We start from the raw sequence: 1,153,433 nt of genomic DNA, 5'->3' as shown, positions 1-1,153,433 counted from the left end.
TGTACGTGGAGTGAATGATATTTGCAACAAAAAGGAGATGCACAGCATGGATTAGGGAAGATCATTTTCATTTGGAAATTTTATTTCTAACAGAGCCTGCAGTAATTGTAAGCTTTGTAGATAAGTTTATAAAAATTTGAATTCAAGACCAATGCATATCACTCTGTTGATGATAAGAATTCTGTAGCACTTGCCTCCCACACTAGAAAATTCAATGGGGCCCTTTTGGTACCAGCTGAAAGGCTTCAATAAATTTTATAATGGAAAATATACAGAAACAGGGGTTAACACCACAAAAAGGTTTTCGATTTTTCAAGATATAAGGCCTGTCAATACCACAGATGAAAGAGAACAAATGTAACAACAGGTGGGACTGATTTGTCCTAACACAAGCAGTTAGGGGATGGATACAGTTCATGTTTGTGTGAAGTCAAGCATCTACGTAAAAGGGAACAATTCAGTTGCCAAAACTTTAGGATCTGCTACTGCCTGAGGTGCCTGGGGTTATTCCACACAGTTTCTTGCTGCCTCTCCAGAAGGACACAAGTCTTCTGTAAACAATGTGTCCTCCTGTCATTCATACATCGAAATTTTTGACAACCTAGGACATGTCAGAAAACATCAAGTACCCATTTTTCAGGGACCTGAATTTCACTTAGATGTACACAGTGGAGCTAAATGCCCAAATTTCCATTGCAGTCAAAGGAGAGTTGGTCAATGCAGTCAATGAGGCTTGGAAATTAACTTGAGTGTCTGATCAAGAGATGTTGAATTTGGGGTGAACTGAACCTCTCTTGTGGCTCCACTGGATGCATTAACCTCACTTCTAAAGACTAGCATAGGACGTGACATAGCTAGTACACATGTAAACACCTGCATTACAGACACCTTGATTTGGAAGTCTTGATCTGGACTAAAGTCTGATCTATATTCAATGTGTTCAACAGAAAGGGGTCAGTTCAGCTACATTTATCAGGTGAATTGGCCTCTAGAAGGGCATACCCTGTGACCCACAAAGGCTCCAGACACTAACTTTTAGACATCTAAGGTCAGATAGCATTAATCTATTTACATTCATGATTTGGAAAGTTAAGAAGATAACACTGGGAAAAAAATGGAAAAATACTCTGGGAGAACCAAAGTGGTTTTCCTTCTGTTGTAGAGCTGAGGATGGCAACATGGATAGAGACTATTTCTGAGGAGGAAGTGCCCGGCAGTAGTGGATTTAGCTCTGGTCGGCGCTAAGGGCCTTGTTAGCTGAGGGTAGAATCAGACTTACGGCCTATTTATTGCTGCAGAACTGTGTTCATTTATGGTGTGGTGACAAATAGATTGTACTCCTTTCCCAAGACTTACCACCATCTACCACCTGTTTGCAGTCTGTTTTCCCAAGATTATTCTTGTCTTAGTGATTTTAAACCATTTCTGCTTGTGAGTGATCATCAGACAAAGTGATTTACAGCAGCCTTTACCCAGATCATAGTACATTGCCATAGATCCCTTGTCAAGGCTTCTTGACCTTTCTTTATTTACAGTTTCTAGAGTTGAAGGATTACTTACATGTACATTTTTGAGATAAGGACCTTGGCAATTTCATTCACACACTACTAACTTTATTGAATTGTCCTCTTTGCCCTGGTGTACAGCCTATGCTATGAGAAAGACATGGATTTCTGATGGCAAGATGCAGTTACCCTGTTTTTTCTGAACTAAAACCTGTGTGCTTCCAGATTCCTAAAGAAAACTCATCTTAAAGTTTGTCATCCAGCCCTAGCTCTTGGGCACTTTGCCACCTGAAAGCAGTAGACCTTCATTGGGCTGAAGTCAGCATGCTCCTACTGCAGAAGCCTCAGGCATGGTGGTTTATGTTCAGAGATGATCTGATTTAGCCTTTGTAACCTTTGGCACTGTAATTCTGCCCTTCTCTGAGCCCTACCACCATGCGGCACTCCCTAAAAACCTGTAAGAACAATTTTCAAGCAAGGCAGAGGAAACATCCGTATAAAGATCTTCATGAGAAATACATTCAGGGTTCCTTAAAAAGCATCTGTCATTGCCCCTGCCTCTGAGACACAGCCTGGGTGGAAATTGAAGAAGCATCCATGCTTTCATTTCCTCTTCTTATTTTGACTGAGCATGTACTATTCACATTGCTATCGCTTTTAATTCAGCAGCTAAGCTGAACAGGCTGAGGTTTATGTTCTACTGCATAGCGCGGGCATGAAGGGGTACAGAGCCGCACAGTGCAAGGGAGCACACTCTCACTCAAAGGCAGCAGCAAACTGCTCTGTCTAGAAACAAATGGGGTCACAGCTCCTTCCCTTGGAAGCAAAGGAGAAGAATTTACGACAGACCTTGAAACAATGCAACTTAATTCTCCCCTTCTCTGCAGTGAGCCCTGCCCATTGCAGTGGCTGATGTTAAGCTGAGTAAAGACCCAGTACATTGCCTGCCAACCGTCACATACTGCCAGCTCCTAAATGACCCCCAAAGGGAGGCACAGCCAAATCAGAGGTACTTAAAATCTTGCTCATATTAATTCGGTGATAAGATACTAGATATCAGTATTAGACATCACTTCATTGATATCTATATACACCTAAATCAACAGAGTCCCTCTGGGCAAATTTTTTTCATGGTAATACCACATTTTTTATTATTGCACTATTTACATATTTATTTATTGAACTGAATCTCCACCCTTTTGCCCATATCCAGTCCCTGTTGTTTCCCATTTAAAAGTATGAGTAAATGCAAGAAGAGTGTAATATTAATCTGAAAAAAGGTACAGATTTGTATCACTTTTTTAGACAGGACCCAAAGCCTACCCTAACAGATTAATAATCTATCACAGTAACGTTGGCTGAAAGTAAGTGAGAGAAGAAAGACTGAACAAGGATGCTGACCTGTAATGTTAGCCTGTGAGCACAGAAGCACGTGTAAGTATATAGTATAATCATCTTAAGAGCATCTGTCATGCTATACTTTGGAAGTTTGGAAGGGCAGGCTATAAAGGATTTGTTTTGCTGGTTTGCAAGAAAAAAAAAAAAAAAAGTTAATTCTTTAACAGTCAGCAGATTTCTTTAAAAAACTTCCCAAGGAGAAAGCAGATGCTGAGTAGCACAAAATTAATCTTGTAACATAGTAGCTATAAAATACAGTAACACAAATCAATATTGCAGCCCTACACTATCAGCTGCTGAGCATAGAAATAGTCAGCTGTATTGTGTAGGACATATGCTCTGCTCTCTGGTTTTTCACCATGGATTTCTTTTTTAGGTCCTGAGTCAGTGCCTGTTGGAACCAGTGACAGAAACGTGGCTTTGGATCAAGCCCTCAACCGTAGATTTATACTGACCAGTAACTGAGAAATACTGCAGTTGAGTCAGTGCTGCAGCAGAGTGTTGCTGGTTATGTTATCCTCTGCTGGAGCCAAATTGCTCTGTGTTAGAGGAAAGCCAATCACTTTTGAACTGTATAATTTTAACACAGCAAAATCTGACCCTGTAAGTGTAAAACTGCACATGGCAATTACTCGGTTCTGCAGGAAATGAACTCACTGTGTATTTAACGCTTCTGTCCAACAGCAATTAGGTTACTTTTATAGCCGAATGTGTAGCTCCTAATGCAGCAAAACCACTGCCTGTAACAGCCATAGCTTACAACTTCAGCTGCAGAAATACAGGCTCTTTCTGGCGACACAGTCATTAGCTCTTTTGCAGTTGACTGCAAAAGCAGCCCACGTTTGCGGCAGCTCAGCTCACTGTGCCAAAGCTCAGGGAACGGTAATTCGTTGCATGAATATTCTGTCCTCAAACCCTGCTTCTCACTTTGATTCACAGGCAGCCTTCCTCAGCTCCCATGTTCAGCAGGTGAAAGCATGGAACAGGTGTTCAGCACTGCAAATGAAACTGCAGCCCAGACAGCAGCGTCTCTTCCTTGAACCATTCATCTCTGAAGGCTGATATCTGCAATAAGAAAACGTGGTGGCTAAATGCGACTGAAAAATGGGCTAGTAGGATTCAGTCAAGTCAGTCCCTTTGGCCCTGGCCACAAAGCCTGCTCCCCTCAAAAGCATCTCCCACTCTGCCCTCTAAATGTCTCCGTTATCTTCTACACCGTGTGAGGGTCTGCTGTACCCTTCAGCTCCTGACATGTTGCAGGATGACCCAGCAAAGCAGTTGTACAACATTGAAGTACAATTAAACAAAGCTTAATCTCTTGACTGCTGAAAGTGATCGTTGCCAATGAGCCTGGCCACAGACTTTCATGATAATAAAAGTGCTACGCACAGCACAGTAGGTCAAACCACATCATCTCTTCCAATATTCCTCTTTGATTCTTTTCTAGTGAACAAGGATCTGATGTAAACGTTTTTCAAAAGTTATGTTTCCATTGATATCCACACATCCTGGGATCTTAGGTGTCTCTTCTGCAAGCTGCTTTCATTCAGACCTCACACTGGACAGGGGCAATATGCGTTGCTGTTACCACCCCTTGGGAGGACACCTGTAGCATCTTGCTTCATCTACCTCCACAGCTGGTGAGGTAGAACTGCCCCAGTGAAGCAATCTGCTCGGTTTGAATCAATCATTTATTCTCTCTGATGCCTCACTCTCTGCCTTGCCATTTTATCTTTGCTGTGTCATACCTTTCCCGTACAAAGCCTTTTCTAATAAACTGGTAAAGCTAAACGTTAAATGGAAAAATATATAAAGCTTATATAATGAATCTCCTTAATCAGCATCTGCTGATGAGTTTTATATTTTATGACACTTTCTCAGTTTATATTTACTTACCATACCTATAAAAATGGCAGCAAATCCCATAAACTGTTCAGCGCATAGATGAGAGTTGTTGTGAATTCCAAGATGCAGCTCCTGATTACACAGCACACAGAACAATGAAGAACACATAAGTAACTCACTACAAAATGGGAGCCATACTTGGGCACATATTTTTTGTTCTTTGTATCAGTAATATGTAAAGGCAATTATGTTGATTGGTGCTTTATCAAGCACTCTGGCAAGAAGATGCAGAGACGGTGGAAGAGACATGCTTCATTTCCTTGCCAGTACCTGACTTCTAAGACATTTCAGACACAGAAAGAACTTTAAAAATATTCTCTTTGATTTTCCCTGTGGCCCATTATAGTGCCAGATCTCTGAAAATAATGGATTTTATAGTTCAGTGGCTCAACATGGGGAGAAAAGAAATAGTTTAGGTTGATACCATTTTTCCTAAGGCTTCACAGAATTTTGAGGTCATAAACCTGTTAATTTTCTATCCTTAGAAGAAATTGCATCTATTTTGAAAAGAAAACAAGGTTTTGAAAGAAATCAGGAAAAGAAAAAGAAAACATTCAAACTTCAAAGTTCAATATTTACTCAACTTTTTTTTAAATTAGTCTTGGACTTCTTGAGTCCATGCCAATTCAGCCAAGTGTGTCTGTGCATGGCGGTGGTTTGGTTTGTGCTCACATCACCATTGCGGTTTTTCCAGTTGCTGCTGTCCCTGCCACCTGTCCACCACTGTGACCACTCCACTCTGCTTCCAGAGGAGCATTCGCAGTAGTGACCAAAGTCATAAGCAGGGCCTGAATCACTTGTCTCTTCTGTGTTTCTGCCTATGGCTCTGAGCTTGAGTGGAAGAGGGGAAGATAACATGCAATAATTGTGGTATAATGTGTAATCCACATTGTGTATTGTAAAACACGCTGTGTTTTACAATAGCATCTTGTAGACACACTGTTTGAGGTACACAGGTGCATGTCTGTAGTTTTGTTTAGCCTTCAGAATGTAGTATTTCATTAACTTTTTTGGTTTTCCATAACTTATTCCACCTGATACGTTATGTCTTGCAGGGATTTAATGTCAATTTAACATGTCCAAAGACAACTATGGAAAAAAATTGCTAGAAAGGAGCTAACAATCCTTGATTGTTATCTGTCAAATTTACTTGGTTGCAAACCTTTTAATTGGAAAATAGTTCTACAATTCATGAGCATTCATGCAGAATTTCCTCTCTAAATTCCTTAGTTAACTGAATAGAGAAAGCAAAAAGAATTAGATTTTAAGAGTTTAAATGATGAGCTGTTAATTGACATACCATAACCAGGCTCACATAATTAATTAATGTATCAATCAGCCACCTAATCATTGTTACTCAAATTACCATTGGGAGTTTTGCTTTTATGCTGAATATGAAGATACTACTTGGCTTATGAGTCTGCTTGAATGTGTAAGTGCAAACACATTTCTAATTTTTTGTCAAGGATACAAACAATTAACACCCCACCATGGGGAATACTGGACATATTTTAAGAATTGACATAGCCTGTGCAAATACAGAAAAATTTATAACTGACACATTCAGATAGTCTCATATTAAAGAAATCTATGGGCCAATGACTGATAACAGCTGAGGGTGTTAAAATATATAAGGTCTATTACCAAAAAGCTATGTAATTAATTGCTATGTAAAAATTCAGTGAATATATCATATTACCCTGAACTCAGTTTCTGTTAACACAACCATTAGTCTTGATTTGCATTGGATGCTGGAAATGGCAGGTCAATAAAGCAGAAACCTGTGGGATGCTTTTGCAAATATTATAGAAACAAATATGCTGATTAACATTTCATCATAGTAGCCTGTCAGAAAACCTTCTTGTAGGCATAAGCTGAATGTGCTCCCACCATCCAAAACGGCTAATGCATATCCGAGCTAGTCCCCACTTGTTCATATTTTTTGCATTAGCACTGAACTGCTGCAGCCACTGAGCAGGACCCTGAGGTACATTGCAAATGCAGGTAACAGGAGATGGTCTTGAGAGCTTGTGATTTACTCCTCCATCTTCTGTGAATGCACACCCTTCTTCAGTAGGGGAAGAGGTGCAGCCTTCCTCCTTCGCCAAGGCTCTTTGGACAGCAAGGACTTGACATTTCTTAGATATCACATCTCTAATTTGGTTTCCCAATGCTGATGGCAATGCACCCTGACAACATGCAGGCCTTGCAAAAGCAGACCTGTGGGAGCCCCCTTGCCCTTGGCAAGTTCTGCGAGTGTGCAACTGGGAAGATGGAGAGAGGTGGAGGCCAACTGGGGCCTGAGGACCCCCCTAAGGAGTTTCAGGATCTTAGTGACTGGGATAATGCCCATCTCCTGTGCTGAGCTGTGTGGTTCACAGCTGGACCTCTAGCTCTACTCCAAGCCAGCTTGCTTTCAAGAGTTGGTTACATCAGTCTCAGGGGTTTGTTGTTTGTTCTTTTTGGTGTTCTTTTTTAAACTGGTCTCTGAACATCCAGAATGTCTATGAACAATTACTAAGGGGGTTACAAAAAGTAACTATGAGAAGCAGAACGACTGTCCATGGGTTTCACCCTGCAGGGTCCACAGCTCCACTGGAACAATGGCAAGGCCCTGCAGGCCTGAGAAACCCCCTGTCCCCAGGGCTGGCAGGGTGTCCTCCTCCAAAGGCGGCGCACGCTCCCTTCCCTCACCACTCTCCCTCTCCACAGGGGCTGATGAACCACCTTGAGCCCACCCTGTGCCATACCCAGAAGTGTCTTTAACAATGATGCCTGTACTTTTTAGATAACAGATAATTAATAAAGCAGAACACTAGCTCTCAGTTAATTTTCTTGCAGAACAGATTTAGATCCCAGTAACTGAAAATGACTTGTACATTTACAGCCTCTCCCGAGATGTAGATGGTTATGGGGTATCCAGGATCAATACCAATTCACAGAGGATTCTCCCTAGAACCTGCCGTTAGGACTTTCATTTCTGACTTTAATGAAACCTGAATACTACGTTTGGTCAACAAGATTTCTTGCAGCAATAAACTGTGCTTTTTACAGCGTGCCTCTGCTGTGGGAGCAATAATGCACAAGGCTCCATAGCTTGCTCCTTCACAGGAGACATCCCAGGCTATTAAAGTAACTATCTCTACCTACCAGCTGTACAAATAATTGTTCAGTAGTTATTTAATATCTGTTCAATATCATTAATGCAGATATGTATATTGATATAAATATTCCATAAGAGATATTTTAATATTATTAAATATTAAACAACTTTAAGAGTGTCTCTGAAACTTAATTGGTCCAGATAAAAAATTGATTCTTTTCTTCTATAGCATAGGGCAAGAACAAATGTTCATCTCTTTTGTATTACAGAATTCAGCTGGTTTCAGTGAACTTTAAAAATCCAGCTTGCTGTATCCCACTTTACACCCACATCTTATTGTTTATGCTCAAGTATGAATGCAGCTACAAAATTTGTTATTGACTGCATTTTATTAGGAAAGTCTGAAGTCCTACAACAGGCTAGCAGAGAACTTGATATGTTGAATGATGTCTCTGTTATCTTATCCTTTCTGTTGGTCTTTAGTAGTGCAAATGCTCATGCGGTGGCTTGGCATGCAAGTAACAGAAACACATTCAGATCATACGTACAGAAACAACAGACACATTCCCTGATGTGTTTGTCAGGCTGCTCACTCAATGACCACCAGCATAAAATGTGTAGGAAAAGCCCCAAATCAGCAGTAAATCAGGCAGAGAGCTTGCACTGCTACCAGGACACACAAAAATTATCAATTCTAGATCAAGGCATCACATGGTAAAGAAACAAGCACATACACCTTCCCTAGGAAATTCTAGTATCTTCACATCTGAAGTGCTGTGATTGTACCCATCATTACAATTACCAGGAGACTGTAGCAAAATTAGAGCATTCAGAGTAAAGCAGCAAAATTGATCTAGCACCTGAAAGGTTAAATCATACCATTAAGGTTAAAAGTTAAAAACTTGTGTATTTTGAGTTAAAAAAATGCATTGGCATTAATGTATAAAATTAATTGGTTTAAAAAAATCGCAGTGATGTTGAATACTTATTTAGTGAGGTGCACAAAACAGTAATTAGGAGTAATGGGATATAAAGGGGAAAGATGCTGTGTTGGATAATTATCAGGATGTATGTCACAGCATAATTCATTAGGTTGTGAAAAATAGTAATGCTGAACATGGTGGAGTATTAACATTTTGCAAATTAAAGATATACTAAGCAAAGCACAAAAAGTAGCCCCTGGAAAAATCAGGCTGTTCTGACACTTTTTTTGTTGTTTATTTTGCTGCAGCTGTATAAACTATCACTCAGGAAGGCAATGAAATTACACAGGTACAAATGAGAGTGATACCACCAACTAGTTCTACGGCTAGAAAAGTCCTAATGCAATTATGACTAGGGAAAGTTCTTGTACTTATAGCTAGATTTAATCTGAAGTGTTTATATATTTGGGCTTAAAATATTGGTCCTCTGACCCAAGTTATCAACCACTCTTCAGTTCCCACATGAATTGTCTGTGTCAGACTGCCATTTGAAAATCACTCACAGCCCTGCCAATGATGGTTAATGATGGTGCTCCGTGGCAATGTCTTGGAACAGCAATACAGTCACACCTCTGAGAGTCAGGTCAGGCTCAGGCACCCATGCTGTGCCACCCAGTTGTAACCCAGGCAAACCGAGCCAGTTTAAGCAATCACAGATCTATAAGAGCTAGGTATAAAGGAAAAAACCCAACAACCCACTGTGATCTTCTTAGCTTCTCTGCCAGTGTAAGCTTTTTACCAGCAGTAAATCAGAAAGAGTAGATGACAATATTTTTTCTCCACCAAACTGTGCATTCAGCAGAAATGCTACTTTGAATACTTCAGTAGAGAGGTTATATTTAAATGATAGAAAACAAAAAATGTTTAAATGAATTTTCATATAAGAATATTTTTTAATATCTATTCAATGGTTTACTTATTTTAAAACACCATTTTTCAATTTTAAATTTACAATGATTACAGAAAAAGACCTACGACAAAGGTTAAATAACCCATAAATAAAGCTTTTAATCCTTTATTCTGAAGTCAAGCAAAACATTCTGATTTATCCCATAATGAATCCGCTATTATTTATGCAGCTTTAATTCCAAATCATTGCCTCCAACTAGGATGTGCAGAATTTTGCTAACAGAACTTCTCCTGGCATGCAAGCAAGAGCTGATTTTCTGTCTAGTAGATCAATCCCTTAAGTAGCTTTACCCTTTATCACCTTGGAAGGGGATCAGTGCCAAGCATAGGCCAAGCATTTATTTTCCATAAGTAATAAACTTGTGATTATGGTGATGGTACAAAACATGCTTTGTCTTTTTACAGTTATCAAGGGGAAAGGCAACACTGATATATATTTCGTTAAACAGTGCTGCAGACTGCTTTGTAAACAGAAATGATCAGATGATCTGAACACACCTGGAGATACATTAGTCACTGGACTTGTAGAATTTTACCATTTCCAGGTCTATTTTAAGTTATGAGCATATGCAGAATCTGGAATATGGGTTCAGTGGGAAAGTCATCACAGCAGATTGGCAAGAGGTTTGCAATTTTCTAGTCACTCCTTTAGCGTTCTGTTGAGTCTAAATTGGTATCCTTAGGCTCCTGACTGGAAGTGCTATCCAGAAATGAGTTGCAGGGAACAGTTACAACAAATCTGGGATACTTAATGTTTTGTCTCAAATAATTTTTGTTCTCAAAATCAGTACTGTTGGCTTTAAGAAGCCTAAATACTAATCAAGTTACTGTCTCACAGGCATTCAGAATTAGATACAGAATATCTAAGGGTTCCCACAAACACTATTACTGGTCTATAGGTGGTTTTCTATTTATAGTATATAATACAATCATTGAAGTATATAAGGTCAATGTAACATTAGAGAGTTTTTCATGGTGAAATTGTGTTTTGATTGAATTTCCATGTTGAATTGTTTCAGTATTTGTGTAAAGCACAAAGCAAACCAGCTGTTCTTTGGTATCTGCTAATAAAAATCTATGACTTAGAGTAAATAATAAAGAGTAACCTGCTTGCTCACTGCAAATTAAACACAGAGCAGAAGCTTTAGGATGATGTATACAGGAATAAAATTCATCAGATAGCACTCCACATGTGAGGGCTTGAATTAAATCAGCATTTTGAGTGGACAAAAATGATACACAGTGGCCAGCTCAGCACTACTGCAGGAATTTCCTTTTGTTTCTGTAATGAGGCATTAAAAAACCATTCTAAATTAGAATAGCCATAAGGCTAAATGACTTGTGTTTTTGACCTGCTGTGTTCTCCTTCCTTGGTAATAATGCAGGGAGTTAAAACAACAATATAGTCAGAAGAGGAGGATGCCTCATGCCTCAGCCTGCACGTATTGCCTTTCTGTCAACATCTCAGAAGAATGCCAGCATGTGCTTATTTTATCAGAGTGTGTGCATGCACATGTGTGTTAGCAAATAATCTAGTAACAACAGATGTACCATAATTATGACTGAGCTGATTAAACTTCCAGGAAGAAATGACTACTTTTTCTGTAATGGTTATTTCCATCACAGTTCAAAACTCAGCACTGGATTCAGAGGGAGTCCTGCAATTTAATAGGAAAAGTATTGAGTCCTTAAGTAGACAACATAGTTTACTAATTGATGCTTAATGTTCTGCAGTTCAGAGATTGCATGTGCTGTCACAGTCTGAAACCTGTGGCACTGATGGTGATGGGGGCTGCAGAGTTAGGTACTCTTACTCTGCTTCAGAGGCAGCTGTGTCCTTTGATGGCTAATAGTAGTCCCACACTTGCCAGAGTGCTCCTGCTGCAGAATTCAGAAGTGTGGTCTGACAGCTCCAGCTAGAGATCTCTATTCTCTCTTTGTTTCTATGAAACTTTCCCATGAAAGCAAAATTTTCTCAGCATCAGTTCCCACCCATACAGGTTCACAAAGAGGATCAGCAAGAGCCCAGGCTGTAGCTTCCTCAGGCCATGCCACAACATGTCACATTTCAAAGGACCAAAGCAGAAAAGAATAAAAGCTTAGCACTGAACTCGAGCGAGGACTGCCCTCCTCCTGAACCTCTTTAGCACATTCTCCAGTAGCACATCAAATGGGGCAGAAATCATTTTCAGGGTTTTATTTAAAAACGAACGCAGTAGAAGTGGCTTCATACTTACAGAGGGTCTTTATCTACCGTGGACCTCAAAGTACAGGAGAAGCATCACTGCTCAGTGAAGGAATATTTCTGCAGACCAGCCTTGCAATGAAATGTTTTCAGTTTGCCAGCCTTTCCCCATAACAGAACCAGTAAACACAACTGAGTCTTATTTCTACTCCACACACTTTTACAGCATAACAATGGCTTGTACCTACACAGTTGTTGCTGTATTTTGCTTTGATTTTTCACCAAAACCAAAAGAAAAACTTCCTTCTGCTGGTAGTCTTAAAATACATGACATGAATTGGACCACTGAGCTGCAGGAATAGAAAGAAAAGGAACTGCAATATGTCTGTGCTGCTGGCTCATGGCAGAGTTCAGTGCTAGACTGATGCTTGTCCTTTGCCCAGATTTTTGGATTCTTCCCTTGGATTTTGTTGTGAGTGCTAGAGGGAGTTAAGAGTGATGCGTATGGACAGAATGATCTTGTGCTACAAATATTACTTTTCAAAAAAACAGAGCTTATGAACTGTATTTCTGAAATATATTATGTACCATGAAGTTTTATGGATCCCCAATGTGCTTTATTTTAAAATTAGTAGGACTTTTTCAGGCAGGGACAGTAAGAATCGTGAAGAGAGGACACTTTCTTTTGAGAGAATATAACTTTTTTTTTTCTTGCTTAAAGTGACCAACTAGCAGGAGAAACATTCTAGAAGAAGCTTAGATGTTATTATAATCAAGATTTATGAAATTATTTTTGTTTCAAAAGGCTTGCATGAGATGGAACAGGAAAGATGGGAGAAATAACAACCATTTTCCATTTAAATACCCACTTTGTCCCCTGAAGGGATTCTAAAGCACTTTACAAGCCATCAGATTTAGTATGCCACAGGGACCACTTGTCTGAATTGCCACCTCCTCTGGGGTGGAGCCCAGCAGGCACTTTCCTGCACATAGTAGCAATGTATGAAGCATTACCACAGAAACTAAGAAGTACCGTCTCTGCCTAAAACTGGTTAAGAGAAGCTGTAGTGCAGCATTCCTGATGCCTCATCGGTCTATACAACAGACTAAATGACTTGCAGTTACACCGCCCTTGAGCACAGGGACAGCACTCCTGCCCAGATGTGTACCTACCTGCTGCAATGAGGGTCGTTCCGTGCCGCGGTTCTTGGGGCCATAAGGCTGTCTGTTCCCCTCAGCTCCCTCTGAAATGAGTCATGACAGTTCCCATTACTGCAAGAAGCCTCATATATAACTTCCATCTCCCTGTGCCTCAGACTCCCATTTCAAAAGTACTTCCCCATGGCTACCCTTTTTTGTGTTGTCTATATGATTGTAAAACCTAGGGGACAATTTCAAGCATAATGAGGTACCTCAGCACAGGGCTGAATACCCTCCAAAAACTCTCTAGCATTTAACTGTTTTGAGTATGTTTCCAAAATGCTTCCTATTCCTGTGGCTAAAGGGAGAGATTCTTGCTCATAGCTTACATAGGAATGCCACCTCCCTTCAGTCTTCCTCTTCTGGCTTGTTGCCAAAGGAGATGCTGTACGCTTTAGTTACACTATATTAAACCTCCTTCTGGTTACAGATACACAGTGGGTGACAAGAATGTGCAATGGGACACTGGTGTGTTGGACAACCCTGATTTCAGCAAGGCAACTCAATTCTGCTCTGCCTAAGGGATGCAGTGCCCTCTGCAAGGTAACGGGCTCCCACCAGTGGGTAGACAGATGCCGAACTGCTTTCTCTGCCTATTAAGATCATTGTTAACAATTTTTCTTCCAGTGAAAGCCTGACATTTTCATATTTCTCCTAAATCCCAGTGGAGTACATCCATTACTAAATTTATGAAGAAGAAGAATTCAAAAACATTTCATTTTAGAAAATTCTACAATGCACCAGAACGCTTTATTTTGTTGGTGTCAAGTTGGTTCATGCTGTCACTGTAAATGTAACATGCAATGATACAGTTTAAAATCAATATTTAAAAAAAGTTAAATAATTGAAGTTTCAGTGAGATTAAAACTTAATGTTGAAAAGAAAGCAAACTAAAAACAGAATGAAACAAAAATAAAGAAAATTAAACACTATTTAAAACTCTTGAAAATTTCACTGAAATTAAATGTTTTATTCAAAACACCCCAGGTTTTTTGAAACAGCATTTTCCAGTAAAAAAACCCTTGTTCATCATGAGCTCCTCTTAAAACTCCAGATAGTATCCCAGTATGGGTGAGAGACTTTGAATAGCTTTCAGAAGGAGCTTATTTTGAGGAGTTTTCTCGCAGATTATTTCCAAGACACTTTGGGAATTATTTTAAATAGTGAGAAATTCAGAACTGATTAGGCAGCATAATTGAAATAAGAGAAAAAGAATATTATTTTTGCTTTTGAGAAGCAGTACTTCCTCATTGCCTCCACCTAAAAGTCCTGTATGCTATTGATTTACATCCGCAGAGGATTTTGACTGTCAGAATGAGCCTTTGATGGAAAATGAGCAGCATCACTTGTTGAATTCTGCAGCCTTTTTATGCAGCCAAAAGCATAAAAGACTTTTACGCAGTCAAAGCAATGCCAGTGAGAAGCACACTGTAAAGAATTGAAGACAGCTCTGCCTGCCTCCACCTCAAGACGCTGGGTATACACTACCCACAAACTGCGTGCAGGGTTTAATATGCTCAGGTTGCATCCCTACTGCTAAATGCATCCAACCCAAGGAATTAAGCATAGCCCTAAGCAAACTGGCAAAGAGTGAAAAATATTTTTGCTGATCAGGGCTAGCCCCTTTTAAGTAGGCTTGGAAGTAGCTTTGTCTAGGTAGCAACTTTGTCGCCTTGAGACATGCTGATTTAATTTTTTTCTGTGAGTTTTTTTAAGTGAAAATCAGTTCAGACATGGATTTGGTTGTGTTGCAGGCCACTTTCCTGAATTTTTTATAGTTTGGAACTGAGGGTAGGCATTGCAAGTCCTGGAGCGTGTAGGACTTTCTATCACTAAAGACTGGTGAGGGTAGAGATGCAGACTTGTAGGTGGTCCCTGACACAGGCTGCACAAGTTTTGTGTCAGTAGTTCTGGTTGGTTTACTGTGAAAGCAATCCCAAAAGCAAACTAACACCCAAGCAATGCAGACAGTAAGGGCACAAGATCCAGTGCCCGCAGTGAACTTGGGAACTAAATTATGTGATAGTGTCAACAAACCCAAAAAAGAAATAAATTACACAGTTAAGGGTACTTGCCTGTTACATGATCACCAGAATGGAAAGAAACTGCAGTTACGGGCTGCTGACAAAGTTACCATGGAGTTCGTTTTAGTTATCACTCATGTAGTTTTTCTAATGTCCATAATAAAGTTCTTGTTCTTTCACGCATAGACTCAGTGCTTGTGAATGGGGAAATGCTGCTTATTGAGAGTTCCTCAGGGAAATAATTTCTGATTCCAGAAATTCAGACAGTTGTGTTTCTTAGGTTTCTTAGGGTAAGTTTGCTATTTGAACTAGTTCCCTGTGGCTGCTGTCATCTTACAGCAGAAGGCTTCATGCTCTTCAACCAAATGCAGGACTTTTCTGTTACACTAGTAACTGGGGGTGATACTCATTTATATTCAGATATGTGAAAGTCATGTGCCAGTGTGAGCAGTTCATCTAAAATACTCTATAACTAGTGGATAAACTTGCTTGAACCAGCCTCAATCTGTTGGCTATAAAGGAAGATCAGAGCACTGATTTAGGCTACATGCCTCAATTTTCTAAAGCTAAGTGAAATGAATCATGATTTGATAGGATAGTTCATGCTCTTGGGAAAAGTAACATAAACTTCTGTAAGTACTTCTTTAAGTAAAACACTTAAGTAAATATATATCCATGAAGATTTAAAGACAAATAGTAAACTCTGACTATGAAAAGCATGGCATTTTCCAATGTATAAACTAGTCTGACACAGTAGATTAACTGACTCCCTCTTATAAATATAATACAGAAGCTTCAAAGTACAACTTTATTAATAACTTCCCCTAATGTATCGAGGATATTTTGGGATTGGAGACATGGAAAAATCGTATATTTCCCCATGGTATCACCAAGGACACATCTACATCACAAATAGAAAAACCACTGTAAAGATGAAAGTGAGTTTCTGTGGGAGTTTAGATATCTTTTCCCATGTTTTCAGAGAATAATTTAAAAAAAAATATCTATCCTGCTTCCTACTTTGCTGCTTAAACTGTGAGGATTTTTTTTCTTTTTCATATTGGGAATGTACTGTTTGCTGCCTTTGCACAGCACCTAAGACACTGTGGAACCCAATGTAATGCAAGCAGTAAATAATATTTTTTCCTTGTACAATGATAATTTTAATACATTAATCCTTGTTTTCTTAAATGATTGCAGAGTTACAGGCTTTTTTTTTTAATGGGGTGAGAAAATACTGATGACAGCAGAAACATCACCATTACCTTCATTGAGGGCAGGTGGTGTTATTTTAAGTGACTGCACTTTAAAATGCAATTCAATAAGAAATAATAAGCACTGCCTTAACACATATTTAGTTTAGCTAAGGTTTATTCTTCTTCTAGCTTGCTATATCCTACTGAAAATTTACTCCCAATCAAACACAGCATTACCATTGCATTTATTTTTTCCTATATTATTATCTTTTTAAGATAATGTGCTTGAGTTCTTTTAGGCCACTTTACCACTGTTACAACATTTGGGTATATCGTAGCAATCTGCTATGGCTTCCATCAGCTTTTTAAATGGCTCGCTTTAATACAGGGCACTAGCTCTTGTTTCAAGCACCCATAAACACACATGTATGTCAATCCAGATCAGCTAGGCACAAAGTAAAACCCCAGTCCCAGCTTGAGGTACTGCTGTCTTACCTACAGTGTTACAGAATGTACTAACGTGACAGTTGCCTCCACTGTGTTATTTCTAACCTTCACAGCATTACCTTGGACTGGTGTCGGCCTCAAGCTAGACAAAAGCCATGACAAAATTCAAGTACCATGATTTATTTACATGAGAGGCAAGGAATGGGACTCTTTAATTAAAGCCATTCCCTACAGAGCTGCAGGATCTCATTTACTTGGAAAGCAAAGACTTTTTCTTGTGAACTAAACTCCTCCAGACTTAGGGAATGCATTTAGCAGTCTGTAATACTGTAGCTCTGGTTTTATCACATATCTATGCTTCCTCCTGAAGAGTTAGATAACATATGTGGATTTTTATTAAGGTGTAAGTCTATATGGCCTGATCGAAAACTTCTCTAGCAAAATGCTAGTCTCTGCTTTGAAGCTAAAGGGACTGATTCTAATCTCACTTAAACTTTTGGCATCATGAAGTTAGTCCTAATATGTACTCATATCTGTGATTACTCCCTCTCAGCTCTCTGCTCCCAAGACTGCAGACTCATGCAAAAGTCCTGAATGCATCTTTGCATGAACCTTCAGTTACTCATTAAATTTCTTCAAGGTAAGATTTTGCATGGAAGAAAAATTTCCTTTCTCACATATGTTCCAATTCACTGTAATCACACTCATGCCACTCCAGAGTAATAACAAGCTGTTTTCCTATTTGTAGTTAATTTTTTGCAATGGCATTAAGAAGAGACTCAAGTATGTTTTCATGCAGGATAAGGGGCAACTAAACCAGTGGCTTTGCTGTAAGATCAAAATTTGGCTCTAAAACTCCACCCTTCAATTAATTCTTTTTCCCCACTCACTCATCCCTTCACTGCCTTCAGAGCCTTTAAAAGCAGGTTAGGACATATATAGGAGCCAAAACCAAAGGGTTTTTTGGGTTTTTTTGTGGTTTTTTTCTTTGGCAGCTAAAATTAAAGTTGCCAGGTGGAAAGGATACTGCTGACTAAGTGAGAGAAGAAACAGCAGGTCCAAAGCTGTTTGTTTGTTTTTGCACTATTTTGCACTAGTTTTGGACAGTCTTCTCACAGGCTAAACCAGTGTCCTAAGGAAGTAAGTCCTGCAGGAGTCATTCAGCAATGATCATACTCCAGTGTGATTCAGTCATGATCACACTGCAGACCAAACAGAGAGGGCCAGGGTGCCACTGCCTTAACTCTGCCTCCAAATCAATTCAACCCTGAATCTGAATCACCTGTCTTGAGTTCAAACCTGAATGGAACATTATAAAGGAGAAACCAGAGTAAAACTTTTCCTTTCCATGCCCCCTTCCTAAGGAATAAGCAGCATACTAGAGAGTTATCTGGGTTATGCTGAAGAATCAAAAAAATTTAGTGGTTGCGACCTCAGCTGATGTTACTCCCAACATTAAGAGAAAGCTATATGCTTTCAGACCGTATTCTGATCTTCACTTGACAGGCAGAATGGTTCACAGAGCAACTATTAAAAAAAAAAAAAAAAAGAAAAAAAAGGAAGGATTCTTTTCTGTTGCTTATATTATGGAAGGACCATTCTGTTGCATGTAACTCTATGAATGGTCTTACAATCAGGTTAGAAAAGCACTTTTACCAGACTAGAGCACAGCTTTAACCTCCCTCAGTGTTAACTGGACAACAACAGATGGAGCAGATGGAACAGTGTCAGAGGCTGTAGGAGCAATCAGCATGCTGAAGAGTCCCTCAGGCAAGAAAATGCTGCCTAAGTGTAGTTTACATCTTGGGATTTCATTCAAGCTTAGTTGAACTTTTAAGACATGGTCCATTCTGAACTCTTTAAAAAAGATCAACAGGTTTGCAACAACTACTGGGCTGCTTCAGTGTGCAGCCAAATCGTTCCTACTGCTTTGGTGACAGACAATCCAGGCAGATGATTTATTTGCTTATTGAGATTTTTCACTGCAGATTTTAGCAACTCATTAAAAAAAAAGCACATTCCTCATAATGCAGAATGTATTGAAATTTGCCATCTGCTTCACTCTAAATATCTATAGGGTTTGGTTGACAACTGCAGCCCATCACTTCTGGAATTGGCTAATTCACAGCCCCATGCTTGTGACTCCCCCTTTCCCAAATTTGGCATTATCCTCTACAGGTTTGTAACAAAACATCCACACCTCCTCACAACTGCTTTTAACCTTTTGGGCATCACTAGTGACAAGAATGTGCTTCTGGAGTGTGAAATTAGAATATTAAAAAGAGTTTGAATCTTTTCTTCACACCACACAGAAGAGCAGGGATGCTGGCAGATGAATCCTCTACTCCAGAAATGCTGGCAATTGAGACAAAATGCCATGAAGTGGGTAGGAAATATATATGCTGGTATGTAACTGTCTGTTGCACCCAGCCCAGCTGGCACACACTGCACTCTGTGCACCAGCTGGTGGGATATCAGCATCTATCATAGAAATATTTAAGATGCCTATTGAGCTTTTGGCATAGGCAATGGGGACTGTTATCTCTTTCTGCTCTATGGGATTCCTTTGCAGTTTCAGTCCATTTCCTTGGAGAAAAACGTCCACATGACAAAACTGTGGGTGCAGTAACACCCAAAGGAAGTATCTGGATAGACTCCAAGGACTGCATGGCACCTCTAACTACTGTACTGCCACCAGCCCTTCAGCTCCATTTTGGTAAGCATTTTGCTGAATTTCCAGACATCCAGCAGCCAGCCTTCCCCGCTGCCTGTCCAGAGACCCCAGCCGCAGCACCCCTGTGCATTGATGGTCCTGTATCACACTCAAGTGCCAGCATCCCCTCACAACCTATGGGATGGGGAACCGATATATGCTTGCTCAGTGTGCTCCCTGGAACATCAGGTTCTTTCTGTGGTCCAGTGCTGGAAGACACAGAATAGCTACAGAAACCAGACACTTTTTTTAATGTTGCCTTCCATGCTCATTTGATATATAATGATACTACAGTGCATAGAGGCAGGTACTCCTTGAATTATTTTTGTCAATCAAAGGCAAACCACGCAGCAAATTTAACACTGACACAAATGACAAATCATTTTAAAGGAAAAGAGAAGCAGGACTTTGCTGCCTACTCAGTACTTTTCCAGGAAACAAAGGACTTCATATTCTTGTGCTGTCAGTCTTGCACCTTTTATAAGCACTGACTTAACTAAGAAATCTTAAAACACTAGAGAATGCTGATAAATATAGCAGCTATTTTATCTGCAGGAAAAGAGCATTGCATATTTCATGTAGCCTGTTTAATGATGTTTTATCTATATTAACAGTATCTTCCAGGCAGCGACATATCTTTTGTGTCTCTTTTCCTTTCTCTTCCTTTCTTTCACTCCAAGGGCTAAAATGTTTATTGAGGGAAAATGCGGTACCAAGAGAAGTACTCGATCGTCACATGACACCATCTTATTTTAAACAACTCTTAATCTTAAGCAAGTCTTAAATCCTATAGCTCATTAAAATTTCCTGCTGCTCAAACATTTCTAAATGAAAAAAATATCAGATACCTTCACAACTGGATATTAAAAGTTGTAGTTCCCTGGATCCTCCTTCCTGCCCCTCCTGTAGATGGGTGTCACACTGGCTAACCTCCAGTCTGCTGGGACCTCCCCAGTTAGCTGGGACTGTTGGTAAATGATGGAGAGCAGCTTGGAGAGCCCCTCCCCCAGCTCCCTCAGTGCCCTCGGGTGGATCCCATCCGGCCCCATAGACTTGTGCGTGTCCAAGTGGAGCAGCAGGTCACTGACTGTTCCCTCCTGGGCTGTGGGGACTTCATTCTGCTCCTCGTCATCCCTGTCTTCCAGCTCAGGGGGCTGAGTACCCAGAGGGTAACTAGTCTTGCTATTAAAGACTGAGGCAAAGAAAGCATCGAGTACCTCAGCCTTTTCCTCATCCTTTGTGGCAATGTTCTTCTTTGCATCCAATGAAGGATGCAGATTATCCTTGACCCTCGTTTGTTTCTAATGTGTTTATAAAGACTTTTTTTGTTATCTTTCATGGCAGCGGCCAGCCTGAGTTCTAGCTGGACTTTTACTTCTCCAGTCTTCATCCTGCATAACCTCCTGACATCCTTATAGTCCTCCAGAGCTGCCTGCCCCTTCTTCCAAAGGTAGTTAGCTCTCCTTTTTTTCCCTGAGTTCCAGCTGAAGCGCTCTGCTCAGCCGATCTTCTCCCCCACTGGCTTGTCTTTTGGCACATGGGGACATGTTTTGGCACGTTCAGAACATCTTCCACATGAAATAATTAAGTTGCTTTTTTATTCTAACATAGACACATATTTTAGGTATTCAGTTTTGAGATATGAACAACAACTGCATTTCACAAGACAGTGCACAATTCCCTTTTACCCTTTTAAAATGTCTTTTATGGTCCCATTCAGTAAGAACATACATTTAAAGCAATACTACTTAATTTTATACAACTATGAAAACCCTTCCTTTCAGAAATATCTTGTAAAAATGGAGGTCTTTATTCTGAATGTTATCTAAATTAGTAGTGTCTGAAAGTAATTATTACTAAACCCAGGATGTTCCTTACCTAATAATCTCCATCTGTTTTCCTAGTGAAAGCTACCCTGCTCATAAAGGACATGATCACAACAGTGTGGCATTCTATCCTTGGCAAGCTCTGCAGGAGGGTCAGGGAGTCAAGGACTACAGAGATGTGTATTTCATGCAGACATCTTCCTGCTGGGGTTGAGGTGCCCCAGTATCATCAGTGTGGGGAACTGATCGCTTCAGGATGTACCATGAGTTTCAGAATTTTTTTCAGATTAATTAATTTTAATTAAAGGAATCACAGTAATTGTAAATGAAAATTCATCTACAACTCTGTGACAATGCCAATGATTACGTAAAGAAATCTATGAGGGCTTCATTGCCATGTAACGTGACATATACACAAAAGATCACATTCAAATAAAACTTGTCTGTGACAGGAAATTTTGTTGTGCTGATAGTTAAGATACGTGTAAGGAGGAATACTGTTACACAGGTATACAAGGGTTTATACAGGTACATGTCTTGCAGTGTGTGATGTGAAATAAGCTAAATCAGTGTAAGATCCAACACATATACTAGCAGGCTATAGCAGTAAAAATAACATAGGTGGACTAATATATCGCACATGAACTGACATTGTTTTCTGACTTTCACCCTGTAAGCCAGGCCTGAAATGCATCTTGCATCTGATGATCTTCATATCAGCAATCAAAAAGTGGGCTTCATTAATTTTCAATAGATTCTTTAAGTACTGTACGTGAAATATATATACGTACTGAATAAAAAACAAAGGTAGAAATTTTCTTGCATAGTGTTTTAGGAAAACTTTTTAACATACCACATTGCAGTCACTGCTTTCCACTGTCACACCTGCTTATGCTTTTTTATGACATGTTACACTACACAACCATAATGCAATGTGACTTATCTAGTGTAACACAAAGTAAAACATTAGCAAATGTATAAATAGCTTTGGGAAGGAATCAGATTTAGCAAGGAAATTTTGATTACATTAGACAGTTCAGAATTTGATAGACTTTTAGTCAGTTTGCAACGGAAGTCTATATGTTTGCATTATTCAGTGCAATTTAATATGAATTACACGATGAAAAATGTAAAGAGACATTCTGGTAAAACTCTGTGCCAGAAGATACTACAGAAACATAGGAGTTGTACTTATGGACATTACATATCAAATTCAAAGAACAAAAATCCCCAGGTATCTAAAGACTCATGTCATTTAACATATTATGGCCCAGTCCTGCATATACTTAAGCCTATGAATTATTTAACGTATTTACAGTTAAGACAATATAAATCAGACAATATAAATCAGTTATTCTATTGGTGTTGAAGAGACTAAGCAGGTATGTGTATTTAAGTGTGCGTGTGGAAAACACACAATTATTCTCCTAAGCTTGTTATTGTCTAACATTTTTCCCCTTTACTTGGCAAAAAATTACTTTTAGTAATTAAGAAAATAAAGTTGTAATGTATGGAAATATGTGAAAAGATACTAAATTGTGTAAGAACTAGAGTACAGGAATGTAGTTTGGCTCAATCAAACAAATATTTATAATTACATGGTTACTTTACTTCCATTTTTTACTTGTAACAATAATCAGAAAATTAAAGAGATTTATTTCTCCACATTCCCAGAATAAAAATTTTGTGCTGAAAGTTTTACTCTGTATGTTCTCTCAAAAAAATAAGTTTTTGACAAAAGTAGTAAAACTTCCCATGAAAAATACTTTAGAAAAATAGCTGAATTTAAGCAGAATAAACTTTGATGAAGAATTTCCATTACAATAAGGTAAACATAGAAATACTGTATCTTATTAGTTCCATGACATAAATGGAAACTATCTGGAAAACTTACAAAAGGCTACAATATTAATATAAGCAACCTTTATATTGCTACCCTGTGATTGAAGACTTTTTTATTGTTCTACACCAGTACTTCCTTTACATAGTTTTGGATGAGGAATACCTAATACTTTTAGAGCTCTTCACTGATTACTCCAATATGCTCTACAGGAAAACATAAATTCTATCAGTAAATGGATGGGAAGCCAGCGTGTCCTACTCAAATCTAAATTCTGAAATATTTTGAATTTATGTAACATGGCAGTGGTATTTCCATCTCCTGAAAATTATACATATATTTCTGCAATGAACCACTCAAAAGTGACTCACAAGAGGTGGTAGAACATGTGCATTTAGCACGATTCTGGCATTGTAATTTTTAAGATACATTATATTTCAAAAGGGAAAATTTCTGCACTCATTAGCAAAGCTTGCTTTTTGCAACAGGATTGCACACATGTGAATTCCAACATAGACTGGAATATAGATTAACACTACATATATATATATATGTGTATGAATATATATGTGTGTGTGTGTGTATATATATATAAATACATATATATATATAAAACAGATTAGCAATAACACGTTTAGGAAAAAGAACAGGTTTAAATGTTCTTTGTACCTAGAAATATTTCAGGTTTGGCAGTATGTCTGGTTTAGCAAAGAGAAATTAACTCCAGAAACCCCAGCATCCCTCTTGGAAACAGGGAATTAGCTTTATTACAGCAAAGTATTTTATCTGATATCAAGTTAGTACTATGCAATACAACAGAGAATCAGACTGCATAAAAGCACATTTTTTATAATAAAAATTTAATGATAAATTAATTTCAATATATTCTAATGTTCTTTCCCTCTTTTAGGCTCATGGATTAGTTGACTGTCTCTGGCATACATAACACAGTTGACATATATGAGACAATCTCTCATTTCCAAGCAGTAAGAATAATTGAGTTGATTAGCAGATGTAAGTGTGAAACAGATTTTCCATTAATAAAAGTTCTGAAGATGTTAAAAATTAGTTATTGCAAAAAGGGATGAAAAAAAAATATACATTTGTAGTAGCCAAACGCTCATGGTTTCTGAAAATTGACTGCAGCAGAGCAGTTAAAATATTAGATTGGTTTCTAAATATTTAGGTTTTGATAATTTTGATTTTTTTTTTCACTCCACCACACAGAAAATAAATCTACAAATCTTAAAATGGGCATTTTTGTCATCTTTGAAGTATTGCTGAGATAATTAATTCTGTGAAATTGTGAAAGCAAGATGTGTTCTGGTTTAAACTTACTATGAATTTATAAAAGTCTCAGTTTTGACAAATAAATACCACTGGGAAAAAAAAAAAAAGATTAATAAATCAAAACCCTTCTGGTCAATTCTGTTAATTCATTCCTTTCTGGTGGAGAATTTTTTTCACACTCAGATTCTCCCACATTCTTTTACACTGCAGAATTTTTCTTAGTAAAGTTATTTTTTGATGTAACGGGGAAAATAAATTTCCTTAGGAAGTTCTTTAAATGTATTTTTCCAGTTGTTCAGGCTGCCAAATCATTCTCATAGGAAGAAATGTTACACTTTCAGACTTTTGAGGGCAGAAGTGAAGAGTTCCTACTTGCTACAGTGAACTGTAAAAATTATAAAGCTGTAGCAGTTAGATCCCATTTTATCTGTAGGAAATGAGATACCTTCTATACAGTTGTTTCATAATATCAGTTTTTAATTACCGATGCCAGGCATTTCAAACAGGGACTTTTAATTCCAGGAAGTGGCTCAAGGTGACCTTTTTACAGTAAGATAAACATGGGAGATTAACCTGAAACTCCATCATTCCCCAAATCCATCCCCTGCCCAATTCTAAAAAGCTGCATCAGCTTAATTTAAATGTAATTTAAATGTACAACCCACTTTTGCCTAGAAAGAACAATTTATATTTATTTCCTTGAAACTTAAAATTACATAAACAAAAAAAGTGATGGACCTCCAGAATCCCAGAAGTAAGAGTTAAGTAAGCAATACAAGATTTCCAATTGTAGATACCGTCTTGGATTCATCTGATGCCAGCTTGGAGTCATTCCTCTCTGTTTCAAACAATGACCTGGGAGACCCACACTAGGAAAGCTGTTGTCCAATTTTCCACCTCTTGGAAGAAGTAAAAGACACTTCCAGAGGGTCATTCAGATTTCAGGTGTGCTTTGAAGAGCACAGATGACAACATGCTAAGTATGGTCCCAGTTAAAGTCAGGTAGAACAAAACCTGCTTTCTATAAGGCTCAGTGTTGAGGTTCCCCAGGATGGTGACAACAATGAAGACTTTTCTTCTAGCTCTGAAGATGGGGCTGCAGTACCCAGGAAGAGCAAAATGTTAGGGGCCGATTCATTTAAAACCACCAGAAATGTGAGGAACAAAATTGTGGCACGATTTACACAGGAATACCAACCTACTGTTTTGCTGAAACATTTTTTAGTTCAATTTGAAGGAAGGGGTTAATTAAGTGTCCCCATGGTTTGTGCTAATGGAGATATGGGGCTGATCAGGTTGTGGCTGTGTGTTTCTGTTAGAGGCAGAGGCACAAAACCAGCCATAAAATTATAAAATCAAAACACAACAAATCTGGAAAGTTATGATACTACTGTATAGGCATTTCTGGCATGGGGACAGTGAAGAGAGCATCCTTGGCACTGCCTGGAAAGAGCGCAGGAACCAAATGGAGGGGACAGGCTTCTTGGGTTTGTTCCTGTTATGTTGGCAGAAATAGGGCTTTGCCTGGAATTTCTGTAAATAGACAGGGTTTCATTCAAAAGCTGCTACTTCTGACCATCATTTTATGGAAATAATCCCTGACACCTTGAATTCTGTTAGAATTGCAGTCAAAGGAGGCAAACTGTCTTCCTATTCATGTGTGTGTAATTACACAGAATTTCATATCCTTTACATTTTATTGAAAATGCTACCCTTTAACGGTAATGGTTTTTAATCTGTAATTTAAGAAACACAACAAAAATGGGATTATTGAATAATTTCCGCTGTAAAATCTAAACCCCTTTTACTGTTACTTTTTAAAGCACAGTGAGGCCTAGGGCACTGTACTGTAACCTTTAGATTTCTTTAATTCATTCAAATGGGAGTTGGAAACACTTTCATAGCTCTGCATGCTATTAAACACTAACCTAATATTACAGCTGAGTATACAAGAAGCAGTAGTACAGAGAATAAATTTTGATGTGCTTTTTTTGGAAGAGGATGAGAGTTAGAAACAATTTGTTGTTCAGTCACAGACTTCATATTTTTAAAGTAGATTTGCTCACAGTTACTTATTTAAATCTCTTAACAATAAAAATACAGTGCTGTATTATTCCCATTTCCCTGTTTTCACAATGACACTGTTTTACTTAGTGTTTCTTTGAAATAGACTGAAGTAAACAGATTCACAAACAGACACAAATATATGCAGCAACAACCGGTTAGTTATTGCCCTTCTTTGATCTGGTACAGGTAAAAGCACAAAAGGAATGATTTTTTAAGCATTCTAGTATAACTACACTGCCAAAAGCATCATATGCTATATTAAAGTGAGTACTGAGGAAACATTATGCTAAAGCTCAACAGATGTAGTCCAGCAGTCATACAAATTTGATATAGAGCTCTGTTTTTAAAGCTAAAAGCATGTTGCGTTTCTGATATTGAAACATACTGGAATAGTACAAGACTCATATTATTTCCTATTTCAGCATATTCCCTTTGAAATGGTAAAATTGCTTGAAGCAGCATCCAAAACTCTGGACAGGAATACCTTTGTTTGTTAAGAGGCTGAAAAGGTAACAGAGGTCACAAACTAAGCTGTTAATTCCCCATGAACTCTTTGACTACTTAGGGAAAACACAACCCTATCCTCCCCTAAACCTCCCAAAAGAGTACTTCAAATTGGAAATACTCCAAGATGCTTTCTTGATAACAGGCACAGCTCAAACTTAAGTGCTGCATGGTTTAACTATCCCCCATCTGCTTTGCTGCCTCATGGGAATTCCCAAGCAAATGCAGCCTGTCTGATGCTGCCTGACACTGCCAAGTGAGAAGACTGGTGTGGATGACTACCACGTGCTGCTGCAAACAAATGCTATGCATCTGTGCCTTGGCTCCACACCTATGGTGACATTCCTATAGCATGATTAATATTACTGACTACAAATCCAGGGATTTAGTCTAGGTAAGGCTGAAAAGTACATAGCTCTGTATCAGTTCACTGGTGCAGTTGACCAAAAACAATCTCTGGCAGAACATACCCTCCCTCATGCTGGAAACATTGTGGTGGTGCTGTTGCACTTTGCTGGAAAAGCCCTGGTTTCCAACTAAATGAGAATGCTTTACAAGACATTTCTCATTCATGATAACAGTAGGAGAGAAATCAATAGTACATTCACAGCTGATCCCCAGCAGCTCTCATTCTTCCTATTCGGGGGGGGGAGGGGGCGGGGCGTGGAGGGGAGAGAGAGAGGAAAAAAAAAGTGCTGAGGAGTTCCACAGTCTGGATAACTTCATTATCTAACCTAGTGCAGATTACAGAAGTTTTAAAAGATGCACAGAGCCCAGTCTCCTAAGCCACAGAAATGTTGTATTCGACTTTATGTCAGGGATGGTGGACACCTCACATCATCACACTTTTAAGCCACATCTACTTTGAGGAAGTTGTATATTTTTATCTTAGTAACAGTACTTTTTGGTTATGCTGCTATTCAACTGATGTGAGGGGAGGATAAACCTTAGGCTCTGCCCCAGTGTTAAGCTTGTGAGTGGCTGTATGTAGACACAACAAATTTTTGTGTCTATACTAGGATGAAAACTTGTTAGCTAACACACATTTCTTGCTAAGGAAAAGAGTTATTCTCCCTTCCTGATTCCCAGTTACTGCTGTTTTCCCATTACAGCAATTCTCTCTTATAGCCCATCTCCATTTTTAGCTATTCTGGGGCACATTCCTACACAACCCACTGACACTTCCTCCAAGCACCATTGCAAGAGACATATTACCATCTTTCTGTTTTGGTCAGAAATTGGGTTCAGCTAACTAATTATCAGTGTACCCTCATCTGTGTGGGATTTACTTTTCCTTTTGAACAAAGAAAACATAGGTGACTGCACATCTCAAACAATGACAGTTTTCTCTGCTTTCAGAGCATGGACGGATGTGAACTGCTACAGCAGAGGCATTGTGCTGGAATTCTTATCTTTTATACAATTTGATGCCAGAGTACAATGTACTGCTATTCTTCTTTATACCTGTTGCAGCATTGAAAAATCCCAATTGATTATGAACTTTCATTCTACAGGATATTTTATAGTCCCCTAGTAAGAGATCCCAATCTCTTAAGCTGAAAATCTTAATGATCAAGGGAAAGCTGTACTTTCAAATTATAAAAACAGAACTAAGTTAAAGAGCACCTAAATGACTTCCTAACACCACCCTCAAGGACCATGAGAGGCAGGAAGCTCTAAACTCGGTTTCTTAATCAAGAAACATCTTTGACTTTTTAAGAAAATCATCTTGTGTTGTCTGGCAACTTGAGGGGACTGGATGTAAAGAATTTCCAGCTGATGGTTCTGAATGTGAGAAATTAGATTCTTCCCTTCCAGTTCATGCATACAGGGACATGGAATGTACCTTCTCCTGTCTTTACCAGGCGTAAAGCCATTTGTGCAGTAAATGGAAAGCAAATAGCTGAGAAGACTTGAAAAACCTCCAACAACTGTGACAGGAGAGAACACGCCTGGGTCACCTAGTACCAGCTAGCATACCTTGTGCTCCACTGGAAAAGAGGAAGTTGGGTTCTTGCAGCTATGGGACAGGGGTGTTTTCCTCTCAGTGCAAGGACAGAGTTGGAATCATGAAGGCAGCAGGGAGGACACTGCACTTGGCAATGAAAAGAATTGTCAAAATTTAGTTTGGGTTTTTTTTTTTTCAGGAAAGAACAAAGTCTGTGTTTAAGCCCATTACAGGAAATTATTTTAAACAGAAATTGCTGAAGAAGAAAATTTAGTTACAGAGAATCTTCTTGGAAATAATTTGATCGCTGATATTTTACATTTTGAGTGAAAAGGAGTCAAAAAATAATTTTATTTATGCGTGGTGACTCAAAAGAGCTGTTGGTAGTGCTTGCTGCCTGGAGGACAGCTTCCTCCTCTTGGCTGCGGAGGAGAACACCTGGCTGCACGAGGGCCTCGGGAGGCCTTGGGGCCCAGTGTGCAGAAGGGAGGCCAGGGCTGTGCCACAGGGAGCTGGGCTGCTTCTTACTGCTGCTTACCATGGCTGGAGGGGCATAAGCCTCCAGAAGGGTGCTGTTACACGGAGCAGAGTCCTATTGAGGAGGGGCATGGGGACTGAGGAGGGCCCAGGCCACAGAGCAAGCGGGTGAGGAGGGCTAAGCTGGCCCATGGGCTAGGGGTGCCTGAATCCAGACGTGGTGCCCCAGAGCGGCTTCTGCCACCCCTTTCTCTCCCTCAAGGTCTTATCACTCTCTGGGTGCCGACCTGCCCTCTCCCGTGTGGCGGCTGCAGCAGGACAGGGTGCTCTGGCCCCAGAGCATCAAGCAGCGTGGCTGCCATGCCCCAACTTCCAGAAGTCCCCTGCCTGCAGCCCCCATAAGTCCCACCGCTCTGTCTGCCCACCCACCTCCTCCTGGCCCAGGCACCATTTTGTAATGTTTCCCTTCCCGCCTGCTCTCGGGCCGGTCTGTGATTGGCTGGCAGCACCGGATGCCCCACCCACTATGCCTGGCGGTACCTCAGGGTGGGAAGCCCCACCCGCCATAAGCTCAGGGGCGCCATTTATGACTCGATAACCTATGGATTCTGGCACTGCTCTGTGATGGGCTGGTTGCTATTTTTTTGGAACAGACACACTCACGTGATCTAAAAGCACCCTCTGGCTGGCTGCCCCTTCCCTTTGCATTGGGAATTTCTCCTGTCTAAAGATATGTTGCTTTAGACATACGTATTTGTTTGCATTTCTAAATATATACAGGAAAAAAGTGTACAGATATCCACAAATATGCATTTAATTTGTACACAGGAACACCTTATACATATATTCTTGTATATGTGCACTATAGTATATATGTATGAGGAGGCAGGGGAGCATAAACAGGACCCCACAGTGGTGCTGGGGCAGCCTCAGGGCTCAGCTCGGGGCTGCCTTGCACAGGCAACACAGGCCTGTCAACGTGGAAATCCAGGACAAAATGCCAACAGCAAAACATGTGTGAGGTCAGTAAGGAAATAAACTTTGCACTAGTTGTGTCACATGAGTGCCTCGGGACAGTATTTTCCTTTATCTGTGTACCTGATTTGTAAAATTGTACTGAGGTGCCACAATCCTGCAAAACAGAATTTTTCTTATTGGTCTGGCAGGTATCACTGCTTTCAAGCTTTCTTCCAGTCTGTCAGGGTGCAAGAGATGTAGCAGGGACATGCAGAGACATATGGAACACATTTTAATTGTTTCTTTATTTTACCTTTGAGCAAACTCTAGTGTCTGAAGCTGGATGCCACATCAGGGCTGTTATGAATGACAACAACCCTTACTGATACAAAGGCCTGCACAGGTTGCTCTTTAGTGAAAGAATCTGTCTTTGAACACACTTTTATTAGCAGATTCTCATGATCGTTCTAATGACTCTGAAGCAGCTTTCCAAGTTATTTAATTAGTCTGACGATAAAGTATTAGAACAGTTTCTTTTTTCATATTATGAAATATTATTTCTCCAGCTGTTACTAACAGAACATGAGAGTGAAGATACAAACACTGTGTAGCTTTTAAAGCCATGTTTCAATGTTTAACATTGCATGAGACAAGCTCCGGGGTGGAATCATGGGCAGAAAAGAAGTTTCTTCTCGCTAATGAACTCACTAAGAATGTCTCCCTGATTCTTGCTCAGGTCAGTTTTCCTCAACTTTCTGATAACAACAAATTTGTGCAATTGAGTTTAATATTAACCATCTGTCATTGAATACTATGCTGCTAATATCAGGAAAGCATCAGTTGCTGCTTCCAACTGTAAATGTGGCATTTGAACCTGGATCAACATCTACATCTGATGTCAAATGATGTCTCTATTATACCAATACATTTCTGATTAGCCAGCAAGGTAGCCCTTGATAATATGTAGCAAAAGCATTGGTAAAATCATAACTCAGGGAAAGATTATTTAGAATATTGTTGAAAAGTGAAAGAAATATTTTTTTCCATTACTCAACAGATTTCTTTCTGTCTGGTCTGTCAATGGCAAGTGTCTCTTCCTCTCAAACCTTTTTCCAGTTTTTCTTGGACAAGAAGGGATGATGTGAGTAATGTACAATGAGAAAGCAGGAACACTGTGAAGCTCATGAGTATCCAATAAAACAGATAATTATGAAGACAGGATCAGATAGAGTTTATAGACAAAATGTGGCAACACCACAGGTCTAGTGACTTTTGAGAAGAAAACTGTGGAATCATTAGAGGTAGCTGTCAATTTTTGCCAGCAGGTACTGAAGTGCCTACAATGTATTAGGAAATAGAAGCCTGGGAATCTTCTAGGGCTGTGAAAAACTGTAGGAAACATGTTTATGTCAATATGAGTGGAGAGAGGATGTGAACACATGGATGCAAAATACCAGCAGGAGAAGGGCTATAAAAATTACATGTGTCACTGAGGCCTTCTGTAGCAGGATACCAAATCCTAGTGCACATCTACCTGCAATTTCTCTGAACAGGTATGAAGCAGAGACAGTGCCTAAACAGTAATAACTCACAACAGTGGGACACAGCAGAAAGATGTAGTCACCATCAGCTCCTGAATGGGTACAATGAGACATAACCAAAAGCAGCAAGCTCCTAAGAAGAAGCAAGCTCCTGGTAGGTGTGGGGAGGGGCTCAAAAATGTGTCCTCTGATCCTCCCCAACACAGGAGGGCATTTCAGCAGAAGCAGGACATGCAGTAGGGCAGACAGAGACCAGCAAAGCCCCAACAGGTTGGGGAGGCATTCTGACCTCTGCTGCCCCATGACAGCCTTCACCAGCTTCTCTAATGGCACAGGTCATCTTCTCCCTGTTCTGCCAGCCTGCCCCAGAGTTTTGAAGCTCTCTGCAAGATCATCATTGGCAAACAGGCGGCACCCCATGAAGGTCTCACAGGTGCTGTAAGGTCTCCCAGCCATAGGCAGAGGGATTCCACCACTTGCCCTCTGTGTGAAACTTCCCTGGAAGTGCAGTTTCTGATCCATGGATCCATCAAGCATTTCTTCAGGTTCACAAAGTCTCTTCTGGGCATCCTCTTGGCTTTTCCTTACTGTCCATGCACACATTCTTCTACTGTTGTCATTTTGTCCTGGATTTCCATTTCGGCAGGCCACATTGCCTGAGCTGGGCAGCCCCAAGCAGAGACCCAAGGCTGCCCAGAGGCACCACAGGATCCTGTGGGACAGGGGCCATCAGAGGCCTGTCAGAGCTGGGCTCTGCACTGCCCTGGCCTGGAGTTGTGCAGGGCCTCTTGGTGGCCTTCTGGGACAGGTCCATAGACCTAGGTCACTTTTCATCATGTCTGTGTCCATCACCACTCCTCCATCTGACACCTCCCCACTGTTGTCACCTTCCCCCACACCAGAAACTTGAGGGCTTCTCCAGAAGCCTTTGGAGTTGGGGGCCCTGCACCTGCCTTTTGATTTTGTTTAATTACTCCCTATTAACATTCAATTTTAATTACTCATTTACTTTGCTGTTATTAGTTTTTCGTAACTTACCTACATTTTTAAGGATATCTATATTTAGTTTATGTATGTTCAAATGTAGGTGTTAATTGTTCATATAGATATGTAATATGCAGCTGTATATATATAAATAAAATATGCATATTTGTACATTCTTTTATATAGAGCTTTATAGGTAACATAATATGTATATAAGTATATTTATATATGGAAGGAGAAACTTGTATGTGTATATGTAAAATCATATGGTTTTACATACAATCACTTCCTAGCAAAAAGGAAACAGGGAGCCAACCTGTTGGCTTTCAAAACCGGCAACCAGCCAATCACCAAGCAATGCCAAAACATCTTGGGAATGAGGCGGTAGGGCACGGCAGCCACGGCCACTGTGTGTGCAGGGGCCGGAGCTCCTGCGGTGCTGTGCATGCCCAGCATCACCAGTGGCATGCCTGGCAGTGCCCCTGCCAGCTCCACCCCGAGCTGCGCCGTGTCCAGCTCTGCCTGGTGGTTCTTCCCAGAGGCCAATCTATGCTCTGGTAGGAGCCCTTGGCAGCTGTGGAGTGCAGAATAAAAACTCCCACTAATCAGCCATCTCAACAAAGTTTCCTAAAGCTTTAATTTGCTTAATTTTACATTGCATATCTTACCTATTTGTCTCTATTCATTGTTCCAGCAACAAACCAATTGCTGAAATTGCTGCTGTCAGCTGTGTTGCTTTCTTCTTTAGCTGTGCTGTCTGTCTGTGGGCTAACCCAGGGTGCCCTACATCAGTTAATGGAAGCATTTGTTAATGCTCTGTGGTTGCTGTGTGTTGTTTGCTTTCCAACTCTTGGGCAAGACAGGAAAATTAAGAAACACATTCTAGTCCCCCATTTATACCCCTCACTGGACACACCTGAAATGCAGAGCCTGCTTTAGCTGAATGTTGATGGTGTTTTGTACAGACTACAACATTGCCAAGAGGAAACATGATTTTTGTAGTCCAATAGTAAGGAAACTTCCCAGTTACATGAAGGAAGTGGATTCAGATCAAACAGAAGATCATATCAAGCTGTTTGCTTCAACTGCAAGTGTATATGGCCACAGCAGGGATTCAGCATATCGAGTGTAAACTAGGCTCTGCCTTCTCTTTTATTTTCTCTTTTTATTCTTCATAGTAGCGAAAGGATTCACCTTGAATTTTCTGCTTGAGACTTAGAAAGTGGGCACAGCTGCAAGACCCCAAAGGAGATACCCATGTTCGCCTAGCCCAGAGTTAGCAAACAGTGTTATTCATGAGTGCAGTAGTTCTGCTACTGCTGTATTACATTGCTGCTTTTTTCTTCATGTAATGAACATGTTAATTTTTTTCATCTGTATCTTGTTGGCTACCAGATATTTTCACGTGTTTAGGAAACCATTAGGCAAAGGTAAAGAAGAAACCCACTGAGACCTATTCAATACAAAGGCACCTGGAAATTCCTGAGGTACGGATTACTAGAGGCTGAGAGTTAGTTGCCCTGTCCATATACATTTTTTGACTGCTGCTTTTCAGTGTCAGTGAAAGGGTCCCAGGCCAGACAAGTACGTATTACAGTATTCATAACAGAAAAATACCCAAATCATGTTTATTTGCTTTGCAGTGCTCCATTCACACGCAGTAGTATTGTTTCACTGCAGCATTTTAGTTTTCATTGGCATTGTGATCCAATGAAGATGAGCTGTATCTCCTGATTTAGTTTGATTTATCGTGCTGAGCCATACTTTGTTTCTAGAAGACCATAAGGAAAATCTTGTTGAAGTTAAGACATGACACAAAGGATATGTCAGGTACCAGCTAACCAACACCTGGGGGTCTCACTGCCTACTTGGAACATAGACTAGTGCTTTCAGTCCTTGTAACAAAAGCAGGATGGATTTATGATGACATAAACCCCTTGTGAAACTAATGAGATTCAAGTGAATTTCAGGTATTGAGGTGAAGGGATTGTTAGAGCTTGAAATTCAAAACAAAATTTGACAAGATGAACATATAAGCAGAAAACGAGAGAAATAATTGCATGAACTTTTCTGTGCCCTAGCACAAGACTTTTCAATTTGGGGTTTTGTATCCATGCTTAACTAAAGATATGCATTTGCCTCATGCATTACATGTAAAAGTCTCCGATACATTCTCATCTAGTTTGACTGCACAGCCAGCATTTCCATCAGCGCCCAGGAAATTATGAATAGGTTTACTCTGATATATTGATTTGTGCTTGAGTTACCCATGCAATATACTTCAGACTCGGTGTATGGCTTATGTTCCTTAATGAAAACAAAATCTTTCAAATATGACCAAAACCCAAGCAGTATGGCCTAACTTAAGTTTCATCTTCTTAAGTAATTTGTGTTTCTTCATCTCTCTGCCAGCTGTATGATCCTAGTACATCCTCAAGTTTTCCCAACAGAAATCCTTAACCATGACACCCACATGTTGTGATACCGTCACTGTGTACATCTGTTACACATCCTATTTTATAAACATGAACTTGAAATGAGATTCAAAAAAATGTAAGATTCAGTAAAACTATGTGAAAAGCAGAAGCAGCTCTTGATAAACAGAGCTTTAAGCTCTCAGCGTGCTCTATTATTTCCCTGTTCTTCTAAATCTTTTATTGCTTTGCTGCTGCCTAGGTGGGAAGTGAAGGCTCTTTATGACTCTGGAATGGAAAATCCTGAAAGCTTTCCAAATCAGAATTTTGTTTTAAGAGTTTTTCCACAAAGAAAGTCTGTACACAATGTCTGTAATATGAATGGACATTTTCAGTGCTGTTCCAGTTTGCATACAAGCAGGGCAGTCTGTAAGGCATGAGTAAAAAGAGTAAGATCTTCTGAAAAATAGACACTGCTTTCCATATTTATTAAGTAATATAAATACCCATTGTAAAAACACAAAATGTTCAAGAGATGAAATATTTCCAACAAGGTGAGGAGAGGTTGTTATAGAAAGTATCAAGGCAAACTGCTTCTGTGAAACCTCTCAGGAGAATGAATATCATACACATGCTGTCTCCTGCTGGGACAATTAGTAATAAAGTGATTTTAAAATAATTTGATGTTTTAGTTGTCTTCATACCTCAAAGCTGCAGAACAGCAGAACACTGTCCACACATGCCTAAACAATTACACCAGCCATGTTTGTTCCACAGTACCCTAGATGCTTTGAAATCCTGATTTGTGAAGTTATTTCCATTCAAAAGATTCTAGTTCCTCCTTAAGATAGAAGTTTCCTTTTATGTCCATTAAAAACTTACCAAATTGTCCTTTACTTTCCCTACAAGCTACTTCTTTCTGGATGAGCACAACTAAAAGCAGCTCTGAATTTGCCAATTAACTTATAGGACTTTATGGATAAGTATGATCTTAATTTTTTATCCTTTTTAGTACATTGCAGACAATCAGTCCGGAAGAGTTCAGCTATAGTGTTAATACAGAGCAAGTGTAAAACTCACCAGTGAACAAAGGAAAATTTAAAATATTGCTCCACCATTTTACATAAAATTAATATAAACAGATATATATATTTTCTAGCAGTGATATTTTGGCCATAGTCAAATCTATAATTCTTCTTTAAGAAAGATTTTAAACATAATTCTGATTTATCACATTCTGAAAACATGAACTGATCTGTGAAGAAGGAAATGCCCAGATTGCTTGCTATTCTATCCCACAGCAATATGGAGCTAGCCAGGACAGAGACACAATACAACCTGAATCAGCTGGGAAATCTGTTCTCAGTAGCAATACAACGCAGGATGTACGCACTTCTGTTTTGGTAAAATGAATAAACCTGTGCATGAATAAATTGCTAAAAAGCAAATTGAGTGCCTGTAACCTGTAAGAACATGGAGAACAAGACTTGCTGAATAGCTGCACACAAATCATTCACCCATCTCTAAGAGATAATGCACAAAATTATTTTCAAAATTCCTCTGCCAATTTATGTGCAATTTATTTAAGCCTGCTCTTAATGATGTATCAGGCATATGTCTTCCTTCAGCAGCCAGTGGTGACTGGTGCTCCTCTCTGGGCATCAGAAGTTCTACCAATTTATTTTCTATGTTTCATTTGTATAATAAAGTGTACGAATGTTAATAGCCCCCAGGGCATCTGCTAGCTGGCATTTATAAAGTTCATCAGGAGCACTTAAACTTTTTTATCTCAGATGGGATGGTACAGCGTTCTGTCTGATTTACAAGAGTCAATTATCAAAGACAACACTCACTGCAACACAAATATCAGCCAAGGTCATATTTTGATCTGGTACACTGCCACATCCATTGATTTTCTAACTTCTACCACCTTTACACAGCATCCTCTAGAAACAGCCTGTTTCATTTTCCTTCATCATGTTCTTAGACATACCTAATGCACATTTCCAGAAGCTATATCACAGGAGGATCATTCACTTTCACCCACTTTGCAAATGAGCAGGAAATTCTCTCATCAATGCCTGGGGAAGACATACCTAACAACTTCCATTAGTATTAATAGAAATTGCCAGCATGGGTCTCTGTGCATTTTATGGAGAGCAGACTTCAAATTGGACTCTGAACGTTTTCATTTATTTGTAATTGTGTAAGTAAACCCATCCAAAAATCCAATGGAAGATTTACTTCCTTTGTAAACTGTTTCTGGATTAAATGGTAGCCCTTTCCTAAGGAAATAAAAAAATGAGTCAATATTGCTCATAAGAAAACAGGTACTTTCCAATAATAATAAGAACTATAAAAGCACACTTCGATGAAAAAAAGGGAAAAGAAGAAAAAAGGAAGTGAAAATTCTCTTAGAACTATAGCAAACTTCTGCTTTAAAAATAGGATACTAATTATTAACAATGAGTGCTCCATCTTTAATTTGCACCATTTCACACTTCGGTGTAACTGACCTGCAATAAAGAATATGTTTTTATGGCTAATATAAAACATTCTTGTCAACAAACACATTGCTACCTTGACGACTAAAACATATCACTGCCGTTATGCCCTCCAAACTGTATCTTCTTGACAGAGTGATGTCATTGTCACACTTCCCCATTGTTCTGATTCATTCAGTGTCCCTCATTGTGCATCGGAAACAGGCTGTCAACACGGTGAAATGGCTGGTGTGATTACTGATGGCTTGTCAGGGAGAGACGTCAGCCACAAGGGATGAGGAAAAGGCTGAGGTACTCGATGCTTTCTTTGCCTCAGTCTTTAATAGCAAGACTAGTTACCCTCTGGGTACTCAGCCCCCTGAGCTGGAAGACAGGGATGACGAGGAGCAGAATGAAGTCCCCACAGCCCAGGAGGGAACAGTCAGTGACCTGCTGCTCCACTTGGACACGCACAAGTCTATGGGGCCGGATGGGATCCACCCGAGGGCACTGAGGGAGCTGGGGGAGGGGCTCTCCAAGCTGCTCTCCATCATTTACCAACAGTCCCAGCTAACTGGGGAGGTCCCAGCAGACTGGAGGTTAGCCAGTGTGACACCTATCTACAGGAGGGGCAGGAAGGAGGATCCAGGGAACTACAGGCCTGCCAGCCTGACCTCAGCGCCAGGAAAGTTATGGAGCAGAACATCCCGAGTGCTATCACATGACATGTGCAGGACAACCAGGGGATCAGGTCCAGCCAGCATGGGTTTACAAAAGGCAGATCCTGTTTGATGAATCGGATCTCCTTTTACAACAAGAAGACCCACGTAGTGCCTGAGGGAAAGGCTGTAGATGTTGTCTACCTGGACCTTCACAAAGCTTTTGACAACATTTCCCACAGCATTCTCCTGGAGAAACTGGCTGCTCATGGCTTGGATGGGTATAGTTTATGTATGTAAAAAAGCTGACTGCATGGCCAATCCCAAAGAGCAAGGAATTAAATCCAGCTGGTGGCCGGTCACAAGTGGTGTTCCCCAGGGCTCAGTATTGGGGCCGGTTCTCTTTAATATCTTTATCAACAATCTGGATGAGGGGATCAAGTACACCCTCAGTAACTTTGCAGATGCCACCAAGTCGGGAGGGAGCGCTGATCTGCTGGAGGGCTGACAGCCAGCTGAACATAAGCCAGCAGTGTGCCCAGGTGGCCAAGAAGGCCACCAGCATCCTGGCTTATATCTGAAACAGTGTGGCCAGCAGGACTAGGGGAGTGATTTTCCCCCTGCACTGGGCACTGGTGAGGACGCACCTCAAATACTGGGTTCTGGTTTGGGCCCCTCACTACAAGAGGGACGTTGAGGGGCTGGAGCGTGTCCAGAGAGGGGCAACGCAGCTGGTGAAGGGTCTGGGGCACAAGTCTGGTGAGGAGCAGCTGGGGGACCTGGGGCTGTTCAGCCTGGAGAGGAGGGGGCTCAGGGGGGACCTTACTGCTCTCTGCAGCTCCCTGACAGGAGGCTGTAGGCAGCTGGGGGTCGGTCTCTTCTCCCAGGCGACAAGAAATTGGACAAGAGAAAATGGCCTCAAGTTGTGCCAGGGGGAGGTTTAAGTTGGATGTTAGGAAAAGTTTCTTCCCTGAAAGGGTGGTCAAGCCCTGGAACAGGCTGCCCAGGGAGGCAGTTGTGTCACCATCCCTGCAGGTGTTTAAAAGATGTGTAGATGTGGTGCTTAGGAACATGGTCTAGTGGCGACTTGGCAGTCCTGGGTTAGCAGTTGGACTGGATGATCTTAAAGGTCTTTTCCAACCTGAAGGATTCTATGATTCTATGGTGTGCTGCAGACACAATAAGCAAGGAAGTTCATTGAATGGTGTTGTCATGAGTAGTGCAAAAACTAATTTTTTGGGTCTTTTTACTTACCAATTTTTGCAAGAACTGCTGGAAATGCCAAGGTAATTGTCAGAATAATAAATTACCTGAATAATTTATGACCTGTCTCTGAAGACACAAACTATTCTCTGCCTCTGAGAATGTTTTTTGAGAAGAAAAGCAGCAATACAAATACTGACATCAGTGCATGTTAGCATATCACCTACAGCTAGCATCCAAAATTTAGAAACTGAGAGATTATAACAAATAATTTAAGTAATTTACTCTCCCTTTTGGTTATTAATATCAGCCCTCCCAGCTGATCAGAAGGATGTTAGACTGTTTTCTGCCATGATTTTGGAGAGGTAACCAAGAGTGATGTCTGTGCTAGAACATCCATTGTTAAAGTCTTTGCAAGGGGCTCAGAATGAAGAAGTAAGCTGAAAATTTGATCCAAATAAGAAGAAGAAAACCCATTATGGTCAACCTAAATGCATGAAATGAAGATGGGTTTGGCCCAGTGCTCTATAATTAAAGAGTTGTGGGCTTTCAATCAGAGAAAAATGTCATCTTATTCACTTATTAGGTGCCAGAATAACTTAGCATCATTTCATGGTTCTTGCACATAAATTGCAGTTAGATTGATCAGTGTGGAGAAGTTCCTCAGTGTTGTACATAGCAATTTATGTCACAGCAATTCCTTTGGGTTCTGAGGAGAAACAGAGCCACCGTAGCTGAAATATAGCCACTAGGTATACCATAGCTATGCTACACCAATCGCCTTCATTTTCAGTTGCACACTATATGGTTGGGAAGTGCCAGGGAACATAGGCAGGTGAATTATTCACAGTTTCTTCCCTTCTCATTGATCAGTGGGAAGCAAAGTCCCACATCCACAGTTTGTGTTGAGACATGGAAGAAGTGAGGATGTGTTATTTATTGTTAGTGTCATTGTAGGAAGAGGAAGGCTTTTGCTGTTTTGACATGAAGCTTGTTAGATCCGATACCGTTCTTCTAACTTAAGGCAGGCATCTTTATGGTCAAAGTTAGTCTGCCACAATATGCTTTCATTCCAGTTGTCAGAGATACACACCTAAATCTCACATATAAGCATGGGTAGACTCCTCAAAGGAGATTCTGAGGTAGTATAAATTCCTTTGAAAATAAAGCCATTTATATTACAGTTCCTATACAGGGATTGAAGAACTTAAATTTGAACAATCAAGTCTGAAAATTATGTACAGAATCTCCAGTTGTCTCAAATCCTTTTGACCCCTCTTGAACATCTCCAGTGCTACGTTCTGCAATTAATGTGAAAGTGCCTCATTATTACAAGATAAGCTGCCAGCAAAGAATTTTGTTATAACTGTGTGTCATAACCTAGACAACAAATCCAGAATATAATGACAATGTGACACGCAAAAATCAGGCAGAATGGCTAAGGGAAAATAGGGCATTTTAGTCATATCTGCAGCTAAAAAGGTGCCACTAACTTCTTATGCAGAATTGTGTCACTTGGGGAGGGAAGTTAACATCAGTTCAGGCACCTGCCTCAGGTGAAATCCAGAGAAGATAAAGTTGGAAGCCCAATTTTCTGTAAAGTCAGAATTAAAACATAGCTATCCCCCAAAAGACAACTGAGTCTACCTAAATCTGATTCTTAAATCCAAACTCTGTCAATAGCCATGTATAATCTTTCAGCTATCAAACAGGTTCACGAGAGGTATTTGGAGGTCTCAGCCTTGGATATAGACAATATTCCTTAGCTTTACCCCCACAAAATATCCCAAATCAAGAAAGGGTAATAATATCCAAAGTCTATACTGACTCCTGTGTAATCTCCCTAGTAATGCTGAAGACATAGTTGTGACATCTGACAGATTACTGGTATATTTTTGGTTAGAGCAGGTTCTAGAATGATACATAAAGTAAAGCCATATTCCTTTAGTTAATATTCTAAACAGAGATTTTTACAGTTCGTTATAAATCATTAATTTCATCAGGATAGGTTTTAAATGACCAATATATTCCCCTACTTGCTTAAACTGTAATGTTTTTCTTTCACGTGTTGATCTTGGGATTGATCTACTTTTATTCAAAGAGCCAAAAGACTGATTAAACAATGATTTATAAGAAAATCATGATTTTCATTTATTGATCGATATTCTCAAAAAAATACATTAATTAATTTCAAATATTGTCACTTATTTTTAAAGTGAAAACTTTGAGCTTATTTTTATTTCTTTCGAAGTAGCTACTTACCAGATTAGGTATCACTATTGCAGTAAAAGTATCAGAATCTAGCTGATCATTTCCTGGTTGCTTTGTGTAAAATGGGTATTTGATGTTACCTTTTTGTGAACAATACAATTGTATGCCATAGTTTCCATTTAGTTTCTTGTTAAGCTCTCTTCAAACGATTTTGTGGACTCTGCTTTGACGAAGTCTTTCAAAGGATTTTAAGTGATTAAGCCATTGAAAGAAAAAAATAAAAATGTCATCCCTGGTGATTTTTGCTTCAGAAAGTAAAATGCAAGAAATATGAGGATTCTGGTACTAAAATACAGTCTAATCATTGAAGTCCAGTTTAAGCACTTTTACAGAGGAATCAAAATGTGTAAGCTGCTGAACTGTGGGCAGGTATTCCTGCCTCATTCGTTGTGTAGGTGTAATCCTCAAAGACCTGCCACATTGCCAGCATGTCTACGAAAGGAACAGTTAAGGAACTCTTTACTCCACGCTCTGTTTGATCACAGTTAGAGAGCTAGGTACCAGTCTGTCTCCGAGCAGATGCAGAACAATTATCTTGCCAGAGCAGATCTGGAAGGAAGTAATGGTCAAGTGAAGTCCTGACTCCTGGATTGGACTAGCAGGCGCAACAGCCTCTACAACAGTCCGATGGAAATGTTCTTTAAGTAAATGAACAAGAACTGGGCCATTTGTACAGAATTTACAACTGATCTGATTTTTCACTGTGTGTTCAACAGGTCTGGAGCACATATGGCTCGTTCTCATGCAGTAGGCATTTGTGCAATGTGTGTGTGTATCACAGCCCAGGAAATCCCAGGCAGAAATGTGATGACCAGGTCCTGGTTTCTTCCATCAATTTACGAACATTATGGAGAAAGTCACAGACTAACATCTTCCAAAATTAGTGGGTCAGGAAGAGGTCTTCTAGTTATATATGTTATTTCAAAATGAGATTTGGGAACTTTTGTGTCTTGCTTTGAAATATCTCACTGTCATACATGGTTATGGACCACTGATTTGAATCCAGTTTAGACTAGCTTCAAGTTTGTCCCTGTTTATTTCCACTATTGAGTCTCAAAAATTGTTGTCATTAAAACATTTATTTTTCATTTGATCACAGATAACCTCCCTTTTACCTCTATATCTCTTCTTCAGAATTTTCTTGAAATTCTTGGAGGATGAGCCACTGAACTTAGTAGTTAAACTAGTTTGCTATGATTCAGAACAGTGTCTCAGTGCAGATCTCAATATTCCCTCTTACTTTCATAACCTGAACTTGAAGTCTCCCTAGGCTGCAAAGCAAAAGCAAAATTTTGGGGTTTATTTGCCCTATTTATCCTAACCAGGTCCCTATGGAGAACATATGAGAGAAGTGTAATATGGATATTTTTCATTAAAAAAGTTGTACAATTGTGTTGGTTAGATTGGTTTCAAATGCCTTCATAAACAGAACTTCAGCATAGTCACTACTCACTGCAACTTCCTCTTACATTTTTGTCTTGTAAGTCTGCTCACAAAATGTCTCTTCAAAAAGAGAGAGCTAAAAAAAGATTGCATTCCCAAGCTCTACCAGGTCATATCTAAAAGAAGCAAATCAATATGGTTGGCTGTGATGCAACATTTCAGTCTTTAAAACAAAACCTACCAGAATCACTTATCTGCTACAAGTGAAAAACACTAATTGTAGACATCTCCAATGACAGTGGAGAAGGAATCAGGTGCAAGCTGCAAAGCTTTGCATGTAGGTAATTTCAACACAATTTCTGGATGGGTACTTGAGTTGCAAAGAACAGTGTTTAGTGCAAATGATACCTGTGACCTTATGTTGAAAAGCGATACACTTTGGTTGGTAGATAGCTGGTGGATAGATCTGTATGCCATCTACCCAGTTCTAGGCAAATGCTGACCTGTGGATACAAATAAGTATAGGTGAACATTTACCAGCTGTCTTGAGATTACAAGAAAAAATATAGCCTTATCCTGTGGTACGCCTCATGGCCATCAGTGACTATACCTTCATTTTGCATTCGGTAAATTTATCGTGGTCTGAGGTAATACTTCATGTCTAAAAAGAAGTGCGATCCAAACTAGCAAACACTGTTTTGGGATCTAGACTCTGATTTGGCAATGGGTTTTGCACAATCAGATGATATTTTTTAAGCCAGTTTTCAACAGATTGGAACAATACAATTACACAGCCTTTCCAAATATTTTCAAAAGTTTTAAAAACAAATCACAAGAAAGAAGATGAACAGATTTCACTAGGTTCAAGGCAACACTGAAAAATGTATGTGATTATACTTCATAGAGACAACAAATGTCTTTCATGGTAGTTGTGAAATACTTAGAGATACAGGATTCACTGAAAACTGATGTTTTTTCTCCTTTTTCTTCTCTGTGCTGACTTCCTTCCAAACAAACAAATCTTTTGATAATGGCGATTTGCTTGAGGTGTCATTTTTTATGACTTGCAAGAGTCTCTTCCCAAAGTTTCCAGACAGGACATGAAAAAGCTTACATATCATTAAAATAGGCAGAAATAGTTCGAAGGAGTAGAAGATATCCTGTATAAAAATATTTCACAGGTATCTGAGTTTTCAGTCAGTTTGCTCTCTTGTTTCTTATCAGCAAATTGTAAAGAGAAAACAGCTTTCACAATGACAACCTTTAAAACAGTGTTACTGATTTAAGTAAATCAAATTTAAAATAGCTATTTAGTGACTTTCACAGTAAACTGTTAAAGAACAATAGTATGCTTCAGAGTATATATATATATATGCTTTGGGCAAATACATCTATTACAGTATTTCACCTATTAAATTTGAGCAATTCAATCAGCCTGCTTGATTGGATTGATGGAAACATCTGGTATATGAGCCTGCTGGTCTGTTTAAGGCTATGAATAAGTTGACTCTCAGTTCTACGTGTCTCTGCCTTTTGTCTGTCTTTGGATTGTAATTAGACAGCTCTGGTAAGTGCTGAAGTCTCTGGTTGTGTATGTAAATATATTAATCACCTTGGCACAAGTAAGTCCCCTTTTGAAACAATGTCAGGTAGTGAACATTAAGATTGTACTAAACTATTTCATATTATTACATATTCCAGATTCAGATCTCAAGAAGCCAGTGGCTTTCCAATATCCTCAATATAATTTGTCTAGCCTGAGAAAGGGTGTGCAACCAAGATTACACCAGACAGTGCATGGTCAGCATCTGAGAATTAGACTGAGAGCTTGAAGAATGTCTCCTGTGCTCTGCCCCAGGTCCCAGGGGAACAAGTGGGTCAAAGAGGAGATTTCCAAGATTTCCAAGGGAAGGATGAAATTTAGCTGTGCAGAGATTGTCTTCTATCTTCATTATTTTTTCCTTTCTGTGATATAAATACATGAGTTATACCTTAATCCAAAAGGTTGGCCTTTATCCTGACCATTACATGAATGTCAAGGAGCCAAGTCAGACGGTGCCTGTTGTGAAATCTCATAGTGGAGAAAAGCCCTGTGATCTGGATGTTTGAATGTGAGATAGATGACAGACCCCAAAGGCATCTAGGGGTGAGTCTGTCACTTGGAAAGAGTGACTTCAGAATGGAAGTGGGAAGGCACAGCTAACCCCAGAACTTCATTTAGATTATAAGACATTTCCAATTAGAATTAACAGTTCATCCAACATCACACCCTTCATATTACAGCACTTTTTAATTGCTTTCTGCAGACACTTAGATGAATCAGTCATGATGATGATAAGCAGTTCAATTATCTGTAAACCAGGCACTTACTTTCTTTGCCCTGTAAGGTACAACCTGTCCAATGCTATAATAGAATATGAGACCAAAACTGTGTATTGAAGTCTCACATATCTTTAATGGACTACAGTGTGCTGATAATTAATAATGAGCAAGTGGAAAAGTATAGCCAAGCTGAATACAGATGTCCACCAGACTGGAGGCAAAAGATACTGCCTTTCATGACAGGATTACAGATGATTACTGAGTATCATAGGTAGAAATCAACTCACCCGGTTATTATTGAAGTATATCATAAACCAGGAGCTTGATTCTATTAATAGAAAAATAAATTGGAAAAGTCATATTTCACATTTCATATTTCGTGTTTCATAATTCATATTTTGTATTTCATTTCTCTTCCTCAGTCTCATGGACACAGATGATCTGATGAATCCCTAGAGAACTCCACCGACTTTGTGAAGATGCACAAAGCATAATACAGCTCAGGATGCTGAGATGGCAAAACCAAAAATGAACTACTGCAAAAGGGAGAATTCTATTTCCCAATCAATCAGGTTCCAAATGAATGGAGTGTAAGATTTACCTGTCATTTATTCAGTGACCTAGTGTTGGTGTGGGTAGGTCTCCGCTTCCACCTCAGCTTCTGCTTATCAGTAAACGAAATGTAAAGTTCTGATATCACCTTTCCATTGCATCTCTGTCATAAAGCAACTAGATTTTTTATACGCTGGGACTAAAACCAGAGCCATCACTAGCTGAACTTCATTTAATTCCTGCAAATGGTTGTCATCGGTGTGTCTAACACAATACACTAAGAACAAGTTATTCAGTTGTTCCCCAAGGCTTAGTGCTCAGGTAGAGTACTTTTGCAAGTGGCAAGTGCCTGAAGACAGTGCATTGTCTGACATTACAATAATAGCCGATATTGAATGTGCTATTATATACATACATGTCCTTTCAGACTGCCAGCACTACAGTGCCTGCACTGTGCAGACTGGCAGTGATTTCTTCAGCTGACAGACATGGAACGGCAGCTCTAAGACAGCTAATAAACTTGTTGGACCCTACTAGTTTTTGCCTTGTGCTGTGCCTATGCTCTGTTGCCTAAAGCCAGCGATATACTTAGATTTGCATGTAATTCATGTATTGCTTTAATATCTAGTTTCACAGAACTAAAACTTTTACATTGATTTTTTTATTTACAAGGCATAAAATTGTCATAAACTCAATAGCCATTAAACAAAAACATTACTCCACAAAAACGCTAATAAATTCAGCTTCACTTTCATGGTCAGATTATGTATTTATTTAGTGTGATTGGAGCATGTGGTTAAGGATAAGAATAATTTTGCTAACGTGTCATATACAGAGAAGTTTTAGAACATTTGGTTTATTCTTTTTGAATTTTTATGCATCTGAGCATTTAAAATTAATTTCATTTTGATAGTTTAAAAGATTTTGCAGTCTTTCTAGGTAGATTGTCAAATGTATTCAGTTACAAGAAATATTTGGATTTTAAATTTATTTACAATGATAAAACACTTAACCTTTTAAGTGTAGTGCACTACAAAAGCAAGGTAGAACTAATAAATATTTAGGCATAAATGAAAAAAACAGTCTGTTTGGATATAGAAAAAAAATAATTCAAAGTTTTCATTTTATGTGGACGGAAATAGATTCTTTATTCTTTCTGAATTTCCTGTATTTTTAAAATACCTATCCAGTTTTGGTAAAACACTCAATGTAAATGGAAAATGTTGAGGATACCTTTTCCAGGATTTTTTAGAAAAAAGTTTAGAAAAAAATTGACTCAGATGAGAATTTTGATGGAGTTGGCTGCTTTTCCATGAACTAACATTTTAAAATAAAGCGTATGATTTTTCCAATTTTCACTCATCTGTCAGAAACGTTTAGCATAAGTAGCAGAAGGCAAACTATCCAATTGCTAATAATTCATTTTAGAGCTAAGCAAATATTTGGGTTTTCTGTGTGAACAACTGCAGAGACACTTTCTGTATTCCAAATATTTGCTCACTTTCACAACATTAATGAATTTGAATAATTTGATTTTGTAAAATAAAATACTGCCATCTCATAAAATGTAGTAAGTTAATTAAAAGCAAGAAAAGAGAAAGGGGTATTTTAATTGTTTGGCAATGGACTATCACCTGGTCGGCAATCGCACAGATCAATCAGTGGTGAGGCACGTGGCAGTGGTAAGTCCTGTGGCAGAGCGCCCGATGGAGGTGTACCAGGGAGTCCCACAACTGGGGAAGACCAAGGAAGAGCAGAGAGCGGAGAGCCCTGCCAGGAGCCAGCAGGTGGAAGAATAATCCAGGTTGATGGAAACACAGACCCACTGTCAGTGAAAGAAGAGTCGGTGTGTGAACTGCTAGAGGAGCTTGACCCTTACAAATCAATAGGCCCTGACGCTACTCACCTGAGGGTGTTAAGAGAGCTAGCTGACATCATTGCAATGCCCCTCTCCATAACCTTTGAGAAGCCATGGAGTCCAGGGGACGTCACTGAAGACTGGAAGAAAACTAATGCCAGCCCCATCTACAAGAAGGGCTTCTAGGATGATCCAGGAAATCACAGGCCCATCAGTCAATATGCGTGAACAGTGTGCTACTGCAGCAAAGAAAACCAACAGGGTGCTGGATTGCATCAAGAAGGGCATCACCAGCAGTGATAAAAAAGTCATTATCCCACTGTACTCAGCACTTGTCAGGCCACACCTGGAATACCGTGTTCAGTTTTGGTTCCTGCTGTGCAATGAAGATGTGGACAGGCTGGAGAGAGTCCAGAGACAGAGCACAAAAATGATGAAAATACTGAGAAGTGTGCCATATGAGGAAAAGCTGAGATGCATGGGTTTGTTCAGTCTTGAGAAAATAAGACTTAGGGAAAACCTTATCACCATGTTCCAGTATTTAAAGGATGGCTACAAAAAAGATAGAGACTTTATTTTTATTAGTAGTCACATGGAAAGGATGAGAGGTAATTGGTACAAGTTACTCCTGGGCATATTCCAGCTGGACAGAAGAGGACACATTTTCACAAAGAGAGCAATCAGACATTGAAATAATCTCCCCAGGGATTCCCCAGCACTGGATACTATAAGATTCAGCTGGACAGGGTGCTGGGCCATCTTGTCTAGACCATGCTTTTGCCAATAAAGTAAGGCCCAGATGACCTTTGAGGTGCCTTCCAACCCGATATTCTATGATTCTGTGATAGTGTGATGGGTAAGCAGCAATGTGTTCAAGGAGGACACATTAATATTGACTAGACAGTGCAGCAGAGAATGGGTTAGTTAAAGAATAAAGAAACAAGAATCAGTCTTCCCAACTCAGAGCTGCTGTCAGCTTTTGTAAGTTGAGCAGAGTCATGCTTGCTAGAGAAATGGGCGTCAGAATTCCAACAAAAATCCCTCTGCTTCTGGAAGTGATGTTAGCATTTTAGACCTCAGTCCAGCAATGCCCTTAATGGCACTATAGGGGAACCTGAATAATGTCAGGTTAGTTCTGTAAAGCAAAATAAGATAATTCCTAAGACGTGTTCACCTGCAAATTCACATTTCAATTGCACTTGCAGGAGGAAGGATTGAATTTTAGAAGGCAGTGAATCAGAAAAACATTTTGATTATCAGTAAGGTGTATGTTCTTAGTGTGATGTAGTGGCTAATATAGTCTTTGGATGCATAGACATGTAGGGCTGTCTACCCAGTAAGGCATGCCTGAGTTATCATTCAGAACTGGAAGCAGCGTGTCTGTCTCAGGGCAGTGCTTCATGCAGACTAATCAGTCTTGCTGAGAAGTGACACAGCCCTCGGCCGTGCTGTCTTAAACCCACAGGAAAACAACAAGTCTTGAAAAAAAACCCAACTCACTGCTTTTGTAGACAGTATTAGAGAAATCTGATGAAATATCATGCACATTCTGTGGCCTCCATTCAACTTAGTGAAGATAAAGATGAATGATTCAGTCATGGTGTTCCAGCACAAACTCCCAGCCAGCATCACTCACTATTGCTGGGCAGCTGTCAGACCCAATAAGATTGCTGTGCTGTTTTGACTACAAATGATACACTCATGAGTACATATGAAATCAGAGTGTTAACGAGCTCCACCTAAATTTTTTAAGTGTCTACAGTATATGTTTACAGACCATTCAGATTTATCAGCAACCCTCAGTACAGCTAATGAAGTTTTATTCAATGCAGCCAATGCGACAAGATTCAGCCACCTAAATGTGGATATCTAATGCCATTTGAGATGCCCCGGAGGGTGTCGTACATCTACACGGGACTGGACTATTATGACTCCATCGTGGAGGAAGACCAGGTCCTTGCTGCAGCAGCAGCAGGAGGATGCGCACGTTAGCCCACAGCATCTAACTGACACTAGACAATGACTTGGCAGCTGAATATTGCCACTAGAGTGTCATTCTTCTTCTCTGAGAACAGACACCTACCTTGGGAAGTTGAAAAGCTCTCTGGATTCACTATGTTTATTAGATTCCTATTGTCTATAATTGTCTATACCTATCACACACATAGGCACCAACTCTGTAACACCTAAATTTGGTGTCTAAATCTGGAGCCTCATTTCTGACAGTCAAAAAGACACATAATTATGTACTGGATGTTCCAACCCACACATTGCTGAGGCACAGTGCTACTACTGTTTTCCAAAAAGCCATCTCATTTCCAGAAATTAATTTTTGGAATGTAAATTTTGTTTTCCTCAGACTTTCCAAAATACTGATTTTCAAGAGGTGATCTCAGGGATGGAAAATTTCAGCACACAAGTAGATAAAGAATTTGCAGGTGTGTGAATGCAGGGTATTAATACAGCAAGTACAGCTTTGCTGCAGCCTCCCTTTGAAACTCCTGATTTTATGGACATTTGCGCTTTGACTCATACCTGCAAAGCAAATCTGTCTAATCCCCGTTCCAGAGGCAAATGACCTGAGACACATCAAATGAAGTTTATCAATCACAATCACTGAGGCCAAATCTATTTCATGCTGTGGAGCAGTGTACAGAGATTTAAGATAGCACAGGTCTGAGCTAGTAACCAGAAGAGTGTACAATTCCGTGCAAATATGCCAGCTTGGATTTGAAATTAATAGAGTTCATTTATGTGTAGCTGTTGGCAGGGTTTAGCTAAGGCAAAGCTGAGGAGCAATACTGAGCAAGGCTTGCTGTACAGATTTAAGCCCTCTCTGTACTACTCAACGCTGCTGAATCCAGGGCTGATGTCCCTGTCCTTCACAGTAAGCCACAAGCAGAGCTAGTGAGGAAGCCCAATCTGGAATTTCTGCATCCCTGTCCCACAGAGTACTATAACCTCCCATTAAAATATAAGACAGATAACAGGAAAATCTGATCACCTGTATACAGAAAGATGAAAATGTGACTGTCATAAAAAAATCACTGTAAGAGGAAATGGATTATCAGGTATTTTGGGTTCCCTCTGGCAATGTGCTGATAAAAAAAAGTACAGAATTCCAATTCTATGTCAAATAACAGTTCCCTTCCCCCATATATTTGAGTTTTCTTTATGAGATAGGCAAGAAAAATGTAATTTTACATTTATAAAAAGCTGACTTTGTGATTAAAAGTGTTGCGTCCAAAATCAGAAGATTTCTGAGTGTGTTCCAAGATCTTGTAATAATTTTTTTCAGCTCATTTGAATGCTTTTTTGCCTCTATTTGCCCTTTTTGGAGATGGAAAAATAAATGCATTTATTTTATTTAATGAGAACTGTAAAACAAAGTGCAATAAAATCCTGCTATTTCCAGATACTTCAAACAGACAAACTTGAAAAGAATTAAATAACACTTTGAGGAATCCAATTTACATTTTCTATTAAAAATGGAGATTTGGTGTCAGGTGAAATTACACATTAACCAATCCAAGCTATAAAATAGTAATACAGTCAACGTAGAATTAACTTATATTCATAGTAGATGTAGAAACTTATGTTCATAGTCTTCTTGCTCTAATGCAAACTATTTTTACAAGTTTTCCCCATTTAATTCGCTTTTACTCTTGGTCTCATCAACTTGAACATATTCAAAACCTACAACATATGGTTAAAATGTTGTCCTTTCATTTTTCCCAGACAAAAACCTTAACTGCAGCAGATGCCTTAGGCAAGTCTTGATAGGTTACAAGGCTGCACCAGGCATTAAATGGGTACCTGGCAAGCCTAGAGAAATTTGCCATTCACTGAGTCTGTTTTAGGCCAATAGCCAGGAGATCTCTTGGCCCAAGCATAAGGCAGAGATAACAAAGAAGCTTACCACAACAAGCCCTCAGAAATGGCATGCAGGGGCTTACATGCCTTGGCAGGCTTTGCAGTGGAATGTGGAGGGAGGAGATAAATTTTACATTTTGGGGCCTTTTGGATACTCTGAGAAACAGTGATAAAAAATGTAATCAGATCATTATCACGTTGCCAGAATGTCCACTTCAATTATACATCTTGGATGGATAATAAATATGTATATGTAGCCTTGGGCCCATATTCTGCAGCTTTTCCATGTACTAAAACTTCCTTTGGCTACAGTACAAGTTTCAGACAAGCAGCAAATTTCAGGATCAGAAGAATGTCATGGCTACAAGATGAAGCTCTCTGCCTGAGTGAATTTTATCTTGACAGCAGAGGAGGAGCATCAGGGAACTACTCACATCTCCAACACAAGCTTCAGCCTCCTGCCATGCACAGCAAAAGGCTCTGGGCTTCCTTCTGCTTCACAGCTGTCCTTGGTACTGGGTGGCAACAGGGTGCTGAGGAACTCATTCTTGGCCTTACACATGCTTTACACAAGATCTTGACTATGCTAAGAGAACCTCCTCCTCCTCTGAAACTACATTTAGCTGCACTGACATGGTTTGTGATAACTCTGGCCTCAAGCATCACATAACTCGTCACACCCTGATGATCCAGCAACCTCTTCTTACACCCATGATCAGGCTTTACCCTAAAGGCAGTGAAGCTGTACTCCACATAAGGAAAGCTGTGCTTTGTGTACTGCTAAATGTATTTTCACCTAGAAGTTGATCTTGATCAAGTAACACAGAGCTGCTCACATCTGCACTGCTCCAGGCTGGTCCCTCCTAGACACACTAGCTGTGTCACCTTGCTTGGCCAGGGCTGCACTGAGCACCACTTAGTGACACTGAGGCCCTAACTGGGTGTGGGTTTCATTTCAAAGATCTCAACATAGTGTTGGTGCTGCCAAAGTTGCCACATGGTTTTGCAGTATAAACTGGGGTTACATGTTGTTAGGTGCTGGGCAGACTAGAGTGATATGGTATTGCAGCACTCTCCAAACTATCAAGCTGCCACAAGGTCTTTTACCATCACATACCAGCATACTCTTCATGCCAGTCCCTCTGCTGCCTTCTCCTAGTCTCTCCTCATCCAGGGCATGCGCATGTGCCTCCTTCTCCTCCTCCTCTCTCTTCCTTGGCTGCTCCCTCTTCACTGGCTGCCCAGCCTGTGGAATTGTTGCATTTTTGCAAGGTAGCTAAGCTGTGTGTACACAACTTGTAGCAGTGGAAGCAGAATCATCATTTGTAAAAACATGCCCATACCATACAAGTCAAAGATGATCTGTTATTAGTTGCTGAAAGAGAGCTTGCTTTAAAAACTCAGTCATTTGCTGAAAGTACATTTATTAGCTCAACAGCAGCTGTGAGGGTCCTTTCCTTCAGCAGAGAGCAGCTGAATAAGCCTGTATTTCTGTACTGGAAAAGGGTTTTCTGACCTGTCTGATTAGTGAGACCGTAATTTATTTGCAAGCAGAGAATCCACAGTAATGTCATTTTTCATAGCCAACCATAGAGTCAACAATATTTCCTTGAGAGTCCTCAGCATGCTAGCACTTTGAAATATTCAGTACATCACAGGATCAGCCCCTTAGTTTATCTACCATTGCTCACTGAGCATCCTGTTTTGGAAGAAGTTTAAGCTGCTGTAGTTCCTTAGTTTATGGGCATTTGCCCCTTTTTATTGTCTTTTGGGCCTTGTGCTAACTGCTACATGGATCTAATAGAGGCAGCTCAGCTAACCTAATTGTACAGATACAGAAGAAATAATTTACTTTTTCTTTATATCTCATTAACAAAAGTATTTATCATTGCAAGGACTGATTTTTGTGAAGAAAAATCTCCAGCAGTGCATGAATCCCCCAAGGATTATCGGCTGTATCACAGCATTTTTTTAATTTATGTATGCAAATGTAAAGGTGACCTATAAAAAGAAGAAAATGTTAGATTCTTCTATGTTCTTATGTGATGAATAGAGAAAGACCAGAATTTCTGTTAAATTATTTTCCACATTGTATATGTTAAGTGCACTTCCCTGTGTTGCAGAAAAGCACTGAAATTTATCAGAGAACTACTGGATATATAAGAAACCTCTAATTCAGATTTCATTGTCTAAGGTGGGAAGGGGCTTTAGTCAGATTCTTTGTTTTATTAAAAATATATAGAAACAAAACTTTAACAGCGCTCTTGATAAAAATTAGCTTTCAGAAAAATGAGAATTCTCATTCCTTTTCCATGATATATCAGGAAATAAAATTGATGTTCCTGAAACCACTTGTCTTTCTGTATCTTGCCAATGCATCTGTCAATTCCTGAGAAATTTTGAACCAATTGGCCAATTTCAATCAGATTTGACTTTGGGAACTATGTCCCAAAAGTACTACATTCCCATAAACTTCTTTGGAAATAGTCACTTTACAGAGGAGGAAAACCCAAACCAGCACCTCTACAATGGAAAATCTGGATTATTTGGTACGGTTACAGACATCTACATCAGCTCATCAGTCAACACATCTGTAGCTTCAAGTCTGACAGCTGGTAAAAAGAGATCATGGGCAGAAGCTGAGACTACTTTACAGAACATATTGGGAAAGCATAGATACCATAAGGGTTTTAAGGAACATGGAGCAAACTAAATGTTGCATATGAGATCAATGTTTTCATAGCAAATTATCCTCAAAAGAAATAGATTTAGGCCAGATTATTTCCTGGTATAAATCACCATGTACTTAATTACAGTTGTTGATTATCTGGCCACAGCTGCAGTGCTTATGAAAAGGGACACTTAGTTCATGAAGGAGACTCTTGCCACAGAGAATTCCTTATGTTGTTTGTTCCTCTTATTTCTGCTGGAATGTCAAATAAATGTTTAATATTTAGATAACACTGGCTATTACTAGAGTTCTGTTCAAATATTAATTAATGATTTGCCACAGTACCTCTATGAATGATGCATACATTCCAATAAAAAAATGGTAATGATAATGATGTGGGGGAGACTGAAACACTGAAATTGCATTTCTTGCTCCAGAACACAGAATGAGTCAGGAGGGCAGGAATTCAGAGTATCTGTGCATAGTCCTTAGGAGGACACGGCACCAACACTGCTAAACATGTAGACACTGAGAGTCCCCCAAGCCATATCCCAAGGTGAAGAAATCAGGTTGTCCTGATTTCAGCTGGGATGGAGTTAATTTTCTTCTTAGTAGTTAGCACAGTGCTGTATTTTGGCTATGATGTGAGAACAATGTTGATAGCGCACCAATGTTTTTAGTTGTTGCTGTGTGATGCTTATACTAAATCAAGGACTTTTCAGTTCCTTGGGCCTGGCCAGCCAGAGGGCTGGAGGGGCACAGAAAATCAGAAGGGGACACAGCCAGGACAGCTGGCCTAAACTGGCCAAAGAGGTATTCCATACCATATGACATCATGCTGAGTATATAAACTGGGGGAAGAAGGAGGAAGAGGGGGACATTTGGCCTGATGGCGTCTGTCTTCCCGAGTAACTGTTAGGCGTGATGGAGCCCGGCTTCCCTGGGGATGGTCTGACACCTGCCTGCCCGTGGGAAGTGCTGAATGAATTCCTTGCTCTGCTTTGCTTGTATGCGTGGCTTTTGCTTTACCCTTTTCCCCCACCTTTCCATTTTTCTATTATTATTATTGTTAGTATTATTGTTATTGTTGTTCTTACCTCTTTCTTCTGTTTAAATTATTAAATTGTTCTTATCTCAACCCTTGACTTTTACATTCCTTTTCTGATTCTCCTCTCCATCCCTCTGAGTGAGGGGGAGTGAGCAAGTGGCTGCATGGTGCTTGGTTGCTGGCCAGGGTTAAACAACAACACAGGTAAAGAGTGATGTCAGCGATCAGTTATCCGAGCAGAGGAAAACTGGCTATTTGTTGCCCTTTACTCTGCAATTCCTTTTCTGCAGGCCTACATAAGAGGAGCTGTGCCTGTCACACCCACACTAGAGCTACTAGGTTGCTGAGGATGTAATTTATTGGAGATTGTTTAGCAATCTTTAACTAGAGCATCTTTAATGGCTTCTACTTCATTAATCAAAACGGCAGCATCTGCATCCTTTCTTCCCTATCAATTTTGCCATATTTTTCTTTCTTCATTCTGGGCTCTTCATCAGCTGCATCTCCTGCCAGCTTCCCCCTCATTGCCTGTCAGTTGCAACTGCAGACAAAGATACTGATTTCCATTGTGTGACAACATCTTAAGAAACAAAACCTGGGTGGCTAACTCTAAACTATTGTAGCAACAGCCATGTTATCGGATGTAGTTATCGGAGTGCTGCTGTTCTGCTCTTAAAAATGTCTTCATACTGCAGATCTGCCAATGCAAATCGCATTCTGCAGTGACCAGCTGGCAACCTGCCAGTATGTGCTGTGCTGGGGGAGGTACAGGAGGAAAAAATCCCATGCAGGTGGGATGGATACATGCATGTGGACACCCTAAATCAGACAGGTGTAGAAATAGATCAAAAGACTTAAAGCAGCAAACCTTCAAGATAAGAAAGCCACTTCAAAGACACTGCTGGAATGAGAAGGGGTTTTTTTGGCTGCTTCTGCTGTGTGCTTAGCTCAGGCCAAGGGAGAGAAGATGAATTCTATGATCTGGCAATAAAACTGCATAGCAATGCTTTGCTTCTCAGTAATAACTTTCAGGGAGTTTCTCATTAAAACTGCACTACTGCATTGCACATATACACAGAGCTCAGCTTAATAGTGTAGCCAACAACATAGCACTTACTGTAACTCTCATACCCAGTTTGAGCATGATGTGTAAAATGTCCTTAATTTTTATTAACACCCTGATTCCAGAAGACAGAAATCACATGTTTAATCACATCCCTGTGAGAGCTGCTGCTATGAACAACGACTTTCCAATATCAGGCAACAATATGTCACTATGGGAACTATCTGGTGAGAATTTCAATAGCAAGAACAGACTCTGAAGGAGCTAAACCTACAGCGATAGGGGTACAGTAGCACAGGTAGGCCTGGAAGTTCCTGGAAGGCATCTCTGGGAAATGTATCTACTGGTAGAGAAGACTGAAAGGACCTCCTGATGCTCACAGACAGTCTCAGAACCATTTTCAATAATTGCCCTGGCAAATAGGAACAGAAAGAGGGTGAGCAGTGGTAAGGGGAAAACGGGATGGAGAAGGAAACAGAAAGTAGAGCAAGAAGTGAAACTTTGTGTAACACTAGTTGAAAATAAAGGAGCAAGATGTAAATCTTGGTCACTGGGATCAGCACCAGCCTCGTAAAGAAAGAGAGAAGAGGTTAATATATGTGGCTCATTCATCCAACCCTTGGTTTTAAACTACAGCTGTTTGCTATATAACGGCCACACAATGGAGGATACCCCTTTTAGGGAGAATAAAACCACTTTCTATGCAAACTGCAGATAAAGGACAGGTGATACTGAGAGATCAGGAAAATGGAGCCTTAGGCAGATATTTGGAAGTCAAGATTTTTCATTTTTTTTTAGCCTGGTTAAAGCATTGAGTGAATGTAGACATGTCATTTGCTTGCCTAAGCTTCCACACCTCCAAAATAAAAGTAATAATATTTGATTTCAAAAGACAAACTCAAAGGCAGGTACTTCTCACCAAATAGCCCTTTGTTATGTACACTTCATCCTGTACTATTCCAAGGTCACTCAGGCTGCCAGCACAGAGATTGAAAGTGTCTTATCATACTTTTCTCGGTATTTCACTATGTCTGCAATAAAAAAATGCCTTGAAGTCACCTTACATTTCTTTCTGCTTCCTGAATGGGTCTCTCGTGTTGTGAGACATTACAGAAAATGATGACCGAGAAAATGAGTTTCTACTTTAAATGATGCCTACCCACTTAAATCGGCATGATGCTATTAGAACATCATGTGACAGACTCACATTGAGTTGACCTTTTACTATTGCATATTCACTGCTTAATCAGATGAAAAAATGCCTTACTAACTCTTGAAAATGTTGTACCATGAACACTGGCTAATTATCATACATTTGCATATATTCAGGCAGCTTCTGGCTGTATTTATCTGTTAGTATGGTAGCTGTCTTTTTTTCTTCTGTAATTAAAAACTCTTATAAATTTTCAATTTACTAAAAAACATCTCCTAGCAATTATTTGCTGTTAGACTCTAAAATACCTTCTACTACCTAGAATAAGCTGCATGTTTCAAATGATAACAAAAGTAACTTGATGAAAGCGGGTGGTATACTCTGGGTTATATTTGTGTGATATGGATTCTGGATGATAGCAGTCTGTATTTGTAACGCATTCAGGGGCAACGTAATAAAGTTTTGCTACCTCTTTTGCTTTCTTTGAGGCTTGAGCTAGAACTAGCATAAGGCTATTACTGAATGATGCAACTTGTTTGTACTTGAAAGGATTTTTCCATAGAAGTTGCTGGCATTATGGACCTTAAAAGCAAACTCCTAAGGATTGGGTCACTCATTCCTTTTCTGAAAGGTTAATTATATGGGTCCTCTTCTTCTCATGGCATCGCATTAGTAACTTGTCTTACTTAGGAAAGACATATTAATACCATAGAAAGAGTAAAATATCTCTTAGCCATAATAGCAATCACCAGCAGCACAAGTTAGGAACCAGTCTACCCTACATGAAAACTCTCTGAGAGAACAAAGATGATTTCTATAAAGTTGCCAAATATATGCTTATGAGTGGGTGCTGCTGCATACAGTGCAATTCTTCTCATTAGTTTATCCCAACATTTATTATTGCCTCAGATGGAATACAGCTCTAGTATCACTTACTATAGATTAACATCATAGACAACTAGCTAGCTGACCACAGGAACATATTCTGAATAGACAGTCTAGTTTAATACAGCATTAATATTATTAACAAGAAAGATCCCAGATGTTTGCAAAAGAAAGCCAATACACTGAAATTTTTACCAGGTGCTAATTTTGTATGTAAAAAACCTTGAAAGAACGATGCTTTTGTTCACAGCTCTGACTAAAACATCAGTATGTATGTTGCCAAAGGCTCATTATAAATATTTTGTGTCATACCTGCACATTTATCTATAAATTTAAGAGCAAGGCCATAACTGAACTCTCTAGTACTTCAGTAGCAAGATATATTTTCCCATACTTTACTCACAGTCATGTTTGCATCACATCAACAGAACATCAAAACAAGACAAAATTCAAAGTAAAATCTTTTTCTGTACTCTTCACCTGCATGAGCTGAATACAAAAAAAAAGGTTGCCTTTTTGTATGGCAGAGTACAGAGGTCTCAAAGTCTGGTATTAAAATGAAGGCCTAGAGGTGAAGATAATACAACTTCATAACTGCAAAGTAATCTTCACGGCAATGACAGAGGAGACCACTATAAAATGCACACCCCTATAAAAGAAATAATTTCATTTTCCTGATTAACTTCTACTTACAGCAGAAATGAAAGGAGTAGCCAGTGATTTTTAAATTTCCAGCGAGGGGAAAGCTATTTACCACAACTCCTGTTAAACTGTACTAATGATTAACGACCTTTGCTGTTAATAGTGTGTGCTCTACTTATTGACTAACCTTTAGGTTTACTTTCAAGCATTTGTATCTTTTCACACATGTCTCTGTGGAACAGAGGCACCTCCTTTGTTATCAGATTTCTCTTCCACATGTAGATATTTAAAAAGGCAATTAGATCCCTGCTTGTAATTTTCTTTTTGATAAACTCCTACAGACTCAACCAAGATTTCATTAGCCCTTTGGCCAAAGAATTGTACTGGAGCCAACATCCAGCTGATTATTCACTGTGGCTTCAGTAAGTTTTTTTCAAACCCATTTTTATGTGGGTAGAGCTTCCCATGCAGTAATCAGGTTCTGTATTATTCTTTCACCCTAAATGGGTAATTTCACAGCTGATTTTATTGAAGGCCAAATTAATGGCTTGCAGCCTGATTTATCAAGTAATGATTGTGATTGGTTTCTTTCTGTAACATATCTTCACCCTTACTTACCATTCACATGACAAAAAAGTCAGTAGCAATTTTAGATTTTCTTCCAGGTCAGCAATACAGTGTAGAATACAAGAAGCCTAGAACCAGTCTCTAAAAGACCCTGACAAAGACCCAGCTTACCGTGGCATGTTGAGATATCACAGTTGCCTTGCTTTTAAACTGTTCTGCGTAGATTCCGAGTTCTTAGTGAAAATGGTTATCAAGCTCAGTTTGAATACTTCACAGAAGTCTAAGTTTTCAAACGGTTCCTTTTGTTAACCCTAACTTAAAAAGAAGTAACAAATTAATTTTAATCAATTGTACATCATCCCCTTTTAAATAGTTTTTAATTGCGTTTTCACAGTTATAGTGTTATTGAATTTAGGACTGAGAGCTGAGATGACGCCTCTAATGCCCTGTTTACAATGCTGTAGCGTCTGCCTCCTTCCTGTGCTCTAGACCTGTGGTGTTCCAAGGCTGGATGAAAATCAGTGTGAAGGAGCCAGAAAGCTACTTGGCCACCTCTCTTAAAGTTACTGGATGCAAGTTATCTTGCTTCAAGTTTAACGTAATTCATATTGCAAGTCACTATCACTGTGTCGACACTGGTCATTACAATAATAAGTGCAAAATTATACCTAGGAGAAAATCCCATGCTAATCTCTCCTTTGTTAATCTATCCACATTTTTCCTCTTTTCCCAGTCCTGTTCACCTGTTGGAGAATTCTGGCAAGTAATGTGCTAAACTTGTGTTTGGCTCCATTCCCACCTTAACTGAGAGGAGTTGAAAAAAATGTTTTGTAGTCTTTAAGAATAAACCTTCTTATGTTCTGTCGCTTTGTTTATGCCAAGGGAATTGTGTGCACTGTTGGGCAATCACATTTCTAAAGCTCTATTGAGAAAAACTAAAGTATCCAGTACTACTGTCTTTCAACTTTTAAATCAGAAGTATGTATGTTTGTCTAGTGGTATTTTTACTGCAGGAAAGGTTCAGATTATTGTTTTGACATCCTACAACAACTGTCACTTATATTTTTATTCGGGTGGTCATACATGTGCACTGCATGATGGATGACCTGAATTTCTGCTGTTAGTTTTATAACTTGGAACTCTGAACAGAATTCATTTGTAAAATAGTCCATCTGATCTAAATATGGCACAAACAGCATCACAAAAAGCAAGGCTATTATTCAGGTTTCTCTACGCAGAGTTACAACAAGGTCTTATGGGATCCATTATTTCATTTTCTTTATTTTTTTTTTCTTTGCTTATTTCCTTTTATTCATTACTTTTAAAAACTTACTTATTTCTTTGAAACATCTGGCATTGCAGAAGGAAAAAATTCTTAATGCTACCTCACTATCGCAAACACACCAGTGCAAAAATTAAAAATCAAGAAAACAATATTGTCTACAGAAATACCATTTGAATTGATCTGCATGTGAATATATAGGCTTTTTTCCCTCTTGCACTTACGTGCTTATGCATGTTGCACTGATTTTTCATCATTTTACTGACAATAATAGATAAACGCTGGATGAGAGGAATAGGTAGGTCTTAACTGAGTCAGTGAGAGACATCTGCCTGATCTAATGGCAACAGCCATTTTTAGGTCTCTGTGTAGAGGAATAGATTCCTCCAGTGTGCAACATGTTCAAAAAATGCAAGTTGTTCATGGCTGATGAACATTTTAGAGTGCACAAGACTAGTGGTACGCTTGACATCTCCTTCCACATGCTGCGTCAGATGACTTTGTAACAGTGATTTTGAAAACGTATGTAACATGTCTCTGCTTTCTTTAACCCTTCAATAACACTGCTACCTTAAGCCTGTGTCACAGCCCAAGACACAGAGGAGTCTTGTAACTTAGTTTCCATACCAAGGCATAGCTCATGAGGCTTCTGTATCTTCCTCAGTAAAGCAAGAAAACACCTGTCCCAAGAAGACTGCCTGTTACAGTCATAAATAATTTTTTTTCAGTCTGCTTAAAGCAAAGGCAGAAGTTGTCAGAGATCTTATCACATATTGTCACTTAAGCAAGATAGGAAGGTGTTGACTAGAGGAAGCTAACACAAGGTCAGTGCAAATGGGTCAGATAACAGTACTGGATAAATAATAATTAGTGTGCTGACAAAATGGAAAATGTAACAAATGACACTCCTCACAGCCCTGTTATAGGTCCAATACTATTCAATATTTTCATTAATGACTTGGATGATGGAACAAAGTGTGACTTTACAAAGTTTTTAAACGTTATCCAGTTTAGAGTGACTGTAAGTGTGTTGTAAGGCAGTTCAAAAGACTGACAAATTGAAGACATATTTTGGAAAACCAGCATGCAATTCAATAACAAAGTTCTATCCTTTGACAAGAAAAAGCAACAGCAAGAATAGAGAATGTGAAATTATTAACAAAGGTAGAATTACTGCAGTATGAGGTTGAGGTGTAATAGCGGATCCAAAATTGGAGAGAAATCTAATAAATTTGCTCTTGCAAAAGAAATCAAACAATATACTTGAATCTGGAACAGAACTGTCACATGGAGTGATTTTCTTGCTTTCTTTAGCTGGAGTCCTGTGCTTAATTTAGGGCATACAGTTCAAATGTAGACTGCTTGCATAAAGATTAAAGGAAAACAAGGTGAATGTTTACAGCTCTTGAATATATAACCCACAGACAAATCATAGAATCATTTGGGGTAGAAAAGACCCTTAAGATCATTGAGCCCAGACATAAACCTAACACTGCCAAGTCCACCACTAAACCATGTCCCTAAGCACCACTTCTACCCGTTTTTTAAACACCACTAGGGATGATGATTCTACCACCTTCCTGGGCAGCCTGTCCCAACGCTTCACCACCCTTTCAGGGAAGAAATTTTTCCTACTATCCAGTCTAAACCTCTTCTTGTGTAACTTGAGGCCGTTTCCTCTTGTCTTGTTGCTATTACTTGGGAGAAGAGACTGACACCCACCTTGATATCAAATGATTGGTAGAATTGAATGTATTGTTAGTAACTGGATTTTAAGACAATTAGAACAAATGAGTCGTTAATGGTTAATTCAGGTTACAAGCATTTTTGAATGCCTTGCTAAGCACTTCATTACGCATCAGCAAGTTCTTTGTATAACCGAGGAAAGTACCACCACAAGATGAATGAGCTGACTGGAAGTTTACCATAAGAAGCACTAACTAGGGGAAAGGTAATTCCAACAGAGGAAGATAATGACCACTGATTCATTGACCACCAACTCAAGACACACACCCCTGCCCCAAGCCAAAGAGAAGCAGAAACGGAGCATGTGGATTAATTAACATAAGAAGTGCAAGAATTGCTGAAAAATAGAAAAGTAAGTAATGAAAGAACTATGTAATTTGTAAGCAATGAGGGCTGATGTCCTTGTTTGCTGAACTGTATAAATACTGTACAGTTTTGACAGTGGGAGAGCAAGGCACTTGTGGGTTACCACCTAACTCTCTACTTTGCGCAGACTAGAATGAAGGAAAAGAAAAACCTCGACCTGGTGTGTCAATTGGTGCTGTGCACCAGGTAATGAACCTGCCTACGGGATAACAGCCTCACTACAACCTCCCTTCAGGTAGTTGTAGAGAGTGATAAAGTCTCCTCTGAGCCTCCTTTTTTCTCTAGGCGAAACAACCCTGGTTCCCTCAGCTGCGCCTCATAAGACTCCTCATGAATAGTGGCTGAACCTGTATTATTTAATCTAGAGCAAAAGTCATATCGTATTGTATATCTATACACTAGGAATCTTCAAATACATAAACCTGACCTTAAAGGGGAAGGAAAAAACCTATCCTAAATATCTGCTGCCAGAAGGTCAAGAAGTAACAGGTTTAAATGAGAACAAGGGAGATTTAAATTAATAATCTAGGAAAAAAAATGGAATAGTGAGAACGGTTTAGCACAGCAGGATTCTTATCAGTATTGTTGGATCATTGTTACTTGAAGTTCAAAGTTTTGAAAAATATTCCAGCCAGCTATCTAAGGGATGTAGGGAAAGGGTAGGTTAATTGGCCCTGCCTTCTGTGCGGAGGAGTCTGGCTGGGCTGCTGAGCTTCCTTCCAGCTTTGCTTCACTGATGATTCCAGCTCTGCCTTGTCTGCTGCATCTTCCACCGCGTCATCCAGCAAGGGCTGCATGATGCTGCGGGACCCTGGCTGCAGGAATGAGGGTCATCACAACAGGGAGAAATGCAGTTGACTGTGTTGCAACAGAGATGCTCTGTACTTAACACCTCTGTGTTGTGAAGTGCCTTATTGCAGCATATGGGTCAGGCAGCACAGAGCTGGAAAACTTTTCTGATTTTTTTTCTCAAGCTCCTGTTGACATTTGGTTTTATGGGGTAGGCCGTGAACATACCATCCTAGCAGAAGGATGTTGTAGGTGTTTGAATTACCCTGAGTATTTACTGACACAGATCATGCGTGTCTGCATGTTATCCGCTGCCTGAGGCACAGTAAAGCCACTCTGATTAGCACATTTTCTTTCTGTGCAGCAGATCCTGGTTCAAACCTAAAAAACCTGTGAGGGAAAAGGTCATTTGTATTGGATATATCAAGAGAAGTTGCCTATTCAGGAGTGCTAAAAGCTGTTCAACAAGATCAGTTCATATTTTATGTTTTCAGAGGTCTCTGTAGCAATGCAGTGTCTTTTGTTCTTGGTATAGATATAAGTGGGCTTAAAGGATATAGTTAAGAGGTGTGCCCTAGTCTGCTTTGGTAGATAACCACTTTAAATGTACTTTAATCCCTTTTAACAATCAACCTATTTGTTTCTGGAAAGCTTTAAAAAATATTAAAAATGGTGCAATGCATGCATATTTCATTTTTCATGGACCTCATACTTACATTTGTCTTATTTGCCATCTAAAGTTAAACCTATTTTCATGATTTTTTTATGTACTTTCAAACCAACATTGCTGTGACATTTTGGCTCAAGTTACATCAATTCACTATTACTTGAATTCTTGGCATTTTTCTTCTCAACGATAAGGATGATCCTTTTCAAATCAATGTATTTCTGACCAGATTAGAACAGAGGAAGTGCTGGCTCCAATGACACTGTAATGTATCATAGAATAAATATAGTGCTTGAAAAGAGAATTTTTTTTTCTTGGTATTGTAATTATTCTTGTGATTGAAGCAAGATTATTTTTTCTTTATGCTCCATTATGATATAATTTAAAATGTTACATTTATTTAACAAATAGAGCAATAAGATTGTCCTGCTTTGGCAGGACAATATTTTTTGCTGTACCAAAATTTTCTTTTACTTTAAGCAGTAAGTCCCAGCACCAGAAATATTGTGTTCTTGCTCACAATAAGGTAAATATTTAATCATTCATTGTCACTGCTAAGCACAACTTTTCCTCTAGTTCTTTCTTTACAGTGTGACATGACTAACTACTCTTGCCATTATGTTCTCATTTAATAATGTCATCATGAAGCAGTAGCTTGTCATCTTCATAATGAGATCAGTGCCTGGAAAAAACAAAGCAGAGTAATCATGTATCATATCTACCATAACAGACATGTTATATAAGAGGAGACCTTACTGCAGCCTTTCAGTACTTAAAGGGGGCTTATAAGAAAGATGGGGACAAACTTTTCAGCAGGGCCTGTTGCAATAGGACAAGGGGTAACAGTTTTAAATTAAAAGAGGGTAGATTCACTTCCTAGACATGAGGAAGGCAATTTTTGCAGTGAGGGTGATGAAACACTGGAACAGGTTGCCCAGACAGACAGTAGATGCCCCATCCCTGGAAACATTCAAGGTCGGGATGGGTGGGGCTCTGAGCAACCTGATCTAGCTGAAGATGCCACTCCTCACTGCAGGGGGCTTGGACTAGATGACCTTTAAATGTCCCCTCCAGCCAAAACTACTCTACAATTCTATGATTCCATGACATGTTTGGACAACAACAAACTATAATGGATGACCAGCAATCAATACTGAACAAGAGAACTCTAGAAGCAAAGAAAATCAAAGTAACAGACTCATATCACAAGAAAGAGGTTTTGCACCAGGTTGGTAAATGCTAGCCTAGGCGCAGCTCGGTAGAGGATGTTGTCATGGTTTAACCCCAGCCGGTAACTAAGTACCACAGAGGCACTGACTCACACACACACACACACACACCCGTCCCCAGTGGATGGGTAGGAGAATCAGTAAGGAACACGAACCTTGAGGGCTGAGATAAGAACAAGTTAATAACTGAAATAAAATAAAATGAAAACAACAACAGCAGCAGCAACAATAATAATAATAATAATTTCAAAGAAAAAGAGGGAGAATGGGAGAGGAATAAAATCTGAAGGGAAGAGGGGAATAAAACCATGTGATGAACAATCAAATTGGTCATGACCCGCTGACCAATGCCCAGCCAGTCCCTGAGCGGTGATCAGCAGGCCCCAGCCAGCTGTCCCATTTATACACCGCATGATGTTCTACAGTACGGAATATCCCTTTGGCTAGCTTGGGTCCCTTGCCTACCTGGACCTTAGTAAAGCCTTTGATGCTTCTAAAAAAACATTTCCCACCACATTCTCCTGGAGAAACTGGCTGCTCATGGCTTGGACAGGTGTACTCTGTGCTGGGTAAAAAGCTGGCTGGATGGCTGAGGCCAAAGAGCAGTAGTGAATGGAATTAAATCTGTCTGGTGGCCGGTCACAGGTGCTGTTCCCCGGGGCTCAGATCTGGGGCCAGTTCTCTTTAATATCTTTACCAACGATCTGGACGAGGGGACCGAGTGCACCCTCGGTCGGTTTGCAGGTGACACCGAGCTGGGGGCAGTGCTGACCTGCGGGAGGGCAGGGGGCTCTGCAGAGGGGGCTGGGCAGGCCGGGCCGATGGGCCGAGGCCACTTGTAGGAGGTTCAACAGGGCTCAGTGCCGGGTCCTGCCCCTGGGTCACACCAGCCCCGCGCAGCGACGGGCTGGGGCAGGGGGCTGGGAACTGCCTGGGGGGAAGGGCCTGGGGGGGCTGGGTGACAGCCCTGGGCAGGAGCCAGCCGTGTGCCCGGGGGGGCAGAAGGCCAGCAGCGTCCTGGCTGGCATCTGAAACAGTGTGGCCAGCAGGGCCAGGGCAGTGACCGTCCCCTCGCACTGGGCACTGGTGAGGCCGCACCTCGAACACGGGGTTCAGCTTTGGGCCCCTCACTTCAGGAGGGACGTTGAGGGGCTGGAGCGTGTCCTGAGAGGGGCAACGCAGCTGGTGAAGGGTCTGGGGCACAAGTCTGGTGAGGAGCAGCTGGGGGACCTGGGGCTGTTCAGCCTGGAGAGGAGGGGGCTCAGGGGGGACCTTACTGCTCTCTGCAGCTCCCTGACAGGAGGCTGTAGGCAGCTGGGGGTCGGTCTCTTCTCCCAGGTGACAAGAAATTGGACAAGAGAAAATGGCCTCAAGTTGTGCCAGGGGGAGGTTTAAGTTGGATGTTAGGAAAAGTTTCTTCCCTGAAAGGGTGGTCAAGCCCTGGAACAGGCTGCCCAGGGAGGTAGTTGTGTCACCATCCCTGCAGGTGTTTAAAAGATGTGTAGATGTGGTGCTTAGGAACATGGTCTAGTGGCGACTTGGCAGTCCTGGGTTAGCAGTTGGACTGGATGATCTTAAAGGTCTTTTCCAACCTAAACAATTCTGTGATTCCTGTCTGTATCCCCTCTCAATTTCAATTACCAAGCAACAACGAAAAACATCTGTTATGAACATTATTCTCACACCAAATCCAAAACACAGCACTGCACCAGCTACTAAAAATAAAATTAACTCCATCACAACTGAAACCAAGACAGATGTAATTATCGTAGCCGAGCTGAAATGAATGGAGTTTATCTAGATTGACAATTTAGCTCATAACACAGACAATGACCAGTAAGGAAAAATAAATATGAACTAGAAAAGGTGGTCTTAACTATTGGAAAGTGCCTTCTGTGGAATCCCTCTTAATACAGTGGCAGAAATGTAGGGCTACTTGCTCTTCTCATTCCACAGAACTTCAGCAAAGGGGTGAATGAGGCTGATTAAAGGAACTTAGCAAGGAAAGCAAAGATTAACTACAAACATTAGATGAACTGGAAGCTCAAGAAAAAGGAATTAGTATCATTATCAATCCTTTATATGAATTTCGCAGAAATTCCTACACCTTTGTACCCTGGCAGCATTGGACCATACATGCAGGTGACATATTATATACACATCCTGTCATTTCTGATTCATGGCATGATATGCCATTTTCTCAGTGCGTGGCTGCTAGCATTTAGTAGCAACTGTTTTCAAAAATTACTTTAACGACTCCCTATTTCTTTGAGAGTTTTAATACTGTCAGGATTTTCTGAGGGGGGCAATGCTGTTTTACATTTTGTATAGTCCAGGCTAGCGTATGAGGGGTGAGATACTTATCTTAAATGTTAATTCCAAAAAATTCTATGCTTAATTAATCACTAGGCCCTCTTCATGCTGATTACATGGACTCTTCTCGGCTTGAATCTTCTCAAAAAAATAAGTACTTCTCAAAAAGTAAAGCATTCTTTTCTGAATATGCCAGTGTTGCTTGTATTAGTTCTTTATAAAAAGTGCTTGTTAAATTCAATCAAAAAACAACTCATACTCCATTATACCTTAATATTTCTCAATCTCAGGAATAGGAGAATAGCAATGCAAACCTCTACATCTGTTTTAGCTTAGGTGATAGAGCTTCCTGGACAGAAGGAAAAAGAACTCAAAATTTTGTGATGTAACTGCAGCCACACAGGAAGATGTTGCTCAAATTTCCATGCAATGCATCAGCTGCCCTGCATGTTTTATATATATATTTATGTTTCAGCTGCCCTGCATGGAGAAGAACTGGAAATGGAGAACATAATTGTATTTCAGACTTACCAGGAAATAGTCAAAATATCCAGTTCTTCTACAAAGATGATCTCATGGAGTTAAATGTTTTAAACCAACTGGGGAGTTAAATGTTTTAAACCAACTGGGGATTAAGCTAACAAGCTAGATGATGAAGGGTCCAGCTCTTGAGTTCATTCTCTCTTTTTGTTTTGATTTTTTATCAGGAGGAATGCATTCAGAGAGACCAAGTTTCATCAATCTAAACGTTTTATCTCCTTGCGGTGTCCCTATTCAAACCTCTTCTGTGCTCCTCATGACGCTGAGGACATGAGGAAAAAGATCTATGCAGCAGCTGCATTAGCTATACAGGTGCACAAACTTTATTCCCTACATCCTTCAAGTAGTATATTCTCCTAGTGTTGATACCAGTTCTGGTTTATTGTGAGCTGAAGAAATCCCTTACTGACTGAAAAATCTGTGTGATGAATGTACAACAGCACCAACACATTCTATACACTCAGCTACTCAGTGGGATCACTGGGTGGCTGAGATGAAACATAAGAAAACTCCTAGCTCCCTGGTTTGACAGAGGGAAAATTGTTTTTCCCTTTCTAGTAGGTAATGGCAGTTGGCATCATAACAGTGACATGGGGGAGGAATAGAGCTCACAATCCCACCACTGTAAAATTGTATATAGCTTCTGAAAAGGATCAATAAGCCTCCACATGTGCTGTATGGCAAAACAAGGAGCCTTTGCTGAACCCTTCTGTATGCTGTAAGCAGCCAGGTAATCATTCTTTGCAGGTCTAGGAGAGAAAAAATATTGTTACGGCAACAGTTTGGGTTTTTTCCTTATCTAAAGAATGCCTCCAAGACTCTAAAGTTCCAGGCTGCTGGGAATTTTACAAGCTTTTCTGACATATAAAATGTTATTGTCCACAGGTATTTGAAGTGTTGTGCATGCCTTGATTACGTGTGAATTAATTACCTGTATCATTAAATAAAAATTACAATGTCGTTAATAACAGCAGCAGTAACACTACTAATAAGTGACAATTTTGGTTTCCTGTCCAGGAAAGCAACAGCATTAGAAGGATGTCTGTTTGCACAAAATGTGGTGAAAGAAATGAACATGAAAGCAAAGCTTAGCAAAGAATTAAACCATAAAGGAAGGCTGGGTGAGATGCCTGGCCAGCTGGACAACATTTGCATTCCAAGCAGTGTTCCCATGATTTACTCTGAACACATGGTGAGGTCATGACTATCAAATAACTCTAGTCCAGCTTCACATATCTTTGTGCCTGAAAAGAAAACTGAAGGACAAAAAGATTAGAAAATGGTCATTTAAAGAAGTGTTTTAATATATCACAGAAGCACATAACATCTTCCATCCAACAGGATTTTCAAAATCTTTCTGTTGAGAAATCATTTTCTCCTTCATTGACTTTGCAAAGATATTTGATATGGTGGGATGAAACTGAAGATGAAGTTCCCATAACATCTATTTGAATTTTCATGTAAGCTTTATTGCAATAAAAATATTTGTCAAAGCTGAAGGCACAATACCAGAGTGCTTTGTCATTATAAAAGACATAAAACAAGGGCATATATTATGGTGCTTGCTTTTTATCTATTTTTTATCTATTTTTCTGGCATTTTTTGAACAGATAGGAAAAAAACTACAGCAGGTTAAAAAAGAAATGATAGGAAATTTCAACACTTCTGAACTTGTACTTAGCAATTAATATGCAGATTGCACACTCGACTCGAGAGTGGATTCATCTCCACAGCTGCTCATTTTCAACCTTCTAAACTGAATCCTAAATCTCCAATTTCATTCACTCTTCTGTGCCCTTTCTCCATGTTCTACTAAGTGTGCTCTCTTCTCCCACATGTGCCTAAATAATTGGCTTCTTCAGCTTCCTTCATATCTGACTACATGTTCAAAACATGCTGACTTCCTCCTTTTAATTGCTTTAGTACTGGCACTCACAGCAAAATATAGTTGATGTCTACACAATTTCCTGCAGAGTTCTGATTATTAGTTGATTGCTTTTTTGGGGTTTTTTTTGTTTGTTAGGTTGGTTGGTTGGGTTTTTTGTTGGGTTTTGTTTGTTTTTTTGTTATACATGGCCTCACATTCCTCAGGCTGTAAGATAGCCAAAATCATGTATTCTGCAAAGCTCAGACTTCTGAAAAACCTGCTTCCTGCCTTAAGTTACCTCTAAAATCTGTCAGGATTTTGCTTATTCTTTTTATTTTCTCTGTTAATGGGCAAAGTTCTGATCACTGTTGATACTGAAAGACAAGTAGGGTTCAGACAGTCAGTAGGAAATAACTCGGGTGAGGGCAATTGAAAATGTATTGAGAAAGAAGATCCAAGAAACAAGAAAAGACCCCATATTACTTGTTGAAGTAAATGAAGACAAAAAAGCGAGAAGCCTAGCAGATGGACCTAGGCTGAATCACAAATCCAGAAGTTGAGCTCAGAGTTTTTCAACCCGTGAAAGAGTTTTGTCTCCTTAGTAATCATAAACCCAAGATTTACAGTTTGTAACAAATCTAAAATGTGATACTTCTACTACTACCATGCACTATGTAATGGTTTATTATCAGTGCCATCTAAAAGGGGAAAATGCTATTCTCCTAATTACTGAAATGCTATATCATAGTGGTATGGCCTGTCTGGGGACAGCACAAACACGTAATAACTAGGAAGCACTGAAATATCACAGCTAAAGAAATTGTGCTGCAGTCTTAAAAAGTAACAAATAAAGCTGTGTTTTATATAGATACAAGAAGTGTGAGATCTTGAATTTTGAAGCAAGCTAGATGTGGAAAAAAAATCATAGTAAAATGTTTATGATTTTCACAGTTCCATTTGTTATTCCTAGTATCTGCAGGCTTGCTGCCTGAGAGGTAATACAATTAAAGTAGACAATTAAGTCCCATTCAATTGCTCTGGTCATTACAGATTTGAAGTATCCCTCTACCTATTAACATTTAGGTTTCATTAATCCAAATTTTTGTAATGGATGAAGCGAGGCTTTAATATTATTATTATTATTATTATTATTGCAAATGACCACATTCCGTGTCTTTTCCAAATGCATATAAAATATTATAGACAGATTGGAAGTTGGGCACACTGGCAAAGGCTGACATCGATACTGATGTTCAACTGATCTTCAGGCTACTTTACTCATAATCACACACCTTATTCTTAATCACATATTTATGCTGAGGTCTAATTCCTGTGTCTAATGCATGGGTGTTGAGAAACACTGTGTATCACATTCAGGCAATACTAATTTGGATTGGTCCATTTTAGATTCTTGGAGACAAAAAAAGGGGGGCTGGGGGGGGGGGGGGTGGGGGGCACTGGGGGGCAGGGAATCTTGTGTACGTAGAATCCCAGTCCCTTGCACTTTTCAAAGAGGTTGTTCTAGCAGCCTGTGTCCCCAGAATGAAAGCCTGACCCTTGCCCACCAGCCTGCCTGGCCTTGCCAGAATTCCTTCCCGACCCCAAGGCTGTTGCTGAGCATGTACTGGGCTCGTGTACTCTATTATTTATGGTGAAATAAGTCAAAGGGGAGCACGTCAGCTTTCCTGGCTGCTTACCAATGGCCAAGCTCCCAGGCTAATATAAACTAAATATAGACCCTTCCTGGCATCCACATCACAGTAGTTGCAATATAAAAACCTACCCTAAAGCTGCAAACCATCCCAGTGAGTCACCTGGAGGATGTTTCCATTCTCATTCCTGCAGCTGAATCTAACCAGACTTCCAGATGAAAACCCAGGGTCAGCATTCTCTCCGTAATCACAGTTTACTAACACCTTTTTTTTACGCTCTTCTGATTTAAGTGCATCTTCCATTTGCTAATTATACTTAATGAAGTGCTTCTGAAACTCCTGTGGTGGAACATGATAACATTAGGATTAGTTTGCTACAACAATTACAGCATCTTAAATTTTTCTATCTTATTTTTTCAGCTTTAACAGATAATAAAATACCAAAAGTCCTTCCTAAATTAAACACCAGAATATTAAGCTTTCCTAACATTCTGCAATACACAAGTGTGTGTTGCATTGAAAAATAGCTGCATTAATTCTAAATATTTATATTGAATTTTCTATATTGAATTATTAAAATTACATATTAATTATTTATGTGCAGCATTGATGTACTCCCTAATAAGAAAATATATGAAATAGAGCTGTCAAGTATGAAAGAAGGACAAAAAAGTTAATAATTGCAAGAAAGGGCTCCCTACTCATTCTAGGCTGAAAAGTTTGTTGTTACCTTATCCATCACAGGTTGCCATAGAGTATTTTTCACTGAGATACATAGTTAGAAAGACATGCAGATGGCTACTGCCTTTTCACATTCACAGTATTAGGGATCAAAGAAATGCATGCACTCTAGATTCAAAGGAACTAATGGATAATTTCTATTCTGATAGTCAAGTGACAGAATATCTGACAGTGGAAATGACACACAGAATGAGCAGTGAAAGCAAACACCTTAACAAAAAGGGTTCATGTAGTGAATATTTGGGAAGATGTGATTAATATAAATTGATTTTTCTCTCTGTTAGTACTGTAGTTAATAGAACAGACAGCTCAAGGGGGAAAAAAAAATCTTCCAAAGCCAGATCAATCTACAATGCACTCTGAATCTCACTAACTGCTACGGACCATACTATAGCTGTCCTTAATGGGAGACAGCTACAGAATCAGGACGAGGTCCAATGAAGCATGCAGTGATGATTCTCTGAAGACAGTAACAGATAAAATGACGCTAACTTTCTCCCAAACATGTGAATGAAAAATTGTTTCTTGATACACCAGGCAGGGCAGCCGACTTGAAATCACAAAAAAATAACCTGTTATGATTACAGGACTGGGAGAAGGAAGAGAATAGGGTAAGAGGCTGTGATCTGCTGACACAGATCCCACCTCTGCCCTATTCCCAGGGCTGTCAGGTGGGATGCTGCCATTGATTTAGAGTTTGTGGAATAATTTAGATGTAAAAGCTCCTGAAGAAAATTAGGGGAGGAATGCAGAATCACCATTCTGCAGAGAAAGGCCCATTTGGCTGGTTGATATCCCAGTTTCCTACAGAACACAGCCATAACGCTCTGAATACATGGTTGTCGCCTGCTGTCTGGACTGCCTGAAGGCTTTTGGTAACTCCTGGCAACTTCACCTGATGATAAAAAAAATGAAAATCCTCACAGACACTAAGTTTTATGAAAATAGAGTGGACAGACTGTATGCAAAGTATATAAATTATGTGAAGTGCAATGTGAGATCACCCCTACTTGAGATACCCCAAACACTACATTTTATAAACACACCAACCACAAAATGAACTGCAAAATGAACTGCAATACGAACTTGAACTTAACGTAAGTTTACATACCAAGATTTAAATGTGCTGTAAATGAGGCCTCGTTAGGAATACCTTCACAGAATAACATTTTCTACGATAGAAAATTCCAAAACTATTGTGGAAATATACTTGAGAAAATCCTCAATGCTTTTTTTTTTTTTTTTCTTCCTTTTCTGTTAAGTTTCCCAGTGACACTTTTGAAAGTCAGCTTTAAGGGAAAGAGATAGAATTTCCTCAGCAGCTACATATACCAATTACCAAGTGGCCTACAGTAGTCAAGGAGGAGCTTGATAATTTCTGAACTGTAAGAATTCTATAATACAGTCACATACAAGAAATGAGAAATAAATCTGTAATTTAACAATGGAGGAGTGTATGATGATCTCAATTTTCACAGAACCCCCTAAAGTGATGAGAAAATTTACCAACAGTTCAAAACTGATACCTAATCAGAGAAGAGAATCTTAATTCCACAGAAACATTTCTATTTCAACATGTGGTGATTTGTTTTTTTAAGATTAGAGCAAGCTAAAATAGTAGGAGAAAGCAGAATGATATACTCTGAAATCTTTTATTTAAAAAATCAGTAATGAGCTCTGTCTCCTTTGAACCATAATACTCCTAAAGTTTGAACTGATGGAAATAATAATAATCCCTTTATATAATTTTATATATATAATTATATACATATATATAAGTTTATTTATGAAACTAACATTTTAATTTTCAGTATTGTAAATGGCATTAGATTTCTTTTAGAATGACTTAATTGAAAGTACATTTCAAACTTTACTTATGGATTATATTTTTCTGTTTGTCCATAAGTTTTGTACGTAACAGATCTACCTTTCATCTAAGTATTTAATAAAAACCCACCCACAACCTACTATGTAGATAAATTAATCTCTACAGCTATTGAAGGCACTGGAATTATAAATTCTACTTTATATTCTGCATTGGTAATATTGCAATTTATCAACAGTAATAATTATATATCCAAGTAAGACAAATTGACTGAAGTAATAGGAGAAAAAAATTTGCCCCATTATGCCTATAAAGCATTTGAAAGCTGATCAACTCCACTGAAGTCTCCAAAATAGCAATTATTTCAAGGAATTGGACATATTAAGAGCAGCCAATGTAGTCAGCAGTTACATACCCTCGTGGTTCAGAGGTCAGCCCTAAAGAGAATTCTACATTTGTTACATAATGGTGTGTGATAGATGTATATGGTAAAGAACTATTTGTTACTCCCTGAAGATTATTAAGATATCAATTATTTAAGATATGTTAATTTTCTCTTTCATTTGGAATAGTATTTATGCTCCGCTGCAGTTTTTAATAAAAGATTGTAACACTTTTGCAGTTTAGTTTCTGATTTAAACACGTTTCCCATGCACTGTGTGACTGATTAGCTGTTCCATCTATTATTTGGGTTTGCTATACCTTTATGTAATTCCGAGGTAGGTCCTTCACCCACCTGATCTATTGTGAACTAATTTGGTAAAATCAAAATTGATAAGAGTTGGTCTAAATTGTGCTCTCTATTACATGAGCAGAATATGGTGGAATGGGGAAAACATATTCTTTGCATTCAATACATCTTTTAACAGAATTGCCAGTCCACGAACATCAATTGTAGAATGTGCCTGTAATATCGAGCTGGTCCGGATTTTCCAAAACGCTTTGCAAAGCAACATTGTGACTTCTGTACAGCTTTCACAGGGAAGAGTTATTGGATTTCACCCTGGAACTCTTTATCACACACAGGAAAAAAAGAGCCTTACCCTACAATACTTTTGTGGTGCAAAGCCTCGTCTCCACAGCAGGGAAGGGGAAGTCAGGAACCTGAAACCTGACAGACCCGAGGCGGCTATGGTGATCCATGAGCGGCAGTCCTCCTTCCTGCTGCTCCACTGTGGGTGGGTGTCAGACACTCTTACTGGGCTTCCAGGCTGTTTTGTTTTATTTTGCCTGTGAAGCACCTTCAAAGACGTTGGTTTCATCCAGACAGATCAGAGGAAATTAAGGGAATTGTTTTTTCATCCCTTTCCCTCACCCTCTGTCCTACACAAAACTAAAAATTTTGGAGGGCAGAACTATAGCTTGGGTAGGTATTATTAAATACCTCATAAGTAGCAGTGGGTAACATCTTTAAAGAAGAAATTTAACCCATTAACATAATTCTCAAAATGCCTTGTGCTGTTATAGCTATAGAATGTTATAGCACTACTGACTAGCTGGACGTTTCACTCAAGATTCCTATTTCTTTGGGCTACACAAACACAGTCGAAGGTGCATCTTCTGTCAAAAAAACCTGTTGTGTGTCATGCACATAAAATTACCGGAACAGAATATCCTGGCAAGTCAAACTCAGAACATTTGTGCAGTCTCAGATTTGTGCAGTAATGGACAAGGTATCTCTTAAAATAATGGGAAATGTTTAAATTTGGTACATCATTACTGAACATTTTAGGGAGGCAGCTAGACTCCTATATTTTAGAATGGGAAAGGTCAGTTCCCTGGGGAATTAAGACCTCACTGTCTGTTTCATCATTTCAGCTACAATAACTTTGCTTTCAAATTGAGAGGAATTCTCTAACTTCAGGCTACAAATGTATCATGGACTGCTAGAAAGAGCAGATAAGGCAGATAATATTGGGCAGCTGCTGAGGTCAGTGGATTCTGGATTGTTTGGATTATTTTTTTTATGGTCCCAGTTCTTATCCTCCTGCAGACTTATCATTTCATTTTGTATTCCCTAATTTTCCTCTTATCAGTTCTTAAGTAGATGTCAAATGTAATCATGTATAAATCACTCAAAATTCCAAGATTTCCATAAAAGTTCTAGGGACTAAGACCCTGGAAACAGGCTTTTCCAACAGGAAGGAGAGCTGCTAGAGCAAACCAGCTGTCTGCGTGGCCCATGAAATGAGCTGGAGTTCATGAGGACAGAAAGTTGAAATATGCAGTAGAAGTCATGCTTGTTATCTCTTGACAGCAAACTGAGAATGGAAATTTTCCCCTTTTTCTTTTGTGTGTCCCTCTAGCCTGTTAGCTATACAAAAAGCAACGTTAGTAATGTAGGTAAACAAACCATGCAAGTCAATGGATTTTCTTTTTTTTTTCTTTAAAGACAAAAAGTATATTAAGAAGCTAAAATAGGTGAGAATATAGGATAGATTTTCTAAAAACATAGATATGATTTAGGAGTCAAAATCCCATTGAGGAGAAAATTAGGTAAGTCAATCAGTTTTAATATGTTGTTCCAGAAGACATAGGACTGAGAGGTCAAATAAAGAACTAGGTGGTCTCAGGCATCCATAACCAATACTCATGTTTGTGATTTTAAATTCTTTCCCTCTCAGAGCCTATCTTATTTCTTTTTTTAATTTTTATCACCTCTGGAAAATATATTCAGTACTCATGGGAAAGGCACATGAAAATAAAGAAAACATCTTTCTCTCTGATGCACTGAAAAGACTTTCACACAATGTTCTGATTCTCTCCCATTCCCCATCAACAAACAGTAATTGATCATCTAACTATTTATTCCTGAGAATTTTAATTTCTTGTTCTGTTTCTCTGTGATATGCTCAGTAAATGAATGCTTAAAATAATCACCATGGAGTTTTTACTATGGAGAAATAGGCCATTAAGTTTCAAATCAATGTGGATGATTGCAATGTGAAACTAACAATTTTCTTGAAATTAATACTGGAAGTGAAAAGCTGTGGCAAAGAAGTAAAATCAAGCTTCATTATTAGACACACTCCCACCATTTCCACAGAACTTAGATGATTAACTTATATAAGAAACTTACCACATTTCTGACTTTTCTCTCAATGCTTCTTTCCTAAACCCCACTAGACTCAGTGAAAAGATTTTTGATAACTCCTACAAAATCTGAATTGAGCCTTTGCTTATCTATGTGTATATTAAGGTATATTTTCACGGCATCACTTCACACGGATTTATAATACCCAAAAGTCCGAGAAACCACTTGGAACGAGGATGGTCTCTGATGAGGAATCAGTGTGGTATGATCCCTGAGGAAGAATACCTATGTCATTCCACACCAGTAGCCACCAGCATAAGCAACACCCATAGAACTGCTGAAATCTCTTTTAATTTACGTAGCTAGAGCCTATGTCAAACTAGGGCAAGAAGAAATAGGGGTACAATCACCACAGAGGTTATATTGCTTATCAAAAAGGAACATATGCAGGCTCTGTAGGGCAACTTAATAAAATAGAGAGTTAAAAACTGTCTTTATCATGAAGAGCTTGCAATGTAAGCAGACAAGACAGTGAATGGGCTGATAAATACAGGTGCAAAGCAGTCAAATGGCTTTGTCAAGGTTAGTGACAGAGCTGGAACTAGAAATCAAAGTATCTTAAACCCAACCAAAGGATTTCAGATCCATTGAAGGATGTGTGTTGCATGTGACTTTAATGAAATTTTAAATATTATCATAAAGGAGATACCTGTTCATGAGAAATATCTCATGTTGTAGCCTGGCTGCAATGAAATGCAGCTTTTTGATGGAAAGCCTATTTGCTGCCTTTTCCAAAAGAAATTCAGAAAGAAGCAGAAATCAAAAGGAATTTTGATGAACAACTGAATTCTTGTCTGCTGTTCCAGCATGTTTTGCTGGTGTAGAACAAAGAAAAATAATAATAGAACACCCTGCAGAAAATAAAATATATATAGATTAGCTAATTTGGATTTATTGGACCTTATTCGTTTATAGCGACATAAAAAGCCTGGCTTAATAGAGGAGAACGTAAGTAACAAAGATTCATAGAGAGTGATATAGTACTTTGATACAACTTTTCTTTAATTATGTGTCTGGACGTGTACTTGCTTTCTCTGACACAGCTCTGCTTGTTTTTTTCTTAGCCTTTACTGTCCCAAAGGCCAGATTTAATCAAACTATATCACATATCTGCAATACCTAAAACAAATGGTTCAATTCTCAGAATTACACTTTCCAAACCTTATTATTTCTTATTGATTATTTCTTTAAAAATTATTTTTAGGGGGTTTTATGTGGTTGGGTTTTTGCAGCTGCAACATAGAGCTCAGGAAACTAAGCACTAACACATCCTAAAAGCCCTAACCATCAAGGAATCACAGCTTCCTGCAGCAGAAGGCTATGAGACAAAAAGATCTGAGCTGTTACAAAGTGTTGTAATTGAGAAGCGCAATAAGGCAGAGGGAAAGAAAGGCACGTCCCTGAGCTCTCTGTTGGTTCAGCGACTGCAGCACAGGAGGCAGCTGATGCTGGTGCCAGCAGTTTCTTACATGCATGGTGTGAGTGTGAGCATGTGTACGTGCACAGGTATGAGAATATGTCAGAATGGCTGCCAAAAATCAGTGCAGGAAGGCACACCTGAATGATATAAGAATGACTTTTTCTATAATTACTAGTGCAATGAACAAAGAAGAGAAAATTATTTGTCTGAACTTAGCTGTGACAGACTCTGACACAGTTCCAAAACCACGTGTCAATATTACCTCCTTTCAAGTCTCTTTGGTTCTATTAACTCATAGGATGAGGGGGTTTAATATACTTTGGACAATAAGCCAATTTGCTGATCTAAATTTAACAATAAAAATAGAAGAGGAGAAAACAGCTATATTTCTGGTATTAGCAGCTGCACCGGTCTCTGGGGATCATCAGAAGTGTCTCAGCTATTAAAAAAAAAAAAATACATGAAAGGTGCACAATGAGCAAAATGCAGTCTTAAGTAACTCCAAATGAGGCATCAGCTGTTACGTACAAAGCATAAGTGACAACTGTTGAGGCATAAACAAACACATAGTTCTGAGGGCAAATGTCTCTTTCAGCTCACTCAGTGATAATGAAGCTTCCCCTTGCTTGAACAATTAGCTTTTGATTTAAAGAGGGAACTTAACATTCATATAGCTTATAGATTCAGCAAGGATGTCTTGAAAAGAGACAGGTGCAGAAAGGTGTAGCTTCATTTTACTTAACTTCAGACTTCTGCAATACTTAAATCTGAACTAGCCAGCCTCACCTCTCCAGTCAATGGAGAGAAACAGGCACTTTGAACATCTGTCTTGGACAACTATTTTAGGAAGGGATGAATCATGCCCTAGAAATATTTATTTTTCTTGAGCCTCCTCAACTGTAAATCTCTTGAGATAAGGATCTTTTAAGCAAGATTTTTGACTCCTGATGGCATACGACATTGACACGTGACTCCTAGTTTCAGTCCCAAGAAGGAATAGCCTGTGAAAAAGTATAAAGAGGAAAAACCCAATCATTTAGAGTAATTGTGAGCAACACCAGAAGCCTGGAAATGGGTGAGCAATGCAAGTGGCACAAAGGTAGAAAGGCAGTCTTGTGCACCGTTGACTTTTCTGACCTTGGTCCAGAACCTATGTGCTAAGGACTGATGGAATAAATCAGCATGGCTAAGTAAAGTATCGTTGTCATAGGATGAAATATCCTCTCACAAATCTTCATAACCTGCAAACTTTAAACTATATATCTCTGAACTAAATTATTAGCTACCACTGTCAGTGCATCCCAGCTAATGTAATGGAGATAAGGAACAGCTTTACCAACATTGAAGAATGAGTCTACATTAGAAATGAGAAATAGCATGTGAGTCTTAGCAGGTTTGATTTCAGACCACTATGATTACTGCAGTAATTTTCCACTTAATTCATCTAATACACTGCAATCCTTAAATTCAAATTGTTCATGCTTTCAGAAAAATACTTTCCTCAGATACATTGACCTATTGCATTAAAGTAATAGGCAAATTGTTTAAGTACATGCAATGAAAGGAATTTGAACCATTTTCTTTCTGATTCTTTCAAAAGGACCACATATACCACCTAATAGGCTGCTCCAGCCTCCAGTGAAGTTCAGAGAAAGACTCCCCTTCATTTTAATGAGGGCTGACTCAGCCCTGTGGTTCCACTAATTTAAACCAACTATAAATGAGTCCCCTGGTTTTTAAAATAAACTGCACAATATTACAAGGAATAAGCATGTGTTCAGTAATACCTTATTTTTCTTTTATTACTGACTTGACATCTTTTCTTATTCCCACCAAATAGCTGGAAGAGATGAAGAATAAAATGTATTCCCCAAAGAAAATATAAAATCCTATCTGCAGAGTCTTGAACCTACTTCCAAGCTTAGGTGATGGCTTCTTGCCAACCTAAACTCTCCTTCAGAGCTGATAGTTGCAGTGTTCCACACTGGGTTATGGTCAGCTACTGCTCCTAGCTTAGACAGCTGGAGCAATGATAAAAGGTACGAACAGCCATCAGTCGTCATACCTCATCCATACCTAGAGGTGAGAGTGAAGTGGTCATATTGCTGCCATGTGTGCAATGAAATTGTTCAGAGACAGAGCAGAAATAAAACCATGGCTGGTATCAGTTGCTGAAATAAAGAGTGATGCAGAAAACCACGTCTTAGCTAAATCCTTAGCTGATGTGACCTGGCCTACCTCCACTGAAGTCAACTGATGTCACGTTAGTGGGTACCAGCTGCAGAACTGTCCTGTTGTCACTGCACACTGCGTGGCCTCAGGTTCAGCGTGCCCACTGTTTGACTCATGCAACCACAAATGGCTCCACTTTGTCCTCTGGGCTCCAACTAACATCACCGCAGGAATGCAACATGATGCTTGCTGGCTTCACTGCAGATGTGCTTCTATTGTGTACTCACTCTCTTAGTAACTAGAAGGTATTCTGTGCTATATACATCCATTCAGATCTAAGCTTATGTAGGCATACTTCTGGGAAGCAATATTTATCATGCATATTCATCAGCATTGAAGATGTGAAGACAGGTACACTGTGCAGAGTTTGAAACAGCTATTTCAGCTCCTTTTAGCCCTTCAGCAGGTTATTCAGCAAAGAACAGGGAAGCAGTGTCAAACAAGCACTCTGGAGCTGGTTAACAGCACAATTGCCACCTTGCCTCTGGTTTACTGCCGACACTGTACAGCTTTTTGGAAGGCTTTGCTCCCTCGCATCCCTGGGAAGGACACAGGCAGCAGAGGTCCGGGCAGCAGTGCATGGTTGCAACCTCACATTTATTAAATAGATTGGAAAACCTGCAGAGCTTGGAAGAGTGAGACCAATACGTAAGTCAACTTTTCATTTCATCTCTTTGCTATTTCTTTAGGTTGTCTTGGATCAGTTGCTGAGCCCTGTTCACTCCTGAGAATTCTCACTTCTTTCCTCACCTTCTGTGTTGCACCAGATGACATAATGTACGATATCAAAAAAAAAAAAAAGCAGAGAGATTCAGAAACTGTTGCTAGTAGTTTCTTTTAAGACTTTTTTTTTTTAGTGGTTTATGTTTCAAGACAGGATTTCAGAGTTTCAGGATTTCAGTTCAACTGTCTTTGCTGTTGTTGCAACCATTATTTTGGCAGACAGCTCTCCAATACCAGTGCATCTAGTCTGAGGCTGACTCAAAGGATGCAGAAGCATTTATTTGTGTCCTACTCTTCCAGCATCTGGTGAAGCGAAGGGAAAGCCTGACGGTATTGTCAAAGGCCTTGAGTTTGAGCTTGCTGAGGCAGGGAGAGAGCCATTAGGTATGTCTTACCTGACAGTCATTCAGCATACTTTTCAAAGATAATATTTTTACTGCTTATTAATAAATGCTATTGTTGGAGATACAAATATTATGGAAACTATGAAAACTGGTGAAAAACACCACATCTTATGGCTTGAGCAATTGATTTACCAAAACTTTCAGATCCACACTTAGTAAATATATTGCAGATAATGAGTATTTCCTATTATTAACGTCCCCATGTTTTCTTAATAATGCGGTTTTATTTTAATAGTCTGTTCCCATAAGACTGCTCATGTGATTGTGATTTATTATAGCCATTAAAGCATTCATTTATATCTGAAGAGTGCAGAAATCAAAACAACGCATGCAAATACAAGTTAAAAGTAGAGGAGCAGGAGAGACATAGAAGAGAGGTACTGATCTTGTGTTAACAGGAACTGAGCAGCATGAGTAGGACAGTTACACATCACTAAGTACGTCATCACCAGACCGAGCTCTATAGCACAAATCCACATATTTATAAACTTCTTTGATCACCTCTGCCCAGTCCCTTTCCTCCAGGTGAGCTGCATATGCAGGGAGTGGGCACAGAGCTCATATTGCAGAGAATAGTTCTAAGCACTTAGCCCAGCTTGCAATCTGCCTCTGAATTAGTCTTGAACCTTGGGTATTTTTAGTATTCTTTGCAAAACCTTGCAGAATTAAGGTCATGGCACTTACATGTATATATGCGCATATACTAGAAGCAGGTTGGAAATTTCTACATCGCAACACAGACCTTTGGGTACAGCTGGCACTCTGCACTTGCTCTTCGATGCAGTCCCCACTTCTATTTATGCCTATAGGTTTATGTTATAGACTGTCAGTCTTTAGCCCCCAAAGAAGTTATGTCTGAAATGAATTTATGTGCTTAAACTGAAGCATGAGGTATGAATGCTAGGTGTAATTACAATATTTAACGTTAAAACAGGTGAAGCAGCAGCTGAGGAGGTTGTGGAAGCTCCATTGCTGCCAGTTCCTGAGGACAGACTGAATTAATGTGACATAGATGATCCTGCTTAGGTCCAAAGACCCAACTGGCAAGTTGGCCTGTTTCTCTCCACCATCTGTAAAGGAAACCTAGGTGAGTAGGTGTCTGTGAACACTGATATTGCAGATGCCTACATGAAAGGGGATATATCTCTTTAAGGATGACCAATTTAACAGCTTTGTCTAAGTAGAAATACTTTTGCATGTATCTCCTGTATTACAAGAATGTGGATTTCCAAGACACTGGAGGCATTCACTCAACTGCCAACTGCAAACAAACAACAACTTTGGAATTAAATGCTGACTGCAGCTTAAAATATACATCTACACGAAGTTTACACAGTAGTTTGCGTATCTGCTGCAGCAAAGCAATTCTACTGTTCCTTCCTTAGCAAATGCTCTATGTCACTGTGAAATATTATACTGTGTGACTTTTTAGAATGGCAACTTCAAAAATTTCCATTCTGAACTGTCTGAGTGTTTGTTGCAGCAACAACAGAATCAGGTCTCACCTGAAAAATTTGCAAAAGTCTTCTTTGCAGTACCTTGGGATGCTCCAGAAGTTAAGTAGTTAACACTTCTGCACGTTCAAAAGAAAAAATTAAGAATGCTAAAAAATATCCTATGTTTTCTGGACTTTTCAGGCTATGCATTTTGAATTTTAATCTGGAAATGAGACTGAAAGGCGATTCAGTCACTTTTACTCAAAATCTTGTCAGAACACCAGCTGCAGTCATTGCCTACTTTAGTCATTAGAAGAATGGTACTTGTTTAAACAATATAATTTTAACTGAAATGTGTCTTCACAACCATGACTTAGGGAAAGATCTTCAGGACTGCTTGCTGCTTCTGACAAGACTACATTGGAAATTTATATCAAGTAACATGATAATGAGCCTGCTGTTACAAAAATAATCCTCTTGGTTATTAATAATAAATAGGATTGGACACTGATTAATTCATGGCACATTATTAAAAGCATTTTACAAATTAGAGTCATAAAAAACAAAGAATGTTTATGATTAATGAGTTCTTCTTTTGAACCATTTCCATAATCAATAGATAAAGCTTTAAACTTCCTATGTCTAATGCAAAGCACAGCACGCTGGCCAACAGCATATACTGCTCTCTTAATCCAGGGGCTGCCACCCGGGCTCCCAGGTTGGTTTGGCTGGAAAGTACCTGTCCTGCTGCCAAAGGTACCACTGAACCCTAATCTTCCCTATTTTTCAAGAAAGCTGAGGCAGCGCAACAAAAGAAACTGTAGAACATATTGTAGGGCCAGAAACAAAAAGATCAAGGGGAATGCATTTGATTTTAATCTGTCCACTTGACCTTCACGTTCGTTCCAGCTTTTCTTTTAGATAGTGTTCACTGTTCATTGTAGCTGTAAGTTCAAAACTTGCTACCTCAGCTTCTGGTCCAACTCCCTCTGAAGAAACAAAAATCCCATTAACTTTTATAGAAAGCGGGTCATGACCCATGTGATCACTTAGCAGCGCTTCCTCTTTCCTCTAAAAGAGAGAACAGCCAGAAGGTGAGCAAAAAGATTATTTTTTTTTTTCCTAAAGAGTAAAAGAATTCACAGTACTCCCCTCAGGGCTTAATGAGGGAAGGCTGCTGGGAAGCTTTAATGAGTTTTGCATATTGAACTCCAGACAGATCCTCAAGAGTGACTCTGTGCCCCTTTCACAGCAGCAGTGAGTCCAACCTGCTCCCAAATGCATTGCCAATGGCAGAAAAGTGTGAACTTCTGCAAGCAGCGTATTCCTTACTTTTGCTATATTGCCATGAAAACCCTTCCCCTAGCACCCAACCCACACAGCCTTCTTACCCTCCAGGGACGTGGAGAACGGCTTTCCTCTTTGCAGCAGCTTTTCGTGTATTTAAAGAGTGTTACCAGAATCTCTCACTTTTTTACTACATCTCCATTACATCTTTATTATGCTAAACAGTTCTACTTTATTCAGCATATCCTTGCAGGTTATGTGTCTTGGATCTATGATTGCTTACATTTCTATCTGTTCCTCTCACTCTTTTGCTACTTTCTGTAGCAGACACCAAGAGTTAAGAACTTGCAGTGTATCTTATAAGTTCTTCTTACTCACATGTTAAAAGAAGCTGATAAACTATATGAATGCTACAAAAAGATAATACTAGTATTTTTTAATGAGGAACAAATTAATGACAAGTGACTAAAGTGCTAAATAAAGAGGAGTCACCAAGATAATGTACTTAAATCATCAGAAAAATGTCTTTGGAATAAAAGGCAAAGATTTTTTCATGGATGAAGAACTGGATAATAATAAGATAAATAGTAGAAATAAAAAAATTCATAGCAAAGTCCATCATGACTCTGTATTGACTCCAGTATTGTACTTATCAGTGAACTAGAACAAGGACACAAACTATTTGAAAAATGCCATATTAAAGAGGGTTTTCTAAGATAATCAGATCTCTTACCAGGCATTTCTTCTGTAGTCCATAATAATAAGAACAGCAAGCAGCATGAACAACAATAATTTCTCCAATTTTTCTTCTTAGGCCAGCTTTCCAAGATCCCTGGTCCCCTCTAGACTCTCTACAACTTTCCTTACTATTTGTTATGTTTAGTAGTCACTGATAGGTAAACCCTCCATGAATTTAACCGATCCCATTTGGTCTCCACAGTGCATTATGTCGATATGTTCCACAGTTCAGTGATGTTCTCTCAAAAAAGGCTTTCCTTTTATTGTTTTAAACCTATTACACCTTATTTTCTTGGCTGCCCTGCTGTTGTCGGATCATGAGAAACAGTGAATAATCAATTCCTATTCACTTTCTTCAGGAATTTATAGACTTTTATCTAAACTGCCTAAATCATCTCTTTTCCAATCTAATTGTTCTGCTCTATTAATCACCTTCTTTTATAGAAGTTGTTTGAACTTTTGATCAGCTTTGTTCTGTTAAATCTTCTCTGAGATGGACTGACCAGGAGTTCACAAAGCATTCACGGCTGGATGTGATTTTTCTTCATAAAGTCAAGCTTGGCTGCTACTTGCCTTGCCATATTCTACAGAAGATCTATAGTTTCTTTATATGATCCTCTATTTTTCCAAGTGCTGAAGTTAAAATAACGGTTAGGTGGTACTTCGGGTTTTCTTTTGCTGTGTTTGAGAGAGAAGAGCTAAGATTTAGCCTGTGAAACCTTATCGATTGTGATGCCTCCCTTTTCTATATATATATGTTCAAATACTCAACAATTTCAAATATCTATTAAGTGTAAGTACTCTTTAAATTGTGGTTTGTTTGGGGCTTTTTTAGAGCTTGAGTTTGTATTTTTTCTGCCCTAATTTTGTCAGCTGTCTGACACAGCTGACTTTGTTGTGAAGACTGCAGTTACAACACAACACTTGTGCCACCTAGATACAGTGATGTGCTTACCTTCCCCACTCAGTAGCCAACCAACACTTCCCTGGGTTCTTCATCTCTTTAAGGCACTTAAGAATGTTTTTTTGTCCATCTTAATGCCCCTTGTAAGCCACACCTCATTCTGTACTTTTTTGTGCTTCCTGCTGCTATTCACAGATGCTTATCTCTACTGACCTGCCCCTGGTAACTTAGGTTAATTTGCCCATCTCTAGACATCCTTCCCATATTGCCAGCTCTTGCTCCAGCCGCAACAGTCTCTCTGCTTGTCATCCTCTGCACTTGAACAGTTTGCAGTTTTGCCTATACCATCATTTTCTAAAGAGAGCTACCTATGAGCTCATCTTCCTTTTTACATAATCTGCTCTGAACAGTAATGCTCTGAGTTTAATGATGCTTTCACAATGTGGGGAATGGACAGACAGCCTCAGTCTCAAGGATTTCCTTCCCCAACAGACCTCTTTTTTGTTCAAGGACCCCAATGTCATTTTAACTTGTATTGTGTCTGATTTCACTGCCTGCTCACACAAAACTGCATCTGCCTCATCTTCACAGCAAACTTGTCTATAAAGGTTCCCTGCTATGGCAATTGCCTTTAGTACCATTTAAAGAATCCCTGTAAGTACATCTATTTATCTGTGCAGGATCTCAGAGCTTACATATATATTTTTGATATACAGAATCACAGAATAGTGAGGGTTGGAAGGGACCTCTGGAGATCACCTAGTCCAACCACTGCTAAAGCAGCCTCTCCCAGAGCAGGTTGCACAGAGTGACATTCAGGTGGGTTTTGAATGTCCCCCAAGAGGGAGACCCCACCGCATCTCTGGACAGGCTGTTCCCATGCTCTGTCACCCTCAAAGTAAAGTTCTTCCTCATATTCAGGTGGAACTCGCTGCATTGCAGTTTGTGCCCGTTGCCCCTTGTCCTGTTGCTGGGCACCCCTGAAGAGCCTCTCCCTGTCCTCTTGGCACTCACCCTTAAGATGTTTGTAGACATTGATAAATTTGCCTCTCAGTCTTCTCTTCTCCAGGCTAAACAGGCCCAGCTCCCTCAGCCTTTCCTCATCAGGGAGATGCTTCAGTCCCCTCATCACCTCTGTAGCCTCTGCTGGCCCCTCTGCAGCAGCTCCCTGTCTCTCTGGAACTGGGATGCCCAGCACTGGACACAGCACTCCAGACGAGGCCTCACCAGGGCAGAGCAGAGGGGGAGATCCCCTCCCTCGCCCTGCTGGCCACGCTCCTCCTGATGCCCCCCAGGGTCCCAGGGGCCTCCTTGGCCCCAAGGGCACACTGCTGGCCCAGGGGCAACTTATCCAAAACACATCCATACATGGGAACATATTTTTCTCCTGTAAACGTTGTATATTTTGATACCAATAGTCTGATCATATAAATAATCCTTTTGCAAAGCATAAGAAAGTAAATAACGTGAACAATATAAAGACTTTGTAAAAAAGCAAGAGTGTGGACATATATATGGAATATTTACAATACTAGCTGCCTGCCCTGAAAGTGTATTGTAAAAATACTAATAATTCAAGAAAGAACAAGGGAAATGAAACTGTGCAACATTATACATAGGGACTCTAACTCACTGACTTTGATGACAAAAGTATTGTTTGAGTGCATGGAAGGTGCTATATAAGGGGCTTCTCACTGGTTTCACTAAGAAATCAGAACTTCACAGAGCTACTAAAAGGCTACTCACAGTTGCTACAAAGTCCATTGGTCCCTTCTAAACTAGTACCTTGTAAAGAACCACAGCATCTCAGCGTCTAGTCAAATGGAGTCCCAGAGTCATTACATTTCTACATGGACCATTTCCTTGAACCTTGCAGCAGAACTCATCTGTTCAAGTCAATCACCTTGTTAGTTTTATTTCACATGATAAATACTGTTTTTCCTACACCTACCACTCAGATCTGGGAAAATTCCACAAGAAGCTGAATTCAACGAATATCAGCAACACCATATATTCAACTTCAGGCCATCCAGCTAAACTTATAAATGGTATTACCTTTAAAAGCCGCTGCTCTATTCGATTACCATCCTAGATTTGCTGGGAATGTGTCATCATTGCTATTATTCAAGTTCATTCTCTCATCTTTGTGAAACTTCCATAACCTTTGTTAAAAATCCTCTCATTTTTATGAGTGCATACCAACTGTTCTGCTTCAACTGTCTTTATAGTATGTCACATACAATAGTGTCAGGACTCTTTGTCTGCATTTTGATGAACTGCCTGTAAAAATCTGAAGTTTACTTCCCATTTTTTATGTACAGAAACTTCTTGATTAAATTTAAAAAATAACATGTGTTACAATCTATCCTGAAGCCAGTGCTTTGTATATTTTGCTCAATTTTTAGCATCAGAAATAAATCCTGAAATTATGATAGTCATCTCTTTAACACAATACTCATACTTAATATAATGTCATATTTTCTTACATTTTTTCAATAATCTTTTCTCTGCTAATCTATACAACATTTTTTCTCCTTGAGAAACATTTCAAAACCAAAGCAAATATTTGTCTTTAAGTAGTTCACATGCCAATTCACAATTAGTAGAACTAAAGCAGGAAACCCCCCCCACCCTAACAACTTTACAAAAACGTAACAAAATTCAAACCATAAATAATACCAGGTGAAAAATGAAATCCAAAACTGATCAGCAATTAGAACTCATCTTCTATAAAAAAAGAGAGGGAATGCTATTTTATTTCTTGATTAGCTAAGTTGCATTTCTGGGTTGTGTTCTGTGTCAGCATTTCAGGAAAACTTTATAAGAGAGTAAGACCAAAGTATATTATAAATGCCTTTAGCATGTCATGTGAAGGTCTTAATAATAAACTTTCTTTTCCAAAGGAGAAGTATGGTGTCTGCTACTGTATGAGTTCAATTTCTAATAAGCCTTTCGGTATTAATGGAGAAGAGAATCGCACTCCATACTAATGAATCCCAGAAGTACTATTTGATGACACATGTACAAGCAGTTTTATCTTTGGGGCATAGGAGCTGAATTTATTTGACTCAGCATGTAAAGACCCAAGATCTGCTGGCAGCCTGCATGTATTAAATAACATCAGTACTAAAGGCAATAATCTGGAAGCATCCGGAGAACAAAATCCAGGGTTACCAACAGAAGCAGAATTTTTATTTTTTTTTAACCCACACCACATAGCTGAAGATGGCTTCCTTAACATTACAAACATTTTTACGAGGACTTGCACAGCCCTGTTGAAAGGTGGTAAACAGAACAGTCTTGGTGGTGCCTATCTCTAAGGATGGAGTTAAAGAAACAGGTAAAGGTATCTATCTTGGCAACATACCAGTGGGCAGCTCCAAACTGTGCACAGCATTTTCATGCCATGGGATTCAGAAAAACCTTTCCATCCTCAAAGTTAATCCAGAAAAAAACCACAACTAGTAATCGTGTAAACCAATCACACCAAACAGGAATCCCAATCTCTTCTTCTCACATCAACCTTGATATAGCTTCCTCACACTCACTGAAGGTTAAATTTAGCATATTCCATATTATCTGGTGTTTATTCATTGTTATGTGATTTTAAAGGTTAGAGACCTATTTTACTGTAACGTTATTTCTTTTTTCTAAATGATGTTTCCTATCAAAAGACCAATTTATAGATCATTGAATTTATTCCTCTAAACATGGGCTAAATTGTATTTACACTGGCATTGTGTTGAGTTGGTTTGTGTTTTCAATCCCCCCACAGCGTCATGTTCTAGTTTATACAGGTAATTCTATTTTAGGGCGGTTTTCTCATTCAGATATAATACTTTTCCTTTAAGTACCACTGCAAGCGCTGCAGGTGCTGAGGCTTTATGCTCAGCCAGCTATATTCAGCCACACATTCTGATTCCTAGATGAAAGCATACAGCTTGCCACAACTCCCTGTCCTGCAGTTCCTCATAGATCCATCTGTGTATTGAATGCCTATAGCTCCCAGTTTACATCATTTAACTCTGGAAAGGCCTACTTTATTTTTTGTCATGTCAGACAATATATTTTGCTTCTTTGTAGCACTTCATTTAACAAACAGAATTAGCCCCTGGAGTGGGACTGCGCGTGGCCCTAGCCTAGGAATGCTGGAGAACTTAGGGGATGACTCTCTGCTGTTTTAAAGGTAGCAAGTGGGATTGCTGCTGACTCCCTCTTGTCACCAGGAGGGATGAAGGTAGCCATAAAAGCAATATGGCAAGGCATGAACCAGGAAAAACTAACTTCAGATGACAGCACATTTGGTGACCAAGGCTCAGAAGGGACCACACCACGGCCTTCTTACATCTGTGCTGGTAGAAAAGAAGTGAGAAACTGAGGCAGCTACTGATGGTACCATGATAGTGTTTGAATGTCACAGCACTTTCCAAACTACCCCCCCTACAACAAGGCTTTTACCACCCCATACCAGGTTAACTTCAATAAGTAGCTCCCACACCTTGCCCCAGCACAGCCACCCATCTCCCACAAGGTTTCCACAGTTCATCTACTGTCCGTGCTGTTTCTCCAGCCTCTTCAGGCCAGCCCACCCTGCTTCTTGCCTCTGCTGTGCCTGGATTCCTTCCATGTCCCGGCTCCTCTTCCAGCCAGCCTCTCCTCATCCAGGCCCCCTTCTTCTCCCAGGGCCTCTCCTACACCCAGGGCACTCTCTCTCCTCCCTCTGCTTCTCCCAGTGCACTCTTCATCCCATGCTCCTCTTCCATACCCCTTAGAGCTATTTAACCACTTAGCAGGAACCAGCCACAGCTGCACATTATCCACCTCAGCCAACCCACCGCCCCTGAAGCCAGCCCACAGCTGTGTATTATCAATGTTCATTAACCTGCCTTCATTCCTCTGTAATTCCTCTACATTTAAATTCACCACCAAGGGCAGCACAAACCAGCTTCTGTTCCAGAAACCATTCAGACACATGGTTTGACACCCATGCAGCCCATAGCCACCAGACCACCGCCATGCCTACCTGTAGGCACCTGGCTCTAAGCACAGGGAAAAATTAAGAGCTGCATGTTGGTACTTGGCCATGACAAGCCAGGCATGTGAGAGTGCCCAGACACATGGGCTGTGTTTCTCTGCTGCTTTATTAGTTACAGTTTCATACTAACAACATTGCACTGGGATATAGTCCACCCCATATAACACCCCAAGATGGTGACTATGTGCTCACATGCTATAGAGGCAAAACACTCCCAAGAACAGGGCTTGCAAAAGAGGTTTCTGCTCACCTAGTTTTCTTACAAAGCCCATCAGAACCCCTTTGCTCAAACATTCTGTTTCCAAAGTCAACCTGCAACTATTCAAGACCTGCTTTTATGCGCAAGACGGTGCCTTTTTGCATTAGTAACAGAAGCCTACCCTGTGTTTATCTTTTCCCTGGCATGGGTGAGAAGTGGCTGCTTGGATATTCCCTGTAGGAGCCCCACCACCCAGCAATTCCCTTGCCTCTCTCCTTCTCACCCTGGCCCTGGTGACCTCAGGGCTGCAAGCCTCATTTTCTATCCCAAGACTTTTTTTAATAGGGGAAGGAAGTGTAGGAAATTAGAAGGGTAGGAAATGTAGGAAGCAACAGTGTATTTATTTGAGCTCCTGAATTGCTGAGCTTACCGGTAAGAGAGTACATTGAGCTGAACTTTTGCTATGTTTTGGTATTCATTTTTCTGTGGTTTTAGCAATATCTTGTTTTTTTATATAAGTATGTGAATTAAATAAAATCCAATGAAATCTTTATGTTCATATTATTTTCAACTATCTGGTTTATGCAAGTTTTGCCAGCTGACATACAGCATGAAGCACATGAGTAAAGGATAGTAACATTTTTCTTTCCATCCATTTTATAACGTACAAATTTATATTTTTATTTCTTGAGATATATTTGCAGTCATGCTGCCATTAACACACAGTCCTGGGGAGGCAGAAGAGTATTCATATATATTTAGCAGGCCCCATTTAAGTTAATATAAAATCACTGTTCCTTGAGATTACATTGGAAAGAAGTTTTACTGCAAATGTAAAGGAATGAAGGCACTACTGTGATGGGCAGAAAGCAGCATAGATAGTTATTTCTAGGTAAGCAGATAGCTTTCCAATATATAATCTCATTAAAATATAAAAACAAGTCCATTGAGGCTCCTGAGAAGTAACATTGTGATTCCAATCAAAATGCACAGAAAAATCACCACATCACTTTGCCAGTGAAGCTCCTTTCCAAGCAGAATGGTGTGGCGCTACCATGCCAAATGGTATTACTGGTGGGGTTTGGCCTTCCTGGACTTCACCCGTACAGATACAGGTTTCTGCTACAGATACCATATCTCTATGTGCAGTTAAATTACATCTTCCATTTTTAATTATATGCAATACCATTCTGGACTATTTAAAAGATGCTTTGTGCTGTGTATGCTTTTCAGCTTCACTGTGCCTGCATGTTTTATTGGAACATTAACTCAGCTTACTTGAGAATTACTGGGTGGCAAATGGACTAGCGAGGGAATTTAGATGTGGTGGGGGTTTAAATTATTTTTCAAATAATGACCCATGTTGCAACTTATTGTTATTTTGTATAATTACTCCTGTTTGAAGGCCATTAGTCATACTTTGCTAGAGATTAACCACATGGATTTGAAGCACTTATAAAAATAAACCTGTGGTTTCAGAAAGGGAGCACACACCTTCAGTTATGCATGTGCTGCATGGTAGAAATTATTTTCATACATTCTCTGCTCTGGTTTTATTTCTGGATATTGATTTGAATAGATTTTTCCTTAAAGCTGAGGTCTCAGTTGTAATGAGTCATATTTGTCATTTGTTCTTGTGCCACAATGGTCTTCTGTTAATATTCCAGCTATATCCAGGACTTAAGTTGCTGCAGCTGTTCACTGGTCACAACTTTTCTGATTTCACAGTAGCTCTCATCATTTGAAATGTGTTTTCTTGAGGAACACTCCAGTCTTAAAAAAAAATCTTAGTTCAAACTCATGACCTAGGTGTTTTGCCAGGTTCAGATCTTCGGGGATACTAAGCCACATACCTGTTGCTAATTCAGTAGCACATGAACTCCATAATGTTCAAATTACTGTCTACAGATGTATAAGCGACAAGTATTTGGTCCAAAAGACTGATTCATTGCATCTACCTTAAATACTCAGGATCCCTACCCAAACATGAGGAGCTACTTCTCAGAAGGAAATTCCCAGAAGCTTTCAGATGGCACACATCTCTCTGGCTATATAAAGCTTGTCTTTCCTAACAGGGCAGTTCAGCTTCCCACACATCCATCAGGGAGCTGCCTAGAACCAGTGCAAAAGGGAGCCCAGGAAGGCAACGGTCTGAATTGTACCCAGACGCAGCCCTGCACAGGGCAACCCAAAGTTCAGGCTTATAATGCCAGACCATTAATTTAAATTGGTTTTCTCCAAATGTGAGAGACAGAGGTAGCAATGCTTACCCATAAAGGGCGATCTGGTCTTCAGCGCGTTTTCAGCTGATGAGGGCTGAAAGCAAGCACGCTGGTGCTTACAGATCAGTAACAAGTAACAGCTCTCCCTTATTCCCATGAAATTAATTGCATACAGATTTTCTAATCTCACTTTAGTTGATGTGAAAAACTAGTCTGATTATGGATCTAAGTTATTTAAACACTTTGGAAATCATTGCCATATGTCTACATGTATGTACAACCACTGATTTTGAACACATTTTCTTTCTTCCTAAAAGCACCTAAATGCTTTTTCTTTCCCATTCTCTGAGCAGACTGGGAGCTGTTTGCCACAAAATCCCATACTTTATTACATGAGACTGCAGCTAATTCAGGGACCATCTGTGTGCACTTATAACTTAAATCACTCCTTTCAATGCGCATTATATTGTACTTGTCAAAGTTCAATTTCATCTCCAGTGGTGTTGCCTGTTTACCTAGTTTTACTCTTTCCCAATAGAGCTCATTGCATTCCTCCTGAGTTTGCACATAAATAATCTTGAGACAGCTGCATATTTTACAAGTTTTCTGCATTTTGGTGAACGACACAGAAAGGACAGTTTCTGTGCAGCTGCAATGCAGAGGATGGAGCTGCCGCCTGTGCTCCCACATGGACTTCTCTCAGAGGGCTGCACGCCGCTGCCCCATGAAGCGTACAACAGCCAGGTGGGATTTCCATCCTAAAGACAGGGGGAGAAGGGCCCCCCTGAGGCCAACGGATCCTAGTTCTAGTCAGTGAGGAGGAGCAGGTGTCTGGTAGAACAGCGAGTGGCATTTTGAATAGTCCACTGAAGATTCATGTGACATAGCGAGCATCTTCTGATGGATGACTTCTTTCAGCTGGAGTGCGACTATAGCACAGAGAGAGGGAATTAGCTCTAAGTCGATCAATGCTAAATGTAGTCCAGACCAGAACTGGAGACAACTTAGGCAGACAGCACATGCTGTGGTTGCTGTCAGCTGCTAAACTGCAGGGATGTCCATGCCTTCTCATGCTGAATCCTGGTCTCCTCTGAGAAGAGGTGCTGTAGGATTCACCAGCACCACAGGAGCCTGCAACTAGAGAAAGGAGGAAACAAAATGTAATAAAAAGTGGAGGCAAAATGGTTTCATGTCAGATGTGAAAGCTAAAAAAAGGAGCAAAAGGGAAAACAGCAAATCAGCAGGCACCCTGAGACGTGGATGGATGTAAGCAGTGGATGAACGTGGTCACAAGAATAGGAAACCATGAGGGAGGAGTGCAGAAAAGGGTGGGTAAGTCCCTGCCTTTTAGGCAGAACCATCAGTGTGCCAGTTTCCATCTGACTTTCCTCTCTCACTGAGTCGTGCCGAACAGATGGTGATCTGAGGTGAAGGAAAGCAAAATACCTGTAAACATCTGTCCAGGGACATTTTGCCCTTGGAGAGAAGGAACAGTCAGGAGAAAACCTTTGGGAGAAGGAAGGAAATATCGACAAGGGTTTGCCTGGAGTGTCACTTCTCTCTCTCATCTGTTTAGACTGCACATGTGTTTCAGCAGAATCTGTGCCTCTCTATGCACAATGCTTAGCGTATTTCAGGACCTGCAGTCAAAGAAAAGAAGGGAAACACAGTAAGATAAGGAAAACAGAAAGCATATTTTGTTCATGTATCCAAGAAACTCAAGACAATCATACTGAATGATGATTTATTTGTATTTAAGGGGTTTGTTTTTCCAATATGTTTGTTGGGCATCTTCAGCTGTCTTGAAACTTGAAAAGGAATTTAACAAACACAGATTTTTAGGTTTATTTTTTTAAAAAAAAGTGTATTATAGGCATGTAAATGTGTGATAAATGCCACACCAGCACTCTGTTTCATTTAAAACTCATTGATTCTCTGTTGTGCTGATTTTCTTTCCCGGTTACTGGGAAGAACCATACGGAGGCAAGCCATGTAAGGCAGAAGGAATGTGCAGGGAACAAATACTCTGAGAAAGGACAGAAAAAAAGGAAAAACAGAAATTTAGACACAGAAAAAAGAGAAAAAGGGGGTAAAATGTAAAGGAAAGGAAAGGAAGACCAAGCCCCACAAGCCCTATTTACCTACATACAGGGAAGCATATGAGTAATCATTTTTTTCTGAGAAACAGTAATTTTACAAAATAAATTGCACAATATTTTTGTGCATAAAATATATCTTGCTATTGCACTATTCTGCCAGAGGGCTATATAAGCCTGCTAACACTTTCTCTTCTGTGCAAATATTTTCTTAAATATTATTTTACCTTATCTCAGTAGCGAGTACAAAAATTTAGCAAAATGTGAGGTGTATTACTTAATGCATCTTCTTCCAGCATGTAAAAACTGTATTTGTATAATTTATAGGGTACTGCTGAGGCTGTGAACCAGTGTTTTGTCATTAAAAGAAAACTAGGAATGTCTGTAGCAGTTGCTGATATGTGGTAAAATACATTTGTTGACATAAATACTGTTTCTAACAGCCCAGAGTCAGCATGTAAATCTGCTGTTTTCTGGTATTTCTGATTGCCAAACATGGCACTCCTGCCAGACAGAGCCTTTATTTCTGCAACCACAGGGATCTGTAGGACTACTAAAGCTTCCCAGGCTCCCTAAAAATTTTAAAGCATCATAAGATCTTCCCAGATAAGTATATGCTTATTAAAGGCATGATAATCTGCATGGAATCAGAGGTTATTGCAGTGCTTTCACTAGAGTGGTGCAATCCTTGCTAGAGGGACTTTTAAGTCAGATTTCATGCATTTTTCAGCAGTAGGAAACAATGAGGGAAATTTATTTATCAGCTGTAAGTTGTAAGAGGAGCTTAGGATACTCAGAGTTGTCTGACACCACCTGATTACAAGGTAAATGCTAATAACCTACAATGCACTCCAAATGCCACAGCGTTACTCTGCTTGTTCATGTGAGGTGATGATAGCAAATGGGGGAGGTTTTCAGGTGAAAGGGTTGTCCAGTTCATCTCCTTTTAGTGCACAGCTATAATTTTAAAGCCCATGTGTTGTGGTTTTATCTCATTAGATAAATTAGTAATAAATCAATCAATCAATCACTGACTTAGGTTGTAACCTTCAGAAAGTTCTGTTGCCTTTACTTTTCTTCTCATTTTTTATCTGCCTTATCAATCTCATCTGATCTCCAAGGCAGGGATTATGTCTATGACATATTTTGTTCTCAGCTGTCATTCAACGTAAAAGATTTTGATCCCATGAAAGTCTGCTTACTACTGTAATGTAAAGAAATGTTAATAATGAGTTCAGAATAGTAATATCTCTATCACTGTCATTGGAGACTATTCTATAGGCTGATACTTCTCAAGGGAGTTTTCCTTTTTTGTGTTTTCTCACACCCCTTCTCTGCACAGCTCTGCTTTCAGCTGTTTTGCGGAGCACTGTTGTGAACACTCCTTTACCTCAAAAGTCCACTCATCAAAGATTTTATAAATTAGATTAATGTTTCATCACCTCTTAAGTTAAATACACAGATTTTCCTTTCTAAATCCTTCTTCAAATCCCCCTTCCAGCCCCTTGATTTCCTTTTGTGGTTCACCTTTGGCCGTCCAGTGTTTCATGCCACGGTACCCTTTTTCCTACAGACAGCACAAACAAAATACCACCAAGGTAATTGGTAGCCCTAAAATATTGCTTCACAAAGAACTGAAATAGCAAAGCATTCTTATTTATCCTGAACATACCCTGCTATAGGAGAGTAACATAGTTCCCCAGTGACACACTATAAGCCATGCGTCTACCAGTTTTAATACCTTCCTCAGAAGAACAGCTTCCACGTTTAAAGATTAAAATAAATGTTTGATATTTAAAGCAGAAGGATTCCTTTTGCCCTTCAGATGCTTAGCCAGTTGTGAGGCACAACAGGAGCTCCTTTGCTAGCACTGACATCCGGCTCTCGTGCTGCTGGTGCCACAACCGATTACACTTTACAGAAATATGAGAACTGCTAGCAGCAGGTCCAGGAAGGCTCAGCCTTCCCCCACCTTTTCAAGGCTTTTATTTGATTCAAAACGTGATTTACAGCTCCTAGGTGTTTTTTCCCATGTGGATATGCATTTGAAACACTATGGCAAGCAGAAACTCTTTTCTTTTCTTTTCTTTTTCTTTTTTTTTTTTTTTTTGGGGGTGGGGGGGGGTGGGGTGGGGGGAGGGTATGAATACAGCACATTTTTTTTTTAATAAAATGCCCCAGAACACTGTATTCAGTGATGGACATATTTTTTTTTTACACAAATCTATTTTCTCAAGGTCAAATCTTGTTCCAAGTTAAATCCAGAGGAGATTCACAACTGTTTGCAGTGGCATCAGGATATTGCATTTAAGGCCAGGTTCTCTCCTTAGAGCTTAGCTTTTGTGTATACAACAAAATAAGTGGTTCACCACAAGCATTGCGTATGTGACCATTTGCAAATTTTCTTATGGCTCCTAGTATTATTTGTAACTCCAAGCTAGAGCTGAAAGAACAGGAACAGTCTCTAGCAGAATCCATCTACCTAAAATAATTAACGAACAACAATCACAACCCATCTAAAAAGCATAACAAGAGGAAAAGCAGCTTCATTTTCCTGTAGAGTCATTTGAGCAATTTTTAGTCACTTTTGCTTCCAGCCTGTTTTCCTTTCAATCCTTCCTTCTCACTCCACCTCCTCCATTCTCTCTCTCCCCCTCCTCCTCCCATTTCTCCCACCTTAATCCTTACATAAGAAGATAAGTAGCCTACTGCCCTTAAGGAGATACAAGGGTATCTTTTGTTTTCCAAAGCACATTTCTGCTGAATAATATGGTACGTTCTGATCTAGGTCAGTAATAGCTTTTCATAGATGTTCTCTATGAGATGTTTAAAGACTCCAGCTCTGAACAGTTTCACCTAGACAGCTTCTATGCCCATGATAACACTGGTGACTGGGAAGGTTATAAAAGCAGACTAGCCACTGTCAGTGGTCTTGACCTAAACATAAGCGTCTGAGGATGAGATACCCTGGGGTATCTGAGACACTCACACAGAGGTGGCAGACATTACAGAGGAACCCAGCACCCTTCTGCCTGTATTTGGACAACAGAATCAAGCCTTAGGTACCACTGTCCATGGAAGATGAACTGCTGTATGAGTTCTGTTCCCAGAACTGAGTCGGTCTCTAATAGTTATTTACATAAGGAATCTTAGATGCCGTAGCTGTCATATAGACACCTACATATAAATGCTTAGATTTAAATGTCTTGGTTTAGAGCTGAATTTCATTTATACGGTTTTGATTGGCACAAGTGACACTATGATCATTGTCATATAACACTATTCCCTAAGGGTCTTTTATTACTTGGTAACAATTTTGATGCCAAAGCAACATAGGCTTTTAAGAATATTAAAAAACCCAACAACCAAAACTCACAACAAAACAACCAAAACCCGACAGCCTGCTGTTTAACAACCACTTCTAAAGGAAAGGAGTGTCTATGGTTAGTTTATAGATACACAACCAAAATCATACCATACCAGGTAAGGTATGGCAATGTGCTAATATCTTCAGTCTGACATGCTGAAATCTATGAAGAGGATGATCTTTATTTAGAACAGCAATGAAGCCTCTCTGTTGTGGTACAGCATGAACTGTAATTCAGAAGACTTCTTAGTATTAACAGAGATAATCTGGTGCTAGAATAAAGTCATTACTATTAATCTTGTGCTCAATATGTGGAGGCTGCAACATATATGAGATTATTGCCTTACTGAGTATGAGAATGAGCATAGTCTTTTAAAAAATAAACTTTCATTGTTGCGGTTCAGAAAAAACTGACTGGCTTTAATGAACTCTAATCCAAAGATTTTGGTTCCATACACCAATTAGAGCACAGCAGAGCTTGTTTGGAAGCATTGTGCTTTATCAATACAACAGTGCTAGATGAAAATCAATACTATAACTGATGTTGTTTTTCAAGAGGAGAGGGACATGTTTATCTATTACATACTGGAGATCAGCAAGCTACAGGCCTTAATAACAACAAGACCAGAAGTCCTTGACATGCAGCAAAAGCAACTCATGATTCAATCTCACACTGCTATAGAAGATCCAAAGGACTGCAGATTCCAGAAGAGTCTTGAGACAGAAAAACCTTCCACGGTGTCTTACATTATGGCCATTTCTGACTGTTCATGACAGTCAGCTCTGATGCTCTGTGTTCTTGATCCTACACAGTCCTGAGAAATGGGAAATAATGTTTAATCTAAGGCAGCCAGAAGCATTTAGAATTTCATCTGCTTTTGATTTACCTGCACAGTGTGTTGGAAGAAAGTCCAGGCTATAAAATGTTGGCCATGTTGATGCATGAGCAATGTCTTCTTCAGGGAAGTAGAAACGTGGCATTTATACGCAACAGGAAGAAAAACTCTTCCGATGATTTCAGCCACAGCTTCTAATGTTTTACAAAAACAGTTACTTTTCTTCAACCCACTAAATCCCTCGAGACTGGAGTTATAAAATGTATGCAGTCTAGAGCAGAGCAAGACAACTTAAAGGTTCAGAATCTGGGATTTGTAGAATAGCAATGGATTTCTACCTTCCCTTATGTCAGCCATTTTCAGCATCATTTATAATTTTACTTAAACAGCTTAGGACCACATCAGTAAGTAAAAGTAATATGCTCATGATTTGGAGCACAATCAGGGACAGTTCATTTAGGAAGAAAATACTTCCAAGAGTATGTGATCTTGATTGTGTTTTCAGTATCTGAAGAGGAACGTTTCAAGAAGGCACCAAAAGGAAATGTATAATGAGCGATGTCCTGAAAATTTCATGAAATGTGTTTTCTGATGGAGAAATCCAGCTTATTTGTGACTCCGTCTTGTCTGACACCACATGTCTAAAACCATTTTAATGCAATCAGTGAAGCTTTCAACTGTGCAAAGCTAACACAATCTTAAAACTGAACCCATTTGATTAAATCATCTTTAAAATCAGCTTTAATTTATTGTATCTATCTCTACAGTGCTTTTTGAGTCTTAATTTCATCAATAAATTAGCACCAATCATAAGTCTATCTTGATTAAAAACAGAAACACATTTAGACACCAAAACTATGTGAGATGACACCAGGTACAGATCCTATTAATGGAAGCCGGTGCTGCTGAATCCTTAGCTAAGACAACAATTAAAGCATTTTAGGCTTTCATACAATGGAATTTGTTACCAGCGCTCCTTCAGTTTTATCAGATAATTTACAGGGGAAAAAAAAGGTAATTGAGAAACAGAGTACAGAGAATTAGATCATGAATACAGAGCAGTGAAGAGTTTTGAAACCAGTTTCTGTAAAAACTCCTAATCGCAGCATCACTCTTGATCTCAACAGGCTTACGAGTGCACTGAGGTTTCAAACAATAGTCTCACCACCCAAGGGAAAGCGAAGGTAGGGTAGCCCAGCTGCTCATTTATTTATCATGGCTACAGGGGCCATACAGCAGGCCTAGGATGCAGCACCTCTATGAAGTCTACATTCAATAAAATTGTATGTTCTGTTCCATTTCCTTGATGTGGGTCAGGCCTCAACCAACGTCTATGCAAGAAGTGGGCAGGAATGAAAGAGCTGGCTCAAACTCAGCTGCGTATATTGGAGAAGCAGAGAAAATGGTGGTGCAACCCCAGCCTCTTTGACTTAAAGCTTGTGGCCCTTCTTAGGCAAAGGAGGATGCATACCAAGGGTAGCTTTGGACGCTGTCCCTAGGCACATGTTGTTCGTTCATCTGGGTGGAGTCCATTTGGCTATTTTGACACAGGTAACGGGCAAGTGCTCGTTTTAGATGTGACCTTGCTATCTTTATCTCAGCCAAGGACACCTTCAAATCAGACTACCAAAACACAAGGCTCCACCACAATACCATGATGCTGTAAAATCTGCATTGAGGCTTACAAAGAGAGTCCAGCCCATGCTAGCTGCCTCATGGTCTTCCAGCTGTTTTCAAGGGAGGCAGCTGAGTGCCAAGCATTTCCTGACAGCACAGAACACACCTGTCTGAAGATCACTTCATTTCCTTTGGATGTACTTACAGGGGTGATATTAGCTGCCTGACTGATCAAACTGATCGCCTTTTCTTTTAAGGGAAAGGGCATCATCAGAATGGCATTTTCCATGAAGCGCAGAACCACTGTTGCAGAGCTGCTATGAGATCTTCTCATGCATACAGAAGTTATTGATCTGACGGCTCTGGGGAAAGCTTACAGTTTGGGTCATAAGGAGAGGCAAAGCAGAGTTTCTCCTGTTGCTTGGCTGCATGACTGAAGCCTTTACTTATACTTGAGGGTTTTTTGTTTGAGTCTGTGTAAATAACATGCAACTACACGTCTATTAAATTAAAGTCCATAGAGGGTTTGTATTGATATTTTTATTGTAATTTAAGTTTTAAAAACCTGCAAGTCTATGTAATTTTCTTAACTACAGTTAGGTGTGAAATCCAAAGTTCCAATAACAGATCTTTTTTTTTACTTTCTGTAATGAAGTGGGAGTACTGGGGTGAGAATCAGAGGAACAATGCAGATAGCAGTGCTCAAGGTGTGTGGGGGTTTCTTTTACAAAAATCAGAGATTAATTAAAAGCTTCAAAGATGGAATTCTTGATTAATCTTAGATTTCAGCACATACGTAATAAACAGGAATATGAAAACCTATTTCTACAAGGCCAAAGTTGCACATTATAGTGGATGCCCTTGTTGATGGAAAAGCACATCAGGTTGTTTATTAAATGTAGTCTCACCCTTCATGCCTCCTCAACCATGAACCTAATTATCACAGATTTCAGGAAAAAGTACGGATTTATTTGTCCTGATGCGTATCAGATTCAGAAAGTTATCATTGATTCTACGAGGGATTGCTGTGCTCTAAACTTTTAGCATCCCAAATATTTTCAGTGGAGGGAAAAGGGATGTTACATGTTGATTAAATATGAGTATCTAGTCTTTCACCATAACATTGATCAGATTGTGGTTTCTATAGCTCATATTTTCCTGTCTCTGTGTTTCGCATTTTCCTCTGTTGTGACAGGTGAGCTTTGAATTTCAAATGGGAGGTGATAATGTGCTAGTCACATCATCCCATTTGGTTAGTTATTTCATAAAACTATTTTGATGACTAATCACTTTTACTGTGTCAAAATGAATCCTACTCAGTTTGAAAGGTACCATGCAGGCATAGTAGTAATGGATTAAAATTACATGTGGATAACAACTTTAAAATTTATAAAATATAGAAAGAAATATCGGTGTTCTACACAGTTTGTAAACCACACATATGCCTATGCATAACAATAAGGCAACATAAGCCTGGCTCCTGAAGTCCAGTTGTTAATAACATACATTGTATTATTCTTTTCGTAAAGCAATATGGTTCTATCTTAAAGTCGATTAGGTTTTATAGCCTTACTCTTCTAATTGGAAGTCTGTTCCAGAATTTTGTTTCTCTCATGGTTAAAAATCTCCTCATATCCAGCCTAATTGCATTCATAGCTAGTTTATATGCATTTATTCTTGTGTCAGCACTGTCCTTTACCATAAATAGTTTTTCCCTTCCTGATGCTTACCCATCAAGGATCTTTATAGAGCAGTCATATCCTCTCTGAGACTTCATCTGACAGACTAAACAAGCAAAGCTTTTTTTAGTGACATTTTATAAAAAGGCTCTCCATTCTACTGATCATCCCAGTAGCTGTTATGTTTCTGATCTGGATTTTGATTCAACTTTTTTAAAAAAATAACCAGAAAAATCTGTAATATTTTAGATGGTTTTTCTCCAGCATCTTGAACAACCACTAGTACTTCTATGATCTGTTACATCTCACCATTGCATTTAACTTCTTTTTTATTGCTACTTATCATGTTTTATGTATTGATTGGCACACACCAGTCTCTACTGTTCCCAAGACTCCCTCCACCTAGTAGTTTGTATGTGTACACCTGTGTATTTCCTAAAATCACTAGTACTTTTGCTGCAATTAATCACAAAAATAAATGCAAAGTATCAGTAACTCTGCAGAGTGTCCCTTTCTGCACCTGATTTATAGATAATTCAACTCTGTGCTAATCTGAATGATAAGAGCCGAAAGCAACATTATTTCATGTTTTTGTTCCAGAGATTCCATGTTCAAAGTTCCTGAATTTCCCCAAGAAGACTTCACAGTCTATTAGCAATAATTAAGCCCACATCCAAGCTTCTGAAACAAGTCTTAAAGACCTTATCATTATGGGTACTGCAGTTAAAGATAGGACTACTGACCCTGTAGATGAACTCTAGCAAACTCAGGTAGGTCACATACCATGGGAGCACGGAGTTCAAACTGCAAAATTCACCTGGTATCTTGGGTAAAGCAGGCAGACATTGCTGAGTGACATAACGAGGCAAAAACATTCCTCTCTGTCCTGGAGAGAGTAAATTTTAAAAAATGTCATGTAAAGGGGAAGCAATGTAGAAATACTCTTAGGCATCACATTTCCATTAAAATTTCATGATGTGCATCTGGCCACCTTAGATACATGTAAAAATTCCAGTATCAAAGTTTATGCAGATGGACTGAGTATAAAGGATAGGTCAGAAAGATAAAATAATTTACAGTTTGTTTACATATTTTTGCTCACATTTTAGAAGAATACTTCAATTGGACAAAGAATTTTGCCAGGAAATGTTCTGGCTGAAAAACTGGGATAGACCTGAAACACCTTTGCAGCCTAAACTGTAATGTGCCCTTGATTTAAGAAAATCTGACTCAGTGCAAAACAAAATCATGAGCCACTGAAATTCTTACAATTAAAAGTGATTGCTTTTGCAGTGAATCTCTTCACCACTGTGTACGCAGGCAGTTACTTCAAGAGCTTTGTCAGTTTGAATGAGTTTGCAAGCAGCTGTCACATATCTTTAGCCATTTTTTCCTTGTCACATACAAAAAGCTCTGTCACCAGCACTGGAATGACTGTCATTAGCAGTTATGTAGACCACATGGATTTCTTGTAATATTTTTAAGTGAAATTTCTGCCATATTTCTTGAACTTATGCAGGATGGCAGCCTGGCTTTGTGGGATAGTCTGCCAATACTCAGGACAGGTACAGCACGGGTGCATTTTCCTACACAGCCTTGCAAAGCAGCGCAGCTGTGTTTTATTGTTGTGTGAGAACCTCTGGGAGGAGGGATGGGCGAGGGGTGTACTTCTGTACACCCTCTGTGTGACCATGGTCAAAACCAGTCTGTCAAGCAGAGATGAAGGGGTGGTGATACTTCAGCTCCGGGGTGGATACACTTTAATGAATGATGCTGGGATGTTTGCAAGGGGCTCATACAGGGAAAGCTTTGCTCGTGCCTAGATGCAAATCAGCTCTGATATAGAAGGCATTTAGCCATGGTGAAAGAGGAAGGTATCTTGGGATACTGACACGCTAATATAGCTCTTTGGCTTCAAGAATGGAGACTGCTTGACAACTCAGACAACTCAGAACACAAGCAATGAAGTTTATAACTGTCCAAACCTCTCCATCAGGTAGAAAGCCACACACCTAAGAAAACATGTTCAGAGGTATTTCTGCCCTCACTTGCTCTATAGGTCTGATTAATAACATTTGGGGGGGTTGAATTTTTCTGATGTATTTAAAAAAGTAAAACTGGCTTCCAGTTTAGATAGTTATACCAAAACAAAAGTATAGCCTTTTATCCTTAGATGAAACGCTACTGCTAAAAACACCTTATGGTAGTGTAAGAATGTCTACGCTAACTCTTTCACCGGAATAGTGATGTTTTAAATATTATACCTTCTGCTCTGTTGTCATAATGGTAAGGCTTTATACACAGGTACTGCAGACCACTCCCTTTCACACTGATTTCCCATGGAAGCATTCTGATGGGCAAAAGAAGTGAACATCTAGAAAGTCAATCGGAACCATTCTCCTACAGAGTAATGAACTTCCATCAGACAGAAGTAACTTTCAGTGATAGCTGTTCTCTAATACTGGTATTTTCAAACACATACTAAGACACTCAACTCCCATTGGTTGTAGAGAGGAACTGGGCAGGAAAATCAGTCTAACCCTCTGTCACCTCACCACCTCTCTTGTTTCTCTGTGTTGTAAAAACGGATTCCCTGAAGGGGATATTCTCCTCCACTTTCCTTTCTAAAACACCACTTTCCTAAAGTAGCAAGTTAGGGGTAGAACAACTGAAGAAGTAAATAGATATCAGCATATCTAGTGGATGTGTACAATGGACTGACGGCGTCAGTGGACAAGGGATGAGCTATGGTTGTCTTCTGCCTGGCCTTCTCTAAGGACTTTGATATGGCTCTCCCACAACATTCTTGCTACTAAATTGGAGAGATATGAGTTTCACAGGTGGACTGTCAGATGGATAAGGAATTAGCTGGATGGTCGTGTCCAAAGAGTCATTGGCTCAATGTCCAAGTGGAAACCAATAATGAGTGGTGTCACTCAAGAGTCTGCAGTGGGACCAAATCTGTTTACTATCTTCATCAATGACACTGTGGGATCAGGTGCACCCTCAGATGTTTGCAGACGACACCCAGCTGAGTGATTTGCTTCAGGGAAGGAATGCCACCTAGAGGGACTTTGGCAGGCTTGAGGAGTGGCTCCATACGAACCGCATGAAGTTCAACAAGGCCAAGTGCAAGGTCCTGCATTGTGGGTCAGGGCAATCTTCAATATCAACACACACTGGGTGATGAACAGATTGAGAGACACCCTGTAGAGAAGGACTTGGGAATACTGGTGTATGAAAAACTGGATACAAGCCAGCAATGTGCACTCACAGCCCAGAAAGCCAACCATATCCTGGGCTGTGTAAAAAGAAGTGTGGCCAGCAGGTCAAGCGAGGTGGTTCTGCCCCTCTGCTCTACCTGGTGAGACCCCACCTGCTGTATTGCAGCCAGGTCTGGGGTCCTCAGAACAGGAGAGACATGGACCTGTTGGAATGGGTTCAGAAGAGGACCACAAATATAATCAGAGGGCTGGAACACCTCTCAGAGAGCTGGGGTTGTTCAGCCTAGGGAACACCCATGTTGAAGGGAAGGCTCTGGGGACACTTTATTGCAGTCTTTCAATGTATAAAAGGGGGCTTATAAGAAAGATGGAGAGAGACTTTCACCAAGGCCTGTAGTGACAGGACAAGGGGGAATCGTTTTAAACTGAAAAAGTTGGATTTAGATTGGATGTAAGGAAAACATATTTTACACTGAGGGTGGTGAGATATTAGAACAGGTTTCCCAGAGCAGCTGTGGTTGCCCAGTCCCTAGAAGTGTTCAAGGCCAGGTTGGACAGGGCTTGGAGCAACCTGGTCCAGTAAAAGATATCCCTGCCCATGGCAGGGGGATTGGATTAGATGGTTTTTAAAGGTCCTTTCCAACCCAAACCATTCCATAATTCCACGATTTCAAAGCTTGTTCTGTTCTGCTTCTGGAAACATAAATGATGTATTTTTTGAGTACCATAATACGTGTACAGATGATGCAATTTCAGCAGGATAGACTACAATTCAAAATCAGATTGATCTTTGGCAAATTGTTTTTCTTGGCACTGTCACAAAGTTCAGCCTTGAAGCAAGGTAAAGCTCTAGGAATCAGTTTATTTAGGGCAAATATTTCTTTTGTGCTGTAATTAAAAACTAGTAATTAGGCTTATGATATATCATTATTTGTGCCTTGAATCTTGATCACAGCAACACACTATTCACTGATGTTTTGATCTTTTCTTTCCCTATTGTAAGCAACACTAACTCCAATAGGCAGGGGATAAAATCTCCCTATCCTACAAATCAAAACCTCTGTGAGAGATCCCCACATAACTTATCAGAGGAAGTAAAAACAGGAAGAAAACTGGGATTCTACTCCTGGGTCTCTGTCCAAGCTGACCACACTGCCCCACAACAAAGAGCAGAAGAGACACGCTGAAGCACCTGGTGCCCATTCATTCGTGTGGCAGAAGCAAACCTGTGGCACAGGTCTTTAGTCCAGAAGTACCTATTTCTTTTGCACAAAGGAGTAAGAAAGAAGCTACGCTAATACACTGGTGATGTGTGAGGTACCATCCTTACAGCTGTGGAGTAGCAGGTGCCAGCTGCTGATGGAGTTAAGCCACCTGGTTAAATCCTGCCTGTTGCTGTTATTAGTCTGTTACGGTAGGACAGTCACTTCACCATTTGGTCTCACTTTGTCTTTAGGTTATTAAGTCCCATGCTGTAAAAATTCTTACCTTATAATGTGCTATCACTCAAGTACAGGAGGTGTATTTGAACTGTATATTTCACTGAACTTTTTTTTAACAAATTGAAATTAACTTAGCCTCACCCTACCTCTTTTTTCAGATGCTTGGCTGAGGTGGCTGAACAGGTTAAGCATGTGGATTCTTTTGATGTTCAAATAGGACCTAACACCTATTTGCTGGTAAGATCTGTGAAAATCTCAGTCTTAATCATGGCTGTTAATCTATTACATTTTTTGGGTTATATGTCAGATAGTTTACATGACTATACTGTTATCAAGGAGTAATGATCCTCCAAAAGTTTGAGCTGAAGGTCATGCCAAAACCCATTATTTTTTCTGTATTCTTTCCCCAGTGAACTCCCACCATGCCAGCTTCTACAGAGGCAATGAGAGCTTGGTCGCTGGTGTGCAAGTTACAATCCTGAGCTGAGTCCACAATGTGTCTACATGCTCAGTTAAGCTTGCATCTGAGCCCATCCCAAGCATCATCCTGACTATGCATTCCAGGGTTAGAATCACTCTCAAGTCCTGTGCTCCTAATGAGGCACTATGGACAGATAAGACACAGGCAGGTTCATCCATGAGAAAGCACCTGAAACTGCTTATAGGTAAGCATATTATAGATCTTTTTTTCATAAGCTACAGAGATCATAAAATATTTTCTCTGAGAAATCCAGCTAAAATAGAGAGAACATAATTACAGCTTTGCAAGAGCTGATTCTGTAACACTTTTTGCTCTTGCCAGTTTCTTAAGTGGAATTGAAATCCATGCCGCCCATATCAAACCAGGAAATGACCAAAATAGAACCAGGGGAAGTCCCCCTCTCATTAAAGTATCAGGTCACAGAGTGCAATTCAAGTCATGGTCTGTCTCTTTCCAGGGCTTAGAGGGGTGGATAGTTGAAGGGATCTGAAACTGAACACCCTTTTGCTCAGACCCACAAAATCTCTCTACCTCATTGCTGACCTAATCATAAATTCATGACTGCTGTAAAGAACTCAGGCTGTTAGCTGTATTGACCCAAGCATGACACCCAGCAATTCAGGAGGGAGCAATCTAAACATCTCATTTCAATTTCTTTCATGAAGCCAAGAGCCCATATCACTTTCAAGTTCATTTCAGCTTTCTTGTCTGCTTCAGCAGAAAACAACCCCCCCATGTACACTTTTGGTACACTAAAATTATATGAAATCTGTCTATGCTGAATTTCACAGAGTTTCTAAGGGCAACATCATATCGTTTGCCATACAGAGAAATGCATCATGCTAAGGAAAAAGAGTGAAATTTATAGACATAAACGTGTAATGCCTGAGTTATTGTATCCTTTAAATAGGAATAGCCATTAGAAAGGGCAAAGAACTGCACAGAGCTTCTCAGAGGCTAGCTCGTTTTAAATTGCAGGGATTTAGCAGGTACCCTTTCTTCCTGTCTGCTTGTGTGACATTATGGGGAGTGAAACAAGATAAAAAGCTTAAGATACACAAAATCAGGCTAAAACAAAAGGAATGGAAGGACAGGGGTTGGAACAGGAGTTTCTAAATATATATATATGACTTGGAATTTCCTTTCTTTTATTTGGAAAATCCCATAGATGTTCTTTCACTTGGGCATTCTGTTAGTAAATCAATCTTACTGGAAACATATTGTTTCCAAGAACTAAATGTACATTTCTCTTATGATTGAAGCACCAAAAATTCAACTAAGAAGGTCTTTCACTGCATATAGTAAAGTCATCTTGTACCTATGAAAAATATTACCTTTAAGCCTCAGTTTGTTGACACGCAGACACTCTAAAAGTTAATGTGAATTCGGGTTGAACATTGGTTAGTTAAACGACATTAAACCCATGTGAGTTGTTTAACTCACTTTCAAACTGAAACAAGTGAAAACAAATGGTGCCCACCTGAATTCTGAACAAGGATGCCCAATCAAGTATTCAATACCATTCATCTCCTTTAAGCTTGTATTTTTAATTTGGATTAATGGCCGTGAGAGTCCTCACACAAAAAAATCCTGAGTCTGACTCACTGAAAATTCAGATTTTCCAAAGTGGGAAGCTGTGGTAAGTGGACAGAAGTGTTTGTAAAACATGACATTAACAACCTCTTGACTATTTCTCATATGCATATATTGAACATGCAGCTAGAGTATCAGATGAGGCTCGTTTTAGCAGACAATAATAAGTAACAGTAGCTGAACTTATCCAGAGCTTTGTCTGCTGAAGAATCGTACGATCAAGTCAATAAATTTTGATGCACATTTTAGGAGAGTCACCTTCAAGTAAGGAACAGGGAAAACTCAGGAAGATCCTGGTAACAGAGGACCAATAGATTTTGGGGGTATGATTGCTTTTCAATCAGCTATATAGGAGAAACAGCAATGCATTCATTTCCCACTGGTTTTGCTCCAACTGCAGTGATGTTCTTGCTAGAACAAGCTTCTTATTAAAGGTCGTGTAAGAAATTGAGAAACTTCCTTTGTGTTCCCGTGCAGTTTAGGATTTCCACAGCAAACAAGCAGCAGATACTGCCCCAAAATCGTTGCCACATTTTCTGTCAGTGACAGAGTCCACACATGGGCACTTAGGCCCCTGCCTGCTCTCGGAGCTCCCCCCACCCTGCCCACAGCCCAGGATCCCATTCCAGCCCCTGGGGCCACCAGTGCCTGCCCCAGAGAGGCTGTAGGATGCTGTCCCCAGCTCTGCCACAGCCCTGGGTTATGCTGAGTCAGGGCAACCCATAGCTAACGTCCATCCCCGTGCCCAGATGCCCGATGCCCAGGACTGGGGCTGCCCTGGTGCCCCCCAGCCTGCTCTGCTCCTGCCTGGGAGCTTCTGCCCCTCAGCCCCAGCACAACAGCGTGCAGAGAGGATGGGTGGGATCCTGGCATCCGTGAGCAACAAGCCAGCAGCCAGAGAGGAGTAAATCACAGTCTTTCAGGAGATTCAACAACTTGCCGAGCAAAAGGGTAACAGGGGTTCTCCCAGATTGCTAATAGGACAGAACAGTTAGAAGTTCTCCTTTATTTGGAGAGCAGCACAAAATTTAACATCTTGCACTGACCTACAGTACTTTCTATTACAATTACTGTGTCTCTACCTGGAGAGTTATGTTCTCCATACAGTATGTTCAGCTTATCAAAGTGATGCATGCACAGAAGCCTACATACTCATGCTGACTTCCAGGAATATATGTGTGTGTGTATATATATATATATATATATATATATATATATGTATATGGAGAGAGAGAGAGAGAGAGAGAGAGAGAGAGAAATGGATTCTTGAAAGTATATAAATATATATACATTTAGATAGGACAAAAATCTCCATGAGATATTTGCATATGAAGTCAGATTGTCTTTTAAGTACAAGCTTGGTAATTGCTCACACAAATGCTGCCTAGAATGTGGCAGGAGTTTTAGCAAAGATGTGGATGTCCAGAAAATTCAGATCTATGCATGTACAGTATATTTGTACTGTGCACAGGGAAATATTTCCTTGTGGAGATTTAAAGTAATAGGTTGGAAAGGTATCAATCAATCTTTAGGCAAGGAAGCTGAATGTGAAAAGTCATTCTTACTTCATGCCAATCTCCCTCTCTCTCTCTGAAAAAGAATACTTAAAATAATGAGGTAAAAAATAGTATCAGATTATAAATAACATTTTTCTGATGGGAACTTTCAAAAGAAATTTGAGGTAAAATTCTTGATGTTTTCAGATCCATAAATGCTCCTAGGAAAAAACATTGGCCATATGTGTATTTGTTTGCAGTCAATGACTGCGATATTTCTAAGTCTCAAAGAATCGAACATCATGATTTGACTCATAACAGGGATTTTAATCACTGCTCTGCAGCCAGCTCTGGAGCAAAGTGCTACCATAGTGTTTCACAGATCTCTCTGTGCTCCCTAGCAGAACAAAGGCAAGCATACCCTTGATGACTTTTCATATGCCAGGGATCTGTACTTTTTTCTTTCTTTGGCTGCCCTACATATCTTGCTTTGCCAAACAAAGCCTGAACTGAAAAGAACTCACCATCAAGTTGACAGAGCGTCACATTTCTGACTTGACTTTGCATGGTCACGTTAAATTCATCTCTCTCACCAAAAGGATTGGGACCATTGTTTTATAGGAAAATGTGTCTAACTGATCAATAAGCTAGTCTCATCAGGCCATGAAAAGTACTCGCTCTCAGTGAATGCCAAAATTCTCTGTCTAATTCAATAGGCTAGCAAATGAGGACACATTAAATTGCTTTCCTACATGTATATGTCTATTGACAAGAGATTTCAAGCTAATCTCCTTTATACCACAGAACTATTTTAATGGGTGAATGCTTCAGCCTTTGGCTCTGCTGGGTAGCAGAGGTAATCGTGCTCTCTTTTCCATAATTTTTCTCTCCTGCCTGCACGTGTACACAGAATATTTTCTCTGTAAGTTTAATGGAACAACTTTAAAATTTTTAAGGAAATACATTTATTAATAATAAACACAAAGCTCTGTAAAGCTGGTGCTCAGGTCTAGAATTCTGCATTTCTTCGAGCACTGTCACATATTTTCTGTGATGCCAAGACATAGTTTCAATAGTTTGCCCATCCACCAGTCCTAATCTAAGGTATGATTACTTGGTACAAGACCTTGTTAGAGATTCGCCAGGTTTTATCTACGTGACAGAGGGTTAGAGGCATTATTCTGACAGCTATCTGATCTAGGCTGTCAACGTTTTCAACAGCTGTATGTATATCACATCAGGCGTTCAGAAGCAAATAGGGACCCGAAGTTAATCCTTCTCCCAGACATCACAGTCTCTCAATGTCAGCGTAGAGCTGGGTCATACAGTGGTTCACTACCCTCCCAGACCAAACAGATTGTATATGCAGCAAATTATCCAAGACACATGTGATTTCACTGGCACAGAAACATGTTCCAGTAAGTCCTGTCCACCATGCCAGTTCATAGACACCACCTTCATTACAAATTTGGCCAACATTTCATGAGGTTGATGTATAAGGTAAATCAGGCAGGACTATCTGTGAAGAATATACCTATAATATTATCAGCTACAATCGTGGCACGGATTTTACAAACATAATATAAAATCTGATTTTTCAAATGTGTAACTAAATTAAAAAACAAACAAACAAACAAAAAACAAACAAATAAACAAATAAAAAAAACCCACAAAAACAACACCAAACCAAAAACAAAACCCACATCTCATCGAATATATCATAGGGTAGAGTTAACATTAGGCCTACGTTCATCAACCACATTATCATGTAATTCATTATGATATTCTACCAGAAAATAGAGCAATATTTTTTTGCCACCCAAAAATAATACTTGCTGCAGTATCAAGCCAGGCTCAGATGAAATATTTTCGGTGCCTTTAACTGTTTGGTTTCTGTTTACTTTCTCATGTTAAGAATAATAATGTACTTTTACAATCAGAAGTATTACTAACTTTATGTTAAAAGGCTTGATAAGGTGGATATGCTGGTTTTTTTTAAAAAAGGAATACCTCATGGCTTTTGAAAGACAGCCCTGCAATTTTTCAAGTAATGTAATTCAGGCAATGTCTCTCTGTGCTACCATGGCTGTGTACAGGTTCCTATCCACATCATGTGTGCTGATAAGATAGTCAAATACTACAGGTCTGTGATTTGTAAATATCTGTATCAAGAGCACTGCTATATTCCCTGATCGTTCATGCAGTAGAGTGCAGCAAAATGGAACAAAAAAGCTCTTTGGAGCCCTGACTTCAATGCCCAGAGTTTAATAAATTAGCTGAATTTGTGGGAAGGTTAAAAGAAGCGAGCTGATTTGATTCAAGTTATAATTACTTTGCTTGTATAATTTCTGGCATCCTCAAAGCTTGTTTATGCCCTAGAAAGGCATGTACTCCTTCCAGCTTCATGCAAATTATTACTGTATGCATGACCTTGTCAGGCAGCCACATTGAGCATTTCATTGTCTTTGGAAAAGCTCTGTTTTAATTCATCCAAATAATTGTCACAAAAGTAGTGCAGTGAAAAAATAAAATAAAATCCCTGGGTCTGACGCTGCATTACCATTATTTTTTAGTGATTTGCAGGACATACAAAGTGGATGTAAGATAGTCTTAAATTAAAATAGTAGTGATTTCCACTCAAATAATTGATAAAACAAAAGCTCAAGGCACCAGGGCCACACACTTTTGTAATTTAATGGTAAGACTGTGTTCTGCATCTCTAAAGGGACATCTGAACTGCCACCAAAGACATGGCTGGAGTTCTTTTTACCATGTTGTGCTGATATGGAATTTGCCACCATCTTCCCACTTCTGAACACTTGCCTGAAACGTGCAGAATCATGCATATCAAGAAAAGCTTTATATCCTCTCTCTTCATTTGACAGTTGTCTTTTCCATTGTGATAGGAAGTGATACCCAAGGATTCCCAAATTCTCTCCAATATTTAGCACAAACGTAATGATGCATTCACTTTAGAATGTTAGGTAAACTTTAAGGGCAAAAAAAGTTTTTCTTAACAAGCCAGAAGTTTCTTCTCTTCATTACAAAATGGAAACTTAAAAGGAATCATTGCTCCTTGGAGAGCAATTCAGTTAACTGAACATTAGTACCTGACAATGAGGAGGCTGGTATGTGTTTTTCTTCTTTTTCTTTTTTTTTTTAAGAAAAGAATCCATAAATGATATTTAATCTAACACATGAGATACAGGTCAAATCCTTTCTTTCTCTGTACACATAAACACCCGTAATTTGCAGAATCTTTGTACTGCACACGCCTGAGCTGTGTTTCACTTAGTACGTTCAGGTGAATAATGTAGCTACAGAATAGGGCTCAGGGTGCCTGCCACGTCCTGGACTCTGGGTCATTACTGACCAGCTTAGCTCTACATCGCTGGAGATATACCACCATTAACACCAAAGGTGATTAAAAGTAATTCCTGTAGGTCTACCTGACTGGCTGTCACCTTTGGACTGCAGAGCAATGTCCTATTAGAACATGAAGCCACCATGAGAAGAGATTACAGCTACACAACCCCTTCACCAGTGCACCCAGTACTTCAAGGTGTGCAAAAACATTCTTGGGGCCCTGTTCACCCTGCACAGCTCTTAGCACTGAAGAACCCCCCTCTTTGCCCTCCAGAACCATGGGTTTCATACCACTTAAAAAGTAGCACAGAAGAGGCAACTTTCCTCCCTGAAATAACAGTCCTGTCTTCAGAACTCTAGGTTTACCAGAGTAAATTATGTGGGGTAGAAAAAATACTGTAATCAATGTTCATTTTAAGTTCATTTAATTTTAATTTTTTATTTCTGGGTTTCAAAATTGGATGAATAATCTTCTTTATGAACATTTATATTGCACTGTAAATCTGAGAGCGTGTATCTTTACAGAAGTGTTAAATGTACGATATTTAATTTGATTCTGCTGGTTTAGGACAAAATTTATATTCTTGCATACAGCTTGTCTAGCTTAGGTTTTGATATATATTTCAGTCATTTACTCTGTCTGGTTTTAGGAAAAAAAATAAAAAGAGTGTGATTTTCCATTGGTCCTAAATCATTAGTGTTAAGCAGCAAAATTTTCTTTGAAAATAAAGTAAATTCTGAAGTTACATTTCTTCCCTTACAGTTTTAAGCCCTGGTAGGAAAGATAAGTGAGATGTGAGGAAGAACCTGTTAATTAAGTATTCCTCAAAGTACTGATTGACTTTTTAAGATCCCAGCATACTTACTGATTGAAAAGTCTCCCAAAGCCAGACACTTCAAGAAAGCAAAAACTCAAATGGTATCTTTTAAATCCTACAGCCACATATCCCCAGTGTTTTCATGTGCTCAAATCTGTTTTTCTTGTAAACCAACAAGGTCATCCTTTGTTTGGTTAAGTAAACATAAATAAAATTAACAATTGTGTCATACCTATCCATACTCACATGAGAGATTTTGTGGCTTTTAAAACCATAAAATTAAGTCTCAAACAATGTTGTTACTGGCTAGAATTTCAACACAGAAATGTTTTGCATTACCATGTGCCTGAGCCTTTTCTCTCATTTAATACCCTCAGTTTGAGTGAGCCTGTTTCAAGGGCTGCATGCTGGCAGCTTTACATGAGAAACACCAGGAAGGCTCATTGTCCTGCCATGAAAAAACAAAGCAAAACATAGGCTTTATCCCTGCCCCCAAAGAGTTGTCCTATCTGAAAAAGGTTAAAATATGAAATTATAACTACCCATCTAAATAACAATATGCTATAAAAGGACCCGAGGGTTTTACTGGAAACACAATAAAATACAAGTTAGCAATCAGATCTACTTACAAAAGGACATCTCACACTTTGTAATAATTGATCAGGAATACATATTGTTGTGTTTTGCACTGATGAGTGCAGTTTGGATTCTGCATCTAGCTCATCACCTACATTTTAAGAAAAATATTAATCATTTGGAGAAAGACTAGAAGAAGGCAACAAATAAAATATTTATAGAATATAAAAAATATTGTATGCAGATAAAATGATAGTGAAAACGTTCTGCATAAAAGGGTTGATTTAGGGTCCAAGAAAGTTTGCTTCACAGTTTGTGGTCCTCAGATGTGCAAGGGTTTGTGTACACGTTCTCACAGGTCAAAAAGGCAGCTTAGAAAAATATAACCTGCCAAAATCAGTGTTCAAGGTAGAGTTCAAGCATTCAAGGGTCAGTACATTCACTGGAAAAATCTTCAGGAGCTGTAAACTGAAAAAGGCTGAAAAGCACCTGGAAAGGAAAGACTGAAAGGAGAGATGGTAACAGCTTTACAGTACACAGCAGAGGTTAGAAACTGAGAGGTGATCCATCATCTGTTCTCTTTGGCCACTGGGAAGATGCCAAGAACAAATCAGCTTAACTTGCAACAAATGGTCTTTTTGACCACGTGACCAACAAATGGTCATCCAGGTGGAATATTAAGAAAAAACTTTCAAGCCACAAGAATAGCAAAGCAGGTTCCTCAGCAACTCCAGATATGCACTAAAATCAGCTGCAATGCATGGAGGCAGTACCTTTGTAGCATATCCCATATGTATCAGAAGTACTGAGGTATTTGTACATCACAGGACCCAGACTGCAATTGGGAGGCTCGACATAGTTTGCTCCCTTCCCTAAGAATGGGGAAGACAACTGATCCCATGGAAAAATCATCATGTACTTCTGTAGACAGAATTTTAATTCTGAAGTGAAATCATGAGTTTTCCAGTTGTATTCTGCCTCCAAGTCAACTTCAAGTTGAAATGGTCGCAGACTGTCCTTCACAACGGAAAGATGATAATATTATATCTGGCTTATCTTCTTTTAGCTTCTTTCATCATTTTCTGCTTCTTTCTTCCTTTTCCTCACTCAGTTAAAATACAGCTTTTTATAGGAACAATGGGAATCACAAGGACAGAATCAGCAAGGCACCACTATAGGAGGATAACGATATGTTCTCCAGCACCTACCAGAAAATAAAAAAAGTAATCATAGTGCCATTTTGGAGGACACCCAGCAGAGCATTAAGGCTTGTGTACTGTCTCACTGCTGACTAAGCAGCACAGAAAACACCCGGTACTGAAGCTCACTCACAGGCTCAAAAGAAACCTCACTCTCATTAATAAGGACACAGAAAAAAAAATAATATCTGAAAAGATAGTAAAAATGTTTGTGGGGAGAGAATCAAGAATCATGTTTGTGAGCATGATGTATTCTTGTGAACTAAGCCACAAAGTGAAATGAAAATGGAAGTGCAGATCTCAGCAGTCCTGTGGCTCTGTTAAATCTCCAGGAATGGCAAATCTAATCTAATTCTTTTTGAAGAGACAAACCTCTTTCAGAAGACAGGTTTCACCTCCCAGGTCTTCAATAAACCTGTTCTCCAAGAAACTCCTGCCTCCCAGTGAATCCCTGAGTTTCCATTTTCCACCTGAATTAAATCCCTTTCTCAACACTCATTATTTGCCAAACCATAACATAATCGTGTTATCAACTCATCATCCAGGGAAAATCAGTCAGAAAAACACAGGCTGAGCAGATTTCCAGACTGAAAGAATTAAAGAATTTATGTTTTTCCACATTAATTTGTGCCTTTGAGAGCTTGGGTTAAAACTACTAAGTCATCTCTTGCCAATGCAGATTGTACTTTTAAAGTAAAAACAAGCTGAAAAGTTCATTTACAGTGATTGTAAGACCAGGTATTTAATTTTTAAAATTTCTTTCTGCAAAGGAAATGTCAGAGTTTTGAAACCCTTGGGAAATGTAGAACAGGGAACGAGTAACATGGCTGGAAATGTTATGAAATCAGAGGAAAGGCTGCAGGACAATTGCTTCTTTCTGTGGTTTGACTTCTTCAGCATAGTTTTGGTGGTGAACACCGGGATAGGTGTGACTCCCAGGGGCATAAGGTTGGATCATGCCTTCATTATGTCACCTATTTGCTGCTCTGCTGTGTATATTTCTTATACTAGTGCAGTTATGTTCTTCCTGACTGCTTGGCACTGCGCTAAAGAGCAATTTGTGCTCCAGTTTTCAGGCCAGATTCCTTGGTCATCTAATTGTGCCATGGTTTTGAAGGAAACTTGGTAGATTCAAGAATTTGTCATAGCACCTATGCTGGAGGGGAAATCCTAGGGCTGTTGCCATGCACGTTACCACATTAGATGTTCTGGATTTCCTAGCATGAGGTCCTACACCTGTGTGAAGACCTGAGTTCCACCATTGTGCATCCCACAGCCGCACGTTCTCACACCGAGCTCAGCGCTGCTGCAGCCCATCAGACCCCAGCAAAGACCCATGAGAGTGCAAGTGCAGGATGACCACAGAGATCCTGGAGAGCACAGGAACAGGGTGATACCAGGGACACTCAGGATATAAACAGAAATGATAGGCAGGTGGTTGGCCTCTGGTCCCTAAAGAAATGTTTCCTGAGGGGTTTGGATGGAACCATTTTTAGAGCATAGCAAAGAGAATGCAGAACATATTTCCAAGAGGAAATACATCCCATACTGGGTGAAGAAACAAAGGTGGTAACGGGATGATATAAACCACTCATGCCTCCTGCCAGATGATATCAGGGTAAGCACAGAAACAGATGAAGTGCTGCAGCCCTGCCTTGCTTGAATAAAGGTGCTGCACCTGATCAGTGCTGCTGCAAACCTGCAGTGGTTCCTCTGTCACGTCCAGCAGAGCAGGAGCTCTGCTGTTTGATTTGCCACATTCTGTCAGGGCAGCTCAGTGAAGTGTTATCTCAGGCTACATCACCGGGTTAAGGAAATCGGTATTTTGAAGAGCAATGACTGTGTGTGTCTGTTTTCCTGTCCAGCCTTCCCACATGACAAGATTGATATCAAATTGATACCAAAGCACAGAGGAAGGGTGAAGGTGCAACAGTGTATTGGACAAATGTCCCCAAAGCCAGCAGAGCATTTAGCCTTCTCACTTACTAACCTACTAGTCTGACATAAAAGTGACGGGTAGAAAGAACCGAGGACTAGGAAAAGACTACAGACACAGGCTCTTCCATAGACAGGGTCCACCTCACCTTCTTAGTTATGAAGGTGGAATTAGAGAGGTTGCCTGGCACAGAGCAGCACCCACGCATCCCTTGTCTCTGCTTTCCGGCAGCCAGATGCCACACGTTGCCACCCCCACAAAGCACACCTGCATGGCCTTTTTGGCACTGCTGGCCAGCCAGCACAGCCCGCACAGCACCTGACCAGCGCCTTTGGGCATCCCTGCTGCTCTGAATGCATTCAGCATCAGAGGAACCCCAAGCGATTCTGAAGTGCAGTGGTTTTGGCCTGGATACAGTTAATTTTCTTCATAGTAGCTTGTACGGTTCTATGTTCTGAATTTGTAATGAAAACAGTGTTGATAAACACAGGGATGTTTTAGTTACCACTGAGCAGCACTTACACAGCATCAGGGCCTTTTCTGCTCTCACCCCACCAGCGAGGAGGCTGGGGGGGCACAGTAGCTGGGGAGGAGGCACGGCCAGGACAGCTGACCACAACTGACTAGAGCAATGTCCCATACCATAAAAGCTGGGGAAAGAAGGAGAAAGCGGGGAGGCATTCAGAGTTATGGCATTTATTTTCCCAACTAGCCATTACACGTGATGAAGCCCTGCTCTCCTGGAAATGGCCAAACACTTGCCTGCCCATGGGAAGGGGTGAATGAATTCTTTATTTTACCTGGCTTGCACATGCAGTTTTTGCTTTGCCTATTAACTGTCTATTTCAACCCACGAGTTTTGTCACTTCTGCCCTTTGATTCTTTCCCTCATCCCACTGTGGGCGAGTGAGCAAGTGGCTTGTCTGTGGCTGAGATGCCTGCTGGAGTGAAACTGTGACAAGGGATTAATTCTGCAATAATCCTATATTTAATCCCATTGTTTAGCCTGAATCTGTAAAGCATTGTAACACTGAAAGGGAACACAGTGTTTCTTACGGGTCATATCCTTTAACACTTACTGGATTTCTGGACACAGTTGCACCTCCTAGCTTAGTAAGTGCTTGTGAAGTGGACTCAAAGGTCAGAACCCTTCACATTCTGTGATATTTGTGCAGTTCCACAGATCAAGAGAATACCAACCAGCTTTCAGTCAAAAACTTCCATTTCATTTGGATGAAAAGATGCACAGTTTTACTTAGTGGATGTCAGAACAGAACTCAGAACATTTGGTTATTCAGTTTCTGCCTAGGCGTGCTTTTCTGAAACTGCATAAGGATTATAGAGTATAAGAGATAAAGGGCCTGTTAAAACATCACAGTTCTTGTAAGTTCTTATCTTGTCAATTTGTCAATTTTTCAGCTAGAAGGGATGATACAAGCATGAAAAAGCATTCTAGCAGAGTACAGCGACCATCAGTGCCCTTAAAAGAGATGTGAGCCTTGTAGTCATTCAGTATTGTTTTCTTTGAAGGATGGATAAGAAAGAGCTGGAGGTTGCAATGTGCAATGAAGATTAAAAGCACTTTTCCTGTGGAGAGGAGCACATCTGACATCCATTTAAAGCTAATGATAGCAGTCTATTAAAGGCAGGTGAAACAAAGGGACAAGGGAAAATGTGTCTAAATAAAAAATAATGGTCATGAAGCCTAAAGGACTTAAAAATAAACACACATCAGGTCACTAACTGGTAAATAATAAAATCTTAAGTGCCATTTATCACAGAACTGATCAGATATACATAAAAAGAACTATGTTCTTCACCTCAAATGGTAAATCAAAAGTATGCTTCTAAGCAGGAGCAGCCCAACAGAGGGTAACAGAGAAATTCTCTTGATTCACTCTTGATATTACAGAGATAAGGGCATCACCTCTCAAGACAGTGAAGGCTAAGCCTGAAGTCCCTTCTTAGGGCCTTTTTGATTTAATTAAAAATAAAAGTAATTGAAAGGAAGATAGGGGGTTTGGAAAGTAACTTGTGCTTTAGGCAGGGGGCTGTGACGACTCCATCCAGCTGAACTGGTATGTCTTAAATGATCTCTAGAATTATAAAAGCCTATAAAACTCCAACAGTGTTCCCAACCAATCCAGTCACCACAAAGTATAACTCGTTTCATGAGTTTTTTAATTTTCCCTCATTCAGGCTGTGCTAAGAAGATAAGAAGATACAAATACAGATTTCTGCCAGACTGCCATTCACAGAACAGATTCTCAGCTTTTATACATGGTTGCATCTTGTTAAACTCCGCAGAGACATGCAGATTCAGAGAAGCTGAGTATCTTGTCCATCACACAACTAATGCTGCTGTATTTGTGGAAAGGAACAGTTTATTTTAGGACTAGAGAAGGAAATTATTTTATGCAAGATCGCATTAGCCTTGCAGAGTTTGGTTTGCAACAAAATTTGCGCACATGAAGTGGATTTGGTTCACCTACTTGAAACTCGTAAATAAGATCTTCCTCAACAGATACAACCATATTTGCTCAACAAGTCACAGGAGAACTTTTCTGGCTCAAATATCTTCCAGAGTCTTTAAAGCTGCTGGCACAGAAACCACTTATATGTGTTGGATAGACACTTCATACCAGGAAAATGTAGAACCTCAAGCTCTTTCTTTTCATGCTAAAGGAAAATGATTATTTGCTTGATCTTTGATTTAAATGTAGGCAGTTTTGATGCCACCCTGCAGACAGCAGTGGTATGCACACACAGCCACATGTACAAGCACGTGTGCACGCACATGCATTCGTGCATGCCAGCAACCCATTACAGTGCTTTTGAATAACATTCTGTGTGTGAACTTCCTAAAATCCAACATGTCTACTTTGGATGTAACCCACTTGGAAAAGTCAAATGAAAAGCAGGAAATGAATGTTTGAGCTGGTATTCTAACAGGCTTGGATTACTGAAACACACACTGCCAGTAAAACTGCTCAAGATCTCTCGTGAGAACTTAATATACAATTTCAGTATCTTTACTTGTCTGGTAATGTCTCTGGAAAGGTAGTCATACTCATCATCTTAATTAAAAGATGTCCAAAATTAGACTGACAGGACCATCAGCCTAAGTCTGTCTTCTGTCAGACGCACTGCAATATGTTCTGAAGCTATCCTATATCCCACATACTAACTTGCTAGTTGCTATGCGGCTGGTATGGAAGAATGTTTATCTTTGCATTAGCAAGCACCAGAGAAGAAATTTTATACATAGTAAATGCTACTTAGAGAGGTATATTTTTCAACCCTCAGTGTTTAAAAAAAAAAACAAAAAACAAACGATTTCTAAACAGGTAATATATGTAAACCACTTAATGGAACTAGTCACAGTAATTCTTGCTTTGGTGTCGATTCCATTACTTTGATCAGTGCCCCTTCAAGGTGGAAAATAGCTTGTGGAGAACAGTTTAAAATGCTTTATCCAGAAAAACAAATACTTAAGAGACTTTGTGACTTTTGCTCCACAAAAATCACAGCTGTATTTGACTGAAAGGCTGAAATGAATTCAGAAATAAGAATGAAGAAGAAAAGGTTAATGCCCTTTTTTAAAATTTTCATTCTGTAAATCAGAACAAAATCCACTGAAGCTGAAAATAATTCACTGCTAAAAAAAGTGATGCAAATAAGATTTGACTCAGGACTCCCTCTGTGTTACCTGTTTGTTTGACTTCAGACTGTGATGATTTAGTGTTGCTCCTATCGCCATTGCATTCAAGCATTTCATGTTAAATAGCACATAGGACAAATCGTTACGTTGGTTCTTAGATTCTTCTTGCTTCTTTATCTACCCAGGACAGACCAGTGCAATCCTAGGCAATGTTGCTGTTATCAGTATCTCTTCTGAAAAAAAGACTTTACTGAAGGCTTTTAAACTTGTCTGCAGCACACACTGATCTCTAGAAATTTATTGCACAGGTGGCCCCGAGCAGAAAATATTCTATTTCCCATGGCAGTCTAGATATACCAGAGTGGAATACACATGTCTTGGTGACTCATGGATGTGTGCATCAATGTAATAAGTCTCCAGTTCACCAGGTTCCCAAAAGCACAGGGTCCCCATCCTCCCTCCTTCCCTTTCCTCAGGGGAAGGTGAAAAATATCATGGGGGAAAGCTGGGAACAGAGCAGAGGATTTGGCAGAAGGAGTAAGCTTTTTTTGCATGCTCCCAAAAAATCGACCACTACTATCCCACCTCCTTCCCCCACTGAAGGAGGCGTAGACTTCAAAGATGCCTGTGGAAAAGCATGGGAAGAGAAAGGGGAGCACAGGAAAAGACTTTGAAAATCAGTGTATCTTGGGTCATGCTGCTCAGGGACTAAACCCAGGACCCTAGACCTCCTGAATCATAGATCCAATGTATTTCCTACTTGCAGACCACTGAACTGTGTCACAGCCTCTGTTTTGTTGAGAGTGGTATGGTATTCCTTACAAAAATAAATTGCTGTAGTCCAGGACAAATTAATTCTGTGTCTAGCTAAAATACTGTTCACAGAAATAGGTGAGGAGTAGAAAAAATATTAATACTCTGTAAAATAATAGCAAATGTTTATTCTGATGTTCCTAATGCACCCATCCATGCTCTAGAAGGATGACGCGTGTCCTTTCAGCCAATTCTTCTGGGTGTACAGGGGACCTAAGTCACTCAGGCTTCAAAACCATTTTGGTACTTTTGCAAAGGTTTCCCATTATAAACTGAGTCAGATTTTTTCCTGAACTTTATGAGGTCCTCTGAAATGGATGAACATTGAAATGCCTTTGATATTATCATTGTCTCTCAGAGTAATAATTATAATTAGTTCTTTTCTAATATCCTCTTTTGGCTTTAGTACAGCTAAGGCTATAAAAGAGACTTGAAATTTATCCCAGGCACTACTGGGAACTCTTTTGTATTTTAAGTCAATACCTAAATATAATCAGCTTTCTTAATGTGAATGAAAAGTCTCTATGAAGTCAAAGGACTTTTATGATGTTCTACAAAGATATTAGACTCTTATTCCTGTGAAATAACCTTGACTAGATGCCTAGGCACTCTGGTGAGGTAAAATGTTTCCTCTTTTTCTTTTTTACTTGCCCCATTTCATCCCTTTATCCCTCTCTTACTCCTTTCCATCTACACAGAATCTTCCTTTAAAGGTGACCTGAGCCTCTTCCCCATTCCTGCCTCCCCAAAAACTTACTCCTTTTACTCCTTTACAGTTCTAAATACTTAATATGCATCATTTACTGTATTTCCTTCTGCAGTCAGAAACCCTTTTCAAAGACATCTGCCTATGGACACCTAATAAAAAAGCTCATATCAAATTGTCTGATGCTTCCAAAAAAAGCAAGTATTCCATCTCCCCCACTCCTTGGTGAGGACTGTCTTCTTCTATTTTTGAACTGTTGCTTTCTTTCAGCTTTTAGGATTTGGCCTTTTGTTGGTCATCCAGGTGCCTACAGGTGTCCCAGAGGGTCCAGTCATTGTCTGCTGCTCTTTCCCTTCTACATACTGTCACTGAGCAACATAGTTCAGAACATCTTTATTCTGAGGAGTCTCTATTTTTCTTCTGTGTGGAGCTTTCACCTCTGATACAGATGTAAACCTCATCTTGTGTTTCTGCCATATTCTATCATATCACAGGACCGTATGAAAACTTAGATGGGAGGACATCAGGAGGACTCTAGCTCAACCTTCTTCTCAAAGCAGGGTCATCTCAGTAGTCAGATCAGGCTGCCCAGAGCTTTAACCAGATACATCTTAAAAACCTTCAAGGAAGGAGACTGTGCAACCTCTCTGGGAAGCCTGATCTAGCACTGGACTGTTCTTGTGAATCTCAGTCTCAATGTCCTGAAGACTACTCAGACAGAGTCCTGCTTTTCTTTACTACTGACTTATTATGAAAATTGTCTATTTTCTTTCTTGTCAAGTTACATCACCTGGTATTGGTGTTGCGCAGACACTCAGAGACAGAATTCTTCGTGTAGAAATTAATTTGTTCAGATTGCGGCACAGGTTCATGCACAGGGCACAGGGGATTGCGGCTCTCTGGTGGCAAGAGGAGTCTCTGTTGCAAGGGTGCTCACAGCAACATCTTCAGCTGGGTAGAGTGAGACTCCCTGATATGCTGTCCTGCTCATTTCACATCATCTAGCTGGCCTGTGGTTGTATGCGACCACTTCAGCACATGTGTAATAAGTCGTTATCAACTGTCTCAACTATATACAAAACATCTCTGAAATACCTTACCAAACAGCTTCCCTATGTGACCATTTCTGCATCTGTAGGAACATTTTCTGTTGTCTATTTACACATTTTTTCCACATACAATTTCACTGATCCTGCAGCAAGAATCTCTGTGACACTCCACGACACCAATCAATAGATTTAAGGAAATAAATTGGACTGGACAGAGCAGGAGCAGCCCAGTGGAATCTCCAGGGATATCTGAAATTCCCACCTGGAAAGCTCTTGCAATGATAAATAAAATACTTAATTTTCAAGGTGGCTGGAGTTTCAGACAATCACCTAGTATTTTTAATTCTGTGTTGGAAAGTGATGATGACAGTGAGCCTAATTCCTAACTTTCATGAGATAAGGGAGTAATAAAGTCCTGGGAGTCTTTTGCTGTCACTGGTACGTATCTCAGTCATTTCCTGGAAGTCTCCAGCTGGGATTCAAATTAGCAAATTCGTTTACTATATTTCCATCATATTGACACAAGCATAGAAATAGATATTTTTTTTTGGTATTTTTTGGTTACTGTATTTAATTATACATAAGGAAGAAGGACAGCTTGTACATATTTGTTGTTAATGCAATTTTTTGTTCCAGGTGTATTTGTTCTATTTCATTCAACTCTGATAAGCCAGGGTTGGTGCCTGATGTTGTTGTTATTAGGGAAAAAAACCCCAACAACAAACTAAAAAACTCTTTCCCTTTTGTGTCTTATTTTGTATCAATATCTTATTCTTGGAATAAAAGACTGAACAAAAATGTTCTGACTACCTCATTAATGCAGATTCAGGGCCAACACATGTCTAAGTCCTACTTTCAGTTAGCCTGGTATGACACAGCAAGGCTATCCATTTCATCAAGTTCAGAATACATGTAAAACTCAGAATTTATGAATTTGAGAATGTGAAGAGAGGGAGGATGTGTGGCCCAAATAATCTATTAGAAAACTTTCACATAAGTAAGTTCTCTGAAGCTTGGATATCTGAGATGAAATTACAATGAGGGAAAGAAATTACAACGAACATAATTTTCTTTTACATGTTACTTTAACCTTTTCCTTGAAAACCACTGAAAAGTCTTGGTCATGGTACTTGCTTGAAAGCTGCATAGGAAAAGGTTCATAGAATTAAATTTCCAAGTCATTCAATCACTATTTGGTCAAACAGTTCAGAAAAACTGTTCATAATGCTATACATTAAATTTTTTCTATTTTGTATGTGTGTGTGATTTTTACTGAAGACAGTCCTTACACATTGGAAAACTGAAGTATTCATAAATACATTTGACCTGCCCAACTGGAAACTTCACTTTGACTTCAATCTGAAGACCATAGTCAAGTCTGAGAACAAATACACAAATGCACACAGAAACTCAGATGCTCCAACCCACACAATATTTGCATTAATTCTATTTTTACAACACAAAGCAACTTGAAAATGCCTGTTGTTAGCTTTGCTGTATGCTTTGAGTAAGGAAAATGTCCACCAGCAGAAAGCTTGCAGAAGAACCCCAGTAAAATCATAATGGCAAGTGGATATGTCCTATATAAGGACATATATGTGTGCTATAAGATAAGAACAAAAGTCCACCCAGCCTGGTATCCTGTGGCTGATGGTAGCCAAAACAAAAGCCCTGGGCATATGGGAGAGGCATAAGCACATAATGATTTTCCCAGAATATTTTTCCACCTTCCCACTATTTGAAATTCAGAGATATCTTGGAAGAAATGTGATATTTTTATATTTAAGAGAACTGAGGCAGATAGATCACCACTTGTACCAGCAGTACTCCATTCCCTGATAGAAAAAAAAAAAAAAAGGACAAGCAGGTAAAAATCAGCTGATGAGCAATGCTGAGGGGGAAAAATCATATTTGTTATTTTTCTTTCCTGGCAATTCATGAGATACTATCAGCACAAACCTTGCCTGTGTAGCCCTGTTGATTCTAACAGTAGGTAGGAAAACAGCAGATTTGGAGTTCGGGAATTAATATCTTGGCCATATGGCTTTTGGATGTATTTCATGCTTTTGTGTCAACATTCACACGTGTTTGGCAGGGGATGCATGAAGATGTTTGAGGCAGCAAACATTCACAGCCCTTTTCCAACAGAACACAGCTTGCCAGTGGCAAGTTACTCTGGTTTAAAAACCTGACTTGGACTAGAATAGGTATGCACATTACTTTCAAAATATCTTTAAATTTTCTGGAATGCAAAAAATTGCGTCGATCATTTCAATATTTCCTGAGGTAGAGGCTCTGCTGATACCCCCCTGGGGTGTGATCCTAACTGTCTTGCATCCATAACAGTGTTTCCATTACCTGAAGAGAACTTGAGATTTTCTTCCTCCTTCCTTTTCCTTTTCTTTAACCAGTATAGCTAACAAAATCTGATCTGTTTATCCAATTTAATTAAATAAGTGTGATCTTTTTGTGTGAAAATTATTGTTTGGGATTAATTTAATCTAGTTTAAATATTCTGAATCAATTTATACCAAAAAGAAATAAAATCAGTATTGGACTGGAATACTTGCTCACATACAGATTTCAGGGTTCCCCATTTAATTCTACAGCTTAGATTAAGCTAGTGTAATTTTGGACCTTGGATTGTGTATAATGACATTCCACAGAACATCAGATTTTTGAGTCAATGTTTTCTGAGGTTGCATTGACTTCATCATCTATTTATTCTTAAAAATTCAGCACTGAGCAGACGCATTTGTAAAAAAAAAAAAGAGCTAGAAAACTATTTTCATGATTAGCAACAGCAGAAACCATGCATGGAGTCTACAAATGTTCAGATTCAGAAGCTGGTGAAATTGGTGAGAAAATGCTTATTGACATTAAAATTCTGGATCCCATCCAGCAGACCAAATCTTCAGAATTGATAACAAGTTTCATGGTGACTAACAATTTCCAACTTTAAGTTTTTCTCATATTTGAAAGATTAAAAAGAACAGTTCTTTTAGGCTATTTTACAGAGCTAAACATCAAAAGAGTCTATAATAGCCAAATTTAAGCTATTAAAAGGGAAATTTTTAGAGGCAATTAATGGGTTATTTTACAAGCCAGTGTCTTGTAATCCTCCATTTGGGACAGTTTTATGACACTTTAGTAAAGAAGCTTCTTTACACACAGAATGTCAAAGGAAGCTTCTTCTCTTAAAAACATTGTGTGTTTCAGCTCAGTGAAATTCTTGCTAGATGGAAAATACTGGCACAATCTTTTTTTTTTTTTTCCCCATTGGGAAATTCCTAGTCTTTAATTAAAGATATGTGTCAATGTTGTCCACCCATACACTGCTTTATAAGGGACTCTTAGAAACTTTATTGAGACATAACACAGAGCTGGTGACTGCAAAAGATACTTGTACCTAAATGTCAGGGGCACTCAGGCCCTTTACATGTACAGAACTGCATAAAGTGTCTTTGAGAGCAAATGAGATGTGTGCCTTTTGCCACTGGCTTTAAAAGGAGCAGGGCTGGGTCCTGAGGAAGTGAGAGGGAGATGGCGGCAGGCTCCTATTCCTCATGCATTAAGTGATGGAAACCAAGAAAAGAACTGTGTGGGCAGCCTGGTCCACACCAGCAAGGCCAGTGCCAGGGGAACGATGCACCTCATTGCTCTCTAGGTGCATTCCTGAGGAGGGGAAGTGGGGAGGGAGGTGCTGATCTGTTCTCCCTGCGATCCAGCGACGGGATGCATAGGAATGGTCCAAAGCTGCCGGGGGGGGGGTGGGGGGGTGGGGGGTGTTAAACTTGACATTGGGAAGTATTTCTTTACAGAGAGAGTGGTCAAACACAGGAACAGGTTTCCTAGAGAAGTGGACGATGCCCCAAGCCTGTCAGCATTCAATATTTAGACAATGCTCTTAGCAAAATGCTTTAACTTTTGGTCGGCCCTGAAGTGGTCAGGGAGTTAACTGGATGATCACTATAGGTCTCTCCCAACTGAAATAGTTATTCTATTCTATTCGGTTCTGTTCTGTTCTGTTCTGTTCCATTCTGTTTTGTTCTGTTCTGTTCTATTCTAGTTCTGTTCTGTTCTATTCTATTCTATTCTATTCTATTCTATTCTATTCCATTCTATTCCATTCTACTTTATTACCATTTCCATTATTATTCCTATTCCTATTCCTATTCCTATTCCTATTCCTATTCCTATTCCTATTCCTATTCCTATTCCTATTCCTATTCCTATTCTTATCCTACCCTATCCTGTCCTATCTCCTCACAGGCATTCTTCTCTTGCAATTCTTTTTTTCTCTTCCTCACAGCATGGGGAGTGATCCAGAAGATACTAGGGAGAAAGTAAGGGAGGATATTCTTTGTCACCAAACTGTTTACCTATCACCAAAACATCAAATTCCATCTGTTCCTTGGTGTGTAATAGATTCCTATTTATACGGTGAATCCTTAACATTTGATGAAAGAGATTATATTGTTAGAAACAAGACAAATCCTCACCCTTAAAATCCAGGAAAAAGGGTAAAAAGTGTCATCTTGGATTCAGTCAGGAATTCAGCAAATTCACTTTAAAAAATAAAATAAGATTTCTTTCTGGAATATCACTTATTATGTGAGCTCTGCCAGGAATAGGGATAACTGTAGTTCAGCAGGTAAAAATAAATTGTTCTCTCATTCTGTGATTAGTTTTCAACCAGATAAGTCACTTGACTTCCCTGGTAGTCATGTTCTGAAGCCTCTTTACAAAGTTTTCCTAGCTCTCACCTTGTGTGCATTAGACCCAGGTCCAAGTTGAACAGCCGAATTGAGAGAATATTGCATGTATTCAGATACCTCATATTCTTGTTCCAAAAATTACTGTCTCACCAGGCAAGCCCATGAGAGCTCATTAATGTGAAGCCTGATTCTCAGCTGTCAGCTTGATACCACTGAGTCCATGGAGTTACTCCAGAGCAAAACTGATGTAACAGAATGAAGAGAAAACCTCTTCTCATCGTCCACATACAGTCTCTTTTAATAAAAAAATACACATTTCTTCTGTATTCCTGTAAGAAGTTTATATTTGCTAGGAATGAGATGGGTTTACAATATGACTGCATTATTATTCTTTCTCCTGCTTGTTTTTTTCCTAACCAAAGTTAAGCTGAAATTGAATAGTGAACTGTTATGTTTCAGTTGCAGAAGTGCGCTCTACCTTTCATGTTTGATGCTTGCTGGGAAGGGGTCCCAGGATCACGATCCTCTCCCAGCATTAGTGGAGAGAGTCCAGAGCCGTTTTTGCAAACTGTGACAGTGGCAACCTTTTCTGGGCATTCAGACCATTTTATGTCAGCACCTGTAATAGTCCTGCTCCCACTAGGCAGTGGTCAAGTGGTGTATAACTGGGTTTAAACAGAATGCAATTTTGTTGCTGGCACAGACAAGGTCTGGAAGCAGGATGCATTTCTTCCCGAGGGGATCTCAGAAATCTCCTTACGTCTCATTCCACACTAGAGTCAGTTTGGTTGCATTTGTGTGCAGATACAAAAGCAGTCTCGGAGAAAGAAGTAGTCTGTGGTCTCAGTGCTTGCCTTTGCTCAGTTCTCTGGAGTATCTGCTGGCAAGAAATGGTAAAACATGGAGATCCCTTGGTTTTATTTATTGTCAATGTTTATGTTAACTCAGTTGTTCTAGCAGATTGCAATATCTGTGAAACCCCACCACAGAGATGTTCCTGGAATAATTATCTCCTGCTGCAGCCTAATCAGAGTAGAGAATGTGACTGGGTCAACACTTTGGAGTTTGTTGAGATCCATGCAATGATAAATAATGTATGTGTCTAATGTGTTGCCACAAGATGTAAAAGAAAATTAATTCCAGAGGCAGTTTTTATTATTCTCAAGTCTGTAACCTGTTGTCTTCGCTTAGAGTCAAATGCCAAATTACAGCTCAAATCCTGTTCTGCAAATGAAATCCTTTAGTCATGCTAATTTTAATTTTAAATTTAATTGTTTGCATTTTACAACTCTTACTATTAGCCTGGAAGCCAGTTCTACTGCTTAATTTTTAAGACACACAAAAAGCTGTTCTATTCCAGTACTGCAGATGCAAATGATGATGCCACAGCTTATCTCAAGTGCTTCTCAGGAAGGCCAAGAGTAATGAACTGAAGAGGAAACTGGAGTTATTGGGAAGGCCTGTAGGAAGCAGAGGTCTGGGGGCAGGAAGGAACTAGAGACGTTTGGTCGACAGAGTATGCTAGGCTACAAAGCCATGGAAAACTAGGTTTCATCAGTTCTACTGGAACAGTTTGTTTCTACAGGAAAATATATCCATGTAAATAAGCAATAAAGTCCAACTATTGCTCAGGATCAACAGGCCATCAGTGGAGACTTATGCTGCTTTGAACTGGAAGCATGCACAGTTACTGTCCCTGAGACCTGGGGACAGTAACCTCCTGCCAGCGTTAACACTATCTAGCTCAAGTGCTCCTCTTACACCTCCACATTTGGATCTGGTCCTGAGCTCCTAATGCTTAAGCTTCAAAATGACTTCAGGGCACTTCACTGGCCAAAAACAGTAAAAGATTCACTTTCCCCTTAAAGAAATTACTTTGGAGTGAAATATGACTTTTTTTCACAGCATGAATCAATTCTAAACAATGTTCTATTAGAGGAAATGAAACGTACTAGGTGGAGCTGCAATGGGAATCTTAAATTGGCAAAATTAATCAAACTCCAGATTTGACAGGTCAGTAGAGTTAATATAAGTAGACTTTCTGAAAGTGCCCACTAGTGAATATTGTGCAAGACTGTTGCTTTCCAAATGGGAGGAAAAAACCCAAGCCTTTTAGGTACTATTTGCTACATGCTACATCCTCTTGTACCCAAAGAGGTTACAGCAGTGCATTCTATAACAAGAAACTGGTCATGTACAGATGGCATAGGTTAATCTTTTGCTCTAAAAATTCACTAGCTCCAGGCAGACCTCTGTCTGGAGCAACTGCAAAAGTGGGTTTAGATGACCTTGACGCATATACCAGCAAGTACAGAGATAATCATCTGAGAATATATATCTAAATCTAAAGTACTAAAGCTAAGTGCTAGAGCTCTGTGTTCAGCTGAAATTTTGTGAACATATTTGCAAACCAGCTTGGCTAATATCTAATTTTAACAGCAGAAGTTCTGCTCATTAGTTCAGTATTCAGCAACTCGGCTTTCAGTCACCCTTTTCCCATTGACACAGATACAAGATGCATAGACCAGCTTATGAGAAGGCAAGTTATCTGGAGAGGGAAAAATAACTGGTATCACAGCACACAGCACAACTATTGATCTGGCAGATGATCATTTTGAATCTCTATCAGGACATTTCTAATAACCTAAAAAGCAACAGCTGAAAATACTTATCGGAGAGATGGAAAGAGAGGGAGAGAAGACAAGGACAATATTCACTGAATCATTCAAAACCTGAAATGAATGAAAAACTAAGGCTGCACACAAAGTTAAATGGGAGAGATAATAGGAACCTTTTATTGAGGTGAATGTAAGCGGTTTTCCTATATTTACTGTACAGTATTTTTTTGAGATAAATCCCAACTTTCTAACTGAAATTAGGTTGTTCTGGGATTCAGTAGTTTCTAAACTGATAAAATGAGCAGTACAAAGCACTTCTTTAAAAAACCCAGTCTCTTGGTTTGGGACATTCCTATCACAGAAGCAGCAAAGGAGATTGTACCATTTATTCATGCATGCCATTCTGTAAGTACAGCATCCTTATTTTCACTCGGGGCCAACTGTGGTTGTAAAAACACATGCAAGATCTTGAGTTCCTGGACTGGAGAATTCACTCAAAGCTGGGCAGGATGGAAATGTCTAAATCAAAACCTCTGGTTGTAGGAAATCTTCCATGTTGACCACCCACTATGGAGGCACTTAACACGTAAGTGTCCATCTTACTCTGAAGGTTCCCAGACACCTGAATTTCTGGTTTTATGCATGTCCATGGTCAAATCAGTGCCAGAATCCAGGTGCCAACCCCACACCCATCTGGGAGCAGGACTGGAGGCTCAATGGAGCATTACCCAAGTTCCCCATGGGACTCTACAAAGACTTTGTATCTCTAAAATTGTACCTCCAGATGCTTCCCTTTAAAACAGACCTGGAAGAGGCATTTGCCTTTAGAGCTCTGTTTTGGAAATGGAGTACCAGGGTCTGCACTCAGGGCTGGGAGTGTTCCCCACTCTTCCTGATGATGCTGTTCATCAAGCAATTCAAAACATTTGGCTATAGTTGGAGGCACAAGGAACATAACTGTAACACAGCAATTAGTACAGTCCCATGGGATAACAGAAATTACAGAATTGATATAATTACCTAGCAGGCTTTCCCTAGGTCCAAATGGATTTAGAGGATCCCATGTTTCCAGCCACAGGTCTTCCTTATTCTTCATAAATGGCCTAACATTGCTTGAAGAAACATCACCAGGGGCCAGCGTGCTCAGGTGCCAGATATTTCATCAAGGACTACCATGTATCTGGAAATCCACACATGTCCACAGCTCATATGTAGTGTTATGAGCAAAATGTGTTTTGTGGAAATCATCTGGGTCACTAATCCTCTGGTACAAGTCACAACATCCAACGGGTCTGACATTGTGCAGGGACTCTGCATCCACTGCATAGTAGCCCCAAAGGGTTATTGTTTAATACGTTTATGTATTTGCTCAGATGTGTGTCTTCATTTTGACAGTGTGAATACTTCTCTGTGTCTCCAACTTTGCATATGGAAAAGTCTCACAAAGCAAGAACTATTTTTGGTGCTTTGGGTAAAATAATATGCATATCTCAAGAGAACTGAGATGCTGGTTGCTGTAATCACAAAATAATAAAAAATTAATATAGCCTAATATTCAAAACTTATTTGAGGGTGATAAACAGGCATACATTTCTCTCACAGATTGTTTTACCTATATTTGCACTGTATGCATTTCCTGAAGAGTGTAAGATCTTAAAAAGACAATGTAGACTACAAGCAGAAAAAAAAGTAGAAGAAACCTGTGTGTTGCTGTGTTCCATAATGTAATTCTATACCCGTGAATTCCTTAAAAAATAAATTGCAACAAAACCTCCTGCTTTTCACATTGTAGCTTGCATATGCAGTAAACTGTATACGAGTCATAAAATAGTTCTTGATTCAATGGCCTAATGTTTTGGTATTTGGAAGGGGACATTTTCTGGGAGCAATGTTGCAGTACATTGCTACGCTAAAATATGAACCACTTTTATGAGGTTATACTACAGTTCATTTGGATCTTTTTGTAAAACCTCTCCTGGCAAATGCTTCCTATCATATTGATTTTTGAAGAATACTTGAGATTCTCATGCTCTCATCGTGGATTATTAACATACAGTAATTCAAAAAATACATCTATTTTTGGACATTTTTTCCTATCAATATTAATTAACTCTTGATTATGCTAGAATGACTGAGACAGAAGACAGTCTTATTTTGCCTTTTGCTGGGAATCTTGCTCACAAACATTGTACTACATATGTGTGTTTTCATGAAGAGAAAAAGAAGTCAAAATTGTTCTGTATTTCTAGGCTCAAAACACCAGAAGAAAACCAAAGGTGTGTAATTCATATTTTCAGAAGCAGAGGTGGGAAAGGATGGCAGAAAAATCATCTACTTACGTAAATATTGTCAATCATTCTTATGTGCATCTAAAAAGAGTACAAAGAGGCAAGGTGAAAGGAAGACTGGGAAAAAGGAGATTTTACTGACCACTTGTGAACAGGGAGCTCATTCCTCTCCGTGCCCTTAAATACTCTTCTTTGCAAGACACTGTAACACTCGGTCCTCATTACAAATCCATTGTCAGCAGCAGCCTAAAGATATAATATAGCCAGCCCCCTCACGTTTCACAGTTTGGAACGTACTAGATGCATACAACTCTTAACAGCCAACACAGGAAAATGGTAAATTTCTTAAAGAATTCACTTGTGAACAGTATATTCACTGATCACAACTGCTACACTCACAGTGAAGGAAAGACTCTTCTAAAGAATAATCTGGAAATGAAGGTTTAGAGAGAAAATGTAAAAAGAGCCACTGGAGATGACCTAATGCAGTACCTTGTGGTGCTCATGAATGAGTCTTTGTTTGATATGTTTTTAAAAACCTGTAAAGAGATTTTGCAGCCTTCTTCTATGACTTTAAATAGATCACTTTCACAATGATTACAAAGTGTTTCCTAATATTTAATGTAAAATCTTCCATGCCAAAAGTTAATTCACTTTCCTACTTACTATAGGCACCTACAAAAATAGCTTATTCTCTTCTATTATAACCTCTGACAAACCACAATACCATTATTATGATTTCTCCTTTATATCTCTTTCTTAGACCAAACAGAACTAATCCCTTTATGAGTTTGGTTTTGATAGTTCTAATGTTACTTTAATTACTACTCTGGATAATAATGAGTTTCCTTATCAAATGCTATCATTAGCAATGGTGAGACTTATTTTTGTCTCACTTAAATTCCCTTTAATAATACTTGGAAGATAAAACTTTATTTGATGTCTAAATGTTGAAAGCAGAGTGTTCCAGATGGCCAGAACAAAACTGTTCAACTACCAAAAAACAAATATTTCTAATTTCTATTACAGTTTTAGTAGGATTGCTGGTTATTGTCATGGATTTGTAAGTAGTGTCTTGGCATCTCCATCTATGGTCTTAACATCTGAAAATGTTTTGGTTTACAGATACCTGCAGCTCTGGTGACGTGTTGGCATGCCGTGCTTAGAAAAAGATTTTGTTTCTCTTATGGCATGGAAAGTAAAGCATTCATCCATCGGTATTGCCCTCAAAAATAACATAGATTTCTTATAATTTTTGTAACTCTGCTGCAAACTAAATATTTAATAAAGGTCCTTAAAATTAGACATATCCAACATCAAGAAGCTGTTGATTCTACTGCCAAGGTCAAGCCCTTCCAGGAGACACACAGCTTAAACTACCTCATCCTTCATTAAAACATGGCATTACCGCAAAAAAACCTGGAAAAGACTCTTGCATACTACATCCTGCAAGGTAATAATAATAAAAAAGATAAAACCCCAACTCAAAACAAAAAATACAAAAGATTTGCCTATAACTGCTTATTTTGTCTTAACAAGCATGTCAACCTACCCTCTACAGTGGTGACCAGACTTGACCATAGGACCAGATCACCTTGTTATCCATTGCTTACAATGGCACCCTACATCCTGCCGTCATGAATTTGTGCTAATGGACACTTGTGTGCTGCTGTTGCTTCTGGTCTCATTAATGTCTTAAAAGCAATATAATGGATTTAAATTCAGAGTGGGTTAAAAAAAATCTGCCGGTGGGTCACCATTTAAAATTGTCTACTAACATTTAAATGTCTACTGAGCTTTAAAAATAAAGACAAATTTGACAGAGAAAAGAAGCAGATCAAACCGCAAAGTTTCTATGGACAGTGTCACTCATGAGTTGAGAGTTTTGCCGTCAGCTGATTTGTAGATCACCAGTCCCTTGGATTTTTCACAGGGAATGAAAAGTTCTCATATCACTCTGAGGACAGTGGCTCTTTGGACTGTATGTTCAAACATACAGTGCCTGATCCTAAAAGTAATATGATTAATTGGAAAATTAAGGGTATGAGGATGAAAATATTTGCGTTCTTAGATTGAATTAGTTCTGTCCAGAATAACCTGCAGGGAGAAATGATCTCCTGATAAGGGAAGGGACAGCTTATTGATTCAGTCTTATTGTCATGCCTTGTATTGAAGGAACTTTCAATAAACCACTTTCTAATACTTAGAGAGGCCCAGGGAGAGATCATGTGTAATTGTTTACTGCTACTATTCATGGGATTCTCACCTTTAAAAAAAAATAAAAATAATGAGAGATTCAGGTCCAAAGTGGAGCAGAAACACTATGATGTTGCCAGTGGATTAAATTGTCACAGACAGCTCAGCATTGGAGAGATTCTCAGAGGTGGACATAAACTGAACACAAAGCACTCTCCAGAGGTGGCAGCCAGAGTTAGGGGAAAAGAAAAGATATTTTGTCTAGTATATTAAGCAATGGTGGGACTTGTGTTCATGTATGCAAATGGTGAAACCTACCAACCACCCACCCCAGACAAATAAAGCCAATTCCATGGCCAAGAGAGAAGTTAGCTTCATCTTGCCAATACAGCATAGTTAGCAATAAAACTGCATATATGTGAAAAATAACATTATTCTAGTTCATAATTTTAAGTTATTTTAAAATAGTATTCAAATTTAAAATGGAAAAGTCTTTTATATTAATTCATACGTATCAGTCACCACTAGAAGAAACCTTATGATCATGCGAAAAAGATACTTACAAATGCTTCCATTTTGCCACTTAAAAGTAGATCTGTGAACATCTGATGGATTTTTGTATTTAATAGATATCATAGAATTGTCTTCCATTAGGTTATAAAGAAAAAAGGACTTCTTCCTTCAGGGTTTATACCACTATTTGCTGTATATTCCCTACTTTGAACGAGCATTTTCTATCACATTAATCAGACAATGTAGTTCAGTCTTTTCAATCTCTCTAATGGCACTCAGAATCCCAACAAACTTAAAAGACAAAACAATATACAGCCTCCAGGGAAAATATGTTTACTCTATATGCCTTGTATATATGCTTTTATATGCCAGCTTCTTTACTATGACTTAGCCTGAAGAAATTTTGCCCCTTGTCTCATACAGCAGGAGGTGGAAGGATGATCTTTTCAAAGGCTGTGAGATGTGTATTAGGGTCAAATTGCCTTTAAACATTTTTCCGGGAGTCCCAAAGGATTGTACTGATTGTACTGATCAAATCAATTGGTTGACAGATCCATGTAAAGGGCCTTTCAAGCACAAGTTACTGGGCTTCTGCTAAGAATTACTATGATAAATTTTGTGCCTTGTGTGTAACAGAAGAAATCAGACTACATGATCATTATGGTGTAATCTGTACATGAAATATAAGAATCTGTGAGTGTACCCCAAAGGTATGATTCAGAGAAATTAAAATAAATATGTGGGCTAAAGCAAGGCAAAAATTCATAAAGCAAATATGTTCTAGGTTTGGATTTCCTTCTGGAAAATACTACTTCCTTCTTTCTCCAGAAACAATTATTTGTGTTTCGCTTAAAATAAGTAACTCCCCTATCCTTTGTTGAACATCAGGATTTTCACTACTTGCTGGAAAGAAAGTGGAAAAACTGAAAATACATGATCAAGCAAAAGTCAAAAGGTCCCTTGAAATTAATTGCCAGTGTGATGACAATAAAAAAAGAAAAATAAATTACAGTGTCATGAAAGATAAATGGGAAAAGAAGCACTGACATGGATTTTCACTTCAGCTTGAAAACTAACAACAAAATTATTCAAAAATTGACTTGAGAGAAATTTGAACAAAATAATGTGGAAATGTACTAAATAGTGGAATTCAGTAGACAAATCTGGTAAATTTGAAACCATGAAGTGTTCAGGTATCAGCCTATGAATACTTTTGAGGTGGCAAAGACTGAATTAATGATGGCACAGAGAGGAACCATTAAATCTAAAGGTCATAATTCGGGGTCGTAAGAGAGATGTTGTAGAATCTACTCTAAATTTGTGTGCAGAAATATTTCCTAGTAGGCATCATGTAAAAATGTAATACAGACTTACTACAAATTAATTCAGAGCTGGTCATATGGCCAATCTGGAATGAACTGTGCAAATCCAGCTGGAGTGATGCAGAAGAAGAGTCAGTTAATACCAAATCTTTACATCACCTGAATTAACTGAAAAGATGCTGCACTGTAAAAACAAAGGGACAAATTGGAAAAAGAAGTGCATTGGACTTAAGGATCCAAATTACTTCCATGGAGTGCAATTATATACTGAAGCATAGCTATAAAACTTACTGCATTTGGTTGGATGTATGCAAACAGAAATTTCCTGTAATATACAAAAGGCCTTGATTCAGCATGGTGCTTTAGAAACAAATGATCCCAAAAAGGTTGGGCAAAACCTGGAATACAGACCCTCAAAAGGGGTGCAAAGGTCTAGCAATGTAAGTACAATGCCTAAACTTGACTTCAGCATTAATAGGTCATTTGAGACAGTGACAGTTCTACTACCGTGTTGTGCTTTAAAATCACACTAAACTTCCCTGTGAGAAAATTGCTACACAAATGAGCCTATAGCTGAAAGGCAATCACTTCAAAAATGTCAGGCAAAGCAAAAGGAGGGAGACTGGAAATGAATGTACAGCTGATCAAGGTATTAAAAAAAATTAATAGTAAAAGAAATCATATTTTCCATTCATCACTACGTTTTCTAGAAATCATCAGTGGTGCTAGGTAGCATCAAAAAATGCAAGAAAAAGTCTTCACAGGATGCAGATGACAGCAAGTAATTTTTGCAAATATAGATTTGCACACATAATAATCAGCTTATATTAACTAGTCTGTAAGGCAATGGATGGCCTATATGCTTTGCTTTATCTGCTGTGTGCTCTCAGCTTTAAGGTGGTGTTTACTCTTTTTCAGGGGTTCTCCCAAGTATGACTCTTTGTTTTACTTGAATCAACGGATCCTGTGATGCTGTGAAAAAAGACTCTTAGCTAACTCTGTAGTGGAAAACAGAGTAAAGTGTAAGCAATTGTAGTTCCAGAAAAAAAAAATGTTTTGATGTCAAAGTTAAATGAAAAAAAAAAAAAAAAAAAGAATAAATAAAACCAAAAAACTAGTCAGAAAGAATGAATTCAGATCATTCAGCCTGGAATGGCTCAAAGTCAGAAGTGCTAAGACTATCCAAGGGAGTAATTCTGTAGGAAAGGATTCACATCTAACAGAGCCTACAAAAATAGAAAAACATGTTATTGAAACAAATGATTGACAGAGTAGTTTTCAATGGTTCACTCTGAAAATGAAAGGGTTTGTTGCATGGGGTTCTAAAAAAGTCTATTGTGGATTGATACTAATTGATATTTTCAAGAATGGCTTGAATGACGGCAGTAAGCATATTTCTTCCATTCATTAATGACACCATCCTGGATGGAACAGCAAGTACGTTCACCCAGAATTCAGACAGTCTTGATAATTCAAGAGATTACTTGAAGAAGACAGCATAAGGATGTCCTACAAAACAGGAACAAGAGCAAGGTACTGAATACAGGGCAGGAGTAATCAGCTACAAAAATACAGAAAGAGGACAACTGATCAGGGAGTAGTTCTGCAGGGGTATATGGTTTAAAGAGGATTACAACCAACCTGGATCAATCAAGCATCATTCAAAAAAAGCCAAATACCATTTAGGACCTGCAAGCAGGAACAGAGTTTCCAAAGTACCTGAAGCAACATCCTAGAAACTTCAGCTGGTGGGTGTTCTTGGGCTCAAGCATAGTAAGAATCAGCCAGACAAAGTCTGGAGAAGAATAATGAGGCAAATTTGTAGTCACGCACACAAGTTCACCCTGGGGTAAAATGAGACTGGCTGGCCAGAGGAAGAGACAGCTGAGTGGCACTTCAATAATTGCTAAAAACTGTGAAAGGTTGCTGCAAAGAGGAAGGAAACAATCTATTCTTCATGATACAGGCGAAAAAATGCAAGGAGTAATCAGCTTAAATTCAAACAAGAATCGTTACAATTAAACAGCAGAAAATATTTTGATAGAAATGATAGTGAAATACTGGATTTGAGGAAGCAGGATCACCTCTGTAACTGGAGATCTTTAAGAACAGGTTAGACAAACCTGTCACAGTGGTGGTTTGGGACAGGAAGATGAACTAAATGACCTCTCGGGGTCCCCTTCAGTGCTGTGGTTCTATATTTAAGGTGTTAGAAATAAAGTGATACTGCGATAAAGTGAGATTTGTCTAAGGGAATGTTCAGTGAAATCTTGAAAAGGATTGTGGGAAATACGAACTAGCAGAAAAAACAGAATTGGTTTTATCCATATAAACATAAAGAGACAGAGGAAATAAGAAATAGGGTGTAGTGCAAGAGAAAGAAATCGATTTTTAAAATAATACTGAACTAGAACAGATCCATCAAATAAATGCTGAAATTTATCAAAAATCTAAGTAAGAGCAGGATGGCAAATTTTTCATCTGAGGTGGAAGTAAAAAAGTTTAGCATTTAAGGAGGACTGTGCAACCTTCACTGGACAATAAATAAATACAATCAGGGCAAAATTAATGATAAAGTGTAAGTATTTTTTAGGAAATATAAATGCCAGAAGTTCACCTTTATGAATACTGAAAATAGAAACCATATGACACAGGAAAAAAGAGACATCAATAGCTAGAAAATCACTTTTTCTGACCTTAATATTATGCAAGAATTTAAAACAAACTTTGGGGGAAAAAAATAATTGAAAACATGCAGATAAATCAAAAATCAGACAAAATATAATGTGCATTAACCAAATAACAGGTTGTCCCAGGCTTGCCTGATATCTCAGTAAGAAACTATTTTTATAGGTAAATTTAAGTATAGTAGGGTTTTTTCTATCTGGTCTTCAAATATGGTGCTTTATGGAAAACAGTTGGTAAAGCCTGAGCGTGTGGGAATTAGCAAATGAATTCTGATGGGAAAAGGAAATGTCTTATGGAAAATGACAGTGGTCACACTTGAGGGGGAAATACCAATCTGGTTTGAGGTTACCATTCTTTACCATTGATCTTTCAAAATGTTTTTCGACAACCTAACACTAAGGATAGTGGCATGCTGCTGAACTGGGACATGGTCAGCACAGAGAAGGACTGGAATATCATACGGGAAGAGCAAGACAGACATGGGGCATGAATAGTAGAAACAGGATGAAATTCAAGAGTACAACATACAGCACAATGCATTTAGGGACAATAAGCATAAATGTTTGCTGTCAATTAGTAAAGAATGAGATAGAGAACATCAGCCTTGTAGATGACAAAAACAGATTCTCCCACCCCTCTTTCCCCTTCCCCACCCCCACTCCACCCCACCCCCCCATCCTCTGTCAGACAATGATTCTGTCCTCTTAGTTCATAAGTCATACTCAGAACTGACACTTGGTTTTCCTTTTTTTAGGAAGTCTAGCAAAAAGCCTCACACTGGCATATCACTGGCCAAGCAGCTGGAGGAACTCAACTCAGAGGCTGCAGAAGGCCCTAGGACACAGAATACTGGCTCCTGTTGAATTTGAGATACCAGCTATGGCACAGAATTACATACCAGTGCCTTGGGTATGCAGCTCTCTCATGCCTTTGTCATGCCCTAAGGTTTCCAACATGTATCTCTTCTGATTACTACACACATAGTTTGCAAAAGCTCAAGCCTAAGCACCCTAGTTTAGTTACTGGTAACCTGTTCCTCCTAACTCCTCCTGGCACTTGGTACATTAATTTTATCACTGCCTGTACAGCTTCCTTGTGGATATTGACATAATCATTTGCACTGCCTCACCTGTCTGTCTTTACATCTTAACATCTGATGTGGGTATTCAGTTGTGTCTAATACAATGAAGAGAAGGATCCGGCTAGTCCAACCAATTTTGGGAACACTCTGCTTTGTGACCACAAGAGTGGTCCCAGTCCTGGGACATAAATGCTGTCTCTTGGGGTAAAATAACAAAACCCTTGTGCCATTGTAAGGTACAAAAGACATTAAGTGAAATCCTGTATCTAGTTCTCATCGCCCATATTCAAGAAAGACCAGGTACAGAGACAGGTTATTAAGCTTATTTGTTTTTATGGTGCTAGTGTGTCTGCATTAGCACTTAGTTCAGATCAGGAGTGCACTTTAGCTAATCTCATCACTCTCATTTACTGTTCTGGGGTTTGCTTCACAGAGGCTCTCAGAGCACACAAGAACATTTTCAAAGTGAGCAATACCCATCTAGTGGGTGTTCAGTCCATGGGATCCAGGCAAAGGTCACTTCACTTGAGACGTGAAGCGAAGCCAGAGGAACAAACAGGTGCACACACTGGTACTCCGACAGGAGCGTTACGAAGCGGACGTACCCCCCTGCGTACATGCTGTTTTGCCTCTGAAGGGTTGTGTTGGTGCTGGCAACGGTGAGAAGTTGCCTTGCAGCTTGGGCTCAGTGGCACAGAGATGGAGGGGGGCATCTCCCTGGGGCATGACCTGCAGGCAGGGGAGTGTTAGGGTCGCAGGCAGGCGACTGGGATGCAGGCTAGGTGCTGGCATGAGGTTAAGTGAACTGAACAGGGTGTGAGAAACTGCTGGGCAAGACATAAGAAAAACACTGGGTTTTAACAAATCAGGATGTGAGAAGATGACAAAAGTAACAGCACTTTGAGGAATATCTGAAATTTTAAAAGGGATAAGGAGGAGGTATGTGAGAAACAAACAGACTTCACAGATAATTGGTGGGGGAATAAGGGGGACCTGTAGGAAGCAGAGACTCGCAAGACCACCACTGCTCAAGAAACAGAGTAATACTATGTAAGGTTGTGACCTCATTACCTGGGTAACTATCAAAATACTCCATATGGGTACAGATGCAGCAAAAGTGGGAGCAACAGGGAAGAAGAAACTAGGGGCAGTTTTATGTTGGAAGGCATAAGGGAGCTAAATGGGAAGAATAGTGAGGCAAAAAGGGACAAGAATAGATAGAAAATGCTGACAGAACATAAAAATTTAGATTTTTTTTTCTTCTGAAGAAACAGAAGGAGATTTGTTGACTTCTTTCTGACAGAAGAGGCAAAATTTTGAATTTGGAAAAAATTGATGCTGTCCTTTCATGACCCTGGGTGAAATCTATCTGTGTAGTTCTGGTGCAACGTTCTGACATAAACATTAGAAAAGGGAAAGGCTGACCCATTGAGAATAAGTGGCAGAAGGAACCTTAGAACTGAGAGTAAATAAAAGAAAATTGCTTTCACTTCCCAAAGGATCCCAACAGCCCCGAAGCTATGCAAATCAGTGTCTTCCTAACCTCAAGTAATCTAAAGCAATCCTGCACCTGCCCTTGCTTAAATTGTAAAACCAATACAACCTTGCAAGAAAGCACTGCATGCTGTAATAAGCAAGAACATTCAACTGCAGCCTAGTAGCTGAAGTAATTAAAGACTTATGTATTCAAAAAAGAGCTGTGTGCCAACTTAATCAGATTTGGGAGAAAAGTATAGTCTGGATGAGCCTCACCTTTATACACATTACAGACAACTTGTCTCTCAGATTTAGGAACAGCTAATATATTTTCGCTAAGCCTGACAAGAGCTCAGCAGTACTGGTGATTTACAGTGGCTAATCAGAAAGAGGAAAAGTGTTACTGATACATCTCCTTGCTCTTTCGAAGTACCTATTAAGGACAGAGCTCATATCAGGGCAGGTTCCTAATCCAAGTGGATCCATTTCTCACCAGATTCACTCAACCTTAACCGTCCAAATGGACACCAAGGTAAGAAATTAAATTGGATTCTGATACTCTTATATCAATAATATTGATTACTGCATTTTCCATCATAGGAGGACCTGAAATTCTCAAATGATCTGCAGTAACATTTACATTTTAAATGGATAAATTATGGCCACCGAACAATTTCCAGTTATTCTGGAGCCATCTGTTCAAGAGAAAACCAAGCTCAACAGTCTAGCAGAGGAAACACTTAGGGGAAAAGAAAAAAAAAAGAATCTTTTGTTTCTTATTTTAGCATTTAATCATTTCCAGATTAAGGCATTCACAAATGATGGTGGTGGGGACAGAGTATAGTAGAGCAGGGCAGGGTAGGGTAGAACAGAATAGAGCAGAGTGGAACAGAACAGAAAGAGCACATGCCCTTGTCAAAATATTCAGGTTGCACAAATGAAGCCAATTAGGAATTCAACTGAAAAGATCTCTTTTCCCAGGCAGGGGGAATTCTTTCTACACATACAGCTTTATGTTTTCAACAGCTAGAGAAAATGAATATACGTTTCTAAAGAAAGTAATAGCAATGATTATAGCTAAGTATGAAAGGTCTCTTGTTTTGTGAATCATCCATATTTTTAAGTGCTCACAATTATATGTTGAAAAATCCCATTTTCTGAAACTGTGCCCTAATTTGCTCTCAACCTGAAGAGAAGTGTTTTTAGACCCTCAAGCAAAATTGGTTGAGCTTACTATAAACATTTTGAATATGTAGGCACAGCTTGCTGATGTAATTCAGTAGAATGGTCTCCACAGTAAGAAAAAAAAAACTTGAACGTAAAGTTTAAGTCTTGGCTTTTCTGTAGCTTTTACTGAGATATATGAAAAAAGGGTAGCAACAACTTGAAAAGTTACTGATTTTTAAACATGCGATTCCATACAGGCTTTCTAGACTGCTGAAAAGAATATATGGATGATGGACTAATTTTGTCCTTGTGTATCAAAAAGTAGGTATATACGCGTCAGGGGTTTGCCATAGGTTGTGAAGCCATCAACATTAGTAGTAACTCCCGGTTACCAAATATGAAGCATACCAATATTTGGAGCAATTCGTACATACTATTTGTTTAAAACTGTTTGTGATATTTGAAGCACCACTGATACAGCTGCAATGCACAAAAAGAGAGTCATGAGCCAGTACTGTTAAAAGATACGAAAAGAATCTAGGATGAATTTCTGTATCTACTGAAGTCAATGGTAAAACTTGTATTCACTTTAGTGGCGCAAGCCCATGCACTTATTTTTGCCTGCAGTTCTCTCCTCAATCTGCCTCACCGGAGTCATGCAGGTTTGGAAGACAATTATGATTCACTGATATTCTGCAAAAAGGAGGAAGTGTTACACCTTCTGCAGTACACCCTAGGCAAATTTGCTTCTAAGGAGGTGAGTACAAGAGGCAGAATTACTTGATCTTCCATTGCTCACCCAAAACATGGGAACTGTGAATGTGAGAACTCAGTCGGATATTGAGAATAGTCATACAACTGATGTTATGCAGCAAGAACACTGAATAATGATGTTGCAGATACCTTTATATAAAAACCTCTGCGTTAACAAGGATGAGAATAAATGCAGCCTCACTTACAGCCAGTGCTCTGTTCTTTAGCAGCAGAGGGGATGACAGACCACTTCACATGACATAGCATAGGAATGAGCTGTGCAAGTGTACCAATGTTTGCCTATAACCTGTACAACTTGTAAATATCTTGTGACATTTTTCATAAGTAGATCTTATATCTTGCATAGTAAGCCCCCTACTTAACATAATTTTCAGATTAATATTGTCATTGACACAAACAGGATCTCCAAGATGTTCTAGAGTGTGCACAAAGCAGTTACAAACTCAAACAGAAAAGTCATGCTGAAGTAGAATATTTGCAACAAATCCATGAAATTAAAAAACAAGGAGGTCTTTCTCATGTGGTAGGCATACCACAGAGGAAGGGTCCTGCTCAAGAGTTAGGAAAATGGAATTGCCTAGAAAAGTTGGGTAATGATAGGAAAAACGGTGAAGACAGTGGAGAAATAGACCTAAGAAGTAAGCTTGCCTTTGAAATCAAGAGTTATTACATTTTAGTAGCTGCTGGACACTTTCACTCCTTTTGAATTTGGTAGGGGTTTAGGATGGTTTGCTTTACTGATAGCTAGATCTTCGAGTAATTTGCACCAGATTCCTGAATTGCATGTGAAGTCACTGGCAATGACTAATGAGGTGGATGATATAGCCTCTATTTCTAGTACAGCATGAGAGGAGCAAGAAGTGCTTTAAATAAGCTTGGGTCAGCAAGGTGAATCTCGACGAGATGAGGGCTGTGATGGATGCGCTAAGATGAACGTTTCAGCAGAGGAGGTATCAGGAAACAGCACTCATGGATAATGCCATGGTGTTCATAGTAGGATGATCAGCAGACTCAGGCAGGCAATAGGCTTCAACATATAGCTGACAACACTAGAATAAAATGTGCAGCGATCCTCCCCCATCAGAGACATACATCTGGCTCAACTAAGAACGTCGGAGTGCAGCTGCCTGCTCAGTGGCTGTTAGTGCTGCTCAGTTGCCCAGAGACTCCAGACTAATACAAGGGCCTCCAGCCACACATTTGTCACCAAAGTTGTTCCACGAGTCTAAATGCCCAAACAGTCTCAACCAGAGTCCCTAAACACAGGTAGTATCATTTATCAGGGAGAACGGAACCTCACCAGTTGCTCATGCAGGAAATTTGAGGGTCTCTCCTCAGTCTCTGTGCAGCATAACAAATATAGGTGACGAGTCCCTGGTAGCCGTACAGGGAGAACCGCTCTTGAGCTTCTGTGTCTCAGTGTACATGTTAATTTGATAATTTAAATGGTCAAATTACTGGCTCTTTTAAATACTGAGGACCTCATTTTATTACCACTGTGATTATTTTTTTTCATAGGTAGATCAGTGGATTTCAACCCTGTTTTCATTTAACTGCAGGAAGAATTGGACTACGGTAGGCAGAAAGCAGGATAAAATCTCACTGCAGTGCTGCTTTCCCCTGCAGAATTACAGTCTCAGAGTAAAAGACGTATCCCTGGCAGGGAAAAAGCAGTCCACAATGAACATAGATTCATGAATTTGAAGGCCAAAAAAAGATTATTATTATTATCATTTATGCCTTCCTGCATAGTTCAGGTTACAGAATTTCCCACAAGTAATTCCAGTGTCAAATCCAATAATTTACAGCTGAACTAGAGTACATACCCTGAGAATGATGGGAGTTTTCCATAATGATGATGCAGTGTAGCCCAGTGTGCTCCATAATGCTGTACAGCAGCTCCCTTGCTAGAAAAGCATTGAGAAAATGCAAATAACCTCAGACTTTTAAAAACTTTGGGGTTTTTTTTCTTTTTAAAATCTTTGGAGTTTGTGTTTCAGCATTCTTCCACATCTTATTTTGAATATAGTTAGACTGAACTTGTTTTTCAAAAGCAATTACATTGTTACACTATTCACTGAGCTCTGCTACAGGAGATATTATTTGACTATTTGTGCAAGTATCACCTCTGACAAATACGAGACCTAACGCGTAGCCGGCCACAAATGCACTTCTGAAGTGAGGCTGTATTTGTAATGAACAGTCTATGTGACTGATCCCTTCTTTAGCTTCTGCTCTGTCTCACTCTTTGTCTGATATAGTTACTCTGGACTCGTGATTGCTGCGCATCTAGGTACAGGAATATTTGAACACACAAGGGAAATCAGAGGCAGTTTTCTGTGGGTGTTCAGTATTTCTTCCTTTAGCTGTGTCAGGGTTAGTGTGGCATCTGAGAAACTATTAGCTTGGTGCAAGGAGCTTGCAACAATTCAGCTAACACTCTTATTAACAGATTGGCTCAAATGGAGGCTGCAAAAGACACTTCATCTTCATGTTATTCAAGGCAATGAGTCTTAGTCCTCAGCTGATGCAAAATTGGTTTAATTTACTAAAGTCAAGGAAGTTGCAAGAAAATCCATTGTAACCAGAGGGGGAAAAAGTCATCTTCAAAAACTCCTGCAATGCAATGCTACCTGGAAGGGGCTTATTGAAAGCTTCTGTGGCAAGAGCATTTCTCATGTGAGCTGCAAGCTGCTTCCATACCATCAGTGCACCCATCAACATGCAGCCACCATGCAAAGCGTGCAGAGGAAGGGAACCAATGGACTCCATAGTGTCTCTTCTGCCCTAGAATATCCTCACAGCAATTAGAGGTCCAGTCCTAGTTCAGTGCATAACTATTGTTATATTTCTTTTGGAAATTACTAACTTTTATCAGCCTTGATAGCTCCTCCCATGGAAAAGGTCAGTGTCTCCCCAGGGAGATGCTGCTCACAGCCTGTGAGAGATTGCCTGGGAGTCATACCCTTTTGTCAGCTGACCTTTAAATACAATAATGTCAGTTTCTTAACAAGAAAGTTTCATTTGTTAAAGTCCTTGGTGTTAGTCTGACATGACTTGCCATTTAAAACAGTTACCCAATTTTTTCCTACCCTGTGATCCCGTGATAATGCTATAGTGTTAATCTTTGAGGTCACGTACTAGGCAGATTCCCTTTCTAGCCCATATTTGCAAGCTTAATATAAATACTTTCCTCTGTCGTTAAACTACTTCCAAGGAAGCTCAGACATAAGTTCAAAGAAATACACAATTTCCAAAAGCTTTTAAACTGGAAGCTAGGAATGCTGCTTCTGGTTCTCTCTGTCCCTGACTGGTAATTTTGGGAAACTTAGGGAAAGGTTTTGATTGATTTCATGGGTCTCATTAAATCAGAGCTGTGTTCTCCAAAATGAATACTATACTGACCCTCTCTGTACTAAAGGGGCAAATAGTGGGCATTCAATTAAAAACAACAAGAGTGCAGAACTGTTTTCCAGCTGAGAGTTTAGCTAGAGTACCGTTGGGTGAATGTGAATCATCAACATTGCAACATAAATTCAGACATGGTTTCCTGAACTCCTAGGCTTCTGCTGGTGCTGTCAGTATTCAGAATTACAGGCATCATATTAGGCTTTTTGATGAGAACATATATTAGTGGAAGAAAGTAAAGAATTTTCTGTAGGACTGCTTGGGGACATCATTTTACTTGTCACACTCTTACACAAACAGGTCAGGCTCTTATGGATCCTCTCCTAGGAGTTACTCAAGTGGTTTACAGACTATAGGTAGCAGGCTAAATGTAAATCTTCCCTAGAAACTAGCTGAGTGCCTGCTGCACAGCCCTTCTTCCCAGGTTACCTATATAGACAATCTATCAAAATGCAAGCTGCCTTTCTGCCTGCCTAACAGGTTTGCTTCCAAAGAAAACTGAGGAAAATGTTTACGCTGGTAACCACCACATGGGGACTAAAGCTATGGGACATGATGCAGAACACACCGGCCTTCAGCATGGCCACATCCATGAAGACAAGAAGAAACAATGAGGCCATGAGGCTGACTGCCTATTGTCACTTGAAACTCAGCTTTATACAGACACTATGTGTTGGGCTGTAAGATCCCAGCCCCTCAGTCCTGCAAATAAGAACAAGGGGAGAAGAAAAGAGCGACGTACCATCAGAGTCTGAGAGCTCTTTAGAGTCAGGACACTGAGCAGAAGAAATACAACTGAATATCCCTTACCTCACACTGCAAAAGCCAAATTTAGGAATTAAAAAAAAAAAAGGGGGGAGGGGGGGAGAGAAAAAGAAAAAAAATATTCCAAGCCACAGCCCAAACTAACCTGTCCAACCCAAGGGAACATGTTCTTCCAAACTCTGATAATCACCTTGATCATGAATGTGTGATTGCTTTACACTCACAGCACATCTAAGGACATGGATTCCCCAAAACTTGCTAAAGCACTGACAGAGCTGTGCTGATGATCTGCCTCCAGCTGTGCCCCACAAGCAATGCTTCAGGCGAAGATGCACACACACAAACCTCAGAATGTTTTCCTACCTCTGCTTGATAGATCTTCCCCTCAATGTAATTCTGAAGTTCACATTATTCCTTTTAGTCACTGCAGACAGCTCGTGTTAAGGTAATTATCTGTGATGACCCTGAAGTCCTTCTTGGAGTCTAATGTACCTATCATGCTCATTACCATAATATCTGAATCTCCATAGCATCAAGGCAGCTGAGTCAGTCATGTCAATCTGCAGAGCACAGCCTGGAGAACAGCAGAAAAAAAAAGCAGATGAAGATTCAAGAGCAAAAGCATGGGATTTTTAATTTTAGAAGGTATTTAGGAGATCAAAAGGGGAATGTAAATTTTTAGTAATAAAACAAAGTATTAGTGACAAGGTTTCATTGGAAATACTAGCACAAAAATCACCTCATAAAACACAGCACAAAGCTGCATTGCAGGAACTGACAGAAAATCTTTTTTACTAAGAACAAACAGAATAGAAGCAAACTCCAGTAGAAGACTAATGTCACTGTCATATACACTGCCTAAACCAGGAGTAATTCCACTGAAAACCACGCAGTTACATGTGTGTAAGAGTGCTATAACAGCAGAATAAAACTCAAAGTAAGAGAAATTCAGCTCTATTAGTATTGCTGCGTTGCAGCGGACTGTCATGTAAAAATAATGCACATTACCCAGCCTGATTTCCATCAAATTATATATTCAGTGTACTCTTACAGATCTTTCCTTGGCTATTTGTTTCTTGCTGGTTAGTCATTAACTGACCTCCTCTAACAAATGACACATGCTTCCTAACATCTGTAGCTTTGCACTAATAGAGGAAATATCAATCACACATTTTCTCTGTTGAATTACGCATCTCCTATTTGTGACTACTGTGGGAAGAGCCATGCTGGAACAACAGTGCCTCAGGGTGGGATTTATTTCACCTCACTTTATGTGTCTACATCTAAGGCAGACAAAAGCAACTTTTCTTGTAGCTAATTACAGGCATTTCTGTATTAGGGCATAAATGGCATCTACTTTAAGCATAGGTCAGTTATGATCTAAACGTGCCTATTTATCTTTATTGGCTACAAAGGGAGGCAGGAGTGACTAGATCAAATATAGCCTTCTACAATAGGCAGCTATACAGAGTCAGCTGAGCATCACCCCCACAGTTTATAATTTTGACAAATCACACACACGTTTTAAACCCAATTTGTTCAGTGAAGCATTCTTCTAACAGAGCTTTTGGCAACTACCATGCGTTCTGGAAAACAGGTCTTTCTGTACAAACCTTCCCTGCCAACAGGCATGCAGGGACGTCTGTGCCACTGTGTCGGACCCTCTCTCACGTAGACAAGCACTTTGCCGCTTCCCAAAGGACAGCAGTACAAAATTGTATAGCTGCCTCCTAATTCCGTATTAGTCCTCTGTGGCCTGGCCGACAGTAAAGCACTTTAATGAAGAGATGAAAACTAAAATTTTTCATCAGTACTGTTTGGAAATCAGACAGTTCTTGCTACAGATGTCAGGTTATTCCAGAAAGCCCGCGTGCTCTGTGGGATGTGTTGTCATATATTGCCTAATACTCATGCAGTTAAGTGGTGTCCTCATTCGCCTTGTGCTCTTTTCTTCCAGTTGCCACTGCAGTTACTCAACAATACGTGATGAGCTAAAGGCAGAGCAGCGCAGACGCCGAGTTGCGTACCTGCCTAAAGACAGGCTAGTACAAGGTAGTTCTGGTCTGCAAGCCATCTAATCAGTGTAGGGCATGAAGGGCAGTGGCTAGGACCCCTTCTCTCTTTCATTTTCACTCCCATCGTTAACAGTAATATGCTGACACCTCAACAGATATGCTTTGCTTACAAAAAAAATGAAAATAAATTTATATCAAGAAACAACTCTAGGCAGAAAACTCCAGGTAGTTACTCCAGGTAGAACAGGTCACCTAGAGAGATTGTGGAGTCTCCCCCCTCAGAGATATTCAAAAGCTGTCTGGACAAGGTCCTGGGCAGCTGGCTCTAGGTGGCCCTGCTGGAGCAGGGGTTTGGACAAGATGACTCCCAGAGGCCCCTTCCAACCTCAGCCATTCTGTGAGTCTGTGAAAAGTTCCACACACCAGCTGTCAGAAAGGCTGCTCACAGGAGACGGGGTTGATGCATTTGTACCTGCACCTGCAACAACAACGTGGGGAACAATCTTTAAATCTGCAGTGCAGAAGGGTATCGCTGCTGCTGCTGCTATTAGAGATTCTTGTTCATGTACCCAGGTAAAACCAGAGCTGTAGATTTAATCTCTGTCATATGAAGTAATTGGAATGTCATATGTCCATTTCTATTTGTGGCTCCCTTCAGTAGCTGCTTCACAGCAAGGCACCAATTTCCACCGTACAGTTTCAGATGCAAGAGAGCTATCCATGTTACTGCATAACGGCAGCTTTCATTTTTATTAAGATGATTTTTACATAGCAGATGTTGGAGTTACTCTTAATGCAGTCTGCTCATAAACAGTTGTAGGAAACCACAGAGTTGTTTGCAAATTACCCAGTCAAGAAAAAAATCATGTGCAATAAAAAAATCATGTGATGTCAGCACAGAGCAGGGCAGTATTTTCAAGGTGCTGAAACTGCACAAAAAACAGATAACTTTTTCTTTTTTTTTTTCCAAATATTATACATTTAACCTAAATTGACTCTTCACATGAAACATTTAAAAAATGTATACCTCACAATGTTTTGGATATTTGTCCATATTTCAGCTTGGCTTAGACTTCAAAATCAAGATCTGCCAAATTAAAAAATAAGATCTGAATGCCAAGGAAGGCACCTTGATGAACATTGTTTTTACAATTTCAATTATTTTGCAAATAGAAGCACCGAGACTCACTTGTGATTTAGTCCTCATCTTACAACTTTAGCCTACAGTCCTGCAACTCTGCAGTTGGACCATTTAGACCACCTTACACTGATCATGTTTTGTACCTTCTAGAAGTGCTGTAGTTTCAGTATTGAACACCATCTTGTACCCTTGGTAGTATATTTTAATATTCCCATTCACTGTCTTAAGAAGGACAATCTGCAAATGCAGAGTTTTCAAGATACTCTTATCTTCCTTTGGTATTTTGTCAATTGTTACAAGTCGAGAAACACTGAAGGAATTTATGTTTAATGTTACTCCCAGAGAATGACATACAGAACAGCCTCATTCTATTTTTTGCATACAGACTGACTAGAACATTTTTTAAAATCTTTCTTTTGGGGGGAATACATATGGAAAGTTCTTATGAGACATTGAATTTTCTTGGAATTTTAAGAATTTATCTGAGATGAGAAGTTGCCCTTCTAAAATATTTTGGGGTTTTTTCCAGAAATTGATTTTAAGGACATCTTTTAAAATTCAGATGATGTAAGATGTGAATTTTTTTTCCCATCCCCAAAAGGGCCTAAATATCATTTTAATCATTAAAGAAAAGCGTATCAAGCCAAATAAATTTTCACAGTTGATACTTTATAAACATAAACCTCATATATTTACTACAGCAGTTACTGTTACAATATTTGTTCATGCTTTGTAGCTTTTGTATTAAGGAAATTCAGTAGCAAGTGGGGTGAATTAGATCATGTGGACATACAGAACAGCTTTGGAAGTCACCTTTGCATTCACAGGGAGAAGAAATGAAGGGGAAGCTAAGCCAAAAGGGAAACAGTTTCCCAGTTTACCCTATGACATGTCAAATGATGAGCACCTTCCCTGTGGGAAAGTGGCACACAGCAACGGTTATCTGCAATGTGATAGCTTCAGTGTGAGAATTCAAGCCCATGAGACTTGGAAGGTTGAATTAGAGGAGCTGGGAGAGACAGGAAAATTCATCAACAGCACTTTCAGGGACGTGTTGGAGCCATCTAATCTTCACACATGCATAAGTCCTACTTAAAAGGCATACTGAGAGGTGGAGCTGTTCATTAAGGAGAGGTTCAGGAACACCAGAGAAGCTGGAAAAAGTGATAGAACATCTCAGTGGCAGGTTTTCTCCATTAGATAACATCAATCTAGCATCCAGCACTAAGGATACACCTCTGAAATCAAGAATCCAAACTGGAAGGAGGGGAAAGTTTGGAAGGAGTAAAAGATGTAATCATCAGGAAAAAAGATAGATGTGTTTGCTACCTCGTAGATGATTATATACTGGCTGTCTTTTTGCTCATCACAAATGCGGTAGACATCATAATGAACCTGAATCACCTACAACCCCAACAGGACAAGGCAAAGGGGAGGAAAATGCTTGGTGAGATGATGACAGAAAGAGGAAATTACTCCAGGTCCATTGTGAAGTTAGGCAGTCTGAACAGGAGAGATGAACCATAAGGGAACAAACCAGCTGGCATTTAAAATCAAGAAGGTTGTGAGGGAACTTTTAAAATATAATGGTAGGGGAGTTCCATTGTTTGGGATGATACTTAAAGAAGAAACCTGCTGGGTCCCAAGTATAAAGGAGAGCTCAGGGAAGAAGAGTCCATTGAAGAAGGCAGATGAATGCTTGGCATGAGCATTCACTTTAGAAGAACTGGGGCATTCATGCATGAAAGTCTTTTCTTGGGGCAAGGATGTCCACAGAGAATCTGCTTGAAACCAAAATAACAGCGGAAAATACTGTGGTATGACCACACATAAAAGATGTATTAGTGGAACTGTGGATAAATACTGTCTGATTAAAAAGTCAATGTTGCTTCTTTGAGGGGAAGTCCTACTTTACAAGTGTCTTAGAGGGTTCTGAAGGGGTCAACAATTATGTGAATAGTAATTATTTGACTGATTTAATCTATCCTGATTTCCAAAGAGTTTTTAAAGGAAAATGAGAAGCAATGGGTTAAGAGAGAAGGTCCCGGCATGTTTAAAATATTCAATAAAATACAGAAAACTGAGAATAAGAGTGAATAAATAGTTGTTACAGATCAGGGGTGTCAGTAGTGGATACTGTAAGGACCTGTTCTTATGCTGATTAATATATTTGTAAATGGCCTAGAAAAAAAGAGTAATCAGTGATAAGGTTTGCTGATGATACAAAGTTATTAAAGGTAGTAAGATGAGAGCCAGCTGTGAAGTGTTGCAGCAGAACTAACAAGACTGACTGGGCAGTAAAATGTCAGATGAAATATAAAGTGATACCCACATGGAAACCAAGTTGTAGCTTCAGACAAAAGACAAATTCTGAGCTGGCTTTTACTTCTTAGGAGTGAGAACTTGGGGTTTGACAGACAGTTTTACAAAGATACCAGCTATGTACTCAGCAGGGGTTAAAAAAAAATTAAAAACCAATTAAGTGCATGTTAGGAACATGTTGGACAAGCATCAGCAAACAAGAAAAGCACTTCTTTATTGCTGTATCAATTCACAATTCACCATGCTGTGCCCTTCGGTTTGAAAGATATATGATATGAGTGATATGACAGAAATCATGTTGACATTGGAGAAGAAGGAGAGGGAGGGACTGCTCAACAATAATTCAATCAACAAAAAATATTCAGTCTTCATCAATGCTCAACATCAATAACAGATCTAGAGGTCATAAAATGAAGTTAGAGGCATTTTAAAAACAAGAGGAGGTGGTTCTTTACAAAATGGACAGTGGAGCTGTATTACTACTTGCCAAAGGCTGTTCTGCATGCAGAATGTTTAGATGTCCAAGGGGAGACTGGATGAAATTCTGGAAGAGACATCCCATGCAGGGTTAGCAAACAGAACAACTTTAACAGGCTCAGTCTGTCCACTGAGAGGAAAGCATTAGGAAGAACCTTGTCCTTATACAGCTGATTCTTTCCTTACTTTTCCCCAGAGGTTTCTTTACGGCCACCGTTGGAATCAATGCTTTAGAAGGACCATTTGTCCAGGACAGAAGTGATAGGACCTATGTTCTTATGAGCTTATGGTTTGCCAAAGACAGTGCCTACTTTGTTATCAATGAGATCCCAACACCATCCATGACAGAATAAAGCTGTTTGGTCCAATTGCAAGTATTTATCTAGAACATTCCATAAACTGTATAAGAAATATATACAGTTCCACAAAAACCTGCTTCCATGTTAACAGTCTGCACTTCTAGATTGCAAAACATTACACAACTATCTGCAACGCCTGGAGACAAGGTCATTCTATTTGTCAGTGAGTAAATAAATTATTATTCCAAGTACAAAAAAAAAAGAAGTCAAGTTAAGGTGGAAAGATAAGATGGCTCTGTGCAAAGAATATAGTGGGATTCTAGAATCCAAAAGCAACACACTTGGACCTGTGTTGTAGCAAGGGGGCAACCAGTGAGAAGATGTTTTTAAAGTTGTGTAACTGAAATTAAGCACCTCAGAATTCAGCAGGCATTGAAGACACCCTTCAGTACAATAGTACTTCACATGTGCCACAGAGCTTTAAACAACGATACAAGGGATTGGACACTTTGGCCAAATAGATTTTGGAATCAATCCTGGGCCAGCTGGAAGTCTTATCAACAGGATATGAGATACATTTTGGTTAATTTCAGATATTTACAGTGTGTCTATACCGAGTTAGTTGTCTGGACTTCTTTTGCAGTCAACAGAAAAATATTTTCACCATGCTACACGGATGATCGTTGTAGACATGTACAAGATGGGTTGTAATCAAAATGCCTGGTTGCTTCCAGTGACCATAGAAGGAGTTTAGAGAGTTATTTGAGATACAGAAAGCTACATTGTAGTCATCTCAAATTTAGGTGAGATATCTCCTACCACAGGTGACCACATGGTGAACAGAAGAACTATTTCCTCATGTGAACATACCTATAATTTTGCAAGACTCTCACATACTTGATTGATTCCACAGATGAAGCCCACTGTCTTTCATCCTTCTAACCCCCTTCTAACCCTTCTAAGCCATCTCCTTTCATTCTTCTAACCCCCTATGTACATGTTCCCTTTCTACTACTTCCCATTGCTGTTCCTTTTGTTCCCTTTGTGTATTTCTATTTATTTTCCTAACTACAGCTCTATCCCCCGTGACTGCCCACCCGTCCACGAATAAGTAGCTGTCTCACCAGCTCCTTTACAACTGGTCTCCTCCCTTGCTTTCCATGCCTAGATAAGGTGCTACTCCTGTGTCTTCATGTCCCATCAGTCACCTTAGATCTTCTTTACAGCAAGGTCTCACATTCCCTTTCCAATGGCTTCTGTGGGACAAGGCAGGCTATACAGCATAAAATGAGCATCACAGGTTTTCTTCGATTGTCTGGCATTCTGGCAAAATTCCTAAAATATTGTCAGCTGGTTATGTAAATCCAGTGAAAAAGCTGCTTTTCAAGGAACATAGTAGCTTTGGAATAGAATAACTTTGAAATTGTACCATAAAAGCATAAATACCAGTGATTATTTACACAGGTACATATACACACAGTATATACCCGTGTTTGTATATTAGATCACTACAGATAAGGAGTCATTCTATAGGATACATATTCTCAAATGTAAATGAAATATTTTTTCCTTTAAAAGAAAACATAATTTACATTCTGACTCTTGAATGGCCCTTTAACATCATTTACATTCAGTTGAGCACTGCAAGTTGTCCATCACAGTTTAAACAAAATCAGAGCATGAAGAGCTAGGATTAATTGGTTAAAAAACCAAAGCCATAGTCTACTGAAGTTGCTAAGCTAATTTTTGACAACAGTTGCTTTTCATGAAGATGCACAAGAGTATTTTTCAACTTAGTTTGATTAATTTAGTTTAATACTGAGCTGAAGTAAATCTGTCAGATCCAGAGTACACTGAAAAAGGAGGAATGCTTGTTTTCCAGTTTCAGTTTGTAAGTAATGATGAGGTGTGAAATGATGAGACTTACCCATTTGAAAAACTTGAAGAACATGGTAGCCCAAAATAATCAATTGAATAATGATGGCTAACACTTTCTTTATTTAATATGTTAATTAATTCTGCATTAAAGCTTCGTTTGAGGAGCCTTTTTTCGCATTTTTTATAGTTTTATTTCCCCAATAAACAGTATAAAAATACTGGTTTGATTCATTTTTACATGAGTGTCGATTAAACTGAATTTCCATTCAAATGTAACCTTAAACAAAAATTAAAATGATAAATTATCCACTAAATAAACAATTCTTTATTCATTGATTTCCAGTTTAATAAAACTGTAAGTACCAAGAAACACAATGAATGCATGTAGTTTTATAACAGCTTAGACAAATATGTAGCAGACATGCATCTTTCACTGAGCAAATAGCTTCATTAAATTTATCAAATTATATCAGTTAATTAGACTTTATTTTGCAGAATAGCTTAGGAAAAAGTATAAATATTTAAATCAATGCTTGTTGATCTAAATGATACTTAAAATCATCACAATTTAAATCATGCATCTAGGTGCATATATTGCGTATATGCTCTGTTTTTATATGCAGGAAATGACATCTCATTTGGAAAAGCTTGAAATCTACTGCAGTTCCATTGTTAGCTGTTGAAGATTTACATTTAAAGTCTGATATTATTCTGTCTTCTGCATTTTGGAGATGTCTCTTCTAAATTAATGTAAATTACAAGCATTGCCAGCTTAATCTGCTGGTGAAAGATCTTTGTTAAGAAATCTGAGTACAAACAGTATTTCCACAGTTGTCATAGATGTGGCTATGGCATCTAGATAGGAGACACACACAGCAGTGAGTACATCTGCATTTTTTAACATTTGCAAGTGCCAGTGTGATTTGCAAATAATGTGAAAAGAGAGGTTTCATAGTATGGCTACAGGATGTAAAATGGTGGAAAATGATGAACTACTGAACTACAATGCTCAGCTGGAGAAACTTAACGCTTCACATGACTGTGCAGTGCTTCCAAACTCTTCATGATTGTCACCTACGATAAATCAAGATCTACGATGCTGAATTTTAACACATGGGAGAAAGCCAAGGCTAATTTCTAAAAGGCATTTACATGAAGAAATAATACACTTGAAAATTCAGAAAATAAAGCAGGAAAGTTCACGATATAAAGCCTATAAAAAATGGAGTTGGCACTGATTTATTGAAAGAATTGTATTTAGAAAACCTCTGTAGATCTAATTTACCTTAGCCTCAGTAATCAGTACTTGTGGAGCTGGCTACAATAGTGAAATGCAAATTTGTACAGAGTAAGCAGCCAGTTTATGCTGCATCAGAGGATGCTGGAGTGAGGGAGACTAATGTAGCAATCAAAAATGCTGCACTACCTGCCAAGGAAATCCAAAGAAGATATGCCACTAACAAAGCAACAAACACAAGCCAAATAATTTCCCCCTGCCTGTTCGTATTTGTCACAGGGAAAATATTTTTTTCTGAAATACTTAAATTCAAACGCAAATACCCACATCATACTTGGCAGGTAGCATAACTGTAGAACAGACTAATTTGAGGATATAAAAAAGAATGGTCACATCTAAGGTTAGCTTTTCAGAGGACACAATTTGTTATAACCTTTTGAGAGCCACAGGAGAGCATAGCAGTTGCTTTTAAAGCTAGATCATGAAGGATATGTACGGCAAATTATATACAAAATTGCACATTACATTGGAATAACACATAAAATTAGAAGAATGTAGATGATTCAAAGAAGAGTAAAACTTCCATGGTTTCTCTGCTCTGGCTCTTATAAAAAAATAATTAATTTTTAACAGACATAATGAAAATATTTTTTCAAGGAAATCAGAATACAAGTCAGACTAAGAAAAACACTACAGAATATTTAGCTGACATAGATGTATTCAGTTCACCCTCGGACAATGAAGGAAATAGACAAAATAAGCTCTGATTACTATCTTTAAGAACTCGTGACAGAGTTACAACATCTTGAGGGCTGGAAAACGACTACCAAATTCTCTGCCTCCAAACTAATGGAGAGAAAAGAGGACTCAGTGAAATACAAATCTAATCAGCCTAGTTTCAGATCTTGAAATATACTGGAAAACTTATTAAAGGTTCAATTTGTGGGTGTCCAAAAGATAATTAGATGATAAACAACAATCAACGTGATTTTGTCAAGAAAATTAATATGAAACCACTCTAGTTTCATTAAATAGTTTATTAGATAAGAAGAAAAGAAAAATATGTGATATAGCTTGATTTTAATAAGGTTTCTGAAGTTATCCAGCCTGATATTCCTTAATGTAACGAAATAAGAAGTAATAGTTCCAAGATGAGTGAATAATTGGTTAAACATTGGATTTCAGATTGGCTTTTACCTACGGTCAGCTCTAAAAATATTATGCATAGTCCCAAACAAGTCTGATTTGGGTTTCATTCTACTCAGAAATGCGTATTTAAAAAGGAGGCTGGGCATGTAATATGCTGTTTAACTGGCTTAGAGATTTCAAACATTCTGCTGAAATCCCAGCAGATGAGATACACTATATTTTTCCTTTCTAGAAAATCAGGCACCTCTCAGATGATGTATGGCAAATTAGTTTGGACTGATCTGACTTCATAAACCAATATTGCATTTAATCCCATTTTCCATTTCTCCCCATGTCTTAATTATTCTTCTCTTCCAAATTTGTTCAAAAGCTTTTCATTATACTAAGGTCAAACTGGCAGATCTCTAGTTTTCAAGATTACATTTTTCCTTCTCTCGGATATCATTACTGTAATTCTGTTCTCACTGCTGTACTGTCCCCAGTTTGACATAGTCAATAAAATTTCTTCTGCTGACTTCGAAACTTTATGTACTAGTTCTTTCCAGTATTAAGCAATGCCCATTACTCTTTCCCTCCAGACTGAGCACAGGAACTTTGCTTCTACCTAAAATGGACAGGCACATTCATCACTCATTTTCTAAAAACTACAGGGGAGATGACGGATGCTGGTGCCAACCTTCCCTTCCAGACCATGCTTCTCCTACCAGCCTGTTCTCTAACTCCTCCAGACATTGAGCTCAGCCCATGCTGAGCGATAACCAGGTTTCCTTTTATTCAACCAGTTTGTCAAGAACCACGTCAATGGCTTCTTGCAGGCTGAACAACCGCTGACATGCAGCTCCCCCGAAAGATGAAGTCAGCTGGAAGCTGTGCCTCTAGCTCCACCTGCAACTAAGCATCTATGAGTATGCTCAGATCGTTAACACTTTGACTGCTTTGATTAATCTGGCCTCTCATTGCTATCCATTTGAGTCCAGTTTCCCATATCTGAGAAACAATTCCCATATGAGAAACAATCCTTCGCTGATCTTATAGGTTGCCATAAGTTACTACAGTAACAGTCACAGTTAGCTAAAGCCAAACCTACACCTGGTATTCCTCTCTCTTCTACAGAAATTTTATCTTAGTGGATCCTGTCCTGGAGACCTACTGCAGACCCTTAGTTTTGCTGTCCCCAAAACAATGTGAACCAGAGAAATTCTGTTTCACCTGTGTTATCATTTATCCTTCCAGTTTGTTTTATGATTAATATGCAAAACAACCTATCATGTGTATCTTTATTCCTGCCTTTCCCAAACAGTTCTTTCCCTGTTTCTTAGTCAAACTTCTTTTCTGGTATATTTCTGACACCCCTGTATTATCTCATTTCACTTCATTCACCAGTACTGTTCTGTTTTGTTGCATTGCATTAGTGTGTGTCAGGGTCTTTTCTCTGTACGTGTCCAGTCTGGTAGCTAGATAAACAACTTTTCACTGTTTATATTCCTCACAGAACTCAAGAACAGTGCTTTTATTTTTGTTTTCTGTTATTTACTTTCCCTTCTTGTAGTACTTTTCTTCTTCGCTTCTTCAGCTCTGTCTGATCCCGGTCTCTCCTTGATTCATGAAAATTCTTCACTTCTATTTTTTTCTTTCTTCATCTGTACCATGTTTCTGGGTTTCATTTGTACCCATCCTCCTTCTTGGGTTAGTCTCCACTCCAAGATGTACCCACTTAGCACCTATTCTAGGTGATGTTCATCTGATCAGCACTCATGGACAACACAGCCTGTGTGTTTTTTCATGCGTTTGTCCTTCTTCTTTCCTCTCTCTGAATCATCTTCATTCATAAGATACATTACTGCACTCGTATCTGTTTTAACATTTCCAAAGTATTTTTCCTTCCTTCATTTAAAATACAAATTATGGAAGATTTCCTGCCAAAATGTGGTTCATACATAATATTGAGAGTATTGTCTCTTCTAAAACTTCTGTTAACATCTTGGAAGAAGTTTTTCTTCAAGAAAAATCATGCTGATTGTGCAATACATTGTCCTCTGCTGCTTGAGCCCTGCAATCCTAGAATTAACTTTTTCTATCATTCCCAGCATCTTGTTTAAACATGCACAAATTTTATTCCACTGAATACAGAAAGTTGAAATTTTCAGTTACTGATGTGCCTGATTTACTATTACTTGCGTCTCCATGCATATTAGATCATGGGTTGTACTTCTAATTCTAATGCCTAACTATAATACAGCATACCACTAGTCATTTTTGCATGTAATTCTACAGCACTGATAGCATATATTTGTCATTGCTGTCAGAACTAGACAGATTTTTAATCCCCTTGCATATTTTTAACAGAAATTTATTGAAAAGTTGAAATAATATTGCTTTGTAAATATAGGTATAATAATTATGTTATTGTTTGTTTTCAAAGCAGCAGTCTCAGAAAGTAATAGATCCTGTTTTCAAAGATGATCTGTGCTTTTAGGGCTGGGGACCAAAATCCCATTTGACTTATACCAAAGACCCAGTAATTTTCTGTGAAGCTTTAACAGCCAGAGTCTTGCCCCCCACAACAGATGTGGGTGCTGAACATGGATTTAGATAGGATTTAAGAGCACAGCTTCAAATCCCTGGTTTTAAGAATTCTGCACTTAAATGCTGCCTGACTCTGCAATGGTCAAAGCTCCATAATGCATTAAGGTTTTAATTTTTAAGTTTTCAAGCATCTTATGCTCTGCCACTGCTCATTCCCAGGATGACATTTTTCTTGACTAATTTGACTTCTTCACTGCCTAATTGTCATGGTTTACCCCCCGCCGGCAACCCAGCCCCAGGCAGCTGCTCACTTACTGCCCCACAGTGGGATGGAGAGAGGGTTGGAAGAGTAAAAGTGAGAAAACTCGTGGGCTGAGATAAAGACAATTTAATAGGTAAAGCAAAAGACACGCACACACGCAAAGCAAAGCAAGGAATTCATTCACCACTGCCCATGGGCAGGCAGGTTCAGCCATCCCCAGGGAAGCCGGGCTCCGTCACTGGTAATGGTTACTTGGGAAGCCAAACGCCACAATGTCAAATGCCTTCCCCTTCCTTCTTCTTCCCCCAGTTTACATATTGAGCATGACGTGCTATGGTATGGAACATCCCTTCGGCTGGTTCGGGCAGCTGTCCTGGCTGTGTCCCCTCCCAGTGTCCCGTGCCCCCCCAGCCCTCTCACTGGCCAGGCCCCAGAAACTGAAAAGTCCTTGGCTTGGTACAGACACCACCCAGCAACAACCAAACCATCCGTGTGCCACCAACGGTGTCCTCACACCACATCCAAAGCACAGCGCTGCACCAGCTGCTAAGGAGGAAATTAACTCCATCCCAGCCAAAACCAGGACACGAATATGTGCCAGTACACCAGGTGGAGCACAAGACTGCTAATACCTACTGGTCTCTGTTTGCGATCTCTATACTAAAAAGGAGAAGATGACTTTCTCCAACAACATACAGATAAAAAGGCCAGATTATCACAGCACACTGCATCTCAATTGATGGGTGCACACCCTTGGAATCTCTATTACAGATGGCCATTTCCTAATCCAGAGCTCGTTACATCCCCTCTGTAGAAGAATCCTTTGTTGGACTTTCTTTTGGCAGAGAGAAATAATTTAACTTCAAGTTAAAAAACTGCAGAAACAGGGCATGGTTCTGTCGTATTTTGCACAAACCACTGAAATCTGACCAAGTTACCCGGGCTAACATAAGCATTAAAAAATTACTCTGGTAGGCGAAATAAAATTTTACCAAAATTTAAATCTCTATGTACCTCACCAGGCTGCTTACACTGAGCCAGGATACCCTGTTCTGTTGAAACTAGGATGTTGCACAGCTAGGAATAAATGTAGAGAAGGCTTTCTTTATGAATGATAGCTAGGGCTTTCACCTGGAAAGGTGGAAACCTATGAATCCACTCCACAGACCTTCTCTAATTTTTAATCCAGTGAATGTGTGATGTCAAGCATGAACAGTCCAAGCAGTAGATCCTAGGTCAGGTCTGAAATAACTTATATTGGGAAATCCAGAATGCTTGCACTAGATAACATATAATACAGCACCATGAGCCAAAATGAAGCAAAAAACCCCTATCTTTAAAATGGAAAATGCAAGCCTTCTATAGCCTCTTCAGACGTATCTGCCTGTCCTTTTATTTCAAAGCCAAGGCCAAGCTCATTAGCAGTGGAAGGCACCAGAATGAAGCAGCTAGTACCTGATCCCAGTCATATGCCATGGCTGGATAGTCATATGCCATGGCATTAAAAACTGACTTGTCCCCAAAGCAGAAGGGCATACCAAAGCAATCTGTCCGGATTTCAACACAGCAGTTTTAGGCCCAGAAAATAGAAATGCTAATGGATTTCAGATAATTACAAAATATGTTACTCCTACTCTGCATTTGAGTGTTGAGGTCTATTTATTCCACATTGTCCTGGAAGACTGGAAGGGAATATAACAGGTAGTAACTCCTGTTGCTACCCTATGTGAGACATTTGAGAAGATAAAGATTTATATTCATCTCTTGTTTTTCAAATAGTCAAGAGAAGTGTAGAAATGAAGTCTAGAGATAGTCATGCTTACTGTTGCCTGGAATGTCTTAGGCAACCTGCAGTCTGCAGTGCATAAAGGGATCAAAGGGAAGGTGTATAATCTCTCTGTGTGAGTCTATGAAGTGGCACATATAGAACTCCTGTCCAACTGCCTTGATTTCTTTCTCCCTTCTCTCCTCCTTTCTCTAATTTCTCTCCCCTTTTTTCTCTTCTTCCAGATACCGCACTTTGAAACAAAGTTTTAAAGATAATAGCACTTGTATAGGGTGGGCTGGCTCTTCAGGAATTCTCCAGTTTGGACGTGGTTCACAGAGTGCTGTTGCGCTCTCAGAGAAGGCAAAGAACATGCTGCAGGGGCAGAAAATATTGCATCTTTCTGGCCCTACAAGTAACAGCAAGTTAGACAGGAGCAATCATTGTTAACTGACTATCTGATCACCCTTAAGGGTGCACCGAGTGAAAAGACTAATGTGATTCTCTGATATAAAAGGAGAAAATACTGGGTTTGTGTAGAGGCATTATATCAGTTGTCTAGCAGCCGTACTGCTGTTACTAGAATATTATGTCTATTCCTGCCATATAGGATTGAAGAACTAAAGAATGGAGGGGGTTCAAGATGATTGAAAGATTGGGAAATATTGCCTGCAATGAAATCTTCAAAGGCCTGAATCCATTTAGCTTAAAAGAAATGGTGATTTGATTATGGGCTGTAAATTCTAATTTGGGTAACAATCTGATTGTAGCTGGCTCATCAACGTTGTAGATAAAGATAAAAGAAGAATCAGTGGCTGCAAATTGAAGCAAGGAAAGTTCAGGTACAGAAATAAAAGAAGGTGAAAATTTTAAGAAAAGGGATAATTAGCCACTGAGATAACCTAACAAGATTATTGTCAGGTATATTGTTAGGTTGTTGGGTTTTGTTTGCTTCTTTTAATTTCTTTTATAAAAGGAATAATTAATTCAAGAAAATTTATTCAGGTAAGCATTATGGCATGTATTATTCAAGAGTTTAGAATGGATGATGGTGATGATGATAATAATAATACGGAGCTAACATCTATTCTGAGTGGAAGCCCAAGCTCATTTAATCCACCAGTATTTTGCCACTGGCTTTATTTCATTGTTGCTTTTGATTTTATTAAAAATCCTTTCACCACACCAAATTTACTGGTAAAATAAGCATACACTATCCCTAGCAGAAGCAAAATATGTTATTTCTGAAATAATTAAAAGGAAAGGAAGAAGCATTTGCTGAATATGATTGAAATCCTACCATTGGTTAGTCCATTTTCAGAACAGTGTAGCACAACTGTGCCAGGGCAACCGGCCCAAGCTCCTGAAAGGGATGTGGTCAAAGACAGCACTTTAAAAATAAAAGGCTTGTTGGGGTTTCTTTAAGCCCAATTTCCATGCACCTGTCTACAGTACACCACCACAAATAGTTAAATTGGCACAACACAAAACACAGCTGATTGTGCCAGGACAGCATGATAAATAGTCAAATCTGGCTTTGACTGAGGCGAATGGGAACTTTCAAAGCCAGCTTCACCACCGAAGCGTGTATCTCATGTAACCAGCTCATAAAGCAGGATACCAGACAGAAGAGGGCAATACTGGTATATTGACCCTTCATTGCCAAGGTTGTTAAGACAGTAGGGGTTTTTTAACACAGTATATTTGAAACGTGCTCCTTGTATTTGTTAATGAAAGAGAGCTGGAGTGCTTTTACCACAGAGCAGCTTTGATGCAAACCACAGTCCCACATTACATTTGCTAATAGCAATACTTCACATTTCCAGTCTCTAAAGGAAATAATACACAGTCTTAATGGCACTCTTCTTTTTGAAGTTCAGCCTCTCCCATGAGCTGTACATTACACCCAGCAGTCATCATGGAGGGAGAACGGGACTGTGTTTTTCTTAGTGTTTAGGGCTCAGTGAGCTGCTGACTCAGAATCACCTTGCTCGGAGATGTGCCTTCCTCACACATTAGTCCTTTGCCTAGACCGCTAGAGCCATTTAAAGAATATTTGATTCTCTACATGGCAGCATGAGTTTTGAGTAATATTCCCATAGCACTTACACTGTGGTTCAAAATAGCATCTATATACAATTACTCTTACAAGATGATTTATTTTTAGCATACAGCCCAGAGCATTCTTTAATGCCCACATTTCATATTGCATTTGTCTTTGATTTGTGCTGTGGAGAAACCCTAGTTAATGCAAAGTTCATCCAACAATATTTTTTTAGCATTTTTGAACTGACATGCTATTTTGAGACAAGATTAGTTATTCCCTCATCTAGCTACTGTATTTTCATCTGCTGCTAACAGGCCTCGAGCCAGCTTTAATATGTCATGTCCTGACAAAAAGAGGAGAGAAACAGTGGAAAGGAGACAGAGCTGTGTATTTATATCCGCACAACACATACAGGGTAAAGGAACTCAGCTAAAAATGCCCATAAGCTGCCAGTTAGATAGTGTGGTAGCCAAAAAAACATCCTTGATAGCTTCTTGTTAAGCTTTAGGTGGAGTGTCACAGCAGTTTAAGAACCTGTCAGAACAAGCAGTCTCACCATTGCCCCTGACCCTGGTGAATTATTCCAACTGCTTCGTCTGTGATCACCCAAACTTTTGTAACCAAGCTGGAAAAAAGGTTAAGGACTCGATTCAATTGAGTCCCTCACCTTGGTGGCATCAGCTGGATTAGGTCCCTGCTGTTGTTGGCTGGGCAACTGCCAGTGCTGTCACAAGAGAAAGTGGGAACATGCATCTCAAAAAGAGCTTTGAGTGAATCTGCTCGAGCTGCCTGGCCAGTGAATTCATACCTTTTCCATGTGTATTAAATGTTTTGCTACTAGAAATTAGGACATATTCAGTCTGTATGAGTTGATTCAGGTTCACTAACACCTGCATTATTACAGAGCATCTAGTAGGTTTTATAACGGATAGATATAAAAGCAAGGTGGTTTTTATAGTCTTAGATTTAAAACCAAACTGCCAGGGAAATTTTCTCTTACACAGAGCTGGCTCCATCAGCCCCTAACCCAGCAGCTTCTCCATTCACTCCCTCCTCACCACAGTGCGCCCCGTAGCCCTGCAAGACCGTATTGCCATCACCAAATTAGAGGCCACAAGGACTGAGGCTTGCCAGGTCTGCTCTGCCTGAACTTTTCTTGATCTGCCTGCAGATCTAAGGTGTCTATGGCTAATTCATTCTACTTTTGTTTATCTTTGTGTGGTACAACCACGGTTTTATACAGAGAGCTGTAATGAGCAGTTATTCTGTGTAGAATGAGATATTTGCAACTCTAACACAATGACGTCATGTAAAGAAATACAAGCCTGCTACAACAGCAGAGACCTTGAGAAGCAGAGAGGCGGGATACGGCACGGAGGAGTGTAAATCTGGGCTGATAAGAGATGGGGCACAGGCGGCACTGGCGTGCCCACAGCTATTAATGCTCACCAGCAGGCAAAGCAATGCAGACCTGAACAAAGCTGGTTTTAACAGTAACAAAAAGAAAACAGTAGTATCTAACATAAAGAGCACCGTGGATAGTGGGATGTAACACGGAGCGCAGAACAACGAACAAAGAGAAAGGTGCCAATGTGTGATAGTAAATGTATAAAAATGGGTAGAGTAAAGAGGAAGAAACCAGGAACACCAACACTGGATTGTTCCCAGTGAAGGAGTCCAGAGGCTGATGGCTTATGGCCTCATCCTCTCCAGCAGTACAAAGCCTCTGACTATCAGTTCAGAGGAGAAATGCAAGGGTGAGCATTCCCCAAGAAAAGCACAGAAAATTAAGAACTGTGTGTTGACATTTGAATTGTATTATTACTATTCTTGAGACTTTTCCTGTATAGACGTAGTCTAATTGCATTATTACTCACTTTTTAATGTAATAAATAGATCCAGAGTAAATATGATACTTGAATTAGACTGTTAAGATTTCCATTACACTAAAAATAAATTTGTGGCTTTACAAATATGTAGTCTTCTTCCTCTTTGCCCATAAACAAAATTTTGTGTACCACCTCCTCCTCAGTTGCACTTGTTTACCAGTTTGTGAACCATTGGTGATGAACTAGAGCCATGGTCAAAATAACTCTGAAAGAAAACCAGCAATCACCTAACCAAAACCACTTGTTTGTTCCTGGTTATCAGGTCCTGGTCTGGTCTACCACATGCTCCACAAAAGTTAAGCTGCCATAACGAATGGTGGTACAAGAACAGGGCAAGCAGAGATGGGCACTGCTTAAATCAACTGCTGCCAATGGAACTGCAGCCAAAGACGATGCTCTGGCTTCCAAAAAGAGCTAAGAAGATTTAGCAGTCCCAGCTGCTCCAGCAAAAGGATGAAGTCAAGATGTATGCAATTTAGTTATGTTATTTGTGAAATAATGTCATTGTATCTCTTTTAAATGAGAGACTAACCATAACATAAACCAAAATAATTCAGTTAGTTTTTGCATATGTTAAACAACCACAAGTGACAAAGATCAGACCTGGAGGCACAAATATTGGAGACATCTATAAACCCACATAATCAGCTTTCAAATCAATCAGCATGCATATATTAAGCAATTAAACAGCTAACAATGACTAATTCAAGATTTCTATCCAGCTTTATTTTCTATCACAGACAGCTCTCAGTTTGATATTACCTATGCAACACCACAGGGGCCATGGAAAGTTGTGGTCTCTCAGAATGAGGGGAGATCACTGTCCCATGAAAGAAATCATGTTGCATAGCTGAAACAGAGACGTGATTTAGAGATGCAAGGGTTATTAAAGGTTTTACATATCTGGGAAGGGGAAGACGCTTAAATTGCTTTGATATGGAATAACCTCTTGTTATACGAGCAGCATTTTCAACAGGTAAAACATCATCAGTAAAAACTGTGGTTTCTAATGAACTTCAGATTTCCATCTTTTTATAAAATAAAGACTAACAAAATTAGAAAATTTTGCTTTATTTTCTGTTGAGCCAGAGTTTTTCAATTATTTAGAGAAATCACTTTTGTCATTTTTTAAGATTAAAAAAAATTGTGAAATTGTGTATCCTCTATTTTATTATATTTCTACAATAAATATTCGTGACATTTTTAAATACCTTCTCTCTGGTAAACATCCCAGAATTAGCTTTTTCAGGAGAGAAAGAACAGAGCTTTATGAACTGTATGAGCTCTCTGAACAGCTTGATTAAGTCTATTGTGACTGAGATGAGTAAATCATTATTTTACAAATTGATGTTTATTGGTTCTGAAATATCCGTAAATTTGCCTCAATTAAAAATAAATAAATTTCTTTGTCAAGTTCATATAATTCCTTCCAGACTAATTTGCACCATTTTCTCTTTGGATTTCAGGACTTTGGCTTTTGTATCTGCTGTTCAAATCCTCCTTGACTAGTAGAAAGTATTTCTTATGCTTCATTATGTTATTGATTGCAAAGTATTCTTGACTCCAGCTCAACTTGGTAATTAAAAAAAATCTCAGTTTAAACATGTGAAGTGTCTCGTTGAACACAATTCTTCAGTGTTGATCAGTACTTAAAAGCCTGAGTGAATCTGGCCTTAGAGAATGTTTCTTCTCTCACAGCACCTCACACAATACTTCTCCCTCAAGTAAATTATGTCCTCGTCACTCATTAATCTGCTTCTGGTCCCCTTTGAAGAGGTGAGTGTTACCTTGTGATTTGGAACTAGATCTTAGTCCTTGGACTTCAAAACCTGCTCATTTGAAAACGTAATTAATGCCTATGTCATGAAACAGGATATTTATTATCAGGTTTAAGATGTTTCATTAGGGGTACAGCTTGTTCCAAGGAAAAATAAAATAAAACAGTCACTGTAGCACTGAGCACTGTAATGTCCTAATGTTTATGTTCTTTGGCTCCTTACCCTCTGAGAAATTCAAAGTGGTGCCAACAATAAGAATTATGTCAGCACAGAGCCAGCAAAACATAATAGGACCCACAGGAGATAGGGGTATCTCATAAATCCCATCTGTCCCTAGTGTACCTTACGCGTTCCTTACTTGGATAGCTAACTCAGCTCCTACCTGTGCTACTCTCTACTTAGAGTAACAGACACGTGCCAGCAGTCCCCTTTAGTACAGAGTCGATGAAACACCCAAATCAAAAATCCCTACACTTGAGAGAGCATGTGCTGTCCTAGTTCTGATGCATATCCAAGAAATTAAGAACTGTCCGGTGCTGCACACACTGCACTGGGCCACGTGAGCTGAGCTGGTACAGCCATTCCTCCTTCTTTTAAAGCACGAAGGGCAGAAGTGGCTTCCCATGTTTTGCCCTTCTGAACAGGGCCATGCCACTCTTCCCCCCACCACAGCCACATGTTCCTTCTGCAACCTTGTGCCTGGGAAAACATTCAGTTGTGTGCACTGAGCCCTGCAACTAGGAGATAACCCAGGAAAAATAAAGATTCTATTTCGGATATGTGGGTTTATGACTGGATAAGAGCCAGGACCAGTTCCATTCACACCATGAGAGGACTCACATCTGCAAGCCCTGTCTCTTATGAGAACGACCAGAATTCAAGACTGCAATTAGTCTGAGGCGAGGAACAAATTCTGCTCTACCTGTTGAAACAGTAACAGATTATGTCCTTTCATTTGTGAGATTTACCAACTCTATTTTGACTTTCAGAGACAAGGAAAGGGCAGGTTTCTCCCAGGATGAAATCTATCACATCAGTGAATTCCATTCAGCAGGAGCACATTAGTAAAGGATTGATGGGAGACCCACACATCAGCTCAAGTGTCTCCTCTTCAGTACCCTTCTCTGCTGCTCTCATGCTTCTTCAACCCCACCTTCACTTTGTAGGGTAATCCTTTCAGGGTCTCAGACTGCAATAAAGTCTTAAACCTCCATGTGTATCATCTAGCTATGCATCTGCCCCAGAAGTAAATTTTGTCTTTTCTTCTGGAAGGAATGGACATTAGTGGTTGGACTCAAAACCAATTACTTTTCTGAATGTATCTATTTATCTATCTGAAGCTGCAGCCTATAGATCCCCTTATTCCTTTCCTTAAATGTTGACCCATCCTATCTTCAGAAGATGTGACATTTGGTAGCATCCTTGCCATGTAACATGGCACGTCACCATTTCTTCATTTCAGATGATCATTTTAGCATTCTTAAAGCCAGTAAACACAATCAGAAACAGAAACTTTACAAATTCAAAATTCCCCTCAAGCAGAACTTTGCCATTTGGGGAAAAAATGTTGTAGTATATTTAAGGTTTCATAACTGTACAGCTGATATATTGATTAAAATGTGACTTTTAAGTACACAATTATCGATTTGGCATCCTTGGATAATAAAAAAAGTAGAACAAGTCCTACCCTGAGACATTGTATTTAAATTTTGTACAGAGTCAGATGGCATATAGGTCTGGAAGTAGCACGTATTAAAATGATTAATGAGATATTTACACATTACATGTGTACCACTTGGATAAGAATATTGATTTCCTTTTTGCACTGAACACTAATAAACTGCAATGATTCTAAGAAAGTTTCTAAACATTTTCAATGATCACACATGAACACTGTTAACTGTGGTTTCTCTTTCAGTGAAAGGATAGTCTTACTTCTAAAAGCTTTAAGGCAAGATTATGAGCCACAAGTAGCTATCTATGAATTAGCATTTGAAGATCTACCTCCTTTAATCTGCTCAACATAATTAATATATTTCCAAGGCTACTGAAAATAGTTTCAGAAACTTTAAACCCAGGCTCTGATAATGATCATTTTATATCACCACTAAAATATGGTTTTAGCATGGTACATTCTTCACAAGCCAAAACCTTCATTCAAGTACTTGCATCGGTCCTCTAATTGCTATGGATGGCCACTAATACTTAAGACTGTCATTAAAACCAATAGTTTTAATGATACAGCTTATAGGCTATAAATTAAGCTCTTCCTCAAGTGTTTAATAAAACTGAATCCTAAAAAAGTAGCTGGATCTGTATTTCCTGAATTCCTTTAATATTATGAGAACATAATTTGAAACAATTATGATATCAAATACTATTTTGCACTTCAGTAATTCCTTGTATACAAACACTGCAGTGCACTGCATAAAAACAAATTTACACTTAAAAATGATCCATTATTGCCCATTGTTACTTATCATTATTGGAGAAAATCCAGTCATATAGGTTATAAGATCAAATGTGTCTGTCTGAAATTAGATGCATGAAGTATAATTTTCAAATGCTATTTCTAACTCCATGTAAGGGTGAGGTTTGTTTCTCCAGGTTGCTGAACAACCCTAGATTAAGTTATACCCTTTTCAATGCCTCTGAAAAATCAAGGTGAAAAGTGTGAACATTTTCACTAAAGTGACATCCTGAAACTCAGGAAATGTAATGGCATTGATAGTACAAACCAGATCTTCCCAACTCCATTTCTGCCATCAGCTGTCATGAACTTTGGTAAGTACTGCATTCATTTTTTTCATGTTATTTTTTTCAGAATATATTTTCATGCTGTTTAAGGCTTCCCATCCAAGAATATTTCTGATATGGAATCAGATTTTTTTTTATCAATTTATCAGTTTATTTCCTTGGTAACTACCCTTTTAGCATAGAAAAGATAGCTGATATTAACATTAAATCACTCACCCTTCAGCACTGCATTTAAAAGCCATAAAAACCCCATATTGGTAACTTCATGTTCTGATCATTAACATCAATTAGTGTTCTACAGACTACAGAAAATAAGGATCTTAATACAGCCTCATGCAGAAGATTCATAAAAAGCCTCTCTCAACATATTATTCATAGGTAAAGTGTCTATTTTTATGATGATCCCTGGAATATGATGCAATCACAGACAAAGAATGGACCATTGACTACAACAGTAACACTTCCTATATCATGATGCTCTTCACAAATTTGCCACCAAGGGTAAATAGACTGGGACGGATTTCATTTACAACAGCAGCAGATGTGCTGTGCTTTGACTTTTGAGCTGTACACAAGCAATGGAGTAAGAGCTACATTTTGCTGGTTTTGAGCAGCTTCTAGGTTGTGTGGATGAATTAGTGCTATTTTTTTCACCTGACGTTTCTTCTTTGCACAGTGCAGAACAAAATCCAAAGCCCACGGGAGATATTTTTTTCTATAATTTCCCATTATCAGTAGTGAATATTAACAAATCTCGTCTGGCTTATTCAAAAGAAAGTGGGGAGCTACATAACCATGGAAACACAACTTCTAAGTCCCTCAAGCACATGACTGCTCCAAGCCATGACAGGTGAAGCCCTGGCAGCAGGAGGGCCTGATCCAATGGGTCTGCTGATGATCTAGGCATTAAATCTTGTTTGAACTTATATTCAGTGGAGAGTTCATCATGGAATTTGGCTTTGCAAAGGAAAACCCAAACACCTAAAAGGTCAAAGCGGTTTTTCCATTACCTTGAATGAGTTTTATGTGGGTTTACTGCCACTGTTAATTTGTGTGCCATGCTAGCTTCCCAGGACCTACCTGACCACCGACCTGTTCTGTTTTAGGTATTTTCACAAACACACAGTGAGAGGCAGTTCCGGTCCTGAGGAGCTTACATGGCTTACAAGTAAAATAGACAAAGTAAGTGGGCAGAAAAAAGGTCTTTGTTTGACCAAGTCTTTAAACACATACTATCAATCACACCATCAGGAAATCAAGTCAATGCCTAACTGATCCTAAGGATACACAGAAAATCTGCAATGGAGTCAAAAGTTGAATCTACATTTCCCATGTACCACTGTTGCCTCAGCAACAAAACCTTACAATCTTCCTAAAAGAGATGTGCATCTCCTGTTCTGCTGATCAGGTGCTTTTCACAAGAACAGATTTCACTACAAATTTTAAAGCTGCCACTATCACACTCTTCTCACTCCTCCATAAAGGAAGACTACAACCAAAGATCTTCACAAATGCCTCAGAAACAGCTGTTATCCTCTCATGCCAGGTACTCAGGGTGGTAACACAGAAGGTGTTGAAACACTGTGTTATTTCAACACTTCCTCTGTTGTTAAACCTGCCATTTTGCTCCTTGGGAAGTTCAGCTTTCAACAGGCATTATTATTCCTGACAGACCACCCTGTGAAAGGCTGTTTCCAGAATGCAGGCATCTTCCATACCTAAAACTAGAGAGAGAATCTTGTTTAGAAATATATTCAAAGTTTTTAGCTTCTGTTGAAGCCATTCCAAACGTAGTCAACTTAGCAAAACTAGCCTGGCGTTCGAAGAGCTGCCTAGTCCTAGCACGTTCCAGACTTTGGGAGGGACTGTGCCATATAGCCCTGCTGCTGGGGACACTGATGGGAGCTGCCCAGTACATGCTTACTGCTTGGGAATGGGAAGGCAGGACATCCAGAGGCAAGCTCAGACCACTGCACCACCATTCAATGACACTATCAGAAACTCTGCTCGTTTTTTTTTCTTCTAAACATACCTCTAGCATTGTTTCCAAGCACAGATTGCACAGTATGCATAGTATCTATTAAATAACCTTCAAAGACATGTGCAAAGTTGGGGGGAAAAAAGAACTGCACATGATGGTACATCATCATGTTGTTTACATCTCTTTAAAAAGGCTTTAGTAGTAGAGTGGTGACTGCTATATGCAAACCGGAGCAGAATATTAACACTGTTGTGTTAAACAGAAATATCCCAGCAGTATCCAGCCACTCCTGCACAAGTGCTCTTCTCAGCAAGCTTCAGCAGAGGAGGTGATTTTGAGGACTGGGAGATGCCACTTCCCGAGTCCTATCTGCTTTCTGTGCTATCAGGGGAGAAACACAGAGATCCAATTTGGTGGCTACATGACTGTCTCATCATCAGGGTCCCATAAGGGGATGTCCTCTTTGCTTCCTGGGATGTACACATACGTATGAGCTTGCTGGTCACATCTCTTCCAAGCAGAATCCTGTTTGCTCACAGAAGTTCCTAAGATAAGCATTATCTTACCAAAATGATAAACACTTGGCTCTGGGGGAAGCCCATGATGCCTAAAATATCTGCCTCAGATTTCTGTGCCCTAACTAGAGCTGCTGAAAACCGGCAGAGGGGAAGTAATTTGGCCTAAAGTGGAGTGCCCTAGCAGAGTACAAGAAATCAGTAAGAAATACCAAAAAGTTGTTCATCCACTTGTTAACCAGACTACTCAGCCTTTATCTAAGGACAAGAACCTAATTGATCAGGACTGCTGCTCTGAGTCCTTTGCACTTTAGTCCAGTAATTAAAGCAGTGACCCAAAAAAAGTGAAAATCCTGTATCCACAGCACTGAATATTATTCCTGGAGCACAGGTAGTCTCTTGCATCAGCTCCATTTATCCCCCTCCTGCTGAAGCCAAACCACTGCCAGTCAAGAAAGCAGGACCTAAATGACTAGAAGGAGACTAGGCAACTGGGTAGCTGCTTTTTCTGTACAGGAATTCTGTTTATACAACAAAATCTGAACTCAGCCCCATAAGTATAATGGAAGTCTTGTATCATAAATGACAACTCTGCGGCAGATCTAATGCTGCGTGAGTTGTTCAGCTCACAAGTAACTGTGAGCTTCCCGACTGCTGCAGACAGGCTTGCTCTGGTGTCAGCACTAGCAGAGCACACCGTTCCCATGTCAGCCAGCTGAAGAAATGCCCTGGACACACCATGCTGCCAGTTGGAGTGCAAGAATGCTTTCCTCTCCTAAAATTAAAATGTAAACAGATATAGTCATAGCGTTGTTAGGAATCTTGTCCAAAATGAGCAGATGTAATTACATCCACCTGCAAGAATACCGTGCCAGCCAGGTACGGAAAGTTTCTGCTCACCACCGTTACTAAGCATGTGAGTGTAATGAGAGGGAGAAGAGCAGAAGCATTGTGATCCCAGGTGTTACGCATCAGGCACTAGACACACGGCCTCAGATGCGCAAGGGCAATTTCATTAAGTGCCACCACATCTGGTAAATGTAACGCGTTCAGTGCTTTTTTTTTAAACTCCATCAGCTGACTGATGCCATTTTAGCCATCGCTTGTTGCTCTACCTCACCTTAAAATGTCTGCTGGATCCTCACACACTACATTTATTGAACTATTTAGAGGTCGATAAAGGAAACTTGTCCTCCCTATCCTTCAAAGCAGTCACCTTTCTTTTTCTTTACCATGCTGGAAAAGCCTTTTACATCTGTTGACTATTAACGATAAGCCAGGTAAGCACCCGTTCTTTGATTAAATTAATCCCAGCAAACAGTCACAGAAAGCTGTCAGAGTTATTATAAGAATACTGTATTTTTGCACAACAGAAATGAAACGTGAGATACCCTGTAATGTAAGTTCAAGGGTCCATGAAGCATGGGCACAGAACCCAAGCTCTTGGCATACAACTTTTAATTACTAAATTATTGCAAAAAAATAATAAGGCAGGGGGAGGGGGGGGTGGTCATTACTAGTTGCAGTACTGCCCATTTTAACGTTGGCGCATTGTCTGGGAATTTTCTAGAGATGGGTGCCTATCTGGCTACAAAGTGCCCTCAGGCAGGGTATGGGAGCTCACCTCACTCCTACTACTCCATGCAACTGAACTACACTTAGGCATTCAGGGAACATCTTGGCTAAACAGAAGAGCATGTTATGATTATGAGCACCTACAGGGGCAATATTCTTGGAGAATAGATGGACTAGGTTGCTGTTGACTCTTTCAGGGATTTTACATCTCCTTAATCTAAATTTAGCCATTATTTAAGTATGGTAAATTTCATTAAATCTAAGGTTTAAAGGAGAAAAAACATTATAAAGATTATTTCCTTTATACTCAAAGTCCTGTTGACTGGATAGGAAAAACAGATACCAACGAATTTATCTTTGAAAAAAAGAACTGCAGGAAAACCTGTCCCTCGGTCATGCTCCTTTAGCCCCACAGCCATAGTAAGTACATTTTCACTTGTGAACTCTTACTACCTGTGTATTTTGGCATGATCCCTGAAATACCCTATTTTATTTGTTAGACCTTGCATTTACATCACTTCAACACTAACAACATCATTAGGGTCACCGTGCTGATAGAGCTCGACTTGGCCAGTATCATTATATGTTTGGCATCAACACAGTGTGAACTCAGAAATGCCATATATCTCAAAAGTATTTTTGCATGCATGCATACACATATGTCCATCATACTAATTAACTAAGCTAGACATCTCAGAAGACTAATTGATTTCTATTTATAAAAGCAACATTTATGTGTCTTAACACATGTATTAGCTTATCTATATATAACAAAATCTTTGTTTCTTCTTGAACCCGCCTGTTGCCACCTGTTTAGCTGTTTTTATCTTCATACTCTGCTAACTCATGAAGCTGGTGCAAAAGCCATAAAAGGACTAATGTTTTTCTACTGTGTAGAAGTTACTAATATGTAGTAATGTGTCAGGTATCTGACCATCACACAGGCTCCAGAAAGATCATTCCTTCTCCATTTTTGTTCCCTGTCCATCACAGGACTACATAAGAAAGGGGCTGAAAGAAAGAGTGCCAAACAGCAGGAAACATGCGTGTGCCCAGATGCAAACAGATGCAGTCATTGCCATCCTCTGTTTCTGTACAGGGCAAATGATGTTCCTGTTACTCCCAATGGGAGTGTGGGGTTCTGTTTTTCATTAGAGATGAGTCTGTCAGTGCCACACAGAGCAGCCCTCCAGAAGAACCAAGCAGACCTCACTGGGGTCTTGCTGGTCACAGCTATGTACCCAAGCCTCCACCAATCTCACAGTGGGCATGGCTATGTTTACAGCATGTTAAAAGCAGCCTAACTGAGAGACGTCTCCAAGAAGCAGAAGTTTAAATGAATTTCCATTGATTAGCAGAAATTGGAAAGTATATAATACATCCCTTTTATTCAAGTAATTAGTTACAAAGGTGTCTCCATCATTCCCACGGAGAGCCTCAGTGTCAAAGAGGAGGAAGAAAATGCAATAATGGTTCTGAAGGAGAAAATGAAATGCTGGGTGTGAAGAATTATCTCTGTATTACAATCCAGTGCTCCTCCACTTCTGAAGGTAGCTGGGCAGGTGACCTGCTATAGCCATCTCATAGAAATTCAGCACAGCTGAAGTGCACTTCATGAGCCAGGAGATCATAGCTCCTGGTTACAAGCATAGGAATAGCGAGAGCTGTCAGCTCAGATCCCACTTCTTTCTCTGTAGCTAGATCATGCCACACCAGGAGAAGAAGATACTGTTATTAGCAGATGCCTTACTGTGGTATCTACAGAAGTGGATCAATGCCCTTAGTTTGCCTGGTATGTGATGAATATGCAAAGATTAAAACCAAACCAAAACCCTCTCAGAATGTGCATATGCTTAACAGATTTCCAAGCAGATAGGCGAATGAAGTACTTGCCCTCCCTTGAAATACTGGTTATGTATTCATTTAATTACCATATAATAATTTTTGATTGGAATTAGAAATTTGGTTTTGTTCCTAATTCACTGAAATAATTTCTGCTACTACTGATCTAAACAAATATAAGAAAGAAAAGAACCAACCCCAAACATGTACTGCGGTTGGTGTCTACTTTTTATCATTTTTTCTACCCAAACACAACCAGTGGCTCCATATAAAAAAATGTTATGACTATGACATAATTTTTTTCATCACTGCATCAGGTTTTTACTATGACATTCATCATAACATGTAGTAACAAATACTCAATTATCAGCCTCCAAAGGCTTTTACGGTATCTCCTGCCAATAACAATTAAGTTGATAGTGACTTCTGAGTAAGTGAATATCCAGATCTATTGACCCAGGAGTTAAATATTAACTGAGGAGATGACAAGGTCAATATACTCCTAGACCAACAATAAATCCTGATGTTCTTCACAAGATCACAAGGATGCACCTAATACCACTTGTACGGAAATCTGTTGCTCAGATCCCCATTCTCTCGGCTAGGCAAATAAAGGATGTTCATGACAGAGGGAAATCTTTGTTATAGGTGAGAATAAAGATGGAAAGGTACAGTCAGCCAGCCCAGAGCCCATTTTCCATTATGTTCTTTAAAGTAAACTGTCTGTTCTAAAACGTGCCAGGAAAGGTTTCAGTCTGTAACAAGGACAACATGGAAAGAAAAGCTGAGTGCTTGCCTCAGCTGCAGAGGTTACTCTTCCAGATTCACATGCTCTGACTATGACTTTTCATCCCAGTTTTGGTAAAGCCACAGAGACAATCCAATTTCTATCTTATACCAGTGAGCTGGGTAACCCATCTCGGCCTTATTTGGGGATCATCTGAAATGTTGGAAATTTCCTGTTATGAGCTTTTATAAGAATATATGAACATACGTGAGAATAGCTGAAAATGGAATTAGATAAAAGAAATCTTTTAAGCAAAGATCTTACATTTCTTTTTAATTCACAAAAAAAGAATAGTAACAGTTTCAAAGAATTCACTAACCAATAAAAATTCAATTTTCATACCTAATCCATTATTGCATTTGCTTTGCAGTTAGTCAGAAAATGTTAAAGTTGACCTAAGTGAGATACTAGCATTTATATGTCAAGCATCTGAATTATCTGCATGTGTAGTCTCTGTAGGGGTTTATTATTCCCCAGCTGTGGCATTTTTGGACTTAGTAGGATTTATTGTGTGGTGAACCAACATTCAAATCAGCAATGAGAGATACAGTTTAGCACCTGAGTGGCTCGCAGTCACTCAGCATATCAGAAGGCAGGGCAGGAACCACATCAACATGATTTCCAGTCTAATAGATGGAATATTTACACACCAAACTGTTTAAGGTAAAGGTTAAAAAATAATCTCTGAAATTATAAGGTGTCCAGTAAAAGACTTCAGTATACATTGAGTTTAACTCGCTCAAGGTCAGAATTAGAAGGCAAAACAAAATTTCATTTTAAGTCAGAACAGCACTAAAGCAGCTGCTTGTTTAGTTACTGTTACGAGATCAAAGTGAACAACACAATTCCACTGTGAGAAGCAGTCATTAACATGTCCTTATTTGATGGATTAAACATGTTAAATGGATAATTCAGCAAAAACTGATTGTAACATGTTAAGCATCAGGCTCTAAGAGAGTGGCCAAATGATCCTACACATAACTTATGCTCGAGGAGCAAACAATCTGCAGAAAATCCTGACCTGATTAACTTTAGTGCATGGACTGAAAGCTCTGCATTTTGTACAGGCACAAGGATGAATAATGTAAGGACGGAAGGATAAATAGGGCAAGTGAGAACATTAGGGTGGGAAATCCCATTCTAAGAATTGGAAATATACATTCAAAAAGCTCTGTGTACATACTTTATCTAAGAATTTTATGAGCTGTTATGTAGGCCTAATACGACACAATGCCAATTCTTCTAATTTTTCACATACATATAGCTTGAACAACACATGGTAGTATTCAACCTTGCATTAAGAAAGTAAGTGTGTGTGTATGTGTGTGTGTTTTCATTAATCCATTACTTCTCTGTACAATTTATTTGGAATAAGAGCTATGGAAAAAATTCCAATTAACAGACTCCTGACTAAGGGGAGTTCACAACTTATACATCAAAGTGCATGAACCAACATCAGTTAAAGGAATTTTCAAATATATTTTTGTACTGCTGCATTTTCTCCTGTGTACGTACAATACTAAGAATCCATCTCACCATTTATTTTTACACTGTTTGGCACTAACCGTGGGGAAAAAAAGTGAGGAATTTTTTTTTTTATTTGCTCACTCTAGCTTCTGATATTTAAATGCAAATCACCTACGGTTAGCAGGATTGTTATTCTTATCTCCCTGAACCTTGTCTCTCTCATTTGTTCTGCTTTAATATATGTGAATTGTCTTTTTTAATTCCTACAAGGAAGTTCCCACAGGTCTGTTCTAAGAGGCAGCACAGTGGTAAATGTTCTCTTCTTTCAGCTGGGAGAGCCACTCATTTACATTTCAATTCTCATGCTGCTGGAAACTGTGAAAAATAATCAGAAGATTTGTTTATATATCACTGTTTCTCTAAAGTTCAAACCATTATAAGACGAAAATCCTATCCAGTATTCATAGACAAAAAAGTCAAACAGAAAATACAGACAAATCAGGTATTCAGGTGACTGAATCTCAAACAATGTTTTACTAAAGGAAGGGGATAAAAGCAATTTTGTTGTTAAATTTTTCAGATAATTTAGAAGATGAACAGCAGGCAAAGGTCTTTTATCCCTTATTCACAGCCCTCTTTTTTTCTTTTTCTTTTTTTTTTTTTTTTTTTTTCTGCTAAACCCCAAAATTGTAAGACTGTGACTGCATGGAGAGATAGTGCACTGAAAATTGGTTGGTTCACTTTTTGACTTAGAAGTGTACGCCATAACTGAATTCCAATTTCCACTCAAGAAGATTTTATTGAAAACTGACATTTCTGAACATTTTCAAGACGGAAAATAAACTAGCAATAACATGCACAAGAGAATGAGCCTGATGGTCAATTCTTATGAGTATGCCCAGATTGCTTTATAAAAAGTTTAAGAAAACTGTAGAGAAAACTAAGAGTGTGATTCCTCTTATTACAGACAACACAAATTTAAGGATTAAATACTGGTCTTTAATTATTTGTTGCTGATTTTGTTCCTTTAATTGAATTTAGTCTTTGGGGAAAATGATAAAACTGCAAATTTTTTCTACACCCATAAAAATGAAAAATGCCATAAAGCAGCTTTTAATGCACAGCCCCATAAATGCCTTTCTGCCGTGACCTAAAAGAACTACCCCAACAGACATTCCTGCTCAGGTTTTGGACAGTGTGATGTGGCTTTCCGCAGGGTAGCCCCACTAGAGCAGGACTGTTGGTCCAGGTGACTTCCAGAGGTCTCTTCCAACTGTGAAGGAGGCTAAATGTGTTGGTAACTTTCTGAAAAGGGTACCTGTCCACTGTAAACTTCTCTGATCCTATTAAGCTTTGTTCTTACGGATCACAAAGCTGTCTCGAGAGAGTAACAAATTTCACTCCCTCATTATGTGTCAGGTTCAGACCTCAGTACAGGGAAGTCATTTAAGCACATGAGTAGCTTCAATATATAAGCAATGCCATTGAATCAAGCTTACAAGGTTTTTACTTATTTCTTTAATAGGTATATCTATATGCTTAAAATGATGTATCTGCATTTGTGTTTTTCCCCAGGCCTCATCCTTATCCTGAGTTTCCTTCAAGATGACCCCCAACCACAGCAGAAGCTGCTGCAGTTCCACATAGGCACTGGCCACTCAGGTGTCAGTCAAGAACCAGGGTTGAGTGCCCCTCACTTCTTCCAATTATATTTTTAGGCTGTTTCCTTTCTTTTGATTTTTATCATTGCTTAAACTGCAAAACTAAGCAGGTATTCCCTTCATTGTAATGCTGCAATTCCCCTCCATAGAGCTTTGTTCTCCACTGCTACTCCAGTCTTACAGCAGGTAAAGCCCCGCAACTAAGCAGAGTGGTGACCTCTGGATGCTGAACCCTTTTTTTTTTTTTAATCAGCACCTTGTATGGGGTTAGTCTTTGTAAAGCTAACATTTCTGCCTCTAGCCAGGATAAATCCTCAAATGCCATTTAAAATCCTTCCATCAGCTTCTTTCTCTTATAGTTTCAGGGATAAACATTTCAGCCTCATTCTTCCAACGAATAAGGTATTTTGTTTAAATGTGAAAAAGGAAATCTGAGAGTGTATTAGCACTTCATCTTTGTGTAGGGATTAATAATTCATAACTAAGATTAACTAGAGAGTTATATATAAGGGATATGCCACCTTCTCCCCCACAGGAGTACCCCATCCTCACTGAGCATCTCCCTGTGGCACAGGGCCCCTTCTGCACACAGCCTGGCGTGATTCAGCCTGGGAAAAATACTCCAGGAACAGACTGTGATTCTTAGACCTTAATTGTGCCTCCTATGTCAGTAGTAAGATCTGGAAGTTCCTTTTTAGTCTGGAAGTGTTGATATAAGCCTGGTCCTCTGGGGCCAGGTTTTTCCTCAACTTTTTTGCTGTTTTAAATCTAGAATATCTTCACTGACTCCTGTAACATTACATCTGACTTGCAAATGAAATAACTCAGAAAAAATAGTCCTTTCAGTCACACTGGAAGAATTGCCAGTTAATTCCTTTTTCACAGAATGAAGTTATATTTTAGACCTTAGTTTTGCTCTCAGTTAAACAAGTATGCTTTGAAAAAATAAATACTAAACAACCTAAAATCTAATATTTTCCAGTCATTGACCAATTGCTAATTTATTCTTTACGTAATGTGCCGGCGAGCAGAGAAATGAATATTTCACCATTTCTCTAAGGAAAAATGGCTTAGGAAGCACACTGGAGCATTCTTTAGCTAGGAAAGAAGTCCTCAGCTGGGCTCGGATAAAACCAGAATCTGACAATCAAAAGACAATGCTTCTTAAAACTACTACAATATTTTTTTTCCACAGAAAAATACTTAAAAGGAAGTTATAACCTTCCCTTTCCTAAATTGCCCCAAATCCAACTGCACAAAAAATTATTTATACAGTGAAGTAGGCAAAATCCAGAAACTTAACATCTCCATGATAGGTTTTGTTTTAGTACCAATCTGTTTTCCCAGGCATTTGTCAGACATCAGAGCAACTGGCAACGTTACAAAACACGTAAATGGACAGGCTGGAGTCCTTATCGGCTATTTTCAGGTTCTAGATGACCTTTTCTCAGTGCCAATGATGTCGACTTTAATCCTATTAGATATTTCTGTTGTGCTGCAGTGGTAATAGGTCACTGCTGAACTGTATGGACAGCTTGTGTGGGAGAAAGGTTTCCCGTCTGTTTTCATTATATTTATTATAGATAGATGGGCAGTGATTTTGTACAGATCAGATTTAAGTTGCAGATGAGGCTTCAAAGTTTAGACCTGAGTTATATAGGTTTGGCTTTGATGATGGTCAAATTCTGCAGGCTTACGTTGTAAGATCTCTGGTGTCCTAAATTGGTTAAATTTTGTTCTCATCATGTTCTTCCGACGTCTAAAGTAGAACCAGAAGAATCAGGATTTTGGTTTGGACTTGTCCTAAGCGTGACTTCCTAGCAGCAGATGGAAATTTGAATATATATATTTCATGCTTCTGGGAATTAAAACATCACTTTTTGTTTTTCAACATCTTTAAAGCCTAAACATTTGTTGTCCATTTCCAGTTTCTTCCTGGGCCACATGAATGTATTTTTTGGAGCCATTATCATTCAAGCACTTCACATTTACTTGTTTTCTTCACTGATCTAAAATATGGATTAGATTTCCATTCATATGTTAATATTGTGCCAGTTTCTTTGAAGATCAGCTCTAATCTTTCATCCATTTCTGTCCTTACGTGAGCTTTCTATGAGAAAATAAATGCCTGGCTAGTCAAGAACATATTAAAATACAACGCTAATAAAAGCAAACTATTGAACTGAAATATGTAACTTTTAGATGTTGTCTTCTTTTCATTTCTTTTCTCTGCAGCACCCTTCCCTGGTCACACACCATCAGTTTAGCTGGTATTCTCTACTGTCAGGTTCACTGACTGTCTGTTACAAAAAAGCCATTTTTAAGGACACAAATGTACAAGTCAATTTGGTCAAAAAGCAAGGAAGATTAGTGCCTTCCTTCTGAAAACTGGGTTAAGACCATAACTTCATTTAGATAGAAAAAACCCACAGTATATTGCTCTAAAGACAAATGTTTTTACAGCATTTTAATGCATGACAAGTTTAAAGTTACTAACATATCATGTCCTTTTTTATGGAAACAATGCTTTTTGAGATCTCCAAAAAGGAGGATGACTTTAATATTTTGTGACTTCTGTTATTTCTATGAATGCATGAAAAGATAAAGTGTAGCGCTAGTCTAAAGAAATACTACTAGAGAGTTTATTGGGATCAAACCTCTTTATTGGAATCAATACTAGTAAAGTTACCAGTATTTTTACCATTATATTGGAGTGATGCAGAGTATTCCTGTAGCAGCAGAGCACGTATTTTATGGCCACTGTATTTTACAGAAACCTGCCAACAGTTTAAAGAAGAGAGGACATAACAGCAGCTCATTTCTAAAAGCAAAGTCTGTTGAGGAAGCAATGCCTACATAGGAAATACAGGATTTAATGAAAACAAGAAAGACTGATCAAAGTCCTATTTTGTTATGCTTTAAGCTTTAACTAGAAGCCCAGACGCCCAGAGACACTTTTACTACATCTTAACTAATTCCTGTCAAGAATATTCACAAATCAGCTACTTCAAAATGAAGGATTCATTGTTTCAATGCCTCTCTCACTTTACTTTGTGCTAACTGCTTCACAGAATCTTGGCTATTATTTCATGATATTCCGAAAATGTTACACTGTAACCTTGACACGGTCAGGTGAAAGGAAAATCAGAACTTTATGTCACAAATCTATAATTTTTAAAGTTCCATATAAAAGCAAAATAATCCATTGTGACAAATCTGGGTTTGCTTGCCTTTGATATTTTTCATTTTTTCTTTTAGTCTTCTTCCAAAAGGAAATAGAAATCAGAAAGAAATGAAGAATGATAGTATGTTGAAGTAGTAATCTTATTAAGTTTTGTCAGTCAGAGCTCATTTTTTCTTAACTTTCCATAATGCCATTCATCTGAATTAATCAACTCACATACAGAATGTGGTTCGTGTTTTTAAAAGGGCTTTTTTCCCCCATGAGATACAGCTGAGAAATTGGCAATTGAAAACAGATACAGAATGTCTTAGTGGGATAAAGTCACCTGCCTCAACAAACAAGTCAGATTGACACAACAATTAGGTAAGACTCTCAAAGCAGTTGGTATATCAGATACTTCCCTTATCAACCAAATTGCAACATTTGATTTACATAATTACATGTAATTCTTCTTGCCACCTGCATAACTTGAGAAACAACTGACAATGATTTTTAAAAAGCTTTAGAAATACATTACCCTGAAGTGACGGCTCTCCAGACTAACACAGGTCAAGATCCCCTAAGCTGAGGTAAAATACTGAAGGATCTTCTAGGTAAGCAGAAATTGGCAGGTGATTCTGTTTGGCTTTATATGCATTCCTTCCACTATTTGTTGTATAAAACACCACAGGGATCATCCAGATTCTATACAAGCTTTTGTCAGTAGGTTTCTATATATTTTTTGTAACTATAGCAAACACTTATTTTTTTGCCTGCTACAATACACATCTCTGCTGAGAAATTTAGCTGCAGAACCTAATTGCTATATTATGTTCTCCATCACTCCTATGATACTCCAGGGAAGAAAGAATGAGTAACTTATATCGCAAAAGGAATCTTTTCACCCCTTTGGGCAGCTATGTCTTGAAATGGTTTTAAATGGAACTTCAAGCATTATTACTTTAGCAGTCATATTTTTTCTAACCACATCTGGTACTCACTCATCACTTGCCAGTCCATCCAAGAACAGTTTAGTTTCACTTTAAAACAATGTAAAATGAAAGAGTTAAGAGTGGTATCATTAGGTCATCTCAGAGTTAATGATTCACAATGATACCGAGCTAAGTGGAAACATTTTATTTCTGTCAGATCCATGAGACCTGGGTTTGATCTCCTACCAAAATACATCTGAATTAATTGGGGTGAACTCCGCGAGTCCATTGACTCCAATTGTGTTAGCAACTCAGGAACCTGGTGGTGTGTTTCTCAAGACAGTTCCAAACTGAGTTTCATTTTCTGTGAACTACCATCATGCCACAGTTCTCCCTGGACTGGCTTTTCATGCAAATGATAGACTCACTCTGGTTCTCAAGCCTTACAGGTAGTTAGAACAAAACAAAAAATATTTCCAGTTCAGCACTTATGAGACCATTAACACAGTGACTCAAAAAGAGAATGGGATAAATGCTAACTAATCAGCAGAGAAGAACTCTTTGTTTCACGGTACTGTAATTCTTTTGTGCTTGTTTGGTTCAAATATTTGCCACAGGAAAATCACTTCCTAAATACAGAATATGCATTCTGTCCTTGAATTCATGACATCTTACTCCTATTCGTTGGACTCCACAGACTCCCTGAGCACACCCACTCCCCAGCATATTGTCCAGCACTCTTCAGCAAGCCTTTCAAAAAAACTACAGATCACCTCAGGCTGCAAAGAGACACTGATATGTATTTCCACTAGTTCTGATCATTTTGCTACCTCATCATTCCAGATGATTTGCGTTGCCCATTTGACTCTTCAGCTCAATTCATCTCACCTATTTTTATACACCTAATGTAAGTGAAAGCACTTGTTGTCAGTTCCTGTAAAAGCAATGGAGAAAGACAAGCAATTCCCATAAGCTATTCACAGCTTGGGTAGGCTGAGTGCTCCTCAGAGGTGTCCATCCTTCTCCTCTGGATGAAGAAGGATGCTACAACCACCGTACGTCTCATGGAGGCTCCTGAGTGAGGTGTGTGAAGTTAGCTGCAACTGCTCCAGACATGCAGTCTCACACCTTTAGCTGACTTCAGTTTGTATGAGGACAATAAAATAGGGCCCTGGTCTTTGAGAGGGGTTTGGTATTATTCTAACACTATTTGTGCTTGCTCCTTTTGGCGTATTTTTCTGCATGCCATTTTGCCATTACCTCCAGCATGTGGATTGTAAGACAAGTGAGACCAATGTGCAACATCATATAATGAAAGCAGTGACTAGTCCCAGGAAAGCAGATGTGATTCTTTATCTTTTTTTTTTTTTTCCTTCACAAGCCTTTTACTTCAGTTTTCATATCCGCACTTTCACAAAGTTTTAAGATCTGTTTTCTAATGGCTTCTTAGTGGAGCAAGGATTATAGTCTAATAGATTGAGCTCTTTCCCATTCAACCTGCAAAGCAATTAAAATGGCCATATTAAAATTTCTAATATGAACTCTCTGTGAGGTGAGGAATAGCTTGAAATAAGGAAGCTACACACTATGCATTGCCAGCAAAATTTTTTTTCTCTCAGCCCTTCCCAATGCACCAGAATTGACAAGGAGTTAGTATGTTAGTGTATGCTGATGTATGTAACAAGTATGTTAATGGTAGCCAACCAACCTGTATGTCCAGAATTGTGCTAGTACCTGAGTCTGGGAAGCAAGGATGAGAGTATAGGAGGAAATTCCCACACCACAGAACAGTGCTTGTGCAGTTTTGAAGCCTGAAGGAAACAAAAAGATTGTTCCATATCCCCCAGAACCACCAGCTCCTCCATCCCCCAGACGAGCTGAGGTGGAGAATGTAGGGCATGAATTCATACCAGAAATGGATGTTATTGTAATCAGATCAAATGGAGACCAAGCTCCTGGAACTGATATTTAACCCACGCATTCAAACCCTGGAAGTCCATCACAAGAGTAGCAGCACTGACTTCAGGTGAGACCCAATTCCTCTTTAATCCACACATTTTAAATTTTCTGGACAGTCTTTCTCTCCCCCTTCCCATTCCTGTAGTGTTCGAGTGTACTTAGCTAAATATATCTGTTCTTTCTGTCACTATCATTTGGAAAGATTCATTTTAATTATCTTTCACTTGACATCATTGTACCCCTGATCAAAAATCCCACCTACATACATTCTGTGAAGCCTCGCAATGCCTTCAGACCCAATCCTGTTTACACACAGTGCATCTTTTCTCTCGTACTTAATCAAGTACTGTCACCCAACAGGTTTTTGTATCCCATCTGGCATGAACATAACACATTAACTACTTAACCTGAGTCTGTTGATAACAGCTATTTTTCAGAATTATTTAGAACATGATTTAACATTGTGCTTTATACTAATATTGAGTGGTAAGACACTCCTGGCAATACCTCATGGGGTAATACAACCTCTGGGGCTGGGACTGAGGAGTGAAACAAGAGGCCAAAGGACTGAATATTCTGAGTGCTCCTGGTGCATTAGAAACACTGAGGTGAGCATGTCATACTGTGAGCCAGGAATGAAAGGCAAATAATAAGATGGAAAGGCTCTGCATTAATAATGCTAGGGGTATAACCCCCCTGACAACAAAGCAAACAGATTCTTGCTTAACATTACATTTCCATAATAATAATTATTGTTACTATTAGCAAGTTAATTAGCTCTCCACTGTACATAGTAGGTTGCGGTCAGAATATGATTTTGAAATTATATCTGTGGAGGTTTCTCACAGTGGGAACTGCTTACCCAGTTTTGAATCCATAAGATTCTGATGTTATAAGGTACTCTTGTGCCCTGCTGATGTTTGTCATTTCCACAGGCCATCTTCAGGTAGTGTCCACAGACAATAAGCTATGCTTTTACAGTACCATAAGGGAAGAACTGCACATAGGGGTGGGTTTAGGTAGTTAATTGAGCCCCTTAAGATGCTGAGAAGTACCTACTCATTGTGATTTAGAGAAGCATCTAAGCACAGCAGTCTTATCTAGACAGTAGTCTTTGCCAGCCAAACCCAGCAGTGTTCCCAACTTTTCTTTGACACATGAGTGAAACTAGTTGTGTCCACACTGCTTGCAAGGGCAAAGTGTTAATTTAAACATGCCCCGCTGCATTTCTGGAGGGTTCTTTCTCACTGAGCCTGAAAGTCTCACTCAGAGGAAGGCTGGGTGATGGGCAGATTCTGCCTTGAATGTGAGTGTCTGCTCAGCTTTGTCCTAGCCAGACAGCACACCTGCCACCTGGGGCACCTGACATCCCGTGATTTTACTCTGGCCCAAAGAGAGAAATTACACAAATGGGCATTGTAGGTAAATGTGGAATTACAACTGAAATGTTTGGGACTCTGGAAGTGTGCCAGGAAGACCATTTTTCACTATGCAAAAATCTGTGGTAAGTACCTATAAAGTTTCCACAGTTCGTGTTAAAAAGAATGAGGAAAGTGATTTCAGATGTAGTTTCAAAAATTAAAGACAGAGTTCCCATTGTTAACTTCTCTCTCATATATGTGAACATAGACATGGACATTAATCTAAGCATTTTATGCTCCCATCCTAAATTTGTCTCACTCGATTTGCCAAATAGCACAAATTCAATGTGTGCCTATGAGGAAATAATTTTCTCCCCTGTGCCTCAACTTCCCTTTTCTATCAGTGGAAGCTGCTAATCTAATAATTTAAAAATTCTCATGCAGTAAAATGTTTTCAGGCTTAGTATATTAAGACAAATAAATTGTGCAAAGATGTTTGAAAAAGAACAATGCATAAATACTGAAAGATTCATCATGAAGAACAATTACAGCAAACACATTTTGAGTATTGAGTCTAAAATGTTTATAAGTGTATAAATCTTCAGAGAAAATCCTTTGAGCAAAGCTGTTCCTTTCACAAGAAAGTGCTATGCAAGAAAAATAATAAGATTAAATATTGTTTATGTATACACCACTACATAATAATGTAGCTGCATTGGCTAAAAGCACTAATAACATCACATTAATTACTTTAAAGAGCTAAATTATCTTCCACTACAAGCACCAAAGGTCTCTTAGCTGTAGCTGAGCTAAGACGATTCCTCATCCGTATAAAACCTGTTCTTTTATGATACACTCTTTGCACAATATATATCCCATTCATATGTGTGTTAAATGAAAACTAAGAGGAGAAGACATTGTAACTATTTCTAAACAGCTGAGGTGTATAAATATCAAGGAGGGAGATGTGTCACAAAGTAATAAGAAGATACACAGAGAGCAGTTCAAGCTGAATATGAGAAAAAAAAAGTCATAATAATGATAAGGTCTATTGGACTGTGGAACAGTCTTTAAAGGGAAATAATAGAAACCACATTTCTAGGAATAGGTATAAACACACTGGGAAAAATATGAATTAAAGCATTGCAAGAAACAATCCTGATGTGACTTGAGATGAAGCAGATTATTGTAATTTTTTTCTGTTCATTTTAATATCTTGTGATTCATGGTGGACAAAGACAAAAAGAAAACACACCTCACAAGCATTCAAAACTTGCAGTGACAGAATCAGTTAGAGTAACATTTGGAAGACAGTTTTGCAGACCTATCAGTCATTCTGTGAAAACATTTATTAGTCAGAATATATATTGATTAGAACAGATTATTTGTATTTAAGTTTTCAAGTCTCTATTCCTTCCCTCATTTCCTCTGTCTGGGCTTCATTTAAGAAAAAACACAGTAAACAAAACAATGGAGTCTCTGATATTTATCTCTATAGATCTTGTCAGGGCATGATCACTGTGGAAATCATACTGTCAATGAAGTCCAATTTGCCTTGCACTTCAGTATTTATTGCCATGGATACGTTCATCCTAATAAACACTAACATACAGAATTGATAGAATAATGTGTTTTGTGATATTATGACTTGTGGAAAAAAATACTGAAATTGTAGTCTTCCTCTAAATTGAGGCCCTTGAGGTGAAGGAATACAGCAGTATTTTCCATTGGCAGAAGAGGACATTCAACCCTAGGACAATGAAAAATCCATGGGTGTCCAGACTGAGGCCAGCAGCCATAAATTTAGTGTCTAGGAATGTTAAGGTCACAGATGCTAGAAGTATTTTAGTTCAAAGAGTTTCTTCTAGTTTCTTTCCCAAATCTGTATTCTAGTTATAAGACAAACTGATTCAGAGAGGTACCTCTGAAGATTCCTTCACTTTTTAAGTCTGCAGCCACTTCAACAGTCAGGGACTTAAAAGAACAAGGGATTGACCTTGAGAAACTTGCAAGCTTTTGTTCTAGAAAGAAGATGGCAAAGCACAACACAGCATAGTGTATCTTCAGGACAGCATCCATGCCAGAGATCTTGTGCCACCCGGAAGACCATAGTATCTCCTGACAGTTTCCCATCAAAGCCTATGGCTCCAGCATAGAATCATATGAAGTATTTCAGCTAACCTGGCTACTGTCCAGAATAGGAACTGCACATATGATTGTGCGTATCATTTTGTCTTATTGTTGAATAACTATATAGGCACTTATCCTCTCCAGGAATACAAAATCGGACCCATATCTGAAGCTGTGGCAAATAAGATGTCATGGCTCTCAGTGATGAGGTTCCTTTGATACAAAAGGAATAACCAGTCAAACATGAGGTTTGAGAGCTCTTAACCTGTCTTCTATAAAACTAAAATACATGGCAGAGGCAAGCCAGTCTTTTCTGCCTTCTGCAGCTGAACTCTTGATCATGCCTGTAGCATAATGTTATCTACTTTTATTTATACTCTGCTGCCATAGCAATTTAGTTCCACATTCTGATTCCCTTGAAAATGGTAAAGATAAACAGAATAGAGACTTCTCAAATAAAAATTCTCAGCTCACTTCTCTACTTAATACGATACATTGCCCTTTAGTATGTAATACATATTTTCACCTCTGATTCCTGGTTCTCAGTTGTATGATATCATGTACTCATGCACACCCTCCATCACAACTTCAAGCACATAAGAACCAACAGTTTGTTATTTCTGGCTGCTCTATTTCTCATATTCACTAGCAAGAGAGGAACAATATGTGAGCCATAGAGGGCTTGTTCTTGTAGGTATGTCACATGCCCCTTTGTTTCTGAACAAGTACATTGTATTGCAAGTTCCCAGGCAGCATCCCTAATGACTTTTCAGGGTAGGTGGTAGCACACACGTTGTCTGCCTCTGAGTTTGGGACACACAGATTGACAGCCATGCATGCTGATCAACCAACTTGTGGGCATATTTGCCTTTCCCATAGGAGAAGGTAGTAATTCACTCCTCCTCTACTTGGCTGCAAATTTTAATGGCAAGTTGGTTCACTATGGGGTTAGATGGAAACAGACAGATGGGAGAAGAAGGAGAAGAAAATCCACTATCACTGTCGCAGTTGTTACCAATTGTATGTGGAGAATACAACTTCAGTCTCTTAGTAAATTGAAAATGGCTCATAATGGTATCTAAAGATTTCTGAAAGTATAAAATGACAAATTATTTCACTTTCTATAGTCAGCTATGTTTTCTAAATATCATATGCTATAGACACCCAGGGTTTGTTCATTTGCTGGTACTTCCAATTATCATGTAGGATTTAGAGTCATTATAACTTGCTCATACATGGAGGATAAAAAAATCATCCAAAATCTGGTAAGATCTTTTTTTCAGAGGAATTCTGGAAAGCACCAGAAAACCAGAATAACAAGCCATGTAAACCCACTGCTTTGGCTAAAGCTTTAGAGAATTCAAATAATATTATAATTTGCAGACATCGAGCTTTATGACAGCATGTAGCTAAAACCCTAAGCCAGAGCTACCTTTAGAGAAAAGTAAAAGCACCTAGGAAAAATGGATAATCCTGATGAATTATCTTTCTCTCTTGAGTTTGAAGAGAACTGACTCAAGCCATTAGAAATATTGTCTTTAAGGAATAAGATTCCCAAACAGTATGTTTAGTCATCTAAAGTTAGGTATCCAGCCTAAGCTGATCATCTAGATTCATTTTGTATGTAGAGAAAAGTCATCATTCATGTCATCCTCCATTGTCTGAAAGGTACAAACTAGTCCTTCAAGGCACCTATCGCTTTCCACAGGTAGTTTAGAACCAACAGCTAATTGTTAAGTTTCTGAAGTTGACTAGATGGCTCCTAACTGGGTTGAGAGGGTTGCTATGCACCACAAAAGATTTGCAGCCAACTAGAATGAGGCATAAAAATCAGGTGAACCACAGGCACTTTTTGTTATTGAGAGGTCACCATGTGCTATTAGGAGGGAAAAGGAACCAAGGTGTAGAGCCAGTGAAGGGCTTGGCCACCTCAGCCCAGCAAAGGCAAAATGCAGGTATTGAATGCAAAACAATGTAAATTTGAAAGCAACAGAAGAGCTGAATGCAGTCCAGGAGACACCTACATTTCCGGCTTGCCTCATTATTCTACATTATTCAATGTTTCTCTAGACACTGGTTTACTTTGGGCTTATTTTGAACTACCACTAGTGTGCTGAGCACCTCAGCACGTGGCTTCCAGCATATCACACTGTGACTGAAAGATAGGAGCTTCTTTGTTTTTTTCCCTGGGAAATTTGAACACAAAAATCTTCTCAGGCCACACCAACACACAACAGCAGGTTGTCCTTTTCAAAAGAAAAAGAAAAATGCCACAAATTGCCAATACCTTTTCACCTTTCTCCACATCCCCATTTATTTATTAGTCTAACAGACAACCCGCTCACCTATGAAAGCAGCAAATAAAAGTTCATTTTCTCCTCCTAATTGAGAAAAGTCTTGAGTGGCAAAACATGTGTTTTGCTAGTCATCTGTGCAGACACAGATTTTTATCGAGCTATTTTAAACCATCTATAAGTAAGTATATATATTTTTTAAAGTAGCGTTAAATTAATTCCATCTTCATAATCATAATTGCATCCATACCGTCCTAGTGCACCATATTTTCTCACTGGGTGTGTAAGTTGTCCTTTGGTTCTATAACAGAACTTTGAAGGGTCTGATTTCTACTTGCACTTGGATTTACCATGAAGGTTTCTAAAAAGTAAATTCAGAATACTTGTGAAATGTTGCTGAATCTCAACACGTGTTATACACACTGTATAAGATGACACTGATGCAAAATACAGGACAATGCAGAATCTTACGTCCTCAGACCTCAGTGTTCATTTCTTAGTCTGTGCATTAACATTTCTCCCATAGGTTTTAAGTTTTCAGAAACCAGTAGTATTTTAGATCTGCAGGAGGCTGTGAATAATAATGTGCATTAATAAGGTAGCAGAAGACACAAGTTGCTGCCAATTGCAGATCCAAGATTGTTGTTAATGACTATATTACTTGCTAAAAAAAAATAAACAAATTCCTATTTGGAGAGATCCAAGATACGCCAGTTGCCTAGCTGCTGAAGAATACTAACATTTCAGCAAAGAAATGCTCAACTGTGTTCTCATTTTCAATGGATGAATTTCACAAGTAATGTTTTTTTGCAAAGGATGTAAAAAACATTTGAAAGTATGACACATTTTCAAAGGAAGTCTAAGGATTTTATTCCCTTCATTGTCCACACTATTACGGTCCTTAGCATCAAATGCAACATTAAAATGGCCAAGTAATGAAGCAAATCATCAGATATAAAATACAAATTGTATTTACTAAACTAAATTTCACCTTTTAGTACTGCAATTGAGAGCGCCCACATTTCTTTAACCAAAAGTTTACTTTCATAATCTTATGTGCCTGGTTAGAATTAGAATTCATCTCGTATCCTTGAGATGGATCCACATACTTCCAACCGATGCCAACAGGCTGAGTCCTTCCCACTGACTTCAGCTGAGCTTTTCCCATGAGGCTGGATTGTAAAGGATTAGGCTGCTTCCATGAAGATTCTTATTTCGGTATATGAGCCAAGTTCAGCGCTGAAGGAGTTTATATTTGGAACATGGGAAATGTAAGTAGACTGTTGCATTAATAGTTTTATAGATAGTTCTGCAACATACAGCAATGCATTTCATGTTTAGCTTTCTAGGTAAATAAAAAGCTATAGAATTCTGGGATCCACCTAACAGAGCTCGACTTACAATTTTGTTTAGGAAATGTCTTATTACTACTTATACAATATACAGCTTCCTGAGCTGCACTGAAGACCAAGTGCAGGCTCCAACTGTAGACACATAAATACAATTCAGTGTTGTCTGAATTGTTCACAGAAGCCAAAAAAGGGCATCCAAATGAGAATTAGGTTCCTCTTCCCAACAAAAAATAAGAAGCAACAAGTTGTGGGCTATTCCAATAAACAATTTCTTAAGGGACTGGCGGAGTGAGGTACCCAGTCAAGAAGTGTCTGGCTGCTATATGACTCACCAAGAAAGTTGAGGTAACAGTTTCTCACAGGCTGAGTCTTTTCTGACCAGGGATGCCAACTGCCATAGCTATTACAGTGAAATAAGCTGCTCTGTGACAACTATTGTAGAGTAGCTTCTCTATGCGAACATACATTTCCAGACCTTCCTCTTTCGGAATAATGTTTGCAGTGCTAAATTGCTTCAAAACAAATTAAACCATGGATGATATTCCAGAATACTTTCACTTGTCGGTTCACTCTGTAGTGACAAGGCTGGAGAAGACAACGGAAGAGCCCTGAAGTACCACACTATGTCCTGGGCCTGTATACGGGACCTTTTTCTGACGATTATTTTCCTTCTGGCTAATTATGGTGGGTTGACCCTGGCTACGCATCAGGTGCCCCACCACAGCCGCTCTGTCACTCCCCTCCTCAGCAGGGCAGGGGAGAGGAAACACAACGAAAGGCCCGTGGCGGGGTAAGGGCAGGGAGATCGCTCAGCAGTTACCACACGGGAGGGCGGGCCGCACTCGGGGAAAGTGTTTTATTACCAACAGAATGAGTAGGATAAAGAAAAAAAACCCCAAATCTTACAACACCTCCCGCCAGCCCTCCCTTCTCCCCGGGCCGAAGCCTCCCCCCTGCGGGGGCGGTGCAGGGCCGGGGCCGGGGCCGGGGCTGCGGCCGGTCCCTCCCCCGCCGCCTCCGCCGCCCCGGCCCCCTCCGGGGGAGGCTCCTCACACGCCGCCCGGCTCCAGCCCGGGCCCTCCCGCGGGAGACGCTCCTCCAGGCCCTTCTCCAGCGGGAGCCCTTCCCGCGGGGGGGCTGCAGCTCTGCCCGGGCCGCTCCTGCGCGGGGCCCTCCCGCGGGGCGCAGCCCCTCAGGCACAGGCTGCTCCAGCCCGGGCCCCCCGCCCCCGGGGGCACCGGCCCTGCCCGCAGCCCGGCCCCGGCCGGGGCTCCGCTCCCCGCTGCCGGGAGCTGCTCCGGCGCGGCGCGGCGCGGCGCGGGCTGCCCGCCCCCGGGAGCACGGCCCCCTCCGGGCACCCCCTGCCCCGGCCCGGGGTCCCCCCCGCTGCGATCTGTCCCCCCGGGGGCGCCGCCGCCGTGGCTGAGGGCTCGGCCTTGCCCAGCGGCGGGGCCGCCTTGGAGCCGGCTGGCACGGGCTGGCGGGCAGGGGGGGCTGCGGGCACCTGCGCACAGCGGCCGCCCCGCCGCCGCCGCACACGCCTGGCGCACCAACGCCGTACAGTGAGACAGGTTCTAGGACAAGGACCTGCCCAGGCTCGGACACCACGGCCAAAGCGGACAGCTCATCCACACACAGGCACCAGATCTGCAGCGATAAAAGTCGGCAGAGCTGGGAGCAGGCCCATGCTATTGGGTAACGTGCCATATTTCTGCATGCAACAAAAATTAGGAATGACCGTTTTAAGCATTAGTATTGTAAAATACAGATGGCAAAGCCTAGGTTGGGTGTAAGACATCTTCAGCCGTTGTTCATTTTCTCCATCTGATCACCAGTACCTGAAAAACACGCAGTACACTGTCATTATTTACTTGTATTTTACCACACCTGCCAGTCACAGTACACCGTCATTATTTACTTGTATTTTACCACACCTGCCAGTTTATAAAGTGCTAATGCGATTTCTACTTATACAGTAAGCAACATGATCTAGCATTTGTTTAGACCATATAGTTAAATTTTACTTTGAATGTGGATGATTTTACTTTGCATAATTGAAAACAATGAGGGACAAAACAAGTAGTGTGTAAAAACGGTGAGCACCATGCAAATTAGAGAATTCTAGAAATGCCAGTGCAGCATGTGTGCATAATAAAGGAAGCTGTTCCTCAAGATACATCCCATTGCTTTTGTCAGAACAGCAGTGTCTGTAATGCATGCAGAAAGTTGTTCTTGCGCTTGATGTTGCTAACACCCATGCGTTTGTAAACATCACAACATTTGGCATTTTTCCTAAATCCTCAGGAAATGTTGAGGGGGTTTTCTTTTTTTCTTTTTTTTTTAATGGAAATTTCCTAATCCTTACAATGTTACTGGAAAGTTTGGAAATGTATGGGCCCAGAAAAGAGACTCTGAAATCCCCCAAACTATCATTATTTTTAATACCCAGCTTTTTGACATGTAGCCTATTTGTAGATTTGTGGTACTGGCTTTTCTTGTAAACTGTAGAAATTTATTATATATACAGTTATGTTTTCATATTTGGCTACCTATGGTATTGCATAATTTTCATCCTACTTAAGGACAAAAAAGCCTGATTTATTTTTTTTTTTTAAAACAGAGTAATTCTGGGTAAAAATTAAGTTTCCAGTTTGCAGACTTATTTTTCCAAAAATGTTTTGTTTTGAATCAAATGAGGCAGCAAATCAGTGCAAATTTTACGTCAAACCAGCAGATCCCTGGACATGGCAGCTGGTCAGAGAAACCAATTCCCTCATTAACTTTGCCGTGAAGAGAAAGAACAGCAGTTTTGCTGCTGAGAAGTTGGTGGGGGCTCTCCGCCTCCCTGGCACAAAGGAAGACCTTCCATTGGATTCCCCTGGGGACAGCCTCCATGGTCCCCTAGACACCTCCTAGGAATTTTTTTTTTATAATTTGACAAAGCACTCAATATCATGTAACATACAGGTTTTGACAATGGCTGGACCAGATTAGACACAAACTTCTGGGAAACTGACTTTTTAAATTCTTTCTTATTAATGATATTGTTGTATTCATCTTCATGGCAGTAATGGTAAAAGTCAATGTATTTCTAGTACGGTGACAGCCTGTAACTGCAAAGTGATCCTCTGGACAGAAACAGACAAAGTAAAGTATGCATTAACAGTTGGACATGATGATCTCAAAGGTCTTTTCCAACCTAAATGATTCTAGGATTCTCTGTTCTGGAATCTGATAATATAGCAAAGTTTTGGGGACGTCATCTGTACACAGGTATGAAAATAGAGGTCTCTCTTGTCAATATTCTTTCTCAGCACAGCAAATGAATATTAGTGTCAGATGAGCAGATTGAAAATGTGAGCTTTGCAAAACCAGCACTGGTTTAATCTTCAGTGCCAATATTGGACTGTCCATAAAGAGAAGGCACAACAAGAGGACAACGTCTTTAATCGGCAAGATGAGTCACAAGAGAGAGATATCGAAGTCATTTCTTCCAGTGATAAGCTTATGTATTTCTTTCCTTATCTGACATTTCACACTGCCCTTCCTCTAAAATATTCTCCTTTTGAGGAGTTGCTGTGGGTACAGTTTCCCAGAGCTAATTAGCACATTGCTGGGTGTCCCTGCTGCTATACTGGGATACTGCCCTTAGTAGACTTCCCTGGAAACCTGCAGAGGGAGGGATGGAAGTGGGTCCAGCTGAGAGGTCTGCCTCAGGCTAGGAGAGCTGGATTTGCTCTGTCGGGTGGTAACACCTGTATGTGACTGGCAGTTAGCAACTGGCATTGGAAAGTATATAATGGGCATGCAGAGCCAGGTGGAGCTGAATACCTCCTGTTTGGAAAGGGAAATAAAGCACGTGGAAGCTGGAACATAGACGCAGTAATAAAAACTTGTCTGTGCTAATTGTTCCATGAATAGTGCCATGATTAACAAAATAATAGGTTTAGATTTTTTACAAAATGCAGCTTCAAGCAATACAGCTTGAAGGGAGGGATCCTACTCTGCTCCCAGTCCTTGGGCAGTCACTGAGCCTGACTAGCAGGATGGGAAGGATAATGGCTGAGAAAACCCTGGCAGTGCATAAAGCAAGCAAACCAAGGAGGCTTTTCAATGCCTCTCATATTTATTCATCTGTTCTGACTGTTGCTTATAGCATAGCACAGAATAAGCGACCCTGAAATTAAGGTTATACTTCTTAACGTGGGTCATTTTTCATGGTGGGCTCTGCAATGAACTAGCATGCGGCTCATGGAAGACATATACATTAAAATGAATGAATAAATGTGATGTGCTTGGATGAACAGGGAGAACCAGTGGTCCATTGGTGCCGTAAGTATGGAGGAATGCCATCTTCAAGAAACAAGGCAAACTCTGTAGTAAGGCACTAGATTGGGAAATAGTAGATGTGGTTTCCTTTCCTGTCTCTGCCTTACTCCTGCCTGAATTTGAATAAGTCTCTTAAGTCTTTCTCTGCCTCAGTCTGCAATGAAGTAGTAATATTTTTCTGCCTCACTGTGGGAGACTGTTATCCAGATATTGTGCTGATGGGTACAATTGAACAACCTACCATATATTAAAAAGAAAATATGTTCAGATGGATGGTGACTTTATCACTGGAAAATGTCAAGCGAATGAGGTACACTCATTTTTTTATAGGTTCTTTGTATGTGGTTTGGTATAATAAGAAATAAACCACCACTGTGGGGACCTGAGTCATCTTTGCCCTTATTCTAATTTTTTTGCCAGTGTTTTTCCTTGAATGCAATATAGATAAATCAGTATAAAAATGGAGTAATACCATGGTGAATCAGAGCTTTTGTTTTTCTCCCTGGAAGTTGCACTAACCCTGCAGTCCAAAGCAATTATTACCATGTAATTTATTTTCACTTTATTATGTTTCTCTGAAATCAGAATTGGAGTTTGCTGGTTATGCAACAGCCCCCCATATTCATTTCCCTACACAATGAAACTTCAGCTGGGAATACATACAAATTAAGGATTCAAATCTTTCTAAGAAGTTTTGCAAAACTTCCTTTATAGCTAGCTTCTATCAAATCCCATTTGGTTTTATAAGCTGCTGAAAACCCTAATCAGAAAAGTCTGTGTTTATGGGGTCAAAACAGAGTATCATGCATATCTTACCTTACTTCCCTGCATGCATCCCTGAAATAACATCAGAATGGCATGCCTTTCCTAATTCAAACATTTGGCAAAACAGTGCTATAATAAATGATGTAACAAGGGAGATCCTAATAAGGAACATGTGTATGGATTGCTGAAGGCAAGCCTAAAATATGTCAGAGTCTAAGAATTTACCACAAGGAAAAATTACTGACAAAAATATGTAAAAAATGTTTATGTTCAATGTTGCTTGAAGTGCAACATGAACAAAATGCGTAACAATACCACACAAGTAGACCTCAGCCCTTTTTTCATATTTCCAAAGTTATCAAAGGGTTGGCACAGGGAAGTGAAAATGCTCTCCCTGACTAGCAGCTGCTTAGAAATGCATTTATTGTCTGTAGGCACAGGTCTTTCCATGGCGCTTCAAACTCAGTGCAGATGAGCCCCATTTCACACAAATAAGCACATTCAGCCTTAGTCCACTTGTGCAGGATAGAGAAGAAACTATCACCTCTCCCTTTTTGATTGGAAAATTCAGGTACAGAGAGGTCAAGTCAAAATTGCTCCTCTAATGTGAATGTAATAAAACTTGTGCAATTTAATTTACCTGTTACTTCATCAAAAAGTGCTGTGTGTCTGAATCTTCTATCTCTTTCAGCTAAAGAAAACAGCATATGGCCTCCTTGGACACCATGTCCATGATTTCTCAAGTTGGACACCTCCAAAATGAGTACATGAACTTGAAGGGCATTCAGAGCATCAGGAATTTGCCTAAGGACCTCCTACACTGACCATCCTAATTACCCTGTGTTTCAACACAATACTTTTTTTTCCCTTTCTTACAGGATTTTTTCTTCTTCCATCTGTACCAATCCGAAATGAGTAAGAAAACCAAAGAAAAACACGCTGCTGACACACGCAATGTCCTTGAAAGCTGTACCAGGCCCTCACCAGCAGGTAGGGAAGGCAGCCACCAGGACTGTAAGCAGGGATATAAAGAAAAGCGCTGTCTAAATGTCATGCCTTTAGGCTCCAGAAGGAACAAGCAATGAAAGAAAAATAACAAGGAGATGATTGGACATATTCTGGAGAATGGATAAGAAAGTTGGACAGCACCCTGTCAGCCTCCTGCTAACGAAAGACTGACTTCTACAGGAACTGATGCCCTATGCCTGGAGTCCAAGAGGCAAAGGTGCTGAGAGCCTTCAAGGTCTTATACTTTCTTAAGGGCTTGGTCAGGTCTAGAGTTATGTAGTGTTGAGTGGGGATGTCTCTGCCGTACCAGATACCTGATGACGAGAGCTCAGGGACTACTTGACAGTGTATGTCACTGATACTCAAACTAAAATATTTGCTCCATGCTTGGCTAGTAACTGGATTTTTATTTTTTGACATTGCTCGGAGCTTTTCAAAGAGTGTTTTAAAAGCTGTAAAGAAACTGTTTAAAGGTTTGAGTTGATAATTGTTTCTCTATGCATGAGGCTATGTAGTTTGAAGGAGAGCTGAGGAAGGCTTTTTAATAACAAACTCTGTTACTCAGAAGTATGTAAAATATTTTTGTGTTCTACAAAAATAATGCTGATTCTGTTCAAATAAACTCACTGCTGAGATGCTGCAGTGAGCTTCAGTATTTTTAGACCATTTGGGCCCCAGGCAATCCGAAGTAAATATATTTATTTTAGCTTATCCCTGGTGCAAAGAGAGAAAACCTGAACATCAGGGTAAAGGTCATACTCCCACGGGCAACATCTGCTCTCTTGAATTTTGAGGAATAGTTCTGACTGGATGTGCGATCAAGCTCAACAGCTCTGCACTAGATCTAAATCTTCTCACACCCCTCCAAGTCTCCCAGTCCCCAAATGTTGGAACCTTTGAATTTCACCTCGTGCACCAGACAGGAGTGGGTCAGCTATAAGTGCTGGACAAACTTCAAACTGTGAGTCAGTCTTAGAGTGTCCAAGCTTAAGTTAAAATCTCCAACAAGCTTTCATTGCCTCCTGTCATCCTTGTCATCACTCTTTAAATCAAGAAGCCAAAAACTCTACAGATGAAGCTATCTATTTTCATCTTATTTTTGCGCAATCTGGACTTATTTTTCTAAAGAAAAGTTGATGTTTTTCATTTAGTTAAAACACTGCAGACAGAACAAATAGGATCTTTATGCAACATTTTGCCACACAGATATATGCATTTAAAAGCTTATACAGTTTGTCTTAACTTGTTTTCCTTTTATTGTGCTAGAAAGTGAGGAATGGCGTTTATTGATTGTTTTACTCACGATTTCCTGCTTTGGCAGGAATCAGAATCCATTTCAAAATGCCAGACATCTCAGTTATGCAAAATTATTATTTATGCAAAATTATTTCATATGTTCTGAACAAAGAAGAAAAAATCATGTATCAAAAGCATTTATTATTGAAAAGTGACTAAAACATAAAAAGTAGTTATTGTTTCATATCACACAGTCCCTCAAGATTTTAGATCTAAGCAGATCACAATCTCTCAGATGTCTGGGGTATTCAAAAGTAACACTACTGCAGGTCCATCTCCGTTTTTCTCAGTGTTCACACTGCTTGTATTAATGGAGTGCCTCTCTTGTGTACCTGAAGTTGTAATTTATAAATAACAGTTCATAACGAACTGTTCCTGCATTCTTCTGCTTACAAGAACTGAAATATGTAGAAAACATAAGTTCTTCAGGAATATTATGCACTGGGCTTGTATCTAGTGAGACTATTTCCAAATCTAACTTAATGAAACAGTTAGGTTTAAACCCCAGTAAATTTAACTTTATTTATAGGAAAGCAGCTGTACTAGTTCAAGGCATTTTGTTTTTCCAAGTAAGCTTTTGCATAATGGTCTGTCTTTCTTGTTCAAATTATGAAGAGGAAAAAAAAATAATTGGCAATGTATGAAAGGAAGAAAGCAGACATAAGAAACACATTCCTAACATGGATCCGCAGTGACACAATGAAGACCGTAGTCTGAGAGTTACCAAAGTCTGGACATATTTGGAAGAAAAAGAGGAAGTCATTTGGAAAGCTCTCTCTGAAAATCAGATATTTCCAGATGAGCTGTGTATCTCCTTGAAATGTCATGCATCAGACCAACTCCTTACTGCAGATCCAGGCTCTGGTGCTTAGAGGGTGCAGCCTCTCCTGAGCTATAGTCTTTTACCATTATAACTGAGCTACATCACCTTTTGTTATCTGAGCAAGCTGAAGTCATGCCTTTACTTCTACAAACCAGTGAAATTACAGAGACACCTGAACATTGCTTTACGCCAGTGTGCATAAGAAGTTCCATTTTGCATTAAATTAGATAGTAAATGATGGTAAGCAATTATTTATAATGCTACACAGAAAGGCTCTATAGGAAGAGCATGTCTGTTTCGTGACTGCTGATCATTTGATTTCTGAAGCTGTGTGATGCATGAACACTAGGCAATTATTAGGTTATTTAAGATGTAGGCAGATTTAGACCCACTATGGATATATCTTCCATATATTTCACATTATTTATACAGATGACAAAGGGTCACATCCTGAGGATGTTGGCAATTTATGAGATCTCAGGATCTGGCCTAAAGAATCATACGCAGCTTTTGTATTTATCCGAGGTTCCCTGCCAGTTGGCCATGGACTCCCAGACCATCCAAAGCAAAGGACCATGCCCAGTTCCAACTCTCCATATCACTGAGCATTTTCTTTGCCTCGCAGGTGCAAGTGGTTCACACATCACAGCTCGGCAAGCACTGTACTAAATTACACTTCAGTTCCTGAAATTATATGGCAGCTTAACTAACACTGGAAGAGATGACATGGGTCACTGAGTCCAGTCCTGCATAATCTCAGGAAAGCATCTTGTCACTAAGGCCAGAAGGGTGCATAAGGGTGTCCCCTCTATCTTTTGTACCACTATGCACTAAACACTCCACTGTATTTGACTTAAGACCTTTCACTTTAAGGAACAAAAAAAAAACTAAAAAAAAATTGCCATGTGCAATGACAGGAGATATTGACACTCTCACCTATGGAGTGGGCCCCTGCAATGTCCAGAAAACTGCTGGCACTAAATGTCATATGACCTATATTTACGCTACCCTAAAGAGAAAGAGTTCTTCCTCTTTTCTGCAAAGTAAAAACAAAGGACAGGCATTTAAATAATAACAGGCTTACACAGCTTAAAAACAATGAATGGTCAGTACCACAAGAGATTTTACTGGTCCCTCCAAGTACTGTTAACATCTTAGCAGTAAACCTGAACTACAATTAAGAGGCTGAAATAAAATAGAAAAGATAGGCTCAAGGCAGAAAGACTTACAGACCTTAGAAATGGATTTCTAAATCTCTAAACACGATTTTTCTGAATTACAGTGATAACCTTTTATGGGAAGCTGTCTTGTGCCGCTTTCATATTTTATCGTCGCAGCACCAACGCAAGTGGACTTTGGATATATATGGTCATGGATTCATGCCTGATGTGTGTGTTTGACCCAGCCTTTGCAAGAGAAACTCAGTATCACCCAAGTGCCTGGATGTTTTTTTCCCCACCAAGGAAAAGCTTGCCCACTTTGCAAAGCCCAAAAACTGCAGTGGTACTAGGGCGTGCCGCTACGATATTAAAACGGTGATGAGATTAACTTAATCAGTAACCTAATTTACGACTGATAACTTCCATACTGCGCCTCACAGAACATCACCATGATGCATGCCTGACACTGACACCATGAGCCACCCACCAAGCCAGCATCTGATATTTATGCTGTATGAATAAGCATGGAGAAGTAGAGCAGGACAGTCTGCATCCCTGGGCGGTGGCTGGGACTGAGACAGCCTGACCAGGGTCCTGCATTCACAGGAGTCCACCTGAATGCGATTTTCTACTAAGGTCCATGCACAGCAACTCTTTTCCTCCTCCCGTCGTTGCCTCATAGGAGCTGGATATATCGCAATATGTAAATTGTGTGCCTGCTACCTGGCCCACGACATGAATCTCCCATGTCGGTTTAATGAGAAAAGCAGATGGTCTGAATGCGCCTCTGCGTATTTTCCCAGGCAAATGCCTGTTAAAAGAGTACCCCCCAGCTAGGAAGATGAGCTCATTCAGACCCAAAACCTCCATGTGAACAACAACAGAGAGTAACACCAGGCACATTTGTTTCATTAAGAAGTGGTTTTATGCTGAGAGTTTCAAAGCTGTCCAGTGCAAATATCAGCCTTGTCAGGTCTCTCCGCAGATATATCCACAAAGAAGAACTGAATATGACAGTACTCTAGGGACAATATAATAAATAAGTAAATAAAAATGAATTAATAAATAAACTAAATAAACAAAAAAAGCCCTGAAACAACAATAAAATTAAACACCCTCCCTTCCCCAAGCTGCATCAGGCATAGGTTGCCACCTGCCATATTTTCTTCTTTGCTCATATTACCACAACCCCAACTTTTCCCATGTAGCAATGGATTTGTCAGTATGTCTATGGTATAATATAGCTGAAAATGTGAAATTATATATATTTCACATGCTTCAGTAGATGTTTAAATATTTTGTTCTTATTTTCCCCTTTGATCTATTTAGGATATAACCAGTCTCTTTTTTAGTGTTATGTATATTTTAGGTCTTCAGACAAAATATTATAAGCTACAGGTCAAGAACATATTTTCCATAATATTGGTCTGGTTTTAAGGCACTGTGACTTTAAGGTAAATTAGCAAATATATTTACTACCATAAAATTAAAGTAGCACAGAGAAGAATTGGCCCATGGGTTGATTCAATTCAGGAGAACAAGAATCAACACAAACCAAAGTCTGTACTTAACCGATTAGGTAACTGCACAAATAAGACTCAAAGACAATTTGCCCCATGGTGACAGCCACAGTGAAATAGAGAACCCACCTCACGTGTGCACATTTCAGCTCTTTTCACAGCCACAGCAAGAGGAACAAGAGTGTTTCCAGGAGCTAAATGCATGCAGCCCCACCCTGCTGTTGCCAGCTCTGGAGAAGTGATCACAAGTCCTCCCAACCAGGGAGATCACGAGATGATGAGCATGATCTGCAAGAAGCCTACAGAGCTACTAGTCACTCCTGCTCTGACTATTACAGAGCTGTGGGGGATAGCTTTCTATCCAGTCTCCGAATGACCAAATAATATAGAAAATCCATTTTAGGGAAGTACTTACCTTTTGCCTAAATTTTCACACAGTTTCACTCATTAGAAATATAAAAGGTGTAATCATAATATAACCAGCCAGCTCTCCAGGCATCATCCATGATTTCTGTGGGGGCCACAAATGCCTGATGTGAGGCTCAAACCCATTTGATACCAGTCTCATTTCAGCATCAAATGTAATGAAGATGGAAAACCCCAAGAGAAACCACTGCATTTTTCTGAGGAAGGCACATAGCATTAAACCAAAGAACAAATTCCAATGCCCTCTCCTGCTTCTGTTCCAAGCCAGCACATAAGAGGGTGAAGAATCATGAACATCTTTTAATTCTGAAACACATAGCATTATGTGTTTTAAAGCAGATGGGAAAGAAACCCAAACGCAATTCTGATCCTGAATTAAAAGTATTCTGAAGCTTTTGGAGGAAAATCAACTCTTAATTCCATATTCCTAATTAATACAGAAAAGCTGATTCTTCACGGCTGGCAGGTCAGTGTGAACAACGTAACAGGAATGTGTAGCTGTTCTAGCTCTGGAGTTAGAACCAGGGTGTCCTGGTTTCAGCTGGGATAGAGTTAATTTTCTTCTTAGTAGAGAGCTGTGTTTTGGCTGTGATGTGAGAACAATGCTGATAGGATACTGATGTTTTTAGTTCATGCTGGGTGATGTTTATACCCAGTTGTAGAGGAATGAAGGCAGTGGGTTGATTGGCATTGATAATATGCAGCTGTGGCCTTGCCTCAGAGGCAGTGGGTTGATTGACATGGATGATGTGCAGGTGTAGCTTGTTCTTGCTAAGTGGTTAAATAGCTCTGAGGAGTGTGGCTCTGATGGAGGAGTAGTAGTGTGATGTGACTTATGGAGGAAGGAGATACAGCACAGACAGTAGAATCTGATCAATGGTAAAGCCTTGTTGCAGTCTACTAGTTTGATTGTGCTGCAACACCCAGTCAAGCACTTCTCAGTTCCTTGGGTCCTCCCAGCCAGAGGGCTGGAGGAGCATGGGCAGTTGGGAGGGGACACAGCCAGGACAGGTGACCCAAAGTAGCCAAAGAGATATTCTATACCATATGACATCATGTTGAGAATATAAACTGGGGGAAGAAGAAGGAATGGGGGTGTAGAGGAATTACAGAGGAATGAAGGCAGGTTAATTAACACTGATAATACACAGCTGTGGGCTGGCTTCAGGGGCGGTGGGTTGGCTGAGGTGGATAAGGTGCAGCCGTGGCTGGTTCCTGCTAAGTGGTTAAGTAGCTCTAAGGGGTATGGAAGAGGAGCATGGGATGAAGAGTGCACTGGGAGAAGCAGAGGGAGGAGAGAGAGTGCCCTGGATGTAGGAGAGTCCCTGGGAGAAGAAGGGGGCCTGGATGAGGAGAGGCTGGCTGGAAGAGGAGCCGGGACATGGAAGGAATCCAGGCACAGCAGTGGCAAGAAGCAGGGTGGGCTGGCCTGAAGAGGCTGGAGAAACAGCACGGACAGTAGATGAACTGTGGAAACCTTGTGGGGGATGGGTGGCTGTGCTGGGGCAAGGTGCGGGAGCTACTTATTGAAGTTAACCTGGTATGGGGTGGTAAAAGCCTTGTTGTAGGGGGGGTAGTTTGGAAAGTGCTGTGATGGGGGGGACATTTGACATTATAGCATTTGTCTTCCCAAGTAACTGTTACCAGTGATGGAGCCCGGCTTCCCTGGGGATGGTTGAACACCTGCCTGCCCATGGGAAGTGGTGAATGAATTCCTTACTTTGCCTATTAAATTGTAGAACTCAAGGGTTGAGATAAGATCATTCCTTTCTGATTCTACTCCCCATCCCTCTGGGTGAGGGGGAATGAGCAAGAGGCTGTGTGGTGTTTGGTTGCTGGGCAGGGTTAAACCATGACATGGGGCTATCAGAACTGAATGATGGACAGTAAGAGGTGTTTTCCAATACCTGCTTACATTATGCATGTTGGTGCCTTTCCTTGCCATGTGCTGGGAGAGCAGCAGATCCCAATGCTCCCCCATGATCATCGTCCGCTTCAGGGAGCGCAGGTAGGACTGACAGCTCCGTGCTGGCTTACAAACGGCCTTCATGAGAGGGGAATCGGGTCCAGATGTTATGGAACAGCTGCATTAGAAGAGGGTTAGCTGTTTCCATAGAAATGGAAAGGAAATATAGATTGAATCCCTTTAATTCTGAGCTAGGAACAAAGCGGGAGAAACAGTACTGTTTGTAAACGGGTTGTGTCGAACAGAAACGTCTGGTAGAAGTGCAGGCTTGCAGTGCTTACAACGCTTGCGTGAGCTGGGGTTTGTAAAGCTGCTCCGGGCAAAGGGAAGGACCGGGCATGGCCGCTCGGGCCCGCGGTCACGGCGCTCGCCCAGCCCCCGCCCGCAGCGCGCCGGCCGCACGCCCTGCGCCTGCCAGCAGAGGGCGCTCCAGAGCCGGCAGGGCTGGGCGCTGAGCGGCTGGTCGTGCCGCCGGGCAGGGGGCTGGGGGCCGCGGCGCCCCCTCGGCGGGTCCCTGTCGCTCCCCGTGCTGCCAGCGGGGCGGGGGTCCTGCCCCCCCTCCCGCGCTGGGCGCCTCGCAGCGGCACCGTCCGCGAGCTGGTGCGCGAACCCCAGCGAGCCGCCCCAGCAGGAACGGGAAGGAAAATCAAGGCACGAGTGAAGGGAATAAGCAGCGAGTTGTCAGCGCTGGGGACCCCGGGCCAGCCGTTCCCCCCGGGAAGGCCGGAGGCGGGGCGCTGTGGCTGGGAGATGCTCGGGCCCGCAGCGGGGAGCCGCGGCTGCCCTCCTGCTCCGTACGTAACGACGATCAACGAGCAGACGCTTCCCTTGCGCGCTGAATCCCGACTTGGGGTTTTTCATTAGCTTGGGAGAGGGCTGGCGACTCCCACAGCAGCAAGAGTTTCCCGACTGCTTTCAGAAAGGCTGCTCGCGGCCCTGCCCCGGGAGATGCCGTGCGTTGGTGCCGCATCCACACGCACACGCATGGGCGACATTTTCTGAGCGCCCTTCGCAGCGCTGACGGCGGGCGCTCCTCCACTTGCCCTCATCTCCAAGCATGAACTTCGACTTTGCTGCTATCAGTACTTTTTAAAGGCTTCCGCACCGCATACCCACCCCCCCCACCCCCCCCACCCCCAATAAAATGAAAAAAGGATAAAAGCAGAAAGAGTAAAACCTAGCTAAAATAACTGGTTTTGACACTTCCTGGGGAATTTTATGAAGTATTTTGCACTAGGCTTTCTTCTTAATTTCCAGTATAACCTCTTGTCCACCATGGTTTCATATAGTCTTTTAATTATCTTTGTTCATAACGGCAGGTTCTGGACCCTTATTCCCTGTTATTCCCAGCATTTTCTCCTCCATGTCAGCCCACTATGCTTGCAACTGAGTAGCAGATGTTTGTGTTCTTGGTCAGGAATTTACTGTATGCCTTTGTTCTTTATGAGGAATGGCTGCTTTGGCTAGGCTGAAGCAATTGATGGCAATAACAAAAACATGGGGAAAATTCTGACATATTCCAAATACTAATTTCACTACTGTACGAGCAAAAACCTGTTCTTCCACTGCATTTCTTGGCTGATTAGGATGCTCTAGGTTGGTGTTCAATCCTTCAAAATGGTACTGTAGTCTCCTTTCAGCTCAGTCAGTCACTATAACAACGGCCTAAATAATCATTAGACTTGGAGACAGTGGTTCGGTAAATTAATAACTTTTGCTTAAATATTTCTGTATTGAGGTAAATAGAGATAGAGAGCTAAAGATCTCCAAATACTATGTGGATGTGTTCCTTGCAGAGAGCTCTAGGCTGTCATGAAACAGCTGAACATTTTACACTCACAGTTTCAGCACTGTGTTTTGCAAAGCAGTAAGTTGGTTACTATGTCATAAATACCTTATGATTCCTACTGACTTTCACAGATAAAAAAACAGGGAAGCAAATCCTCTTTCTGAACCATGAACAGAAAAATATGTGGCTACATCAATGCTTTAAAAAAGAATTACTTGAAAAGCCTAAAGCATTTTTAAACTAAACGATTAATTCTTGAAAATTCTCGTACATGTAGATACAGACGTAAAAAGCAGAAAAAGTACAGAAAACCCTAATCTCCCTGATTATGTTTCCTTTAAGCAGCTGCTCATTAAAATGATTTCACGCATGTTCTCCTATCATGAGTGAAAATTAGACTGTGTTCTTAAAAAAAAAAAAAATATGGAGTTTTCTGTCTAGTTGCAAAACAAGGTTGAAAAATGTACATAACTTCCCCTCCCCACTCATAGCCACCCACACCAGTTTTGTTCAGTGAGGATTTCTTTTTTTTCCATTCCTACGCCTTTAGCCCTCCTCCAGGTCTTCCTTCAAACAGTGCCCTGATCTGTCTGCCTGTGTACGTGCTATGTGAAACTAGCTCGAAAGGACTTGCAGCTACTGCTAAACTTGATTAGATCTCAACTGCTAGCCTAACTACGAACAACTTTAGGCAGGGTATACTCCTTCCTTCTTGCGGTCCCCTATCCAGCACCATGTCTAACCCTTGCTGAAAGTTCTATACTAGGTTTTCCATCACCTTTTTCCTACAAGGAGCTTTAATAGCAAAGCAAAGCATAATCACCTTTCCATCCCCAGAAGTAAGAGCTGATAGAAACTGCTCCCTCTTACCTAGCAGCTAGTAGAGTGTTAGTGTGATGAACAAGAAAAAAAGTCTTTTTTTTCTGTTCATGGAGCTTTGAACCTGCCACAAGGTTTCCACATTAATGCTTTTAAACACCAGGTTATTGGAACTTCTCAGTCCTTCAAACTGTTCCACTGTGCATGACATACAGAAATAGCTGCTTGACGAAACCAAAGACAGAGGTTATGTGTGATATGATATATACTTTACAAACATACAGGCGATCAGTACCTGCTGGGAAGTACATAAATTTCAGCCCTTGCTCCAAGTACTGTTTAATACAGACAATACAAAACTTAATGCGTGCTCTCTACCCAGAGCTAGGACTCTAACTGGGGGGGCAAAATGTCATGCCTCCTCTCCCTTGAATGCTAATAGTTATTTACTCTTTGTGAAAGAAAAAAGCTGCATCATGAGAAATTGAGAAAGGCATATACCATGTCATCAGGCCGTCAAAGGGAGTTGATCCCACTTACTGAATGAAGACTAACCATTAGGTGTTGGAAAAATGAAATGCAGAAGATGGCTTGTGCAGATAAACATCCTTTCTTACAATTTTAACAGTATATGGGCATAAGAATGTCAAAACAATTTTAATGTTCATGCCGAAGACATTAGCTAATCTATTTCTTGGGCATCTAATTCTTCTTATATACCACACAGACATCCAATTAATAATGTATAATTTATACATCTCTGGACATATAGCTCCAAGAGTCCCCTGACTGCTTGTAGTTGACTTCTGCAACACTATAATGCTGCAAGACTCAAGTCCTTCTGGAGTCCTGCATCTGAAATAAGTGTAATGTATCTTTGAAAGATGCTACCCAGGTCTAGTACCCATCAGTCAATTATTCTCTTCTGCAGGATTTTTTTAGAAATCAAGGTGATTATTTATAATCCTGACTGGGGACTTTGGACCCCACCTGTTTAGTCCTTCTTGGAAAGTATCACCACAGCCATGTTATCTGCTATCTGCAGGATCTGGATTCATTACAATATTTTACGAAGTATATGGAATTAAATATTTTTTCCCAAGTAAGTTTTCATAATTCCATGAAAACCAGGTTTCCAAATGTACTTTAAATGAACAATAGTTGATTTCAGTAGCTGCTCTACAGAAATACAGCATTTGGAATCTTGCCCACAGTACAGCAGAGTGTTATGGGTATTAAGAAAAGTAGAATTTATATTTATAAAGAGTTATGTATATGCTTCTTGCAGTTACTAATGCTAATTTCTCTGAACATAACCTGTTACAGACATCAATTTTAAGGTTCTGATTTCCCGCACAAACAAGGAGACAAATATATACCCATACTTGACCCGCATATATCTATCTATGCAGGAATATAGCACAGTAACAAAGGAATAATATCTAGGAAGTTTAATTTTCAAAGCATTTTACAACTTCTAATGAAACCTGGCTGAGCCCTGACTCACTGTTGCTCTTTCCATATCGCTCCTGGGAGCTCATGCATTGCTGTAGCTGTTCCCCGAGCGGACTCCCTTTTCCCACTGCAGGTCTCCATCCAGCTCCTGCAGACCGGAGAGTTTCTGCTTCCCCACAGTGGTCCTGAGACAGCCTTGGCTGAGCTGTGTGATTGAGGGTGCTGGTAGGACCACCCAGTTTGAGACCTACTGAGCAGGGGAAGACCTCACCTCTCTGATGCAACACCACATGTTCAGAAGGGACTTAAAACCCTATAGCCAAGTGATTCCACCCACCTTTTTTCTGTTGACAGCTGTTATTTCTCTGAGCCTTGCCAAAGGTGCTTGAAAGGAGTCTGGATAGGGTGGACTTTGCTGAGTAGGTGCAGGTTTTTAGTTGGTTATCAAAGAAAGCTTCAGACACCAAAACTGAATTTAATACCTACTCATTTAAGCAGGAAGAAAGGACACCAGCACTTTACAGACACGGTCCTGAATCTTACATCCAACACTTTAGAGAAGAGGAGGCGGCACACAGTAAGGAAAACAAGTCCACTTCCTAATAATATTATCACGTATCAATAGGCATCTCTTTCAGTCACCTAGTTATCATGTTGCATTAAAAAACATTGCACCGTATGTCACAGTACAGATTTGATCATGTTTCCATGTTAACAGGTTTTGGAAATAATCATAGATGATTGAAGTATTATACTAACTTGTATTTGGACACAGTAGTAAATTTTTTTTTCTAAATAATAAGTACATTGTTATTTGTGTATATAGGTAACTAAAGTGCCTCCCCTTAAGAAACAGGATAATTTCTAATTTACTATCAAAATATTTTTAGTATGACAGGTATATTAATATTCTAAGTAAGAAAAAAGTCAAACATGACTGTCATTCAAAGCCAATTTTAAAGTAATCCCCTGCTCAAATCAAGGCTTGGCTAGGTTTACGTTAATTTCTTCAAACAAGGGATATCTAAAGATGCAGGTATCTTCAGGCTGATGGATCTGATTAAATACCCCATGTACAGAGAAGAAACAGAAGATATTAGGACAAGGAGAAAAACAGGGAAAATTACACTTTCCATGACCTTTCTGTTAGGTTACTAACTAAATACTGTCTAACAGAGGGAGCAGTGTGTTTTAGCTTCTGTTTACTACTCCACAAATTATTTTTCTGTCCTGTTACATAAACATCCTGGCTGAGTGCAAAAACATATTAAAAGGATAATAAACAAACATAATAGAGGATGGTATTTTGCAAAGGGCGGTGCATGGGGACAGCATTCTGTTTAGCTGATTCTTTCCCAAGTATGTGGCCTGTAGGTTCAGAAATATTTCATTTGTTTAAGTTTAAACACTTTGGCATCGGACGTTCATTACTGTGCTAATAAAATGGAATAATGGATTCATAAGGCACTGTACTAGTTGAAAATTCATATGTACTTGTAAAATTTGTGAGGTAAAGTGAGCCCAAGAATAATGCTAGAAAAAGTAACAATTATTTTAGAGTTCATCTGAAGAAAATGAAGGAAAGCCTAAGAAAGGTTTGTGAACTCTGTAGATAAAGTATCTTTTAATTCATTTTGTACACTTGAAACATAATTTCAAATTCTCTCCCCTTTGGCTTCTTAAAGGCCATATCAACATCATTTTCTATATCAATGTAAGTATTTAGGGCACCAATCTTCAAAACACCTGCAGGAATTCTGTACTTCTTTAATGAGTTACCCCCCCAAGTAAAGAAACCGCTTGTTTAGAGTTCAGTGCACATCTAAAGATGCGTGCATTCTGAGTCTAAAACCATTTGTATTGTTTTACATTGCCATAAATGACACTTTTACAACAGGCTGAAGTAACTGTTAAATCTTTGGGGAAAAAACATCCAAAACCCAAATGAGAAACAATGAAACATACTTGGAAAAAATGCAGGTTGTTTTCAAGAGTATTGACTACACCTTTTTTTTTTTTTTTTTTACCTGAAGAATAGCTCATTGATTAATTGAGAAGTTTAAGTTAACTGTTAATAGTTGCAAGACTCTTCTTTTAACTAAAAAGGCTCAATTAAATTAAATTTGCCAACACCAAGATATAGTGATGATAAATGGCTAAATTTCTTTACTAATTTATTCTGGTGTATTAGATACACCAATGCCTTTTTTAAATTTTTATTTGGTAACCTAAAAAGGACACTTAAGGAGGTTTATTCCTATTACAAGAGAAGTGAGCTGCATGGTCAAGGATGAGGCACAATACAGTCCTATAGTTTGTTAAATTTTGATGGTCGGAAGGCAAGACTGCAGAGTACAATATTTGCCCTTTAGTCTTAAAGGCACAGATAATTTTATTGCACTCTTTATGTTAAGTCATCTAGAAGCATAGAATAGAAAAGAATCCAAGTCCCCAAAAGAGTTTACAAATCTGGATTATAGCCAGACACAACTGAGTGAAGTAAGCAGATGGAGGAATAAGGGCTAGGATAAGGAGCAAGTTTTTCCTGGTAAGTAGTAGTCACAGCGTAACACCTGCCTACTGCCGTCCTCTGATCGCTGCAGAAAGCCAAGTGCTGGTAGTAGCAAATACTGTCAAGTGCCATGGTTTTGCAAGAAGGAGTGAGCTCATAAAGAGTAAGCACTCATAACACTTAAAATTGCTGCTTGAATCATAAATTCTAGAACCTTAAAGAAAAAATCTGCCATTCAGAATAAAAAATAAAAATGTAAGCAGTTACATTTTTTGTCAGATGAAAGTAAAAAATTCGTTGCCTTCTACATCTCCAGCAATTATCCAACAAAATCACCCACTTTTCAAGTGACAAACTAATCTCATAACTAACTACTCAGACAACACATAAATGTCAAACTAAAGGTAAACGGAGGGAGGTATGCAAATATAGTATAAAACTGAAGTTCAGAATAAATCATTAAAATTAGAAATTCAAGTTTAATCTTAAACTCTTTTCCCCACTATGATTAAAGTGAATCTGTTAATATTAACACAGACTTTGTTTTGATAATTAATTATAACGTACACGCTATATAAATCAATTCAATGGAGTTAAATACCATCATGTTTAGACCAAGAAGGAGGAGTGTAAATGACTTTACTTGCTCTTTATGGCTAGAATAGACTTGCTGATTCCAAATCACAACATTTATATATTTTTCTTGAATGTATAAAACCCAAACCAAACTTGAAAGGGTCTAACTTTGACCTATTTCTTATCACTTTGGTTGCTGCTGTCTAAGAAACATGGTGACTTCTTATTCTTTTGCAATGACTGAAAATGTGTTCTTCGGGAAGTCTTTCTGCAATAGAAACACCATGAAAAATCTAGTCTAATTCTTTGTTTGCTTTGGATTTTTTTTATTAAAAATTAACTGGCTAACTTCAGAAGATATTAGTTTAAAAATTAAAGTATTTCAAATTTTGCAGTAGTACAATCCAAAACCAGTAACTTTCCATATTTTTTAATACACAAAAAGGATTTAAAAAAACCATCTGACTAACTTTACTTATTTTTAAGACAATGTTACGACTGATGGACCTTAGTGGGAGCCAAGGTACAACAGTGTTCAGGTCTGCTTTAGAAAGATCAGTGGATACACAAAACCTGCAGGTCAAAACCTGTGTGTTTTCTGAAAGAAGAGCATCCTGAGGTTACTAAATACCAAAAATCAAGGAGCAATATCAGGAAGACACTGAAGTACTTGAGAAAACAGTATTGTTTATTGAGTAGGTCACACTTTTTCTCATACCAGTAGTGCAGGAAAACAGCTGCCAGTACAGCACCCATTTTCCAAGTGCAAGCAGCAACGGCAGTAGATTTTTTTTCCACTGACATGTAAAAATGCATACAGGACATTTAAGTCAGACATTAAATGGAGCAGTATGTGGGTCCCACTGAAAATCTGGTTTCACCTACTGAGACCTGCTGTAAAGAAGTAAAAAATTAATTCATTAATCTGTGTAGGATGATGCAACATTTTAGTCTATTTCCAGTACTCCTTTAAGAAGTGTATCCCACAAGACAGAAAATCCTGTCACATGAATTACCATTCCTCTCGTCACTGGGAAAGATCAGTTGCAATCTGAGACCAGCTGAGACCAGTTGCACCCATTTATTACTCTAGGAATGCCAATATATGAACCCAGTTAATATATTTATTAATTCATTCAGGGCTCCTAGGTCTGAAAATTAAGAGGGAATTAATCTGGGTTTGGAAGAAGTGTCTTAATAGTGCCAATTAATTTTTAAATTGAATTGCATGTTAACAGCTTAACCTTCAGGTCAAGAGGTGCTCAGAGGTCAATTTAATACCCAAGTCAATGGGACAGTTGGTATAAAGAAGTACTACTCAATCTAATAACCACAGAACCCATCTCCATCCATAACAATATTGGTTTTGTACAACTTTATGGCTAAGATGATGTGGTTCAATGAACTGTTATGCCATAAGAGACTTGGGTCTGGTTGACTCTGCCCCTAACATTATCACACAGAATCACTGAATTGCTGAGGTTGGTTGGACAAAACCTCCGGAGATCATCTAGTCCATGCTCAGAGCAGGGTCAAGTAGAGCAGGTGGTTCAGGGCTGAGTCCTGTCGGGTTTTAAGTACTTGCAAAGATGGAGACTTCACTGCCTCTCTGCACAACCTGTTCTAGTGTTCATACACCCTCAACACCTGTTGTATGCCTAGAAAGTAATCCTGGAGCTGTGATCCTGCCTGCTTTTACCCATATTACTTATGACATCTGGATTATAACCTGTTCAGAGCATAAATCATCTCTTAAGATATAATTGCATAGCACAAAGCCCATGGTGATAGTAGGAGTCCTTTGATAAATGCAAGTAACAGTATCTGCCTAGATCATTCAATTTGAAGGCTAAAGCGAAAACAAGACTCATCCTAAATCAATCTACATCACAATGACTTAGGGAAGTAATTTGATTCTTTTTAAACTTCTTTCTAATGACAGTAGTTATTTCCCTATTCCTCTCGACCCTATTAAAAAACTAATTTTAAAATCTCAGCGTACGTGTTAGTCTTTTTATTTACCTGATGATATGTTCATGCTTATTCCGCTACCTCATTATTAATTTTGGGGTGAAAAACGGTTGAGGGAAGGACATTGTGTTGCAGCAGCAGAACTGTGGATTGGAGGCACCAATTCATACATCATTAGTTGAAAGGGACAAAAGAACAAGTGTTACTGTCTTCTGATACAGCAACCCAGACCTTGGCTATGACAAGAAAGAACAAGACTGGCAAATAAAGAATCCTTATGAGAACAAAATACCATCATGGTATGAAGGTTATAAAAGCTCCAACATTACTTAGGTAGAAAGCAAGCAACATGCTTGTCCTCGATTGAAGTATCTCAGCTTAATTAAGTAATCTGCAGAAAAATTCCAAAATAATCTAATTGTTCATGCAGTGTTTCTTTTTTATGTGTGCTTCAACTACACAGTTAGTAAGAACCTTTTTCTCTTTGAATAGTGATAAAAAATTCAACACCTATGCCAGTCTAACAAACACAGTATTTCTTTCATTTCCACCTATCATAAAACAAGGCAAAAGTATCTTTTCCTCCCAGCACAAGCAAATACATTTCCAAAGACAAAATCAGAATGCTTGACTTTTCAAACTTGTAAGATCTATTTTCATATTGTATGTGTTCAACACAAATCTCTCAGTTGAATGTAGTAAGAACTAAATTGCGCCTATCTTGCTTCGTGAGGCTGGGGCACACTTCTTTCTTCAAATTCAGTGTGAGTGCCTATCTTGAGAATTTTCCCCAGAATAAGCTGGGGTTCTGTGATTGAGCCTCAAATGATCCTGGAGACTGGACTTGACCTATAATTTACAGGAGCAAAAAACTTTATTTGAAATCTTGATTAATCTTCTGTCTTCAAATCATTAGCTTTAGGTCATTGTATCAGCTGAAGCTTCTCTTTTCTGGAAAAGTCATCCGAGAACAGACCTTCAGCATTGGTGACCTGGCACTACAGTGCAGTCCTATTCTGTGAGCTTGATGGAGGCACCTGTGCAGAAATGTTCTTACCGAGCCTCATGTACAACCATCAGCATGACTGAGCATGAAGCCATATTCTGACAATAATGCCAAAATTGCACAATAACATAATTCATCATCCTTGAATGCACTTTTGTTTACCATCCTAATTCCAAAGCAAAGCTCGTTACCTGCTTTTAAGCATGCGTGCAGCAATTCCATAAACAAAATTTAATAAAATGTCAGTGATGAGGTTTTATAAAGATGCTATGCATATGCATGGTGGCACAAACACCTTTATGTCACATCATCTGGAGCACACACACTGGGTGTAGAGCAGAAGAGGTTACTAGCCTCTAAGTTTATCCTAGTATACAAGTTTTTGGTGTATTTATGTATCACTCTGGAATGAAGCCCTGGTAATTCAAAAACACTTGCCACTACCCTCAGCGTGGTGATATTTTTACTTAAACATTCATCTGTCACTAGGTAATCTTCGAATACGACCAGCTTTTGGAAGCATTCTGGATGTTTTTGGAGTTGTGAAAAGCATCCACAGCAGGGAGTCCAGACTAGCTGGATCCTGGTCCTCAGCACCCTCTGACCAGGCCCTGTCCCTCCAGCTGTCATGGGGCAGCACAAGTCAGCAACTCTGCGGAATTTAAAAACTTGGTAGAGCAATGGAAATAAGATATCAGCCTCACCCAACTAAGTTCTTTAAAGCTTCAGGCTTACTAAGGTAAGAAAGTTGAGAATTTGGCCACTTCAGTGCTTTGGCACCACTCGCACTGAAGCGCTAAACTGAGGTGTAAGTCTTTCGTACAATTTTTGCTCATGCTTGGCCTCTAGGCAGTGACAAGTACTGCGTGAGCTTGTGCAGGTTTTATGTTAGAGCCATTTTCTCTAATCTCGTCACTGCACCATGCTTTAATATTTATGGAAATGTATCTACAAAACATGTAACCTTTTATAAATTTCCATGGTGATGTCTGCGTGAAAATACGCTACCTCTAACTTCAGGGGTATTTGTTAATTTTCATGGCAAAAAAGTCTTTCCAATCACATTAAGGGCAAGAATTTTGACATGGAAAGGTGGTTCCTCTCAAAGAGATGAGAGAGGTGTGCAAATAAGGTTCTGAATGGACATGCTGTCACAATTGTATGTGGAACATGAACAATACATCCCTAGAATAATATGATTTCATTTTATCTTTTATAAGTTCATAAAATATTAATCTTCTTTCCCTGCTATGCTTTGAGATCAATGTCAGCGGCACTGTTAGTTCGTATGACACATAAAATGAAACTGATTATAGACATGAAAGAGGAAAGTCTTATTTCAGTCTAATCCAAGGGAAATTAAAATGCAACAAGGAAAAAAGAATTGAGAGAATGCATCTTTTGTAGTTTGTTAATCTAAGGTATCATCATATAAGAGCAGTACCTAAATTTTTATAGATATCTTGATGGTGAGATAAATCACTGAATACTAAATATAATGGGAAATGAAGATACTAGATATTTAAATCCAATGAAAGATACTACAGTGCAGTGATATCCCAGTGCTATCCAGTGAGGCTTACCGGATAATTTCAGGTAGTGAGTGCACAAACCAGTGCCAATGCAGTGGAGAAGTCATCACTGCAAACCCAGGCAGCTATCTGGCTGCTTCATTTAATGTTTTTCAGAATCCCAGCCACCACGGCCCCGTGTGCTGCGAGGACCTCAGCAGCAGTAATTCACTGTGCAAGCCTCACACTTCTCTTTCCATTTGCAGTAACAGATATTTGTAGGTTTGCTATCTTTCTAGTGTCAGGCCAAATGTAAAGGATTATTTTCCAATAGGGTATTCTGCGCAGTTTTGTTTCTGTCTTATTCCGTCTCCTAGTATGGGTATTTACTGGGGCGCAATTTAAACTTCCATTTCTGTGGAAAGAGGCCATAATTTGTTTATTTTAATGGCTCTTACCAAATTTATTTTGACAGCCCGTCTCCCAGAACTTTGTCCCTGGGGAAGTTTTTGACCTCCAACAAGTTTCCTATATCTCACCTTAATCAATTCGTGAGCAGCCAGCAAGAGCAGCACAGGAAGTATATAATACCGAGCTTTGATAAGATAAGAGAGAAAGGAAACTGGAAAAGATTACATTTAAATCAAACACCAATACAGAGATGATCAGGAGAAAACAAAATGTGTCCTGCAATCTTACAAACTCATTGTAAAAGATAGTATTTAGATTAATTCCTCTCTTTAATTTTTCCTTCACTCCCAAAGACTGTGTTTGTTTTTCTGTATAGGCATGAAGACTATTTTCTTCACATACAGAAGTGATCAGATTTGCCCTCTGCAAGAGCTATTGCCACAACAGAAATCCTCTAATGGGTTGAGAAAGCTCAGTATTTCCCATTACTTTCCATTCTAACTAGACATACATTTTTCAAAGTTTTGAAGTCTACAATTAAATAAAAGATTATTTTGAAGCACTGATGGCCAAAACGATGGAAGGTTTTGGTCTAAGACTTTAAAAAAAAAAAAAAAAAGAAAAACCACACAAAAATTCTTCTTTGGCTTTGTAGTACAATAAAACATGTATTTTTTTATTAAAACTTTCAGAATGTGGAGGACTTTGGAAAAGACATTTTAGATAAATAGCCTGAGGTTTAAGCCTTTCTGAAGCAAAAGTTCTCAAAATCTGAAGCCAGGAAATTGGAAAAGATTATATTAGTAATAACACTAGGTTCATACTGGTAAAACTAGACTCATAGAAGTCATGAGTGGCAGCAGTGAATGTTCTAACAAACTTTTAGTGACCTTTTGGTGAAATATGCAACTGCAAAGGCTAGGAATTTGCAATTTTTATCCAAAGGAAGAAAGGACTTAGAATCTTCTCAGAATTCCAAGGAAAGCATTTAAAACTCCAAGTAGAAGGCAGTGAAATCAGCTAAGACAATCTGGAGCACCACTGGTGAGAAGATTAGCTATTACAACCTTCTCAGGCAACTGAGGGCATAGGCAAAATATTTGTGAATTTGGATTTAAACATCTGAATTCTGCCCAAGTCCTAGATGAGCATACGTCCTGTGGTGCAGCGAGGCTGTAGTGTTGAGAAGCCTCATGCAGGAGTTAAGACTTTCGGGTAGCTGACCTGCTAAATAGAAAACTATGAGGGAAAATGGAAATTATGCCCATACTAAAATGGAAAAAATAAAGAGATGGCATTGTCATGTAGTTAGCATCTAGTCACATAGGATGCATGTGCCAAAGAAGGAGGAAATTTAATGTCTCCTGAGTTCAAGTCCAATGTTACAAACACAATTACAAGGTAAAGAACTCAATTCCTGCATAAATAATTGCAGGTAATGGGTGTATTTTTCCCCTTTGACGCAAGTGATACATCAGTTTCTATTTGACGAATTCACTTATCCAAAAAAGTGCCATACTGAAAACACAAATGGAACTCAGTTACTTTTTTACCGAATCTGTAGTGTTACAGTAGGAAGAATTACTTTCCAGCAACAAAATACATTTATTTACTGAAGTCTCAGACTTCATCTTACTCATGTGCTCAACTTTACTCCCAAAAGCACAGTGACTCAATGGTTCCTCTGTTTACAGGCTCAGATTTAAAGGAATAAGAAAAGACATTTGTGTTGTATTTGTTAAACGTGTTTCATTATGTGCTGTTGTTACTTCTACGCACAGGAAATCCCTTGTGTTAGATACCCTTACATTCACACTGAGGATCAGTTCATGCCCTCCTGGGATGAAACCCAACAGAAGGGACTAACAGAAAGATCTTGGCAAGTCACAAAGTCCTTTTCAGGCTCTTCAGGGGTCAGGCAGAAACTGCAGACTCGCCACCCCCACCCCACCCCCCAGCGACATGCTGGGACACTTGCTCTGTCAGAGACAAGGATAATCTTATTTTACAGTTATCCCTCTATTACTGTATAAACAAACACAGTTAATCTGAAAGAGTGTAGCTGCTGCAAAAGGACCTTAGATGAGGTTTAATTTCCTCAAGATATATTTTCAAATAGAACACCAAAGCAAACTATGCATTTCCATTCGTGGCATTACTGCTCTAGAACCCAAGAAGATAAACCAGTGCCAATACAATGGCAAGACTTTATCCATACACAGCCAACCCAAAACTCTAAAAACTTATGCCCCCTGTAAGAGAACGTTGCAGAGAAAAACTGTATCCCTCAGCCACCCTTTTATTACAACGTCCTTTACTCTATCCTGATCTTAACAGGTATGACCTGCCGTTCTGCTCACCAACTTTTGTTCATCTCTAAACCTGAAAATTGCCATACTTTCCTAGTACAAAGATCAACTAACATGCAGCTCTGTTCTGGGAAAACTGCTAAGGCTCCTTCCATCTACCCCCCACCTCTCTGCCAAATTGCGGATGCCTGCGCTGGGGTCTGGCTCACACTGCTGCCCACCTTCAGAAAGCAAAGTTAACACCACTTCCACCAGCCCCACATGGTATTATTTTAGATGAATACAACTATCTAAAACAGTTAGAAATTAAGAGTTCATTCAGCTTGATTTGTTCACAACGCATGTTAAATCAGAAATGCTTTGACTGTAGGCCCTTTAAAATGGGAGTCTGCACCACCACTTATTTAGCAAGGCATCTATGTATTACCTAGTGATAATGTCATATGACTTGAAATGGTAATGAGCACTTCAAAAATGCGAATCAATAAATTATCGGAGACTCCTAAGAAATAGGTAAATAACACCCACAGGATTCCATTCTCCCATCTCCTAGAAATATTTCAGATATTTCCTGACATGCTTCTTAAAAGCTGTGTTTTTGGCAGATGCCCTAGTGCTGTACAGATATTCTCGTGAACATGGGAGTTATTTAGAAATTTACTTTTAATTATCAGAGGAATCAACAACTGCAATACTATACTAGAAGCATGACTATAAACTCTAAATTAAGAAATGACGACCACCCTACTAGAATGGGCTGTAGTAGAACAGAGAGCTCAGCAAAGAGGCAACCGTGGAAACGTTTGGGAAACTGAAGGGTAACAAGATGTTGTGCCTTGCAATTCCTGGGTTTAGTTATTCGCTTCCTACCCCACTTCTGAACTAAAAAGCAAAACTCTCTTGCTGTCTTTCCAAGTGTCTTAGCCCATTTCTGCCCAGACCAGAGACCCTGCTGCTAGTGGCAGCAGGACACTACTGCTGATGGTCTATGGAAAAGGAGACTGTTACTGTAATTCTTGCCCCACCAGTGAAAACTTCTTAGTACCTTCCAAAGTAGGTTTCCAATTCCTCTGCCATCTTCAGCCATCTGTGCTTGTGGATCTCTTATTTCCAGTTTTGTGGGGTATTGGTTTAGTGGTTTTTTTATTGTTCAATCCCACCTCTGAGAAGCCCCTCACTTACAAAGCTTTGCAGCACTGGCCAGGCCCACATAGAGTAGCAGGTGAAATGACTTGCAGGATACAGACTTCAGTAAATTTCTCATTGCTTTCTCCCCCCCTGCATGTGTCTATTGCACCTCTGAGCCCACGGAGATGTTAAACAAGTAATTCTGGGAGGACATGAACTGAAGAACTTTGGTTTCCCACAGACTTATACTGAGGCTGATAATGAGCTGTAATTGAAACTTTTCTCATTACCAAGACATTTATATGGTCTCTCAACCATGTGAATCACCATTTAATAAGAGGCAAGTTCATGTTACAGCCTTTGGGACATTTACAGGATCTCTCAGCCCTACCAGCTGCCTATTTTCATGAAATAGCTTAATTATATTTGAGATAGATTTGGGTGAAACTGCCCAACAGCTTCAAAAGTTATTGGAGAAGTAAAGGAGACACAGCCAAGCATGATCACATAAAGGCCTGTTTCCATAGGAACCTAGAGGGAAAACAGCAATACAATTTGTGAAAAATTTCATTGCAGAGTCACTTTTATTGAAATTTTAAAAATATCTGAGCAGCTTTAAATCACGTGCTGTAACACACACGAAATCTCTCCCGCCTTCCCCCATCCAGCACCCTGTCTGCAGACCCTGGCCTTCGCACAGCCCACTCCCCCATATCCCACAGGCACAAAAGCGATGCCTCTTGAAGTCCGGAGGTTGCTCTGCCTGCATTTTGTCAAGCTCCCCTTCAGACGGAAACTATTTTTTTAGGCAAGGCAGGCTTCTGAGGAAGGCATGCCAACTGCTACACTCCGCTGCTCACACACGTTAGGCACACGACAGGAGGAATCACAGGGCTGGCCCCCAGGAGGGGCAGGTCACAGTGTCACCCGCGGAGCCAGGGACCCCACAGCCCGGCCCGCGCGGGGCACCGGGGCCTGCAGGCATTGCGCTTTGGCCACGACAGTCACTTGGGGTTTAAGGCCAAGGAGCAGCCAGCAACCGAGTGAGCATCTGGCAGGTGATGGTAAGTAGGTTTTCTAGAAAAACCTGCCAGCCCCGCCCTGTTACACCCCCTCAGGTGCAGCGCCCGCCTGAGCCATCTGCCCGAGGTGGCTGCAGCAACCAGCACGGAGAGCTGCGCCCCTGCCCCGCGCAATGAACTGCAGCGGGCGACCTCCGAACGGGGCACCGCGCTGCCAGCGCCCATCACGCGGAGATCCTCCCTCGCAATCAGCGGCTGTCGCTTGTTCTCCTGGCCGCAACTCGAAGCTCGCCAGCCGCTGGGGCCTTCCCTGCCGTGGGCAGAACTACTGGGCCACCGCATCCCCCCTCCTCTTCACCTCGGCCGGCCTGCGGAGCTCCAGCAGCAGGACACCGAGGGCTGCAGCCGGCGTGCGCCCGGGGGCTGCGGTGGGGCAGGGGGCTCAGCGGCCCGGAGCAGGGGGAGGCCGGCCGCCGAGCGCCTGAGGCAGCCGGGGAGCCGGCGTCGGACGGCCGGGGCTGCCCGCGCCATCTTGCCCCCAGGCGCCCCCTCTCGGCCGGGGCCGGGACGGGGGTCGCGGGTGTCCTCGGCTGCCCGCCGGGCGCCTCCACCGCCCCGGCCCGGGCCGCTCTCCGCCTTCTGCCGGCCGTGCCAGGCAGCCTCTCTCTCGGCCTTCACTACCGGGTCAGGCGAGGCGGGAGCGGCGAGGCAGCGCCCGCCTCGCTCCGGCACCGACAGCGACAGCCCTCCTCCTCCTCCTCGCCATCCTCCTCCTCCCCCTCCTCCCCCCGCCGCGGCCGTCCCTCCCTCCCTCCCTCCCGCCCGCCCTCCCCGCTGCCAGTTTCTCTACAACTAGTACATCCAGGCACAGGCAGGGTCCCGGCCGCTGCGGCTGCCATGGATATCAGCTAAAGCCGGCCGGAGAGGGCAGAGAGGCGCTCCCCGACCCAGCTGCCGAGCCCCGCGGGGCCGCCGCGCCCTCCCTCCCGCCGGCCGGCAGCAGCCGCCGCCGCTCCCCGCCCGCCCCCAGCCTGCCCCGGAGGAGCCCGGCTGCCCCGGGGAGGGGGGGGAAGAGAGGGAGGGAGGGAAGAAGCACGGCGTACAGGGAGGGAGTCGGGCAGAGCATCCCCACGGCAATGTCCAAGGGCTTGAAGAAGAAAAGCCACTGGACGAGCCGAGTCCACGAGATTGTGATCGTGAGGAACCCGGAGGGGCAGCTGGGCTTCGAGCTGAAGGGGGGCGCCGAGAACGGGCAGTTCCCCTACCTGGGGGAGGTGAAGCCCGGCAAGGTGGCCTATGAGGGCGGCAGCAAGTTAGTGCCGGAGGAGCTCCTGCTGGAGGTGAACGAGACCCCCGTGGCCGGGCTTACCATCAGGGATGTGCTGGCCGTGATCAAGCACTGCAAGGACCCCATCCGGCTCAAGTGCGTCAAGCAAGGTAAGGCGGGGACGGGCGCCCCCCTCCGCCCCCCCCCCCCCCCCTCCGCCCCCCCCCCCCCCCAGGGGGCTGGGGCCTGTGTTGGGGGAGTGGGGGGCAGCAACTTTGTTGCTGCAGTTTGACTTTCCCCCCCTCCCCGCCGGAGCCGCCCCCTGCCCGCCGGCGGGGGGAGGATGCGAGCGGCGCTGCGCGGTACCCGCAGCCGGGCGAATTAAATGTGCGTCAGTGACAGCGCTTCGCCATGCGGCGGGAGGGGCGGGGGGGGCCGCGCCGCCGGGCAGCACCCCCGGCACCCCCGGCACCCCCCGGCCGCCTCCCGCCGCGCCGACCCCGGCCGCCTCTCCGGCGGCTGCTGCTGTCGCTGCCGGGGGACCGGGGGGGGCGGCCGGGCACGGCTGCGGAGCGGGGCTTGCCCTTGGTTGTGCTTCGCTCCGGGCGCCGCGGCTTGGGGACGGGGGCTTGCCGCTGCGCGCCCGGCCCCCGCGGGCGGTGAGGGCGGCTGTAGCAGTGCGTAAGTGTCATTAGCGGAAAAGTCATTCATTTGATCCCTGCTGACAACGATCGCTAATCCTAGGGAAACGGGGAGCTGAGGAGAAGCGGGAGGGAGAGGCAGGAAGAAACTTTTGGGAGAGGACGGGCTACTTTTGCCTCTCCTCTGTTCCTCGTTTGTTTTTCCAGCACCGTAATAGGTACAGTGCGTTTCCAGGAAAGCCAGCGGAGACGCCACGGATGCCGTTTACATGTCTGTTTGTGTCCTCTGTAAACTGCTGAGCTGGGCTGCCTGCAGCAGAAAGGCTTTCTGCTACCCTCCCCCCCCCCCCCCCCCCCCCGCCTTTCTGAAGCGAGGAGCGGTGGGCTGCGCCGGGGAGCCGGGCCCCGGGTGCCCCTCGGGCACGGAGGTGCCGGGCGCCCAGGGCTGAAGCACGGCTCCCCGCCGGGCAGCATCGGCCCCGGGAAACCTGGGTATTTCTGCCCGGTGAGGGTGTTAGGTGCCGTGCATCAGCGGTGCTTCTGCTCTGGAACTACAGCCGGCAGCTCAGAGGGCACGGAGGAGAGTTCCTCTGGCATTTGGTATAATTCTGTAATTGACCTGCCTGATTGTAACTGGCGGCTTACTGTTTCAAGTGTCATTCGTGCTACTTCTGGATGCTCGAAGGGTATTGCCAGTTGTTAGTTTGTCCTGACACGCGAGAATCAGTAGACAGAGTTTGACTTTCACACAGGCCTTCAGAATGTACTTTACGATGCTGTCAGTTATCTACATGAGGTCAAACCTCGAAATGCTGATATGATCGGGGATTTTTCTATTTGTCCTTTTGGGTAAGTTGTGCAATACGTTGTAGATTGAATCTGGATAGCCAGGCAATGCAGGGAGACACAATACTTTGTGATAAGTGAAGATTAGAAAGGAGTGTAATGGATTCTGTCTTGCAGTATAGTGTCATCTCTGGGCAGCCAAACTCCAGGAAACCTGCTCTGTAGTTTCTTTATTTTTATTCATAATTCTAGTGTGAGTGGTCTTACTGTGACAGGATTCAAAAAGAAGCAGCAGTGGAAGCGTCAAGAAGATAAGGGTACGTTGTTTGTTAAGCTATTTAAATTTTTATTTATTTTTTCCCCCCAGAAATCCTATAGATGCTTTACAGTAATGCCAGTTTCAGGTTATGTTCATTTACTATGTGAGACAGTCTCTGTCCCACCTCGACAATGTTTTTCTAATGTATCTCTTTAAGTCAAAGCAATCACCGGTGATTCATTAATGTGTGCGCCCTTAATAAGGATATCTGTCATGTGTGAATTAGGGACGTTAGTCAGGCTTTTAGTCTGTGGATTACTGCAGGTTTCTTGAATGAGACAGAGAGGATGAATTCTAAATTCTGCCTAGTTTATATCTCTCTGAGGAGTTTCACTTCAGTATGTTAACACACTACACTTTTGATGCTCAAAAGATCCTCAAAGCACTGGTCAGATGACTGCTTTTTTGGAAGGGACAGTTCTGCATAGATTCTTGGACTCAGAGAGTCTTCCTGGCTGGAATGATCTTTCTTGTGCTGTGGCATCCTTTACTTCTCCAAAGGGAGAGGCCACCTGCATCCAATTTCCTTTTTTTACAAAAAAGTCAATGGTTTGTGTATTTTATCACCTGACTAATCCTTCAGTGTAATTCAGTCTAATCTCTGCACCCCTTGGTTACAAAGCACAGACAGCAGGCATCTACGTTACAGTAACAGATTACTATTCCCTAACAGTACTTTGCAGCAGTGTGTAGGAGAGAAAAAGCTGGGCAATAAAATCTTTCTATGTTTTTGTAACTTTTGTTCTCTTTTTAATTGTAAAACACCTTTAGTGGGCTGGAACAAGGTTAATGACTCCATTATCATTGTTTCCGCATAATTTATCAATGATAACTCTGTAAATTAGAATAGCATGACCTTGAATGCACCATGTGACTGTAGTTGCTTCTTCAGTGCTGCCTAGGAATGAAGTCAGAGAGAATTGTGGAGGTAGGACACGACTATTTATAATTCGATGCTGAAGAGACTCTGAGTATTTCTCTTGTTTGAAAGTTTTGATAACTCAGCAGTGAAAATTCACTTGTAGATTAAATCAGGGAATGGCTGATTCAGTTTACAGGAATTAGCTTAGCTTTTTTGAAGTACAGAAAATAAAGGTGCTTTCATGATTTTCCGTTACATTGTGCTTGATTAAACACCCTCCTCTTTGCAATAATGAAATACTTCATCTTTTATCATGTTGCAAGGTAAAATATTTATTTTTAAAAAGTCCAATGGAATATTGCTGTTTTATGTAAGCTGAACGTCTTAAGCTAAAAATACTAACTTTGGAAAAAAAAATCATACAATGTGGGAGTTGCTGTATATTATCAGGAGGGGTAATCATGAGAATCTAATTAGCAGTTCCACAATATGATCTGACGTAGAACTGTCCTAAGTATGACACCCAATAAATGAGGATTTCATGCAGGAAATTATTGCCTGGTTTTGCATGGGGAGAAAAGATTGTAAGAAGCTATTATTATTACTACTACTACTATTATTATGTTGATCTGAATTGTAAGAGTTCACAGAGAATGGAGACTGTTTCCTGTTTGGGGTTTTTTTGTTAGTTTTGTTGTTGTTTGTTTTTGTTTTTTTTTTTTTGTGAGCCACTTAACTGTGCTACTGTTGGCAGAATCCGAGAGAATCTCTTGAAACACATAGGGTGAAATCTTGGCCCAGATGAAGTCAATGGCAAAGCTGGCCTTGATGTCAAATGAAGAAGGCAGGATTTCCTCTGTAAAGTCCTATGCTTTTTTGAATATATACCCTTTCCATGGGAGAACTTTGTAAAGCAGTCAAAGTACTTGGGCATATTTGTAAATGTTATGCATTGTGACCTTCACTCTGGTGAAGAAAGAAGCCTGACTGTTTCTGAGAGAAATACTTCTGAATTTCACATGTGATTGTTTTTACATGCAGAACGGTTTAGATTAAGTACTATCATCTTCCCACAGATGCACAGATGCGTAGTTGTAAAAAGTAGCGATGTGTTAAGGAAAGGCATCCTAATTTGGATAAGCAGTCACACGGGGAAGAGTCATGTGAGGAGCAATGTTGTCTGCAGTTCCACTCTCTGTTCATCACTGCTGTCTCAGATCCACACTATCTTTCTGCAGTAATTCCCATCAGTAGGTGATGATGTGCAGGGCCATGATGTGCACAGACTCCAGTACAGCTTTGCTTTTAGTTTGAAGGGTTGCAGGAACATCCCACTCAGTCATACTGCATAAACCAGGATCTTTATTCTTTTCATAGAGTTATAAACTTCCACAGATGCCCTCTGCAGAATCCCAATGAACAGTATGAAAACATGGATTTCAGAACTCAGGAGCGCTGCAGCGGATTTTGTCCTGCTGCCTGACACACTTCTTCCTCCAGGAAAATGATTTGGACATACTAAGTAACCAGGTCATCTGACTAACTGAGCAATTTAATTTACTTTTGGAAGTATTTAGTGGTATGACCATATGAAATATGAATAACATTGATACTTTATATTGACACTTTCTAATGTCACTGATTGGACTCTTAAGTCATCTGACTTTGAACTTCAACCCACGATGCTTTAGTTCCTTATGCAAAAAGGCAATTAGTACAGTAATGTAAGGAGAGACTTAAAACCAGATTTACTTTCTGAGTCTAATCATTTAGTGGACAGTAAGCATACGCTATAATGTTTTGCCGACTATAGATGGACTTGGGCATATCTGCAAGTGCTTTCCCAGTCAGGAGAAGATTTGGACCCTTGTTAGGATGGATACAAGAGTCACCAAGTATGGGCAGACTGCAGGCCTGCATCCTCTGCATCCTATTCCTGGTAGTGGAGACAGTGGTTTCCCAGCCAAGAGTAAAAGGGCAGGACAGGCCTGTCCTGGCACCCAGTGATTTGTGGCTCAGGGTTTTAGTAGCCTTCTAGTGGGTTTGTTGTTGGTTGGTTTTTTTTCCTTAATGAGTTCATCCATGAGTTTTGCAATTAAAAACCTAGCTTGCAGTTAACTTTTTTTCTTTAAAAATCTGTGACAAGCCTTTCAACAGAGAAGTACAGGAATGTGTTGGTTTTCCACAGTTTTTCCCTGCACACGTAAATACCATGTCAGCTAGTTAAAATGTTACCATTTTCATACGGACTTTTTCATACACATATTCTTATGATAGTTATATTTTAAGAAATTTCTTTGGTTATTTAAGTTCATCAATAATTCTCTTCTACGTTCATTGAAATACACTGTGCACAGATGTCTTTTTGTGGTTTTTCTTCCTGGGTATCATTATATACTATCTTCTAAGATGTGGATGTTGGATAAAATTTTCTTCACCAATATAAAGAACAATATTTTACAGTAGGAAGCTGCATGATTTTCCTGAACAAAAAAAATATCACAAGGGTCTTGCAAAAACCAAACCCAAAGAATTATGAAAACCTGCGTGGTTGCACTTGTGGTATGTAATGAAAAGATGGTCTTTGACAATCAATTGTACTTCAGACCTACTCCTTTTTCCTAACTTGTGCTCCTTAGAATCTTACCAACTCTAGAAATTAAATTCAGAGTTCTCTTTTTTGCCATTACTTTATGTCATTCATATGCTTGTCCATCTTAATTTAAAGACCATTGAAGCTGACTTCTGACTCATGTAGCTAGTGATTTATTCTTCAGCTCTTCCAGAGAGATTGTGATGTTTCACGTCAGGAACTCTGTGTGTTCACTGGCAGTAGAATTATATTAATCAGTCTTATTCCTTCTCTGGGAATTACAAATGTGCCATTAAAGGACGGGGCCATGACTTTGTTAGTGCATCATTTCCTTGAAGAAATGAAATAATTGAGTGCTCTGCTTAGTTCTGTTGAATTGCATATGGTAAAGTTCATCTCACACTAACACTTGCCCATCTGTTGATACTGTTGACATCAAAGGAAGGTACTGGTATGAGGGGGTGAAACTGCGTCTGACTTACTGTATGCATCTTGTAACCTCACCTGCATTAATTCAGCATTTCATGAAATACATGGATTCTGAGCTTTTGCTTTCAGTGTTCATGATCTTCTCCTTGCTCCTTATAGATGAGAAGCTCCTTTTATGACATGAAAGAATTGATAAATTATTCATCTACATTTTTTTGTGTACAAGAAGTGGTGTATGCATGGAAAATGTGCTCCTTCAGAAGGGATTTATGTGAGGAGGTGGTCATAACTGTGATTTAGAAAGGGTGATGGAGAGGAAAGTGCTGCAGTAGTTGTAGAAGCAGATGTTTCTTGTTCTTCTCATCATAGTGGTATAAACAAAAAAAGGGAAACTTTTTGCTGGAGAGCATCAAGCCAAGGGTCAAAGGACATAGTGCTATTGCTTGAGTATGTTAATGTTCTGGAAGTATTTTTTTTTTTTCTTCCATACATACAATACATCTTTATGAATATATGAGTATACATAGACATCTATTTTTTTTTGAGTTATGTGTAGGACTTTTTACGTTGAGAGTGTGTAAGACTGTGTAATATTGCTATGCAATAATATATAGTGATATGTATGGGCTACAGTACTAACCTAGAATATTTTTCATACGAGTTTTGAAGCCTATGTATATGTATCTGATAGTTACAATGAACCTTTTCACTCTGGTGGCCAAGCAATGTGCAGTATGGCACAGTATTCTGCAGCGGGAAGTAAAATGATGGTAAACTTTAGAATGTTTGCCTGCCCAAGCAGGCGTAGTCTGTAGCGCAGAGTTTGAAGGTATTGATTTCTTTTGTTGCTGAATGTCATTGCAATGCTGGCTTTAACTGAATTTTCTAAAATCAGGGGGGCTGTGATCCCGACAGCCTCTCTTCAGCACACCTAATTTGTTACAAACCAGCTTTCTTTCAGCCTTATGGAAATCTATCCAGTAAAAAGGAGTAATAGTTTTGCTGGCCATTTCTATAGCTTTCTGACTGTAGGCTGAAGCTACCATAATGGAAAATAGGATGGCAGATAGAAGGAAGAGAAAAGAAAGGGAGTGAAAGTCTTTACTAAAAATGAATATTATTTAGTGTTCCTAAACTGGACAGAAATCCTTATTGGTAATTGATAATCTCTAAAACAGTACTTACGATTTGAATGTTCTTTTAACATTAGCCTAAAATGTCTTATTTATTGAAACCTATCCATAATTTGGAAACCTCACTAGAATCTCAGTTGACGAAAGGCTGTTGTTTGTGTGTATCTGCCCTGTATTTACCCTTTTTACAGTGTGTAAATGAACCACAAACGCATTATTTCTGAACTCTCAGTCAGCGCATGCAGAGTGCTAGGATCCAGAGAGTTTAATCAAAAGGTATGTTGCTGTCAACACAGCACTTCCAGGTGTCTTCTCATTCATATATTGTTATGATTAGCGATATATGAATAATGCTGTTTCACTCTGCTTATCAGCTTCAGACGTTTCTCCTGCACGTCTTTGATTATTTCCACAATGCAGGAAGTCCAGAAAAAGGAAAGTAAGACAAGGAACAAAACAGAGATAGTAAAATGTGGGAAAGAAAGCCCCAGGAAAAAAAATCAGACATTAATAAACAAAATCATTAATAAACTAAAATATTACCAATTTTAGTAATCACATGTTGTGTCATATTCAAGAGAGACTGTACAGCCCTGGGGGAGATTCTCCAGTGCAGCCAAAAGTCAGCACAGGGAATGTGCATTTCTTAGGTCTGTCTTAGTTCCTCAAAATATGTAGAAATCATAGAATCATTTAGGTTGGAAAAGACCTTTAAGATCATCAAGTCCAACCGTTAACCCAGGACTGCCAAGCCTACCACTAAACCATGTCCTGAAGTGCCACATCTACATGTCTTTTAAACACCTCCAGGGATGGTGACAACCACCTCCCTGGGCAGTCTGTTCCAATGGTTGACAGCCCTTTCAGGGAAGAAATTTTTCTTGATATCCAATCTTAACCTCCCCTGGTGCAACTTGAGGCCATTGCCTCTTGTCCAATTTCTTGTTACCTGGGAGAAGAGACTGACCCCCACCTGCCTCCAACCTCCTGTCAGGGAGCTGCAGAGAGCAGTAAGGTCCCCCCTGAGCCCCCTCCTCTCCAGGCTGAACAGCCCCAGGTCCCCCAGCTGCTCCTCACCAGACTTGTGCCCCAGACCCTTCACCAGCTGCGTTGCCCCTCTCTGGACACGCTCCAGCCCCTCAACGTCCCTCCTGAAGTGAGGGGCCCAAAGCTGAATCCCGTGTTCGAGGTGCAGCCTCACCAGTGCCCAGTGCGGGGGGACGGTCACTGCCCTGGCCCTGCTGGCCACACTGTTTCAGATACCAGCCAGGACGCTGCTGGCCTTCTGCCCCCCCGGGCACACGGCTGGCTCCTGCCCAGGGCTGTCACCCAGCCCCCCCAGGCCCTTCCCCCCAGGCAGTTCCCAGCCCCCTGCCCCAGCCCGTCGCGCTGCGCGGGGCTGGTGTGACCCAGGGGCAGGACCCGGCACTGAGCCCTGTTGAACCTCCTACAAGTGGCCTCGGCCCATCGGCCCGGCCTGCCCAGCCCCCTCTGCAGAGCCCCCTGCCCTCCCGCAGGTCAGCACTGCCCCCAGCTCGGTGTCACCTGCAAACCGACCGAGGGTGCACTCGGTCCCCTCGTCCAGATCGATGAAGACATTAAACAGGGCTGGCCCCAGCACGGAGCCCTGAGCAGCACCTGTGACCGGCCGCCAGCAGGATGTAACCCCGTTCCCCACCGCTCTGGGCTCGGCCATCCAGCCAGCTTCTGACCCAGCACAGAGTGCACCCGCCTGAGCCATGAGCAGCCAGATTCTCCAGGAGAATGCTGGGCTGCAGCTGGCTCTCCACAATACCCACAGTTGACTTACTGCCATGAAGAAACCAGAATTTCTTCTTTAGCTGAAATCGTAAGTTGTTCTTAATGTATCTGTGTTTCTATCCCAAGTTATCATCAAAGTAGGGCGAAATAATGGTGCCCCCTGAGAAGTGGGGGAGAAACACATATTTGTGTTGGCTGACACCTGTTTGTGTAGGATGACTTCCGTACGTGTGTGACAATCCTAGAGAAGTGGAGATTTACCAGGTAGTGTTTAGTTACCATCACCCCAGAACTGCATTCAGGGTCCCTTGCTGCTGAGGAGGCATCTTGTCCTCCCTGGCTCCCTTTCTGCACCCTCGTTCTCTGGTACCAAAACAGCTGTGGTGTCACTGACCCTCGGAAGTAGTGTTGGCCTACAAATGCCATGTAACTTCTGTGCCTTTCCTTTCCGACCTCTGATCTTGGGAAACAAGGGTTACAGTTCAGGTGTTCAAGACCATGTGAAAATGGAATTAAAAACCGAGCACGCATGTGTTTTATGGTTTGCAGACAAAACAGGATGGCTATGTCCACTACCAGGAAAAATCCATAGGTGAAATAATGCCTTTTTACATTTCTGTATCACATTTTTTTCTGACTCTCCTGACTCATCCTTGGTTCAGATCAGTGTACTTCGCGGAGTTCCCCCTGTACCTTTTCTTCCTTACAGACCATGGAGCCCTACCTGCTGCCAGTGTCCTTTCTCACCTGATCTGCAGCTTTTCTGCTATTTGAGCATCTTTGTTCAGGGCTTCCCATGACCATGAAATTCACCTTGACCCTTTCAAGTAGTGCATCTTTCAGGTCTGACATTAGTACCAACTAGTTTATTCTGCCAGTGAGGTACTTTTACCTCTATGCTTGAATTTACTTCAGAAAGTGTGCAGAAACTTGTTTTGGCCCAGAATTTTGGCATTCCATGATTCCAGATCATTCCTGTTCTGATGGGAGCAAGCCTGGTATAACAATCTCCCATTGTCCCTGGTCTGGGAGATATGTGACACAGCCTTGACAACATATGGTAGACTCTATAGCCAGTGATGGCAGTCATTTCATTGAATATCCAGAATTATTGAATTGTTCACAGAGTCCCCAGATTATTACACTGGGGGCCAGGATTTTACTTTGGAAGTCTGTTAGGTCAGGCTCGGAGGAAAAAATTGAGATCACTCACTCTGCAGAGTTATAGCGTGTTTGTTTTTTTAAAAAAAACTCAGATTAGATTAAATATTCCGTCCTCGGTATGCAGAAAAGAAGGAAAAAAATCAAAGTATTTTTTACAGTTATAGTAGTGCTGATAGATTCGCTATAAATAGCAGAACCAACTGGAAAATAATAGTAGGAACGTAATGAGAAAAATTTTCTACAGTGTATACTAGCAAGTAAATTGTCTAGCTGTGTTAATGTAACATCATTATTCCAGAGTGGAAATCCTTCCTGGAAACAGGTAACAGTTGCCTTTTATTACTTATCTATTTGATCTTGTTATCTTCAAATCTCACATTGTCCTTGCCTTTATCAGAATGAAATGTGGCATATGATTTGTTAAATTGCACATTTTATGGTGGTTTTTTTTAATAAAAATATTCTTCCAGCTTTGTTTTCTTCATGGCAATCATTAATTAATCTGCATGTTTCTGCTAAAATACATTTATTTCATAAAACTACACCTAACTCGTGCTACAGAAGCTGAAAGGAAACAAAATTAGGGCATCAGTGTCATTCCAGGACATCCATTTCACATGTAAGATCTTACAACACACACATTTTTTGTTTGCTTGGTTTTAAACTCAGATTGAAAACTGAGGGATGGTACTATTTTTACAGTGTATGAGTTACACTGCTTAGTTTCTAATGTGTTGCATTCACAGTGGCTTGTTCTTTAACTGGTATGAAATGAAATGGCTGGTTTAGTTTCTGTTGTTTACTTGCTAAGTCCTTCTTTGTGCTAAACCTGCATTAATAAATGTCACGTAAGCCTTTCTTACGCTTCCAGAATGGTATGTTAGTATAAACAAGGATTGATCCCATTATATTTTAATTCTCTGCCCTTGCATTTTTATAAGAACAGCATTTTATATTTAAAATAGTTGTAGAAGGCTGTTGCAAACATAAGGTGCTCCCAGCACTGAAGTGCTGTCCGGGGGGAGTGAGAAAGGCAGCTCAGCTCTTGTAGCAGATTGAGGCAGGAGGTGAACACTTCAATTTAAACTATAGTGCACTTTGGTTAGGTAAAGTGTAATTATCCCCTCAAACTACCTGCACAGCCACTATGCCATTCTTCGGTAAAACTCTCCTTGCAGCTCAGATCCGCTGAGATGCCTGCTCTGCACTTGACAGTACTGGGTGGTGAGCTCATTATATTGACAGTGATTGTTTTTGCTGGTATGTCTGATTTCTCTTTCCATGTGGGTTTCTTAGGTCTGCCTGTTGTCTGATGCATAAAGTCTGAAACCTTTTGGTGAGAGAAACTGCCTTCTTGTTATAGCAACTAGCATGACAATTGGGACTCTTTGTTTTCTATGGCAACGTAAGGAAGTATTCACATTAAGTTCAGAGTTAGCCGTAATGACTTTCTTGGTAATAGTTATTGAAAGTATTGTGTATCATAGCATAGGATCTGTAACTCAAATTGACAATATTTCAGTCTTGGTGATAGAGCTGTAAAGTGGATACAAGTTGAGCAAGATGATTTAAGAGAAACTACCTAGTTACGATGAACGTGGAGCTTCTGGTGTTGCTAGCCCTGGTCTGTTCTCTCGTGGTCTTTCCATTACAGCTACTGTCAGAGAAGCCTGTTCAGAAATCCTTAGCTATTCCGTCTACAGAAAAGAAAAACTAAATTACTTGGGAAATTTATTCTCATCTGCTCCATTTACTTGTGGAAGAACATTTTCCCCCTATAAACTTCTAGAAGAATTACTGGAATTTCTGGTAAGCCAGTAAAAAGAGTTTTTTTCAACAGTCACTCTTATTTGGTAATTTTCCAGTAAAAATAGCATAAAAGATTTCAGGAAAAGGATGCATCACAGGACTGGAGGTTTTGTTGGGAAAATAAAGTAAAATCAAGATGTTGGGTTTTCTTAATTAAAATTAAAAGTCACTGAGATATTAATTAAAAGGTCTGGATTCATATTTATGCTGTTTTGATGTCATGCCTGTGGTACTTATGTACTGAAATACTCTTCAGAACAGATGAACCCATAAAATTTAAAAATGTCTCCCTTAAATATGTGTGAAATATTGTAGGGTTTTGTGTACAGCTAATCTGACTTGCAGAAGTATAACAGCTGCTTTGCCTTGATAAAGATTAATGTCAGTGTATGTGTTTTAAGGGTAGTAAAATTAATGTTTCTGAATGTAAAAGTTGGGGAAACTGAAGATTTTTTTTTGCATACCTGAGAAAGTACCTCTTAGGAAATTTAGCAGGTCCAGTTGGGATCCAATAGTGTTCTTTCAGGTCAATGTTAAGTAGATTTCCAGTAAGCAGTAAGAAACTTTCTCACTGATTGCTGCAGGAATTGGTTGCAGTCAGCTGCAGAATTCCTCCCTCCGTATCTGCAGGATGCTGCTGGGAAAGAGATTTGCAGCTGAGACATTAAAACAGAAGTCTTCACAGGTATCCCTCTAGACATTAATATTACTGTTGTTATTAAACTATCTGAATAGCTTCCAGATTGTAAAAATCCTTTACAAAAACAGCTTATTCAGACTTCTCCAACAGGGTATTACCTTTGGTGTCCTCACTAACCTTTGTGAATTTCAGTATGAGGAGGGAAACTGAGGCTGTGCAAAAACTTCCTCACATCTCTGGTGTCTTGATCTAGGCTATGAGATCCTGTTCTTAAAAACTCTTGGGAAATTGCAGTTTCACAATTGCAGTGAAATTTTCACTGTGCAATGTATTTTCATCATGTGTGCTGTCTTTTTATGTTGTTGGGTTTTTTTTGTTTTGTGTTTTTTTAAGTTATTTGAAGCCTTTCTAGCTTTTTAGAGGGGATCTGTCAAAATATGGATGGTTTACCAATAGAACTGGCACTGTATTTCTCTAATGTGATTGCTTAGTTTCTACTTTTTATTCTTTAAAAAATTAAGCTCTTAAAACATGTATGTTATTATTAGTCTCTCATGACAACTAAAATCAGATCCCATGGAGACAGGTACTACAAGCTGGCAGTGAGAAACAGTCACTGCCCCAGAGGGTTTATAAAGGCTAATTAGAGACAGTGGATGGGTAGGAAGAGACAGAACCGCACAGTGGTGAAATGACTTGCCAAAAATCTCAGATCAGTCAATAACAGGTGAAGAACCCTGCAATGTAATTTAAAAGTCTGTGCAAGCAGTACTGCGTCCAAGTACAGGCACACAAACTGCAAAAAAACCCCCTCTCCTGTTCAATGAGGGTTTCTATTGATTGCTTGAGTAAAATATTTTTATAGGTATTTATTTTAAATCACATGACAAATCCTGTGTAAAGCAGAAGCTTTGTCAATAACAAAGAAGCACAAGCATGCCAAGGTCTGTACAGAGGAGAGTGAGTGATGGAGTGTTGTCTCCTTACATAAAATGCGTTTCAGAGATATATTGGAAGCGGTAAAGTGTAGGAAACCAAAGTAACATGCATTTATATATCTTAATGTGATATTTATGTTTGTTTGCAGTGCTAATTGAACATGTAGGTACATCAACCACACTGTATGAGACATTAAAATTCTTCTGGCCTGTTAAAGCCACTGCCTGATGAGTGGCAAATCATAAATAATTTTTTTGGGGAGTTTCTGGGGTGTTTATTCCATGCACCCCCCCTCCCCCCTTTTCTTTGTGTTTTAAAAAACTTCCTCATTTGTTTTGGAAATATGAGAAGTCCTAAAAAATGTTACCGCAGGCCAAGTTTGGTTTGCCAAGTGACACATACAAAATAGTAATGAAAAAAACAGTAGGAGCATCTCACAGTGCTGAGGGAGTTAGCTCAGCTTCTCCGGGTGGTGGCTTCTTTCAGATTCCTGATGGTGCCGGGTTTTTACCCAGACTGAGTGGGGCTGTTGGCAGAATCCTAGATTTAGCCCAACTTGCAAAAAGTCAGGGCTAGGTTTCAGAGTTGTCAGGTGACATCTCTCCAAATCAGTGAGGAATCGTGGAGAAGTGAGGCTGCCCTGATGTTATGAGGATATCTGGCACTCCTAGGCAGGGCTCTGTGGAGGCTGTTTGAATCGCAGTGACACCAAGGGTTACACTTTCTGGTTCTGTGTTTTTGTCCCTCTGCGGAGAGCTGTTGGTCCCTTTCTGTGCTTCTGCATCCTTCTCTTTGGCATCGATTTCTCATTTCTCACTGGAAACTCTTCCCTCCCACTCCCCTTGGAGAGGCTGGCAGAAAGGAAAGTGGGGAGACTCCCTAGCACTTACCCAGTGTGAGGAATGTCTGCCTGAGCTGCTGGAGTACGTTTCACTGTGAGGACCCCCTAGAAGGTCTTTGTGCCCTCCTCTTCCAGTGCCTAGGGCTTGTGCAGAGTTAAAGAGATGACCAGTGAGGGGTCAGAGTTGGATTTTGCCTTGTACAAGCAATAAGTCTTAGATGTTGCCAAATCCACCCTCCTTTTTCAGGAGAAAGGTGCTGTGTAACATGAAGGATGACATCCAGCTGAGGTTCTGCAACCCTATTTTTACTCCCTTTTTTAAGTACCACAGAACATCTAAGTCCTTTAAATAAAACTGGCACAAGCCAGTGCAGCACATTATGGACACCTGAGCTGGTGAAAAAAAGTCATGTGTTTGCCGCACAGCACCCTTCATTGTGTAGTTAGCCTGATAGGACTTTGGTCCTGAAGTTGACCATAAGCACACGGTTGCGCTGCATTTGCATTATTAATTTTTCAAGGTGTTTTACAGGTGAAGTCATTTATAGGGCTAAGGATGAAGGAAACCTTGAAAAGCTGACCTCTCTGGCCAGGAAAAGGGCAGCTGGTTTGCAGTGCCTGGCGATACCGTGCAACAATTTGCTGCAGATGTGTGTGATATTCAGTACAGCCAGTATCACCAGGGGGTAGGTGAGATGAGCTGGATTTTGGCTGGGGTACCAAAGTTAACAGTCCATACTCCTGCAAAGAAAAGGTCCAAGCTGTACTTGATGGAATAGCGCTGAGATCATTCTTCTTCCAGGACCATGACCAGCTCTTCAGTGTCCTGAATTCAGCCAATGATGGGGTGTTCAGGCATGCCGAGTGTCCTCATATCAGGAGAGGAAAATACCTCTGTTTGAAGGGTGCTGGGGTCACCCTGCACTGGAGAACACTTGAGTTTTTTCTTCTGCACGCGTGTGTCTCCCACTGTCATCAGAAGGATGGCATAGCTGAACCTGCACAGAGTGCTGGACCCAGCCACATCCCAAAACAGATGAGTAAGTAATGGATAGTTATCTGGGTGTTAGGGGACCTGAGCTTTCCCTCTGTGAATGTCATATGGGGCACCACAAAGGTGTCCTTGAAGATGCCTTGCAAGCAGGTAACCTGAATGGGCTCCTCATCAGGCTTGGAGGCCGTCCCATGGAACAGGTCTGTAATCTCCAGTGACCCTCAGTGTGGGACCTATGCTTGGGTAGGAATTCCTCAACTAATATTTGAAAAATTTCCTTCTTTATCCAGTTTTATTTTTTAAAAGCAGAAAATGAAACCAAATACCAACCTTAAGGGTTTTTGTTTGGTTTTTTTCTTTTTTTAAGCAGAATCCTTGTTTTCTGACCAGTCTTTCTCAGCTCGGTTGTATCTGTCTTAACTCGAGAGCAAGTGCTCCCTGCCAAATTGCTTGGACACAGGCTATGCAAAGGAGTGCCATCTACTCCATCACCAACTAGTTGCAGCTTTTAAGTTCTTATTTGGAAGCCTTCCTAGCAGGAGCCAACTACATCACATCATGTTTATCTTCTAAGATCAGATGGATCACAGAACTAGTGCAGCATTGCACAGAGTCAAAAGTTTATGCACATGTTTATTCATGTTTTGCTCGAAAACAGTGTTGTGTGTTACTGCTGAGAGGCAAGTTCTGATCAAATCCAGGGACAGCCTAGCCTCTGTGTCTCTATAGCATTTCTTAATTATTTTTTTTTTGTCCCCTTAGGGTGGCAGTCACAGATACTGCTGTCTCCTGAAAACAGCCTGCAGTTAGGCAGGGTGGACCTGCAATGTGTGTTTTGCACAGGAGTTGTTCAGAGGGGCAGCAGAAAAGAGAGGGAAAAAAACCCCAACTGAGTTGATTCACCCAGATCTGCAAGTCAGGAGTCCCTCTTTACATTTTAGATTCCAGGTTTTTTGTTTTGTTTTGGTTTTTTTTTTTTCATATTTTTCTGTTGTGAAGAGTATATCTGTTAAATTTGCAATAATTCTTTTCTAAATCAAATGGCTACATCTTATTATAAAGAATAGGTGACCTTACAAGTATCAGACTTTTTTCTCACCCTTTTTTCCCCCCTTGCGGCTCTAACCTGTGCACTGCAAGGGCTGTTTCACTGTTTGGAACATTTTGAATTTTATGTAAAACATATCTTCAAAAGGAAAAGGGACCTGTAGCAGAGAGGCTCCATCTTTAGGACCTGAAGGTGTTTCACACATTTGGGGCTTTGTATAAGCAGCAAAGAACCCCTTACATTTGGAAAATGAAATAATAAATTTGATTAACAATTATTAATATAATTTGATTAACAATATTATAGGTCGGATAACTTGAGAATTTGGCTTTGAGGGGCTAGAAACTGCAGATTTCTCAGAGAGCATAAATTGCAGGTGTTCTGTAGCTTTCAGGGTGAGACATTTTTGTACGTCTGAGCCAACTGGAGCTGCCAGTGCTGAGCAGCCCAGCAGCTGGCCCAGCTGGAAGCGGCTGTCATCCCCAGAAATGCTTCACGAGCCTGCTGGAGCCTGCTCCTAGTTCCCCTCGGAGCAGCCTGCTTCCAGTGCCATCCTAACATAACACAGTATCTTCTGACTGTTCCTTCGGCTTATTTTCCTTTGAAAAAAAGTTTGTCTGTGAACTATCAGCTGGGTGTCATGTTTGCTTGCAAAACACCTGCAACAACACATAATTTTTGCTTCGCTTATGTCAAACAAGACAGCCAAGAATTACATGCCCATGCTGACTTACGCTGTACAGGTTGGAATTACATTGGAAATGCATGAATTTCACGTCTTGCTGAGCTTTGCTTTATTTTCATGTGCCAATATCAACTACTTGGGGCAATTTTCTATCAGTATTATCAAGTTCACAGTACAGCGTGGAATATTTTGTGTTTCTCTTGTAGGAGAATTGCCATTCTCTTGTAGGAGGATTGCCAATCAACTGTTTGTAGATCTTGCATTTCCATGTTTTAGAGCTATGTTTTAAAGGTTTATAATTGAGTTTTGCTTACTAAAGCTGTCTGAAAGCAATGCCTGTAATTTGTTTTTGTCTTAGAACTGTTTAGGAAACAAGGAAATTTTGAATTGTCTTGGGTTTTTTTCAGAAAGGTTTGCAAACTATTTCTGTAATTGCTTATTATAAATGCAAAGAAATAATCTGGCCGGCAAAGAAAAAGTAAGGAAAGAGGGAAAAAAAGAGGTAGGGGTGGAAGACAGTGCTAAATAATTCCATCCAGTTGCTTAACAGGCTACAGAGATTTGTTGGCCTGCAGTGCTGGTGCTACTGCCTGAGAATTTCCATCTTTTCAGATTACATACCCCAGCACAGGACTCTTCAGGGTGTTTTTGGGGGTTTTTTTGGGGTTTTTTGTCTTTTTTTTTTTTTTTAAAAAGGACAGTATCTAATGTAAGAGCTGTGAATTCTCAGTGGGAACCGGAGATGTCCTGCCTTCAGAGCCCTGGCTCCAATGCACGGGAAGAGCTGGTGCTACAGCCCAGCCCAAGAAATGGGAGAGACCTGGAGCTGCTGCCCTAGCGTTGGGTACAGGAGGGGAGAAGGGAGGGAGGCGGCTCTCCCCAGGGAGACAATTCCAGCCCCTTGTGCTCATGCAAACCTTGGGAGATGGAGGGGAGTTGTGCTCTTAGCCCTGGGACAGCTGCCTCCCCACCATTCTTGCTGCCCATCTCCAGAGAGGAACTTTGCTTCCCTCCCCTCTCCCCTTTCCTCCAACATCCCTTTCAGCAGGATTGGCACCTAGAGGGGGAGAATCTGCCACAGGCTTCATGCTGCATTGCCAAGAAGTGCTGCCCTGCCCTGGCTGTGCCGCCTGCACCCACCCGGCATCGGAGCCCGGCTCCAAGGCTTTGGCTTTGCTTGGAGCCAGCCACCTTGCTGACCCCGAGGGCTCGCCCACCGCCGGGCTCCTCGCTGTGCCTGCCCCTACCAGGCAGCGTGTCCCAGGGACTTGGGCAGCACGGCAGAAGCCAGTGCTCTTGGCAGGCTCCTCCGTGGCACCTTGGGAGCAAAAGTTGACACCCAGGTATTAATGGAAGAGGCTCATCTTAACAGCTTGTTAAAGCTGTGTGTTGTCCTTCATCATGCTATATAATTCAGCCTGGTCTAAAAAAATTTTATGTGCCTCCTGAGTTTTGTGAACCTGTGTCACAGCACTCTCCAAACTAGCCCCCTGCAACAAGGCTTTTACCACCCCATACCAGGTTAACTTCAATAAGTAGCTCCCGCACCTTGCCCCAGCACAGCCACCCATCCCCCACAAGGTTTCCACAGTTCATCTACTGTCCGTGCTGTTTCTCCAGCCTCTTCAGGCCAGCCCACCCTGCTCCTTGCCTCTGCTGTGCCTGGATTCCTTCCATGTCCCAGCTCCTCTTCCAGCCAGCCTCTCCTCATCCAGGCCCCCTTCTTCTCCCAGGGCCTCTCCTACACCCAGGGCACTCTCTCTCCTCCCTCTGCTTCTCCCAGTGCACTCTTCATCCCATGCTCCTCTTCCATACCCCTTAGAGCTATTTAACCACTTAGCAGGAACCAGCCACGGCTGCACATTATCCACCTCAGCCAACCCACCGCCCCTGAAGCCAGCCCACAGCTGTGTATTATCAGTGTTAATTAACCTGCCTTCTTTCCTCTGTAATTCCTTTACAATTCCTCTACAAATCTGTGTAACAAAAACTTTTAGAGAAACTCTGTTTAATGCATAAGTTGTTAAGTTAAAGTAACATTAAGAATTTGACTTAAACCAACAGAATCAAGAATTTCCAAATAAAACCCAAAATTTGTCTTTTCATCCAAATTTTGTTAAGCATGTTATCCATGTAAAATCTCCACTGTGATTGTTTTCAGATGTAGGGCATGCTTTCTTCACTTTATCAGTGGAAGAGGTTCAGTTTTTCTGTACTAAGTCGAAATGGGCCCAGAGCAACCCCCCAGTGCTGTGTTTTTGGGTCCTTACTGGCACGTTGGAGTATGTTCAGCATCGACCAGATAAACACTTCTGCATCACCATTTTTGGTCCTGTGATTTGAAAGGAATTGTGTGCATAATCTCACTGTGTTTCAAACATGTTGGAGCTCTTGGCTCTTTTCACACTTCTGGCCCATGTTTTAAATAATGTTTATTCTATAGCTCAACTGCCAGAACACTCAATATATGAAGTATTGTGTTGTTGCTATCCATGGTGTTTAACGACTGTAGCTCCTGAAGAGCTCAGTGATAAAGATACTGTCTCCAGGAGTAAAGATGTAAACACAGCCCTCCAAAAAAAAACCCAAAACAAAAAAAGCCACCCACAAGCAAGAAAACCAATGAGAAAAAAGGACAAACAGAAGGTGAAAATAAAAACGTACAGCATTCAGACGAGGGTTGGGAGACTCCATAATTTAAACCCATGATTAATCCATTGCAGGTGATGTGATGCTTTAAAAACCTGATGGCAGTATTTAAATTGCAGCAGGGGATGTTTCTGCTGCAGCTCATCAGCCGTGTGAAGGTGGAGGGACCCAGGGTGCCTCTGCTGAGGGAGGGCAGTGCCCATGCGGCTGGGGGCTGCGGTGGTGGTGGTGGCTGGGCGAGTGGGGGAAGGCTTGGAGGTAGGCTGCATAACCACTCCCTCTTGTACTAGGACTTTCTGAAAGCTCACTTTTGTAGTTATTTATATGCAGCTGCATATGTCAAGGGGTCTGTGTGTTATAGACATGACAAAAGAACAGCGCTTTATGATGTATCTCATTCAATACGGTGCTAAGATATGATAATGTCGGTATTGTGGTGGTTACCTGTCTTAAAGTGACAAATCTATGGGTGGTTTCAGTGTTTTCAATGAGGTTTTTGAAATGTGTGGTGGGGTAGAGTTCAAGGTATTCAAATAGATTAGGCGATGGGCAAGCAGTCAGGCTATCTGGGCTCGCTCTGGCTCTCTAGAAACCTTAACTAAATTGCTCAGTCTCTCTGTCTTAGTTCCCAAATGATAATAAAATCATATAGGGTATTAAACTAATAATAGGTTTGTTGCTCAGAAAGGTGTTCTGAGGGTAACTCAATTAATAATTGTGGTGCATTTGCCTGCAATAATAGTAAGGGTAGCATATTTAATATGACTTAGAGACGTGTAATTGCGAATTATGCAATATTGACCTGATCCTTGAAAACTGTACTCTGAAAGCTGAACCAGATCTTACGTAAATATGAGATAAATGATAATGTTTTTTTCAGTTTCAGGGTGTATCTGTCTTTGTTCATTTTTTCTACATATAATGCACTGGCTCAAGATGTTTCCTGTATCAGTTTTGAGACAACACTCTGATCAAGTCAGTGATCTTTTTTTACTGTGTATTACTATTATTATTATTATTATTATTTTATTTAGCTGCACGGCAACTATGGGCTTTTCCCTTAGCTGAGAAGTGTCATTTCTGCTGTTATTACTTTTCCAGAGGGTTAGTTTTTCTGTGCTAGCAGGGAGAGGTGTGGAGGATGCTCACTGAATGCATTACCCTTCTCCTTTCACCAGGGTAACATGTGTGCTGAAGGTTTTATTTAAACATTTATTTGATACCTATGGCCAAATGTTTGGACTCTGGGGCAGTTCCAGACAATTTAATTCCTTACTTCCCAACAGAACTGTAGTATTAGAAGTTAATGTTGTTTGTGATTATTATCTTTGCACTAGATTTTTCTCCAGAGGGTATGCAAATACTTTGGAAGTTATCTGACCAAAAATACATTTCTGTGTTGCTTTGTTACGCTTCTTCTACATTTTTATCATTCTGTGATTTGTCTGTTTTATTCCTTTATATAAGTAATCTACTTTCTGCATTGTATTTCTTTGCTTTTTTGAGCTTTTACACTTCATCTGAATTCATACTTGTGGACATTCTTCTGTTTGTTGTAGAGGCATCACTGAAAGTGAAGAGTGTTATAGAAATCATCATCTCAGAGTCAGTGCTAAAAGTAACTAGATTTAGCTTTTGATCCATGTTTGCTGGATTTTAATTGCCCCAATCCTACAGGCTGATTGCAATATTTCAGTAAAATTCAGGAGCGCTGAGTGTATAAAGGCAAGAAAAAGACAAGACCCCACTTCTCAACCAAGTTTTAAACTTGATTCAAAATGAAGGTAGTTTTGAAAAAAACTATAAGTTACTCCTTTGATTTTTGTGTTTTATGTTAAAGAGATTGAATTTGCATTTTTCTGATGATACTGATTCTTTTATGCATTTTCAAACTGTTTGCATTTGTTAAGTAGCTTGTTAAGTATTCTGGATTCCAGAGCTGAAGTGGTTTATTGTTCTCAGATGTCAGGTGAGACAGGATATCATCTTCTTTCCTTTTGCCTCAAAGTGATTTTACAAAACTATGGTTAGTTTATTTGGATAGTCTTGAAAGAACAATTCTTTTAAAGGAAACTAGTCCATCTCCCTGAACAAATACAAGATGTAAAAAGGCTGAAATAGATTATTTCTATTTGGAGATTTTTACTTACAGTTTGGGGATAAAATCTCTTGTCAGCTAAGACACTGTAAACCCTGATTAAATCTGCTGTGGAATTGCTCTGGATTCATGAATGAAACTTATAACACATATATTATTAGTGTATATATATACACACTATATATACACAATATATATGATAGTATGTATATTACATATATAATATATAAACAATTTTTCTTTGTTCATATCTATTATATTTATCTATTATAACACAATAACACTGTGTTCTTTATAATTTAAGGTACTAGAGGCTCTCATTACTTCTTTTACAGGAGCAATATCTGAGTTGAGTGAAGACAGGTGTTTTCTAGATTTTTTTCTGAGATTTTTATTTATCCCCATAAGTTAGGTTGAATTCCCTATATTGCGTAAAAAGAACCAAAATGTTTGGCTTTGATGGACAGCAAACTGTCATCCACCAGAATATTAATTTTCAGGCACTCCATCTTTCTGCTTTGTATTTCTGGGTTTTTATTTATCATAATGTTCAGTATGAGGAGTTCTGGGAGAAAGATTTGATTCTTCTGGAGCATGGAAAGCTGAACTCTGGCTTGGAGTGATCTTTGATTCCATCTTTCTACACAATTACAAATGTCTTAACCTATTAAATATTCATGTCATTCACATACAAACCAAGAGCCAGTATTGTAAGTTTTCATTATCCTTAGTTTTGTGTAATCTGCTGCCCACAAAGCAATTGAGATGAACGACGCTGTGAAGTCCAGTTGCACTTCCTCAGCTCAAGCTCTTATCCAACACATAAATTATAGAAAAGTATTATTTTTTTTTAACACTATACGGTAAATTACTGTGGCAAACCTGTGTTCAGAAGGGATCTGTACAGCACCACAGCTGACTGAAGAACTGGAAATAAAGTTAGGTGGCTGCATCACAGTGGCTGAAAAAGCAGTTTGTAGGTGAAGCATTTGCTTAAGGTTGATATAATGATCACATTATCTGGGAACAAAGCAGTAATGTGCCATTTTTTTGCATTCTGAGCAAAATTCAAACTCTTCTCAGAATTTGGGTTTTAGGAATCCCCCATCCACTGCCATGCAAGTAAATAAGCAGATTTTGCCAAGCAACTGTATGTGTCTTGAGAGCATTTTTATAATTTAATTACAAATTTCTCAGATGAGAGATTTCCAGTGTTCTAATATAAACCCTGAAGTTTAGCAGCAATAAGAAGCTCTACTACAGGTTAATTCGTAGGGTAGTTAAAATTAGTATCAGGTTTACCTAGAATGAAATACAAAATTTTTCTATATATAATAAATGAAAGAGTAAAGTATGTGAAAAGTAAGACTTTAACCTAATCAAATTTATCAAAGGCCACTCAAAACTTAAAATCTTTTTGGACAATCCTACCTAAGATTCACCTGAGAAATTGGGAGTATTTTGGATTCTTTAAAAAATTGGTTTAATCATTTGTTTTTATTAAATGTTGAGCAGTTCTAGCTTTTATTGATGCTAGGTTTATGGGTGCTTGATGTTTTTGGATAGTAAGCTCTGTTGTCAAACATCTAAATCCATTTGTTAAAGGGAGTGCTGAAGTTGAGGTGAAATGGAGCTGGTTTCATAGCTTCTCTGAATTGTCATTAATCTCACCAGGAAATACGGACATCTAATGTTTTTTTTAAAACCATATTACATTTTTGGGCAGCTCAGACCTTAGGACATTGGAAAATCATAGGTTTTGACGTAGAATATTCACTATTGGGGTACTACAGTGTGTAGACCTAGAGAAAGGCATGCCTAGACGGGGATTTCAAAAGGACAGGAGGGAACAGGGAATCGCTGGAATACAGTAGTCCTTTTGAAACTTCTATGGAGAGATGAAGGTTTCAGTGCTTGGTTAGCACAGTGTTGGTTTCCTCAAATGCTTTTATGAACTGGGGGACCCTGGGAGAGCTGTGGGATTGTCAAGCAGTGGTGATCGCTAGGGGCTGAGGCCAAAGCTTGTCACGTATTGACAATAAATGCAACTTGAGCTCAGTCGACATCACAACTGTCTCTTGTTCTCCAGGGTTCCAGTACGCGATCTAAAAATGGTAGTGTTATTAGCAATTCTGATTTTCACCATAGTGCCTGATTTACTTCACCAATTTATTAATTTACAAGAGTCATTTGACCTTTTTACCAGTTCATTGCATTTGGTGCTGTGTAATTCTACTCAGTAATATATGGGTCTTCGTTTCTGCAGAGTACCTGATTCAGGGGGAGGAAACATTTGATCTTATTTCTTCGTTGTATACACATACAAAACAAGAATCAGTGTTTACAGAAGGGGAAAAGGAAGTGGCCATACATCTTGAGGACGCTAACAGATTGCTTTTTATCTTTGTGGAAGAGACAACTGGATAATGTGAAGAGGAAGTGAGAATGTGTGGCTTTTTTTTTTAATATGAGTGTCATACATTCACCATAAATAATTGAGTGACCATGGTGTATTCAAGTCTTTTTGCTCTTGGTAAAGCACAATGATTTTTCTGTGGGGAAATGCACTTGAGAAGTGTTGGACAGTACCTGTCATGCTGCACTTATGGAGCAGCAGAGCATATTTCTTCTACCATGAACAGAGCACCTCACCTCTGGCTGAGAAGGTCACCTGGTGGCTTTTGCAGTGTGAATGCTGCTTTGTGGGCATTTGGAATGAAACAGAAAAATAATTTTCACATAGGTTACTACCTATAATATATATAAAATAACTATATGTATTACTATGGGTAGGTATGTCAGATGTGCAGAGTGCCCAGGGTGGCAGGTCTGAGGAGACCTGGGCTGCAGGTGCTGAGTATGCATGGAGAGAATGGTGTTGCTGAGGCGTATCTGGTATGCCCTAGAGTGACTCTTAGTAGCTTTTGGAACACGTTATGGTCAGGTTGTTCTGTCTATCTCCTGCAGCCATTAATATAAAATTTCTGCATGTCCCAGTAACCATAAGAATTAAAAAACTTTGTGATTCCCTTGTACAAGAGCAGATTACTGGTAAATATGGTGGAGTTGGGAGGTATCGATGGCAGTTGTTATCTAATTTTACTGCCATTTCCAGTATCTTGTACTCACTGCCACTCTAGGATATATTTGACCACCTGATATGCAAAGATAAGTTGTTTTTTTAAAAGAAATTAAAAGATCTAGATTATATTTCTGGAATGACCAGGAATAGTCTGTGAAAATGAAATATGTAAAAGTTGCCATCACAACCCAAATAGTAGTTTTGCGTTTCAGTGTCTGCATCCTTTTCTAGGAGGGGAAAAAAAGAGATGAATTTAAATTAGATAAATCTGTTTTTAATAAATATTTGGGGGAGGAAGACCAAAATTTAGATCCTTCAGTAGCATAATAAGATGACCCAATGGATTGGTGTCTCCGTGTTGTTCAATACTGTTTTATTTTATTGGCGTGATTCAGGCTCTAAGATTCTTTCTTTTGTTTGGTCATAGATGACTCCGCATGAGCTTTAGATGCATTAGTAGTGGAGGAGAAAAGTAAAATTACCCTGTTAACTGCGATAAACAAACAGCCAGATTTTAATGCATAAGAATAAAATAGGGAACTATTGCCAAAGGCCTGTCAGAGTCCAAATTATTATCTACATTTATAACTCCTTGGTTTAATTTTGCAAGAAATTCAAACTTCATCTGCAGAGTTGTTACCCAGAAGAGTTCTCTTTAACTTTGACAATCTTAAAATTACTTGAGTTTAAAAAATCTAAATCCATTTTAAAGGGCATTTTTTAGAAAGTGTAGTTCCAGTGAGTTGCAATTAAGAGAACACAGAGGCAGAGACTGAATTTATGTCTTGGTTTTGATGTTTTTTTTGTTGTTTTTTTAAAAAAACCAACAGTGGTGGTAAAAGAATAAATTAATCGCCCCTTCTGTATACTCCTGTCTGACCACTGAGGATAAAGTGTACCTCATTTACATGTGGTATTGATTCACATGTTGTGAAAATGTTTTGCATGGAGGAAAAGCAGATTTGGGCTCTTATTTGTGATGTGCTCAGAACCATGTGACTTAATCACTTTGGGTAGCAACTGGAACAGATAATCCTCTTGGAGCTTAAGGAAGTACTCCAAAATCAGGGTATGATCTTGCAATCCTTGATTACTTGACCAAGGACCATCAGCCCTATTTTTCAAGATTGGCGCTGAAAGGTGTAAAAGCAGCTAGTGGGATTTTCAGGTGGTTTAGGCACTTTGGAAAACTTCACTTGCCAGCTGCATCTTTATGTACTCACAGACTTTTCCAGACATACCCCAGTGTGTGTTAATATGGGATTACGAATGGGAAGCCTTTATTTTATTCTAACCTAAATATGTAAGAATGTGGATCAACCAGTTCTAATTCCTAAATGAATTAAAGAAAAGTGGAGTGGAGCTCCTTTTTGAAAAGCAGAGGGGATCTCTTCTTCAGTGGTTTGACTGGGTGTCCTTTCTTCAACTTGTTTGCTGAGGATGTATGGATGCAGAAGAGAGGAAAAAGTTGTTACCCAGCTGGCTTCCAGCTTTTTGATGAGTTGGTTGGAACAGCACTACCCCCTAATGATGACTGATGAGGGGTTTACTTACACTGGAAAACTTTTGTTACTTTTGCAGAAATGAGGAAATGGGTGGAAGTACATTCTTAAGCTTGGGAACAAGTTGTGTAGAATAATTCTTATGCTGAGATCAAAAGCACAGGCTACTGATGAGAGTGGAGTTTCACGGCTATTGAGCCTCTGTAAGGAAGAAAGTTTTATGGTGGCAGGTAGTTGGGTTTTTTTTCTAGCATCTACAGGTAAACTGCATTTTAGTTTTGTTTTCTTATCATTTGTGGTAGAAGTATCTGGAACTGTTTGGAGATACCTCCTAATCTAATTATTGCAGAATCCAAATACCTGAACACAAATAAGAAAAGCTACACGGGATTTTTCTTTGCTTAGACTGCTTAACAGCTTATGTTTGAAAAATGATTTCAGCATCTCAGGTCTAGAATGGAATACCAATAACCAGTTCAGACTGAAGAATGATGCTTTCACTGTCTTAGTGAATAGCAGCAGCCTGAAAAATCAAAGCATACTGCCCAAACTGGGTGAACAATTTTTTAAGTTGCCTTCATACATATTTATATGAGTGAATGAATTATTAGACTGTCTTGCTTCTCTTTACACTTCATAGTTGAAATTTATGCCTATATGATCAGGTATCCATTACACTCTGACATTTCACTGCTCAGCCACTTTCCCAGAGCATAATTTATTTATTCTTTTTATCTGCTTGTTTATAAAACTAGTATAGAAAGGAGTTTTACATAAGGGAAAATGAGGTTTTGGCTGCAGGGAGGAAATACAGAGCATAAGAGAATAGCTAGAAACCCTGCAGGCTAAGAGGATGCTCTGTTTCATGGTGTTGTTACATCCTTCAGTGGTACATCAATACTATATTATGTCGGAAACAACCCCTGCAGTTTCCCAGCCACAGTGTCTTGTGAAGTCTCTGAGTCAGCAGATAATGGAGACAGATTTGGGATTTGAGAGAGTCCTTAAAAGAGACTTTATTCTTTTTTATTTTTTTAAATTGACATAAAAAAATCAACAAAGGTTCCTCAAAACACTTTCTTGGTCTTTCTATATTTAATTCCTTTTGTTCTTATTCAAGTGTGATTTTCATAACACTTTGTTTCAGTCTGCTCTGTTTAGCTCTGTATATCATTCTCATCACTATTGTTTCTGAGTGGATTTGAATCGTATATAAGACGCCATGACAAACATCTGTCACATGTTGCTCTTTCATCTTCTCCCCAGGGAAGAATCATGCCTGCAGCGCTGTATTTTTGTAAGACTTTTGTGTTTGGTTTTGGTTGTTGGTTTGGGTTTCTTTTAAGCTGTATACATGTTGCTGTACGTTTATGTTAGAGCAGGGTGGCTCAAAAGAGAATCCTTCGTACTTGGAAGAGAAGGAGTTGAAGGTTTTTGGTTACTACCTGAATGTCTCCCCCATAAATACGGGAAAGAGCGGCAATACTCAGCCACTTGCTCTCTACTTTTGAAACCTGCTGATACTTTTGTGGGGTTTTCTGAGGCATGTTAAGGGGTTATTGTGTAAAGCTAAAACAAAGGACTTGGGTTTACCTTCGGTTCAGCGTACGGTAACGTCAGCAGTCGTTCTGGTTTGTGTTGGTGATCCACTTCCAGCTTCTGCAAGACTTCATCTCTTGGACCAAACCTCTCCCCTCGCCAGTGGCAGGCAGGTGCAGTCTGCAGATACAGTCAGACGTCCTGAGCATCATATCGAAGTATGAGCCTTCACTGTGGTCGTGGTGTGTTTTATGGGAATGTCTAGTCAAGGAAAGGGAGATAATTATGACCTTCTGCATACTGTGTGGAATGGGGTATGGCATTATGTCAGGCAGCAGATTGAGACAAATATTCTCACAGTCAGAGCTGCCTGGATGTCTCTGTTACAGTGATCAGTTTGGTGGGAACCTAAGGCTGCAAAGTAACATTAATTGGCAGAGGTGTCATTGCAGCCCATGCTCTTAAGGCAGCTGGCTGCAAAACCTGCTTGTTCAGTTCTAGCCAACTGCTCTTGATTGCTGTGGAAGTCACGAAAATATTTGCTTGAGTCTGGGATGAAGAAACTACAAGAGTGGGCGATTCTCCCTTCCCACACACCCACCCCCTCAAAAAAAAAGAAGTACAAAAATGTATGGTCCACCTTTAACAGAAACAGCTTTTATTTTTCTGACAAATTATATAACTTTAGAGCTACATTTAAATGACTTCCTTGTTTTCTTTGCCTTTTTTTTTCCAGAACTGTATAGTAGGTACTATAACAATACTCATTTTTGTGTGAAGGTTCCTTCTGCTCGGTAACGTGTTACGTGATGGTGCAATACCACTCCCAGAGCCGCAGAGGCATTGATTCTGCACGTGGGGGTTTATCAGTGTGAAGTTCAGCTGAGTCTGGCCTTTCTTGGGTTACATCTTGTAGCATGTCTCATGTTGGGATTCATAGCTTTTTAGCTTAGGCAGGTCTATTACAGTCACACCATTGACTCCACTTCATACTTACCCATCTATTAAAATTACATGGTTTTTTCCCATGAAGGTTGTGAGTTTGGGGGGCTTTGTGTGGTGGTGTTTGTTTTTTTTTTTAGCTCAAGCTTATCTTTTAGAAATATGTACCACCTTGATTTGAAGGGATGAGAAATTCATGATAAGCGAAGTGTTCCACAGTTAATTATTCAAACTCTTAAAAAACCTTCCTTATGTCTAGTGTATATTTCTAGCTTCAGCTTCCAGTTGTTGAACTTTGTTAGGCATTTGAAGGAAAATTAAGGAAAAGAACTGTCTAGTACCAAAAATACCCTCATACTAACATCTGGAGAGGACGACTAAATTGCTTCTTAACCTCCTATGTACAAACTACACACCTGAACTTTAGTCAGGAATATCCATTTTACAGATCTCAAGTTGTTTATGTATCTCTTTTTGAACTCTTTCTAATTTTTCAACATCTGCTTAGAATACAGACACCACAGTTGAGCCCAGTATTCCACTAATGATCTTATGAAGCCAGAATGTGATGCTAATGACAATTCTGAGCACTGTTTGAATATTCACCTTGTTATCCATTCAGTGATGATCTTCACACTGGATCACTGTTTCTTATCCACCATTTAATATAACTATACAGCTTCTTATTCTAAGACACAAAGAACGATAGGATTTATGCCCAATTAGGCAATAAATCTGCCTGAATGGAGCTGTGAATTGTGAAACCACACCTTGTCCCCTTACTTGCATGCTCCAGAATGTGTATGTTTATCATGCATAGTTACTTTTACAGTTGGAAGTATGGCATGTAAAAGTAACCATTCTGACCATTGCAGTGGGAAAAAAAGTGGAGGTCAAATATCTAACATTTCTTAGCAGACCAAAAAAAAAAAATCCCTTACTAACAGGCATCTGTCCCCATCCAAAAACTTAGAAAACAGAATTACATCATTATGAAGTGATGCCCTTTATTAGTAACCCAGTCATTAGTGGTGACTTAAGCCGCTCTTAGGCATAGGCATTTTTGTGAGTTATGGTACGAAAAGAAGACAAAATTATGTTAGGAGGGAAAGTAATTGATGAGTCAGTGAGCTTAGGCTTCTAATTACAGTTTCCCTGTCCAGGTTTTGAGAGGGTAGTGAAGCAGTTAGTTTGCCATATTCCACTCAAATGCCATGACTTGTAGAGAGATATTGGGGGGAAAAAAAAAAAAAAAAAAAAAAAAAAAAAAAAGGAGAAGTCCATCTTCTTCCCAAGCGGACAGGGTTGGTCTGGCCATAACCACTCATCCAAGCGAAGGCAATACAGCTGTCAGACCGCTTTGGAAATCCATACTGTAATTCTTGGATTAGGCTGGTGACGTCTTGGACTTCAGCCTCAGCAGCTGAAGCTTGATCTTAGCTGGAAAGTGTAGGATGCTTTGAGCTGCCCTATTCCCTAAGATACATCAATAGCTCATGTCCAATCACTTAGGGCAGCTTTGCACAATGTACAAGGACATGGCAGGTTTTTTAGCTAACCTGGGAGACAGTATGTGAGATCTGATCTGATAGCTTGGCATAGATACACCTTCTGGCTGGCCAGCTCGGTGGTCAGCCATGCAGAGAGGAGGTCCAGATTACCTTCCCATGGCCAAGCACATCAAGATCAAATAATACAGGAGGCACGAGGGAGGATAGGACTTCAGTGGGTCTGCCACTCATGGGGAGTAAGAATGGGCAGGCAAGAGGCATTAAGGTAGGACTGAAGAGAAGAAGAAGAGAAAATGTGGTTAAATGAGAGTAGTACTCTGAAGAATACAGGAGGGAGACTGGGTGGTGTGGAGAGAGATGTTAAGGATAGCAGGGATTTGCAGAGGGTATCCCAGAGAGAGAGGTGGGAAGGGGGTTGATCAGATAAAGGGTGTAGTGGCAGGAGATGGGAGCGGGAACGTCAGTGTTGCTAAACTGGAATAGCTGATGACCTGCTCCTTCATTTGATATGCACACCACTCCCCTCTGGCTTCATTTTCATGGCTGACATACCGAAAGGGTGTGATTTGCTAAGGAAAGATATTTAATCTATAAAAAGCAATTTAAGAAGCAGACTATCAAGAAGGTGCTCAGGGCAAGAAGAATGATATGGCAGATAGGAATACAGTGGCTTAGAATCATAAATGAGAGAAATTCAGCAGCATTATTTCCATTTTTAAAGTTTTTACTACAGCGCATGTCAGTGTAACAAGTAGTGTTTTTATATCTTATCACTGTAGTACTCTGCACATTTATTCTACTGAGCAAAGAGGAAACATAAACTGTGAATAACTAGGGCTTCGGGTAGTGTGGGTTTCCCCCCCCACCCCCCTTTTTGATAAGATGCAAAGTTGCCTCAGCATAGCCCTGCTGGAAAGTGGCTGATGGTTCTTATTTCCCTATTTCTCCTTCTGCAAGGAGTGTGGCAGCATTCTGTTTTGTTGTCTGGGGTCTGCCAGTCCTTGAGAATGGTGTTCACAGCCTTAAATTTACCATCGGCATTGTGAAGGGACACTTACGAACCTGAGAGAAGGATCCACAACACCCTGTGTGGTGCAGGGTGGGAGATGCCTCTGTTACCCTCAGTGTGTCCTCCTGCATACCCTCTCCTGGAGGGATGATGCAAGGGGACCATCACGAGGCAGGAGTCACTTCTTTGCGTAGCTGTTTGGGATACAGGTGATACACTCTGTTTTTTAAAAGCTACCTCAAGAAGGGTGGCATTTACATATATATGTATGTGTTTGTGTATGCATATATAGGCTAGCCTGCATTATTTATATCTAATAGCCTAATGACCAGATCCCTTGCCCGGGAAGAAGGGAGGCTCAAGTTGCAAGTGCTGTTCTCCCTGATGAGATCTAAAACCTCATTTGCTACCTTCTAGGCAGATGCCCTCACCCCAGATGCCAGGCTCACTTATAGGGGGAGAAAACGCTCTCCACAGGACTTCTGAAATTATATGACTGTGAAGAACTGAATATAGGCTGGTCTGCTTTCTCATTGTGTACTTTTTGTTTAATTTTGCCTTTAAAGAGTGAAGTCTTTGGAGTTAAAATTGTCTCCTACAGTTGTTTATCACATACAATGGAGGCGTCATCCCAGTTGAGCCCTTTTAATTCTGAATCATTCTTTTCAGGCAGTTAAATAATTTGTTCGGTGTATGAACTTATCAAAAGCCTAAAAAATGTTTAAGACCATCCAACCCACTGTTCTATATATAAATCAACATAAGAAGAGTATTTTACTGAATTGTGCGTGGTAGGTGGTTGCTCTTTTGAGATCTGGGGATGGGTCAGAATTTGCTGAACCTAATTTGTCATGGCTTATGCAGACAGAATTAACATAGTATCTACGGGAAACCTAAACCTGCGGTTCCTGTCTCTATTTTATTAATATGTTTTAGCATATCACCAGTGAAGTATCTTGCTGTAGTATGTTTAAGATGAAGCCTTTTTTAGTGTTAGCAAGGATTGCAAAATGTAATTCTCATGAGTGAATATTTTTTGCCTTACGCCACTGCAGTTAAAACATGCAACAGCCCTTTTTCAATTGCAGTGAAAACATTCAACAACCCTTTTTCTTTTGAGAAATGTCAGAATTAGTTGGCTCCGTTCCTCCTCTTCTGTGACTATCATGTGAACTGAGGTCGCTCCACTTTTCGCTGCGGTGACTTGCTCTCTGATTTGAAGGTCAGATGAAGAGTTATGCAGAACCTTGGTCACTGGTGGCCAGTTGTATTAGTGATCTTTCAAATTCCTCTGCTTTTACATGGAGAGTCGTTACTGAAAGAAGCTATGATGAACCTCAGTCTTTTGACGTCTGATGTGGTCTGATAGGAGCGCTAGGGAACTGGCCAGAGTGGTGAATTAGTCTTGATCTGAGCTTTTATTATCTGAATTACCGAGAACTGTTATCTCCTGAATTTGGTAAATAATCAGCCTGGGGCCAGCACATGAGTCCTATTAGCATTCCTTACCTGGATTAAGATTTACAGTAAGTGTGCTGAGCATGCTGTACATTTGCCATGGTTGGGTTTTTATGTAAACAAAGCTCTGGAAGTGGCACAAAAGCCACTCTCCATAGGGGTGGGGAAATCACTGCTGTATTTCAGCACGCAGTCTCACAGTTTACCAGGTATGCCATGCTTATATAAATAGTAAAGTTATAGCAAGTAATTAAGTTCTTACTCCAAAGTTGCAATGACTGTTTAAGCACCAAATTACTCCCATGTGGCACAAAGAATTATGGATATGAGCACTTCTGATTTTTCTTAATTTTCAGCAGCTGCGAGTTCTTTTGTAAGTCTGCCCTGTACTGCTTAGTGCACAGCCTTGCATTAGGTCAGATTTTGGAATATAGTGTCTTTCACTGCAGGAAAGAAGTAGCTTAGAAGGAACTTACAATTTCAGGAAAAATAAGGCTTGCAGGGCAAAAGTAATGTTTTATAGTGTGTACTGCAAACTGAAAGAAGCATGTGAATAAATGACTGGATGCTGAGATTCAGGTCCAGTTTCATGCCCACATCTTTTTTGTGGGTAATGTAGCTTTTTTTTTAAAAAAAACAAACTTGGGCTTAAATACTGTACAGAGTGAATTGACACCATACTGATTATAGTCTGTCTGCTTAGATGGTAAGCTCCTTAAGATGCAGGCTTTTTTTCACACAGCAGCTATCATTACGGCGCCTTGATCTCAGGGAGTTTTTGTGCAAGCAGTGTGGTCCAGTGCATAGTGATGTCTGAGTAGTGGGACTGCTTGGTAAAACTCTTTCCTTCCATGACACCATAAAATACTTTTTACTGGAATTCTTCTATACGTAGAACTGTGAAGTTTTTAAAAATGAGCTCAGATTCTGCCCTGTGCGAGTGTGGAGTGTCCCCATTTATTTCATTTTCAACTGGCATGCACCTGGTTGCTTTAGCCCTGGTTGCTTTAGGCTTTTTTTCCTGTGATTGAATCTTCATTTCATAACATATATTCATTTTGGAAAGTTAATATAACTGTTTAATTACAGTTTGTAATTCAGTAGTTTATTCTTGACTATATATCAGAAGTTACAGAGATGATAACAGTGGTAGGATGCTAAAAGGGATGGCTAATTATCTACACTATTTCTAAAATGCAGTTTTCTAAATGGCTAATTTATTAGCAGCACTTCAAAGCATTCCTCTTGAAAGAAAAAATAAATCTTCTCATGAAGGCTGTCTCCAGCTGAAAATGCCTATCAAATTTAAATTTGTTATGTCAGTGAATCAAAAGAACATACTCCTAATCTGAACACCCAGCATTTTAGGAAAGTCACAGGAGTGAAGGGTACATATAATATTTGAGAACTGGCCCTTAATTAGCAGCTTTTATATCCAAAGCTTCATTTTTGGGTAGACTGCATTTCTGTGAAAGTTCACTGATGTTTGGTTTTCAACACTTGGCAACTTATTCGTGTACAATCCTTATCTTAGTCTAATATATTGAAAATAATTGAAAAGTAATGAGGACTGTATTCTTTTAAATCTGTTGATGTTGTTTTAGATACAAAAATAGTGAGGCAGATGAAGTTAATCTGTTTCTACTTAGGCACCCTCTGTGGTTTCTCTTTCAATCGATGTCTCACATTTTTTAATCCATGTTCAAACAGTCACAGCTGCACAGTTCACCTACACGGAGTAAAAAGTTGTATTAACGTTCTGCTCTATAGCAGGTATCTCTCACCTCTGGGTCACTGGCAAGTGGTATCTAGTTTTGGGGCAATGTGGGAAATTTGGTCCAGATAAAAAATTATTCTCACTTTTCTTATCTGTAGGGATCTTTCCTGGTCCCATCAAAATGAAGAGGAGTCACTCACCTAACTTCAGGCACAGGCTGTTCCTAGCTTTTAGTTGATAGTTGATTTTTTTGTTTGTTTGTTTTGGAGAGTAGCAAACAAACTTTAGAAACAGTAATCACAAAAAATAACCAACCCAAAACCCACACCACTCACATTTTTAAATTCTTCTGAACGTTAGTTATGTTTTTCCATCTGCCAGGTTAAAAAATTGAAATACATTGGTAGACTTAATGGATAAATTTGATATGTCAAGAAATAATTCAGATTACCAAAAAATTAATGGGCAGCATTGTACTGGTGCCTCTGAGGGGAAGGAGGCACTAATGGTGAAAAAATTGGCAGACACTTTTTCTATAAAAGGAAAAAAACTACCTTTTGTAGTAGTAGAATTGTAGTTTGTGATTATACAAGAGGCAGGATTTTTTAGGGGAGAGATTGTCAGAAAACTGCTATACCAACACAAAAATAGAAAGTTTGTTAGCCATGCTTTGGGCACACAGATTCTTCCTCAGGTCTGGTTTCTTTTTGCATTTTTTAATCTTTTTGAGCATTGCAAGTAAAATAGTGAAGTCTGACTGTATATGTTGAACTTTTCAGTTTCTTCTTTCTGTCATCATGTGCAACAAGAACCTCATGCTCACTAAAAGGAAAGGAAGCCAGTGCGTGAAGAAAAATGCCCACCCCTTTCTGTCTGAGATTCACATCCCAGAGGGTCCTGATAGTTCTTGGCTTCTCAGAGCTGTGTAAGGCTTGGCAGCTTTCAGTCCCATATAGTGAAACTAACTCATCGCAGTATGAAGTCACCCAAAAAGGTGTTGTGCTTGCATTTCAAGAAACAGGGGTTTATATGGTGTAAAATATGAGGAAAATACTTAGCAGTTCAAGGTAATGAAAGAGCAGCCCATTAGTTACTGTGTAAGCTGACAGTGTGGATGGCGCCTGGACAGAATTCCCACTGCTCTCTCTGCACCTGCATTGCAGTGGTACCTAGACATACATTTTTAAATTGCTTTCCTCTAAAAATCCCCTTTGGTTACTACTGAAAGCAGGATTCCAAGTGATACAGGCAATTGATATAACTTGATATGATAGGTGTTTTATTCATAGGTAAATATAAGTAGTGGAAATATATGACAAAATGAATGACACAATGAAGCAAACAAAAACATTTCCCCAAAATACACTAACTTAACGTAGCATGTGACCAGTCAAATCTAGACAAGAAAGAATCCAGCTGTACAAAACAGAAGTGTCCCTTGTGATGAGAGATGAACAATGCGTGTTGGGTGTGCTGCTGATTCTGAGAACAACCATTCTATTTTTGGATTGTTGTGAGCAGCTATGGCACAATACCTCTTAGGGAAGGCTACTACAGTACTACCCATTCTTTCAGCTATACTTAATATTCTACCAGCATTTGCATGATAAATCGTATTTCTAAAGGCTACAACGAGGCAGTAAATGTTCATACAGCAACAAAGACAGCTGCGATAAGCCATTAAAAAAAAATTTAGAAGTAGAAGCAGAAGTTCACAAAGATTCTGGCACTTGTGTACCAGAATTCAAAAGGTGTGCAAGCACTGCAGGGATGGGGCATGGCGTGGGTTTGTACAGAATGTAGAGCAATGGCTGTGTCTACCCTGTTCTGCAAGAAAGCTGCAGAGTTGTCTGTAAGACCCCAAACCTCTGATTATCCATACTCTCTGAGCCATTAGAAGCCTCAGCTGGAGTGCCACAAGTGATCCCTAAGGACCAAGGAGGAGGTTTGCTTTTTTGCCTTGGAAGAGCTTGATTTCTATGAGGCAGAAAGGCCGATGCCATCACACTCCCTTCCATGTCTTTACATTCTCTTGTTGGTCTTCTCCAAGAGCTCGCTTGGCACAGGTGACCCAGTGCCAACTGGTCCCAGAGGACACCTGTGTCTGTTCTTCACATGGGAAGAATGCACCTGTCACAACAGCTTTGCCAAAGCCTCACTTGTGTAATGAACCCATTGCCTGGGAGTATTCCAGCAGATTGGTCACCAGTGCTACGTTAGGGCAGAAAAGCCGGAGGAGGTTACAGAATGGTGAAGTACAGCTGCCCTTGCTCATGGATGATACCTGCTTCTGCACTCAGTGTAAGGTTTTATAGAGCTCACTAGTTTTGCCATTCAGTTCATGCTTTCTCCAGAAGCATTGTCAGATCTTCCTTGGCATGATCCTCACCCTGAAACAGGCACCACTTATGCCTGAGACACTCCAACCTGTAGCGTTTGCGTTGGGACAGCCAGTCCTCCTCTTCCTCCTTCTGCCAGCAGGCCCCAGCTCACAGGCAGGACTCAACTGTTCATCTTCAGGCCATCACCACCTGACAGTTGGCTATGAGCCCTCTGACTGAATCATATACATCTGCCAGCTGATGTGGAGGAGGGCTTGTTCCAGGCACCCAGCCCAGATCCTGCAGAAGAAAGTTCTTCCTTCCTTCTACTGGACAAAAGCAGGATTTGGACATTGGTGAGTTGTCTCGTGTTTGGGAGAGGGGGGATAAGTTGATAAGTACCTTTAGGTAATGTTAAAGGGAGCAGCTCAGGGGCTGTAGGCACATCAAGCAAGGCAGGGACAAGGACAAGCTGGGCTCAGAGAACTGCGTCTTCTTCATGATCTGGACCTAGCACCATACAAATTTTTCTTCTCAGAGGGATAGCAGGTTGTTCAGGGTGTCTAGAAGAAAAATGTACCTGCTCAGCTACTGCTTGTGCAAGAGTCTGACTCATCTCTGATCAGAACAGTCAGTCAGGAGTGACAGCTTTCTTCAGAGCCATCAGGCAAAGTGGCTCAGTGTGATGGCTTTTCCTGCATCCCACTCCCTCTCCAGCAGAAGTCCAGGCTGCAGAGGGCACACCAACCATGTAACACACCAGATCTCTCAGCTCCAGTAAACCTGTAAGATTGCCACCAGGCCATAACAAAGTTTGCCAGGAGGGTCGATAAGCAGGAAGCATAGCTGCAGCAGGACCATGCAGAGTGGAGGATTGCTGCAGCTGGGAGCCCTTGAGGTAGAAGAACTTGGTGGGGCATGAGGAGTTCCTGGCACTTCTCACTCCAGATATGAGAGCTTGACTCTCAGTTTCCTGGGAAACTCAATAACCACCTATCATGTAGAAACAGCCAGGCATCCCACACCATTTCCAAGCAGAGAAAGTGTTTATGGTGCCCGGTCTGCTGGCTCACTGGTGAGCTTTCGTATTCTCAAGTCTAGGAAGTCAACTCAAATAGCTGTGTGGATGGGTGATACAGCTCTGGAGGGGACACCTACAAACTCATTGATGCCGGTAGTGGAATGTTCATAGCCATGGGACTGAAGGTCACAGTATTTGCTTTTTTAAGTGTTGTCGTCGTCGTTGCCTTTTGGCAACATGGCGTTTGGAGGAGATACCCTGTCACAGACTGGTATTTCTAATTAAAGTTGGAGACGTTCTAAACTACCGAGGAAGTGGACAGACTCATAGACCATTATTATAGGGCAGAGAAGACTAGAAATCTTCATATTTTGAGTGCATTTCAACAGACATATGCTGGTGCTATAGGTATATGTTTTTGTCAGATTACCCTTAAGAATATGGAATGTTTTTGTTCTCTTTGTCATCAGCCAGAGGGATAAAGCCCAAAGAGAGCCCCTTGGTGCACATAATTTGTCTGAACTTAAGGCCCTAGTGAACAAAGGTAGCCTGTATGAAAATGTATGTGTGGGGCAATTCTTGTGGACTCTAAGTGTACTGGCTTCAGCGAGAGCAGCTGTCCCAGTCAGAAATGTCTTCTCTTTTTTGCTTATCAGTGTCCCATTGTGGTAGGTAATCCACAGAGTTAACTAGTGGTTGGCTTTCAGGTCTGCTCCTTGCCAGCAGCTCTTCTATATAAGGTTTATACAGTTGCCTTGCACTTGTCAAACAGGAAAACAAATGTGATAAAGTGGGGGGATTTGCACTGTACAGTATGTGAGTGTTCTCTGTATTCCGTGTCTTTTGGGAAGACTCTTAGCTTTATGACTTTAAATGCCACTTGTCCCAGGGTTGGTGGACAGTTTTGGGATGAACTCTTAGTTTCTTAGAGACAAATGAGGAATTTGGCATTTGCTGAGGGGACCTGATGCCTCAGTAAAGCTGCTGTTACTGAGGAAAGAAGTGAATGTTGGCGAACGTGTGACTGGTATTTTCTGGGCAAATCTGTGGACTTGGCAGGCAGCTGGGACATTTGCTGCTGCTCCTTATGTTGATTGCTGAGCAATTCTGTAGTTTCCCACAACCCCTGGGATAGATCAAGCTTCCCTAAGTTGTGGCTACAGAGTTCAAACAAGAATTTTCCTACTTTAAAAAAAAATGCTTTGGATGCACAGACGTAGGCAACTGACATTGGTTAACATTTAACAAAGCTCGTGTCCATTTTCATGGCAGTTAGAGGAAGAACAGTCTGTTGTCTCCAGGTCTTCTTGAGACAGTGATAGTCTGTATCTGGCTGTACCAGAAAAAGAAATGTGAAGAAAACAGGGCAAGAACTGTTCAAAAGACCAAAACAAAGAGTTTGAAAGGATTGGAAAAAACAGGTGAGCCTGAAGCTGCAAAATAAAGCTGGTGCACCATGCTAGCATAGGGGGGTCTTGGTGGTGGACAGGAGTCTTTGCAGATCACCCTTGCTTGCAGGTGCTGCGCTACCAGGACTATGTCTAGTACCTCACCCTGAGACAGCCCCAGCAGGATTTTTAAGGGCTTCACATTGTCTTGCAAATATTTGCCTCAAGACCAGCTCTCAGGCAATGCCATTCAGCAGAAGCTGATGAATGGTTGGAACTCCTGGGCACTGTGGTCACTGGAAAGGATCATACGTTCTGCTGGTGGCATTAGAGAATAGGTAGCTTTGCCAGCGATGAAAACGAGTACTTCCACTCTCACCTGGTGGCAGTTTCTGTTCTGTGATGGGAACAAGGAACCAGTGTGTCCCAGAAAGTACCTGCTGGAACTCTGAACATGTGTGAGAAGTACATGGTTTTACCAGTGGAGTTTGTACATCATCATGGAGATTTCTGAAGGCTGTGTGATGGGTTTATGTCTCTTATCATCATAATGATCATATATTTCCTCCAGTAGCTTTGAAGGGGGAAATATATCACATTTGGACCCTTGCTCATTACTGCTTCTCTTGTCTTTGCACATCTTCAACAGGGAGTCACAATCAGTACAGCAATGGCCTGTACAAAAGCCTGACAGGTCTGCTGACAATGTAAGAGTTTGGAACCCCTTAAAATAAACCCAGTGCCTGTCACTGCAACACTGATGATTGCACTCTTCTGTTTGCCCGGCCCTTCGTGGAGCCTTTAGCTCCCTCCTGCTTTTACTGAACCTTGCAAGTACTACCAGCAAGACAAGAACCTGTCATAGCATGGTAGTGCAGCAAGCGTGGAGGCAGGAGGGCACGGACAAACCAAGCCTTTCGTGGTGGATAACGTGGTTACCTGTGAAACAGGCAGGTGCCAAGAGAGCTGGGTGGAGCACGCTGCACTGTGCAGTATCTGCGGTTCCTGGAAGTCTCCCCTCTTTGGTGTCACACTGAGAAGCAGAATGCAAGGTCAGTGATGTAGACACAAGTGGGCCGGTGTAACCTGCAGCTCTCCCTGAAAGTCCCTGAGAGGTTGTACCTGCCAGTGCAGGTCCAGGCAGTTCACCCTGGTGTTTGATTGGACTCTTTAGTTAAACTCAGGTTTAGTAAGGGTGTTGGAAATTTTAGAGAATTGGGTAGATCGTAGGTTTCGTTACCTTTTCTGTGTCAAATTACTTAAGACAAAGTGACAGTTTACAGTCCTGAGTTTTGTAAGTTTTGAGAATAATCGTGAGCCCAAAGAGCTTCAGCCAGGATGGTGTGGGGGCTGTCTGCTTAATGTTCTCAAGGTGTTCAATTAGTCCCTGCTCTTCCAGTTTCTGGTTGAATGCCTTAAACGTTACTTTACGTTCAATATTTCATACTTGCCTATGCATTAAAGATGGGTAGTGGCCAAGTCTTTTCTTCCTTGGGAAGAAAGGGACTCTGTCCTTTCAGCTGGACTGAACATGCTACTTTTGGGGCATAGCAGGTAACCTTGGAGCAAGCTAGCAAATTACACCCCCAGGGGGATGCAAGCACGTGTGTCTGAATTACCACCAGCACAGGCAGTGGCTAATTCTCCTGAGGCAGCATGGTGGCGACTTCAGATGTGTGCAGTCTAGAGACCTCTAGGTGCTGTTTTGGTTTCCTGGTGTAAAGTAAGATGCCTGTGAGATCTCAGGAGGCTGTGCAATTAAGTAGGGTTTCCGTGTCTTGTTTTCTTGGATTTATTAAATCGCCTATCTGTAGAGTGGGTAGTAGGACTCCTGTACTTGACAACGGGAGTTTTGAGGAGTTTATAACTGTTGAGTGTTTAAGTAAAGCCTTCCTTATTGATTTTTTTCTTAAATGTAAGAGTGTCCCAATACTTGCTGGGTTTTATAGATGATTATAAAAATGTTGTTACAGAAAACATTGGTAGCAGGCCAACTTTGGAAAACTTGTGTAGTGTGGCTGTAATATCAGACCAATTGTTGGTTTCTTTTTTTCAGAAGAGAAGGAAAAAATTCTAGCCAAATTTGTCCAGGATAATTACTATGAAAATACCAAGAAATCTTGGGCCTAAACATAGTGATAGTGATATTTTACAGAGCTAGTGACTGGTTTTTAATGACTTTTTTTTACAGCTCATTTTTCTAATTGAAATCTAGACTCAGAAGGGGAAAAACAGGGACAAAACCCGGTCCTGGACACTGGCACATGCAAACCGAATAATAACTTGCAGGTTACAATTCCTACAGTCTCATTGTACTCAGTAATACAGTGGTCTGGATCTACTGTTTTTCCCTGGGTTTGTAGGTACCTTTTGGAAAGTACCTAAATATGGTTCAGAAAAATTTACCTCAACAGTTCTGATAATTTGCTAGGCAGATATTCTGTGTCTGGAAATTTATGTACAAGGTAGTTCAGCTGCAGCCATGAGGAATTAGGGAGCAAGGGGTTTATACCTCTAGTCTGTGAGAAGTTTATGAACTATAATAGAATCTTAATCAGACTCTGTAAATCAGATTGCTTAAAAGTGAGAAAGATTTTCCCTTCTTTTAGATGCCCCAACTAAACCCACCTCGGACAGCCTCAAGGCACAGCATGAAATAGGAGCTGCCTCAGGTGCTGGGTTACTTTTAAAACACATCCATAAAGAGTGCTGTAGAAGATCCTTCATTTGTGCTAAAAAGGAAAAGCTGTACAAAAGGGAGGCTCTGCAGGAGACCTTACCTAGGGTACACTCAGAGACAAAACTTCCATCTCAGTTCTCCATGACCCTGATGCTGTCAGGTGCTGAGTACCTTCAAATGCCTTTGCTGTCAGTGGGAAAAGACTTACACCTCTCAAGGTCAGGCCTTTGGTCTTCAGTATTTGTACATTCATGCCGTCACTATATACGCAGTGGGATGGGTGCTTATGTTGGTGCCAAAAGACTGGCAAGGTGTCCTGGAAATGCTTGTGATAGAGGCTGACAGAGCTTTTGCTTTGCTTACAGGGTAGGAAAAGCTTTAGAGCTTCTCTGGTATTTCCTTTTGAGAGGTCATACTCATAATTATGGCTTTCTGTTTCTTTCCGTGCTTAACATTTTCTAGCTTGCAGCTGAGTCACTGGTGCTAGCTCTCTCTTGGAGACTGGAAACTCCTCCTCCCATCTCTTCTTCTCCCAAAGAAGAGAATTCATAGTACCGGTGCCCAGAAAGGGGGCTAGGGGGGCTGCTCACGGTATTGAGTCAAGGTTCCTTGCACTGATCTGCTCAAGGTTTCTAAAGTATTTTCCTCTTCAAAAGGCTGATCAGTTAGTATGGCAGTTCCTATTACTAATTCAGTAACTTTAAACAAATACTAGGCAAGTACTGAGATTTTTTCTCAAGGGAGAGTGTGCTGAAAAAGATAAATGGTGTCTTCTTTTTTTTCCCCTGCAGTATGTTCTTTGCTGAGTATACCTGTGCATTTATATAATCACAGAGCCAGCACTAAATGTATTTTTGTTGAATTTTGAGATGTTTTCTTTTTTTAACCCATTACAAATCCTGTTACTGGAAACAAGAAGTACATCTGGACTGTAACTGGCACGATCATACTTTTATTGGTTAAGTGTGGACATCTATATACAGTGTTTTCATGTGCCTTGAACTTAAACAAGAATGTTCCATGCATTAGTGCATGTATTTCATGGCCTTTCAGAGTTAAATGAAGACAGCCTTTCAGGAAGCCTTTAATGCCTTTCCATATGGAGGCAGTGCCTTGTCGTGCACATGATGTGTGATTGCTTTTCAGTTACCAAATCTCTTACGTTCTGGTATATGTTCCTTTATTCTTTTATATATAAAGGAGCAGAATGAAGCTTATTATATAAAGGGCACAGCTCTTTAACTCATAGCTGTGTAAAACTCCCTGCACAAAGATCTTTTTCTTTTTTTTTTTTTTTTTTTTTTCTCTGAGCAGTAGAACTTGATGTATTTATAATGCTGGAACTTTTCTTGTTCAGTGGGAGAAGTTGTAAATGTAATTATTTTGTAACAGGAGAACAGATTGCTATATGAAATTGGAAAGATTTGCTGGAAGGCTTATTTCTGTCCTTAGAATAATAATACAGAACTATAGATTGGTACAGTATAAGAATTGCAGAATATGAAACAGTATAATACTGTCAGAAATACTTTTTTGTGTGTGTGTTCTGGGTGTGATCAGCTAGACCTTTTCTGGCCTAGAAATTAAATTAGAATTAATAAACACAAATGGAGTTGTCTGAACTGCAAGGTTAAATTGAAAAACTCATCTTAGGTTCACTAAATGTTAATTTGATTGAGGTCATCCTTTCCCTCTGTCAGGGGATTTGATTTCCTCAACCTTAAAAGAACTGGCTGGGGTTGAGATGCTGGGACCCAAAGTAAAATCCAGTGCACTAAAATCCTTAGAGGCTAAAAACCCACCAACCCAGACAGCAATCCAGCAAATTTACTTTCCAGGACTGCACAGCCTGGTAAGCATCTCCTTTCCTAGCCTGAAAGCTTTCTGGATTCCTGTTATGCGGAGATAAGCACTCACCTCCTGCCCAGACTATATTTGCAATTGGATTTAAGGAGGGAATCATTTATACCACAGCTGGGTCCCTAGAGCAGCCCCAGACAGTCAAGAATTTAAATGACTGTTTCAGGCTGAATGCCTGTGCATCTCTCCATGCTCCCTAAACAGCACTCAAAACACTCAGTTCCTGTGACATGTGAGGGTGAGGACCTTATCAAGGCTGATGCCATGATAGATCGGCATTTCTTCTAGTATGTCCCTAAATATAGCTCTTGGTGGAGTGATACTAGCCACCAAGGGACTCCCTCGCTCTCCATGCTGCTGTTCATGGAGGCGGTTTCACCAGATGTGAAATGAGGACAGACAGCATTGCCGGAGTTGGGATCGACATTCAGGTACAGGTATTGATCCTTTGGGTTCGAATTATCCTGTTGGTGGAGGGGGCAATGTGGGGCAGAGCCGTTTTTGCCTTTCTGCTGTTATTTAGCAGTATCCTTTAGCATCCGTGCAAAATCAGAGCATGAACAAACCAGTGGGGTCAATACCGTATTCCCTGTAGCTCTCAGCCCGTAATGCACCACACCCTTTGCCCACAGGGTTCATCGTGTGATGAAGCTTCCAAAAGAGCTCTGTGCCAAGCGTCTTTTCCTGTTTGTTGTTGGCAGTATTGTTCTTGATGATTAATCCCTGCGTACAACATACCACAATCCCCTCATAATTCAGCTGAATTTTGTTTTCCTAGTACTTCATCTCCTGTAGTATTGAGTATTCAATTGTTGGCATGACTATAAGCATTGAACCAGTTCCTGGAAATAGGCTACGGTGCCTCTGCAATTCAGCACTAGGAGTTGTGCTTCATCTGTAGTGCCCATATTAATTAAAAATATCCCATCTGTAAATTAGCAACATAAAGCCTTTTAAGTTATATTTAACGTAAGAGTGTTTTCATATATGTATCTCCTGCAAGAGATGGAGAAGAAGATCTTGCTTTCATCAGTCTGCTTCCAAATGTTCTTAATAAAACTCAGTGACTCCAGCTTTGAGTCTGGTGGCACATACATGCATTGTTAACAAAACCAGCCAGGGATCCAGACTCTTTATTTTTACTGGAGTATAAAATTAGAAAGGTTTGATCTAGCTGAGCAGTGTTCTCAAGGTGCTGAGCACCCTTAGCTTCCAGGAACTTTAATGGAATCGAAAGCACTGAATTAACTGGGTTGACCTGGCATGAATTAATCAAGACAACCCATAAACCATTTAGCAGAGTAAAAGTGAGCAGTGTTTCAGTGGTCAGATATCACTGTATAAGACAGTGCTCTAACTCTCAATGGGAAAGTTATGTATCTGGGGTAGTACACGATGGTTTCTTGCTTGATGGATGAGTAACCTGTAGGATGATGGGAAGTGGTGACAAGGGCTTTAATTTGAGTCACTTTTAGAAAACTTATATTTTTTTTATGAACAACATGCATTATTTAGTTTAATTGCTGTTTCATTCCTTTTTATGGATACTAATTATGGTAGTTTGAAAAGTGTGTTGGGAAGAAGTATATATCCTGTTCATCACTGTCATGCGCACTGGGACAAATAGACCTTTTTAGGTCAGAAGCTACTGTGAGAATTCTGGAGCTGCTGAAAGAAGACGATTTCTTTCTGAGAAAACAATGATCTGTACTCACCGAGTCAATGAGCACTGACTCATGATTATGTAGCAAATAGCTGCTGCACTTTAAGGTACGATCAGCCCTGTAATAGAAATGGCAGATGAATTACATATGCCCACACCTTCAGTCACACCAGTAAAAAACTGCCATTGTAGCTCAAACCCATTATTATGAATGTGCTGCAGGTACTTGGAGAGAGAAATTGTGTTATAGTGGGGTTGAATCAGTCGAGATGGGGTAGGAGGAGGGCTAGGATATCTTCTGCAATAGATCTCAGGCTTTGGAACTCCATCCCAGAAGAGGTCACAAAGCCCATCTGAATTCAGGAACAGGATACACATTTTTAACATAATTATACTCCTCTATGTGTTTGACAGTACATATACATGTACAGCCCAAAACAATAGGATTTTTTTTTTTTCCTCTTGTGGAAGTCATATTGCTTTATAATAGTGTTCATCGTTTATGTACCGGCTTCATCACTGAAGATGCAGGTTAGCATTTGGGCGAGTCAAGCTTTTCACTTAGATGTAAACGCAGGCATCTATAGCAGCCTGTGCCAGCTCTGTGTGTCAGAGCATCTCAGGCTCCTGCCTGCCAGGTGGGTAACAGAGCATGTGGCCAGATGGGCTTGAAGCACAAGGTCGGTAATGGTTCCTTCCAAGACATTCAGGAGTTAACAGGCAGGAGCCACCCTTTGTGACTGCTTGTTTGCAGCTGTATAGGCATAGGCAGGGCCTTTAAGAAGGAACGCCTGTTTTTTGGATTGGTTCCGTGGATTTTCCATCAGTTCCTAAGGAGTTAGAACTGTTTCTGCAACAGGCAAAGCAATTTCTCTCTTCAAAAGCACTGCTGAGCCACATAGCAGAGTAATCTCTGACGTAAGTTTGTTGAGCTGGCTTTTTATGGGCAAATAGATTATAAATTCTTATTAAAAGTAGAATCATGTAAAAGTGGAGATTACATTGGAGATCATATGTCCAAAATTCTGCATGCTCAACAGTGATAAATTATACCATCTAACCTATCTGAACCTTAGTGAAGCTATATTTTAAGAGGATGCCTACCACTAGTAAGTGCTATAAGGCATGTAGAAACTGGAGTGTAAAACTCAAGGAAAAAAGGAATATATTTTTAAAGAAAAATAAGAGGATATAGGGTGGCTTATGTATTTAGTCCATGCTTTCCCCCATGAGACAAGTATTTATGTGAGTGGACAGGAAAATTCTGATTATGTCTACTTCCATAATTAATTTGAAATGTATAAATCATAAAATATGTCAATACGAGATGCATTGCACCTATTGCTTCGCATGTTGGCAGAACTGGAAAGGGGACTGTATTTCACATACTGAGGAATGCCATTTCTGAGATATTGAGTCTCCTGCCTTTTCACACACTAGAAAAGAGCAGCAACTACTGGTAGTGTTTCCTCACATACTTTGTGGTTTTGTTGTTAAAAAGCCTATGGCAGAAATCATGCTAGTTATAAAAAAGTGGTGACATGGACTTAGCTCTTTGCATCAGAACCAGTTGTTCTTGACATTTCTTGTCATCTGCACCAGATGTGCCTTCACCAGGTATTAAAAACTAACCTAATCCTGCAGCTGAGTCTCCTGGGAGTTTATATGCCTTTGGGACTTCTGCAGTGGCAAAGGAAAACTTAAAAACTTGGAAAACAACAACAAGCAACCAGCCTTGACAGAGCAAGCGGTTTCTCTTCCTCCAAGACTAGGGGAAACTTTTCGGTTTGCTTTATTATCAGGATTGAAAGCAAAGTCCTTGCAATAGCAGCTCACAGTTCAGGCTGTTGCTCTGAAGGCTGCGCTTTGTCTTCATCAAAATTCTCTCAGTGAACATGAAACTCCAAAAGTCTGTCCTGCCCTCCAGACTCTGCAGGTTGGGGCTCCTTACCTTTTACACCTTTCCCCAGAACTCCTCAGACCAGCAGGGACTCTTTACACCTTTTCCAGCATCTGGTCTGTGTGATGATCATGAATCTGGCTTCTTGCTTCTGAAGCTTTGTCTACCAAGACAAAATTTCGCTGTCACCACTATGCCATTGGCAGTTCACAATGTGCCTTATAATACAACCCTGTTATTACAAACCCAGTAGCTACAGAAATTTTCTAGAAACAGTTTAGTGACTTTTCTTCTGGCCAGGGACTGCCGTTCTCTCCTCCGCTGTCACCACAGCAGTTGCTGCAGTAGCCACGGTGTCACCGCAGCAGCAGCGCTGAACAAAGGTACCACACAGACACAAAGATGCTGTGGATCTTCCCAGTGCAGTCATCTGTCATTGATGGCTTATCTCCAAAGCAGCACGTGCGGTGCCTGAACAGCATCTTATCCCATTCCCACCACCCTTTGCAGACCTCAGCTGTGGTGTTACGTGTCTAGTCTCAGCTCTGATGCTTCATTCATCAGCCTTTCTTCCTAGGCTCAACAGAGAGATACAGAGACAGTGGAATAGTACCAAAAGAGGCAGGGTTTAGTTGCGGTTTTCTTTCCTCTTGGGAAATTCATCTGGAAAATTCAAAAGGAGACATCAGAACCCACAGTGAACACACACAGGCAAAGTACCCTCCACATCCTCACTGTTTTTATGAAGTTCAGCTGTTGCCAGTGAACATCTACCCCACTTGTGAGATCTGAAAATGGATCACAGATCTGAGATGAGAGAAGATAGATGAGAAAAAACCTCAGTATTAGCTATTGGATGCAAATAAAGTAAGCTGTCTCAGAACTCTGCTTTTTCTCGTTTTCACCTTTATTTTTTTCAGGCGTATTACTTACCTAAGGGAATAGTGGGTGAAGACAACCGGCCTGGGTTAGGATATGAAGGCACTCAGTGATGTTCTCCTTTGGACCTGGGCCTCGGCAGAGCCTTTCTGTAAATGCTAGAAGAAACCGAAGACATAAATAAAACAGTTAAGATAGAAAACACGGTTAAATTCCTCAAGAAAATGAGATTGTAAGAGTTTAACAGTGAAAATGATAGAAAGTAGGACAAAAAGAAAGGAATTAACTTTTTCGCTTTTTCCCTACATTTACAATTCATTAAGCTCTGACAAAAGCCCTCCAGGTAACAGGGCACTCGCTTCCTCACCAGTAACCTGCAGGAATTGTTCCCTGTGTTGTTCAAACAGTTCAACAATAACAGCACTTGAGTCAGATGCCAGTTGGTACAGAGCTCCTCCTGTTTCGGGATTAGGAACTGAGGGTCTGGAATTGGTTTTGCAGCCTTCATACATCAGGTTTTCTTTCAAGTATTTTTCTTGGCTTGTCTTTTTAATTTTAGTCTTATTTTATAAGGCTGAGAGGCACTTTTTTCAGCTTTTAAAATATTTTTTTTAACAGAAAGCTACTAAGCAATATCTAACCACATTTCAGCCTTGAGTTCAGACTATGAAGTGTACATAGGCAAGTATTAATTGGCACACATCCCTATGGAAGTTTTCTTGCTTTATGTAAATAAAGCACATCAGTTTTATATAATTAGTCTAAAACCTATTAATGTCAGATTAATAGCATTCTTTTCATACGAGCTTAGGTATGTATTATTCTCTTTTCCCCCTGTAGCATAGTTGCTCTCCTATCTTAATTTTCCTGTTAGTTATTGCTTGAGTCTCATCCACAGTTTGTAAGAACAGAATCGTTCAGCAGGTCAGTTGTACACCAGATCTGGACTCAGGCTGGTATCATAAATACCATCATCTTTGCTTTTGTAACCTCAGTACACTCCTGGATCCCAAGATCCTTGTCCTTCTGTATTGGGAATGTCCATCGTTGTAAGAATGATGACTGCATTAGTGTAATACATTGCAACTCAAAGTACTTCACAAGCCACAGAGCTTTAGAAGTGTAGAAATGTAAGGCTCACAAGGATAAAGAAAAATCAGTGGTTGTATTACAGCACAGTGCACAGCAGTGGGGAGAATACACATGCACAGAAATTTTTTACAATCCAAAAAACCATATGGATAGGATGTATGCTTTGTGGTCCCTTTGCCATTTAATATCCTGCTTCTAATTTGCTCCCGTGTAAAAAAAAAAAAACAAATTCCAAAAATGCCTCTTCCAGATTTGCCCTCATTTACAGCAAAATTTATCCCCTCATTGACTCCTTGTTTTATTTATCTTTAACAGTGGTTTTCTTCAATCCAGAATTTACTATTCTCGTTTTTAAGTTGCATGAGGTTTTCGGTTGCTAAACTGCTGGTATGGGTTTACATTAATGGAAATCTGGTCCTGTGTACTTAAAGTATATAAAATCCTTGTAATATCTTTTTTTGACACTTTGATCTCTCAAAGCCCCGTGAGAAGTCTTGCCTGTAGTTCTGATGCTTTCCTACTGTGACACTGAAAAACCACAAGAGTGTACTGAACTTCAGGAGTTTTCACCGTTTATACTTTGCTAATCATGTTTGATGTACTTAAGAAATGAAGTGGTAGACTCCTGCCTTGATTTTGTGGGATTTGTGCAGAGAAATACAAATATACTCTTAAATTTTGCTGGGAATGACTATCTGGAACACTTAGAAAATAGAGCACCTGGCAGAATATAAATGCAAACAACCATAGGTGACATAAGTCTTTTTAATTTTTGATGCTTACCTTACATTATGGGATTTAAGCTGACCTGACATAGTATCTTGTTATGTACATAATATGACATATACAATTAAAATTGGTTCCATTTTGCATTTTGAACAACTGATAATAGTTTCTTTGGAAAATGAAATTTGAAAACAAAGTAGCACAGCCTGTTTGTGAAAAAGGTAGAAATTGTTTATGATTAAAAACCTTTAAATTATGTTTGTTTTCATCTTTTATTTTATGAAACTCAAGAATGAAAACAATTTGCAGTCCTAAAAAGGATTTTTAAAGGCTGTTTCAATATGTACATTATTTTCTAATTTGATAATAGATGTTTTGATTTGTAATCTCAAAGACCTTTGTTGACTTGAAGGAATTTTGGATTGAACACCTTATGAAATTGTTGCCATTAGAAATTTTACACATAATTTAAATCTGTATGAAAAAACACAGGATCATCAGAATGTAGCAATGGAATGTGGCCAACTAGATTGTGCCTGTCTCATCTTGTATTCTAAATCTCAACCTTTTCAGCTCCGTGACCTCTATTCAAAGTAAGGAATTTTCACACTTCTATTTTTTGGTGTTAAAATTGGAAGAAAAAAGGGAGAAATAATAACACTGATAAATCTGTTTAATTTATAGTTTGTCTATGTTTTGAAAAGCTAATGCATAATATTCATCCTTGAAGGGTAAAAGCTTTTTGGAATAAACTTTTTCATTCCTTAAGTTGGATTTTAATATCTAGCACCTTGCAGTCTCTCTTAATTTGCTTTGTGAATCCATAAGGACTCCAGAAAACCTCTGAAGTTCATGCATTGCAACTGTCCGGTATTTGTAAAAATAATGTACCACATAGATGGAAGAATGAAATGTTCAGATGGCTGAGTTACATCTTTGCAACAGTCTGCATAAAGGGATGCAGAAACAACCAGAGACCTAGGCCGATATCCAAAAAGAAGTCAATAAATTGTTCCCCAGAAGTGCATCTGAATAAGGATAACTCAATGGAAAGCAGAACTTTCTGGTTTATGAGCACATTGTGAAGAAATTGTCCTTTTTATCAAAACTCAAAAAAATGTAACCCAAGAGTTTACCCAGTGACTGGGAGAAATTGTGAAACGCCAGATTTTACACAAATCCAGCCTGAGACTTGCTAAGATTGTCTGGATGCTGAAAGCTGAACATGGACTTCAGCTTTGGTGTGGTCCTCCCAGAGCAATTACCACCTTGCGTGACTGAGTAGGATAACGTATGGCCAATAAACTGACAAAGAATAATGACTTTAATAATAATGTCAATAATGACAAAGAATAAGGTGAATAATTAGTTGGGACAATGCAAGGTCAGCTGATAGCACCAGAAAGCATACTGTCGAGAATTCAAATAAAATAATGAAGTCCTGGTACAACGTAGCCCCAGTTGTCTTTGTGTGATTAAGTATCAGTGGAGAGACGAGAAGGGTGAGAAACAGTGGAAATGGTGATGGAGCAAGGGAGAGGAAGGAGAGGTTTTGTCAGTAGGTTTTCTTCAAATTGTTCCTAAGAGGCTGTATTGCTCTTGCCTCTGCAGATGGGAAAATTATTCAAGATCCAGAGGTGTTTCACCATGGATCATGCACCACAGCTGCCTGTGCCACATGGTCAGTGTTGGGCTTCAGTTTATTTCCATATTCATGCCATTTAAAATACAGGAGCTGTGACTCCAAGGCTGCAAAAAGATTTGCACATATAACAGTTTGCACATTTTTATGGGGTTTTTAGGAAGTTTTAGACCAGAAGAAGAATTATCTTCCAAGTCTGTGTTTCCATCTTTCACTTTTCTGTGACCTTGATGTGGTCTCTCTCGGTGGTGTGAGAAAGGAGCACAGGACCGCAGAGACAACTGCATTTTCTCTGTGCAGTGACACTATACATGGAGAATCCTTCAAATACAGGTGGAAATTATTCCTTCTCCCTTCCAAGCATGCTTACATGAGCTGTATAGATTGTAAAATATGCAGATCATTGATAAAGCACATTTCCAGCACCAGATTTGAACTTCTATTCACCAGTGGATAATCAGAAGAGAGAAATATTTCCTTACCTCACTGCAGTACAAGACAAAGGCAGCTAACATTACACAAAATGAGGGCAAAGACAAGAAACTTTGCCATTTTATGTGGCTGCTCAAATCACTAAAAGGCAAAACCTCTCCAAAATAAATGTATTTTTTCTAGTTTAAGGTCAATAAATATGACCAAAAGAGCCGCTTTTCAAGTGATATATCTCTAGAGCTTAGCATAAAACCTCAAAAAAGGCAATTTATACTGTTGGCTTCAACCGTAATTTTCTTTCTTTATGTGCAAATCAGTCTAAGAAGTTTAATACATAATTCATGTACGTGAGTATATTTATTTATTTTGATGGCATGGAACGATATTGTCTAAATAGGAAAGGCTGTGAAAGCACAGCTACTCGGTAGGATCATAAGATAGGATTCATTATCTTTAAATGCATTCTGCATGTTGTCAGTGGATGATTTAATATAATGCAGCTCCAGCGCCAGTGTTCTTTATGCCACACAAGTGTTAAAAAGCTATAGGACAGGGATGGCTTATTTAGATCTCTATTTACTATCTAACCTCTGAAAGTGAAGGGAGAAAAAGCCCACAAACTTTAAGGTTTTTTTATGTTAAAAGAAGATATTTAAGGCCATTAATTTGAAGTGGAGAAACCTGACATTGGTCATGGGATGTTGAGATGACATATAAAGGGAACAACTTTGTAATTTAAATTCCTACTGTTATTATTTTGCCAGCAATATTTTCAGCCTACTTCATTTAAATTCCTGTATTCCTTATTCACAGTAGTCTAATACGTGTGTCAGAAATACAAGCAAGTCAAAGGCAGATAATCTAGATAGAAAAAGGTAGTGTTACATATCCTAAACAAAACCACCTTTTAAAAAACGAGCAGTCCAAGGAACTGTTCAGTGGATGTCACACCAACACCAGACAATCAGTGATTCAGTCTTTATCCATTCCTAGGGCTGCAATCCCTGCAGTCATCCTACAGACCCTGAGAGCTCAGACCTCCCAGCCCATGCTGGGTGATGTGGTGGAGAGGGTCTGAATGGACATTGTACAAAACACCTTGTGTTTGATGCACAGGAAATGGTTTTCAAAGTGTTCCCAATTTCTCATTACTTGGAGTGATATACTGATAGTCTTATCCACATAAGTCGTTGCAGAAAAACGTGTACTGATGGTTCAAGTCGATTGGCACAGGACAAGAAAGTCTTTGGATACCAGGTGAGAAAAAGGAGGATTGCAGGGGGATGCTGTTTACTGAAGCCTAGAGGAGGTACAATTTCTTTGAAGACTCTTGTAGAAGAATTATACAAGCGGGCAAATATCAGGTCAGCCACATCTTATGATAATACTTGGCACGATTACATAAATGTAAATGCTTCCCTAAAATTGTTGCTAACTTTTTGTTTGATTGGTTGTCCTGTATGAAACATCTTGTATGAGGTATACGCGTTGTAATTTCACGGATTATAAGAAGAAAGGCGGTTCATTTATAGGGTTATGATTTTTGTAACGGTCTCATAGTTTTGAGGTATTTTGTGCAGAATTTGGCTAAGTGGTGTTATTTGAGGTTTTTTTATTGAAGAAGTTGTTGGACCATGAAAGATGCGGTGTCCTGAAACAGGTCTATTTCTTGCTCAGTGCCAATTCATTGTATCCAGAAGCTGATGTCTGAGCTGAAAATACAGAAGTCAACATTATTTAAGGCTGTTTTGATCTCCATGACATTGTTGGCTGTAACTTCTTATCCCAGTAGTATTGTCATTGAGGCTACGGGAATGACCTGCTGGAGAAATTCCAAATAGATGTGTGCTTGTGATTCATTATTCATTAAAGGAGACAATCTATACGGTGTTTTCAGGGTAGTGTGATGTGCTGCTTTATTCCTCATCCCTTGTTCTCTTTTCTGCTGACTGGAAACAAAGACTTGAGTTTCCTGGGATAGAAGAGCAGCTTGCCTAAAACAAAAGGCACGAACAGGTCTTAAGAAAAGGAGAAGCCCTGTTTTACAGTGAGAAATTAAGTGTTACGTAGAATGAGCTTGTGACAGAACACAAGCTGAGAGCCATGTCCTCAGCATGCAGATGCTGACTGCTACTCGCTCCACCTCAGCACCAAGGCGGTAGCCAGAGGTCGTCCTGGAATGGCATTTCTCATTGTCCTTGGATGAAGGGCAGAGTGCAGGAGGTGATGCTGGTTTCCCCAGGGGAAGAAATCCAGGTGACTCTGAGTTGGCAAGGACAGAGGACATGCCTTTTGGACAAATCTTCTGATAAAATAAGCTGGCTTATTTATGATGGTGATGATTGTGATGTGAAAAGAATGAGTAGCAAAAAAATATTAATAAACAAATTATTAAAGGAAGTTGAAATGATAAAGTGAAAGAGCTGAAGATGTATTTTGTACAGTTACTGATGTTGTTCTGATGTCTCTGTTTTGTACTTGAATATCCCTACAACAGACATTTTAGAAACTCGCTAAAGAAGGCCATTCCATCTCTCATACTAAGCATCTCTCAGACAAATAACTGTAATGAGTGATGGAAGTCAGCACTCTGTGTACTGTCCAAAATTTCAGAAAGCAGGATATTCAGTTTAATTGTGATTAATCGTGTACCCCAGTTGAGAGTGATAAATGCATAATTTTCACAGAAATATTTCAGGTTTGTGCTCTACAAGTAGTGAATGATGCTGCTGAATGCTGAATTTTGAATAATACATATATTTTCTGAAGTGTAGGGCATCTGCAACTTTTAGCAAAGGCTTTTATTTCTCCTTTGCAAAGACTGTAGTTCAGCAAGTTACTTATGCATGTGCATAGTTTTATGTGTGTGTGTATAATTATGTGATACTTTTATTGATTTCAGCTTAAACTTTTAAGCTTTAAAGCTTTAATTTGTTTAATTACATTGCTGAATTAAGGCCAGAGTTGTTAAAAAAAATAATCTTGAATTGAGTTCTTGGGGATGCTGTAATGTTCAATTAAAATTTGTAAATCACTTATTATGGCATCAGTCACTACCCATTGTTAGTTTGTACTTTTATTTACTGGCAAGCAGGGGATAAAAGCATTTGTACCGGAAGTGGAACATGCTTTGTTTTGCCATGATTCCACTATGTACCAGCCAAGGAGGAAATGAAGATTTGGGGCATTTTTCTCTGGCAGCATTCTCCGCCGTCACTAGGACACAAGGCTGTCTTACAACCACAATGTTGAGAGGGAGGTATAGGCTATAAAATGAGGGAGAAAGCATTCCCAGACTGATGGGAGAGTAAAACAAAGTTGTAGAAGTGGGACATGACACGATTTTCTTAGTTGGATTTTATTTTCTTTGGCAAAAAAGCTCCCTTAACATTGTTTTATCTGTACTTGTAAATAAACTGTGTATGGGAGAGAAGTAACTCTCAGGTCTATAACTAGTCAGAGCTTATTTAAGTCACAGTAGTTACAAAAGAGCTTTGGCACATAGAGGTTTAGTTAGACAGAAATGTCTCTTCGACAGAAAGCAAAAAAACCCCAACAAACCAAACCGCAGAACTTGAAAGATATTGTGCCCTTTGAGGGTCAGTATTTAAAATGAATTTCAGTATTGGTAATGTGACTGCACTTGGTTCCGCACCAGATTCCTGGTTCAGTGAACAAAACTTAAAGAGTCTGTGTCACTTTGAAGATAAAATAGTCTCTCCCAGGACATACTGTCAAAACTCTGATGCGATGAAGTGCTGAAGCTTTGACTGGTTCTTTAGTTGTGCTTTGACTTCAGAGTCCTTTGGGTTATTCTTTATTAATCTAAAGAAATCACACCTTCTGGCTATTTCACACTGTTTGAATTGCTAAACAAACCTGGCTGCTAGATTTCTAATTCCAAAGGAGTCCTCTAGATCATATGAATGACCTCAGGCAGTACTGCTAATACCTGAAAACGTTCTCCAGATTTAGTTACTAGAGGTGTAGCCAGCATTACACAGGCTTATTGTGGGAATTTCTTTGGATGCAGAAAGGTCACAATAGCAGTGCTTGACTTTTGGGGCTTGATTCTCAGTTCTGGGCTTAATCTTCAGTTCTCCACGCTCTTGATCCTCTACTAGCAAGGTACCGACACTAATGACTGTTTCAAATTAGCTATAGTTGCTAGGTAGGTTTCTTGGTATTGAGGTATCATTCCATAGTCACTGCATGGAGACTATGAAGGTTCCACCTTCCCACATGAGATCCTTACTTGATCTCAGTTGCTATCCCAAAATACTAAGCAAATAATAGTAATAGCTAATGATTTATGGTGTCTGGAGAATCATCGTGGGATTATTAGGGAGTTTTGTATTTACATCTCTGTGTCAACTAAAAGCTGCCAGAGCCAAGCATGAAGACTTAGTCCTCTTTCTACTGTAATTGGTCGGGCTTTTTCATTTGTGTTATTTCACTGATGTGCTTATTGAATGTTGAAGTTACTTAATGCTTTCGGAAGCAATGTATTTTCTCTAGATCTACTGATCCCAGAAGGCAGAGGTTTCAATTTCCTTCTTTTTACGCTACTCAGTGCAGAGTGAAAGCAGACTGGGGAAGAACTGAAGAGACTGACAGTACATATTCTCTTGAGATTAATTGTTGTCTCAGGTTGGAGACATTTGGCTCAGATTCCCTTATTTTAAAGTCCTTTTACTGTTGGGTTTTGGGTTTTTTGGGTTTGTTTTTTGGTTGGTTTTTTTTGCTGGGGTTTTTTTTTTTTTTTGGTATTTAAATTATACTGAGTAATTCCACTCTGATAATAGCTTCTCTGAAAATAGATGTTATTTCTTCCCACTTTATTAGCAGTGATTCCTGATGTAAAACATCGTGGAGGATGAGAGATTTGCCGCACAGCAGGTTATTCATTAGCTGTTCCAGTAGAGGAGCTTGGCATCAAACTGTTCCAATCTACTGATTATTTTATGTTTTAGGTAAAAGTAGTTTAATACTCCCGATAAATCCCTAGTTGATCTGAACATTTGTTATCCATCTGAAAAGGATTTCTTAGGAGCATCTTCTTTAAAGGTGATATTTGCAAGATCTGGAAAGAGCCTTCCATTCTCTCCATCCCTGCTCTATAGCTTTGTTTCCCTAAAGCCACTGTCCCCACCTTGTATCCTCCTGGTCCTTGATTTCACTCTGGTGGACTCTTATCCACTGGTTTGTCCTTTTGCTTTCTCACATCTGAAAAATCTCATAGCTCAAACTTTTCTTGTTTCACTAAGTGCTTCTTACTCAGTTCTCCTGCTGGTCCTAAAGGCTCCAGTCCTCCTGACGAAGGCTGCTAAGAAGGAGTTTAGGTCAGTCAGCAGGATGCAAAGAAATGGTACAGCTTTTCAAGCTCTTAGAAATCTGGAGCAAATCACTGAACTGCAAACCAAAATGTAGTCACAGTGTAGAGCCTCACCTGTCCTACAGAAGTAAATCCTAAATTAGTATGGATATTTCTGGCAATGCAAACCTTGATGCGTGGGGCCACCATGACACACAGTATTTCAGATGTGTTTAATAGTTTGCACTGAATCGCACGGTCCCACAGCTGTTACTGGTACCTAAGCTGACGTAAAGTTTATAGGTGTACATCTTCATAGGCAAGGTAGTAGAATACATATATCATGAGGATGGCAACAGTTTTCTGTAAGGACCATCAGAAAATTCTGGGGAAATGCTGTTTAAGGGAAAGCTCTGTTTTCTGTGACAAAAAGTCAATATTTTTCATTGAAAAATCTAATGAAAATGAAACCTTGTATTCTGGGAAAAGATCTTCAGGGCAAAAAATTTCTAATATACTTCCTGAGTTTTATTAAAATATTTATTGGCTTCTCTTGCTTCTATTTCTACTCATTTCTTTCCGTTCTCTCCTCGTGCCTACTGTGTCACTTATGACCCTCACTATTCCCTTATCATATTCTTTCCTTTGGTTTATTTGTTAGCTCCTGTGACTGTACCAGATGCTTCTTAGCTGTTTTTATCACTCTGCTTTTTACACGTTATCTCCTGCCACAAAACAAAATCCCCTATTAATGAAAGATTTACACCATCTCCTATTTTCTTAGTTGTTTCTGAATAATCACTTTTTGCTTAAGATCTTCAGACTTGCACCTTTGGCAATAAACACTATTCATTCCTTCATTTACTAGATTCTTGCTGTCCCCCGGGGTAATCCTGCTCTTTACCTTTGCTTTGCATTGTAAATTCCTTTTGTATTGGTTCTCCAATAGTTCACGGTTCATCTGTTGTGCTCTGTTGCTCTGACTGTGTGCCTGGCTTGCTGTTAATGATATTTGAGCTGATTTTTTTAAAGGTATGGCAGTGAACAACTGGATGACCTTCAGGCATGCTTTGAAACTTTCTGGTTATTTCTGGAATAAACTTTCTGGTCGGTAACAGTTTTCACTGGAATCATCAGAAAATTGTATCATTCGTTGTGTAAGGGAGGAATATGTTTGTGTTGTTGAACTATGAGTTTTGGACATGAATCTTGATCAAGAAGAAGTTAATTCCAGTGTAATGTCACATTTGTGACCATTCCCCTGCTAAATCAAAGGCTGTTGGTATTGTTCGCAAGAGGAAATACTGCTTATGTAGAGTCACTTTTTTATGAGTGTGAAAGGCCACAAATATTTCCAGAATGCTAAATGACATTTAACACTAGTTATTGTGTTGCATCATACACTGCGCTGTTATTTTTTGTCTTCTTACATTCCTCGCTTTTTCTTTCTTCAGAGCAATAGAAAATAAAATTAATAAATTTTAAAGCTTGAATGTTTGTCTTGTCAGAGTTGAACCAGAGCCTAGACAGGAGAGAACATCCCCTGACTGAATGATATTCTGTAACTAAGGTGTTGGGAGTAATTTTTTAAAATTGTGCTAAAACAAACATACAACGCCCCTCTACATTTCTTTTATGGTTAAAATATTTCATGAAGCATAAAGCATACACTGCAGTGGCAAAAAAAGAGTGATCTCTGAGGAAGACATGGCTGTGGCTTATTTCATTTGTTCGGTGGCACTTTAGAACCTTCCAGGCATGGTTTTGAGAGCTCCGCTTCTTTTCCACTATGAAAGGTTTACTCTAAGTCCACAAAGATGGCTTATATATTAAAATCACATATTTTCATTTACTAATAGCAGAATTTTCTGCATTCTATTACCGCTCCTGATTTTTCAGAAGTTAGTATGCAATGAAACAAATATTTCACCAGATCTTAGGAATGGTTATGATAAATCCTAAAATAATATATTGGGCCTAATGCAATTATTTCGATGGAATTACACCACAAGCAGAGAACTTACCCTGTCATTACTCCTGCCAGTTTGTATATCACAGAAATGACCAGTAAGGGAAATGATGCCATCTAACTTAAACCAGTGGTACCGTTATTAATGCAGACTTGTTCTATGGAACTTACCAGCGTGATCAATGACTCCAAATTTTGGGGCTTACAGAGTGTTGTCAACCCTCTTAACTTCTCCATCTGTACTCTCAGCATTAGGAAATACAATTGCACGGCTCAGCTGCAATCCTCTTATCGCAGAACTGGGGGCTGTTGGTGGTTGGGAGAGCACAGTTTAGAAATCAGAGGCCCAAACAGAATCTCTTAGGAGCCTGCTGCCATCGTTGTGCTAATCAAAGCATTCTTCACCTCAGGCAGCAGTTTGGGTCCCCACATCCTGCATCGATTTATGGAAAACCACCTGTGGAACAGAACTTTATAATCATTAACATAGAACGTATTTACCAACCCTCCAGTGCAACATATGATTTCTTATAGACAAATAAGTTATTTTGTAGCAAGTTGGTGCATTACCAAAGTTGGCAAAATACAGTTCCGATACTAACTGCTTGTCTGGTAACAACATTAAGGGTATTTTTTTTCCCACTCACATCTTGGAAGTGAAACTTGAAAATTGGAGTCATTAAATAAAACAACATCATTTCTCTAGTGTTAGAAGCACGGTGAATGACCCATATGCCTAGCAGTGAAGGCCTAATGTTATTAGAGATGCTGGAGGGTATCCACAGTGGTTTCTCAGGGCTGACAGACATCATCCAAGATCTTCAGGAGTCTTTTTAGGCTGAAAGCTGGAGGTAGGAAGACTATCCAGGAAGATGGCATGAAATATCTGTGTTTATCTTGTGGTGGGGTTCTGTCTGGAGGTTAAAACAGGTGACTCTACGTGTTGCATGAACTGTATGCATTGCCTCCCATTATAGCAATTGGAGGTCTGGTCAGTAAGGCTTGATTCAGATGCCTACATCTAAGTGGACAATGCAGCTGAAAATTACATAGAATATAGTGTATGGCTTCCAGTTGCTACCCAGAAGCATGCAAGCACCCCATAGTCCCTCAGTCACATCTGCCAGGCAGGATGTCTTTAAAAGCATTTAGAGCTGACGCTTAAGCAACCAAGTCCCATCCAGTGAAGCCTACAGACTACTCAGCTCAGCCCGTCTAGCTCTCCATTGACTATTCTGATTAGATCACTTGACTATGACAGCACTGTAACCACATAGAACTTGATTCATTTGACCACACATAGGTAGCTAGAGCCATTGAGTTTGCCTTAGGGTATCTGAGACATCCAGGATACCTGCGTGGGCTCACGGATATGGCCCATGCCTTCCAGAGTGGTAGCTGAAGGCCAGGTGGACTTATTTTTGAACATGTAAGTGACACCAGACACCTACGTGTAAACTATGGCCTTAGTTCACATGTAGATGTCTCAGTTTAGATGTGTTCTGTGAGCTGAATTCAGCCCCTACCGTGCATCTCACTGAAACAGAGAACTGTTTTTTAAATACCATGTATTTTATGTTGCATTTTTCTTTAAAAGGTAATTAAATAACTGACTAATGTTAGTTGTGCTGCTAGAAATATTTTCTGTAATAGTAACTGTGACTAAGAATATTTATGCCTGCTCTTCTTCATCCAGGACGAGTGCCTTCCCTTCAGTGAATGAAAGGGCACCTCTGTCACAGGTGAGAAAGTCAGCACAAACTGCTTTGGTTGCAAACAAACATCAGAGAAGCTGAATGCCCCAGCTCCACAGCATAACTACAACTTATTTCTCCTCATATGGTATACAAAACTTTATCAAACATTTCCTCTGAACATTATGCTGAAGATTATTTTTTTTCTCCAGAAAATCCTCTTATAGTTTGGTAACAAATACCAAGTTTTTAATGTGACCTTTTGAATTTCTGTGGTTTTAATAGTATTTGAGATCACAAGGATATTATAAACCTTAACCACTTCACTGAGAAGGTTTTGATGTTCTGTCAAGTGTCTGCATGAAGCTGTAGACACAAATAAGAGAATGGAGTCCCTGTCTGGTGTGTGTAAACTCTCTCATGGTGCTGCTTAATAACCACTGGTGTGGTTCTTCAGAGGACAATACATTTCAGAGACACTTTGATTTTGTATTTGTGCATCTGAGCTACCATTGGAAACTTAAGTCCAAAAGGATTTTTTTTCCCCTGACCTTGTCTCTAAAATCTAAAAAATTAAGGAATGGTTTGTAAATCTATTCTTATAGACCTGCCTGTCCACAAAGTTGTCTTTGGCTCATTCTTCATCATTACTAGCTGTCACTTAGATTATACTTCTCTTTTTTCAGTGCTGAAATGAATGGGGGTAACAATCTCCCTCACAAAGGCATTGGAAGTATCAATTAGTTCATGCAGCTCTGGAGCAGCTTGCAGCTCTTAATGGTACCTGTATAAATAGTAAACATGATTGTTCTCAGTGACTTATTTAAGGATATACAATGATATTTCATCCAGATCATTTTCTTAACTATAAGAACTTCATACATTGGGAGCCATTTAGATGCCTTAGTTAAAATCCTGCCTTCGGCTGAGTCATTTGGAGTTCTCTAAACAGCATTGATGCCTGGATCTCATAAATTCCCCTGCAAGTCAGGTGCAAAGCTAATATCTGTCTGTACCAATGTATGGAGAGCACTGCAGTGAGACTGCAGTGGTGTTGATAACTCTGAGCTGGGTAATGGAAGGGTATTGGGTAATAAGAAAGTATCTGAAAAATACTGCAGAGACTTTAGGAGCACGGGCAGGTATAGGTGAGGAAATCCTCCTCGTGTTAACGTCTAGTGGAGACTCTGGTGGAGACGTACCCAGCGTGAATAAAGATTTGAATTCATTTTGGCAGACGCAGTGTGCCATGCGATGGTGTTCTTTTGACTCACAGGCAGCTGAAATAGAAATAAGTGACAGTTTTAATTGCTCAACACTGCAAGTGATAATTTAAATATTGAGGTCTGTTGTAATAGTTTTTAAGGATGTGCTACTCTCTGACTGCTTTGGTTTTTAGCTGTGTGCAGTGTAGTAGATTAATTCTCTCTCAAGGATAAAAAAAAGATCGTCAGACTTCTGATACATTTAAATGTTGGCAACTCTCTAATAACTGTGATTGTGATGTTCATTTATGTAACACCACAACTCTGATCTGAGGTTTTAACCATTTTAATTGAAGGTAGTATTTCAACCTTAACACAAATAAGGATATGATTGGGAAGTACAGTGTTTTCTTTGACATAATGTTACTACTGAGTTTGCCTTCCTATATGCCATTTACTATGCAGAAAAAAAAATTGCTATTGATGGAGTTTTGTTTGTCTTTTTTAAACCCAAGGAAGTTGTAGGTTGGCTGTGTAAGGTGTTCCCTGTGAGTGTGCTGGGTGGCAACATGAGCACTTTCTGTGTCTGCAAGGGCAAACTGTGTTTAGGTAAGTGATGCTACTTACAGAGAGGCTGCAGTTTCCACTAACATTGTTTTCATTTGGTAAGAAACTGGGACTTTATAGTGCCTTTTCATAGCTCTTCTGCTTTCTTAACCTGTTTCCTCTGTCAGCTTTCACACAGGTTACTACTTCTTTCCAGTTAGCAATCATTTTAGTTATTGTGCTGTTTGAGAAAATAAGCTGGTTCTGTGTGACCATCATAAATAGCCTGCTCTAGGAATGAGGTCTTTCAGGTTGGTGGCCTAATAGTCCTTTGTGGTTTTTCCTAGTGCACGCCGCTTTTTGCTTCTGCCCAACACATCTTTCATTTGGTGGAATGGACACCCACTGATCCATCCCTGCCATTCTTACACATACTCCTGCTTCTCCTGGATTGGACCTGCTGGTTGATTCAGCTTATGTTACTTGTTCCTGATCCTTAGAGCCTATCTGATGGCACAGCCTGGTTGCTTGCCTATCCTATTCAGTTATTTTCCATTCCTGCTCCAGGAGCATTCAACACCTGGAACACTTTTTATGACCATGTCCCATCGAAGTTCAGACTGTTCACTTTGCCGTTCACTCTATACTTGGTGGTTGGATGTGGATGCATACCTCTTGCTGTTAACGGTTTCCTGCTTTGCTTGTCATTCTCTGACTGCTGATGTGTCATCTCATCTCTGTGTGGGTCAACAGGCCATCATAAGAGGCGGTCCCGGTGCTCTAGCTCAGCCACCTTGCTGGTTACAGAAGGAAAAGTGTGGACAGGGTCAGATTTTGCTTGAAAAGGCATAGAAAACTTCCCTAGGAGATTTAAGAGAAGACACATTGTCCAAATGGTTGGATGCTTTGCATCTTAGGAAAAATGCTTGAGAGAAGTTGAGAATGATATTTATACTAACAGTGATAAGAGGTTCGGAGCTAATGTGGACCATTTAATCATGTTGTATGACCTGCTGTGCATCACAAACCCATTGCATATTTTCTGCATTTTCCTGTCTTAATCCTCGTTTAAAAAGTAGATTTCCAAATGTTATATGATTTCATGTATCTTTCTACTGCAATCTCCAGCTAGACTGATTTCCAGAAGTAGGAACTAGAAAGGATATTAAAAATAAGGTCTTTTTCATAGTTCATCTCTGTACACATCCGTGTTTTCTGGAGAAATGAGGTAAATCTTGTCAGTGTTGCCTACACAGGCTTTCAAAAAAGATGCTTGGTGTTGAGCACTGAGCTGAAGAAGAATCTATCCAACTGTTTCATAGCCTGCTGTAGCTGTCTTTCTGTAAACAGATATAAATCATAACTGGAGGACTTTTAAGGTAAACAAAAGTAAACAGCCCAACTCTTGGATGCTCATAATTATTTTGAATTTTCTGCCTTGATAGTGGTACTGGGTGTCTGCTAGCATTTGCAACCTAAATTCAAACAAACTTGCTGTTGTTTATAACTGCATCGTTTGGTATCCTGAAATTTGGAGAGGTCTTTTTTACAGAATTTTCTACTCTGTGCTACATCAATTCCCAAACCATATAAAATTTTCTGTTATGTCATATCTGATTTAATTTTATTTTCAAGCTTAAAATTTAATACTTTTATTTTCCTGCCCTGTCAAAACATTTTTATCATGAAATCTCATGATATCCTCAGTACTTGGTGACTACAGCATATTGCAAATATATTTGCTATATGCCTATTGCTTATTTATGAAACATATGCCCAGTGTTTGTCCAATACTCTGGCACACTTCACAGAAGGTAACATGTGGCACCTGTTCTTAGTTAAAGAAAACGTTGCTGATTCAATCAGAGACCTATTAAGGATCCCTTTGCTTCACACCCAAAACTTCACTGCCTGAGGGAAGAAAAGAAATAAACGGAGCAACTTTTACTGAAAGCACTGTTTCCTTGACTAACGTCTGCCTAGCTGCTGTGTTGTCCCCATTCAAATCCTTCTCGGTATTTCCCGGCACGCTGCCGCGCATCCACAGAGCTAAGCAGCTGCTAGCATCTATTAGCTGCTTACGAAGCTTGTCGTAACTTTCTCCTGCTGTACTCTTTCCACAGGGTTTTGTGGTTTCCATTAATTATTTCCTATTACATAGTTAATACGGTTGTAAAATCATGGTTTTTAATGTTTTTTCCTATATGAGTCTACAGTATTTCATATGTATAGGTGGTGCATCCATAATTGAAGTAAATAACTTTTAATAAATTTCCAGCTTGCTGCAATAGGGTTTAATCAGTTCCATTGGAGAGCTGCTGATTTCATTCATGGCAAATACTTACCTATCCATCCCCTCAGGCTACGCAGGAGATAGATACACTTTAGATAAGAGAGCAGCCTCTGTGCAACTAAACTCACGATTTTTCTCTGCCTTGAGATGACACACAGGTTGTTGTCTGCCTGAAGAATTCCCATGGACTTGTGCAATTGGGACTTGCTGTCTCTCTAGTTTTATTTAGGATCCTCTGCTGGTTTTATGGCCTCACTATCCCTTCTGTACCAGTAGATAAAAAAATCTGCCCTTTGTTTTTCAGTTCACATTTTTTAAATGTGTATGATACTCCTAAGATTCTTCAAAGAAATGAAAACTGTTCTTAATATTGGTGTTTTCACTACTAAATTTGTAGAGAAATGGAGCTTTATTTAGAAAGAAGAATGTTTGCATGCAAAAAAATATTTACCAGTTAATTGTCTGTGAAACCAGCTTGGTATTATGTCTGAGGAGCATAGAGCACAATGAAAGTTAATGTAAGAAATGTTTAGGCTAAGCTGAAACTTGTGTTGCTTTCTCTACTGCATTAACCATCATTGTTGAGAATGAGGTTAGGGATTTTTAGAGGGCCTTTTGTTTTTATTGTGCATTCTTTCTTACATTTGGGGTGAAATATTTTTTAGCTTGCGGTTTCTTTCTTACCTAAATCCTTTCCTACCAATATTTTCCTTACCACAAAGTTAAATAGGCTGCTGTCAGTCTGATCCCACAGTACCCCTTACCTCCATCTGAATTTTCCATATAGAACAATTTAAAGATAAGGCTTTAAATATTAAATCCACAATAGTATTTTTCATTATTGCCTCTAAGTGTTGTTGAGTTAAAGGCAAAGAGCAAAGCTGAAGAAGCAGCTGAGAAAAAAACTGTTCCAAAAGTCAAAGAATATAATGTACAAATCTGAAGGACAGAGAGTGTGCATTAACCAAGTCTGCCAGGAAGAGATCCTAAGACTAAATGAGTAGCCAATTAGGGCCGTTTGTTCTCACATAAAGACTAAATGCCATATTATACCATTGATCTGCACCTTAAACACTCATTGATTTTTACAAGGTGTTTAATCTGTAAAAGGGTGGTAAAAGATAAAGCTTTTAATGAAAATTCATTTGAAGAGGATAAATGAAGGTGTAACTGTACTATTTTGAACCGCTGAAGAGGATCTGCCTTTTGGGAACAAATATGTGACAGTGGCACGTGCTGTGTCCATAGCTGGGCTGCCTGGTACAAGGACACAAACTGGCTACAGCAGGTCTAGGGAAGGGCCACTGAAACACAGGTGGGCTGGGAGGATCTCTTCTGTGAGGAGAGGCTGAGGGAGCTGGGGCTGTGCCACCTGGAGAGGAGAAGGGCCAGGTGGACCTCAGCAATGCATGAAGGGGAGGTGTGGAGAAGACAGAGCCAGGCTCTTCCCAGTGGAGCCCAGTGACAGGTCAAGAAGCAGTAGGCACACGCTGAAACACAGGAAATTCCATTTAAACATCGGAAAAAGCCCGTTTGATGGTCAGGTAGACAAATAGCAGGACAGGTTGCCCAGGGAGGCTGTGGAGTACCCATCCCTGGAGATACACAAAACCCACCGGGGTACTCACCTCTGAGCAGGGGCTTGAAGAGATGGTCTCCAGAGGTGTGTGCCAACCTTATCCGTGCTCTGATTGTGTGATTCTGTCACACTGGACAGTATTCTTATTGTCATAATATGCTTTCTAGGAGCTCAGATTTCTTCAGTTTCTGCAAGGCAAGAATGATTTTATAGATCTTTCAGATTTGCATGTACTGCTAGGAGAATCACCTTTTTCATGGTCAGATCTATAGATTTTGTGCAAAGAAGAATGTCCATGTTTTTCCATAGGCTAAGTGGTTCTGGAGCATCATAAAATATTTGTAAAGAAGAAAATACTTTTCAAAGGGCAGAAAACACCCAAGAGTTCAATTTGGAAAAGAGAGGTGCTCATAAAAGGCTGTGTAACCTTAGTTCAGGTTAAACATCTGCAGAATGATAACCTGCATTATTCTGTCTGAGTATTTATTCAAAATTTTGTGCAAATATATCCAAAACCTTTTAAAAAATGGGGGGGTTTGTAATTAATTTTTTAATATTTATTTTACAATTGAGTAAACTGAGCCATAGGGGGTATAAGGAAAGAGTGCAGCAAAGCAGTGGCATAGACAGAAATAGAATCCTATCTAGATGGTCTAATTTCTAGACTCTGACATAAGGTTCCATTGCATTAATTGTAATATATATTGTGTTATATAATGTTTCATAATAAGGAAATGTACTAAGGATGATTATATTAAATCCATCAGAAGATAAAATTAATAACTTGCAGATCAAGTGACATTGTAGAGGCGAACAGGTTTGCTCTTGTTCTGTAAAACAACTGGTTTTGAAGGGATCTAAGACGGTGAAATCACATCTACGATTAAAATTCAATGACAACCAAGATCCTGGCTCTCACTACTGCTTTCGAAAAGTGTGCTTTCTACATCTAACAACACCTGTAAACTAATGGAAGAGTAGCTGGAAAATAGTGTGAAGAAAATGTTTGCATAAATATGAAGTTGGCCACAGCTTTTCTAAGAAACCATGAAGCTAAAATAGCATAGGAAATGGAAGCAAGGAATTCTTTTATGTTTAAAATATGAGCCTACATGAGAAGAGATTAATGAGAATAGTTGTGAAAATGAACTCATTTAAATATGAGCTATTTCCTTTTTTGGACCCAGTAAGTTATGGTTTCATGAATATTTGTCAAAGTTAATGTTGTGAAGCTGAGCTGTTGCTTTTTCTCGGCGAATAAAACTTGTTGTCTTCCTTCATATTACATATTCTCTTTTAAAAAATGAAGAGAATGCCATGATTAATACATATACTTCTAAACTCTCAAAAGCTTGGTTCAGCTATGGAACAAGAACATTTTGCTTCTTGTGAAAAAGTAATGAACTGTATAAATATAGGAATCAAAGCTTAAAGCTGGCTGAAAATGATGAACGGCTCTTTTCTCTGGAAACTTAATCTTTGTTCAGTTTCTTGACTTCTAGATAAGAAGGGCCATCAGGCTTTTCCATGCTTGCTCATGCAGTATCACATCCATTATGGTGCATATGGTCTTAGGGGAAGAACAATGCCTTGTCCGGTTATGAGGTGATGCACTTGGAAATAATATAGCTGCCACTACAGATTTAAACCAAAGAAACAAACAAAAAAGCCCTCATGGTTTCCCACATAGAAACAATAAAGTGAAACTTTTGTTGAAGACAGTTTGCATATGCATAAAAAATTATGATGATAAGTTTCTAATATCTGTTTGCACAAAAAGCCTCAGCTACATGCTTAATCTTGACTTTTTAAGAAGACAGTATAATCATGCATTATTTAAACTTGCAAGCCTATTTTTTCTGAGAGGTGTTTTCTTCTTGGCAGGATATTATTTTAAATTAACGTTCTGCTTTTGGGCAAACTAATAGCAGATTTCCAGGAAAGGATAATTTGCCTTTCCATAAAGAGTTTTCAAACACAGAAGAAAGTCCATAGTCATCTTTAGATTGTCCTCAACTTTCTCTGTCATTTGTTAAGTAGAACACAAGGCACTGAAAATACAATTCATAAAAAAATTGTACAAAACTGAAGACTTGAGAGATGGATCAATGTCTTTCCATAAGTTGCTCGTAACTTGTAAGCACTTTGGCCTTATTTGATTTGTACGTTATAGAGAATTTGGACCAGAAATTAGATTGCAATGGTGTAATTTATTATGCACTATTAATTTATTTGATTAAAGGATTTATTAAAATGTGGATGAATTAACCAGACTTTTAATGCAGTAATGAAGTTCCAAGTAAAACAGTACAAAACTTGGTGAGTACACACTAGTATTCTAGTTCAAATTGGTAGGTATTTGGATATACGATAAACATGATCTCTGAATACTTGAGTGACACCCATGCTGTAGTTTGGTGAAATCACACAAGTTGTAGGAATTGTAACATCTTAAAATTATACCTAGAAAGGCAAGAAATTGTTAATATATGTTAGCCCTGTATTTTCAGCAGAGCATAGCTCTGTTTGATTTTGTTGATACATTAGCTCTTACAAACACAGGAAAGAAAATGTTCTCGACAACTACCTATACCAAAAAGTGCCCGTGGCTGTTTCAGCATAACTTCCGTGGGGTCAGTGGAGTTACTCTGCCTGTGGTAAGTGAAGGTGGCACTGTTCTAAAGCACAGCTGCTTCCCTGGGCATACTGCTGAATGGTCAAAGTTATAAATGTATGTGCTGACACCCTTCAGCATTCAAACACAAAGAACTGCATTATTTTCAGAGTGTTAGGACTTCAAAATGATGTTTTCTAGGTAGACTTAGGCCAGTTTCATAGGACATATACCTCAATATGGCGTAAAATCTCAATGTATCTTTGTAATGTGGGACTTTAAACACTGACAAAAAAAACCCACCTAGTGTTGTTTAACTCAAAGGAAATTTTTCCGTTGGCTTTAATGTATCCATATTTTTCCTGTACATTGGTTTCACCTTGAAAACTTACTTTTATTGTTGTTTATTACTGGGGGTTTTTTTCTGAGGCAGGAACGTACTGGCCTGTGGAGATGCTTTTGAAAGTTACAATTAGTGCTTCTCCCATTTCTGATCTTATTAAGGAGAAATTCTTCTTTATGTCTTGAAATTCTATCTTGAGTACTCAAAAATTTGCCTACATGCATTATCCTAGCACCATGCAAGATGTAGTGTAGTCTGTGGCACAGAACATCCAGAAGAGTAGGATGGTAGAACACAGGGTGATGTACGGGAAGGATACCCAAAACATCCAAGTGTTGCTGGAAATCCTTTAGACAATTAAACTCAGGGCCCAGGTTATATGCAGATACATAAATCTAGATTCTTACTCTGTATCTGAATCTCCACCTCATGCCTTTATTCATTTAGCATAAAGGAACTACGCAAAATAACATAATAGCGTCTTCTAACCATATACCCTACTTGAAATGTATGTGTGTGTGTATATATATATTTAACTGTAAACAAATGAATAATCCCACGTGGTGCATTGATATGTGCACATAATCTTTTGAGAGATCCTCTCAAAATATCTTTTGAGATCTCTCTCATCCTTGGAGATATTGAAAAGCCATCTGGACATAGTCCTGGGCAATGTGCTGTAGGTGACCCTGCTTGAGCCACTGCTTGAGCCTCCAGAGGTCCCTTTCAACCACAACCCTTCTGTGATAGTGTGAGGTCTGTTTACAAGCAAATTGTGAGCTAATAGGGAATATGCCAGTAGATGGTGCTCATGATGGCGTAGCTTTGTTCTCACATCGGTAACACTGTTTTGGTTCTGAATGTTACCAGGCTTCCAGCATATTATGTGTCTTCTTTAACAGTTCCATAATTAAAGTTCAGCACATATATAATTATTTGCAAAACATGAGCCTAAATGACGTCTTAAGGTTGTAGATGAAACTGATCCTTCACTAAATCCCTCAGGTGCCTTTGTGTTAGCATGAGTCCTCCAAAACCAAATTATTTCTGCCCTGTTTGAATTCCCCTCTACAGAATGACATTGTTCTTTGGCTCTGGAACTATCCAAAATCAAAGAATTTTGAGCATGTCAGGGAATTCTGAACATGAATTGCTGCCCTCAGCGTTTTATCACTGCTAAATTAGGATAATAACATTTTCTGTTTTCTCAGGCTGCAGGAACTGACCTCAGTACTGTATTGCACTTTGTTGAACAGATGTTGTAATGAGATGATAAAAAATCTAATTTGTTCCATAGAGGAAAGGAATAGAAAAGTATTTTATTTACATGAAGGGCATAACCACATTAAAACAATTTGATGAAAACATTATATGTTTCTGAAAGTTGTTACTGAACAGAGTTAGAGCTAAGGCTTATAAGAGACACATCCACAAGGTAGCGTGTCGGTGGCTGCTATGGACGTAATGTCCCACTAAAAATGCTGCAGTGAGAACTGGCTGCTTAAGCTCCAGGAAACAGACTGGGGAAAACGGGAAGCTCAAAAAGGCAACTGGAAAACCTGAGGCTGAGTGAGAAGTCACCACAAATTAGCTGTCAGAGACTGTACAAGAAGAGTATCTGCACTCCTGCCCCATGGCAAGAGCTAATCTCTGTCATTTGATCCGGCAGTGGTATGCCTCCAGCCATGGAGAGAGCAGAGTCTGGAGTTCAACTTCTTCCAGATATTTATTTATGTGAAACAACTGAGGGTTAAAATACAGAAACTATCCTGAGACCTGGCACCATGGACCAAGACTACTCCTTTCTAGGTGATTTCCCTCTTCCTCCATTCCTTACCTTCCTGTCTCCCCACAGCACCTGGCTCCTGCCAATGCAATGCCTCTGTTTCCGCATCCACAAGGATGTTTCTCCACCTAGGCTGCCCTGCAGCCTGCCAGTTCACACCCTGTCTTGGCAAACGTGACTTCCATTCGCCTCAGGCTAAGGAGGCAGTACAGTCCAAAGTCATCTTTTTTTTCCCAGGAGAGGGTTCTCTTGCGTAGACCAGAGGCTACCAGGGTTTTTTTCTCAGCTGGGGAAATAATTTCCGTGCCCATTTCCAGACTTGTGACCCCTGACAGAGATTGTGATGCTCTGTGATTTGGGAGATTTCTTACATTGCCTGAATCCAGCACTGAAGAGTGTTCTTGCAGAGGTCTTACAGGGAACTTCAGCATCCCTGTTCAGCTCAGAATCCGGTGTGGTGTGAGGGGAAGAGCATCTGCCAGGTCTGATATGGAGAAATAGTGTGAGATGGGGACAATGGACACCGACTGTGATTGTATATGTCTACTCAGGAATGTGGGTATGGTGACTAGTCATGTGTGCGGTGTCTGGTCACATAGGCACACAGCTCTGAGGAGACAATTACAGTTTTGAGGAGACGCCTGCCCCTCCTCCTCTAACAAAGGGGAGATGGGGAGACGCCTGCCCTTCTTCCACTAACAAAGGGGCTATTTAAAAAAGAATGAGAAAAGGATGAGAGATATTCCAATGCTATCTAGAGGGAGGGAGTGCTAAGTCTCCTTGCTGGAGAAGATCGGATGGTCACAAGGACATGAATCACCTTTCCTTGCTGAAGAAGATCGGATGGTCACAAGAACATGAATCACCTACAAACCTGCAAGACCACCACATTCCAGGCAAAGGACTGATAAGCTAATTAACATACGAAGCGGGGTTTAGGTAACGAATATGTATAGGCGTTAATTGAATATTCATTTGTTTTATTGTATAAATGTGAGATGGTTCGTCACTTCGGGCATGCACGCTTGTGGAGGAGCGATCCCCAGTGCATCTGCGCGCAATAAACATACCTACTTTATAACTTTTGAGTTATAGAGTCTAATTCCGCACGTCAGGTCAACCAGGTGGCTCTGGGCGAGGGCAGGGCGCAGCCCAGCAGGGACTTGCAGAGGGAGCGGCAGCTAGGGATGGAGCAAACCAGTCTGGATCGCAGCTCTTGTCTTTACCCCTTTCTGGATCTGACCCATACTTGAAATCCTGTCATTATTTAGTAGCTTCTGTGAGTAATTCATACTACTAAATAAGAGGTAAATGGTGTTTTACAATTTTTACACCAAAAAACATACACCGCCCTTATGTTAGAGCAGCATATGGCAACAGCTGAATTACTGGATTCACATACCATTTACATTTTAGACGTATTATTTTGTCGGTCCTTAAATACAAAAATATCATTATAAATATTTTAGATGTTTTTTACTTCTAAGTTCTTTTCTCACAGCTGGTGGTCTGCTTTGCCAATCTGGTTTACAGGAACATCATCAGTTGGAAATTAATCCATTTTAAAAACAGAGTTGGAAGGACAATACAACACCTGCTAATAATCCCCTTGCTAGTTTTCCTATTTCTGAGATGTTTTCCCCCCTTTTCTCTCTCGCTGTGCCAGGGTTGGATCATTCACTTGCGGAAGGCAGCGTTGCCATCGCCCTGGTGGGGTGCAGGCTGCAGTGGGCTGTGGGGAGCTGCAGGGCTATAACCATGTCTCACGGTGGGCTGCATGGAACTACCATGGGGCCTGCCCCCATACATCTGCATTACATACCAGCACTGCAGAGACCGCTCTCAGTAGGTGTTGCATTATCTTCAAATCAGCTGGTTCCATCTCTCCAGGGCAGAGCAAAAGTCGGGGTGGGCTGGTTTGAGGTGCTCCTGCCCTTGGAGAGCCCGGTGAGCAGCTGAAGGAACTACCTGCAGAGAGAAACTGCTGTGCCCAAAGGACCAAAGTATGCACAAAGCCTTAAATTAAAAGGAGAGGAGGAATAGAAATACTCATGAATAAACTGTTAGGGGTTTTTTTGTGTGCTTATAAAATTCATTTTGTAGCACCTGGACTCCTGTGTATGTCATCTTCCACGAGGTACCTAGAAAACTTGTGAAAGCACTGCTAGCCGATGGAAAGCTGCTACATTCACCTTACAGAGAGCTCCTTGTCAGTCTGACTCGCCCACCCACCTGGTCCATTCTGCCAGCGAGGTCAGACTGAACAGGTGCTTTGCTTACTAAGGGAAAAGACTTCCAGGTGCCTTGTACCAAGCAATTGCTGTTCCCATAGGGGCACATGGCACAGCACGCCCTCCCCTGCAGACCTTCAGGGCCCTTGGACCGTCTTTCCCTGCTCTGCTCCCTTCTCAGCTGGTCTGTCCTAGGCTGCCTGAAGTAAATGAGGCCAGCAGTAATGACAAACTATCCAGGCAATTGGGCAGAATCGGAAGCTGGTAAAATCAGCGGATTTCTTTATCATTAGTATAATGATTTTCCACTCTTACCTATCAGAATACCTCTTCATCCTTCCCTCTCTCTTCACACACGTGTACACTTAACCTTTTGGTAACCAGACCTCCCTCCTGTTTAGCATTTTGGAGGCAGGACAGTGGCTGAAACCGCCTGACACAGCTCCAGGATCGACAAGCGCTGCCACAGTGCATCAGCTCAGCCATTCATCTCAGTCAACATTTTGCAACAACCCCTTCCAAATGCTTAACGAAAACATGTTACGTTCCCTCAGTATGCAAGTTATACAACTACAAGCCTTAGAGAAGAAATTTCTTTTTAACCCAGGCATCATAGCATCTAATCTGTCCTTTAGACTTTTTTTCCCCCCTAGACCAGAAGGGGATTTTTTGTTTGTCACATGCATATACCTTTTCCTGTTTCATTAATACAGAGGTCTTGATAAAATGACTTCCATTTTTTTTCTTGATTGTCTCAGGCAGGAAACGTTTTCTGTCTTCTCTGACAATTAATCAGTAAAACCCTGTTCCTGTGATGCATTAAAAAGAAAACCACCTTCACCACTAAAGTAATGACTAATTTATGCAATGTTTGAATGATTTTCGTCAGTTAGCAGATGCAATGATTTGCTTTTCCTGTATAATGGTTTCATCTTGGGTATCTCGCTTGCCAAAAGAGCCTGACAAATCTGATGTCAATACTATCTTTTATTATAGTAAGTCACTTCATATTTTTTACATTTTGATACTTGCTTACCTTAAGAGATAATTCAAAATAATTGGAATTTATTTTCATCTGGAAGCTTTGTTCTTTTAAATGAGTCATTGCTGAACCTGTTCATTCCCTAATGCAATTCAGAATCCAGTCTGCGATTTTAAATAACCAGCTGCTTCCCAAGGAGCAGAAACGCTTGTTGTAGGGAGCAGTTCAGCCTGCCTACCATCACTGTGTTTTTTCCCCTGTGCATTCAACAGAGGTACTTCTGAAGATCTACAGGATCCAGCCTGCCTCATTTAAATACTTATTACTCTCCTTTGACTGCATGGGGTTTTTCAGCACCTTGAGAGACTTACTCAATCAGATTAAGTGCCAACCATCTTCGCTGAAAATAGAGGGAAACAACAGCACACGTTAGAGAAATGCATTTGGCACCCAGTCTGCCCAGCCCTTTTCAGCAGCGGCTAGCAGAGTGCCAGAAACCATCTTGTGCATTTTAACAAGGATGCTTTTCAAACCATGGGGATCTATGGGCTTGTAAGGAACCCGTGAAAAGTAACAAGGAAAAGACAGCTAATTGTCAGTAATCTTAAAATCACAGTGCAGAGCGCCGCACTTCTGTGCGAATTAAGGTCATAGTCATCGCACCCCAGAACTTCAGCGTGTTTTACGTTACGTTATTGTTGTATGAAAACCTCAAGCTGGTCCAAGAAGCAAAGCGTGGATCTGTCTCCCCCTTCTCACGGGGCTAAAGCCAGGCTCCTTCCCGGGTGCTTTCCCCGAGGGCTGCATCGCTCACCTCGGGCTGCCTGGGGCAGCTGCCCGGCTTCACCGCTCCCTCAGGGTGGACCAGGAGCAGCTACTCGGGGAATACGTGGCAGCATAAAATGCTGTACCAGTTTGCAGATACAGAAACGCCGGTATCATCAAATCATCACACACTTGGGTGATTAAATTTAAGCACACAAGGAATTTTCAGACTAACTGGGGAATTACCTAATGAATTCAGGTGTTTCTGGAAAGCAGTGGATCACTATCTAGAAATTCAAGTACACTTTATAGGCTCATCTCCTTGCTCAGATGAAAACCCCTGCTTGGTTTTCCCAAATAGATTTTTACAAATAGCAGTGTAAGTTTAAATCTGGCCTTCTGAACTTGGCATATAGGGAGGCCAAAAGATAGTTGAAAGCAAATTTGGGGTAAGATATTGATAGCGTTTGCAGCCTACCTACCTTCTTTAACACTTTAATTGGGTCGTAAAGCACCTGGCTGATGGCTGGCCTTTCTATTACCATGCTTGCAGGGCGGGAGGCAGTCAATATGCACAAAGGTGTAAATAGGTAAGTAATTACTCCACCCTGTGTTAGAGGCTAAATAGCTCATTCCTTTATCTGCTTTATTGCTGGCTAGTCTTTCTGATCCTCCATCTCTCCTGCCCTGTGTTGAAGCTGGAGAAGGTAAAGTGCTTTTTAAATTTTTTAGGTAAAGAGGGTCTGTCCTGGGGCATGTGGGGGTGGGTGTCTCTGTGAAGGAGCAGAGGCTGTGGAGTGCGTTTTTGTGGGGCTGGTAGTGGTGGAGTTAATTTGGAGTAGCGGAGCTCCAGGAGGAACTTAAGGCTGTAGTGTGTGGAACCAATTAACTTGTATTTTTGGGTGGAGGGAGAAAGGCGATGCAAAACTTGTGCCAGGAGGCACAGTGTTTTGGAAAGATATGTAACTTCATGCAAATTGAAAAAAAAAAAAATTTTTTGTTTTAGTCTACTGGCAGATGAGGTTGCTGGCACTTAACGACAGTGCAATTACATTTACGTTGCTTGTGGGGTAGAATCAAATGCTCAAGTAGCTACCCAGCTATATTTGAAGAAATGCATGTAAAAGTTGCCAAGAGTGTCTGAGCGTTGCTCTGTTTAGGGGAGTATTAATTGGAATGGGTAAGGTCATAAAAGTTGTCTTTGCTGAGTTAAAAATATCATAAATATTGAAACAAAAAAATCGGAAACATGTTGAAGCTTAGTCAAAAAAGGAATATCCTCTTCTAAGTTACTGTTGTCTTTCATGAAGAGAAAGTTTTGTTCTTTTTTCCATGGTAGTAGAGGGGCTTGTTGTTTTGGAGACATGCAGTCTATATCAAGAAGAAACTAAGCCTTGAGTAGTTTGTAAGTCAGTTATTCCTAGTTGAACTATGAATAAATCCAAGTTTAATTGTTTTAAGGGCATGATTGCAAGTAAATTAATCTTCTGTTTTTAACGAAATGTACAAAGTCAATACTGAGGCGTAAGTGTTGTGGTCATTACCTCTCTTCTCTCTGAGAGGCAGAACATTTCTCCTCTAATAATAAAGTAATGAGAGGGTTTGATCTGTAGATGTGCATATTAATGTTACAGACTCAACTAGAGTCAGTACCTCAAATTCTTCACTCAGTATCTCATTTTGGGAACTATGTTTGTAGAGACTAGTTACAGAAGCAAGTAAAGGTCTGACTGTAGTCAAAGGGTCATGACTTTGATTTATAGGTTACATGGCGTTTAATTAGATCCCATTCAGGAATGGTATACTTATGAAAAGCTCTGTTCTGAGGGTTTTTCTGCTTATGTTTCTTTTATACCTACCTGCTGCAAGCTGCTTTTTAATTAATCACCTAAGATCATAATACATACACTGTTGGCTTAGTTTGGACTCTTCTTTACCAGGTAACTCCGCAGGAGTGGTTCTGATCACTCTCATGATTCTCTTGATGCATCACAGCCAGGGAAATGCCTGCCTCTCTCTGTTGAGTTGCAGTAGCAGTCCTAGAACATAAGGGAAGGAGACAGGTCTCTGCCAATCTTCAAATAAGTAAATTTGGTTCTTAATTATATAGAGCGTGTACATCTTGGAGGTGCTTAGTGTCAGAAGAATATTCAAAGAGTACTTTGTCTGATCTGGTCTGTGGTGGGGAAGCAGCAGAAGGTGCAAGTACCTTTTGGTATCTCACTTGGAAGCGCTGCTATCAACTTGGAGACAAATGTGATTATGCATCTGTAATATTCAAACCCTGTGCATCACTCAGTTTCCAAGGAGAGGATTAGATAGTTGTCATTAGTTTAAGTTTTGTTGGTGTTTTTTTTTCCCTGTGTTCAGCCTGTACTTCAAGAACTGGAATTTAATTAAAAGCATTTGAAAGAACTAAGCATTTATATCTTCTTATACTTTTTTTTGAGGTTGCTGTTTCTTTTTTTAATAAACTTCTGAGTGTGGTGTGAAGATTTGATTGGTGAAAAGGCTTCTAAATCATTCCTTTTGTGTGTTGAAGGATGGGCTAGAAAACTCTACAGCTAGTTAAAGCTCAAGTCACATTCAAGCCACTTGAGCAGTTGAAATGTATTCTGTGTTATATAATGCCGACCATGAAAAGCCCATGAATTCTTAAATATGTACTTTGATACTGCCTGACAGATTGATTTACTCCACAGACTCCTTCACATTCAAACACCCATCTCTCTATACTAGAACTCTGAATGGAAAGGAAATTGTCCTGCTAAAGTCAATGCCAGGAGAATCAGGCTTCTGAAATGAATCTATATTTTACTAATTCCCTTTTTGTTGAGACTTAAGTGTTGGTGTCTCTTATTTTTTTCTCCCCCCTTTTTTCTTTCTTTGAGACATTGTATTTTTAATTTACCTGCAACTTCGCTTACAGATGCAGAAGATAGTTCTGCTACTGCGGTACATATGGTGGAATCCATCTCGTTTCATGGGTTTTTCTTGTAATGTGTACTGACAAATTTGTTGTGTTTAAGGAACACAGAAATTTTTCCTTTAATCACTGTCCTTAAATGTTCTTATCAATCTTTGTTCAGTTTGAATAAAAATTCTTCAGAGCAGGAAATTACCTTGTAAGAAAGTCTTGTACTTTGTGTCCTGATCTTCCTAAGGACAGTATCGTGCCACAAATAAAGAAAAAAGATTCTTAATTGCATTGCTTTTCCTGCAAAACCTGTTCAGTAAAGTACCTGTTCACTCTTAAATCTGTTGTTGTGTGACATCTCATAAAGAATGGAGTATGTTCTTGGGTACATCTTATAAATTATTGCTGTCCTCGTTGAATATATAATACTCCTTGGCTGAGAAACCTAGATTATGAAATACTGTTTATTTTCTTCCCACAATACATCAGCACTTGAAGAGCAGCATAAACTTCGACGTTGCTAAATATCATGTGGCAGTTTAATCCAGTGCTTTTGCTTACTTCAGTACAGTTTACATAGAATACAGCATGATTAAAGAAAAATTTCTAATGTTTGAAATTTTGTTCTACTGCAGTTGGAGATTTTGGTGTTTCTCAAGCCACAGTTGCATCCCTTGCTGCTGCTGTGCTGCTTCTACATTCTCCATCTTCTGACACGCAATGTTTGTTAAGATCTTTAAATTAGAAATAAGAGTTCAGAATCAGTAATACAAACTACTGAAACAGATACTTAAAAATGGTGAAGATGACCAAAATACATTATAAGCAGAATACTTTTGACTTATTTTGAGCCTTTATTGATGGATATTTTTGAATATAAAGCAATACATACATTCAGTAACTTGAGAATATAAATAAGATAAAATTCAACGGCGCTTGGAGAAGCCTACTGAAAAGCTGAAACTAATAAATCGGTTGTTATTGAATAAGCATGCATATGAAAAGATAGAAGTTGTTAAATATTAAGAAAGCAATAGTATTTCTGACTGACTGCATCATACCCGTATAAACATAATTTGTGTTAAATAGAGGCCTTCTCAAAGCCTGAAGGTAAACTGTTCACAAAAGTTTGGAGTGCTTGCATTGGCTGCAATGCTTCTTTCATAGTCCTTTTACCTTGCAGAAACAAATTGGTGTAACTTGCGTACACAGAAGATGATTGTCCAATGCAGGTTCTTCTGATTTTGACATCTTTGGTAGAGCTCCAAGAACATTTGTCCAGTAGTATAATCTTGAAATTCTAGAGGAATGTTTGTTTGGGGTTTTTTTTCAGCACTAGTCAAAGTGAAGAATGTGGCTAGGGGCTGCAATTAAATTGTGTGGCAGGATTCCTCTGTGTTGTTACCAGTGTTCTCGCCAGCACCAGGCGGCTGCTGCTGTAGTGGCAGTGTGGCAGGTCTGGCTCTGAGACTTTAAGCTGTGGACTATATCTATGTAAAGCACACACACAGTCAGCTGCAAGTAGTTATTTTACCTTTCAGTTGCAATGATGTAAATCTGTAAGTTCTACTTGCCCAGTGTTTATCCACTGGAATTGGCAGCTGGATTTCTGCATGTGTGTCCTGGTGCTGCTACCAGTATCCTGGAATCAATGTCCTTGTTGCCAGAAAGGTAGTTATTGATTATTTTAGTTATTTGGTCACCTTATGGTAAGTAGCACATACTTAATGTGCACAAAGCACTTACAGGAAGCTACATTTTTGGTAGGTGGCAGGAATGTTCTGGGATTGAGCTGTTGTATACCGTGCATCCCATAATACGGGATCTGAGGAGACTTCCTTTGAAACCTGCTATGTTTATACTCCATCAGCCAACAGAATAGTGCAAGAAAGAGGCAAAGATTAATGATTTCCTAGTCTTCTTCCATGAACCCCTCTCCTTTCTGTGCTGTCTCTGTGGTTCTTGAGTCAAACTTAAGTCTCTTTCTAAGCCAAAACTATTGGCTCCTGGGAGTTGCTGCTGTGTGTAATGTGGAGTAGCATATGCAGCTGACAAACAGAAATTGAATGTTTGATCACGGAGCATTCAGCTGGTTTATTTCTATTGTGAATATTTTATAAGCCAGAAAGTACTGATTTAAAATTTTCAAGGAAGTGCAGATCTTCCTTACATCTCAGTGTTTGAGTGTGTAAAATAGCCCAGCTGTTGACTCTGAAATACTGATTTTAAATGAAGCTGGTCTATTTGAGAAACATACTTCCTTCAGAGGCATGAGTATTGTTCATTCTAGGAACCGAGTTCGTCTCGTGAACTCTTTCATTGCGTGTTTTAGCGATAACTGCAGAAGCTTCTTGTGAATCTGAGAGCTACAGCAACCAGGTCATACTGGCTATTTCTAATTTATTTTTACTTTTGTATAGAACATGCTGGTAAAGGGTTACAATTTTTAATTAAAATATCTACACCCCCCCACTGGTTTGGGGGTTTGTTTGTATTCACTGAATACATGTATCGTATATTATTATAATTGTGGAAAGGTAAATAATGTTCTATTGCTGCTAAGGAATGCCATCTTATTATTCTGTTTTAAGTTGTGCCAGATGACAAACAACACTGCCGTGTAGTGCTCATAACACTACAGCAAATGAGACTTTTAAGGATAAATAAAAGGCTTCTGTGGAATATGTCAAACTGAATTTACTCCAGTCCTTTAGGAATAACAAACTTGTCCATGATCCTTTAAATGAAGAACTGGAAAAGAGAAATGCAAACAAATAGGAATGGAATTTATGCTGTGGAAGTAATTGGGTTAGTCTGCTCACAAATCAGTTTGAATACATTCTTCATTTCCACCACCCCCCCCAACAGAAAGTTTATAGAAATGTTAAGAAAATAGACTGCATGTATGGCTACCAGAAACTTCGCAGTCCTTGTGGATCTTTGTACTGAAGCAATGATCTTATAACTGGAAAAGACTGACTGAATCTTCCACGCAAACATTGCTATATATATCTAATAAATAATTCAACTTTAAGTCTTCTAAATATATTTATCTCTTTTGGTACCATTAGACTGGAACACATGTTGTTTATAAAGTACCATGCATATTTCAGCCCTAAGACTTTCAATAGTAATTGGGTCAATAAAATTCCCGTTTAAAATCACTTCATTATGGATGTGACAGATCAACACTCTGAAGAAACCAAACTTATCAGACTTCAAAGAAAGTCTCTAAAATTGATCAATAATAGACCCTAATAGGCAGCATTGAAACTATGCACAGATTGTATTATCAAATAAATCTCTGTACTGTAACTTTACTCAAAATAATCTAGACATTAGTACTTATACTTTCTATACATTGTCTTCAATCTTAAATTGTTATTTTTCTTGGTTGGACTTGCTCTCGTGTGGAGTTGCCCTATCCCATGTGAAATGGTTTATCTGTTCTCCACAGCTATACTTCAATAATATAAATTGTGCTTAGCTCTCTGTGATACACTTATGCATTATTGTCTATAAGAAAAAAGTCTTTTTTTGCATGCGTTACTGAAAAGCTGCTTTCTCCTGAAAAGACTGTTGTGAAGCCAGTTGGTTCACTTGCATCTCCCAGAACTTTTCTAAAGAAATATTGCATGTTGTGTGGCTAAGCATTGCCTTCCTCGGCGCTGTCATTGCTGCTCTCGGGGTGTTAACTCGGTGCTGTACCCCATGCAGGTCTTTCTCCTTAATATTTCTCTTGCAAAGCTGTCCTTTCAAGTGTTCTTCCAATTTGAATTCAGTCTTCACCATTATGGAAAGTATTTACTTTTCCAGACAGGCTGAGAAAAGAAAAACAGCATTTTTTTTTTCTTTCTTCTCTGTAAGCTGGCCACAGGCTTTCTCCTGAGGTCATGAGGGTCACAAGCATGTTGTATGTTCACAGTGCTCAGCTAGGTGATTTCTACAGTAAAAATCTGTGGCTGTGTTCCCTTGTCAGCGCTTTCATGCTATCGGCTGTGATACTGCTACTAGTATTAGCATGCAGTATCCATTGAGAGGCAGTTTGATTGTTGTTGGATATGCTTCTTGTTTTCTGAGCTCATCTTGTTTTGCTTGCCTTTTTTTCTTCTCACTGAAATATGCATGTACAATCATGGTTTTCTTCTTGAGGAATTGCTGTTCCTTTTAAGGGTCTTAATATTTGCGTCTGGGAAAGGATTCCCATCTAACTTCTGCTTTGTCACCTTTGGCAATTGGCAGAGAGCATTATCTGTTCTTGCTTTTTGTTGTCTCTTTCTCTGTGTTTGTATATCTTAATTTGCTTTCCAAGTTGCATTTGTGTATGTTGTAGAAGATCTGCTTTTATTTGAGAGGCTTCAAGAATGTTCACCGAACTTCAATTATTTGATTTACCTGGGGGGGGGGGAGAGGGGGGAGGGCTGTGGATATTGTAACGTCGCTTTTGATTCTTCTTTGAAAATGCTGTGGTCCTGCAACTTTAGCTTGGATGTAAATATTTCACAGATCATGGTGACAAGGAGTACATAAATTCATGTGCATAAACTAACATAATAAAATGTATTTTTGCCCCATGCTTTGTGTATGAATTTAAGGACTTGTGGGATTTTTCATTAACGTCTGTTTGTCACTTTCTATTCACTGGATTCTTTCCCCACTCCGTTTCTAAATTTGGTTTTATTCTTAATGTAGAAAATGAAAGTATTCTAGGATAGTAACAAATTTGTCTTTCACTTCATCCTGGAAACAATCCTGAGTTGGCTGTAGAAATAGTTTAAACACTACAATGAGGTTACTTTTCTACCAGCTTTTACTTAATGTTTTTGTCATAATCAATCCTGATTAAGATGGGTAACTTGTATCTGAATGTGAGAATATTCTAGACTGAAAGGGGTTGGAGGGATACCTTTTCAGGGTGAGGGAGATGTATCAGTGGTGCTGTGAGGCTGGGTGGTTCTGCAATAAAAGTAGTTCCCTGAGCGGGGTGAAGACCAGCACTTGAGGCATGGAGAACAAACTGGGAGCAGACCTAAGAGCTCAGGCCAGGAGTGCAGAGCTTTAGAGTCGCTGTGATAAGAGAGCCTATGGATCACGAAGGCGTGGTGGCTTGCATTGTTGTAAAGCTTCATTTGGAAGTGTGGGGTGCCCCCTCCTCCCATTCCATGTACTTGCTGTGTATGTACTTTAATGAACGTGCTTTGAAACCATCGCACTTGGCTGACTCAAACTGCAGTAACGTGACAGCCTGTACACTCCCGCAGCTGCTTTACATATGTGGGTTGATTAAGTGGACGTAAAGAAATTTTTGCTTTTGTTCATTAACATGGTCTTTAAATGAGGTCCGAGCATGTTATTAAGAAGTGCACATGCTGCAGCAGCTTAATTCCAGTTGCTTTATTGTGTTGTCACAATTGGGTAATATTCAGGTGATTTTTATGATTTGAAATGTTGTATACTTTGGGTAATTGGAGGGAAAGAGAGGAATAGAGAGGCTGAAATGAAGTTCTTTGCAACTGAAACTTTCAGATAAATTACTGCTCTGTCAGACTGACAGGCAGGCAACCTTAGAAAGAAGCCCACCTCTCTGTGTATCTGGGGGAAGCTTTCTCTATGCCTTTTTAAAAATTATTTTTAGAGGCTTGAGACTTCAGAATATATTGAGTGTACCCCTGCCTTGCTGCCTGACTCAGCTACGCCCAAAGATTTGCTAAAGTCTGCTTTAAAGTCCCTTACCCTTGCTTGCAGTATTTGCAGGGAGACTGTTGTCATAATTGTCAGTCCTAGCCTCTGTCAAGTCAAAACACAGTGCCGGCAATCTGCTTTGCAACCTGTCAGCTCTCCGAGGTTGTCTCTGCTCCTGCTGGTTGAACAGATTTTTTTGAGCCACTGTTTTTGGGTGGGTTTTTTAATTATTATTTATTTTTATTTGGGAGTAGTGTTCCCCCTGATTTCTGCTTTTGCCTTCTTGCCTTTTTTTTTTTTTTTTAGTTACCCAATGGAAATGCACAAAATTGAAATCTGTGGGTCTGATTTCATGTTATTCGAGTTCTGGGAAGCCTGAGAGGATTTGTAGTCAGCCTCCATTTCACAAAGGATTGAGATGCGTATGTTTTTCATCTCACAAGTATCATGGTACTTTTGTTATGAAGAGAATACTCATGATCAAAAACGTGAGTCTTTGGGAGACCGGAGGAGAAAATCTGTTTCACTGAGACGAACACTTCAGTGCACTTGGAAAGGATTCTTCTCAAAGCTGCCTTTGGACCAAGTCCTAAACTGACATGGTAGTAGAGCTGGGGCTGTCACTGAGCCTTCAAAAAGCTTAAAATGCTATTGTTACGATGGAATTAAATAGGAAAAGATGGAAGCATGTTAATTGAAATTATTTACCTCTTTTTAGATGAGTTTTGTTTGCTTTGTTCTCTAAAAATTTTCATGATATTGCAGAGACTTGGATGTTCAGGTTTATGTCCCTTAGCATTAGTCATGGTGCAGGACTTCTCAGAGGCTTGTGGCAGGCTGTACACCTGTGACACTTGTTAATTCCAATAAATTAGTGCTAGACAAACTCTGATTTTTTTTTTTTTTTTTTTTATTCCTCGGTTAACCTAAAAGGTACTGAAAGCTACATGTAACCTAACTTGTGTTTTCTCCTCTTGAAAATGACACAATGCTTGCGTGGTAAGCCCTGGCCATTGGTGTGAACCACTGGTGCTGTGAAGCAGAGTACATGATGGGCACAGCACCAGGTGGTAGAGGGAAGGGTGGGAGCTCCTTGGCTGAGTGTTAATTTGCTTTGAGTTCTAATTAAAGTTGGAAAACTTCTGTGCAGTGTCCCTAGGAGGCTTTCATTGTATGAAATACCTGTGTAGATGGATCACTATTAAAATCTGTGAACTAATGAAAAGAAAGAGGAGCACTTTTTTTAGTCCTGGGTCAGTGAAGATTTCTGGATTTGACTGGCTCTGCACTCAGAATTTCAGTGTAACCTTGAAGCCCTGTGCTCACAAGGCATTTGCTATCCAAGGTGCTGGGAAGTACTGGGATACCTATGACCTTGATATCTTCACAACTAGTGTCCTGAGCTTCACCCTCTGACACAAATTTTGCAAGACTGTTCCTTGTTTGTTGGGATCTGATTCAACAAAGAATAGTCAATAGTTATCTTCAATGACAACAGGCCTTTTTCTGAAGAATGTAATAAAAGTTTATTACAACTTGTTTTGCAGAAATGTTGTGGAGCAGTGCTAACTAGGTATCAGGTTTAGTTTCTAAATATTTTTACTACAAGAATTATTTAGTGCCTGGCTGGTTATTATATAACCTCAGTTTTCAATACCTGTTAATCTACAGCAATACACATTTGACTGTATTTAAGCAGGAGATACCTTCTTGTTTTGCTGTTGTCTCTTTAACAGTAGAATGTTGTATTTAAAAGCCAGTCCAGATACATGTAAAGATCTAGTCTAGATAGTAGCTGAAATGGTTTCTCTTTAAAACTGCTATAATACTAAACTGTCAGATTTCATATAAGGATGCAACCAACAGCTGATGAAACTCTACAGATACAGCCATTCCAGAGCAAGGGAACAAAACAGCTACATGAATGATGTGTAAAGATACCTATATAGGAATGTGACAATTACATTTCTGTAACTACAAAGATCTGAATCTTCACGCTTCTTCCATTGCTGTTCACAGGAGAGGTGCCTCAACTTCCCATTAGGAATGGTCATGAATCCCGAGTAACAAACATGTTATCTGACAGCCCTTGTTCAATATAGGCTCTTGGAGATCTCCACCAAATTGGTTTTGACTGAAGGGTATGTGGAGAGTATGGCTTTGTTTTATAACACAGCTGATCCTCTTACCTCTCATTTTCACGTAGTGATTCAAGGATCAGAACACTTTGGTACTCGTATTTCAGGTGGAGGCAATTCAAATACCTACTTGATTGTAAAGTAGACAGTGGGTTAAGAAGGTGGAGGGACACTTCTACTGTATTTTGTTCAATGGGATTAACTTGTCAGACTTGTGGAAAAATCAAAGTGAAACAGAAAAAGAGCAATTAAGAGAGCAGATACGTTAGTCACATGTGACTGGAGAGTCTTAGAGTCCAGTTCTGTTTCCTACTTTTGATTTTTAGTTACTGGTGCATCAAACAGCCCTTAAGGAGACTGCAAACCCAACCTTCCCATTTTCATCCAAGTATCCTATGGCCATGGACTCATGCCTAAGCTTGCTGCTTTCTTCTTGGTTCAGCGGTTCAAAGCATGTCGGCTCTGAAGGAGCACTTGTAACTGAGGGAGTTCCTGGACCAGGCTTCTGTATACCACAAGACTTGGGGAATGCCTGTAAAAGAGGGATTTGGGTCCCTTGAAGTGAGTAAGTTACTACATTTGAAGTTAGCTGTAGTATTTGTCCACATAATGCTCTGAGAAGCTGCTGGATAAAAGTTTGCTGGGGCAACTGGCTATAACTTAAAATGAAATTATGACTCCTGGACTTCCAAGAAGGGAGACTGAGTGTCTGGTTTTAGAGCAGGTGCTGATGTATTAACCCGAGTATAGAAGAAAGTGCCTGAGGCTTTCTGAAGAGTAATACAAAAGGTACACCTCTATCCTCTCCCTGTTAATACAAACTGAATTAGGTGCCTCCCACATCAACCTGTTTTCTTTGGGCTTTTTTGTGTGGGTTTTTTATCCCCCTCCTCAGCCCCTGAACATGCTAAGGTAAGAAGTTAATGCAGACCTAATAGATTAACCCTTCAGAAGTGCCTGAATATCTCCACTGATGAGTAGGTGAACTCAGAGAGACCACCTTCAATTTACATACCTGAATTTTGCTTTCTAAAGTTGAAAAAGATAGATCTCATCCTTTGTTGCTAAAAGGAACCCATTTTGGTTAAATGTCTCACGGTAAGCAAATGGTCTCTTTTTACTTGTACAAGTCATAGTATTTTTAACATTTTCAAGGTCTTGTGTGAACCCTGCATTATGCTTGTTTGAATAAAATTAATTAAACTATTAACTTCTGCTTTTCAGGACGTGGCTGGCCAGAACAATCAATGGCTGTCTAATAGTATTGTTGAATACCATCATTCTGAATGTGCTTTAGGCCATATAATTTTTTTGTTGATACTTTTCCTACTTTTTGACTTTTTTATAGCTTCTGGGTCAGGTAATAATAATTGTACATCTTACTCCTAGTTTAACTAGAGGATAAGGAATTGGCCAGTGTTTCTGGTGGATGACCTTGTGTTATATAGCTAATAGTAACAAGTGGTTTTCTTGGAAGGGTTTGATCGACAAAATTCTCCTGGATTTATGATGGTATTGTCTTTGCATCCTTACGAAGTAATGCTTGCTTTTCTTGTAGGCTTGACTGCCGTTTGATTTATCAGGTGACGTTTATTGCTTTGCCCTATTGAGATTATCACTGTAATGCTCTGAGACTTCTAGGACACCACTGTAAGATAAAAATCTGTTTGTTCTTGGTAATCAGTATAATGGAGTTTTGTGTGTTTTTTCTTTTTTACATTGTGATGTACTTCATGGGTCGGTTACCAAACATTCTTAGAAACAGTTGCAGAAAGGAGCAGATTCTGCTTTGTGGCATTCGGGTAGACTAACTATAGATAAAAGAAGGGGGGATGTGTGGGGCAAATTCATAGAATCGTTTAGGTTGGAAAAGACCTTTAAGATCTTAGAGTCCAACCATTAACCCAGGACTGCCAAGTCCACCACTAAGCCATGTCCCTAAGCAACCGCATCTACATGGTTCTTAAAAACCTCCAGGGATGGTGACTCAAGTGCTTCCTTGGGTTCAAGCCTGTTCCAATGCTTGACAACCCTTTTCAGTGAAGAAATTTTTCCTAATATCCAATCTAAATCTCCTGTAGTGCAACTTGAGGCCATTGCCTCTTGTCTGATTTCTTGTCACCTGGGAGAAGAGACCGACCCCCACCTGCCTACAGCCTCCTGTCAGGGAGCTGCAGAGAGCAGTAAGGTCCCCCCCGAGCCCCCTCCTCTCCAGGCTGAACAGCCCCAGGTCCCCCAGCTGCTCCTCACCAGACTTGTGCCCCAGACCCTTCACCAGCTGCGTTGCCCCTCTCTGGACACGCTCCAGCCCCTCAACGTCCCTCCTGAAGTGAGGGGCCCAAAGCTGAACCCCGTGTTCGAGGTGCGGCCTCACCAGTGCCCAGTGCGGGGGGACGGTCACTGCCCTGGCCCTGCTGGCCACACTGTTTCAGATACCAGCCAGGACGCTGCTGGCCTTCTGCCCCCCCGGGCACACGGCTGGCTCCTGCCCAGGGCTGTCACCCAGCCCCCCCAGGCCCTTCCCCCCAGGCAGTTCCCAGCCACAATGCATGAGGATGTAGAAGTCTAGTGTAGCATTTCCAGCCTCTTTGGGGTTAAACATAGCTGCTCCTGCAGTCTCCTCCAATAAATTTCCCAAAATGTCATTGCAGAGGATGATAATAAAAGCTCTGATAAGAGGCATGCAAAGAGGTCCTTCAATAAAAGAAAGAATTTGCTCGGAGGAACTGCTTTGAGAGGCCCAGCAGCCATCTCTGGTGTCTGAGGCAGGGTGGATGTGCACTCAAGGTAAGCTCCAAGGGAAAGGAGTTCTTGGTGGAGGTCTTACTGTGCCTTCTAAACTCCCAGAGACTGCAAAATAGCTAAGGAAGAACTTTGTTGATAAATGCTTGGTAGTAGCAACTTTGTTCATCTCACGATCTTCTGTTCCACCTCTTGTTTCCATCATCAGAACAGAATGTTTAGTTACAAATTAATCATGTTATTTCATGACTTGGCTTTCACTGTTGGCTCTGGGAATGACAAATCAATACACAGAATTACAAACTTGGAGTGCCTTTCACCCCAAGTGAGCTGTGCCCAGCCTCTGCAAAATCTCACACACTCTATCCTGTGGCTCAGAGGGGTTGCTTGAGCACCAGTTGCCCAAAACCAACTCTAAAGAGTAGGTTTATGTTGAAGCTATAACCTTTGTTCCTTTGGCAAGTGACTAGGAAAATACATTTCCCTCTTCAGTGACCTAGTCACTTGTTTGTGCCTGTCAGCTGACCAAAAGGCACTTTGCTCCTAATACTCTGATGTCAATCTCAGGGCTAACTGGTGATGTGTGTTAATAATTATTTTAAATTCTTTTCATGTTTTAGGTCAGGCAAAGGATTTACTTCAAATAACTTGTGTAAAAGTGCTCTGAGAGAAATCTAGCCTACCAAAAAAAACCTCTTAAAGGGAGCAAAGATCATTTTGTAGACAGATGAAGATTAAGGCTTGCCTATTTTGTTATCTAACAACGTAGTTCTGTAGCTAGATATAATCAAATATGTCAAAACAGTTAATGCCAGAAAATATACCTGCCATCACAGTAATCTTGTAGCTCTGGACCAAAAAAAAAAAAAATAAAAAATGCTGAGAGTTCACTTCAAATGAAATTAACTGGCATAGTGGCACTTCATCTTAATTTTTCTAGTCTGGTATCAGGACTTTATAGAATAAAGCCTGATTTCTCATAAATGCCGATCATAAACAGGTTAATACATTAAATTATATATATAAAATGCAGAGCTCTTTTGTGGGAGTAGAGGAATTAATATTTATTGGTACAATGTACTAGGAATGCAGCCAGATATCCTCTGTGCTCAGGCTGCATCAGTAGTGGTGAATATAAGATTAGCAGCACATGGAGCGAAAGACTGGCGAAGACAGGACTCTTAATCCGTAAACGGAGAAGTTGGCTTTGTGCATTAAATTTGTTCAACGCTGTACAGAAGGCAGCACTAGAGAGAGCAATTGCCCTGGGTTTACCCCTACTTAACTACTGCTCCCTACCTAGCTGCTGCTGTTAAAGTTACAAACCTTGGTATAAATGCCTCCAGTTTTCACTGTAATTGATCATAATAAATCTTTTGCCGTCAAAGCTCAAACAGTGGTTTACTAACAATTATGCTCACTGGTCTCTCTCCTAAGTTTGGCATATCTTTAACTTAATGTTACTCTGCAGAGACCTGAGCGTGTCCAAATTAATTCTATAAACCTTGCTTGTCCTTTTTCCAGAAACATTTTTCAGATCTGCTGCTTTTACCTGGGAAGTATTAAAGATCAGATAAAGTTTTTCAAGCTTATGGAATATGTTTTTTTTTTTTTAAGAAAAAAAGACAATTCAACCCGGAGGGGCCTTTGGAAGTACAATAATGACCAAGATGGAATTTATGCTCTCAATAGCTAGGAAAAAATTGAAAACAAATGGCTGTGGTCTTGGCTAGTAGTTGTAGAAACTGCATATATGAAAAATGGAGTGATGTGGATTTTTGGCTATCCTACCTTACAGGAAAGAGGAGCTTCAGTGAGGGGTGATGCTCAGGAAGGATGCCTGCTGCTTGCAAAGTTATAGGCTTGCTTTGCATCTGTACAAGCAGTTTGCTCAGTAAAGATTTCTTTAACAGGAAGGTATAAATCATTTGGATTGTCCAATTAGAAACAATAAACCCAACAAGATAGTCTTATTTATACAGTGGGCCTGTTTGATCTTTAACATGGTTGGTGTGTCTGCATTATTGTCCAAATGGCACCTTGTTCCATTATTGTACTTGAGCTTGTTCTTTTGATCCAGGGATTGTGCTACACAACACCACTCGTGCTAAAGAGATGGAACTCATATAAGGAGTTGTCCTTTATGGTAGACATTTCTTTTATTAATGGGGCCACTACGCAGCAAAGACTTGGATCTGTCACTTACACATCAGCAAGTCTTGATGCTTTAAAGAATTCCATTCCTCTTCTAGAGCCTGTTTCTTCTCCAAACGATGAATTTCAGTAGGATTCATTAATAAGTAGCAGTAGCTTTTAGAAGGACAACTTACAGAAATATTAATGTGGTAGATGTATATGGGGTTACCCAGCCAAGGAGGGCGCACAGCCTTTGTGACCACTGTTATCCAAAGGAGACTGTGCTCTCGCTGTAGTGCTTGTGGCTGCTTTTAAGCATGAAATGCTGAAGTCATACCTTATTGCGGCTGTATTGCCTGTCTCATCAAATGTCTATGACTACTCTTTCACTTCTTTAGTTTTGTTTTACATACTGTATATTTTGGCAAAGTTATTTGATACTACAGTATTCGTGCCACACTGTGGCTGTGCTGTGTCTTAAATTTCCTTTGGTCCTCTGAACTAACATACCTGTGTCATGGATCATGTGGGGAAGCTTTAAAACACCTTCTTTTAGTGTCTAGCAAGGCATTCCAAAACATCCAACTATTGTAATCTATCCTGAAGGCCTTGTTATGATGTTATTGCTTTCCCTCTTGAACTTCATTTGCTCTACAGCTTTTATTCAGTCTCCAAATCTTAGTATTCACTATATGGGGGTAAATAAGTACCTTCAAGTTATATATATTTTTGGCCCACCAGAGCACCCTCACAAGATAGTATGGAGCAACCACCTTTGTTTTGTTTCATGTGTTATGAGTATTTTTTAATTAAAGCCCCACTTCTATGAAACAGTTGTGTACTGGGAGAACTTCAGGTGTGATGTAGAAGTTGTTAGTCCTCACAATGGTGGGGAAAACACTTGATAATGTGACAATAATGTACACTAACGGGTGAAATATAGGAGCTAAAATCCTAGGCCTCTCTTAAATCCAGCTGTGTAATTTTTAGGCTACCGGATGATGTGATGGACCTGGTGAGGTTCCTGTTTGGCATTAAGACTTATTGTAATTTTGCTTCTTCAGAGGTAAAAGAAATTGCAAAGCCTTTTACAGTACCTTGAATAGAGAGTTTCATGTTTATGGTGAAGGGTTGTAAATGTGTCTTACTCTGGGTTTGGAGCTTATTTTTATATTAATACTTGCAACTCTTATATTGTCAGTTTACAGTTTGGGTGGAACTGGCAAACTTTCAGTGAATATCTTTGCAGTATCGGAATTCTTTCTGGAGGGACATGAAGTTTACAGCATGGATATGCTTCTTTACTATGTCTGCAAAAATCCACCCACATTTGGCAAAGTTATAAACATTTGAAAAAATGCATTTCACACAGTCTTGGTCAAGTCTTACTAGATGTTCTAGCAGCTATATTTCCAAAAGATTACGTATGTACTGGATGTTTGCCTCCTTCAGAGTAGGACTTTCCTTGAAATTGCTGCTGAGTTGGACAGGTCAGACCAGTACAACCGGATGAACGGAGATCAAGGGATTTGCCTGTCCTGTTTTGTAGTGAGCATCCTGTTAAGATCAGTTAGTACATCAATGTGAATTAAATATTGAGGATTAAGCTTCAGAAGAGAGGAAGTGGGCAGGTGGGTGAGAGCTGTTGTTTAAGTGGTAAGTTGTGTTTGTCTGCATGGATAACCAAGAGTGGGAGCAGGGCTGAGATTAGATGAGGATCGTAGAAGGAAGTTCTGGGTGAGCAAAGGATGGGGGCTGAACTGGTGGTCTTGAAGGAAGGCCATGATGAAGTGAAATCCAGTGAGGAGTTGGATTGCATGAGGAGACTATGCTGCAGCTGGAGAAAAACATGAGAGGGTAGAGAGACTGGGTGGGATGGCCTTGATGTGGTAAAGGAGAGAGACAGCCTGGGTGTTCTGGATGCAGTCTCCTATGTGACTTCAGCCTGAGTTCTATGAGGAGATAAAGTATGTCAAGGGTGCTTGAGTACAAACCACGTGACACAGGATATAGATGCAAGACAAACTCTTTTTCCTGTAAAATGAATGCCTTCAGTGCATTAAAATTGCTAATATAGATGCGCCCAGTGTCCCTCAGCAATATTTGCATATGCTGAGGCAGAGCTTCTCAGTCGTTTGGTTATGTTGGATACCCCTGAAAGCCAAGATTCTTGTGATAGCTTCTATTAGTTTTGGGCTAGACCACCTTCCCATTTGTTTTGCACCGTGGAAAATACTTGCATTGATTAAACCAAGATCTATTAAAATGCTTTCCTGAAATTGTTTTTCTATAACTTCTAACTGAACTTACCAGCTGCAATTAGAGAGGAGCTAGCAGGTTGTCGTTGGTGTCAGTGGAGAAACTTGAAGCTTTTTGCAACCAAATTTATGAGTTTCCAAGGTCTGAAAAAGAAGAGAGGAGTTGTGTGTCTACTCTGTTCTCTTAGGAGGTCCAGCATTATGCATACTGTAAGTGGATGCTATGCATCTGCCTGCCTTATTTTGCCTGCAGCCCAAGGTATGGGAACCTCCAGTATCTCCAGACTTATTTGGAACGCTGCTGCAGTTGCTCAGTGCTTTCTTGGCCTGGTATCCTCTATAAGACAAGAACTACTTTCACATAAATTTAGCATTCCTTCCATAGTCACCTAGCGAGGACAAATTGTAATCTCCCTCCCCCCCGCCTTTTTTTTTTTTTGTCTGTCTGAAAGTACATGGGTTATTCCTGTGACTTCCCTCCTCCCCCCCCTCCCCCGTGTCATTACTGCCCTACGTCTTCATACTCTACATCTGTTCCTGTATGCAAACATTTTGGCTTGCTGTGATTTAGAAACACCTTCATAGACCTTAATAAGTTTATGACATTTTTCTTTTTAATATAATCTAGACAGGACATGAATTGGCCTTTTATTTGTTCTCTTCTTGCAAATATCCTTTGCGTAAAGGAAAAGGTAGTTCTCCGGCAAAAGTGAAAATCAGATGGTGTGTCAGTGGAACCTGAACCTGCTGAAATTAACTTCCGTGCCCTGACCCACTGGGTCAGAGCTGATTGACACAGCTTGTCGTGGTTGTTTGAAGTGAAAACATAGGGAAGCCAAGTGAGCATTTAACATACAGCTCCTTTGTGACTCATCTGTTAGCTTAGGAAATAAAGCTTTTTGTGACTTTAGGAAGTATGCTTTTCCCTTCGTGCATCAACATCATTGTACTTTGGCCCATGAACAGCTGAGTAGGTCACCAGTCATTAGGTAGCTTCTCTAGCTCGAGGCAGAAGTTATCTTCCTTTCCCTGCTGTTCTGTTCAGGTTCACCTGTACCTTGCATAGAAGTTCAGGTCTGAAGCAAGAAACGTCTGTCTTTTGACTTACATTCCTTATGAATGTCAGCTGAACAATACCGTTCTGGAAGGCAGAATAGCAGAAGTACAGCAATGCCTGATTTCCGCACTAAGCAATGGCTCCTAGGCTTCAACAGAAACTTTCTAAAGAAAAATAAGATGCCATTACAGCACTGTAGCAAAAACTACGATAGTGAATTGTGGTTGGTTTGGGTTTTGTTTGGGGTTTGTGGTCATCCCGTGTCCTCCTCCCCACCCCCCCTTCTAATGGCATTCTTTTATTTGCTTCAAAGCAAAGGGGTGAGAAAGAGCCATAACTTGCTTAACTTGCGTACAGGTTTTGATTTACTTTATCTTGACCAGGATAAGTAAATAAAGTAAACATTCAAAACTATACAGCTTTCTATAGGCTTAGTTTTTTTCTGATTAGAATGTGTTCTTTATTTTTCTTAAGAAAAGCGGTTTCTTATAACTGTACAGCTGTAATCTTTCAAGATGAACAGAGTGTAAAAACTGGTTAATGCGCAGCGGAAAGGAGACTCAGGGTAGAATTACTAGTCTTCTCCCTGGGCACATGATGAAAGTTTGACCTTGTGTTTAAAAAGAGTAGCTTAGATCCAGTCCAGATTGCATTGAATTGAGTGGAGAGAGTCACTGTACTTCTAATGGAAAAACTCGAGGCCTTTATTATAGCTTTAATATGGTACTGTCTCAAGAGGTTGCATTCTACTGCATTTTATGTTTAAATATGACTGCCTTGCTGCAAATGAGCCGGTTAGTGTGACTTCAGCAGTAGCAATTTCTGGAACAGATTACCATTACGAGTAATGGCATGGAGGGAGAAAAAGTTTATTGCCCGCTTGAATTTTTTTGTGGATGAGGAGCTAGAAACACAAAAGTTCAAAGAGGAGATGCATTCCTTAGTTTTAATGCACACAACTATGTTCCAGAAAAAGTGAGAGTTAAGGGGAAAAATATATGTGGGTATGGAAAGTGTGCTATCAAATAGCTGTTTCACTTGCAGTTGAAATGGTGCTACAAAAGGTCCCAAGAAGGTACTTATGAAACCTTGGTATCGGGCATTTTCTGGAGGAAGTGGAGCAGAACTTTCCTCCTAGTAGGAGAAAGTACTGTCATTTTACTGTGCTAGTACTGTCTCTTTTCTTTTTCCATGAATGATGCACCTAAATGCTACAGCACAGTGCAGCGCAGGGACAGTAGCTCCAAAGCTGGAGAAAAAGTAGTGGTGGCAATGCTGGGCTGTGACAGAACTAATTTATGCTGGTGGACCCATCTGAGCTCTGGACGTGGCTTGCTTTGCAGGACACCTAACAACAGTAAATAAGTTGCCTACAAACTGTTGGGAAGGTTAGCTTCTTGTTCTGCCCCTGCTAGCCCACCCCCAGGAAAGACACATGAACCTTGCTAGACTCAGCCAGCCCAGCTTTCCTCCTGACGTGTTAGAGTAAATTGGGAATTTGAGATAACTGGAATAAAAATTCCTGACTTCAGATGTGTATTCCCATATGCCCCAGCGTAAATGTATACAGGCTCTCACCGGAGTGGCTTTTATAATTCAAGCCTAGAGGTGGCTTGTTTGGAGACGGATTCTATGTGTCTGGATGATGCTGTATTTGAGGTAATGCCTTTCTGATGCTTACATGTTTTCTTTGGTTTCTTGAAGATTAGTATTTTTCTGGATTATTTTTCTTTTAAGGGCTGTATTTTGCATTTCTATAATTAAGAAAATCTGCAAACACATTAAAAAGTTAGCTAAATCATTCCTAGATGGTATTTTGACAATTTTATTGCCATGTATGTAGCAGTGGAAATACAGCATTGATTAGAAAATCAGGAGAGATTGGTTCTTATTTCTTAAAACAGATCTAAAATCTACTTCAAATTTTACTTTTTGTGCCACTTCATTCATATTTTAGAATATGCAGGCATAGTATTTTGAAGTGCTAAAATGATAGAAAATAAAATTTGCATTTCTCTTCTGATTTCAGTGCTGAGGTGGCTCTGAAGTGAGGTAGAATACAAGTCTCTTAAAATTGTTCGAGTGGCATCTTCTAAATACCAAAGAAAACAGATAATTTCACAAAGACATTATTTTAAAATAGTGTTCCCATAAGTGTACTTTAAAACTTGCTTTTCAAATGAAAATATAGTAGAGCATTATTGTTTAGAGTGTTCAATTAACTAGCCATGAAGCAAAGTACTTCTAAAACTTTAGTTTTGCCACAGAGGTTTAAATCTCCTCCTAAATGTTCGAAGGAGACTATTGGAACATTGATTCTAAAAAGCTTCGGAATAAGAGTTAACGTGTCAGAACTGGTTTTTGTTGCTTGGGATCAGAAAAACTTTGTCTATTAGAGGAAACAATTGCAGATGCCCTAGGAGACTGGCCATGTGTTGGCCGTCCTGTGCACCCAGAAAGGGGTGTTGTGAGGACTTCACATCTTGGGGGCCTGCTCACATGTGCTTTTGGTAAACACTTGTGTGCTCTTTTGTTGTCAAATATAAATGTTTATATAAACTCAAAGATGACCTTTAGCATTAAAGGGTTTAAATGTTGACATTGATATACTTTAATCTAGACCAACAAGCTAATGAGCTAGTAATTAAAAGAAAAATAAAACTACACCAAAAAACTATAAAAATCTACTCATTCTATCGCCCAATGCTCATATACTTTCTTAGGGCAAACAAAATGTGTTCTCTATTGGGAACCTGTGATAGTATCACCATACACCCAGGTTTCTTGAATGCCTTTGTGTATCATGACTTTTCAAAGGAGTTGACCTATCTTCCTTTATGCAAAGAAAATTTTTGAAAGGAGGATAGAATATAAATAAGGATGTGGAAGTGGGCTGTGTTCTAGTGTAGTGCTTTCTTATTATGAGGTTTCAGAAACGCTTGTGACCTAGCTGTTTTATATTGTGACCATTCCCAGCTCTATAGCTACTCATCTGCCTTTATGAAGGTCTAACACTGTGGGAGCTTAATCAGTTCTGTCCAGATCTCAGTTGGTGCCACACCAGGACCTTGTCTGATATCCCACAAAGTACTTGAAGGTTGGGCATAGAAGGATAAGAGATGCAGACTGCAAAATGGCTAGTTTAGCATCAGTCCAAACCAGTAAAGGATCTGCCAGGGCTTTAGTCATGAGAGGAGACAGCTGCTGCCTTTTTTCTGTTTGAGCATTTACTGGTGCCTCCATTGGCAGGGTGAAAGGGAGCATTTCTTGGCCCTGTCACCAAATGTTTTGTGTCCCTAATTTTCCTAGCAGTTTGCATGAGCTTAAATACTTACATATATGCATTTACAAATTAGTCACTTGAGTGTTGTTCAACTCCAAATTTTACTTCAGAGATGTGTAATTTCTGATTTCATTTGCTCACTCTTAACGATATGCATTAGCGAATACCACCCTTATTGCTTATGCAGAACACGCGTTTCTTTACAAAACAACGCCAGTAAACCTGCTTATCATCAGCTATCCTAATGCTTCATTTCCGAGCAGTTTATTCTTCCAAGCCAAAATGTACGTTACTTTAGCTTCCAGATAATCATAGACCAGAGTCTAGACTGACTTTCTGACTTTGTTTCCCTTGCAAGGGTTTGTATCTAATGGTTCCAGAACAGAGAACGAATGTTCACATGCAGTGATTTTGCTGCAGTATAGAGTATAAAAGGAGCTAAAATAATTTAGCATTGATGTTTCCATTAAATACAAAATATGAAAACTCTCTGTAGGAAGCAACATTAAATTAGTACAGTTATGTATCATTCTAATCACAGCAAACAACATTATTAGTAGTATTTCTACTAACTGCTATGGGCATGAAGTAATTAAAAAAAAATAATAGTGGGAACATGCACACTTTTTCCTGAAACAAGTTAGCGAATGGGGAGTCAGTAAGAGCAGAAGCCTTCTAAGAAAAAGACTTTTCTTAGGTGTTTTTTTTTTCCCCTTCAGTTATCTGAAGACCTGTTTTCTTCCAGGCCCTGATGGTCTAGAAGGAACACTGGGATTTTGGGGTGGGTTTTTTGATTGTGTCGTGGTTTGGTTTTGTGTGTGGTGTTCTTTTTTAAATACAGTAACTAAACCAATATTTGCTATAATACCCCTGCCACTTCTGTGACAAAACAAGGCACACAGGAGACCTAGGGGAAAAGCCTTTTCTTTCATCGTGTTATTAGCTTCATCTGTCCAGGTCAGCACTTCTTGTGCTTATATATGCCAGATATTCCAGATTATTTGTATGGCCACAGAGCAGTGCTGCGTGGCTTTGTTAACGCTTTGGTCAGTCACTTTTAGTGTCTCCTTTTGATTGTCTTTTCTGATGCTCTTTTGTGTCATGCCAAGTGGTTGCTGCTTTCTTTCAATTAAAAATAACCCTTTTCCACTGATGAAATATTGCACTTGCTACCCTGTTCCATGTATGTAGCATTAAAGATTTGTTTCTATTTCTAATATTTTTTTTTTTTCCTTTGGGAGTGGGTTTCAAAGCAACATATTAAAAGTTTTTTCTTTGTTTCATATTGTTCCATTTAAAGTAGCCTGAATTAAAAAAAAAGAGGCATAACAGAATCAATTAGCTGGAATATTTAAAGTTGAGAATATGTACTTGGTAAAAGTATAAATATCTTGTGAGATGGTATCCAAAATCTTATGTAAACTGAGCAATTAAATTTCTTCCCAAGCAAAAATTCTACTTAAATTCTTTTTCCATTAGAAACATGACCAGAGAGAGCTTTAAGGAATAACGTGATTTAAATAGTTTTATACTTATGAAAATTATTTTCTTACCTAGTTTCTCAAAATTAGTGATCATTCTTTTACAGCTTATTTTAAATTTGGGTGATGGTTTCCATTTACTGAAGAAATAATAAATTGTTTAAGTGAAAAATACAAGTTGATGAACAAGCGCTCTTTATTGCAGGTTAAAGGTCTAGTATGTACTATAGAATCTAGTACAGCTCATGGCTGTAAAGGCACCTGTGTTACATCTTGTGGACATTCCTGTAGCCCCTTCCCATTATTGCATTATTACTGAAGTGTAGGTATTTTTTCCAAATTAAGCAGCCTTTGGCCTTTAGGCTGCTATGCAAGAGTAATCAATAGCATCTTCCTAAGTCACATTGAACCTAGAGAATACAGAATATCCTTCAGTCTTTCCAGAACTGAAGCAAATAATAATTGTACAAATAGATGGGTATATAGAAAGTTCATGAATGATAGTTTGGTAGCTTATCCTACCCACAGTCATCTACTCGTGTGCTGACAGTGGGGAAAAAAGAAATGCTGATTAGGCTAAGGAGAGAAAATCTGAGGGTTTTAGATACATGTAGGTTACATTAATTGTATTTTCTGCCTATCCTTCCGTCAAAGGAGAAATTGTGACTTTTGCTTAATGATGTGCTCAGACACCTTGCTGAAATGGAATTTTTGTTCTGTACCTATTTTTTTCTTAAAACAATGTGATGGAGTCAGTATTGGTAGAATATCCAGCATAGATTTTCAAAGAATCTAATAATATTAATCTTCAGCAAATTCAGATGTTTTAAAATTTTAGGTTTAATTTTGACCTCTCTTAGGTTTCAAAATATGCATACGTTTATGCTATGTACGCTACCAGGTAGATGCTTTATTCCATTCCTTTTTAAACAGATTAAATTGAGGAAAAGGACTTAGTGATGCATAGCTCAATCACTCGACTCTTTCTTGATTATTCTGAACTGTGATTCTTAAATGCATAAAAAACTTCCCATCATTGGGCCAGATGGGGGTAACTTTCTCACTTAACAGAATCCAATTTGACTTGAGCATATCTTTCTCCTACTTATTTTAATTTATTTCATTTCATGTCTGCAAATGTTTTCATTTTTACCCTACTCTGTGGGTCAGTTACAAAATTCACATGCTATAAACCCGCCTCTCCCCACCTCTACCAGAATGAGCAATCATATTTTATTCCTTATTCTCCCAAGTGGGTTGCTTCTGCCAGACTTGTGTTTGTTTTGTTCGCCTGCCAAACTCCAGCAAATGTCTTGTTTTAAGGATGACGGGCCAGTCTGTGCATGGATTCAGATGGTTCTGAGGTTTTTTCTTTTGAGCCGCCTTTATTTCTTACTTGCAGGGTTTTTTAGTCTGTAAAACATGGCAGCTAAAATGATCTTCAGCTAAAGAGTGAATTTTGTTCTCTTCTTCCAGAATGGTAAATGTTAAAATTCACTTTAAAGCAATCAGGAATTCAGAGTACTGCATGGTGAGGTCTTTCACTCATTTACAGAAGAACTATCAGCTGTCCAGGAATTTGTGGTTTAAACACAGTATTTACAGCTAGTACACTCTGACAGCTGTTCATTGTATTTATGTGACCTCTTAAGGGCAGAACTTAGGCTCGCTCCTGTTCTGCCACAATCGATGCAATCCTAAAACCTTCCATGGAAGTTCGATTTCAGTAGTTCACTGATAACATTTTTATGAAACTCCTCTGGGATGTGGATTTTTTTCACCCCCGTGGGTAATGCCTATGTAAATTTATCTAGAGAATAAACATGCAAGGCTAAAATGTTTATTACTTTTTCTTTTCTTCCCCTGAACTATCTATCAATTCTATTCCATTCCACAAAATGATAATGATGTGGCTGTCATCTGAGTATTAGAGTGTGAGTTGGATATTCTTCATCATGTTGAGACCTCGGCCAAAATAAACAGTTGTGAAAACTAGTTGGAAATATTTTTTTGTTTGCTTTTTTAGTTTGGTGGTTTTTTTTAAAGATTTCAAACCCTTATGTTTCGTGGTGCGGGCTATTAGCTGCCCGTATAGGAGGAACGGAGGGATGCTGCTGATCATATTCTAGTTGTCAACAAATAGGTTGCACTTTCTTTTAAAAATCTGCTGTTGCACTTTGTAAGATTCTGTGGTAAATGCAAATGGTTGTGGGGATTGAAGATGGGGTGGGACAGAGGATAACCTCTTAAGCATAGTGTGGATAACCAGAAGTGATCATGGAGAGCTCCCATGTTTAGATGTGATGCAGGTTTGAGGTGATGTAGAGATGAAGGGAAGCGGAAGATGAGAAGCAATTATAAAATAGTGCCTATTTTCAGCTTTGTGAGAGACCTTAATTTTGGAAGGGGTTCCACTGCAAGAGGGTGAGTAGAGAGGAAGGCCGGAGAAAGTGGAGTACATGAGGAAAGGGACAATTCCAGGTATAGAAGGATGCAAAAAGCATAGGCAGAAATAGTAATTGAGAGGGAATGATGCAGAAGAAATGATTAATGTGAGTTGTTCTCCTGAAGTCCTTAAAAAAAAAAAAAAAAAAGACATGACCAGAGAAAAAGTGTTAGATATGACTGATGGTAGCTTATGTGAAACAGTTCAGTTTATAGGCCTTTAAATTTGTTGTCCTGTACATGTGTTGGTATTGAGCTCAGTGAAGAGAGTGTTGTTCATCTGATGGCAGAATGGATGGAAGTGTCATAGTCCCAGGAAGGTCATACCCTTACCAGACCCTGGATGATGGATCCACGTGGGGCTGGACCAGTTACAAGTTTTGAGAGATGGTGAAGGCGGTGTGGCCGCCCCTCTCCTGAGGTGCCACTGTTATTTGTGCTGTTTTAGGGAAAGGCTTTGGGTGGATTCTGAAGAATAATGGAAACTTCAGAATGTGCACTGGTGTCAGTAGTAGCTTCCTCACGGGCTGGTGAGGCCAGCCCATAGGTGAGAGGGAACTCAATGCACAGAATATATTATCTGGGGCTTCTGCTCTGCTGGTAGAGGTGTCTGGGAAGGACTATGAAAAGTGTCATGTCCAGTGTTGAGCCCATTTAATAACTAATATACTCTATTTTTCCAAAACTGAGACAGTGAGTCCCTTCTCCTACCACTCCCTTTATCTTAGATTTTTACCTACTTTCTCCATAGTAAATTCAAGGAGAAAACCGTTGCTCTTAATCCCAGGCAATAAACACATGCAGACAAATGGAAAAATGAGTAACCTCCACCAGTTTTCCTGGTCCTGTCCTGTGAAGTCTGGCATCAAATCTAGTTATCAAGAATGGCATAGGAGGGAGAAAAGACATAGAAAATAATTTCCTTATTATGCAATTTTACAGCCTTGTAGTGAAGTAAAAAGAGATTTGTCATTTATGAATTACCCATGGAATTAGTGCTTTCATGTTGCCTTTATTTTGGAAGCATTTATCCAGATTGAGTCTGCTGTCATGCTGTTATTCAAGTAAAATCATCCGGAAGAGAAAAACTTTGTGGATGACCTTATAAGGTGGGTTTGTGAACCTTTTGATCCCAAAGGAACTGGTACTTTTGCACCTTGAACTTTGTGCAGTCATTTTACAGCCATGGAAGGAGATTGGATGGTTGTGGTATCATTTTCCTTCAAATATGTATAAATCATCTGTAGGATAGTAGGTAGGGGAATACTTGATCTGCTCCTCTTGTACAGGGAGTAATGATAATTTAAGCTTAGCAGTATTAGAAATGGCTATTTAGTGTGTACTAAGTACACAAAATCACTTGGGTTTGAGAAGACCTTTAAGATCATAGAGTCCAACCATGGATTTGAAGTTGATGATTTGAAGTTTGCATGTGTTGCACTTCAATGAATAGATTAAGAGCCCATTGCTCTTTGCTGTGTGTTGTGTGTTCAGGTTTTTTTTGGGTGGGGCAGGGTTCCCCTTGGTTCTTTTTTTTTTTATTATAAAAGAAGGAACAACATAATGATATAAAAGGGATGTGCAGCAAATGTAAACAAAGGAGGGTTGTTAACCTTGAGGAAGGTCAGTGAGATTTTTAGTTTGTTCTCAGCAAACCCTAGATAGCTTGAATTAGAATATTTTCATCAAGTACCCAATTTTAGTATTTTGATAAATATTTTTAAATAAGACTCCTGATAGATCTTTTTGGCTCCCCACTGTTTTTTTAATAGCATTTATTAATCATTGTCTTTGAGGTGTCCTTTCCAGAGACTTAAATTTTGGGCTGTGAGTCAGTTTTGTGTTTAGCAGTGTATGGAGGGTGCTTTGTGGAAATGTTACTTTATGGTGAGTATTCCTTGAGTATTTGCACCAGGGACAAAGCCAAAAAACTACAAATCTCCAGCTTTTCTGACACAAGACATTCAGAGGCCAGAATTTTAACAGAATTTGAAGTTAAGAATGTAATAGAGAAAGTGATGATGCCTTCTGTTACCACTGGTAGACCATTCAAGTTGAAGAAACAAAATGCAAGAGATGGAGGAGAGGGATGGGAATCAGACCTCTGCGTACTGTAACTTGACTAGGAGATTCTGTAAAGTCAGTGAGGAGAGGAAAAGTCACCAAGTTCTGAAATGCAAAATATGTTTTCACTGTGATTTTCTTCATGGTGTAGGTAACTGGGGACTCGGAGATGATTTTACCATCCTCTGTTCCCGAAGAATGGATTAGAAAAGGAGTACAACAGATAGAGCCCTGATCCTTCAGGGCTTTTCTGGGCTTTGCTCTCTGCTGATAGCTCATGGCAATGTTTGCCCAATTCCAATGAGTTGTTTGAAGAGACTTTAAACTAGGTGTAACATTAGACCAAGAGATCAAATAAGCATCTTTCCACTTCCTAAGGTACACTGGAGTGTGATGAAACTGTGGATTTGGAGCACTGTTACAATAGCAGACAACGAGTGAAGTTAGCTCTAAAGACACCCCTTAAACAGGACTAGGATTTAAGTGAACTACTGCAGAAACAGAAATAAGTAATCTGTGATTTTGTTTGGCTGCATGGTGCATGACAGAGATGCTACAAATGGTGTTATTTATGATGAGGGTGATAATCAAGGCTATTTTTAAGTGCATCTGCTGAGCCTGCTACACAAAATGTATAACTGAATAGTACTCCTTAATTTGTACGTACCCTGTAGGAAGCTGTAACAATATTGCAGATTTTTAATCTAAAAGAAAAATTAGCAATGAGGAAAGGGTAAAGTGTACCTTGCAACCTCTTTAGCTATTTTCACTTTTACCAAGATGAGCTTTCCCAGGATAAAGGTACCAAGACTTGTCCAAAGAATAGATTTTGAGCTCACCAGCAAGTAAATCATTACCTGAGGAGAACGTGTTTGTGTGTGTTAAGAAAAAGCCAACTTGCTTCCAGACTTGTGAAGAGAGGATGCCAGATTCATGCAGTTGGGCTTCAGGACAGAGAAAGAACAATCGGAGGTCACTGAATTACATGTCTGAGGCAGACTTCTGCAGGTGTGCACGGCATTTGGGTCTCTATGCCAACCCTCCCATTCTCACAGCAGGAGACTGCTGCAGAACTTGGGCTGTAGCTGTCAACGTACATTGTCCTGCTGAAGTGCCTGGAATAGGGCCTTTTCTAGGACATGTGATGTCATATAGAAAAAGCCTTATTTTGGTGCACATTTGTGTCAACACGCACATATGCCGTACAGATACAATTCTAGTATATTTAGTTTAAGGATGTCCCATTTGACAAGACAAATGCAGGAAACATTACGGCATTAAATGCACAGCAGGAGAGAAGAGAGAAAAACAAAACCAAACCCGCTTCTGTAGTAACAAATACTTTCTGGAGTGTTCCTGAAGGTGATGGATTGATTTTTAAACTCTGTAATTCTTGACAGTGCAATTTTGTTTCATCTGTCTTGCTTTTTCCTTTTTCCAAAAGGAAAAGCAAATTATTTTTTTTTTTTTTTACTTGCTTACTGACTAATACCTCATGGTACAGGACATTAGAATCACTGTTACTTCTATCCATTGATGGTGGGTGTAAGCTGACTACCCCAATAACAATGGGAAAATGTCAAATTTGTAAGAAACTGTCACTTCAGTGAGCCCTTATCTGTAAAGGCTGGATTTATTGCTAGGCCTATTTCTGTACTATTCTATAACTGGGTTGGAATAGTTGTCACTGAAGCTTTAATAGACGCACACATCAGACAAGCAGAAGGAAGAGAAGAGCGGCAAAAGCTTTTTAATACTTCATTGAAATTTTATTTCTTTGCTTTTAATAAAACATAGTTAGGGAAATATATATTTATAGGACTTCTGGTATATTTCTGGATCCTGTAAGACTTTTCCTATAAAAGGAAAAGTCCCCCACACTTGCATAGCTCTAAACCAAAATGTTGTTGTTCAGACACTTTTTTTTTTTCCCTTCCTCTGTTTTGGGGAACATCTTACTGAATGAAGAACAAATAGCATCAAACTCCTACAGTCTATCGCTCCGTACTGCAGTCTCTTCTGTGCCACACTGGATCAAGCCAATAGTTTTGGCTTTTCCAAAATCCACTTTGCACTTGCGTGGAGCTGTTGATCCTTCCCTGGCATTTGTGTTGGCTTTGCAGGGCGGTTTCCCCTGATCCTTGCTGTCTGAGCACATCGGGGCATGCGTATCCAAGTACCTGGCTGCCGATTTGTTAGGTCTGTCAGAATTGTACTGCTTTGCCCTTGTCTCATCCTCTCTCTTGGCTGGAGTGAGTATAGGAGTACGATGTGTTGACAGAGGTCTCTATCTGACACTTCCAGGTGTCCCAGTCAGGCAGAGAGCTGCTGCTCTTTTGCTTCCCACGCTTGTCTGCTTGCTGATTGCTAGTGCTGGCCCTAATCCGCTGGATGTGTGCTCAGCTGTTCCCACTGAAACACACGTACAGGATATTATGGGCAAGATGTGAAGCACTGAACATCTTTGATGTTGTTGTTCCAGTCTCCGTAGCTCCTGGACTCCGCCAAGGCAGCGAGCTTGGCCCCACGTAGCAGAGCCCTCTGGAGCGGGGCTGCACCCGTGGCTGGGGCACGGACGTTCAGCAGGCTGGTTCTTCCCCTCAGCCCTGTGTCTGGTTCAGCAAAAGCTGCAATGGTGCTGCTGAGCTCTTCTTTTTGCATGAGTTAAGGTCTACTAATATATAACCCCAAGCTGTTTCGAAGAAGTCTGCATATATACATAGAATGAATTTCTTTTAAAAATACTTCTTTGTGGAAAATTTGAAAGTGCTCTGTTCCAAATGAGGGATTGCTTTATAGTTGCCATGTCTAACAAGAAATGATGAAGAATAAACCAGTTCTATGGGGATAACTGTGAAGTTGTAATATTAGTTAACAGTTTACATTTTGCTTGCTGAGAGAAGCATAAATAAGCACATTTGGGGGGTGGCATGTTTCCTACTTCGTGCTAATGCTTTTTAAAGTTATTAAAATAGTTCATTATCTGACTGCCCAGTACTTCAAAGAAAGCGAGCACTGAATCCTGTGAACTCTTGATTGTGACTCATATATTTGCTTATAATAAGTTTTAAAAGGCCCAGACTGCTTTCCAAAATGAAAATCTGCATGTGAGCTTTGTAATGAAATGAAGGTGTCGGTCTGACAGTGTTACTGTCTCTGCAGTTGCAATCTTGACCTTCCTCGAGTAGGTTTGGTTGGGAGACATTAAATATAAAACAAGGCAGGCTGGAGGAGCACAACTGCTTTCAGGAAGAATGTGTGTGCTTTTTGGTTTGTGGTTTTTTTTTGTTATTGAAGTGCTTCATAATGGAATATTCGTGTTTCATTTTATTAGAATTGTAATTAGGTCACATGCTTCTGGAAGGGGAGACTGCCAGGCATGACTGAGCTGTTGGATCTTCCTCAGTGTTGGTCCATTTTTGTTTTACAGATTTAATTGATTCCAGATTCTCTTTGCACACTGAATACAAACGTATTGTTAAAATCCTGGAGTCCAAATCAGACATGGCTCCCACAGATGTGATGGGAAATCATTCCTGAGTAAAAGTTGTAGGACTGAACCAGCTGAATCTGTCATGCTTCAGGGAAGCAAAAGCAGTATTATCTGCTTTCATGCTAGAATACTTAGGAAAACATCAATCTCTGTTAAGCAGCATCAGCTCTTCAAGTTTTGGCTCTAGTTTTGCTTCCTTTGTAGTTGCACAAAAATCCTATGGGTGGGGGTGGAGTAAAGCTCTGTGAAAACTGAGTTTGAGCTTTTTCAGGTTCTTCTCCATATTCCCCAAATCCTTCACATATACATGCCTTATTTTGTTTTATCATTTTCTTTTGGGTTGTCATCCCAAGGAAGCCAGGCTGGAGCCAGGGAAGTATATTTAGCATGCCAAGCATTTTATGTGGCTCGTGGGAAGACGCAGTGGTGGACTGTCATAAGCACGGATCCCAACTGCACCCAGCATGGGTGGCAGCATGCTCTGAACCTGTTACACAGTGGGAGGCTCGTCTGGCTGACATGGCAGACAGGTTAGTCAGAACATGTAATGTTCATAACTGAGAGATCCCATGTGTTGATCTGGAAATTAAAAAGTGACTTATGCAAAGCAGAAGGTTTGTAAGCTGGTTTATTCCTTTCTACAAGCCTGCAGAACCACAATGAATGAATGAGTGGCGGCTGGATGCAATGAAAATTGCTGAGAATGATGAAATGAGCATCTTCACTGATGTCAAATACAGCTACAGCCTCTCACTGCAAAGATTTCCCTGAAATTTGGCAAAAATATGACAGCATATTGAAGATATTTCAGGGTTGCATTACTTGTACTGTGATGACAAAAACACTAGAGCCTAATTAAAATTCTTATGTAAAACCTTTTAAGTTCTCATAAGTACTTGTTATAGTAAGCTTGTCACCTGGAAGTTTCTTTTAAATATAATACCCAGTAAAGACCTGAAACAGATTCCTCAGTTGGAGTAGCTTTGACTTAAGGTATGCTTTTATCTTGTGAGCAAAGGTGGTGTAGTAAATAATTTAAGAATATTTTAGAGCTGTAGTAATTGATGGGATGCGCAGTGGGTGGTGTTTTTGAGTTCTGTTAAGTTTTAGTAATTTCACTGAAGAATTAATTCTGTGTCAGGACTAACGCTGCATGTAACGTGTGTTACAAAAGGATGAGAAGAACCGCTGCTGCTGCTGTTGCCATCATAGCTTCAGCCAGTTTCTCTAGATCGTTTGTGTAAGGCAGAAAAAGCTTCAGCCGGACTGTATGAATTCAGTTGTGGGTGAGAGCTGGGAAGAATTAGCTGGGGTCAGGTAGTTAAAGTAAAACCTTTGCTGAAAGGGCCAGGTCTAGAAGGACAATTCTTAGAAGATCTCAGGTCTTGAAGAGGAGGAAACTGGAAGCAGAAGTGCCTTCTCCAGCTCTAGGGTAACTTGCTACTACACATCTCTTATGCCATATTCAGTTTGCAAGAAAAGTAGAAGAGTACACTTCACAAGCTTGCTTCCATGTGTCATATTAAACTGAAACAAGAAACCATGTCCCTTGAGGTAAAAGGGAAATTAGAGGATTAACTGGTGAGGAGACTAATCCCCCTCTCCCCCCATTAAAGAAAAGATTTTTGGCTGTGGAATGGTAATCTGACTGCATCTAAGCAGTTTTGGTGATTGGCTCCAATATACACCTGGCTTGGACAGATGAATGTAAACATTTCTGTGAAATTTGATTTTTTTTTTTTTAGAAGTCTCCAAATTCCTCTGAAATCTGGCACAGCTGTGGCTCTTTCTCCTTTTTTAGAGGAGGGGAAGGGGAATAAAGATTTTAAAGTTATCACAACTGTGTGGTTTGGGAAATAGGGTGTAAATGTTTTGCTTAAAAAAACCCAAACCAACCAAACCAAAACTACTTAAAATCAGAGAAGGGGGGGCAGGGAGGAATGTTGGGCAGAGTCCAAATCCACAAGCCCTACAGACATTCCACATCAGTAAATGTCTCTTGTTCTTGGGTGATGTTTTTGACAATGCTCTAAATTATATATTGGGAGTAGGAATGGCAGATTTGTCTACATAGCTGCAGATGACAGCTGTATGATAAAAAGGAAATGTGTTAATAAAGTGATACTGTTTACTCCTGCAGAGGGAGGGTGATGAAGGCCTAGGGTAGCGCCAGGTGACCAAAGATTAAATAGTTTAAATGTGTAAATAATTGAAGAATTTCATTCCTTACAGTTTTGCTGTAGACAGAGGAAGAAGATACTGATAAGCTCTCAAGCATACCTCATGGAGGTTGTGATCCACCAGGACTCTTGTGTGTATTCCTAACTTCTGTGAACACAAGCAGTATTTACTTAATGGGGCTTTTCAGAGGCCTAAACTTCCTAATGCACTGTAATGTCAAATGCAGATGCTCTATTTCTATTCAAATTGGTGATAAGGTAAAGAGCACTAGGGAGAAACCAGCAATGTGTGTACCCCCACAAAAAAAGTCAGCGCAAGGACTAATACTTAGCAAACAGCAGCATCTCTGTTAGGAGTGAAACTCTAAACCATGTAGTTGTATGAGCGCGTGTGCACATGTATGTTTTTGGCAAAGAAATAGACAATGCTGTTCTCTGATGAATATTAGATCATTCAAGCTACAAAGCTCTGGTCTGTTAGGTAAAATTAACTGTAAAATGAGATCTCTTGCTAGCTTTTTGCCATTCAAGACAACTGTTATGTCAATGTCAAAGATCAAATCAATCATATTTTATTTTAACTGCTATAATACAAGCCAAAATTAAGTAGATATCTTCTAAAAATAGTATTTATGACTTAAAAAGTTAACTGAAAAAATATTGTAGAAAAACTAATTAGAAGTTTATTGGGGTTTTGAGGTCTTTTCTTTGGGGGGGGGGGCAAAGAAAAATTTGGTGACATTTGAATTCTTCAGTGAGAGCATACCAGGTGTTTCTGCTAAAATAACTAGAAATGGGAAAGAGTTTACACTAGCGTTGCAGTACTTAATAAAAACTTAAAAAAGATGTCTTTGTTGCCTAGAGTAAGGAGAGCATTGTCTGGGAACTTCAGAGTTCATCTAGCTCCCCTCCTATCTGGAGGCAGGATCAACTATACCTAGGTACTTCCAGATAAACATCTGTCAGGCTCTTTCTTAAAGATTTTGCAGTAGTGGAAAAGCCACAGTCTTTGTAGCCAGGCAGTCCTTTCTGGTGCCTCTCTTATACCAAAACCAGGTGTTTTTTCCAGCTCTAACCTGAGTCTGCATTACTGCAGTTCAAGGTCATTTTGTACAAGAGGATAAGAGATTTTATTATTATTATTATTATTACTTGTAGCAGCAGCTTCATTTAAAGTTACTTCTGTTGGTTAAATGCTGTTCATTCTTCACTTAATGTTTAACCCAGGATTATACTGAAATCTAGAAAGTGTAGTTTAGGGGATATATCAACGCTTAGGGTGAGAGAGATTTGAAGTACTTTAATTAAAGCTCTTAATTATAGCTGCTTATAGCAGATACTTGTGATGTCACTGATTGTCATGCCAGAATCAGAAGAACAGAAAATGTCTAGAATATTAAGAGCTTTTAACCATGTAAAGGTTGTGATTGTGCCGTTCTATAACATGGCATTGCTGTACTACTCCAAGTACACATTATACACTTGTTCTAAGTTTCATGTATGGTAACATTAAAACAAAATACAGATCGCAATGTTCTGTATTAATTTGGGTGATATTTTTATAGAAAGTGTGAGATATGGGAAATCTTTTTGGTGTACATATAGAATTATAAGGAACCTGTTAAGAGATTGAAGGGGATTTGATTTAAAGATTGCAGCAAACATTAAAATCAGTTTGTAATGACTTGCAAGTATTAGACCTTTCCAGCTTTCACTGATCTTGATTTCTTTTTGTAATGTTGGAGTTCTAAAAGCAGGAAAATTTCATGTTCCCTTTTTTTAAATTGAGAGGAAATTTCAGCTTGGTGTTAGATGTACTGAATTACATTGAATGCATCAAATTTGCATTTGTGCTTGGCTTCTTGATTGGTTTTGTTTTCTTTTTGTTTCTGTCTGGGAACAAAAGCAGAATGATCCTAAAAATTTATATTATTGAAATAAGGGACTACAGATAAGGTATAAGATGGAAGCAGAAAGATCTCGGACAAGACTGTTTTGCAGAGTATCCCAGGAGGGGTTTTAACAATAGAGACTTGATTAGCTTGAAAGTCTGTTTATATTAAAAACAAACCCAAAACAACAACAACAACAAAAAAACACACTAGCCTGTTCCAAATGGGAAATGTAAAAATGCCAACACATTTGTGATCTACCAAATGCAGGGCTAGGAGTAGCCGTGATCTGAACAGAAAAGAGGGGGTGAGGGGGCAGGGGGTTGCCCGTGCCACCCTCCGGTGGGCAGTACAGGATGTGCTCAGCCTGTTCTGACAGCCTGGCTGGGGCAGATTGCTGTCACCCAAAGCCATCCATCCCTCTTGCCCAGTCAACACCTGTAACACCAGTAACATATAGTCTATACAGTAATGCCTCTGGGTTTTGTGGTGTGGTGTTTTTTTTTTTTTTTGAGTCACTACTAATCTCTCAATGTTTAAAAAAGTCTTTTCCCAAATGTAAGATGGATTTCTATTAATTTATTTCTAAGAGCAGTACAGACACGTGTGACTTCAGTGGGTTCTCCTGACTTTAAGGTCAGCGTGTCAGAGTGGAATGAAATACAAATTCAGAGATACTCATCAGTAAGATCCAATAACTTGTTACATGGTGTCCCTGCACTGCCCTTATTCTTAATGTTCTAAAATAAAACATCAATTATTTTTCTATGGCTTCCTTTGCCCAGAAGGCATAGGCCAGTAACAAGTATAAAACATCTGTAACTTCTGTTCTATGCCAACTTTGAAACCCTCACGAGCTTCAGAGCTGTGGCATTCAGCTTCCTTTTATCTGTTTCCTTATCATAGTTATTTTTGTGGTATCTCAGTGGCTATGACTGTTTGCAAACATCCTTTTTCTCTTCTCTGGGGGGGTGGCAGGATTTTTACATGAAGACCTGGACCTGGATCATTCTTGCGGGAACAGGAACTTGGGGATCCTTAGTTCGGGGTGGGAGTGAGGATGAACATTAACTTTGTATGCGTGTCTGGTGGTGTGGATCATAGGGAAAGGAACCCCATTGATCCGAGCGCTGTAAGTGCCTGTGGTATGCATCCTTGAGATGCAGGAAGCAGATTGATCACTAACTCAATAGGTGAGCAATCTATACGGAGTGTAGGTCATGAGAGACAGTCTTCCCTTTTAGATTAGTGATGCTTTTACCCAATGCACTGGAATATTTTATCATAGTGATTCTGAAGAATCGTGTCCTTTCAACCTTTTCTGTTTATGGCCATTACCTTGAGGTCACTTGCAATTTATGTTGGAACGTATATATGTATGTAGTAACCCAAGTTACAATTTTGTTTCCGGTAAAATTAAAGTATTTGCAAAATTAATAATAAATTTATTTTTAATAGTATGAAATAAAAGGTGGAATTAATCTGACCAAATGTAGTAAACTAAAATGCATCCTAAAAGTGTTTGCATATCCCCACAGAATATGAAGGGAACATGTAGTGATCAGCTAAATACATGTATCTGTAATGGAGACTTTAAGGTTGGTTTGTTTTTGGGTGTCTTTTGGGGGGGGGTGGTAGTGGTGGGGGTTGAATTTGAGAAACAAGAGAATGTGTCCTACACTGGCAATCAGAACTTAATTCTTGGTGCAATTGTATTCTTGTGCAGAAGTGTGTGCATGTGTGTATTTTTGTGTGTGCTCATATATATATATATGCACACATATTAAAAATCTGCTGCAACTGTGGTTGTATAATTAAGCTTATACGCAAATAGCACAAAAAGTACGAACCTATAGATAAGTATAAGGGTAAAATAAAGCATTGGCCTAAATGCCAGCAGAGCTACTACTGTAGACAAATAGTTTCTGTGTTTTAAATACATCCTGAGCTAAGATGGTTGTGAATCATTTTAAATTATGTAGTGAAAATATTTTTTTTTTCTCTGAAAACAAGAATATTGCTAGCAGGAATCCAAGTTGCGGGTATTGAATTAATGCAATTTCAGTGAAGTAATTAAAGTTAAAGCAGAATATTACTATTTTGGTGCTTTATTGAGCTATAGTTCTAGGAAATATTATCCCAAACGCATGAATAACTTAATGAATTACTTAAATGAAGCACATGCCGATAAATTAAGAGACTTCACAAGCAGAATTTTGTAATGGTGATATATTAAAGAGAGCCATAGAATGTAGTCAGGAAGATATAACCATGGACGTGAAAGCAACAACAAACCTCCTTGGTATTATAATGAATATAGAAATTACTGGTGCCATCTACTGTTGGCAAAATAAAGGTGACAGAAAGATGCAAGCAGGGTGGTGGAAACGAGCATTAGAAAAGAGAAGTCAAATAATTCCGTTCCTTAATATCAAACTGAAGAAAAATATGATGGGGAGATTGGATTACTTTATAGTGTTTGAGTTCTTATCAATAACAAAAATTGGAAACAGCTGAGAGAGTGTTTGGAAGCAGTTTAGGCTGTTTTAAATCCCTCAAACCCTGTGATTGTTCAGAGAAGGAAGCCAGGGCCGGATATGTGTAATTCAGCTATTTTGGGACTGGAGTTTGTCTTTAACTTTATCCTGTTTTTCTTTAGCTTTTAAATCTAATGGGATCAGTTCTTCAGCTTGTACAAACAGGTGTTGTTCAATTAATGTTAGTGTTGAAATCCCATACTAAAACATGACTGTGAGGAATGCTGCTTTTTTTTTACTTGGCAGGAACAAATTTCCCTCTTTGGCTTCTAAGAAAGCAGATAAATGTTGGAGTAGTTTGAACAGCAGCAGCAAAAATAACACAGAGATCAAAAGGATGGCTGCAATAGAAATAATTCAAGTTTTTAAGGAAAAAACCAACTACTATAAAGAAGAAAATCTCTTAGCATAAGAAAACACTTCAGGAATTTAAGAAATTCAACTGCTTGTGGTGTTCAAGTGAGCTTGAAGCAGTGATGGAGGCAAGCACAGAATATTTTTGTCTGCCTGTGTGCTGAGAACTTGGAGGGCTCTCCAGCTGGAGATCTAATCTCATTCATTATGGTCTGGGTTGGGTGTTTTTTTTCTACTTTTAAGGCTACGCCCTGGTTTTGTTGAAATGATTGTTGAAATCTTGATTACTTCAGCTGTGGTAGAGTTTCACCCACCCATTACTTTCAAATAGGAAGCTTGCTTCCAGGTCCATCTCCTGGGCAGAACCATGCTCCGGAGCATAAAGCTGTGGTTCCCTTCCGGTATACTTGTGTAACTTTTTAGATTACATTAAATTAAATCTTAGTCATATTAATAAAGTTCAAGGTCACGGAGGTGACCGTTCTGTCAGCAGCCAGGTTGAAATATAAATTCAAAGTTCCAATCCTGTTTCTTCGTGCTGCTGGAAGCTTGTCTGTAAAACTCAACAGGACATTAAACATCACTAATGAAAAAAAAATGTACCATATAGAAACACACAGGTGATGCATCAGGTTTATTTTAGGAGGACCTTAAATACTTTGCTTGACTTGGGGAGCCAGGGGCAAGCAAAAAAACAAAACTTGGGCTCCCATAGTTCATATGTCACTGAAATTCAGGACAGCTCCCCAGTAAAGCAGAATCCCAAATGTGGGCTGTTTCCCAGGCTTCCTTGGTGATCCTGGGGGAGAATGAAGCAGCTGTGGTTGCTGATCTGGAAAGCTGTGACCAGAGCTAAGGAAACACTTGGTATTTTGTGTTAGCTGGCTCCCAGGCCTGAGGGAGGGTTTGAAATTCCAGCCAGTCTCCAAAGTGGATTTCAGGAGATCACTGCAGGCTGCAGAGCTCCAGATCCACTCCTTGAGGCAGACATGATGAACATGGTTAGAAATGGTATGGATGAGTGTGAGGTACTGGTATCCTTCACTGTTTGCAGCTGTTTTATGATCAAAACTTCCCGCATAAAGGGATTCAAACCAGTGTTTCAGACTGCAGAGCCATCTGTTACCTTGTCCAGGCGAGAAGCATCACTCCTATCTCCAGCTGTCTGTTGAAGCTGGCTGCTATGCAGTATGCAGCTCAGGGTGTGAGGTCATGGCATTTGGGTGGGGAAGGGGGCACATGTCCTGAAGTATCCCAGGACTTCATTGTGCATGTCATATTATACAGCCAGGTGATTACCAACACCGCCTCTGCTTTGGAGCAGTGAGTAAAGCCCCTTCGGTGCTGCTGGCCATCAGGCTGCATCCCGGTGGTCTTGTGTTGTTTCATGGGGGTGTGAATCTGGGGTTCCTGGCTGCAGGGTGACCTGGTGTCAAGGTGGTGGTGGTGACACATTGAGCTGTGCTTGCCTACCAGCAGAAGCCAGGGTATATGTAGATGTTGGTACACTTGCGACAAAACCTTTGTGATAGTCTGCTTACTTTTAATGTATGCAGGAAGGAATTAATCTTCTCCTCCTGCCTGACATGCCAGACAAGTGAGTTTGCCCACTTGCTGTTTGCTCTGACACCAGTAGATGCATCAGTGAACAGGGTAGGGGGATTTAGGCAGAAGGGTTCCTGCATACAGGGAGAGAAGGAAACTGGGGAACAGGACAGTTACAGCCCAGGAAGTGCAATATTGTTGGAGAACTTTTTTGAAATAGAGAACAATGAGATTCAGGGTTCCTGTGATTCACTGTGGATGACATCTATAACTCTGCTTCATTTGATGCAGAAACTAGAAGATACTGAGTGAATCGAGCAAGAAGGTAGGAAGTGAAGGGACTGTCCTGTGTTTTAATAAGTTCAGTGCTGCTCTGAAGGGCTGGATCAGGGGTCCTCAAACTACGGCCCCCCAGGGTCCTCAATCCGGCCCCTGGTATTTACAGACTCCCCTGCCGGGGTTTGGGGGGGGGGACACACCAAGCAGCTGCAGATGGCTGCTTGCCACTGCATCCATGCACCGGCCCCCTGGTTAAAAAGTTTGAGGACACCTGCTGGATTATCGCAATGACTGTCACAGAACTCCTATATTGTATTAACTTATTTAAATCTGAATTTTCACAGAAAGGAGGAGCTGGAATCTGTTATAGGCCTGCTGAGCGTTCAAAACTGACAGAATTTGAATGCTTTGGATACGTAAAGCCCAAGTAACATGAAGAGTTCTAGGAAAATATCTATTTTCCTTACTTAACTGGTCACCAAATCACTAAATATATGCTATTTTAAGTTCTTCCTGTCTTGCATTTCTTCATATAAAAAGTGCAGATAACATAATTCCCATCCTATAAGGAGTCTGTGAAAATGAACTAGTACTTATGACTGTTAGATACTGTATGAAGAACACTAGAAAAATTCCACTAGCAAATTAATCATTCTGTCTGCAGGGCATGTTTGAATGGAACATGCTAAACTGAAGCATATGGTCACAGTGAACACTGAGGAGCCAAATTTTAAGTATCTGTTCATTGAATAAGTGTTGCCATCCATGTCTTACATTAAAATGGGAAAAGGTCTTGCAGAAGACCTGTTTGTATATGGTCTATATGTATATAGTTAAGAATACTAACTATATACATATATATAATTCTTAACTATATATAGTTAAGAATGACAGCCTAGTGCATACACATGGAAAGCTATCATTTCATTATGACACTATATAAGTTTTTGAGTGTGTATTAAGATATAGCTGAAGTTGCTACTGTGCTTTTTAAATGTATTCTGCCCTCTTCCTTTTACAGCCCCATACCCATTTAGTCTGTATGTGTTCTATGTTGCAGCTCTGCTCCAAACAGTGTTCTGTTAAACTGATGATTCAAGAGTGAATCAGTACATATCAATGTATATAGACTGTGAAATTGTGCTTTCAAATTACTCAAAACAAACCTAACAAAAATTTAAATTATATATATTCTTATTCTAGATATGTTTTTCTTACCCATGTAACTGATGATCAGAGATAGTTGAGTCTGTGCCAGGAGTACAAATCACTGCATAGACAGTTCTCAACTGTGAATTTGGTCAGCCCATCCAAGGTCTACACTGCTTAAAATATTGAAATATTTTGAAATATTGAAAAATACATTTTTACCTGCATGTAAAATCTGAATAGGAGTTGTGTTATCTTCCTGCTGCTTTTCAAGGTTTTTCATAGACTGATTGATTCCCGCTTAGGACTTGGTAATGCAGATGAAACTACTGGATTTATCTTTGTTGTGTATGCTTTAGTGTACATGGCAACAAAAGCTTTTCTGTGCTGGACATTTATGGGGTTTGTTTGAACGTTGTTAGCCTTAGCTGTTGTTTGTTGGCATTAGATTAATGCAGCAGCACTGTTGTGAAGCTGTGGTGGTGCAAAGGCACAGCACTGATCTGTGTGGTGCAGGGATGGGCTTCTGCTTTGGTTGCTTTTTTGATGGGTGTTTTTTGGGTTTGGGTTTTTTGGTTGTTTTTTTGTTGTTGGAAGATTTTTTTTTTTGTGCATGTGGGGTGGTGGTGATTTTGTGTGTGTGTTAATACTTCACTGTTAATCTACCGTGTGCTGCAGGAGTACTTGTCTGTCCTTGGGGAGATGAGAGGAATTTTAGGATGGGTATTGTACAGACAACTGAACGCTAGTGATTTGTGCCAGTATCTTTCCTTCAAGGTGAATGGCTCCCAGCCTTGATTGAACTGAAAAGTGATTTCTGACATGACTCAACGATTTGATAACATCTCTAAAGCTGGATGGGTCAGGAGGAGGAGAAGCCTCTGTGAAGGTTAAAACTGTAGCATGAATCCAGGTTAAAGTCTTCAGTGAAGTACTGTTAAATAAGTAGTATAGCTGAAGGTGCAACTCGCTAGCTGTTAAGCTAATAGTACTGCTTTGCCTCTGAGCAAAGTTCAGGTTTACACTTTTATTTTTTTTAAACATTTTGAATTGCTTAGTGGTTTAGGATTTAACCACTCATTGCTGGTAATGAAAAGCCTCCTGCCGTGCCATATTACCAGACTTGCCTTTCAGTACGTTTCAGTGCAAACTTCTGCTCTTGATTTTTGTAACACCGTGTAAGCCAGATGGGTAGAACTGGAAACACACAGTCTTTTTGTTGATGATGTTGACAGTACTTTGCCAACAGGTACGCTAACCAAGTATATTGCAGTAATGTATGAGTTTGCATCAGTCTGTGCATCTAAATTATAGCTTTATTAGATTGGAACACTGGTAGAAATCTATTCTGGATCCAGCTCATCTAAATAACAATACTGTAAATTTTACCTCCCTTCTCCCCCTGTGCTATGACAGTTTCTTAGCAGTCTTGGTGACTGTGTCTGGCTACACCTTTTGAATAGCAAGCATTTGTCTGAAGTGTGAGAAATTCCTGGAAACTGTCAATTTTAAGTTATTATAGTAGATATGCATATTTAAAACTTCGGAATTGAGTTAGCAGCTGAAGCAGATGCATGTGTGTGTTCAATGTAGCTTTCTCAAATTATTTCTATTCTGGTCTAACTTGAGTGGAATAATTTTAAATCAAAATGTCTAGGTTTGGTGTTTAATTTTAATATATCCAGTATGTATTTTTAAGGCTCTGCATTTGAGTTTCAGATCCCACCAGAGGATAAAACTTGATAACATTTCTGGACTTTTGATTTGGGGAGTCTTTTGTTCTAGAATGTTTTCTTGCTTTTTGTTACACATTTTTTTCTTTCTCAATCCATAGACATCATTTGTGCTTATGGGGCAGGGGAAGAAAAAGATCAATCTAAAATTTAAAATATTTTTTTGTTGGTTTTAGTTCAGAGCAAAGTGATTTTAGACTATATTGTACAGACCCATGGTGAATGAGCTGTTTGTTGCAGTGACCGCTTTCCTGTGACTTGGCTTTTAGTGTGCTTTCTAGCAGTGAGGTGACATTGCCATGAGAAGGTTTGCCAGGTTTGGCAGTAATTAGCATCTCTGGGAGAGGCTTAGCAGAAAGTTCAAGTTCAAACTGTTCCTTTCAATTTTTTTCCTTTCCTAGGGAGGTGATCCTTGCAAAGAGGGGTTGAGGCGTTCCTGGGGTTAAATGGAGGAGGATAGATTTTTGTGCTTTCCTAGGTAATTAGAGGCCTTTATTCTCCAAAGTCCTTATCCTGTAGCTTTCATGAGCATTGATTTCCCTCCCCCGCCCCCCCCCCCCCTTCCCAACTGCAAAAAAATCTGGGGGGATGGGGTGGAGAAGAGAGAAAGTAGAACAGACTCCAATATGCTTCATCTATGAGAACTTGAGTTAAATCCCAAACTTATCAAGAGAAAATGTGCTCAGTGGGCCTGGTGTTTTTGAAGTGCTTTTTTCCTCGGATGACCAGCCTTCTACTGGGTGGCTTTTAGCGATGCCCAGTCAGCAGGGTCCCTGCCACAAAACAGCAATGACCTTGCCATTGCAGGGATATTCCCTGAGCACTATTTGAGGACTCCTGTTCAGATCTTTCACTCTCTCTCATTGTGTCCATGTCAGTGATCTTTATTTTTTGTTTTAACCTATGCCCCGGCCCTGTTTTGGACACCTCATTTTGGAACACTAAATGCAAAGAGTGAAGTGCAGCGTGTTAATCTTTTCTTAGACTCCTGATTTCCTCACTCTTCACCACCAGAATGACAGCGGAGCTGTTCCCACCGTAACTGCTTGCATGGTGTGTAAAAGGAGGTGGTGATATTCAGCGTAATTGTTTTAGTCTGGAAAACATTTTATTCAAATATGATTAAAACACCTTTAGGATTTAAATTACTCGGTAAGACTTGTCATTCTATGATATCAACTACCCTCTTCATTTAAAACCTTTCTTATACGAGTAGCTGTTTCTGAAGGCATCTCGATAAAGAGTCTGGGCAGTTTGTGTTTCACTGGTGAGCTCTCATGAACGTTGTTTTTAGTACATGTTGCAAGATTTATTTTTTTAAATGTATTGATGAAAAATAATCAGCTTCTGGATTCCACTCTCCCCCACCCCCCTTCCCTAGTAGAATGCTATACTAAAACAGTAAAATACAGGTAGCATGGGGATTGCTTATTGGTGAAGTGACCAGAGGAAAGGTCAAATAATCAGTCAGTGTCTTATCTACAAGATACAACTGTTAAATTTGGCAGATGGTTTGGTGTATTCTCGCTTGCTGGCAAATAGAAGTGTTTGGAGGCAGGTCAGGCCATTGCCCATGCTTTTTTTGGCTGGTAGGAAGCTGTTGCCGTTTCTTTTTTGCCCATGGGGGAACTGAAGAAGAGAAGAATCAGATAGTCTCTGGTTTAGATGTGGGCTTGTGGTTCTGGGCTCCTGTGTTCAAACATGATGTTCTTCACGTGTAGATTAGTTATGTGCTTTCAAAATGTAGTATATGGAAAAACTGCAGCATTTGCTGTCAGGGGGGTTCTTTGTGGCCAGGGGTCTGGGAGCTGTGGGTAGGGGTCAGAATCAAGCCAGTGAGGGAGTCTGGGGTCAGATCCAGCCCAGGGTGCATGGGCAAGGCTGTGGGGAGAGGGGTGGGCCAGCCAGCACAGGGGTGCCTGGCTTGGTGGGGCCCGTGGTCTGGCATGGCTGGAGGTGATGTTGTGCAGCCTCACTGGGGCAGGCACTGATGGCCCGGGGGCTGGAATGGGGTCCAGTGCCACGGGCATGGTGGGGCAGCCCTTGGGGCAAGCAGGGATATTGGGGCCTTTAAGGCCCCTGGGGGCACTCAGGTGCTAGGTTTGCAAACAGACGTCTTGCATTTCTGTTAGCACTGGCAGAAATTAACATAACGGGCAGTTTTACCGCTGGAAAAAACAGAGCCATTAGCCGTGCACCGCAAAAGCTTAAGAGGAGTTTTAGGAACTGAGGCCAACTCTGTGCAACATCATTTTATCTGTTATGGAAATTATTGACAGTAAATGTGCCCATTGGCTTACAAATAAGCAGTCTTGTGACTGTCTCTCTTCTCTGAAACAATTATAGACTCTGATAATGTTGTACAGTAATGTTTCAGAGAAAAGCAGGCTTTAGAAGACATCTAAGTGAGCCATCCTGTGTAGATATATGGCTGTAGTCCCTTTGGTGGCTCTGGCAACAGCTGTGCTCTAGATGGACTAGGGATATTTTTTTTTTTTTGTTCCTCGAATAACAGAGCATGCAGCTGGATTCCAGCTGTGCTGAGTTTGGATAGAAGTGGTGTATGTGCTCTTGCTGTCTCGGAGCTGAGTGCTAAGTCTATTCACTTCAGTTTGTATTGCAAGTTGAAGAATGTGTTATGGTCTTTTCCCAAGTATGAATGTTTATTTCAAAAGGCTTAATTGCAACTTCGTGATCATTTCTGCTAGTTCCTTAAACTGTGTATTTGTCTTAATAGCATCATTTTAGTCTGTACACATGACTAATTTCTAAACATAGAAACAGTGACTAAAGCAATGGGGGAGAGTAAAAAACCTTAATCTAGCCATTTTAAATTAGTACCTGTTCCTATTATGAGCTCCGTAGTCTCCTAAAACTGAAGACAGGGAATTATTGGAGGTGTTCTGTCGCACTTTATTGAACTCTGTGATTAATCTCAAACTCAAAGAGCTTGTATTATGAAAAGCCCTGGTTGTTCTCTTCCATAATATTACTGTGCTTAAGTAGAATGGTGTCTCGTCCAGCCTTTATCACACAGAAAGGACATCAGAGACACTCTATGCTTCTTCCTGAGCAACACGAAAACAAAGTATCTGAAGAGTTGACTGGCCTCAGTGGCTTCAAAGGCAGGAAGTGGCTGGGGGAGTTTGATCAGAGAGGGTGTGCTCTGAAGAGCAGAGACATCCTTGCTTTTACTGGCAGTCTGCTTTTTGTATCTCAGGTAGTCTAACAAAAAGTCCGTAAAACACATCATTATGCAAAATGTAAAATGAGTAGTGAAAATCTATTAGACTACATAACTTACTATTTTTTTAATCTAAGTTCTAATATAATAATGTCAACAGCTGGTTTAAAAAGATATCAAAACTGACCTTTCCAGTTTGAAGTGTATTTCAAATACATTTCATCACTGGTTTGGTTTGCAAAGAGAATACCTTTGTTGTTGTTGTTCTCTTGTTGAAATTCTTCTCATTACTGGAGAGATCTGCATCTTCATTCAGTGTTCTCCAGATTATTCTGGGTGTCACTCTACGATGTGTCCCCTTTGATCTATTTATTCCTTTATCCCATCTCACTCCACTGTATTGTGGCCCTAAACTGTGTGTGTAATAGTAAAGTTTGGCTCTTGATTTATTCCTCGTTACCTCCTTGCTGGCACACTGAACTGATTGGCATGATCTCCTTTTGAATCCCACTGGGAATGGAGTTAAAGAACTGCACTGTTTGGCTAAAATATTCTAATTACAGAAGGGCTGTCAGTTAGAGATCTGGCCCTGTGCAGCCCTCTTGCACTGGTAGCTCTGAACAGGGGGGCTGTCCTGCTGGTTACAAATTCCTTCAGTCTCGTGTGTGTTCAGACATCATTCAGTTAATTTTTCTGTTCTTAAAGGAAACCATATCAGATTACAAAAACCCATGAAGAGGTTAGATGGTGGGATGAGGGGAAGGTAGCATTAATCTGCTTGCTCTGACTAGTCTGCTTCTTTTTCCAAGGGCTTTTTGCCCCTGCAGCATCTCTGTCAGCCCTCAGGATGGGTTTTCTTCTGCTGTACTGAGACCACAATCTGCTTTGTTGCCCAAGAGTAGAGCCATGTAGAAGCTGTGTAACATGGCCATTATGGGAGCTATGGGCAGTGCTTTTTCCAGAGGAGTGTGTACCATGAGCAGGTTGATAAACTCTTACACTCCAGTCTTTGGTGCTGATATTAGGATGAGGGTTTCCAGCATGGCAGTGAATGGATCTTAATTTGTGCACACAACGCTCTTCTGTTTTTTTCATCGCTCTAGTTTTATCAGCCTTCGTTGTTGTAACACATGGCAGCTCTTGGGAAAGAGATAAGTTATTTGTTCCGAGCTTGGGTAATGTAAAATTTGTTATTCTGGTTTTCTTTTTATGAGTTGGTAGATAAAATTGCATCGATCTTACCTATTTTTGTTTTGGCTCTGGAAATGTGATATGTGCAAGATCTCTTTAAAAATTTAACATGTTGATATAATTATGCTAGGTAGTAATATGCTGTTCATGTCTTTTGCCTTACAAAGATGAGGAATACTGAGGAACGTAATGACAAAGCATTTGTGGTGCTCCAGAAAGCCTGATAGAAGTCTTCTGTGAATTGACTCCTATTTACTAAGAGATTTACTTATGACAGGATGCCGTGGGTATTAATTTGCAAGGGTTAAAAGGGTTATGACCTGTGGGTCAGGAATTCCCTCAGCTGCAAACTATTTTGAAACAGAGTATGCTAGACAGGTATAGTGTTACACGATTTTCACACTGTTTCTGTATCCAGTTTTGCTGCCTGTTGGAGACAGGATCTCGGGCTAGACAGACCTTTGTGAGAATGACTGTCCTGAGCCAGAGCACTTTAAGTTACATATTTATGATATTCAGAGAAGAGGTATGCAATAGGCAAAATGATATTCCCAATTCTGAATATGTTAAAGTTTTCAATAAAATAATCTTGCAGTGAAGTGAGAATTCTTTCTTATGATACCTGAATTCGTTAAAGGTGAATAGTATAGTCCTTGTGGAAGCTTAGAGGGTGTTCAAGTAATACAGAAGCAGGGGACCTTTTGGCCTCAGAGCCATTGGAGAGATAATTACTGTAATTGAATGCAGTGGTTTCTTTCAGCGCAGCTTGATGCATATGGTGTATATTTTGCGTAATATATAAAACTTGTAATCTTAAGTAACATGTGCTGTTCTTTGGTGGACAAAAGTTTACAGTCTGTTTAAAAGTTATGATTTGACATCATGGTTGGAGTGATACAGCGTGAGCAGTGACAGCAAAGAAGAAAGACGGATCGGGACCATCAATCGCTACCATTATGAAAGTGTTGATGAAGGCTTTCCCCGTGCTTTTTAAACGCGCACTGGATCAGCTCCAAAAGCTTCTCACTTAACAACTTTTGACTAATAATTTAGAACAGTCACCCAAGTCTAGCTCTTGCTTTTTGCAGAGTCTTTCTCACTTGATGCTGGCAGCAGTGGTTTTGAATGGAAGAGAAAGCCAGAAGAAAAAACAGAGATACCTGCCTACTCCAGTCATTCTTACTTGTGTTGCTGAGTAGCTTTTCATGCCACTTAGAGTTGCTTTGGTCAGGAGAGGAAGTACACAGTGATGTAGCTGTTGGTCCAAGTGTGAAAGGTTCCCTGCTTCCTTTCCCTATACTGATTACTGCCAGTGGGGCAGTGAAGAGACACCCGTGTCCTGACAGCTGTCTTGAGAGTTATTCATCTTGTTGAAAAACTCAACTTTTTGAGCATGCAGCCACAGTTCAGGGTGGCCTTCCTGCTCCATGCCAGGCTTCTCAGGAGATCTGTCCTAATATCTCAGTTCCTCAGAGGCAATGCTGATCAGAGGGTCTGGGTCTTGATTTTGAACGATTTCCTGACCTTCAGGTGTATCATAGGTTGTTCAGAGGAAAATGAAAGGAGTCCTGTTTGTTGGAAAGCTGAGACACCTGTAGACTCCTAGAAATGAGTGGAGTTTTGCTCATTTTTTCACAAGAGAATCATAGGGACATATTCCCCAAAGTATATAAAGAGGGCATGTGCTCTGAAAGATTATACCTTGGCACGTTTTTTCCTTACCTTTGCATTCCTGTAGGGAGGGCTAATCTTTTTCAGTTCCCATTCTGCCCTCCCAATGAATGATGGAGACTGAAGGAGAAAGAACAAGGCGTAGATCTAAGCTGATTACCTGAGAGGTATGTACTCAGGGATGTGTGGTTTGGTTTTTTGGTTTGGTGGTTTTTTTACTTCCTCACGGAGAAAAGCCACCTATCTGAATTGGGAGATTAAATAGCAGCATTTATGAGGTAGTTATTCTTCTGGGTGGAATTTCAAGACTATGAATATATACTTAAAAGGACTATGAGTATAGCTGCCCCAGAAAAGCTATAGCCACTTCTGTTTTTCAGGTTGCTTGGGAAGCTGGAACTGAAGGCTTTCTTGCCACTCATGAAAAACTAAATTAGTATCTAGCTGTTTCCACAAAGTACCAGTGCCACTGTGAGTTTCTGTGCCTTTATACCTGTATCAGTAGCACAGCTGCTGCAGATTAGTTTTTTTATTTCTGCTCTTCTTGTCCTGTGACTAAAGGGAGAAGACCTGATACAGGAATAGTGTAGTCTTGCTTACAACATATTTACTAGCCTAACCTCCTCTCTGCTGTATCTCCCAAACACACACAGTCTTCCCTATATTTTGTGAGGCTTTGGAACTTATCAGTCCTAGTATCTGTACTCGTGATGTAGATGGCTATCTGAAAAGGGTTTCTTCCTTGTTTTTAACTTGGAGGTGTTTGTCCTTTTGCATCTTAACCCTTCCCAGACTGCAAATCAAAGATAAACTTCAGCTTCCATATCTGTACACTTGAAAAAAAACAACCAACAAAACCTCAACAAACCTCTAAACAAAATGTTTGGCATCAGCCTAATACCAATGAAGATAAAAGCCTGAAATGTCATGTAACATTGTCCCCTTGCTTTCACAAGTGAGCACCACTCAACTTATTTCTACTAGTTCTAAATAAAAACCAAAACCACTTTACTAAAGGTGAGATGCAGCTGTGTCAGTGTGTTGTGAATAGTCTCCCACATCCCCTCTTCCATTGCAGAGGTTTATTTTTGAATGTGATATATAGGCACTGAAATTAGATGCTCTGGCAAATCTCAGCTTAGTGCTGGAGCAGAACATTTCGCAGAAAGCATGAGGTTAACCAGAATCAGTCATGTTTGCGAGCCCTCGCTCTGCCCCTTTTGTCAGAATCCACAGAAGGGAATGTGTGTTGAGTGGCAAGTCTGAGGCAGTCCCCAAAGCAATCTAAGAGGGAGTATCACTTTGCAAGCAGTATCTGGAATAACTCCAGACTTCAGAGCAAGTTGTATGGCTCCCAACCCACCCTTCCTGGAGATGATCCTTGCAGCTAGTCAGGAGCTTTCAGTCTGGGAACAGGCAGCTGACGATAGCTTCAGCCAAAAGGAGGGAATCGAGCACTGTTCAGAGGCGGAAACTTGTGGAACTATACAATAATCTTCCTACAAATATGCCAGTGGAGTAGAAGCCATGCAACGTGGACGTTGGATCATAAGGACGTAGGATCTTTGAGTGTGCTGCTGTTAAATGCTCACTCACTGTCCATATGTCCTGCAGTACGCATGTGATGTTATTAGTTTAGGGTGTTGGCTTTTCTTTGCCCAATGTAAATGATTTTCACTTACACAGAAAAAATATTTCTGAATAGGCAAAAGTCTCATCAAGTTATAGAAGTATTAAAATCAGTGTTTAAAAACCCAGAAGATGGAAACATGTTCTGCTGATCATTGTTCCCTCCAGAGCCAGAAAAATAACAATATGTTCTTATGCAATATCATTATTTGTGATAAAAACCGGACCTAGTGTGGTAAGGGCTATCCTAGGAAGCCTGGATGGAATATGCAGCCTGTTTTTGTAGAAGCTGATCTTGGAAGGATGTTAATTGAAGATAGTCATTAAAGATCTGTCTGTGTCAGAAACAAAACTACAGCTCTTAGGGAAACAGTCTGGGAATCATAATTTCATTTACAAATATGCTTCAGTGAACTGGTATTCATGTTAATCCTCTCCAGTAATTCCTCCTTACTGCATTGTATTACCCTACTGGCAGAAGTCAAGATCCTAAATTTCATCTGTTTTCAGAGATTCACCTATTTAGCTGAAAAATGATCCTTAACCATGTGTTACTGGAGTAGTGAAATGAAATAATTTGGGAACTGGGTATCTAATGGAGAAGGTGTAATATCCCCTGAACCTCAAAAGGCCATTGTCATCTGTCATGAGTAACTGTTTTGTTCCTGCTATGACAGCCAGTGTGCCTGGCAGGCTTTGCATGAAGAAGTTGGAAGATATGTAATAGCCCATTGCAGCTGAAAAAAAAGTCTGCATCTTTCTTGGACTAGGTAGTAGTACCAAGGAGAAAACTCACACCAAGGCTTACAGGTCCAATAGCGTAGAGAAAAGCCTGTCCCCAGAATATCCTCGTGCATTGTAAGTCAACTTGATAACTTGATGTCCTCTTTCTTTTTTTTTTTTTAATGTACTGGTACCAGTTATAAAACACCTTGTGGTCTCTTCAAGTGTCGGAACTCATCTGAACAGGTGATAAATGGTGTCTCACAGATTGGAAAGTTTGCTGCTATATATCTTCACATAGCTCTCCAGAGCCAGGAAAAATACGGGAAGAATGCAGCAGCAGTAATACCCATGCCTTTTTTGCTGAAAAGGCTCTGGCTTGCAGTGCTGATTAGGATGAGAGTAGGATTTCCAGCATCCTTCTTTCTTCATTAGGGAGTTTTAAGTTATCAAATTCAGCTCTCAGTTCATAGCAATTCAAAATAGATAGCTGCATGAAACTATCGTCACTTTAATGAACTTTATAGTGAAGCTAACAAACCCATCTTATTTTCCTGTTGGAGTCTAAGCAGTAATGTGAACATATTGTGTCTAGTATCTTAGTACTTGGATGTCTTGGCTGTATTGCTGCATTAAATGCATTTTTTTTTTTTTACACATTATCAACATGGTCTCTTTAAATAGATGTATGTTTAGCCTACTGAGGGAAGAGAATCTGCTGAAGAGGTTAGTGTATCCCATTGGAAACCCTTCTGGCAGTGTTACCTATATGGATTTATAGTTGATGCATACTTTTTTTGGTCCTGAAGTAAAGCGTTGATTATTATGATTACTTGTAGTGTTGGAAGCCTTCTTGGATGAGACCCAGAATGATACTTGCACTTTGGAAAAGTCCTCCTAATAGCTGTAACCGCAAATTTCCTCACTGAATGTGATAAATAATTATTTTTCCTTTCAAGCATAAACATTAAGATCATCAGTACACTTAAAGGAAAGTGGGGAAATCATATGTTCTATAATGAGATCTGTTTGTTAAAATACCACGGTGACTGTAAACATTAATATGTGCATTTGCCAGATTATTTATAACGGTCACTTGGTGACAAATTTGAGCAGGTGTCTTTTTTTTTTTTTCAAAGGCCAGAGGTAAATAATCCTTAATTCTGAGCTGTCCATATTTAAAGAGTAATTGTATTTAACATACTGAAGTTGATGATGCCATGAAAATCCTCTTTTGATAACTTTTCTTGTATCATTATGATAAAGAATAACCAAACTCTAGTTATTTAAAATTATCTTTTTCTTTTCTTGATAGATAAAAAAAAAAGTTTGCTTGGTCAACAGAGTATTTCCCAGTTTATAAATGTAATTTTCTATCAGAAGTTGTCATTGTATTAAACTGGAGACCTGTTATGCCTGTGATCTGTGATGAGACGCTAAGGAGAAAAACACCAAGTAGGCATAACTCCTCTAATTTAGGAAAGCAGAGTGGAGTTATGGCTGTACAAGTTGTATCAGTGGATTAACTTCTAGGGATGTTTGATATTAGCAGGAGAATGTGACAATTATTGTTGTGATGGAAAGCTGCCATCCATTTAAATGGATCTGCAAACATTACTAAAGGGCGTAAAACCAGTAAAAGTGTATGTAGTTTACAGCTGTGGTAGGGTAGGAGTCTTACTCTGTTACAGTTTTGTAAAGTTACAACTGCTGACAGACTTCCAAGCAGAAAGTATGTAATGCTGTGGATTTGCCAAAGTAATTTGCATGAGGAAAAAAGTATGCTTTCCCTGCAGGGCATGAGAGGTTTTCTGAAAATTTGGCATTTTTTGTGCTAAAATGTTAATGAGCAATAGTAGCTCATTTCCATTCATCTCCCCTGATAAAATGAGACTTTTGCAGTCATGCTGCTGTCTCTGAACACAGGTAGCGGGATGCAGGCGAGGTGATAACTTCAAAAGTGGTTGTCCAACTTAAGCCAGGTTTGACAGAAAGATGAGTTTCCTGTGACTGATTTTGCAGGATAGACAGTTTTAGTTTGGACGCAATGACATTAGACATGGAGAATTCACTTGGGAAAGAAATGGTGTAAATGCCCCATGCTGGATTGGTGCATACACTAACACTTTTCCTGTTCTAATCTTTGCAAAGAAAAGGTTAGCAAATACAGGTCAAACCAATCTCATCAACTTCTCCTGTCTTGTTTCTGTGTCTGGTCTGGTTCTAGGGAGATTCACATGTGCATAGGGAGCCAGCAATAGAGCTGCGAGCAGTGTGGTGTTCTGTGTGGCTTCTTTTGGAGCATAACTCTGTTTCAAATATTACTTTTGAAGTTTGTAAATATTAATCCTATTGTCTGTAGATTTTTTTTTTTAGGGAAAAATATGAAAGCTTATTTTTAAAAACTCTTATTTGACTTCTAGCTTGTGTAATCAACGCACGTGAGAAAGCACCTTTTACTTTCATGTTATCTTTAAAAGTTCTTAAAAAGGTATGTCTGCAGCATCTTGGGAGTCTTGTTCCAGCCTGCCAGTAGGTTCATTCCACAGTATACCCTGGTCCCCACAGACGGCACTGCCCCATCCTCCATGCCTCTCAGTTCCTTTCAACAGGGAAGAAATTCACAGGCAAATTCCACCACAGGAACATTCCTGGATTTCACAGCTCTGACATAGTCTGTGAATGCTGTCCCTTGAGTTCACCTTCTTCATCATAAGAAAAAAGATGATCCCTCTACCGGTATTTGTCTCAATTCAGATGTCTTTTGTAGTGGCTTACGAATGTATGAAACCATTTCTTCTTCTTGCAGCTACTACCATATTCATATCTGTACCTCCCTTAATCTGTGTTGGATGCAGAAATATCTCTTAATAGAATGAGCACTGCTTTTTTCAGTGTCACTGCAGTCTCATCCATCAAGAACTTTATCCATCATCTAGTGTATTAACCTTGAGTGATTTCAGTAGTTCAGCAGAACGCACACAAAAAAAAGAGCCTTTACCAGTTCTGTCTCTAGTCTTTAAACACAGACGCAGCTCAGATATATAGGCAAATAAGCGTAGAGCTAGCCAGTCATATATTGCTACCTAGAGTAGTTTTATTGGATTTCAATATTGATTTTTGTTTCATTAGACCAAGTTTGACAATGGGCAACAAAAATATTTGTTCTTCTGGGACTGCTGCTGACCTCAAGCTGGAACGTATTTTCAGAATCCATCACAATACTCATGCTAATGACACTAAAGGTATTAAACAAGGTAACTTTTGTAGCATATATTTCATTGATAACATATGAGGCTAGTTAAGTCCATGCAGGAAGCAGTACAGTCTCTACCAGCTTCACTTTCACTTTCAGTGCATTTCTGAGGTTAAAATCGATGGTACTTCCAGCTCCAGCATCACTTGGCTGCTTCAAATTTACAAGGAATTTAGAAGAAAAGGTCATGACACCTGCTGGATGTAAGATGAATCAGTGACTCTTCATTGCATAAAAGACAGAAAGGCATTACTTGGGGCACAGATTTGGAGGAAGGAATCAAAATTTCATAAAGATCTGCGAGAGAGGCGGTGGTGATGGTGTCTGCCTTATGATTCCAGAAGTATGTTGCCTTATGGCAAAAGTCATTGTAGTCTAGTTTTGAAACTAATCATTCAAAAAAATCTATTCCTTTGAAAGACATGTTGTATTTTTAGATTTTTCCTGAACACTGCTTTTTGAAGAACTTGTTTTTTAAAAAAACTAAGCAAATAATTTACAGGCCTTTTAGAGCCTTAGGAGCTCTATTTAAAGGCTTTAGTTTCTATTTTTACCCAGTTTTGATGTAATTATATCTGCAAAAATGTTACATACTAAGTTCCTAGCTTCGCTGAACATGAGCAAGATTTCTTCTTCCACTGTTCTGGTTACAACAAACAAACCGATGTAATTCAGGTGTGGCCTGCAAATCCATCAAGAATGGTGCAAGATGTGATTATCACACAATACTGTAGCATACAGAAAGTAGTGAATGAACAATTCCCTTCTCCCACATGTAAGCGTACCACCACTTGTGTCACAGCTCAAGACCGCTTAGTCCCTAGGTTTACAGCAGGAAAATGTTTTACTATTTCTGCCATAGTGTAATTGTTGCTGCTTGTTAGGTACAATGGGCAAGGACAACAGTAAAAACTCAGGTCTGGTATAAGTGCTTGGATCTTGTACAAAGATGCTTTTAAGTAATCTGTAATAGTTGTTGTCTGGTTTTATTCCAGACATTTTAAACGCTTACAGTGTTTTTCTTTGCAACATACCCATTCTGTATCTTCTACCTTTGGCTTTGCTGGAGAAGATGGGTTTTATGCCAAATGTTTTTCATTTCTTATTTGCAGCTAGTGTTAAGAAAGTAGTACCTGGTATTTGCCATTTAGATAAAGGCACTGAACTGTATAAATAATTGAATTAAAACTAGAGGGTTATCTAGGCATCAAATTTGTTTAGTAATTTGTCTTTGCAGTGCCACTGTGTTTGCATTTCTTTTCTGCATGACAGTTGGTTAATCTGTTTCGACAGCTACTTAATTTTAAGAGCAAAGATGCAGGGCTGAGCATCTATTAGTATTTCTTGTGAGGCACTTGCCTGAGGCTAGTTTCTTACTTAAATGAAGAGCACTCTAAAGCACAGCAGCTAAGGAAATGTACCTGGCTGTGTTTGAAGTACACCTGTCCCTGTTTCTCATTGGAGAATGGCATAGAGATGAGACTGAAATCAGTGTTATATGGGATTCTTGTTTTCCTCAGTTCTCTTTTGAAGAGAAACAAACTAGTCTTTGTTCTTTCCTCCTCTTATTATACTTTTTCTATTAGGATGCTATTATTTTAGCTACCTGCATATGTATTAGAAATGTCAAATATGCATAATGTGCTATAATTTTAAAAGTTGTAACATTTATGCTATTCTGGCTGATACAAGATGGGCTGTTGAGTTTTTCTGGTTGAGCATTTGAAAGAAAGAGGAACCAGCAGCTTCTCCTTTCATTGCCTTTATCCTAAGCAGGGAAATTAGATATAAATTAATTTAAAGTAGGGATCAAGTGTGCAGATGTTGAAGGACAGCCCTGTGGCACACTCGGTCCAACTCTTGGTTGCCTGTTGCATCCAGCCAGGGCCAACCAAGCTTCTCTGCATCTCTCTGTACAGATACAACTAAGGCTCTTAAAATAGGAGGAGTGGCTCCATGTGCCAGGGAGAGATTAAATGATTTTGTGTTCTGTTGATGTTCTAACCTCCTGCTGTTGCAAGCACTTTTTTATTTTATTTTTAATTTTTAAAATTTTTTTAATGCTCAAAAGGTGCCAGAAATGTGTTGATACTATTCTGGGGGAGAAAAAACCTCCAAAAAATTGGACTGTTTTTTGCTTGTCATCTGTACTACATTCTCAGGTACCCGCAATGATTGCGAGACAACAAAACATCTGGTGGATTAAGAGATAATGTTGAACAGCTGAGTAGGTGAGAAAAATGTGCGATACTTCTGGATTCTGTGTTTATGAATGATTAATGACAAAATTTTTAGAGGAAAAAACCTGTGTTTTGAAGAAGCATGAGTTTTTCTATGAGTACTTCCCAAGTTTATATAAAAATAAAAAATGCGTGTGGTGGAAAGATGGAATGGGTGAAGGGAAACTTCTGTTCATAACTTATCTGCTAGAAGTAAAAAGATAACCATTTTTTTTAAAAATATCCTTGGTAACTGACCTCTAAGCCTATTTTTACTCTATTTTTATTCATTTTTATTCTCTTTGACAGGCGACCAGTTAAAAAGCCATCTTATTTCCTACTGAAATGTTTTATTCCCGTTCAATTTGCTTTCTTGGAACCTTAAAATGAGAAAGCTATTCTGCTCATGTCCTTGTGGCATTTAAACAAAATTGAATAAAATGTGTATACTAGCTGAACAGAAGCTACAAGAAAGGACAGCCATAAGGAGAAGTGTATGTGTGTGAAATTATTTGAGTTACGATATCGCTTTGCGTTACACAACCAAATGTCAACATTGTCTCTAAAGAAAAATGCTAAAGGGAGCCATGCAGACTGGAGAAAAACTGAAAAATAAAAGGGTAGATGGAGGGGGGGTGTGGAAACACAGCAGAGAATCTAAAAGATGGGTTCTGGTAGGGCATGTAAGACGATGATGATGGAAAAAAACAGAGCAGTATGTGCAGGAGAGGACAAGAAAAGAGAAAGTAATAGAGATTAAGGGAACAACAGAAAAACTGGAATAAAAAAGCAATAGAAAGGAGAAGGAAAAAAACAACATGTAAGGTTTGAAAGAAGAGGAAATTGAGCTTTAAGAGGCTTAATGGGAAATTAAAGCAATAAGAAAATAAAATCCCGAGTTGCAGTAAACTAGTTTCTTTATTGGTGAATGCTGAAGAAATGCTGAACACTGTATGTAGGTTTTCTCAAATATAGTGTTAATCTGGTGGCACTAATATCACCTAACCTCGTAAAAATTGTTGCTTTTGGGGAAGGCACCATGAAAGTAACTTCCTGGACAACCCTAGCTATTTTGAGTTTTAATAAATGAAAGGCTAAAAGAAATTAATAGAAATGCTCTGTTAAGTAGTTGCTGGTAAAAATTCCTCTTAAAATGCTGTTTCTAGGATTATGTCCTCTGTAGTTTTTAAATCTCTCAGAACTGGTAGAGTTCCCACAACTTCCCTCAAGCAATTATTTCACAGTTTAAGAAAGTTTTGAAGATAACTTCTGAGCTCAGCTTCAGTCTTTGTCTTTTACTCAGCTAATTGCACATCCGTGGGCTAATGGAAACAGTTTTATAAGGGACAAAAGCCAATACTGAAAGAGTTGCTTTACAAGTCCCTTCATGAGCTGTTATTTAGCTGAATTTTGTGCATGTATTTAAACCGATCTGTTCAGCTATTTATTTCACTTCCCATGTCATCTTGTGGCTCTCCTGTGGTTCTTTTGACCTCTCCGCAGTTTTTTCTCCTTTCTTCCACACTACACAAAATTGAGAGCCTTGTTTTTATGTGGATGCCACAGCGTATTACTGCAATAGAAAGAATTACTGTTATATCTTTATCTGTGTTGTCTCTAACTTGTGATATTTAATGCAAAGGTCAGAATTAAGCATGGCTAATCAATGTGTGATCTGATCTGGGGATTTTTTGTTTGTGGGGTTGTGAGTTTTTTGTTTTGTTTTCTAGTCTCTGGCACAATGGAAGTATTGCTTTTGGGGAAGGCACCATGCAAGTAACTTCATGGACAACCCCAGCAATTTCAAGTTTTAATAAATAAAAGACTAAAAGAAATTAATAGAAATGCTCTATTAAGTAACTGCTGGTAAAAATTCCTTTTAATTTTTTAACCCCCACTCCCCCAGATACATGCTTGGATGCTCCTTTATGGCAGCACTGCTGAGATGGAAGACAGTCTGCAGATTTATCCACATACATCTGCAACACTTCCAGCCAGATGGATGGGCTGGCAGGCTTTCGTAGCAAGCCCTGCACTGTTCCAGTGCTTCCACTAGCTTGGACGTGAGCAGTGGTGGCGTTGCAGCCTGCCAGTGGATGTTTTAAACATTCCCACATGGAATATGCTCAGGCAGCGGTGTCAGCAAGCCCTGGAGCTGGTTGCGCACAGGGCCCTGGCAGACTGCAGAGGGGAGCACGTGTGGGTCCCAGAGCCCTGATCCCCTGGGATCCAGCAGCTCCTCAGCCCCCTGCTTCCAGGCTAGAGCATAGGGGTAGGGAGGGCCCAAAGAGGCAGGAACGAAGCAGAAGGCAAGGGCGGATCAAGCATCAAAGTAAATTAGAATTTTCAATTTTTATTTTTTTGTGACCTGCATCTCATACAGTTAAAGGTCTGAGATTTCCTCCGTGTCCCAAGCTAGATGCAGTTTGCCATGCTGAACTGTTACTGTTTAATCACAGGCATGTCCGCCATGTGTATCCAAGTAAGATGCTGCAGTCTTCATCCGTGGAAAAGAAGTTGGCAGGTAGTTGAAATCAATTCACCATAAATAAATGGGGACTGTTGGACAGCAGTCCTCAGTTGTGGACAGCTATTGAATATTCTACTGAGAACAGTGCAATGACTTAAACCTTAGCTACTGCAGGCATTCAATTTTATTCAGTAGGATTTTTGTACCTTGTCAAGAGTCCTGCACTGGACAGTGTTGCCTGGCTTCCCATGGTGATTTTTGGTTTTGGTTTGTATCACCATGCCAGTCTCCCCTAATTCCAGTTCTTCAGTATTCCAGCTGCAGAAATGCTCCTTGTTCTTTTCCATGCAAGTCCTGCTCCAGTCTTGTTGTGGTAATTCAGTCTCTTTTTAGACCAGATCTGTTGAACAAGGATCACCAGTAGGTCATTCCTACCCGAGTAACCTGGCTTTGGCTGTACTAAGCCCAGTTCTAAGATCCGTCCCTGTCCTCTGCAGTGGCTGCCACAGGTGTTTAAGAAGGCCTCTGAGGACAGGATAGTCATGTTGTGATACTTCTCCAGGATGCTTTGATGGCTTGCAGCACATTGCAACTCACAGATTCCATAAATTATTGGAGATGAGTTGGTATTCAATAGCTGTCAATAGATTTTTTTTTTCTTCCATGAACTTGTGCAGTCATTTTGTGAACTGAGGTTAGCGTTAGAAGTCATTTGGGAGGGAATAACATAGCTTAACAGCAAGATGTGTGGAGAAGTAGCTTCTGTTCGAACCTGCCATATGATACCATCTTCTAATGCCCCTTAATCCTTGTATAGGAAGGCAGTGAACAAGCATTAACTTCATTCATTGTTCCAGATTTGTTAGATTTCTTTCCTGTCCCATTCCAGTTTCATCTTTTCTAGGTTCAGGAGTCCCAGTGTGTACAGTCTGTGCCCTGTTCTGTAGTATTTGCTGTTCTGCATCATTTCAGTTTGAGTTACTGTACCTAATGGGTTTGGTATTAAGTTTCCTCAGTACTACTTAACAGTTGATGTGTGTGTATGTGTTTTCTTTGAAACTCTAACCTTGAGATCTCATTCCTCAGTGGCGATAACTATTTCAGAGCCAGCCACAGCATACATTATTATTTTTTCTCACGTGTCACTTCACTTTCATTTATATTTGATTTTGTCTGTCTTACTACTTAACGTCTTGAAATTCTACAACATATCAAGTTGGCCTTTGTCTTTACTCTGTGTAATAGTTTATATTCTCCACTGCCATAATTGCTGTAATTTCATTCTCTCATCCGGATAGAACTCGCCCCTGTGGCTTGGTTTGGTTTATTGGTTATGTGTGGTTTCTTCCTTTCTCTTTTTTTTTTTGCTGTTCTAGCTGTAAATATGCAAGAGAAAATAAAATTAACATCTCTGTCTTGAACAGACATCCTGAAGCATCATGCGAATTTGACTCAAGCCTGTGGCTAAACATTGACAGCTCTGAGATACCACTTTTACCTTCTCTTATCACTGACAGGCTATTCTGCCTGCCCACCAAAGAAATTATCTGCCTAAACAAGACACAGCAAAGATGAGAGGAGATACTGCAAAGGCAATTAGCAGGAGAGGTATTAATATCAGAAAGCAGAGAAGATGCAGATGCTGCAAGCTTACTGGCAGAGGTAGAGGGGAATGGGGAAATGGCAGCCAGGGTGACAGCAGATCGGTCAGCCATGGTTTTTCCTCCACCTTTTGCTGAGCCAACAGTGACATCAGTTTTTATGATATGGCTTTGCTGAGGTATTGTTTTAGGAGGTCAGAGGCTGCAGATGCAGAGGCTTTTTCTTCTATGATAGCAATAGTTACATTACAAGGAATAGCAAGTATTTCTAACAAGCTACTTCATCTGAACTGATAGTTTATAGATTGTCTGTAAATCTGTTGCCTAGTCCCTGATATTTTTAGAGTAAACTGTTATAGGTGTAGTAAATAGCTTAAATTTGATCCTTTAAAACCACTTGAAAGATACAACTAATGCATCATTTAACAACATTTTATGTCACGGTGTTTACTCAACTTTTTTCCCCACTTTCAGGCACTAGGTACAGGTCGTTAAACAACTGTGGCAATGCACCTCTTAGAATATTCTGTCATTTAAGATGCATCCCCCTAGTATTAAATTAGTGCTCACATCCTGCAGCGTTTGTTTTCTTTATTAATGAAATGGTCACAAACGTGCTTTTCAAGGCAACATTACAAGGAGTTCCGCTGGTTACAGCTTGCTCACCAAATGGGTGTTGTGAAATGGGAGGAATGGTTTCAAAAAGAAACAATCGGTTTCACTGGAATCGGAAACTTTCATAGACTTGTTTCCCATTCACAAAAAGCAACTGAATGCTTCTAGCCCAGACATTTTTTTTTATGTAGGTTACTTTTCTAAAGGATGAGCAGGAAGATTATTTCTACTGCAGTAAAATAACCATTTAAAACTTTTTTTTTTACTTTTACAGTTATTGTACTGTTTAATCATTGAACATTTCATTGTTTACTTTCAGGGTCAGAAGAAGGCCTGTTGTTTCCAAAAAGAACCATTCATCTGCAACCTGCTTTAATAACTTATTGTAGAGCCTGTGTTTATCTATAAAATTTTGGATAACTTGGGTTATATTTGGCCAAAAAAATGATTTATACATTGGTAAAGACCCCATCACTATATCCTAAAGGAAGCCACACTCTGTGCTAACTTGGAGTATGCAAAGTGTAGTGTATTGACTTAGTTGACAATTTAAGAAGGATCTGTCATCACGTATAGCAGCTGTATCACTGAAAGTTTCGTTATCATGGGAGAACAATGTAGATAATATTACATCTTCACTCAAGGTCTATTTTTTTGTAAGCTTAAATGTTTTGTGGTTAGGGAGTTTTTGTTTCTTTGTTTTCTTTTTCCCTAAGGTACTCAAAAGCAATTTAACCTGAAAAAGAATGCTTCGTAAGTTTTAAATAATAAAAAAAAAATTTCCAGGGTTTCATTTTGGTGAAGACAGCCCATACTTGTGTGTCACAAAGCCTTAGGGTCTAGCAGGTCAGGATCCTTTGTTGCTCAAACTATTCTGGTAATCCTTTCTGTAAAATCCAGGTGGTTTTGTTTAACATTTTTGCTTTCTTCTGTTAGAATCTGAGCATCCCTAATCCCTCAGACTCTGCCAGTTACTTTTTTACCATTAGCAATAATCCTAGGAACACATAATGACAAGATTGGTTACACAAGTTTAATAACCTAAGAAAACTTCAGCAAAGCTTTTAAAATAAAATCCATTAATTAATCGTATGTGCCTGAATAGATGTTAAGAGTATTTGAGTTCCTTGACTAGGGCAGTAGTTTAGCCACAGTGGAGTATTTAATAACATTTGCCAGATTTTCTACACTTTTCAGTGTTTAGTCATTCTTCAAAATGAATTGTATCTTATTCAGTGATGCCTTTAAAATTAGTAAGTTCAGTGGTACTACTTATATCTTCAGCTTTTAAGGGTCAAAATACTGCCTTGGTTGCAGCTATGTCTTCTAAAACCAGGAGAGAGCAAATATTCAGTTTACTTAACAAAGACTCCTAACATGCCTTTGCTAGGACTGCTGGCAGCAGCCAAGTGTATTGCCAGAATGTGCTGTTAAGGCTTTGCACCAGGTGTCAGGAGCTGGCTGTGGGGAGCTAAGTGCTACCTGTAGGATTTGGTACTTTAACTGCCCAACAGTGCTGCTTTGTGTGTCAACCATAAATTGTGTGTTGTCTTTCTGAAGCCTGACTAAGCAGCTTTGGATATTACAAAGGCTTCGCTGCGTGTTTTAATTTGCATAGATTAGTCTTTCTCCTTTTTATTGTGTAGACTAATCAGAGAATTTCTTAGCCCAGACATGTTTATAACCTTGTATGGTCATGTTTGGCTACATAGATAAAATATCCTCTCATTTGCTTGATTATTGCATGAAAACAGTACTCTTGGAAAGCTAAACCACTAATTGAATGATCCTTCCCTACTTCTCTACTTCGTCTTCCCCTATTTCTTCTGAGAACCCAACTATCCAAATCCTCACCTCTTTCTGCTTCTTCACTTTGAAACCTTTTGAATGGTACAGGGCTGCTTGGCTTGGTTCTTAGGCCTAAAACCAAGAGCAAATACTGAGTGGGTGTTTGGCAGGGATGGGGTTTGCTGTGGCTGGAGATGACAGTGGCTGGCAGTTGCCCCTGCCCCATGTTGTGCCTGGGGAACCAGGGCAATCCAGGTAAGGAGAAGCAGATGAAGCCACTGAGGGAACAGGGAAATGGAAAGAGAGCAGTAGTTCACTGTGGAGAAAGTCTTGGGAAGACTGAGGAAGTTTTTTTAGGTGTCTGAAGGCTCACCGTAGAGTGGCTTTTGTGCCTGGCTGGTCTCTGCAGCTTCTTCCCAGGCTACGTGCTGGCAGGCAGGAGGGACACCCTGACACTGAACTGCTTCTCCATGCTCAAAACATTCACTGCCCTAAGCAGAAAAATAACTGATTCCACATAAAATTGAGTAAAACAATAGGTTCATGTCTTTTTTTATTTCAGGAAACAATGTTATGTCAAAGTGTTAACAAATCTGCAGAAATGTAGCTGTAGTAGTTGACTTGGTGAAGTGTATGAATGCCTGATAAAGTCTCAAACTGCTGGCCTCTCAATTTATCTAACGGCTGGATAAAAGAACGTAGAGCACAAATTGGGGCCTGAATACTCATTCTGTGTTTTCACTGAAATCTGTATTAGCAGATTTAGGCTTTGATATTTCATATCAGGTGTTTGATACCTCTGTAATGAAAATGGAAAACATTGACTTAGGTTCTGATGATAAGTGAAGCTTAGAAATCGGTTATCAGTCAAAAGAAAGGCAAACTTAAGGGTGAGCCACATAAACCAATCCAGCATCTTAGTTTCGAAAGGTTTTCATAAAGCATAATGGATAAACTTCCAACAGTGACTACTGATACAGTTTTGATAGATGAGGAAATGCCATTTGAAAATGTGAGATGTTTTTCATCTTGTTTGGGAAATGCAATTATTTTTTTCCTAAATTGATTTTTGTGGAAATGGAAATCATCTGTGAGTTTAACTGAGCTCAATAAATAATTAAGATGAAATTCTTTGGAAAAATGTCAACTTTTAAAATGAGGAAATTTATATATCTACGTGAATAGATAAGAATTTTTCAACACGGTGATAAAAAGGATTTAATCTAAATGCATCTTAGATGCAGTACTTCACTTGCAACTTTCTTTATTCTGTTATTTCCCCAGAAAATGTAAAAGACACCCGTCTCCCTAATGAGCAGTGTACTTAGAGCAACTGCCTGAGCAACTAGAAAGAACAACAGTGACTCAATTAAGTATGCTGGGGACACACGTCTGTCACAGCCTCAGCTTATTAGATCTAACCCCATTACAAATCAGCATTGGCTGCGTGTGCCCAGTGCCGCTGTAAACAATTCACTTAACTTCTTACACAGTTGTCTAAACATTGGTCCGAGTAGAGAAAACAGAGTGAACTGTCTTCATAGATGGATGAAGGTGCACTCTGATTTATTCTATCGATTCTGCGAAGCCAGCTGTTTGAATTAAAACAAGGACCATGAACTACAGGCCAAGTGGCCATTGGAGAGCAAGGGAGAATGGCTGATAACTTCAGAGAGACAGGTAAATTGTCCTTGTACTTACTCTGTCACAGAACCAACAGATGGTCAACATGAAGTGTTTTCCACTTATGTATGTTCTTGGCTTTTGCATGGGGTTGCTACATTTTTATTTTTTTTTGTTCCCTCTGTCAACCTGTTACCACTTCATTTGACACATTCATGCCCCCTAAATTAAATTACAGGGTCATGGTACCCTGATTTTTTTTAAAACCGTCTATTTGGCATAACTGCAGTGCACTGTGGAAGGGTTAATTGCAGAACTAAGTATTTTTTTGGGGGGCAGGGCAGGTTCTGCTTTTCCCTGTCTTGTCTTTTAATACAGGGTTAGAGAGCTGATTTGGAACAAAATGCACATCTTACTAGCCTAACATCTTTTACTTCATACACTTATTACCTGTTGCAGTGGCTTTTCAATTCTAAGTAGGGCATCTCTGCAATGCTGAAGTACAAATGCTCCCATACATATTCTAGATGGGTGGGAAAGTGTATCGCTGTACCATACCAGAGCACCACTTAATAGCACTGTTAAAAATGGTTTCCTGAAAATGTTTCCTAATAGCTAAAAAGATCCATTCTTTACCCTTAGTTTCACCTACAATCAAATTTTTTTTGTTAGGACTTGTATGGTATAGTGTCTGACATTATTATTAATACTTAATCAAAAGATGGTGTTATGAGAAGCCAAATGTATAATTTTGTATTCATGGCTTTTAAGAAAACTAGCCTATTCTTCTGATCTTACTTTCTTTGCCTCGTATTGCACAAATCATCTGAGCTTGTCTGGAAAACTAAGTTTGTGTTACTACTTGGTCAGAATAGTAAGTTCTAATTTGGGCTTGGTATGCATGAACTGTAGTTTTCATTAATTCTTGTTAACGCATTTTTCAGGAGGTACGGTTGTGGTTTGTGTCTAGATTTGGCTTGTTTTGTGTTCTTTAGTTTCCTTAGGGAATTGTGAAGAACTCTAGAAAAATCCTATCATGTCCCAACTATTATATTATTACTATATTTAAATGATGGAAATGAGCACAGCAGTTCAAGAGTGGGTAAATTGCCCACCCTGTGCTGACAATCTGCTGTATTCCAATTCAGACCCATATTACGAAGATAGTTATTTGGAAATTTAGTCTCTTGACTGTCAGTTTCTGGTAAGAAATAAGTTTGAGCACATGTACAGTTCTGCCATTGACCAATCTCTGTGTATCATCATAAAGTTGAGTCTTTACCAAGTGAGCTTACCCAGGCTTGGAAAGCTTTTCCACATGCTGATTCCTGCAAATAATTCCATTTAAATCACATGTATAACTTGCGCAGTGCATCTCTGAGTTTTCTGTTTCACCTTTATTGCTTTAAGTTATAAGCTGTATACTGTGACAAGTAAATCAGAATATCTAAGGCAACACCTCTTAGGGTTGTCTTATGTTGCTTGTATTTCTGGTGTTTTGCATACATCTGGCTTGCTTACTACTTAGCATAAAATAATGTTTGTATGCCTAGAAGAAAACTGAGGACTGTGGGAGGTATTGAACAGTTGTTGAGTAGTGAATGGCTTTTCAGAAGTTACTGGTTTTAAATTGGAGAACTTTGACGTTTCATTAGACTCCACTCCTTTAAGCGTGGAGTACGCACACTAGCAAATCACACTAGCAAAAATGTGATAGTCAAGGCTGCGATGACATAGCTATGCTAGTCTTAGAAAATACATTGTTAAGCATTCTATATGATACCTTTCCTTACATTCATATTGAAAATTAATTTACAGCTGTCAAAATAAATGATACAATCATCCAAATAAATGAGTTATGTCAAAGGTACTTCAGTGAACTGCATTCCCACATGTTTTCATTTCAGTCCCTCTGTTTCTGCAACGTGTAAGAGAGATGGTTGCTACCTTCCGCGTGGCTAGAAGCAACATCTGATGAGTCTTGTTTCCTCAGTAGTGCCTTGAATACTTGCAGATCTTTTACTTCCCTCCTGCTTTTGGCTGACTTTATGCAGAAGATGTTGTGACTGAAGTCTTGCCGATGGTCTTTGGGTTTTGTCCCTTTAGTGAGTGGAATTTTGCAAGTCTGTATTGTGCAAGTATTCTTTTTTTCTGGTTTTGTCATAAAATTTAATCATGGCTCTTAATAATTAAGAGCAGGATGTCAGACTAGATTTCCATTTAAAAGGTGTGCCCAGTAATCATGCTGATCTCAGATGATAAAAAAAGATTAATTACTGTACTCATCCTGGCTACTGTTGGAGATTCTGCTAGAAAGAACAGCAAAAATAAGTGGAGAGCAATTAATTGCTCTGTATATGTTCCACTTCTAGCTGTCTTGCTCCTTTTAACACTTTGGAGTGTTATTATCTTTTTCTGAAGCTTTTATGAACTCCTGTATTTAAGCACTTCTGAAAAAAATACAGAACAAATATAATCTATGGCAGTCAAATCCATTACAGATTGTGTGAGACTACTAAGCCACATAGGAAAGAAAATAAAATGGCTATCAGTCTTTTTTTTCTCCACAGCAGATATGGTATTTTATATGTGGTGGCGGTTGCGTACAGTTTTACCTGGGAATTTAAATCCATAAGCAAACATTGAGAACATGTGCAGTGATTTATCTACCACTTTATGGAGAGTAAAATGAGTGCAAAACATGCCCAGGATTTTGTACAAGACTAATTTTATTTGATTAGATTTACCTCCTTTACATTAAACCCAAAACCAACCGTGCCACACGCAGATTCTTCACAGTGCCCATAGGCTACAAATGATCAGTGCATTTGAAAATAACATTTCATTCTTTCAAGTGCACCTTTGAGAAACAAGGGTATTTGGTTTTAGTAGCAACCACTTAAAAATGGCGTAGGAAATGGAAGAAGCACCAACCAGTGGTGCAGGTTGTGGTTCAAGGCTGCATCAGCCTGTGCAGAAGCACCGATCTGAATTGTTGCTGCTGCCCCAGTGGTGGTGGTGGGGCCACAGGGTTTGGTGTGGACAGGGTGATGGTTAATCGAGTGCGTACGCTCCTCAGCAGTACAGTCACTCCTTCATTGCATGGCGAGACCCTGCCTCTCTGCTGGCAACGACAGTGGGAAGACACTGATGTCTCTTATATAGATAGTGAGAGATATCTTAGTGACCTGACCAAAATTCTCAGCATTTGTGGTTGGTAGTTCTTAGCACTGCCTTCTCTCGTCCTTGGGCTGGTACTCGTGCTTCTTGCATTTCTCAGTATTAACGTGACACCCTTTTAACTTGGTTTCTTAAATAATGCAGTGGAGCCCTTTGGTCTTCATCCAGGTATTTTTATTCATGAAGATAGATTACTATTGTGTATTAATTGTTGTAGTATGGCAGATAAGCCCTAACCAAAATTATCACCCCATTATACTAGGCAGTGATTCAGCACAAACCCAAAATGTTGTTCTGCCAAATAGTTTTATAGTTTTATTTTTCTGTTTTATAGAAGGGAGTTAAAGGCAGGGCATGAAGATATATCTTTTCCAATGTCACACAGAAAGACTGTGACAGAATTTGGAACTTAAGACCTTATTAATCTTAGTCCACTGCCTTAACGGGAACAGCATTTTCTTTCCTTGCAGTAGTTAGTATTATTGACTTAGTGTAGCTCAGCTTTCTCCCTCAGTTGGTAAGAAACGCTATTAAACTATGGTGTAATAATGCCATAAATTTTAAACAATTAACAGTATATTCACCAGGGCAAAGACTTTGTGGTTTTAATATTAGAGGATATAAAGACTGTTAACTTTTGTTTTAGATCAAAAATATGTGTGCACGTTATCTACAAATATTGTATTTGCTTGTGTTTTGCTTTTCCCCTAAGGGAATGAACCAATTATTCCTCTCAAACAGAGCATGACATACTGGAGTAAACATTAAGAAAAAAAACTAGATGAAGTTAAAATCAGTAGTTATGGTAAAAACAAAACAAAAACCCTCTGAATTCAAGAAAGTTGAAGTTAAGACTATGACATGTTAAGAAAAAAATTAAAATAGAAATTTTCTGTCTTATAAATTATGCTGCTCTGCAAGCAAGGATCATGTAGATCTTTCTACTTGATTAGGATTCATTCACCTTTTAGATTATGGGATTCCCTAAAATCCAAATGTGGATATACCCTTACGTAGGTGTCTGAAAAACAGCACTGTGGAGGTGCAGGGGGAGAGGAAGAAATCTAAGCAAAATCAATATTGATTTTTATTACTTGTTATTTACTTGTAGGGGAGTAGGAAGAGGAGACAAACGCTGTTTCTTAGGCCTTGTATTTACTGTGCTCTGTGAGCATCTGTTTTGCAGAGACCCAAGCCATATAAACGCGACATATATGTGTCTCGGCAATTCAAACCCTGCACTTGCCTCTGTAAGGTGATGGTGGGTTGTCCACTCCAGCGGTGCTGTGTGGCCCAGCTCGTGACCTGGGCTCATGTTGCAGGGCTTTGCTACTAGAAGAGGGATCCTCGTAGTCAGGGCTGGAAGAGGGTTATAATCCTTCTCAGCAGGTTGTGGGCTTGGAAGTACTGAGTTGCGAAAAGTTCGTGCTGCGTAAATGGGTTTAGAGTCTAGTTTTTGTAGCTTTGGTGTGAAGACTTTTGCCAGTGGCCCACTGGTATGACAGCTGGAGTCCAGTTCCCCCTAAATCTCCCTCATCCACCTCTCATCTCTTCACTACCACGCATTTATTCCAGAATTTGTAACATATTTGATGTTTCCAAGTATTATTTTGTGTCATACTTGATGTCTTGAAGTCTTTGTGCTTCTATAGAGGTGTTTGTAGCAAACTAATAACAATTATTCTGTAGCTGTTAAGTCAAAAAAAGTAGTCCTGTGTGCTGTGGACTACATAATAAGAAATGACCTCTGTTTAATAAATCTTGGATTTTAGCTGGTATTAATGGATGTTAATAAGGAAGCTATATCTTCTAAATTGCAAAGTTAACTAAGCAGTTAATTGCTTAGCTGCAAATACCAGCTAAATACTAGCAACCCCACAGAACAGTGGGGAGAAGGCCTGAACTTGACAAACTTGTAATTGTGTCTGTGAGTAGTGTCTGAAGAGTCATGAATAGTTTGTGTCGGAAGGGTCCTTTAAGGGTCATCTAGTCCAGCCTGCTGCAATGAGCTGAGACATCTTCAACCAGGTCAGGTTGCTCTGAGCCCTGTCCAACCTTATCCTGAATGTTTGTAAGAATTTGGAGTCTGTGCAGTTCATCATATCCCAAACTTTACTACCTTTATCAAGTTTTCATATCAAAAAGGTCTGGTATTTAGATTAAAAACTAAGACTCCATTTAAGGGTGAGCCATAAAAGTATTTAAACAAAGCTGTCAGAGTTGTGATTTGAGACAAAAATACCACATCTCCAGGAAAATCTGATTTGGAACATTTTTTATGTGCCTGCTAAACTTTGCCTGGGTTCTATTTCCATGTTGTTTTTACCTACTGCCGCAGGAAGGGCTGTTAGGTACGGGGATCTCCAGTATGAACACCCTTCTGAGGAAACGGAGTAAATGAAGAGCTCACTGCTTGCTTTTGGAAAAGAAGTGTTTGCAGACAAGTGCTATCAGGCTAGAAGAACTGGAGGGGTGAACGGCCATGGCTGGAAAGGGCTTGGGGTGTGGGAAAGGAATACAAGTCACCGCCACAATGTCCCTGTGGCTCTGAATGTGTCGGAGGGACTTCTCAACAGAGGATATTAATGTTCATCTGGGAGCACTTTGTGAATCAAGAGCAACTTACATAGTCAAGAGGTAATATATGTGCTTTTTGGCCCACAACTTTACCAACAGTCTAGGAACAGATATTACCTCTCCCTGAAAACTTGGCTCTTGTCTCAAATGTAGTATCTTGAGACCACCTTGACGACAAGTGTGATGTATTTCACTATATCTGCACGTTTATGGGTAGAAATACCTTCTAGCTCTTTGATTCTCTGTAAACATTCTCAAAAAACCACCCTGGTTTCATCTTTCTGCCTTTAGTGTTTTCAGCCTGTTTTCAGTTCCATTTTTTTCTCCATCTCTGCTTGTCACTGTGCTGACAGCTGGATCCCTGTGCCATAGAGGTATACCTGCCCTTGCAGGGAGCAACCACAAAGGTGCCCTGAGACCACCTTGTTGTAGCAAACCAAGGCATCAGGAATACCTCTCTTGGAACAGAAGCTTGGGAAAGGAAAATCTGAAGCTTTAAGAAAGAAATTGCTCAATTCCTACTTCTTGATACAAGTTTTTGACATCTTTTGAGTGGGTCATAGCCAGAAGCCTTTGATTTTAAAACAGAGGATAAGAAAAACCTTTTACTTAATCTCATTGACTGGAGTGGACATGCATCAAAAGTGCGTTATGTGCCGAGGATTTTAGAGCTTCCTGTTTATGCCTGCATTTTAACCTGGAAAAAAGAATTAAGTGCGAGGAGGGCGCTCCTAACTGTCTGTGTAAATGAAGACAGAATGCAAAGTACACTTTTCACTTGTATTTAGAAGTGAAATTAAGCATTAATCAAAACTGCCTTTGGGGGAGACATGAAGAGAGTTAATATATTGTAGGTAATGCAAATAAAACAAAATATGCATTCCAGAAGAGGTTTTCCAGAGCAGTGGTACAGAGTCCTCTGTATCAAGCTCTGATAACTTTTTGGGGGAACTCTTCCGGAATAGTCTGAAATTGCCCACTAATTCTGTGGTCTAAACTGAAGAGGAAAGGCAGTCAGTGATGGCAGAGGCTTTTCTGGAAGGAAGCTCTAACAGTATCCTAAGCAAAAAAGATTCTCGGGCAGAACATGAAGATCTTTGAGAGCCATACTGCTCTGATTTGTAGAGGAGTCTTTTCTTGCCTACAGTTTAACAAAGAGATGATTAAACAGGTAAGGTACGGTAGAGTTTTACAGAAGAATAAATGGCTAGAGAGGAAAATGACTGCCTCATAAAAATTCCTACAGAGTCACAGTTTAAAATTTTCAGGTATTTATTAAAAGAAAACAAAGTACTGCATGAAATACTTCATGTAGAACTTCAATATTAAGTTCTGTAGAACTGTAGAACTTGCTACCATGGGATGTTCTACATGTTGAGTAGAAATAAGCTGCAATGTGATTGGACAGGTTCACTAAAAGTAACTAAAAGAGACCTATTGCCATCTCTCAAATGCAATTTCCAGTTTACAAAGTCTCGAAGCAGTGAGTTGCCACACTCTGGAAGGTACATCATGGCAGTATGGCTTTATACTCACCCTGTTCGTAATTGCCACTGTCAGATAAAAGATGCTTCCCCAGTAAAGATGTGTTAGTCTACGTCTTCTGACTGCCTTTGTTGCATGTATGTATTTTTGAAATTAATCCTAAAAACCTAAATCTCTAAAGTAACCCACTCCACAAAGATCCAGATGTATAAGAAGTAATTTTAAGGACGCCTTTGGTGTTACAGACTCTTGGTTCTGTGATCTTTTCAGCTTAGGTTCTGTGCTGGTTGCAGTTAAGGTGACCAAAATACTTGGGCAGTACCAGCAAATGTAATAGACCTTTGATTTTGTAGGATAAAAGGCAGCGAAAATAAGCAGCACATCAGAAGAGGTGAAAGTAGCCAATTAGTGGCATATCTGTTCTCATTTCATTTTGGGTTATTCATGAGACAAAGTTGAATCTTTCTTCAGGAAAGACATTAAAAATGTTCCTTTGAAAACTCTTATTTCTTTGGGAATTCCACAATGCAAAAACCAAGCGGTGGGGGGCACACTGTCGTGCAGATGCTGTTGCCTTTCCAGCAGCAGTCTCTTCCACCAGGTCAGACTAGTTGTTCCAGTAGACCATGGCTGATAGGACCCAATCTGTCTTTTGCCAGATCCAGGCAACCCCTTGACCTGTATCTTCACCGGCATCAAACAGAGCATCCTGTTCTACATTTTCAGACCACAGCACCTTGTGCCTTGATAGCGTGTTTTCTTAAAGTTCCAACTGGTTCTTCCTTAGACTGAAATCAAGAGTACTCTCAGGTTAGTTTGTGATGCAGACCCTTAGCTCTCTGGGATCCTGCTGATGAGCTATTGAATTAATTCAGCCTGTCAGGGGTCCTGGTGGCTAAGCAGGGATGGATGATTGAGGGAGAAATAAGGGATAACTGAAAGAAAGTGGCTGACCTACGTGCAAGAAATCAGAAGGCTTTGTAACTACAGCTTGCAGTGTGTGATCATAGAGCAAGGCAGAAACGGGGCTGAAAGTTATCTGAATGTGTTTGGATGTAAAAATTTATCACAGGAGAAGCAAACTTTTATAGGCTGAGAAAGTTTATAATGAAGCTGTTCTTACTGGGTCTTCCTAAGGTTCTTTTCTTGTTTGAGCCTTTTTTTTAAATGCTTTGTTTGTGCTGTACATATTTTCATTCTCTTTTTTTTTTTTTTGTTTGGTGTGTGTAACTCCAGTTCACAGATTCCCTTGGCAGAAATTTTAGTGTAATTAAGGTTCCTAAATTAGACCACTGAAAAACAGAGTAAGGCAGGTGTTTAGGTTTTTGTGGGGTGGCTTTTTTTTTTTTTTGGTATGGGCTTGGGTTTTTTTGAAAGCATGAGATCCTGGCAATTTGGAAAACTAAGTTAGTTATTTGGGCGGTTTTGCTAATTTTCATATTGAAAACCCTAGCTTTTTGTGTATTTTGGAAAACACTGGCTTTCATTGAACCTGTTAAAATGGAAGAAGACCTATATTGATTGTAGGAGACTTCTTCCATGAAACATCCAAAATAAACATTTAAAGTAGTTTTGAAGCAGGTCGCAGCTTGTCTAGGAAATACATCTTTTTGGCAAAATTAAACCAGAGTTTCTTTCCTGTCATTCATCAGTGAATATGAGAACGTATTACAGAAACACCATGATTTGTGGAGATAGATATACATAAACACTTCACATGATTATTTGACAGTGACATCTAGTAAAAAAAAAAGAAAAACATTTTATTGAAGGCCTGTGAGGTAAGGAGCATATGCTATCATGTTTATGATATGCTTTAACTGTGAAACATTAAGGTTTAGATTCAAATTTTAAAAATGCTTTTGATGCAGGCTTTAAGGACAGTTACAGAAAACTGATTGCAAACCAAGCTGTCTAAGTTCCCAACAGCTTTTGTCAAGTTGTAAAATTTTCCTCTCCCTTATAGTTTCACAAAGAATACTGATACCAAACTTCCATTATTATTTTTGTTCTCAGTGTTGAATCACTTTCTTTGACTATGTTAGAATGGAGAAAATGCAGACAATGAGAAGTAGAGTTTACATGATATAATTTGTAACCAAAGAATGACTTGGAATGTTCTGTTGCATTTTTCTATTATGAAGTAAGATGCTTGCAGTTCATAGCAATATTTTTTTTTTAATATTAATAAAACCAAAAATAGTTCCAGGTATAAAACCAATGTGATAAAAAACTTGTTGGTTTGTTGATAACTGGCTATATATGTTCTAACTGCTTATGAGAGTATTTTCAAAAGATGTTTCTTCATAAGGGTTATTTTGAACAAAGCCAGTTGATGCTGTATTTATGCCTGGATGACCTGTTTGGATACAGATTCCACATGGAAAAATGTTGTAGTGAAGCACTGTAACATTCATGAAAGTGTAATTTTTTTTTTTTTAGGAAACAGACATGGGGCTGAGCTCATACGAATCCAACTTATGCTCTATTTCTGCTTTTCAGATGTTTGAGTCAGTAGATATACCTTCATGATTGCAAAATCATCTGGAAAGCTGAACTGAAATACCTTGGCCAAAATCCAGTACATATTGCTGCATCTTTTATATAAAAGACCGATTCAGATTCTTTTAATAATCATGTGCTCAGCTTCAGCAGTCTAACTGCCTTAAACAGTTGCGTTTCTCCCAGAACAACTTCCATACTTTCATTTATAAACAGTTTAGACATGTAATAAAGTTTTTGACAGGAGACCAGACCTCATAAATAAGAAGCCAGTACCTCAATAATATTTTCATATTTAATAAAACAATTACATAAAGTAAATGCTCTGGGGAAAAATAGAATTTTAAATGTTGCTTCCCTATTGATAGGCTGACAAAACTTAACAGCAGACAGGGAAAGATTTTTCTGGGGAAAAATAAACCAATGAAACAGCAAAACCCCAAAAACCCCTTTATTCTGCTGGTTACCATGGGACATTATAATCTTTTTTTAAAAAATTACTTTCCACCCCTGAAAATGAAGTTATTCTCCACATCAGAAAGAAATGAAGTGTAATAAACTTTAAATGCTAGAGCTAGAGAATAGGTGTGTAGTTCAAATTCAGTGTTATAACTGAATGTAATTATTTTTAGCACCTATTTCAATTAATAAAGCCTAGATTAAATGGCTATAGTACTTACAACTGTGAGCATGGAGAACCAGGAGTCCTACAAATAAGCCAGGGATGTTTGTTTCTGAAAAACTTGGGATATTTTTATGTACAGCTCAATGTTTTATGTACAATTTTAAAATGAAAAGTTTAGTTCTATAACACCCAAACTTGCAATCTTTGCTTAGTTAAAACTACTAGTGAAATCTATCACCAAAGTTAGTGCAAGTTTTCATCTGGATACGGGCTGTAGGTTTCAGTTCATACTTATTAATGTATTCTAAAATGACTGTCATTATAGCTCCATTATGGAAAGACTGTACGTGCCTCTGATTCCAGTCTGAAGATAGGGTAAATTAGGCATGAGTCAGTGAAGTTGCAGGTATGTAAAATATGGGAGCACAAAGCTTGTCCTACCATCTCTGAGCTGGGGATAACCTAGAAATGATCCTTCTCATGACTCAGCTGTGGTGGTACATTTTATGCAAAAATGAAAGGAAAGCATTCATGATCAAGGCCTAATGTCACTTTGATCTTGATTCATAGTCCGCTGTCAGGTCTACAGCTTAGCTTAGGCCACCAGCTGCACAGCTGTTCTATTAGTGAATTAAATCCTTGGAGAAGAAGAATGCACACACAGCATCACGATAATTTTTCCAGCTATGTCTTTGAAATTTAAACATTTATCTCTAACTTCCAGAGTGCAAAGCCCCCTAAAGCATGTAGGCTGAAAATTAATGGATGAAATTCTGTTGATTCCCTGGGCCAATTTAGAAACATCAGCCAGGGTTTCTGTGGGAGCTGGTGCTCATTCAGCAGAGCAGTGGGTGTAATGCATGTAAGTACATCTGTTGAAACCTGAAAGATTTCAGCATTCTAAAGTTACGTGTAAGCTGATATACAGAGGAAAGACTAACAAAATTCATTGTTTTTAAAGGAAAAAAAAGTTAAAAGTGCAGTACCTCTTTGATCATGCTTTTAAAATAAACATGCTTATCATAGATACACACAAATAAACATTAATGTCCTGCCTTATTTCCAGAACATTAATAGGTACAAGGAATGTGTATTTAATAAACTACGAAGTGGTAAGCTTTTCTTCTGCAGTTGCTTCATTGTGCAGTCTTATCCCTCACCAAGTTAAAACATGCTCCAACTTGTACAGTCAAATAGCTGACTACTTCTGTACTAAGATGATCAACACTTGTTCTGTGACAGCAGGTGGCAAATTAGTCTTTAACAATCTTGCCTGCTGAAAAAGTAATTAGTTCTATGCCTTCTTTAAAGGTTTTGTTTTAAGCAGTTGCTTTTTATGCTGCCTTTGTTACTTTCCAAACTTAATACTACTTTAGTTAACTGTAATCCATGATTGCCAGGCTGCAGGCAGCCACTTGTTTGGACAACTGCAATGTGGTGTTTCTCAAGTAGATATCCATTAAAAGGGATTTGTCTATCCAAATTTTGTTCTTCATAAGACAAAAATAGACATTAGAGTTGAGCTAAAGGAGAATGCTTGTTGTTCATAACAATCTCAGTTTATTTTAAAACTATATTTTTCTTCAGAGGTATTTAAAAATTAAAAAAAAATCCTTAAATATGTGTCAGAGTTCAGGTGCATATCCAAGATCTTATCCATAAGAAACAGTCACACCTGATGGAAATTGAGATGAAGAATAAAGGTGTGTTGAATTTTAATTTTTAAAAAATAATCTAATTTATGATACTGGTATGATCAAGATTAAAATATTATTGTTAAAATATAGATAAATACATACCTTTACCAAAGAAGTAAAAAACCAAATCTCTGGTCTGAAAACATAACTTCCTAAAGAAAAGGAGATGGAAGTCTGGGGTGTCTGAGTTACTAACTATTCCAGTCCAAGCCCTCTTGCTGTGAATGTCTCAGATATGCAACTACTTATTTAACCCTTATATAGCCAGTATCCAAGGAGTATCACAATACAAAAGCTTTGCAAATTACAGTTAGCAAACCTTGAAGCTGCGCTATGTGTATTGTAAAGTGATAAAATACTGATGGTTTTCAAAATAGGAAAATAATTTTCATTATATAAAATGCTTAATTTTTGCAGAAAAAATTGTGCCAAATATCCGTTAAGATTTTTTTTTTTGGATGACTGTGGATAAGTGTGGTTGACATGGTTGCTGTTAAAAAGATCTTTCTGTTATGTACTGCTGACCTCTGTTGGCTTGTTTCCACTATATGCACTGCCGTTCTTGCCCCCGCCCTGGGAATTACAAGCCTATCTTTGTTTTAACTCAGGGAGTTTTGTATCAGGGTGACAAACTTGAGCATATACGTTACTTGTCACACACAAGTACACCCATTAAATTACTTTCCAGTCTAATATAAGTCAATGGAAAAGCAACTGTGTTAAAATAGTGATTTGGTAGGGGCTTCTCATGTCTATGAGTTTACAAATATGCTTAAATGGCTTTACTGCAGTGCAGCCCTAGGTATACTACACTATAAAAATGAAAATAAATGCTGCAGTTGCAGTTCTCCTTTGCATCTGTTGGTCAAAACCTACTTTTGTTTTCAAAAGGATAATTTGGCAAATCATCAGACTGTAACATAGCCTAATTGGTTTTGAAGCTGCAACATAAAATTTAAATTGGAGAAGATATTTAACTGTACAAAATACTCTATTGATTCCCTCATAGAAGTCAATGCCATAATGCTACTTTTTTGAGCATTTGCTCTGATCAGTTTTGAAGTCTATACCTAATACCTGACACCTATTTTTCTGATGTTTGTACACAGATGCATAGCTTAATTTACATTTGTAGTAACACTGACGGCTTTGAAGAATTCCTAGCCTAAAGCCACCTGCACTGGCAAATGCAAGTATTAAGGGGTTCTAGCTGATACTGACCCTCCAAACAACAATTTTGTTAAGGCTACTCTGCTGATGCCTTTTGGTCTTTGAGAAGTGGAGACTGTAATGGAGATTTATGTTCCAAGTTTGCTTTATTAGAGAGAGGTTCTGTAGTTAGCTCTAGAACTATTAACACAGCCCTAGGGAGTGCATGCAGTAGGTATGTGATGCTCAGCGTGCACTTTTTAGATGAAGTCTTGGTTTCGAGTTATTTTTAAAAGGAATAGTTGCTTTAAAAATTAATTTTTGAAAGCATCTGTAGGATTTTGCTTGTTAGAGTACTGCACTGAAATTTCAGATCTTAATGACTTCACTGGCTTGAGAAGACAGTTCAAGGAAATAAATGTCTAAGAAGTAGGTTTTACATCGTGGCAGTGTGAACCTTCTGTAATCACTTGTGCCAGTGGGAGCAGATGTAAGAAGTGGGATTCAATGGCTATGTTAGGCTCAAAATTCAGAGAATCAGGTCCAAAATAGTCTAAAATTTTCTTCTTTAATTCTCTCCAGGGAAACATAGAAAATAACATTGAGAGGACAAGTAATAAGGCTTAGGAAGTGCTTAGGGAATGTTGTATTCCTCTGTGTGAATTACATGACACGTACAAAAAGGAGATAATTTTTCCTATTCTTATAGCTGCCAGCGAAAGACCAGGAAGTTTCTAAACCATTGGGATTCCTTCAGATCTAAAACTACCCCATTGTCATGTAGTCCTAAAACAAGCAGGGCTATTTTTTTGAAAAATAGACAGGAAACTGCTGTTCTGGCTGTTCCCTACTGAAACTTCTGTTTGGAAGGAACATTTCAAAGGTCAGTTCCTTTAAAGCCAGCACTTCTTAGACGCCAAGTCTGTTTCTAGAGAAATGTTTCATAGTTCTTGTCTCTCCAAGCAATCGTAACCTTGCTAGTATTTACTAAGTAAAAAAAAAATACCCCGTTGCATCAAGCTGGATTTAATTCTATCAAAATTCTTTACAGACTGTGCTTATTAATGCTCTTGCTATAATACTGAAGGCTTTTTGAACCAAGTACTCTTAGCCAGCCAAACCCAAATGATTGGGCTATTTACAGTTAAACCTGAGCTTTAGGCTTTGGGCGCGTACCGAGGATAAGGATGTAGCAGGTATCAGCAAGGCTTGCTGAAGGTGAGCTGTGCAGAGCCAAGGGTCAGGCAAATAAAACATCCCTGCAGCCAGTGGAGTCCAGCAGGAAGAGGAGGGACAGCTTCAAACACGGCAGAGAACTGTGCTGAAAGAGACCCAGACACGAGATCCAGATTTACATGAGTATTGGGAGTAGAAACCGAGCAGTGCTGTCTTGGTGCTGAGCTGGCTGCCTCCGCTCTGGAAAAGCTCCCCTGGTGAAGGGTGGTACCTAAGTCTCCAGCCATCACTGTGAGCACTGTGTAGCCTGGAAGTAAGTCTGGAGTAAGAATGACCCCAGATCAATGGAGATGGTGGTGTAACAGCCTCCCCGAGCACAGCCTGCTGTAGCTGTGTTAGAGTGAGTGGAGAAGTGCCACCCGAGAGGCAAGTCCAGCAGCCTTTTTTTAATGGGCTGCATCCTTGGTAACTGGCATCTGGTGACTGAAATTTCCCTGTACTTCAGATGGTCTGTTAAACTTTGCATTGATGGCTAGTAATCTCCCTTCACAAAATCTTTTCACGGATGCTTATCATTGTGATAAGGAGTTTCAGTGTGTCCTGTTTAATCTTACCTCATAATGTATTCGGTGGCTGTGCTAGGCATGTGCTAAGGATTTGAACACCATCTTTCCTGAGGTTTTTTTTTTTCAGAGGGAGCTTTATATTATTACAGTTATTATTTTCTAAAAGATGTGTTTAAAAAAATGGTGGGAGAATTGAGTATTTACCCCTGGAAACATTATAAAATTAAAGCAAGAAAAAACACTTCCATTTCCTTTTCTTGTTTGAGTAATCAGCCTTGAAAAGCTTAAAATTAATAGAAAATGAGTCTGAAAGACTGTATTTTCAACTCGGACTGGTTTATCTGATTCCCAAACAAATTTTACAAATTAGATTTCTTTGTGTGCCTCTGTGAGTATACAGTTTCAGAATGAGGATACAAGCACTCTTGTGTTGGCTTCAAAATAAAATCAAACTCAGTACTGAAAAGCATCCGATAAGCTAGTACAGCTCACCCTGCAGGTAGGGAGAAATAATTTTTTAAAAAGCTGTACCTATTTCTTAGTGGTTTTTTTATGGAAAGGCAGTGAGGATGAGGCACCAGAGAACAGTGTGGTGCTCTTAGGATACAGTTTTAGAAAGCTCTAATTGTAGTTTTCCTTCAAGTTTAACTTTCTTGTTCGGTGATATTCCAGAAGTTTAGAAGAGCTATTGTGCCTTGAGTCTGTGTTAAGTCTTTGGCAGGAGTGTTTGATATTTTAATCTTGCAGGCAGCAGTGAGTAAATTGTGTTTATTAGCGCTATGGCTACCCTGCCTCCATGGTATCAATAATATTTCTTAATAAAAATGCCTTTTATAAGGTATTTTTTCTACGTTTAATGTGTAAATTTATCCTCTTGAAATATTCATAATAGAGGGATTGTTTAAGTACTCTATTTGAGATGGGTTTGTAAAAAGGACGGAGCCCTGTGGTATGTGCAGTGAGTAATTAGCCCACTGGTGAGAGGGGCAGAAAGCTCTTTGTGTTTTCCTGTACAACTGCCAGGAGCAACGTGGTTCAGAGGAAAGGCAGCCTGAAGAAAAGTCCGCTGAATCCTGCAGGATTCAGTCTCATGCATTGGATTAAGTTTTAAGAGGCTGTTTCATATCGATAGACTTGTGTTGAGGTTAAGAATTGAGAAATTCTGTCCCTCAGAAACCAAAGAAAAATCCAAGTGTCAAGTAATAAGTCAGCCCTGCCCCAAGATCAGTACCATCACTCAGCAAAGCACTAAACCATTTTAACACCTGTGTGGCAGGAGATATGTTACTCCATGTTTTCTTTTTCAGATGGACGTGTAGTCAAAGAGGCTTCTTGCCAGCATTGCTCATTGCACTGAGGGCATGCAGGCCCTATGAAAAATTCCAGCGCTCTGTGCGTTTGCACTTTGTGGCTATAGGCACCACTTTCCTAGTGTTACTGCAGAAGGCTACAAGAGCCTGAGTTTTTCTTGAAAAAGCACTATTGTTCTAGAAATAGATTTAATAGCCATTTGTTCTCACCACCTTCAGAGTGCACATGCCCTACATTCAGACAGTTCCTCCTTCCTCCTCCTTCATCTGGTCTTGGGTTATTAAGTGATGACTGGGGAGCAGTGGGTGACATACAGAAAGCAGTTAATTATCATTAAAAGCGCTTTTGTCAGAGGAACACCCAGCTGACTGGGTAAGAGCATGTCCAAATTCAGTTTGTTCTATTTGTCAGTGCCACCACACTGAATTTGTGCAAGTGAAATAGTTGATTAATAACATTTAGCCCAGTGGCCTGCTCTGTATTAGAAAAGCATAGTTTCCTATGACTGAAACTTTACTGTATTAGCAGTACTTGGAGCCTTAAAGAAGAGATGTTACAGCCACAGACAGTTTAAATGTCATGTGAATTAGAACCCCTGAGGGTGTTTGCTTATGTCCATTGACCACAGCATTTTTTTTTTTAGTTGGGTCCCTATTGGATGACAGCAGAGGTGGGAGCAAGGCTGAGATGCTCATCCTGTCTTATTCTATACTGAAAACAAACAGCTAACTACCTAGTACTGTATTGTTTACTCGTGTATTTCTACCATTGTTAATACCCTTATGAAGGAAGGAATTCACATTTTCCATCCTAAACCATTGACTTTAGGTAAATAAATAAATTGTAATTTTTAAGATTGTGATTTACACAGTACATATCATAATCCAAAAGTCACAGTTTTGAATGTTGGTGATAAGACTTGGCAATGACTTGTAAAAGCCAGAAATCAAGAAGAATTTATTGTGTGAATTAAATACAAAATCTACAACTAAACAAAAAGCAGCTGGAAAATAGCATGTTTGGGTGTCATCTTCCCTGGCTAGGAGGAGCATACTGAATGTGATAGTGAATTGTCTACTTAAGGTCTTTTCTTGGTCATGTTTTTCTCTTCCATACTCCCTTCTGTTAAAAAAAAACTTTCTGCTTGAAAAGCATGTTCTTTTACAGACCTGGTAAAAAACAAAATCAAAACCCAAACAAACAAAACCCCCAAACCAAAACAAAACCCCACAAACAAAAAACCCCACCAAACGAAAAAACAAACAAACAAAAACCCCGACAAAAACGATGACTGCAGGAGGCTGTGTTTTGACAGAAGCAGGTAACAATAAGCCACTGCTGATTCCTGTAAGGGTGGTGAACATCTTGGATTAATTTTTCTTTAGAAATCTTTCCTTGTTTTAACACAAATGAAGGTACTAGCGACTACTGTTTAAGTAGCTGTAGGTAATAACGGCAGACAGTTCTGTTAGCTGCCGCTTTTACTCTGTTATAAGAAATTCTCAGTTTTTTATTGTGCCACATTTTCATTCTTCTTATTGTTAAATCTGACCAGAACTTCTGTAGGAGATATTCTATACTGTAAAATTGTTTTGAGATAGTGAAGTGTTTTGTATGAGTATGTTTGATATTTAAAGGGGAAATAGAGCATCCTTGCTTGTTGAGGTTTAAATGTTTTTCTTGGAAGAAAAAATAAATCAAATGGGCTTTGAGTGAGCTTGAGTAAGGTGGTGTTGTGGCAAAAATAATAATTGTGGTAGGCTATCTTATAATAACAATTCATCTGTGTTACAAAACATAGACAATCTTTTCAGCCTTATTGAAAAGTGCAGCTCCAGAAAGACCTTTTCTGTATTTTCAAATAAAATTTTCACTCCTATGACAGTGTTTGAATGTTGTAGTAATGGAAAATTACTTTCCTGTTTCCTCATATTCTCTCAGGGATTCTAGGCCCTCTACTGAGTCAGTGTGTGATCAAGTGTATACCCTAACTTTTCCAAAACAGGAATGAAATTTTAGGATTTTATTGGGATAGTTGCTGCCCAGTAACAATTCATACATCTCATAAAAATGGGAAATTCACTCTGTTGCAACACAATAGAGAGCTTTTTATGTATAGGTGCTTATTCTCCTTAATTTGCCCCTTAAAGATAAAAGGGCTTTGTGTGTCTTAGTGCTGTGCTTTATTTTTGTTACAACTGCAGTAGAATCATTAAAAAAAAAAAAACAAACCCAAAACCAAAAACCCAACAAAAACCTTGAGAAGATCAATAGTATTGTGAGTTCTTGATCACTTCTCCCATTAAGGTCCTTTGTTATAATACTGGGCTGCAGTGTTCAAGTTTCAGGTGCTACCCTGCCTAGCTTCAGGTTAACAAAAGGAGCACCGCTGCAAATACTCATAAAAAAGTTAAAACTCCTCTTTCAGCTAAAGAAAATAAGCTGTGAATTAAATCACGGAATCTACAAGTAACAACAGTACCTCACTTGTCAGTACAGCAAAGCAGTGATTTTGTTCCTGTTGGGGGTTGTCCTTGCCCCCAGCTCCATCAGCGGGTGTCCAGGTGCGCCCTGTTGTTCTTCTGTACGCTGTGTAGCATCTCTAGAAGTATTCTGCTGTTGCTGTCTCCTACTAGCAGTGGGAGGCAGAATTACAGATCCTGAGGTAACATGGTCAAGGCTGGTTATGCCTGAGTTGGGAAGAGAAATCGGATCATGTGCTGTCCCTCACATAATACTGGTTTTCACCATGTAGAGGATTTAGCCTAGCAAACAGTCTGACAGAAACTTTCCATAGGCCTTCTGTGTCCACTTGGTGGTTGGTTCTGCATGGCAATAAATCTCTCTGGTGCAGTCAAATACTCACCAATACTATGACCGTACTTGAAATGGAAACGGCAGGTGTACTTAGAAGTATGGGAAATGTTTTCTTCTGTCCAGGAACTGTCTGAGACTTAGGAAAAAGGAAGGAAAAAGTGTTTTAAGTTGCCATTTGATCCCTTCAATAGTTATTTACATCCAGTTTGAGTTGTAGAAGAGCGGCTGTTTCCTTGGCAGTTTTCACAAAGACTAGAACAGTTGCAATGAAAGGCTGTCTATAAAGTGCTTATTCCTACAGGGTTTCAGACTTCCATGTTAAGTTTTAAGATAAGAATAGTTTTGCATATTTGCTTCAACAGCCCTTTCATCTGTAACAATAATAATACTTAGCACTTTGCAGCTTCAAAGTGCCTTACAAATGATAATTCCACAACACCCCCATGATACAGTAAGTATTTTATTTGCCCAAGGCAATGAAGGGAGTCACTGTCAGCACTAGGATTAAAGTAAAAAGGAGAAGGGTATGTATGGAGAAGAATATTTTCAGGAAAGCTTTACAACTGTCCTTTATTTCACGCCAGCTCCTCTTTTTTCCTTTGCCTTTTCCAAAACTACTGAAATGCTGAGCACTAGAACAGAACCAAGAGAGCTCAAGTTTGGATTTGTTCATGGACTTCCCACCTTCTACAGCTCAATGCCCACACAGATTTGATGTTCTTCTGACTTCAGTGTCACTCTTAAACAGACTTAGGTAAATGTGTCTTTTGGGGAGGGGAGGGTGAAATACAGTGCTTGAGAGTAATTGTTTTCAGTATGTTAAATAATATTGCATGCCCTTGAGTAAGTCGGGGTGTAAAACTTCGGAAATGCGGTTGAACTGGCAGTGTCCCGAATTTTCAGTTTCTGCTTGTATCTACAGAGGGCAGCAAAGAGCTTCAGTTTAAAACCTCTGCAGCAGGTAACCTGAGACAATCTGCTTTGTCTTTAATAACAGTTTTAAAATAACATTTCAGAGCGTTCCTCAGTTTTCTGACTCCAAGTGTAATGACGTGGTTTTTTAGGGGTAGCTTTCAGTTATGAGACAGGATGGTCAGAATTAACAGCTTGACCACGGGCAAACGATGTTAGCAAATCAAGATGAAGTCTCATAATTGCAACCTCAGCTCAGTTTATCAGCCTCAGTGCCTCCAGGTAATTTGGGATATTAGAAACAGCATTTTTATTAAACCTCTGGAAACCTATTAAATGTCAAATCCATTGCCCTGAAAGAGCAGGCTGGATGTGCACCCCAGACAGGCTTTGCGGACGTTAAACTGAAATTCACCCCTTTCATTAGTCTTCAAAAGGGAATCCCACTCCCTCGTGTGCAGGTATTGCGGGAGGATGATACACTGCCGACAGAGGTGAGGAGTCTTGCAAAGTGAAGGAAGGGATGTGGTCTGTAGGATTTTGGAGGGCAAATCTATGAATGTGCTGACATTAAAGAAAGAGGAGAAAGCAGATTGGTACCAGTCCACCGTCCAGTGGATTCAGCAGGGCTGACTCCTTTAGAACAGAGGCGTACAAACAGCGGGACATTACTCAGCGATCCAGACTCTTACAACATCTGAACTCTTTCCCTCATACTTTTCATTATTCCTAGCTGCCTGGCTTAAGTCAAATGTGATGTTAGTGGGACTTTTTCCACCAATTTCCACTAAGACTAGCATTTGAGACTAGCAGAAGCATCCTTACTGGATTTCCTGTGCGCTCATCTACAGCACTGCAGCAGTGCATCAGCCACCTCTGATTGCCAGCTTGTACGTTGTGTGATGTGTACCTGTGCCTGTCAGACTCAATGAACCGCAAGTTTGTACCAGTTGTATTTTTCTCATGTTCTGGGGCCTAAAAAGGGCTTTATTTTTACTGTAGTGTGCAACTTGTACTTTGATTCTTTAGCATAGATGGAACAGGCTAAGTGCTGTCTCTGACCTCATGCATTGACGAGAATTGATTTCTATAACATCTCTCTTGAAAGCAGGAATTTGTATCCTATTCTTAGTAGAAATTCACTGAGAGGAGGATCAGCTGGATGTTATCTGTATATATGAATATTTGATGGGGGACTAAAGAAGGCAGAGTCAGACTCGACTCAGCGACAGGGCAAGAGGCAATAGATATGAACTAAAATGTAGGAAAATCCATTCATACATAAGAAATAACTTTATTTGTTATTGTTTAAACTGTTGGAGCGGATGAACGCTTGACACAAGTAGCTGGGAGAGCTTGTGGAATCACCATTCTTGGAGATACTCAAAAGCTGGACCAGAGCAAGGTGCCCTAGGTGACCCTGCTTTGAGCAGGGGGTTGGAAGGGTGGATATCTGGAGGACCCTGCCAACACCAGCCATTCTGTGATTCCCCACTCAGGTCTTCTTATCGTAGTCGGTTTGAAAAAACCCAACAGTTATGCAAATCCAGTAAAAGCTGTATGAAATGTTTATTTAAATATAAAAGTTAACACTTGTTTTAAATTAGATTTTTCCCTAATAGTCTCAACAAATTAATAAAGTACTAAAAAACCCCATAGTACAGTATCTGTTTAAAAGATGATCTCCTTCTCCTGCTGTCTGATTTGCCTAAAGAAGATTTTTTTTCTAATGTCTGTAATACTGTAAAAATTCTCTTTAAATATTTCATTTGATAATCTTCCTTCCGTTATAAGGATTTTTGACTTCAAATGTCATTTGAAAGTCCTGAGCACAAATAAAACATGAATCATGGTAGAAATCTGTCAAAGATATAAAGGAAATAGGCATGCTTTTTCGTACTCCGTTTGTTTTATAAATGTTGTGACATTTCAACTAAGAAATAAAATACAGCTTTTACCAAACAGTGGAAAAGTAATGACTGAATTTTTGGTAGTCTTAACTGGACGTTCCTGAAAGTCAACATGTGAAGTTCTTACATTGCTTTTGCAGTCTTAGTGCTGTTGTGTGAGAGTTTCCATAGTCATGAAACAATACCAAAAGTAATAACTAAAAACCAACCAAACAAAACAATCCTGTTGAACATTCAAAGAGTGTCTGGCAGAGGGGAACAAAACCAAATCAGAAACAGTTACACCATGCTGTTCGGCTTGCGTCAGAGGAAATTTTCAAGTGAGCTCTTTAGTAATCTCATTTCTTAATAATTATTCTTAGATGGTAGGTCTATCACTTGCTAATAATCTCTAGTAAACACTACTTTCTTACTCTTGGTAGCAGCCTTTTGAGTAATTGGAGACTTCACAATCTGTCTCTTCATTAGTTATTTTACTTGTAGACTAAACTATCCTGATTGATTGTTGGTTTGGGGTTCACTCCCTGCCCCCTTCTGTTTATTCTTATTGCTGCCATGTGGACTCTGTCCAGTGGTTAACATCTGCCTTGATGTATGGACATAGTCATACTTTCTGCCAGCCAGCAGAGACTGCTACAACAATTTGGAGCTGCAGTTTTGAAATGGATGCAGATTTTTCAAAACAGGGCTTTCCTAAAGGCTGCTCCTTATCTGAGTCGTCTTAACTGTGAAGCTTTTCAAGTCTTTAAGCTGGAAATCAGAGCTTGGCCCACGAGACGCACGTGTGTGTTTGGTAGGGAGGAAAAGCCACTCTTCTCAGTACCTAAGGAGTTAACATACTGTGTGGGATACTGACTAATGCTGAACTACAGCACAGTTGTGACAGTTTACCTGGGTTGAATGGACTGAAAGGAAAGATGCCTGATGCTCTCTTCCTAGTAGCATGTTTGCCCGTTCTACAACAGCCTGAGATGGTTTTTGACCAGTGGATGGTGGTACCATTGGAATCCATTGGTCCTTTTCTACTACTATTGAGCTGGTTGTTTCTTATCCCTGAGAAAATATATAAGGAACTCTGATCCTTCTTACAGTTCATTTTTCTGCTTAGTCCCCTGTCCCGTCTGATCCACTTGAGTAGCAGCATTTATTTTAAGTGTATTTCCAAGTTGTCAAGATTTAATCATGTTCTTAAGAGTACTGGTGGTTCCTTCTAGCTTGGTACCTTCTGAAAATTTACTTTGTTCTGCTACTCAGGTCCTTGCTGCTTTCGATGACTGCTGGTTTTAAATAAGGAAGAGGAGAAATGCTGAATGAAGAATATACACCTCTCCATAACTTTGTGGGGAATGTGATAGTGATAGAAACCCTCTGTTTGTGTAGTTGTCCTTACTTCTTCATCCAGATTTCTGTCTTAAATACCTGATTAGTATCACTGTGAGCCTCTTATTTACATTAAAATCTTCTACTGGAAGTGGAAGTTTCTAATTTGCGAGATGGGTAGGTCTGCCATGAGATGATATGAACGTGTTTACGTGTGTTGTCTTCATCTGTAGAGCCACAGAAGTGCCTACATTGTTGTTGCTTGCTAGGAGAAGAGAAGGCAGGAGAGAATTGCCAGTGAGTGACCCCTGGGGCGCCTCCAATGGTGTGTCAGTGTTCTGCAGGAGAAAGGTGTAGGAGAGGGGGCAAATCTGCTGCCTCCCTGGGCAGCCAGGTTAGCCTGCTCTCATTAGCTCTGGTCCTGAGATAGAAGAACAAAGAAATTAGATAGGAAAGAGAGGAAAGTAGGTGAAGGATAATTAACCTTAAAAGGAAATGTTTAAACACCAACCCTGGGAGAAAAATTCAAGCTCTGCGGAGTTATGTTGTTAATTTGAAAACAGAAAACAAGTCAAGAAATGAGTCCATTAGGTTTGCTGATATCAGTGGTTTTGTTTATGTTGAAAATGATGTTTAAATTTTAGCTATTCACAGTTCCCTATGTTTGTTTTAGTCTGAAAATAGCTCAGTTTTAATGAATTGGAACACCTGAAATATGCCTAAAGGAAATCATTGTGAGGTAAAATATTGTATTAACAATACCAACCCAAACCTTCCTGTGTGCTTGTTCTTAAGACGCAGAGTAAAACTGAAGATGAAGGGTCCCAGAAGAAAGAAACTCAGAGGTCTTAGATAACTTTGTATGCTCTGTGTTTTGAATGAATGTTATTTTTCATCTGACCTCCAGAGTTCCTCAAAAAAAAATTGCTTTGACCCTTGTGATGATCAAGAGGGAAAGAGTATGACCAAGATACAGTGAAGGAACCACAGGGGAAGAGAGACATTAATGAAATAAGCATTGCTTCAATCTCAGATCAAACCTTTTTTTTTTTTTTTTTCACCACCTTATTTAATGCTGCAAAAAGTACCATTAAATCTCCCTGTAGGCTTAGGAGTCCTACTTTGTAGGTGATGGATCTCAGGCATTGGTAGGTAGTCAAGGACTGGTGAAAATGAATGTTGTAGGAAAGTTCAGAGGAGAGAATACGCCCTGAGAACAAAAGAAAAAGCCAGTCTTTGTCTGAGTTTAGTACCTACAGATTTGGAGCTGGCTGTGTTTTCTTGGCCTTCAAATACATCCCTAGTACCACTGTTTGCCAGCACTGTACTCCGGATGATTCTGCAGACAGCTGTTTCCTGCAATGTCTTAATTATGTTTTTTTTCCTCCTTGATAGGATTCCTCAGAAGTCACAAGCATGCATTTTAAAATGTAACATTAAAAGTAAAGACGATGGTCACCAAAGCATTCTCAGTGACTAATGTTCTGTAAATACTGTCATGGTACTGCTGGAGTTATTTTTAATTATTAGACCAGCCTGGGGGAGTGCTGTCAGAGCAGCGATAGCCTGTCCATTGCTCATTTGAGCATAAAAAAGGGCTTGACTTGGAGCGAGTTGCAGTGCAGATAAAGTATTGTCTGAGTTTATTCTGCCTTTCTTGTTCTCAAGGAGCAGAAATGTAATCTAGAGCTGCAATGGAATTTAATACTAGGGTAGATCCCTGTGGAGTAGTAACTCGACTGTACATTTCTCAAATTAACCTCAGTCTTCCATTTTATTGTTTTGATACGATTTCCTAACTGGTCAAAACCGTAATACTGCTTTTCCAGAGGTGTTGCTTTCATTGGTTTAGTCCCTTCTTTACTTCATATTTTACTTCTATCAGAGGGGTTTTTCTTCTGAGAAGTGTCTTATTATATTAAAACCAGCATTGGTCTAAATAAAATCTTGGGAATTTTTTACCTGTATGGACTTGTTCACATTTTATTGTTTTAGGTTTTCAAGGGGATTTACACATATGGAAATACTGTTAAAACAGAACTGCAATAAGCTGAGTGGGAATAAATAACTTACAAAAAAATACAAAAAAGTCTTATTGTATTGTCTTGCATACAATATGTTGTCTTTTCTTACTCTCTACTACAATAGTTGTGTTTTATAAACCCACTGTTCAGTCTGACTCAGTGTTGTTGCTTTTCAGAAGTAGATGTGCGCTAAGATGCCAGTTATTTTATTTCAGAGTTGAGACAGATTTCTGCAATTATAAAAGGAGTTTATTTGTTTGAAGGAAATGACACACAGGAGTAGCTTACGTTGAGATAGATGGATATTTGGGGAGAGGAGTTAACCTGAATAATTCTGCAAACTAAGAGATCAGTAAATAGCCAGGATGTAACATCTGAGGTAGGACTCCATTGCCTGAATGTGGACACCTGATGGCACTTCAGAAGTTCTGAGCTATATGAGGCATCTGCAAAGAGTACATTGATGTGGCACAGGTGCTAATGGAGACCTGTGCTGTTCTGGATGGGTAGCTTGGTGGCCAGGTGTCCAAGAACCACCTAAAAGAGCCCCAGATGTCATCTTTTTGGAAGGCACGATAGGCCTCTGCACCCTAAGTTAGCACAACAGTCTCGCAGAGAGAGGTGGATCTCAGATGTTTTGCTGTCTTTATTCCATCTCATTATGCCTGCATCATACTACCCCTTTTTGGGTGAGTTTTGTTTGCCTGTTTGGTGGGGTTTTGTTTGGTGTGTGGTGGTTTTTGTTTTGGGTGTGGGTTTTTGTTTTTTCTTTTTTTTTTTCTGCAAAAGTACTGACCCTCTGGAAGCTATTTAGAAGGGAATACTTGTGGAACATGTGACGTTTCGGCTAGTTTTATGTATGTTTATCTATCAATTATAAAAGTTTTAGGAACCTAGATACGGACTCTTAAATCCCCACCTTGACTCTTGTACCCACAGCCTTCCTGCAGAGGTGGTGGTGCCGCTTTATGCAGGTGCGTTCAGCACATCAAACGTAGTGGTGCGCAGCAGCAGCTGGTGGTGCCGCGATACCGGGAGAGCCAAACTCATCTTGAGCTCATTGAATGCAGAGGATTACTGTGGCATAAGCTGTATTTAGAGTTTAAAGGAGCTATGCTGTGTTTCATTCCAATCTCTGTCAGATGAAATCTTCTCAAACAGGCTTAAGTACATACATTTCAACAGTTTTGGTTGAACAATAACCCCCCCCAAAAATAATCCAGTACTCTTATTCAGGGTCTAGATGAGGAATGAATGTCATGAAAACTGCACTGCATGATGTCAATTTTCTGTCTTTTATACTAGAAAGAAGTCATGGAAATGCTTGTGTCTAGTTTGGTGCCAACAGATAGTGTGTAGTATCTGGGTGGCAGAACTGTTTTGTGTGGATGGGAAAAGATTGCAAACACAGAGGAGACAGATATGCAGAATTATTTTAACTGTACTTTTTGAACTAATTTGGAAAGTCCTGGGGATTCTGGATGGGAATGTAACAAATATTGGCACTTACTCCTTGCAGGGTGCCAGGATGTTCTCACAGTGCGAAGGAGATCCCTATGCAGCTGTTGAAATATTAGAAGTTAAAATACTCATTTGTTAATTTGTAGGAAGTTCAAATAAGGTTGAAAACATCACGTACAACTTATTTTTCATTATTTTTAGGCAGAACTATGCAATTTCATTATTTTTAGGCAGAACTATGCAACTCATCATTGCAGCTGTTTCAGTGCATGTCAGCTCTAATCCCCTTGAGAGAAGGCAGTTCTCATTTTATAAAGGAATAGAGTGGCAGAAAGGAGAAAAAATATTGTTCAGAGGATCGGGTGAGAAGAATGTTATTTGAGGCTCTGTATATGTATAATAAGAGTATGTTCATAAAATGACAATGATCAAGGTACCTTCTCCCTCATCTGAGAACGCCTCACCTGAGAAACTGTTCTGCATGTACTCTTGTCACCTGGAAGTAAGTAGTAAGACACATTAGCTAATCTGTTTTCATGGCTAAAGGAAGATACAGTATGTTAGATTAAACTTTAGTGAAACCTCCCATTCATGGTTGGCTATAAACACGTGTGGTGGCTTGAGCTGACAGACAATAGCTTGGTTAATCTTGAAGCCTGTGGGAGAGTCTGAAGTGCAATCCCTGGTTCGCTGCCAAGTCTTTATCCACCAAAGATTTCTCGTCATCTTCACGATCTGAAAAATGACTTAAAGCTTCAGTAAAGATTTCGGTTTTCAGTGTTAGCAATGGAAATTCCCAGATGTGTTTTTGATGGACTCTAGAACTCAAAAGGTCTTGCAGTAAACACAGAGAAATGTAATGGAAATTAAAATATATTCTCTAATAAAACTAATAGTGTGGTCTTAAAGTCAGTTTTTATTATCCCTTAAATTTCCTTCCCTTTATATCTCATATAGAAGATGATTAAATCTATTTGCATGAGCTATCTGATGCTGCTCAATTATTGAGAATTGGGAATTACACAAGTAAATATTTTCTCATCTGTGAGAGAGATTAAATTAGGCTATATATTCTGGAGTTTGTTCCTGTGATGCAGTTGCACTTTCTGTGAAGATATTGTCACAGTCCTTCTGCCCAGAAAGTTGTAGAGGATTGTCATAGCTTTTGAGAACCTTATTTTTTTTCAGAGACCTTTTTTGCATAACAGATTAAAATTATAAAGACAGTTTCATGCAAAACGGGTGCATGTGCCCTAATGCTGACAGTTAGCTTTTTCCCCACACACACACTTAGACTTACTTCATTCAGTACTTTAGTCAAGCACCTTTTAAGTCTAGTATTTTGTGATTTCTGTTTGGTTGAGAAAGTAGTATTAAGCATTTGCAGTAGCTAGCTTTTTTTTTTTTTTTTTAACATTGCAGTTGTAATACTAGAAAGTTGGCATCTATCCACAGGATTTTATCTACAGCTATCTACAAGTTTCCTTCTATTCATAAAAGTGTTGGGAAAAATGCAAAGAGAATATTCACAGAAATTTGCTGAAATGAAGGTAGAGCATGTTATTTGACCTCAGCCATGCCTTTATTGTGAGGTTACCACATAAATGTTCCTGTGCAGAAGTTAAACATGAGATGTGCCTTCACTCCAGTTCCAGTCTTTAGAATTATTAATTCTCCAGGAAAATTACCTAGCCTGGACTCTCGTTACTAATTCTATTACCTAATCTAATGCAGAAGATGTGAACCTCGCTAGTTAACCTGCACTGAGTTACATGCCAGGAGCAGCCCATGATTCATCAGGTTTGAAGCATGTTCCCAACATGGAACTTAAACAGGGACTTCCACACTTACTCTTGTTTGCATGTAAACTGTAAGGGACATAGAAATCGTAGACAAAATCTGTATTTGGCATCACTTGTATAGGTGCATCAAGATGCATTATAAGAATATTGTCTTTTCTAGCTCCTGCTGAAGATTTTGCTGCTTATTGAGCATTCAGCAAAATTCTTAGGGTTTGCAGACATGTTAGTGGAGCTGATTGATTGTGGACATGGTTAATCTGTTATCTTTAAATACTAAGTAAATCAGCTGATACATTCTGTAAATTTTTTTTTTAAAGTCTTTGCTATTCTTCATGACATAGTCGGATATCAGTGCTTCTGGCTGTGGAAAAGGACTGCAGAAAACAGAGCAAAATTCTTGCCTGCTTACCTTGAAATTAATTCCAAATTAATTATATGCACAAATTAAGTGCCCAAAGTCTCAGTTTCTCCCTTTCTTTCTCTTTCAACATTATTTTTATCATTGTATTGCACCTCCCTTAGCTCTTTAATCCCCTGAAATGTTTCACAGTCCTCATTTTCACATTTCAGCTCTACATTTTTTTCTGTGCCCAAGTCAGCTTTGCGTTCTTCATTATCATTCCTGCTTTCATGCAAGTTGTTATCTCTCCACATCCCCTTATCTATTCCCTCTTAAATCTCCTTATCCTAGACCCAGAATATACACTAACCTTGCTCATGCTCCAGTCTTCCCCTTGCTTTGATGATGCATATGTCTTTCAGTTGCCCAGCCCTACGTATATGTCAGATTGCTTTTTCTCTGCTACAGCTGTTTCTGCCTGGCTTTGGTGTAGTATGATCAGAACAGTTTGAGCTAGTTAATACCTACTATCAATGTGGAAATCCATTTTTTGTCACTTCCTTCTCATTGATCAAATATGCTGTAAATCATTGCAGGAAGCTGAAGACTAAAGTTTGCAGTAAGAAACCTGCATTAGTCCTGTTTCAAACCTGGATCCATAAAACCTATGAAAAATTCCCATTATCTTTATGGTAGGAGTTGCATCATGTATGTTGTTATTGTTGCCTTTGTTAACTAGCTGTAGACTGTGTAAGTTCCTAAAGACACTAAAAGAACATAGGTCTTCTGAGCTTAATCCATTAAGTTGCCTGAAAATCTGACTTTCAGTACTAGGAGTAGTATTCTTTTTTTTATGTACAGCACACTAGTTACAGGTTTATGTGGAGCGGCCCCATCAAGAGCTTCAACTAAGGATCTTCCAGCCTGCTCCCACAGCTTGGAAATGTGACTTTGCCTGGTGCTGAAGTAGTTGTTGCCTCTTACACTCCATGAGTTCATAGACATAAGTGACTATTCAACACGCTTATATGTGTCTTAGGCTTTTTGCTGATTTCTTGCTTTGCTGTACTATGTTGAGTCTGGTCTTCTCCAGTTTTGAAGGAGAGTTATTTTTTGGGGGTCGTGCTAAAACTGTACCTTACTTGAAAGAAGGATGGTGGTGTTGAACTGAGATAGTCAGTTGGTACAGAGTGCTCTGCCATAGTTGAGGAAGGGTATGCTGAGTTTATCAAATTTGAGCTTACGTTGAAATAAATTGACATAGGAAAGCAACAGGGTCTTTCAGGTGAGACTGGATCCTGTCCCATGTTCTGGCAGTCAGGAGCAGATAGAAGTGGAGCATGTAGCTGAAACGTGCTGAGCCATTGCCTTTTCCTCCTCACACTTCTGTGATCAGCCTTCTCAACAGAGAAGTGACACTGGCTGAGTACAGCGACAAGGAAAGGGAGTCTGACTTCTTCTAATGCTTGTGAAAATGTTTTTTCTAGCTTCTTAATAGGAGTCTCTGTTCTCTTGGAGATGAACAGTTTAATGCACATGAGCAAGCTTTGCACTTCTGGTTGATACAGTATTGTTTAGGTGCTGGGTAGCATGTCCATTGAATTCAGAGGCTTTACTGGTATAGATATACAAATATCCCGTGTCCTGGGGTGCCTTTGTAAATGAATTCTACTTTTTTTTTTTTTTTTAATCCTCAGCTGCTGATATGTGTTATTCAGCATCTGTTGCCTTTTATCACTGTGAATTTCAGTAATAGGCAGAGTGATTCCCTTCAGTTTTAGTGAAGTTATGGAAGGAGCAGGACTGAAATACTGTACAAATACTGTAAAAACAAACAAACAAAAAACCCCACCAAAACCCAACAACAACAAACCACAAAACCAAACCACAAAACCAAAACAAACCCCCAAAAACCCCATCAAAAAACCACCACCAACCAACCAAACTACACTACTGTTGTGGGTAACTATGAATGAAATATGTTGACTTTGTGTTTCTTCATCTGACTTGTTTTGATCTGAGGGGTGATTACTCTGAAAAATGTTATTACAAATCCTAATATTTATGGAATTGTAAATGATAAAAATAAGTAATTTGATTTATAAACTACTCATGATTTTTCACAGAGGATCAGGACTGCATTGCATTTAATCAGCTTTAGGAAAAAAAAAAAAAGGTGAATTTTCTAGAGAAAAGACCAAACACGATGTGAGGGTGTCACATGTCAAGTGGATGGTTTAGACCTCCTTCACTCTTGTGAAAAGCTGAAGAGCTTTCTTTTGGATTACCAAGATTCAGTGGGTGATTAGTGAAAGCTTTACCTAAGAGCTTCTGGAAAGTTACTAGCAGGAATACAATCAGGTTTTGGTAAGCCGAAGAGTGCTGCAGGACTTCCTTTTGATTTTTTTAGACAGAAACTTTTTTTTAACATTCAGGAAAAATGAAATTTTACATTAAGACTTAAGAGGTCACAAAAGGATCAACTAGTTAATTATTTAGTACAAGTCAGGTTATTTCATTAGTATAAAAAGGCTTATGACTTGTAGTATACATGAGGAAGAAAAAGTACACAGGGAAGAGAAGTGCAAAGCCTATGCTTGTCTTGTGCAAGGGTATTTGGAACATGCCATTAAAATGAACTTCCAAGGTCTTCAGAGAAAATGTAAATGGGGAGGAGGTGCAGGATACAGCCTTTGTATTCTAGAGGCCTTATTCTGTAAAAGTTAAAGGGGTAGTCAAGGATGGTAAGACTAATGGGGTAGTTAAGGGAATTCTTTTTTATTTTATAGCCGCCTTCACTTGGAAGGAGCCTAGGGAGGTTGTTAATGCTGGAACTGTTCTTTACAGAAGTAGAGAATCTGCCTCAAGTCAAGGTGGCAGTAGGCAAGGTTATAGAAGAGTAAGATAAGAGAATAATAAGATTAGAGAGAACATGTTTGCATTGGTTAAAAGCAGTCAGGAAACAGGATAAGAATGATGATTTTTATATTAGAGGGTATTAATTGATAGAGTTTTAAAAGAATTTCTGTTTTTCAACCTGGTCATGAATCATCTGGAAGATGGTGGTAAAACTTGCTGATGATAGTAATTTAGTCTATATAGCAAAGACACAAAGGCCAACTTGAAGAACCACACGGAGTAACTGGGGCTCCAATGGCAGATGACAGGATGTTCAGGTCAGAAAAATGAAAAATTATGCAAATAATGAGAAACATTCCCCACTTGGTTCAGCAGTGAGCACTAGGATGGCATTGCTGTGGTTTCTATGCCTTGTAAAACATCTGGGATGCTTTGTTTTTCTTCTTTTTTTTTCTTTTTTAAAAAATAATTTGGGAGCTGAAGTTACTAGCTGGTGCTTTTCCCTAAAAATAGTTTTAGTATGAGCATAGTAGGTGCATTTCCTTTCACTGTTTGTTTTTTTGTTTTTTTTTTTTTAAGTTACATTACTAAGGATATAGAATAGCCATCATTTTATTCTTGGATACTAGAACTACAGAAAAAGATGAATGGGGCACATATTATATGGACAGCTTTCCTTTTGTTCCTTTGGGTAACCATATAGTTAAGTGAATATGTTCCTGGAGATTGAGTCTATGAAGCAATAAATGGCTTTTATAGTTGATTAAATGCTGAAGCGTAGCTGGAGCTACAAAAGCCATCTCAAGCAGTAAGTATGTTATTACCATTATGGAAAGATAAAAGGGGAACATAATGGGAATAAGAATCTTTAAAATTTTGAGGTAGGGGGAAGAACAGAAAGGATAATATTTTCATTAAAAGTATTTGCAGGGTAGATGGGAACCAATACTGTTAGTTTATAACATTTTCAAACAAATCCACATCCATAATATGTCACTGAACACTTTTAACATAAAGCAAAACTTTCAAGCTATGGATGTGATGACGTTTAAATTCTGAGCCGGCTTGGATCTGACTTGGCTTGCTCATTTCTCAAAAGAAGCCTTGACAAGGGAGACCAGTGGGTTTTGCAGCAAGAGTGCTTTTGTACAATTTTTCTAAACCAATGCTAGTTCCAAATTACATCGGGCTTGGAAGCTAGCCTGTTAATTTTTTCTTCATAAGCTCTGGCCTCCTAAGACCTCTCCCTCCCTCTGGCAAATCTCTTTTATCTCTACAGGAGGCTTGGGAGGCAAGGAACTGTGGAAAGAACAGGACTGAGGACTTCCTGACTCTGCTTCTAGTTAAGCAGACTGAAGTCCTGTCGCAACTGAATGTATCCATTCCTGGCTCAAACCCACTGTGGAAGTGAGGTTGCAGCTCCTTTTCCCACGGAATGGATAGCAGACTCGATCAGGCCAGGACTGAAGTGAACAGAGGCTTCTGGTGTTGATGCTGTGACTAGGACCCTGGTGATCAAGCTGTGTAGTCTTGGGCTTCTGGGGAAAAAAATAATGATGGATCATGCCAAAAAATTAATGTAATGAAGCAGTGTGCTTTACCTTAAATATCTGAAATGATTCATTTTCTTGCTCTCTGGCCCAGTGAAAGATACAAGAATACTTGTATGACACAAAACAATTCATAATTGTGTTGAAAATTAGCAGAACTGCTCAAAGCATATGAAACAAATCTTCACAGATAATGCCCTGAAAATCATATCCTCCCTTTTTGAACCAGCTTTCCAGGGCTGGGCAGGCAAATGTATCAGCACCTAAGTGCATGAGCCAAATGATGAGCACGCTTTCTTTGTCCCAGACCATTTCAGTCACTGGCATTATTTTTATCCAGAAAAGGACCTGGGTGAACACTGGAGTACTATGAGCTTGAGACTGCAGGCATGGACTGGTAGCACCTGGAAGACTGATTTTACGTCAAATTTAGCCAACTATGTCATGATCTCGGACCTTGTAATCAGAGCCAAACCTCCAGCAACTACTGTCCAGTGTAGTGTCCTTGAATTCAAGACCTAAAGATGAGTCAACAAACATAATGTGCTGAGCAGAGCTGCTGCTTCATGGCTTCTGCACTACTTGAGATGCTTGGTGATCTCCAGGGCTACAGCTCCTGAAATATACATTTAATTTAATAGATGTGTCTCTTCTCCACATATTTCAAGATTCATGACAAATGGTTCAGTCATGAGGACCCAATCTGTTCCCATTAAGTCTACAAAACTTTTCTCAGTGACTTAAATGGAAGCAGACCCGAGTCCAATACAAAAACATCCTGTCACTGGAAAAGCAAACTGAAAAAGCTTAATTTAACCAGGCTTGCCTTGAGAATTGTACTGTTTAGACCGAAGCAAATGTTTCTTGTTGCTACCAAAGCTTTAGCTTTAACTAGTTATTGGACTTGAAATATATTTATTATAAGAAAACATTGGAAAGCAGCTATTTTCATCTTGCATATAGATCTGTAATGCATCATGTGATGATAGGAACACAGTCGTTCATGACAGCTGTTTTTCTGTAATGTGATTGCAATGAACAAAACCTCCCAGGGACTGAATGCCAATCTTTATTCTGAACTACTTTGTTGTGCATCTCTCTTTTTTCAGCCATTTGTCTAAATCCTTGCCTTGTTTCTTTAAAAAAAAATAATGTCTCTGAGGGGAAAAGTCTTTATACCACATTACTTTTTTATACATAAGAAAATACATGTAATTTTATTTTACTTTTGTTAAAGGCATGAGAGAAAAAACTTTACCTGCACTCTTCTCACGTAAGAGTATTCTTTCGGTTAGCCTTTGACCAGCTTACAGTTCTTAACTGAAAACTTTTAACTTCATGAGGTAATTATAGCAGCATATTCACCCAGGTGGGAGGGATCTCAGGAGGCCATCTGCTCAAAGCAGGAGCAACACTGAATTGTTGAACACAGCACAGGGCTTTGTCCAAATGGGCCTTGGAAACCTCTAAGGATGGAGATCCCACAGCTTCTGGGGAAACCTGTTCCAGTGCTTAATTATCCTCACAGTGATTTTATTATTTTTTCTTATACCTAGTAGGATACCTCTGATTCAAGTTATGCACATCGTCTCTCTTTTTTTTCTGCGCTCCAGTAGAAAGCCTGGGTCTTACTCTTAGTAATCCTTTTGTTAGGTATTGGCAGACTGCGGTAGCTACCCCTGAAGCCTTCTCTCTGAGCTAAAAAATCCTGGTCCCTCAGACTGCCTTCATAGGCATCTGCTTATGGAGTTATATGTGTTCTGCTACACCTATAGTGTCTTGAGCTGCAAAGCACACAATTAATGACATATTTTGCAGTGTTTTTCCTGAGGTAAGATCATTTCTAATATTCGTTACAAATTTGAATGATTTTTCAAAGTGGTAACTAAGCAAACTGCTTATAGCTGTTACAGATTAGTCATAGACAATGTCTGTCTGAAATTATTCGAATGCATAATTGCATTTTCAGTCAATACAGTACATTATGATTGTGTGTTTACATCAAAAACCTGATGCATAACTTTATACTGCATGTGCTTTAATCCTTAAACATCACATCATACCTCAGTCTAGGCAAGTGTTAGGTTACTACAGGCTGCTTTCACGTAGACATATTAATGGAGGGCAGATACAAATGCATACTTTATGGAGCAAGACAAGAGCTGAACATCTGCCTTCCGATACACACACCAGGGATCTTTTCCTGCTTCAGTTGAATATTCTGCCAATTCTGTGGTCATCTTCAGAGGCAGAAAATCTGCTGATGACCTGCAAAGATAGTCCACAAAAGACATTGTGCTTTTATTAATTCATAAATACATACTTCACCCAAATAAGGCACAAAAGATCTTTCCTTACTACATTAGTAACATAAATCTCAAGAGAAAGTCCTGCAGATTTTAGTGTTCAAATAAACTGTGGTAGCAAGTTAGTGCTTCAACATGCATGAGTAAAGACCGCTCAGAGATTTCTCAGCAGACCTTGTTCCTCTAGCATCTCTCTAAGCTGATGGGAGCTGATGAAGCAGTCAAGCTCATGCTGTGGGACCCGTATCTGAGACTAAATCATATCCCTTCTTTCTCGTTTGCCAATATGTGGATGGGTATTCATAGCTGGTGTATGACTGTGGTACCTGTCCACAAGACTTCCTTGTTCAGTTAAAGAAAGTGTAAACACAGCCATTTCTTTCTTTCCTACTTCTGCAACTAGTAATCAAAGCAAGGTGATGTTTTTAGTTTTCAGCAAATTGCATAGACATCCATTGCTGAAATTTCAGCAAGTTACATTAAACGTTCCTATCCTAACCCATATGGCACACGTTACTACGGTTTGCTGGATTTCAAATTACAGTCTTTACTTTTTTTTTTTAGATAACTAAATAAAGAAAAAAAAGAGCAAATACTCAAGCAAAACAAATGATCGTGCTTATTTTCTACCAAGGTTGACATCTGACTCCTGGAAAATAGGATATTTTTTTTGTTTTGTGTTTCACCCACAGAGGTGACTGTTAGGTGGGTGAGGTTGCTGTAGGTGAAAGAGAAGCTACGTAAGGTAAATGGGATTTCATAAGCCACTGCATTTGAAAGAATAGAATCTTTCAGATTCCTGATTCCTGGGAACTGGAGGAGCTCAATAGGCATATGAACAAGATATTCCTAGTTTCACAAAGTATATATAGACATCCTACTATATGTAGGACATGTGATTGAAATGATACAGGCCCTGTACAGTTCTAACATGCAGGTTATATGTTTCTGGTGAAATACATGAATTTTGCATTTCTGTAAGGAAGGGAAATGCCTGTGAGGTGTGTATTTTAGCATTTAATGATGTAGCTGGTAACAGAGTACCATGCAACTGCTTGCTCACTCCCCTGCCCTGAAGGGGGATGGAGAGGGAGAATGGGGGAGTCGAAGGATGACCTTTGGCAATGCAGTTTATACAGCAAATAATTTTCTGATGAGGCATGCATGAATCTTTTTTTCTCCTTATTTTACCCATTGGTCATACGGTTGGTCACTGTCATTAGGTGGTGTCTTGTAAACACAGATGTGTTTAGTGGTAGGTTAGCGGCAGCGAGAAATGAGCAATGTCTTACCTGCTCTTACCAGTATAATTATTAATAATTTTTACGGCCCCCAAAAGTGTGCTAGGCACTTGGAGGAACTCTTAGAGCACTTTAATGCTTCTTGTAATACTGCAACAACCAAGGATTATTTTTTTTTACACATATAGTTACCTTTATGTAGATAACTTCACAAGATGTACTGCAAGAAATCACCTAACAGCTCCCCGTGTCACCACTGTGTGTGATGTGTAGGGCCCTGCTGATATTTGACCTGCTTTCTTGTTGCTTCCATGTCAAGGAGGCTGTGATTTTGGCTTGTGTTGTCACGGGGCTTTGTGATAGTGGGTTTGCGTTAATTACAATGTAATCTTCTGTTCTGCTCGCTCTTAGTCATGCTTGTATGTATGAAACTTAGGGATGTACCTAGCTGATATCCACAGATGTTCTTAGGAATCTGTGCTTGCTCGCTCGAGATGCACCTTGAGGGAAAGTTTGTTTTAAAGGAAAATGATGGTGCCTACTTCTTTTTGCACAGTTAGCTCTGGTTCTTTTATAGCCGAATCGCTGTATATGCACTTAACATTTGGAGCTATTGCCAGGTTACTGCAAGGACTTGCAACCTGAAAAAGCTCTGTTGTGTCATGCCTTGGCACCTCTGGTTCCTGTGCGTGGCAGCTCAATGTTGTAGGCATGGTCTAGGTTAGCACTTGTGCTTAGCACATCTGTGTGCCTATCTGGTGGCATAACCATGCGTTATTGCCTACAACACAGCTCAGGATTTAATGGTCCTGTATGATGTGATTTCATTGCACTTGGCTTTACCACCCAGATGAATGTTTCGGTTAAATGTATATTTTATATATAATAATTATGTTTATTTATCTTAAATATTTAATTTTGGTTTGTAGGGCGTTGGTGCGCCAGGCGTGTGCGGCGGCGGCGGGGCGGCCGCTGTGCGCAGGTGCCCGCAGCCCCCCCTGCCCGCCAGCCCGTGCCAGCCGGCTCCAAGGCGGCCCCGCCGCTGGGCAAGGCCGAGCCCTCAGCCACGGCGGCGGCGCCCCCGGGGGGACAGATCGCAGCGGGGGGGACCCCGGGCCGGGGCAGGGGGTGCCCGGAGGGGGCCGTGCCCCCGGGGGCGGGCAGCCCGCGCCGCGCCGCGCCGGAGCAGCTCCCGGCAGCGGGGAGCGGAGCCCCGGCCGGGGCCGGGCTGCGGGCAGGGCCGGTGCCCCCGGGGCGGGGGGCCCGGGCTGGAGCCGGGCGGCGTGTGAGGAGCCTCCCCCGGAGGGGGCCGGGGCGGCAGAGGCGGCGGGGGAGGGACTGGCCGCAGCCCCGGCCCCGGCCCCCAGAGCGATCTCCCTGCCCGGACCCCCGCGGGCCTGGCTGGGGGGCACGGACACCGCCGGGGCCAACCCACCACATCTCTGTATGACTTTCTCCTTGGAACAATCTCTTGAACGTTTTTTCCACATAATCTGTGATAAAGCTTCATCATCATGTTGTTAAATGCGGATGCTTTTACATATAATATTAAATCATGAATGTTTTAGTCTGTAGCCATCAAGAATGTAGAAAACAAATGGACTGTGACCCCCTCTTGCTATTCTTACGCAAACCTAAATCACATTATCTTAATTAAATTTTAACTTTTTCTTTCATTTGCATTGACTGTGGATGAACTGGAATGAAGAGCAAATGCTGCTAGGTTTAATAAGAATAGAAGTTATATTGAACATCCAAGTGGAGCGCTGGAAGCACAGTTTGTTAATCAGATTGGGAGTATTGTATTTGACATTGTAAATGGGTGCAGTAGCAAAAGGCCATTAACTTTAAGTGCTGTTTGGAATAGAAGTGTACTATTTCTATTTGTATGAGTTTTTGGAAGCATATATATACTATGGGCAAACAAGTTTAAACTGCAAAGAATGTGCTTCTGTATTTAAAGGGTAGATGGAATTCATAAGCTATTGAAACCAGCCTATTAATTTAAGACAGTTACATTATCTAAAAAAATAATAATAAAAAAAAAAAGAGACGGAGAAAATAGGAACTCGGTGAAGTCTAATTGATTCCATTTATGTGCTGAAATAAAATCACAGTGGTAGAGATTTGTTCAAACAGCAGCTCAGGACAGATTGAAAGTTGTTCTAGAAAGAAGTGTGTGGGGTTTACTGCAGGCTTTTAATGGTAGAAGTGCCATATTAATATTTTTCATATGAAGTAGAGAAAGACAGTGGTGGTTTGTGAATGCATGCATCCTCTTGGCACTCAACAGTATTTCCCTGGAGTGGGGATTACAGCAGTTTGTTTAAAAGATACTGTTTTGCGAGTATGAAGAGTTTGAGTATCTTTTTATAATAATGAAGGTATCTTATAGTACACATTCCAGAGAGCTCTGCAGGTCAAAACACGGATGTGCATACCTGCAGGTATTTGTTGCAGCCACCTGCCAACTTGCAGGTGAAATAGAAAATGCTTACTAGTGCTTTGTCACAGCATGTACCTGCATCAGAGAAGAAAAGGGAAATTTCTTTTAAGGTTATCTGCCCATCTTAAGGTTTGCTCAATTATTATTTTAATATCTAGGTTTTCCTCAGGTCTGTCAGACTGGTGTAAAATATCGGGGGGTGGTTTTAATACCTAGATGTCCTACATGTTATCACATGCTCTTCCATCTTCCTGCTTATTGGAGATTGTGTTTGAACCACATACACACACACAAGCTCTTTCAGTGTAGGCTCCTTCTTGTGAGCTCAGCTCAGAGAGTTAAGTGCAGTGATTGGTGTCAGAAAATGACCCGGGCAGGCATGACTGAATTAATGTAGTAAATTCAAAAACTTCTTTGGCCAGTAGTTAATAGATCTGTCCATAAAACTCTTCCTATGGAAATGGGGAGAGCTTTGACACTGGCATTAAGGAGCTGTGTAGCAGTGGCAAATGCCTAAGAGCTGTTAGCTCCAGGGCTGCAGTGATCCAGCTGAACACCGAGCCCCATCCCCATGCCAGTGGCACCAAGCATCACCACTGCCTTTGCAGTCGGGCAAGGTATCGTTTCCCAGAATTAATAATGGCTATAGGAATGTTCTGTCTCTGGAGGGCAGAGATATTTCCGTAATGAAACATCATTAGCCTTCAGACAAAATGCCTAGTTTTTTGTGGCCATTTTGTATCTGTCAGAAATAGACAAAAAACCCCTGTTGAAATCCGTTAAATTTAAACGTTGAATTCAAAAGGTCCTGAGATTAATTTGGTTATTGAAGCTTGTAGAATATCCTCATTCAGGGATTTTTATGCCCTATTCGAATTGCTGTGGCTTAGGAATTGTTTGCACTTTCAAGTGTAAAGATTGCCCTGAGTGATTTGAAGCTTCAAAAATAAATTACTACATATTTATTGCTATAAAGATAATCTTCCAAACATGAATTGATGTTGTTCTGATTTCCTGAGGGTTCATCACTTCTACTGTAGAAAACCTTCCCAATCAACAAGAGAGGGAAACTGCCAATACTTTGATAGGATTTGTTATTGCTACCTGGGAACCTGAAGGACAAAGATGATGTGATCTGTGAGCATAAGTACTCAAATATTCATGGGGGAAAAAAAATCACATGCATATTTTGTGGCTAGGAAGTGCTTCAGAGCATTCTGAGCAAAAATAGTTTTTAATTTTAAAACTATGCCTGACATCTTTTTCACTAAAGCAGTTCCTCTACACCTTCAGTAGATCTAATAGTTGGAGTTCCTCAACTGAGATACTAACTGCGCTCTGACATTTTCTCAAGTTAATTTCACAAAATAAATTAAAAAACGGATTGCTGAACTGAGGAAGAGTTTTTTACTATGAATCTACCACTCCACCCACTTACAATTTTCTTTTGCCCCTGCTCCCTTGAAGATTTCTTGTAAATAGGGATGGCACAAATTGTGGAAGATAAGATAATCCTTTCTCATAAAAATAATTCCTGCCTTCCTATTGTCCAAGTCTCCAGGAGAGAAGATGGGGTTAGGCAACTGTTATATGTAATACATATTTTATGTTTTTCTTTAAACAACAATGGCAATAAAGAGTTAAAAGTATTAGGAATTTTAGAGACCATGGGTGCTTAGTGGAAAGATCTGGAGATTGAATGCAAGTAAAAAATGTCTGCAAAATGAATCCCTAAAGGAACAGGATTAGGATGCACTGGTCGAGATTGACAGTTTGTTTCACCTTACCTTTTGTAGAGGTCTTATGGGGCTTGTGAGGGCAGAGGTAGAGATAATGGGTATGTTTGGAGGAAAATTTTGGGAAAAGTGAATCGAATCATTAAGTAGCAAAAATATTTTTTTTGAAAAAAAGGCAGCAGATCTATTTTACAGATTACTTTTTAAGGGGAAAAAAATATAGCAGGATTAGACTAGATTAAAATCCCTTAATGTTTTTTATTAGATGAATAAATTATCTTTGAGAAAATTGACACATTGATGTGCTAGGCAAAGATTTATGCACATCAAGATTGTTACTGATGGACTAATCTTCAGAATAAAGGTGCTACTGTTTAGAATAGTATGCAACATATTTTTGTTAACGCTTTCATATGACTGAAATCACTGCCTTTGGAAACAGAAAAAAACCTCAACCATGTTTCCTGTGAATACAAATGTACAGCATGTTCTTTCCCTTTGTAGGAGCTCACCTTTGCCTTATGTTACAGGTCTTTTCTGTGGCTATGCTGAATTCAGTCACAGTTGATGTGGCTATCGCATTTGTTACATATGGAAGAAACCCAAAGCTATATTTAAAAATGAGGGGTTCGCTTTTTTCAAGACACAGTCTAAACGCTTTGAGAGAAATACAAGATACATGTCTTTCAAACCTGTAATTACATGTTATTGTCTATTCAGTGTCTCTGTTAATTCTGAAAAATAATAATTTCATTCTGTTAAGGATGCGATCCACTGCTACTGAAGAAAATGGTGAGAGTCCGTTAGATTTTAATGGGCTTGGGGTTCCATTGGCAGTGAGAAAGGATATGCAGGAATTTATGGCCTTGTTGCCTCTTGGCTATTTCAATTTAAACTTTGGAATCAGAAAAGATGAATCACATAAAACCCATTTGTAATCAGAAGTTGTATTTCGCTGCAGTTATTCAGCACAACAGAAGTACACACCACAATTTCATCTCTCCCATTAAGACAAGCTGTTCAGTACTGAATAATTTACAGAAGTGAAAAATCCACCAGCTTCTTTTCTTTTGTGAGTTCTGTAATCCACTTGAATCCATTTTAAAGATGTGATAGCGCCGATATGTGCACTCCATGGAACTCCTTGGGATCAGTCATCTTTCCTACTGCTAGACAGTATCTAATTACCTAATAAAATCAGGAATTTAACATAAACTATTCATATTTTTTGTTAGATCAGATAGCATCATTGGGTCTAAATGACATATTTTGATGTTTCTTTGCAGTGTCTTTGTATGTTTTGTGCACATATTTTGTACTGTGCAAAATTTTGTCAGAAAAGCAACTGAGTCACTGCCAAGTTGAGACTGAAGTGAAAGAATTAGAAACATCAGGTGATTTGATTGTACTGAGATTACTTCTTTTCAATACTTCTACCGCTTTATAAAAAATATCTGATACTGCTTAGCTGTGAGGATTAAAGAAAGGAGAAGCTAGTATTAAATGTAATCCACGGGACATCCTAATACTCCCTACCTTAAGAGTAAATTATTGATTTTATGGGGCATATTTGGATTGTATCTACAATAATGACATCCAGGGCTAAAGCTGTAGAAACCTCCTTTGCTGTTAATCAAGTTCTTTGGCAAAGCCGTGTCCCTAATAGCATTGAACCGTGTTCTTCTCAGTAGAATAGAAACAATTCCAATTGATTAATGGATTACAAGTTGAAGAAATCCTACATGACATTTAGAGGGTGAAGCTCAAAGACTATTTCTATTCTACATAATAACATAAAGTTAAGTCTGTTCTCTGGCCCCTGGAGCAGGTGGCATGGTCTCGCTCACATCCCTATTGCTATAACCTTCCAGTCAGACAGTGGTGGTAGCTGTACTTCTGGAAACTTGATTATCCTATCCCTTACACTTTGTCCACTGAAAAAATCTCTTCACTTTAGAGATGTTTTTCATAAATTACATCCTTATTTTGAGGCTTCAAAGATTTTCAAGTTGGTCATCTACACCTTCTAAGTATTATGTTTGCGGGCAGCTTTAAGAGCGGTTTATACAATTCCCTGTGAGAATTTTCAGTTAAATTTCCATTCTGGTTTACTTTGTAATCCACTTTGTTCCCAAGATGTTAGCCTGCTATTTAAGGATTAGAGCTGTGCATGTTTTTCTAAATGTCAGCATGAGCTGCATCTAATATTTTTTTATGAATACCCTTCATCTCTGAGTATGTTCTACTGTGTGAAGACCCCAAATAGTTAAACCAAATAAGCTTGGTGCAGGAACTGTTGTTGGGCGTGGTCTGGTTTTCCGGTTATAAATGAATGGCATAAGAAGGCAACAGTGGGAACAAACATACAAGGAGTTGTAGCGGTCAGTGAGGTCTTCAAGGTGAGAATGACATGCTGGAATTTGGTATTGTGCTAGAGAAGGTGATAGGGTTTATGACTTTGGCTCCATTCCAGCAAAGTACTTAAAGCCGAAGCACAGACCCATTACGTATATCTATTTATAGAGGTAGATAATTCCCTTTTTAATAAATGCATGCAACTCATTATCATTAATAGAATTTATGAGTTGGCAGTAAGCATGAAAAGTAGCCATTAGTTTTAACAACAATTTCTTTTTTTGTTTGTAATAAAATCTGACTTTTGCCCACTAGAAAAAAAAAAAAATCTGTTAGGCTTATTCACAGGATATTTCTGAGAGATAGTTTTGGCACACAGAAAAGAATGTGATTTCTGTCACATTCATGATTCGAGCTGCAGCTTTTGATATCTAGCTTATATAAAAAACCTCAGAATTTTAAGTTGAACAATAATTGATTATCAAGAAAACTTAAAGCAGCAGCCGCAAGTATGTCTATTGTGCAAGAATGGAAACCCAGTGATATTCTCCCTCCCACAGTGTATTTTAAGAAAGTATTCTCAAAAACTTTAAGTCACTGTTACGTCATTTGTTACATGATCCTGCAAGTATTGGTGAAAGTTCAGAAGATTGTCTAGAGGCTCAAATAAGCATATGAGATACTTATTCAACAAGCTTTGTTGAGTAAAGGGGAGTAATGGGACTATTTGACATGGAGAGAAGTTTAGACAATACCTAATTTTTAATTACCTTAGAAACTGAGTAAGAAGCTGTGAAATATTAGTTTGCTTTGGGTTCAGGTGCATATGGGTCTGGTTTGGCCTAGTATTGCCTATTGCAGAACTGCTTTTTGTTGCTGAACCTTAATATTTTCAGACTTGAACCGTTTGGGAGCTCTGAGTCTGTGGGGAAAGTGTAGTCAGGGTTAGGTGTACAGCAGTGAAAGCAGGAGCAGATGCGGCAGAAGATCCAATGGAAAATGGAAGAACTTCTGCAAGACAGGATGAAAGGAAAGGTTCAGCAGAGGTGGAAAAGAAAAGCAGGAGCCAAAACAGAGTAACTGCTGAAGTGAAACTGGAGTAAGGCTGGAAGACTCACAAACTTGGAGTAAGGGATGCAGGGGGCAAGGAAAAGCCAGGGATGGTATGGCAAAATTCTGCACCACTGATAGGGCAGGCTCGCTGCCAGCCCTGAAGGCTGTATCTGTTATTTCCCAGCACTGCTTTGTAATGAAAAATGTGCATCATCGGAACCAGCTCGGTGCTGCTTGGGGGTTTACACAAAACAGAGTATTTTTTTCCTATGTAAAAGAAAAAAAAAAATTGTGCGCTCTGGCTGCTGTGGTGTGAGGCAGGAGTGGGAACACCTCCATCTGTTTCCACCATCCTCTCCCACACACTCAGGCCATGTTGATGGCAGTAATAGCAAAGCCATCGCCTCAGGACCATGCCGTTGAGGAGAGCTGGCAGCATGGACACCTCTTACTAGGACAGTCTGCCACTGTGGAGATCTGCTTGTTTTGTCTCTGCCCTAAATTGGCTCAGCGTTCCTCTCTGAGTAGAAAGTCCACATAGAAAGAATGTCCTCTTACTGCCAGCCACTGCTTTCTGCATGAGGAAACTATCTTAGTCTGAGTCATGTCCCAGAATAGCACCGTTAGAAATGTTCTTTTCATTTTTTTTTAATACAGAAAATTGCTTACAGTTTGCTGCCTCCTCATTTCTTCCTCAGTACCCCTCCAAACCCTTGTTTTCTCCACAAAATTCTTGTCTCAGTCAGAGCATGGAATAAGTGGTGATCACTGAATCAGTAACTACTCAATATTTCTTTTTAACATCAGCCATATGGTAAGTCTGTGATCATTGCCTAACTCGGTCAGGGGCTTAGAGATGTAAAGCTTCTTATGCCTTTGTTAGGCCAGCTGTTTCTATTGGGATGCTGAAGATCAAGCATCCTTACTGCTGAATTTATCTAAAAAAACTTACTGTATAAATCTCAAAAGGGGAGGATTTTTTAAAAAAATCTGACTCCAGTATGTGCTGGGAATTCTTACCTACTATCCAAGACCAGTCAGAAAGTGACGTTCCTTCTTGCTGGTTTTGTCCAGTTTTTAGTCACAATATCAGCCATCCATTTCTTTTACTCTTTAACCAATTTCAGCAATATGACAGAAGGGAAAACAAAAATATTTTGAGTTTTATTTTAAGTAAAGTTCAAAAGTTTCCAGAGCAGCTGGTACTAATGTGAGAAACATTTTCTGTCGTGCTAGTTTAAAATAAACTTTCCAGCACTATCACAAAAGCAGTAGCATTATGATTGAAACAATTGTATATGACACTGCAATTACATGACACATTTCTAGTAGCTTCTCACTTTGCTGCAGATTATAATCAGATGTGCTTTAAAAGCATCTTATCAAATAACACTGTCCTTAAAGCTGTTCAGGACATGGATAAACTTCCTGGTGGTGTAGTTGCTGAGAGTGGGGAGGAAAAGGGGTATTACTGAGAAAAATAAGAAAAAAAGCATATGTGTTTGCAATATATATAACAGCTTCACACTGAGAATAGCACTGGCTGCTGAATTGACTATGTGTGTGTGCAGTGGTCCCAACCAGAGCCCACTGGCTCTTGCCTTTGGCTTGCCCCAAAGCTGTCCCATGAGCCCAGGCACTGGTATTGCTGATCCCATTCTCCCAGGTGTGTCTTCTGCAATTGTTTGTTGAAACAATTGGACAGGCAGAAATTTGGCTCATCTTTCGAAGCCTTACACTTGAAAGGGGTAGAGAACTTGGCTGAGAGGATCTGAAATCATGTCCTGGGGGTTGGACTACATCCTTAAAGGTCCCTTCCAACCTAAATCAGTGTGTGATTAAATGGGTGAAACGCTTCCACATCCGCAAAAGAGTGGTTGCTTCTGCCTCTCCTCCCCAGCTTAGGAACTGTGGTAGAAACAGGAGAATTTGTCAATCAAAAAGTCCTGTTGAATGCAAAACCACAATTGGGAGTTCTGAAATGGATCCTTCCGGATCAGCGTTGCAGAACCATTACGGCTACAGAGCCTGCACAGAGGAAAAAAGTGTTTTGTGCCTCCATGAACAGGAGAAAGAGGAGTTGCAATTCAATAAATGCAGCCACGGTATCTGAATGAAAGCAGCTACTCCTTATTCTGTCTTTCCACAAGATCTTGCAACACATGCTTCAATAACTGCTGCCAGTTGTTGAATTTGGGAACACTAATCTCACTGTCAACTTGGTCAGGGTACCAGCGAGTTGCTATTATAGTGTGTCAATGATTGTAGTTACTGCCCTTTGCGTTTCTGCTTGTAGGTTAAGAGGTACTTTCCTGTGCTTTGTAATTACCAGCCAAACACCAAAGAATTAACATTGTCCATCTGACAGATTCTGTGATAATGTATCATTGCTCCCACTGAAGCAATAACCATTCGTTGACCTACTAGATCTTGCAGAAGCCTTGTTTTATAGTTCCTTTCAAACACACTGAAGAAAAGAATCTGAGGAGAGATGCTATGGACCGGTATAAGTAAAGCTAAGATATTGTAGCTTACACACAGACATTTTCAGAGCTTTAATTTCAGACAGCAAATGGCACAGTCATCGAGGCAATCAATTTAGAATGACAGAAAGCATTTAGATAAATACAAAACCATCTATTGCATAAATACAGGTGTGGGGGGGAAGATAATGTTTGCTAATGGAAGGAAACTTAAAAGCCTGCCTAAAGAAGAAAACTTAAATGAGTAATGGAGAGGTTCTCACCAAGTATCTGTTTATAATATGCACTCATTTAATTTTAGCACCGTGAGGAATGAAAAGTATATGCCAGGCATTTTCAGCATTGAGGACTTCAGGCCAGATCCAGTCTGCTGATTGTCAACAAATGGTGAAAACACTGCCAATTAGCTAAAATTGTTCTCTATCCTCTCAAACAAAAACAGTAATAATACGTCCTTTAATTGCCTGGCAGCATTAGGGTGAGAGAGGGCAGTCCTACTGATTGGAAAAGGCGTATGCAAGTAAGAAACCCCTGTGTTTGGCTTGGAGGGGCTCATGAGTGGAGCTCCAACCATGGCTTGGTAGGCTCTGAGGGGAGCAGTGTGAGCCTGGGGTCTGGAAAATGGAGGGGAAAACTTAATTTTGCGGCTTACTGGTATCGCTGGACGATGCAGCTAAGTTATCCCCTCTGCTGAAGGAATAAGGAAAAGGAAGCAGTGGATCCCAGGTAAAGATGAATGATTTTTCATTATATGTTTAACATTTCAGGTAGGTATATGCAATCTGCATCTTGGTTCTGAGACACAAAGGAGACTGAGACATTAAGAAAATCAGATCCAGTATCAAAGTGTTGCCAAGAATTGTTTAGGAACCATAGATGCGGAAGTACAGGGTTTTTTTTTTTGTTTTTTTTTTTGTTTAGGAAAATTGCTTCATAGGCATTGAAGTAAAATCTGATCTTGATTATATCGCTATAAACCACTAACTTCAGTAGTAAGCATAGCTGAGAGCAGAAATTGATCTATAAAACTTAGCCGTAAAACAGAAAATATAGAGAGTTATTAGGAGTTTGTTAATGTGGAAAGGGTATGAACAGACCGTGTGAGAGCCAAACCCCTTATATGGAGATTAAAATGTGGTTCTACTCATCACAAAGTTGAGATCCTTACAAGACATTAGACTGTACAAGTACAAAGATAAACCAAAGACTTGAAAACCCTGGTCACCTTTTGCTTTAAATTGCGGTAAATGGGAAGCAATTTTTCACAGTCTTGTTCTCTGAAGTTTTCAGTTTGTTGAGTTCAACAATAAAAAATGACATCAGCAGCATAAAGTTTAAAGTAGTGAATTGATTTTTAAGGTCGGACAGCCAAAGGCGAAGTCCTTAATAACATAGAAATGTTAAGCCATGGTTTCTGAGTCTGAATGCTACCATAGATCAATTCCACTTGTAGTGCAATGTGTATAGGACAAATGCAGATCTTGGTAAATGTCTTGCTTTAAATTCCTCTACCACAAAATACATTAAAATCATTCATAGGCACTTAGAGCAGCAGCATCTGAGTGAAAGGTCTGAATGTAATGAATTTTCTGCATCTGTATAGGTCATAGTGAGAATTCCTCATGACTAAAAGTGAAAACAGTTGCTAATAGACATTCAACAGTGAACTATCACAGAATGGTCAGGGTTGGAAGGGACCTCTGGAGATCATCTAGTCCAACCCCTGCTAAAGCAGGTTCTCCCAGAGCAGGCTGCACAGAGTTGCTTCCAGGCAAGTTTTGAATGTCTCCAGAGAAAGTGATTCTACAGCCTCTCTGGGCAGCCTGTGCCAGTGTTCTGTCACCCTCAGGGTAAAGTTTTTCCTTCTGTTCAGGTGGAACTCTCTGTGCTGCAGTTTGTGCCCATTGCCCCTTGTCCTGTCGCTGGGCATCACCGAAAAGAGCCTGGCCCCGTCCTCTTGGCACTCGCCATTAAGGCATTTGTATGCATGGATAAGATCCCCTCTCAGTCTTCTCTTCTCCAGGCTAAACAGGCCCAGCTCCCTCAGCCTTTCCTCATCAGGGAGATGCTCCAGCCACTTTGTCCTCTTCACAGCCCTGTGCTGGCCGCTCCCCAGCAGCTCCCTGTCTCTCTGTAACTGGGGAGCCCAGCACCGGACACAGCACTCCAGGTGCAGCCTCACCAGGGCAGAGCAGAGGGGCAGGATCCCCTCCCTCGCCCTGCTGGCCACGCTCCTCCTGATGCCCCCCAGGACCCATTGGCCTCCTTGGCCACCAGGGCACACTGCTGGCTCATGGCAACTTGCTGCCCACCGGGGCTCCCAGGTCCTTCTCCACAGAGCTGCCTCCCAGCAGGTCAGCCTCTAGCCCTGTGGCACAGGGTTATTCCTCCCCAGGCGCAGGACCCTGCACTTGCCTTTGCGTAACTTCATTAGGTCCCTTTCCGCCCAACTGTCGTTTGGTTTACTTTGTATTCTGATACAATGAAAGTCTGGCTGAATGGCAGCGCAGCCTCTGGTGCATCAGCCGCTCCTCCCAGTTTGGTATCACCAGCAAACTCGCTGAGGGTGCCTCTGTCCCTTCATCCAGGTCACTGATGAGCAAGTTGAACAGGACTGGACCCAGCACTGACCCCCGGGGAACATCATGAGCTACAGGCCTGCAGCCAGACTCTGCACGTTGATCTCAGCCCCCTGAGCTCTGCTGTTCAGCCAGTTCTCAACCCACCTCAGCGCCCACTCGTCCAACCCGCACTGCCTGAGCTCCCCTCCGAGGGTCTTGCGGGAGACAGTGTCAAAAGCCTGGCTGAGGCTGAGGGAGGCAGCATCTACCACTCTCCTGTCATCTACCCAGCCAGTCATTCCATCATAAAAGACTATTAGATTGTTGAGGTATGAATTCCTTTTGGTGAATCCACGTTGACTGTCCAAATATGTGATGCTGTCCGAAGTCAGGGCATGGCTTGTAAATATCAGTACTGCTGTCCCATGGTCACATCTTTGGACAGATTCTTCTTTCAAATTTAAGGTTCTGTGTTGCTCATTTCACCATTTTTCTGTCCTCCTTGCAGTTTTGGCAAGGTTCGCAGCTTTTCAGAGCTAAATCTTTTTTCTGATGCAGGCATCCTACAGTACATAGCATAAAACTGTACACTTGCTACAGTTGTTGGTACTGCAGTAGTAGAGAATAATAATGCAGGTTGCATCTGCCTATTCAGTGCATTTGGAGCTTAATATAAAACCCAAAATATTTTCTTATTTGGAAATTGGAGAGACAGTACTCACTCTTAATTCAATTTGAGTTCATAACAAAGCCTGAAATCACTGCTGATATTAAGAACGGTGTGGCATATGTTTGTTTGCATTTTTCCTCTGTGATTCCATTGATAATTTCAGGCTGCTAGGCAACGTTTATTAAATAGCTCTTAATATTCCTGGGCACCAATTTGTGTGTGTGTGTGATTAGAATAGCAATCCTTTTGCACATTTGTGGACGTTCACATAGAATGAAAGATTTCAAGGGAATAGATGTGCACCTCAAACAGGAGCTGGTTTGTAGAATGCATTGTAGAATGTGCATCTCTTTGATTTAACCTCAGGATGTGTTCTTCCTGTTGTTGCCAATGAAATTGGGGAGAGTTGGGGATGCTGATGGTGCACTTATTCCGCGTTTGTACTGGATGGTGACATTTTGAGCTTCCTTCTTTCAAAACCTAGAAGCTCCTGTCTCTGCCATCAGCCTTTATTGTATATCAACACATGATGGCTGCCAATTACAAGGTGTAATGATTTACAAGGTTATTGTGATTTAATGTTTCTTCGATACTGAAGAGTAAAACAGCAGAGGAGGTGGTCTCATCTGTGTTGATATTCTGGTGGCAAAAGTAGAAATTCTTTTTCCTACGTCTGGTATTTTTTGCAATTTCAATGGGGGAGTTGGGACAGTGTTTCAGCAATTGTCATTCATGTAATTACAAATTCTCATAAAACTGCCTGAGCTTTTTATAGGGATGGTGGAAGTGAATGTGCTTCTCTGTGCCTCCCAGGCTGTCTTATCCCAGACTTGCTTTTAACATTACAGTTTTATTTCACTGTGTAGGCAAACCTACAAGGCCCTTCTTGAGATAGTAAGGTGTGAGAAGTCTAGTATGAAAATTTGTAATAAGCTAAAGAAATGTTAAGCAGTTGGAGAAAAAATTAATGTAAAAATTACAACTAGTTCTATTAGAGAATAGTGAAATTAAGGACTTTTAAAATTCACGCATTACTTCCCTGTTGAGCATGTGTGATGCAGGTAAATAGTTCCAAAGCAAAATGTTGCCATATACCATACTACCCTTTTGTCTCTATTTTTAATTTGCACAATCTAAACACAGCCGCTGCACAGGAACAGAGATAGTTCCGTATGACAGTTATTCAGCTGGAAGAAACATTAATTTTTAAGTACCAGATTGTTCAGTTTGTATTCTGTTACGGATTATTTAGTGGTTTTCATGTACTGTAGCTCAAAGTGTTTTACAAGCAATGAACTATAGTAGAGATGTGCCGTGAATACAGAATTCACCAGAGCTACAGATACAACTGCATTAGAGTTATTTTTTCTGTCTGAATGCTGTCACTTGCACCTATACAAATGATGGATAGGGATGAGTCCTATGCAAAATAGATGTTTGCTTTTATGGACTAACCAGAAAATGTGAATCCAAGAGTGATATTTGCAAACATGAAAGCCTTCTTTGAGATGAAGTTTTTTTGCCACCCCATGAAAACACAATAGAATATGTGTGAAAAATGCAGGCAGGAAAAATAGTAAATATGAAGCAGTATTCTACTTTTGTTTGTTTGTTTGTTTATTTTTTGTTTCACCATCAGCTAGAATTCTGCAAATTAAGCAGGCACGATATTTTCCCATGCATTTCAAAAGTGCATGGTGGGAGACAGTTCTTGCAGAAGACCTTGCAGTCTGGATGGGTGAGACAAGAAAAAGTTGGTGGTGGCAACTCAGACATGAGGATTGATGTTTGAAAGCAAGTGAGTTACAGTTGTATAACAAATAAATGCTGAGCAGCTGTAGAACAATGCATGTATTTTTAGACTGCTCAGTCATGAGGTTATATTCATTTGCTTCATCACCCTTCACTGGAAAGGCAGGGAGAGTCCTTGCAACTGATGACAGTCCTTGGCTGCTCAGAGATGATTTTATTCCCTACTGTGACTTGACCTTGTTTGATCATTTGCCTACATCCTCAATCACGTAGAGATTGGAGTGGTTTGCGCCACCTTTGATGTTTGAATCTTGATGTTTTTAGTCCTCTTTCCAGTATCTTAAATCCTCTTATCTTCCATGGAAGTCCCCTGTCTTTTACTGTATTTAATGAGGCTTATAAGAAGATCAGAATGAAATTTGAAAAGATCAGAGAATATTACGTCTATTGTGCTGCTTTTCAAAGGTGTTGGCTTTAAGTCTCATCCTTCTGTAGCACAACAGTGTGAAAGTAGCAATCAATAACTCTGGGAATAAAAAAAGAAAGGTGTCTTGAAAATGAAGGATTACAATACAGTGACTATCTTCTGTCACTTGGTATAATGTTACAGCATTTCTTAATGGATCCCGTGGGCAAAGTATCTTCACCACTTACTGCTCTTACTGGTTATCACAGAAAGGAAATGATCCGAAAATTGTTTCAAATAAGAGGAATACCACTACACTGAAGCAACTGCAGTAGCTTTTTTTTTCCCTGTCTCTTCCAGTTCTTCCTCTTACCCCTATTCAGATGAGTTAGGAGGTTCACCAGAATCAAGTTTTAACGATTTCCAGCACTGTTTTTTTCTTATTCTAGAATAGAGCAGAAACCCTATTTTGCTCTGTATCTCGTGATGATGTATATGGTATTGTACAAAAAGCACAATGTGATAAATGTAATAATTGGCCTGATACGACGTCAGCAGCAGCAAAGAACAACATTGCCTTTTGGAGAAGATGGATTATGGTCTAGGTAGCCCACTTCCTGAGTATCAATTCTTCACGTTCTGCTACATGTAACAGTCCAGTGCCTTATCCTTTGGACTGGAATGCTCAAATTTACTTTTTGAAGACAGTTTTATTTTGTTTTGTCATATTTTTACATCTATGCAGAAAGGTTGTGGGGTGCATCTCCAAGCACTGGGTAAAGTTTGATTTTTCTGTGACTATTAGAGTGTTATTCACAGTCTGTCTACCCATGACTGTTGAGTTTGAAGCCTGACATAAACAAACATTGAAGTGTTTTTTTCAATTAATCTTTATATTCTAAGTAATGGATAATCTAATTAGGTGTGCTCCGAAACTTTGGAGTACATACTCCAAGCAGATCAAACAGATCAGACCCATTTTTTTCAAAATCTTTCCCGTGTTATTCTCTGCCACCAAGGGAGGTCAGCTCTGGTGTCCTATGTAATCTTCATGGAAAGTCATTAAATACAAATATGATTTTCTCTGTGCTTATGTCCTTTTTGCTGTGTGGGTTTGGTAGCCTCTGTTCTTTGTTATCAATTGGTTGGTTCTTGCTACAAGCACAGCAGTACATTATTATTAAAGAAAAAAAAAATCAGTGGACTGTTAACATGAGGTCCTGTTTCAGTGTAACAGGGCTTTTTTTTTATACTGGAAGATTGGCTATGGGTTAAAATAACAAGACCTGTGTTCTGTCTTCTCTCACTCTCTAACAGCTTATCCACTGCCCCTGAGCAAGTCACTCACTTAAACTCTAATTTCCTTCTCTGAAAGTTACGGATAATAATGAATACTTTGGTATCTCATAGGGTGCTGGAAAACAGTACTTCTAAAGGATAATCCACAAAGAGAAGGTAGTGTAACAAAAGAAAGATCTATTGTTAGTCGTATTTTAAAAATAGCGTCAAGATAGTATGTGTTTCAGGGAAATGCACCTGAGTAGCTAATAATGAACAACATCTATTATATGCCATTGGGAAGGGAGAAGGAAAATGTCAGATGTGCTATGCTTTGTCACAGTTCTTGATTGCACCCCTTGTGTGCTCCAGCTCTCAGATCACTTTGGTGTCCCTCGCTGGACCTGTTCCAATATATGGATGTCAGTCTCATGCTGGGGAGCCAAGCCAGCATGTACTGCAGGGCTCCAGCTGTAGCCTCACCAGTGCCAAAGTGGGGTGGGAATCACTTCCCATGGGAAAGTCACATGTAGTGCAGAAAGAGCTACTGTCTCCCCCGTTTAAGCTCTTCTACAGCTTTGCACATGATTTGCCTATTTAAAAGATCCTACTGAAGAGGTCTCAAAAACTTTTAGGATTGGAGCCATACTAATTTAACAGTCTTTTGCCCTAAGGATCCTGCAATGTGAGGAGGAATTCTTAGTATTTTCTGTGTAGAAGACCCAGGGCTGAATTCTTCACTGTTAATTGTTACGGAGTAGTCTCTCTGTGGAACAATTTTATCCATGTTCTTGCCATTGGTGTTCAGTGTGCCTGATATATCAGTTGCCACAGAAGCAAAAATGTCTGATTCTTCTCTTGCATAACCTTTACTGTCAAGATTAAAAGCTTGCTAGCAGAGACAAGACTGCTGCCTGGCATGGCAGGAGGGACAAGTGCTATCCAGCCCCACCTAGCACTTGTATGGGAAAAAGGCTTTGAGAGAAGTTACCTGTAAAACAAATGAAATTGCTTGGCACTGATAAATACTGACAATTATGTGCAGTGATAATAAATGGGAAAATGTGGAAGTTCATTTACTGAAATGCAAAAGTATTTTCACCAAAAGAGTGATTAAGTCCCTGTTTGTCATTACTGTAATACATCTCAGCTCATGGTACAAAACAGCAGGGCAATATTCCAGTATTTGATGTGCCACGTGCAGCATAATGAAATAAAGTCTGTTCCTTTACAACTTGTCAAATAGATGTCTAAAACTTGAAACTATTCTACCAGGTTATGTTTTCTTTCCAGTTGTCCAGCATGACTGATTTTTAAAACTGCACATTTATATAAATAAGGCTTTAGTCACCTTAAAATAATAACTGTACAGCTAAAATTCTTATTTCTCTGGTTGTGGTGTGGTTTGGTGACAAACAGTTTTCATGAAAGGGGCAGCAATCAGTTCTTAAAGTACATAAGCAATCTCTTATACCTGACTAACATTTAAAGCTGTCTTCTGGAATCTGTTTCTTGCCTTGCTCTTAGCCATTTGAACTTTCTTGTTGTCAGTAAAATTTATAAAAAATGACAAGGGGATTCTGGTTTATATGCAAGTGAAATTTGAGCTCTTCTAAGACAGTGGTCACAAGCAAAATCTAAACATTTCTGAATTTTTATTATTATTTATTATTAATTTCAGAAGGCAGCAATGTCTGACTGTTAAGTGCACTTGGTGTTCTTCTTATCCAGCAAATTCCAAATAAGCATTCCTGAAGTACTGCAAAAACTACCCTCAAGTAACTGGTGTCTAGTATGGGAGATAGGCTTCTTAAGTTTCATACTTATACCTCGGTGAATTTTGGACAGTGTATTTTGAATAGGTCAGTTGTAGCTACTGTTTGGCATTGCCCTATAAGCAAATATGTCCAGTGCTTCTGTGGTCTTAAGCTATAGAGACTGCTAACATATTCCAGTAGGAAAAAACATGAGTCAGTCATGGCTTCAGCACTGAACCACAGCAAGATGTTTTCCCTTAGTCAATCCAATACTGAAGTCTGAATAAACTATTGCTTGATTTGTGTTTATTTGCATTGATCTATAATGCATTAGCTGTATTTCTGTATCATTTAAATTTTATGCATGTTTTGAAAATGACTTAGAATAGTAGGGGTTTTTTTATGTTTTCATTGCATTTATTTCCCTAGGTAAATAGCAGCCAAGGTATCCGTCCAGGAAGCAAGTATTCTGCAAATGCCTGAATGAGTATTGCATTAAGGTTTTAGGTCAAATTCTAGACTTTATTAAAGAATTACTTTTAAATTGTGTGTGACATATCCTTTAATTCTCAATAGTTTAGGAGGTGACATCCAGTATGAAATACATTGAGAGACCTCAGGTGCTAGATTTATAGTAAAACTGCTTTTCTGATTCCATGGCATGCTTTATAAAAGCTATACGAAAAGGCAGATGTCAGGTTTTCCTATTCTTTAAAGACTGTCTTTTGGTATTTGGAATTTCTTTTCTATAAATGATCATCTGTGCAAATAATTTTTATTAGGTAGACTGTAGCTTTCACTGAGATGACTCAAGGTACTGTTTAAATGGGTAAAAATAAAAGCGGTTTCTTAGGCATACTGTATTTTATGTATAAATTTTCAATATGTATAAACAGCACTATTATGTTTAAGCCAAAATGTAATTTAAGACTAAAATAATATCTTTACATACATTCATCACATATTATACCATGAATTATATTTTTATATAAATATAATTAAAAATAGAAAGTGTAAGGTAATTCTCAGATGCGTTCAGCTGATGTTAAAGTCCCTGTTGAGTTCAGCATGCCAGGATTTCACAATCAGCCTGGCTGAGCCTCAGAAATATGTTCCTTTCTGGCAGTGTTATCTGAGGATGCGGTTAGCCCGGTGTCACTTCGAGTGCTCCCTGAATGCTGCTAACAGGCGCTGGCAGTGTACTTGCAGGATGTGGCGCCTTCTGCCTTCACACCTAGGCAAATACCACCAGCGTTTTGTGTAGTCTGCTGAACGCACGCTATGAAAGAAAACCCTTCAAATCTTTCAAAAAGGATCTTTCAAAATCCTTTCACCTGTGTAATATTATTTGTCCTTCAAAACATACCTGCTGCATGGTCTTAGGGCTTCTTGGAGTCTAACCTTACTCATCTGTGTAAAGGGCTCCAAAGATGTGAAAGCTGATGGATGTTTGACAAGTAGGTTGATATCTTTACTATAGGAGATATGCCAGCAGCAGGAAGCATGTAAGGATGCCTTAATGAAATTTGGAAAATCTAACAGTGTTTTATTGGAAGGAAAAATAGCAGAGATCTTGCTCGATTATAATTTGCGTTTAAGTCACCAGTCACTTACCAAATGGCCAACCAGAATAAAATCAAGAAACCACCCTTCAAACAGATAAAGGAATTTCTCTTTTGATTTGTTTTATATTAATAAATATACTTTTAAGATTTTGTATTCGTGATGAAGAAATAAAAATCCATGAGCAGAATATTGCCACTTACAGCTCCTTTTGTTCAAAACCATATTTAATTTTCTTGTTGGTCATGTTACTCACTAGGACTCTTACAGTCCTTACAACTGTTATGCATAATTTTCATTTTCTGTCTAAAAGAGAGTTTGTTTCTTGTCCCACAGCAAAATTAGGCAGTCACTTCTGAAAAACATAAACAATACAATCAAGTAGAAAAAAACTTAAATCTTTCAAACAGCTGTGTTGGTTCCCATGGAAAGTTGTGCAACACAGACACCTGTGAAATTGTAAGGCAGGGAGAGAGATAATACAAAAAGAATTTGTTAAAGCAGAGTTGCTGCAGGATAATGAAAAAGAAAGATTTAAGATTATTTTGAGAGAAAAATAATTTAAATCTTAATCCCAATGTAGAGATGTAAAGAGGAAGCCAAACTTTGTTGAGGTATCGCTCTGCCTCATTAATTAAATATATAAAATCTTAAAATACTTGATATTCTTGCTGTTGCGAAGCACTGTATCTAATTTCAAATACAGTAGTTTAGCAGGACCCCCTCCCACCCAGATCAGGTAGGTCAGGGTGTGCGGTCTCTTGTTCAGGCGTGGGTGCAGCGTGGTGTATGGGAAATTGTTGGATCTGAACAATAAACACAACAGTTTTGCTGTTGACCTCTTTGAATTTGAAAATAGATGCATACTTGTGCTGCTGCCGCTGTTCGTTGTAACGCTGCTTGGACAGTGCAGCAGGAGCCTTTGGTCAAGAGCAGCAAGGGCTGGTTAGGCTGTTACACAGCTGGAAAGCTTTTCAGCTTGAATAGGTGGCAGGCTTTAACAAAGGTCAGCAAGGGTATCTGCGGGTTTATAGATCCCGTTTGTTTACAGATGTTACCTGATAACCCTTGTTGTCAGCCCCAGCTCAAGAGGATGTGCAGGTTGTTACTGACCAAATTGCCAAAGCACTGAGAAAGAGCAAAACACAATTACCCTGACAAAGCAGATCCAGTCCAGCAAACCTCAGGCTAAAGCCAGTTACTCTTAGGGACAAAAATTACACCATGTAGTACCCAGTAGTTTGTTGAACAGTGACTTCTTTATAGATTTTGCAGTGTTCTTTAATCCCAGATATGTCAGCTTTGCTTTTTCACAGTTGTGTTTCAGAGTACATACATAAACCCCAGTTTAAATGCGTGTGGACAATATAAAATATCAAAATAATGGAGCTGAACTGAGCTAAAGGAACAGCCAAAGTCCTCTGTTAAAAAGCCAGGTTGTGAATTTGTCTTTATTTCTGTGGTCACAGCTATAATAATAAAGCAGTTCAGGTCCTCCAAACTGCATTATTAAAAGTTTTTATGGCTGTGCTCAGACAATTTGTACTGAATATGATGAAAAAATTTATTGAGCAAGACAGAACACTGTAACTATGATAAGCAATATTCCATATCCTCACTAATTAAGAAATGCAGCAAGAAAATATTTCACTTACTTTTCTGTAGTAACAAGAGTAAGATAATTTTTCTAATGAAAAAAAAACTTAAGGAAATGACAGTGAAACAATCCACTTCCTTTACACCTCAGAAATACTTTTTTATAAAAAAAAATTAACTGTTTCTTTAGAAGTAAAACAAATTGTTAAACAAATTGATACTTTGCCACAATTGCAGTATCAGAAATATATTTGGAATATGTAATTTGATAACAAAACAATTATCATGCTTCTTTGCAAAGGCAAAAAGAGTATGTAAAGATAAATGTGTAGAAAAGGTCTACTTAGAAAAGCAACAGAAGAATACAAACTAAAAATAACATTTTCTTGTTTTCTTTCTCTTTTGTTTTTAATTGAAGTATGAGTTGCAGCATCTTCTGCTAGGTCTACTCTCGAAATACTTTTGCATTTAATATAATTTGCATGGGTTTATATCATCTACCCCAAATCCACCCCGAAATGGCGTCGTTCATAGGCAAGTAAAGACCTCTGCATCACCTACAACTGACAGCAAACCAAACAAAATCAGATCAAACAAAAAATGGATAACAGTCTAAGAAAATTGACTCGGTGCTGATCACCTCCTCTCAAAAAGAGTGCAACTAAACAAGAGGGATTTCATAGAAAAGTAATGTAGATGATCAGAGACCTTGAGGAGGAAATTCTTATATATATATATATATATATATATATAAAAAGCATGAAAAACTCTTGAGGTATTTTTTTTTTTACTTTTTTTTTTTTACAATGGGAATTAATTATGAAAATGTATGTTGGAATTGATGACCTAATAATGTAAAAAATTATGTATTGGTCTTCAGAATATTGAATCATAATTAATTTCAACATTTTTTAAAGGCTGTGAAGGTACACATCTCAGGGTTTATATTAATCTCAACTGTTAGAAATAGATATTGATCAAACATAGAGTAGATTACCACACATATGTATGATAGGGGATTCTTGCATCTTTTTCTGAAGCACCTGTTACTGTAGGAGCAAGATACAGAGCCAACTAGAATTTCATGCAGAAACAACCTTGAATTTCCTTCTGGTTTTGATAGCTCACATCAGTCAGTGGCTCACTGCTGTGTCCAAACCAAAACTTATCAGTCTGTGAGCAGTTTTCAGCATCTACAGGTTTGTGTCCCCTGTTCTTAAGAAGAGATTTGTTCAGTTGGATAATTTTAGTTTCAGGCTTCCTGATTCATCTCCAAGGAATTAATCTTGCTGTTCTGGAGCCTTACAATTCCAAAGGATCTCATTAGAAATGAGCTGAAATTTTTTGTTTAGTAGCTCAACGTGAAATGTAGCAATGGCCATGAGTATTTTGAAGACTTTATTACTCTTGATGTTAAGTTCCTCAGCAGTGGTATCAGTGGGTGTTCTGTTTTTAAGTTGCATTGTAAAATGCCTCATGCGCTTTGTATTATACTAGGAAATAATACTAGTGTATTGTTGTCCTCTAGGAAAGAAAAAAATGAAATTGTCAGCTTTTTGCATTTTGAAGTTGCCACTTTACCTTTGCTCACATGTTGGGAACTACATTGGCGAAGGAGGGAGACAGTTAAGGTCCACTTATTGTCTGCTTGACAGGCCTGGGCAGAAAACTGACTTTTGAGGCTTCCTACCCTTGAAGGCTCACAGCTCCTTTGATTGCACCCGCTGACGGGTGTTTCGGAAGAGCATTAGCTCCCCACTACGGCAGTGCAAACAGAGAGGGACAATTCCAGATGAAAATTCAGACCTCATTGACTTTCCTGATGAAATTCTTATTTCTTTTGTTGACTGTAGAGGCAGTTTATGGTAATTATGGTGTGATTAGGTTCACCTAATTTTAGATATCTGCAGGCATTTGTAGAGCGTGGTTTGTGTGGCATATACTAAGCAGCTGCCTTAGGATGGCGATGACTTATGTTTAAAAATGCTCATTTCTCCCCATTTACTGTAAGGGAAGTCTGTATAACTACCTCATAAGTAAATGTCTCCGTTTTCTGTGTAGGAGAATAATTAGACCATCAACAATTCTGTGATGAGGGATTTATTCTGAATTCCTTTCGTAAGGGCTGCTTGACTTGGCCTAAATGATTAAGATCCACTAGCTAAAAAGAAAGAACATTAATGAATGTTAACATAAAAAAGGAGAAGAATGTGGTTGTCATAGTTAATTAGCTGTACCAGTGAGAAGCACAAGTTCTGGTTTCAGGAAATGCTGAATGAATAGGTACAGCAAGGGTGGAACCCAGAACTACCATCACATATAAATGCCCTAAAACTAAGCCTTGTGTGGAATCTGTCTTTTATCCAGCAAATAGTTATGCAAAATGGAAACCAGGAATGATTTAAAGTTGCCTGCAGCTCCCCCCCAAGAATACCATACGGGCTTGCGCTTGGCAAACCATGTTAGTTGGGCTGAACCTGAGTGTGTTTGAATCACTTTCTGCAGAAGAGGGAGTTGAACGCAGGCCTCCTAACACATTTCTGAGCACATTTCTTAAAAAATGAAAGGCTGAGAAGTACCACTGGAACAGCAGTCATAGTTTCCTTCAGCCATGTTTTGAAGGACAGAATTCATTTCTGCATGGCTCCTGAAAGATGGGGCTCCTATGTAACTGCAAAGGTTGGGCCAGGTGCCTCCGTGCCTGGACAAGGTTCCTGTACATTGCAGAGCACGGGTGGAGTTTGAGATTGGGGTTTCCTATTCCTTACCTTATGTAATTTCACGCGCAGCATATCTGTTGCAAATTCCTCTTTCTTTTGTAGCATCTGACTCTTCTCAGCATTGTCCATACCATCAACCTCACTTGGTACTGTAGATTCTAAGTGGTAGAAGAGAGAAAGCTGTGTGTTCCTTCATTCCTTTAGTGCTGAACTCTTCCAGCCTTTTCCTATATGACCAGACCTCTTGAACCACAGAGCACATACCTTCTGTCAGCTCAGGGAAGTGCTTCAATCTCAGTTGAAAGTCTGAAGGTTATTAAAATAAATGGAAATAGAATATACAGATGTGCAAATTATTTTTTCAAGAAGCAAAAGACAGTTTAGCATCTGCTCCTTCCTTGTATTCTTTTCATTGCTTGCTTTGCTACCTGTGTGTGATCCGATTCATCTCTCAGGGATATAGTCTACCCTCAAAGTAAATGAGAAAGGACAGTATATTTTGTACAATAGTGCTGATGCTATATCTTGAAAAAAAACCCAAAAATAAACCCAGGCACTTCCAAGGCACCTTGACCAAAGAATAGCATCATTTTACTGAATTCAGTCTAGAATATGCTTGGCAATAAGATCTTACAATTACATAGAACTTTTTATTTTTGTGCTCTGTGAAGAAACAACGAGTTCGTGTGCCACCTGAGAACAAGCAGCTGAGCAACAGTGATTGATGCTACACAGGAGAACAGGACGAGAGTAGGAATCGCCTGACCAAAACCAGAACGTTGCCAGACACTGGAAACAGTGCCTTGCTTATTACTTCTTGCTGATTTACAACCTCTTATTTAATCTGAATGAACGGATTAATGAAGTAGCTCATCAGATTTAAATGCTGTCAGTGTTCTTTTTTTATTAGCCAGTTTGCCATGTAAATGTACTTTCATAAGCAGACATTACCGTTGAATTTTTTATTGCTAATATTTATCATAATAAAAATGTGCATGTTATTGTCACACAAGTGTTAAATTAGATACTTTCATTTAAGGGTGGAATGAACCAAACAATAGTAAGGGAACCCAGGTAGGATCAAGGGTAGCACTGAAGATGAAGTTAGAGCTTTCAGTTTCATCAGTAATTGAATAATGTAAGCTCTGAGCTGTGTATTTTTTTTAAATTAACAAGTTTCTTTTTGGTTAAACATGCAGCATTATCCTGCTAATTTTTATGTATTTTCAAAAGTAATTGCAACCTATCATAGTTCAGCATGTGAAGTATGCAATTACCAGTTAGGATGCAACTTTGCAATTCAGACAGACATAAAGTCAGGTAATCTCATAATATCTATGCTGCCTTTATTGTACTTTTCTTCAAAGCGTCGAGATTAGCTACACCCAGTTCATTGAACTAAGTGGACCCTAAAAGCAACCCCATCTTTTATTTTTGTTAAATACGAGCTGCAATAATATATACACCATAAGAAGAAAAATAGCATTTTTTAGAGTGCCTTGGTGGAGCTTCTATATGGTTGCTATGTAGCCTCCATACCAAAAAAAAAAAAAAAAAAAAAGGCAGCTTCTGCCTAGAAGCATTTGTCATTTGTGATTATCTCCTTTTTTCTCAGAAATCGTTGTAGTTATGTAGTCATTTGTAACATCTCAATGTATCAACTTTTTTATTTCTTGTTAAGTTGGTCATAAGATGTGCTTTGTCCCAAGAAAGCATCTTTACTGGTTTCCTGTTAAATAACCAAAGGCCAAACCAGACCCACAGGTCTCAGCAGTAGGTAGGTCTGAATGGCGTGTGTGGGAAAGCTGCATGCTCCCCACTGTGTGCGCTGGTGGCTCTGCAAGGGCTGTTCTGCCTTCAGCATGAGGCTTCCCAACTTTGCCACGCAACATCAGCACACAGCACGTGCAGGGCTTTATCTTCCTGAAGCTCAAGCATCTTGCTCTGTGTGATAAGAGCACGGAAAAATAGGTCTTCGTTAGTCGGCACTAATTTCAGGCTGCACAGATCCTTGTAAGCATAGTTTACAACAAACCATCATGTTTTGCTAGTGACTGTTATGAAGCTGTACAGAAAAAAAGGCAATTTTTCTTACTGCTCTGGGACCTATTAGTGCAAACATTTTAGTATTCATAACACAAACCATATAAGTTACTGAGCCATACTGAGAGACACCACTGGCTGTCCAGTGGGTTTGAACTATGGTAAGCTTTATTGCCTTCTGGAAAAGTACTTTCTAAGACTCCCACTTCTGCACTGAAGAAAAATGACTCTTTTTCACACTAAACATACTCTATTCCAATTGCAATTTAGAAAATATGAAGCTGATTAAATTTAACTCTAAATAACATATATATATATATATATATAGTTAAGACCTGAATGTTTGCTGTGTGCAAATATTTTTTTCTGTCTAAAGAACAATGAAAAAATGTTGGCCTGTGACTCCGGTGAGGGGACACGTGTCAACAGCATGCCATGAGAATATCCAGTTGTCAAACCAAATTTATCATTTTTGTTAGCAGACTTGTTAAAGTGGTAATAATTATTTCACATTGGACGTCAGAGAATTAGGTCAAAACTTTATTTAGAAAACAGGGAAAATATAAGCTGCTATACTATATTATTATAACATTAGTTCCCATAATAGTGTTTTGGTCTTTACCTGAACTTCTTTCTTGGCAAGAGACACTGCTGTTTTCTAAATTAATCTATGAGTAAAGAAGAAATTACCAGATTCTTAGGCAAGCATGTAGTTGTATAATGTGGAAAGTATTAATATTCCTGTTGAGAATTATGAGAGTTTGTTCATGTACATAAATACACAAACATGTTTCTCAGTTTTGGTGGACCCACTTACTAGCAGGTGTGTATGTAGTGGTATTCAGACATTTCAAAGTGAGTATATCCTTTTTCTCAGGGAAGTATGCCTCTATAAAATATCTCTTGGAACTTCAAAATAGCTCAGATACAGCAAAATCTTGCATGAATGTTCTTATGATTCCTGAAACCAAGCCAATAAATTTGAAAAAAACCCAAGCCATAACACAACAAAACCAAAACCCAACAATAGAGAATTTTTGAAATAGGTGGAACACAGTTTTGCACTGGGAGCAACTGCAATTGGTGGCATATGGAATGTTACTTCACCATTTGATTGTGGTTGTTCCTAGTATAGATCCAGATGCAAATCCTGTTTGTTTCTAGGAAGACAGCAAAGAGCTGTTCCTGTGGGTCAAACCTCTTCTTCCGCAATTTCTTCCTCTCTGTCACAGGTTTTGTGCCTGTGCAGGGTGCACAGGGCAGGCAGTGCCCTAGAGTGAGAGGCATGGCCCCTGGCAGATGCTGGGGAAGAAGGAGAAATGAGTTGGTCTTTGCAACTTCCAAATTGACTCCAGTTTATTAGCTCTAGTAAAGAGCTCTCTAATAGAGAATTGGCTCTTACACCCACCTCAGAAGTCTTTTGACTCAGATACGCAGATAAAACTGAAACCATCTCTTGAGAAAAGCTAAAGGACTGCCTTCCAGAACTGTGAGTAAACTGCTCAGCCAGTATTAGCTGTTTAGCTTTTCTGAGCAGCTGCGTAGATCTTCGGTAATTATGTACAAGAGGCTGTGGCTTCAGTGTGTTGTAAGGTGGAAGCTCTGTTCGTTTGTTCAGTACATTTATCCTCAGTAGCTATTCCACAGCTGAGGTACTAAGCTATCCCTTCTCTTTGTGTCTCTGATTAATATATAATTATGGTTTCTTAATAGCATTTTAATAGCACCTGGTTTTGAATTCTACATGCTCCCTCTAGGTACACTCTTATTCATGCACAAGGTGAACGAATATTTTTATTCTAACATTTTGCAAATAGGTAATTTTGCTTTTTAGTTACAAAAGTTATTTAAATTGTTGAAAAAATGCCTAGATCGGACTACTCTCTGTGTTTCAGCGTTGTCATTAAAAATACCCAATTCAGAAGAAAAAACGTGGCAAATTCCTACTTTTAGATGGCGACTCATCTGGTGATTAGAAATCATGATTAGAAATCTCAGCTTTAAAGTTACCTGTAAGTAGAAGGACTTACAGACATAACATGAGAAGTTACCAAAAAAATCTCAGTAGACTCTTCCTCTTGCAAGGTGAAGTTTGACTAGACTTGTTTAGAATCAGATTCACTAAAGGATTTCAGTACTTGCAGGTTAAGAACAGTAGTTGTCACATTTTAAGCCCGTAATCCCAAGAGGGGAATCTAAAGACAGAGTTGAGCAACCAGATTGTCTCCGTGAAGTAGAAGGAGGGAGAACTACTTCAAGCAGCCATAATTTTAATGTTCAAAATGTGAAAGAAGGAGTATATTCAGTACACCTAAGGAAGGGATTTTTATTCTCATCTAATTTCTAGATCCAGATGCAGTTTGTTTAGGTCTCCGCTCCTTCTGCTCAGCCATAGCCACAGAGGTTGTGAACCAAGTGTTTGTGCCTGAGGAATTTTCAAATCATGAAGCAAATGCTGCTTTGCTGTGGGATTCTCATTTGGGGTTTTTTTTTTTTGTATGTAAAGTACAACACAGTGAGTTATGTTAAATCTTTTTCTTTTTGTTGGGCTCAAAGCACATAACATGCAGTTACAAAGCAAAAAAGGACCTCTAAACAGTTTATCATAGTTCTTCAATAGCATCAGATAGATATGGTCTCCTTCTGGTACCACCAATTAGAAAAAAGGGACACCAGGAGAAAGGTCAAATGATGTTAACATGAATCGGTCAGATGTGGAATTGATATGTTTTAACTTCATCCACAAGAGCTTGTGTTTTGTGCATTAATGCTTCCTCTCACATATTTCTGTCTGACTTGGAAATTCTTTGCATGTAGTAACTCCTTTTGGGGCAATTTGAGGGAGGTGTTCCTTTTATCAGTATTTTGTGTTGTGCTTGTGCTTTAGAAATCAAGATTTTTTTATGAGGCATTCAGTTTAAGATGTTTCCCATGGTAATGCAAAAAGTAAGGATTGTAATTTAAAGTACTGGACAGGTCATGCTGTGTGGCCATAAATGGTTCAAATCGAAGGATAAGGCTGTTGCGAGCGTTTGACTATTCAGAAAGTAGAAAATAACAAATCAGCCAAGGGTTTTAGTCAGTCGTCTTTACTAAAAGTTATTTTCTCTGTGCTGATCTGTACAGTTATCTTAATAGGTCTTCCTGGTGCAACGGACCATGAACTGAAGTTTATAATATTAACTTGTACTGTGTCATCTAAATCACCATACTCCTGCCAGAAGCACACTACAAAAATAGTTTTGCAGTAAAAGACAAAGAATGATGGTTAAGTCATATGTGGGTCACTACAGAAGCATTTCAAAAAAGCGTTACCAACTGATGGTTGCAGTGCAGAACACCTTGATTTGAAAGTCAGTCTTTCTGCCAGAAACTTCTGTAGAAAAATAACAGAGTTTAAGGTTTTCAGAAGAGGTTAGAAGGTAAGGAACTGGAAAGATGACTTTGTAGAACTCATACATATTTTATTTGTTTTAATACCTCACTTTCCACCCCTCCAAAAGAGCTTCTAATGGATTCTCAAGTCACCCTTGGGTCTCTACTCTAGAGGCGATTTTTAACATTACTTTTTGGTAGGGTAAAGTGCATCCATATGTCTGCCTTATTGAATGTTCATAATGCTCTCTGGAAAATAGCACTTCTGTTGACACCAATACTGTTTTGATTTCAGTTTCTTCAATTAAACCTCTTGGATGAGTAATCCGTACAGATTTAGGACCAAATTCAGATATTAGTCACACTGTTGTGTAGTGTGGTGTAAGCAGGTTTAACATTTCTATAGATGCCTGAAAAGAATGAATGAAAAGTTCCCAGTTTCTATGTCACTTCATCCCTGTTGTGTCCTGTCAGGTAAGGAATCAAGGTGATATTCTCAGTAAAACACAAGAAAAACTTTCAACACTTCCCATACGGTATTCTAATAAGAAATTGAAAATGAAGCTTGATGGACACTTTGGAAATTTTTTGATGGATAGTTTGGCAAGGAAACTGACTGTCCCACAATGCAGTTTAATTAGGAATGATGCTGAAGTGCTGGGGGTGGGAAGAGGTGTGTTTGAAGGGTTGGGGAGGCTGTTGGTAGTGGGGAGAACAAAAAATTCATTGTGGGCAGTTTTATGAGACGCTTTGATTTCTGAATGCTAGTGTCACATTTTCCTGCATTAGCCTAGGATAAAATCTTTGCTCTTTCTCGTTGCTAATCCCACTTTGCTTTTATCCTGTTGAAAGGCGTGTCTGAAAGCCAGGCCTTGTAACTCACCCTGCATAGCTTAGCCCAGGCAGTGGAAGTAATCCGTCACTGTCACGGCACTGTGTAGTGCCTGAGCAGATCAGCCTTGCTGGGAAGCAGGATTTGCAACGTGGGCGCAACTTCGTGCTGCTGCAGCTGCATTGAGCACTGGTCTCCTTGTACACTGCTGAGGTGCTGCGTGGGGTATCTCCTCTCTGTTTAAGCATGTAAAAGTTGGGCATATAAATCTCAGACCCCCCACTGGCATTGGAAAGACACGGTCTGTCCAAAACAGTCATCCTCTATTTCAGTATTGGGGTGATGGTACCCATCTCGCTGCGTTAAATACAGAGGGAGAGCAAATGACTAGGTCAGACTGGATGGCTGACTTTTAGATAGCTTAAAGATGAATCATATTTGTTCAATGTTACTATTTCATTTATCCCCAGTAAGCAAAGAATGGAAGATGAGTGGGGCTGTGAGAGTCATGAATCCTTCAGCTTCAGTGGTTTGAGTTGTTTTCAGTTTTAATTTTCCTTTTCCAATATCTGTAGCATTAATTCCCTGATGATTCAAAACTACATCAGGGAGGCCTTTAAGAAATTAAAAGCTGAAAGAGGCTGAAAGCAAGTAGTATACAACAGGGAAAACAGGATGAGGAACAAGGACCTCTGCAAGAATTGCAGGTAGCCTGGGTGATGCCCTGTGGTCCCGGAGAGCAGCCAGGCATCAGCCATCAGGCCTCTGTGGCCTGTTTGGAGTTTATAACTTCAGAAGATTAGACATGGGTATCTTCTTTTGCATCAAAAAAATATGTGCCTTCAGTTTTGTGACTAACTGTTCTAAAGGGATTTTGAGGGGCATCTGAAATATATACCCTCACAGATAACAAGCCACATAGAGTTCTGGGGGTTTTTTTTGCTATAAATACAGAAGTAAAAGATGAGAAATTCAGAAGTGGGGACAAACCCAAATGGATAACAAGTAGAATAAAAATAATTCAGTTTAGTCATGTAATACCTTTTCTCTGTAACTGTCATTCCCCTGTTTTATAAATGCGGTATTTTTATTCAGGATTACTCAGTGTAAGAGCTACAATGCTGTTTTACGTTGGGAGAAAAGAGTATGGGGAGAAGCAAACCAATTGAGGAGAATAAGTGCTAGCAGCCTAATACCTCTACTTCTGTACAGTTGAATCTGTGAGATTGTAGAGTGCTTGCTTTGAAGAAAACTAAAGATAGTATTTCTGTAGGTATGGTAAAAATCCTATTGGGAGGAATTCTCAGGACTTTTCTGAGACTCGTCAAAGTATTTCTGTTAACAATGCAACAATTTTCTTTTTGTTAAAGTGTAGCATGCTACAGCTGAAACCTACCGATGTGAAAACACCATTGAGATATCTTTCTGAAAGATGGTCATGTGCAAATCACATGTTATTAAGCAGAGCAGCAGATTATCTGTGAAACTTGATCTTGCTCATTTTCTGTAGGTATGTGTAGAATTAGAATTTCCAAACACAGTAAATTTAGCCGTTGCCTTGTCCAGAATGCAACTTTGTAAACATGCTGTTTTTACAAATTGGTTTTAAATAGTGGTTTCAAATGCAGAAGCTGGTGAATGATCTTCTCAGAGAGCACCTCAGCAGGAACTTATTAGACAGCCCAGGAGGTGCATACTTAAACTGATTCCATTCCATGGACGGGAGGACAGCATCATTCTAATTGACCTTCGGCACATAAATGCAAGTAGTTTTTTGACCCACCTAATATACAACAGAAAGAGAACAAGATTTTTTTTCAAAAGAGTAAATACTTTGCTGGATACTTCAGCTTTCTCGTGCATCTAACATTTTTAAGGTAGCCGTAATATCAAATAAATAGCTATATTGGTCTTTTTATAGGCTTTTATCACTTGTTAGTTGTTCATTCTTGCAGAGAAAGGTCATCCGTACTACTCTGAGGTAAGGAGACGTCCACTGATTTTTCAGCATGTCTCTTCTACCTCTAATGCATTCACCAGCAGTGGACATGGTGCCTGTAACAAATCTGGCTCCTTTCCAGGAATTCCTGTTTAAACAATTGTTTTCAAAGCCTGTCACCAGCTACAGCACTGCAGTGTGTGAAATCCTATTTTTAAGAATCTGGTTACACATTTCACTGATGCTCTATATCTTGTAATGAAAATATGGTGTAAAGGAATGTTTTGTGTCAAGAAAAACGTCTTCCAAAATATTTTTTTAAGGAATGTATTAAATTGTAATCAATGGAAGATTGTTACTGAAAAATAATACCATTTATATCCAAACTTAGATTGCTTTTAAAATAAAACCTGTAAAAACTTTAAGTAATTAAAGCAAGCAAGCCATATTTACTGCTTTCCTTCTTAAGATTTTTAAATAAAACAGGTGGAAATTAAATTTGGTGCTTCCTTTCTTAATCATACCAGCATTGGAAACAAACAAAGAAAAAATCCTGGTTGTGAAACAGGCTTAAAAGTCAAAAAGCCTCTCTCTCTGATACCATTTTCCTAAGGGAACGATAGGTCATATTTATTGGAGAAAGAACCAACCAAAGTGCCTTTATTTAAAATGCAGAAAATTATTTGCAGCAAAGAGCATTTGGTGTCTTAACTGGTTTGGAACGTAAAAATGAGCATACCCGTCAGAAAGGATCCTACCTGTTTATGGAGGCCAAGGCAAAATCAATTAATTTTAAAAGCAGTGAGACTTCTGGATGCTGAAGGAAGGCATCTTAATGCCTTGAGTGATGAAAACTTTTAATTGCAGTGCTTACAAACAAGATAAAAAACATAGTTATAGCAAAAATCTGCCGAGGCTGGAGTATCATTAATTTTATGTGACCTGTTATGCCATAGGAGCAATTCAGAAAAACAGCACTTCAGTTGACCAAGACAGCAGTCTTTCAGGTGCGGGAAGGCACTGGAGGACCATTGCTCCTAGAAAAGCTTGGTTATGGAAAAGGTCTTGGTTACAGAAAAGGTGGGAGTGCTGGACCATACCCATCATTATAGGCATGTGCCGTAATTTAGAGTATGGTCTAAGAAAAGCAAATAAAAAAAACTTCTTACTGTAGGCTGAGAGAAATTTATTAAAACCTAAGAATTATGGTATTGGGTAATCAATGATCTGGTGCTTGGGATGCTGACTGCTATACCTTCCTTTTTTCAGGACATAGATCTTGAGAAAAAGCAGATATGAAGATGAAATCATACATTATTTAGAAGAATCACATGTTAAGTAGAATGTTTAATGTAATCTTGTTAAGCAAAGTGGTGTCCTGTCTTCTGTGGTGTGCCGAAATGAGCTTGTACATTTCAAGATGTAGCTTGTGTTTGTTAGAATAATTGTCTCATTATTTTCTTCTATTCATCAGCAACGCATATACTCCTCTATAAGTGTAGCAGCTATTGAACTAATCTACAGAATGGTGTGGGGGGAACCATCCTAGCTGCAGTAACGTTTGCCCTAGCAAAAAAGGACATCCCTAGAGTGTGAGAAGGATGTTAGCGTTAGACAATTAAGCCTTCAGAAGCAGTGAAATGCTAGTTAAGGTTGAATGAATAGTTAACTCTGTCCCTTGTGCGCATATATATTCTGATATTCCTTAATGATGTGATTGCTTACAGTTTATCACTTAATATTGTATAAAGTCACATATTTTTCTTCTGTGGCCTCAGATCTGTCTCTAATGTAACATATGGCTAATAATAGCAGAACTATTAAAAATGAAAAGGAGCTGATTTTCTATTGGCCTTCCCACTATGTGTACAATTTAAGTGAGTAAGATTTAAAATATTTTTAAATTTGTGCGAATATCTGCTAGAAAAGAAACCAAGGGGTGGGGGATCTCAGTGATTAGCGCATCCCAAAACACCAATTTTTCTCATCAAATGGTGGTTTCTTATTATTTTTGAGCTTTAAAAGATTTAAATAAATACTTTCTCAAGAATAATGAGAAATGTGATTCCACCATAGTATCTTTGCGCTGTAAAATACAGAGTTTGTTTTGCATCATAAGCAACTTGAAAATTATGGAATTATGTGAGTAAATGGAAACTAGAGTTTTTAGGTATAATCGTGCAGAAATGTGCAAGTCTAGATTTCGTAGAGGAAATAACATTTTAAGACTTTATTCTTACTTCCTGCAACCATTCTTGTTTTAACTTAGTCCACCTTTTCTCCCTCCTTTTTATCTTGTCATGCTGAAGTTTCCTAGGCTCAGATCAGAAAAAAATAGTATAGAGATCCACCTCCTATTTTAGTGCCTGACTTTGAAATCCCAGTGAATATCTTTTTCTTTTCAAATAATGCCTTAGGGCATGTTTCTTACTGGTCACCTGTGCTATTGAACAGCATGATTGGCGGTGTTAGTAAAATATTTCCAACCTTGTATTTTAACTTTCCAACATTTTACCTTCCCTAAATAGTTGCTTTGCACCTTCTCTTTTTCCGAGTCCTGTAACTGCCAGTTGGAAGAGCATTACCATAAAGAGCTTTCTGATACTGAAATACACTTAAATATACAGCATTCTAAGGCAGTGTGGAAAAACAGGTGGCTTGTTAGAAGAGCTAAGTTCATTTCAGTTGGCCCCTATAAAGAGGCATTAAACTCCCTGCAGTTTCAGTGGTGACACAGTCATGGGTGCTCTGCAGCTCTTGGTGGGTCAGTGTGTGCAGCTCTGCTCTTTTCTTCAGGTGTGATGTAGACAAATTAGAAATCAGCTGCTGGGAAAAACATCAAAGAGATGTAAAATGAAAGAAATTCAGTCCCTTGGTTTGTTCAGCTCAACAATAACAGGGAGAAAAAAGAAAAAACGAAACAAAGAAAAGTGGTTTTATTTAAAACTTTTTTTTTTTTCATGAAGCAGCTCCAGGTATTTAATTGTTGCAGGGAAGGAGAGGTACTCTAGCCAAGGACTGGAAATAGAAATCAGAGATGTTTAAAATAAAATTAAGGCATGTGTTTTTAAGAGTAAGGTCAACAAAACTACTAATGAAAGTGGGGAGGATCTCCATCTTCTCTTATGTTCAAGCCTGCAAACCTTTCTGGAAAGTACTATAACAGCATAAATTAATAGGCTTAATACAGGGGTCACTGGCTGAAATAGCACTTCCTGCAGCATGTGGAAGGTCAGACTAATGGTTTTTTTCTGACCTTGAACATCAAGCATTAATATGTGTAATCTTGAAATATCACCACATGCCTTTGCCCATCTTTGGAGCAGTTTTTGATCCTTCCAAATCTGCAACCATCAAATGATTGATCTAACGTCTCTGTGTGACACTTTTGATTTCTCCACATGTGATGCAGAAATTACAGAAAATTTGATTTGCCTTAAAACATATTTTTTTTAAAGAAAAAGTAATACTGAGCTCGTCTTGTGCTTAGTTCTATATTTACAGACATACAAATTACTCTGTGACTTTTTTTACCCCACTTGTTGTTTCAGTAGCCTTTGGCAGCCTGGCTACTTTGAATCTGAAACTCTGAATAAATCATTTACAATACCCAGTATTTCTCAGTAAGATTTTCTTATATGTAGTATAGTAGTTGGCTGCCATCCCAAAATAGAACCTTCTTCACCTTGCGGTATTCTATTTTGGGCACAAATTAATACATGGCTTGTTGTTATTGCTACTACTAACAACAACAACGACAGACAGTAGCAATAGTATTGAGTATCTCTTCAGGTACTTGTTAGGGCAACAGATAAGCTTTATGTGTTGCCTGTAGAATAGAAGGAAAAACAAGAGGCATTGCGTAAGTTTGTATAGCATGAAAAGAAAGAGTTTGTAGCAGGAGAAATCTACTTGCAATGAGAAATTATTTTTATATTATTACCAGAACAGTTCTAATTTAGTAACGGATAGTCATTTATTTCCAGCACAAATTTATCAAATTTATATAATGATCATAATCTAAATTACTCTGAACTGTTACTGAAAAAGGTTATAATATAATCAAAACCTGCTTTGGTCACTGCTTTTGTTCAAACACTCAGTGGAATGTGTGTGTTCTACATCTCCACAGGTGCCAGATGGAGAGATGAAATCTAAAGTCATTGCATTGTTCTTCAAAGCTCAGTGTACTTGCAATAAGCAAGAAAGCAAGTGTGGCTGCATATGCATTTGCATTTCCGTTTGGATGAGGAATGTTCTTTGGAACTAAATATCCTGCCGGTCCCTACTTTGTTGTGTTTCATCCTGCAGATCAGTCTCACAGGATACTGACTGGGTTCGTTTTGGTTGAAGATAAACCAGGAAGTGACGAGCTATGAGTGGTCACTGAGTCCAAGAGATTAGACTAGAACAAGTACTAAGTAACCTCCCTAAAGCACATAAAGTCTGGACATTAGGTCGTCAACCAAGTTGCTCTACCAGTCTGCTGCCACTGAACTGCACTATTCGGGAATCATCGAATCACTTAGGTTGGAAAAGACCTTTCAGATCATTAAGTACAACCGTTAACCCAGGACTGCCGAGTCCACCACTAAACTATGTCCCTTAAGCGCTGGAACTACACTTTTTTTAAACACTTCAAGGGATATAGATACATCCTCTCTTTGGCCATTCACAAAAGCATGCAGTATTGATTATTTTTAGGAGATGCTACAGTGCTGGTAGTGTCCTTGGTTGTTAACTTTCCTCTTGGTTTTCCTTGATGTACAGCATTGCCTTTATTGTTGAAATATCTCCAACCGAAAAAACTGATAACTCCATACACTGACAGTTCCCTTTCTGAATTAGGGCATCTGCTAGCTCTTCCTTGACAACCGGTGAATTAGTACATCTTTTATCTGTTCCTTCAGAACAAAAACCAGATCCTTTTTTCCCGGTGTCTTTGGTCTTTTGCTGATTGGAAGGATGTCTGTAGACTGCAGTACAGGAGAGAGTGCTCTACTCAGTTTTGTTTGAGCTGTCTCTCCTCCATTTGTTTAATCAAAACACCAAAAATCAGAAGCCTTTGTGGAATACCTGTGAATTTACCTCATGAGTAAGAGCATAGCTTCAACTGAAGTCTGTCTTGAAACAGCCAGCCAGTCTTTCTAATGATTTGCTCCAAGCTTCAACCAACATTACACATTTAAATACTTCTTGATATGTTTTGAGTTTTTTCTTTTTTGCTGGGGAAAACATGATTTTTGCTTCCCTCACCTTCTCAGTTAAAATAAGAGTTCCTCAGCTCGAAGTATTCCCTCTCAGGAGTTGACTGTTTTGATGCAGAAAGCTAGTACTGTATCAGAGTTAAACTGGCATGCTAACGCTATTGCAACTTGCTGTAGGTATTTCTGCAAAAAAAATGTGATCGTCAACAGAGGCTCTAAATGATATTTCATTTATAATGTTATTGAATTGCAAGGTAAAGCATTTTTTTTCACGTCGATGATACAATCTGAATATCCTTAAGCCTGTTGGCTTGTACTATACTGATACAGACACATATAGATCTTTCCTTTTTTATAAGGTATTTCTTGAGCTCTGACACCTATTGCATGAAACAGGTATAAGGTTGTAGATGCATTGGATTCATGCAGATATATACAGACCTTTCTAATACTTGCACATGCTTGCTTGTTTGGGACATCAAGAGCGTTGGCCCTTCAGAGGTGACTCAGTATGACTGGCATGACTGGTGCTCGCGCCAGCACTCACCACCTTATGGCAGGCTTGTCCTGTCATGCTAGAAAGCCAACAGGTACGGTGAGCACCAAAACCAGGGAGGACATGTGGGGAAGGCAAAATGAGAGTGTAATGGGAAGAAAAAGGGAAGAAGAAGAGACTAGAAGGAAACAAGAGTTCAAGGTAAAGGGAAAGGTTAAAGAGCAAAAGGAAGAAAAAGAAAGCCGTTCTAGGCAGGGTCTTGTTACACATTTCATTCCCTTAAGCAGTGAGCTGCATTTTTGTGAACTGAAGTCTCAAATATTTAAATTACTCTAGCTAGCTCACTGAGCTAATTAATAGTAGTGTCGATGCAAATTTTTGTGCAAAATTCTTCATGTATTAATATGTCCAATGTGTTTCAGGCCAAGCATAACTCCTTATCAGAACTGCTAATATATGGAAGGTCAACAGGTAGGACATCCAGTGATCCCCAAGCCACATCATTTTTTCAGATACCCTTGCAGTTTTTGAGAACTTTAAATAGACTAAGTCTGATGCAGTCTTTCAGTTCTTTTGTCCTATAAACTAACATGATTTTGGGGGATCATTTGGCAGTTCAAGGAGCCTTCAGAAAGCAACCTCAACATTGAAATCAAATGCTTACCACATTTTGGTCTGAAGGAACTCCTGGAACAAAAGCATTCCTTCCTAATGTACGGGGAATGATACGGTTTATTTATTGCATGAAATATGCATAGAGAAGTAATTTTTTTCTTCCTGTGTTATCATCCTTTGTCTGTCTTCCTAAAGCAACCAAGAGGCTTGCAGATTGCCTAAATATAACCTTCTGGGTGCATCTCTGTTTTCTCTGCTTTGACATCTTATACCCCAAAATCTGAATGCGGACCCATTCTGGCATAAGCATTATTTGAGCTTATTAGTATAGGGTGAGTAAACAACTCAGCTTGCACACTAGTAGTGTTCTGCATATGAGACCCAGTCCATCAGTATATGTCCTAGAAGGCCTCACAGCAGTGTTTTAAAACAGGTATAGGTAAAATAATTAAAGCCAGCTGCTGAAGTTCGTGTTTCCTTTCAGTCGTGTATAGAATAGAATCCATGAGATGAATAGAAGTTTTTTCTTTACCATAGCTGCATAAGGATCCAAGAATCTGGCCCTTTATTGTTTTAATTTCGGTTTTTTTATTGCAGTCTTATAGAAAGATAAATTTTTATTAGCTTTCTGATTTGAAAACATAAATCTCTCCATTATCTTTGCATGCTAGATTAATATCAAGCTGGGGAGGGGGTGAAGGAGGGGCAGGGAGCTGCTGGCATTTCTTATATGGTGTAAAGCTTACTTGTATATTGGGTCTGTAGCACTAGAAGAAGGAAATGGCATTGGGAAAGTACGAATCTAGTATTTTGTGAGATGTGTATCAAAGTATCAACAGAGAAAGGCAGGTGAAATTACAGGCACATCCTCCTTGACAATATTTGTATCTGAGGCACTTTTAATGGCTTTGTGCCATATGCCCACTGATACTGACCTCAACATGCACAGATAAAGCTGGAAATGTGTAGCTATTAATCCACACCTCAGTGGCTTGCCAAATTCTTTATTGTCCCATGGTTTTAGCCCACTAGTTTTCTCTTTTAATTAAGTAACAACTGTGAAAATGTAATAAATTCTGTATGAAACAACTAAGCATACTTCTGAGCTCCAGACTATATTGATTTCAGTCCAGTAGATCATAGCCATGGGGGCAATGTGCCTGGAGGGTAACAAAGTGAACCTAGAACTCTGTCATCTCATTTTTGTCCCCTGTTGTGACATCTTCCTGCTTCTGGGAATACAGAGTGAGCAATTGTAGTGCAGCTGTAATCCTGCGTTTTGTTCTGTGGATCAGCAAACCAGGGTATTACAGAAGTGCAGCAGCAGTCTCTTCCCCAGAGGTTGAGGGCATCACATCTCTGCAGGCGAAGTGCATGATCTTGCTGGAGTACCCACCATCTGCCTGCCCAGAGCTCCTGGGAACAAGACCATTTTATTTCTTTGTTGAAACAAATTATGTAAGCACACATATTTTGTACAGTGTAATTTTTGCACAACACACAGTGTCTCTTTCGGTCATTTACATTTTCCAGCAGTGCTAATTAAATCAACACAAGGGGACTCAGCTAACCAGCTGAGACTGTCCCAGAATATAACAGCTTCTTCGTGCTCTGAGCAGCTGGTTCGGTGCTCCATGACCAAGTGCTGCCTTTCATGCTCAAGTACTGTACTACACAAAAGGTACCTTTGATTGCCTAAAAACATTGTTTTATTGGCTGGATGTAGCAACGCACGGTAATTTGAAAGTGCTTATTGAGTGATATTATAAAGAATTTCTTTCTTTTATTTAAAAAATCAAACCTGTTTCTGAGAGCAAGCTTATTTGATACTACCTATCTTTGTGTGCTGGGGATGTGTTACGGGTGACTGATACAGAGATGTGAGTTCATACAGTCTGTGTCCCTGCCTAGAAGTGAAAAACCATATTGTTGCTGCATAGAAAACACTGTCAGCACTAAGTACGTGGAAGTAATTTTCTTGGTCACCTACAGATCTCTGTTGTATTTGGTATTTAGTTACTTGTTTGCTTGAATTTTATCCTGCTGATTTCTCATTGAAAAAAGTAGGAAGGTTTTCATATGTGGAAAAAAGAGGGACTGTAGGAACTGTACCCTCAGTGAGAGTGGTCCAGAGGCAGAATTGGAGAGGATGGCTGCCCTGCCACATTGCAGCAGCTGGAGCATCCAGGCTCTGATGGGCACTTTGGTTCTTGTTCTTCCTTTGCCTTAGCAAAATGCTTACCAGAGACAGACTACTAAGTGTAATGGCCCAGAGCTTTGACCCACAGCAGCAGTTCTGATCTGAAATGTCCTGATACCTGTAGCTGAGTGATTTTATGACAAACATTGCTGGATTTAATTGGTAGATTTGCATAAGTAGGGGCAAAACATCAAAGTTGTTCTGGAGATGTTCTGTAGCAAACCCAATGTGTGGTTCTGCACAGGGCTATTGAGGCCTCAACAACTTCATCTTCATTTTTCATATTGAAAAATATGACTCAATCTTTTACCAAAATTTAGACTGCTTTGATTGTATTTTTACTGTACATCTTCAAAGCTTGCCTAGAGTGATGGATGGTGCCAGAAAATACTCTGAATGGATTTTATATTAAGGTAACAGTTATTATCTGTCATTCTGTTGTGCTACGACAGGTTTGTCACGATATAAGGTGTTTCACTGACAAATTAATGCTTCTTTCAACCTTACGTCAAAACCAAGCAACCCCCTTGCCTTATTCATACCTTCATTTTTCTTTCCCAAACTAAAATTTATTCTTTATACCAGTCTTTTACTTCTTAATGTTAATTACTAATTATTAATTATTCTTGTAAGATTATTAATTGCTCTATAAGACTGCACAAACTAAGGATGATGAAGTTTTGGATGTCTTTAAAAAAGAAAATAGGATTACTTATGCGTTGTTATGCAGTCATTTTAAACAGTAAATCCTTTTTTATAGAGATTTTTCTAGGTATAGTTAGCTTTTTTAAGAAAATAGTTTTATAGTGAATTTGTGTATTATTTCTGACTTTTATATACATTTTAAAAGATTTTTTTTTTTTTTCTAACAGTCACCTATATAATATTTAGCCATCTTGGATGCCTTAGAGAGAATGCACCCCCTGCCCCAGGCTGGAAAGAAAACTTTTTAACTAAAGGCTCTAATTTCCAAGCCAGATCAAAATGAAAACCTAGATAATATATAGCCTTAGAAATGTGCCTGCTATACTTTCAATGGGATTAACAGTGCAGTCTTCTTGTAAAGCTCTAATTATGTTCACTGCTAGTCTACTTACTTTCTGATTGATGTAAGTCTAATAATGACCTGTTCAGTTAGTACTGTAACTGCCATTCCAGAAATTTCCAAATACTCCACTGATTTAATCTGCTCTTCTGTCTTGACTGAAATGCAGGTTTCTTAGCATGTAGCATGTATCAACACTTCAACACTAGCCTACAAGAACTGAATAGTGCATCCACTGGTCCTGTGAGCCCCACATGCGGAGGCGTTTGCCCACACTTGGCTTAGAAAGAGCATCACTTGCTCAGTTTCTAGCATGACTTTCATTTAGGTTCATGTGCTAAGAATTTTTCTGTTCTGTTAGTGGCTGGGCACAACCCTGGTTAACTTGAGTGACATGTGTAAGGTGGTATCACTGTGGTCTTCAGGCTGAAAGTAATATCATGCAGGGATGAAACAGAGAAGACCATGCCACTTATTTATGCTGAGTACTGTGTTGTGTATCAAGCCAGAGAACACCTTTTTGACCTCAGGCTTATTTGCATGTTTTGTGTTGTCTTAATTTTCCATTACTGAAAAATAGCTGTTAAGTACCTCCCGATTTAATTTTTCTCAGCATTTTCCTTTTGCTTTAACTTCATATGAATGCCATGACACTTGAATCAGGAAAATAGTTTTTGGGTGAAGGTTATATGTTTGATAATGTATATGCAATTCAGTCTCAGAGATTAGTAATAACTTTGTGAACTCTGCTTTCAAAGTTCAGTTTATATATTGCTAGTCGAGTTTGCTGAGAAGTTTTGTGAGTATAAAGTCTGCAAAATGGTGTTCTGCTATTTATGCAGCAAGCTATTAGGAAAGCCAGAAAGTAATGTATTATGGTAGTGATTTTTCACGGTACATTATGGGTTCAGACTGAGATGCTGCAAAGACTAAAAAACTGGGCTCCCATGATTCAGATACCAACCTAAATCATATTTTGTAACTATTATTAGAACTTACACAATGGTAGCTTCTGTCAGCTTGCTTCCCTCATAAATTGTGTGTTACTGGGATTATTTTACCCAGATTAATCTTTCTCTTTTTGCAAAATGTCAGCACACAATTCACAGCCTATTAATATGGCAATATTTTTTCCAGAAGTAAGGAAAGTAAGTCTCTGTCTCAAGCAATTAAAATTGTGCAGCTATGATTTCAGTAAAATACCTTTGAAATAATTCAAGTCTGGTAAAACTGTGCTACTATTCCAATCCAGTCTTTCATATTTTATTCAAATACATCTCAAACTCAAAGTTCTATCACAGTTGTCTTCCACAAAGAAGATAAAATTAAGAGTATTAGAGAAAAATATCATTTCCGTCCCTAGAAGATGAGCAATTGTCTTGCTGTATTCATAGAAAAAGAGTATGAAACAGAACAGTAACTTTTCCATTAAAGGTGAGGAGCAATTGCTGTCTACTTTTAGGAGTTTGTTTTGCCCATTGCAAAGCAATGACAGGAGAGTGTTTGTTCACAGTAAGACAATTTTGAACATACTCTTGTAAGTTCTACTTTTGGTTGAATAATAAAACCTGCAACAGATTCTTCCTGAAGACCAACAATCTTTCTGTGTAGCTCTTGACACAGAGTTTCAGGAGCAGGCAGCTCAGAGGCGAGCACAGAGAGGGCTCTAGAGGCTCTGGATGTGGAAAGCAGGGCTGGCTTTGGGTACAGGTGAGATGTGTGTGGTTGGTTCCTGACGTACACTGTCTGAACATGCCCTTCTTGTAGGTGTTCTGAGCGTTAAAGTTGCTGTTCCACCAGATGACCCCAAGAGAGGTTGCAGGGTTTCAGTGTTAGGTGACTCACCCTTGCAGCACAGAGAATTAAACTGACACAGTGATTGATGCTTAATTTGTACCCAGGCAGAATGAATGAGCCCCACATTATCACCGTTATTATGTATCAGAGATTAATGTTGCATTTGAGCTTTTTCAGAGAAGTTGATTTGTAATTGTGTTTTTTTCTAATGAGCATGCCGGTACGCAGCACACAGAATAGAAGCGTGGGGTATTTTTTTCCAAGTATATACACACAAAAATATTTACTGCAGTTCAGTTAAAAAATAGAACCTTACATCTTTATGCCTTTTTCCCCCCTTAAGTCAACTTGGCTATTGGACATTTGTGGGTGATGTGGATTTTCCTAAAATTCAAAACAGCTTCCTGGCAATTTATGCAACGTAAATAACAATATAAATGTTTTTCTGAAGCCAAATCCAGCCTTATTAGTTCTGTTCAAATGTTTTCAGTATGCTACAGTTGTTCTCTTACTAACCTTATTCTATGGGTTTTCGTCTTTGTGCCATCAATTTTCAAAGAGGTTTTGCCTTTAGAAGAATACCAATAAGCTGCTTTATTTCCATTTCCAACTGTTCTTGCTGAAGTCAGTTGGGACCTTTCTGTCATGACAAACATGGGCCTTAACAAGTTTCAAGCTCTGTTGTGGTACCCTTTGACCAAATCAAAGGAGATTTCTGTGAGTGGGAACATGTGAATGCCAGGTAGTATTTGAAGTGAGACTTCTGTAAATACATTCACATTTCAAGAGCAGAAGTCTGTCCTTGCAGACTGGCTGGGCTATATGTGACTGTGCAGGTTGAGTGTCATTTTTTACATTCTCACTTTGGAAGTAAATGTATAATCCCTTACAATTTAGTGTTTGTCAAAAACATCTGTAAAGGTAAGACTTATAGGAGCAGTCACAGCCTTTTGAATATCTCAGTAGCAATCATTAATGTTTGTGTGTAAATTATCAATCAAATCAGTATTATACCAGAGGCACCTACAAACAGCTGTTTCATAATTAGCTTTAGTAAATTTCAAAACCAGAGTAAAAGGCAGTTCATTATCAGACAGGCTTTGTAGAGAAGCAGGCAGTATTCAAACATAATTTTTTATTTCATTTATGCACTCACTAACTAGAACACCAAATAAAAAATAAGTATTCTCAAAGCAAAGAGCCCCAAACTTTCCTCTTTTTACCAGTCACGGTATTTCCCAGAAACTCCAGCCAAGAGCTGTGCTGGGTGAGAACAAAACCAAGTACCTCTAAATAGCAAAGCTACGCAATGCTTTTACTAGTTAAATGGCAGTTTTTTGAGGTTGACTTGGGAGTGCCTATCTCAAAGTCAATGTTGCATGCTGCCAGCAGGCTCTGGAAGATGCTGCAACTGGCGTCACAATGGAAGGCTGTTTTTCCAGCCGCAAGGACTGGAGATCTACTATTGCCATAAGAACTGAAGTTCAGTAGTCTGAGATACGGTACAGAGCGCAGATGTGTTTGGCTCAGCTGCTGATATAGTCTTCCTGTATCATTACAAACCACATTTTTGCTTCTGGCATGGTGCACACTTGGGTCTCGTATTTCAAACAGAGGTTTAAGGTTAGCCCCAATCCAAGAAAATAAATCCAGGGCATGATATGCTTTCACAGTATTCCAAAGATCAGTCTACGCCTGGCGTTGCTGGTCTCATCGCTGCTTCAGGGTGTCCTGTTGATCTGATCCTTACTCAGACTGCCAGGGTAGAAGGTACTGCAGGGACAAGTGTAACCCAACGGTGAACTGAACCCAGGTTGTCCTTAGGCAGTGAGGGTTCCTCCCTTCCCAGCAAAAGAGAAAATGGAAACTTTTTCCACTGTGAAGATCAAAGAGTATGCAAACTTCAGCCTGTCTCCATGTCTGAGGAGAGCTGGTGAAATACATTGCCCGTAGAGATTAGGGAATTACATATTTGTACAGAGACATACATCCAAATATGAATTCTCGTCATGGAGAAAATTATTCATTGTTTGGCTAGATTTTGCTGGGCTTTTTTAATACAATCTGTATATAGTACCATCCCTATGGAATTTATCCTGTAAGCACTACACTCCTGTATTTGAAAACTTTGAATTTAAAATGGTAGGAGGGAGAAATCAAAGGGTATATCTAAGGATCAAAGTGTAAATGTGCGATAAATATAATACACATGTATATGATACATGATATAAAAGATCAATAAGCAAAGAGGCTAGTAATATAATCCATGAACAAAGAAAAAAAAATAGGCTATAAAAGAGAAGGCCATTTCCCCGTCAGTATACTGTATCTTAAATCGTTTTTCGTCATATAAGGCACGTATAAGAACTCAAAGATGTACATTTTTCCAGAGCCTTTGCTCTTGCAATTTGTTTAGATCTTCAGTAAAAGATCATGAAATAGAATTTATTGGAGTAGTCCCAAGTAAGAAAGAAATTAATTTTCTTCTTGAGGAGTCTTAATTTTCTTGCATAATTCCCTCTTGGTTTTCCATCACACTTCATCTTGCCACACGTTCCACAATGATGATAGCTCAACCCTGATGGTTTGAGACTTTGCCGATAAGTCTGATGGCAGACTTGGCTGAAGGTAGTGGTGGAAGGAAGGCAGAAGTTCAAAAAGACCCACACACTTTAATTTAGGGATAGGAAGGCTTTAAAAATAAAATGTGTAGTCGTCAGCTAATGACTGGAATGTAACACATGTTCCTTATAATTTACTAAACCTTTTTAGTACTGCTTTCAGGTTGCTGTTACAGTGCTTTCATATTTTACATGGAAACCTGAAGGAAATTCCAGGGTTGAATATGCCCAATGTACGATGGTTAGTGAAATGCTAACACTCACCTTTATACTCCTCTGAGAACTGGATAGGTTTGTTGAGAATAATTTCCCTTAAATAATAGGCTTAGCTGCAGGCTGTATTTTAATAACAAACGCTTAGAAAATCCAACTGAGATTTTTGATACTGGAATTTTCATATTCTTACTTAAAAGTGATTTTTCTGGTTACTTTTGCCAGTTGAAGAAATTATTAAAGCAGACCATCTCCTACTGGTTCAGAAATGTTAAATGTATGACATCTTTATTGATCCAGTACTAAGATAAGACATACTTAATTTATTTTAAAAGTATTGTTTGTGCTACAAACACTTGCAATTCATATGAGTAATGATAATCATCAATCCATCATTAATGAATGCTTTCTTAAGGTTTTTTTTTTGAAGTTAATGCAATAAAATATCACTGGACCTATGGAAGAAAAAAAGTCTGATGTTCTTCTCCTGAGAGAACCATGTGGAGAAACTTTGAGAGAAGAGAGGATGTGGCAGTTAGTATTTTTTTATGTTTAAAATCTTTTCAGTTACTTTTAGGAAGCTCACAGTGAGAAATGTGTATTGGCCAGTGTGTTGCGGAGCCCTGGCTGGCACAGGCTCTCTCACAGCTGGCTAGTGCCAGACCCTCGCTGCTGCTCAAGCCTGCATTGCTGATTTTTGTGCACACACCAGCCTAGAGCTGTGTGGGTCTGGAGAACAAGGCTGGAGGAGGGGAATTACAGGTCACCTCGGGTTAGGTTGTATATACCAGAATGAAAATTCATGGAGCTTTTTATGGATAAGTGGCCATGATGTCACTGAATTGATGGGGATGACTGAAAGGGGTTGTATATGATAATTACAGATATTCTGAATTCTTAGGGAGCCATTTAAAAAAATATTCGGAAATGATCAATTAAACCATGTACGCAGCTTTTTATTTACGATGGCTATGATCTTCTTGCTATATCCTGGACAGAGTCACCCAAAAATTTTTTCTTACATCCACTTTCATGGGAAAAAGCCTTTCTTATATTATCACTAGAGAAAAGAACTAATAGAGCAGATATTCCTAATATCTGGTTTAAATAATTCAGGTGGTCAGTTAGATCATCTGTGAATGATGAAAGATAAGTTAGTCTAGCATGCACTGAACTATGTATCTTCTACTGGTGCAGAAGAAACCTGAGATATTGTCATATGCCCACGGAGGCATACCACAGTATTAAGGCAAAGTTTCAGGTAGCACCTCAGTAAATATTTGGGGTGAGACTCTCCAGTACAATAGTCCTACTGAAGCTGGTGAAAACCTGGTCCACCAAGGCATTTCAGTTTGCCAAATACATGTCTTATTGTTACAGTCAGGAGTGGGAGCTTGGTGAAAACAAGGGGAGACAGGCTGATGCAAGCAGGGCAACAGAAGAAGGGAGGCAGCTTGTACTAAAAGTTTATAAGCTTGTCTTTTCATAGGGTACAGGTCCTGAGATATTTCCTTTATTTTCCTCAGACACAGGTTGTGTACAGATGCAAATCTAGATGTGAGTCTTACTTATAGATATTTCTAATCAGGAATATTTATAGAACCCAGGGAAACAGGAATCTTTTAAATTTTAATCCCAGCAAATAAAATATCTAAGGCAAATTATTCTTGGCTGAGATGCAATTGATTATACTGTTGAAAAACAAATAATTTACCACATCAGGTTTTGGAAAGTCAATTTGCTGAAAGGTTATGATACAAGATGAGAAAATAGTAATCAGTGAATACTCAGAAATGTTTGTTGAGAAGTTATAACCGCAAAAATTGTGTTAAGGGTAGGAAATAAATTATTTAGAGCTAACATGGTAAGAACAAGAGGGACATTTGTGTTTGCAAGTAGTCTTTCACTGAAAAATGAAATACAAGAGTGGGCTCCAGGTGCAGCATCAGCGAGTTACTGAATAGAAAGTTACAGAAAAGCAGTTACAATGTTTAGGACTAGAGAAAATTATAAACCTTTATCCCTGTCATTTTCTCGGAAATGGCAATTATCTTCTTCAGTTTTGAATCTTTTAACGAGCTACACACTATTCAATACCGTTTTGTATGTGTGTTCTTTCTTTTCTGACTGGACTTTGCTACTTCATTTTATAAAGGGAAGGAAACTTGATAGAAATACATTAAAACACTGTAAAAAGATATACTTTGCTCATTAAATTCTTAAGTATAACATGCAAACAGAGCATTTTTTAGTTCATCCAAGTGTATCTAATTTTATAACCTCTGGAATCAAATTCAGTCACGGTTATGAGTTTGCCATCATGATTGGTAGCTGTACCTAAACCAGGCATACATTATGCAAGAGATTATTACTGGAAGTATTTAATTCACATCCTATATTTCCAAGCTATCAAAGCAATGGGATTCATTGGAGTGAAATGAAACTGAAACGGAGTATAGGCCTCAAGCCAGGGGGAAGAAAAAAAAAAAAAGAAAAAAGCCCTGCATGGCTACAAGCCAGGGTATACTCTATGGTGCAGTTGTCAGCCTCCTCCCATGGCAGCGGCCAACAAACGTTTTAAATTATGGTCTCTGGGTTTGGGTTTCTAAAGCTTGTGCTGTATAATACCTCGGACACACAACAGCTCTTCCTTTTCATGCCGTGCACAGCGAGCAGGATGTGGCCTTCGTGAGCTGGTTCTCCCTGAGCTCCTCTTCGTGAGCTGCTGCGCGGCTGTGGTGGGGTTGGTGGTACCAAGTGACAGGTGCTGGCAGCCCCTCAGCGTCGTTGAGCTCCTCACTGTGTGCTGGCTGGGAGTAATAGAAAACTAAGGGCTTAGGTTCATGTCAGGGATTTTCCAGCATGTAAATGGTTTTCAGTGTAATGCAAAAAAGCAAAATAAAGGAAAGTTGAATTTTATAGAAACCAAGTCAGTCACATGTCTACTGGATTGGATTGGACCACTAAATAGTGGAGTATTGTTACTGCCTGTAAAAACAGTTCATTTCTGCCTCTTTTTCTATGAACTTATTGACAGTGTCACTAAGTTTCTTTTTTCCCTCCAGAGTAAATCAAATGATAACATTTTCTGCCTGTTATTTCTGCCTTTTGGAAGACACAGTCCTGTTGTTATTACTCATGCTATTCCTGATTTATATAGTCTATAATACAAGATCTAATTCAGTGCTGCTAAATCAAGGCTGGTTTACATACTTGCGACTCACTATAGATTCTTGCAGAAAGTCTTATGGCCCCATACTAGCAGTCAAGATGTTGTTACGCTTGTAATTTAAAAGGATCAGGCTGCTGAAAAGCTCAGGTACTACAGATACCTGGAAAACACATTTGGAGTGAAGTATACTTTTGACAAGCATCAGGTAAAACAACAGAGCTTTTTAGGGATGAAAAGCAGAAGAATGACAATTGGAAGGATGAATTAAAAAGATTCTATTTGCTCTTCAGGATTCTCAAACTACTTCATTTTTTACACTTGCCAGGATGTAAAATTCATTGCTTTACCAGATTCTAAAAAAAAAAGGCTGCTTATGCCCTAAGGTTTGAAAAACGTTGGGTCAGAATGACTCAAAGAAGAATATTTGGTAATAGTACATGTGCTGTCTGTAGTTCATCTGACTGCTCTTTAAACTAGCTTTGCTAATGTTGCAGTATATACTCAGATATTAAGAAAAAAATAATGTTTCCCTTTTGCTTGGAAGCTGGTAAGTTTTTTTCCTCTGCACTGTGTACAGGTTTTATTTCTGTTACAAACTTTTGCTTTTGAATCTGTATGTAACAAATAGAAGGCTATAGATATCTCTTCTTGTAAATATATATATTTTATGCTCTAGTTCGGAATATGCAATTTGCAAAAAATATCAGGTTACTCTTTTTATTAAGTGCTTAGGAGGTTTTAGTGCATTCATTAACACATGGTGAAGTAAATGGCTGTGCTGGAAGCAAAAAGCTGTAAATAAAAAATGCACTTTGAGGGTCAGAAATCTGTGTAGGTTCCTAAACTTACTTGTGTCGTGAGTTGAATGATTCAGGTTTTTGTCAGCAGGCAGGCTACAGCTGTTGTTCTCGAGCTGGCATTTTCTGAGGCTGCCAGAAAGCATCTGCATCACTGGGCATGTCCTGTATATCAGAGTGAGAAGAGCAAGAGCTGCAGGACCTTTACTCTCTGCAGCCAGTCAGAAAGGACAGCTGATCCTGTTCAGGAGCAGAGCATCTCTCTGCAGCCTCCTCTAGCCCTCTAGCCCTCACCTCCTCTGAAATCTCATAAGAAATTGGCAGGAGTGAGGACGTTCTGGTCTGCAAACAGAGCCCGTTGCTAGAAACAATGTTAGTGGTACCAAAGTAGTAGACTAAGTGGCTTAGCTGGGATCCTGGAAGACTGGAGATCTGCATGGAAGTTCTCAGCCTCTGGGAACTGGGTACACAGGTATTTCTTTGTGTCTGTTATGAGTTGGGGCTTTTTTTTTTTTCTTCTTTTGATTATGAGAGTGTGCTGTGTTTTTGCCTTTAGCTAAACATGAGAATAATTATTTATGAGCTTTTTAAAAACCTGGAACAAAAGGTTTTGAAGTTATTGACAAAAAGCAGCAATAATAAGATTATGGACTTGTAATTGGCAGATTGATAGGAATAGCTGTAAGGAGAAGTGTTTTAATTTACAGCTATTTATGCTCTGCGGTGATTTTCAAATAATTAGGTAGGGATGTTATTTGTGCCTTTTTACAGGAAAATCTTTATGCAGTGTGTCAATAAGGCTTCTTGCAAAGGTTTCAATAGCAAAAGCCGTTTGAAAAAATGTTTTAAGGTCGAATGTGTGAAGCAACAAGTTAGGGATCTATCTGCCTGCAATTTTTCTTGCTGAGAATATATGCCCAAACTCAATGTAGTAATGATTTTCTGTATTTTTTCCTTATGTCAGAATTTCAGAGAATGAAGAAATTGAGTTATTTATAGACTTTTTTCCATAATTATAAAAATGATCCATACTCAAGGTTAAAAGAAATGTAAAAGTTTAAAGAAATGGAGAGGAACTATATCAGGACATTTTTGTTAATCATGTTGGATTAGATTGATAGGCCTGCCTTTAATAGTGGAACCTGGGACAATGGGCAGTGGCTAAATAATATTTTAAGATGTTTCATCCTAAACTTGTAATGAAAGTGGCAAATAGAGGATTTTAAACTGTTTTCCCCCCATTTTTGCAGTGTTATGCTAAGGTGTTATATTAATAATGACTCTTTTCAGTAGTAGAAATAAGATGTGTACCCTTGCTTGCTATAGTACCTTTTTCAGATATGAGTACTATTAGAAATAAATAACACAAAAGATTATGTCGTATTTTATGATTTTATGATCATCAAGTACAGCTACATTTCATTCTGGTTACACTTGGACTGAAAACACCGAATGTTTCAAAGACATTTTGAACCAATATTTTTTGTTTTAATAAGCATGTGGGAAATCGGTACAAGGTCATGGGGAACATAATATGTAATAATGTATTATTTGGATATATGTGTAGGTATAATAACGACATGTTCCAGTTTTGTACAGAAAAAAAATTGATCCTACTGACTATAATCCTGTATGTATTTTCTGAACTGTACAGATTTGGCCACTTAGTTGTCATTAACTGTTTTTAACCTTTACAGTTACCAATATTAAATAACATTATACCTACTGCATGCCTTAACCAGAAAGCTCTTTGTGCTTCTGTCATCCATTGTGACAGAAACATGAAGGAAAATGAGCCACTGAGACTTTACAAGTGATTCATTGCTTCCGTCAAAGCAATATATTTTAAAATCATGCTTTCATTTGTCTTTTCCTTGACAGGAGGCATTGTTGATAAGGACCTTCGTCACTACCTCAATTTACGGTTCCAGAAGGGTTCGGTAGACCATGAGCTCCAGCAGATCATAAGAGACAATCTCTACCTCCGCACAGTGCCATGTGAGTAGGGTGGGGATGAACAAATCTATTTTCTTAGTGGCAACAGATTATTTGAATTAATGCTGCTGAGGTCATTTGTAATGTGTGAAGAGGTGGACTCTAGATGAAGCAGTCCTCCTGTAAATAGGTCTGTGGCTTGGTTCATGTGTTCTGCGTTGTTGCTGAGAAACTGAACTGTGTAATGCTGAATTAATTTCTGAAAATGTATGGTGTTTCTGAAGTTGCAGTCTTACAAGCTGTGGCTCTAGAGTAATAATATTTTTAATTCTGCAGTTTCAGAAAGCACACATTTGAAGGAAAAGAAGCCCTGAGGTTTATGGGCTGGTTAAATTGATGTCAGACAGAGAGTTTGATCTGCCTTGTGTTTAACAGTTTTATACCTTACATAATAATGCTTTGGGGTTTAGAATACAGTAGGGCAACAGAGGAAACATGTAAACTAGGAAATTTTGTTGTTTAGGTGCAGCAGGCATGGCAATTGAAGTTCATATTGCCTTGCACACATGTTCTTTTGTTGTTACATAAGTCAATGGTGTCTGTATCTGAAATGTTCTGAAACTTCTAAAATAATTTTTATAGCTATTGACATTAGCCACCTATTTCCGCAGTAGACGTGGAATTAAGCAGAGTAATGTAAGCCTTGTCTGACTGTCAGGGCTGTGTCTTTCAGAGCAGATCTACTTGGTTGACAGACAATATATCATTTAAAGTGGGTAAGTTCCATTATTCTTCCCTTATGAAATAATCACTTGGTAGACAAAAAGTGGACCTTCTAGATTAGGCAAAAAAAGAGTGCACCTTTGAACTTGCAGGCTTGACACTGGAATGATGGGCAGAGGAAGGTACACTGAGTAAATGATTGTGCTACTTACATGATAGTGAGTGAAAGCTGTGGTGTTGTGAGTGCTGGTGTACATTTTTTCTTTCATTACTTTAAAGAATGAAGCTTTGAACAGCTCCACCAAAAAACGATGCTCAGGCATTTCCCTTTTCCTTTGGAAGGTGAAGATAAATAAAGTCTTTAATTTCACAAGTTACATTAATCCCTTGATTAGAAAGGAAGGTGGAGAAAAACATTTAAAAAATATTACCTGTATGCAGAAATCAAAACCGTTACGTTTATGTGAGATTTATGATGGATTAGGTTTGTCTGAAAGTGCTGAGAAACAATCACAGCTGAAGTGCAAATGCAAGTGCAAATATGCTTTTGAGATTAAATCCCACTTCTTAGGATGTCTGAGAGAGTCGTTAGCATAGGAGTATACTTACTATAGCCCCAGCATACACTTGTTAATGACAGAGATCTAGACTGAAAAGAAGGAAAACCCAACAGTATTACGACTGCTGCACAATGTAACAGATACTGTTTATTGGCAGTATGGGCATGATGCATATTTTTGGGGTTTGTTTTGTTTTTAATCAAGGCAATAATAAACTGTTTTCATTTGTCAAGTAAAACACAGGACTTAAAGAAGCAAATTTATTGTTCAAAAAGTAGCACTGCAACCATGAAGATCCCAATTTGGAACATATAAACACTGCTTTAACTTATCCATCTTCTGTGTCACTTTACATGGTTAGATTCTTAGGTTGTTATCATATTACATATTGAGCATCTTTAAGTGAGAACCAGATTTTAAAAAATAGCGTAGTAGTGCATATGACAGCAGCTGAATTGCTGGGTAAGCAGGCATATTCTTGGATAAAGTAGAAGACTCTTCAATAGTGGTGGTAGAAAAAAAAGAAAAAAATATAGTGCCCATGTGGTATATTTTCTTTGAAATTTTCTTGAAAATCCTGTGAAAGTAGCCCTTCTGAAATGTGGGAGTTAACTTATTTAAAATAAAGAAACTAAGAAATGCAGAGACGGTGATATGTGGCTAGCTAAAGAAGTTTCCATAATCATGTGAATGAAAAGGACACTGTTGCATATATTGCCACTCAGATATCCCCTCAATCGTAACGGCAGTTAATATTTTCTAATGAAATTTTATTCCATCTCCATCATTCATGTTTAGGAGGGAAAATGTTCTCAATGTGTTCTTTTTTTCATATAACTTAACTAGTTTTTCAATCGTGAACTTTTCAAGGGTGCTGGTATTCAATTTCCTACTTTGTATGGTCCTTTTTTTTTTAATTTAAGTTCTGTCTGTACGCTAAGAGTAATTGTTGCAATGGTTAGCCATCAAAACACTATACTTTACAACAGGTAGAGAAATTTCTTTAGTATGCAGCAGTAATATTTAACTGACTATAGCCCTTGCCCACAAACTCACATAATGAGTACAGACTAACCATGTGCTTATTACAGATCTTGCAACAGATGCCATAAGAGCAAAAGCAGCGCTCTATTTGCTCAAATTCTTGTGCAGACAAATATATAGGGAAAGCCAACTGCAGGCAACGTATTTTATTTCCAGTGACAAGGTTGTAACACAATGTCGTGGTTTAACCCCCGCCGGCAACCCAGCCCCAGGCAGCCGCTCACTGCCCCACAGTGGGATGGGAAGAGGGTTGGAAGAGTAAAAATGGGAAAACTCGTGGGCTGAGATAAAGACAGTTTAATAGGTAAAGCAAAAGCTGCACACAGACAAAGCAAAACAAGGAATTCATTCACCACTGCCCATGGGCAGGTGGGTGTTGAGCCACCTCCAGGGAAGCCGGGCTCCGTCACATGTAACAGTTACTCAGGAAGACAAACGCCATAATGCTGAATGTCCCCCCTTCCTCCTTCTTCCCCCAGTTTACATATTGAGCATGACGTGCTATGGTATGGAACATCCCTTTGGCTGGTTCAGGCAGCTGTCCTGGCTGTGTCCCCTCCCAGTGTCCCGTGCCCCCCCAGCCCTCTCGCTGGCCGGGCCCCAGAAACTGAAAAGTCCTTGGCTTGGTACAGACACCACCCAGCAACAGCCAAACCATCCGTGTGCCACCAACGGTGTCCTCACACCACATCCAAAGCACAGCGCTGCACCAGCTGCTAAGGAGGAAATTAACTCCATCCCAGCCGAAACCAGGACACATAAAGAGGAAAAGAATCTGAAAACTTGGTGGCAAACTTTTCTCTTTAAAAATGCACCTACAATTTTTCCTGTTATAGAAGTATAATTGCAAGTGAAACTAAGAGAACCTTTATAAAAAAGTCTTTGACCTTGAGTTTTTACTGTCCTTTGCATTTTGTTCAGGCTGACAGCACTGGCCCTAGCAGCACAGTGGGCATAGCTACTGGTTTCTCAGCCTTCTCGGTTAGACTAAGACATCTTTCACTTACATTAAATGAGTGAGTATCCTCTGTGAAACTAGGAAGCAGAGAACTAAATTCACACCTGTTTCAAATCAGAATAAGCCAAATGTAGTTAGGACAGGGAAACCAGTGCTTTACTGGATAAGAATTTGGATTGTACTTGATACCAGTGTACGTCCCTGCATGCAACAAAGAATGGAAGAGCCAAAAACACATGAAATGAGGATAATGGATCAATTCTGCCCTTGGAAATTGTGGCCAGTGTGGATGGGATGAATCAGTTGGGGTTTTGATCCTTACATTTCTCTATTTTTACTAATGCAGTGCCACTTTCTACCAAATTAGAAATGACCATGTAACCCTAAAAGTCAAATGCTACCTTCCATAAGCAGTTGCAGTTCTCGGTGCCATATGAAATTGATTTTCCTTGCATTGTCAATAGAAATTACACGCATATATCCCAGGGCTGAATGTGCGATTGTATTTGCAGCAGTCGGGATGCAACCGTTAACTAGCTCTGTCCCTAGAGCTGTGTGCCAGCAGTAATGAAACTGATACATAAACAAGAAAATGAAGAAAAAGTTCAGTTAATTTGAAACTGAGTTAGAAAAGCAATAAAGCTTCCAGCAGACAAGGTCAAGAAAATGGAAGTTTTTTGAAGATACAGTATATAATATAATATAGATAGAAATAATATAAAAGAAAATGTGCACTTAAGAAGGAAGGCTGGACAGTGGTTTTCTGTCAGGGCACAGCTCTTGCTTTAAAGCAAGCAGGAGGACTGGACTTCAAGTGTTGGGAAACCAAAAAGTAACACAGATGAGAAATATGCTGAGCATCTCAGGGGAAAATGAAAAATTACAAAAGAGGGAAAGAAAGGTGCACAGTTTTCCAGGTTCAGAAGACCTGACTGAAGTTTGTCTCGTGCATTTTCTTCCCTGTTTTCTGTTGTGTGGGTTTTTAGCATAGTTTGCGCACCTTAAAACTTATTCCTGAAGTTATCTAGGAGCACTGACCATTGAAGTTCTCCAACAGTACAGAAATACAGCCATAAGAAGTGGCAGTTGTTAAACACAGGTAAGCAGTATCTGACACTCTCTGTCCAAGTCCAGGGATCTGGAGAAAGGCCAAGAAACATATGTAAGACTCTGAATGCCAGAGGCAGACAACAACTTAGTCATGCTGCACCTTCTACTTGGTAATGCTCTTGGCGAACTGCAGTTGCCATGTGGACAACCAGCTTTCCATTCTTCACTGATGTGAGGAGGGATAGCAATAATTTTGTGTCATTGCAGGAATAAAGCTTTAGGGGAGTACATGACAGGAAAGCAGTTTTGGTAGTGACAGTCATGGTCAGACCTGTCTCCTTTGATACGTCCTTCCAAGCAATTGCAAATTACATTTCTTTAAGAGCTGGCAAAATAGTGGAGCTGTGGTTGAAAATAGAGTCTGTATGCTTCCTTTGAGACCGGGAATATGAAATGATAGTGGAAGACATTGACTTCTTACAGTGCTGTTTAATCACAATGACAAGCTGATTCAGAAAAGTAAAACATCATCTATTAATCTGAAGAGATCCTCTGGGATATAACCTCAGATTGACAGTAGCTGAGGTGAATGACTCTATTCCACTACACCGATTTACTCCAGTGGAGGATGTAGCCCTGAAATGCATCCTCCACAGTGATAATGTGAAAGAATTAAAACAAAAAAAAAAAAGGGTGGGTGGGTGGGTAAAAAAGTTATGGGGATGAGGAAGTTTCTTTCCTAGTCTTTGTGTTCAGATAAAAATAACGGTGAAAGAATGGAGAGAACTGGGTGTGTGGCTGAGGCTTACTGCAGTGGATAATGGAGTATTACTATTAACACAGAAGTCTTGGAGGAGGGATGGTTTATTTGAGACATTTGTCAGCAATGTAGGAAAAAAAGGTTCTGTTTGTGACTCAGCCTGTGCTATACGTGAGTGACCACAGGCAAGAAATGCAGTCATTCTGTGCTGCAGTTCCCCACGTACCAAACAGTGATGATAATTACTTCTTTTGCTTAGTTTGCCTATTGACGTTATGATTCCTCTGTGTTAGGTGAATATAGTTAATGCACTGAACTGGAAATATGAAACCTTTGAACAATTAATATCCTTCCTTTCTGCTGTGACTTCTTATTTTTATTCATCTTCCATGAATAATTAGACTTTGGGGTCATTCAGAGTGACTTTAAGAGCCTAATTTTCAAATATGGTTTTGTTCTGTTCTGTTTTAGTATAATCGGATCTATGTATAAACAAATTTAACCTACATGCTGCAGTATTGTCTGTGTGTTGTTGAAGTGTTCTATGTTACAGCATGCTTCTTTTTATTGTCTAGTTCTCTTGCCAGAAGAGAAAGTATATGCAGTGGTTATTATTTTTTTTCTGGACTTTTGTTTGTCATGTATGGCAAAGCTAGTTCCATACCATAGTGAGATAATGAAGTTGATAAAATGTGTTTCTACTTGAAGTATAAAGTGTGGCGGGGTGGCGAGACACTTAGAGAATTCACTCCACACTTTCAGCCCTGGAGAAATTTCCATCTACAAAAGGAGCAAGGTCTTTCCCTCTGGCAGAGAAATGTATTATATTAGGGAACCACACTCATTCGTGGTCATCTTCATGGGTACTAATCAGAAGTAAGAAACTTCTGGGTGCGTGTATTGTGGTTTGATGAAGCTTTCCTCCCTGGGGTTAGAGCTAGTAGGTGTATCATAGCTTGCGTTAGTTCTAATACCTTTCATATTGGTCACTATAACAAGAGAGTGACAATGATGAGTAAATACTGAAGGATATCACAGTTACATACCCAGATTTTCATCTCAGGTTTCTGAGTTTCAAGCTGAGGAAAGACTTGCAGAAGTGGGCAATAACTGTGTATTGGTGAGGGTGCACCCAACTCTCTGTGTGTGTAGTTCTGCCACTCTGAATAAGGATGCAAGATATATTTGACTGATCTATGAGTGGACAAATATGAGGCCTTTCAAGTTTTGTTTGTAAAATACTTCCTTCCTCCTCTAAAAAGTATATAGCCAAGAGCATTCAAAGGGAAATGTGTGAAAGAGACTTGCCAGTGGTTTCATATATTTTTCTTATAAGTTTCTTCAGTGTCAAAAGTTTCTTTAAAGGGTGGAAATTCAGCGCACAGCGTTGTTCTTAAAATAAAGCAAATCAGGAAGTCCAGATATTGTCAATTAAAAGATCTGCCAGTTTGACATCATATGGTACTAATGTTAGGATAAAACAACCTGTGCTTAGCACACCATACTGTCAAGAAATGTCTACATCACTGGAAATAACAGTACCTAACTTTAATGACTACTTTATTCTTTCAGACAGTCTTAGTTATTGCTTAGACTTGTCTTTGATGGCTCAGAATAGAACAATGCAGAGCTCTGGGGAAATGTTCTTGTTGTTGTGTATCTAACGGAGCACACCTTCAAGATGTATTTAAAATGGAAACACTGGCATGCATATTCAGCCTTTTTTGTACCTCAAGCAAAATTAAACAAAATCAGGTAATTACATGAGATGAGGGCCCTGCTGTGCTATATGCAGCACATCCACGTGTACCAGAAGATGATGATGAGGTCACTGCTTCAAATAACTGACAGCCTAAATAAGAGGCAAAGAACAGTTGACAAATAAACCCACTGCACAGGCAGTGCCTGGGTTGACTTGCATGAGGTGTAGTGATTCACCTGGTGCCCACAGACCTTGGTTTCTTCTTCACTACATTTAGGATTCCTAATTACCTCCTAGAAGTGTACACCGTACACTGATCTGTTTCTGTGCAGACACGGGGAATGTCTGGTTAAAAGAGATTGGCTTATGTGTCTTTGTATTGACTTTTCTGTTGTGGTTTTATGGGGCTTTTTATCTGTTTCAGAGCAAGGTGGTAAAGGTTACAGTCGGTACTGTGCTGTCCCTCAGTCGGGGGCACAAAGTATTGCTGAGGGTCAGAGCGTGTGTGGGCTGCGGGCACTGCACTGCCATCGGTGGGAAGCAGCGGATGAAGAGAAAACCAAAGAAAAAAAAAAAACAGGTTTGGGGTATTTATTTATTTATCAACGTGAATTATGATATTTAATTAAGATCTAGGATAAACAGATGCCTGAACTATAAATAGCAATGCTCCTAGAAAATACAGTACTGTTAGTCCTGAGAGAGAAAACATTTAATTTCTGCCACCTTTTCTCAGAAATTTCTCAGCTCTACATACTGAGGACATCGACTCTCAGCTATTCTGTGACTAATATATCTGGTTTAAATACTTTAAAATAAAAGGTATCCAAAGAAAATAAATACCGTTCAAGGCAAAGGGGAGATGGAATGTGTCTGATGTGGTGTAATTGCAGTATGAAGTGAGAAGACATAACGAAACGAAGAGCAGGAGTTGTGTGCCACTTAAGATATTACAGCTTGAATGTCCCATAAAAGTTGTATGAAGACATTAGGATATCTTCATTGGCTATACAGTTAGAACAGCTTGTGTTTCTCTGAGATTCTTGCACCCAAATCACATCTGTAAGAAACTGAGACTGCTAATTCTGTCCCCAACTCCCATTCTTCCCACTCTTTCATTCCCTCCTTTCTGTTCCCTTAAACACTGTGCTTTTCTCTCCCATTTTCAAAATCAAATCATCCAAAATCGGTACATCAGTAATTTTTATATATATATATATATATACTGCAGCACCAATATAAGTTATTCTGTAACAGGTAATCTGATGCGCTGCCAGAGGGAACATTGATATAATACCACTAAAGTCACCAGAAGTTTTGAAGTTTTTACAGGGGGGGAGCGGTGGCTGGGAGATAAGGCAGGAAAAAGTTACGGCATTGCAAATTTGACCTTTTAAAAGCAGTTTTTCTACAAAAGTATATCACATGTCTTAAGTTAACTGGCATGTGATGTAAAAAATAATGTCTGGTAAGAAGCTTCGGTTGCTAATCATATCTATCTGTAATTATTTATGTGTGATATAACACATGCATAATGCCAGATGAGAAGTTCAGTTGTGATATTAGTGATAATTGCCCCCAAGAATCGATCCATTTTCTTTAAACTTTGAGGAGGCTTTCTAGTATTGCAAAATGAGTTCTCTAATTCACATAACTAAAGGATAGTGGCAGTTGTAAATGAATTTTGATGATAGCACTAATCTTATTGATTACTTGAGAACTAGCAGGAAACTGGAGGGCCAGTAGCATAAATCTGATAAAGTACCTTGTCTCTGCAGAACAAGAACAGCAAATAATAGAGGAGGCCACAATTACCTTATTTTACAAGTACAAGTCATAGCTCTGGACTCGCCTAAAGCAGCTCTAAGTCTGGGTAGGGACTAGATCACCCTATGACAGTAGGCTTTTCCAGCCTCAAGGTCTTAAATGACCTTAGATTGACCTTTTTCATGAAATAACAAAATTATCTTTGAAATTATGATACTTACAGATATGATTAACAGAAGGTCCAGCATTATTGAATGTAAGTATTCCTATGATTTCTAAACCATTTTTTATTTACTACATGATCTTTCTGAACTGTCTTCTTGATATTAAAAGATTTTAAAATATATCCTGTAGATAAATTTAGCTTCCATCTGCAGTCAAATAGGTCAAAAAATTGATTATTTTTTTTTCTTGAGGGAAGCTGAGGTACTTTACATAAAGGCAGAAGCTCATGCCAGATTGTACAAGTTTTATGATAAAGCATGGATAATGCAATTCGCCTGGGAACATTAGAACTGCTTAGACTGAAGTTGCCTCAAAAAGCTTCTTCATTTTGGAACTTTTCATGTCTTTGGATGACCTTTGGATTTATTGCCTTTCTTAGTATCATGTAAAGCTTTTTTTTTTTTTTCCTTGATCCTCATTGTCTTCTCTCAGTCTCATTCTATAGAAGACAAACTGTCAGACAAACAGGTAATCTTTACTTGGTGACTTTCATCTGAAGAACAATGGGACAGTGAACATGGAGCACCAACAGCTGATCCTAGAAATACAGAACAATAGCAACAAAACTAAAAGAACAGGACTAGAAGAACAGGAGTTAAGTAAAACAGTCAATATTCAGAACTGGGTCACCAAATTAAGCTACTAAATCCATATTTGCATCATTGAATAAAAAGGTCCAGCATGAATTTTGGCAGGGTGTTCTTTTGTTTTTCTCTTCTGGGGCTTTCATCTACAATCACACAAAAGAAAATCAGCGATAGTGAGGATGGGCTTCCTGGTGAGTAGATCATCCGGTGCATAATGAGCAATGCATGTGGATTGTTAAGCAGTTGGCCAAGTTTGGGTTCACCAAATGACCAGCTTGCTCACATCTGTGTCTCTGAAGTGTGCCTGCCATTCAGTAGCCTCCTTACACCGACTGGAGCCCAGGTCTTTGCTGATTTGTTTGGACTCCATGCTCTATGCCACAATTACACAACTGAGGCTACTGTAAAGGTTTTTTCAGGCTTTGAGATTTTTGTCATGCCCCTACCTTTAGAGAACAAGGTACCCCTTGTTCATATCTTCTGTGTCTTATGAAAAAAGAATTTCAAAACTTCTGTGCATGTTAGACCAAGGTCAAAGGACTAGTGCCTCTGGTGGCACCGTGGTTTTAGATTCAAAAGTAGCCTGGCTATAATACATACTTTTGAGGAAAAAAGTAAAATAGAGAATGAAGATTAAAGATGGGCTTTTTAACATCTGATAGTGAATAAAACTTTGGTTTCACCACTTAGGGGTGAGATTAAATTATAATTTACTGGTGGGAAACTGTTTTGAGGACAACTCTTTTCTGCAAGTCCTTTCCTTTTTATTTCCCTTCATCTTGTGGGTACTGATGCCCTGTTTATGTCCCATGACAGTTTGTCACAACTTTATAATACTCCTGTATCTCGGGGTTTTGATTCTACCCAATGAACTTTTCTTTTCTCAATTTATTACTGTTATTAAAACATCAACCTCTTGACTAGCTATCAATCTAATATGGATTGTTCCAATCATTCTGTCAAATTTATTTCAATTATTCTGAATAGGCAAATGTTGTTACTGTGGAGACAGCAGAAATATATTTTGGTTTAAAAAAATAGTTATAATAATGCAGAAGTTCCAGATTGTATTTCAAATGAAAGCAGTGATCTGGATTTAAGTGCAGAACACTGTTGTAATTTCAGTTTTAAAATTCTTGGGTTTGAATTTTAAAAGGTTGGCATGGACCATATATAAAAGGGCCTGGGAGACAACAACATGCTTCCCAGTTAAGAGATTAGTATCAGATTTCACAGTAATAAATTATATGTGCCATTATTTTATCAATGTATTTCCTTTGTATCTCTGTTGAAAATAATCAGTAATACATGCGATGTGTTGCTAAGATACTTTCACATTGTTCACAAGAAGGGTGGATCGTTTTCTATGTAGGCAAGAATGAAATTCGCTGCAGGCTGCTGACGGTGCAGGCACTACGTGCGTTCTAGTGGTCTTTAGCTAATGACAGAATGCACACCACCACTCATTTCAAGTCATTTGTATTTTCTGATTACCATTTTTGGTTTTGACAGACTAATAAGCTTTCTTTTTCAACTCATCTTGATACGATGCGAGTTCTTCAACTTGTATTGGTACCGACTTGACTGGATGCTTGACCTGTCATTCTGTTTGGCATTTGTTAATCTTAGAGAAAAATAGAAATGTTAGGGTTCCCGCAGGCCCCCACAAGCTTTAAATTGAAAATACACTAGCCTTTCTTGCAAAAATAGAATTTTTTTATTTTTTATTCTCTGATGAATTTGTGGAGCACTTCACGGAAAGTTTGATCACAGGTGTGTCAGGAGTCATGCAGTAAAGCTCTGTCCTGCTATAATTCCCTCATTTCACAGAAAAATTCAATTGGCAAATACATGGTGCACTCCTTCTTGAAAAGCTCTTAGAATCCGGAGAATAGCCAGTCATCCTGTGACCTAGAATTTTTGGAACGTGTAAACTATGGTAGCATTCAAAATGGTGATTTGGCAAGATTTCCTTTCAGAAGCTGTTTTTACATAAGATTTCCTGGTAGAAGTAGCAGCAGCAGCATCTGTTAAAAAAAAAGGGAAAAAAAAACAAGAAAAAAAAAATCTTGTTAGTTTGGAGATGTTCTGCATTGTCTTACACTAACAAGTTGAGTGATTCTGAGCCTCTGCAGGTTCTGTTTGCTTGTGGCGTTATCAGCACTACCTACATTTGCTGACGGGGCTTGCATTGCTGGTGTAGCAGCTCTTTTCCCTCCACAGTTTTGGGTACCACATGCATGAAGAGCTGGGCTACTACCTTTTCATTCTACTTATGCAAAACCTCCCTGTAGCTGTTCTGTTCTGTGCAGTCTCATATAATAAAAAGGCTTTCCCTTTTTTGCCCTGCCGGAGGGAGCAATTGGGAAAAAGAGGATATTGGGAACGCATCTCTGTACAGTGCTATTACACAGTTGTTGACGTTTTCAGTTAATAGTTGCAATATACACAAGTTAGCACAACTTGGTGCAAAGCCCCTCAGTCATTGTGCTGCTTCTCCTGATTGCTCCGTGCTTTGCTCAACTGCACTCATGAGGCCCAGCTAACTGCATACTCTTTCTATTCTTCATGTCTGAATAGAAACTATGTGCGAAAGATGGCAAAATCATTCCATGTGCATGAGTGCAGGTAATCTAAAGCATCATGGGCAGACTGAGGCTCTTCCAGTTGTTTTACAGCTTTTTGCAAGGAATTAATCTTGCACTAATAGAAATACTTGGTTATACCATATCTGTGGAGTGCACATTTTATCATTCATCATTAAGCCCATGTACCTATATATTGCCAACATCAGTACCTGACCATTCTTATTTTCTTATGAATACCTCTGATATAAGAAGCGTAAAGCAGAAGATAATACTCTGCATGTTAATTCCATCTTGTACTGTTATCTAATCAGAATAACATAGAATAATATGGGTTGCAATTGCATTTTTCAGATGAAAATTAAAAAAAAAATTGAAGTAGAGGCAACAAAGAGAATCTTTAATTAAAGAAGATGATGCTAATACAGTACTAAAATTTGGGAGGTGCTAGGGTATATTAAAAATAGGTTAAAAGCATTCAGATTCTTCAATTGTGTCTGAATTGGCCTATCACATGCACTTAGTGGCCAACACTACCAAAATCCTGCTGTGAAGAAGCTGGTATTGTTGCAGCTAAAACAACATCTTGGTAGTATATACAGCTTACAGTTCAATGTTTCCATGTGTCTGAACAGAATGAAATAAGGATGTATTTGATTGTACGTCAAAAACTGCCATAGTTGCCTGAAGCCATCATTCTTATTCATACTCCATTTACTTTATATTTCCATAGAAATGTAACGGACCTCTGGGTTAGAACCACAGACAGATATAGGTAGGTTTAGGTAGGCTTGTGGGTCTTGTCTGTATCTGTGGTCATCAAAATCCATGTGCTTTTGTCATCTAGTCTTACAGAGAAATGAAATTCTTAGTTGCTTAAGTTTTCATCAGTACAAGTACTTAAGCACACATAACACTGATCTGCAGAGTCACGTGAATGTCCTAGCTCATGTCAGGATTGATTCTATTAAGGCAAACATTCAGGTCCCCCAAGGAGCATGTTTTCTAAATGTTCATGTAAAATAAAGCAGGAACCGTACAAAGCACAGAAGTAGTAATTAATTTTGTTTGAAAAAAATGCTGGTGGAGGGAAGAGAGAAACACCCTATCTTGTTGACTCAATATTACTAAAACCCTGGCTGACTCCCTGCTCAGCAAGCTGGTGGTTTGGTGTCTGACTCCAAGACTTCAGCAACTAGGCAGGGAAAAGATGCTTATGACTGGAGGTTGAAGGTGTTACATAGGTGAGAGAAGGTGGTTTGCACTAAAGCTAATGCCCAGGTGATGGAACTTTTGTAAGTCTAGTCCATACAAGTACCAAGGCTCTTTCCCAAATACACCTCAAGGTTTATGTCCTGTAGATAATCTAGTACAGCTACCTTCTCAAGGATAGGATAAAAATCAGGCTGGTTTCATATCTCTCTCTTTCTCTTCTTTCCTTCTAAGTCCTGTAAGGAGATGGTGAAACGTACAGCTGAGTCATTTTACTATTCAGGGTTTAATTCAAGGAATATGTCAAATAATGTAGAGTTCCATATTGATTACCAAAAGCTATGGGGCAGGGTTTTTTTCCCTTGTTCATCATATAGAAAGGGGATAGCTATATGTTCGCTAATTTGTATCTGTGTCCTTCAAAAATAAATTCAATTTCCTATAGTGCTTCAAAACTTGCCATGAGATCCTCGCTCAGTTTTATCTATGATGCAAATGCATCTGTACCTTCATCAAGGTTTGTGCACCAACTCACTACTATTTAAATACACAGTTAAAATTGTACTGACTCAGAAACATGGCAATTTGAGCCAGAAACAATTTAACTGGTCTGGATTTTAAAGCTGTTGGAGAATAGCTGTCGTTCTGGTTTTGTACTTTATGTTCTGGAAAAGAGAGATGAATTTTGGAGAAAGTCCTTCCTTTCATCATCTTCACAAGAAGAGTGCGTTTAATTACTCCTGTTCTTTCCTGTCATTATCTTCAATTTGCATCTCCTAACTCTGATATGTCTGGTCAGCTTTTGTAGAGATTTTTAATTTTTAGACTCTTCTGAGTAAGGTGCAAGATTATTTATGGCCTGGATCAGAGCTGTTCATTCTGAACCGCAGAAAAGAAGTGGAAGAAAGGCCAGGATATCTGAGGGATTCAGTGGTGACCATGCTTCCACCAGCTTCTGTTTTTTCCCAAAAATATTTGAAGTCCGTGAGGCACTGTGTTGCTAAGAGCTTTTTTGCCTAGTAAGTTGAGGAAGATATACAAGCTCTACACTTTAAAGAATTTATTTCTGTTAAGTAGTTCCTATTTTATTAAAATTCTTTTAGAAGATCTGAAAAAGCCATATAGTCTAAAAGAAAAGAGAAGGCTTCTGCAAGATGCAATTATACTGTCTCTCTTTGTCCCTCTTTTATTAAACGTAGAAGACTTTGGCAACAATAATAAACATAAGAAAATGTTAGTTATTGTGTAATCCTCCATTAGCATCATAAAAGAGAATTCTGAATAAAGATTAAAGTTTTTTTTTTTTTAAAAACCCTGTTACAGATTGAAGTTCTCCCTTCTACAAAAGAAGGAACCTTTAAAGGAGATAAGCATAAAGGAAAATAGAAAAGATAAAGTAGAAGGGTTTGTTATAAAAACAAAATGCTTCTTGTACCTGGTATTTTTTGTCCATCAGACAGTGGAATGGCCTGAAATGCGCAGATACATTGTGGAGGAAACTCAAGTGCAGCTTTGTCCTTTAACTCAGTACAGACCTTGGAAGTGATGTTGTCATTTTTCAGTAAGGGTTTCATGCGGTGAGCAGCTTGCCTGTATACCGATGTTTCCATAATACTGTGGCAATGATATATTTATTTTTGTAACCTTAGGTCAAGTGAACCTAATGATGACTTCAAAACTTAGATATTCTAACTGAAATTCTAGAAATAAGGTTGTAATGTTTTGTACTGAAGGAGCAACCCTTATAGAGTTGCCTTCAAGGTCATGGGGAAAGCATAGTAAAAAGACATTAAACACTTATGTGCTACGTATATCACTTTCATTTTCAAAAAGCAAAACTCCCCTTATAAATTCCGTACAGCTCATTAGTCACTACAACTTCCTAATGGTAAATTTCACTGAGTTTGGAAACGTGGAGGGGCTGCTGAGGGTGTGTTTAAATACATTACGGCCAGAGGCCATATCATGCTCTTGTAGAAGGGCAGAAGTTTTTCTGACTTTCTGAGTGCTTTCTGAGGCTCACAGCATTGCTGTTATCATTGAAGATGCGTTACAGCATGGTCTACAATGTAAAGTACGGTAACTGTTTTTTTGCTCTGCTTTGGAAATGTCTGTGCTCACAAACAGTTACCAAAGACTTAGATGAAAGCTGAATTTTAAGAGGATAATTATGGTTTTGGAGAGACAGCAAACCCTGAGCAAAAAAATGTACCTCTTACACTCCCACGGAGTGATGTCCCAGGTCTCAGGGTACATGGCTGTCATGGTTCGACCCTGACCAGCATCCAAGCCCCAGGCAGCCACTCGCTCACTGCCCCACAGTGGGATGGGAAGAGGGTTGGAAGAGTAAAAATGGGAAAACTCGTGGGCTGAGATAAAGACAGTGTAATAGGTAAAGCAAAAGCTGCACACAGACAAAGCAAAACAAGGAATTCATTCACCACTGCCCATGGGCAGGTGGGTGTTGAGCCACCTCCAGGGAAGCCGGGCTCCGTCACATGTAACAGTTACTCAGGAAGACAAACGCCATAATGCTGAATGTCCCCCCTTCTTCCTTCTTCCCCCAGTTTACATATTGAGCATGACGCGCTGTGGTATGGAACATCCCTTTGGCTGGTTCGGGCAGCTGTCCTGGCTGTGTCCCCTCCCAGTGTCCCGTGCCCCCCCAGCCCTCTCGCTGGCCGGGCCCCAGAAACTGAAAAGTCCTTGGCTTGGTACAGACACCACCCAGCAACAACCAAACCATCCGTGTGCCACCAACGGTGTCCTCACACCACATCCAAAGCACAGCGCTGCACCAGCTGCTAAGGAGGAAATTAACTCCATCCCAGCCGAAACCAGGGCAGTGACACAGAATTAGACCATGTGGCAGTTTTCTGTGAAGCTGTTTGGGTGGTGGAGGGAATGCATGGGCGACTTCAGAAGATAAATTTATAAAGTATTCTGTGACACATTTAAATTTTTCTACAGTTTTCTGAATTTTTTAGAAACTCAGTCTGAAACCACACCATTGTTTTAGACTGAAAATCACCTTAAATACAGTTAAAAAAATAAGGCAGAACACTGTGTTTCATTTCTTGAAGCCTTTTCTGAAGTGATTACTCTTTATTTCCCCATTTCTGCTGTGACTGATCTTAAGAGGAGGAAGAACACTACCACCTTAGCCTGGCTTAGGCACTGGAAAAAAGCCCATAAGTCATTTGAGGTATGACTTTAACCTACTAGATAAGAGCGTAAGCAAAGTTAGATATTACTGTGTCTCTGTACAGTTTCAAAGTTGGAGTGCAATTTTTACTGCTCAAGTGAAGTATCATCACAAACTTCCATTCAGTTGAAGTGAGAATTAATTTAGTTGTCTATGTCCCTGGTAGAATTTTGTTAAATTACTGCAGGCATTAACTTTCTGCATCTTGTAAAATAATGCACTGCATCCCCAGACAATACAGTGATGTTTATAGGAGCTGAATTTTCTTTCATTATGTGATTCCATATAGCACCTATAAAGATGTGATCTGCACCCCACTAAATATCCTTCCAAGTTAAAGCTTAAACAGATTGATATCATCAGGTCCATTAAATTCAAAGTACAAAGCACGCTGCTGGCCAGAAGGATTAGTAACGGTGTAGGTTACATGGAAAGAAGAAAACCATGAGTAATTACAGAAACTAGACTCTCAGCCTGTTTATTCCAGAAGTCATGCACAGGAGGCTCTGCAGTGCTCTGCTACTGCATTCTTCCAGTCCACTTCTGGTGCAGGATCATGGCACAAGGTTGAAAATGTGTTTTATTCCTGTGAGGTGCTCCATCAGAGGTGTTAAATAATCCCTGATAGAAACTGCTTTTAATTTAGTGGCGTAACAACACAGAAGGAGGTGAAAATGGGGATTTGCTGGAGAGAGAGGAAGGTTTGAAATGGGTTGATCTGTGGTTTTGTTCGTACCACGTATGTAGGTCGTTGTGCAGAGCTGCTCTGTTCTCCCCAGGCTGTGTACTGTCTCCGTGCAGACAGTATTGCACAGAAGCGCAGTGTGTAGCAGGTAGAGGAACATGTCTCTGTACAGGACTCTTTGCAGCACTTCAGTCTCCCGTCATACACCTGTTCTCCTTTTGTACCCCAAAGACGGACCACAGAAAACATGGGAGCATTTAAAGAACAATTTCCTTGGCCAGTTATGGGGTGGCAACAACACACAGTTCCAGCCTGTTCAAGGTGATGGCTGTGTTTGGTGCTAGGAACACCACATTGAGATGAATGGAAAATAGTGACCCTGCAGATGGATGGGGATTTCTTTCCCTTCACCTCCACTTGTAAAAACATATGACATAATTAAACGTTCCATTAGATTTGTCTCCACTGCTCCGTGAATCTCTCACTGAAGTGTACTTCCAAGCTTATTTTCCAATGACACGTGCTGCCAAGTTTGAGATGAGAAAACTGATTATGAATGATACAGCCCAATTTTCACTTCTGGGAGCTGAAGAATATCGCATCATCTTGGCAAATATTATTCTGCAGCTATTACATCAAAGCAACTATAGAACTTATAAAATGTATCCCTTAGCACACATCTAGGGTTTTTTTTTAGTTTGTTTTTGTTTTTGTTTTCTTGTTCTGTGTAGGATTATTTAACAGATTGGGAGGCAGAGTTTGGGTTATGCTGCCATTGTCCTTGGTTAGATTCATGATTCTGGCCAGCTGCTTTGTTAAATCTGGCCTATGTACTACTCTTTCTGTGCTACTAAAAAGCTTGAGCAGAGGAAAAACCAGCCACAGTCCTATAGCATGGGAGAGACTAGCACTAATTAACCTCACCTTGCCATCGCTCTCCATCTCCACAAGTGAGTTCTGCGATAGCACAGAGAAGAGATGAGTATAGATAATCAGAGTCCAGTGTAACTACATGGGTTCACTCACTAAGCCATCGATACATCAGTGCATCAATAAATGAGCAGAATTTGTCTGTTCAGTCTCTGCAGGTGGCGTGAGCACCACTATCACTGTTAAGAATTTGGGCTTGTTTGCCATCCACAGAGGCAAGGATTTGATTCTGTATTTCTCTATCCATGAGTACAGTAGTGCTGCAATAAAGCTGTTGATTTGATATAATGCTGCTATTGTGTATTGTTCATACAGAACACTTGAATGGGTCAGGAATCTGCAAGATCTCTCAGATAAGGAAGGCCATGAAAATAAAAATTACTATTAGAGTTGTTTGGTGATTTGAGGAAACAGCCTGTTTTACATAAATGCAATGAAAAGGAGTTGGCAACCAAATAAGCCACTTCTTAATTTTCTTTTCTGTTTCATTTTTTTCTTCTTTGTTGTATTATTCAAATGAAAATCCAATGCATGACAACTAAAGCATGCGTCCCAATTCTATTTCATTCTAAAAAGGCTGAATTCTCTATTTATCCACTGGTGTCTGAATCTATGTAAATGTTTTATTAATGATGATTATATGTTGTTTGCCTATTCATACTGCCTGCAGTATTCATATGTGTAGAAAGAATGCAATGCCTACGTGGACTGTAGATGTGAAGGGATCCATGCGTCCTTGGTGAGCCTCACACAGCATCCTATGAGGTCAAGGTCTAAAGTACTCACAAGGACTTTGGTGGAACAGGGGACTTGGAGCGTGTCAAAAGCTGTACCTTACTGATTTAATAGCTGAATTAGTTGTGCAGCTTGAATTCTTCTCATCCTCTTTTAGAACTTATTCTGTACTATGAATTTTAAGTTTGTATTCTCTAAGAGTTTCCGTTAGTGTGAACGTATAGCAGCAAACAATTCCCCGCCGATGTCAATCAGTATAACTTCATTACTGTTGGGGAGTTTGGGAGTTTAACACTGTCTCAGGCTTTAACCTTGTTATGATAGCTGGGAAACATCAAGTTCAATTTCCAAATCGTTACTGAATGCTAACAGCTCTCTTGATTTTACTGATATAGATTGGCACAAATAGTTGAGATCACTGCTGAGCTGAATATGTTCCTGAAATATTAAAATAATTAAATTGGTAGTTTTGCAGCATTTTTCTACAGAGACTTGTAAATTGCTTTGTTCTCCAGAATTACAAAAGAAATTGGGTAAAAGTATAATTATAGAACTGTAAAAGATTGCAAACGTGAAAAACATGGGCTTTATTGTTTTCTTTAAATAATGCTGTTATTGTCAATTCAATAGTTAAAAAAATCCACAAAGAAAAAGAAAAAAACTCACCCTCAAGTTCAAATTAAGAAAACAGGGTGGGGCCTTTTGGTTGGGTTTTTTGTTTGGTTGGTTTTTTTTTAAAGAATTCACTTTTAAAGGGTAATTTTGCAGCACAGTGAAGTCTGATTGCCATAATTGCTGCCTGGGAAGGGATACCTTTGATAAGGTAGTTTCTGTTACTTCCCCTCATTTTCTTCCTTAATCTTGACCTCTGAAAATAAATGTCCTGTTTCTCTCAGACACTGTTATAAGCAATAGCATGCCTGAATGGATGTGTAATTGAGGTTCTACCTACTCTTCCTTTTACAAAATTGGTGCAGGCTTCACTGCTAAACCCAGGTGCACTGATCTCAGTTAAAGGCATTACGAAAAACTGCAATTCTCTGTGGCCACATTTTCATAGATACTATTTTCATTGGGGCTATTTTAGCACACGTGTGCCTCTGTGAACAGAGGCAGAGTGGTAAGGCCATGGGCTAGGGCTGTTCATATAGGCAAAACGTTGTTCCTTGAAAGAAAGAACAGGAGATGTTGGAGGGAGACAGTATATTTTTATGACAAGAGAAAGGTTCCTGTTTTATCTTGACCATTCTGCTGAATAAATTGGTAATACATTTTCCCCTCAAAACCTCTTGGTTTAAGTCACAGGATTCAATTACTTCAGTGATGATTTTTGGACTAAGACTGACTTTTGCAGAGAAGAAATCAGAGCTGTTTCAGGGATTTTCACCACAGGACAAGCACTGTCTAAAGGAACAGGTGAGAGTGATCCAGGACAAAGTTCAGTAAAGAAGATGTAATCAGGGACAGAGGCGGGAGGGGAAAAGAATGAAAGAAATAGAAAGTTGGCAGTGATGAATGAGGATAGAGAGGTGATGGAGAAGAGATGCAACCGTTGAGGTCTGACCTGCTTCTGGAAAGTCAGAAGCCATGTAAATGTGGAAAGGTTGAATCATACCTTTTAGATGAAAAAGGACATGAGAGAGAGAAAATATGTTGTAGCGTGGCTGTTGCAGTCAGCAGGATGAATGTGACTGGTTGAGAAGCACAGAAAGGAGAAGCGAGAGGAGCAGTCCAGGAGGGTGGCTAATGGAGTTGGTTTATGGCTTGGCTGTAGGTGGCAGCAATAAACAAATAGGTGGAAGTGATAACATTGAACAGTCTGAAGGAGTAGGGCAGGTACAGGAGAAAGGCTTCAAAACAGAAAGAGAGGAGAAGGTGACAGACATCCGCAGCTTGGACCAATTCAGGATAGGCATTGTAGGAAACTTAGGAGCCTTGTTGAGAGGTGGCAGCTGCCCAAACGGTGCTGGACGTGCAGGTGTGTTGATAAGACATGAGCATCCTCAGGAAGTACTGGCTGATTGTGAGCTAGTGGGATGGTCTGGGGGGATGCAGCACTAGCGTAGGCATCAGCCAGGGGTAGTACAGCCCTCAGCTGGTGTGTGGTATGGTGCCTCGAACTAACATTGCTCTCCAGATTCCCACCCAGACTGCTGGCAGGTTGAGCGTGTGTTCACTCATGCTCATTTGCGTTGATGTTCTGCAGGAGAACGATGAATCATAAGAGAGCGAGAGGAGGCTGCGGGGTCTTGTGACCAGGGGTTCAGAGGCGGCAGGAGGGCAGATGGAGGAGGTGGGCATGAGGTTCTCTAAGGTAAATGGGGAAAAAAAAGGTATAAATTTCACAAGACTGAATGAAGTGACAAGCCTGAGGGGAAAACCCTGTGCACAGGATCATTAAAGATTGTGATATAATAGAAGTCCAAAAGGAGATTAATGAAGACAACTGCTATACTATGATATTTTCTAATTTTTCAGTGCTATAGTTTACAAGTGTAATAATGTTCTTGTGTTATAAGTTACAGAGTAGAGATAGTCATTCTTTTTTTTTTTTTTTTTTTCTTAGAGGAAACAACAGCATTTTGGGAGAGGAGGGAAAGAAATTTTAGATTTTTGTCTTTGTTCCTGCTTATAGTACTCGCAACACTAAACAGTGCTCTGGAAAGAAAATATTTTAAAACTCATTTTAATGTAAAGTAACTACAGCTCTCAGTAAATGTAAATGTTGAAACAATTTCTTAGTAGAAGACCTAATATCACTTGAAATATTAAAAGAAAGATTTTAGTTGGCCTTATCAGGGAGACTTTCTACACATAGATTTATACTCTTTTTATATGTCTAATTAATTTTATGTAATCATTCTGGCATTGTTGGAGGAAAGAGCAATATAAAAATATGTGTTGGCAATTGCAGCTAACAGTCTGGAGTGATACAGAAAACAAAGATAGATTCTGAAAAATTAGAAGCTTGCTTAGAGCATGTCTAGCCCAGTGTTCATAAAACAGAGATTATGTCGTTTGTTTACAGTAGTTGTGTAAAGCTTTTGTGAGCCATGAAATAATAAAATCTGAGAGAACTAGTTCATGATCTTTGTGCCAAGCAGGCATTCATATACCAGCTGGGGAAGCCAGCAGCATCTTGAGAAAAGTACAATGAAGCTATGGTAAAGGAAAAGAACAATAATTAATATTTTTTTGTTGTCGGTTAATGTGGATTATGCTCTTTTAATCTCAAACATTTCTCCAGGATTTCTGGTAAAATCAGGAGCACTTGAAATGCATTGTGGGTTCTGGGGAAGCTCAGAAATACATTGCAATGTTATGCAGGTTGAGTTGAGAAATGTTTTTGTCTAAATGGTAGTGTGAGCTGAGCTTTCAAGGAGTTTTCTCCACACAGTGGTACTACGAGGTGTTCCTTATCAAGAAATGTCCATGGACTGTCTCACCGTCAGAGGTGCTCAGACATGTCCTGGTCCCATACACCTCTTGTGAGGAATCAGGAACGACTCCAAGGTCTGCAGGAGGGAATGCAGTGGGAAATAAGATGTTCCTTATGAGAGATGAGATGGTTTTGACCAAACTTTTGCAGTAAAGGTGAAACTTACACACTATTGCTACAGAGAAAAAGTCCGTATTTAGTTTATTTTATCTTTGGAGAGTTAAAGCTTTCTAGAGTAGCTGAATATTTACAAAAAATATCAGTGTTGAATCTTATTACTCAGCATTCACCTTTGACTTTATTCTGTGTGTCTGTATTTTTCTTGCCACAATATATTAGCATCTGAGCAAAATAAAAGTGTGTACCTGTGAATAGTTTCTTGGTTAATTATTGAGAATTTCTTTTCAATGAGGAATTTTTGATCTGTCACATGTCAGAAGGCCCAATAGAAGAATGTTTTTTAAAAGGTATTTTTATGTGCATTTTAGTCATAGAATAGCCCTACTGTACCAAGGGTATGCACATTAATGGGTAGTGAAAAGATTTAACCATATTTAATTTAAACATGTTTGAATAAGTGATCATGAATCTGATGGTTTCTGTTACGGGCAAGATGCAGACATCAGTTTACTTGCAAGAACGATAGTTAAAACAGGAACAGACTGAGATACGTTGCTCTCAAATACCCAATATGAAATACAAACCTGACAAGGCTTCACAGGATTTTATGCTGGATCTGGCTGTATGTGCTGTTAGAAATTAACACCAACCTCTGGTTAGAGGTGAAAGTTATTTAGGGTGAAAAAAAGTTTTAGTTCATTTTAGGAGGTCTCTTGCTTCCTTTGTGACCTTAATAAGGTCACTAAACTTGTGCTGCAAATTCATTTTATTCATATACAAAGCAAGACAAATAATACCCTTTGTAGGTTTCTTATAAACACAGATTAATGAAGATTCATAACATGGTTTTGTATCACCAAATGTAATGTAAAGTGGAACATGCCATCAAATTAAATGTATTTAGTTAGTAATGTCAAAATCAAACTAAAAAATAACTCAGACCAGGAAAAAAATTCCCCAGGTATATTTCAGATAATGACATGCTGCTACACGCAGTCCTTTTATGTTTTGTTTCCACCCTTTCTCTTTAATAATTCCTCATCGTGTGTTTTAGTATAAGTCACAATAGGTATGCATTGGAATCATTGAGCAGGGTGTTTTTGTTAAAACCTAAATTTCTAAGACTTTTTAGTATTGTGGAAGGACTGGATTTTTTTTTTTTCTTTTTCATCCAAGAACATGTTTTTTATTTTCATGGTTATGGTTATTAAACAAGTGATTTCATACCTTTCAAGAGGGAGAATGTTTACTGAGAAAAATGCTAAAACATTATTCAGGTGAGTAATCTCTTTAACTTCATGGTACCCTTAAGTCGTGAAGGCTTAGACTTAGTCATAGAGGAAAAGGTACTTTAGGCCTTTACTAGTGCATCGATTTTGATTATTTTTCATCTAAGTATGATGAAAAAAGAGAAAAGAAAAATAAATCAAAAATTTTAGACTTGCTCTCCAAATATCAGACTTTAAAGATGGATCTAAGTGCAGGAATGATCTATAGCTCAATATTTGTTTAAGCTAATAGAATTTCAGTTAAATGGGAACTCTGCACTACCTTTGACTGAGGTAAAGTCCAGTTCTTAGCTCTTACTCAATTCTGAGTTAAAGATTTGCAATTAAATTTGCTGATTGTGAGTTCATTATAGGTCTTTAGCACATTTCTGCTACAGTTAAGAGTATCTCTGATTTTTGTTCACTAAATTTCATATTCATAATTCTAAATATTTAAGTAGAGGTTGATAAAGCTGTTAGAAGTGCTATGACCTGTTTTGTTCATCACCCTGAGAACTGTTTCATTAAGTATACAGTTATTGCCACTTGCACATTGAAACACAGCTTCTGTGGACAAGAATCAGTCCTGTTTCTTTTTTGTAATCCATGGTAAAAAATAATGCTTATTCTATAGATAAAAACATCTCCAGTTGGACTATTGCACAGAAAGCTTTATAGCTAACACAGTGACTTAGATTATGAAGGCCCTCAATTACACATTTATACCATAGACATTTTTATAGGAGAAAGTAACAACTAAGAAAAATATGATGTATCATTTCAATGATGTACCACATACGTGTGAATTAAGCTCCAAACTTCCATTGATGGATGATGCATCATAACTTTCCACTGAGTAAACACTCTATGTTTTGATCAATGAGGTAAGAAAAATGTCATTCACTAACACAAAGAAAGTCTGTCTTTCACTTTTTCCAATTTATTTTATCCTATGGTAGTAAAAGACTAGAGTGTATGACTCAGCTGAACATCAATAAAGCAAAACCAGGTTGAAGGGTACTTTGACAAATAAGCATGAAAACAAGTACATGTATGTTCACATATTAAAGTGTATACTCTAATTATTTATACATTTTCTTCAAAGATGTTCTTTCTGGAAATTAAGGAGCTGTACTTTGAGTTCATTCGGGAAATTTCATGGCCAGGGGGTTGGTTGGAGCTTCTGTAAGATGAGTATGTAAAACCATCCAAATTTTTCTTCAGGCAAAAGCAAATCAGAGAAAGATTTAATCTTTAACTACCCTAAAACATTTATAGAAGTGAAGAGTATACAAAGAACAGAGAAGACATTTATCAGCCAAGAAGGTAAGCTCTGTTCTAGAGGTTGGAAAGTAAGGTTGAGAAAAATAAAGATTAATTAGACCTTCCAGAGAACTAAACAAAACAGTAAATTCTTTGACCACATAAATAGAAATTGAATAAGGAAAGACAGGGGTTTCATTAGCAGGGGGAGGCAAGCATTTGATATAGTCCAGACAAAAAAAAAATGTTCGGTAAGTATCATTCAGAAACTAGATGTGGAGGAAGAATGACTAATGAGGAAGGGTGTAAATTTATGGGGTTTGGGTGGTTTGGAGATTTTTTTCTTTTTTCTTTTTTCTTTCTCTCTCTCTCTTTTTTTTTTTTTTTTTTTTTTGGTAAGCAATTTATTTCGTCTGAGAGAGAAGCAAACCCAAGTACTTGACTTGGGATGTAGGGGAGCACTGGGATGTAGTGGAGCAGATTGCCTACATGTCAGAGTAACTGAAGAGCTTAAATATGAAATTAAAATCTGGGATGTTTAGCACATTTATAGCATCACAAGTAATACTACGAATAGCAAATATAACTCATTTTAGGAGAAAAACACCTTTTAGGAAACTATGTATTTATTTATTCAAATCTATAGAAAGTAAAACTTTAAAATAATTTCGAAGTGTTGACAAAGTAGTCATAGAGATGAATGGAAAATGAGATAAAATACACAACTTTCTTAAAGGGTTAAAATGTCAAGACTAATCTGACTGTTCTTTGATGGAATTATTGATTTTTATCAGCTGAGGAAGTGCACTATGGAATTAATCCGCTTGCAATTTGTTGTCATGTCAGTATGGAGAGATGAGGAGTAAAGCTTCTATACAGGAGACTGGTGAAACCTCATCTGAAATTCTTTTTAATATTTTGTGTGCTTGTGCTCAAAAAAGATGTAAATTGGCAGAAGTGCTCAGAAGACATATGAAGCTGTTCAGCAAAGTACCTGTCTTACTGAAATAGCTTAATTGCTTTAGTAAAGTAAAGATCACTATGTAAGAGGGGTTTTGTTCACCTTCTATACGTAGGTTCAGGAATGAATACAAAAGTGAAAAAAAAAAAAAAAGAAGAAGAGGTTAAAGAAGTAGGTAAAAGCTGAATATAAATCTATTAAGGCTGTATATTAATGGCACTTTTCAATGTCTGATGGGTTTTGGTTTAAAGGGAGCAAAAAGAAACTAATTTTAAATTTATGAGAAGCTACTTTATATTTTCCCTGTAACTGTAGACTGAACTTGATGACAGGAGGAATTTCTTTCTAGCTCTGTGTTCCTATACCACATGTGGTACAGCCATTTATCTTCAATTATGTGTGTGTGCGCCATAGCCCCATTGACAGGACTGGGATTCTTCTTGATAGGAGTTTTAGTCCAGATCAGCAAAAGACTTCAGTGTATGTTTTAAGTCCCAGGGAAGTAATGAGTTAATTGAATTTAATTACTAAAACATATATTTTTGTGTCAGAAATACTTAAAGAAAGGAAATACGTCATTCTTTTGTTTAAACCTGGATATAGACCATTCCATTGATATTTTAACCCTGTAAAGATAGGACTTTACCTATACAGCCTCTGAGGGACAGTATCTCAGCCCTTCAAAAAAAGCTTTTCCTCAGATCTGATTCACAGTTTTGTGATTGTCATCTGTTCGTACCAGACAACACAACAGTGCTTATGTTAATCCATTATCTGAAGCCATTATTAACATATCAGAAGCGTAAGCTGCTCTCTAACTTGGCTGTTTATATGCTGCGATGGTATTTATAGAGAATTACGGTCAATTATTTGAAATGTAGTCACTACTGTAATTTTGTGTGTATGTGCCATACGTGAGAAACAGAGGAAGCAATAGACAGATGTACATGTGTTTATGTTTTGGCAGCTTCTATTAAAACCAGGTACCTCTTCAGATTGGGATAATTGGTGGGATACTGGTGTAGTGAGAAGGAAAAGGATAAATGCGACTTTGTTTTCACTGAAGCTAGACGAAAGCTAGGGAAAAAAGTTATAATGTCTTGCAGGTAAGGCAACAACTTAAAAAATGTTATAATGGCAGCTAATTTCGTTCATTCCACTTAACACATTTCAGAACATGGTGACTTCTTTTTTCTATTAGATTTTTATTTGTTTATTTAATCATAGCATAAAGGATCTAATGTACAAAGTGCCATGCAACCAGTTAAAGACAGTTGTTATTAAAGTATCTTAAATAAAAATGTTATAAATATAGTGAGTGGAGTGTAAGGCAGATTGAGGGAGTATTCATAAGCAAAAACACCTTTTATTTCCCCCATCAGCTGTGTCTAGTGAAGAAGGGCCTTTAAAGATGAAGATTAAAATGTGTCAATCCAAAATTGAAGGGTAGTTTGTATAGTACAGTTTCGTACAAAGAAGAAAAAAAAAAAAAGACTGGTATGTTAAACTTTCCCTGATACCAGAGGAATATTTTTATCCTATTCCCTTCCCATTCCCTCGTGTGTGTGTGTGTGTGTAAATCAATTAAAACTTAACTGTACAAATTAAAAATTGTACAAGTTAATTGTTAATTAAATAACTTTTTATTAGAAATGAGCTTGAGAAAGCAGGTAAAACACAACACTTCTACTCTTTAATGTTATCTCATCAGTACAGAAGTGCAGATGGTCACCCACACAATGCACCAAGTCTCCTGGAGGAAAAAGGCATTTTTGTAAAATAGAAGTAGCTTCAAATACAGATTCCATTAAAACAAATCATGTACAGTAGAAGGAATATGGCTGCAGTCATCAAAGAAATTGCATAAATATGCTCAGACCTCCAAAAGGTTGTTTGCACAGACTTTCATTGCCAAAAACAAAGAAAAATATATCAATTTAATGATCCAGAAAGAGATAAGTGCCCTGATAGGTAATAGCACAAAGCTTTTGTTATTTTGAATAGCAATCTTTTTACCCAGAACTCAAGAAAAATAAAGAATATTTCACTGGCAATAGTAATTTAGGTATTTACTTCTAGAGTTCCAGATACAAAAGTCTCAACATAGAATTTATAGTAGTGATTCTCTTTAGGAGTTACTGATAGGGTGACTAGCCCAGGTGATAGCCTTATTTTAAGGCTCTTTAGCTCATTGAGCAGCAGTCATCCGTGGAGTGTGTATAATCCAACATAATTACTTTTGTTGACTCCAGGGAATGGTTGCTAGTAAAACTTGTTCATTTCCATCTGTATCACTCTGGTTTTGTTATTGAAAATTAGAAACCTTGCTTATTATATCTATAAAACAATTATTTATCAGTTACGGTTTTGACTGTATTTATATACGCTTCGGCCATCAAACACACTAATTTGTCATTAGTACTTTTGGGAAGACCTTACATTGACATAAAGTGGTTGTTAACTGCACACACACACACAACCCCCCCACCCCCCGTCAAGTGCAAAAAAGCAGCCCCACGAAGAAAGGGGCTTGACTGCAGAATCTGTTCACAGGAAATTTGACATTCTCTCTTATGGCAGGGTGGCAGCATTGCTTGTGAGTTTCAGTTGTGGACATTAAACCCTTCTGCTAAATTTCTGTATCTTTGAATAGTAAGTTTTTAAAATATGATATAATTATTCCATTGCATCGTGGATTTTTACTAGGAAAATCAGTCTAGAAAATCAGCAATGCCATATCTATTTATACATTTATCCTCATTTTAACTTTCTTATTGACTGGCTTCTTATGTGTTTGTCTGACTTGAGAATTGCTCAGTGATTACAGAACATTCTCAATAATAAAAATAATGTCTTGATTTATGAAAGTCTTTCAAAGGGAAACATTCAAAAATACTTTAAAAGCTCTTCAGGGAGCCTTTTAATGGGCTTTAAACTGTGTGTCTTTCATATAGATTCAGAAATCTACTCAATGAGTTAGGAGGAATTTCCAGTCTAGTTGGCTCTGTTACCACCCATCAATGGTAGTGACAGTTGCTATCATTGCAGATCTACATTTTTTCACAGAAAGAGAAGTGTAGTTTCCCTTCTCAGTTTTCAAGCTGGAACCTACATACTGTTATCTTTTTATTTGCCTTATGCTCTTCTCCCTCTCCCTCAGAGGCCTCCCCTCACTCCTGGAGGAGCCCAAAGTCATCCCTTCATCACTTTGAGGAGCATCCAGTCTAAGCCATGGTGTAATCATCTCGGTGCAGGCAGAGCTAAAAGCTGTTGTATTTTCCACCTAGTACAAGCATGCCACATTGATCTGATGGCTACACCTCACCTGAGGAGCTAGTCTTTTTAGGTGATAAAAATTTTGTTCCAGACCCCCCAACTAAAATGATGCAGACATCTAATAAGCAGATTTCCTTACAAGAATCTCTCTTCTATGTATATGTTCATATATGTGAAGTTTATTTATTACCAGCTTTGAACTTGGCATGAAAAAATGCCATTTTCACAGCCTGTCGTCTTAGTGCCAATAGCTTTAAATATCAGCAACTTCTAGGAATGTTTTTATATTTTGCTTACTACTGCCATAATCCTTTCCCCAAAACATCATTTTGGTATTCCAAATCGATCAGTGAACACTTCTTCCTTCAGTACCAAAATATTTCTTTCGTCACATCCCATTAAGGAGTTATGGAAACACTAATGTTGCCTTGGTCTCAACTGAGGCAACAAGGCTGCACCACTGTACAGTGGTGGTTTGGTTTGGTTTGGTTTCTGAGCATATTCCAAGCAATGCATCTGATCTGTTCTGACATCTGCCTTGGGAAAAAGTGCTCATTTCTTTTCAACAACTATACACATAGGCTAAGTAAGCGTCTTAGACACGGATGTCTAGGTACAATGAAGTTCAAGGGGATGAATTCCCCATCGTGTCACTAGTCTGTTAATTTCCCCCTTGTATTCATGATGCTCATTTCGCTTTTGCTTAGTAAATTTTTCATCTTTTCCTTCAGCAGGTATTTTAAATTCTTTGGCTGTCAAAAAGCCCTTTGAGAAAGATAGTTTTTTTCAATAGCCAAAATCTTTTATACACCAGATTTTCAAGAAAACTTAATTCACTTTGAAGTATAGATGAAGGAAACTGCGTTACAATTGATTCTTCTTCAGGACTTTTTTCTCTAAGGTGAGCTTGGACATGGAAAAGAAACCCTGCAGCAATGGGTTCCCAGCAATGCCTCCCTTGTAGTGGTTTTTGCATCCGATATTTATAGAAAATCATTTGTATATATTATGTAAGTGATCTTCAACCGGTTCTAAGTTAATTCCAAAGGAGGATAATGTAAAACCTTTGGAAAATGCACAGAACTTATTTTAAAAATTGAACAAGTACTGAACTGCATTCAGTACTGCCAAAAGCAGCCAGAGAGCAGATGGAGCTGTTTTGTGGCTGACTCCTCAGCAGGTGAACTACTCACCAACACCCCCCTGCCCCCCAAAAACCTGGAAAATGCTATCATCAGTAGTGCTGTTTTCATTGACTCTTATTCCATAGGAAGTGAAATTCTTTCTGCAGTAGGAATTAATGGAGTTTATTTGCTGTGATGCACATCTGTTCAAACTCTGTGGATCGTACTTATCCCCTTAACTTATTTTACGTTTCTTCATAGCTCCCAAAATGTGGTAAAGTTACAAAGCTATGAAACACAGTGTAAACTTGCCCTGTAAGTCTGCCGTTTCTGAGGTGTGCTCTTTGCAGGCATCCGTTTTGGATCTCAGAAAACACCCTATAGCTAAACAGACATTGCCAAAATCTATGTGTCATATGAGAGTAAAAAACAGTTTTCATCTATTTACCAGGAGGTAGAAAAGAACAGGGGGAAAAGCTGAGGTAAATGAAATATTGCATTGTATGCTAATGAGAGCTTGAGATTGCAAATATTTTTGTTACGACTAAGACATTTTTTCTTTTCCTAGTGAAGAGGTCAGGGTTCTATCAAACTACTTCTGGCCAACTGAATCTTTTTTGTGTCCATATAGGACTTGTGACTGAACACTGAGACCTCTCAGTGCTTCAGAAATACCACTGTATACAGCTGATTATAAAAATAACACTGGTGAAAAATGTAATTGATATAATCTTAATTTAGTTCATGTGCATTCTCTGACTTACTGCTGCCATTTTCTTTAAGTCAAATGAAAGGAGAACACCTGATATAATTTAAAGAAATCTAAAGTAATGTACAGCTGCTTTTTATTAAGTGTTTGCCAGACTGAATAATAACATGCTTTCTTTGGCATGTCATAATAATGCTGTGGTAGAATATATACATTATGATTACATGAATGAGTTACCAAGGAAACAAAATGGGTATTGTACCAGTGTCCTCTAGGACATGTATAATTAAGGGGCTGTCAGGTTTTCTGAAAAATATCTCCGGTGTCTGGGGATTTAACAACATCCTTGTAAAATTCTGACATACAGACTGAAATGTAAGAGATGAGAGAGCAGGTACTGCATCAACTGTTACACACTTGTCTTCATCTATGAAGGTGTTCGTCAGCAACCTATACATACAGGTTTTATATTTGTCAGTTCCATTTTTTGATGTCTTATCAGTTGCTCACTGGAAGCAAATACCTCAAAAATAAAGTCTTCATGTAAGATTCAAGCCTTCTGTGACACTGAAATCAGTAGCTGTTGAAGGTATGAGGCAACTTCCAGCTGGATAAAATTGTAGAATTGGCTATTTTAGAGGTTATAGTTTTCTGCATTAAGACCTTCATTCATCTCACTTAAGCTTAGGTGAAAACTCAGTCTGCTTTCATGGGGACCTAACTTGAATCTCAGTCATATGGGTACCTAGTCAAGCCATAAGACAAAGGTATCTCATATAGTTAAACTTACGTTGCGCGTATCTTTGAAGACCCTCAGAGAATCATATCCATTTGATTACCTGCCCCTAAATTAGCCGGGAAGACCTTTAAAGGTGTCTGCCTCTTTCTATTCACTACATAGCTCAATAAGGTACTTGAGAAACCTGGTTCACTAAGTGCTTACAATTTAGACAAAGTTGAGAGGCAGATGAGATCCCATACATGCCTGTCACAAGGAAAACTTTGTCAGTTCACGTAGTTCAAACCAAGTCAGGATCAAAGCAGTTTATTTTTTAGCAGCATGCAATTTTCTGTCAGTCAGCAAACTGTGCAGGATCAAGCAGTGGCCACCCCCACGAGGTCCCAGGCACGCCAGTCCTGGCATGGGTCCCCAGGTGCTGCCCCACAGTCACTTCTCTAGTGGGGTGCTTGTTTGCCCCAGCATGACTTGGGAAGGCAGTTCATGATGCTGTGGGGCAACCGCTGGCAGTGATGGACCCAATTTTGGCCGCTGCTGTCCCCGCTCCCAGGTCTCTCCCCAGTGTTACAAGTTTCCATGTTTCTTTTAGACTTCTTTACAGCTGATGCCTTCTTTGTTTTGAAAGTCTCCTTATAAGTCCCCATTACTGTTTAATCCAGCTAATGATCGTCTTCTCTTAATTTTTGGAAGACATCTGCTCAGATGTTCTTAACAGCCCTGGTTACCCAGGCCATTTTGTCAAGGGTTGGCCGTGAAAGGCCCCCACAGATGCCTATTTGTTCCCCTATATATTTACAGGGGACAGGTGCTGTGTAGGGAATGGGACAGATTCTAAGTGGTCTGAATAAATTTGGAAACTGACCCTTGGTGGACAAGAAAACCTTTGGCATTTCAATATTTGGGTTCTAATTTTGAAGAGAACCAGAGTTAATTTCTATGTGGTTTCCCAATCCTTTGCATTTCATGTACTTGGTTCATCTTTTTGATTTTGGATGCAAGCCAGAAACATACATACGATTTGCAAATTTTTTGTAGGAAGTCTTAAAAATGGTGTGTCGCAGCAGCTGCTGCTATTTTTAAACATGCAGTTTTAAAGTATTGATGTCTTAGTTTTATGGACTCTTGCAGTCTGATTTTTTCTTTTTCTTTTTCTTTTTTTTTGTGTGTGGGTCCCATACAACAAGAGCTCTATACTGACAGTATAGTTAAAATAATGAGTTAACACTTCCCTCAAATCAAGACACTGAAGCTTGACAGCTTCATAGTATTTCTGATAATTTTAAAAGAGCACGTACTGTAACTCAGAATTAGTTTGGTGTGAGCCACAAATAAAATACTGATGAAATACTCTCATAATAAAAAATAAAGAATGTAATTTTTCCCTGACTGTCAAACATGGTGATACCCCGTTAATCTGTCTCACTGGGTAGGGTCGGTAGTAAAAAAAGGTTTGGGTAGTATGCAAAACTTCTCTTGGACTAAGGAGTAAGTTATCTGATACCTCATCCATTTATCAAATGTGCACGTGCAAAAGAAGACTTCAGAGAACAGAAAAACAAAGTACAGCTTTATCTCACGGTGCTTATTTGTTTAGACAACAACTAACTCTCCTTACTTTTCCTAATATTTTCAATGATTTAAAATGGCATCCTGGTATGAACTGGATCATGTAATTATTAAATGCACAAAGCACCCAAAGTCTAGGTCACTGAGTTATAGATCACTTTCTGAGGTGTGTGGAACACCCCCTCCTCTTGCATGAGTGCGAGGCAGGATGCCCACAGAATTTGCGGCAAGTAAGTTTACGTGATTTCTTCAAAAACTTTAGTTAAAGAAGAATTGTTGTAGAGACACGAGACAAACGTATGTATCATTTGTCCCTTGAAATACAGAAAAAAAATACAGTGGTCCAGTTGCTTCTGTTGCCGCATATGAAAATTGTTCATACTTTTCACAGGTGAGAAGTTCCATGCCTTTGGGACTTTTAGTCAACTTGCATTTGAATACAGTATTGTTTTCTAGAAAAGAAACCATTTGGTTTTGAGGGCATTTAGGCAACTGGGTCAGCTAGGAACTTTTTACTACTGGCTAACTGGCCGTGATGCAGATTACACATCTGAAATCAAAGACTATAGAGCAGAATCAAGGTCACTTCTAGCATGCAGCAGAGACCAGCACAAAAAGGGATGATTGTTATTGCCACAAACTATACCATAAAGATGCAGGCACTTGAATATTTTCCTTACAGCATGCTCCACATTTGCATGAAAATAATATGGCATAGCACAAAAATTGTATCATAAAATGGTTCTGAAGCCTCCTCCAAGCTGTTGTCATGGCAAAGGAATCTATTGAGAAAGCTTTTAATTCAACAATGTTTCAGCAGGTCTTAAAAAATGTGAGTTAGAGCCAGCTAAAAAATGTTCACGAGTGAATTACAACCTGGTGTCATATTGTTTCTGTCTTGTCTCTGTGTATTTTAGGTTTTGTTTTTCATCATAACCTCAGTACTAGGAGTATGGAAGGGTGTGATCTTTCTGCTTTGTGCATTTGTCAGAGATAATTGCTTGACAAGTTGCAGTGTAATAACGGTGAGGAAGGAATCACTCCATTGTTACGCCCAGTCTTCATATAGCTTGTGGAAAATGTCACCACACTGGGATGCCCATTCTTTAGATCTCTGAACCTGAAAGATGTAAAATTACCCCTGTTTGGAATCTTCTATAGCAGAACTAAAGCCATCTCAAATTACTTCTGCTTATGATTTCAATTTAGGAGTAATTTCAAAATAATCTCTTTGGAAAAAACAACAATCACTTTCCTCGGTCATTTTTACCATTTCCAAGGAAGAAAATAAAAAGATGATTGGTCATTCATCTGTTCAGTGTGGTGGCTGGCATCTGTGTGCCACTGAATAGAGTTAGAGAACAGATTTATTATACGAGCATTTCAGAATCAGTAATAACACTAATTCATTTTCTCTTTTCCTGGAGAGAAACCTGAGTAGCCTATCTTTGTCTGTGGCAAAAAATAGTTCAAGATCCAACTGCTGGAAACAGAAATTTGAAATATTCAGATTGGAAATAAAATGCTACCTCCTAACAATGAGGGCAGTTTGCCACTGAAAATTTGTTTTTGGAACAACTGATCAGAGAAAATGAGAAATTAATCTTTATTTTCAGTCAGTTATTGCAGAATCACAGAATGGTGGAGGTTAGAAGTGACCTGCAGAGGTTGCTCGGTCCAAAGCCCCTGCTCAGTCAGGGCCCCACCTAGAACCAATTGCCCAGGACCACGTCTAGATGATTTTTATTTTTTTTAATATCTTGAAGGATGGAGACTCCACAGCCCCTCTGGGCAGCCTGTACCAGTGCTCGGTCACCCCCACGGTAAGAAAGTGTTTCCTGATGTGCAGATGGCACCTCCTGTGTTTCAGCGTGTGCCCGTTGCCTCTGGTCCTGTCACCAGGCGCCACTGGAAAGAGCCTGGCTCTGTCCTCTCCGCACCCTCCCTGCAGGTATTTGCATACATTGGTCAGATCCCCATGAGCCTTCTCCTCTCCAGGCTGAACAGTCCCGGCTCTCTCAGCCTCCCCTCACAGGAGAGACATCCCAGCCCCTTCATCTTCATGGCCCTTCAGTGGACTCTTCCCAATGTGTCCACATCTCTCTTGTACTGGTGAGCACAGCACTGGACACGGTTCTCCAGGTAAGGCCTCACCAGGGCTGAGTAGCGGGGAAGGCTCACCTCCCTCGACCTGCCGGCAGTACTTTGCCTAGCGCAGTGCAGGACACCGTTCACCTTTTTCGCAACAAGAGCACATTGCACATGTTCAACTTGGTGTGCATCAGGACCTCCATGTCCTTTTCTGCCAAGCTGCCTTCTGGCTGGGCGTCCCCCGGCATGTATTGGTGTGTGGGGTTGTTCCTCTGTGCTTCTCCTTGTCAAGCTAGCCATCCACATAAGCTGGAAAGAATTTTAATTTCTTCAGTTATAAAATTATTTTTAATTTTGTAATTGGAAACAATAGTTCTTTTTTCTTTAAATTGAATTATTTGCTGGGGCTGCATCGTATAGGTTTGTCAATATGATGAGATTAACTGTTCTGGCCTAATACTGTGCCAAAAATGTGAGATACCTAACACTCATCAGCAAGAGTGGCTTGAGTTTCAGAAATACAACTGCATTTTAGTACTCTTCTACTTTATTTTTCATTCATGTTCAAAAAACAGATGAAGGCATTGCCAGCTAACCAAATCTGTAAATTTAATTCATCATTTCATGTCATGAAGTTCAGAACAGAACAATAATGACCAGATATTTAAGTATTGCCATGGTTTAAGTAGTGGTAAGGTATTAATTGTTTTATTGCTATAAACAAAGTGCTTATAGCAAAAAAAAAAATATCAAAAATTTAAAGAAGGTTGCAATTTTTCATTATTTGAATTAGTTCTCACAAAATAAATAAGTACTATTATAGTTGACTCAGTTTTCTATTTTTAATTGCAACTTTAAAATGTTACCATCAGTCAGAAATGAGAGATGTGCTACCTGGTTAATGTCTTTCCAGGACACTGGAAGAGTGAAAGGCAGTAAGCAGCAGCTTTCATTCTAAAAGCAAAAGTTGATGATAGCCACCTAGTTTAGAAGTAGTAGGTGTCTTCTGAGTTTTAATATGTAAGAACATGTAATCCACCCCAAGCAGAAGGATGTCAGATTTCCCTGTTTTTATAAAACCAGAAATGGTTAGAAACGTTCTAGATGCTAATTGCAGGTGACCCCATTACTGACCTCGAAAGTAATTGCAAGAAAAGTAGTATTTACTTTCTGCTTTGAGCCTTCGCTGAAATGGAAGAGCTCCTGGTGGAGGAAATTGGCAATTACTTGAAGGAGGAGCTGGATTTTGAGAACAAATGTGGCTTTTCCAGGTCAGAGAAAGATGTCTACTAGACACGTAAGAAGGATAATCTTGTCACCAGGGAAGTGAAAAATAAATATGAACTGGATGGGCAGCAGGACAGTTTGAATGCATGCTCAGTAAAAGCAATGAGAGGGTAGGTAAAAGCTGAAGAAAAGGCAGCTAGCATGCAAAATTAAGTTAATCTACTTGAGAGAGAAAGCTATGTAGAAGTGTGATTTTGCCATTATCTGAGATAACTGCATGTCAAACTGTTCTCGCAGTCCTCGCGATACAGTGGTACATCTTTTCCTGGCTTTCCATTAGTGTGTCACCAAGGCTTGAAACAAAGGATGTGAGCTAAAATGGGTGCACTGGAAATGAGCACACGATGGAAAAGAGCGTTCCTGCACTGGGTGTAGTGAGCAGCCTGCGGGTCTGACATATCCTTTGACTACAGAGTGAACAGCAGGAACAGATTAAATTTTCAAAGAGCAGTACTAAGCTAAGAGGCTCTTAGTTGTAAATAAATAAAACTTAGTGCGGATGCCTATGTAGCTGTGCCTATGTGTGTAAAAATCCCAAATCAGCAGGGTAAGTGCTACCTAGTACCCCAGTTGCAAGCTAATCAGGGGGAGGGTATCGAGGGTGCCATGGTGCAGGGCAGCAGAAAGGTGATGGAGCTGAATCATGGACGGTTTCAGTTCTCTGTGTCAGAGCAGTCCCAAGGTAAAAAAGCAATTCTGTCATGCCTTAAGTGACTTAGAACACCTGATTGCCAGAGTACACCAGCAAAAAAAGTTAGTATTGACTTAGCCCTAATGAAATTGCAGGCCTTGGCCTATTAAATAACAACAATTGAGTGTCAGGAATAGTATCCATAAAATAATTAACTTCTCTTTATGATGAATCACAAGGAAAACTTCCTTTCTGTCACCTCATTTTTAAAAACAGGGATGCCAAAGAAATGGTGGAAGAATTAAAAAATATGCTAGAAATGAGAACTCAGCTTAGAGTTTAGTTAATCGTAGTGATAGAGATGTCACAAGTGAACATCCTAAACAGTCAGGAAGGCAAAACCAAATACACCCATGTGGAAGGGAAGACATTGTTTTGGGTGGTGGCTTTTTTTACTTTTTCTTAATTTGAGGGAACTTAAATAAGCTCTAAACATCGCTATACTGTCATTTATAATTTTGAATTGCTGCCCTTAGAAAAATATTGAACAACATGATTGACAATTTTGAGATGTTAAAATGTCATCTGACATGTTGACATCATGTTTTATTCTTGCACTGTTGTGAAGTTATAGCCTACTTGAACAAAATATATGGTGAAGCCTTTTATTTGTAATTCCCCGTGTTTTCAGTAGTGGGGCATGGAATTTTACCATCTTTTCAAGGCTTCCTGATCCTTTTTGTCTTCCTCAGCTCACAAGTATTACCAAGCTGTATGCTGATTACTAAAGGGAATCTTCTCCTTCATCAAAAATAGCATGAAGCTTTATTTAAAGGAAATGAAGTCCCAGAAGCAGTGATATTATCAGGGGAGAAGAAAATCAGGAGCAGTGGATATGGGCAGCCTGTGGTGTTCTAGGTAGGGATTCTTTCCAAAAATACAGGGACCCACTTTTTGGTGTGCCCTCAGCCCTACCATGAAGGGAGGTTGCAGCCTTTGTGTCCTCTCCAGGTGAACTCCTGCAATATTAGATACTTTTTCCCCACAGAAAAACATGGTACCCCTCAGGGAACACTTTTTCTTTTTTTTGTTGTACCTATGACATTTCTAGAGACCTTTTAACAGCTTGAATTCTGCTTTCAGCTGTCTCTGAGAAAGCCCTATTCAGAGGTGCAATTACCTGTGTGGCAACTGGCTCTTCTCAGTAATTCTAAAATAGCCTGCATAACAAAACCTAAAAGTGCATACAATCATCATTTATTCCAACATTATTTTTATTAAAATTATATTTAAAGCCACTATTTTCTAGAAATTTCTGGAGTAGAGTATGGAATTATACAATGTAACACTTCTTATATTTTTCCTTTTTAAATGTCTCTTGAGTTAAAGGTTTCAGTTGCAGGAGTGCTCCCTTTTTACCTGGGTCAGACTTAACTAGAGAGATGTGAGATGAACAGTTGCTCCATAGTTAAAGTGAATAGCAGTGCCTTGCCCTTTTCTAGCTGAAACATGACAGAATACTGGTGCCAGCAGACAGTTTGCACGTCTCTGGCTTTTTGTACCCAAATATTAAAGTAAGTTATGCAGGCTGGTGCCTACCATTTTTAGGAAAACACGAGATCCAATACTACTGTAACCACTGTGCATAAAGTAATGCAGAGAAAAACAAGTGGTAAAGAGAAGAATAAAACTTATGAGCAATTGGGAAAAAACCCCAAACCAAACAGATTTATACCAACAATGCCTTCATTAAAGCCAATGGAATAAATACGAAGCTTTTTTGAATGAAAAATTAATGGATATTCTTAATTCCTGAACTGAAGCCTTCAATAATGTTGCTTTTATTTGTTTTTAAACTGAATGTGTTTTTAATAGGCTCCACTAGAAGATTAAATGAACTGTTCCATTAAAAATGTTCTCTTATTAAATGTTTATTTTGGGGTTAGACTGCAGTCTGTTAAAAAGAGCAACCCTTCCAAAACCGTCAGAGTAGATCATGTAGGAATTTGAAAGATGTAGAATATTTACTTAAGAGGAAATGGCCTAAGGAATTATTGCTAATTTTAATTAAGTTTTTTGCATACCCAATTGGCGTACTGTATCTGGACATCCTTAGAACTACTTGTTTCCTGCAGAACACATTACTTCATGACTACCACAGTACCTTCTGATAATTCATTCACAAAGAGTGCTTGTCATTTATCTTTATTAATGCAGAAGAGTAAAGAACAATGTTATTTTTAGTATGATTTAAAAATATTTGCTGAAAAAATAATGTGGGATAGTGTCTCCGAGTACTTACTGCATTCATCATTCCTTTCCTTTTGCTTTTCATTGTGTGTACCGAATGAAGCATTCTAAAAATTTCTTAGTGGTGTCTAATTGTTTTCTTGTACAAGCTAATACATTGGCCATTTGAGATGCCAGCTGAGATTGCTGAATCACAGAAATTTTACTTCAAAGTGACCTGCATCACACAAGCTGCACTCAAAGCCAATTTGCTACCTGACCCATGAAGTTTATGCAGAACCACCTAATAACCACTAATGGTCTTCTCAGGGTAGCTATAGGCTTTCTGATCTTCTCCATCTCTTCTCTTGCATCTAGAACAACTTTCCATACTGGCCATTTTTAGAAAATTGCTAAGACCTAAGGAAGGGTTCAGTATTCCTGTAAAAAAGTAGAAAAACCCCAATTCTAACAAAACAACAACAAAAGGAACCAAACCAAAACCCAAAACGGAAAGAAGCCAAAACCAAACAAACCAAACCCCCTCTTCTACAGCTATATTTCAGTCAAAGTAATAATACCATAGAAACAGATCAAGCTGGGCTTTTTTTGGGTGTTGGGTTTTTTATTTTTCTTGGGTTTTTTTTTTTGGGTTTTTTTTTTCTGTACATGTGCCTAGTCTGTACAGTAAAAATCCCTAATCCAAAGAGCTTCAAAACCACAGGAGCAGGGAGATTGTGAAAAGGGTCTGGGTAATTACCTGAGGCACTGGTTTTGGATTTTCCTCTTGTCTTTGCTCAATGGCTATTACTAGACTGCTTATTTTACAAGAAACTTTTAAAAGAGCTTCCCATTCCATGTTATATGGCAGGTACCCAGTTTATCTCGACAGATTGCTAATTACCTCCAGTGAATTGAAGGGAAGTGACTTCATGAAACTACCACCATTTTCTGACCAGGGAACTGCTGTAATTGTACGTAGATGAGGCATTTAGGGATAAAGTTTTTAAAAAAGCCTTAAAATGCAACAGCTACAAATGACTTCTCCTGCTGGAGAGGAGCCCTTCCTGGGAGCCAGGAACTTGCAAGGTATCTTATAGTTCCTCAGTGTGATGGCAAGGAGCTTATTGCCATGGCAATTGCCACTTCTTCTTCCCAAGTGAGATGCTGGTTTGTCATACTCCGGTACAGGCAGGCAGTGAAGGTCACTTTAGAAAATAAACTGGGGCTTCTTGCATAGTTCTTTGGGTATACTGCCTTTGATATAATGTCTTTACTCAGGGCTTTTACCTTCCTTCTTTACCACCTTAGGTGAGAAAACTGTTTCTTTGAAAGAAATGGGTTTATCTGTGTGTCCAGAGCTTGCATTGGATTATTTTTATTTGGAAAGTGTTTGATTGATAAGAAATAGCAGCACACAGTGGGAGGCGTTTACATCAGAAGAAAACCAATCAGCACAAGATTTTTTTGGGGTAGAGAGCGTGATTCCATGGATGTGTTTGTTGTGCTCTAAGTTAGCTTTCACAGTGTCGGTGACAGTATTGCTTTTTGCGTTTCTGTGTTTATAGGAATCTGCCTGAAAGACTTTGAAAAGGCCAAACTCCACTTGACTGAATAACTCGACCTGCAAATGCCAGTCTTCCACAGGAGGTTTTACTTTGCGTAAAACAGCTGTGGATTTTGGCACACACAGCCGTGAGTCTACTGCAAATGAGTCAGAATAACCACAGATGTCAGCTTCATTGAAGCTGATGCACCAGCATTCCACCTCAGGAAAATGAAAATCCTGTAGTAATAACAGCTCATTAAAAATTCCCTTGCATGGAAGGCTGTTGGTGTTGAGTCTCACAGCCATTCTGAACCCTACCGCAGGGTTGTCGTGGGCACGCACTTGTCACCAAACAACTCAGCACCACGAGCAGGAGTTTGGCTCTCAATGCTCAGAAAGTGCCTTTGTGGGTAGAACAGCCTTTTCAGCATCCTCTCTGCTTTCAAGAAAACTAGTCACAGCAGGGTATCTCTACAGGCGGGTCTTTTCATTTGGAGCAACAGCAGTTTCAGTAATGAACATTTTTTATCCTGATGCAAAGCTAGGTGACATTGATAGTGACCCGATAACACTGAAATACAAGCTTGGCCTTTAAAGCAGAAGTAAATGCAGAACCAATACAAAGAGAGGGTGGATCTGTGCGTACGAACTTTGTTTCCACCTGTCCCATGGATAACAGATTGGTTAAAAATATGCTAATGTGCATAGTGCTTGCACGCTGTAACAGAGGGTATATATCTTTAATCAGTCCTTAACCACTTTAGATATGTTTTACAGTTTCAAAGAGTTGAAGTACTTGGAAGCAGGTAGTTTAAAGGACCAACTCTCTCCCCACTTCCTCTCAGCCAACTCTTTCTCCACTGCTATCCTACCTAACGCATGCTGTGCATCCAAGCATAATTTCAATTAGCGTGATATGCAAAAATAATTAAAAATTAATAGGGAAATATTGTCCACAGATCTTGTTTTTTCTTAGAGCACTTGTTACATATTCTCCTTAAGGATGAATCCCAATCCATTTTTCTATGGTAATAAGAAATCATGGAATGAGTTGTGAGATCAGTCCAAACAAGGCGTGCAAGAGCTGGGGAGTAACTCTTTGTCCCAGCAGAGTGAATGTCATGAGAAGGGGGCTTTGGATAATACCTTTTGTCTGCTCTTTCTCTCTGGTTACACGCACACACACAGACACATGCACACTCTCACACTCATTCAGCATCCCGCCACCACTACCAAGAAGATGAAGGAGATTATTCCCTTTTAAAAACAAAAATAAGTTTATGAGTGGCACTCAGATTTTGTCTGGACGAGTGGACTGGTGTCAATTGCGGCATTCCTAAATGCAGATAGGAACCTAGTCACGTCAAAATGCCACAATAGGGTAGGGCCCAGGCAAGCACTTATCCCTCCCCCAACTTGTTTGGGGGTTTTGAGGAGGTTCGGGTTTTTTGTTATTTTTACTTCTATTTTTTTGTGGAAAGGAGACCTAAGAGCTTAACCTAGAAAGGAACTGGTGATCTCCAGTCTGGAGACACCAAGACACCAGGGCTGACGATGGTGTGCATCTAGCTTTCTACCTGTGTGTAGGCAATCTGCCTGCTTCCCAACCTGCGCTTTCCTCCATGGGATGTGTTAGATGGCAAGTCGTCTTCCAGTTTACCCTTGCTTCTGTGAGGGCTTCTTTCATCTTCTTGAGCTTAGTAATGTGGGATTAAAAGTATCTGAGAAAAAATAAGGTCAGCAGAAAATGGCGTTTTATGACTGTACTTCTAGGTTGTATGAAACCTTAAATCAAGCATCTGACTTGGCAAGAGAGCTCAGTACCACTAAAATTAACATGTGAAAAAAGTATTTGTGTTTCCTAAGCAGTGAAAGGAGCAGTTGTGGTTTCTTTCCTTTTAGATCTAGGTAAAAAATGTCAGTATTTGTCAAAGAGGTGCAACATGGAAAAGAAAAAGAAAAAAAGTAGAAAGGAAAAGGAAACCATTACAGAGCATGTGAATACATCCGGGGAGACTATCTCTATCAGTCTTCAGCAGGAGAGAGGTTCTACCATCCACAATATGCAGGGTATGAGCATAAGTCATGGAAAAAGTTCTTTAAAAAAAAACAGTAGAGAGAAAATGCAGAGGTAAATTTTACTATCCAACCAGAAATTGAATGTAACGTAATATTTCATTCTTTTTTTCTTTCTTGAGAGAAACCAGTTCAAGTTCTTCATTCCAAACAATGGAATAAAACCAGCTTTTATCCAAAGATAATTACTCATTATCATAATCTTCACAAGAACCTCCTCAGATGGACGTGAGTGTACCTGGGGATCTTTAATCAGGCTGAATGGGTATTTTCTTCTTGCTAATGAAAGCTAGGAAGTTTGGTGTGAAACAAATTAGCAAAACCTGATTCTATGAAATTATGACACAGCACTTCATTAGCATATCTCTGTCTAATTGAAACCCAGTAGATGATGCATCATAATGCCTCTCTAGAAATGCATATTGAAAATAATACTTTTCTGAGGACTGTGAAGTATTATTTTTAATTTAGGAGGTGGAAAGTCATGCTGTTACCGCAGAAAGCCATATATCTCCACCTGTTTTGAATGGATCTCAAAAATAATTCACGTTTCATACAAAGCTAAGAATTCCATTAAATTATTTTTACTTATTGTGGTTATATTCAATGTAGATATGCCAGGAGAGAGAGGGATTTCAAAACAGATCCCTTCTCCCACAGCCATTGGCATCAAAAAACAGGATGCCAAATATTTTGGGGCTGTCTTCACTGCAGGTCGGGAGCAACTGCAATGAAGGTGGGTGTTTGGTGCAGCCATTCAGTTTCAAATTTCTTCCACTTTTCCACTACTTAAATGTTTAAACTAACATATCTGAACCCACATATATGAAAACTCAGCTTACACGTGCCTCTTCTTTTCCTCTGCTCCTTTTTTTGCCACTATCACATAAAGCAAACATTAGCTTTAGGCAATAGTTTCATTTGAGAAACCTAAGCTTCAAGATGAATTAGGCATAAGACATTTTTGTTTTAATGTTAAAAAGATCGTTTCCTTAGAGGGCTGTGTGAATTTAAATCCACCTGGAAGGAAAGGCATATCTGAACAAAATTAATTCAGCAGATATGATTAACATTGAGTTGTTTAATTCATATCATGCTGTACTAACGTTAAGGTCAACCAAAACCAGACTTCTTGTCTTTTTTTAGTACTACTGTAAAAGCTTTTCTGCCCTTCATTCTGCATGCTTTCGTGTATGGTCTTCCTACCACTATCCTTAATGGTACAAAGCATGTAGCCCCTTTTTGTTTTTACCACTGTCCTGTTATTGGAGGCCCAGGTCAGCAGTTTCACAGCACAGAGAGTTGTTTGATGCTGTCATCTGGCTGCCTGTCTTTCCGCTGTTTCTGCTTGTCTAGCTAAACCCTTGCATTTTTTACATTCACAGTTGACAAGGAGCAGGAATCCAAGGGTGCAGAATTCTATTGTGTGAGAAGGTACGCTGACCTCCTAATGGCAAAAATATTCTGTTATCTTTAAACCTGCTTCAGGAACTACCTGAAATACAAGTGAGTTTAAGAGGGGCAGGCAAGTTATTCTACACATTTTTTAATTTTTTTTTAATTACCAGAAAATCTCAATTACTTCAGTTTTTGAGGCGAAAACAAGAAGTTTAACTAACATGTAGGCCATTCCATTCTTCTAGGCTATGCATTTTCTTTACGGACCATCTGGTTCATTTGGTGTCATCTTGTATGCAGAATAAGTGCTTTGTAGATGGATTTGCTAAACTGGGCCCTGGCCTGGCTCCTATCCTTCCAACCTCTTATTTTCTTTTTGCTGTATTCTTTCTTACCTCTATTCCATGATAGGTTTCAAACACTCCATCTAGCTATCTCTATGTTCTGTCACCTCAGCTCAGGAAGGACCACATGCTCATAACACAGGCCAGTCAGCCTTATTTTAATGCGTGTGGTGACAGTGAATAGTCTGTTTGTCTTTGCAGCTATTTAAAAACAGATAATACATGAAACTGCCTGCTTACTTTTAAGTATGATTTAACCTTTGGCAAGTTTACTGAACTGACACCATCAAAATACATCAGTCCTTAAAAAAACAGTTAAGACCCTGATGTACCAGAAGCAGTTGAATGACAATTTAGTTTAAATCTGTGAGTTGTCCTATTAACATCAGTGAAACCACATACAGGTACCTGGAGAATATTCTTAAATGGTTTTCAAGGATAAAATTTTAAGAGAATTATCTTGTAAAAAAATGTCTGGTCATGTGTAAGGTATACAGCCACCACGCTATCAACAAGGATTGAATTTAAGATCTTAAAAATGCAAAGCCCTACATAGTATCTTCATTAATTATTCTTAGGATAGGGACATTCCCCGTGACATGACAGGAGAGAATGACTCAGTTGCAGGTGTCAGTATAGTGTCTTACATTGGCACTGTTTGAACATATGACAGTGGATTTGGGAATCTGTTGCAGCATGTAATTTAACTTTATAAAATCCAGTTAATACTTTATCTTTGCTAAAACTTTAAACATGAGGTGTTTCTTTTAAAAGCAAATTCATTCTGGGGCAAAATCTGAATATGTGCAACTCTAGTAATCTATCCTTTCTTCATTAAGACTGTAGGAAGCACACAGCCTCATTAATGCTGTGCAACTCTTTCCTAGCTGATCTGTAATTTGTATGCAGTTCCTTCTCACCTCCGCTCCTCCACATAGATACTTGACATTCAAACTGTGTGAATGTCCTCGTACAGAGGATTTGGACATGAAAGTACATAAAGCTCTAAAATTAAGCAATGATATTCAAGCTCCCAAAGACAAGGCAGTAGATCTCAACTGGTATATGAGATAGAAGTTGAGCCTGGGTTAGACTTCATTGTGGATTTCAATGCTGTATGATAAGTTAGCAACAGAATGAAATTAGAAAGAACCTTACGACTGCTTGGCGTTTTACAGTTTTCCAATAGTTAATATTCTAAGCAGGATATTTCCTTTGTCACAGTTTAGTAAGTGGATTTTTCCTGCTGGTGTGGCAGTGGTCCCCATATGCCTTTGAATATTGTAAGCATGTTCGTGTATTTCTGTGCTGTGAACATTCAGGTACCAGGTGAAATTCCAACAATTTTAGTAACTCATCCACCATCCTCAGGTGTAGTCAGCTGTGACTGAGTAAGTGATGAAACCTGCAAAGCTTGTGAGTGGCACCTGGCTTACTCTTTATTTTGAGTTCCAGAAAAACAATTGGCACAAAATATGTTCTGGAAGTGTCAAATTGCTACTAAAGATGAAAGAGGTGAGTGGTAGCAGAGGACCTGAAACTTTAAACAGTAGCTGTGAAGTACCACGGCCAAGAAATTGCTGCTTTTATTAGAATGCAGTAAAAGTCTGGATTAGGCCTAGTTAAAATTGCAGAGTTCTTTAAGGAAGTCAGATTTTTGGATCCTCCTTCACCCCAATGAGTTCTTGTGCAATGACTAAAACCAATATAACTTTCTAAATTGTTGACTAAGCAAGTACCTGCATATTCAACCCGTATATCATTGACATTGGAGATACTATTTCCATTTCAAATCCTCACACCTTCCTGAGGCATTCAGATTATGGAATTTTCCTAAGCTTCCGTTGTGGAATAAATACATTCCCCGGTCAGTACTTACATTGAACACCACATTATTGGTGAACCGAACAATATATTCCTTCTAATAAAAATGACCGGGAAAATCTGCTGCTGTCTATATGTGGGTTGGTCTTCTGGTTCAGTATGTCATCAAGGGAAGGTTTTAATGTTTCAGTGTAAGAAGTTCAAGTCAGTAAACACAGTGAGTAAAAGTACAGTAAAACTTTGGAAATTCTCAAGGAACAGCTTCAGTAACTCAGCCAGTAGAGGGAACTCTAATACAGTACATGGCAGGTGACCCGGGGCTGCAGAATAGAGTAACATCACAAAGACAAGACAAAGTGTAAAACGTATTCATGTCATGTATCGTGTGTAAAGCAAAGTATCTACCTCATATGTCCCATGTATTATTTAGTGATTTTATACCTGCTGGCTTATTTCCTTTCCTTTTGTTTTCCTTGCATCCTGTGGTAACAGTTTACATACATTTGCCAAATTTAAGGAAGGGATTGCCAATGACGGTAAAACAGTTTTAATAGTTCATAAGTATTACAGATCGTATTCCATTTAGTTGACATTTGGCCAGAATAAAAAGTTAGAATTTTGTGATTTTTTTTTATTATTATTATTTTGTAAGATGTCACAATTATGTGACATAATGGCAGATAGTAGTCTCTCTTAGAATGACTGGCACATGTCCTTTGGAGGCGAGAGGAACAGTTTACAACTGTAAGACATAGTAGTCATCAAAACCCCCAGCATTATATGAAGATGCCTTTTATGGAAGGTCCCCAAAAGGAACTCACTTTTTTCTTTTTTTTTTTTCTTTTTTTCCTTTTCTTTTTTCCTTTTCCTTTTTTTTTTCCCTATTTCTTCTTTTTCCTTTTTTCCTTTTTCCTTCTTCCTTTTTGACCTTTAGTCACCTGAATATACTTTCAGTTAGTGTATCACCGTTTCGTTGTTTTTAAGGCTTGATGCCTTGCACTCAGTCACCATTCTGTCATTTACTGCTTTTTTTTTTTTTTTTTTTTTTTTTCCTTTAGGGATAAAATGTCACCATGCGGTTTGATCACTAAATAGGTTTCTTAGAGAAAAAAATTCTTGTTTCTTCTGAACTGTCAAAAGTCAGCAAGTGCATGAAATAGATGTAACATTTCAACATTTCTCTGTTGCAACCTGAACTTCAGATCCTTCCCAGGCCTGTCTTCATCAAATAGCCTTACTTCTCCTCCTACACTACATTGAGACAATTTGGTTTTTCTACCCATTGAGGTATTCTGTGGGCTTCTATAAAAGATAAAGAAACATTTAAAAAATGCAAAACTCACTGACATCACTGAAGATATTTTTTTTTCTTTTCAAAATATGCGCACATAGGTTGAGGCATTCAGTATGAGGATCTCACATGAGAATTGGTTGAGTAAAATGGTTTTAAGGAGTATTTATTCTCACAGAAAGGACAAATATCCCTGCACATATGATGTGTTAATATTTCCAGTAGCAGCATTTCAGACCCCTTACACAGCTGTGAAACAGCACAAGTCAAACCCAGCATCCACTGTGGACGTGGCAAGTGCCTCAGCCATGCCTGCTGAAGCACAATACAGTTCCCTCTGCTCTGCTTCTATGCATTTCTGGAATTAAAGTTGCAGAAGGATTGGCATAGTAGCTAGCTAATCCTCCTTTTTCGTGAAGTGCGATGAAGTACTGTTTGTTGTTTTTTTCAGATGAAACTCAGCTTAGCTTTCCATTCTAATTAGGTAGTAACTTTTTTGGAAAAGAAGTCATTATGGGTCGTCTAGAAATTGTTGTTAATAAAGGAAGTTTCAGGGAACTGGGTTTATTTTGGTTGCATCCTTATGTAAAGTCTGATCTTTAATGCCATTAAAGTCAATGCAAAGCTGTTCTTTAGCATCTGCAGAACCAAGAGGCAAAAAGGTGCAGGTATTCATGTCATTTTTACTAAAAATACTTTGTAATTGCAGTGGAGTAGAACTTCTGAAGAACATTTGAACCAAATAAGGTATAGAAATGTCGTCTTTCTCTGTACTCAAATAATGTACTGAGTTCGGATGAAGCAGATCCTGCTTCACTAGGAATTAGTCTAAAATGCTAGTTCTATGATGTAGCACAAAACCTAGGAGAAAATGAAGTCATGCATTCCAGAGGTCAATTCAGGATGTCCTGAGAACGCTGTAGCTAAACCTGCCAAAAATAAGGAGGAATGAACTTCATGTTTACCCTTTACTTCATGGGCACTCAGAATATGCGTTGATTTCCAGATACAGAAGTGAGATCCGCAGTATTACTGTGGTAGTAATAACCATGTTGTTAACCATTCCTGTTAAGTGCCCTGCTATTCTGAATTGTAACCAGAAAAGGATATCCCAGGGGCACCAGACTGCATGCCTGTTGATAAGTTCCCTGTGCTTAATGTTTTGTATTAGCTTCCTGTGGAGCATCCTTCTATTAGATACATCCTGCAATAAATGTATTAAATGCCTTAAATCCTCTTTTAAATGTGTCTACAATCAAGAGGGAGAAATAGATGCCTCAGCGAGGTTGGACTTGTTGGTGAGAGTGCTGCAGTGGTGTCAGTCTCAAAAACATCACTTAGGCTCCCTGAATGATTACATTAATGCCAGATATTTCATTTTATGTGTTAGGCATAAAGTGGACAGTCAGCATATGACCCTTCTTCAGCAGACTTGTGCTGTGATAATGTTACTCTCAGGCTGGGTTTTCTATTCGCTGGCCATTCAGGATGGCAAAGCAGGATAGCTTGCTTTATTTAGAAAAAACAATTTCAGAAATAGGAAACTGTATATGCATATTTATCCACCTAAATAGTTTGAAAGCACCAGGCTTGACAGATATCTCTAGCTGCTGAAGTACGAATGCTAAATGACAATAGTTGTAGAGCCTTGACATACCACGTCTTGTGTGTATGTACTTTTGTTGTTTGATTCAGGATAATTTTTGCTGATTTTTTTTCGCTTGTTGCTTTCTGATCTATGTCTAGAGGCAATTAATGAGCACCAAACGTTCCCATAGCATCTTTTTGATCAAATAAGCAGGTTTGTTCTGCAAGAAAAGTACTTCATCTAGTATTGAATTCAGTGTCTCCTCCAAGGTGTCAATTCTAATTGGTATTGACAGAGATAAGAACGCAGTATATAGTGAGCAGGATGACGGGGGGGGGGGGGGGGGGGGGGGAGATAGGAAAATGTGTAAGGACTTATTTTCATGAATTGTTCATAAATGGATTGTTCTTTGTAGGAGGAGTGCTGTAATGATTGAAGATTGCTTGTGTGGCACTTGCATTTTCTAGAGAACATTTCCCTTTCATTGCCTTCTACCAATTGTGTAGGAAGCCTTTACTTTTTCTGTGGTAAACCCTTTTCTGTAGATGCAGTGCATGGTCAATCTGTGCAGATAGATTGCCAGTTTACGTTCTAGTATTCCTGCTACTGCTAGGATCTGAAATTATTTCCCATTTACCATGTTAGAAATTGATTTGGATTGTTACTGTGTTACTCTAAGTGATGGAATGGATAATAATTTCCTAAAGTAAATGCAGGGCACATCATACAATATTAAAGGAAATGTGTAGAGGGCCACATGTACACAAGGAAGGTAATCTGATCTCTGTTAAATTATTTAAAGCACATTTCCATTTAAATAGGAACTAATGATAAGCAACCAGGTGAAGCTCTGTACATTGATTTATGGATTTGTATTAAAGATTTCACATGGTTGCTTACAGTTCAGCAAGCTTGCAGAGTCTCTCTTGTATATGGAGCATTTTATATTCTGCATGTTGAAATGAGCGTTAGTATTTATGTTTCCAATGAAAATGTGTGCAATAGGACAGATGTAAAAGGACAAACACTGAAATAATAGATTTTTTTTTTTTTGGTTATGACTTCTGTGATATACGGTACTAGCATTGGATCTCAGGAATGATAGATTTCCTTAATGAATTTTGTCAGTACGTCAATATTGCTATATTTGAAGAAAACATGGAGATGTTTTTAAAACTATTACTATCTTGAGTTGCTTGAAATGTTACTAATTAATAGATTATACTATACCCTGTACACAGTTGATGCCAATGATACAGACGGTGGCATGGCTGAATCTGTTTTACTGGAAAATATGCAACAGGCTTTTTTAAAGCTACTGCTCTTAGCAAGTGATTTGATTTGTCACTGAAGCTGAGACTAAATCCAATGTATTAAACAACATTATAGTTTTATATTAAATACATGATTACTAACTCAAAGGGGGTTTGTCTTCTACATTTATATTTGTAACATAATATTTATTGAATGTTCTGCATCAGAAGGTAACTGACATGCTGAACAAATAGGAGGTCTGCAATTCTTGTCTTTCTGAAGTGCAAAATAAGATAAAACCCAAGCGCTTGTCTGGCATGGCATATAAACCTTGGTGACTGTGGTACAGAAATGTGACTGAGGTAATTTCCTGATTAAGTAACAGTTTGGCCTGTCATTTGCTGACCTCACATAGAGAGTTTAGACTGGATGTTCCAAGCAGTAGCTCAGAAGCAGCTCTTGGCATTTGGCGTCCATTCCCAGCCATGCTTAATCTTCACTTCCTTCTGTGAATACTGCCCTCTGCAATCTGAGCCAGTAAGATGCACTCAAACCACAAGATAATTTTGTAGTGCTTATTATGCCTTAAGCAATGTACCTGCTGAAGTACAAAAATCCAGAATGCATATCTGTTTCCTACAAACCCTTAAATAAATAAAACTGATAGAGCCACCATAGCCCCATGGATCAGTGGGTCTAAGGCTCTTGCAAGTACCACTGATGGGGAATGCATGATGTTCTAGAAGCTTCAGTTAAGTGTATTTCTTTAACCATTAGTGTAATATTTCTTTTTTCCCATGTGAAATAGGATTGCTCTTTTGAATAGCAGACAAGAAAGAATTCAGTAATCCTTAACCTCTGCTAACTGATTTAACGAAGCAGAATGAAGAGGTGTACAAATTTCCTATATATAAAATAGGAAGAAGAAAATCAGCATTTGATGAATGAATTGTGAAGGTCACAAAAGCATTTGTAAAAATAGCTATTATTCCATTCACTTTATCTGTTTGCCAGTCTGCTTGTTCCCCAAATGTTTGCTTGGTGAAAAATCACAAATAGTGAATTTTCTAAATAATGTATGTGCAAACCATATTTGGGACACTCATGCCTTGGCAGAAAGCAAAAATATGAATATAAAGGATTTAAAATTCTCATTTCTGACCATAGCTTTTTATTATGTTCAGCCTTAGCATAATGACATAATACAAGTTATTTATTTCATTCAATTTTAAGGCCATTCAGCACCTTTACAAGATCATATACAGGTAGTGCTGTATACAAAAGCTCTCCCAGGTACTTATATGGTCCCATTATCACATTATCTGGGTACTTCACTATTTTTATTGTATAGATTTACAGCACCTTTGCAAGAAAGAAAATGTAATTTGGTCCATTATTCAACTAGGAACTTAGGCACACCATTAGGAAATGGTTAAGGAAATAATAGTGGGTCTAGCATGTTTCAGAGTTTTTTGGATTTTTTTTTCAGTTTTCTGTATGTTTTGAAGTGACTTTTAAGTTTTGCTTTCAAATTCAGATAGAATAGAAGCTCTTTTATATCCGGTATGTCTGGTCTAGCCAGATCTGTAACAGAGAATGAGATACCTCTCACCTACCTTGTTACATTTATAATGCAAGTTTTACATTTGAACTAGTTGCTAGACTCCTGTTGTAGCCCTCAGAGAAATGGGTGTTGAGGGCATGAGTCTTCTCGGCCTATTAATCACACAGGGAGTCTGGATAACTAGCTGAGATGTCTATGGAGAAGATGATTAATTAAGCCAGATCTCTCTCAAAGCAATTAGATAACTTGGCCAAGACCAAACCAGAGCAAAACGGGAAGTTGAAGTGGTGTCTTCCCATTCCTGGGTCTGCATCCTAAACACTGAAGTGCCCTGTCCATCCATGACATCAATTACATTCTTACCTAATGATCTTAATACCTGTCACAGTACAGATCTACATTATAGAGTGAAATTCATCTCATTGAACTTCCAGCACCTGTGATGTGGCCACGAACACAAGCACTAGTCACTTTAGGCTCTGCTTATTAAAAATCTATTGTAGAGATAATTATTCCATTGACTGTCAGTGGAGATTGGAGGATTATCTCAAAAGCGAACGTTGACATGGTCTCATTGACAAATAGTGCAAGCTTTTGTAACCATGAGGAATTCATTTAAGACAGCTCAGGTGAAGACAACTGAGAAACCAGATATTTGGAAAAAATGCCCACTATCTGACATTTCCAAGATAGAGAAAAAGAAAAAAAGAACAGGAAACTCTTGCTATGATTTTTTTTTTCCCCAGTATTTTATTGGTGATGCTGCTGTTTGTGACTTGGTCACATTCTTTATTCCTGAGAACAGTAGCTGCTATGAGGAAGCATTTGTGTCCACTTTGCAAAGATGATGAGGGGACTGGAGCACCTCCCTGCTGAGGAAAGGGTGAGGGAGCTGGGACTGTTTCACCTGGAGAAGGGAAAGCCTGGAGTGGATCATAGCAATGTCTACAAAGACCTTAAAGGCAAATGCCCAGAGGATGGGGCCAGGCTCTTTTCAGGGGTGCTCAGTGACAGGACAAGGGGCAACAGGCACAAGCGGCAGCATGGGAAGTTCCATCTGAGTATGGGGAGAAACTTTCTTTACCCTGAGTTTGATGGAGCACTGGCACAGGCTGCTCAGAGAGGCTGTGGGGTCTCCTTCTCTGGAGATACTCAAAACCCACCTGGACGTGACTGTGCAACCTGCTCTGGGAGAACCTGCTTTAGCAGGGGTTGGACTAGGTGATCTCCAGAGGTCCCTTCCAACCACAACCACCCTGTGATTCGTTATGGATGTTATACACAATATGAATTCTAACTGTGTTCTCTTTACTATAAATTTCTTAGATGTCACAAGCTCAAGTCTTTCTCTGTAATTCAAGCATTGTGATGGAGCAGTTGACAACTGGACCTGTATTCCTGATGTAATTTTGAAAGAAGTAGAGCTTTATATACTATAGAGAAGATTATCCTAATTTATCCAGTAAGAGTAGAATCTGTAGCACACAGAGTGTTTTCTGCTTTCTGGAGTAGAAGGTTTGCGGTTTTTGGTTTGTTTTTTTTGTTGTTTTTTTTTGTGTGTGTGTCGTGTTGTTTGAAGTTAAAAGCTATGTAACCACGATAGGCAGGTAGATTTATTTTTTTCATGCTTCTGTCTAGTTAGGGAATCTGCTGAAGGTGATGCCAACTTTCTTTTTGTAGTTCTATAAATGATGTGTGAAGTCTTGAGACAGGAGATTTTATCGTATTCCATAAGGGCCTTTAAGTCAACTAAGGTGATGAATCATGTGATCGAGAATATCTCTGAGAAGCCTCTGGTTTGCCAAGATTTGCAGCATAGTCAAGGCTAGTCTTGTACAGGGACTTGAAGAACATGTGAATCGATTTAGAGATTTTGATTCGAGTATCCTTTTCATTCATTTGAGCCCTAAAAAGAGCAGAATTCCTTTCCTGCATCCCATTTCCATCCCTGTGTCTCAGTACAGATTCTGAGGCTTAGAATTGTTGAGATATGACCTGCTGTTTTTTATTTCAGACTGTCCTCCCTGCTCTGTAAAGAGCGTCACAAAGACAGCTCATAAGTTCAGAAATTTTTAAAAATGCATAAAAGGGGACAAGGCAGAAAATAGAGATAAGTGGAGTGATTTTCTGCACCTGGGGTTTGTGTTGAGTACTTATTAATCACTAGTACTCTCTCTTTGCCCTTTGAAGTCAATTAAACCAGTCAGCTGAATAATAGTGTAAACTTTCAGAAAAACAGATCCTAACAGGACAGACATTATAATGAATTCAGGTAAGTTATAGTGCCAGTGAGTAGGAATGAATGAGTATGGATTGCAAGCAATACACATAAAAACTAAAGGGAGAATGATACTAAAACCAGCAGAAGAGTTAAGATGGAAAAGTATGTGATCAGGAATGATGATCCATTAGCACATTTTGAGAAAAAGCTTAGGTCTCATTATCAAAACAGCTATTTTATGAAAATCAAAGGAAAAATATGGAATTTGAAAACTGCACTGTAATATTCCATATTTAAAGACCTTACATCTTTTCTTTGTACTGTTTCACATCACTTGCTGATGAAGACACAGAGTACCTGTGTTTCTAATGAATGTTACTGTCGGATTATGGTATAGTTGTGCAAATAATTTATGTCTGTGTTATGAAACAAGATGCACACATGTTGAATGCATATAAGGGCAGGGCAGAATCTAGAGCTTTGGGCTCGGGTAGAAGCAGCTAAATAAGGAGTTGATAGTGTAAATATATGGCCATTAAAAAAAAATAAAGTTTTACTAATTTCTAAATACCATAGTTATCAGGGACTTGAATTAAGGACTTGAGTCAGTCCTGTAGTCTTAGAAATCACTACGTGAAACAAGTGTTGAGGATTCAAAGGAGTTAAAGTGTTCAGAGTTTGCTGTGCTGCAATACTAGTGAAGATGCAGCAAACAGAAATTAATATTTCATGTGTATAGTATGGGCAGAGAAAGGAAAAAGCAAAGGAAAAGTAAACCGTGATATAAAAATGACTTCCTTCTATTTAGGTCAGCTTCTATATGATATGGTAACCTGATTGTTTTGACACTTGGTTTTTTTGTGCTGAATGTTGGCATTATTGAATAATTTTATTACTTGGCCAAAGAAATAATGTGAAAGGGCCCAGTTCTGATTAAAGTGCAATGATATTAAAACTTTTGTTGGAGCCAAAAGCTGTAATATGGTGATGGGGTAATAAGAGTGTAATTATGAAATATAAAATTTGTAGCTTACATCCCACTAAACATAGGAGTAGGAAGATCAGTTTATGATTCAAATAAAAGTTAAGAGAATTAGACCTGATCTGGGCAAGTACTGGTGTTGCATCCCCTCCATGGAGGGCATGGTGTGGGATCCTTACACTTTCCCTAAGGAGACAAACCGGCCTCACACTAGTGGAAACAGGAACAGCTCCAGGTTTTTTGTTGTTTCTATGGAAACGAACTCCCACTTTGTTTACAAGGCAGAGGAAATGCCTTATAATGCATGAATTAAGGGGACAAAGCTTTGTAAAGAACAGGTGAGCCTTCAAAACATCCTGGGAGTCAAGACCTGCAAGCTCAGCCACTGCAAAACCAGGGCTTACCAAAAGCTCATCTGAGCACTTTGCTAGTTAAATGGAGGAGAAAACTAAAACATCAGTTGCTGCTTTAGGGAGGATAGATCACTGCTATTATGCCAACGAGTGTTTCAGAGGTTCCTAAATTGTCTTCTGTCTCACACTCAAAACTGCCACATTTGAACACTGAAAAATATTGTTTCACTTCCAGCTAAATGCACTTTAATGGCTTCTAGACAGCCATAAAGCTGTGCAGCAGGCATAATTCTTCAAACAGGATATAACATCTAGTGTTTCTTGATTATCCAACTCAATCTGATTCTCTACAGATTTCCAGTGCCTCACACTTTTGTATAAGATATATTTCTAATAGAATGCATTCATTTACCAGCTTGGATATCTTTATGTTATACTGTGAGGATTTATCAGTCCCCATCAGTCTGTATTTCATCAACCTACCCTTTAAGTTTCCCTAACAAGAAATTATTTTATTTCATGATCCCTCTTAAGTTAGAGGTCATATTTGGTTTTCTCCAACACTTTTTCAACCCAGCAACTTCAGGAAGTTGGGCTGCAGGACAGTGATTTGGTCTAAAATGTTAGGCCCAGGTAAAAGGCATCGTGATGAAAATTACAGGGTGTATAAACGTTCTGCAGTAAGTATTTTCTTTATTTGAATGATTAGAAAAAGACTCAGCAAACCTGTGCATCCACCAGTCACAGAATCTTCATATACCTGATATCCCATGTATACATAATTTTACCTCCAGTGGTCCTCAAAAATCTGTACTGATAAATTAGGATCTCATAGAATATCTCAAGCTGGAAGGGACCCATAAGGATCATGGCAATTCTAGGTATTTGGTATTTTACTTTACTCGTTACATCTCTGTAGTAAATTAGTATTTTGGAATTATATTAGGATAAATACTTTAAAGTAGTATCTTCTTCAAAGTCATTGCACAGAAATATTTGCATGTATGTGCTTCTACTTACTAATATTGGAGCTATTAATTCTGAGACTACTGTGCTACCTGCTGCCCTGCAAGCTTCAGTCACTGGAACTTTCTGGTGGCTTGGCTTTCATTCATGTTGCTTATTCCTGCATCTTAAGTGAATTGATAAACCTCAGTGATTTTAGAGGCTTTCATGAGTGTGGTCGGATGGGTTTATTTTCTGCAGTAACTTGGAAGAACATGGGGTTTGTAATGTCTCGTGAGGCTTATGCATATAACAGCAAATATGAAAGGCAGGAGATGGACAAGTATCCAAAAGAATGAGGTTAGGATTAACACTGAGGGGTTTTGTTTGATTCATTCAATCAAAGATGTTTGTAAGAATCTCTCATGAGAGTTCTTTTTCAAAGTTACCTAGTAATCCCAAAGGTAATGACATTTTTGTTAGGTTCCAACACAGTTATATTGCTCTCCATTCTAGATCTCTGATATTTTGATAGTTAAATAGAAGAAACCTATAATCTTAGCCATCATCCTAGGGTCATGCAATTTTGAGAAAACAAGATTGGATAAAAAATAGGTAGTACTTCTACACATTTTTGTTTCTCTCAGCTTTCCACTTCAATTGACAGGTCTTCCTGATGTGTGGCGAATACTCATTCAAAAACAAAATGAGGATTCATTTACTGTGGTGACAGAGAAATGTATTAATGCTGGCTGATACAAAAGGCAAAAAGTTTTACAATAAAAGATGAAAAAGGAGAAAAAAACCTGGACAATGTATACTGTTGTCTGATTGCTCTGAAATTTCATCATGTTATTTGGTACTGCATGTTACTCACTGGCAATTAAATCTTACTAGTTTGCTTTTCTCATTATTTTTTTTGAAGAGCATTTAGTGCTAGGAAAGCTGTTGAATGTTGCAAGGTGGAAAAATATATTTGCTACATTTTACTCTCATATATAGCTAGAAAATCATTAGTGTGAAGGGGATCTTACAGATGGAAGTAAAAACAGAGTTTATGCCATCAGTTACTTTGTTAAATTACACAGCTACCCTTGGAGTTTTCCTTTCTGATGATGCTGTCTTCATTTCGAACTGCTGTTTTGACATTTGTAAAGTTTTAGCAAATGCTTCAGGAAAAGGTCAGTTTACAGTGACATTTTCCCTTTTCAAAAACCTGTGGAGAGGACACTGAATACAGGTTTACATGATAAGCCATTGTGGATTTAAAACCAAGGCTTTTCTTACTGTGTTTTAGAACACTTGTTTTTCACAGTCATCTTCTGTTTTGAAACCATTTACTAGAAAGTTCTTTTCATATAACTCAGTTCTGAATATCTTCTTTGCGCAATGTTAACGGCAAAAATATTTCGTGGCTTGGGAGTTTTTGATACAAGAACAGAATATTTAGAAAACGGAGGGCTAGGGTACTATGATTACTGACATAGATCCAAATACACTGAAATAGCTCCTGCGAAAGCCTCCCCGCGTACCTGTGTTGTTGTGCAGTATTTGCTCCTGATCAGCTGTGCTTGGGGCTGTATGTGCAAACATTATTTTTTTCCCCATCCTACTACTGGGTCATTTCCATCTGTCACTCCGTTGTGTTACGGTTTGAGACACGCCAAATTAATTAGAAATTGTCCAGTAACATGCATCAATACTTGCTAACACAGTCAGAGCTTCTGTCAGTGATGCCATAGAGTAATTTACTTTTGGGGGATAAAGGGCCATTTATGCGCGAAAATAAGTAACCAACCTTTTTTTCGTGTTTTCAAACTGAGAAAATGCCATTGCTTTTTCTCTGACATATTTTATGACAAAAATTATGGTTCTTCAAATAAGTTTTCTGAATACTAAAGAAGAAATACTGCTCTTTTGTGAAAGTATAGATTTATAGAATGATAAAATATATTGGGATATGGTTTTTTTTCTGGATATCAGTATATTCTCTGTCCCTCAGAATTCTGTGCCTTCAGCTCTCCAGGAATTATACTGCTGCCCTAGTGAACACAAAATCTGTTTCTATCAAAGCAAGGCCTATTAACTTTCAATAATAAGCACTTAGAGGAAAATTTTTCAGTGTTTCTATTGACAAGGTGGTTCTTAGGAAATAAATGCCATAGAAAAAATGTCCATAAATAAATTTTTTTTTGACTGTGGAATTTATAATGCCACAGGTGCTATATGTTTAATGACTGAAGGAACTGGCCTTTAGTCATTACATACTATACACTTCTTGCACAACAATGTGACAGAATATGTAAACTGACCTTTTATTCGAATGAATTAGAATGGAAATTCTACTGAATTTTCAGGACTGTGTGTATATAACTCATTAGAGCTGTCAAATTACCTGTGCCCACTGACCTGATAGGATAATACGATAGCAATACTTTATGTGGCCAGATGATAGAAGTCCCATGAGCAAAATATCTCTGTTCAAGTTAGACAAAAATACTAGTCAGGACATCTCAATGACATACATTTAATCAAACATTATATAGCCACTCTACCATCAGAAAGCAGAGAGATCTGATTAGGCATACTTGGTGAATTTGACAGACGAGGAGGATGAAAGTGCCCGCAGCAACATTCTTCGTTTCTTGAGAGCCAGCATCCATTCATGTGGATGTTTGGGTTTTCTCAGCTTTCTGGTTTTTGACTTTCATAGTTTAAGAGGGGATTTGTTTTCAGCATCTACGTAGCATGTCCTTATTGGTACACTCATAGGAAATACATTTGGTTCCAATATTTTACAAATTGTTTACGTCTGTTTTGGCTGACCTACTCTGTATCAGAAGAGTGTCACCAACTAAATTCTATGTTCATGTGTAGATAACGTGAGGCATGTAGTTATTAAACTGATGTGTTATAACTAGGCCAGTGAGAATATACGTACCATATAGTTTTCTGAACTGCTGCTGCAGTATTATTTTTGATGGCTTCATTTAGAAAGTGGTAATATTCTTGGCAGAACATTTCACCATATCCTAAGCAGAAATAGCATAGATATTCCATTAATTGAGGCTTTTCTTAAAAGGAAGTATGTATTTACAAGTTGTTTATAACTTGGTGCCTTTTAGTTTTCAGTTGCAAAGTCTGGGATTGAAAATTGCAAGAAAACAGAAATGCAACGTTTACGCAGTATAGCATTATTTCCAATCATGAATTTTGCATTTCTTCTTCTAAGAAAAAAGAAAAAATCAACCAACTCTCAAGAACGTAAAAGAGCTTTCTTTGAAATACTAGTGACATTTACAAAAAGCATGATTTATAAGATTTGTACTATTTTGACCTAACTTGAGTTAATATTGTTTCTCTTGGTAACCTCTTCAACTGCTAGAATTTATTACCTTTCATGCTTTTGTGTTTGAGCCAAATGAACAGACTGCATGAATTATTTCTTTTCCATACTAACTAAATAATTCCATTAGATATTTGAGAGGGGTTTTTTTTTCCCATTTCAGCAGTGAAACTCTCTAATTTTTACATCTTAAGTTCTATCAATGAAAATCTCTCTTCTATCTCCCTTTTTTTCTGTCCTTCTTTTTATCCTGCCTTGTTTCTTCGTGAAAATTCAGTAGTGGTGAGAAACCTGCCAGCAGAGCAATCACCCATCTGACCTAGTTCACTCAATCTGAGCAGCAGTCCGTCCGGTTTGTACTTGACTGGTGATTATTTGGGGAATATAAAGCCCCTATCTTTTATCGACAGGGCTAATTGGAATTTTTTAGCCTAAATTTCCAGTGCCAGAGGGTTTTAGGATAGACCCAACACTCCTGAACGTATATGTAAGCAATGAGATACTAAATACTGAGAATGCAGTTGAGTTTTGATTTAATTTTGCTGTGATGGTTCTTAAACTACATCCTTACACTAGGTTTGTGTACTGCTGAGGTTAGGGCATGAGTGGTCCTTTTGAAATCATTGAAATTGACTATATGCATAAAGTTAAAGATGAACTTTTGCTTTCTCAGTCTATGCCTTTCATATGAAAAGGAAAATCAATTTAGTGAGGTTTGTAAGCTACTGAAACAAAACAGATTTAACTGTGTGTTTTTATGCCGCTGCATTTTTAAAGCCTATGATAGTTCTCAGCTGGAGTTACTTGGAAAGCATCATTTAGAGTGTTCAATAGTCTATGAGAAAAGAAGTTTTGTGACAGAAGTAGAAGTTATATTCCGTTCAGTAAAACCTGCATATTTATGAAGTATTCAGAAAATAACAGTAAGGCTGATTCTAATTCTAGAAAACCTGCCATAAACCCAAAAGAATCTGGACATATATGGTATAGCAAAAGAGAAAAGAAGAGATGACTTGATCATGCAAGTACTTAAGGAAGAAGTATTCAGGGAAACAGTGGTTTCTGAGAGCAGAAGCTTTTTTACTTCAAAAGACAAAGACAGAACAAAAGCTGTAGCTGGAGTCCAGAGGTAGGCAGATCCAAAGTAAAACAAAGGAGAGTAGATAGCTCTGCAGCTCACTCTGAGGAAGGGCAGCAGTAGATTGTTCAGTTGCTTGTTAAGACTGTAGAAGTCTTTTATTGCGTTGAATCGATTTCTGATGAATGTAACAGTAATTAAAATAGCTGGCTTAAGTGTAGACACCTGTGTTCAGGTTTAAAAATCTCAAAGCAAATGGTTCCCTTCATGTTTTTCTAAGGAAAGTTCTCTAAGTCAAGGAGACATACGATTGATACAGGATTTACTGTATGAAATCCTGTATGGGCCATGCTATTGAAAAGGTCAGATTAATCTGTCATGCCGTCGGGTGAAAGGCATGTATTTCCTTACAGCCTGGAGCTTTTATTAATCAGTAGCCGTGCCTACGTCAGTAGTAGGAATAATAAAAGATTTTCTTGACACTTTGTCTAATATATCAGCTGAGCTTTCAGGTTGTTCTGTGTATGTCTGGGTGTTTTTGCTAACAACCATACATTTTTTGCACTTAAGTTAAAGAAATGGAAGTCATGGTTTACCCTGCAGATAAGTACTGAGCCTTGCACTTGATTCAGATGGCTCCAAGTGAGCGTGGAGGCAGGGTGTGCTTGTGTCCACAGGACTGAGAATGTACTGGGCAACTTTCAGGACTACCTGGAGCTCCTGAGTACTGACGCATCAAGTGAGAATGTGTAAAAGCCATATGCTGCTCTGGTGTCCCGTTCACATTGTGAATTCACATGTGAATGATGGGGGCCAAGTCAACATTAAGAGCCTGTAAGCCCATCAGGAGTGTTCAAGTTTGCTTCCATGTTAGGGGCTAGCATCTAGGATACTTCTAAATTAAGACAAATGAAGAGTTATTAAGAGACTTTGGTGTGAAATACATACCTTATAATTCATATGTACTGTTTTAACTAGAAAAACACCTTTTTTTAAGAAGGATAAAAAAGTATTAAAATAAAAAATAGTAAAGAAACCATTGTATTTATATATTTTTGCACTATAAAAATGTTGAAGTTCTATGTGAAAAATGCAATGCATTGGTTCGTTTCAATATACCAAGTAATCGCAGATTTACATACCTAAATATTCCATTCCATAGTACTTTAGAAATAATGCTGCATATTCTTTCACTTTAATGCAGTCCTATGCCATTTTCACGATCTCTGGATTAAACACAATATTCTTTTATTCTAGCTGATGTGAAGCAAATCTCAAAATTTTTGAATTTTCAGTTTCAATTGTTATTCCTCTTTGGTCATCCCAGTGTCCACTTACATTCTTTGCTGTGTTGAAAAATTGAGATTTCTTCCCTTTCAGTCACTAAAATAAAATGTATTGTGTTCTGTAAAAATTACGGATTATTCTGAAAGGTCAAATTAGGGAAAAATATGTATTAAATATGTTTTCTGCAAGGCTTTAAAATATGTCAGAGGGTGAATGAATGCTAAATTTTAGTTCATTAAGAAGTTCACCTCTCTTCTTTTTAAAGTTCTGAATCATCTCTGTCTCTGACATTTAATCACTTCCAATGAAGCACCAAAGGTTGGTAGTCTGTTGGAACAGTGGTGGATTTTTTCTGCTAACTGCTTGCTTGATCAGCTTTTGATTTATTGCTATGTAAAGTGCTTTGAAATACCTTTGGTAGGAAAGGAAAGTCAAAAAAAAAAAAATTATATTCTGTTCTGTGCAATTCTCTGTGCACATTTCCTAGGATGGAAAATTTGTTGAAAAGATTATAGAGGAGGTCAGACAGACTAGCTGATCACAGTGGTTCCCTTGGGCCACACAAAAGTCTATGACTAAATAACTAGTAGCAGTTTCTGTGAAGAAGTGAAAAGATAAGGTCTATTTTAGGACTGGGGAAGTATTGCATGTTTTTTTTATTTCTAATAAAGTTAGAGAAATTGCAGCTGTTATTTCACTTATACATATAATATGTATTAATTTCTTTGAATTTTGTTTATCGTGTTTTTGGAGAGTGAGTGAATCATTTCATCAGTTTTGTGTTACTTCAGTATGTTCATTCTCATTTATAAAGAAAATAGAACAATTGTAATGCTCTCTAATCATTTGCATAACATGTTTTTACAACAGGAAGAAAAACATCCTCAAGCAATAACCTCTGTTGACTACTGTGAAATTGCTAGTATTTATTTAGTGTACGAAGTCTGAAAAATATAGTCAAAATTCTTATCACAAGACATTACAGAGATTATCAAAGGATGATGTAAATTTCACTGGATTAAGAATTTTGAACTGGGAGGCCTATTACTTAGCTGAAGAAGTGTTCAACCCTCCTCTCTGAGTAGATGTGCATGCTCAAGGGCCAAGGCCAGCAGTTTAACTTTACAAGAAGGGAGATGGATATATATATATATTTTAAACGCTACTTCAGTGTTGGTTTTATTGGTCCATTTTGTTATCAAGAAGCTTCTAGGAGTGTTGGTTTAAAATAGATGCCGTGATTAAAACCAAAGTTGTCAACACTTCCCCCCATTACAGCAGTACTAGGTCTGTGTACATTTTAAAAAGGTTAAAGTACGTAACTTTTTCAGCTGTCTAAAATACGCAGAAACCCTGCAGTTTCTTTGGCATTCTTTGTGTTTTATACAACAGAAAACATGTGAAGCTCAACGGAAAGCTAAGAGCTTTTAATGGTATTGGCAGTACTACCGCTGCCCTTCTGAAGAAAGGTAAAAGAAATCTAGGACCCTGTAAATCATTTTACTGCAGTACAAAAAAGTAGTGGTGACTCAAGGCATAACTGCAACTTATTGAAATGTCTTTAGGTTTGCTCTTGCCCCACCAGTCCTTCAGCACAGGTTCTTGCAAGCCCAGGACAGGCAAATCTTCCCTTTCAGGGATCTCAGTCCAACCTGACTCTCTGACTGAGTTTCTTCCTAATGAACTCACTGGAGCTAGAAGACCAAGGCAATGAGCGATCATCTTTGATGCTTGCAACAGCTCCCTCCACTACAGTTTTGTGCACATCAGTGAAGATGGGGAACTTTTCCCCATAGTTGAGCAGAACTATTAGGCCAGGAAGAATAACTAAACAGATTAAACGCAGTAACTTTTATGACTCATATGACAGAACCATGCAGTGACACTCACAATGGAATATGATGGCAGTGTTAGATCTTTTAACCCACAGCACACCCAGGAATCATTTCATGTGCTCTCGCAGTAGGACGTAAGGCAGTTTACTAGGGCGTAGAAATACTATAAAGCCATTTGGAACAGGGATAAAGGCTACCCTAATCATGTAAAATTCTAAACAGAATTTTGCTGTAGAGTAGAACCTTATGCAGAAAAGACCACCACTTCATGATAGTCAGAAATAAAAATTAAAATAGAAGAGGAAAATCCATGTCATTACAGTAAATATTTAAGAATTTTACGTATCAACCAAACTCGTGTTGCTTACTATCATTTTCATGTGTATCAGGGTATTCAGTCTGTGTTTCCTGTTTGAGACAGCTTGTAACGCGATGGAAATGAAAGAAAAAGAGATAACAGAAATGTTCCATCAGCTCAGTTAGTAAACCTATCTTTTACTGACGGAATTTTATCTCAAAAAAGTGACATCTGTCCCTTTAATTCTGGGGAGATATGAATTAAAGAATCCTTTCTGAGTTTTTCTGTATATGAAAAACTACATTGCCGACAAAAAGAGTTCTTTGTGCATGTAGCTGCACAGCTTGCAAAAGGTAAGTTTGTGGTCACTGACTCCAAAACTGCAAATGTCTGCAGAGTGGATCAGACCTATCTGAAATGATATCTGAAATATGAAAAGCATATCTGAAAATACTTTTAACTGATTTTAAATGACCATACATGGGATTTCATATAGTATTAGGGAGGGGTTAGAAGACACATTTGTATATACTGCAATTTTGAAAAGTCTTGTTCTAAATATAATCTTGTTTGGATACTGACAGGACCTGGCAAACAGTAGTAAAAGCTCAGCTACAATGTATGATTCTTCCCATAGTCCTGGTCATTCCTCAGGGTGGCTTTGAAGACTCATAAACCCATCCTCCCTTAGCCAAACACAACAAGTTAACTTGATTTAAAAACAACTATCTTTCATGCTTTTTACCTTTCTTGTGCTGCACCCAGATTATCTTGCAGGCTGGTTTTTACACTAATAAAACCCAGTGGAAGGCATGATTGGGGACCATTAACCTTTAGAACACGAAAAGCTTAAACTCAAAGAATATTTCTGAGCTGCCTCATAGTGCTTTGAAGCCACTGCCTCCATCCTTCATCTAAATTGCCTGAATTCATTTTCAGGGCTGATAAACTGTCAAGTGAATTATGAGACATAGGCCTTGGGTTAATTTATAGAAATGCTCCTTCGCTAGCGCTGTGTAAATCCACCTTTCTTTGTGGAGTATACTTGCTTCAACTTCCAGAACTATCTTATTTTGCCCCATTAGAAGCCCTACATTTCAAATTATTCTTCTTTCTTCATTTGTAGAAAACTAACTTACTAAACAGATTATAATGAGGGACATTTTTCTATCAAGTGTTCAAACTCCTTCAGATACAGTAGCAGCAATACAATACGTAAAAAGATGGTCAAGTCAGCTTATTAATATTTTTTTTAATAAGATGAGAAAGTCTGTCTCACAATACTGCCAGCACTTTACCTGTCAAAGATGAGTTCAAAGGAATAATTCATCTTTTATCTTCCCATATTCAATGGCTAGACAGACTGCAATCTATTCTTATCTGGCTAGCTGAAACCGGAGGGAATAACAAGAAAATTCTGTGCTAGCCAGTTACCTTTCACTTTTAGGTTCTGGCTCACTATTTCCATGTATGTTTGGTGTATGTAATATGGAACTGGAAATAGCTTGGCTGTCCCTTTCTAATTAGTTATTTTGCATATTTTATAAACAAGGGAGACAAGTATCTCAAGCTGAAATTTTTAGATTGTATTCCCGTGAAAATTGCGAACAAAAAAACAATTAATCACTGCCATGTTATGTTTGCCTTTTGGTAGCTCTCAGATTGACATTAATGTTCATTTATATATATTTTATGATTGGACATTCAAATGTATGATGATAACTAAAGTATAGGTTGTCTTACTAAGAGAAAACATGAACATATTTCTTTGAAAAAATAGGTGTAAGTAAACTTTTACACTTTTTTTTTTTTTCGTTTGCATATATCACTGTAGTCTCAGCACTTCAACTTGGGTAAAGTCTACTTACACTTCAATCTTTATAGTATATGCATGATTAGTTCTCAAATCCTGTATCAACAAGGTCCTTTTCATGGTAATGGTTGTAAAGACCTCGCATGTATAGCAATTATAGCATAATGTGCCCCTGGAGAATGCTTAGATTTCTTAATACTGTGTAAGCATCTGAAAATCTGGAAGTCTTTCAGGATGAACAGTTTCCCAGGCAGTCACAAACTGCAAAAGGGACTGATAGTATTTCTTGCTCAGAGAAGGGGTGCTATACCTATCACCGCATAACTAATAGTTGCCAGCTCCATTATGGCCACTTCTTTACCCAGAAATCTCCGTTATCTGTGCACCATCACAATTGGTTTCAGGAATGAAATAAGGCTCAGTAAATATGCATCCTGTTTACTTCTGCATGTCTTACTGAAAAAGCACCGCGTAGCTATGACATACTGCAAACATTTAATATTTGAAAGCAAAATACAAAATGTGTAGAATGGTAATGTAAACCCAACAGATACAGCTGCAGCGGTCTTTAAACTTTGTTATATATTTGGCACAAAGAACTGTGAAGTTCTGTGAGGAGAATTAATTTTTTTTTTGAAGCAAGTTACTTTTTCGCTCTGAGTTTTTTCTGACCTGAATAATTAGAATGGTAATGTGTTTGTACTTCAGAAGTGTATTCTGAAACTTAATTCACTCGGCACCATAGACAATTAGTATTGAAATGGTAAGCATTATTTACTGAGGTCCTGATCTTTACAAAGAGAACCATGTGAGGAAAACTTGGAAAGAAAAAACACTGCATGCAGAGGAGGGATGTGGAAGGAGATGGAGGAGGTGAAAGAGATTGTGGTTGCTCGGCACCACTTACACCCCTACCATGGACATGTCTGTAGTCTTAGGCAGTTCCTACTCCTTGCGTTTTCTGCACAGGGCTAGCTGGCAATCCGGCATTTCTTCACTTTTCTTCCTAATAATCATCTGAACATCATTCCGCTCAAATGCAGATGCCTTCAGACCTTATAGGGCCTTGATAGCCCCACGGTAGGGATGTTCTCCACAGTCACAAGACAGAGTACTAATTCACAAAATTATCCAAGGAAGACACACATGCATGTAGCAGATCCATCCAGTGCAAACCATTGTTGCTTTGCATAGTCATGGTCACATCCTCAGTGAAAGGACTGCTTCTTCTTTAGGTCTTACGTTGCTCTCACTGTATTGTCCAAACTTAGTAAACAAAACGTAGTAAGATTGACCAAATATAAGAGAACTAGGGCTGATGAACCATGCTTATTGTAGCAATGCATTTATTTTGTATTAGTTACCTATGGAAGGTGTATTGGAGTTATAAAGACTAAATTGATTGTGTTTTCTAATTAAGGAGAAAATTAGGAAAGAGGCTGAATATTTATTCCAGAATTGCAGTGTACAGTATTTAAAATGCATGACAAGCTACAGTCTTGCTTCCTAATTACTTAGTCCCTGTCACTTCTCATTAACATGTAAATCATGTTATAAACGTAGTAAAGGTGGAGTAAAATATGTCCTGAGGGGAGGGGGCACACTGGAAAATTGCTTTGGGCAGTGTGGTGATGAGGGTGTTTCATTTGCAGCTCATCTGTATTCCACTCCCATGGGAAGCTGCATATATGAGATTTAAAGCAATCATATTTTCTTTGTCATAGGCTAGAGTGGTTGTTGCACTTTAAACAAATCGATCTGCAGGTTTTGAATTATCTACCAGAAAATTAGCATACAAAACCTGTCTATCAAAAAGATTGAGAATTCATTTATGGGGTAATTATATTCTTCCTTAGAAAGAAAGAAAAAATTGTTTATGATCTTAAGTGATGATCCTGGAAACAAGAACATTGTTAATAAGACGGTTTGATTCAGTCCACTAGCAAAAGCCCCTGGGCACCTTAATATATAAAAATGGATTATACAAAAATAAGAAAAAATTCAGAACATGCAGAATTAATTATGTTAATTACTGAAGTTATTTGAAAACTGGAGATATGACTTCCATAAACTGACTGACTTTTTAGTATATAATCTTCAATATTTGTAAGCATAATTGTTTCACAACTAATTCATGCAATAAAATTAACATTTTTTACTTACTTCAAGGACTCACATGCTGAAAAGGCATCAAGGCCTATAATTTAGTGAGAAAATCAGTTTACAGGTATGACTTTGCTCTTAATTTACTTACCTGCCACTGACTGAATGAATGATGAATAGGGTAGAACTCCAAGGTTTCCTTATAAAACACTACACTCAAAGCTGAGTAAAAAATCATACTTTTAAAAAATTAATTGTGGTGCTCTTTTCTCTGTTGACAATTACTTTGGAGTCCTTTATCTGGACCAGAAAATGGAATTTGAAAATGTCACCCTCTTCTTGTAGTCAGTGTTTCATGAATAAAAATATTTGGATTAAATATTATATAGGAATGACTCGCTTATATGTATTTAGCATTTAGCGTAGTTAGTTATCTGATTTAGCTCAAATTTCACTCATCTAGTGAAATATAGAAAAAATGGTAATAAAGAAAAGGAAGACAGGTGAGCCTTCAGTTGTTTCATTATAAGTTAGCCTGCAGCACATAATTATATGTTTTATGTATGTATCATATTATACAGTACTTTATAGCACTTTCCATATGAGTATGATGGCGTATGTAAAAAAGAGATATTGGAAGGGATTAGTAGACAGCTGGGACTTTTGGCATGAAGGATGTCTATTTCACACGTCTAGAGGTTACTGAAGCATTTAATATTTGAGGAAAGGATGAGTTTTCTATCCCATCTTGAGGAAGTGGAAACAATTTTCTTTATTCTGGGGAGAAGGATTATCTCATTCCCCAGCTTCTGAGGATTTTGACGGCAGCTGGTTTTCCTAGGTCGTGCCCCATTATCTGCCATTACATCCACTTAGAAGGAATCAATTGCATCGTTCCACTACAGTGATGTATGTGCTACAGTTAGTAATAGTGGAAGTAAAAGTATCAGTTTTGAACTAAGTTTTCACTGAGATGGTTGGGATGGTTTGCTTGCCCCCGAGTCCTTCTGTTTCACAAAGCTGGTGCTTTTAGGAAGACATTGTGTTCACATATTTAGTTTACCTTCACAGAGAAAAGATCTGGAGATACATAATTAAATTAAAGTTGAAATTTAAATTCATTAAAGTTGAAATTTTAGACCTTGCTTTGCAGCATGGTTTTTAATTAGATGGCAATTACTGCTCCCGTAGCTCACTGTGTGGTTTACTTGGACATAAGGGGCTCTCAAATAAAAAACACAGTGAACGTTAAGTGAACCTTAAACTTCATGAGTAAAGAAAAGATTGAAGAGATTTGAGCAGATGAGAATGATGAGAGATTTGACGACTGAAGATAGAAAAGGGATGGTCCTCAGTATTGTTGTATGCAGGGGTATGCACTAAAATAAATTTAGTTGTTGTCACTTTCTTGGTAGAAGTCAGTGTTAAAAAATGCCATTGATTATTACAAGAATGACTGAAGTTGAATGTAAGAAAGGTAATTTATCTTTAGCTAAACGTGCTTGCCTCCGCATACCAGGAGGTGAGTTAAAGTAGGGTTATTCATTGCACTGTGATGTTATTCCCTAGAAAGAGGGAATTTAGCCCATACCTGAAGCGGGATTCTGGGTGAAGGGTCAGAGTCTGTAATTTAGCAACAACCTGATGACAGTATGGGTTTAAATACACTGGTAAACTTGTGTGCTTGAGTCGCGTAGGAGGAAATGTCTTTGCTCACAGTGATGGGAAGAGGGAGGGGATGGGAAGTGACAAGTTCAGGTTTCTCAGTGGTTATATAAGGCAGCATCAAGGGTGACAGGCATCCCAGCTGTGTTCTCAGCCCAGGCAGGTCAGCAAACCTCCCACGGGGCTGACAGGGAAGGTGGCCGTTGCTCTGCCCATCTGCAAGGGCAGCTGAGTGGCCAACACTGGAAAAGCTGCAAGTCAGATGCTTTCTGAGCCTCCTGGGGGGATAGAAAAGATGCTTTTTAGCAAGGGCTGGTTAGCGGAGAAAGGGTCTCAAAGAAGCTTTAGGCTTGCCCTCTGCACTGCCATCCGTGAATCACTCAGCGGCACTTCAGCCAGCAGGCAGTTCCCAAATCCCTCAAGCTGCAAGGCTGTGTTGATCACCCATTTCCTTACCCCAACAGGTATTTACCTGCCATCACAACAGCACTTCTCCCTGCCGCCTTCGCCTTCGTAGATCACAGAAGAGCCTGACTCTAGGAACAGGCACTTCCCTTTGACCCATTGCCACCCCAGTTGCCTGAGAGCACTTTAGCTTCCCAGAGTGTTATTCCCTGACCACCAGCCTTGCAGAGCTAATCTCAAGCATTTGCTTAGTTGCATATTCTTTGCAAGTGTACAGACTCACTCACAGGTTTTGCACAGAGCGTTGTGCATGCACAGGGCCAGCAGGAATCTGGGACCTGTTGGGAAGTACCAGGAGGGAGCTGAAAAGGTGAAAACTTCCTTTGAAATAGAAAAGAAAATCTGGAGGGGTTAGCACAGAGGTACCAGATCCTAAAATGCATCATGTGCTGAACAGGAAAATGTAGAGGGGAAAAAAAAGATTAGCACCAAACGCAACCTTTGGGGAACTGCAGTAAATAAAGGGTAGGAAGAGACATGATTGCAGGGTGTGGGTGGGCGTTACAGTGAATAGATACTTGGTGTTGTTCTACAAACACTAATTATTTCTGCCTCTGTACTTCTGTTGTCTGGGGCGGGTTCAGAGGGTTAATTTAAAAAATAATGAAAAGAAAAAGTTGTGTAAGGAATGTCAATAAAAACTGTTAGTTTCAGTTAATGAGAACCAGAAAGGATGAGTGAAGGAAATCAGAAAATGGGTAGTTAAGAATGGTTTCCTGGTAACCAAAAAATTATGTTATGTACAGAGCAGAAAATGAAAATTGAAGTAGAAGGTGGGGAGAAGCTACGCACTTTGGTTAAATTTTTGCATTTGAATTCTGACCTGTTATTAAAATTTTCTGAGCCAGACAGAAAATTGAAGGCAGCCTGGGAACAGTGCTCAATGACAGTGACATTTCCTGACAGAGCAATTCTTTGCATATCAGTTGTACTAATTGTATTCAAACTGACAGCGACAGTTTAACCCATTCACCAGAGGAATTGTCTTGCTGCAAGACCAGTGATCTATGTTTTCATTTAGTTGTCAGTCTAGCCTTGTGCTGTACATTTTGAAGGTACAGTTGCCCTTAAATGATTAATACAAATACGATAAACATCATCTCCCCTTGAAATGTTGCACAACAGAATCTTACAAAAGCAGCTTTTTTTTCTCCTGCAGAAAAACTTAGAAAACTAAAGGGGTTTGCCCTTTTCAAAGCCAGGTTGAATGAAATCACTTCTTGCCTAAAGCAGTTTTTTTTATTTGACCATAAATGAAAATTATTTTGAGCATCAGAAAGTTTTTTTGCCTCCACAAATACCCAGAGTGCATTGTACAGTTTGAACAAGTGAAATCCAACTGCCTGTGCCGTTTTCTTCCAGTCTGAGTGGGTTTACATTTTTTACATGAGAGGCAGGAGACCCTATCTGGCTGGAAAACAGGAACATCAGATGAAAATCAGTTAAATACATCCATTCATTGTAGAAATTATTCTGCCCATAAAAAACTTAATCGTGGGTGGAAATGGAGAGAGATGAAAATCCCGTATGACTGGCCAAGCTCAGATGGTTGGAAGCTGCTTTAGATGTGTATTTGGTTGTCCTTTGGAAATTGTCAAGCCGTATAAATGCTTCCTGGGCCTGTTTCTGTGCTTTTGCTGCACTGCTAGCTGCTGCAGAAAATATCACCAGAATAAATCCTCTGAAATTACACCCTGCCATTGGGTTGTACCAAAGATGATGTGTGCCTGAATAGACTTTTGATACACAGCTTAAGTAGTCACTAAGTACGGTTATGGTGTGGAAATCTCCCAGGCACAGGATAGTTAGTCTATTAATATAAGGTAAGAGTTAATTATGAAAAAGGAGAGAAGAGGTGAGCTGGGAAGGGCATTGTAGGTAACCTCCAGGGCCTGAAAAGCTGTGGCTTTTAATGTATGACTGGCTTCTGCCCGGTGCTGTTGTCTTAGGTGGTGAATAGGTTATATACTGTGTAAAGAAATATGGGGATGACCCACTGTTAGAAAAGACTGGGCAAAGAGAACAAGCAGAAAGTCTGAAGACAATTCCAGAAAAAAATGTGATTAAACATAAAAGAAAGAAGAAAAATTTAAGGAGAAATTACAGAAAGAATGAAGAGGTAGATGGAGAAAAATAATGAAGAGAGTTTGGGGCTTGCTGAAATCAATATAGAAATATTAGCTTAAAAAACTATTGAATAAATTGTTTGACATAGCACAGGAAAGTACGGTACCTGACATCTGTCAATGTATTTGGGTTTTATGACCACTTTTGTGGAGCCATGCTATGAAGACAATATTCACCTGGTAGCCCAGAGTCAATTACTGTGCCATGGATTTTTCTTTAGACAGAATTTGATCTCTCTTCCCATAGGCCCTGGAGAAATAAAGGCTGTAGAGCACTCTTAAAGCTTTTAGTGGAGAGACTTCAAAATTTTCCTTGCTGAGAGATGAGGAAAAACTTAGAGTAGGTGAATAACCGGTATGTTGGGGAATTAATATTTAATTGAAAGTAATGGACTTTGATCCAATGAAAAGTTCTTTTAATAGACCTTGTGTGCAGGTTCAGCATTAACTTAATTTATTTAACGCAGGTAAGGAATCTGCACATTATTGTGTATGGTGCAATGAGGTATTGCATTAATGTTTAACTGTCTAAAAATCCTTACATATATAAAACCACATACAGTATTAAATACATGTATTCCCATTGGCATAAGGATGCCAATCCTTAAATGAAAGACAGATCATTTGAACAGGTTGAATTTTATGTAACTTTAGTCCTCTTAAAGTGAGTTGTCTAATTTCATGCTAGTCACACAGGCTGCCTTTCCAGTAAATGGAATAAATAGGCATAGCTGAAAGATAAATAATCTGGCCTACTTTAGAAGCTATTTTAGGATGAAACGTATTATCTTCTGGAGGTGCTTGTTTCTCTTTGACAACAGTGAAGAGAACCTACAGTGACTGGCTCAGAGTAACAGATTTAACTTTTGAACCCCTGAATTATGGCAAATCAGTTTCATCCTTTGGTATGTGAAGAAGGGCCAAAGTGCAAAACACTGTTCTGCCAACAAGTAGTGTTTTCATTTTTTTCAGAAGACACGAGTTGTTGCCTGATAGTAATTCAGACGTGGAGTAATTCAAGTCATCTTCTTTGTTCTGCCTTTGTTTTCTCGCTGTTCTCTACACCTCTTGATGGTCTATGTTTCAAAGGCTAATTAGCAGAAGTTTATGAAGATTCTTAATATGAGGTATTATTTTTGAAGTACAGGAATATTTTGTGGAGGCTATATGTTTCCATATTTTATATACTCCACTGAATAGCATAGTAAAGTTAAAAATATCTTTTTTATATCTTCCAGTATGAATTTTGTAACAAATAAAAACTCTTCAGATGTTTTTGAAAAAATTATAAAAATAGAAGAAAAAAAATGAAAACGTAGAATGGCACATAGGAATGCAGCTTATTTGGATAAATGACTACAGATTACATATTCTTTGCTTTCACCAGATGACTGGTTTTGAGTATGTTAGCTGCAGTTCCCAAAAGCTTTCGTATCCATTTCCAAGTTATGTACTTCGCACAGTACCACGCTATAGGTGGTGGTGTGCTCATCTTCTGGACATTTTCCTGGTGTTATGTGGGAGAGTTCTTGTACATGGATCAAAATACGGTATTTCCATAAAATATACACAATTATCTATTTTCCTTCAAATGTTTGGAGCTTGCTATTGTGAAATGCTTATTATCATCAGCCCAGTTGCTTTAAGTAAATATTTGGGGTTCCGGCTGAGCAGATCTCTTCCCGTGTGGCAAATGGCCTTGTTACAGACTGCCAGTAAGATGCAGTGCGCGTCATATACAGTTGTGGTTCTGTAGAAATTAAAGACCTGCTTTTGTCATTTGCATCTCATCAGTTGGTCTTATGATATTAATCTCATTTTGTACTATTTTGAAATCACAGATTCCTGCTAAGTAGACTGTTTGCTTTTTTATTCTTCAGGTTTTTATTTTACTTTTTACTAGAAGGGCGTTAAAAATAGCCACTCTTAGCAGAGCTACTGTAGTGTATCATCGTGATGTTAAAGCTGTCAAGGACAAGAAATAGCATGATAACATTTGACTGAGTACAGGTGACTGCGCTGTAGTTTTGAGATTGTGGTTTGCAAGCCGAGTGTCAGTAGGGGTAACTCGCTAGCTACATGGCTCTCCGTAAAACGCTGGGCGGTGGATTGGCAGCCACATCATGTTTAGCTATAGCCTCACAAGCCGTGTTTCTTGCAGAACATCGCTTCTCAAAAGGTTTGCTTCTAGGTAAGCCATCATGTTTATTTGGGGTCCCCAGACTCCAAGTCTCTTCCTTATCAAAACACCACCACCAAAGTAAGACTCTTACCTTTTCCAAAGCAGGTTAAACTTTCCCGAAGCAGGCTAGGTCATGAGGTAAGCCATCTTCTTGGGGAAACGTTCATAATTTTCAAGTATCCTGGGACCTGCTGGCCTCTTGCACCAGACCTGGTGTAAGAAGAGCACCGGATTTACATGAGCTGTGTTGAGAACCAGACTGATGGGTGAAACTGCTGTGCCATATACACAGGAATCTCCAAAGGTAATGGGAATCGTGAGTGGCTGGTGTGGAGGCAGGGAGTTCCAGTGTGTGTGTACTGGCACAAGCTAAACAACAAGTTGGTGCAGTGAAAGCAGTAAGTATCAAAGATCAAGAGGCTGATTTCAAAGGGTGATATATGTCTGTGAATTTGTCCAAGCCAGGTCAGATTCCCCATTTCCGTTTTAGGTGAGGGTAGGAGATGAGGAATGGCTACTTCTCTGTCCTACCAGTAAAAAAAAACAACACAAAAACAAAAAAACAAACAACCCCAAACAAACAGCAACCAAACCCTAAGAAGAATTCACAGTTACTTATCAGAGAACAGTACAATAGTATATGGACGGGTTTACTCTGAAGGCAGTCATAGCTGGTGTAGAACACCTGATATTACAGCTGTTTTTGAACTAATGTTTTTAACATTTTTGGTTTAAACATGATTTCAGATGTTTTCTTTTGAAGTTGAACCTGACCTGTATTTAAAATAGATATGTAAATGGCACATCTCACAGAAGAGATGTGTTAATAAAGAACACATGAGCAACCTGTTTTCTGCAGTCATTAAGAGCACTGTTTAAGAGTGTATCTTCTCAGCCTCTCATTGAACTTTGTGTGTCAGTCATCTGGGGAAAAGTTAATAGTGTCAAAAAAGCGGCAGTCAGAAAGTTTCTTGAGAAGTTTTGATGGCTAAAAAGTGGATTTTTTTCTGCAAGTCACCATCAGTTATATATAACATGTATTCTAGCTTCTATATTCCATGGTGAAAGCAACTGTGATTTCTTTCTTTCTAAGCAGTGAGTTTATATCAGGTATTTCCTGTATTTTATTTCCATGTATTTTAATGATGAGAAACAAAAATGTGGTATTTTTGTTCATCAAGTGAAAGGATTTTGCTTGAATCACTACAAGCTTCCTCCAGACTTGACGGGAGTTTGAGCAGTCTTAGCAACTTATTTGAGTGAGGAAAGGAGTGTCAATAGAAAAATTTGAAATTCAGGGTAGAGTATTCTTATGTATATTGCATGATACAGATGTTTAACTCTTACCAGAGCTATTGGAAGATGAAGAAGCTATCTCAATTGCATTTCAGTCATAGAAGATGGAGAAGAGGGTTGAAGATCCTTTTTAGAAATACATCGGTGTGTTTGAGAAGAAGATGCCACTAAGGCCATGAAAACTTTACCCATTTAGATCTGTTCAAATCAAATAACAATTTGAGACAGCCTATTAAGTTTTGGAGGTTTTTTAAATGTTCTTAATAAATAAATCATTGTTTTAAAACCCAAGATACAAAAAGGATAATAATATTTTCCCCTATAATGTCAAACTATTGTTTATTAGTCTTAAGGACATCTAGGAAAAAAATATCCTGTGATTTCTAACTTATTTTGCATATTGAGATTATAATTTTGTTCCTGAATAGACACCATTGAAGATTTTAAGTCATGCCCATGCTTTTTAAACAAATCAAATGTGGCTCTGAAAGTCAGATATTACAATAAGAAAACTGAGTCTTGGAACACTAACAGCTACACCATGGAAGCCTAGATCTTGGCATGATATTACATGTGATAGGTGTCATGTGTCTAAAATCTTAGCTCATGATACGAGTGAAGGATTGAACACACCAAACATGAAAAGATGTGCCTCTGTGAGCCACCCTTTGTATTGGTCTACTAAGGGTGTGAGACTATGCGAGGCAGAACACTTCCTAGCATTTTTTTCTCCATCACGCTGAACAATAGCTTTGAATGTGGGTGTTAAAGGAATATTGCTTACTTGCACAGGAATAATTGTCATTCGTTGTCAGGAAGCCTCTAGTAATCTTTAAAGCCAGATTATCCGTTCAGTTGGGTTGGTGTTGGATTTGTGATTGACTACAGTAAAGGCATTGTCATTGCATGGCTACAAAAGAGGTACCTTTCATATCAGTGTAAGAGGGAAAAATGCCTTTGCAATGTTTTGATTAACATACTTGGTATTGCAGCTAGGAAAATAATGAAATGAGTTTATCATATCTGATTTTGTACTGAGAAATTATTTTTGGACAATTTGACATATTTATAGGACTCAATATAAAAGCAGGATACCGTTACCAATAGTGCAAGGCAGTAGAGAGGTTAAGATGTTGGCAATATACTGTTTTAATCAGTACCTCTGAATATGAGTTCAAAGATAATGCAAATTACACTGTAGGGAGACCAAATGGCCGAATATAAGCTTTGGGTAATGTCTTTTATTGCTGGAATATCAATGAAAATATATTGTCAATATTTACAGTATTTCATAGAAGGACAAGTTGTGTACACTACATACATAACAAGCAATGATATGTTAACAGTGTGTGTATATATATATAGAGTATAAATCAAAAGTAATCAAAACTCCAGCAAACTGTGTTTTGACAATTGAGGTATGTTGCAGGGGTTTTTGTATTGGTTTGTTTTGGTTTGTTTTGAATAGAAGCACTGGAAAAATCTACTGCAAACTATTAGCTCTGCTGGAAAAAGAGGGAGAAAAAATATTTCCAAGATGCTTTAAGGTATAATATATCCAAGTAAAATTAAATATTAATGGTCTAGATGTCTACTGGTATCACACAGTCACACAAACATGCATCAAAGGGTTTCCTAAGTTACAAAAGAGCTATCCTTGTGATCGTGGAAATTGAGATTACATCTGGAAGAAAAGGCGTTCTGAATTGATTCGAAAAAAGCTTAAATTCTCTGAGAATGCGCTAACAGGAGAGCCCTATGCAAGTAACTGTATAATCAGCAAGGATGTAAAATAGATTCTGTATTTAAAATAATTCACAAAATTACAGTGTGAGCTAATTAAAGACGACCAGAGGGAGTTTTATTGCTTGGGGTGTTAAAAATTAGAGTGGATAAGACACTAGGGGGCCTGTTCAAAAACCTTTGAAAACTTTTGAAGTCATCAGAAGCCTATCCCTTGGATTTCAGCAGTTTTTGAGTCAGACATAGTTGTGCTATAAGAATTATGCTCCATTGTTAGGATATGCAAGTACTTGGCCTGAAAGTGTTTTCCATTTTCTGACATACACATTTCTAAGTGAACAAGAGTATGAAAACTTACATTTTTATATCTCCCAGAATGACAATAGTTGCAATATGAAGAGAAATGAAAATAGATTTCCCACTTATATGATATAAGGTTATATATTTCCATATTTCTTAGTATTAATAAAGGATATAAACTCTGTTCTTTGCTAAAATTCAAGGTCTCTTGCTAGCCAAGATACACAGAAAGCAGTACATTTTCCGAGCAGAAAATTACTGCTGAAGAAAATTTAGGAACTGAATTGGGAGTCAATAAGAAATGTAATTTATCATCATCATTACGAATTAATTAGGTTGTGAAGAAGTGTAGATTCAAATATGGAACCAAACAGGAAGGAACCATCTATTTCCCATAACTTTTTCATTAGGTAATTCCGACATTTTAGAATAAATTTTTGAAACACTTTAAAATGGATGAGTACATTCCATTAGACCTGCGTATTCATAACTCAGTTTTTCTTTCAATAAAGACTAGAAAAGTTCATGTAAGTGTAACTTCTACTCCTGTAAGTCTTTTAAAACTATAATATATATAAGATTAACTGTATTCAAAAGTCATAATTTTCCTTGAAGGATTAGACTCCATGGGGCTGTTTGTGCCGATATTTCCATATATTTATATTTGCGTATGCAGATGTATGCCTGTGCTCCCTAAAAAGCCAGCTGAGTGAAATTACTTTTCCATTCATTAATGTGACACCAGAACTTGATGAAAGTGTTAGCTGTGGGTTTGGGAGATGTCACTGAAATCAGTATCGTTTCTGATGCTGAGCTATGCCATACTGAGTAACAAAAACTGGAGGAGAGAAAAACCACTGACCAAACACCAGCATCTCTACCTGTGTTAGTGGCCGAGGGGATCTGTCTGCAGGAGTTTGCTCTGTGGAGCCATGGCCATGTGAAATAATAGCAAAATGAAAATTGCTGGTAATTGCTCACTGAAAATCTCTTCTGAAGTAGATCTGCCACTGGCCTCCTAACTATTCCACTTCTGTCTAAACTGTAATTCATTTATCTTTCTAGATAACCAAATTTCATACCACCTAGTGATCTAAGAAATTAAAGTAGCATATACATTTTTAAGGTAATTATAAAGATGGAAGCTTGGGATGACTTATATATAACGTAAAGATCCAATCTAAATTTGTAGCTTTTTTTATATAAATATATAGTCATAACTATCCACTCTGTATACTTGCAGCCTCATCACACTAGTTTTTGCTTAGTTGAAAATTCTATTGGTCGAGCACCATTCATCTGTATCTTCTTTAGTTAAATCAGCTGTTCACAGAAAAATCCCCAGTATGCCTGGGTAATATCACTTGGTGTAGAAGGAGAGACAACTTTTTAAAGTAACTTTTGGATTAAGGTGGCACTCTAAAAATGTACATGTGAGAAGAAAACAATGGACTTTAAAATAGTCCAAGACCTGTTGTATACAATCAAAATCTTTTTCCTCCAGAGTTATAAGGAAAAAGACTTTTTAGTTACTGAAGCTTGAGTACACATTTAAAAATACCAAGAAAATTGCACTTAAAAAAAAGCCCAAGTTGATCCATTGAAATTTACAATTTCTATTCATCCCTGAAGTGATGAATTTGTATCTCTAATACTTGAATAATTATTCAGTGTCTTCTACTGAAGCAAAACCAGGTAAACAAAGAAGTGGAGCTGAGAAGCCAAAACAATGATGTTTTAAAAATATTTGTACACAAGATTAAATTGTAACGGTAGAGTTTTTACTGTTTGCGTTTTCTTATATCCCTGTTTCTCAGTGGGGAGTAAACATTATCTTTTTTTCAATGATTAATGACGTTCTACCCAGTGGTTTGATCTGTTTAATTAGCGTGTTCCACAGACAAGGTATGCAAAGAGAAAATACTCCCCAAAACCTCTCTCTTCAGTTTCTCTTATAATTTAATTATTCTGTAATGTATTCCTTGGCATAAGAGGATGTTACAAATTAACAAGAAATGATGTAAATTGATGCAACATCACTTCAGTACTATGAAGTACAAACTTGAAGTTAGAAAAAACCCCCAATTTCTGGCTTTCTATCATGACTAAATACAGAATTAAAAATACTTGCAGGTGTATCATTTGAAATGAACTGAAATGTGGAGCAATATAAATTTGTTGTTAGTGGGTCCCATATTAAAATATCTGTTTATGTTTGTAGTATGAAGAATGACATTAAAACGCCAGTGCTGTTCATACTTTTTGGAAAGAAATCTCTATGGCAAGTCTTTTGGAATGATAATAACATGCAAAAGTGGTAGTGAACCCAGCATAACTCTGTAAGGGAGGCCAGACACTCAGTCCTGACAAAACTGGTTGAAAGTCATTCTGATTTTTGGCTATAAACCATCCCTAGTCAATAGAGTTTGACATCAACTTTTGTCAGTGACTTGGTTTATGTAACGAAACCATTACAGACTGGACAGAAATGGCACGCTTTACTCAGGAAAAGCTTAGGAAAAAGGTACTATAAGCATTGCATAATTGCTCTGCAGATAAATTACGTGAAGGATGGGCTTCATATAGTATGTAACTCTTGCAAAACCCTCAAGACCAAGGGTCCATGGATTGGCAGCATTCAGGCAGAGTTTAGACAACTGCATAACTGAGTACTGATATCAAGAGGATATGGGAAATATCATCCTCTCTTTGACAGTAATAGAAAAGATGCCATGATGAACAAGTTTGGTTTGATAAAAGATTCTTACGTCAGAACAAAGTAGTAACCAACAATTTTTGCTAGAGAGCAAAGCATCACTGCAGTGTTTTCAATAATGGGAAAAATACATCACATCACAGAATACTATTGTATGTTTTGCCTGAATACCGTTTAATTCATTTTTCTTTTGCTATCTATTCATAAGAAGGCTAGAATGAATCTTCAAATAATGTGATATTCTTATTGTTTATTATTTCTGAGGTCCTGTTTCCTTCCAGTATGTTTCAGTTCCCTAAAAACTACTGTTCTATTGAAAATACAAAACACCAAACTGCTATGGGAACAAAAATAGCAAAAATTGGTAGCCATTCTTAGTATCAGAAAGTTTTTACTTTTACCCAATTGTTTTATCATCTCTACAGATAAGGTGTAAATAATATTTTTTTAGTATTTATAGAATGTTTTCTTCTGCAGAAATCAAAATACTGTGAAAAGCTGTAAATCAGGATGTCTTTGTGCAGATGTGAACCTGATAATATAGTAAGTCACATAAAGTTGCTGATATCCCATTGAAAGGTAGTGGAAGACTTAGGAATAGACCAGGCGTTTTGCTCAGAATTTAAAACCCCTTGCGCCCTAAAAGTGATTTTAAATTAATTACATGTAGGATTTCCTGTGCATATGGGAAAAAAATTTTCAATGCAATGTATGACTTTGCAGAGGTCTCATGCTTTTTTTTTTTATTAGAAGTGAAGATTTTTACCACATCATTGAAAGGCTTAGATGTTCTAAGGTCAAGGATAAAATAGTTTGCATGTGCCTCTGCTAGAAGTTTAAAAGAATCTAAACATTAGACAAGGCTTTCTATGCTTCATGGACTGACAGATTTTAGGTTTTATTTTTGATAATGCAGGTAGTGGCAGCAGAAGTGTTAATAACTGGACATTTGAAGAGTGATATTTTTTTTCAAAGTTCCAGTAAGATTTAAAGATCTGTTTTGCTGTTTACTATCCAAGCCTAGAGAATTCCTAACCTGAAAAGCTAATTTCAAATAAGACATACAATAAAATGAAAGTAGTGACTTAGAATATGACATCCAAACAAATAAATGTAGAGCTGAGTTGTGTATCAGATTTCCTCTAGTACCCTCATCTATGAACATGGAAACTTGCTAATGCAAGCTGAATGATTAGGTTGTGTAACTCCCCAAGTTATTTCAAAATTTATTTTCTGTGAGGAAATGCTATTTATGTATGAAACAAGTAAGACGGTAAAATTCTTACGAACAAAGGTGGAAACTTATTGACAATATCAAACTTATATTTAATTATGTTACTCTTTATCCATTCTGAAATCTAAAAAACCTGCAAATATAAGCATTTTTTTATTGCACCAAAAGTTATAAATCAATTTTCTCAATCAAATTAAACATAGATTCCAATTTAACTCTGCAGAAATGTCTGTGAGATGTAGGGGAGGAAGAAATGGAAAATAGTGAGACATGCAATACCTCTCCATCATCTAACATTGCTTGATGATGCTACTAGCAGTTTTAGGAATTCTTTTCATATGAGATTTACTCATAGGTTAATAAAAATTTCTGATTATATTAACCATTTATTTCTGTAATATTCATTTACAGTGGTCTGTTGCCATTCACACTTCAATGTATAATTGCTTCAATGAAGGAATTTCTGTATTAACGGAGAGATAACTGAATATTTTGTGAGACTGCAGAAATTATTAGTTCCAGTTGACTATAATAATAAACAGTTTTAATAAATAGAGTGAGTGAAATTTAGAAAATTAACTCCACTAAACAAGGCTGTCTTGGAGCACATGTAATTGGTCGGAGGCTTCTAACATTCTCCCTCAGCCATGTAGTGTTATGTGCACAAAGATATTCCTCTAGCATTAAACATTATCTCTGAAAATTAGTAGCTGATAAATTAGGTGCTGATGGGGAGCCAACAGAGTGCAGTCAACTGTGAGTGTGAAGACAGCACTATTTGCATTCCTTATTATTCATAAAGAATTACAGGACGCCCACACATCTCACATGATTAGAACGCATGAACAGTAGATTGAAAATCATACTGTATTAAATATACAAAATGAAGTGGAAATGAAAATACATTTTGGCCATTATAAGAAAGTAATGTTTGTTCAGTATTTCCTAACTGCTCTCTGAATTTCTGTGCCAGCTGTCTTTTCAAGAAAAAGAAAGCTTTACCCTTCTCCTAGAAGTTCTCTGCCTTTAGATTTCAATAGACCTTACTGCTTAGGAATTACAGCAGAAACTCTTTTGAAAACCCTAAGTCACACTGGAGCTGGCAACTCAAAAGTGATATATTTTTCTGGTTTGTTTCTCCTTTTTTTTCTATGGTAAATTTAAGTAGTCATAATGTGAATTTCTGATATTGAAAGGTTTTTGAAGTTAATGTATCGGTCTTAAAGGGTGGTAGAATGTACCTGCATCCTTACATTCTGCTGAGAAAATGTAAACATACCTGTCTGGAAATAAATACAGACAGTAATGTATGTTCAGTGTTGCAAAAGTATGACAAAAGATGAGAAATGTAATGTGCCTGGAAAGATACATGCCTGCAAGTTGGTGTAAAACTCAGAGGAGTCACAGGCAGACTGTTCACAACATCAGTGAATTTTGCATCAGCCCCATGCTCCTGAAATCACAATATATATCCAGAAGTGTGTTACTGCTTTCATGTAACTTGCAGTTTTCGTGAGCCTTCAGTTTCTCCTTTCTGTGAGGACTTCCAAGCCAAAAGACATTTTCTGACAGAAATCTGATTCAAACTAATATATGTTATTATTTTTTCAATCAGAAAGTACAAGCATACAAACAGGTGCTTAAATTCTACTAGGCACTGACCCTGATACTTACATCGGTATAGTCTAAATGAGAAAACCACTAAAATCACACTGATTTGGGTATCTTTGCATGAGTAGACACAGTAAATAATCTGTTTGCTCCAGCCATGATCCTGACCACTCTTCAGCTGTGGTCCACTTGGCAGGCAGCAATGGTAGGGTGCTGAGCCTGAGGTTATACACCTGTCTCAAAACCACACAGCTTCTGGATCAGGAGGTTATAGAAGCAGTGATTTTGTTTGATTTGAGAATTCTTTCGTTTGATTTGACAATGTCTGGCATACTCTTTGAGCAGCATTTTTTCAAAACTCTCCAGGAAAGGTGAACAGCAGCAGAGTAAAGGGGTTTACAAATTAAATCACAGTAGTTAAGGGTTAGGCATACTTAGCTCCTGAGAACCTTCATTATATAATTAGCATAATAGCAGAAGAAATTTGAAGATGGCAAATGCAAAAGAAGGAATATTAAAATATATACTTGAATTATCCGTATACCTCACTGGACCTAAAGATACTGGAATTGTTCCTGTTGACGAACAAGGTTCCATTTCAGGGAATTTTTGAATAATGTTTAAGTGCAGAGGAGCGTTCAAGTAGACAGTGATGTTAAAGAGATCAAAAATGTAGTAGAAATTAATAGGGAGAATATTCAATATCATCTTATAAATTGAAATTTAATGTTCTGAATTTTAATCCCCTCATTTAAGAAAAAATGAAAGAATTTGGAGACCAAAATAAATAGGAGCAGAATAGACTTTGAAAGGCATGAAGTGAGCTTGAGAGGTCTGAAGCTAACTTGTATACAAGACAAGTAAGATGTAATAGTAAGATGTAATACTTATTTACATAAGTAAGAAATACTGGTAATGTAATCATTGCCCCAATTGTATATTTTATCTTTATACCAAACAAAAGGAATAGTCACTAAAATTGAAAATAGTGACTAATATTGAGTGACAGCATGCTTAATTATTTCTGATTGCCCTTTCCTTTGCATAATATTCTATTTGTGAATAAATTGAGACTCAGTGTTTGAAAGTATTTAAAAAAACACACCAAGATATACATGTGACTATGAAGAATACCCATAGTCATATCAGCTAAAGCATGTCATTTTTAGAAAGGATACAAAGCCATAGATTTCTGAGTTTAGGGCAAACTTTAATGGCATTTTTTTGCCTATGGGCTGCTTGCTTCATAATTGTCAACCAAAGAGTTACTTTCACCTTCATTTGAAGTGTGGGGTGGTGGCCTCTGTCAAAGATAGGATAGTGGATTAGATGGATAATTGGTCTGATTCCTTATGACAGTTTAAATAATATAGTATAAAATCAAAGTAAGGGGGAAGAAAATCAAGCTCATACATTTTGCTGAAGATGAAGGTAATTGTATAGTGGGGTGAGTCTTTTTTTTTGGCGGGAGGCTAATTCTTGCAGGCATTTCTACTACACCTAAATGATCCTGAAGCGAGGATTTCTGGAAATTGTGCCAAAATGCTCTTCATTGTAGAAACAGTTGTGCTAATTTACGTACTGGAAAAGGTCTAAAGCTGTCTGAGCGTGGCCTTTTGCCTGTACTAATACACTCGGCTATGCTGCAAGTCTTGTTCACCCAGGCAAAATGCACCAGTAGGTATGGTGATCTTCATTTTGATATTTGAGCCAGTTTATAATTGCCCAGTTAAATATATGTGTGTGATACCATATTCTGCTGTATGTACTTGTCCTTGTGGAACAAACATCCCGTAGTGAGTGTGTCAGCCACTAAGACTGGTTAGAGACATTTGAATATAAAAAATAGATGTAGCTACCGTTCAACATCTACATGATTACCAGATCTGTCAGTTCATTAGAGAAATGGCAGGAGCAGCCCTTTTAATTCTGAAGGGTGCTTGAGAGAAAGAAGAGTCCTTTCCTTCCTTCTTGGCTTGCTTTTGGCTTTCAAGGGGAATATGCATGAACAGCCCTGGGTTATATTTAACGAATGCAACAATAAACTTTTCTTCTGTGCAATCTCTACTGCCTAACAAGTACATCAGGACACAGAGAACATTCTGTTTTTCATCCATGTTCTGTTGCTTTTTTGTGTCTGGTTTTTGCACTGTTTCGGACAGCTGTGATCACTGGAAGGACAAAATGCTGATCGCAAGATGAAGGGAAACTCAGAGACCAAAAAAGAGACAATGTTTCTGGGAGGAAAAAGGCTATATGGATAAAAAAGGAAAATGCCAAGATTCATTTATTGTCAGAGCAATGTATCTCTCATATTTTCTGTAGTGGCTAATATTGTGCGGATCTAGCATCAGGGAGCTATGCACTCCTGTAGAATTAGCTTTCGAAAGGAGGTGATTACCTACTTTAGACCACTTATCAAAATCCCAGTATAATTCTGTTAGTAAAACCCTGTTGTGGAAAAAAACAGAGAAACAATTTTTTATTTTTTATTTTTTTGGATAGACTGCTTGTCAAGTGGCAAAAGGAGAGGAGTGAAAGTTTAGCAATATGAGGTCAAATGGTCTTGACCACCCTGGATTTACAGCAGTAGCATTTAGAGCAGCACTTAGTTCCTAATCTCTAATGCCAGACACGTAGAGAGATCTTGAGCAAGTCGTAAATTTCTTGTGTGCATTTCTATAGATTGCTGTACAACGGCCCTTCCAACCCTATGCTTCTTGGGGCCACGGGGGCACCTGGAGCATCCTGAAACCTCATCTAGACCGTAGAAGTCTTCCAGGCTGTCAGATAGGGACCACTGAATCAGTATTTTGTTGATCAGGTAGCCAGTAACAGTCCTTATTGGGCAACCAGTGAAATCAGAAATACATTAGATGAATTCTCTCATACAGAATGAATAGCCTAAGTCTGAGAATGTAATGTCTGCTATTTTTTGTTATCCTAGCACTTGGCTTAGTTCTTTGTTATGTTATATCTTTATCTAGATAGTGTACCTACAAAGCATAAAATAGTAATGAGTCCTCTAAGCAAGAAGATGTAGAGCTTAGAAAGAGCACGGAGTGCTGCTTTGCCTGGCTTAAGATGTAGCTTCTCTGGAATAATTTTCCTGTACCCAAAGTACAGCCAGTTCCAAGGAGAAATACATGTACTGATATATACAGAATATACCAGTACCTCTCTACAGACAGGTATTTTGGAGAGGAAAGGACAGTGCTTTAGCCAGGAGTCAAGATGACTTTTTTTTTAGACTTATCGTGGGCTTGCTTAAAGCACTCATTTGTCAATGCCTTTATTTTTCATATTATCTGACATCAGAGGCCTAGTCAGATAATTGCTAGAAAGCAATCCTCCCACTGGCTTGCCCATATTCTTCCACTAGTGCCTGGATTTTTCTGGGAAGCTCTGACAAGAATTGCAATGGTATGTGAGGCTGCTCAGCTCATGCAGTTGAAAGTGGCATATTCAAATGTCAAGCACTGAGTGAACAACTGATTTCCACAGTTCAATAATTAAGTCCTTTCTCATGCATTTATAGTTCAGCACTCCAGCCTTTTCTCATTTTGTGGTCCCAGGTGTGAGAAGCAGCTGGTTGGCCGATCTCACATGGGTGACCAGCTGTGCCTGGCACATATTCATGGAAGAGAAGATTGCAATGCAAAGATGCACTACTTAAGGGAATGTACTGTGTCCACAGGTTAGTGTCACAGCCTGCCCCATGCAGCAGCCAGATGAGCCTCTACTTTTTGTACGAATGAATATGACGTGTAGTAGTTCCACAGACTCCTCTGCTTGTCCTAGTGCAGAGGTGGTGCAAACATCAGATAAGACCCATTGGAGAGCTCGAGATTACATTTCACGCATGGACTGAATTGCATACCTATTTTACAGATAATTCTGTACACCCATTTTGTCTAAGTCATGCAAGTTGAGATCCATATGTAAACGTTAAAAAAGTTTGCATTCGCAAATAGAAATTGTTTGACGTGTAACAGAATGCTGCTCTAGAATGCACTGAGATAAGAAAGTCTTAATGTGACAAGATTTAGATTAATCCTAAACAAATGAACTGTATTTAATCTTGCAAATGTTAATGTGGTGGTAGTGGGAGAAAGCGCATTTGTGTCAATGTGGTTATTTTTTTTGTTTGAAGGTAACAACATATTTCTTGCCATTTTAGGAAAAGGTACAATTATGGTAAATGCCAGATTCTGTATTTTTTGTTATTCTGGGTTACAAATGCCAATATTAAGATTGACTGATTCACACTGCATGAATGATGCTTTACACTACGGACCAAAACATGAAGTAAAGAGTTTCATGTGGCAGACAGGAATGAGTAACCCTGGACAAGTGCAGGCTTACCAGTAATACAGCCTTCAGGCTATGCAGTTTTGTGTTCTCTCTTTATTAGGCATTTTCTAAAAGAAAAAATCCTTCTCAATGATTAAATGCCTCAGTCACACAACACCTGCATGGACTGGATAAGGAGGCTGGAGAGTATACCTGCTTCCAATGTATCTCTCCATAATCTGAGTTTTTAGGCTTAACTAATGTGTGCGTGCAAAGCATTTGAACATCATTCTTCAATTACCTGCAACAAAAATGGCCTAAAATGTTATTTTTTGTTTTGTTTGTGGGCTTGCTTCACGAGATTACAAGAGTTTTAGCAGTGTTTTAGTTTTAGAAGGCTCAAGAGAGGCAATTTGAATGTGGAAGAAAGGTTGTAGTAGGGGATAATGGAGTAAAGGTTGTGTTGTATTAGATGGACAAAGAAACTCAAGCTGCTAAAGGAGAAAATGGGAAAAAATTAATTTGGAAGTAGTAAAGAAGTAATGGACACTGACAGATCGTGGGCTTACAAGGTACTGAGCAGATAAACGTGGAGAAGATAAATGATTCTGAAGGAGACCAAATGCATCCAATGAGACACAGTTAAAGAAACAAAGCAGATGATGACAGGTTTGAGAGAGTGGTAAATGGAAGGGTTGATCCATGACTGAAACTCAGACCTGGAGGTAGTGCTGAGGAGTCAAAGGGGATGTCGTTGCAGCTGCACCAGTTACCCAGGATGAAAAAAAGAGGCTTGAGTAGAGGAAGGGCTCAGTCATCATTATTTTTCTCTTTTTTTTTTTCCGTCTGTGTAAGCTTTGAACTATTACATGTATTCTATGTATATTAGTATCTATTTTTAGTGTCTGAAATTTGGCCATGTCCATAATGTAATAGATTTTTATCTATTAGGATAAAAATCTAATAGGAATTGTTTGATTCATAACTCTTTTACTTTCTTCGATTATTCACATGTATGAGTTTAGATTTATATATCTAGATATATATTTAAGGAGATTGAAGCCAATAGGATAAGTCAGTAAACTGCCAGCAGTTTTCTCTGCTTATATTAAACATGAACATACTGAATGCTAAAGCCATCATTATCAAACAATCAAAGCTGAGGCACCATTGTGGAGCTGTAAGCTGAGGAGCTAATCTTTTCAAGGGCTTAAAGAAATTAGATGAATAAATCTCATCCTGGAAGAAAGTACCTTTTTTATGTGGATGGATGGGATTTATTCACTGTAGGCAGCCTTCTTCCCATAAGATGAATATAGAGGCAAGATTGATTTGGCTTCTGATCGTAAAGAAAATGTCCCTATCTGAAACATGGAGGAAATCATATTAACAAGGTTTGTCCACATGTAATCTGGCCACAAGAAAAGACAAACTGACTTGAAACATCTGTCTCCTGGGACTCTACTTCAGAGACTGTTTTTGGAGATGGCTATAAAGGTGAATTGGCATCTTTCGCAGAGTTTCAATAGTTCTTACTTACTCTAGTTTTTTCCATTATTTCTCTTTTTCAGTGTTCCTAGATGATAGAGGGAGTATATTATTTAAACAATTTCATTTCCAGTGGGCAATTAGCATACCAGTATAATTGGCCCTATGGTTTTCTTCCAGACAGAGACAGAAAGGAGCACTTTACTTAACCTTACCTGGTGAGCTCCATAGTTAGTATCCTAAAAATGAGCCTGAGGGAAATGTCTTAGTCTTGCTAAAACCCACCACTCTGAGACAGCTTCTGCACCCACTTTTCTATGCCACAGCTGTGACAGACCTCCACAGTCCCATCACACAGTGATGCGAGCTTTAGCTGCTTTTAATTTTATAAGTAGGAAAAAGAGAGATTCAACAAAGCAAGTTACTAAAGGCAAAATTTTAAAATACACAGCAGTTTATTCTGCAATGAAAGCCACTGCCTGACAAATAAAATTACAGCAGCAATAAAAGAGAAGTGTCCCAGTCTACAAAGCTAATGATATCTTTGGTAATTAAGATACAAAACTAATGTAAGCGCTGCAGTTTCTAATGTATAGCAGAGCTGGTGGAGTGCTTTCGTCTGTTCCATTTTCTTTCTGAGTGAACAGATAATAGGTTCACGGTTTAAGTTGAGAATAAACTGTATTACAACATTAAGTCCTTAATTATTTGACCATTTGGAGTACAATTAAAGATCTCTAAAAAGTGGTTGGTATAGTTTAGTTAGCATTCCCGACTTTTAAATGAAAAACTGAATGATATTTTAAATCTAATTTAGTTAAACAGCCAAAACAAATCTTGCTGTGAGCACTTACCAAAGTTAATCTCCACTTGTGCTTTTTATAAATTGGGAAAACCAGCTGGTTTCACTCTCTCTTTTAAACCTGTGTTTCTTTCACTTGTAGTGATCAGACATCTTGTTCAGTAAGTATTATCTTGAACTACAGGAAATTTCATTCAAAAGTGTGCTTGGTGTCATATTATTTAAAGGAAGTGTAAAAACCTACCTAGAGCTTTGAGAGAACAGAAGATAAGGCAGTAATCTTGTATTTAGTTTGTTCTTTCTGCAAATAGTTGTGCAGACTTTTCAGCTGGAGATTTGAATGATCAGTAGTTGTTTTCATTAATTAGCTCTTGTATTTAAACAGTGAGGCCATCTCTTTTTCACCCAGTTTCTATTTATTCTGCATACTCCACCTGGAGTCATAAAAGAAAGAGAAACAAAATGTTCTGAAATGTGTTCATGGGCAATTATTTGTGATTTCGTATACTTTTGGCCTAATAGCCCATTCTGATGTTACCTGATTATAGGAGAGGTATCCACCAGCATCTATCTTTAATTTGATTTTATGCTGATCCCATTTCCTACGGGGTTATATTTCAAACTCCACGCAGCAAAGCTGTCTGGCAGTAAAGTCCATGGAGTCGAGTAGGGATTTGCTACCAGATAATTTGATCCTTCACTTTCTGCACTTTTTTGAACTCTTGTTATCCTACTTTGCTATCATTTACACCCCACAAGCTAGCATGAAAGTCATCAGTTATAGCATGAACGTTAGTAAAAAATAAAACTTGTCTGATGATTAAGGGATACACTGGAGCTATATAAACACATACTGTATTTTATTTTTAAAGAGCATTGCACTGAATAACTCCTGAAAGTTGGGTGGGCGTATTTTTCATGTGTATAATATTGACCAGGTTCCTAGCTGATGGTTGAATTTATTTGAATACAGAAGCAGGGCAATACGATAGTAATGTATTTCATTTAGACCAAATTGACCATATCTGTAATATAACTCTACCCAAGATAATAGAAATATGGCAGCAAAGAACTTGACCCTACTACATACAAAATTCAACATTTAAATAGCTTCTGAATTTGACTACAGAGACCTTAGCCAATTTAGTCCCATATGAAAGCTAGAATAAATATGTAAAATTATAATATAGATGCCAATATAGAGTGAAAGGGGAAAAAATTGAAATCAGAATGCATAAGCAAAATAAAAAATAAATACCTTCAAAAATTTTTAAAATACTTGTTTCAGGCTGAAAACATTGGTTAGAATTGCTTTTTTTACCCATGCACAAATGTAAGTCGGAATAGAATAGTCCTGTCACTGAATTTTGAGTGGACTGGTGTGAATAATGGTTGTTTTTTTTCCAAAATTGTCAAAGCAAACCATAGTAGAAAGAGCAGAAGATATTCTCAGTATAAACGGCTATGACAGCCACAAACAGGCACTATAATGTCGTACCCACAGCTATAGTCAACAGCTAGTACAATCTGTCCTCTACAAACACCTCTCTTTATTTTCAATTATTTCACGGCTTGAGACATCATCAGGCAAGTTTCTTTCCTTCTCTGCAGGAGCTGACACAGCCTGTTTTGCCAGTGATGTGTAGTGAGGCTCAGGGTCACTGTGAAATTGAAAGCGAGATGAGTAAAGAGAGGAAAAAGTAAGAAGGTAGTCAGGAGGATGGAAGGGAAAATGGAAAATGGAGCAAAATCTCATGCATGTCAGACAGGATTTTGCTGGTGCCCTGGTGCAAATCAGAAATCCTTGTGGCTGTGCTTGTCTAGATACCGTAGTGATCAGGGCTCACTAGCAAAGGGCAGAATTTCTAGACCACAACAGAGACTCACTGGCCTTTGCCAAAGGATTAGCCCAGGAATCCTTAAGTTTGGGGTTTTTTTGGTGGTTTTTTTTTTTTTTTAAAGAAAAGCTAAACGGGGGGAGTGGAGGGAAGAGAGACTGGAATTTATTTTATTCATCCTTAAGCCTCATTTCTGATATCCTTCTTTCAGTGCACAGATTTCTGATATTGTTTATTCTGTTTTGTTGGTGAAGATCCTAACAGTCCTTTGATTTCATCATCTGTCCTTCATGCCTGCATTCATCCGGAGGTTTGTTGCCTTCTCGTGCCCTTTCTATCAGAATTCCATCCTGCCCATTAGGTAACACTTTATGAGCTTGCTACAGCTGAGACTGCAATTAAGGTAGATCTATAGGCCCTGGTTACAACAATAACCTCCAGACACAGTGGATACTGAGGAGCTTTCCCATACAGCTTGGTGGCTGTCCATCACTTCTACATCAGTTACTCACACAATTCTACTTCAGGGATTTTTCTGGCTAGGTATTTTCTGTTATGTCTATTTGAAAAAGACACAGAATGATACCCCATGAATCACCAGTGGCTGGTTTTAGTGCTCGACCTGCGAAAGGCTGAGAAAAGCTTTGTTGGTTTAAGACCTGCTGGTGGAAGGTTTGCCACTGCTTTAGGCTACATGTTATGGATGTAGTAGGATGGAGTAGGCTACATGGTTATGATGCTGTGTACCTCAGTGATCGCTTTAGTACCTAAAAATGCCCTATTCAGGGAGGCTGACCGAGGGTACTTCTCATGTACTCAGTTACCCATACACGGCTAGGAAGCCTTCCTTAGAGGTCCTCCCGCAGGAATGCTTCTGACAGGGGATTTTGACACCCCTTTTGTCAGCCGTTTCTCAATTCACTTGAACTTGACGTCACCTTTCTTCAGTTTATATGGGCAAGCAGTAATTCTGTAGATATAAGAGAGTAAAGAAATTTGTCATTTAAACTGTCTTTATACTTGGAAGAGTCTATTTTGACTTTGTGTGTAAAAAGACTGAAAAATACCCAATAGGATAATTTATTATTTTTTTTAACCTGTGTGTTTACATTTCTTTGCCTTCTGGTGAATTTCTTCTTTTACTGTTGGTTAACTTGACATAACTGCTAGAGGCGGGGTAAGTAATGCCATTATTTGTAGGAGTCCAGAGCAGACCACTTCTGCAGCTGTGGTCTTATTTTTGCTCTTGCATTTCCATTTGTATCCCCTGACATTTGCCTGGAGCTCTACTCTTTTCTGTTATAACCTTTACCTCCAGAGTGCAAAGGAAAGTGAAAAGACCTGTTTTAGATGTATTTACTGCATCCTCTTTGTTTTAGTTGTGATGATCAGTTAGAGCTTTAGGTTGAATACCTCAAAGTCTCTGCAAGCATAGCAGAGCTTTTTCTGTGTAACATCAGTTGCATGGGAGGTAAGGATCACAGATGCCCACTGCCTGTGTGTGTCTGTGTTAGAGAGTGTTTTAGAGAGTGTTTTCTCTAGAAACTTTTGAACTTGGGATATTTTAAATGAGTGTGACAGAAGTAGAGGACTCTAATTAATTAAATAATTAGATTTCCACAGATTTATAAATTTTTCAGTTGGACATCAAGGTCAATCAGTCAGAAGACACTTCTATAAGAAATCATGTTTTATTAGTTCCAGTGATGTCAGAACTTACTGTTGACTTTCATGAATCATTCAATTACTTTGGTGCTAGAGGATAAACACATACAACAGATTTAGATGGCTGTGCAGTCCATGACTTTTGAACAGTACAGATTTTCAAATGTCTTTAAAAGGGTATTTGAGCACCCAGTAAAATGTAAATACCTAACAGGGTTTCATGTCTGAAAACCTTGAGTGTTTGTCAAGAAGCGAGTGGTTTAGGTTAGGTCACTTAGAGGATCACCATTGAAGGTGTGAGCAAAATAGTTTTCATATGTATTTGTGGAAAAGTGACTTCACAAAGTTCGATGGTAAGGTTCTCAATTACTTATTGCATGAATAGAACACGAAAAGAAAAATCAAATTAAAATTGAGTCAGAATTGAGCTTCAGTATTTTACACAGGGATCAAAGACTTAAAGGGTAAGGGAGACCCTCCCCTTGAGTCATGAGGTTCAGAATAGACCCCCTTGCTTTCTAAAGTTAGTTATTATGTTAAGTGGCTAAGCATTTTCAAGTGACTTATGTGTATGCATATCTTTGCAAGCCCATGTATAATTTAGAAGTAGAGTGAGAGAACTTTGTTGTGCTTCTGTAATTATAAGTATCAGAGACGCCTTTTCATTCTCAGTGATGTGCTCATTTTGAGGACACACTGAAGCTCTAAGTACCAAATTCCTCTCTGATTCCTTGCAAATAAGTATATCAACAAATAAATAATAAACAAATAAATAAAGCTTCAGATTTCTTAGTCAGCTAACTGGAGACATCTTTCTTTCCTGAGCTGCATTAAAAATACTACAGAAATAAGGTGAAACAATCAACTAAGCCTATAAACCTGAGATAGTTACCTCGGCTTTCCCAACAGTCGACAGAAAGAGAGAGGTGCTGCCAGAGTCTAATTCAACTACCCTAAGGTATGTATTAAAGGTGACTGAAATACATTGCCCTATGGATGTTCCTGTCTCTTTTTGTAAGACAGTACAGGTGATTAGCTTAGATTTGACATCTAGCATTTCCGTCACTAAAATTAGACAAAATAAATCCTTCATCTGGTCTGCAAATTGACATAAACATTTCTGTTGGATTCCATGTGAAGTAAAGTGTTCCTCAATGTAGAACAGGCAAGATCTACCCCTTAACGTTCCTTTAAATTGTCTCTTCTTTTTTATATGAAGTTCATCAATATATTTTTTTCCTCATATTTAAAACTCAAAAAATTAGGGCCGGTATTCAAAAATGACTACTTAAGAGTACGTTCAGAATCCTTATCTTTTCAGAGCCTAAACCAACCTCAAATCTTCCTTAATCTGATTTAGAGCCCAGAGATTGATCCTGATCTTGCAAGCATTTTCCCGTCTGATTTCCCATCGTTTGCAGTGAAAGTTTCATTAATTGAGAACTATTTGCCTTGACCAGTCTAATATGACATTCGTCACATCTCAGAGTCTCTGAAGTATCTATCTTTCTTGTTGATAGATAAACAGTGCCAGTTCTGTGTGAAAGTTGAGCTGAAAAACCTTTACCATGTACTACTTAAAGAATGCTAAAGATAGAAATTTATCTATGTCCTCTTAAATTTATTCTGAAATTCTGCTGTTCAGTCCTGTATCTAGTTAATCAGTTATATTGTTTCTGAGCTTGTGTTGTTCCCTAAATCCACAACAAAGCAATGTGCCCTCTGCTGGGAAGCATGCAGGTCATTGTCTTCATTCCTAAAGTACTGTCGGGCTTGAGAATGTGGAAGAAAATTAACTTTAAAAAAAAAAAAAAGTATTAACTTTACTTTTAAAATCTCTCAGTACAAAAGATCCCAGTAGCAATAAGCCTGCAAGCAGCGTACATACTGCTTCTAAATAAAGCTTTTCTTCCAGGCTCCTTTTTCTCACCTTATGCACACAGGCACACAAGGGATTCACTCTTGGCTGTTTCTACCACTTTGTCTCTAAAAACAGACAATAGTCTGTCATCTTCATTGTAGGCTTCTGATGTCCTCTTACACCGATGACAATTCAGGCAAAGAGAGCTTCCAAGCTTGGCAAAGGCTACAGTCTCCTTTCTTTCTTCCTATTAATTCCCCAGAAGTCTGTTAGAAGCATGAGAAAGAATGAATGTGGCTCATCTAGAAATATGAGCAGTATTCAAAGCCACCACCATGCTGCGTGGCAGCAAATCTGGCAATGCTTTAAGGGACAGAGCTATAACCATCACAGATGTCCCCTTTTCTCCCCTCTACCATTAATCTTTGTAAGGGAATTTCCAAGGGCTAGCACAACCAGTTTCCTTCCAAGACGGATATTTCTGGATGACAGCACAGGGAGGGCCATCTTCAGATTCTGAGAGACAAGGCTTCTGCTAAACAGCTGGTGGGTTTGCTTTGGTCTTAGAGGTCACTGCAGTATCTTGCAAGCCATCAAAAATAGATACGGATCCCATATGTCACTGGAAATCTACTTTTCTGGGAAAAGGTATAGATAAAAAGTTGTTTACCCAGAATTTTATTTCTTTTTACTATAATGTGTAGCAACAGAAATAAATGCATTCTGTTCGTGAAGAATAAATCTATTAGGAAACTGTTTTTAAAGCTACTTCTAATTCATATTGGCTGAACGTAGTAAGAAAAAAGATGTTCATTTTGGAAGGTTGTTTTGGATTTTCTAAAAAATATTCCAAAACCTACAGAGATGTTGCTGATGTGAGAAAGGCAGCTGCATCCTGTTTCCTTCTTGTGCAGCAACTAGACCATGAGCCAGCGAAGCCTTGGTCAGTCCAGCAAAGGATTGCACACACGTGGGGCAAAGCATGGATGCAGTCACTGCCCACTGGAGTCAGTGGAAATCCTGAACACGTTTGCTCTGAAATCCATGGAGAATCACAGATGTTGGTGCCCAAAGCAGCACACCAGATAGAGGGAGATGTGCTGTGGTGCACTGCTCCCTGTGGAGTTGCATCTCTCCCGCTGATGCATACCATTGCTGCCTATCAATCCCCAAAAATTTACCTTCTAATAGCTTACATCACATTTTAAAATGTGCTTAAAGAGGACTAACAATGGTATCTAGAAATATAGCATGCAGGTGTTTCAAGACCAGTTCAAAATGTTGTAAACACCAGTACATATTCAGTCCACTAACTCTGCATTCAGAAATGCCATTTCATTCCTTTGTATGTTGCAGTGTTTTGAGAAATCAGCTGCAAATAAACATTACTTTGGAAAAGATGGAGAACATTATCACATTCATTTAAATAAAAAGAAGTGAGCACAACTGACAAGGTTGGTTTTTTTTTTTCCTTCACTGCTTGATGTGGTATAATAAATCATCCTTGATGTTTCCCCCATTTTATTATCAGTATCTGTGAACAAGCTAGAAGTAAGTTGATTCTTTATGAGCTACGACATTCATCTGAAAAACAAGACTAAAAAATTCAATCTCCAGAGGAAAAAATTAAAATCATTAGGGAAATATGTCTAATGAAATGATTATATTGGATGAAGGAAAACCATGATTTGGCAATGAGGCGTTTTGCTTTGTAGTTAGAATTAACTTGGTAATTATAATGAGTTATGAATTTTGCAATTTATATTTTGTAGAAATATGTAACTGTCCAAGAGGGTGGATTTCAAAACAACGGTGTTTTCAACATCAGAAAAAATTGTACTAAACTCTAAATTGCTAAATGGAATTAAATTATAAATACACACCAAACATAACTGTAGCTCTGCAAGTAAGCTAAATATGCATTGAAAGCATTGTATTTACCGATGAAAGCAATGGCATGTGACCTAGGAGGAATATAGAGACACTGTCCAAACGTGCAGAAACAGGGTTAGAAATGGCAAAGTCCACCTGGAGTTGAATCTGGTGGCAGACATGAAGGGCAACAAGAAGGCTCCTACAGGTACGTCATTAGCAAAAACAAAACTAGGGAAAATGTGTTCCTGCTGCCGGATGGTGCAGAGTACCTGTGATGAAAGATGGGAAAAAGTATGAGGTACTTGGTGCCTTCTTTGCTTTGGTCTTTGCTGGTAAGACCGGCCTTCAGCAATTCCAGGTTCCTGAAAGTCGGAAAGTCTGCAGAAAGGAAGATTTATCCTCAGTGAAGAAAGATCAGGTAAGGGAACGTTTAAACAGGTGGGATGAGGCAGGACATACAGAAGTCCATGGGACCTGGTGGGATGCACCCACAAGTGCTGAGGGAGCTGGCCAGCCACTGCAAGGCCACTCCTGGTTATATTTGAAAGGAGATGTTCCTGAGGACTGGAAGAAATCAAATGTTACTCCTATCTGTTAAAAGGGTGAGAAGGTGGCTCCAGGGAAATGCAGGCTTGTCAGCCTCACCTCAGTCCTTGGGAAGGTGATGGAGCGAATAATCTTGGAAGCCATTACTGAATGTATTAAGGACAAGAAGGTGATTTGGAATAGTCAGGGTGGATTTATGAAGCAGAAATCATGCCTAATCATGCCTTTGTACAATGAAATAACTAGCTTGGTGGACAAGAGGAGGGCAGGAGATTATGTTTATCCTGACTTTAGCAAGGTTTTCAACACTGTCTCCCATAATATCTTCATGGACTAACTGATGAAGTATGGGCTAGATAAATGGACTGTGAGATGGACTGAAAACTGGTTGAACTGCTGGCTCAAAGGGTTGTAATAAGCTGCTCAAAGTCCAGCCTTTGAGTTAAATCTGTAATGTGTAATAATGAAGCAGCAAAAGCATCTTACTTAGCAGGATGCTGTGAAATTTATACCACACTTGTATATGGGTAAATTAGACTATGTTGTAAGTTTAAGGTAGTCATATCTTAAGGAGTGTCTATACCTTTGTGCTGGCATGGGGATTGTGTGACTTGTAAGCAAGTTTAGGAAGTGGATCTGCCCCAGAATTATTCCTGTAAAGGTACTTTTGGTTAGCTTTGGGCCAGGTCAGCATCTTGAACCAGCATAATTAATGGAGGAAGCGAGAGAGGGTGAAGCCATGGAAAATGTGCTCTGCATTGACTTAAACTGCTGTACCTCTCTTAGTGTGAGACTGTAGGTATAAATCAAAGCACCAGATTTTAGGAACAAACCTGGTATGCGGGCACAACTATTCCACTGCAAATCATAAGATTATTTTTTTTTCCTGCTGCAAATATATCCTCAATTACCTTTCATTTATTTATAGACTGATTACCTTTCACTGTATAAATCACTTGACACCGTACAATAATGTCGAAAGGAATAGCAGTTTAGGCAGAGTCATACTTCTCACATGGAAATGGGACTGCTTTGAAATGTTCCCATTAGATTGACTTTATGCATATATGTTGTAAATTTTACTGAGATGAGAAATAGTCTCTTTGAAGTAACTAGATCTATATTGTGTTACACATGAGGTTAGAAATATTCCGTTATTGATTGTGTAATTAATTAGAATGGTAGCTAGAAGGAAAACATTTATTAATGTTCAGGTGAGGCTGGTTTCTTTTCCTTTTGTTGGATAAAGTGCTAAGTATATTAAGGAAAATTGCTTTGGAATGAATCAGCTGACTTAAAAGGGTTAACTGCAATTCTGGGACAGCAAATCTATTTATTTCCTTATCTGTCTTGTACCAGAGAAAAGTAAGTCACATGGAAAATATTTTAAAACTGTAGCTAAGCTGTTAATTAGAACACTTCTCAGAAACAATGGATTTTGTGAACAAAATGAAACAAATCTTTGATGGAGGAGAGCAATTCAGAGCAGCTACTTTTGCTTGCAGTTTTGATAATTTAGAAGTTTCAGCTTTTCAAATATATATTTTTTACAATTTGTAATGTGTGTTAAAAATATATATATTTTTTAAGTATAGGAATAAAACTGTAACAGCACAAAATTCCCACCCCTCCCCACCCCCCCACCCCCCCAACCCCCTAAATGTGTACCCAACTAAAACAAGGCAGCGTTAAGGCAGTGTTAGTAATAGGCTTGGCTATTGGTGACATTTTGTGAGGAATAATATGTTTCCTGAAAAATGCAGTTTAGGTGTCAAACTACATGAGAACTTTGCTTTAACCTCATAGATGAATTATAAAGAGGGAAGGGAAATATCTACTTCACCTTTTTGAAATTTAAGGTTTTTGAAATTAAATACAACTAAATATTTCACCATCCCTGGAAGTGTTTAGAAAATGCATAGATGCGGCACTTAGGGACACGATCTAGTGATGTACTTGGCAGTGATGGCTTAACAGTTGGACTTGATTATCTCAAGGGTTTTTTACAACCTAAATAATTCTAAGATTCTGTGATTCTACGATTGCAGCTTTTCTGCTCCAAAGTATGACATTTAGAAACTTTTGTGTAAAAGTGAGGTTTTTAGGTAGTTAAATACACTGGAGAATAAATATTTTGTTTTGGAGGGGACCTCAGGAGTGATGGGAATGTTACGGGGATGAAAAGGAACATAGAACTGGATTAAGCATCAACAAAAGTAAGAATTATTCATGCTAATGCAGAAACAGCTTCCAGCATTTACCTGCCTTTGCCATTGTCATGTAGCCCGTTCCATTTGAAAGCTAAGGCTGCAGTGCAGGCATTTCTACATGAAATATTCCTCCCAGATTTAAGTAGCAAGATCGTGTTGTTAAGCATTCATTTGTATTCTGGAATTGGTCTTTCTTTTGAGTTATGTAGCTGGAATTATTTCAGTAACATATAGGTCCCTTAAAAAATTGGAAGCCTAACATGAATAAAGTCATCATATTTTAATGTATTATTATTACTGTAATGATTTTTCTTTGAAGAATGTTGGTCTGTAAACATTGTCCATTTATTTTTCTAGCAAGTGTTGCTTAAAAGGGCAATTTCTACAGTTGTTAACAAAGATTTTAAAGCAAAAATTGGATCTTATTTCCTTATTCTCTGCTAATACTCTTAAAATGAAATCATGTAAGGTAATTCACAGTCATTGACACCAATGTAGATTGGTAATATGCAGAGAGTGTGAACTTTATAGAATTGGCATGGAAACTGAGGTGCCTTTCTGCTTACATCAAGTGGTCATCTCCTACCAGAAAGGAGCCAGTCTGGGGGAACTATGTGAAGAACCATGCAAATCCATTGGGTTTTAATTATTTTGTGGTGGTATGCACTAATAGACACATTTGCAAAACCCCCCAAAAAACCCAAAACATTGAATGTGTAATTTTGTTTTACAAAACAGTAAGTCTGTATTTTTAAACCAAATTGAGCATCCAAAGTTCCAGCTAAGGTCAGTGGAAAGCTCAACACTTCAAAAACCAGCTAAAGAGACCTTAGTCATGTGGTAGGTGAGAACCTTATTAGTAGATCTCCTGATTAAAAACAAACAAACTAACCAAAAATAAACATCAAACCAAAACACCTGCCTTCTTGCCCCAATGAACCATAAATCCAAGGTGACATATACATACTCGGAGTTAAGTATAAGCAGACAGGTTTTAAAGCATGTTATAAGAAAATATTGAAAATTATATGTAAAATCCTACAAAGAATTCATGAAAAAAAAATTAAACAAAAGAGAAATAAGTTTGTTCTGTGAAATATAATAAAGAAGACCTTGAAGAACCAATAGTTTAGTTATCTCACTAATATTTACATTTCTGTATTTGAGTATACAATTATTTTAAACCTCTTACATTAACTAGAAACAAAAGGAAAAGAATTTTCAATGTTTTTATAATACAGAACAGGGATTTACTGCAAATGTAAACATAGATAAGGGAGGTAGTCCTGATGGGTTTATCTAGTAACACCCACTACTCGTTGCTGGCTGGCTACTTGCTGTGAAAACTAGGGGCTGCCAAAAGAAAAGAAAAAGAAGTTTTCTTTTGTGAACAAGGAATGTTCTACAAATAGTGAGACTAAATTCATGCCTTATTGTCTGTGTGCCACATGTACACATCTAACACCTCTCACCTCTCTTTTGATGCAAACTCTGAAAATAACAAACCTTTTATACACAGGGTGAGGAAGAAAGCAAATACTGAATCTTCAGGCTGAATAAAATAGCCAAAGAAAATGATGCAGAAAGAGGCAAGCATTGGGCATGAGTGTTAATTTTATTATATATGTGAATTTGGTAGAGATTAGCTAGAGAAATAAACTGCCTCTGGAGGTGTTTGAAGAATAAGAAGATCAATCATTTCTCCTTATTCAGAAATGATTTTGTATTACATGGTCTTGAAGCACCTAACCTTCTAGTGAATTGATTCTGTTAAAGAAAAAGGCCATGTCCCTGGTATACACATCTGTTCGCACACCACTACTGATGGCATCACAAGTTCATCAACTAAAATGGATGCTGCTTTTTAATTTGTGTATCCATCAATGCACTCAAAAAATTATGACTATAAGCTGTGACACTCTGAAGGGAATTTGCCTTAAATTGAGTTGATCTCAAAGTCTGTAAAACCACTTTACATGGGGGAACCAGCTTGGGAACCAGCATTATGCTGCTTCCGAACTGGTGTATTTTAACTATCAAGTGAGAATCAGATTTTTTTTTGCTTCTGCTTCTACTGTCCTGCCAGCACAGTCACAAAAGGTGAAGAACTTCTTCAAATTTACATGACCGTCAAAAGGGAGGTTTTGGTGCTTTCAGCTGATGACTAGAATGCAATGCGGTTTGGGGTTTTTTCCTTAATTTTAGCACCTTCTCAAACATAAGCTGCTATATTCAGTTTTACATCATAATTTCCTACTGTTTGTAATGGATACTGAACATGCCTGATTTAAAATGGAATCTCATGTACTTAAGTACTTAAATAGGTAATTGTTCATTCAGTCTTTGTTGGGGTGGGTGGGTAACAGAGCACCCCAAATGTTGGCTTCCTGTGGCATTTTCCTTCCCAGTTGTGGAGGTACTTCTGAAAATCCTATTCCCAACGTTGATGGCATTGGCTTTCTCTCTTCATGGGCACTGCAAGTCCTCTAGCGATACATTTGGAAATGGGACACGCTATATTGCTTTCACAATCTTCCTTCCTATCAGATTAACTGTTAAATGAATGAATTTATGGTAACTTTAGCAACTTATTCAGTCACTGATTTCTCATCAGTCAGTAATATCATACTGATACCACACCTGGACTGTTGGTTCAACATACCTCCCCAACTATGATCAGTTGGTCTTTCTTACCAGTACTTTGTTAATATACTCTGCATCACCTGTTCAACTCTGGGTTTACAGAAGTCAACGCAGTCATTTCTGCTTCTGCTTTAGTCTCCTGCCTTGGAATGAAAATGAAATGCAGCACTCCTGTCCTTTCTGACCTTTCCTCAGGTTTGGTATGTTCACTTTTGCTGAAGTAGTTTTCGATGAATGAGCAAACTTTTTTCAAATAGCTAGTTTCTTCCTTCCAATCTAAATGTTTTGGTTTGCTCTTCAGGAAACTATATGTGTTTGCATCAAATTTTACAAGGTAGTTTGTCAGCACTTAAAATAAGAAATATAGTACAACAAATTGTCCATACTGGAGTAATGCAGTTACAGTATAATTAATGCAGTTTTCAGGGCTCTCCTGCCTTCATTAGCACGTAAGAATATTTTCCATTCATAATTCTCTCCATGACAACTCATAAAATGAACAGTTTGTGCTCATTTTGTGCTAGTACTCATTTTGTTTCTCAGTCATCCAAGACCATCTGCACATTCCTTTTACTCTAAAGATACATATTTCCATTTCAAATCAACTTGCAGTTTGCTGAATATAGTAACCCAAATACTGTGCTTGAAGACCTCTTTAGATAAACTCAAATGATTTCATTTCTTCTTCTAAAATTCCTTTGGACTGGGTACTTCTAACAGTATGCATATCTCTTGAGTATGTATAGACTTATCTAAATTTGTCTATAATTTAGGAAGCCCACAATGATTTTCAGTTTTCCACCTTAAGTTGAATATGGTTTATGGCCAGATAGTGTGTTTCAATTTGCAGGATGTTATTTATTCTAAATAATCTTTCACCAAAATCCAGCAGAAGTCAGAAAAAATGAACTTGGAGCTGACTTTCTAAAAGACTAACACTTGGCAAGTTGTTATTATGACAAAACCAATTTTGAAAATTGCTTTTTTTTTTTTAGAAAAAAACTATCTCCTCCCAAGTCTGCCACACGTCCTTTCATCTGATAGCAAAAAATTGCAATAGAGAACACAGCTTTTGCTCTGTTCCCCCAACACATTTTTCTGTAGTTCTTTTCTCTCCTTTCAAGACTACAGTACTTCTGTGCTATCTGTCTCTAAGAAAACTTACAGGATGAAGCCTTTTTAGATAGCTTTCATAAAAATAGGAATTGTCTGCTACTTAAACACTATACATTTTGCTGATTTATTTTTAATTTTGTCCAGCACTCTCTCATCCAACCTCTGTCTATATTATGTCTGATGATTTTTTTGTTTGGTTGGTTGTTTCAATTAAAAAAGTAACTGCAATGATTTGGGGCAGAGGGGGTAGGGGAAGGCATGTAAAACAGTGTAAAATGTAGTCAAGCATTTCAGTCATAAACATAAGGGGGAAAAATCAAGTAGGATTTATATATTGTGCTGCTCTGTAACAGATTACAACTTAACTAATAAGCATTTCACTGTTCAGGGACTGAGCACATTCTTTCACAAAGAACCAGCAACTCAGCACGCTCCACCAGCCAGGCTCACTGCTGATCATTAAAAAACCCCTGGAAGGAGCCTGTAGCCGGGAAATATTAGTCATGTACATATTCTTCCAAAAGTAGAGATCTGTAAGACATCTGCCTTCTTTTTTGTACGTGGATGTAGTGTAACCTGCAGAGACGGACATGGTTTAGATTTGAGAAAAACTAATGGTCTCTCTCTCTTAGTATCTTAGTAACTCCAGCATCCAATGATGGGAATGATGGACACTCTTCCACTGTAGCAGTGTGGTCAGGTGTGGAAAGAAACTTCCCTGTTTGCCTAATTGCAGCAGCATCTCAGCTTTCAACTTTCGCAATAGCTGTAGCTACCTAAATCAACTTCAAGTCTGGTATAAAAATGTTTTTGCTCTTACATTTTAGCACCCACAAAAGCTCGCAAAAATGAAATTTTATTTCATTTTATGGAAAGTAGTCCAACAAATGAATTGACATATATACAAGTTACCTGCGGATCTATAAATTTCCCTCTGTAGCATCTTCCAGAAGCTAATCACCAGTGTCTTGACCTGTTAAATTCAAACTGTGGGAAATGAGGAAATATAAAATTAACCGTAGCTCTGCCCTTGCTTATCAGTGGCCTGCCATATATATTTTGCATTCTGTTTTTGCAGATAATATACAAGAATTATGGAAAAAGCACTTCAGCTACTCCACAGAAACACTATATTTACTCCCCCACCGGCCCCGCCTTTACTCACTGTATCTTCTTACCACTCTACTCTGTCATGCACTGCTTTTGGAGATAGGCTGTCACAGATATTCCCAGTGGCTTTTGCAGAAGTAGAATTGGAGTGAGTTAGACTGAGCTGTCATGTACTGTAATTCTTTATTTTATGCTTTTCAGAAGGTTTAATTTTTCTGAAGTGATGCTCTGTAAAAGTTATTAGTGATGGTCTTAAATGTGCGTTGACAATAGTTTTTTGACAGAGAATGTGATTTCTTAATGTAGGAGGATATAAATTTATATCTGATTTCTGCCATGCAGTGATATTGTCTGTAAGATTGAAAACCTAAATGAAACACAGGATCCTCCCACAACAACAACAAAGGATCAAAGAAAAAAAATCTCCCCCAAATGCACCATACCCACAAAATTACCCAAACTAATACAAACCACAAAAAAAGGAAGAGACTAAAACTGAATTGGGACTGTTGGGTGAGTCAAAGGCACCACATATACAAATATCTCACTATGTGAAGGCAGCAAGAATGACACTTTAGAAAGTTCCTGAGGATACACCTTCCTCTTCACCATGACTGTCTCCAGAGGAGAATATATGTAACAGTGTTTTGAAATATATAGAGGGTTTCACATTAAGTGGTAAAATAATTTGCTGAACTATTTTGTCCTGATGATAATGCAAATGTCATAATTAAAGCAATCATTTGGCATAGAAACAAAGAGCCAATCATGGTTTTTGTCTGTGCCACACAGTGGTAAGCAAAGTCATCTGTACCAGTATAAACAATGGACTTTTAGATTTTGGGGCATAACCTCGATTATATTCCAGACAAATACTAGAAAAATGTCCTAAGGCTACAGATTATTATGTTTGGGATGATGAGTGTTAGATTCTTGGCACAATTACGAATTTGTCCCATTTTATCTCAGTTTTGCTTTTTCTAATTATGTGTAATTTACTATACAATGATGGAAAAAAATCCCTTCTTCATTACACCTGCAATCCTGCAGATTTCATGTCTTTTATTATTCAAAGAACTGTTGATACAGATGTTATGCTCATAAAAATTCACATGCATATAATGTTTCCTACAATTATCCCATGTACTTTATGAGCATAATTAAGCCCTGCAGCACAGTTAAATGGCATTCCAGTTTCGTGAATAGGTAAACTGAGGCATTGCAGTCATGACTTGTTTAAAATTACACCAGTGTAATGACATTAGCAATAGAAACCAGGTTCTCTGACTACCAATTATTTGGTCTGAATTGTGAGAAAATATGGCCTCCATTAACCCAGACTGACTTCAGCTACAGCCACACTTCTTTACAACTTTGTATTACAAATGTTTCACTTGCATTAAGCTATAATGGTTGTTGACATTTATATTTCATCAACTACTTCGGTTCCAAGTGCCTTTTTCAGCTTTCCAAAGCCACATCATAATATATATACATTCATATTTTTCCCTTATTTTTTTCTATTGAGCTTCTACCCTGTTCTACAAAACCTTGTCCTATGACCCTGCAGTGCACTAAGCACACTTTAAAATTCTCTTCCCTTTCCTGATGATTTGTTTCATTAGTGACATTCTTCAAATCAAATGTAACTAATCCATGGTTCAGTCTACTAACAGGAAATCGGTTCAGTGCACAGGGATTTATATAACAAAAGAAGTGCTCACTTAGGGAGTACTTTTAATACTTGGTTCATTGAAAAAAACGCTGACATTCAGATTTTTCTGACTTTAATGCTTTGGTGTTTCAGTTTGGATTTAGCTGTAAATGAAAGCCTTCAAAAGCCATATAATCCATCGATCTCATATTTGCTGAAGCACAAGTTTCATGGTACATGAACGTTTTTTATTTCTTTGATTTTTTTTTTCTACTGTAATTATGTCAGCTATGTTACTTCCAGGCATACTTAATTCTGTTTGTTCTGCTGTGCAATTCTTAACCAAGGTCCAAATATCTATTTTATTTTATGTTTGTTTAATTTTAGGATAGAGACTGTAATCTCAGCATCTGAATTTATTTCTTGTTGGGGGAATGTTCCTCTTTTGTATGCTGCTGGTACTTCAGCTGTTGGGGAGTTGAGGCTTAAATGTTCTGCTTTGAGATGTGGGTATCTAAAGATACAGTCATTTTACCTGATAGATTGTGTGTGTGTGTGTGTGTGTGCAGATTTTTAACTATTTTCTGACACGAGAATTTCCTGTATTTCTGACGGGAATAATTTTTTATTTCTCTTAACTTTCCAGAGGCGTTATTGATATAAGAAACTATACCAAGGAGCAGTTAATTAGGTTATCTCATCACCTTTCAAATAACTTTAACTACCTGAACAACTTGGTGTTCTAAGGAAAGACCAAAGTCTACTGTACCACAACCAGTGTGAGCTTCGTTGACTTTCAGAGTTGTTAATCCATTGGTAATAACCAGAAAAAGAGAAAGTTGGACTTTAAGGTCAGGAAATTAAAACAAAAAAGAGCAATTATGCCAAATGAGCTGTGGTGGAAATTGTGACGAAGCCTAAGGAATGATTTTTTCCTTTTTTATTTTTTTTTCTCCCTCACGGAATAACGATTCCACAGTGTTACTGGTTATAATATGAAGGTCCTAAAGTAGCAAGGCCTTTTTACTACATCATATCATGCTTCTTTTATTTTTTCATTTTTAAATCTACTAAAATAGCATCTGCCCCTGAAATGCTTGTGCAGCTCAGCTATGGTTAAATTATTCATATCAATATATTTTACAATAGAAGTATGCATTGTGATCAGATTTGAAAGAAAATACGGTTCTGAAGAAGGGAAGTGAAAAGAACCCATCCAGAATATGAACAAGAACTATATAACGTGGTTTTATACTCTTAGTAGGCAGCTGAAGAGCTTGTTTCTTATGAATTATCTCATGGGTTTTCCATTGCAGTTTGGTGGGATATAGGGATTCTTTGAAACCTGTAGCCACAGAATCATGAGGCAGGCACAAATCTTCTCCACACAGATCCACAGTTTTCAAAGAGGAGTCATTGCCTGCTTTCAGTCACTACTGCTTGAAGTGATGGTCTAGCTCATCACTCATCTCTAACGGTTCTCTTCCTTCCCTATGGGGTACTTATCTCATGAAATGAGCCACATAGATGACAGTTTTAGCCATGCCCTAAATAAGAAAGAAGTTCCTCCCAATATATCCTGCTTGACCTTCTGAAAGAGAGGACAGAAGCAATCCAGCCATTCATTACCTAATTTTCAATTCAGAATACACTTTATCTGACTGTAGACTGGTTTTAAAGAAATGAGTTCTTTGCATTTCAGTCATCTTTTTTCCCTGTTGTGATGAAATGCCAATACTATTCAATAGGCTACTCTACAGGCAATAAGATCATTGTATTGATTAAGCAACTCTTACTTATCTAAGACTATCTGTAAAAATAAGAGTGTTTTGCTATGACAAGAAAAAGTTGACTAGTAGCAGGGAAAGAATGCCAAAAGCTCCATGTAGCATCTGCAGTACATCCTAGTACAGAGGAGTAACTGTTGTTCTTTATTCACAGTGAAAAATACACTTAATATTCTGTGTATGAAAACTGCTGTCTGTACCATCACTGGAGGCAGATGAAACTTATTTGCAAGGCAAAAATCCACAACTCCCTTTATGAATCCATTAGGGAACATGAGATGAGCAGTCAATATCTATAATATAGCCAAAGTTTCACCTCTCATTTAAGGGTAGTCATAGATAACTTACTTTTGTCCTGCTCTTTTGTTACAATGAAAAGTCCTTCTGTATCATATTTTAATAGAGTAGCAAGGCAGAAAGATTTGCAAAGTAATGTTCTATTTGTATTTTGTGCTTGCTAGGCTATGAAGAGTTTTAGCAACAATACTCAAATGTTGGTGCTCAAAAAATATTTTATGAAATTTGATATCAGAAAGTAAGCTAGCATCCAATACTGGAAGGGCTGAATGAATATGGACTGAATTTTGGTATATGTAACCTTTGTTCACAAGAATTTTTCTTGTCAGTGGAGAACAGGTGCAGTGAGGTAAACTGTGACATAAAAATCTTGACATGTATGTCAAAAGTGGGTTTCTCTTCATGTGTAAAGGTATTCCACAGAGTAAAGAAAAATAAAGTAGAAGAAAGGGCAAGATTAGGCGCTTAGTGTTGAGTCTGACAACTGGATAAAGGCCTGACTCTGCAAAATTAGGAACTGTACCTATCTACTTTCTGAGGAGACTGAGCTGTGTGCTTGGGATGCCAATTCATAATTGGCATATAATAGTAAATAATAAAATTTCCACCTAAAGTATCATTAAAGATTGAGGTTTTAGTATTATTACTGGGTTTTACATATAGGAACTGCAACACTTCATCTGTGTTTTAACTGTTTCTAATGTTCTCATTGCAAAGAATGTAAGACCTAGGAAATCTTAATTGTAGTTCTACATTAGGTCTTCTTATTGGTACCATTCACTACCCATTACCAGTCATAACTTTCAGCTCAGATTAACAGAAAAACAGATAAGTTGTTACTATTTATTTTAATATAAAAACAAACAAAAAAACCCACAAAAGCAAAAAAAACCCCACTAGTGGATATTATTTACAGAAGGCCTTTGTATCTTGAGTTGTAGTTAAACATGAACACATCTTAATTCACAGATTTCCTTTAAAATCTTTACTTGTCAAGTTTCTTTTGCCAAATGTGGGGTTGCTGAATTCTAGAATCCTATTGAAAAATAAAACTTCTGGTGAGTTCTGGAAAAGTTGCGATCTCTATCATAGTCAAGTCATCAAAGATGCTTATAGAGAAAACATTTTTATTTGTGCTAGGAAAAAACAAAGGCCATTAGAGATAAAATATTATTAATTAGTAGCTTACTGCATCAGATTTGGTTTCCACATGACGTTCACTTTCAGTGCCTATAAAGTGAATGCATTATTTGGTCTGCTTTTGGATTTGAAGGCATGGGATCTTAGTAATAATAAATAATGGCACAGTGAAGAGCTACTGGCCTTGTAATGGGATGGCTTGCCTTCCTCTTTCACTGTATATGGAAGTAGGATGTATGATTTTGTGCCACTGTGAGATGTCCTCAAGAAAGAGCTGCTTCTTCAGACCAATATGCTTTGTAGACCCTGGCATTCACCTCAGACCCATGAAGTTTGTCTTCAGGGACTGACTGAGGCAGATGGACTGTACTTCATCCACAGTTGTCAGGATATATAGTGACCTATGTGTTAGCCCAAATTAATTCTGACTAATCCAGATTATGGCTATAATTTGTTGATGGTGTTTGAATGTGGCTGCATTTGTATGTGACTTTGACTTCCTCCTTGTCTAAAGGATACATGTTCTTTTTTTTTTTTAAGATATGTGGGCTTTACCCTTCAGACCTTCCACTTTATAATGCCTGATTTTCCTACTGGGTATTGAGAAGTGCTATGAATGGAAGTGGATTTCTGGTAGAAGTTTCCTCAGAGCCAATATAAGCAGTTCTTCAGAACATTTCCACAGTCTGACCATTTTCATTTGAGGATATTTTTGTGTCTGAATCTTCTGAAGCACACTGAATAGGTGTTTTGTTTGTTGTCCAGAAAGAGAGGCTACTTCTGATTCTCATTCTGATGGGGAGACAATGGCTGAGGATGCACTCTGAATTCCATTGAGCAGAGTAAACATACAAAACCCACAATATTAAGAGCGATGTGGATTTTCAGAACTCTCCCAGATTTTAACAAGTAAGAATGCCTCCATGTTTGCAAATCCACAAAACTGGTCTGTTATGAATCTTGTGGTTGAGTTCCAGAATGAGCTCTTTATTCAGCCTTTCCTTATTTCCCCTGCCCCTCTGTATCTTCACAAAACTTGTAAAAGTTTGGTAGCTTAAAGATGTCAGTTTCACTGTAAAAATAATTTGAAATTCACCAATGTGCTCAAGCTTAGTAGGGGAGCCTGAAGGACAGACAGACAAATGTATGTATGTGAACATCTCATGCCCACATCCTCCTCTCCTACGTTCTTGCTTCCCTTTCTGCAATCACAGGAACCTAATTTTCCTTAAGAAACCAGCACAAAAAAATATGTCACTGTTACACCAGTGAATCTGTACTGACTTTTGGGAATCATTCTTGATTTAGATCTGAGAGTTAATTAAACTCTGAGCCTTAATGAAATCATTTAGGTACAGACCCTGCAAGGATGTATCATGTGGCTTTGTACAGGTGAGCAGTTCCAGTCAACTGACTGGGATTATTCACCCTTGTAAGTTTTTGCAGAATCAGGTTTTTAGTTATAATTTCAAACTTCAACTGGTCTTTCAAGCTTTGAAGAGAATCTGGATAATTCAAATGTGTTTAATATGTGAAGGAAGATTAGTAACTGCAACTGTACTGTTATGGCTATAGTGAATTGATTTATATGGGTACAATCACAATCATTCCTGATTCAGAGCTATTATAAAGTAAGTCTTGTACCAGTGTAAAAGAATGCAGTATATGTGACCACATATATATTTAAAGAACAAAACTGTAATGCTTGATACAATACTTCTGTTGCATGTCCTGTGATGAGATTGTCAGCATTAAATATAAGCAGCCTTTAAAAAAAAACCAAACCAAACCAAACCAAACCCAAGAAATGGTGAGTTTAAAGAGCGACCGTGAGGATGTATTGTTTCAGGCAAATAGGAAAGTTGCTGCAACAGTAAATGTCGCTATAAAAGAAAAAGGCAATTTGAGGACGAGGAAAGGAAAGATGGAGCAGTCATAGCAGACATGCAGAAGAGGGCCCGGTATTTTATGGGGAATGAAAGCGCGATGCGGTGGTTTGCGCAGCGCGAGGGCCGCGTGCGGCGGGGCGGCGGGCACGGCGGCCGCTCTCCGAGGTGCTGAACAGGGACGCGCCGCCAGCTGCGCCGGGGGGTGGCAGGGAGGAGCCGTTTGGGGAGGAAACCGGGACTGAACGAGAATAAAATTACCGCTGCTGAAGAAATGTCAACAGTAGCTTACATTGTTTATAGGAAGTAAGAACATAGACTACGTTTATTTATTTATTTATTTATTGGAGTTGGGATTGCGTTCTTGTGATGTTTCGCGATGGTTCTTATAGGGAATATGTATGTCTGCGTTTTTGCGTGCTCATGCACAATATTTAGAAAACAGTTTGATGTGTTCTGCTGACACAGGCTTCCCATTGTTGCATTCCTTGTGCATTAGATCTAGTCAGTGATATGCTTCCATTCTGCTTTTCATACTGAGTTAATTCCCTCTTCCAGTGGGCAAGCACACTGCAGAGTGTTTCATTTACTTGTCATGGTGAGATCAGGAAATCTATTGTTAATTATTATGGTTTCAATTCCCAACTCAGCTGCCTATGTCAGATGTGCCATTGTGTGTGTGTTTGACTATTAATGACTAGATTGAATATTACTATGTACACTATGAATATAAGGGCTTTTTTTTTAGGCAAATTCTTCTAGAAAGAAAACATCAAAATGGTACCAGGAAAGTCTGAAGGTCTTTTATACAACTATCCAATAATTTATTTAACTACAAAACTATAAGCGTCAGTTTTATGTGTGTCTATAGGAAATAACTTATCTAATTCTTCAGACTGTTTTAAAATGCACATAACATGCAAGGACATGTATTTTAAAACAGCATATGAATACAAAGATGGATACAATTAATAATAATAATAGCACATTTTTATTAACTAGAAAATATTACCACACATAGTAAAAATGCTGAAAATATAAGACAGGTGAAGTAAAATAATTAAAATAGTATCTGATCCACACAGTGTCTATCGTATCCCATAATAATAAATACATATAATATTTTTAATATATTTTGAGTAATTTCATTATGGGGGTTTTGTTAGTAGGAGCTATTGAGTCAAACAAAGGAAAAATCCAAACTTCAGTTTAAACTCCTAGCCTGTAGAGGTCCCAATGAGTTCCCCACATTAAGATTTTTAGAGTGGTAGAGTAATAGTATGGAAAATTATTATCTCCTTTTGCCATATAACCTGGGGGGGAAAAGAAGAAGAAGAAAAAAAAGCATAATGATTTCTAGTTGTTTGGTCTCTTCAGATTTGAAATCTAAAATCAGCCACTCATCAGTGAAATGTTTGTTGGCTTCAGTAGAAAATTATAGTCTTTAGTTTACAATAGTGAATGTGCTACCATTCTGTAACTAGCAAACTGTGGAGCTGCACTATTTGTGCAAATAGTACAGGGCAGGTGTCCTCAAACTTTTTAACCAGGGGGCCGGCACGCGGATGAAGTGGCAGGCAGCCATCTGCGGCTGCTTGGTTCCCCCCCCTCCCCCCAACCCCTGGCGGGGGGTGGGTGGGTTCTGTAAATACCGGGGGCCGGATTGAGGACCCTGGGGGGCCGTATCCGGCCTGCGGGCCGTAGTTTGAGGACCCCTAGTATAGGGCTTCCATTTTATTTTGCAAACATACTATAGCATCCCCATATAAACATAATCCATTTTAAACGAAGTACATTAATAAAGTATATACAAATAGAACACCAAAATGGATAACTAGCATTTTGCATAATAATGTTGAATGGAAATATTATAAATTAATATACTTTCTGCTTAACAAGTTGATTTTTTATTTAGTATTAGTATGATATGAATCCAAAATTTGTAATTAGAATTTTGAGAACTGTTTTAAATGGGTTTTGTATCATACATAGGCACTAGTGAGTGCTGAGCAAACATATAGATGAATAAAAATGTAATAACTTGGAAGCACAGTGCAGTAATATGAAGTATGTAAGAAGGCTCAATCAAGAGTCATTCCTGCTAGTGGTCAGATCAGTATTGTGCACAGGATTAAAGAATGTTTGCCATCATGTAATTCAGCTATTTATAAATCAGAGTGAAATAATGTTGGAGTAAAGCCACAGTCAGTCGTTATTAATGTTGATACAACCACAGTGATTTTTCAAATTTACACCTTAGTTGTCCTTTACAGGTCACAAAATTATTTTTCTCCATGAAAAAGTTTTACAAATCAAAACTCATTATGCTTGACTATTTAACAGAGGAAAGAACAACATCATTTATGTAAAAGAACTGGCAAAGTCTTTGGCCAGTTTTAAATGAATTTAATTTTGCAACATACTAAGTGCTTTTAACAAAAGCATTTGGTGTCTGTGGATTCAGATCTTAAACTGGATGAAAGAGGACTAGGAAGCAGTCAGACTAGGTTAAGGGACTGTTATTATTTAACATACTTAAACAGGTGAAATCTATGGAGATTTTTTCAAACTTTTCTCATACAAACAAACAAAAATGCATGTATTTTTTAGCCCTTGGTCAAAGGATCACTTTGCCTAATTCATAAAATGGTATCTTTTCCCAGTTCTAGGGAGGGAGTCAGCACACGGGCAAAGTCAGAGATGCAGAAGGACATTCCAGAACTGGCTTTAAATAAAGTAGGTCACATGCTGTAAACTCAGAGCAGGTAGAGCTTTATTTTTTGCAGGCAGTGCCACAGGAGTTGTGTGATAATGCTGCTGTTTAATAAAGAGTATGGCATCTTTGTACAATACTTATTCTCTGGGAAGAAGGGGAAGAGGTCCTGTAATAAGAGAAGTGTGCAGAGTGAGTCAATCAAGCGCCACTGGAAGAAGTGGTCCACACTGTGAATAAACCAGTAATTGACATCTTGTGGCTACCCCCATTGTAATCCAATTAAACTTTATTGAGTTCCAACGGGGAAAGCAGTAGGGGTGCAGATCCTCACTGCCATACTACTATAGGCCATCCTACTTACAGGCACTGGAAACCAATTAAAAACTTACTTATCCCAGATAGCATGCTTAATGAACACACTGTCTGGAGAGGACTATAATTATCTTCTCCTTCTCATCATGGGCCTGTACAGGCATTAGTAGAGTCTCAGGGAGAAGCAGCCGAACTGTCCCAAGAAAGTTAAATTGATATCCTCCAGAAAATAACGAGACATTTTTATGGGGTTTATTTCCATCACTACCCACCTGTTTCTGCCAAAGTTGTTAAGATTACTGTGCTTAACAGTGAGATGAAGACATTCAGTCTTCTCTGAAACACACACCTCAAAACTGGCTGGCAAATGAGCTGGCAAGAATTTTTCTTAAAGTTTGGCTGAAAGTTACACATTCCATTCCCCAAATGCTCTACAAATTGAATTGAATTGAACCCTCTACAAACTTTGCACGAGGGAATGACTTTGCCATTTCATGGATGGAAGGCCATGCCTGTGTAGAGGTTAACAGCATCGCTGAAGACCATTTAGATACTAAAGTCAGTTATTTGTATAACTTTTTAAGATGGTATTGTGTTACTCTGAGGGACAGGTACATTTACCGTGTTGGTGCGCCAGGCGTGTGCGGCGGCGGCGGGGCGGCCGCTGTGCGCAGGTGCCCGCAGCCCCCCCTGCCCGCCAGCCCGTGCCAGCCGGCTCCAAGGCGGCCCCGCCGCTGGGCAAGGCCGAGCCCTCAGCCACGGCGGCGGCGCCCCCGGGGGGACAGATCGCAGCGGGGGGGACCCCGGGCCGGGGCAGGGGGTGCCCGGAGGGGGCCGTGCCCCCGGGGGCGGGCAGCCCGCGCCGCGCCGCGCCGCGCCGGAGCAGCTCCCGGCAGCGGGGAGCGGAGCCCCGGCCGGGGCCGGGCTGCGGGCAGGGCCGCAGCCCCCGGGGCGGGGGGCCCGGGCTGGAGCCGGGCGGCGTGTGAGGAGCCTCCCCCGGAGGGGGCCGGGGCGGCGGAGGCGGCGGGGGAGGGACCGGCCGCAGCCCCGGCCCCGGCCCCCAGAGCGATCTCCCTGCCCGGACCCCCGCGGGCCTGGCTGGGGGTGGCTCCCCTGCCCGCCTGGGGGGCACGGACACCGCCGGGGTTAAACCACCGCAGTACCATTTTCCTTTCTTGGGTTTGATAGGGGTCACCCAGAGCAATCATCACCATGCACATGTGTACACACGTGTATATATGGCAAAGTGAAGAATGAAATCTTTCTTTCTTCAGTCCAGGTCAGCAAAATGTTTAGCCTAGCTCTAGATTCTAGCCAGGATATGGGTATTGAGAGGTATGGGTAAAGAGGTATGAGATACTTCAATGGCTACACATAGTCCAAAACCTCATTTTTGTAGTGTTGAGAGGTTTCCTGTAGCCCAGTCTTCTAAAGCAGCAACCGAGGGGCTGCTGCTGTCATCAGTGCTGAATAGTATCTCTCCATTCAACTCCCCTTTTGCCCAAGCAGTTTCTTTAGTAGTGTGCAAGAGCTGATGTCACTCCTGCATCGCTCCCATAAAGAAAAAAACAGCATGGACATTCTACCAGGCTAAATAGTGAATTTTCTTCTCACTCAAAAGGAATTTTGTTTCTTCTGTTTTTATTGTTCATCAGGTTTTTGTGGAAGGGAATTATTCCGTAATTTCTTCCTCTGATTTCCCGTAATTTGACAAGAAAATGCCAGGAGCTCCAAAGGATGTTTGTATTAACCTTGCTCATCATCCCTCAGTTCTTTATGTTTGTTTTAAAGTCAAAGATAATGACTAATACATTCCACAGAGTGGCCTCCACTAAATGCTTTCGCTAGCACGGGTCACAGCCCCCACATGTCAAATGGCTTATTTATAATGTCACTGGAGTAGGACTGCATCTCTACCTCAGCCTCCATTCTTTCCCCTTCCTCTTGGTCATCTTTCTCCTATGAGCACAAAAGACTGTAGGTGCATTCAAAAACCAAACCAAACTTAGACCAAAATTGTTAACCTTACTGATTAGAACTTACAGTGTTTCTGAAGGTGCAAGATACTTAATATCCTGTCAGTGCTACTGCTGTAGTGGATTCTTCATTGTATGAATTACACGCGTAACTTGTGTGCACTTGGATATTTTCACTCGTCAGCAATAGTGATGTAAGTGATCTGAAGTTAATAGTGTTTTATCTCCTTTAGCATTACTTTTGAAAGACAGACTTGCAAATTCTGTGTCTAAAGAGTAATGGAAAAGGAAAGCATTCATGCCTGTTTGCCGCACAAATTCAAAAAGACTTCACAAATACAGTTACATGACATATCCTTTTCTTACTGATTGGACATAGTTTCATTTTTAAGCATATACCTTTTTAACTTGCATATAAATAAACTGTAAAAATATGCAACCTAGTTCTATAGCTTCATTTAGGAATAAATCCAGCCGTAAGGCTGATCTGTATTATAAGTAAAAGAGGAATTTTTATTGTTATTTTATGTTGATATATGCATGGTTTTACTGTTTTGAAATTAACATTGCAAATATTGAGACTGTTTCTATAACAAAGTCGACCATTAATTTATTTTCGTCATGCCTCAGTAATTTGATTATGTATGTGTTATTGTTCAAATTAAAGTTCTAATTTTTAAAAGAGTATAACTTTAAAATAGTGACTCAGCTGGGAAACTTTCAAATTCTTCTCAAAGGATTACAGGTGATAAACTTCATGATTAAAAAACGCTCGATTTACTTCTTGAGTACAATATCAGTTTGTTCAGATTTTGATAAGTATTACTGCACACAGTTTCCAAAACAAAATTGTTATCTGCATGGTTGAGACAGGTTTTCATCCATATTTATTATATGGGTTTGGTTAATTATGTATACATGACTGTATGTCTGTGTAACTATATGTACGTATACATACAGCCTTTAGATGGAAGGTAATAATCCAGTTTCTTCCAGTGCATGAGGCCTGTACTTATTACTGCATCAACACGTAAATTCGGTGTTTCTTGTTCCTGTGAATTTGTGTGGCAGCCCAGATGTTATAAAAGGCTTTATGGAAAGTCTAAAATCATTGCTTTATTCTTAGAGATTAAATGACACTAGATGGGTGACCACAGCATTTCATTGTTGAAAATCTGTAGTGTACTTTGCTTTGCTAAACTGAACATTTTTGGTGGCTGTAATAAGTATGCATAATATATGGTTCTCTTGCTCATCAAGAAACTCATCACTGTCAGTGGAAGTTCTGTGCACAGAGTGACACAACTGCATGTTAGTAGTTGACTTTAGGCGGAAATTTTGTTGAGCAGCCCCATGATTTACACGTATTGTAACTGCAGGCTGGCAGGATAATGGTGTCTATTTGCCTTTTCAGCAATAATAGGTTAAGCCTGTTTCTTTTCTAAAAACAAGTTTTATGTTGACTTTATAGCAATAAAAGACTGTTGCTGATATCAAAGTTAGAAAACAGTAATATGTATACAATTCTGTGTTATGAGTTCTGAAGCAATCAGGGTAAGAAATATAATTTGACTGTCCATTCTAGCCTCTTCAGATGATTTTCTCAACTGACTGTCGTTTGACCAATTCTAGCCAATATATGTCATTACCTTTCTTTCACTATAGTTGCTTCAGGAAGGTGAAGGGAAAAAATATTAATGGAGTAACTACATGTGAATATACAGTCTGAAAAAAAATGCAGGATTCCACGCACATCCAGAAACTTAGATGATCGTGGTGGAATTGTATGGGTTTTCTGGCCTCTGTTGGTTCCTGTGGCCTTCATTGTTGGGATTAGCATAAAGGTGTTCAAGCGTGCAAAGCACTAAATATTTTTCTACAAGGATATGCTTACCTTGGTGTGACAAGAGTCCCAATTCTGCAATTTTTTCAACATGCAATTAAATGAAATCTGGCACAAGCAAAACTGCAGTAAATTTATTTATTTTTTTTCTCCCTATGAAGACTGCTTTGAAAGAAATTCCTATATTATAGTTACGGGAATTTCACCAGCCTCTTGGAGCCAGTATTGGCTTCTCCCGAGAGCTCATGAACTATGGCAGAAACTTTAGCTACGACAGAAATGATGTGAAGCACTCCTCCTACAGCATCACTAGTAAAGACGTGTCAGAGTTAAAAGCCTTAAGTCTCTGAAAGTCGGAGCAAGATAAAGAGTGTTGGTAGTATGAATCTTGTAGAGATCGCTTTGTAATATGGTGCAGATCATCCATGGTATCTCATATAGCTCTTTTTCTTTGGTATCCTAAACCAAATTCAGGTTAAACCTTGGTGTGTTTATCCAAAAGAATTACCTAACATCCTAACAGTGATAATATGGAAAGCAAAAAGCGGAAGTCTGTGTCGGTGTGTGGTGCCAGAGGGACTGAAGCATGGTCTCTGGAGAGATCTGCAGTTAATATGAGATGGATAAATGGTTATTTGTGATATTGTTGGAAACATCAGGAAGCATTAGAAGTGCCTGCGCTGGACAATGGATGGATGAGTGGGATTTCTGTCTTTCACTTGAGACTTTACGAATATGATCATAGGAGGGTGGGCTTGGATTTGTTCTGGAATAGGCGATATATACATCTACACATTTGAAGTTTCTCAGAAATATTGATTGAACATGGATGGCTACTTTACCCTTTATGCCTAGTTTTGCAAATGTTTCCTGTTTGCTAACATTTTGTCATGAATGCAAAGGAGATGTGTCAGATGAAATTCTGGTCTTATTAAACCTGATAGAAAAATTTTAATGATAACTGGGGTTAAAAAAATCAGTATTTTGTCAAGACTTGCAGTCCTTGTTCCTTAGAAGATTTGCTTGCAATATGTTGTTTGCAAGTCAGTCTAACTTCTGCAACATTATTTGGGTATTTCTGAAAACTTGGCAATAACTAGGACCCTCACAGGATCTGGGGCTACAGTTTCATTCTTTCAGTCTTTCAGAGTCTAAGCTCCAAAGCCCTGCACAGTATGGTAGCTTTAATCAGGGTAATCCCAGGGAATGGGGACATTGGATAAGCTACAATTCAGAAAGTCGGGTTTGCACATAATGGCCCTTATGTCAAAAATATTTTGAATTACAATGTAATAATGTGAATAAAAAACAAAGAATTGTTTTTGGTTGGGTATGGTCCATTTGCTGTTGAGATAATAAATGTGCCTTCAGCAGAAATACTTAAAAGATCTTTGTAAAAAAAAAAAAGTACATTTGTAAAGGGACTTACAGAGCCATCTCTGGAAATATGAAAAATAATTATGTTTATTTAGGCATAAGCCCCGACTTTTAAATATATTTATAAGTGTCAGGGTATACAAGCTATGTGTGATTATGGCCACTGAAAAGTTTAATTACGCATCCTTCCACTGTGCCTGCTCCTGCGGATGGCCAGAGGAGCGCCGGGAAGCAGAACGCCTGCCGGTCTCCTCCGAGCTGTATTTTCCCCCTGCTTTGTAATGTAAATGGCTAGTTTGAAACCCACCACGCATCCCTGCGCTCCATCCCCGAGCATCCTTTCTGTTTGTAACGGGAAGATCACCTGACCGCCACCTAAAGCTGCCCCTTTTCCTGAAGGCGCTGGGAGGGCGCTGGGAGGGCGCTGGGAGGGCTGGGGGCGGTGGCTGCCGGGCGGGGGGGGCGGCGGCGGAGCCAGCGCTGGGGCGGCCGCCGGGGGTGGGAGCGGGGGCGCCGGCGGTGCTGCTGCTCCAGCCCGGGGAGGAGGGAAAACAAAAGAGCTCAGCTGCAGTTTTGTGTTGCTGTGTCTGGCTTAAGCAGAAGATTCTAGACATTCGTGCCGAAAAATCAAAGCACAGCTGAGGCTACATCTACCGGGAAGGTATTTTCTGCCCCCAGAATGGGCTGGATCAGTACAGGTGGTTTGCAGATCACGCGAAGACAGACGGGCTGAGAGCCATGGAAAGGTGGGATGAGACTCTGCCTCTCCTTCTTGCCCCCTACCCCCCCACCCCTTTCGCTTTCTCTCTCTCTTGGTTTGTAAAGCAGTATAGCTGGGACCTGAGATGGGGTCAGTTAAAGAGATTAGATGGCTTTTAATCCCACAAAGCAAAATCAAATTTGGAGGCACTACTGTGTTCAGCCAGATGTTGGATCCAAACTTGGGCTGTCGGACTTGCTTTGCGCGGTTCTTGTGTTGCTTTTGATGTTGTCTTTGTTTAGAGTAGTTCCTGTACGAAACACCATGCTTTAAGGCGAGCTGCATGCTTCTTTCACAAATTGTCAGATGACTGTTCCAATGCTGTTAGGATTTTGCCAGGGAAACTGCAAATGAAGGCTTTGGTTATGATGTTTATGGAAATAAAAGGAGCTGTTGACTTTGAATTTCTTGTGATGCGGGCACGGTTAGAAGTTGAGCTGTGGTTGTTGTACGTGGTAACAATGGGCAGTTCAAGTACAGCAAGTTTGAATGGTGTTTCTTCTGCAATTCCAAATGTATTTTGCTCTTACGATCTTTGGCTTTTCACTGAAGGCAAGGAATGTGGTGGGGGTTTGGTTTTTTTGAGGAAAAAGCCAACAGAATATTTTTGAAGATTCAAAGACAGAAGCAAATTAACGTTTTTATTTGAATGGATGTTGTTAACACCGGCATGCCTAAACATCTGAAACAAATCCCAGCAATTTTTCATTTCTCTTGCTGGGCAGATGCATTTCTTTTGTTCCTAGAAATTTTCCCTGCCTTTTTAGAACAAAAGGCATTTGCTTGTTTTGCTTTTTTTTTTTTTAATGACAGCAGGAGAGTTATATACAAATTAGCAATTTTGTACCGGTTAATGCTCTGCTTCATTCTGAAGTAAACTGCCTCAAGGTATATGGAGGAAGGGGGGTGGGCAGACGGGGGGAGGCTTGACCAGTGTCCAAGAAGTACAGAATTCAGATGGATTTAAATCATATAGAGAAGGCTACATTTATCTGTAGCTGGATTTCAGCTCTGTGTCATGTAAAATCTGCAGACCGTAGAAGGGAGATTCTTAGCAAGCAATAAATCAGATTTGTAATGGGCCTTTAAAATTTGTCTGTGAGGGGTGACTGCCTGGGTCCCCTTTGGCCAAATTAAGATGCAATCTGACAGTACAGTAGCATCTGCGTGCTGACATTTTCTCCTGAACCTAGTGAAAAATGGCTCCACATCTCTTCTTCAGTCCCCAAAAGACGGTTTCTGAATAGCCATGCATTTTTCCCCTGTATTGTTGTTTGTTCTAATCACCATTCTCTCTGATAATGTCTGACTGGCTTGTTTTGCTTTCCTTGCTTTGACTGTTTGACTAGCTGAGGGGCTGTAGTGGGCAGTGATTGTTTCACCTGAAATCAGAACCTCATGCCAATACTACTGCTTACCAAGCAAAAAAAAAAAATAAAATTATTACAACTGAGTTATATGAATATTACTAATAAGGCAGCTTCTGCCTGTACTGATGGAATTAGGTAAGTGGGTTGAAAAACATGTGTCTTCATAGAAAATGTGCCGCCCATGATGCAGGTGAGAAAGAAAAGCCAGCCAGCAGTGAATGCAACTGACAGGTAAAACTGAAAATCCTAAAAAAAAAGGCACCAGAATAAATTCCTTAAAGGCCAGAAGTATGCCTATCGGTACAGGTGTGTGTTTGTCCAAGGGAGTTGTTCACGTTCAAATCCTACAGGACGGAGTCAGGGCGGGGAGGAGGGAGGAAGGTGCTCCTTTAGTGGTCCCCCAGGTGTGCTTGGGGGACAGAGCCAGTGTGGCATGGCCATTCAGCGTGACACCACCGCTCTGCCTGCGCCCTCCTGGGCTGGGGGCAGCCCCCGGGCAGGGGTCCGTGGATCCCCGCGGTGGGGCGGAGGGGAAGTGCTGCCAGGTTCGCTCCGGTGGAAACTGCTTCTGGAAATGTTCCCTGGGATAAGGTGGCTGCTCCACAGTGCAGAAGTAGGACAAGTAGGAGGCAGAAGGGTGGCTGTGGGAAGTTGTGAGTAGTATGGATCCTCTCCAGAAAATGCGGCCGGTGTTATTTTTGTGACTGCTTAATCGTGCCTGCGGAGGCTTTTGGAAAATCAGTGTATTTACTGGACTCCTGTACTTTCTCTCCAATTTCAGGTAATAGTTTCTCTGTATTACAAATATGATTTCAACAGGAAAAGAATAACCTTAAAAGCTTCCCTCACAAAAAGCGAATGGTATAAATATTATGGCATTTACCCATTGCAGGAGGCATTACATTTCAATCAGACCTTAGAAAGCATGTTGTGTGCAGCACTTATAAACCCCCCAAATGTTACTTGCCAGACTTGTTACAGTCTTTTTAGATTAATTTTCATAGACTTGAATGCTTGGAGTTACGGTATGAAATTCCGCTGCCACTGGAGAGGCGCGAAGATGGAACTTTACCACCGCATGCAGATCCCATTACTGCTTTTGTACAGGTAGATAATCTGACAGAAGTAAACAGTTTGCTTCATGGAAAATGACACAATTGCACCGAGGGAATGTGAAAAAGGAAACTAACATCTTGCAAACCATCAGACGAGCAGAAATGCCAATGAGAGATGTTCAAAATAAATACAGTTAAAATGCTTTGAGTGACAGAAGGATTCCAGGTGCCTAATTCGCATTGACCGTAGCTATAAAATGAGGGAGTGCAGCTGCAGTTTTAGAAGCTAAACCATATCAGGCTGATTTCCAGATGTATATGAACATAATCAGAAAGAATGGGAGTCTAATACTGAGCAGGAACAAATTAGATTTCAGAAGTTAAGTGGACACGTTTAGAGAAGCTGGATTGAAGATTCACCACAGGCAGAAAAGTTTCTAGAAGAAATGAAATGAGCAAACTTAGCCCAAATGAAAAACACACACCCCAACTAGTAGCATTGTCTATCGATTAAGTGATTATTAAGTGCAACATTTTCCAAAGTGGGCTTTAACAGTGAAATTCTGGTTTAAGAAAGGAAGCAAGACTTTTGACATTTACTCTTACTATGAAATGAAAACTGCCCAGAGGCTTTGCTTGCAAATATGCATTTTCTTCAGGGCACAGCACTGACACATTGGACCTCTGTAAAGGCGGGGGGGCGGGGGAAGAAATATAGACATAAAATGGTGCTGCTTAAAAAATTTCTTACCATCACTTCCTACAAGCTGCATAAATATATCCTATCGTTAAACATAAAGGTCAGGATTGTCTTCTTGTGATGTAAATAAAAAACAAGAATTAAATGGTCTAATGTATACTAACGTTAAAAGACTCAGACCCAGAGTACTGAAGTCTGAGAAAATTATATTTACATTGAAGCAATCCAAGTAGCGATTGTCAGTGTTCCAGCTGACAGACTCAGCAAACAGCCCACCTATTTCCCATTTCAGCAGCAAATGCCTATGCAGAAACCATCACGCTCTCACTGCAAAATAAGCTTAAGAACTTTGAAACCCATGTAGATTCCTGGTTGCCCTAATGCAACCAGTTTAAATCAAGTTTGTTGTAAATGATACCACCATAACAGAGCTGATTGTAGCCCACAGAGTCAAGAAAAGAATATGGTCAGCAGAATTTACTTCTTTTGAAAAATTAGAATATCCCAGCTATTCCTCTGTCATTGCTTCCACATGTATATAGCACGATCCAGACCCATGTGTCTTTGTTTCTAGCACCAGATAAAAATTTCAGAGACAGATCTTTCTCTTGTCACTGTTGCAACAGTTTTCTGACTATATTACACTGTAGGATAAAGAAGCAGCTCATTCCTGGTGTGACTTTGGTGTTTATATACAGAGCATACCATGTATTAGTGACTGTCCGTTATTTTGTCGGAAATGTAGCATCAACACTAGGGTCAGCTGAAAGCTGTACTGATTGGGTTTGCTTTTTCCCTGAGCATGGAAGGTTAGGTTGACTTTTCAGCTGAAGAAAGAAAACCACTCTCATCTGGAAAGTTGCAAGATATGTCTAATCTGACCTTACTGTCTTTTCCCTGTGTACCCTTCTAATTTCTTTGGTTTTCTCCTTTCACATTTTTTTCCTGACCCTCCACAAACTTCTTTCTTTGTGTAAATCTTCTTTGATTGGACCTTGCCAAGCATCTATGTCTTTCCCCTCCTGCCCCAGCTCCATGTTCTGGCACGGTGAGAAATACTTTCTGCCAGGTGGCCTTTCTTTGGTCCAGGTGAAGTCAGATTTTGATGCTAGGGAAGTAGGTTGTACAGAGGTGCATTTCCAGATGCCAGTGGATACTCTCCATCTCTTCAGTCTCCCTGTTACATAAAATAAATTATTTTTTATCCCTACATTAGTCAAATCTACCATAAAGAACTTAGCCAATATTCCCGTGGTTAAAACTGCCGAAGGAAGCGGTGACAGCTGATAGCTTTCTCGGGACACTTTGATCATCTGAATCTGTGTCCTGAATACCTGTAGCATCATAGAAGTGATCCTGAAGGAGGGTGGGATTTAGGGTTCAGCTCTGCCTCTGATGAAATTGGTGCCAAATTTCACTCTAGAGGTGAGACGAGAACCTTTAGTGGAGGAAAGAAAGCTGATCTTGTAGAGGGGCTCAGGTTAAATGCGTTTTACCGCCTTCCTGGCAAAGAAAACAGCAAATAGGATTGACAGTGGGTGATCAGTGAACCTCTAAACCCTCTAACTGTTACGCCTTATAAAAATGTGAACCAAAAAAGTGCCGGGGAAAAATTCTTTAATCTGAAGGTTTTAGGAGTTGTCTTTACAGCCATGACAATCCCCATTGACAGGAATGCTCATAACCCAGAGGTGATGGAATACAAATGGGCATGGATGTGGGAAGCATTGCAATAGAGACCACATCACAATAAAAGCTCTCTTTCTGAGTTATCCTTTCCTTTCCCGTCAAATAAATAAATTGCAGTGATGTACAGTGTGAAAAATTATTGCAGCTAGAGTGCTTTTCTGATGACAGAGATGACATAAGTTATAAAAGCCTGTCCCAGGTAATAGAAAGTAAAGATTGCTGCAAGTTAGTAAAGATTTAAGAACTCGGGGTCTGGACTGACTCAAGCATACTCACTGGATATGGCTTGCTTCATTCCTGACTTGGTCATCTGCTGAGAAACCTTCACTGATGGGAACACAGAGCCATGGTACTCCTGTGTTGCATGTGCTCTCCATCCGACTTTGCTCCCAGGGTCCTGGCTTAAATCTTCAGGAAGGCTCATGAGGTTGGCTGAAGTTGTTGAAGTGATTGTACCCATCTCTGTGAACCGTGATGACAGAAGCCATGATGAGTCCAGAAGGTGAAGTGATCATAGTAAAATGTTGGTTGGCAGATCTTCTGCAGGGACAGGACCTTCAGGGCAGAGTTCCCTTTTGTCTAATGATTTTTCACCTTCAGACTCACCTTCTTGACAGAAGCTCCAAAAAATAACTTGGCATCACCCTGTAATATTACGCAGTCAGGTACAATCCAGCATTTTGTATTTCAACAATGCTGTAATCTAGCACATAACCTAAAAAGGAGTGAGGAACAGTGCCTTTCTGGCTACTTAAGGGTCCCCATCCACATGGTTGGGATCAAGTGCATCTAAAAGCAAAGCTTAAATGTGAAGCCAGCTTTCTGGAGTACTCTGCAAATCTAGAATATCTGAGGAGGTTTGTGGAAGGCTGAATTAGAGCCTGGTCAGTTCATAGCTGTTCATTGTCTGTGACTGGGGCAATTGGAAGCATGTGTGCCTCTCTTCACAGCTCTGCAGCTCCTGAATGATGGAAGTCGTCTTGTTTCTTGTTCAGAAGATGCAATAGAAAGAGGTTCTGGGAAGCAGAAGTAAGGAGTTTGTGGAAGTGTGGGTGTCTTTGTGTCATTTGCTTTTTAAAGTTCTGCACCCCAGAACTCAGAAATCTTTATAGGATGGGTGGTAGCTGTCCCTTAGATAGCAGTAAGAGGACTGTGCTGCACAAAAGGAAGGGGTAACTCAAAACTTCCCTACCTTTTGCATTGCTGGATTTTAAAACCTGACATAGTTTGTTCCCATCACCTCCCACTCTCTCATTGCAGCTGTCAAATACTGTTGTCAAACCAGCTGCAGTGACGTAACCATCCTAAAACACCTGCCTGTATGCTTATTGGAAAGTCCTTCTGAAAAAGGAGTGTGCTGATAGGGAGCTCTTTATTGTGGGTTGGTTTTTTTTTTTTTCTTCTGCAGATTCAGCAGGTGCTATATATTATCCTTTACAACCTTCAGCCATTGGGAGCTAGGACACTGTAATTATGTTCGCTGTCTGTGGAAGTTACTGCCTATTACTGTGTGAAATACTGTGTGCTCTGCTTGGGATTCAAAACTAAACTGAGAAAGCATGTTTGCTGCTGCTTTCGTGCCAACGACATAATGGTGCTGTTTTATGGTAGTAAATGCTCTCTTCCCCTTATATGGTGGAACCTGTATAAAAATACCTTGTTGCTGATATGTAAAGAAGTCAAATTCCCAGTGCAGACAGTTCGCTTCCACAACTAGTATTTTACATTTGTGTAGTTCCTTTTACTAAAAAGTCTTAGGGGTTCAGGTGTTCATAAGTGTGAAAATAAACTGTGAGGCTGAGACATAGAAAGTACACGACCATTTTTATATAGACAAAACTTTATGCCATCTCTGTAGAGATAGTCAGGATCTTACAGCCCTTCCTAACAAGTTGCCTTAATTGCCCATTGCTTTTGAATTTTTATGTGGATTGGTCTTTAAGTACCTGGACCCAGTTCCCACCATGACTCAGTAGCACAGGAGAAAACAAAAGTTGGAGGGTTTAGGTCCTGCAGCTCCTACTTTTGCGGCCTTATTCATGTGAGCATTGCCTTCATGAGGTTTCACCACTTTCTGAATAAAAAAATGTAGCCTGGTTTTATCTCACTCTGTTCTCTCCTGAAATTATTCAGAGGAAGTGAGATACGGTGGGTACCTCGTGCACTTTTCCATTAGGATAAAGAATGTATGCTGTCCATTGTGTTTAGAAGAATGTTCCAAAGAAAACTCTCTACGGCATAGTTGTGATAACAAGCAGGAAAGAAATAAGTAATAGGAGAGACAGCACAAGAAAACTTAGCTGCTTTGGTATAATCTCATTTTAGCGTTACAGTACTTGATACCAGGGTGCTTCCTTTACCAAGAGTCTTGGGGACAGCCACAGCGGTCCACAGCATAAGACGCTGTGCTGCCTGTAGCTACCTTAAAACCAGAACGGTTTTGTCACTACGTACCTCCAGGAGATAACGTGCAGACCGTCCTTGGCAGGGGCACAGTGCACAGTGATCAGCTCTTGAACATGATTTCTTGTCCTGTTTGTTTCTTCTTTCCACTTTCATTTGAATAGGAAGGTCTCACGTGCCCCCACGCTGTCTCATGGGACTGACCATGGCTTTTAGGAGTACCGAGGGTCTCAGTTTGTCTCTCAGTTTGTTCCCAGTTTCTCCCTGCTCACGTCAAGGGAATGAGGCTGTGAGTGATTATTGCTAAAAATGCTGGTGCACCAGACCCACCAATTCAGGTGTGGTAGCTCTTGAAGGTAGAGGACACATTCTTACCTTCCTACCACACATTAATTTTTATTGTACTCTGTATTTGATAATCACTTCTGTGTTTAAAGTTTAGTACGTTTGAATTACCTACTGTGAAAAGAATATATGCTCAGGCAGCCTAGACTCCACATGAACAGCAAATACAAGAATTATTGCTAAGATATCTTAAATGTTTGATATGAAATTTGCTTCCTCAGCTGGGGTAACAGCAGGCTATTTGGCCCAACATCCTGCTTTTCATACTGGCCAGTAGCGGACACTGGGAAAAGTAGAAGCACCAGGGCAGTATAGGGTAATACTTTCCTTTTATACCTCTCAATTTCCAGTATAAGTTGCCAAGATGCTGTGATGTTTTCAGATTGATATGACATTCAACTTTTAAAGCATGAATTGATGTCATGTGGCCACACAATGCAGAAGAAATGTCATTTCCAGCGTTGGACCTATGGGTACATGCTCACTGGTGTGCATGTAACCAGACCTCTGCACCTCGGTACAGGGTGACCCAGTCATGGAGGAAAATTGGTTTGTTGTGCCTTCACTTGAGCTTACTGCCGCCTTGGTGATGAGCCCCATATCTTCAAGCACATCAGACCTTCCTGTCATCATTAGAAATACTTTAAAACTTCAAAAGTCAAAAGCTTTGAGTTTTGGCTACCTCAGCATATAAATCTGAAAATGTGTTTCATTTGTGATAAACACATTTTTGTGCATATGAGTCATGCCCGACAAAGGCGAAGTACTGTAATCCAAACAAAAAGAATCAGAAGAAACCTTTTTTGGGGAAGTTACTGAAAAAATCTATTAAAGTGTTTGACACAGAATGTGCCTTTTCTGCTGGGATCATAGTAGTCCTCCTGCAAATCACCTTTTCTCTGTTGCAGGAACATTTATCCTTCCTTTTTGCAGGCACGCCTTTCAAATGCCAGTTCATCTTGACAGTGTGCATATGATTTTGGTTTGATGATTTGCTTATCCTTGTTAGGGTTCTCCCACCCTCCTCAAAAGGCATGAGGGGAGATTGGATCAAAATAGACAGACAGTGATGAACAAATGCTTTTTTGTTTTTGAGTGCAGTACAGTTGTCTGTAAGACACAGCTTCTGTTTTTCCTTAGAATTACTGACCCTCTCTGAAAATTACTGTCCTTGAGTTTTGGCTTGAACCCTTCACACTGAAAGAGAGGATTGGCCGTTGTCTCCAAAGGGTTGTGACCAGCTATCGCTGCACCAGAGAGGTCAATAGGAGAGAGCACATTTAACAAGCTGTGAGTGAGCAACATGGAAGACAGAGCATGGAGAGGAGTTGAGAGCAGAGAGCTTGGAGTAAAGCTTCAAGAAGGAAAAGAAATCCAAGAATTTATAGAAGAACAGGGAGGGCAACAAAAACAAAATTAAGAGAACTGAGAAAGAAAAATTGAAATGAGTGAAAGCAGAAACAAGAATCCTCATGCGAATCCTCAATCTGTCATGGTGAAGAATAGGAGCCCCACAGCTTTTCCTTCACTTCTCCATGGAAATAAAACAATTATCATTAAACTATTCTATTTTATTCTTCAGAGAAATGATTTAAAAGCAGTTCCCCATTGTGGGAAGGCTTGACATCAGGAACAGTTAGTGTCTCTCACAAGCCCTTCATTATGGTTACTGTTTAACTCAGGTGGCAGAAAGCTGACATCCAGATGCCACGATGCTACCTTAACAAAAACGGATGGTTTTTCTTTATGGGAGCTGGGGGGCAGGGAGAAAAATGTCTTTAAAAGAAAAAGTAGTTGTGAGCTGTATTGTGTACTTTGGTCTGCACCAAGAGAGTTAAACCAGTGTTAAACTTCCCCAGGTGGGAGAGGTTTTCAGGGCGGTGGGTCCTTCCTTTCTGCCCCAGGCGCTGCTCCTTGCTCTTGGTGCTCATGCTGTTCCCCTCTCAGATGTCCATGTCCCACAAGCATGATTTCACCTCTCCGGAGGAGACCCTGGGGCCGGCGTGTTGTACCAGACTCCTCTCCCTCAGGGCTGTTTTGGGCAGGATCAGAGTGTCAGAGCACTTGCTGTGGCAAAAGATCTTCTGCAGGTTCTCAGCGTCCTGGTGAACCACGAGCTGTCAAGGTGGGAGAGGGTGGGAGGATGGAGATGGAGAAGCTCAATCTTTGTAGCCTCTACCCAGCATCCCTGCTCATGAGAAAAGGCAGAAAGAAAACAGTGTGAGAGAAATGGTCCATAATCCCTGCTGCTTCATGGCATATTATTATATGAGAGTAAGAGATAACAGTGTGCTTTTTGATAGAAAGTCACCTTCTAGCACTTTGTCATTCAGGTTCTTTGAAACTCAGCCTGAACGAAACCTGCCTGAATAAAGCTCTAAAATGTGTGCTTAATCTTAAAGTCCCTGAAGAAAAAGTCTCTTCACTCCTGAAACACGTTGAAGCTTTATTACCAGCTATATTCTGATCTCAGGCATGGTGGTGTAAATCTGTTATTACCCAAAATCAGTGGTATTATCCTGGTGGTGGAAGAGAGCAGGTTCACCCCTTCCTCCCAAGCCAGAGGGATGAATTCGTTCTATTTTGTTGGCACTGTAAACTTCCCCTGACATAGTGCTGGCACTTACTTTCATTTGGGTGATTAGAATTAAGCATCACCTTCCTTTTGCAATTATACTAAATTAAGTTAAATCATTATGTTTTCAACCTCCTGTTACACTGCAGAAAACTTACTTTAGATAAAACTCACCCTTTTATTTTACTTTAACATTCTGTGTTGAGGAGTGTCTCCCAACACATGGAAATGCATATTAAAAACACGCAGAGCTAGTTACCTCTGTAATGTGGCTACCAATTTTTCTCAGTTTTCACAGAGATGCAGTAACGTTCAGGGCTGCACAAGGTTTTTTGGCATTTCGGGGTAATGACTAAATTGCAGGGTTTATCAGAGGAGAGGTATAGATGGTGGTTAATGAGGAGTCAGTGTTGGAGTTTATATCAAAGTGAACTTTTAAGGTGGCAGCAAGTAAGACTTTAGGGCAAGACGAGTGAAAAGGAGCCCGTGTGTCAGCAGGCTGTTAGTACAGCTCTCAGTAACATTGAGGTGGCGACCTGACCACATCTCACAGATGCAGGTGGCCTTGCAAGAGGCAAAGACTAAATATGCATGAGAGGTGAATAATTTTATTTGCTTAGACACTATCCTTCTGCATCCCAGGTGGTGGTGTCAAACTGAGAGGATATTCCAGGAAATAATTACAAGAGTTCATTTCTAGGACCATTAGTCCTAATCCTCTCATCATTCTTGTTTTTTTTACATTAATATAATGCTATTTATAATGAAAGTTGCTCCCTGTTTACTAGTCCTTCCCTGATAATTCATTTTCCCCCTCATCAAGATGACTATTAACTTATTATTCATTATCTATAATGCAATAGGTCCTACAGATCTTGATCAGTATCATTTTTACATGTTCATAAAGAGAAATTCAGTGTCTACCTTAAAGGGGTTGTGAACATGCAGTTCTACATTTGACATGTTCTCTACCTGTACAAATGGTTTCTACTCTTCCAGGAATTCAGGATTCTTAACATAAAAGCAGATTGTTCAAGGGTGATTTTAAAGAAGTATAAGCCATGCAGTACTAAAGCATTTAAAAGAACATACCCATCCGTAATGGAGACAGGCACTGAGGTTGATATACAAGGTTATAGTTTTCTGCTCTTTTTTTTTTTTCTTTTAATAGTAAGCAATCAAACCTGAAGATTTTCTGCATACTAGAGACAAAATGTTAGAATATTTGGTAATTTCCTATTAATGAGATGCCAAATAGTGACCACCCATTGAAATGACCAGAGTCCTAACACTGTATCACAGATTATGTCTCTTCTTTTTAATTAAAATAGCTGTACCAGTTTTTCAGAAGTGTAGAACTGGGAGAGACCTCTGGGCCATTGAGTTCAGTCTCCCTACAATCACGAGCAACTGTATCATATAATCTCTTGCATAAACCTATCAGTTTTGCTACACTAAATCCGTAGAGCGCCAACTATGTTCTCATCTGTTAGAAATGTTTTTCATTGATTTCAGTGCTGTGCTTTATTCACCAATTAACTAGGCATATCACCTTCACTGATGTGAATACAGACACTTTGCAGAATAATCTCTCTCCCAGCAGCCAGATTTGCGGCTTTGTACTCTTCCACCTGTCTAGCTGCATCGTGATCATATTTTCTCTCTACTGATTCTTTTCCTTTTCATTTGTTGTTTTAAAATCATAGTCATAATATATTAAGTAAATGGGTAATTTTTAGATGGGTCAGTCAATACGAGGGAGAATAATTTATAATTTATGTTTAAAAAATAAATCTAATTTAGGAATTGTGTTCACAGTAGAGGTTGGTTTAGCTTTAATTGCCCAAGCACACACCCAGTTTGTGTCAAAAAAATCTAATTTGGTAATGCAAACAAACATCGTCTTGGTGCTCGAATCAAGCATGTACCACAGAAGAAGAAGTACATTCTTAAGCTGTTAAAAGTGCTTGACGGTGAGACTGCCATTATGTCGGATATTCTTCTGAACTCTTGGTTGTATCTGTGGTGCCGATGGATCAGTAAAACAACCCTTATGTATAAACATGATTGTAGTACTTACTGCAGTCTCAGTTCTGCATGTATGACGTTTCATTAGGTGTAGCTCCTTTAACTGTGATGTTCACTGTGTTCTTCATTAAGTCTCACATGATTTTAACTTAAAAGGAGTTATGTCACAACCCTTTGATCACATTATATTTATTCTTTTTTTTTTTTTTTTGCTTCCACATTTCAAAATTATCTTAAATTAATCTTCCTGTAACCTTGGTTGATCCAGACTTTCATTAAAGGATTTTCTTATAATATTAATGCAGGCCATTCCTTCTACACTGTTTTGTTGTAGGGATCTCAAGAAGTCCGTAGCTGACAACTAAAATGAATGTTTCATGAGACTATTAGAATAGTCTCTTGAGTATTGGAAAACAGCAATGAAGAAAGAATTTTGGTTTACAGAGCACCCAACTCTCCGTATTAAAAATCATCCTTTGATCTCTTCCTGGAGCTGACAAGATAGGAAGCAAATTGGTAATTTTCAGGGTTTATTTCTTAAGAAAAAGGAGAGAGATAATTGCAAAAGCATGTTTTACATCAGTGTGGGACTTGCCCAGTTAAAGATCCAGACAGGCAGAAAAACAAAAGCTACATTTCTAACAGCAGTGCAGGTACTGTGCTAACACAATCCTGTGGCAAAATAAATAGTATCCCCTGTTGTTGGGATTGCAGGTTGCGTCAGAAATTGTATAATGTAAACAAACTATGCCATGTAGGTGAGATAGCTCTTGTTTCTTGAATGATTGCTTTATCTAGTCCTTTAAAATGGTGTTACTTTGGCCATCAAGAGATGCTGTCCCATCTCTAGACCCTTCTGTCAAGGAGAATTCAAACCACTTGTTGGGTTACAGGCAGCATCGCCTGCAGAGAAATTAAAGACTGAACTCGGTAGTGAAGTGGTAACTTCTAGCTATATTCACAAGTATCTCTCAACTCTGAGATGTCACTTGAGAAAAAGCCACATTCCCAAATGCTTTGTTTGAGATGCTGCTTTTGAAGTGAGGAGGGGAGGGTGACAGAAGGGAGAGTGGGCTAAAATCAGATACAAAAGAAGCAAGAAATGGACGCCACATATGGGCAACTGGGTGCTCTAGCCTTTGATGAAAGAGGTGACTGATTTAGAACTTCTATATATAAAAGCTGCTGCCAAGCTTTTATGGCCACAGCAATGAAGACAATCAAAGTGAAAATCCATTTATTCCACATTTGGTTGGAGAAGGTATTTAGCTTCCCAAAACACTCACTTTTTTTTTCCTGCAAGAACTGTTGTATGACTTGTGAGGAGGTGACAGGGGGATATAAAGTACCACATTGACCAGTGAATTCTTAATGAGAAATACATTTTCACATAAGAAGTTTGGAACAGGGTGTATCTTGATAAGCTCTGCAAAAGCTTCCATTTTGGTAAACACTCAGAAGAAATTACTGGGAGATTTCTGTACCTGACATTAGAAATATAAATTTTAAAATACGTATAAATACTATTCACACATGTAACATGAAGTAGGAGGTGTACCATGCTTCTTATTCCATGTAGCTTACTGTCCCGCAGACCAGCATTTTGACATCTCAGAGGCTTATGCCTCTGCCCCGATCACGTAAAAAAAGTTGTGCCCAGCCCTGGGCAGGAGTCGTTCTCCCGGTAGCACATTGCACCCTCCAGGGTTCGGCTGAACTGTCTTATACTGGCAAAGGTGGGCGTTAAGGGGGCTCTGGATGGGTTCGTGTCACAACATTGACATCCCAGGAATGAATGACTTACTAATTTTGGTTCCGAACAAGTCACAGTAAAGAAATGTGATGAAATGACAAGAACCAAAAGAGAACTGTACAAGGATTGTACACCTACATCTATGAGTGCTCATTCAACTTTAACAGAAATGAAAGAAGTTGCAAATCACTCCAAGAAAAGCGTTAGGACCTGTGACACAGCTTGTGGCAAATGTGGAAATAATGAAGAAAAATGTTGTGCATTTGTTTAGAAAATGGCAAAGAGATTGACATAGTAGGAAGCTGTGTAATTGCTAAAGGAAGGATATTATTATTTTTTCCCATTAACCTGATGATCGTGTTAGTACAGAAACCAAATCTGAAAAGAAAATGTTATTGTAGAAACAAAATCTGCAAAGGTCAATAAGCAACTGAAGGAACAAGTATAAACTACTCCTGCTGTTGACAGGCATTTCTAAACAAGCTGAAATCACAAAAATCCCTACAAAGAAACTCAGTAATTTAGAAATTACAAGGGGGGCGTCCAGTGGCTGGTGCTTTACACTATGCTAATGTTGAGTAATTGCCAAGCCCTTAATGGGGCAGTATATTTGGGTTGCTCAACTGTAAGACTGTGTCAAGTGAAACAAGACTCAATCCAGAAAGAGGATGGGAAGCAATGGGAGTCACTGGGATGTCTCAGCTCATTCTTATTGTTTTACATAGTGATTCTGCACTCATTAAGATCCATATAGTTAATGAAAAAAGGCATACTTGGGAGTTTGAGAAAGACATTTCAACTGTAATCTACATTAATGTAAAACTTTGTGTTTACGTTGCGAAAGTGCTGACACAAGCTGAGTGCCACTCATAAAGCAAGTTTATTTTTCAAATATATCAAGTACAGAATGCGCAAATGAAGAAGCATATCTCAGGCAGAAAAAGATTTCAAAATACATGTTATTAGCCTAAAAAGGATGCTGGTTTTCATATATACTTTTTTTCTTAAAGACTTACCCATAGCCTGTGACAGAAGTTGTATAACTCTAGAGATACATCTTTTTCAGATTCGTTGGGAAACTTCCAGTATTCCTTCTCGAACCTTTCATATAACCTTAGCTAGAGGTTTTACTTAAGGCTAAAGCCTCTCATGAAGTATTAAGGCTGTCCCAGCTTTTCCCATTTCATTTCTTCAACCATGCAGTTGAAGAAATGAAAGTACTAATCCTTCTCAGCATGGCTTTTAGTTCCAGGCAGAACAGGAGTTCATGGAGCAGTTGGACTATCAGATTGCGTCATGCCTGGAAGCCGCATCCCATGTTGCCATGGCAATGAGATACAACAGTTTCTCCACCTCGACTGAACAGCAGCTCCCAAAAGGTGATACACACAGGTTGAGCAGCACGTCTGATTTTTGACTATTTATAACCGTTTGGTAGAGATGAGTCTGTGTGTGTCCGTCCTATGTAGTTATATCAGTAAAAACCCGACTTATGTATTTACATAGGCTCTGTATAACAAAACTCATCAGCTTTCCATACAAATAGGTTACGTTATTATACTTAACTCAGATATGCCAATACAGATGCAGAGGTTAATGTTTGCGGCAAAGCTATTTTTCTGAAGGAAGTCCTTTGTATTGTCTCCCTCAGAGATGTGACTTGGCTGTGCTCTGTTGGGCTGTGCAAGCTGTGCCTTGACTTTTTAGAGGCAAAGACAGCACTAAGATTGGGCTGGGGTTGAGACGAGTTTTGTTTGGATCTCTTCTTGATACTGGTCTAGTCAATAATCACACTTAAGTTTGTGATGCTTTTGATCTTTTGCCTATGAAACAGACATTGATGATGATGCCAGTCCTTCTGTGCAACATGCTTAAAAATGACAGATGAAATATGCAAATATGCATTTTCCCACAGTAACCAGATTTTTATTAGCACTAATAAGAATTATAGTTTTTCGTAGGTAAGATTTGTTGGCTGTCTTACATAAAGAGTGATTAGCTCATTTTTAAGTGCTTGTTGCTGAATATTCTAGTCAAATCTTATTTTTGTCTGCAGTTTTCATGAAAATGCTGCCACTTCTGTCAGGTGCATAACAAGTTCCATAAATATCCACCTTTGGGTGTGCAAGGGTAGGGAGAAGAGAGCTTATTTCTAACAAGATTCACATATGTTGGCTTTTTCTGCATTGGAAGTTATTGGGAAAGATGTGTAAGATGGAAGAAAAGGATTACACTTCTCGTATATGCTCAACTTACAAGACTTGCTCTCCATTCATTTTCACTCGAGGTCTCTTTGACTCCTACTAACTTGATAGAAATCATCACTCTATAGGGAAGAAAAAACTTCAGCGATGTCATTCTAAAACTGATGAAAGGTTTGTTTAAACAATGGGAGAATAATCAGCTCGCCTTAAAATCATCTCTCTGGTTGAGATGAGTACAGTGTTATCTCAGTTTGGGATAATGAATGGTGCTGATGTATCTAGTACTTTATATAAGCACAGATACCATGTATTTAAAAAGCAACACATCAAAGTGATGTAATGCATTAATTGGATAAAAGTAAAAACAAGCAAGTCTCTAAATGAAGGAAACTTAATAAAGCTGGCAGATCTTTTGCAAATAGAGAAGTCTCTTTGTATTTTACAAGATTTTTCTGAAAGGGATTTTTTTCTTTGATTTAGGCATGATTAAGTGTTCAGGGGTAAAAAAATCCAATTATGCCTAAACTCAATGTGTTGAAAATACCCAGAAGAGAACTTAAATCTAATTGATGTATCTAAATTCATATTCAAAGCAAGGAATTACCTAACATATGTCTGTAAAGCATTGTACCAAGGTGTTAATTTCCTTGCAGCATCTTTCTTCTTTCAAGATACTGCCCTCAAAAAATTAAATCAAAATAACAAAATCCGGTATCTCAACTGTACTGATTGCTTTTCAAAGTGTCTGAAGAGTTCAAACTGTGTGCTGGATTAGTGGATCAGAATTCTCTAACAATCTTTCCTTGGCTCCAATTAACTTGTTCCATGACACTGGAGAAAGTTACTGGACATTTTTGTCTATCAGTAATACTGTGGATAGTGATGGTTCATTTAGGGTTATTTTTCTAAAGTTCGTTTATTATTACAGACAGAAATGTGAAGTACTAGTGTTCCTAACTTTCCAGTCTCTTTAAACCCAAAATCTCTAACTTAATGTTACTTTTGATGTTGCATATGAATGTTCTGTTTTCTCTGTAACTATTAGGGTGCTGTTAATGCAGCTGAATCTTATCAAGGGCAAAGGTATAATTTTATGTTTCAGTGGCCTAGGAGTACAGACACCAACAGTAAGAAGCCATAAGATAGTAGTGGGTTTGTGATTTCTCAGTCTAAGGAAAGAACATACTTTGGGCCTCTTGTATGATAAGTGAGTTATTTTCCTTTTTCCTTATGAGCTGGAAGATGAACTTCTTGCAAGCTGAGGAAGATATAGGGCTACACCAGATAAGCTGGTGTATTTTATTAGCAGTACTCATTTGCTTTCTTCACGCTGTGCAAGCTGACACAAAAAGGTTGTAAAAAGAGGCGATAATACAATGAGAGATAGTTACAAAGAAAATTGGGGGAAATGTAACCATTTTATTTTCCTCTAAAATATAATTCAGTTTTTCCAAACAGCAATAAAGCACAGGTCTTTAGGATGGTAAGTGGAGAGGTATGTATATGTCCCAGCCGGACTTTTAACTGACCTGTGTATTTACCAACTGGAGTGACATTGTAACGATATTGATACCCGTTGAAAAAGTTCAGCAAGGATAAATTATACATCATGTGCTAAAATAGGTGGAAAATGTTATTTCCTGCTACTTTTTTAATTTGTTTGTATGGTCAAATTTTAAGCAAGGCTGAATTATCTGCCTGTAGATTAACTGTGTGACAGCGAAAGAGATACCGGGGTAGTTCTTTATAGAGACAGATCGCGATTTACATTAGCTACAGCGCGGCATGAATCCAGTGAACCTCTTCCCAGGGCCAGTGCAGAGCTGGACTACTTTTGGAACAGCACTGGCTAATAGCTGGGCTAATAGCTAGGTGGGTCCCCCCCCGGCCCAGTGCAGTGCCTCTGCCCCACCTTGGCATGACCAGGAGTTTGGTGATTTCTGGGCAGTGATGCCCCTGTGGCTGGGTGCAGCATCAGAGCAGGATCCTGTGGGGCTTATGGCTTTGCACTGAAACGGGCATATAGTGATGCCCAGTTCCCAGTGAGGTCAGGCTCAGTGCTGCGCTGGGAGATGGCTGGTGCATTTATGTGTCTGAGCTGGTAAATGAAAGCGGTTGTGAAAAGCCACTGTGGATGGTTTTGCACCCCCTTCCCAGCCTCAGGTATAACATATGTCCACCAAACACAAATGTCGTATTACTCCTTAGCCTCAGCTGATGCTACCAGTACGCTGTATATTTACGGCGGTCTTGTAGATATGGGTAGCAAAGGCAGCATACAAAGAATATAGCAAAGGCTCTGGGCACCTTTCGTTTGATGTTTTCAATTGTGGATGAAGCCTTCCCTGCTAAAAGAATTTTTTTGTGAGATCTGTTCTGCTCTCAGTTTAGCACCAAAAAGCTGAAAATATGCTATTTTTTGACTTGGTGTTGGTATCAGCTTTTACACAAGCTGTAAAGTGGATAAGCTTAAGAATAATTTGGACAGTTATATCTAGTATGCTTAATTAGAATTGGGTTAAGTGAGGACAAACCCAGACTGTTAGACTTCAGAGTGACTGTTCCACTTAACCACAGCTCACTAGTCGATGAACCTGATTTCTGTTAATTTAACTGCTTCTCTTGATTTTGGGATCATATTGCTAGGATGTCAGATATGAAAGAGGTACGCTAGCGCTTACTCTGCTTACCTTTGGGTTTGTCAATGCATTTAAAAGTGTATAAAAGAGGATAAATGTGTACAGACAACACATAGCATCTCCCTGTTTAGCTCATTGCTTCACGTTCTGATGAATGTGATGAGCAGTATCTCAGATAAGGGTCAAATAAACATAAGCAGAACTAAATATGACATAATTAAATATATTTTGGGGGATTAACTTTATTTGCACCACTGTTAACTTCTAGCATTTGGCTTTTCTTCTTGAATGGTGCAGGTGAATTTTTCATCTGTTAGAGGATCTTTTATCAGCTTTGCCGGTGACATGCCAGTGACATTCTCAAAGGAAATGCATTTTGGTCTGTGGCTTACTCAACATTTCAGGGAATAAAAGGGAAATGTTGAAATTGTGAAATGTATTATGCAGAGTGACTGTTAATTCCCTTTCTGATATATTTGGAAATTAGTCAATGGAAATACTATGCAGGTGATAGAATTTTTTGAAGTATGGTGCAGTGATTAAAAGTAATTAATTAATGAAATGTTTAAAGATATCTATGAACCCTGATTCAATAGAAGCATATTTAAATATTGTTCTCAAAGGAGATACATATTTTCTTAGTACCTGATGACTTTACTGACTGATATATTAAAATTACCTCAGTTGATTCAGTTACGGAGCAGGTTATGTCATCTTTATGTCTAGCAGTTTAAACCATATGAAAATGTGTTTCATGTACTTTAAGGGAACAACACCCCATGAATTAGAGCATTGCCCCCTTCTGAAGGTCTTTTTTGCCAAAGTAACAGTACAAGGGTAAACTGATGAACTGTTGACTTCATTTCACTTTCCCTGTAACCTCTGGTAGCTGTTGCATTGTCTTAGCAGGCAAATGAGATCATTGTGTACTTTGGAAAACAGGTCACAACTGAGAAAATGTAATTCTGTCCCACTGGAAATCAGTGGTAAAACTCCAGCTGATTTCTGTAGCGTTGGGGCTTACATACTCCTACACATGCAAAACAGGTTCTGCTGGACTGTCAGTTAATTTTAGCAATACCCAGAAGCAGTGGTGCTTTGCACATACCTAACATCTGTTGTCCAGAGAATCACATTGGCTTTTCCTGATTTAAGCTTTGCCTCCGTGAGGTACCTAAGTGTTAGCATTCAGCTGCGTGCATGGGAATAGACTGAGGTGTAGAAGTATCCAGAAACACCAAGCAGGCAGGTCAGGGATATGGCTGCACTACAGTCCCACATTTCTGTCCTCACCAGTAAAGATAAACTGGATTTCTTTTAGTTTCTGTGCAGCTCAAGAACTGCAACAGAAACCAGGAAAAATGCTGTCTGTTCCCACTGATTTTCAAGCCTGCTGCTAATTGAGACATAACACATACTCTGTAATGCTGGTGTATGTGACAACTCACACCCATTTACTGTCTATTAGTGTTATTCTTCTAGCTTTGGAAACTAAATCAGGCATTGCATTTTACAGCTTGGGAAGAGATCCTATGAGGAACAAAGCACTAGGATGCAGTCAGAAGTGTCTAGTCACTAATAACCGCCACCATCTCAGTTCTCAAAAATGCTTGGATTGGTGTTCGACAGGAGCCTATTTGTTAAGAGAAGGAAAAGGTCCGTTTTAAAAAGAGAATGTCATGGTAAGACACTTATTAAAATAACAATTACAGCCTATAGAAACAGCAGTTCTGGAGGAGCCGTGGAAATGCTTGTTTATCTTCTACCCGTCCTGTGCAAAAGCCCTGTATAGATAATGATGTCTTGAGTTTATTAAGGGGACTCTTGCAAGCCTGACAGAGCAGAAATCTGAACTTTCCTAAAAGCAAACAAACCGACCCTACGTTTTTTTCCTCTTTAAAAATATTACAGTGATATCCAATATTTCAAAGACATTTTAAAATTGTAGCAAGCAGGAGATCCCTCAAAGCATTGTTCATGAGCCAGAGCGTCCCTTCATTTCTAGGGTTGCTTCTTCAAGTTAGGTAGTAATTTAGAATACATCCGCACTGCAGAGATAAATCAGTGTGTCACTTCAGCGTCACCACTAACCAAACATGCACAAAAATTATAGTTTGAGTATGCTGGCACACGAAGCCTGCCCTTGCTGGCTCATGGGCAGAGCAAGGCTGCTGGAGTGGGATCAACCCCTGCTGATCACCATGCTCTACTACGTAGGCTGCAGCAGGGACACACAGGTGCTCAGCCTTCCCTCCTTGATGCTCCCCAAAACTCCCAGGCTGACTTTGAGGTCTCTAGTTCAGGTATGGAAATTTCCTTCAGCTTTCATAAATAGTGAATAATTTTTGGCCCAGCTCTCTTCTTGTAACGTGTATATACTACTTCTAGAAAACTTTTCCGTCCTGCAGCTGGCTGCATGCAAGGCAGCTCCAATCCACGGTGCTGGTCTGGTCTTCGTCGTTAGGGTAGTTCTTTCCTCTCTGTAAAGTCTGCTAAGTCAGATAGTCCCGTGCTCAGGGATCCACATGAGGCCCTGCCACATTTGGCTGTTATGTCAAATTGATATTTAAGCCTGACAACATATTTGAGGACCTGTGGTGTAGGATTAGGAAAATTCAGGCCCCAAACCCAAACCTTCCCCAGGAATTTTCTCTCCAAAGCCTAGCTGGGAAAAAACCAATTTCTGTATTAACCATCAACTTTAGAAAAGAGAAAGTCCACAATTCCTAATGCAGCATTTCTCCTAGAATATACATTCTTTGTAGGATGCTGAATCATTGCCTGAAGCCCCTGTGCCTGACTCAGAGAAGCTGGATCTGGAGTAGACAGTAACGCCACAACCCACCTGTAAAAAGCTGCTTAGGGAGGAAAAAAAAACCTGCAAAGATTAGGAAAAAAAGGTAGTGAAAAGGGAAAAGGCATGTTCCTTAAAGGCAGGACAGTATGAGGGCATAGAAAGGTCAACCCTGCCTGTTTGGGGCCAGTCTCTTAATTTAATGCACTGAGGGATGCTTCGTGCTGGAGGGGAGGCTTTTCATGCAGCTGACATTCAGCCAAGGGAAAAAGGATTACCATCTCCTTTCCGGCAATGTGGAAAGGAGGCCACCATCCCACTCATCTGCAGGCATGTGGAAACAGTGGGGGAAATTAAACTCACAAATACCTCACACTGTTTCATGTGTGCAAGTCAGAGATGACGATACCCAAAGCAAACACAACCTACAACACATTGGCTGCAGTGGCTCCGACAGACTGCAGCGAATCTCGTATCAGCACTAAATGGTAGTATTTTTATAGGAATTCAAACATTGAAAAGAGACAAATGGGTCTGTAGCCCTTGTAACAGCTTTCAGCAATATTTTTTAAAACTCTTTGGGAGCTCACCTTCTGCAGGCTGGCCAGACACAGCTGCAAAAGCACACTGGGCCATGTGTGGCTCAAATCTAGCCTACCTATCTAGCAACACCAAGCAAGCTCCACACAGCCTGCCCTTGCTGCTTACTGGTACAGTTTGTCCACAGGATCCATCCAGCGGGCTTCACACCATTTTCAGCCTCTGATCCAATCTTCATACTCTGCTTCGTGGCCTCACACACAGAGTGCTTCCACAGCTGATGTAGATATCTTGTGGCTGCACAAAGAACTTCACTCTCAAGATTGTCTATTGATCAGTGTTTGTGAGCCCTGTAATTCCCACTATTGCTCTCCTGTGAATCATTCTGAGCTACTCTGAGAAATGTGCTGCTTTTTCTGCTCTCCCCATAAGTCACCACCTCCTTCTCATCATCTGGCAGATGATTGAAACTGATATGAGATTTTCAAAGCATTGAAATAATATTTAGCACTCTAATTATGTTTTTGTAGGTGCTAGTAATAATAATGTAATATTGATTCATCAGATCTCAGACTGGAAAACTCAGCAAGTCGGCAAGATTGGAAAATGCGAAATGATTTTTAAAGGCACCCTTTTCTCCTAACCCGTAATGAAATACTGACTTAAGAATTGTGATTCTGGCGTAGTAGTGAATATTTCCACACACTGTTCCCTAAGTGAAAACTTTAAATAGTAAGATATAGATTTTTATATCACAGAATTATGCCAGAGCAATGTTCCAGTGGGGAGGGGGGGAGTAAAAACAATTCATACTGTTAGAAAAAAAGGAGGGCTGAAAGAAGTCCTGGCCCTTCTGGCCTCGTGAGGTGCCTGTAGGATGGTGAAGTAAACTCAGGGGTGAGCATGCAATGCTGGAGAACAGAAGACTGAGGTCTGAATCGCTACCTTGTTGGCTCTATTTCTTTCTTTGGAATCCTTGCTAGTGTTTAAATTAATTTATTTTCCTGTGGCTGCTCCTGTGGAATGCACTAGCTATTCATAGGCATTGAGATTTATCGGGGAGGAAGGGCGCTGGGCTAGAGGAAATTTACATTAACCGGAGTGGCTGAGGGTTTGTGTAAGCTCTGCAGCTGAGAATATGACTGTTTAGTGGGGGACACATTCCTGAGGCTGCAAAACCTCAGAAATTCTTTGGTATTATTTGCATTGTGCTCACATCCATTCCCTCTCTGCTGGAGATACGGAGGCAGTCCTTCCACTGAACATCAGCTGACAGCACAACGGCTGCTTTGGAGGTACCATGATTAGCTTAGCTTTACGTTTCAGACCTTTCCCCCAAAGGTCCCGGAAAGAAAGGCCATTGCATCCTTGTTGTAACACCTGCCAACTGCATGAGTATGACGAAGAGATGCTAAATGTCCGGAGGTCTGTGTGAAGCAGCACACGAGGCACTGGGCGCTCACTTAGACGAGCGCGCCTCACCGGAGGCGTGTCTGTAATTGCCAGTGCCGGTCTCGTGGCTGAGCAGGTCTGGCTGCCTGCGGAGTTAGTGTTCCCTGGGCTTGCATAGTTCTCTTCCTTAATGCTCTCTAATGGATAAATGCCAACACAATGTAGTAGATAAATATGTGCTACCAGTACTATTGACACTGAATATCAGGCATTCATACTTACGGCTTACGTTCCACATTTGCTTGCTTACTCAACTATTGAAAGAAAAGGGAAAAGGTAAGAGATGCAAAGTGCTCTTTTTGGAGGACTAGCAGCAGTAATAACAAGTCAGCCTAGTTACTGAACTGTTCAAAGCTGTCAGAAGCTAATAATTTCCTGGTTTTGATGGCAAATAGGGAAGGCAATCTATTACCTCTTCTAGTCTCTCGTTCTTGAGAGAACCAATCCTTTCAGCAGAGAATTTGAGTAATAAAACTCATATAGACTTCAAAAAGATCAGATGCAGATGCTGATGTCATCATAGAGGTGACATGCTGAAGCTGGGCTGGGCATTGTGTCTAGTTAATAGAAAATCACACAGCCATCTGATGAGCCATAAAGAGTCGCCTCAATTGCCTTTTCCTAGAAGAGGGGCTGCAGCACATCAAATCCAAAAGCTGTTCAGTGGGTTCATCAGGGATCTAACAAGCAGTTTGCAGAAAAAGCGTGAGCTTGCAGAGCTGATTTTAGGCAGATTTATGGTTTATTTGTTTTTTTTTTCAAGTTCTAGTTATGACAGGAAACCATTGCTCAACTTTTTTAATGACAGCAAGTATATGCACATAAGCAGTTTTCCCCCCTCACTGCCCTGTGCTTTTGTTACTGCAGGCAGACATCTAAGTGGAGTACACAAAAATCCTACTCTCTTGTTCTGTGAAGTACTCACAAAGGCAAGATGCGTATACCTTTCACCTTACCACTATCATAAGAAAACAGAGCAGGCAAATATTGCTGGGAAGTGTGTGATGTGTACATAAACCCTGGTCTAAAACAACAGCTCAGTCAGATCTTTCAAGAGCAATGACTTCAGCGAGGTGTCTCTGGTAACAGCGTTAATCTCTGCACACAACTTCTAGCCTGTAGATCAGAACAGGTTTGGATGAATGAATAAATAAGTGTTTATCTGTTTTATACACAGATTTTCTTGTACATATCTTGTACACAAGAACAAGTTTGAATCAAATAATTATAGCCCAAATTCTGCAGGCCAATAGACTAACATGAAATAGCATCGTTTCCGAAATCCTACATCTTGTTGGTAAAAATGTCAGTATTTGGCTTCTCTCATTAGACAAAATGTGGCAAATGTCAGCCTTGATGTGAAGCAGCACCAACGAAAGTTTGGAGGCCTTCAACTTTGGAGTTTTATTTTGGGTTCGTATTGAACTAAGAAACTTGCTGAAATTGTGGACTGAGTTTAAAGGGGGGAAGGACACAGATGGTTCCTGTAAAGTTGGTTGTTCTCCAGAAGTTTTGTTTCTATGCTAACTTTACAAACCTAGCTAGGATTTTATAAATAGGTATCATATGAAATGCAACATGGCCTGTGAAATTTAAGCAGCTCTTGGCCTAACCTCCAAAAGACTGATTTGGTTTAGCTAAACTCTGCCAAGTCAAGAGTTGATTTGAAGGCAATTACCAAGCCATATGTTTTCATCTTAACACAAACAAACCTTTTTTTATAACACAGCTCCCGCACACTCCTCACATGCTCCTTCCCAGTAACACAGCCAAGTTTCCCACCGGTGGTTGTTCCCCCTGTGGCTGTGCCCACCTCTGCCCACCGACCCAGGCGCGCTGGCCGGCTCTGCCGCTCTCCTTGCAAACAGGCATTGGGGCTCGGCAAGCGTGGCAGCCCCCACACACGTGCAGCTCCCTGGGCGCCACGCCATGTGGGCCGTTGCCTGTATCACAGGGAAGGGGAAGCAGGGAGGTGTGATCATTACAGGCAGCGACCGCTGCGTGTTCCCACACGTCGTGAGGTCCCAGGGCATAGTTCACGTGCAAAGTGTAAAAAAGTTATGGTAATGGTTAAGGGGGAAGGCAAAGTGACCCATGGTCTGGAATAACCCAATAGCTGAAAATAGAGTCTGCCATGCACTGAGCTTTAGGGACCATATATCGCTAGCATCAGCTAATATGAGAAATGCCATGATAGTTTTGTTAATACTTTGTCTGCAGGGAATTCAGTAAACTGGTGACAAGTCTCAGGAAACAGGTAGAGAGTGCGTCTTCAAGTCTCAGGAAACAGGCAGAGAGAGTGCGTCTCATGCAAAGAATTTTTTTTTTTTTTTTTTTTTACCTGTAAACTATTGTGACCAGCTACCCAGCTACCTGTAACCCAGGAATCTCAGATGGCGAATTACTTTTCAGAAGTGCTTGTGACAACTGTTTTCTCCCCAGTGTAAAAAAAAAAACCAAAAACATGCTGAAAAGGGTGGCATATGTCATTTGTGCCTTTGGGGATTCATTACAACTCTGCTAACGCTTCCTGCCACAGATTCCTTCAGTGGTAAGCCAGTTGCTGAGAGAGGCAGTAGTAGGAACTCATGGAGCTTACAGGCATTTGCAAACCTGTAGAAATTAGAGAAAGAAAGAAAGAGAGAAAGAAAGAAAGAAAAAGCATGTAGTCCTTCCCTAGGGAGAAGTGCAGTATTATTCCTCTCCACTGCTTTGTACATCTGAGATTTTATTGTTCATTCTTTTGCAAAGAGACACATATACTTTCCCATGAGGCCAGAAAGAATCCACAAAGCCCCTGAATACATATACCTTTCAAAAAAGTCCATAATACCATGCTACCAGAAGACTTAAGCAGAAACACTATGATTTCTGAAGTCTCATGCAAAATTCGAAATTATATTTAGCATAGAAGATTGCTCCACTGCAACGTACTTCTGGAAATCAACCTACTGATGCTAAGGATGCAGGTGCAGAACTTAGGCTAGGCTCAGTCTTCAGCATTGCCCAGATTTTCTGCCTGACCAGTAATAAGTTTCGATCTTCAGCTTTTTAGTTTTAAAATTGGGATGATGATACTGTTGAATCTCCTGCAAGTGCTCTGCAACCATGTTACAGGAATGGGCACAAATTGGGAGCATTTCCTATCTGTTCCTATCCTATCCTATCCAGTTCTACCCATTCTAATGTCAAGGCTGTCCTTCCTTTTCAGATGACTGTATCTCAACGCACAGTTTGCTATCAGTAGGCATGACATGGTCTTTAGCACTGTGGAAGGTACAAATGCTTTAAAGTTCTCATCTAAATCCCTTGGAAAGCCCGTGCCATGACTGCCAAAATTGGATTTGCAGTGATGGAGTCATTCGGCGGTTCCAGCTCAGAGCCTGGGATCTAAGTTCAGACTACCTGCCCATCCTCTGTGTAAGTGCACTTCTGGTTACAAAGTGAGAGGAGGTGAAGACAGGCATAGTAGTAGCCATATCACTTCCATGAAGTGCCTCTAAATCCCTGCAAAACATATTATAGAAAATATAAGAATACATACTGGTGCATGTTAACATGTAAATAACTTACAATGCCGGCTAAATAATTTACTATCTAAATATCTAATATCTAAATTACAGTCTACATATTGTTCTGTGTAGCTATGATGTATTTTTAAATTTCTTCTCTTCTTTGAGAACTTTAAGCCAAGCCTCTGCAGTATCCCTTGTCCTACTGATTTTAAAACCAGATACTTCCCAATATATGTGTTATTTTTCAAAGACTAAATTATTTCTGTTTGAAAAGTTCTAGCAATTAATCTTAGATTAGGAAAACACATTATTTGGTCTATATACTCTAGGTAGATGATCAGAGATAGCTGTGTCGATATCTGAAGCTAGGAAGGACCATTCTGATCAAGTAGTCCAACTTTATGCATATCTTTAAGCACAGAATTTCACCTGATAATCCTTAAAGCAGAGGGAATTATTTTTTCCTCACTGTATTAGGAAACATTATTAGGCCTAAGAACCTCTGGTAGAATTTGTGCATATCTTTATGAAATACTTTGCATCTCAATTTAAAGACGATTTAAAGATGAGGCTTGCTTCCCCAGTGCCAGCCCATCACACCGCTCCAGGCGAGCAGGCAGCAGCAGCGCAGTGCACACTGTAGGATAATTAGCAGAAAATGCGATGGTGCTTTCTCTTATGCACCACATCTTACATGGAGGAGCCTCTTCTGGAAGCTCAAAAGCAGGCAGAAATATGCCCTCTTTTCTTTGTCTCTCTTGCCTGTTTCCTTTCTCTAAAGTGTGATTGATATGAAAATGCATTTTTTCTTTGTTCGTTGCCCTCAAAATGCCTGTTGTGTCACAGCCCTCCTGCCACTCCATGCACTTCACTAAAATGCCTCTGTCATTCCTCCTGCACAGCTTCCCACAGCCCCTGTAAACCCACCACAACAGGGGAGATATAGTCAGGTAAGGACAGGCTCCTCTGCCCCTCTCTGGCCTTGCTGCTGTGCGGGGGACCGGACACAGAAACATGTTTCTGCGCTGCTGATGCTGAGTTAGGGCACATCTGGAGTGCCAGCGGGAGCGGGCAGCCCCTGGGGCCGGGCTGGGGGCACCTCGCCTGCAAAGGTTTGCTTAGTGGCAGATGATGAGCTAACCAAGCCTCGCTGATGCTAAATTAGGCTTTGGGGCATGTAAAGAAAAGAAGTAAGGTGACACACCGTCATGCTTTGGGGAGGAAAATCATCATTAAATAGTTCCAGATTAGCAAAAGAAATCGGTGAAGTAAAAGTGTGGCTTTAAAATGCCGCTTTGTACGCTGCGTGCGGGAAGCTGTGTCCTGCTCTCCCATCCATTTTATAGTACAGTAATCCCGTTGGCTTCACTGTAGTTTTTCCTGATTTACACTCATCCGAGACAAACACGAAGCCCAGTGCCTTTCCAAGTCATCCATCTTTGTTTGTGGAGAACTACTTGTGAGCGAAACGGCTCAGCCATGCGTAAGCGGGAGTCATAATCTGACTGTAAAATCTGCAGTGGCACGTTGTATTATTAGCTCCCGAGTAGTCTCTTTTATAGCACAAATGAACTGAAACATAACTTTTCCTTTTTTTTTTCCTTGCTTTGGAGAAACTGTTTTTGAATGCAGACCGAACTATGTCAATAATGTAGGAAACTAGTTTTTCTGTTTTGCTCGTATTTTCACTGTGTGTGAAAACTTGTGCTGCCCTGGTATATTTTCTGCAGTGAATCTGAGCCGCGCCTATTAGAATTGGAAAATACATTCCAAAGACGTGAAACTCCACAGACCTTGATTTTATTCCCTTCCCAAGGTCCTGAGGTAGGTTATAGCCTTCACTGCCCGCAAGAACTATGTATGTTGTGAGCTCTTTAAGGCAGGATCTGGTTTTAGTGAATCACATTTTGTCCCTTGGTGTGTTTCTTTTGCTCCCATTTGCAAACATGGGAGGGATGTAAAATTATACATCCCATGTATGTGCCATTCTAAATTGATGCTGGTTTAGGATGCACTCAAGGATAATGTTTTTCCTGCTGTACACAGTGAGTGTACAAAGCTGCACACACACACAAAATAAAAAAATATTAGGTTTCTTCTTCATTATGCTAGTGTACTTAAGGTTGTGATTATGTAATGAGCTGAAAAAGTTATGCATCATTTTATTTTAATTCAAATGAGTTTTCATACATTCACCCTCAGAAAATAGAAAAATGTAGAAATACTCCAGTGGCCTATAAAAAGCTTTAGATTTTCTTTACATGGAAATTTTTGGTTACAAGGGATGATCTGCATATTGTACATTGTAATCACACAGCCATTTCTAATTCCTGGAAGCAGGAATTTCTCCAGTTGCTCCATTCTTGCTACACAGAGCAAACTGGTAACAGTGTTGACCATATGTTTTTGCTTGCTCTCTCCTGGAGCTCTGAGCTGTGTGATGTACCCTTTCCAACTTTTACTCCCTGGTGTCAACACCAGTGTCAGGAGTTCCCACCTTGCACGTTGAATGTCTGTGGTTTCCTCTGAGTAGTAGTAATCTCCCACTTTCTTCCCCCTCAAGTTGTCCTATTCCTTACTCTGTAGTCATTCAGGGTTCATAAGTGATAGCGCTCCAAGGCAACAACTTCTTTATTTTTCTTAGCCATGCCTTGATACAAATCTTGTATGTTATAATCGTCATATACATGATGAGATATATGTAGTTGTACAGAAGGTTCATGAGAGACTAATTTTGTACTTCACACAGGTAATTTATCATTATACATTCATTTTACATTTCACTCTCTGAATGCAGCAGTTTCCTTGGAAAGCTCTTCTAGTAGTAGTGGTATCCACCTTTTGACCAATCGATCTCTGTTATGGATTTAAAGATTGTAACACTACAACATCAGCTCTGTTTTCACAGGGTTATTCTTTTCATCAGGAACCTTTGGGAGTATCTGTAACTTTTGGATTTTGCTTTGTAATTCTTTTTGGTTAGAAAATATAAGTCAAGCTATATCCTGGAGAAACTGAGCAGCGTTAAGGCTCAGATTGATAAACAAAGTAGGTAACACTGCTATGGGATACAGCAGTGAGGGACAGCTCGCTTTCCATGGTTCTGCATTATTGCAGATGTTAACTTACACTCTCTTTTGTCTCTTTTTCTTCCCCAGAGATTTCCTTATTTAAAAAAAAAATCTAAGTAAAACATAGTGAAACTTTCTGACTATTCAATAACAGAGATTTCAAATTAAGCATCAGTCAGTACTCCTTCCTGAATGAACCCTTGATATTTGTATTTAGTAAATTTCTTTAGATTCTGGAGTTGGGAAATGCTCAGAATTTTAGAAAAATGTAGAAACAGACTAAGGTGCCTTCCTTTACGTGCTTGCTTTTGAAAAATGTGGCCACCAAGTACAAATATTGGTTACAGGTATGGTACAGAAAACATACCACTATCACTCTATTTCCTATACCAGCTTTAGATCAAGCCCTACATTTCTTTTTGTCTGCAGCCTGACAGTAAGTTGTAATGGTAAGACTAATTATAATAATAAATGCAATAGTGGCTTTTCAGCACGGGATGGATTTTTCAGTAACTTATTGAGGTCACTAATTCCTTGCATGCAGGCTATGAATAGAAGTGATTTTCCAACACTAACCTAGAAGAAAAACAGTCTGTAATCTGTTATCAGTTCATATATCTACATCTCTCAGTTCTTGCAAAGTGACTGATAGTCAATTTAAAAAAAGTTTTAAGAAGTGATGTACTGCATACAGAACGAAAGGTGTAGTTTATACTTCATAATAGGACTTTCTGTACACTGAAAGTGGTACTAATGATTCCTATTATAATTTCTAGCTACAGAAATTGCAAAGGTATGTGTTTTATTTTAAACATATTATGCACACAAGGAGACTCTAATCAGAGTGCATTAACCTTTTAAAAATCAAAATTAGTGGTACTACAGAGTTCTGAAATATCTGATTCTCCTGAAGTCTTCTCTGATGGTACAGCATCAGTCTGCAGTTTATTAATATTTTGGTGCAGCTGGAGCTGACCATGTCTGTTGGAACTAGGTGTTACCACCAGGCATGCTCGAAGAAGAAGTATGTATGCATGTGTGACGGTCAGTTTGAGAAATATTTGGTTGCCCAAAGGGACCAGAAGCAGTATGACATGAGTATATTGCATGTAGGAATGAGTGCCTGTCCCTCGTGGCCAGTGGAGACTATTCCTGGAAAGCAGAACTTCAAGATTTAGGAGGAGCAGCTGGCAGGGTGCCAGCTTGACTCTTATGTCTTGCCATAGAGCGGCCAGATTTTCTGTGCTCTGTAATCTTAATGAGGAATCTGAGGATGCCTGAGAGGAGAAGGATTTCATGTGCTTTGGTAGCGATGACTGACTGAGCAGGGCATTCCAGACTGAAGGGCTTTATGGCTAAGAAAAAGGTGTTTCTTCTAAATCTAGGAAAGTGTCTCCATCCGTATTTGGTTTGTCAGATTTCACTGGAAGCTAGCTTAGAACAGAAAAAAATGAGATAAGGGAAAAAAAAATTAGCAAGCATACCTGTAATCTTTCTGCACAGGATTCTCTGGAGCCTTACAAAGGTAAGATTTTATCTGTGGGAAAGGAGGTTCTCCCTCCTCTGCTCACTGGTGACCATTGTTCTTAGCTCACTACTGTCTATGGCTAAAGGCAGGAATAAAGAGCGTTACAGTAATATTACTACTTTCTATACTAGTAAGGATTATATAGTGATTATGGAGGGAAATGTGGGCTTTTAACATGTAGGTAACAGTCAGTGTATCTAAACTATCTTTTGAAGGGCAGAAGGGCATCTTAAGACGACAGTTAAGACAGGTTATGCTGTCCATACAGATGGCCAGCTAGGCCCTTGATGCAGGTACACACTATCTTTAGAAGAAAATGTGTTTGGGCATCACCAGCAGGAAAAGTGGCATCAGGACAACGTTTAGGTGGCTGAGTGTGCTGCCCGAGCACAGCACCATGTGCAGGTGTAGCAGTAAATGACATTGCAATCCTCTTGTCCTCCTCTTCATACGAGTTCTTGAAAGCTCAGGTGTTGGAGTCACAAGGTATATTCACTGAATGCCATTTTAAATGCTGTTTTAAAAAGGCAGCTTGCAATTATTTTAATATAAAGAAGCCTACTGCAATTTATTTTTAAGAAGTAAATCTAAAATTCAATTTTAACCTTTGCGATGCACATGTTACTGGGCTGCCTGTGTTCTGAACACAGTCATACTTTGTTTTTAGTAAGACACTAAAAATAGCCATGGCTTTAATGTGTGTCATGAGTCATAAATCAATAAGAATGTTCTGTAGGACAGTCTATTGATTTAGTGCAATTAAAATAAAACATCTATTCTGGACTTCTTGAGCATGTGAAAAGGGTAGCACTTTGTCAATGGGTTGTGTGTTGGATGTAGGGTTTGCTCAGGGCTAATCAAGTTGTATTAAAGAAGGATATTCTTTATTGTGCCTGTTTGCCTATCTTAAGAAACAAGCAGATCTGGTTAAGAGGGAGAAGCTTGGCACTAAAGATAAGTGTTTACTCAAATGTGTTTTTTAAAGAGGATGACTAACAATGAATTCTTCATTTAAAGTGCAAGCAACATTTTTTTAAGGTGCAGGGCATCAGTGATAAAAGTATGATCTGAGTAGTGCTTGCAGACTCAATGTACAATGGAAATGTGACAACATAGATGAGTTTGCAAATGTCTTAATCTGACTTCTTGTTTTGAAAAAAGTGAGAGGAGCCACTGACACCATGTGGAAAACTTGGAAAGTGCCTTGCTAAAAAATAGTTTCCTTTCCAACTTGACAGCTTGTTATACCTTTCTGACTGATCCACTGTGAAGAGGGTGAAAAGTGAATGGTGCTCCTTGAGATTGCAGTCTCTTAAAAGTGGAAATGCTGTTCCTTGTGCTTAAGTCCATGTCTACCACAAAAGACCGTGAAGTAGACATGACTGAGCAGGATTAAAAGAACTCTTATCAACAAAGTCATACTGTCATTAGCAAGTCTGAATTGTTTGATACCACGGACTTGAGAGTCGTGGGAGGCCGTTAACAGCAGAATAGGTAGCGCTTTGAGAAAAAAGGTGGGCAAAGAGCTGTTGAGTGTATCTGCATGTGTTGTGTGTCTGATCTTAACAGCTGATGTGTCTCCTTGTGGGCTGGGTCCCCAGCTGTAGGGTCAAAACTCTGTACAAATACTGACAAAATATGTTCCTTACCTTTTGGGGAACCGGGAAAAAAACTACCAGTATTATCTTTCTTTCTCAGGATCTCCTTTTCTGTCTAATGATAATGTTTCTGAGTATAAATCTTCCTCCTCACCTTTTTTCATAGCAGTATTTAAACCATCACATTATGTAGAACAGGATTTAGTATTACCTTCAGAAAGAGAGTATTATCAGATGGCAGATGAACTACAGACAAGCTACCGGAGGGAAGGACACTCTGAAATTAAACCTGTTTTCACTCAATATTCCTAGAGATAAAATGTCCCCAATAATGTGAGAAGCAGAGGTACACAGAGAAAATGACTCAGAGACATTGTTTTCTCGAAATAGAATGGTTTTGAAAGCACAGGAACACTTAACAGCTTTCTAATGGTAGAGTGTCTCAAGAAAAAATGCTCACCATAGCTGTCATAAATAAGACTTTTGTTACTTCTCGTTCTGAAGGATATGTTGAAGAGATTGATGATGCATCATTCCTTTTTGTAGGAAAAACATTTGAGTGGATTTTGAAAGATTTGTTAAGACATTCAGTTCAGCTGCAAAAGGATAAGCTGTATTAAAAGTTGTTTGTCTTCATTCAACTTTTTCTTCAGCAGTGTTTCTGTTTTGCTCCACTGTAGGTGATGTGTGCTTTAAAACTAGATTCTCTTTGATTTTCTCTGAAATTATTTAAATTGTATGCTTTCATTATTGAACTAATTCATAATTAAGTGCGACCCATTAGGGTCTTCTAAGGTGCTGTCATTAGCAAGTCTGAATTGTTTGATAGCTTTTATGTAATTTCTGCTTATTACATTCCTATGGTGTCCTGTGTTTTATTTAGAATAATTATTATGAAGTTCCTTGAAGAAACTGTGTAATTAGTGAAATATGTTATGAAGCACTGAACATACCCACAGGTCTGCTGACCCATTCTCATAATTTCCAGTTTATTTTTCGATAACTTTGGTTCTTAAAGGGGAATCTATTTGTTACAACACAGCATTATTTAAATGAAAATACTGGTTAATCAAGGAACCTGATAACTTTTATGAAGACAAACTGAGAGATAATTTGTCATTTAGGTCAACACTTCACAAGCAGGCCAGTAGAAGCTAATGACGAAAAGTGGTTATACACTTATAATATGCAATCACACATTTAATAATGCCACACAGATGTTCAGTATCTTATGTGAGACAAGTGAACAATCTCTGTGTAATCTTAAGGTCTAATCAATCCCAATTGATTTTGGTTGCTTATTTCTATGCAATGTATCTACTGATTATTTAATGAGTTCTATCAGTCTGTTAGTGCTCAGGTGCCTATAGCATCAAGTCATCTGTATTAGTCTCATTAAGCCTGTGACTGAGGGAGCTATGTGATAAAATAGCACCTTCATTTTTAAAGTGTATTTTTGTGTAACAGCAACGCAAGTTTGGGTGGACTAATGTTACAACATTGTGACATTTCACACTGTTTTCATTGATCCTGTTTTGTTCCCATTTGGGCTCCATTCCGCCAAGTGACAGGTATTTGGAAGGACACTTACACCTAATCAGATCCCTATTTAAAGACCTGAGAAGTCCTCACAGATTCAGAAGCCTGTCCATTTGTGGGCAGCTGTGGAACCAGGGCCTTGTTGAACAAACCAAGGACTTAAATGAACAAGGTCATTCCACCAAGCACTTCTTTTATAAAATATTGTATTCACTTTAGCAAACTGAGAATTTTAATACTGTATACATTATACATTTGTGGCACTCAAGAGTTGAAGACACAGCTGAGGAGATCATCTTTGTTTTGCTGCACACAATTCTTATTTGTAATTGTTTTGGTATATTATCTACCCCACATTCCCTATTTTTAGTAAGCTGTTTTTTTCTAGAATATTACCTACGGTTGACCTGACCATCAAAATATGATCAACTTTGCATTTTCCCAGCAATTTTTAACATACATATTGTATTTATAGCTCTGTTAAAATACAAATTCAAGGTAAATTAGAAAACAATACTGCAGCAGTTGTTGAGTCCTTGTGACATTAGAAGCTTTTCCTCCATAACCTGTAAGATATGGAAATTTTAACGACCTATGTAAGCACTTTAGTAACATTAAAGGACTCAGTTTTGCTGGTTATTGTCTGCCCAGGTTTGAAAAGATGTACTTGGAGACCTACTGCTTATGCCTCCTTATTACTGTTAGGGTAAGGAGCTCCTCAGGGGTTATTTAGGGAACTTGGACTTTTATTATAGAAAGCGCCTAAATTGTGAGCAGGCAACCAAATCTTCTGACTACACAAAGAATTCCATGTGGTATTATGAAAAAAATACAGGCTGGATTACGCCTTAACTCCTATACCAAAGCTTAACATTTAAGATATTCTGACTTACATATTGGAGAAAGTAATATAGCCTCAACTATTTAAAATAACAGAACTTTTTCCTTTCCCTGCTTCAGTTGAAACAGTTTGTTTTCATGCATGAAGTGACTTCAAAAAGCCTCATATAAAAGGTATGAAAGAGGTTCCATGTACCACCAATATTATTTCCATGTAAAAATATCTGACTAAATGGTAGGCAGGTAGGGTTTGGGGCTCACGGACACTTTTTGTATCAGTTGCATGGAATAGAATAAAGGAAGATTCATGTAAGTTCATGCAAAAGACAGGGCTCTTCAAACCAACAGTGACATAAGCTTTCTCTGTGCACTTTTACCAGTTGCCCTTCAGCTTTCCAGCAGAAACCCTTTCCCACATCCCCACTGCATACTCCAGGCTCCACTTATTTTTCAGGTGTCTATGCAGGAAGACTTTGGCATTTTCTCTCTTGTTAGCTGCCTGTGTTGGACTGAAAAGTTCACTCCTTTACTTTTAGCCCACAACTGCTTTCTCGTCAGCAGTTCTAATCATGACCTGTAGGACCACCTCCCTCTCCATTTCTCTTTGGATCCGGCACACCAATTTTCCAGCCTCCTTCCAGCTTAGAGCCATGGTGTGCTCTAAGACATACATGAAAAGAGCAGGTATCTGATATTATTGGAACAAAGTGTACCAGTATACTGAGGAAGCCAAGGTAACCTGCTCGCCTTTCTGCATCTGTGTTGATGTGCACAGTTAAGAATTACATCCTCATCCAGATTTTAGGTACACCCTGGCTTTGAGTGGTTCTGGGTTGTAATACATTGTTCTGTATGCCAGCCCTGATAGACCACTTCCAAAGTTGAACATCTAGTTTCTGTAGCCCAGATAAGCTCTTGGAAGATTGGCGTTAAATGTGAAGAACAGTAAGGAGATAATTCTTTGCCATGCTGTTATTGGACGTTGGTGTCAAGTTTCTATTCTTCATACTGAATTGAAAAAAAGACATTTACAAATGAAAATAGGAAAATTGCCATTGAAAACTTATGATGAAAAGTTTTCCACACATCTGTTTTCACTAGTAACTGACTCCAATAATTAGCAGCAAACTTAAAGATCTATATTTGTGCCTTCAGCTATCCATGTTTAACCAAGTATTAATCACTTAAAACTGAAGTGATTATTCATATTGACTTTTGGCAATATTCTCCTTAATATAGTTACTAAATAAGTAGAATCTGAAATGGGTATAGGAGCTCTTAAGACTTCTTCATTCTAATGAACTTTGTTTTATTATTTGGAAACCACTAGTACCAACATTTTCAGACATTGCAAAAACTGAGTTTGAGCAGTGATAAACACACCTGAAATCAGGGCCCAGCTTAATATTCCCACATGCAGGTTGAGGTATCTAAAAAAGTAGGTTTACGTTTAAGTACGGCCAAATCTGTTACAAGCTGATAAAGCTTGCAACTCCCGTGTTTTGCCAATCATGCAGAATTAGTAACAATTTTTAAAAATGATGGCTTAAGGTAATTATTGAAAAATACTTTCTCTTTACGGGATTCTTTTAAGGCTGGCCATGGTATATGCAGTGAGACCTGACGCTGCTGGTACTACTGTCAGTAGCTCCGTGAAGATCAGCGGGATGGCGCAAGTGCAATGTTGAAACTTGTCCAAGAGGGGTTTCAAGGAAGGGTTGTTTGCTCCCTCCTGTCAGACTTGTGCATTCCCAGGTCATCCAGCAGCTGATGTTTGATCCAGAGCAGGTACACAACTGCATTTCTGCTGATCTAGCAAGAGCAAGCACTACTGAGTTCATGCTGGTTTTAAGACACGTTAGACTTGCAGAAAGATACCTGGCCAGCCAGTGCCATCTTGGGGAAGAAAACCCCTCCATTAGGATTTAAGCCACCCAAAAAAATTTGGACACATTTGAAATGGCAATGTTTGTTAATACAGGATCAGTGTTTTGTGTCTTATGGTGATGACATTTTTGATCTGGTACGAGGAAACCTAAAGCTGCATTTACTTTATCACTGAACCACATCTGGGAGTTGAGAACCATACACATGGGAGTTTTCTATTTGAAAGCCCAGACAAAGACACTGATACCTGCTTTTTTTTCCACTTCTTTTAATGCCATCGACTTCTATTTCTGATAGCTGATGTAAACACATTTACACAGTAAGTAATGAATTTTACAGAAGCAGTGTTTATCTTATATTAAACTAAACTCCTATTTATCCAATAGTCTAGAATTGTTGCAAGTCATTCCAGTCCATTGGATAAGTATATAATTACATATTTAAGAGATGGAGATAAACATATAGTAGAGGTATCGGTGAAGAAGATCTTCAGCTGCTGTAAATTGTTACAGATTCATTTGGAGTACATTTATAGTAGCTTAAGTTTTAATCAATATTATGCATGTATTTATGGTCTAGACTGTTCTACTATTTACATTAAATGAACAATAATGCTATTAAGGTATATAATAAAGAGGAAATTATCTTTGATTTTATTATGTGAAGAGCAATTCTATCTGTGCTTAACACTATTTTACTAAGAATATATATGAATTCAATGATTCTTTTCCTTAAATTTTTGCTCAGAACGGGAGTTCAGATGCAACCTAAACGAGAACTTGTGTAGGCCGTATGAAAAGCAATTTTTATCTCTGATTTTGCTGTGATTCTGACAATTTTGAGTTTCTACACTTAGAAATTAGCCTTGTTTCCTCCCTGTGCATATTTATTATACAAAAATAATGGCATTCAACTGATCATTCATTCTCAACAGAGTTAGGAGGACATAGTGAGTCAAGTTACTCATTCTTGAATACGATACTCATTACACATGAAATCCAACCAAGTTAAAATAGACATTTCTGACTGTAGGTGAGATATACCCATGAGCCATAGTCTTGCAAATTCTTGTTCTCCTGGATTCCTTTTCTGGGATCTTGAGGCAGCTTGTGTTACCTACCATGACATGCAGTTGCTAGAATCTGAAATGAGATGAGTTAATGGCATTGCATTATCTCCTGATGACAAATCCATTAGCATATGTCACCGCTCTCACTTATAATTCAAGTCTCTGCTTGTTTAGTGCTCATTGCAAGGGAAAATCTACAAGGTTTTATATTTCCATTTCTTTACAAACGTTTTGTACAGCTTTATAAGGCTGAGCAATGCATTCAAATGAAGGACTAATTTGTGTGTTTCTAATGGCTATACATAGACTTGTTATCTTAAATTATTTAAAATCTTCTTTGTCAACTGGAACGACCTACAGTATATAATTCATATTTGTTATATTAATTATGAATTGCATGAGGTTTTTTTTACTCTACTAAAATGAAAACCATTCTATACTTCTTTTGAATAATTTGCTTTGCAGCAAGCGTATGTACTATACAGAGGCAAGCTTTTGTTGTGTTTTACTCCATGTGAGAGATTTAGGATTGCAGAAAGCAGCCTTCATGGTCCCCAGTTTTACTGACTGTGGGGGCAAGGCAGAGCAGCAGTGCAGAGCGGGAGAACAGGATTGCATTCCCTAGGATGGGATGAGTTAGATTAAGTTGGTTCTTCAGGGTGGTGTCACTTATGGAAGTTGCTGTTCAAACACAGGGCAGCACTGAGCCGGGAAGTAGCACAATGGTTGGCAGACATCTTAACCTGTCTAGCTGCTGGATTTTAATTCTGTGCTTTACCTCCTGAAGTCAATGCAATAGACATGAAAGATTTGTACTGAGAATTAGGAAAGAGAGATCTGTCTGACTTTGGTGAGGCAAGGGGCCAGCGGTGAGGGAGGGCAGGAAATGTGTTCGATGCATAATAGTTGGAAAAAAGCAAAGGGAAGATAAAGTGGGAGAAATGAAGACAGAAATGGATGAATAATCGTCCTGGGGGGAGGCAATAATGAAACACTGATCTTTTGAAGTGAAGATCAGGAATTTGTAAGAAGCCATAGGTGGGGAAAAAGTTACTATGGTCAGAGTCAGTTAAAGAAGGGGACATAACTGTAATGACTTAAAGGCAGGGTATAATTGCCTTGTCAGAATGTCGGTCAGTGAAAATAACTATATAAAACTGCATTTAATTTATAAAATAAACAAGTTGAATAGCAGACTTAACAAAGAATATTTTCAAATTGACTACATCAGTGGACAAGGGAAGAGCTATGGATGTCGTCTACCTGGACTTCTGTGAGGTCTTTGACCTGGTCCCCCACAACATCCTTCTCTGTAAATTGGAGAGATACAGATTGCATGCATGGACTGTTCGGTGGATAAGGAGCTGGTTGGATGGTTGCATCCAGAGAGTAGTTGTCAATGGCTCAATGTCCAGATGGAGATTGGTGACAAGTGGTGTCCCTCAGGGTTCCGTATTGGGACCAGTACTGTTTAATGTCTTCATCAGTAACATAGACAGTGGGATTGAGTTAACCCTTCCAAGTTTGCAAACCATATCCTGGGCTGCATCACAAGAAGCGCGGCCAGCAGGTCGAGGGAGGTGACTGTGCCCCTCTGCTCTGCTCTGGTGAGAGCCCCCCCGCAGTGCTGCGTCCAGCTCTGGGGCCCCGGGCACAGGAAAGACACGGACCTGTTGGAGCGGGTCCAGAGGAGGCCTCAAAAACGATCAAAGGGATGGAACAGGTCTCCTATGAGGACAGGCTGAGAGAGTTGGGGTTGTTCAGCCTGGAGAAGAAAGGAGTCCAGGCAGACCTTATAGCAGCCTTTTGGTACTTAATGAGGGGATTATAAGAAAGATTAGGACAAACATTTTAGCAGGGCCTGTTCTGATAGGACAAGGAGTAACGGTGATAATCTAAAAGATGGTAGATTCAGACTACATATGAGGAAGACATTTTTTACAGTAAGAGTGGTGAAACACTGGAACAGGTTGCCCAGAGAGGTGGTGGGTGCCCCGTCCCTGGAAACATTCAAGGTCAGGCTGGATGGGGCTCTGAGCAACCTGATCTGCTTGAAAATGCCCCTGCTCATTGCAGGGGAGGTTGGACCAGATGACCTTTAAAGGTCCTTTCCAACCCAAACTATTCTATGATACTATGAAAATCAAGGGTCTCTTTATAACAAGCTATTTATTTTTTAACTTCATCTCCTTCGGAGTCTACAAATGAAATAGTATATCCTATATTCACCCTACCTGGCTTTAAGCACTAGACTGATGCATGAAGTTAGATCAAATACCAAAGTTAGGTAATTAATTGGTATTTAATAAAGCAATCATCTTCCAGGAAGTGCCTAAACTCCTTAAAAGTATCTGAGAAATAAAAGTCTTACCAGGAAGAATTCACACTCCTAGCATATATACTTCATTTTTATTGTCTTCATAGGTATTCATACTATATAAACTTGTCTTTTCATTATATGAATTATTATGGAGTGTTTCCTACTTTGTAAGATTTGTTGCTAAAGCTATAGCCCCATCTATGTTAAATGACTACCAGCATAGAAGATATCCAGCTAATTTAGCCATTATCAGCTGCCAAATTCCAATTTACACAACTTCAAAATTTAGCACACGCAATTCAATTTCTTGCCTTCCCCAGTAAAGGCCTTCAGGCAGAGAATACAGCAGTGGTGACATTTCATTCATTATTATTCACCCATTGTCGCTTGTGTTATTCTTTTATGCTTTTCTTTTTCCCTCTAGTTATCTTTATCTCATTTTAAAATAGGAACTGATGAAGACTCGGTTTTAGGGAATCATGGCATGGTTTTTTTCAGGGCTGACCATGCAGTGTTTCAGTTGATTGGCAGTGGTTAATGACCTGCCTTTTCTGACTTGGGTTAAAGCAAGCTGCACGGCTCAGGGTTAGGGCAAACACAGCATCATCACTGGAAAATAAGAAAAATGCAGGGTGGCCTTAGACTGAAGAGTCGCTTTCTGTGTCTCCACTCTGATATCCTCCAACATTTAAATCTCTCATTGTTTTATTTTGACCTTTGGACCATAGGTTTGGGGTTTTTTAACATGTTCTTTGTAGGTTGTTTTCATTAAATTTATGATGATGATTTTCTTCTTACAAGCTTGGGATATTAGCTGCTCAGGAAATAACTTTTTAATATTCTACAGATAGAAACTGAGTAGTTAGGCTTCCCTGGATGTACTTAACAAAGGAAGAAAACCCTCACTGCCACCGTTTTATGTACACAGTGGTCAAAGCAGAAAGGTGCATGATTTCCCTGCTGCCTCCATATTTCCAGGCTGGGGCCTCATACAGAGGACCTAAGTAACATTTAACTGCCTTAAATTTTGAAAGTTTTCTGAAGAAATCTGGTATTCTGCTAATTCCATGTAAAACAGGTTTAGGTGCCCTTGGCCTTGCATGGAGCTGAGCAAACTCTTCATTCACTGACTCTGGGAGCTGAGAGTGCTCAGCATTTATTAGATGAAATCCTTTCTAATTATAAATGGGAAATGAGTCAGGCTGTTCCAGTCATGATAAATGAACCTGATTAAACATTTTGTGTCAAATATAGCACAGTGGAAATAAAAGTTAAGAGTAAGTGGATTGAAGGGCTGCATAATTACCAGGAATGGTGCTCGTTCACTTCAGGGAGGTAGCACTGTGCAGCCACGTCAGTGCTGTGAGGTTAGGGGGAGAATTACAAAAATGGGACCAGTGCTGTTCTCCACTGGAAGTCAGCCTGGCAGCAAGAGCGTTTAGCTTTCTGGCCTCCAAGATACAGTCTGAGCTTTGTGTGGGTTTGCTGTACATACCAAAAAACTTTAAACTGGATGACTCCAGGTGACCTGCCCAGACCTCGACTGGATCTTCTGCTCGAATTGCCGATGAGGTGCTAACATGGGCTTCTGATCAAAAGTCAGCTGAGGCAGATAACTTAAAAAAAGGAAATTAGTAATAATAGAAAGAATTTGGACCTGTTCTCTATTATGCCATATTTACACTATATTATAATTTATTCTGAATCTTAAATGTCTGATTTCGCTATTTTAGATGGTTATGAAAGCTTTTCTCTTTTTTTTTTTTTAAGATCTGATTAATTTCTACTTACATTTCTGTCTGTGAATGGCTGTTTTATAGCATTTCTCTTGATTAAGAAAGCCACATTGTTTGCTTTTAAGCTTTCCAGGGAGTTCTGATATATACTGGCAAATGAGGGAAAAGGAAAAGAAAGCAAGCATGAGTGTGTTTTACTGTATTGTAGAGAATTAATAAACGGAAGATTTTTCTGTTGCATAGACTAAAATTTATAGAGCTGTTAGAAAATGTTTGCTGCAGAGAACTGGAATTTTGATTCCTTGCTGGGATTGTTTGCTGTAAGGTTTTTTTGCCATAGCTACATTGTGAGTTTCAATATGCAACATATTTTTTAGTATGGCCACCAGGGGAAAACCGCAAAGCTGGCAATTAGCATCTCCCATGTTTCAGATGAAATATCAATAGCGCAAAAATCTGCAATCCCACAAGGATCCATCCATGAGCTTGATTCTGCATACACCATTAAGGTACTGAGTCTATGCAAGGGCTGCAGAATTAAGCATTTGTGTCAGGATTAGGCATAGGACAATGCAGTAAGCATGTGAGAGCCTTTGACATTTAGCCAGTCTCTAAATTTTCTTGACCTGGCTGCTTGAAAAACCACTGTAAATTGAGTTGCATAATGAAGGACAAAATGTAGTACATGTTGTGCTCTGTGATGGCATGCTTTTCAGTGGGGCTTGTTTTGGAGAGCAGGTCATGCTGCCGGGCAGCCTCTGCTGGCAGTGCAGTCCTCTAGCTTTGCCTGCCTCTGTGGGCCTCACTTCCCTGCACAGCTCATCAGCAGGCTGGTGGGATCTCATAACAGGAGGGGGGCTGTACAACTGCACGGCAAGCCTGGGAGATGCCAAATGGTAAGACATGCCATAAATACTGCCTATGTTTTGACAGAACTGGAATATGAGTACAGGAATAATGGTTTTTCTTCACTGATCACTTCTCACCTTCCAACAAGAGCTTCATGGCACACCTAAATGCATTGAGCCATACATATTATCTGTGGCCATTAAAACACACAGTCTTATTTCTAAGGTAGCCACAGTGCTTGTCTCTGATCTGTCACAGTCACTCCATGAGGTGGCAGACCTCTGTTCCAAAGCACAGCTGCATTTCTCAGAATACATACAAACTTCTTATCAAAATTTTATCATGAAAACTAGGATATGGCAAGTCTCACTCTGGTTGTAATTTTTTAAAAAGTCTTATTTTGTAGTTATTTTGTTTTGCATGTGGAGTTCTCGGTGTGTCCAGTAGAAACATCTCTCTTGTGTTTTATTAAAATCTCACAAATTCAGTAAGCTGAGAACAAATAGGACTGGAAACACCAGGCGTAGTTTGTACTGCAGAACTAATTCAGTCTTAATTTTCATGAGAAGCAACGTAATACTTTTTAAAATACTCCATTTCCATCTCCTGATGACGTTTTAAGGACACATATTTTTAATGATGCCAATTCCACTAAAGAATTTCAGTCTGTCTACTCTACGGATTTATCATATAACATAGAAAAATATAGTCTTAGAAGAATATGATATGTACCAGATCAATTAAACAAAAAAAACACCCTTGTGTGTTTCTTTTTACAGAACAAACTCAAGGATGATGCTTTAAGAGAAATCAAATAATCCAGTTCCATATCTCTTTGGACACGCATGCATATTTTTATTTCAGAAAATTTAAACAATATTCAATAAAGCAAATTTTATATTCTGCTTTCTTCAGAGCTCTATGATTTTACCAGTGACCTTTTTTTTAAGTTCTATTCATAAAACTTCTTGGATGAGCAGAATGTCTCCATGCTGTGATGTAGACTTTTACACAAGAGGTATTGCCATCACACCTTATTTAACTGCTGAATGCATTATTAAAAACTAATTATTTCTTCTTCTTCATTAGTTTTTGAAGATTTTTTTTATTTGATTTAATGTGGATAAAGTCACCCAGAGGTTGAAAACTTAAAGATTACATTTCTTTGTAAATGTAACTCAATCAAGATCTTTTCAGTTCCCTTTATTATCTTATCATTGTTTGTCTTGAACAATGACAGTGATCTTCTACTGATTGTAGTCCACCATAATTCAAGATCCTGATCACCTTTGCCATATGTTTCTCCCATGAAAGCAGCTAGGCAATTGTGAGCTTTTCTTCCCCTGCCCTTCTTTGGCTTTGTCTCAGGTTACTTGTCTCCCTGGATTTAGCTCCTAAATTCTGCAGAAAGTGAGAATTTGTTAATAATAGGTGTGCAAGGCATAATCTTCAGAATTGCCTGGACCATGATGGTAAACTATGGTGCCATCAGGAAAAAAAAAACAAACAAAAAACCAACAACAACAGCAACAAAAAAACCCCACCACCACCACCAAAAAAAAAAACCAAACCAAAACAAAAGAGTACATAATGTTATTAATGTCAAGTAACCGTTATTCAAAGACAAGTCAACTTCTGTGTTCATTGACAGGAGTATATTTAAAAAGTCATGCTTTCAGCTCCCAACATAAAAAGGATATGGATCTGTTGGAACAAGTGCAGAGGAGAGCTGTGGAGATAATCAGAGGGCTCGAGCACCTTTCCTACGAATCGCGCTGAGAGAGTTGGGGTTGTTCAGCCTGGAGAAGAGAAGGCTCCAGGGAAGCCTTATAGCAGCCTTCAGTACTTAATGAGGGCTTGTAAGTAAGATCAGGACAAACATTTTAACAGGGCCTGTTGCAATAGGACAAGGAGTAACAGTGTTAAGCTAAAAGATGGTAGATTCAGACTAGGTATAAGGAAGGCATTTTTTACGATGAGGGTGGTGAGACACTGGAACAGGTTGTCCAGAGAGGTGGTGGGTGCCCCATCCCTGGAAACATTCAAGGTCAGGCTGGATGGGGCTCTGAGCAACCTGATCTGCTTGAAAATGCCCCTGCTCATTGCAGGGGAGGTTGGACCAGATGACCTTTAAAGGTCCTTTCCAACCAAAACTATTCTATGATTCCATGACTAACAGGCCATAAAGGAGTAGACTGAGTGATTTAGGGAAGATAGGTCTTAGAAGTGGCAGAGAATGGACCTAAATTCTAAAGGGAATTAGATACATAGTATAAAATATTCTGTAAACACTTACAGCATAGGTTATCCCAAACTAATGAGTATGTCTTTAAAGCAAGGAAATAATACAGCTTTGCTCTCATCGAGAGTTTTTTTCCAGGTAATTGTGTTAGAAGGCATCGTACTCCTTGAATTCTTGGCTAATCTAAGGACTGAGCAGGAATTGCTGCAGACGCTTATTTAGTCAGACGATTAGAAAGATCAGAAGGATTTTTGTAATTATTCAGAGAATGAGGATCTGAAATGAACTTCCAATATAAGGGTCAAGAACTTGCTAGCTTCCATCTGAAGGCTTAATCCATTGATGTTTAGGGTTATTTGACGTGGTGAACTCCAGCAGGAGGCAACTGGATTTGAGGAGCTAAGCAATTCCTCCTAGTCTTCTTTCTTTTCTGGTAGTCTGCCTGAAGATCCTTTTCTGCTGAACAAACTCTGGAGTCCTTGCATCAGGGAAGATCCAGAAAAACAATGCTGTTAGGATCCTTTTCCCTGTGGCTGCCTAAGAAAGCCTCCCTAGATGTAGTCACACTGGCAACATAAAGCCTCAGGCTAAAGGCACATTTCAGTATAAAAATCCTGCATCCCACCTGCAGTTACATTTCTGTCACCAAACCATCAAGGAGCCCCGTTAGTGACTGTGGTTTACCTCTCTCTCAAACATGTACCATGACTGGGTTTGGGCACCTCAAAATCTTTCCTACTTCTCGCCTTTGTGGTAGTAAGATTTTTAGTGTTCTGCAGTGGCAAAGACATTTTTCTGTAGAATTCCATGCACTGCCGTTTGTCCTAGTAAGAAAGGATTTTGGGACGGACAAGTAAACTCTCAGAACAGCCAAGCAGAGCGGCAGGGCTGTCTGCTCTGTCGTAGCTGCTACTACAATAGCTCATGTGAGAACTCAGGCGGTTTTGCAGAGCAGCACATTTTTTTGGTGGACATACCTGGGAAGCCCACATGACTTTCCTGCCCACAGGATGGAAGAAAAACTGACACTGGCTTTTTTGAGTTCCCAAGCCACTACATCATTTCAGAGTTGCACCTGTGCTTTGACTATATTGAGGCCATCTTGCAAACATATGCCCTGAAAACTGGAGAAACCACTAGTAATTACACAGCTTCCTTAGTGAAAAAATGGTGAAAAGTAACTGAAACTCCAATCAGCTGTGATTGTCAACACCTCCCTCAGTGCTGGCAATCTACTAGCAATGCTAAAACAGTCTATAATCTGGCCTTGGCTCAAGAAAATATCACTCTAAACTAGCAGTCTTGCCAACAGCTATCCTATTGCTAATCTTTTTCTACTTAAGTAAGGTAATTGCCTTACTTTTACCCCAAAAACCCGAGAACCTTTGGAAAATATTTTAGTTAGACTGATTCATGTTCTTATATCTACTAAGGACAAATATACATGCTCTTAGGTCTATCAGCAGGATTCAACTGAATTCATCGAGGGATGTTGTTAATATGTTTATAGGATCTGGCAAACGAAACTAAATTGAGTGCATACTGTTCTGTCTTCTCGGATTGATTCTGCAAAAGTTGGGATGACTGGCTGTTTCCTCTTACAGACATTGTGCTTTTGGTGTCCCTTAACATGGATCTATTTGTCTGAAGTTTTCATGGTCCTGTTGTAATAGTTTCCCCCCTGAAATATAAACCCAGCCATTATTACTAGAAAAAGATCTTTCTTCTTAAGCAGTGTTCACCTGAGACTTCGGAACCATATTTATTTACCATTTCATATGTAAATATCTGTATGAATGTGTGCGTGTGTGTTGGTATCATGTGCGTGTGTGAATAATATGGTTTTCTTCTATGTCTCTGTCAGATGATAGACTTCTGATTGTTTTCTTCTTTTGTCCTTAGTTGTCATCTTCCTCCACCCTTGTATCCAGCTCCTAACTAATCTTTGCTTCCTCCTCAAAACATAAAATCCAGTTCTGTCACCAGAATTAAAATGTCTCATTACTAAATACTTCAGTTTTGTCTTCACTGATTGAAATACAATTATTTCTGCATGGGCTACTCAAAACCTGTAACTTTCCTTCCCTCCTGGAATCTCTCCGTGGGCAAAGTGTGGGGAAGGATGGCTTCATTACCTCTTTCTTCCCTGCCATGCACTATCCTGCTGTTCTAATTTAAGTGTGAAGGCACCATAAAGATCTGTAAACATTCTTGATCATAGACAATTTAGGAACAATGAGATTTAAGCACATCCAAACGTACCTAAAATTCTATGGGGAATGTCAGTAAAGTCAGGAAACTTGCTGTCCGCTGAAAAATGCTGAGGAAGTGAGGAAACTGAGCTCTGACAGGTTGTTTTGTTGTGGGTTGTTTGATTTTTTCAATTTAGCAGACATAAATTAAGATGTCACCATCTTCACTTTCTGCCCACAACTTTGTTAAAGGTTATTGTCCCAAGAGCAATGGCTGCAAGAGCAATATTCCCGTGCTGATTCCTCAGCCGCTGCTATTCACAGTCCTGTGCTTTGTCCTAAAGCACCTGAAGGTTTATGTTAATACCACCCTATGAATGGCAGTGCCTGAGAAACTAGTATATGTTTTACTTCGGACATGCCTATTTTGGGACTGCTAACTGCCTTGAGAGCACAAAGTAGACTGCAAGTGTTGGTGTCACCTTCACCCATGTCTGCTGTATCCAAGACAGTCGCCAACTGCACTCTTTAAAATTGAAAAAATGAGTTAATGGGAAATGAGGAAGCCTTCGGTTTGTCTTGAATATTTTTAACTAGTTTTATTAGTCCTAGCAGGAGCTAATGTATTGTTCTACATAAAGGATCTTTCTGTATATGTGGCCATGCTGTCTCCATATCATCAAAAAGATGACATTACATCTCCATGATGCACAGCATAATTATCTCCGAGACTGTTTCTGCTTTCTTAATTATTGTGAACACGAAGAGATTTTATACATAGACTAAGTGGTTTAGATGCTGGAATTTTTCTTTTGTTCATGTTTAAATGGTACCAATTCATTTTACCAGCCTGGTGTGTCACTGGCAGTGATCCCCTTCATTACCGCCTGGTAAAGTTGAGTCACGTGCTGAAGGTCTGGTGCTTTATTGTTGTATGTGTGTGAACAGCCTTAAATGAATACGAGTACTAAAAGATTTCATGTAGCTCCTGTTTCCAGAGAAACCAGTTTCCTGTTGTCTGGGCATGTTCAAAGAGGGTAGGTCAATTGTAAACTAAGCATAAACCTTGCTGTGGCTTAGCACTGAGAAAACAACAGGAAAAAAAAAGTTATGATGGAAAAGCTGATTGTGATAACAAAGAATTAAAGCAAATTCTTTTAACACTTGGTTTGGTGAATGGGTGAGAGGGTGTCTCTAGGGATAAAAGCAGAAGCTGATGGGAATGTTCTCACTTTTCTGAGTTTCTCTGATTAATTCTCTTTTGTTATTCTTTTCTCCTCTGCACAGCTATTTGAATTGGACCAAAGGAAGTGGGAGTGGGGGGTGGGGGTCAGATATGTCTTGGGAACTTTAATATTTAGGTATTGCTCCTTTTCCTGTCATTTCAGTATGGGAGACAAAGCATTTTTAAAACCTTTTCTGGCATGTGTCTTTTTTCCAGGGATTTATATTTACATTTTTGAGTATTATCTTGCTTTATCCACCTATGAACATACCATAACCACATAAAAGCATAGTGTTTAGATCCCTAGTTCCTGCCATTCTCCCCCCAAATAAGCTGGACATTTCATCATATAATGGTCCCATGATAAAGGACAATAGTGACTAACGTCACATTTGAGTTGCATGTTGAAGGAGGGGGACTGGATTTGCTCGACCTTTTCCCATCACTCCCAATGTCTCAACTCATCATAATGCTTCAATGTACCTGATCTGCAGCAAAGAGTTTCTGGGCTAAAGGGCACGATGTAAGCAAGGGAAAGCAAATGTTAAGGGAATGAATGATCTCTAAAGCCTCCCTTTTTCTTCAGTTGGTTCAATACAGCAGTCTATACTGGGCTGTTGGCTAATTGGGACTGCCATTAAGAGCTATCCTTCATTTCGAGGCACAGCATTCAGAAAATATTAGCTCCTTATGGGGAATTAGAATGGATCAGTACCTGTCTGGGCTGCCAGGGAGATAAGAAGTAAACAAGTTGATCCATTGAGCAACAGAGTATAAAAAGTCGGATTTGCTTTGGATGTTTGTCCTGCATTCCCACTCTATCTACCCCAGACATAGTCACCTTTTTCCTCCTTATTCCACATTTACTCTTTCAGTGCCATTAGTTCTTCCAGACCCCTGGATGTGACTCCCAGATGGGAGTCGCTCAGATCCATGGATGAAGAATGCCTGATGCTGGGGCTGTCTGGGGGCAGCTGTGCGCCAGTGAACGGAGCTGATGGACCAGCAAGCAGGCCAAAGGGATTGCAGATGTTGAGCTCTCACTTTAGCCCTTACCTGTTTGGTCTCGCTGCACAGCTGCCAGTGTACAAGCATTAGTTTTGACATCTAATTATCTCAATTCAACATTGTTAAAATTAGAAACAGCTTTAAAAGCTGTTTGTTGCATGCGGAGGGGATAGCGGGCAGGTGGCACAAGCCTCACTTCCTTAGGAAACCAGGCTAAACACCTTGCGTCCACAGGCAGCAGCCCTACAGCAGAGAAACACGGAAACAGAGTGTTTGCCTGTGGGGGTTTCTGCCTTTGGAAGGGAGAAGCACATATTTTGACTGGTGAGTCAGCATTGCCAGCTAAAATAGTGACTCAAGAAAGACTTGATGGGAATGGTAGCAGAAGAGATCTCTTTCCTTTCCTGGGGATGGGAAACCAATATGAGGCTTTCACTTTGTAGTATTTCCATAGTTATTTGGCCTAAGAGGTGGAATCTTTTTATGTCTGTCTGTAATCACAGGGTAATACTGAGTGGAAAATCCATAAGCAGTCATTACAGAATCACAGAGTGGTTGGGTTTGGAAGGCGTCTCTGAAGGTCAGCTGGACCAACCGCCCTGCTCAAACAAGGTCGCACAGGTTGCCCAGGACCATGTCCAGGTGGCTTTGAATATCTCTAAGGATGGAGACTCCTCACCTCTCTGGGCAAACCTGTGCCAGTGCTCAAACATTGTCTGCGTGGAGAATTGCAGCATCTGGTTGTCATCCCACCCCAAACCGGAAGTGGTTTATTCTTATTCTTATTCTTATTCTTATTCTTATTCTTATTCTTATTCTTATTCTTATTCTTATTCTTATTCTTATTCTTATTCTTATTCTTATTCTTATTCTTATTATCTGATCTTATTCTGATCTTAGTTAACTGTAAATCTGTTGAGGTCAAGAAAGTGACACTTCATCACTTCATTTATACTGGTGTTAGTAAGATCAAAATCTGCCCCGAGGCTCTCATTCTTACCTAGTTGTCATGCAGGGAGTGATGTATTCTTTAAGTAGCCAAAATGTTGAATTATGGTGGGTTTTTTTGGTTGTGGTTTAGGTGTTTGGGATTTTGAGGGGAAAAGAGTGGATGGGTAGGGGAGTGTAGAGGAAGTTATAATATACCAGTAACCTACCTGGGGGATATTTCTGGTTTTTTGTTTTTTTTTTTTTTTTTTTTTAATAGAAAATATTTCTTTTCCTGATATAAAGAAATAATGTTAGCAGCAGGTTTCAAATGCAGGACTACTGTATTACTGACCTCTTTTTCCTCTGCTGAGGATGAATCACTAAAGAAAAGACTGAAATTAATTTACTTAAATGAGAATTTATAAATTGTTTTCAAGTCATGGTTTATAATTCTTAATTTTGTTGGGATAACACACAAACAACAAAAAACAGATTAAACAAAGTTGCTGTAATAATTGAGTGGAAACTTTTTTCAGGGAAAAATAAAATAACTCCACTTGGGGAAGCATATTGTTTGCTGATCTGTTTTGATTGCTTAGATAAATGGCTTAGCAATTACGAAACTGTTATACTAGTAATCAATTACTTACCAGTACAGGCTTTCCTCGTAAGAATAATCTCATGTCCTTGGTGACATTTACAAAGTCTAAAGGAGTACACGCAGGACAAGAGTAACATTCTGTACAAATATAAAGATTATCATATGCCAGGTAATACCAACTGTGTATTTTATTTGGTGTAAGTAGTATCTCAGACCTTGTTTCAGGTTTTTAGTAAATTCTCAGAAAAATTTTACAAGGTCTTTAACCTGTATCTAGCTACTTTATCAACACTAATTTGCACTTTCAATAATCTAATTATCTTAAATTGCAGCATTTTGGTAGATACATGAAAGTTTATCTCACTTATACAAGTTTTCATACTGTGCTCTGCTCAGTTCTGCTATCTACTACTCTGTTACTTCGGTTACTGTTTTGTGTATTGTTTTCCCCTTAGTTTAGCATTCAGCTCTTTACCAAGAGGATTTGCTTTTTATCAATATTCCAGAAGATTGCTCAAAGGCAAGCTGTATTCAGTAAGTAGGCACCTTCTGAAGAAATGTTTGAGCACTTCCATGTTGCATATCTAGATGAAAATAAATTTACTTTTTATTTGTAAGGTATATTGCATTTTAAATCTTTGGTGTTTTTAATAATAGCGGTATACTTTTCAAAGATATTTAAATAGATCATGCTAAGGATTTGTTATCAGCTTTGTAACACACTCTAAAGCAGCGATCCTAATGCAGTACTTTTCAGCTGGTTTTGGATTTGTTTCTTAAATGTTATGCAGTAAGGCCTTCTGAAGTCTGTTTAAAGTAGGTATTATGCCTGTTTTAGATCCTTGCCAGGTCCACACAGTTAATTGGTCCTGTGCCTGGTAACAAATAACATACTAATTGCAAGTCACATTCCAAAGCTGAATGATGTGAACCTATAGAACACTGTGTTTGCACCGTCTGAAACAATGCAAGACATTATGACTGTGTTTGCTGTATGACAGTCCCCCACAATAAACCTTAGCTGCCTCAGGAAATGTTCCCGAAAACCTGCCATTGCTCGGACTTCCTTACCATCCTTGAAATTTAGATTCTGTACTTTGCTTATTATTTTCATTATTTGATTTTATTATTTTATTTATATTCTATTAGAATTTATTTTAATCAATAATAAAAATAATAATAATAATAATAATAATAAAAAACAAAACCCACTGCATGTTGAACTGGGGAACTGTACCCAAGCCTCTCTGGAAAAGCAGAAGTACTAAATACAGTAGTGGGCACTGGTGCAAGTCTGCCCTGGGCCCTTTTTTGAAGGTGGGAAAAATGGGAACAGGAAGCTTCATCTCTGACGATCTTCCTAATGCAGTTGAGGACTGGAGTGAAAGCCTGTATGGGAGTATTACCTCTTCCGAGAAAATTTAGAAGTAATGGACTAAATGTTCAGGCACATTATTGTCCAGGACCCTCCCCTTCCTTGCAGGTTCCCCTTCATTTATCTACACTGTGGATCAGTAAAGCCGTAGGATTTGCCAGGGTAGGTTTTGGAACATTCTCCGTGGCTCTGGGCTGGTGGGCAGGACGACAGGTCCTTGGGGGTTACAGCACTGAGGGCGCTAGGCTCCCAGTCAGGTTGCCCTAGGAGAAAGCCTGAAATGGCACCTCCTCCTGGGTAGCTTTTGTGAAGCATTTTTCCAAAAAGCACCCTGATCCGTGGCACCAAGCTGCTGCAGCGGACCACTGCCTGCCTTCAGGAGGTGCTCCCTGATGCTCCGCAGGTGGAGCTGGAGGGCACAGCTGGCAGTGCCCCTTCCCTGGGCTGCCGCTGGCACTGCACTGGGGCGCAGACATCGCACCCCAGTGCCCTTGCAGACGGCCACCATCACGGGGGTGATGCTGAGGGCCTGTCAGGAGAGCAGAGATGAAATATAATGTTTCATGGCTATTCTGGGGGAGACTAGCTGCTGCTGCTAGAGCATGTAAGCAGCCCAGCTGGCAGGGAGGTACAAACACAAGCACCTTTCCCTCCTCCATGAACTCCTTTCTCAGCTATTCACCTGCCAAAGGTTAAATATAGTTTTAAGATTCTGTACAGTTGTAATGTTCAGCAGCACTACAAGAATAATCTCGTGTTTGTTTTTCGCTGTACTCTATAATAAGTCCTATCCAATGCAGGCAAGTTTTTCTTTGTTAAGAAACAACTTCTGAAATATCTGTGAAGGGCATCTGCAGAGAGTCAGGATAGCTTTTTGTTGAAACCAAGGACATCTTGGGGTCACGTTGGCTGGGTGGCACCCTTTCAGGCTGATATACTGTGGGATGCATCATGGGTCAGTGCGACTGCTGAAAATTTAAGGCAAAGGCTTTCTGAGGATAACACAAGCAGCTGATTTGTATGGCTATCTATTTTTTTCAAAAATACGTTAATTGAAAGTGAAGTGGTTGAGTAAGACTGATTCAAAACAGTGATTTAGTACACCCAGTTATAACAGTCCACATGTTAATGTATTTTGTAGAAGAATCTAGTGAAATTACACTACACTATCAATAAAAATAAGATCAAAGTCTAAGTGTCACATGCTTACTCCTTCAGTTCAAATGAAGTTATCAGCAAGGAGAAGTTACCCTTATCAAACAGCAGCCTTCACTGACTTCAATGGCAGTTCAATAAGAAATCGGGTTTTTTGAGAAAAGTCAGGTTTCATGTGAAGCCCATGGTACTTTGTAGTCAAATCTGCACCATTTATTTAATATTTATTTCTTTACAATATTCTTTGAAAAATACATCTCTTTCAGAAATAGTTTCTTCCTATGTCAGTATTGTGTAGAGATGCCAACGCATATCAGAGTATTATAATATTGATAGTAATTTCCCTGAAAGGTACATATATTTGAGGAGAAAATTCCTACCTTGTTTTAGGAGACAAAGTGATCACAGTCAGGTAGACAAAAACTAAGAAAAAAACAAAGTTAGCTCCATCCTAAGTAGAGGATAATAGACATATGACATAAACACCACGTATTGTGCCATGTATTTATCTATATTATTGATGAAAAATATCTGTTGTGGAGATGAGCTATAATTCCTGTTTACCAAGATTCTTCTTTGTGCCTAGGGAGTAACTTTTAAGTTGGACATCTTTCAGCGCCAGCTACTAACTATGCCTTAATTTAAGGAACACCTCATTCTGCAAGAAATCAATACTTTTGATACAAAAGGGCACAAATGGATGATAAAAGCGTGACTGTTCAATAAGAAATGGATCTGTGAATCTAACAAATAGACACTTTAGTTTTATCATGCTATTTTCTCTGGTACCTGATTTGTCTCTATATAAATGATGTAACAATGTAATTGCACTACAAGAAAACAACTTTAGCATGCTGGGGTTAGAAAAACAGCAATGGAAACCACTTTTCCTCCCTGCGCCCCCCCCCCCCCCCCCCGCCCCCCGAGTCTGTTAAATCCCTCAAGTTCCTGGGGAAGAAGGTTGAAAGCATTATAAGCATATGAAAATAAATGGAGGGATCGGAATTTGTTGCTTCATACCACAAAATAAGTTTGAAAAAAACCCCAACATGTAATTTTCAGGGCTGATTTTAATGTAATATGTAAGAAATGGCATTAATGCATAAAAGTAATACCAGAAGATGAGGAAATAGAAATTGCTGACACTGAATGAGATCAGTAGACATAAAAGAACAAGGGTTGTGGATGATATGTCAGAGAAACGATAAAAACTAGGATATGAGAATATGATTCTGTTAAAAACTGTTACTGGAAGTATGATAAGAGGCCCTGTTTGGATTATATTATGACTCTTCTGTGGCTTTTCTGGTCTGACTGGAACACAGAGCAGAAACTCTGCCATATAACAGGGGGTATAAAAACTGTGTAAATTTGTTCACAATGGAATTTTGTAAACATCCAGCTGTGGCCTAGCCTTACTAATTGCAGTAAGTTCCAGTTAAACTCCTTTTTCACCAGATAGTCAACAGACCAAGAAGAGGTGATCATCTTTTGAACTTATTTTCATCAAAATATTATACAAGTTGTTATAGAAAACAAAGTGAATGTTCATGAGTAAATTAGAGGAATAAACAAAAATAGATCTGTAGTTAAACACTTAATTTTGAAAAGGGAAGACTGAAAGATTAAGAAAACTAATTAGTGAAGTCAACTGGAATGAAGAGCTAGAGGATTTTAATATAGACAAGAACTGGAATGTAAAGGAAGCTGACCTAGAGTGCATGCAAAATCTATGAACAAATTTTGAAAAGAAGAATAGTTAGGGATATTGTAGATAAATGAGAAATGCATCATGGGTTTACTAAGGCTGAGCATGCTAAGGTTGTCTCTCTCTTTATAAGATAACTGATTTTCTGTAAAAAAAAAGAGAAATAAATAGCTTTCTACAAACAAAGCTAAATTTAATCTGTCAGGATTTCACTAAAGCATTTAATATGGTGTCACATACAAAATTGTTAGGTAAACCTCAGAAAATGAGGATTAATAAAAGAATTATAGGGCAGTGGACCATAAAGGGATCTAGCTAACAATAGCAGGCTTTGCTAAAAGGGCACTATTGGTCTGAAAGGGATTTTATTAATAGAATTAACAAGAATCGTTATTAGGACAAATTGTATCTAATGATTTCTTTAATGGTGTTAATGTAAAATGCAGAAGAAAGATGAATTTTCAGTACAAAGGATGAATGGAATATCATAAAAGAGTACAAATAAAATGAAACCTGGGATTATCCAACAAAAATATCACATACCTTTGCAGAGAATATTTCTGCTACAATTTGGAGACTCATCAACATAAAATGTTGATGGAGATAAACCAGCATGGACTAATTAAACTGGTGTGACCATGCCTGCAATTTTATGCACGGTGCTAGTAATTAATATTTAAGATGACAAATTGGAATTGTGTTAGGAACAGAGAAAGATGTCATTCTACCAGTTGTATTGAGGGACTATTTTATGACAGGAAAGAGCAAGAGCTTGATACAAGTTAAAATGGGTATTGATAAATGACCGCTATGTTCCAAGGTGTAAACACTAAAGTGGTAAAAAAGATACTTTACCAGAAGAGCAATTTTGGCACAAGAGTAAATGGGAATAAATTGGCCATGAACAGATGTTGGCTGGAAATTGTAAGATGTGCCTTATTACTCAGAGGTGCTAGACTAGTCTTTCAGATGCAAGCATAAGGGTAAGACCTTAGTTTTAGGTGAAGCTGGTAGCATTATGAGAGGGAAAATAGGACCTGTCTCTACAGGAAGAGTGGACTGAATTTGGTAACTCTTCCAGTCACCTCTCTTGCATTATATTGCACCATAAATGCAAATAAACATCATGTGTCTTGATTGTATGCCTTGCCAGGGTTTTTATCCCAGATTTCTATGAACTTCACAAAGCAGAAGCATTACATTATTTCTACCAATGTTTATGCATAGTAGCTATATAACGCTTAAGTATTCACAGTGTTGTATTAAGGCTGGCATTCTGACATCCCTTTAAGTGAGCATATATTGTTTTTTGTTTCCCGAAGACAAACACATTCGCTTGTTCAAGGGTATATTACAAGCCACTGGCAAAGTTTAAAATAGAGGCTCATCAGACCTTGATCTTTGTTTATAAACCCTAAACTACTTTTTGTGGGTTTTTTTTCAAGAACAGCATGCAAATGGTTAAGAAAAAGGTTGGCGTGAACTCTCTTTTCCTAATTAGAGGTTCTTGAGAATAAGATTATTTCACCTCTAGTCCTTTTGTTCATTCTTAGCAGCATTACCCAAGCATTGTTCATTGTTATGCTGAGAAGGTAAGACCAAAGGGTTTATGGATAGGTAAGCAGGTAATGCTAATTCCAAATAGTAATAAAATTATAGGTATGTAAACCCAAGATGATCTCATTAAAGTAATAAACTGAGAAGGATATTGAAGACCAGATGGAAATCCAAATAGGAAAATCTATAATAGGACATAAGGATGCAAATTACCCAGCGCAGAATTTTTCCACATTTGAATGTAGTTCCTTATGTCATAAAAAGATATATACATAAAATACAATCTGTTGAAGTATTTGTATTGAAATCACAGTTTCTAAATAGATACACTTTTGATGCTTCCAAATTAATGAATATGTATGGAATTGTTACCTTTTGTGCAAAGATTCAGTGGAAAATGTCAAACTTTGTATGCTGCGTGGAATCAAAATTTCACATTTAACACATCTGCGGCTTTTCAGAGTGCTTGTACCTGTGTACGTATATGCATGTGAAAGTATATTCACTGAACCGTCCATCTATAGAATATTAAAAGAACTTGTGGGTAATTACAGATCAATACAAGACTTATTGTTTAGTCAGTATTCATTATTCTTCCTCTATCAGTCTCTATCAAGCGTTGGTAGTAGGAACTGTGCCAGAACGGTGTGAATTCGATCTGGGCAGAAACTGGGCAATGAAGTGCAGAAAGAGCCATCACATTGGCTTTAGAGGTCCATCTGTTGACCTTGTACAGATAGTATTGCAGTATTAGAAAAACTGGCTACTTTGAAAATTCCTTTGTCACTCACAGGTCTTGCTTAATTATTATGTTAGGATCATTATTAGAATGTTTCAGCGTTGCCAAAAATTCCTGCACCTCCCTCCCCATAAACGGGTCATTGCGTTTTGTACGTAAGATTTCATGCTTGTGCCCTGCAGCCTTGTTCATAGTCCCCCTCCAACAGTCCATTTAGGCTTGGTGGGATTTTTTTTTTGTTGTCTTTTCTGTGGAAAACACACTTGAATTGGAAACAGTGGAGACTGATAAAGCCTACTAGAGAAGAGAGTAAGTGGATTAGTATGTCTGCTGTAGGAGCAAGTCTTGCCTCTGAATCAGTTTCTGTCATATATAGACCATATGTAACAGTAAGGCACAACCAGGTGATTGTTTGAACTTAACCCTTTGTATCAAAAGAAACAATAAAAGGGTGTATGCATCTTCACTCTCAAAGGCAGAGAATCAGATGAAGAGGAAATAAACACTATAAAGTGTTACTCACACACTGGGTAGTGTGCATCCTGTCATTCTTTGGAGTGCTCCAAGGGAGAAAGCAGACTTTGTTTCTATTGTGGTTTTTTTTCAAGAAAAGGTATTGACTTCTAACAGTGCAGAGACAGTGTTTAGCACTCATTTTCAATTATTAGTATTAACTGAAAAACTGAGCCTTTTACAATGGTCTGAGTTCTTGCAGTGGCTTGCAATGCAATTGCAAGGCAATTGCAACACAAATGACTTTGTTTTCTAAGCTCATTGGCTAGCCCTGGCCTGGAGATCACCCTTAATAACACTTCTGCAGCAAAAAAAAGAATCTATTATGTAGGATAGAAATGTCAGGTGTAAATCTTTTTATGCTTCCTTCCCTTCTGCTACTTCTTTCCCTCAGTTACCAGTTTTAAAGAAGACTCCTGTGGGGATTTGGCACAAGGCAAAATAGAGCAGCTGGCAGTCCCTAAACAGCAGAACAATCCCTGTATTCCTATGAAATTAATTGATGTTAAGTTATTCTTTTAAACTACATTGCTTTACACTAAGGTCAGTTTGGTTTTCAGTCAGTCTATAAATCATGATAGCAAATAGACGTTTTGTGAACCAGCTTGCCCTGGTCATGTAATCTGATCTTGTTCTAGTAATAGGCAGGTGAAGGTGGAGAGCTGCTTTGCAGTGAAAAATAATGAGATATCACACAGAGTATTTAAAAAAAAAAAAGGCTTGGGAACGTATTTCGTAATTGCTTGGGGGCTGGAGAGAGAAATGAAGGTTGCAGTGCATATTTGGGATTACTATTCTGGGTGGCAAATGTTCAAAAGCACCTTTAAGCCTCAGTTCAAATTTTAGGTATGAAGTTACCAACCACCTCCATCACAAAGCCCATAGTAGACAGACAGTGTGTATTTTGGACTAAGCACAGCTAACCTTACGGTAGGATTACTTTTAGAAAGCAGTCAGCATGTGACATGGACAGCATTCAATAGTGAGCTGCCAGGTGCTGACTTCACCCTGGTTTCGCTCCAGCAGGAACTCCAGTGGAGTTAGCAGAAGTCAATGGGGCTACTTGAAATTTACACCAGAGGATATTAATTTGGAAGCTGGCCCATGCCTGGGTAGCATCTTCTGAAGCAATGTTTCTGTTCTAGCTGCTTTCGGAAGTTGGTGTTCTTCTGGTTATGGGTGTTAGAAGACTATCCTAACGTATTTCAATAAAAGGTTGTTATCCAGTAAAAATGGAATATTAAGTACTAACACTTTGTCTGGTTTTGAGTTTTGCGTCCTGAATTCTTCTGTTAATCCACAAGTGATACTGGATCATTTCCAGGTTCTAAACATAGAAAGGGCTAATTTCAAAATGGGGAATGATGTATGATCAGCAGCAAAAGAATTAAAAGTGATGTAGAATCTGGTTCTTCTGAAAAGATGGGCTGGAGAAAACCACTAATCTATACAAGCTGATCATTATGAAAATGCTGCAGCATTAATTTCACGAACTCCAGTGAAAAATGGATTTTACTCTGTTCTTTCACATGAATCTTTCCAGGATTAAACCCATGCTCAAATACATATTTCCTCCAAACTTAAGTCAATGAATATGCCAAATAACACTTCCCCAGAATCCTGGCTCCTGTGAGTCAGGGAAATATGAATGAATCCTATTGATCATTACTATTCATAATTACAGATTATGAGTCAAGATTGCTAATTCTCCTTACATAACAAAAATGAAGATTTTGAAGTTTCAAAGTCCAAAAGGCAAGCAGAAAGACTGTGGATTTATTTTAAAATCTCATTTTTAAAAAACATTTTCATGGTTTGTGAACTCTTAACTGGTTTGTTAGTTGGGATTGGTGGAGCCTGAGGAGAGGTAAAATAGCATCTTATTGCATCAGGTCCCCAGATAAGCAAAGTTCTTTCTTTCTGTGTGCAAACGCCTCGCCTTACAGACTGATCTGGTTATTGATGCTCCTGGGAGAGAGTACTGTGCCTGAGAGTAGGTCACAAGAGTTAGTCACTCTGCAGAACTCATAAATGCATTTTAAATCCTTAAAAAGTGGGAAGTTTTGCCTTTATACCTTTGTGAGTCTTTCAGTGTGGAATACATGGGAGTATGGATTCATATTTGCCATCAAGGATGTAAGTGACTATTTTAGACCACACATGATTTATTTGCAGTTAAACTTCCCTGAGAGCGACTGGTGAGCAGTTCAGAACAGATTAGCCTTACAGTGGGGTTTTAAACGCTGCTGTTAATCAGTTTCTTTACTCTTTATTTCTTTCTATTTTTTACCTTCAGAATTCATTTATAGCACACGTAGACAAAACTATTATGTTCTCTCTTTGAAAAATAAAGCAATCTGGGATAATTGAAATAATTGTTCAGGTTGCTTTCAATAGCTCTTGAGAGAGGAGACATTCGTCTGAATGTTGTATTAGGATTCCTACTTTCTACTTTACTTGCTTTCTTAGTTGCATAGTGCTCTTTAATCGCTGGTTATATGGAAAGAAACTTCTAAGCAAGGTCAAGAAATGAAAATATGTATCTAATTTCACTCTTATTTATGCAGTCTCCCAATTTATGTGGCTATTCTGACATCTGAAATGACCAACTCAGTTGAAGTCTATAGAGTAGATCTCTTTTTCTTTCCACACCTCCTAGTGGGATTATCTTCTGTGTCCCCTGCACAGAGCTTTCTCTGACACCTGCCAGGACTGACGTTCAAACTTGGTGTGTGACTGGATGTAACAGAGGTTTAAGGTCCTAGTTTCCCAAAGGTTAAATGAAATCAGCTTTTTTGGAAATGCATGTACACATTTTCTGGGGGGTGGGGAGGGCATTTCCTGCAGCAATTCAGAAAAGCTCTCTCTTCTTTTAATAAAACTTTTGATATTCCTTCCCCATATAAACTCTTATTTTACTGTCTAAGGTCAGACTGAAGATGGGCATAAGAGCAACAGTTCTTAGAGTGTATTCGTTCAGTTTGACTTTCTTAAATTATACCGCATCTGGATCAGTAATTCTGCCCCTTTCTCCCTTCTCCAAATCACAATGAAGTTTAATAATTTTGCAGGTTTTAGACTACTTAGAATCGTTGACCTTTAAGCAGAAAATTATTCTCAGGCCTAGCTTGAAAGGAGATTGTACTTTAGTGTGATAATAGAGAACTGGGATATTAAAGTTAGTTTAAAGCATATTCGTGGGAATGAAATGCATTAATATTAGAATTTAATCATGATGCAGGAGTATGATTGAGAATTCTGGAGGAAGAAATAGATGTCGCTCATCAGTACTGAGAATAACGATGGCTTAAGCTAAGCCGTTTTCTTGGCATTGCAACAGACTGGGAACATACACGTGTTCAGCTATTGCATGTCATCCAAGCTCTGGCAGTTTTCAGCTGAAAGCTGTTGATTTCTTAAGATGAGCTAACTCCATTGCTTGAAATCATCAAAGCGTAACCTGTTTGATAAATTGCACACAAGTATATGTTTGTAACCTTGTTACTCAAGGAGAAAAGCTTGTGTTTTGGAAATAAGTTACAGAAGTGAGCATGTAACATCAACTCAGTTTTAAAACTAAGGAGCTCAACCAGTTGCTGAAACTTGTAATGGATCTATCTTTTGCTTTGCCTCAACATGCTCAGAAATAACAAAAGTGCTTAACAATGCCAGAAAATAGGAAAAAATCTGAAAGCATAGAAAAGTGGTGAGAATGTTGTTGTTTGGTTTTTTTAAAAAATCTGAAATATTTGGCCTATCTGATACTTAAGTCATTTCAGACAGGCATCAGCATGGCTTGTCATCGGTACTTGTTGGATCCACCGTTGGATCTTTTCATGTAATCAAGTCCATTTGCTACAAATGTTCATAGACCCACCCTTCATTGATTCGCAAACTAGAAGTGGTGATTTTAATTATCTGTTGCAACTGAGTGCCTTACAAACCCCAGACTTTCACAAACAGACACAGTTCTTGCTTGAACCTTACAGCTTCTGTATTACACCCTGCTTTCATTTTAAAGGCTTCCTAAGTGGGAAAACCTCCAACACAGAACTTGTGCTCTCTGCCCTGCTTTCTTGACTCTTCACCCTTGAAGTACATTTATACAGATGCTGCACATTTACTGATTTTGGCCAATTTCAGTTATAATAAATATACCAAGCAAATTTGTCACCAAAATGCCATTAGTGAAGCAATGTTGAAAAGAGCTGTTCCTATTGAAAATGTAGAAATTAGTTAGGTGAGGCTGGCTGACTCTTTTCCTGCAATACCAGACTAAATTTTCATTCAAGTATGCTAAAATCAATATAAAGGGGATAAATCTTTGAATGAAGCTCTCGGTTATTAGTTGAAGTCCTGAAGCAAGACCTCATAAGCCTGCAGGGTGTGAGGGATATGTAACCTGATTTTCTGCACAGGCTGGACTGGTCCTGCCTAGGCAGTTGCCATTTCTTAGGACTTGATTGAGCTTTCAAGCTTTTCTTTTGAGCTTTTTTCCCACACTAGAACTGCATATTTGCCTGGCTTGTGGTCCCTGAGGCTGCTCAGTGACCACAGAAGAGACTGCTGGAGTGATGCTGTTTCAGATGGCAGTAACACCCACATCTGCAGGTTGAGCAAAAATTCAGCTACTTCCCTTCTTCAGCCCTGCTCCCCTCCAACCTCACCCAGAGGAAACTAATGAAAGAACCAAAAGCCCACAAAATAAAGTGGAACAAGACACTGTAAGAAGGGAATAGGTCCAGTAGAGATTCTTCTGTAATTTTCCTTTTGCAAACAGTTTCACTGTTTTCAGTCTATGATTCTTGTGGTGTGAAGATTTTAGTGTCTGCTTCCTGTGTTTTTCAGCCTGGCTAAGTCAGGATAGCATAGTGCTACAGCTAAGATAGATATCTAAGCTAAACCAATTAGTCTCAGTAATACTTGATGATGATTTGTGCTTTGGCTTGTTGGTTATGAAATTATTCATCCCTGCAGTGCACATAGGAGCTGTGCAGCTTTCAATCAACTTGTATTCAAAACTTCTTTCAAATGGGACTTTATAAAACATAAAAATGTTTTTTCAAGTAACTGGTTAGAAACAAATATAACAAAAAAGAAAAGTTATTTTTTAAGCATACTAAAAAACCAATGTAACTAAAAGGAGGAGAATGCTCTCCTTGGAAAAGCTGTTAGCATAATCACAGAAACATGGAAAACCACACAGTAATTAGCTTTTTTAAATCTGCAATATTTCATCAAATTTACTCATAGACAATTCCGCATATAAAAGAAAACAAACACATTCTTTAGTATTGCTTCTGAAGCTGCTTTGGACTTTGCAAGTCTTACTTTGGCAGTTCTCACACACATTAGCATGCACGGAGAATAAATGTGCAGAGAACTTTGGAAAAAAGGTTGGAATGGATTTTTCTTTTTCCCTTCCTACCTTCCTTGCTTTCCTCCTCTTTCCCCTTTTTCTTCTTTTTCTTCCATCCCTTCTTCTCTCCTTTCCTTCATTCTCTTTCTCTGTTTTTTGTTTGTTTGTTTTTAACTGTGCTGTGGCTTAGTAATTAATAGAAACATTAATTTTACTTTGAAACCATAGCCATTTATGAAATCACATGGAAAGCTTTTAGCCTAAAAAGAAGAAAAATCCAAAAGTATTAACTGAAATATTGGAATGATTCTATTTCAAGATCATGCTTACATTTGAAAATAACATATATCAGATTTTAATCAGGGTGGTTTTTTTTAAACCTGTTATAAGCCTATGACATATTTCACTTTGATTATCAAAAAGTACTTGATCCACACAATGTAAAAACAGATTTTTTACGTATATTTTTCCAATTCATCCATAAATAGTCAATTCTTTGTGTGGCTGTAATCAGAATCTGACTGTCTGTACTTCCTTTCTCTGCTTCCCATCTTTCCTTTCCTTCCTCCCAGAGAAATATGCTACAAGGTTTTTATATGCCAATTTATTGTTAAACTTTTTTTTTGCTGGCTTTGTTATGTTTCCAATTACAAAAAAAACCCAAAAAACTAACCCCCAAAAACCTAACCCCATATTTTTAATCCAAAATCTGAAGGTCACTAGTTAGCTCATTGTTGTTCCATAACAGGAGAGACAATGTTAACTTCTGTAGCGTCTAAACTGAATATAAATGCTTCATTAATCTTAGACATATCAAAGCAAGTATCCAATGATGGATGACAATGTAGAAAAATAGCCCTGGAGAGGAAGACACAGAAAGATTAGACAATGTTTATTATCATAAAGCAATTGTTATGTGTACTATAGACTAAGTGATATAAGGGCACAATGCAAAATTGTACATAAAGAACAACGTGAAAAAGTAAAGAAGTTCTACTGAGCAAAACATTTTATGTAAAAAATGAGATTTATTTCATAAACCCTTCCAAAGCCATGCCAGAAGTTTTCACAGTGCTCAGCACCTTATTAATTTTTAAAGAAAGAGATGGTAGTTCATATATTCAGACAACAGAAAGCTTCCTTCCAGGACATGGTGTTTCCACTTTGTTGTCATGTATTTTATTGCTCTCTTCTCAGAGGTTCTTCGATAATGAACTGAAAATGCTTTAGGAAGCCTGAGCAGGTCTCGAAGTCCAGCTGGACTCAAAGCAGTGGCCTGAAATAAAATTTGAAGAAACATCAAACATACAGAAAGCAGCACCCCATCTGGTGGTAGCAACCTGCAGGGGGTTCTGTGTTCATTTTAATGAATTAAACAAATCAATGGATCATGACTTTACATAACTGTGTAAAAGTTGGAGATGAAAACTTATTCCTTAAAATTGAAAGCTAATTATTTGCTATCTATTACAGCAAGTCACAGAAGTTTTCATATGCAGACCTAAGGGTTTTGATATTTTCATTCATTCCAGTTGGACTGAAACATCAAAAGTTGTTGGGTTTTTAGGTTTTATTTGGGAATATTTCAATAGTAAATATACAGTATTAAATAAATAAAATAATATTATAATGCATAAGTCAAAATTAATAAGGACGAAAGAGTAACATCCTAATGCCTTATTTCCACACATTTGTTACAACTTTTTAAATTGACGTGTTCTGACAATGTACTTTGATTTTAATGAAGCTGTCTTTCCAGTTGAAGAATCTTCTACTGTAGTAATTAAGATTCTCTTAGTTTTCCAGTTAAAGTATCTAGAGAATGGCTTATTCTTTCAAAGTGTTTCTTTTCAACACAAAAAAAAATCATCAGTTCTTTCAAAAAGGTTTTTCTGTCAAATATAACTTGGGATAAGTAACTCTAATGTAGTCAGGAACACATCTTAATGTCTCTTATACAAAAAAAAAACCAGCAACAAAAACCCACAAAAAAAACAAAACCACAAAACAACACAAGAAACTGTTCTTACCTTATCAACATCCTTCCATAAATATTATGGGAGCAGGTGAGAAAGGTGAGACTGGTGGCATTTTGGTTTGTGGTTGTATTTTTTAAAGAAAACTTCAATCTTCAACTTAAATCCTTTTTATACTTTATTCAGTCATCTGACTGTAAAGCAAGTTGCCAGTCACGTGCTGGTTGATATAGCTGTGAAAATTTGTGAACTGCAAAATCCTGACTTAAAATTTATCCGTGTTCCTTGTCTAATAATATTTTTTAGATGGCAGAGAAATAGAAATACTGAAAACAGATTAAATTCTCTACCACTGTTTAAACTGAAGAAACCAAATCTTGTTACTTCACTGGTTTATCTCATTTCGTATTCTTTGTTCACTGAATGAAAATTCAAGAGGTAATGCTAACATATTCTTTTCACTTTCTGGTATTCTTGAAAAAAACTCACAAAGGAGATTAGAATATGATTTTCTGCAATATTAAGAGCCAGTGCTGTGTCCCAGTGCTATCTTCGTCCTTTGTGGGAAATTTGATGTACATCATTGGAAGTTTTGTTTGAAGGACCATCATTTGGCTTTTAAAAGACTAACCAGTTTATCGGAGAGCATACTAGGAAGATGTGTGAGCTATCTTACAAATTAAGAGATTCTTGTATTCATATTATATTTTTGCTTCCACAAAAGAAATATGCTGTGTGAGAAGAGACCACAGGGTGAAATAGTCAGATTCTGTTTTATTAACAAGGCTATCAAAATGAAAGTTGCCTATGTGAAATTGAGGAAAAAAAAAAAAAGTAAAAGAAAAAAAGAAAGAGATACTCTGGCCTCCTATATAAACAATAGCCTTTGCCTATTACATCATCACATTGTAATTAGATTTGTTACGGCTGTGTGCTCATGGTTTGAGTAAGAGGAATATGTGATGTGATTTTAATTGGCTTACGTGTCACGCTGAGTTCACTAATGCATTAGAGCCTGCCTTGTCCTCCTGCTGTAAGAAACGTTTCCTCTCAAAAAAATCAGCCAGTTCAGGGCATTCAGAAATATTCCACTACAACAAATGGCAATATTTTCTAAATTAGCTTGGAGACTTGACCCACCAACAAAGAAACTGTTACCTCCTGCCTTTCCCCTCCTGCTCATCGTATTTGAGAAATCTCTGTTGAAGTCTGTCCTTTCAGTCTGGTGCAAAACCTGCTCATCAAGAAGCACAAATTCTCCTCTTTTTATTTCTGCCACAGGCTTTGGACTATTTCTAGCTACTCAGATAATGAATAACACTGGGCAGCTCATTTCATCTGTGTCTTTATATAGCAGCTCTGTGAATAGGAGTAGTTCTTAACCCATCTCGGAGATTTGTGAATGAGGTATGCAGTATGAGCATATCTTGTACTGAATGTTATGGATACTCAGCAGTAATCATATATAGTTATGTAATAATATATTTGTCCATATTATAGGTCCTCCTGTATGTACTTTACATATAGTCAGGGAATCTGCATCTACAATTGAATGGTCTTGAGTCTCTTTCTCTTTGCCATCTACTCACAGAAACAATTTTGAGGTCTATTTTAACATTACTATGAATAACGATCAAGTCTAAATGGGATTTAGACATAAACAGATAAAAAAGAGGGGAAATTAATTAGAGTCTGATCCTAAGACATGTTCATACCAAGTGCAAGATCTTACAGAAACTGAAACTAGCTGGTACATTGTACAATTGTCTTTGAGGAATCTGTTACTGTTAATACCAGGGGCTCTCTGCATGTCTGTAAAGATTTCTTACAAGCTTCTCCTGTTTATATTGTGTTACCTGTGCAATTTTCTCTACAAGTGGGTAGTGAAGAGTAAATCGTAGCAGTACAATTGTACACTCATGTGTTTAATCTCTTGAATTCTTAGTGGCAAACAAGTTTTTGGCAAACACACCTTACTCTTTAGAGAGAGAATTGATGCCAATTCTCCATTGCAGCTCAAGTAATACAGTATATGGATTTTGTTGTCTTGTTATCTCAGGAGTGGGGGGGTGACCCTGTATTTCAATCATGCAACAATAATTAACAAAACCCAGATAAATAAATAACATTCAGAATTTTGTCTGAATCTCTGAGTAATCTAGACTGAGCCATGGTCTAACATCCCATCTGGTCAGATGAGATAATTTGAGTTGTCTTTGTGCATCCTGAGTTCAAATTCCCCTTTTGTCTGAAATCAGTAGACTTGCATGGATAGTAGAGTCCTGTCTGCTCACTTAGGACACCCAGTATGTTGCAAACTTTAAAAACCAAACAAAAGTTAAGTCTTTGGTTTTGCCAGGTTACTTTATGATTGTACAAAATATCTCTATTTCTTCTTGCTTATTTTAGGAAGGGTTCAATTTTGGTGTTGACGAGCTCTAGACATAGCTCTGACTGTGCTGTTTGTTGCAGAATTTGTAAAAATACGTACACATGTGGAGCAGATAACTTTTGAAAATACTATCCTAGTAGATGATTTAAGGAAGACCATGACAAAACATGGAGAGGTATTTATTCTGTAGGCTGTTCAAAATAATGTAACCTGTTCAAAATAATATAATACTTTGTGTAGAACTGTTTTCAGTACTACTTTGTCTAATAGTATTTGATTATTTTTTTTTTTTTACATATACTTGAAATAAAAGTCTTTGGTGCTTGATGGTTTGTAACATGGTCTGGTATGCAGGTGGTATAGTATGATGTTGTTTGCTTCCAAAAATACAAAATTTAGTAATAGAAATGTCCTACTGTTTGCTTTAGAAAGAGCCAAATACGTAGAAAATGTCAACTGCTGTTACATGCTTTTGGACAAAAGGTAGATTATGTCTTAAATCAAAGAGAAATGTGTGCACAAACTGCACATTTGTGTTGCTGAGCTCTCTGATGTCAAGGACATGTTAGAAGTTGTGCATTAAAAATAAGTTACCTATGATGCAATCAGCAATGGCAAATTTTATTTTAAGTTACTCTCCTGAGTATTGGGAACTATGTCTTTATCCTGAACTGCTGAAGTCACGGGAACTTTGTCATTGACTTCAGTCTGTATGGGATAAAGGAGAAATAAAAGGGTGAAGAATTAAAGAATAAATTAAAAAACAGTTAGATAAAGAGAATAAATTTGAAAAGTAGGCACTAACAAAGATGGTTATGGATCTAGCCATGTTCGTCAGAAGAAAATACAGAGAAGAAGCACCAAAATTATCTACCAATGTATAAAAGAGACCATAAAGAGAAGAGTGACCATTAGTTTTCTTAATAAACACACAACTAGGAGTAATGGGCTTAGTCTTCATACGATCTTAAGTTTAAACAGTAGAAATAATATTTACAGAATACAATTGCACAATGGAATATTCTGCCAATGGAAACTGCAAAATTGCTGATAGAGAAGGTATTTAGAGCTAGGACTTGTAATACATATGTAAAAGAAGCTTCATCGTGACCAGATATAGCCAGCTTTGAAAATCACAAGTATAGCAACAAAAATCTAGCTATAGGTAACAGATGTAAAAAAGTCCCATAAACTCTAGCAGGGGCTAAGCCAACATTCCCAGAGTCTGGAGTCCTCATTCACAGTGCGGTCTCACCAAGCTGTTGAGTGATCTTCTTTTGCACAAGAGATGTTTCTTCCTGCCTGCATTCCAGCTGTTACACCTAGATGCTGTAAGGTGTCTTTAAGTGTGTAGGATAAAGAGAAGAAATATAGAACAGGGAAGAAAGGCGTGTCTGTGTGTGTGGGGCGGTGTTTACACCTCCATTAATTTTCTTAACTGTTGTGGTCTTAAGTTTTCCTGCATGGAAACAAACATGTATGTCCCAGCATTTGGGGCACAACTCCGTGTGCTGAGGTACAAAAGGGCGTTTGTTTCATGCTGGAAGGAAGTCCTCCTGCCTGCTTTTTGTTTTGTATGCTCCCTGGTCTGCACCTCAGGGAGCTGATCCACAGTGAACAATACCAAATATACATTTCTGATTAAGACAATGGAGAAGGTGAAAGTACCCGATTAAGAAAGTTACAGTGATTCCAACATTGGCTGTCACCCCGTAGCTCAAACTAAAGTACTTACTCTTTCAGAAACCTTTTCAATGATAGTAAAACCCTTTGAGACCACATAACCACAGAATCTAGGCTGGGTCACCACAGTGGCTAGGGCAGGAGTTGTGCATGGAAGATGGAGGAGAAGTCAGACTTTCCCTGGAGGCTTTCTACCGTCTGCCGTTCTTTAACACTCAGCTTGCACCTTGTATGTGGCCAGATCTGTGCTACTGGTATATCCCCCTTCTGCAGTGGTGTATACGTGAGGTTTTCTGAACGGAAGAACCCTAGACTTCCTTGAAAGTAAAACCTAAAGATGTGCATGCACCTGTTTGGGAAGAAGAAGTGGTTTTGAAGCTTCTTATTGACTTGTATGTCTATAAATGCAGTCTGTAATTAATATAACATAATCTTGTCAGGTATTCGCAACCATACATCTCCATCTGTGAAAATCAGGCCTGCCCTGAATCTCAGTGAGAGGCACATGCTTTTGAAAGCACTGAGCAGAACCCACAGGAGGAAGGACTTGCTGCAGTTGTTTGAAATATGAAATGTAATTTATATTTAAGGGAAACGGGATTCATGGACTAAATAGTTTTTGCTGTTTTGAACCCAATGGATTTACATTAGGAGTTGATTTGGCCCTTTATGTGTTATCATTTAGGAGCTGTCAAAGCTCTTGGATTCTTCTTGCAAAGCAATAGGTTCCCATAAAATGAGTTATCTCTTCCATGCCAGACTGTGCATTTGATTTCCTGCCTCTGCAGGAAATAAAAAACTGAAGTCTGGTATATAGGATAAGGCCAACATATGGAGGCACGAGTCAGCACTTTAGTACATCTAGAAAAATGTCTGACTGTTGGTTTCTGGTGGGGAATGGCATTATCATTGTTTTCTTCTTTTCAGCAAATAGATTAAATAGATCTGTAAATTTCTCCCAGTCAATAATAAATAAATGGAAATAGCATCAGAAGGCAGGAAAACAGATAAACATCTGAACTTCTGCCAGTCTCTGAAATGGCACTAAGACTGCCGATGTAACTGATGCTTACCAAGAAATCTGAACCAGTGTGGGTGCTATTTGTACCTCTTAGAGGCTCTGTCAAGGGAGATGAGGCAATGATGGAAATGATGCAGTTGAATATGTGCCTGCTCAGTTAATTTTGTTGATGTAAAATGTTCTAAGTATTTCTCTTAGCAGTATCATATTGGTGTTTACTGTGTGGTTACTCTACAGTAATTTGTCAATGTTTTGTAATTATTCATCCCCTGAAGACTGTTTATGAACTGTTATGTTTCTGTGTACAGGTAGAATTACAGGACGGGTGTTTTAAAATGAGAGTACACTTTTTATAAAAAGAACTGTGCTTACATAGATAAACTAAAACAAAGTTGTTGATAATCTTTCTTTTTCTCTAGATGCTTTATATTTTAAAATAATAAAGCCATAAGAATTAAATAATAAAGAAGAGGAGGGAAGGGGAATTGGGAAGAAATGGGGTAAGCAGTAGCAAAGAGCTGTGGTTTTGAATGAGTCAGAGTTGCTGAAACAGACAACATAATCTGCAGGGACTTAATTTTCCATCAGTATTTACAGAGAAATTTTGTATTTTGCCATTTCTTTAGTGAGGTTTGCAAAAGTATATTGAGCAGGTAACACAAATATTTAGAAGCAAGGGAATCGTAATAGTCTATGGACATATGCAGACTTCTGAAGATCTTAGAGGTTATTTTATGCAAACAAACAGGATGAAAGTAGTATCAGTCAGGGTTTTGCTAAAGTTGCACCTTTGGAGCAGTTTCCTAGCTAGAAGTCAGTCAGTGATCTGAGTGATAACAGAAAATGAGAACCCTGTAAATACATGCAGCCAGTCTTGCTATTATTTTTACTATATCATGCTCATCTACCATGTATAGCTTGAAATGTTTCTGATTTTGGACTCAGCACATTTTCAGCAGAAGACGAAAATGTCAGCGTTTTAAATTTCTCATTTCTGTGGGCTGGAGAATGTACAAGCATGTAGATACATGATCCCTTCAGAAGAAAGGGGTCATGGGTAGAGGGTGGTGTAGCACTGCTTTAAAAATTACAGCAGTGATAGTAAATGTCTGCAAAATGGCTCTACAGGAGAGAAAACCTCTTCCTCCTTACACTGGCTCAAGACCTCCATCCTCAGGAGTGTGAGTTATTCATGCCTATAAATTGGCGTATTTATAGCTCCTCTAGCTGGCCATAGACACAGAATCTGAAATTAGTCCTCCTTCTCTTTCTGAGTAGGTGGAATTATTTTCAGAGCATCAAAGTCTTTTAAAGTCTCAGGAGAAATATTTCTACATGGCCAATGCAGAGTCCTTAAGTGGAATTGCCTTAAGGGGGATTTACGTATGTTCCAGTTGATTCCATATTTTAAATCCAACCTGATAAAAGCAGACAATCATGTACACAGTGGAAGAATTCATGAAAGGACAGCACGATGTGTGTTCTAAACCAAATCAAGAATAAGGAAAGGGAATTACGTGTTACAGGCATATTTTTGTAACATACATTATTATATATGTGTGTGTGCATATCTATATTGCAGACAAATCTGTCATATAAAAATCAGCAATAATATGTAATATGCAAAAATAGCTATTTCACCAGCCCTTGGGATGTTCAGCCAGATGATAATGAATGAAAAAATCTGTATGCATCTTTGCAAAGGGTGATAAAAGCGACAATGTTCTTCCAGACTTTCACTTTAAATTATCCATAATGAATTAATGTGCTGCTATGGAGTTAGCAGACAGTGCTGAGCTATCTTGGGATGAAATTAATAGTGCAAGTGTTGAGGTTTACTAAAAATGACCTGGAGTTTTCTTCTGGTTGTTTTGCAAAAGTCTTTCCAACAAGAACAGTTGCACCCTTTCTACCTCGTAGCACTTTATTTAGGGAATTGTTAACCTGTTTTGTGGATGTTGCATTTGTCTTCAGTATACGTCTTTTTCTCTGCTCTCAAACCTCATGGTTAGCTAGATTCTAAGCTCATTTTCTCTCCCAACAGATATTCTTGGTGAAAATAATCTGAACAAAAGTGTGTCAGCCCCAGACTATTTGCACAGTTAAGACAGTAGGTTGTACTTCCTTGATTGATCTGTCACATGTAAAATGCATTTCTTAAATGGTGGGTGCAGGTGGGACAACACAGTGTATATAATCATGTTAAAAATATTTCTGGGGTTGAAATGGTATTTTCAGTGATCTTCCTCATAACGAAACATCAGCTACTGCATTCACTACCTCTCACCCATTGTTTCCATAACACTGCAGGATAACCTGAAGGTATCAAGAATACGTGCTTTTCTGTTATTAATTTTTAGCTTGAATAATTTTTCCATCCATTCTAGCGTTTTCATTCTGTGGAAATAAGTACATACTTAGTAATTTTGCCACTGTTAGTGACATAGTATATTGATGAACAAAACTTGAACAGAATAGAATAGAACAGAACAGAACAGACTTTCAGATGATTTTTTCAGATGTGAGGGTGGCTGTGGCCTAAAACTTAAGTGAAAGCATAACTGTGAGCTTCATGCATTGAGAGTGTGGGGCAAGATCTGAGGAAAACTTGAAGTTTTTCTATATTTGCCCTCTATTTACATATTAAGTCCCTGAATCAGTAACTGTTGCTGACTAGTAGCATTTATTTTCAAAATAAAACTTTAAAATACAAAAATCAGAATTGCTGAGAATTTTGTTTCAGACTTTTTGTCCTGTTCCTCAAACCCAGCTGAAATCTGCAGTGGTGGCTCTAGGTGGCACATTCTAGCTGTTTTACTTATGCAAATGTCCTAAGAGGATGTCACCTACAGGTCAGTGGTTCAGGCTGATGAGTGAATGAGACACAGTGAGCGTAGGTTGGATATACATGGGTGACCTCATTCCATTATCTGTTAGATGGCCACAGAACATCACATTTGGAAGGGCACACCAAGAAGTTAGTGAGAAGAGATGGCGTGCTCTTCATCTGTGAAGAGTCAGTCGGTCCTTTCAATGGCGCATGTGAGCAGAAGTCACAAGACATTTTTCTTCTGCCACCTTAGCTTTGTTGTTCTCTTACATGTAGAAGAGTGTTGTGTTTGAAGTTTTCAGAACAGGCTTATCCACAGAGTTGCAAGAAGGGAGTTCTGTAAGAAAAGAGAGTGGTTTCATAACAGTTGTGGTATGTCCGTCCCGGCCCTGCCTTGCATTTATTTCAGGCCAGATTTGGTATGTCAAACTGCGCTGCAGGATGGATTTCTACGAATACTTTTATGAACACTTAACTGAAGGCATTTGTGCTATCCCAATATTTTTACTGGGTATTTTACCACTATAGTGGTAAAGTATTGTAAAAATATAAAAAAATATTAATAAATTGACAAAGTGAAATTTCAGTTTTCATTTTGCGCTTAATGTTCTTAAAATAAATCAGATTAACAAGCTGGTTTTCATTTTTGCCTCTTTTGGTACCTTGCTAACCAGTCTAAAGTCTGGAATATTTCTGATGACACAACATAAAATGGTGAAATAGTACATTTTATTACATGAGGTTGAAATGATTTCCCTTCATACTGTGAGCCAAATACAGAAGGTCATATTGCAGCTGGTGTAGAAAATTCATACAATGAATAGCGGTTTTGTTTCTGAAGGAATGGATGTGGGAAAAAAAATTCTTGATACGAAAAAGCCCAGTATATCAAAGAAGGACACCGTGGTGGTAATCACTTGTACCTCTAACACAGTACAGGAAATGTTTGCACTTCAGACATAAGGTGATGCTTTCTTCTTCCCCTTTCAAGACTAAAAAAGCTTCTTATACTTTAACTTCCTCTGAGCTTTAGAGTTTAAATGTTTTGGGCAACAAAATAACTTCATTCTTACATTAAATACAGTTACATTAATTGTATTGTCCATATTTTATATGAACTATTGTCTGCACTGGGACTTCTGTTGTCAACTTTAAGCCATTTTCTGCTTTCTGTCATATTTATGCTATGTATTTTTATGCTGTGTACTTTGCATTGTTTCTTTTCTCTGATGACTGGTTTTAACAGCAACAGTTAAAAATAGGGCCTATATGAAACAATTAAGAATCTTAATCTAAGCTTTGGTGAAACATCAGCCTATCTTATGATTAATTACATTTTTTCTTACTGTTTATGTTTGTGTGACAAAACAATGTGAGGTAAAATAATTCTGGAGCACCTTGGGGAATGCAGCTGAAAAGTGTAGTAAATGAAATGGGAAGAAGGATGAAATTACAAGCAGATGCTCCTTTTTCTAAGTAGGACCTAATTTCCAAGCAGGAGAGAAATAGTACTCTTGCTAGTAGCCAATCTGTAGAAATCACTCAATAAATAAATATGACATGATGGTAAGTTTTACAGGATCAGCCACATTATATTTATTTTACTTTGATACAAAATGTCAGCAAAAATATTACCTCTTCCAAAATAAAATTGCCATGTATAAGCATTTCATAAAAAAGCAAAGTAAAAAAAAAATAAAAATGCAAAAGTGCCCTTGACAAGTATCTCTTTGTATATTGGATACATTTTTACACCAAAACTGCTACTTTTTAGAAACGTGTTACAACCAACATCATAATGGGTAGCTCACTGAAAATATTTTTAACAGAAATGCAGACTTCTCCATAATGATATTTTACAAATCTTCTTAAGTTCAGCATCAAAATATCTTGTTAAATAAGCTGCAGAATCAAGAAGTCCAGGGAGAATGAAAAGTTATTTTCCAACCCGTTAATTAAAGAAAAGTAAGAAACTGTGGTGCTGGTGGGAAAATGTATGTTTCCTTCACAGCTGTACCATCATGGTTTTACAACATGCAGCTTAAAGAAAATGGAGGAATTATGTGTCCTCTAGGGCCTTTTCATGCTAATGTGTTGTGGAGCCATATGAGGTAAATGCCAATTCAGTCACTAGTTTTCTTTGACAGCATAAAATAATTTTATATATAAAAAAATAAATATATATATAAAGAGAGAGACTAGTATTCCAGTAAACCTGTTTGTGTTAGTTCTGTATTCCCTGATCAACAATACTGAATCATTATGTCACAGCACAAGGGATATGTCTTTACAGGTTGAGATTTTAGATTCATCTGTGTCTTGTTCCTATTTATGAGTGTCACATGACATGACCATGCCTCAGAAAACATACACCTATACAATTGTGTACAACCTGTTCTGTTGGTAATACCTCTTCTGTTAATACCAATCAACAAGGATGAGTTCCTGCAGGGCTGCTGCAGGGCTTTAGAAAAGTGGAGTGGTAAAGATCTTGGGTTTCTTTGTTCAATAAACATTACTATAGTTACTTTTATGTAACAAATTTCACTTTTTATTACAGCACTATGTTCTGTCAGCAGAAAGCAAATGGCATTTTTTTCATAAATAGATCAGTCTCTATAAATTTAATTTCCTATTTTTCATTCCTAGTGATTGGCTCCCTGTAACCAAATTATAATATATTCCTTGGCTCCATTTTTACATCAGATAACATTTTCTTAACTGTCACCCTGTTTGCTAGCCAGCTGGGGGCAAGAAAGTGTAGGTGTAAATGAGCATTCAGGATGGGCTTAAGTGTACATGGTGTAGTTAGTGAGAAGTCTGCGACATGTTTTGGAAGTTGCTTGAGACACTCTAGTATCTAACTGGAAGGGAATAGGAATGGTCACTCCTAAATGCAAGTTTTAATTCTAGATTCAAAAGCAGAAAACAAATGTCAAGCAAACCCTGGTGCTGCTGATGCATTTAAACTTCACTTGCAGAAAGGTAGCACCCTGCTGGGAATTTGTAATTGACTAGCTGCAGCCACTTGTTGCATTGATAAACTTCATTATCATAGGTTCATCAAATAATTAGTCTGGAAAGAACCTCTGGAGGTCATTTGGTCCAACACTTCACTCACAGCAGGAACAACGTCAAAGTTACATCCACCTTGGATGGTAGATTGTGTTGCTCAAGCTTTGTCAAGCTGAGTTTGAGCACCTACAAGGGTATGCAGTCCATGTCATTTTTTTAACCCCCTCTCTAACATCTTTATTGATAGTGTCAGCTATTTTTTCCCCTGTATATTTGGCATGATTAGGGGAGATTTTAGGCAGAGGAAGTCAGTTCTTCTGTCATTCTTGGATGTCTCTGGCAATACCACTGTATTGGCAGATCCAGTTTACAGTTGGAAGCAGTAGATATTTTTATTAGATGGAGAAAAAGACTGACCAGAGAGTGACAGTTAGGAGTCTGCTTGAATAAAATATTTGAGAATGGTCACCAATTCTGGAGCAGCACTGAGAAGGTTTTAATCTCTGGGGCTTCAAAACCCTAACTGTAAGTATGCAAGATAAGTGTCGTATATCTTCTGTAGACTATAATTTTTCCATGGGTGGATGGAGGTAAGCTATTCGTATGACTGGAAGCTGCTGCTTCTGTGTCAGTCTCACCATTTACCTGCCTTTGCTGAGAGGCAATTTGAGGAAGAGTAGGGGTAGACTACACAAAAATGAGTGTGCCAATACTTCTGTAGCTAAATACGTCACTAACTACATGCGGAATTCATAGTCAGAAGTTCTACAGCCAGAGGGGATTGTTATGTTCACCTTGTCTGACCTCCTGTGTTACATAAAGAGTAGATTCCTTCAACCATTTTTAACAATTAAGACCAATTCCTATGAAAATAACCTTAAAGATACAGAGACTCTACTACGTGATAAAAATTCAAATAGCTAATTAGCCTCTGTATTAAAAATGTGCACCTTTTTTTTGTCAGAGTGCGTGAATGTGCAGTTTTTAGCTGCTAGATGATAGATCATGATACTAGACATTTTATGAGGCACATAATTATTCATTAAAGTGAATGTTTGCTTTAAAAATATTTTATAATAGGAGACATTAGTCACTTTTCCATAATGTAAAATTTGAAATAATTAAATCTTTCCATTGTGAGATCTTAGAACGTTCATGCCCTGCACCTGCAGCTGATTTCCCTTATACTTATCTTTACTCATCTGTCTCCTATCTTCCTGTTAATCTCTTTATACACTACTTGCTGTCGCAGAGTCAATATATTATGAGTTCGTTTACTTTACATGTGTTTAAATGTGTTCTTATAATAGCACAACATCTTTAGGGACTCTGAGATCATCTGGATAAAGAATGAGCATATGATTCTTGTATTTTTCCTTCTGTTTTCTGATGGGTAGTGCATTCCTTTGTAGTGTATAACTATGCATCGGGTTTTCCTGTGCCCGTGTTGTCATTTCCATTATGAAAAGAGTTAGTGAATATAAGTAAGATGGAGATATGTTTCAGCCTTTGTAACGTTTTGACTTTCAACTTTTTTTAAGAAAGATCAACAGTAAGAGAACATTTATGGCACCGTTCAGTTTTTCTCTGTTAGAAGGACAGTTATAATTACTGTTAAGACGTCTAACGGTATAAACTCAGGTGAAACTGTTATCAAAAATTAACACATCTACGTAGTCAGTGACATCCAAGGTCAGTGGACCAGAGAATGAAGATACATCCACATTACTATAAAACAAGGCCTTCAGGGGTGGTGCTGCGTGGGGTGATGGCGGATAATTCGGTGTTGTCTTGTACATTTGTTCTCTATTCTTGTTTCTTCATACTGAGGACACTTTTGAAAGAGTTTAGGACCCATTATGCTTTACCTTAGGTTATTATTAATTTTTTTACTTTTTTCTCTCAGGAGAAGCGTGGTTTATTTCATTCAGCAAAATGTATTTCTTGTTGAGATGACTACCATACAAAACCAATTCCTTTTGCAATACTAATTGCTCTATCTTCCTAACATTTTCTCTGTGAAGTCTGCTGCTTCTGCCAAACACTTGGATTTGTCTACATTTCAGGTAAAGGGCACATTTATGGATCTCGTACGGTTCACAGATTTTTTTAAAAACAGAAAGACACCCCCCACACCCCCCCAAATAAAAAAAAAAAAACCACCAAAAAAAACCCCACCAAAAACAAAACCCAAAACTCTATACAAGAATCCATGAAGGTTTAACAAGTGATATAGTGGTTCTTTGTGATATTAGTGAACTAATTCATCTGCAATGAATTCCTTGACTTTATTAGATTATAAGATAGATAAAGTACCACTAAGATAGTGTTATTTATTGTACAATTTTAGTCTGAAATGAATATTAAAGTACAAGGAAATTGTACTGCATGATTTATGAGCTTGATTTCAATTACTTGAAAATTTTTAAAGCCACAGGTTAACTTCTTGGCTGGTATAGATCAAGAAAAATGCTTTTATTTATGCTACTTGCAGATATGATTACATAGTTTCAGTTTCTTCATAGCTGTATCCTTTCCTTCAGCTATTTCAGAAGAAAAGCCACACAGACACCCTTCAGAAAGTCAGAACTATAGAAGTGGTTCCCATAGGAGAATTGCAACAGCTAAGCCCATTTAACTTGGTCATTTTTTACTTGTAGTTGATCAAAAATCCAACAGGCCTTTACCTTCTTAAATAGTGACAGTTTGGGACTCCTTTGAAAAGATGAGATGGGTGTGTATTTATTTTAAAATTTGGATGAATCACAGAAGATTGTGAAAGTGAAACAGAATTTAGGTTGTTAATAGATCATTTCAGATACAATTATAACATACTCCCTCTAGTGATGAGCAGGTAATTTCCAAAATCTTCATAATATTATAAAATGACTCATTGAATTTGTTGTTGACTGGTAAAACTTGGAAGCAGTCTTTTACATTCCGGTGGTACATGGTGCACAATACACATTTTGAGTAATATTTCAAGAAGTTGAAATGTTTTGTTAGATGTACTTGAATGCAAGATTTCTGGACATACATCACAATCATTAGTTCCATTCTCTGTGAAGATTCTCTGAATCACAGAAAATACCAGTGGTGGATTAATCTTCTCTATAAGATAAAAATAAATTCACAAAAAGAGCAACTGTGAGTTAAACAATAAATAGACTAATTATCGCTTTAATTCTTACATCCTTAAATCTTCCTAAAGTGTCATTAAAATTCCATGTTCCTTATACGAATGATGCACTAGCAATACATTTGCAAAAATTAGATTCTGTTGATATATAAGAGGTGGGTTTATGTAGTAATTATAGTATTACTTCATTTATAATTATTATCTTTATTAGATGTAATTCAACCAACCAGCATAATTTACATACACACACGCATCTACTACTTTGATAAAAATATGCTTCTGCCTTTGACAGCTTCATGCCTTAAGCAAACCCAGTGTATTGAAAGCTCTGCTTCTTCATGCTTTCTTCATGTGAAGTTCAGTCAACACAAAGCTTTGTTTTACATTCTACTTTAAGGAAGCCATTTGCTATAGCTAAAGCAACAAAGGCCTTGTTTCTAGTAATTTATCTTCCTCAAAGTCAACTGATTCAGCAACTAGTTCTTGCCTATGTTTTCAAAACCTAAAAAGAAGTGTTATTAAATTTAATGTTTCTTTATTCAAGGAGCTTTTTGTACTGGAATTCAAATAAACAAAACCAAGCTAACTTCTTAAAAACAAGAAACACAGGTAATAAATCAGTGAACTTAATGTTAAACTATGCAGATTAGGCATTGAAGTCACAGACTGATGTCTAGTTGCTTAATCATTGAAGATACGCTATTTTTGTTAAACAATTGACAAAGATGATCCAACAGTGGTACACCTGTGTTGTCCATGGGTCGATAGTTTTATCTGGAGGATTTCTAGAGTTCCAGGCCGGTCTGTGGTAAACAAGTACTACAGAGTTGGAGGGAGTTAAAGCTGAAATTTAATCTGGTAACCTGGCAGAGAAGGCACAGGATTTGAGTGTCATTCCATGTGAGCTGGTTCAGCGGCTGTATAAAAGAAGGCCTACCGCATGGAAGCCTTGATGCTTGTTGGTAACTGAGGCGAGAAGTCACTTCTCAAGGTGTAGATGACTCCTAGCTTCTGCTGAGTATGGTGGCCCAAGAGCCGATGCTTGTAGTGTTGATGTCTCGCTGTTCCAGTACAGACTGTAGCAATGCCTCATGCTTCCAGAGCTCATTGTTGTTCTACCCTGGAGACATAATTGTAGCGGCAGTATTAGCTGAGGTTTGGCAAGTTTGCATACAGCAGTATATCCTGACTTGTACTGAGTAAGCACAGCAGTATTCATGTTTAAACAGCTTAGTGACAAATGTGTGCCACAAAAGGAAGGAGCCTGAGCTAAAATAAACTGCCTGTCTTCGTGTTCTCCATCACACCACCAGCAGTGGCAGCAAGTCAACTCTGCAGTGTAAGTGTAAGGGCATCACCTTTTCCTAGAAAGGATCACAATGCTGGAAAGTTATCCCAAAGGAGACAACTCTCTTCTAAAAATTCTTCAAGATAAAAACATTTCTTTAATTTTATCTTTTGTTCTGCTGGATTTTCATCGTTATTTTTTGTGAGTGCAAATGTTTCTACTACATTCATGCTGTATGTCTGGACATTATTAATCTTTGGGCTTAAGTGATTTGAGATGTGTTTAATTTCCCAATTTTGATTTTTCACTGATATCAGCCGAAACTAAACCTTTTATTTCTAAGTAATGGGTAAGCATTCCTTGAGTTTTGGTGGAGATGTATCTTCAAGGCATACTGTCTTACTTTCATGAACGCTGAAATAAGGTTTCTGCTTCAGTTTCACTGGAGAGAGGAAATGCTGAGTTGTTATGTAAATGACACGCGCCTATATGACTTACTCTTCATGACAGAGAGCTCATGATTTGGTAGATACAGTATTCTGTGTTGATGCTTATGATGTAGCTCTCATTTATTAATGTTTGGGCCAAATCATGCTCTCATTTCAGTGAATTGCAGTTTTGCTACTGACTGCAGGAGTAGAAAGGAGAGACCTATTATTATTTCACTTGTTGACTTTAGGGAAGTCAGTTCCAAATTATCAGATTACCAATTGCGAAATATTGTCGCTAATGCCTTATGTGTTATAGAGGCAAAACCACAGTTTGGTGGATAAGAATAAAGCAACAGAGAAGAGGCAGTAGGGAACAGCTTCTGAAATCACCTCTCAATTTTCTATAACAACCTTTTTAGTGCTGTTTGAAATGCAGTTAGTCTGATTATTAATTTATTTAAGCTGAATTTTAATCTTTCTGCTAGAACACTGGGAACACATACGTGGTCAGATTCAGCTGATGTCCTCTTGGTCTTTAACACTTCTCAGGTGCACTTTGCTGACTTAGCAGCCACCCGATAACATTGACCATGTACCAACATAGAGCTCTTGAAGTATCACTGAGAAAAGAGTCCTATGTTCTACCCAAGGCCAAACGGGCAGTGTGCATCCCTTCTTGCGGGTAAACTTTGAAAGAGATGTTTGCTGAGGACGTGTTGGTTTATTGTGTCAATTCTTATCCTGGTTAGAATATACTTTCAGATTTTAGAAGCTAAATTATGTTCTTGTGGCTTATTGTTGGCTACCTGTCTTTATACGCCTTGATTCATATTCACGTTCTGTTTAGAGACAAAACATGTAGTGAGCTGTTACTATTTGAGCATCCTGACAACAAGGTCTACTTGTTGGATTGGGCACTGGCTGGAAATTTGCCAGGCCTGTTGGCGGTATGGTTTTCAGAGGAGAACAGGGGAGGCTTTCTCACTTCTTGTAGCTCCAGAGATCATTTGAAACAAGCATGACTGACTGAAGTTGCTGTTCCTAAGCCAGTGGACTCGCTGCTGCATTGGTGCACTTGACTCCAACTCATCAACAGCTAAACTGCTCAGAAGTATGAACTGTCCCCTCCTAGTAGCGGGGCCTGTATTTCAGATAAGTGCTTTCCAGAAAAGTGACGTTTGGATAATTTGAGAGTTTTCTTGGTGGGCTTACTAGTCATCTGTTGGGAGAGAACACCACAGCCCTTGAGGGCCTGGGCTGGATTTATCTAGTGAAAGTTCCTTAGCTGGGTCCTAGTGGAAAAACACTTCAGTGTGGGTTCCCCTCACCTGACTTTAAGCACATATTGGAGGCTAGTAAGAGGAGGCTACTGATCCTAGATTTCTTCTGAAGCCAGTGGAGAAGCTAGAAGTGTCAGTCTAACTAAAATCACCCTCTGCTGAACGCATAGGAAGCCTCAGAGGTTTGGCTGGATAGTACAGGCCTGCACGGGATTGTATCAGCACACTAGTGAAGCCACCGGTGGGAGTTAGCCGTTCCTTTTAGGAGTTTAAAATTAGGATGGAGCAGCATAACAGTATTGTGTCAGTAAAGAAAAATCACAAAAAAACTGGAAAAATGGAACTTCTGTTTCTTTCCTTTATTTCTTGGAGGTTTTCCTCTTCTTTTTTGGACAAAAAAAAAAAAAAAAAAGAGAAAAAGAGAGAGACCTTGTACAAGGCAGCTGGGAGAATGGTTAGAGAAACTCAAGGGCAAGTGAAAGTTTTCCTAATGTTACTGTCAGTCCATTGATGAAAGTACACATAATGAGATAAGCAGACAAGTTTAATTGAAAGTTATGGAATCAGTTTACAAGGCTGTAGGAATAAACACTTCTCCCAGATTCTCTGCTAGCCTTTTTGTGCTTCTAAATGTGGATTTTCACTCTGACATGTGGGATCTATAGTACTTCTGAAACATTACCACTGAAAATTAAACCATTTTTTTGCTTTAGGCAATTCACGGAAGAAAATCAGTGTGTTTGGTTTTCAAATGATGCTTCATCTGAATCAGTTGTGTAAAGTAGGGTCATACATACATGTGTATGTTGAATTAATAGGGGGTTTCCCAAACTGTAAATATCAATATCCCCTGAAATTCCATGACACTGTGTTAGACAATAATGCCACAATTACATCATATAACCAGAATTCAAATTCTGTCATGAGTGGGCATAAGAACATATGGTTTTGTTAGCCAAGGCACTGGGGACTACCTTTAACAGTTGTCAGAAACTTTGTTTAACCAAAGGTGAATTTAAACACCTACGGCTAGTTATTATAATTGTTTGTTATTCCCTTACCCTGAGAAACTGAGCATCTGCCAACTGTCTTTAGACATCACAAGAGAAGGGATGAGACTAAAAGGATAATACCTCCAAAACAGTGATTTAGTCTCCTAGGGCTACTAGATATAGTGGGAATAAGAACATATGGTAAAAATACAAAGATTATGCTGTATTTATTTATGAAGTTATTTTATTTTTGAGAGCAACTGTTCTGCTAGAGAGACTGACCGCTTCTTCCTAGGCTGGCATGAAGATTTCTAGAACTATAGTGTCTGAACATGAGCCATACTTCATGACAAGCACATATTTAAGTTAACAGAATGAGCTATTTATCAGGCAATGTGTGCATGCCATGTACACCACTTTCAGTAAATTGACAAGTTACAAATTCATCTCAGATCTTACTGCTATTGCATGCAGTGCCACGTCTACATATTGGGATGAAAGGACCACTGTATTAATGGTGTCTGTTGCCAGAAAAAAGCCCATCAGTGTAGGATTAGGATCAGAGAGATGATTCGAGTCAAATACTGTACGGAGCTCTATGGAGCTCGTGGAATGAACTTTGAAAAAGCAGAAATACTAAGATGCTTAAAAGGAAAGAAAGAGCATAATTATACAATGAGGACTATTCACAATCTCTGGTAGCCGGCGAGCTGGAATCATTGACCCACCCTCTTCAGGGAATTCATTCTTCTGATACTAATTATTAGATCTACAAAATCTTAACTAGCAATTAATTACATCCATAAAAATAAAAGTAGTATAATTAGATGTATCTCAATTTGATATAGGTACTTTTAATTTGCTCTGTTATCATCAGTAGCAACAGATGCCAGTTCTTGCTATCCATTTGGAGCTAAAATAAGTGGAATTAACTCATCTCTAGTGACTACTGAATTAAGTGTTGAAAGGTTGATTATTACAACTCATCATATCAGAAAAGGAAGCCTCACTGTATGGGAAAAGCAGCAATTTTAATTAGCCAACCAGAATAACACTTGCTATTCACCAACAACTTTTCCTTCAGCCCTGCTGAATACACGAAGAGCATCAAGGTCATACGTGGGACTGAAATCTTTTGGGTTGTTCCAAGCCTTTCTTTATTCAGACATAACTTTAGATGTTCTTCTGGAGTAAGGAAATTGTCCATTAGTTGGAGTGTGTAGTGCCCATGAAATGACCTTCACCAGTGCTGTAGTTACACCTCGGAAATAATTCCTGTAGGAGATAAGAATAGCAGTGGGCTTCCCCATATTCAGAATTACATGACATTTATTTCCTCACCTTCACTGTATTTGACTCCTTTGAAGTTAAATCTAAGCTTTCTTTTTTTCTATCTTCAAAAGAAGAATGAACAAAGCATTTAAAATTTCTTTTAAAAACTTGAAGATAGTGACAATATCTAAATCTGCAGCATGCACTTTTAAGTTCGTGAGTATTCAATAAAATAATGACTCCTGTATAAATAATTTATTCAACTTGTTACTGAGGAATGATTTTTTTCATTATTATCAATACGAGTTAAGCTGCAAATAGTTTTTTTTTTCTAAAAACAGATGGAAATAAATCTGTTTCAAATAGTTGTGTTTTTATGGGGTGTCATGTTTTTACAGAAAATAATGTAATATAAAAACTAAGGTGATTTCAAAATAATACATTTCTGAATAACAAAATAGAACTGTTCCATGATGCATTATTTTTTTCTGAAAGAAGAATACATTTTGTCTCCCACTGTTTTAAACTGTACTTTTTGGAACAGAAAAATCAAACACTGTGTTTCCTTGGAATTTACTGCATAAATTCATAGTTCAATCAAAACTTTATTCCCTGTGAGAAACAGTGGATGAAGAATAATAGAAATTTTTTTTTCCCCCAGGAAGTCCATATCATTATTGTGTATATACTACTTTTGTTGGTTTTAGTGAAAAGTAAGAGGAGGAAAGAGAGAACAGGAGACTTTCTCTCACTCTAGAAGCAGTTAAGAAAACATGTGTTTGCTATGCCAGTGTGCCAGAGAGGTACAGCAATCGACGGCCTGGAACCTTCACATGAGAAATGCACTTCCACATGGACAGAGCAGCGCTGCCGTGGGAAGCAGTTTCACAGCATGACTTCTCCTTTTGCTCAAAGCTTTCCTGCAGCATGTGGTGGCATCCCACAAGAAATCCTGTCTAGCACTGATGAAATCCCTACTGTGGGAATACAGTTCCCTGTGTCTCAGTTCAACATTTGCTCTGCTGCCCGGATAGCAGTTGGCCACCAGGGATTTCAGCTGTGAATCTGCTGGAGGTGTCGCACACAGTACTGCACAGACACTCGTGTGTTTCTTTCAACTCTGCTCATTAAAATGAGTGTAACAGTATCTGCTGTTACATACCAGCATTTTTTGTCACCAGACTAAGGTCTGGTCCAGCTGTCCAGTGAATGGTGTGGAGTTTGGGCAGTATATAACTTGTGGGGTGAAAGCCAAGGAATAAAACCCTCAAATTATGGACTGGAAGACAAAGAAAACCAAGTAACTTGTAAATCTCTTCTACCAATTAGACGCCATCCATTGTAGTTTTCCAAAGTACTTTTTGATTCAGAAGTGATGTGCTCTGGATTGGCGCTTGCTCCCATGCCTTGTCGGATAGCTGTTGTTCAGAGGTACAGCAGAATACAACTGTGGATACTATGGAGAGATACTGCCCTGTTTTAACTACAGATTATTATTTTTTAATTCACACATATTAACTAGGTTTCCTATTTTAAGCATAAACTCCTCTCATTTTTCTGTATGTCATCTGCCCAAATCAGTAACTAACCCTTAAAATCCTGTTATTGTTTCATACTGTTGATTCATTAACAGCTGAAGTGAGTTTGGTTAGGAATACATCTCTGGATGGTTTCTATGGCAGCCTATTCCACAGTCCCGCTTTTAATGCCTTTCAAAGTAAGACTGTAGATTTAGAAAATCCATTTATAAACATTTTCAGAGATTTAGTAGCAACAGCTAACAACTTCACAAATCCTTTTAAAATGTACTATTAAACAGACATTATATGGGGTGACTGGCTTCTTAAGTTTGAGTAAAATATATAGAGAATATTAGTATTATTTCAGTTTAAAAGTTGTTATCGCAGGCATTTCAGAGTCATTCAAGATACACCGGGGTCTGTGTATGAATTAAGCAGGTTCTTCAGTTCTCTGTAGTAGTATGTACAAGGCGCCTAATAAAAGTCATCCACAATGGTTTATCCATAATGTTAGTAAAATCAACTGGTATAAAAGCAGGTTCTGTTTCTGATACCAGAAGTGTTTTCCCTTATTCCAGATGTGATGTGTTTCCAGGATTTCTGAAGGTACATTTGAATGATGTACATTATAAATAGGGGTTTGGGACATCACAGCTGAACAAACTATCCCAGATCTCACTTAATATTTCCATTGATACTCCAATCAGTTGGACCATCAGTAGGAATGATAGAATTGGTAACACTGGGGAGAAATGCAGCTGTAATACCGGACTGTTTGGCAGACCTACACACGCCAACAGACTACTATGCAAGTAGTTCTTTAGCTCTCTATCTTCTTGAAGAGCTGCAGAAAATCAGACATTTCCCAGAAGAGGCTTTTTCTTTCAAGGACCTTAAGAAACTATGTTCCAGTTAAGCTTTTCTAGTAGTAGAAAACATTTTGCCTGTAATTAGGTGTATTTTATTAGTAAGATCAAAAGTCTAGATCTCATTAGCAGAAGACTTTTATAAATCTGAAAGAATGTGTGGAAACATAAATGCTCATTCATACATGAGTATCTCATCAAAATGCCCTAATGTATGTGCTAATTCTTCAGAAAGTTCTCTTCTGCAAATATATTCACTTTTGGGTAAAAACCTGTTGTTTCTAGTTAGAATAAAGGTTTAGGGGAGTGTAAACAACTTCGTGCAATGGGAATCAAAGTCTAAGCTTCCAAAAGAGGTAAAGATTTGTTATCATATTTTATTTTATATCTCTACCTGAAAGAGTGGAAATCCACGGAAGAGCAACACTGGTTGTCTACAGCATGTATAGAAAATAATCTTGGACCTTATTAGTTACTTATTAGCTTTACAAGCTCCTAATTAACCCCCCCAAACCCCCTACTTCCTACCACTACAACCTACCATCCATTTATCACCAGATTTTCAAATTTCCATTCTCAAATGTTTCTTTAGAGCAGTTTACTGCTTACTTTCCTAAATGTTTGGAAAGCTGATATAGTGTTTTAGTTTTATAATAAGCATGAAAGATATTGGGATATACTGCAGGGGTGTTTGCTAGGACATTAACATGTTTTATGAAGAAAATCTCAGTGTCTTTCAGAGCTTCATGGCTGGTTCTAATTCTTAATTGGAAAAAAAAAACCACACAAACAAACAAACAAACTTACTTTTGAGACAATAATGTGGAATCCAGAATGATTCATAACTTCATAACTGGTTTTCCTTCTCTTCATCTTCTCAGTTTTTGAGCACTGGAAATCAGATTCCTTCAGTACTTGGCTAACCCCTGTACTATCTACGCTTCCAAATGCCAGAATATTCATAATTTCCCAATTTTGTATTTTCCAGGAATTATGTAGAATATATTTTAAGTGTTCATGATATCTGTATTAGCAACAGCTTTTCTGATTGTTTTTACAAGTATATTCTGCAATATTCCATGCCCAACTTGACACAAAGTATTCACACTTCTGTATTACTAGCTTTTATCTCTGAAGTCTGTTGTTAAAAGATACTCTTGGCAAAGGTAATGAAAAAAAGACATTTTATTTGCTCAGATGCCATGTTGGCAATGAAACTTGCATAGCTGGGCTTAATGCTGGGTCAGAGTTGTTCTTAAAAGAAAGTACTCTGCAGACTTTATTCACCAGCAGCAGGAAAGTGATCCAATTCGTGCTGGGCTTACCAGGCAGTGAGTCCCTTACGTCTGTGGGGGGAACACCCAGTGTATCAGTGCCTGTCACAGCATAAAAGTGCCATGGAAAAATCCTTGCATGGTATACTGGGTAGCTCTGGATATGTCACAGTTTATTTTAAATAAATGTCTTCAACTATCTGTCTCAGCCTAAAGCTCTTGTGCTGCATTTCTTCTCTGGGTGTCTTGCTGGTTCCAGTGGTCCTCTCATAATTAACCGAATAAATAAACAAATAACCTTCCTACCAGCAGTCCTCAGCTAGAATTACTGTCATTCCCATCTCCTGATTTTACTTTGCTGTTCAGCTTCAATGTGACTTAATTTTTAAAATGCATAAATTATCTTTGGGCTGTTTTTATGCACATTGTACAGTGTCTGTCACATTGCACAAAAGCAAGAGAACAAATAGAATATACCCAGGCTGTGTGTAATCAGAAGCTACTGAATGCATATTGAATCTAAAAAAAAGTATTTGAAATGATATAGGCATCTGGAGTGTAATAATGCTGCTAAGCACCAGACAGGAGCTTATCTAGCTTATCTAGTTCGTATGTCTCAAGTTCTGAAAAAGTGAAAATCTAAAGAACCACAGGCTGAATGCATATTCTTTCCATAAAGGACATGCTTATCTGTTACTATGTGCATTGTAGATCTCAAGTCGGGGAAGTCACTGCCTCTGTTTTACACTATAAAATATAAAATGTATTATCATGAGAATCGTGGTATTATAGAACGTGGGAACTGCCACCTAGTACACAGTCCCTTAAGACTGCTTTTCACAATCTTACATTTTACTTCTTCAGGAAAAATAAAAATGTAACAAACAGTGTCATTAATCCCAAGGTATATTAGAAACTGTTAAAAATATGAGTCAGGCTTTTTGTTTTTTGTTGTTTTTTTTTTAAGGGTTTCTTTTGATATAACCCAAATTTCAGTGGACACTGGATTAAGCCATGTAGTTAATCCATTATTTCTGCTAATACCAGTGGATACTGATGATGCACAGGGACTGGAAAACTTCCTTTTAATTCACATGAATTAAACACCCAGAAATGAAACTATCAATTCTGTGATGAAGTATGGGTTAATGCTTTTCCCTTTCTATTAAAATTTGGTCAGAAAATCCTGGAGATCTTAAAAGCACACTGTTTCTTCCAAATAGTGTCTGGTTTTTCTCTCTGTGTATGGGTAACATTGCAAATAATGCTGCAGTCTCAAAACTCAGCAACTGCTAAATCCCTGGCTTTGCCTCACTGTAGATCATTTAGCACCTTTGCTAGTGGTGTTTGAGTTGATTAACCTGGAGGTCTTTTTCAGGATCACATTTGCCAACAACCTGCTTATTAATGCAGTTTGAAGCTATTACCCCTGATAAATATTTTCAGGAATCTAGAATTCATTCTTCTGCTTCTGCAGTTATTTTTATAGGGATGCATCAGAGAAATTGCTGGTATTGCATACTTAGAAAGAAAAATCTTTTCCTCTTCATGACCCTTGGCAAGAAGGGGCTTGTGCACTTGCGGTTTATGTTGTTGTTATGGGAAGTATCATAAACACTAGAAGCTTCCTGCTTTGTAGTACATCTAAAATCACTGTACTTGAAAATTATGATTATTACTCTCTTCAGCTGGGAATTCAGTAGATCAAGACAAATTTTGGTGTTTTCCTGTTTAATGCAGTTAGTAATTTGACAAGACAGGTATAATTTCCCATACATTTCAGTTCCTCACAGTAATAGTATCCCAGAGTAATTTGGCAAAAAAACAAAAGAGCTAATTAAACATTGCTGAATTTTTCTAAGGCAAAGCGTATACAAGGTCGTACCAAGGGCTCAGCTGAAGTTTATTAAAGATTAGCAGTCTGTTTCTGCAGGAGGGATCCCTCCAGCTACTGTAATGTATGACAGCCTGGCGTACTGCTTTCCACAACAAGCTGTTGTACAGAGCAGAATTACAGAACAAATTTTCAGTAGAATGCCTAATGAAAGGACTTTACATATTAAAGATTTTTTTTTTTCTCATTATGTTTGTTATATTTGGTACGAATAAGCAGACTAAGACCCTACTTACTTCCATACCTTTAGAAAGTAAATCTAGGAGTAGACTGTTACGCAAAAAGGGCTTGGCTATTACTGTGCCTTTCATTTACACTAAATCCTTGTGGCAAAGACACACCTTTGCTTTTGTATATACCTCGTGCAATAGGAACCAATCTGTGAATCCAAATGCAAATCAGGTAAATAACTGTGAAGTTGTTTGGATAGTGGTGTGCCATGTTTGCCCTTAACTTGCAATTAAAAAATGTATAATATAAATATTTATAATACACCTATAAGCTTGGAGCATTGAAACCTGTGTGCAAAATCTGTAAGAAGGTATTGGACCATGGAGAGACTAAGGCCTTTACTTCTACTCTCCTGATTATCACATAGACTCTACAGGAACACTACTCATGCAATATTGTTCTTGTAATGCTGCCAAAGACTGTAAAATACAGATTATTTACTGTGCAAAGATGAAGTGTTCTTGGAAATGTGTCTATCGTACTAAGCACAGAACATCCTTTCTGAGTCTTTCCTGTCAGAGTTTTTGGATTTTTAACTAACATTCTTATTCCTATGCTGGCACGTAAATAAATTTCCCTCTTTTCCTACCATGCGTAAATACATGGAGTTAGCAATAAAAGGAATACTGAGAAAGCACCTTTCCTACTTTTGAAAGTAGCAGAGCTGGACAGAGACTGTGAAGACTCAGTGCTTCTAAGAAGTAGAAATATTTTCAAAGTCAAACTAAGCACCTTGTTCCCAAGTGAGCACTAATAATATTTTAATTATGTACTTGAATGCTAAGATTTAAAGGGAGATATATCAATTCCTAGTTTTCTCCTACCTGTACAAACTGGTGTGGAGCTTTCCAACCCTGGAGTTCTTCCAGAGTTAATAGCTCTATAGTTTTTTAGTAATAGTGGGAATCTGAACTGAACACTACATAAACTGACCATTTTTTTCAATCTGCACTAGCAGTCATCATAAAGCTTCTATGTTAAATGTTATTTGTTGTTCCCCAAGCTCATATAAACAGTATTTCAAAAATAGGTTTTTGCTATTAAATTAACACACTCCTGGTCTTATTCATTGTAAAGATTTCTTAGGTGTCTAAATTTATACCCTCAGGTGCCTTATACTCAGTTAAAAGAAAAATGGTGTTTTAAGGCTATTTATGTAAACAGCACCTAGTTCCTCTCCAGAAATGTAGCACCATCATATAACATAACATTGAGTATGGAAAGCCTGCAATGAGGTATGGTGAACCACCAGGTTTCCCCTGTACAAGAGAAGAAGAAAAAAGCTGCAAAGGCAAAGGCTCTTCTTTTTAAAGATCTGCCATATAGCTTAAATATCTCTAAACTGTAGCAACTATCAATCTTGAAGTTGTAAATCCAGACAAAGTAGTTGCTCAGTGAATGACCTTAATACTGCTTTTGAGAGCAAATTGATGAACAATGCAAACGGTGCTCAGGAAATCAAAGGTAACTATCAGCCCAGGTTTTGTAGACCAAGCTCCTGTAATTTCTAAGGTACCTAACATTATGTGACAGCACTCGCTTTTATGGACTGGTCATGTTTACTTGCAAGCTACTCCTTTTGTGTCTTCTGTTCCACAGTAACAATAGATTGCGTTTCTTATAAATATGCATGGTGCAGATATCCCTTGCTGGTTTTGATCCTGCAAGATCTAAAAGTATCATGTTCTTTCATTATGGAATTCAAAGATTATTTTTTCACATGTTACCATGGTAACAAAATGGTAACTGGGTTCCTATTTTCATTTTACATTAATAAAAAGCTAAATATTATAAGCAGTAGCAAGTGTGTCCTATTAAGCCTTGATGCTGTATAACAAAAGGTGTTGTGTTTCTGTAAAAATATGAGGCTTGGAATTAATCCTTTAAGTCTTGAATCACCATAGCTTTTAGACCTGCTTATCTGTCTATATGAATATAGTTAAAGACAAAATATCTTAAGAACAGTAACTCTACATTAATTTAAATGCAAGGAAAAAGAAAAAAATGCCTTTGGTCTACAAGATTCCTATATATAGACCTCAATGTTCAGACCCTTGATGGGTGTTTAAGATTCTCCACTAACTGCCTCCCAGTCTGCAAATCTGCACATTGCAAACCCTATGGTGCTTACAGAAAGGTATAAAGGATGGCAGGAGTATTAATAGCAGCAACTCCGTTTCTCCAGGGTGAAGGAGTAAAAGAAGCAATAACTATTGATTATTCCATTAGCCAGGGAATTGCTTTAACCATTTGCAAGATCTCAGGTCCTCCGGGCTGAGGGATTGAGAACAGATGCAGGAGGGAAATGGGACTCAGTAAGATTTTATCAAGAGTAATGAAGTTCTGGTGGGGGTGGAAACTGCTGTACCTGGGGTAAAAGTCACCCTGAACACATGCAACTAGTGATCATGATTTGCTCTTTTCTCCTTTTTGTGAAGGAAGTGGAAGTGAGTAGTTGACATCTTATAGGAAACCCTCCGTATATAATACAATGCAGAGCTCTTGGAGTGATTATAAGAAAAGAAGGTGGAATGTTCTGTGTTACCATCTCAGTGACAGTTCCATCTCCTGGCGTTGTAGGACAGAGACCGCAATTACAAGCAGAAATGGGAAAAAAATTTCTACAAAATCTGCTTCTCCTTAGAAATGTTCATTTGTGTAATTTGCCCATTTCAGTTCAACTTTCAGGACAAAGGATTCCTCTTCTCCATGCTGGAATATCTTAGTGGAGCCATGGGTTGCAAGAGAAATGGAGAAAGGAAAACATACTGTAGAATTACCAGTAGCTGTTTAGTCACCTAGGAAAATCAGTGGGAAAACGACGTTCAGGCAGACTAAAATAAGAAGCTGCTGTGTACAGTAGCACACTGGCAATTTTAAAGTGGAGTTCTGGATATTTTGGTTTTGCCACAAAAATCCATTAGTTTCATCTTGAAGCAAAATAGGAACTATTTGAAATCTCAGAGTGTTACAGAACAAGATAGTGATGACATCTGCAGCTCTGAATACAGGGCTCTCGTGGCTACCTTACATGTGGGGGTAAGTGATGTGCAATTCAACTGGAGAACAGACACGCTAGAGTTAAGCTGTGTGTTAAGGATACAGGATTAGTCTCTAATTGGACCGTGTGTGTAATTGGAAATAGGGGAAGCAGATTAGACAGAATATTCAATTCATAGTGCAGGGCATATGCAAACATTATCATATATGTACTATATCCTAAAGAATGTGACTAGGTCACATAAGGGCAGAAAGATCAGGTCTTTAGCTTTCACTTTAAAATAGGAATTCAGAATCCAAAATTTAGTCCATTGCACTTTTCTAAGCAATTTGGCTAAAGGCTGTGACCAAAGTAGGAAAACACAGGGATAACTGAATGTTGGACCTCCAACAAAGTGTTGGACCTCCTGTGAGACGTTGCAGTCATCCCTGATTGTTAACGACTGGTGAATGTACGCATGTATTAATACTTAATATCATAAAATCATTTAAAATTTAGATTGGGAGGGGGCTCATTGGGGGATTGTCTGGTCCAACTTCCCTCTCAAAGCAGGGTTTACTGCCACATTTTATGTAACTTGTATTTTTGTTTGAATGATAAACTTCTGGTAATCCTAATTTGGCTACATAAAAAAACACTGACTCAACAGTAAACTAGAGGTACTAATCTAATATGCTGGCTTCTTCTCTGTGCCATGTGTAGGAATTACATAGCCTTGATTTGCCCAGGTGTTTTATGAGGAAGATACAGTTCCTATCAATAGACTTTGGGAGTGAAAAATTTCTCAGGAGAGAGCATGCAGATCAAACATCTGATGCCTGTGCTGTTAGCAGAGCTCACAGGAGCTCCAGGGCTTGCCAGAATCCCTATGCTTCTGCACAGTTCTCGCAAAGGGCTGGAGTTCTTTGACAATGCTGCTGCATCCTCAGGAGTCAGATATTCCATGGGGAGTAAATTCAACATCCAAGTGTTATGCCATTCTTGAAACACGGTAGTAATAATCCAAAGAAACCCGTTTATGGAAATATTAAATTCCCAGAAATAAACAGCCAAATAAGATGAGTTTTTTGTTTTAAATGTTGAGATGAAAAGTGAATTGGAATCAGACAAACGAGGAAAAATCTCTTACAGATTTATCAAAACTTATTCCGGATGTTAGCTACTTAAATATTAGCTTCTCAGGCTCATTCAGTCTATGCCATAGACATTCAGGCAGCCTGTGTGGAGGGAAAGGTGTCTGTGACAAGCGGGCTGGATAACCTAAGACACCATTATGTCTCTTATCTCCACTGACAGCAAGGATTTTGGACAACCCTGAAGGTCATCCAGTGCTTTGGCAAAGCTGAGCACTGGCCAGCATGGGATGTTTCAAACACTGAGACTGAGGAGGTCCTAAAACTCTTCCATTTCCAAATGGACTTTTGAGACTGACTGACTGGTTTCAGTCGAAGTAGGGATAGCCTGACTACAGTAAACTGGACCATTAAGAAATTAGGTCAAATTCAGATGCTTCCCTGCTAACATCTCAACTTCTGCTAGCTAAGCCGAGTCACTTCTCAGCATGTATGAAATACTGTCTGTCGGTGTTTATGGAGTTCCGCCATCCAGAGATGACAGTAGAGGCAATAACTAAATATAAGCATTTTTGCAGTTTGACAGCACGGTTAGCGGGTGATTTGAATCACTCAGTCCCTTAAGCCTAACCATTTATTAAGTCCACTTATAGCCGTGAAACAAGCAATGTGAATATAACCCTTACAGATTTACTTACAGATTTATTCTTTTATACGCTAAATAAATGTTTAAAAGATCATGAAGCAGACCAATTGTAGAACAAGACTTTGTCTAAAGCCATAGAAAACACACACTGAAGATTTGTGTTACCTCTGAATATCATGTGCCTGGTGTCACTGAGGGTCTTTCTAGTAACAGAAAAAGAGTAGCAGCAGTATGATACATTTTCATTAGTGAGAATAAATAATATGGATCCAAAGAACATCTGGCATGATCTTAAACATGTATCTTGTATACCTCCGTCAGTTTCAGATGTAGCCACGTGGTTTTGAAAGACCCGCTCATTAGGAGGATGTACTATAGAATATGTTGTATAAATGGTTTACTTTGTAAAGTCTCCAAAAGTTTCAAAAAGATCCTTTTACATTTAGGTCATGTGCTTGATGGTGTGTCTTTTCTCTTATTAATAGGCACCACAAGGCCACATAAGGAGGGGGAAGTCCCTGGTGTGGACTATATTTTCATCACTGTTGAAGATTTTATGGAATTGGAGAAAAGTGGTGCTCTCTTAGAAAGTGGAACATATGAAGGTAAGCACGCTTTTACTCCTAATGGCTCTCATGTTTCCTGTTCATTTTTCTAATTTGTTGGAATTGCAGTGGGACATCCCAATACAAATGTGTCATTGCTACTGTTACCAGAGATTTGTGAAGAGCCACATGGCAATTATGAATTATTTTTTTTTTGTATGTAAAAGCAAAATGCAGATGGGTTCATTGTAATTTTAGTATATAATGCTGGTTAAGAGAAACAGGATAAAACGCTACGCTTACAGGAAAGAAACAGTTCTTTATGCCAAATATTTGAGGACTGCTTTTCTAACATAGGACAAACAAACTATAAAAGAGAAATGAGCTGTAAGGCTGACACTTCTCCTTTGCATGTGTGATCCTGCAACTACCAATCTATATCAGAGGTTGAAACCTCACTGTTTAAGTAAAACAGGAAGAATTTGCTATATCATGTCTTATGGGCTTTGTGAAGTTATTGAAAAGAACTCATTAATTTTGTAGTATGACAGAGGGATAGGAACTATCCTAATGACTGTATTAGAAAATGTCTGTATATGGGGCAAAGAGCCAGAAGCTTAATGCAGAACAGTGCTTTCCAGGAGAACTGATGATTCATCTGATTTTAAACCTTTTCCAAAACACAGCCATCCTGAAAGTGAAACTACTATAAATGGAAGGGCAGTTATGTAGCAGAGCATTTTAATAAAACCATAATAATGGTATACTATAAACCAGATGCTACTCAGAGACACATTAGTAGTTAAGACAACTGAGTAACGGATAGGTCTTTTTACTGTGATCTTCAAAATGACAGGGAACCCTTTACATGAAAAATATGACCCATACATATGAGAATACCTGGGTGAGTAGAACAATTTACAGGAGCAGCCCCATATTTTTACCTTGTAGCAAAAGAAGCAATGAAGACCTTTTTGTCCTGACTTTGTCCCTGTCAGGGAAAGCATCTGAAGATAAATAAGAAGCTATTCACCCCAAAGAAAATCATTAGCTGTGTTATAAATAGCAGGAAAGAAGGTAATCCTTTCTCACCTAATCAGCACAAAGTACCCATTGGAAAGTAAATAAATTTTCATTAAGAGTTATACCAATACAGAACTTGTAACAAATATTTCCATTAAAGGAGGTCAAATAAAGGAAAATGTGTTGTCTTTTCCTTTTCTACTTTTTTCCCCACTGTCAGACACCTAATGGTAGAGGTTACCTAAACATTACTACACCACCACAATTTTACATTTATCACAGATTCATTAAATAACAAGCCTTTCTTGAAGTACCTTTTTGTTACCTTAGGTGTTTGAAACTAACATTAAAGGAGCTTAAGCGTAGCGCGAGTCTGTCATTGCTTGACCATATAATTTCATTAGTTTGTAGCAAGTTTGTAGAGGTTGAACTGCTAGGTTAAATTAATTCACAGTGCTCTTCTGTCCCTTGAGGGATACTGAGAGGTGTCTTGTAACACCAACTACCAGAGCTGAGTGGACAGCAAGGTGAAATATTGGTTGGAGGAGTCTGCGTAACTTCTTAAACTGGCTGAGGACCTAGCTGAAGAGAGGTCCAAAGTCGTGACTAGGCAATGTCTGTTATGTCTTTCGCTGATCGCATATGACAAGTTCACTTAAACCAAGAAATCAGAAACTAAACGCAAAACAATATAGCCTCAACTGACCAATTTCTGTATAAATCCTCACTTTGATTCCCAGGTTTCCTCATCACCAGATGTGCATTCCAACCCATAATAGGTAGTATATAATCTGTCTGTGTATTATGGCAAATACTAGGTAAAGCATTAGAAAATATACCTAGTTCACACACACTTTTTCTCCTGTTCTCATAAAAAGACTTTTGGACACAATCTTGCAAAGTTACACTCCACCCCCCCACCCCACCCCTCACCCCCCACAGTTTCCTGATTAATTCCTCATGGCTGTGGACCTTCCTCAGGGAAGGATTTTGCTAATCATTCCAGCACAAGTTTTCCTAAGCACATTAAGTCTGCAGTAATTAAGTTTACTGGTGACAATTATACCAACCAGAGAAAAGAAATTTTCAATTCCCTCCACTAAGAGAAGTTGATTTTTGAATTCTTTCATAGATCAAGCACCTTACGTGAGCATGCATGTTCTGGGAGATTAATTTTCTCTCCTTATCAACACTGGTTTTCAGGCCTCTGAAACAAATCAGCCTTCTTTTAATGAATCTCAATGTTAATAGATTGGTTTGCAGATTCCTTTATTTTTTTCTTTTTTTGTCTTGAAAAAATAGTTCTGTATTTAGTTAAGTTTCTGTAGCTGAGCTGAGTTGGTCTGTGCTGACAGCCACTATCTGCCAGTTTGTCTCTGTGAGAAAAATGTTTTGAAGAAGGGATTTCTCATTTAGTTGAGATAAAAAGACAGACTGTGTATGCATGTTGTTTTTCACCACTTCTTGGCTAGAAAGTTTGATTCAGTCAATTTACTTTCTACTGTATCAATTCCAAAGAGAATCAGAAACATCTAGGTAAACCACAGGAGGAGGAGGCCAAGTGGAGATTTACCTGACACTGAGTCTTTGTATTGTTCATTAAAGTACTCAGTATTGTTGGAAGGGGAGAGATTTTCTCACAGTGATGAGAAAACCAGTGTAAACAATCAGAAACTTTTTGTTCTGGTGCAAGCAAATAACCGATGTGATTCCAACCTGGACAGGTTATAATCTAAAAGGGAAACCAGTATATATATTCTTAGAAAAGTAGAGTTCTATAGTTCTTTTATTTTAAATCACACATTGTTTCCTGAGTTTTAAAATAGATTTGTAAGTTATAAAAGCTTGAGAATTAAAAATAGGATCTGTGACCTTCTTACTGCTTAGGTTTTGAATACTCCTGCCTTTGTCTACCACTTTTACGACAACTGTGAATGACTATAGTATTCCCAAGTGCTTTAGAAAAGCAACAGTATGATCATGGTACAAACTCAACAAATCTTTTTTTTACCAGTTTTGCAAATATGAAAATATTTGGTTTCAGTAGGACCAAATCTGTTAGTATTTTGACCTTTTCCATTTCTGCCTTTTTGAGCAACTGCTGGAAAGACCAAGCCATGTTTATAGATGTGAATTATTTTAAACATACATAATGATACATGAGCAGTTGATGCACTTTTTGCATCTTGCCTATGGTAAAGGTCAATGGCAATCTAGGTGGCACTATTCAATGCAGAATGAGAGAAAGAAGAATACAGGGCTCAATTCCACTCTCACTCAGATTAACAGTAAATCACGTTAACTTCAGTGCAATTGTCAGTGAGTTCTGAATTTCTAATAGAATTTCAGTGAATTCCACCAACTCATTGCTATTTGAGGCAAGGAGTATTTGCCTGAAGCACACCAAACTCATTTATTTGGAGTTCTTTGTATAATAGTGCAGCCAAATACTAAAGGTTTTGTTTTGTTTCTTTTTAGCAGAATCCCAATTTACTGTACTGAATAAAGAAATTCTGATTTGGCCCAGAATGATAACTTCTTTGGCAATAACACTTGTTTCCAACACAGATATTGGGGTAAGGTAAAATAAACCCATACTTCTGCACCAGAGGAGGACGTGTTCCTGTGCAGAGTGAAAGCCACCTGCCACTGTTCTGCAGATTCATGTAGCACAGGAGGATGTGCCCCAGCAAAATAATACACATCGCTTTTCCAGTTTCTGGAATGAAGTTCATAGGTGGTCCTTGAATTGGCACAGTATGCGCAAATCTATAAAATGCAGAATAACCAAGCTGTGATGAACAGTCAAACTGTGTATATGTGTGTGCTGTCTTTTATAACTTCTCCAATAGGAGAGTTGGCTCGGTATACTGTCATCTCTCCGATATGTCAAAACTTGTATGGAGACTTCATGGATCACTGAATTCAAAGGCTGTTCCCATCCCTTTATTAGATCAGCAAAATTTCTTAGCCAGTGCAGCATATCAGTAGACCGAAAGTGTATTTGAAAAGTATATTGTTTAAGAATGCCAATGCTTATAAGCAGAAATGTAGCAGCTTCGATATGATTTCCAAAACCCAGATATGTTAGGGCACACAATTGAAGGTTATGGTAAGATAGAAATCATTATCAAGTATTAATGTAAGAGTAATGCATGCTATGGGCAGAATTGCCCTTTAAAAAGTAACATATGTAGTAGCGGTACCAGAAATAACAGGAATTGTTCAGTGTATAAATGCTGTAAGAAAAAGAGGCATGTTTGTTGATGATCTGCAAGGACATAGATGTATTTCAAATACAGAAAAGCAAGAAGGATTTTAGCAGTGTGGAAATCTATGAGAAATGCAGACATAAAAAAAGCTTGTTCACAACTGTTAAAGATGTGGCAAAATTATGAAAATAAATTAATTCAGCCGGTATACCTATGAATAATGTAGTAAGAAGAACTCTCTTTTTTCTGTCAAAATTTGTTCACCTCTGAAGAGCAGCAAAACAGTTGTTTTGTAGAATACATCTTATTTTCTATTGATATAAGAACAGTCCTTAATCTATCCCGTGAAAAAACAATTACTTTCGTTATTGTGCTATTAATTTTGTTCCAAAGCCACTTTTTACAGTATGTTTGATTATTGGGAATTACCTTTCAAATTTATTCACTGGTAAAAATTCAAAGCTCACTGAAGCTATTTAACCACTTATGTGATCATGGACTTCCCTTAGCCCCGCTGAACTCCATGGTAAAATTCCAGCTGGCTTAAATACAGACAGAATTTCACCCCTGTATTTTTTTACTGATGGAGTATTATTTGGCAGAAGGCTGAATATTAGCTGGAATTCCCTTAATATTCCAGAACTCTTTCATTATTCTTTTCTTTAAAAAAAAAAAAAAAAAAAAAAAAGGCTGAATACATCCCATTGGCAGAACCTTAGTGTTATTACTTGTTTATTTGAGGACACGAAATTTACAGTTGTTTTAGGAACAGTTTTAAGGGGTCAGCTTACATGTGCTCAGTTGAGTCACCACTATGATGAGCTCCCATGGGAAAGTGGATGTGGGCTGGAGCTGAGGACTTGCCTGTGACTCTTACCACACACTGGCATGTAAGCAACACCAGGAGGGGATCTGATTCCATTCATCTGGCGAGAGTCCTCATACCCAAGAAGACGTTAAGTTTTACATAGGCTTTCATTCCATCTCTTAAGCTAAATTTAGCCTAAAACCTTCTAAACGATCTCAACCCTTCTGTTCAGCAAATGCGTTTTCAATTAACATTTCATTTTACTATCTGTAAATTTAAAATATGAGTTAAGGACTGTTCCATGTAGGCAATGGAGTTTTTAATTACTGGATTGTGGTGATAATGGTTTTATAAAGAGGTGGTGTTTGATTCCTGTAGTTTTGATTCAATTCTTCCATGTAAAAACTGTTAAGGAATTGAAAATTCCACCCACTTGCTGTATGCAGCATTCCCTTATGAGCAGGACATCCTGAGCACTCTACAGCAGAGGGATACAAAGGAAATGAATCAAAATAAAGATAATAAAATACTACCCTCCTAAGACAGTAGTTAATGACATATTCTGGGTTAAAATGGCTAACAAAGGAATCATGATGGTGGGTACATACAGATAAAAATAAAAGTAGTCCTTCAAAAGCCATGTCTTTTAACAGTGGAAAGTGTTTTCAAGGGCATAGACAAATGAAATGAGATACTTTATAGTAAAGATCACATTCCTGTTGAAAGTGCCTCTTGAAGTGGTAGATCCCATACCAATATGATGTCCACTTCTCCACTATTCAGAGAGCATGTAAAAGTGGATATACTGACACTTAGGTCAAAAAACAGGAGAAGAAACCTTAAATACAGGCAGTGACTTGATGGTCTTTTTGAATTCTTGTACTTGTTCTATATTGGTAAGTTTTGTTTGTTTTGTAATAAGGGCTTTGTTGTGTTCCCTCCCTTACCCTTGGGGCAGAGGAGGATGTTGAGTCTCATCATTAAATATGAAATGCAAAAAATGTAAATGCTCAGAAGCTCAAAAATGTAATGCCAGTGGATATATCAACATACATAAGGAATCCTGTCTACATTTGTTAGTGCATTTTAAGGCATGAAATACCACATTTACTTCTTTTTTATAGGTGGTTTTTTTGTCATTTTCTTAGGGAAGTAATAAGGAATGAATCAGAACCTAACAAATATTATTTCATTTTTGTATGAAAAACAGCTGCTTTTTAAAATTATACTGTTTCAATATAAAAAGTGACTTTCATAACTTCTACAGTGCCTTTTTAAGCTTCCTGAAATGTAGGATTAGTGCTACATTTAGCCTTCCTCTGTGTTCTGAATTGGAGGCTGCATACATGCTCATTATTTAAAAAATTGGTATTCCTGGTGTGTGGTTGCTTCTATCTCATGAATCAGGCTTCTGTGTTAGCTAGCATCCAGAGACAGGGACATGGGTAACATCAAAACACAAACTGCTGTGGTCCTGTCCTTCCTACAGCTTGGGCGTTTCTCCCTTTTCTGCAACAAGGCTTATGGTCGGAGTCTTCCCTGCCCCATGTGGGTTCTGCAGCAGGTCACCACTCTCCACAGCAGACTGGGGACACTCAACCAAGCTGGTGGTTGGGGAAAGCTTACAGATACCTGAGGCTGCAGGCCATGTCGATAGGCGAATACTATTGAAGATATGGTCAGTTTTGGCCTACTGCAAGGACGTAAGCAGTAAGAAAATATGACATCCAGATGTTCATCATAGTGTAGCATGAAAAAGTGGCACCTGGGCCATGTGTGTCAGTACAGGTCAAACCCATGCTCACAGGCTTCCAGGAAATAGAAGCTTATGTGACTCAAGTTTTATGCATGAAATCAGAAGGGTGAGACCATTCTGCCTTTAAACAGACAGCACCCTGATGCAAATATGTGATGGCTTTTCCATCCTGTGCTCTTCCAGTGAAATCGAAGAGATCACTGGCTTCCCCTTGGCTTCTCACAGAGTTCAGCTGAAAGAAAACCAACAGCCACTGCAATTGTCTCTGTCTCCAGGAACCTCTTTCTGCTCCATCCCCTGCCCAGTGGATGGTTGTACCAAGGGTGGCCATGGATAGACTAGACCTGTACGTGGGTTCAGTAGGCTGTGAGTGGGATGCACTTGACTGAGCTGTGATGCAGTCAGCTGCTAGACTGAGCTCCCAGACTGTCCTGTCAGACAGCTCTGCTGCCTAAGTAGAGGGTGCTGGGTGGCCAGAGCAGTGTTTCTGGCTACCCCAGTGGGCTGGCTAGTGCGCTCCCTGTCAATATGCAGTGCTTCTTTCAACCAGTTGTGTCAGACATAAGGTCAGAGACTAGCTACTGTCACATATGGCTTGGTGGAAACCGTAACTCTGCTGACTTGTGCTGCGTACCTCAGCAGAAGTGTGCATGGACATTCAATTAATCTGATTTGTGTTCTGTTGAGATTCTGTGGCTACCACAAGCAGCAACTTACTGTCAGCTCAAAGTTGCTTTAAATTCCATCAGCTGGTAATTTTCCATTGGAAATCAGATGGATCTACGTTCCCCAGGCACACAACGCTTTTCTTTGCTCATACCCAGAATGTAGAGCAGGTCCAGGTGCCACAGACCACACATTTTATGGGTCTGCATGCTCCAGAAACCCTTTCTGCTCAAACAGGCTCACTGAAACAACTGCCAGAGTACTTTCTTTTGTATCAAAACTAGATCACCACCAAGAGGATCTTAGCTGCAGAAAAATCAAGAAATAGCCTTTGCCTTCATGCTTTTTTCTTAGCTGCGTTGCTTGTGTGTCAGCTTAGCCCAGACCTACATAAACCTGCCCTATTCTTTACAATTCTGTGCAGTCACTACCAGAAAGGTATTAACAAACTGAAGTGTCCAGACAAAAGTAATGCAAATTACCAGGAGAGCCATAGGGAATAAATTTAGAGAACTCCTCAGACAGGGCTTTGTTGAGTAATGATTGAGAAGCTCGGAGAATTTAAAATGTGTGAACCCAGTGGATGAATAAAGATAATTCAAAGTTTGGCAAATAAGTAACCAGGGCTAATGCGATGAATCTGGAAAAGATGAACATTTGGATTTAATATTGAGAACAAATTTCCTCATACTGATGTGATTTAAGTGTTAGAATCACCTCCAGAGGTGGAGATCCAAGTTTTATCTCTTACAAAGTTTAAAAGTTGTTATTAGTAGAAATACTCTTGCACTAGTAGAGGGAGTAATTAAAGGCTGTAGTATAGTACTGTCTGCTTCAGTATAGTATTTATTAATGCTGTCTATGTGACACATTAGGTTTTGACTGTGGGCTTTTTTTATAAAACAGATCACAACTGGTTAATGTGCACATTTTGGATACATTTTCTAACTGAACTGCAGTATGTGTTGCGCTGTTTTAGTTTAAATGCAGACTGTATTAGACATACACTGTCAAACTCTGTACAGCCCGAGCTATCAGGCTATCACACTGATAAGGCATGTTTATCTGTAGTTATTACAAAAGTTGTTAAAGAATTTAACATCTTAAATTGCAAATCACAATAATGTGTCATTGCTCTGGAGAAACGCTTAGCTACATTGCTCAGTTAGAAATCTCCGCTTTTTAATGCATTGCTGGAAAAACACAGTATTTGTTATATCCAGTTTACATGCAGTTATTATTATGTCTTTATGAAGCTCCTCTGGATTTTATATCTCTTGGATACTACACATGCATATTTGTGATATTCCTTATTATTTGGCTTCAGATGAGAACTGAACCTTCCTTCTGGCAGCAAAGAGTATTCTGCTAAATACCATAAACTGCAGTGCAAAAAGTGTTTGGGAGGTTCTTCTTAAGACACATGCAGAAAATCCCCATTGCTACAAGTCCTTTCACTTTGCCCACTTAAGAAATTTCTAAAAATATTGAAGTTTTATTTTCTAAAGACAAGGTATACTGAAGCTTCCATAATACCTTCCTGTTAACATTTTCCTATGAATCAAAGGATTTTTCATTTATGAGTATGTTCCTTAGGTCCTCCTTGCCTTTTTTGAAGATAGTTTTAACAAAACTGCCTTCTCTAGTCTTTGCTCCCTAATCACCACAGCTTTCCAAATGTGATACAGAATGGTCCCAAAATAACATGAAGCCAGCTTCCCAGCATTCAGGTGCATCCTATCCAGTTCTATGGACTTTCACATGTCCAGCTGATCTAATTAGTAGTACCTCACTTGATCGTTCTGTACCATGTAGGTAGTACCTGTCTCTGCCTGTCTTTACTACTAAGCAAAGACCTGAAAGGCCTGGGAGTGAGCAGCTGACTTTGCCAGTAAAGGCTGAGGGAGTGAGGACATCAAGTCCTTCACCAAGTTATCCTTCTCCATGCTGTCTGTCAATTGGCCAACTACTCCATCGGGCAGCAGGCCCAGCGTCTTCCTTTTGCTGCTGCTGTGGAAGCCCTTCCTGTTGCCCTTGATGTCCTTCAGCAATTTCAACTCTAGCTTTTCTTTGGCCTTCCTAATTCTGCCCTGTGTATGCAGGAAACACATCTCTGTTTCTCCTTGGTTGCCTGTCCATACTTCTGCCTTCCTGACAGACCTATAGCGAGGAGTTCCCTGGGAGCAAAACTGAGCCTTTGAGTCTTCCCTTGTTTGCACAATGTTCCATAAAACCAGAACAAGGCTTCTCTATACTAGCAAGGAGTGGGTTGTTTCTGTATTCCAGTTCTTGCAGCAGAAATTGTTTTGCAGCCAGACGTTAAAAAATTCCTTTTTGTGGCCTTGGGATGAGTTGAGGTTTTTTTTTGAAATCTCACTTGGGTTACTCTGCTTCAATAGCAAAGTATTCTAGGACTTCGCAGTGCTTCATGCAACCCAGGTCATGGCTGCTGTGGTGGGCTCCAGACATGTGACTTAAGTGTGCATCCTGCTGCCTGCTGGCATGAAACAAGGGAACGGGCTGCTTCTTGTCAAGGTGACCTTCAGGATAATGAAAGACATTGAGAGAAGCAGGTTGTGCCAAGTATGGAATAATGCAGTGTAAGTGTGGGAAGAGGGCCTGGATTCATATGGTTAATTGAAAAGATGGAATCAGCTAGTGATACAGCTTGTTCTGCAATAGAGTTACATTACTTCCCCAGTGAGCTAATTAAAACAAGATAAAAGACCAACAAAATCCAAGCACTAAGAGAAGTGTTTGTGTTTCAAAGCAAAGCAGTTTCTGATTAAAAACAAAACAAAGCAAAAAACCCTAAAGATATTAAAAACAAACAAACAAAACCTTTCAAGTGTAGGGAAATCCGTATATTGGGTTTACACCGTTTTCAAAAATAATTACTCTATGTTTTACCTTGTATAAATGAAAGAATAAATAGATCTACAGGGTTTTTTGGCCAATGGAATGTTCCCCTTGTATTTCCAGTAAAAGCAGTGGAGAAACAATCAGAAATCAAGGTCAAATATGCTGCTACAGAGTGGAATATTGTAGCCCGGTTGATGACCTACAGTTATTTTATGTCACGCGTACAGGAAAAAAATAGCCAATGACATAGAATAAGCTTTAGAAGATCCTACTGATGCAGAAAAAAACTACTCTAGCATAAGGAAAATGCAATATATTCAGTGCACTGGCACTGAAAGTGATGCAGGAGAGGTGCCACAGCATCTGCAAACTGGGTGACTTTTCAGGATTTAAATTTATCTTTCCTAGATTCGTTTAAGTGTAAGTCTAAGCTGCCTCAGTCATCACCAGGAAGAGATAGGATGCGACTTAGCCATGACCACAGCTTGTTGATATCTGACCTAGTTTAGAGCATCCTCAAGGCTGCTGAAGATCAGAGGAATGCAAAGACAAAAATCTTGCTTTGATCTTAGTTCACCCCCAAATTATGTTACATTCTCTATCACTGAATTCAGGACTCCAGGAGAAAAATCTACAATAAAAATAAAAATCTTTAAGTCCTTCTGAGTTGCACAGCGATGTGCCTGATAAGAATAATGAACCTTAAGACTGGTGATTGAGAATCAAATACCCTTTCTGTCCATGGATAGACACATTTACAGGGTCCTCCACAGACATTAAGGTTGCTTGTAGGGGAATGGTACATGTTTTTTGTCTGTTCTGTGCATGTGAATGATCTCCCCTAATAATCACAGAGGTTACAGGAGCTTGAAATGTAAGAACCAAACTGATTTTATTTCTTGTTCCTCTTTGTATTTACGTGGTGTCAGAGAGCCCCAGGCATAGACCAGGAAACACTGGCTAGGTGCTGCAGCAGCACAGTAAAAAAGAGAACCCTTTCCCTCAGGAATTTACAATTGCAGCATGAGATGAAGGACAATAGATGAAAGCAGGCAGTAGGGAAAGCAGCTAAATGTCAAGCAATGGGTCTCCACAGACCAGTGATTTGATTGCTGTCACAGCTGTACATAGGAACACTTAGAGAGAGAGATTTAAGATGTGTGAAACGGGGAAAGAGAAGTACTGAAGAGCCAATGGGCACAAACAGAAACATGGGTTCCATCTGAATATCAGAAAACACGTCTTTACTGTGAGAGTGACCAAGCAGCTGCAACAAGTTGCCCAGAGAGATTGTAGAGTCTCCATCTTTGGATATATTCAAAAGCTGTGTGGACATGGTCCTGGGCAACGTGCTCCAGGTGACCCTCCTTGAGCAGGGAGGTTGATGAGATGACCTCTGGAGATCCCTTCCAATTTCAGGTGTTCTGTCATTCTTTGAAATCATAAAGTTGGTGACATCAGTGTGGATATAATGTCAGGAGCAAGGGGGAGATACAAAGAGATTTTGTAAGAGGTGGTGGTAACAAGAACGGTGAAAGCAAATACTGAGTTGAGTGAGGAGTTATGCAGCTGAGAAGGTGGAGCTAGCATAGAAAATAAGTGAAGAAGAGAGAAGAGGTGGGTGCTGTGATGAATAGAAGGGTGTCAAAATTAGCCAAAAGTGGCAGAATGAATGTTTAAAGGGTAGGCAAATACAGTGATGACTGAATGGCTCTTGTGACTAGGAGTGCAGTGTCCTCTTGCTCTAAGGAGGTGGAATGTCCCATCACTGGGAATGGTGTAGCTCACAGCTGCCTTCTTGCCATCTTACAAGAAATAGATTAGTTTAACCATTTAACATAGAAGCTGAACGGTTTCACAGCTTAAAGCTTCACTGGGAGAGGTAATTCCCACCTAAAAAACTTTAAAGCACAGCTTCTGGTATGGAACAATGTTATTGTCAGCATTTTTAACAAATCCCGTTGAAAAGAATTATAGTCAGCCTGGTTCATAATAACTCCAAAAGAATTATTCTAAAGCAACCTAGTTTACCTTTTCTATATTACAGTAGGCTGCACAGTCTGCATGCTATCACGAAATATCCCATTAACAGTTTTCTACGACAAGGTTTTGAAAGACTTTTATACAGAGGCAAGGGGGAAGGTGCGAGTATTTCCTCCTCCCTTGGCCACTATGTGCAAGTCCTGTTAGACCCTGCTGCAGAGGACGCGGGCTGTGGAGAAGACCCTGCACGAGCACTGTTGTGAGGAGCTCTTCACTAGCTACGGGTAGACAAAGAACGTGCCAAGGGGAGCAGTATCCTCCTTCACCAAGCTGACACTTAGGATATGTCAGTCAGAAGTTTTCTGTACGAGTTATACCTAGTCAAAGCCCATGGCTGTTGTAACTTCATAATTGAGAGTCTGTTTAGAAAAATTCTGCCTGATCTCCCTGTGGAGATTTCGGTTGCGAGTAGTTGTGTTTGTTGGTAATCCCTAGCACACCTTCCACTGTCATATTTTTCCCAGCTGTATTTGGATGCTGGTCTGCCGAGCATCAAAACTCTGCAGCTAAAAGAAACAGAAACAAAATCTCCTGTAGGCTGCTGGAATAGTTATTATTTTTGGAAAACCTTTACTTCTCTGTCTGAGACAGGATAAAAAACCTGAGATCAATGAAAATTCAAATGAAAACTCTGACTGATTCAGCTATAAAAAATATGAAAGGAGGCAGATGTATGAAGATGTGCATGATTATATGCTTAGCTGGAAAGAGAAAGGAAGCAAATTGAAGTGATAGAACCGAATACTCCCTGTAACACTATTTAACAAATTTCTCTCATAACCTCACCTGGCAGCGCCTTTGCAGTATCAACCCCCAGCCTTTGCTGCCTCATTGCAGCCCCCACATCGAAGAGTTACAGTCAGTGTCAGGGTGGGTTCTTCTAGCTAATGGAAGAACCTAGCGATGAAGAGACTACGCTTGTCTGATTAGGGTAAAGATACTGCTTTGCCATCCACAGGTGGGATGAGGCTGTTGCCTTTTCCTTACTGACACTATACTGAAGGGTAAGGTAGGAACCTCTAACAGGAACACAGCCAACAGGAGGTGCTTTGTGTCACGAGAAGGCTAAGCTGATTACAGCTTGGTAACCCTCTTGCCTCCACTCTTTAGTGCAAACCCAGAGAAGCAAGGAGAAATATTTTTTTTTAGGGGCTGTGAGGTGAAAGGTTGGCGTTATCTTTTACATTGAGACTTAGATTGAACCAGATGGAACAGATCCTGCATCTGTGACCTACTGGGCTTCAAGCAGCCTCTACCTACATTCTGTATGGGTTTTTTGTTTTTATCAATTATGAGTAGTTTAATGTGTCCTAAACTATTTTTGACTCTTGGTAGTAGTGATTTTGTCAGTGAAAGTCACACAGGGGAAAAAAGTAAGTCACTCCAGGCATAAGATTAAAGGATGATGTCTTAGGAAAACCACCCTGGTTTCTGAACGTTTCATCAACTCCTCATCTTCTGTATAGAGTGTTTGGAGTGTTTACCTTAATGGCACATGGCTTGTACAAAGTCTTAATTTTCATCTAGTGTCTTCCAGTGGTGACAGCTAGTATGATTCAACAGACCTTTTTCTTGAAGTGTGGTAGTCTGATTAGATAAGCCAGATTCAGGGAGAAACCTACATTACAGAGACAGTAAAATTTTTGAGACTGTTTTTTCCCCTTAGAAATGCATTGTTCTTACAGAATGCTGTTAATGTATATAAAAACTGGGGTGGGATTTTGTTTTGTTGGCTTAATTATGGGTTGCAGTTTCCACTGTTTTCAGCACTGCCATAACTTTTCAGCTTGTCAGTATAATCTTTATTTGTAAGAAAGGGTTGGGCAAAGTGTAGTGATATATTTTTATAGTGGTCTTCATGCAGCTGAACTGCAATTTACGGAATAATTACTTTTCTTTGTTGCATTGTCTCATTCTTTCCACTCCTCATTCTGAGAGTGCTCAGTAACACATTGGTTTGTGAGATAGCATTTACTTTCATAAGTGCCCTTCCACGTAAGTCATTAAAGCAAAAGAAGGTAAAACAAACCAGCTGCTTTCAATGCTTTCTTTGGTTTTTTTGATTAAGCAATGAAAAAATTCTTCACAGCACCACTGCTTCATCAACTGCAAGAGTTTGCATGATACGTGTTTTGAAGACATACAGCAGTCAGACAAAAATAAATATTGAATACATATCTTTCTTACTGAACTACTTCTTTCTGTACATTTTCATTGTGTGAAGGAATTAGGAATTCACCAGGAAAAACAGCATGTGATTGAGAGGTTATTCACACTATGTAACATTAAGTGTTTAGCTTAATGCTCTTAATCACCTCCTAGAGGCATTCGACTCTCTCTGTTCTCTATATTCTGTATTGCAAATTTCAGTTCTTAACTTTGGGTGCACTAAATTACAGGGCACGTGCAACACTTACACAGCTACAGACTTTTTTAAGGTCCCAGAAGAGGCCCTTAGCAGAACAGGGACTGTGCTCCAGGGCTGATGATCAGAGGACAGGGAAATGCATCCGTGTTTTAGTCTACTGGACACAGATACAGAGACATGGTACCATTTTCAGCAGCAGCCCTGACGAGCACACATTTAGAGGAAGTCAGCTCTAAAATTCCCTGACAGGTAAGGGTCAGGTTTCAGGTTTACTCGTATCAGTAAACCTGATATTATCCAGTGCCGACCACTTTGACATTATAGTAGCTATCTGCTATCTGACAGACAGGTTGTCACGGTCTTTCTACTGTCCTTGTCTGGTACAGACTATTAAACAGTCATTCTCAAGATCACAGGCTCGCAGAGTTATTTCAGTTGGAAAGGGCCTCTTCACATCATCTGGTGAATAGCTTTGTGAATGAGGACAGGGTAGTAAATGTTTTCTACCTGGGCTCTAGTAAGAGTTTTGACACTGTGTCCAACACCACCCTCATAGACAAGCTGACAAGGTATGGATTAGGTAAGTGGACAGTATGGTGGATTGAAAACTGGCTGAACAGCCAGGTCTGGAGGGCTGTGATCAGCAGTACAAAGCCAAATCAGAGGTGAGCCACTAGTGGTGTATCCCAGGGCCAATACTGCTCCTCAAACATCTTCATTAATGATCTAGACAACCCTCAGCAAGTTCACAGATGATACAAAATCGGGAGCGACTGATACACCAGAGGGTTGCGCTACCGTTCTGGAGAATTAGGCTGAGAGGAAACTCATGAAGTTCAGAAGAAGGAAATGCAAAGCCTTGCACCGGGGAAGGATAACCCAATTCACCAGAACATTGTCCCCAGGCAGAGCTCCAGGCATTCCAGCTGTACTCGCTCAAAAATGTCAACATGCTGCCCTCGCCTTCCCAGCCTGTGTTTCCAAAAGAGCCTGTATCTAACCATTGCAGAAATCAAGTTGTGTGAATTGTCCCATCATGTCTACATTAGCTCAATGACTGCAACTGCACACAGACATCTAATTCCTCCTATTGGTTCCCCATGCTGTGTCCATTAGTGTCAAAGTATTTCAGAGAGGCACCCAGGCAGGCATGCTTATCCACCAGAACAGTTTCAAAAGCCTTCCCCACAAAACTGTTCCACAGGAAGTTCCTTCTTTATACACCTATGCCTAAAGTGATTCCACTTCAGCATTGTTTTGTTGATTGCCATGTCCCTTCTGTTCCTATCTCCCCTGGCTCTTAGCTTGCCTATCTCATCCGCCACTTGCTGTCTTGTTTGTTGAGGAACATCTACCTACACATTGCATGCTTCTGGTTGCATGCTTTGGCCCCAAGAGCCTCCTCCCTCATTCTACATCATTAGGGTCTTAGTAAGAAATGGATTCTGGACTTCTGCTGTTGTAAAGTTATCAAGATCTATCTCCCAATCATAAAATACCTTCTCCTTATCCCCTACAGAAGTACTGCTCTAGAATATCACTCCTACATAGAAAATTGTCTCTAATTTCTGGCCTTTGTTCCTTATCAGCCTACGTAATTCAGTTTTATGTCAGTACTGGATTTCTTTTACATGACTTTGCTTTGGTAGCATATCAGGTGCCTAAACTTAATTGTCTTTTGCATTTGTGAGATACCTTTGGGTATGAATGTTATCCAGCATAGTTCCAATGTGGGACTGGCATGTATTACACATAACCTGTAAGATTTGTACTTTTCTGAAACAGTTTCTAGAGGCTACACAAGATCACCTACAATGTCTGAAGTGGCATTAAAAATGATGTTTAAGTACCAGTTCATTTTTCATTTCTTTTATATAACGCCTTACAAATGTAAAGTAAAACTCTCATACTGAAGAGAGATCAAGTCACCAAGTTTCTTCTTCAAAGTGTGTTTTAAAGCCCTGCATAGTTTTGAGGTCAGAATAATGGGTCTGTGCGTTCTTGGCTATTTTCCCCTCTCTCCTTAATCTTGATTATTTTATTTACTCTTCTTCAAATATGTAATTTGATAAATGCATTAAATATTCTCACTGTTAGTCCAAGAGGTCATGTACTGGTTTTTTTTGCAATGGAGGTCATCTGTTATCCCTGTTTTGAGAACACTGAACTCTTCTTTGCCATTCTACTTTTTTGCCCCCCCCCCCCCCCCCCCAACATATAATTACAGATACATTAATTCCTTTTGAGTCATGGAAAAAACTGTGAAGAACAATAAAGAGAATAGTGAATTTCAATAGCAGAAGTGGATTAAGAATCAATTATCAACTCGGTCCCTCTGTTCTTTTCCTGTAAACTCCCCCAAAACTTCATGCTAAATCTTCTCCATCCTCTGTTGAGACCATGACGGCTGGAATTGAAGGAAAATAAAATGAGGTATTTATTCCTCTGAAATACAAGCTGAAATACTCAGGGGAGCAAATTTAGGACGTCTTGCTGCTTAGACATGAATGGTTTCTACCAACACTATCTTCCTTTCTGCTGCTACCATTTTTGCTTTGGCATTGCTCAAGGAGTGTCTGCAAAGGCAGATATTTCAAGCAGTAGGAGTCCAGAAATAAATGCTCTAACCATAGTCATTCCAGGTATAACTAAATCTTGTTTATGTATTTGATTACCCCTGGCTGGCTCACCTTCTGGCAGGGAAAATTCATCATTTCAGTAGGGAGAGAGGGGGAATGCTTTGAAAATCCTAAATAATAACACAAACCAGAGAATAGTTCAGTTAATCACTAGTTTTACCTATCAGATGTCTGAATACTTACGGTAATTTACATATTTTTCGTTTGCAATCAGTTGCTTGAGGAAACATATACATGAGTGTTTCACAGAATGCTATTTTTTCTCGTTTTCCTTAATACAAACAGACTAAAATTCCTAAAATTAAATCAAATGATAGAAAGGAGAGCTGGTTAAGACTTGTCAGGTCATTGAGGTTGTCTGCCTGCCATCGAAGCTATGTTGCCTGCGGTATATGCAGGTGCTTTGTTTCAGTCTAATTTTAAATGACTCATGCAGTGAAGCTCCTTGTACCACCTCCCTTGGGAGACAGCTCTGTAATCTAACATCCTAACAGTGAGAAAATGCTTCCTGATACTTGGCTGGAGATACCCTTTTGCACAGTGTCAATCCGCTGTTTCTATTTGTATCCACTGAGGCCATCTTCAATGATTTTTCTTCTTAATCTAGGTTTAAGCTTCCTAAAAGAGGCAATGAATATATTCCTCCCTGACTTCTCCCACCCTGCATTCTGACTTGTATTTTGTTCAGTCTATTGCTAAACTATTCCTAAATACTTTCTAAGTATTCCTAGAATTAGTGCATGTATTCTGATGTTATTCTTTCCTAGTATGCTTGGAGTTTTGGGGGTTGGGGTTGGGAGTTTTTTTGTGCTTGTTTTTGGCACTGAGATGCTTCCAATTTTGGACCCGAGGTGTAAATTATCAATATGTCACTTCACTGCAGCTCTTCCAGTCAGTGCTCGCTGTCTTTTCTCCACCAGCTTCACTGCTTTAACACTCTCCTCGCTAGCATGTGGCCGGGTTTGCCGTATGTCACCTGAGACTTCACCGCAAAGCATCACAGGAAGGGAGCAGAGGAACCCAGCTGAAAAAATAAATGGAAGGACTGAAAAAAATAAAAATATTTACAGATTAAATTAGAGGGAGAAAGGTGGTACTAAAATTAAATATCCTTTGGGAGTGATGGGAAATTGCAGGGTGTTTAGTCTGGAAGAAGCCAAAACTTGGAGGTACAGCAAATTTATGGATGACTGGAAAATATAAGATAGACAAAAGTGAATCTGGACTGTTCTTATTGCAGCAGCAAATAACTTGGATTTCCTCCCCAGAAAACAAATGCACAGAAAGCTAGCACATCTTTGTGCTTTATTTTTTTTTTTTTTCATTAGAATTAATTTAGAAAAGCCTTGTGTTCTGTGACACAGGGAGAGATGGAATTAATGCTGCTTGGGTCCCCCTGTCCTCCTTACCCAGACCTGCTGCTCAGAGGAGTGGGGCCTTGCAGCCACACCACCTGTCCTCCCCTCCAAAAAGGCTGGAGAAAGGACACCCTGCCCGCAGCGCCAGGCTGGAAGCTTCATACTCAGCTCCAGGCCCTTCTTGTACCTCCAGTGGGGCTTGGATACCAGCTATCATTACTTATTAATAACTTTGCTTTATGCCAGCAATTCTCCCTTGATATATTGTATTTGCAAGTCAGATCAAGTACAGCATATGTCCTTTCTCTCTCTTGGCTGGAATTAGTTCATTTGTCCTTTGCTGATGCTGTCTTTTTCCTGCATACCTTCATTGACTTGTCGCTCCTTCTTTGACACATTCTTGTTCTTGTTTTCATTGCAGCAAATAGAAATCATTCCTGGAGGACCTTTTCTACCTGTTTATTGTGTTAGTTCCTCAGGTGTGATGCTTGATGGTACAAAGTTATCTTTGCAACTTTTAAGCTTCCCCAGCCTTATACCAGCTAGATGGTTTCAATGGTGCATTATGAAGAACCATAAGGACTAAGTATGTTAGATACCCAAAGAACTTATTTCCCCAAAATTAATGGTTTTGTTTTCATGGAAACCATATCTTAATAAATGCAATCAATAGCTCATCGTCACCTTCACCAAATATTCCAGTTTTCACCAGTTTATTGATTATTTCATACTTTTGAATAAGACACATTTTCTCTTCCTTTTGTTATTATTTGTACTTTCTAGACTGCAATTTTCTGTTGAAGTTCTTGTGTGGTACACTTTGCACTACCTTTTCCTCTTGAAAACTTCTGAGCTTTTTTGAATATCTGTGTTTAAGATACATTTTTATATAATGGATACATTCCTGAACGGTCCCACATGAACAATGAGAAAATTAGTATCTTTTACCTATAATTGGAGAACAAGGATTGCAATTGCAATGAACTAAGCTAGCAATAAGTTCAGTAAAACACACACCAATGAGGCTGAGATAATATTGCTTCTGAAGCACAGCAATAAAACAAGATTTCAGACACATGTGTGAAAAGGAACTGTATCTGAGCACTTTGTCTCCAGCTACCCAAGGCAATTCATTTCAGTTCCAGGCAAATTAAACTTGCCCTAGTACAAAAATATGGTTCCTTTTTTCACCCAAACAGCACAATTCATTAAATAGCTAAAATGACAACAGTAGAATGAAAGGCAAATAAGGGAGTAAAGAAAGGAAAGATAAAGAAGGGAAGTGCATATATAACCTGGAAGGTTCAAACAAAGTCTAGAGAGGGCTTTCAATATTAGAAAAAGTTTCATATAGGAGAAACAAGGTAAAAAATAATGTATGTGAAGGACACAAACCTATTCTGAGATACGTGCAATACTTCTGAAACTGTCAGGATCTTGATTAGAACTCTGGTTGAATATGTTGTAATATTTTGCTAACAATAATAATTGTGCTGTAAGTTAATTGTAATTAATTCATACAGTAAAAACATTAAGGCTTGAATTGTATTAATTGTTCATTGAATTAAAGACTCCTCACACTAAAATGTATTTGCTGATATATTCAAATCAGCAAAATGTTCTTGAGAAGATGTACCTTATGTTAGCAAGAGAGATTTTATAAGGACAGAACTCCCACTGCTTCCTTGAATAAGATAAGCTATCCCAACAAAAGGCATTCTTTGCTAGTCCAAATATGTCCAGTCTGCAGCTTTTTGCCAATGCAGTCATGTTAGTTGAGGGGGCTGTGAGGGATATTTTTTCACACTCCAAGTTACTGTGACAAAAATTCTGATTAGTCCTCAGTCATTTCACAATTAAGGAAAAACCTGAGAAATCTAGGTGATCTTACTCTGCCTGTTCTGTGGAGGGTATAGGAGCATCTGCTGTGTTTTGGATAATTAAGAAGAATAGTTCTTGAATATTTTATAATCTAGAGTACAACATCTAAAGCTAGAAAAATATGTGTATCACCTTTCATAGTCACTGTTTCTTAATCCAATAAACTTGTTAAAGTTCTAGCTAATTAATTACTTACACCATATTTAAATAACCAAAGGCTTTTTTAGAAAAACAATGCATTTTATAAGTCTGCAAAGAAAATTAACTTGTGTTACTGAACGCAACTGGACAACTGAGTGGGCAAGCAGGATTTGGTTCTCAGGAGATTCACAGGAATGTCATTCAGGAGATTCATATCCATAGTTTAATGTTGTGAGCCATAAGTTGCAATTGCATTGCCAGTATAATAAGGCTTCCCAAGCGTGTCTCATACTGGAGCAGCTACAGTCATTAATGGAAAGTGTCTTTCTCTAGTCATCTTATTGCTGGGGCAAAGTTGTCACACATCATTTAGCCAATGCATTCTATTAAAAAAAAAAAAAGTTAAAAGAATCATGAGATAATTCAAATTTATTCTATATGTGTTTAAAATATTAATTCCAAATTCAAAACTTAGCATTTTCACAGTGCCCTACACTTAAGATGCCACATTCCAACAAGGAATGGATTGAGTGTTTAGAAATCAGATCATGGAGCATCTATTTGGTGAATGCGTGATCACACTATAAGTGTAAAATTTGTATCATATAAGATAACTTCTTATAGTTTTGAGAAATAAACCTGAATGCAGTCTGCATGAAATAATGTGAAAAATATATGACTAGAAGCATCTTATTGCCAGTAGGAAATGGCTATCATAAGGCTAAGAAAGTAGTTAAATGTGAAAAAAATCTTTCCACAACTGCTTAGCAGAAAGTCTTTACTGTCTACAGCAAACACTTAATGGGGCTCATAAATTTTCCTCATACATTTTCATATTGTCAGAGTTTTTTATGATTACAGGAGCCTGTCAAAACTCAGGATCCTGTACTGGGAGTCACATCTCTAGTGTTAAGCAGTTTTGTTAACAGTTATCTCAGTGTTGACTAAATCAATGATACAATTTCTGAAGATTTATCCTGACTTTTGAATCCAGTTACTTTAGGTTAAAAATGACCAGCACTAAAGATGATTGAAAATAATGTGGCAAAAAGAAGTGCCAAGGTGAGTTAAAAGATTTTCTGTGGAACGCTGTTTAAAGTTTGCGTTCAAGTTAAGGTTTACAATATTATTTGGGAAACAAATGCAGAGAAAGGAGTAAGCTGAAAGCAGTGTGGATAAAGTAGATTGGGAATTTTGCCTGATGACTCATAGTGTTTATGTATTTATTCAGTTTAATTTTTAATTGAGTCCGGACAGTCCAGCATAATGAAAAGATTAAATTGTCTTTATATCTATGATAAAAATGTGATTACAAAGCAGACTCTCAAATATTTGAAATGTGTAAATGTCAACAAGGAAGAGAGGTTACTTAGGATATTAGTAGAAAAGCCAGATTGAATTTAAAAAGGAAGGACATCTAGCTCTTAGGGTTAATTTCTGACAGCAAAACCCTTTGGAGTGTAGAATGATTTTGAAAAGCAGCAGCAGAAAATTTCTCATTTAGGAAATCAAAAGTAAACTAAAGCACAGATTGAGAAAATAATTTTGAGAAATTTTTATCCTAGGTGTCTCTGGAACACAGCTTTAAGAACAAAATAAATCTTTTCCATTGTAATTTTGATTAAAAATGCTGATTTTATGTTTATTTTACAAGACTCATCTTAGTGTCATATGGTGAATAAGTATTTACATTTTACACAAGTTTTGAGCAGCTTTTGATTAGTGTTATGAATGAAAATTTTTGTCTTGAGCTAAAATGAAAAATCACAGTGGAAACTAACATTCGACTACAAATAACACGTATCTGATTTTCATAGGCACTAACCTGCCCCTATGTCTCTTGTTTGTATGTTACCTGCAATTTGTTCTCTTAATTAAATATTTCAGTAGTACTTGATGTTTTGTCTCGGTTTTCTTTCTATATCCAGTGTAGAGCTTTTGAAGGTTATTGCATGTATAGACAAGAACATCAAAGGGCTCTGATTACTTACCTAGTGGACATCCAAGATCACCCACACTATTTCAACCGCTGCCAACACAGCATGTGTCTGGGAAGACTGTAGCTTCTCATTTTCATTGCTGGGCATGTAACAAAACTGTCGCCCCAACAAAATTTTGTGATGCTGACACAAAGAGTGGGAGTCAGTTCAGTGCTAAGACACTTGTGTCTAGGAGTTTGATGTCTCGCTGCTGTCAGTTAATGAGATCCAGTTAATTAGCCAAGGGGAGCCTGGAGAGGGATTCAGCTGATCAGCCACTAGATGTCAACTTTAGGCTGAACCAAATCATTTCCTCATCTCCACAGAGAGTTGTCAGGACAGGGGCTTTCAGTTCCTTCAACAAAGGTTCTTAGTATAATTTGGAAAAACATAGACAGTCTTTGCCCTAGTAGGCAGTACAGCAATATAGAAGCAGGTCTGTAAAGAGAAACACCCATGTGCTCTGGTCCCAGTGCCTACATCCTGTGGGTCATAATCCATTCTCGTCCTGCAGGCTGAACACACTTTAGTGGCCAAAGGACATCTTCAATGTTAGTTTCATCAGAAAGGGCTACAATTTGTGTGTTCTGAGATGGCTTCACATGCACAGCAACGCATGGTGAATGGAGCAATGGGGGTAGCATCATATGTGCGCTTCTGATCCAAACCCAAACGCTAATGTGTGCAGACCTTGTGTATCCCACTGATCTTTCAGCGCTGTTCCAGGAGGGCACATCTCCGGTAGGTGCTGCTACAAATCTTCCAGTCCTCTGTGAAGGTCCCAGGTATCTTTCTGAGTCCAAAGCTGCAGAGGGCACTTGCACTTAGCTGGGTTGTAATACTGATCTCCGCTGTGTATCCTGGGAGTTTATACACTAAAGGTAGACGCTTAAGTTCAGATGTTATTGGTTGCCCAAGCCCATCCAATGAAATAGGTTGAAGCTACAAAATTCAGTGTCAACCTCTGCTATTGTTAACAATGCACTTTCTGTTGCAGCAACTGAATCCTTCCCCACCCCCACCCCCATTTCTGACATTCCCAATTGTTTCTGTTCACTTCATGCTCTAGTTTCACATACCTCATTTTTCATTTATATTCATGTCTGAGTAATGTAATATTTATACATTTGGTCTTGGCATCCAGTGAATGCTAATGATAGTTAGATGTTCTCTGAGTCCCAGAACCAGCAAAGAATTTTGTTAATTACACATTGCTTATCACATAAAATCTCAGACAAGTATTTGGCTGTGTGTCAAATGCCTCTAGCTTGCACTTGTAGAATTAAACTACGGAAGATTTGGGAGTGCTCTGTTTTCTGCTTTATTGTAGACCAATGTTTCAAGTTTCTATAGTTGGTAACCTTGCGATCTTTTTGTCTTTTTATCCAGCACCTAGTAGCCAGACTTTGGAGTGAACTTTGGTCGTTAGTCATGACTGCAGGCTGAGAAGGTTTCCTTTACACAAATTATAGTATTACTTTGTTCTTTACATAGATGTTCTCAGAAACAATTATGAAAAACAGGTTGGTGTAAAAGTAGCTGTGAAGACAACATCTACCATTAGCATCCCCTGTATGTTATGTGTTCCCACAGTAATATCAGTCCTGATCACCTATACTTACATCAAAGATGCGTATATCGGTACAGCATGAGCTGTCTTATAAAAGCTGACACTAATTTTTGCCTGTAAAGGCTGAAAAGATGGTGTGAAGGCTAAATGACAAAAACAGACTGATAACAGCTCCATCCAAACAATTACAATTTGTTTTTCTCATTTTGTTTCCCTTATATTTTGTGCAACATCCATAGCCATGGGGAAAATCCATCTGCTGACAGAATGCCTATTGGTAGGAGAGCTGAAGTGTTAAGAGAAATGCAAAACAGTCGAAACTGATGCCTGGGTAACAGGTCTGGGGAGAATTCAGCTGAAGGCCAACCAACCAAAAACTGGTCTGAGCCTTCTTCAGAGCATCAGATCCAAATGGCCACTCCATTCTACAGTCCATTAATTAATTAACTGCTGTTTTTTTCCCCATCTCTTGATGGTATTGAAGGTATGACCCGTGCTTCTCTTAATCTCCTGTATATTACAGCTATCAGATCAAACTGCCGGTAAAAACGAAGTGTAAGAATATTTTGCACACAGCCTGACACAGTAAAGTATCTCCCTAAATGACTCACTGATAATGATATGAATAATTCCAAATGCTGGTGAATCTGAGTCATCTGATCCACTAGTTTATAAATAGCACAGATACCTTTGCTTGCTTTCATGCTGTCTCTAGCCATTATAGTTCATTAAGATCAGATGCATGTTGCTTTTCTCTGCTATTTGGATTATTGAAGCCATTAAGAAGACACAGGAGCGAGAAGGAAAATCATGAGCTTTTGTGTCGATATTGTTGCTAGGGAAACCACTTTCTTTTTATTTCAGTGCATGGGACACTGGGGTCACTTTGAGTCTGACTTGCAGAAGGACAGCATTGGAGGAAGGTATCAGGGCTGAAAAACAGAATTAATGAAATCATAAACTTCCCTTGTAAATAGATAAAGAATTGTACAAGGTGCTTCAAAAGCAGCCTGAAAGGCCTGTGATTTTTATTTATTTATTTATTTTTATTCTGACTAGAATTTTGAAGGGAATGTTAAAGATGACAGATATGAGAGACTTGTAGGTCTCTCCAGACATGTCTTAGATAATCTCCCATGCCTTTTTCTGTACATGCATCGCTGTGGTGCATCACCATTTAAGCAGAATGGAGATCTGGCTGGAATGACAAGGAATATTTCACTCTCTCTAGAACTGTCCTCTTCTGCTCAGAAATATCTGTACAACCTCACTGGTACCCTTGCATGCTTGGAAGGGTTTTCTGACTTAATCTTATCAGTCTTCAACCATTCTGTCCTTTAAAGCCCTTTATACACCACATTTCTTAAGAAAACCTTTATATGTATTTTTTGAAGGGCAATAATAATGAGTTTAGAAATCGAAACCAGAACAAATGCAAATCCAAATCTAAAGCTATATGGCACATGAGAGATTTCACCACTGGACTGCCTTATGTCATTTAAAGCTCATTTGCCATTCTTGTTTGGATCAGATCTCCTTGAGAATTAAACTGTACATAAAAGGAAGTTGAAGCATCAGTAAATTAATTTTAAAAGTAATATTTTTTCCTCATTCTTCAAGGGGAGGAAATAGTGACAACAGAGAACCACTGCAGCAAAGCAACCTGAATGGTTTTATCACTTCCAGTGTAATACTTCCAAGTTGCAACATCCCCCTACCTCTCACTATGAGGAAACAAGAGTATTCGGCCAGTGGCTGGATAAATAATGTGTAAAGTGCTCTTTTCAAATTAGGATATTGGTTAGATTCTGATTTCTTATTTCTCAGCACAATTTATCTTAAGTATATAATTTTCTTTCTTTTGGGGGAATTGATTGCAAAAAAGGATGACTTAAGATTGATTTTATACTATAGTTATATTTAAAATAGACTGAGGAAAGCACTATAAGTGCAGTGGAAGAAAAAAACTTTGTGCTGCTAGGGACTGAACTAGGTAATACTTTGGGTTTTTTCTCTCTCTTATTTGTGATGTTCTAGTCATTAAAGCATCTGGAAGATGCACGGTACTAAATAAATAAGTTTTGAGCAATCCTTTGGAACACTAAAAAGCATAAAATATTTTAAAGTGTGTGAATTGCAGTTATTCCTAAATAAAACCAAACAGGTTCCTAACATCAAAGTTTGCTGTCTTCACATTGGTTTTCTCTTCTTACATTTCTTCTTTCTGTTGTCCGCTAAAGATAAACATGAGAAGTGGAAGCCAGTTTTTCATGAACAAGTATCAGATTCGGGTTACAGTCTGAAACAAATGTACATGCTAAGGCTTTTTCAGTCATTTTGTGAAAAATTTAGTTTTTCAGCTACATTTATTAATGTGTCATTGCCACAGCGTGTTCTCAGGATAATCTATGACGGTGCCTTCATTAGTAAGTCACATTAAACAGATACCAAGTGTACCTCAGCGTAGCTTGCAGCAGGTCAAGAGGATTAGAAGTGATACCAATCTTTCTTCCAGTACAGCACTTGCTATAGCTATAACCAAATGTCCAAGTATGTTATGGCCTGGATGGATGTACAACTAGGTGAGTCAAAACTGGATATATATGCTGGGCATAATTTACTATATAATTTATAAATCTATAAATTTTTGTTTAAATAACTATTTGTTTAAGTAAATCATGGATGATAAACAGCTAATTATTTTGGTACCTAACCAGGAGCCAAGATATCTAGGGAGTTTCTGTAATGCGGAATGTTCATGAAAGCCTTGATAATAGTATACCTTTTGCTTGAGCACTTGAAAATAGGTTATTAAAGTGAGTGTAAAGAATTACATTTACATCAGTTAAAAGTCAGATTAATTGAAATTTGACTTTGTGCTTGCATGGTCAAAGTTACAGTGTTCCAGTGGCTGTGATGCATTCAGTATATTGTATAACATTTATTCTTCAGTCACAATACTGTAGAGGTAGCTAATATCATTTCATGTATCATTTTTGCTCCAGTAGTTTGTCATGCAGTTGCTGTCAATAACAGTGTGGAATCCATGCTTTTATATATCTATACATTTCATTGTTTTCTAAGGCTTTGACACAGGTCTTCTTGTTATTTGAACTTTTGTACACCCAGCCTTCTGAAGGTTTATTGGTGATAATGACTTGTTAGGAAGCAAAATATTTCAAAAAGGTATTTCTCTGTCTGTGTTAGCTTGTCACTGTTAAGCTTAAGTGATTTTATTGTCACAACTCCTTCTGTGCAATGCAGTCCCACAGACATCTTTCTTATGCATCAGTAGGTATAAAACAGTACATAAAAATTGTGCTTTTCTGATAGGCAAAGGCCATAACTTTCAGTGCTTTCAATGTGATTTTAACATGTGTTTAGCTGAATCATACACTACACAGTCTTAGAAACTGAAATCCAAACATCTGTGAACAGATGTTTTATGGAGTGGAGGGGTGGGTGCTAAATGACAGATGACTGATTCAGAGACACCTGCATTAGATATTAGATGATCTTAAGTAAAAGTTAATGAGCTGTAAACGTGAAGGGTTTTTATGAAGGAACGGTTAGTCTGGGGCAAATTTATACAGGTCCTGACTTTTTTTTTCTCTTAATTGTTGACATTTAAAAGGTCTAAGAGCACAGCAAGCCACATTAACTGAGTGTGAGCTCCCATTCTGGTGTTAGGGCAAAGAATGTGACTGTGGAATGAAGGACAAGGCCAGCAGGACCTGGGAGGTTACCTCACCCTTGTGGATGAAGCTGCTTGAAGCTCTCCTGCCTGTCTCTGTCCAAGCAGGAAGATGACAAGCTGGAGAAGAGTTCATGAGAAATATTAAAAGACCGGAAAACATGATTTGTGTGGGATACTCAGACGTGAATCTGTTTGGCTTAGCAAAACAAAGCTGAAGGGGTGACTTTGTCACACTTTGCAAGCACTTCTGCAGTGTCTGTAGAAACAGATACCAGGTAATAGTTCTTAAGTCTCACAGCCAAAGAATAATGCGATCGCCTGGCTGTAACTTGAACCTGTTCAGATCAGACGTAAAGCACATGTTTCTATCAACGCAGGCAATTAATAAGATACCCAGGGTTACCGTGTATTAATTTTTTAAAACCAAGATTGGATTATTTTCAAAAAAAAGCAGCCAACAATTCAAATGACAATTAATTGAGGGGAGTTTACCAAAGGATGTGTCCACAAAGGTACCATGCTATTTTACAGTCTGAGAACCTGGATATGATCCTCTCTTACCAATTAATAAGATTCCTATAGAGAAGAAGAGAGGTGACTTCTTTGGAATCACACTAGCTCCTGCAGAACCCTGCTACAAGGAATATTTCGTAGTGTTGGTACACGCACACACAGCAGTGACAAATGCCAACAGCCTGGATGAGGTCAGAGCTGGAGTCACCCTGTGGCAGGAGTCCTTTTTCTCTCCCAGAGCAGGTCAGAAGTTGCGACTAGCCTGGTGCAGTGCTGTTGTATAGCATCACAAGGGAATCTATTTCTGGCATCCTCTGCATTCACAGCAGATGGGGCCATCTAATAGTTTTGGCATTCCCAGTGTACTGCCGTCGGTGTAACTCTATGGGGCAGGCAGTTTTGTGCATGAAGAGCTACGCTGAGTATGGTTAGGGGCTAGTATGGTTCGTGGGCATTGCCAGAAGGCACTCTGTGAGGTGCAGGCATGTCCCACCACGCCACAGCCAGTTTTTTGGGGGCACTGCTGTGTGCCAGGAGCCTGCACAGGTGCGTTTACACCTGGGTCTGATGCAGGCGCTCTGCTTGGGTATCGCACAGCACATGGGCCACATGCATGTGAGATTTTGGCTGCTTAGCAACTGCATAATAGGGCTGTCCCAGAAGGACATGCCGTCTGTTTAGTCTAGAAGTGTAAACTGTCCATTTAAATTCTGCACAGTAGATCCTAAAGAACACTGGGGCGCTCTCGGCTTTTATAATGCCAGAGGTGTTTGGCATTGCCAGTGCAGGACTTTCCCAACATAGCAGCGGTGCCAGAGGTGTCCGACAGACTGTAGCTGCCCAATGCATTGACCTCTTCATCCAGCGAAAAGCTCCCTCTGGTTTTCCTCCTGCACTCCCTGCCCCATTCCACTCTGTAGAGAGCATCATTGGCCAGGAAATTGCTTCATTTTCAGTTTGCTTAAATAAGTACCGATGTTTTTAAAAATAAAGATTTGCAGTGTAGGAAACAACTGTAAGTTCCAAAGCACGCGTAGGCAAAACGGTTCTTTAAAAATATGGTTCTTATTCCTAAATGTCTTCTTTTAGAATACTTTTGCTAAGAAGCTGTAATCCAAGTTAGAAAGGCAAAATATCAGGATGCAAGTATGTGAAATCTTAGGGATAGTTTTGCTAAAACAATTCACATTTGACTATTTTTCTAGTCCTTCAAAAAGAAAGTGTTCAGTTCAACAGTTCTTACTTAAATTAAAATGTAATCAGTCGAGTGACAAATACCTTCTAGCTTTCCTCACAGAAGATAGTCCTGGATGTTAACTTTTCAGTTTCATCTGATGAAATGTTACGTCTGGGGAGGTAAGGAAAAGGAGAATAACATGTGGCTATTAGTGGGTTTAGTCTGCTATTTCACCTGGTGACTGACATCTACATTGACAGTAGATAATTTACGTTGAGCTCAAAAGCTTCGTGAAGAAAGTTCTTATGCAAACAAAGTAAATGCAAGAAAACATATCTTTTAAAGGAATTAGATATCTTCATTTTTCCTAAAAAATACAGTCAAGTCATTAATCAGCATGGCAATTTATTAAACGGGCCACTTGGGTAAGAAAAATATCCATATTCATGGCAATCCATGAATAAAATCTCTGAATGGATTTTGTCCAAGGGTCTCTAACCACTGTTTCACCAGCTAATTCTGTTTTAAAGGGTTTTCTCCCATAAGTAGTCTTGCTGTTTAGTGAACAGACAGACTGACATACAAGCGATCAACTTACCTGTCCCAGACCTCATTCTTAATTACAGGAGGTACTGGCAAAATCAAGCAGTCCTGGTTTTTTGCTTTCTCATCTACCCAATACAACTTCACATACACTTACTACCACTCAGGTTTCTGGATTTCCAGTTAGTATTTTCTCCGATACACTCAGAATACAACATTCTTGGTTTTACAGTCATCTGAAGGACATTTAGTTCTGCATTTAGAAAACCTTTTTTTGACTGCTAACCTGAAAATCCAGGCTTTTAAGAAGCTAAAGGAGATTTAGAGATAGTAAACAAAAGAGTTGGATGTTAGGGTAGTGCTAGAGCCAAAAAATAACTAATGGGTTAAAAGGCATTTGGGTCCTTTATTGTGCTGTGTTTGAGTTGAATTAATTACAGCAATATGACAGCTGGATTTCACTCCTGTGTTTGGGCATTGACAGACATCCTCCCCAGCACCAGCTGCCCGGGTGGACAACCGGCCACCTTGGCTGCTCACTGTCACTTTCTCCCACCCCTCTCTTTCCCAATTTCCATTTATCTGCCAGCAGAGCAGTTTGTACTTGACAGCCTTCTGGTCTGCTTCAGACAAAACCAGCTAGGAGCACTCATCTGAACTATCAGTAAAGATGATGATCCCCTGACGGGGCAATGATGAGGAATGGGGGTCAGGTACAATTTCCACTAACCTTGGATTTATTCCAAACTTGCAACACTGCTGGAGTCCAAAAGCTATTTTGAGAACTTTACACAAAAATAGGTCTTGCTCAGCAAGGTTAGTGAATATAGTGACAGCGACATCTGTAAAAGCAGTAAATTTAGCTCTTGAGGAAAGAAAATGTGCATAGAAATTCAGCATTTCCAAAGAAAACACAAAACTTCGTAGCAGGGAGGCACTGATGAAGTATATGCTAACACAGCACTTTAACCAATGGCACACAGCAGCAACTTTTAGGATCATTCTGAATGCCACTTTTAATATGGGACATCCAGCTTAAAAATCAGAACTGACAGTAGCTCTGTAAGTTTTTCCATGCAGCCTGCTCAGTAATCATCTGATCTTGCCTTCTGTCTGAGGATCTCATTCTTGTGCATTCTCCATGGCTATGCCACCTTTGATCTTCTGACGCCGTGAAACATTAATAGCAGGGCTTACACCATTGCCGGGGTTAAACCATGGGAACCATCATCTTATTTCATAGAAGTAACTACTTATTCCTTTGATTTGCTGTACATTTTCCTTAGAATATAGGTAGTGCCCTAGCGGTGGCAATGTCTGCATCACTTACAGTGCATCATTACACTGATGCTTGTAGTAGTTTCAACCTGGCAAATCTGTAGTTCTGTAGACGTTGCTGTTTAGACATCCTGAGTCAAGTTCAGCTGTAATAACTGGCCACAATACCATGAAAGCTCTTTAGAACTGAGCAGAATTTGGCACACTTCATATTAAATGATTAATTTTGCAATCTTGGCCTGCCATAATTGTATTTAGTACAAACAAGTCAGATCAAGTGTTAACTGGCTGTAGGCATGAACAAGGAATATACTCGTTTTAGAAATAAGGATCTCAGCTTTATTGTCATTTATAGGGTCAAAGACGTTGATTTCAGCAATGCTGTTCTGGATCTATGTCAGAGAGTTCCTTGCTGTGTTTCATCTTAGGAAGGGGTTGTCAGTATTGCCCAAACAAATAGTTCTTTAAGGGCCTCTGCATACTCCCAGTGGCAGCTCATGGTGACCAAGTTAGGGACAAACTAAGAAGTGCTTTCCAAACTCTCGTTTTCTTGCAATCTTATTGAAGATTGTTGAAGATCATGTTGTTGAAATATTGCCTGAGCATGACATTACTACCGTATGTGTGTGTGTAAACATAGATAGATAGATATATAGATATACATGTACACATCTGGCTGCATAAGTTGCCATCCTTTCTGATGCTAAGAGGAGACGTAGGTTGCTCCATAGAGTATTCTTACCTTGTATTACTTTCTGTAGAGGACTATGCATCATGCTTTTGGACACATAATTTGCCCACAAGCTCACAGACCGCCACGAGAGTCCAGAAGGAATTTGTACCTGTGAACTAGCTGGACTGACTCTCATGTTTAGTCCCAGTCATGTCTAGTCCTTCTCATCCTTCGCTTTTTCAGGGACAGGACTGTGACCCGTGGGTCTCAGAACCTGCAGCAGCATGGTACTTCAGAGCCTCTGAGAGTTATCACCCTTTGCACCCTGCTGCTCTGGCATGGGGAGTAAGTGTGTAACTGCCCCCTCGTCATTGCCCTCTGTAATGAAATGTAGGGTCATCTTTGCCTTTTACCCCAGAATCACGGGTGTGAAGTAAAAGCAGTACCTTTATAGGCAACTCCTGGTATGCCTTGGCGGGTACATCCTTTCTTGTCCCACCACGGCTTGTCTGACGCCTTGGTCTTACCGATGACTCAGGACCATCCTTTGGCACTGATACCTGCAACTGCATATGCCCAGTGCATACAGATGCCCAGCAGCTAAAAGGACAGAATTAAGAACTATTGCTAGGAACTGAATTGGTAAGAATCCAACCTCCTCTGTAATATTGTATCCCAACTTTTAAGAGGGAAAAGTGGCAGTAGCCTTTTGAAAGTTCATGAGGCTTTTCCAGCCTAGGCAAGAATGATGAGGAAAAAGGTTTCCTGCCTTTCCAGTGCAGCTGTGTGTTCCTTGCTCTTTTGCCTCAGCCCACACATTTTTTGCTACTTCTGTCCTTGCTCTGATTTCTCCAGGTTCAGATCAGAACCCCTTTGCTTTGAAGCTCAGGTCAGGCAAGGCATTGGGCATTACTGTTGCTAAGAGCAGCCTGTCCTCTCCCAGTTGCATGCTTGTGTGTTGACAGGGTCAGAGCGTGATTGAAGGGTAAGAGATGCACAAAAACAGAGAAGGCTTGAAATTAAATAGTCTTTGAAGCTTTTTCTTAACTAGTCTCACCCTGGCACAGACCCCTGCCTTAGGGGGATGATCCAGTGGAATAGCAATGACCGAAAGCTACTGCTATGCCCATTCAAGCATGCGGGGAGGAGAATTTATCTCAAAAACGACCATATGAGAATATCTGGGCTGCAAATAAATGTTTGTAAAAGATGTACATTAACGTTGAAAGAATGAGGATTTTTTTGTTTGGGTTTTTTTTTTGTTTGTTTGTTTGGTTTTTTTCTAAATAAAGCTGGGGTTTTTTTCTGAAACACTGAATGCTACACAGAAACAAAAAATGGAAAAATCCTGGTGGGTGAGACCTTCATCTCTTCTCTCATTTATTTCTAGTGCCAGTGGAGTAGCTGTCCTAATTAAAAAGAACTTGCCCTTTCAAACAGAGGAGCTAGATTCCAAATGGCCTTGTAGAAAAGGAATTGCTGAATGAAGTCATTACTCTAATTAACATTTATGCTCCTAATGTTAACAATGTACTTTTAAAAGGAACCAGTAGCATAGATATTCCTCCTTAAATCATCCAATGGTCTGGTGTGGGTACTGATTTTAGTAGCCCTTTGGTTATCAATTTAGACAGATCTACTAGGGGCAATTGCATTGTAAATCAGATATCTCAAGGAAGTCATTAATGAGCTAATGAACGATAGATGTTTGCAGTGATGAACAGTACAACTGATAATGCTTATTTAGCCAAGTGGTTTACTTAAGTGTTCTGTGTTGCATATCAAAGAAGTGACCATTCACCAGTAACTAGGTAAAATTGTATTAGCCCTTACTCAGCCTGCTGCTCCTGGGTTTATCTTCCAGTTTCCAGCGTTAGCCCAGCTCTAGGTCCCTAAGCTGTTTCTGTGATTTGTAATTCACAGAACTGTAGTTTGGAGCCCTGCATCTCTGTTTGACTTTGTTTGTGTATCTCCTGTCTCCCTTAGCATAAATCATAATGACAGATTAATTGGTTTATATTTCTGAAGCAATTTGAAATGTGAAGTGTTGCATAAGTGTTCAAGGTTGTTATTAATTTCTGACTTTTCCCCACCATTTTCTTTCATGAATGAAAATTAAATACAAATGATTTGCCATTTACAAGAGTAAATATGGTGAATCCTGTCATAAGTAATCACTCAAGGATTACCAGAAAAGCCCCTTTGTTTCACAGAATTGCACTTTTTAAATGCTTGAACTTTGCATTCCCTTTATAACACAGTAAATCTATTAACTTCACTGGAAGTGTCTGATTTATGCTGATGAGAACAGAGAATCAGATCTTTGATATCTGTGGCTGTGAGAGGGTAGTTTCATGTTGGAATAAAAGTCCTGGAAAATACAGGTTCTTCTGTAAAAGTTTTACTAGAATTAAAACATCGTGTCACTTGATAAGACTTAGAATTTGAGGTTATGACTGCTTTATTTCACAGGAGGAACATAATATTGTACCAGTGTTTAAAGCACAGTATTATTGGAGACTGGAAGATTCCTGCATTCAGAGATGCCTGTTTTACTTAAAGAATTTACATATGCTGAACTGATATTTTATTTTGTTTTCTTTCCCCTTAGAACAGTGTTGACTGGGGACTAAACCTCTAGCTTTTCCTTAGGACATGGCCAGCATTTAGTATTACCAGGGAATTTTTTATCAGGTGCAGCGCTCAAAGAATAGTCACATGGAGACAGATGTTTGTGCATTTAATTCCATCTCTTGCTTCCACTGGCTTGCAGGGCAGAGTCAAGAGGTACCCATGACAAAGTAGAAAAGTCCTTTACCCCAGAACAGGATTTTAGGATCAGAAATTAAGCAGGAAGGCAAAACAAGGACAGCCAACAAAAAGTAGCCTGGAGCAACACAGTGTGTCAATGAGAAAGAGAGAGATAAGACACTTGGACAGTTGTGCATGTTGGCTTCAATCTGTAATGACTGTGCAGACCACACATCAAAAACATTTGGCTGTCCTTGACAGAGGAAAAAAAAAGCCCAGATTTTTCAGCTATTACTGCTCTTCTTTTTTTTTTTGTTAGTTGAAATTATTTAAACAGTCAACCTGGTGAATAACAGTTCATTTACTCTACCTCTGTTTCTGGTTATTTGCCTAACTGCCTTCAGGCAATTATTAGGCGTCATCTTAGGGAGTCAAGGTGAAAGCTCTCTCCATCTTCTAACAACCATTTCAGCTGTTGATCAGCTAAACATACAGGTTTCACCGGTGTAAATTCCATTTGTGTTGTATCCTTCCAGCGTAAATTAAGGGCCAAATTTGGGCCATCAGCTCCAATAACACCTAATTCAGTCAGCACTGACAGCTGCTGCATTTCTCCAGTTCTGTGCATGCAAAGACTTCCATGGCCTTGGGACCAAAGTGTCTTTTTGTGCCTAAAATATGTGATAGTCGAGAAATGATCCCACACATTTCCACAGCAGTCCTATCCATGCTCAGAGAATGTGTAATATGAATTGGATGCATGGCAAAATGACCAGCCTGTCACGGTGGTGAGGACACTTTCTTGATAGCCTCGTGGCCACTTTCCTGGTAGCCTCGTGCCAAAGAAAAGAGGTGGTGGAAGGTCAGGATTTATTTGAAGTCCCACCTTGCACTCCCAGAAAGTGCCCTAGCTACTGGACGAAGGTGACCCTCCAGTCCTCCTTTTGGAAGAGTGACACTGTGAAGCCTATAATTTGTGGGGCATGAAGAAGAGCAAGCCAGAAATGGCCTATTATATAGTTTAGGAGCAAGAAGACTCATCAAGTGTGGCCACGTTTATTTGTTAGAGACTCTAGGACTGTCTCCTTCCCTACTCTATTCCACTGTCATGTGATAAATGCACCCCAGGAAATATCAATTACATCATTCCCCAATATCTATTAGTTTGTTTCTAATCTGTTTCTTTCTGAATGACTAAAAAATAATTAGTTTTTAAATCTTTTTTCCTCCTGGCTGAAAGTTGTATTACAACATAGGTAGGTTGTGGGGGTGTTAAGACAGATTTTAGGACTGGAGATTGTCTCACCATGCGTCTTTATGTAGCAAATGAGCTCTGAAAGACCTAAATTGCCTTGTTATAGCAAAGAACTCATTGGTAGTAGAGTTGTGGATTAAAACTCTCATGAGAAAAAGCTTTATATCTCTGTCGTATCAGGACCAAGGGGGTAGACAGCAAATTGAGTAAAAAAATACCATGTTAGAAAGAGATATCTTATCGGCTTTAAGGGAAAATGGGAACACGGGGTCTCCCTTAAATGTTCAGTTATTGCTTAGTACTTAGGATTTATAATAACAATTTACCTTAAAAAAAAAAACCCCTGATGATTTGCATTAATGTGGCAAAAGAATAATCTTTTGTTGATAAAAACAGAATTTATATAGTTTTTTCTCTGGGGTTTTTTGGAAGTTTTTTTATTTACTTTATCTGGAATTACTGGGAATCTCTGAGAAGTATTTTTATTTATTCTGACAACTCCTTAAGTGAAGAACCAATAGGGAACATCTGATTTATTCATGTTGCGCAAGATGACTATCCAGGACAATTTGTAGATGCCTTTTTAGGCACATAAGGCAAGGATTCCCCACACACCTCTCCAACTGGCAAAATTACTTTCTCTGGTAGCAACTTGAATAAATGAATGCAAAACCTGATTGACTACAGGGATCTCTTCTCAGAAAACAAGTTTCAATAAAATGTCAGATGAAATTAGCAGTCCAGAGTGCCTTCTTCAGGTTGTCAGGGAAGTTGGAGATGACAGGCTTCCAACTATAACCCAGAGAAAATGCCACTGTGAAATTGTATAAGGTGTCTATAAATGCAGCTTTTAAAATAAGCCTAAATTTCTATGAAAAAAAGACAACACAGTACTGATCAGATCAGGAGTGGGGCATTAATCCAGCACCTTGTCTCAGGCAAAAGACAGATCAGACAATTCTCAGGACTTTAAGACCTCTACAATACACATTTTTGAGTAAACTTCACCTGGTCCTGTTCCCCTCCTATACATAGCATTTTCAGATAGGTCTGTAGCAACTATGGATGGTTTTAACATGCAGGTAATTTCTGGTGTAGGAACTACGTTCCAGAAATTCATTCCAATTTTTGATTCAAAACTTGATCTGAAAAACTTCCGAAATTTCTACAGTTTAATTAATTTTGAGTGCAGGTGCTTCTCTCACTGACCTTCAATTTCTCGTGTTTAATTTTATGTAAGTTTTGTATTTATTTACTTTTATCAGATCCCTTCCTTTTCACCATCTTATTACATAAATACATTTGATTTGTACAACTGAAATACATTTTAATTTTATTATAGGACGTTTATAATTTTCTTTGCTTTTCTCAAAACATCTTTTATTTCTATTTTTTTTCTTTAGAGAAGTCTGGGCCAACACTATGTGCAATAAATTTTTTAAACACATTATTGAACATATGCATTATACATAATTCCATTCCTTCCATAAGCTGCCTTCCAGTTTATGGATCTATCTTTGCTTATTATTTAGCAGAAGGAAGCTGTGACTGTACAGTGAGATGTCTACAGTAATGCCAGTATCTCTCTAGAAAGGATCGTCATTTTACAACCCTGTGACTCCCTGATTTGCATTTATCAATAATAAATTCCATTTAATGTGATGCCTTCCCATACACTAGTTAGTTAGTTAGTTAGTTAGTTAGTTAGTTAGTTAGTTAGTTAGTTATTATTTTTAGTCCTTCTGAAGCTTCAGAAACATTCAGTTCTGTGGCCCAGGCTAAACTAGATAAAATATTGTCTAGAAATGCTCTTAGTCTTTTCTCATATTTCCTTTCCAAATCATTTGTAAGGATGTAAAACCATGTAGGCATACTGTCAAAAGGGAGGGACTCTGTCTCAAGCTGTTCTCTAATATGGCGAAGGACTTTTACTTCTACAAGAACCTTAGCAATAATGTATAAATTACACAAAATCAGAGTTCAAGGGAAGTGGGCAATCTCTAGTTTGTTAAGCCTAAATATGTAAATAATTCCAGAAAGCAGTAGCGTGATTCAGTGCGTTGGAACCTTGGTTATTAAAGGTCTTAATCACGTCATCTATTCTTAGCCATCTAAAAGGTGTCTGGACCTTCTTGTAAGGTCAGCAACCAAAACCATGTACACTTCCAGAGGTCAGTTCATCCCACCTGAGATCACTACCCAGGTCAGGTGGGTAGAGAGAGCTTGTTACTTTAAAATACCACCTAACTTCTATGCAGCAAAAGTGAAATGATTTAGAAACCTAGTCTCATATAATTTAGGGATGAGACACAATGACAAGCGACTACTCAAAGGCTCAATCCAAACAAGAGCCAGTTCACAACAAAAGAGATGTACGTGCTATGGAAAGAAGCCTCTCTCTCTGCTTAGCTGCAGTAAAGAATATGCTGTTCAGGAATTGAACCATGACTTTTTTATTGGAAAGCAGAGGTTTCAGATTGTAGTATTGTTCTTTAGAAGATTAAGTCAGATGACATAATTGCTTTAAAAACTTCAAAATACTATAAAATAGTTACTAATATATTTATAAAGCTATATTATTGCACAGACTTGTTCCAAGATCCTGCATTCATACCTCTGTGATTCTTGCTTGCAAAGTCGAAATACCCTTTTATATTATTAATTCCTGTCTCTTTGTCCATGATTTTCCTTAAATAAGTAAGAGTAGCCTTTAAAGAGCTCTATCTGCATTTTTTCACTTCTGGTATGCTGTGCTCAGTGTAAGATCAAAACATGGAAGTTAAAGGTCACTTCATATTAGTTGGTTGTGAGGAGACCTGTGATGATGCGCAGTGCATGCAGCGCACTGCTGCATCTGATAAGCAGTCATCTCTTTTCTAGGCCATTATCTAAAATTGATTTGTTCTGCTTCTTGGAGAGGAATACCAACTTGAAGAATATTTGGGAGAAATAAGGTCAGGACATTAATCTTTGAGGAATCTTAAACCAAGGAAGTTCCTTCTCCATAGCCAGCTCCACCCAGACTTAACACAGGATGGTTTATAGTTACATTGTGTAAAAAGTATTTACAGCTTCAACCAAGGGGATTCCAGGTCTGACAGGAGAACCATGTCGTGGTTTAACCCCAGCTGATAATTAAGTTCCACGCAGCCACTCACTCACTCCCCCCTCACCCAGAGGGATGGGGAGGAGAATCAGAAAGGAATGTAAAACTCTAGAGTTGAGATAAGAACAATTTAATAATTGAAATAAAGTAAAAAAGTAATAATAATAATAATAACAACAATAATAACAGTTATAATGAAAAGGAGGGAGAGGAGGAGAGGAATGAAATCCAAAGGGAAGGGAGGAAAGAAAACAAGTGATGCACAATATGGTTGATCACCACCCGCTGAGCAACACCCAGCCAGACCCCAAGCAGCGATGGGCCAGCCCCAGGGAACCCCCCCAGTTAATACACTGAGCATGACGTGCTATGGTATGGAACATCCCTTCGGCTGGTTCGGGCAGCTGTCCTGGCTGTGTCCCCTCCCAGTGTCCCGTGCCCCCCCAGCCCTCTCGCTGGCCGGGCCCCAGAAACTGAAAAGTCCTTGGCTTGGTACAGACACCACCCAGCAACAGCCAAACCATCCGTGTGCCACCAACGGTGTCCTCACACCACATCCAAAGCACAGCGCTGCACCAGCTACTGAGGAGGAAATTAACTCCATCCCAGCTGAAACCAGGACAAACCATTATTTCTGAACTATACAAGATTTTAGTGCCCCAGAGAGTTGTATCTGTTCACATGTTTTGGTCTTGGTAGGAATTAAAGGGATGATGAAAACAGTTCAGGCAGTATCTGATTCTTCAAAGGTGGAATTGTTCTTTCTACTTACTTCTTGTTTGTACTCTTACACAGAATTTTTGGGGATTAGTCTTGCATATATGCCTAAATTTGTAGATAGGCTACTGCAAATAGCTAAAAGATTAATTAACAAAATCTAAGGAGTGCAGAATATTTATAGGATAAAACCACTCTGGTATATAAAAAAAGAAAGAAGGAAAAAAAGAGGATACTTTAAAGAAAAATCAGGTATCTAAAATGGAACTATGGAAACAGAAATAAAGAAAACTTAGGAGTCTGAACTCTGAAATACATTAAACCATGAACAGATGTTTCTGAGGAAAATACATTTTTTAAAATGTGAATTAACTTTGTATGCCTTAATTTTGGGGTTTTCAAAATCTCTGAAAATCAGACTTTTTTTTAGGCCATCCCCTATGCAGATCTGATATACTCTGTCAGAACCTTAAAGTTACAAAAATTGATTTGCTGCTACTGTTTCTTTTGAAAAATACCAGATAAGAAATTGAAATAAACTCATATATCCTTACTTTTACAGTCTTTCCCAATCTGTCTGGAAAAGACGGATTCTTACTAGGGCAGTTGGGGTCTTATAATAAGAGAAGAGCAGCTCTGTCGTGCTGGAAGGTTTAACAGCCTGTCTGTCTCCATTCCTCTATTTGTGAGTTTAGAAACTTCCTCTGCTGTTGCATGCACTGGGGGCCAGAACACTCTTGGGCAAAAATCCACAGCTATAATTAGTGTTTTAATTTTAAGGTAGATGAATAGAAAATCCTGAAGCCGGTTATTAAAATGTCATTAGTTGACACAGAAGTTAGTGTATCTGCTTAATGTCTGTTAGCAGAAGCTGCAGAGACCAACCCAAATGAGAATTCTGCCTGGGGAAAGTTGCAGCAGCACAAGGCATCATAAATCTCCCTGCCTCTGGGAAACAGCTGGACAGCTCTCGCCAGAAAATGTTCAAAGTGTTTGTTGGGAATGCGTGAGCAATAACTCTGGCCCCTCTGTTCTAGCAGAGCGTGAGATCTCTGGAAAATACTCCTTTTGAGTGGCTTTAGCCATAGCTAAAGCCCAATAGAGTTTGAAAACAGCAAGGGTGAAAATCAGACTGTAACACGTAGCCCTGAGGATCTCTGTATCCCAAAAGTATGGAATTGGTTCTGTATATTATGTGTAACTCATTCTGACAGCACTCCCAAAGTAAATATATTTGTATTTTTAATTCAGACTTTAATGTAGCAACAAGGCTCAGAGAACTAAGCAATCTGGAATCAAAGGCTTAGAAAAAGAAGAGCAAAGACTTCTCTAGAATCTTCAGTCTCTGGCTGAAAGCAGAGAAACTAAAAGTAGCAGCAAAGATCTCAAAGTATAACTTTGCTTGTGAATATTTCAGAGAACGCAACAGAAGTTAATCACTGTTGTTAAGAAGTAAAATCACAAATCTATATCTAATAGCTTTTTTCCCCCTAAATCCTAAGATCTGAACTACAGCCTTTCCCAGCCTCTTCGCCATCTTAATGACACAAGATCATGAGTAAAACTAATACCAACGAAAATCTAAAATCTAAAGGCTTTAGAAAGCTTAATTTTTTAATTCCACTTATTTTGGCACCACACTAAGAGTTCTGCAACTTTGATCCATCAAGCAGCATTGCGAAACCATCATGAAAATGTATGAACCCAAACCCAAAACCTACTCACGCAACCTTACAGCAATAATTAGAAAAGCCCTAATTATAGTATAGTCACCCGTCAAAATAAATTACTCAGGGTGAGTGGGTGAATAGAAGTTTTCTAGGCTTCCTTAAGGAGGTGGTAATTGTCTTGAACTTTGTTAAAATACATAACTAATTCTACTTTAACAATGTCTATGGACTGTTTTCCTCTTTGGGAATTTTAAAAGATGGTTGCAAGAATTTTGAGAGGGGGCTTTTTCAATTTTAAAATATTTTATATTTATGTATTTGTACTGCAGAACACATTTTATGACATAAAAAAGAATGTTCTAAAATACATGTTCAGGTGACCAGAAATGTTACAGTAAAACAATTTTGTATGAACATGCCAATTGACTGGACATACTTCCACGGACAAAGTGATGTTTGTGGATCTGACAGCACAGTGAAGTGAGAGCACCCACGGTTGGCTCCTGAAGGTCTACACAGCGATTAGGAGCTCCATGGAGCCTGCATTTAGGAATCCTTCCTATCTTCAACATCCATTGCACACGACACCAAATCCTTGAAAGGTGTCTGTGACCCATTCACCTGGGCTTTGCTGGCCATGAAAATTTAATGCAAAGTTTGAGAGACTGCCAACCATGTATGATCTTACCCTCCTGGTTATACTACCAGTGTGTTGGGCCTGATCTAAGCAATACCAAAAACACAGGCTTTCTTTCCTGCTGTCTTCTGGAGGTTGCCAGAAACCTGCACGTAAACTTATATCCAAAGAATGCTCAATGTGTGGACTCCAGAATGCAGCAGACTTGAGCTTGATGTCACAGGGCTTGCAGACTGTGGCTACTGCGGATGGAGATACTGGTTTTAGATCTTCTTTCATTGTTGCTTCCAAAATCTGGGGGTTTGTGTTATTTATTTATTTTTTTACTATCATTTAGGTGATATTCTGACACCTTCATTATAGAATAGAACCATAGAATAGTTTGGGTTGGAAAGGACCTTTAAAAGTCATCTGGTCCAACCTCCCCTGCAGTGAGCAGGGACATTTTCAGCTAGATCAGGTTGCTCAGAGCCCTGTTCAACCTGACCTTGAATGTTTCCAGGGACGGGACATCTAGCACGGTATATGGGCAACCTGTTCCAGTGTTTCACCACCCTCATTGTAAAAAATGTCGTCTTTATATCTAGTCTGAATCTACCCTCTTTTAGTTTAAAACCATTACCCCTTGTCCCATCACAACAGGCCCCACTGAAAAGTTTGCCCCCATCTTTCTTGTAAGCCCCCTTTAGGTACTGAAGGCTGCTACAAGGTCTCCCCGGAGCCTTCTCTTCTCCAGACTGAACAACCCCAACTCTCTCCGCCTGTCCTCATAGGAGACCTGTTCCATCCCTCTGATCGTTTTTGAGGCCTCCTCTGGACCCGCTCCAACAGGTCCGTGTCTTTCCTGTGCCCGGGGCCCCAGAGCTGGACGCAGCACTGCAGGGGGGCTCTCACCAGAGCAGAGCAGAGGGGCACAGTCACCTCCCTCGACCTGCTGGCCGCGCTTCTTGTGATGCAGCCCAGGATATGACTGGCTTTCTGGGCTGTGAGCGCACACTGCCAGCTCATGTCCGGCTTTTCATCCACCGGTGCCCCCAAGTCCTTCTCCCTGGGGCTGCTCTCAATCCCTTCATCCCCCAGCCTGTGTTGACACCAGGGGTTGCCCTGGCCCTGGTGCAGGACCTTGCACGTGGCCTTGTTGAACCCCATGAGGTTCACGCGGGCCTACTTCGTGAGCTTGTCCAGGTCCCTCTGGGATGGCATCATGTCCCTCAGGAGTGTCAGCTGCACCACTCAGCTCGGTGTCATCTGCAAACTGGCTGAGGGTGCACTCGATCCCATTGACTGTCATTGATTGAGGGTATTAAACGGCACCGGTCCCAGTACGGACCCCTGAGGGACACCACTTGTCCCTGATTGTCGTCTGGACATTGATTATAAGCAGACATAGATTATAAACAGAGGCTTCTTGATATATGCGATAGGCTTCTAGTCAGGCCTATTGCAGCTATCATCTTTGCATCAAATAATAAAATATTCAAATTAATTTACATTATTATTTTAATTTTAAAATAAGCTAATTTCTGCCTACCTAAAACTCTGCATACCATTGCAATCCATTTTTCCCCATATGTATTTGAGAGCTGTTAAAATATCAATTGTAACTCTCATATCCAGACAGCAATTAATTTCAGAGTACTTTGCCATTAATTTATTATCACTAGTGAGTGACCACGAAAGCAATATGTAAAAATTTAACATTCAGCGTAACACCTGCAGTTATTGTTCTAATAACTTGAAAAATAAGGTTTGCCTTTCATTTCCTAGAGTTGTGGCTGACTCACACAATTTTGACTGATACTTCAGCAATTCCAAGCTGCATAAACAGTACAGACAGATCAATCTAAATGAGGGTGCTGAATAAGCAGAAGCAGGGGTGTATTTGTAGCTGGGTATTGTTTCATCCCACTCTAAAAATAAGCGTGAAAAGGAATGTGTATCTTATTCTGGGCTCAGAATCTGAGTCACACCATAGTTGGAAGCATTCGTATTAAAAGCTTTTGGCTCTGACACACCTTGTTTTCTGTCTGATTGTTCATTCTTACTATAATTTCTTAATTCCTCACCACCACACTTTATTTTTCACAATACTTACATTTTCACGCTCGACTTTTACATTTCTTAGATGAGAACGGTGGAGCTTCAGGAGCCAGGGACCCTCCTGCTGCTCTGTGCTTCTGTGCTGCGTGTCGGGTTCTTTCCTCACAGAAGGGGAGAGGGGCTCGGGGGGCTGGTGGTGAGGGTGCTTGGCAAAGCCAGGCAAAGGAAAGCGCGTGTAGGTCAGTCCCTTCAATGTAGCACAAAATGGGACACGTTGTGGGAGACACATTTAAAACTGTGTCCAGTGACTGGGATCGCTGGGTGTTGAGCACATCGGTGTAGTGACTGTCAATAGATTTGAGTCTTGTTACCATTTCATCATGATGATTCTAATGCTTCTTTACTAACACCCAAACATTTTCTCTTATTTTCTTCTGTAAGGGCTTACCTTTTCTTAGGAAGCAAGTTAGGATCTATTGCTTCATCATCAAACACTTTATCGATAAAATAAGTCTTACTACTTCCTGACATAGGTGAGCTCAGGTTAAGAAAAAAACCAGCTGCTTTGTCCTCCTCATTTTCTCCTCTTTCTGCTGCTTCTGACTTTCTGACTCCCTGATCTGGTCTCTGTCGTCAGGGTGAACATCCCCAGTAATTTTATCTGACTTCCCTCCCCGCAGAATCAGGCAGACCTTTTTGTGCAGCTTAGGGGTAGCAAGGAACGCTCGGTAATTGTAACTGTGCCGTGGCTTCCAAGCCATTTCGGCAGCAAAGTCAAAGAGGTTAGGTTAGACCATCTTCGGTGTTCAGCTGCACTTGGAAACAGGCTGGGAGCACTGTGGCAATCAGGCACAGCAGCAAGATGGATTAAGCCGCGGTGGGTTTTCTGCAATTAAATACTTATTCTGCACTGCCTGTCTGCGTGAAGGCTTTTAGTCAGGTCCAGTGCAAAGAGCTTAGCTTAAGCTCTGCTGGCTTAAACTGACCTCTTGACTTTGTGCTGGGGTGGCGGAAGAGTGTGCACACTTTTTGAAGTACAGCGAGGAGGCACCCGAGCAAGAGAGCAGCTGCACTGAGTCAGACCAAGGGAAACTGTAGCCCTGTACTCTGTCTCTACTACTGCCCCTTGGCAGATGTTAAGGCAAAAGATATAAGAGCGGGGAAGGCATGCAGAGATACATTCTGTGCTCCACTGTTCTGTATTTTATGGAATTCTTGAGTCAGAATTTGTACCTTTACATTTAGTGGCTTTCGTGTTGGGTTTTTTTGTTGGTTGTTTTTGTTCTATGACTTTGTATAATTGCTTTTTGACTGTATTTATGATACTGGCAGCATCTGCTAGTGAATGCCACTATTCTCTTATGCTGTGTGAAAAGAACCCACTTCTTTTGCTTGTTTTAAACCTGCTAATTTCATTGGCCATCCTCTTGTTCTCATGTAGTGAGAAGCCAAGCATCCATTCATTTGTTTTCTAGGCACTTTCCCAGGGTTCTCCTGATTTTATACATATCTGCCATATCCCCCTTCAGTTGTCCCATTTCCAAGCTGAAAACTCCAAATCAATTTAAGCAGTTCCAAGCTTTAATTGCCCTTCTTTAGTTCCCCCATGTAATTTTTGAGAGGCAAGTACCAGAACAGCAGGCAGTATACAAAAGGGAGGGTACTATGTGGTTTTGTGTACTGCTATAAAGGTGTTTTCTGTTTTGTGCTCTGTTCCTTTTTATAATGCTCCTAACTGCTGGGGGTTTTGACTGCAAGTGAGCATGGGATTTATATTTTCTTTTAGTAATCTTTCTTTGTTTTATTTATTCCTTTTTTTTTTAATTGCACACAATTGAAATTATTTATTTGGTGTGCTTTTTGTACCTACAGAAAGTTGAATTTCTGTACCTAATGATTAGTGTTTCAACAGCAACATCTAGAACCAGCCCTGTCCTTTGCTCATGCCGGATGAAAAAAAGCTGGTTTTATCAGAGATTTTCCAAACACGATTGCAACAAAAGTTGTGGTGTTTAAAACATTTAGTCTCTGCATTATACCCAGATACAGCAATTGCTGAGGTTTTATGAGACAGTCTCTCTATTTAGAGTCTCTCCATTAGCTCTAATGCTCTAAGGCTTAGGCAAGGAATTTCAAGACACTGAGAAATAGTTTTTGATAGAAGATACAGTTTACACTGGTTCTGCTTTTTCTTTAATTGAGCATTGCACCCTCTTTGACATGGCTGGGTATCGCATCCTATATATTTTTTCCTTTGGAACACCTTTATAATGCAGTCATTATATCAATATCTGTGGAACAGTTTCTTGGTTTTATTTGCACTGCTTGTACATATATTTGGATTTTGGATAGATAGGTAGGTAGGTAGCAACTAATAATGCAAAACTATCAAGTCAATGGTTACTAGATCATAAGGCACATAACTTGTTATGTTAGAGGACAGAAGTTGGAAATTGTACTGCATGTTCAGTTTGAAACGGAAAGAGTTCAATCTTCTTTGTCTCCTAATCTTGAATGGGCATTTTTGTTTCTTGTATTTTTATATATGTTATATTCATAGAAATTTTTTGTTAGGACTTTTCTCTCTGTTTCCCAATAATACATACATCAGTTAAAGTGAAAAATTGTTTAATATCCAAAAATGGAATGAGCATGTCTTTCATTTAAAACATCTTATCTACCATTCAGAATATTACTGCTAATTACTACTGCACTCACTTTTGTATGACAGTGGCAAAACTAAGAACAAAGGAAAAAAAGCCAAGGTACCACACTTTTAGTTTCACAGTTTGTATCACACTGGTCCTGTGACCCTGGGATTTGTGTGCTGGTATTTATGAAATCAGTGGAAATTAGTGCATACCTAACAAGTTTTTTGAAGCTAAAGGTGTCTGTGGCACTGATTAACTTTCAGAGTGGTAAAATGGCTTAAGTCAGAGAGGAATTTTCTAGACTGGGAAATCTTTTTTTCAAAATATGTAGTGTTTCAGACATGCAATCTCACCAATAAAGGTAACGTGCTCCTAAGGAAATACAAAAGTAGACTTCCAGCTGAGCACTGCCTTCAAGGCTGTTGGTTTTCCAGTACTCTCAAAATATCCTTCATTGCCAGAGCGTAGAACTTTGACTGTGACAAATCTGATTTTGACAAATTTTGGAGGTACAGTTTTGCGAGTGGATTAATACAGATTTCTCTTACTCCCTTAGACCCCAAATCCTGCAATGAGGATCCTGCTATCAGTATGAGGGCCATTTAACACAGGACATTTTTCTAGTGTGTTACAATTACAAAAGCATCTTTTATTAATATAATTTTGCTAAACCACTGTGAAAAATTCATAGAGTATTCAGTAGTTGCAAGGCTGCTCAATTACTTAGCTGTATTGAGGTGTTTGTGTGTCTGAACGTTGTAATTCATGGGAAACACCCAAGAATAGTAGTAGTAATAATTTTTACTCTGCCTGCAAAATGCATCTTATGATGGTTTACTGTGCATATGTAACATATTTATTTATTTCACACTCATATGTGGTTAAAATAATTTTTGCCAGTTCGTACTGTTACATAATCTCATAGAAGCCCTAAATTGTGGGATAAGAATTAAAAAATGGTCATACAGTCTAAAATATCTTCAACGTATTCTTACGTAGGTGCTTTTTTCTTTGGAAAACTGTCTCAGAGCTGGACATTATTTTTAGTTTCCCATACTAACTGCTGAAGATCTACTTGTGCAGCATTTTGGTCACTGCCCTTCAATGCAATTTGCACATGAAAAAAAAAGGCATGCATAAAGAGCATTTTTTTATCTTTATGTCTTATACTACTCTTTGTGTTTGCTTCTAGAAAGGACTTGCTATTTTTTAATGTTCTTTTATTTTAATTGTTTTAATATTTTATTTTTAACCATATATTTGAAGACAAATTTGAGGCATCAGTAATAAACCAATTTTCAGTCCAGCTGTGCAAGAAATTCAAACATACAGATATTGATAGATAAGATGAGACCATAGTCCATCTAATCTAATAATCCTTCTGACAGCAGTAGATGATTCAGAGGAAGCTGCCAGAAATTTCATGAGACAAATAGAGGGTAATCTGTCAGCCACCTTAAGTCTTCTCAGAACACCTTAGTACTTTGAGATAATTTTAAGCCCTAAAGCATAAGTTTTCAACTTTCTTTGAAAATACATTAGCATTAAATATTACAAATGTGGGGCTCATGAATAGCAAAATTTTGACAAATATGAAAAATTAGATAGTGCAAGCATTACTGAAAACTGCAGATCTCTGAATCACTGGTTGATAATTTACTTTCTTAGCATGTGAGAGTTTGGAGGGGTGGAAATGACATAACATGGTGAAGAGCCAGCACTTTTACAGTCCTTTTGATCCTTCAGATATCTTCTCTTTTGGCATAAATGTTGCAAAACTGATTTATCCTAAGTAACAGTTTGAAATAAGAAAACAGCTCTGGTATGCTGCCTATTTTGCAGGTATTTGGATGACAGGAATGTTACATTTCAGGAAGTGTTCATGTGGTATATACTTGTGAACATCATTTGATCACTGGTGCTATCACCAAGAAAATTAGTTACCATTTCATGAAAGGTGAATATTTAACTTCACAGGAAACATTGAGAACTAATCTTAATATTAGCTGATGAACCAGATCCTACCTCACATAATCCCAACAAAAGAAGCAGCAGCAGCATATGTATTTCTGCAGATTTATGTGTTATTTCTTTTCTTTTCTTCCCAGACAACTATTACGGCACTCCGAAGCCTCCAGCAGAACCGGCTCCATTGCTGTTAAATGTAACAGATCAGATCCTCCCAGGTGCCACTCCCGGGGCTGAAGGCAAACGTAAAAGGAATAAGTCTGTGAGCAATATGGAGAAGACGGGTATCGAGCCACCAGAGGAAGAAGAGGAAGAAAGACCTGTGGTGAATGGAAATGATGTGACAGTAACACCAGGTCTGTCATTCCTTCTTACTTTGCCATGCCTTTCTGTTATTCACAGAGTCCTCCCTTACCTCCTTCTGCAGGGAGAATGTGCACGTTCAGGTAAGGATGTTCTGGCAAGACTGACAGCCAGGAATCCCGAATCATTTCTCTGAAGGAAATTTTTTCTTCTCTGAAGAAAAGGATTTCTCTGAAGCCTAAACCAAATCACTTTAACCTCCATTTTGGGGAGTCATCTCACCTCAGCTACTGTAAAGACACCTGCCTCTGAACTAGTCCCTCTGAACCCTCTCCATAGACCAAAAAGAAAAATACCTGCTCTCTGAATACAGTTCATGTGACCTGGTTTAGATTTCTAGGTTAGGAAATCAGTCACAAGTGCCTCTGTCTGTCCACTGAATATAGAGGGAGTCTGGAGAACTGTAATTTGGTCAAATGAACCTAGTCTCTCTATTTCAGGTCTCCTTGTTCTCAAATAGTGATACTCACAAGACTGCTCACTACATTATGAACTGAAGTTTTGTAAATTGTTATGAAATCTTAGCAATATTGTGCAAGAGTAAGGTTATCGTATAAAAGAATTTGTGGCAGTGCCAACGAAACTTAGCTGGCAAAGCTATCAGGAAGAACCCTTTTCAGCGATGTTCCAGAGCCTGCATAAAGTTGATAAAAGTTTCAGACATCTAGTCCTGAAAGGCAGCTCTTATTTTACCCCTTGGATCATAGTTCTCCAGAAAAAAAGGGGCTTAAGATACTGACTGGTATCCTGAGTGGAAACACTCCAGCCTTTTCCCAAGCAGGTAATCAGATTCCCCTTCAACATTGCAGTAAGCCATCATTTTACAGTACTTAATCATTTTTATTCTGAAATACCATTAAAGAAATGATTTGTCATTGTTGTTGAGGTAGGAAATTAAAGGATTCAGACTTTTATACCTCTCTGACAAATAACCCTGTGAATCCTTTTTGGTGAACCTAGAAATTCAGAAACAAATTATTGAAGTAGAAGCCTACAGTGACAATCGTATGCATGAGAAGCTAAAATGGAATATTGCAAGTTCTCTAAATGTATATGTTAATGTGAAACAAAATATCCATTACCTAATCATCTAAGCACTGTAGAAGGATTTTCATACTGCAGATTCTATATATAATATTTTTTTCCTCCTACTGCATTAGAAAATATATCGAATTGAGTATCTTCCCATCAGGGATGTATTTGCCACATGTGTTTATGTTGTTGCTACATAACATTAATGTAAGGGCAAATCCCTGGGCAGAATCTATCCCCGCGTGCAAGGGGGATGGCAGGGGGTGGTGGGGTGAGAGTGGATCTCGTTTTCCCCTCTCGGCATTACTCCCTGGCCATTGTCATCACATGCTGTACGAGCCTTGCTCATCCGTTCCGCACAACACTGCATATTTCAGCAGTGCTCTGATGCTTAGTGCCTCTCCTACACAGCTAAGCAGAGAAGGATGAATCCCAGAAATCCTTACATAAAACATCAGCACTGGCTCCGTTGCCAGGATACTTCCACAGTGAAAGAGGCAAAGGCAGGATTTGGTCTTTGATGTGTATTGTAGAAATCATTAAAAAGATCATTCTTTGCAGTTATTCGAAATCTGTCGCATAACGGACCATTGCTGAGGAGCAATTTCCAGAGCAATATGTTTCAGCTCGAACTGGATCAATGTTTACCAGCTTTTCTCCTCACGTCGTACACCTATAATTTGCTTCTCCCAAGCAAATTCTATGTGAACGATGACTAGGCAGCACCCAAGAAACAAGCACTGGCATGTGCTGTGTTACAAAATGAACTACATGAGCATCGGTGTAAAAGAGCCCCCCGCCTCCCCCCTCCTCGCCCCTCACAAAGTAATTCCTGTAGGTGTGGCCAGCAGAACAAGCAGTGCCTGTGTTGGCTCTCATGGTTTCATAAGCAGGGTTTTGTTGTTCAGTTACACTGATTGAGGACTTTGGGGATTGTAGCAAAGCAGCTCTGTACATACATGCTGTGTTGCCTTTGTTGGGCAGCGTAGCTCCCACGGAGCCTGTTACTGCAGTCATTTTCTCTGTGAGCTGACAGAGTCTTTGGCTACCTCTAAAATGTGTGTACGTTTGTGGTTTGTGTCTTTGAACAGTCAGGAAAACCAGAAATGTTGAATTGTGGGGGTTTTAAACTCTTGGTAGAGGGAGAAATCTAATTTTTATAAAGAAGCAACATAGGTAGAAGATTTGTTATTTCCAGTTCTTCTAGAAAGTGCATTCTTATTTTAAATGCTTCACTTCTATCGGGAGTATTTTATTAAACATAGGACTCCTGGGACATCTAAAACATTGATACATTTTTATAGATGCTCAGCAACTTAATGGCTTATTAACTGCCAAAGGTATCAGTCTGGCAACTCAGAGGACTGCTATAACACCTAGGACTGCTAGGTCGAAATAGTAGCAGATCTAAGATGGATCTGAAGAAAATAAACACATCTTTATCAGACCAATAAGTGACATCTATAGTTGCAGAGATCTTTGTACTTTTGGTCTGATTTTTCAGATTACTTTTCAGTGTCTGTTAAGATAAACCATACATCTGTTGAGCTTTGTTAGTAGGAATGAGTTTTTCATTAATTCACTTCCACATACCTTGCTTCATATGCCATCAGATTTCCCTCAGACAGTTGTATATTGGCAGGCTGGAGATCTTCAACCATGATCTGTAACCATCTTCTTGTTAATTTGTGCTGTCCAGTGTGTTTATTCTTTCTGACTTTTGTCACCAGCTCTCAGCCCAGAACCCAACAGGAATCCTTCTCAATTCTTCAGGATGAGGCTTTTGGCCATTTTAGAATAGGGCACTCTCAGTGCCTCATCCTGGATCAAGTTCTCTCAGGCGAAAGAGTATTAATTGGGATATGGGATTTATCTCATCCAACTTTAGTAAATTATATGCCTAAATGCTTTACTTTTTTGTTTGAGCTACTTGTCTCTGTTCTTTTTACAGTAAGGAGAAAGAAGCAATTCCAAAGAGTAAGAAAATACAGCTGGTTTAGATACCCATTTTAGGGGATCACCTTTACAATCTGGAATGCTTAAATCAGCCTATAGATATACAGGAGCCTAGACAGCTAAATTTAAATGAAGAATCCTACTATTTGCCAAGCAGTATATGAGAGACCATCTATAGATTAGCTGTTAATATGGCACAGTCTAGAATTAGCATTGGGTTTTTCACACCTAGTGCAATTGCTTACATTAATGGACTTCTGGCTGCTCTGGGTTGTGTCTCTGTTGGGTGAGACATCTTGCTTCTGAGAAGCCTTTCCTGATAGACACTGCATTGAAATGAACGATTTCTGCAAAACTGATGCGTTGGCAAAAGAGTTAAAAGTGTTTTGGTCAAATTACAACCTGCTTGCCAGGCATTCAGTTCTCACTGCTGTTGCTGTTTGTGTCTGCAGAGAAATAAGTCAGTCTCCTTCACCACCAGGATCATGATTTGACACTGTGTTGGCCATGTCACATTTGCTTCACACTTTTGACTGATTGTTTATCATCCAAACTCCAGAAGAACCACTCTAATATTGAAAGAATTCTTATGTATGTGCGTCATTCTGACATTACTTGAACAACAGTAAGTTGCACCCAGAGATGAAAGTTCTGGCAGGCTCCAAGTATTTGAGGGATCAGATAGGACATAAAGTTTCAGAATTATCATTCCATGCCTTAGGTTGATAATGAAGCAAAAGGCTAGGGTCCCAATGCCATCAATCACCATGCAAGGTGCAGCAGACCCAGGAAACAGGTTGAGTTCATTCTTCTATTATTACACAGCAGAAACTGTCAGATGCATGAAAAGAACACACACGGCATCCAAGAGCCATGAGATTTTAAAAAATACATAAGTCGGTCTCCATTGATACTTCTGTTGTAGGTGTGTTCTTTAAAGTCAATTTATCATAGCTAGGTCACAGACCTACAGAATGCCCTATGCTCACCCAGTCTCCACGTCTGCTGTTTTGCTTCCTCCCCATCAGCTCCTAGTGCCTGTGTCAGTAGTCAGGGGGAACAGTGCCTTCATGCAAAGAACCAAAACACAAAGATGGCTACAGCTCTGTGGGAAAGGGAGCAGCTCCAAGGATGCAGTGATAATTTTGTAAGAAAATAGGTGCACATTGCTCAGCAAACAGGAGTTAAACTACTCTTATATCCAACAGTTACTTCAAGTCAATGGATTGGTTCCTGTGCAGAATTTAACAAATTAGTCAGTGAGATACAATAATGATATAAAGAGTTGCAGTATTTTCTTTAAGAGCTGCTAAAACCACTCCATAAATTACTATTCAATAATATTTCCTTTAATTTGTTCTCTGCTGGTATCGCTTAGGTCATCTGAGTTGTTTCTTTTGGAAGAATAAGTTTTTAAAAATTACTGCGTGAATAATCCGCAGCATTAAAATAAAGGAATAAAATGGCGATGTTCTCTTACGTGTTTAGATGGCAGATTTCAAGTTCGACTGTAAATAATACAAACAATTTAACGTGCAGGCAGCAGAATTGATGAAGGCTCAGATTCTGAGTCTATCACAACATAATTACCAGTTGCTTTTTAAAAAATGTTCACCATCTTGTTTAAGAGGAGCTGTATAGAGAATATGTTATATCAGCCAGTAATATTTTATCTGTTGTTATTTGGAGTTGAAATTCTACAGAGATGAACTTACATTACTTAATGATAAGTTGGTATTTTTAACATACACGTTATCTTGTTCTCAAAGTTCTTTGTATTCGACATACGTAATAACTTGCTCGTGCTTTACTGGTGTTTATTCTGTCACTTCCCAGGACACTCACTTTTGAGATACTGCGCTAAACTGCTTTTGAAAACTGGACCATGTAATCTGTTTTGTAGCAAGACAGCAGCTCTAGTAGGCTATTTCACTTGATGTAAAGTCAATTGATTGTTTTTTTAGTGACAAAAATACTTTTGGACTCATATTATGGTACAATTTTAGGATCTTTTTTTATGTCTTATACTGTCTGAAGAGAAATATTTGTGCTCGCAGTGTGTTATGGTAGTATTTTAAACTTTATTTGTACACTTAGACACTGCTAGCTTTTAACAAGAACTCCTGGTTTTTATTAAATCCAACATTATCTATGAATATATATTAGCAGAAAGAAAGCCAGAAAGGTGAATATCTACCTTACCTGGCATATGTGAATGACAGATAAATATAACAAAAGATAAGATGACACCGTAAGTATTCCAGATAAGTGTGACTAGGATGTCCATTGTGTAAAACAATGTTATTAAATGGCATTAGGCAATTCTACCTTAATTGACTGGGTTTTAGTCATCATGATGCCTTCTCCATTATCAAAGTAAGCTATTAAAAGATAACAATCCAGGAATTAATAATTCATGAGATTGGCTTTAAAATAATTATAATTTTAAGTTGTTAAATAAGCATCAGGTTTCTTTTTTCCCATCTAAATTTTGATAGCAATCTCTGTCTTAGACAAGCTCAGAATATTTCTTCCAATCCTCAAGGCTTAATTTTTGCATTTTTCCTGCCATCGCAATGGCTGGTATTTGTTGATAATGTTGTTGAAAATAAAGAATCTGACCTTTTCAGGCCTGTTGAAAATAAGATCTTGAGGAAGAACGCCTGTTGCAGATATCGTGGTAAAATCCCAAGACACAGCAATGTGGCCACATCTGTGCTCTATCAGACCAACCGGTTGATCATTAGCCATTGTGTGCAATGTACCTGTGCTCCAAATTTAATTTTTCTGCTGTGGTCATATGTACCACATGGCTTTATGTCTTGTTTTCCGTCTATAGTCTGTATGGCATCCTTCCTGTAGTAGAAATGTGGTCAAGACTGCAGGTAGCCTCAGGAATAGAGCTCACAGGTGTGTCAATGATGCTTGACACAGATGAGAACTTACTTTTGTTTTGCAGAGATAAGAAAAAAAAACAACAAAGAGTTTATCAGAAATTACGTTGCCCTATTCTCAGGGGAAGTGGAGAACATATTATTCTCTCTGCTTTGCAGGAAACTTACATATTTTAAAATGCTTCCCCCATCCATCAGTTTTTTTCTCCTCAAGACTAGACACACCTGTTTTTCAGTCTTGCCATACTTCCAATCTTTTCCTGTTCCTTTTTTTTTTTTTTTTCCTTTTTTTCTTTTTTTCTTCTTCCTCTTGTTTTCTGTCCTCTGGACTCTTTCCCATTTTCCTTGACGTGAAATTTTTGAAACTGGGCACAATACTCCTAATTAAACCTTACTGTAGCTGAAGGTGGAAGGACCTGTATTGCACATGCTTACTTTTCCTGCCGATTATGATGCTTGTTTCTCTTTGCCATAGTATCATTACTGACTGAAGATAGTGGCTAGACATCCGTCACACATCCCCATACCTCCATTGTATTGTCAGTAGAAATTCTGCCGAGGCATTTGCCCCCCCCCCCCCCCCCCCATGTATTTTTACAGCTGATTGTGGCATTTTGCGCCAGACAAGCGCCACATATTTTGGAAAGGCAAGGCAGGGGAGAGTGATTTACGACTGGTAGACAGGAGGCACCCTGCTGCTCTGCTGTGGGTTACAACCAAGCAAAACTTGTGTCTGAGTCTCTTGCTAACTAGTTTCTTCCCACAGACAGATTCATACTTCCGAATAGCAAAAAATTAGTATAATACAATGTTGTTAAAGTATGAATTGAGATGTAGCATATGGCTGTAGACCTATAGACCATCACCCTGTTCAAGACCAATCTTTTTCTTTTTTTTTACATGTGTCAGTGTCAAAAGTCTTTTTATAAGATCATGAAAGCTATGTCTACCATTTCTCCCTAAGGAGCAGCACCTGTTACTCTGTCATGAAAAGAAATAAGATTAGTTTGGCACAACTTCTTCCTGAAAAATCTTGACAATTATTTATCACCTTTGAAGAGCTTACATGTAGGTGGTTTGATTGCTGATCCCAACGTACTTTGAGGAATTCAAACCAGAAAGATGTGCAGTTACAGTTTCATGGGTCTTCCTCCTTTTTTACAAGAAGACATATTGGCCTAATTAAGCAAATTATTTCATCAGGAATTTAGGTGGTCAGAAATTAGGAATATAAAGCTGTGTAAAAGCCTAAATCGTAGATACTTTGCTGAAACCAGGACTTTGTCTCCTTTCTAAGTTTCTTTTCTTCATGAAGTCTCAGTGGTGTAGCCATTACTAGCCATGAGACTGCTTTAGTGGTTCCCTCCGCAGCCTAGGTTTCATTCCATCAGGCTCTGCCAACTAAGAATGGCAGCTTCATCTAAGTTTTACCTGACCTGTTCTCTGCCCACTCTAGTCCATGTTCTTGAGCCCTACTGCTGACATTGATTACGTTAGTCATTTAATCACAGGTAATCTTTTTGCAGTAGTGACTGAGGGAAAAATAGTGCTGGGGGTTTTGTGTGTCATACAGTATTAGCTTTCCTTCCTTCCCACGTACTAGAATGACTCTGCTTTTGGTCTTCTTAACGCACTTACAGAAAGTTTTCTTGTCACCTCTAATATCCCTGACTGTATCCCATTTTCTAGACTGACTGTTGTGCTTTGCTATTAGATGCCTATGTTGCTTTTTCTGTCTTCAACCTTAACAATTTAATCTAGTTTTCACCTTTTGTACAATTCTATCTCAAGTAGCAGACTGTTGAAAAATCATGGCTTAGTCAAAATGATCTCTGATTATATATACTTACTATTTTTGTTTTTCATTAGAATAATTCATGCTTGTATCCTTAGTATTTTTTATTTAATCTTTACCAGTTCTCCTGAACTCCTTTTCCATTACTATGGCTTGCCATAGCATCAAATGTTTTAATTCTGTGAGTCTACTAAAAACTGGGTATTTTAAGACCATTGTTAATTTTTTGTTGCTCTTCTTTTTTACTGTCCCGAGCACTACAAATCAGATTGTTTCACCCAAGCTGTCTTCCACTCCTACATGTTTCACAAAAGTATCTGCACAGTTCCATGCTCTGGATGTACTGTTAGTTCATGAAAGAAATTGTCATCTTCTTGAACTTCATTGTAAACTACATGGTTGACTGGTTTTAAAAACATATTTTACCTTTCTTTTTTATATAATTATCCACAGGTTTCAATATAGTCCATATAATATTACTCAGAGCAAGCATACATACATTTTTGATGAATCAAAACCATACAACTTCCTTCATTCCTTACATATGTTTATGAACAAGCTATAGTAGTCTCAGTCTAGTCTCTGTTACACCAAATATGTATCGTTTTGATTAAATACTGGTGTACAAGTTAACAGTTTGTTCTCAGTTCTTCTCTGATATTCATTGTCTGTGTCCCTATGATTTACGTCTGTTGGGGAGCTTATGTCATTAGCCTTCACATAACTTAATGTAAAGCCATGCTTACTAGGTCTCAGATTCATCTCGCCCCATTTTAACTGTCTAGAAACAGAGCAACTAGCCTAAGCAGGACTGAATTTGGTTTACCTAACTTAATATGTAGGGTCATCTCAGCCATCTGACTAGGATCCCATCATAGTTGAGATTCAGTCAATACATTAAAATCACGCATTTATTTTAGTTGCAGTTCATCTGGACAAAAGTAGAGGTCTGTCTACTTTTTCAATGAGATCGGTCTTCGTTTAAGTGCAACAGAAAAAAGAATCCAAGGATGACAGCTTCTTCAACTGGGGCAACAGGTTCCTGCCACATTTTTTCAAGAAATAATTCCTAGGCAGACCATATGATAAAGCACAGCTTACATACCTAGTAGACCAGTCAAACAAATTTATTCACCTCCAAGGATGAAGGAATCTCTTTCTTTAATAGGACAAGTTCTCTTAACCGTCCTGTGTTTGACTACTTTGACTACGATTAATAGTCAAGAAAAGATTATGTTTCCTCCACTATCAATAGTTCTGTGCAAGGAAGCCCTGCTCTGTCACAGTCATTCATGCAGGTGAACATGTAGACTCTTAAGCCTGGATATAAGTATTCAACAATGTGGGTAAGGCACACTTAGAATCCTAATGTTGCACAGCTGATCCCCATTTAGCTGATTTTTTTAAGGTATCATTGTGATTCTGTGTTATGTTTGTGTTCAGTGGATGTTTTACCAAGTATCGCTAAGTTCTACCACACTTGCTTAGCTAAAAGACTGGACGGTGGGAACTGATGGTGGTAGAGATACTGTTGGACACCACATTTTCTAATATCTGACTTTGTGGAAAGTAAAATGAATAAAAATGAAAGATCAAGTACTGAAAAGGACATGGGAAAGGAGGGATCCTTCCTGAATATGTTCTTAGCCACAGTGAGACACAACCACATTGGGTATAGGAAGCATTTGGCATTGGCTGTGGGAAACTAAGCCTCCCACAGATTTTAATCAGTAACGAAATAACAACCAATTCTTATAGAGTTAATACATTGCTATGAGTTGATGGATGTCACATTGATTTCTTTGATGTATGGATATAGGTAAAGCAATCCGTGTATATACTTTTTTAATTGAAAAAGATCTGTTGTCTGCAGTAAAACAGCAGGGTAGTTACTTTATAGCATATAGTTTGAAAAGTTAAGGCAGAAGAAAGTAGTGCTGCTGGATGTGAAGCTGCCTTCTGCTCGATGCATACTGCTGGCCTGGAAGGATTCCTGGGACACAATGAGCCAGAACTCTTTGGCTCTTTATTAGTTTCTTGTTTCAGTTTGGTTTTATTGCTTTATTTTATTGTGTTCCAGATAAAATGCTTCATCAGAGGGGCCCTTGTGTAAACCAAACAGAGTTTTCCTTTTTATGTCAAGACTTGCAGTTCATAGAGTATCCCTTGGAGACTTGCACCTGGTAAATTCTCCAACATTAACTTGGATATCCAAAGCCTGTATTTTTTCTTCTCTTCCAGAATCAAGTGAACATGAAGAGAAGAGTACAGGTGTCTCAGGCGAGGTGTCTTCCACCCAGCCTTGTTCTGCACCAGGATATACACAGCCTGAAGAGGCAAAGGAGGATATGGATGTAACAAAGCAGACTAAACCTGAAGACAATGATGACTTGGGCCCACTGCCTGATAACTGGGAAATGGCTTATACAGAAAAGGGGGAAGTCTACTTTATTGAGTGAGTCTTATTTCTTCTCTTTCTAATAGCTGTATCATATTTAACTGGGCGGGGAAATGGTTTGTGTGGTGGAGGGGAGCATTGCACTCCTCATTATAACAGCAGGAATGTTGTGGCTGTCAAGACTCCCCAGAGCTGGTGGCAATCCCTGCATCACTGATTTACGAGGAAGCATGCTCTTTTTCAAGATAGGTAACTGCACTGCTTAACACTTCAATGAAAGCAATTAAAGCTGTTGTTTCTTCTGCTGAAAGCATGATTTTTCTGCTGTTCTGGTGCTTTCAGGAATGTGGTACAGTCGCTGGGTTCTTCCTTTTGTGGACAGGGGTGGAGAGGTTTGGACTTTTTGCCAGTTTAAGGGAAGAAAGATAGGAAGGCTAAAAACTAGCTAGTAAACAGTAGGTGGAGGGTATGCTATATTTAGAAATAATAAAACAAATGAGTGGACAATAAGGAGAATTTATTATGTGTAGAAATCTTTTCCTCTTGGTAGACTGTACATACGTGTTGCTAATTAGCCCACTCATTGACCAAATGGATATAAAAGTTCTTTCATCTCTGCATGCTGTCATTAATACACATTACCGGAATAAGAGCACAGCAAATCAGTGAGTTCATACAACATCATGTTCCACAAAAAAACCCAGAAACCTCCATGAGCAGAACATTCCTGCAGAGGCAGCAGTGGCATTTATGTTTTCTTGAAGGAGCTGCCTCAAATAATTTGGAGTGTTAGCCATTATTTGAATTATTAGTAGGTAAAAATAACATCTGAAGGTGTCACTCCTACTTTAAGTTCCTTATTCTATGCAATATTTATTACTATCACATGAAATGTAAACAAATTATAAGAATAAAGTTTGTGCGCGTGATTTGTCATGAACACTGGTATGATCAACCATAGCTTTTGGTACATACAATGCTGAAAAGAGCAGTAAGTATGAAAACAAAAGTGTCTTTGCTGAAAAGAGCAAAAATATATTCATTGTAGAAAAAGAGTAATTATAGTAACTTAGCCCAAGCAAGCAGAGAAAAACTACAATAACTTCCAGGCTAGATCAAGCCCTTGTTTCCCTTTTACCTCACTCCCAAATATAATTTTTCTGCACATATTTAATGCTCTGACAGAGAGCAGACTGAATTATGTGGCACTTTTATATCACTTCTAACAAAAACCTGTGATATGTTTCGGGGGTGGGGGACAGGACGATGGGTAGGCCACTAACACACGAAACTGTGACATGGGTAAATACTGCAACAGGCAATTTAATAGAAAATAAATGTCTATTTTGTAATAAATACAGTGAATGCAAATAGCCCTGCCGCTCTGCAGAGCAACCATTCCACTCCACAAATCCCTTTGATGTTACAGCTTACTTCCTTTCCTGGAAATGCTCTGGTTTACACTGCAGTTCTGACAATGCTCATCATTCACTTCCACTAAATGAATGTTATGTAAAGCAGAGAAATCAATCAGAGGTGCAGACTGGATAGACAGACTGTTGTAAGGGCTCCTTGCCTTTGGGATTATATTCTTGAATAATGTAATTGCAAAAAAGTGCAATTACACATCTGTAAAAATACCAGATTATTTACTAGAATCTAGCAAAGGAACAACTCTTTGATCGTTTGAGTTTTCACATTGCAGAGTCTTCACAGGGTTAAGTAGGAATGTAATGCTGTGGGGATGCTGTTAAATTGCCTCTTTGTTTACAAGTCACTTTGGTTAATGGCATGAAGAGACTCCATTTGCTTTCACAAAAAACGGAAAGATAAAAAGACAACAAAAACCTATTTGTCTAACAACATCTCCCCGAACAGTAGTAAAGATTGTACTAGATTATTAAATAATAGATGAAAACCAAACATTTTTAAAATGTACATCACAATGGGTGGGAAAAAAGTCATACTAGGCAACATCTTTTATTGCTTTATTTGAGGCTCATATGAATTGTGCCTTTAAACCCTAAGGACTCCAAGCAGCAAGTGATCTCAAGTTCCAGGTTGTCCCAGGTATACCCAAAGGTCTTAGATTTCATCATCGCATTTTAATTTGTTCACCTCAAACTAACCTCTAAAATTTGTATCTAAGCTCAGTTATCGAAACTGCCATCAGAAGTAACGTGGCGGATTTACAGTGAGAGAGGGAGTGACTTCGTAAGAAGAAAGATAACTGTCTGTAGACAGTATTATTTATTTGCTCATCATTAATGGCCCAGTGAGCATTTTGTAAAGCACAGTGGAAGGAATTTCCTCTGCCTCAAGGACTAAAATGAAAAAAAATAAATATACTAGATTCACTAGATGATTCAGGTGTTGGTTGTATTTTAGAGCGTGGCTTGGTCTGCTTCTTCCTTTCTTTCCCTTTTTTACATAGGTGCATGACCTTATATTTACCTATATTAGCATTCATAGACAGAACAGGAAGAGCATCCCTTCTTACTGCATAATGCTTACCACTGTTTTCCAGGAAAAGCTACTTAAGTCCATTTCTTGGGCTGTCTCCAGTCTCCCTTACATATGACTCCGAATTTTCAAATACAGGCACACACCACACAGACAGGAGTCCATCTCATACATTTGCTTTCATTGAGAACATATGCTAATGAGAACATGCAATAATTAAAACAGCGTATATAAATTGAAATACCACCAAAAAACCTCCAGTTCTGCTCCTTCTTTCCTACTTTAAATACAGCTGACGAGTGTGACCTATTTCAGCGTGCTTAAATAAATTGTAGGCATCACTGATTTTTAGTTTTTCCCTTTCACAGGGCTAAGGAAAGGCTGCAATTCCCCATAGCCTTCAGACCTCACCTTGCCAACTGCTTTCAAACCCCATACATTGGCTGTGTTGGATCCCAAGCAATCGATGTTTGCTGTGTTGGTCCGGTAGAGTGTTGAAGGGAATACAAAAGGACCAAGATTCTCAGTGCATCTGCTATCGTGTGCAGTCAGCCTTAAATGTGGCCCTCACCCAACTCTCCAACTCCATCACATACACAATTACATTACAGAGTGTTCTGTAGAGTCGGTTACACATTGTGATACTTATTTATAAAAGTCAGAATTGATTTTGCCTCTCTCTCCCGCCCTTTCTCCACCTATAGGCAGCAGAGCTCTCTGGAAGGGGTGCAGGAGATTAAGACATTAAACCAGGAAGATCTGCAGTTCATTAAGCTGAGCTACAACTAAGCCTTAACGAGTAGTCTCAAGGATATTATCGAGCCCATAACTAAAGCTATTTATATGTTCAAAAGCATATATGGTTTTCTTTGCTTATACTATATTAATAATTGTTTTGTTAGTGGAGAAGAGTCGAGAATAAACTGAAACCTCTGTAACACATCTTTAAATTATCATCTTCTTTGACTTGTGGTGATGATTGTTAGGAGAATTTGGCCACATGGGGTTTAACGAACCACTTTCCAGTACATCTCACAAACATTCAGTCTCTTTGTACTTCAACACCTGCTTCTCCAAGCAGCATAGTCAGCTTTGCTTTTTTGGACCTGTTGTAATAACTTTCCTAGTTGTTAAAGCTGCTTTTTTTATGAGGACCATAAAAGACTACAAAACAGCTATAAAATAGGCCTCTGCAAAGGACTCTTCACAGTAAAAAAACAGCCACTAAGTTTTCAAATACAGCTGGTACTATTTCACGTGTTACCTGAAAAGAAGTGCAGCTACAAATTAGAAAAGTAAAATTCTGACCTAGTTTGTTTCTAGAGAATATTGCTACAGCCTTCGATAGGATCAGTGTTTCTCCTTAGTAGTTTTTAATGTAGGAAAGTCTTTTGTTTGCAGGGATAATGTGTTTACCCTAACATCTTGCTTACCTGAAGAATCATGATAGCTGTTCTTGGTTGCTACATCAGTTCACCACGAGAAAACAGGATACATGAGTTAAGCCTGGCTACACCATTACATTTGATAACTTTATCTTTTGTACTAGAAGATACTAAAAGTACTGAGGTGGAAGTACACCCTCCTACCCACTCAAGATCGCTTCCATATTCTGCAGGAATTACCTGATCTCTTATAAGCCAGCTTGGCACTTCTGCATGTTACATCATTAGTGTATCACTGTATAATACTGAAATTCACCACATTTTGGCTGTATGGTTATTTCATAGAATCATAGAATGGTTTGGGTTGGAAGGGACCTTAAAGCTCATCTAGTTCCAACCCCCCAGCCATGGGCAGGGACTAGACCAGGTTGTCAAAGTCCCATCCAGCCTGGCCTGGAACACTGCCAGGGATGGAGCATCCACAGTTTCTCTGGGCAACCTGTGCCAGTGCCTCACCACCCTCACCGTAAAAATTTCTTCCTTAGATCTAGTCTGATTCTACCCTCTCTTAGATTAAAGCCATTCCCCCTTGCCCTGTCACTACAGGCCCTTTTAAAAAGTCCCTCTCCAGCTCTGCTGTTGGCCCCTTTAGGTACTGAAGGCTGCTACAAGGTCTCCCTGGAGCCTTCTCTCCTCCAGGCTGAACAACCCCAACTCTCTCATAGGGGAGGTGCTCCAGGCCTCTGATCATCTTTGTGACCCTCCTCTGGACTCACTCCAATATGTCCATGCTCTTCTTATTTTGGGGAGCCCAGAGCTGAACACAGGTGGGCTCTCACAAGGGTGGAGCAGAAGGGCAGAACCACCTCCCTTGACCTGGTGGCCATGCTTCTTGTGATGCAGCTCAGGGTACAGTTGGCTTTCTGGACTGCGAGCACACATTGCCAGCTCATGTTGAGGTTCTTGTCAATGAACACTCCTAAGTCCTTCTCCTCAGAGCTAATCTGAGTCCATTCTCTGCCCAGCCTGTATTTGTGCTTGGGATTGCCCCTACCCAGGTGCTGGACCTTGCACTTGGCCTTATGGGGTTTCATGAGGTTCAGGTAGGCCTACTTCTCAAGCCTGTCAAGGTCCTTCTAGATAGCATCCCTTCCCTCCAGCATGGGAGCTGCACCACACAGCTTGGTGTCATCAGCAGCCTTGCTCAGGGTGTGTAGAGAAATAAAGGCAGGTTAATTAATATTGATAACATACAGATGTGGGCTGGCTTCAGGGGTGGTGGGTTGGCCAATGTAGATAAGGTGCAGCTGTGGCTGGTTCTGTTAAGTGGTTGAGAGCCAATGAAGAGAGAGCAGCCGAGGAAGAGAGAGCGTGCCCTGGATGAGGAGAGACTAGGAGAAGGCAGCAGAGGGACTGGCGTGAAGAGTATGCTGGTATGTGATGGTAAAAGACCTTGTTGCAGCTGGCTAGTTTGGAGAGCGCTGTGATAAGGGTGCACTCAATTCCACTGCCCATGTTGCCAACAAAGACATTAAAGAGAAGTTGTCTGCTACTTTAATTAAATAGTAATTAAGATGAAGGAATTTTTTTCATATGCTGTTTTAATATTCACTTCTGATGTGATTCTTCATCTTTGGGAAACAAGCCATTTTGTGTCAGTATGACTTTATTGTGTGGACAGTTCTAAATCATCAGGTCTCTTATATGATCATAGATTTCTGTAATTCTTTTTCCTTGGTTACGTGTTGTACTGACTTCATTAGTTTTGTTCAGCATAACACTGATCAGATCTCTAATGCTCTTTGGACTTCAACATGACATACAGCGGGACAGGCAACAGAAAAGATCTCTCTTGGTTTCTTTCTCCTGAGACAGCTTCCTTCCCTCATGACAAAATAATTAGGAATGGGGAGATGGCAGAACTTGAAAGAATTTGGGGAATGCTGAATTTCTTTCATCTCTTGTCTTTTGGTGTTATAAAGACATTCTCAGTCTGTACTAGTGGTGTATTGTCCCTTGCTCTCACTTGCTGGTTTTATCTATGCTGACATCCAGGTCAAACTGCCAGCTCAAATCCTGTTGTCTTTCCTCACCTTCTTATTTCTTGTCTTTCCCCCAAAGGTCTCTGCTGCTCTGCTCTGCAGGCTTGCTCTTCCAAAACCTTTCCACTGATATTTGCAATGGGTTTGTAATTTTTCTCCTTCAGCTCACCTGGTTTGCCATGTAGCATTAGGTATCCAGTATAAACCAGTTGCCAAGACTCCTTCTGTGGTCAATGGAGAGAGATAATTACCTCCAGAGGCTGATTCTTCCTGTCCAAAGATAAGGGCAGAATTAATTTGCCTAAATGTAGGTGCTTCTACCAGTAAAGGTGCCCTCAGATATCCAAAGGTGCGTCTGCAGTAGCATATAATTTGTGTCAGAAGAACACTTTTGAGGCAAGTTTTCTGGTTGCCTCCATGCACCACACTGTGATTTGGTTCACATTTCAGAGTGCATGAACTGGATTCCTTTCAGATGAAACTAAAAAGAAAGTTTATCTCTAAGAAGCTGATCTCTAGGAGTGCACTTAATTCTAATTCTTTCCACCCCTGAACCCCTGAGCTCAGTCCACAAGACTGAGTTAAAACCAGTCTGAATTCCTTCTGATCCAATCCATGTCCATATCTAAATCAGCAATATCAGTAGACTGCAGAGTGAAGCACTTGGTGCTGATGACCCAGCATCCACAGCCACTAGGTCTTTTCAGGGGCCGTAGGCTGCCTGCCTGTGAATAGCTTGTAGTGCATTAAGTGGGCTCTTGCTGCGTACCATCAGGTTTAAATTTAAGTGAAAACAGCTTACAAGCTGGGAGAATGCTCAGTGTGTAAACGAAGGTAACTGAGAGATTCACTTGAAAAGTGACCTCCTGATCTGAGCCAAAGCACTACTGTAGACACATACTAATAGCCCAACACATCTCCGTGAACATGGCACAGAACCTGTGAAAACCAGCGCCCTTCTGGAGTGGGAGCCATAGGCCTTTGGGAGATGCTGTAGAGCCTAGTGTGTCACTAAGAGCATATGGTTAGGTCCCCAGACCAACTGGAAGATAGGAAAGATCAATTTTTCTGTATAGGTGCCTCTCCCTTCAATAGAGAGGAATCCTACACAATTAGCTGTGTAATTTCTAGGTGGCTGAAGTCATATGAGATGAAGCCCATTCTTGTCAGAAATTAACTGCCTAAGTCTAAGAGAATGACTTAAACGGCAGAAATTACCATAGGAGACTTTAGGCGTTTATGTATTTTTTAAAAAAATCTTACATAAGCGTCTTACGCTCCTGCCTCCTGCAAGGCACCACCACTGCCTTGCTTATCTGCTGCCCAAGGCCATCTGCAGTTCATAGGATGGGCACCCCCGAGCCTGTCGTCTGTTAAGGACCACGTACATACTCTGAGCACATCTAACAGACTGACAGCACGAAATGCAGTGCAAGCTAGCTGTCACAGCTGCTGCCATTCAAACCATGGCTGGAGAGCGACTCCCTTTTGTGTCTGTCCTACGTGTGTGCAAGAAGTTTGGGCAGCACCCCACAAAGGATGAATTGCAAAACCGCTGGTTTAATGCTCTGTTTTCCTGTCACTGTCCCCCTACACACAAATTACTTGAAAAGCATTATTCTGCTAGCTGAAAAGCTGTGCAGATCTACACGTCTCAGGCACACAAAAAGAAGGGAGGAGTAAGCATTTGCAAGTCTACAGTGCACTTTGGTTTTCTCTGTCTCGTATACTCCCTTTTGCTCAAGCTGTTATATTGAGGACCATCTTGAATCTAATGGATTCACAATAAAAACCCAAACAGGCCCATATGTGCTGTCCCCAAATACACTGAAGCAGCACATTGGTAAATACCCATTCTGAAATGCCTTTCACAGTAATGTACAAATTTCCTGCCTTGCGAGAGTCACAGTTTAGAATAGGTTTGCAGTGTTTTCAAAAGGCATTAAGGCTATAACTGTCAGTAACTACTTTCTATATTCTCTTAAAAAATGTTTCAAGAGATCGTCTGAGGGCTTTGTCAGTACAAGAAACTTTACCTGTCAAAGTGCTTTAAACTGACAGATTGCTAACACAAATCCATTCAACTCATCTTAATTAAAATAATACACTAAAAAATAATTATAATAAAAAGATAGTACCTTGTTAAATAAGAAAAGCCACGTTCCTAACACTTTTTACTTCTAAAAGTGTGGAGGAGTATCTGGTGAGATTCCTGGAGTGGCTCTGATGCTGGTATCTAGCTCTAGTGGTGGTAACAGGGAACTGGGGCATAAACAGTCTCTGAAGTCCTAAAAGCAGGCCTACAAAGAAAATCTGTAGAAGAGCAGGAGGTTGAGTCAGGGCTTCTGGGAAGTATTCTGAGCTTTCTTTCACTCTGTTTAAACCAGTTGAAGAATATTTTTTCCACGTATGTTTAAAATTGTCAATAACTGATAGCAGAGGACTCTGAGTATAATAAACTATTTCTGCCAGGTCAAAATACTTGGCAAAAAGGGAGTGTTTAAGTTAGCTCAGCAGTAATTATTATATTGACTTTTGGCTACAATATTAAGCTCCACTGCTTAACTGAGTGACTTTTTAAAAATTATTTTTAAAATTTGCAATACACTTCAGGCCTATAAGCAGTTTAGATTTTATGTAGCAGAGGTAACAAATTTGGTGAATTTTAAAATGTTGTGCTATTCCCACACTCTACCTGCTTGAAGCAAAACCAAGGGGAACCTTTGTTGACTGATTTCAAAGTTTCTAAAATTAAGAAGTTGCTCTTGATTTTAAGACAGTTTCTAAGACATGCATAGTTGATTTGCCACGACTTGTCTCTTAGCTCAATCATCCTAGCTAGTAATAAAGGTCGTTGAAATTGTGTAAGGATGGACTTTCTAAACCTGCACTTTAATGATGAGGTACAGTTATTGCTGAGTAATGAAGAAGCAGTGGCCAGTGGAAAATGCTGGTGGAGCCACAGCTGTATTTCTCACAGGATGCTTTTGTTGCATCACTTCACTCTCATTCAGTCAGTGACAACTGCTCCAACTCCCTGTTTGTGCATTTATTCCACAACTGCCACAGCTATTCATCTGCAATTCATTCATAACTAATCTGTAAGTCCCCAGCCCCTTTTCCTTCTGGTCTGTCTATAAGACTTCCCAAATGGACGCATGTGATTAGTGTACTTGTAAGCAGGCAGGTTATACACAGTACACTTTACAAGGTTTTTAGTCCTCAAAAAGCATTAACGTGCACAGCTCATGCAGCAGATATGTGTTGATGTTACTTTTGCCATTGGTGTTAATTTGGCCATTTTACTGTTCCTTCTGTCTTCTTTCCTATAATTAAAGCTTTCCTATCAAGGCTTCTTTCAAATTATATTAAAAACTGTTTAGGAGAGAAATACTGTTTCCCTTTAGCTTTTACAGATTCTAGTCCATTGGAGAGCTTACGGGGGAATAGGTAGAGCCCTGGGACACAGGGGATGTGGCATCTTTCCCGAGATGTCCCTGCAGCCTGCCTTGGGACATTCAGCATGCCATCATCACTGGGCTTTGGTTCTTCCTCTCGTTCCCAAAGTGTCCTACCTGTGTGTGGAATAAGCTGCTTCTCTATTGTTTCTGCGGTTGGCTGACTCCAGTTCTAGTCCTTGCTGGAAGACAAGTTACTCTGAACAGCGCCGATACTGCTAGCATTGCATCCACTATGGCAGAAGTAGCATCGTTCCAAAACCCACAACTTGAAAGCTGGCCTGAGGGAGTCTAGATGAGTACCCTGCCAAATAAACCTCCTGTGCAGGACAGCAGTAGACGTGCATAAAACAGACTATGCTGTAATCCATGGCTACTTGTTTCCCCTCTTTTATTGAGGGCAGCACAAACGTAGTCATGTCTGTCCTCCTTGCAGGAGTGTGTGTGTGCTGTGTACCTGGTTGCTAAGATGGTCCAAGCAGCCAGCACTATGTACCGCTGAAGAGGACGTTGATGGTACTGCAGTGGTGTTTGTTAGAAGGCAGCTGGGGTTGATGATGCCTTCTTTCAAGTAGGATCTGTCTGCAGAGCAGGAAAAGATTTTTTTACCCACTGGAGCACCTGTCTAGAAGCATTTAAAGTCCCATTGCAAGAGGTAACGTGCGTGTTTAGTACAGAAGATAAGGTGGGGAGGCAAGGCAAGGGAGAAGGTGTGGAGATGGGTAAGGAGGAGAGGGATGATTTTCAAAAGGTACTTTGATCCTTCAGTCATTTGTTATAAAGTCCTTGTAGATGAGTCTTGCTTTTACTAAGTAGATGAACAGATTTGAGAGACAGTAGCTGGAAGAGGAGACCGAATGTTGTAAGAGCTGATCTAGATGAGATACCATCTTAATTCCCTGAAATTTTGCTGCAGACTGAAGGATCACTCTTCTTTTGGAGGAGCTGTTTATTTTTTAATTTGTGGTTTTGTTTAGAATGGCCACAGTGCACAAAACTGGAAGATATCAGTCCTTCTGGGTTTATGGAAGCCACATTTATGCTGAAGGGAAGCATAACAGTTTGGTTGTTTTTGTTGTTATGTTTCAACAAAAGCCTTGGAGGCTGTAATTCAACTAATTCACATTTTTAAAACACTAATACTGAATTGGGCTTATTTTCAGCTTGGCACCTGTCTTTACAGATGCCTGAAAACTTGTTTCTCGGGTCTATTCCAGAAATGCCATAGGGATGTTTTTAGAGCTGGTGCATTGGTCTGTCCTGTTGCGTGGAGTCCAGTACCAACCACCACTGGTTTGTTTGGTGGCTGTGGGCAGTCACTGGACTCTGTGACTCCATTTTCCCACCTTGAAATCAGGGGTGGTGATTTTTATTTCCTTTGTAAAGTGCTTTGAGATCTGCTTTATACCACAGCAAACATTACTACTAGTAGTCATAGATATTACTCTTTTAAAGCCATAGGAAACTATCTGTGAATCTTAGTCCCCTACAACCAGTGGAGGTCCCTAAAATCATTCGGAATTAGTAGCTGGGAGAGGGTGGCAGTCGTTCAGACATGCCCACACTCCAGAGATGCGACTGCAAGCTTACACAGGTATGTCCAAGCTCACGCTGAGCTCTGGCACTGCTAAGGGGGCACCCGTGGTGGCGTGGAGCTCAGCATGTGCTGTTGGCTGCACCCAAGTAGCTGGGCAGGTGCTGGGGTGACGAGCCCACCCTGGGCTGGGTGCTGCTGCAGTGGCATTGCTGCCAGTATCTCCCCTAGTTAATTTAAAGCTACCTCAACGATGTCTGCACAAGCTGCAGTTAGGCTGTGACTGCAGTATAAAAATACATCCTACAGGAGACCACAGGCAGGCAGAGCTTCAGAGAAGCATCTTAGTTACATTTGCAATCTAGCAGGGGCTGCTGGCATGATTTCAAATTTACCGTACCTTTGGCTTATCATTCTTCATACTCTGCAAATACAGCTCTGCTCTAAAAGTAAGGGAAGGTTTTGTTTATCCTCGTCACCTGTCGTGAATGGTGTTCTAGACTAGGGCATGCTTAAAATAGGAATTTAAATGCCTCAATTTTCATTTCAGTTGCCAGTTTATGCTTACATAACTCTCATCTACCTTTTCTCCCATCCAAAACGTGGAGGAAGTTTTAGCATGGTGACAATAATGCTGAGAAGTAGGTAGCATCCCTCCAGTTTTAGAGAGAGAGAGAAATCGAGGCAGAGAAAAAGTTCTCTGCCATGGACTCAACAGGGAGTCAAGGTGGGAGAGGGCACTGGCTCTGTGCATTTATTTTTCCCCTGGGGAAACAGTGGTGTTTGGACCACATGGACTGTATCAGTTATTCAGTAACTCATCAACTACTAATTGCATGCTAATCCATTTTTTTTTTGCCAGGTCCCCTATTTTGTACACCTTATACTAATGTTTATGGAAGAAGTCTTAAGTACACTTTAAAATGACACAGCAAATTAATAATAAACTAAAAAATTCAGTACTGTATGGAACAAGCATCCTCCTAGGATGTATCAGATAAATAAAACATGGGTTAGGAGTGTCTCTGAATGATGGTACTGTAGGAAAGGCATCTCAAAAAAATAGAGGACTAATGATCACATCCTTTTCTGGTTTATAGTCTTCCTTTCTTAATATATGTTAAATATTTGGCTCCAAATTCAAATGCTTATGGGAAAGGTATAAGTAGAAAAGATCTGGTTTTAAGTCTCATTAGCTGTGCTAAGTATCCATTCATCTGGCATAATATTCTCCCAGAAAACAGTTTGTGCCAGTTCAACGCTATTTGATGGCTGATTCCTCAAAGATTTATTCAGAGTATAGATAGGAGCCACATGATTCATTCAGCTTGTGCATATCTATTTTATCTCGATGGAAGGATTATATATGGAGAGATAAAGGTTTGTTAAACAAAGTGTCATTAATCACTCTGTCCGGAAATGTAGACTTTGCAGGAGCATGCTGTAATTTGCATCACTTTTGCTATGCCTTGCCAGTACTGCTGGTGAGAAATAACAAACCTGTATTTATGAAAAGGACAGGTTTAAGATGAAAATAATTCTATCTGAAAACTGTGAGAATGGTACAGAATCCTGTCGCCTGCACTCATTCAACGGGAGAACACTGTATTTGTAATAAATTCCTTTTGCTCTGGATGAGTTCTGCATTTTCAATGAGGTTAACTTGGCAACATTCTAGTTGATTTTAATAAAAATAGCTGCTTTGAGGACAGGGAGCTGAGGTTGCCAAATTTACAGCTGCCTTGCACAATTACTCTTACACCTCCTTCAGGGCTACTTAGAACCAGTAAGCAAATTAAGTGTATCGATTGCAATTTTGTTGGACTAACCCTTTTTTCTTAAGGAATAAACTTGATTCCTTTCAGTATGTGTCTGCTCAGAGTGATCTCTTTTCTTTTCAGCCATAACACAAAGACAACATCATGGCTGGATCCACGACTTGCGAAAAAGGCTAAACCTCCAGAAGAGTGCAAAGAAAATGGTAGGTTATTAAGTTTTCGTTGCTGCTCAGAGGGGATTTGCCTTTGTGTGTGTGTGTGTGTCTCAGTTCTTACAAAAATCAGGCATTTGGGGGAATGATGAAAGGTGTTTAATTGCTGCTTTGGTTAGAAGCCATAAGTGATACCAGTTCTCAGTGTGCCATGTGTTTCTGCTTTTTATTCCCCTTTCTGATGCTATCCAAAGCTGAGGATCACAAGTGTGTTTTCTGCCTGTTGTGTGTGTGACTCCGGGACTGACCCTCTCCCTCATCTCCTACAGAGAACTTTGGTCGGCAGAACAGAATCCCTTTTCAGATTCTGAGCTTTTAATCTACAGGCGATTCAATGCATAAGGGAAACTAGCAGCACCGTGGGAATATGAATATTGTTTGATTTGTTTTTAAAGGTACAGTGCTATGCTGTTTAAATTGGCTACTAAATAAAATAGTGCCTGATAAAACAGGGTGTGGGAGGGAGGAAAGAGATCAGTGTCTGTCAGAGTTCAAGGCTGGATTCGGGGGGTACTGCATTGTTAATGGTTTGAAATTTAAAAGCTTAAATACTGTTGAGGATGCTTAAAGGAGCTGTAGTTGTTGTGCAGGAGAGACGACTATGTTGACAGATTCAGAGATATGAAATAATACAGATCATATCAAAGTATCTTATACGCATTCAGTATAACGTCTGGTTTTTTTCTCTGGTAAAGTTTCAGGAATCAAAATGATTTAATATAGCCAAAGTAAAAAGGCATTGTAATAGATCTTTTTCTGAGGAGGGTTTTTTCCAGTGTTTTATAGTTCAGTGTCAGTTCAATTAGCCAGTTAAGTAATGATTTCTAAAGACTGCTACTCATTTTATTATTGTGAGATACAGAGGATTAAATGCATGCATGCTATGTGCATTAATTCAAAGCATTTGTAAATTCTTTAAATATATTAATAGTTTTTCATGTACTGTATCTGATTTATTTCAAATTTTCCAAAATACATTCATCTGGTTAATGTACAAACTATTAACCGAAAGAAAACTCAGTGCCGTTTGGGGCTGATAAAGAGGTCACTGAGGAGTTGCTGGCTCTATGAAATGCAGGGTCAATGGTTTGGTAGAGAATTTTCCTGGGTTTTTTGTAAATGGCTACATTTTGAAAGATTGCTGTATTCCAAATATCCCTTCCTTATTTCGGCAGTAATTCTGACGTTCTCTTCTGACATCAGAAATTACATGTCTGAATGACTTTGTGATGCTTATTCTAGCACTGACAACACTAGCTCCCGGAGTAAATTCTACAGTGAATACAACAGAAGTGTGTTGCTGAAACAAAACAAGGGCACAGGAGTTTTGCATTCTAAATATCTCACATTACTTCTACGAAGCTTTGTCTTTGCCTGTTCCTTAAGGAATACTAGTGGAAAAAGCAGAAGAAAAATACACCGATATCTGTGGAGTAACATATCACAGAGTTACTTGGAATAAATATGTGTTGCTTTTTTTTTTTTTTTCTTTTCCTGTTAGCTGTTGTATACAGAAATCACAGCAAGCACTGAAATATTAAAAAAAAAAAATACCAAAGTATCTGAAAAAAATTCGGATTGGTGGATTCAAGAAACAGCATTATTTTGTAGTTATTTGACTGCTGGATTATTGAATTACTATAGTATGCTGGGTCATGTTCTTCTTTTAAGCGTTGCTCAGCTCATTAATGCAAAGTACTTGAAGCATAAAAGACTTTAGGGAGAGATTTTCTATTCTTACAGAGATTGTTCTTGCAACATCCTCTCTTTTCCTAAGGTTCTTCGGTTGCTCAAAAGTGTGGTTTGGGTTTTTTTTAATTCAATACTTGCAGAAGAAAATGTTCTTAAAAATCAGTAATATGCCTTCAAATGACTGTACCTTGTCATTGAGGTCCAACACCAGGGACTTTGTTACAGCACATGGGGATCTGGAATTTATTTTTTTTTAGATTTAATGTCAGATCGAGGATTAATTTCGCATGTGTTTCAGCTATGGCTTGGTAGATGGTTTTTAATGCCAAATATTTTTTTTTCTGTTGCACTTTATGATTTATTCTGGTACATTTTACTCGGAGATGCAAAATTTTAGAAAGACATCAGATTTTAGATAGGAAATGATACTTACCTTGCTTCTTTATCGCTATCAGCATAACTTGTATTTTTCATTGACATTCATTTTGTCACATCTGAAACTTGCATTGATTCTCTGAGATACATTATGATGTCTTTATCACCTATCAGATTCTGCTATCAGGTTTTCATTCTGAACAACCCAACTTTTGTGTTCTCCTTTCAGTGCAAATCCTGCCAAATCAGTCTTCTTCATTCTGCCACCAGCATGCAGTTTCCACACCAGACAATGTCCAAGCAGCGTACAGTGTTTGAGTCCTGATGTTCTGGGCTAGTGATGTTGAGGGCCCCCTCCACTCCAGGCACTTCCTCTCTTCCACTTTCAGCTCTTCAATACTCCTTTGCCAAATAAGATTTCTTCATTTTCTCTGGCTTCTGTATCTGCAGATCCCAGTGCTTGCTCATTTTTCTTTGCAAAATCCAAACCAACCTTCCAGCACATCCCTCCTCTTGAAAAATTTTCACATGCCTTTGCCAAAGGATTGAAAAGCTCTACCAAGTCAAGCTTTCCTTGCCTCTGTGCTGTTGACTCTTTCTATTTTCCTGTAATGACACCCACTGCTCTGAACCCCTTTGCAGGTCAGGAGGTTTTAAGAGCTGATATTTATTTCTGCTCTGTCATGGAACTTCTGTGCGAGTTTCAGCAAATTACTTTGACTTTTCCTCTGTCAGATCTACTTAGATGGCAGGTCTTTGAAGCAAGAATTGCCTTTTACTCTCTGTTTGTATAGTGCATATCTGAGTTTCATAATAGCAGTAAGTAAAATAGACGGCAATTTTTCAGTAAGAGCTAGAATTTTTTATGGGTTTCCAGAAAATCTTGACTTTGTTAAAAATAATTGTATTTTCTTTCCTGAAAATATGAATTAAATATTTGGGTTTTCTGAATTAGAATACATCTTTTAAATTATTCCTTTTCTTTTTCTTTTTTTTTCCCCCACATCAAAATCGGTTAACCAATCTTTATCTGTAGAGTACAACAGAAGTTATACTTCTGCCCCCTTTGTTTCTCTGAGCTAGATTCCCTGGTTCCTACATTCTCTGTAAAGTCATATTACATAGCAGACTCACAGGATTTGCATGATTGCAGGTACATTGTGTGAATGGTCTATGAACAGAGTCTGTTCTTCGGGAGAGAATATGGAAAAGAATGACAAGTCCCATCAGGCAGTAAAAAATGTAGTTTAATATTGAAAGGCAGTTCAGCCTTAATGACATGAAATAGCTCAGGCTTTAGAAAGTTCATTTTTGGTTACGAAACGTAGTAATTAAATTTTTCAAATTTTTTAATTCACTTTAGGGAACTTTCCATTCTGGAGAAAAGTGAGCATTTACTTCTTTATCCAATTTGGAGATTAAACAGCTGTTGAAATTTCCTGGGATTAGATATGTCAAATTTCACTTATTTCATTAATACAAATTTCACTTATTTCATTACTAACCCATCCCAATCAGTAGTCTCCATCGCTCTTAACCCTCCCATTTCTTTTTATGTCAACCTCCTTTCTCCTATCTCTTAGTTTCCAAATACAAGTAGGCTTAAGGCTATAAATAAAGCTTTGATTTCACCTAGCATTCATCTCGTCATCTGTCTTTCCATCTCCTCTACACCCACCAACTTGACTGCAAAATGTAGATGTTTATTTCGGGTGAGCTGAGTTGCCTTTAAACCTCATTGACTGTGAATGTCAGCTCAAGTTTGACAGTTAGAGGGCACAGATATCTGGTTCAAATGTAAACACCTGTATGTAGACAGAATACTACATTTAAGTGTCTTCATCTTGAACTGAGCCCCACTGTCCTGTCACTTCTTGTTGGGTTATCCTTTCTGCCATTCCTGTAGTCACAGGCGATACCTTTTGGTGAGCTCGCTGCCACGCACAGCTTCAGTGCTCTTCTTCATGCTATTGACACACACATCTACCCTTGTCCTCTTCGTCTTTCTCTCCTGACTGACCCCTTGTTTCATGCTACATATGATGCCTCCCATTGGACATCTCCCATCCCGAGTCCTCCAAGCAAATTCCCTTTTGCTAATAGCAGTACTTTCCACCTCCAGAGATCCTTGCCCTGCCATTTCATGGCATATGGGACTTCTGCCTTTTACTTTTTCACCCAGACAGCAGAGCTCCCTCTCAGGGCTTTGCTTGGCACGTGCCATGTGTCATAGCACATGCAGTGTGCGCATGCAGTCACAAAGTCAGGAACTGAGCTCCCTTCTTTCAGAACTCCATCATCATCTTCATCAATCGTCTCTAAACATTTCAGAATTTCTGAACGTCTGGAAAAAAAAAAAAGCTGTAGTTTTATTGCTATAACTGAATTTTTAAACATGTGTATTTATATATTTGATTCTTGCCAGAAAAAAACAAACAAACAAACAAAAAAGCAAAACAGAAGATAAATGTTAAATTCAGAATCATAAGGGCAATCACTGATTAGGCTAGCTGTAATCTCAAGGGTGTAACTATCCCAGCAAACCAATAACTTTCACGGGAGTAAATAGGCCCACTTTTCCTTACTGTTTTTCTGAAACTTCATGTAGAGTATTTGTAGCTGGATACATCTCTTGTGAGACACAGCAGCACCTTTGTTCACTGTGTTTTCAGTTTGGAAACCTCTTTAAGTGGTGCTGAGATTTAAGAAAAAAATATTCTCAAACCATTTTGCTTTACATTTTATGAGCGCTTTAATGCTGAAAAATGCTTCTTTCTCAAAACCTCACCATTTAACATACAGTCACTCTCCATGTTCCTAGTCTAAGCTATCGCTTCACCATTTTTACATGCTCCTATATTAACTCTAGAAAGGACTGGAGCCCGGCAATTAGTCTGCAGTCTGGACTATTTTGCTTGTCTCCAGTAGATATTCCCCCTCTCTAAACCATCTAACTGGTAGAAGTTAGACTTCCAACGGCAGAGGAATGTTTATATGGGTGCCTCTACTTTCGTATTTCCACAAATGTAAACAGGAATCCAAGCCAACCTTTTGCTCAGATTTTACCAGACTTTGTTAAAATAAGTAACTTTTCATAATACCTTTCATTTGTCTGTTGGCATGAAAGAAATAAAATGTAGGACTGTCTTTCTCATCTTGCTAACATTTAATACATTTTGAGTTTCTTATTAAGAGTTCAAACCACATAATGAACCATTGCATATAACCACTTTAACTTCAGCTTCCAGCAAATAAATCCTACACAAAGAAAGATTCTGTAGATTTATGAGGTAATATTATTATTATTAAGCATGAAATTCAACCCACTCTACTGCGTAAAAACAAGATCTAAAATTAATTGTTCTTTTTTGTATTTGCTAAATGATACTTTCCTTCTTCCTTTGAGAAGATTGTTTATGCGGAATAAAAATAAATAATGAAAAGAAAGAATAAATAATTGGCATTGTCATTAATTTCCATAATCCCTGTTTCATGATGAGCATCTTAAAAATCTGTTTGTGTTTGAACTGGTTTTGGATTATTTATATTTTTTTATTATTATTTAAAAATTTTATTTCTAAAAATTTTTTTCTTTCACTTCTAAAGATGCAACTGAACATATAAATTGATAAAAATATGGTCTCAAAACTGGACCGCTTGATTTCTTGTTTTAATTCATACTGAATACCTATCAATATTATTTTTTCCTCAAAAGAATAGATGTGACTCAGACTGCTTTATGACATGAGCAGTTTTTTCAGTACTTTTAGCCACACTTTTATTTACAGAGATTTTTTGAGCATTTCTGTCATGATCAAACTGTGGAATGCCTTTCTGTATACACCTTCCTTTCAGCAAATGCGAGCTGCTCTATAGTTAAACATTTGCATAACTCTATCCAACGTTGCAACTTAAGGTAAATCACAAACAGAATAAGGAAAAAAAATTCATTATTTACCTGATTCTTCACTATGCTGCAGTAAGACATGTTAACCCTTCATATTTCTGTTCTGTAGATGCATTTGGGCATAGGCATGCTGGTTTGATGGGTAAAGCATTACTTCCCAGTTCCTTTACAGGTATTTTCCCTGGAAACCAAGCAGTGAACTTGTATCTTATATGGATACCGTTTATGAGTGTCAATGCCTACTAGTGGCAACTGGTAGCATATAAAATAGGTTTACATTTGATTGAAGTAGTAGTAGCCTAGAGTTTGAAACCAAATCTTTCAGCAGTCTAGGGTACAAAGGGGTGTGCGGCTTTCTGGCTGATTGGGTTAATTTTTGTCAGAGATTTACATGTGAAACTTGGATGGAGTAGTGCCGTACAGGGATAGAGGAGGACATGGAATGATGAGGAAGAGCCCTACGCTGTTGAGTGGACAAAGCACTTACAGGACATCTTGCAACTCAACATCTAACCCCTGTTTCTGCTGAATGAACGGATCCCAATATGAACTGGGAAAGAAGGCTGGCTTTTGGGTTGTGTCTAGTGCTGTGTGACCCCAAGCACTGTGTCTCTCAACATGGTATTCTGTTCATCGCTTCATACAAATTTTTCTCTCAGTGGCATGGAAATGTTTTGGGTTTTTTTCTTCCCTTTTCAAGTTGTCTGCAAACCAGATTGGCTTGTGCAGGTCAGACAAGTACCTGCTGAGCTCGGGGTGTAACATTATCTGATGCAGGGGCAATGTGTTTATCTTTGAGATACCTGTGTCTCAGCTAAATTTAGTTGAAAAGTAACAAGAAGTTCAAATTTTAACAGAGGGAAAGGATGACGAGACGGGCAGTATGAACCCATAAAATTTATTTCCCTGGGAAACCAAAGCAGTAAGAGATATCATCTTCAGAAAAGTAGGCTTTTTCTTGATCAAAACATGTACTCCTAGAGTTATACAAGTCATGATTGATATCTAATGCTAAGTGGTAGTTACACTGTGTGTTAAAAGGTACCATTTGTTCCACTATAGTCAAGGGTCTACTAGCATTACTATTTTAAACCTTGTTTCCAGGGAACTATATTTGCTGTTGGAAATACATTGAGGAGATTTTTTTTTTTAGATTTTGTATCAGCATAGTTTAATTCTTTCTTAATTCTTTTCTTCAAATGCTGGAATGTTGTTGGTTATTAAATAGGTCACCATATAAAATAATGCTTCTGTATAGGGACCTGACTATATACAAAGAGACCTTTGCTTATTTTATTAGCCTTTCATATGGGCATTTTTTCAGGAAAGCTGTCTTGGAGAATTTTAGCTTAATGTTAATTTATGACATATGACTAAATCATAGTTAAATAAAGGCCACAGAAGTGTCTGTCTGTAATACAGATTTCAATCCGTGGTCCACAGCAGCAATGCAAGACATAAAAATTCTGCTAGCCTATGTTATCTTCCATTATTCCTGTTGGCCTCAGTTAATAATAAACAGCTGCCAACCACATTGAAAAAACTTTGTCTATCCACCTGTCCATCTCCCATGAAATTTCAGGAATACTTAAAGTGGGTTTTATTCTTCTTCACTGAAGCCATTTGGAGGCTGGACTGTAAATGCTAGTTAATATTTTCCATGAAAAACACAGAACCATTATGTGTCGATATGGATGTGCTAAGTGATTACAAATGGGAGAGGAAGCATCAGGCACAATCACGATGGATAGGGATAGCCAAGGAGGTGCTCTCTCTGTGAAGGGAAAAGCAAAGAATTCCCTATTGTAGCTGATGTGGGCACCTACCAGGTACTTGCTGCAGCATCTGATAGGTGGTGATCCAGTGCCTGAAAGGGAATCCAGATCCCGCGTTGGGAATTTGTTTGTGGCTGGGGAATTCAGTACAAATCGACAAGGCAGAAAGCTGTGCAGTGAAGAGGGAGATAGCTGAGAACTGAAAAGAGGGAAGGTTAATCAGCATGCTTGCATCTTGAATCTTGATGCTCTCCAGAGCTTAGCAAAATATCCAAGGCTCTGAAGTAGCACATCCATCTAAGAGCCAGACTCTGGCCTCCTCTGCATCCTCTCTTGAGGACATGGCTTACACTGTTTCTGAAATAGCATGTGGGGACCCATTTCTTTTATTTTAAAACACAACAAGTTTCTCTGTTACAGCCTGGAAAAGATACTATTCTGCAAGTGAGAAAAACATGTTGAGTAAGCTCCTCTGCCAGGTGGGGTGCAGAATATAATGTAGATTAATCAGTCCAGAGAGAAAATATGAGCGCAATGTAGAGCATGGTATTGTCCCTAGACATTTTAAACCATCTCCTCTGGGATGGTTTGAGCTGCTGTGCCAAGGACTGTTGGTTTGTTTTTTTCCCAAGGGCAAGTAAGCAATGCTTACAGAGTTCAGCTGAGAGCGCCAGGCACACATGAGTAATTTTGCTGCAAACTTTTGATACTGCTCTGCAAACGCTTTTCAATTCAGACATCAAAACCCTTCCTGTTCCAGGCCTGAGTCATTTCTGAGTAGGGACTGCCCATCACACACTCCTGCCTGGTGGTTTTGTGATACGAACAAATGACTAGGAATTAGGAAACGGATTGACAGACTACCAAATTCATTTCCAGTTTTGACCTAAATCCAGGTGTTTCTAGATGATAAGAATACTGCACCTTTAAACCTCAGAGTTTTTACTTAGAACTCTCTCTTGCACATTATTAACCCCACTTGTAAATAGCATTTAATGCCATCAGTTTTGTAATGGAGCTGGCATTGCTTGTAATAATATTGATCACAATTAATTGTTTCTGTCATTTTAAGTACATATTGAACATGCTTTTTTCAGCTTGCATTTCCAATTTTGGGTTAATTAAACAATAACAAAATCTCTTGAACCGTCATGACCCTTGGAAGGGCATTTTGTGCTGGCAACACCAGCTGGGCATTAATTCACAAAAAAAAATCTTCAATGCCAAAGTCACAATAATGATCATAAAAATAAGAAAGGGCATACCTCAAGTAGTGTTTCTTTCTGGGAGTTCAGAAGACCCTTCTCTGGATAACCTTGACACAGTTTATAAGAGTAATTCTTCTTCATCCTTGGATAAGATTTAGGACAAAATAGCTGTCCACATGTACATACCTTGGCTGTCTGTGCCTTGGGGCCAGCCCTGGGCAACCTGCCTGTATCTCCCTGGGGGAACTCAGGGGTGCAGGGAGGCTTCCTTGAAGCACACTTACCAGCCTGACAGATAAGTCCTTTAAGCTGTAATGGACTATTAGTATTACTTTGCTTTCAGAACCATTACGGTTTCTCACAGTCTCAGACATACAAATCCCTGTAGAGTACTAACCTTAATCTTAAATAGAGTTGGTAATTGCAAGGGCAAGAATGAATGAGAAAGTACAGAAAAAAATGTCTATTTTCCTCGATTGTTCAGCTAGCACTTGGCTGTCCTGCGCTCACTGCTCTTGCTGCTCACCCAGATTGGGTTTAAATGGGGAGATGTCAGGGACCCGGGGGCATCCTGGGGCTGCGTGCTGACACCGCACAGGCTGCGAGGATCCCTGTCCCTACAGGTGTTGTCAGCCCCATAGTAACTCTTCCAGCAACCTGCTGGTTTTAAAGGTTGCTAAATGCAGGCTGAAGAAGCTACTAACTTGCCCCATGGTCCCTGATGAGAAAGATCACAGGCTTTCATTCTAATTAGTTCATGATGTTATGAAAAAAAAAACAAGTTTCAGTGTGTTATGAAAGGGGGTCATGTAAACACACCTTTCATTTGGCTGTGAAACTTATTTGCTTGTAAAATGCCCTGAGATTCTCAGAAGAAAAAGATCAGAGAGATACGGAGTATTATTTTTTATATCTGGCCCTTTACAGTTTAAGTCTTTATTGTAACATGTATCATAAATGCCCACTGTAAGGAATGCAGCGTGTTCATCAGCGATGTAAGAGATAACAAATAATACATTTTAAAATGGCAATAAAGTTCAACTGTTATTTTGTAAAACTTTTTCAAATTATAATCTGATTTTAGAATAAAATAAATATATTCAGCAGTGATGTACCCCAAAACAGAGCCAGTAAACTGGAGCTAACATGATAGCACAGTTTAAACTACACTGCAACTAAAAGATGGTCCAAAGCTACATGACCACCACAAAATGGGTATGGTAGCTTGATTTTCTGCTGGTGCTGGTGGAGTTCCTCACATCCAGTTTCTGATAGCATCCCTTTTTCATTTTGCTGCCAAGTTTACTGGCTAAGCTTAAGTAGTTTTCAGCTGGAATGTGTAATGAAATTTAGAAAGGGAGGGAGAGAAATTTTTTTAAACTCATCAGAAGAAACAGGGCCGCAGTTTTAACAATTCACATCTTTAATGAGCTGTAAATTGGATTCCACTCGCCACTGAAGCGAGCAAAATTCTCACTGACTGCATGAGGTTGATTTTTGCCATTAAAATGCAAGCATTGTGTGGTATGAGCCTAGAGGTGGCCTGAAATGTTCCTACAAGGACCATTGAAAGGAATGCTCCAATGTGGGAAATTCTGAAAGAAAAATCTTTCCATGGAGAAAAGAATTCACACTGTATTTAGGAAAGTTCATAGTCAAGGCCTTGATGCTAATAAAGAACAAAAGGTTGAAACTCCTCCTGAAATATTATTTAATCATAAGAAGAAATCAGAGTACATGATTTTTAATCCTATTCTCTCTATAGTCTAAATCCTTCAATCCTGAACTTCTAAATGGCAATGAAGCATGATAGATTTAACAAAGAGGGGCTTGTGGGATTATATTCATTACAGTATGTCCAGCTACCTTCGTTTTTATTATTCCTCCTCTCTCGGCTTTTTTATGAAAGCTCTTGTTTTTGACAGAGATAATTAATGAAAAGGAATGGCAATCTTCTCCTTTTTAAAAATTAATCTTCATAATGGCCTCATTTTAAATTTCATCCAGAAAGTCAGCAATTTCATTGAATTTAGAAGTTAAAAACAATTTGGTGTTCTTTGATGGAAGGTTTGCCTTGTTGTGCAGACCTGTTGGGTATTTCCTGGCAATCAGTTCAAAGCACATTGCTACTGGATAAGGAATATAATGACTTGCTGAAATCTCTAGTAACGCTCATTATTTTTCAGATACTTTTAAAGGCAGATTATTTTTTTTTTAACATTCTTCGATTGGTCTTTGTTTATAATGCAACAAATTTATAGATAAGTGAAGGTGAATCCAAACTTTTCTGCACCTTTAGCAGCTGAGCTTCACAAATACAGTTACCTCGGGGTTGCTCTTTAATATTAACTGAATTCCTTATACTTATGGCTTCCCGACTTCCTTTTTTTGTAATATGCTTTAAAAAAGGTTTCAGTAATTTTCTTTTTGTGAGACCTGGGCTTTGGTTCTAGCCTAAACTCCTCAAAGTGGGTGTTGGAGTCCCTGGTAAATAGAGCTGGAAAATCCTGTCTGAGCACAGATGTCCTGTATTTAAGATTTGACAGATAACACACCACTTTAAAAAGCCACTGTCTTTCATGACTAATACTCTTGAGGACCCAGTGGAAGATAAGTGCTGTCTGTAGGAGAGGGAAAAAAAAAAATGTGGTAACATTTCAAGCTTTTTGAGAAGTGTATTTGCGTGAGTGGGAGGAATGCACAGGCATTTAGTATGTGGTGGCTATTGCAGAACAGTTGGGAAGAACTGCATTCTCAGAATTCATAGTAGAAGGCTTTGGAATACAATAAGTGGCTATGAAAGGTGGGAAGTATAAAAAGCAGAGATGTGGAGAACGTGTTGCAGGCTATGTGAGAACAGATTTGGATTTGTGATGCCTTAAAACAATGGAATTATTTCGGCATAGAAAGATAATGGGGGAAAAAGCTCTCTGAATGTGAGAAAGCCCTGCACCTGGTAAAGATAGGAACAAAGGACTTGGTGAGGCAAACAGGGAGGATTCTGGAATCCAGATGGGAAACGTTAGAATTTCTTTCTTTGACATGTCAAATCTTTATATCTAATTAAATTCTGCAGAATATAGTCTAACTTTTCATCAAAATAGTAATTTCTGATTGCACATGCTGGTGAAGCGTTGGATCTTTGTTGTCTATGCAACTGTATAAAAGAAATGCAGAGGGATTCCAGATAAATGTAGTCCCCTGCCATAAACACACACAGAGGAGCCTTACTTACATATCTACATCCATGCGTATTTCTGTAGCTGTGCAGGCCAGGTTCTGGTAACTCCTGAGGCCAAGAGGCTGCCCAGTGAGCAGTAACGTCCAGGTCTTCCATTGGATCCTCTTCCTTCTGGTGCATGAAGGAGGGGGGGAAAAATCATATCTTACTGTCAAAACTATTAACAATAGTGTAAACTAGCAATTTTGTCTGAGAAATTATTTAGTCTAGATAACATCTCACTGTTGATAACCTAACCTTTCCCGTACTGGCGCTGCAGCGATAACACTGTTTGCACTGCTTGACTGGAGATAACTGGCAAGCCACAGCTTCTTTTGTCTGCATAGTTAAATGTACTGGACATTGGACTTTGCTTCGGTGCATTTTTGCTCAAATGGACTTTGAAAATGTGAGAATTGTTTTAGTTTTAGAAATTTTGATTTCATCTTTCAGATTTGACACTACCACAAAAGACATGAGTTGCTCTGTCCAGAAATTTCACTATTTTGGGGGGAAGGGAGCAAAGGAGCAAAGGGGTAAGGGAGGGTTGGATTTATGTTTTTTTTTTAAACGAACAGATATCTTTTTCCTCTTTCACTCCCAGCTGGATTTCTCTTACCTATTTTCTCTTTAGTCCATGATTTACCTTTGGACAAGAAAAATTTTTGCATATTGAATTTATGATTATAGTTTACCTTCTTTATAATAGAACACTTACCTGTGGTAGCAAGGTTTTCCCTTGCAGAAAAACACAAGTCTGCACTTTTTTACTCCTTTAAGAAAACTTCAGTGATCCCAATTTTCCTGTTACAAAAATAGAAACATTCTATCCGTATCTGAATGTCCTGTTCCTTCCATCCAAAAAGGATCCAGAACAATTGTATATCACTTTCATAATTAAACACTTTTAGAGATACTACAGCAACCCCTGATAGATATATATCATGGTCATGTGCAGCTGCTGAATCTGAAAGCATCTGCCACTGCTCTCACAAGATGGAGCTCATGCTTTTCATATGCCTTTTGCTTGACCACCAATTTATCTTCAATTTATGTCAGGTTTTTAGAAATTTTCAGCATTACAAACTGGGTGAATACAGTCGACTTTAGCTATTTTGGGACTGGTATATTTTGTATACTCAGACATTCCTCTTTCAAGGGTTTCTGTCTGGAATTGATTCCCAGGTTTCTTCCATTGGGCTGGAAGAATCATTTCACTTCTTTCTGGTTCGGGTGTGGAAGTGGGAAAGCTCTGCTATCACTGGTGGGTTTGGGGGCAGGCATGTTTGTAGGCTTTTCAGTCTCACCAGTCTTTCAGTAGGTTTCAAGGTTATTCGGCTATTGCAAGTTGTAGCCACCATTAGTATGCATTAAAACTGCCATTTTTTTCTGGTGGTTCACTTAGTTCAGAGTCAGATGTTCCATGTTCTTTACTATGCCTCAGTTCTCTGTGGGCACGTTCTCTGCCATGATATTTCTGACTGGGCATTCTGTCCCCACCACTATTTGACTTACTTTGTCTCTTCACAACTCAAAGAGTATTTGCAAGCTGTACATTAATACACAAGGTTGTACAGTGTTGCTCTGATGAATATTGAAAAATGGGATGGAAAGACCATAAATTGTATGGCTTCCCAACTGATTAGGCATGATATATATTACCTGTTCATGTCAAAGGGGACTTTCAAATTGGTTTGAACTTTCTGTGTTTTATTCCCTTCATGTCTTTCTTTTCCAGATTCTTGAAGGATTTTATCACCTTTAGTTTCTTCTCTCCATCCTTCTGTTCTCATGCTTTGATATCTGGTCTCATAGTTCCATATTTGACATCCACTGAGTACTTCAGATTAGTCATTAAATGTGGGGGTTAATTTTTGAGACGTTAAATTGTGGTTTGGGACTTTCGTTGGCCTAGTAAAATGATCATGATGAGTAGAACAATAATGCCTACTTGCTGCTTGCTACACTGCTGGAATTCGTACATCTTTTTTTTTTTTTTTGTTTAAAAAAATCGTGATTGTAGCTGTAATATACCTATTAACAAGTAATTTTTTATAAATAAACTGAACACGTGATATTAGGTAGAAAAATGTAGTCTTAGTTACCTGTTTCAGTAAATGGTATTGCATTAAAATTTCATTATGCCTAGCTTGAATTCTCTGCTGTTTTGCTGACTGAAATGGAATCTTAACATGGTTAAAGGGAGTAGAATTTGGTCTAGCAGAAAGTAAAAACAAATAACCTTTTCCCCCTAATCTTAATCCTGCAAGAAATAAAATTGTTACTTTTAAGGAATGTTTGCATTAGTAAAGAACTGATTCTATCTGCACTATCACTAGGTTGGCAAAAGCAAAATTAGAATGAATTGTTACGGATAAATGAAGGTAATAAACATGCTTTCATCTCCTAAGCACCAGTATGATTATAAGTGACACTAGTACAAAAGATGACATTGGCAAATCCTGTAGTTGCTGATTTTTTTTTAGGATGTTGAAAGAACCATACAGTTTTACTATTTTATTTTTTTTAAAATCCCAAATAAACTCTCAATTAGTGAAAGGTGTCAGGGGACTGCTTCAAACCCCACTGAATAGCTTCTGTTGAAATCCACTGAAGAGCATTGGCTTAGGAAAGATACGTCATCTGTAAGGAGGAGGTTTTGCCTTTCTCTCAGCGTAGGCTCCCATTATTGATTCACGTGAAGGGTTCACTATTCAGATGAGGAGTGTGCATTTTGAGATTTTGTTTTTGCAACACCAAATATTTTAATTACATCTTCATGAATATTCTTTCCGGAGAGAACAATGTGTATTCTGGTGGCAGAGCAATCTACATTTAAAATTTGCGTGCCAGCAGTGTTTATTCTGGATTGTGTGTGCCTTTGTGATGAGTTTTCCTTCTTTCATTTCTAATGGGTTTTGAATGACTGTGGCAGTGGTCACTGACAATTAATGGCTGATGGGCAAATTGCATGTGTGCTGGCTTTCTTCCCATGGTTACCAGGACACTTGAAAAACCAAAACCAACCCCCGCGCATACATTTCTCTGTCAGCCATCATCTCTGAGTTAATCTGCTCATGTTTCCTTCATTTGTTCTTGAGATTCACAAAACTCTAAGAACTTTTTCTCCCCTTGGAATGTTTTTTTAGTAATGACCAGATTAATAAAAAGCTCAGCTAGAATGTTTAGGGTGTTCAGAATATTTTTTGTTGCTTAGCTCTTAATCTGTGAAAAAGACATAATGGCAGATTCTTATTCCTTTCCTGGGACAGCAAATGTGCCCCATTATTGCCATAGTAATTAAGTTAGGCATTGTTATTACAAATACAGAAGGCTTTGAAAAATCAATCGGAAAACTTTGTACATATTTGTCTAGGGGGAAAGGTGGAGCTGATACTTACGTAATGTCCTGCTTTGCAAACAAATACCTGTGTTCCCCAGAACACGACTTGCATTAAAAAGTTAATTGTGCTTTATGTTCCTGTTGCGTGCACAATGTGATACAGAGATAATGAATTTGCATGTATTTCAGAGTGCATTCACAGTTATTAGTGTGGTCAATTTAATGCTTATACTTCAGGCAATAGCGAAGGCATGCTCATCTCATGTCCTGTTGACCTGATCTAGCTGTTTCTACCATTCTAATCACCGTAACTTCTGAGCCGCTGGTTCTCTGTTTTGCTATTCTGCTCTCCTTATGTATGCAGCAGATCTCCCACTGATGTTACTGCAGGGAGCTATGTAAGAAAAGCAGAATATCGACATTCATTACTATCATGTGCAACTGAGAGGAGATGTTTGAACTGGGAATACTGCCCTTCAGCTTCTGCTGTTGTACATTGCCTTTCCGATGCGTCAGTGCCCATCAGCTGAAATTTTACTGAATTTGGGGTTGAAATAGAGCCACCATGGAATTGATCCTTCTGAGGAGGACTGAGTCCCAGCTCTTATTTTTTAAACGTTATGTGTACCCAAACGCTAGTTCAGCTTTGCATATATTCATGCACACGGAATTTTGCAACACCAAGCAAAGCAAGATAAGCTTTAAACTGGTTGAAAGAATTGTGGATGTCTATGTGGGGCTTCTCCTTCTATGTAATGCATTCCTATCACTGTAAATTTTTGAGTTTAATGCCAGAGATATATTTTCTTCACAAACTTTAAACATTGCCTTTGGAAATTGCTCATCAAAGGAGTTGAACCAAAAGGATAACTGTGATCAGGTGTTCCTAGGCTGCATAGCTCATACAAGGTGGGTTTTTGTCATGTTGTGATGAGAGTCTCTGACAAGAGATGGGAAATTCCTTGCTGCTGTTAAAATTAAAATCATGTATGGCTAACAATCAATTGGAATGAATATGGAATGCTTGGCTCAGCTTGGATTTTACAGAATGCTGCTTGCGTGATGGGCTTTATCCTAGTTTGAAGTTGTATTTTTCTTTGTAAAGTGCTTTGCTATAAATAATCTTTTCCTGGAAGATAAAGAAAGATGACTTGCTTGAACCTTCAGCACCAGAATAATGCACTAGGGTTGTATAAAAGCAAGTCTATACATTCAGTTCTTTCAGGCATATTCAGTGCTCATAGTTTTTATGAACTTCAGTGAGAACTGGGAAAGTATAGTCCTACAACATGTTTTATTACATAGGTGGACGACAAGCTGCAGTATCTTTTTGGTCTAAACTTACGCGTGATATTGACCAGAAAAGCTAGAGATATCCATAGTCTGAAAGCTGCTTTTATTCCTGGACAAATGAAACATGGTTTTCTTTCTATTTTAGCAACTACCCACATTGTTTTAAAAAATAATACATTATTAAGTGATTCAGATTTGTTTGCTTACATTAGAATGGTAGAATTAGAATTCTGGGCATTTTATTGTGATTCCATAGCTGAAAGAAAGGTGGATCTTCTGCTGAATAAAGGTAAATGCCTAATTTACTCATAGTGAGGAAAACATAGTAAGAACATAAGGTCTGCTTTACTGGCTCAGAATAGCTTTCTGCCTATCCTGTGTCCTATCTTTAAGTACCACTTGGAGCAAAATGTTGGGAAAAGACTACAAGAAACAAAGTAGGCATAATCTTCTCCCTCTCACGTGTTCCTGTGTCCTGTCTCTCAGTATCTTAAAGAATCTCTGAGCTGGAGGTTGCCTGTGGATCACTGTGCTGAATTGTGCCTTATGAATGTGTCTAATTCCCTTATAGGGCCATTTAAACTTTTCTCTCTCCTGGCCTCCTGGGGCAATGATATCCACAGGTCAGTTATGAGTTCTTGGGGCAGGGAGGTTGGGGAGAGAAAAACAACACAACACAAAACAAAAAAACCACCCCTTTTATTTCTTGGGTACCTGCTTGCTGATATTTTCACTAGGTAATCATGGGGATGTGTATTTTGAAAAGTGCTGCATAATAATTCTCTTTGCACTTTATTCATATCATTACTAATTTCATATACCTTTATCACACCCCTTTACGTGATATCTGTCCAGCAGGAGAATCCTAGTCTGCTAAATCTCCTATTTGCAAACAAGGTCTTCCAAACTCTGTTGACAGTGGCTGTTCCCCTCTATACCCCTGCTCATTCTGCTACATGCTTTTCATGTGGAATGACCAGAACTAGATGCAGTACTTGGGATGTGATTGCACTACTGATGGCATAATAGGGTTTTCTGTTTTAGCCTCAATTCCTTTCCTGAGATTGCTAACATTCTGTTCGCTTTTTGAATACCCCTGGGATTAAGCTGGTGTCTTAAAGATCTTTTTCCTGAGTGGTAATAACTACGTTCGAGCCCATCATTACTAATGTATGTGCATGCATAGTTGGGGTTGTTTTTCCCTTTGTGTATTTCTTTGCATTTATGGAGATTAAGATTCATCTGTCATTTTATCACTCAGTATTATGAGATTGTTCTTCAGGCAGCTTTAATTTGATTATCCAGAATAAGCTTTCAGAGTCTTTAATCAATATCTCAGAATCAGGAAGGTGACTTCAGAATCACAAGATCCTGAGAAGGAATGTGTGGCAATTTTATTTACCTTTGTTTTGTTTGATCCTTTAAGATGACTATTTGCATACTTTTATCCACCAGTGAAATGGACTAAAACCATGCTAAAAAAAGCCAGAAAGAGAGTAAATACAGTCGTCTTGTTTCTGAAACAGAGGCTTTAGGAATGCATGGTAACAGCAGCTCAATTTAATTAGCTGAATTTAATTACTCCACAGAAATGAAACCAGCTGGCCCAATTTAGCAATGGAAAAGTGGGATGTTGAAATCCAGAGCTGGACACCATGGGTTCTTTGTAGTTGTAGGCACCTCCAAAGGGTGTTTCATCTCACCCTTACCTTTTATGCTAAATCAAATAGATTTTCCTTCTGACACCCCTGTCCTCCTAGGCGGCTGTAAAGGGAGTCAATGGGGATTGACCCTGAGGTGTCTTTGAAGTGAGATGCTTCCCACTTCAGTCTTGGCAAGCTGCAGGGAAAGCCTTCCCATTAAGGTCCTGAAGTATCTAACCGGGGTGGAGGATTACCAGAGAAACTGGTTTAGAGTGGGGTCTCCCACAAAATTGTCCTGACACAGCAGCAACAGCCATGACCTTCCTTTTCTTACAGGGGACACGACAAGCCTTTTACACTTGTCTTTATCTCCACTCCCCTGCAACCTCCTGTTGATGCTGTGCTACTGAGGAGCTCTGTAGGAGGTGGCCAACAGGCAGATTTGTTAGGGAAAAAGCTTCTGGCTTCACTTTGTTACTTTGAGAATATTTTCTAGAATCTGTTGGGTGTTTTGTTCCTCAGGGCAATACAGTTATGCTGGGATAGAGCTCTGGATTCAGTACCGTGTTTGACGATTGTAAGCACTGCAGGTCAAGGGGATATTTTGTGAGACAGATATATAGATATATAAAATTTCTCATTCTTAAAACAAATTTTCCAGATATTATCTGCTCATGTAAGAACTTGGAAGAACTTTTGATGAAAACATACAAATCTGAGGTTAAATTTAAGCTAACTTCATCCTCTGCTAAGTTTTGAAATGTGAAGCACGAATACTGTTATAATTTTGAAAATGTTAAACAGTTCTTCAAGATTTAAAAATTTTAAGAATTACAGGAAATAAAACTTGTAGATCTATAAATTTTTCCTACTGTGTTATATCTCCCAAGTAAACCTAGACAGCACTCAGAAAAGGTTAAAAAAAAAAAATTTCTATTAAAGGAACTTTTTGAGAAATAATGCTAATATTTAATTGCAACTTGGTGACCCAGTACATGGTTTCTTTTGGCTTATTAGGAGTATGTAATACTCACAAATTCTGATTTGTTTGTGATATAAAAGCATCACACTTCAGCAAAACTCTCCTATAGCTTAGTAAACTGCAGGACACTGCATCTGGGAGTTTCTGAATAATTTATCTGAAGTAATGAGTATCATCATGTGATGCTGTATCAAAGCAACTGCTCGAGTGAAAGCCAGCTGGGTACAGCCATTCTATATCAAATAGTTGCTTGAGTTGTCTCTCTGGAAAAATTACAGAACATAATGAGCAAAATTATAGTACCTGGGGAGCAGCCTCCATGGATACCTATTAGCAAGAAGTAATTTGATTAGTGTGAAATCTGTGAAAGTTCATTATTTACAAAGTTTGCTAGCGTTACAAGAGAAATGCATGTCTACATACACACATCTATTTATACAACATGGACATACAAATATATACAGTATGAAATGAGTACTAGGTGTACTTATTTTTCTATATCAGCTTTATGAAACATTTATAGAGTCTTTTATTTGCTCAGAATCTAAACCAAACTCATTTAACTGACCAACAGAAGCTTTTGGGTTGAGTTTCCCAGAAGGCTTTATTACAGTCTCAGTAAAAATAGATGCTTCAAAAACAAGGTCCAGGAGAGGCTGAGGAAACACATTTGCTAAGGGAAAATGTACAGCTCTGTTAAGTATTAGATTGATGCTTTTATGAGGCAGGTATATTTAAAGTGCCATTTGTGCCCACTCTGCACAATGCTGACTAGGACTACAGAGCCATGATGTGCAGAACTGAGAAAGAGGGACAGACCTGCGGAATTTTCAGCAGAGTCAATGGATGCCACAGCTGGTCGGCATCTCTCAGGATCAAGTCCTACTCTAAACATTATAACTCCTTTTACTAGCCTGTCTCCTAGTAAAATCTAACATCTGAATGGTTTAACAATGAAGTCATTTACAACACCTTTTGGATCCGCAGTTTAAGCCCACAAAAGCAATTTGATGATACATCTGTGTCAATGTCTTTTGTAGCTATGGCTAATTGTTTTTTTCTTACAGACATGAGAGAGATACTGCTTCATAAAGTTGTCATTGGCCTGGAAAAAAAAGAGGCCATTGATTAGAGGCATGAATAGAATGGCTTGTAAGCTAAATTACCAGTTGGGGATTCCCGAACGGCCAAGGGCACAGCCTGTCTGATCTTACTAAAACTCTGCATTGCAGTGGGGAACTTCCTAAAGGATGCATTATCTTGTGATGTTGACCTTAAATCAAGTCTTCTGGTTTGAAGGAAATAAAACAGAAGGTTTTTATTTTCACTAACAGATCTGAAGTGTGCTAATTCAAATACAATGCAAAAGCAACAAAAAATTCAATAGCAGTTCAGAGCAACAGACATATTTCTTTGACATATTTAGGTACATTTCTGTAGTGCAGTAAAGCAAGAAAAGTATTCTACTAAAGTACATGAATAATGCTGGAATATTCACATTTCTATCACATGAGAATTTGAAAGTAGAGGGCTGCATCACAATTCTCTAATATTTTATACTAACATAAAGTAATGATGTTCTTAAATTTTAAAAATAACCAGAAAACTATAGTGTACATTCAGCCAATGCTTTTGTTTCTTTTCATGTAAAGACATTTTATAAAAATATGCTTTTCAAACTGATAGTACCCTTTGAGAGACACTGAGAAGGACAAAGTAGAATCTTTAGTTATACAAATTCAAAGACCTACTGTTACCCTATTTAAATTCACTCTGCTAAGAATGTAATATGAACATGAAATGTGTATTGGAATGTTCTTATCATCTATTGAGTTTAGCTAGGTAATACCTTTATAAAGGAATAAATATTAGAAAATTCCCTGACCTTAAATGTGAAACGGTCCATTGCACATATATGTACAGAGGTGTGCATCATCAGTATGTCAGCTTGTTTACAAGTTAATGGAGAAAGCTAAAATAATATACAGTATTTCATAAAAGCAATGTACAATATTTACAGGCTGAATGAAGCATTTTATTCTTTTTTGTCTTTTTCCTTTGTATGTTGTGTAGGTTAACTAAGCCAAAATGAAAGGACAAAACCGATCTCTTTTTACAAAATTTAATCTGACCTACAGATTTTGGACCATTACAGGAGCACAGATATTTGTAGCAAAGGCAACAGTATAGTAATTTCATAGGCTGTCATTTTTAATTATTATACTTAAATTGCTAAGCCTGTGATGAGAAGACAGCTTTCATTTAGCATTGTGACTCTTGGCCATTTAACCCTTTAAGAGAACATACATCTGCTAGCCATGAGTAGCGCATTCTGGTACCAAAACCTTCACTGAAATCGTCAAGTTCATTTCTCAAGTTACTAGTTAGCACAGAGGGCCAAGGCTCAATAAAGCCTTTTGAGAATATACTTTGACAGGAGCTTCAAACTTACTGTCCTGAGAAACACAAAGCACTTTTCGTACTTCCCTTTTGTGGAAAATGAGATTGGCAAATTGTTCTGCAACACCTCTTTTAGTAAATGCTATTTATTCTACAGAGAACTGCTGCAGTGGCTGCTGCTTAAGGAGCCTTTGCCTGTTTTGTTTTCCTCCTGGATCCCACAGGTATTGGCTGGTACTACCCTTTTTGCCCTTAAACTGGATTCTGAGGACAAGAAGTACTCTCTGATTTCCACTCCCTCACCTGGCAAGCCAAAGCAAAACAAAGAATTTAGTCTCTTCTGGTACTGGAATTGTTAGTGTTAAATACTTCATCACCTCTGGGCTGAAAATTGAGTTATTTATTATCAATCGGAATGCCATTCTGGAGTTCCACTACAGTTAGCGCTGCACTACTTTCATTATAAAATCAATTTCCTGGAGATGCCTATCGCCATTGGGTTAATATATACCAGACTGAAAGCTGGCATAGAGGTGCTGGTGCTCTTCCAAGGCAGAAGTACTGACTGCTGAAGAGAAGGTGTAGTTAAAATAGGAAAGAGCAATAGATGTTCCATGTTTCAGGCTGGCTGGTGTTCTCAAAGTCTAAAGGACATAGCTCACCTATTTATTTATTTTTTTTACTTAAAAGTAGGTCTCCATTCCCACTTGAGCTGTATGAGGGACAGCTCCCATTTCATTCTGGCTGTCTTTCGACAAGCACCTCCTGATTAATCCCAGCCATCCTTTTTCTCTCTCCTCTTAATTCTTTTTCAGTGGGTCTTTTCACCAGGATTAGTCTAAACTGCAGTTTCTGTAACCTTCACTACACCAGTATTGAGGAGATGGAGGAGCGGAGCTCCTGCTGGGATGGTAGATGTGGGCTGCCTGGCTTGAGAAGGACCCAGGTTTCCCTGGAGTCATCTATCATTTTAGACACTCACTGCAGTGCAGGAGGGAGATGCTGTGCCCAGCTCTGAACAGCCAGGTTTGAGTTCTGCCAGCACAGCCATGCAGAGCTCGGCAGGCTCAGCTGCCCTGTTCTAAAAACCAGGTCACCTGTATCCTGTAGGTTTCAGGCTAGGAAATCCCCATAGTAACTGAGAACATAAAACTTATTCAACATGGAGAAGTTTGCAGCTGCCCTTGCTTATGCTCTGGCAATGTCACTGCAATCATAAGGTTGCAGGAACCACGAGGGCACTGCATCATGCTATTAATGCATCTGGGTTTGGGCTGTTCTAATAAGATTTTGCAGCTTTAACAGTTTTATGCGCCTACAGACACTCTTAGTCATGGTTTTACTAGGATATTTTTTCTCTTTAAGTCTTACTAGATATATCTTCAGAAATGGGGTTTAAACCTGTAGTTTTTGAGGTAATTTAACATGCATAAAAAGCCTAACTTTCCTTCTTCTTGACTAGAGGGTGGCTTGAACTGTTAAACTGTTTATCAGACTCATAACCTTCCTTTACCTCGTTTTTATTCATCATATTTCCTTTTCCATCTCTCTTCCCCTCCCCATCCTTTAAGTGATCTTAGCAAATGCTCAAGACATCAGACTGATAGCTCAGCAGATACAGGCTCTCTATCAGACTTTAAAGATGTTGGTAATTCAGGAGTAAGCAGTGTCAGTCCTAGATCACAGATTATCTGTCACGGACTTTACCCAGGCCCCTATTTAGAGAAGGAAAATCTATACAACCTGTTCTTTATCTTCCTCAATGGTGGCGGCTGAAGTATTTGTAGATTGACCACTGATGATGAATTAGTATGTAACAGGTATATGCTAATCTGCATAATGTCATTGTGTCAGAGGCTCCCTGTTTGCTGGCATTTGGACTGTTAACCACTTATAATCATGCTTATTTAGTATTTGTACAGCATACTACCCCTAATAAACCCACTATAAGTGTATCACTAAAAATGCAAAACTAAAGGCATCCAATGCTGAGCTAACTAGAAAAATTCGAGACAGAATGAGAAGGGAAAGAAACAGTGCACATTTTTTTTTTTTGCATGATTTATTAAATTCTGCCCTAATCCCCTCTTTTTCTAGCAGCTTAACCTTTACATATTTTTATTTGGCTGTGTATCAGAAACCCTGCCTATTTTCTCCTGCATTTTCCTTTCTAATAACTTCTGCCTATTTGCTTTCTTGATTTTTCTTTTATTTATTAAATTCCCCTTTTTTGTCAGTGTGGCTTTTACTTAGGTGTTTGCCCATTGTCACTCTTTCTTTGGAGTTTATCTGACCTCTAAGCCCCTAATTCTGTAGCCTGCCCTTGGTTTCTGCAGGCAGGTGCCTCTGCCCAGGCACAGACCTTGTACCCAGTGAGGTACAAGGTATTGGGGATGTCATTAGGCTGACTTTTGTACTTTTGTCTGGATGTTAACTCATCCAGACAAAAGAACAGTTCTGTTCTCTCAGTGATTACTTTTTCCCCTAGATCTTGTTGTTTTTCTTACCCGGTTCCTCAGATACAGGATGTCTTTACCAGGCAGCTATAAAGACCTTCTCTATAGGAGGAGGCTGCATGCTTACAGTGTTGGGCATGTAGAGCTGACTTCCACTCAATGGACCAAAGGAAAACCTGAAGGGTGATTTTATCTCTGCTGGCTTCCGATTCAGTCATTTCCAGAAAATTGTTTTGGTTTAAATTATCTAAAACTAACAAAAACATGACCATTGTTTATCAAGATAACTGCTCTAATTTCAGTATTGTCACTCTCCAAGAAAAGAAAACCAACAGTCTATTTTTGCTCTTGTTCTGTCAAGAGATATGTTAGTGCACTAGCACATGAATATAATCCTTCCCAGCTCCTTTTATTTGTTTAAAATGCCTGTTCAAAATCATAATTATAAAAAAGGCATAGATCAGTTTAGAAGTTTTAAATACCAATTCAGGGATCTGAATACTGTTCAGGCACTGAAGGCCAAAATAAAATCTATCCACTGCAGAGCAGGTATTATTATATAAAATTAATAATATAAATTTAAATGTATAGCTTGGCAATTGGCGAAAGAGTCACTTGTTTGGCTGTTATGTAATGACATGTCCAAAGCTCTTAAGCTGTTCATGTAGACATTTTCTGTTACTGTGTTGGTAATGAATACCATAATCTTTGTGAAAGTTTGCTGTGTAGTCCAAGAGAAAAAAAAAGTTGATTTTTTATTTGTTGTTACAGTATGATACTTTTGTTTGTAAACTTTGTATTTTGCATCAATTTCATCTGTAAGCACCATCACCTCTTACCAGGCAGGTTTATTTTGCTATTTAGCTCTAACCTCTAGCTAGTCCTAGCCATCTAGTCCTAACATAAGCTCATTTGTATCAGCAGTTTAAAGTCTCTTACATGAACATCCTCGCAACCCTTAGCCCACATAATTTTCTGCAGTTGCAATTGTCACACAAGTCTTGTGGCTAGTGTCAGACATAGACTTTGGATTGGCTTAGCAGTAGAAAGCGGCTCCAGAATCTCTGTGGCACTACAGATAGCACTATTTAGCAATTTCCATTTTGTAATTGTCACTTAGGCTTGGGTCACTTCTTAAATGATCAGCTTTTAGTAACCTCCTCTCTGCTGAGAGGAGAAAGCTATCTGCAAGTTTTATTGAAGATAAAGACAGGTTAGTTTTATATTTTGGCACTGAAATTTGACCTTGAGTGCTCGCACAGCCATTTTTCTGTCTCTACCACATTATTCTACTTAACTGGATGAATGGTAGAGATAAACAGCTTTCTGAGTTGTTATTCACCTATTCCTGACAGCATAATCAGTCCTATTCCCTGGTAAGGATGATGATAGTTAAGTTGGTAAACCTTGCACCTCAACGGGGGAAGCTATCACCCAGCAGAATCTTGTCTGGAGCTGGTGCACAGGCAAAGATCTGACTATGCCTTGAGTTTCTGCTTAGCTCACCAGGAGTACCCAGTGCTTTATTCCCTACAGAGTATCTAAAAATACAGCTCAGACCCTGAGTTGGGCGGAGTTTCACCTTCCCGAGAGAAAGGACTTAATCAGGTAATCGAAAAAGGTATCCTGGCATAAGTGAAGGATTTTATTAAGTGGACAAGGCAGTGGATGTTTTGTCTGCTCTGACTTAGACCTGCAGTATAGACCTGTCCTTAAAACTTGTGACAGGGAAGTACAGAGGGTTTTGAAGACCAGGTCTTTTGTACCAGCTTCTTCATCACAATGAACACTCATTCATAACTTAGTGTTCATCCGAATGCGTATTACAATGCATAGTCAATCATTTTTCATTTAATAATTTAACATGTCATTTTTCCAATTTGCCACTTGCAGCTGGCACTTTTGCAATACATTTTATTTTTCAGGCATCTTTTAGTGAATTACCGGATAGAGCAGCTGTGACAGCTATCCATTAATTATATCTCTGTATTAAAGTCTAATGAAAATATGACTTCCAAGGGAAAACCTCCAATAGTGCCTAAGAAGTGGTAGTTAAACTACCGCTATCCAGTAGTTGAATTGGTGGTTGATTAAATATTTGTATAGGTATTCACATAGCTGTGTTAACCTCAAATATTATTTATGAACAATTTGCCTTTGGGATTAGAATGAAGAAAAGCAATCGAGTTTTTATATCTCAATAGTAATTAGTATTGCCTTGATGCACATTTATACTGTGCCAATCACAGGCAATCCTGATGACAGAAATCATCAACATGCGTGCCATGGCCTTTCACTTAATTTAGTCTAAGTCAGGCAGGACTTGTACATTTCAAATACAGGAAAGTAAAAGCCATGCGGCATTATTCTACCCACTCCCATTTATACAAAGTGAAAGGAAAATAATCAGTGAGAGTCTAGAGGTCTTTTAAGATAGTAAAAAATAAGCTATGTGCAAGATTGTTACAGATTTGCTAATAAGTTAGAAATAATTGACTTTATTTGATTTTATAAGATAATTTTTAATAGAAATATAGAGGGATAAGAAATATATCTTAATGAAACTTGTAGTTGTACAGTAAAAACTGCTATGAAATCCTTTGTACAGACTTGTACCAAGGCCAGAAGAATGGGCTAGAATCATTGTTTAAAACTTAGGTAACAAATTTGGGATTTTACAGATTTCTTTGTATTTGACTAGTCTTCTGTATGTAGAAAAGTGTATTGAAATGTCAGAATATAGAATTAATGGGAACTGGGGAGAGTCGACTGGAACAACTTGTAGTTACCTGCCAAGAAACCATGAACTTTAGTAAAAGGTAATTCTGGCAGGGGGAGATCGCAACCACCGACTCATATACCACCTACCCAAATCATACCCCAGACCCATTTCTAGACTTTTCTAACCTTTACTCTGCAGAATCAGATATGGGAGGAGAGTATGTTAGTGATTTTTGGGAAATACTATGATTATGCATGAATATTTAGTGAATATGTATGAATAAGTTCTATAGATGGTGTATGATTCTGAAGCTTGGTGTGCGTTGATCGTGAGAGGACTCACTGACGCACCCGGCCGTTAATAGAGAAGTGTCTGCTTATCTGCATCACATTGGTGTTGATAAGTTCTTCATTCCGAGATTTTGGTAACAAGATGAAACCAGCTATTTTGTTTAACCTAGAACCAGACATTGAAATTGGAATGCAATACATAAATGCATTCATAATTACATATCGCAGCTCTCCATAGTCCCGTGACTCTGCTTTCCCAAATCCCCGACAGAAGCAGCCTGGTGTAAAGGTCAGATATGAGCAATCCGGGGACACGTTATGAACCTAAAGGCCAGGCTCTCCCCATCACTGGCGGCTGGAGAGGCCCCGCAAGCTGCAGCTGCAAGAGAGGGGCATCCATGAGAGGAAGGCAGTTACGCAGACACCCACACAAGAGGTGGCTGGGTCGCAGGGGGAATTCCCAGGAAGATACATAAAAGCCTGATTCAGTAGGTTTCTGTTACAAGCTCATTGAAGAGTAGATGGACTGAAGCTTATGCTGGGGAGGAAGACCTGTTTCATTGATTAATAGAACTTTCTTATCTGTTTTATATGATTTTGACCTTTTTCTAACTGAAATGGAAACTTCAATGTTCTCATTGAAAATAGAGGCAAGTGCTGTCTGCAGAAACCATAGACGTACCATTTCTGTCAACTTTGTGATTCTTCTGTCTTTTTTTTTCTGTTACTGGTATGCCATAGCGCTGACAGCTTTTATTCTTTGAACAAAGGCTAGCAAGGAAGTTTCTGCTGAAATGTGGTTATTCCTTTCAGTGACACAGATGGGGACTGTTCCCACTTAGTTCTGATTCTGTAACTGTGCTCTAGGAACTGTTGCCCTTCACCTTGTTGGATTTTTTCAGACACCAAATATTTTCTAGGGTCTAGCAGCATTCCAGAGAAAAAGTTGCTCTGCTCCTGCTGAAATCATCAGCAGAAGTCCTGTGTACTTCAGCTGGAGTTTATTCAGGTGTAGATTTTTGCTTACCACAAATGCAGCATATTCCTTTACCTTCTATCCATTTTCTTCCCCCATGAGCCACAAAAATGAGCTTCACTAAGCTGCATTTAGAACCCATTTCTCCTTAATGCTAGACTTTTGCTATTCCTCCTAGTGGGAAAAGGTGGAATTAGTATCATAGATTTATTGCCAGCAAATTTAATACTTCTCAAGAAAGAACATGTCTATAAGTCCTTTCCTTGGACGCTTACAGCATGCCCCAAATGGTCTAAAAGACTCAGCATATACCTCACCCATTGTATGGCACCCACAGTATCTCTAGTAAAGCAATTTTAAGTCAGCAGCAGACAGAGCAGCTATGAACCTCGCTCTTCACCCTAGCCGGACCAGATGGATGTGCATAAGCCCATCTCTCTGCTCTCTTCCATGAACTTGTATTTGTTGTTGATTGACATGTTGCATTTACATGGGAAACAGCATCCAGAGAGTTTCTGGCAATCTAAATGCATCCTGCCTGCTTTCTGTATGTGGACTGCAAAGGAAGTCCTAAGATCAGTAATATGGTAGGTTTGTCTCCCTGGTCTTACAGCAGTAAACATCAAGGAATCCCGATGGTAAATACAGCTGAAATAACTGATACTGAATAAATCTAAGCTAACATATATTTTCTAGTACGCTTGAACACGTAATTTCACCTTACTGTTAAGGAAAATTGGATGGAGGTAAATGGGATGAAGAGATAGCTCAACAAACATAGAGTGGCCTGTCCAAAGGAAGGAAGGGAATCCAGAGAGGCAGAGCGCAGTAGTGGGAGCTGTGGCCTTGGTCTGGGAAATAGCCACATTGTCCTGGTTTCAGCTGGGATGGAGTTAATTATCTTCTTAGGAGCTAGTGCGGTGCTGTGTTTTGGCTTTGATGTGAGACTTTTCAGTTCCTCAGGCCTGGCTAGCAAAATGGCTGGAGGGGCACAAGGAACTGGGAGGGGACACAGCCAGGTCAGCTGCCCCGAACTAGCCAAAGAGGTATTCCATACCATGGGATGTCATGCCTGGTATATACCCTGGGGGCCTGGCCGGGGCGGGCAGATCATTGCTCAGGACTGCTGGGCATCAGTCGGCGGGTGGTGGGCAGCTGCGTTGTGCACCACGTGTTCCTTTCTTCCTTTCCCTCTGGATGTTATTCTTTCCCTTCCCCTTTTCATTACAACTGTTATTGTCATCAGTGGTTTTATTCTATTTATCTATTATCTACCTATCTAAACATAATATAAATATATCTATTTATTCTAAATAGTCATTTTTATTCTATTTCAATTATTCAATTACTCTTATCTCAACCCTTGAGTTTTACATTCCTTTCTAACTCTCCTCCCCATCCCTCGGGGTGAGGGCGGAGTGAGCAAGCGGCTGAGTGGAACTTAATTACCAGCTGGGGTTAAACCATGACACACAGCTATAAACAAGGAGGCATGAAACTTTCCCTTAAAGACCTGTTGACAAGGAACCCTCCGCTGCTGCTGTTGTTATGATGACTTGTAAAATGCTGGATGTTTAGTGGCAGATGAATGCTAGGAATTTTAATGACAAAAAATAGGCTTATAACTCAGCTGAGGTACCTCTCACCCCAAATCTCCAAACAACTGGGAAAAGAAATCATGGCCATATATTTTAACTCGGTCCTCTCTAAGCAATGCCCCAATATACCCAAATGCTCACTTTGTGTATGGAATATGTCATGAGGCTGTTTAATATGCATATGCAATCTACTCCACAAAAAAACATACCTGTTAAAGTTACTACACCTATTTGCCCCTAACCCTGCCGCTAGCACCCTACAGGGAGTTAGCCTCCATCAGCTGCTGCTGAATAGTACGAACAAACCAAAGCTGGCTTTTCAAGGGAGATGTGTACCTTCTTCCTCTGATTCTTGAGAGTTATTCAAAGACACTTGATCTGGCAAGGTCGTGTCAATATACACCAACTTGTTCTAAATGACCTCTTGACCGATAAATACTTCATAATGCATAGTCACCCCACACTTGGAATGGCTCTAGGTTGCTTCCACTAGCTTTTGCCACTGTATGAAACACACATTTGATTGAAACAATCTCCTTTCCCATAGGAACACAGGCATTAGAAGAATATGGTTTATGTCTCATTCACCCCTATAAAACTATAACTAATAATGGTCAAGACATTCACCATAATGATTACATGTGGTAAATACAGTTTCTTGCTACTAGATTTAGGACAAAATTACAGTCATGCATTATGTATTCATATTCCTTCCGCTTGACTTCCCAGAACTTTTAAGTAATCCTTAGGCTTCTTTGAAGACTTCTAATATTTAGAATCATAGCTTCTTATATTCCTCCTTTAGATTTCGTCTTCATCAAGGAAGCCTTGATAAAGTACCCCTTCATGGTTTCCTCTGAATTCTTTCACTTGGGTGAAACAAAATGCAGTTCTTAATAAAAGACTATATCGAAAAATTACAAAAAGTGTTTCTAAATGCTAGTACAGTCAATACTTTTAAAATAAGGAAAGTAGCATTATTCTTCAAATTAGTTTTCTATGGTTTACTGCTTTTTCTGTTTCTTCTATCTAAAGTATTAATCCATTCCTCTGTGTAGCTGCTGTTAGACATAAACTATGGATAGCATTTCCATTTTCAGTTTTGTTAACATTAAAAGACATGTTGTCCATGCTGTCTGAGGTGATACACGTACTTCTCCTCTGCAGTCTCAGAACCCCAAATCTAATCAAGTTGCTAGAGTCCTAGGGGAAGGGCCAGGATCCAGTAGTGTTAAGAAAGATGATGGATAGGAATTGTATAGACGACAGTTCATTAGTTAAAAAGCCGCCTTGTGGTTGTGGTTTTTTTGTATTAACCATTAATACTTTCTAAAGGAAAATTTAGAACAAAAACATTGAAGGACTTACTTCAGTTCAAAAAAATTTAAGTAGACTTTCCAGTATGATTCTTGCAGTGTTCATTCTGGTTTTTGACATTTGAAATCTGCACAGTGTGCAAAGTAGAAGAAATCACTTTATAATTTTTCTGTAGATCAGTTCAAGAATGTAGTGATTCAGACTTTAAAGGACTACAAGCATTGATGGCTGAACAATGAATGCTCAGGATTTTTAGCAGCTTAACATATTCATCTTCTACAGAATTGGTTTGATGTAGAAGAAAAAAAATATCTCTATATAATGACAAGAAATTACTAGTAATTCAACAACTAATTTGATTGGGCCTTTTTTAATCCACTGAGATTTTGTTTTGGTTTGTTTTAAATTCAACAATGCAAAGAACTTCAACGCAGTAAAAGGAAAAAAATGCTTTAAAAATCATACAGAAACAGGTGCAGAACATTTATGTTTATGTGTACCAAGCAAAAGATAAACCTGTATGTCCATTTGTGCAGAAGTTTTAGTTTGGATAAGAGAGCAGAGTGCAGAAGTTTTAGTTTGGATAAGAAAGCAGAAAAAACATTTTCTGAGTTTTTTTCAGGATGTTATAAAAGTTTAAAAATCGTTATTTTAGGTTTGCAAAACCAAGGCTATACACTGATCAGCTTAGTTTTTGTTCCTGATTTTATCATTAAAAATGCTGATTTTATTCAAAATGCATTATTTGCCTTTTGCTGGGGGATTGGAAAGTATTGATTCTAACATTTTTATGTTCAATTGGAAGTGGCATAATAAATTCTTTCATGGTGAGCTGATCTAATTCTGTATGGAAATTCAGTTTGTCAGTTATTATAATAGTTCTACTGTCCTGAGCGGTACAGAGAAAGCAGATAGATAGCCTGTAGCTCTTGCTGGTTGGGTTTTCTTTCTGGAGCAGAGCACCTTGGAAATTTCAGTCAACACTGAGTAAGAAGATACTGATCATACCAGGTGTTTAAACCACATTGTGCATTCCACTCCAAGCACCATACATGCAATACTAGATAATGTAGCCCTGAACTACATGTTTTCTTAAATTCTGCTTTGTGGACCTAGCTCCCCATGCCTAGGCATATGGGACATTTAATAACCAATGCTTCTAGGTTAGTTATCCATCACCACAAAACAAAATACATTTGGCATTTGTGTCTAGCATTAATAACAGCTCTGTTGTATGCAGACATCAAAACCAGAAAGTGTTGCATCTGTACTTTTGCTTTGGATAAGCCTGAATTAATAGATTTTAAAGCACACGCATATTTAAGAAAACTGTGTATTTGTTAGAAACACTGGAGGTATAATCTTTCTTGAGAAATAAATAAGTGGAAATGGAAAACAAATCCTGTGTAGTTCTTCACTGTTATTGTTAACAATAGGTGGTATGCCATGCTGTCAATAGTAGAGAAAAAACCCCAACATTTAAGCAAGTGCATTACAAGCAACTTGCTTTTCTGCTTTAGTGAATTTGCTGTATCGTGTCCTGCTGTCTTTATTAATACACTCCACAAAGGATAATCGTAATATGTTGTCTGAACTTGTTATTTAGGTGATTAAAACCACAGATGAGAGAGCAAAAAAAATTACAATTTACACTGAGTCATATATGCCAAAGTTGCTGCATTATTAGTTAATCCAGTGACTAAGTACAGCAACAAAATCCATCTTTTCATAGAAAAATCTTAAATCTAGGTGGACATCTATGACCATAGAAGCATCATCTAACTCTCACCTTTGAGGACATATTACTGATTTAGTTTTTCAAACAGTGAAAATTAAACAAAAAAAAAAATGCACTGTGGAATTTTTAGTCAAATTTGAGGTAAAAAATAAAAGTATATTATGAAATGCACACACCTTGAATCAAGGTGGTGTAAAGCTGTTTGTCTGTGCAACCTTAGGAACCTGTTACATGCCAGGCTGGGGTCTCCACTCTTGCTGTATAGGTAAAGTCAGTAGAGGATTGCTAATCTTGGTGCAGAAAGTGGTCCTGATGATTTGTTAGAGGGAACATGTTTTTTCAGGCACTCCTGACCCAACTGCACAGCTTAATAATAGGGATACTTTCTGCTGAAATTGCCAGAGACATGAGACTGGCCCTTAGGAGTCCCATAGCATTTATGGTAAAGAAAAAGGCACACCAGTGTACTCCAGTCCCATCAGTTCCAGCACACAGGCTGAAGTGCTAAGCGTGAAAGAGCTCCATCTCTTATAATGTCTTCAGTACTCCAGTTCCTCACTGACAATCAGGATTTCTTCAGGACTCTCTGCAAAGAGAGTGGGATACCTGATGTAGGGATGCCACTAGCTCCTTGTCTGTTCTTGGTCCTCAGTCCTCCAGACTCCAAGAAGTTAATGTGAAGCACTTGAGGAAAGCAGTGCTCTACCATAAGGATCCACATTTGCCTTTCTGGACCCCTTCCCATCCTCCCCTATACGCCTTTCTCACCACAGGCTGAAATATTGTTGGCTCAACTATATGCCAATGAGAAAGCTACTTGTGTGTCAGGGGACAACTGAATTCACTCAGCCAACTAGATAAGGTTTTTAGTAATGTTGTTTAGTGTTTTAACAGTCTCTGCAACTTAGCCACAGCAGGAGACTCTGTCAATGCACAGTAAACAAGAGCTGATTGATTCCGTAATCTCATGAGGGACGCCTGCCTTCACATTTGACTAAAGCTCTCATTTCTTTTGCTCTAGTAAATTTACAAGCTATAGAACAAACAGCACTCTAGTACTCCATAGGTTTTAAAAAAGAAAATCCATTTCCATCTTCCAAAAGACAGAATCACAGGTGTAGAAGGTCAGCACAAGTTCCCAGGTACTCTGTAACAGTGTGCTTTTGAAAAAAAAAAAAAAAAAAGCTCTTTTTTTTTTCTTCTTTTTTTTGAAACAGCTGATGCAATTCGAGCATCTGCTCACCTGTGGTATGAACTGCATCTTCCTTACCAGATGAACTTCCCTTTTGTACAACTGTACCTGTATGAGCAATGAGAAATAACTTTTGTAAACCCAAAAACCAGGAGGAAAACAGTCTGTAGGTGTTAGAGAGTAATGTAAAATTTGTGCTTTTACAAGAGAGCCAAGATTTCCATAAATTATTCTCAGTGTGTTTAGACCTTTCTCATATGCCCCTTGAGGCCAGTAAAACCGTCTATGGCATGTGCCAGGGTTTAGAAATGGAGATTATTTAAGGGCTGAAGCTTTGGGACGTTCACTATTTTACCTTCCACTCTTTTTTCAGCAAGATTACATGCTTTGTACTTTTTATTTTTTACATGCCTTGTAATTATCAGATGTTTGGGGGCTTCTTACAGTGCTGTATTTTCCTATAATCTACAACTCTGTGTGTGGGTCCATTATTTATGGTGAGTTTAAAGAAAATTAGAAGCCTTCAAAAAAATGGCTAAGAATCTATTTTCAAAAGTTTTAATTTTAGAAAAATATTTCAGTTTCAGTTTCATATTGACGGAACATGTTGTTTATTCCTAAGGATCTGGGAGCAGTCCCAGGATCAGGGCATCAGAGCTGAGGAGCCAGAAGCTCCCAGGCAGGCAGGAGGCAGGCAGCTGGCGGTGTGCTGCAGCCCCACGCACTCCTTGGGAAGCTCTGCTGTGGTGGGAAGCCAGTTTTCATAAGTCTGTTTTCTTTAAATTAATGGACTCTACCCCTTGGCAAAACTAAATGTGTCCCTAAGCCTCATTCTGTTCTCCAGGCAGCACCCTGGTCCCTGTGCTGTCTTTTCGCAGGGAAATCCCAGTGTGGGTTCTGCACACCAGCGATCCCAGTATTAGTTTTCAGTTCCTTGTAACATTATTGAGAAGATGTGTCTCTCAAAGCTCTTACTAAACTTATGCAGCTCTTAAATTTAAAACTGTGTCCGAGATAGATAAATGCATTAAATTAATAATGGGGTTTTCAACATTAAACACCCAAGGGTGAGGAAACACCAGAACAGGATGCATTACCAACTGCAGTCCAGTCCCTTTTGTGTGAATTGAGATATGTGTTAATTGCATGTTTTTATTAGAAAGAAATTCTGGTCTCACTTAGTATGGCAGACACCCAGCATATAAAATGTTAGGTTAAATGGCTAAAGATTTACAAAATCTTTAAGTAATTAAAGATTATTTTAATATGGAAGGCATTCACCATCTTAAGCCATCAATAGCTGTGCTTTTCTTTGTGCTATCATCTGTTCATCCCACCTCTTTACCCTTGGTCTTCCTTCAAGTTTCGGTCTTGCTAGCTTAACCTGATCACTGAAGTTGAGATTTGCCATGTTAAACGACACTAAAATATAATGATTATTTTACATCCTTACATGTGTATGTCATGGTTTAACCCCCACCGGCAACCCAGCCCCAGGCAGCCGCTCGCTCACTGCCCCACAGTGGGATGGGGAGACGGTCAGAAGAGTAAAAGTGAGAAAACTCGTGGGCTGAGATAAAGACAGTGTAATAGGTAAAGCAAAAGCCACGCTCACAAGCAAAGCAAAGCAAGGAATTCATTCACCACTGCCCATGGGCAGGCAGGTTCAGCCATCCGCAGGGAAGTCGGGCTCTGTCACATGTAACTTGGGAAGCCAAACGCCATAATGTCAAATGTTCCCCCCTTCCTTCTTCTTCCACCAGCTTCTATATACTGAGCATGACATGCTATGGTATGGAACATCCCTTTGGCTGGTTTGGGCAGCTGTCCTGGCTGTGTCCCCTCCCAGTGTCCCGTGCCCCCCCAGCCCTCTCGCTGGCCAGGCCCCAGAAACTGAAAAGTCCTTGGCTTGGTACAGACACCACCCAGCAACAGCCAAACCATCCGTGTGCCACCAACGGTGTCCTCACACCACATCCAAAGCACAGCGCTGCACCAGCTGCTAAGGAGGAAATTAACTCCATCCCAGCCGGTACCAGGACAGTGTATTTTAATATGTCCAAGTTCTTTGAAAGAAAATGACGTTTCTAACAGTTTTACCATTTTCTCTAAAGTGCTAGCAAGTTTCACTTATTTTAATGACAAGGAAAAATGCTCAATGTGAAGAGCAGTGGCTAAATATTGCAAGGTATTTTGAAAGAAAGATCATCAACTTTGAGTTAATTGACAGCTCAGTTATGGTCAAAGGAAAGTATTTTTTCTTTAGCATTTAACAAGACTGCAATTTTGTTGAAAGATAATACTATATTCTTTAAATTTCTAGTCAGCCTGTCAGCGACTAACTAAAATTGTGTTCTAGCAATTGAGGTGCTGTTTCTCAGGTACTGTTGTGTGTCCCATCTCTTTCTGGTGCCATTAGGAGGCATGATGTTTTCCAAAAGACTTTACTATGGTTTGTGATAGAACTGAGGAAGCTTTATTAGTATTTTCTCGTTGTGTGCCAATTGCTTCCATTGTCAGTCTTTCATAGGAAGAAATGGTGATATAAGGCAGCAGGCGAAATATCCTAGGTGAGAATGTATTTTGCAAGTGAGTAAAACAAAAACCTAATCTATAAATATGCAATTATAAAATGCAATCAGTTCTGCTTGGGTTTAGGGGATTTTTTTCCTTGTCCTTTTGGAGTCAATGTCAATTTTAAAACTGGAAGAGAATGGAAGAAAATCATCAGGTGATGTTAGGTCCTTAATTTTCAGGTTTTTCTCCTCCAGGCTGTCATTAATCATTGATAGTCTTAACTGATGTCAGGTAGACAACTGGCATGATATTCTGAAGTGCTGATTTTGATAAGGCAAAATTAGAAACATTTGCAAAGTGCTTAGCAAATCTCTTGGGAAGGAAACATGTATTTCTTCAGCCTAGAAGCCCTAGAACTGAGGATGCAGGATCCCAAGAGAGGATAATTCCCTTCAGAGATAAGTTCATGTCAGCTTTCCCTTCAGAGAGGTGGATGAATTTTAATTGGGTGCACCTGGGACTTCCCCCAGCAAGTCTCTCTGCTGACTTCCAGCTCTGGCAGGGTCGAGTCTCCAAAGCTGTAGAGTTGCATTTGATCCTTTGAGAAAGTGTCAGTTGAGATTTCATAAATATAGCTTGAGAAAGCGTGCTTCCACCTCCATATTTACAGCTTTAACAAAGCCATATCAGAAGCACTAATGTAAAACACACCAGATACTGAAATAGGGAAAGTGAATTAGTTATGCAACCTTTTATCTATTGAGGTTAGATAGCCCACAAAAACTCAGGAAACTTCCAAAATGACAGAGGAACTTATTTGATTATTTTTATATATATATATTATTTTTTTTTTGGTGGTGCTATACATATGCAGAAAGAGTTAGAAAAAGGTTTATCATCAAAGCGTCAGATCCCTTGGGAATATCCCACACTATCTCACTGCCCCTATCCCTTGGGGAGCCTTTGTTCCATTTCCATGCTCTCCAAGCTCACCAATTAGATTCTTTCTGGTTACAGAACCTATCACCTGTGTCCATGAATCCAGTATAACTGGAAGCAATCTCTCTATCAGGTATTTTTATTCCAGATTTGGAAACCTATATTTATTAGCTATGTATTAGCTATGGTCCATAGTTCATCCCATGGAGCTGTTAGATTTTAAGGGAAAGTTACATTATTGCTCTAAAAAATTGTAGATTTGCCTTAGTTTATTACAAAAGCAAGGGACTGGTTTGCTTTGAAAGTAATGCTAGTGAATGTGTGGTTCTAATTACCCCTGAAAAGGGAAAATTCTTCCACAGTCTGTAACCCTTTATAGCAATAAAGTTTGATCTCATCTCTGTCCTTCAGGCATCCTCGCATCACTCCTCTAACACATTAGTAGCCTTCCACACCCAGATCTCAGTGAAACATCAATAATTGTCTGCCATCTAGAAACCCAGTACCCTGCAGGAGGCTTGTGTCATTTCTGAGAGCGTGTCTGAGTGAGGAAGGAAAGCAGAATCATGTCTGATTGCTTGCCAAGAATACAGAGGAAAGCAATACTGCCAGCAAGAGCAGGGTGCTCGGTGGAGTGAGGCTGGAGGGCATGGAGGGGAGGGACAGGCTGGATACCTTGCCCTGAACTCAAGGGCAAGCTGAAGACAAGATCAAAACTAGTTCTTTTGCCATGGTTTGTTTTTGGGGTTTTTTTTAATTATTTAAGTTCGTAATTTTTTTTTAAGAGAAAGATGTCAACTGATGGGAAATGCTGAGCCACAGAGCGAATTCAACAGCTGCCTTAAAATATATCTCCCAAATTCTGTGATCTGATGTCTTCCTCGCTGACTAGCTGGAAAGGAAATTAGGGGAAAATCACCATGCTTGGAAGGTAGGCATGTCATCAGAAGAGTGAAAGTGAAAAATAAGTTGATGTGAGAAATGCAATTTGACATGTACAGTATTGGAGTTCAACCAATATAAGGCTGCAGAAATGCTGAAACTTCATTATGGACATCTAAATAGTATTTGTTGTTCTTGATGTTAATAACATCTACCTTGGCACTGGATGTTCATGATATCTATCTGTCTAGCTTCATCAGATCTGTCCCTCTCATCAGGTCTCCACTGAGACAGCCTTTGATAGAAACCCACTAAAGTTATTCCATAACATGAAAGTCTGTGTCTCAGTGATATACATTTTTAATTGGTCAGAGCTGTTGTTTATGCTGTACCAGACAGTTCCTTTACAATCTTCTGTTTATCTTTTAACAGACTATCAGGAAGCAATTATCAGTTTTGTTTCATTTTGTTAGGTTGGCTGCAATATAGGTTCATTAAGGATTCAAATTAATTTGAAGTGTTGGTGTGTACCATCCAGTTTTCAACTGGTAAAAGCACGTACTAATGTAACATCCAGAAAAGGAGTATCTGTTTGCTAAGAGTACCAAGTACCTTCATTCTTAGGTGATAACTTACTTCTTTTCTCTTTATAAATAAATGTAAAATAACTCACATACTTAAGCATTGTGGTATGTCATTAATTCTATGCAGAGGTTGTAACTGCTGTTTGAATCTGTAATATAGATGAGGCTTTGCACTTGGTCTGTATGAACACAGGAGACAGATACCATAATAGCTTGCAATAATTGACCTGGTGGAGCCATTTTGGAATCATTTGAGAGTAATATACTTGATCCTGCAACCTTTCCTCCCACAGCAGTCTGATTTCAGTCTTAAGAGTTGTAACACAGACCATTAGCATGACATCTGATTCATGGGGATATGAAGAATGAATGCATTATGTACAGAAAGAAACATCATGATCTCTCGGCTATGGTAGGATGCTGTAATCAAGAGGGATCAAAACACATTGTCCAAATCTTGTAGCTGAGATGAGTGTTCAACATGGGCGTGTGGAGGAGGGGGGTGGTGGTAGAGGTGGTGGTGGATGTCAGCAGGTTTCCCTGTTGCAGGGTGGGAAATTTAAAGCTCTCGCCGTTGAGTTGGGCTGTCTGATCAGGAACATTTTTGGTAAGGGGAAAGTTCCTCACTGACTGACAGGTATCGTCTTTTCCTCCCCTTTGCTCCCTTGTGAGGCACAGTTTAAGGTAAGGCCCCTGGTCTCAAGAGTAGCAGGAGTAGCAGAAGCAAAGCAATGGGAACAACCATGGGATGGATTTGGTGGGGGACCTAAAGAATACAGTGTATTTGGTGACAGAAAAAACTGCTTGGGCAGGAAAAAGGGAAGACGTGAAGTCCACCTCGGTCAGAGCAGGGCTTTCCTGGCTGTGCTCGCAGCTCTGCGCTGTGATGAAGGGACGTCAAGTGTTCATGCTTGTGCATGCACAGGCACTTGCTGAGGTTAAAGGTGAGAAAAGAGACATGAACTTCCGTATGAGGTTGCACGTTATAGACAAAAATAGTGCTTATGAATGAAAGGATGAGATTTATCTAACTGCTACTGAATTTGCACAGTGTAAAACCGTGCTGCCTTTCCTGCTGGGCATACCCCACACCTGGCCTTACTGCGTACGCAGCGTGCATTGCCTGTGGCTGCACACACTTGTGGCCTGCTCCCTGACTTGAAGAGCTCCCAAGGAAGAAGTCAGTCGGGGTAGACCACCTTCTGGCCTTGGGATACCTCACACCCTTTCCATTCATTGGAGAGGCATAGCAGCATCCCTCTTAATAACTGTTTGGGCTTTTTCCCATCAGGGCAACAGTTCCCAGGAAGGGCAATAATCAGGGCCAGCGGCTGGAGGCTGTATGAAGCCAAAGATATACAGACTGAGAATTTCTGAGATAGTCCATAAGTCACGATGGGTAAATCAAGCTGGGCATGAAGAGTGACGTTGCCATTGAAGTTCCAGAAATCACAGGTTGTCAGCCGCAGTGTCAGGCCAGCCCCACCGCAGACCCCATGCCCGGGTGGCTGGTGTGGCTTTTTCTCAGGTTTGGTAGGTGAAATAAAACTCACTGCCTGCGGATACCAGGATGCCAAAGGCTGTCTTGGGTTGGACTTAGTGGCATCACGGTTCTGCTCTTCATCAACAAAATAACCTAAACTGACTCCAGCAAAGTAATGGGAAAGGTGGGGTGAGTGGGCAGAGATGCTTTGGATCTCTCAGCCTCTCTCTGATTTAGCGATGCTTCCCTAATGTTGGAGGGGGGACTGGAAGGAATTAGCCCCCTCAGATAATAGCTGAAGCTTGAAAGTATTTTCTTTTTCTGGTAAGAGGCAAAAATCTCCCTGCTCCAGCAAAAAAGGTATTAGTGTCTCAGGCATGTGGGGGCACGGCAGGGCAGGTACTTCTGTAAGGACTCTTGTGCTTTTAAGTGGCTGCAATTATTTTTGAACAACTAAGTAGAGTGCTCATTAAGCATTTCCCTTAAATGAAAACGATGACCTACAAGGTCATGTTAATTAAGAAGCACAGTAAGTCAGTGTGAAGAGGTTCTGTTAGCACAAACAGTGGGCCCAATCCTGCATAACACTGTGCTCACAATTAGATGGGGTATGTGTTCATCCTTGTAATATTAAGAATTTGTAGGACAGGATCATTGCACAAATAAAAATTGCTGCAGGTCTGTTCAATCTGACGGTAGCCACAGGCTCATTATGTGACCAGGAGCTGTATCTGCTTTTAGATAATACTGACCAGAGCGCTGACTTACTGTGATCAGGAGCAGTGCCAATTTACCCTGTTGAGAAGAAAAGTTGGCATATTCCAAGACTTTTACTCGCTTTCCAGCTTTCCAGAGTTTTTCATTTGGACTGGTATGTTGCAAGATCGTATGCAGTGATGAAATTTTACAGTTGAATCGTCACATTTCAGCCACAAGTTCCATTGGCTGCAGGAGGCTCTAGCTGTCAGGCACCCTGCGACTCCAATTAGTACAGCGCAGCCCGGGATGGAGCATGAATTTCTCCTCTGGTAACCAGTTTAGATGTGCTGAGTCTCACATGTTCTTGCAATATGTTTACTAGCTCTCACCTCCCATTGCCCCACAGCTTCTTTCTCAGCACAGCCTCATGATGTCCATGTAGGATCTGGCTGCTGGATCTGGGATAGACAAGATCCCAGCACAGGGAAAGACTGTGGAGATACACTGCAGCCAGGGGTTCACAGTCATACACAGTCCAGTGCTGCAATGAATCCTCCTTGGCAACATCTTGATGACCAGCTACAACTGCATCCCATTCCCTTTACATGACATGCCTCTCATATGCACAGTATTTGTGTACCCACATGCCCTGCTGTAGAATCATAGAATCATTTAGGTTGGAACAGACCTTTAAGATCATCAAGTCCAACCGTCAACCCAGGACTGTCAAGCCTACCACTAAACCATGTCCTTAAGTGCTACATCTACACGTCTTTTAAACACCTCCAGGGATGGTGACACAACTGCTTCCCTGGGCAGCCTGTTCCAGGGCTTGGCCACCCTTTCCATGAAGAAACGTTTCCTAATATCCGATCTAAACCTCCCCTGGCACAGCCTGAGGCCGTTTCCTCTTGTCCTGTCGATTATCTGGGAGAAGAGACCGACCCCCACCTGCCTACAGCCTCCTGTCAGGGAGCTGCAGAGAGCAGTAAGGTCCCCCCTGAGCCCCCTCCTCTCCAGGCTGAACAGCCCCAGGTCCCTCAGCTGTTCCTCATGTCAGGAGCCTAGGCAATTCACAGGATTTGACACTTGTAATCCCAAGCATTTGGACTTTGGGAAGATGAAGCATACATGCTCTTACCAGGATGGCAAAAGCTTTAAATTAATAGCCCTCTCAGAGGGTATATAGGATCATTATAGCTGACAGACCTCTATGAAAATGGAGGAAAATTCTTTGAAATAAGAATTTGGACCTAAAACTGCAGAAAATAAGCTTTTAAATTTAGGTCTTACTTTTTAAAAGGGTTCAGAGGGTCATTTTGTAAATGTCTGTAGACAACTGTACACCTCATTAAAAAATACCAGAGCTTGAAGCAGTCTTGCTCATCTTTGTTTAGAAAACACCAGTTATTATTATTAATATTAATAATAATAATAAAAAACAACAACTTTGTTAATAGTGGAGGATTTATAATGGTTTTAATCAGTTTGTATGCTAAAGTCTTTACTTTTAACATTCAAATAAGAAGAGACGGTTACTATTTAAAATCTACACATAAAAAGAGAAAAATGCAGAAATTAAAAAGAAATCCGGAATTTGAGTTCACACTTTTCCTCGTGACATATTCAGATTTTAAGGTGGAGTTTTGTGACTCATGTTACAGTATTATACCTCTTACCATGGCTTCTAAGTCACATACATGGGTAGCTGCTTTTTTCTGTTCAGTATTCAAGGGCATATCTCTGCTGATGTATACTGTGACAGCTCTGCTGAAGCCAGTGGAGCTTGGACAATATGCACCAGCTAAGATCTGCCCCTTAGTATTCACCCCCATCTGCTGCGTGACTCGGTCACACCAAAACTGCCGAGCACCTGCCTGCCTGATGTTTTTTTAATGAGATGAACTCTTCGTGTTGGGTTAGTGTCTCTGCCAGGTTCCAGTTTAATCACATATAATTTTTAGTGTGAAGTTTCACCTTGGGCTTTGAACTTGTAGGCACAGAACAAAAAGTCCTGTTTCTAGAGGAACCTGCATAGTAATAATAATAATAATAGCTAGAATACAAGGCAAGTATTTTAATTCATAGGTTATGACATTCAGCTTTTATGAACAGGAAGGAGGAATTATCCTCGCTAGACAGGAAATAATGAGGTTGACCCATATTCCATAATAGTATATGAAAATTAACTAAAGATTTGTGTAGCTAAGATAATGAGCACTTACATTTAAATTTATAGCCTGGCCTGATTGTGTAAAAGTTTGTGGGAGAAGGTGTGTGTGTGTGTACACTAATAGATTCGTGGCTGTCTCTGTAGTTTCCAGTCAAATCCTATAAAGCAGTTCAGTATGTAATACATCAAACTCAGGGGGCTTGCTTGTAAAATGTTTGGCTAAAAGTATCCTAAGATGCATGAGACCTGCTTTCCCAACAATGTGATGTTCTTTTTGAACTTTTAGGTGAAAGTCAATATGTGATATATGTTTTGCAGTAAACCAAAATACGCTTATTTAAGTAATAAAATTTATTTAGTTCTTAGGAAGCAAAATTGTCAGTAAGGAAAAAAAAAACAACACCAAACCAAAAAAAAAAAAACCCCAACCAAACAAAAAAACCCCGACTATGACATCCTGGAACCACTAATGTAAGCTTCTGGTGAGCTGTTTCAAAAATCATGAACACCCACTTACAGTGGGGTTTCTTAAATTTTCAGTTGTCCTTAGGAGAAGTGGTTTTAATCTTTAAAAATGTGGGTTTGGAAAAGCGTTGTAAAGGAGAAAATAAATGGACACACACAAATTTGTTTTCTTGATGTAAATGGTCTGTGAATTTGTTAGTTGTCATAACTGTAAAGTAGCTTTGGAAGCATTTGACTGGTACTAATAATATTATTTTTGTAGGTTTGTTCTACCATTTCTCCAGGAATCTGAGTGGTTTATATATTCTCTTAGTGATTAACAAAATAGAATAGATTTTCAGTCTGGGATAATATTGTAAGGGAAAGTTCCCCTAGAGGTACATTAGAACATTTTAGTGAAAAATAATGTTAATAAAGAAAGATTTTAGAACAGGAAGTGAAAAGAATATTGCTAATCAGGAGAAACTTGGGGTGACGGTTTGTTTTCCCTTTACCAAGATAGGAATTTCACTGAATAACCCACATCCAATTGTCATAACATCCACAATCCACATTGTCATAAGAATACAAGTAGCCAAGCTACACTGGTTGAAATACAATATATAAATTTTGTTTGAAGAAAAAGATTCTGGAATATAATTTCTGTAACTCACGAAGGACAGTCATCACAGAGCAACTTCAACATGATTATTTAAAAACTGAATATGCAACAAATACTCAGAACACTTCAAACTGCATGTCCTGGTTTGTATGTAATTTATTCTAAAAATGAAGAGATGTTTTCCATTGCCCTGTTGCTGTTAAAAACAATCATTTGGGACAGCCTGACAAAAGCATATCAAAGAAAACTCACGCCCACAATACGGTCTTTTTTTTTTTTTCTCTGCATCTTGCATCCCTGCATGCTGCCTTTCCTGTGTTTCACATTTTGCTGTGACTGGTAGAGTGTTACTAGTGAATATTCTTTTTGCAGCCTGGAGAAGGGAGAGTCCATCAGTGAAAGACTGACATAGACAATCCACAACGTGCTGCCAAATCAGAGTTAAAACACACACACATATGCAGTTTTCTTACTGGTGATTTCTTACAACAGAAACTAGGGCATTTTTATAGAAATTTTAGGGGGTGGGGGGTGTTACGTTAGTGGTCTTGCTTTACCGAATGTTATGCTGTAAGCGTAGGCACTCTTCTTGCTGATCAACACTAGCAATGTCAGATGCTTCAGAGAAAAGCACAGGAAACCCAGGAGTGGCAATTAAAGATTAATTTGAATTAAAGGAAGCTTCCTCTTAACCTTCATTAGCTTGTGATACAACCTCAATCTGAAGGACGTTTTTCCTTCAGTTATTTTCACAAATATTCATTATACTTATAAATTGCTAAATCTGTTTTCAGTCCTGTTAAGTCTCAGTGACACTCTGTGGTGGGGAGTTCCCCAGGTCTTATAAAAAGAATTTATTTCTGTCACTTTTAAATGTACTGCCTTTAAATTTCCTATTTAAATGGGCAGAAGGAAGGTAACCGCATTAAATTAATTTTCTGTATTTCCATTTGTAAAACAGCCCCTATTTAAAACAGTTCCAATCTTTTCAACCTTCCTTTGTATAGAATGAATTTGCCTCTACCTTTTTATGTAATACTAATCACATTCCCCAGTGTGATGCTGAGGATCAGTGACCCTGTCTACATGTGGCCTGCATCACAGGTAGCTCTGGACCACAAGCAGTCCCCCAAGCTATCTCTACACCCATTGCATTGTGCAGGCAGAAGTGTTTGCCTGTGTAATCTCCTTCAGCACACAGAAGTTGGAAGAGACAGCTATGAAAGCTTTTTCTCTCCTTTACCTGCCAGCTGGTTTTGCAGCAGATCTAGCCCTTGCTGACGGGCTTGGGTTTTTCAGAGGCAGGACTCCAAGAGTGGATCCTAGTCCAGCTTCTCAGGATATTCCTAGAAATATTTCCAAAGCTCACAGGAGGAGATAGGAGGAAATGGTGCTGATGGGAGAAATGTTGGAAGCGGGCATCTGCAGCAGTGATGCTTCCTCCAGCGTAACTGCACTTGTGATAGCTGATGAGCAGTAGCTTAATGTGCCACATAGCAGCCGACTGGCAGTGAGTGGTTCCCAGGAGAGCTTATTCCCAGATGAAATTCAGTAGCGGATGACATGGTGCTGGGCTCCCCTCACGTATGTGCAGAAGAAGGGCAGGAGTAATGGAATGAAAGGAGGAAGACTTTGCTGTATGCATCCCGGTGACAGGTGATGCCAGCGTCTTCCTAGGATAGATAATATGCAGTCTAGCCTACTCAAATTAGCTAGTTTTACTTCACAGGCCAATGGCATGACTGGAGGCTGCTGAGCAGTCACAAACCTTCTGGACTGTCCTTAAGTCTTGTTCATAAGCATTATAACATCAGCAATACTCAAAACCACAAGACGCATCTTAAGCTCCTACTTAGAACAGTAACACCTGAGCTGCATCAGAGCAGTCATCTAGAACATTCCTGAAGGCAAAATGATGGGTAGCTGGTGAATTCAATCTTAAACCTTGCCTTAAGCATGCTCTTACACTACATTGTCAGTACAACTGGTGTGGTTTCAGAATATTTTATCTTGCATAATCCTAGTAGTTTTTGTTACAGAAAAATCCTATGAGGCTTTCACTGAAATTCTGACCAACTTCCAAAGCAAGTAAATATGCCAATGACTACAAGTTCTGTTGCACTAGGGGGGGGTAGCTTATTTCCATGTGCCTAGATAAGATGGCAGGAAAAAGCATTTCATTGTCCAAAGCATTTGGTGTAGGATTTTATTTCTAGAGATTTTTCCTAAACTTTGCAAAGACATAAGCTAAAACTATTGCTATAAAGTTCTAAACCCAAATTAACCACTCATATTATTGCAGCTGCTCAAGGGAAACTGTCTCATTAGTGCTAGTGAAATTGCTGTAGCAGCTGTGTACCTTTACACCTGTTCAGCTGAGAAGTAAATGTCCAATATCAAGAAGACGATTTTATTACTTAACTGTACTGTGAAATCACTATTTCAGCCTATACATATTTCTTCACTATCAAAAAAGAAGCTGGGATGGTACAAAGCATTAAAATAATTAATGACTGGGGATACTTATATTGTAATGTGATATTGTTGGTTGCTTGATACTACTTACTTGCTAAGCATGTTGCAGAATGAGATTCATTAACAGTATTTCTATTCAGAGGTCAGATCACATTATGTGGAACTCCAGTAATAGAATCAGTAGAACTTTATATGGAATCTCTAAAGAGTTGTAATCCACTACCTGCTTTTTACTTTTATTTACCTGCTTCAACTACTCTGTAGTGGTGTGGAGTTTTAAATGGGTTAAAACCTGTTTAAAACTCAATTGCTGATTTTAATCTACATATCCAAGAGGTCTGGTTGTCCAGTTCCCTTTTCTGTCGCTGTGCACATAAATATACAGCTATTTCTTGCCTCTTCCAGCTTTCACAGCTGTATTCTGGTGCCTTCAGAGGTGTGTGCTCTGTCTTCTAAGCACCTTAAAGATTTGTGTCCTTCCTCAGGGTAACATTATTTCCATGTCGCTGTATATATTAATTAATTTATTTTAGTAATGTTATGCCACCAAATAATCAAAAATTGAAACCACAATGTTAACCTCACTCCCATTTGAGCTTTTAGGAAAAACAGGATTTCTAGAAGTAGGTTGACTTTTCTGTGAGCATATCCATGTGAAATGTATATTGAGAGAAATTTCAGGTATGAAGAAATTGCCATGTGATAATTATCTTCCTGAAACTTATTGTACACATGGAGACAGGACACAACTTTGGCCTAGATAATATAATTAAACACATCAGCGCACGCACACCAAAAAACTATACTGTCAAAATAATGCCATTAAGATGGAATAAACATACTCCTGAAAATCTGAACACGTTAAAATTTGGGTTCCTTGTGCAATTTCAGTTTAGGTCTTTTATTTATATAGATGTGATACTATCTTTGTTACATGGGTGTAAGTATTTTTCATTTAGACTTTAATTTCACTGAGTACAAAGGACAAGCCTTGGTGTACTCTGGTGTGAGTCACATCTCTGTAGAAGATCAGACTTGTGGCTGTGGGACGCTTTTGGTTCTTTTGCGAAGTGCTTAATGCAAGGAATTGCAGGAAGAAAAGGAAAGCGGGGCAGTTTAATCCTTGATTTATCTTGCTCTAGTTAAGCTCTGAAGACCCACATTCCAACACTGCAATTTGTTGGCGTTCATTGTTTGGGTGGTGAGGTCAAGGCTCTGGAACCCATCTTAAATTTTCAGGTTTTATAGTAAGATTTTAATATAACTTTCTGTATGTTTTATTGAAAGCTAAGAAAGGAAAAAAAATAGAAATATTTCTATCCACAAGGTTCATCTGCAGATTTGCAAGGAGTGGCTTCAATAACAGATTTTTTCAAGTGAGCAGATAGCACAATGGAACGCTTGTGGCTGTAAATTGTAGGCTACTTTATAGGGGCTTCTGTTAGCAGGGGGCAGGATAGCTACAGTACACATATGCTCCCAGCAGTCAAGGAATGGTAAAATTCTAGTATCTTGGATTCTGTTATCTTGGAAGGAACAAGTACTTACAGAGTCTGATTTTGTCACTTGTCCCTCTGTTACCCCGCGCCTGAGGGACAGTGCACATGTATCACAGTTAGGCTGTGCTGTGGTAATAAGACTCACGTTGCTACCTCATCAGATGCCAGATATATATGCGCTCAGCAAGGACAGAATCTGCAGGAATTTTACCTGGCCAGGACAATGGCCGTGTGCAAAGTGCAGGTTTTGAAAAGTTTAGTGATTTTTTTTTTTTTTGAGGCTACAAAAGACCCTACTTGACACAAAGACATTCTCTTCATAGGTTTAAGTTCTGTCCTAAACAGATACTTTCTTACAGCATTTCAAAGTCAAGATATATTGATTTTTCTATCATTGTCCCAAGTATTTTTCTCTGACCTCATTCTAGGAAATGGCTGGACGGTTTTGATTTCAGTTTTCTATCAGAAGTTCCAAGCAAGTAGAAGGAAGGTTATTATGGGAGTTTTCTGGTAGCCTGGTGACAGGCAGTAAGTGTGACCAGTGCTGCCTATAATATAAGGGTACTGCCCCCAAACCACTACAAAGCAGCTCCATGGGCAACCTGTCTTCCAGGCTGATGTCCTACCCAGGAATATTCTCGTTTGCCTGCAGCACTGCCAGGAGAACCACCCAGGTCATGACCGACATTTTAATCATCACAATTGACACAGCATCATGGGCTAGTTGCTTTAAAGTACAGTTGTGACCTGTTTGAGGGTGAATATGGCCCTGACAGGATGGACATATCTCTTTGTGCAACAGGTTTCCTGAAAAGTTTCTCTTTTCCGTTGCTTGATCAGAGAGTGATGCCATAGGAGTTGGTTAGAGCTGGAGAGATCTGCCTGACCCAGCTGCAAGCAGAAGGAACCATCCCTGCTTTCATTCATGTTATGCTTACTCTGCCTCCGCTCCAGAGTATCAGTGGTTGAAACTCCTATTTTATTACTGATAATTTTCTGCATTGCAGTTTCTTTTTCCTATGCTGATCTTTTTTTTCTTTTTTTTTTGTTATCAAGACCAATTATTTCTCCTTTCCCTCTAGATCCTAAACTGAAGCAAGTCACGCTTCAAGCCTTAGATATACTTGAGGAAATCCTTTTGACTTTAGTTTAAAGAGACAAACCAGGTAGATTTCTGTCTTCTAAGAAATGTTATTATGGAGATGTTAGCATCAGATACCATGACAGGATTTTATTTCTTTTGTTGACTTATGCTGTGTTCTTGTATCAAAGAAGTTTAAAGCTACTGAGTTAAAACTCTTTAAATAAGGTTGTTTTCCAGCATAGCTTTGCATAAAAAACTGACTGCAAAAAACCAAAGTGCCTAGCTGAGGTTATTTAAGATTTTAAAGATGGTAGTGCTGCGTTGTAACTTTAAATGTAATATATTCTACAGTAAGATAGTACACTCAGTCACAGCCTTACTGAGATTTCTTTTTTTTAATTTTAGTTTGGTTTTCCATTTGTTTTAGAGCAGTTCGCTGCTAGCTTGGTATTTCTGCAAGTAACAGGAGAAAATTATGTAAGTGTATAAGAGGTAATACTGTGAAAAGACCCATTGCATTATGAAATCAGGCCTCATATGTCTAAAGGTTCAAGACTGAGACCTGCAAAGCAATGCGTGCCTTTAGATCCACAAAATCGGATGCATATATATTTGGATGCCTTCTCTGCTCAGACTTGTCTGGCTGCTCTTCAGTCAGCTGTGCTCCTGAAGGTGTGTAACTGCATTAACAGGGGCAGTAAGCACAGCGTAACACCCCATAACTTTGGTTTGAAAATAGTTATAGGTTTTTTCCATATTTTGCATGCTACACTAACAATTCAAGTGCCAGTACAGTTTCAGAAGCCCTTGAAGAGGTGAATTTATTGTAATACTGTTTTCATAGTTTTCATTTCACCTGCCATTCTCCAAACTCTCCACTGTTTTTTGACTAGGGCTTCATTATGTCTGATACCGAAAAGAAGTGAAATACTGTATTTATACTATACTTTCAAAGCATCCACCAGGGACTGCTAATTTTAAGCATTCTGTGATACTATGTGCAGACAATGCCTGTGCACCAGGAATAAAACATTTTGATAGTTAAGGATTCCAGATTAACTAAAAATTTTGCCACAAAGGCATTGCAGTCTCTTGCCTCATTCAGTGTTTTCAGATATTGATGTGCAAGATTTTATTAAACACGCTGGATACCCTTGTTCAAATTTACAATCTTTATAGCTAGCACACATGCAATGGTTTTATTTCCACCAAGCACTCTAGTACAGCTGCAGTAAATATGTAATAGTATCAATAAAAGATTTATAAGCAAGTCAGTATTTCACAGTAAATGATAAAAAGTGAATCATATTATGTTTTACAGGGATTTTTATAATGTAACATAATTGCCATAATGGGCTGGGGAAAGGATGAAGAAAGAAAGTCAAAAGAAATGTGACCAAGTGTAAAGCTTGGTTGAAACATTTCTACAGTAATCATTTTATCTGCCATTTTCTGTTTCAAAAATACAGATCAGAATTTGTCTTTCTGAAGTGTCTGTCTATAAACATTGAAAGTTTTCACCTTTTTTAATGACAGAATCAGCACAATATATGTCTTACTGTTTGAAAGGTCTGTTATAAATAGTATCATTGTGGTCACTTCTGGTTTCATCATATGCTTTTAATTTTCATACGGACAAAAGAGTAATGATTTCAAACAACAGTAATCAGGGCTGAGAAAATATTAGTGTATCATCATTGGATATCTAATGATACTGGAGAAAATAATTGAACACCTTATTTAGAAGTTACACTTTTCTGCTTGTACAATGGCTATAAGCGTTTATAATTTTTCATGAAATTAAATATGCCAAAAAAAACTTTTTAAAATATTGTGGTTAAGCACTTAGAAACTCATTCTTTCTGCGAGAATGTTTGTTTTGACATTCTGTTTCAGAGGTCAATTTTGAAATTTTGACATCAAATAAATATTTACCCATCTTCCAGAATTTTACACATAAATTTTCTACTCTCTGATTGGAAAGAATAACTTTCAGGAACAGTGCAGCAAATTGCTAAATTGTCATAATCACCTTTCACTATACAGTCGAATTCAACCTTATCATTCACATAGAAGTTCCTGACTGCTAAATCCTACACTGGGAAAAGCAAAGAAAAAGCTGATGTGAACACAGAAATGGCACATATTTACATATCCACCTGTTATGTAGCCTGAATGTTGTATTGTAAGATACTAAATATAAACCAAATATGGTTTATGTTTAGTCCATCATGTCATATCGTGTCCGTCACAATCATCAGAGTCTTTGTGTGAGCAGAGGTTTACTCAGTTGCAGGTTTAAACGCCAGGCCCTTGTACATAGTTGATTTCTAAATCTCTCCTGTGCTTAATCTCTGCCATTTTGTACACAGTCAACCAGTAGAAATATACAGTAAGTGTAATTTTTTAGCCTAGTACGGAGAATGTTGCCCTTATAGAAAAATACTAAACTCCAGGTTCTACTCTGTTAAAGAAATACTAATACGAAATGGAAGAGCAAAACCAAATGAAAATCTATGGGTTTTGATTGCGCACACTGGTAAGGCTATATGTCTGGAAGGTGGGAAATTTGCTTCAAATCTTCTCTGAACATAAAAGCCATATATTGATGGGGAGTACTTGCACTCTGCATTTAAATCAAACAAATATTATCCCTTGTAAATCTCATCAAGAAAAAATGTGAGCAGCCAAATCTATCCTGAATCTTATTCTCTATTTCTGAATAGTTATCAAGTGACCAATTTATGATCTTTAAGCAAATTTACTTTTCATCCAACTTCATTCAGAACAAATATTGTTAAGCTTAAATCCTATCTTTTTCATGTTTTGGTCCCTGGTTATGGATTTTGTGTTTTTATATCATTCCAACTTTCAGTGACAAAATAAATTCCCTGGTAAGTTCTCAATTTACAATACTGTTGTCCACATTATTAATTGTAATTAGCGTTATCTGATCCATAATCCATGTTTGGCTGAAACTCAAGGTTCTCAAGAGCTAATCCCAGAGCATAATGCTAAGTCAAAAACCTGGGAAATGGGATGAATGGAAAAAACAGAAGTCACAACTACTGCATCTGAAACCCTGCCGAGAATCTTTTGCAAAATTATATTTTACAAAGCTGTCTTCTGAGGCTGAGGGTGGCTCTGTAAATCATGCTGAGACACAGTGTAGTCTTGTGGTTCACAGAGTCAGGAGTCCTGGACTCCATCCCATGCATTACCAGTGATTTAGTGTGTGAGTGATTTAGTATGTGACTATGAGAAATTGCATCTTTTTGCACTTCAGGATCCCAATCTGCAAAAATAAGCATAATAATATTTTATTACTTTATTTGAGATTTTAAAACATTGATGGGTTCTGAAGAAAAGGCATTATAAAGCTCCTGCTTTTCCCATTAAATAAAATGGGGAAAATTTCCATTTTTTTGGTTGAGCATGGCTGCCCCCCTATATGAGCAAAACATGTTATTAAAAGGAATATTTAAAGAGAATTTTAATAGGAGCAAGGGATATGAATGCCATTTGTGCCTTTGAAAGTATTCCTATTTTTGCATTCCAAGAGTTGGTCAGATAATCATTGCTTCTGTAGGTAAAGCATCTATGCTTTTAGAAAACTAAGTAGCCAATACATACAATTTTGCCAGCTCTGAATGTCATGTGCTCATCTCTGATGAATTTCAGTGCAAGCAAATCTCCTTTCCATTGACTTTACTGTGAGTTGGCCAAGATCCAAGGGATTCAGTACAAGCTGTAGCTACCAATCTCAAAGCAACTTTAATGATGCCACCAGTAATAACATCTCCACATTCAAAAGCAGGTGCAGTTATTCTTTCAGATTTAATCAGTTAATCTGTTGGTTTTAACATCATGAATCAAAAGCACAGTTTAGGCTACCATATCTAAATACTCCTTAACATAATGTTACTGTGTTTTGTAGATGTTTTGGAGTAATCTATAAACACATCTCAGTAACAATGTGGAAGAGGAGAGCTGAGCACAGTAACCAGTTTTGGCACTTCATATGGAAAATATTCAGCAAACCTGTTGGAGAAATTAGTTATTCAACTACACATTTGAAAAACAAGTATTGCTTTGAGCAAGTAATTTAAAGAACAAACATAAAATACCTCAGTAGTGAGGATGGCGCTGTAGAAAAGTACGATTTACCTGAAGTCAGCACATAATACCTTGAATATAAGGATCCTTGCAATTCAATAAAAGCTGAGTTGTAACTAGAGGCAAATTCGGCCTTAATTGAATAGAAACAAATCTGCATGTCCTAGAAATCTCAGAAAAGCAAAAATGTTCAGCAGTATGGCTCAGAAGCTAAAATGCCACCCATCCCATTTTTTATCATTTTTTCCATCTGCTTCCATCCCAACCTGCTGATAAGAATATAGAATTGTTTTCTGGTTTGCTGTTTGTCATAGCTGAAACTCTTTTCATTATATTTCTCAGGTAAAAACTTCTACAACATCCTTCCTGTGTTTCTTTATTGTGTTTGCTTACAAGTTTTCCAGAATAAATAATTTTCAATTACTCTGGGTTTTTAGCAATCAGAATATTTTGTTACTATTGCCCATTTTTACTATAGCTGTATGATTATCAATTTTTACTGTCACAGAGAATAAAAGAAAGCCTTTTTTTGTAGTTACCAAACTAACAAGTGTTAGCTGATCTCTTCCCAGAAGAACTTGCCATCTAAGACATGTCTTGACAACTCCAATGCAGTCAACAGCATAAAATCGGTTTTCAAAACATGTTTAGGGGATGCCTGGATAGCTCTTAAAGGTCTTACTCTGCATCAGAAGTAGCAGGATAAATTTTAGTTTGCATGTGCAGCTTTGTGCTGCCAAGTCTATGGCCAGACTGTTTCTGGGACCTAAGTTCTCTCATTCACACCAGTAGTGTAAATGTGTCTGCAAATCTTAGGGCTTACACGCTACAGACTGCGGGCAATATTTAGTCCTATTTGTTCAATGGAAATTCTGCAAATGCACCTCAGTTCATATGAGAAAAAACAGAGGGCTTGGGTGGACCTGAGAAGAGAAGTTAGATGAGAGGATTTAAATTGGCCATTTTGCTTGTCTTAATTTTACACTTTTAAACTTAATTTGTTTTTTACATTCTGCTCTTCTCTTAAACATCTAAACAGCTGTGTTTAATGAGCTGGAACTGAAACAGGTCAATAAAATGTTACCTGCATGATTAGAGAGAACCTAACAGTATTTGAGTGTCATTAAGAATCCTATAGTTTAGATTTGAATGAGATAGCATGTACAATTAAGGATTAAGGAAATATTTTTGTGAAACAGGAAAGAAAATTTCTTTTTAATATGCAACAAATTTCAGTAAGAAGTAAGTAGATTAAAAAGATCTAGACAGTAAAAGCAGGCAGTCAACAACGCATAAGTGTTTTCAGGAGGTATGGGCCTCCTGAGGAGGCTGTGTGTTTGAAACACATCTTGGAACCAGGATCAAAGGCTGAAGCTGAAATGGACAAAAGGAGGCTAAATTTATTTCAACTTTTTGTATGTGTATGTATTTTACTTTTTTTGTACACTTCCATTGTCTTTCTTGTGTCTGTTTCTGTAAAATTCGTTAAGCATATTATTTTCATACTTTTGATGAATCATAATCCAAGTATCTAGACTGCTTAAGGATACTGCCAGTACCTTCTGCCCTAACAGAATCACAGAACGGTTGATGTTGAAGGGACCTCTGAACTCCACCATTTCATGGTCACCGCAGCCAAGGCTGCCTTTGACCTTCACATCTCAACATGTCCTTCCTTGTTGGTATGACATCCAGCAGACCACCTCTCCTCTTTGGCTCCACTATCACTTGGGTGAGAAAGTTGCTGATGCACTCCAGGAACCTCTGCTGTATTGTCCCTCCAGCAGACATCGGAGTGGTTGGATTGCCCCCTATGAGGAGCAGACCCTGCAAATGTGAGGCTGCTCTTATCTTTCTGTAGAGAATCTCATCTACTTGTTTTTCCTGTTCAGGCAGCCTATAGCAGACACTGACTACAATGTCACCCTTACCTGTTTTCTCTTTAATCCTCACCCATAAGCTTTCAGTTGGCTCCGCATCCATTCCCAGGTAGAGGTCTGTGCATCCAAGCTATGCTCTCACATAAAGGGCAACTCTACCTCCTTGTATTCCCAGCCCGTCCTTCCTAAGGAGCCTGTAAATAGCCCTCCTTTCCTGACTAGAAAACCGGTTGTTGTCAGGCCAATCAGGTTTTGCATACTGTACACTAGATCAGTTCACAGACCTTCAGGGTGCTCTAACATCATTACTTTGATGGAAATTGGAATGCTATACAACTAACTAATATATTATTTGTCTTATGTCTGCTTCAAAAAAGTATTGACAATTGCATCTCAATTGCATCTCTGAAAAGCCCACCTACACCATCATCAAGAACCAGTGGTCCTGAGAAAAACCTCCTTTTGACAAATTTTGTGGAAATCACAGCACCTCTTAAGGTTTCTGATAATTTCCCATGCCAATTCACACACTAACTTGGGTGAATCGATCCAAATTATAGCATATAAATAATTTTTATAAAGAAAGAGGGAGCACATTTGTGGGAAGATGTATGAGAATGGAACTGGGAATCTGGAAAAAGTATCTCTTAACAGCGACTGGTTGGAAACTGCAGAGAGAAATGAGGGGGGTTGGGGATCAATAAAAGAAGGAAAGTATCCCACCTGTAGAAAAACTGGAATTCCTGGAGACAAGTTGTCCACATACCTACATTCTATAACCATTCACGTTACCAGTTACTCTTAGAATCATAGGATCATAGAACATTTTGGTTTGGAAGGGACCTTTAAAGATCATCTAGTCCAACCCTCCTGCCGTGGGCACGGACATCTTTCACCAGACCATGTTGCTCAAAGCCCTCCTTCCTCCAATTCCATTGGAGTTTGTAATGTAATTATTAGTATATAGGTAATTAATCTTCCTTCTTCTGAAGATAAAAGGGAAACTGAAGGATCCAGTGGATCTATATACCTTGGAAGCAGAACCTTGAATGCAGGGACTTTTAAGCCTTTTTGTATTTCTAGCTGATTTTTAACATTCCATCCTTCTGTGAAGTGTTCAGTATTCAGCTAAGATTCACCTAGTAAAAGATACTCTTATTCCAGAATAGTAGCCATGCATAGAAAGAACTATAGAAAAGCAAAGCACAGCGTACCTTAGTCTCAGATTTCTTTCAAGAAGAAATCTGATGGTAAAAAGAAATGGGGCAGAAATGAGAAAATCTAGACTTCTAGTAAAACACTAAATTAGACAAATTCCATGTTTCCTATTGACATAAAAAAAAAAAAAGACATTTTGACAGACCAGCGTATATAACACTACAGTATGAGTCTCTGAGGACCACTAATGTGTGGGCTAGGATTTTTTGATATATCAGATATATAAAGCTTGCATATTCTTGAGCTATTCAAACTATAGCTTCTGGAAGACTTAATTGTAAGAAAAATAAATTCAGAGCTACTAGTCAAAGATAACATCGAGATCTCTAACAGTAAAAGGAACTGATGACTTAATCTGTAATAATAGGAAGAGTGAAAAAAAAGAGAAAAATTGAATGAAAAAGGGGAAAAAATAATATTTTGTATTTTTTTATTTTTTATTTTGTATTTTTTTGTATTACCTCACCCATCTTTTAATTCTTTAGGAGATATATTTTCAGGAAACATTTATCTTTGCAGCCTTTTTATATGATAGTGATGGGGTGTTAATGCACTATAATTCGCTTCTGTACTGGAACATATGGCAACACTGTCTGGTTTTGTTATTTTGATCATTTTCATCTTGCATCAACTGCATAAAAATGGAGTTACAAGGTATTTTCTTTGGCAAACGTGAAAAATAATCTGTTGATGTTGTCACTCTACTGTATGGTTTGGAATGGACAACAGAAAAGAGACTGTCCTAACTGAAAATGACACTGTTGTTTTCAAAGTCTGCTTATGCACATTTGATTCATTTCTATTGTTCATTTTATTAGCTTCTATCTCTTTGAAAGGGAACTTGAAATGCTGGAAGTAGAACCTTCAGCAGAGATTCCTATTTTCTGGCCTCTAGAAAACTCAAAGGTTGTCATAAATATCCATTAAGATATTAAAAAAAAAAAAAAGTGATACCAAGGCAAAATTTGATCTAGGGAAAATATTAAGGGCCTCTGTGTGCTGTTCATAATAGATCAAGGATTTATTCTGGGGAAGAAGAGAGGAGGTTATACATGTTATTGTGTTCTCTTTTCTTCCAAACATTTTCTTCTACTTGATAAATTTGCATTAGACACAAGTCTAAATCAAAGACTGCAGACATACACTATTAGATAGATGAAAAATTGAATTTTGTATTCATATTTGGCATCTCAAGACCATTCATATTGCAGTAATTGAATGAATTTCCCTTTCTTTAATCCAGTATTTTATTCTCACAAGATCGAGTGCTGATGTCCTTGGTTTTGGGTTTTATTATATTTTTTCCTTTTATTGTCACAGTGTTTAATTGTCCTTAATAACAGAAATGCTTATCAATTTATCAAAAGTTAAAAATACAAGTGGGTAAGCCTACCTCTGAGGTAATAGCAATATTTTCTCTTAAGGATTCATCTCCTTCTGACCGTTAGGTTAGCTAAAATAAGACAGGAAAATCCTTCTGTCAAAAGGGTTCTTGTTTTCTAAGACATATGATCATGTCATATGAGAAGATAATGGTCAATCACCATGGGTTAAACTGTGCTGCTTCCCCTGAAGTAGCAAAACTGGCCAGGTTCTTTGAGAGAGAAGCAAACTGTGCTGCATGGCAGAGGCTGCCCTGCTGCCGCTGCGGAGCTGAATCCCACCAGGGCTGGGCAGCCCACGGGCACAAAGACCCCTAGGGCCAGAAAGCTATTGCAAGCGGGAGATGCAAATGCCTGTGTCCGGGAGCGAAAGTCATTCTAGTGTGGTGACTTCGACATGATGTGCGTCTGTATTTCCTCAGTCCTTCTGCCCTGCTGAATAGCCCTTCTCTTTCATTCCTGCAGAATTACCCAGATCACCTCAGGTTTGCATAGTGTCATGAAAGGCTTTGGCTTAGTGCTGTAACCTTGACGCAGGAAACCTAAGCGTCCGTACTGAAGTCGAACACTCTGCATCACAGTTTGAGCCCTTTATTGAGAGCTTCTCCTCCTGAGGGACAAGTGTGATTACACAGAATAGCACAGTCATGGATAGAGCAAATTTCCAGTCTTCTAAAGATTTTTTTTTCCTGTTGGAATAAAATAAATAAACCTCTGTAAACATTGAAAGGAAGATCCTGAAAGGAGATGGCAAAACTTTTGTAAGAATAATACAAGAGAATAGAGCAGAAACATAAGCAGGCCTGAATACAAGCTCCCATCCTTCAAGGATAGTTGGAGCTGTGAAACGGTGTTAATTGTTGTCTGGTTGCAGTGAATTACTTTTGCTACACCAAAGGGTGCTGTTGCCTGTCATTTTTAGGTCAAAACAGCCCCCAAACTCCAGATTTTTGTTGTGTGAACAGACAGGATTGAGGATCAAGGATTACTGGGACTTTAATACTAATACAGGATTCTTCATTATTTCCTTGGCTGTTTCATTGTTTTTCTGCTCACTGTTGTAACGGAGTATGGACAAGGATGCTGGTGATAGATTGTTATGAATAGACAGTGTCTCGGTTCACTTTACTAAATTATTTCTGGACTTTGGTAACACCTGAACAGCAGATGTTTGACCTGCAAATCGAACACTGGGCAGAGTTTAGCTCCGAGATACCATCTGACACAAATTGCTTTTAACAGGCCTGTTCTGAAGGACCATGAGAAGGGCCTTGATGTTTGTAGATCGCCCGATCCTCAGGAGGTCCCTGTTTTTTTTGAGGCACGCAGAGACTGTCATAATGCAGGGTATTGGAAATCTGAGCAAATCATGTGTATTAGGTTTGCATTGCAAGGTTTTGGTAGCAGAGGGCTGAGGAGGCAGCTTCTGTGAGAAGGTTCTAGAAGCTCCCCATGTCCAACAGAGCCCATGCCAGCCGGCTCCAAGGTGGTCCCGCCACTGGGCAAGGCCGAGACCATCAGTGATGGCAGTAGTGCCTCAGGACTGACATGTTTAAGAAAGCAAAGAAACCTGCTGCACAACAGCAGGAGAAAAGAGCAGAGCGGCTGTGCGGTAGCGGCGGCCCTGCAGCCCCCCGGGCTGGGCAGGAGGAGGTCGGGGGCGGGGGGGGGGGGCTCCCCGGCAGCCCCCGGTGCAGCCCCGGCGGGGCGGGCTGTGCCCTCAGCCTGGGGGGGCGCGGGGGAGCAGATTCCCCCCCCCTGCAGCCTGGGAGAGACCCCGGGCCGGGGCAGGGGGTGCCCGGAGGGGGCCGTGCCCCCGGGGGCGGGCAGCCCGCGCCGCGCCGCGCCGGAGCAGCTCCCGGCAGCGGGGAGCGGAGCCCCGGCCGGGGCCGGGCTGCGGGCAGGGCCGGTGCCCCCGGGGGCGGGGGGCCCGGGCTGGAGCAGCCTGTGCCTGAGGGGCTGCGCCCCGCGGGAGGGCCCCGCGCAGGAGCGGCCCGGGCAGAGCTGCAGCCCCCCCGCGGGAAGGGCTCCCGCTGGAGAAGGGCCTGGAGGAGCGTCTCCCGCGGGAGGGCCCGGGCTGGAGCCGGGCGGCGTGTGAGGAGCCTCCCCCGGAGGGGGCCGGGGCGGCGGAGGCGGCGGGGGAGGGACCGGCCGCAGCCCCGGCCCCGGCCCCCAGAGCGATCTCCCTGCCCGGACCCCCGCGGGCCTGGCTGGGGGTGGCTCCCCTGCCCGGCTGAGGAGGACAGGGACAGCAGCTTTGGTGGGCACTGGGTGTCCAGCCAGGGCCAACCCACCACATAATGATTAACAACTTTAGACTTTAGAAAAATGTAAAATTGACAGACGTGATACAGCCCATACTTACCCTGTTTGCAGTTGTGGTCCTAAAACAACTGGGTGGTATTAATTATCCTTTATTAAAGGAAGACAAGGAAACTAATATTCTCAGGAGAACCTTAGACTGACATCGAAACGAGTTTTAATTTTATAAAATCCTTGTCGTGTTAAGCCCTCACTAGTGAGTTAAAAACTGGAAAGCTGGAGAGGGACTTTTTACAAGGGCATGTAGTGATACAGCAAGAGGGAATGGCTTTAAGCTGAAAGAGGGTAGATTCATCCTGGATATAAAGATGAAATTCTTTACTATGAGGGTGGTGAGGCACTGGCACAGGTTGCCCAGAGCAGCTGTGAATGCCCCATCCCTGGCAGTGTTCAAGGGCAGGTTGGACAGGGCTTGGAACAACCTGGTCTGCTGAAAGGTGTCCCTGCCCATGGCGGGTGGGTGGAACTAATGGCATTTAAGGTCCCTTCCAACCCAAACCATCCTGTGATTCTATGATTCTGTATTCGTATCATAGAATTCTTTGTGTTTTAAAGGAGCAACCAGCTCATGATCTTTGAACCATATTATACAATCCCCATTCTCTTTTAGACTCAGTGCAGATATCCAGATTCTGCTTCTGCAAACTCTGAAATTGTGAACACAAATATTCTCCCTTCTTTAGGCTGTATGGTACAAACTGCATGTCCATTTGTTCCTATTTAACTTTCAGGAGATACCATTGTCTTCCATTACTTTTAAGAAACCAAAAGCTATCCTGTTTGTTATTGATCAGGGTGGTTTGGGTTTTTGTTTGTGGTTGTTTTTTTTTTTAAAAAAAAGGGGGGGGGAAGGAATCTAAAAATGAAATTTCAAAAAAAAGGGAAAAATGTAGGAAATAAAACTGGCAAAAGAGACGAGATTGACAAATAAAGGAGGTATTAGTATATGGAGGGAAACGAGCAATTCAGGGCCAGTCCAAGCAATACTTGCCCAGCCATTGTGCCAATCGTAGCAATGTATCTTCCTCCCCTCACTGTAACGCTCATGCTTTCTCTCAGTTGTTTCCACCTGTCTCTTGTACTCTCCTTGTCCCTTTGTCCTTTCTCATCATCTAGCCCTTTTTAAATGGTAGAAGGGAAAAAAGAGATAAAAGAAAAGAGACAGTTGCAAAGCAACACCATCTTCACTCCTTCCACTTAAATTCCTTTACTGCTGAACAACACGGATTTTCCTTCAGCACCAGCTGCATTGTGTAATTAGGACTGCAACTGCAAAGTGGAAAACTAATAAATTTTTATCATTTCACTGTACTAAAAGGCTGGCAAAGGCTGCCTCTGCCACAGGTGTTGCAAGTGCTGAGACCCAACTGTTTTACAAACATGGCAGTTGCACAACTGACTTTGTCAGTGGAGCAGAGAAAAATATGCACCTAAAATGCATGTAACATTCAGTTCTCTCATTTGTAAGCCTTTTTATAAAAGACTGGAGGCTTATTTTTTCCCATGACACAGAAATATTCTTTCTCTGTGAGAACAGACCAGTGAACCAGATGTGAACCAAGCCTGTGAAATGCAGGCACCTAATTACATATCAAGGAAGAAAATAGGCAGTAGTTCAAATCTACAAATCCTGAATGTAGCTCAGCACAAAAGATAAACTTAGGAATTGAGCACACATATTTTGTAGGCATATAACATCTTCCTCAAAATAATTAAAGATCACCAAGGAAAAACATAACTAGCTATTACTGCACACCGCAAATGTATCATAAATCACAAACTTAATTTGGCTGCATCTGAAAGTTATGGATGGTAATTCCAACATCACATTTTACAGCACTATGTACCAAACATTACAGTTACAATGTCAGGAGTGCCTATCAAGAGAGATGTAAAATCACATCCCTTCCAGCTCTGCTTGACTTTAAGATAATATAGTCTCTACACCTGTCCAGTAAAGAAGTCCAAATAAATTTCTCATCCTCCGAGTTCTGCCTGCAGATGGCCACTACAGTTTATAAAGTTTTATGAAGACTGCAAATGAATGAAAAGAAATATAACCAGCCACAAAAAGTTGTTCTGTACTGTGCTTATTTGTTCTTCCCTGTTTATATTACAACTATGCATAGTTACAGACAATGACAACAAAACCAGACTTAAAAAAACATTTCAGCCTAATTTCTCACTTTCCTCTGCTTGCAGTTTCTGCAGTTTACTTGTCTGATATCCTCAGACTCCTTTCTACTGATTTAGGGACAGCTTTGTCTGAATAGTAGTTTTTATAATTTCTTTTAGGCTGGAGTACATGTATTTTTTGAAGTAACTGAGGCTCCAGTCAGTGAAGTCGTGCTGCTGCTCTTCTTACTGAACCTTCTGAATAAGGTGTGCCGATGTTGAGGTGACCCAGCCTAAGCGTTCAGTCTGAATTGTTCTCTTGGGCCAGAGGGAGAAATCCTCAAAAACTTCTGTCAAGTATCACTAGGTCAGTCTGTAAAAGGCATGCCTTTCTATGCCTATATCTGATTACTTCTAAGCTGGTTTAGGGAGGAATTAGAAAGGTATAAAATAGACTCAGGCAAAGCTGGGCTGAAATGAGCTACTGCAGTGAGAGATCTGTTCAGTCTTTGTGTTTGGTGTTCCTGTAGGGTCTGTTCTGTAGTAACTTTGTGGTAGACTATGCATCTTTTGAGATACATTGTAGGGAAGCAGTTTGAAGGGTCTCTTTTATTTTAAGAACTTGTAGTGACCTTGATTGATATTTAAGGAGCTGAAGACAGTGGAGAATAGTAAAGAGCAGAAATTAACAGAAAAAGAGGAGTTGAAATGGAAGATTTGTGTATTATGCCGCTGGATTGGTACAGCTTCAGTTTGGAGACCTACCTTCAACCAATGAGAAGTAATTAATTTAATTTAAATAATTAATATAATACCTGTGCAAGGGCATACACTGAGGAAAAAGTTACTTTCTGTTGGAATAATTCAAGCAGATCAGTTGCTGGTTCCAAAATTATATTTAGCAGTATCATGAAAGTCAGATTCCTCATTTGTCTGGGTTGATGCTTATGATAAAGGCTGCCATATGACTGAGTAACCTGCAAGGTCCCTGGCTTACACGAACAGGCTATTGCTAAAATGAATGAAAAAAAGTGAGCAGACACTCTCTTCTCCTATTAACTGTTGTAGGTATGCTTTTTCTGAGGTAGCCACAGCAGTCTTTTAGTTATCCTTATAAACTTATTCTCCTCAGAAGTTCTGGGAATGGAAATATTCGGGTTTATGTACAGCAGCAGTTGCTCCTGCCCAGCAGTATTCAGGGGGCTGCATCACCAGTGGGGCTGTAAGGAAGGAATCTCAAGGAGGAGGCAGGGGGAGGAACAAATTATTTTGATAAAAACCCACTAGGTTAGAGGGGAAGTAGGAACAGACTGCAGCTTGTCTTTGAAGGATATCTGGGTCTTCTTGGAAGAAAGGGCTCTTTTCTTTGGGAAAAGAACCTGAAGGGCTTTGGGAGATGCTTAATAATAAGACACACAAAGAACCACAGCCAGCTCTTTGGTTTTTTCCATCTCCCTGTCCCATCTCCATCTCCATCCTATTCCTCTAACACAGCACCCTCTTAGTCCCCTCTTTAGTGTTTGAGTTGCTACTCTATTCACCCTTATGAAGGTTTTACACTAAGAAGGAAGAGAGGAGGGAAAAGGGGACTGGAAAATACGTGTATTGTCACTTTCCATGACATGGCAGTGCATAAAAATAAAAACTAGTGATTATGAACATGAAAGTACTACTTTGCCTTCCTTTTTTTCTTCCTTCTTGTAACATGTTAGCACATGTCAACATTAATGAACATTAAAACATGAAGAAAACATGGGTAGATCTTAATTGTCTTATTATCCCACAGAGTTAAAACTCTTGAAGGAAAAGTGACTTAGAAACCTGATTATTTTGTCATTGTCACAAATCCGTGTAATAATTGGACACTACATTTACAAAGTGCCCTTATGAATGCAAAGTGTGTCTGGTAGATTAACAAAGGACCACACACCTGTTTCTCATGCAAAGCTCCTTTCTGATGCTGTCACAGAACTATAGTGAAAGTTTTGGCAGATGGCATTACAATTCAAATAAAGAAAAATAAGCTTCGGAATTCATACATATTTCCTTGTCATTCAAATGCCAAGGGATTTTTTAACATAATGTTTAAAGTACAGAGTGACTCAGTTTGAGTGTCCTCATAAATATAACTAATGCATAATGATGAAGAAGTTACAACAAGAAGTTTCAGAAAGCAGTTGCATACAACTAAAGCAGCTTTTTACCTATTGTGCAACAAGCCAAAAAGTATTAAAAGATGGGACTTGTAAAGTTCTCACTCTTGAAAGGCAATTAAGCCACTGAGGAGACAAAACCAGATTCTAATCATATTTCACCAGTATAAATCAAGAATTGCTGCCTCAGCACCTGCAGTGTTAATGTGAATTTTCCACAGTGCAATGTAATCTCCTTCATCAATTCTATTGATTTATCTATTTCATCAAGTAGTATTTAAACAGCTAATGTATCTCCATTACGTATATCCATCTACTGTTCAGAACAACGAAAACATATTATTAAAAAGCATGGTAGTCATGGAAACAGATCATGTAGGAAGTACCTTGAGGAGGATTCTTCTATCTGATTGCATACAACTTCATTGGCCACTTGGAAATAAAATATAGAAATGTAAGATGTCTTGTACTTGATCAGAGCACTAGTTTATCTAATCTGCTCTCAGATGTCTATCCCATGCCGTATCTGATGCTTCTGAGGCCGTTGCAGCCTATCACAAATAAGTAAAGTACCTATGCAATTGCACAGTCTGGGCAGGATAGCTTTTTATTTGTGGACCACCCACAGACAATCAGTTCATTGCAAGCATACAAAGTAGCTCTTGGCTGGATTTTTTTTCATTATCACTATAGATGCTACATTTTCCAATTTCTTTTCATAATATGTCTATCCATTTGCCTCACTGGCCTGTCACATAAAATCAGGTAATTGCCATTTGGTGTAATAACAAGGCAGAAAAACAGAAAACTTATGCTGTGTGCATTATTTTGAAACGTTGACTTGAGACAAATGAAGTCATGGAACAAATGTTTTCTAATGTTGATTGAAATTTTAATTAAAGCTTAGTGTTGTTATTTTAAAAATCAGTCAGAAACAAAGTAAAATAACCGGTCTGACCAGGAAAGATGAGGAAAAGGGGCTGTCCTCTGTGCAGAGGAACAGCTTGGATGTATGGAGCTCTCCAGACAGCTGGCTGGTGGATAAACTGTGGATCAGGATCAGAGGAGAGGTCAGTAATGGAGACCATGGTGGGTTGTTGCAGACCCCCTCATCAGGGCAAGGAAGCCTTCTTTAAACAACTCAAGGAAGTCTCTAATCACAGATTCTGGCTTTTATGGGAGACTTTAACATCCCTGACTTCTGCTAAATGGGCAACAAGGTAGAAGACAAGCAGTCAACAAGATATCTGGCAGTTTTCAGGAATAACTTCATGATACAGGTACCAGATGAGCCAATGAGGGGTGATGCACAGCTGGACCTGCTATGAACTAGCAGCAACAACTAGTAGGAGATGTGATAGTCAATGGCAGCTTTAGGTATAACGACCATGGAACAGTGAAGTTCAGGATGCTGTGGCAGAGGAGCTCAGGATGCTGGCAGCTGTCAGGCCCTAACAAGGTGCCTGATGAAATTAGAAAGTGAGTCCTCTGAGAACACATTTCTGGACACTGAAAGGAGAGGGTGGTGACTGGGTGTGGTGGGTTGACCCTGAGCAGATACCAGGTGCACACTTAGGCTGCTCTATCATTCTCCTCCCCACCAGGATGAGGTGGAGAAAATAAGATGGAAAAAAGCCTCTGAGTCAAAATAAAGGCAGTTTAATAAAGAAAAAGCAAAGGTTACATGTGGAAGCAAAGGAATACAAAAGCCATTATTCTGTACTTCCCATCAGTAGGCAATGTCTGGCCATTTCCCAGGAAGGACTTAAGTATACATAGTGGTTGTTCCGGAAGACGAACATCATAAATAATATCATTCCCCTTTGTCCTCCTTTCTCTTATCTTTTGTATCTGAGCAAATGTCATATGGTATGGAATACCCCGGTGGTCACTCTGGGCCACCTGTCCTGGCTGTGTCCCCTCCCAAGATCTTTCCCACCCCCATCCTGCTGCTGAGGGGGGGAAGGCTGGAGAGGCAGCCTTGGTGCTGTGCGAGCCCTGCTCAGCAGCAGCCAGAACCCTGGTGTGTTAGCACCGCTGTTCCAGCTACCAGTACAGAGCACGGCGCTGCGGGGGCTGCTGTGGAAAAAGTGAACTACATCTCACCCAGACCTGGTACACTGGGAACAGCCAATGTGGATTTACCAAGTGCAAATCATGCCTGACCAACTTGATTGCTATGCTGAAATGACTGGGTTTGTGCATGAAGCAGAAGTAGTGGATGTCATTTACCTTGACTTTTGCGAGATTTTTTGTCTCATACAGTATTTGTGTATCACATTTAGGGCATTAAAAATAAGGATGGATAGAGAGCTGTACAGGTAAATAACTGGTTGGGTGGTGAGGCTCAGAAGGTAGTGGTTAATGACCATACTGTACCTGAATGCCTATCAAGAGGAGTACTGCAGCAGTTTATAGATGAGTCTGTCCTGTTTGACATCTTTATGTACAGTCTGAAGGAGGTAACAAAGCCAACTTCGCAGGTGACCCCAGGGGACCAGTCAAGATGGTCAAGGGGAGGGCTGCCACTGAGGGACTGAGCCAGGCTGCAGGAACAGGCCAGCAGAAACCTTGCAAAATTCAACAAGGACAAATGCAAAGTCCTGCACCTGGGCAGGAAGAGAATTTTGCAACCGTACAGGTTGGGAACTGACTCGTTAGAGCGCGTCTGCAATACCGCATCCAGTTTGATACAGGGGATTGAATTCAGCAGACAGCCACCAAGATCCTCTTTATTAAAGTTTGGCACTGAAAATAACATTAAAATATGTCATTTAGGTTTCTTACAGAAAAATAAGCTTTTTTCCCCTTTGTTATACCAGAGGTTAAGAGGTGAATAGCTAGCTTATGTTGAAGCTTATATATGAATTTGAGGTGCTAGTAACAGAATACCTAGCTGCCCCCCATAAGGTCTAGCCTGCACTATTATTAACTAAATACTTCTATGGGTCTTTTTAGGTCAGTAGCCAAACTGAAGGGTTTAGGTTATATAATAACAGCAAATTCAATAACTACATAAATTCTCAGGGTAGGTTGTTAAACATTTAACAGCAAAAGAAATAATATAAATAAATGAAGAGACTGAAAAGCAAATAGAGGAAGAAAAGCCTGACTGCCTGAGATCAGGCAGTTATTAGATAGAAAACACTGGTTTGTAACGAGGCTGAATTGATACAGTCAGTAATGAGGTACAAGCACTGAAAGATTTGAACATCCAAAAGATCAAAAAGAATGCTTCTTTTCAGTCTGTTTTCTTCAAAGTCTAAAGAATATAGCATAAAAAAAACTGTGTTAATAAAATCAGTTTCAAAGGCAGAATCTTCCCCATTAGAGTTGTACGTGGAGTGCAGCTGATCTGCTGAACTTCCAGAATACAAATTGATAATGCAGCACGCAGTTGATGTACTTGGGGCTCCTTTTCTGCTGGTAAAATGGGTGTGCTAGTGACAGTCCCTTTTGTGTGCATGGCTGATCTCTGAACCAGCAGTGCCATCGCAGCTCCTCGGCATGCGTGTGAGTAACGGCTGGGGTTGAGCTGAGTTCTCTGCACCGAGATTTGTCCTGAAGTGACTTTACTCCTAGCAGCGCCCGCATTAGCTAGTTTAAAGCTGGGAGCTGTGAGGATAAGAGTTTCAGTGACTCTGTTGAGATGTACCCGTTGTTGTATTAAAACTGAGATAACATGTAATTAACACAGCATTCAGAAATTATCCCAAACTATTCTTGGAAGTTAAGGCGCAGAGCTGTTTAATAATTCCATGGAAGCCTGGATACATTCATATCCAGTCTCCTGGGCAAGAACTTACAGCTAAAAAAGGAGATTTTTCACTGTTTCTTAGCAGCCTCTATTTCCCCAGCAAAACGCTAGTCACTTTGCTGGGAATTGTGAGATCAACAAGGAGCTGATTTAAGCTTCTCTCTCCACAAATATTCTGTAATACAAACCAAGTACCCAGCACAAATAACACAGGAGTAAGGACAGAGAACAAGACAAAGGGATAACATGGTCTGATGAAAAAATCTAAAGTTTTAATAATAAATATTTTTCAGTGACTTACTGCTTTCCTTCGATCTATTATTTCTAAATGTGGAAAACAGAAGTTTTTAGTTTGTTTAGAATCTTTTAACAGAAACCCTAAGGTTTCTCTCTGAAAGGTCCATGGAGAGTAGTCTGACCATCTTAAGCTATTGTCCACTAAACTTAAGAATTGAATTCTTTACCAAGGCTTTATTAAGGAAACCATCTCAGGTACTGTCTACAATAACCTAACTAAATTATTAACATATAAGGTCTTTTTTTCCCCTAATTTCTTTTCAATTGCATTTCTTTTGTTTTTATTTGAATAGCTGACAAGCCCCTTATGAACTTGGTTTTGCTAGTTTAAACTCACTACTTCAGTTGGTACTTTTTCACTGTATTAATGCAATTCTTGATTAGACATTACACAGTTCTGCATGTCAGAGGGATCAACTCTACTTAATGTTAAGAATATCCCTACTGTTGGCAATATTTCACTTGGTAACAGTGCTGGGAGAAAATATTATTGAATTGATAGTAATACATAGTAATCTGCATTCTGCACAATTAAGGATGTAGCATGTCACAATAAGCTGCACAGAAGGAAGAAGACGCATTTATCAGATGTGAATGTTACTTAGACATTTGTTTCCATTGTGCAAGAAGAAATTATGCATAATGTCATTTTATTCATGGGAATAAATTACACATGAATGGTGTGTCATTATAGAAAGAATATAAACAGTCATGTCTTTGTGAATTTTGCTGGTATGAGAATGGCAGTTGGAGAACATGAGTGTAACTGAAATTGAGCTTAGGTGACTTGGCTTGAGTTGGTATGTTCCGTAAGTTTTCCAGGTCTTCCATGACAGGAAGAGTGAATTTGTTTTTGCTGTGGAGGTGGAGTTGTCCGCCCTGCCTTTGTTGTTATTTCACTGAGTTCAACTTCCATGGTTTTTATCTAATTTATTTTCTCCCACAGCTTTTGATTTGTACGCTTGCATAGAGAAGTCCATGTTAGTACTTGCATTTTCCAGCTCAGGCAGTGACATTTTAAACATGGCTCAATGGAAGAACCTGTTGAGGTAGTATGAAGGATTTTACCATAGCATATACATGTTGATTTTTTGTTGTTGTTTTTTGGAACTCCCAGATGGTGCGCAGATAGGTGACCTAGCAGAATTCACACAGATATGGAGATAGTAGGTTAAATACTGATTTTCGGTGAGCAATATTATCCTCTCTTTCCTTATGGCACGCTGTAACAGAAGGATTCAGGAGCAGCAACACAACTACTATATCTCTTTCATGTATCATCAGCTGGGCAATGTGGATGTGCACTAACGAAACCATTCAAACTGGACATCTCCAGCCCCCTGCTCCTGCGGGAGCAGCATAGCATGCCTTGAGCAGCATCCGCTCCCCGGTAATCTGTGTGCTGTGCCTTAGGGTATTGCAGGCAAGTTTTTTTTGTAAACTATGCAATGAAGAACACTGCTTTAGACTTACAGTTAAATGTTTGCAAAGACCGTGTCTCTGAAAGAAACTGGAGTGTGCAGCTGCATTGGACTGTGGAGCTGCATGGTATTTTGTAACTTTTAACCCAGCTCTTTTGATACCTACCCTCTGTAGTAAGTAACTGACTTGAAAAGGTAAAACTGGATTTGAAACAGGGAGTAAGGGGAGAGAGAAAGCAAGAGATAAAACACAGGTTGTTGAGTGGAAAGATACAATAGTTTTTGGAAAAAGTCTCATATATAGGTTAGAAAAGGCTTCCTGACCTGTGGCTGGGTGTTAACAAGGCAGGTGAACCAAACTCACAGTGACTTCCACAGCTTCCACATCCTTATTGACAACATCTTCAGCAGGCACTGTATTTTCTTTTTCTCTCTCATACTATATTCTTTTGTACTATACAAAGATTTTGATTGCAGCCAATTAAAAAAATGTGCCCTCGTCTGTCTTTCCAGTCTGTCAGTAGGGTAATGACACAATGCTAGTTGTCCTGAAACCTTCGGAGGTTTTTATGACTCTCTTTAACACATTTAGTACTTCATAAACTTTAGAAAAAGTAATCTTCAGTATTGGTAATATGCTTTTTCATCTTGGAACATTGAGATCCAAAACATACTCTTTTCCTCCATCCCCAGAGAAGGTTAAGTGGCACCATCAAAAATCATTGTGAAACACAACAGCTTTCAGAAGGCAGAAGAAGAGCATCTGGATGATTAGCATAAGCAGGCTGTGATGGGGAAGCACTACCACTGATTGTTGAAGTGACCTGCTTGAATTCATATTAGTCTGTCTTTTTTTCATTCTTTCTTTCCTTCTTTATTTCTTTGAAAATATAAAGGCTTTTGTTACCATTGGTCATTTAATTTTTAGAAATGCAGCTCCTTCTGCATCTGAAATCTTACCCAGATTCATGCTGAGCAAAGTGTCTTAGTATCAGCTGTTCCTTTTTGATCTTTTTTTTATTTTGCATGACTGCTGCAGTGTTACCTAGATGCTGCTTCTGTGGTAAGGAATAAAGCATGATGTGAAAACCGGAGCGTATAAACATACTATGCAGATCTTTCAGCACCTTTCCGTCCACTCATGCTATCAGCATTGCCAGCTGCTGCGCAAACTATTGCTGATTTTTAAATGGTGATTTTACAAATGTTCCTGAACAGGCCCTCCACTGGACGAAAGGAGATCTGTGGGAATGCAGTGTAAGATTTTGGAGACTGAAAATAAATTGTAGATTTATGGGGGTTTTCCTTCTGTAGAAAGAAGGATTTCTTTCTATAGAGAAAGCCTCCCGGAGTCAACAGAATGAAAGGCATGAATGATAGCAGTGTTGAGCTCATGAAAATGAAGACTTCATATAGCATAGTACCCATGAAACAATTGGTTGCAGAAATTAGACATGAACTAGCATGCTAGTGCTACCAAATGAATATCAGAGAACGCTATAATTTATAGCCCTTTCCCATTTCAAATCAAGGTGTCCAACAGTAACCTTCACAAGTGTTTTATAACAATTCTCTTTTATAAATGTTTACAGTTCACTCTCATCCCTAATGATCATCCCTGGGTACAATGAAATGGAAAAGAGAAGCTGTAATGCCCTCACCCCTAATTTGGTAAATGCTTAGCTTCCTGTTTTATGAAGCACTAAAGTATTTCTGTCCTGTAATCTTTCATTTCAATAGTGCAAAATGGAATAGATATTTAGTGTAATGAAAAATAATCACAGTGCTCCTGAAAGCAAATGTAGCACAAGATTCTTCTAACAGAAGCTCTGTAGTAAACTACGCTCCACTAACCTTATCTGCCATAGTTGGTGGGCGAGGGGCTTGACTTTGTGCTCTGGCAATTCCATTTTACTGGTCAACACAGAATTTTAATTAAACATAGCTTACAGGCTGCATCTCAAATGGGAAAATGAAATTAGAGCATTGCCTTACATAGAGTTTATATCTATTATGGTACAGGAAGGTAATTTTTTATTTCCTTTCTTCTGAACACATGACTGTTTTATGGTGTTAGATAATCAGAGGTTCAATCCATGCATTTAAAAATGAGTTCTCCATAATATGTGAAATTAACTAAGTGTTTACAGACTTTTACACTACAAAGTGGGATTTGCCATTTACCTTCTCAATAGTTTGCCAGTTCATAAATACAGTTATATATGATTACTTTAGGAAAAGTAGGCCAATAGGTTAATAGTAAATCCTCAGATTATTTCAGATTTTCATAAATACATGAAATAAAAAAATGTCCTCTGCACCTATATATTTTAAAGTGTATATATTTGTAGAAAAATACCAACTTCTAACTTTGGGCAAAAGCTCTACTTTCTTTTTTTTTATTTCATAGTTGTAAAAAACTCCATCTACTAATACACTTTGGGAAAGGGATCTACGCATATATCTCTCTGTGTGGCGTATGCATGCATGTGTGTTTGTGAGTATTTTTATGTACAGATTGGACCAGTACTTGCCTCACTTTTCTCTAAGGAAATGTAATTTTAGATGGCCAGATACGAAAGCAACAGTAAGTTAATTAGGGGAAGAAAACCTTGTAAGGTTACATGAAAATAAGTTGTATCTATAGTATTTAAATTGGTACTTTGTATTCATTCTGTGTCATAGGGTTAAGTAAAAACATAATTTTCTGATAGCAAATGACTGCCTTTATCTTGCATGCATTGGGAATGAAACTTACTGTAGGGGCAGTACAGAATTTGCGTATCAGTTGCTTTCTTTTTGAATATTTATGGATTACATTACATAGTCTTGTCTCAGGATATACAGGACTTTATGGGAACCGTTGCAGGGTCAGTTACACACAGATTTTACCCAAGTTCTGAGCAGGTCTGAAAAGAGCAACACCAGAGCTTTGTAATGCTTGGTGACTTGACAATGAGCCAGTGACAACTGCCATTGCACAAAGCAGGCCAGTAGCCTCCTGGGCTGCAGCTGGCAAGTATTGCCAGCAGATCAAGGGAGATGATCCATCTCCTCTACTCAGCACTGGTGAGACACAGCTGGAGTTCCGGATCCAGTTCTGGGCTACCAAGTACAAGAGAGACATGTGCATACAGGAGAGAGTTCAGCGAAGGGCCACTACGATGATTAAGGGACTGGAGCATCTCTCCTATAAGGAAAGGCTGAGAGAACTGGGACTCTTTGGCCTGGAGAAGAGAATCCTCAAAGGAGATTTTATCAGTCTAAATACATACATGAAGGGAGGTGCAAGGAAGATGGAAACAGGCTCTTTGCAGTGGTGTCCAGTGACAGGACAAGAGGTAAAGGGTACAAACTGAAATACGGGAAATTCTGAAAAAAAAACCCTTCTTCACTTGTAAGTGATCAAACACTTGAAGAAGTTGCCCAGAGAGGTTGTGGAGTTGTGGTTGTGGAGTCTCCATCCTTGGAGACATTAAAAAGCTGGCTGGAGATGTTCCTGAGCAGCCTGGTCTAGGTGACCCAGCTTTGAGCAGAGGGGTTGGGTGAGATAATCTCCAAAAGTTCCTTCTAACCTCAACCATTCTGTGATTCTGTGACCTGCTTAAATACCTTATGCTGCATTTATTGCTACGAAGTGACAATAACAAAATAGCCCTGACAAAAGCAGTTTGGAGTCTGGACCTGTGAAGATTTCAATGCTAACAATATTTTAAGAATAAGAGGAAGAATTGAGTATCAACATTAAGGAAGTCCTTGAGCTTTTTGTTACAAAAAAAGTAACGGGGAGCTCTTCATCTGCCAGTCTCTGGCAGAGGGTTGTATCTTCCATTGCAGTATTGGAATAGGCTGAGCAGGAACATTCTTTGAGGTCAATGTTACATGAAGACCACAGCAGTCTTAAGGCAGAGATAAAACAATTTCTTAAGATTTTTTTTTAAGTCTTTAATCTCCCTATTTCCAGTCAGGCTTTACTTTCCTATTTGCCTTTTAGAGCACATCAATAACTGTCTATTCACATTGTCACTGAAAGAAAAAAAAAAAAAAAGCTCAAATCATCCAGGAGTATCCAGGAGTACTTCTTTATGGCCAGTTTAATGACTTGTTCAGTATGCACTACATCAGTTCTGCTCTGTCTAGTTTGGTACTCATTGTCTCCCAAAAGTTACTTGAAAAGTGCAACTGAGTTTAAAAAGGACAAAAAATCTGAGATACGGAATTCCAGAATCAAATTTCCTTACAGCATCTCAATACCACTCTCCATATATTGTGCCATAGTCTAACGGCACAGAAATCAGTATCTGTGTGTGATGGGAATGCCCATCCTTTTGTGAGTCTCCTCCATCAAAGTCATCACATCTGGCACTAAGGTTTTTACTCTCTTCGTGTTGACTGAGATACTTGTCACATCTGTCTGGTGCCTTTTAAATACAAGATGAAGTTCTGTTGGCAGTATAAAAATTTTTTAAGCATTCACTGTGAGTGATAATAAAATATGTATGGATGTATATGAATATATATATGACAGTTTGGTTGTACATGAAAGATTGATTTCTGAGTGCATTAAATTAATCCAGTTAAAATTTTAATTGTTAATAGCAGAATGTTTTAGGGATCTCTATTTCTGCAAAATATAATTAGTTTTATGGCCAGAAGATGCTGTAATATCTTATTTTGGTTTGTACTGCCATGTACTACTTTGTACTTTGATGTCCCTGATGTCTAACTAAGCTTTGGAACAGGATGCCTTTGGAGGCTGTGGAATTGCCATCATAGTAAGATGAATAGTACAAACTTCTCAGGAGCATTTAGGTATACTTACTGTACTTACATGGCAGAAAGCAAACTCTTTTTGTTCCGTCTAGAACAACTTTTCCAGCATTCCTAGCAAAGAAAGAAGCTCAAAAAGCAAATTACTTTTTTTGTGTGTGTGTACCTATTTGGGAAAACAGAATGCTCTCACTTCCTCCGGTGGTGATGTCATACAAGATGTGCTGCAGTTGTTGGCTGGTACAGCTGTTGGAACAATAGAGTAGTTCAATGAAAATGTGTTTTTCTAGAAACTGAGATCTGTGTTTGCATGCAGTTTTCACGTTAATACTACTTGTGGCTTCCATGGGGTGTGTTCAAGATTTGGCATTTGCTTTGATCACTGTATCTAATTTCACTGTCAAGTTAATTTCCCTCAACACCAGCAAAGAGCCACAATTTTGTTATTAGAAGTCTTAGTGTTCTGTACTGTATTTACTGAGAGAGACAACTCTTTGTTTTTCAGAGCTTCCATATGGCTGGGAGAAAATTGATGATCCCATTTATGGCACTTATTATGTTGAGTAAGTTCCCAAGTTCAATATTAAGTTGCTGTTAATATGTCATAACCTAATATTAATATCCTCTGCAGTGCTTAGCCTGGCAAGGCATGGGTACAATTACTTGACATGTTAAACTGAGGGTATACCAGGAATTCTCAGTCATCAATACAGCTAATGTGTCCAAATACATTCAATGGGTCTCAGACCAGTGACTCAGGCATTCAGTCATTCTCTTCCTTCAGGATCTGATTTCAAGGTATCATTCCAGCTGATACTTGTACAAAGATCATATTCATTAAATAAATGTTGTATTTTTTATGTAAGCTTTGGATATCCACAAGGTAGAGATCTTGATAATCAATGAATAGGGAAAAACATAATCATTTTAGCTCTGTTAAGATCCTTTTCTGAGTAGTCCTTCCTGCTGCAAATCAGATGTTTATACTGTTTGTACCAGAAGGGAGGTTATTTATATGATGCATATAAAATTTCAGCAACGTCGTGTTTTATTTTGTACTTAAAAGTGCAGCTGAAAATAAAAGAATATAAATTTCTATTTTCGTAGCACAATCCTTGCTTTCATTTTTTCAGATTTTATTTTAGTTCATGAAACAAGAAAAAACTTCTTGTTCCTCTGTGCAAAGGGCAACAGAAAGTTTTCATTTGAAGTAATAGGTAGAACCTGTTCTGGCCAGTTCCTGCATAAAATAAGTAAATCACAGAGAATGTTACCTGGTTTTTAGCTCAATACAGTGAATGAGACTTAGGCAAAGTGAATCTAAATTCAACAGTGATACCTCTTTGGAGTGGTCAGTTCTGATTGTGGCTGTCTACACAAAGTATATAGCAGAGGAGGTGGAAAGCCTCTCCCCATCACTGTGCAGACAGTGCTTGAAAGGTTCAGAAAGATCTACCTACTAGTTTCTTTTATTAAATAAGAGAGATCTTTAGAGAAGGTGGCTCCTTACCTAAAATCTCTGCTTCAAATCCTGGCACTTAAGCAGAAACAACTTTATTCTAGTTGTTTCATACAAACCAGAAAATTTTTTGTTTGTCCCTTGGTGTCTCAAATCCATACCAGCACGTTGACTGCAGGGTCACTCTAGGCAGATGCTGAGGCTGCCGCTTTTCCAGACCTCAGGATGTGCTGTGGCTAACGTGCACAGGGTAGAGCTGGACAGGGGGATCAAAAAACAACCTCATTTCTGGAGGGTTAGAAGATGGAAGATGCCCCTTTCTTTACTGCTTATAACAGCAGAAGCAGCTTGTGGATGCCCGTGCACCTTCTCTAGCCCTCCTACAAAGCAAACAAACAAATGAAAACAGTGTTTGGCCATAGCCCTGCTGACTCCTTCTGTCGCATTCTCCAAATGCAGGAGCACCAGCTCTGCTTCCTTGTCCCCGGCTTGTTCCCTGACCTCAGCTGAAAGAGCCGGCAGCCCCATCTGCTTTTCCTCTCAGCCCAAATCAGCTTAGTCAGTCCAGATTCCAGCAAAAAGATAAGTTTTTGAAGTCTCTATGTAATGACATTAAATTGCCCTCTCTCTTTATGCCTGAGTTCTTTTATGATGTCCCCAAGTAGCGAGGGGCTGGAGTCCTTGTATCTCTCTTTACTTAATCCTCCCTGAGTATGTGTACACAAGCAATTATGCCCCAGTGGTTTTTAAGAGTATTTTGGTGAGTAACAGGTGTTGTGCAATTTCTGTGCATTAATCTCTTACTGAGACCCTGCTTGGTTGTTAGCACAGCCCAAGGTGTTCTGGCACCAGTGAGGCTCACACTTCACTGCGGAGGCAGAAACAGGACGAGTATTTATCTCTATTTCATGTCCAACGCAGGTAAACAGACGCAAGGCACCAGGCCCAGATGTTATTATACAATTACATACTTTAAGGCAGTTAGTGCCAAATTTATTAATCCTACCACAGATAAGATTTGTGGAAAGATATATCAAACCTACTGCAGGCTCAGAGGTTTTTAGAAGTGGAATGGTTGTAAACAGGATGGCATTAAAACTGCAGCCATGCTAAGTTCATGAGTTTTATGTTCAGTAAAATGTAGCTGTACTTTAATTTGCTGTCTGAACTCAATAAGTTTGAAACAAAAATTGTGTTCCATTTTTCATGCTAAAATGTGGCAGTCATGCCTCCTTTATTACCAGTATTCAAGAGATGAGTTCAATTTTAACTAGTTAAGATCAGATTACAATAAACTCTCTTAATTATGTCATAAATGTGAGTAAATCATGAAAAGTTAGGTTATGAACTTTCATGCGTTCCAGTCCAACTTTACATGCAGACCTTTAAAACTGCCAATGAAAGAAGGGCTGTTGCTCTGCTCAGTGAAATATTTGTACCCCATGGGAAGTTTGTAAGGATGAGCAAACTGTAGTTTACCTTACAAGGACCAGCCATGTAATCTGAGACCAGAGGCAAAGCTAAAAAAAAAAAACCCAAAGAAAAACCTCAAAGGCCTTACTGGCAAAGTTACTAAAGACTATTCACATATTTGCAAATTCTGATAAAAAATAAGGTCTCCAGTAAAACTTCCTCTCTTATTCATGCATGAATGTAGGTGTGAGACATTATTAAAATTTTCATTTGTGTTGTTATGCAGGTCTAGGCTTTATATGTAAGGTGTAGACATTTGACATAAATGAGAAGTGTTTGCTATAAGTGGGTTAAGTGTTATGCAATTTTCTCTTAATTTATAAACTAAGAACCAGCAGCACTTAGCTGTGCAGGGCTATGGAAAGAATGTGGTTGTTAGAGTGCACTGGGTCTTGCAGCATTCTAATTGCCAAAAGATTATTTCCCCTTTTAAGGATGATTAACTACAACACAGAGCTCTAATTTCCAGACATGGTCTCCTTAATAGAACAGCTAAATTAGCCATACAGGTATGTATTCTGGAAGAAATATACCTCCTTGACTTACAATTTCTGACAACACTCTGTTACTACTCGAACAGAAAAACTTATTTCAGGTCTTTTTGTCATTATAAAGATTTAGTAACTGAAAAATGTGAATGTAAACAGGAGTTAGGCACTAACAAGTTATGCGTCAGAATGTCTGTCTTATAGGCATCCTGATCCTCAGAGTTACTTTGTTGGGTTATAGGCAACAATTTCAAAAGTTAGGGTCACAAACTACCAGAAAACCCTATATGTTAAAGTAGCTAAGAAAAGGAGATAGGGTAAACTCCTTCTTCTCATACTTAGGCGTGCTACCCTTTTGGCAGGGCTCGGTATCTTGGCTATCAACTAAAATTTGCATACTAGGTTTTACTACCCATAAATCTGTGAAGAATGAGTTTTGGTTGTCTTAAGCACATCTAACATGAAACTCCGTCACAGAAACACCTTAGCCTGGCCCCTGTTCACTGGTGAGATGGCAGAATGGTGCCTCTGTTTCATAGGCTGGCTGTTGGTGACAGTACCTGCTCATAACACAAGAGTCAGTATTTCAACTTCACAGCTAAATGCAGCCCCAAATCAAATCCTACCACTGAGGGGTTGTCCCCAGGTAGCATACAGTGAGCTCACGGGACAGCAACAAGCACCAACTACCCTTTCTTCTCTGCAGAGGGAAATTCAGGTTCATAGGACTATAAAGCAAACAAAAGGCAGTGTGATTTTTCTGTACAGCCACAATGACACTAGGAGAAATTATTTGGATTTTCCTCTTTGGACTAGGTTTTTGAATTTAATATGTATTGTATAAAATAAAGGAAGAAAAGTGAAGATAGAAATGCTCACTGAATTAGATACTATGTCCAATGAGCAATACATTTTTGGATCACATCCAAAATCTATTTTAACCGCCAAAGCACTTATTTGTAACCATCTCTAAAACTCGCATTTGGCTTGTCTTATTAAGACTTAGGTCAGTAATATCTATTTTGTATGCAGTTGAAGTAGCTAGATGAAAGGCTAGAATGTCCTTTCAAGGGAACTACTTAGCTTAATAACTTCTTTCTCAGGTAAACTCACCAGTAGCAATTTTTCTGATTTAGCCATGAAGCTGCATAGCACTTAAAACTGCATGAAAGGGAGGTGTTTCATGTCTCATCAGTCTAGGAATATAAATCCAGTGTTACTGACTGATAAAAATGACTGATTATCAGTATAATTCTCTTTTCTTTGACTCCACTTGAACACAGTATTTAATGCAGTTTGAATTTGTTGGAATTCTCACATTGTGCTTTTGAGACTGCACACTACCTTAAAACATTCAGAATATGGGAATAAATTTGAGCTAAGAATTTTTAAGGTTGCAGCAACAACTTGAGGTGCTTCAAGTATCTCTGCTAGTCTTTCTGTCTGATCTGCTAGGAGAAAAAGGTAATTTTCAAGATAACCATTACTGAAGACATTTCTGTGTAAATGGACTAAACCACAACTTCAACTGCCTAGAAACTGCAGAGAGACAGTGGATAACTGATTCTAGATGTGATGTCAATAACCCAGGAACTGATGTTCCTTAAGCCATGGACACATCCTATATTAGCTAAAATCCCATCTTTTTTTATATCACAGAACCACGTATAAGTTGTAACTTAGGTCTGCAAGAGGTCTGCTGCAGCACTCAGATGTGCCCTGCAATTACAGCATGACACTGAATGTAGTTCAAGGTCCTAAATGTGTGATCCTGGAATCCGTTACATCTGTGTAATATGGCACAAAAGCTATGGGAAACCCATGCCCTTCTGGAAGGGCAGCTGGAGACCAGGGCACGATACTTCAGAGCCTCTAAAATAAGACATGATTCCTATTTTGAAGCAACTAACCCAACCCACTGTGTAGCAACCCTGTTTTTAACATTATCAAATACTAACATAAAACAAGTTAGATATTTTACAGCATATCTGCTTTTGAAAGCTGTTTCATAATTTCACACTTCTGCTTGTAAGAAGCCTACAGATATCAAGTCTGAAATCCTGGTGTCTTTAATACATTCTAGCATTTATTTTCAAATGTATTCAAAGAATGCAATTAAATATCAGAATTAATTCTGCTTGAATAAAAAGCTAACACTCCTTTAGTCTTCTATCATAGAAGACTCTTTCTTTCACCCATCTTCCTGTAAAACCTTTTCTATGGATTCATTTTATTTGGTCATGTGTGATCAGAACTTTATGTAGTATTTCACATGATGTTTCATCTGCCTTGTGTAATGGCAAAAGTAGTATTTCCTTTACACTATTGAAATACATGACATGACAGCTGGTAGCATGAAAATTACCTTTTTCATGCTTATGTTAGTAGTTCATAATGCGTGTAAGTCTTGTCTTTCTCCATTTTTACCTGGTGAAGTTTGTCTCCCTTCCGTCATGGACCTGTTGGAATGAGTCCAGAGGAGGACCATAAATATGATCAGAGGGCTGAAGCACCTCTCCTATGGAGACAGGCTGAGAGAGTTGGGGTTCTTCAGCCTGGAGAAGGTTCTGGGGTGACCTCATAGCAACCTTTCAGTACCTGAAGAGGGCTTATAAGATGAGGACAGGCTTTTTAGGGCCTGTAGTGATAGGAGAAGGGGTAATGGTTTTAAACTGAAAAAACCATAGATTTAGATTAGATACAAGGAAGACATTCTTTACTGTGAGGGTGGTGAGGCACTGGCAACGGGTTGCCCAGAGAAGCTGTGGATGCCACATCCCTGGAAGCGTTCAAGGACAGGTTGCATGTGGCTTTGAGCAACCTGGTCTAGTGGCAGGGGGGTTGGAACTAGATGAGCTTTAAGGTCCCTTCCAACCCAAACCACTCTGTGATTCTGTGATTCCATCATAGGTTTCCAGGGTTGCAGTATACTAAGGTGCTGAAGACTCTGACAACTACAGCATGGTCTAACTAGAAAGCAAAAGTCTAGGAAAGGAAAGCCTACAATCTTAAACAGCCTGTCTTAAAGAAGGAAAGAAACAAAAGGGACTTTCTTTGTCTGCAACATAGATTAAAATTTACAAGAAAACTATTAATCAAAATTTTGGAGTACAAGAGCAAGTTAGCAGCCACTTGAATGAGTTATAGCCATATTAACAAAGTAGCAGCTCCAGGATCTATCACATTTACTTCATTTCATTAAATCAAATACTCTTTCACATGACTGGAAATCTTTTACTTTCATTAGCTCTGGCTGCTAAATCCTGGTTTTCCTGGTATATTGCACTCCTATAGGACTTGCTGCCTTTCCTCTACCTCACTTCTTAATGGCAATTCCACTTACTTACTTTGAACCAGTGGTAGAATCTGAATCCCAAGGGACCTGAAAAGTGCTTAATGTGGCATAAAACGTCATTTAAATATAAACTGAAGGTGTTCAACCCTTTTTAGGATCTCATAGTTTCAGAAGTTCCCAGGTCACCTGTTCATGGACTTAAAGCCTAAGATTGGGATTGGATTTTCAGAACTCAATATGTAGTAGCTCAGTGAGAACAAATAACGAATGACATGTCTAAAAACCTGCTCTTCTGTACATACGTATTTATTTCCCCAGAACAATGCTTGCAGCACAAGCCTTTTTTCTCCCTTGTGATCCTACTGTGATCCTAGCTTGTGGAGTTGTTTAATACAGCCTACTAAATTGTTTTGCCTTCTTCAGAAAATATGTGAAACATCTCACAGGACAGGATTGTAGGATTACTCATTGATTGATAAAATGTATGCCTTAAAGTAAAGAATTAAATTCAAGGATATGATAAGAGTGTGTAGTTAAGATCGTTGTTCTAAACACAATACAGAAAATTAGTGGTGTCATGATGGAGATGTGCTTACTGACCTGTTGTGGGAAATGTAAAACATCATGGAAAAAAGTGTACATTAACTTTTCTTATATTTCATATATTTATCTACGCAGTTCTGATCTACCATCAGACTTAGTTTCTGCAACATCCAATTTTTCTGTATAGCTGAGCAGATACATACCATAGAATTAAAAAAAATCATCTTCAGTTTATTTCCTGTGTTACATTTATTTCTAAGCTGTGATCATAAAAGCACTCTGTATTCTAGGGTTTACCTTTTCTGTAAGTGATGAAGTAATTTCACTTACAACTAATCGATAATAATGCACAAAACTGGTTCAGATCCTTTGAATCATGCACAGAACAATGCTTGTGCAAAAAACATGAAAAACTGTAATTATAGATGCTTCAGCAGTACTGCTGTTTAATATGTAGTCCCGTAGATCAAAACCATTTGTCTGTAGCAGAGTTCAGCATATTGAAATGACAGAACACTTTTCAGCGCTGTTCATTATGCAGTGCGCTGGATTGTGCATTTCCCAGCCCCAACAGAATTGGGTGGTGTGTAAGGGACACGCTCAGGCTCATTGGGGATTCATAACGGTTTCACTCTCTAACCACACACACCTAAGTCACATACAGCATCCTACTGTGAAAATGATCATTTTCCCCAACTGAACCCAGTTTTTAATCAAAACCAAATTTTTTCCAGCCACATAAATAGAAGAACACAATTTGAAAACCCTGTCCTAGAAGCAAAAAGGAAGCTACAGCAGCATAACATGCCCAACGCAGAACTTGGAACAAAGCCTATGCAGGCCCAAGGTTTCCGAGGTACAGTACCGTGTCACCTATCTTAGTTAAGATGAAAGATCCTGCTCTCCTGTTGATGTGACGATGATTTTGTCGTAGTCTGATTAAAGAGTAGTGTTGCCAATGCTCACAGTGTTATCACCTGTCTCCTAGCATTTTTCTCCCCTAAATTAGTGAGTTCCCAGAGTTGCGGGACTCGTGAGCCACCTAAAATACTTTAACCTTCAGAGGCACAGAGAAGAGACAGAAAAGTTGACCCTAGTGTTTCCTAAAAGCTGAGAAACAGTAAGCGCAATAAGAGCCCCAAAGTAATTTTCTAAATAAAATCATAAATTCTATTTTTGGGAATGTACAACTCTCTTTTGAGCACCCGAGGTTGGCAACACTGAAATAATTAATTGTACTTTCTCTAAATTACCGTTAACGGATGTTTGGTATGTTTCTAAGCTAGCTCATCTAGCAAGCATCAATTAAGTTAAAAGCCTCAAGCACTGTGTTATAGGAGTTCACAAGAATGCAGCCTCTTGGTAACGTAAAAATTAATGCGCTTAAACTGAGCTGTATAAGCAGCAAACAGTATTGGTAGAGACAAATAAACTTTAACATAAGGTTATACCCAGAGAATGAGGCTTGTTCTCCTTTGTAACAGTAGAAAGCTCCTCATCAACCTTACCTAGGCCTAAATTTGCCCACCTGCACCCTGCTCCCAAGAGGTCCCGCAGCGCGAATGACCTGTCCCAGTGCCAGTGCGACCTCGCCGGGACGCGCAGGCTGCACGGTATGTCCTGCGCTGCCGGCCAGCCCAGCCCCGCCGCTGCGGGCGTAGCAAGAGCAGTCGGAGTCACAACCTTCGCACCTTCCTCCCACCCTTCCTCCCCAAGCACAGCATGGACGAGAGGCATGGGGAGTCCCCACCACGCACACTGCACACCCAGGCACGCAGAGAGGGGACACGGTGCTTGCACAGCGGTTGTGTGTGTCACTTGTTGGATGCCAAAACCCCACGTGTTTGGAGAGAAAAACTCACCTAATATTTAGACTGCTTGTTAACAAATGGAATAAGATATTCCAGGGATATTTTCCTTATTGCAGTTGCGAGGGAAATTACGGAGAATGTATTACTTGGTAATCAAAGCTGGATTTAAAGGTTAGGAAAGAAGTTTTAAAATTACCTCACAGATCATTTTACGGTTGTAATTATTTTAGATACACGAGATCCACTTCTAAATGTATTTCTAATATGAAAGAATATTTATAACTGTGTACTTACGGCTGATCTGCCATAGATAAGAAATACATTTTAAGCTTTGTATTAATACAAGGACTCACAAATATTTTTTTCCTGGAATGCCTGCACTCTTTATTTCCTTGGTTTTCATATGCTGTCACCTGCTGTCAGCCAGTAACCTTATCTGCTGTCCCCCCTGTGTGGTGACTAGATCAGAACTTTTGTCTTTCTTGTTTGTGTTGACTGATGTAGAAAAACCACTCTTCACCCGTGATGCATCACAGCTGAAGGGGACTTTCCTCAGCACAACTCTTAAGAAAAGCAACATGGGTTTTGGATTTACCATCATTGGTGGGGATGAGCCGGATGAGTTTCTTCAGGTGAAGAGTGTAATTCCTGATGGGCCTGCAGCACAAGATGGGAAAATGGAAACAGGTAATTAAGATGATTCCTCTGTCTTTTTATCTGAGATGTAGAGTGAGACATAGATTTCTGAGTCTCACTCTTTCTGTGAATGTGTATATTGTTCCATACAACTTTCTGTGTTAATGTGTAAACAGCTGCTCTGTAAGAAAATATAAGCTTCTGAGATAAAACTTGCTTCTAATTTTCCTTACTAATAATGCCAAGTAGCTAATTTTTCCCATTTCACAATATTTTAAGAAAGAAAAGATCTCTGCATTCTTTCCATAAAGATGGGATCTGGTGTTCCTTGGTTTACAGGCAGTTTACTCAAGGGCGGTCTGTGCATGGAAAGACAAGAGACAGGCAGAAAGCGCACAGATTACTAAGTGCAAATTTATTTCTTTAGAAAGGATGTTTTTGCAGAATAATCAAAGCCAAATCTGATCCAACATTGTTCTCATTGGAACCATCAAAGCAAAAATTTTCAGTGTGGCATATGGACCATAGGCATCTGTGAAAACTAACTAAATAAAACAAACTTCCTCTGAAGAGATTTAAAGCTGCTTCCATGATCTGGACTGTCACTGGAAATATTTTCATATCCACAGACTGATAAAGATTGCAAACCACTGTCTTAAGGGTTTGCAGGGTCATGTCAGGTCTATGTATGGATGAAATATTTTTGGAGAAAGATGAACTCAGTTTCCAAGCCAGCTGTCATCTCCTGTAGGAGAAGACAAGCAGAGAACAATCAAACCATTTAAGTTGGCAGCAATCTCCAGTCACTAACCTCCTGCTCAATGCAGGGCTAAATTTGTGGCTGGATCAGTTTTCTCAGAGCTTCATCCATGGGGCTACAGAAGATTTTATAGGATGGAGAACCCGCAGCTTCTGTCAGCTCCTGTCCCAATACTTAACCACTGTCACTGTGAAAATTTTTGTTCTTTAGATCAAGTTGGGATTTCCACCGGTGCAACTGGTAACCAGTGACTGTAGTCCTGTTGGTGCAGCCCCATCGCTGTGCACTGTCCTTCCCCTGCAGTCCTTGTTCCTCAGAGAATAGTCAGGCTGCACATGGGTACTGGGACATGTGCATGATATTTCTTCCATTTCTTACCAAGACTTTATAAAAGAAATACTAGTTTGGGATTTATGTTGCCTCTGCAGAAAACTGAGTTCACGGTGTCCAGAGTCATTGTGAGGATAAAGAGAATTTCCTAGCCTGTGACAGATCTCTGCGGATGGACCGCAGCAGCAGAGCAGGATCCTTTTAGTGTGTTACAGTACAGGGGGCAGACACATAAACACACACAGGCACAAATAATGTGGATGGAACAGTCCCAGGTGATTCTTCTGGAAATTCCCTTTCATCCTTCTTTTGTTGTAATAAAGGAATGATCTGGACTATCATCTGTTGGGATAAATCACCCTGATCTTTAGTTTATTCTGTAGGACTCTCCAGGACTTTGCAAGAAGGAAGTATGAAGGTTATTTAAAAAAACACTCAGTTTGCCTCAAGCCTTACATTACAGGTGGCATGATGTTTCTGATGCCAAATAGATAAAAGGTGATTTATATAAAGAAGCAAAATGTAAGAAATAAATAGAATATAGATTGTTGGCATTGGTTTTATAAAAAAATTAGTCTAACAGCTTTTTAATTCTCAATTCTTGTTGCCATTTTAACTTAATGCAGTTTGGTTCCCAAAGGCAAAATTAAATTAGCTGATTAAGCGAACGAAGGATACAACAGGCTGCCTGAAGTTCAGGATATTCTAGTAACATGAACTTCATTTTCCCCAGTATTTTCATATTACCTAATACACGGCATGAGAGATTTTCATTGTTTGTCATGGTTTAGCATTCTCAGATCCAGGACTCAAAATGGTTACTTGCTTATCCATCTGAAGCATGGGCTGGGTGCTAGTGAACTTGTTCATTTGGAGTTCTTTTCTCTAGAAAAGAGTGTCCTGCAACTTAATAAAATTTCGATGTTGAAATTGAATACTATTGATGGTGATTATTTTAGTCATGGATTTTGATGAGAATATATAGGAAAAAGGTGCTTTAAAATGCATAGAAATAACATTGATTTTTTTCTGAGGTAATTAATTCAACTATATTAAGAATGCAAGACAGAAATGTACATTCAAATATATAATCACTCTATAATTATGTGAGCCTGATATATACAAAATTACATCTCAGAATAAATTCTGGCCTCAAATGTCTTCATTTTCGAGAAGAGCGACAGAGTTCTGATGTAAAGTAATTGGAGGATCTCAGGCTAATGATTGTGGCGTCTAACATGGTTTCTATGAATATTTGAAGTGATTTTCTAAATATGATAATGGTAAACTGAAAGAAGATATTTAAGGTCAGAGTATTTATAAAAGCACTGTTCCACAAAGTGCTTGTATTTCCTGATATCCAATCCTTTTTACACTTCCTGAAGTAGAATTTTCTCTCCCTATTCAGCCATTTTACAGTCTTATCAGCTGGAGATATGAAAACCTCCCAGGTTCCATCAATAAGATTTTGTTCATAAAACTTTTAAACTTATGTTTTAAAACTGTTTGGAATTAGATATGTACCTTTGTTTGTTAGGTAGGCATTACTGGATGATGAATAGAGATTTGAAAATAATTTTATTTGTTCTTTTGACATGAACTGCATGTCATGTCATGTTACTGTACAATTTATGTGCACTGTAGCTATGATCACAGTTATAGAAGGCTTTGATAAATTACCAGAATATCATATTGTGGCAGTAGGGCATCACAGTAGAAACCTTGAGGACAATGGTGCTATAACTGAGGTAACTTGGGTGTAAGGAATAACCACAGGTGCTGGTGCTCCCAGCTGTAATACATCTCTGGAGCCTTTCCCTTGCAAGGCCGATACTTGTTTTTGGCCAAGTGGTAAACAAAGTCCTAGTGTTTCAGACGTGCATCAGATATGGGGAAAAAAGGAAGAAAAGGCTCCATCTATTTAATCTTAGCTGATCCTGGCCACAGGCTGAAAACGCCAATACTGTACTTTATCCTAATTGTTAAAGAAACAAGCTCATAGAAAACTAATACTGTAATTTTGGTTTACTTCTCCACCTAAAATCTCATGTAGGGGTCAGATACAAATGGTATTCCAAGAGAAGAGTGAATCTGTGTAAGATGTTGTTGTCACCCTTTGACACGATCACACTACAGTGATTTTACAAGCCAGTTTCAGAATGAAACAATTTTGGATTTCATCCCCTGGAACATGAAAGCAGCTTCCTGACAATGACTTGGCATTGCTGTGATACTATGAAGCAATTGAAGCAGTGAGGCAAACTGAGTGCACTGAGATGCAACAAGAGATATCTGAGGTCCTGGTGATCCAACACCACCGCTCAGTGCCCAGTGCTGGGCACTAAGAGATAGCTGTAATTGTCCCAGACCCACAACAAACCTCACAAGCAGACTCAGAGGACCCACATCTCATTGAATGAGTCAAAAACAGCCAAAGTTACATTCCTGATCCCATTTGCCAGATGTTTCAGAATTCCTAAGGGTTATTATGCCCTCACGTAAATCTAGCGTCTGTGAGCTAATGGCTGTTAATAATACTGCAAATGCCTTTCTAGGACATGTTTTAGCATTTGGAGCTCAATCAAGCTGCTGGATATGAACATTACACTCCATAGCAGTCTCTGCCTACCTCAGGACAGCCTAGGAGCTGATACCACATTCTTTCCTGAGAGGTTACATTGCTCTGTCTTGTCTGAAACCTCACTCTGCCAACGGAAAACTGTCTCCGTTTAAGAGGCCCCTGTATCCCATTAAAATGCTGAGTGAACATCACTGGTAAAAGACTACATCTACATGAAAAGATTTTTATACAGCGAGTGATTCTGAATGACTGCTGTTCTAAGGCAAACAAAGATTTAAGCCTGCGGCTGAGTCAGATAAAAGCTCAAGCTGCAAAGACAAAAATTTCCCTACAATTTTCAAGGTTATTCAGTGGACTAGATAAACTGAAACATTCCCACGTAATCAAGCTCGAGAAAGATTCTCACCTGCGCATTTTGGCAAGTTGCAGTTCCTTTGGTGAAATTTTCCAGGAAACAGCTCAAAGACACAGTGCATAAGTGGTTAATTGCATCTATTGATGACCCTTCTGACTGATGAATAGCTAGAATCATTGCAGGTTGAATTTTCCCGAAACGTATGTACATCTGTGATGAATTGTCATATCTCAACAGTGTGAATCAAGAAATGGGAAATACGTTCTTTGATTTCATCAGCCAAGCATACATTTGGCCAGCTCCAAGGTGCCAGATCACCTGTAAACAATGCAGAGTTGGCCTTTTTTAGATGCTGTTCTCTCAGGAACAGAAGCTTCACTTTAATAGTTAATCTATTTTAGAGATAAAAAATTGTAAGGTAAGGTTCAGCTAACAGGTATAGGTGTCTACAAGGCAGATGTCTACACCTACCATATGACTAGACATCTACCACTTTTAGATGACTGTTTCAGGATGAAGCCTAAATACTAGAGATTTAGAGGCTAGAGATCAGTCCCACATCTACCACTCAGAATTTCTACTGCCCCTGAGAGATCTCCAAACGGTCCAAGCCAGCTGTTAGAAATCCTGGAAGTACCGACATGTGGCATTGCTGCTATTTGTGGGCATAGCATCAATGCCCATAACAATCTTCTATACCTGATGAATTTTTCAAGAAGCTGAGGTTACTCTAAATGTAAGCAAATTGGAGGGACCGCACACTTGTTGATCTACAAAGTTATAAATTTTGTTATTCACTTGAATAAGAGCAAAACTAAAGCCATTATCAGGTGGTTTGCCCTACAGTGACATGAAGCTTGGGGAATAATTATCTAGCCACTATTCATGCATATTTTTGCACATGAAGGCTAATATCTCACAGCAACTTTAAAAAGTAGAGGACTTAAGGCAGAAGGAATTGGGGACATATGCAAAAGGATGCATTTTTACAAGTTCAAACAGATCCTTAGTTCTGTTCCCTGTTTGTCCGTTGTCAGTTCAGATCTGACCTAATGTCAGATCAGATGAGATGCAAGCTGTCCAGTTTCAGCAACACCAGAAAAGGTGAACTATATATGCACAAAGGATGCCTTCAATTCAGAGAAGTGAATACATTAAAAAAATAAAAAATGTTTTGGCAGTCATCTGGGAATGTCAAGATCTATCTGACAATATTCGCCTTTACAATATTCCCTCCCCCTGGTAGCCAACTGTTTACCACAGTTGTCATCTCAAGAGGCTCACTGACCAGGAGCTCAGTGAAGAGCTTGCCACACACATGTGCAGGACTTCATTTCCACAATACCAGCAGCTGGCTGAAATGTAGTTAGCTCACCTGCTTGACACCGCCTCATCCCGTGGCACCAGGAAGACTGGCCTCCCACAATTAAGGCATGGCATTAGGAACATGAGACATTGTGCTACTCACTGGACTGCTGAAGAAGGAGTATCTTTTCATTATCCTTATGCATCTCCAGGCTAAAACACTCTTCTCATATCTACAAAGACCTCATCAAGTGTCAGTCTTGTAGCTGCAAGCTTGTGGCAGGTCTGTGAGAGCAGAGCAGCATACATAAAACCAGCCTGTGTTATCAGCTTCCCTTTGCACCTTGGCTTTGTTTGGAAGCTAGGATGTTTCATCTGAACCAGCAGTGGCCTTTTTCTCCCCGTTTCAGTCTAGCTAAGGCTAGCTAAGTATCTCTGTCTTCAGATGTTGCTATTAATCCCATGGAGTTAAGAGAAGGAAAATCCTCCAGCAGAGGCAGCTGACGTAACGGTGCAAAATGCAGCAGAAACAGTGTATTTGCATCGTGTACAACTGAAATCATTGTGTTCTCTGTTCAGCCACAACACCTAGAGTTCCTTTCACCAGTGATAGTGGTTACATTTTCGTGAGCCAAACCAGGAGTAACTGTTCAGTAAAACCTCATCCTGGTTTTCTAAAGCCAGTCTTCCCACGTTTCACAATTTGGCTTTTCAAGGAGAAGAGACAGAGAGCATTGAGGCTGGAACTGCAATGTTAATGCTGTGGTCTTTACACTCTGCGTAAGGATGGAGCTAACAGATGCCCTGCTAGTTCATAGCTGAGACAAATGGACATCCAGGGGCTGCACGTCATTTTTTTTTCATTTGTGCAGTACACAGCACCCTACTCTATTCAATCCACTTTATATTTCTCACTATAAAAGCTTGCATATGTCATATAACTAATGCCAAAACTCTTCAAGAGATGCATGGATAAAATTAACCTTGACTTTTGAGAATCTTCCCAAGGTAGACTGATGCAGTCCTGTGCTCGTCCTCACAGTTTTATCCTGAATCTCTATGTAACTGTAATTCTTTAAAGTGCAACTCTTTATTTTTTTTAAAGGTGACTAAATGTGAGTCTTAGTTTAAATTTGACAAGTAAAAGTTTCTATTGCCTTAGTTGCAGAGGAAAGCTCTGAAGTACAACCAATATTATATTTAAAATGTTTCAAACGGAAAGCAAAGAAAAAAAATGCCAGTTTCACTATTTATTTGATATCATGTATTGAGGCTCACTTTAGCTGGGGAAAGGGATGTGACTTGTGGTTTTGAGTGCGTGATGGTGACAGTAAAAATAATATTTGCATTTTAAGAGTATTAATAGCAATGAAGAACTTGTAGCAGAAAGATATTCTCTTTCAATCCCCCTTTCTTTCATATTTTAAAGTAGATAATTCATTGAACTCTGCATGTAAATAGACCGGAAGATAGTACTTAGGTTGCTAGAAATTTTTATTACTCATGCTATTTTTTTCTAACATTAGTTTTCCATTATATTTTGTGTTTTTCTTGCTTTCATATAAAATGAACTCGCTACAGTAGTCACAGTAACATTTATAAATTTCTTATGTCAACCAAAGACCTGAGAAAAGTGTCCGCTTCTGTCACAAAGTTACTGAATTCTAATCTCCGTGAGGTTCCTGCTCTAGTGTTTTCGTCATATTTTTATTCTTTTGGTACTTGCTGGATTATTAGATCCTCATTGAATGATAACCAGCACAGATATGAGCCTACACTGAAAAAAATGTCTCTATATTTTGTATACCACATGCTGTTACTGTCTGCATCTGAGGTCTTTGTGTGCATCTTGTCAGATTTCTTTGGTTGGCTGGTGTGATGTTCAATAGCCTTATGTTCTCCCTGAGGTGCAGAAAATCCATATGTCACTATCTGTTCTGCCTGATACGGCATTAGAGCTTGAGTCCATGTTGCCTATCCATGAAGCTACTGAGCATTCATCAAGAACTGCATACAAATCTTTCCTATTAAAACCATTCCACTTTGCATAAACATTCCTGGAGGTATGAAGCGAGTTATTGATTCTTTTTAGCCCTGTCATTGGGCTATTCCCTTGAAGTCTTCAATTAAAATTATTTCTACAAACAGCAAGAGCAATTACAGCAGAGCATCTAACTTGGATTTAAAAATGCTCTAAAAATATATGTTCTTTAAATCACAGGAATAATTAGAAAAAAAATTGTAGGAACTTCCTGTCTTCACCTCACATGCTGTCTCACTCCATGAGATGATTCTGGTTACTCATCCAAACAGGACTCAGTGGTCTCTGACTCCATATCCTGGTTTTTAGCCCTAAAGTTTGCCATCATTTAGAAATTTTAGGAACCTTCTGTCTGAAGCTTTAGGCTTAGTACCTTAATTCAAGGCAGTTCAAAACATCACTTTAAGGAACACAGATCCCCAAGTGTGGTGTCTGTAGGGAGGAAGAGGTTGCCTCCTGCAGACAGCTGAGACTGCCAGCATTTGGGGTGCGATTCAGTTGCATAAACTTAGGTGTCTGGTGCCATTAAAAATGCCAGAGATCCCACATAGACTCCCCCTGCCCTTCCAGGCAGCAGTCTCTTGTATGTCCTCTGTGATACCTTATGAACATCTCAAATGCCCGAGGCTGTTCAAAATTACATTAGAGGCCTTAAACAACAACATTCCTCCTTCTGTGCCTTAAGAGGAGTGTGTAAATAGACTTCTTCGTTGTTCTGTGTCATCTATTGCAGGAAGCAGTGATTGATTCATTACTGTAAAAATAAATCTTTTCTGATAGTGTTAAGGATATTTTTTTTCCCTAGCCTAATTCAGAGCTCACACTTGTGGTTTTGTGAACACTTACAAGAAATGGCAAAAACCTTTTTAAACTTAATAAGCTTAATTTTCTCTCATTTAACCATTCAAACAACATTATAGGAAGCCTGATGATTAAGTTCAGCCATATACTGGTGATTATAAATTCATTTTTGTCTCCAGTGCTTATAGTATTTTGATTCAGATGTTATTGGTGCCCATAAAGTATATTCCAATATTAGGACTGAATAATATGTGTAACTTGTTTTCTTTCTGATAGTGACTGTTCTTCAAAAGACTTTTTTCTAAGTCCAAATAATACACAGAAATGCAGCAGGAATCTGGAAAGAACAGCAATCTTTCATTTTGCTTTGATAAATCCATATTTACACACAGGAGACAACTCATGGTATGCATGGTTTATGGCACTTATTTAATTTTGAAAGAAATTCACATTTGTTGACACTATATTTTGATCTATGTTTCTCAGTCCTAAGAATGATAATATGTGGTTCCTACTTGAAACAGTAAAATACTGAACATGTAAGTAGGTGAAGTGCTGGGTTATGTAAGTGTGCCACATAGTCTTCAGCAAGCGAGAGTATATAAGCAGGTCTGCTTATATTTAGTAAGTTGATTCTAAAGGTTAAGCCATTAAAACAACTCTTCCAGCAGCAGCTGTAGAAAGTTGAACATGTTTGATTAGAGATGGCTGAGGACTGAGCGTGTCCAACCATGCCAGATTCCACATGTACAGCACTTACTGTCTTTTTATCCAACTGTTTCACCTTTGACAAGATTTTCGCTGCAGTTATGTTTTTATTTAACCCAGAAACCAAAGGTGAAGAAATCGGAAAGAGAGGGCGTAATGCAGATGCAATCTATGATAATATAAACAATCCTGTCTCATATGGACAAATGCAACACAAACCATATACACAAGACATACACGCTCTGTAGAACCTAAGCCACCGGTCTAGCTCTCTGTAGCAAGAGTAAATGGGAGATCTGGTGCTCAGATGTGCCGTGTCTTTAGCAGAGAATAAGATCATAGAGAAATCAAGAAACACAGAAAAGTAAAATATGAGTAAAGGTGAAAAAGCAGAGAGAGTAATTGGAACATGAACTATTCAGGTATGTGCAGCCTCACATTGCTATTAATCCAAGGCCTGACTCCATGGAAAATATGGCCACAGAAGCCAAAGGCATAGACACGGATACTATAACTAAAACATAGTCATACATATTGCACTATGCAAAATACAAAGGCAGAAGAAATGCTACACGATTTTTTTCTCTCTACTATCAGATACTAATACATTTATCCCGTTTTATTGTTCATATTGTCATACACAAAAAAAGTGTGTATGACAAGTCTTGGAAGCCCATAAATTCATTCTTTAACCTGAACTCTGTCACACAAAATCTGCACATTCTGCTATTAGGATATTTAAAATAGGCCAGGAGATGATAAATATATTGTCGTAATCTTCACATTTATTAGGACAACTTTTGTAAGTTTTGCAAATCGCCAGTTGAGTAAGCAGTGTGCTATGAACTCAGTGTCTGCCAAAAATGCTGCAGTTGCAGAAATAACTTTTTTCCTATCAAATGTAATTAACATCTGTCTCGCATGATTTGGCTATTTGTATGAACAGACAAAAATATACATTGGAAATAATAGTCATCATCTTCTCATGTACTGTTTCATTCCATAAAGAATGACATCTTGTTTCTTAACAAGAATGATCTGGGAGGGGGGAGAGCTTCTTTCTATATAAAGCAATGACAGGGGAAGTGAGAACTTCATATTGCACTAATGAAATTAATAATCTAGAACTGCACTTTTTAATATCATTAGCCATGCCACCTTTGATTTTCTTCTAATTTTGTTGTTTTGGCATATAGGTCTTTTTTATACCATTTGATTATCAAAACAAAAAGTAAACATTTAGCTGAATTTCAAATATTTTTTCATTTTCTATTCAAAATCATATAGATTAAGAAATGCATAATCACCTCTGCCTCCACATTTGTGCTACCAAATGCAATCTGTATCTGTATTAAAATCTGATAGCTCAGAAATTCAACTCTTCATTTGCCTTTAGCTATTATTTAAGAACAAATTTTAAAGCTAAAATTTAAAGTGAATTTTAAACCCTTTGAAAATTTAAGAATAAATTAAGTCATGGCTTTTAAGATACAGTTTCTGTTGTATATTTAGAATGGGAATACTTTCTTGACAGTTAGCAAATATTTTACTGGAACAAATTATTTAACATCTCTGTACCTGAAATTCCTCATCCAAAACCAGAAACAGTCATTTTAGAACTTTGTGAAGTCCAATAATTATTGTCGTTAGCAACTCCTATCATAACAATTGCAAATGTTAGTTAAGAGAAGCTTAATGGAGCTCAGCTTAAGATATTTAGGTCGAATACTGTGTATGTCCAATTGTGCAATATACTTTTAAACAGAAATCTGTGCTCAGTCCCATGTACATCATTTTTTTTTGTCAGGGCTCTGAGTTTCTCATTTGATGTATGGCATAAAGTGAAAAAATCCAGAATTACATTATAGGTGAAGAAACATTTCCAGGCATATAAATCATATTCCAGGAGCTTTGTGAACTTTTAACTAATGGGGGTTACAGAGGCATTTCAGGCAATTTTCTTATCAGTTCACTTCTAAAGCATCTTTCACTGCCTGTTGCCAGAATCTGGATGTTAGCACAGATCACCTCTCATATGACCCTGTTTAGCTGTTCACATAGCCTTTGTAAGAAGAGCAAGGTTTATCCCAGCACTGATGCGGCAGCCTCTTCGTAATTGATGATTCTGACATTTTAAAAAATTGCTTGTTTGTTTAAAAACCTATAATGAAAATTTCTCAATAACATAAGGAGTGCTTTGCAAACCAGTAGGCAGGCATGAAGTTAACTCTGATGCGATGTGAGAAGCCCCTGGAAAGTTTCATCCAGCCTTCTCTCTCTCTGCTCCACAAAAGTCTTCTCCTCTCCAGCAGTCACCCAAGTGCCATACTGGTTCTGAGGCAGCGAACAGAGGTGGAGCTCGAGATGCAATGCTGCTACCCTATGCGCCGTGCATGCTGCAGCAGCTGCCTGGGCAGCACCCACTTGCTTCTGCTCATCTCCTTGTTCAGTAGGTACCACAGGGGAGCAGTGCCGTGTACAGGACCTGCAGAAATTCTTGGTGACTGAAGCTCAGGAGTTTTGCCAGGTCTCATCTATCCATCTCAGGGGGTGACCAGGTCGGGGGTGGTGGGAGAGGAGGGTCCCATCACCAGAGGGTGGATGCAGGACTGGGAGAAAACTGACTGGACTGGGATTTGCTGTAGCTGAAGATGAGACAATTTGTTTTTCTTCTGCAGGGAGGGAAGGAGAAAATGCAGTAACGCTACGCTCAGAGATGGCTGGAGAGTGGGTGTTTATGTGCGTTGTGTGTGTGTAGAAGGAGGCAGGAGAGGGGAGGGCAAGGTACTAAAGAAGAGAAGAAAAGGAGCTCTGCGAGAAAGGTCTGAGAGCAGGGATGTGAGTATAGATCTTTTAAACACTGGCACTTTCACTCCTTTTGATGTATTGCTTTCTTCTTCAGCTCCTAATGAAAGTAAATTAAATTTCTTTATATTCAACTAATTTCTTCTGCATTTAAATCAGCATCATTGTACACAGTATTTACTGAAACTTTCTTTGCCATACTGAGCATCACTTGTGGTACTGCTGAGGAAAAGCCAGATAATATTGGACACTTCTTTCCTTGATAGGTGTGTTCCTTGAAAATTTATTTATAAGCTAATAGTGAGTCATGAAACATGCTGGGTTATGCTGCTGCTCTGTTATGCGTGATCTTTTCTATTCCACCTGTACGTACACAAAATAACACGTCTCAATAAGCAAGGGCTATCAGCGGCTGATGGTTACTGGCCTGAAATCACCCCTTTGAATCCTGTGAACCCATCAGCTCTGCAGAAGCTGGCAGGGCTGAGCTGGGGGTGCCTGTAACACTGTGAAGGACTGAAAGAGCACAGGAAAAAATGGTGGTTTCGTGCTGGGGTGATTCAGAGAAAGCAGGCAGCAGAAAGAGGTGGGAAATTGAGGTAGTAATAGGAACCTGACAATGCTTTCAAGTCTTGTGATGGAGAGATACAGGTTATAGTTTTATAGAAACATCATTGCAATTGTATGGGAATGGAAGACGTACCAGATGTGCAGGGCAGCATTAATCATACCACTGTCTCTATCATGTTGCTAGAATTATTGCCCTGATACTGGCCAGAGCCTCAGCCAGGGCTCTCAGGACCCATCTTGTTCACTGGAACCTGGCTGACTTTTCTTCCACAGCAACCTCTAGAAAATTCCATGCGCCACAAGGCAGCCTGGTGGGCTCAGGCAGGTTGTCCTCAGGCAACTGGTGAGGAAAGCATCCAGCCACAGCACAGACACTGCCTCCCGTCAGACCTCATCACTGGCACCACAAATCAACCACGTATTTAACCTTGTTTAATTAGTAGGTGGGTTTGGGCATAGATTCCTCTAAAAATCCACATGAAGTTCATGCAATGCTGCTGTGCTACACATGGTACCAAAAGTTTTACTACATTTCTGCATGTATACTTTTTATATCGTTTTAGGAGGTTGCTTTATTTGGGGGGGGTGTCGTTCTAACATAGACAGGTGAAGTTAAAAATACTATCATTCTACCTCTGGTTGTTTTCCAGACAGGTTAGAAGAGCAGCATCATTACTGAGGAGTTCAAAAAAGCTTTCTGGGTTTTTGGTAGATTGTTTATAGCAATCTGTTTAGTTTGTCTTATTCCAATTATTTTCTGTATATCAGACAGAGTGTATTTTTTAGGCCAAACTTGATTGCATCAAAAGGAAATGCAGTTCACTATTATATAAGAGATTCAAGTGTTTCTAGTGCAGTTCCTACTTATTGAAAAAACAGTTCTGAACTGTTTTGGGAAATAGGGCTAATCATAAGAATTGCACTTGAGCGATTGTGCATGCCAGAAATGCTACTCCATGCAAGGTGCCGAGCTGATGGATTTTTATTTTAGACTGTACAGTGTTGTAAATACTATCCTTCGATAGTCTGGTCCATTCTGAATGCAGGATTGTGATACTTTAAACATTACATTTGCTACAAGAATAATTAATTCTGCTTTGCCTAAGCATAATATATGTAATTTAAAGTCAACTGGAAGTAATATTTTTCAAAAAATGTGGGCATTTTTTTTTTAATAAAAAAAGTTCAAAACTGAAAAGAATATGAGCTTAGGAAAATTCAGTGAAAAACTGTACCATAATGTTTCTATTTTTTAGAGGGTTTTTTATTTAACTATTTGAGCCAAATTGCCACAGACTGGTAATTTCTTCTTGGACAACCCCAACCTAGAAAAAAATTCTCAGAAAACACATTCTTTGTGTAACCTCTTTTTTACCAGGTGTGTCTTATCTTTCCATTTACCAAAGCTCCTAGTGATAAGAATTTTCTTAAAGCTTGTAAAGCAACATGCATGTTTGTAGTGTATGTAGAGGCATAGACATAGTGGTGCAGCGTTACTGGTGCTCCAGCAGTGACACCGGTAGCAGCAGCGCTCCCCAAGGTGACAGCACCCCAGGTCTTTTTACAACAATTTCCAAAGCCCAGGGTTTGACCCAAGTCATCCAGTTCTGTGTCACACTTACAAATATATAATACTTTTTCTAAGCACAATCTTTAGAGATAATCCATTATAAAACAAAGATATGCATATTATATGTCGTGCAGGTATCTGGATGTATCTAAAACTGTTAAATAGATGGTAATATAACATTGGTTATAATATGAATAGCAGATGTTGAATGTGGATGATGAAGCGGTTTGCTATGTGTATGTCTGTGGGTAGGTGTGCTGAAGGTGTATCTCTGTGTAAAAATACATATGTGTGGGTGTCACTATATATACGTTTTTATATATATATAACCCATAAAATTCAGTCCATTTCAGAAAACAAATGCAGTTCTTTCTAGGAACTAGGGGAGGTAGATGAAATATTATATTATTTCATCATATCAAATATTCTTACAGGTATATCACTGAGGGGCTCCATGCCATGGAGCAGTCACTTTTACAGTGATCAGCCTGATCCCAGGGATACGGATTTTGACTTTCCCACATAGAAAAATATCCACATATAGATGTTAACTTCACTTTGCATGTGTGTGTTAGAATTAGGAGCTAATTTTCTTCCACTATGAATTTTGTATTGAACATGCTCTTGGGTTGACGGAAAAGCCAGGCTTTCCCTGATTTAGGTCTTCTGCCAGTTAAGTGCAGGAGTGACAGTGGTGATAGAAATCAACATCAGGTCCCCTCTCTCTCTCTCATACACACACATAGCTGGAATGCAGCTGAGGGGAAGAGCCAGACCAAGTACAGGAAAAACGAGGGACTGGAACAAGGGCCCTAAAGCAAAGGATAAAATATAAAGTGTAATCTCAGTAAAGACTGTATCAAAATCTGTTTGCACAATGCAAACACATTGAATGCACATAGGAGACCTTTAATCTGTCATATCCTGAATTTGAAAGTTTTCTCTCGGGGTATATAATAGATAACATAAAAGAGACTTGAAACAGTCCCTCTTTGAGTCAAGACTGGAAGGGGAAAGTCAGCGTATTTAGACAGTGCCTGATAGCCTTCCCGTGGCTGAGAGCAGCCCTGTCCAGTGGGCAAGCAGTGATGCATAATAACCTTGTACAGTATAACATGCATCTGTTTCAACAGCCTTCAGCAAGATTTTTACTCTTTTCTTGCAATGGCAGCAAGTTCTTCTAAATCTTAGAAATAACATGGGCTACCATGACGTTTTTGTCACCTCTGTTTGCACCTTGCAATCGCAGTTTTTAGGGATAGGCTATACATCAAACCAATTCCTTCAGAGTAATTTAAATTTCTCATGCACTGTAGCCTTACTATTATATTGCTATCACTGATGGAATTAGATGTTCTTTTAAATCCCGATTTAGCTGGAAAAGACAGAAATCACATTAAGCTCATGTAATTTTTATTCCTTTTTCTTTCACCTCTTTATATTTCAGTCAACTTGATGCAACAGTATTAATTTGCCATTAGATGAAGGCACACCTCGTATTTTTCTGTTTGAATTAGGCAGCGCGTCTGGTTTTTAATTTGGGAGAGTGAGGGATTTGAGGCAATTGCAGAATGCTCACGTAACTAATTTCTTTTAATGGCAACAGCTTTTAATCTCTTTCACGTCTTGTTGGTATCAGAGCACATCTGGGTCTTACTTAGGTATTCAAAATCTTTGTTATGCCTCGAGAGCATCCTTCCCAAATGGATTCTGTTTGTGCAAGTGAAGAAGAAGAATATATTATCAGTCATCTTAAACAGTCTTGCTTTTGCACATTCCCTTTAACGACATGAAAATAACTATACAGACAAGTACTCGTTCTACTTCTTTTCATGGTTGGGGAGAGGGGGAGAATGCTTCAGTAGAAGAAATGTAGAGAGTGGGTAAGAACCAACTTGGGAAGATATTCAGTTATAATCCAAAGTGGAACCTGACTGGACTCCAGAGGAGGTTTACTATGTGCAAACAGTTCTTCCCAGTGGGTGCAGAAGACTAAACCTCATCTTTGACATTACTCATTTTAATGATGGTATCACTTTTTTGCATGCCAGGACAGAGACACTAATAGGTTTGGGGAACATGCTTTTTGTAAGATTATCTACTCACATGCAAGGACTGTGCAAATACAGAAATTCCTTTCAGCTTTCTTGTCCAGCATGTGGAACAGTAGGCACCGATACCAGAGGGATTTATCCTACATTTTCTCCACACCATTATGTTTCTCCTTCCATTGCTGCTAGTATTTGCTTTTTCCTCTTTTTACACATCACTTAAATGACATTATCAGTTCCACTATTCCCAGCCCTCTTGCATTAGGCTGGCTTCGAGGGGTTTCTGGTGCTATGGAGCTCTTTCTGATAGCAACAGCCTAAAGCTGGACATAGAGGCAGATGGTGTGAGCTCCATCAGCGTAAAAGCTGTCCTGTGCCTTCAAGCCCAAGTGAACACAGCTGGAAGAAAATGTGCCACCTCTGGTTATCAGCAACACTGCATCAGACAATCATCTGTGCTTGCTGTTACATAAACTCAGGATTGCCTCAGAATCCAAAACACTCTTCAGTGTTCAGACTACAGGGACCACTGATTCACTTTCTAAATCAGTACTGTCTTTGAAGCTAGCTGAAGCTATATGGATAAGTGTGAAAATATGCATACCTCTGTTTTCCAAAAGTACCTGTTAGATGAGTTCTGCTAGAGGTGCTTCATGATATTCAGCTTCTAATCCACAGGTCGTTGCAATAAATCCTGGAAGTCTGAGAAAGAAAATGGATGTCATCAGTGCAAATACCAAAGTCACTCTCCTCTCTTTTTATGGTCTTCATCGGATGAAAAATAAGTACATTGAGAAACAGTCATATTAGTTATCCCTAGCATATTAAATCGTTCATAGAAAAGGTGTTACTAATTGTGCTATAGTGACATTAACAGCACGGTATCAGACTTTTGCATTGTGTGAACCTCCTTCACTGTCCCCAGTCAATCGGAATACTCCTTGCCATGGGAATGCTAGTAGTGCTGTTCCTTCACTGGGATAGTAGTATACATATTTTTGGAGTCATAGTGAAAAGACTGGATAGTTTCATTCTCAATGAAAATATAAGGGTAGAACTTTTCAGAAATGGATTCTTTACAGTGTTTAACTATAATTCTGCTTATCTATTAACCCTGAAGATCCAGTCTGGACAATGTTTCAGTAGTAGTTTACAGTATTCCAGGTTCACTAGACATTAAATATATCGATTGATTGGTTCATCTTTATGTATGTAAAATCTGTCAATTTTGGGATTCCTTACTGAGAAAAGCTGCCAGTTTGAAAATGCTGTGATTCATTCTCTAAATATTAGCTGGGAACATAATATATACATTTCATTAGTGTATAATTAGGGGAAAATATTATAAATATATTTTGTAATTGTAACATTTAGTACATTGTTTTCCGTTACTGTAAAAGCTTGTCCTACTTTACAAATTATAGTCCTGTGAACAGGTGCACATTCTCCCTGCTATATCTGTTGTAAAATCCATGAAATCAAAACACACCAAGTCAAACAAACACCAAACTCATTCACCCAGCCATGCTGAACTTTGCTGGTAGGACAATATTATTTGTAGTGATGTCTCTCTTTTTAGTGTCAGCAGCCCCAGATTTGGTTTGAGTGATTCATAAAGAAAATTTTTGGTTTCTTTTAATGAACTTGTATCTTCTTGATTATAGTAAATGCAGAAAGAATTAAAATAGGCAAGGAGCCTTGCTTTCGTTTTTCTACCTAAAGTTGTTGGGTTTTTTAGTTTAACCTTAGGTAAAATTCTTCTGATTGTAATCCCCATTGGAATGAATGGCTGTCATTTCACTGTATTTCTAAAAAACACTCATATATACAGTTGACACCTTACTGTGGGTTTTGTCTGGAAATTGCTTTCTGGCGGGGCATTTATGTGAGCATTGTGTGCACGCAAGCCTGAAAAATTAATAATTTCGTACTTGAACTGTCATAAGAAGCAAAAAGAACAAAAGCAGTTCCAATACAAATTGCCATCCATTTTTAAAACATTAATTTTTGTAGCAGGATTCACCAATATACTCTAGGGTTTTTGTGCCTGCCTGAAGCAAGACAGGATTCTCAGGCACGCAGCCAGTTAGGATATTTTTAAAGACAGGGAAGAACAAAGCACCCAGTGCACAGCAGTTTCCTTTCCGCTTTCTCTAGCACTCTGCTGCTGGCATTCACATCCCAGATTCCTCCTGCTCCTTCCATTCCTGTATCCCACAGCACGCATGCTCATCCGTTGCTCGTGCTTAGTTATCTCCTCTCTCTGATGGCAGCATCCCTGCGTATTTTCACCCTTCTTTGTGCACTTCTCGTGCAGCAGATGGTTCTCAGAAGGCAGCCTGTGAAATGACTGTCCCATTGCCCACCATTTTCACAGGCTTACCGAATCAGGGTAAGTTGTGCATAAAATATGCTTGAGAGTAATTTTCCATGGATTGCCTTCTGTCACTGGCTACTATGCCCAACCGGATGGGAGACTACAACTTACTCTCAATTTTTGATGGACAGGGAAGCGATACGCTCTCAGGAGAGATAGTACCACCTGCTTTGTCAGGAGCGGGATAGAAATATTGTATGGAAGAAAATGGCAATAAATGGTAGCCTTCTGAGGAAAAATCAGATACAGTGATCATTTGGGGAGGGGCTTTTTAACTACAGGCCACCCATGGGATGATTCACAGTGAGCACATTAGGAGATGGCAAGCAAACTGCTTCTTCGGTCTGAACAAATAGTCTGATACAGTATCACAGTCATTCATAATAACCCATTTTAATTTACTTTTGTGCATTAGCTAATTAACAAATTAATGAATTTAAGCATCCAGAAAATTAATTATTTTCTAAAGGGAAGATATGGTGCGTTCTCATACACAACAAAGGATTAATGCCCCTTTATATATGAAATTTGAAGTTTGACTACTGAGCAGTAATTGGTGTATCCATAATGCAGCTTAGTTTGTGGCAAGTGTCAGGATCCAAGCATTAAGCTGGACCCCTACATTGCACTGGAAAATGGTAGAGTATTTACCCTGCAGTGGTGTTATTATGGTTCAAATATTTACTGCAGTGGAGATGAAGTCATAACGAAATTGTGACTCCTCAGTGCTATAAACTGTACTGCAGAGTACTGCAAATTCTCCTCTCTCTCTCAGAAAGCTTACAGACCAGAACAGAAAATAGAGAAGGTGAATGAGACATACGGGGAGGCAGAATAGCGAGTGGGAGATTGGATATTCCTCATAAAAGGAGAATGTGGTTCTTAGCCATGCAGCTATAAGGGTGAAAAGTGACCTTTTCCTGACCATTATAAGGCTAGAGTTTTCTCTGTGTTACAAAACAGCCTCAAAAATGGGGCTTTGTGGGACTTCTGTTAATGGTTTTGCCTCCTTCATCTCACAAAAAAAATACTATGCAAGCTGAATTTTGTAGTTTGGACTCAGTGTAGTATTGAGGAAAAGGCTGGAAAAGGAAGCCTAAATTAATCAGTGGTGAAGGTGTTAAAATTTTTTGCAAAGAATAAAAATATATTGTCCTTGAAAATAAGTGCTTGGCAATGAAAGAGGCTCTAGAGATATTAAGATAACATTTGCTTGGAAAGGAAGGTCAGTTTGATAATACATTACCCTCTATTAACCTGGAAAAATACAGCAAAACCTGAGAGAACCAAAAGGAGCTCCACTTTTCTCTTTGCCATACAATTTTAAAGCAAGTAATGTATTTATACAGGCCTGAAAAGCTGTTGAGTAGATCTTTTAGTATAGAAATTATGTGAGAAGCTCTGTGAAGTAGAGGTAGCTTTTGTGTTGAGGATTTTACTATCAAAAAAGATAAAATAGAGATAATACGTAAGATAAGCATGTATCAACCTAAAGGTTGGGTGACCTTCATAAAACTCTTAAGTAGAGAATTACTCATACACTAGCCATTCATTTGTTTGTGATATTTGTTAATAAACTGGTAATCAAAGATGACTCCCTTTTAAATGCACTGAGGTATTTATACACGGTAGACTATTAGTAAAAATCCACTTATTTAACTGGAAGTCATGTCACTGTTTTGATACGTTTAAATTCTACTTGATAAAAATCTAATGCTTCCCGTCTTTAATTTTGCATAAAACCATTAACCTGTAGTAAACCAGACTTCTTTCAAAGTATCTGTTTCTATCTCTGGTGCTGACAAGGTGCTGACCTTGTAAATCCAGTTGACTGCTTTGAAGATACAGCAAGGTTTGAGGATTTTTGTATATGTACAAATATGAACGCACACATAGATATTCTGAATTTCTGGTTTGGCAAGACAGGAGAAGCTCTAAGAACTAGGATGAAGCAGTGAATGAGCACAAAGTTTGTTACAACTGGCAGGATTAAGGACTCAAAATATTTAGCCAAAATCAGATTCTTCAGCATAAAGTTTGAGAGTGAATTTATAATGCTAGCAGCGGCATCTGGGGTGACAGTAATTGTAAACATCTCCTATGGGAAGCATTTGGATGCATGTTATTGTAATAGATTGAACTTGCTAAACAATACATCATAGTAACACCTTCAGATTTGGTGCCTGGTGTTTGGCTCCCCATCCATGGTTTAGCTCTGAAATAAGCACAATGATGTTCAGAGGTGCTGAGGGCTGGCAGCTCCATTGAGCTTGGTCAGCAGAACATGGACCTGAGCAATGAATGCACAAAAATTCCGCAAATCAAAGCTTTTAATCTCTAACTTTACATGTAAGTTAATTTAAAAACCTTAAATTCTTTAAAACCTGACCAATAATGAAATCAGATTTGCACGGATCTCAAGAGAGTCAGCTGCTAAAGTTAGGCACCTGGATGAGCACTCTTTGTGAGCGGAGCAAGAAAAACAGTGATGGAAATCATGGTCTTAGTAAATAGACAACAGGGTTATAAACCCGCCCCAGTTCTGGCAGTTATGCCCACTTCAGTCATAAGGAAAGTCCTCAGAAACCATAATATCTCTAAAATCAAAATCAACTTTCAAGTTATACCTCTATACATTTTAAATGGAGACTAATTCTACTCATCTGTCCTTGCGCATATTCTTTGTGTCCAACAACTGTTATTTTTGCTAAGTACTACTTTAGTATGTGACTAGTCATTGCTCATACTCATGTTGCTAGCATTACTCAAAGAAAGAAAAAAGCTTTAACCATTTCACAGTGTTCACAAGTAAAACATGACTGCCTATTACTAAAAATTCCCAGTTCCATATATATTTCAACATATAAAGACATTTGTCCTTGTGCTGCAGCCTCTTTGTAAATGCTCCTTCTAGTTCCTCGCCTCATTCATCTTCCTCTTTCATTTCCAGCAGTTTATGTCAAGAATTAGCAGTGGCAATGGTGTGCAGTCAACAATGCTGCTGCAAATGTCCTCCACCGGGGACAGGTGGCATGTTGCCAGGATTCCCAGGCGGGGACAGGGGCTGCTTGGTATTTACATCATGCTTTGCCATACCCTTATGCCTTTAGGCTGCTGGGAGGCTGGCTGGGCTACTTTCCCCCTCCTGGGAGCCATTGCCTAGATAAATGTGATGCTCTGCGTACAGAAATGAAATGTTATGCGTACAAAAGCAAATGTGTTGTAAATTTTGACCTCCTTTTTCTGAAGGAAAAAAAAAAAAAAAGATTTCATTTCTACATGAGCCTCTGCACACAGTGACACCTTTCAAAGTGATCCCAAATAGCTATGCAAACATGACATACATTTTTTATCTTGCTCTTCAGATCTACTGATGTTTTGTCACGCGGTTCATTCACACCAGGCATTTCAGGATGTGCAAGTAGTTCCTGCAAGCAAAACCTAGAGAGAACAGGCTTAAATAATTTGTAAATAGAAGGCTGCCTTGAATATTGGACCTTTTTCTTTTATGCGGTCTTGCCTTCAAATGACTTATCATCTTTTAAATAATGACGTTTTTGTAAAGTGGCATTTATAACATCCATGCTATGCTTTCAGATGCTTGAAGAAGTGAAAAACTGTCTGGCTGGGAAAGAATTTGCCTGTTCTTTAGCGCTTTATGAGCAGCATTCATTTAAGTAATCTTTTGCTATTGCTTTACTTACATTTTTAATCTGCAATGTTTCATGTTTACTGGATCAGCAAATAATCAAGGTCTTTAGATTTTTTTGAAATGTATTTTATTCCTCTCCCAAAAAGAAGTTAAATGCCTCTATTTAAATAGCTTTTACCACTATATGCAAAATACAAATAAAATGTAAATAGTTTCTTACACTAATCCACATCTGCCTGGGTGTAATTACACGATACATGCTGGTTAAGCACAAAATTTTGAATAGACAGTTTTTTAATTAGGCATGTGCATTGGGTCACAGTAGAATTAAAATGGGTTCTAAAAAACTGATTGTATAAAAATGGCACCTGCTTACTCGACAGATTTGAATCTTGGGTAAAGTTGCAGACAAATCTTTGTGTCACATCCTTCTGTTGGCCCTGGTAGAGGAAGCCAAGTTGGAATCCAAGTCAGCGTGCTCAGTCCTTCCAGTGATGGGAACAGATTTACCCCTACTTAACCACTTCTAGAACGATGCTTTGTAGAATTACAAATGTGCCAAGCGGCTGATTTACATCTGTTGCTCAGGTTTCATTAAGAGGAATATTTAGGCCTATCTAATGCAAGTTTGAATGCCTGAATGCCTAGAAATACATTGGGATTTCACTTTTTGTCAAATGTAGTAAATAATAATTTCTGTTACCCTGATTCTTTCCCCTAAACCTCAGTTCCCAGAGTCCAGTGAGTGAAAGGAGGATCTGTGGGTCATGGTTACCTGTCAGTTTTGCAGTTTGTCAGCACATGGGTAAAACCTTCTGTACCAGGTGAAGAGTGGGAGCCAGTTCTTCCATGCCTGTATGAACAGAGATATTTTAATGGGCTGTTCAGTCTTTTTACATACCAGCAAGTGGTCCCCAAATTATTTCTGAGTGCAGAGGCAGTTCAGCATTATGTCTCCCAGAAGCTTTTTTCATTTCACTGTGGTTGCCACAGTACTATCTATCACATAAAGTTGTCATAAAGCTAATAATGAAGTGGTCAATTTTAAATTTAGCTCTTCAAGTCAGTAGTTGTGGTTACTATATACATGTACTTCTCCCCAGGTTACATTCTTTATACGTTTTAGCAGTTAATTTAATGTTACTTTTTAAAAGAAATAAGTTAGAATTTTCTTGGCAGGTGTTTTAAGCATTTCAGTATTAATATGCAATATTCATCTTATACTGCAGTCTCCTTTAAGAAGTAGTTATAATTAAGTAATTTTTATTTTTAAAATAAGGGTAATTATGTAATTACTGTTAACAAAAAGTACAGCAGAATTTTTCAAAAAAGATAAATTGGGCTACCATGAACTGCAGGATCATAGGTTTTATTTTTGTCTATAAAAGTTATGTTGTGCAGATGTTAGCAGCTAGAGCCAAATTGGTTTTATAAGGTTCTGTGGCAGTTCAGACTACAAGTAAACAGAGCATTTTTGTTTATGCAGAACCTTTAAAAATCTTTTACATCCAAAGAAATGCCTCTATTCATTTATAACAAAAAGATATTTATTCACACACTGGAATAATACCTGTGGCAAATGGAAGGAAGTTGAGATTCAAAGTTTCAGAATATAATTTGGCTGCTACTGTTTAACTCAATGATCCCTCATGCACTGGTTCTCTGTACTGCTACTAGAAACTGTATGTGCGTATGTAAAACTGGCTTATTTCTAACAAATCTTCACCTCTTTCACGACCATCAATCACATGCCATTTTTATTAAAATTACCCCCATGTTTCATATCTCAGTACTGGAAACACGCTAATGCCTCTGAATTTATTATTAATAGGCTACAGTACCAGCAATCTTGCAGCACTTTGCAGAAAGAGAAAACAAGGTCACTGCTGAGAAGTGACAGAAAGAGCTGGTAATGACAGTAGATAATGTGGGTGGGCAGGTGAAGGGAAAGCTTCAACAATAAAGTAATCATGTACTGCTAGTTCTGAAGCTCATGCAAAGTGTGCATGTGCAGAATTTAGAGTATATGGTTGAGAAATGCAAGTGGGATTAAATAATGCTGGAGAAGTTAGTAGAGTTTACCTGGGCTATAAATGCAGAAGAAGGGAAAAAAAAAAAAAAAAGACAAATGCAGCCTGAGTCATACAGAGGTGGTGTTTGCCAAACCATGGGCTGCTTTTAGCTCCATTGCTGTTGGCTTGTGCGGGCTGCAGGGGCGTAATAAAGCTGTCTCTGACCCCCACCACATCCCAGTGTTCTGTCATATTTTAAGCACACGGACACACATACTAACAATTTGATCCAAAACCCCTCAGAAAAAATGGAGACATTTCTAGTAAACTTTGAATGTGATTGTAAATTAACAACTAAGATATGATTTACATTTTTTCCTCTGTGTTCAGAGTCCAGAGTTTAAAGAATGCTAAATAATAAGAACAACAATCCAGTAGGCAATTCAGTTCACTGAGGTACCATAAAAAATTCCACCCAGGAAGCCAAGTGCACAGGGAACAATAATAAGAAATAAGCAAAGTGTTTGTATAGAAATGGTGGGAAAATGGGTAAGAAAATGGAGGAACTTTACTTACCTAGTACAAGATGTGTACACAGACATTCTAGAGGTAATAAAAACATAGCAGAAACAATAACTGGAGTCCCTGAATAATACAGGTTCTTTAGAAGGGAGGGAAATGGAGCTGGTAGCATTGCATGAAACATCAGGATAATTTGTGATGAAATGAGTTATGTCAATAAAACAGATTCTGTTTGGATTGAGCACTTCAAGCGTGAAAAAAGTTATTTTTGCAAAATTAATGCTTGCAGAAAATCCCCAGGGTGTCAGATTTAACTCTGCAACATTATTGTAAAGAGGAATGTAAGTAAGAATCTGTCATTAGAGGATGTTGAAGCTCAAAAATTTCTTCACTAGTCACTAAACCAACAAAAGATAATGATTATTTATATCTAGTTTTTGCTTTGAAATATGTAGATAACAAAATGTAACCTTTAACCAAGTACTCACACATTGAGTCCATTAACATTACATGACAGAATAAATAATGGTCAGCAAACTTTAATCAGCAAAGCAAACTAGTTAAAGAAGTGAAATATTCTGGGGCTTCATGGGTATTTCTATGAAGAAGTCATCAGATTTCATCAAGTGTAACATACGGTGTTGTACCTGGACAACAGGGGACTAGGTTCAGCCATCCAGGAAGTCCCCTCCAGACCTGTGTTCCTAAATTTGTCAGTGAAGTGCAAAAGCCTTAAGTAAAGCAGCAGTAATTGTAAGACAGTTTGACAAATTTGGTTGCTGTCAGTTTTCTCTAACATTCTTTGACTCTGCTGAATTTGGACGTTGGCTGCTGGACAGCAGAATCTGTTCTTATGACGGTGTAGATGTTTGAGATGTAGGACAGGATAATTTATTGTCTGCTGTGCTGGGCATCTCTCAACAGTCTTATTCAGATGGTGGCTCCGTCATCTAGCCTTCTCCATCCCTGAACAATCTCAAGTAAGATGCAGTCGGTAGGGTGTGTGTAGGGTTTGTACAAGCTGTTTAGGAAGGCAAAACTGGGGAGAGCACCTTCTTTTCTCCAGGCTGAACATCTCTGTACCTTAGCATCCCACTGTCCTGAAGTACAGAGATGTTCATCCTGGGGAAGAGAAGGCTTGGGGGGATCTTACCAATGTGTGTTTATACCTGAAGGGAAGATGCAAAGACGAAGGAGCCAGGCTCTTTCCAGTGGTGCCCAGTGACAGGACCAAGTCAGCAGGCCCCAACTGAAACACAGGAGGTGCCATCTGAACATCACAGAATATTTTCTTACTGTGAGGGTTACTGAGCACTGGAACAAGTTGCTCAGAGAGGTTGTGGAGTCTCCATCCTTGGAAATACTCAAAAGCCACCTGGACGTGATCCTGAGCAACATCCTCTCGGTGACCCTCCTTGAGCAGGGGTTTGGAGAAGATGACCTCCAGAGGTCCCTGTCAACCTCAGTCATTCTGTAAGCAAGCTCCAGTCATTTTAGTAGGTTTAATTCTAAAAACCAAGCAAAGTTTGATGCTTAATATAAATGTTCTGCATAACTTCAGAGATACCCACTCACTGTGAAGCTGTGATTTCTGGAGGCAGACTATGGCTTGCTCAGAAAATCAGGCAGTAATTATAAAGGGGATCGCTATTATGCTTGTCCATATGCACTCATTATTATTAGCAGCAGCAGGAGAGAACAGGCAGAAATATGCTACAGGAACGTTTCAGGGAGTTTTCCTAAAGTAGAGGGGTTTTGAAGTTTGCATTAGAATGGCACTGGCTCTGTAATGCTCTTAACTCACCTCCATTTTCCCACCAAATGCCGGGTACTTCTCTCTGTGTCAGCAGTGAGGGACTCTCAGCCTGGAAAATGAGTTGGATTGGGAGAGAGATTTATTTAAAGGATTTCTGAAATTTAACCCTTTCATTCCTCGTTCATGTCTCATGACCTGAAACTCTTTTTTTCCCAGTTTAACACCACTGTAGCTGTTTCTTTGAGTTGAACTTAGTAACTCATACTCTTTCCCCCATCCCTCTTAACCTTCATCCATATGTTCTCCAGATGACAGTACAGCATTATGGGCCCCAAATGGTTCATCTTTGAGTGAGTTACAACTTCAGAGTGTGCCTAGACATGCTATTCATGTTATGCCTCAGAAATCACAAAGACCTTTGAAAATGTTGATTCAGGAAAATGCTGGAGAATTTTCTGCTGTCTTGTGGGGGATAACACAGGGCTGTTATTTGAAGGGGTTCTTACCCAAGGTCTTCTGATGTTCAGTTTTGCCTGTTTAGGGACTCAGGAAAGGGGCTACTTGGCTTATGTATTTCCTGACTGCACTCCTTGTGCACAAACTAATTTCACTGGAGACCTATGTAATCAACTAGTTTATCTGATTTTCTGATTTATGAAAACGTATTGTTGTAAGTTTTATATCATAGCTAATCCTGTACAAATGCATAAGGTGAGGGAGTGAAAGCAGGCAGTGATTTACTTGCCCAACACAATAAATGCATTATTCTTTTTGCACCCTGCTTAAGTAGTGCAAGAGAGAATGAACAGATTGGTCTCCTCCCACCACATATCTGCATTGCCAGCAGTCAGGGAAATAAATACTGTATGGATTTAAAAGTTGCAAGGGAACTATTAAGGCATAAGCTGTTGAAACAGGAGTATGCATTGAAGAGGACTCAGCTCAACAGCACCAGTCCTGTTATGAGCAATGTCAGCCTAACTGCTGATGTGGGAGCCAGGGATGAGAAATCAGGTAAGAGCTTTCTATACCAGGGCATGAGCAAATCACAATGAATTGCAGCCATCACCACAGTAATTTAGTATAGTACATTCTTTCTGTCTTTTAAATCTTGACTTTGGAAAATTATTTTACTCTCATCTGCTTGAGATAGAGCACTGGAGTTCTTTCAGCACTGCCTGTGAAGTGACCTTACTGCTTTTGCTTATGGTTTTAAATCTATTTATGATGCACATTTAAGACAGTATTTGTAGCTCCTAAGGTTTCTGTGAATAATATTCACAAATATTTAAACAAAGACTCTTAATGTTTTTTCCTCAGACACTCTCTGAAGAAATCTTTCTCTGAATCACAATGTACATGTGCAATTAATTACTGTCAGGCTTTTAGACAAGCTAATCATGTAGGAATTGACCATTTCGTTTTCACATAGAAATAGCCTTTGCATTTTGTTGTTGCATAGAAACAGCCCCTCCACTGACGTGATGTTTGCTTGATTAGATCTTTTGACTGAAGTACTTGAAAGACATAATTTTATAGATACACTTGAAGCAATTCCACACAAACCACCTGATCCTCCCTAAATCATTCTCATTTTATTGCTGAATTTTCAAGTGCCGTTAAAAAACGTTATGTGATGATAGGTCAGTTATTGAACTGTGTACCTTGTAGACACTTCAGTGTTGTCTGTGTAAATTATTTCTTGTTCCTAATTAATGGTAGGATAATAAGATGATCTTCACTTAGACAAATACTTTAACTTGTGCAGTTCTCTTAACAAAACATCCTTCTCATTTGTTAGAATTGTTTTATTAAAATGGAAACTGATGGTGGTTCATCAAACTGTTCTGAATATCGCTTGTACTGATTACTCATTTTTATTTTAATATGCACCTTAACAGTGCCATAAAAAAATCATTAATTTAAATATATAGATCCATTCTAACAACAAGAAGGAACTGGAACTTATTTCTGAACTTTTCAGTAACAGTAGCTGGTTGGTGCATGAATGATATGGAGACCCACAAATACCCTGTTGACAAAGTATTCTGCTTTCATATATACTCTGACTGGTAGCTCTGTAGTATACATGAGACAAGATTTGGAGGTAAACATGGTATCTTTATTTTTATTTGACCAGCTGGTTTAGCTGGAAATATTAAACTGATTTTCAGACATTTGCCTAGATTTTTTCAAATAAAAATCTGTTATAACTACTTACAAAATTTGTCCTGTCTTTGTCCTTGAACCATCATGGCCATGACAAAATGCCACTAAACATCTCTACAATATGCAAGATGCAGTTTAATTCATGCCTAGAATAGGAAATTACTGTAGTAGTTCTGGATGTCTGTTGGCAAGTAATGACATTTAATAGGAAACTGTCAGTATTATGATCAATGCAGAAAGTATTTCCTCATGCACAAGCATGCAGTCTTGCATTCCTATCCATTGATTAAGTCCATGAGTGCTGACTATTTCCTTTTTTTTTTACTTTTACTCTTCACAAAACAATGGTGTTTCTTGACAACCAACCCTCCAAATAAACTTCCACTGTATCTTCTGAAAAATAATCTGTGGACTGCACTGAAAGCAGTTGAAAAAATAGGGATGAAATGTTAAGAAAAGTTGTATGTCTGGGTCCAACTTAATTTTCCAGCTGTGAGCTTCCACAGAAAAGAAATAGTACTGTTACTATCTATTTGTATTACATTTGATGGCAGAGAAAATTTACTTTTTTTTCTTCACTATGTAAGTCAGTATGTTGATCTAATTTATTTTATTTTGTAGTAGACTTGTGTCTCATTAAAAAAAAAAAATTGCACTGCATGTATAGTAACTGAAGTTGCCTCATAGTCTCACTACTTTTTCTTCTCTTTCCAGGTGATGTCATTGTCTATATTAATGAAGTTTGTGTCCTTGGACATACGCACGCAGATGTAGTCAAACTCTTCCAGTCTGTTCCTATTGGTCAGAGTGTCAACTTGGTGCTATGTCGTGGATACCCTTTGCCCTTTGATCCTGAAGATCCTGCCAACAGCATGGTGCCACCCCTTGCAGTAATGGAGAGGCCTCCGGTAGTGGTAAATGGAAGACATAACTATGAAACTTATTTGGAATACATTTCTAGGACTTCTCAGTCTGTTCCAGACGTAACAGATCGACCACCACACTCCTTGCACTCCATTCCAGCAGATAGTCAGCTTGATAGCACATTCCCACCACCTGCCCATGATGATAATGTATCAATGGCTTCTTCTGGGGCCACCCAAGCTGAACTCATGACCTTAACCATTGTGAAAGGGGCCCAGGGCTTTGGCTTCACTATAGCAGACAGTCCTACAGGACAGAGGGTGAAGCAAATTCTAGACATTCAGGGATGTCCTGGTTTGTGTGAAGGTGACCTCATTGTTGAGATCAACCAGCAGAATGTACAGAACCTGAGCCATGCAGAAGTAGTGGATATACTTAAAGAATGTCCTGTTGGAAGTGAAACTTCTTTGATTATCCATAGAGGAGGTAAGTTTGGAAAGTCTGTACAATTACCAAAATGTGTGTAAAAGGTTCTAAACCATAAGACATACATATACTCACTACATCCTTGTGTGCTAGGTTGGAAATTAGTTTCCATGTTGCGGGAGGTAACACTAATTGGTTCTGGAAAAATGTGTCTGCAGTTAAGTATCCTAGGCAAATTTAACAGTTTGTTGTACATTCCTTTTTGTGTTCTGAGTGTCAATGGTCCCACCTCTCTGTAAGGGTCAAACTAGAGCAGTTCCAGACCTTTCACCCTGTAATAATTTGTATGGTGTCTGCAGCAAACTCTTATAGTCCCAGAGCAGTGCTGCAAGCTTTAGATATAATTGTGTATCCTTGAGTATCTACTCATTAAGGTAGATGAAAATCAGAGCAATCGATTAGCCCTTTACAAGGTTACTGGTTTTGCTGAGCCATTTTGCCTCCTTTTCCTTCATTGTAAAAGTATTGTACAACAGTTGTTTTGTTTCTTTCTTGACAAAAAAGTTCCATAGTATATTTTTCTCTGTTTTAAAAAAAGCCAGCTTCTAGCAACATAGTTTTTCTGACCAGCCTGACGCAGTAAGCTTGCATGTCCACCACTGGAAGGGGAGACTCAAGACATCTGTAAGGAAGTGATACCAACCGAAGTCTTAATACCTTGACAGTGATAAGTAATTTCATAGCTTTTAGTATTTGAGCAAACAAATATTCATTGATGGTTTGAAATGAGCATCCATCACAATTTATTATTACCTGAAGTGAATTACAATTTAAAGTCTTTAATTAAAAGATCTTTGTTCCTCTAAAGAGATTCATATGTCACTGAATGTACGTTACTCTGTGCTTCAAAAGAAAAAAAAAAAAGGTTCTATACAAAAATACTAATTACTTTCCTTCTAAAGAGTAGAGGTTGGGAAGTGAAGCTTTAGTGTTTGCATATGCCAAATGTATGTCATCGGAAAACCTGCAGATCCTTAGAACAAGCAATATATCATTTTCTGAAATTGTGGAAATAATAAACATAAGGTGATTTAAATATCTGTAGATTCACAGTCAATAAAGTATTTTCATGTCTATATTTGAAAGAATAATTTCTAAGAGATAGATCTGACATTTCTTTGGAAGGAAACCAAATTAAGAGTGATAAGTAAACACCAACTGGTGTCACTCTAGGATATGAACTTGGAGAAAGTTAATTGTTGCAGAGATGCTGTATTAATTGTTATTAAATATGGTTTTATTTAACATCCATTAAGAATCTGGAACAGTGGAGTAAGCAACATTTTTTTTCTGAAAATGCTGGCAAATTAGGGAGAATTGCATAGGAAAAAAAAAGAGTATAAAGGCGATTAGAAGGGTTAATGTAACCCCGAAAGATGGGATTTTATTTTGAAAAACACAAGCTAATCCCCCTCTAGAGGAAAACAATTCGGAACACCAATCTTCAGAGAGAAGTGGAGTGTGAAATTCAGTATGCTGAACAAGCCTGAGTAATAATAGACAGCAAAATTGATATTTCAGCAATCAGTGCAGGACAGTAGCAAAAAAACCCTGAAGCAGCAACATACTCAAGCCCATGAGGATAATTCCTGTCTCTCAAGAGAATTCCTTCTTAGAGCATCGATTCATGATCCAAACAAGTTGGTCAACACGATAGTTTAACAAGTTCTGGCGCATTAACTGAGCTATAGTTATTTTCTACACATCACTGTGGCAGATAGGAGATACCGTGCTGATCTCAACGCTCAGTAAGAGCAGTATAAATTTACACAGTCTTGTCTTTTGTCAGGTCGAACACTGAGCTACCGATAGTTGCCCTGGCTCAGCTGACAGAATGCTATGTCCGAATGCAGTAACGTGTTCTTGAGCCTTAACCCTCTGTTCTGGGGCAGGGGGTGGTTGGTTGCTTTAGAGAACACAAGAGAAAGAGAGCATGTTTCGTTCATGGTAAAACAATGGCTAAGACTAAAACAATGGTTTGGAAGTACTACAGAGCGATTAAACTTAATGGGATGATACAGAGCAAATGGAAGTTTACTGTCAGAAATTTCTGTACATCAGATGTAAGGAGTATACCCTAATGCTAGGCTATTAGACTTTGAAACTGAAGAAAAGGCTTATTTGAGTGATTCAAAAGAAGTGAAAAAATAGAGTGTATGAGAGATGGCTAAATCATAGCTTAACAGAAATAGGAGAGCTGTGTTAAGGTGGCAGCCTGGGGTTTTTTTTCATGATTTCACAGGAAAAGGAATCCATGTGACCAAATATCTATCTATAATGCACGTAGATCTGTGCTAGTCGACATGTCTCCTTTTATAGTCCCTGGGCAGAAATAGGCCTTTCTAGGGTGCAATTCATGTCATTCCAATGTAGATGTTTCAAATAAGTCAGGTGTACCCTAAAAGTATATATTCTGCTTGACTGACTATAAAGGGAGTCAAGGTTGACTGGTTCAGATGTACGTATCTGTCCCATATGTTATGAATAAAAAGCAGATTATAAGATTTAGTTGTGTGAGATAATCTGAATACAAACCAAAATCCTGGTACTCAAAGAAACCTGCTATGATTCTAAAATACTTAGTCTGTGGCACTGGTGAAGCAAGGCATACTCTTGCGTAACTCATGGATCCAATTCTTATTTTATTATCTCTAATGTGTAATGACACTTGAATAATACTATCCTGTTCCATCATTACCCTATGCATTCTGTCTTTAAAACCTCGTTTTTAAGTTTAAGACCAAAGTACTATTCCTGCCTGTGGAAGAGGAAGGCTTTGTTTTGCATAAGGTTCTGTGTTGCTTTGTGATGTATTCTGCCTCTGCTATGAATATGGCCTGACTGTATAGTTCACTGTGGCAAATCCATTTTTGTAAGTGATTTAATTTCTCTTTCTCATCCAGCAATCTTATCTACATTGCAGACAAGAAACAGATCGAGATTGGCTGAGATACATTCTCACTTCCTTATACAGGACAAAATGCTCTCGTATGCATATAGTATGCATGCTGCAGCATTTGAGAAGCCATTGTCCCTCAAGCTTAGGAGGTGAACAGCCAGAGTATGTGCAAGGAAACATGCAAGGAAAGGTCTGCATGTTTCAAAAAGATGGAGGTGGTAGCAGTACTCAAATGTAAAAAGGCCACTAAAGAATACTGTCTGAACCAACACCAGAGACTTGTCATGGGGTACCATCTAACTGGAGGAAGTCCCACTGAATTTGTAGCATACTCATTTTAAAATTTCTAAAGCAGAAGTAGTAATTTAGCTGATTGCTAAAAAAATTTTTAAGTGGACATAATATCATTGCAAATCTAAGAAAATACTATGCAGCACTTTTCTGGGTGACAACTATGATAGTCTATGGCTAGAGATCTTACAATCTTCTTTCTGTTTTTTAGTCAGGTTCTTTGGTAAACACAGATGTGCTGCTTAGTTTGATTTCTTTGCACTGGTTTTTGCTCACCAGCCATATAGTTTCCATTGATTACTGTAATATGTCAGAAGAGTTCATACTGAAAAAAAAATAAAATGGAAAAAAAAAAGATAGTGGAAAAGTGTTGCTAAAAAAAAAAAAAAAAAAAAAAAAGGAAAAGGGAATAGAAAAAAAGAAAGGACAAAAAAGGTATGGGAGTGTTTGTTGTTTGTTACCCAAACAGATTTACCCCTTTCCAGCCTTCATACTTCATCCTCAGCTTCTGCAGCAGCCTGCACTGAGTATAGGCTGCTGAGATAACGTGTAAGAACTCTAAAAAATCAGCCTTTCTGAAGGTGGGTAGAGCAGAAATCCTGCATTAGCCCAGAACTACTGGAAAACAGCACTAAGTGGTTGAAGCAGTATGCACCAAATTTATGTAGAGCAAAATATTCACCCATTAGGACATCAAAAATTGGGTTTGGCATGTTCTACTAAATGAGCTATCCAAGTATGTGATATATGCCATCTCTTTTGGAAAGTATCTTTGAAATATATGAACCTGTAGTCGGCAGCCCGGCCCCAGAAGTGTTCCTGTCAAAAAGAGAACTGACACATTCAAATGCAGATCCATCAAGACTGTGTCTGAAATATTGTTGTTAAGGAAATCTGAAGACAACCCAGGACTGATTCATGAAGCTATGGCAACTCCCAAACAAGTGCTGTGAGTGAAACATTAAAACTAAACTGAAAAAGTGGGAACCTGACAGAGTTCCTACATCAGACGGCTATTTTATAATGGTGGAATCCAAACAGGCTCAGAGAAGCCGAGACTGTTGGTATGGAACGGAGCCAGAGTACTGACTCACTGTCCATACTGGCTGGTGAATGGTTAGCCCATTCCTGGCATGGGACTAGAATAAGCCAGCAGCCAGTTTCACCCTGACACGATGTGGGAGATAGCACGGGGCACACACAATGCACAGTCGGGGTGAGGGGGCAGAATTTAACTATGTAGATGTAAACAGTGACAATAAAAGGAAGGCCAAGTATCTTAGATTTTGTATAAACCCTAGTAGAAGTTTATAACTCCTTAAGACATTTAACAGATATCAGCACATCGCATGAAGCATCAGCAATTTCCAAAACAGCCAGAAATTTCACTAAAAACATCTCTGCATAATCTAGTGAATAAGCCTACCCCCTCAAAATTGGTGGACTTCAATAGAAGGAATACTATACCCTCAGTGCCCTTTCCAGGGACTGACCTCAGATTTACCTGTCTACCAGAGAGATGATTGGTTTAGTTTGGTTTGGTTGGGTTGGGTTGGGTTGGGTTGGGTTGGGTTGGGTTGGGTTGGTGGGTTTTTTGTTGGTCCAAGCTTGCTGTAGGGTGTCTTTCAGTTCCTCTAGTCAGGAAAGCTCATACTCCCTTTTCTCCGAGTTGTCCTCTCTCTTGGGAAAGCCGCACAAGATAAAGCTGTGGGCAGCACCATCACCCTGCTAACACGAGTCTGGCCCAGGCAGCTCTGATCTCCTGCTTCCACGATCTCAGCCCAGCACCGAGGTCTCTACAGCTTTGACTCTGCTTCTGCTGTTCTTCAAAATACAAAAAAAGTACCTGGTGCAAACTGGAGACCCTGTATCTCATGTCTTGCTCATCCCCAATTCAGGACTTCCTAGTCAACAGTACTGAGGGTTTGAAGTAATGAAGTTGTTAGGAGGATGGTGTGGATTTTTGATTTCAGGCTTAGGGAAGTTTGCTGTCATCCTACTGTCTCTACTCTTTTACATCCCTGAGTCAGTGGTGGGGTTTTTCCTTCCAGGAGCTTCATAAAGGACCCCAGTCTTGCTTTAATGGCTTCTTATGGGTACTCTGAATTAATAGCGGTCTGTTCATGATTAATTTGTTCGTGAAGATATGCTTTTTGTTGTCTCTGACAAGAGATGTTGGGAGATACAAGGTCTGATAGCTCTCCTGCTTCTGCCATACTTTCTCCTCTCCAGACAGCTACTCCAGCTGTACATTTGCTCCTGATCCCTTTTCTCCTGTTTCTTGGGAGTATTCTAATGTTGAGAGGAACTTGCATCCATTTGGAAACATCTGCATTTTTAGCCCTGCTGTATTCTTAAAAGGCACGTATATATCTATCATTTGTGAGTTTAAGGGACACTTGATTCTACAAAGGGAAGGTGCACGCGAACCTAGTTGTGAACCACTGGCCCTTTTGAAGCGAATCATGTGAACCATTGATACCTAGGAGTCAATGACATTAACTTCTTCTGTTCAACATGCTGCTAAAATACCCTCTTTTAGTTTTCTCTTTACAATTTACCACACCATTTTGCCTTGTCATCTCTCTAAACTGCTCTGTTGTTCCTGGGCCTGTCTGCTTTAAAACTGATGGAAAACAAAGGTTCGTAGCTGACCTTTTTCCTTTCCATGTCAAAATTATGAGCTTTTATATGACATCATAAATACAACAGTTTCCTCAGCATGAGTTATCTGTAAATATATTATTCTCAAGCTGGCTTTTGGGTTGTTTTCATTTTTTGCTCATTTTTGTTCCTGTTCTTAGCTAGTAATGCCAGAAATATTTAAAGATCAAAAATATTGTGAGTCATGCTGCATCGTCCACCGCATTGACTTTGCTGTTAGATGTCATGTTGCCCTTTCCCCCACCCCCAGCCTTGGTCGCTTCTCCCTTCCTACCTTCCCTACATAGAAATCAATATTTTGTGCAAGATATTTTCATAACAGCCTTGTGAGAGGGGCAGTTGTCTTAATTGCAGAAATAAAACCTCTGAAAGGTATTTTAGAAAATACTGTTACCATGCAAGAAATATTGCTGTTATATTAGCATAACTCCTGGAAGCGCTGCATTCCAGATTCATTTTTACAAAGCATGTCTCACCTTACAGAGTATCGTATTTTTAGCCGTGAGATATGTACTCTCCTAGTAACCTTCAAATTATTTACATCCTTTTTGTCCTACCCATTGAGACTGTTTTATACTTTGGATTGACTTGAAATCATTTTTTAAGTATCTTGTTATAATCGTCTGGTATCAGATCTATTTTAATAAATATTTTACATGTTATAGCAGGTAAACTAAAAAATATCTTACATATAAAGACTTGTTTATTAAGGGATTCAATCTAAATCTTGTTAGTAAGAGCAATGGTAACCTCTCAGTAGCAGAGGGAATGACAAATTTGAACAGAGGGAGTCATGGCAGGAGACCAGTTATCCTGAAATTCACACTAATGAGACTTTCATATCTTTTCTTGTATAACTGATTAGCAGTGAAACAGTGTGCAATTGCTTCCATATTTCTGAATAAAAGAAAAAGAAACCATAGACCTCCTTAATGAATATGGATTCCTGAAAAAACAGACATCAATAATAGTTAGTAGCTATTACACTGTATTAATGGAAGTAGTATTAATTGCATTGTGTTTCAAAGTGGTAGTGTTATGGTTTTGCTGCTTCTTTCTTATTAATGTTTGTGCACTGTGTGGTACATTTGTGTATAATTTTGCAAAGCATTAGATAAATCTTTTTTACATATATTGCATAGAAGTTTTTTAATGACTGTTTGCAAGCATTTTGTTTCAAAAGTCCTTTTATTATTGGTGAAACTGTTTTCTAATGTAGGCTTATATGGTCTGTATTAAATTTGAACAGTGCTTCTCTCAAAAATGATGGGGACGCTTCTCCTAGGGACACGTGTGCCTAACTTGTTGATATTAAAAGGAGTTAGTTTGCACACTGGAGAAATAGGCCCCTTTAGAATACCTTTTAGCAAAAAGAAATACAAGTGTGTAGTCATAGATTCTTACCATTGCATGTCATAAAGAGGTAACTACCATTGCTCCAATGTCTATTTTACCATTAATTTCTTATGCCCAAAATGAGACTACTTACAGTAAGCAGTCAGACGTTATTGTTACTAGGTCTACCCAGAGACTTGCCATGCACCTAGGCTTGGTGCAGGGCTGCAGGAACTCTGCCTTCAGGACAGGCAACTCTCTGCTGAGGAGTGCAGGGCACGTTTGTGCCTGGTGGCTGCAGCCCACGTCACTGCTAGAGCCCAGGAGCTCTGTTGGCAGCACTGCAGGCTGATTCCAGTCTTACTGGTATTAGTGAGTGGATTAATACTAACTGAAGAAAAATTTATTTGAGAAAACAGATTTTTTGGCTTGCTTGGTTGGAATCTGGCCAGGCCAGAGAAGTTTCTCCTCTGTTCTTGCAAGCAGTATTATCAGAAAACCAGCCAGGTTATCTTGGACTGTGTATGTCAGTGAAAAATGGCATCTTTTAAAGCCAGATACCTCCCAAGCATGGCACATGGGAGAACCTACTGCAATACTAGGGCATTAAGAAATTTGGTTTTTTTCTTAATTGCCCCTAGTCTAGGCTCTGAGTGAATCTAGCCTTCCCCAGAGGAGATCTGGGAGATCTCAGCCTAAGGAAAGAGAACTACAGAGCTGGACTCTGAAAAAGTACCGTACAACCTGTGCTTGTGTACCGAGGCCTGTCTAAAGTTTAGTCTAAATGTGTTGAACAATGTCTCTGTTGGTTCAGTATAATGTAATGTCCTATTAAACATCTGTTGGGTTTCCAAATCTGTTGTCAAAGTACATTGTGTAGACGTTGTGATGTGGTGATTTGTAATAATAGTGCAATATTTGTAGCAATAAAGTAAGCTAATATACTATGAAACCAGTGAGTACATTATCTATTGCGCTACAGACATGAGGCACAGCACTGGGGAGACGGGAAGGCGTGATTTCCAGGCACTTCCTAAACCACTTACAAGAGCCACAAAACTCTCTTGGCTCTTATGGTTTGCCTGTCCAGTAAAAATGCAGAAACCAAATCAGTCTTCTAGATGAGGTATTTATCCCTGTGCAATTATTTAAGCAATTTCCTTTTACATTCTTGAAAAGGGAGGGAAGGCTTTAACAATGGCTACGCTTGCCCTCTATGTGTAATGCTCTTTTTTATTATTATTATTTTATAAACCAGGAGCATACATTTATTAAATACAACACTGCCCTTCTCAGGGAGCCTTTGGGTAACTCATAATTCAAACACAATCAAAACCCAACACCAGGATACATGCACTTTTGCTGTGTGACCTTCAGATTACAGTATAAAAAAGGACATGGAAGCCAAAGCTGTCAGGCACAAGCTCTGAAAATTGACTCCCAAGTGTGTCAAAACAGATTTCTAAAAGAAATAAATTGCTTTCCAAAGCCAGATTTGTCATAACTTGGAAGAGTATTTCAGTGTATAAGAAACATACTGTGCAGTTTTCCTGTTTGGTAAATGAGAAAAATCTTGACTTTTATTTATTTTGTACCTTTATTACCAGGAGCTAAAACAAGGCAAGCTTTCTGTGCACACATTCCTAGGGTCACCTTATTTTTAGTATCTATTTCAGTTAGGTGCAAATGATATTTAATGGACTTTTTAGAACATTTTTCTCTAATGTAAGCATTTTTATTACATTTCTTGTGTTTTAGATAGAGAACTTCTAAAGATCCTATGATAATTAGAAGAAGACTCTATATGCCTGAATAAAAACACAGACTCAGAACCTTTGAATAAGAAAATACTTTAGAGATCTTTAAACTAATTTTATCAGTTATTTTCCATTTTGACAATGAGTTAAGTTTTTTTCTCTAGCAGAAAGTTTGCTAGTATTTTAAAAGGATAAATGATGATGACGATGATGATAGCACTACTAATAATGCAGTTTTTCTTAAAGAATAAAAAAAATCATTAAGTGATACTTCAGGGATTAGTTAGCATCGTAGAAAAGTTTTGCTGATTATGGAAAATATTGCAGTATTCGCTGCATATATTTTAATAGCTTAATGCATTTTTCATTTCAAAGTCAACACCTTTTTCTTACTATCCATGTGAAATAATTTCTGTATTTTAAACTATTGGATCTCAATAAATGTGATTATTTTAGGCATCTGGGGCCAAGCAGTACCTCTCTACTGCAGTTTAAACACTATCATAGCTCTGAAGTAGCACAGAAGATGCTTTAATCTGTTCCTTAAGGAAAAAAAGTAATGGCCAGTAGAGAAACTTGTTCCTTTTTGTTGTATAAAAGTGATCCTAGTGGGGTAGTGTATCAGAAGACTCAGCTGCTCTTCTGCATAGCTCTTAAACCTCACGCTATTTCACGTGTAACGTTCTCAGGAATAAGTATCAGGGATTACTAAAAGAAGATGGAAAGACTCTGGCAGAGTAGTTCAACTGTGTAACCAAAATGAAGGATGATTACATCAATGGGAGGTCCTAGAGCATTCCAGAGGGAAGTCTGGGGAAAAGTCCACAGGGCTTTCATCTGTGGACAGTGAGAGCCCACAAATGTGGCAGAGCCAAAGACAGTCATCTCCATCCAATTTCTGCCCATTTTCACCAGCTTTTTCCATGCTTTACCCAGGTCCTTCCTCAGTCTGTATGTTTATTGTTTGTCATTCCAGCTCCATTTTCCTTCATGTAAGCAATTCAGAGAAGCTGTCGTTCTTGAATGTCAGCCCAGTAATTGAACTTGGCCTTGGTTTGAGCAGGAGGTTGGACTAAATGAGTCCCTTCCAATCCAAACACTTTAATTATTCTATGCTTCTCCATCTTTCTCATGTTTGGGGGCCCGAGGTTCCAAAAGAGAGTGTCTGTGACTAAATGTAGTAAATCACCATCAGGATAATTTTAAACTTCTTCCACAGTACTTCTCAGAGAGAGAAAGGGAGTTGTTTAATCTTGTCTCCTTATTACACCATATTAAATATATATTTATATTAAACCTATATATATTTCTTTATATATGAGAGTTCTTTAGAAATTGGTGCAAACAGAAAGAATGAAGACGTGCTGTTTGATTTCAGCTTGCCAGATGTGTTCATTGAGATTATATACACAGCAAATTATTTTCACACTATAATTGAAAAATAATGCAGTGTTTATTTGTTTATTATGTAGCATTCCTGAGAGATGTCAGTGGCTTGTTGGGTTGGCTGTAAAAGAACACCTAGATAGTATGATCCAACTAATAATGTTCACTACAAGGACATCAACTACAATGATTATTTCTGCCAAGGTTAATCTTAATTAAGCAAGAGGTTATCTTGCAACTTACTCACTGTATACCAGACTTTGAACTTTATCAAGTTCTTTCTTGTAATAGAAGCACATTAGGATGCATTGTACTAAAAGACAAACCAGCTATATAGAGTTTTGGTCAAAATGGCCCTTTTTAAACAGGCATCTCAGGATAATTAATTGTGAATGTAAATTTTTAGAGGTCCCTAAAGGCAAAGAAGCTGGAATTGTTTTACATGCTACATAACTTCAGCCTATCTTCCCAGGTTTGCCTTGCAACACATACAGCCACGTTCACCTCAGCTTTTGCTGCCAGGCATCCTGTGTAGACAGCTACAGGGCATCCTTCCTCACTGAGCTGGGCAGCGAGCAGGGCTCCCTGCACGGTGAGGAGAACAGGCACTTACTTCTGTGGTGCCGTTCAGTTACTGTAAACATCTAAAGTAGCTGAAATGAATATTCTAAAAAAGCCTATTCTTCCCTGTTGATTATTAATGTTTTTAAAAACTCTCCTACCGAAGTTTCATATTTAAATTTCTACTCACATTTGGTCAGATGAATCCAAATTTAACTGTAAAAAAGTTAGATTTCTAGTCGACATTAGTCAAAAGAGTTACCCCTGCAGTCAGTGGCAGAAAATAGGCAGCTTTTTTAGATGATGACTTAAGTAATTTTGTTCAGTCATTGCTTAAGCAGCTTGTTCTCTGAGTTTACCCATCATGCGCCACTGGTGACAGAGAAGTCTGGCCGAGGACCATAGTTTAGTTAACCAGCCAGCAAGACAAGGCTGAGTGAGATGAGTCCAGCCCACACACCAGAGGCAAGCATAGAAGAATTGAAGGTATTAAAAACCCCAACTGTATTATCACAAAAGTTGGAATCTGTCTCATGCACTATAGCTAAATCTGGGATCCCATTTATGCTACCATAGAATGAAATACGGGTTTCTTTATAAAAGGAAAGTGATAAATGTGGGCTTGCAGAAAATAGATTGTTTCAGATTAAATATATATTAATATCTCTATTAATATTACAAGTTTGGTTATAAAATGTAGTTGGTTTTATATAATGGACTTTTGTAAGGCCTTACATGCAACATCCTCAATCCCGATTTAAAAATGGAAACAAGTAAAATTAGTATGGCTTATTTGAATTGAAGAATTGGTTAACTGATTGATCTTTTAACATAATTATAAGTAGGAAATCAGTGAGGGATTTTATATTTAATGAGCTTCCTCTAGGATAAATTCTTGGCTTTTGACTGTATTTCACTTTTTATGAAGATCCTGTAGAAAACATAAAAGCAATACTGATAAAGTTTGCAGATAGCAGAGAGATTGGTCCACGTCACTGGGCAGATGACACATTACTGATAAAGAGCAGTGTGGAATACTTAATAAATTAAGCATCAGCAAAGAGGAAGCATTTTTACACAGTTGATGTGAAAGTGTTTCCTGAAACACAGAGCAAAGAATGCAGCCCACACTTGCCAAAGTGCTTTTGAATCATTATGGATAATCAGCTAAGCATAGCATCACAATGAAAAAGGCAAAATCAGGACAATTTCTTAAAATAAAACTTAGGGTTTATATGATTTTCTTAGTAAGATGTCATTGATATTTTATTGCATTTATTAGGAATTTTAACAAAATCGATGAGATCCTGTTCTAGATTGTTTTCCCTCTGCTTCTTAAATTCATATTTTCCCATCTTTTTTTGCTTTTTACACATGCACTTCAAAGTTACAACATGACACTTCCATATACTATGCAAAGGCCAAGCCTCTTGCAGGAGTCTTAATTCAAGTTTCTCTTACTGTTAGTAATGACCTGAAATGGAGGATTTCTCTAGGATTTTCCATACGGTTATTCATTAGCAAAAGCAATGACTGATTCAATTGTCCATGTGCAAGGTAGATAGAAAGATGTTTCTTTAATACCCAGCTCCTATAAATTATCTCATTTCTTGTACAAGCAATTAAGCATATTGTTTCAGAATTTATTTCCTGTGAGGAACTTGCAAGCACTTGTTCATTAAAAGCTTGTAGAAATGGGAAAAAATAGGACCTGGCTTGGGGAGAGTGGTCTAAAACAGAGCTGAAAGGATAGAAACCAGGTACTGAAGAATTAGAGATTCAGAAAATATGTTTTAGTCCATGTAAACAGTTCTCTAAGGAATCATGTTGTGGGATGATCCTTGTTTTCAGCAGAGGAAGCACAGTCCCTGATATACAACGCTCTGGGTACCAGAGTCTACCAGCTATAAAAGTGCTTGAAAGACATTTATGGGTAATATGAGAATTGATTTACTTAAAACAGCTACAGCCATCCTCAGTGTCAAATAGATAATAGCAGTCTGACGGAGAGCATCTGTTTGGTTTCTTCCAAACGTGTGTGCTACCATCCTTCCTCGGAGAAGCACCTGGGGGTCAGGCAGGTCCTCCTGCAGTGGAGACAGATCACCTCTCCCTGAGGTCCTCCTCATGGAGAGACATTTCCAATGGCTGTGGGATCAAGGCAGAGAGCTGAAGATCTGCAGCCTAATCCAGGAACCTCCTGAGACGAGCAAGGAGCAGACACATGAGCCTCAGAGGGAATGGGATGAAAATTGGGGGCTGGCAGGGAGTAACTCAGTAAGCCATTGTTTTCACTGGAATCAAGCACCTGTAACATAGGGACAGTGAGCGGGGCAGGCTGTTCAGAAACCCCTTTTGCTTCTATATTCTCCAGGTAATCATTTTACATTTTCACTATACGAAAACTTATGTATTGTACTTATAATAAAGCCTGGTGGTTTGGGGCTTGGTGAGGTTTTTTAGATATATCTATACACACACATATATATAAGAAAGCCTTTGGAGCTGTCTATAAGAAAGAATCTAGGTAGATGTAGCTTAAAACTTTGGCTAACCTAGAATAACACCTCAGGTGGGAAGAAAGCACCAAATCAAAACCAGCTACATTGCCACAAAACAAAAAGTAATTTCTTCACCAGCATCCCAGGCTGACATATTCTGCATGTTGCAGATCAAAGGCTTGAGTGCTGGAACTGAAGACTGATGATGCTTCTCCTCCTGAGCTGTAACTCCGACATAGTATCTATGGCTATTAAATGTGAGTTAGTAATGAAGAAACAAATTAACACAGAAATCCTATGGATTTCAGAGATTTTTACGAAAGGGAAAAGTCCTATTACACCAGCTTTACAATTTGGGGTGATAAAACACAAAGATAATGTGCATCATTGTAATTACGAAATCAGAAAAAGAGCCCCAAATGGAAATATACTGCTACTACTTTCCCTTTTGCTATTTAAAACTACAAACATTATAACTGGAAGTACACACAGATGCCAAAGAATAATAGAAATAAAAATAAATAATAGTGGTTTAGCATGCAATATAATAAGTAAGAAAACATCCATTTTCTGTATTGGAAATAACATTGCAAATTAAAGCAAACAAATTAAGGAAAGAAAAACTAATGCCTGTGAAATTTTCCAGGTGGAGGATCAAACCTAGCAATTAGAGAGTGAGTATTAATTCTGAAGTATTCAAAAGCTTTTTTTTTTTACCCTCCCCTAATTTGTCTGATAGTTAAAGAACTGCAGCGTAACAAGATACATGTTTATGTCATTAAATCAAGATGCATCTGTTGCAGAGTGCTGGTGTAGTAGTTGCCATTGAGTTGCATTTCTAACTCATTCATACTAGGAAAGGGATGGATAAAAATTTATGACTTGTGTTTGTACATGGAAGTATCCATTTTTATTCATTAATATGGGATAGCTACTTGCACACTGTTTTTCTCAGTTCTCATTGCCAGTAAATAATCTTTACCAGTTTAAGGAGAACTGTAGATGTTCATCACGTCTTCCATGTAAGGTCTTTCTATAGCAGAACACAACTTTCAGAACATTGTTCATGGAAAAACTGTGTTCAGTGGAGGATCTGAATATATTTTTGTTTGATTTCGGTTCTATACATTTCAAATTGCAGCAATAATTTCTGATTATATATAACGGTATATAATTTTGTTGAAACTAGAATGGTATTGTAATTGGTCTTCCCTCATCTATGAAATATTAAGTTTAAAAAAGCTCCCACCAGGACTGAGTCCTAGATATTTAATTTTTTTTTACCAAAGAGAACATCCACTGAGAAATATAGCAACTTAGTTTAGGACTATCAGTTGCCTGATAGATCAATAACTTTACGGCATGAAAAGCAAAGGCCTGCTTAGAACAGGATAAATTACTTCAGGCTCCATGATGTCGAGAACATCTACTATTTAGTGCTCACTAAATATTAGATGGTCCTGCTAAATATTAGATAGTCAGGAGGTATTTTTTTCTATAACTTAACTAGAAATTTCACCTGCCATCTGACTTACTTATTTTTTACCAATGTACAATTGAATAAATGTTCAATACATTTTGGAAATGCAGCTTTATGCACAAGAATGGCTTTAGTGAATCACCATTCACCTATGAACACTCCCTTTGTCAGAAGAGCACTAACAAGCTCTAATTTGAATCAACCTTTTCCTTCCCCTTCCCCTGAAGTAGACAGTCTGTTGTTGATCCCTGTGACATGAATCATACATTTAAAATTAGCTCATAAGGGTTAAAAACAATTAAAAAAACCCACAAACAAAAAACCCCAAACAAACAGAAAAAAAAAGCCAGGGGCATATTCCACTGCAAACTATTTCCTATCCTAGCTGGTCAGGATTTTACACCAGCAAAACTGTATGGTGACTTGGTAAAGAGCATGCAGATCTACATTTAGTGCCTTTTGAACTACCTATTCTTCAGGAAAGCCCAAGGAAAAAGCATATATCACATCCAATTTGATGACCATCAATGATTAATTGTACTGTTCCTGTTCATCCAGCTTCCTTCAGCCAGCTATCGTCTTCAAATCCGTAGGTTTTGTTCTGTGATCATACGGGCATACTGAGGTGTATGGGTATACTGAGGAAGAAGAAGACATTTTACAGATCCAAGTGTGCTGTCTTATGCAGTAAGTTCTGATTTTAAAAAAAAGAGGGGCATACATGCTAGGTGCCCTAATAAGTCTTTCTAAAAATGCTAATTTTTTAGCTTAGGCCAGCTGTGAGGTCCACGCGGTGCTTCACGGTTGTCAGCACCATAATCTTCTCTGTTTAACTTGTCATGTTTATCTACTGTTCCAATTTTCTCAGTATTGAGGGGTTATTTCCATTATGTTAGACATGTCTAAATCTCAACAGTCTGAAATAAATTTATGTTCCTCTGAGAGACAGAGCACAGTCACAGGGGGAAAAAAATTACCTATTCACAGTTTTTCTTGCTTTTCCTTGTAACACATTCATTTAATACTTTTCACTTCCCAACTATCTTGTCAGGATCCTTTATCAGCATCATTTTTTAGTGTTCTGTTCATTAACTTTGAAAGTACTGCACAGGACTACGTGTGACCAGCACACAGTCTAAACATCATAAAATTCACATCAATACTGTTCCTCTCTCATTAGACTTCAGGGTACAGGTCTTCTTTATGTTAATTGCTCATCTCCAAACCTTCAGGAATTCAGGGCAATGTGACTTTTTTCAACCCTTTTTGCAAGCCAGGTCATCTTGATGGATTTGTCATGCATTGTACTCTTTAGTGTTCTGTACCGCAATAGTATCAGGCCCATCAATCATTATTTCTTGCTCATTTTTTTTTCTTTCAGGCTCCTGTGGTCTTACACTAAATCAGAACTTCATGTCATTTTAACCATTATGATTTAGATCTCTGCAAAGCTTTTACTAATTCAGCTTTGTTCTTCTTGATAATTAAGTTGAATATTGATAATTACCTCGTGATTGGGTGAACATCAAAGCAAGGAAGTTTATCTCTACTAGGTACATGTCAGTGTAGACAGTATCAGATCTTCAGCAGCTCGAAGTGAATTACCTGGAGGTTCAACCAGAGAACCGAGAGTTTACAAATTCACTGTCTTCACAGTGTTGTTACTCCTTGGACACTGGCCTTCCACTAACTTATCCCTTGCCAGATATTCCACTTTCCTACAAAATGGTGTAGTTTCACAGCTAAGGCTCAACCATGTAAAACCTGAATCTTGTGATAAGGTTTTTTCTCCTTAGTTAGTCTTTTCTTGCAGTCTCCCACTGTTGGTCAGTCTTTCTGTTCTACCTGAATCCCTATAACAAAAAATAAACTGGTCTGTCAAGCTGGTGCTGGAGCAGGAAGGGGGCAGGAAATTGAAGGAGTGAGACCCTGAGCTCACTAACAGGCATCCAGGACCACCTGAGATGCACTGGGATATCAAGAAATCTTCACTGGAATGGCAGAGTCAGTGAGAAACTCAAGTTTGTCCAGGATGACAGCTGAAGCTCTGAGGTCTCCCATAGATTCTGTGTCATCCAGGCAATCTGTGCTGCCAATCCAGCACAGATTCCAACTAACATAAGGTGTGGCACCCTTGGTATCATACCTATGGTTCTGCATTTGCGTTAAGTTCCTAATTCACAGACTATGACATCAAAATTTTGTTGTCTGAATAGCAATTTCTAAATTTGGTGCAGGTGTCTGTATGTCCATTATAATCGATGGGGGCTTCAGTAATCTGCGTAAATGTAGGCATCCTGTACTGATTGAGATGCCCTTGGGTATCCCACCTCACCTCCCACTTACAGGTCCTTTGCCACAGCTGGCAACACCATGAGGATACATATTCCAGCCCAAAAGACACTAGGTGGTGATGCAACTGGGCTGATATCTGGAAAAGATTCAGTACAAAGAACAGAGCCTAGACAGTGTTTCAGGGCACTGTGAGGTTGCCATCTCTGTTTGGTTAAGCTGAAATCTTTCCAGACTCAGTTTCAGCTGTTCTGCCCCAGTGGCACCACGGCTTGTGATGTGCTGGTTTTCTGTCTCCCACGTTAGTGTAGCATTGCATTGCCAGGTCTCCCACTCAGAAATAGTCATAGACACAAAGGGCATTTCCCTACATTTCCCTATTTTTATTCTTTTATTAGAGATTTTTCTGGTCATTGTTGCAGAGAAAGGATTAGCTGTTTTTCAAATCAGGATCAGGACACAGAGAGGGAAATCCTGGGGACAAGGAGAAGTCTGTGAGAGTTTGGGGACAGGCCTCTAGAGAAGGGGGCAGCAAAGAGAAAACATGGATGCAATCAATGAATTTGGAAAAGGAGGAACTAGTAGGATAGATGTCAACAGTAAATATCTGGTAACTCCTTTTCATCAATGACTTAATATGAAGCTTACATATAAGCAAAGGTTTGAATTTATTTTTGAATATTTACACACACACACTCACTTGCTGAAGACTTTCTGTGAATGCATTTTCATGAAAAGGACTTTAGGACACTGTGTACAAACAACTTATGCTCCATCTACATTTTAACAGAAAATATTGGGAACATGCCTTGATATTCATCAAAGTGACACGCCATAATGTAAACTGAGATTCCTCTAATGTGCTTAGAAAGTGTAAAAGCTTAAATGGAAGCAGAATCTAAAAACGTGAAAGAGCAGAGACACTGGCATAGTTAGAGTTTCTGGCTGTCAGAGAGCTCCAAAAATACAATGCAGTATTCCTGAAAAGTTAATTTTGAAGCTTAAATTAGCTTTCAGTAAAGCCAGGCTGAGTTGTCAGACATGTTCTTAGCAAGCACACAGTCTTTATGGGCATGGCAACACTCACAGGCCCTTCCAGAAGCAAGTCACGAGCTGTCAGGGCTATGAAGACTCACTTTATATTCTAAATTATGTTGCTGATTCAGTGTGTGTGACACATACCAGTCTTTTCACCTTGCTGTGTCTGCTCTGCTCAGGGGGAGTTAGGTGCAACAGTATGTTTACCCAAGATGGTGCCTTACATGCGTTACTAGCTCTTGCAATATTAGAGTAGTATAGTAGAGAGCGTAATCTGTCGCCTGGACACATGAACCAGCAGCTCTGATTTTAGCAGCACTGGATAACACGGATGAGCAAAACTGGAGGTTCTTCAAGGAAAATTTCCTTCTGCCAGACAAAAGGTTCTTCTTTTTTTTTTTTTTTTTTTTTTTGTCTGTACAGAAGAATAACTTTGACCTTTTCAAGGTGTTGGTAGTCTACAAGCTGTGAGCAAACTTCTGAGATCCCTTTCTCCACTCACCATGTGTTAGTACTTGGGCATGCAGATTTCTGCTAATTGGGTTAGTATTTACTTAAAATACATATGTTATAGACTCAGTGAAGAAAATAACAGTTCATTCAGTACTATTTGTGTTGCAAATCATAAACCAGGATTTGGACCTAAGAAATTTGAACTTTTAATAAAAGGCAAGAGACAAGGGTCTTCCTCCGTTTCATAAGATAACTTTTTCCTCTTTAGGTCAAGTTTTCCTGGTAAAATCTATTCTGAATTGTACTGTACCAGCGTTTTCTCTATTCTGAGACATGGCTGTCCTTCAGTTAGTATGGTTTGCTATCAACAAGGAAATAAATCTGTAGTAATGTAACACTGTTCTGGTAATAGGTGCCAGAAAACTTCCTATAAAAGTGTCACGCAATGAGACATTCCATAGGTGTTTAGTATCAAACTTTGCCAGTGGAAAATAACCTTTTTTTTTTTTTTTTTTTTACTACAAAGCTACTTCTTCCAAAAATGTATTTCTCATTTCCAGAAGCTGTTGTGTAGATTTTTATTATTTTTCCCAACTCTAATACCTTTAAGCATCCAAAACTGTCCATGAGAGTGTTGCATTTGCCTGTGCACTATTTTAGCCATGATCCAGAAATTCTCTGCCTCACATCCAGATTATTCAGGAGGAGATGGCATTTAGTTTGTTGTTTTTTTCTAGTTTCATAAATTATTTTAAACCTCTGACTGATAAGCAATTCACAGAGCTGTAGCAGCCAAGCAAAATAAATAGCTGTATATCCATTAGAATGTAAATTAACTTATTACTATGCCAGCTTCTGACCTTTTCTGATAGCTGTATTCTTGCTAACAAAGACTCTGCTATTCATGAAAGTGAAAACTTAATGGTAGCTTGAGATTCCCTGGTGTATTTTGGAGGAAATTCTCATAGACACAGGTAGCCAGTGAGGGTCCCAGCTTGAGCAGCAAGTACTTCTATCATGCATGGCTTTGAATAGCTATCCTTTTTCTAATTATTTGTGAAGATCTGAATATCAAGAAATTGTTACTTAAGAAGGCTAGGTCAGTGAAACTTCATGAGCTGCACAAAAATTGCTCCTGTGTATAAAAAGCTGAATATTTATTTAGTACCTGATCTCACAGTCAATTATGGTTCTTCATCACTTCTATAGACTTCGGTGAGATAAGATCAGGTTTAATTTCCCAAGGTACTCCTCTACTTCCACATCATTTCTGATAAACCTCTGCAGCTTGCACTTTCTGCTACTCATCAAGAAATCTGAAAGTTTGAAGGGAAGAAATACAGATTTGGACTCACGATGCCCCCAAGTCACCTGGAGAAAAGATGAGCCATGGAAGGTGCTACCACAATGGGATCTAAAGATCCAGCTGGCCTTCCTGTGAACTGTGCCTGCTCTTTGCCTTGCACCTTCACAGAGTGACGGTCTGTGGGCAGGAATGTGCTTGTTCCTTGGAGTCATTTTTCACGGGTGTGGTAGGCCAAAGAAAGTGAGAAATAGTGCTGATTCGGACTGGAGTACTGCTGCCGTAGCAGCCTCACTTGGGCTGAGATCAGGAGCAATGGAGTAGTGGAGCACAAAACAAAATGCCACCACAAGTAACTGCTGGGGATTGGTTTGTGCTGTTGCGAGTCTCTTCCAGGCAAAACTGTTTAATATAGCCCTAAAGAAGACAGAACTATTTCATAGGGCTTTTATCTGAACCTGCATTTGATATAACTGATGACTGTAACCAGCCTTCATCTCAGTGCAGCACCGTGCTACACCAGTTACTGGCCATGCTGCGAGGGAAAAGACACTGGGTCTAACCATATGTAATGGTGTGGGCCTGGCCAAACATGATGGGTCATTCATCTTGCTCTGATGTGGGATGCAGTGATTTTTGACCCATTGTGTCAGGTGCTATCCCAACCAAAGACCAAATGGATCCTCTACAGCATAGCACCATCACTCTGAGGGAAAGCTGACAACAGGACTAGCTAACTATGCTTGAAGAGCTAGAGCTCCCAGTCTTCTCACACCTACTCTTTGTTTCAAGGTAATTCAACTTTTTGTTGTTGCTAGAGTAAGAGCTCAATACTTAAAGCTGTTTGAAAAAGATGGACCTTTGAAAAAATACTACTACATGGTAATGATTGGTTTTATTAGAAACAGAACTAATTGTCATTCCCTGTACATCATCTGATATTGTAAATGTGACATGACCAATTCAAATTTTTATCACTTGCTTGTTTTTGTAAGTATTATTTCCATCTATTTTAATTCATTGTTTCCTTTTAGTTTTTTTTTAGTATAGTGTATAAATGAATTGAATTTACTTGTTCTCATTGATGCAGTTTGTTTCCCTGAAAAAGGGGAACTATCTGAAGAATAATTGAATAATTGTTATATATTTGTTCTATCTATTCCAAAAAATACCTGTTATATCTCCCACCATTTCTGGGAGAGATTTCTCCCACCAAATTACTGGAATTTTAACTGGAGGATGTTTTGCATCTTAATGAGTGAGCCCAGTTGTGGCCTGTGTTCTGTGCACCTGATCCAACCACACCTAGCGTAGCTCAGCAAAAGGTAAACATACAAAAGCAGAATCCAGGTGTAACACGAATGGTAAGAAGCAGTTCCCTGTATCCTGCTGATGGTGTGCAACATGAGACTGAACTCTCAGAGAAGTTCTCCATTGTCACATCCATTTGAAGTTAAGGGGTATTTGATGCCTCTGGAACTGAGGCCCTGGTGTAGGCAACTACTAGACATCTGAGGGATTCCAGTAAGAGAAAGAAAAGCACAGGGCGGGGGGGGGGGGGGGGGGGGGGGGGGGGGGGGGGCGGAATCTAGTTACAGTAAACATATACAGTGACTTTCTAGAAAGGAAAACTTTTGCTGATGTGAAATGTTGTCACATGGACATTGATAAGATACCCATGGAGTCATTTCATACTCTGGGAGTGCTCATCAGCCATCTGTTCATTGACTTACAAGCATCTACGTGAGAAAGTTCTGCACAGTGCTTGGGACAGCTTTGCTCAGGAAGCCATATGCAACAAGGCTTTTACAGCACCAAAAAAAAACCCCAAAAACCCAAACCAACAAGAAGCCCAGCAAAAGCAAAACTCTTGCTGTATCATCAATGTGACAAGTGACGTGGAGGGAAGTTGACTTGCCCTGAACATTGTTTTGGATTCAAAGGCTTTATCTTTGATCCTGTTGAGTTCCTCCCTGCAGCAGTACTACACATCGTCACTGCAGAAATCAGACTGTTCCCGGGTTTCAGTTTAATTATACATACACATCTGGCACAGAGGTGAACATCATTACAGTTCCTGTGGTTTTGCAATACCTACTTTAGTTACTTGTGATTTTAGCAGGTCTTAAGAACTTTTCCAGGATCAATACAAAATAGGGAGAATAATAGAGATGGAAATGCAGCAAGAAGCATCTACATGGCAACAGACTAATAACCAAAGGCTGGTTTTGTATTACTGACTTTACAGAGTATGCCAAATTCAGCATTTTTATGGAAAAAAAAAAAAAACCAAAAAAAAAAAAAAAAACCCAAACAAAAAAAACCAAATCAGGACTCTATCTTGCAAATGCTCTAAGTTCCGTCTGATAAGCTGCTTTTAGAAAACTAAACTTTCCAACAATAAATACTGGCTGAAGTGTAAGGCATGTGAAATCTGTAAGCATATTTTATGATGAAAGCGTACTTAAACTTGTGTATAAGAAGGAATAGTTGCAATGAGTGTGATATGATTTGTCTTTTGTTATAGGATATCTTCATCGAAAAGTGGAAGTACAGTAAACTGAAGCTGGAATTTGCCTTGATCTGAAAAAAGAAAAAAAAAGTTTCCCACAAATATATTTGAATCCAAAATCTGTTTTCTGTTACTGGTGTGTTTTAGTAAAGTTACAACATAGAAACCATCACAACACTGATTTCCAGGGAAGCTCATTTTGGAAGGTGGTAAATATAATTTAAAAAGCAATGTCAAAAATAATCTTTCTAACACTGATTTATGAGAAAATGTAATTCTGATTTTTCAAAAGCATATAGTTGTTACTGTACCTCAGCTTATTTATTTAAAATAAATCAATTACAATTTCAATAAAGGTGTTGGCCATCCGCTGCTGTACTTTTTACAGTTAAATGGCCAACTTTGAAAAACAGATCATTACATTCTCAAAACTAGCTTTGGAGAAGCATATGAGGTTATGTTTTTAATCCTGTTATGCTTACATGTTACATTACATTACACTAGGTGGTGACGGTAGCATTTTCCTGCTAATGCCTGTGTGCGTGGTGGTGGTTGCTCTTTGAGACAAGCCAGTAACCCCGCTCTCCTTTCTGAAATTAATTCAGACCTGTACTGCTGCCTTTGCAAGGAGTGTTAATAAAGACTTATTTAAAACTAACAGAAAGATACGGGAGTCTTCAGAAAGTGAGCCACAGCTTATCTGGTGAAGCTATCACAAGAAGGGATGACTATCAGGCCCATGGGTGAGCAGAAAGCCACTCATGGGAAGAAGAGGCTGCATGAAGTATGTTTAGGTGGTTCTGAGTTGGCTTGTATTATTTCAGATTTTAAAAATGTATGTGAATATGGGGTTTGAGGGGTGTTTACATGTATGCACTGTTCTCAGCTACTCAGGTTTGTATAGAAGACATCACAAGTTGAACAGTAGGGGGTTGGGAGTTTGGGGAGGGAGAACTGGAAATCTGGAAGTGGGATAAGGAGGTTGTAAGAGTTTATCTGGTATGTGTGCCTAGTTAGATGTGAGTTGATTAGAAGGTTGAGCGATGTCAGTACTGCATTAATACTCAAGCAAAGCTGAAAGCTGCACTATTTGGAGAACAAATTTCACCCTTGCGACTAAATCGTACTGAACTGCCAGTCTGCCGGCAGCTGCTACCCAGGTGGGGGTCCCACTGTCTCTGGTGGGGAATACTCACAGCATGTAATGAACCAGTGCCAGAAAGTCAAAGAAAATTTTCAAAGGAAAATGTGGCGTTGTGAAGTGAGGTCAAACTAATTGACAGGCCATTGCTTCTCGTTGCCAGCTGTAGACATGGATGCAGGAGGCCAATACTGTGGGGTATGCACTAAATACACATTATTAAGATATATTCTTCAGGTGAGCTTCTGAGCCTCAAATTTATACGGGTATAGGATTTGGTCCTGTACTTATGCAGAACAATATTTAAAGGTGGAAGTTAGAAGGGAGCATGCAGAATACACAGGAAAGTGCATTTGGCTTCTGTGCTTTTTCATGTGAAGTTTTTTTACACTTACAATATGCTATAAACACATACTCCTGTATTCTTGAATTTACAGCAATTGTTTTGTGTATTTAAATACCAGTGATAATTCTGGATGTTTGGTTCACGACAACTATCCATAATCAGTCTCATGTTGAATAACTGATAACACCGTACATTCTCTAAAGGTCAGTTTTGTTTAGATTGGGAAAAAGGATGTTTAGTTCAGCTGAGAATACATATGTTATGTAAGGCAACAAAAATGCCATAAAATACATGAAAGGTATAAGATAGGATTTGTTTTATGGAACTACATCTTTGTAGTCTAACACCTAGACTTCGATATGTGAGAGACCATCTCATCTTACAAAAGGTCTTGGTCTAATAGCTGAATTTAAATCTGAAGAATGGATTTTAATATTAGTTCCAATGTTTGTCACCTATAGAGATTTTTGCTTCTAACATGCTTTTGTACACGTATGGATATCCCAATAGTTTTTAAAAATCTTGCTTTGGATCTTTTACTTCCATGGCATCCTATATCCATTAGTTTTCTAAACATAATTTCATACTGTGTGAATAAATACTGCCTTTTATTTGTTTTAAGTGTAGCTGTTGTCATTTGTATGTCGCAGTCTGTGCACATAGCTAAGTATAAGTCCATATTCTCCTTGTTTGGGCAAGTAATTGAATTTTTTTAATTCACATAAGTTTTTTTAAAACCTCACTTGTTGTATATGTCATTATTGATTTTATATATACTTATATTTTTAATTGATGATAAAATTTTCTGATAACTCCAACAAAACATATTTTTAGGTGGAGACAGCAAATAAATAAGAAAAAATTACCAATCAGTTTGACCTGTAGTAATTTTTGCTGACAGTAAGTTATGGGGAGGGAGTGTTACTTCTACCAGTATTTTGTGAACACTAAATCAGGGTAGTAAGTTGATTTGAGATACCTTTCAGCAAACCTCCTTGCAAGTTTCAAGTCCTACCTTCAGCTCTGAGGGGAAAAATACTTTCTAACTTTCACTCTTGTTAGCTGTACAGAACAATAGCAGGTAATAAAAAGGTAGCCATCTGCCATCTAAGTTATTAAATACGTTTATATTATGGAATTTTTAATACTGAATGTGATGTACAAGCCAGACAGGATGCCTGTAATCTCAGCTTGAATTTGCAGATGGAAAGAAAACTCCTTGTTAATGTAGTTGTTTTTATCCAGAGACTGTGGAGTCAGTAAACATAAACCTTTCGAGGATTACTTTTCCCCATGTACTTTTTGTTTAAAAGCACTATCAGCTTATATAGCAGCATTACAAAACAGCCAGTGTTTCTCTGGAAATGGCTCAAGAGCTTTTTCACTTCAAGTTTTTTTCAGTCTAAATGAATTAGATACCATGGCAGAAAAAAATAACCTCATTATCATAGAATTCTAGGAACCTTAAATGCTATGTACAAATATAATTCCTGCTGTGACTTGTCTGTAGAAAGGTACTTGCCCTAGTGTTCTCGTGGTTTAAATTTTTTTCTAGACTCACCTTAGAAAAATATATAATAAAGTCAGTACTACTCTTACAGCTTAATTCCTTTTTCAAATGAAAGAACAGCCTTCCTATTAGATGTCTCAATTTAAGCCCCATTTCTGTTTCTGATAAAACAAATTAACTCTTTGTTATTAGCTTTTAATCTTACTGAGGAAGGTCCACAGACTTTTTTTTTACCTGCTATTAAACTGAGAATGAGTTTTTTAATGAAAGCTATGCTGAAAGCAGGTATTTTAACAAATGTTTCTCTATATCCTTTGAAATGCTTCTTGTTATTTAATATTTTGTAAGGTTTTTAACCTTGTGCTGCGTAAGATATGAACAGTGTTTACAATGGGTGTTTCAAATTATCTCCTTTTATGAACAGGACATATCTGGAGGTTTAAAAATTTGTAAGCTACATTACTTGAAATTCATGCGTCAGTAAACCAAGGTATCTGTCAGTCAATGAGCAAGGAAAAGGAAATAACTAGTTGCATAGAATAGGTAGTCATGTCTACCACTTGCTACCTGTGTCAAAAAAAAAAAGACAGTCTCAAAACAAGCAACCCTCCCAAGACCTGACTACCTTCTCTAAACTGATGAAACAGTTATTTTTCTCCAGGCTTTTCTTCTAAAAAAGTCTCTTGTATTATTAGGTTTTGTTGATGGGATGTTCTGAATTGCTTCTTCTTAAAGGTGCGACTGTATTTGACATATCAATACCAGGTCATTTGGTGTCTTTCCCAATGTCCACAAGGACATTTGGAAGTCCTTTTGCTCAGTTCTTTTAATTTCAACCTAATCCCATGCTGTTTGTAAAGTATGGCAATGATCTCAATAGCTCCACTTGCATATATATATATATATATATATGTGCATATATATAGAGAGATATATATATCTTTGCATATATTTTTTCTTAGAAATTATCCCCTGTGGTTTGTGTTTTCACCCCTTCTGTGTAGAAAAGTTTCATATATATCAGTATTACCTGCAGACCTGAATGAAAACGGGAGCGTAGACACCGCTTAGCCTCCACTCTTTACGCATCAGAAAAACCTGCTAATGTTATTTTTTGTTTATTTCAGGTTTCTTTTCTCCATGGAAAACTCCAAAGCCTGTAAGTTCCCTTTCAAATTTATATACATTGAGTTAATGAGTATCGCTGAAAGCAAGTTTCTATAGATTTGCATCTAACCCTCCTGTTCCCACCTCATGAGACACCTCTCAGCAGTGCCCCAGCCAGGTGAGACCGCATCAGGGGTGGCCTCAATGATAAGCTATGCAGATCTGTTGACTTGGAGTCTGCCAGCAGCACTCCGGAGAAGCGAACATCTCAATGTTAAGACGGGTGTCAAGAACGAGAAATGCAGTAGCTCAAAACTGAGGGGTCTGGAGGAGAAGACAGCAGAAGATCCCAACAAAGAGATCAGCCTAGTTGGCCTTCTAGCTGGCAATCTCTTTGAAATAAATAGATAACATGCACTTTTTCTGGTTTACAAATGGCTTGAGCTTCACATCCTTAAAGCGATTGTTATTCTTCCTTGCATTAGTAGATCTAGCGGAGCTGGAAATAGTCACACATCAAGTGAGAATTTGGACTAAATAACTTACTGAGGTGTCTTCTAACCAACATTTCTGTGTTTCTATGATTTTGATATTAAATATCAAGGTATGAAGACCTTTCCTGCTGCAAGACTGTAAGCAATGACTGTATTTATTCTGTTGATACCACACTACATAATTTTTTGAAGTTGTGACAGAATTGACAGTATATAAAGAAATTATAGGCTACTGGTTTTGGTGGTCTGGTTTGTTTTGGGTTTGTTTGTTAGGTTGTTTTTTTTTTTTTTTAATTTGGCTTTTTTATTTAGATTGTAAAGACCTTAAAGTAGTGCTTATGGCTCATCAAAGGTGAGTAGAGGAAAAAAAAGCCCTGACTCTGCCTGAAGGATTCTAAGAGCAAAAGAAATAAAATTAGCGATATTTTTTAAAGGACTTGTAGCTTTTTTTTTTTTTTTTTTTTTTGGTGGGGGGGCGGGCGGGCTGTATCTTGAATCTGGACAGCTTCACATCCTCTTATACTGGATCTTGGCATGTTTAATGCATACCAATATAATTTTTGTAGCCTGTCAAGTACAAATAGCAATTAATTAATTAGCTGATGCAACTCCATCAGACTGCATCAGCTTGTGGGTGTTTTTGATGTAAAAGGCTAGAGGACGGATGCAATTCATTGGATGAAGTATTGCATAAGTTTATGGTTTATTCATCTAAGTAGCAGGACATTTGTGAAAATAAATCTGTCTATTAAGGGCTAGCTTGTTATCCCCAGTTTAAGGTTTCTGTCTGACTGGGGCAATCTGCTTTTAATCTCAGGTAAAAAGGGATGAAACAGAAAACTCGGAACTTACTTGTTAAAGATCCACATTCAAAGACCTCCCATTGCCAGCGCTCACCCTCTGGACTTACATACCAAATATATAAATACCACCATATTATTGATGATTGCCTGCACAGTTTTGTTATATAAACAGTATAGCAGTTTGTGTTCAAGTAGCACTTGCCAATAATTAGAACATAGAGAAACAACCTGAGTGATGCAGTTTTCCATGCAATGGTCTTGAGGAAACCAGGGCTCACAGAGGAGTGTAACACCACTGTGGGCAGGTACTGTACAGGCGAACCTGTCACAGCTACTCTGTGTTAGGGTAGTCCCAGCAAGAGAATTTACAAATGATCAACCAGGTTAAGGTACATTCTGTCACCACTTTAACTAGAGTAATAATTAGACATAAATTTCTAGTGCTCAAGACGTGAAGATAAGATTGAAGCCAAGTGGCCCTGAAGCGCCGAGTGTCTGCAGGCAGTCTGAAGCAATAAGAAAGCCTTCCCAACACCACAGCACAGCTCTGTAGGTTTTTAACAGGAAAGAAAAACTGTTGATGGCCCAAACTCATGTTTCTTTTCTGTTTGGGTGACTACTGCTGGCCCCTCACCCCTCTGGCCGCACAGGGGAGAAGCACCCACCACCCTTTAAAGGAAAAAGGGAACCGCTGGCCATTGCTGGAAGGGAAGAGACCAGCTCCTCTCCCTGAGGCAGAGGCTTAGGGATGGCATGCACTGCATCTCAGTGTGCTCAACATCCCAGGGTAACCTGGGCTGACAGATATTTCTGATTTTTATGTATATAGTGCATACATTATATATATTGTACGTAATACAATTTGATTAGTGCAAAATGAACTTTAGCAATGTCACCAAACCATTATCCCAACTTAGATTTGATGCACTGCACTCATACTATGCTCACTCATTTCCAAAAGTGCCTTAATCTGTGAGCTAGCATTATGGTAACTCACAAGCAAACCACTATGTGACTATTTAACTAATTGATATGAATTTGGGAGACATAATTCCCCTTGTCTTTATGTGTTTATGTAGCTATTTATGTTCGCCGTATTGCCCACAATAAGAATGTTTTGCTCAGGTTTTAACTTCGCACTTGAAGATATAGGGCTAACCAGCAAGCAAGAAGTAGACATATGGCACCCAGTAAGGGTTTTGCCAATTGATCTCCAGTTTCTTGTCCTTTCTCAATGGAGAAATTTGCTCATTAAAGATAATTATATTTTCCTTTCTCTTTTTAAAGCCTTCTATAAATATTTTAATTTTATTCAGTTTCGCATTTTGAAAGAGTTAAGTGTTCTGTTTCTCTGGCACTGTCCAAGAGATCAGGAAACTTTCACTTCTAGATGGACAGAGCTCCCCATGTATTTCTGCTTCATAGTGATAAGACAGATTGTTTGTTTTCACTGACTCGTATTCTTTTTTAGATTCCTCACTGAAAGTAAAACCTAAGCATAATTCTCCATTACTTTCCTTGATCATAAGGAGTTTGTATTGAGCCTAGTTCTCCTTTCCTATTTAGACACAGGGGTCATAGTCAGATTTGTTTCTGGAAACCTTTGAATTTACACTCCCATGATACAGTGATACACTTCATATATATCTGAGGTTATTCCTTTAGAGCTAAAAGAGCTATCAGATGAATTATTATGACTTTCATGTGACTTGCCGCGTAGGCTAATTTGCCCAAAACAGAGGATAAATTTATCTTGGTATAAAGGGTACCTGAAGCTACCCTACATAGTTTCCAGTACCTAAGCTATTTTGAGAACAACCCAGGTATCTCCATATGTCACTGTATTGCAGATCTACCTACCTATAGTGCCTTCTTATGTCACATCCTCTTTGCCGTCTTTTTTATCTGACCCAAAATATATGTCTCTTTTTTGAACATTGGTGAATGTCCAATACAGCATTTCACATCCTCATCATCGGCATTTCACAGCATTAATACTTTCCTTTCTCGACTTAAATATGATACCCGATGCATACTAGTGCATGAGAGTCAACCTGTGCCTGACCTAGATCTTTCTTTTCTTCATTGATTCTAATGAACCAGCCCTACTTGCTGCTGAAACTCTGACAGAAGCGCAGCTTGAATTATAACCACTTATACAAAGAATGAGGTCCTCAACAACTTAAAATGGTCAATATCCATATTCTGTTTATTTGGAAGTATGAAGCTAAGGATGTCAGATCACCTGGGATGTGCAGAGTGAGAGTTACTTAGCGTGTTCACCAGGAGGACTCTAAAATACCTGTAGTCCACATACTGAGTGTGGAAAAAGCCTGATGTTGTTAATCATCAGAACAGAGCGCAAAGCCTGCCTGCTGAGCCAAACACCTTCTGAAACCAAGGAAGTAAAGGCAAATTATAATCACAGAATTTGTAGAGCGAGCCTGAAATCATCTTTGATAAGGCACTGCTGGTACACCACTAGAAGTCGGTGGCATTTAATTACAGTGCAGTTTGTTTCCAAGAGTCATTTTTTGTGTAATTAACTGATTGTTGGGTTATGTGTGAGGACGCACTGTTCTGGAGCCTTTACCACCCTTTGCTTCAGGGGTCACAGGAAAAGCCAAATATTTGTTTCCTGGGATAAACATTTGGGTTTTGTTTAACTTCGCTTCTTCAAGTAGATCTGCTAATGCAACTTAATTAGTAGCCAACTCCTTCAAAAAATAAAATGCCGATTTCCAAGTCTTCTTTTGCACGGTCTATCATATTATCAACTTTCTGGCTTGATGTGAGAGCAAAGGCAGCCTTGGAGAAAACATGGACTGAGGTGGCTTTCATGCATAGTAAATACACTGCTCTGTGCTTCTTCCCTGTAAGTGATCTGGAAGAGCTGAAAAGCTTATCCTGTGCTTGGGAGTTCGGTTGGATGATGCCAATGTATTTTTTTATGTAAGAAAGAAACAGTAAGGAATGAAAAAGAGTCTGTCAGACTAATGCCCACTTTTCTTTCACCATTTTCTGTATTTTATCATTGAACATTCGACTGTCACCAGATACTCAAATACCTGCTGTAATAATTTTCCCTTTGTTTTGTGAGGGTTTTTTTCTTCAATTGAAGCTTTAAATTCTGCTTACAGTTCTAGTAATCTGCTTCTCCCTGGGAAACTAGCTATTTTCATGCATTCTCAAAAGATACAGCATTAAGATCACTGAATTGCTACCCAGTCTGGCCGCTTCTTTGTTAAGTGCTGCGTTTGATTATGTATTTTGATGAATCTGATAATTGTATCTTCATGGACCCACAGATTCCACCTTTAGCAGAATAACTTCCAATAGCTCAGCACATTCTGTGCAAGGCACTCAGCATGCTTCAGAGGTAACACTGGTCCCTAATCCATGTGAGATTGTATTAGGTGAGAAAGATCACATCTTCCCATAAGCAACAAACTAACAAGTAAATTCAAGCAAGTCATTTTATAAACAGCACAACACACACCTTTCATCTCAAAAGGCAGCAAAGGGGGTTGCTGAATTTGCAAAACAGATCTTCAGCTGAAATCACTTTCTTTGGTCTCATTGTGAAAGTCACAGTTTTTGGAAATTGTCATCTTTATTCTCTGTATGTTTTTATTCCAGATGATGGAACGATGGGAGAATCAAGGCAGCCCTCAAACAAGCCTGTCTGCTCCAGCTATGCCACAGAATATTCCCTATCCACCCACTCTCCACAGGAGTTCATTTCCTGATTCAACAGAGGCCTTTGATCCACGAAAACCTGACCCATACGAGCTGTATGAGAAATCAAGAGCTATTTATGAAAGTAGGCGTAAGTGAAAGTCCTGTTCACCCTGATGACCGGTTAATATTTTAAGCTTTTACCTATGAATGTGTCATTGCTGACATATTTTTCCATAATTATCTTTTGTAATTTAAAGAAAGTAACTGTAATCCCAGTTAATAGAGGGCATTATAAATTATTCAAAAATCCTACACTTAAATGTTCTCCTAGATTTTCCATAGATTCTGAAATTTGACTTTCATGGATTTTTTCCTGATATTTTTGCTCTCCTCATTTTGACCGTTAAATCCTTAGTGTAGAACAGTATATGTGCCACTGCATTTTCCTGTGCTATTTTGCTTCATAGTTAACTAATAGGAGGATGTGAATTTCTCAATAAAAAATAATTTCACTTACTTTCACTTTAAAGTGAAATTTATTAAGGAAATTTAAAATTTATTTGTTTTTACAAAAATGACAAGTTTTCACATTGTCCTTGGTAGTTAGAAAGAAATCCGTCGCATTAAGTGCTGTTTGAAGAGCTGTACAAGACAGTACCGAGACATCTGGATTCCCATCTTGATTTTGTTTCTTGTGTTTTGGGGGAATATACTACATGTTTTTCACAAGGGTATAAGGGTCAAACTTATTTACTCCTTATTATAAAGAACATTTTAGCCAAAAATATTATTCTAAATTGTCCAGAGCTCTTGCATTTGCTAAGATCAAATATTCAAAACAGTTTATTTTTTTACTGAAAGCTTTTTCATAGCAGTTATTATTTGCACATGCCACCTTTCAACTCATTACTTTAGACTATAGATCAAGTTTCTTCATAAATTACACATAAATATTGCACTGCTTCAGATCCAGACTAGCCCGTTAAGATTAGTTGGGCCCAGAGACATAGAGATAAACCTAAACTATCACAATCCATGATCGGGAATGTATAAATTTCACCAGCATGCAAAGGGATAGTCTAAAGGAAACACATTATTGTCCCAAACACTGTCTGGGTTGGTGCCGCCCTTACGTGCTTTGGCCCTTACAATTTAGTTACAGCATCAGCATCTCCTGGGTGGCTTTGCTATTTTCAGTCCCCAGCAGCATGGATATGCTGGAGGAACACCAGGGTTTGTTTTACATCAGCTCTTAAGTTAACTGAAATCTTGTCTCTAAACTGCATCTCAGATTCCTCAATTCTTTGCCACTGTGACCAGTGCCACTGTCTTCTGCCACCCTGGTCCATTTAGTGGAACACCTTTCAGCAGAGATTGTCACCATAAAACTCACTTTCAATAGTTCCAGATCTTTTGGGGAGGTTTTTGTTGGTTTTGTTGTTTCTTGGGGTTTTTTTTAAATTATTATTTATTTAATAGGTGCCTGAAATTCAGATCCCAAGTTTAAATCTAAGTACATAAATAAATTGCTGGCATTTTTAACAGTACCAAGTATTTTATTCATCCTAAATACAGACTTAAGAACATAGTTTAGACCCCCTATAAAAAGTATTTGATCTTTAATTATAAACTCTTAGGCCTAGGAACTAAGCTTTCCAATGTATTTACAAACACCATGTAGCCCATGCTGGCTGGTATTTTAATATAATAAATATTATTTACTAATGTAGCATCTTCCTCTGTTCCAGTTGTTATTCTTGATTGGACAGGGTACTCAAGACAATGTGCAAACAGAGGCTATAATTTTTGAAATTTTAGAACTCTTGAAATATGGATCAGGATACAGTCTGGAGTAGGGCAAAAAGGTTTGAGAGAAGTAGGACTAGTTTTGAGCAAAGCTTGGAAATAATTTTCAGACAACTTCCCTCTATCTCTTTCTCTTTCCCTTGTGCTATAAGAGCTAGAGTGAGAAATAAATTAAAAGTTTTGCCAGAGCTGAAATGTTGTTCCCCAAAGTGCTGGGATTTGAGACTATAAAGGGAAATTAAAGGAAACAATTCCATTGTTAACAAAGAGTTTACCTAGTTCAGCACCTCTACTGAAAACACTCTTGACTTCATGTACTGCTTTAAGGAAAGGGAAACTCTTTGCAAATAATTGCTTCCCATATGAGTAGTTTCTATAGGTGAAGTATTTTAGAAAAAATCTGCACTTTCCATTCAGCTGTCAGAACCATCCTCTGTGCCTAAAGCCATCAAGCCAAGAGGGAGGGTAAGTGCAGGCTTCCTGCATTGAAACAAATATCTTTGTAAGGCAATTAAGAAAAAGTTACATATGTCATATGCATATATGGGATACACATTTATATGGCATCTTCTTTCATCTTGATCCCCAGTATGAAGAGTTCTATATTTACAGAATTGCTCTAAATAATAATGAAAGCAAATAGGCTCAATACATGTTTGCCCTTCATAAAACTGTGGGAATATAAATCTGTTGTCAACTACCAAGATTGGCTTGCACCCCAAAAGATGATAGATTAACACCAGAAGAGATATTACTCCATTCAATAAAAGAACAAAGTGATTCATTGTTATTCATGGATGCCTTCTAGGAGTTTTCTGCATACTTTCTTGACCAACACAGACTCCAGTCTTTTACTGATATAATCTACTGTGTTCAAGAGCATATGCTACACCAGGGGAAGAGCTGATAATTAGTAGGCTAGAGTTACGCTAAAGCCTGTGTTTAAATGGTTTCACTGTATTTGAGTTCTGTCCAAAAGGCAACTGGAAATTTTATACAAGCCTTTTTCAGCCAGCTACCTGGACAAAATAAGAATTAAAAATCATGAAGCTGCTTGTACCAAACCAAGAAAGTGAGGTATGAAAAGCAAGACTGCAGTAACCACCCATCCCAGTTTTCCAGCAGTGTCCTGATCTTCCAGCTAATCCTGAAAGCTTTAATTTCTCCTCCTCTGATGCTGGTATCCTTTGAATATATCCTCTGAGCCTTGATTCCACAGTTCCCCAACCGTCTTTCTTCTGCATTCATGCATATTCCTTGGTCATAAATAACTTCCTCCAAACATCTCTGTTCTCCCTGACATTTTTGTTTCATGAATGCCATAAGCACACATTTTAGCAAATTCAATTTGTCAACTCTTTGATTGCTTTTATTCTCTACTTCATGCTAGTTTCCTGAAGGGAGAAGGAACAGGCAGGAAATCCATTACTGGGTCAGGAAATTGTCGTCTGAGTATATAGAAACAAGAGTTTCAAGGTACACAGTTTCCTACCATATGGCTGTGTCACGCTGGTTATCTTTGGTAAAGACATACCCTTAAAGTGCACAGGAAAAGTTCAGCTACTTTGGGTTTCGTTAAGTCCTTCCTATCTCAAAGCAAGTTTGTCTTATCTCCTGGGAAGACCACAAAAGAAGGAGACTCATCTTCTAAAAATAGTGCAAAGCAGCGAACAATCATGACCTGGAAAACTCAGAAAAGAAAGAGATAGTGCTAGATTTCTGTTTCTTTCTCAGCGAGACTCTGTTACTAAACAGTTCATTTTTGTGCCGCTATAGCTCTGAATTTCTACAGATCCTTTTATCAGAGGATCTTACCACAGTCAGCACTCACCAGGACCTCATCAAAGCCTCCTGCTTCCCTACCAGGAAGCTGAGCAAGTTATGCATCACAGCGTAGTTCTGTGAGGAGCACAAGTGACATGACTCGAAGCAAAGCAAAAACTACACCCAAGGAGCCTGATTCACAAGCTTCTGCTCCAGCTGTTAGGTATGCTCATCCCTACTTAATGATAGCAAGAAAGGGGCTTCAGGAAGGAAGTCTCCATGAAAAAGCATGATTTTCATTATAAAGGAATGTTTTCCCACCTTAGGAACGTGAAGGACCTGCATGAGCTGTGTGATAGTGGGATCTCAGTTTTTAACGATCACATACAAATTACAAAGGACAGCTGCTTCCACACTGGGAACAATTTCATAGAGGCAGTTATACCAATACGGCTTGGAGGCAAATCAAATGATGCATGAGTACAAAAGCAGAGTACAACTCGATTTTGTAAGGCATAGCTCCTTGGAAAGTCGCTTGTCATGAGTTAGCTGTTACCTGTCAGCTCTTACCTGTTAGCTGTCACTGCCTCTGCTGTCACCTATCAACTGAGCTCAACAGCTCAGAGTAGCCAAAAAGGAGCAGCAAGTGTTTCCAAAGACTGATGGAGATCACCACATCATCCAAAAAGCTGCCTAAAAGCAAAAGAAGGGAGATTGTTTTCTTCTTTCTTTTTCTTTCCTTTCTGAAGCTACATCTCTCTGTCTATTTTTTCTCCTCCCCTACACACACACACACCCACACACACCCACACCTGCACACCCACACACACACCCCTCTTATTTCTTCTCCCTAGTGAAGAGAACCTGCCTAGCTTTCTGCTGTTAGCAGAACTCAGAAATGGAGAAGAGCTGCTCAGATAACTGGATACTTTTTCATTTTTCCATCCAACTATTAATTTCAGCCATGTCCTTTAACTCCTTTCTCCTTATGAAAAATCTTGGAGTGTAAGTGACAGCATGACTCTGCTGATAACCTTGGAAGTTATGTACAGAAGCTAGGAAATGGAACATCAGATCAAGAATTTCCTATTAATGAAGAAAATTGTAATACTTGATATGCACCAGTCATTACAGCTGTAACCAGAGCTCCGCAGCTGTCAGTGGGAGAACTCATTCTCCTGAATTTAACATTTTTGCCTTTATCAATTCTGTAACATTTTATATTGAACTCTGTTTATTGTAAATAGTTTATCACAAACTTTATCCAGAGGCCTACGTAAGGCAGACATTAGTCAAGCAGAACACAAAAAGCTGTTGGGAATCAAAATGCTATAATATTTCTCTAGTTATAAAACGTATAATAGAAGTTTGGTTTTATATTGCTCTAAAGAAAGCAGTAAAATAAAACATTTTTTTTTACAGCAATTAGGGTTACGTTTGTCCTTCACTTAGTGTGGTCGTCCAAGGCTGGTGATGTGACACAGAAATGCCAGTAGGAAGAATGAGATAAGCTCGTGATAAGCTCTCATTAAAACTGAATACTGAACAATTACAGTTCCACCTTTTATTGGAAGAACAAAGGTTCCTTCCTTCAAAATGTCCTATGTTATTTTCTCCTTGACCACAGTATCATGATTTTCCCAAGTTCCTTTCAAATCCATCAGCTGTCTTTTGCACTGTCATTTTTTTTTTGGCTGACAGAGAATTAGACAAATTGGAAAAGAACCAAAAAGTAAAGTCCACCAACAGCTGTGAAATATGTAAATAGAAAATGTATTAGCATAATGCATTATTAGCCTTCATAAAATAAGGATGTTTCCTTATGCAGACTTATGAATGCCTTTCTCTAAGGGTCACAGGCAAGCATTTAAATACATATGCAGAGGCTACATTTCCTCTGGAATGTCACCACAGGAATTCAGCACAGATATGTGTTAAGTATCAGCAACAGGAAAGATTTGTCGGACAGCATTATACGAACTCATAATGTGTAACTTTGAAAATGTCATTCTTGCAGAAAAACACTAAGGCCATCCGGATTTCCTAAATTCAATACTCATGGAACATTAAAAAAAAATATTAGGTGTACAGAATTGAATTATTATCACCTGCGGGGGTCTACGGCACAGTCTACAGCTAAGCAGAATTTTCTTGTCAGTGCTTGTTGGCTGAAGACCTACATAGTTGCAGTCTTAAAAACTGAAGGATTTTTTTCATATAATTGTTATTGCAATTTTTTCAGGCAGCATTTTCCTGACAAAACTTTACCCTGTAACAATTTTTCCCATTTTTGCTCATCTCTAGTCTAAGAAAATTCACATTTTTGTTATGGTAGTTTAAAAAGATAGATACATATGTGAGCATATGCATATATAAGCAGCACTATGATAGCATGAAATACGTAGTATTCTGAAGTATTATATAAATATAAAGGGGGGGGTGGTAGGGGCAAAGGGTTTGGTACTATAAATACAGAAAATTATGTTCTAGTTTCAAGTCTTCCTTGAACTCAGTTTGGCATATCTTTCAGTATTTCTGTTGACCAGTTACTGCCCCTTATATCAGTAAGACTGCCTTCAATTAGTAAATAAAAGAGTATTGGGAAATTACTAATTATGTATTATCATTGAACTATTCTTTGAGCTAGAGTATGAGCAACTAAGTTATAGGACGGTAATTTCTCGAAGTAATTTCCAAAGATTGCAGGTTGTTGCTTTCCTTGCGTCTACTGCTACCCCAAGCAACAGCATAGAGAAGTTTAAGAACTTATATTACTAAATGAATGTAACCCTTTTTTTTTAATAAGAGACAATACATAACAAAAGAAGAGGAAATTTAGCAGTCCAAAGTCAAATAATTTTGTATTGTTCGTCGCTGCAGAGTTACTCACCATGACAAAATGGATTTGTTGATTATAAGAACTGACAGTGAAACCAAAAGCATTTTCAAATGGAATTATGAGAATATCGTCATCACAGTACTATGGATGTAAAGTGATTTTGATTGCTGGATTGCAAAGTAGGTCCCAAATGACCTATGCTAATATAAAGTGTCAGTTTTACAACTGATGGTGATATTAAAGATGCAGTGTTCCTTCCCCTTGAATGATTTACACTTTACTAAAAGGTATACAAATAGATTTTCATCTGCAAAGTGGTAGAGGTACTTAAGAAGTCAAAGTAATAATTTAAGAAAACTGACTTGTAAGCATTGGGAAATTGGTCACAAGTGCATGAGACTGATGGCAACTGCATTGCCTATGTGCTGTTTCAAACTGCTGCTTGCCCAGCTTTGGAAGGGACATTGCAGCATGATCTTTGCCCATTTGAAAAAATCCAATCTACCTAAAGCATGGCTAGGATTGAGATGCTGAAATATGTTTCCTAGTTTTGTTCCATGTATTTAGCATTCCACAAAGTACGATCTAGAAAATAATGTGGTATGGACAATAAATATTATCTTTCCTATCTTTCATTAGCATAGTTGTTCCTCTAGAAAATACCAGTGGCTCCACTGGTGCAAATGAGAATAATGTTGTGTCATGTTGTAGGTGAACTGTGCTCCTAGGGCTGTATCTTGACAGCAAAGAAGTCTGGTGCTTTCAGCATTGGTTTCAGTTAAGTCAGGATTGTGTCCCAGATCTTTATTTATCTGTTTTCACAAGTATTTTGCAGCTTTCAGTTTCAAAACACTCAAATCAATGTCATTTATTTTAGATTAAACATGAAGCTGGATGTGCAAGCTTCTTACTATTCTATCTTCTAACAGCAAAATTAACTTTGGCTTTCTGTTCATCTGATATCGAAGGAATTTTGATGTATGGCAAGACTCTTCAAAATGCAGAGCCGCATTCTCATTCTGCAGAGCACATGGAGTAATCCCCATTGTGGAGATTTATTTCCATTACAGTTACATACAAGTAGTAGTTCAGAAGAAGGATTCGTAGTTTTACCTTCCCGATTCTTGTTTCTAGGACAGGCTAACAGAACTAAAAAAATCAATGCAGCAAATTTGCCAAGTATTTGATTATTCATTCAAGTTCTACTTTATAATTATTTCATTCCTATTTTGTGTAGAAGACTACAACTGCTCATGGCAATGCAGCTGCAGAAGTTCAACCAAAAAGACTTCATGTGGAGAACAGAGAAACCTTATGTCAACTTTTCAAAACTTTCTGCACTTTGAATGCCTGTTCATGGTGGCAGTGTTGCGTAGTCTGGTCTCTTTGTCCTGGTCTCTCCAAACATGCCTTCTGCTGCCTCATTTCCTAAGAGGTGGACGCAGGACGTTTTATGTAAAAAAAGTCTAGAAAATGTCAAAATTAATTTAATAGTAAGCAAATGGAAAGTTTCAAATTGCCTTGTGCAATTTGAATACAGGTTAGTAAAAATGAATCAACAATTTGATAAAACAAATCTTGCTAGAGTCTCTCGGTTGTTTCTTTTTCATTAATTACCAGTTCGATCAGTTTGTTCTTAGCAGATACAAGGCACCAGGATGTGCATGAATGACATGCATTCTGCTTGGCTGAGGACCAGTCCCAGCATTCCTTCATCTTCACTTGGAAGCTGGTGTTCTGTAGGGTCTTTGAGCCCAGAACTGCGTGAGCTTTGAAAAAAACTACTGATATCATTGCATTTGACATAGGGAGACATTGCTAATAAAGTCCGTTCTTATACGTTAAATGTTCTTCACAGATCTTTCCTCTTTTGAAGTTTTCTACTAGTTGCTAACAGTTTGCCTGTCACATGAGCACCCATATTTAGAAGTTATATTCCTATTTCCAATGTGCCAGTGACATAATTAAAAATACCCTGTACTGCACACAGACCCAGAATGCTGACAGTGTTCTTCCTAAAATGAATATTGCTTGTTCTAATTACCAAAAATGCAAGTCTGCACTTGGGTTTATCTTCCTGGTGATCATCCGTTTAAGAACTTTAAGGTGTGACTAAAGACCTTCAGCACAGCACAGTTCCAAGTTTCATGCATGTGAATTCCTAAACTACAAAGAAAACAAATGCTAGATGTGGAATGGTTGATTACAAGATGATAATTAACACCATGAGACTCTATGTGAAGTTCTTTGAGGCAAAGAAAAGAAACCCATTCAGGAACAAAAGTCTGATCAGACTTAATGAGATTAGCTTTGAAGGAAACTACTTCATTGACAGACACTTTTGCTTGACCACAAACAATAGTTTACAAAAAAGATACTGCTAACTGACTTAAAATATATGGCTATCTTAACATTGCAAGTTGCTCCCTAATTTGTCACAGATTGAGCATGGTTGTGCTTCTTTCATTTTGCTGCTTGAGGCCAGTTCTGGGTGACTGCAAACAGAAATGGAAACACAGAATGAACCAATCTTACAGCAGCTCCAAAGAGTAATTCTGGCTGGATGACCAAGAGAAAAGCCTTGTGTCCTTTTAAACCTAAAATCTTATTGAGACCATGAAGTTGAAATTGCTTTCTGTACATTAAGATCATTCTGTCTCTTTTAAGAATTCCATTAAAATCTTGAAAGGATGGGAGCAAAAAAATAATTTCTCCAAGTTTGCAGTGCAGCAGCATCAGTTTCAAAGGTTTTGTTTTTCAGGAGTTGTGCCGGCAGAATAATTTACATTTAGATAGCACCTCTTATCTTGAAGGATCCCAAATCACCGTACAAAATCTGAAGTTGTATTACCTCCTTTAACCACCAAAGATGTGCAGCCACCTGTAAATAAAACACCATAGCCCACATGACACAACGCTTAGCACAGCCGGTGAGCACAAATAGAAGAACACCAAATCCAAAGGGCTGGTCCCATCCAGTGGAATCTCTAGAATGTATTTTAGGTAAGCAGGGTAGCAGTCACCTGAATTTGAGCAGGTCATGACTGTTACATAAATACTCTTACCAAAAAAAAATTCATAAGTCACTCAGTGGCCTCCATCTCCATTTTTGGGAAAACATCTTTGCCCTAGAGCATTAGTTCAGTATTGACTCAAGTGAACTGCTAATTACTCAGCTGCTACCATTACAGTCCATGCTGCCTCTAGGAAGAGTCCACCAGAAGGCAGGTAGCTTTAGTCCAAACTCTTCCAAAGTGGTAAGGAGCTGCTCATAGAGGAAATAGTCTTCTCACTTCTCTCACCACATCCACATATTTTCAGATGGATTAGCCAAAATTACTGGCCTCCAGTGCATTCTCTGCCTTCTTTCTGCCTGAAACTACCTACTTACAGTATTAAATCCACTTCTGTCTTCCTTCTGGCTCAGGAAGATAATACATATTCATATGTTGCATCACTGCCCTACAGATGCTGATGTGACAGACCTTACCCCATTTATACCACGACATATGCTTGGTACGATATTCTAATTTAGAGTCTCATGAATGTGTTGTTGCTTTATTTACCTTTTTGTGTTGGTAGGCCGTTAGAAATCACCTCTGGTTTAGAATGTTTTGCAATTCACTCTGGATGCTGCAGAGATAATAAAACATAAATTCTCAGTCAGAACATTTCAAAATCAGTAAAGGAAGTGTGACAGTGAATTCAGCTATGGGCTTGTCCAGTTCCCTCTAATGCTGGCAAAGTAGCTGTATATGAAAAAAAATCAAGTTATTTGCTGCATTTCACCTAGTGAAATGCAAATAATTTGAAACTACCTGCATGAAAAGTACATTAAATCAGTTTGCCTTCAATTGCTTTCATGTACAACCAGTTGCTGTTATTGGCAATATACATCCATCTAGCAAAATCTTGCTCTTCTTATGATAAAAGACATTTTACAATTGGGTTGAATTAAAGCAGTGGTCAAGTCATCTAAACACAGCCATTAAACTTTCCCTTTTATTGCTGTATTGAATAAGCACAAATACTGTCACTAACTTTCACAATTTTAAACAATTTTATCTTCATCATAACCTATGTGATGTTAAAGGAACATTTTCATCTTACCATCTGTTTCACTTGGCATAGAAATGGACAGGGAGGTCTATGTCTAGCAGGAATATGTACATGTATTACCTAAGAGGTCAGGAAGCAGGGGAGGAACAAAAAACAAACTGCAGTAAAAAGTAAAAATTGCACTTGAGTAATTCAAAACACATCAGAGAAGTTGATGCTGCATCTTTGAGTAACTTGAGAAATGTATTTCATCTTTAATTCCCCATTTTCCTATTCAGAACAAGTGCTGCCCAGGACTGGTTTTCAAGCGGATTCCTCTGGCAAGTATTCTTCAGCATTCATTATTCTGTAAACTAGTTGTCAATCATTTTATGTTTTAGTTATTCTTCTTTTGTTAATCATTTCTCTAGATAATGGCCAGTCACGACTGCCCAGTCACCATTTTTTTTTTTTTGTATGAGCTTTTGTGGGGCTGTAGACTGCTAACTCTAAAACTTTTTATAGTAGATTTGCATTTTGAGCTAGGACAAGTATTTCTTTTTCCTCAGCTAGTCTTTGTGTATGTTTTACAATGTTTTATGTGTACTTTCATACATCAGTGCTCACTCTTTAACTTTAGAATGTATCCCTGTAGCTCACGGCCAAATTTAAGCTTAAGCAATATTTTGGATAGAACTGAAATCAATTCTGTCTTCATCTGTAAAAGACTAGAACTGATGTATTATGTAGACGCATCCATTCCTTGCTCCCATACATACGTTTTGTTCCATAGAAATCTAAAAGCAAAAACTTTTGAAAAATAGAAGCTTTTCTGGGTGTTTGAAACAACATTGGTCTTGTAAAGTGGCAATGGACTTGTTTAAAACTCAGCAATATTCGGTTTCCCAATGTGATCATGTTAAGTGAACAGTTAAAACAGGCATCCCATACAAAAAAAGGCTGCTTTGACAATCCTATTAAATTATGTTCTAATCCTACACAGGTTGGACAGACATCGTAAATTAAATATGATATTGGACTAGTTTTGCATACCCCAGTAGGGTTTATACATTGAATAATTCTGTTAGCACACCAATTCTTTTTTTTTTTTTTTGCTTTGCTGATTTTTATACTGCAGTCTTTATTTATCAGCTTTTCCTCTCTATAAATATCAAGAAGAAATATGTATGTGTTTTAAAAAGCTACTCATGTTGGAGATCAGCAGACCCATGACTGTTTTCAAGTTTTTCACCTATTTCAAAAGCATCTGAAACTCAGATAAAAAGTTATTGTAGATTTGTGTCAATCACCATTCATAATTCATAGTAATGATTTATATGGAACAAAAATCTTCACCATCTTCAGCAAAGGAATCCAAATTATATTTTATATTTAGCAGGAAAGTTGAATACACCCAGAAAGACTGTAAAATTATTACAACAAAGCTCTTTGTCCTTGTTTTAATTGCAATATGGAAGAGATTTAATTAAAAAAAATTCCATCTCAACATTTACAGCATCATCCCAAATACCAGGTTTATCACTATAAAAATTACATAGCACTTATGCAACCTGACTCATACAGAAGGTGAATTAATCATTTTCAAGGATATATTTTCTCTACATAGTCTTAAGAAACAATTGCATGTACGCCTATCAACGTGTAAATCACCTAGCAATTCAAATGAATACAGTACAGAAATGTAGCTGAGAGCTGATAATCACATCTTCACCTATGATATCTCACTATTGTTCAGTAACGATTTATTTCAGTACCTTTACATTTAAAGCAAATTCCTGGTCATCCAGGAACCAGAAAACAGAATTTCCCAATGCTCTTTACTGTCCTCGCTGTGCAGCAATGATCACATCACAGCTTGTCCAATACCATTCTCAAATTCATGGGGGAGCAAGCTGGTTTTATAACCTAGCATGAATATTATTTTTTTCCTTTCCTAGGCCAAATTATCAGTTAAGTTTTCCTTTACACAAAAAGAAGAAACAAAATGGTATAACTTAAAAAAAAAAAAAAAAAAAGAAAGACAATGAAGTTACTAGCAAGAAAATCTAAAGTTCTTTTTCTAATATAAATTCACAGAGAGGCTAGGGACCACAGGAAACATGGTCATTCTTGCACAGGATACCCATTTTACACAGTCAGAAATATTGGCTTTAAGCTGGAACTCTAAGTGAAATTGGTAGGAGATGGGACATTCAGGTGTATCAGCATTCAGGATAAGCAAACTATAAAAGACTACGCTAATTCAGTCTTGGCTTAACTCCCGTGTCTGCAGACCAATTCATTTCTTCTCACATGGCTTAAACCAAAAGGTAGTAATCTAGCTTACCAAAGGAGAAAAAAAGGCACATTTTCCATAATGAAGTTATATTAACCAACAGTTTGCAATACATTGCAAGGCACAGGAGTGTCATTTTTCTGTAAATATAAGTAATTTTCTTTGTCTGATCAACTCAAAATCTGCTCTAGAAAGAAAAGGCAAAATTTAGTTTATCTAACAATCCTTCATAAGGAAAAAAGAGTACCAGAATCCTAGAGAAGCAAGCACTGAAGAAAAACCAGATGAAATGTAATCACTTATGTGGTTAAGAATACTTGATCAATGTACATTCAGGGATATTGAAACTGCTGCCACAAAATAGTAGGAGCTTTCAGTAAATCTAACGAGCTTGAGCTCCTGCAGTAAAAAAAAAAAAACCCACATAGTTGTGAACAACTTATCAGTCTTTCAGAAACAGGAAAAAAAGGATCGCAGCAGCAGCAAAACTTTACAACGTATTTTTAGTTTAAGACTAACTGCCAATATGGAGGTAAACTGAGACCTAATGTGAAGTTTGCCAGCAGCTGATTGTGTCAGATTCACCTGGTAGCTGATTTTTTACACCAAACAAGTGATGCATGCTTAATTCTATATAGACTTCAACTAGACATTGTACAAAATGACAATTACAATTGAAGCACTTTCACGTTAGCCTGCAGAATACAGTACTTAGCGCACAATGCAAAAAGGAATGGCTAGAAAGCAGGGAAGCAATTCTACTAAAAGAACAGCTTCCGGACTGGAAGGGTAATATCAGTGGAGAGCCTTGCATAAGCCTTCTGTGTTATTTTCATAAATGACCTCAGCACAATAACTAAGGGTGGAAGCCAGGTCCACATTCAGACATGTAACTTCGGCTGTCTGTGGTGCAGTTGTCCCCAGAGCAATGGGGAGCTGGTCAGTGCAGCCAACGGAGGCGTATCATACCAAGCATGAAAGCTGAAACAACCAGCAACAGCAGCGGAAGAAAAGCATACTGCTCAGTTACTGGAGATAGTATGATATTACTGTGAAAAAGTAAAATCACAGGGTGCATTCAATCAGTGAAAGTTCTGAATGAGGCAGGTGACCTAGTGACAAAGGCCACAAAGAAGCTCAGGTACCAGTGTCTTCTTTGCCTGTCTTTACTGGCAAGGTCTGTGTGCCGTTTGCTTGCAGAGTCTTCTGATAACAGGGAGCTGGACTGAATGACCCAGGGATCCTTCCCAGTCCCGTGTTTTGTTTGCTTGGTGGGACAGGAAAGAACATTATTTTTGAAAAGCAGTTTTCAGTGGGCCTGGTAACGTTGACAGAGAATGGGCTCTGTGGGCTTCCAGCTATTTAGGAAAGAAGGATCTTCTGAGCAAGTGTGATGGCATCATCAGTTAATCCAAAGGCTTCCAAACTGTGTTAGAATTCATAGAAAAGTATGCCCATATACAGTATTTTTAGCCTAAACCTTTTCATGGTCAACCTGTCTTGCCTATTCCATTCTAAATGGGTAGTAAAACAGCCTCTTAAAAATAAAATAAAATAGTACCTCTTATTTTGGAGTCTGATGCCGAAATCAGTTTGGATGAGCTTTGTCAATGTATGTGTTAGAGGGACGTTTTCATCTCAGTGTGCCAGAGCATGTGTTCTTCACAACCTGACATTCTTACACTTCCTTAATGTATTCCCAACTGTGCATATTCATTCATGTGTGCGCAAATAAAGGTGGTGCCTGGTTCAGGACAGACTGCTGGAAACAGTGCCTTTGAGGGCTAGACCTGGGCTGAAAATGATGATCCTACTGTGTCTGTCTACAAAGCCCTCTCCCTAGTACTAAGCCCCATCCTCGTTACACTTAGGCACAGCAGATCAGGTAAAGATAAGGTATTGCTTTCATCTTCAAATTCCTTTGCCTCTCGCAGCTTTGAAACAACCTTTGCCTTAAGTTAACACACTGTACCTGTGCAAACTTCATTTGTTCTTTTATTCACTGTTGAGGCACTTATCAAATGTCTTGAAAAAAGTCAGGATAATGAGCTGTTAGGATCTGTTTGGGTTTGACTTCTAAATATACGAGAAGCAAGCTGGTAGGGAAAGGTAATACTTTTATTTTACTCATTTAAGTATTTGTGATTCAGACTCACTCATACCAACATACCTTGCTGGAATAATGTACCATGCTGCTGTCTAGAGAGGGGGTTTATTGCACAGGCGTAGTATAGAGCCACTGCATCCTGTGTCTCTGCCCTCGCAAAACCTGACTGAAACCGAATCAGCTTTAATCCCGGACTAAAGCTGGGATCTGCCCCACTCAGCAGTTTGTGAGGTGTCCACTGTTGGCTCTGGGGACGGAATCTCTAAGTGACAGTCACTGAAGTGCTGTGTTTCAGCCATCTGTAGTCCCTCCCCTCCTGAGGAAACGAGGCATAACTGGAGACACTGTGAACAGTTTGCCAAAAGAAACCTGCTCATCCCTTTTTGTCTGATGGGGTTGGCAACAAGCTGACATGGGCCAAAAGCTGTCACAGTTTATAGACCAGAGTGCGATCTGTACAAAAGATCATTCCTGTGAATCACTGTCCTGCTATAGGTGATAAGCCTAAAGCAGCTCTGAACATCAGACAAAGCGAAAGTCAAAACAGGCAACTTCTTAGTCCTCTAACTGCTTGTGGTTTCACTTTATACTATTTGAAATTTTATTCAAAATTTCTTTTTTGTATTTAGATGGCATCGAGACCCAAAACAATGGACATTTTCAAATGAAGCTAAAAACACCTTCATAAGAAACTGACTTTTAAAAAACACTACGTTCCTCAGCTGATAAATTTCAGGGCAGAATATATGTTTAGAGGCAAGTTACACAAGCATATGGAAGCACAATCTTAATGATTCACAAAGCTGTTGAGACTTTAATTGAGTAGCATTAAGGAGTTCAAGTTAATGATGTTAGCTTTCAATTTAAACCCTAAGACTCAGAGGCTTATAATGATAGCTTTCGTCAAAACTATTGAGAGTATTACCTGAAAGTGGAGTAATTAAAAGCTACATTACATAAAAAAGACATACTGCTTTCTATCTGTATGTGGGACTAAAATGGCCTGTAATGATTATTCATCTTTTGTAAGTTGGACTGATAATTTTTCTATGTGTCTCTATCTCCCATTTCAGTTCATTCTTTTTAGGTTTTAATGAACTGCAAGGAAACAAATTAAATACCAGCGGTGGATGAACAGCAGTATATTAAGCAGTCAGTTGTAGGAAGAAGACGCCTTTATAACCTCTATTTTGGACTGACTTTTCCAGTACTCTTCTCCTGTGAATGTGTTCTAGCTTGGTTTAGTGTGTTCTGCTGAACATAACCATCCTCCAAGAGATACCTACATTTTCAAGTCTCCTTGTCTGTGTACAACACATTTTGTCCCATTTGTTTTCACCAGCTCTAACCAGGATGCCATTAGGTGGGAGGGAAGACGGTGAAAACTCTTGAGACAAACACAAAATGCTTTGCTCAGCGGGATTTCTCTTTAAACCAGGTCCCGATTACAAGGAGCTGGATGTTCACCTTCGGAGAATGGAGTCTGGTTTTGGGTTCAGGATCCTGGGAGGAGATGAGCCTGGGCAGCCTGTGAGTTATTTCTTCCTGACTTTCCTTTTTATAACTCTAAAATGTGTGTAAAAGTCAGATAAATATTGCTACCTAGCTGGACCCAAACGAACACCGTATTAAGCCTGTAAGTAAAATGTCTTTTTTATTCATCCATAGAAAAAGACAGAACTCCCAGGTTATCTGCAACTAAAAGATGTTGCAGTACATTAAGTGAGAATCAGAAGGAATTAAGTTAGAAACAGTGCATCACTCAGCCCTTTACTGCAGAGTGTGACCTAGCATCTCTTAATCTTGACTTTTCAAAACCGAGTTATAGCAGATTTTAAAAACCAGATTATGTAAGGCTGTATAACTGTGTTCAATGTAGGTAGACCATATCTATATCTATATATATGCATAAGGTTAAAAGATACCATTGGCAATGCAGTGTATTTCCAGAAACACAGAAGGCCCCACCAGGGAACTGTAGTCCATGTTCCAGGTTAGAAGACAACATCATGTGATGCATCAGGCACAAAGAAGGTAGCTTTATACCATTAGGATGGAGGCATTCCTGTAATCAAGTAACAGGTAACAAAACCAATGTAGATACATTGCAGGTGAAATAAAATATAAAATAAAACACATACACAATTTTTAAAGGAAACGTACACATTTTATAAAAAATAGTAATTGTAAATTAGTGATCTATATAAATACTATAATTTTTGAGACAGCAGTCAGAACTAGTACACCTTCAGAATAACTCTAATGATGTAACTAACTATGATTTATCAGTGAGGACTAATCCCAAGTCAATAATGATAACATTTTATAATCACAACCTTATGCATAATCTGAGTTTGAGTCCTGAGATAATGTATATCTAGTTGATAGATTTGTACATTCCATACTCAGATTTATACAGAACAGTGTAGTTGTCATTCAAGCATTAACATTAACCAATGCATGGCTCTGAGAAACAGAGTCCTCTATTTTAAAACCGTCAACATCTGTTGAAGTACTGATAAATATTAATAGTTTATTGATGCCTCCTGCAAAAACAAACAAATGCACTGTATTCTAAAAACGGTGCTTGAAGTGCTGATTGAAATGCAGAGACCCTGTTTCAGGGTGTTCTGGAATAGATTTTCAAAGCTAAATAAGAAATAGCTGCACAGAAGGAGTCCAAAACAACACTGTTTCATCATCTACAGTTTCAGTGTGCCTGAAACCCCTCTGGCACCTAACTGTCTTCCACGGAGCATGCCCCAGCACATGTGAAAAGAAGCCACTGAACCATCATCTGCACATTTTCCAACTAAGCATTTTTCCTGTCCTTTCTGGATCACCCAGCCAGTATAGGTTCTCAAAGCTCACCTACTGGGTGAAGCCAAAAAGGAAATCTGTTAGGAGCTAGAGGAAATGTCCCATTTTATCATTTTAACCTGCAAAGAATTGGCACTAGTGGAAGATTTGGAAACATCCCTCTACCTGCTTCAGATAGTAGCGTCTAGTGGCATTTGCCACCTCCCAGGAAAGTGTCCCTGGCTACAAGGCTGCTCAGTATTCTGGGAAAGTCTGTCTTGGTGTCTCCTTTAGTGCTTTTTTCATTACAAATGGATAATTAAGTAGACACAGACTGAGTGTCTGATTGGCACTGCGGTTTGGAGGTTTACAACATTCTCATGGGGCAAAGTACAACTCAAGTGCCTCATCTAAAAGATTATTATTTATAAAAAATGGAATTATTTCAACCTAAAGGACTGTGAGAAAACTGGTTTAGAATATCTGATATTCTGATGGTTAAGAATATATGCTGGAGTTGTGGGAGACCTGAATTTATGTCTCTGCTTAACAATCCGGTAGAGTGGGAATTTGGAAATGCATCTTTTGCCTCCCAGCTACATGCATTATGCACTGAGCTGTTATAAAAAAAGAAGCTTTTTCTAGTTTCTTTTTAGCAAAGGACTGACCTGGCTTTGCTGTCCAGAGTCAAAGAGTCATCGCTGGATACCAAGTGCAGAGATAAGCACCTTGCTATTTTTGGAGAGCAGGACCAAAAATGCTACCTCCTCTGAACCACCTTCTAAGGCACTTCACTGTCCTGCTGAACAATTGTTCTCAGCCTGCACTCAGCCTCAAGGTTGCTATATCTATTTCAGGACTTGCAACTACAAAAGCGTTTTTCCCCCAGACATCTCAATCTAACAGGTTTTATGTCACCCCACAAACCACATCTCAAAGTCCTCAGGAATTAATAAGATCCTAGCTTGAGGCTGAGGAGCCTACAAGGCAAAAAGGTACCTCCTTAGAGCAGGTGTTGCTGAACTTTTCAAGTCTCAGTCCCTCTTTGTTGCCCATCTACTTGATTTAATTGGTCAAATTCATCAGCGATAAAGATGACAGATGTACTCCACTTTTTTAGTTTCCATCTGTTTTGTATTCAAAATGCAAGATTTCTTAATTCTGTTTTCTCTCCACTGCTTCCCTGCTCCCCCATGGACAGCCCACCTGCAGCTTCCCATTCCTTTCACCTCCAGAAAAGGAGAGGCAGTCTCTGCCTGTCCTCCAAACCCCTGCATTCCCTATCAAGCAAGAACTGAGGTGCTTTGAAATGTTTGTTTCAGCTCTCCTGCTGTGCAGTCAGGTAATGCACAACAAAAGGAAGCTTTCTTTGCCTTTTGTCTTTGTGGTTTCATTTCTAAAAAGGAGTATGGATTCTTCAGCATAAGGCGATGAGTTTTGCAAAGAAGTGGAATCCGACCAAAGATTTTTTGGAAGGGTAATACCATAGGGGGACTGCAGCTTAGTTCTTTTCCAGTTATATCAGCTACCTGGCACCTTAGATGGGGAAAGTGCTGCTGGACTACTCCACTTTCCATATTTGTAAGCATAAGGATGCTTTCCAAAGGAAAGACTTAAATTTATTGAGAAATCTCAAATATCAAGACTATGGGTTGTGCCAGTTCCAATCACCTCTCAAATCTCATGAGATCATACCACCACAGGTATTTATCACATCTCCCAGTAACTTGAGGAGTTAAAGAGAATCTGATGCTACTACAGTGAATTATAATATCACTGAAAGGTTGCAAATATATGTAAATTGGAACTTTACTGAAGTTGCAAATTGCTGTCCCAAAGCAGAGAAGTATTTTGGATACATTTTTGCAGCTCAAACTCAAAATCACAGGAACATATGCATAATTACACTAAGAGTTTCACCTTTTCAACATAGATTGACTGGGATTCTCCTCAAAAATGCCTGCAAGATGTATGTCTATATTCCTTTTATGACTGGTGCCAAAAAACAGACATTTCTAAGACATAAGAGATGTCCATAGAACAAAATGTCAGGATAATGCAGACCACACCTTAGGAACTCCTATTTTTAGCGGAGATTAGAGTTCAGATGATTGCCCTGGGTTTAGACATCACAGGCACTTAAAATTAGGTGAGATGAGTCACACCTTTTATGTGTATTATTTAAATTTTACTATGTGCCTGTGAAGCCACTGAGAACAGTTCCAGAGAAACTGAAACACAAGGTCAAACAATTACCAAGAAGCACAAAGAAACTCAGTATTAGAACAAATTAACATGTATGAGCTAGTAGACTCAGACTTCAACTTCAGATTGTCCTCTGTCACAATATTCCTAATCCAAACATTTCTCATGTTTAATCTCAAACAGTAGGTGAAACCTTCCCTTTTCTCTACAACACAGTCTATATTGCTCCATGTCACCGTTTCCTCACACATTCAAAGCAATCTCATGCCAGTATGAAACTCCATTACAGAGGTAATATAATTCTGGTAAATATTTTTCCAAATTGTTTTGCTTGTAGAATTTATAACTATGATGGAAACTACTCAGCCATAAAATGAGAACAGATACAGGATGAGAAACAAGTTCAGACAGAGAAAATTAAAAAGAAGGAAAATTAAGTTATTCTTGCTATCAAATATACCAAATAAGAGATATGGTGGCCATTATCTTGACAAAGACACCTACCTGAAGTGTTCGAAGTAGGACTCTGCTGCTTCTTTTAGGAGTCAGTTCCACCACTGAGATGAGTAATGCAATCACACTCTGCTGTGGACATGTGAAGTACCAGCAATAATTACTTAATTAGTCAAAACTGGAAAGAGTTTTTTCACTTTGCGGTAGATACTGATGACCTGCCAGGCTGTGATCTGTATTTGTGTTTCTCCAAAGGTTAAGGATGCACAAATTGTTCAATTCTTTGGCAGCCAGTTATCAAGAAACTTCAAATGCTCAATAAAACCAAAGGAGGAAGGCAGTCCCTACGACCTTCCAAGCTGCAGAGGGCTGTCACCCACCTCTTCTAGGAAAAAATTCTTCCTCATGAGATGCCCAAATGTAAAAGTTTTGAGAATACTTTTGCAATTCTAGCTAAATGTAGCTTTGGACAGCTTTTTTCCTGCTCAGTAAAGAAGCATAAATACATATTTCATAGTTGGATTTTGCACAAAGTATTTTCCAAAGCTTGCTTTGAGGTATATTCTTTCACTATTTGATGAATAGAATGGAGAACCTGAAAGTCTCTCTGGCAACTCAGCCTGACACTGCTTAACAGGATCCCAGGAACACCAGGAAGCAGGAAAACACCGCATCGTGTTCTCTCTTTGCAAAGTTTTGAAAGCAATCGTGAGCCAAAGGGAGGCTAGAAACTGCGCAAAATTCTCCAGGCTTCACATGGGGTTTCATTTAAACGCGCTGCTGGGATACTTGCAGCTCTGCAGCTAAGACCACAAAAAACCACCAGACCACCTGCATGACTACTACATCTAGCCTTTGCAGATCCTCATGAAAAGAAATACTTGATAGCTTTTATCTTTTATTATTTAAAGCAGATTGTCACATGGTGTGTCATATCCATCATTCTGTGCTCATTCTCACTCTGAACAAGAGAAAGGAAAATTTGGAACATGCTTTGTGAATGCTTTAATATTCTTTCAAAGAAAGCAGGTTTTGTTTGAATCAATCTCAACTCTTCTACCAGTTATTCCACAGGGAAAATATATATGTCTTCTTCCAATAAATTATGTGAATTTATGTGCATAGAAAGTGGAGAAAGTCATTAAAAGGTTTTGAACAGATTTTTTTACCACCTTATGTCCCATACAAATCACATTTAAATGTTGATTTGGGAAAACAACATCTGCCCAGAGTAAGCTGACATTTTCCCTCTTTTTCCATATTGTTAATCAACCACTACCTGAGCAATTATTAATTATGAGTAACAGCATTTAATAGAGTATTTCTTTTCCCCTAAAGAGTCCCAAAGTAAACTCTGTGTAGTTCAGTCACTTCCACTACTGACCTCAAGTGTATTAGTCCAGGTGCTTAAATCACACAGCAGCGAAGAATCTTTGATAAGAAATATGCAGACTGACTAATTTTAAGTCAAAAGGACCCTTAGGTGGAATTAATCTGTTTTGATCTCCTGCATAGCATAGTCTATATAAATTCAACACTCTTTATAGACCGATTGTCTTGATTTGAAGGTATCAGGTAGATCATGCTTAGGTCAGGATTCTCAGGTGTATCACTCTACACAGGTAGGAAACGCCTTCTTACAAAAGGCAAGGAAGCATCTTCCACCATGCCTACAGAGGAGGAGCACAGCTTTCAGACACACACAGATCTCTTCACCTGCACTGAATCACTAGCTTAATTTCCAAAGAAAGGGAAAATCATGGCAATATCCACGGCACTAAGTTGGAAGCTTCGTGTATATATGACAGGATTTTGTTTCTTTGCTGCCTAGATTCTCATCGGAGCAGTAATTGCCATGGGCTCAGCAGACCGAGATGGGCGTCTCCATCCTGGTGATGAGCTGGTGTATGTAGATGGGATTCCAGTGGCTGGCAAAACCCACCGATATGTGATTGATCTTATGCATAATGCTGCCCGAAACGGGCAAGTGAATCTTACTGTGAGGAGAAAGGTGCTACCCACAGGTGAGTGAAGGCTGGGAAAGGTGAAAGGAAAATCAGATCTCGCTGCTGGCAGCACAAAGAGGTGCTCTTTTTAAAAAAATAGAGAAAATTAAAATCAAAGTGAATGTTTGTGTTGTTCTGAAGCAAGAATAATTGTATGTGTGTGCCTTGTTTCTGTGACAAAAACACTATAGATGACTGTTGTTTCCTTTGGAAGTTGAAACAATACTGCCAATGCCAGTGTGGTGTTCATGAGTGCTCCGGATTTGTTCCATGCTGTCTTGGTCTGTGCTTGTTCTCCTCTTGTTCTCTTTTGGGACAAAGCATTCACCTAAGTTAAAGCTGTTAAAGCTCAGTGTGTCAATAAGCAATCAGAGAAAGGCTGAAAAGATTGTTAACTGTTTAGGGCAGGACCTCATTTCACTCTCGTATGTGTTCAAAGCCCATTTCTGGTCTCACTGATGTCACCTGGAGTTTCCCCCTCCAAGAGCAGCACAAGCTAGCTGAAAACCTTTCGTATGGCACAGGTGGCTCCTAGGAGCAGGGCCGGGTCCTCCCTTCAAGCAGCTACATTCAGAAAATAAACCTAAAACAATATGAAGAATTTGAAGTAAATTAAACCTTTAAACTAGCTCGGTCTCAATTATCAAAAAACACTGGAACCCGGTAAAACGTGTGGCAGCATCTACTGAGGCTTTACTGGGAGAATTTGCTGCCGTTCCGTTGCAACCTTGGCTTACTCGAGGCAAGAAGTTTATTTAAGAACTTCTAAAATGTTTGTGGCGAGTACACTTCACTGAGGCACCAGAAATGAGCAAAAAAGCCCCACGTTCCCAGCCTGTCCTGTCTCCTGCCTCCCCGTGCCCTAGATGCGCTGTCGTTGCCTGCACCGTTCCCCTTCGCTCCCCTGCCAAAAAGCCGCCCTCCCACTCACCTTCGTCTTCGCAGTCCCCCTCCCACTGCGGCGCCGCAGCTCCCTGCCAGCCGCACTCTCGCGGGACTGACTTTCTTCTGTTACTGACTCCAGAGTCCTCCAGCCAGAAAGGTCCCCCTCCGTCCGGCGCGACGCCCCCTCGCAGCTCCCCCAGCACTAGGAAAATGGCCAATAACCAAGGTAATCCGCCGAGTGCTTGCGGTTAGCACCTTTCCCGGGTCAGGTGGCTGTACAGACTGCAGGCAAAATTAGCAAGAGGGTTAGCACAGAGTGGATGCCAGCCTTCACTGCTGCTTGTTGAATATTAAATAAAAGGGTCTATTAGAGAGTCTGGTCTCCTGGCACAGAAGATGAGGCAAGCTGGTAAAACACCTGGAGTTATTCTTGGGCCTTGAGAGTGCCGCACCGGAGAGTATAGTGTGTAACTCGTTAATGTTTAAGCATTTCAGGAGCTGAACGGGATTTTAATTTAGCATGTTACGACATAAGCTTAAAAAGATTTTAAAATCTCTGGTGTTGGGCACGACTGAAAAATGTTGTACTAACACATCAGGCCAATTGATTTCATATGAATTTCTCGCTAGCGCGAATGTATACAACAGGGGGATCTGGGGCGTTCCTTACCTGCCTGACAGCCGTTGTACCTATCTTAGCCCTTGCCTGGAATCACCTTTCTGCACAGATGTTTACCCAGATCTGGAACAGAAAATCACTGTTCACATGCTCTGGAAAACAATTTGATTAGGAAAATGTGGTATTCAGAACAATGAGGATTAAAATGCCATTTTTTCACAGGCAGAAGCCAAATGGAATTTTCCTGATAAATACCTATTTCACAGCTGACAATCAAATAGCCATTTAAACTTTCCCTCCTTTATCTTTCTTTTCCTACACTTAATAGCATCCAGTTGCTTTCTTTTGTGGCCAAGCCAGCTCTTGGTCATTCTGCAGGGTAAGATAATTTCCTTTCTGTTGCAGCCACACTGACATAAACACTATTCAGCTTTCTGAAACATGACAGCCAGAAAATGAGATCTCTCTTGTCACTGACTATGGCATTTAGTTGCAGATTTGGTTCAATAACTCTTGGAGATTTTCAATTCTAATGCAGGAATATAATAATTGTTTTTCTTCCTCTTTATTCTCTCTAATCACTTTATTTCATAGTTGCAGAAGGACTGCTAAAGGACACACCTGACTGAGAAAACAACAGCTTGTCCTTGGATGATGTTTATTTTATTAATATATACACACTGAAGGTCTAATTTGCAAGCTTTCTTCCTAGGATGTATGTGTGTATGCATAAACTCTTCACATGTTCAGTAGAATGACCCTGCCACTCTCATTGCTCTGAACAGAAAGCATATTACTGACATTCATCAGAAAGTTCTGTATTAAAACTATCAATAAATGCTGATTTGTGTAAATAACTTAGATCTGTGAAGAATATAATTTTTTTTTTTTCCATCTGGAAGAATAACTTTACTGTTTTCAGTTGCCAAAATGATTCTCCTAAAAAAGTGTGTGATCCCACAGGATTTAACTTACTCCCTGTTCTTGTTATTCCAAAGCGATACTGAAGTGTAGATGGACTCCATTCTCACTTCTGCCCTTTCAAACTCACCATACAAGAGCATCTTCAAAACCTTTAAATGACCACTGCTTTTGTCACGACACCCACAGAAGAACTATTTGTGATTATTATTTTTCATTGTATCACTGCTCTGTTCCATGAACAGCTTTTGAGTGTGCTAATCAACTTGTAAGAAGAACATTATGCAGCTAATCCTAATTGCTGTATGTTAGCTGCCTGCTTGAATTCTTTTAATCCAGACACAAATAATTTCATATTGGATTAGACGGTCACATTTTCCTCTTGATGACAGATCAACCAGCAGACAAGGGAATAGCGCTTGCTAATGTTTTTGCAATCCAGATAGTCACTGTTTCTTACTTTCCTTTCCTCTAAGCTAAGATAGCTTAGCAGTGAGTGTTCTTGCTCGCTTTATCTGATTGCCCTTGAATGTTTTGCATAATTGTGTAGATTTCTGTCTCTCTGCATCTATTACAGCTCCTAGTTGAATACTTGCAGTAGTCTGGGCTATGGACAGTCAACTGTATTCATGTTGCATTAGCAAATGTACTGTAAGTCACAGAGCCACTGGGCAAGGCAGACTGTAATACCAGTGTGATTTATGTTGTAGGAGAACCATGCCCAGAGAATGGCAGAAGCCCAGGCTCGGTGTCTACGCACCACAGTTCTCCAAGAAGTGACTATGCTACTTATGCTAACAGTAATCACGCTGCATCTAGTAGCAATGCTACACCCCCCGAGGGCTTCACTTCTCACAGCCTGCAAACCAATGACGTGGTGATCCACCGCAAGGAGAACGAAGGCTTTGGCTTTGTTATCATCAGCTCACTGAACAGGCCCGAATCTGGGTCCACCATAAGTAAGTAAAACACATTTTTTGGTTTATATTTTTCCAAGTTTGCCCCAAATTTTTTAAAATGATTAATTAATTAAACCATGACATCTGCTAATAAAATTTCATCTGCTGCAGAGATTAAAATTGAAGAGACTCTCAAGGTTGCTTCCAGGGGCACTATTTGTATGTCTGTTGTGTCTTGGACAAAACCAAAGGTTATTCTGGCCTCTGAGGCTCTGTGCTTCATGCTCATTTGGCTGTCAGAGTACAACAGGATTCACCTATAAAGTAGATTTTCTCTTTTCCTGTGTCCCGAAGAGACACTCTGCAGGTAACCAATAGGGTTACATGAATAAATGATTCCCCCACACACAACTGAATTATACTTTAATCAAGATGGAGTTCAGGAAGTTGAAATAAAAACTTGGATCACAGCAAACCCCATGACAGCAGCTGTCCAGGTAGGGCACTGCAGAGCAACTGGAAAATGGGAAAACTGATTAAATGCTGGTGCAGAGAGGTTGATCTTTTTTAACTGGCTGGAGTATAGATAGTATAAAAGTTGCAACTGAGTACAGGGAGATGCCGTATATAGTGGCAGGATCTGCCCTTAATTATAGCTCACTTTCTGTCCAGAAAACTAATGTTTCCTGGGGTTCAACTTTATTGCTTTAATATAGACATCTGGTGCCATTTGAGATGTCCTGTCTGGGGAGAGGTCAGGCAGATGTGACATGGGACCCACAGGAGACTCAGACCCTTTGGTAGTGGCAGCTGCAGGCACAGGGGCACCCTTGGATGTTTCAAATGGCATTTAACCAGCTGAGAGCTGAGCCCATTGGAAGGAGGAAGCATAAAAGGCTTTATGTTGTGAGACATTCACATCTTCCACCAAGCCCATCTGCAATTGTGAATGCTAACCACTGCTGAAAAACCAAGATAAGCAAGAACGTTCGTCATTTTGCAAGTTGCAACCTAATGCAGTCCTTTCCCTGCATTCAAAACATGTTTAAATGGAACTGTTCTTTTACTTAAAACTGGTTCCTGAGGAAATAAAACCACAATTTCAACCTTTAGGGCCAAACTTCACACTTCTAAATTCGTAACAGAAAAGCAACCAAGAGAGTACTGTCAAAGCCATAGATCACAATACCAAATCAACTCCAGAAACTTTTTGCAGTATTTCATGATCATGCAGTTATTAAGAGTTGCTTTTCATATCACCTCAGCTGAATTGTAAAATTCGATTATTGCCAGATTTAAAATTGTAACAAACTCATGGATAATTAGTCTCTTGGAACTCGTGAGTTTTCACTTTATTGAATGTAATAGCCAACTGGAAGTTCTTTGCAAAAGATCAGACAAGGGAAAAAATAATGCATAGAGGACATCAGGATACATACATATTAATTGGTTAAGTCAGTCATGAATTTTTCAAGAAAATTATTTCACAGATAGGGTTTGTGCTTAGGGGAGTCAGAGAAGGAAAGAGGAGAGGAAGAGAAAGACAAAATGCCCAAGCAACCAAATGTTCTGCAACTGGAGTATTCTGATGGAGACAACAGACCCAGGTTAAAGATTCTGCTCTGTCTCCGCCCCCCCCCCCAGCCTGTTCTTGTGGGACTTCTCTTTCTCCCCAGGCAACTACACAGGTAGCCACTGTTAAACCTCAGCTGAACATCTCCAATAGTAAAGGAAAATGACAGTCTACTGTGGAAGTGACAAGCGAATTTATTCAAATAATAACTGCAATGAATTTCAGTGATCCCAAAGAGCACCCAAATCCTAAGTTTAGAAGAACAGCAATGAACCAAAAAAAATTACACTTGCTTTAAACAGTGGCAGAACGGAGAAGAAAATACCCTTTGTATGTGAATTCTGTTTCAAAACTGTAGTAGAAAAAATAAGCTGAAAGTCACATAATCTGTCATCAGTAATAAAAACAGTCTAAAAATCCTTGACTATTTGTAGATTAAGGAAGGTTCATTTTCTTTACTTAATATTTATTTGAGTGAAGTAATTTGGTCTGCATTAACAGGAGCATAGCATGTAGATTGAGGGGAAATTATTATCTCACTTTACTCAGCACTCATTAGGACCTGAAAACAGCATCCAAGTTTGGGGCCTTTTGGTAGAAGACAGACCAGAAAAACTTTAGCAGCAGGCACTGAGACCTCCTCAGGTCCCTTCCATCTTGAAAAAAACTGAAATATTTTGATTAAAATCCACAGTCGGGGTAGAAAACATATTAACAGTAGGAAAGCATCAACTGGATGTAGGACGTGTAATGTCCAAAATCTAGCTTACATCGGTATCGAAATACAGATCTGCAAGGCACCATGTCAAGCACCTTGGTAGTCACTCATAGCAGCAGTATGTTAATTGGGTGAAATGTACTATAGTTCCAGTGTTTCTGGTTTTGGAGACTGTGCGCTTGGTGCCAGCTCATATATCCCTATGTGGCACAGCATGATGCCGCGCAGACCTGTGCTAAACATACATAGTTAAATGTTGATGTTGTAATTGTAAAGCAATTCTGAAAGAATCAAAATGGGCAAAATAGGACAGAAAAGGAAATATCTTGTAGTGCTAGACACTACTAGGAATAGCATACCCTAAGAAGTCAGCTCACTGGGAGTATCCTCAGGGCAAAGCAAAGAAGAGTTCCTTTGATTTAAGAACGTTTATTTTGATAATTCTATTCCCTTCTCTACTTTCTTGTAAAAGCAAAAGGTTTGAAGTCTTAGAAGTGTAAGTATCATCATCGCTTTTATTCAAGAAGGCAATTAATTGAGCGCTGAAAGTATTTCCCTTGTTCTTGAAATCACACTTATAAACAGTGGTTTATAATCCAACAAATTACAACTGCTCTTGCTGAGTACAGGAGCAGGAACCTTGTGTCACTGGGTACTTGTGCTTCACGCACTGTTAAAATCGAGGCAATCATTCCAACAGTTGCTGCTAGCCTCAGAGCCACAGGTTCATGGGTTTGCTGCTTTGCAGTTGGTCTAAAGCTCAAGGGGGTGCACAAAAGCACACCCTCTGTTTGCCAGGAGAGTTCACACTTGCTCTGGCTGGGAAGCTGTAGGGCCACCCCATGCAGTCAGAGTAGCAGTGCTCTAGCTGAGTCTCGTATCCCATTCCCAAACTCGGAGGGGGGATGTGCTGCGCTGCTCCTACGTAGCCTATTACAAGTGCTTCATGCTCCCTCTGACTGGGAAAAGAGCCACGAAAGACTCAGGAACTCCCAAAATTAAGGATGTCATTCCTGTATCAAGAGGCTTAAGGTCTTGGTCAACTTTTCTGTAGACATGCTTTTGCAAGGAATTTGTTGTTACTGTTGATTTACAGACCTGCCTTTGCCTTGCAGAAAATTTCAAAATACTGTGTATTTTTTTAGCCTTGATACAGGCACAGAGTGAGGGCAGACTACAGACGTGATTAGGGGGCAGACTATTTTTTTCACATTTTCTGAAATACAGGCAGCACTGTAGTAGCTGTCATTTTAATAAATTGCTGTTAAGTAATTTGGAGCCAGCCTTTAGATCTGGATGCAATTTTTACTTGCTGGTACTTGCTTAAACATCCAATTCTTGTGACACTTTTCTTTTCCTCTGCTCTATAATGGTAGAAATTTTGTCTCCCCTTTGTCAAAGCATTGCTTGGAATGTTCTCTAACGCAGCACAGGGGATTATCTTGCACCAAACTACCGTTCAGATGTGGGGCAGATCTGGAATGGAAAATGAATGACAAGGATTGAATGAAGAGATTTCACAGGGCAAAGCAGGGGCAAAGACAAGGTCAGACATGCTTCAAAATTGTTCCAGTAAAAAAAGATAAAGTGAATAAATAAAAAACTGTTTGAGGTCGTACATCCAGGTGCAAGTCATTTTGGCTGGTGCAGAGTGCAGAGGAACTTGGAGTGCGAAGAGATTGAGAACACCTGGCCAGGCTCCTGACCTGTTCCTAATGAAAGGATTAACTTCCACTGCCCCTAGAGCATATTATCATACTTTCCCCCAGACCCTGTCCCAACATTAAAGGGTGCTTTGGCTCTCATCCCTTCTCCAGACAGGCCACCTAAATTTGATCTTACTCCATGCTTTCTTTTTCTATGCAGGCCACACATAGTTTATCAAAATTTTGTCCTCTCCAGTGGGATTTCTTCAGAGGACTCAGTGTCGTGTTCCCAGCTGAATGCTTGGAAGCTAACTCTGGTTTTGCACTTTTAGCTTGGGGTGGATCTGGACTGATTTAACCTCACAGCTCTGTGGACATCTTCTCAGGCAACTGCCTTTGCCCACCAAATTACAAACACTTTTTAGACGCCCTGGTTCAGTTGCAGAGTCAAGTAATGAAAATGAGCAAACTGCAGCCCATTTCTGAACTCCTGTCATGAGGAATACCTTCATGCTTCCCCCAATAAAAATACTTGCAGCATGTGTGGTTCTGCAAGGAAGGGCTCCTCCTGGGACTGTCCCCTCCGAGTCCCCAGCATCCTGCAGCAGCACGCGAGGCTATGGAAGTACAGCTGTGCCCGGGGTGGCATTGCCTCACACAACAGTACTGTGCACATTGCAGCCAAAATACTGAAACTGAATTAATTAACCTACTCTTCACATTACATTTAGGATAATACTCAATAGTGTGTGTCCTCTGCGGTAAAAACCCCATTCTTGTGGAGCTTTTTAGGGTATCAAGATAAGTTCACTATCTGCATCCCATGGAAAAGCACTTGGAGGCAGCTGGAAATTTCCAAAAGGAGATTGCTGGGTGCATTTGTCCCAGATGTTTATGGACTATACTTGTTCCTGCCTACTTTATATCTTCCTGCTGCTTTTACTTCATGTGTTTGGGACGTAGCTTCGTCTAGAAGAACTTGTGATCCCCTGTAAATCTCTTAACACCCTAATTTCTGTAGAAAGAAACCATGTGTTGCAAACAGATCTCATTAACTGGCAACTTCCAGTGAAATTGGAAAAGTGGCAATATTTCCATCAATTTTACTGTAGCAGGTACTGTCAATTAGCACAGTTATGAAGTGTAAACAAACTGAAAATACAAGCATAATAAATAAACATTTTTTAAAAAAAAATTAAAGGCAGGTGATTATACGTACTTGTTATGATCTTCCTCCTGTTTATCTAAGGAGGAGTTGTAGATTTAATTTGCCCCTGCACTGCATATACTAATGACTACTGGATATTCGAAACGTGATAAAAGGGAGTCTAATGAAAGAAGTTTCTCTCATTCCTCAAAATGTGCAGTCTTAAATAAAACCCAGAAATCCTTGATAAGCCTCTGCTGACTGCAGAAAACAGCTTTCTGAAATAAGTCCCATTCAGCCGCAGAGTTTCTTTGAACGCCTTGCAGTTTAGAGATAAAAAACAGCTTATTGATCAATGATAACTGTATGATCTGAGACAGTTATTTGTGCTGCGATTTCACCCGTGCTTCTTCCTGGGTAAGATGGTGCCTGGGGACACAATTTTCTGTGACCAATCTGCAAATTCTAAAGAAAACAGAGCTTAGGAAATGAGTATGTCTGTCTGCCCCACCTTGGAGATCTTGGGAACAGAGCAGTGAAAAGCCACCTGTAGCCTGAGTCCCCTGTGGAAGGTACTTGCAACTTGTGGGCAAAGAGTCTGGTTTCTCATTTCTACTTAGCTTTGATATTCAGGTTTGAGCTGTTCTTATGCCTGTTCAGCTACAAAAACACACTTTCTAACCTTGTTTAACTGACAGGGTAATTTGGAGCTCAAAGAAATTGTTACATGATTTAGTTTTTCAAATCAATATATGCAAACTAATAATTGTGAACTAACTTTAACAAGTGGAAGGGATTTTTAATATCACTGAAAACACATAGCTGCAGATTGCAGGCATGAAATACTCAATTGGCTACTTGATATTTCTTGGAAAATAGAGCATGGAGCATCTTAACCACATCACTCCCCTCTCTAGATGACTTCTACCCTCCAGACGTTCCTGAATACGTCATTTAACCTAGTGGTGCTGCTCTTGAGTTTTCAAAAGATAGATTCTGTGAGTTTTCTTAGCACAAACCTGGGAAGAGAATCAAGGTTTTGCTAATGATTCCACGAGGCCCATTTTGCTTTCATGAGAATCCCGAATTAAAGTGCCTAAATTCCATTATTCTTTTCTTAGATCTTCAGATTTCTAAGGTGTGTGCCCTCCTTCCCACCTAGCTTCTTATGCCTGTGTTATTCGTGTAAGTATGCTCTGTATCAGCACACAGTGGGATGTTTCAATTCATAGGGTCATCAGCCTTATAAACAAAAGGGATTATTGTCATCTGCAAGTATGCAGCATGCCACAGATTTCCATTCTCTAAATGAGTGTCACATAAAATTGCCCATCAATTTCAGGAAAATATTTTATCTTGATTCTAATATTAGCCCTGATAGACAGTCCACCACGCTCAAGCTTCCCAAATTTTGGATTATTCAGTAGCAATGAAATTACGGATGTTTACATCTAATATATTCTCCCAATTAAAATCTGATATGCTGGAGCCTTCTGGTTGAATGAAAGCACTTGTACATTTTGAGAATTGAGGATATGATAAATATTCATGTGATCAGCTGTATAACTGAAAAGGACAGCTGGCTCAGGAAGGTTCATTTGCTTGTTTTACTACCAATATCCGTTAACATTAGAAAAGATTGCAAGAATTTGTCTGCCAGAGGGTTTAATAGGTAAAGTAGAGGTTCAGTTTTTTTCCCTAAACTGATCATTTTTGACATTTAGCTACTATAAAGGGGAAAAAACAGGAAAGTTGCTTTCTACAACATACAGCCTCAACACTTAATGTCTAAAAGTACTGAATAGATGTAAAAAAAAATCTTGATGTCAAACAGAAAAACATTATTTGTTGGTAACATCTTCTTAGAATCAGCTATTTCTAGCATATAGGTCTCCCAAGTGAGGAGAAATCATTTTTATTTCCAAAAAGCAAGAGGCTGATAGATCTATACAGTATTAAAAGCAGTATCTGTATTCAGTAACTGCTCTGGCTTTGTGTACAGCTGACCCAAGCATATGAACCCTCAGATGTAACGCCACAGGATTTAGTCTCTCTTTTCTATGACATGAAGGTATGGGAAGGGTGTTAATTTGGATCATGGAGAGCAAAAGTGGATGATTTTATCAAGAAAAAATAATAATACAGAGAAAAATGTGAATTTGATGTTATCGGCAAGTTTCTGAAAGCAGACCTTATCCACTTTCTAAATGCAAAGATTTCATTTGAATCATTTTTTTCTAATTTAATTTAATATAAGTTCTCTTTGGATAATGAGCTTACAGCTGATCATTGCACAATTAACTACCTTCTGGGAAAGCATCAGCTGCTAGGTGCCAGTGCTAGGTCAGTTTGTGTTCCTGACACAAATGCTGTAAATATCTGAGAGATTTAGAGGGACAGGTTGATGGCTTCAAGTATCTTAGAAGCTTTGGTGCTCTCAGGATTCAAGTCTTCCTGAAGTCAGGATTTTTTTACAAACCACACTGCAGAAAATTTAGATCCCCTCATAAGATCTGTTATTAGGAAATGCTTCTGCAGCATTGCTGTTCTCTGCTAGACTGGAAAGATTTATTTTTTCTTAAAGCAGCTATTCATATATATCACTCTCGAGTACCATCTTTTAGATAACTTGATAGTATTAGAGGGAAAAATCCTATATAGCTATTTTGAGGGACTGTATGGTTTAGTTTTAGGTAGTCTTGCAAGGAGCAGGGAGCTAGACGTGATCCTTATGGGTCCCTTCCAACTTGAGATATTCTATTATTCTATGACTCTATGTTTTATATATATAGAAACTGTATTTTACTGATTTCTCATATTTTTAACAGTTAAAAAAATCTTTATAAATCCCTCTTTACCATAATATTTTTCCCTTACAGTCTCATCCATTGTGTAGTCTGAGGGAACTGAGAAATGAATTGTCCTGCAAAGGGGCAGTCTGGTTTCTGTGCTCACTCTTAGCATTAATAATAGGATTCTTGAAAAAAAAAAAATAAAACAAACAAAAAACCCCAAAATCCAAGTCTTTGTGTATAGCTTGCTAATATTTAATGCTGCTCAGGTAACTCAGTGTTTTCAAATAAATGGATCAAATTCTCTGCAGTCTAATGCAGGCACGTGCTGCCACTGTTCAAAACGTACATATGTTTGGAGAACAGCTTGTACTGAATTCTTAAAAGAGGTGTGAACAGATTAGTAAAAATTTTTAAGGGTGAGTGGAATCGTTTACCATCAATCAAGTGATGTGGGACTTCCTTTAAAAGTTTACATTATTAAATTACCTGCTCAGATAAAAATAAAGCACTGAGGATGCAATTTAAGAAAAAAATGTGATGTGTTAATAAAGCCCTAATTAAATGCCAAACATAGGAGGTTTCTTCCCAAGAAGAGACCTGTGAAGCTGGGAGAGATCAGAGCCACACAGCTCCGCCCTGTCTGTGGCCGTGACTGGTGGCACCTACAGCAGACAGGGACCTTCCCCAGGCATCGCCTCAGCTTTCACTACCACAGCTTTCTGATTTAATCAACAGTGGATCCATCCCTGTGAATTTGTCTAATCCCTTTTTTAATCCTTTAATTCTTCTGGCCCTCCAGAACGTTGCCCCACCTTCTCTTTTCCAGGCTGCAAGAGCAAGTTGATGGGCTGCTCCTTGGAGCAGAGGCTGATTTCTGCTTCTGACTGCCGTGCCGTCTTTCACTGAATCTTTGCTTGTTCAGCGCTATGATTTTTGAGATGAGAACGCTGAAGCTATCAGCAATACTCAGACTTTAGGTTCACATAGTAACTAGCAACGGTTTGTTTCATTTGCTGTTCTTATTCTAACTCTTAAAATTCTATTTACTGTTTTACTGAGTTAATATTTTTCAAGATCTCTTGAGCGGTAATAATTCATTTAGGGCTTATCTCTGCTTAAGCTTAGGCAGGGTTATTTTTTCCCCATGCGCATCATCTTGCATTTCTTTTCATGGTGTCTTGTCTGCCACTTCACTCAGCCCACTCAGTACTGACAGTTTTGCAGCTCTGCCACACCAGTTTTAGATGTGACCGTTCTGAATGATGAAAATTCTCCATTACAGAAATTCACAGTTCATTCCTACCCTTGTTCCTTAGCTTTTACCTAATGAATCCCCTATGAGAGTAGCTCCTTCTTATCCCTTCACAGTAAGTATTTCACCTCCAAAGGCTCTTATAAATTGTAAGTTTTCTAACATGTTCATATTTTTGTGAACAACCCGCACATCAAATAACCCGCATCCCTTAGAAGCACTCATGCTTGTAAATAAATCCTTAAATATATCCTCCCCTCCCAAGGCAGCAGCAGGGACCACAGTGGCCAGGATATTGTGGCTTAGGAGGAGACTCAGGCAGAACTCCACTGGGAAAAGCAAGCAGAGACCATAAACTCTTTGGGATATTACTGCTGAACAGCTCTGAGTTCCATTACCAACTCACTGGACTTGCCCGTAAAATCCTGATACAGCATACCAGTGGTCTCCTTTGCAGTCAGGTTCCTTCTGCAAAAGCTTTCCACACCCCACTCTGCAGCAAGACCATATGACAGCACATTGCACCAATAGAGCCTCAGAAGAGGAGCACTAAATCCGTGAAAACCAAAGTGTGGTAGAAAAGGTAGGTACCTTGACAGACACAACGTTTGCTCTGAAGGTCACCTAGTGTTGATCCTTTCTAGCTTGGCAGCATGAAGGGAGTGCAGTGATACCAAAACATTTAGACTAGATACCTTTGTCAGGAAGGTAAAGGCCATTAGGCTTAAATGGAAGGAAAAATTAAATACAGAGTTCCTCCTCTTTCTCCCTCCCTTCCCTTTTCTCAGGGTTTGGAGCAGAATCAGACTCTCTCCCACCTCCAGCTTTGATGTTAGTAGATATCTCAAACATGCAGACATCTGCTGTATTCACTTGTCAGGTGCAAGAAGTCTAACAAAAATTGTTCTGGCAAATTAATAGGATTTCCCACCCATCCACCCACGCCCCTCACTACTGAAAGGATGCCTCTACTTAATTGTTTAGGCTAGTAAAAACATCTTCTTTAGAGTTAGAAATGGCAAGCATGAGAATTTTAACTATGGCATCTCGGCCATCATGCTTCCCCTTCTTTCTTCCTACTAAATTTCTTGCTTTTTCATATAAGACAGTCTCATTTTCAGATCTCCATTGATGTGTAGTACAGACACGGTAATTTCAGACAGATCTTTTATTACATATACCAGAAACAGGCAAGTTTTAGTCTTAGCATAAATGATTCTTGGTGGTGCTTTAAGAATTGATTCAATGCGAAGGGCGCTATGTGAATGTAAACTGTTTCAGTGTTGAGCTATTCTTTTACTTTACTTATTGAAATGCATGCACAGCAATTATATATCTGCATTGAGGGCAAAATAAATGCAGGTTTTGTGCAAAGTGTGGCTATTCATATTTAGTGTATTTTAAAACATAGAAAGGTTTAGGCATTGTGACATAAATTAGGTGCTTTTTTCCTAAGCAGCAAGACATCTCTGAAGTACGCTCCTTCTGTCTGTATTACTAAAGCCACAATTTAATTCATATTCTTGTCTGAACTATGGCGGTAAAGAAACATGCAGTTTGATTATGGCTTGCTCTTCAGAGTACTTACTTATATTTTTAGTTCTAAAAAAAATAATTTTTAACACTGTAAACAACACTTGCGTCCATACTAGAAACAGAAGTCACTTTGAGGTATGTGTATTGTGACTTTGCTTGAGATGTGCAATCTGTGTTTGCCACCATCACCTTCAGTGAATGTTTATCAGAGGGCTGAGAATTTTGTTCTGCAGTGATGTATTCTGAGCACATCTCCTAGTAGAGCTTTGTTTTTTTTCAGCATTGATAGCATATTTTTTTGCCAAAAAAAGTTTGATTAATCTTTTCTTTCACCTTTTCTGAGTTCTTTTTAGATATTAGAATTTTAAGGATATGTTATTTTTCAAAAAAAACCCCACACACACAACTGTTGTTAAACACTAGTTGCAGGTAGATAGTGAGGCTGAGCTGCTTTGTGCTAAGTTTACCAAGACTGAAGTGTGGGATTGGCGAGGGATACTCTACCATTAGGATATTAATAGAATATATAGTAAAATTTAATTATGACAAGCATATTTATGAGTAGGAGGAAGAAAAATAACATGCTTTTTGGGGGACCCTAGATACAGAGAAAAGAAGAGTTAGCTATGGTATATGCATTTAGTTAAAAACCAGAGGAGAACAGGGAAGAAACACTGGGAGAAAGATCGAGTAATATTGAGAAAATTCAATGGAAGATGAGTGAAAAGACAGAGCAAGAGAATGGATGAGGTGGAGAACCACGGACAAGAGCAAAAGGGGAAGCAAAGTTGATCTGTAATGTGTAAAGAAGGGAGTGTGTGTCTATTTGATGTAATAAATGCGTCTATGCACTCAAAATTAACTGTAAATTCATGCTGGTATGTATCTAATTAGAAAGCTGAGCATCTCAATAAATCTTCAGTATGATTTCTACTTATCAATTAACATATCTGAATGGAGTAGGAGGACAATTTAGTGAACCCTGGGCATTTTCAGTAACAACACCTATTTGTATATAAAATAAATGGTGTTTCTAGTGCCTCTATTGCAACATACAAATAAAGAAATTTTGTAAACCAGGAGGTGGGAGACAATTTATGACTACTACTTCATGTGCAAATTTATCCCCTTCACTCTTTTGATGCCTTATTGTTCTCCTGATCTGTTTATTATCTACTTACGTGCCAGGTTTGCAAACTAGCTGAAGTATAAACTGATTTTGGACTTCATATGTATATGCCACATATATATGCACATCTGGATTCTGAATTTTTTAGTGAAATCTGTACTATGTTAATGCAAATGACATTGTATAAGAATTTATATTCTTCTATATTTATACACAAACTTGTTTTTAATTCATGTAGAACTTTCTTCAAAATGAAAACATTTTCTTTTGCTTGAACATCACAACTTGTTTCAGCATATGTTAACTGTGACTATTGTTCCTTGTCTAGCCGTACCCCATAAAATAGGGCGGATAATTGATGGAAGTCCTGCGGATCGCTGTGCAAAACTTAAAGTTGGAGACCGGATCTTAGCTGTGAATGGCCAGTCTATTATTAACATGCCTCATGCAGATATTGTGAAGCTAATTAAAGATGCGGGTCTCAGTGTAACTCTTCGCATCATTCCTCAGGAGGGTAAGTCAATGGCCCTTAAAAACAGGAAGAAAATTTTAAGTAGCCTCCAATTAGCTTGAATTATGTCACTGCTTGAAAGAACATCTTTTGTTTCGCTTTCTCAGCTGTAATGTACAGCACACCAAAATTACAGCCTTAGAACCAGCTCAAATAACGTCTGAATTCTTGAAAAGGTTTCTAGTTATGAAAAGGGTATTTAAAGCAAACCCGGAGAAAGCTGAGTACTGGAGTCAGTGTTAATGTCTTTTGTAAGAACTGCCTTCTACATGGAAAAGCACCTGACAAGAGAGCCAGGTTGAGTTTGTTCCCTTATATCCTGCTATAAACCAACCAAAAGTTTTGCAAAGAGAGACTGCAAAGGCTGTCACCAGGCACATTGAGCTACCAGCTAACTGTGACAAAAAGTGATGTGAAAGAATAGTTCAAATTTGGTAATTTCCTCCACGTGTATCACCGTAAATGCACAAGGCAGGAAAGAACTGAACGCTAAATTATCTCATTTGTAGGGTGAGGATAAGGGGACAGACTCGTTATTCTGATCATTACTCCACAGACAATCAGTGAATATCCTTTGATGTTGGTTTCATGGGTTTCAGGGTTGATTTCAGGACTTATTTTTAGGTTAGCGATGTGCCATGCTGGTGTATGAATTGTGCCATATTAATGAGGCTGTGGCTTTATATCTCAGCAACAAATACTGATAGAGCTAGGAATGTCACACAGCAAGTAATGTAATTACTTAATGATCCATGCTCCAGTTAGATGACCTTCACCTGCTGCTGCTGCATCTAGCAACAGGACAAGGAAGCGACAGGACAAGGAAATAGCCTGACACTGGCCAGGGACTGCCACGGGGGGAACTTAACTACTCCGTTAAATGAATTCAGTGAAGGCAAAAACACAAGCATACACAAGTTCAGGATTCACACTAAAGAGCTGGCTGCTCTATAATCTCTGGAGGCCCATTTTGCAAGCATCTACAAAGTGTGATGCTGCATGCAGTCCGTGCGGCTTGTTTCAGTCTCCTTGGAACCTGGATTAACTCATTAGCAAATTGCTAGTAGTTCAGTGTTAGAGAGGAATACATTAAGTTACAAGGAAAGCAGAGGTGCAGTTGAGATGCAGTGCTACAAGATGTTCTTGGGTGCTAGTGGTGGGAAACGATTTGTGCCCAAGGCATGGCCTCCCTGCATGACTATGTGACACTGGACACCTCATTTGCCTTCTGATATTAGGTTCCCAGCTTATAAAATTAGAGGAAAAAATCTAATACCTCTGTAATGTACTTTCAGGTGAAAAATACCATATAAATGCAAAGCAGTTTTAGAAGAGCTTAGGATTTGACTATTTCATCCATAGTTATGAGAGTAATGTAGAAATGAGGGACAACATTCCCAGTCTTCATCTCTGAAACTTTGCAATACAAAAGAGACTCACAGATGCAAAATGGGCAATTAAAGCCTTAAGTATAGTAATTACACAGACAAGTATTGCTTATGTCTACATGAGGAATGGTTTGAGTGCAAATATACAAGGTTTTTTGACAATTAAGCCTAATTTGAAAAGATTTTTAATAAAGTAACCAAATTTTTTTTAAATTATTATGAGCATAAATTAAATAAGTAGAGAGCCATTAGAAATGTGCAGTCATAGGGGACAAACTCACATGTTAAAAAATAAAATAATTCAAAATCCAAACTAGATTCAAATATTAAACTAGGCAAGATCTGGATCACACATCGCTGTTGCTGTTAGGGATGCTCAGCCATATGCCTGTCCATTCTGGATGCTTTGCACTATGCCACACTGGCCTCACTCATTCTGTTGCAAGCAGGAATAAAAAAATATAATGTGTACCTTTGCTGTTGATAATGTGTGAGCAATTACTTCTGCAGTGCTCTGTCTTCTTGTGGGTGGGTCTTTCTCATTTACGCTTCTTAACAGGTAAATGATGAGCAACATAACTGCCAGTGTGTCAGGAGAAATATATTCAATATGAGCCCAGTGCCAAATGTGTCTTCCCCCAAGTGCAGTGGGAAGCCTGAAGGAAGATTGGCATCCTTTATTTGTAACAAGGCCACATTTCCTACCCCAGCTTCTCTGTCTTTTTTAATTTTATGCTGTTTGGAAAGAAGGATTCTGGTTTTCTGCAGTGTTTCAATATGAAACCCTCGTCATTTGGCACAATACAGTGAAATAAAACATCGGTTTAGCTGGTTAGTCAGAATTTATTGAGATTGGCTTTACTGTTCACAGTTGCCAAAGATTTAAAAAAGATAGGAAACTCTTGCTGAACTCCAAGAGAGCAGGAGCTAACACAAGCACACCAGTGTTTTAACTTTTGTGACGACAGTCTGTCATCCCATAACAGTGGTGAAAACAATAAAAATTATATTAATTTTTTTAAATATTTTTTTTCAAAATGAAAAGTATTTCAAGTATCTAGAAGTTATGCTAAGACACATGGAGGACAGGGAGGTGATTTGAGACAGCCGGTATGGCTTCATCAAGAGGAAGTCCTGCCAGCCCAACCTAGTGGCCTTCTATGGTAGAGTGAATACATCAGTAGACAAGGGAAGACCTATGGATGTCACATATCTGGACTACTGTAAGGCCTTTGACACAGTCCCCCACAGCATTCTTCCCTGTAAATTGGAGAGATACAAATTTAATGGGTGAACTGTTCAGTGGATGAGGAATTGGTTGATCCAGCAGATAGTGGACAGCAGCTCAGTGTCCAGATGAAGATCAGTGACAAGTGGTGTCCCGCAGGGGTCCATACTGGGACCCGTGCTGTTTGATACTGTAGAGGAATTACAGAGGAATGAAGGCGGGTTAATTCACATTGATAATATACAGCTGTGGGCTGGCTTCAGGGGCGGTGGGTTGGCTGACGTGGATAATGTGCAGCTGTGGCTGGTTCCTGCTAAGTAGTTAAATAGCTCTAAGGGGTATGGAAGAGGAGCATGGGATGAAGAGTGCACTGGGAGAAGCAGAGGGAGGAGAGAGAGTGCCCTGGATGTAGAAGAGACAAGAAGCAGAGTGGACTGGCTTGAAGAGGCTGAAGAAACAGCACGGACAGTAGATGAACTTTTCAAACCTTGTGGGGGATTGGTGGCCGTGCTGAGGCAAGGCACGGGAACTATTTATTGAAGTTAACCTGGTATGGGGTGGTAAAAGCCTTGTTGCAGCTGGCTAGCTTTGAGAGTGCTGCAACATAATACCGTCGTCAATGACAGTCAGTGGGATTGAGTGCATTGGAGAAGAGAAGGCTCCAGGGAGACCTTGTTGCAGCCTTTCAGTACTTAAAGGGGGCTTGTAAGAAAGACAGGGACAAACTTTTCAGGGGGGCCTGTTGTGATAGGGCAAGGGGTAATGGTTTTAAACTAAAAGAGGGTAGATTCATGCTAGATATAAGGAAGACATGTTTTACAATGAGTGGTGAAACACTGGAACAAGTTGCCCAGAGAGGTGGTAGATGCCCCATCCCTGGAAACATTTGAGGTCAGGCTGGATGGGGCTCTGAGCAACCTGATCTAGCTGAAAGTGTCCCTGCTCACTGTAGGGGATTGACTAGATGACCTTTAAAGGTCCCTTCCACCCCAAACTATTCTATGATCAGTATTTCTAAGCTTTAAAAGAAAACATTAAACATGGAAGCAATTTGCCTTGTTCAATTGGGTTTTAAATAATGGAGGTGTCAACCAGAGTTATAGAAGTGACCAAGATTGCAGATACCACGGACTATCAAAAGGTGCACATTAGGTTCATATGTCTTAAAATCTAATTATAACCCAAGAGAGTAAAAGCGACAAAGCATAAATATTCAGAGGTAGTATGTGACCAGAAATTATTATTGTCTACCTTTGCCCTTTATTAAATGCCGTGCTGTGACAGGTCTTTAATCTCCAGCTTCCCCTTACACAGAGCTGAACAGCCCAGCCTCAGCCCCCAGCTCGGAGAAGCAGAGCCCCATGGCCCAGCAGCACAGCCCCCTGGCCCAGCAGAGCCCCCTGGCACAGCAGAGCCCCGTCGCCCAGCACAGCCCCGTCACCCAGCCACCACCTCCGCAGCCCCTCCAGCTGCAGGGGCATGAAAACAGGTAAGAGCAGCTCCTCCAGCTTCTGCCTCCTGTAAGGACCACAGGACACCCTTGTGCTGGGTCTTTATGCTGTTTCTGGCAGCTGTGAGCCATCACTTGCGGGGCTTTGAGAGGCCACGGTCCCATGATTACACTTGCAGGGCATGAGTTGTGTGTGCCAGGGTGATCTGCAAGTCTTGTTCAGGTATGAAACACGTTGTTATGACAAGAGTCTAGCCAACCTTTCTCAAACATCCATCGGGATGCTTGCCAAGGAACTAAATACGGCAGTATTCCTTGCTAAGTTTCGTTGCGAACATACTACTTTCATATATCACTACAACTTACAAAATACAGGTATATCAGTACCTGATTGTGAGATAGCCTTTGTTTTCATTATCTTACTTTTTTTTTTTTTTTCCTATTAGAGTTCTGAGGTCAGGAAGATATTTTTATTAAAGGTTTTGTCTATAGTCTGTCATTTTCTCATTTCCCAGCCAATTTCTCATATGCAATTTATGCATATGCATTGATAAATTTATCAGTAATGGAAATTAAATGGTAGGGGGATAGAAATCTGACCAGCTGGTATTAAAAGCTGTATATATAAAAAGCATGCTCAGGCTGTGGGATGATACAACTTTCTGCGATCTCCAATCCACACTATTTAGTATTTGCATTAATTTTGGGCATGTTAAATGAGGCTGATTACGCTGACTGTCTTTATGCTAACCTTGAATAACCAACATACTTAATCAAGAACATTTTCCCCAAATAATAGATGCTCCTTACAGGATTGTAACTTTTTGCTTCTGGAGATAAACGTGAGTTCAGTTGTGATGTAGACACTATGCCCTCTAATTCTCCTTGCTTAACAGATGTACCACTTCTACTTGCCCGAAATCATTTTCTCTCAATTAGTCACACTTGGCAAATTTTTTTGCCTTGTATTTCATCGAGTAAATTTTCCAAAAGTCGTCATCTCCTAGAAGACATATGTTTCTGACAAAATCCAATGCAAAGCTTTGACAAAAATCTCTCTGTGCAGCTGTAAGTCAGTATTAAATGTCTGTTGAATTGGGAACTTTCAGAGAGGACCAGTAAACTACTAATTAAAGTTCCAAAAAGAAATTCTGGAATAGTTGTACTGAAAAGCATAAGCTATAATTGGTCATGTCACCACTTACATATTTAGCAAAAATTATAGTGCCTCCACGTGTAAATAAAAGCATCTTCTGAGATACTGCTGTGGTGGTGTATTGGGAACCTGCCTAAGGATGACTTTTATGCCAGAAAAAGGTCCGTTATTGCTAGTTCATATAGTATCATTATTCAATAGATTTTATGTCAGATTACAGCTTGTTTATATAGCCATGTACATTGTTTCTGAATCAAAATGCTATTAGATATCTACAACCCTTAGGCATACTAGCTAGTATTTTTACTTCAAATATGAATAAGGCTCAGTATCACGGTAAGCCTGTTTGTTCTCCATCTTCTTTTAATAGCACCATGATACTGAGTAAAGAAAGAGGATTGCATGTATACATGCAGGTCTTATTATAGATGTCATGTAGAGGTTTTAAAAGAACATGTGGCAGCAGGCTGTTTTCTCAGAAGAGTCAAATGGAAATAGTTCTGATATTTTTGTGTCTGGTTAGACATTCAGCTAATTAAAGCTAGTGTGTAGGAAGATTTGCCATAGTGTTACTGTAACTGCACTAATAAAGTAATGAATTTTTGAAACCTGTCTGAAATATTTTGAAATGTTTAGATTATCTTTTCATAAAATAAATTAGCATGATCAAAAACAATGCTCTAATTTTTTTCAGAATGTATTTTCTTTAATACTAAGTACATTTCAAAACCCCTTTCATAGTCTGTATGTGTCCGTGTACCTGCATATGTACATGTACATGGTCACTTGATCGACTGAAAACTTTCAGACAATTATTAAAGCGGAGTTTGAAATGTGTATTTCCTGTATAGGAAAAAAACATTTCCTTTGGCACCTAGGCAAGAATGTAAAAATGTCCGCTAAGTGAAAACTTTTGTTAAATCTAACTCAAACCACTATTATAGAATCACCTTGCTAAAAAGCTTCAGGACTTCCTTCGTGCCCATTCAGCAGGTTACACAGCTGAGGTACAGAGGTTTGCAGTAAGAAATAGTCCTTACTTCACCCTGAAGTGTGAAATGACATTACACACTGATTAGTGGTAAGGAAGCTACTCATTCCCATCTAAGTGAATTAGTTAAGTAGTCACTGTGTCACAGAAAGTCACTTTTTCTTTGAAATATTAGGCCTTATCTTCCTGTAACCAGTTACCAATTAAAGCAATATTTTTCTTGTTATCAGTTCTTGTGCTCATTTTGGCTGAGATGGAGTTATTTTTTTGGATTTGTTTTATTAACAGATGTGATATTTTAATGAAAGGTTTTCTTTGATAACTAGTACAAAGAATGTATCCTTTTTTAACCTTAAGTAGTTCACAAGAATAGTTTGTCAATGAAACGGAGGGGCTTTAAATGTCTGCACTGATGTTTTATTTACTCTCTAGCAATCTCAGTTCTGGAAAAAAAGCACTTTATAAACTCAGCGCATTATTTCATAGCGAGTATTTTGGGTGTTCTCACATGCACATTTGTATTCCAAGTAGGCAAGATAAGTGGGAATCAAGATGCTTTTCCTGTTCCTTTGAGCCTAATCCTGATCTCACTGATACGACCTGGAAAATTGCACCGTATGACCTGCGGGAAAATGGCTTATGTTCATGGTTTCAAAAGCACTCACTGTTTTTGGATGCCTCAACTATTTACCCTTGAAAGTTTTTGCTTCTCTGTGAAAATTTGGTTTATGCGATTTTGTAGTCAGGCAGTTTGCTTTAACTCCTCGATACGGTGTGTAACACATATTCTTTATGTTCTGCCACTTTCTGAAACGACATCATTTTGCCTTTCTCAGTTATAGGTCAGAAGTAAAAGCCAGGCAGGATGTGAAACCTGATATCCGGCAACCTCCATTTACAGACTACAGGCAGTCCTCAACAGACTACCGACAGCCTCCGCTGGACTACCGGCATCCTCCGGTGATGGACTACCAGCAGCCACCTCCTCTGGACTACAGGCAGCCACCCTTGATGGATTACAGGCAGCATTCACCCGACACTAGGCAGTACCCTCTGTCAGAGTACCGGCAGCCCCAGGTACAAACTGAAATACTTAGAGCATAAAAAGAAAGTGTTAGGATCCATAGGGAGAGATCATGTATATCAGTAAAAAATACTACATTATAGAAGAAAAAGGCACCTTTCTTGTTTTTTACTCTGAGTTACTATCTCTCTCAATAGAGAGATAGAGTTAAATAGAGAGTTAAAATAAAAGTTCTAAAATAAGCTGTCTTTGCATCACCAGAGGAATTTTTTTGTTCCTAGGAACACATTACAGTCATCAAACAGTTGTATGTGCTTAAGTCAGACTGCATTTCTACAGCATAGCTGAAAACAAAGATTTTAGCTCACCTGAATAAATAGATAAATAACTGTGAATCCTTACCGATAAAAACACATTTCTGTTGGTAATAGCCTGGATGAAGAGAAACTAGCTTGTGCAACAAGTTTCTTTGACATCAGGCATGATCTTACAAATTCAAAGAAATAAACAGCAGATGAAGAGTTACGTTAAGTTGGACAAGACTCGGCTGATGACAAATATTTACTGACAGCTCTGAAGGTTTGAAGAATTAGCCCGAAGTTCAGACTTTCAAAAATCTTCCTTTCTCCTTACATAAAGGCAGAAAAAAACATAGGTCAAAAATATATTAAATAAGAGACTGTAAAATTCTGAACACTATATGATGGAACCATATATAGATGGTCTCTATGTCCATATTTTTGAAGCCAGACACACAAACCATATCAATGAAAATATCCAAATTCTTAAGTGGGATCCAGAGAACCCTGAAAATGTTATGCATTTTAGCATCTAACTAGCAAATCCCTATCCCCATGTGCATACCCTATAAGATGCTTTTTAGCATCTGGAGAGATGCTTAGACTGCTTGTTTCTCACCATCTCCAGTTTAATTCTCTAACCACTGGTCTACACAGCCCAGGCTTGCTCTTGTTTTTCTCCTGGTCGCATGGCTCTTGTGCTCGTGGCTGCCAACGGATCAGAAGTAATAGAGCAAGTTTCCACCCAGACCCCTCTACGGGGTGGCAGTTAGGGTCCACCAAGGGAAAATGGTAAAGACAAATCTAAGTCTCTGCAGGACACAGAAAGGGTGAAACAAATCTACTTCTTCCCTCCTCCTCAAGGCACATGTTTTAACCAGAGTGAAAAGAGTCGCTGTACTTTGTGAGTCCATGCAGTCCAGCATGCTGATCACGTCAAGTTCTGCTGGGAATTTAGGAAGTGTGTCTCTTACTAATTTTTAATCGTGATGATGTTTATACAGGAACTGCCTGTCACCTCACTTGCCAAATCAGCACTTCTGCGTAGACATAAGCACTTATACTCGGGTGCCGTGAAAGTATTGAGGGTGAATATGGAAACCATCTAGAGAGCTTTTGGTGTCAGGCAGCTGCTGGAAGTTGCCCTTTCAGGGTGGTTTTGGACTTAGGCATTTACATTTTGCTAAAGTCACTTTTCAGAAACTGCCAAAGCCTGTCAGTGCAGAAGTGCGCTTTGAAGGTCCCATTGCTTATATCAATTGGATAGATGAACGTTTGAAGAGATGAATTTTTTTGGAATCTATACCATGACATTCATATGGTTAATTGTCTTTCATTTTGTATTTGTCTATACAGGACTTTGATTATTTCACCGTTGATTTGGAGAAAGGAGCCAAAGGTTTTGGGTTTAGTATTCGAGGAGGAAGGGAGTACAAAATGGATTTGTATGTGCTGAGGTTAGCAGAAGATGGACCAGCAATAAGAAATGGAAGGATGAGGGTAAGTAAAATGCATTGCAACAATTTTTTTAAACATTCGCAGATATGTTTGGTGATGGAGTCAAAGGGAAAGTAGTGTTTTCATCTCTAATCAGGTTTTAAGGAACCAATGCCACATACCTCTTTATATATACTTGTTCTGTAGGAGTTCAAGTAGTCGAAACACGTAGCAGTAGGTCTGTGTAGTTTTGTTGCAGAATAAATATATTACTTCTTGTTGATAACAGCTTTTACTGTATTATACATTTTTTCTCCTTATTCTTTCACTCATATCTAAGCAACTTAAAAATCTCTGACAAAAATTTTGATGTTTCTTTGATAATAACATCAGCATAATTAACAGTTACGTCTCTAATCACAAAAGCAAAGGGATAGCTATATGACATTTATTGGACTACTATGAAACCTAAGACTTGGTCTGTGTTATTTTACTAATTTAATCAAATTACCTTCATGTTGTTTCCTAATTTTATTTATTCAGCCTTGTTTGTAGGGATCAGTTGTCACTATTTGTCTGCATAGGTCTTAGTGCATTTGAGTCCTGTATTGGTAGAAGTCATAATAACACTATGTTCAAATACTAAATCTAAAAGCATTCACTTTAGAAATTCCATGATTAAAAAAATGTGTTCTGTGTAGAAAAAAAACTAATAAAAAATAGGTGGGTTTAATATCTCCAGTTGTGCTAAAAAGGAGGTAAAAACTCATCAAGGGTTGTGATAGCTTGCAGAATACGGAGTACACAAAAGGAAGGAGAGAACATAGGTGAGACTGCCAAGAGTCAACATAAAAAATTGTTTATGTATCTAATCAGTGCAGCCTTGTTGAACCAATATTTAATTATAAAGATGGGCAACAGAAAATGTGTTCTGTACAGGAGTAATGGCAGATCTTGCAAATGTCATGGTTGTTACTCAGGTTCCATTTCAAGATCTTAAGAGTCTCATCAAGTTTGACTTAATACAGAAAAGCATTGCCACCCATCTAAATATACAGTCAGAGACTGCTTCAGGTCACTCGTAACTTGCTCGCTTTGTAGAGCTGTAGCATTCCATTAGTCCTCAGGCATACCATGGAGCGCAAGCCCCTGGCACTGGGAGCTGGAGTAAGGGAGCCACGGCATAAACAGTCCCTGGGACCAGGTAGCCAGGTTGGCAAGCAGACAGGCAACTGGTAACTGAGAAATACTCCCAGAGTATTTGTTGTTTGAAATAGAGATTAATTCATGCTGCAGCTAGAACTTTAACTGAAGAATGTCTTCTCCAGTTAATGGTTTCATACCTTCCTCTATTACTGCACTGTCACAGTCAGCAAGATGTACATTAGCAACCGTAATGTGATTAAAGCTGGAGAAAAAGTTGTGCTTTCAGTAAGCTCTGGAATCTTGTATTTGGAAACACATGGCTAAGAATACAGAACAACAGAAGAACAATGCCTTTGGAGAGGGTTCTTTTCCAATAATAACCTGTATTGGGCAGAAAACTAACCTATTAAACCACAAAATAAAGTTGCACTATCCACTCTGTAAATAGTCTAAATATAAAAAGTGTGCAAATTTTTTTTTTACAAATTTTACAATGAAAGATGTTAATATTTCCAAAAGAACTTATTTTAAAACTTTTTTGTTGATGTAGCCACAATACATAGCCAAGTGTTATTCTGACCAGATAGCTGTAACTAGGTTTTTTCTCCCCTTTAAAAGTGTTGTTCTTTGGAATCAGTTTTACCCTCCAGCCTTGTCACTGAGTCTTGTATTGTATTCTGTTTAACAGCCATTTTAATCTGTCAGTCACAGATGGGTTTGGAACTTGCAAGACTTCTATCTCCAGTGACCTGTAACTGATGGACAGCAGAAGCCCAAGAAAGAGCTTCTTCAAAAGAAAAATAGAAAAACAAAATAAAAAATAATAATTGCTGAAAGGAATAGAGTATATAGGAAGACTAGCGAAGGAAGCAGAGCTCTGTACACCTATCTCCTGTCCTAAATTTAGATCTGCTGCTAATAATACAGGTTTATTCCTATTTATTGGCTGGCACTACCAGTCTGCTTGCTGCAGTTCTGTATCTCTGTTTTGCAGATGCATCTCTATAGCAAAATATGCAAAAATCTGTTAAAGGCTTCTCACTTCACATGGTCTTTAAAGATCAGATTATCTGATCCTAGGCTTTCATCACTGGGGATTGTAAACCATGGTAGGATCTTAACAGGAGCACCTGCAGCTAATAGTTCTTCTCACGATCTGCTTATCTCTGTTATTGTTTTGCTTCCTGTTTCTTCATTCTTGAACAGCCTTCTTTAACTGGAGCCTTACAGGAAAACATGAAACAGGTAACACAATGTGCAGATCATGCTTATAGAAAGAAATAATGCACATAACTCCACCATTAATCCCACTCACCAAGCCAAGCAGAGAAAAATTAAAGCAGTTAAGATTTTAAAAGTAGATCATACAATGAAACATGTTACCTGTAAGGCATTTAGATGTAATAAGTAAACGTATTCCACAAATAACGTTTTTGCTGTCAGTGCAGTTGTAGCCAGCAAAAGCCCTGCTAAATGCAAATTCACATTGATATAAATCTCCCTACTTTACAGAAACAGTAATAAAAAAAGATAGAAAGTACTTTAAAGTAATAGAGCTACATCTATGCTAGTGAGTTTATAAATTTGTGTAATTGAAGCAATGCAATCTCTAACTGAAAACAGCTCCAGGCAAGTAGAAGTCTGCATGTTGTACTCTGTTAGTGGGCACTGCAGAACCGTAGTGATAGGTTGAGCCCAGCAGCTATATTCCACTTGGATACACGTTAAAATATCTGAAAGTCTATCAGCACACATTCAAAAGATTCTGAGATCTAAATACATGCAGAAGTGTTATGCATTACAGACGCAGAGTATACATCTAAAGAAGTAAAAGATAAGATTATAGGAAATCAGATGTAAATAAGGAACCGGTATGGAATTGTCTCTCGTAAAAGAAAGCAGAGTAGATCCATTACTGAGGAAGGTAAGTGTGAAAGGAATACAATATACCGACAGCAGGAGCAAAGAGAAAGTTAGAAAAAGGCAATGGTGAAACAACATGAAGAAAGTGACACCAAAATTGGGGCATCCATATGAAACTTTCAGTTTGAGTTTCAGCCTTTTATGAACTCCAGTGAAGCTTGGGAGCAGATGAGCGAACAGATTCATAGACAAATACTGGAAGTACTGGCTCTGCCAGAACATCTGAACTTGAAAAGATTGATGGAAGGGAGAATAAGCTTTCACGAAGTTTGTTGCCACGCCACCATTTCCAATCAGAAGTCCTGATCTTCCTTCCCACTGGGAATGGCATGCTAGGCACTTTGTGTTTTTATTGGAAACAAATCCACTGAGGAACACTCCATTTCAGGATTAAGAGATCTAAGATAGTCTTTAATTGCCCTTCATGACTGCTGGAGCTTTTTACTTTGATTTTCTGTGGAATTGTTCTGGCAACCAGAAAGGTGGGAGAGAAGTGAGCTGATGTCATACAGAGTTCATCAGTCTCACCAGCATATTGCTTTTCTACTCAAGGATCCCTTTCTGCCAGCCTATATAGACACTGCGTTATGTCTTCAGGTTCAACAACTTCTTCCCTTAAAGCTTTCACAGGCTTATTACTCTGTTCTTAGTTGTGGCACTTTTACATGCATTGAGAATTTTCTTTGGGCTCATAGACTATGCAGAAAGCCAAAGCATACATCCTAGTTTAACTTGGATTCTTGTCACTAGACATGGGAAGGAGATGTCCATCAAAGGACCCAGAAGTCTACAGGAAGAAGTGTTTCTTCTCATGTGTCCACTGCCTGCATGGTTGATAAATTGTTCTCAACCAGTGTTGGGTAGCCACAGCCTTAAGTGTGTAACTTCATACAAAACCATATGTCAGGTCATATACCACAAATAACTTCAGCAGAATTTTACTGTTAATTCATGGATAAGACATAACGGACATGCCTCACAGAAGACTTCTCTAGGGGGGAACCTCATCGCTACACTGGAAGTAAATATAGTTCCCTCCTAATTTGGACATTTGAGCAGAGAGCAAGCTGCAACAGTTAATTCTGAAAAGCCTACCACCACAGAGGTTTACAGAACTTGAAACGTTTGACTCAAACTAAATGAATTTTCACAAAGAGCAAGACATCTTACAAACTGGGAGTAACAAAAGTTTCATTAGGTCTAAGGAAAAGACTACAAGGGAAAACAAGACTAAAAGGCAGACAGACTCACTGAGAGCTCTGAGTTCTAGAAATTTATCTCCACCCTTCTTTCTTCCTCAGGATGAGGGAGTACCAGAAATACAAGACTCTGTCCACACCATGGCAAAAAAGGGCTGAATAGGACCATGTCTGTGCTGTGTAAGACTAGGAGGTGTTAGAAGAACCACAAGAAAAGTTCGGAGAATTATTCATGCCTTTGATAACTTATCCCAACCTGGCCAGAGGTCTGAGCATATCAGGACTCCATTTCTCAAGCAATCCTAATATCGGGGTGGGGCGTGGGGGTGGGGGATGAGACTAGTTGGGGATGGCAATATTGAAAAATACAGCTACAAGGCCTAGTCTCAGAGTAGGGCAAGGATACGGTGCACACACTATCCATGATGGTAGTACCAAGTTAAATCAGTCACCTGAGATGAGGGACTTAACACAGTCAATGTGGAGCACAGTCCCCACAGCCTTTGAAGATTCAAACCCTACTGGCAAAAATTTTATAGATCTATTTAGATAAGGCTGATGATAACTCATGTTTTATTCTTGTCTCAAGTTGAGGACAATGATCAGCAGAGCTCTGCCTGCAGATCTCTATCCCTTCCCGTCTTAAAGATGGGGAACTACTGACTGCTCTCAGAATTGTTAAGGATGGTCGTAGGGTTTGTAAGACGTGTGAGATGTGATCAACAGATTTCTTACGGCCTTGAATGATATCTCCTGTAGCCAGCATGTTTATTGAAACCATCATCAAACAAAGAGCCTGTGGCTGCAGGCTGCAAAGATACAGAGTATCTTGTGCAAATGGGTTTAGTGAATGTGAAACTCATGAAGAATGAGGGTGAAATGTGCATTTTTATACACAATGTGCATCTGTGTCATTTTGTCACTTTGTGAGTTCCATCCTTTTTTCACATTTTCCACGAAGGTCATACTTCTCATCCCTGACATTTCTAGTTTTATTATCTTGTCAATGTGTTTTTCTCAGTCCATGTACACCAGTTAGTCCTCCCTCTAGCTCCCTCGTATCTCTTAATACTGCATGCTTTTTCTCATTTGCTTGTATATTTTTTCTTACATATTTGCAGAACAGACATCTGAAATACAGGCACTGCAGAATTTTATATCTTTCATGCTTTTCAGTCCTCCTTTGACTCTTCAGTCCTTTTCCCTGTTGCTTTTCCTGCGGTCTGTGCCCCTCTCTGTTTCACACCTGGAGATAAAAACAGGCACACAGGACAGGAAGCTCCTACAGGGTCAGTTATGAGCTCCTGTGTTGTTGCATAGGAATCTGTGCGGCCTTGCTTTATCTGTTTTAGCTTGTGGAGTGAGCAGCAGAGTGATGAGATCTACAGCAGTAACCAACCTATGCTGTGGACAGGTTCACGGCATTCTGCAAACTCACACAATTTGCGTATTTTGTCCTTTCCCATGATAACAGTTTGCACCGACTTTATTTGTGGTTATTCAGGAAACTTCATCCACCTACAGCAGTAACTATTTCTAGCTAAAAAAGAGAGAATTCAGTATTTAAGAGCCAAGGGTCAAAAAAGGCAGGCAGACAAAAGGAGTCTGTCTCTGGAAGGAAACAGAACTGAAGTTTCAAATCATGGAAGGCATAAGCATACTCTTGAAACTGCTGTCCAAAACCCATGTATGAGCACTCAACAGCATTCAAAAATGACATTTCCCTCTTTCTAACTGTCCTAAACACAAGGTCAGGCAACTTCTTCTGGTTTTTTCCTTCTGACAATATGTGTGCATTCATGTTTGCAGTAAGAGGGACAGCACCTGTGAAACTCATACCCTGATACTAAATCCCACTCTTGAGCCACAGGAGACATAATTCTAAGTCCCCTTTGAAAGCATAGAGGCTAGGTTTCTGAACAGTCATATAATAGCTGGCTTACTAACTGTGTCTCCCAGAAGAAATTAATTAGGATCAAGACTAACTCTTCAGGATTCTCAAAGGAACAGGCAGTGTGTAGACAGCTACCTATTTGGGCTCTGTAGATGCTGTAAAACAGTGGAGTTTAACAAGGGAATATAAACTGATCTCCCCGGAGAAGGACGCTCCCAAATATCTCAAGTCAGGCACCAAGAAATCACTTGAGCTATTCTGGCTTCAATGGGTAGATAGGCAGAGCTGAAGAGTAGGCAAAGTTTACAGCAGCTTTAGTTAATTATGTCCCTACAGCATTTGGAAAGGCTTTTATACCACGCAAAGCAGAAGTCTTTGGCTTTTGTGTTCATCGTGGGTTTTTTCCATTTCTGCGTTCTTGATTGCTTGTTGTTGCACACGTTTAGCTGGGTGTTCATCTAGTCACTTTATCACTATATCTGTTTTTAGCAGACCTTGATTTCTAGGTTTTTAAAAGATCAAAGTCATCTGTCTCCACCAACTGAGGAATCATTCCCTGTCTGAGGTTTGAACATAATATAGCTTCCACAAGCACTTCTTTTAAGTCCATATCACCACGTGTAATCAGGATTCTTTTTTAAATGTACTTTTAGTAGCTGTTGTCTTGCATCTCAGAGAAGACAAAATCCACACAGAAATGGCTGGACTGCCACATATACTCTTTGTGAGATTCCCATTCTATGGCCAAATTTTGGACCAGAAGTCACATGCAGCTCCTGTAGCTTCGCACACAGATACATTCTCCAAATTTTTGTGATTCTGCTCTCCACACATTACTACTATATTCAATCCCTCCAGAACAGAGTCTTTGCAGGGTTCTCTCAGCTTTTTGTAGACCTATTGCCAAAGGAAAGGTGTAAATATGAAAAAGCACTGATCATCAACAGGACTGATGATTTACTGTTAGAGACCGTCCAATAAAAGCTCAAAAGGAAGAATGTATGATTACTTACTCTACAGTAAATTGAAATGTTATAGAGCATGTTGCCATGCAGCCCCCACAATTTGCACTGCCTCCTCGCTGGTGTAGAGCCTCTGCTAGATTTCTTGTTAATGAGGAACGGAGCATGTTTGGGGTGCTCTATTGTTGATTAGCCCAATGTTAAAGGGTTCTTTCCTACAGTCTTCAGTGGAATACACCTGAGGTTCTAATCAGTAAGTACAGTAAAAAAAGTAGTTCATCTCCACTTGATGGTGATTAGAGCAAAAAGTATTAAAAATAAGAGGCAAGCAGCTGTCACACAGTAGAGGTAGTAGATGACAGACACAGACATTTCCAATAAGAAAGCTGCAGCAAGGCAATGAGAAGGCGGCAAGAATGGCTTGATCAGTCGTGACCTTCTTACAAACATTTAGGGCAATCACTGTATCCAAAAATAAACCAAGGATTGACCAGCATAATACTTATTTTTTTGCCACAGCAAACATTGGACTCCTATTTTGGATCAGAAAGAAAGCTGAAGACTTTGAGATATACTGCTGAATGATTTATGCAAATCTCCAGGTCTTAAAAGGCAGTGAAACCTATGTTGAGAATATAGGAGAAAAGTGGATATTGCTGTTGGAAACCCTCTTGCAAGTTTATTCTAGTCACAGCAAACATAAAGGTGCAAGGAGCAGTGGTAGGTCCTAAGAGCCAAAAAGGTCTTCTCCAGATGGGAGCAGCAGGGAGTCAGCCGCTGAGCACTTGACAGGAGTGAGGGCTTGAGAAGGCTGCCAGAAACCCCACTGAACACTTGTCAATATTTAGATATAAAATATTGATGTTACACCCATACATAAGGGACAGAAGTATACTTCAGGAGCATACAGTGCTCCACCAGCCTCTGTTTGACTCAGGTCTTGTGCGCACACCTAAAAGACAAATGCCTACAGAGTGATTCATGTCCGTTAAGCAGCCAATCTTTTCTACATAAGTAGCACTTACTCTTAAAACCTGCGGCATGCCTGGCTTGCTTTATGCAGTAATATAAATCTTACCTTCATAGTAGCATTCAGTGAATGTCGACACTGCCATTACAGTGGGGCACAAACCCGAAGATATTCTTAGTGCCATCCATTTATTCTGTGATTTGTGATCCATCTGAACAGTAGGGGAAGATGTTATCTATGCTTTCCCACCCAATTGCACGTCCCAGTGGGCTAATCCCATTCACACGCCAATTCCCTACTACATACATCACTGTCCAACCTAACTTGTAGTGAGACTAGGTGTGATTGATCTGAACTCTGGGAATTCCGCTGAGATACTCGAGCGTGTGAGCTGTATGCCAGCCTGTGGCAAGAGGAGCTCAATGCCAGGTTAGTGTAATTGGCAGAACTCAAGGAAGAATATATTCACATGCAGACATAAAGCTGATCAACATTCTTGTGTCTGCACAACAAAGAATTGCAAACCGAGGTCCTCAGGGATCCTGAATGTATTTTGACAGTATGAAAGCTTAATAAATCAAGAGTGAATTAACTGTAGGTGAACTATTATTCAGCATTTCTCCAAACAGGTCTGTGTGTTTTTTAGAATTTGTTTGCAGAAAGGTAAGGGGAAAAAAATATTCCCCTCACACATGTAATTAGCATCATTCTTGCAAAAATGTACTCAATCTGACACATTCAAAGCATCTTTGTAACTCTGTGCCTAATAGCAAAATTATTCAAGACAGCTGTGAAAAAGAACGAGTTAATAATCTTGCTAAAAATGCCTTAGTATGAAATTTTAAGACTAAAATACTTAGTTGGCAGGCAGACACCGTATTTAAATCTGTATTTTATGGAAGATTTATAGCAGTTTTCAGGTCTAAAAAAGTAATTAGCCCTAACTTAAAAAATGAAGAATCAAGAGTGTTAGAATTTTTTTTTTTTTTTAAACACACCAAATGATGCTGCTTGGATAATTGAAACACTTTGTCCTGCAATAGAAACGACAGAGGCAGGCTCTGTTCTGTGTTTTCCCAAACTGCAACAAGTAGAAACTGGGAGAGATCACCTGTGAAGGTAAAAGAATACAGATATTAAACCCATTCCTATGGCCCACTCAGCTCAGTATCCTCACTCCAACAAGGACAAATAGAGGATGCTTAGGAAAGGAATATAGGACAAGTACGAAATGATTCTTCACTGGATATAACAACATCCAAGCCCCTAGCAATCAGCAGTTTACAGATTATTTTTTTTTTTTAATGCTAGAATTTTCATAGTTTGTATCTAGGACTGTTTTTTAACCATTTATTTGAATATGCTTATGCTTTTGACACCCTTGATATATTATGTCAATGGATTCCAAAGCTAAATGCTTGTATTGTTTGAAAAAAGCTTCATTTTTTGTTTGTAGCTACAACATAATAATCTTATGATTTCTTCCTCGTTCTCCATGTTGTTCCTTATTCTATTGACCTATATCGTGTCCACCTTGTTCCCACTGATGCTTACCAGTCTATTTCATCTTGCTTCATAAGGGAGCTTTCCTTTACCCCGCCCAGCCTCACTGACCTCCTCTGAACCATTTCTCAATCTACCACGTTCATTTGGAGGTGGAAGCACCCGAACTATCTGCAATGTTCAAGATATTGGTGCTCTTAAATGCCATAATGACGGTTTCTCAGTTCACATTCTGTTTGTTTTTTGGACTGGGCGGCCATTGTCAGCAAACTAACCACAAGGGCTATGAGATCTGTCTCTTCAAGGTAATGGTTAATTTAGAGTGATTGTGCATTTAATTTGCCACATGTACCGTACCTAGCACTTAGCACCACTGAATTTCACCTGCTGCTTTAACACACGGTATTGTGCTGTCTTTTTTACAGCTTTTAACTCTAAGTTTAGCTTTGACAATCTATTTGACAATCTATTGTGTTGCCTGCAAATCTTATCACCCCAATCTTCAACCTCTTCACCATGCCATTTACAAATATGCTGAACAGAATAGTCACTACGGTAAGGTCTTTCGATTGTGAAAATTGAGCACTTATTTAAAGCATGTTTTCCCTAGATTTTAATCTCTTACCTAGAAGACCCTATTCTTTCTCATCCCACAGCAGAGCCTTTACTGAAGCCTTTACTGTTAAAAGCTCTCTGAAAACATAAGTATACTGACCAGCTTGCATTTGTCTATATAGTCATCAGGAGCTCCAGTGACCTGCAGTAAATTTGTGAGGAATGGCTTCCCTTTACAATAGCCACGCTGACCCTTCCCTGCTATACGTCACTATCTATGTGCCAGCTAACACTCACCATCCTTTTTGCTTCCTTCCATCTGCTCAGCTGTACATGAGGCTCACTTGCTTACTTTCCAGCCCCATTCTTACAGACTGGTGTCACACTTGCCGCTTCCCATTCTGCTGCTGTTCAGCAATTTACTGATTGAGGCAGTAGATTACATCCTGTAGCTACTAGTTCAGCAGCTTCATATCTGAATTCCTTTAGAGCTGAGGATGAAAGCTGTCTACTTCTGATGGTTTCTTACTATCCATTTCATCAGTTTGTTATAAAATCTTTGCCACTGACCCTGCAGCTGGAGTCATCTCCTGAGACGCACCCTGTGGTGAGCAGACCCTCTGCAGGAGTTTTGCTGCCCTCCTCTTTAGTGAGCATTGAAGCAAAGAATTAATCTATTTTCTGTGGTCTTTTCTACCTTGCTCCCAAACTATCTTTTGAGATCTTCGTTCTCTGACAGGCTCCACACCTCTGATATCTTTGAAAGTATATTCTTAGGTCTTATATTTTAGCATTTTTCCTCCTCAAAAACTTTTTGTCATTTTACCTTTAATTTGTCAGAGTTCATGTTCTTTTCTGTTTTGTTGTTTGGATGCAGCTTTGAGTGAAGCAGTCTGCATGCCCAGGCTTCTATGTAGGGTCTATAAAATCAGCTTGTAAAATCTGGAATTTGCTTTGGTTTTGCCTAATGAGAACTGCCCGAGTCCACCAAGAAGATACCAGAAAATTTTCTTCTTCCTTTTTAGCAGCCTTTACTCGTTTTCATTCATGATTGTAGGGATGAAGGACATGCTATTAATATTACATGATGCTGCACTGAGTCATCATATCTCTATTTTAAAAAAGTAATGGTGCATCAATTAACTGCAATAAGATAATGAATTTTCCGTTATCTTTGACACTTTTAATTCATATATACATAGAATATTTTGCAGCAGTGGGAAAAAAAAAAAAAAGTCTACTGTAGTACCAGAAGTCGGCTTTGCTGTCTTGTTAGCCACCCACCGCTGCAAACTCCGTTTCTTTCTCCTTCACCCCCCATTCTCTACAGACACTCGGTCATACACATTTTCTACTTACCAAGCTCTCTTTCTGTAATAGCACTTATAATGTTTCTCCCTCCTTCAGGAAAAGGTGAAAAAAAATTTAAAAAAAAGGTAGAGCACCTGCTGAGGAGTGGTGTGAAAGGCATTTTTTGCTCTGCACCACCTCAGCCCATGTCCTGTGGGTCCCCTCTTCCCTGCAGCCCACCCTCCCCTCTCGGGCAGGGGGCGAGAGCAGCTCTCTGTGGGAGCAAAGGGCCCAGGGTGGCCAGGGGTAAGAAGCCACAGCTGCTTAAACAGCTGGTTTAGACTAAAAATATGCCCTGGCTTTGCTCAGGATATGCATTACACCTGGGATTCCCAGACAGTACAGATTCTCTGCTGTGAGGAAATTTGCACAGCAGATATCCAGCCTGTGCCTGACTCCAGGCAAAGATATTAGGACTTGACAGTACTTGGAAATTCACCAAAATAGATATTCTGGAGTTGCTATTCAGTCTCCAAGTACAGACAATCTCTCAGCCTTTTGGACTCATTAGCAATAAAAACAGCAACAAATAATATGCAAGAAATGTTTCAGTTATAAAAATAGGATGCCCATATAAAAGGAATTAAGCGTAATTAGTCTTTTTCCTGAGGTTTAATTATAAAATGCATTTCTAAACTGACAGACAGCAATGCCCTCTGCACAAATGATTTGAGGCTGCTTTTATCATTACATTTCCTCATTTAGCATAGAATTAAAATGTGCATACACAATTACTTTCATTTTGTGTAACTGGGAACTAGACACCTGCTTAGACACCGTTCCTCACGTGCTGTCAGAGGCAAATGTACACAGGACTATCATCAGTAATTTAAAAGTACATTTGAGAAAGGAAAAGCCTCTTTACTACATTAAAGCTATATGTATTTCCTTCTGATCTAGCCTTTTTCTGAAATTCTGTTTATATGTATGTTGGGTTTTTGTAATGAGACAGGTAATAATTACTATAAAATATAGCCAGAACAAAGGCTCTGCAGATAAACTCACATTTATTAGAGGCACTTTATTCTAATGTTTCGGAGAAGCTTTACAATTTTATTTCTAATTAACCTATCAATAGTGATGTCACTTAAACATTCTTTAGGAATATTATCTTCTCATTATTGCCAGAAAACATGCTGCCCAATTTTATAGCTCAGTTGTTCTTATGCATGAATGGAGCATCTGAATTAACTTGAACTGAAGCAGATCTTTTTCAGAGACATTTGCCATACACACAAACTACTTTTTATAATTACACTTAAATCACTAATATGTAAATTTAAAAACATTGAAGGGGGGAAGCATTCAGTGTTTACTTTGTGCTTGCACATTGTAAGGATAAAATAGAGGAGCATTCTGTTTACCACATGCCACTAGGTCAGAAGGAGAAGCAGTGGGTGTGGGTAGGCGTTTGTCCCAAACAGCATGGAAATTCAGCCAGGGCCACGTTCTGCAGAAAGAAAGAAACACAATGCAAAATCAATGTGTGTAAAATTGCCGGATTCATAGCTGTGAAGAGCACGTTTCTTCAGAAACAAATACAGCTCAGGCAGCAGCCGTGCAAGCTTCCCAGGCTGGCTTGCCAACACGCTTCAACCTTAAGCCAGTGAGAACGTCTGGAGGGTGTGGAGGTCTATCCCTCCAGCTTTGTAGTCTTTGCTGAAGACTGCCAGGAAGGTTACAAATCAGAGGTGATGCCAGTCTCGGGGGTGTCCCACAATGCAGGGCCTGCCTGTTGGGAGCGGGAAGGGGTCCATCCATTTGTTCCGCATGCCTGGCCACCAAAACAGCTGCCAGGCTTGCAAAGGGCTGCGTTCATTGCAGCCCCGTGCAGGGATCCTGCGGAATGACACCTTGAAATTAAAGTTGATTCCAAAAAGCCGAAGGCAATCTTTGGCTTTGTGAGATTAAAATATTGGATTTCAAGGGCTGTGCTCTCCAACGCTTTCCCTGCCGTTTGTGGATTTAAAACTTGGTGATTAGGATGCATGCATCCTCTCAGGCTGTCATGTGAAAACTGTGCCTGAATGGCATGGGAGCTGAAGGTGTTATTTTAGGGATGGGTAGCTCTCCAGATCTGGGGAACTTTTTTCTGTCAATTTCTTGAAAAAAATGAAATCCGTAAAATGTAACATAGCAGAGGACCTAAATGCCATGCAAAACAACGATGTTGCTATATTGAAGTTTATCTGTTACAATACTCTGGTATTTCATCTGAAAAGCTGTATATCTCCATAGAAGGCAGCTTTGCCGAAATGCCTCAAAAATAATGGTCTGATATTCAAATGTCTCACTGTCCATGACAGGAGCTAATGCCACAGGGTCATACCCAATAAAAGATAAGGGGACTCAAAGCTTGATGCTGCAACACCTGTTAGGTGCCTGGTGTCCTGCTAGATGCAGAGGGAAGATTAAATGTGTAAGGATGATATCCAAGCAGTCTGCAAGTATAAAAGGTAACAAGAAAAGGTAACAAATATATTAAAATAAATATGAAGAACAGGAAAAAAGAGGTCCGTTGCTTGCTGAGAATGTGGAGAAGGCTGAAATATTCAATGCTTTCTTTGTATCAGTCTTCACTGAGATGTTCAGAAGGACCATAAACTTACATCAACTTCAACAAAGACAAATTAGTATAAATCAGAACAAGGAAAAAAATGCTTAAAGTGTACTTGGATTCAGGTCTGCTGAACGTGCTGATGTTCATGTATGCTCAATGAATATGAGAAAGTAATTTCTAGACTATTAGTAATTATGTCCAAGAATTCAAGGACAAGAAGGTTAGCAGCAGACTAGAGAAAGGAAAACATATTCCCTCTTTTTGAAGTCAAATAATAGAGAAAAGTTCCTTAAACTTTCATTCCCAGAAATAATCTGTGACAGGTTATCAATAAATTGAAAAAGTCCACCAACATGTAAATTTAGGAAAGCAAACCTTGTCATACCCATCTAATTTTCATTTCTTATTTTGGGCTTACATTTTTATATTTTTGTGGGAAAAGGGGAAGTAGAATGTGTAAGGCATCTTCTTTTCACCTCTCAATACTACCTTGTATGAAATTTGCAGAAGAAGAGGAAACAGACTCTACGTGGAATCACTGTAATGTGGTTACTGAAAATGTAGCCTCTTAAAGGCTGCTCTCAATGATTTTCTGAACAGTAATTACAAGTGTGGTTTTGAGAGGTCTAGGATGAAAACAGCTCAATTCAATGATTTCATTAATAATTGGAGACCTATTGATAAATAATAAAATAAAATTTGCTGATGCCAAGATGTCTCTATTCTTAAAGGATTTAAAAGGACTTTGAGGAACTGACTTAGATTTCAAAATGAAAATTTCATACAAAAGCAGTCAATCTGATAAAATTCACTGAGGTGCACTAGGCTCGGTTTAGGACAGAGAAATCACAATGTGTACAATGTAGAATGAGGGATAACAGTCTAGACAATACTGCTGGGGATAATCTTGGAATCCAAGCTATTCGCGTGTTAAAAAAAGTCGAAGGTCTCATTCTGGAAAGATTATTAATAAGTGTTTCTCCCACATGGGAAGAACGTTATCATTTTGATCCGTTCTGCCTACTCCGCACCTTTTAGTAATATCTCCAGTTTAGAGACTGTGGACAGACTTGGAAGGATCCAGAACACAAGTATAGAGAAATGTCATGTGTGGTATAAAACTGCAGGAATCAACTTTTGATCCTGAAAAGAGAGTAATGATGATTTCATATAACAAGCACTGGCTTCTTTTCAGACCTGTTTCTGTGCTTACCATGACCTTTGGCCTCACCTTGGTGTATCTTCAATATGTGGGTATATTTAAGCTGCTCTTATACAATCACTGGATTTAAAAGAGACAGAAATAGCCTCACGATACCTAAAAATCTGTTTCACAATAGCAAACATGGGAGAGGAAGCACATTTGAGTTCCTGGACAGAGACAGTGCGTACAGCGTGGTTTTCTCCCATATCAGACATAACAGAATCTACATTGGCAAGGGGAAAGAAGGGGAGGTTATAAATGTTTAACTGCAGACAAAATAAGAATAGGAATTTTTACCTTATTAGGCACATGGGGAACCACTCCTCAGACAAAGTTTTCTCTTTTGTATGAATTCCCGAGATACGAGTGTAAAGTCTAATGAAGCTTTTCTCAGGATAAAAGTGTTAGCAATATTTCTTTTCCTTGTTGTTTTTCTTATCTAATCAGAGCTGGTCTTGGGCTGCAAAGGCAGTATAATTCAGTTATACATCAGTCAGCCACAAGACACACATGCATGGAATACAATTAACCCACTGCTCCTGCAACTATTTGTTTTACCTCTGGTCTCACACTCTCTGATGTAAATTTCAGAACACCTAATTTTTGCAGGCTTGTTTCTTTCCCTTCCTTTGGTCGCATAACAAAGATGCTGGCCTTTTTTAAGCTGTTCCAGTTTATTTGCACATAGGATTTTATAATAAAAGGAACTATCAAATCAGCTACGTGCTTCCTTTAGAGGAAAAAAATTTTAATCCACTGAAATACAGAAAAGGTTACATTAATACAAGAGAATTCCTGCATGTTGACCAATGAGAACAGAAGAAAGGCAAACAGCAAGGGGAAAATGTGACATTAACTTAACCTTTTTACACATTAAACTGTATTAAAATCTCTTCCTGTCTTTCTGCTCTGGAGCGCAAAGGATTTTATTTGAAGGACTGTACATGCTCTGCACAGCTTTCATCGTACTCATTTTAAAGGCTATTTATCAAGGAGTGTTAAAAACACCTCCTTCATTTGATCTAATCTGGCACTTCTCTCAAAACATGCTAACAAGATCATTTTAAATACCTTCTGCAAAACATGTTCTATCCAGGCAACATAACACAAGAAAGAACTGTCATTAAGCCTTTGGAAACTCTGAGTTTGCTTTTATAGCATTTCTACCAGGGTTTAATTGTTTCATGACATTTAGAAACACGTTTTCCCAAACTGGTTGAATTTTGTCTGTTTGACTGACTAAGTATCCTTGTGGGGATGCTACAAATCCATCTTCTGTCTGTGTTACGGAAGTGGTAAGAGAGATTTTCTATTTTTGTTCCGAGTGTGTGCAGCCACTACATACTACCAAAAGTCAGAGTGATGCAAACAGCCTTGCATGGCCAAACCTGGGGGCATCTCTCCACAGCCCAGAGAGCACCTGCGCTGTGTGTCACTGTGGCCTACAGGTCATCAGAAATGTCTAAAAATGTGTACTGCATGGTACGACCAAATGCGTTCTTCCTAACAGAGAAAATCCACTAAGGGGGAAATTTACTTCAAAAATAAGGCCTTTTTGCACAAAATAATCCTGTTCTTTTGCCCCCCCTGCTCAGTCTGCCGCATTTACAAAGTGCTATAGCAAGACTGAGAGGTTTTATTCGGATCAATGGCTTTTAAGTTAAGTACTGGCATAGGTTGCATACAGGATCCTGGGAGAATTCTTAAAATACACTGCAGCTCCTATTGCCAGAATATGAATTCTTATTGACAAGCACTGCCATAGCCCTTTTAGTAGCATTCTGTCTCTGAACAAAAGTAGGGACTAGATAACTTCTTGACGTCCCTTCCAGTTTTCTTTGATGCTAGGAGTCTTGTTGACATTTCATATTATGCACATTTATTTGTTATAATACTATATTTCAAACTCAGGAAGGAAGGAAAGCCTCTGAAGGATTACACTTTTAGTTGACAGAAATACAATAGTAGCAAAGAAAACATACAAAACAGAAAACATTTCAATGTCCAAGGCCAGCTAAGAGCTGGTTTTGTCAAGACAGGCTTGTGTGAGGAAAAGGATTTGCCCGTCATCATGGAATCTGTACAGTCCCCTTAAAAGCCTCTCTAGGATGTATAGGCATTGTTATTTTAGCGCAGTGGATACACACAGTGAAGAAACTGTCGATGCAGACCGAGGCAGTTGTGATCCTTTTGTGCAGATGTGCTCCTCTAGCACTGATAAACGAGTTTGCTGGAGCCACTGCACTGAGACCCTCGTGCACCCCTCCTGGCTGCCCATCACCTGGCCCCACACTTCTACCAGCACCAGGAGATCAACCCTCCTGCTGGGCTCCACCTGGGACACCCCTCCGACGGGGCTGGGAGGCTACTGCGACGCACCTGCAAGGCATGAGCTCCAGAGGCTGTGGTGCCACTGGTATGAGGCTCACATGTCACCTCACCCTGTTGCTCATTCAGCCCGCTCCCAAAAGAAGTGAGCGGCTGCGGTATCGCAGCACCAACCAAGCTGTACAGCTGCTGCTTCCTACACGTGCCGTATGCCATGCCGAGCGGGCACAGCAGAAAGCAGCTGCTCCCCTGGTCATGGAGAAGGTTTCCAGCATCAAAAGCCAGCTCTCCCCATGGAGAGAAGAGCAAAACCAAAGCATCCCAGTGGGAGGCAAAGCTGGGAGGGAGGCTGGGGTGAGTGGGAGACACAGATATCAGTGCCCCACTTTACCGCTCTAGAAATAGAGGCAGAAAAAAATCATAATGAAGCTAACTCTGACTGGAAAGCCAGCCAGGAGGCGAGTGGCAGCAATCTGTAACCAGAGCCGTGAGGTCGGCTGCTCTAACTAGACAGCGCAGCCAGGGGCTCTGCTTACTCTGACCAAAAAACCTTCTGTGGATAAATAGTGCAAAGCATGCTCTTGTAAGAACTCCAGCAAACACACATGGCCCGTGCCATAGCACTAACCTTTCTTGGTTTAATGTATTGTTTCATAACAACTCTTAATTTGGTGTGAAACTTTACTACCAAGGTTTAGATATGCAAATGTTGGGTCTTTGTATTTGTGCTTCAAACCTCTCTTTTCTCTATGAAAATAGCAAGTTAAAAGCAGCAAAGGTCTTCTGGCACCTACACAAGACCACAAGTTAAGGTGTAGCACAATGTTTCCAGTGATTCCAACATATCAAGCAATTAAAAAATCAACTTCTTACGTGTAGAAGATGTGAGGCAAGTTCCAAACGCATTACACCGATTTCAGCAGAAGACGAGCAACATTTGATACACCACAGGCAGAATCCACTTTGGAGGTTATTTAATCTGCCAGTAATATCCCTGAGACAGACAGGAACAAATTTACCTTGATGTGTCTGTCTGTCATTCAAGTAACCTGTGATCCATTGAATATGTCTCTTTCTGAAACGCTCATTTTACTGCAATTCTGTCTGACTCAATATTCTTCTTACCTGACAGGTAGGAGATCAAATAATTGAAATCAATGGAGAAAGCACAAGGGACATGACACATGCCAGAGCAATAGAGCTAATCAAGTCTGGTGGCAGGAGAGTGCGACTGTTGTTGAAACGTGGAACAGGCCAGGTCCCAGAATATGGTGGGTTTTCATCTTTACGTTTTTCTATGTGCATGAGCCTATATAAATTAATTATATTGCTTTTGAGTTAAGTAGCAATTGCAGATATTTATATATTGTGATGTCCTGGGGCATGTCAAGTATGGGCGTAAGTGCTTACCTGAGTAGAGGTGGACTTATTCATGTTTGTTTCCTTGGCTTGAGACGATATATGTGTGTACATCACTGTCATCTGCTGCCCTCCCAACACAGGCAATGGCTTATAAGATGTGCACTGGAGGAAGCACTTTGAACCCTTTAGGGGACATCTCTGAGTGTGCTGGGAGTTGCTGATTTGTCCATAAACTGTCCTTTTCTTCCTCGATTGGTACTTCTCTGCACATTTTCAATCACAGCAGATGATCTTGTTGCCATGCAATGCAATGGCCCAGGTTTAAACTCAAAGCATTAACAACAATGTACTTCTTTCTTTGACAACCTCACCCTTTATATTATCTCTGACAATACACACGGATGATCAAGTAGAAGCCACTCTGAATAAAAAAGGAGACTTTGCTCATTGCCGTGAGAAAGCAGGATCCATTCTTCTCATGTTTTGTTTCAGAAGGACTTCTGAGACTGTTTTAAGTATTTCAAAAAGTGTGAGTCATTTAGACAATATAGAAACCTTATTTCACTACTGAAATGACAAGAAGTTAAAATAAATTATCCAAAGGTAATTTCAAAGACAAAAAGCTCTTTTTGAAAATTGAAACCAGGGCTTACTCTAAAGTATGATGTGACAATGTCATATATTTACATAAGTTCTATGATATGCACAGCTGGGCCTGAAATCTCACAGGAAAGGGGTTCTTTTTAATGAAAATATCTTGACTTCTTTATGCTAGGAGGTCCAAAACTCTATTAAACTTTTGTAATGATACTTTTGAAGTTCCAGCAACATTTCCCATTAGAATCAGAAATTGCTGTAGCTTATGAAAATTCGAAGTAAGACTTAGTCTTAACTGTAGGTTCAGGTCAATCTTTGTTAGCAACATAAATTCATTACCTCTCTTTGAGACATTAAATTTCAGCTCTAGTGAAAGTCAGAACTTTGCCAGCTGTCAGTATGCATGGTAATTGCACCATTTTCTTCTCTAAACTGGAGCCAGTTCTGTGGCTGAGGCAATACTCGGGATAGCGTATGCTGCTTTTTTTTCCAGCTTTCAAGAGCTTCTGAATAAGGGCAGCAAGGATGGGCCATAGTCCACTCATCTGGTGATAAAGTTAGTGAGTTGTCTTTTGGTGAGTAGGAACAAAGCCAAAATGGCTTTCAGGGATTATGATGAATCGGTACTAAGACATTTAATATCAATTTGAACCAGTGTATCATCCTTTCAGAGAGACCTCCAATAGAGATTCAGATCAGCTCCAAAATTATTTTGTAGGAGGAAATGAATCAATTTTAAGGAAAGAACAAACAAACAACCAGGACTGGTATAGTGGTAGTAATACCTCTCAAACAGCAGAATTTTATACCAGCAGTTCTCTGGTTCTTCAGGAAACAGTTTAATCTCAGGAGGGTCACAGGAGGCTGCTATAAGCAAAGAATCGATTGCAGTTCAGACCCATTCCAAATCTGACTTTCTTAAGATCCTAGTTCTGGGTGGCATTTAAACCTAGGTTTACAGGAGATCCAGAATGGATTTCTATATTTATGTAATCCTATAAATCTGTACCTTATTCCAGAATCATAAGAAAATGTAAATAGCTGCAAAAACATGTTCAGTGTAAATAGCATTTTTTGGGGGTGGGGGGAAGTCTCCTTAAAGGTGTAAATGTGCACAGGCGTCCCCTTCCCAAGAAGAACATAGGTAAAAAATACACATAAACAACCAAAAAGACAGACATAGTCTATAGTGCTAACAGAAAGAAACAAGACAACTTCACAGGACACTTTAAAGCCATGCTCACCATTTGGAGAAGCATTTGAAATGCTTACATTAGATCTGTAAAAATGCAGATTACTGCAAAATAGAAGTTACTACAAAGAAGTGCTGGTTAATCAGATCATTTTTCTAGCTGCATCACCACTTTACTGCTCTGTACAGGAGGAGGACTAAGTAGCTGTGCTTGAAAAAGCTGTGTTATCCTACTGCACTGAAAAAGCAGAAAAACTGTTCGGGAGTTACTTTGGAATGTACACACAACCTATAGAAAGCATCACAGCGAAGGATATCATCCACATTTCTGCAATTCTTAATATGTGCATTATGCAGGCAGAGAAATGTTAGTGCTGAATCCAGTCTGTGGGCAGAATGGAAGCAAAATAAGATGCCTGTTGAAATTAGCTGAGATATTAAAGTCCTTCATAGGTCATTTCCCAAAGCAATAAGAAATACTCTAAGAACAAATATAAGGTGCACATAAAAAGCAACAGCAGCCTGCTTAGGAAGTTAAAAACAGAAATTAACAGAAATTATTAAAACCAGAGGGCAAGTCTTGAGAAGGCCACATCTCAAGGGTAAGTCATTGTGCCACAAAGAACGTCGGTCAGAGTATTAACAGAGAAGCCAGAAAGAATATCCATTGTGAATAATGGAAAACTGAACACAGAGAAGATTGTGACAGTAAGCTTGAGGACAAAGAGATCCTGAGGACAGCAGATAAACTAGTCAATATTTAGTAGTTCCTTCTTCTTCCCACCAGAATTGCACAGTTGAGATGTAGCAAGAGTAATTGGAGCTTTTTTTACTGAAATAATCAGCCTTTTTTTCTCTCTTTTTTTTTTCTTTTTGCAATTACCTGTCAGAAATATTTCTTATTCTCACCAGGGCTCAGCTCTGGAGACCATCAGTGGGAAGTAAGACTTAGTCGAGTGTAAAAATGCAAGGCTGGAGGACTGAGCTGGTATCTGGATTGCAACGGTGGTGTGCAGCAGAAGCCTAGGGAGAAATATAAAAACAGAGCAAGTGTACCAGGGTCCTCTCCTGGATATTCTCTCTCATTCTCTGTCAAGAAAAATGGTCAGGGACTTCCCAAGTGAGTTGTAGTAACGCTGTGTTAAAAGACCTTTCCAACAGCAGTGGCGTTCAGACTCATAGTGTTAAAAAGAAGGAAGATTACCTAGAACAACTCAACCAACCAGCCAAAATCTGTCACACAGCATCTTTCAGTCTTCAACTTTTTTATTTCCCTTGTGCAATATAATCAATGCTTTTTAAATTCCAGAGCCATGTTTCTGTTAGTACAAAATATGGTGGTGTACATTTAAGTGCAAGAACTATCAGTGTTTGAATGGTGATGTGATTGACACCAGTAAAAGCAGTGTTAAGGAAAAACCATCAATGGTAAGAAAGTGATCTGCAAAAGAAAAGAATGGGTATTGAAAAGAAGAAAGCGCTCAATGAAGAAGCAAAGAACAAGCTCCTTAGGAGGATGTAAATCTCATGAATGAGTTATGTCAGTTTATGCTCCCTGGAAATCTGTCCCTGCAAGCACATCTAAGAAAATTCTGGCTGGGCTGAAGCACTATTCAAACCGAGGGGAAAAAATGAAGTGTGTTGCAAATGCATCATTTACCTCAACTCCAGCTGCTGATTTTGCTTGAAAACAAATGCCAAAGATCCCAGAGCACATCATAGGGAGAAATCCCCTTGTAGCATGCATGGTAGCATCAGAATTCGTGGGAAGGCACATGGATATGATTAATGCTCCAAAACGATAGCTGATTTCCCGGCAGGGTGCAGCAAAAGAAGCTTAGAAAACAGAAGTTCTATCACTCAGCATCTCAGAACATGTTTGCTGAGGCTAAGACTAGCCAGAGGAGCTGTGCTTCCACTGAAGGTGAATTATCACAGCGCATCCAAACCCGAAGAACATCAGTGTGATGTTTCATAGGAAACAGTCTGCCAACCACATTCTCCAAAGAACCAAGTCAGAGTAAGAAATCATATTACTGCGCAAAAAAGACTAGAAGTACTGCTGGGAATCCTGCTCCTGAAGTGCACTTAATGCATGGGGAGCCTGGCTGGGGGGACTGTGTGGTTCCGTACATGCCACAGGACACAAAACTCACGTCATCGCTGTAGCACTGAGCACTCCTCAGACCGGCATAAAATACAATTTGAATAAGATGACAGACCAAGATTTTTCTTGCAGTGGCTGCGTCTGCCTAAAAGGTTATTGACTTCAGCAGGAGCTACTGGGTGCACAGCACTTCAGAAGATCTGTCGCTCACACTGTGGGAACCTCATTACAGATGCTTATGTATTTCAGGCTTAGCCATAGCTGTATAAACACCACCAGAAAGACATGTACATTGCACAGCCGAACGTTGGAATGAAGCAGCATCCCTATAGGCAAAACACAGGGAAACTGTTCACAAAATTGCAAAATAGTAACATTAAAGATGAAGTAAACCTAACAAATCACAGCCTCTCCATCTAGCAAGGAGTTTTGCATGAGGCAAGTAAATTCTAATGATGGATCAGCCCCAGGAAGCTACAGTTTTCTCTGAGAACAACCACAGTTTTCTGCAATTATTTGTGGAAGAAGGTCCCTAGGAAAGCCTGGGATGTTTCGTTTGCAGTCCCAGTAGTCCTGTCGGCTTGCTTCTGGCGTACTACTCTTAGCCTTTCCCAACAGGAGCTTCTGTTACTCAAAGCTACCTTAAAATATGTATGTTCCTAGAAGGACCTGAGAGCACTGGGTCTTATAACCAAATAATTGCAAACAGGGCATAAAGGTGGAGGAGGCAGAGGCACAGTTAACACTTGTGGATGGTCTCCATCCCACCAGCAAGGCACAGCCTCCTGCCCCAGATGCTTTCCATCTGGCACTGCAAAGGGAGTGGAAACACTGGATTTCACCTGTGAGGAACATCTAGAAGAAAGCTAACATGTTTCCCTTCCTGCTTCCACAGCAGGACTTCAGAATCATCGTTTTTATCAAGTTCGGTAATTTTTCATAGAATCATTCAGGTTGGAAAAGATCCCTGAGATCATCAAGTCCAACTGTTAACCCAGCACTGCCAACTCCACCACTAAACCATGTCCCTAAGCACCGCATCTACATGTTTTTTAAACACCTCCAGGGGTGGTGATTCCACCACCTTCATGGGCAGCCTGTTCCAGTGCTTTCACTTAGCTTTAAGTTGCTAAAGAGCTCCTGTAGAATGTTGTAAGTTTTAGATACTACAGCCCATGCGTCCTGAGATTATGGAAAACTTTTCCATTGCCCTGTCTTGGAAACCTGGGTCTGGCCCTGAGCGTGCTAGGTCACGGTGTGGTGCTAACACACACAGAGCCATGAGAACCAGAATCAGTGAGGTCTGATGAATAAGGACGCTGTGTTACAGGGCTGGTTGGTGCTTTATGGATTTACACAATGGTGGATCTTTCCTTCCCTTCCCCATCTTGCTTGACTTCATTAAAAGACATGTCCTGGGGTTGCATTTTGCATTTCTGGAATTTCTGTTGCTTCACATGATGCTAAATTACATACAAAACTCACCCTGTGGGTTCATGACATTCAGGTAGTGTTACAGAACGAGACTTTAGATTCAGTTTTTGATATTTAAGGGAGGAAGAGTTCTTTATGCAAAAGATAAGCTTTCAGTATGCACAAAATAATTGCTGGTTAACAAATAAAAGCTGCAAGTTATTTAGCAGTAAGGTATTTTTGAAGAGCCTGGAAGAAACTCTCTGCTCATGTTTCAGCACTACCTTACCAACAAAACCAGAAAATGTCAGAGTTGATACCAATACAAGGATTTTTCAAACAAATAAATCAGAACAGTTCTGAAATGCATTAAACCTTTTGCTTTTGATTTGTTATGACTCCTTCAGAAAGCACCTCAAGATGTACTCCACATCCATAGTCCAGATGAATCTATGTTCTGAATATATATGCCCAGTAGTTTCAGTCATCCACTAATATTTAGACTTACAGCATGCTTACTTGTCTTAGCTTTACAGAAATACTTCTTTCCTGTTTACATATAAGCTTTTTACTCAGTTGTTCTAAACTTACTAAGAATTCTCTGCTCTAACAATAGTAAAATATTTGTATGTCACTGGTTCTGTTAATTCTAATGATTGGTCCTAGGCTGTTCCTCCCCTTCCTTTAGGAATGGTACCTTCCAGTCTCTCCATGTGCATGAAAAGTGACAAGCATGGGTCCCCATATTTCTACTTATTGGGCCACCCTAAAGACACGGTTTGTAAACTCTGCATGTTTATCTTTCTAATACGCTTTCATTTCTTACAACTGTTAATAGTCTTTTCCAACTTTTTTCTTACATGCTAGCTCACTTAATAGTTTCTGCAGTATTCAGCTTTTCTCTCATAACTGATGGTCTTAGATATCTGTCAAAGCAGCTATGCATTTTACAAATCTCTTTTAATATCCCAGATAACTGGTTCTTCATGTTACACTGCTGCTAGTGCAAGAAACGCAGCCATAGGTCTGCTATATATCTGCTTTTCCTCGTGACAAAAGTTTATCCCCTTAATATGACTTTTCTGTTAGAAAACCTTAAAATTTTGAGAATCAAAGCTGTATTTTCCCACCTTCTTACGGCACTTGTCTTGCAAAAATATTAGTAATGTGAAGGTGGAAGTTAGGTGCTGATTTTAAAGAGTATTTATATGCAGCCTCTTGAAGAAATAACTAATGTAAAATTGAAGACTTTTTGGAACATGCTGTAAGGCAATAATCGTTTTTTAAACCCAGCGGTTACCCTGAATTTACACATAGCTTGAAATCAAGTGCAAAGTGCTATTTTCTACATAAATCAGATCCAACTGCACAGATTGTTCAGATACATCAAATTTGTAATACAGATTCATGGCTCAGAAATGATACCTGGAAAGCAAAGGAAAAGAAAAGCTTATTTTTCCTATTTTTTTATTGATTGCTGTCATCACAGAAAATGAAGAAGCATTCAGATGCATTCAGCCTGTCTGCTGTTGACTTTGCACAATGTAGTTTATTTGCTAAAATTATAAGGCCAGTCTCACACTATTGAAGTACACAAATTGGAAATAGGGAGTTTATACCCAAAGGTATCCTGCTAGCCTTTGAGCTTTGAGCAGCTCCTCCAGTGTGACGCCCACAGAATTCCTGCCTCCAGCACCCAGGCACTAAGCTATGCTTAACTTATCAGTCTTCTGCGTGCAAATCTGGGTAGTTTAATCAATTGCTTGCATGTGTTTCCAGTTACAGCTCATTTCCAATTTGTGTCTATAAACAAGAACTTTTTGAACACAGGCCTGTCCCTATACATTGCAAGTGCAGAGCTGGACCCATCTAGAGGCTAAAAACAGTACTGTGCTAAAAACAGTACCTGTGCGGTTCAAGCATTTATGTCATCATTGGAGACCTCCTAGCAACAAAGAAGTTCCTGCATTGTCTAGAAATCTGAATTGATCATTCCTTGTATTCTCACCTTTCTTCTGCTTTGTTCTTCACTTATAGTAGTCCAGAGAGATCATGAGGTTAAAAATCCAGGCTGACATTAGGGCCATTTTGAAGTCCCAATTGTCAAGCATAGGAAGTTCAGTGAACTGCAGTTCCACTACAAGTGTTAGTATATTTATAACCACAGCTTTCTATGCATCATCTTCATTTCCCCTCCTATAGCATAATGGACAAAGGAAATAAGCCTTTTTTCCTGAAATAAGTAGAAAAATAAATTCTCTATAAATACAGCAACAGTTAGTTTTGCACAGTCACTCAGCTGTGAATGGTTCTGATTATTTACTTGGCAGGAAGTGTTAGGACAGATTTTTTTTTCCCAGTGAAATATATCCAGAAAATCAAAAGCAATTTAGTTTGGGTCAACACCAAAACTGAAATACCTGATTGATAAAAAAATAGCATCACATCAAATGAAAATATATGTGTTATACAACGTTTCCATTTCAGGTGGTTTTAATGAAAGAGTTTTGAGGGGAAGGATTTTCCTAAAAAGCCGGTTTTTGCAATGGGGCTTTTCCCCACCAAAATTGTGGCTGTGCTACCATTCATTAGAGCACTAACCAAGGATATAAGTCAAATTTCCTGATGTAGAACAGGTATATTGACCATTCTAGCATGCCTTAGGAGAGACCCCTACCAGAGCGTTGTAGTGCAGTCTGTTATGAGTCTGCATTTCTCCCACAGGAATTGTTCCATTTTGTATAAATAATCACTTACAGAAGATGATCAGCAGGCTTACTTGAAGATAGACAGAGGTGCAGATGCTAGAAGGTGGTTTAGAAAGTACATCCAGATCAAGAGATACGTGCCTGTGCTTCCTTGCACCGTGGGTTTGGTAGCCCTTACTAGTGACCGCTGCATTTATATTTGTAGTAATAGATGAAAAATTGGGAGCTTTTACTGTGGTTTTATTGACTGAATACAGTTAAATCCTTCAGAAACTTTTTTCGTAACTCTGTTACTATGTCTGAAGTTCTTATGTGTGTCTAATAAATGTCTAAAAGCATCTTGGCCTGTACATTTAAGCTAGATACTCCTACCTGTTCAGACTACTGATCAGATAATCCAATTCATCCTATTTTTAATGCTTATTTTATAACTCTCTAGAGCTGAGGTTGGGTGTTATTTGAAACTTGAACCACCCCATGTATCATTCATCTGCTGTGAGTGCAAAAATCGATAGTCATTTTGGAAAAGTGCCCTTTCTTTTTGTGACCACCTTGGTGGAATAGCAAACATTCATTCATATTCCTGCTGCATATCTAACACCACTTTCTTATTTCTAGCAATACCGACTTAATTTCAGGAACCTGTGGTGTGTAAAAAAAAAAAAAAAAAAAAAAAAAAAACCAGATAAAAAAACCTGATAAAATGAATCAATATAGTGGTTAATAAAATTGGTCTAAAACCATCAGGCAATTTGAATATGGGCTCCCAAAGGTTCTAGCTGTTTTATTGCTATGGGTAAAAACTATTCAAGGACAAAATTGAATATTAAAATTTGTTTTACAAACATGTCTTTAGTATTTAATAAATATGTAGCAGCTGGCAGGAAAGTAGAACATCCTTCTGTTAAATAACAGTCTAAGTGTATGTATATGTGGGTATGTATAGTTATTTCTGTCTTACAGCAAATTTCTATTTTAAAAGATATGTAGACCTTTTACATAGGTATCCTTTGATATAGCAATAGAAAACACAGTTTTGAAAGAAAGAGGGACACAGGAGAAGACTTTTTCAGGTTTGTGGCAATGTTTTTGAGCTTCCAGGGAAGTGAGACCTTTTCCTTACTTTTTAAATGCAAAAATACTGAGTCCTTTCCATAGTCCTAAACATTGCCTTGGCAATTACACTCCCAGTGGCCTTGGCCAGTCCAGCTGAATTCCCTAACCCACACTTTCCCCATCTGTATAACAGGGATAGTAATATTTACTTACATATCTCATGGGAGTGTTATGGGGATTAATTATTTAATGCTTGAAAAGCACTTTAAAGATTAAAATTCCTAGTCGACTACTCAATGTTATTATTAAAGCAGAACCTTACTAATCCGCACGCATTCTAATCCACACCAAAATTGGCAGTGTCCTCCCACATCTGAGCAAATATTTAGTAATAAGGCTGTTGAGCAAGTTCTCTTATTACTAAGGCTTAATTATCATAATATAATATTCTCGAGTAGATTTACTAATATGGTGTAAAGTGTAGATAATTACAGCTAAACTACAGTGAATAAAACAGATGAACAAACATTGTCCCTGGTTTTGTTCACGTAAACCAGCAAGCAGACTTACCAGCCCAAGGAGGGAAAGTTCCACCCACAAAACTTTTTCTAACTTTTTTTTGTGGCTTCCTGTATTTCCATCCACTTGACAATATTAGAAGACGAGCACCCAAAAGACAGGGCCTGAAAGAACGCAGCCATCCCTCTGTCTCCACAGCATCAGTTTTTCATTTCTTCATACAATCCGGATAAATAGGAAATCTGGGAGTTCAGTAACCATAGGATTAAGCACAGTCTCCTGCTGTTGCAGTGTACCAGCCCATAAAATCCCTCTCCTGCCGCTCATTTTGCAGTCCTTCTCATTTGCAAATTTGCAATGGTTCCCCAGTTGATGGCAAGACTGCATCGCTCCAACTTGTTCTTAAACAGCGTTAGCTTCCCTACACATCTGTGATGGTGGTATCCGTGCAGTATAGACCTACAGATCAAAGGGAACAGTATGAAGGCACAAACCATTATTCCTGTAGCCTGTCCCAGTAATTCTCACCACGAAGGCTGTGCAATAACCGCTTCAATGGCTAGGCTCTAAGGGATCTAAAACCAGTTCCACGTAGAATTGTAGAATAATTTAGGTTGGAAAAAGATCTTTAAGATCATCCAGTCCAACCATTAACCTATCACTGCCAAGTCCATCACTGAACCATGTCCCTAAACACCACATCTACACATCTTTTAAATAGTTCCAGGGACAGTGACTCCACCACTTCCCTTGGCAGCCTGTTCCAGTGCTTGACAATCTCTTCAGCACAGTCGGTTTTCTGCAATGGCGTGCATTTCTCCATAGGAGAGCAGAGCCACTCTTATATTTCTAAGTAAATTGTGATTTGAGGTCACGCTTCATACCCTTTAGAAGGACGTGGAAACTATTGTGTGTCCTCCTCTGGCGTGACATGAACAAGAATATTTTATCTGCACACCTACAAGCAAAGGCTCCATCTCCAAGAATATCAGCTGAACTTCGGATATCATGGCTTTGAACTTATGTATGTGATCTTTTAATTGATCTGTGATTATTCAGGTGTAAAAATTCTGGCTTTTTAGCTTGCTTAGAAGAATCCATAAACAGCCATCAGCTCTTTTAGGGACAAAAGCACAGCCATGAAAGTACAAAAAAATGATGCAAAAGTACAACAAGAAGCAATCAAGTTGTATCAGAAAAGTCTTCCAGCAGCCTGAGCTATGATACCCAAGACTAAATTAAACTAACAGGGCCTTTTATGACCCTCATCGTTGGCATCAGAAATTCGATAAGTCTAAATGATCACATAGAGAATGACATAAAAAAGCTGTTATTCTAACTGTTAGAGAGGAGAAGGCAAGCGTTGTCCGTAGAGGGACTTGCAGTTGATCCCGCCTCTGCTCTTCTCGCTCTGCCATCCCTTGGTGCAATTCCCGGCTGCTGCTTTGTGACCCGACCACAGGGAGAGGTTAGCAGAGCTCACGGCCCCTGTCAGATTTCTTACAGCTTGTTACTCCTTGCTTGGAAAAAAAAAATCCCTCAGAAAATGAAATGCATTTTTTTCACTTTGACAATATGATGTAACTGTCACTCTCCAGGCAACGCTTAACAAACATGACCTTAGAGCATGTTGTATTTTGTTGAGCTACAGCAACACATATGCAACCCTGAATTTTAAACATCTGGGTTTTCTAACAACATGTAGTTTGTGTTTACTCATTAGGAGCTGAATATTACAATGTGACATTCATTCATTCGTGCACTTCTCATTATACAGATTTTAGAGAAAATTGTCTCAGCATCCAAAAGATACTGGGTACCCACAACATCCCCCACAGTAAGCGTGGTCCCAGGGTCAGTGCTGCACCTTCAGTGCCCAGCAGCCTCCAGTCTGAAAAGAGTTTGCTAAAGAGAGACTAAACTAATTCTACAGCTTCTACCCTAAGCAGGATGGGATTACTTATTCATGAGCTTTGTAAATAAGGATGCATTCCAACCAAGTTATGTGTTTTGCTTAAGATCCTGCTGAGATCTTAAGTGAGAACCGCCAACACTTGGCGCCTGCCAGAAACAACTTTCTAGGGGAATTTCATATGCAGCCAAAATGCTCTGAATTCCTCACTTATTAAATACATTTTATATATTATCTACATACCTTTAATAATGACAGCTATTTATTGATCAGACAGGATGTGATGCTGACTGTTAATGCCCATTTTAGCTGTGACAATTAATAATTTTAATATTTAAGTTTAATTAAGTGTGTAATATCCAACTCTTAAATTATTCAGTCTCTGCAGAATGTTTTTCATTAATACCACACATTCTATTAACATATTTATGAACACCTTTTATGACTTAATGTGGTTTAATTCTATTAATAAAAACTAATTTTAAAGTCATTATCTTTTTTCATTATACAGTAAGTTGCAGTGTAGATTTTCCAGCTCCAGCATGGCTCTGGAAGAGAACTGAGGTTTCTGCAGCTTCTACTTTACTGCCTGACCACACAGGAAAAATAAAACCTTCTTTACTGAAGGTCCTTTTGCCTAAGTAGCTCTGATCTGATAGATAATGCGAGGTGCTCAACACTTCAAAAAGGGTACCAAACTGCCTGGAGGACCTGGTGAAAGCTCATGTGTGGTTAGAGCAACGTCACTCAAGACCAGTGCTTAGGGTGTCCGTAGACTTAGCACTGAGGCAGCAGTGAGGAGCTCGCTGTGGAGGATAAAAGCACTGTACATTTCAGATGTTTACATTATTAGTAAGTAATCCTGTAACATTTATGCAGATACATTAACTTGATTCAAGGAAAAATCAAATTTACCACGTTCACTTAGATTAGTGATCATGATAATTGGTTTAAATATTATGGATAAGACTGTTTACTAGATGCATATCTACTGAATAAGCTAAAATGAGTGATAAATTTGTACTCATAATCATCTGACCTTAAGATAGCCAGAGGACTATTACAGTAAATTAGTAAACTGATTTACTAAATCAATTTACCTTTTCCAGGTCTGAAATATAACCTGTTTTAAGTGTGGATTTTGGTTATTTTTCCCCTCTCCCGTTCTGGACTTTAAGTAGTTTTTTGCTGCATAGAAAAATTACCCTTTTTTATTCTTGCTCTTTTAAGGGCAGTGTTAAAATTTTGTCAGTCCTGTTGTAAGATGTGACTGACGCTGGAGAGTGCCAAATGATGCAGAGCTTAGGCATTATTACAAAATCCTAGTGAATAGCTTATGCCAGTGATTCGTATTTAAGGGTGAACAATGGCAGGGTAACCAGGAGAGGACTAAAGCAGCACCCCAAGAACATCCAAGTCCTGGAGACAATCCAGTTCACCTGCTCTCCAGGGCAGAAACTCGGACTGCTTCTGCATTCATTAGTTATCTCCCGTATTAACCTGAAAGGTCTCAGGCTACTTGCAGTGACCTGTGCTTGCTAAAATGGGCCTGCTGTGGGGCGGTGAGTGTAGATCTCTGTGTCCACCCGTTCAGCTTTGATACCCAGCCTTCAAAAGGGCTTCTGGAAGGAGGTCCCCAACACTGGTCGTGCACACATTCAACAGAAGAGCAGACATGTATTTCCAGAGGTCTTCTGAGACACCTCTCTCTGACTCTGTAAGGCTATTAAATTATTATCTCAAGTGATTAGGACAGTAAAATAGTGGTGAAGCAGTGCCATAATTAAACAGCTAACTGAGGGGAAGGGATTTACGAGGATGCACTGGGTATAGCATAGGATCAGGAACAATGCAGAATAAGAATAGGAACTCTTCAAGTCAGATCAGTCACTTCCCATGTCTCTTTGTTAACCATTTTTAAAGAATACATTACATCAAAAATTGAAAAGTGCTTTCATCCATAGTACTTTCTACAGATTAAAGCCAACACAAATCAATGTGTGTGAATCTCTTGTTTCAAGAAAGCGTTCAGCATTTTTCTAAAGGGTTTTTTAATTTTTTCCCTTGCAATATACAGTTTTGCCCTCTCTGCCCCAAGTTTAAATTTTCCCTTTCTCTCTGTTCCCTTAACTCCAAAACCAAGCGATATCATCTCCTGCGCTTCTGCAGATTTGGTCTTCCAAGCGTAACTAACAATCTGCTCTTTCTGAAGTGCATTTCAATAATTCTCAAATTAGATCTCTGGACATGAAAGCACTTTTTCTAACAAACCTCCATACAGAATAGAGAAATGGTGATGAAAGTGAACATTACCTGACATAAGATCATTCAAAGTCTCATCAGACGGCCCTTGCAAGGACTCTATGACACCATCTCTGCTGTAAAAGTATTTCAGGAGTCTTCCATAATATCTAGGTTAAGTATGCAATGGAAGATGGATATAATGAACCCAAAGGAACTAAATCGTAGCTCATCAGTAATGATTAGTAACATGAAAAGAGTACTCTGAGAGCATCAGAGTATCGATGGCACTGGGAACTGAATAAAATAGGAAGTAGAGCTGTGCTTCCTGGTCATTGGAATAGGTCAATGACTGAATTTTCTGGATGAAAATTAAATGTTTGAAGTTTACAGAGAAGTTCCTCACTTACCCTCCTTTACAGTCACATCTCTTCAGTTCTTGCAGATACATGCAGAAGGCCTGCCACCAATAGCTCCCAGTAGTGCTCCCCTTTTCCAATATTAGACCAGTGACAAAAATAGAAATGCACAATGACTTTGGTGACAGAGAGACTAGGCTTGCCATTGTTTCACACTCCAAACATCAGTCCTTCTTAACTAATCATTCTACTTTTCTGAAAATGCGAAGTACCAAATTCAGAAGTAAAAGATGCAGGGACTCTCAGATGCGTGTTTGTTTTCCTGTAATGTTTCATGACTTTGCTAACTCACTCTGGTTACCCTGACCAACCATCCTCAACCTTTGCGAAAACAAATGTGCAAAGCCAAAAAACCAAATTATACTAGAAAGCAGGAAAATTCCACTCTTAAGCAAAGTTACATTTACAGGCTACTCTAAACAGTCAGAGTCACCGTGACAATACCAAGTACAAACAGGCAAGCAGTATAATGAATGTGGGTAAATTAAGATAGCAAGAAATTAGATTAGTTTTTCATTGCATCGGAAAAAAGACTTCACAGTACCAAACAGATCACTTAACTGCATGAGTAAGAATGGAAAAGTAGTTCAGATGCCAAAATGTCTGAGTATAGCCTGGATTTATTTTTGTAAATGTATATGGCATGTATATCATTTCTGTACACAGGGTCAACATTTTTCACCTATAGCACACTGCTATCATAGCTTAAAAAAAAAATCATAAGGGCAGTGCTAACGATGAAAAGGCTATCCCACCTGCATGTGGCCGTGGTGACTGAGCAAAGAAAGGGCCACATCACAGCAGAAGGAGCCTAAATCCATTGACGTTTATTTCCAGAGCTGTTGGTGTCTAGGGATCTGAACGTGGATAAATGCAGTGGAAGGGGAGCCAATCAAAGTGCAATTTTGTGCCAAGAAAGTGTAATTTGTGAGAAAGTATTTGCATGGCACTGTTGAATACTTAACAAGAAGTGCAAGTTTATAGCCAGAAGTAGAAGGAGCCTGTAAGGTGGAGGCAGAGCCCCTTGCCACTCACTTTCCAGGAGAGGCTGGGGAAAAGGGTGACAATAGCATGTCACGTTTGCATGAGGCTGACAGCTGGACAGAAGGTACCAAGAGCTTTTCTAACCATCAAAACCTCAGAGAATCATTTATTTCAGGAGACAAAGGGTGCTGCATGCCTGGGTTGTGGAGGCTCCAGGATGAAAGATTAAAGATTCTTTAAATATTCTGAAATATCCCTCCTTAGAGAGCATTAAAGACAAGCTGCAGGAGACCAATGCAATCAGGAACATCACAGACATGTCAAGCTATAATGAGAAAGAGCCAAATGCATTCCTGGTGTAACACTGCCAACATTAGTGAATACTCACCAGGGGACAATTTGTCCCATTTTTGTTATTAGCAGCATCTGTAAGAACTGTTTGCCACCTTCTGGCAATACGTAATTTCAGAAAAAAGTAGGGGGGGAAATAAAGCACCATATTTTTTATTTAATCAAAAACGCTTTGATTCCCTAGGATAATAGTTCTCGGAAGATATGAAAACAGCTGCTTAGACATTTCAGGAAATGTTTAATTCAGACTACTGAAAGTGCTCAAAGCTTTAATATAATGTTCATTTTTCACATAATTTGTAAATTAAAAAGGCATTGAGATTTTATTGTACTTAAGTAATAAAATGTGAAGCCTTTTTTACTCTTCACATTACTACTAAATATAAACTAAATTAATATTAGTACTTTATGGTTAATTTTATCTGATGAAAAATCCCACATTATTATTTAAAATGTTTGGATGCGAAAGGAGAACCTAGTCACAAATCCAAGGTCTAACCTCTCATGACCTGAGATCTTGGCAGAGCAGATAAGCACAGCGAGACTAGACTTGACAGACCCTTACAAGGGCAACCTGTAAAGAAAACACGAGCGTTGCAGGAAATTAAATGTATCAGTAGGCTGAGCTCTTTCCCCTGACTTAGTACCTAGGCAGCGCTCAGAAAGACAGGCAGATCCTTCTTCTCCATTAGCAGTAAAGCCAGGTTTCATTTGCTGGTGGTTCAGGTGTCAGCCATCAGCAAGCACTGGATCCAGGTGGAAGACTAGGCTTTGTAAGAGCAAGTAGACACATGAGAGTAGTACCCTCATTTCCACTCCATTGAACGTGTGTAAGCTGATGTAGCAAAGCCAACAATTCACGTAAATGGCAGTTCTACCTCAAACAAAAAAACATTTAGACAGAGAACTTCTGCTCCTGATGTTTTCCCCTTGTCACTCGTCCTCCAAAATGGCTTTCATCTCCTACTTGTCCTCCTACACACTCAAGTGTCTGTGGTGTCTCTTACTCAGTTAGCAATTTGCTCCTTGCCTGGGAGTTATGCAAAACAGGTTGTAGGTGAGTCACTCTTACACATTCCATGGAGAAGTGCCGCCAACCTGCATGACAGTAGCTTGTGGAAACTAAAAGCCACCCAGAAAACACCTACTAAATTACACAAATCAAATGCCACCACAGTGATAGATTATAGTGCTGGTCCCAGCTCGTTTATCTTATCTAAATTAGTAGGTCAAGGGAAATTTTCTCCCTTCAAAGAAGGGAGGAAGGCATCTAGTAGCCTTCAGTGAGATGTATACCTTTGGAAAACAATTTCTCCCACTGTAAGGATATCCATAGTGATGAAGTCAGAAAAAAATTTAAAACTACATCACTAAATGTCTCCAGCAGTTTCAGCTGAATGCAGTGTCCTTCACTTCTGCTTGTAAATTGTTTGGGCATTAGTAGTTCACACTCTATTAAACAAATGCTGTCTTCCGTTCATCCCAGAGGTGGGGGGAGAAAAAAGTAAAATCATGCTCTGCCTGGTTTAGTACGTTTGCAAAATGTTTTGAGATACTTTGAAATAACAGACAGTAAAAGCAGGTTATGTTCACAATTAACACATAGGTTTTATGTAAAGCTTAGAAATGACAGAAAAATATGTATTTGAAAGTATTAATAACTCTCTCCAAAATGCAGCTACAAGCTCGGAATAAGCAAAAAGAGAAATCATTAGTTTAGTTGCTCTACAGAATAAAATTTTGCATTTTCCTCCTGTTTATATTTGTTATGGAAAAGCAATCATTTTACTGCTGGTTGATCAAGTCCAAATGAACCCTTATGGCTTGAACACAGCTCTTTAAAAGGTTTTTCTTTTGAGCAACAAATTACATACATTACTGCACTTTGCTCTACTCCAGTAATTTTGGTATTTTTCCCATAATGTTCAAACATTAGAAGAAAGTCAGTTCCAATGCCCTCAGATCAGTATTCTCCTCACTAGCCGGTGACATACTGCAGCAAGGGCTTGTTGACATTAACATCTACCAAGGCTGAGGATGACTCATTTCATCTGAAGGCAAAAGTGGTTTAGGTTGGGTTTTGGCTATCTCAAATTGATGGTACTTAAACTTTATAGAAAGTAATTTCGTCAAGTTCTTACTTGCAAGTACTATATGGCCACAGAATATCAATGACACAGTTTCATTGCAGGGCAGCTTTTTCCCCCAGCCACTGGAAACACAGCCTATATAGGTGCCTCCCCAGCCGGGCAGCCAGGCACTGCATATCAAGCAAACTGCAGCCCAGCTGGGCTTCTCCCAAGCCAACCTTCCCTTTAAGCTATGGCTACAAGTCCTCTGGCTTAGTTGGCCAAGTCGTCTTTTCCTGAGGGTTTTCTGGGGGAGAGGCAGAAATCTGGTAATGCATATAGTATTGCACGTCCTAGTTTACAGATATCTATATATAATCACATGTAACAAATACATTGGTTCACTTTTGATGAAGTAGATTCTAACGCACTACGATTTCTCATAGCAACGTTTGCTGATTTTTCCCTCCCCGCCAAGAAAGAAAATAGAAAAAGAAAAAAAAAATCATCTAGGGGAACAGTCCATTAACAAATCAGTTCTCTCTAGGGAATCAAACAGCAGGCCACTCACCGTCAGGTGTCCTCCCCTGAGTGTCTCACAAATAACCGGTACAATATCGCCCTTAGTGCCTCAGAGGAACCGCAAGAGGTGTTTGTCACCCTGGTGTTGAATGGTGGCCACCTGGCTTGTCCTCCTGCAGGAGAAACAGCTGATGTGGGCATAGTGGCACATTTTGCACAGAGGCAATCTTGTTAGCGGAAAGCATCTTGCCTCTCCAGGCCATTTGATGTTTCCACTGGTGTCCAGCTGATACTTCCCAAGCTATTTCTGTAACTTCAGGTGCCCTCAGAGCTCTGGTAATGGCCCGCTGCTCCTCACTGCCACTCAGTGAAACACAATCATCTCATGAACAACTGGGGAAGACGACCATAATTAAGGCAAATAGTTAGTCAGGCTAACACTCAGCACCACCCCTGTCCTGGGGAGGTGTAACAACGCTGCAGAAAGCACAAACTTAATTCTCTAAGGCCCGAGGTGGCTTGTTTAGTGTGAGCTCAGGCACCTTGCTGGTGCACACAAGCAGCTCCATGCTGCCCAGCAGAGTCCCAGGACAGTTTCAGAGAAACAGAGAAAGCGACTTGGACCCCATGCAACGTCCCTGATTCAAGTGTTAACCAAAATAGGATCCCCTGGATTTCAGATCTCAAAAGAGCCTCCCCCATCAGCCCATGGCCCTGTACTGGGGGGGCGGCACTGAAGAGCAGAAGTAAGGAACAAGCCCATCGAAGCAGATGCTTTTTGGAGGCAAGTTCTTAAAAGCTGATCACTCTACATGCATGAGGCTTTCTTTTATTTTTTCTTCCTCAAGTGCCAAGCAGGGAGCAGATGGTACATTACTCAGCCTTAACTGGAGGGTAAGAAAGTGTGATTTAAAAAAAAGAAATAAATTCAGTTGAGACCCTCAGCCCATTTAGATCCTCAGCTCAAAGTTTATTTGTCTTACACAGAACTTGTACTTTCTACCCCTCTCAAATGCTAATCCTCTCCACACATATGCTCATTATGCAAAAGCATATGACAAACACCATCTGGGAAAATAAATAGCTCCTCAACCAAGCACGCTGCTCCCTCCCTTTACGTCACCCACCTCACTATTGTCTCCCCTATTTTTATCTGCAAGACGGCAATCACTCAATCAAGCTATTAACTTAAAAGTGCCGTCTCAGTGAACCAAGCTGCAGATCCCGGGCTGGGCAGTAAAAGCCATTCCATTTTTCGAGATGATGTACATCTTCATGATAATTTGAGAGCAGCCAGAGCACTAAGAAAAATAAATGTATCTTTTAAAAGACAGTTGCTGTCGCTGAGATACTGGTCCTGACCTGCAGAAGTCCATGCTTGTTTTTCAGCTAGGAGGTTACATTTTCTCCCCCATGAAATATGCAGCTCTTACCATGAGTTCCACCTCGTTTCCATGGATTCCTGAGATAGTCCTTCATCTCTGACGGATTATTGCTCATACCGTTCAGAGCCAGGCAGTGGTGCTAAATAGGGAATGACATTAGCCAAGTTCAGTGATTTCTCTAACCTCAATGCAGACGGGTAAAAATAGGAGTCAGGCTGTCATTAGTCATGATGGATTCATTGTCTGCCGGAACGTTAATCAAAAAAAATGAGGACCGTGTATGCAAGAGAAAGGCATCTCAGAATATTCTGGTTTGTACCAATGGATTAGGAAAATCATCATGATTCAGCAAAAGAGATGTCTGTTTAGCTAAATTAAACAGGATCTACACCATCCAACCGTATTGTGTTGAGGCCAAGTAACCAGGAGAAAAATTCAAAATGCACAGCCAAGCTCCTCAGCAGCTGATGCTATGATATAAAGGCAGAGCTTTCTAAGTATCCTGTAAGAATTGTGGGGCCATAAACACTGCAATATTATATCTGTTTAGAAAAATATGAGACAAAATTCAATGATGAACTTATCTGAGCTACAGATTCTTGTCAATTATTATATGCTTGTAGGGACATGTTTAATAGATGGCAGAAAGTCCTTCTCATTTGTCCTCAGAGACAGTGCTGATATTGCCTAGCCCAGAAATACATTATACAGCTACAAAAGAGGCAATTTGATTTCATGAGCACGTGCCTTTATTATTTTAAGAATAATTTAATGCAAGCAGAGGAAAGCAGAATCTGTATGAAAAAATACCGGGGTTTCTAGCGTTTGTGGTTACCAGTCCTGCGGTTCTTGCTTCCTCTGAACTCGGGGGTTTTTTTGTTTGTTTGGGTTTCTTTTGGCAGGGAGGTGGTTGGTTGGTTTTGTTTTCTTCCCCTTTGACTCCACTGGGAGTTTCACCCCACCTAAGATGGAGGAGTTGAAGCCTGATACGTGGTTTGGGTATTGGCGTTGCTCGGAATACAGATGCCTGTGTGATGCGCGCCCTGTGCTGCTGAATACACCCCTAACTCTCTTCTCTTTGTTGTTACAACAGACGAACCAAACTCCTGGAGTGCTCCCTCTGCCACCTCCCCAGGTCTGTCGGAAGTAGCTCTTTCCCTTGACGACATAATCTCACCATTATCTTCATCACACATAGCCCCACCCTCTGACCCTTCTCACCAGATAAGCCCAGAGCCAACATGGGATATCAAGAGGGAACACGATGTAAGGAAACCAAAGGAGCTTTCAGTGAATGGTCACAAAAAGAAAAGGTTAGGAGAACAAAGAGAAAGGTCGGCAAGTCCTAAAAAGGTAGACAGGTCAAAGCATGAAGAAGCTTCTTGGAAAGGATACTCAGAAGGTAAAAATAAGACCACTGACGGTGGCAGGCCCACCTCAGAAAGCAAAGTGGTGGGACACAGTGTTCCCACAATCGAGGCTGGTGCAAGAGAGCATGTGTGTGCTGGAACCAGTGATGAACAGTTTGGGAGGCTGAGGAAGCCAGAAAGCAAGAGAGGAGGATCTCTTAGCAAAAGAGAAGATCACAAATCTGCAAATACCAGTGAGAAGAAGTCAGCTGCAGCACCCGACCATGTCAAGCTCGATACAGGTGCTACCAAGACATACAGTAGCAACCGCTGCAGCTCACCTGGAAGTGATATGGACCACAGCCAGAGGGACCCTGACGGGAAACCCAGCGAGTTCCCCAGGAAGGGACATCTCCACTCCATTAGCACTCGCAGCACCAACACCACAGTTCGAAAGGCAACGGTCTCCCCAGGGCCGTGGAAAATCCCTGGCTCGGATAAGCTACCTAGCGTACTGAAGTCTGGTACTTCTGCCATGAGCAGATAAGCAAGGGACTGTTGCCCTCTAACTGTCTCAAACTGACGCAGAACATTCTTCTTAGTTTTTGTCTCACATTGGTTTGTTTTAATTTATTTTAACTATCACACATATACACAAAGCATTGAGGAATGAAAACATTCGTGTGTAATTCCATGACAATGTGCACAGTATCTAATAAGTTCAAAAGCATATAGTCAACACGGAGATTTAAAATTGACCCTAAAGTCCCAGATCCATTTTAGGGACTTTGGCAGCTATGGAAGAAACCAAAACAATATGAAGGACAGTACATCAGAGAAGGATAGTGCAGTGTAGCTTTAGCATTTTTTTCCCACTGCATGAAGGACCTGGATTTCATTCAAACTTTCTATCAAGAAACTGGAACAAGTTAGAGCAATCACAAACTGGAACATCGCCTTAAATAAAACTGCACGGAGCAAGCTGAAACCGAGAAAGCATCGTTTCATGGAGCTAAAAATGTTGTAAATAAATTGTTCTCGACATATCTAGACAGGGGTTAAAGGGTTTCTTTGAAGCATCGTTTGGAACTGTACACCCATGACACATCTCCACTGTTAATGCTTTGGGATAGTCCACGTGGTCCCCTGTAGCATAGTTCACTGGGCGACACGGGAGGAGTGGGGAATCCAGTGGATTAGTTTCTGCGATACCACTTCTACTGCCATTTTTGTGAACAAACCATGTTTCTGTACATTGGAAAGGAGTTAGGGTGGAGTTGTATTTGCAAATTATTCTCAAAAGCGATTTATTACAGGTTCCCCAAATCCTGCGAGGTAGCACACAAACCAATTGGTCAGGCTCAAACCCCAGATGTCTGCAAGGCCCTTGCAATGAAAGGAAGAGTGCTACAGAGAAAAAGCTGCAGTTTCCTTAAGGAAAGGCCTTTCCTTCCTGCAGAAGATGATAGCTTCACTTATCAACAGTGCTATGTTTCACGCCCATCTGCATTTAGTTAGGACACTCTCACCTTTCATCCCTTCAGTCTGGCAGAGCAGGTGCCTTCCAGGCACGTGTTAACAATAATTAGACTGGTTTCTGAAATACACTTGTCGGTGTTCTCATTCAGTAAATTCGATATCTTTCCATTTTTTAAATGGTTAAATGGTTTCCATTTTATCATTTCTTCCCTACCTCCATTTTTTTTTTTTTTTTGTCTTAGTTTTATCTTTCTTGCTTGTCTGTTTTGAATTTCAAGCCTTAAGTGCCAGGTAAACATTCCAGTCTGCCTTCACAGGAAATAACTCCAAGTTCAGTCAATCAGTCATTTTCTTGTTTCAAAAAGATGTGTGTGTGTCTGTGTAAGTGTGCATATGCTTATTTGTCTGTCAAAATCAAAACAAAATCCTGGGCAATAATACATTGGTAATTAAAAAAAAATCATAAAGCTAAGTACTGTCAAAAATTTGTACTTAAAAAATTATTATTCTCTAACAATCTTAGTTCCTCACATGCTCTGCTGAAAAATTAGATTGAGATTGGCTTTCTTCCAAGAAATTAGCACATTACTGTATGTCTTAAACATTGCACTGGACTGAGAAATTTATAGGCATGTTTCTTCCTGTCCAATTATTTGAAAAGCCTCAAGTCAAGGATTTTGCAGCTTTCAAACAATTTTTTTTAGAAAGAAAACCCCATTTATAATTTCTAAAAAAGCACAAGTCCATGTAGCTGTTTATAAAACTTATTTAATGGGAAAAAAAAAATCTTTATCCCCTGAACTAGAATCCAATATAATTTGCCATTAATTTATTTGAATCTGATTTTGGACAATGCTTCTGTAGTGTAGATGCATGTCCCAGTATCTTATTTTTATGTATAAAGAAAGCAAACAATGAAATCTGAAAAACAGTTGAGATTATGCTTGCATAAACTCTAATTTGCACAGATCACAGCTACTCCTTGTGCAGTAATTGCTTTATGCAGCTATAATCGATAACCTGTGAAGACAGCACATCATCTAAACCCCATTCCAAATAATATTTCTGTGTAGTGTTAGCTGTGAATTTACCCTGTACAGCTCTATCTCTATAAATATAATTCCATGTATTAATAGTCACAGAAAGGCTGTAAGTGAGCAACTATTTTTATGAAACGCACCACTATGGATAAATTAACTTTTACAGAAATCTTGTTTACTGTATGATATTCTAAACCACTGTCAAATAAAATATATATCCAAAAATCTTTTTTTTTCCAATTGTACATAGTCTGTGTTAATTTTGAATCATAGGCTTCAGTTTTACACTGAGAATTAATCACTGACATGCATATAAGTAGAATATATAATTATATTCTTATATATAATTAACTACTGTGTTATAAAAAAGGGAGTGCTCCGTTTTTCCCTCTTACTCCAAAGAGGGGTTCAGTTTATGATTATACATGTAGGTGACCAATATAGGCAAGTTAAGGTGTATGAGGCTACACAGATTCAGGGAAATCTCTCCCTTGGCAGAGAAGCATGAACTTCCAATCCCAGGAGACACGGGATCAGGATGGCCAATGTCCCGGCACCGAGGGAGAACTTCTGAGCACACACAACGTATACAGAAGGAACTGGGCAGCCCAACTTGCCCTAGAAAGGTTTGTTTACAAGCTTAGTGAAGGGGCCATAATTTGATTTCCAGTTCACTTTACAGAAACAATGTCTCAGAAAACATCAAAAGGGTGTAAAAATAATGGTAACCTGTCAGTCTTTTCTGGGGCCTGATCCATCCCATGTTGAACAAAGCAGAAAAATGCTCCTTACCTTCGGTTAGGCAAAATATATCACCAGTTTACAGACTGTAGGCACTGTAAGATGTGCTGCCTGGAAAACTACCTATATTTTTCACACAAATATGTTGATTTTTTTAGTAACTATTTCCTTTTCCCTTAAAATATCATTTTCTTCAAAGTACAATAATTTGCCTTTATACACCCTGAGTCAGTTTCTGCAAAGCCTTGTTTTTCAGAAGATTAACCTTCCACATAAAAAATTACAACCAGCTGAACTAATAACATCATTTTTCATTACAATAAACACACAACAAATTTGAAGTGTCTTTAATAGTCAAAAAATATTGGCTGCTTTTTAAATAGCCAACATTTTCATGGTTGGAAATCTGAGTATGGGCCTGATTCAGACCCAGAGGTATCCCAGGGAAGCATGCCGAAGCCATATAGCCTTACCCAATCTAACTTTTTCTGTTAATAACATGTCCTTTCTCTTTTCAACATAGCAGTACAGTATTTGCAATGCATTGCCATTGTTATGACCACTTGTTATCTACTTTTTCATACCTATGCCTTAACACAGGAATCTGGATGTTTATTTTGATGCAGATTCTCTGCTCCAAGCTCCAGTGCATCAGTGTAAATAAACTTGCCTGCATGTGACCAGCAATGCACGTTTTGGGAGGAGTCATGGTAAAACCTTGCAGGCAGATGTTGGTGCAGCCCTTTTCTTAATCAGGGGCAAATGCTGGCTCTGAATCTCACTCTCTCTTTCTCCAGGTATTTCTCTGCTCAGTAGCTTTAGGAAGTCCACACAAACTGCAGAGCCTGGAAGAGCAGATCTTCAAATAAGTTTAAATAAAAAGCCGGAAAATTTATCAGCTCCCACAAGGTCTCACCAAAGATGACATCCTTTCTCCCAGAAAGCTGCTGGACAGCAGCACTCTTCATTTAGGTACAACAGAGCACAGGCTGCACTAGTTTTGCTACACTACCCCACCATAAACAAGAGGGACGTTTGCAGCCCGTATATCTACCTATTCTGTGGCTTAAGACTGCCAGTGTGGATAGCTGTTTGCTGGGAATTGATGCAGAAGTTCAAGCACAACCCCACTTCTTTCCCGATACGTTTTTTCTCCCGTCTGAATGTGCAGCCAACCACCAAGAATGGCCAAGAATTTCTCATCTCCATCAAAGTTCAGCTTCAGCCTGATTTGCACTGTCTCTGCTGAATATGAGCATCTCATATTTAGCCTCCTCTACAGCTCAAGTGCCCTCAGCACCACCAGAGCTATCCTGAATCTCTTCTTCTCCTTCACAGCTCCCTACTGCCCTTGTTCTTAGTCCTACCACTAAGTGCTGCTGTCTTGCAGTGGATTGAATCTTCCATTCTCCGTTTTCCATTTCTATCCCTCAGAATTTTCTCTCTCTCTTTTTTGCTCTTTCCTGCTGGCCTCCTCTCACCAGGTGACATCATTTGCTACTCTCCATCTCTACCTTACATGTCTCAGCAGCTCCACGTTAGACACCTCTGATGACAGTCATCATGACCAGTTACTCAGACTGGACAAGCCATTAACATTCTCCTGGGTGTCATATAAATGTACAGACATACCCAACACCTTGTGTTGAAGTCCAGCCCAAATCCTCTGCCTTGGCCTTCAGAAGCTGGCAGTGGTTACTGATTAGACATACTAACTCTACATGCAGCCAGTAACTCCCTTTGCAAGTACTAATACTGTTTTTTCTTCAATGCTATTATAGCTAAATGTCTGTACTGATAATGATTCAAGCATTCAGGCCAGGTTTTGTGGCTGCAAGATGCTATGATCTTTACTGGAAGCCTCCAAATTCATTTTACAAAGGCAAGGGCAGGCAAAGCTGAAGGCACATTTCTGTCTTAGATGCTACACTCTTTTTGTATACCGCTGCTGTAGCACAAACCCGGGGCCAGAACTGCAGAGGCGTAAGCAGAAGAGCACACCTCAGCTAATGAGGATGTCACCCCCCACGTTTCTCCTTGCTTGAAGGGACGCTTTGCTGTGAAGGGGAAGAGTTTCTTGGTACACTGCCATGGAGCTCCAAGTTAGAGAAGGCTTTGGACTTGTCCAGAAATGACTGATCTCGTTAGGGATTTACTTCAGAGTTCACTTCTGTAAGTCTCCAAAAGAGTCCTTTCCCTCTTTTGTCCCCTCGACACCTAGGATATTCTCTGTAATTGTTGCTAAAAAGGCTGCACAGGCAAGGCAGGCTGCCTACTCTCATGACTAATAGAGGACTTGAAGAAAATCTCCATGGCTGTGTCACACAGAGCTCCCACCTCCATGTCTATTAGACTAGAGGGCTCCCCAAGGCTCTTTCTCCATCTATCACGTCAGAGCCAAACACCACCTTTACCTTCCCAGCTGTCATCAAAACAGTGAGCCTTTTTAATTAGCCATTTCTCCCAAAGGAAAATCTAGTGCACCATCTGGAGAGAAAGAGCTATGCTTCAGGAAGGGCCAGGACTCAAAGATCACCAGTGCCCCAAGCCCCTCGCTGGACAGCCCACAGGTCCCCTGCTCAGCACCCAAAACCGGCCTCTCCCTTGGGGCAACAGCCCCTCCCTACCACTGAATAAGTATCCGTAGGCTCTGCATAGAACATCACTATCCCGGAGCCAGCACAGGCATGCTCGGTCCAGCCTTCAGGGTCCCCAGAATATTTTCCCGGTATTTATAACAGCAATGACATAATTGTACACCTATCTTCATAGCTGGCACCTAAGCTTAGAGCAAATTTTTTAAAAATATATTGTCAAGACACAGTAACATAAGCCATATCTCTGAATTATAGCCAATCTAAAAATAACGTTCAGTCCTTTCCTGCTTTTATTGCCTCTACGGCAGTAAGTCACTCTTGCCAGTTCAATTAATTGATAAGGAGAGTTTTGCTTACAAGGTACAAATATATCTCTTTTAAACTGCTGGGGGAACACCAGTGCACGAATACCCACTCCCACTTGCACACGCAGGGGCATGGAGCACCCAGGAGATTCCCAACTGTCCATGCCTGAGATGGGTGGCTGTCCCTCTCGGAAAAAAACAACAAGCATGCAAACTGATCCAGAAACCTATCATTCTTCCACAGATGAACTGCTGTAAGTGTTTTCAAGTTAGAAGATATTTAAACTGAAAAAACTGGCTGGACAGGGTGCAGGGAAAAAGAGGAGGAGTGACTGGGCTTTCCGTGATGTGACCACTTGCTGACCTGCTCTATTTTCAACTTCTTCAAGCTTAAAAATGAAAAAAGGTGACCTATCAAGCATGACAAATGCTGCAACAAAGCACTGCAAATTTGAGGGATAGCAAGAAAGGATATTTAGTGATTACATGTCTGAAAAAAAAATAATTTGTTTAGGTAAAAGGCCTGGTCAAACACAAGGAGAGGGATGGTGCCAGAGAGGAGGAATGCACACTGTCCTCTGCCATGCAGGGGCAACTCCGGGGTGCTGATGGGCTCTTCCAACACAGCCTAATCCCCCAGTTTCTCCAAAGGTTGCAGCCGTGTTGGGCAGCCTCAGCAGCATGCTGGCATTGCAGTAACAGGCCCGCAGCAGCAGCTACTTCCCTGTAATGTAAGAAGGCTGGGAATCCAACCCCTATGATGCCTCTCTACCTTTGTGCCCCAGGGCTGCTGTGTACCATCAAGCAACAGCCTTGTGGCCCACCCAAAGATGCTGTAGGTATGGAAAGCAGTGGGAGGAGTAACTAAAACATGAAAGCCAAATCCAGACTTACAGTGAGAGCCCTGCTGTGGCTCTAAGTTGGAAGAAAGGCTCTGAGCAACTGCAGAGCCACAGCTACAGCAGGAGACCCAGCCGGGGTGAGACCAGGGCACTGGCATGCTCCTGTCCTTCCCCACCCAGTAAGTTGGGATGTTGCTGTCACTGAAGGCACCTGAATTTTTACACTGCTTTTCTAACACTGCACAAAAAATGTAGGTTTTGCTTCCTGGATTGCCCTTTGCTCAAAAGTAGTGAAAAGCAACAGGCAACCAAACCAGCCCAAAACACCCCCTCCTGCCATCACCAGGCATCAGGGCTGCCCATGGCTCTGAAGTTTCTATTCATATATATGTATGACAGTAATGAATTTTAGTGTTTGTACTTCTGCAAGGTGATTTAAAACTACGCCAAGAGCTTTAACTAAAGTACTTAAAGAATTGCAGTCCATAAACTAGAGAATTGTTCACCCTGTCTCTAAACCAGAAAGCACAAGGAGCTACATTTAGGTACCTATTTAATTCAGGAAGAAAATCAGACCTTTCCCTGCACAGTCCACAAAGCTCACCATGTGCAAAACACCTATTCTAATTAGCACTTCACTCACTCCAGAAGGTTTTAAAAAACAAGCCCAGCAGGCAATACAGAGCACTGTCATGTGTCAGTACAGAATATCTCAGAGTACCTCTCAAACCTCGAACATCACAAACAATACTGATTGACTACGCTTTTGTATCACCCCAGGGAAGATGAATGCAAGCATGTGCCTCCTCCCGAATGACTCCTGTCTCCGGTGTCCCTGGCACTGCACAGCTTTTCAGGGTGGCTGTGGCTAGAGACATGCCCTGAGTGCCGTGGCAGCTGCAGCAGGTCACACAGCTCTTTGGAGGCACCTTCCCACCCAACTGCCACACCAGCACTGCAGCATCCCCCACCCCACCCCCTGACACCCAGGAGCACAGAAAGCTGCCCTGCGTGGCACCTCGCTGAGAGGGGAGTCACAGTCCTGGGCCATGGGGCTGCACGGACAGCTCTGCACCCCTGGGCATACGGCACTAAGTCCTACATTGCGACACCTGCCAACAACTAGCACCCAGCAGCACAAGCCCCCAGACCAGCCCTGTGTCAAGGAGCAAAAGCTCTTTCCCTAACTGCAACAGTTTATCCTGAGATAATGTCCTGAGACCCTGTTTTGGGGCGTACAGCCTCCTTAACCTGGCTGCTTAGTCATTTGCCATATTGAATTATAGCAAGACACTCTTCCTGAGAAAGGGCAGCTTCAGCGATGCTTCTGCCCTGACTTCACATCCAAATACAAGACAGGCTTCACATTTAACAAAGCTGAAAAAGCCCAGCCCCAGGCTGGGCTCATAAAGCATCTCTGGAGGATCAACAACCTCACCCTTTGTAGGAAGACTCCTCAAGCAGCCTCTGCCCAGCTCCCGGCTCTTCTCTCTCATCCTGTTCTCTTCATGTTGAATGTTTTTCATGCTGGCATACAAATGCAAATGCAGCCTGAACTGATCCCCTCCATACCTTAGGTCCCCTGAGGTTAACAAATAGGTCTCTACTTCACAGTTTTATAGGTCCATTATGTTCTTTGATTAGCAGCTCCTTCCCAGACTAAATGGCTTTGAAATAAATTCAGGTTTGATAGCTAATGTTTTTAAGGCCGATTGTTGAAGTGTTTTGCAAGTTACGTAGAAATTGTTCATATTTCATCCCTACTTATAAGCACTAGCATCCCTAAGCTTCATTACCTACAGCAAAATGCCAGCAAGCACTCCAGCAATGGGACTGGAGGTGACAAGAGGCCAAGTGCATTGGGTGTGGATGCCACCAGAGCTCTCTGCTCCTTGTCAGACCTTCCCACTTAGGTGTCCATGCTCTGCTCTGCAGGATCTGTCACTCCCCATGGCTTATGCTGCTGCTGAAGTCCAGCTGGAGTAAAAGATGGACCAACCTAGTGACAAATCCCCCCTGATTTCACCATTCATTTGAAGCATTTTCCTCACACCAGGAGGACACAGTAAATAACATGCACAGCAGCATGCAGCTCTGCCACCATCAACCTAAGAGCAGGCTTGCCTGGGGCAAACCACCCTGGAAAATCAGATGCTGATTTTCACCATCCAGGTCTGGATTGCCTCCTGGTGGCCTGTCCAACATAGAAAAGTGGTTGGGGACCTCTGATCCAGGACTGGCCACGTAAACATCGCAAGCTCAGATGGAATAAATGGGCCCCACGAGTCAAAGCAGGGTGGTATAAGCTGTCGCTATACAACAGCAGCAATTACTTTCACATCAAGCTACCGAGTGCAGGAACCTTGGCCAGCATAGCCTGGGGGACAGTGAGGTACTTTTACATCTTTTTTATAAAATATTGTATTGAAGTAATAGATAAAAAGGCCAAGAGGCAGTTGCAGCATGTGAAATATGAAGTATGAATTGACCCACTCATTTTAATGGCATCTCTTACTCCCTGTCATAGTTTAACCCCAGCCAGTATGTAAGTACCATGCAGCTGCTCGCTCACTCCTCCACCTGCCTCACCAGGACAGGGAGGAGAATCTCAAAAAAGGTAAAACTTGTGGGCTGAGGTAAGAACAGTTTAATAATTGAAATAAAATATAATTATAACAACAACAAAAGCTGTAATAAAAAGGAGGAATACAGGAATAAAATCCGAATGAAAGAAAAAATCAAACAAGTGATGCACAATACAACTGCTCACCACACGCTGACCGATGCCCAGCCAGTCCCCAGGCAGTGACCCCCAGGTCCTGAGCAGCTCCCCCCAGTTAATACACTGAGCATGACGTGCTATGGTATGGAACATCCCTTTGGCTGGTTCGGGCAGCTGTCCTGGCTGTGTCCCCTCCCAGTGTCCCGTGCCCCCCCAGCCCTCTCGCTGGCCGGGCCCCAGAAACTGAAAAGTCCTTGGCTTGGTACAGACACCACCCAGCAACAGCCAAACCATCCGTGTGCCACCAACGGTGTCCTCACCACATCCAAAGCACAGCGCTGCACCAGCTGCTAAGGAGGAAATTAACTCCATCCCAGCCGGTAGCAGGACAGTGTATTTTTTTGCAGCTAGAGATAGTTTTTGTATGTCAAAGAGCCACCCATGGCCAGCCTCCGTAGGATACAGAAACGGTGGGAGCCGCTCTATGGGGAAGAGGGGAAAAGTCAGGCAAAACAGACTGCTGCTGGCATTGCTCTGGGCCTGTGAACACAGCACATGTGCACATTCACACACGTGGGTCCAAAGCGGAGAGAAGCAGGCAGCTCTGTTGCTCGTGCCGACTCTTCCTTGCAGCCTCACAACTGGGGAAGGACAACTCGGACATGTGACCTTCATGGCACTCCAGCCCACAGCAGGTTTGCTACTGGGTTGCTTGGGACCATGCCACTGGCATACAGGGTATGCCAGCCATACTGGCATGGCCCTGCTAAAGGTCTTCTACTCTATGTGCAGTATTTATAGGCAAGAGAAAATAGACTCTACAACCCAGCGCTGATCTTCTGAACTTCAGCAGTAAGCATTAGTAGAAAATGCAAACATCGTACTTTCTACTATGGTCCTTCAGTAGAAAAGTGATTCACCAGCATAATAAAAAACATACTACTTTGGGAGGAAACAATTTTGTCCTTTAAATCATAAATAACATACATAGTCATAGAATTCTTATAATTAGCTAGTATTGCACCATTTAAAAAAATATTGTAAATTATCTTGTAAGTATGTAGCCTTAGGGGAACTACCAGATATTTTATGCTGTCTAACAGAATCAGGGCATGAAAACATGGAATAAAAGTGACACAGAAGAAACTACCAAGTCATAAGAACTCAAATCACAGCAACACAGTTACATAGACTGACCTATAGCTTAAGTAACCAAATGGATATCATCCATAAACAGTAAAGAAAATTACAACTACATAAACTTGTAAAGATGGTATGAAAAATTCAAGGGTGGTTTTTTTTTGTTTTGTGTTGTTGTTGGATTTTTTTGGTTTGTTTGTTTGTTTGTTTGTTTTTTTTAAAAAAAAAAAAAAAAAAGAGTCAAACTCCAGCTCTTTGGCAGAGAGGAAATATCCTCCCCCAGGCTGGTGTCTCCCTGGTGCTGGTCAGCCTAACATCACCTGGGGTCAGCTTTACAAGAATAAGGCTTTTCAGCCAAGAAAATCTCTAATTTCTTCTCTGTGTGTTCATTATACAATGTCTTTTTAATCAGTTTACCACTCTGAAACAGACTTTTTTGACTTTTCCTGTTTCTTCCAGCATGACAACCATTGCATAGTGGGTCACAGTCAAGAACTCAAGCCTTAATAAATATTGGGAATCACTAATATAGCTCCTAATTGCTCTTATATAGCAAGGAGCTCTGAAAGCATAAACGTAGGATGGCAGCAGAGGAATTCCTCAAAAGATGCATTACAGGAGCAGGATGACACTGGGCTCCCAAGGTCATGAACACAAAGCACAAATTACCAATTAGTGGGCCAAAAAAGAATGTGACCTCAAAAGCTGGGAGGAACACATGATCAGCATTGTTGCATATCTGCAGCAGTTCCTCCATCACCTCCAGCAGACAAAGAGCTCTGCTGATAGATTTCCCATCTGCCACATTCTGCCACTGCAGCTCAGCAGTCATCTGTACAAGGATATCTTTTACTATGTCACCAGGTAAAGGAAATCAGGATTTTAAGAGCAATGTATGTGTGTGCACATGTCCTTTCTGCTCCAGCTTTCCGCCATGACTCAGTGATGCTGCAGTGCTCAGATGCATAACTAGTCATTATGGATTAAAAGCTTGCCTAACTCATTGTAAACATTTATACAATATAAAGCAAGTGAGACAGAGTACTCCGTAGCCCAATGGTTAGGAAGGTGAATGTTAGTGTTTCAAGTTCAGTCCCTGCTCCAGAGACTGATGGAATACAAATGTAGCGCAGGATTCATCTCATCCAAGTTTAGATATCTACATAACTCTTACTCATGCTAGGCTTTTTACAAAGGAGACCAATAGGCACCTTTACAAAGAGATTTGTCTGACATTTTTAGGATGAAATTAATTGTCCTGCAGAAGCATCTAAATCTTTCCACAGAAAGAACATGTAGGGTTACTACTTCTGAGCCATGTCTGAAGTCTCAATTTCTGAAGTCAGGATAGATATATCCCTGCTAAGATGTTCCCGCGTGCCTTCAATTTCAGACGCGTTCTGAGTGTATCGATAGGATCAGGCTACACAAAGGAGATAAGCAGGGAAACCCTGAGGGTTCAGCCTGAGCTATACTACCTGTGTGCAACGTCTCCACGCAGGTGCCCACAGCTATGAAGCGACTCAGCCCCATGGGCGGTTAGTGGAGGTAGCTGAGCTGCAGCTCTACTGATCCAGGGCAATCTCAGTTATTGCCACCGGTACTAAGGCAGGAAGGTGACCAGGCTTTTCTGACAATCAGGAGCTTCCTATCCAGATAGTCTTGCTGAAGCTGAGACTCCCAGTGTCTGTTATTGCACTCCTCGCGCTGCCTGTGCAGCCGCTGCCTGCTGCTGCCCCAGAACACACATGCAATGCTCAGAAAGTAACACAAAAATGAGTAACTGCAGATGTCACAGGTTTATAAGAACAAATACTTCACAGTGCATCTAACTAGCAAGTAATTACTAATGTGTTTGCAAAGGTGTCATGTTGGTAACTTAAAGTGTCTCTTCCAAAAGTTCACATTTGCATCGCATACCCCATGTCCTTTTCCCAACAAGATGACACTGCTTTGCACCGTGATGTGCATTCAAGTGTCTAGAGACAGCAGTTCAGGGTTCGGTGTACAGCTGTTAGATGTAAAAATGCGTGTTTCCAACAGACCACACACACCATTTCCTCCGAGTGCAATTCCCGTGCGGGTCATCACAGGTCCTTTCTCTCAGGTGCTTCTGCCTAGAACCTGTCGATGGGTCTGTTGCTGACACATAGTCCACTGTCCCAACTCTAACTACCCCCGACATGTTTACCTTTCCTTTTTGCAAATGTCTTGAATTATTGCATTTGTTGGTCTGCATTCCCTCCCCCCACCCCCCCCAAAAAAAAAAAAGTCCCTATTAATTTTTTTCCTGTTTTAAAAGAATACCAGATATTCTAAAAATATAAGCCCAGGCCTCTCAAATAAATAGGACCAGGTCCTTGCAGGATATGGAGGAAATCAGCACCAGGGTACTCCCTTTTTCCTTTTGGGACGCAGAAGCAGAAATTATTTCTACCTCATTGCTCATGTGGTATGATTGATGAGGAACAGAAAATGAAGCAAAACTTTCCTGCCCAAACAGAAGATGACAAAGAGGGTCTTTGCATGCATGCACACTCACAAAACCACATCCCAACAGTTGCACCAGCAGCTCTGCTCAGTCGAGAGTTTTACCAGTAAAGTCCGTAGGTATATTCAGGCCTGAAGCTCTCTTGTACTGGGATCATTTTGGTTTTCCATCATGAAACCTGAATTTTGCATTCGACTATTTTTCTTAGGTTAATCATGTACTTGTATTTATGCATATCACACGGTTATTCCATTCTCAAGGAAATAAAAGGTGACCCATATGAAAACAATGAAGTGAGAGTGCTTAGTGAGCACTGTCTGTACCATGCCTGAATCCCAAGATACTCCTCAGTTTTCTGAAGGATGACTGAGGGATGGTTAACAGACAAAGTAATTAAAACTTCCCTCTCTCCTGCACCATACAGTGGCGCTGCTGGAAGAGTGGGATATTACAGTCAGTATATGCTGAGCACTGTAGCTGAACTATGTTTGTCTATTCTAGAATTAACCCATCCAGGACTATTCAAATCGTACGAAAAAGGAGATGGTAGCACTACCAAGCAATGACTGTAGCTACAATATATTTGCACCATTCATGGCTCAGTTTGAAACTGTTGCTACTAAGCAGGTGACACGAAGGGTGGTGTACGAGTTGGGACACACCAGAGGTAATTTTTTATTTCTTACCTAGGTGGTATCTTAATCAGTTGTGTTTGTAGCCTAGGGATTTTGAGAACAGGAATTCAAAAGGACCTTTTTTTTCTAATCCCTTTTACGAACTAGAATTTTTATTTCCTTCTAATATTTCCTCCGAGGAAGCAAAACCCCTTTGAATTAAACTAACGTTAGTTGTCTATTAGTGGATAGCACAAAGAAAGACAGAAGTTAAGGACTAACAATATTCTGAAACTAGCATGACCTTAAATTACAGCGGGTTAATAAATCACTTCAAATATAAATCTCTGTCTGCTCTCACCTTGAGTTCTGAATACCTTTAATCAAGTAGCATAATAGAAATTTTGACGATCAAAGGCTGTAACTGCTGGTGGAGTGAGACTACAAATTGGAGGGACTGCTGGGACTGAAAGTTTGGGCTGTTCAACAAAAAATGCTTTGGAAATTCAGTCTCTCAGGAACCTGTCAAAGCTAACAAAGTGATGGAAAAGGTTTTAATATTTAACAAAATACATTGTAAAGCTTGTGCAGCCCAGCACAGGTGATGCAGGTGGGAACTCAGACACCAAAGAGACAGAAAGGGAAGGAAGAGAATCTGGGGCGAGTCACAAGATCGACATTCATGAGCACCATCCTGTGGGATGAGCGGTGGCACTCTGTGTCCCTGCAGGGCTCTGCCGTAATGTTATTCCTCTGGAACAAGAACTATTGACACCACCAGAGTTCAGAGACCTACATCCTGCAATACAAGTACATGCGGTGTATCGTAAAGCCAGGAGTCACAAACCTTAGAGAACCGATGATGAACATGGGGTTTCCGTGCTCGTAAGGAACCTCAGGGCAGCTGCAGCACCCTGACGACACCATCCAGCAGCAGCTTTGTGGAAGCTGAAGCAAAGGTTCATTGCTCCTTCTGGGGTTGTCTATAGCATGAACACAAAAAAGGCTTGTATGCATCTGATTTTATATTTTATATTTATATAAATATATTTATATTTTTTATTCAATTACTGTACTGAGTTGGTGCAGCAGGTTTGGGTATGGGGGCCAGGTGTGGCCGTTGTGCACAGGTTCCTGCAGCCCCCCCTGCCCGCCAGCACGTGCCAGCCGGCTCCAAAACTAAGATGAAAAAAAACTGGTGGGTAAGATGAAGCCAGTTTAACGAAGCAATAGCAAAAGTTGCACGTGTGGGAGCAAGGGAAAACAGAAGATTTTTCTACTTCCCTACCTCCCATCAACAGGTTGTATTCGGCCACTTCCCGGGAAGCAGGGCTTCAGTACACGTAGCGGTTGCTCTGGAAGACAAACATCATAAATAACGAGTGCCCCCCCCCGCCTCCTTTCTCTTAGCTTTCATATCTAAGCAGACGTTATATGGTATGGAATACCCCGGTGGTCACTCTGGGCCATCTGTCCTGGCTGTGTCCCCTCCCAAGATCTTTCCCACCCCCATCCTGGTGCCGAGGGGGGGAAGGCTGGAGAGGCAGCCTTGGTGCTGTGCGAGCCCTGCTCAGCAGCAGCCAGAACCCTGGTGTGTTAGCACCGCTGTTCCAGCTACCAGTACAGAGCACGGTGCTGCGGGGGCTGCTGTGGGGCTCAGCCAGACCCGATACACAACACCAGCCTGTCATGGTTTTCTCCCTGTTTATCAATATACTGCTTACAGCCACAAAACCACCTTCACCTTAGAGATACAATTTGTGAGTATGCCTGTCCCTCCATGCTTAGGAAGCTTCTAAAGGGGCAAAAATTGTATCCTTACAAGAATAATAAGTTTTATAAAACTTTTAATCATATAAATCAGAGCAAACTCCCCATGAAATAAAAATGAAAGCTTGGCTCCGCTGAAATCAAACATAAACCTCTGATTTCAGAGTAGACAGAATTTCATATAACACCTGGAAGATAAATTGTCTGTTATGCCCAGTTTATTCTAGCACAGGGGGAAGCACCCCCAGCAGAGTACTGGGCTACTCGAGCACTTCAAGCCTTTTACAAGGAACATAAAAGCCAGAGAGCTGGTGCTGAGTCCCCTGGTTCAGTTCTCTCCAAAATGACAAGTAATTCTTACATATCATGGAAGATTTCAGCATGTTCTGGAATGCAAATGTCTAGATTTGCTCCATCCAAAGCGAAACAAGCACTGCAGGAGTGCTGGGTGCTTCAGGACTGCTCTGGCCTGCCACAGTGGAACCAGGACACCTCCAGGCAGAGCCACCGAGGTGCTGGGCCATGCATTGCCACATTATCCCCAAAGCTAAACTGGTCTGGGAATATGTGTAACCACAGTCACACAGCACTATGCCTCAGCTAAGCAGAGCGATGCACAGCACCCATTCCTGATTATCAGTGTAACAAAGGCAAGCTGGATCATCTGCAGTCCAAATAACCCATTCCCAGAGAATCAAATGCAGGCTTGCCAAGCTGCCTTTCCCTGCTGCTTTGCGCCCCAGCATAGGTAACATGAGAGACACTTCGGCCATGGTTTTGTTTATCTACCATCTTCTATTTGAAAAATTTCTATTTAGCATTGTCTGTAAGAGAGGGCATACTAAATGCATATATGTGCGTGTATATTTGTATGCAGTCACAGAGGTTTGAACCAATTTCTTACGGCCATCTGCACTGATAAATTATATCCATTGTTGGTTCTTCAGGTTCCTTCTGTTTTTCAGCAGGGGACCTGGGAAGTCAACTGAAGGGGAAGGACTGCTGCGCTTTAAATACTGTGCACCCCTCTTCAAGAAATGCAAGTCTCAGGAGGAGGCAGAGCCTGGCTTGCAGGGGATGAGTAATTGCCTTCTGGAAGCGAGCTGCAGCACTCAGAGTATCTGTGCCTTCAAAATGTAGTTTTCAGTCCCCATCTGCAGGCAGGATGGAGCAGAGCAGTTCAGCACCCCAGCTGGGCTGAGGGACACTGGGCTGAGCTAGGGCAAAGCCCTGGCACTACAGTACAGGATGAAGACCATCCCTGCGTGCAAATTACGGCAGTGATCTGCAGAGAAAAATCTTATCTACTATTCATCGCTTAATCACAATTGAAACAGCCAACGCTTTAGGGGTCTGGCATCCTTACGTGGCTATAAATGAGAAAATAGTTATTCTGTAGTTCTGCCAGAGTCAGGCTGGGGCATAAGTATAGGTCTGCAATATGCATAGACACCTATTCTGGTAAAATAGCAGAAAACAGTAATTCTAAAATTAAGGAGGAAAAAGCTATACACAGATGGGTATCACATTTGTGTTCACGGGACAGAGCAGGCACGAGGGTGGCAGTGCGTAATACTTTGGGGCAGCATCAGGGACACAGAGAAGGGCAGTGCAAAGCCCTGCAGAAACTGGGGGACTGCAGCAAGTGCTCTGGTGACCCCAAGCACCCCTCAAACCACAGCAGCTTCCCAAGTCTCATGCCAGACTGGAATTTCACAACAGCTGAAAGAAGAAAGCAAACTACCTGCACAGAAAGCTACTTATGTTAACTGCATGAGCAAAACCAGATGAATTCCAGATTCCCAGCTCAAGGAGAGGGCTACACACATGAAGAATTTGGGGAGAGGGGTGCACACAGGTGAGCTGCATGCTCCGTAGCACCTGTGCAGCGGCTTACTGCTCCCTCGAACATGGATAACCACCAAGCTCCTGCCTACACCAAAAACCGTCTGCTTGATAAATTGGGACCCAAACCCTAAGGCAGTAATACCTTAAAGGCAAATTTTCCTTGCTGCCTACTTTGGGAAGCAGTGACTGAGAGCAAGGTTTTTAGCTTCAGCCCAAGGCTAAAGGAAAGTACAACTCAATTCAGGTAAGAGAATATTCCCTTTAGCTGAGAAAACACAAGGAACCTGGAGGTTTTGATTAAGGTCTACCTTCCAGCCTTTCCTCATGTTTGGAGGTCTCACCGTTACCTAAGCACTCTTCCTCGCATGGTGATGGACAGCTTGCTAATGTATGCAATATTATTCAAACTTGTCACAAGCCATTTAAAATCCCATCAACATCAGCAAACTAGAATGGGGAATATTAGCCCCTAGTTAAGAACTGCACTTTCATTAATTTCTAATGAAAATTACTCTGTAATAAGTTTGTCTTCATTTTTTGTTGTGTCACAGTCCTTTAATTAATACATTTTTACAGCCAAAGTAATGAGTTTTCTCTATCATATCTGTCTGATAATATATCTTCTAAGAAAAAATGAGATTAATCATTTTAAAACATTGGCTTTATGATTTTTTTTTTCATTTCATTTATATCTGCATCGATAAGTAAACCCCCCCAAAAATAAAAAAACCCCAAACAACAGTTTCCTTCACCCTCCCAGAACGGGAGTAATTTAGTATAACAAAAATGGATGGGAGCATCAGAAGGGCTTGCTCCAAATATGCTCAGTGACTAATACCATGAATATGAAAAGCTATCTTAACCTATTCTAAGTTGCAGATGGATCTTGGCAGAAAGGAAGCCAAAGGAAATGAATGTAATCGCTGCAAAATATGTAAAAATGACAGAGAGAGGAAAGTCTAGACAATGTGAGATGATTGCTGTGCTCTCCAGCTTGGAATGCAAAGCTCGTCTTCTGATTGTTCTGGGGTGTAATCTTGCCGAACACACATAGCTCTTCGAACCCATATGGGCAAGTAATTTGCCATATGTTTTAGTACATGGCACAAGTACCCGGAGATGTACTACTGCTAACGCTGCAAATAGAAAAAAGCAAGAAATGCTGCCCATATCTCTCTAATACACTAACGAGAGGGTGGAGCATTCCAGGGTTGTTTTTAAAACAAATACCAGCTGTCTACTTGGTACCTTCTCTGTGCTTGTAGCCACGTGAGCTCTCCCTGACTGCTAGAGCCCTGGGACCAGGGAAAGCGATGCAGGGGTCTGGGTGGGTGGCAAGTTGACTATGAGTCAGCAGCGTGCCCTGGCAGCCAAAAGGGCCAGCTGTGTCCTGGGCGGCATCAAGCACAGCACAGCCGGCTGGTCAAGGGTGACTGTCCCACTCTGCTGCACTGGTGTGGCCCCGCCTCGAGTACTGGGTGCAGTTTTGGGCACCCAGTGTCAGTATAAGGACATCAAACTATTAGAGCATGTCCAGAGGAGGGCGACCAGGTGAAAGGTCTCGAGGGCCAGACTCAGGAGGGGCGACTGAGGTCACTTGGTCTGTTCAGCTCGGAGAAGAGAAGGCTGAGGGGTGCCCTCACGGCAGTCTGCACCTTCCTCAAGGCGGGCAGGGGAGGAGGAGGAGGAGGTGCTGATGTCCTCTCCCTGGTGAGCAGTGGTAGGACACAGGGAAACGGAATGAAGCTGCGTCAGTGGAAGTTCAGTTTGGACAACAGGAAAAGGTTCTTCACTGAGAGGGTGGTTGGTCACTGGAACAGGCTCCCCAGGAAAGCGGTCATGGCACCAAGCAAGTCAGAGTTCAAGGAGCATCTGGACAATGCTCGAAGTCATATTGTTTAGTTTTAGATCGTGCTGCAAGGAGCAGGGAGTCGGATTTGATGACCCACATGGGTCCCTTCCAACTTGAGATATTCTCTGGTTCTACGATTTCCTATCACCCAGGCCCAGGAGTGCACGGCAGCCACCTCAGCCTTGCATGGAGAAAAGACTGAGGGAGAGACATCCCCCTCTCCTCCTACCACCTGTGAAACACAGGAAGAAATCCTGGTCACCAGGACTCAAAGGAAACCACCTGTGCTCCATTCAGCTTGACATCTTTTCTCTCCTATGCCTCCCTACACCACGCAGAAACTACATGCATGTAAAACCCATCAGTTTTCCATGTACTCGGCCTTGAACTAAAAAGGCAATGCCATCTTTCTCTAGGGAAAACATGTTCTCCTCAAGATCCTAGCTGGTCATGCTTGGTCTTGTCCCAAGTCTTTCCTCTCCCCCTGTGCACCTAGCACACACTGCTCTCCTTCCCCATGTCTCAGCAATCTGATTGCTCCTCCCAACCAGGTCACAATTCCTCTCTCTTTGCTCCCAAGTCCATTCACACATAAACAAGATACCATCACATCCATCACAAAGCCAGCATCTCCTGCAAATCTTAAAAGAAAATTGTCAGCTGATGATGGTTAATTCAAAGGAGAGTGTGGATTCTCAAAATTTCTAAATATATTGGAAAAAATCCACAGATTAATGAGTGGCGCATCTAAATAGCCTGTACAATCTTGTATATTTACCACTGTCTGATACAACACTCACCTGAACAGCTGTCAAACATTAGGGCATCCTGATGTAAATCAGGCTGTGGACACTTGCACACAGGGTATCTCTGATCTTTTCAGTTTGATCATATTGAAGCTCTTTTAAACTATTTGCAAAATCATAGCCACTAAAGTTTAGAGACACAGTAGTTGCCTGTAGTCAAAGATTCAGTAACTTACTGCTGCTTAAATCTAACTGACATCTTAAGTGAAAAAGGCAGGACTCCAATGTACATTCAAGCAAAAATTTTCTATAAATGCTTCAGCCTGATTGTAATTCTAAGATTTTTTCCTCTGCCACGTCAACAGAAAACAGTGGTATCACAGGCATGTTCACCAGATAATCTTGCTGCTGGTATTAAATAAAGTATATTAGTACAGCACAGAACAATCCTAAACAATGAGAAGAAATGGTGCTCCCGGATGATAACTCTGTAGACTCTGAATAACCTCGGAATGCCTTGCACACAGCCAGTAGCAGTCCCAGTCAGAGCAGCGTCTTGTCTGGGCTTATGCTCACAACTACATCCCAAAGGCTCTGGAAATATTTTCTCAAATAATAATTGCATTTGATAAGGAGCATCACAGGGAATTAACAGTCCTGTAGTCTTACTTGTTTTTTATCACAGAATCACAGAATGGTCAGGGTTGGAAGGGGCCTCTGGAGATCATCTAGTCCAGCCCCTGCTAAAGCAGCTCCTCCCAGAGCAGGCTGCACAGTCACATCCAGGTGGGTTTTGAATGTCTCCAGAGAAGAAGACCCACAGCCTCTCTGAGCGGCCTGTGCCAGTGCTCTGTCACAGTAAAGATGCTTTTCCTCACATTCACATGGAACTCCCTGTGCTGCAGTTTGTGTCCGTTGCCCCTTGTCCTGTCACAGGGCACCGCTGAAAAAAGCCTGGCCCCGTCCTCTTGGCACTCGCCATTAAGGCATTTGTATGCATGGATAAGATCCCCTCTCAGTCTTCTCTTCTCCAGGCTAAACAGGCCCAGCTCCCTCAGCCTTTCCTCATCAGGGAGATGCTCCAGCCACTTTGTCCTCTTCACAGCCCTGTGCTGGCCGCTCCCCAGCAGCTCCCTGTCTCTCTGTAACTGGGGAGCCCAGCACCGGACACAGCACTCCAGGTGCAGCCTCACCAGGGCAGAGCAGAGGGGCAGGATCCCCTCCCTCGCCCTGCTGGCCACGCTCCTCCTGATGCCCCCCAGGACCCATTGGCCTCCTTGGCCACGAGGGCACACTGCTGGCTCATGGCAACTTGTTACCCGCCGGGGCTCCCAGGTCCTTCTCCACAGAGCTGCCTCCCAGCAGGTCAGCCTCTAGCCCTGTGGCACAGGGTTATTCCTCCCCAGGCGCAGGACCCTGCACTTGCCTTTGCATAACTTCATTAGGTCCCTTTCCGCCCAACTGTCGTTTGGTTTACTTTGTATTCTGATACAATGAAAGTCTGCATTTTTAGAACATAGATCTGTGTATGCAAGGAAATCTTCTGTGGCTGAAAGAGGCAATTGGTACCCATTGCCCCTTGTCTTCTCCATGTGGCTTGTGGTGAAGAGAGAATATCCATCGCCTTCGTAGCTGCCATTTAAGTACTGGAATACTGTGATGAGGTCCTCTGGAGCCTTCTCTTCTCCAGGGAGAGGAGACCTAACTCCTTTAGTCTTTCCTCATAGGGCAGGTTCAGATAGTGGTTTGATCATCTTTCTGGCCCTCCTTTGGATCCTCTCCAGTCTGTCCACATCTAAGGTCAGTAGAAATTTTTAAATGTTCAGTTCCACAACTACAATCCAAGCTATCTAATCTACATCATTTGCTTGTACTGCAATGATAGCTATTAGTTTTGTAGAGCAGGGCTGGTAGCTTGATGAGTGAAAGTCACAGATGTTGTTAGAAGGAGTTGGTCCAAAAGATCAGATCTGGAGAAAAAAGCATTTTGGTTCTCAGTATATTCCCCACCTGTGAGCTCCTGGTGTTACATCTGTGTTATCAGTAGTAACTTTAACAAGGCATCGACCTTATCTTCAGTAAAACCATAGATTTTTGAATTTATTTTTTTTTTAACAGCCGGGTCTTGGGGTTTTTTAACGTTATTTTCAAGCATTAATAAACTGTTTTGCCTTTTATTTCAAGAAAGGTTACTGGCCCAGTGACTAGAATTTGAAAGAAATAAAATATAAAGGTAGTGGCAAAACCTGCTATGCTGGTCCCAGTAGTGCATCCTTTGGCTGTGCATTATTAAGCTAACACAAAGAACATTTTGAGGAATACCATTACACTGCCGCACAGAGAAAAATGTTTCTGATTAGCATGTACAGTAGCTGTACTCGATATGCTTGGAAAATTAGTTGTTCTTCAGAGAGTTCCAGCAACAAGTGAAACATCTGTTGCTTCCTCCAACTTATAACAATCATTTCACAATCGTTCTTTTGTGTAATTTGAATTTCTAATTTTTTATCCAGAAAGCCAGGATTTGTGGTGCAATTGAAATGCACAATATGCCCATGTGCAGGAAAAGAAGAATAGGAAATACTGGCGGCCTTTAACTGCAGCATTATGTCACCTCAAGGCCAAAATTGTTGGCCATCTACATTATTTGCATTCACTGTATTAATTCCACTCTATACACAATGGGATTTAATCCCATTTCAACAGCTTCAGTGGCTCCTATTTATTCCAAGGTTGACGGCAGTAATCGCTATTGTTTGTAGCTACACAATAGCTTTCTTCAGCCAAAAAGCCAGCTTCAAGTTTCCACCCCCTTACCGCAGTGCATTGCTCATGCCGCTGTATCGGTACCAACGCTCGTGGTATAACCGCCACTGAAATAAATCACGTTACAAGAAAACCACAACTGGGTTGCAGCAGCAAACAGCATGGCAGCAAAAACATGCAGCTGCACTCAGGGAAGGCAGGGATTGCTTAAGCCAGCTTCATCAGCAGAGAAAACAAGTCACAGCACAAACTAGCAAGAGCCATGAACCGCCAGACCCCTCAACAGCACAGAAGTCAAAAGACAACCAGAGACCTCGCCCCACGGTAGCAATCACATTCGTAAGACTAGGGATAGGTTCACCTCATTATATTCAGTGCCAGATATCTGCTATCAAGAGCTATTACTCTAAAAGACGATGAGCAAAGGAGAGGCGAGAAATGCAGGTTAAAGACTGTACTTTGCTCTTCCCGCTGTGTGTGTGCCTGCACAGCAACAGCACCAAGTGCCAGGGCCACAGCCTGGTGCAGAAACAGGGCCCCAGTGCCAGCCTCCGGTGGCCATTGCAGTTATTTCTGCCATCCACATAGGCCAGAACTTCCCAAATACACTTAGAAGCAGCCCAGCTTCACATCATGGGTTTACAAAAGACTGGAACCAGAACACCTTGCTGGAGGACAGGGGTGAAATGTCAGTGGTTCCCCCTCTGCAAGCTGGAGATTTTTTTGTACTATTTTTATCTGCCCTGCAAACATCATTTGGCCAGCCAGTGGAGGCCTGCTAGGAGTATCTTTGACTTAGCTGAAAAACTACAGCCCGAAGATAACACAGGAGACATACGGAAAGCCTTGTCTCTGCCACCTCTGCTCCTCTGAGCACAGGGTACCCTCGATTCCAGCTGCTCGGAGGATGCACATCACAGTGTCTACTCTGCACAGAGGAGCTTTGCCAAGCAGGGAGGGCTCTGTGTTTCTGGATAGGTTTCAGAGCTCGATGACATCCCATCTATACATCTGGCAGCAGCATTGCCATAAAGGATTTTCAGTGTAACAGGCCAAGAATGAAAGCAGCGTCACCCCTACAGCTCCCTGCAAACTGGAGCAGTGTTTCCCCATGAGTGGGTCAAGCTTAGAGCTGATCTTACCCAACCTTCACATTACGCATTTTAGTAATAAAGAAACAGATCTCTTTGGGTCACCTGTGTGCTATCCCAGTGCTGGCTGTGTCTGCTTGGTGCTGTTCCTATGCCCACGCTGTGCTGTCTCCAGGCTGTGGAGCAGGGGCTGGGCAGAGGTGGGCAGCTCACCACCCCCAGCACCGCAGCTCTGACCGCTGGTGTAGGATTTTGGAATTCACGTTTGGTCATCTTTTTATCTAAGAACAAACCAATAAAATAATAAAAAAAAAAGTGGCAGCTGAACAAATTACACAGCTGCAAACACTGAAGGCCTCACTGCAGAACAAACAGCCAAGTACAATTAATCTGCCTTAATTTAGTTGGCTAAAAGTTTCCCATCTGATTCAGAATTATCCACACTATTTCCCTTTTACACTCAAGAGAAATATGCCAAAGGATCACTAAAATTAGTGTCAACGATCAGCTGAATGAACCCTCCTCTGAAGGTAAATGTGTGTTTCTAGTGACTGCAAAGGAAGCCCTGGGTCAATTCAGCATCTAACTTACAGACAGATGAAGCTCGGACCAACGGACCCTATGCAAAGCATATGACCATGGCCACAGGTGTGGTGAGCAGGGCATGCAGAGCTGTTGGAGAACCACCTCACCAGGGTCAAACCCTAATCCCTAAGCTGGTTTAGTGGTCTTTGACCCCAATCAACACTACTGTAGAGATGGGTTAATGAAATATTAGAGCACTCCTTAATATGCTAAAGGAAAACTACTGTTTCCCCAAAATTCACTGTTTTAATGCCATCTACCACTTAGGTTCCATGTGTTTAACGACATTTTTTAATTAGCCAAGTAATTCACTTCCCATTCATTCACATGCATGAGATAGAGCAAAAGCAAAAGATTTAACTTACAACCACACGTCTAGAAGCTTGGGCTTGGATCGTGATATGGTCAGGAGGCAGCCACCTAATCCCTGATAAATTTAATTACCAGTAAGACCATACTCAGGGGGCAGGAGCTGTTTGTAAGTAAGGGCTAGAAGCAAAAAGTCAGGTGGGTGAGCGTTCAAGAACACGAGCATGCCTAAACATGAAGTACTGTAATTTTTAAACATAAAGACTAAAGTAATAAATTAAATGAGTAACAAATGCAATAATTTTGGAAGCCTGTCCCTAATCGGCATGTGCTTTCTTTTGCTCGAATGCATTAGTCAAACATAGGACAAAACAAAAGTAAAAAGAATACATCTTTCTGCAGCATGACCTCATCTCTTACTCCAGATAATAAACTTAGACAAACTTGTACTGGAAAAATTGAATCTCCCCAGCAATCACTGCTGTTTATTTTATCAGTGGTGCTTGTGTCCATACTGAAGGTTGTAGCTTCCTCGCTCAAAAGCTAGAAACGAAAAGAAAATTACGATTTCTCTCTCCGGAGAATCCCATTACTGATAGCAGACGTGGCATTGCTTACAGCCCAGAGAATTGACTTTTTAACATGAAACCCAATCTGCGGCAATTTCAGATTTCTGAAATTTTGTTTAAAGATGGCAAGTGTCAGTTCAAACATAAAATGCTTAAAAAGTGAAAAAGAACAGGGAAGAAAAAGGTAACAATATAATTTTTTTAAAATTAATTTTGTATTATTTCATAGTAATGCTTTGGGAGAGTTATTTTTAACATGTTGGTGTAACATATTTACTCTTCAACATTTAACCTAAACTAACTCTATACATATATTTTGTCCTTCAATAATTACACCATTCCGTAAGGACGTGTACCAAAGTTAACAGTGGGAAGTTCTCAAGGTGATATGATGAGCTCATACTGGCAACCTGACAGTTAATGCAGCCGGCATCAGCCACATGGTTGTCTTTGCCCTTTCCCATTTAATCCTGTTGCCATGCTGCAAGTTTTCACCTGGTGAAACCAAGATGGGACTTAGATTCTCACCCAGGCTTTTACATTAATATATAACAATTAAAATCCATGGTCTTACATACCTGCTTAGATAAAATTCCGTCGCATCTTTGGTACGATAGCACTAAAGCAAGACCTGCCAGACCTTAGGGCCAGACCTTAAGCAAGACCTTAGGGGCCAGAAAGCCCTGTCTGCCTTAAACCTGATGGAGCATCAGCTGAAGTGCAGAACAGCCGGCCACGCGTCCAGGCTGCTGTGGAGGTAGCAGTGTGCTCCCCCACCGGCCCCAGGCAGAGCTCTCTGCAGGGCGCTGGCCTCAGGCTGGAGAAGCAGATTCAACTACTGATACAGCCAGAAGATGGGTGAGAAGTTTTCCTTCACCGGAACATCCCCTGTACCAAGGAATAGACTACAGCATCCTCAAGACTACTGTAGTTGCCCATACCTATTGAAGTCCGTGGGGTACAGTATTTGTGAGGATCAAAATGACCAAGAGGACAAACACTCGGTGGCAGTAGCTGACCAGCTTTGAGACTGGTTGCAGGCCATGGGGATCTTCTACCACTACAACAGATCTTTCCACACGATTTATCCTCCCCAAGATGACTTGGGTAAGCCACAGGATCTACAGCCACAGGTTGACAAGCGTCTTCAGCCTGCAAGATAACCATCTTGAATCCACAGTAAGACTAAGTGACAAGGATCAGACCGACAGCTGCAGCCTCCTCGGTGATTTCTGTAGTTTTGCGTTACTGCCACTGAACTGCCCATTGCCACTCACTGCAAGTTCTGCCTCAATCCTAATCAAGAGAACTAGCAACAAACTACGAGGAAGATCCTGGAGTCCCTAACAGAGAAGGCCCTTCTCAAAGCTGCCTGTACATCTAGAGAACACGCACCACATGCCAAATTCAAGGTTAGCAGTGACTGGCTGCTTGAGGCAATAAGGAGGAAATCCCTCCCTGCCAAGCCCCAGGCAATGCTGGGCTCACAGCTTATATTTCATAATGCAGATATCCAACTCTGACAGAAGACTTGTCACCAGAAGTGGGGCAGGGTGCAGTAGGTCCAGATAACGGAGAAATCACACTCCCTTCCTTTCCTGTTATCCTCCTCACAAACTGCCCCATTGCAGCCTTGGACATTTCCCCCTTCCCAGAAGAATTGTTTGGGTGCTGCACCGGTGGGGTCTACCTGCTCAACTAGCAAGGCAATACGAGCAGATACGGTGAGTGGAGCTGACAGGTATTACCACAAACACCTCTATCAACCAAGCCATGAATATGGGTGGTACAGAAATCTTCCAGATGTTTTGCAGCACTCTTTTTGACTCCTGGGCCAGACATTCCCCAAGGCCCAGCAGAATTGCCAAAATCACCCCCTGGCTGAGCATACCTCATACAGGAACTTCAGAGGACATCTCCAGGCTCCATCCACCACAGATGACTAGAAGGTGGTGATTTTCAGGAAGAGTGTCAGCAAAGCAGGATCCAAACACCCCAGCAAGGCCTGATTAGTTTTTTTAAGACTGACGAGGTAAGAAGACAGCATTTGACAAGAAAGGCAAAGACCAAGTGAAGACTGTTTTAGGTTCTTTGTGTATTGCTGTTTTGGTTTTTGTTGTTTTAAAAAAAAACCCACCCAAAACCAACAACACACACACACACACACACACGCAAACACACCAAACAAAATACAAAAAAACCAAAAAACCCACCCAAACAACATGGGTACCTTCCGAAGACTATTTCCTCTGCTATCTTGCAAGTAATGGCATTAGAAGAAGACTGCCTTCCCCATAGAGTTTGTCAGTTGCTATTTATGACTAAAAGATTTGCTTCCCATCTCCTGTACCAATACAGATATATTTTGTGCAGTCATGCAATAAAAAAAAAAAGAGATTGCTCTGTGGACCAAGAAAAAAGTATCATGTGTTCCTTTTCCTTCAGTTCTCTCTCATGTTGCAGCAAATTCACTGCTTGAGAAACTGGTAACGAAAGTCAACTTAGGGAGGCAGCAGCGGGTATACCAGCACTACCAACAGCCGCCTTCCTCCCTTCCCCTCCAACAGGTAAGCTGGATGCCTTTGGGCTTGAAGTATCCAGTAGACAGCAGCATCAGCCCACCGTCACCATCTTTAGAAAGAGAGAAAAAATGTCTCTCTAGTACATACTGCTGGATGCCAAAGATCGACCTCTGAAATCTGAACCAGTAATAAGCACTACCTAGAATGAAATGTGCTCGCAATCCACGGAAGCTTTTGGAAGTTACTAAATTTTATATCCACCCAAAGGGTTTTAAATATCCTATCCACAGAAGATAACATGAAAAGAGCTGTAAGTTATTTTTTTTTTCAATACACGTAATCTACACATTGGATGGCTCACTGGAGCCTACCAGAGATAGCAGGTTTACAAATAGGTTTGCAATCATATATCAAGCAAGCAGCACACCGACAAAACCTCTTAAAATTCACTTCTTCGGTTTCCTGAAAGGTCTTGCACCCCTTCAGATTCCAAACGTGGCACTCGGGAGGATACATGTAAATTTAGCTCCATGCTATGAGCTGTAGAAATACAACTCTCTGTAGGAGGTACCAAGATTTCCCAATCACAACCATCGGTGTAAGACAGAGGCCACATTCAGCACGTGCTGAATTCATGCCTGATCACCCACAGCCGCTTCAGTTCCAGGTACGCTTTTCTGTTGGACGGGATGGGTTTGAGACTATCAGGACTGGAAAAAATGGCCCATGATCCGAAGCAAGCCAGCAAGCAGCAACACATCGGTCAGATCCCATCATCTTCAGCTCCATAACTATTTCGGCAGGTACTCAGACACAGATGGGGTATGGACTGCGGAAACTTGCACTGTGCATAACATTTTCTGGCAACGTCTAAGAATTCTGGCACACTGAGGTATCACCTAGAGATGGATGGTTCTCAGGAGCTATTGATTTCTTAATACATGTAGTGTCTTCCATGACCATCAAAACAAATTTTAAACTGTAAATAGCCTACATTTAGAGTAAGTTTAGGAAGTGAGCAAATGAACGCAAGTGTGGAGTGTAACCTACTGCCAAGTCAGTCCTGGGGATAACACTGGCCAAACCTGTTTATAAAGTCCAAAGAATACGCTGTGGGAAAGCCAAAATGAAGCTAATAAAAAAGGGTGTTTGAAAGCCATTAATGGAACAGTTTTCTGTTAGAAACTATTTCACTAATCAGTAAACAAATAGCTAATACATGTTATCACACATTAATTCTGTCCAAATATTCCGTAACATGTTATTGAAGCATTTAACTTTAATTTCAATATGTACTTTAGTTTGCTTGTATTTTGATTTTTACACGGAAGTATTTCTTGTGACATAACAAAACAGAAACAGCCAAAATGATGATTGAAATTAATCCCTTAAATCCTGGTAAAATAGAACTAAATTCCGTTTCAATATTTTTCCAATAGAAACAGTTATTTAGAAGCCACATGTTCAGTAGTCAATAAGATTAAACTACTTCGCATAACTAAATGTGTCTGAAAGTTTGTGTTCTTGCAATGAAGTGCAATTTTGACAACCATCATTTGCATTCCATGTGCAGGATTTGTCTACCAAATATGCTTTAATTTAATCTAAATCGAATATATGGATTTAAATCAAAACAGGCAGACTCAGAAATATGCTGGATATTACTAAAAGACATATCTGACCCATTGTTTTTTCTTCTTTTTTACCATCAACCATAGAAAGCTTTATTCCAAGCCTGATCACACTTTCAGTTACAAAACAGGTGGCAAAAAATTACAGTTAACACACAAGATCTGCCATATTTCTACTTGCCTCTATTCTCATACTGGGTTTTCCACCCTGAGGGATGGAAAATAAACCTCTTCCATTTTTAACATAATGAATATACCTAATAGTAGGAAATACTGGGGTTTATTATTTTTAATTTCATTTTGTGAATCTTTTACTCTCCCCAAGCTGCCACTTGTTAGTGCAACAATCCAGCACAGTGCTAGTTGCTGAGGTATACGTGGTTAAACTAATTTCACCTCTGACCAAAACCGCAATGTTTTCCCTCCCCCCTCTTTTTTTTTTCTTCTTTTTTTTTTTTTTTTTTTCAGGTAACAAAAGCCATATATTCAGCATTTTACATTTCTAAAAGTAATTCCATTCTAGAGCAAAGAATGGTTCTGTAATAGTGACAAGCTGTAAAAAGCAATAGCTTTATCTTTTATCACCCATAGAACTCCTGCTGTACTTTTTTTTTCTTAAAATACATTTTGTGCAAAATTAAGTTCTGTGTATGTCTATACCATAATTTGGAAAAAACTGTATATAAAATGTACTTGATTTTTAAAAACAATCCCAACATCAAACAACAGAGAAAGAAGAAACAGATCAGATGCAGCTGAAGTTTTCATATGAGAAACTAAATACAGTATGTTCTTAAAGCTCCAGTAATACATTCTTTCAAAAACCAGAATGCACTTTGGTCATTATTAAACGTTAGTACAGAGGCAAATAAAATACAAAATGCTTGTTTGTGTTGCTTTATATATAAAAATATTTTTATACCACATAAGTTTAAGGTACATTACTTCAAATCTTTCAAGATTCTGAAGATTAGCAAGCGTAGTGCAATGTCCAGACTCTTGTCATCTACTTACTTGTCATTTTTCAATATGAAGACACTATTTTGGAACCACAAAATGTAAGAATACTTGCACCTGGCGATATTAATCCTCCCACATAATTTGTAGATGGGAAGTTTGTTCCAGGTAACTTAAGTCTACATGGGTGAACATCAATTTTTGTCACGCTGAAGAACCATGAGTCAATATGACTGGTCCGTGTGGGAGGCAGGGGACAGAAGGCAGAGGGAGAGCTGGGAAACCCCAGCCAGGAAAGCGCTGGGGAATGACACCTGCTGGGGAGGAACAGGAGGAGAGCAGGTTATCTGAAGACACAAATCTGCTGACTACCAGGCTTCATGAGCTCTGCTGCTCACCAGAGGAACTTTTCTGTGTTAAGCTGTTCTTAAACTTCAATGTGGTATGAATGGCATATACTATAGTGTACAAGAGGAGAGCATCTATCTATCTTATGCTCAGTCATTCATAGCACTCCTTTCACCAGTAAATCTTCGGCTTCTTTAAATACTCAGCTTCAACATACAATATATACTGCTCCATAGTTCACCATAATATATTCCAATTAATATACATTTATATGTATATATATAAAGTTTCTCATTAAAAGTAACAATAAAAAGTGCACATATTGAGCATGCACAGTCAGAGCTGCGCAGAACAGCCCAGTATTTCAAATAAATACAATATTTAATTTTATCAAAATATCATACAGCATGGTAACCATTTACAATTATTGCTCTAATAAAAGTGTTATCAAAGAGCACTTGTTGACTTGTTATATAATACCTTGATTAATATCCCAGGATATTTAAACTGCAGCCTATACGAGTTTAGATCCTGGAATTACTCAAAATATTAAAAGTTCCCATTTGCATCTAATATTAATATAAAATGTTTATGCTACCTGTCATACTGTATTGTCAGTACTTTATTTTTTGTATATGTCTCACTTTTCTATTGCAACCAAACATCTATTGATGTTATGTTGTCCTCATAAATGATTGGTGCAAATGAAATATTCTAAGCAATTTTACCACATTATCAACAATCAAATGACTTCCTTATAGTGTTACCGTAACTAAAAATGTTCAGCACTGGCTTCAACTTTAACAACAGAAGTTCTCAGACACACAATTTTTGACCCTTCTCAAAGCTGACTCTTTCCAAAGCTAAACAAGTAATTTTGAAAAGAAAATATAAATGTCAACTAAAATGAACATAAACAGTGAGAAGTTGAAATAAATACAAAGATTGCACAAGACAGTCAGATGTAAACACTTCAATTTTCCAAATGACATCCTTGAAGAGGTTGTAGCATCTGAAATACAGATTTCAGTGGCTGCTTTGAGGCAGTTTTGTCAATCAATGAGCTTTTCTATAACACTGTGTTATCTCGTCTTCTTTATGTATTGTCAAGATTTGATCTTCCAGAGCTGGAAAAGTTCAAGCAGTAAATCAGTATTATTTTTCAACTCAGTCTTCCGTTTACCAGAACTGCAATACCACCACTTTCTTTTTTCCTACTGCATTTGCTGCATATTCTATAATACGCAAAATAAATTTTACATTTGTTTAACAGGGAAAAAAACGGACAGATGTAAGCAAACTCAGTGGCGAATTAAGGGCTCCGTGCTACAAGCCTGTCAAAACGAATGTGCCTCTTAACCTGAATCTTGAAATAGCTTCCAGAGTTTGCAGTTCAGAGCGGGGCAGAGAGTAGGGCCTAACAAGGTAGCCCTTCAGCCACGATGACACGACACTGTGTAATATTGGTCACAGTAATACTCTATCTACCATAATACTTCACTGCAGCGCAAGACAAGGATAGCTTGCATCTTTTTGCATTCCTTAAGGAGCTACAAAGTCAACAGTGAGGAATTCAAGGCAGAAATCAGATCTGGGATACAAAGAAAAGTCAAATAAGGTATAGTACTTATGTGTATGAATGTGTCTGTATGTCTAAGAAATCCTGGTAATTATGTGTCCTACATAAAGTTAGAAAGCCACAAAAATGCAAAAAAACCCCACAACCAAAACAAACAAACAAAAAACCAAAAAACAAAAAAAAAAAAAAAAGGAGTTAAAACAGCTGCCCCCCAGCCATGGGCAGGGACACCTTCCACTGGACCAGGCTGCTCCAAGCCCCATCCAGCCTGGCCTGAAACACTGCCAGGGATGGGGCAGCCACAGCTTCTCTGGGTAGCCTGTGCCAGTGCCTCAGCACCCTCACAGTAAAGAATTTCTTCCTTAGATCTAATCTAACTCTACCCTCTTGCAGTTTAAAGCCATTCCCCTTTGCCCTATCACTACAGGCCCTTGTAAGAAGTCCCTCTGCAGCTTTCTTTTAGGCCCCCTTTAGGTACTGGAAAGCTGCTATAAGGTCTTCCTGGATTCTTCTCTTGGCGCATATGAACAAATACATCACTATTCTGATACAGCTTAAATGCCATAACCATTTTCAAACAATAGATCTTCTAGTTAATACAGTTGAGAATACATTAGTCTGCAACGTATGATCCATCTATCATAATATTCTGAACCCCATGGTGAAAAAAAAGGATGCTTAACAAGTAGTTACCTTTAGATTAAATCCAAGCAAGTCACTGATGACACCAGAAACAGCTGACAAGATAACAACTTGGGTGATATTATAAAGCAGTGGATTCATTGTAAGCCCATACAACCTGAAGGGACTGTCCAGTTCCTAGTAATGCAAAACAATGACATTAAAAGCAAAAATTACACAAAGATGTTTTTGTTCATATATGTATTGAGTGATATTCGATAGCTTAAGAAGTCTTCAAGTCACAGTTGAGTAAAACATCCTCCTATTCTTCTGCACAGGAAAAACAATGAGCAAGAAAATACCCATCACATTAACTGACTACTGATGTCTAAATAACCCTTCAAAAAATTGGAGGCTACCCAGCTAAAGCATCTACCAATTTGCTCATGAAGCCAGGAAAATAGAGAACTAGTTTTCCTAAGGTGCCATCATTTTAGAATTCCTTATAATTTTCCAGAAATCACCTTCAGTATTAAAACAGCTGACAGACAGCAGAACCACAAAAAACAGAAAAAAAAAAAAAAAGAAAAGATTTTCCACAGTGACAGAAGGCTACCTCACTACTATAGAAAATTAACAAAAATGTCTTTCCTAATGCATTTCCCTTTCCATTAATTTTGAGAATAATTACTGATGAACACAGCCAGAAAAGGAAGATGAAGGGAAAAAGTACTAATAATCATTTAACTGCTAATAATTTACTTTTTTTTTTTTATTGGAAAGATCAAATAAATTAGCCAAAATTAACCTGCAACAAAACTTGAACAAAACGGCTATTTCACCAATTTTCAGTTACTGGTGTGTTAATGAAGTCACCCACACATTTCTGGCCTACAAATATGTCAAATAAAGGAATAAAAAAAGTTTTAAAATATGAGTGGATTATATAAAGCATAACAACTATCACTGCTTTGGTCATTTATATTTTCTAGCTCTAAATTAATCTTCATCCCTCCCCTGCACTACATCCTGTGCCTTGCACAACGCCTTATAAACCCTTTTTTAATAAAGAAGAATGTCAGAGCTCTGACTCTTCCTTCAAGAGAGGTTACATAAGAATGAACAACCTTTTCATTTAGATGTAACATGGTATAAAACTGCTGCAAATACAAAAGCTATAAAAGGCATGATTCTGAGAACAGCAGAGAAATCCATTAAGGAAAAAGTTTTTAGATTTTGGATTCATCTTACCAATTTTGGGAGTAAGAAAACAGTAAGACTATTCAACATAATATAGTCTTCAGTAAAAGCTTAAGGATCAAAAACATCCAAAACCAAATTAAAAAAAAAAACCAAACAAAACTAATTCCATTTAGCTAATGGGCATGAAATACGTAATTGCATTGATCACTAGCTACCAAAAACTCATTGAAAGCTCATACTAGATGGCTTGGAAATCCATCTCACTTTTGGGCACATTCTCACAGTAACTAAGTGGTGGCCTGGGTCTGGGATTTGTGCCACAAAAGTCAAGTCCCCTTTGGAAAGGTCATGTCAGTTGACACATTTCTGAAAAGAGTAAAACACGAACAGTTTTTTTGCAAACACTGAGAAAAGCATGAAAAAGACTGAAGTGAATCAGATCAAGGGTTGATCAGCATCCTGCCACCAACAGCAGCTGCTTCTTACCCTACCTACATTCTCACAGCACACAAACATTTCAACACATGTGATACCCTGAATCTGTCTAGTCTACTTGTTCAGTCTCTCCTTGAATCCAGATAACCTTTCTGCATCCAGTGTCCTTTGACCAACAGCTGCACAAGTCTGCTACCTGACACACAGAGAACACTTCCTTTTGTTTGTTCCAAAACCAGGTCGTAAAAGCTTTGCCATTCCTTATTCTTATACCAAAAGAAACAGTTCATAACTGACTTAGCCAGGCTCTCCACATCGTTATAGCATAACTCTCAACCTAAGCTGTTGCTTTGTCCGCTTTGAACTCTTCCTGACTCTGTCAGCCCTCTCATGAAAGTGCTGCATATTTTTTGAGATGAGACCACACACACTAGCAGAAATACCCCATCATCTCAGCCTCTAACTGACTAGTTTAAACAGAGTTTAAACTTCATTTTAAGAACTGCTCCTTCTTGCACAGGAATCAATGGGGTAAGTGGCTAGAATTCTACATACGGTAGAATAAGGCAGCAAGGTCTTAAAGCACCACCATACGCAAACCCCTCCAATTGTTTCTCTTAAGAGGCTTGAATTTTCCAGACTGCAGCGGAAAGGTATGGAGGCATTGAAAGATATGGTTCAAGTTTACTGCACGATAATCCAGCCATTCCCTCTACTTACAGGGATCTCTGCACATGGAATCGGTATCAGTCGTGCTATACTCGAACATGGTGGGAGGGGTGTGTGAACTGAAGGAAGTTTATCTGAGGGGGAGGAAAACACTTCTGTATTTGCCAGTCATTCCTGGGGAACTGTTCTACGGGACCACTCTATCTTGGACTAAAGGAGGAAGTTGATTCCCTGAAGGAGAAATCACAATACTGTTGTTACCTCACTTCTGAGTCCAAGAGTAACAAATCAGTAGCGCCTCTTTAAGAACTTTGCCATGACAGCAGAATGTATAACAAGATCCAAATGCTGAAAGCTGAAGCTTTCACAACAGCCAAAGTGGTTAAGCACTGAAACACCATGCCGAGAGAGGTGAGGAGGCAAGTCATGAGTTTGTTTTTTGTAGTATCAGAACTGGCTTCCTCTTTGAAAGCCTACTTTAGTCAACTGTAAGTTATATACTGTTAATTTTAGTGTATAAACACATTAAGAATACTAAATCTAACTGATCTTATTTGTTCATAAAAGCCAAACCTAAAATAAAATAAGTTTTTCAAGTGTTACGTTTATTACTCTCATTTGGCATTCAAGTAACCCTTAAGTAAGTTTTGGACTAAGGAAATGTTTAGTCTGAAGGAGAATGAGACATTTCTGGGCCAAGAATTAAGCTCCCAGACAAATGAAAGAACAAAACAACTTGCTTCCCAAATTATGACAGATCTGTGAGTCTGAAAGAACAGACAAACTCAGCAGAGGCAATTTAGGATCAAAAATGTCTTCCCGAGAACCTCAACCACTGCTTTGTTAACAACAAGAAGTTGTTCTATAAAAGCCCTAAGCAGGTCCATGCTCTAGCTCCAGATGAGTGAAAGAAAGATGATTTTTCTTCTGCAGAATTCTAGAAACGGAAAGTAATAAAAAAATTCATGTTCTCTCACCATGAAGAAGTACCTTCTACTCACCAAATATAGTTCCCTGACAAACAGGATATTATTGCATAAGCGAAAAACTTCTCTACTAAAATTCCATGCAAAAAATAATTGCCAAATAGTTCAAGGGCACAGCTGACATTTGAATTACATTAAATGAAATCTGTACCTTTAGTTCACTTATAAATGGACCTACGTAACAGTTTCTCTCTGTCTTCCAAAAAGATTAATCTATCACAGTAAGTAAAGACGACATCAAGGATAATCTAGTTTTAATTTGAAATGGTAACCACTGACAGTTTTTAAGAGGAATTACTTTTGTGGAAGAGCACAAATCCCCCAGCAGCTTATTACTAGAACCAGATATTTACACTCCAAAAAACCCAACAACATTGCATCATTTATTTCTCAAGCATTCATCATCCTGTCCATCCTGAAGTACCTTCTCTCGGGCTGCTCATATAGTTTAAAGAATAAAATTTATTGTATATAGTAATAATTTGTAATCCACAATGATAGCAACATAACAAGACTGTAGCGTGTGAACAAGTAGCATTGCTGTGAAAGAGTTACAGAGCAGATTTAAACCAAAACATACCGCGTTGCCCGCAAAAATTAACCCAAGCGACCCATTAAGCAATCTATTCTGCTTCTTAGTTACATATAATATTGTAATAGTGCTTTAATTCTTACCTTCAATAACTTAGTAGCAAGTTTTAAAACATTGTTCACTAGTGTCAGCTCCTCCTTCTTGTTAGGCTTTTTCTCCATTTTCAAGTACAAGTTTATCTGATTTAAATAAAATAAGAGTATCACCACTTACTCAGAATTTAAAGGAATTCGGAAATATTTAACAATAAAATGAAATGATTAGTCAGCAGTCATATAACAGAACAGTGATGACGTTTCTGCAAGGAAGCAAATTTTTTGCTTCCTTTTTAATATTTAAGAGCAAATACTGGTCCAGTGCCATAGGAAAATACAATGTTTTATGATACAACAAAATCTATTTGACACTACTACAGCAACAACTTTAAAAGCTCAATGCAGTCCACAAATTAGGCAAGAAAACCAACCCCATATGTTAAGGTTTGCATAATTTCTTTTTCCTCCTTCAATAATTACCCGAGATTTGTCAATTCATTTCCAGGTCTTTATACTAGCATGTAGACTTTAAAGGCTTAACAACTCCAAAAGATACTGAATAGACTGAAATGCTAAACCAAAATTCTGCTAAAGTATAATTTCTTTTAAAAGATTTTAGTGTAATTGAGTACTTCATGAGCACTTTTGAGTGCAGAAAAATCAATCTTTCTAGTGCCTTGAAATATCTGAAAAATTAATTAAACTCTTCATTGCTGTGGAAGAACAGTATATTCATCATTGAACACTTCTGTGTTCCAGATGTTTTTAGGTCATTGTTTCTGAGAAAGTTTAGTTAAGAGTACACATTAACTCTCTTTTGCCCTTCCAGCAATTTTGAAACATCAGCTTTCATTCTCAAATAACCTATCTTTGATATCTTAGACCAGGCGAAGGCTAGTTTTTCTTTTGTAATGCATAACAAAAGCAAATCAAAGGAAAAATATCTTGAAAAGCTGTGAACTTACTATTTTAGGATGATGACCTTCATCAACAAAAAAAATTAACAATTCAGCAATACGCTGAAGCATCCTTCAGATGACAGAAACTCTTACCAAGCAACAGAAGTGAAGTTGCAGAAAGGAAGTGATGCTATATGATGCCATGATATATTTAACCACCTTGTTTAAGATGGTTATTGAAATAAGGGCCATGGACATCTGAACAAAGTAACTCCCTAAAATGGTCACTGTTTCTTATACAAGTTAAACCCAAAAAACTATGCCTCATATATTCCAAGGCATATCAAGCTCCTGAACTACCAAACTCATTTTAAATTATGCTTTTAGAGGCAAAGAGATTCCAGTTTTTAATATAAAATTACTGATTTCAACAATTCAAGTGTTTATAAACAGAAATAAACTAAGAAAAAAAAGGCTCTTGTGTTGGATTTGCATTGCAAGGTTTTGGTAGCAGGGGGGCTGCAGGGGCAGCTTCTCTGAGTAGCTGCTAGAAGCTCCCCCATGTCTGACAGAGCCCGTGCCAGCTGGCCCCAAGGCGGCCCACCACGGGGCAAGGCCGAGCCCGGATAAATATATCTGTGATAATATATTTAAGAAGGGGGGAAAAAAATCTGCACGATCACAGCAGAAGAGAGAAGTGAGAGTATGTGAGAGCAACAGCTCTGCAGACACCCCCCCGGGCTGGGCAGCAGGAGGCTGGGGGGGCTCCAGGCCCCGGGGCAGAGGCTCCCCAGCAGCCCCCGGCGGGGCGGGCTGTGCCCCCACAGCCCGGGGAGGCTGTGACCCGCGGGAAGCCCATGCTGGAGCAGGTTGGCTGGCAGAACCTGTGGCCCTGTGGGGGACCCACGCCGGAGCAGTCCATGCCTGAAGGACTGCACCCTGCGGGAAGGTCCCGCGCTGAAGCAGTTTGCGAAGCACTGCAACCTGTGGGAAAGACTCATGCTGAAGAAGTTCACGGAGGACTGTCTCCCATGGGAGGGCCCCAGGCTGGAGCAGGGGAAGGGTGTGAGGAGGAAGGAGCAACAGGAACAGTATGTGATGAACTGACCGTAACCCCCATTCCCTGTCCCCCTGCACTGCTCAGGGGGAGGCAGTGGAGAAACTGGGAGTGATGTTGAACCCAGAAAGAAGGGAGACGTGGGGGGAGGTGTTTGTAAGTTTTGATTTTTATTTCTCATTATTCTACTCTGATTTGAATGGTAATAAACTGATTTCCCCAAGTTTAGTCCATTTTGCTGTGACGGTGATCTCTCCCTGCCCTTACCTCCCCACGGGCCTTTCATTGTGTTTCTTCTCCCCTGCCCAGCTGAGGAGGGGAGTGACAGAGAGGCTGGGGGGGCACTGGGCATCCAGCCAGGGTCAAACCACCACAGCTCTATTTAGAAAGTCTGAAAAAACGCTAGGCAATAAACCCTAGGAGGGTTCAAATCTCTTAACAGCTACTATGTTGTCATTAATTTATGAAAAAAACCCAACAGTCAATAACAAATTTTGAATCAGGAGGGAAGTTTGAATGTATATATATGCACAGCCACCTACCATACCCATTCTGAGAGTTTAAAACTGGCAAGACCACTTTGATCAGACCATACGTCATATTTTACTCAACAAGGAACCACCGAGGCACTTCATTTACAAGACAAATTAGAAACACTTTCAGAAGGACTTGAAAAAGTAGAGACAAACAGCATGCAGTCAAAAAATCCCTTGATGTAAAATGATTGATCTTTTAGTTTCCCATCATAACTCCTAATCATGAAATTCATAGGTTGAACACAGAAACGGATGGAACTTCGCTACAGGAACTAGACTTTGCAATTTCATCTTTTCTGGGAAGCATTTAAATTGAATGTGGGACTGAGGTTTGTTTGTCCTTTTGGGTTTTTTCTTGTAGTTGTTTGTTTGTTTGGGCCCGTGACACCTCTGGCCAACAAGGAAGAGATGCAACATGTAGATGCACTTGTCATTGAGAGGTCAACTTGACCATGGATGCTATTGCACAGGTTACCCATGAATGTGAAACGTACTACAATCAAGAAAGCCAAGCCGTTAAAGCCGCTCTGGTATGGAGAACAATGGCTGAAATTTAAATATGGGGAGGCCTGGCAAATTTGATTAGATTACATCCCTTACCATGCACTAGCCTTCACAATAAGCCAAGGCTGGGCTTATGTCTGTCCTCAGGCAGGGAAATTCACAGATTAATATAAAGCACACAGATGTGGCTGCAACTTGGCTAACAAAAAGTAGATTTTGCAATTTCATCTTATCCCTGAAGCATTTATATTGAATCTGGGGGTTGAGGCTTGTTTGTCCTTTCTGGGTTTTTGTTGTAGTTTTTTGTTTTGTTTTAAAGCTTCATTCTCTTCTCAGTAAGCCTAATAACATTAGTATGTGATTTTCAAGGACACCAGTTCATATGTGCTTCCTTTAGATCAAGTGAGTGTCAGTCAATTGTTCGGGTTTGACCTGTCATGAAAGGCCAAAATATTAAGACTTTCATGAGTGTCTAAGAACACTGTAAATATGCTGTGGTATCCAGCTAGTATGTGAAACCAGTCCAAAATGAGTTCTACTCAGGGTGACGTGTATCCTTTTTATTTTCTGAGAAACAATAGTGAATTCTATTCCGGTTTTCACTTCATAAAGCTCTCAGGCATTTTTAAGGGAAATTACTTGTAACAGGATAAGGTAGATTCAATACAAAGCTAGGTGTCTGATGACAGTACTTTCCGCATTTCTTTTTGGGCGTATTTTGTTGTTTGTTTGGGTTTTTTTTTAAGTTATGGGGACACAGAGGGTGTGCTTCTTTCAATGGGTATGCTGGCTTAAAATATTTAAACACTGACTCTCATGAAGACCGTAGTATAGAAACCTATGAAAGCAAAACAAAGGCCTGACATTCTCTCTCTCTCATGCGCGCCTTGCTCTCCATAATTTTTTTCTAATCCTTATCAGAAACATTTCCCTTCATTTTCATTCCAGAAACAGAGGACATACACTTCACCAGGACTCTGAGGATCAACCAAACAATACAAAGCTCTCCAGGCTCGGGAACTCTTGAGAGGTATCACACTGGTGCAAAACACAGCATTCAGGGCAAGGTAAATAGGCAGTCTGTCTTCTCAGTGTCGAGCTGCGTCATCTTTAGTAAAGACAGAATGAATTCTCACTGAGCAATATAGGTAAGCAGTCATTTATACCATCTGTCATTAAGTTTCACATCCTGACTTTGGGAGACAGTTTGGAAGATTTTGTTCTCCAACTTGAACATATTTCCTGTAGGAAATGTGTAAAGGTTTCTTGAACGGCCTATTTACCTTGCCCTGAATGCTGTATCTTGCACCATTGTGAAACCTCTCTGAGCAGGAAAAGATGGCTTCTTGCCTAATGCTAACTGAACATGCTTAGCTTGGAAAACTATCATCAGTGCCAGGCAGAGCAGAGAAGGAGGTTTGCAGTACAAACACCAACCAGAACATTCCTGAGAAGAAAAGTAGGTAGACCCAAAGCCAAGCTTGACAGACGGCTGAAAGAAGAAGTCTCCAAGGAGTCTACAGGAGACTAAATGTAATTCATGCAACCTAGCAGTCAAAATTATTAGACTGGAAACAGTGACCCACTTTGTAGGGAGCAAGTTTGTTTTCAAATCTTTTATTCTCCCATCCCACACTTTGAGAGTTCAGGTGTCTTTTTCCTATTTAAAAGCTACTTTTTATGTTTGTGTTCTGTTAGATTTTAAATTATATCAACCGACATATACTGATATCTCCAAGTCCACTCACTCAATTGAGATATGGCCATCTCAATCTTCCATACAACTTTTAAACAGTGTCATACACTTCTCACAGAAACTGAACTTCATGTTGTAAAGTGTTGTTCCACTACGCCCTAATTAACTCCCTAATCCAAACTATTTTAATACATCTCAAATGCATGCCTGAGACCTACCAAATACTTTAGATAGAAAAATATAGGTCTATAGATATTCTCACCTGCTCAGTAAGTAATATTGAGGTATTGCTGTACTTTTTACTGGTTTCAGATCCAAGAGTAACAAATCTTAAGAGAAAAAGAGTTAGTGAAATGCACCAAATTATGAGTTCCCAATTGTAGTGACACTCAAGGAAGATCTCATGCATGTGAAGCAGCTGAAAACGAAAGAGAAAAAAATTAATCAAACTAATAATTACATTATGACATAAGAAAATAACCTATCTCCCCAACTCAAAGAAAAAAACCCCAGTAATCAGTACAGGGATCGGTTTTAGGCATTAAATATTTTTGAATCATAATTGAAAATCAGCAGTGTGTCAAATATATGAAGTTTGAAAGGCTCAGAATTTAGACACTTTTTTTTCATCTCTTCAAAGCAACAGAAAAAACTATCCACTCTAAGCCAATTTTAAACCCATGTTCAAACTTGCAAAGACACTATACAGGATAAAAAACCAAAACATACCCTCAAATGTACTGAATTATATAGAAAATTTAATCCAAGCAGAGTTACCGATACATTACATTCTGATTAAAATATTTATAGTTAGCTACCAGGGAAACACATTAGTGTTAACTAGGGAAGAAAGTGGAAAGAAAATACAACCAGAAGCCATTCAGAAGCTTTTCTGTATTCTGAAACAGAAGCTCAAGGAAAAATCTAAGTGGTAAAAATCCTTAAACGTAGATTTGCTTACAAAAAGATATTCCACTAGAGGGCAAGCTAATATAGCCAGCAATCCTGTTTCTCACAAAAATCATCAACCAAGGTCAACAGTTTTCAAACATGTGTTTTGATGCAAAGTTAGAACCCCCCACCATGTTCCAAAATACACAATGAAAAATGAAAGAGGACATAGATTTTAAAAAAATCTTATCATGTTAGGAATTATGCTATCAATAAGTTTCTCTCTTAAGAGAACAATATTCTGAAGTAGATAAAATGAACAATACAAAATGCAGCTTAATCTTCTGAAAAGCTGTATCAGCTGTTACTGATTTTTCACCGTGGTCTTTTAACTCAATAGGAATCACCATGCAAAAGGCACTCAAAACTATTTTACAGCCATGACTTAAATAGCTTTATCTATACAAGATTTCCTTACCTGTGCACAACAGATAAACACAACTGAGATAGTCAGTAGGAAAGCAGATGAAACTATTACATCAACTGAGCGTTGAGGACCTCGACGCTGAAAATAAAGGGTATGGATATATGTGAGTGAAAACCTACCCAATCAACGGTGATATTTAGCATATCCAGTTAGAATCACACCTTGAACCTATGTTTCATCACGGCTCACGATTCGGCAATCTAAGTTCCGAACACAATATTAGATCCTAATAAAATCACTGCATTTTAATACCCCTAAAGGCGTGCAAGATTAATTCAGATGCAAGGATTTAAAGGTAATTATGAGAAAGAAAATATTCACCACACGTTCAGTCAGCTGCTTCATTATATGACACAACTTTCAGCAGCATTCTCTGATGTAAAAAATCAGATATGGCACTGGGCTTTAACCCCAAGTATTGAACCAGTACTAACAAGTGTGTTTTGGACACCAGATTGCAACAGGATATCAAAATATGATTTCACATGGTTGGTATTTTCCATTATTTGCCTCTTTTTGACACATAAAAATTGTAGCTGTAAATCACTGTCCCATTGTGGTAGGTGCAATAATATAATTCTCTCACCCAGGAGGAGGAGGAGGAAAACACGCTTGTCTTGAAAGGTACAACCACACTGTTTTCAGACATTTTTTTCTTGCTTACTGGTACAATGAAATATTTCTACCCACTGAGCTTTTTCCCCTCTTTATTTTTAAAGAACTATATGTCCTGTGCTGCATTGAAGCATGTACAAGTTGTAACAGACATTCATTGCTCAACTTTGTTCTCTAAACATAGGACTAACTATACAAATGCGACAAGAATGGGAGGTGTACATAGGCAAGATATAACCTTAAAATTTGGAGAACGAGACAGGAAGTTTAAATGTTGGGGTATGGGGGAGAAGTACAAATTACTACTGCAGGTACACACGTACTACTTCTATATTGAGTCAGAGAGTTTTGCCTCTGCTAGACTTGAGATGTGTATATACCCCAACCCACATCTTCACAGGTGGACATATATACAGACAGGAAACATGCAAGTGTATTCTGGACAGATGCTATGGCAGTATATGCCAGCAGCACCGCTGCAAGAAGGCAGCCCTGCTGCTTAGCTGCTTGTCTCCATTCCTTTCCTTGTGCTTGCACAGGCATTACAGATGTGCCCAGTGAACCAAGTAAAGCAAGAGATAGAGGTGAAAGTTAGTGTTCTTGACTGGTATTTTTCAGTTGGGTTAGTTCTCTACGCCCCTGCCTCTGACCACTGATTGCTTTTTTCCTTAGTCACATAACTATACAAGTGTTTCTGGTGGCATAAGAAAGAGTGGAATATATAAGCTGTGGTTGTGACAAAAGAAGTCAACACTCTCTCTGCAACAATGCTACCATATGCAGTCTTTAAAGCATCAAAACTACATTCTATTGTCCAAGTGATGCTATCCTCCTTTCCTCCCAGCCAGCAACACATTACAGACTACAAGGAAAAAGGAGTCTCTCAAATGTAAAATGTAAAGGGTACCTCTTTTTCACAGCCGCCCCAACAGATACTTCCATAACACAAGGGGTGTTGTCAATTAATTGCCTCAATTCCTCTTAAAATGATGCACTTTCAAATTTAGTATTGTGCTTTACATTAAAAATGTTGCCTGTTTATAGTTCCTGCTTTCCACGTTCCCCAGTTTCTACACCATAACTGCTTTATGTTTTCATAATCCTTTACCTACTTCTAAAAATTATTGATAGCAAATTTCATCTAACCTTTCTTAATTGCTGTTGGAAAGCATAGATGGAAATAAGGGGATTACCACCACTAGCAAGAGATTCTTAGTTGCTGTTGACCAAAAAACTGCTGCTATAGAAACCAAATAGGGAAAACCCTAGCTTCATCTGAGTTGAACTACCTAATGTAGGGAGAAAAATGGACTAAAACTTGGGGTGAGGGGTGGGGTGGGGGACAAACAAAAAACACCAAACCCTGAGTTAGAGAACATGTATCCCTTTACAAAGAAACATCAAAATGCTCTGGCTTGAAAAGATCATTAGAGAGATATAAAGAGATTACTCAAATGTGAGCTGAACATACAATAGAGGGATCAGAATGTCTTACAGATAATACTTGGGCATAATTTCTGGCTTCAACTGGCACATAAACACAGCATAAACACGCACATAAACTGTCTTGCTTTATAGATACCTTCTGTGTTAATGACACTAAGCGGTGGGTATTTTACAATAAGGTATCATGTGTGTTATACTAAAAGTCACTATTTTTACCCAACATATTCACCTGAGAGACTTTTCTGCTAGCATTAGTAACATAAGACTCCAACTCTGAAACACACTCATACTTTACTCCAAGCTAAAAACTAAGCATTTACTTTCTTACAATCTGGCTGCCTGCAGACACTGCTGGCTCAGAGTCACTAAAATGAAGCATATACGGCATGTGCACCAACAGCAGTAAGTGCACAGGAGGAAAAATTCAGACTAGGATACCAACCTTCCATCAAGAGCCTATAAGGTATTTTAAAGTGTTAGCAAAAATATACATTATTTTACCTTTAGATAGGACCTGAGAGAAAGCCACATTTTTATATTTTGTACTTTCTTCAAACGGAAGTGAGGAACCTCGGATTTTCTTGCCCTTCTGGCAGATGTTAGGTGACCAAAAAGTTTGGCAAAAAGTAGCCTCTGTAGAGAAAAAAAAAAATGCTTTAACTGTTAATTGATTTTCAAGGACACTAAAAAGACAATCGAGAAAAGGCTTCACTTAAAACTGAAATATGTTAATACAGTGCAGAAATACGAGTAGCATGTTACTGAAAAGAGGAGATACACTAAAAAGTTTTAGAAGTCTTCATAGTCAAATGATAAACAAAATTTAGCTACACTTTGAGTTCCTTTCTTTAAATTTCAGACAACAGATCAACTATGCTTTTAAAATGTGGGAGAAAATCAAACCTGCCAATCATTTGCATTAGAGAGTGCCTGTATCACAGAAGGTCATTCCAACAGAAATGATTATTAGAAGCAGGTTAATACTATTCTACTGTACTAAATTGCCTAGTTTGGCTACAATTTGAGAAAAGAAAGTTTAAAAATTTTTGGTTTGTAGACTAGTAAGTATCTATACTCTGCTGATAGTAAGGGATATTGATATTCTTTTAAAAGTTTAAATTGCAATAACAATAAATTAACAAGTATCTTACTTCAATAGCAGCTCTGGCTGACTCCAGCCATGGGACCGATCTGCTAGCAAAGCAGGCAGGGCCCTTGGCTAGGCTCTGGACTGAACTGTTTTGAATTAAATTGAAGGTTTTGAATGAAACAGACTGATAGAACAAATTAGACATTTATAGAGTTCTTTTATTGAAACAACTTCTTCTTGGATGTGACTAAGAGCCAGGTTAATGCACTGAGCCAGAAATCTGAAAGAAAATATTGAAGTTTTCCCTCAGAAATGCTCTCCAAGAAAAGAGGTTATCTACAGAGACTGTACAGACTTCAGTCCATTGCAACTGAGTCATCTCCTAAACTGTAAGCCCTTTGAAGTACTTGTCATCATTGATCTATGAATCGTAGTCCGCTGAAGAAAACAAGTTTAAAATAGCCACAAAGTCAAAAACCCACAAACAGTAAACCTTGTTTTGCTTTGGATGAAACCTCTTGGTTTGCTGTTCATACCTGTTTATACGTCCTCTCAGCTACACACAGCAGAAAAAAGAAAATCCACACTAGAGAGACACGGACCACAAAACTTATAACCACCATTGAGAGAACCAGAATATCTCCATTTGATCCAAATGCAGTCATACAAAGTTCAGTGGCAGAATGTGTAGCTAGTTGTTCCAAGTCTTTAGCTTGGGAAAGTCGAAAGACAAATGGCATTAAACCCAAGATTAAAGATATGATGTTTCCAAAAATCTGATAACCAATTCCTGGTATATAGCTGTTCACCTAAAAACAAAAGAAAACCAGGGATATTTTAAATTTTGGAATTAATTTTGAATTAAGTCAATAAATTATTAATGTTCCTGTCTTACCATCACAAAGAACACTTTATAACCTGCTAAGTTATATGAAAACTTGAACTAAGCATCTTCACAATTTACTATTAAGGAAAAGGAACTCCTCAACAAGGACTTAATGCACAGGAACTAAATATGACAAATCACATTTAAAAACCCAACAATATAATACTGCAGTTAAAAGACTCCAGTGCATGTTCTTGTATTAAAAATTCATTCAACGCTGAATTAACAAAGTGTATCAATCAGACTGTGTTGCTCACATCCTGTATGTTGCTCCTATTTGTGTTTTGCTTTTTGGTTATATGTTTTTTAAAGGAATCAAAGCATTCACAGTTCAGACAGGACTGGAGTTCTACTGTCCTGGATATGGCTTTGTCAAGTTTACTTCTGCTGTGGATTGCACCGAAAACTGTATCATCTCATGAGTCAGGTACAGAGACCTGAACCAAGTTCGTGAATACACTGCTTTTTAACAAGTTGGAGACAGTAAGTATCAACTTGTCAGAATTAGTGATAGTTTTCTTCAACTATGCTAGGATTTTATGTTCAACTCTACAAAATGCCTATGTTGTCGGTATTGAAAAAAAGTATTACATCAATTAAATGCTTTTCCAACCATTTCCTGAAGAGGAGTACTAGGAAAAAGAAGGGAGGACTAGTGAGACATCCCACTCATCGTCTTAGATATTTGTTTCCTAAATAGGAAAGCTTTCTTTTCCAGTCTTAATATTAGGATTCAAATACTCAGATCTGTATATTCCTAACCTAACACATTGGTTGTTCATCAAAATCAAGGAGATAAGTAAGAATATTCACAGCATACATCACTTTGGAACAATAAAACAGAGGTTGGCTATGTTAGCAAGTACCTAACAATGCAAACACATTTTATTGCCACAACACTTAAGATTTGGTAGCTCTTTTATCTATTAGTAACAAGTAAATCAGAGTGATGTAAGCCATGGACCAACAATGTCAGTAACAGGCTTTAAAAAAAAAACCACCAAAAAACAAACAAAAAAAGCAGTCCCAAACCCCAAACTAACATACAAATCCCTACATATAATAAGCTTATTTTTGGTAGTTCTTAGACTCCTAAATAAAATATTTGCATACAGTAAAAAGAATACTCACTCTGTTCATTATCATACCACTGATTTCGAGCACAGACATATCTGCTTTCTTGCAGTCATTACCCTCCCATACAATTGCACTTATTTTTTCTAGTCCTGGATTCAAACTGTGGATCCAAGGCAAATGACTCTGGGGAAGGCAAGGAATACATTCCATTGGAGATAAAAATCTATTGCCATTTCAGCAATATGCTGACAAAAACCCACACTTGACTAACACAAATATTGTTATATAGCATTTACTTCTACTATATGTTAACCACATTCCTCAAAATCATCCAATTCTTTTCCAAGGAACAGCTGTGAGTACAGAGATCTCTCCTTCCCCATACTTCATTTTCTAAGAAGTGTCGACATTGTGGTTGAGGATTAATTGGCTTCTTTTTTGCTCAAACATATCAAAGAAGAGTGATACACAAAACCAAAAAAGTACTTACAAGCCATCTTTAATTTACCATATGTTGAACGGAATATTTTACTTTTCTATTATTATTCTTTCCATAACATTCTGAAAAGTCCTCTTCTCACCTTAAGCCTAAGGCCAACATTTTTTTTTATTTGCTTTTAATGATATTTGTGTACTTCACAATCCTTGTTATGGATAAAGCCCCCGCTATGCTAACTGTATCTGGCAAGACTCAGTGAGTGGTAGGAGTCTCAATAGATGCTGCTCCAAAAGCCAAGCAATCCCAGCCTAATCTACTGAATGCACTTATGGCTGAGGCACCTTTACTCTAAACAGAGCACCAAGTGAGAACGGAAGGATCTGGAAAAATGCTGAGACAGGTTCTGCTGCGGCCAATTCTTGACTTCCTCCATCCCTGTCTCACTCCTCTTCGATTCAGGTGATTAAAATTGCTCTCAACTCTGCCTGGTCACCTAGCACTACATGCATCAAACCACAGGGAGCAGGGCACCATATTATTTTTAAAATCTAATTTATCACTGATTAAAACTAAAGCTTTTTATTTTATTATTTACCTTATCAGTATTTTTCTGAATTCTATGTGTTTTGCTAAGTATTCAATTTTTTCTTCCCCCCCCCCCCCCCCCCCCTTGGATGAAAAACATCGATTTATATTACTAAAACAACACAAATATCAGTTGCAGGACTTTTTTAGTCATAGATTTCCAAGGTCTCCCTCTAGAGAGAGTGTCAACACCAGCAGCTGAAACTCAAAAATTCACAATCTATAACCTATCTGTAACAGAAAAAACACTCAACTACAGAAAAACAAAGTCAGTGCATATACTGCAATTCAACTCCCTATTGAAAGGCTTCCATTTCTGTGTTTACATAGAATGTAAGCAAGAAGAAATAAAAATAAAAAAGCAAAGACCATGTGAAATCCAAATTGCTATCACTTTTGGGTTTGTTGTTGTGTTTGGTTTTTTATTTTTGGGAGAAGGGGGTGTTTTTTAAAATCAACAAATACATAATTTTCAATTCTGGTTATGAATGAAAAACCTAATTTTGAAATTCTTTTCCTCAGCTAGTATTAACACCATCTCTTCAATGGCATTCCTCATACTGATGGTGCACTACCAACACATATGACATGTGTACCCAGAAGAATGTTTCACATTCTCCATCTGTGTACTTAAATGGTTCAAATTAACAATGCAATTAACATGCAATATAAAGATAAGACTTGTACTACAAATATAACTGGCACTGTGACATCTGAATGGATTTTATCAAAGTATTAACAATGAATGGATTCTGTCCAATGTCAACCTAAGGCAGCCTGCAACTGAAGTGCTGCATGACAAACACTAAAATTTTCAGAAATTACTGCCTATATGTTGCTACGGAATAGCATTAAGTAGTGAAATAAAATTATTAGTTTTAAGGTAAAAACAAAAATATTATATCTAAATAAAATTTAGACATATATAATACACATGTAACAATTCATATCCATATATATAACATTAGATACCATGTATGTTATCTTTCTGCTATTCTGTAAGCTATTTCAGTATATTGTCATATCCTTTTCATTTGACAAATGACTGAGTAGCAGAAATCAAATTTTACTTGTTTTAATTCTATCAAATCACTTTGGCTTTGTTACTTTCATTTAATATACGGTTCTTTCTCCCAGGCCTTCTTACATATGATAAAGCTGATAATACTGAATTTGTGTGTAGTATAAAAAAAATCAAAAATGGTGGATACCAACCTGATGAAATGGGTCATCTCTGTATTCTTTCTTCACACATGGATTCACTTGAGGGCTTTCTACATCTGTCTCACTGGTACAGGAAGAGTGGCACTCCGCACGGTGTAAGAGGTCCTCCCACAGCACATCTTCAGTTTCTGATTCTGGTCTCGCACTCTCAGAATCTTGTCTGGAGCTTGAACATCGAGAACTGCAGCTAGTACCTGATTTAGGTGTGTCCTGAAATTAAAATATGCATTGGAATTAATGCAGCTTTTTTAATTCTACATTGTTTCTTGACAGAACGGATATAAAGTTCAAATTAGTGAATCCCTGTTTATCTGCTTTTTATGTTCCAATCCATTATATTTCTCATCTGAAAGAACTACATGTTTATCAAGGAATGTCTAAAAGGCCATAGGTTTTTAGACAAAACAAGTTCAAAGTTACACTTTAAAAGTATAAACAAGTTAATAGGCCATGGCCATGGTCTCTGGTTAGTCAGGGAGAGGGTCACAAAGAACTTTAACGGCAATTATCAAGCCACAGACTCCAACTGTGTCTCAAACTTCTGATTTTATAAGCTACAAGTTAAGCATCTTTCGAAACACTTTACAGCTTCAATACCTCAGTGAAAATATGAAAGACAAGCAAGGCTATACACTGGACTAAAATTGTAATACAGAAATGTGTCGGAGTGAAAAAAAGCATTGTTCACAAAGTATTTTAATTCAACATTTTAATTTTCTGTCTCTATCTGTTTGAACCGAAGTACTTTAGCTACTTATTAACTTCCCCATGTAATCAGGAATTCTTCCTCTAGAAAGGGCAAGGCCCTGGAGGAAGGGACACACATTTCTAGTCATTCAAGACCTGAAGCACTCAAATAGCCTTTCAAGCAAGCAGTGTGGACACAAATTAACTAGTTTTGAAAAAAAAGTTTGATGTGTTCCAGGACATTTCTAAATGTAAGAGCCTGTAATAAAAGAGGAACTGAAACTCAAAGTCCCCTACAAATCACATCCCCCCACTGTTACTACTAACATACCTTCTCAAAGACAAAGAGAGCACCCACCTGTTTGAAGAGTTAGGCAGCAGGCATTGAGAAGAAAAACAACAAAGAGCATACATAGCTAATGCTAAGTGTATGTGTAATCTACACAGTCATTCATGACATTTTTCATTATTTCCAACAAACTTGGGAAACAACCATGCCTTATTATGTTCAATTTTTACTGTTACCTTAGAAAGATAGATAGAAAGATAGATAGATATTAAGTTTGGGACATTCAAATCTCCCCATGCATACATATGAAACAATCTAACATCTTCAGAACAAGAATGCAGAGCTTTAAACTACTTTCTACAGTAAGCAGAATCCAAATCCTGCAAGATAGGTAGGTAGTCTTAAAAGCAGTACCATCCTACTCATCACCATCCTCTGGCAATTTCTTTCCCTCTTCACACAAAATTTCTTTCTTTCTACTAGTTTCTCTTGAGAATATACACATTTTTTTTACACTTAAAAAAAAACAAAAATAAAAATCAAGCAATGTTTCAGGAGACCTACTAATTTAATATGATTTGTAATGCATTATTATCTGAAGACATACTCTTTGTTCTTCCTGAAAATCATGCCTAATGTATTTCATGTAAGCAATTTTGTAAAGAAATATTTAGAAAAAAATTGGTATGAACACCTTCCCTTTCTTTTACAAAGTAAGGGATAATATCAATGCAGAAAGAGTCTGAACTATTTTTTTTTTTCCTTAAAAAAAATAAATAGTATTTATAGAAGGTAGTCACTACTGGGTACCATTGAGTCCTGAAGTTAATAAAGTAAGAATGTTCAAAAAGCTTGCTCAAACAACAATTAAGTTGACAAGGAAACATGAAGATAAAAGAAAACGTACGACAGAAGTTGAGAGTATATCCACTGACTTCACTATTATTTTTGTTTTAAATACAAAGAAAGCTTTCACAGATTTGAAAACTATTGTTTCATTTCCTTTGTAATCATGTGGGGGAGGCGAGTTGGTAACAACAAAGAAAGGCTTCCTCTTTCACGGCATCAGTCAGATAAGCAAATGGGGAGCAAGTGTAAAATATTACTGCCAAAGCTACACACAGAGCAAATTTAGTCTCTTCAGTTTCTGAAGCTATCTAAACACAGTCTTCCCTAGCTCTGAAGCATTCTATGCAAGAGAAGATGTATTTAAGCTGAAAAAAAATTGACTGTAATCATCTCTTTCTGCTTCCTCTTGTCAAGCACTACCAGCTGCACAAGTCAAAAGACATCTTCTGTAATATGAAGCAGAGGGTTCCAAGTATTGACCTGTTCACTTCTCCTAAACTAAACATGCATAAGGCATTAAACACTCAAATCAGTTAGCCTTCTGGATCTTTTTAACCGAAGCCTGTGAGAAATAAAGGAATAGAAGATTATCTAATAATGTTCTTATGCAAAAGCATCAACTTCAAGTCTTTGCAATTGTTAATCAGAGAAAGCAATATCAGAACTCTTCTAAGGAGATGCTTCTTATATCAAGTAGAAAGTTTACTCACAAGGCTCTGATTATTAAACTCATCTGTAAGTGGACTTTTTCAGAACTGAAATTACTCTACACTCTTTTCTCAGTGCTAGTGAAAAAATGGCAATACAGCCGTTAACACATATATATATTGAACTTTTTTTTTTTTTTAAGTTGCATATCATTAGCAAAAGAGCAGCACAATTTCTTTACAATGATAAATAAATTAATGAAAACACAATAACATATCCCTTTCTCTTTCAATATCTGAGGGATGATTAAGGACTCTGGTAACATGAAATCTATAAATTCCCATCTTCTAAGCTATGATATCATCAAGTCTCTTGATTTCAGTATTTTTAGGCATTAACAAATCTGTTGAGATTTCATGAAAATATTTTAAAGGATTGTTTCAATAAACATAAGAGAATGAAAACTCAGAGGCAGCATCAATTAGACTTCTCCACAAGAAGGCTAGGGAATCCAAAATATTAACTAAATGGAGAGAAACACCAGAGGAGATATCTGGTGTCAAAAGGCAGCCACAGAGTTGGCCATAACCTGATGCAACATCTACGGAAAATATTTTAGGCTCCTTACAAAAAACTGAGAAGTATGATGAAGCTCAAACCAGCTAAATAAGAAACTCTTAATTTCAAAACGCTGTCATTAAGAAAACAAACACTGTCCCCACTAGCATGACTTCCAATTAACAGATTCCTAAAATCCACTATAAGAGAAAAAGGGTTTAAGGAAAAATTTATCTATTCAATAAGAAACCAAGATGTTTTAACAATTTACAGAAAAGCAGCAATGGAAAAGAACATACCTCCAGAGGACAGTGCTTCTTATAATGGTGAGATTTCCTGTTTCGAAGTGTACAATCACTGGAAGTGCGTTCTACATTGCGACGTAAAGAATATCCAGTTTCAGGCCCTTCCTCACTAGAAACTTCATCTGATAAATTTGTCACAGTCCTGTGAGTATCCTAGTGCAAGAAATACAGTATTAGTAAGACATGCACTCATGCTTACGAGGCCTTGTTCTCAACTACTGAAATCAAATTTCTTGCTGCAACATTATCATCTATGCTCATTTAAGTCAGATATTAACGCATTTCCAATTGTCAAAAACAAGTGGTACAGCACAGATCATAAAATAGATATTGTAATATCAAAATAGACATTTCTCACATGATGAAGGGCTAATTCATACTACACTAAAGAACAGTTCTGACATTCTTACTTTAAATGTGATTTTGTTTAAATCTAACCTACCAAGAAAGTCTTAGAGGCAATATATCCAGAATACTTGGGAAAAAAATAACCCAAAACCCCAAAATCAAACGAACCAAAAAAAAAGCCACCACCAAAACTGAGACAGCAGGCAGTATAGCATTGAATTATCAACATATACAGTACAACTGCTTTGTCCTCCAACAATAAAGTGCTACAGATGGCACGTAGAATACTGAGATCATTAATATATTCTGCTTTCCGTTTCCCTGATTTTAAACTAAAGTTAAAGTAGCCCTTACAGTAACAGAAAGAAAAAAGCGCAGCAAAGGATCATTCAGCTGTCAAAAACTTTTTTTGTAGATTCTCATTTGTTATGAGATCACCAGACAGGATGCTGTAATGTTTCCTTTGGAGTCTTTCTATCATCAATGAAATGCTAGAAGGACAAAAATAGCAAAGCTGTTTTCCGTAAATACAACAAAACCTTTTGCCCTTCTGTAACTCAGACATCATTCTCCCTTCCACAATTGAACTCTTTTCTGAGGTGCTTCAAGGTCAGGTCATTTCGCTTTTGCAACAGTTGAGTTGCATAGAGAAAGAGGGACAGGCAGAATAGTTTGGGGTGTCTTATTTACTGACTTTTGCAGTGGCACTGAAATGTATTGATTGCCTTTGGGGGAAGAGATGAGCCTATTCTAGCCTCTGCCAATTTCTCTTTAATGTGGGTGTGTACTCACCGAGCAAGCTAAACACAGACAACCTCATCCATTCTATCAAAGACATTTAAAACTCTTTAAAATTACTTTTTCTTAAAAATGCTTGATTTGTTGCTTTCATCAAGAATGCAAAATGCTTGGAATTGCTAAAGATAGCTGAACCACTGCTGAGAAAGCACCTCCTGCAGAGCAACAGAGTTAAGATTTTGCCTTGAGATGAACCCTCATCACCTTCATTCTGACTTAATCATATGGATCTTTAAGGGGTTGTTAAATAATTTAGCTAAAATCCACAAAGGATACCTTTCCTTTATAAAAATGTATACTTGCAGACTTCCAGTAAATAACCCTTCCCTTTGATACTATCATGGAAAATTCCTTTCTATGATTATTGATGGCAAATACTAGTGAGACAGAATCAAGTATAAGAGCTGTAATAGCAGTCAATATATGTTCAAAAGCCAATGATAAAAGAGCCAGCAAAAACATTTTGGAAAAGCTATTCCATAGAACAATAAGATGAAAATAGAATACCCAGGAGATAATCAGACGCAGCCAAATTAAAAGTTCTGCTTTCTTTCATGAACACTTCCTATGCTTCCACCTTATCCTTATTCCTCACTATAGAATCCTGCCTACTTTGCTGAGAGGGAAATCGTGCTTCTACATCTTCTCCAGAGACCAATCAAAAAAAAGGGAAAAGAAAATGATTCACAGGGAAGTGCTCAGAGTGACCTCAAAATTACACTGTCAGTAATCCAAAATTTGTTCCATTTCAGCATAGAGACAGCCTGTGCCCCAAGTATCACTGAGAGGGGAAAAGGTACAGTGTGTTTAGCTGTCTGGAAAACCCCACAGATACAAGACAGCACACAAATTTGTGCATTGAAATACAAAATGGCAAAGAATGTTTAGATGTCAGTAAGGATCCTCCTACAAGAAAAAGGAAAGGCTAGGAATATGAGGATGAAATGAAAAGACTTGACATAATTTTTGGCCCCAGGACCCCAAGCCAAAGCTTCATTTAAAAAACATTTTTAGGTAGGCAAGAATGCTTGAAAAGCAGCATAAAATTATACCTCACATATCAAATTAACAACCCTGCTCTGAAAGCAAGGAAGCACACTTACTTTGTGATGACTGTAATTGCTGAAGGCATCTCTCACTGTTGCAGTGCTCCACCCTGACTCTTCTGGCTTAATCACTTCACACCGACGTTCCTGGGCCTGCACACATTCTTCACTGCTTTTACCTGTCTTTTTCCCATCAAGGGACACGTAGCCATTATCAGTCTCAGTGGATTTATCTATTGAGTTTTTTGCTTTCTTAGATCTGTATTTGAAACAAATATATGGACTAAATTGATGAGCCTCTCAAATTTCCCCCCCCAGTCTAAATCCTGCTTATCCCTCTCAATCCATGTTTTAGTTTTATTACTAAGATGACCACAAACTATGAATATTTTCATTTGATACAGTATTTGTAACTATTCCATCTTCTAAATAACACCCATTATCCTTTCCTAAAATTGTTACAAAAGAAACTGACAGTGTCTGGAAGAAAGTTACATCGTTAGCTACTGAAAGAAAAGGAAACCTATGTTTTAAAACTAAAACTTTACAGCTACTTTGGCAATAGAAGAAACACAAGCCTCAAATTTAAATGAGAAACTTCTGTATTCTACTGTAACAAAAAAAGAGGTGTGCCAGAAGTTTCTTTAAGTGTTATTAATTCAAAGGAAGTATGCCACCTCCTGAAGCTGCAAACATGCTGTTTAGTATGCTGTACACTGATATTTTTTTGTTGTCATTTTAAATACACTCTGCTTATTGACCACTCTGCTAAATAGAAGGTGATTTACTTTATTATCCAATAGCACCCCTAGCAATATATTTTGAATTACCTTACAAATACACTAATTAAGCCGGTCGTCAAATCACAAAATAAGTTTACGAACGAAGCTTCAGTATTATTACTAATTATCACTAAGACTTAATATTGATGAACAGTCTTCTGTAACAGTCTCTAGATGTCAAGGCCCTTATCCAGTCAATAGATGTAGCAGCAAGAATATCTAATGCCAGAAAAAGGCTCTTTCAAAGCAAACATTTGGAAGATTACACTTCCAAATTAGAAAGTGCAATTGATGAAGGAATGAAAAGAAATGGCAGCTTGCTACTTTATCCATAGAGGCTACTTCAAGCCTACACTTAAGTTTTCTGTATTCTCAAAGTAAATAACATGGGGGGGGGGGGGGGGGGGGGGGGGGGGAAGGAATCAGAAAAGCAATGAATATCTTGTGTTTATTATATTTTGTTTATTAAGATTCCCAGAACATTGGCGGGGGGTGGGGTGGGGGGGTGGGGGGTGGGTGGGCAGGGTGGGTAAGTGTTATGAATCAAGTTTCCAGGTTTGTTTTTTTATTTTTAATAAAAGTAGAACACTGGACATATTTCATAAAACTATCAAGAATCTGTTCAACTGGTCTTGTGCTCCTAATGGGGGAATATGCACTGTCTTTCTCTTTAAGGAGTAAGGTATTCTGTGAGAGCTTGGATTACACAGCAGAGGATTAAATTCCTCTTTAATATGTACATTGAACAAATCAGGAGAATTGGAATAGTCGCCTCACATTCCTCCCAAGATAAGGTATCCCACATATATAGTGGAGACCTGAACACAAAAAATGGCTAGGTTGTGCTGCATGAAATGGAAAAATCCAAAAAGGAACAATTCATCTGTTGAAATGCAGACAAAATAATGAAGAGAAGAGACAATGTTACTAAACTCTTTCATCCTCCTTTTCCATCTTTATTTTCACTCCACCTTCCCTCAGTCCTTCCTGGAAAAAAGCTAACAGCATTTAAAAAAAAAAAAACAAAAACCAAAAAAACAAAACCCACAAAGTAACTGCTGCTCTAATTGTAAGAAGCTACAGAACTCAACTACTATTCCCTGACCTATTCCCAAAATTCTTAGCCGACTTTATTTCTATATGAGCACAAAACTGGCAGAAACATTTTATGCAATTATTATGTATTTGCCTTAATTATTTTTTATTATAAGCTTACAAAGGTAAAGTGATAGCAAGATGCTTTAGCACTTGTTTTGCAGTGAAGCAGTTAGTAAGCCCCCTGTTTGTAGATTACCAACATGCTAGATCACACAGTTTTTTAGTTTTCTAGGACCATTAAGATCATTAAAACATTACTGAGGCTTTCATCAAAAACGTCAAACTATCAACACTAAAATTGTCAGACCTCCATTTCTGTGCCATTCCATAATGTTGTTATTTAACTAAGTTAATGAAGATAAGACAACTGAAGAAAGAGAAAGCTTATTTTGCCATTTCACTACTGCAATAAAGCAAGTACTAAACTTTCAGTGGCAACTCACTGTAAAATAGTTTCAGTAAGTTCAGTTGTGAGCACTAACGAACTAGTACTAATATTATCTGCAATAAGCAGGAACCACAGAGGCCAATTTTTAATGCTTTAATATACTGTTGGCACTTTTAAAAAAATCTCTTTTTAACAATGAAAAAGAGAATGCAGTTCTCATCACATATATACACACACACACATCTAGTCAGAGAGACTTACTCTGCAAGTTACTAAGCTTTATGAGCGAAGCAACAGGACAACTCTTCCTTGATTTGAGAAGCTTTTACACATTTCACATGAAACTTGCAAGCTACTAGGAAGAAATAGCCTCAAACACTTGAGTAGGAACAGGTAAGAGAAGAAAAGAACATATGTATGTATGTACGTATAATTTGTTCAGATAGGACTTCACTACTGAAGCAATATTGAAGTGTAAAAACTGCAAAACAAACACTAGTACGATTACCAATTAAGGCTCATTTTGGAAAACAGGTAACTTAACTGAGGTCTTTCATTTGTTTTTAATGTAGAAATCAGTTATTTTTTGTAAGAATCCCAAAATTTAAATGTAAGCCTCAAGCCAGAAGAGCGTAAGTTTGGGCTTAAATTTAGGCTTTCGTGTACTACACCATGATAAAAGAAAAAAGAAGAAGAATAAACATGAACAACATTTCCCTAGATGACAGAGATGTATAGTTTCCTAGAATCACTATATATATATATACACACACACACACACACACACATAATTAATCCACTTTTAAAGTTTCATGCTTTAGAATTAGAACTATTTAAGAGCAAGACAGGACAACACCATGAATAAATCCAAGGTCTTAAAAAGCTCAAACAAATGCAAAAGATAAGTCAGGAATAACGTTCAATCTTATTCATGCATTAGCCAAGGAAAATACTAAGGAAGATTTAAATCAAGTTTCTGCAAGACTATATTTTCACTGTCAAGTATTCTATTCTCATGTATTTTCACTGGGGTTGGTCAAAACAATCTTCTCCCTCTTCATACTGCAAAACTTTTAAAGAAGTTACAATTGTGAGATTTCCATTATTGGAGTAAGGACACACACACAGAGCAAAGTCCAAAATTAGTACTAAATTCTGTATAAATTACCTATTGGGATATTGCCCTCCTTTCCAGTGAAATTAATAATTAGTATTTTTAAAATTGTCTCTGTGCTGGATTAAAGTTTAGAATTATATTTTATTAGTCAGACTGAGTTCTTCCATTCAAAAGGATATTTATCGAAAACACAGTTCCAGATTACCAATGACCCCAGCGTAGGCAAATGGTCTAGGTACACAGGGTCCTGCCCTGAAGCAAAGAACATAATTTCTGAGGTTAATTTTGAAACCGTGAATTTAAGACCTGTATTTAAGACTCCAGAAAATGGTATCTCAAAGCTTAATATAAGCGGGAAAACTGCTGTAAATAAACACTAACAAGACATTCTAATGTACTTATCTAAAGAGCTTCAAAATATGTCTTAAAAGACAGGTCAGATGTCACCATACAGCTTCCTCACACTGAGTTTTCATAAGATTTTGTCCAGCAACACCACTAAGTAAAGTAGTCAGTGCTCCTGCTTACTCATTTCAAGCCCCACTCTGCCATCCCACTGTGCTGACAAAACTGTTTGCATTACCATGAAAAAAATTACACGAAGAAACTGATCTGCATGATCTCCTGGGAATAAAAAGGTTATTTTTCAGCTGGACAAGTTCCTGATATTGTTTGTACAGCTCCAGACATAAACAACTGTGCCTCTGCAATTGAGGACGTAACAAAATGACTAAGGGCTACTTACAGCATTCTCAGTCACTCTGTGCTCTTCATCCTTTGATGATACTGTATATACTAAGCAGTAATCATAAGGCTTAACATCTATATATATATATACACTATCTCATTAAATGGTTTAAACAAGTCCTTAGAGCAAGTCCCGCACAGCCCTTCTCAACTGAAAACACCCTGAGCCCAATACAAGGGAAGGGAAGGAAAAAAAAATGATCTTCCAACACTACTTATTGCAGATCAGTACCTTCAATGAATGGAAAACATTCAAAAATTTACAAGATTACATACCAAACATACCAGAAAGTAATGCATACAGACGCAAAGAACAGCAGTGGTATCTACTGCTATGTCTTACAGTTTGTCAAAGGTAGCTCAATCTACACAGAAAAAGTCAAATGAGCTCTCCTCTTGCAATATCTTTAAACATTTTTAAAACTGATTCAGGATTTCAACTAGATATTCCCAGAATGTAAATAAGATAAGCTTTACCAGTGGTTAAGCTTTACCAGTGGTTAAGAGCACATACCACAAGTATGACAGACATGTTAGTGTTACCCATATTTAAGATGCAGCATGCACAACAAAGCATCAATGTAATAACTTGCAGTATCCCTTTCCTTAATTTCATACTATTTTATAAGCATATTTTCTCTTGTTAATAGATGCTGATATATAGAACTCACAATGCTGTGTGTATAGCATATTTTGAACACAGACTGCTACAGACTGTTTTTTTAAAACACTTTTAAATTGCCCAGAGTACTGCATTAGCAGAGTGAACGTTTGCGAAATAGCTCTAGAATATAACAGGGTTAGGAGTTTCTTCCAATCATTAGAAAATATATCTTTGATGCTTATTTTTAAACTAAATGCTATGCCTATTTGAATCCTGAAGGCTTTTTCTTCAGAAAAAGTGTGTGATTTCATGACAGTGATAAGAGTTCAATAAGCATTCTCTCAGAGTAATAAGCAGAAAATGTAATAAAGTAAAATTAAAGAGTCAAATTTTCTCACTGCATTAAAATTGAGAAACTGAGTTGGTTAGTTCCTGATAGCCCACACAGAGTACTCCTACATCAAAACATAGTTTAGCTAAAATTCAATTAAATATTTAAATAATTAAAAAAATTATTGCGTCAGCATTTGCAAGAGTCAAGAAACAACACATTAGTACATGTTCAAATACTGAAATGAGTTTACTATTAGGAAAAAAACCTAGATCAACAAAAGTTTAATCATTACATCAATGTTTACTTATTTAGAAAAGGGATAGTGCATCTCAAACACATACATAGCCTTGAATAAATACAAACCCTGATAAAAAGAAAGCAGCATGCCAGATATCTCTGAAGACAGCGCCAATACTGCAAGAGGTGCTTGTACCGTAGCTCTGCACTGTTCCCTCCTGTGTGTTATCTGTGGTACTAGAGCCATCTCCTTCCCTATGTACTTCCAAATGTGCTGCTTTCCTTAATTTCCTTCATCAGAAGAGATTAAAATTGGAAGGTAGCTTTATAAGTGCAATCTACTTGTTCTACAATGTGTTCAGCAATTAAAGCATGCAAAACCAAGCAAGATTTCAAAATATTTTATTAAAGCTTTATCATGTCAATTTAATAAACTCAAATTGATAAAACTAAGCATAACACTTATTATCATAACACTTAAACCCAAAATACATTTCATCTCATCATCAGAGGCTTAGACCCGCAAAATTAACTGTTGCAGGTTCTCCCATTTTAACGGGACAATTCACTGTGGCAAACCATACTCAGTGAAGCGCTGGAAGAATTAAGTTCTACGCTTCCAGTAGCGCCTCCCCTTAACGCATGGTACTGACAGAGATAGTTTTAGAACTCTGCGATACTGACTAAATTTGCAGTAATATACATACTGTCACTCCACCACTATTCAGATACAAACTTTTGAGACAAAATGTCAGATGCGTTGCATCAAAATTCAAACAAAACAATGCATAAATTAGTCAACGCATAAAATTAAGCACCCGTTTTGAAGTTTCAGATAAAAACAGAGCACCAAATTCCTCATCTCTTACAAAGCAGAGACTGTAAACCCCTACATTTTTTCATGTGTGTTCTTCAGAATAGTTTAACAATCCTAAATGATAAAAACTTTAACATAGACTATACCTTCTTCTTTTACCCCCTGTGCTGGGAGGTGGCTTAGGAGTTCGTGTTGAAACAATCTGACAATGCACAGTTCCAAGTAGCAACATTAGCCATATTGGCCCAATTACTTCAGTCAGAGGTATATTATGTGGGCTTTGGGCTGTATAGAATAACACTACAGCAGCAACTGGAAAAGAAGGGAAATGAAGTTGAGTTCAATGTTTCAAATGTCTGAAATGGCCAATTTGTTACACGGCTTTTGTTAAAAAAACAACAGTCAGATATAGTCCTTTACCTGCATTTTAAACCAACCCACGTAATTCAAAGGAAGGCATTACATAACTGTAACAAAATAGGCAGTAATAAAGATTTAAACAGTTGCCTACTGTCTTTATATCCATATCTTCTTTTACACTTGTGATCTTATAGCTGTTGCTCAAAAAAAGGTGGCAGAATGAAGTAAGGGGAGGTGGAGGAAGGCACTTGGAAAGCTACATCTGTCATGAAACAACTTTCAATTAAAGCGAAACTTCAGTAGCAGGAAAAAAAAAAAAAAGTCATCCTTAAAGCAGCCCAAATAAATTTAATTCTGTATCACCTATAATGAAGCAGTACAATCCAACAAGTTAGGTGAGCATAGCCAGACTAGACGCAGGTTGTCCAGCCAGACTGAAGTCTCTCCATCCTTGGAGGTATTCAAACCCTGACTGGATGCAGCCCTGAGCAGCCTGTTCTAGCTGACCCTGCTTTGAGCAGGGGTTCAGACCAGACGATCTCCAGAGGTCCCTGCCAACCTCAAGTAGCCTCTGATTCTGTGAAACCATAGTTCTATTTCTCTCTGCAAGGACCAACAGACTTGAGACTAGAAACTCTATATTCTCTAGAAGAATGTATTTTAAACTCCGTGTTCCAGTCAAAGGGCAAAATTGCCCATACGGCTAGACAGACATGCATTAAGTGCAATCTTGTAGACGTTTAATATATATTTGTAAGTGTGTTTTCTAGCATTGAGAAAAGATCAAAGACAAACCATGTAAATTACAAGGTAGTCCAGCTGAAGTGACCAGGACTCCAACTAGCAGTTGTGGCTGGAAAAGGGGCAGCTTCCAATTCCATAGTTAACTGTTCATTTTTTCACCCTATAACCACCTTTTCCTATATAGCCAACATCCAGGGAGCTCTTCTTGCTCCTGTTCCCAGAGCCCGACCACTTGTACAACTCAGAAATGTCTTTATAGGCTTCAGGACAATCTAAACACATTCAACAGGCATGGGAGCAGACAGAAGAGGCAATCCGTCTCCTCTGCTTACTGTATGTTCTTGTTGCTCTGCCTCTATGGTTAGAATTGCTGTGATATCTAACTCAGCTGAGAGAACATATCAAGAAAAAAAAAAACCACCAAAACAAACTCCAAGAAACAATTCAGAAACAGAACAGGGGAAGTCGTCTCTGTGCCTAACATTTGCACATCCCATGAGAACTTGGTTTCATTCTTGTGCCACAAATAAGTGAAACTCCCATAACTTAGACCTACTCCTGGCACAAGAAATACGTGGTACAAGTTCAAGAGCTTTCAGCAGTTCTCTGCTGAAATTAATTGAAAAAAACACAGCCACATGCAAATCTATGTGCCACATCCAAACAGCTAAAATGAAGCCAGGCCTAACACAGCAGATACCTGGATGTGACGTTTTCCTCTGAAAAGAGGTTAGATGCGTTTTTCATGTAATCATCCTTAGCAAGGTAACCAGTATTAGAAACACAATGAATGCACAAAACAATGGCATTCTTTTTGGATGTGGTAATCTATTTCTAATTTCCCATCAGTCTTTTTCCTAAATTAAAGCACAGAAGCCTTACATAAAACACATAGGGTATCTTTTATTACTATACGTGGACTAATTTTTTGCCATATGAGGTCTCTCAGAAGGACAATTTGCATTAGAAATACAACTTCTTAAAAAATAAACCAAAAAAAGTACAGATAGTAAAAGGTACAGGTAAAAATACCTCTTTCTAAATGAGCTTATCTGAGTTTCTCACACATACAAATAGCTTCATAAGGTATAAAGTGTAAATAGGTAGCCACTTTTGACTCCTATCATACAATTTGTATAAACATACACTTCTGAGAACACAGAGCTCCACAGATCCAGTGAAATGATTTGCACAAGTAGGCCTCCACAAAATAATTTCAAACATCACCACAAGATTTCTTCTGCTACTTCAAAAACATTTAGCAAAGCAGCGTGATCTAGAAGAAATCATCTTCTTCCAGAAGATACAAATCTGTAGATTGCAGATTCCCATCATGAAGTTTCACACAGATTTAAGAAAATGTTACCAATCTCCTGATCTTTTCAGTAGGATGGAAGGGAAATCCAAGAACTTTTTGCAAAGTTTGTCAACATGCAACGTGTTCAGATAATCCTAGAGATGCTCCTACCAACAGCTAGGTCTTGGAAAATAATTTCTCACACTGCTTTTAATTACTTCTTTACTTATTTGTAGTATTTGGACTTGTATTTTTCTAAAATTACAATGGTTTATTTTGTGAAACAGACACAAATAAAATTATATCACAGAGCAAAAAGCTGTATCAAAGAAAGCAACTGTACATTTCAAAGACCAACAATCATTTATTTTTATAGCATTTAAAGCTTTGAAATACTTGTATTACCAAGATTAAAAACACATACACATATATGTATCTCACCGCAATAAACAATAATTATATCACTATTAAAGTTTCTTGTCTTATACTTTAGAAATACACAATAGAGATACACACTATAATATCACACATAAATTTCCTATTAGAGAATAGAAACATTTTTAAAAGTAAAAATGGGGCAATGCTATAAACTAGATGGATAAGGAGACAGAAGAAAAAGGGTTTACTTCTACCTTAATTCACTGGCCTGTTCCTTGACCTTGAACAAAAACATTTCTCTGTAGTTCTCTTATCACACGTTTTGGTAATCATACGTACTAAAGGAAACCAATGCAAATAAAATCTGGAATTTAAATCTACAGCCAAGGGAAGAACTCTTTTCTGCAGACTTACATAAATGCTAGCAAGTATTCTGCTAAAGCTAATCAATTTCAAAGCAATAATTCCAAGTAATGCAGTTCATGAAGCTATAAAAAATACTTTCATAATTAAATAAAATCATTTAACTAAACATATATAAACAAAATAAAGTCAGAACATTATACAACTGTGTCAGGAAGAATCTGTCATGATGACAGGAAGTCCCAGCTACAATACAAAATTCAGATTCAGTGCAGAAATATCACCACAGGAATCAAAGTATTTTGTTAAGTTTTCATAATAGATCCTTGATGTCTTGGTGTTGCCTTACCATTTTTCTATGAAATTAATAGCTGAACACACCTTCTGAGTAAAATATAAATAAAACTTCTGTAGAAGTGCTAAAGGAAAAGGTCTAAGGGGGGTTATTATAAACAGTTTCCAATAAAAAATGTTGTCAATTTCATATACATGTATGTTGTCTTTCAATTTATTTCAAAAAACGTCAAAAACTCTGCAGTTAATTCAGCACAATTTAAATGACAAGTGTTTGGATTGTAGTATAATATGGAATATTATTAATTCTTTTCCATTATTTGTTAATTCACAACCTCAGAAGTATCAGAAATATTTTGTCACATTACATACTATATAGATTAGGGAAATTATGCATTCCAACCATAACTTTAGTAAATCACAGATCACAAGAAACCTGAGGGGGGGAAAAGTTAATTACAAGACAGCTCTCTAATGAATGTCCTAAAAAACCTACTTGCACTCAGAACCCGCATTGTCTTACTATTTTGCTGCTTTTAAAGTCTTAAGAAGGCTGCACAATTGAAGTGTGGGTATGTTTTTTAAATAAAGAATGGGAACATCAAAAATTATTATAATGGTGTGTCGCAGAATAAGCCACTTATGAACATGGTAACAAATGTACTGTAACTTGTCTATTTTATGACCTATATTACTACAAATGAAACTAAAATTATTAACACTATGGAATCGCTTACCATAGTTTATACAAATGCTAACATATGCAACAATACTTCTTAAGCACGTATCTCAGAAATGTGGTTAAGGACAAGTTTTTGACAGGACACCACGTGAACATTTGTCAACATTTCCAGCTTTAGGGCACTGGTACCGTGAAATTCATTTTATAGCTGCTAACACCACCACGCAAGAGGCACTGCTGTCTTTTCTTTTTAAACTCAATTTCTTGCTTTAAATACAATTTCCAAAGGATACAGTGATCAGCAACAAAGGACAGATGGCAAAATTTAAAAAGTAATATTGTTTTTTAATTGGATTTCAGTGGAAAACCTAATCAGTCATTTAGATTTTCAGGGTACTCAAACTGCTCTCAGCTTTCATTAACTTTCTGTTCCATTCTGTTGTACATGCTTTTGAATACACTTATTTTTTGATGACTTCCAAACTGTCAGATACTGACACAGTATATTACATTCTTCCCTTTCTAATTTTCCTCTAATATATTAGATATTAAGAAGAAATGTAATAATATATTACATTAATTGAGAGAAGCACAAAATATTACATAATGTAATAATATATTACATTAAGAGAAGCACAAAGTCAGATTACTAGAACTCAAGACTGAGCATCCTGAAAGCTGTGAATTGCCTTCTGTTTGTTAACGTTGCCCAAAAGTCCTTCTATAAACTAGAAAATATAAAATTAAGATCCATAGTCTCCCCGCTGCAACAGAAAAAATAGTAGAGGCACATAGGACAGTAGCCCTCCCATTTGCCAGTCATTCAGGAGCATGGCTGAGGTCTGACTAAAGCATAAGCTAGAAGTTCACTGCCTCTGATGTGACAAAATAACACATGGAAGGACAACTGGAAACTGGTCAAACAGATCATCCTACCGAGCTGCACACACCTTTGCAGGTTTGGCTTTGCTTGCTTCTTGATCAGAGCTCTTGATCTGCACAAGTACCAGAAAGACCAAAAGCCCAAGACAAAACATAATGCCTAGGCCAAAAGCATCTTTGATATTGCTCAGTCCTGAACTAAATTAGAAAGTCCTGAAAACATAAATTATATATAGACATGAGAAACTAACACATGTGCTAAATGCTGAAGAAAGCCTGGGAGGAAATCCTTAATTTTTCAGTATGTCTCCTTTATTAAGTAAAAAGAAACGTTAACCAAAAGACACATCCTTGGGACAGTGTCATTCCAATAGTTTCTGAAAATATTGGAGTGAACCTTAAAAGCATAAAGTGAACCAAGTAACATAAGGCAGCTTCCATATGGTTAAAATAAGGCATTCATTTGAAGCTGTTCTTGTAATCCAACTCTACCTTGAAGAAGGTAAAGAACAAGCAGCCAGAAAAAGATGACCCTTGACGTCACTTGTAGCCACCACCTGTAGAAGAACGGAAAGAAAACAACTCTCACGATTCCTTTGCGGGTCAGAGATGTCCAAGGACTTTCAGGTTTTGCTTTAGCAAAAGCAGATCCTTTAAAAAAAAAAAAAAAAATAAATAAATAAATAAATAAATAAAGTCCAATACATTTCATTGCAATGGTTAATAATTTCAGTTGTTTAAGAGCAGAGTAGTTAATATAGTTATTTAAAGGAGCAATTATTAAACAATTATTTGAATCACTTTCACCATTTCACTATCTCCTCAATCCAAAATTTGTGTACGTTGTTGGTGCCATTGACAAATGGCAAATAACTAGATTTTGGAATGTGTGAATAACAAAACATTGCCATTTTTCACTATGTCAAAATTATTTTTAAATGTTATTACAACCTATTCTGTTTCACTGAGGTATCTGAACCTTGACAGAAAGCAACAGAAAGCCATATGAAAACTCCACATGTCTGGGCAAGCACGGCAGAGCCCTTTCCCAATACAGCAAGAGTGTCTAAAACATCAACATCTATAAATTGCTCCAGTCATGTCATTCAGGAAAATGGAATAAGGTTGAGAAGTATAGAGGAGCATCTGGCAACTGAGAACTAGCTCCAGGAGCAGGGAAGCCACCCAAAGAATAATTTATCTTTGTCTCTCCTCCTACACAATTTTTCATCTCATTCATTCAAATATCCTTTCTCTCTCATACCTCTCCATTTCCTTTTCCTTCCTGCAAATTCCCACTTCTCTGGCAGCTAGAAAATTGTGTAACATTTACTTAACGGGGATATGACTTAAATTATTGCAAGCTTAGTGCTTGGAAAGGGCAACCACTGCATGCTGCTACACCATCTCCATCCTGTTTACAAGCAGAACTGGCATTAGCGAGCTCTGTGCCAGCACAGGTAAAACAGTCTGTATTGGAACTACTTTAATGCCAACTTAGGCGTCCATGCAGAGCAGTCATTTAAATGCTACTTATATATAACACTATATTGAAGTGGTCTACCGCTGCTCCCTAATTCCTACAATCATTTAGTTTTCAGTTCTGTTTCTTTAAAGTTCAAATGTTATTTGATTTTGTTTCATTCTCTCACATTCTCATTTCTAGAAAGTTGGATTGTTAGGCGATGTGATAAAAGTTTATCTGCACGCTTGCAGAGATCAAAGACACAGTAGCAGGAGGGGAAGCCCCAAAAATGCCCTGCTAGGGTTCTTCTAGACCAGGGGTCCTCAAACTATGGCCCGCAGGCTGGATCCAGCCCCCCAGAGTCCTCAATCCAGCCCCTGGTATTTACAGATCCCCCCGCTGGGGGCTGGGGGGGGGGGGGGGAAACCAAGCAGCCACAGATGGCTGCCTGCCACTGCATCCACGCGCCGGCCCCCTGGTTAAAAAGTTTGAGGACACCTGTTCTCGCCCCTTCACTGGAGCCTTCAGCCCACTGAAGGCCCATCTCCACAAGCCCAGAGCAGGACAGAGGCACAAGGGCAGGTGGGAATCCAAATCATGGAAGGAACAAGCTGACCAGGCCCTTCCCAGGGTTGTCCATGCACTGCCATCAGGTCCCTTGTCCAGGTGTGAAACCATCACCATAAGCCATGGGAAGCTGCTCTTCAGATCACCCGTCACACAAAAGGTGATTGCTGCTCAGGAATGGGGGGCTCATTATTGGATGCAGGGGAAAAGAAGCTCAGATTGCACAGGACTTACCAGGGGATATTTAGAGAAGAAACCAAGGGTGGGAGAAAGGAGGGGTTTAGGTGATTTGGGGAGGAACTAGTGTGGGGAAATTGAGAGGGAAGGGCGGAAAAGGGACTGATCCTGCGTAAATAGCTGCTGCTCAGTATGCTGCTTGTCTGGCCATGCCACGCTCCTGATCAGTGCAGTCTGTACTATCTTATTAAATTCCTCTAACACTCTCATGGGCAAGGGGTGGTCTGCTCTGTGTGCACGCATGCGTACCAGGGGCTGAGTGCCAGCAGCAGGAGTCAGATGTTGGAGCATGAGTCAAGGGGCTATGTGGCAGTGGTGGTGCCAGCAGCCTGAGCAGGTGTGCAAAGTGAGCACGTGAGCGCTAACGAAGATCAAACCAGACTAACTGGTGAAGGGGTGAAGCGATCTGGGTGCAAGGGGGTGAGCGGGTCTCTAACCAGCTCTGGGTGTGAAGGTGCCTGCGTATGTATCTTGTGAGGGTGAGAGCACAGCAGGGCGCTTCGGTTAATTCAAGACTGAATTCAAAGAGCACTACCTGGAACGGATTCAGAAGACTGTGCTGGCTGCTGGGCTCATGGAAAAAAAGAGCTAAATAATATTTTCCCTAGCCTTCATGAGGCATGAGGGAAAGATAAAAATAAATTAAGACTAAATAGAAACTTTTTGTAAAGTGTCATATCATCTGACCTTCTGTTACTGTTCTATTATTTAAAACAGGCAAGAAATATTCCAAGGCCTATACCATTTTTGCTCTCCAGAAAATTCAACACAACCTTCCCTCTAGATGTCAGAAGATTTGGAAGAAGTCTGAATGTATGGCAATAGGAGACTTCCAAACTAGTAACTCCAAAACTCTGATCCACAATAATCCATGTGTTTCTTTTTTTAAAAAGCTAAATCTATAGAACAAAATTTAAATCAAGCCTTCAGTTTAATCTACAGGTTATATCTTTTAACAGTATTTCCTGACCACCTTCTTTAGAGAAAAGTTATGTAGGGTTGGGTTTATGTTTGTTTGGGTTTTTTAACTTACTAATACATTCTTGTAACCAGACACAGGATGGCAATTATTTTTATACTGAGAAATCCTGCTTTTTCTAGCTCAGGACCTACCTCTTACAAGATCAACATCTATGAGGTCTGGTTTCACATGTCCTGTTTTCTTTGGTTTGTTTCTCAAACCCTGCAATAGGCAAATACTATCAAAATACAGTCATGCAGATAACAGACATTACAAAAGAAAAAATATTGATGTGGTCAGTAACTGCATTTAACCTATACTGCTACTGAAAATACATACTGAAAATACTACTTCAGACAAATACGTCAACTTCATAGAGTTAAAGTACTATAAAGTAAACATTCCAAGGAACAAGGCATAATAAATGCCTTTTACACATTTTACTATCTAAACAAAACCCAGCCAATTACTGACCCATTAGGTAATTTTTCAAACATAGTTAAGGACTAGAGCACTCATCTCCCATGGCTTGGGATTGCACACACAACATATGCACACACTTGCAAGAATTAGTAATATATTTATATTAGGTTTTCAGAACTTTGGGAACAAATTACTTTCCTGAAACTCTTTTCTCCTTAGATGTGTAATTAAAATTCACAAAATGCTTACATTGTAACTCCTTATTTCCAAACCTAGATAGCAAATCATGTTGTAAGGCAAGAGCCACTAATCAGAAGTTCCACTGTCAAAATCCAAATTCTAGAAAAGTACTGAATTTTTCTTAACAGTGAATATAGATTAGCCTACTAAAAGGAAGGGAGGAAAATCCCACACAACAGGGAAAGAAACAAGCTTATTTTGTTTTTTTAAAAAGTATCTTCGTTCAGTGAAGACCCAAGCTATCTTGCAACAGTTTCAAGTTTGTTTTTAATGCTAAAGTGTGACGCTGTACTCTCAAGCCTCAGAGACAGCAGTGAGTTTATTCTGATCCCTTTAGATTAGGCTCTTGGTCACATCAGCCAATGATGATTCCACAGAATTTCACACAGAGTTCCACAGATTCATAAAGAGTAAACCACAGTATTTCAAAAAATATTTCAGGTACAAATGGAATTATGATAAAAATTATTTAACTGGCTTCATTCAAAAAGCGGTTGAACTCACGGTGAACTGTAGATTTCCACCACTGTCATAGTTCATGCACATGTAAAAACATTTATTACTTAAATGGAAGCATTAAATTCAGCATAAAAATTAAATTATTACCAATGAAAGATCAGTGAAATCTGGTAATGTTCATTTTTACAAGAACAATATCAAACAAATTGTTCAAATACATAGAGTGCAGCTCAAAATATCCCTCACATGTAAATTCAACTGGATTTATTTTTCACGCTGAAATAAAAATTTAAAAAAGCAATCAAACTGTTCACAATGGACTAGGTATATAGTCATCACCTAACTTGTCTATTAGAAAAATGAGTTTGATTGAAACAAAATACATAAAACTGAAACATAGATAGGACAAAATGTGCTCCGAGAACAACAAATACAGAAAACCAGTTGTATCGTAGACTTAAGCACTGTGAAGAGCTTAATGTGCAAGATTTGTACAGAACAGCAGTCTTAAAACTGCAGTAATTGCATGTGGAATGAGAAAACAAGCCCATAATTAGAATTGGAAATTATTATAATTCTAGAACCGGCTACAGATTCTTGTGAAATCTTGCATAAGTGAGCCACTCTACTTCATAAAAAGATCTAAAGCTTAAAAATAAAATGCTGAATGATACAATAATGTTCAAATGTATTATTGCTAATGGGCCACAAGATTTTTCTTGAAAGTCTGAATAAAGATGTATGTGCTCCTTAGAAGCAATAATCCACTGGAAACACATGCACAATCCTAGGAAAAAATTACCATTGTGGCTAAAATAATATTTTCATTTTAAAGAAAGAATTCTGAAAAAAAAAAGTCAACAGTATAACTTGATGCATCTTTCATAGGAAAAGAAGTGGTGACATATTCTTTAAAAATTCCATTGGTTAAATCTCAAACACTTTCAGCGTCCACAGACTACAATGATTCTTGCCACATGCAGTGAAAGAAATCAATGTACTAAGATGCAGTTTCTCCACTCCCTTAATGCATCACAAATATCTGTACTGTATGTGGAAAAGAGCAATGTTTCAAACTAAGGTTAATTTAAAAAATTATTCATAGTGTTTTATACTGTTCAAGCCCATCCAGTTAGTTCATCTAATTTCTATTCATCACCAAACATTTCAGCTAACTAATAGCAAAAATAAAAATTAAATAAAAATGCTTAAAAATAGTTGCTATTATTGTAAAAATTCTTTTGCACAAACTTTAAAATTAATCTCAATAGATTCTATTATAGTTCTAAATAAATTATAAATTTATAGTATCAGAATGATTCTTTACTAAAAAACAGTAACTTTTTCGATGTTTAGTAAAGTTCAGTACTGTAGTGGCTTTAAGGTTAAAGCACTGATGTGCAATACTAGATCTTAGCAGTCTGTTTCAGTGTTACACTGAACTCAGTCAACACATATAGACACCACTGTTAATTTGTTAGTTACTGGACTCCTAAGCCAAACGAGATGCATTTCAAATAAGCACAAGGCATTATTTGCCATAAATTATTTCAATCATCTCCTGCTATACAGTAGTTACGAGAACTTCTGCCGTAACAGCGCCTGGTTTTCATGGATAACACGCTAGGGTCTAAGACTGACGTTAGTTGTAGATTGTCAAGAACACTTCCGAAAGCGCTCGCCGGAACCTTCAGCCACACAGCCCCACAAGACACCATCTTCCCGCAACAGATGTGGGCTGGCACTAACAGCACCCGTCCGGCTCCCGCCAGTGCTGTGCTCGGAAGGGTGCTCCCTTGAAGGCCCACCAGGCATCTCCCAGTAACCCCAGCTGGCTGGCACAACCGCACCACCCAGGGCTCGGCGGAGTGGGACAGGCAGCCACCCACAGCTGGGGGGGCCTGCTGCGCGGTCAGCCAGATGGGGATTCGCAGGAGCACAAAGATTCAGGCATCAGGTTCAGAACCGCTTCCATAAAAACTGTCAGCTCTGACTTAAAAGTGTAAATTTTTGTACAGCAATACGGCAACACTGTAGTGCAGGTCCGTAACAGTCTCCATGCAATGAAAACACGCCCCACCATCACATTTTGTTTAGCTATTTAAGCACTGGGGAGGAAAAAAAAAAAAACCAAACCAAAAAACACACCCACAAGGAAACTGAAGCAAGGTACATTCTGCTAATGTTAAGAATTAGCAATGTCTTCAAACTCATGCAGCACTAGCGTACTCCTTGTGTGCAGTATTTGAAGAAAAAAAGGTTAATTGCAAGAAAATGTTTAATTTAATTAACATAATGGAGTATGACATAATGTACAATCCATAAAACTATTACATATAGGATTATTTTTTTTTCTCCAAAACAATTTAGCAATGTGGCAGACATTGATGGCACCGTTAGTTAAACCAAAATGCAAAGAACACTGTTAAACTGCTTGTTCAGAGAAACAAAGCCTGAAGGTACTTACCAGTCTAATAAACTGTACAAAACAATGACAGCATCATAAAGGAGGAAAAGTAAACTGCAGGTATAAGGTAACTAACTGAAAGTAAAGAGAGCTCAGATAACTGACGTGAGAATTCATCACAAAGAAAAGTGAAAGACAGGTAGGAGAACAACTAAACCCTGGCTTAAGATAACTGAAAAGAAAAAACATGTACTAAGATACATAAAGATACAGCACACTAAATGCTGCAGAGTTATTAATTATGTAAAATAAATAGAGAATTGTATGCCGGTTACATCTGGTTATGCTCCAGAAGTCTAGTTTTACTTTAGCAGTATTAAATACCACCACACACACTGTATATTACATCAGCACACACAACCACAGACAGCACTGCTAGCAAGTGCCAAAACCCCCCGCATGTTGAAATGCTGTATTATTACCTTTATTTCTCTTTGCTCTACTGATTTTTCCCATATTTGTTGATCATATGCCCCAATCTAAAAAGAACACAAAAAGAAAATCTGCATTAGGTTTTAAAAGACATTGATCAAACAAAATCAGTGAATCTTCAACAAGACAAGCAGGAAGACAGCAGGTTATTTCCTTGGGTAGAGTTCTATACAAAGAAATCTTTTATCTTCTCCATTCCATCTTGATCGGACTGGGTCTAGCTAATCTTTAAGCGAGTTGTGATAGAGGGGAGAGGTGAGCAAGCAGATAGCCTCAGCCTCATCGCACGACTTGTGCAAGTCACAGAACTGGGAAGACCACGCTCCCTCCCATCTCAGGTCAGGATTCCAGTCTCTGTACGGACAGAGCACAGACCTACAGCAGCAACACTGACACAGTCTTCGGGTTAACTTTAGAGAAAATACCACGTACATCTAGTTGGACCCATACCTTCAATTAATGTATTATTTTTTTAAACCATCTCCCTCTGTGTTACCTGTTCCATTCCACCAACTTTTACAGTTACATTGTCTTTAGCTTTCTCTCTTCAGAATGCACAGCAACAACATACACGGTCAGGCTGGTAATCAGCTAGGTTACAGGCCAGGGAAAATGCAAAGATAATTGGGAAATGGCACTTTCCCTACTGAAGCACTGACGAAAAAATGTTCCTAGTAGACCTATTCCCAAATTGTTCACTCTCATTAAGCTGCTAGTCTACTTAATCATGAAACTCTTCTAAAGATCTTAGTTTTGTCTAAATGTGAGCAAGTTTTTAGTTAAAAAATTGGAATAAAAAGGGATTGTTTTCTCCCCGGCTCTAACCTCACCACCACACTGTAGAAAACTTTGTCTATTTATAAGAGCAGAACCACGGAAAGACTAAAGGTTGATCCTGCAAGCACTTATTAAAATCCCAGCACTAAGACTATTTTTTATGATTTATGTAATTTTAAATAGCCATCAATATGGGTAGCTATAGTTAATTTAAGAAATTATTGTGTACTTGTTTATATAAGAAAGCCATTTTATGACTGTCAGATATTTTGAAGAAGGGCAAACAAACTTCAGTAAACTCCATGTAAGATAGTGACAACAAGTCAATATAAGAGACAATATATCAAGGTTTTGTACAAAGTTATCAAAGATCATCAGATTGCTTTGAATTCTGCACAAATAGTATTTCTATACAATATTCAGCAATGATCCCTTTTACTATGTCAATTTTAAAACTTTTCCATGCTATCAGTTCTACCTAGACATGTACACACACCACTAGATATCTGGAGTTTGATTCATACCACAAACTGAGCAGTTAAGTGCAAGATCACTTTTAGGTCACAAGGGAGACACAGACGCACTTCCCAAGATTCAGAGTCCCTTTACCGGCTGTGATATAAGGTGCTTAGACCAGACACCAGACAGAGTCAAGAGAAACCCCCATCATTTCAGTGAATCCGCTAAATTCAATCTCACTGCAGGGAGTGTGACTTCTCATTCCAGTTCACAAACTGCAACAGACTTAACAGGCCCAAGCATGAAACCGGAAAATATTGTTCTGATTTGTCCTTTACTATTTCAGTCTTAAGTGTTAAATTAGAAGACATTATAAAAGAAAAAGAAGAAGGAAAAAAAAAAAAGGTCTTTCTTGGTTAAAAAGGATCTTTTAACCAAGGAGCCAACATAAATGCAAAAAGATATCCAGGGAAGCACATCCATGAACAGAAAATCTACGGGCATTTTCTGTGCCTCTTAACTTGACCCATCAAGGCAGGGGGGAATTCTAATTTATAGCAGTAAAGTCCAAAGCATATCTAACACTGAACATGAGAACAGTGAATTCAAATTTAAATAATATTTCCCATTCACAACAGCTAAGCACCCAAATAATTTCTATAGTTTGCTACCTTAAACCCCTGAAAAAATAAAATAAAATAATCTATTGGCTTTTTGGTAATAACAATAAATACTTTGCACCTCTCACTTGGTAAAAACAAAACAAAACAAAACATTAGACTACGGAAAATAATTAGGAAGCCAGGCACTGTACTGGGCAGAATTAAGCACTTGCTATAATTAAAGTAATTAAACCAAGCAAAGTTCAAGAGCTAACTCTACCTGGATAACAGCCAGCAATTAAGAAGTCAGTATGTTGAATAACTACTCCACCCAGACTTTTATATCTAATTGTTCTGGGGTTTTCTCTAAATATGTTTAAATGAAATTTCAGGCCTTCCTGGTTTTCATGAAATTTACTAAGAGCCCCAAGCGATGTTTTTGTGCTGCAAAATATTGTGTCCTCCCCTCCTCACTTCCAAAAAAGATTTCTTTCTACAAAGACAGAAAACGGGATGCAAGCCTGTCTCCCTCTCAATCACACAAGAAACAAGTGTGGAAGGAAGCCTTTGTGCCAATAAAGCTGCAAAGCAAACTTTGTATTTCTAATTCCATTCATAGCCAGAACTGGTGTAGAGTTGAAAGAGACTTTAAAAGAGCGTCCTTCTTTTAGACAAATAACGGACTGTTTGTTAAAGGAATTCTGGGAAACACAGATCTTAAAAGACATGGGAGGCAAGGAAGTTGACCGATTCAAAATTTGACTTAGTTACATTTTCCTACAAACACTTCTTCTCCCTCAAGGCTTGGTAGCAGCTTCTGTCTCAACAAAAAGACAAGTACAGAATTTGCCATTCACATTTTTCTTTTAACATTGCCCCATAAAGCAATTCTTCCAGCAGGAGGTAAATGAGAGACCCAAAACAACTTTAAGGGAGATGGTCTTTTACAACTGTTTTATTAGACTATTGGATCTGGCCAGTCACCTCTGATCAACTTTAATTATTAAAATCTGAACACAGGGCTATTAAGTACAGGCATACTACTGCAAACTGAAAAGAATTAAAGGGATAATTACAGGCAGCAAGTATCATTACAATCTCTCATGATTTTTAATTATTTTTTTCTAAACTACCTAATTTCATCTCTTTGTGTTTTAAGAAAGTTTTAGAAGCACTTTACAGAGCAGGCACATGTGCTTAGCACATCAATTTAGATCTGATACTCAATTTCCCTTCACTCAATTTCCATAAGCTTCCCTCTCCATTTCTCTTGCAAATGTGAAGGAAACACATGAAAACAAAGGCATCGTTATAAAGTAGCGTATTGGCATGCTTCATTTCTCAAATTAAACAAAAGTAGGTGGAACGAGCCTTACTGAAATAAGGCAAGTAAAAACCATAGGCATTGGGTTTTTTTCTTCTCTACCTTATGTCAGGAAAACATATTTACAGTTTGTGAAACGTATCTTGCAGAATATATTGAAAGGTATTTTTCATTGACAACAAGCTAAATATATAACTATTACCAGAAATGCTAGACACCTGTATGAATTAAATTCAAGAATGTAATTACTGAATGAATTCAAGAACGTAAGTTAATACTAGCAAACCTTCCCAGTTTTAAATTATTGAGAGCACCAGTCAATTCCATCTTCAAAGATTTACAAGTATTTGCATCTAAATTATGTTTTATGTTAAATCTAAATATTAAGTTGTCAAATGTTTGCATGTAGGCTCTAGCCTTTGGCTATTCATACAATTCTTTAAAACTGTACATACCTGCAGGATACTGAAAAAAGCCTAGCATCTAGCAATGCCAAAGAAATTGCTCTAAGGGCAAATAAAATGAAGGAATAACCTTCTAGAGATAAGATCATTCATGCTTCCAATCCAAAGAATTTAAATATACACAAAACTTGATCAAAGCAAGCTTTCCCTCAATATGCAACTGTCCCCAGGGCCCCTTTGCAGGTGTTCTAGCTTCCTGTGCCTGCAACTGCCAGGCCAACATGAAGGCCCCAGTCAACTCAAGTACCTATATATTTCTGAACCCCCCAACTCCACCTGGAATGTTATCCAATATAGCTGTAAATTCTGCAGTATTCCTCAAAGACAATTTAAAGTCCGTGATACAAGTGTCCAAAGATTGTCCAATTTTTAAGCACACAACAATAAGCAATGCTTTTAAAATCTCTTCGAGACTTAGTGCTAAGACTGGTTAATAGCTTGTCACTGATCCTTTCAATCCATCAGTCCAGTCTACAACTGGCAATAGTTGTTTTTTTAGCAAACTATACAACACAATGCCCCAATTTTAATCCCATTTATCACAGAAATTTATTCTGATTTAATTTAGAAAAGTAATCACACAAGGTCTGAAATTTGTATTCTACAGCACGTATTTATTCATTAAGATTTGGCAGAAAATAACAAAAAAAATCTCCCTTGATCTTTCTTAAATTATTTGTTAATTCAAGTTAGAAAACAAGTCAATCTTAACATTTTTAAATGTAACTTTCATCACCAAGCACCAACAGCAACCCAACCCTGTTGCAGGCAACTTGTCAGTAATATGTTAGATATAAAAATTTGCAGTATAACCTACCTGTAGTGGAACTAGATAAACTAGCAGCATGTTATTGTATACGTTTAGTTTAAATCATGCATCCCAGGCTTCCTCAATGCCAAGATTCTATCCAGTCTATCCAAACAAGTTACCTCTAAAATGTTCAGTTCTCAAAGACATCATGCCTCAATAAACACCAAGTAAAGAAGGTGAAAGGAGTTCTGCTCATTTATGTATTTGCAGAAGAATTAACAACTATTCTTCAAGCAGCTAGTATTTTTTTTCCTTGAAATTACCTAAAATAATTGCACTTACTCCTTCACAATCAGATACCTCAGAAAGCATTTGATCACATCTCTGTATATATAAAATTTGTTTGGCACCTGTCCAACTTGGTTTTATAACATTAACAGCAATTAGTCTAAGTAAAAAGTTAAGCTACTGGAAACACAGTTATTTTTACTTCAAATAAAGCCCAGTACGAAGGGTTTCTGCCCTGCACAATATTTCTTCCCAGTGTCTTCTCATAACAAGCCATATGTGCATCAAGATTGAATTTGAGCTTTGTGAATGACACTGATATTCACTTTAAGCTAATGTAGTGATGGTATCAACCTGTAGCCCAATACAAGGCCTTCTGATTCTAATGGAATCGATCAATATTTCAGGAGGCATTCATAATTTATGACCAAGCAGACTAGCAAAGACTATAATCCTAAGAATACATAGTATTTCCTGTTGGATCTTAAAACTTTAATGTTTATCAATAATGAAACCTGCATTCTAGGCTTTGCTCTTTAAATCGTCTACACACTTTTACAAGCAACGTCACATTAGTATTACAAATCCAAATAATACAAGATACAGAGTTTGGTAAATGAAAAACAAATTTGCTTCCTTGGACTGCCTATCAAGGAAATTAAGAGTGTAACACCTTATTAAAATATTCAGTGGTAGAATATCAGCTAATATGCTTTATTAACTTCTACAGTCCAACATTCCTCAAAAAACTGTATGATTTTATGTATCAATTTTAATATTACATATAAGTAATTTCTACACATGTAACATTATTAATTTAAAATATCTTTTAAAATTCTTCGTATTTAGTTCATGTTTAAGTATACAGTTTGAGGTATTAGACAAATCATTTCTCATTTTCTCAAAACTCAGAACAGGATTATGAAGAATTTTAAATCCAGTTTTATTTATCACGTGAACTGATCCCTATTGCAGCAAAGGCAATAATCTAGTAGATCAGCAGTGTAATTATCGCTGTTGGAGGCTGATTTTTTTTTCAGGATGTTTTTCATTTTCAAGGGTGATGGGTTTTTTTTCAGTTTTGTTTATGGTGGATATGTGGACCAGACAAGCTAAGCTAAGAAAAACTTATTTAGTGATTTCTGTCTATGGTTTATTAGCTAAGAGTTGTACACTGTCTGCTAACAGTGAAGAGTTCAGTAACTTACTCAAATGGAGAAGGACAATTAAGGGATAAAAGCTGCATAACCTAAGGTGCGGAGCTCTGGATTTGTAACTGCTGAATTGTTACCTCTGATTACGAAAACATTCTGGGATTCCCCTCCCTTCTGTTCAGCACCAAAGGGAGAGCTGAAACTATTTAGATTAAAATGAAGCAATTCAAAACTTCAAGAGTTATTTATTGTTAGCTGTTTGAATGACCAACTAATGACCTGCTTAAATTCTGACAATAAATGCAACAGCATTGGACTTGCTGCCATTTCACTGAAGAGTAATTTTATCAAAGCTTACTTCAAAGATACCATCCCCTTCAGAGGACAATAGTACATAATTAATCAACTATGTATTAAGTTTTCTTGTGTCATTCTTTACAGATTAATTCTTGGTAACAGTAGTCAGCCCTACATATTACCCCGAATAATGGTTTATGAATTTTAGCATCTACTAAAAACAAAAAATATTTTTTCATTGCACAATTAAATATAAAGGAAAATTACATACATAAGAACAGTTAGAAACAGTTTGCAGGTTAAAGTAAATGAAAGTACAGGAATACCCAACACCTACTCTAAGACATTTCCTAGTAACATGAACTGGACACTATGCATAACGTCAGGCACCATTTCTTTGGCTTCAGTGGACTACAGAGCAAAACCTAAAAAGAAGCACAAACTGCATGAGATTCCACCTCTGTCATTAATCACAATTCAGCAAAATCCCTTATGATAACGTTCACTCATCTTAAAATTTCAAACTAAAGTCATCACAGAACTGCACAGGTTGGAACCTCTGGAGGTCATCTAACCCAACATCCCATGCAAAGGATGTCCAGTTACAGCAGATTGCTCAAGAACTTATCCAGTAGAGTTCCAAATGTATCCAAAGACCGGACATCTCACAGCCTCTCTGGGGTCCTATCTCAGTGCTTGCCAGACCTCACGTTAAACATGTTTATCCTTATATCTCAGCAGAATTTCCCACATTTCAACTTGTGTTTACTGCCTCTCATGCAATCCTTGTGCACCTCTGAGACAAGCCTGGCTCCATCCTCTCCACAGCCTCCAAAGCAGTAATCGTGATAGCAATAAGCTCTCTCAAGACTGAGCAAACCGTGATCTCCTAGAGTCATTTTCTATCACATGCTTCAGCCCCACAACCATCTTGGTGGCCCTCCATTTGGCTTCCCAAGGAATGCCAATGCCTTTCTTATACCAGACAGCTCAAAGATGGACACAGCACCCAAGATGCTGTCTCGCATGTGCTGAACAGAAGGGAACAGTCCCTTCCCTTGATCCACTGGCTACACTATTGCTAACACAGCCCAGTTACTCACCAAGTGTTAAGGATTTAAGACCTCTGCAGATTATTTTTTTTTATATTATGTACTTGCACAAAACAAAGCAGCCTCAAAATGTAACTAGGAAAAGAAAACCACTCTGACAGCCCCATTATTTAGTGTAATTCCCTGAAGACCATTGAAAATCCAGCACTGAAAATTACCAGCACTGCAACTAAGATTTTAAAACAGCACTGCCTTTGCACCCCTGATCTTTTCCACTTCCCATGGCACACTTCCCTTGCGTCAGTGCATTCGTCTGGGTGACTGATTATCAGATCCCTTAGGAAGAGAAAAAAAAATGGTAGGTTAAAGTTTCAAAAGGCATAATGAAACAAAGACTCAGAGAATCTCTCTCAAGACAGAGGGATTTCAGCTCTTCTCTCCCTACCCCACCAGCTCCTTATAGATTCACAGTCTTAGTTTCAACCATAGTCCCTTAACCAAATTCACCAGATAAGTATATGAAAGTCTGTGGGAAGGCAAAGCAGGCATGGGAGACAACAGGCAAGTAAAACGCAAGCCTGCTTCGTTCAGCCACAGCACCAATTTTTCAGAGATCTTACATACAAGATTCAGAAACTTGAGTTTTGTCTCACCAAAACGAGGTGCTGAAGGCAATCCCCACTATTTAGTCAGATGACAACTTGAGTACCAAATCCCAGCACTATATGGAAGGAAACTCTTCAAAATATACAGGGTTTTTTTCTTCAGTGCTTTCAGAAAGAGCCAGATGCAACACTTGTCAAGTTCTGGCACTTGAAGGTGGACCCTTTTTAAACTGATGCAGTTACAGCATCTAAAGGTTTAGGTAATATAGCCATACAGCCCGACCATTTGGCAAAAACTGGCTTTGATGCCAGGGTCATCGAAGCTTCACATGAATTCAGTGCCAACAAGGAAATCAGGTGGTTTCAGGGTATTACATGATTTTTGGTTTATTTCCTCCTTTATTAACTTGGCAAGTATAATCTTAGACTAATGAGCTGTAAAACACTGAATATTACAGATCTTAAAGCAATGCAATTAGAACTCTAATGTTGCCCTTTAAAGCCATGAGAGAGAAAACATCTCATTTGTTTTACTGTGCCCTTTAACAGCCATACCGGAGGGACACCCAAAACAGCAGAATGCTGCACTGGCAAAATTAACCGATATGCAATTAGGTGCAAGACTCGGGTTCAATTCATTAAGTTCCATCCTGCCTTCCCCTAGAATCATTCCCAAGAGAAGGAACAACATAATCCTCTTCTGCAATATTACCAACAAATTTGTATAAAGTTCCCCATTTTAGCAGCTTCTGTGAGGACTGAAAAATCACAAAGTTCTTATGGTAAATTTACATGTAGTCTCCAAACTAGAAACCAAAAACTGCACATCTACTATTATCCGTAAAACTCGAAAGTATTTTAAGAAATTAATGTGAAAAGCTTAAGTTACAAGCAATTCAAGCACTATTTTAGATTATCAACAATTTCATTATTTTTCACATCAGTTACTGTTACTGAAGCAATGCTTCAAGTATGTGTAAAATATCAGTATCACAAAGGTATGTCGTCAGATACCAAATTTTTTTAAAATAATTATGGAGGTGTCAGATTTCTTCAGAGGAAACATTATGATTGGTTTCTCCATGAAGTTCATCAATTCCAAAACTGAAGCAAGGTCAACATTCTCATAAATGCACATACTCCTAAGGATATTAACTAACAAAGTGCATATATGTGACTATTAGCTCAGTAGCTGTCTCTGACCAAAGTAATGAGCCACTCCAGACAGCAATGCAGACACCCTCGCCACACCCTTCCATTGCAAGAACCAGTGCAGCTGAAAGTGTTGAAAACAAGCTGGACAAACCCCATCTGACACACAAATACCACAGCACTGCACTCCCCAGCGCATCCAGAAACCCAGCAGAGGTTTAATTTATTTTGCTTTCTACAGAGCCAACCTGTATCTAGCCAGGTTTATCTGTTCAGATTTCATGCCTTGCAAAAGTATTTGTACCAGCTGGGAAACACAAACTATCCCTGGAAGCAGTAAAGCTGATGTCTAGGCAATCTTGTATCTCAAGCTGGTATAATACACTACCTGATATCTTACAATCCAACTTAAAATAACTAAGAATAGATTATTGTGTTTTACATGACAGTAATCAAGATGCACTAAAAGCAGATTAAATCTAATGCAACAACAAAAAACAAGTTTACGTAATAAAAAGTCTGACCTTTTAAACTATTAAGTGCATTACTAAATCATCCTCATGTGAGGAGCTCAATTTCAGACAATAGTATGAGTCATTTGAGTAAACTTGTGTTTGGAAAACTTGCCTAAGTAGGGTTGGAAGAGCTCCATCGTTTAACTCTTTCCACTAAAGAAATATAAAAATGCCTTACTTTTGAGAAACCTAACAGATCTTTGAAACTCAGTAGAGACAAAATAAACACATAAAAAATACATTAAAATTTGAAAACAAAGAAACACAAGGACTAAGTTATCTGTTCAGTATTTCTTACAAAGCCTCCACCTACTTAAATATATTTTTCGTCTTTATGTATGACTAGAAATATCAGGAGTTCTTCATGTTCTTTCTTAGGGCATTCATGCTCCAATTCATTAGTCTGAAAATACTGCCCCAAAATAACACTTTATTTTCCTCATTCTATCATATAGGCAAGTCTTACTGATTTGATCAACACTGACTGCGACACTGGCTCTCTTACCCCAGAAACAATGTTTTACTGCCAGAATGTGCTGTTTTGATCCCTCCCCACTTTCAATTTCAGTTACTATTGTGAGGAATCAGCAGATCCAAAAAGCAAGGTAAGTGGGACAACTTTGACAGGTCTGAAATAAAGATTTAAAACTGAAACCAACTACCAGTTCAGAGTACTTTGCCATCATAAACAAGTCCATAGTATTGGTCCAGAAAGGACCAAAAAAATGTCTGATGCCCACTAACCACTATGATAGCTCTTCCTGTCCCCCAAATTGAAATCTTTGGTGCAAAGGACACATTCATGGGGAAAAAAATACTGTGCCATGTAAGAGATTTAAATAAATAAATAAATAAGTAAATAAATAAATAAATAAGCAACAAACTCAAGGACATGGATGAAAAAGCCTAGATGCTCCCAGGAAAGGATCACACACTGCAGTAATACAAAGATAAAAACCCCTTTACGTTATCAGCCTGATCCAGAAGAACGTTCAAATAAATGGAACTTAAGAAACAGCCACCTAATTATCATGAACATTTGCAGGAGATGCAACATTTCTGCAGTGCAGCCATTCGTCCCAGAATAAGACTCCGCTTCCTCATACAGAAAGAAGCAAAACCTGCTCATTTGGCAGACCCCAGTCCACAGGTCGACTTGAATTAAATTTAGTTCACACCATGGAAAAATACTGGTCTATGCAAGATCTGGTTTACCCTTCCTGAAGACAGCGCAGTCTTTCATGAAGTAACAGGGATCACCTCATCACAACACCTTGCCATTAAGGCAGCATGCAATCTCTGGCTGAGCAGACCTCTGTAAAAGCCTGCAGAAAGACTCGTAGCAGAAATAATATTGTTGCTATGAATTAAATGAATGGAAACATGTGAAATCACTGGAAAAAACAGAACAAGGGTTAAAAGAATGACCTGTACTGATTATGAGCAATCCTGTTAGGACCAGTGTCCTGAGAGAAGTAAAACCGTGGAATGGGTTGTTTATACCAAAACCAGAAGGCCTGCCCTCTGTAAGACCACAGCACAGTGACTCATCAGCAGAAGCTCCTGCCTCTGTAACATCTGGATGATGGAAAGTTGGAGCATATCACATATGACATTCATTTTCCTGTATGACTGACAGGAAAGCAGACATGTAGTTTTAAAAAACAAACAAAAAAAATCAACCCAGAAACAAGCATGAACTTCACTTGAGACACTTAGGATTTACGGAGACTTCAGACTCTTGCATCAAAGGACCATTTATATATAAATCTGAATACCTTAAAAGGTCTGTCCAAAGACTAGCTCATCATCCTCAATGAGAAAGCCTCAGGGATGTGGTGAGGATCTGATAGCCAGCATCTCTTGCATTACACAAGAGAGGTCCTGGCCAGCACAAATATGCACACAACTCGGTGCCTGCAAGTATTATCAGTACAACATGTGAGAGAATGAAATTATAACAGAATGAGTGGAAGCAGGTAAAATCAGCATCACTTTCCCCTTCCATAAGATCCTACGCTGAATTTTCTTCTACAAGTCATTCTCCAAATCTTTAAAAAATGGGATTGGACCTTCAAACAAGACACAGTTCAAAACCACAGCGTAATTCCACTGATACTTCTGCAAAAATACTTTTTGTAAAGCTTGGATAGGAGAAAGCAGAGTACAGAGTACAAAAAAAAAAAAAAACTCATTAAATTCTGAATTATTTTCAATCTTCTAATATGTAATTGAATGTTTGGTATAAATTAAGTCAGCAAAATTCATTTTCTGCTTTTCCAACTCTACCTTTAATTCACAGTTGTAAAGGCCTCAGCAAAGCATACCAGTATTGTCTTATTTCTAGAAATTAATTGTTACTTAGCTAGAAGTTAACCAGAATTTCTGTTTTGAAGACCTTTGCCATCATTCTCCTGAGGACAAGATGTACCCTCTTAAAAAGACTGCCATAGGCTCAAGGAAAACAGTAAGTTAGAGAAATTTACTGAATCTTGGAAATCCAAGGGGAAGGGGGGGGGGGGAAGAGGAATCATGACACCTTATTTATATCTTAGTAAAGAAGAACATCCATCTCAAAATTTAGCAAATTTTTCAGCTTTTTAAAAGCAATTTAACTGAATAAGCTAACTGGCATACTAACATCAAGAAGTTATGATTTGAAATGGTGTAAATAATAGATCAGAACGAGCCATCGGCACTTCTATGGGCAAACATGCATCAACAGATACGGTATCAGGTAATATAATAACTATGTATCTCCAAATTAGACCTTTTTCCTCTCCCGTTCCTCCCGTGGTCCTGCGCCCCCCCCCCCTCCCACCCCATTTTTTTATTTGTATTAACTCCTAAAAAGCCCTAGCCTATTTCTTTTGGATACCAATTACACAGTTCCTTGTTACTGACAGAAAAGATGTTTCAGCTCTTACTTTCTACTTAAATACAAGGATTCTTTGACGTGCTATAGAAACAACATTCTCCTATAGGTTAATTAACGTTCTACTAAGAACGGAAATTTTCTTTCTTTTTTTCCCCACAGCACAAGTAGCCAAGGAAGCGAGGAGTTCAACACAGAACATAGACAAAAAACTATTTTATTAGATACAGTCACTAAATATTTATTTACTTTTGGAAGAAAAGTTTCAAGCTACTCACTCTCATACAATGCTAACCAATAATGCAGTAGTATTTATCATACTTCACACATAATGCACAATAAGCCAACTTTTTTTTTTAAGCCACCATAAAAACAAATAGAAAACTTACCTTCTTCTGGTACCAAACTATAGCATCAGTTACTTTGGACGCCATTTATTCCACTGAATTCACAGAGTCATTTTAGGCTGTTAACAGAAAAAGACAGAACTTTACTTCCACTTTCCCTATGAAGGACAAAACAGGGAATGTATAAACACTCCCATTACCTGCAAAGCATTGAACAGCTATATTTACTTTACAGCTTGTCTCATTTTTTTAGTACAAGTTTGGTTTTTCTCCTCTAAATAAAAAAATAAAAACCCAAACAACCTACAAATCTGCTGCTACAGGAAATCAGAAGCCTCAGTTTTGTCCAGTCTTCCCAGTAAAATACAGGTGCCACAGAGATGATCTGTTACTGTCTCATGAGAACCACATGAGAGTGTTTTTTTTTCTTGCCTTTTTTTTTCTGACAATTAAGCAACCTACAGTTATTACCACAGTGCAGTATTCTGAAGTCCTGGAATAACTGTGTTATAAAATGCAAGAAAATGTCATACAGACTATGAGATATATTTCAAGAGGAAAAAAAAAAAAAAATCAGTGCTAGAACTCTAATACTTATAAAGTTAATATACTCACGAAAACAATGGACTAAAACTAAGACAAAAGGAGGAAAACCAAGGAAAAGTGGTATTTTCATTTTAACAGTAAAAAATAGCAGCAGTGCTAGTTAATCTTTGAAGTCAATATCATTAGTTTCAATGTGGAAGAAAAAAATATTTAAAGAAAAACCTTTCAGCCTACATAAAACATTCCCACGATGAAAATGAATTTTAAAAGTATTCTTTTGTGTAATCATTCAGACAGAGTTAGTTCAGGAAAAAAAATGTAAGAATAAAGAAAAAAATATAAAAACGCCTTCAGATTTAGAAATATTGTCTTTATACAAAATTGTGTATATTCTCTCATGCTGGACATTCTGTAAAATCAAAGGAAAGTTTAGGTGAGAATTACAGAACCCTTTCCAGATATTTCATTATAATATGCAAGTTTTTCCAGATATAAATGTATTATCATTTAAAAACCTCAAATATTTCATAAATAAATTACTTCAGCTATTAACTGATTAATAACATTTAAATTAGTTTAGTACCTACATTTCAAACAGTTAATTAAGGCAGGACACAGCCAGTGGAAGAAAAGAAAGAATGAAAAAAACCTGTTAAAATCTTTGCCAAAAAATCTGAATACTTTTGTGTTTAATAGTCTTTTGCGTCATTGATTCCCTTTAAAAATATACGTATGTAAATAAATATGCCATCCTTAAGTCCAATTAAAAAAAAATAAAAAGTCAATGGTGCACATTTAACATCAGTTGGTAAAAGCTTAAGTCTTCAGCTCTACCTACGAGTCAGCATCCCTCCTGGGTTTTTGCAAAAAGTTTAAGAATGTTATTTTTATATAACTGCACCAAATATTCAGCATGCAAGGAAATTCCTATTTTGTTCTCTAAAGCTATAAATTCCTAACAAATTATGCAAAAGGCTTTGAAAAAGTGAGTACAAGTGACTTCAAAATATTAAACAAGTTTTCCAGACTTACTATCTGAACAATTCCAGAATCAAGCATAATTGATAAAGTCAATACAAGAAGACTTCTTAAACAAAACTTTGTAAACACAGTTTCACAGAATCAGATGGCTAAGGTTGGCAGGGACCTCTGGAGGTTGCCTGGTCCAACCCCCTGCTCAACCAGGGCCACCTAGACCAGGCTGCCCAGGACCATGTCCACACGGCTTTTGAGTGTCTCCAAGGATGGAGACTCCACAGCCCCTCTGGGCAGCCTGTACCAGTGCTCGGTCACCCCCACGGTAAGAAAGTGTTTCCTGATGTGCAGATGGCACCTCCTGTGTTTCAGCGTGTGCCCGTTGCCTCTGGTCCCGTCACCAGGCGCCACTGGAAAGAGCCTGGCTCTGTCCTCTCCGCACCCTCCCTGCAGGTATTTGCATACATTGGTCAGATCCCCATGAGCCTTCTCCTCTCCAGGCTGAACAGTCCCAGCTCTCTCAGCCTCCCCTCACAGGAGAGACATCCCAGCCCCTTCATCTTCATGGCCCTTCAGTGGACTCTCTCCAGTATGTCCGTGTCTCTCTTGTAGTGCGGAGCCCAGCACTGGACCCAGCACCCCAGGTACGGCCTCACCAGTGGTGAGGAGGAGTAGTGGTAGTTTAGCCCCCAAACACCAAGCCATGCATCAAGCACACTTCCAAGACTGACTGATCTCAGAAAAAAAACATGATTAAGGGGTATATTTCTGATAAAATTATCACATCATAACATTGTCAGTATCAACAACAATACTGCACCCTATATTTCTTCATGAAAGGAAACAAGAATTATTAATCTGCAGGCAGGTTTTATAGTGAAAGATAAAAGCTGATCTTTGTCTTCAAAACAAAGAGAAAAGACATTTGTTTACAGCATTTGCACAGATAAGAATAGCAAAGAAAAATACAACATCCAACAGATGGGATGGAAACTGAAACAACAATAAATTAAAATAAGTGTCTTTATGAAATGCCTAAGCATTAGAATAACTCGTGACACTTTTACACTGTTAATCACCAAATATCTCAGATTTTTTTAAAAAAAGCAGATATTAGATTACATGATCATAACAGCTGTTGTTGCAAAAATCACAGATACTCCCTCTACAAAAGCCTTATCAACACTGCCATCTTCCAAGACATTTCTCGGAAAGAAAAGATGACCTTCCAGAAGACTCAGTTCTGCACTGACACCTGTTTATTCAGTCTTCCCTGACTCGTGTAAGGATGTACTCATATTTTATGCGTTGCATTATTTTAAAGACACTGTATTTAATGTCTGGATACGCATCACACACACAAATATGTATGTAGCAATACAGACTGATTTAGCAAATAGATTGCTTCTATACCAGCTCCTGAGGATTTCTAAGAAACGTAATACCATTCATTTTCATGTTTCCGAAAGCTTTTTCAAAAAATAAGAGAAATTAAATACCCAAAAGGAAATACTATTTAAGATTTCTAAGTGTCACTCCAATATCATTTATACAACTTCAGATAAAACAGAGACTACTACACAATAGAAAAAAATGTCTTTGAAAGAGCTTAGACAATCACTAACAAATTTCAGAAATATTAGGACACTGACTTTTGGTACAACTGAGCAAACGAACACTGCAATTTTTCCACTGTTGATAATACCGTTGTGTAAGTCACACCAAATCAGCTTTAAAGCTAGCAGCCACGACTGTGTCAACATCTGTAATTGTTTCTGACCTATTTGTTTCTGATAATAGTAGCAGTTTTCCTAAGAGCAACTATCAATTACTAAGAATTCACTGGCACAACAAATATAAAAATATTTCTATCATATAAAGCATGGAGCCCAACAAAGACTTTGATATAACTTGGCATATTACACAGACTGGTTACCCTTCTTTCTCACCCATACAAAGCTAAAAATAGCATTCGCTTTCTCATTTGAAAATCTGTTTAAGTAAATTTAAAGTAATTTGCTACATGGACAATAGACTCAACGTGACATAAAACCCTTAGCCATACACAGCCTTCACGCATAATATGACCTACATCACACAGTCACAACAAAAGCAGGCCCAGTGCTCGCAGCGGGGCCGATGTAGGAAGGATGCCGTACAGGTTTTGATCACACCTGCACCCCTCAACATCCTCTCCTTTGTGAACTCATCTTGGAGGATCTTTAACTCCTTATTTCTCTTAAGCCGACACCCACTCTCACATACAACGTACCTTGCTCCCTACCACCATAATGACAGGATAAGAAAAAGGTTGGAGAAACTCATCATTAGTAGTAAAGAACTAACTGTTGAACATGCACAGAAACCTTTGCCTCAACAGCTACAATAACTTGATCCCTCTCTCCCCAAGGTCAATGATTTTTCAGAAAACCAGCACTAACTTATGAATCCAAGACTTCCAACTGTGTCAAATACAGCTAAAATTGGACAAGCCATTTTAAAGGCAGCAGACTTTTTTTTTTGCAGTAGTTCTCAGATTCACTCAGAAACCCTTTGCCTCAAGAAACAATTAGACTGTAAGTATAATGAAGTAGGTTTATTATTAATTAATTTAATTTCTATCAATAAGCCTGTTATTTAGACTACCCAGAGTTTTCATATTTTTAAGGAACTCTCTACATTAAATCCTCCACAGAGTCTACTTTGGTGGTGTTTAAAGTATATTTGCATGCACGTTTGCATACACGAATACAAGGACGATGCTTACAAAAGTAATTACGACAAAATCACAGGATGGATGTCTCAAAAGACTTTACAGAGTTTGGTGCACCAAGCAAAAATACCTCTACAAGGAAATAGCAACATGCTTTCTTCAAAAGAGACACAACAATTTCTAAGACAGCACTAAAATGGAAGGAGGGGAAAAGGTTTAATTATTTTGGGACAGTTTTTTGCTTGCAGGGGCTGGGATTTGTCGGTGCTTTGGGTTTCTGGGGTGGTTTTTCTTGAGACAACGTAATGAATTTGATACACTTGGCCTGAAGCTACCTTACCTGGATGAGAAATGGATGGTAACAATTCAAGGCACCTAAGCTGCAGCCCTGGCTCTGACTCTGTATCTGCCCACAGCTCACTGAATACCTAGCCAGGAGACTAAGTATTGCAACAATTTCAGAACTCTGCATATTCATTATAAGTTAACATGTTATTCAGCTGACAATTTGTATTGATATTGATCCTGAAGTCAGACTGTACAAGTTGGGCTCTAAGGGCAAACGGGTAAAGTGAACAAATCAAAACAGCTGATACACATCCACAAGCATAAGCGAGCACTGCCTATTCTGCCTGTTTCTCCTCCCATCCTGCCCAGAGCTAGCCATTTGTTTCACGTTCTGTGTCGAACACCTGCATCTGGGACAGCCACCAGCTTTTGCACTCCTGCGCAGAATAACCACAGCAAGATTAACTTAATCTTAACTAGTGGAGATTTAAAAGCAACACAAAAAAATACTTCCAACTTCAGAGATCAGACAGAACATCCAAATATAAAAGCTTGATCACAACATCTCTGACATTCAACAGAGCCATTCACTACATCTTCACCAAACTCACAGTTAATACTATGAATAACAAGCAACATTTTTTGATCAAAACTTCATTAATTCCTTAAAACTGAAAATAGATGACTACCCAGTTTCAGTGATCCCTATTCCAAAGTGGTGTTTCTTGGCTGTTTTTTCCCATTTCAGAGCATAATCATATTCCTTTTTAAGTAAGTACATGCTACACCTTGCAATCAAATAAGCAGTTTTTCAAAAGCCACAGAAATCTATATTTAGATGGCTTCAGGTAGTTAAATGCTTATTTAAGCAATGTAGTGCTTATTGCATAAGATAGGATTAAATACTACAGTACAGATTTAAATAAATTCAGACTAAGTATATTTTAAAATATTTTACTCATTTCCACAGAGTTTTGGCGATCCAAGACAAACACATACATTTCCAAATGACATTCTACAGAAAATGAAATATATTCTGAACTCTGTCAGAAGTTCAGAATAAAACTGTGCTCCTCATAGTGACAAAGGCCAAAAATATTTACAATTTTTGGAAGAATATACAAGTGTAAGCAGTGTCAACTAGCAAAAGGGCATAATCAAAAATACAACACAAGCAAGGAAACATAGGCAGATAGTTGCTTTCCTTGCCTGTAAACACTGTGAATCACTAAGAATTTCAAGGAACCTGTTTCCTTTATAACAATCCCAACCTGAATGGCCAGGATACCATCCAGATGTTGAGTCAAGACTTGAACGTCCTTGCCAACTTCATCACTCCATGATCATAATGAGTTGAGATGTTTGCTAGACACCATTAGGAGTAAAATTGCAGAGTTGTGGTGTTTGTCTCAAACGTGTTTTTAAAAACGCCATTGATTTTTATTACCTTCAGAAGAAGCAGCAAATTAAAGGCAGTTTTTAAAAAGTTACTGCGTAAAGTCGTGAGAATCCTAGAACTTGGTTTCAACTGCTTTCCACAACAGAACTGTTTTACCATTACATTAGATCATCTATACTACAGTTGCACAATTTCACTAAGATTTCCTGATACGAAGAGTAAGAAGAGAGTAAAGCCTATGGCCTAAACTAATAATTTTCTAGCAACAACTGTAATCGCACAAACTCACTTAAAAGTAAAACATTGTATCTGCTGACGCATAGCTAGAAAGTAACTTTAATGAGGAAAAAAACCCTCACTTTCTAGGATCAAAATAGAAGTTAACTTTATCATCAAATCATTGATATTGTTTGATACTTTAAGTTCATTTTAAATGAGCCAAATAAACAACTTAGTCATATTAAGCATCTGCTATTGACTAGAAAGCTGCTTCTGCCATGACAAAACAAACCAACACAGCTATCAATGTAATGCAGATACACCACTAAAACTTAAGACGAGTCACCCTTCCTATGCTCAGATCCATGAGAATTCTTCCACTGCCACCAAGAACAGGATTAAACCCTTGAAGCAATGTTTCAAAAGACACATTCTTTTCATGTGCGTTACAAATAAACCATTAAACCTACATTTCATTTTTTAGAGGAACATCAAATACTATATAATGCACACAGTGTTCTGTTTAAGTACTTTATCTATGCATCGCTGTTCTCAAAACAGCATTTCAGAATTGCAAATTGTATACAAGCAAATGAGAAAGTTGTCACTCCCAGGTTCACACCTTTAAGTGGAAATTTTATCTCGTTCCTTTCAGCTAGCCTTAAGAAAATCTGAAGCAGCCAAAGGGAAAGGGGGAAAAAAATAAATTTTTAAGAAAAACATAACCAGACACTTGCAAACCTAAGGATCATATCCAGCAACCAGCAGAAGTACTCTTGCTGCCATGCCAGCCAAGGCCCCCCCAAGTTGTTGCCTTACAATGCAAGGTCATGATAGTTTGTAAATAAAAAGGAATTAACATATTTTCTTTCCCAAAGGAACAGCATGATAATTTGTAAATAAAATGGAATTAACATACTTGCTTTCCCCAAAGAACACCAACAACTGCTAAAATTGGATACCAGCATTCCTAAGACACTGCTCATGAAAGAGAATGAATTTTCAAACTTTGTTCTTCATCTCAAAAAAAACCCAAACAAACAAACCAAACGCACAAAAACACCCCAAAAACCATCACCCTCAAACAACTGGTGGAAAAAAAACGTTGAACATCCCTAGATAAACATTTGGGGAGTTTTGTTGTTTGTTTGAGGAGTTCATCAGGCAGACAACTGCAACAATACAATACAAACCAGACCCTATGCTGGCTGCTGTGTATCAAGCCCTGTTCTTTACAAACACAGATGTACCAAACATGATATATCATGACAAATACAGACATTTGGCAGCACGTCCATACCTGCCTCTGCCTCCAGTAAGCTGTCAGTTACTGAATAACAAACATACTTTCTCAGGCCTCTGTATTCTGCCCACAAACCATGGTATCTGATCCTATTTCTGCCGCTGTGTATTTATTCTTCCTTATAAGCTTATGCCCTTTATCACTCACCATCCCAAGCAGGAAGCTCTCACAGTTGCAGCTGCAGCATAGAGCATGCAGCAAGAATCAGTTTTCAAGTTCTGATGGGATGCAGGCTTGACTTTACCGCCTCAACTTCCACAGTAAAAACACCAATATCTGAAGGACAAACTAGCAAGGAGCTACCACAGAAAATAACTGTCTCCCAAGGAATACTTGCTTTGCCAGTGAATTACACAACTGTCTGAAATAGTAGCAAAATATCGAGCACCAAGATTTCTGAGGTTTATTTCAAGTTCTGGGAAAAGAACATTGTGTGCAGTTGTTGCAACTGCTCTTAGCCATTTCTGGAATCTATGCCCTCAGCCTTAAGGTCTGTGCAAATTTCCTAATTTTGTTACATAACTGGTTTCTGTTCATGGCTCCATTTGAAGTGACATGACACGATTTCACAGATACCTTACTTGCAAAAATAAGGGGGGCGGGTGGAAGGACTCTACTGAGAAGTTCAGGATTCTACACCTCTCGTAATTTACTTCTGAGCCTGCTGCAGTATTTATTAATTAGCAAAAAGCTCCTAATATTTACACATATTCTACTGTTTAATGAAGTGTAAAAAATTTAAGCCCTTAAAGGGGACTATAATCCTCTTCTATAAGAGATGTTGGTTTCAAAATTCCCGTCAATCCAAATGTAATTGCTGTTAGCATGCTAGATCTACAAGCCAAGACACCTCCGAAAATGCTGCACTTTAAAAAAAAAAATAAAAATTAGAGGAAACACAATATATGGTTGCTCTCAAGTTCTGCTCTTTTTAATTCCTGGGGTTTTGTACTGAATACTACACACATACATACCTCATTAAACATATATACAACCTTCTAATGAGAAACCTCTGAAATATGGCATGTATACATCCGCTCTTAGAACCATAACAACTTTATTAAGGAACAGAATTTCTATAAATACTATGTTTTTCATTTATATATACACATTCTTCTTAACAAACCCTTAAAAAAATAAAAAAACCCAATGCCAAACATAGTGGCCACTTAGAAATAGAATGCTATGCTCCTTTTCTCCTCCTCGTGATTCTAAACACAACAGTAATTTCCTGCAACAATAAATCTTGCTCACTGAAAATACTGACTTGGTGTTTAGGAAGACGTGTTTATCTGCCACCAGGCAATGTACAGCAGAGTTGTGGCTTCTCGATGAGTACAGTCAGGAAGCTGAAAACCACTCCTAAATGACCAAGTTTGCATCATGTTCTACAAATAGTTATCCAGCAAGTTTTAGAAGCAGCTGAGGCATGAAGTAGCTGAGCTGTCAGGAAAAGGCTGCAGTCTCTTTTTAAACAGCCACTGTTCTGGGAACACAGTAGCAAATGCTGAGCTTATATTTTTTAAAAAGTCTCTCTTGCTTGGACTGAATCAAGCAAGGAATTGCAGCCTTACATGGGTATCTGGCAAGATCCCCAAAACAATCATTAAAAAAAGAATGCCATTACACCTGAAAGACTATCTGATAGTGTCTAATCAGTTTCTACAAAGGAAGATCACGTCTTAGTCTATCAATACTTCTGAACATATCAAACTGATAAACAAAAGCAAGTGATAAGACGCAGACTTTCAAAAAGCCTTTGGAAACACGTCAAAGACTTCTAAATAGACTGCTGTTTGTGAAAAGCGAACCTTGCCACAGATCAAAAACCAGCCAGAACATTGAAAAAGAAATTTGAGGCCAACATCTTTCATTGCAACAGGCTCATCAGGTAATAGGGGTTAATAGCAGCATCCCATCTGAATAAAATAGCCTATTTATTGTCTGCTCAGGTGCCTCAAAGCTCCTTGGACCGCACACCACTGGCCTGCTAGCTCTTCCACCCAGTGTCAGTGCAAGGCAAAGTGCCCACAAAACCCTGTTCTGCATACAGAAGCATCCTAGTCCCAAAACTAAACTCGAAACAACTCTCCCTAATTTGCACTCTTTTATGTTCCACTAGGTTTCACATACCTGACCACCCTGTAGTGACAGAGGTCGACACTCAGGATCTCATTCAGCATACACAAGCCTTAGTGGCTAGCTCTTTCTGGAGGTTTGACGTTAAAGCTACTCAGGATGAGAGCACTTGGGACTACAACTTCCAACTTCCTAAGCGCACTAACATTAGACCTCTACGAGAAAGATGAACACAGACACTCATCACACCACTGCTTCATCAGGTGCTGACAGCTAACACTAGCTTACAAACAGAGATGCCCCACATTCCTCCTGGCTCCCAGCGCTCTTAAGGGGGAGCTTCCAGCAGAAATCACTCACTAGACACACAATGTCCACACAGAGCCGACGGACAAGACCAGGGTGGCCTAGTAAGGCTTTGCAACTGTTTTAACTACTCTAAATCAGTATTACTACAGACCACCCTCCTCCTCAGTCACCAGCTTCCATCGCTCTTTTTACCAGAATTGGAGCCTATCACACAGGAGACGGCTTCACCTGACTGACTACCATTACTAAGTAAATGGGCAGTTTCACCTGAATTAGCTCCACAGATCTATGGGCCACAGTACTAATGCCACCACCTATAGTGAGGCAGCTCTGACAGAAGCCAACTTGAACACTGCATCTCCATCAGCAAGCTTTCTGAAATGCCATTAACACTGTTGTCCCCTTGCCTCCTCCCTCTATTTAGACCAGTATCTTAAGAGTTTTTATGAAGTACTGCCTAAATTAAGTCCTTAAACGGTGTGAACTGAGCCCTGCCCTATTATTCCAAACTTCAAGCTTCTGTAAATAGGTCCAGCAGCGCACACTATATTCATCTTTCATATATCACAGAAGAAAAGAAAACCTGAAGTAGGAACATTTCCAGGTAACAACTAATCCTACATTAGCAAAGTTTAAGAACATGGATCAACTTTAACTGTGAATTGAATCACTTTTAACAGTAACTAGGCAACATAAACAGAATTTAGTACCAATAATCTCAATGATACTGGGGGCCTGGTGAACTGTGTGCACCCCACAAAGCTTTAAAAACAGGAAAGCTGACAGGTCAGTGAGCTCTTCCATTCAATATACTACAGTCAGAAGAGCACAGAGCCTGTTGAGACAGGCACAAATGAACACAAAAATAATGAATTATAAATTAAATGCAGCTTTAATAAATATACAGAAAACACAGTCAAGAAAACAACAGCTTCCGAAAATACAGCGAACCTTATTCATTAACTGCGCTTAGAGGATAGCAAAGCCAAGCTTTTAACAGAGAAATATTATATTACAACACATAATTAGACTGTTAAACTCAGTACCACAGGATGCCACTGAAGCCAAGATTTTACTCAGATTCAAAAAGAAAGCAGCTATTTAAACACACAATAAGAAGAAAAAAAAATTATAAACACTCGGCTGAGGGAATCTTAAGCTTCATAACACAGAATGCAAGAAAATGTCCAAAGAGACATTCGGGCTGTATTTGGCCCTACCCAAATACCCTACCCAACCCCACCCCACAACGGCCAGTAGCTAATACCAAGGAAAGAATATGAGCAACACGGCAAGCACAGAACAAACTGTCCCTTAAGACAGCCGAACACGAAGAGCATTTAGCTGCCAGGCTGGCATCTGCCAACCACCTAACCCCCAAAAGCATCTGGCGCTGGCCAACTTCCAAATTACAGGGCTTGCGTGACTTCATATTTGATGCTATATTGCTTTAATTTCTTCTCCCACTTTGCAATTGTATTTTATTTTTTAAGAACAAGAACCACAAATGTATTTGCAAATAGGAGTTCAATCCAATGCTTGGACTCATTCCAGGAAGCCATCTAGTCTCTCTGGAGCACATCTACCAAGACCACCTCAAATGAACAAAGAATTAAACACTGAACACTACATGTCTCACTTAAAGATTATTCCCAGCAGAAATGAACTTGGAAAAAATCCCCTTTACACATGTAAATTAAGAAACAAGAGAACAGCTCTGTGAACTATAATATGCTCCCCTCAAATAATAAAAAAAAAAACAACACCACAAACATAAGCTATATTTCTGCATTTCTTAACAATATAATGGGTATCTCTACATACTGTATATGTGTTTGCTCTGACTTTGAAGCTGGCCTTGCTTTGAGATGGGGTTGGACCAGACAGATGACTTTCAGCAACCCTTTTCAACCTGAATTATTCTATGATTACATGCAAAGCATACCCAAACATTACACAGTAAGACATTACAGCCCTAATTACTATTAACTCTTTCTTCCCCTATAGGCAATTTATTAAGCTCTTGGTATTCTCCCTACAAATTTGAATATAATTTCTTCAAGTACTTAACAGTTTCCTCTGTACCCAGCAAGAAGGACCTTTATAAATAACAGCACAGTAAACTCAAGGGAGAAAACATGGTATCTAAAGCTTTCAAAGTCTTTTATTTTTCACACCACTACATATCTTAGAGTAAGTAGTGGTCAACGGTCCTTGAACAGTCAGAGGCAGTACCTCTGACCCAGGTATCCTAAAGGAGTTTTGTTTTGTTTCCTTAGTAAACCAAAAAAAAAAAACACATTACAGAATAAACAGGCCTACCTTGTTCCGTGGGCAGAAGCAATTAAGTCTGTCTGCTTTTACCAGTGTCCCATGGCTTCCTATTGTCCTCTTCCACCTCACCCTGCATTTTTTTCCTGCCCCCCACCCATGTTACCAACTGCCCCAACTATTTGGCTGGGCCAGTAGCAGTACCACACCACAATGGCTCAAAGAGCTTAGCACAGACACTGGCCAGCCCTTGCTCTCTTTTTGAAGAAAGGACTCAATTATAACTGCTTTTCTTCAGGTGGGAATATTAACTTCGGTCACTACCTGTCACAAGTTTTATAAAAATCTGCCAATGTGTAGGTACTTAATGTCTTTCAGTTGCCGTTATATTCGGTTTCGTGATCTGACCGACTAAATTTACTCAAATGGGAGAACACAAAGAAAGTAACTGTACAAGCTTTGTGCCCTTGGTAAGCCTAGGAAGAAAATTCACATAAACTGCTCAGCGATCAATCTGTAGAGCATGCTGTTTATTATGAAAAGAACTTCCTCAGAGAAAAAAAAAAAAACAAAAACAAAAAAAAACCAAAACCCTGTGACTGTCATCACTCTCACTCACAGGGGTCCTCAGAAAAGGAAAAAAAAAATGATGGTTTTATTTCTTTAATAAAATTTCTACTATAAACAAGTAGAAGTTGTATTATTTAGAAAAAGCCTGGGAAGACGGTATATGTGACTTTGGGGAGAACTGGGAAAGAAGTAAATGTCCACTGCTTTCCAGTGACCCCTGCCAGCTGTGAAAGGAACAGCATTGTTCAACTCCAAGAGCTGCTCCACCCTTGGTGCCTGGTTAACTGCCTCAAACAAAGTTGACTGGAAGCCTTTTTAATGCACCTATGCTTCCCTTCCAATAAAGCATCAATACTGTTTCCTATTTCAAGGCCTACAGGATTTTGAGTTCTCCCAGAATTCACACCAATATTCAGGAGCTATGGTGAATACAGCTGGGACCAACTTTACGAGACAAGCTGAGCTAACTCTGCTTTGGGAGAAATCCAGTACTACCAGAATACTTGAAATACTCCATGGAGTTCCCAGCAATTACTGACAATTTATTTGTATGTCACATTCCACATAATACTTGAGGAAAAAAATTCTACTACAAGCATTGAATTAAACTAACTAGGTTTCCAAATTATTTTCCAGATGACTCAGGCTCGTATTTTATCCCTTCTAATATTTATACCCAGAATAAAAACATACATTGGCAGCAAAACATAGCAACAGAAAACTCAACCGCACAAACATTCCACTTCAAACAAGGATCAGGATCTTAAACACACCAGTTCCAAGTATTGCTCTCAACCTTCACCTTCAGAAATAAAAATTGCTTGCAAATATTGTAAAGTAGGGCTCTGAGATGGGGGGGGTGAAGTCAAAACTGGCAGAAGTCTGATGTGCATACATACCTCAGTTCATAAACACCTTTTTGGAACAAAATAAGACTTCTGAGAAGAGGATTATCCTTTCCAGGGAGTCACAAATAAAGAGACATGTCAAAGATGATCACCAAAACCTTCCGAGTTACAGAAACAGCCAAATACATACAGCTATTTATAACTCAGAGATATATTCACACAACACTTTTAGCCTCTAACCCCAGGAAAACAAAAACGTCTCATGCCAAGTGCTAATGTATATAACAGAAATATATCCTTCTGCCACTTAGGGACCACTCTAAGTGCAGCTAAAGATACGAGGATTCACTTACTAAGATTAACAGGTTATTTCAAGTGATGCGCTTCTCCCTGATAAAACAGATACCGCCATCTGTTTAACAGCATCAACAGGAAGATATAAGCGGGTAAATTACTGATGACACACTGTATTTAGTCTCATTCCTATTAGAGCACTCGTGTGTCAGAATTGTAAAACCAGCTGTATTTTCTGTAGGAATGTTTCATCACAAAGAATTTCAGAACATTAATTAAAGTATTTTCAACAAGTCAGGTTTTCCAATTAATTACTTTTTTCAGTTAATTATATGACTGATGGATAAGACACTGGCAAATTTGAAGCAAAACGCAAGACTCATCAGCATTACTTACCAAGCAACCAATAACATGTGAAAGTAATGAAAGACTGAATACCAAAAGCATAGAGTTTGAGAACGTGGACTAAACCTACCACTGAATCTGATACGCCTGAGTCACACACACTCAGGAAGCACGTATGAAAAACAAAAGTAAAAGAAGCAAACACCTGGACAGTTCTGCTACAGCATAATCATCTTCTCCCAAAGCCCTCTCCTCGGTTTCTCATAGAAAAGAGAGCAGATAAAACAGCAGAGAAACGAATACGACAGAAGAAATTTTAACTTAGAGGAAGTAGCCTAACATTTAGATTCCCGAAGTGAAAACCAAGGACAACACAGAAGTGGTAGACAGGTTGTCATTGGGTTAGGGTGGAAAAGGGAAAAAAATGGGATAAGGAATAAGAAAAAACGAACCAAAAGAAGGTGGTGGCATGTGAAAAACAAGAAAACGGGAGAGGAGGTCGGGATGAAGGTGAAGATGCCGAAATTTAGGACCTCCAAAGGAAAGGAGAAAAAAGGTCCTATCACCTGGCACGGGTATTAAAGCAGCTCAAGATGCATTACAGGAACTTCCCAAGGAAAAGGTGCGTTTTAGCTGGAGTCAGACCCAGCGAGCAGGAACAAACCGCACGGAAACGGCCGGCAGCTCAAGCCTGGGAGGCGTAACTGAGCGCCTACCACCCCGTAAACTTGGCCATCGGAGGCCAACGCGCCCGGCTCCCGGCGGCTCCCGGCGGCTCCCCGGCGCGGCGCGGCCCCTCCAGCGGCTGGCGCGGCCCGCACCTGATGCGGTGACACGGCGTGGCGGGAAGGGCCCGCCCCGCGGCCGCCCTCGGACCCCCGGCGGGAAGGGCCGGGGGGCGCCGCGCCGCCTCCCGCCTGAGGGGAGCCTCGGCGCGGCAGAGGCCGCGGGCCTCCCGCCCTTTCCCCGGGCAGGCTCCCCCGCGGGGGGCGGCGGGCCGCCGGCGGACCCGCTCCGGGGCCAGGGTCAGCCGCGGCAGGCGGCCCCGCCGCGCCCCCTCGGTGATGCGCGCACCGCCGCCCCCCGCCCCGTCACCCCTCACCCAGCGGGCACCGCCGCCTCGCCCCGGCCGCGGCTCCGCAGCCGCCCCGGCCACCCGCCCCCCCGCCCCCGCCGGGCCGGTCGGCCCCTTCCCCAGCGGCGCGGGGAACTCGGCGCCCCGCTTCTCCCCTCCCGCCGGGGCGGCGATGCCCCCGCACCACCCCAGCCCCCGCCCCTCCCGCGCTGACCGAGGGGGATCCCGACCTTACCGGTCGCCCGGTGCCGCGGCGAGGCGGCGGAGCGGGCCAGCGCGCGCCGCAGACAACGGCAGCGAGGGGAGCGCGAGACGGCGGAGAGGCGGCGGGCGCGCGCGAGGCAACAGCTGGGGGGGGGGGCGGGGGGGAGGGAGGAGGGGGAGGATGAGGAGGCGCGCGCCCGAGCGGCGGCAGCGCCAGAGCAGCAGCAACAGCGCGCCACCCGAGAGGGCGCGCGCCGCCGAGCCGGGGGCGGAGCTGCGAGCGGGCCGGTGGCCAACGGCGCCCGTTCCGCCCCGAGGGTGGGGAACCAGGCGTGACTGGCGGCGGCGCTGCCCAATGAGAGAGCGAGGAAGGTGGGGCTGGCTTAACGGGCAGATCCCGGGCAGGGGCGGGGCCGGTGTAACAGGCAGCCTCCTGCACGAATTGGCGGCGAAAAGAACGGGGAGGGCGGGGCTCGAGGCTGACCGCCGCCGGCCGCGAGGGGGCTGGCTTACCTTGATGAACGCCTTCACGACCGAGTAGCTGAGGGGGGGAGGCGGGGACGAATTTGAGCGACGTCGCCTCTACCCAGTGGCAGCAGGGCGCGGTAGGACGCGCGTCCGCGCCGCCCAATAGCCAGGCGCGGGGCCGTGGGGCGGGAGGCGGTAGATTTCCTACGGCAGAGGGAGCGGGCAGAGCCCGGTCTCCCCCTCACCTGCGCGCTGGCCCCGCGTAGCAGGGCGGGAGGGGGATGCGCCGAGACCCTGCGCGGGGACGCGGCGGCGGGTCCGTGCGAGGAGGGCGGTGGCGCAGGGCGGCCCGGGCCCGTGCGGTAGGCGGCGGGGGGGTGGGGAAGGGAAGGGATAGGGGGCTTCTACCTCAGGCTGCCGCACCGCGCCCGGCCTTGCTCAGGCGAGTAGGCCTCCGCCACGGTGGGGGAAGGGGGTCTTCCCGGGGGGAGCCGGTCGGCTCGGCCACGGGAGGAACCGAGCGAGGCGGCGAGGCCGGTGGGAGCGGGGCTGTGGCGGAGGCCGGGCTGCCCGGGGTCGGCCTCTGGTGGCTGGGCAAGGGCGAGAGGCCTGGGCGGCCTGTGGGGCACCGGCTGTTCGGCAGCCGCTCCAGCCGTGGCCCCGCGGGGCTGGGCCCGGGCTCCCGGAGGCGCTGTCGCCGCCCGGGGCAGTAGGCACTGGGCCATCCCCGGGCTGCCTGGCGGAGGATCGCGGCCGGGGCCGGCCCGGGCCGTGCTGGAAACCGCCCGGCTGTTGCAGAGGACGGGAGGGGGCTGTTAGATCGCTGTGGCGGCTTTGCTTAGCCCGGCTCTCTCGGCTGGATTGCCGGTTTCCTCGGCCTGTTCTTCTGAAGAGTCTCCCAATACGTATTTTTTCAGCCAGATTCAGCACTCGGGAGTCCGTTTCGCTGAAAAGCGGTAAAACAACCGCTCAAGTGAAGGGGACGTTGTAGTTTGACTTTATTTACACTTTAAAATCTACGTAGGCAACCTGAACTGAGAATGCATCAATTGCAAGGAAAACCTGTGAATACCTAACCTGTATTCGAATCGCACTAGTTTAAATGTAGTTTTAAAGTGGGGCTGCTGGAATATTTCTTTCTAGGTGATAAATTACTCATACCTCCTGAACTAGCTTTAAAATGTCATTTACTCAAGAGAGAGTTTAATTTGGTTTCTGTATAATAGAGTTTTCTGAACTCTGTTAGGCAATGTTCAAGGTCTAAATTTAAATGTATAGATCTGTGTTATTAATATTGAGCTGAATGTTATGTGTAAGTTTCCCTCCTCTTTATTTTTTTCTTCCTAAAAAGGACATAATTAGCTATCATATTCTAATTACGTAGTTCATCCCATCAAGGTCAGTAATGCTATTTAGCGTTTCTCATTACTGAAAATTTTCACTTCCTACTAATTGTGTGAGTTCTATAAGGAATTGAGAGCGCTTTTTTTTATTTTTACACTGCATTTGATGTTCCTTCAAGTGTTTTCATGGAAGAGCTAGCTCAAGACTCGTGCCATATATGCATCCTTTTTCCAGTGTTAACCATCATGTTGTGATAGCTGGGCTCTAACTGAGAATCTGCCCATAATCACTTTTCTTTTCTAGTGAGACATTGTCAAGTGCTCTGTGTAATCAAATCCTTCATCATTGTCAGCTGTATCCCCAGCTGCCAGTCTTTAAAATTGTTAGCTTCCTTTATGTGGACTATAAAATCTCAAAAGTACACTTAGGTTTTCTTGAGTTTTCATGAAGAAAAGCCTCTAAAATTGAATGGAGCCTTCCAGTCCTGCCCAGTCTTGCAGTTACAGCTCTTAATCAGGTCAGAGAAAGGCAGCATAAGGTCCCCTGCTGAGTTTTCTGCCTGTGCTCTTTAAAATTGCTACAAAGTGGTTCTGAACACTTAGGAAAACTGAAAATCTTTTTTCATCAAGTAAGCAACCTTCAAATTGAGCAGCCACATCTAATATGTCTTTGGTAGCTTTCTATGTCTTCCAGAGACAGTTGATATCAGATACTCAAAGAAGGTGCTAACGTAATACTTCTAACAGTGTTGAATTCCTTTTTTTCCTTTGAGGCCCAAGTTCCCAGGCTGTTTCTTTGGTTTCCACTTTCTCCAGTTTGCCAGTACTACAAGAAGGAGAATCGCGTATCTGTAGCACTGATTTCTAGAACTACTTTTCAAAAACTTTCTCATGAAAGGAATGTTGAAACGTTGTTTCAGATAACTACTCTTCACTTTAGCTGCAGACTTGTACTTGAGAATATTGGGAATGTTTTCAAAATCCTGGAAATCCTTGAGGCAGGTGATAGTAATTTTTCTGTAATCCTCTGCACATACCAGCTGGTTTAGGTATGTTTATAACAAAGAAAGAGCAATGCTATCTAAACCTCCTCCATATTTTTTTTTCTACTTGGTAATTAACTCTTATATTGAGCATCACTGCTAAGCTTCACCCCTTCCCTAAGGAGGTGGCCTGGGTTCCACCCTTCTGGTTTCACCAACAGGCTTTCACCAGACCCTTTGGTGATCGGAGCCAAACTGAGACAGCAAAAAGCAAACTACAGAAAACCTATTTTAAACTTTTTTTTGGCTAGTTCAGCTCAAGGAATTGGCCTGCTCTCGGTCATGCAGGTGTCAGCCCTGTCACAAGGGAGGGGATGTGCTGACAGTAACTCAAGTTTAGATTACTTTAGGCTAAACTGCATCTCTTCCTTAAGAGAAATCCCACTGCTATCCACAAAATCAAATCCATTGAAACTTCAAACCCAGACTGAACAAAAAAGGAGGTCTGTTGAGCTGTGTATCAGAAGATAAGAATTGCATTGTAGGGTAATTTTAGTTGTGTACAAAATTATTATCCCTTGGCTCCAATGTAGCAGGTCATCTCCTAACTAGTTAAGCCAACAGCTTTTACTTCCCTGTCTGGTTCTGATGTTTATCTGAGCACACAGTTGATTCAACTTGCTAAACCTGGCAAAAAACCACTAACTCGGTTAAAAAGAAAAAGGTGCTAATAGAGTTCTGCTTGTTCAGTGAGTTTAACAGGCTTAATCGGGTGATCTTGTGAGCATGAGTAGAAGAAGCAGCAGCTTTGTGGCCGGGACACAGAGGGGAGAGGGGAAGCAAGTCTTGTCCTTCTCTTGTGGTGGCTGATGGTGAGAATTAGATGCTTCAGAACATATCATCTCACTTTCAGTAATTTAAATATTTTTGTAATCTGGAACAAATCAAAACTCAGTTTATTATTTCAAGTTAAAGAATATAAGTGCTCTAAAGGGAAATACCAAACTTATAAAAATCTCAATTAAGAAATCTATTCTAGCACTGTTCTGCTGGTATATATTAATTATCTAGCTTTGTGGCATGAAATCTTCAGGAAGATCAAAGTTCTTCTCACCCCTGCCTTTTATACTTCCAGTGACCTTTTATACTTCCAGTGAAAATCTTCTGGCACATGCAGTGGTAAAAGCCTTTCTGTTAGGAATATAAAAACTTTTATGGCTGTAGTGGCAGATGCACGTATCCTTGTTTTTCCTTTGTCATGACTACAGAGAAATCTAAATACACTACCAAGCCAATAAACCTAAATAGCATTCCTGTCAGCTAGCGCCTGCATACTTTAGATACCTGCCAGAAAGCAAACATCATCTGTAGTGTTCAGTAGTTTTAAGACTGCTGCTTGACAGAGAGCAGCAGTAGTGCCTATGGTCTGGTCACTTGAGCTGCAGCTCTGTAGAGTACAGGATCTTTCAGATGGTTTGATACTTGTGCTTGTTGGTTGGTTCACACTTCACTATGTTTGGGCTTTTTTGTTATAGAGAGAATTGTTAGGTTTATTTTCAAGTGTTCAACTATGAGTGCCTCAGTACTGGAGGAAAATTGATCTAAACATATTCTTGGCATAAAAAAATCCCTAAATGAGTTTGACAGCCAGTTTAGGATTAAAGCACAACTTGTTTCACAGAAAAAATTTAGATGAAGGCAGTTTACACAGCTGACTTCAGGCACTTAAATAGTGGTGGACAGGACTAAACTATAGAGTGCTTTGGGAATGGTAGTAATAAAGGAATGCTGGGAAGCATTATGTAGGTGAGGTTAGAAGGGGTGGGAAAACAAGAACAAGACATTCGTCTCCTGTAAGGAATATGCCTAATAATTGTGTAGTGACATCTTTTGATGCTTTTCCTCCCTTTTTGTTTTGTTAGGTTGTTGCTGACAGTGAAAGACTTCTTCTCAAAGCTGTTTAAATGAGAATGTCCCTGGCACAAAGAGTACTACTGACATGGCTTTTTACGTTACTCTTCCTGATCATGCTGGTGCTAAAGTTGGATGAGAAAGCACCATGGAACTGGTTCCTCATTTTTATTCCTGTCTGGATATTTGATACTATTCTTCTAGTTATGCTAATTGTAAAAATGGCTGGACGCTGTAAATCTGGCTTTGACCCTCGTAATGGCTCCCAAAACATCAAGAAAAAAACCTGGTATCTCATTGCAATGCTACTTAAATTAGCCTTCTGCCTTGCCCTCTGTGCTAAACTGCAACGATTTACTACGATGAAACTAGCCTATGTATTTATCCCTTTGTGGGCCTTGCTTATTGGGGGTATGGTTGAACTTGGATATAATATCTTCTACGTACGAAGAGACTAAGCCATACTACATGGTTTTCAACACAGATTTGTGGCAAAATGGTAATAATCCAGGAATTTGCTACCAACTTGATCTCTAATTTAGAAGGCCAAATAAGAAAGCAGTCAAGATGGAGACTTATCTAAACCAGGCTGAAGACTGAAGTAGATTTGTTCTATTTTTTTTATTTCAAAATTGTCACATATGCTCTTGTAAATAAAAGTACTTGTTCAATGTAAGCTGTTCTAATACGATTATGTTACATGGAACAAGATACAGGCTCTTCACAGGCAGGTAGATGCTCTTCTGAAAGGAGCCACAGATGTTCTACCCCAGAGTATTTGGCATATGGGGCAATCCTTGGAAAGAGCATGTAAGTTTTCTACTACTTAAGCTGTCACTGAAGAAATAACCAGTTAATGGTCATTTCAGTAAGGTGCTAAATGTGCTTTAAGAATCAGCAACAACTGATGCTGCCAAATAAGAGCAAAAAAGGAAAAAAGTGACTTTTGACAGTGAGAATCCACTTCCAGTCTGAAGAACTGGAAAAAATAAGCACTGTTTTTAAGCTGCTGAAACAGATATTAACCAGTGTGTTTACCTAGGGGGAAAAAGTTACTAGCTGAACGGTGCCAGCAGTCTAGGATCCAGAAAAGGGGGGGACAGTGATGGTGACCTTTCCAAGTACAGAAGCTACAGGATGAGCTCTGTAATGCATTTGTACCTGCAGGAAGCAGTATAACAAAGATGATGGTTTTTAACGCTCCAGTATATTAGATCTCTGGAGGTGAAGCTGTGGCTTTATGAAGTACTGGCAAACTCAAATGCAAGTAAATGAACTTTTTCAAGTGAAAAAATCAATGAATGGGACTTCTGGAAAGAGAAAGAGCTGGAACCATGAGCATCTTTTCTGGACTGAAAATGCTCTTCCAGGAGCTATAGTAATTCAAATGTAAAAGCTGTCTAAGACATAACCAACATGCTGGAGATACTGATCCATTTACAGTTCCTAGGTACAAAAGAATGGCTAGTGACTGACAAGAGCCCGGGGAAAAAAAAGTGTAAGGTAACAGGAGGTGACTACATCAAAGCATCTCACAAATAAAATTTTAATTATGTACATTTAGCTGTACTTGTCTGAAAAAAAAATCTTCCTGAAGTGTTTGGATTTATGCTTGCTGTTCAGTCACAGACATGGGCATAAATACAGTCAGAGACTGCTGAAAAGGCTTTATCTAAGAAAACCTGCTCCATTCTAAGGCAAGGGCTCTCTATTCAGAACATCAGGTAACAATATTTACAAAGAGTTTGTCATGCTTGTGGTTGACTTCTGCCTTGCTGAAGAAGAAAGCAAGGAATGACAAAAAAAATATCTGATCTATACCTGTTAAAAAAAAGCAGAATATTTATAACCCCTTTATTACAATAAAATTTACACATCAACTTAATAAGCAATTCCACATACTAAGCCCCAGTTTATAAACATCCTATAAATTAAATGTAAATACATCACATAATTTATGGGGAGCTGAAACTACCATTTAGAGATCCTTTTTCCCTTCAGTGCCTATATGGAACAGTTCTTTCTGGGAGGTTTATCTATACCATACGCTTGGTTCTGAAAAATCCTTAATGGAAGGACCTTGCTCTGTTTGACAGAATTTTTTGCCCACTCCTACAAGGTTCCTGTGAAGAACAGGCTTCTGTCACAGTCTTTGTGCTTTTTCAAGTTAGAATGGTGCTTGGGCTTGGGGTCAGCTGTGGGGAAGGGGCAAAGAATGTTCATCTCAGTGCACACTCTTGGGCCTGCTGAATATAGAAAATGCAAGAGTAAGCATGCACAGTTACATGCTGTATGTACGTATATATGTGTATGGCACAGAATATGCTTAATTTGTACATCCAATTTAGGTGTCTCAAGCAGTTCTTCAGTTCTGCCACATGGAAACTAGGGTCACTCAGCTTCCTAGGGGATGCAGTGCTCCAGCTGTGTCCCACAGCAAGCAAGCTAGACCTTGTGGAATTCTTACTGGATGCTTTAAAAAAATTTATGAAGGAAAAAGTTTCTGAAGACCTACCGCCAATGAAGGTAAACTTCCATGAACCACTTAAACTGATGCAAATACATAATGTGCATTTAAGCACTGTGGAAAAGACAGATATATATACACACATATATATTTTACATACACACCTCTGGTATGTTACAGCACCACATGTAAAACTGGGTGCCTATAGTCTTTGCCCATGCAATGCTTATCACAGAATAAAAAGCATAAAAGCCTTGTTCAGCTGATGCCAAAACCTTCCCCTATACTGCTCCGAAGAGCACCGCAGCCTTCCTCAGTCAAGATGATGATGTTAACAGATTATAACTTAACAAATGATGGAAAAAGAACTAGCCTCATTAGGACTTGCTGTATTATTAGCAAGATGGGCCACATATGGTGACTGCCCCCTTAACAAACCCCTTCCATTCCGCAGATCTAACAATTATCTGAAAGTTTGGCATCACCCGTTAACTAGAATCAAACACAGTTGTTCCAAATCTCCTTTAATTGCTGCCTCCAATTCAATAGAAAAAGATCAACAATTTCAGCATTCTGGCACTTTTTTTTTTTAAGGGCTTACTAACCTTGGAATATAGAACTGTGATTTTTAAAGCTGAAGCAGACGTTTCTTTCTGGTGTCCTACAGAAGTCACACACAAGTTGACTGTCTTTACCACAAGATATTTCTAGGACACAGCCATTTGTCAGTTCTCAGCCTTGTTTGCAAGTTCCTAGTCCTTACAGAGATACTTTGATAAGAAGAATATCCCTTTTGACTTCATAGTTTGTATCAGATTTAACTGACCTAACTGCACTGACACCTTTGTATACGCAATCTTACTTCTTTTGTGGTATCAGAACTTCATTCAAAAGGATTTACGATACAAATTATGCTGTAGCCCACTGACCTCCAGAAGCTGCTGCAGGAACTACCTCTACTTGCAATGAGCCTGTTCTCTGTTCTCAGCAGTCCTGCTCACAGCTTTGAAATGGAATGAGTTGTCCTTACACTTTTTCTTAAGTTTAGACTGATCAACTGATGTTCACTCCGTAGAACAAAAAGAAGTGAAAAGCAGCTATGATGAAGTTGGCAGGGAAAAAGGGAAGCTGATGCCGAGAAGGAAATGACGCTGCAAGCACCCAGTGCACGGGAGAGCCCCTCACCTCCGTTATCTGCCCAAGCTGATGGGGGATGTGGAGCAGAGAGCTTTGCCTTCACCAGCTTTGGTTTAAAATGCAAATCAAAAGCTTGCTGTTCTGAAACAAAACTGGAAATATTTATCATATATTGATGAGCTATATATAGTTAATATATACTGCATATGGAGATACATAATCTACATCATTATTTCTCTTCAAATCATTTATACAAGCTTGAACACTTAAGCATGCATTGTAGATGAGTACCTACTTCTGTCTGATTAAGGAAAACACCTCAACACGCAAGTGTGAAAGGTCATGAAACTAAAATTTTCAATTACCTATTGATACTGCCTTCTTGGTATGTCACCATTTCAGACTAGCATCCAGTTTTCTGTTCTTTTTATACTTGAACAATACCATTATGCAACATACACATCCCCACCTTCAGCAAAGTAACCCAAGTGTTCTAAGCACGTGTATACGCACCCAAAATGCGCTGCTAGGCATAGGTGACTACTAAAAAAAAAGGTAGCACAGGACTAAGTTAAACAATGATTTAAGAAATGAAAGCAGTATTTTTCTGACAAATATGCATAGTAGTACAAAAACCCCAATAATCTTAAAAGTGACCTCACAGAATTTTTCACATTTGCCCAGTATAAAAGTTAGGTAACACAAAGTATTGATGAAATTTATGAGACTCCCAGAAACTCAGAATTCTAACATCAGGTGTTATCTCTTTTTTGGAAACAAAACTATGGTTTGGGAACAACTAATTGCCTTTCAGTAACAAAGCTGCTGAATAACTGCATGCTCAGAAATAACTTCTTTGAATTTATTAACACAGAAATTATTTAATTAAGATTGAGGTAAAAATAACTATGCTGGGTTGGAGAAAAGAGTGTTTGTACCTTTTTCATTGTACCTTTATTATTTTAAGGTCTGGATAGAGGTAGTCTCCTGTATGAGCCTTCAGGACCTGAAGAAGCCTTAGCATCAACTTGCCGCTGAGCAGCTTCAGGCTTTGTGGACTACAGCAGTTTAAGGAATCGCTGCAGTTGGACCACTAGATACCATTCAATATTAATTCAGCATTTTTTACTTGTACTGAAGCTGGATGAAGAGTAAAAAAACCCTGCAACTCTCTATCGCTGTTTCCTTCACTCTGCCTTTTCTAACAAAACCAACGTCACAAGCAGGCAAATGTAAGAAAATTCTTCATACAGCACAGGAGTGTAAGAGCAAGAAACAGGGAAGAGAACCCAAGCTTAGTTTATCTGTGTTAGCTTTTATCTCTGTGTCCCCTCTGAAGTTTATAAAAAAAAAAAAAAAAAATCACTGCTCAAAGGTGTTTTTTAGTCTAAAAATTTCATTTCTGAGATTAACAAAAGCTCTCAACTGCATCAGTTAGACAAGTACCCAAGATCCAGACACAGATATAATTCTTAAGGTTCTTATTCTTCTTGAGACACTTAGGGAATAGCTTTCTTGCTAACTGCCCTATTTCATCCCAATACAACCAGCGTTTAAAAAACTGCCTTAAGAAGGACAGTCCTTAAAAACACAGGCCTAAGCTCTACCAAACACTGCAATTTCGTTCAGCTGGACTGGAAATTAATTGGCAGAAGAAAATCTAAAAAAAGCTACTGAAAAATCAAACTTGATAAAAATAGAAGTTTAAACTGCTGTTTTAATCAATGTTTGTATCAGATTACCATAACTGTACACCAAATATTAAAGGACTACTTAGGACTAATGCCCTCATCAGTAGGCTCATTATCAGCGTGACCAGAACATAAGATCAAAGTTTAGCTGGCACTCAAGTACAGCACGGCTCCAAAGCAGAGGAAATATTAGCGTCATAGCACAGAGAAAAACAGTGGTTAGAATATCATACACTAAATTTTCAAAGTCAGTATCCCTGATGATCGTAAAAGGAATAGCAACCTAGATATTGTGAAGTTAATCACTGCTTCTGAACAGAACACCAAATAATTTGCACTTCTACAAAAAATGAAATGAGTGACAGATGGGAATCAGTTTCCCAAATCTTCCCATGGATGCTGTGGATTCAGTGGGATCTGCACAAAATATCAGTATCGCCTATTACACAGTTCTTAAAGTGCATTTCATCTGTTTGAGAAAGAAATAAAAAAAATTAGTTGAACACAGTGACTCACAATCAAAGAAAACATCCAACAGCATCATTCACAGCAAAGCAAACATCAGTGAAAATCTGTCCTTGCCATTATCCAACTTCTATACATTCACAGTAAGGTGGTAACAGGCGCTAGTCTGCCTAAAGACAAGGTTTCTCTGCATATATGACCACTAGGAAAAAATAATAAAATTACACGCAAGAAGCCTCCAAATTTGTTTTACCTCTTGAGCACAACTAGTACAGTTTTCATCTTAGTAGGATCACGTGGCAGTTGACTATCTCACAACAGTTTACTTTGCCAATGAGCATAGAAGAGACATGGATTTATTTCAATCAATTCAACATCCTTATTCACATGTAGATATTGGAAAACAGTCATTTTGACCAATGAATACCAGTCCTGTGTTTCTTGGAAGACTTATTCAATTTTCCAAATCTGTAACGTTCAGATCCATTTCACAGCATTCTGCTATTTTGTTTCCATTTCCTACATCATTCGCAATGCCAACTTATTTACTGTGCACATGTATAACTGCTTAAAAATCAATTTTATTTATCACCAAGGAATTCTTTCACAGATGAATACTTAAATCATCACCCTCTGAAATAATCTTTATTTCTAATACTAGATAGAATTAATATTTCAGTTAAAGTAGTATTGAAATATTCACTATAGTAACAAGGAAGGGAAAATCTGCATGCCGGCAGTACCTGTAATGAAATGCTGTTTCAGATTCAATTTGCAGGCATTTCAAGGGCTGGGGGATGACACAACACCGAGTAACACTTGTATGTAACACATGAAGTCAGTTGCCAGTGAAATGCAAAAGATCCAGTAATTTAAAAAGGAAAAAAAAAAGTAGCTACCAGCTTGAAAGCTATTGGTAGTAACAGTAACAATGCAATTTCTTTGCTACCCACAAATATGGTACCAGTATCTAGGAAAACGTGTCTACATTTCTGCACAGCATGTCATTAACTGGAACACCACTGCAAACGCACAGATGTCAATACCACTGCAGAACAGGCAACAGGCCTTACGCAGACTTTTCCAATCTGCAGAAGAACAAGGGCCAAGAGAGACAACTAAAACACTGGAGATTTCAGCCAAAATAACAGAAATACTTATATATAAAAAATGAAAGGGGGGCGGGGGGGGAAGGAAGCAATAAGCAAAGACTGGTTTCAGTACATCAGAAGGCATGAAAGATTTATTGCTAAAGCAGAAGTCTGAATATGAAGTTGTATGCGGCAGGAATATAACATCGCATAGGACCACTTGAAACCAAAGCTAGACCGTTATCAGACTACAGAACAATTTGGGAGCTGAAATTCTCAGAAAAGGTACTCCCCTCTTAAAAAGCAACAGCATCAAAATGAGTACACCATAGGGAGAAGACAAAAGCATCTTGTAGTTGCAAAAAGCAAAATAAGATACATGCACTAACACAGCCAGTCAACCTAGACTGTTTACACCTTTGAATACAAGAGTTCTGATAGTCATTGGTAATCCCAGTACTGTTCATATTATCTGCAAGGAATTCCGTCTAAAAATGAGAATCTAGTCTGTGTCAAAAATCAGAAATAAAGGGTGCATAAAAAAATGTAAAAACTGCCACTTTTTTTAACCTAAAAAAAAAGGGGGGGGATGGTGGTTAAGGTGTAGGCAGTTTAGAAGCAAAATTTCAGAACCAAAACATACCTGAACAGAAACCTGAGGCTGTAGCAGCCTAGACCACTGAGCAGGTCTTCAAAAGTAAATAAAGTTTTACTCTTACATGTAAAGTTGTGTTTGCTAAGCCATTTTCAAAGACCCATTTTTTCACTTTGGACAGGGCCTATGGTGCAGAAAGCTGTTTGCTATTAAGGAGGATCTAAACTTTAGTAAAATCTGATAGATGTTTAAAAAAAAAAATCCTTGAACGATCACCATATGGATCACCAGCACACAAATAAAATTGTTTGTTTGTTGGGGGGGGATGTGTGTATGTGTGTTTATTTTTAAGAAAACTAGATACATTGGGGTTTGGTTTTTTAAAAGCAGTATCTGGCAAGGCTGGCTTGGATAAAGCTGGAGCCTTCTGCTAATGCACTTGAAAAGCCACACGCTTGGTGCAAACAACCTGCAGCTCTTCTCTGCTCCTATTCTCCTAACAGCTGGCACAGAATGGGAACGGAAGGCTATGTGATTGTGCATGGATGTTCATAAAGCAGAAGAGATTATGGGTGGAAGTTTCCAGATAATCCAGAAAACAAAGGGAGCTGAGACCACACTTCTATCAGAAAGGCTCAAATTCTTACACGAACGAACTAATTTTTCAAATCAGAATCTGCTAGAGTAATAACTTACCACGTCATACATGAATCATTTGCTCATGGCATGGAAGGGAAAGCAAGATCCCTGAGGCTGCAAAACGGGTAGTAATCTCTTAGCCAGCATTAAAAAAAATAGCAGTAAAACTTGAGGACATATTAGCCACATTCAAGAGATTTGTGTTTCTATTGCTTCTCTAATATGTAATTATGGCTATGTAGGAGTAATGTTTAGCAGTTAAAATATTGATTTAATTAGCAACTCCTTGACAGACCCATTTTAAACAGATCACGGCATCCATCTGTTAAATGGCTAACTTTAGTGCCAGGCATAAGTACACAGGAACAGTCTGAATTTTAACAACCTATAAGCCAAAAAAAATATGTTTGCAACAGAAGGGCCTCAGGTAGCTGAATTAGACATCACTTGGAAATCACATTGTTCTATTGCTACAAAGGAAGCCAAAGTGATCACTTAAGTGCATCAAACATTATAAGCTGGGTATGTAAGGACATACAACTTTCAGCAAGTTGCAGGGAAAAATAGAAAAAACAGAGATACAGAGGGCTATGGAAATAACAACAGGCCTAGGATCTTGAGTTTTAAAGACTTGGTTGAAGGACTGGCTGTAGGGCAGTTTACTGCTATTTGTAGCTACCTGAAAAAGAAATACCATTCAGAGGTGTTTGAACTATACAGTAATGTTACACAAATAATTAAATAAGTTACATGACAGAATTTTTGCCATTATCATATCAGGTGCTAGCTAGCCTTGAAATCCTCTTCCCTCAGAACACAGCTTAAGGGAATTCAAGCATTCCGTATGTTGGGAGAGGGGAGAACAGTTAACCTGGACACCACTTTTTTCTTAATGAAACAATTCTTGTGTTCAAACTGGGACTCATGTGGAATCTTCCTACCAGACACATTGGCAAGTATCTTTTTATTGCCCAGCACTACCACCCTAGGGTGCTATCAAGATCCAGATGCGTCTCTGTGAATTACAGGTCACTGCTGAAGTTGAGGCCTTTATAATTTGGTAAGTAACTACTGAAATATTCTTTGCTTTAATTTTAGTCAGGTAAGTGATTTAAGGTGAGGTGGGAGGTTGGTTGGTTGTTTCGTTGGGTTTTCTTTTCATGTGAAATGATAGTGGCTTGAGCTGAGGGAAGAGGCAAACAGAAAGGAGTTTGCTCTTTGCACCCCCTCATCAAGAGAGATGCACACAGTTACTGGTAGCACTCCTGGAGCCCACTGGGTGTCCAGGGCCCTCTGCAACAGGGGAAGAAGGTCTGTATGTCTGTCCCACATTAACATCTGACAGCAGGCGTTTGGGGAGTGCCTTTAATGAGCAGCTATAAGGAATCCTGCGAAAGGAGGACTGATTTTGCATTCTGACTTTACAAAGTCGATTTACAAAGAATGCCTCAGCTCTATCTCAGTTTGCTACAGCTCCTCACCCCACAATGGCGTAAGGGCACCCTATGCACTAGTGCAGGTAGAAACATAACCGTTTAGAGAGGCAGTTTAACTGAATTACTTTTTGCAGACCCAAAAATAAAACCGATCTGTTATTATGAACCTTTATTAAGCGGCTCACATTTCAGTATAAATCACACTAAAAAGATTTTTAAAAAAGATATTTACACTACAGTGCTGACACATTTAAAATGAAAAAATTGGTATAAATAAGCTCTATGGAAAAGCCTGGAATTGTCAAAAAGAATTCTGGCTCATCTTACAAAAAATATATATGTTAAATGTCAGCTCTACTCTAAAACCTACAACTCAAAATTATTTAAAGACTTCTTTATGTTAAACCTGCAGTGTTTACAGTGCATCTGGCCCTAAGTGCTTTGATACTTCACAGTTATGGACAGGCACTGAGGAATGTTACAAAGCTACATAACTATTTTCTGTAACAGATGCGAAGGCAAGTCGCAAACTTGCCTCACAGAATTTTTGAATCTTTACATTATTACATCATTAAGTTTAAAAAGGAATTTAAAACCATATATACAAATTTAGCACAAAAAATCATCCTCTCTTTGTCCATGCAGTTTTGGATATGATGCACTATGTTGTCTTGCATCATCTGGATGTACGTGACCTCCAGAGCATAACTTGCCTTGTAAGTCCTTGCTGCCAGGTTCACATTTAGAATCCACTTCCAACTTAAATGCCGTCAATTCAACATGATCCAATCTAGTCTGAACATTCTGGCCCCCGACGTCCTTAGGTGCCACTGTCTTTTCAGCAAGATCAACATTCATGGGTTCCTCTTTTATTCTGTGAGATGCGATAGGTTCGTGTTTTATCGGCATAAATTCCTGCTGCAGATACTTCGTCTGCAGAGCGTCTGAAAATTTGGTGTCTTCGGAGGTATTTTTGCTCATCGTACAAATTCTGCTGTCAGTCTGAAGTCCAACAACCGAAGACTTGGGATCTGCAGAAGTCTCTGCTTCAACAGTACTTGCATTTTGAGAAAGTTCTTCCTCTGAATGATATAGCTTGAGCCGGATGTGCCAAGCCAAACTGCACACAGCTGAAACTGTTTTGAACTGGTGTACAACATTCCTTGGGATAAAATATATGTCATTATCAAATAACTGAATTCTGGCATACCGAATGCCTTCCCTTCGCAGTTGATTAAGTTTTGCATCATCAACCCACTGGACACACTGGAGGAAAAAGGGAAGCAAAAGAAAAAGAGTGAGAAATCTGAATTAGGGCTCAGAGAACACCTGATCAACAGTTCATAGCATGCTTACCTGTGAGAGTGGAGGTTCATGCAAATCTAACTGCATTCGTTGAACTACCTCTAAGAAGTCTTCAGCATGAAAACAAATTACATCTTTGGTTATACGAGGCTGCTCAGACCTACAGAACAGTAAGAATTGCCCAGTCAGAGGCTGAAACTAACATGCAACAGACAATAAAGAAAATCTGCAAGTAAAGATAAAGCAAATGACAAAAAAAAGCCAACAAAACAATCCTAGCATTACCTACCTTTTGAAAAAAGGCTGACTGAAATGACTAATTCTCAAATACAACCTCACTAAACTGTTTAACAATTTCTCTGCAAGTGGCAGTAAAAGCAGTAAAAGGTCACCATTTTAATTTTTAGTTTTATTTGACCTCTGCCTGCCTTGATACTGAAAGACAGATGCCCCAGATACATCGGGCTTCCTCTGTCAACATGATCGGCCCATCAGGTACTTCAAAGTATGCAGCAATCTGATTACTATTATAGCAAATATCGCTTAGTATCTTTGCCTCAAACACTTTGTTCAGTTAGTAGTAAAGCTGAATCAACATTAAGCTGCCACAATGCTAGTAAGCAGCAAACACTGGCATCTTCCACAAAACATTCCTTATTTGTGCTCACTAGAGACCTACAGAAGAGCAAGATCTGAATTAATTTGCCTCCATATTCAAAGTGTGAGGAGAATTCACCTCTTGTCCCCCAACATCTCCCATAAGGAAATGCACATCATTTATATGATTCCTCTAGAGACATCTAGAATTAGCTAACAAAAGGTAAAACCAGCTACAGTCCTTTATTACTTTCTGATCTAAAAGCCAAACACAGTTCTTCGATGGAAACATAAAATTAAGCTCCATGTGTTTGGTTTTGATAATGTTTGGTTTTTCAAAGATGTGAAGATGTTATATGAAGGTTTAATTTATATAGGATCAAGCTCACTTTGAAGTGGTTTTGCAAGGCAAATCTATCAGCCAGGAAGAGCTGGTTAATGACTTTCTTCCTTCATCCTCTGCACTTTTCCCAGGGCTGACAGGAGTGCCGCACCACCCCCCACAGCTGGCTGCTGTGCAGTAACAGCACCACAGGCTGCATGTCCAAGTGCTGCCGAAAGGACTTAGGAACAAGCGGGTATCCTCCTCCCTGCCTCCCACCCGCCCGGCACAGCTGGCTCCTGGACCACCCCTGCATCAAACCAGGCTGCAAGTTCAGATCTACGGGGGCCCAAGGGAGAAGCCGATACAGCAAAACGCTTTGGTACATGCCAGAATTTATGTAATGGATGTTCACATGCTCTTAAAAGCAAGATCAGTTTTTTATATATAGTGTTATTAACAAAGCAGGCAATGATGTACTGTTTATTGGGCTTTTTAAACTGAGGAGACATGTTTAGTTTATTTAGGTCACGACCTCAATAAAGCAAAAAATAACCAGTCTGAGGCTATTTCCAGAGAGAGAGAAGAAAAAAAGTGTCCCAGCTCAACTACTGAAAGTATGCTGGGGGGAATCTGCAGACCATATGTTTTTCTCTCAATTTTACAAAGATTAAAGTGTCTCCCTATGTTTTGATCTATATACTCTTGAAGAGGATTTGAACACTGAAAGCAAAAAGCTTACAGAAACGTCTCATCAGTAGCATAAAAAAAGATTAGCTGCATTAATATTTTTATAATGCAGGTATGTTGTTTTATTTTTTAAAAAATACGTACCTGCATCTGGAGTTAACAATATGTTTAAATTCAATTAAGAATCAAAATATAAGGAATATTTACATCCTAAAACTAATTCAATCCAAAGCAATGTTTTCACAGCAGTGTCTCCTCTACATTTTATAATTATGCAGGACAAAGTATAGTTGATGATTTCTGGATCGTTCCTTTTCTCAGTCCCTATATATGTGCAACAGTATGCGTTACCAGCTCTGTGCTGCTATCAAAAAACATGGCATTGTTTGCAAACACACCAGAGAAAAAATATTGGCAGATAATTTTTCATTCTGCATTCACAGATTTGATGTTTAGCACAACTTTGAGACTGTATTTTGTAAAACCTGAAGTTTACAGACACACACACCACAGCAAAATAGTAACACAATAGTTTGGTTAGATGTCCAAAAGGCCATTAAATGCAAACAGAACTATAAGATAATTCCAGAAAAATCTGTAAGTCCCTACTAAAGCACTGCTACAATTATTTTTGACAAAAAAATTTTTCTCCAACTTCATTCTTCAGAAGGACTGCACTTTTTTTGCTCTAGCTTTTCATAACAGATTCAAGACTACAGGTTTTACCATAAGTGTTTCTGACCTAACGTATAAAGTCTGGCAACACAACTAACTCCTGTGATCATATAGAGAAGCATTAACAACTTCACACTCTGGAACACAGACTCGAAAGGTGCTTGCTGAGGCACAGGACAGAGGGGTTTAATTTTGCCAGCAACAATGCCATAAAGTATCTTTTGCTGTCCCTGTAAAAACCCACCCAAATTTCCCACATAAAATTCTTCTGTTTCCATAATTTAAAATTTCACTGGCATTTCCTAAGTTCTAAAGTACACCTGGTAACACCTACAAAAATGGTACTAATTAATCAGCATAATCACAACACTAGCGTTTATCAGACTTCAATGCAGTGCAGTCTTTTAAAACATTTGCTATCAACAGCCAGAGCTCTTCTACCATTTGTGACTATTCACAGAAATAAAGATCATAAACCCGTAATTTTAAAAAACATCTCAAATCAGGGGCCTGTCATATTTGGAATGCAAAAATTAGGTTTTTTGTTCTTCCAAATAACTATGTTTTGTTTCCAAGTCTGTCCTCTATCCCAAAAAATTGCGTTTTTCCCTTCAGCAATTCTGTTCCTGTCATTTCTGAAAGACAACAGTTATCCTATTTAACATTGGCATCCTATGCTCAACTACTAAATAAATACCATTTTCTTTAAACGTACAGCAACTTGATTACAAAACTTTTTTTTTTGCACATCCAATTCATTTCTATACTAAGTAAACAGAAGCAACTCGGTTCAGCAAGTCTAGGAATTTATTTCTTATCTCCTTACAGAAAACATGGTTTTTATATATGATCTCATCATTAAAGCATATGCATTTTTACTGCCATAGTGCTGTAGTCATCCCTGGAATATCTCCAGCTTCCAGTTTTGTTTGACTAAAGATTTTTAAAACACCACCCAGTTTTTTCAAAACTTCCATGCATGTTGTTTCCTTTAAAATACACCTACCCACAGCTTACATTAACTTCACTGTAAAGCAATGAAATTATTACAGTGTAACATTAATTAATAATGCTTCATTATCATAATCTCTCTTCATGTAAGTACAGTGAAATAACTTTTGAAAAATCAAACTTGAAATACTATTTGTATTGTGTTGTGTTATATATTTTCCTCTTCCACATACGTCAGTCCAGCATTTTTTATTCTGCATTAAAAGCTACATTTTCAGTCCTTACACTGAAGTGAAATGCTGACAGTTACTCTCCCCCCCACCCCTCCCCCAACTGGGCAGTTTTGCCTAGCTTTGCCTATTTTCAGATCATACTTTAATCTACACAATTTTTATTTTTACTGATTTCATTCATTTTTTTCAAGTTTAATAGGAGTTTTAACTGAAGTTGAAGAGACACGCTTTTCCAGAAGTCCCAATGTACAAGAAAAGATGAGGGTTTAGATCTGATAAGGAAACTTGTTTTTAGAACATAAATGAACAGGTAATGACTTCCAAGGGAGCAGGATCTTGTTATGAACATACAGGATGAGAATGGGAATTTCCCACAGACATTTAAATTGCTATTAATTTAAATTCTTACTAATTTCCAGTGGCACAGAGGTTTGGGGAGTGGAATTTTGTTTGGTCTGTTTGTTGTTTGGTTTTGGTGGGGTTTGTTTTATTTTGGTAGGTTGTTTGTGGTTTGTTTTTGTTGTTTTGTTTGTTGGTTGGGGTTTTTTTTTGTTTGTGGGTTTGGTTTTTTTGGTGGTTTTTTTTTTTTACTTCCTTTGATAAAGCACATGCTCTCTCTCTCTCCCTCCCGCCACCGCCCCAGTATCTCGGCTCTTGCACTGCCACCACTGCTCAGTCTTAATTCACTCCAGCTTCTCATAATCAGAAAAAGGAGGAAGTTTAAGGCTCCAGATTTCATCAACCTGAAGAGGAAGTAAACTGCAAAACCTCAGAGCCCAAAATGCACACACATTAATATGTGAACAATCAAGTTCTTCCCCAACGGTAATTACTCAGTTTTCTATCTCAATGAACTCCTGCACTGTAACACAAATTTGCATAATTTCATCCAAAGGGAATTCACCCTTCTAATTTCTAGACAAAGAGCAAAAAGTGGTTTTACTGTATACATATGTAAAACTAACCTCCAAAACTAAGGTCATTCCCCCAAACCAAGGTCAGAACATCCTGAACACCACTTCCTAGATTTGGACCAGGAAGCCCATATAATTAGGGGCTTTTTTTATTTGGCTACAATGCAAAGAGCTTCAAATGAGACACATTAATTTCCTAACTCTCATATGAGAATTCCAAACACAGACACCAAAAAACATCACACAACCTCCAACAGGATTCTTTCTAGGTGATCCACCATAAGTATATCCGGGTTATAACAGCCATGACTTTGAAGCAGAAGCATAAAAACTCTGATCATCTCCAGATAACACAAAGAAGTGCCAAAAGGTCTTCATGTGCACCTCTGAGTCAGAAACTCAGGTCAGTTCATTTGCAATGTTTAAAGCAAAACAAGTGTGAAGTGTTTTTACATCTAACTCACTCTGTTACAGCAACTCAGTTACAGCTATTACACTCATTGCAAAACACCTTACTAGTTTCAGCCACAAAACAAACCTGTATGCAGTCTAGCAGAGGGCAAACACATCTAGTCCACAGAGATAGAGAGGAGAAAAAAAAAAGTCCAGTATCTATTATGTCTTCATTAAACCTCCAATACTAGATTAACCTATTCTGTGCTCCTTCTGCTAATTATAAATGAAATGCAGGCAAATTTTTTCAAACACCTAGGTAAGTCAATCAACACATACCACTCTCCACAGCGCACAGCCTTCAATACTCCCACAGCAGCTGTAGTCTGTCGTTCAAAGCCCTGTCCGATGTGATCTGCATGGGCTCGTGTCCGATCTTCAAATAGCATTTCACGGGGTTCACTGGTGCGAGGTAGGTACTGCAAGTTTTTTATTTCATTGGTAGTTCTGTATACAAAAAACAGTATTAGTGACACAGAATTTTTTCTTTATTACCTAATTTCCACACCATAGCCAATAGGTTTTTCTCTGTTCAGCGAGAACATGTAGTGAAATGAGATGAGCATTAACCCTTAGTATAAATTAAAAATTTAATGAACTATGCAAAAAATCAGAACACCTATACAACAAAAAAACCAAACACACCAACAAAACCCCAGCAACACCAACAAGAGCACAGCATCAGGGCCCTGAATGCACTAGAAGGCCCTAACAACTAAGCAGCCTCACCTACAGTCTCCACCCACAAATGCAGGCACAGAGACCAGGAGACTCATTTTATCTCAGGCCTGGGCCTTCAGTCCTGGCCTGAGCCACGCTGGTCTCGACCTCAGCCAGAGGTGTGCTGGGCCACAGACTTGCTTCCCAGTTTGACCTCTAGACAGCTTTGTCACGATGGATCTGCCGGGCAATCACTGGACCTGATCCTCACTGTCAGATCAGCTTCCTGGCCTGAACTCAGACATGCCCATCACCACACATGGGAGTCTGGGCTGAACCTGGCCCCCCAGCCCCAGGCCTTCCCCACCTGCCCGCGCCCCACCCCAGGCACTGTGAAACTGGGGCCTACTGTGATCAGCCCCTGGCTGGGTACTGCCAACATTTCCCACTTCCCAACTATTAGATACACATTTCTACTGTCCCTAAAGTCCTTCTTCATCGTTTGTGTTTCTATCAAGCTGCTGGGAAATGCATTTCATTCTGTCACAGAATGGGGCATGAGAAGCACAAAAAGATTATTTCTTCAGGGTTTAATGGAAGTGAAGGAAACACTGCAGAGCAGGAACAGAGCCACAAGACAATTTTCTTGGCCGCCTGGAGCCAACATTGTCTGCCACACTTTTCCCAGAGCTGTTTATAATCCTAACAGCCAAGATTGGAAGGTACATGTCCAGCTGCCCCAACTCAGCTCAAGTGGGTTGCTCAGGACTGTGCCCAGTCCAGTTTTGAGCAACTCCAAAGATGGAGACTCCACAAGCTCTCTAGGCAACCTGTCATAGTGTTCAACCTTCCAGACAGTAAACTCTCTTCTTCCTCATTTTAAATGGAATTTCTTGTAATTCAGTTTGTGCCCATCACCTCTGGTCACACCACTGAGCACTGCTGAAAAGTCCTTCTTACAAACTCCCATCAAGTGCTTATAAACATGGATACGATCCCACCAAGCCTTCTTTTCTCAAGGGTAAATCCCAGATCTCCCATGCCCACCTTTAACACCACCAGACTTGCTCCAGTATGCCCATGTCTGTCTTGGACCGGCAAGCCCAGAACTTGATGTGATATTCTGGATGTCTCAGCAGTGGTGAGCAGCGGGGGAAGAATCATCTCCCTCAACCTGCTGGCAGTGCTCTTCCTAATCCTGTCCGGGAGGCTGCTGGCCTGCTTTACCAGGAAGGCACGCTGGTGGGCTTACGGTCAACCTGTCATCCACCAGGACCCCCAAGGCCACCTCTGTCAGGCTGCTGCCCAGCCAGCTGGGCCCCAGCCTGTGCTGGCACACAGGGCTGTTCCTCTTTGCGCGCCCCTGTGAAGACTTCATGCGTCCACAGAGTTGACCCATTCCTACAGCCTCCCGAGGTCACTCTCGCTGGCAGCACAACCCTGTGGTGCATCAACAGCTCCTTCTGGTTTTGCAACACCTGCAAAGTTGCTGAGGGTGTGCTCTGTCCCATGATGCTGGTCGTTAATGAAGATGATGAACAGCATTGGCACAAGGTATCAATATCTGAGTTACTGCAGTAGCATCTGTCCTCCAGCTGGACTTTGTGCTGCTGATCGCAACCCTTTCAGCAGAGCAGTTAACCCAAGTCTTGAACCACTTCACTGTCCACCAGTCCAGTTTGTCCTTCATTCGTTTGTCTGTTACGATTTACAGGAGATAGGTGTCCAGTGTGGAAAGCCTTGCTAAATTCGAGATAAACCACACACCTGGCACTCATCCTCTAAACTAGTCATTTTGTTGTAGAATGTTATCAGGTGGATAAGGTATGATTTCCCCTTTGTAAATAAATAACAGTTCCTCCAAATGATCATCTTGTCCCTCATGCTTGAAATGGCGTCCTTCCGAAGATGAAGGTGAGACCGACTGACCTGCAGTTCCCCAGATCCTGCTTCATATCCTTCTAAACAACTGGAGTGACATTTGCTTTCTTGAGGTCCTCACGAACCTTTGTCCATTGCCATGACCTTTCAAAGATGATCAGGAGCAGCCTTGCAATGATACTGGCCAAGTCCCACAGCACTTGTGGATACATCTCATCAGGTCCCATGGGGATTTTGTCTAAATTGTACATCTCATATGTTCCTTAACCTGATTCTCCTCCACTGAAGACGAGTAGTCCTTGCCCCATATATTCCTATGTCTCCAAGGCCTGGCATTCCTGAAGGTATATCCCATGAGTAAAGGGCAAAGAAATCATTGAGTTATCTTGCCTTTTCTTTGCCTTGTGCCTGCAGACCCTTTGCCCCATTCAGCAGACATTTTACACTTTCCCTAATCTTTCTTTTGCTGTCTATATGCCTGTAAAAGTCCTTGCTGCCCTTCACATCCCTTGCCAAATTCAGCACCAGATGGTCTTTGGCTTTAACTGTATTGCCTTCGTGGCTGGGGAGCGTCTCTATACTTCTTCTGAAGCATTTGACTGCTTCCACTGCTTGTATGCTCCTATTTTACATTTGAAGTTTGAACAAGAGAACTTTGAAGACATAATATTCAAGCTCTGCAGAGAACATCCCTACTCCTAAGCTGGTACTTATACCCCATACCACTGCAATGCTTAATGATGTCATTTAATGTTGGAGGTGTTAATTTTCAGATGAGAGAGAAGCCCTTGTCCCTTAAGATCTTTAAACATCCACTCACATTTAAGAACCAGGGTATTAATTCCAGTCTCATGGCATGCATCAGTAGTTGTTTGCCTGTTCATATTTCCCTGCAGTTTTCCCCTTAAATTCCTACTACAGCTCCAAAGAGATCCAGCACCTTACTTGGCTAGATAGTAAACACATTTTCAAAAAAATCCACATCCGTACAAAAGAAAGTAACTTAAAAGCATATGTTGAGATGAAGATTTACAGGAATTTATATTTAGATACAGTATCAACCTGTAAAAATGTTTGGGACAAAATTAGTTTTTAGAGAAAGAATACTAACCAGACATTTATTAAGCAAAATAATTCAACATACCTCTTCCTTTTGAAAGGTGACTTTGGCATGTCAGCCACAGGGATCATCTGTTCTCCTGGACGTACCCACATAATGGGACCATCATCACTGTCTTTACGACTCTCTAATTTTAAACTAGAAAGTGTTCCCCATGGCAGTGTACACTAATGGGAAATACAAGCCACAATTTTGAAGTGAGTTACTTTAAAAAGATTTTAAAAGCAGCCTCTATCTGTCACAATGGAAACATTTATTAGACCACTCAATTATCTAAGCAAGATCACATACTCTCAGTTTTATTAGAACAGCAGTATATTGTCCCCCTTCTCCCAACCATTCCCTTCTGTCCTTACTTTTAAGAAGGGTGATTCTTCCAACATATCAAGGAATTCAGGGAAGTAATCCCCCACTTCCTCATCAACTGCTCCAACCAGGCTGATCTGTCTCATTGGGCCAGCTCTATACGTACCATGAGAGTATGTTCTTTTTACCTACAAGTAGAATATGACAACAAAAGTTATACCGAGTCCACTACTGTTCAAAGTCTACGTTCAGTAAACACTCTTAATCTCCATGTTTGTGTTTTCTGACTGATATTAGTCCTACAGTCTTCTGTGTACTTCCGATTATTATGAAGTCAATTAATATGAGTTCATCACCGAAGACAAAACCTCTTAAAGACACAAGACAACTTCTATTTTACTTGAAGTCTGAAGGTAAGATTGAGTAACTATAGCCTTTCAAAAAAATAACATTTGGAAGTAGAAACTGTGAAAAGGTATTAACATATGGTCTGCTCAATGACTAGTAAATAAGGATTCTTACCTGGATTACTCAACTGAATTGATTACTGGCTGAATTTTTACCTTTTTCCTGTAACAGTTACGCAGAGCCCTGAGTTACAAGTAATTAGCATCTGAACTTTTACTCTGTTAATCATCTTCTCCAGTATGACCTCTGTGTGAGCACGTTAACTGGAGCTAATTTATTACAGTGGAAACAAGGCTCATTACAAGTTAGTATAGGAAAAGAATTACACTTATTCCTTCATTTTTGCTGTGCTGTGCTAACACACCTCACACTCCCTTAGAACTTTAACAGCTATAAAATTCACCTCATGAAAACTCTTTTCTTTTTAACTTAAACAGAAACATCTCGTCAGGTTTTTTGGTTTTGTTTTGTTTTTTTTCAATAATCTGATCTTGTTGTGTTACATCAACAAAATACTTAGGCATGAGATTGATGAGGATCACTTCCCTTTAAGCTTCCAATCTCCTATTTAATAGGCTGAAAGACACAGTGGTATTAGATGAAGCATGACCAGATCAGAACAGAGGGAAGAGAAAATAGTTTATTGCACAACTCAAGTAAGGCTCTTGCACTGCATCTCTAAGACATTCTGCATTCAAAGCAAGAAAAAAGGTAGAAGAAAAACAGTTAACAAAGTACTGTTTAGCTATGGTCCTCACCCAAACAAACCATTAAAATTCCTAGTAATTATGGCAGGACAGAGGAGAATAAGCATCCTTTCCTCTGAAAACAGGACTAAATCGTACAACATGGAACAATACTGTGCCCTGCTGAGAAGCTAGACTGAGGTAACCTGACTCATTCCAGATACACAGAACTAAATACTCTTCTTCAGATCATCTCAGTTGTCATACACACCCAGGGAAGTGAGGACTGGCTAAAAGTAGGATTTCACAAAATGTCTGAGCTAGTGTAATGGCAAGTCAGCACAGACATACTGAAAAGAGCAGTACTCCTCTATTCCCCAAACCCTTAGTCATACATTCTTGTAGCGTTTTTGCATGGACATCTGGTGATTTTATGATTAAACATCAGAAAGCATTCACTTTTGCCAAATCTGCACTAGCTCAGTCCTCAGCTCTATCTGCACTGGCGCAAAGCATCAGGAGGTCACACAACTAAAGCACTGGGACAAGGAAGGGACACTCACTTGTGTGACTTATATTACATCATTGGCTTACTGGATAGACCAATTCCAAAGTACCCTAAAACCCACTTTCTAAAGCTACAGATAGTCATAAATCTGTTAACTGTTTACTGATAAATTTAAGATGCAAAAGGATGCTTCTTCTACTGGCATAAGTATTCCACCACTCCAGGCCAGGATGTTAAGCTGCTGTTTTCATCCACGCTCCTGATTAGAGGGAACCATTTTTCTATCTTTTCCGTTGCTTTCTTCTGCTACCACTACCATTCTCCCAAGTACCAAGTGACAGGACAAAAGGAAACTGCCTCATATTATGCCAGAGGAAGTTTAGATCAGGTCTTAGGAAGTTTCTTCACTGACAGGGTTTCTTAAGCATTATTAGAACAGGCTGCCCAGGGAAGCAGTTGAGTCACCAACCCTGAAGGTATTTAAAAGACATGTAGATCTTTGTGTGGTGGTGGACTTCAGTGTTAGGTTAACAGTTGGACTCTTACAATCTTAAAGATCTTTTCCAACCTAAATGATTCTAGGATTCACACAGCATATGATAAATTAGCTGTGGAACTACTCCAACTGAAAACTCTACAACTTCACCCAAAATTACGAACTGAAGTTAGGAGAGGTTCCGCAGCTTTCAGCTGATCAACTCACCCATCTGGCCTATGTACTAGGTGTTGGCAGTGAAGCATGAAATCAGCAGAGTTTTTTAAGTGCAACATAATCCTTGCTTAAGGTAAATCAATTAAGAAATTTCTTATATAGGCCCAAAACCACCATGTCAGTGAAAGTTAAAACTGAAAGATCAGCTCAACTTTTTTTAAGCATTATTGGTCCATCCCAATTCGCTCCTAGCTCTCCTGACCAGTTATGTTCCCCTCATTCAACAGGCAGAGCAGATTCCTTTTCAAGATCCAGCTTTGGAGAGGTGAAATGCCAAAAATAATGCTAAGAATGTCAGAGCTACAGGACAAATGGTTTCTTCTGGGACCATATTCAGATTTGTATCATTGCAAAGAGAATAAAATGTTTGAGTGTTTCAAGAACTCTGTGGTGGGTTAACCCCAGGCAGCAGCAAAGTACCATACAGCCCCTTGCTCACTCAACACTCCCAACAGTGAGAGACAACAGGGAAAGCAAAGGAATGCATGGGTCCAGATAAAGACAGATTACTAAGTGAACAAGAGAGGAAAGCGAATAAGAGAGGAAAAACACAAAGTGGTGTTCTTCATCACCCACTACTGCCCACAAGCAGATCGACATCCCGCCAGTCTCCCAGCAACAGCCACTTTCCAAACCAAATGCACCCCCTGGCCCTCTCCATTTATTGCTTAGCACGTTACATGGCATCGAATATTCCTGCAGCCCATTTGTGTCAGCTGTACCAGGCATGTCCTGTCCCAACTTCTTGTCCACCCCAGCCTACTCACCAGGGGGTCCAGAATGGGGAAAAAGAGAAAGCCTTGATGCTGTGCAAGTGCTGCTCTGCAATAGCTCAAACACCGATGTATTATGAACAGTTTTAGTCACAATCCAAAACACAGTCCCTTAATAGGCTACTATGAAGAAAATTAATTTTAATCCATGCAGACCTAGTACAAACAGACAATAAATCCATGCTGGTGATGAAAAAAGGGAAGGTCTGCTCCCTCTCTTTCCCTTCTTTCCTGCTAGCACTGTCTTCAAAAGGTAGACTGGGAGCCATCTTAGGGAATGGATCTGACTAACCCACAATTACTTGAATTTAAGAACATTATGTAAATAAGAATTAAATAAAGACATAGCTGATAAAGACTAATGCCTGGCCAGAGAGAGCAAGAGGGAATCTGGAAGAGGAGGCAGCTGTTGGCAATGAAAAGTAACTCCTATCTCTTATCTTCCATGGAATATAGCACCCTGAACTCTAGACTCAGATCAGGAGTTGCTGTTTAGATGACACTATCTTAAAGAATTAGAAAAACATATAAAAAGGTAAGGTCATTTGTGGAGGGAAGAACTAGCTAGCAAACAAAATTAATTTTCACTCACTCAAAAATTAGACTGCTACTAAGTAATAATGTGAAAACACTGAACACCTTCCACTGTTTGACCATGACAAGTAAAATTAATCCTCTTAAAGACAACAACAAATTAAGTCTAATCTATGGCATATCAGATAACAGCAACACTTTCCTTTTACTGTCAGCATCCTTTGGCTGCTTTGTTCATAGGAAGGGAAGTTTCCTCTGTATTTTTCTGAACTCACAAAAACAATACTGATGTACCAAAACCAGTACTTGTTCACTGAATTCTATATATTATGTGCTGACCACAAAAATCAAATATTATACAACTTCTATAAATAATCGTCCTCAATGTCGTTTTACATTACTGTATGCCTATGTTTTTAGAATGTTATAAATGTGCTCAAATAAACAGCATGCAGTTCTTCTAGCATGCAGGCATTGTGAACAGAATCAATACACATATGCAAAAAAAACATGAATGAAATCCAGTATAATACAACGGACAAGTAAAATAGAAACATATAACCAAATAAATACAACATAGCCTAACTTCTTTCTTCTTGCATAGCTTAAATTTGAAGTATGTCACCTAAAAGCACACAAAAGGAGACTGTCATTCTCTTGCATCAAGGTAACGGGAAATTATGACAGTAGAACCACCACTGAATTTAGAATTAGTAAAACTTGAGAATTACCTGCTTGTACAACTAGTACTGCATCAACGGATTTTTTTAGTGTAACTGAACTTGCTCAGTTTTAAGTAAGGAGTGCTAAAAAGCAAATATTTTGCAATAAACATCTTTGTGCCTAAAAGAATCTGAAGACTAAATCTGAATATATACACATAAAATATTGACAACAATATATTTTAGCATTATCATTCTACAAATAGCAAACATTTTAGACACTGTATATTAAAGATGTTTCCATTTTCTGTTTGGAAGAGAAACAAACTGGAAGGAAGTGTCCAGAGAAAGCAAGCATTTCAGTAGACTGATTTTTTTTTAACAAAAAAAAAAAAACCACACACACAGAAAAAAAACCAAAAAAACCCCAAAACCCACGCATGAACTAGGGCAAGTTACAACTGAATTCCTATTTTTAATACAGTAGGGTGGTGGGTTTTTTTCAGTTGAAGTTCTAACATTTTCTTGTGAGAATTTTAAAATTTAAATTTCTTTCAGTTTTTTAGCTTTAAAACCAGGAGGTCTGGAAAAGCAGCCTTCATAGAACAAACTAACAGAAAAACCCAAAAAAATATCCAAACCCACTGAAAGGAAAATAAAAATCAAGAAACCCACAAAGAAAGCCCCAAAGACCAACAAAAGAAACAAAACCATTAAATCACCATAATCACCATAAAAATATGCTGGGAGATCAGAGGAAATAGCAGGTTTCATTTCACTATGCAAGTGCACAAGCAATGTTTCATAGAACCAAAAAAATCCAGCTTCACATTCACTGTTATTTCTCTAAATCTGGTATCTCAAATGCTATAGTCATGAAGAAGCAATGTAGCATTATTTTCTTATCTGGAACATTTTGAAAAAAGTGCCAAATGGTTTTCTGTTCCTTGCCAACTCTTTTCAAATCCTAAAATGTTTACATATATTTTCAGTTCCAAATGGGAACTGATAGTGAAACATCAAAATTTCACTTAAATATTCATCAAAATGGCTCTGAGTTTAAAAATACTTGCAAATGTACTTGCTACTATTTACTTTTAAACCACATATAATTCATACTACTTCCCCCCTCCTCTTTTTTTGCTTAAGTCAGGGTTTTCATATCAAAGTGAGATGCCTTTAAAGTTACAGCATTAATCACAAGGTGACAAGGTGATTCATTGTCATTTAAGCTTCAATTTCAATAAATATACAATTACCCAATTGGAAGTTTCTGGAAATACAACCCTAGTGTTTTTACTGCAGTATAGTTCCACCAGTACCCTTTTATGACTGTAGTTTATCACTTCACATTTCAGCTTGCAGATGAAATGCTCGAGTAATGCAGTGGATGGACAGACATTTTTAAAAGCAAGATAACCTATTATTCTGAATTCTGATGACACACAAACAGTGAAGCAGTCTATAAGGAATTTAAAAAAAAAATAGCATCAATTAGATACCTTCACAGGAAATAATCTTGTGAAAGTGGAGTAGCTATCATGCTCTTTTCACTCAGCAGGACAGGGTTCAGTCTCAGATCCTGTCCAAGCTGCCAGTACAAACCTCTAGGAGGTTTTTTAGGTTTGTTTTTTTGTTAATACAAACTATACAACCAAAAAAGTAACATAGAACTATCACTTCATATTTAGTGGCTGAGACTGTCAAAAAGCAATCTAGAAAGATAACTATTCTCCAAGTGGAAAACAAATGAGCATGTGTTGTAGATTTCTAATGGCATTCCATGTGAATTGATTCCTTGTTGAATGGTATCCAGTAACTGAAAACTTTCTTTGCTTGGAAAACAATAAGCTGCTGTTATCTATCAATAAAGTCTTTTACACATAGTCTTATGAATTATCTGATAAAGAGTTTTACCCCCAAACTTCAAGAAGTGAGGAAAACCACTCATTTGAAAGTCACAACACAAACATGCACTATCACTACTATTGCATTTCTTCCTCCAAAACACTTATTCTTTATGCTATCTGAATATCCAGTGTTCACCGCAGTTAACGTAGGCAACATGGAATAAATTACTTCCGACGAGGAAACAAACAACAGAAATTGTTTCTCTGAAGATACAAATTAACTGCTGTTACTGAATGGGGCGGATTGTGTAGTCCCATACTCATCCTTGAGTTACCTCTAGCATAGTAAATAAAATTTTCTAACTCAGTAATAACCTGCTCCTGAGTGACTGGTTTTAAGTTTTCTGCTGGATTCACAAAACAAACTGGGTCACCAGTTAGAGAAGCACAACAGCTTTGCACAAGAACACGCATCTGGGTAGAAAGAAGCAAGGACATTCTCTTTTAGCAGCAACAGGTGCTAGACTGGCTCTGACAATTTGTCTAACTGCACAATGAGCAGTGCAAAATACAAGTGACTTTTCCTAAACTGAAGAGGCTTAATGACAAGTATCCTCACATAGTACGAAGGTAGTAAGCAAGCTTTAATAAATCAATGACAACTCAAAAACACGGAACAGATTCTTCAAAGCTGAAAGAGGATAAGCATACCATCTTAAAGAAGCAGGTATCAAGAGAAGCAAGACACAGACACCATTTAGCCTAGTTTCAAGTTCCAGAAAAAAAGTTTGCTAGATACTCCCATCCTAACCCCCTAGAAATTAAGACTGTAAAAGCTAATAAGTATGGAAATGTCAAAAAAGTATCCCAATCAAGTCAAACTAACCTTTCTTTCTATGACAGGATAGGCTTCTTCAAAAGACCAGTACACACCTTGTCATTTGACATTTGCATTATGTCTTCAGAACTGCTACAGAAACATGGTCTAGTAACAGCAAACCCCTGGCAGTTTTAATTTGTCTGTGTTCACGTAACTATCAATATGAGAGGGCCAACGGTGGGGCACGCAGCAAGGATCTTACCTTTGAACACAACATATGCTTATGAAACCTGCAGGTAACACAAAGCTGCAAGACCACTACAGGAATGGATCAAAACTAACAAGACCTTAGATAAAACGGAGAAGGGCTCTGAATACATAAGATATAATTCAATTTGAATAAAAGCAAAGAACTACACCCAGCAATATATAATGAACTGCATAAACACAAAAAAGGGAGTGATTCAGCTTAGCAGGATCTGCTGCTACAGCAGATCCTCAACCACTCTGAAAAAGGCAGGAATAGATAACAGAGCAATAATTTGCAAGAGACTTGAAGCAATCTTCTCGTACTCCTTGACAATATATCAGGCAGACACTGTCCATTTTCAGTAGCACATTTTAAGAAAAATAAGGCTGAATGAAGAGAGCATAAGGGGAGAGCAGTAAGACTGATAAGGATATAACACAATGGTAGACTGAAATAACTCAAATGACTCAAACTGGCGGGGGGGGGGGGGGGGGGCGCGGCGCGCGCGGGGCAGCTGTTAAGCAATCTTCAAATAAAGAGAACAGGACAGAAAGGCATAAACTGTTTGCCTTATCCACTAAAGATCAGAATAAACAGACTCGCAGGAGGATTAAGATAAGAGGACAAAGGAAAAAAAAAGATTTTTCAACAGATTTCTTTGGCAAGTGTGAAACCACCTAGAGATCTCCAGCAAACAAGTCAGACAAGCACTTGTCAGATACAGCTTTAAAATAGTCAAATCTTGTCTTGAAGCACAGAAATTTTGGGGTCTGTTGGGCATTTTTGTTCACATATACTAAAAAGTTGCCTCTGGAACAAGACTGAAGCACAGTGAATCCAATCGACTCCACACTTACAGTTAAATATGAAATGTGTGCTTTGAGGTTTCAGTGAGGCAATAAAAATTTACAGTTGGCCAGCATGAGGGCACAGTAATGGATTCAAGATATTAGAAGCATTTGCCTCAACACCAAACAGCTTAGCTTAACTGAACTGATGTAAGCTGCAAGCAGGTGGTAAAAGCTGATTATGTTCTTTGAAATCCTTGTAAGAAACTGGCAAGTAAGATTCATAGCTATCAGGTAACTGAGGCAGCTATTACCATCTACAAAATGATGGAGCCCAGAGGTGTCCCTAGAGCAAACAGTTTTCCATCACCTGAAAGAGTGACTACTGGCTACAAGGATACTCAGACCAATTCCATTTTGCCTTATTATTGAAACAGTCTGACCAAGCCTTACCGTAGGCAGTTCACAGAAACAGAACTGTTCCATTAACCTAAAGAATTTAAAGAATTAAGGACTACTTAAACATAGGCCCAAACTAGGTGATGCAAAACTCCACTCCCCCTGCCCCAACTTAAAAGCTAATTCTGATGAGACAGAACCAGGTCCAACACAAACTCCTCTCTCCTGTGCCAGCTGTTAACTATTCTCATAAGCTTCTGCCCACTTTTGATCTCCTCACAAGTGAAACTACATTACTTCTGTCTGGCACAGGTACATCGGGAAGGAAGTTCAAAGGAGCTCATTTTCAACTCCACAATTGTGAAAACTAAGTAAATTACTTGAGAGATACAGACTTTCCAGGCAGACTTAGGAGGACCCCAACAGGTTTAATCTTGCCAATAGAATTCACTGTGGAATTTTCTTCTTATCCCAGAACTCACAGATTTGAAAATATGCGTTACTTAAAACCAAAAAAAACCCTCATCTGCCACAAGACTGGGTGAAAGATTGAGTAATACTGAAAGAATCACCTTGAAAAATACAAAGCCTGATAAAACATAATACTTCATTTCAGGGTTAGCTCATCTATCCTTTTTATTTTTTTAATACTTTTTAAATGCTTATGTTTGTCAGACATTACATGTGCTACAATCAGTTCTCAAAAACAACCAAAGAACACCATGTACTGAAGGGAGCCTCATTTCAGTATTTTAGTTAAAATTAGCGAAGCAATATCCAGGTTTCTTAAGGCTAAAGAAGGTTGAGATAGATACTCAAAGCAGACTCGATAAAACTGAGCTCCTATTTAGACATTAGAAAATTACTCACATCTCAACTGAGACTATATAACAACTGCTAGACATTGCTCAGGCAGCTCGAGACAACACTGAGCACAGCTTTTGCCATGTAGGAACAGAAAACTACATTTAAAATGTCACTGAAATGCGCTGCAACAGCACATTAGAATCCCTTTTAAAAGATTCACGCAGAATCTCACAGAGACAGAATACTGTCCATCTGCACAAAATATAACAGTTATGCAATCGTTTAGTACCTTTCATAAAGGAAGGTAGAGGCAGAAAACAGAGGTAACTCATACTAATGACGCAAATTTACACACACGGCAAAAAATACAGCTGAAAAGTTAAAACCACAAAATTCACAACTCCGATTCGAAATGGTCCTGTCATATCCCTGGAGGATGTGCATTCTGACACAGCATCACTATGACTATTAGACTCCCATACTCCTTCCTAGACATCTTTGATACTGTCTCCAGTCAGAATGGAGATACTAAGCTAACAAAGCCTTTCAACTGTAGCAGATCACCTAAACCAAAAATATAATGAAATAAGGAAAAACAGAATTAACAGCTAGGCAACCAAGATACTGACTTAAATATTTCAGGCAACAGTGATGCTGCACGGAAGATCTTACGCCAGAGTAAGTCTGGTGTACACCTGCATACATTATTTATACACATTACACTTTACGTTAGCAAAAATACAAGCAGCCAAGCATTTTCTGTCAACCAACCAAACTGACAGGTGATAAAATGCTACGAAAACTAACTGGAAAACTGAAAGAAAACAAAGGAAAAGAAGATACAGGAACTAAGCATCCAGCCAAGTAAAATACAGGTTGTAAAACAGATGATGAAGGTGACCAGCTGAATGCCATAACACTACAGTTTGGCTTCTTTATCTACTACATTCTCCCACCATTCCTCCATCACTCACAGAAAAATGGGAAATTATGATCTCAACCCAAATGACCACAGGACTGATTTAACTACAGATAACAGCAATACCATTGCAATACCAAGTTAATCCATCCTTTCTGTAAAATAAATCCACCGTAATCCACAAAACTACAATTGGGGGTTTCTAAACTGTTCTTTTAGGGCAGATACTAGCACACAGCTATACTTGCATTAATATTGCCCAAGACAACAGATTGGACAACATACAAGAAAAGATACAGCTGTTTATATATAAATTACCTAAGACAGGGTGGCTCTGGGTACCTGCCCATAGTAAGTTCTGTGGTATTTAATATTAATGTAATGACTCGTACTGAAAACAATAAGAAAAAAGTGAGTATGTTTCACAGAATATTCATATTCCATGGCAATGGATGGATTTTTAACCACCACTGCAGATGCTCTCTTGCAGCAACATTTCAGTTCTGCATATCCTTGTGGATAGCACACACTTCAAAATTGTCAATAATGCAATAGCATTCCATTCAAATGTTTACATAGCTGAAGGAAAAGAAACACGTTTTTCATCAAAAAGATGACAACTTACACTTGAACTCTTCATAATCACCTTAAAAGACTAGAAAGTTTAAAGGTGCTTCATACAACCTCTAAATTTACAACTAGGGAGTTACAGAGACAATTGTGAGAAAAGTTGATATAATAAAAAAAACCAAACAGGATTGAGTTCCTTCGTAAGTGGTTTCAGAATATCTGTATGGGCTTTACACAACAACCTCATCACCAAGGTGGCAATCTACTTTTTTTGCCCCTGAATTTAAAAGGCTTGAAATAGAACTAATTTATATGAAACAGTAATGTTATCTTCCACAGCAAGTTAATAGATAGCAGAAATTATGTTTAATTAGCAGCTGTTGTTAAAAGAGTATACAGTCATTTCTCCAGTAAATAAAAAATAAACCCAACAAAAATAATAAAAAGATTCAAAAGCTGCCTGCCATTTTGCCACATAACAGCTGTCAGGAGAATACAACTAACTGGGGGGAAATGTGGAGGGGTAAGGATCAAATTAGGAGCTACATTAAAGGAGAACTTAATGGTGGTCAAGGATGAATTTAGAACCCTCAAGGTACAAATACAACAACTCATTAACTGTGACCCACAGAGACTTTATGGATAACATAGTTCTAATGTATTAAAACATTTCAGTTTTCTGAAGAAGTTCATACAGATAAACTAGAGTTCAAACACCCAGATAGCCACAGCTAAATCATTTTAACCATCCAAAACTCAGTTAAGCTTCAGCTGCAAGAAACAAATGCAGCGAAACCTACACACACACGCATGCAGACACTTCCCCTCCCCCATAAAATGCAATTTTTTATCTCAGTTAATAGGGTCCCTATCTTTTCATATTACAGAACTTATTACTTCAAGAATTTCCTTGTTTCTAGTGTTCTGCAACATCCATACAGCACAGCTAATAGTAACTGTATTCTGAAAAAAACCCACAGTTGTTTGAAAGTAAAATGTATAACCTCTTACCTGAGCATGAAAATTTGACATAGTCGTTGTCTCTATATCTTTCTTTCCCAAAATCTCCATTTTCACTGGTGAATTGGGAAAATTAAATGAAAAGTAGTCTAAAAAGTCAGGTAAATAAGTAGCTGCCCCATGAACAATACCCATTACATAGTAAGCTGCACAGTTTTCATTTTCACTAAAAACCAGACCCACAAACTCTTCTGCAAATCTCTCCATCTCCACAGGAGACAAGTGGGAGAGTTCATTACTGTAGGCATGGATAACTGATGCACCTCCGTTAGGCTGGTGCTCAATATGAATCAGCTGTTTGAACTCCAATGTGTCCAACCTTTTGAGTTTATTTTGAACCCGTGGCTCCTTTAACGAGACAAATGGAAACTCACTGTTCTCTGGTATCTTGGACTCACAGTCCTTCTTGGGATCCATATTTTTCCCACTGAAATCCTTAAGATGATCATCTATGATGCCTTTGGCTTCCTGATCCTCAATATCGGAAACCAATCCTGAGCAGATGGTCTGAATGGATTTGCTGTACATTTTTGGACGCTTCCTCTTCTCATTCTCTTTATGTTTCTTTTTCTTTTTCTTCTTAACTTTTTTAATCTGTAGCTCTTCTGCACTGGTTTTTGGTTTCTCCTTCCCACCTGTTGAGAGGAAAAAAAAGATCTAACTATCTTTATATACAAACTACATACTTAAAGATCAGGATTCAAAGTTACCAATACCCTCACTGTGGCACACAGACCAGAGACCAGTATCAAGGGTCACAACATTTATCTTACTGAAAATGAGTAGTAAGAGACACCTGCCACATTCACATTATGCCAGAGAAATAAGCTGGGGGGGGGTGGGTAAAAAAAAGTTTCCCAAGGCTGCTTTCATGATGAGTCACAATCCTTAATCACACCCTTTAACTGATTATCAGCAATCACTGTGCCAGAAAGTTGAGACACATTATGTGACAGCTGTCAAAACGTGGCCAAACAAGGGGTTTACAGTCAACAAATATCAACCATCATCAGCAAGCTGTTCACAAGATGCCACTGCCAAAACTTACCTTGTCAGATGGCTTTACATGGTCATTCTCCCAGAACTAAATAAACTTTAAGATGTATGCGGAAACATCTGAAAACTGACCCCATACTAAAAAAACACCACAAAAACCAAACAACAACTTAAAACAAAGCCACACAAAAAACAACCCATCACCAAAACCCAAAACCTCACAAAAGAGATATCAGCTTCAAGTTTACATAATATACAAGCTGAACAGAAAACAAACTGTAATAGCCTAAAGGCAAAAAGTACTCATTTGGGGGTAACATGTTCAAGCAATTCCCAAGGCAAACATTCTCCCTTGGTTTTGGGTTGGTTGGGGGTTTTTGTTTTGTTTTGCAAGTAATAAATGCAGTAGCCAGAAAAACTTCTGTCACTACACTGCCCTGAAGTCTAGCAGTTGAGATAATTTCACAATTTGATAAATCAAATTACTGGTCACGTTACAGCGCAAAATTATATTCACAACAAGGAATTCAAGATCAGCAAGTTCAGATGCTGTTTAGAAGTTAAGTTTTGCAATGAAACACAATTACAAATTCACAAAAGTTAGCCAGTCTCTACTACTGTGCTGTAGTAGACCAATTTCAGGTTGCAATCTTCAGCCCAAGTAATTCACAAGAGTCCTAAAAAAATACCAAACAAACCAACCACTCACAACTGTTGGTGCATAGAATCACATATTCTTAGTGATAATTAAGAGGTTCACATATGGAAGGTGCAGGTACTAGAAAGCAGAGCAAGCAACGAAGACATTTGTGTCTGAGCCTCTTGAGGTTCACGACAGCAACTACATACCTCTGGGATTTCTAAAGTTGAGGCAGTCGAGCTAGTTATCTCTCTAGCTTCTACCTTCTCATCCTGCAGGGGGAAGAGGTGGTTTGTGTGCCCTGGGGTCACTCAATTCTTATTTAGCCCAAACAAGGAAGTGGGCTCTAAGATTTCTTAACCTTATCCACACAGTTAAGAGCTACAAAGACTCCCTTCACTTTAAAGTAGATGTGTCTTGGCATACTCTATGAGCACAACTTCACTTTTAGCTGACCAAGTTCAACTGCCAAAAGGCAGAGTATCCTCATGAGAATCCGTCCTTTCATTAGGCTCAATTTAATGTAAAACCAGCATGGACCTCCGCAACTGGACTGCTTCATCTGGTATATGCAATATTCACTACTTGGTTAACCTCTTCCTTCTGCCCCAAGAGTCTCTAAATCAAGTGGGCACGGGCAGGCCAGAAAAAGCAGCAACACGTGCAAAACCAGCCACCTCAACCTTAGAGGAGTCCTGAAAACAGTTCATTGCACTCAAGTGCCCTGGCACCCTCAATGTTGTCACCTGATAAAAAACAAACAAAGAAAATCACCTACTGCTTCCTTTCTGGGGTATTCTAATGATGTCATTATGGCACCAGTTCCAAAAACAAAGAAATGGTTTACAATGGTAGGGAGTTCAGCATTACGGGCTTATAAATCCCAACCCAAACACCAAAATACAGAGACATTTCTTTCCACCTCTTGACTGCAGAAACATACAACTAGAGAGCATCCAAGAGTCTAAAGGCATTTCAAACTCCTAAAAATGCTTTACCTTTAAAAATTGTTTCACTCTACACATGAAAATTTGTTGCTACAGTGATAGATACCATAAAGAAGTCAAACATCTCAGATATTCTATCAGTTTGAATATAGAAAATACAGAATTATAGCACTGAATGCTGCAGCAGGGTGAGGCAGAGGGAAGCAGGGGGGCTAACTGTCAGCCCATTGGACTTGTTCTCAAATGGAGTTCAGATTTTTGTAGGGACTGGTCACTCAGATCTGGGACTTCTTGCATGGCTGGGAAAGGCTGCAGATTTATGTTCACTGGAGTACAATTAGCAGTAATGTAACTGGCAATAAATACAACAGCTTCTAAGCAAGAAGCTATTTGCTATGGCAAGAGCCAAATTGTTCTCTCATAGTTTACCACGTCTATAATCACTGAAGAAAACCTTAAAGAGACTGAAGATGAGCATCTATATGCCCTTGCTGAACATCCAGCTATTACATTCCATTATTACTAGTTGAAATGTAAAGTACTTAAATACAATATGGGTATGAAACTGTATCTGTGCAAAACTACCTCAAAAACTGCAACTTTGTTTCCACATTACAAGAAGGAAGAGTATCCGATTTCCCCTTTCAATCTGTCCCATTCCCTGCCTTTGATTGTATCTTCCAAGAAGTTTCACTAACATTCAATTTCATTCAACAACTCTGGTAATACGTGGTGGCTGATTTTTTTAATCCATCATTTAATGTATTTCACAGATGCAGCTACGCCAATAAAAAAAATAGCAAAACAAAACCAAACCACCCACAAACAAACAAAAGAAAAACCACAACAAAACCCTTTTAAGGTTACAAAACTACTAAACTACAAAACAGGCTTCCTAGAGAGGTGGTCGATACCCCAAACCTGTGATTTAAGAGCCATTTCAACAATGCCCTTAACATGCTTTAACTTTTGGTCAGCCTTGAAGTGATCAAGCAGTTGGACTAGATGTGGTAGGTACTTTTCAGCTGAAAGTTATTTATTCTGCTTAGCAATAAGCAGCACTCAAAAGAGCAAAGCCAAGGTCTCAAAAGCAGCAGCACTTCTATGACAGAAACAACAACACAACCCACCCAATATAACATCAAATTAAAATCAGACAGAGTTTAAATCTGTGTCTAACTATATGAAGTTCACATAAAACATATGATTACAACTGGTTTTGAGTACAAACTTTTTATAAATGTTTATTATATATTTTAGGAGGAATTACACTAAGACATTTTTGAAGTGAAAAACATTTATAATTTTGTGTTTTCATATCACCTCCATGAAATCTCCAAAAGGGAAAAATGCTCGTAACCACAAGATAAAAAAATTATTTTTCCAGTGTCCACCCCAGTCCTCCTTCAAGCTTGAGAAGAAATTTTCTTTTTCAGCTTTAAGTAAAAACATTTTAATACTATAGACTCTTCCTACTTTTGACCACAGAATACAAGGGTTATGCTATTTACACATATATCAAGTATTGAAGTTGATCAGTACACACTTTCCCAAATCATAAGAACTTGCAAAAACAGTGCAACAATTTAGAACCAAATAAATATCTGCTAGCAGCCTCTCATCTCTTAGCACAGTTCTGTTCTTTTCCACAGAAGTTTTGGATCTCTGCATGTCAACAAGGATAGAACTGAGGCCATTGTTAATCTGAAGCACCTGGAAACCAGAGAGCAATCACTGAAAGAACAAAAGACTGTGTAACAAAAAAAAAACCAACAAAAACACACAACCCAAAACCTACATCACCAGAAGATCTAAGATGGGAAGTAGCAGAAACCCCTGAACTACTACTTGCAACTGGGAAGAGAGAAAAACCAGTGGGGAGTGTATATCCTTAGGAGACAAAGTAATCTCTTCTTCCAAGGGTCTGAGTTACTGATGCCGCTGGAGAGAAAAAAAGCCTTAAACTATGGAAGTCAGGAAAAAAGGTATTTCAAATGGGATTCTTTTAAAAAATTACTAGAATTAAAGACTTAAAAAAATATATATACCAACAAGAGTCAGACAGTTCCCTAAAAGCACTTGAAGCAAAAATTGAAAGATGACTTCAAAAACCAATTAGTAGTTTTGAGACTTTTTCACATTTACACAAGCTTACACTACTGCCTACACAGGACAAGTTCTGTCAAGAACTCCGTTTCACACTGGCAGTAAATGATGTACATAGGAAAAATTTTTTAGATACTGTAGGCACTGTACATTGCAGAGGAAATTAGATTGCAATATTAAATTGAATACTGGAAGACTGGAAAAATGTTAAAACTCATAATTATTTGTTCAGCCTTCAAACGTGGCTATATGATACAGCTGAGCAATCTAAGAGCTCAGTGCCACAGATGGGAAAAGTCCAACTTCCCACTCTGCCAGTGCTCCTGGCACACAGTCCTGTACCATTCCTGGTACTGACTGATGCTCATCTGATTGCACAGTAAACTGACTTAATGGCTCAGCAGACAACTATTCACCGTGCTGCTAGATTAGTGACCAGAATTGGTTCCCTGTATTGTCAGACAGGAACTAGAGAAGGGAGAGCACCGACAGCAGGCAATGAGGAACAGCAGAACCCACCCCTCAACAGTGGCAGCAAACCGTTATCTACTTAGCAGCATTCCCCACTACACCTTCATCTGCCCACCCCAAGCATTGAAGGCTGAATTTTTTATGGGTAAAATAAAAATACACACACCCCCCACACTAACTTAGCATGTATATGAGGTAGGACCAAGTTCCTATCAAACCTTAACAGAAACCTTCCTAACCCAAAAGTTTGAACTTTCACATTTAAGGTTAAAGTTACACAATTTACCTTTTTAAAGATAGCATTCCAGTACATTTAACTGTAATACAGATCAGACTGCAATTTCTTCCCTCTTTCCTTATTACAGTGAGCATGTGGGTGGTGCTGTACAATGCTTGTTCCCAATACTGCTTTGATATCAACATATACCCAAACATAGAATATTTGTGTTCAATTATTTTTGCATACAGCAAAGTTTTCCTGAGAAATACAAACACAAAATGGAAAACTGATTTCTAGTAGTATTTACCAGCAAAGCTTTAATAGAATTTCACAGAATGCCTGCACATCTCTACCTAAGGGTTCTGCTCTGCTGAATTTCAAAGATCCACTCTTAAGCAGGTGTTTCAAGCTGCTCAGAAATTGCAAAGACTTCAATAGCAAAAGGAATTAATTTGCAGAAATACTGGGATTGCTATCAGCAATGCCCAATAAAGTACTTTCATCTTATTCCTTCTTTTGCATTAGCTGTAGAGAGGAGCAGAAATACACTCATTCAGTCACCACTCTGCTGCATATATCAAAATACTTTAAAGCAAAATGTGCTGCTTCTTCCAAAACCAGTAATGCTGCTTTGACACTTGGCTGACAGACACCAAAAAAAAAAACCACACACACCAGCTGCCTTCAATGTCACCTTCAATTTCTCCCTAGGACAGTAATCAAGTTACCTCCCAGCAGACATACAGAATTTGTTGAAAACTTAAGCAAGCAATCCAGAAGGCTAAATAAAAATCCAAACACTGTAAAGACTGAGATACTCAAACTAGCTTTGTTTTAAGCAAGATTTGGCAGCAGTAGCGCAGCACTTCATGCAAGATAACTTGCTCCACCTCTTAAGTTGTTACTATTCAGGCACACACTCACAACCCAAAACTTTCAAAACAGGCGTTTCAGAGTCATCACCAGCAATCATAAAGGTGCACACATACACACACATAGAACTGCTAGAATCTAAATTTCAGCCAAGACAGTAGCCATATTGCAATGCACGACATCCTGTGTCTCAGATGCATTTAGACAAGCACAGCTACTGGAAACACCTATAAACAAGATGAAAACCTTATTTCGCTGCATGATTCAGAAACACAGAAGAGCAGTAAGAATTTTCACTTGTATTAGAAAAGTCTTTTATTTAGGGTGAGTGAGAGAACTGCTTTGGGACTCCAAGAATGAGGAGTAACAGGGGTGGGTAGAAAAACCCTCAGCACCCATAGACATCTACAGGAACTTTCCCCTTGATCCAATGTTAAAAAGCAGACTGAGCTCACACTTCACCGAGTGTAAAAGCCCAAAGAACAGCAAAATAAAATTTTGCTTATTCTTTTATTTGGCTAGCAATATCTGCACAAAGATGAAGTTAAAAATACAGTGCAAGATTTATAAGTAAAACGTAAGAATAGAAACCTGTGTTCATTCTGTTCGTGCATGCACACACTCAGCAATAACAGAACTACCTCAAAACAATTTTTAACCACCTTCTAGGCAAGTCAGGCCTTATATACCACAAACAGTTCTGCTGCTGCACACATCTACGTGATGGGTAGATGTTTCAAGGTTGACACAGTAAATCTATTTCTTGTGGTGCCACAATATCCCTGTCACTCACAGGGCAAGACTCATCATTAAGGACTGAGACTCAGAACTGTTCTAATTTTACGCAAATAAGCCAATGTTCCATTGTTACTAGATGGTATGTACTTGTAATTTAAATTGGTGCTAGACAGCCCAAACCCTGGAAAGATTCCTTCCAAGTGTGCGTTTTTATAAGAAGAAAACTCAGAAATTACCTGAAGTTGATTTTATGTTGTGTTTTGTCCATGAGATCATTTGATCTGAACTTTTACTTAAGCAGGGGCCACAAAGCTTTTACTTCAGTTGTTTCAACTACAGCAGTGTTTCTCAACTTCAAGGTCACAGTCCCAAAAGGGTTAGGAACTTTAGAAGTTTAAAAAAACACTAAAACACAAACCACCACACCCCAACATTAGCAACAACACTAGATTGTTCTGTTCCCACAGTTTTCTAGCTAACAGCTAGTAGCAGGAAGGGAGAAGGGATATACATTTTTTTTAAACACAGCCAGTAACCAGTCAGTTTTTACTTCCTCACTTTAGGAGGGCTCTGTCACCCAAGTTTAACAGAGCTGGGCAGCAGCTGCGGGGGGTGGGGGGGGGGTGGGGGTGGTGGTGTAGGAGCACAAAGGGAAGAACACCAGTGCAGAGGAGCCCTAAGCAGGACCACATTTCCTACGTTTTTCAACTGAGCATAGCATCTTACTCATTCTATGGCACACAAAAAGTCACAGAAGTATCAACTAACTGCAGCTACACTACTTGTTCTGCAGTGAGAGATCAGCCTGAATATTCTTGTCACCAGCTACAAGACATTATTTAAATCTTTAGCTTGGTCCTGTACCAACTATCTCCTACTGTAGTACTACAAGAAGTTCTACCTAGTACTCTCCAGTAAGGGGATAGGTAAAAAGTAACTTCCAACTAATGATCTTCACCTTCCTCCCATAGGCTCACAAGGTGAGACACGCGACTCAAGCATTTTCTAGTGTTCTCACTGCAATTCAGACTAAAGCTACTGACATATTAGAAATTTATGACAACCCAGCTTTGCTACAGCTCTCCAGGCTAAGTCTTTAAATAGCCAACACAGAAATCCCAGTTCAAACCACAAGTGTCCCCCCGGATCTTCCAATGAGTTTAAAGTTCATAACCACAAACAACTACAAAATAGCTTAGAATACGAGCAGCCAAGACACCATCCACCAACCAGTAAATAAAATATGCATAGACAGCGCAAGTGTTCTTGGAGGCACTGCCACTTACAGTAGCAAAAAAGAAAAAAAAAACCCACACCAAAAAAAAAAGCCACCCAGCACAAGAAAAACCACAAGAAGCCCTTTAGATCCTAAAAAGCCCTCAAGCTGGTAGCAGCCAGATAATTAACGGACAGAATTTTCCATTTTGATTTTAACATATCATCATGTATTATGAAATTTTTTCAGTGATTTTCAAAAGGGTTAAAACAACCTTTAACAATAGAGTTAAAACATGCACACAGAATTCTGCAGTCACTCTGCAAATAAGGAGAATGAGCAAGATCAACTGCTGACAGGTTGAAAAGATAATATGTTTGTTTTCAGCACATGGTATAACTTCAAGGTGTCTCACTACACAGCCCAGGAAACAAACCAAACAGCAGGAGTACCACTGAGAACTGACAGCTATCTTGTTCTATTTATAGGCTTGAAAGCTTGACTATAAAACATCAGAAGAGTCAAGCCTGAAATACATCAAATAATCCTATTTTATGTTGTTTCTGCCCTCCTGGAAGTTGAATAGTCACAATGACCTGGAGAATTCATGATTTTCAGAAAGTGGCACCTATAGACATAAGAACACAGGATGTCCTAAAAGCTGCTACAAGGATACACATTGACTCCTACCATGTTTAGCTCATTAACATAACTGCCTCTTACCCAGAGCCACACAGGAAAATCCTAATATGCTTTGCCCCATACTCTTTCCAACAACTGCACTTATGAAAGCTTCAATGGGATATCGTAAGATAAGCAGAAATTTATAAAGTGATTAATTAAAAAATCTAAAGTTTAAAATACTTTCAGTTAATTCTATACTTTCATAGTGTTTGTTGTAAACTTTGCAGTCTCTAGAGTCCAGTCACCAGAGTTACCACATTAAATACATGTATGTAAAATTACAGATTGACTCTTTAAAATACTTTTACAAAGTACACAAAAAAACAGCAAACTATTATTCCTTCCACACTGCTAAATCTCTACTCTCCAAATAAGTTAAGATTCAAATTAAAAACCATAACAGAAAACCCACCCAGACTGAAAACAAGGATAGAAACTTGGTGGAGGGGGAAGGTGTAACAGCATATTTCTGTTCAAAATAAGTCTGCGTATAACAATAAGAATCTATAAGGTGAATCAGGGCAAAATTTTTTGTGCAATTCCACATGTGTGGATCTTAAAATAGTCTATGGGGTGAAAAATGCTAACTTAATCATCTCAATTCAATGAAGCCTTCAACTTCAAGCAGCAAAGGCAGTAAATGCATTCCTTGACCAGCATTTTTCATCCTCCTATGGAAGAACTTTAAAGACGATTGAGTAACCCACATTAGAAGCAGATGGTTTTTTTAAATGACTGACAGTATTTTATCTGTGGCATCGAAGTCAGAACTGAAACCCACTTTACATATACAACACAAGCACAGGACAAAAAAAAAATATTTATTGTGCACCCAGCCTAGCTACCTATACTAAGCAAGAAGCTGGAGTTAGAAACACTATTCTCAAACAAAGAGTTCCTATAAATGTGACAGCACTGCAATTCTCTCTGGAGTCTTTAATTCTTTGTCTTTGAAGTAAGGTAATTAAACTACAATTATTTCCACAGTCTTCACCATAAAGAGAAGTACCAAATAATACATGTGCATACGCTACACAGAGGCTATCATAATTCATACTCACAGCCTTCAGATCAGTATTTCAGATTCTTAAAAAAACCACACACACACAAAACAGTCACACATATGGAAACCTTTTAACCTGCATAGATTTTGTAGGCAGTGGTAGAAAAAGACTTGACTTTTGTTCTTCATTGCAGTACCAGAAGTCCTTGCTACAAGCTCCAGATCCCCACCTCCAGCAATGCACACTTCAAAGCTATTAGAGCACAGCTCTCCACCCAGCTACCACCTGCTCCATCCCAACACAGCTGGCACTGACAGTGTCTCACCCTGCCCAGACAACAGCAGAGGCTGCTCAAGTCCAACACTGCTGGTTCATTTTAGCTTTCAAAGATTTATGGAGCCAACTGAAAGGCCTAGCTGAACTGAAGGAGTAATGGAGGCTGCAGTAGCTTCAGGGGTAGAAATGAATCAGTTGTGTAAAGGGATGGGAAGGAACCAAGAGCAAACAGCTCCAGAAAATGTGGAAAAGCGATCCACCAGCTACACAAAAGGTAAAGAAATTTAATACATTCTTCCTGAACAAATGTTGGAGGCCCACTGGAATTTAGAACAGCTCTGCTCTTAGTGATCTCATAGCACATATTCCGCCTGTGTTTTACTCATGTATTTTATTAGTAAAAATTGATAACTTGCTGCTGAAGGGCTGTGAAGCAAAGTCAGTATTACAGGCAAATCAGTGTTGTGGGTTGTGTCCCCTGCACCCTTACACCAGTCTTTCCCATCCTATCAATGTCTCATCAACTAAAACACACTGCATACAAATCCCTCAGTGTTTTCTCTAAAGGCACACAAAGACAAAATAGAGCAGATAGAAAAAAGCATGCAGCATGACTCAGAGGTAGGTCTCGTCTTAAAATATACCAGGTTTTATAATTACTTCTGTGCAAAACACACCTATAAAAAAATTTAAAAGGTTCCTAAGAATGTACAATTAAGTGTAATTTCTCCCAGAAGGATAAAAACAATCTTTAGAAAACAATTCATACTTACAGACATTCATACCAGCACAATAAAGATGTTGGTTCTCCCTTCCTCCCTGCATTTTGGCGTTCCATAAACAGAGGCATTCAATCTTGCCGAAACACACACTAGGCATTTCTCCTACTGCTTTTTTAGAAATCACTGTGCTCTGATATAATAATGAGAAAAATACCATTTTTTCTTTTTAAAGGGGAAACACAAATGGGACTGTATACAGGTAAGCCTATTAATCCTTTTTCTTTCTGCAGGACCTCTAGTAACCCTCAGCCATGTCCTGCTGTGAATTTTTGTAATGAAACTTTCAATTTTTTAAAGAGGTAATGTTTTCATTATGCAGATTTTGAAAAGTAAATTTACAAAATCAGGAACTAAGTGATTTAACAATAAGCATGTTCCAAGCAGCTTTTTTCCAAAAACTGAGCTCTTCCTTCCACATAAACTAAGAGAAAAAGGAGCAATTATGTAGCCTTATTCTACAGAGAACACAGCTCCAAGTAGAAAAGGATGACAAAAACTCTTTTTATTCTACATGTATAAAAAAGCCATCAGAGCCAAATATTTCCTTTAACAGCCTCAGGAACAGCAAAAATACCCATTTGTTGGGGGGTTGCCCTTCTCCAGCATGAGCAGGTTTTATCACTGCTTTCAATAGAACCACAATTCAAGTTTGGGCTGATGAACAGCTTACATCCCTAGGCTTCCCAGTGCAAGTCAAATCTTCCACACTCATTTCAAGGCACCAAAATCAGCTCTATCCACCAACTCTTCCTCAAAAAGGATCAGTCCCTCAGTACTGACCTAATCTTCTATAAACAGCCACCTTTTATCTTGGACAGCTAGTTTAACTGCCTGAAGTCAAGTAGGCTATTACCTCCACCTCCTCAATGAAAGTCACTACCAGGAAAAAAAAAAAAAAAAAAAACACACCAAAAAAAGACAAAGCCCAAAACACTAACGCTTTACAACATAGGAAGAAAAGCATTCAGCAGATGGTCAAGAGTAACATTTCACAAGATACAGATCTAATGCCTACAAAGAAACAAGCTGTATGTAGAGACCAGCAGTATAGTCTCTTAACACGCACAAAAAAACAACCACAAAACCTAAAACCCAAAGAAGAGGAAAGTAGATTAGTTTGAAACCTTTGTTCCTAAGCCCACACAGGGAATTCTGAGCTCAGAATAAAAGGGCTTCGAGTTGAACTGTTATTCCCCAGGAAGAAGATAACATTAGATGAAGAAATAATAACGTTTGAGAAGGTCAGAGGCACTGACCACTAATACATGCAAGAAGTCTCATCTTAAAGCACTTTTGCCTTTGTTCCCTTGCCCTCAGCTTCCAGGATGTAAAACTAGATCAGCAGAAGGAATCAGGAAGCGTTACACAAACTTCACAGCACATACAAGCACATCAGTCAGATTTTGGAGGCCCACAGAAGACATCCAGAGCTGCTGTTCTGAATTGGATCCTCTCCACTGGGTTTGTATCATCTGCTCTAAACAACTGCTCTCCTGACCACTCCCTTCTTTCCCTGAAATAGCAGCGAATTTTGCAGGATACAGGCAAATCAAATATAGCCTCTACAATTCCCACCAACACCATAAAGAACACCTAAAACATGATACTTGGCTGATAACATCACATCTACGAAATAAGGCACCCAAAGCTGTAACGCTGTTCTGTGAGAAGAACCCATTCTGCTACTCAACTAGCTCAGAACACCAGAAGAGTTCTAACAGAGCCCCTCTACATAGGCTTTTTTTATGTTAATTGAAAATAAAGCACCATTTGAGGCCAAATATCCCCATTAGGTATCATATATTACATCTGTGTAACAAGACTTGCTGTCTTTGCAGCTTCCACCTTATCAGCTGAATGACAATAGAAAGAGGACACAGTGTAAAAAACCCCAAAAGGCTGGCAGGCACAGGCAAACAAAACCTGAAGAGCTCACCGTTGAGGCAGTTGTGTGTTGCCCAGTATCACAACCACCAACTTCCTTTCATGCTCAGCAAAGAAAAGCCACATCTGTTCTTTTCACAGGAAGTCAGCAGCTTACACATTCCTCATTGTCTAAGCCAATTGTTCACCACAGGTTTTAAGCTGTTGTAGTTGTTAATACAGTTACTCAGAGCTCTGCTTAAAGTATAATACATGACGCTGTAATTACAGGGTTCCATGCCTCTGACCTATAAGTATTTTGAATACAATGGTTTGTTTTGGGGGTTTCAGGTTTTTGTTTGTAAATTAAATCCTACAGCAGACAAGATAACAGAAAAACATATAAGGAATTTGTTCCTAACTTCAAAAGCACTGAGTCTGAAAATAACATTTAAAAAATAAATAGTTGGTCTACTTAAGTAAGTGACATCCTCACAGAAAAAGCCATGCAGCATGACCTGCTCAAGTGAAGAGTGAGGTGGTTCAAGACTTGGGTTAACTGCTCTGCTGAAAGGGTCGCGATCAGCAGCACAAAGTCCAGCTGGAGGACAGATGCTACTGCAGTAACTCAGATATTGATACCTTGTGCCAATGCTGTTCATCATCTTCATTAACGACCAGCATCATGGGACAGAGCACACCCTCAGCAACTTTGCAGGTGTTGCAAAACCAGAAGGAGCTGTTGATGCACCACAGGGTTGTGCTGCCAGCGAGAGTGACCTCGGGAGGCTGTACGAATGGGTCAACTCTGTGGACGCATGAAGTCATCACAGGGGCGCGCAAAGAGGAACAGCCCTGTGTGCCAGCACAGGCTGGGGGCCCAGCTGGCTGGGCAGCAGCCTGACAGAGGTGGCCTTGGGGGTCCTGGTGGATGACAGGTTGACCGTAAGCCCACCAGCGTGCCTTCCTGGTAAAGCAGGCCAGCAGCCTCCCGGACAGGATTAGGAAGAGCACTGCCAGCAGGTTGAGGGAGATGATTCTTCCCCCGCTGCTCACCACTGCTGAGACATCCAGAATATCACATCAAGTTCTGGGCTTGCCAGTCAGGCTCCCTTCCAACCTAAACTACTGTGCAATTCCAAGATTCAGTGGATGTACGAGCAAGTGTGACAGCACAATCTTAATTACATCCCATTACAGTAAATGAAGTTGAAGAAATCAGCCAGAATTAAGGCTGCCTGTTGCACAGTTTTTCACTATTTGACAAAGTTCCTGAATTATTCTCCTTACTCACTCGGTTTTGTGCATTTAATGTCAGATATAAGATGTGACATGGATTCATTTTTCTTCTTCACAATACATAAAGTTATAACCTTCTTCAGTAACTGCAGGGAAGATACAGGTATCACCAGTATTATTACTCAAAGTATTAGTCTTTACTACTACTGTATAAGCAACATTGTGGTAACAGCTGTATTTTTTACCTCCACTACCAAACACAGTCGACAAAAAAATTAACATTTATAGCTAAATTTTAATTTACAACCCTCATACCAACTAACTGGGGGAAATGCCATTTAAATTAAAAACACAGTATTAAAACCCCGTATCATAACTAACAACAAAAATTTTCAAACACCAAAATGAAATATTACTACATAGTTTGAACATACCTTTTTGCAATAATTTGACTTCTCCATTTTCTTTCTTGATTTCATTCATTATTTTGTGCTTCTTCTTCTCTTTTTGCTTCTTTTCCCTTTCTTTAATTTTGTCTTTGATTTGAGCTGAAAAGCAAATATTTTACAATTAAGTAGGAACGGAAAACTAATTGTTGCATGCACATTTCATATTACTCTTATGTAAGCTCTATTAAGAGGATAAAAGAAGGAGTTACAAGGAAATCCCAGTACTTACAATATGAAAAGCTAATATTTACCTGTTGCATAATCCAACATAAGCTTATTTGACACAGACAAGTTTCATTTCTATTATGTTAGAACTGTATGCGACAACTCAACATGTTAACTGTATACACTTAATTTTTCCTTAATCCTACTACCGTCTGCTCTTATTTTGCATCTGCAGTCTGCTTTTATTTCTTGAAATTCAAGTTACATGTATTAGATAAGAAATGGGGGAGGGGGGGAGCACAGTTTGTATTTTCCTGGGTGCACAGACACACCAGAAACCTCATGTAACAACTGCCTTCACATAGGCTAAAAATTTAAAGGGTTTTGCAAGTAACTTGGAAGGATGACAATCTGTCAGCTGCAAAATCTTTTACATGAAGCTCACAGGCTACACTAACACATTAAAAGCAATTAATCGCGTACTTACTAGAAACACATGAAACGCTGTATTTGCACAGCGGATCTAATGCACTGGTGCTTCCCTTGCTTACCTACAATCAGCAACAGCTTACCTGAGCAGTCTCATTTTTCATTTACTTTCTTGTCAAGTCACTCCAGGTTTTTAGATCATTGTCATACAAAAGCAGCACCTTTAGGCATGCTTTCTACATGAAAAACACTAGACCCAAAGGAATTCATAATTTCATGGAGTAATCTTTTCATGCCAAGTTTAGACTTACTTTTGAGACCAAGCATTTAGACAAGTCAGATTTTACTAGGCTTAGATGCACTGCAGCCACCACTTCATAGGACTAGTTTCTTGGTCTGAGGCCAAGTACCTGCCCCAAGAGTTTACTGGGCTTTTTAACCTCCACAAGGAAAGAGAAAATCTGATTTCAAGCTTCTACATAATGTTAAGCTTCAGAACGCTTTCTCAATAATACAGCTGAGAGACAATCCTGATGTTTTATTTACGGTACTTGCATTATAAACCTCCCGTGGAAGCAAAGAGGAATCCAATTACTTTTCCTCAAGCATTCATATAAAATAGAAGCAGCGGGCACCTTCACTATTAACAAATCAGAAATATTCCTCAGAACCAAGCCAAAGAAAGCCTTCAATTCTAGTTTGGTTATGGGACGCTCTATACTGTCCTCTATTTATGAAGCATGCTAATAGACAAAAAAGTGAAAAGGGTTGACAGTAATCCACATAAATGAATTCTGTAACAATGAGTCCACAGCATTCATATCTTTACTTTTAGGAGTCTTCCGGTAAGGCTACAGAACTTGAACCCTAGCAGTTGTCAGGATGAAGAAAGTATTTTGGGAAAAGTCTAAGAAAGAAAATAAAAACTAAAAAAGATAGCAATTGAGGTATGTCTGTTGCCTATCTGCAGATCAAGATAAGCAGTGGGGAGAGGACAGAAACTATGCTGGCACAAAAAATTATAAGGAATCAGGTAGCTGTGCTTAAAATTGTCTGGATGTCTTAGTTCTAAGTGACTGAATCTCATCCAAGAACAGCTTTCTAACAGTTTAGTAAGAAGGTATGACAAAGCAGATTCATCTTTATAGCAGACCATGGAATCCAGACAAGTTTTCCCAAGCAACAGAAACCTGTACTTTCTAAGAATAGGTTAAGCAGACATTAATTTTCCTCTCCTATTTCTCCCCCAAAAGAAACCCCCAAATTCTAAGTCCCCTGCAATTTAAGAGTATGAAGTAGGAAATAAATTATACAACGTGAGTTTAAGTAACAGACACTCGGTAGGCAAGTAGGCAGTAACAACAGGCTTGATTTGTAACCTGCATTGAATGTTCAACTCAGCCAGGATTATAATTATCATGGGAAGACCTAGATTTTATCTCAACATTTGCATACTGTAAAGAGGCATACTTGACTTCTGCTATCACTTACAAATCAAAGAAAAACTGAAGAGCATATACAAATGCTAAGCCCTGTTGAAAGAGGATGAGAGAAAACACTGAAAGAATCCCTTATTGCAGGCTCATGAATAGCATCACAGGCCAATCAATCTCCCAGTTTTGTCAGAAGCAACACATCAGTAAGGACAGAGAACAAGCCGAAACCTTTTAAAGAGCCTCTAGTTTATTTTCACATCTAGAAAGCAATTAACAGAGTCAATGGTGTAACGTTCCAGACAAAAGTAACAATGGAAGTGTCCAGTGACCTCCTCCAGCAACAGCCACAAGCAAATCATATCCCCGAAGGGACTGCAAGTACAATGTAAGTGCAGTTGAGGAAGGTTTTAAATAAATTAAACTTAACTATCTTCCTTTTAGAAATCACAGTACTGTAACAAAACCAGCGTACTGCCTGAGGCAAGTAAAGAACAGTTGAGAATCACAGTTTAAATGCACAAATCCTCAGGCTTCCTCCCTCAAAGCCCACAGAATACATAAGTAATAGATGGTAAGAGTTCTCCTTAACAAAAGCATAATTAAATATTGACATGAAGACAGAACATAATAAAAAATAAAATTAAGTTGAAATGAGAGTCATTCCACAGATTAACATCTGATCTTAATTCTCAGTTCAGATGTCTTCATTTTGAGTGAAAATAAGTATCTTCTAGTCTGGATTGGCAGAACCCAAACACAATTCTCAAACATTTGGGAAATTACTCTCCTCAGTGATAGATATTCCACAGCTTTCAATGGGATGCAAAGATAAAATCAACCAAATTATTTTAAGAGTTAGTCTACCACTAAATCTATTGCAACTTAGCTCTGCAAAGTCAGTAAATTTAGATGCACCCAGTAGTCAGTAGTCAATAAACATGATTAAAATATGCATATGGCACAGATACCTAACAAGGGCGGGCAAGTGCAATTCTCCAACTACAGTCTCCATGCTAACCGCTGCTACCATATAATGCTGCACAATAAAGCTCATACAGATACAGACTAGGGCTCTTCAGGACCTTCCATTGTGTCACAGATCAGTATTCCTCTGAGTATCTTCTCTAACATAAGGTATCAATCCCCTCCAGCCATACATAATAACAGTCCAAATCCCACTTTCTCAACCAACAAACGTGAAAATTCTTCATGAAAATACTGCTTTAAAATGAATGCATCCAACATTAAGCAATTTACAATCTATGTGTCATAGAATAAACCACCAGCAAGTGAGGCTGGCAAGAAAAAAAACAAGATAAAACTTGTTCTGTTGAACAAGCTAAGAAAACTTGGAACACTTATACTGCTTTTTTGAGGTTTACTAGTAGCAGCTACCACTGATCCAAAACCTTAGGTGTCTGCTTCATTTGTAGGACAACAGCATTTCAAAGCAGTAAAAAGTAGGGATGTTTATACTAATCTTGCCATGTCCACAGAATAGTCTGCAATTAGATTGCTCCAGTACTACTCCTAACAAATTAAGAGGAAAAAAAAAAAAAAAGTGTGAGCTGCTGAGACAACAGGATGAAATGAGTCCCCAGGGAAATAACATAACCTAAATGGCCACTGTCAGGACAAGAGACCTTTAAGTACCAACAGCTATTACCTCCTTATGTCACAGCACTGCAACTGCCACTCAAATAGTTTCAATTTTCAAAATTACAAAAAACTAAAGCTTCAGAAATGCAATTAACAAACTTAAGTTTAATATGCTAATAAGAAGATAATCTGAGTTCAAAGTAAGGTGAAGGGGCAGTTTGACTCAAACAGGGAAGGCAACTTTTTTAATAAAAGGTCTTCTTCTAAAAAGCCAACATGTATCAATGTACTAGCGACTAAAGCCAAAGTCTGACATTCCTAGTCCACAATCATAGTACTTTTTTTCTTTTTTGGTAAACAAAGGCACAAGTTAAAGGAACAACTTCTCAAACAGTTGTGGTCCAACTTTTTCCCCAGGGGTGAGGGTATTTTGTTTTGGACTGCGTGTGTTTGGAGTTTTGGTGGATTTTTAGGGAAGAGAAAAAAAAAAAAAAAAAAGAGTCCTAGTCTAAATGAATGGTTAATTTAAAAAAAGATTAATAGGCCCAACAAACCTTCTGCAGGAAATCACAAAAACATTTATAATAACCCTTTTAAAATTTATCGAAATTATACCATATTTTTCTGTGAAGCCATCCAAATATATTTAAGTCCAATAACTACTTTTCCATTTCAGTAGATATTTAAAAATAGCAGCCAAACAACAAACTTCAGTTTTATTGAAGCTGATCTATTGTCTCTCTCCCTTTTAACGAAGTTGTTCTGGTAAGGGATAATCACAAGATTGTCTTTTAGTTACTACTATTACTAATGTCTAACATTTCATCTGGTTGGGGGAGAGGGGATTAATTTTTATTTATTATTGGATCAAAACAGATACAAAATTCCTGTTATGCCTACTCTACTTTGAAAAGGGAGAAACCACCAAATCTTAAAAGTTCATACCGCAGTTCTTCCATTCTTCCACTGGGAGAAAAAGTCAATCATGACACGAATCACTTCTCAAGTGACAGAAAAGAATACCCAGTAAGATGCCAAAAAAACAAAAAAAACAAAAAAACAAAAACAGCAACAGAACAAGCTTCTCTGGGAAAATACAAGTTCCTCTACTATAAACTTAATTTAACACTTTCTGGTTTATCAGCACATCACTCATACCAAAATCCTTAGTCTTAAAATCATCTAAAACCTAAAGAAATGCACTAATTCTCAAACTGTTCAGAACACAGCTGGATGACTGATGCCTCTGTTTCTACTCGCTATATTGCGCTGATACAGCCAATAACGATTTCTCCTTAACCCAATGTTTCCTACTGTTGTAATAGCTTCCTTGTGACATACAACACCAAAGAAGTCACTGTTCCTCAAAACATTATGTTACTGTTCATTTGATGAGTTTTAGGGACTAGCTCTAAAGAGCAAATTATGTATTTAGGTCTCTCCACATTAATCCATATTTCCCACTGTTTTCTTAACAACTACATTGGGAACAACTATGACTAAAACACAGTAATTACATACACATTTCTCATACATACAAACATTACTATAGCATAGTAACCTTTAGAGTCTTCTCACATAATTGTTCATTGTACTAGGTGACCTTCCTGCTCACACAAACTTCCTATTCCTTTATGTACCTCTAAATACACTAGAAACCAAAATTTTGAAGTAATTTGTATCCCAGAGAAACGATGGAAGAATTCTGTATCTTTTAATGAAGTTTTTCCCATATTAAAATGTGCTTTTGCTCTATATGCTTCTGACAGAGACTGCTCAGGAAATAACCAGTCACAGACTAAACTGAGTTTGTAAATACTCCCTACTAGGGTTAAAAAAAAAAAAAAATTTAAGAAATTCCAAGCACAGTAGGCATCAGCTATAGAAGGTCCAGGAGAGTCAGGCCCACGCCTTAGCTTTCAAGTTCTACTGCCTGAGCAAAAGAAGTCTCTATCATTTTTTACTCTTGTGGTGGGTTGGCCCTGGCTGGGCACTGGGTGCTCAAAGCCACTCTGTCACTCCCCTCCTCAGTTGGGCAAGGGAGAGAAAATATGATGAAAAGCTCATGGGTCACGGTTAAGTACAGGGAGAGATCACTCACCAGTTACCATCACAGGCAAAACAGACTTGACTGAGGAAAAAACATTAGCTTAATTTATTACCAATCAAATCAGAGTAGGGTAATGAGAAACAAAAATAAAATCTTAAAACACCTTCCCCCACCCCTCCCCTCTTCCCAGGCATAAGTTTATTCCCAATTTTCTCCACCTCCTCCCCCTGAGCAGTGCAGGAGGCCTGGGAATGGGGGCTGAGGTCTCTCTGCCGCCCCAGCCCCCTCCGGGAGAGGCTCCTCACACGCCGCCCGGCTCCAGCCCGGGCCCTCCCGCGGGAGACGCTCCTCCAGGCCCTTCTCCAGCGGGAGCCCTTCCCGCGGGGGGGCTGCAGCTCTGCCCGGGCCGCTCCTGCGCGGGGCCCTCCCGCGGGGCGCAGCCCCTCAGGCACAGGCTGCTCCAGCCCGGGCCCCCCGCCCCCGGGGGCACCGGCCCTGCCCGCAGCTCCGCTCCCCGCTGCCGGGAGCTGCTCCGGCGCGGCGCGGGCTGCCCGCCCCCGGGGGCACGGCCCCCTCCGGGCACCCCCTGCCCCGGCCCGGGGTCCCCCCCCGCTGCGATCTGTCCCCCCGGGGGCGCCGCCGCCGTGGCTGAGGGCTCGGCCTTGCCCAGCGGCGGGGCCGCCTTGGAGCCGGCTGGCACGGGCTGGCGGGCAGGGGGGGCTGCGGGCACCTGCGCACAGCGGCCGCCACGGCCCCACCACCACAACCTTGCCACGCAAACCCACTACAATTCTACTAAATACCACGTGTATGCTATTTAAAATACAGACTTCTGTAGGAGTAAGTATCCCTGTTTGGAAACAATACAACCCGCAAGACATGAAAAGGTTTCTAGATGTCTCATTCAAGTTCACAACATGAGCATCACCACAAAGTCCACATTCTTTGGTTTTAATGTCATAGAACAGTTCACCCATGAATGAAACGCAGCAACAGCAGTATATTTAACAAGTGCTATATACAGACAGGAATAATCCAATTATGAAGAAGTGTTCAACCTCACCTTCTTAAATGGCATCTGAAGAATGTTTTCACTTTACAGTAAATCCACATGACTAACTGAATTAATTCAGAGTCATATGCGTACTTCCTCCTCAAATCCAAAAGCTTCTGCTTTTTCTGGATATTGAGTTAATTACATAAATAAAAGAAATTTAATACATACTGTATGCATACGGCAAATAGCCATTTACAGCTAAAAGCCATAGAAAAAGGTTTTTTTATTCCCTAACTAGGTAGGTACCTTCTCATAATGACTACAGTGATTTCCTAAGGAACACATAAAGAAACACAAGTTTACAGACCACACCATTCAGATTTCAGAAATCTAGGATGATCTTCACCTCTATTGCAAGCTTTTTACAGACACAAAAGTAAACTGAGTGCACAGAGTACAAGTGAATTGTGAAATGCCCTGTAGCGGATTATGTGCAACGTGGTCACTGTCACACTGTGAAATTCACACCTTGAAACCAATGCAGGAGGTCAAGCAAGTCTGTTTCAGAAGTGAAAGAGGAGAGGTTTACAACCTTGTCAGATGCCAAAAGCTGCAGCTGCTTTGCATCAGTTTTCCAGATGGTAACACACATTAGTAGTCAGCCACAGATTATGCTCAAAGTATTCTGCCTCTCCCTCCTCCCTTTGATTTAAAGGCTGTCACTGCACATCAGGCAAAATATTTACAAACTACTGCTATGGGACAACACCGACAGTATTGTAACTGAAGGGAAGGGGGAGGAGGAGGGGAGGACAAGAATATCAGTCACCCTCCCTTCCACTCTTCTCCCTTTGTACAAATACCCATAAAAATAAAACCTCAAGAAGCCCTGTTTATCTGGTTACACAGATACACAAAGCATGTCTAACACCAGTATGTTACCAGTTTTCACACTGGCACTTCTATTAAGTCATACAAGGTATGCTGGAGAGCAGGCTTTGTGACTTAATGAACATTCAAAAAACCCATATAGTATTTCTGATACAAACACACACCCCCCCACATACACCCAAAAAAAAGTTTCACAATAGCTTTTTCATTCCAATAACGAGGAATATTTGGCTGACATCCCTTTCAGTAATTAAAGTTTAAAATCCAAGACATGATTAAAAGAAATCCCCTTGGCAGGCGAGAACATTTCCCAAACCCCTCCAGTGAACAGGAGGGAAGACAGACCCCTTTAAGAATCAAAACACTTAGAAGAAATTCAAATCTAACCTTTACAATTCCTCTAAGCGTTGCACTTCTAAAGGAGACCTTCTACGTGCAGAACTGAATGAGCCAAGTTTAAGCTCGAGCACTGGGGAGTTGCATCAGAAATCGGTAGAGGAGAACGTGACAGCTGCAAAACAAGACCTCTGCAAGAGGTTTCAGATCTGGTGTTTCAGCCTACTGATCTTGTTTCAATTAAGAAAATTTATTTATTATTCTGTAATCAGAATAAGTTTCTGCTGTGTAGATTTCACACAGCTGGATTCTAGGGTACAGGAGGGGCTTGCTTTGTTCTCCAGCTTAGAAAGTGAGAGATTTTGTTCTGCCTAGCAGAGCTTCATGGTTATTTCATGGAAACAAAAAGGGGAGAGGGTCCCTCAGGAGAAAGATCCACTGCTCCAAATTCATCTCAACATCTGATGCTTACACCAACAGCTCTCCAAACTAAACTGCATATAAATCTTGAATATCCGAAGACATTTGGTAACTCCTTCTTCCTCTTGTGTACCAGACTTGAAAATCAAAGCACTTTCTAGACATTATTGATTACAGTTGGGTATCTAAATAGGAATTCAGAAGACCGTGATCAAGAGCCTCACAAGCATGAAAATGACTGCTGAATGTAAGGAGTTTGGCTGGGGGAGAGGCGGAAGTGAGTCAAGCCACACAGAAAAAAAAAAAAAGCAAAGGAAATAGAAATAAACAGAAGAAAAGAATGTTTAGCAGGAAGGAAAAAAAAAAAAAAAAAAGACAACCTAACTAGCAAGAAACATGGTCCCAGCCGTGAAGAAGTGGGAAAAGATTATCCAAAACTTTCTCTAACTTACTTTGCTAAGTCAGACTACTAAATGAGCATCCCAGGTAACAAATCAAACTTCAGCAGCCTGAAAAGTGCAGTTTCTTGGAAGCTTAAAACCCAGAAGTGTCATGCAACCCAAAGCAACAAAGTTATCAGAAGAACCACTGGCAACTGCCCACCTGAAATTTGATCTAATCTGTCCAAGACAGCAGGAGAAAGGACAGAAAAAACACAACAAACAAAACCAAAACTAGAAGTAAAACCAAGAGCTACAGTACCATGTTCAGCTTTCTTGCTCATGAGGGAAACCCCCATCTCCAAGTTAAAAATACCAGTTTTGTAATTGCTTGCACACTCTGGTAATCTTACCAGCAAATGGATCGTTGAAGGAAAAAAAAATGGAGGGAACGGGAAATGCACACAGAAATGCCAAGAAAAACAGAAAAGATGGTTCATCTATCTGGATCACACCTTACAGTAACTCTATGGAGCAAACCAAAAAATGCTGATGAATCTCATGAAGTGGGGAGAGGCTGAGCTGAGCTTTGCACTGTTAAGAAAACAATTTCAACTACCAACTGCTAAAGCAGAGTACCAGTTAAATGACTAACTGAATCAGTATCGTCATAAACTGGAACAGCAATCTCAGACTCACACCGTGGTTTAAAACAAAAATAGTTACAGATCTTCTAATCCCACTACCAGAATGATGTTGACAAGTGAAATTTAAGATTTTCAACAGCATAAGCCTCGTATCTGCAGGATAAATCACGCATGTGGCAAAATGTTCTTCTACGTTCTCTGCATGCTAGATCATTATCTCAGAAGTGTTGACTTTACTCCATTGATTTAATTGAAACACAAACTGTAAGGCCCGGTTATGACTCTGCAAGTTAATGGTCTTTCCAATGAATCAGAAAACCAGAGAAATCTATAAATGAAGACTTATCCAAGGAAGAAAATAGGAAGATTTTGTTGAGCTACAAACACATCATCCATCTTGGCTATAAGCAAACTTAACATCTTCCTATGACTTCGGAAAGAAAGGTGCTTCAAAACTAGGCTCTCTTATCTAGTAATCACTATTGCAAACAAAGGACAAACAGAAGCTCCTATAATCAGCTTTTCTGACTGGTTGAAAAAAATCTTCTCACAGTTTCCTCCTCAGTGTCAATATCCCTTAGCATCATCACAGCAATTAAACTGGAACTAGGTAAATGCTACTGGTACCATACCAACTCCTATGATGACAGTTTTCCAAGTCCAGCTCTCCCATTACTCTATCACTGCATGCCCCGTTTCCTTGTATCATCTTGTGTACATCACAGTCCCAGCAATCCCATGAGACAAATTTTGCCTTTCTTCCCCCTAATCCCCCTAGCTTCAATCCTCATTTTCTCTAGTACTATGGTCTGTGCTGGCCCTCCCTCTCCCACACCAGCATACTACTTTTTATCCTAGTGTCATAACTGCTATTTGTAGCAGAGCATGCACACAGCTCACTGATTAGAAAGATGACTCCTCCCAATTCATGGACACTGGCACCCTTACCAGTACAAAGTTCAACTGGGAATTCCACTCCATCCCATGCACTCACATGCAATGCATCTCCACTGGATGGAGTTTATCCATCCTGAAAGTGGTCAAGGAAATCACACCCATTCCAACTGCTTGCCTTTAGAGACTTTTGCCTCTTTTAGAGGCTTCTGCACCTCTATTCATCTGCACAATTTCCTTTCTGGCAGGTGCAACACTGATTGCGTATCAGTTCTGAACGCTATGAGAGAAAACCAGTCAATATTGTCAATTCCATGCAGCTGCTCATTTTCCACAGCACGAAAGCAAAAAGGTTATCTAACTGCAGACTCCAGGAAAAGGAGACTGCACTTGCCTGCATTGGGCTGATTTTTAGAAAGTACTACCAGCTGCACATATGACTGCTTCTGTGAACTCAACTCAGTACACCTGAAGAAGCTTATTTTATTCCTACTTTCCCCCTATATATTCTGTGTGTACAAACATCTCAGGTTTTTTTATTATACAAAATTCTCAAAATTCAGCCTGATGTCTTATCTGTAGGCTGCCTGCATTTTTCACTTGCCTTTTATCCTACCCTTCCTCTAACCTTCCTTGCCTTTTCTACAGTACCTACATGTGTCTTCTGCCACAAAACAAGATCAGAATCTCCTCCCTCTTGTGCAGCTTTTGCATTCTATTTCCTCCCTCTTTCATATCAATGTGAAATTCACTCATTCCTCACTGCTGCAATGAGAGTTCCTACGGTATCATCTTCTAGTCTATGCCATAGTCCCAGCAACCCCAATGCACAAGTTCTGCCTATTCCACCCCTCCCCTTAATGTATCATTCTTAGTTTTCCTCCATACTTAGGACTCTGCATGCCTTCCCCCGCCCCCCCGCCCCACCCAAGTCATTCTCCCTGCATCATTACTGTATTTCTCCTTTCCTCTCTGAAAAGTAAATTATTCCCAAGATTAACAGCACAAACCTGCCCTTTGATCTACAGGCAAATACAGAACCACTTTAAAAAGGCTGGCTGCTCTCAGCAGGACTCTTTACAGAGAAGGCTGTAAGAAAGTGAAGGATGCATAAATACAGTTTAATGAATATAAAGTTTCTCATCAATAAAGGAAACTACGCCACAAAATTTTAGCTACAGAAACAACTTCCTCTAAACAGAAACGTGGAGACCCAGCTGCCACACAGGTATCATTTGCCCTGGAAAATGTTGTTGCCTGTACTCAGGATTTCAAGAACTAAATGAAAGCTAAGAAAAATCTGTTCTGAGCAAACAGCAACTAAAAAGTCAAGTACTTGTGCCTGTCAGTATACAAGTTCAAAGAAAATGTCTTTTCAAGATACAAGGTGCAGAATTTTTAAAGATGAATCACTGCTTCCAGGAGAGTTCAATTAATTATATCCAGCTGGCACCATTTCTATTACCAATGTGCAAAAACCATTTCACCCTGTTATTGTAATATTGCTCTCAAAGATTCATTAACATGATTACGTAACAGTGGTAGGACAGTATGACAATCTGAATGAATACAGTTACGATTTGCATGGCTTTGCTAGAAAGAAAAGGGTGAGTTTCTTAGCAGATATACGTGAAGACATGGCAGCTTCACCAACATTAAACATGCACCAATTTATCATTTCTGCAGACTTTTCGTAAGTCATTTTTTGGACAGGAACAAAAAAAAAATAAATACTTAAAAGGACTGAAATGACAAACTTAAAGCCCACTTGTACACCAGCAATTGAGATCCCAAGAACAAAATGGTACATGCAACATGCTGACCAAAAAGAACAAGTAATTAAAAAAAATACTCACAGGTAAATGAATCCAAGACTAAGATACTAGTGGAAATTAGTGGAAAATGCAGTAAGGCAGAAAGACAACGTGATCAATAGACAAAAAGGCTAATTAATATTAATGTGTGTTCTTTACAAGCTTGGCTCATCCTGCAAGTACAGGTGCAGACCGCAATCAAAGTAACCTAAGCCTATTAACAGCTGTAATTTATCTTTCCTTTGAAAGAAAGGAAACTTGCTTGAACTAGGTGATGGGGTGAATGTTTCCAGTTCTTCGTATTTCAGTGTAAACACAAAAGCATCAACATCTGGTTTAAGGTCACTGGAGACTGAGAAAGCATACGCTGGAAACAAAAGCATATATTCTTGTCTTGTATTGATATATTATCTTTTACTTACTAAGCATCTACTGCTGATCACAGTCAGCAAGAATCTACTTTAATATCCTGTCTTGCCCGGTATGGCCATTTTTGTCCAGCCCCATTAAATAACTAACCCAGCCCTCCTCCCCTTCTTCTGAAGGCCTCCAGCATTTCTTGGAACATTTTAGCCCAGGGATCTTCAGGAAAGACAGCAAACCTGAAGCAGCTACTAAATGAGATTTTGTAAGTCTAAGTATCTGAATTTTAACAGCACGCTCCCTAATACTTGATGACTTAGCCTGTAAAAATTAACAGCCTAATAAACAAGATTACTCAGGATTTAATTTTAAAACTGGAAGGGTTTTTTGTAACGTGGTCTTCTCTGTTCCCCCACCCCTAACAACAGAAATTCGATTTTCTCGGCAGATCTCTAGTAAATTACCAGGCACCCTGATTTCCCTAATAGGTAAGAAAATCTAAGGCCTCTGGCAGCTTCTAGCTGACGCCATCGCTAATTCCACACCCCCTTTTTTGACAGGACTGACGGCAGACTAAGCCGCCACTGCCTTCTTCACAAACTTACACAACGCCAGCGGTCCCCTTACCAGGGGCTACCCCCGGCTATCCCGGGCTGTCCCCGACCCTGCAGCGGGCAGGGCGGCGGGGCAGCCAGGTAAGGCCCCGTGCGGCGGCGCTGCCCCGGGGCCAGCGCGCTGAGGCGGGGCGGGGGCAGGCAGCCATTCTAACGGCCCGAGCCCCGCATCACAACCATTTCCTGCTCCCCCACGGCAGCTGCCGCAGCTGCCCGCACCTTCAGGCACAGCACCCGAGCCCAGCCGGCCCGGCCGCGGCTCGCTGCCCCTGCCAAACCCCCTCCGGCCTTCGCCCCTTCTCCCAGCCCTTCCTTCCCGCCCCTCAGGCTGCGGGCGCCGAGCGATCGCCCGCGGGCAGCGCACAGCGCCCGCCCCTCACCTTTCGGCAGCAGCAGCTTCACCTCGCCGTTCTCCTCCCGGCCTGCCGCACTCAAGGCCCCGCCGCCATCTCCCACCGCCGCGACCACGGGCAGGGCTCCGTGCTTCCTCCTCTCCTTGTCCCGCTTTTCCTTGGGCCTCTTCGCCTTGGCGCTCCCGCCGCTAGCGCCGGCCGCCCCGCCGCTGCAGCCTCCCGCCTCGCCGGCCAGGGCCAGGCGGTGCCGGTGGTGGCGGTGCTGGTGCTGCTGGTAGGAAGAGGAGGGGGAGGCGGACGACGGCAGCAAAACGGCGGGCGACAGCAGCTTCCGGGGCAGCGGAGAAGGGAAAGCGAAGCCCCCCGCGCTGCCGGAGGGGCCAGAAGGGAGCGCGGGGAAACCCCACGCCGCGGGGCTGCTGTAGCTCGGCACGACCGCTGGCAGCGGCAGCGACTGCTTGCCGCTCCCGCCGTTGCCGCCGCCCCCTTCACCGTTGACGCGCTTAGTACCCTTCAGGCTCCTCTCATCGGCTCCCTTCATCTTCTTGGCGGCTGGCTGGGACCCACGGGACACCTTCGCATCTGGGGCTGGTCTGGTGCTGAACGGCTCCTGCTCGGGCGACGCCGCACCGCGAATCGGGCTCGACGGCTCCGCCATTTTGAGCTCCTGCTTCTATTTACTCACGGCTCGTCTCAACCGACAGAACGGGGAGGGGCGGAGGGTGCCCCCGCCTCGCCCAATGGGCAGGCGAGGCGCCGGAGAGACAGCGTGAGCGGCCAATCGCGTGGCGAAGAGGGGGCGGGTTCTCAGGGGATTGGGGGCGGTGGGCTCGGCTGAGTGCGCAGTCGGAGAGCGGAGGCGAGGCGGGGTGCGGGCTGCTGTCTGAGCGGGCGCAGCTGCCCGGGGACGGGGACAGGGACGGGGACATGGTGCTCAGCCGGTGCGGCTCCTGTGCCCTGCCCCTGGCGCTGGGCCTGCTCCGCCAGGCGGGGGCAGGGTAGGCAGCCGCCCCGAGCGATGGCGGGCGGGGCCGGGCCGCAGCCGGCGGGGGAGGCCCCGGGCCTGAGGGGCCGCGCCCCCGGGAGCCGCTTCTGGGGGGTGCGGGTGGTCGGGATGCGGCGCCTTACGGCGGGTCCTGGAGGCGCTGGCGAGCCGGGAGCTGGTTTTCGTTAATTCTTCAGGTTTGGGGCTTCCCCGCTGGCGCCTGGCGCTGCTCGCTGCGGGGATGGCTGCGGGGATCCCTGTGGCCCCGCGGGCTGTTGGCTGAGAAGGGCTTTTGTTTGGAAATACGGAAGGTTTGGAAGAGGGTCTTTCCCAGGAGCTTGCATTGGCAGTAGCCCGTGAGGTGATGCAGCCGGTCTCCTAAGCAGAGGCTGCCGCAGCAGTGGGGATAAGCCGCCTGTCCTGGAGCCGAGAACACTGCATCAGTTCCACGCCTTGTGTACAAGGCTGAGGTCGTGGCAGCGTTTCTGGTTGAACCCGAGTTTTCCGCCCTCTCCCAAATTACCTGAGTCAGCCAGCTTAAGGCCTGGAAGCTCTTGTGGGCCTGATGGATGGCAAATGCTGCAAAGTTTTGCTGCCGTGGGACATGGTGCCCCACCAGCATAGTGGGATGTCAGTTGCATCAGCAACATCACTGGCACCCGGCCACTGTGCTTCAGATAAAGGGACTGCGTGCTGCTTCCTGCAAAGCAAAAGGCAGCGTGGCCTATAACGTGGAGTTTATTGCCACAAATGCCTGCCTTCCCCCCCAGCACCCCAGCCATGCCTTTTGGCATTTACAGCTGCCATAGCCACTGTTCAGGTGCAGACGGAAATTCTCCCGAGACCTACTGAGAGTGGGAAGGAGTCACAGAAATACAGAAGGCAAGCACCCATGTTTCCTAGAGTGCTTGCGTTGCAGCTCCCCTGCTCCACTCAGTCATACCTGCAAGTCTCCGTTGTTGCAGTGGGAAGAGCGGAGCAGCTATCACATTAAACTTTTATCTGGCAGACTTCTGCCAAATCAAATTGCTCTGTGAATTTTTTTGTATGATGCATCATCAAACAACGTTTTGATAGATTTTTTTGCTTCACAAGCTATTTTCATTTGAGCTGCAAACAGATTGACCTCTATTTAATAAGCTTGCTCCTAGCACTCTGGCTATCTCCTCCTTTGTTTCATCTTTTGCAAGTTGTAAAGCGGGCTGTATTTGATTCAGTGTTCATCTCAACAGCAGTGAAGAATAAATTTTCTTTACCCAGCTGTGGTGGTGTGCTCTCCCCCACCACCACTCTAAGCCATAACCCCCAGCAGGGGATTGTGATGGCTGCGTCCAGCTTGCTCTGGACTTTGGGGGACAGATGGCAACATGGTAGCCAAGGGCTGTCTGGAACAGTGACACAGAGGTCTTGCTGGTGTGCAGATACAACAAGAAGTATAAATAGGGGACAGCCCAGGGCGTACTGAGCTCTCCTGCATGGCAGCGGGCTGTGTGCCTGGATCTCCCCTTGACTAGGGGTGCCTCTCAAGGTTACTCCTCAAGGTTAAGAGATTCCATGCCGCAACAGATCCTCGATAAGTGATTAATAGCATTCTAAGCTTTGAAATCACCTAAGTGATTGATTGTGCACATAGAATCTTTTAGACGTAAACCATTGACCAAGTCTGGGACTAGGATTGGATCCAGCTGCACTTAGGCTCCTCTCCGGGAAGTAGTCTAGAAAGTAAGGGGGTCCTTTCAGAACCTGAACAGAAGGGTCTCCCTGACAGTTTGTCTGACCTTATCTGTGCAGTATATAAGCAAGTGTACCTTGCCATCAAATCTTGTTAAACCACTGTCACATTTGCCATTGAACTTTGTTAAATCACTGTTTTATACCAATGAAGTATGTTGTTTCTTCTCTCTTGTGAGTGAAGTGTGTGACTCCATCTGTGACACCAGCCAACTCTGCTTGAAGGGTTCTTCCTCAGATGATTCAGGTTTCGCTGCTGTGAGAGTGTGTCCTCAAACTGTATTCCGGGCATGATGAGGAAAATGGCATCTGCGTCAAACCACAGGAAGAACATTTCACAGCACATTATTTGAGCACTAGTCAGCTAACATCCGATCCCAGACTGAAATCCAGGTGCAAATCTACCCGTATATGTATGTCAGCTGGTGTAACCAGAATAGGCCTATGAGTACAGAAGTATCTTCAGCTCCCTCAGAAATTTGTTACTTGTGTCAGTAGGTGAGAAAAACCTATGTATTTTAACACCTCTAGAATGAGAAATTTTAGGCACCTCATGGCACTGTCTCAACATCGCAGGCATTACGGCCCAGTTCATTTTACTTCAATGCTGGTATTGATACCAAATCAATAGTATATTAAGTTCATTCAGTGAACTTATACTTCAGATAGGCCACAACTATATTTTCATACTCTCACTGTTGGGGGCTTTGAAAAACAGAACAGCAGTGATTCCCAAGGGCTTTGATCTTTAACTAGAGTAAATGCTAGAGCGTGCTTTCAGTCCAAGAAACCTGACCACAGCCTCTGAAATGCCAGAGTTGCCTAGGAGTACAACATCCCTTTTCTTCGTGTGGCAGGCTTAGCAAGGTTTATTAGGCTGATTAGGCTAGATAGCTATATAAATAGCTGAATATCTTCAAATGTGCACTTACACTAATATGGTTAATAATTACGACAGAACTTTGTATTTCTGTACTTCTTATTGGACATGCTGTATGTCTAAAATATATGCAGTGAATCATAATGCAACATATTAATGTGAAAATAGATACGAAGATAAAATCGGTGGGAGGGGGAGTCATTGCCCAAAACTAGATATAAGAACTGACATGTAAAGTAATAAATGTGCAGCAAACTTTTAACAGACAGATGATAATAAGCTACTAAACTTCAGTCAAGCTGTTGTTTCCTTTGCTTTTTGTAGCGTATTGTGCTTGTAAGCAGTAAACCAAGTTTTTATTAGTGAATTCTTTAGAAAATTCAACTGGAGCAAGGTGACAGAGTACCTGTTAGGTGTAATTGTTGCTTGTTGGAAAGCAGTGTGATTAATGTTTGGAGGTCTTCTGCTGCTATCTCATACCCATTTGTTACCAAGGAAAATGATAGGGTGCTTGAAATTCATAAACCATCTCTGTGTTTCAAATCCCACAATCCTGCTGCCACACGGTGGCCAGCCTGGCGGGCATGCTGGAGGAGTAGGTGTTGTCCCTGTCACTTTTTTGTCACAGATCACATGGGTGCGTTAAAAGTGCTGTGCCGTACCTATGGTGAGCATGCACTCCAAAATATTTAAACCAAATTTTAGTGCGTCTTCCTTTCCGCTTCTTTTTACTTTAATTAAATCTCTGAATGCTGGTGCAAACACCACAGACACTTGTGAGTGAGATACAGACTAAATGAGAAACACCAAAAATGCTTCAGAATAAAAACTGTCTTTGGAAAAAAGGGGGTAAATACAAGTCATATACCTTGTATAAAATACAGGTAGAATAACAAATTTGTTCTGATATTAATTGGAAACAGCAGAAAACATATGCTTACAATAAAATGATGCAATCTCAACAAACACTATCCCAAAGATTGCCCCCAAACCCAAACTATGATAGAGAAACACAGTCAGTAGCATCCCATGTCACAACTCCAGTCCCCTGCAGTGACTGCACAGAGATTTATGAAGTCAGAGAGCCTTTGAGGGGATCGGTCCTTGGTGGGGTACTGCAGCATGGTACAGAATCCATAAACACAGAGACCAGAGAAGCTTATATTTTAGTAGGAGACTTTAAACTGGTTATAGAAATTATATCAATTTAGTAGTTTTAGTAGAAGACTTTAAACTGGTTATGGAAATTATATCAATGTGCTTTTCTCTAAAATTTTATGTGCACTTAGAGAAATCTGTGAAGATTTTCTAGACCATGAAAACCCAAAAGAGACAAAACCTAACAGTAAAAATGCCAGGCACATATCGGTCTGGTATCCAACATGCATTAAGGATAAGCTTACTAGAGTTTTGGCCTGCTTATTACAAACGTGTTATCATTTTAATTAGAATAATTATTAAATGCTGATCTAACTGGTTATTAATCAAAAGATTTGTTTAAATACCTATTTTGTTTTGGTAGCTAAGGAAGCTAAACTAGTTAGTGTATATGCTCTTCTAACTTTGTAAAATTTCAGACATCCCCTATAAAATAGAAAGCTGCATATAAGCGCTATACATGGATTGAGTTACATTG

At 39.3% G+C, this 1,153,433-nt stretch overlaps 4 protein-coding genes across 21 annotated transcripts; 2 read left to right on the top strand and 2 right to left on the bottom strand.

The window, feature by feature from the left end:
• Positions 1 to 228,934: 228,934 nt before the first annotated feature.
• Positions 228,935 to 984,486, top strand: MAGI2 (membrane associated guanylate kinase, WW and PDZ domain containing 2). Of its 12 annotated transcripts, XM_056340982.1 has the most exons (24): positions 228,935 to 229,529; positions 459,190 to 459,306; positions 676,769 to 676,888; positions 725,951 to 726,166; positions 736,092 to 736,305; positions 749,032 to 749,111; positions 824,585 to 824,642; positions 832,072 to 832,193; positions 832,825 to 832,950; positions 833,653 to 833,835; positions 862,864 to 863,499; positions 890,096 to 890,127; positions 895,012 to 895,201; positions 905,800 to 905,841; positions 911,342 to 911,433; positions 917,192 to 917,384; positions 918,391 to 918,477; positions 920,502 to 920,750; positions 932,815 to 933,000; positions 936,928 to 937,102; positions 940,047 to 940,287; positions 941,890 to 942,033; positions 960,697 to 960,835; positions 981,495 to 984,486. In XM_056340982.1, exons 1-24 carry the CDS (start codon positions 229,229 to 229,231, stop codon positions 982,295 to 982,297), a joined length of 4,746 nt encoding a protein of 1,581 aa, XP_056196957.1. In that variant the 5' UTR covers positions 228,935 to 229,228; the 3' UTR covers positions 982,298 to 984,486. The 12 variants fall into 12 exon arrangements, with proteins under 12 accessions (XP_056196957.1, XP_056196958.1, XP_056196954.1 ...); XM_056340983.1 differs by lacking the exon at positions 832,825 to 832,950; XM_056340979.1 differs by lacking the exons at positions 832,825 to 832,950; positions 905,800 to 905,841 and adding an exon at positions 966,924 to 967,012 and having other exon boundaries at positions 936,913 to 937,102; positions 981,495 to 981,675.
• A 26,661-nt stretch (positions 984,487 to 1,011,147) lies between these two features.
• Positions 1,011,148 to 1,084,451, bottom strand: PHTF2 (putative homeodomain transcription factor 2). Of its 4 annotated transcripts, none has more exons than XM_056340592.1 (18): positions 1,084,302 to 1,084,451; positions 1,068,875 to 1,068,951; positions 1,056,161 to 1,056,217; positions 1,052,302 to 1,052,371; positions 1,049,412 to 1,049,570; positions 1,044,066 to 1,044,231; positions 1,043,229 to 1,043,393; positions 1,037,853 to 1,038,054; positions 1,035,598 to 1,035,756; positions 1,032,259 to 1,032,477; positions 1,030,074 to 1,030,202; positions 1,028,593 to 1,028,865; positions 1,027,468 to 1,027,599; positions 1,024,897 to 1,024,983; positions 1,023,790 to 1,023,945; positions 1,018,884 to 1,018,979; positions 1,014,988 to 1,015,113; positions 1,011,148 to 1,013,842 (listed from the first exon to the last, which is right to left on the bottom strand). In XM_056340592.1, exons 2-18 carry the CDS (start codon positions 1,068,917 to 1,068,919, stop codon positions 1,013,822 to 1,013,824), a joined length of 2,262 nt encoding a protein of 753 aa, XP_056196567.1. In that variant the 5' UTR covers positions 1,068,920 to 1,068,951; positions 1,084,302 to 1,084,451; the 3' UTR covers positions 1,011,148 to 1,013,821. The 4 variants fall into 4 exon arrangements, with proteins under 4 accessions (XP_056196567.1, XP_056196569.1, XP_056196568.1 ...); XM_056340594.1 differs by having other exon boundaries at positions 1,084,297 to 1,084,420; XM_056340593.1 differs by lacking the exon at positions 1,084,302 to 1,084,451 and adding an exon at positions 1,076,273 to 1,076,301.
• Positions 1,084,452 to 1,084,937: 486 nt separating this feature from the next.
• TMEM60 (transmembrane protein 60) lies at positions 1,084,938 to 1,089,651 on the top strand. Of its 3 annotated transcripts, none has more exons than XM_056339240.1 (2): positions 1,084,938 to 1,085,100; positions 1,088,987 to 1,089,651. In XM_056339240.1, exon 2 carries the CDS (start codon positions 1,089,029 to 1,089,031, stop codon positions 1,089,431 to 1,089,433), a length of 405 nt encoding a protein of 134 aa, XP_056195215.1. In that variant the 5' UTR covers positions 1,084,938 to 1,085,100; positions 1,088,987 to 1,089,028; the 3' UTR covers positions 1,089,434 to 1,089,651. The 3 variants fall into 3 exon arrangements, with proteins under 3 accessions (XP_056195215.1, XP_056195216.1, XP_056195217.1); XM_056339241.1 differs by having other exon boundaries at positions 1,084,941 to 1,085,054; XM_056339242.1 differs by lacking the exon at positions 1,084,938 to 1,085,100 and adding an exon at positions 1,086,801 to 1,087,936.
• A 5,710-nt stretch (positions 1,089,652 to 1,095,361) lies between these two features.
• On the bottom strand, positions 1,095,362 to 1,148,949 carry RSBN1L (round spermatid basic protein 1 like). Of its 2 annotated transcripts, XM_056339239.1 has the most exons (9): positions 1,148,229 to 1,148,949; positions 1,134,799 to 1,134,912; positions 1,120,684 to 1,120,944; positions 1,120,301 to 1,120,365; positions 1,108,654 to 1,108,791; positions 1,108,322 to 1,108,464; positions 1,104,916 to 1,105,083; positions 1,099,853 to 1,099,961; positions 1,095,362 to 1,099,762 (listed from the first exon to the last, which is right to left on the bottom strand). In XM_056339239.1, exons 1-9 carry the CDS (start codon positions 1,148,857 to 1,148,859, stop codon positions 1,099,106 to 1,099,108), a joined length of 2,286 nt encoding a protein of 761 aa, XP_056195214.1. In that variant the 5' UTR covers positions 1,148,860 to 1,148,949; the 3' UTR covers positions 1,095,362 to 1,099,105. The 2 variants fall into 2 exon arrangements, with proteins under 2 accessions (XP_056195214.1, XP_056195213.1); XM_056339238.1 differs by having other exon boundaries at positions 1,120,301 to 1,120,944.
• Positions 1,148,950 to 1,153,433: the final 4,484 nt, after the last annotated feature.

This window comes from Falco biarmicus, chromosome 5, assembly GCF_023638135.1.
Source record: "Falco biarmicus isolate bFalBia1 chromosome 5, bFalBia1.pri, whole genome shotgun sequence".
Classification (NCBI taxonomy): Eukaryota; Metazoa; Chordata; class Aves; order Falconiformes; family Falconidae; genus Falco; species Falco biarmicus.
Note: the sequence above shows the minus strand (reverse complement) of the source record. Positions and strands in the feature narration are given on the sequence as shown.

Coding starts and splice junctions, on each gene's coding strand:
- MAGI2 (XM_056340982.1), top strand. CDS start 229,229: ATGTCCAAGGGCTTGAAGAAGAAAAGCCACTGGACGAGCCGAGTCCAC. Junction 726,167..736,091: donor TGATGTGACAGTAACACCAG/GTCTGTCATTCC, acceptor CTTCTCTTCCAG/AATCAAGTGAACATGAAGAG. Junction 833,836..862,863: donor AGATGGGAAAATGGAAACAG/GTAATTAAGATG, acceptor TTCTCTTTCCAG/GTGATGTCATTGTCTATATT.
- PHTF2 (XM_056340592.1), bottom strand. CDS start 1,068,919: ATGGCGTCCAAAGTAACTGATGCTATAGTTTGGTACCAGAAGAAG. Junction 1,044,232..1,049,411: donor TGTTCTTTACCTTCTTCAAG/GTAGAGTTGGAT, acceptor CTTCTTTTCCAG/TTGCTGCTGTAGTGTTATTC. Junction 1,013,843..1,014,987: donor TGCTTGGATTTAATCTAAAG/GTAACTACTTGT, acceptor GAACTTTTCCAG/CTCTGGAAGATCAAATCTTG.
- TMEM60 (XM_056339240.1), top strand. CDS start 1,089,029: ATGAGAATGTCCCTGGCACAAAGAGTACTACTGACATGGCTTTTTACG.
- RSBN1L (XM_056339238.1), bottom strand. CDS start 1,148,859: ATGGCGGAGCCGTCGAGCCCGATTCGCGGTGCGGCGTCGCCCGAGCAG. Junction 1,108,792..1,120,300: donor TGTCAAATTTTCATGCTCAG/GTAAGAGGTTAT, acceptor TTCTACTTGTAG/GTAAAAAGAACATACTCTCA. Junction 1,099,962..1,104,915: donor GCTGTGCGCTGTGGAGAGTG/GTATGTGTTGAT, acceptor ACTGTTCTGTAG/GTCTGAGCAGCCTCGTATAA.